Source organism: Elephas maximus, chromosome 6 (assembly GCF_024166365.1).
Source record: "Elephas maximus indicus isolate mEleMax1 chromosome 6, mEleMax1 primary haplotype, whole genome shotgun sequence".
NCBI lineage: Eukaryota > Metazoa > Chordata > Mammalia > Proboscidea > Elephantidae > Elephas > Elephas maximus.
In genome coordinates, this window is record NC_064824.1 from 24185080 (window position 1) to 25338512 (window position 1153433).

Sequence of the window (1153433 nt, forward strand, 5' to 3'; positions counted from 1 at the left end):
CAAACAAGGCAATCATAAAGCTTTTAAACAGCCCTTTCAAATTTCCTGAAGCTGTTGCTTTGAATCATTATGACCATGTGGAGTTAGATTCGAGGAAATCAATGGGAACTGTAATGAACAACCCTATGAATGAAACTTTTCTGCATTTCTCTCCACCTCCGTATTATAATGCACTCTTGGTGAATCCCAAAGTATTATGTCTCCTATATCCGTGTGAAACACTGTTCCTGAAGGTTCACAAGTCTGTGGAGGGTGAGTACAGAAACTAAAAGTTGAATACAAAGGCGTCTGAGCTCCTAACAGTGTGTGCGTGGTGGGGGGTAGGGGGATTGGAGTGAAGAAACAGAGCCTAAGGAATCACGGCTATGGCCAACGTGCAATAAAATGAATAAGATGCCCATTAATCTCACAAACATGAGGCGTCTTTATAGTCATGATGTCCTGAAGCATATTCTCAAATTTAAAATGCACCAGATCTCATTAGATGAGTAACATTTTCTAAACTTCCAGGAACCCTTCATTAATACAACATTGAGAGGAACAATGAAAAGCCCTAGGCATGCACCCATACTCTTTTATCTCTTTTTCAAATAACAAACCAACAAAAAACTCAAAATGAAGGATTTTATCTTCTGAGGTATGAATTTAAAAAATACATGAAAGAGGTCTTTAGATCAACTTCTGTGGGAAGTTTGTGCCTATAATTAACATATCTATCTTTATGCATATATGGATGTGTCTGTATAAATAATGGTCAGAGAATCTGTGAAGAAGTTGCTGATATACTTAGGTTCAAATTTTACTTTCATATGAGAATAAGAAAGATAAGCTTTCTCTACTGAATGACATTTGGCAGGGCATTGCAAAGTGACCAAAACAAACAGTGAGTAGAAAAGCAAAGCGTAGCTTGGCATCTGATTAAGCATTTACTTCAAAAAACTAGAAAAAGGCAATGGGGAACAAGGGATTGCGAAGGCTGTATGAATTTGAATTGTATTTAGCCTGTCAGGGTTTGGTATTAAGTGACAGGAACCAGAATCATGCATAGTTAACATATATTAAAAAAAATGATTATTTTTCCAAATTAATATTAGGATTAGAGGTGAGGAGGGCTTTCACACAGTGATTTTTATGAGAAAATGTATCCAGTCAACTAGAAAGCACGAGCTCAATATTCAGGGAGGAAAGCTTTCATTGAAGGTAGTCAGTCAGCCAAATTCTTATTCTTCTACAGATCTATAGAAGCAGAGTATTTATGTGCTTTGATTGAATTTCCATTAGAAAAACAGGAAAAAAGTTTGACATGTCAGCCAAAGGTGATTCAGTTTCAATTTTCTTGATATTCAAAATAGAAACATCTTTTTTAAAGGAAAGGGCTGCAAATGAGTGTCCTAAAACACTATCAAAAGGCAGTGAGGTTCTACTGAGCTTTGGTCAATCACCCTATCATGTGACCAGCATTTTTAAAAAGACAACCTGATGTGCCACAATTAACTTCGTTAAGTCTTACAAATTACAAGAATAAGAGTTAAATTTGTGTATGGCTTCCTATTTGCCAGGCACTGTTCTAAAAACTTTTAAAGTGCTATTTCATTTAATTCTCAGAACCCCTCTATGATGTAGGTACTATCATCATCAACAATATATTACTGACAAAGAGATTGAAACACAGACACAATAAAAACCACGCCCAAGGTCACGCATTGAAAAAAGGTAGAGCTGAGAATAGAGCTTAGACTGACTAAATTCAGAAATATTCCACCAAAACTGCTTAGTTTATGGACATCCCTTGAATAGAATGGTCACCACCATCTTTTTACTCGATTCATCATTCTCCTCAAAGCACAGCATCCAGTCCAAAGTCAGCTTTCTCCATGACATCCTGTCTCAACTCGTTACTCTATCCTAGGAAGACTTTAGGGTCTGTATACTCATTTGCCACATATCACGTATTTTCCTAATCATATAGGGGTTGTTGTTAGATGCTCTGGAGTTAGCTCTGCCTCATGACGACCCCATGTATAACATAAAGGAAAGTTGCCTGATCCTGTACCATCCCTGTGATTGTTGGTATGCTCCAGTCCTTTGTGGTGACTACTGTGTGTTGAGTGCCTTCCAACCTATAGGGCTTATCTTCCAGCACTGTAGAGGACAATATTCTGTTGTGATCCATAGGGTTTTCATTGGCTGTTTTTTAGAAGTGGATCATCAGGACTATCTTTCTAGCCTGTCTTAGTCTGGAAGCTTTGCTGTAACTAGTCCACCATGAGTGACTCTGCTGGTATTTTAAATACAGGTTGCATTGCTTCTAGCTTCAAAACAACATACAAGCCACCACAGTGTGACACACTGACAAACAAATGGTAGTTCATAGGTATAGTAACTTTCTTTTCATTTTTTAAATAATATTTGCTTATTATTAAAAAAAATTCAAAGAATTCTAAAAGCTATGAAATAAAGGACATTAGTCACTCACCCTTAACTTTTTCCTCTGTATCTTCCTAGTGGAAAGAAAGCATGTGTGCATGTGTGTGTGTATGTGTGTGTGAGTATGTGTGTGTATATGTCAGCAAATCACTGCTTGAATATGTTTTTAATACACAAAAAGAATTACCCATTTTACATTTGTCTTAGCTATCTAGTACTGCTATACAAGAAATACCACAAGTGGGTATTCTCTCACAGTTTAGGAGGCTAAAAGTTTGAATTCAAAGTGCCGGCTCTATGGGAAGGCTTCCTCTATTGGCTCTGGAGAAAGATCCTTGTCTCCTTTCAATATCGGTGGGCCCAATGTTCCTTAGAGATATACAGGTGTCTTGGCATCAGTCTTCCCCTGAGTCTAGGAGTTTCTCAGCTCAGGGACCCCTGGTCCAAAGGACATACTCTCCTCCCTGCTCCTCTTTCTTGGTGATAGTCAGGCCTTCTCCCTCTGCTCCCTTCTCTCACCTTACTCTTGTAAGATAAAAGTTGATGCATCCCACACCTCAGGGAAACACCTCTTACCTTGGATCAGGGCTGTGGCCTGAGTAAGGGTAATGACTTAAGTAAGGCTGTGGCATTCCATCATACTTCTGCCTCATTAACATAACAAACACAATTCTCTTTAACATAAACTAATCATGCCTAATTAGCCACAGAGTTAGGATTTACAACACATCACAAAATGGAGGTTAACCACACAATCCTGGGAATTGTGGCCTAGCCAAGTTGACATATATTTTGGGGGGACACAATTCAATCCATGACAACTTTGTTCTGCACTTTGTTTTTCTATTCCTCTTAAGAATGTATCTCAGAAATATTCCCATGCCTGCAGATACTTATCTTCTTCATGCCTTTCACTATTTGCAGAAGCTTTTGTTGTATGGAGGTAACATACGTATTTTAAACAGTGACATACTAATGGAAATTTAGATTATTTAAAGATTTTTGCAATTGGAAAAATGCTACAATAAACTCTTCACATAAATAACTTGACATTCTTACACAGTATATCCAGTGAATAAATTCCCAACAAATAAGCAAAGAATGCATACTTTTTACAGTAGATACTGACAAATTTTTCTCTAAGAAGTCCAAGCAATTTATACTTCCATCACCTGGGTAAGTGAGTGACAGTTACCCTGCAAACATTGCAACACCAGATATTAGCTATTTTTGACAAATGTGTAGGTGAGGAGTGTTATCATATCCCTTACTTATTTATTTAGTTTTTGTTAACTTGCATTTTCCTAATGCCTAATGAGGAAGTATTGCATAGGCTTATTGCAATGTATGTGTTTTTTCTCTCTCTCTTTTGGAACTAGGGTTCTACAGGTAAACTAGCTGATACCAAGCAAAGCTCTTCTGCAAGATTGGTGGTGGAAATGACAAACACGAGAAATATGACCATGTGCAATAGGAGGACCAAAAAAAAAAAAAAACCAAACCCATAGAAGGACAGAGCTTATAGCAATCCAAGCATAAAACCAAACCCATAGAAGGACAGAGCTTATAGCAATCCAAGCATGACCTCAAAGGGCAGAGCCAAGAAGCACGGAGAACAAGAGATTGGGGCCTATTTACAAAATGTAAAATGAAAGGCTAATCAAGAAACATTCTCAATCCTCTGGATAGGAGAAGCTTGCAACGTTTGCCCAGGAAGATTTCAGAATTGTTTGAACCAGTCTTCTATATACACTTTGTTCTGTTTCCTAGCAGGACTGTTATAGGGGTTAGCCTGTTCCTGTTGTACTTGGAGGCAGAGCAACTTGTCTTTTTACCATAGATTTCCAAAACAAGAGGAGCTGCATATAGACACAATGTGGAGCAAAAGATTCTGAGTCTTAAACCTGATATAGTTATTGGGTGACATTTTTGAGGTATCTGGTCTGGGGTGAGAAGTTTGCATAAGGAAGGGAAGTAAATACTTGTGAACAAAAGGAAAGACTGGTAGCTAGGATTATTGTTTCCTAATTCTTCACTCTCCCCCTGTAATACATCTACAATCTTTACTGTGTGCCTTTGCAGTGCTTCCTTGAAGAGTATGCAGAGTGGACACCCCTGTTCATGGACTTTGAGAATGGCTATATGATTCGTTTTGGTCAATTAAATATTAGTGCAGGTGATATAAACAAAAGCTTTAAATATATTACACATCTTGGTTTGGCCTCTTGAGCTTCAGCCACGTACCTTAAGAAAATCATGCATGGGCAGCTATAGGTCCAGAGTGAAATATATGAGGCCAACTTGAACCTAACTTATATTCTAAACAGAACTGTCCCAGACAGCCTTTGGAACTTTGACCAATAAATTAAAGCTTGTTGAAATTCTGAGATTGTTACATAGAATTATCTCAGCAGGACTCTAACTATTATATACTTTAAATATTTCATGGATCATATTATTATCATTATTTAAAGAAAGGCTGAGAACACTTATGTAACCTGATCAAGATGATATGTCAATAAAGAGGCAGTCAAGATATAAACCCATATTAGAACACGAAGATGGGAAATTGCTTTTTTCACTATACATGATGTTTTCCTACAATTTTTAAAGTCATTGAACACAGTGGCATAAGAGCAGTAATGAGAATATTAACTCAGGAGGTAGCTAATGACTTATTTAAATTAGAGTAAAATAAGAAAGTAAGGTTAGAATTAAAGGAGGCCAAAATAATGGAATAACCTATAACAAATATTAAAGTGAGATTTGGATATTTGAATTTTGAAGTACAACCAAGATGCTCGTTTTATAGTGCTAAGTCAAGTGAGAGAAACCATTTAGTAAAAAAGTATTAGGTACTTGCTCTTTACTGCACTAAATAAAACAGAAATTATGGTAAAAATTACCTTCCCTGAACAACTTATACCCATACACTAAACCCCTTTTAACAAGCATTCAGTGAGTGGTTTTACTGTGGGAAAATATGTGCCCTCAGCCCCCCGAAGACAAGCTCTTCTTGGCCCTGTCGGGACAGGCTCCTCTTGACCCCCTCAGGGGCCTTGAGGGTTTCTCTTGGCCCTGCTGTCTGTCACTGCTGGCTCTACTGCTGGCACCCTCCTGGGCCTCTTGCTGTCCTCAGTGTTACAGCGCTTGACCCATGTTACAGATTTTTTAGGAGGTTCCTTGACTTCTTTCTCTGTTTCTTCTCTCTTTTCTCTTCCTTCTGCTTCTTCCTGCTGCTTCTCTTTCTGTCTCAAAATCCTCTGTGGGATTGGCTGCTTATATATACAACTCCTTGTCAATTTCGAGGCATGGCAAATCTTAACAGGGGCCACAAATAGACCAATTCCCTGTCAGTAGACTATGGACATTTCATTCGCAGAGTAGGCTACAGTCACCTCATTTACATAGCCTGTTGACCAATCTCCTAAAGGTGCATACCAATCAGAGGGCAGGCTGTAACCCAGGAGCAGATAAAAAGTATCAAAACCAAATTGCTTACAATTTGCCCAGGAAATGTCAATCAGCCTGGACAAAAATAACAAATTCTCTGGAGCAGAAAACTAGGGTAAATGTAACTCCTCAGCATTGGGGAAAAATTTCTTAAGCTGTTTTTCCAAGGAACCAAGGCAAATGGCCACATAAAGAAACTCATTTCTTCACAGTAGTAGTAGCTAGAATAATTCAACATAATCTCTTTTTCCACATTTTAGTGATAAAAGAGATGGAATTATGCAAGAAATTAAAAAGCTAGTGGCCTTGTCTTCAGAGATCTTATACTACAAATGCTTTCAGACACACATGCTTCTTCAGGTGGACTAAATCTCTTTGGATGTACTGAAGTTTTTATTAGTCTTTTCTGGTGGCAAATAGTTCAATTAAAATAGCTACATGAAGGTAATAAGCAACATTATGGAAGAATAAGCTTTTACCCTAGCCTCCACTAATAAGAGCAATTGGCTTCTTACCACCACGTTTTGATTTTCTATTGCTAAGCATTTAGGTAGTTGTATTATATAATAGATGTGTATTAGTCAGAGTTGAGGCAGGAGATAAAACCTATACCAGGAATTCGAAGAATGAAGATTTTATGTACATAGTTGTTAACCAGATAGTTGAAGGCTGAAAGCAAACTACAAGGAGTGCTGAAGTAGAAAATGCAGAAATCAGCTACTCTCTCTAGGGCTGAAGGAAGGTGTACCAGGAAGGAAGGAAGATCTCCCCACCTTTTCCTGACATTCAAACCTTTACGGAGAGGATGTGGGTGCTATAAGAACACCATCACCTCAGTAGTGAAGAAATTTGCTAGAGAATGACCAGAGCTTATATGAAGGAATGCTCTGCCAGGTGGCAAGAATGGTCTGCCAAGAATCATAAACTTGCTGGAGGGTGAGGACCATAAAACTATTCTTCCTGAATACAACCTACTAGACCTCCTATAGGCTGATGTTCTGGCTTTCCTGCCCTCAAAAACTGCACCCTAGAAGCAGGAAGCCCTTTCCTCCTGCAATTTCCTCCTTTGTTGCTGTGTGCTATCCAGTCAGTTCCAACTCATAGTGACACTCTGTGACAGAGTAGAATGGCCCCATAAGGTTTCCTAGGCTGTAATCTTTACTGGAGCAGATCACTGGGTCTTTCCTCCCACGGAGCCGCTGGTGAATTTGAACCACCGACCTTTTAATCAGCAGCCAGTCAGTTAACCATTGTGCCACCAGGACACTTGCAAATATCTCTTTAGCTCCTCCTATTGACTAGGGTCTCACACTGACACAGCAGCACAGGAGAAAAGTCTACAGGATCCAGCTCTAGTATCACAAAGCAGGATGAAAGGGAGTTGGAAGGTTGGAGCTCAGAGACAATAAACTGATAACTAGTACATGTATCAGGTAGACCAGGCCCACTCAATGTTACATTTCTCACTTCCAGATTCTTTTTTTTTTTTTTGAGAATATTCTCTGCTCCTTTTCATGTCACATTTTGAACAGTAGAAAATAAGTGAAAGGGGATAGGTGTTAAAAAGTCCTGTCAAAACTTGGCTGAGAGGCAACCAATACAGCCTGCTATAGCAACTTATATATAAATGTATCCCATTGTACCAGGGTGTTGGTTTAAATAATTCAATTGCTTTTCCTGAAGTTATCAGAAAGACAAGGTGACATAAATGCTTATTTAGCCACATGTTTCTGGTAATACTGCTTGCTACGTGGATTTAATAATTCACATCCCTATGTAAAGAAGCAAGATGAATGAAGTGAGGTGGGTTATGTGTCAGCACTCTTCGCCTGCTTTTATGGAATAAGGAGCATTTCAAATAACTTAGTGTTAGATTAACCTTATTTCTTCATGATTAATTATACGACTCCACCAGAACTGTTTATTTTATATATCATGCCACAAAAATTAATAAAGATATCCAACTACTCAAGGTAGCACACTACTTCATAATTTGTTTTTTTAGTCAAATCAGCTCAACTAAGCTTCTTTTGTGTAATTAAATGTCTCTGATATGTTCTACAAAAGTACAATTTCCTCCTTATTTCCCCAGCTTTAACTACCCTATTGAATATGCTAAAGTATTTAGCTCAGGCCTTGGGTGTGATGCATAAATTCATATTTCCTTCAGCATTTGTAACAGCAATATTCAGTAACAGAATTCAGCTAAACATCTCGCCAGGTCAGGTGAGAAAACACATCAGAAATGTGTATGTCTTCAGGCCTGGGGTGCCATTCTGACAGGGGATTAGTTCACTGGTCTTAAGTAATTTTACCCTCTCTGATCTCCTCCTTTATTATAAAGCTAATACCATGTAAACCCTTGGCAGATGAAGACTCCGAACCTGCTAGAACTTCAGAAGCTTCCTCTAGTATACACTCCACCTAGATCATGTTTCTCTCCTTTCCCAGCCAGAGGCAACAGTTATCTCGACTTGTAGGATAATCATTTTCTATCTTTCCTTTCTAGTTTTACCCACCCATAAATTAATCCCTAAAATTGTTTTACTTGCTTTTGAACTATGTAAACAGAACATACCACATGTTCATTTTTGTACCTTGGTTCTTTTGCTTAATATTTTGTTTTTGATTTTCATTCATGTTACTCAACATGCCCTTAATTTATTTTTATAGATGTATTTGCATTTTTTTCCATTCTGCTATTTAATATTTAAGTTGTATTCCTTCTTTTACCATGTTAATAATCAAGTTATTATCTTTCTTGAACTTATATTCAAATGCAAATGACTAAGTGTTTCTTTAGGGAAGGGTTTCTAAACTTTAGCACATTTTGAGTTGGGTAATTCTCTTTGTGGGGGGGCTGTTTCCTGTGTGTGGTATGATGTTGAGCTGCATTCCTGGCTTCTACTCATTGAATAACAGTAGCACCACTTCCCAGTTGTGATAACCAAAAGTGTCTCCAGATATTGTCAAACGTCCCCTGAGGAACAAAATTGTCGCCAGTTGAGAACCAGTCCTGAAACAAGTATCATTAATTTTGCTGGAAAGATATTTCAGAAGCCCCACCTTCTAAATATGTGGGACAATTTTACCTGCTGACCTCATATAAGCGAGTGAGGTGTGTCCCTAGTTATGGCCATGAGTTGTAAGAAAAACCCGTGTCTGAACTGAATTGCTGGTACAAGAAGTCTCAGATATTGTTTCTTTGTTATCTCAGTGTTCGCAACATTCGAAATGGTGGCTGCTCTGTGTGCTTAGGTTTCTGAGAGAACACTGTGAGTACAGTGCCCCTACCAGCACTCGCTAGACACATGTGATGTGTGAGAAAGAAACACTGGATTCAAACAACTGAGATTTTGAGGATGGCTTGTTATAAAAACTGTTACAGAACCTGTTATAGAAACTGGTACCTAAACTTAGGATACAGTCATAAAAAAAAAAAAAGCCTAAAATGGATGACTGGCTACAGACAGAAAACTATTATTGGAAGCTGAAAACATTGTAGTCCATGTAACAGGAAGGCAAAGTATTTGGTAATATTTTCCCCATGACAATTTGAAAAGCAGATAGTATGCCTAATAAATATCATAATTTTAGGGAGAAATGTTGGAAAACGGAATACTAATAGTGCCTATTGGTTTCTGTTTCATTACATTTAATATAGTTATTCTAAGCAAGAACAGATCTCCCATTTACATGCAGGAATGAAAAGGAATAGAAAGACTTTAGAACTGTCGGGACTGGAGTGTTGGCTATGATAACTTCTCAACACCAAAGAGCAAAAGATAAAATTGAGAAATACTGTGAGCAGCAGATGGTAATTAAGGCCCAACCTATTGACAGATATAAATTTAGGGTATATCCAGACACCCATGGTGTAAAACCTCTGCGTGGGTTAAGATTACCAGGAATGTTAACAGTGGAACAAAATTTTTAGGATAAGAATATTGCTCTCCTTCCAAAGCAATAGGCTCAGAAAACCCAAAGAGAATAAGGCAGGCCTGGAAAAGAACTGTGGGTATGACTAATGACACATGGAACTACATAGACTAAATAGGTAAGAAGCTAAAATTTTGAAGAGTTTGTCTGCAAAGACAGAATAAGCACTGACCGACTACATGAGATGTGCAAAAATCCTTAGTACAGAAACTTTTTACAAATGGAAAATAAGCTAAAAAAAAATCGCCTAAATTCCCCTAACCGCTTCTATGGACATCTTATTCTCCAGTGCCTACTTCAGGGGCAGCCAAGGCAGAAGATGAAAATGAAGTGTTGGGAGACAATTCTTCATGGTTTTCTCATGTTTCTCCTGGTCTTGCTAGCAGTGTCACTGCCTGGTTTTGTTCTGGATTATCTTTTCAAAGATTATTGAGTGGACAACTTTGTAAGATAGAAATGAAGTCTCTCCAGGCAATCAGAAAGAATGCTTAACTACACAGCATAATAAAGGCAATGTCTTCCTCTAGGTCAGGCATGCTTACAGCCCATTTTAAAAGATTTTAATTTGTTAATCTTAGGGTTCTTCTTCGCTGTGTGTGCTGTGCAGGGATCACCTGGCTCTCTTTGCATCACTCTTTGAGAATTGGGGCTCTTGAAACAGGCATAAGAAAGGCTGTTATCCTGGCTAGTGATATTGCTGTAAATAATAAGGGTCATTGTCTCTGTCCAGGAATCTTGTGTTTTCTGCCAGCATGCACGAAACTGGCAGGCTAACTTGTTTACAAGTACGGCAAAATCTCAGATCCTTTGCAGTCTTTGCCAGCCAGGACCACAGAGAAAGTGAACTCAAGAACAGCACGAGCACACTTGAGTGTGCATATACACACACACACACAGTGGTGTCATCAAGGGGGTGCAGCGGTGTGAGCTTCATCTGGTGACACTGTCAGATGGGGTGACACCAAAATGACTGCTTATAAAATTTTTGTGCAGTGTTTCAGCAGAAAATTATTATTTTTTATAAAAATATTCCTGCGGTTAACTATATCAATAAAAACAATTTTTGTAAGCCCAGCTTACAAGTACCAATACAATTACAAGGCTAAAACTGCATGCTAATTTACTTTTTGAACCTTCTGATGCACTCTGGTCAGAGCTGTCAATATTTCCCAATTACAATGACACTTCAAATCACGTGGTTTTATCTGCACGTGTTATTAGAACACGCTGTTGTTTTCTTGCTGTCAGTATTTTTTTGTGTGTCAAGAACAAGCTCTTGTTTTCTTGCTGCCAGTATTTTTTTTAATTGTACTTTATATGAAGGCTTACAGAACAAACTAGTTTCTCATTAAACAGTACGCATGTTGTTTTACGCCTTTAGTTAACAACCCCACAACATGTCAACAATCTCCCTTCTCGAACTTGGGTTCCCTATTACCAGTTTTCCTGTCCCCCACTGCCTTCTAGTCCTTGCCCCTGGACTGGTGTGCCCCTTTAGTCTCATTTTGTTTTATGGGCCTGTCTAATCTTTGGATGAAGGGTGAACCTTGGGAGTGACTTCATTACCGAGCGAAAAGGGTATTCGGGGGCCATACTCTCAGGGTTTCTCCAGTCTCTGTAAGGCCAGTAAGTCTGGTCCTTTTTTGTGAGTCAGAATTTTGTTCTACATTTTTGTCTAGCTCTGTCTGGGATCTTCTATTGTGATCCCTGCCAGAGCAGTCAGTGATGTTAGCCGGGCACCATCTAATTGTACTGGACTCAGTCTAGTGGAGGCACTGGCAGATGTGATCCATTAGTTCTTTGAACTAATCTTTCCCTTTTATCTTTAGTTTTCGTCATTATTCCTTGATCTCGAAGAGGTGAGACCAGTGGAGTATCTTAGATGGCTGCTCACAGGCTTTTAAGACCCCAGACACTACTCACCAAAGTAGAATGGAGAACATTTTCATTATAAACTATGTTATGCCAATTGAGCTAGATATTCCCCAAGACCATGGTCCTCACAGCCCTCAGCCCAGCAATTTGCCAGTATTTTTATAGTCCTGATTTTGTCAAATGTTCTGGTGTTTTAGCTACAGTCTTGTGGTAATTAGTATTTGTGAACTTATGCCAATAACTTTTTTAAGAATGAAGCAATAATTAAAGGAAAAGAAGGACAAGACTAAAAACAGGCTTAGTTACTTTGCTCAGTTACTAATGTTAGAACTAATAATGTTATAATACAGTGTAGAAAGATTTTACAAAACAATTTTGTTGTTAGTATTCATACAATCTAAGAAATACTACATTTAAGCAATTTACAACTATATTTATCACTATCATTCTATGATTAAAATTGATAATAAACGTTACTGAGGATTGTGTACTATCTGCTACCGGAGGAGGTCTATGGCGGGGGTGGGGGTTGATACCATGAGTTACCTACTGGATAGCACCAGCCCTAGTGACATCACTGCGCACATACGCAAATTGTTCGGGATTTCCTTGAATAGAGTGGCTTCAGAGCCTAAAACGGATATTTCTCACCTCAGAGCAGGGATCCCTTGGAATGTCTGTTCAACACAATTTTACACTTGCTGCAGGCTTTTTTTTTTTTTTAATGACTATTGTATGTTTCCCATTTTAAGTAGCAATGTTTATCGCCGTTATCCTGTCCTTGAACCACAATTATATATTTGGTGTGTGGAGAGTGGACAACTTGCATTTTTAGCTCAATAGAATCCATATCTGCAACTGAAGTTGCAGTCTACCATACCTCCCCAAAAGATAGCAGTGCTTGAGTTTGCTGCTATAGCTGGATAGGACAATTGGGGTGAGAACATACTGTTAGTGGGAGATAGAATAGGTCAAATACTTGGTGACCAGAAAGGAGACTATGATACACTTATCAAGTGTTCATATTTATGTCAGTTAACTTCTAGGACCAGGTTTGTTCCATTGTTCTGTTTTTAGTCCTTCATAATTCCATATTAATTGCTATAGTTTGATAAGTTTTGAAATCTAGTAGTAAATCTGCCCTCTTCTTCAAATATGCCTGAACTTAGTGGTTATTTCAAAGTCTATATGAATGTTGAAACTTGCATATTAATCTAAATAGACACATCTAGATATACCCACATGTACACGAACAAAACCATCAAGATTTTTGGAGGGGATTACATTGAATCTAGAAGTCAATTTAAGGATAACTACCATCTTTACACACTCAATCTTCCAGTCCAGAAACACTGTATATTCCTCCATTTATTTAGGTCTTCTTTAATGGTCCTTAATAAAGTTTGACAGCTTTTTTTTTTTTTTTTTCAATTTTTAGGGCATATCGTTGTTTAGATTTATTCCTAAGTATGTTTTTTTTTTTACGTTATAGTTTGATGTTATTGGAAATCAGATCTTTTTATTTTTCTGTTTATCCCTTTTAACAGAAATGTTTTTTTGTTTTTATTTTAATATACTGATTTTATATTCTGGTCAAACTTTCTTATTGAGAATAGTATTTAACTATGGGATCCTTTAGATATTCTCCACACATATCATGGTATATGTAAATAACTTTATTTTTTCTTTCTATTTTACATTTATTTATTTTTCTTGCCTTAGTCTACAAATTAGTGAAATTAAAAATGGTAATTAGAAAATATTAACTATATTTATAATTGTAGGCCACCTTATATTGTTCCTAATCTGAAAGAGAATACTTTTAACATTTCACCATTAAGTAAGATAGTTGTTGTAAATGTTCACATCACAATCACAGAAGGAGTAGATGTCTTGAACCTTGTGTGTATGGAGTAAAAAAAAAAAAAGTATGCAGTATAATTAATTAATTAATTTTTAATTAATTAAAAAAATCTAACAATATTTCTGGACATAGCCATATCTTGTAAGCCTCTAACACTGCTCTCCAATTTAATTTTTTGAGATGGTAAAAATATGATGAAAGAAATGGAAATGCTGTCTATGCTGTGGTTATTGAGCCCTTGAAATGTTGCTAGTACAATTGAGGAACTCAATTTCTAATTTTACTGAAATGTATTTAAATGTTAATAACCACATGTGGCTGTTTGTTTTTGTGTATTTGATAGCAGAACTTTAGAGAAATTATTACAGCCTGCAAGTGGCTTAATATCCAGCACAAAATTATAGCTGGTGCCAATATTTAAGACAACAAAGAGTAAACATAAATAAATAGGGGCACTTTTAAAATTTTTTTGCACTCTTCTCATGCAAATCCCAAAATTTATGACCGTTGGAAAAGGAGAAGAGAGAAGCCTATTATTATCCTCAACAGAATGAAACATTACTCACCTCCATAGTGTCCCAATTACCCCAAATTCTCTTCTTGTTGAGTGACATTTTCGTATCTATGCCTCCACCCAACATAAAATATTTCTTCCCTCTCACATATACCATAACTAAAAACCTTCAATTTTTCAGGTGACAAGTAAGGAATCTGATAAAGTAATCTGTGAACAAGTATTAATAGTTACCATGGTTTAAGAGGATACCTAGCAAAATTTATTTACATTGCTTGGAATACTATGAAATTATCTTTTAACCAAAAAGAATGGATTTCAAATGGTCTTTAACTGAAGAAAATTTCTTTATTCAAGGCCAATCATTTAGATGCTATAAGTCCCAACAAGAACATTTGACAACCCTGACCTTTAGGATTAGATTATGCATAAGCCATATGCTAAGAAAAGCTTTGAGATGTGGAAGAAAACAAAACAAAAAACAACAACAACAAGAAAAGGGGCAAAACCATATGTACTCGCCAATATCCAAAATTCAGTGTATTCCATATAGTAATTCTGTTTGAAAAGGGGAATATGGTTCAATAACAATAAGATTAAGTCTAGTGTGGTATTAGTGACTAAACATTCATTTGCCTCTGATTCTCAAGTATAGTTTCTAGTGTGTGTTTTGATTGTCCATGATGATTGCACCCCATTAATTTCTCATTTTGGTCTTCTATTTAATAGTTAAAGACTCATATTATATTCTTGTTATAATCATTTTGTTTTGAAAATCTGATTTACCATTTTGATTTTTCCTCCCACTTGCTAGGATAGAAAGGAGGATTTAAACTGTCCATCAAACAAAGCGTGAGAATAATGATATAAAGAGATTTAGGGTTCCTGGCATTCTGTATTTTGTATAGGAAAGTATACAAGCCACAATCCAATCAAGCTTTCTTTGAAAAGCTGTGCATTCATTTATGTTTGGCCTATCTCAGAGCTGATGTACGGCAGAAAACTGACAGGCACTCCCCCAAAACTGCTTATATCTACTTGGTGCTAAAGTGTGTGATTTCAAAAAAAAAAAAAAAAAAAGTGAGTGTGATACTATAGATGCACAAGGACTAGCAGGAAAATAGTGTTGATGAAGAGTATTGAATATATTGTGGACTTTCAGAAGAACAAACAAACCAGTCACAGAAGAAATACAACCAGAATGCTCTTTTACAAGCAAGACTGGCAAGATTTTGACTGGCTTACTTTGGACACTTCATTAGGAAAGACCAATTGCTAGGAAAGGACATCATTTTTGGTAAAGTGGATAGTCAGCCAAAAAAAAAAAGAGGGAAACCTTCAATGAGATGGATTGGCACAACAGCCACACAGACATAATAGTGATCTCAAACATCACGATAATCTTGGGACATGGCACAGGACCAGGTAATGATTTGTGGTGTAGTACATAAGGTTGCTCTGAGTCACGGCTGACTAGATGACAAGTAACCCCAACAAGGTAAATGCATAAGAAATGGAAGGACAAATCAAGAAGAAAGTTTCTTTGGGTCATTAGAGTATTCAAAAACATCCACATATACAGGGAAATTTAGAAAATAACATGCCTGTACAGGGTGTTGGGTACAGGGTGTCATGGATTGAATTGTGTTCCCCCAAAATATGTGCTGTAATTCCTAACCTCCATGCCTGTGGTTATGATCCCATTTGGGAATAGGTTGCCTTTGTTATATTAATGAGGAGGGATTAGTGTGGGTGCATCTTGAGCCAATCTCTTTTGAGATATAAAAGAAATTAAACAAACAAGTAAGGAAAGCAGGGATGGAGTAAGAGAGTTGCCAAGACACATGGAGATCTCCAAGGAACCAGGAAGTAGAAGCTGAAGAGACAAGGATCTATCTCCTGTGCCAACAGAGAGAGAAAGCCTTCCCCCAGAGCTGTGTCATGGATTGAATTGCGCGTCCCCACAAAATATCTGTCAACTTGGTTAAGTCATGATTCCCAGTATTGTATGATTGTCTACCATTTTGTCATCTGATGTGATTTTCGTATGTGGTGTAAATCCTGTTACTATGATGTAATGAGATGGATTAGTGACAGTTGTATTGATGAGATCTACAAGATTAGATAGTTCTTAAGCCAATCTCTTTTGAGACATGAAAAAGAGAAGCAAGCAGAGAGACATGGGAACCTCCTACTACCAAGAAAGCAGGGGCAGCAGCAGAGAGTTTCCTTTAGACCTGAGGTTTCTGCACAGAGAAGTTCCTCAGTCAGGGGGAACATTGATGACAAGCACCCTCCTCCAGAGCCAACAGAGAGAGAAAGCTTTTTCATGGAGCTGATGCCCTGAATTTGGACTTGTAGCCTACTAGACTGTGAGAGAATAACTTTCTCTTTGTTAAAGCCATCCACATGTGGTATTTCTGTTATAGCAGCAGTAGTTGACTAAGACAAGCTGGCTCCCTGAATTTGGCTTTAACCTCCTAAACTGAGAGAAAATAAATTTATTTGTTCAAGCCACCCACTTGTGATATTTCTGTTATAACAGCACTACATAACCGTGATGGTTAAGATGTGTCTCCTTGGCTGGGCCATGATCCTCAGTGTTTATATGTGATCACCCCCATGATGGAATCTGCTGTGAGTAGGCAAACAGTTGAAAGGAGTTTCCTTGGGCGTGTACCCTGCATCCAAATATAAAACCCATCACTGCCATCAAGTGGATTCTGACTCATAGCAACCCAATAAGACAGGGCAGAGCTGCCCCATAGAGTTTCCAAGGAGCACCTGGTGGATTCAAAATGCTGACCTGTTGGTTAGCAGCCTTAGTACTTAACTACTATGCTACCAGGGGAGTACCTACGTGGTGCAAATAGTTAACACACTTGGCTGCTATCCAAAAGGTAGGAGGTTCGAGTCCACTCAGAGGAGCCTTGGAAGAAAGGCCTGGCCATCTACTTCCAAAAATTCAGCCATCGAAAGCCCTGTGGAACAGTTTTCTCTGACTCATATGGGGTCACCATGAGTCCTAATCAACACAAAGGCAACTGGCTTATTGTCTATGGAGAATATAAGAAGAATGATGAAACTATAAGTAAGTTTTATTATCACTCTTAACATCAGAGTTTCCACATCTAAATAAAAATATAAGTGGGCATTATTTATTTGTCTGCTCTGGATCCTGCAGCTTGCTCCTGTTCTTTTGACCTCTGGTTCTTGGGACTTGAGCTAGAAACTTACCTGCCAATCTTGGGATTCATTGATCTTCACAGCCTGTAAGTAAGAGCCCTGCTGTCCAACCTGCTGATCTTGGGTTCACCAGCTCCTGCAGCTACATGAATGAAGAGAAGCCTCTATCTTGATCTGTGGACTTGGGACATCCCAGCCTCTGCACTTGTGTGAGCCAGTTCCTTGATATTAATCTCTCTATATATATATTTATATACTTTATTCAGTTTTGCTTCTCTAAAGAACCCAGCCTTAGACATTTGGTACTGAAAGTGGGGTCTAGAGAAACAAAATTTTAAAGATGAGTTTTCTAAATTTGTTCTCAAGCCTGATTAGTCTTAAAGACTCTAGTTCTAGCAGTAAAGAGGGCACTACTAATCCATGGCATGAGGTGGCAATACAAATTTCAAAATATCATGAACAATAAATCAGGTATAGGCGAAAAGAGAGGCTCTGGGTGAACATATATGTGATATCTTTCCACCGTTTTGTCATATTGAGAAGTATAAGGAAGCTGGTTGATTGGTTCTACTTTTCCTAGACAAACTGGCGGAAGAAAGAGATGCACTCAGGGGTTCATTCATAAAAATCCTCAAAGTTTCCACTTATGCTTTGAAAGAAAGCTTTCTTTCTTGTAGTAACCGAGCTGATATTGCCAAAAACCAAACCCACAGTCTTATTGTAAGAGTGGCTAAATTACAATTCCAGCTAAATTGCCAACCTTGAGAGATGTCTGAAGTTAAAGTAAGGGCATTGATTGGGAAGACATGGGATTCTGAAACTTGGGGTGAGGACATATGGGCAGATAATCATGAAGCTGGAGACAGGGGCCCCCTAAATTCCACTGAATCATCCAGCCAACAGAACCATTCCCAACTGAAGAGATTACTTCAAGTTTGCCTGCTATACCATCCTACCAAGAAAAACCATTAGCCTCCCCCCAACTCCCATCTAATGAGATTAGTCCTAGCCTCACTGCCTCTAAAGAGCTCTTGCCTGAATCATTACCTGGGGCACCACTGGAGGCAGATGTTTTACAAGACGATGCTGAATGTCCTCAAAACAATTCCACACTACCAATTCTGGCTTCTAGACCTATAACTAGACTTAAGTCCCAGCCACCACCCAAAGGTGAAGTACGAAGTGTGACCCAGGAGGAGGTATACTACACTCTGAAAGAACTGTTTGACTTTTCTAATATGTACAAACAGAACCTGGGGAATATGTCTGGGGATGGCTCTTAAGGGTGTGGAATAATGGTGCAAGGAACATAAAGATGGATCAGTCTGAGTTTATTGGTATGGCTCCACTAAATACAGATTCTTCATTCAATGTTTCAGAGTGAGAAGTTAAGAAAGGATCTAATAGTTTATTTGTTTGGGTTGCTGAAGCATGGATTACTTAGTGGCCTACACTAAATCAAGTTAAAGCACCAGACTTGCCTTGGTATACTGTCATAGAAGGTATCCAAAGACATAGGGAAATTGGCATGCTAGATTGGATTTATCAGTTTGGACCCACAGACCCACACAGGAATGCCCACAGAACACACATTTTACCACAACTGTGAGGAACAAATTTGTGATGGGAGCTCCAGCATCCTTGAAGACTGCTGTGATTGCTATTTTATGTAAATCAGATTTTAACAGTGGGAATTGCCCTAACTGAATTAAGACACCTAAATACCATGGGGCTGATTAGACCTTGTGGTAGCAGCGGCCAAGTGGCGGCACTCAATCAACAAAGACAAGGAGGGTGTGGTTACAGTAATGGACAGTGGAGTCAAAGCAGTAATCAGAAGAGTCTGACTTATATGGACTTATGGCATTGGCTACTTAGTCATGGTGTCCCTAGGAGTGAAATAGACAGGAAATCTACTAAATATTTACTTGATCTGTACAAATGGATGAATTCTAGGTCAGGTGAACAGCAGTCTAACTCAAATTGCCAGAATAGAGTCTCAGTCGCTCAATCAATTTCCAGATCTGAGCTAGTTTAAAGACCCACAACCCCTTGAATGGAAAGGAGGCCGGGTCCCCTTGAGGAAGGGCTGCAATACACTGCCAAAAATTTATACTGTTAATCTCTCTCCCAGCCTCCCCCAAAGGGATCCTTTTGCCTTTTATGAAAGTGACTACTCATTGGGGAAAAGGAAATAATCAGACTTTTCAGGGATTCCTAGGTACTTGCTCTGAACTGACACTAATCCCAGGAGACACAAAACATTACTGTGGCCAAACAGTCGGAGTGGGGGCATATGGAGGTTAGGTTATTAATGGAGTCTTGGCTCATGTCCCTCTCATAGTAGGTCCAGTGGGTCTGTGAACCCATTCTGTAGTGATTTTCCCAGTTCCAGAATGTATAATTGGAATAGATATACTCAGCAACTGGAAGAACTCCCACATTGGATCCCTGACAAATGGAGTGTCTTGATTATGTAGTGCTGATATAACAGAAATACCAGAAGTGGATGTTTAAAAAATAAAAAGAGAGAGAAATTTATTCTCTCACAAGTCCACATTCAGAGTGTCAGCTCCAGCGGAAGGCATTCTCTCTCTGTCGGCTCTTGGAAGGTCCTTTTGGTCAACCTTCCCCTGGACTAGGAGCTTCTCTGTCCAGGAACCCCAGGTGAAAAGAACACACGCTGCTCCCGGTGCTTCTTTCTTGGTGGTATGAGGTCCTCACTGTCTGCTTGCTTCCCTTTCCTTTTATCTCTTGTAAGACAAAAGGTGGTGCAGGCCAAACTCCAGGGAAACTCCTTTTATATTGGATCAGGATGACCTAATTAAGGGTGTTACAATCCCACCCTAATCCTCTTTAACATAAAATTACAATCACAAAGTGGAGGACTACCACACAATACTGGGAATCATGTTTGCACTTATTTTGGAGGACACAACTGAATTCATGACATAGAGTAAGGGCTGTTATAGTAGGAACCACCAGGTGGAAGCCTTTAGAACAGGCTCTACTTAGCAAAACAGAAAACCGAAAGCAATGCCGAATTCCTAGAGGGATTGCAGAGATTACTGCCACCATCAAAGACTTGAAGGATGCAGGGGTGGTGATTCTCACCACATCCTCATTCAACTCACCTGTTGGGCCTGTGCAAAAAACATATGGATCTTGGAGAATGATGGTATATTATTGAAAATTTAACCAGGTTGTGACTTCAATTGCAGCTGATGTTCCAGATGTAATTTCATTGCTTGAGCAAATTAATACATCTGCTGGTACCTGGTGTGCAGCTACTGATCTGGCTAATGTCTTTTTCTCCACACTTGATTTGAAGGACCATCAGCAGCAGTTTGCATTCAGCTGGCAAGGCCAGCAATACACTGTCAGTTGCCTATCTCAGGGCTACTTCAACTCTCCAGCTTTATGTCATAATTTAGTCTATAGGGACCTTGATCACCTTTCCTTTCTACAAGACAGCACAGTGGTCCCTCACATTGATGACATGATACTGATTGGACCTAGTAAGGAAGAAATGTCAGTGACTCTGGACTTATCGGTAAATCATTTGTGTGCTAGAGGGTGGCATAAAAAATTGACCCCATAAAATTTCAGCATCTTACACCTCAGTGAAATTTCTAGGGGTCCAGTGGCGGGAGGCGGGGGAGGGCATGCAGAGGTGTTGCTTCTAAAGTGAAGGGTAAGTTTTTGAATCTGGTCTCTCCCACAACTAAAAAGGAAGCATAAAGCCTAGTGGGCCTCTTTGGATTTTTTTTTTTTAATTAATTTTTATTAAGCTTCAAGTGAACATTTACCATTCCAATCAGTCTGTCACATGTAAGTTTACATACCTCTTACTCCCTTCTCCCACTTGCTCTCCCCCTATTGAGTCAGCCATTTCAGTCTCTTGTTTCGTGCCAATTTTGCCGTCTTCCCTCTCTCTCCATCTTCCCATCCCTCCTCCAGTCAAGAGTTGCCAACACACTCTCCCGTGTCCACCTGATTTAATTAGCTCACTCTTCCTCAGCATCTCTCTCCCCCCCACTGACCAGTCCTTTTCATGCCTGATGAGTTGTCTTCGGGGATGGTTCCTGTCCTGTGCCATCAGAAGGTCTGGGGAGCATTGCCTCCAGGATTCCTCTAGTCGTAGTCATACCATTAAGTATGGTCTTTTTATGAAAATTTGGGGTCTGTATCCCATTGGTCTCCTGCTCCCTCAGGAGTTGTCTGTTGTACTCCCTGACAGGGCAGACATCGATTGTGGCCGGGCACCAACTAGTTCTTCTGGTCTCAGGATAATGTAGGTCTCTGGTTCATGTGGCCCTTTCTGTCTCTTGGGTTCTTAATTGTCGTGTGACCTTGGTGTTCTTCCTTTGCCTTTGCTCCAGGTGGGTTGAGACCAATTGATGTATCTTAGATGGCCGCTTGTTGGCATTTAGGACCCCAGACGCCACATTTCAAACTGGGATGCAGAATGTTTTCATAATAGAATTATTTTGCCCATTGACTTAGAAGTCCTCTCAAACCATGTTCCCCAGACCCCAGCACCTGCTCCGCTGACCTTTGAAGCTTTCATTTTATCCTGGAAACCTCTTTGCTTTTAGTCCAGTCCAATTAGGCTGACCTTCCTTGTATTGAGTGTTGTCTTTCCCTTCACCCAAAGCAGTCCTCTTTGGATTTTGAAGGCAACATAATCCTCATTTGTGTGCGCTACTCCAGCCTATTTATCATGTGACTTGAAAAGCTGCTAGTTTTGAGTGGGGCCCAGAACAAGAGAAGGCTCTGCAGCAGGTTCAGGTTGCCAAGTAAGCCACTTTGCCACTTGGACCATGTGACCTGGCTGGCCCAGTAATGCCTGAAGGGCCCATGGCAGATAGAGATACGGTTTGGGGGCTTTGGCAAGCCTCTATTTGTGAATCACAGTGCAAACCCTTAGGATTTTGGAGCAAAGCCCTGCCATCCTCTGCAGATAACTACTCTCCTTTTGAGAAACAGCTTTTGGCTTGTTACTGGGCCTTAGTAGAGACTGAATGCTTAACCATGGGACACCATGTCACCATGCGGCCTGAGCTGCCCATCATAAACTGCATATTATCTGACCAAGAGAGCCATAAAGTTGGATGTGTGCAGCAGCACTCTATCATTAAATGGAAGTGGTACATATAAGATCAGGCCCAAGCAAGACCTGAAGGCACAAATAAGTTGTATGAGGAAGTGGCCCAAATGCCCATGGTCTCCACTCTTGTCACATTACCTTCATCTTCCAGCCTGCACCTATGGCCTCATGGGGAGTTCCTTATGATTAGTTGACTGAAGAAGAGAAAACTTGTGCCTGGTTTACAGATGGTTCTGCATGATATGCAGACACCACTCAAAAGTGGACAGTGGCAGCACTACAGCCACTTTCTGGGACCTCCTGAAGGACAGTGGGGAAGGGAAATCCTCCCAATGGGCAGAACTTGGAGCAGGGCATCTGGTTGTTCAATATGCTTGGAAGTAGAAATGGCCAGATGTGTGATTGTATACTGATTCATGGGTTGTGGTCAATGATTTGGCTGGATGGTCAGGGACTTGGAAAAAACATGATTGGAAAATTGGAGACAAGGATTTATGGGGAAGAGGTATGTAAATAGACCTCTATGAACGAGCCAAAGAAGTGAAGATAATTGTGTCTCATGTGAATGCTCACCAAAGGATGATTAAAACAATCAAGTGAATAGGATGGTGCATTCTGTGGAAACCAGTCACTCTCTTTCTCCAGCTACTCCTGTCATTGCTCAATGGCTTCATGAACAAAGTTGCAGATGATAGAGGTTGTGCTTGGGCCCAGCAACATGGACTTCCACTCACCAAGGCTGACTTGGCTACAGCCACTGCTAAGTGCTCCATCTACCAGCAGCAGAGACCAACACTGAGTCCCCAGTATGGCACCATCCCTTGACGTGATCAACCAGAAACCTGGTGGCAAGTTGATTTCATTGGACCACTTCCATCATGGAAAGGGCAGCGTTTTGTCCTTACTGGAATAGATACTTACTCTGGATACTGATATTCCTCCCCTGCATGCCATGCTTCTGCCAAAACTACCATCTCTGGACTTACAGAATGCCTTATCCACCATCATTGTTCCCACACAGCATTGCCTCGGATCAAGGGACTCACTTCACAGCAAATGAAGTGCAGCAATAAGCTTATGCTCATGGAATTCACTGGTCTTACCATGTTTCCCATTATCCTGAAGAAGCTGGCTTGATAGAACAATGGAATTGCCTCCTAAATATACAATTATAGTGCCAACTAGGTGTCAATACCTTGCAGGGTTGAGGCAATGTTCTTCAGGAGGCTGTATATGCTCTAAACCAGCGTCCAATATATGGTGCTCTTTCTCCATAGCCAGGATTCATGGGTCCAGGAATCAAGGGGTGGAAATGGTAGTGGCACCACTCACTATTACCCCTAGTGACCCACTCACAAGATTTTTGCTCCATCTCCCTGTGACCTTATTCTCTGCAGATCTAGAGGTCTTAGTTCCAAAGGGAGGAATGCTCCCACCTGGGGACACATCACTGATTTCACTGCACTGGAAGCTAAGAATGCCACCTGGCCACTTTGGGCTCCTTATGCCTCTGGATCAACCAAGAAGGGAGCTATCATACTGACTGGAAATCAGATTTCTATTACATAATGGAGGTAAAGAAGAATATGCCTGGAATACAGGAGACCCCTTAGGACATCTCTTAGTACTACCATACCCTGTGATTAAAGTCAATGGAAAATTACAGCAACCCAATTCTGACTTGGTTACTCATGGTTCAGATCCTTCAGGAACAAATTTTTGGGTCACTCTACCAGGCAAAGAACCACAACCAGCTGACTTAGGACTTTCCAGCCTCTACAGCTGTGTAAGCCATTTCTTTGATATAAATCTCTCTGGATAAATAGGCGGACAGATAGATAGATACATAGAAATGCTTCGTTGGTTTTGCTTCTCTAGAGGACCCAGCCTAAGACAATATGTTAATCTGTTGTTCCAGGCATCTGGATGGTCTCGTTCTGACTATCTTCAATGAAAACTTTATGGTGTTGTCTACTAGGTAAGAAGCAAAACCATCTAGAAGTTTTCATGTTAACAGGCAGATTTAAGAAAATTCTGTGGTCCGAGGATGATTTGTGTCTGTTTAATAGGGAGACATAAATTCAAGGATTAATTCTTCGGACTTTTAGTGCTCTGTCAATTGTTAAAAATCACTTATAAGGTCCTTCCTAACGGGGCTCAAAGGCTGTATTTCTCTGATGCCTTTTTCAGGGAAGCAAGTCTCCAGATTTTTGGTCTTGAAAATTTTGTTTGGGAAGATGTTGAGGAAAAGATTTCCATACCTGTTTATGATAAGCCTGATAATATTGGATCAGTATTTGAACATGCTTGCAATACAACAGTGTGGGAATAAGAAATGATATTCCCAATTACATGAGGATGGGGCTTCTTATGAACTCACAAGAAGAGAATCAATGAACTCTCAAAGAAATTTATATCACAGTCCTTTAAGCCAAGGAGAGAGACTTGAGTCAGAGAACTTCAAGTGTCCTTGAAGGTTTGGTTAACTTTGAGAATTTTATTTGTCCTTTCTACTTCAACTGAATATTGGTGATGTTATTGAAGAATGGAGTTTCTGAGTAAGCAGCAATGCCTTGCAGAAATATTTAATGTCAGTCTGAGTAAAAGGAATATCCTTGTCACTAGTTAGATTGGAATTGCCAAGTAGGAAACACAAAATTAAATGGCTATTTTGATTCTGTATGAGTCTTAGTTTTTGACAGAGAAAGGCTTTGATTTATCTTTAAAGACATTCAAAAAGAAAAACATAAGAATATCCTATAGCAATGTTGATTTTATAAAACCTTTTTGATGTGTTCGAGTTCACCTTGAGGTTTTGGCTCTCTCTGCTTTAAAGTTTTACCAGGATTAATTAACTATTGTCAGGTGAGGCATGCCCTGGAGACTTATTAGTGATTTTTCCAAAATGACTCGGTAGTGTACGTTTAGAAAGGTGATCAATTTGCCCATGTTGATGTTAGGTGGGCAAATTCATGAAGAAACTTAACAAAGTTCCACATGAGATCCTTTAGCACTACCAGGTGGCCATCCTAGGAATGCCAGAGATTGACTTCTTGTAAATGACAGCCAGATTTTTCTGTTAATTTTCTTTGATTTCAGGGATAATTTTGGATTCTGTAAAGGAATTTTTGAACTACTGTTATGTCTTGTATTTTCGAGGCATTATGGTACACATTATAAACGCAACCTGCTGGGCACGATGATTGGATAGGGAGATTCCCTGAGTCTCTTTGTCACTCCTTTTTTGAATCAGCATCAGTATTTGACCTAGGTGCTTCCTTCAGCAGCATTAGGGCATCTAAAGTTCTATAGACAGGTGTCCCTATTGAATATTATCTTTTATTAAATACCCTATATTTCATACAATACTGATATGACTACACATGTTTTCTTCCTCACCATAGCCTAGTGTGTTGGTTATCCTTTCTCTTTATTTTCAACCTTTATTATTACTTAGTTTGGTGTGCCTGTTAAAATGTTCTTTAGCTATTTTTTTTTAATGCAATCTGTGTCTCATCTTTTCAATATTTTGGTTACTGAGAGATTTAAACTTTTTTCCACTTTAATTTTCCCCTATGGCTTCTTATTGCCTGCTTTTCCACCTCCCTAACCTGTCTATAGGTATTGACAGATTTTTTTTTTCCTTTTGGTATGGAAATTTTACTCCTATATAATTTTTTTATAATTACCATTAAATTATGAATATATCCATTACAATTATTTTCCCCCTTCAAAATCCCACTGAAATAGTAGGGGTATGGCAATGAAAGTAAATCCATGACATTATTAGAATAGCAAGAGAAAGAAATAAAAGAAAATCCTAGATGTTCAGAAACACGGAAGAATTGAATATAGAAAGCAACAGAGAATTCCAACAGGTACATTACTAACTTCTAAATATATATTCTTCTCCCAACCTTCATTGCTTTGAAATTACCACTGACTTTTTTTTTTTTTTTCCTTTAACTGACCGATTGTGAATGGAAAAGATAACTGGAAGAGGGAGGAAAGGAAATGGGGGGCTAGAGTGTTTCTTGTAAGGATAGGGTAGATTGGTGGATGGCAATGGAATTCAGTTTATGTTTTACTTCTTTATAATTACATATATTATCTCTTTTTTTCCCTAATATTAGTTTGAATTACTTTATGATCAGTTATTTTGAAATTAAAAGTGAGGAAATTTGAAAACTTTGCTTCTGCTAGACTAGGAGGAGAAAGGATAATAGGACCTAGGAAATAACATTTGATACGATTGTATGTACCATGGAAACCCTGGTGGCATAGTGGTTAAGTGCTACAGCTGCTAACCAAAAGGATGGCCTTTCAAATCCACCAGGCGCTCTTTGGAAACTCTATGGGGCAGTTCTGCTCTAATCTATAGGGTCGCTATGAATCAAAATCGACTTGATGGCAATGGATTTGGGTTTTTTAATATGTACCATGTTCTTTGCTTGACACTTTATATACATACATTGCTTGGTTTTGACAAGTGCTTTACTATATAAATTTTTATTGAAGTATGACATACATGCAGAAAAGTCCACAAATCATAAGTGCACACTATGTGAACACACTCATAAGACCATCACCCAGATCATGCAACAGAATATAGACAGTATCCCAGATCCCACTTCTTATCCCTTTTCTTTTACTATGATTCCAACGGGATACTATTTTTGACCTCTAACAATAGGATATAATTATAATAGATTTTATAGATTAGGAATTTCAGGATAAATGATATAATCCAAAATCACATAATTATTGAGTAAATTATGCAAATAATGGGGAGTCATGTTTCATTAACTTCTATGATCTAGCCAATGGCTATCTCCTCTCTCTTATTTGTGCAAAAGACTTTCTTTTCTTAAAATAGGTGACAATTTCCTGCCTAGAGCCTTTGTAATTGAGTTTCTTTCTGCCTGGAACTTTTTGAGGTATTTGTGTGGCTCACTCCATCTTCTCATGCAGGCCTTTGATCAATTATTCTCTCCTTAGAGACTACCATATATAAAATATCATAACCTGTTGTTCTCAGTCTATCCTATAAATCTGCTTTCACTTTCTGAGTACTACTTATCAATTCCTGGAATTCTATTATATATTTACACACTCATTTGTTTACTGTTTGCTACTTCACTAAAATCCAAAGTACCTTGTTGTTAATTGCTGTCATGTCGACTCTGACTCAGGGTGGCCCCATGTATAACAGAAAGAAACTTTGCCCTATCTTGCACCTTCATTATAATTATTGGTACATTTGAGTCTATTCCTCCAGCTATTATGCCAATCTATCACATGGAAGGTTTCTCTCAATTTCTGAAATCCTCTACTTTATCAAACATAATGTTCCTTTCTAGCAATTCCCCTTTCCTGATGATGTGTCCAAAGTAAGCAAGACAAACTCTTGCCAGCATCATTTTCAAAGAAGTATGCTGGAAGTACTTTCTCCAAGACTGATTTTTTTCATTCAAGAAAATCCATGGTATATTTAATATAATTCATCAACACCACAATTCAACAATTCTTCCTAGGCCTTCCTTTTTCATTATCCAGCTTTCAAAGTCATAAGAGGCAACTGAAAAGACCATGGCTTGGGTCAGGCGTGCTTTAGTGACATCTTTGCTTTTGAACACATGCAGCAGATATGCCCAATGCAATATGGCATTTCATTGCTTGATTTCTGCTTCCATGGGCATTAATTGTTGATCCAAGTAGAATAAAATCCTTTGCAACTTCAATTTCTTCTTCATTTGTCATGATGTTGTTTATCAGATCAGTTTTGAGAATTTTCTTTTTCTTTATGTTCAGATGTGATCTGTACTGGAGGCTGTAGTTTTTGATCTTCATCAGTTAGTACTTTAAGTCATCTTCATTTTCAGCAAGTAAGGCTCTGGCATCTGAATATTGCAGGTTGTTAATGAGTCATCTCCTAACCTAATAGCACATTCTTCTTCTTATAGTCCAACTTCTCAGATTATTTGTTCAGCATACAGATTGAATAAGTGAGATCAAAAGACACACTCCTTTTCCAGTTTAAAACCACGCAGTATCCCTTGTTCTGCTCAAAAGACTGCCTCTTGATCCCAGTACAGGTTCCACATGACATAAATATTGTTTAGTAGAATTTCTTATGGAAGAAAATTGGCAGCCTCAGCTCAAATCAAAATCAATGCAAATGAGAAGAAATCATGGAAATCTGCTTATAAAATATTTGGCTCTAAGCAATGAACTAAATTAAAAAATGCAACCTGAGAATCACCCTGAAAGTCTCAACCTGATATGGTAGCAATGTTAAAATGACAAAATTCTATGCTTAACCTTCATATAGAAAGCAAATATAATAGCATTATTTCCCTATAAAATATGCTGTTTTGTTTTTGTTTACTGTACATGAATATAAAAGTGGAGAAAGTCCAGAGAAGAGTAAATGTAGCCTTTGAAGAATAACGAAGAAGAACAAACTCTCACCTAAGCCTGGAGAGACGTCATTTTAGGTTAATGCTTCAAAGTGTGAGTCTACCTGTAGGTATAATGTGGCAGTGGTAGTGTCAGACCTCCTGTAACTTCAGGGAGAATGAAAATCAGCATCAGCACAAAGCCGATTCCTATGAAGTGGAGGTCAGACATACCTCCACTCTCCAAACTTGTCACCAATTCTGGCACCAGCCGTCCTCCCCACGTCACTCTCTCTACTTCTCTGCTGGCTTTCATAATTCATAGCAATGTCCACACAGAACTCACAGACCCTACAGATAGTTGTGTGGTTTATTAGAGAAGTAACATGGGATCAGGATTAACTTGGAAGTAACAAGAACAGGATCAATGTCAGGAAGCATACAGGCAAGGTCTGGGTGGCTCCCTCACAGTAAAGAGTGCATCCCTCTCTTTAGCGTAGGAGAACTCTCTCTCTCATGCTCTCTCTCTCAGCAGTGCAAGCCCCCTCAAGACAGCCCTCCTCTCGGCCCCTGCCATGTTCCGAAAAATGTTGCAGCTCTTTTAGGTTTGCCAGTAAGTGCCTGGAAGCATTCCACTCCACCAGCAGACCTCTTGCCCAAAGGCCATCAACTCTCTCGCTCTGTGGGTCTGCAAGCCTCTTTAGCTCCGCTAGCAAGATCTGAGGTGCCCCACTCCATCAGTGAGCCTCCTGCCCCAAAACTCTCTTTCTCTTGGGTCTAGGAGATTCTCAGTACAGGGACCCCAGGTCCAAAGGACATGCTCCACTCCAGGCTTTTCTTCTTGAAGGTAATGAGGTCCCCTCTCAACCATTGTGAGATGGCTGCTTATATAGCCAAGTGGCTCAGTCCTATTGGGTGGATTTTACACACCATATTTGCATAATAACTGACCAATGCCCTCACTAGACTAAACTGACCAATCCCTCTCAAGTGATTCTATTTGTGTAATAACTGACACTTTCTGCCTGCAGGGACTAGCTTCTTCCCTGGGCAAAAGTAACAAGGGAAACTGTAATAACTCCTCAGGCTTAGGGGAAAAAAATCTCCCAAGCTATTTTCTTTTTCTCTCTTTTTTGTAGAACCCAAGCAAAAGGCTAAATAAAGAAATTCATTTCACCATTGTAGGAAACACAAACATCACCTTAAAGGAAAATTGCAGGGAGACACACAGTTCCAGAGACCTAATTGCAAGACTTAATTCTACAAATGTTTGCTCTAGTGTAATTTAGTTTGAGTTCAGGACCAGCAAAAGCCTCTGTCTTCGCTGGCCTCTTGAGACACTGGACTCTCTCAAATATATGGCCCAAATGTCCCCATTGTGGAAGGGTATTACAAACAGTGGGAATATCACACAAAGGTGGGGATGGTGAAGAAACACGGCACCATACGAAAATCAATGTCTCGATAACAGAGACGGAAAGGTGGAAATAGAAGAAAATGGGTTGACTTTAAATCTCATATTTCGTTCATCTTTTGGCTCTTTTTTTAATTTTTGTTCTTAGGGTATGTTTAACTCTCTTTTAAGAAGGGCCATCTTAAGGGGTATCACTGTACTGTCCATGAATGACCAATGACCAGGGAGAAGAGATACGACTCCTCTAGTAGTGACAGGGATCTCTGGTGGTACAGTGGTTAAGTGCTAGTGCTGCTAACCAAAGTGTCAGCAGTTCAAATCCACCAGATGCTCCTTGGAAACCCTAGGGGCCAGTTCTACTTTGTCCTATAGGGTGACTATAAATAGAAATTGACTTGATGGCAAAGGGTTTATTTTTTGTTTTTGTTTTTATTTAGTAGTGACAAATCCTAACTCTCACCTTTTCCTAAAGTAACTGCCCTATAACCCGGACTCCAGAAAAGGGTGACACAATTATTGTGTGTGTGTGTGTGTGTGTGTGGTTATTAACTGTTGCTGTTGTTAGGTGCCGTCAAGTCAGTTCTGGCTCATAGTGACCCTATGTACAACAGAATGAAAGACTGCCTGGTCCTGTGCCATCCTCACAGTCATTGTTATGCTTGAGCCCATTGTTGCAGCCACTGTGTCAGTCCATCTCCTTGAGGGGCTTCCTCTTTCTCACCGACCCTCTGTTTTACCAATCGTGACATCCTCCTCCAGGGACTGATCCTTCCTGATAATATGTCCAAAGTACGTGAGACAAAGTCTCGCCATCCTTGCTTCTAAGGAGCTTTCTGGTTGTACGTCTTCCAAGAGAGGTTTTATTAATATATTACATAATTTAAAGCAGTTTTAGATTTGTGGAAACATTGAGAGGATACAGTCCTTATATACCACTCACTCATGTATAGATTCCCCTTATAACATCTTATACTTGTTGTTATTAATGAACAAATATTAATGCATTGTAATAAACTAAACTCTATAATGTATTCAAATTTCCTTAGCTTTAACCCAATGTCCTTTTTATGTTCCAGGATCCCACCTAGATTATATTACATTTAGTCATTATGGCTTTTTAGGCTCTTCTTAACTTTGAGTCCTGGTGGTACAGTGGTTAAGAGCTTGACTGCTTAACCAAAAGACTGGCAGTTCAAATACACCAGCTGCTCCTTGGAAACGCTATGGGGCAGTTCTACTCTGTCCTATAGGGTCACTATGAGCAGAATCAACTCGATGGCAACATATTTGGTTTGGTTCTGGTTTTTCTTGAATGTGACCATTTCTCAGATTTTTCTTTTCTTTTTTTTAATGATCTTGACAGTTTGAGTAGTATAGCTAGGTATATTGTAGAATGATTGTCTATTGAAATTTGTCTGGTATTTTTCTCATGATTACACTAGGGTTATGAGTTTATAGTCAAAAGATCAGAGAGGTAAAGTGGCATTTTCATCACATCATATCAAAGGACACGTACTATCAACGTAATTTATGAGTGTTGATGCACAAACTCTTGATCACCTGGCTGAAGTAGCGTTTGCCAGGTTTCTCCACTGTGAAGTTACTCTTTCCATACTCTACACTTCGGAAGGAGGTCAGAATGTGCAGATCACACTTTAGGAGTGGGGAATTATGCTACTCTCCCTTTAGGCAGAATACGTACCTAACTAATTTGAGATACACCTGCAAGGGAGATGAATCCTTTCTTCTCCCATTTATTTATGTTTAGTCTTTTATATCGATATGAACTCATGGATATTTATTTTATGCTTTTATGATCCAATACTACTTTATTCATTTTGTTGCCTAAATATCCAACAACTTGGACAAAAGGAATTGTTTCAGATGATTGGAATCTGTTTCAATTGTTTTTCGTGACCCTTTAACATGCCACCATGAATATCTGTGTGTAGGGATCTAGGGGTAAGCGTCTCCTTACTTTATGATACTATAGGATGCTCCAGATATATTTTGTATGTTTCCCCTACCCCCCAGGCCCCAGGCATATAATCAGTAATTTTTCTAAGGAACATCAATTCCCGGTATTGGAAAATAGCATTTGGTGCTAGGTGTGCTATTCATCTCACCCTCCTCTCTGAACCCCTTTTTACTGTCTCTATACTTTCTGGACTCTCATTTAATAAGAATCATGTACTTTGTAGTGTTTCCAGGTGGCTTCTTTCACTTAGCAATATGAATTTAAGATCTCCCATGTCTTTTCAGAGCTTGAAATTTATTTTCATCTTCTTGATGAATAACACTCCATTTTATGGATGGACCAGTCTGTTTATCCATTCACCTATTGAAGGGTATCTTGGTTGTTACCGGGTTTTGATGACTATGAATAAAGCTACTATAAACATCTGCATGAATTTTTGTTTTGGTTTGATTTTCTGTGGACATAGTTGCCAAATAAATTGCTGGTTGTATAGTAAGGCTATTTTTGGCTTTGCAAGGAACTGCCAAACTGTCTTCCAAACTAGCTGTGCCATTTTGCATTCTCACCTGAAATGAATGACAGTTCCTGTTGCTCTTCATTCTTACCAGCATAAGTTTTTGAGGGTTTTAGTCATTCTAATAGACGTGTACTGGTATCTCATTTCTTTTTCGATTTGCAATCCCTTAGTGACATATGATGTTTTTGTTTGTTTTATATATATATATGCTCATTTGGCATCTGTATATCTATCTTCTTTGGTGAGGTGTCTGTTTATATGTTTTTCATGTTTTTAAATTGTGTTGCTTGTTTTCTTATTGTAGAGTTTTAACAGTTCCTTGTATATTTTGTATACAAACCCTTTAGCAGGTATGTTTGTTTTTTTGGTATCAAAACACGACCTATGAAAAAAATTGTTAAGTAGGACTTTATTTAAATTAAAAATTTCTGCACTGCAAAAGACAGTGAAAAGAGAAGTCACAGACTGGGAGAAAATATTTTCAAAACACATATCTGCTACTTATTTCAGTGTTTTCCCTAGAGTTTGAAATATATATTTAAAATTAATCCAAGTCTATTTTCAAATAAATTATACCACTTCAGGGGTTGGTCAGTACTATGTAACAGTGTACTTCCAATTATTCATCCTGTTGTTTATCAAACTGCTGTCTTTTATTTTGCTCAGCTGTATGTGATAATCACTAATATATTTTTATGATTATTACTTTGAACCATCAGATTTTTGTTTTGTTTGTTTCTTGTTTATATATATGTTTATATAAACTGCATATGTATTATTATTTTTAAATAGACAGGCACCCAAATACCAACAACAGACAAAGATATTACAGGAAAAGAAAACTGCATATTAATATCTCTCATAAAAATAGTCACAAAAATCCTCAACAAAGTACTAGCAAAACAAATCCAACAATGTTTAAAAACAGTTATGCTCCATAACCAATTGGAATTATTCCCAGCTTGGGTCAGTATTTGAAAAGCATTAGTGTAATTTACCATATCAATAGACTAAAGAAGGAAAATCATATGATATTATCAACTGACATCAGAAAAGTATTTGACAAAACCCAACACCCATTCACATTAAAGATTATATGAAAAGTAAGGACAGAGGGAACATTTTTTAACTTTGTAAAAAATATGTACAAAAAACCTCAAAAAACATAATACTTAATGATGACATACTGGATGTTCTCCCCCAAAGACTGGAATAACTGTAGCATGTCCTTTCTCACAACTCCTATTCAGCATTGTCCTGGACATCTCAACCAGTGCAGTAAGACAAAAAAAAAAAAAAGATTTCAAATAAACAAATAAAATGATCTTTATTCACAGATGACTTTTTTTTAAATGTGGAAAATTATAAAGAGTCAACAAAGTTACTCTGGAACTAATATAAATGTATGCTGAAGTTCCATAATGCATGTTCGATATACACAAGTTAGTTGTTTTCCTATATACTGGCAATGAGCAGTTCCATTCTGAAATTAAAAAAACACACACACACACACACAATACCATTTACAATTGCACTGAAAAATTAAATAGGTATAAATATAACCAAATATGTACAGGATTTGTATGCAGAAAACTATAAAACATTGATGAAATGAATAGAAGTTTAATGTTCTTAAGAGGTCAATTCACATAATTTATCTCTAGATCAACTGTAATCCCAATCAAAATCCAGGAAGCTATTTTATAGATCTCAGCAGAAAGATTTTCAAGTTTATAGGAAAAGGCAGAATACCTGGAATAACCAACTGTCTTAGCCTGGGTTCTCTAGAGAAGCAAAACCAGTTAAGCATCTCTCTCTTTTTATTTATATATATGTATGTAGTTGTTAAGAGTTCGGCTGCTTACAAAAAGGCTGGCAGTTTGAATACATGAAGTGCTCCTTAGAAACTCTATGGGGCAGTTCTACTCTGTCCTATAGTGTTACTATGAGTTGGAATCAACTTGATGGCAATGATATATATATACATACACACACAAATATATGCATATGGAAACCTGGTGGCACAGTGGTTAAGAGCTTGGCTGCTAACCAAGATGTCAACAGTTCAAATCCACTAGCTGCTCTTTGGAAACCCTATGGGACAGCTCTACTAGGTTCTATAGAGTCGCTATGAGTCAGAATCAACTTGACAGCAATGGATATCTTTGGTTTTTAATGCACACACACATATAGAGAAAAGGAAAGATTTATATCAATGAAATGGCTCATGTAGTTGTAGAGGGTGGAAAGTCCCAAGTCCATGGGTGAGTCTGGAGGCTTCTCCCAACTTATGTAGATGCAGAGGCTGGCAAATCCAAGATCGACAGGTGAAATGCTAACTCAAGTCCCAAGAACCAGAGATCCTATGAACAGGACCCAGCTACAGGATCTATGAGCCTTTTCAGAAAGTCCACCTACATTGGATGTAGTTCACACCCCCAAGGAAACTCCTTTTCAACTGATTTCTACTCACAGCAGATCCCATCATGGAGGTGATCACATTATATCAGATCTCATCATGTAATGATTACATCATTATATGACTGCCAAACTACATCATAACTGCCAAACCAATGAGAATCATGGGTCAGTCAAGTTGACATGCAACCTTAACAATCACACCACATACCACTAAAAAATAACAAAACGGCTAGAGGACTCAGCTATCAATTTAAAGACTATTTTAAAGCTACAATAATTAAGAGAATATGATATTGTTGAAAGAATATACACACAAACCAATGGAACAAAATAGATATCTCAGAAATAAACCCACATAATATAGTCAACTTTTACTTGATGAAGTTAGAAAGACAATTAAACGCAGGAAGAATAGACTTTTCAACAATTGGTGTCGGAACAATTGGACAGACATACGTAAAAAAAATAAATATAGACAAAGATCTTATACTGTCACAAAAATTAACTCAAAGTGGATCATAAACCTACAAGTAAAATGCAAAACTATAGGACTTCTAGAGGAAAAAAAAAAAGAAGAAAATCTCTGTGACCTTGGATTTGGTGATGAGTTTTTGGATATAACATCAAAAGCAATATCTATGTAAGAAAATTAATAAGTTGAGTTTTATTAAAATGAAAATATTTTGTTCTGCAAAAGAATGACAAGACAATCCACAGACGGGGAGAAAACATTTGCAGAATACATATACTCAGGCGTGGATCAGTAACTTGAAATTTGCCTCCAAAAATAGAGCTGAGAGACTGAACAAAGAGGCAGGCAACTCTAGTGTCGTGGCAAAAGAGTTTTATTAGGGAAACATATGTACTACAAAATGGTATCTGGCAACTGCAGGACCAAAGATTTCCATACCCTGCAGTAGGAGGGCAGAGAGTTGATGGTGGTGGACAATAGTGGCTCCATGCCAGGGGCTTACATAAGAATGCAAACTGTAGTGAACTGGCTGACCACACAAGGGTGCTCATGTTCAGCCCTGCAAAGCTTGTTTCCCTTTCAGTCTACCCCCCCACCCCACCCCCACCCAAGGCCGGCTCTTACAATCTGGCACATTTTCTGTCTTGTACCCTGATACAAAAGACCCTGTTCCCTTCTTGCTGAGAACAGATATAGAAGTGGAGTTGGCCAGTGTCTTATAAATGGGTCAGCTTTTTTACACTGCTCAGCATTTTCTGATAACTGTGGCAGTCCATATGTGTAGGCCTAGTCTAGGGTGGTGTGTGACTCTTCATGGGCCATTCTCTCTTAAATCCAGGAAGTGTTGGTTGCACTTCTCTTTGCTCTGGAGAAGAAGGTGCTTCAATCTCTGCAGTCAGTTGGCCAGAATGGTCTGTTCATTGGTTGTTTTCTCCTCTCAGCATAAGAATTCTTTCTTGTGACCATCCATACAAGTAACAAAAGCGTATTAGGAGCAGAGTTGATTTTTTTTTTTTTTTTGGCCCAGATGTCTCATCCCCATAGGGGCTTGCTGTATATATCAGTCTGAGGGTTGTCAGTCCCCAGAGTGAATGGCCAGGATATTAGCTATAGTCCATGTCACAGGTTCCATGTGCCAAAAATGACCCTAACTGCAGCAATTTCCATCAAGGCTTGGATGCAAAAGTTTACAAATGTGCACATTAGTACATCAACATCATCAATACACATAATAGGGGTTTGTAGGGGCTCCAAAGGGGCTTATTCACAGGCTTGGGGAGGAATCTCAATGATGGTGACCTCAGATCCAAAAGTTTTCCTTATTTTGGTGCCAGGTGTTATAGAGATCACAGTAACTTGTGCAATCGTATCTAAAAACCCAAGAAGTGCAGTTCTTCTCATTTCCTCATAAGGCGTTTGGCCCTCCCTGGTGACAGAGGCGCCTAGTCTTAATCCTCATTCTTAATTATTTCTGAAAGTCAGAAGAGCTGGGCAGAGTTGGCAGAGCCCTTAGTCATTTGTGGAGCCATGCCTCCACCATATCAAGTGCTAACATGGGTTCAGACCAGTAACCTTGTAACATGGAGGTAGGCCCTTCTCTTTTACTTTCCCCTTACTATTGCAGTTGTGACTATGTTGCTGTTTGGCTATCTTGGCAGGGGCAATTATCAGAGAATTCCAGAGAGAGCCTCTAAGGTCTCTTCAAGTCCACTCAACAGGAGCTATCTTTTTACTCCTTTTTTTTCCTGCTGTTTTAACTATTGCTTTGCTCTAGGTATTACAGGACATTCTCAGCATCAGGGACCTGCTTAGCCCTTCTAACTATCTCCAAACCCATTGTTGGAGGACTTTGAGCAATAGCTAGGGGATTATTCCTCTAGCCCTTGAATCCCCCATCTTTATAAACCTGCAGATGAGCATTTCTAATTTCTGACTGACACATATGTCTTTCTAACTGTAACTCTTTCTGCACAGTTCTTGTACACGCTTCAGCAGCTATCTGGACTTCAGTGGGCAGCCAAACAGCTCAGGGCAGTGCTCATTCCACGGCTGCTACTGCTATCCTAGCTTCTTTCCCACACTTAAGAAAGCACACGTCTGCCCACAACTGAGCTATGCCGCTTGACACTTTCGAGGCATCCCCATACTCTGGCCAACCAGGGATTTCCCTCTCAGAAAAGCATATGGGCCAGACCTCCCAACATAGGGGTCACTGGCCAACCCAGGATTTCCCTCACAGAGGCCTTACTCTCACTTACAATTTCTTTGGTCTCCTGGCTGGCTCACTAGTTGTCCTGGCATGGGCCAGGAGCTTGAAATTTGCCTCCAAAAATGGAGAGAGCTGAGAGATCCAAGAAAAAGTCGGACCACTCCAGTGACAGCAAAGGAGTTTTATTAGGGAGAATTACATACAAAACATTCCCTGGAGGCCACTGGACCAAAGCAGATCTCCATGCCCTGCAGAGGGAGGGCAGAGGTTTTTAGTGGTGGTGGGACAATAGTGGCTCCATGCCAAGGGGTTACATAAGAATGCAGACTGTAGTGAACTGGCTGACTGCACAAAGGCACTCATGTTCAGCTTTGCAAAGCTTGTTTACATTTCAACATATGTGATAAAGAACTTGATGCCCTGAGATGGTACAATGTTTAATGTCCTTAGCTGCTAACCAAAAGGTGAGAGGTTCAGGTCCACTCAAAAACACCTCAGAAGAAAGGAATGGTGTTCTCCTTCTAAAAAGTCAGCCATTGAAAAAACCCTATGGAGCACAGTTCTACTCTGCCACATGTGGGTTCCCTATGAGTCAGAATTGACTTGATGCTAACTGGACTGGAAAGGACTTGTATTCAAAACATACAAAACCTCTTAAAACTCAACAATAAGAAAACAACCCAATTAGAAATGGGCAAAATACCTGAACAGATACCTCTCTAAAGAAAACACAGAGATGGCAAATAAGCACAAAATACTATGCTCAATATCAGTCACAAATTAAAACAACAATGTGATACCACATCACAAACATTAGAATGGCTAAAATCTGAAAAAAATTTACTATACCAATTGCTGATGAGCAACAGGGACTTTCATTCATTGATGGTAGGAATGCAAAATGTCACAGTCACTTTATAAGTCAGCTTGGTAGTTACACACAAAACTGAATACCCTGACCATATGACTTAGCAATCACACTCCTAGGAAGTTATCCAACTGATCCAAAACCTTATTTCCATGTAAAAACAAGCATTTGGACTTTAATAGCATTTTTTTCCATAATCACCAAAAGTGGAAGCAACCAAAATGTCCTTTAGTAGGGAAATGGATAAACAAACTCTAATCTATCCACAAAAATGAAATACTATTCAAATGTTCAGCAATAAAAAGGAATAAGCTACCATAAAAAAGATGGATGAAACTTAGATGCTCATCTCTGAGTAAAAGAAGCCAGTATAAGAAGGCTACTTGATCTGTGATTCCATTTATCGACAAACTGGAAAAAGCATAACTATAGCGGTGGTAAGCATAGCAGTGATTACCAGGGGTCCTTGTAGGGAGAGAGTTGAAAGGGTGACGCACAGCTTTTTTTTTTTTTAGAGGGGTGAAACTGTTCGGTATAATACTGTAATGGTGAATATATGACACTATTCATGTCTCAAAGCCCGTAGAATTTTAAGGCAAAAATGAGTGAACTTTAGTCTGTTCAAATTAAGACAAAATTATCTTAGGTAAAGGGAAGGACAAAACATAATACAGGGGAAGTCAGAATAACCAGACTAAACCAAAAGCTAAGAAGTTTCCTGAACACAACCAAACATTTACAGGGACAGAGTAGCAGGGGTGGGGATCTGGGGATCATGGTTTGGGAGGACATTTCAGTCAATCGGCATAACAGAGTTTATTAAGAAAATGTTCTGTACCCTACTTTGGAGAGTGATGTCTGGGGTCTTAAAAGCTAGCAAGCAGCCATCTAAGATGCATCAGTTGGTCTCAACCCACCAGGAGCAAAGGAGAATGAAAACCATCAAATACACAAGGAAAATATGAGCCCAAGAGACAAAAGGCCACATAAACCGGAGGCTCTATCAGCCTAAGACCAGAAAAACTAGATGACCACCCTGACAGGGGACACAAGAGAAAGTCTCTGATGCAGCAGGAAAAAAGTGAGGAACAGAACCCAAATTCACATAAAAAGGCCAGACTTAGTGGTCTGAGACTAGACGAACCCTCGAAGACATGTTAACCCAGAACTAAAACCATTCCCAAAGCCAACTCTTTAGACAAAGATTAGACTGGACTATAAGACATGAAGTGTGCGCCTTATTTAAGCAGATACACGAGACTAAATGGGCAGCTCCTGTCCGGAGGCAGGATGAGAAGGCAGTAAGGGACAGGAGCTGGTTGGATGGACACGGGAAGCCCAGGGTGGAAAGGGGGAGTGTGCTGTCACATTACTGGGATTGCAACTAGTGTCACATAACAATATGTGTCTAAATTTTTGCATGAGAAACTAACTTAAGCTGTAAACTTTCACCTAAAACACAGTGAAAAAAGAAAAGGAGACATGATTTCAATCATGTTGAGACCAGCCAATAGTTACCTTTAACTTTATTTCCCCTCTTCTTCTTAAAAGCTTCATTGTCACTAGCCTGCCTTGAGCCATTTGTTTTTTGGAAAACAAAATGTTCCCCCTGCCTTCGTACAGAATAACTGCTTGAATAAACCTTATGTACTTAAAATAGAATCTTTTAGGGTATAGGAGGATGCCAGGATGAAATGAAGAACGTTCCAAAGAATCTAACTCTAACACAAAATGGAACAACCTCACTAAAAAAAAAAAAAAAAAAATTTTTTTTTTTTTTTTAAGGAGGTGGGAAAACAAAGATACTGACTTAAGTAACTTTAGAAATGAAAGTCTGTCAGACTAAACGGAAAAGAAACTGTACATAAGCACTTTAGTTGATAAAGTCGTTACTTTTGGGAATATGGATTAACAAGTCTAAAGCCGTGATAGATGAATGATGGAATTGAATAATCAAGTAAATGGATGGTGGATGGTGGGGGCTAGGTTTCTCTTTGTTGGAGTGGAAGGTAACTGACAAACAAAAGGAGAAGGCTAGAATGATCCATTTAGTAATAGATTAGAGTTGGGGACATCAGTATAAACTCAAGTTTAGCTTAAAATACATATGGTTGCAGATAGGCATATTTAAATATATGCATATATATGTTAATATAAATACATATATTTTCTTACTCTACCAGCCGAAAGAGTTCCGTAAGTGATGATACTCCAATGGCAATGAGCACAGTTAATGCCTAGAACTTGGTTTCTAAGACGATTTTGTAATAAAAGTATCCGGCCTCCTTCGAGAATTGGCTTTTTCTAGGAAAAAGACAGCAGATATCCAAGATGACCCTAGAGTATTTTGTGGTGCCTGAAAATAAGGAAGTGTTAAAAAAAAACACACACACACACAATTCACAGCAATGAACGTGTTTCAAAGGCACACAGGAGCCAACTAATAGAGTTATTGAAAACCAAAGCTGGAACTGTTTGGAACACAAAATAAATAAAATAGTATTGCATTATAACATAAAATATAAAGTAAATATCCATTCATTAATACTGGCATAAATAAAGAGAGAGATCACTGTACAGAAATTCTAAATAATTCATGTAGATACTTTGCCCTCAAGGAAGTGGAGCTTAACCCCCCTCCTTAAGTGTGACCTACATACAGTCACTTCCTTACAAAGAGCACATTACATAAAGGGGGAAAAAAGAAGAAATTTACAGAGCAGAAACCTGACAAATACTCCCTCAACCAGGTGACCAAGGTGAGCATCAACAGTGACAAGTAACAGTCACAGCATGTACCGTTGATGTCATGTGATGAGAATGGCTCTTTACCTCTGTGCTCCTCTTGCCACAAACCCACATTCCCAGTCTGATCATAAGAAAAGTATCATACTCTGAAATTGAGAGTCTACAAATAGCTGACTGATACTCCTCAAAAATGTCAAGATCATCAAAAACAAGGAAAGCCTGAGAAACTGTCACAACCAAGAGGAGCCTAAGGAAACATGACAAACAAATGTAATGTGGTAGTCGGGATAGAATCCTGGAACTGAAAAAAAAAATATATATATATATATGTGTATAAAAAAAAGTGCCATTCATTAAAATTAAAATAAAAAATTAAGAGACTCTAAGTAAACTGTGGGCATTACTTAATAATAATGTATCAATATTGATTCATTAGTTGTGACAAATATAGCATACTGGCATAAGATGTTAATAAAGGAAACTGAGTGTGGGGTACATGGAAGCATCCTGTATTATCTTCACAACTTTTCCATAAATCTAAAACTATCGTAAAAGAAAAAGTTTATTTTAAAAATGTAGGCGAGGAAGAAGGAATAGCTGATGACATGGAAGAAAAGACAATTTAGTGAATTATGTTTTGCAGGAATCTGAGTTTCAAAATGCAGACACTGCATGAGGCTCAGAGTACAGGAGATGGAAGGCCGATAAACGAATGGCAAATGCAGTCAATGGCCACTGAATACACGGTACAACCCGTTGCCATCCAGTCTATTTCGACCCATAGCAACCCTATAGGACAGATTAGAACTGCCCCATAGAGTTTCCAAGGAGTACCTGGTGGATTTGAACTGTTGACCTTTTGGTTAGTAGCTGTAGCACTTAACCACTATGCCACCAGGACTTCCACATACATGTAAATAATAAAAAGTAGCAAAAAGTCTCAAAGAAAAAAAGTAGAATTTGGACAATAATATAATCATTTTTAATGAGCATAGGGTCACTAGGAGTTGGAATGGACTTGACAGCAACAGTTTGGTTTGGCTTTTGGCTTAATGAGCAGAAGACCTATTGTTCTTCATTGAGGAGGCCCTGCTTTTCAAACCTTAACCCAGGCCTCCTTCTAGGTCTGATAATTAGTTGTTGATACTGAATTTTAAAGTTTGATAAGAGTGTTTATTAGGCCAGTAGACTATATGCTCTTCAAGAATTGGGACTACATTACTTAATTGTAGCAGCCAGTGGTTATTGTTATATAAATGTTTACTAAAAACAATGAATTAACACTTCTATATGTACTGTACCTGCTGTTCTCTCTCTCCTAACAATCATTCCCCAGTGTGTGTGTGTGTGTGTGTGTGTGTGTTTGAGCTTTTTCATAGTCAGCTCTTTGTTCAAATATCTTCTTTTTGGAGAAGTCTTTCCTGATCTCTTCATATCTTCATGATACAGATTATCTGTTATCTACTGCTGTCATTCACTCCTTCTAACCATCTGTATTTTCTTTTTAACACCTGTTGTGATCTAAAACTTATAATCTGTTTCTTTGTTTATTGCCAACTAAAATATATACTTCTTGAGGATGAGGACTCTTACCTGTCTTGTTTACTGTTCAATTCTTAGTGTCTAGAAAACTGTTGAGCACTCAGTAAGAGTTTGATGAGCAAATTAATGGATGAGTCCATGACATTTTAGTAACATATCCAATCACTCATCATGCATTAAATTTTATTCTGCTGACTCTATTAACAAACAAGCATTGGACCAAAGCTTGGTGGAAGGCAGGTTGCCCCAGATTTTTTTTTACCTTCACCTCTACATACATCAGTGAGAATGTGTAAAAAAAGTAGGGCTATATAATTATTTTCCAAAATAGAAGCAGTTGTAATGTTACCATTATTACAAATTATGTTGTATATTTTTGATAATAAAAAAGACTTTTTCTTTAAACAGCTACTAGATTTAGGTCTTTATTAATTCAAGCTCTTCTCTCCCAATTAATTTTGATTACATAAAAGTAACCTATCAGCTCTGTCAATTCCTTTATCCACTGAGCCTCTCTTTCTCTTTGTCTCATTCCATTCATTTAACAATGATATTTATGTGCCTATTATGATCAAGCACTATTCTTGTTGCCAGTTTTATAAAGATGTAAACGAAGAATCTCTAGCTTCAAAGAATTAGAAGAGAGACCGTCTTCAATCTTTTTTTGTTCTGGAAGTGATATTCAGAAATATCAACAAAATAGACTTGATAATCTAGAATGATAAAGGCCGAGAAAGTACAAAACAAATATATTTTAGAAAGTTCACAAAATCAATTATATTGAGGATATAAAAATTCACCAGATCCTAAAAGGGAGACATATTGTACTCAACCTAAACCTTAACATAATTTTTGATGCAATCAATAAAGACTTATTTTATCTATTGCCTTGAGTCAATTCTATAGGACAGAGTAGAACTGCCCCATAGAGTTTCCAAGGAGCGACTGGTGAATTCAAACTGCCGACCTTTTTGGTTAGCAGCCAGAGCAGTCAAGCACTACGCATTTTAAAAGTTAGTTTGGACAGAATATATGAATAGAATCAAGAAATATTGAAATTAAAGAATTAGCAATAGCTTCATAAAAATTTTCTGCATATAATCAAACTCTCCAGTTTTGCCACAAAGCTCATACCTTAGAATTTTTCTTTCTTATCTACACTCCCTTCTTTCATGGTATCATCTTGTATCATGATCATATCATCTATTAACAACAACAACAACAACAAAGCCCAAACCCATTGCTGTCAAGTCAATTCCAACTCACAGCAACCCTAAAGGACAGAGTAGAACTGCCCCACAGGATTTCTAAGGAGCAACTGGTGGATTTGAACTACCAACCTTTTGATTAGCAGCTGAGCTCTTAGCCACTTCTCCACCAGAACTCTGTTATCTGAGTTGCAAGCACAAATATTGAACTACCTACTTGATATCTCCCTATAGATGTACACTAAAATATTTGAAACTTTACATTGCCTACACTGCCTCCAAAATATGTGTAGCCTCCCACCCAGCCCATTTCAGCCAATGAAAACTCCTCCTTACATCTGATCAGACCAAAAATCTAGGAGTCACCTTTAGCTTTTCTTTTTCTATCACGCTCTATATCTAATATGTCAGCAAATCCTAATGCCTCTATCTTCAAAAGACCTCCAGAATTAGACAAGTTTTTGGTATCTCCATCATGATGATGCTGAATCGAGTGACCATCATCCCTCTACTTGGTGACTGCAGCGTTGTCTTAACTGGTCTCCCAGTTATTCCTTTGCCTTCCTTCAGACTGTTCTTACTTCACAAACAGAGTGAGCTTGTTGAAATATAAATCAGCCCCTGTCACTCCTTTGCTCAACACACTTCCGTGACTTCCAGCTAACCCAGGGCAAAAGCCAGAGTCCTTCAACAGAAAAGGAGCCAGGTGACCTGGCTGCCCATTACATTTCTATCTCCTACAGCTTTCTCCCTCACTCACATTCCTGGCTATGCTGGCCTACTTGTTACTTCTTAAATGCATTAAACAGGTTATCATTTCACATCTTTGCATTTGCTCTTCCCTCTGCCTGGAATGATCTTTACCGCAGATGTGTGCATGGCTGTGTCATACCTCCTTTCATTTTTCTACTCAAATATCATATTCGGTTAAAGTGAAATTCCCCTATTCCTGAGCAATAGCACATATTACCATATAGCATATTAGATATATAACTTATTTATTGTATCTATTGCCTACTTTCTCTTACCAAACTCTAACAGGGCAAGGATTTTTGTCCATTTTGTTGACTGATGACTCCTCAGCACCTAGAGCTGTGTTTAATATATGGTAAACCAAAAACTAAGCCAGTTGCTGTTGAACTGCCTCTGACTTATGGTGACACCCTTCTGTCAGATTATAACTGTACTCCATAGCGTTTGTAATGGCTGATCTTTCAGAAGGAGATTACCAGGCATTTTTTCCAAGGTGCTCCTGGGTGGACTCACACCTCCAACCATTTTTTAACAACTGAGCATGTTAACGATTTGTACCTCCTGGGGACTCCTAACGTGTGGTAAGTGCTCAAGATTTGGGGAATAAGTTTTATAATTATTACAAAAGTAGGAAAATATTACTTTAAAACTCTTATTGACAAAAGCTTTCCAATATGAAAATAATAAGAGACAAATTATTAAATGCATTTTAAGCATCTGGGCCATTGGTCCATGAAATTACCTTAATTTTCTCCACTAGCATCATTGAGGATTATTAAAATACTAATAATATTCACATTTGCTTAGTGACATTAATTTGTAAAGTCTGTGTATTGCCTTTGTTGATCTTCGATACGTGGCAGTAAGGTGTCAAGCCGAAACAAAAAGGAAATAGAACACTAATTCTTTTGTGAAACACAAAAGCTTGGGAAAGAGGATCTTAAGACAAAAGAAACAGACATAGTATGCTTATGCCAACACACATTAATTATTATAAACATGCACACTCTTACGTACTCTGTATGAATTGGGATCTTTCAAATTGCAAGGAATACAGAGGCACTTACGGTACCTTAGTAAATGGAGATTTGTTAAAAGATACATCTCAGAGCACAACAGGGTGGCCTTGCTGTCTTTTAATGTACTGAACATGAAAATATGCTCATTTGCTTAACCTCTTTGTTTTCTTCCTCTATCTCCTGATGATGGGCTTTCTCTCTGTCTCCTACTCAAATGTCCTGAAAGGAACTACGATTGGCTTGACTAATCACAATGGAGTCCTGAGTCCTGTTTTCCAAGGCCATCTTTCAAATGAGTGGTCCTCCAATAATGGCTGCTTTCAACCTTGGGCTGTTCTCTGGCTAAAGAGCTGTGATAACTATATTGGGTCATGTACTGTAACACTAGGCCAAATGGGCAGATTTTTCTTTTTTTTCTTTTACCTTTCAAAGCCTTTCTCATAATAGGCTAATTCCATCTGATACCTGCCTTCCAGAATGAGCTATGTGTGAACAAAGCAGGATACAGTTTATCTACTAAGTCTTGTCTAGTTACTAAGAGGTATTCAGAGCTCCTAGACATACAACAATGACCTGGTGCCTTCTGTCACTTCACAGGCTACCTAGGGTCTTGTGTGGGAGAGATCAAAATGTTTCCAAATCTTCTATTTGCTTCTGAAATTTTCAAACCCCCTAGAGAGCAGTGAGACTTGGCCATTGGGCTGTGGAGTAATATAAAATGTGAGACTGAGGCAGTAAATACAGGCAAATGGGCATGCATGATTCTCTATTCTCTCTTTACATTTTATGGCAAACAAGGAGGGGAAAATGGTGTGTGTGTGTGTGTGTGTGTGTGTGTGTGGTGAGTTACAAGATAATGGATCCTAGCATAAGCAAAAAAGAAAGAATACCGTTTGCCAACCATAAATGTCATGTACCTGTTTGTTGGTAAAGCCCCTGATATTTTGGGGTATTTGTTATTATAGCATAGCCTTTCCTATTCTGATTAATTAAAGCAATTTTCAGTAATAAAACACCTGAAATACGTAGCTTTAGTTTTAAGTCAAGCTTAGCAATTGGGAATAGTGGTAAGAGAGTTAAGAGCTGAAAAGGTGGTGATCCAGGTAATGAAGTGGCAAAATGTTAGGCAATACTGTCACCTGTGCACACTTAGAAGGCAAGTCATATATTAATGAACTTTTATCTGTGGGCAGGGAGCTTGGCAAAGAACAATAGTGGTGAATTTTGCTTGCTTTTGATTACATCAAGAAAGCCCTAAAGAAAAGAATTGAGTTCAGAAAAAAAAAAAAAGAAAAAAAAAACCTGGTGTTCTAATGAGCAGAAAATAAAGGGACTAGAGAAATCTCAGGAATTTTGGAACTTACAATGTTAGAAAAGCCAACCTTTCCACTTCAAACAGTCAAATATTAGAGTGAAAAAGACTTTAAGGAACAAATATGTACCAAAAGTTTTCAAATTAGCAAATTGCCTCATGCACAGATCAGACTGAGATGGGTCACCCAGTGAATTCTGTTTATAAAATAATTAGGCGAACGTTTATCATAATGATGTGGCTCTTTCAATTAGTCATATAAACTCAAGGCACTCACCACTACATCCATTAAATAAGTGAAAATGGTGGAGGATGGAGGAAGAGGTAGGATAATAATAAAGAGTAAGCAATTATATTAAACATGAGAAATATGTTTAGAATAGAGCTGTGGGTCTGGTTAGTGGCACACAATGCTGATGAAATAAAACTAATAAGAAGCACATTAAAGTTTTCCAGTCTGAACTAAAAGAGACTGTGAATTAATGAGTCTTGGGATCACATTATTTTATGAGAAAAACTAGGCTGAGAAATCTGCACAGTATCCCAGGATAACTTATTCTCAAAAACCCATGTTAGTTAATAGAGAAGGAAGATAGATAGAGAATGAAAAATATCAGGTATATTGGTCAGTGCAACAAATTTCAGGATGAAAAATCCAGGCTTAGTCAACACTCTCTGTTCTTGGGATGGTGACTTGCACAATACATACCCAGTAGGATTTCTGAATATTTATATACTTTTTTTCTTCTGCTTTGTGGGTAGAAAAATTAATTGTAGTTACCTAAGTTTTATTTACCATTGCACATTGATTACCGGAATATAACTTATCTTTTCAGGTTAGTTAGTTAAGACCAAGAGAAAACAGCTGTAGGGTCAATGTAGAAACCACCAGACATCACCTAGGTATCCTAAACTTTGAGCTAGATACTCAGAATATATATGGATTGTCTTCCTTGGGGAAAGGTCAAATGCATTCTATAAAAAAGGAATAATTGACAGCCAGAATGGCTGTCTATGGAATAAACAATAATGTTCACCATGGTATTTTTTTCACCCAACATTGTCCAGCTATTTTTGCAGTTTAACAGAGCCGTGCAATGGCTCTAACCAACAAATTGCAACCAAGAGTGACCTAGGCCACGTTGAGTTAGTAAAAGTCCGTGTATGCTTTTCATCCTGTCTTTCCCACCATAGCCTGAGTGAGAAATAAACCTGTGCTGTGTTAATCCATTGATATTTCATGATTAATTTGTTATAGCTACATGAAATAGTCAATACTGACTAAAGACATACCATTTAGGTTCCCATTCCTGATATAGTCAGCAGAACCACTTCAGTTTTTCCTTCTCATTAGCATTTTTTACTCAGATGGAAATATCAGAAAAGGGCTACTTTTAACCTTAAGGTCTTCTCTTAAATGACTGGCAGGGTGGAAAATTCCTGTGGATCCTAGTTGGGACTTTAAAACAGAGCTACGTCAGCAAGATACACATGATAGATGCATCCAACTTTCTTTCCTCCCGTAACTGGTGATCTTCTATTTCTTCGTTAATGAGCAACATGGGGCACAACTGTCTTCCAAGTTTATATCATTTCACATAAGAATATATTAAATTTGTAGACCATTGCTCACATTAACACATTGAACAGTGTTATTTCCCCATGCACACTCACCAGCAAGTGATTGATGAACTCATTGTAATATTTACCAATTCGTTGAGCTTTTTGACCAGGAGCAATTAAAATTCTCATTTCCTTAATTTTTTTCCTGTCTTCTGTTGGAAAATTCTGCAAAATCTTGCTAACCCATTTCTGTCTTTGTTAAACTGTTTTTTTTTTTTTTTTTTTTGCATTGATTTCAGACCCCTTTGCACTACTTAGCATTAAAAGCTGATTTCTATGGTGTTGGAGCTGGGATTCTCCAGCTTTTCAGGTACTTTCAATTACTACTAAATCATCCCATTCAAGTCACTTGGTGCCTGACCTTTGACTATCAGGGTCCTGATCTTGACCATGAAATTCCCATCCCTTGAGAGTTCAGTTTATCTTTAAATTGTGCTGTACCTATCTCAAGGAAACCCTGGTGGTGTAGTGGTTAAGTGCTACGGCTGCTAACCAAAGGGTCAGCAGTTCAGATCCGCCAGGTGCTCCTTGGAAACTCTATGGGGCAGTCCTACTCTGTCCTATAGGGTCGCTATGAGTTGGAGTAAACTCAACGGCACTGGGTTTGGTTTTTGGTTTTCCCATCTAAAGAGCCAGTTTGCAGATATCTCAGAGGATAAGTTACAAGGAGGGCAACATAACTTAAAATAACTTTATATTATATCACTAGTCTTTTTTTCCCTTATTGTCTTTTTTTTTTTTTACTGTAGTTATTTGGAGGTGTCAGAAGCAAACCTCTAATTCTACTGAACCTATACTACTTAACAAAATGAAAGTACTCTAAAGTGACAACCAAAGTTCTGCTTTCAGTGTAGACATCTTTTGTGCAAGGAAATACAGGTGACAGCTTAAACATTAGCTTCACCAAGACAAACCATGGGCTACTACCTGCCACAACATCCATGTCTGTGCCATTGCCCATTACTTGAAAATCAACTCCAAAATTATTTTAGATATTATTTTTAAAATGTTAATGGGGAGTTTATTTTAAGAAACAGAGAATAGAAATAGCAAACAGTTTCAATAGTTGTATAGCCAAGACTATGAAACAGGAACCTCACTCAGCTTGCAACACTATTCTTTGCAGTCCTGCATACCAGGGATGTAATGTCAAAATTTCTCTCTCTCTCTCTCTCTCCATATATATTTATATATAAAGGTAGATAGATAGACACCTGTCTATCTATGTATATATACATATGTACATACACATATATACACATAGATACATAGACATATCTATGGGTATCTATCTATCCATCTATCTATATATACAAATTTGTATATGTACACACACATATATACACATAGTGTATACATAGGTATATATAGATGTACACAAATGTGTATATATACACAAATGTGTGTATGTACCCACACATATACACACATGTGTGTACATATATATAGATAGATATGAATATATGTGTCTGTCATCTATCTATCTATCTATCTTTATGCTTCTCCTTCTCCATAGCATCTTCTTATTTCATATTTTTCCCTATGGAGTTTTTTTTTTTTTTTTTTTGCCACAGTTTCTAGCTCTCTAGCAATTGCTTTCACGGTAAAACTCAAACAGCAAGTCTCTGATTGTGTTAGTATACTTTGTCATGATCAAATATAGCTTAAATTTGTTGAGAAAAACTTTGTTCTAGATGCCTCTAAATCCCTGACCCAAGTATCAAAATTGCTGATTTGAGGTGGTATCACATGATGCAAATATGGTGACCACAATAAAATGAACCATCTGAGCCCATATTCCTTAGAAGTGGCCTGTTAAGAGGGAGAAAATGAAAGGAGGGACTCCTTAAAGTAATTTAAAATGAAGGTGGTGAAAAGTTAAAATGTTTTGATGTATTTTTGGATATTGCAGATGAATTGAATGAGAGATGTAAAATAAAGAGAAAAATAAAGAATAACTGATACATTTTTGACCAGAACAACTAGTAATTTGAATTACAATTTACCACAAAGGAGAAGAGTGGAATAGAAAAAAATTAGAAGGACAGTGTCTTAGGCTGGGTTCTCAAGAGAAACAAGACCAGTGAAGCTTATAAATACATAGAGAGAGATATTTATATCAAGGAAATGGTTCGGACTGTGGTAAAAGCTGGAAAGTCCCCAGTTTGTGGGTTAGGCTGGAGGCTTCTCCTGACTCATGTAGCTGCAGGGGCTGGTGAACCCAAGATCAGCAGTTCAGACAGCAGGCCTCTGGGGGCTGACAAATCCCAAGACCAGCAGGTAAGCTGCTAGCTCAAGTCCCAAGAAATGGAGATCAGATGAACAGGAGCCAGTTGTAGGATTCAAAGTAAGCAAAAGCCAACGAGCTTTGCCAGAAAGTCTACCTACATTGGATGCAGGCCACATCCCCAAGGAAACTCCTTTTCAACTGATTGGCTGCTCATAACAGATCTCATCATGGAGGTAATTACATTATATCAGATTTCATTATGGATGTCATCGCATCATTACATAGCTAGTAAACTACATTATAACTGTTGAGCCACTGAGAATCATGACCCGGGCAAGTTGACACACAAACTTAATCATCAGCATCAAATTTTGCTTTGCACATATTAAATTTGAGAAGCCCATCAGATTTCTTAGTAGATCTGATAAACCAGCGGTTGACTGTATGCATCAGGAGATCAGGAGAGAGTTTTTGGGCTGAAGATGTAAATTTAGGATTGATCAGCATTCATGTAGAATCAGTAGCATACAATTTATGACAGTTAAGGCTGTAGGAAAGAGGCATGCATGTGTTAGCACATACAGAGGTAAGTGAATATTGACAATGATGGAATAATAGAAATAGTAATAAAATGCTACTTCGTATTTTGTAGCAGTTCATAATTTTTCAGTGAGTAGTCACAATAATATTTCTTCCTTATAAGAATCATGCCATAGAGATAGGAGACTTATTATCATCTTTTAAATATGTAGAGACTGAAATATCAACTATCAAAGTATCCTGCATACAGATACATGAGGAGACTATAGCATATTTGGGACTAAAAAAACAAAACATAACCTGTTGCCATTGAGTTGATTCCAGACTAAAAAAAAAAAGCCTGTTGCTGTTGAGTAGATTCCGATTTATAGGGACCATACAGGACAAAATAGAACTGCCCCCATAGGGTTTCCAAGGAGTAGCTGGTGGATTCGAACTGCCGACATTTTGGTTAGCAGCCAAGTTCTTAACCACTGTACCACAGGGCTCCATTCTGGGGCTAGTGACTGAATTATACTAAGAAGTTTATAATTCCTTCCTCTACATCTTATATATATAGAAAAATTGACATCAAGTACACACATACATCTCTAAAACTTACCAAGGCTTCATATTGTAGAAATTGGAAAGAATTAATTTCCTGATTTTTTTTTTTTTTTATAAGAATAATGAAACTAATGTGGGAAAATCTCTCAAAGCCTTTAATATGGGATAGGGTTTCTGTGGGGAAGAGATGTCAGTTTGTGATACACCTTCATAAGCAGTGTTACATTTGTGGAGGTATTAAGGTAACATGGTGAGGTTACTTTCTGTTCATTTCTAGAATTGACCTTCCGCTAGCACACTCTACCAGGTTTTCTTCACTTTGCAAATGGCCAGTCCAATCCTCATAAAATTTACACTGATGATATTAAGTCACAAGGCCAAATGCTGGGAAAGGAGAAAATATGTTTATTGAAATTATGAATGTGCCTGCTCAAAGGCAATACAAAGGACAAGTTAAGATCCAGATCATAGAGATATAAATTGAGCTAAAATTCTAAAGTAGAAGTTTGAAGTTTCTTCTTTCTTTTCTTTATCTCCATCTATTAATAAGACAATTCCTTGATAAGAAAGGTAAAAGTGAAAACATTCCATGAAGATTTTTAATTAACACTATTGAGTATACCTGTCTACCATCCCTTATCACTTCTGGTATGTTCTCCTTGATTTTCCATTAAGGAACACTCCCTTCCTTTTATTTCTTGTGGTTTAATGTATGGCTGATCTCAGGTTGATTTAAGGAGAGCAAGACCAACTCATTCAGGGCATAGCATTCAGCTGGGTACAACAGCTGACCTACAGACAGAAATGTAACCCAAACAGGCCAATGGTACTCATTCACAGGCCTTTGCTGGATCTACTAAAAAATAATTCTCTTGGCACTAGGGATTCTAAACTGATAAGATAGAAGCCTTGGGCTAGGGCCCAACATGTTGAGAGAGGCTGCCAGAGAACAAAGTCACGAGAAAAAATAGAAAGTTCAAAGCATGGAAAAAGGGACTTATTTTGCTGACTTTGTTTGATTTTCTACACATTGAGATTGTTGTTGTGCGGCATCAAGTTGATTCTGACTCATAGCAACCCTATAGGATAGAGTGAAACAGCCCTATAGGGTTTTGTAGTCCGTAATCATTTCAGGAGGAAATTTCCAGATCTTTTCTCCTACAAAACAGCTGCTGGATTCAAATCCCTGACCTATCCTTTAACAGCCAAGCACTTAACCAAGTGCCACCGAGGCTCCTAACATTGTGATTATACAGTTTTTATTTCCCACTTAAGCTTGGTTAAGTTGTTTTCATTTATTTGAAACTAAAATACTCTTGTCTAATCAATAAATAATCAACTGTAGTTAATTATTTTTGTAGTATGGTGTCCTAGCTGTGTGAAGCTTTCCCTGAAAAACTGAGACTCAATTTTTTCCTACTTATAAAATAGTGGGAATTTTTGAAAGACATTGTCGTGAAATCTTTCATCTTGGAGGAAATAAGAATTAAAAAGTTGGATAGGGATTTGGTTTGGGGGAAGTACAGTCAGTAGAATAGCCTTTTATAATTTCAGGTGTTAGAATTATAAGATAAAGAAACCGTTTCCATTGGTAGAGCCACAGTTACATAAAAAGAAAAATTACTAATAAAGGGAATTGCATGGACATGTATAAGAGCTAGTAATAAGGTATTCATGCTTGGTAATTGTAATTGTTTTGTCCTTCATGTTTTTTAACAACAAATATATAAAAATCAAGGATAAAATTAGTTTACAGGGCATATGAAATATAAAGACATAATTAGATATAAGAACAACAAAAAGGGGGAGAGGAATGGTATAGATCTATAGAATTTCTTGTATCTTACTGAAGTTAAGGGAAACCCTGGTGGTGTAGTAGTTAAGTGCTACAGCTGCTAACCAAAAGGTCGGAAGTTCAAGTCCACCAGGCACTCCTTGGAAACTCTATAGGGCAGTTCTACTCTGTTCTATATGGTCGCTATGAGTCGGAATCAACTCGACAGCAACAGGTTTGGTTTTTTTGGTTTTACTGAAGTTAACTTGGTACCAATTTACCTTTTTTTTTTTTTAAACCAATTTACCCTAGGATGTTATAAATACAGGCTATTAAATGTAACAGGAAAAATTGCTTTGTTTAAGGGTAGAATTGTACAGCTGATTACTACAATTGCTGTTAACAAGTTGTATACCTGTAAAAAGTTGAATTGTCAAAAATCATGTGATAGATATACTTACAACAATGACAACAACAAAAAAGAGTAGCTGCTGAGGCTGTTTTTGTACAACTAAAAACCTCATGGGATTTGTTTCTTTGATTTGGAGATTTAGTGTCATGGTTTTATGGGACATACCAGTTAATTGGCTGGACAACACGTTTAGTGCTTCTGTTCTGCCTCCTGTTATTTCTGTAGTGCCTGGTGTCTTAAAAGTTTGTAAGTGGCCATCCGAGGCACAACAATTGGTCTCTATTCACCTGGAGCAACAGAAGAAGAAGGACAGACAAGAATAGTGTGGCTAATTACCTCCATGAACAACTGCCTCCTTTGCCATGAGACAAGAACTGGTTGGTGCCTAGCTACCATTACTGAACTTTTTTTTCTTTATTGTGCTTTAGTTGAAGGTTTACAGAGCAAATTAGTTTCTCATTAAATGAATAATACACATAGTATTTTGTGACTTTGGTTGCCAACACTATGATAGGTCAGTACTCGCACCTTCTCTACCTTGGGTTCCCCGTTATCAGTCTTCCTTTCCCCTCCTGCCTTCTCATCCTTGCCACTGGGTTGGTGTGCCAATTTAGTGTCATTTTGTTTTATGATCCTGTCTAATATTTGGCTGAATGATGAACTTCAAGAGTGACTTCAGTACTGAGTTAAAAGGGTGTCTGGGTGCCATACTCTCAGGGTTTCTCCAGTCTCTGTCAGGTCGGTAAGTCTAGTCTTTTTTTCTGAGTTAGAATTTTGTTCTACATTTATCTCCAGCTCTGCCTGGGACCCTCTATTGTGATCTTTGTCACAGCAGTCGGTGGTGGTAGCCAGGCACCATGCAGTTGTGCTAGACTCAGTCTGGTGGAGGCTGTGGTAGTTGTGGTCCATGAGCCCTTTGGACTAATCTTTCCCTTGTGTCTTTTGTTTTCTTCATTCTCCCTTGCTCCCGATGGGGAGAGACCTGTGGAGTATCTGTTTTAGTTATCCAGTGCTACTATAACAGATGGCACTGGGTTTGGGTTTACTATAACTGAAATACTACAAGTGGATGATTTTAACAAAAAGAAATTTATTCTTTCACAGTCTACTAGGCCAGTCATTGTTAGGTGCTGTCGAGTCACTTCTGACTCATTGGACACTATGTACAACAAAACAAACCACTGTCCTGTCCTGTGCCATCCTCAGGATTGTTGCTATGGGCTTACCAAGCATGATGTCCTTCTCCAGAGACTGACCCCTCCTGGTAACATGTCCAAAGTATTTGAGATGTAGTTTCTTCATCCTTGCTTCTAAGGGGCATTCTGGTTGCACTTCCTCCAAGATGATTTGTTCTTTCTTTTCGCAGTCCATGGTATATTCACTATTGTTCACCAGCACCACAATTCAAAGGCATCAATTCTTCTTCAGCCTTCCTTATTCATTGTCCAGCTTTCACATGAATGAGGCAATCGAAAACGCCATGGCATGGGTCAAGGTGACGTCTTTGCTTTTCAACACATTTGATTGGATTGCCTTTCTCAGGAATAGGCATAAATAGGGATCTCTTTCAGTTGGTTAGCCAGGTAGCTATCTTCCAAATTTCTTAACATAGATGAGTGAGGGCTTCCAGCACTGCATTCATTTATTGAAACATCTCAATTGATATTCTGTCAATTCCTGGAGCCTTGTTTTCACCAATGCCTTCAGTGCAGCATGGACTTCTTCCCTCAGTATCATAGGTTCCTCATTATGCTGCCTACTGAAATGGTTGAACATGGACCAATTATCTTTGGTATAGTGACTCTGTGTATTGCTTCCATCTTCTTTTGATGTTTCCTGCATTGTTTAATGTTTTTCCCTGTAGAATCCTTCACTATTACAACTCGAGACTTGAATTTTTTCTTCAATTCTTTCAGTTTAAGAAATCTTCCCTTTTGGTTTTCTATCTCCAGCTCTTTGCACATGTCATTATTCTAGTAGACTAGAAGTCCAAATTCAGGCTTTCAACTCCAGGGGAAGGCTTTCTCTCTATGTCAGTTCTGGAGGAAGGTCCTCATCTTCAATTTTTCCCAGGACTAGGACCTTCTCAGTGAAGGTATCCCGGGTCCAAAGGATGCTCTCTTCTCCTGGCACTACTTTCTTGCTTTCTTTCTCTGTCAGCTGTGGAAAAAGGCCTTTGCCATCGATCTTCCCATGGACTAGGACCTTCTCAGCAAAGGGATCCTAGGTCCAAAGGATGCACTCTTCTCCTGGCAGTACTTTCTTGGTGGTATGTGGTCCCCCGTCTCTCTGCTGGCTTCTTTCTTTCATATCTCAGAGGAGACCAACTTAAGACACAACCTAATCTTTTAGGTTGAGTGTTGCCTTATTAACATAACTGCCTCTAATCCTGCTTCATTAACATCATAGAGGTAGGATTTACAACACATAGGAAAATCACATCTGATGACAAAATGGTGGATAAGCACAAAATACTGGGAATCATGGCCTAGCCACACTGACACATATTTTTGGGGGGCACAATTCAATACATGACAGTATCTTAGATGGCCACTCACAAGCTTTTAAGGCCCCAGGCACTAATCACCAAAGCAGGATGTAGAACATTTTCTTTATAAACAGTGTTATGCCATTTGAGCTAGATGTCCCCTGAGACCGTGGTCCCCAGCCCTAAACCCTCCCCAGGGACGTTGGATGTGTCTATGAAACTTTCATGACCTTGCCATGGTCAAATTGTGCTAGCTTCCCCTGATCACTGAACATTTTGATCAAAGATTTCATAGAAGAATCCTGATCAAAAGTGGGGAATGCAGAGTAGTATTTTAAATTCTCATGGACTGTAGACTTTCTGGAGCCATGGAGGGTAGATGAACTCCTGTAACTATTGCCTGTAGATAAACTTTAAACCATAAATATTTCCTGAAGTCTTCTCAAAACCAAACAGTAGTTTAGCTTATCTAGTAAAGAATGGCTGCCTTAACCATTGTGCTCTTTCAAGATTTATCTATATGGGATCAAACTGACAAAAGCAACTCAAAAAATTAGATTAGATAGGACAAAAGCAACTCAAAAGATTAGGAGGCAGTAAGTTTAAGTTAATGAGGGAGGAACAATTCAGAAAAGGAGAATGAGAATTGTTACTCAACTCAGAGAATGTAATCAATGTCACTGAATTATAGATGTAGAAACTGTTGAATTGATGTATGTTTTGCTGTGTATATTCTCAACAACAACAGCAACAACAAAAAAGAGTCACTATTAAATTAACCATGCCTGTAGGAGCTCCCAGAACCTATAAGTGTGAATGGCTCTCCTTCTTGGATTTCCATATTGGTGACTTCCTTTCCTTTCATTTTGAGCTTCTGACACACTGGGCCCATTTATGAAGTTAGTTCTTTGCCTTATTCATCTCAAATTTGATCTCTTCCACAGCCAACAAAATCTTTGCTACCAAACCTAAAGAATCAGTTTCATAAATTTAACTTAATAAAACTCCCATTAACACTGAAGCTGTTAAAAAATAGATTTCAAAATACTGTAGAAATAATTTTAGCCATTATTTTCTTTTATTCTCTTTAAATTTCTTTTTTCTCTTTATCTCCTTTTTTACAACCTAAATCTTACTGGTATTTACTAATTTCAGATTTTTACTTTTTTTTTTTTCCCCCTGGGATTCAGGGCACATAATATGAGGAATACTCTGTATATGATTTTCATAGGAGACATGAACAATTAAAATGTGTTAATATCATACATAAATTGATATCTTCGTTAGGAAACAACCACAAAAATCCTATCATCATTATGAATATGCTTCATTCAATATATAACTATTAAACTTTTATAATTACCAGATACTAGAGATATTCAAGATATGAATGTAAGATCTACGATAATCCCAAATTCAAAATAGAGGTCTTTTGATTGAAGAGATTAAAATACTTTTAAAAATATTACTTATTCCACCATTTCATGATAAATGACTTCTAGGATCACTGATGTAAACGTAAAGAACTATGTTCCAGGCACTGCGTTAAGTCCTTTTCATGTAATAGGAAATCTTTTAGCATACTGAACTTTGTATATCAGATATCTGAAATGTTATTCTGGACCATCCATTACTGAACATTATTGCTTCAGTTCATTTATTCAACAAATAAATTGAGTGTCAAAATATATAAGATCAATCGTTCAACACCAAAAGCCCATTAACAAGATAATGGATAGAAAGGAGTGATTGAAAGACCTAGGAGAGTTGTTATGACAAAGGAGTGGGTAATATATTTACAAGGTGGCTTGGAGCCTTAAAAACGGAGTAGAAGGGAATAGAAAAGTTAGCTGATGTTCTATACTGATCAGAGAGGAATCATCAAGGTTGAAATGAAGGGCTTTGAAAGAGAGGTAAGAAGAGAAAAATAGAAAAGGAAGCTAATGCAATGGGTAGCATGATGGCATTCCTTGTTTGCCAGAGCAACTAGACATTAATAATCTCAATCTTCTAGTAATTGGATCCTAGACAATATCACATTTTTCTATTCCTCTGCTTCCATCTTGCTTTCATGAAGTTTACTGCTCTATACAGTCCGGGCCTTTCCTCCTCAATCAGACCAGTAGTATTGCAATTTTCTGACAGTCTGATAGTATTTGCCCAATATTTCTTCTCATTTTCTATTTACATCAATGCTTTTATGTCTATATAAATATGTCATCTTTTTTAAAGGATTTCAATAGAGACCTTCTAGGTACAATGACTTGATCTGAATGAACAACTTCAATGGGTGGAATTTAGAATATACATCCAGAGAGGCAGAAGAGATATTTTGAACAGGAAGGCCTTACAACACTCCAAACCACACTAAACAACCATGTGTCTACTCTCTCAATTCAACATTGACCTTCTTTCTCCACTATAAGACAGCACCTATAGTACACATGTGGACATTCTAAGAGTTTTAACCCTTAATATAATCAAAATCATTATCCACCACACATTCACGGATAATAAGAAAACATGTTAAAATCAGTTGACATAGCTTCATAGGATCACAGAGTTTGTTGGGAAAGAAGTCTGGTTTTTTGACACAAAATGCTTCCCGATGTAACCCAAAAGTTTTCCACAAATGTGTAATTTTTCTTTGTAATCCTAAACCATAAAGTTACATTTATCTGTGGAAATAATTTGTCTTCATATTGTTCTGGTAAGGAAAGAGGTAATTTTGACCTTAATTTATCTTTCCAAAAGCACCACACAAAATACAGAGTTTAAATAAGATCACAGTGGAAATTTTAACCTCATTAAGAGAACAAACTCATCAGGATATCAGAAACACTCATTTGCTTAAAGTAACATATATGCAAATTATCACTCATTTTAATATATTCCTTAAAGTTGGTCTACTAAGGATATCTATTTGGAAGTATTTTGCAAATATAGGTAAACTTACTATTTTTACTTGAAAGTAACACATTTTAATTGGTTTAAAAAAATCTGTAGAGTTTGAAATGGTGGCTGTGTTAACTTAGTAAAAGTAAAAAGGCATTGTTTCCAGGTGACCCTTTGTGCAGACATGATAAGAAGCCATTAAGTTATAGAATCAGCTGTAGAACCTAGGAGCTTCCTCCCATAGAAAAACTTTTCATTTGATTTTGCTGAATCTGACTAAAATATTTTTTTTCACAGGTATCCTGTTATTTAGGGTTCTTTCTTACTTTATTTTTCACATGCTTAAAAATTTAGAAATATGGGTATGCATATAAAACATAAATAAGATATAGACTCAGATAGAAGTTAATAGTGATACTCACTATTTTTCCTTTGACATTTTAGATTCATAATAATCATTTGTAAAACCTTGAACTTATTTATTTATTTATTTTTTTGACACTGTGTTGGTTAAGCTTATGTGTCACCTTGTCTCGGCCGTGATTCTCAGTGGTTTGGTAGTTGTGTAATTATGTAGTCATCCTCCATTTTGTGATCTGATATAATCATACTCCATTTTGTGATCTGGTGTGAGTAGTCTCTCTGTTGAAATGAGTGTTTCCTTGGGAGTGTAGCCTGCCTCCAATGCATGCAAACTTTTTTGCTCTCTGTCTGAATCCTGCATGTCACTAGTCACCTCTGACCTCTGGATCTTGGAACATGAGCCAACAGCCTGCAACCTGACCTGCCAATTTTCATCAAGCTCTGCAACCACATGAGTCAGGAGAAGCCACCAGCCTGACACCTGGCCCAGGGATTTGGGACTTGCCAGCCTCCACAACTTTCCTTGAATTAAATCACTCTCTATATATATTTATATATATGCACTTCACTGGTTTTCCTCATCTAGAGACCCCAGCTAAGGACATTTGGTACTGAGAATGGTTCTATAGCAAAAAAATTGTAAGGATGAGTTTTAGGAACTGGTTCTCAAGTCTGACTAGTCTTAAAGGTGCTGATGAATCTGCCTCCAGTAGTAAAGAGGGCATTGTTAATCCATGGCATGAGATGGCAATAGAAATATGCATAATATCACCACCATTGGCTCAAACATTTGTGAGAGGCAAGGCTTGGGTGATTGCATATTTGATGCTTATCTATAATTTTTTCAGGATGAAAAGCATAAAGCAACTGAATAGCTGGTCCAACTTTCACTGGACAAAGTGGTGGAAAAAGGGGATGAACTCAAGGCTTCACTGTCGCAGCTCAAGCACTGCATAAAAGACCTGAATGTTAATACTTGTGCCCTGAATGAAAGCTTTATTTCTTGTAATAACAGAGCTGATATTGCTGAAAACTAAACTCAGAGTCTTATTGTAAGAGCAGCTGAATGACAAAGCCAAGTGAATTCCCAACGTTGAATGGTATCTGAAGTTAAAGTGAGGGCATTGATTGGGAAGAAATGGAATCATGAAAGTTGGGATGGAACATATGAGCAGATAAGCAGGAAGTTGGAGACACTGGGCCTCTAAATTCCATTGAATCACTGCTGCCCACAGATCCAGCCTTCTTACTCCCATCTGAAGAGGTTGCTCCATCTTTGTCTGTCAAGCCGCCCTTGCTAGTAAAACTTTTATGCCTTTGACCATCATCTGATGAGGTTAACCCATGTGCCTGAAAAGCTTTTGTCTGAGATATCACATGACATGGCACCTGGGGCATACCCTGGGGCATCACGTGAGGCAGATGCGCCGCAAGACATTGATGAATCTCTCCATCACCCACTCACACCACCCATTTTTGCTTCTAGACCTATAATAAGATATGTCCCAGCAAGCTCCAAGAGGAGAAGTAGAGAGTGTAACTCATGAGGAGGTGTGCTACATTTCAAACAAACTGTTTGATTTTTTGAATACGTACAAACAGAAACCTGGGGAATATGTGTGAGAATGGCTATTGAGAGTTAGGGGTAATGGTACAAGGAACATAAAGTAGGATCAGTCTGAGTTTATTGATATGGGTCCACTAAGCACAGATTCTTTATTCAATGTTTCAGCTCCAGAGGTTAGAAAATGATCTAATAGTACATTTAATTGGTTCACTGAAGCTTGGGTTACACAGTGAGCTACATTAAATCAAGTTGAAATGCCAGAACTGCCTTGGTATAAAGTAGAAAAAGGTACCCAAAGGCTTAGGGCAATTAGTATGTTAAAGTAGATTTATTGGGTTGTACCCACAGATCTACCAATGGAGTGGCAGAGGACACACCTTTCACCACAATGGTGAGGAACAAATTTGTGAAGGGAGCCAAACCATCCTTGAAAACTGCTGTGATTGCTATTTTACATAAGTCAGATTTGACAGTGGAACGGCCATAGCTGAATTAAGACACCTAACTACAATGGGGCTGATTGGACCCCAAGGTGATAGGAGACAAGTAGCAGAGCTTCATGGACGAAGACAAAGTAGATGTGGTTACTTTAATGGACAGCAGAGACAAAACAGTAATCCGAATGGTCTGTCTCGTATGGACTTAAGGCATTGATTGCTTAGTCTGGTGTCTCTAGGAATGAAATTGATGGGGTAAATAGATAATAAGTATAGTAAATAGGGCTACTAAATATTCATTTGGTCTGTACAAGCAGAAAAACTCTAGGTCAAGAGAATAGCAGTCTAACTCAAATAATTAGAATAGGAAGTCACAGCCCCTCAATCAATTCCCAGACTTAAGCCAGTTTACAGACCCACACCCCATGAATGAAGGACAAGCAGGGTGCCCTTGAAGGACACCATGACCCAGTTAAAATTTTATACTGTTAATCTTCCTCCTAGCCTTCCACAAAGGGCTCTATGGCCTTTTATTAAAGTGAATGTTCAACGGAGAAAAGGAAATAAACTTTTCAGGAATTACTGGACACTGGCTCTGAACTGACAATAATTCCATGAGACCCAAAATGTCACTGTGGCCCACCAGTCAGAGGGAGTGAATGGGGTTCAAGTTATTAATGGACTCTTAGTTCATATTCATCTCACAGTGGGTCCTCAAACCCATCCTGTAGTGATTTCCCCAGTTCAAGAGTGCATACTTGGAATAGACTTACTCAGAAAATGGCAGAACCCCAACACTGAATCCCTGATATGTAAAAGACATTATGGTGGGAAAGACCAAGTGCAAGCCATTAGAATGGTCCCTGCATAGGAAAATAATAAACCAAATGAAACACCACATTCCTGGAGGGATTTCTGAGATTACTACCACCATCAAGAACTTGAAGGATGCAGGGGTGGTGATTTTCACCACATCCCCATTTAACTCTCCTATTTGGTCTGTGAAAAAAAAAAAGATGGGTCATGGAGAATGACAGCGGATCATCGTATACTTAACAAATTGCAGCTGCTGTTACAGATGTGGTTTGATTACTTGAGCAAATTAATACAACTCCAGATATCTGGTATGCAGCTACTGATCCGGCCAATGTGTTTTTCATGATTCCGGTATCAAAGGATCTCCTGTAGCAATTTTCCTTCAGCTGCCAAGGCCAGAAATATACTTTCACTGTCCCACCTCAAGTATATATCAACACTCCAGTCTTATGTCATAATTTAGTCTGCAAGAAACCTGAATGACTTTCCCCGCCACAATACATCACACTGGTCTATTATGTTGATCACATTATGAAGATTAGACATAGTAAGGAAGAAGTAGCAGTGGTATACTTATTGGTAAGACATTTTCTTGGTAGAGGTTAGGAAATTACCTCGCAAAAATTCAGGTGCCTTCTACCTCGGTGAAATTTCTAAGAGTCAGTGGTGTGGGACATGTAGAAATATTCCTTCCAAGGTGAAGAATGAGTTGTTGTATCTGGCCCCTCCTACAACTAAAAAGGAGGCACAAAGCCTAGTGGGCATCTTTGGATTTTGCAAACAACTTACACCTCATTTTTGTGTGCTACTATGGCCTGTTTATCAAGTGACTTGAAAACTTGCTAGTTTTGAGTGGGCCCAGTACAAGAGAAGGCTCTGCAACAGGCTCAGGCAGCCATGCGTGCTGCTCTGCCACTTCAGACTTATGACCCAGCTGATCCAATGGTGCTTGAAGTGTCAGTCGCAGATAGAGATGCTGTTTGGAGCCTTTGGAAGGCTCCTATTGGTGAATCACAGCACACACTCTTAGGATGTTGGAACAAAGCCCTGCCATCCTCTGTAGATAACTAGTCTCCTTTTTGAGAAACAGTTTTTGGCTTGTTGTTGGGACTTGGTAGAGAACGATCCCTTAACCATAGGCCTCCAAGTCACTATGCAGCCTGAGCTGCCCATCATGAACTGGGTGTTGTCTGCCCCACAAAGCCATAAATTCAGACGTGTACAGCAGCATTCCTTCATTAAATGGAAGTGGTTTACACAAAATTAAGCTAAAGCAGGACCTGAAGGCATAGGTAAGTTGCATGAGGAAGTGGCTCAAATGTCCATGGTCTCCACTCCTGTCACTTTGCCTTCCGTTTCCGAGTCTGCACCTATGGCCTCATGGGGAGTTCCTTAAGATCAGTTGACTAGGGAAGAGAAAACTCGTGCCTGGTTTACAGATGGTTCTGCATGGTATGCAGGCACCACTTGAAAGTAGACAGCAACAGCACTGAAGCCCCCTTCCGGGACTTCCCTAAAGGACAGTGTTTAAGGTAAATTCTCACAATGAGCAGAACTTTGAGCAGTGTACTGGTCAGTCAGTATGTTTGGAAGGAGAAATGGCTAGATGTGCAATTGTATACTGATTCGTGGGCTGTGGCCAATGGTTTGCCTGGATGGTCAGGGACATGGAAGGAGCATGACTGGAAAATTGGTGACAAGGAGATATGGGGAAACATATGTGGCTAGACCTCTCTGAATGGGTCAAAGAAATGAATATATTTGCATCTCATGTGATTGCTCACCAAAGGGTGACCTCCGCAGAGGAGGGTTTTAACAATCAAGCAGATAGGAGGACGAGTTCTGTGTAAACCAGCCATCATCTTTCTCCAGCCATTTTCATCATTGCCCAATGGGTTCATGAACAAAGTGGCCATGATGGCAGGGACGGAGGTTACGCATGGGTTCAGCAACATGGACTTCCACTCACCAAGGCTGACTTGGCTACAGTCACTATTGAGTCCCCAGTCTGCCAGCAGTGAGACCAACACTGAATCCCTCATATGGCACCATTCCTTAAGATGTTCAGTCAGCAACCTTGTGGCTGGTTGATTACATTTGACCATTTCCATCATAGAAAGTGCAGCATTTGTTCTTTCTGGGATAGACTCTTACTCTGAAGACAGATTTGCCTTCCCTGCACACAATCCTTCTGACAAAACTACCATCTACAGGCTTACAGAATGCCTTATATACCATCACGGTACCCTTGGTGGCGTAGTGGTTAAGTGCTACGGCTCCTAACCAGAGGGTCGGCAGTTCCAATCCACCAGGTGCTCCTCGGAAACTCTATGGGGCAGTTCTACTCTGTCCTATAGGGTTGCTATTAGTCAGAATCAACTCAAAGGCACTGGGTTTGGTTTTTGTTTTTTTTTTGTTATCCCACACAGCATTGTCTCTAATCATGGGACTCACTTCACAGTGAATGAAATGTGTCAATGGGCCCATGCTCATGGAATTCACTGGTCTTACCATATTTCCCATCATCCTGAGGAAGTTGGCTTGATAGGATAATGAAATGGAGTTCTAAGGACACAATTACAGCACCAGCTGGGTAGCAACACTTTGTAAGTTTGGGGTAAAGTTTTCCAGGAGACTGTATATGCTCTAAACCAGTATCCAATATATGGTGCTGTGTCTCCCATAGCCAGGTTCAAGGATCCAGGAATAAAGGGGTAAAAATTAGAGTGGCACCACTCACTGTTACCCCTAGTGATGTGACCCACTCACAAAATTTTTACTTCTTGTCCTTCTCATCCTGTGTCCTGCAGGTCTGCAAGTCTGATTTCCAAAAGGTTGTATGCTCCCACTTGGAGACACAACACTGATTCTATTGAACTAGAATTTAAGAGTGCCACCTGGCCACTTTAGGCTCCTCATGCCTCTGGATCACCAGAGGAGTTACCACATTGGCTGATGTGATTAATTTTGATTAAAAAAAAATCTTGATTACCAAGGGAAAATCAGATTGATAGTACATAATGGGAGTTTTTCTGGAATACATGAAATCCCTGAGGTCATCACTTAGTACTACCATGTCCTGTGATTAAAGTCCACAGAAAACTACAACAATCCAATTCAAACATGACTACGAATGGCCCAGAATATTCGGAAATGAAGGTTTGGGTCACCCCACCAGGCAAAGAACCATGACCAGCTGAGGTGCTTGCTGAGAGAAAAGGGAATACCAAATGGTGGTGGAAGAAGGTAATTCTAAATACCAGCTATAACCATGCAATCATTTGCAGAAATGAGGACTGTAATTATTTTTAGTATTTCTCCCTTGTTTTGTTATACATATATATGTGTATATATACACATGCCCCGGTGGCAGAGCTCAGTTGTTAACCAAAAGGCCGGCAGTTTGAATCCACCAGCCACTCCTTGGAAGCCCTATGGGCCAGTTTTTACTCTGTCTTATAGGGTCACTATGAGTCAGAATCAACTCGACAGCAGCAAGTTGGGTTGTGATATATATATGTGTGCATCTATATCCTTGTTTTCCTCCTTCCCTTTTTCCATTACTTATTATAAATTATAAGATGTAAACGGGGCTAGTGTGTTTTCAGTTGTATGCGTGTCATGTTAGGTGAAAGTATGACTTTATAATTGTCTTTATTTAGAGATTCTATACGGTGTAAGGAAAAGTGTACAAATTCCAAGTTGACAAAGGGTAGACTGTGATGGATAAGGTTATGTGTCAATTCGGTTAGGCCATGATTTTCAGTGGTTTGACAATTACGTAATTATGTAATCACCCTCCATTTTGTGATTTGATATAAGTAGCCAAGGAGTTGAAAAAGAAGTTTCCTTGGAAGTGTGGCTCGCATCCAATATACTTGGATGTTCTCACAAAATTTGCTCTCCTGCATTCAATCTGTCTTCCTCTGATCTCCAGTTGTTGGGATATAAGCCAGTAGCCTGCCATCTGAGCCACAGATTTTGAGATTTGTCAGCTCCCACAGTCCCATGAGCCAGTGTCTTGCCATCTGACTTGGAGATTTTGGGATTCACCAGCTCCTGCAGCCTGTGAGCCAGGAGCCTGCCTCCTGACCAGCCTAATTTGGGTTGGTCAGCCCCTGCAACCACATGAGTCAGGAGAAGCCACCAGCCTGCCTCCTGACCTGCCTATTTTGGGTTGGTCAGCCCCTGCAACCACATGAGTCAGGAGGAGCCACCAGCCTGATGCCTGACCCATGAATCTGGGACTTGCAAGCCTCCACAACTTTGTGAGCCATTTCCTTGATTTAAATCTCTCTTTTTATGCATATTTTTATGTATAGGCTTCACTCGTTTTACTTCTCTAGAGAACCCAGCCAAAGACATCTCATCTGTTGATGTAAATTCTATGTTTTTACTGGTCTATTTTTCAAAAGAAAGATTGCTCACATAATGAATCATTTTTCTCAGGTTAAATAATTTCATCTGGATACCAAAAAAATGGGGAGTCGGCTCTTTACACATACAATCAGTGAATTAAACTGAACTTCCAATGACATTTTTAAGATTTAGAATAATGCTACTCTGTTGCAAATCACAATATTTTACCCCATTTCTTAATGTTCAAGTGTACACAAAATTATAAATCATATTTTCAGTATATGTGTTTGAATGTGGTTTCACTAATTCAAGTAGATCTCTCATTTCAGTACATCAAAACACCTTTATGAAGTACCTTCTGAATGTTAGTCACTTTACTAAATCTCAGAGGTGCAAAGGCTTATAAGGACAATGTCTTCACTCAAGAATTTCACAGATACTGTTTACATATTTAAGTTTTGTTTTTAGCTTTGGGGAAAACGTGTTTTCACAACATAAGATTTATATTGCAAATTGAGTAGTTCTTTCATCATGTCCAGTTGGATGTTATTTTTTTAAAGACATGACTTCTATTTATATATAAAATCTGTTGAAGAGACAAAGTTCTGATAATAATTTAATCTCATTAACAATGGAAAAAAATTCATATGTAGAAAGCAATAAATAAAACCACTTCCAATTCTTTTGTTCTGTCTTTTCAAGCCTCCCTCTGGGTGTTAAACTTATTTAAATTTCAAAAAGATAGTACTTCAGTTTTTTTACAGGAATAATTTCAAAACACTTAATCATAAGTAAGGAATGGCTACCAACTAGTCAAATCTTATGGCCAAAAGAACAGTTACCGTCATTTATAATTAGCAGTAATTACCAACTGAATATGAGCTCCAGCTTCAGTGAAATGATGTCTGATTATGAAGCAATAGGGTCCAATACAAGGCCTATTTTCTCTAACACTCATTATTTTGGGAAGTGGAATTTTGGTAAAATAGCAGTAGCATAGTTTTAGAATGGCTCTGAACATTCACATACGATAATTAAAAAAAAATCAGTCAAGATTGCAAAACAGTAAACTCATGGATAATATTTAGGACAAAATTAGGTGACAAGATATGTCCCACAGTTCCCAAAATACAGGCTAGTGGAACAAATAACAACAGACCTTCACGGGTGGAATTAGCAGCAGGGAAGAATGAAGTAGAGGAAGGCATAGGGCATTTTAAAGTCCCTGAGTGTTGGAATGCCTCAAATTACCAACTAGAACTCACTGTACAGCTCAGTGGAGTAATGTGAGAAAGCCCACTGAAAATGGGAAGAGCCTTCAAGGCTCCAAGGAATTGGTGAACCAAGGGTTCTGAGGAAAAGTCAAATGTGCTGGGTAGTTTTGCGATCCCTGAACTCTTGAAATGAACCAAATCAAAGTTTCCTTCCAGGTAAGTCTCCAAATTAGGAGAAACTGCTGGGAGTAAAATTCAAATTAGGAAGGAAGCTCATCAGCATCAAAGCAAAAAAAAAAAAATTTTTTTTTTTTTCAAAGCAAAGGAAGTTTAAATCTGTGATTTTCAAACATTTTATTTCAGAACATTTTTATATTATTAAAAATTATCAAGAGACAAAGATTAGAAAAGCCCATAAAACTAATAATAATACACTAACTTAACCATGTATATGAGACTAAATGGGCACAACAGCCCAGGGGCAAGGACAAGAAGGCAGCAGAGGACAGGAAAGCTGGAAAAACGGAAATGGGTAACCCAAGGTAGAGACAGGGAAAGTGTTGACACATCACAGTGTTGACAACCAATGTCACAAAACAATATATGTATTAATTGTCTAATGAGAGACAAATTTGCTCTGTCAACCTTCATCTAAAGCACAACAACAACAACAACAAAATATTGAGAGACCAAAAGGGCTTTTGTTTTTCTGGGTCATATCTACTGATATTTATTGTAATAGAATTTAAAATTGAGAATTAAAAAAAAATATATATTTACTAATTCACTTAAGGAAACCTTGGTGGCGTAGAGGTTAAGAGCTACAGCTGCTAAACAAAATGTCGGCTGTGCAAATCCACCAGGCGCTCCTTGGAAACACTATGGGGCAGTTCTACCCTGTCTTATAGGGTGGCTATGAGTTGGAATCAACTCAACGGCAGCAGGTTTGGTTTGGTTTTTTAAAATTCACTTAAAAACAATAATAAACCTATCACATAATAAAATAAATAACATTTTATGAAAAAAATTATATTTTCCCAAACTGAAAATATAGTGAGTTTCACATTTCTGCAAATCTCCTTACTACTTGACTTAATGGAGGATAGCTGGGATTTTGACTGAAGCTTATGAAAAAAATCCAATATCACATAGATATGTAGTTGGAAAACAGAAGAGTATTTTATATCCTTGTCAGAAAACTTTTAATATTCTTCTTTGATACTACAAAAAAATTCAAGAAAGGATATTATTGCTTAAGGTTAGTATTAATGTAAAATATTATATCATACTAATGTAAATTACTCTTTTACATTAAAATCCATTTGTCCTTTTTCCATTTATGATTGATCTTTTACCCATGTATGATTTTGTAACATCATGCACTGGTCATTTTGAAAATATGGGTTTCTTGTGTTATGTAAAACTTCCAGATACGGATGTGTTTCATCATGTGGTATTAAAAAATTACGTTCCTTAATATACCATTAATCTCATCTAAAAATTCTATAATGTGAGGAAGCTGACAAGATCATGGTGGCAGATATCAAGTTTTCCTAAATTATAATGTTCACTTGAAAGTGCAAAATTTTTATAGGAAACAAAAATAATTCATTTCTTATCTTGAAATGACAGACTGACTTTACTAATTTTCAAAAATATTTCTGTTAAATACTGCAATGTGGTGATTTACTATTATGTGACCCTTCTAGCCATGGTCTGATAACTCTCACAAAATGATTGGATGGGACTATGCAACCAAAGTGCTTATGGCCCACCAACAGGATTGAATAGCACACTAATGATGTAAATAATGTGAATGGAACTCTTGTAGGTGTGGGGTTATGCAAATAAGGTGCTTGTGGAACACTTGTAGGGGATTGGTCAGTTTTGCCGTTCCCTTAGACTTTTTTTTTTTTTTTTTAGACTTAAAGGAAGCCAATCCAAAAGGCAGAGGGTTACCTCACTACCAGCAAGAAGAAGAGCCAGGAGTGGAGCTTGTCCTTTGGACCCAGGGCCCCTGTACTAAGAACCTCCTAGACTCAGGAGACAGAGACAGCAGTAACGCCAGAGATGGCGTGAGATAACGAGAAGCAGTGACAGGAAAAAGCAGCAGCAGAACCAAGAGACCAGTGCAAGACAGCACTGTAGACTTCCTGGCCCATGGAGCAAGGTGGCTACAGTGGGCATGCCAACCCACAGAGCAAGAGATCTGAGCACCTTCAGACAGGTTTCCTGGGGGAGTGGGGTGCCTCTGAGCAATTTTCAGTGGAGCTAAAGAGCTGTAACATGAGCCTGAGCAGAGGAGAGGCCAAAGGCTGAGGGCCAAGAGCTGAGGGCCCAGTGGCAGAAGTTAGGCCCAGGCAGGGCCTGGCAGCAGAGGCCTACCTAAAGGCACAACCAGCAAGAAGCTGTCCTGACCAAAGAATTATTTTCTGAGTTGTTTCTGTTACTTCCAAGTTTATCCTGATCTTGATTGTAACCTAGTACTTCCCTAATAAACCCTATAATTGTGAATATGGTCTGTGAGTTATGTGTGGCCATTGCAACAAATTATCAAACCCAGAAGAGAAGTAGAGAGTGCTGTGGAGTGGATGGCTGGTGTCAGAATTGGTAAAAAGTTTGGAGAGTGGAGTTATGTCTGATCTCCACCAATGGGAACCAGCTTTGTGCTGATGTTGATGGTGATTATTTTCCCCACACCTAAAGTTAGAGATATGATTTTTACAAATACCAAATTATGAATAAACATAATTTGTCATTTTTTTTCCAAGTAAATATGGTGTTCAATGAATAGAGGAACTAGTTCAGCTTCCAAGTAAAACAATAGCACAAGACACATGCTTTTCCTCTAGACAACCATTGTACTTCAGCAGGCAGAAGTGCTTTATGTACATCATTCATTTTGTCATATAGACAATTTAAAAGATGTATAATAATGGGCTGACTTTTAGTAAAATTATATTTTATTTTGCTTCACCAAGACATTCTTAAGAAAAAAGTATACTGCAGAAAAGAATAAAATGACTGCTAGTTGTTTCCTCCACTGCCTTGATCCTTACTAAGATTCCAGCAATTTTCCCCACATTGGTTTTGCATTCTCCATGAAAATGTAATATTATTATCCTGAGATAAATTATGAGAAAAAAAAATATGTATATGTATATATTCAACAGGAAATATTTCAGCACCAGTTGTGTTTGTTGTCAGTCAGTCACATAAAGGAAATCTTCTTTAATATCTATTTAATGCTAATACTAGATGAGTATAAGCAGAACAGCAACAAAGCACTTTAAAGCTGCAACCTATTGTTCAAAATTTTTTAAATGATTAAAAAATTGAAATAATAGCATAAATTAGAATTATATAAACTCATAGTGAAGTGACTGGAGAAAATTTATTTGGAAGAATGTGGAATTTAGGAAAGACTTTAAAAATTAAAAAAAAAAGTTAAAATGAAGACTGAAGTAGATAAAACACAAGAGTGACTAAACAATATAAATAATTCCTTAAGATAAACAGATAATGTAAGAGTGAACTTTTCTTTTTATTAACTTCTATTAAGCTTCAAACGAACGTTTACAAATCCAATCAGTCTGTCACATACATGTTTACATACATCTTACTCCGTACTCCCACTTGCTCTCCCCCTATTGAGTCAGCCCTTTCAGTCTCTCCTTTCTTGACAATTTTGCCAGCTTCCCTCTCTCTCTATCCTCCCATCCCCCCTCCAGACAAGAGTTGCCAACACACTCTCAAGTGTCCACCTGATATAATTAGCTCACTCTTCATCAGCATCTCTCTCCCACCCACTGACCAGTCCCTTTCATGTCTAATGAGTTGTCTTCGGGGATGGTTCCTGTCCTGTGTCAACAGAAGGTCTGGGGAGCATGGCTGCCAGGATTCCTCTAGTCTCAGTCAGACCATTAAGTATGGTCTTTTTATGAGAATTTGGGGTCTGCATCCCACTGATCTCCTGTTCACTCAGGAGTTCTCTGTTGTGCTCCCTGTCAGGGCAGTCATCGATTGTGGCCGGGCACCAACTAGTTCTTCTGGTCTCAGGATGATGTAGGTCTCTGGTTCATGTGGCCCTTTCTGTCTCTTGGGCTCTTAGTTGTCGTGTGACCTTGGTGTTCTTCATTTTCCTTTGCTCCAGGTGGGTTGCGACCAATTGATGCATCTTAGATGGCCGCTTGTTAGCATTTAAGACCCCAGATGCCACATTTCAAAGTGGGATGCAGAATATTTTCATAATAGAATGATTTTGCCCGTTGGCTTAGAAGTCCCCTCAAACCATGTTCCCCAGACCCCCGCCCCTGCTCTGCTGACCTTTGAAGCATTCATTTTATCCCGGGAACTTCTTTGCTTTTGGTCCAGTCCAATTGAGCTGACCTTCCATGTATTGAGTGTTGTCTTTCCCTTCACCCAAAGCAGTTCTTATCTACTGATTAATCAATAAAAAACCCTCTCCCTCCCTCTCTCCCTCCCTCCCCCCTTCGTAACCACAAAAGTATGTGTTCTTCTCAGTTTTTACTATTTCTCAAGATCTTATAATAGTGGTTTTATACAATATTTGTCCTTTTGCCTCTGACTCATTTCGCTCAGCATAATGCCTTCCAGGTTCCTCCATGTTATGAAATGTTTCAGAGATTCGTCACTGTTCTTTATCGATGCGTAGTATTCCATTGTGTGAATATACCACAATTTATTTACCCATTCGTCCGTTGATGGACATCTTGGTTGCTTCCAGCTTTTTGCTATTGTAAACAGAGCTGCAATAAACATGGGTGTGCATATATCTGTTTGTGTGAAGGCTCTTGTATCTATAGGGTATATTCCGAGGAATGGGATTTCTGGGTTGTATGGTAGTTCTATTTCTAACTGTTTAAGATAACACCAGACAGATTTCCAAAGTGGTTGTACCATTTTACATTCCCACCAGCAGTGTATAAGAGTTCCAATCTCTCCGCAGCCTCTCCAACATTTATTATTTTGTGTTTTTTGGATTAATGCCAGCCTTGTTGGTGTGAGATGGAATCTCATCGTGGTTTTAATTTGCATTTCTCTAATGGCTAATGATCGAGAGCATTTTCTCATGTATCTGTTGGCTGCCTGAATATCTCCTTTAGTGAAATGTGTGTTCATAACCTTTGCCCACTTCTTGATTGGGTTGTTTGTGTTTTTGTGGTTGAGTTTTGACAGAATCATGTAGATTTTAGAGATCAGGCGCTGGTCGGAGATGTCATAGCTGAAAATTCTTTCCCAGTCTGTAGGTGGTCTTTTTACTCTTTTGGTGAAGTCTTTAGATGAGCGAGCATAGGTGTTTGATTTTTAGGAGCTCCCAGTTATCGGGTTTCTCTTCATCATTTTTGGTAATGTTTTGTATTCTGTTTATGCCTTGTATTAGGGCTCCTAGGGTTGTCCCTATTTTTTCTTCCATGATCTTTATCGTTTTAGTCTCTATCTTTAGGTCTTTGATCCACTTGGAGTTAGTTTTTGTGCATGGTGTGAGGTATGGGTCCTGTTTCATTCTTTTGCAAATGTACATCCAGTTATGCCAGCACCATTTGTTAAAAAGACTATCTTTTCCCCAATGAACTGACGCTGGTCCTTTGTCAAATATCAGCTGCTCATACGTGGAAGGATTTATATCTGGGTTCTCAATTCTGTTCCATTGGTCTATGTGCCTGTTGTTGTACCAGTACCAGGCTGTTTTGACTACTGTGGCTGTATAATAGGTTCTGAAATCAGGTAGAGTGAGGCCTCCCACTTTCTTCTTCTTTTTCAGTAATGCTTTGCTCATCCGGGGCTTCTTTCCCTTCCGTATGAAATTGGTGATTTGTTTCTCTATTCCCTTAAAATATGACATTGGAATTTGGATTGGAAGTGCGTTATATGTATAGATGGCTTTTGGTAGAATAGACATTTTTACTATGTTAAGTCTTCCTATCCATGAGCAAGGTATGTTTTTCCACTTAAGTATGTCCTTTTAAATTTCTTGTAGTAGAGCTTTGTAGTTTTCTTTGTATAGGTCTTTTATATGCTTGGTAAGATTTATTCCTAAGTATTTTATCTTCTTGGGACCTACTGTGAATGGTATTGATTTGGTTATTTCCTCTTCGGTGTTCTTTTTGTTGGTGTAGAGGAATCCAAGTGATTTTTGTATGTTTATTTTATAACCTGAGACTCTTCCAAACTCTTCTATTAGTTTCAGTAGTTTTCTGGAGGATTCCTTAGGGTTTTCTGTGTATAAGATCATGTCATCTGCAAATAGTGATAACTTTACTCCCTCCTTGCCAATCCGGATACGCTTTATTTCTTTGTCTAGCCTAATTGCCCTGGCTAGGACTTCAAGTACGATGTTGAATAAGACCGGTGATAAAGGGCATCCTTGTCTGGTTCCCGTTCTCAAGGGAAATGCTTTCAGGCTCTCTCCATTTAGAGTGATATTGGCTGTTGGCTTTGTATAAAAAAAAAAAAAAATGCCCTTTATTATGTTGAGGAATTTTCCTTCAATTCCTATTTTGGTAAGAGTTTTTATCATAAATGGGTGTTGGACTTTGTCAAATGCCTTTTCTGCATCAATTGATAAGATCATGTGGTTTTTATCTTTTGTTTTATCTATGTAATGGATTACATTAATGGTTTTTCTGATATTAAACTAGCCTTGCATACCTGGTATAAATCCCACTTGATCAGGGTGAATTATTTTTTTGATGTGTTGTTGGATTCTATTGGCTAGAATTTTGTTGAGGATTTTTGCATTTATGTTCATGAGGGATATAGGTCTATAATTTTCTTTTTTTGTAATGTCTTCACCTGGTTTTGGTTTCAGGGAGATGGTGGCTTCATAGAATGAGTTGGGTAGTATTCCGTCATTTTCTATGCTTTGAAATACCTTCAGTAGTAGTGGTGTTAACTCTTCTCTGAAAGTTTGATAGAACTCTGCAGTGAAGCCATCCAGGCCAGGGCTTTTTTTTGTTGGAAGTTTTTTGATTACCTTTTCAATCTCTTTTTTTGTTATGGGTCTACTTAGTTGTTCTACTTCTGAATGTGTTAGTTTAGGTAGGTAGTGTTTTTCCAGGAATTCATCCATTTCTTCTAGGTTTTCAAATTTGTTAGAGTACAATTTTTCATAATAATCTGAAATGATTCTTTTAATTTCATTTGGCTCTGTTGTGATGTGGTCCTTCTCGTTACTTATTCGGGTTATTTGTTTCCTTTCCTGTATTTCTTAAGTCAGTCTAGCCAATGGTTTATCAATTTTGTTAATTTTTTCAAAGAACCAGCTTTTGGCTTTGTTAATTCTTTCAATTGTTTTTCTCTTCTCTAATTCATTTAGTTCAGCTCTAATTTTTATTATTTGTTTTCTTCTGGTGCCTCATGGGTTCTTTTGTTGCTCACTTTCTATTTGTTCAAGTTGTAGGGACAGTTCTCTGATTTTGGCTCTTTCTTCTTTTTGTATGTGTGCATTTATTGATATAAATTGACCTCTGAGCCCTGCTTTTGCTGTGTCCCAGAGGTTTTGATAGGAAGTATTTTCATTCTCATTGCATTCTATGAATTTCCTTATTCCCTCCTTTATGTCTTCTATAACCCAGTCTTTTTTCAGGAGGGTATTGTTCATTTTCCAAGTATTTGATTTCTTTTCCCTAGTTTTTCTGTTATTGATTTCTAGTTTTATTGCCTTGTGGTCTGAGAAGATGCTTTGTAATATTTCGATGTTTTGGATTCTGCAAAGGTTTGTTTTATGACCTAATATGTGGTCTATTCTAGAGAATGTTCCATGTGCGCTAGAAAAAAAAGTATATTTTGCAGCAGTTGGGTGGAGAGTTCTGTATAAGTCAATGAGGTCAAGTTGGTTGATTGTTGTAAGTAGGTCTTCCGTGTCTCTATTGAGCTTCTTACTGGATGTCCTGTCCTTCTCCAAAAGTGGTGTGTTGAAGTCTCTTACTATAATTGTGGAGGTATCTATCTCACTTTTCAATTCTGTTAAAATTGGATTTATGTATCTTGAAGCCCTGTCATTGGGTGTATAAATATTTAATATGGTTATGTCTTCCTGATCAATTGTCCCTTTTATCATTATATAGTGTCCTTCTTTATCCTTTGTGGTGGATTTAAGTCTAAAGTCTATTTTGTCAGAAATTAATATTGCTACTCCTCTTCTTTTTTGCTTATTGTTTGCTTGATATATTTTTTTCCATCCTTTGAGTTTTAGTTTGTTTGTGTCTCTAAGTCTAAGGTGTGTCTCTTATAGGCAGCATATAGATGGATCGTGTTTCTTTATCCAGTCTGTGACTCGCTGTCTCTTTATTGGTGCATTCAATCCATTTACATTCAGCATAATTATAGATAAATAAGTTTTTAGTGCTGTCATTTTGATGCCTTTTCATGTGTGTTGTTGGCCGTTTCATTTTTCCACATACTTTTTTGTGCTGAGACCTTTTTCTTAGTAAATTGTGAGATCCTAGTTTTCATAGTGTTTGACTTTATGTTAGTTGAGTCTTTACATTTTTCTTGGCTTTTATCTTGAGTTATGGAGTTGTAATCCCTTTTTGTGGTTACCTTATTATTTACCCCTATTTTTCTAAGTAAAAACTTAACTTGTATCATTCTATATCGCCTTGTATCACTCTCCATCTGGCAGTTCAATGCCTCCTGTATTTAGTCCCTCTTTTTGATTTTTGTGATCTTTTACCTATTGACTTCCATGATTTCCTGTTATGTGTATTATTATTTTTTTTTAATTAATCTTAATTTGTTTTTGTGATTTCCCTATTTGAGTTGATATCAGGACGTTCTGTTTTGTGACCTTGTATTGTGCTGGTGTCTGATATTATTGGTTTTCTGACCAAACAATATCCTTTAGTATTTCTTGTAGCTTTGGTTTGGTTTTTGCAAATTCTCTAAACTTGTGTTTATCTGTAAATATCTTAATTTCGCCTTCATATTTCAGAGAGAGTTTTGCTGGATATATGATCCTTGGCTGGCAGTTTTTCTCCTTCAGTGCTCTGTATATGTCGTCCCATTCCCTTCTTGCCTGCATGGTTTCTGCTGAGTAATCTGAACTTATTCTTATTGATTCTCCCTTGAAGGAAACCTTTCTTTTCTCCCTGGCTGCTTTTAAAATTTTCTGTTTATCTCTGGTTTTGGCAAGTTTGATGATAATATGTCTTGGTGTTTTTCTTTTTGGATCAATCTTAAATGGGGTTCGATGAGCATCTTGGATAGATATCCTTTCGTCTTTCATGATGTCAGGGAAGTTTTCTGTCAGGATTTCTTCAACTATTTTCTCTGTGTTTTCTGTCCCTCCTCCCTGTTCTGGGACTTCAATCACACGCAAGTTATCCTTCTTGATAGAGTCCCACATGATTCTTAGGGTTTCTTCATTTTTTTTAATTCTTTTATCTGATTTTTTTCAGCTATGTTGGTGTTGATTCCCTGGTCCTGCAGCTGTCCCAGTCTGCATTCTAATTGCTCGAGTCTGCTCCTCTGACTTCCTATTGCGTTGTCTAATTCTGTAATTTTATTGTTAATCTTTTGGATTTCTACATGCTGTCTCTCTATGGATTCTTGAAACTTAATAATTTTTCCACTATGTTCTTGAATAATCTTTTTGAGTTCTTCAACAGTTTTATTGGTGTGTTCCTTGGCTTTTTCTGCAGTTTGCCTTATTTCGTTTGTGCTGTCTTGTAGCATTCTGTAAATTAGTTTTTTATATTCTGTATCTGATAATTCCAGGATTGTATCTTCATTTGGAAAAGATTTTGATTGTTTTGTTTGGGGGGTTGGAGAAGCTGTCATGGTCTGCTTCTTTATGTGGTTTGCTATGGACTGCTGTCTCCGAGCCATCACTGGGAAACTAGTTTTTCCAGAAAATCCGCTTAAAAAAAAATGCAGTCAGATCCCTATCAGAGTTCTCCCTCTGGCTCAGGCTATTCGGATGTTAATGAAGCCGCCTGACTGGTCCGCTGGCTCCAGGCTCTGAAAACAATCACTGCCTCCCTGTATTTGTTCGTTCTCAGTCTCTAAATCTGTGTTTTTTGTTCAGGGTTCGTAGATTGTTATGTATGTGATCGATTCACTTGTTTTTCCAAGTCTTTGTTGCAAGAGGGATCCACGGTAGCGTCCACCTAGTCCGCCATCTTGGCCCCGCCTCCCAAGAGTGAACTTTTTAAAAATTAAATTTAAGAAATGAGAAAAATTATTTGAGTAATTTAAACAAAGAAGGTCCAGTTTATATATAATAATAATTCAGATAGAGGAAAGCTAAAGTAATGGGAATTTACAAAACTTACAGTTTGAAAAAAAAATTCTACTGAAATGAAAGAAGACTTTTAAACTGTTAACTGAACTGACACTGTGTATCTGTGAAAATCAACCCCAAAATGGTCTACAGAGACACAAATTCTAACAACATTGTAGAATTTAAAAAACATATAAATGTATATGGGCATCCTAGTCACAACTTTTATAAAGTGAAAATTACTGAAATGCAAGAGAAAATAGACACATAAAAATAATTCAAACCAAAAAAACCAATGCCGTGGATTCCAACTCATAGCGACCCTATAGGAGACTTTAATATATCCCTCTCAATTCAAGAAAAGGTGGACAAGATGTTAGTAAGAATATAATCAATAAAATAGCGCTTAAAACCAAAAAAAAAAAAAAAAAGCCATTGCCGTCGTGTTGATTCCAACTCATAGTGATCTATAGGACAGAGTAGAACTGTGCCATAAGGTTTCCAAGAAGCAGCTAGTGGATTTGAACTGCTTACATTTTGGTTAGCAGCCAAGCTCTTAACTACCCTGCAACCAGGGATCCAAAGTAGTGCCTACATATATATGTACTGAACACTGAACTCCAGATCTAGAAAGCAAAACTTTTCTAAATGAATATGAAAATTCATAAAAAATTACCATATCATAGGCCACAAAGAATGCCTCAAATCCCAAAGAAATGAAATAGTAGAAATAGCATTTTATCACTGAAGTGTAGGACTGTCAGAAATTATTTTAAAACAGGTTCTTTCCACTCATAAGTTTTTTAAAAATGTGATAAAACAATTCATTAAAGAAGAAATTACGATAAAAATTTGAATTTTCTTGACAATAATAATAATTTAAAGATAAAATAGAGGTGATCGAATAGAGCAAGTGCTTGCAGAGGAAACTTCTCAGCATTAAAACAAAACAAAACAAAAATGAATGAGTGAAACAATTAAGAAGCCAAAAAAGAATAATAAATACAGAAAAATAAAGTACAAGAAATAATTTGATAAAAATAAAGGGATAAATTATTGAGTGGGAAACAGAAAAAGAGTAGAAGAAATTAAAGAAGCCAAATGCTGCTACTTTCAGGGGAAAAAAAAGCTAACTAGAAAACTCATAGTTAATTTTTTTTAAAAAAGAAAAATGGCAAATAAACAAAACAGAAGTAATAAAATTAATTTTAAAAACAATAGAAAGTAGAAACGAAACAACAACAAAAATATAAAAGGATACTATGGAGCCCTGGTGGTACAGTGGTTAAGAGCTTGACTGCTACCAAAAGGTCAGCAATCCAAATCTGCTAGGTGTTCCTTGGAAACCCTATGGAGCAGTTCTACTCTGTCCTGTGGGGTCGCTATGAGCTGGAATCAACTTGATGGCAATGGGTTTGCTTTTTTTCCTGGGGGAGGGTACTTTGGATAAATCTATCCAACGAATATTTAATCATAGATAAAATAGATAATTAAAAAAATACATTTAAAAAATGACTTCACTTAGAGACAGAAAGTCTATAAATTAGTGAACATAAATGAAATAAAGTGCCTTTCCCAAAACAAACACACAGAATAAGTCCCAAGTGATTTCATAAGGGACTTCTAACATGCTTTTTAAGTCAACCTTTACAGTCATACTTAAATTAACCCAGAACGTGGAAACAGAAAGGGAAACATCTACACTTCATGAAGCAATTTGTTTAGGATTCAAAAACCAGAAAAAAAAATCACACCCAAGAAATGACATTGTATACCAATTGCACTTTGACTATCAACACGGAAAATTTAAATATAACGTTAGAAAAAGTGTTTGATATTGTTACCAGAAGCAGGCTCTGCCTGGTGCAGCTTCTGGTCAATAAAGACACTGAAGTGAGGAGGCAAGAAGAGCATTTACTGCAAACATGTGGGCAAGGAACGAGGAAGTGTACACCTCAAATCAATCTCCCCAAACAAAGGGAGGCAGAACCTTTTATACTGTCCCTCACAAGGAAGCACATACAAACATCACTGACTCCATATGTTATCATGGCACACAGTTGCAGTAAGACCAATTGAATTTTTTCTTTTAGTATGTAAAGAAAATGGCAGATAAGTCCTGCCCTGAGCAGAGTTCTTAATGAGTCTAGGTTATTTTAGGACACTTTTGAGGCTAATAAACTGGTTTTATCTGGATCTTGTTTTTCTCTAGCTGCTTCTTCCCTCTGTTGCAGGTGGGAAAGTGTTGGGAGGGGTTTTAGCTGAGGAACTAACTCAAGGCTCCTATATCAATATTACATTAAAAATTACATATCATTATTGAGTAGGATTTATTTCAGTATTGCAAGGGTATTCAATATCAGAAAATCCATTCATACAATTCATCATATTAAAAGATTTAAGAAGAAAAATAAATATGATCTCCATAGATGCCATAAAGAGATATGAAAAAATTCAATATCCATTCATGAGGATAGCACTCAACAAAATATCTCAACGCAAAAGTTGTCTTCTTACTCAACAAGGAGACAACAGATTTTTTTTCCTACTGAAATTAAAAACAAGGCAATCTCCTCTATCTTTAGCCAAATAAAATAGTCTCGAGAAAATTAGAAGTATAAGAATTAGAGTGAAAGAGGTAAAAGTACCTCTGTTTATATGATATGTCTGAAAACTCTGCAAAGAAATCAAGAAAAACTACTACAAAAATTAAGTGAATTCAGTAAAGTAGCTGGTTGAGAAAACAATGTACAAAAAATCAATAGCCTTCTGTGAAGGGAGCCAAGATGGCGACTTAGATGCAGTGTAATGTCCCTCTACAACGTCTTGTGTAAACAAGAAAGAACAGACACAAATAGAGACCTTAGACCTCTGAACATCTGATGAAGTGTTGAAGAAACAGACTGAACACCGACTAGAAGGAGAGGTAGAACAACAACAGCAAGAAAGCAGAGATTCGCAGATCTTCCACACCCAATCTCCTAGCCTGGCACAATGTGGCTCTCTTGATTATCTAATGATGCTATAACAGAAATACCACAAGTGGGTAGCTTTAACAAACAGAAATTTATTCTCTTGCAATCTATGAAGCTAGAAGTCTGAATTCAGGGTGTCAGCTCCAGGGGAAGGCTTTCTTTCTCTGTTGGCTCTGGGGGAAGGTCCTCCTCATCATCAATCTTCCCCTGTCAAGGAGCTTCTCAGCACAGGGACCCCAGGTCCAAATGACACGCTGTTCTCTTGGCTCTTATTTCTTGGTGGTATGAGGTCCCCTGTCCCTTTGCTCACTTCTCTCTTTTATATCTCAAAAGAGATTGATTTAAAACACAAACTAATCTTGTAGATTGAGTCCTGCTTCATTAACATAACTGCCTCTAATCCTGCCTCATTAACATTGTAGAGGTAGGATTTATAACACACAGGAAAATCACATCAGATGACACAATGGTGGCCAGTCACACAATACTGGAAACCATGGCCTAGGCAAGTTGACACACATTTTGGGGGACTCAATTCAATCCATAACAGTGGGCATTTTGGGGTGGCTACAGCCAACATCCCTACAGTGTGTAAATAGCTATGGAAAGGCACAAAGAGGTGAGCAATCCACATGCCCAGATGAGGAATGCCTGAGAGTGACACGTGTAAGCAATATAGCAGGAAACCAGGGAAACACAGGAACTTCTGCTGGAGCAGAGTAACTCCTGGATTGTAGGGACCTTAAGGCAGAAGACAGAAAAGACAGGAAGTACACATTTGCAGGGGGGCAAAGAGAAGGTACAGGAAGATGGGTGTGAGCACCAGTGTTCCCGGTGAGTGTAGGGAAGGGAGAGAACTAGGTTTCACATGCCTATTTGCTTGGCTGGCTCCCTTCCTTTACTGAAATCAGGCCTTTAGCTCGGAGGTCCCAGAGGCCCTCCCGCCTGTGAGGAGGGTTCCCTCCCCACTTCAATGAAGCTATCTTTGTAAGTGCAGAGACCCTGTGCCACTACCATACCAGGACCACTCCGCCTATCTATGCCAGCGCAGAAGGCCCAAGGGCCATGCGTACACATGCAGTGACCTTGCACCACACTCTTGGGAACTCCGTGCCTCCAAAGAGGACTCTCGGGCTGCCTACACTAGCGCTTAGGCCCCACGCTCGGACCCCCACGCCCATCTGCCCCTGCATGGAGGCCACCTATGCAGGCACAGAGGCCCTCCACACCCTCCAAAGAGACTGTCCCATCCATCTGTGCCCGCGTGGAGGGCTCCCTTCTCCCACTGCCACCACTCCAACTATGCACAGGGAGGCGCTCAGGCCCATCCCCACCATGCCACCCATCCATGCCTGTGTGGAGTGGGGACCCTGCCTACCAGGGCTGAGCCACTCTACTGTTCATGTGTGGACAACCCATTTCATAGTCCAGAGGCCAGGTCACCTATTTGTGCCAATGCAAATTCATTATTTTTGAAAATTTGTAAATAAAGGGAAAGTCTCAGGCATTGATCCTTCCTTTCCTACCTGTCCTGTAGGAAAATGTTCCATTACAACTTTTCTTTATAAGCTGTTTTCAGTTTATTAATGGAGAAGGAAAAATTGATAGAATGCTACAGCTTTGGAACACCTAATGAAAATGGATCTAGAAAAGTGACACAAAAACCCCATAAGAGCACAAAGAGACCGTATTTTTTTTTTTTTTAAATAATACTTAATTGTGTTTTTGGTGAAAGTTTACACAGCAAATTAGGTTCCCATTTGACAGTGGCATTGGTTACATTTTTACAATGAAAAAAAATTCTGTTTTTCCATTCTGATTGTTACTTTTCCATTAATCTAACTTCACCTCACTCACCTTCTCATCTTTGCTTTAGGGTCAATGTTGACTGTTTTCATAGAGATGATTTTTTAAAAGAACACACTACTCATGCATGCAAATACTCACATATATGGCTCCCTACATACATACATGCATACCTGTCTGCCCATGTAACCACACTTGTATTTTTTGGTTGTTATTGCTTTTGTTGCGAAATTGTATGTATTATAACTTAAAAAAAAAAATGTCCCAGGTGATATTGTTTATGAGTCAATCTGGTATTTAACTGAAAGGTGACTTTCGGAAGTGGTTTTTGTTCCAAGTTTAAAGGGTATCTCAGGATAAGAGTCTCGAGGGTTCCTCTAGTCTCTGCTCATCCAGTAAGTCCAGCCTTTTTAAGAATTTAGTTTTATTCTTCATTTTTCTCCCATTCTACCCAGGAGAATCTATTATGTTCCTGGCCAGAACAGTCAATAGTGGTAGCTAGGTACCATCTAGTTCTTCTGTTCTCAGGATAGCTGAGGCCATGTATGGTTTGTGTGAGCTATTAGTCCTATAGAGTAATGTTTTCTTTGAGTCTTTGGTTTCCTTCTTTCTCTTTTTCTCCAGACAAGTAGAGACCAATAGTTGTATTTTAGATGGCCACTCGCAAGTGTTTAAGACCCCAGACTCTACTCACCAAACTAACATGTAAAACATAAACTTTATGAACTATGTCATGCCAATTTACTGAGTTGTCCCACAGGACAATGTTCCTACACCTTCAAACCCAGTAAAACAATCCTGTGAGGTGTTTGCTTATGTCTAGGAAGCATCTGTAACTGTGGCCTCTATGTGCTTTATTATATATATGAATATATATGTAGCACACGCATTCATGTATATTTGTATGCCTACAGGTACACCTATACATGCTCCTACATGTACTTACATATGCCTTCCTATACATATATATGCATACATATCTTCCTATGTAACAACACAGGTATTTTTTGATTGTTACTGCTGTTGTTTGCAAAATTGTATACATTATTGCATTTACCAAAAATGTCCCTTATTTTTGTGGACTGCTTAGATACATCATTTACCTTGGTTGAGTTGTACAGACTTCACCTGCATTTGATATTGCCATTCCCATTACCAAAAATGACAAGTGTCTACAATCTAGAAAGTGATTCCTTTTCCATTCCTCTCCCATCCCTGGTGACCACCAAAGGTTGCTGTTTGCTGTATGTATACCTATTCTTATCTTTTTTATAAAAGTGAGATCATACAATATTTGTCCTTTTGTGATTGCCTTATTTCAGTCAGTGTAATGTCCTTCAGATTCTTCCATGTTATAGCATGTTTTGAGAACTCACCGTTATCCTTTACAGCTACGTAGTCTTTCATTGTAGGTATGTACCACGATTTGTTTATCCATTCATCTGTTGATGGACACTTAGGTTGTTTCCATCTTTTTGCTGTTGTGAATAATGCTGCAGTGAGCATAGGTGTCCATATGTCTATTACTGTCACTGCTGGTAGATCCCTGGGGAATGTACCTAGGAGTGGGATTGCTGGATCGTAAGATATTTCTATTTCTAGCTTTTTGAGGAAGTGCCATACTGTTTTCCACAGTGATTGTATCATTTTACAATCCCACTAACTTTGGACCAGGGTTCCAATATCCCCACAACTTTGCTAGCAATTGTTGTTTTCTGGTCTTTGTATCACTGTCATTTTTGCAGGAGTGAGGTGGTATCTTATTATAGTTTTGATTTGCATTTCTCTGACTAGGGATTGTGAACATCTTTTCATGTGCTTTTTGGTCACTCAAATGTCCTCTTTGGTGAAGTGCCTGTTCATGTTCTTTGGCCATTTTTTAATTGGATTGTTTGTCTTTTTGCTGTTGAGATGTAAGAGACCATATCTTACGTGTCTTCTGATGGTAGTACACTAAAAACACTCATAAGGTATTCTTATCCAATATCACATCTGTCTGTGGGATGATCTATAAGACTAATGAATAGTTTGTTAGTCATATAGCCCCAATGTGAGTAAAATGAATTGAGAAATTATAAATTAAAAGTGATTTAGGGACATCTCAACTGAGCACAATGTATGGTACTTATTTGAATCTTATTTAAACAAATAATATATTAAAATGTACCAGAAAACAAGGGAAATGTAAATATTCACTAAATATTTTATAAAAAATAACTATTGTTAATATGTTTAGGTGTGATGATGTCATTATGGTTATGAATAAAAAATCCTTATCTTGTATGAATAAAATAATATGAAAGGGTAGTGGCTATATGGGTAGAGACAAAACAAGATTGGCGATGAGTTGCTAAGTGTTGAAGTTGGATTATAGGGTTTGATTTACTATGCTCTCCATGTTTGTATAAGTTTGAAGTAAAAAGTTAAAAAAAAATTTCATGCAATAACATTACAGTGTAAGGGCCATCTAAATACATAGGTATTTCCTGAAAATATTAAAAATCTCCTTTTAATATATCAACCAATCCTTTAAAAATAACATTCCCATACGTACTTGATACCGTACTTGATGAATCACCCATAAATTTTTATTTTCTAAATGAACAATTTCAGTTACCAATTGCTAGTTCTTTGCTAATTAAACAGAAAAGCCAAAGATGTGATTAAAATATCTAGTTCTCAGGGAAATTATGTAATCCTTTATTTCTACCTCTGCTCTTCCCAGAGAAATTAGTAATCAGTGAAACAGTTTTAGGCAAACCCAATAGACACAACAAAATGTACAATAAAAGCATTGGACTTCTAGGAGCTCATAATGTATGAAAATGTTTACAGGTTGAAAGAGATGACTTCAGCATCCATAAAGATTGAATGTTTCTTAGAACTGAAATTTGCGGGTGGGAGGTATGTCAAGACAGGTAGAAAAGACTGTTCCACATCCAACTGTCTAGGCTGGAGAAAGAACTGATCCACAGGACCATGAGGAAGGACAGTACTTTTTAGCATATGTCCCCTGACCTCTCAGCCACTTTTAAAACAGCTGACTGCTTCTTCCTTTTGAAAACACTTCTTTTCTTGGCTTAAGTGCCACATGTTCCTTGTCTTCTGTCTAATATTTTGACCTCAGTTTCGTTCTCCTTTACTGCCTCCTCAATGCCTGTGGAAGCAGCAGTCAAGAAATCAAAGGACACATTGCATGGGGCAAATCTGCTGCAAAAGATCTCTTTAAAGTGTTAAAAAGCAAAGATGTCACTTTAAAGATTAAGGTGTGCCTGATCCAAGCCATGGTGTTTTTAATGACCTCACATGTTTGTGAAAGCTAGACAATGAATAAGGAAAACCAAGGAATAATTAATGCCTTTGAATTATGGTGTTGGTGAAGAATACTGAATATACCATGGACTTTCAGAAGGACAAACAGATCTGTCTTGGAAGAAGTACAGACAGAATTCTCATTAGAAGCAAGGATGGTGAGACTTCCTCTCACATATGTTGGACGTGTTATCAGGAGGAACCAGTCCATGGAGAAGGACATCATGCTTGGTAGAGTAGAGGGTCAGTGAAAAAGAGAAAGCCCCTCAACTAGATGGATTGACACAGTGGCTGCAACAATGGGCTCAACTATAACAACGATTGTGAGGACTGAGCAGTATTTCATCGTGTTGTAAATTGGGTTGCTGTGAGTAGGAACCTACTTGACAGCACCTAACAATAACAGCAACAACATTTCTCTGTGTGTCTTCTGAAGACTGAACACACTTGGGGCTTGATCACTAGCACTACTCTTTTCTCTGTTATCCTAGAAAATACCATGTAGTCTCGAGGCTTAAAACCACCTAAATGTTGATAATTACCAAACAGAAAGATTTAGCCCAAATCTCTAGAGGATACTAGGGCACTATGTCTCTAATTTAGAAGTAATAAGTCATTTCAAACTTTATATGACCAAAACACAATTTTTGCTATCTCCATCTGCCCTTCCTCAATCTGCTTTTCTCCTTTTTTTTTTCTTCTCCCCATTCCAATACGTGGCATTTTCATTCACCCAATTACTCAAACCAAAATTGTAGGCAACATCCTCAGGCACAATTTTTTTCTTACCATGAGTATTCATCATGTCAGCTAGTGTGATTGGTAATATATTCAAAATAAATACCAAACCTGTCTATTTTCCCCATGTCTACTTCCAGCATTTTACTTCAAGTCACTATAAGCTCATCTCTGGATAATTACATAGCTTTCTAATTGTCTTTCTCCTTCCATTCTTTCACCCTTTCAATTTATTCTCCAGGAAACACTGAAATAATATTATTTAAACCCAAGTCAGATCGTATCACAGCCTTGCTTACTAACTTTCAATGGCTTCCTACTGCACTTGAATAAGAGTCAAATTCCCTCTCTGGCTGATGAAGACCTGCATGATCTGCCTCCTGCCTACCTTGCTAACTCCATTTCGTAACACCTTCCTCTCATTCATAGGGCCCAGCTACTCAACCCTGTTCACTGAAAATTTTAAATGAGGTCTTGTCTTGGGACCTTTTAACTAGTGCTTCAAGTGTACATGGAACATTATCTGGTATAGACTGTTAGACCATAAAAAAAGTCTTGATAAATTTAAAAGGATTAAAATTATACAAATACGGTCTCTGAAAAAATAGAATTAAATTAGAAAGCAGTAACAGAAGAAAATTTGGAATAATTTGCATATATTTGAAAATCGGACACCATACCCATATTGTAAAGGAATCAGTGGGTCAAAGAAGAAAACACAATGAAGGTTAGAGAACACTTTTACATGAATGAAAATAAAAGTGCAGCATATCAAAATGTGTGTGATACATCTATCAGTAGTCATCAGAGAGAAATTTATAGCTGTAAATAACTGCATTAAAAATCTAAAATTAATAACCAAAACTTTTACCTTAAAAACTAGAAAAATAAGAACAAAATAAACACAAACCATACAGAAGGAATAGAATAATAAATATTGGTGTGGAATTAATTAAAATATAATATAGATAAGCAATAGAAAAATTAACAAAATCAGAAGTTGATTCTTTGAGAAGATTAACAAAATTGATGAGCCTTTAGCCAGACTGACCAAGAACAAAAGATAAAGGCTGTAATTAATAAAGTCAGGAATAAAGAAGGGGGCCATTACTACTGATTGTACACAAATAAAAAGATTATAACAGAATACTAGGAATAAATATATGTGGACAAATTAGATAACCTGCATAAAACTGGCCTGATTCATAAAAAGACACAAACTACTGAAACTGACAAACTCACCCAAGAGGAAATAAAAAATCCCAATAGACTTTTGACAAGTAAATAGACTAAATTAGTTTTTTTTTAAAAAAAATAGCTTCCGTGAAGAGAAGTCCAGGTCCATTGGTTTCACTGGTAAACTGTCATATGATGGACTCTGCCAGGGACAGCTGTGGTTGTTGTTAGCTGCCTTAGAGCTGTGCTCACTAAAATTATCCACTCATTTCCCTGCCTTTTCCAAACCTTTGCACTTAGATTAGGATCCTCAGAACTGTCCTAAATGTGGACTAGAAGCAGATGTGATAGGTGTTGCTTCAGAGCCATGGTGACTGAGAGCTTGTATGGTGTATCCCCTTCAACCTTCTCTTCCCTCAAGGTTACAGCATAGAGGCCGTGTGCTCCAGATGGCATAGCTAAGAGAGCTCCCACTTGCCCATGTATGACTCCATTTTAGTGGGCAAAGGCTGTATTTTCTCAGCATACTAAAATTTTTTATTTTGGCTCTTGCACTAATTAGTAATTCGGTCACCTTCAGTAATTACTTAACTTTGCTAAGCTTCAGCTTCCTTATGTAAAAATTGACATGGCGATTTTACGTAACATAGGTAGTTGTTTTAAAGGTTAAATAAGTCTATTAATGCACTTAGCCTAAGGCCTGGCACAAAGGAAGCAATTAGTTAATGTTACTTATTACTATTATTATTATATTTTTATTTACCTAGTGAATTACAAATAAGACTATAATAGAAATTACATACATAAGAGGTGAGCATGAATGAGGAGTTATACCCAATGTGATAGAATAATGAGGGAGGTTTGGGACTTGTGGAGAATTGAAAATAATTCAGAGAGATGCTTTGGAATCAACAGCAAAGTGAAAAGAATAAATTAAAGAATATTTTCACATGTTTATAGGATCCAGGTTAAATTAAAAAAAAAAAAGCAGCATAAATTCACACACCAAACATTTTAATTACATTCACTAACACTTTTTAACCTGCAAACAAAAGAGGAGCAAGGAAATTATATCATTTCCTAGATTTCAGAGAATGAAGAAAAAATTCTGGGAAAAAAATTAATAAAAGCACAATGAAAATGGCTGGGTCTGGTTTCAAGCTCAGTAGAGACACAACTGAGTTCCAAAGCCAAGTGGTGAGCTAAGGGCAAAGGGCCATTCATTATATTATCAATTAAATTTTTTTCTTTACTTTCTGGAAATATTTATCTTTCCACAGGATGTGAATTCTTGGCTCCATCCTTGAAAAGCTCAATTAAAATAAACTCAGCACACCACAAAACCAAACAAAATAAAACTTGTTAAAAAAAAACTTGTTAGGTGTCATTAAATCGGTTCCAACTCATATCGACCCTATGCACAACAGAACGCTGCCCATTCCTGTGCCATCCTCACAATCGTTGCTATGTTTGAGCCCATTACTGCAGCCTCTGTGTCAATTCATATCCTTGAGGGTCTTCCTCTTTTTCCCTGACCCTCTACTGTCTCAAGCATAATGCCCTTCTCCGGGGACTGACTGGTGCCTCCTGGTAACATGTCCAAGTTCAACATACATGAGATGAAGTCACACCATGCTCGCTTCTAAGGAGCATTCTGGCTGTACGTCTTCCAAAACCTTTGTTCTTTCTTCTGGCAGTCCATGGTATATTCAATATTCTTCACCAACACCATAATAAAACTAAACTGAATGAAAATATTATTATCAATGCACCTCTGACATAGAAGTTTGGACTGGGAAATAATTGTCAGAAAATGACAGTGCTTTCCAACAAATTTCCCTAAGGCTCAGAGTAGAATAGGCGCCTACATATAGACCAACTGCTGTTAAGTATGAAAGTGAGCAATGGAGACCCATTGACTTGGAAACAATGAGTTTCATGATGAAATAGTTATTCAGAAGGGGAAGGCTGCCCAAGGGAATGGAATATGCAGTAAGAAGAGCATTACAAAGGACTAATTCAAAACAAAAGCAGTGCTAATACATTGATACTTTATAGTAGATGACGACTTATTTAGCTACACCATTTGATCTAAAATATCCATTTTTATATTGGATATATTAATTGGATTAAGTGTTAAAAAAAAGTCTTAATAGTCTATTGTACAACACCATACCTGACACATAAAAACCAAACCAAACCAAACCCAGCGCCATCGAGTCGATTCCAACTCATAGCGATCCTATAGGACAGAGTAGAACTGCACCACAAAGATTCCAAGGAGCGCTTGGCGGATTCGAAGTGCTGGCCCTTTGGTTAGCAGCCATAGCACTTAACTGCTACGCCACCAGGGTTTCCACCTGACACATACACAGTAGGCACAAAATACACTTGAGTTACTGCATGATTTGAAGCCAACCTTGAAGTTGAAATTTGCCACTTATATGTGCAAGGAAATTTACAATTGGTTCTCTCCAAGGGCTCAAAATCAAATTGTATCATTAAGATCATTAAAAATCACACATGGTGTCCTAAAGGGATGAAGGTGGAGTGTAATAAGGAAAATACTCATTAAAAGTGCTTATGAATGAGGAGGCTGTGTTACCCGTGTTTCCTTGTCAGGCCTTTTCTTTTCCCATCAGTAGATGTCTTACACAATCCATCAATCAGGAGAATTAATGGTGTAACTAGGATTTCAGGCCATACAGAGATAATTAAGGCATCATAAATCATGGTGGAGCAAATAAAGCCTGCAAAAGAGGGCTGCTAGTACAGCCATCAAATTCCAAAACTGCCTGCCTGCAGTGGAAAGTGTGTCAACTATGAAGAGCAGAGGTGAACATAGCAAATGTGTACTAGGGAAGAATTTACTAGCATTTAGGAGCACAGGGTAAGGCAGGTGTTTGGAGTTTTCCGGAAGAAAAAGTGAGACATCATCAAATACAGTGTTTGTATAAAACACTGAGCCCCCAGTGTCCAATACCTTGAGGTAGGCCTGTAGCTAGAACGGCAGCAGGAGGGATCCTGTCACCAGGGTTGAAAACAAAACAGTTGCTGTAGGGTCGACACAGTCAACTATGCTCCATGGACGTTTCAATGGCTGATTATTTGGAAATAGATCTCCAGGACTTTCTTTTGAGGCACCTCTGCTTGAATTTGAACTTCCAACCTTTCAGTTAATAGCTGAGCGCTTTAACTGTTTACACTACCCAGGGACTCCTTCCCCATGATTAGCGTTTATCTCTCTCTTCTGTACCATACACTTGGCACCTATCTTACACCCAATTTTCTATTCTTATTTGTTGTAGTCTCACTATCCAAATCCCCCAAAACCAAACCCATTGCCATTGAGTCAATTCAGACTCATAGTGACATTTTAGGACAAAGTAGTACTGCCTCATTAGGTTTTCAAGGCTCTAAATCTTTACAGGAACATATTGCCACATCTTTCTCCCCCGGAGCAGCTGGTGGGTTCAAACCAAGAACTTTATGTGTAACAGACAAACACTTAACCATTGTGCCACTAGGGCACCTTTGCACTTTTGCTAGATTTTACAAATATAAAAGATCCTGGAAACTTATAATTTTGAAATCTATAACCTCTAGAAAGAGAGCTAAAAAAACCAAAACCCATTGCTGTCAAGTTGATTCCAACTCATAGCAACCCTATAGGACAGGGTAGAACTGTCCCACAGAGTTTCCAAGGAGTGCCTGGTGGATTTGAACACCAACTTTTTTGTTAGCAGCCTAGCTCTTAACCATGACACCACCAGGGTGAGCTAGAGGTTACAAATTTCAAAAAAAAATAAGTTCCCAGGCTTTAGGATAGAGGACTGTGACCTAAACCAGGGCAATGAAAGTTGAGGAGAATTCTACTTAGTATTTCCAGAGAAAATCATTTTTCTGATAAAAGGATACACAAGAAGAGAGTCACTATTTTCCCATCTATCTTTGAACATTGCTGTGAAAAAACTTCATATCTGAGATAGCTGCGGTTATCTTGAAGTCATTGCAGGAACAACTAATAGATTGAGACCAGAAGAGTGAAAATATGAGAGGAGGCTGGGATTTGACTCTACCATAAATCTGTTAAACCAACTCTGTTCTTGTTTTTAGGTACTGTCAAGACAGCTCTGATTCATAGTGACCCAAAGTATAACAGAAGGAAACATTGCCTGGTCTGGTGCCATCTTCACAAAAGTATGTTTGAATTCATTGTTACACCCACTGGATCAATCCATCTTCTGGAGGGTCTTTCTCTTTTTCACTGAACCTCTACTTTACCAAGCATGATGACCTTCTCCAGGAATTGGCCCCTCCTGATAACATGTCCAAAGTAAGTGAGACAAAGTCTTGCCACCCTCTCTTCTAAGGAGCATCCTGGCTGTACTTCCTCCAAGACAGATTTGTTTTCCTTTTGGTCCATGGTATGTTCGGTATTCTTCGCTAGAACCATAATTCAAATTGATCAATTCTTATTCAGTCATCCTTTTTCGTTTTCCAGGTTTCAAATGCATATGAGGCAATTGAAAATACCATGGCTTTGGTCAGATGCACCTTAGGCATCAAGATGACACCTTTGCTTTTTAAGATTTTGAAGAGGTCTTTTGCGGCAGAGTTGCCCAGTGCAATACTGTTTGATTTCTTGGCTGCTTCTTTCATGGTCATTAATCATTGATCCAAGTAAAATGAAATATTTGACAGCTTCAATATTTTCCCCATTTATCATGATGCTGCTTATTGGTCCAATTGTGAGGATTTTTGTTTATTTTGAGGTATAATCCATACTGAAGGCTGTAGTGCTTCATCTTCATCAGTAAGTGCTTCAAGTCATCTTCACTTTTGGTAAGCAAGGTTGTGTCCTCTGCATATTGTTAATGAGTTTTCCCCCAATCCTGATGCTGCACTCTTCTTCATATAGTCCATCTTCTTGGATCATTTGCTCAGCATTCAGATTGAATACATCTGATGAAAAATTACAACCTTCATACACATTTTTTTCAATTTTAAAACACAGTGCTCTGGAATTCCCATATTTTATAATGTTATCTGTAGTTTGTTTTGATCCACAAAATCAAATGCCTTTGCATAGTCTATAAAACACAAGTAACATCTTTCTGGTATTCTTTGTATTTGGGCAAGATCCATCTGACATCAACAATGGTATCTCTCATTCCACGTCCTTTTCTGAACCCAGCTTGAATTTTCGAATTACCTTTGTCTTAGTTATGTAGCATTCTTGTAACAGAAATACCACAATGGAAATACCACAAGTGGATGGTTTATTCTCTCACAGTCTAGTAGGCTAGAAGTCTGAATTCAGGGTGTCAGCTCCAGAGAAAGGCTTTCTCTCTGTCAGCTCTGGAGGAAGGTCCTTGTCATCAACTTCCCCTGGTTTAGGAGCTTCTCTGCACAGGAACCCTGGTCCAAAACATGCGCTCTGCTCCTGGTGCTGCTTTCTTGGTGGTATGAAGTCCCCTGTCTCTCTGCTAACTTCTCTTTTATATCTCGAAAAAGATTGACTTAAAACTCAACCTAATCTTATAGATTGGGTCCTGCATCATTAATATAACTGCCTTTAATCCTGCCTCATTAACATCATAAAGGTAGGATTTACAACACATAGGAAAGTCACATCAGATGACAAAATCGTGGACAACCACCCAATACTGAGAATTTGATACATATTTTGGGGGGACTCAATTTAATCCATGACAATCTTCAACAAAAATTTGCTTTCATGTGATATTATTGATGTCGTTTGATAACTTTTGTGTTCTGTTAGATCACCTTTCTTTCAAATGAGCACAAATATGAATTTCTTCCAGTCAGTTGGCAGATAGGTGTCTTCTTAATTTCTTGTCATTTATGAGTGAGTGTCTCCAGTGTTGCATCTGTTTGTTAATGCATCTTGACTGGTGTTCCGTCAATTCCTGGAGTCTTGTTTTTTTCCAATAATTTCAAGATTTCTTCTTTCATTACAAACCAACCCTAGAATCTTCCGACTTTAATTCTCCTGTGATATGAGTGGTTAAATGTTCTCATCATTTATTCTTAAACTTAAATGTGCATACAAATCACTTGGGGGTCATGTTAAAATTTAAACTCTGATTGAGGAGGGCCAGGATGGTACTTGAGAGCCTGTGTTTCTAACAAATCTCCAGGTAATGTTTAATTTGCCCATATATTGAGTCACAATTATGTAAGGTACTTTTAATTTTAGATTCAGTTACTTGCACCCAGAAGCATCTTAAATGACAACACTAAATCGAAGGAGACATGTAAGTTGCCTTAGGGCTTGTAACCTAAATGCCTGCAAGTTGAACCTTAGGACTCACCAGCTAAAACTGCTTGGTTATGATTATCACACGTGAAGGCTTTGAGGTCATCAAAGTCTGAGTTTGAATTCTCATTCTATTATTTACTTACCGTTAGACACGAGGAAAATTCTTTAACCTCTCTGAATCTTTACGTCTTCATCAAAGAGCAATGCCATCTATCTTGCATGGTTGGTTTGAGGATTACTTGAGAAAATGTAGGTAATATGCCTAGCACAGGCTGGGATATGCAGAAAGTGCTGAACAAATGTGAGTTCTTTTCTATGATACGGTTGGCTGTATGAAAACTTTTATTCTCAGCCCTCACTCCCACTAAGGATAATTTAGTTAAGAGGATGTGAGGCTTGATAGAAGAGGGTAAGTTCCTGTTATCAGCAGAGCAACTTCCCTGGTAACTGAGCTGCACTATCGAAAGCCTGTGATGCTTGTATCAGACAATCTGAAACTTAATTTTAAGTCTGAAACAAAAATAATCAAGTGTGCTTTGATGTGACTTGTTTTACTTTTTAAACTTATTTGCCTTTGTTTCTGGTGGGAGAAGGCATTTCTGAATTCACAGATTCTTTCTCCACCTCTTGATGGAACATATGAAATAAAAGTGTTGTGAGCAGACCTGATCAGCGATCACGCAAATATACTTCTGTGGCTGTAGAAAAGTGGGAGGTAGTGTGATTTTCCCGTCAGATTGTGCTGCCTGCTGTGACTAAACGTTGCAAAGTGCTTTCTGGATTACTGACTGTGTATTTGAGTCTTTGTGCCAAAACATCCAACAGGCAAATTATTGTAGTGTTTGACGATTGATGAGGTTCTAACGTTTACAAGCCTGGGTGCTTTGGTCAACACAATGCTCCAAAGCAAATGTATGCCTCTTGGAATGAGTTTGGAATGTCTTGGCATAATGCTAGAGAAAGGGAATTTACCAGTGACATCTCAGGAATATAGTCATGGTCATTTGGACAAGGGTTTTCATGGACAGAAAGAACTTTCACATTACCTCCAAGAGAAAAAAAAAAAAAAACACAAACAAATAAAAAACAACAAAAAACAAACAAAAAACTCATTTTTTAAAATTACACTTGTCCTCCTGACCTTAGTGAATTCATGTAAGTTCAAGTATGGTTCATGTAACTGTGGTACGTTTGGGTTTCATCTACCTTTTAGCATTATTCCAGTCAAATCATTCTTCATCTGGAACTATGTGTTATATTCAGAATATTTTCTCTGATGGAGTGAACATGGCTCAAATGTACCTCCTGGTTTCAGGGTATTGTAGAGCAGAGTAGCTGCGAACGTGAGCTTCTATGTTGGATGGAACTTGGTTTCCGTATATTGACCTATTAGTTATGTAACTTTGGGCAAGTTACTTCTGTGAGACTCAATATCCTTATCTGTAAAATGGGAATAATAATATCTTTTTCAGGGCGAGAGTGAAGATCCAATTTGATAATGCACTTAACACATGCTCCACCATAAATTTTAAGTAGAAACACATTATTCAAACCCGAATATGAACAGTTTCCTTATTCTCAGTTTATTTCTTCTTCTGATAATATCCATATTGGTAAACCTCATGGAAAAGAAGTGTTTCACCTGAAGGCAGAGCCTGAGTCAACAGCTGGTACATATGGAGTTTATTTTGAGAAGTTATCCTAGAGAGGAGGAATAGAGGCTAAGAAGAATAAAATAGGGAAGAGCAAAACATAGGGTAAGCAGCTATGGACAACTGGGGCCCACTGAGCCCTCAAAGGTAGGTGTAGAATGTCTGGGAGAAGGAAAAGGGGAGCATATAGCACCTGCTACTGCTTTTCATTAATTGGGTTTCAACGGGATGTTAACATCCTTATACAGGTTTGTAGGGTTCTAACAGGTGATTGACTTAAGTATCATTGTAATTCCCAGAGCAGAAAGCGAAAGACAGGCAGTGCACCTGAGGTGTCAGGTTATGTCTATATTATATCTACTTTGCAAGGCTGGTTACAGGATGTGAATGTGGTCTGAGGATGTGCAGAAAAACAAAGAGGTGCGTTATACACTATTCTTTACAGACACTATATGCCTTCAGTGAACCTAGAGACTTGAGAGAAATTGGTTCCCAGGCACCTTTTTTTCAAAGCCCACCATCTGAAGTACAATGGCTTAAATATGGTAAAGACCAATTGTATGTGTGAGGCCTCAATGGTGATTTCTATTCTAAACATCCAAGCCAAACACACACATTCTTGCATTTGAAGAAGTCCTATTCCCTTTATTCTGACAGGAAACTCAAACATAGGAACATAGTTCCTCAGCCTCTGAGGATTATGTTTGAAAACTTCTTAATGGAAACATTTAAAGTGAAAAAAAGAAAGAAAAAAAAACACTTTCCCTTTAAAGAATAGTTTTAAAATATTATGTGTTCATCTCTGTAGATCATTTAACGTTGATTACCTGTTTTATTGGAAAATTTTTGGTTTATCTCGATTTTTCAACTTTAAGGAAACAAGGTAAACACTTGTCAAACGTGCTACTGGCTTCCTAGGGGACTCTGACATTGTCATTCTGAGCTGCCCTTGAGTGAGCCCTGATGACAACTACCTCATGTATAACAAAGGCTACCCAGTCCTAAACAATCTTCATGATCCCTTGCTGATGAGACCCTTGTGATTCATAGGGGTTTTTTTTGGCTGATGTTTGAGGGACATCACCAGGCTTTTCTTCCTCTTCCATCTTAGTTTGGGAGCTGGACTGAAAACTTGTTCAGCATCATAGCAACACGCAAGCCTCCACTGACAGACGGGTGGTGCCTAAGTGTGAGGTGCGTTGGCTGGGAATCGAGCCTGGTCTTCTTCATGAAATCCTATCACCAAACCCTAGGGAACTCTAGGAATGCCTAACTACATATGAAGGAGTGGAGTTATGATCAGGGTAAACGGATAAAGGGAAAAATTCAGTTTCCTGATTCCTTTAATACTTGGTGACTATGTGTTGGTGAACATTACCTTTAACTAAAATGGCCCAATTATTAAAACTCATCATGGGGATTGAAATTCGTCTTCTTCCTACTAAACAATATGTCTTCATCTGAGCTATTTTTAGTCTTTAAGGTCAAAGTGGGTTCCAGGCAAATGTCAGTCATGTTAGAAACTGTATTAACTGAAAAATAGATAAACATTGATGATAATAATAAAACAAGAGAAATAATGAACAGTAAAAGGTAAATACTTTTTAAAATGTTACTCAAATAGACATCCAATAAAACCACATCTTTCAGACAACATAATTATTTGCATCATAAAAAACTCTAGTGCTTGAAGTTTAAAATACTGATTAAAAAGCTTCAGTTGGACATCAAATCAGCCTAAAAAGAAATTTCCATCTTAATAAAATAGGCAAAACTTTCCTTTTAAACATCACAACATATTTTGTTCATTAAAAAAAAAAAATTGTATATCGTTTGTGAAAAATATCTGACATGGGTCTTTCAAAAGAGAGAATCTTTCCCATTTTAAATGGAATTCAGAAGGGCAGTGAAGATACAATTCCAAAGCATCTGGAAGAAAAGTGGACTACCCAATCAATAATTCACACATTTTTAAATATTCAGGGGTTTTTTGGTTGATCCTTCCATAAAACAGGTGAGTGACTGAAGGAATTCTTAACGTTTTCGTGGTTCCTTTTATTGTTCTGGTATCATGGTAATCTAGCCTGCCCTAAAGACTGTCTTAAACCACAAAAACATGGTATAGTGCTTAGGTTTATGTGAACTTTGAAGGCTGGCTAGAGACTTTTAGACATCGTCTGGATGATTCCTAAAGTGAAGGGAGAAGATATTCTTGGGCTTAAGTCACCAAAGTTAATATTCTCATGATTTAAATTGACTTCAGGCAGTCAAGTTTCTTTTTCACTCTCAGTTACTTACTGCTGTAAGCCAACATAGCACGGGAATTGATGCATTTTTTGCCTTCAATTCAAAATAAATAGCAGACACTGCTATTGAGAACTTTTTGGGCGATGAATAAAAAATATTTCATTACTTATTCTCACCAGAAGGATTTCAATTAAATAGTAACAGATGTACTGGGCAGGCACGGAATACTAAATAGTAACTGGTAAATGAAATAATCAAGTTCCTTGCTTTTACAATGACAATGAGAATGGATTCTGCATCAAGAGATAGAAGTTAAAAGGACCAAGTATTTAAAAAAAGTCTTTTCCACCAAAAGAGCAAAATAGCACTCAGTGGCATTGCATTAACAAAATTCCTTTATCAGAAACTATAATTTAATATTTAAGTATCTAATTTACATGTGACAAGGTATCATATCCAAAAAAATTAAATTGCAACTAGAAAACTATTAACCACTAAAAACAATACCAAACACAACCCAAACATTTATAGGAAAGCAATAGCTAGAATTTGAATTGGAAAAAAATGTCTCATTATATTTGGCTCATTAAACAAAGTATCCATTATAGTCTGTATAAGAGCATCTCTTCTAATTCATCAACATTTTCTGCTTTTCGCGTGAATAACATGTAAGGAGAGTTCTATAGACTGCGTATGCACACGTGTGTGTAGATATAGTGTGCGGCATACATCTGTGTGCCGATTTAAAGATATTGTATCTACTGATAAATGGCTGAACTTTGGAAGGTGCTGAAATCCATATTTCTACATGTCCTCTGAATCATTTAATAATGCCTTTTTAAAAACAGAAGTTACATAAAATACTCTGTATTTTTATTAACTGAACATTTTCTTAAGCATAATAATAGACAATGAAAGAATTGCACTTATTGTAAAGGGTACAGTAAAGTGTTAGACTGCAGCTCAGCCATCAGAGATCAGGGACCATTGTACTGATAAGTTGTGCATTATATGCAAAGAGAAGGGTGGCCATGGAAAATAAAATGAGAGCAACTAGTTACAGAACAAACAGGGGGGAACAGAAGAAAACATGCACTGCTCCTACTTTAATGCAAAACTAACTTCTCCCAGGAAACCAACCCTTTGACCTTCTTTCTACAAAGGAACAGCTTCTGCACCCTTGGCAACACAGTAGACTTGGACTTTTGTATTCAAATTCTAGGTCATTGTCTCTGACTGTGCTGTTCCAGCGTCATCTCCTTAAGCTGCCCTCAAAATCCTGAAGCATCTGCGATATGACAGTCAGTCTCTCAGTTAGGTTTCATTGAGCCTCAATATCCCCTTCGGTCCGATACAAATAGGGTCCATTATTCATCTTCTTCTGGTTCTTGTGGTAACTCAGCTATTTCTTCCTTTAAACAATCACTGAAGAATCTGAGGATTGTGCTGTAGAGGTGATACTTGCTCTTCTCAGATATGTGATGACCTTCATCTGGGTAGACCTAAGATGTGGACGGGAAAAGAGACTTAAGTTACCAAAGCAGCTCTTCTCCTTTCCATCAGCATTCATTCCTTTAGTCCCGGTGGCATGGAACCTAGGAGAAATGCTAACTAACAAAAATTTCACCTAATTCAACTTCAAGTTCTTTATGCTAGGCATTTTTTAGTTATAAGCATAACATAATTGCTATGAGATGAAACAGTTTTGTTTTTTTTTAATTTAAGCTGGGACTTCGTTGGCAAAAAAATAAATAAGTAAAGGTAGACTTCCTTGTTCATGCCCTTTCCAATATAAATGGCACAAGTGATTTCTTTTTAAAGTACAAATATGACCAAGTAAATTCTGAGTGAATTTTTTTTTAAATGGCCCTTTAGGTGACCTGTGAATAAAACCCCATACTTGTGAACATAGCTTCCGGCATGGCCCATCACATATTAACCTCTACATTTTCATCTTTCATTGCCTAACCCTGGTATTCTGTGCGTTAGATATGTTGAAGCACTTTCAGTTCTAGCTGCTGAGGAATTCTTTTCAATGCTTTTCACTTCTATGGCTCCTCCACCAGACTGAAAGTTCCTTGCTGGTATCAAGTATGTCTTATCAACCATCTTAGCCTAGTGGTCACTCACTGTGAGCAAATAAGTCTTTGACAATTAGGTCTCAAATGGGGTCGAATGTATGAATACAAATGATGTTTTATCCTTTCTTCCTCTCTTGTAATATTTCCTCAAAACATGTTTTGATAAGTCTGATGAAAAGAGAGGGAAGGCAAGAAAGGGGACAAGATAATAAATAGAAAGCTATTTATTATCAGTGATATGAGCAAATTTTGAGGAGAAAAAGCTATTTTTGAAGGAGCTCATGCAACCCAGTTGTAATGCACGAACTGATCCCTATTCTCGATGTAATTAGGAGTCAAGGACACAATCTCTGGTACCTAAACGCACATAGTTAAAAGTAATGGCAGGGATGGGGGCGGTTGGAGTAGTGCAGAGGGTAAGAGCGTGATGACTACGTAAGGGACAATGGAAGAGGCAGCCCTAACCCATAGAAGACCAAGTGTGGTGTTCTGCCAAAGCAATCCTCTTAATCATCTGAGGGAACCAGATTTTAAATACATATTATAAGAACTCACTAAAGTTGAAGCCCTGACTGAAAGTTCAAAGAAAGACTCTTACAGATGAAGATGGAAGTCCCCACAGAGCTAGTAGTCCCTTCCCTGAGAACTAGGGGCAATCAATCACAGGCATAAGCCTGCAGAAGGTGGATTCTGTACCTTGCAACCCAAAGACCGAGGTAGGAAAGCACAGTCTTCTGAAAAAGTCCTTACCTGCATAGTATAATTCACTCCGGCTTTTATTAGGTGTTTGATTAATTCTGCTGAATGCTGGAAATGAACTTTCGCTGCAAGACATTAAATAATGATATTTGAAGGAAGGAAGTTTATTAAGACCCATATTTTTTCATATCATTGTTTCCAAAGAGATTAACTCTTTTATTTTACATATGTTACACATTTAAAAGAGTGATATCTAGGTTTAACTAGAAAGCCAGTGGACATGATGGTGATTAAAATATTGAGCTTCACATTATAAAAAAATAAACAAAAAACAGGTGCTGTCACTAAGCCTGTACTTACTCCATGGGATGGTATTTAGGTTTACTTCATTGGTTGTCACTTATTATTTCTAATTGTTCACATCCTTTATACCATTATACAAATTTTAACATAGCAAATGTTGATCTGGATGTTCATACAGCAAGCCAACTTTCTCTTCCTTCCTGAAGATTCCTAGTGCCCACTTTCAGTTAGGTAATGACCTTCTGCCTTATTATTTTAAATTAGAATAGAATACCCAATGTTACAAAATAACATGTATATCTCACTATGACAAAAAAAAGGCATCGACATTGAGTTGATTCTGGCTCATAATGACCCTCTTAATATGGACCAATCTGGTTACTTCTGTATCTTTCTTTATTCCTCTTCCTGAACTTGATATCCAAAACTCTGACATCAGGGGCAAAGTATTCTAGGGATTTGGTAATACAGATTGTCACTAAGTAGCTATGAAGACTGGGGCCAGTCTCCAAAATCTCTCTATGTATCAGTTTGCTCATATGCTACCTGGGGGTATTCATTCCTGTCCTCTGTATCTCTCCAAATTTTTGTAAATAACTTTTAAGCTAATATTTTTAAACTGTCCTTGCAAAACCAGGGCAGTTTTATCCATAGTTTCAGCTTCTTTATTACTGTAATTAACTACTACTGATTAATCGTACTACCTAGCAATCCTTTCAATCTTTTTTTAAATATGCCCAGGATCTTTTTAAACATCTTCTTATTGTACTTAATGGGAAAATTACCACCAAATCTTTAAATAAGTATAAATTGTTCTATAAATGTAAGCTGGTAGAGATGCTAATTACTAGCATCAATGACTAAGGGAAGATGGTCCCCATATAATTTGTTCACTATTTCAGAAAAATACAAAAAAGACCCCATTCTTATTCTATATGGATACAGCTGAAAAACATAAAAATCCAAAGGGATTTTTCAATAGGAATTTTTTCTTTTTAATTTCTAGTACAAAGCATATTCCTACTTGTGATGTGCTCCTTTCTAAACAGGGGTATTAGAAGTCTAATTGGTCAAGTTAACTGATTTGCTGGCAATTTTTGAAGGTAATATTAATCATAGTAGCATTACAGTTCATTGACTGAACACCTGTTATCCAACAGGTCCATAATATGTACGTGTGCATGTGTGTGTATGTGTGTACATGTGTCTGCCTCTGCGCACACACAAGTGTTTCCTCTGAAAGGAGCAGTCTGAATCTCTGCATTTTATCAGTTGTGGAAGCACCAAGTCCTTGATTGGTCAAGTCAGACAGGAATAACATGGTTCACCTTAATAGCTACAACATATTGACAGAGAAATTTGAAATATCCCTAATATCTTCCAGGATGATGGCTAAATTTAAAGTAATTTATATTTGAATATAACTTGTTTATTCAGAGCACAGTGAATAAGAGCCTCCGTATCTGGATTCAAATCCCCCATTCAATAATGGTATGATTTTTGGCAAGCATAAACTCCTTAAGGTTTATTTTCCCAATCTGTTACATAAGAAAATTAATAATATCTACCATACAATCTTTTCCTGAATAACAAATAAGATACTCTTAAAAGCTTTTAACACATTTTCTGACATATGTTGTTGCTGTTGTTATTGTTAGGTGACTTCGGGTCCATTCCGACTCATAGCAACACTATGCACAACAGAAGGAAACACTGCCCGGTCCTGCGCCATCCTCACAATCGTTGCTATGCTTGAGCCCACTGTTGTAGCCACTGGGTCAATCCATCTTGTTGAGGATCTTCCTCTTTTTTGCTGACCCTCCACTTTACCAAGTATGATGTCCTTCTCCAGGGACTGATCTCTCCTGACAACATGCCCTAAGTATGTGAGACATAGGCCCGCCATCCTTGCTTCTAAGGAGCATTCTCCTTGCACTTCTTCCAAGATAGACTTGTTCATTCTTTTGGCAGTCCATGGTATATTCAATATGCTTTGCCCACACCACAAATCAAAGGCATCAACTCTTCTTCTGTCTTCTTTATTCACTGTCCAGCTTTCACACGCATATGAGGTGAATGAAAACACCAATCTTTGCTTTTCAACACTTTAGAGAGCTCTTTTGCAGCCAATTTGCCCAATGCAATGCATCTTTTGATTTCTTGATTGCTGCTTCCATGGGTGTTGATTGTGGATCCAAGTAAAATGAAATCCTTGACAACCTCAAACTTTTCTCCATTTATCATTATGTTGCTTATTGGTCCAGTTGTGAGGATTTTTGTTTTCTTTATGTTGATGTGTAATCCATCTTGAAGGCTGTAGTCTTTGATCTTCATCAGTAAGTGCTTCAAATCCTCCTCACTTTAAGCAAGCAAGGTTGTGTCATCTGCACAACGCAGGTTATTAATGAGTCTTCCTCCAATCCTGATGCCCCGTTCTTCAAATAGTCCAGCTTCTTGGATTATTTGCTCAAAGTACAGGTTGAATAGGTATGGTGAAAGGATATGTCTTAGTCGTCTAGTGCTGCTATAACAGAAATACCACAAGTGGATAGCTTTGACAAAGAGAAATTTATTCTCTCATAGTCTGCTCCTGGCACTGCTTTCTTGGTGATATGAGGTCCCCATGTCTCTCTGCTCTCTTCTCTCTTTAACCTCTCAAATGAGATTGGCTTAAAACACTACCTAATCTTGTAGACTTCATCAATATAATTGCCACTAATCCATCTTGTTACATCATAGTGATAGGATTTACAACATACAGGCAAATCACATCAGAAGATAAAATGGGAAACAACCACACAAGAAATCATGACCTAGCCAAGTTGACAGATATTTTGGGGGGGCACAATTCAATCCATGACAGGATACAACCCTGATGCACACCTTTCCTGACTTTTAACCATGCAGTTATCTCCTTGTTCTGTTTGAACAAGGGCTTCTTGATCCATGTACAGATTCCTTATGAGCACAATTAAGTGTTCTGGAATTCCCATCCTTCACATTCTTATCCATAATTTATTATGATCCACACAGTCAGAATGCCTGAGCATAGTCAATGAAACACAGGTAAACATTTTTCTGGTATTCTCTGTCTTCAGCCAGGATCCATCTGACATCAGCAATGATATCACTGGTTCCACGTCCTCTTCTAAATTTGCCCTGATTTCTGGCAGTTCCCTGTCAATATACTGCTGCAGCCACTTTTGAATGATCTTCAGCAAAATTTTGCTTGCGTGTGATATTAATGATATTGTTTGATAATTTCCTCATTCAGTTGGATAACCTTTCTTAGGAATAGGCATAAATATGGATCTCTCCCAGTCTGTTGGCCAGATAGCTGTCTTTCAAATTTCTTGGCATAGGAGAGTGAGCACTTCCAGGCTGCATCCATTTGTTGAAACATCTCAGTTGATATTCCGTCAATTCCCGGAGCCTTGTTTTTCACCAATGCCTTCAGTTCCATTTGGAACTCTTCCTTCAGTATGGTTCCTGATCATATGTTACCTCCTAAAATGGTTGAATGTTGACCAATTCTTTTTGGTAGAGTGACTCTGTATTCCTTCCATCTTCTTTTGATGCTTCCTGTGTCATTTAATATTTTTCCCATAAAGTCCTTCAATATTGCAACTTAAGGCTTGAATTTTTTCTCCAGTTTTTTCAGCTTGAGAAATGCTGAGCTTATTCTTCCCTTTTGGTATTCTATCTCCAGGTCTTTGCACATGCCATCATATAATACTTTGTCTTCTGGAGCTGCCCTTTGAAATTTTCTGTTCAACTCTTTGGCTACATCATATTTCCTTTTCCTTTAGCTACTCGAGGTTCAAGAGCAAGTTTCAGAGTCTCCTCTGACATCCATTTCGGTCTTTCCTTTCTCTTCTGTCTTTTTAATGTATGATGTGCTTGACGTCATTTCACAATTGGTCTGGTCTTCAGTCACTGGTGTTAAATGCATCAAATCTATTCTTGAGATGGTCTATAAATTCAGGTGGGATATACTCAAGGTCATACTTTGGCTCTTGTGGACTTGTTCTAATTTTCTTCAGTTTCAACTTGAACTTGTATATGAGTAATTTATGGTCTGATCTGCAGCTGGCCCCTGGCCTTCTTCTGACTGATGGTACTGATTGTCTTTTTCCACAGATGTAGTCGATTTGATTCCTGTTTATTTCACCTGGTGAGGTCCACGTGTATAGTCGCTGTTTATGTTTATTGCTGAAAAAAGGTATTTGCAATGAAGAAGTCGTTAGTCTTGCAAGATTCTATCATGGGACCTCCGGCATCGTTTCTATCACCAAGGCCATATTTTCCAACTACCAGTCCTTCTTCTTTGTTTCCAACTTTCGCATTCCAATCACCAGTAATTTTCAGTGCATCCGCATTGCATGTTGTATCAATTTCAGGCTGCAGAAGTTGATAACAATCTTCGATTTCTTCATCTTCTTGGCCTTAGTGGTTGGTGCATACATTTGAATAATAATCATATTAACTGATCTTCCTTGCAGGCATATGGATATTATCCTATCACTGACAGTGTTGTCTTTTGGGATAGATCTTGAAATGTTCTTTGCGAAGATGTATGCAACATCATCCCTCTTCAAGCTGTCATTCCGGCATAGTAGACCATATGATTGTCCAATTCAAAATGACCAGTACCAGTCCATTTCAGCTCACTGATGCCTAGGATATTGATCTTTATGCGTTCCATTTCATTTTTGACAATTTCCAATTTTCCTAGATTCTTACATTGTACACTCCAGGCTCTGATTATTAATGGATGTTTGCAGCTGTTTCTTCTCATTTTGAGTCATGCCACATTAGCAAATGAAGGGCCTGAAAGCATGACTCCATCCATGTCATTAAGGTCGACTCTAATTTGAGAAGGCAGCTCTTCCGGAACCAGTCATATTTTGAGTGCCTTTCAACCTGAGGGGCTCATCTTCTGGCACTATATCAGAAAATATTCCACTGCATAATGTTTTCACTGGCTGATTCTTCTCAGGAGTAGATGGCCAGGTCCTTCTTCCTAGTCTGTCTTAGTCTGGAAGCTCAGCTGAAAACTGTGCACTAAGGGTGTCTCTGCTGGTATGTGAATACTGGTGGCATAGCTTCCAGCAACAGAGCAACACACAAGCCCCCACAGTAAGACAAACTGACAGATGCATGGGGGTCTGACATATAAAAAAAATTTTTTTTTTTTTTTTTATGTCGGGGTTTAATAATTGCTACTTATTACTATTAGGGGTCCCTAGATGGAACAAATCGTTAATCACTGAACTATTAACCAAAATGTTGGCAGTTTAAACCCACCCAGAGGCACCTTGAAAGAAAGAGCTGGCAATTTGCTCCCCAAAAGTCATAGCCCTGAAAACCCTATGGAGTGCAGTTCTCCTCTGCAACATATGGGGTCACCATGAGTCAGAATTGACTTGATGGTATCTGGTTTGCTTTTTTAATGCTATTACTATTCAAATGGATGCAAGGTCTTAATACCTTAGAACAAAATTCTAACCTCCTTCAAAATTTTCTGCTCTCTCATTATTTTTTCACCAAATAAATAATTGCTAGGCTATCATTTTTTTTTTTTAGGCTATCATCTAAGTTCTAATTTTTTTTAGATTTTCAGAAATTTAGCAAAGATAGTACAGAGAGTTCCTTTATACCCCTCACCCAATTTCCACTATTCTTACTATATTATTATGGCACTTTAAGGAGCCCTGGTGGTACACTGGAGCCCTGGTGGCACACTAGTTAAGTGCCTGGTTGCTAACCAAAAGTCCGCAGTTTGAATCCACCAGCTGCTCCTTAGAAACCTTAGAGGGAAGTTCTACTCTGTCCTATAGGGTCACTATGAGTCAGAACTGACTTGATGGAAATGGATTTCATTTTGTTTTTGTTGTGCAGTGGTTACAGTTTGAACCCACCAGCTGCTCTACAGGAGAAAGACATGGCAGTCAGCTTCAGTAAAGATTGTTGTTGTTAGGTGCCATCGAGTCCGTGTCAACTTTTAGCAACCCTATGTACCACAGAATGAAACACTGCCTGGCCCTGCACCATTCTCACAATCGTTGTTATGCTTGAGCCCATCGTTGTAGCCACTGCATCAATCCGTCTTGTTGAGGGTCTTCCTTTTTTCTGCTGACCCTGTACTTTACCAAGCATAATGTCCTTCTCCAGGGACTGATTCCTCCTGACAACATGTCCAAAGTATATAAGACGTAGTCTCATCATCCTTGCTTCTAAGGAGCATTCTGGCTGTACAGGAAAAATTACAGCCTTGGAAACCTTATAGGGCAGTTCTACTCTGTCCTGAAGAGTTGCTGAGGGTTGGACGTCTCAGCAATGTGTTCGCTTTTTTTTTTTTTGGTTAGTCATAACTAAGAAACACTGGTACATTACCTTTAAGTAAATTCTACACTTCATTTAGATTTCACTAATTTTTTTCCTTGTATCCTTGTCTGTCCCAGGTTCCCATCCAGGTTACCACAGAGCGTTTAGTTGCCAGGTGTCTTTTTTCTCTAGTCTATGAGATTTTCTCAGATTTTCCTCATTTTTGGTGACCTGGACTCTTTTAAGGAGTACTGGTCAGATATGTTGTAGAATGTTCCTCAGCTTGGGTTTGTCTGAGTGTTTCTCATGGTTAGACTGTGGTATGGACTTCTGGGAGGAAAACCATAAAGTGCCATTTTCATCATGTCAAAGGGCACAAAGAAAAACATAACTTATCACTGTTAACCTTGCTCACCTGGCTGAAACAGTGTTTATCAGCTTTCTTCGATGTAAAATTTCTGTTTTCTTCCCTTTCCACACAGTATTCTTAAGGAGCGATTCACTAACTGCAGCCTAAACTCAAAGATAGGGAGGAGAGATAAGCTCCACCTCCCTGGAGGGAAACGTCCACATAAAACTTTGAAATTCTTCAGTAAGGGAGATTTGCCTTTTATTCCCCATTTATTTACTTATTCAATTATTTGTTTATAACAATATGGATCTAGGGTGTAATTTAGTAACTACTACATGACATGCTTGAGAATTAAGGTCTGGAACTGGCTATATAATTATTTTGATATGGGAACTTCATAGTGATTTTTGGCTGTAAAATAGGTTGAAAATACTGAGGCTGGGCAGCGTGGTTCAATGAAAACAAGTTCAATGTTTAGGAAAGAGTGATTCAAGACTTTGGCTCCCTTGCTCACTTGCCAGGTAGCCTTGGGTAAATCAGTTTTTCTTTTCTCCTTGAAATTTATTTTTCTTATCTGTGAATGGGGCTGTAAATACTTGGTCTCCTATTGTAAGGTATCACATAGGATAATAAAAATATAATTTCTTTGAGTCCTAAAAGCTTCAGGTGGATATAAAATATTATTTATTAGTAGTAGTGTCTATCACATGCATCTCCAGTGTATAAAGTAATGGATACAATGAGAAGTGATATAAAAATGGCTTAAAAAAAAAGAAGAAAACTTATTTCAGCTTCATTGTAGTAAGTAACCCGTTGCCACTGAGTCAGTTTCAACTCATAGTGACCCTATAGGACAGAGTAGAACTGCCCCATAGGGTTTCCAAGGAGGGCCTGGTGGATTCAAAATGCTGACCTTTTGGTTAGCAACTGAACTCTTAAGAACTACAGCACCAGGGTTTCCATTCAAGTGAGTAGGCTCAACAAAATTTCACTTCAGTGCTGACATCTTCTTGTGCTCCTGTAATCTTCCAGGCTAGTGTCCCTTTGAGCTGTGCTGAAAAATACAATAGCCACTGGTCACATGTGGCTATTCAAATTTGAATTAATTAAAACTAAATACAATTCAAAACTCAGTTCCTTAATTACGCCAATCAGTTTTCAAATGTCTTGAGTCACACGTGTCCAGTGGCTACTGTATGGAACAACATAGATGTAGAACGGACAGGTTTTTGAGGTTTATTGCCTCTTCTCAGTATTGGGATTCCCTCCTTGTACTCACTCCCTGAGGTCTGCTATGGTGTCCTTTTGTGTTTCCTAGGCAAGGTCAAGCATCTGTTTCTTTGTGCCACTCTACTCTACTTACAAACTCAGAAGGTTTACAAGACCTCATTTTTTAGATGTACCCCATTGTACGAGGTCAGGCTCTGTCAAAGACTAGCACGAAATATAGTACTTACTGTCGGCGGTCCCATGAATTATCAATATATTTTCTTCTCTTAAGCCATGAATGTTGTGTAGCACACTGGATGCCTAGAAAGGAAAGCACATATGTCTATAAACATATATATCTAACCATGCAATTTGACTGGGTTTTTAGGAAAAAAAAAAAAAAAACTCTTCTTTTTTCATTATTTAAAAATTATGTACCTGGTAAGTGCTTTCTTCCTTAGATGGCATACCAAGGTATCTTTCAGAGAAAGCTGATGCTGTGACCCAAGAAAACAGAAACTTAAGAATAAACTAAAAATCATCTCACTAGTATATTTCATTATTTAATTCCCACATTTCACATTAGTTCTCATGCCCCAGTAAAATCAGTTGAATAAGGGAGGTGATAAGCTGCTGAAGATATGGTTTAATAAAAAAAAAAAAAAAATAACCCTTGATAAATGAGCTCAGTTGTGTGCCTCTGAATTGGGGTTTTCTTTTGTACAAATTAAGCCATTAAATTAGGTCGTTCTGTAGGAAATACTCACCATACAACTTCATGTCTGTGATGGGTGCCACCACTGAGCCACATTTAAAAAGCTTTTCATCCGATTTTAAGATCATTGATGCAATATAGCCACCATACCCCTGGCAAAATAAAAAGTCATAACAATGACTCAATATCACTGCTTGGTAATCTACATACAGGAATATACAAATAATGCCAGACTTGAGAAATAATACACCAACATCATTTTGTGCAAATGATCATTTTGAAAAGATTTCTTTAGTTTTTTATATAAGTCTGATTTTAACAGCTTGAAATCAAATATAAAATTAATTATGTAACACCAAATGTCAAATATTTGTTTTTTAATTTCATATTATACATCTGGTAACAACCCCAAATAATTTGAAGCTAGGAAAATAAAGCATTCATTGAATTGGATATCATTTAATTCAGATTACATGCACACACACAGAGACATTAAAATAAAACATTAAAAATGAATGTGGTTATGTAGAATCAGAAAAATAAAGTAAAAGGTATAAAATATTTCATTATGCTTTCAATTTCACACAACTAAATATTGAAGAAAATGGGATGGGCTGAATAAAGTTGCTAGTTAGGTGAATTGGACTACTGATTGCTTAGGGTTAATTTTTAAATATCCTCTTACAATGTTTTTGAGCAAATTTAATAAAAAATTTTTCAAATTAAATCCATCAGTCCAGTTATCATTTATATCCCATGATCTGACTGGAAAAGTTCTAGGGGAAATTTTAGCAATTACAGGAATGCTAGGCTAAAATGATCTATTTTGGTATGCTAATTTTTTTTTTAGAAATTAATTTTCAGCAATACTATGGGGAATACTCTTTATCCTGCTGTATATAAGAATTCCCTGGGGGAGGGATTAAAAACTATTAACACCCAGCACTTAGTCCCAGAAGTTCTGCTACAACTGGTTCATAATGAAGTCTATCTTTTAAAGATTTTCAGATGATTGTAAAGTGATCTTGGGCTAAAGGCGTCTGTCATTGGCACTAAAGTCTTGCGATGAAAAATACAGAATTTCATCTGTGCTTATTTGGAACAACATTTAAAAATTGTACATGAAAATTCATATTACAGTCATATATTACTGAAGTGGCTGAGTGAACTGTGGCATTTTAGAACTGGAATATTTAGGTAGTACTTATAAGCTGAGGAGTCCTGGTGGTATAAATGGTTAAGCACTTGGATACTAACCAAAAGTTTGTTGGTTTGAACCCACACAGCTGTTCTGCAGGACAAAGACCTGGCGATCTGCTTCCCTGAAGATGACGGCCAAGAAAACCCTATATTTCTAGTCTGTCACGTGGGGTCATCATGAGTCAGAATCAACTCCATGGCACCCAACAACTGAAGCTCAAACAAAACTTCTCTCACAATTAGAAACTAACAGAAAGAAAATTGTCCTTTATAGAGTTCAGCCACATCAAAGTGCTTTTGCCCAGTCACACTGCGACAGATAGAGCATTACCCCATTAAAAAACCCATTGCCGTCAAGTCCCTTCCAACTCATAGTGACCCTATAGGACAGACTAGAACTGCCCTGTAGGGTTTCCAAGGAGCTCCTGTTGGATTTGAACTGCCGACCTCTTGGTTAGCAGCCGTAGTGCTTAATCACTAAGTCACCAGGGTTTCCGTAGGAGCATTAGGTCAGCAAAATTTGAAAGTAGTAGTCTCAAATGTCTTAACATACCTAGGGTATGGAAGAGGTGGGGTGAGACATGCAAAGCAAGCAAATAAATAGTGCTTACAAAGCAAAAGTAGTGATAGCCCTTGAAAGTCCTGTCCCTAGAGGGAGCTTTTCTAGTACAGTGGGTTCAGTTCCCTGAGGTGGCAATGGAAGCTGAGTGTTGCAGCCAAGAGGCTTCAAAGGGGTTCCACAGCATCATGCATCTTGGTTGATTTACATAATTTCTCTGGTTCTAATTTCACAATGGCCAAGAACACTTTCAACCGAGTGTGATCTGGCTTTTTATGTATCCTGACTACATTGAAAGAATAGCTGAATATTCCAATCAAACAAGACAACTTTATACATGTAATATAAATCAATAAATTGACTTTATATATATATATATAATTTTAATCTCAGTTTCACTTGTCTCTCAGAGTCTGATTATCTCCAGGAAGAAAATGCCTTTAATAGGAGGGGTATCTCCTAGAACAATGCTTTTCAACTCAAAAGTGCATTCAAGTCACTTGGGAATCTTGTTAAAATGCAGATTCAGATTCAGTAGATCTGGGGTGGGGCCTAAGATTCTGCATTTTTTAACTAGCTCCCAGGGAATGCTTATGCTACTGGTCCATATTTTAAAATAGCAGTTTCTTATGGCATAATAACATAATACAGCTGTCTATCAGAAGAGTCTTCCTAGATCCAGCCAATCTTCTCTAAACCAATGAAATGTGGTACAAACATACAATGGAAAATTACTCTGCCATAAAGAGAAATGAAGTCTTGATACATGCCACAACATGGAAGAACTTGGAAAACATTATGCCGAGTGTAATAAGTCAGACACAAAAGGACAAAAACTGTATGATATCACTTATATAAGATACCTACAGTAGGCAAATGTATAAAGATTAGAGTTCAATATTGGTTAACAGGGGGAGTAGTGAAAGGAAAGGGGGGAAGCATTATTTAGGTGGCATTGAGTTTTTGTTTATGGGGATGGGATATTTGGTAACAGATATCCGTGATGATTGCACAAAATGATTGACGTAATTTGTTTTATTGAATTGTACACGTGAAAAGTGTAGAAGTGGCAAATGTTGGTATAGGTTGAATTGTGTCCCCCCCCCGCAAAATGCGTATCAACTAGGCTAGGTCATAATTCCCAGTATTGTGTGGTCTGTCCACCATTTTGTGACCTCATGTGATTTTCCTATGTGTTGTACATCCTAACCTCTATGATGTTAAAGAGGCAGGATTAGAGGCAGTTATACTAATGAGGTAGGGCTGAATCTACAGAATTAGGATGTATCTTGAGTCAACCTCTTTTGAGATATAAAAGAGAGAATCAAGCAGAGAGGAGGGGGACATCCTACCACCAAGAAAGATGAGCCGGGAGCCTAGCACACTCTTTGGACTCGAGGTTCCAGCACTGGGAAGGTGCTAGACCAGGGGAAGATTGATGACAAGGACCTTACCCCAGTGACAACAGAGAGTTAAAGCCTTCCCCTGGAGGTGACACCCTGAATTCATACTTCTAGCTTTCTAGACTGTGAGAGAATAAATTTCTGTTTGTGAAAATCATCCACTTGTGCTATTTCTGTTATAGCAGCACTAGATAACTAAGACACTTGTCTTCTCTACATTTTTACAACAGTTAAAAATACCTGAATACCCACTAAGACAATTAAACCAGAATCCATGGAGACTGGGCATCGGATGGAGTTTATCATGTGATTCTAAAGTGAAGTCAGAGAGTTGTAAACACTGCTTCAGCACAAGGAGTTATATTTTATATTTACTTTTTTTAATATGAAAATTTGGGATTTAATGAAGCTAAGTACTCTGTAAGACTTAATGATAGTGAAAGCTTTTAGATAAAATTCTGTCTGTAGCATTTAAAAATCAAATCCAAATGCTGCTTTAATTTGATTTATTTCATAGAAATAACTTCTATTTTTAAAAGAAAATCAGCACGGGTAGGAATTAGAATAAATTAAATTTTACTTTCTCACTTTCACTTCTACCATTTTATATTTATTCGCTTGAAGGCAGGAATAACTCAGGAAAGAGTTCTTGGAAAATATATTCCAGAAGACAGCTAGAATCAAAGTGCAAGCCCTAGCTCAATGTAAAGATGGCAATTAATTTTTTTTTTTTAAACCAGCTCATATCTATCAGGTTGGTTAAAAAAAAACTGAGTATCATCATACTGATTTTGAAGTCAATTAGAGAATGTTCCTTATTTGATTTAGATTAAAAACAGTCAGAATATTGGGTTTAAGCTCCTCTGTTTCAATTGTGCTGTCATTTTATTGGTTTCCCACTTATTAGATTTTCCCATTAATTATGAATGTTTTATCACCTCTATTTGCAATGTTTTTTAGCATTACTCATGTATCTGATCATTTTTAATTTTATTTAGTGGACCTAAAGGTTAAGAATGTTTCTTGGAATTCTTTTCTTAGAGAAAAAAAAAAAAATTACCGAAGTGTAAGAGACTGAATTCAATAGATAGAAGAACTTATGAGAGTAGGGAATGGGTGCTGCATTGCCATTTTACTGAAAACTTACATTTTTCATAGGTATCATATTTTGAAGTAATCTTCAAATTTTTTTTTTTTGAGATAACCTTCAAATGAGTTCATAAGTATAGTCAAAAGTATATGCTAACAAAATTGATAAAAGAGGTACTTCTTAACAACCTTAGACTTGTATGATTATTGCTGGACCCCATCACGTTTAGTACCCAAAACATTAATATACTATGAATAACACAATCTGTTACATTTCATTGTTTGATATTAAAACTGTTAAGTTGTTTAAAATAAACATTCAAAATGTATCATAATTCTTTTAAACCTGTCCTGATTTTTTTTTCTTCAGCTTATATGTATACTAGCATCTTCAAACCCCAGAAGTGGCTCAGGCTTGTCTCAAACTCTGAGAGTCTCTAACTCAATTGAGAATACACAAAAGTATACCTCTTCACTTACTGACTATCTCATTATCTGACGTTGTTCATTTATGACACTACTAAAAAATCTACTATCTATTTTGCATATTAACGATGTATGTCTGACAGTAATGAATGCTGAAGTGCAAGGCAAGAGCAACGCTGGCCTTGATGGTTAAGATTATGTGTACACTTGGCTGGGCCATGATTCTCAGTGTTTTGCCAGTTACGTAATGTTGTAATTTTGGCAGATGTGTAGTGACGTAATTTGGCAGTATTGTAATGATATAGTCATCCTCCATTTTCATGTAATGTCATTTTCGCATAACTACCTGGTCTCTGGAAGCTAACTGCGCTGATAAGGTCGATGAGTGAGGAATATGTGGGTAAATAATACATGAGGCAGACACAACCTGAAGACATATGGAAAAAATATATATACTCCCACTCTTAGATCATACACAAAAATTAAATCAAAACTGATTCTAGAACTAAATTTAAAGCTAAAACTATAAAACTCCTAGAAGAAAATACAGGAGAAATTTATGTGACATTGAACTAAGAAATACAAAAACGCAGATGATTTCCTCAAAAAAGATGAATTTGATTTAGATAAAAATTGGATATATCTAAATAATAACTTCTTTTCTTCAAAGGTGCTATTAAGACTATGAATAGATAAGACATAGACTATAAAATACACATTGGGAAAAAATATTTGTAAAACACATATCTAACTTAGGGCCCCTATCCAGAATATATGAAAACTTTACAACTCAATAATAGGATGACTTGCAACACAATACTAATTAGATAAAAGATCTGAACAGGCATTTCACAAAAGAAGATATATGAATGAAAATAAGCACATGAAGGGGAAAATAAGAGATAGTAAGCATATATAATAATACCAATAATATTTATATCTATCAGTAATCATAATATAAATGGACAAATTATTCTACAAAAATTGGCGGATGTATTAAAAATATGTATCTCTCTCCTTTACAAAGGAGCACACCAAACCATGCAGACAAGGTTTTAAAATAACCACATGAAAAAGCTTATAACAGGCATGTACTAACCAATTGCAATTTTCACATTAAAAATCATCTTTCATGCTTTTTTAAAAAAAAAATTAATAAAGTGGGTCAGTACAAAACAATAAAGGATTCAGTTCAACAAAAAGATTTAATAATTCTTAACTTGTGAAAACTAAATAATATAGCCTAAAAATATACAAAGCAAAAATTAACCTAACAAGATGAAATTGAATAATTTTACTGAGATATTTTAACACATTTGTCTCATAATCAGAAACCCTGGTGGCAGAGTGGTTAAGAGCTATGGCTGCTAACCAAAGGGTCGGCAGTTCAAATCCACCAGGTGCTCCTTGAAAACTCTATGGGGCAGTTCTGCTCTGTCCTATAGGGTCACTATGAGTCAAAATCGACTCGATGGCAACAGGTTTGTTTTTTTGTTTTTGTCTCATAAATTAGACAGGAAATACATCATCCAATATGTTTATGATTTGAACATCATGATGGACAAGTTTGATTAAATAGTATATTTCTAATTAATAATGGATTGATAAATATGGATATTTGATTAACTGGAATGAAATATTCCTCCTATTTAAAATATGTTTTGTGTTTTGCATTTGTTGCTATCTTAAATCAGTTTGTTGTATGTTTAGTTTGTCCTAGTCAAGCCCAAGACTCATCAATTTTCATACAGTGATCAAGGCATGTTTTTGGACTTATAAAGCAGGGGCTTAGAGTTTTATTCTTTCATGTTTATAGACTCAAATCCAAATGTCTTATCTGGGTATGCAGTACCCATTGTCTGTGCTCAGTCCTCCTCTCAGCCTTATCTCCCATCATTCCCCTCCTTGAGCCTGAGTTATAGTCAATTATGTCATTTCATGTTTTCCAAACACACTCTGCTTACTACTGACACTAGGCATGACCCTCTTCTCCTTACCCTCCACCTACTGAATGGTTTTCATCATCCACTTCATGTCCCACTTTCTCCCTGAAGCATTTACAACTTTCCGAATCGTCTCTAAATCTCCACAGTAATAAATGCATAGCTCACTTTTAGTCTTATTTATGTGTACAGTAAATAGAGCCCTGAAATGCATGGGCCCTGAGTGCTTCCAAAATATTATATATATTTGCACCAGTAAGGAGTAAAATGTTTTCCATTACATGTACTTTTTAATGTATCTATAAAAAAAAAAATAGTTTCCATTTTTTAAGAATCATCACTTTCTAGGCATTTTCATTAATATCTTTACTACTAGTGTTGGACTTTCCTTTATTTCCTTGTTTGCATTTATGCTAGGAGAGTGTTTTTTACCAAAAGTGTTTTTATTGATGACTTGAAAATTGTTGGCAACAAGAACCAAGTGCAGCAAAGGCATGGGGACTGCAAATGTTTAGAGAAAGGAAGAAAACAGCAGTGATTTGTGCTGATTTACATTTTATTCATTTGTTAAGTGCCTTTTCATGAACCTACTTGTCAGTGTGTGCTACTAAGATTAATTGCCCCAATAAAATAACTGGTTATTACATGTCATGGATCTCTGGTTCACTTATGAATAGCAGAATATATTATGTTAAAATCCATGAAAACAAAGAATTTGCTTTGTTTATAAACTAGAATTAAGCAGGGTCGTCTTCTTCCCTTCATCTTAGTATCCTTAGAATGTCTAGCTCAGGGATGTGTACTAACTAGGTTTTCAATAATTATCTATATGAGTTCTATTTTCATATTGTGACAAGGATACAGCAAGGGTACAGTTACTGCAATGAGAAGTATATATCTTATGGACAGCAAATAACATACAATAATGCATATTAGCATCTTTTTTTTTTTTTTTTTCCAAACCAATGTTAGTCTTCTTTAAAACTGTGGTACTTGCTTTTCCTTCTGTGGAGAGCACTCAGTTTCAAGAATGGTCTCCTTTTGTTATTTGGGTATAAGCTTAAATGGCACCTCTTCAGAGAGGCCTCACTTCACCACTCAATCTAATAACGTTGGGCCCCCATCATTTATCTCACATCCATCAAAAATTTTTGTTTTGTTTGTTTTCCTATAGGACTTATATGTGAAAGCATCTGTCTCATTTACTTGCTTACTATTTGTCTCTTCTCTCTGGAAGGTAAGTTTCATGAATGCAAGATCCTTTTCTGTCTTGTTTTTTTTGCTCTATTTCTAATACCTGGCACCAGCTAGATGTTCCATAAATGGTTGCTGAATTAATTAATGACTGAATTATTCAATATTAATCAAAAATTACATATTAAAGGATAATACAAAGAAAGCTGTAATAAAATTAAGAAAATAATTAACTGCATATACACATACATGTATATACACATTTTTTTTAAAGTTTTTTGAACATTTCTACTATTTACCTTTCCGAAAATGCTTAATCTTTTGGAGTCAATGTATGTCTGTTTCAGTAAAAATCTGCAATAAAAAAAAAATATATATATATATATAAGTTAGATCTTCTTGAGTCAAATGCACATCGAACTTCATTCTTGGCTTAAAAAATGGAAGAAAATGACAAAATATATTTTCCTAATTGCATCTCTATTCAAGTGGAAGGGCCATATAGTCCAAAATATTGCTATTCAAAGTGGTGGTCCAGTAGCTTCAATACCACCTGGGAACTTGTTATAGATAGAGACTCTTGGGCCCATTCCAGGTCTACAGAATCAGTATTTACATTTCAACAAGATGCTAGCTGATTCCTACGCACTGTTTTAAATAGCCAGCTAGCTTTCTCAGATCACTCTTTCATGCCAGAGTGCTAATGGTACCTGTGCTGAAGAATTGTAATTAACTGAGGAAATTTAGGTTGTATAAATACAAATCGTAGATTATCGTAAACAAATAATATAGCGGTCTACTTAAGGCCTCTCTTATTTTCATAAATCCAACCTTAATTCTTCTTCCAGAAATAAGATAATTATTTCATTATAGTACAAGGATGACAGGTACTTGAAAAAGATGCAACAGAGTACATGATTAGCTTGGAAAATTTTCCAGTGACTAGTCATTTTATATATTGTGTACCTAGATTCTTCACTGTAAGAAGAGCAACAGGAAAATGTGCACCCACTTACTTCACAGCTGTTATTTGATCCTTTACTCCCACTGAACCTATCCTTCGATGAATCTCCTGCATAATTTTTAGACCCTGGAATCCACTTCCTCGGCCATCAAATCTTGCTACAATAACATTATCAGAGTCAAGAAGTACCGAATCCCAGTCAATGTGGAATTTATCTGTAACCAGCTGGCCTCCTGGTTCTTCATCCCTGAAAATTACAACATATTGGACCAAAGGAAAACCAATCGATAATCTAGTAGATATTTTACCTTTTACACTGATTAGTTAGCAAAAACAACTCAGTCAAATCTAGGCTGGCTATTAAAATTTCTGTCAATTTTTGATAATAAGCCTGAAAGGTAAATGTAATTTTCTTTTGTCGGATTTAAATAAAAAGTTCCATGAATGAAATAAAAATTTAAAACATAATTTAAACCAGCACTGAAAGGATGCATTTAACTCATTTTTGCAAAGGAGAAAAATGAAAGAAAATATGTGCACTTTCCACAGACATTTCTAAAGGATAATTTTCAAATTGACAGGCAGATCTATGTTTATTGGATTTCTTCCAGACAGTGTGATTTAGAAATATCTTGCAGGTGGTATACAGAGGCCAGTGGGTATGATAGAGACCAGAAGCAATTCTGGAGACTTAATAATTATTTAACACAAAATGTACAATCTTAAAGGATACTGGCCTCAAAAAGAAATTCTGCATTAATATTTACTAAATTGTTTCTATGGAAGAATTCTCACTGAGGAGAATTTAAGCAAGCAGTGAAAAAAAATGTTTTCATCACCAAAGTTGACAGCAAGGAAAGGAGGCAGAAACATATATGTTTGAAAAATTTAAAGCTAGAAGTACCAAAAAAAAAAAAAAACCTGTTGCCATCGAGTAGAGTTCCGACTCATAGCAACCCTATAGGACAGAGTAGGACGCTCCCATAGAGTTTCCAAGGAATGCCTGGCAGATCTGAACTGCCGACCTTTAGGTTAGCAGCTGTAGCACTTAACCACTATGCCACCAGGGTTTCCAGCTAGAAGTACAGGACATACAAATTATAAAGCAGTACAACCACTATGAAAAAATGTATGGTGCGTCTTCAAACAGCTAAAATTGTGATCCAAAAATCCCACTCCTAGGGATATAACCTAGAGATCTGATAACAGCAACACAGATAAACATCTGCACATCTATGTTCATTGCAGCATTATTCGCAATAGCAAAAAGATGGAAACAAGTGCCCATCAATGGATGAATGGATAAACAAAATGTGGTACATACAGTGGTATACTACACAGCAATAAAGAATAATGATGAATTCTCAAAATATAATGCGAACGAATCTGGAGGCCATTTTGCAAAGTGAAATACAGCAATCATAAAATGACAACTACTGTATGATCTCACTTTTATGAAAACACAAGAATAGGTATATATCAGAAAAAAACATTCATTGGCAGTTGCCAGAAATGGGGGAAAAGGAAGGAATTACTCTCTAGATAGTAGGCACTTGTTATTTTTGGTGATAGGAAAGTAATACCAAATGTAGGTGAAGTGTGCACAACTTGGCCGAGGTAAATGATGACACCAAGAAGTACACAAGAATAAGGGACATTTTTGGTAAATGCTGTAGCATACACAATTTTGCAACAACAGCAATAACAGCCAAAAAATATGGGTGTGGTTACATGGGTAGATACGTATGCATATATGTGTATCGGAAGGTGTAAGTGTGTATATATGGGTGCACGCATAGGTGTATCTGTAGGCTTATGAATACACATGTATGTGTGTGCTGTCTACATATTCATATATATAGTAAAGCACAAAGCAGGCACGGTTACTGATACTTCCTAGACATAACCAAGCATCTCATGGGTTTGGTTTACTGGATTTGAAGTCTTAGGACTGTAATTTTGTGGGACATCTTGGTAAAATGGCATAACATAGTTCATAAACTTTATGTTCTACATCCTAGTTTGGTGATTAGTGTCTGAGATCTTAAAGCTTGCAAGTGGCCATACAACAATTTGTCTCTGCTCTTTTGGAGCAAAAGAGAAAGAAGGAAACTAAAGACTTAAGAAGAAACTAGTCCACGTGAATTATGGCCTCATCGATCCTGAGACCAGAAGAACTAGATGGTGCCAGGCTATCACTACCAACCATTCTGACCAGGCACACAAGAGATGGTCCTGGATACAATGGGAAAAAAAATGTAAAACAAAACTCAAATTCATAAAAAAGTCCAGACTTACTGGACCAGTAGAGACTAGAGGAAACCCAGAGACTATTACCCTGAGATATCCTTTAAATCTGTACTGAAGCCACACCTTTCAGTTAAACAACAGATTGGCTGCGAAAATAAACAATATCTTCCATGAGTATGCTTTTTAAAAAAACATCTATATGAGACCAAACTGTCAACATTTACCCTAAAGCAGAGATAAGAAGGTATAGTGGTGATGGGAATAGGGAATCTAGATTAATGGAAAGGGAATAACCAGAACAGAAATAATGAGAATGTTGACATATTGTGAAAAATGTAACCAATATTACTGAATGATATATATAGACATTTTTAAATGGGAACCTAATTTGCTGTGTAAACTTTCACCAAAAACACAGTAAAATATTGTAATAAACAAATTAAAAAAAAAAAAAAAACAAGACCAATAATTTCTCTAATATGATGACAAGATATTTTTGTTTTATATATACATGTTTTCCCAGGTGGATAGGAGAATCAGTATAGCAGGGAGTAAAAAGCATAGGCTCTGGAACTGCAGTACACAGATTAGACTTCTGTCTTTGCCACCTACAAGCTGGGTGAACTTGGGCAAGGTAATCTCTTTTTGCCTTACTTTCCTGACCTATAAAATGGGGATAAAAGAGTTGTAAGAACATAGTTAACACAATTAATGTCACTGAATTATACTTACAAAAATGTTTAAATGGCAAATACTTTGTGTTATATATATTTTACCAAAATAAAAAAAGAGTTGTGAGAATTAAAAAGTAATACATATAAAGTGCTTAAAAATCGATGAGTAGGAATCAACTCAACAGGAACAGGTTTGGTTTGGTTTGGTTTATGCAGGCCATTATTAAATTATAAAACAATAAAAATTGTTCTTAACTATTTTGTTTAGGCCAATTTTGCTTATATTGAATGTACATCCTTAAAGCTCAAAATAGAGAACTGCATGAAGGTTTTAGCTAGTTGTACAGAAATTAGAATGAACAATGTCTATGAATAAAGATAGTGTGCAATGCTGCATGAACTATATGTCAGAGGGACTGTCATTTTCTAGATGGGCCAACTATATCTGAGGACATATATGAACGTAAAAAATACAATCAACAGCCACTTGGGGTAATTAGCTGAGTGTTATTAATTTTTATGCATGGTTTTCCAACTTGAAGCACTGGTAACAGCTGTAAGGTAAAGTTCTAAAATGCTTTGTTAATATGGAGGATGTAATTTTCCAGTTTACATATAACCCACTGAATTGTTCACATATATTTCAGGAGTTCACAGCTAACTTTATTTTAGAAAAAAAAAAAAAAGGTAAATAAGTCACAGACATTTTATGATGGACAAATTATTTTAGAATATAGTTTAAATTAAGGCACACATTTTCAAATTTGTGATTAGTAAACAGTTGCCCATTTTTTAAAACAATAAACTTCAATTCCTTCCTCATGCTGACAACACCCAGGGGAAAAATAAAATTTGACTACTTTGCTCTTTTCCTAAGTTGACATTTTTAACTTTAGCCTTATCTTTGCAAGGTTTTAATGTTGGAGCACAAAATAATATCAATACATTCTCAGCCAATTCTTTTGAACAAATTTCTCTTCCTAATTGGGAATGCCCCCACATGCCTGTCAGTTTGTCATACTGTGGGAGCTTGTATGTTGCTGTGATGTTGGAAGCTATGCCACCGGTATTCCGATACTAGCAGAGTCACCCATGGAGGACAGGTTTCAGCTGAGCTTCCAGACTAAGACAGACTAGGAAGAAGGACTCAGCAGTCTACTTCTGAAAAGCATTAGCCAGTGAAAACCTTATGAATAGCAGGGGAACATTGTGTGATATACTGCTGCAAGGCACTCAAAAGATGACTGGGGAAGAGCTGCCTCCTCAAAGTAGAGTCGACCTTAAACATGGATGGAGTAAAGCTTTCAAGACCCTCATTTCCTGATGTGGCATAACTCAAAATGAGAAGAAACAGCTGCAAACATCCATTAATAATTGGAACCTGGAATGTATGAAGTATAAATCTAGGAAAACTGGAAATCATCAAAAATGAAATGGAGCTCATAAACATCAATATCCCAGGCATTAGTGAGCTGAAATGGACTGGTATTGGCCATTTCAAATTGGACAGTCATATAGTCTACTATGCTGGGAATGACAACTTGAAGAGGAACAGTGTTGCATTCATCATTAAAAGAACGTTTCAAGATCTATCCCGAAGAACAACACTGTCAGTGATAGGATAATATCCATACGCCTACAAGGAAGACCAGTTAATACGACTATTATTCAAACTTATGCACCAACCACTATGGACAAAGATGAAGAAATAGAAAATTTTTATCAGCTGCTGCAGTCTGAAATTGATCAAACATGCAATCAAGATGCACTGATAATTACTGGCAATTGGAATGCGAAAGTTGGAAACAAAGAAGAAGGATCAGTAGTTGGAAAATATGGCCTTGGTGATAGAAACAAAGCCGGAGATCGAGTGACAGAGCTTTGCAAGACCAATGACTTCTTCATTGCAAATACCTTCTTTCACCAACATAAACGGCAACTATACACATGGACCTTGCCAGATGGAACACACAGAAATCAAATGGACTACATCTGTGGAAGGAGACGATGGAAAACTCAATATCATCAGTCAGAACAAGGCCAGGGGCCGACTGTGGAACAGAACATCAATTGCTCATATGCAAGTGCAAGCTGAAACTGAAGAAAACCAGAGCAGGTCCACGAGAGCCAAAATATGAACCTGAGTACATCCCACCTGAATTTAGAGACTATCTGAAGAATAGATTTGACACACTGAACACCAGTGACCAAAGACCAGACAAGTTGTGGAATCACATCAAGGACATCATACATGCAGAAAGCAAGAGATCATTGAAAAGAGAGCAAAGAAAAGACCAAGATGGGTGTCAGAGGAGACTGAAGTAAAAAAAAACTGAACAGAAGATTTCAAAGGGCGTCTCCAGAAGACAAAGTAAAGTATTATAATGACGTGTGCGAAGAGCTGGAGATGGGAAACCAAAAGGGAAGAATACGCTCGGCATTTCTGCAGCCAGAAGAACTGAAGAAAAAATTCCAGCCTTGAGTTGCAATAGTGAAGGGTTCTATGGGGAAAATATTAAACGGTGCAGGAAGTATCAAAAGAAGATGGAAGGAATACACAGAGTCATTATACCAAAAAGAATTAGTCGATGTTCAACCATTTCAAGAGTTAGCATATGATCAGGAACCGATGGAAGAAGTCCAAGCTGCTCTGAAGGCACTGGCGAAAAACAAAGCTCCAGGAATTGATGGAATATCAATTGAGATGTTTCAACAAACAGATGCAGCACTGGAGGTGCTCACTCGTCTATGCCAAGGAATATGGAAGACAGCTTCCTGGCCAACTGACTGGAAGAGATCTATATTTATGCCTTTTCCCAAGAAAGGTGATCCAACCGAATGTGGAAATTATAGAACAATATCATTAATATCAAACGCAAGCAAAATTTTGCTGAAGATCATTCAAAAACGATTGCAGCAATATATTGACAGGGAACAGCCAGAAATTCAGGCCGGTTTCAGAAGAGGATGTGGAACCAGGGATATCATTGCTGATGTCAGATGGATCCTGGCTGAAAGCAGGGAATACCAGAAGGATGTTTACCTGTGTTTTATTGACTATGCAAAGGCATTCGACTGTGTGGTTCATAACAAATTATGAATAACATTGCGAAGAATGGGAATTCTGAAACATTTAATTGTGCTCATGAGGAGCCTTTACATAGATCAAGAGGCAGTTGTTCAGGAAGAACAAGGGGATACTGATTGGTTTAAAGTCAGGAAAGGTGTGCGTCAGGATTGTATTCTCTCACCATACCGATTCAATCTGTATGCTGAGCAAATAATCCAAGAAGCTGGGCTACATGAAGAAGAACAGGGCATCAGGATTGGAGGAAGACTCATTAACGACCTATGTTATGCAGATGACACAACCTTGCTTGCTGAAAGTGAAGAGAACTTGAAGCACTTACTAATGAAGATCAAAGACTACAGCTTTCAGTATGGATTGCACCTCAACAAAAAGAAAACAAAAATCCTCACAGTTGGGCCAGTGAGCAACAACACGATAAAAGGAGAAATTATTGAAATTGTCAAGGATTTCATTTTACTTGGATTCACAATCAACAGCCATGGAAGTAGCAGTCAAGAATTCAAAAGATGCATTGCATTGGGTAAATCTGCTGCAAAGGACCTCTTTAAAGTGTCGAAGAGCAAAGATGTCACCTTGAAGACTAAGGTGCGCCTGACCCAAGTCATGGTATTTTCAATCGCATCATATGCATGTGAAAGCTGGACAATGAATAAGGAAGACTGAAGAGGAATTGATGCCTTTGAACTGTGGTGTTGGTGAAGAATATCGAATATACCATGGACTGCCAAAAGAACGAGCAAATCTATCTTGGAAGAAATACAACCAGTGTGCTTCTTAGAGGCACGGATGGCGAGACTGTGTCTTACATACTTTGGACATGTTGTCAGGAGGGATCAGTCCCTGGAGAAGGCCATCACGCTTGGCAGAGTACAGGGCAGCGGAAAAGAGAAAGACTCTCAACAAGGTGGATTGGCACAGTGGCTGCAACAATGAGCTCAAACATAACAACGATTGTAAGGATGGCTCAGGACGGGGCAGTGTTTTTTTCTGTTGAGCATAGGGTCACTATGGGTCAGAACTGACTCGACGGCACCTAAGAACAACAACAACAGTTGGGTATGGTATTCTTTCTTTTCTGTAGCATGGTTTCAAGATGAATTATAAAGCTCATTGCGATTTCAAAGAATTAGCCAGACATTTGGAGGAGTATGGTTGAGATTTATTGTTCATACCTTGTTGAGTAAGAAATACTAGAGTTGTTTTGCAAATAAAGCCAAACAAATGCTACTTATATCAGGAGATAGAACTAGCAAGACATTCAGTGATAGGGATCATCACAGGGGATGGACTACAGACCAAATCATAGGCTGTACGATAAATGAGTACCGCTACCTGTGTGCATATTGGCCGCGCAGAATGGGGAGCTGCAACTGATTTTATTTCATTTTGTTTTTCTCTAGCGTCCTTCTCATCTTTCCCTTTGCACTGTTTTTTTTTTCCCCCCATCTCAGAATTCTCTGGGGACCCATACTAAGGCGGGTATTCCAAGACTGACAGGGGGACAGAGAATTTTGTTGAAAGTTGTGGTGAAAAGAACAATTTCACCTGCTCTAAAGAGTGGAAAGGTCACAGCAATATGAAGCTTCACTGTTTTCTACCACAGGCAGCAGAATCAAATTAAGACTGTAAACGTAAGGTCTTAGAGGGCAGAATCCTCGTCTATTCCAATACCTTCAACACTGACTGTGTCTGTACGGATGATGAGTTCAGGATTGTGCATAGAATAAAACACAAAAAGCAAGACGAATAAAACAAACAATATCCAACAGATTTTCAAAATGACAGGACAAGCTGCTTCCTGGTGATAACAAAATATCATCTACTGCAAGAGTGAATTAGAGTGAAGAGGTTGGTTCTGATTACATGTTTGGTCAGATTCACCGAGAGCCATTGAACTTAATGAAAAGAGGATTGAATTTATAGTCCAAAGATGCAAGTTTTGGACCTGGCTTTGTTATTGACCTTCTAACTTGAATGATTACAGGATTTTTAATTTTACTTATTTTTGCAACATTAAACTATGTTTAGTAAACATAGTAGGCTATGTTTACTAAACTATGTTTAGTAAAAAACTTCATACAAGTTTTTAATGCACTTTTCTTTGCCCGCAAAATTTTAGTTGAAATAAATTGAAGGAGGGTTATTTTCGAATGAGAGTACTTTCCATGCTGGTCTATAGCATAGCTGTGTTCACTGGGGAAGTGGGAAGAGACTGTGTAAAGAGATACTAATGGTTATCTGTGTTCTATGCTCTTGCTAGGCCTGTATAGGAAGACTTTAGTCACATGAGTGCCTAGTTGAGAGCAAGAATTATTAAGAACCAGGTTTCAGAATTTTATTTTAGGCAGCATAAACTAAAAACAAGTGTGAAAGTAATGGCAAGGAATAGAATGGAAGAGAAGGTAAGGGAATGGAAAATAATTGTATTTCTTCTCAGGGAACAGTTGTCCTATATGCAAAATTGCAGGATGAATTTTCTCATAAATCTATCCCATCATATCAGGAATAACATTATTTCATATTGGGGAACTATATCTTGTATGCAACTCTATTTTCCTCCTTTAGGAAGATGACAAATATAATCTGCCAAATTCTGACCCCTGGTTTGTTTACCATGTAATTTTTGGTTGAATTTCCTTTTTTATTTGTTTTTTGAATCATAAGCAGGGAAGTGTTTGATATGATCACAGTTGTTCATATCTTTTATTCAGAACCTATCCTTCAGTTCCTAAGACTTTATTCTGATAGTTATTATGATGAAACTTACTTGATAATACATAGAAAATTAAACCTATCAATTAAGCTCTCAAACTGCATTAATCTCCAACCATTTGTTTTCATATACTGGTATTCATAGATCTGCACAGTTCAAACCTTTTAGAAATAGAGCCTTCAGTAATAACCTGGTTCTTACAGAGAAGTCATGTGCCACCATGAACAAGAAATAAGTGATATGGTGGTCAGACCAAACTGAGTTGAACCCACCCACCTCAGTGCCTGTAGAGAAGTGGCTTCCTTTCCTAAGTGTCAGTTTACATTTCTTAGCAATGATCATTGTCACGCTTAAGCCCATTGCTGTGGCCTCTTTGTTAATCCAGCTCACTGAGGGTCTTCCTCTTTTTGTTCACTGTCTACTTTCCCAAGCCTGATGTCCTTCTCCAGGGACTGACCCCTCCTGATAACATGTCCAAAGTATGTAAGAAATCTCACCATCCTTGTTTCTAAGGAGGACTCTGGCTGTGCTTCTTCCAGGACAGATTTGTTCATTCTTCTGGTAGTCCATGGTATATTCAATATTCTTCACCAGCACAATAATTCAAAGGCGTCAATTCTTCTTTAATCTTCCTTGTTCACTGCCCAGCTTTCACATACATAGTATGGAATTGAAAATACCATGGCTTGGGTCAGACACACCTAGTACTCAAAGTGACATCTTTACTTTTGAACACTTTAAAGAGGTCTTTTACAGCAGATTTTCCCAATACAATATGTCATTTGATTTCCTGACTGCTGCTTCCATGAGTGTTGATTGTAGATCCAGGTAAAGCGAAATTCTTGACAACTCGAATCTTTTCTCTGTTTATCATGATGTTGCTCATTGGTCCAGTTGTGAGGATTTTTGTTTTCTTTATGTTGAGGTGCAATCCATACCAAAGACTGTAGTCTTTGATCTTCATTAGTAAGTGTTTCAAGTCCTCTTCACTTTCAGGAAGCAAGGTTGTGTCATCTGCATATCACAGGTTGTTGATCAGTCTTCCTGCAATCCTGATGCTGTGTTCTTCTGCATATAATCTAGCTTCTCTGATTATTTCCTCAGCATACAGGTTGAATAAGTATGGTGAAAGGATACAACCCTGATGCACACCTTTCCTGACTTTAAGCCATGCATTACCCCCTTCTTTTGTTTGAATGACTGCCTTTTAGTCTATGTACAGTTTCCACATGAGCACTATTAATGTTCTGGAATTTCCATTCTTTGCAATGTTGCCCATAACTTGTTATGATAGAGACACAGTTGAATGCCTTTGCATAGTCAGTAAAACTCAGGTAGACATCTTTCTGGTATTATCTGCTTTCAACCAAAATCCATCCCAAGTCCACCAGAGCTAAAATATGACCTGGAGTGTACCCCACCTGAATTCAGAAACCATCTCAAGAATAGATTTGACACACTGAATACTAATGACTGAAGATCAGACGAGTTGTGGAATGACTTCAGGACATCATACATGAAAAAAAGCAGAAGGTCATTAAAAAGACCGGACAGACAGCAAAGACCAAAATGGATGCCAGGAGAGACTCTCAAAGTTGTTCATGAACATAGAATAGCTAGAGCAAAAAGAATAAATTATGACATGAAAGAGCTGAACTGAAGATCTCAAAGGGTGGCTTGAGAAGATAAAATAAAATTTTACAATGGCATGCGCAAAGACCTGGAGTTAGAAAACCAAAAGGAAAGAACAAGCTTGACATTTTTCAAGCTGAAAGAACTGAAGAAAAAATTCAAGCCTCAAGTTGCAATATCAAATTTCTGAAAATTAAACAATAAAAACCTTATAGATCGCAACTGAACACTGACTGGTTCACTCTTCACTTTCTTTGGGCACACCATTGGCAGGGATCAATCACTGGAGGACATCATCTTTGGTAAAAGACTTGAAAGTGCCAGCAATTATTAGGATGATGCAGGACTGGGCAATGTTTTGTTCTGTTGTACATAAGGTCACAATGAGTTGGAATTGACTCAATGGCATTCATCCACCTACCTACTTACCTACCTATCTATCATCTATGTATCTACCTATCTACCTATCTACCTACCTACCTACCTATCATCTATCTATCATCTATCTATCTGTGTAGTAGAGTTATGGCAAGGATTAAATGAGGGAATACAGGTACCTTGCTCAGTCAAGTATCTGGTTCATGGTTCATGGTAGATATTTAATATTATTAATTCAGCTGTAGCTAATGTTTGGGGGCTTCCCCTTTCACCTTCCAATCCTTTCATATAAGCTGAGCTCCCACATCTGGCCATTCCCAGGCAACTCTGCATTGATAATTCTAGTGCCCTTGTACAACAACTGGGTTCTCTGTAGAAGGGAGATTTTATACTCTATGTATTTACACAAATACACATAATTGTTATTTTTTTCATGTATGAACATTTACAGATAGATTATATATCATGTATCCATTAAAGTTGGATTAATTTTTAATGGATTCATTATCCATTAAAGTTACCTAGCAATAGCTTTATTTCTATATTAACTAAAAAGACATTTTTAATTTGTTTTTTGCACATGCACATGGTGCTCAACAGGTATCTAGTGAATGAAGCCCATCAGCTTTTCTGGTCAATTAATAATGTGCTCAGGGTATCTTACAAGCTCTTTGTGAATAGGGTTGGTACCTTCCATTTCTTCGAAACTGCTAAAATCCAGAGTGCTTGCAAACTCAGTTATAGCTTTGTTTTAAAGGTAAAATCATTTAGCATTTCCACTTATCATTTTTATGTAAGTAAGTTCAGTAAATTTCAGGGCCATTCATGTTTTTGGCTTTGACTTCTGTAGAGCCCAAAAAATGCATGTTGTAAATAGGGGCAGCTTTTGACTCATCAAAGCCAATTTTTGAAAACTCAAGTTTATCGTGTTTTTATTTATTTATTTTTTTGGGGGGGGCACTCAAGTTTTTCTTATTTGTGATAGTGTAAATGAAGGTAAATTTAGCTGCATACAAATTTCTACTTTTCACATTGCATTGGTCTTTCAGTCAATTTGGATTGAAAATATGTGTGTTTTGCTTTTGTGTGGGAATGTATTCAAATATTTTCTACACATTGTTACATGTGTTTGTGCATATGAGTGTAATTTTGTGTGTGTATGTATGTCTGAGGATCCTGGTGGTGCAGTAGTTAAGGGCTTGGCTGATAACCAAAAGTTCAGGGGTTCAAACCCACCATCAACTAAATGGGAGAAAGATGTGGCAGTCTGCTTCTGTAAAGATTTACAGCCTTGGAAACCCTATGGGGGAGTTCTGCTCTGTTCTATAGGGTCATTATAAGTTGGAATCAAGTACATGGCAGCAAGTTTTGGGTTTTTTGGGGTTTTTTTTTTTGATGCACATCTGAGCTCCTTCTTCTCTTTCTTCCACAGTTGTATATTTCTTTGGCAACATGAAAAGAAGAAAGTCATACCCTGATATGGTTTTCTATAGTTCTGTAGTTACAGAGTTTCTATATAACTTATGGCATAGAAACTAGGTCATTGTTTTTTTTTTAGGTATTATTTTTAAAATAATTTTTCTTTACATTCAAAGCACTGCTCAGACAATAAATTTATTGTCTTTTCTAGATCAGACATTTGGACCTATGAGGTTGAGAGGGCATTTTGCATTAGTAAATCCGATGTTCTTCCCCTACTTCTCTTCCTCTTCTTTCTTAAATCTTCAGTAAAATAGCTTTTCTCGTGCCGTGGCCAATACCTCTCCACTAAAGGCACTCTTCCTGGCCTTGAAGGGAGCTTGATGCCATTTTCCTCTTCGGTTTCCATTGAATAAGCCAGAGATTGTCTCCTTAGCTTGATGAAAAGACTGTATCATGACTATCAGTAGACCAGTGAAAAAAAATAAAATCCAGTTATTGAAATCATGTTACTTATATTTTAGTAGGAAGCCAAAAACTGAAAAGTTTATCAGTATACGGGTTAAACAATGAACAGCATGGATACTAACGAGCCAGCTATAAAACTCAAAAATGGATTGTTAGTATTAGCTACACAAAATTAACCTTAGGATAAACATCTCAGAGAGAAGATGAAAGTATCAGAACAGAACCAATAGAAAAGGGCCTCAGGGATATATGCCAGACAGAAATTGTGCAATAAAATGGGAGAAAGTGCCAATCTCCTGATCATCTCTGCTGTCAAAGTCTTAGTACATTAATTCTCACCCTCTGGCAAATTTCCACTTGGGATAATTTCTAACAAAATGGGTCAGGAAGTAGAAAGAGAAGAGGTTGGTGATCTTTACTTTCAGTTGTGGAGAATAACTATATCATGATAGAACTAGAATTGCATCAGATCCATTTCCTTGCCTTTAGAGAGGGTCACGCTTAAATCACTCAGAGTTTAAAAAAAAAAAAAAGTATATTTTGTCAATAGACCAAGAAGAAGAGAATATACCCCTATTGTTTATGTGACTATAACTGTTATGAAATCTCTCATGCAGAGTTCCTGGGTGATGCAAAGTGTTAATGTGCTCAACTGGTAACTGAAATGTTAGAGATGTGAATCCACCCAGAAGTACCATGGAAGAAAGATGATCTATGTTAGGTTCTTCGAGGACAACTGCGTGTTTTGATTATAGAGGCTGCAGAAGCCTGGGCTAAAAAAACAGTGGTTTAATGGAGAAGGTTACACAGATCAGGTTTATAATTTTGATAAAAATGGTTCCTACTGGAAGAGGATGCCCTCAAGAAGGAGCACAAATGCCCAATTTGAAGGCTGAGAAGGACTGACTGATTCTAGATATAAATGCCATTTTCGACTTAAATCTACTACCATTGGAAACCCTGGTGACATAGTGGTTAAGAGCTACGGCTGCTAACCAAAAGGTCAGCAGTTTGAGTCCACCAGCGCCCCTTGGAAACTCTATGGGGCAGTTCTACTCTGTTCCGGGGTCACTTTGAGTCAGAATTCATTCAAGAGCAACAAGTTTGGTTTTTGGTTTTTCTACTAGCATTGTTATTATGGACTTTTGTTTCTGTTGTGATCCAGTTTAAAAATCCAATAGTTCTAAATGTTCTTCCCTAGTCTCATTTCTTCCAGAGACTGTTAATTTTTAGCATGTGATTTTGCATAATGCCTGTCTTTCAGTAATATATGTATGGTATTGTAGCAGAAACTCTTGTTTTTCTGGTGTAGTGTCTCATTATTACTGATATCTCTCAACCTTCTTGATCTTACCAACTGGTCCTATAGCCTTATATGATATAATGTTTTCTGTGTATAAGGCATCAAGGGAAGAGGATACAAGTAGTGAGATAAAAGAATATAATTGATGTAATGTTCAAACTTGGGCCTGCGTGTAATTCCCAAGGAAGAAAATACCATACATTATTATCTTTAGTTTAAACTTAAACTTTGAAAGTTATGTTAGTCTAATAATATAATTAATATTCTTTCCTATCATGGTTTTTAGAAACAGATTAATAGATATAGCCTTACATATGACCTAAAGACCAGGTAAATTAGGGAGTGTTTCTTTTGAAAATTATTCAGACAATATCTTTAACTATAGAGCATACTTGTGTGTTTTAAATAGAATTTAATATGTAAAATTAAATTAAAAAACATCAGTAAAAAAACATGAATAATATAGCTATACACACATATTTGTATTTATACGAGTTAGATTATATATATTTTTTTTTTAGTAATAAATCTATACAATGCATATGGAACCATGCATATCTGAGAGCTGTATAATGGAGGGGAAAAGCTAGTGTAAATATGTAAATAGTGTAAATATGGAAGCCATAGAAGCAGTTATATACTTTTTTTTTTATCACTTAATGTCCACGGTACCTTCTGTGAAATAGGATGTTAAGTGATTTGGAGGTTGTGCAAACACCATATTACATACAGGCAGTCCCAGATTATGAAAGAGTTCTGTTCTTAAGTCTCTGCTTAAGTCAAATTTCTATGTAAGTCGGAACAGTTAAGTATGTGGTTTTTATCTAATGTTAGTTAGTCAAATGTTTATCTTAGTATATAATGTGCAATATACATTTCTATGCATAAAAAAAATTAAAGAAACACTTCCAGATACACTAAAATATCTTTAACGTAATAACAGTCATAGTAATAATGGTTTTATATGCATTGTGTTTGTCATTATGAACCATTGCATGTACCTCATATTTTTAATATAATAGTCTTTTATGGGGGTCGTGACCACAGATGAATATGCAGTCAGACTATGCCTAAAGAGACGCTATGTGGCACATGACTGTGCATGAAAACATCCTCACAAAAATTAGGGTAAAGTGGAAAAGTAATAATATCAAAAATTAGGTTCAAGACATATAGAAAGTCCTTGGATAGAAGGTTGTACAAGGAGGCATGGATTTCGGATTGTTATAGACACACTGATGAGAAGGGGCAAAGAAAGCTTTAGGGAAAGAAGTCTTGGTGGATGACCAGGAAATCACTAGGGTTACAAAACAGATGAATTCAGGGTGAGGAAACAGAGGCACAGAGGAATTATAGAATATGTTGCATCCTGGAAATTAATATAACTCTCTTCTTTGCTGGGTAGATCTCTATCAGGTGTGACATGGATAAGTTGAATATGAAAGAATAGAAAATGGGAAGAGATAAACTACATCTTTCTGGACTGATTCCTACCAGGGTCTAGACATATTAAGTTGGCATTCATTTATTTATCAAATAAATGTCTACATCCGTAGGCTATTGCTCACAGAATCTGCAATATTACAGAACCACAGGTTAGTCAGTTTTTGTAAGGTTTCTGTATGTGCGGTGAGCGTTATGCAGGTATACTTAACACATCTAACAAATTATTACAGACTTCAGGATGCTTGTCGCCTTTTCATCCCCTGCAGCCATCAGCCCAGCACCTTGCATGTACAAGTGGCATGGTAAATGTTATTGTACCAAATTACATACACAGGAGTGAAAAATAAGAATAACATAAAGTATAACAATTTTAGGTTATGAATGCTGAAATGGATATAAATGGTATAGACAAGATATAAAGATGCATATACATAACTGAAGTTTTAAGGACTCCCTCTCATGTTAAGCAGAACAACTGGGGAAACAGAATCAGGCAGCTAAGATGACCTAGTTAGATTCTTTGGATCAAGGCTGCAGATGAAATTCATAACTCTTGTCTGCCGTATGCCCAATGTGTGACATTACTCTGAAGCCAGTGGAGACCCAAGTGTGACTAATTATTTACACATCCACCTGTATAAGTGTGTCATGCTTCAAGGCCAGTCATTTGCATTATCCTCCATTCTGAAGGTCAGCACATTCTGAAAGGTACCGAGCACAGTTCCTTTCCTTGAGGATTTTTTTCAGTGAATAAAGAGAAAAATCTCTTTCCTCAAAGGGAAACATGATTGAGACAGAAGATGTGGTTGAGATTTTTTTTTCCATTCTCTTCTCTTTTTAGTTCCTCAGTAAATCACAAGTATAGTTCAAATAGATATTGAAGAAAACTAGATGAAAGAGAAGAGACAAAGAAGGAGACAAGAAAGAGCAAATAAAAACTTCCTCAAGAAGACACCAAGAGCTTTCAGAGCCAAATGGCAATAAGGAACAATGGAGAAAGGTCTGGGCATGAGAAACTAAGTGAGGCCAAGGCATTAGAGTAAAGAATGAACACGGGAGTTGGGGAAAATATTATTATATTATTATTGTATTATTTAGCTTGTAATGTATGAAGCTAAAATTGCTTGTATACATTAAAATATACGATAAAATTAATGCAGTCTACACAAAAAAGACTGAACTATACTCACAATAAACCAATCATATGTGCTAGGCACTGTACAAAGCACTTTATATGTTGCATTTCATTTAAGTCATAAAAAAAAGTCATAAGACAGTTCTAAAACACATTGTGTTGCAGTACACGGAGAAACTAAGCCTCTCAAGAGGTTAAGTAGCTTGCTCAAGGATACAGAGCTAATAAATGGCAAAGTCAGAACAAATCCAGACAGTCTGATTCCACAGACTGAACGCTTAACCACTATACTCAATAATCATAATAAACCAAAAACAATTCATTGCCATCAATTGGATTCCAACCCATAGTGGCCCTGGAGGACATAGTAGAACTGCCCCATAGGGTTTCCAAGGATTTGAACTGCCCACCTTTTGGTTAGCAGCCAAGCTCTTACCCGCTGCACCACCAGGGCTCCAATAATCATAAATATTTTCATTTTTACTAACCCTACTGAGGCTATGCATACACTTCCACACAGTTTTAAGCACTGTCATAGTCATAAGCCGGATAAGTTCTTAGTAAGGAAAGTAACTCTAGGGAATGCAATGCTAATTCTATAGCTAGTTAGTAAACCACAAGATGTTGGGGGCTTCTGAGTCCGATGCTACACCGCCACAATAGTATTTTACAGAAAGTATGAATGATTTAAATTCCAAAGTCAATTTCAAGTCAGCTTTTCTCTGTGTGAATCCAGGAAGAAAAACAGATAGGAGTAGCATAAATATCACCAAATGTTTCAATACGGCTATAACTGTTTCCTCAATGCTGCATAAACACTCATAAAGATCATAGGGATTGACTAATTGCCAAGCAGATATTCACAAACCTAATTATCTGGTGTCACTATTCTCAGTGATAAAGCATCAAACTCCGCTTGGGATGCAAAAAGTACAAAATTATACAGCCCTCCATATAACTTAGTGATGATGTCCTTGAGGAATACACACAGTGGCAGCTACTCCAGTTAACTTCACAAATAGGACTTCAGTAGGTTTTTTTTTATTATTATTACTCAAAATGCTGTCATATTAAGAAAGAAGTACAGAATCTTTAGATTTCTTTACTGCAAAAATAAATAAAATACTTACATTATTAACAGAAGAGCATACTGGTTTCGATCCGTAAAATCTTTGGGAAAGGACAACTGTAAAGGAAGTTCTTTTAAAGAAAGAGCAAAATATTAAAGATGGAGAATCATTTAGATTTAAAACTATAAGATGCATAGAAAGCTGGTCTTGAATAACATAGCATGCACAAAACTTTACCATAGTCATCAATATGAAGCATTTTAATTTCTGACTTTACTGTCTTCTTCTTCAGGATAGCTTCCCTCAGCATAAAATTGCTTTCCAACATAAAATATTCTGTAAACCAAAAAAAAAGGAAATGTAAATAACTAACTGGTATGAGTTGATAAAAATCAGTGCAATACAAGACATCATTATCCACCTGTTACCATTTGGCAGGCACTGTGCTAGGCTAGTTAAAGTTTCATAATTTCCCCCCTGGGTTACTACAACAGTTTTCTAACTGAACTTCTAAAGTCAACCAAATTTTCTCTATTGCCTTTTGTATGTTGGAATTCACATTTACATCTCTGAAATGCAAATCTGGTTGTGTCATTACTCTGACTAAAAATATTTAAAGGGATACGGATTTATCTAACCCACAATATAATGAAATTAACATTGTCTGGCATCCAATACAAAACTACCAGGAATGAAAACAAAACAAACAACCAAAGAACCAAACAAACAAAAACAGGAAAATACCACTCATGTTGAGGACAAATGTAATCAATGGAAACAGACTAAGAAATTACACAGATGGTATAACTGATAAACAAAGACATTAACAGAGAGATTGCAACTATAGTCCATATGTTCAACAATGTAGAAAAAGCATAAGCATGTTAAGTAAAAAACAATGAAGGAATAAAAAAGACTCAAATTTAATTTCTAGAAATAACAACTGCAAAACTCAAGGTGAAGAATACCTGAAAACTACAACATCTGAGATGAAAAATACACTGGATGTGATTAACAGCAGATTAGATATTGCAGAACAAAGAGGTTAATGAATTTGACAATATAGCAATAAAAAATATTTAAAATGAAACACCAAAAACATAGATTTTTAAAAAATGCAGACAGCACCAGTAACTTGTCAGTGTAAGGTGGCAAAAGTAACATGGTGAATTACATTGATTGAGTGTTGAATGTTATAGCATCCTTGGATTCCTGGTATAAATCCTACATGGTCATAATATACTATCCTTTTTATTAATTGTTAGGTTTGTCTTGTTAGTATTTCCTTAAGAACTTTTGCATCTATATTCATGAGAATATTTGATCTTTATTGGAGGGTACAGGGATCCAGGTAATGTTTATGTTTGGTTCTCTCATTACAAAATAAGATTGCAAGTGCTCTAGTTTTTTCTTTTTTAAAGAATTGACTGAGTTTGTTATTAATTTAATAAATATGGGATAGCATTCATCAGTAAATCCAACTGGGACTGGAGTTTATTTTGTGGGAATAATGTTAGTTGTGAATTAAAAATTCTGGCAGATAATGATCTATTTAAATCCTTTGCTGTAGAGTCAATTCCAACTCATAGTGACCCTATAGGATAGAGTAGGACTGCCGCATAGGATTTCCAAGTAGCACCTGGTGGATCCGAACGGCCAACCTTTTGGTTAGCAGCTGTAGTTCTTAACCACTATGCTGCCAGGGTTTGTATTACTTATTATGTGAATGTTTATCAATTTGTATTTTGGAGGTATTTGTCCAAGTCATCAAATATATCAAATTTACTGACATAAAATTATTATCTTTTTAACGGCTGCATATGTGTATTAACATCATCTTTATTAAAGAAAGTGCTAATTATACTGTTTTCATTTTTTTCTTTATGAATATGTCTGTAATTTTATCAATTTCATTCATTCCTTTGAAGAAGCATCTTTAGGTTTTATATATTTCCTCTGCTATATCACTGCTATCTCACTCATCTCTTCCTTCAAGTTGTTTTTTATTTACTCTTCTTTTTCTAGTTTCTTCAGGCAGAAGCTCAGATCATTGATTTAAAATTTAGATATGCTGTATTTCATTTTTATTCAGTTCAAAATATTTTCTAATTCTTTAAATTTCTTCTTTTATCTATGTGTTATTGTTATTCTTCAGTGCTGTGGGTTTTGACTCATAATCGACCCTATGTACAACAGAACAAATGAAACACTGACCTGTTCTGCACCATCTCACAATCGTTGCTATGTTTGAGCCCATTGTTGCAGCCACTGTGTCAACCCATCTCGTTGAGGGTCTTCTTCTTTTTTGCTGACTCTCTACTTTACCAAGCATGATGTCCTTCTCCAGGGACTGATCCCTCCTGATAACATGTCCAAAGTACTTGAAACGAAGTCTTGCCATCCTCACTTCCAAGGAGCAATCTGGCTGTACTTCTTCCAAAATAGACTTGTTTCGTTCTTCTGGGAGCATATAACATATTCAATGTTCTTCCCCAACACTATAATTTAAAGGCATCAATTCTTCTTTGGTCTTCCCTATTCATTGTCCAGCCTTCACATACATATGAGGTGATTGAAAATATCATGGCTTGGGTCAGGCACATCTTGGTACTCAAAGTGACATCTTTGCTTTCAACACTTTAAAGAGGTCTTTTACAGCAGATTTGACCAATGCAATACGTCCTTTGAATTCTTGACTGCTGTTTCCAAATAAAAGGAAATTCTTGACAACTTCAATACTTTCTCCGTTTATCCTGATGGTCCTTATTGGTCCATTTGTGAGGATTTTTGTTTTCTATACATTGAGGTGTAATCCATAATGAAGGCTGTAGGCTTTGATGTTCATCCGTCCTCTTTGCTTTCAGCAAGTAAGGCTGTGTCATCTGCATATCACAGGCTATTAATGAGTCTTCTTCCAAACCTGTTGCCACTTTCTTCTTCATATGGTCCAGCTTCTTGGATTACTTGCTCAGCATGCAGATTGGATAAGTATGGTGAAAGGATACAACCTTAACACAAACCTTTTCTGACTTTAAACCACATGGTATCCCCTTGTTCTATTCAAACGACCACTACCTCTACCTGTGGTCTATGCTATGTACAGATTGAGCATGAGCACAATCAAATGTTCTGGAATTCTCATTCTTCAAAATGTTACCTATAATTTGTTGTGATCCACACAGCTGAATGCCTTTGCAAAGTTACTAAAGCGCAGCTAAACAATTTTCTGGTATTGAATATTTTTCAGATGTCTTTCTGTCGTTTATTTCTAGTTTAATTACATTTTATTTAGATAAGGTGCTGTGCATGATTCTAATTCTTTTGACTCTTAAATATATAGAGACTTTTTTATGGTCCAGGATTTGGACTAACTTGGCAAAAGTTCTGAATGTACTTGAGAAAAACAAAATGAAACAAACTCAAAATCTGCTTTTAGTGTTCTATAAAGGTAAATAACATCAAATTGGTTGATAGTGTTTTTCAAATCCTCCCGAGAGAGGAGTGATTCCTTTTGTGGGCCTATTTCTTCTTTAATGAGTCTAGTTGCACAGTGGTTATGCACTCAGCTGATAACTGAAAGGTCCGTGGTTTGAACCCACTCGCTGCTTCATGGGAGAAAGATGTGGTAGTCTGCTTCCATAAAGATTACTGCTTTGGAAACCCTATGGAGCAGTTCTGCTCTGTCCTGTAGGGCCACTATGACTCAGAATCCACTAGATGGCAATGGGTTTTGTTTTGTTTTGGTTTGGTTTGGCTTATTTCTTCCTTTAGTTCTGTTAGTTTGGGCTCCATATGTTTTGAAAGTGCATGCTTAGGATTGTTGTGTCTTCCTAATGTATAGATACATTTACTATTATGAGATTTTATTAAAGGGTTAATTACAAATATATGGACATTGGGTAAAGGAATTTTAAGGGGTAATAAAGTAACTTAGGATTTATGACAGAGTCTAGGCCTGAATGCCAAAGGCATAGAGCAGTTACTATAACCCTCCATGGAAATGTCCAGTAAAAGATCTACATTGAGAGGAACAGTGACCTTTAGTCAAGGATCAAAGTCAACCTGTGGGAACGCCACAGGGTCAAACCTGGAGAAATAGATATCCCCAAATCACTTTTCTCCCTCTCTCTGTTTGCCTATGGGATTCCCATTAGGTGACTCTAAGCAGCCACAGAGCGAGGGAATCTGTTAAGTTTTCTATACAAACTACTTCCGGGGCACAGAACACAGCAGAGAAGAACTGAGAGTTAAGAGTGGTTCTAATGGAGTAAATGGAAGATATCCAGGTTACTGGGTATTATTCTATTAATATTTACTTCTAAATTACCCTCTTCTGTTACTTATAACCCATTGCCATTGAGTCGATTCTGACTCATAGTGACCCTATAGGACAGAGTAGAACTGCCCCATAGAGTTTCCAAGGAGCACCTGGTGGATTTGAACTGCTGACCTTTTGGTTATTACTTGTAGTTTCTCACTAATATAGATAAAATAGCCATGTTATAATATTCTCTACTTAGAATTATTTCATTAGTATAAACTCTCAGATTCCTGGTGGTGCAAAAAAAAGAAAAATGATGGTAAGAGGATATATAAAATTTAAGGCTTCTGGCTGAGTTATTTATTTGTTGTTTTTTTTTTACAAAAGATCTGTTGCAACTTATATTTCTACCAGCAAATTACAGGAGCCTTATTATATCTTAATTAACAATGTAAATTTTTTGATACTATTAATTTGTTAGGATAAATTACATTGCAGTGTTTTACTCTGTATTTTTTGACAACTACTGGGTGTAAAGGCTTTCCATGTCTGTTAATTATTTCATTTATTTCTCTCTTCTCAATTTTTTCTTCATGCTCTATTCTACTTCATGTGGCACAAAAACGAGTTATGACTGATTCACTATTGTGCTTATTTTCATCAATCCAAAGATTGGCTTGCCATTGAATGTTTTACCTCCATGAGTAATTGTCCCTTGAAAAGAAAATTAAGCACCTGACCCTCTTCACAGCCCTTTTTTTACTTTCTCTTTTCCCTAAGACAGTCAGAGTTGTCTTCTAAATGGAAAAATCACAAAGATTTCCTATAGGCAAAAATGTTTAGTGATTTGCAGCAGAATTTATTAGAAAAATGCTGTCTTATAACTGTCAGATACAATTAAAGTAGATTGAGACTGGTTTTTTATCACCCTTTGTTAAAGGCAATATTCTCAATGGGTCTCAAATATGTGCCATTTATTCAGTGCATTCTACATGCCATGGGTGTATCTCACCTTACAGCAAACTCTTTTGTTCATTTGCCTAGGAGGAATTTCATCTTGTAGATATTTATTAACTTTTCTCAGATTTCACAAAACAAAATGTGGTAAATGAATTTTATACCCTGATTTGTATATACTATAATAATCTTCTATCCATTTTATCAACCACAATATCTTTATTAACATTATTGTTCCTGTTAGTATCAATACTGGACAAACTGAATTTGCTTACAATAAGGCTTTATACTAAAGACTGGGATATAGAAATAAACAGACACTAAAAGAAGTACCAAGCTATTCTCCAACTATACAAGAACCAATGCACATTTAGAAATTTTGTTCTCATCTACGACAATCATAAAGTCTCCATGTGGTATCTGAAGAGTATAAAACAGTCTTTCTCTCGAAATGACATTTGTCCTTGACCCTTACACTGTTATATCTTCTTTAAGTCAAATCACCTAGCTCAGACTCCTAGTTAATCGTAAGCATCTGATGCAAGAGACAAAGACACAATAGGATGAAGCGGTATCACATTATACTGATTACACCCTGGAGTCAGAACGCCTCCGTTGATTCTTGGATCTACCGCTTGTTAGTGTGACATTGGCCAAACTACTTAACCTTTCTATGACTCAGTTTCCTTATCCATAAAATGGGATAATACAATTAACTATCTCGGATGGTTGTTCTGAGAATTAAATAAATTCATAAATATAAAGCCTCACAATTAGATTGTAATAGTCTATGCTAACTCATTAGAACATGGGATAATTATTTGAATAAATAAGTAATGAAATAAGAGGGAAATTATGGAAGAAAGTGTGGAGAAAGGCAGGAAACAGGCTAGCTATTCATTTTTTAAAGTTAGCTCAACTAAATATTTACTTATGTGCTCTACCATGACTTTTTAAACACACTGGCCATGTCTTAAATGTCTGTGTAGTCCCAACCTCTGTCACATTGTTTGAAAGTGCTTACTCAAGAAATAGTGGATATTGAATCAATAAATTAATAAATGAGTGAATATACAAAATTAGAAGGCCCTGCATATCTGGAACAAAGAGACAGAAAATATAGAAAAAAATGTATTTTTCATAAATTTCCTAAAAGTCCACAAGAGGCATCGCTCCGTAGGAATGATCCATATAAATCACAGGAAAGACAAAACCAGAAGCTTCAACACCCCCCCTCACAAAAAAAAAAAAAAAACCAGTGCCATCGAGAAGCTTCAAGGGCCAGTAAACTGACATATATCTGAAACTGCCTCATCAATCATTCGTCATTCATTTCAGGCATATAAGATGTCATCTGATAGGTGAAACCATGCAAGAGAAACTTGCTTTATGGTTTCTCTTACATACACAAGGCCAAGTTGATGGTGCCTACCCAACTTTGCCCATGCTCCTTTGAAGAAGGTTCTGTAGAACACGACATTCAGTATAAATAATATGCCTTAGACCAATGGCAACCATAACTACTCTGAGTTGCCTTGCTTATGTACTCACTTTCTGGGTTGTCCGTGTTATGTAGGCTGACCACTGGGACCCCTGGACCTAGATTTTAAAAATAAATGAATAAACATCTTAAAGACAGCTGTGTGATAATTACTGGGAGGCTACATAGCAGAGTTCTTTTTGTAAACAGAGTTCTTTCTGTAAATAGTTAAAGATAATGAAACACAAAACCAGGTAATTGGTTCAATCCTTTCTATGAATATTTTATCCGTAAAAAAAGAACTTATGAAAAAAAAGCTATTTGCAGAGATTATTGCTAAAACTTCTTTTCCCCCAGAGTGTCCTTTACATCTACATATCTGTGGCTTTAGCCATCTTATATATCTTACTCTATCTCTACTCCTTTATTGAATAATTGCTGATGTCCAAAAAACTCACGGCCCTGTGACACACTCAATCATTGACTAAGATCAAATTCTGTTTAACTGTCAGCAAAGAAAGAAAGAATGCCTATACATTAAAAATGTTTTATCCAAAATATAAGTAAAACATTTTGGTCTAATTATACTGTTAATTAAAAAAATAAATTAACCAGAATTTCTAGGTATTTCAAATTTACCAGTTAATTAAGATGTTACCATGTTACCTTGAATCTTCAAATACACCAGGTAATTAAGATGATATCATGTTACCTTGAATCTTCACTTCTTTAAGAAACCCAAACTAAAAGTCTAATGGTTTTTCCTCAGTGCAATCATATAAGAAATTCTCTTTTTGATTACCTCATTTCAGGTATCAAGAGAAAAAAAAAAGTAAGAAGAGCAAGTGCTAGTCAATTCCTCATGGTGTCTTAGAACAGCTTTAGGCACCAACTACAGAAGTAGCACTCGGTTCATCACATTATAAGAGGTCACGTGAATTCCATTTCATCTCTGAGAAACTATTGCTATAAATATGCCTTAAAGATACCATACAAACATGTAAGACTATAGCGTATTGTTGTCAAATAAAATAATCATTTGGAGTCAACATAATTGCTTAGAATTGAAGGGGGCTGGAGCAAGAAAATTCAAATTCTTGTAGATTCTGAATATCTTCAAACTAAGCCAATGTGTTACCAACTGTTTTCTTTTCCTAAAGACTAGTTTATGACTAGAAACCCTGGTGGTGTAGTGCATAAGAGCTACAGCTGCTAACCAAGAGATCAGCAGTTCAAATCCACCAGGTGCTCCTTGGAAGCTCTATGGGGCAGTTCTACCCTGTCCTATGGAGTTGCTATGAGTTGGAATTGACCCGACTGCAACGGGTTTGGTTTTTGGTTTAGTTTATGACCTTGGCATGGTTTTAGCCACTTTTCTCTGTCATTGTCATTTTTAAAATGTCCATGTTCAAACAGCCCTACTTGATTGTGTGTTCATGTTGACTTACTCCCAGTTTCCATTTCTAATTTGAATATCTGAATAAAATTTGTTTCTCTTCAGGTTCATAATTTATACTCTTTTAGCAAAAACTGTTATGAATTAAGAATCTGAAATTATCTTGCTAGCCAGTATAGTTACTAATGATAGTAATAGCTGCTGGTCAAATAAAATGAGTAAAATACATTTTTTCCGAAATTATTTATTATCTTACCTTCACAGAGTAATAAGAAATGTTGATTCATGGGACTAAAACTGGCACTGAAATATGTACATTGTTCTTTCATAAAATCACATGAAATGCATTGACGGTTCAATAATCCTTCAGTAGAAGCACTGGGGAAAGAAAAACAAATTTAGAAGTGCTACCGTTCTAGGCACTTGAATGTGTGCATACATATTTAAATATTGATGCAAACTGAGAAGCTACAACAGTGCTTGCATAGAAGTTGCTTGTAAATTTGCACCAAACAAATGCAAAGTAAATTTCCATTGTGAATGTTAAGACATATAATTTTTTCTTCTATGTTATAAAATTAAAATTATGTATATCTGTATAAAAAAAAACCTGTATATATACATAAAATTAAATTTAGAATTATAAAATTAAAATTAAATATATATATGGATCCCTGGTGGTGCAAAAGGAGCCCTGGTGTGGTACAGTGGTTAAAGGGCTTGGCTGCTAACCTAAAACGTTGGTGGTTTGGACCCATCAGTTGCTCTACTGGAGAAGAGTGTGGCATACTGCTTCTGTAAAGATTTACAGCCGGGGAAACTCTATAGGGTAGTTATACTCTCTTTTGAAGGGTTTTTGGAGCCCTGTTGGTGCAGTTGTTAAGAGCTACAGCTGCTAACTCAAAGGTTGGCAGTTCGAATCCATCAACTACTCCTTTGAAACCCTATGGGGCAGTTCTACTCTGTCCTACAGGGTCCGACTATGAGTCAGAATAGGCTGGATGGCAATGGGTTTCGTTTTTGTTTTTTTAGGGTCATTATGAGTTGAAATCGACTGGATGCCAACAGGCTCAGTGTTGTAAATGGTCAAGCTCCCTCACCTTAACCAAAAGTTTGGTGGTTTGAACCTACCAAGAACTGGCAGTCTTCTTCCATGAAGATTACAGCCAAGAAAACCCTATGGAGAAGTTCAACTCTGTCATACGGGGTTGCTTTGAGTTGGAAATAACTTGATGCCTTCTAACAACGACTATATATATATATATATATATATATATATATATATATATATATATATATGTATGAAGGAGCCCTGGTGGCACAGTGGTTAAAGCAATTGACTGCTAACCAAAAAGTTGCCACCAGCAGCTCCACAGAAGAAAGAAGTGGCAGTCTGCTTTCATAGAGATTTACAGCCTTGGAAAGCCTTTGGGGTCACTAGGAGTCAAGATCAACTTGACAACAGTAAGTATGTGTGTGTGTGTGTGTGTGTGTGTGTGCGTATATATATATCAACTTGACAACAGTAAGTATGTGTGTATATATATACGTGTGTGTGTATATATATACATATATACAATTTCCACATGAAACCGTATAACTTATTGCTATTTGCCTTTTCTTGATAGGTATTTCTTTGTAAAGTCTTACAAGGAATTGCCCACAGAGACTAGCATCTAGTCACTGTTGTTAGCTGTTGAGTCAATTCCGACTCCTGGTGATCCCATGTGTGCAGAGTGGAACTGTTTCATAGGGTTTTCAAGGCTGTGCCCTTTTGTAAGGAGATTTCCAGACCTGTCATCTGAGGTGCCTCTGGGTGAGTTCAAAGTATATTAATAGAGTGCTTAATCTTTTGAGCCATCCAGGGATTCTTAGTTAAAGTAACCACCAAAAATAAATATGTTGGAAGAACAATCTCATCAAAAATCAAGCTCATCATTTTCTAAATCCAACACTCTAAACATTAGAATTTGGCATCAGTGCCAAAGTTTCCCCACTAACTACTTTCATTGTAATTTTTGGTAAAGTTATTTTTGTATGATAGTAAATATGATGCTAATGATAATGTATAATTTGAGATACTGGTTAGGAAAAAAGAAAAGTAATCATCATCTTTATTTTTAAAATAACAGTGTTTAAGGTCAAGAGATCTTGAGATATTTATCCAAGGTTAAATTTTATACATAGAATCTTTATTTTATAAATGTAGTTGAATTCTAAATTATCTAGACCAATGAATGAACGCCCTGGTGAAGACATATATCCCTCCCCCAACATTTTTCTTTGACTGGACGAAAGTTGTTTTTTTTTTTTTAATTTTTATTGTGCTTTAAGTGAAAGTTTACAAATGAAGTCAGTCTCTCATACAAAAATTTATATACACCTTGCTATATACTCCTAATTGCTCTCCCCCTAATGAGACAGCATACTCCTTCCCTCCACTCTCTGTTTCATATCCATTTGGCTAGCTTCTGACCCCCTCTGCTCTCTCATCTCCCCTCCAGACAGGAGATGCCAACATATCTCATATGTCTACTTGATCCAAGAAGCTCATTCTTCACCAGTATCATTTTCTATCTCATAGTCCAGTCCAATCCCTGTCTGAAGAAGAGTTGGCTTTGGAAACGGTACTTGTCTTGGGCTAACAGATGGCCTGGAGACCATGACCTCTGGGGTCCTTCTAGTCTCAGGCAGACCATTAAGTCTGGTCTCTTTACAAGAATTTGAGGTCTGCATCCCACTGCTGTCCTGCTCCCTCATGGGCTTTCTGTTTCACTCCCTGTCAGGGCAGTCATCGGTTGTAGCTGGGCACCATCTAGCTCTTCTGGTCTCAGGCCGATGCAGTCTCTGGTTATGTGTCTCTTGGGCTCATAATTACCTTGTGTCTTTGGTGTTCTTCATTCTCCTTTGCTCCAGGTGGGTTAAGACCCATTGATGCTAGCGTTTAAGGCCCCAGAAGCCACTCTCCAAAGTGGGATGCAGAATGTTTTCTTAATAGATTTTATTATGCCAATTAACTTAGATGTCACCTGAAACCATGGTCTCCAGACCCTCACCCCTGCTATGCTGGCCTTTGAAGAGTTCAGTTTATTCAGGAAACTGCTTTTAGTTTAGTTCAGTTGTGCTGGCCTTGCCTGTATTGTGTGTTGTCTTTTCCTTCACCTAAAATAATTCTCATCTACTATCTAATTTTTTTTTTGCACTATCTAATTAGTGAAAACCCCTCTCCCTTCCTCCCTCCCTCCCCTTTCTCAACCATCAAAGAACATTTTCTTCTCAGTTTAAACTGTTTCTCCAGTTATTATAATAGTGGCCTCATACAATATTTTGGACAAAAGATTTTTAATTTAATTTTGGAATGAAATGTGATTTTGGTTGTATATTATAAAGAAACCATTCGAAACCAAACCACCTGTCATCAAGACAATTCCAACTCATGGCAACCGCATGTGTTGCTGAGTAGAACTGTGCTTCATAGAGTTTTCAATAACTGTGATCTTTTGGAAGTAGATTGCCAGGTCTTTCTTTCAAGGCACCTCTGGATGCATTCAAACCTTAACCCTTTTGGCTAATAGCTGAGCACTTAACTCAGGGACTCCTAAATGAATCATACCCAGATAAATAAATAAAGCCAAACCCATTGATGTTGAGCCAATTCAAACTCGTAGTGACCCTATAGGACAGAGTAGAACTGCCCCATAGGCTTTCCAAGGAGCAGGTGGTGGATTTGAACTGCCAGCCTTTTGGTTAGCAACCATAACTCCTAACCGCAGTGCCACCAGTGCTCTACAGTCAGGCTAATTTTGATGTGCAGTATGCTGCTGGCATGGAGATAGGAATAGCAGTGTTGAAGGGGTCACCAGAAGCACCAGAAGGAACTGATGTTCAATGTCAAGTATAGGTCAGTTGCAAAGTCTCAATTTCATATTTGAAGCATTGGAAGCTGATGAAAATACATTTTTTTTTACCAGCCAGTCGAAGCTATTAATATACACTGGACACTTAAACACATTAGCCATTTGTATCATTATGATAACCTACAAGGTAATCATACCCATTTTTAGATACGCAGGATAAGGCTAGAGAGGTTAAGAATATTTCACAATAACACAGAGCTATTCAGTGACAGGACCAGAAATTCAAAGATTTTCTTTTTCTGCATCTTCACATGACTTTTCAAATCCAAGTTCCCTAGAGACTTATGTTGATATTTTCTCATAATTTAGATTATTGAATTTGATGACGTAAGGAAACAGAAATTTTGAGACCAAAAAACAACAAAAAAAGTAACACTGAGTATAGTCACAGTTCTAATTCTGCAGGGGGTTCTCATGCCATACATTAAGTCAGCCCATGATAATTTTTATGGCCCGGCCAACACATTAATTGAGTTTTCTGGGTCAAACACTAACATTATCTTACAGTCAAGCCAACTGGCATTTGATGAGCTATTAAGGGGAGATTTATTGGTACTAGATTTTCTTTATAACACAGCCTGCTACACTAGTTCAGGTCATAGATAGCTTGACTGTTCTGCCTCAATCACTATGGCGATAAGACAAGCACACAAATCTCAGAAGTCATGTTGATTCAAATCACATCTTAGGCTAATAAGAAAAGACATTGAGGCAGTTCCATTGGCTGACCTTCACCAAGACTAATCTTCTCACACCATCATTTTTCTTTAAGAGTTTTCTAAAAATGGGAGGAATAGGACATTGATCAAGTATTTCCATGTCTCCAAGGTGTTGTCCATGGTCACCAATATCAATCATATCATAAAATATATTTTTCAAGAAAGATAAGCCTCAAGTTACTACAAAGAAAAAATGGGCTATACTTTAATCAGGATCTCATCATCAAAATTAGGTTACTCTCTGAAATTAATAGCTCTTCTTCCAATAGAAGTCATTAGAATTGGGAAAATGGATTCCAGAAAATCCAAAGAAAAAAATATGAAAATGACATGGTGGTAAAAAACAAAACAAAATAAAAACCTGTTGCTGTGGACTCAATTCTGACTCATAACAACCCTACAGGACAGAGTAGAGCTGTCCCGTAGTGTTTCCAAGGAGTGGGTGGTGGACTCGAACTGCCGACCTTTTGGTTAGCAGCTGTAGCTCTTAACCACCACAAATGGTGGTAAAAAAAAGAGGTGGTAGAGGTGATAAAAAGATAAAAGCTAATTATGCATAAATAACAGCATGTAAGAGAATTAGGGGGGATGAGCAGACTTCAAACATGCATTTTTACGCTCAAAGGAAAGCTTAGGCTACTTGTTAAGAATCAATGGTGACTGACACTTCCTCAGACATGAATTTCCACTGAGAGTATGCCATGGCAGTTTGGACACTTTAAAAACAGACCTGTAAAGTGGAAATTAGAAAGTGTATATAAAGTCTAGAATTAATAAGTTGTTTTCCAGACATAAAAAAAAAAATCTTTCTTACGAGGTTCTGGTGAAAGCTTTCTGAGTGAGGATTCATTTTAACACTAAATGGATGTGATCGTCTGCTCCAATTATGAATATAGCTTTGCATTTAGAAACATCAGGCAGATGTAAATATTCCCCAAGCACTGCTTTATTTTAGTAAGCACCAAGCATTCCTGGCTTAAATAGGGATGACTCCACCCACAACCATTTCAATGGATTTGATGAAATATGGAAAAAGGGAAGGCTTCCACTTCATACACTCTGCTAAGTGTTCACAATGGTTTTATGACGTTCAGGAATAAATTACATGGGTGCCACATTAATGCACTGAAAATTCAAAAGGTGGCTTAGCAAAAGAGGAAGGGCTTGGGGAAAATGCATATCTGCTGTGACTGGGAAGCTGGGAGATGCAAGTCACACCCACATGAAGAAGACACTTTGAGACTGTAATAGAGGATCAATGAGAAAATGGAGCCGCAGGGGAGAAAGTTGCCTCCCTTCAAGCTGCAACCCTTTAGGTTTCCAAAGGTATGGAGCCAGAGGACTGAACCAAGACTATGTGGTGTTGCCATACAGCATTGGCTTTCCTTTAACCATGTTGAAAATACAACTTCAGATGTTCCTCCCTTCATTTGGCCGAGTGGATGGACTTCGAGAAGCTGACCTGTGGAGAAGGAGCCTTGCACACCGCTTACCTGTACAGCTGCCTCCCTCTGGGAGAAGACTCCGTGCTCAGAAAGTAACTGCCCGAAAGAAAAAAGCACACACGTATCAGGCACACATCTAGTTTTGCCAAGCTGAGTTTTTAATTGAATTCTCAAAACCATCAAGAACCAGGCAAGGGCTCTTCTGTTGTTCAACAACAAGGCTTTGATCCATTTGGAAACCTTTTTTTTTTCTGTATTATAAGATCATCCCACTTTTTCCTATCTCTCTCAATCTCTCCCTATCCCTTATGTTAAGGAAAAGATTGTCCTTTACATGCTACATTCTTTTGACTAGGACCATGGTAAGCAAAACATAATTTTGGTAGAAAAGATGTCATTTTGACTTCCAGGGCCTGACTAGACAACCAAATAGTCGCTCACATTTTTTGAGTGTTTTCATCGTATGCCAAGATCTTTATCACTTCCCAGTTTCCTGATGTCAGATGCCGCACGGTAATTTGATCACTTTTACTCTGCAAAGAGATAGAAAGTATTGATTTTGTTTTTATTTAACCAGCTCTACCAAACTCGAAAGCACGGACTGCCTGTGTCACTTTTATTTCTTTAACTCTTGGCTAGCGTTCAGTTTATCATTTTAAATCTCAAGACCGGGTGCACATCTATATAAACAAAGACTTAGGCAATGTTGGTGCATCTATTCCTGTGCTGCCACGAAACCTGTCAGAAAAGGGCCCTCTGTGAGCATCACCTGTACATCTTCTCGACATCGGCATTTGGTACCAACATGGAACGTTAATCACTCTTGTCTAAAACATCATCAATGGTGTAGTTTGAACAGCTTTAAATAAAAAACTCAGGAACGACCAAAAAAAAAAAAACTTTATTCTGAATAAAATACTCATAGTTACATGCTTTTTAACTTTACATTATGTGCGTTACTATCAGATTTGCTATCTTCACTCAGTAATTAGTTCTGAGATTAATCTACTTTGAGGTCTATAGTGATAGCTCATTTTCACTGCAGTATGGCATTTTACTGAATAAAATATAATTTATTTGTTCTTCTGACACTTGTTTCCAAATTTTTGCTCTTAAAAAGAAGTTGCCTATGAATATTCCAATTAATGTCTCCTCAAGCATATGGCAAGGCTTTTTTTGAGGCAAAAACCTAGGAGGGGGCTTGCTTAGTCGTAGAATATACATGTCTTGTACTTAACTAGACAGCGACAAAGTAATTTCCAAAGTTGTCTCAATTTATATTCTAATAACACTATGAATTTCCATCATTCTACATTTTCACTACTTCCTCACCAACAGTGATTATCATCAAAATATTTAATTTTTGTCGATTGAATGAGTTTGAAAATTTACCTCATATATTTTGTTTTTATTTAGAAAATGCTCAAATCTGCAGAAAGGTTGAAAAAATAATACAATGAATACTCAGAGGATTTTTACCTTGATTCACCAAGGCTCTACATTTTAAGTATCTGCCTTCTCTCTATTTTGTTTGCTGAATCATTTAAAGGTAAATTACAAACAGAATAGTCCAGCCTTAATTCCTTCAGCACACATCTCTCAAGATGAAAATTTTTTTACTATATAAGCATATCTTACATTACATCCATGAAAATTAACATTAATTCAATATCCTCTAATACAGTCAATATTAAAATGTCCTCCACTGCCCCAAGTAATTACCTATAGCTCTATATCTTGACCACACAATCAAGGTTACCAACACTTCAGTCTTTTAAAGTAAAACAATCATTTCGTGTTTTCCGTTTTTCACAACATTCATTGGCTATGTTTTAAAGGCTCTTGGCCAAATTGTCTTATAGAGCTTCGGACATGTTGGGTGTATCTGGTTTTCTCATGATTTAATTTAGACGAAACATTTTTGGCAAGAATACTCTGTAGGTGATGTTGTTACCTCTCCCACTTCATAGTGGAGGCACCTCATTACAGGTTTCCCACACATAAGAATATGCTGTTTGAGTGGAAACTGTCAGATCTATTCACTGTAAAAGTACATTTTGCCTTGTACTTAAAAAGAAGGTAGTACTTGCACATTATGTGAATACCCTTTTCCCAATCACCTTTTCATTCAGTAATTCTGAACACCCATTGATGACCTTTCCCTGAATAAATTATGATTTCACAGTGATTTCCTTATTGGAATATCCCTTCTGTATTTATTAAATAGTATTCTTCTGTAAAGAAGAGCTTTCTCTACTTTTTCCTCTTGTACGTGCTCACTCTCTATCTCCCTCTTCTCCTCATATTACTAAAAACTCAAGCTTTTTTTTTTTTTACTGGAATATGTGAATATTCCATTACTGTTGATACCCTTGGCAGTGCTGAAATTCTCAGAATGTAACTAGTGGGAATCCCTTCATGACAACCACTCTATTCTTTGAACATAATTACATTAGCCTTTAAGTACTTCCTTGTTATCTGCACAGTGAAATGTTCCAAGATCATTTTACTTTCTCTGTCCCATATCTGCAACCAATCATTTCTCCAGGAAGACCCAGTTCCTTCCAGTGGATTGTGGTATTTAGATACCAAGATTTGAGTTTAGGTGTTCTCATTGCTACTGGGATGCTAGGCCCTTTAACTTCCAGGCCCTTTAAGATGACATACATACATACGTCAATTTGTTAGATGGATAGAGATATTTCCTTATGTTCTCTTTTTGTGTATGTGTATACATATACATATATATATGTATGCATAGTGATAGTCTAATTAAAATTCCTACCAGTTTGATTTATTTATTTGTTTCTGTTAGGACTTAAATTTAGGGTTTGATTTTTATTCTTTTTATCTAGTTTTCATTTTAAAATATACTCATGATTCTAATATATACATTACATAAAGTATTTTACTGAGAAAAATCTTATTTTCATCTCACTAATCACATGTGGAATTTTCTTCATTAGCTTCTTATTTATCTTTATTTGTTTAGAAAAAACACACAAAACAAATGAATAACTGTGATTATAAGTGTAACCTCAAATTCACATAAACATATAAATTAGAGAAAGTATGGGACTTATTCCATATCAATTTTCGGAGCTCTTTCATCCATTTTATTCCTAATAGTTCTCCATAGTCTGGAAGTACCACAATTCATTCAATTAACTTTCAATGATGCATATCTCAAATAATGCTTCAATGATTAACTCTCTGTGTATGTATGTGTATGTTGTTGTTAATTTGTTAGGTGCCATGGAATTTGTTCCAACTCATAGTGACCCTATACACAACAGAATGAAACACTGCCTGGTCTTGCTCCATCCTCATCATTGTTATGCTTGAGCCCATTGTTGCAGCCATTGTATCAATCCATCTTGTTGAGGGTCTTTCTCTTTTTCACTGGCCTTCTACTTTACCAAGCATGATGTGTCTCTCCAGGGACTGACCTCTCCCGATAACATGTTCAAAGTAAGTGAGACGTAGTCTAGCCATCCTTGCTTCTAAGGAACATTCTCGTTAGTTCTTTAGGCAGTCCATGGTATATTCAATATTCTTCACCAACACAATTCAAAGGTATCAATTCTTCTTCGGTCTTCCTTATTCATTGTCCAGCTTTCGCATGCATATGAGGCTATTACAAACATCATGTTTTGGGTCAGATGCACTTTAGTCTTCAAGGTGACATCTTTGCTTTTTAACACTTCAAAGAGGTCTTTTGCTGCAGATTTGCCCAATGCAATGTGCAATGCGTCTTTTGATTTCCTGACTGCTGCTTCTATGGGTTTTAATTATGTGCGTGTGTATATATATATATATGTCGGAATCAACTCGATGACACTGGGTTTATATATATACATATGTATGTGTAAAATATGTTATTATATAGATATAACTAAAATATGTTAGTATTATATAGATATTACTGTCCAGCTTTCACATGCATGTGAAGCAATTAAAAACACCAGGGCTTGGGTCAGGGTAACCTCAGTCCTTAATACTTTAGCGAGATCTATTGTAGCAGATTTGCCTAATGCAATGTATCAATGAATAAGGAACACCAAAGAAGAACTGATGCCTTTGAATTATGGCGCTGGCAAAGAATATTGAACATATCATGGACTGCCAGAAGATTGAACAAATTTGTCTTGGAAGAAGTACAACCAGAATGTTCCTTAGAAGCAAGAATGGCAAGACTATGTCTCATATACTTTAGACATGTTGTCAGGGGGGATCAGTCCCTGGAGAAGGACATCATGCTTGGCAGAGGGTCAGCGAAAAAGAGGAACACACTCAACAAGATGGATTGACCCAGTGGCTGGATCAATGGGCTCAAGTATAACAACTGTAAGTATGGCACAGGACTGAGCAGTGTTTCGTTCTGTTGTACATAGAGTCACTATAAGTCAGAACTGACTCGAGGCCACCTAACAACAACAACATTTACATATGATATATAACATGTAGGAGTATATCTTCAGGATAGTTTCCACAGTTAGAGTAGTATCTTTCTGCACACCCACCAGCAATGCAGAATGTCTATATTCCCATGAATTTGTTAAAGGGGCCATTGTTCTATCGTTCAGTGTCTGAATGTTTGCCAATCTGAAAGGTAGGAATGGTGGTGGGCTGGAAACTGTGATGTGCCTACAAGAACCTCATTCTGGAATGAAGGACCGACTGCCCCAGCTGCTATAAGTCCTGCTGGAGACCCCAGGTTGGAAGGCACTCAAAAGATGACTGGGGAAGAGCTGCCTCTTCAAAGGAAAGTCGACCCTAATGACATGGATGAAGTAAAGCTTTTGGGGCCTTCATTTCCTGATGTGGCATATCTCAAAATGAGAAGAAACAACTGCAAACATCCATTAATAATCAGAACCTTGAATGTATGAAGTATGAATCTAGGAAAATTGGAAATCATCAAAAATGAAATGGAATGCATAAAGAACAATATCCTAGGCATTAGTGAACTAAAATGGACCAGTATTGGCCATTTTGAATCAGACAATCATACAGTTTACTATGCTGGGGATGACAACTTGAAGAGGAAGGGTGTTACATTCATCGTCAAAAAGAACATTTCAAGATCTACCCTGAAGTACAATGCTGTCAGTGAAAGGATAACATCCATACGGCTACAAGGAAGACCAGTTAATACGACTATTATTCATATATATGCACCAACCACTAAGGCCAAAGATTAAGAAATAGAAGACTTTTATCAGTTGCTGCAGTCTGAAATTGATCGAACATGCAATCAAGATGCATTGATAATTACTGGTGATTGGAATATGAAAGTTGGAAACAAAGAAGAAAGATCAGTAGCTGGAAAATATGGCCTTGGTGATAGAAACAATGCCAGAGATCAAATGATAGAATTTTGCAAGACCAATGACTTCTTCACTGCAAATACCTTCTTCCACCAGCATAAACAGTGACTATACAAATGGACCTCACCAGATGGAACACACAGAAATCAAAATGACTACATCTGTGGAAAAAGACAATGGAAAAGCTCAACGTCATCAGTCAGAACAAGGCCAGGGGCCGACTGCGGAACAGACCATCAGTTGCTCATATGCAAGCTCAAGCTAAAACTGAAGAAAATCAGAGCAAGTTCACTAGAGCTGAAATATGAGCTTAAGTATATCCAACCTGAATTTAGAGACCATCTGAAGAATAGATTTGACACACTGAACACTAGCGACCAAAGAGCAGACGAGTTGTGGAATTACATCAAGGACATCATCCGTGAAGAAAGCAAGAGGTCACTGAAAAGATAGAAAAGAAAGAAAAGTCCAAGAAGGATGTCAGAGGAGATTCTGAAACTTGTTCTTGAAAGTCAAGCAGCTAAAGCAAAAGGAAGGATTGATGAAGTTAAAGAACTGAACAGAGGATTTCAAAGGGCAGCTGGAGAAGACAAAGTACTATAAAGTCATGAGCAAAGAGCTAGAGATGAAAAACCAAAAGGGAAGAACACACTCGGCGTTTCTCAAACTGAAAGAACTGAAGAAAAAAATTCAAGCCTTGAGTTGCAATAGTGAAGGATTCTATGAGGAAAATATTAAATGACGCAGGAAGCATCAAAAGAAGATGGAAGGAATACACAGAGTCATTATACCAAAAAGAATGAGTCAATGTTCAACCATTTCAAGAGGTGGCATATGATCAGGAACCAATGGTACTGAAGGAAGAAGTCCAAGCTGCTCTGAAGGCATTGGCGAAAAACAAGGCTCCATGAACTGATGGATTATCAATTGAGATGTTTCAACAAACACATGCAGTGCTGGAGGTGCTCACTCATCTGTGCCAAGAAATATGGAAGACAGCTTCCTGGCCAACTGACTGGAAGAGATTCATATTTATGCCTATTCCCAAGAAAGGTGATCCAACCAAATGTGGAAGTTATAGAACAACATCAGCAAAATTTTGCTGAAGATCATTCAAAAATGGCTGCAGCAGTATATTGACAGGGAACTGCCAGAAATTCAGGGCGGTTTCAGAAGAGGAACAAGAGATATTGCTGATGTCTTATGGACACTGGTTGAAAGCAGAGAATACCAGAAGGCTGTTTACCTGTGTTTTATTGACTATGCAAAGGCATTTGACTGTGTGGATCATAACAAATTATAGATAACATTGCAAAGAATGGGAATTCCAGAATACTTAATTGTGCTCATGAGGAACCTTTACATAGATCAAGAGGCAGTTGTTCAGAAAGAACAAGGGGATACTGGTTGGTTTAAAGTCAGGAATGGTGTGCATCAGGGTTGTATCCTTTCACCATACCTATTCAATCTGTATGCTGAGCAAATAATCCGAGAAGCTGGACTATATGAAGAAGAATGGGGCATCAGCATTGGAGGAAGACTCATTAACAACCTGCGTTAGGCAGATGACACAACCTTGCTTGCTGAAAGTGAAGAGGACTTGAAGCACTTACTAGTGAAGATCAAAGACCACAGCCTTCAGTATGGATTGCACCTCAACACAAAGAAAACAAAAATCCTCACAACTGGACCAATGAGCAACATTATGATACATGGAGAAAGATTGAAGTTGTCAAGGATTTCATTTTACTTGGATCCACAATCAACAGCCATGGAAGCAGCAGTCAAGAAATCAAAAGACGCATTACATTGGGTAAATCTGCTGCAAAGGACTTCTTTAAAGTGTGGAAGAGCAAAGACGTCACCTTGAAGACTAAGGTGCGCCTGACCCAAGCCATGGTATTTTCAATCACGTCATATGCATGTGAAAGCTGGACAATGAATAAGGAAGACCAAAGAAGAATTGATGCCTTTGAATTGTGGTGTTGGTGAAAAATAGTGAATATACCATGGACTGCCAAAAGAACAAACAAATCTGTCTTGCAAGAAGTACAACCAGGGTGCTCCTTCGAAGCAAGGATGGTGAGACTGGGTCTTACATACTTTGGACATGTTGTCAGGAGGGATTAGTCTCTGGAGAAGGACATCATGCTTGGCAAAGTACAGGGTTAGCAGAAAAGAGGAAGCCCCTCGATGAGGTTGATTGATGCAGTGGCTGCAACAATGAGCTCAAGCATAACAATGATTGTGAGGATGGCACAGGACCGGGCAGTGTTTCATTCTGTTGTACATAGGGTCGCTATGAGCTGGAGCTGACTTGATGGCACCTAAGAACAACAACAATCACGTTACTGCTTCCTAATATTTTTTAAACTTAGTTTTTTTTTAAGATCATTTGTTTTGTCGGTCTTAAATAATATTCTTGGACCGTCATCTATGCAATAATACACGTGCACATTTTACCTTTTCCTTTCTCTTCTACTCTCATGAAGATTCCTGTCCATTGTCACAACCTGCACATTTATACAGTGCTATTCTACACTGGAAACCCTGGCTGCATAGTGGTTAAGAGCTACAGCCGCTAACCAAAATGTTGGCAATTTGAATCCACGAGGTGCTCCTTGGAAACTCTGGGGTGCAATTCTACTCTGTCCTATAGGGTTGCTATGAGCTGGAATCCACTCAATGTTTTTTATTCTGCACTTATTTTCACATTTGTTTTAGTTTTCAGATTCAGATTTTTGGAAGTATCGTCTCCTCTCGTAGTTTTACCAGGGAGGGATCATGAATAGAGTATTTCCTGAGTTGACTATCTACAATCACTTTTTTAGTAATTTGATTTTCAAAGGGTGGCTTGTATGGATAGAACATATTTGGCTCACACTTTATTATCTTGAAAATGCTGCTCGTGTACTTTCTTGATCTGCACGTCGCTATCAGGATGACAGGTGACAACCTGATTTTCTTTCCACTGTAAGAGAGTTAGTCTTTTTACCAGGAAGATAAATAGTTTATGTTTTGTTTTGTTTTTCTCTGAAGTCTAATAGTTTTACAAGGATACATAATGAAATTGGCAGCCAATTTTCCTAGATGTACAATAGGAATAAAAAAAAAAATTTTTTTTTTTTTTAGGAATATGTATTCCTTATTTTATAGACAGAGTGCTTTGGTTTGCAGAACGTTTTTCCCTTGCTTGTTGGATTATGGTTTTAAATGTTGCCTCTCTACCACTGTTTCATCTTCCTCTTTTAAGAACTCCAACTAAGTATCAGTTGGATTTTATTTTCCTGTCTTACATACTTATATATCTCTGATATATATATCTCTGATACTTTTTACTTCTTTTTTTCTTTTACATTTTATTGTCTGGTTTTTATTTCTCTCCTTAATACTCTTACCATGTTTTCAAGAATATCTATTTACCCTTGGTCATCTTTTAATTAGCTCTGTTATTACTTTGTGTTGTTTTTCAGTTTCTCCCACTAATGTCACTCTAAGTTTTTAAATTTCTCAGTTGACCCATCATTTCTTATTTGAAAATATTTATCATATTCAATTCATGTTGGAGTGTTTTTTTTTAATAACTTTTATTAAGCTTCAAGTGAATGTTTACAAATCCAATCAGTCTGTCACATATAAGTTTACATACATCTCACTCCCTACTCCCACTTGCTCTCCCCCTCTTGAGTCAGCCCTTTCAGTCTCTCCTTTCTTGACAATTTTGCCGGCTTCCCTCTCTCTCTATCCTCCCATCCCCCCTCCAGACAAGAGTTGCCAACACAATCTCAAGTGTCCACCTGATATAATTAGCTCGCTCTTCATCAGCGTCTCTCTCCCACCCGCTGACCAGTCCCTTTCATTTCTGATGAGTTGTCTTCGGGGATGGTTCCTGTCCTGTGTCAACTGAAGGTCTGGGGAGCATGGCCGCCGGGATTCCTCCAGTCTCAGTCAGACCATTAAGTTTGGTCTTTTTATGAGAATTTGGGGTCTGTATCCCACTGATCTCCTGCTCCCTCAGGGGTCCTCTGCTGTGCTCCCTGTCAGGGCAGTCATCGATTGTGGCCGGGCACCAACTAGTTCTTCTGGTCTCAGGATGATGTAGGTCTCTGGTTCATGTGGCCCTTTCTGTCTCTTGGGCTCTTAGTTGTCGTGTGGCCTTGCTGTTCTTCATTTTCCTTTGCTCCAGGTGGGTTGAGACCAATTGATGCATCTTAGATGGCCGCTTGTTAGCATTTAAGACCCCAGACGCCACATTTCAAAGTGGGATGCAGAATGATTTCATAATAGAATTATTTTGCCAATTGACTTAGAAGTCCCCTCAAACCATGTTCCCCAGACCCCCGCACTTGCTCCGCTGACCTTTGAAGCATTCATTTTATCCCGGAAACTTCTTTGCTTTTGGTCCAGTCCAATTGAGCTGACCTTCCATGTATTGAGTGTTGTCTTTCCCTTCACCTAAAGCAGTTCTTATCTACTGATTAATCAATAAAAAACCCTCTCTCACCCTCCCTCCCTCCCCCCCTCGTAACCACAAAAGTATGTGTTCTTCTCAGGTTTACTATTTCTCAAGATCTTATAATAGTGGTCTTATACAATATTTGTCCTTTTGCCTCTGACTCATTTCGCTCAGCATAATGCCTTCCAGGTTCCTCCATGTTATGAAATGTTTCAGAGATTCGTCACTGTTCTTTATCGATGCGTAGTATTCCATTGTGTGAATATACCACAATTTATTTACCCATTCCTCCGTTGATGGACACCTTGGTTGCTTCCAACTTTTTGCTATTGTAAACAGAGCTGCAATAAACATGGGTGTGCATATATCTGTTTGTATGAAGGCTCGTGTATCTCTAGGGTATACTCCTAGGAGTGGGATTTCTGGGTTGTATGGTAGTTCTATTTCTAACTGTTTAAGATAACGCCAGATAGATTTCCAAAGTGGTTGTACCATTTTACATTCCCACCAGCAGTGTATGAGAGTTCCAATCTCTCTGCAGCCTCTCCAACATTTATTATTTTGTGTTTTTTGGATTAATGCCAGCCTTGCTGGTGTGAGATGGAATCTCATCGTAGTTTTAATTTGCATTTCTCTAATGGCTAATGATCAAGAGCATTTTCTCATGTATCTGTTGGCTGCCTGAATATCTTCTTTAGTGAAATGTGTGTTCATATCCTTTGCCCATTTCTTGATTGGGTTGTTTGTCTTTTTGTGGTTGAGTTTTGACAGAATCATGTAGATTTTAGAGATCAGGCGCTGGTCGGAGATGTCATAGCTGAAAATTCTTTCCCAGTCTGTAGGTGGTCTTTTTACTGTTTTGGTGAAGTCTTTAGATGAGCATAGGTGTTTGATTTTTAGGAGCTCCCAGTTATCGGGTTTCTCTTCATCATTTTTGGTAATGTTTTGTATTCTGTTTATACCTTGTATTAGGGCTCCTAGGGTTGTCCCAATTTTTTCTTCCATGATCTTTATCGTTTTAGTCTTTATGTTTAGGTCTTTGATCCACTTGGAGTTAGTTTTTGTGCATGGTGTGAGGTATGGGTCCTGTTTCATTTTTTTGCAAAGGGATATCCAGTTATGCCAGCACCATTTGTTAAAAAGGCTATCTTTTCCCCAGTTAATTGACACTGGTCCTTTGTCAAATATCAGCTGCTCATACGTGGATGGATCTATGTCTGGGTTCTCAATTCTGTTCCATTGGTCTATGTGTCTGTTGTTGTACCAATACCAGGCTGTTTTGACTACTGTGGCTGTATAATAGGTTCTGAAGTCAGGTAAGGTGAGGCCTCCTACTTTCTTCTTCTTTTTCAGTAGTGCTTTGCTTATTGGAGTGGTTTTTTACAGTGTTGTTCTGCTTCATAGTTATTTTGTTTGTTTGTTTGTTTTGTTTTGTTTTACTCTTATTTTCTGTTTTCTTTGCGTAGTAACTTTGTATGGCTATTGGCAGCCATACTTTGTTCTTTTTAAATATCTTGGATTTTCTAGGACCTCTATCCATAAGGCTGGTGAAGGGTTATGTGACTTACTAGGTTTCTATCTATTACTAGTTCATAAAGGAGGGCTTCCTTTATTAGGCAGTAACATTAGAAATGGATAGGGATAGTCTGATTTCTTATAAACTTTTTTTTCCCCTGTAGAAAGGATCCTTAATTTCTATCGTTTGATTTCATCCTTTCCTTCACCACTAACATTACAAGAGAAAATACCTCTCCCTATTGAGTTCCTTCCTGCTCCTTCAGAAGTCGTCATTCTTCAAAACTACCATCTCTAGTTTTGTGCATATTCTAGCTACTGCCTTTTGATTTCCCATCATTTCCTCACTGATCTGTACTCTGAACTCCATCATAAGTTCAGTTTCCATTTGAGCATAGATCTGTAGCTAGATGTTCTGCCCCCATCTATTGATCTTTTTGCTCTTTGCTCTTTCACATGACTTTGAGAATTAGCTTGTCAAATTAGAAACACACACACACACACATACACACACACATATCAGTATTTTGGAAGGAATTACATTTGGAGCTGATATCTCTAATATATTGAGTTTTTCTATCCATAACCATGGTATTTTGTCTCCATTGTAAAATCTACTTGAGTATATTTAGTTATAAATTTATGTTTTTTACTAGAAAGATGCCATATTTCTCACATACATATTCTTAGGCACTTATATGTTTGTTGTCGTTGCATACTGTTGGAGCAGAAACTAAAAGGGTGTTTTATAGTCCACGATTTGTATGTGGAAACCCTGATGGTGTAGTGGTTAAGAGCTATGGGTGCTAACTAAAAGATCAGCTGTTCAAATCCACCAGGTGCTCCTTGGAAACCCTAGGGGGCATTTCTACCCTGTCCTATACGGTCGCTATGAGTCAGAATTGACTCAATAGCAACAGTTTTTTTTTTTTTTTTTTTATAATATATGGTAATCGAATCTTCCTTTGAACAATTTTCAGTGTCTTATTGGTACACATCTCTATCTCAACGTCTCTCTAAATAGTCTATTCCATGTTCTTAATGGGAACTCCATAGCCTATAAACTGATTAAAATCCACAACAAGCATGCGATTTCTGTATTTCAAGTGCTTTGCCCAGTGTCTTATCCATCACAGTGCTTTTTAAGTACCTGATGAATTAGAGTATAAATGCAAAGATGAAATGAAATTTCTGGGATTTGACACAGGCACAAACCAAATGAAGGTGGACATGGAGCTCTGAAGTCAGATATTTTATTGTTAAATTTCCACAGGACAATATCTTAGTGGATGGGTTCCTTAATCATTTCCAGGCCCTGATTTTTTTTCTAAATTTTATTCATTTTGTTGTTGTTGTTGAGAATATACACAACAAAGCACATACCAATTCAACAGTTTCTCCATGTAAAATTTACTGACATTAATTACATTCTTCAAGTTGTACAATGATTCTCACTCTCCTTTTCTGCTTTGTTTCACCCTCATTAACATAAAAACAGTGCCCCTAAGGTTTTTTTTCTAATCTTTTGAATTGTTGTCACTTTCATCCCATATAAATAGTTCTTCATAGAGTATAATGTTCAAGACAGATCTTTTTAATAGTTAAGCTAAATTATTATTTGGTTTTAAGAAGGCTTCAGGGGATAGTTTAGGTTTAATGTTTAAAGATTACCCTAGGGCAATAGTTTCAAGGGTTCATCCACCCTCCATGGCTCCAGAAAGTCTGGAGACTATGATAATTTGAAATTCTGTGCTGCATTTTCCCCCTTTTAATCAGGATTCTTCTATGGAATCTTTGATCAAAATACTCAGTAACGGTAGCTGGACACCATCCAGTTCTTCTAGTCTCATGGCAAAGAAGGCAACTGTTCATAGAGGCAATTAGACACATTCCATTTCCTCCTCCTGTTCCTGAATTGCCTTCTGCCTTTGTTGGTCCAAGTGAGTAAAGACCAATTATTGTGCCTTGGATGGCCACTTGCAAGCTTTTAAGACCCTAGGTACTACACAATGAACTAGGAAATAGAAGTATTAAACACTTTATTAGGCCAGTTACCTGGGAAGTTCCATGAAACTATAACCCTAAACGTCCAAATCAAGGAACCAAACCCCATGAGTGTTTGGTTGTACATAAACAACCTTGGCAGCTATTCTTTTTTTAATTGTTGTTGTAAATATATCTATCACACATATTTTGCCAATTAGACTTTTTACAGGTGCACAACTTATTAACAGCAATTACCAATAATTGGCTGTGTAACCCTACCCTTAATCAGTGCGATTTTTCCTTCACTGCAGGCCCCGATTTTAAGGAAACAAGGGGCCAAATTTCAACGTATATTTGATGACTCATTTCAGAAAGAAAAAAACTAAAAAATTCGGGAAATTTTGCTCAATATCTGTAAATATCTGCAGATGCATTTGGTTCACAGACTTCTTGATTGATTATTTCCTGTTTTTCAGGGAATTTTGGGGGGGTGCATGTGTGTGTGTGTTTTAAGGGCAGAAGTGTGGCCACCTTAAATGTGGTCAGGTGCAAAAAGCCAATGCTTTGAATATTGCTTGAAAACACCGTACACAAGAATAAAAATTATATACTATTCACCACAATGATCTCTCTAGGATCAAAGTCTGATTCTTTTAAACTTTGGATCAAAAGATGTCTGGTTCAAAGTCATAATAGCAACCACACAATGTTTTGGTTTCACTTTAAACGTCTGTAATTTATACCTACATGGGCAAATTTGACCTGGGGATAAGCCAAAGTTTCGTTTCAAGTAGAATAGCATTTATACTTATAAGACTCTTAGTATACTTCCCAATAACACATACCTGATTATGGGATAGCAGCAAGCATATTAAATTTGAATTGAATTCTAGGTAAATAAAGCCAATACCAAACATAGAACATTGCAGCCAAGAAGACACTATGTTAATAATAAACATCAGACTTCATTTGTCTTCACAGAGGAGTGGTTACACTTAAGATAATTTTCCATTCACCTTCAGCAGGTATATAATCTCAGGATAGACAATGTAACAAAGTAGGAAAGAATAACCATTTTTACTCCAGAGTCAGAATTCCTTTCTTCCACGCATCTGTTCTCGCTACTACATGAACTTGGTAGAATAGAAACACTAATTACTGATATGAAACCATAGTGGCTTTCGACATGACCAATATGGTACACAAAACCCAGTGCCGTGGAGTCGATTCCAACTCATAGCGACCCTATAGGACAGAGTAGAACTGCCCCATACTATAAATCGAACTTATATTTCAATTTCATTTTTAGAATAGAAAACAAACTAGTAATTTAATTCGTTATCAAAAGAGGACTGAAAATCTGGGATGCAAATAAAGTGTTTCTATTTGGGACATTAGTCATCAGACACCTTTCCTTGAATTGATGGGGTTAAATTTTATTCAATGAGGTTAAATCTTAACTTTATATTTCTAAGTTGAAAATATATTGGTATCAGTAAAAGTTTAGTGACACATGTGCTTTTTAATGAGTGTTCATTCAAATTTCTTACATTAAATTCTGTTTAACTTTTACACCTTCTAAATAAGGAAAATGCTGTAGCACTTAAAAAATTATTTTAATTTACAGTTGATTCATCACATGAGGTGAGCTAAATTGTTTTCAGACAATGACCTAATCAGATATAGCAGTGAAATTTAATGAAATATTTTATTGGGTTGATTAGTTGGATAGAATTGTGGATGAGGGCATGCTATTTTACACAGTATTTATAATGAATAATGGAATTTAAAATTGTTCCAAGTGAAATCATCAGCTCTCAAGAGCAAAACTTGTTGGTGAATAGAGAAGGTAAATGGATTCACCAACATATAATTTTTCATTTAACACAATTTTGAAAGATGCCAGGGCAATTGCTTGTGCTCATGAATCCGAACCACTTAACATGATTGAAACTCTGCTATTCCATATTTAAAAGAGAAAGGTGGCCATGCTTTAGACAAAAAAAAAAAAAAAAAAAAACTTCTCTTAACTGTAGTCTGAATTAGCAGAATGTTACATTTCCAGAAATGTGGATTTAAACATTTAGAATTCTAAATAAGAAGGCTTGAATGCTATTTTTGAGGGAGATATGGGATGTGATCAAAGTTTAATGGTTTGAGATAAAATAAGTTTTACATCAATGTTTGGTTCAGGAAGTACATAAACTGAAATTAATATTGCATACTGCACACTCCTTTCAGAAAAATTGTCTTGAATATACAGATTTATCCTGAATGGGATAAAGTAAAAGTACAGAAATACTCATGAATTCTGCTTCCACATATTTGTAATGAAAGTAAACTAGCAACATGTATATAAGCCTTAGAAATATTTTAGTTTTGATTCACGAACTCCAGTACTATCAATGAATAGTACTAAAGAACTAATCTATGATATAAATTTTATGCACAGTGCCATCTATAATTACAACATATTACCACTGAAGTAATATTGAACCATAATAGGTAACTATGTACATCCAGTCAACCGAATATGAATCTTCTAAGGAACTGTTTCACAAAATGATTTAGCAGGATGGAAAAGGTATGCATTTTAAAATTAAAAAACCAGTAGGCAATACTGCAATTTTCATATAATTATAGCCATGTTTAAAAGGAGGAAACTGGAGGAAACACATGTAGTTTCTACTTTGGGGAATTGGTTTAACAGCATCATATTGTAAATGAGAGGCGGGAAAAAAAAAAAAAAAAAACCTAAAATATTTGTAATGACAATCTTCACTCTCCGTAATGAAAATAGCCTTTAAGCGTTGAATTTGTAGCTTGGTCTCTAATTAATGGTTTTTATCTGCCTACGGATTGTGTGAGAGAGAAAAATACTTGCAAAAATTTATTAATTTCAGGTAGTAAGACTACTACAAACAAATAAATATTTTCAGTAAATTGCAAAGCTTTCAGGTATAGCTAAGTGTCAAGTATTAAAAAGGTGGTTTTCCTAACTGTGGGCTGCTGAACCCCCAGTTCTCGTCATTTCTCACTCTCTGGGCATGTAAGTTTTAAGTGGAATACTGTCGCATAACAAAAGAAGGAAGAAAGGGTTAAATCATCCTCATGGTCGTCCTGCTGGCATTGTTGCTTAGATTATAAATTAATATAGTATTTTTGGAGAGCCAATTTGGTACTATTGGCTAAAAACTAAACACATATATACATAAAATCCACCCTGGTATGCTTTGATATCTAGAAATTTATTTTTAAGGAAATGATCCTAAATAACAAAAAAAATTTTAATTATAAGAATATTTATTTCAAAGTCATTTATAATATTGAAAAGTAGAAATAACTGCAATGATGAATAAAACTGGATCATTTAAATACATTTTAGTGTGTCTACTTGATGGAATGTTAAATAGTTATTAAGATCACATATAAGAACATATTAAATATTAAGACTACTAATAAATGATGTGAGAAAATTCTAAGTTAGTCCTTAAATATTACATATATATGTGTGTGTGTGTGTGTGTGAAATATATATTTTTACAGTTTGATTGCAATCTGTAGGAGAAAATTTTATGTTTTTAATGTAAAACAGAATTAGAACTATATATGCCAATTGATTAACAGTGCAAGAATGTGGGATGATGAGATTATGAGTGGGTTTTTATATACCATTATTCAGTTTCGATTTTCCTCCATTTTCTAGACTGTACATATAAACCAAGAAAACAAAAAACAAAACTGTCTCTATCAGATCAATTCTGACCCATAGTGATCATGTAAGGACAGAGTAGAACGGCCCTATAGGCTTTCCAAGGAGCAGCCGGTGGATTCAAACTGCTGACCTTTTGGTTAGAAGCTGTATCACTTAACCACTGCTCCACTAGGGCTCCACTGTATATATAGCAATCATAAAAGATTAATAAAAGAATGAGTTTTTATGTTAGATATTATATTGAGATAAAGGGACCCAAACTACTTACTCATATTGTGTGTCTACATGTATGTGGGAGTATGTGTGTGTGTTCATTACATTGAATTGCATTTACCTAAGCACTGACCTCTGACTTACTAACAAAGCAGATTTCATTTTAGCTACATTGCCAAATGGGCATAAATAACCATGTAGTCCTATTCACTGAGAGGCAAACCACAACCCCCCTGAACTGCAACCACAAAAGATACAAATGTTTTCTACTTCAATGAAAGCTTTAATTTCCATATAGAGGAGGAATAAAGTAGATATATCTGCTCTATCAAATTGGTCTTGTGAACATTTCAGAAATAATGGATTAGACTGCACATCAGGCTGGTTTGACTGGAGGACAGAGGATAAACCAAAACAAACAAACAAAAAAACCAAACCTGTTGCCATTGAGTTGATTCTGACACATAGCGACCCTGCAGGGCAGAGAAGAACTGCCCCGTAGGGTTTCCAAGGAGCGGCTGGTGGATTTGAACTGCCAACCTTTTGGTTAGGAGCCAAGTTCTTAACCACAGAGCCAGCAGAGCTCCAAATCTTATAAAGAAACTTCGTTACTTACATAAATATCTCAATTCACACATGCCAGCATCTCCCATACCACACTTTTTAAAATATATAATTTTCCTTCCTAATTTTTGAATAATTTTCTTCTTAAATAGGTATTATACACCTTCTCCTTCCCTTCACTGTACCTTATAAATAGGTATATAATCTTGACCACCTGAGTTTACATACAGCTTTGTGGATATAAAATACTGGGATCTAAAAAGTCAACAAAACACAGTTATCACGTTTGGACTGTGTGCTTTATATTTTGGGCCAGAGCACTGCCTTCATATTTATGATAACAAATCTTACTCTTAGCTAGCAAATTTAATCCAATAAATCAGATAAAGCAATTCACTAGTGAAGTTCCTTCAGTTCTCCTAAAAAATGAAAATCTTTCCTTAATCTCAACCTCTTGATATAATCCTTAATAGCTGGATATCAAATTATAAACAATTCTATTTATATACAAATAGATGCATTTATTTCAAACACAGTGTGATAACAATTATACATTTGTCTATAACCCTTTTTTCTACCTTAATAATATGTTATAAAAATCAGTCTACATTTATACTATGGAAGTTACATATGTCCCAAATTATTTACATCAGGCTTGATTAAAATTAAAGTTAAAATCATGACCAATTATTTTAATAGCACAGACCTTGGATAAGTGTTAAATGTTAAGTTATTGAAACATGATTTTGAGAATTCAAAGCACGGAGTTATCCAAAACATATATATATATAGGATGGTAAAGTCTTGAGAATATGCAGAAATGAGAAGGTTCTAAGGACATAAAATCAGATGGTTTGGAATAGGGATCTTTAGCCAGATTTATATTTATCTTTATCTCGTGTTTGAAATTGAGTCTCGAATAGTCTGCTTGAAAGATTCTCCTATGAGATTCCAGTTTAGCCACGATGGTTTATTTTCTCATGAATGTTTGTCACTAGATATGAAGTTCAAATTGACTCATCAAACTTGTCACATTTAAACTACTCATTATGAACTCACTGATTTTTTACAGTTAAATAAACCTGTGTAAATTGTTAAGCTCCTCTTGAATTTGGAGGAAAATATAAACTTTCCCCCTCCTTTTTTTTTTGGAGAGTCCAAAAAGAAAAAAAAAAAAAATTGTAGCACAGACTCCAATGTCTATTTGAGAACACATCAAAGAAAAGAAAAAAAACTATTTTAGCCTGTTTTTTAACTCTACATTGTATCTCCTTGTGGGAGTGTGCCATAATTTATTCAACTATCCAATTTTTGATGGACATTTAAGTTGCTTTGAGTACTGGAAACTTTTATACCACTGTAAAAATATTACTTGTACAAAATAAACTGTATGCATTTATTGAAGGAACAAATCTTCTCTAGCTTGTTCTTAGGTCCTTGACAGTAGGGGTTGGATGTTTTTCGTCTATTAAATTCTATATCCCATGGACATGAATTCATTGCCTACATGTGGGGCTCATTAAATTTTGTCCAGTATTGAGACTGTTTTGTGGGAAGGTACACTTTGAATCCACAGCGGTGGATGACCACGTTCATCCTAGAACATCTTTCTCTGGGTCCAGTGAGCAATGCTGACTGAGCTGGATTATGACTTGGCTTTACATGTATGGAGTGTACGTTCAGATGCCACCGAAATCGGACCTTCAGGAACGTGATGGCAACATGACCAAACCATGGGAAGAAGCAGATACTTACCTGAACTAGGAACATAGCTATGTGGTGAAATTCTCCACGACCCCCTTGCTTGACAGGAACTGTCATAAAGAATTTGCTGCCATCTCTAGAAAACACAGGCTCTTCATTCTAAAATACAGAAGAGCATATAATGATCGCAAAATGGCATTTGAAATGTGTGTTGCCAGCTATTGGTGTTCATAGGTAAAGAAGAGGTGAATGTTCGTCTGTTCTGGTGTAGCAAGTACAATTTTTAATAAAATTTCTAAAATTCTATAACATTCAATATTTAATATATTGTCTGAAAACCTTTCACTCTGCAGCTGTAATTGCTTGAATGTATATTTCTGATGGTGTATCCACATATGTACTAGAAATATAAAAACCAAAATGTCCCAAAATTGGAGGAATCAATGGAGATCATTTAATTCCAATTTCCCATCCTCAGTGCCCACCTTACACACACACACAAACAGAAATGCCCACCACAACTGTGAATCCTAATTCAGTGTTTCTTTAATTCAATTCTAGTGGCACATTAAATCCATACTATTATTTTTGAAAATTAAATGATGGAAGCTCTGCATATAGATTGCTTTTACTTGCTTCAGGGAAGACATAAAGAAAATGAATTTAGCTGACTAGACGTTGAATCCTTTCCTGCTGGACTGGTGAGAATGACAATAAAGATCGTATGAAAGTAGGCTTGTATATGATTTTCTCTTTGGTCTTTAAGTACCTTACAAGGCCTATTTAGATGAACCAGCCCTTCACTAAGCTTTCTGATGCCATTTCTTTCCATTGTTTTTCTTTGTCACTGTGCTCCTACATGCCCCAGGACTTTTGCACTTTCATTCCTACTGTCTGGCTCTTTCTTTTATCTCCTTTATGTCTGTGATCTAATCAATGTCAGTGAGGTATTCCCTGATCACTCTATGCAAAGGGCGATCAGAGAAACAAGATCACTCCAACCCACCCAACATTCCTTATCCCCCTTTGCCTTTTATTTTCCATTGCTTCTGACTCATAGAGACCTTATAGGACACAGTAGAACTCCCTCATAGGGTATCCAAGGCTATAAATCTTTATAGAAGGAGGTTGCCACATCATTCTCCCACAGAGGGGCTGGTGGGTTCAAATCTCCAACCTTTTTGGTTAGCAGTCAAGAGCTTACCTACTGTGCCACCAGGGCTCCTCCCCTTCTGCCTACTTTCCTTTTTGCTTCCCACATCACCTAACAGCATCTGATCTATTACATTTTATGCATGTTTGTATGCATGTATATAGGCATGCATGCAGTCTTCCTCTAGAATGTAAGTCCCATAAAGTAAGAACCTTATCTATTTCATTGCTGTCTTTCTGGGACCTGGTACAGTGACTGTCACATAGCTTGTGCTCAATAATTATTTAGTGAATAGATAACTATTTTAATACTCTGAGGAGTCTAATTCTAATTTCATGAGTACGAACAGTTCTTGATACTAATATAAGAGTAATATCATCCTTTCTATCTCACTGACCCGTATGAAAGTATTAGTTAATGCAGGTAATCAATCTAAGACTTTAAAGTAATATTCAACTCAGGGACTGGAAAATTGTATTACTGAGCATATAATCAATACTGATCAGATATTTGAATAATTGGGCAAATCATGTCTGTCAACTATAGTAGAGTTATTAATTCTATTTGTCTCTTATCCTTATGAAATATCACTCTTTTTTCCTCTGAACATGGTGTTTCTCCTGCTTAGAACAACCTTTCTGTCTCCCTTTCTGTTCTAAATTCTACTCATATTTTATTTCAACTCACAGGACAGAGATCCTTTCCAAATTTCTCTTGTTAGGGGTCTTACCTCGTAGATTCTAAAAGTACCCTGTATTCACCTCTATCATTGCTTTCCTTATACTCTACTATATTCATCTAAGCATGCTGATCTCATTCACTAGGTGATTAGTAATTAAGTTTTAAATTTCCCTTTTGGGCTACATTGCATAGGATATAGTAGGTGTTTACCATTTTCTTGCTGAATGAATGAATGCATGCAAGAAATGGGCAAAGATATTTATGATATCAGCCTATCCGTCATCTTTATTTCCAACTATTGCCTCCTCCCTTGCCATTCTGTCCTCATGCTTCATTGAAAAACAAAGTGCTTTTTTATGGAATGGGGGTATCTGAGCATTTTCCCTTTCACATCTCTCCTCCCCCAATTTTGGGGTTTTAGAAGTGATTCAGAAAAGGAAGAGATGAACGTTGCAATGTGAAATGCAAAGCTGGACTTATGACTCCTCCAGCTAGATGATCTCTTGCCACAAACACACAGATCCATGCAGAGCCTCCCCTGCAATCAAATGAAGGAAGTAGAGATGATCCACTATCCACTTCTATGACCGTAACCAAGTCAGTGCTTGTGACACATAGGGTGATGAAGTGGGCATATAAAAACTCTATCTTTAATGCAAAATATTATTTACTGGTGACCTCAGCTATAAATCCCTTGAAAGCAAGGCCAAAGATTTCCACTTCTTTCTGTTCTTCCTACTACCCAGGAGTGATTTCGTGATAATTGCTATCTCAGAAATCTGCTTCATCTAATTACTACTACCATGGCCATCCTTTAAATTTCATCTAATTCTAAGTGTTTCATACAAACTCCCCCAGAGCTTCTGAGAAAAAGTCAACTGTGAAAAACCACCAACTGAATTTTCTTACTGAATAATTGAGAACTTGTTGCTTTGCTTTAAAAAAAGTATCTATTAACCATTCACAGATTGGGATTCAAACTTAGGTAGCATAATCATAGAAGAGCCTGCATTATGTAGATATGTGTTAGACAATTATGAATGCCACTAGGAATAAAAACAGGTTTAATAATGCAAGACTATTCAGAATATATCCATACCCATTCTATTTTTCAGTGTGTTTATTTTCAGTAACTTAATTTGGTGGAAGTCAATTATTGACTGTAAAAATCTAGCTTTTTTCCAATTTCATCTACCTAAGATTAAATTGTTCATATTAATAGATATCCATGTTTGTAGACAGAAACATAAACAAAATATATAAAGACATTTGTACATAAAAAAGTTGACGTCAATTCCAACTCAGAGTGACCCTATACGACATAGTAGAACTGCCTCATAGAGTTTACAAGGAGCACCTGGTGGATTTGAACTGCTGACCTTTTGGTTAGGAGCCATAGCTCTTAACCATTAGACCACCAGGGTTTCCATGTGTCTATATAAGCAGGTATATAGATAAGTGCAGAGCCTTGGTGACGCAGTGGTTAAGAGCTATGGCTGCTAACCAAAAAGGTCAGAAGTTTGAATCCACCAGCCGCTCCCTGGAAACTCTATGGGGCAGTTCTACTCTGTCCTATAAGGTTGCCATGAGTCGGAATCAACTCGATCTCAATAGGTTTGGTTTTGGGTTATATAGTTAAGGATATTTATACTTCAAACAAATAAGAGGTTAGCCTATTTATAATCTTTTTTGCTTTAAAAAAATATTCATTCAATAAACGTTTCTGGGGCTCTTCTGATATAGCAGGGTCTATATTAGGCATTTGGATTACAATGGGGAGCAAAAATGGTCCATCTTCCCACCCTCATGGTGCTTAGTAAAATAATGACAGAAATAATTACATAAGGGTTACAAAAAAATTATATTTGACTTTAAGGCAACTTTTATTAGGGTATATAATTTTGTTAGGGTGGTTTGGGGACTCTTAAGTGGGTGACTTTAGGTGAGATCTGAAAATCGAATAGTCTTCAAATAAGACAATAGTTTATAGAATTCAATTTAGAAGGAAGAGCACATGCAAAGGCCTGGTGCATTAGAGGGCTAATGTGGCTGGAATGGAGGAAATGGATGGAAGGATGATACGACACAGAGCTGGAAAAGCTTTCAATTTAATCTCTGTAGACTACTTTCACAGTGTTGGTCTTCATCTGAAGAACATAAGGAAAAGACAAAAATATTTTGAGTTGGGGGTGGGAGGATGGCGGTGATGTCGGTAATTAGAATCAGATATATATTTAAAAAGGCCCCTCAGTTTGCAGTGTGGAGGACACCTTGGCAGGTGCCTCAGAGGTTGAGAGTTCACCAGTTAAGAAAAAACTTCAGTACCTGTAGTTTGAACCTTAATGGTGTTTGTGAAATGGGAGAAAAGTAAATTGACTTGAGAGATCTTTGGAAGTGAAATGAAAGAACTTGTTGATGCATTATAATTGTAGATAAGGATGATGAAAGTTTCAAGAATGACTACTAGGTTTCTGGTTTCAGTAGATGGACAGATATCATTTACTTCTGTGACTAGACAAAATAAGACTGGAAGAGAAATGTGTTCAGTTTGAACCTTTGGAGTTTGCAGTTACTTTGATAAATATAGGAGGAGATGCCAGCGTGAATTCGAATGTTTCAGAACTCAGAATAGTGGCTGGGGCTGTATGTTTGGAGGCATCAATATATGGGTGATAACTGAAACCATAGATGTCTATAATAGTTAGAGAAAGACTATAAAATAAAAGAGGTCTGTAAAAAACAAAACAAATCAAAACCAAACAAAACACTACCCTTTGCAAAAACTACAGATGGGGCTAATATTAAAATGGACTCAGCCATATTTGGGTAATCTACTTATATTTCCTTCTGAAATGTCCAGAATAAGCTCATGTTGTATATTTCGGTATTGTCATTCTATCACGTTCATCTATGTTTCAACCTCATTTTGGCACAAACTAGCTTTATGGACTAGAATATATCTTCTAATTAAAGGAGTATTCATCTCAAAGATCTCCTCATGAATGATCTCCACATGACCAGTTTATGTAGAGGTTTATCAGTTTTCTGGATAATTTGAGTAAGGTTGATGGTTCCTAGTTTTGATGGTTCACAATGCTTTGTCCTTCATTCTTACAAAGTTTACTTATTTGAATGATCCTGAAAATGGACTCTGGTAGTTATTCTACAAGTTAAGTCCCATAAAAACCAGTGCAACCTTTCACAGATGACATCACAAACAGCTAAAATTATAAGTAATATTTTAAGAGAAAAGACTCACTTGGAAAAATATACCAAAACTTTAAAGGCACATTATTGAGACAAATTTTAGAGAAAGTTATCACACAACAAATGGGTGAATGGGATGGCCACCATGGCCAAACGTGACATAAAGATACTACATATACTATACCTGTTTAGAGAGCCATGTATCTGACGTCATCTCATATTTCTGAAACAAACAAACGAAAGAATTAACCCCGTGAAGCATCTAAAGACCAAAATGAGCATAGATTAAGTTTTTTCACACTGTTATCTTTCAGGCGCATTTTTTTTTCTCTTCAGTTGGTGAAATACCATGAGAGATACCATTGTTATTATTGATTTAAACTAAATGAATAAGTAGAGAATTAGGATTAAATGATAGTTTAATTATAAAGTTTGTTCTTTGGTGAATTCTTTCAGAATTCCCAGAAGTATGTCTGCAGGGATAGAAGATCATTTTCCAGCTCTGATTGATTACCTCACTTAAACTGTTTTGAAACACCAGTGTCTCTTTTCACCTCCAGGCATCATCAGGACACGATTTGTAAATTCTTCAAACGAACTGGGCAAACAGCCAGGAATAAAATTAAAAGGTAGACATTCGTTCAATATTCAATATGCCCTTCAGCGTAGGTTGTTTTTTTCTGTTGTTGTCTTTTATTTATTTTTTTAATCAGTACTATTTCAGTTTTAGGGAAAAAACAATTAGACATTTGAAATGCCAAAATTATATATTCATTTCAAATGGCCTTTCAAAGGACCAGAACCAAAATCACACTGCTTAAAAAAATAGGCTAATCTAATGTTAAATATGTATAATATGTATAGGCAGATAAAATAAAATTTTAGTAATACCATTCACATGTAATGAATTATGAACTATCCTGTAGTTTTCTGAGAAAACAAACGCATAAAAAAGTACACAATTTAAGAAAAGTACATCAGAATATATTACATAGGTACTCACTTCAAAGTGTTAATAATAGTAATACCTTTACAAATTTCTTTCTTTTTATTAGTTTCTCTTACTGAAGTTATATTATTATTACATTATAATTGACCACTTTCTCTTTTTAGAGTTTTCTTATCAATAGATTTGGGCTGCATGCAGACATTAGCTAAATCAGTTCCTTGATTCTCTGTACCTCAGCAATAAAACAGAGACTTAAAATGCGTACCAGTGACTCTGCTTGTTTGTATCACCAATATTTTCAGAATTCATGAGAGTATAAAACTTCACATGCTATTATTTGCCTCATGATTTCAATTATGGCAGAAAGTAAACTGCCTTTTTACCTCCAGAAATTGAATAGAAATATAATAGCATGTCAATAAGTTTTCAAATCAATAATACAATAGGGTTTTTTATCACTATGTTCTATTGAACCCTTTTAATATAATCTTGCAGTTACTAGTATATAACAAAAACCATTTCAATTATTCTATATAGAGAAGGTGATGGACTTTCTTTGATTAACTAGAATATGTTTTGTACTTCAATTTTTAAGTGACTCAGTGACCGGTTGTACCAGAAACCATGCAGAATGCTTTAACAAATAACTAGGGAAAGCTTGTAAGCTAGCTAGATGGAGAGGATGAACCTGGGAACTCAATAGCACAAGCTAAATGTAAAGAGGATCAGTCAGTCTAATAAATAAATGCTCCATTCAACTACCTCTTGTTTCCACATCTTCGTCAATCATTCCCATCAAAGAGAAACTTCTGCTTTTTTACTTCTCATTTCAGACCATTTAAAATTAGGTTTTAAAAATATATTGAAGTATAATTTACAAGCAGTGAAACGTTCAGATCTTAAGGGTACAATCTGATGAGTTTTGACAAATCCATTCGCATCCCATCGAGATATAGGACACTTACATCTCCCCATAGGATCTTTCATGCCCCCTTCCTCATGGTACCCAAAAGACAACCACTGTTCTGGTTTCTTTCCCCATAGATTAATTTTGGTTATTTTAGAAATTCAGATAATTTAAGTCATGCATTATATACTGTTTTTGTATAAGGCTTCTTTCATACCATATGTTTTTCAGATTCATTCGTTTTATTGAATGGATCCATAATCTGTTGCTTTTCCATTGCTGAGTAGACTAACATAGTATATATAATAAGACCTCATTATTTTTTATCCATTCTGTACTAATGGGTAATTAGGTTGTCTCCAGTTTTTAGCTGTCGTGAATAAAGCTACTATAAAGATTGTGGATACATGTTTTTATTTCTTGTGCAAATACCCGGGAATGGAATTAATGGGTCTTAGAAGACGGAATCAACTCAATGGCAGTGGGTTTGGTTTTGGTTTTTGGTTTAGGGTATATATGTTTAACTTTATTAGAAACTATGAAATCATTTTCTAAAGCAATTCTGCCATTTTATACTCCCAGAACAAAGAATAATTCCAGTTCTTCAGATCCTTATCAAAAGATGATGTTGTCACCTTTTTTATTGTTTTTCTTTTTAATTTTAGTCCTTCTAATGGGTATGTGGAGCCCTGGTGGCATAGTGGTTAAGAGCTCGGCTGCTAACCAAAAGGTTGCCAGTTCAAAATCCACGTACTCCTGGGAAACCCTATAGGGCAGTTCTACTCTGTCCTATAGGGTTGCTATGAGTTGGAACCAACTCAATGGCACCTAACAACAACAAGAACAAGGGGATATGTGGAGTACCTGGATGGCACAGATGGTTAAGAGCTTGACTACTAACTGAAAGGTTGGCAGTTCAAAACCACCTAGAGGCACCTAGAAAAAAAGGCCTGGTGATTACCTTCTGAAAGGCTACCGCCTTGAAAACCCTATGCTGTCCAGTTCTAGTCTATACACATGTGGTTGCCATGAGTTGCAACGGACTAGAAGGCAATGGGTTTGGTATTTTAGTGGATATCTAGTGTTATTGTGATTTTAATCTACATTTTCCTGATGTCTAATAATGTTGAACATTTTTCATATGTTTATTGGCCATAACTATATCTTCCTTTAAAAGTGTGTTTACATCTTTTGACTTTTTTTAAAATGAGATGTGAAAATTCTTTATTTATTCCTTTATCAGATACACATTTTGCAAAACATTTTCTCCCAGTGTATGGCTTGCCTATTCATTTCCTTGACAGAGTCTTTGATGACCCAACACCCAGTGCTGTCTAGTTGATTCCAACTCATAGCGAGAGAAGTTTCTAATTTTGGTGATGCCCAATATTTCGTTTTTTATGGTTATTGCTTCCTCTGTTCTAAGAAGTTGTTGCCTGTTCAAGACACTGAAGTTATAATCCCATATATTCCTTTAGGGATTTCCAGTATTAGCTCTCAGATTTAAGACTGATTTATGTCCAATTAATTTTAGAATATGGTCTGAGGGTCTGAGATAGCAGTCAGACTTTTTTTTTTTCTTCTTTTCTCCTTATGGATACTAGTTGTTCTAGCACCACTTTCCTTCATGGAATTGCTTTGAAGTCTATGTTGAAAATCAACTGATGATATAAATGTGTATCTATTTTTGCAATCTCTATTCAGTTCAATTGATCTATTGAGTGTCCATATGCCTGCCTACACCAGAATCTCTTGATTACTGTGGCCTTCTAGTTACACTTGAATTTGGGTAGTGACTCTTCCAACTTTGTTCTTTTCACATGATTGTTTTGGCTCTTTCAGGTCCTTTGAATTTCCATATAAATCTTACAATCACTTTGTTTCTACAAAAAGAGCCTACTGATATTTTAATTGAGATTATACTGAAAGGGCAGTTCAATTTGAGTAGAACTGATGCTTAAAAATACAAGACTTTCAATTAAAAACATGCCAAAGCTTCCATTTATTTAGGACTTTTTAAAATTCCTCTCAATGATGCAGTTTTCAATATTGAAATTTTACAAAATAACTGTTAAACTTATTCCAAAGTATTTAATGTACTAAAGACTTTTAATGGTATTTTAATTTACTTTCTATTGAATTATAGAAATAGATTTGTTCTTTTAAAATTATTTATTCCAAAATAAGTGCAAATGTACAGAGAAGTTACAAAACCAAGAAAAAAACAAACCCACTGCCATTGAGTCGATTCCAACTCATAGTGACCCTATAGGACAGAGTAGAACTGTACCACAGAGTTTCCAAGGAGCACATAGTGGATTTGAACTTCTGATCTTTTGGTTAGCAGCCATACAAAAAAATTCTCCATACCGCATACACATGTTTACCATTGTTTGTATCTTGCCCCATTTATTTTATCATTCTATTTCTCTCTCTACTTTTTCTAAGCCAATTGAGAGAAAGGTGGAGGTATACTTTTTCAAAACCAAATGAAGAAGTGCTAGAAGTGTATTTATTTTCCAATCCACTTAATAGCAAGTTGGAGGTATTGTTCTCATGTATCCCTAATATATGACTGACTAGTTCATGAGAAAATTACACTCTCTTATATAAAAAAAATTATCAAAGAGTAGGAAATATAATACACAGTTGATGGTAATATATTAAACTGTTGTCTTGCATTCTTTTAATGCAAGAAATGTTAACATTTCTTACTTTTTACGTACACAATCATGTCACCCACAAATACAATTTTACTTCTTCCTTACCAATGATTCTCATATTTATTCCTTGCCAAGTTGCTCTGGTTAGGACCTCCAGTGAAAGGGTACATAAGAGTCAGGGTACATGCTCTTGCCTTACTCCTGATCTTAAAGTGACTGAGATCACTAGTTCACCATTAGCTATGATATTTCTTGAGGGTATTCATGGATATCTTTTTCTAAGACTGGTAATGTTTCCTTCTATTCTTTTATTTGAAGTTTATTATCATGATTGAGTGTTGAATTTTGTCCTCTGCTTTTTCTGTATCTACTAATTATTTTTCATTGTTCTTTTAATATGATGAATCATATCGATTAATTTTCAATATTAAGCCCACCTTGAGTTCCTGGGACAAATATATTTGGCCAGGATGAACTACTATTCTGTATTGATAGTGCTGGATCCGATGCAGTGATGTGTTCAAGGAATTGTTGTATGTGTGTTCATGAGAAATATCAGCCTAAAGTGTTGTTTGCAAGAGGCAGATTGAGTGAAAGCTTGAAAATGTTAGTTGTTAGATAATCTTGGGATCCTTTCCTCAAGTACCAGGTATATAATATAAGATAGCAATTCAAACTGATTGCACCATTACCTCTGCAAGCACCTTAAAAAATGACACATATAGAATTTATTGCAGAGTTTTAAAAATTAGAAATTGAAATAAAACCTGCTTTCAAAACACAATGGTTTGATATCATTTTTTTTCCTTTCAACTATTCTTTATTCATTTAAGGATAGAGGCATCTCTGTGATTTTGATAAAACTAATCTGAACTACAGGAAAAAATAAATTTTGGAATGTGTTTTAAAAAGACAAGAAAGAAATAGCCCGTTTTCTAAAGTTAATTAAAGCCAAAATATGAAAAGATGTCCCAGATTTGAGAATGAATCTAACGTGACTTGGATTACTCTTTATGCTCTATAGCTATTCATTTATTTATTTTTTAAGCTCAGTTTATATTTTCTGCTTATATGGGAGCTTTATCGGTTAAAGAATACACTCTCAATAGAACTTTCTTTTTTCCCTACTAAATTGGAAAGTTAAATATTGAAGACTTTGTACAAACAATTTCCAGATTTCCTTTTGGAGGGTAACATAAACTACTTCATTTTCAACACAAAATAAAAATATAGTGTACTCACTCTGCTACAAGCCCCAGTGGTGGTCTCACAGATTGTGAGGACGGAGATGTTCTGAGGTCGGTTTAACCATCTTACCACTGTCTTGGTATTGCTTACCCATTTAACCAGAGTGATATAATATTCTCTAGATTGGAAACAAAATGAAAATTTATGTTTAGAGCCAGAGATTCTGTACAGCACCAATGACATACACTTGTTATTTTATAAGCAAGGATAACTGGAACTCTATAAGAAAGCCAAAACATATTAACTTCTATTTATGCATCTATACGTACATCTGATCTTTTAAATAGGCACATATATTAATATAAATATATGTGTACGTTTATGTACACATGCTCTGTTACATACATATACACATATACAGAAAATTTAGGAATACATTTGAGTGAATTATTTCCAAGAAAATAAATCCATGGAAAAATTAAAAACAAAAACAAATCAGGATGATAGAGATTTGTTAAGAAACCCTACTGGTGCAACAGTTAAGCACTTGGTTGCTCACCCGGTGGCTCTATGGTAGAAAAGATCTAGCAATCTACTCCCTTAAAGGTTGCGACCTTAGAAAACCCTGTGGAGCAGTTCTACTCTGTCACTTTGGGTCACTATGAGTCAAAAATTGACTTGAGAACACCTAACAACAAAAGATTGGTCAAAAATTTGTGATTGTCTCTTAATTACATATTTGTAAAACAACCATACATCATCTAAGCTTCATTTTATTTCTTTAAAAAAAACCCAATAATCAGTTAGGCAATAACCACTTATAATTAATAACCAATTAAAAGGCAATAATCAATTAAATAACCAATCAAATTCCTTCTCATCTTCATAATTATTTCTTCTGCATTAGCTCTATGCCATAAATGTTATTTTTTGATCTTTGTCAGTTCTGGACCAAGTGTTCTGGCCAATCTTTTATTCATGACATTTTCCCTGCAGTTGTAGATACCTTCTTTCTTTGAAACAGTTTAAAATAAAGAAGGAATCAAACTGAAGAGGATGAGATGCTATCGTATTGTTGGTAGAGTGAGGATGCTCAGGAATGGGGTTTACGATATACTCAGGGTGGTTATAGATTGGGAAAACTTTATGTATTTTTCTCTTTGATACGCTGTAGATTATACATTTAGAGATTTGCATAACGTGTCACAAAATCCCCATCCACACCCAGTAAAATGCAATCATTAATAATGATTCAGCTTTTGCTAAAAAGAACAAAACACAACTTTCCTGCAAACTTGCCCCAGTTTCAGAAAAGATGAGAAGCCTTAGAAATGGCTTGTAAGGTGATGTCCGTGAGTATGGTTTTAAAACTAGTCAGCCTAGTTTTTCATTTTTTTTGTGTGCTTTAAGTGAAAGTTTACAAATAAAGTCAGTCTCTCATACAAAAACTTTTCACACCTTGCTATGTAACCCTAGCTGCTCTTTCCCAATTGTCACAGCATACTCCTCCTCTCCACCCTGTATTCCCTTGTCCATTTGGCCAGCTCCTGTCCTCCTCTGGCTTCTCATCTCCCCTCCAGACAGGAGCTGCCCACATAGTCTCATGTGTCTACTTGAGCCAAGAAGTTCACTCCTCACCAGTACCATTTTCTATATTATAGTCCAGTCCAATCCCTGTCTGAAGAGTTGGTTTCATGAATGGTTCCAGTCTTGGGCTAACAGAGGGTCTGGGGAACATGACCTCTGGGGTCCCTCCAGTCTCAGTCAGATCATTAAGTCTGGTCTTTTTATGAGAGTTTGAGGTCTGCGTTCCACTGCTCCCCTGCTCCATCCACGGTTCTCTGTAATCAACTTAGTTTTTATGTGACGTAGAAAAAGTAACCTACAACAGAAAAAGCTTGTAATACAAATCACCTGCCCTTAGACACATCTGGGTTAGACTTCCAGCTACATGCACCTTACATTGCTAACTTTACTGAGCAGTAACGACTTCCTTCAGTAAACCTGTTAGCCTGTCAAACTGAAGATGTCAGTAGAAGGGCAAGTGTAACTTGTCATCCCGCAAAGCCTGCCATATTTTCTTCAACAATCTCTTCAAGACATCTGGCAGCTTTCACAACCAGCTGAGCTCAAATTGCCTAGAAGCTCAGTGGTATCATAACATGAAGTGTCCTAAATAGAGTTAGCAAGACAACCTAGCAAGCAGCTGCTGGAGGCATAGTCTGGGCCCAAATCAATGTGCCTTGTATCACGAAAAGAACAACGTCTTGTTCACTTGTACTGTGTTTTGTTTAAGCTGATTTATTGTACAATCATTATCATGTTTGGCAGTGTGAATATTAAAAAGCACAAATGTAAGTTTTAACCTTTAATGGATTTATCAAGAGAAATTAGTATGGAAAAAATGATGGTGGGTAGTATAATCACTCAGGAAAATAAGAGCTAAATGGAGTACTTTATTCTGAAAATACATATTTTTGATTAATTGGTAAACATGCTGTCTGAACGTAAAGTAAAACTTAGTCTGGTTACTGTAAACAGCTAACCAAAGAATGCAAAATCAAGGAGAATTTATGGAAAATTCAGACAGGGCAGATATATAGAAGATTCTCAACCCCAGTCATAAATGTGTTCTAATTAGTTAAGTTGAATAATATTATATTTTGTGCCAAGCATGATGACAAGTTAACATGAATGATTTTAAAAATAAATAACACTACCAACAAAAAGCAGAATTTAAATAGTCATCCGAGTTTTGTGGCTCTTAACATAGCCCTCACGTGAAATGTAGCCAGAACACCTCCTTTGTAACTGCCTTTGCAGAATTTGACAGGTTATATTTATTACTCATGACAGAAAATCTTGACTTTTAAAAGGATTTGATATTTGGAAAACAATTACAAGCCAGCCAGTGCAAAACTGGTGAATAAACTATTTTAAAGGAAACACTAACTTAGATGTAAAATTGAAAGTTAAAATTCATTAATTTATAGTCATACTTCTACTTGACTAAATAATCTGATCATTCCCTTATGCTTCTCCATGATTAAATAATCGTCTTCTTGCAGGTTAGTACATAGTGCTTTTTATGTTCATAAGCTAAACTTAGTTTTACGTGAGATAACACAGAACTCACCTTTCTACACTGAGGATAAGCCTGCTCAGATAAGAGCAATTTGAAAAGAGTGAGAATTCTCTCAAAAACTGAATCTGCAGAGCCATACTAGGGCAATTTAAAACCATTGAAATTTCCATAGTAGATTGTTCGAAATGCCTCAGATGGAAGCTAAAGTAGAGCTTGACACACAGAGATATCAACTAACTTAATCACATCCTGTATTCTTTCATTTCTTGCCCCAGCATCCTAGGATACCCTTATGATTCATACCTACTTATTCTAACTTGCTTATAAATGCTAAGGCTTCCCCTGAACTGAGGGGCGGCATAGGGAAGTGCCCTTACCTGGAAATGTCCCCTTCCTTGACCTGCCTGCTGCAGATGTGGTTGTCCTCCAGATATTCCATCTCATGAACACATTAAATCTGGTGTCTCACAACCAGGGGCCAGTGAAAGTGTCCCTTCATTATAACTGGCTTTCCTGCTTGTTCCTAGTCTCCATGGCTCTGGATTTCCCAGGAAGTCATCGAGGATCTCTTGAGCCACAGAGGCAGAAACAAGTGGGTTAGATGGATTGCACTCAAGTCAACAGAGACTTTCTATCAGCTGGGTGGTCTGAAACAGGAGATCTAAGTGCCCACATGGGTATGCTGAAATGGAGGCCCCACCATCATCAGCAGACGGGTACGTTAGCTACCAACCTGTGTTTTAACTGGCTCCCTGTCTAATCCCTACTCTGTGTTCACAGAAAAATGCTTGGATAAATTAGTTACTTTGCGTTTTTTTTTTTTTTTTTTAGATAACCCAGGATTTCTACTCAGAAGTATAATGTGACGGCACTCGTGGCAAACTCATAGCTAGTGCCTGCAAATACACAAAAAAAATAGTGGCTGTCAAGCTGATTTTGGCTCGTGGTGACCTCATGTGTGTTTGTGTGCTCCACAGGGTTTTCAATGGCTGATTTTTCAAAAGTAAATTGTCAGACCTTTATTCTATTATGCCTCTGGGTGGATTCAAACCACCAACCTTTCAGTTAGCAGCTCAGCACGTTAAATGCTTGCACCACTCAGGGACTCTGTTGTTGTTTGGTGCCATCGGGTCAGTTCTGACTCATAGTGACCCTGTGTACCACAGAATGAAACACTGCCTGGTCCTGTGCCATGCTTACAATCATTGTTACGCTTGAGCCCATTGTTGCAGCCACTGTGTCAATCCATCTTTTTGAGGTTCTTCCTCTTTTCCGATGACCCTCTACTTTACCAAGCATGATGTCCTTCTCCAGGGACTGATTCCTCCTGACAACATGTACAAAGTATATAAGATGCAGTCTTGTCATCCTTGCTTCTAAGGAGCATTCTGGTTGTACTTCTTCTAAGACAGAATTGTTCTTTCTTTTGGCAGTCTTTGGTATATTGAATATTCTTTGCCAACACCACAATTCAAAAGCGTCAATTCTTCTTTGGTTTTCCTTATTCATAGTCCAGCTTTCACGTGCTTATGATGCAATTGAAAATACCGTGGCTTGAGTCAGGCGCACCTTAATCTTCAATTTGACATCTTTGCTTTCCAACACTGTAAAGAGGTTCTTTGTAGCAGATTTGCCCAATGCAATGCATCTTTTGATTTCTTGACTGCTGCTTCCATGGCTGATGATTGTGGATCCAAGTAAAATGAAATCTTTGACAACCTCAAACTTTTCTCCGTTTATCATGATGTTGCTTTTTGGTCCAGCTGTGACGATTTTTGTTTTATGTTGAGGTGCAATCCATACTGAAGGCTGTGGTCTTTCATCTTCGTTAGTAAGTGCTTCAAGTCCTCTTCACTTTCAGCAAGCAAGGTTGTGTCATCTGCATAACACAGATTGCTAATGAGTCTTCCTCCCATCCTGATGCCCCTTCTTTTTCATATAGTCCAGCTTCTCATATTATTTGCTCAGCATACAGATTGAATAGGTATGGTGAAAGAATACACCCCTGACGCATACCTTTCCTGACTTTAAACCACACAGTATCCCCTCTTTCTGTCTGAATGCTTCTTGATCTGTGTACAGGTTCCTCATGAGCACAATTAAGTGTTCTGGAATTCCCATTCTAGGCAATATTATCTGTAATTTGTTACGATAGACAGTGGAGTGCCTTTGCATAGTCATTAAAACACAGGTAAACATCCTTCTGGTAATTTCTACTTTCAGCCAGGGTCCATATGACATCAGCAATGATATCCCTTGTTCCACGTCCTCTTCTGAATCTGGCCTGAATTTCTGGCAGTTCCCTGTCAATGTACTGCTGCAGCCACTTTTGAATGATCTTCAGCAAAATTTTGTTTGCATGTGATATAAATGATATTGTTCAATAATTTCTGCATTCAGCGGGATCACCTTTATGGTTTTTGGTTTTTGTCCAGGAACTCTAGTACCCTAACAAAACTTCTCCTAACAAGTATGCATTATTGAAAGAGGGTAATTTAGGACACTTCGAGGAACACAGATAAAGGTGTGAATTATATTTTCTTGGAAGGTTCAGAGATTCATTCAAAGAATATGAGATGTAGGCCAGTCATACTTTCGTGAGATGGAAAGGGAAAGCATGGCAATGATGCAGGGCAAGAATAAGGCCCAGAGTGAGTGCCATGCCAGCGATGCAGACCAAGAACAATTGACTACAGAGGGCCAGTGACCACAGAAAGATTTCAATTGAGCAAAATAATACAAAATAATGAGAAACTGAATCTACAAAATAATAAGAAACAAAGCACTGCCTTCATTCTGCAGTCAAGAGATAGCTGAACACAAAAGATAGTGCATCGCTCCCAAGAAATAGTGTGACACCTACCTGATTCGTGGAGAAATCTACAGGAGTCATTATCACAAAAAAATAATTAAATGTTTTCCATTAAAACTAAATTGTATGTCTTCAAATCCATTCCTAAAATTTCCAATAAAAGCATGAATTCTCATAATACCTTGAACTCTTAGTTTAACAATTTGCAAGATATTTCTTTCCCTTCAGATGAGATGATGTACCTAACCCCCACTGGGCATGGAATACTCAACAAGGAGCATTATGTCAGTTCGTACTGTGCTCCATTCAGAATCAATACAGACCAGGATTCAAACAAAGGCAAGAGAATGAACTGAACTATAACTGAAGAAAAGTTTTACTTGTTTGCTGAATGGTCCTTTACCTGAATCAAGAATAAATAAAAAAGGCAAGTGAATGGAGAAGGAATGGTGAAAATAATTTAAAAAATAAATAAATTGCGTCTTTCACCAGGTTATTTTTACCCTTATGATTTCTTTTTAAAACCATAAAAAGTTAAAATTTATATTCTTTGACTAGAGTATGAATGTTTGATTGAAAGGGAAGTTCTACTGAATGTTGATACTAGCTTGGGAGCCTTTTTCTAATATAGTTATAAACACTGGTTACTCTCAATGAATCAACTAACTCAATCAAATTAAAATCAAGGGACCAAAACAAACGACCAAAGACTTTCAACTTTAAAACACACCTTGTTCTCTGGAGTGAGGATCAGGGAATATAGTTTATAAATTAACTTGTCAGAAAAAAAAAAAAGTTTATTTATCTTAATGCACATATAAATATATCTGAATGTTATTTTTATCATTGTTGTTGTTAGCTGTCATGGAGTCAATTCTGACTCCTGGAGACCCCATGTGTGCCGAGTACAACTGGGCTTTATAGGATTTTCACGGCTGTGAGCTTTCAGAAGCAGATTGCCAGGTCTGTCTTCTGAGTGCCTCTGGGTGGGTTCAAACTGCCAACCTCTCGGCTAGTAGTTAAGTGATTAGCCATTTGAGCCACCCAGGTACTCCTATTGGGTAGTTTTATTAGAAAGAAGAAAGCTAAGGGATTGTCGTATATAAAGTTCAGGAAAGTAGGCAGTACTAAAAAGGAGAAAAAGACTTTTTGTACCTGCACTGAGGAATAGAACATGGTTTACTTACTGAATGCCATTATACATATAATCTGAAGGAATATAAAGCTATAGAGCAGATATTTTCTAGGATACCAAAAAAGAGTAAAATTGTAAACTATTATAGAGTAAATTAATTTGGGGGGTATTCTATTATTGAGCTTCTAGAAAGTATCTCAAATGATATAGATAATGTCAAGAAAACGCAAACTCCAAAAAGAATGAAGAGAAGGCATTTGGTGGCCTTAACAGGCATAAGTAAAGTATGTTAGTAATGACTCAATTTACATATTTTTACATTTTAGAAAATAAAAATAATTTGATATGGCTTGGAGATCATGGGGTACTAATACTACTGAAGTATTCAGCTGCTACTCCTCCTTCCTGCTCTACAAATACAGGCCTCAGCAGGTTTCCTAAGTGTGACCGCCAGTTTGTCCCTTCAGTCCTGGGCAGTATTAGCTTTCTGCGTTGCAGACTCTATGTTGTTTCCCAATTCCTTGTCAGTTTCTCCTTAGTTAGTATTGCACACACTTTTGTTAATAGTCCTTAGCTACATTTCCATTACTCCTTTTTACTGTGTCATGTTTTTATTTCTAGTACTCTGATGGATAGATTTTGAAAAATCATATGCCCTTATAGGTCGCAAGCATGTATCTAACTAGGAGGGCATGAAAGCTTCCTAGCAAATTTCCATGTCTCAAGAATTAATATCAAATATTATATTGCTAATCTTAAAATCAAAGAAAAAGAATAGTTTTTTTTTTCTCTATCTTCTATGCAGGTAGGTGAATGCAGCTTCCCCCTCTTCCCCACACCATGGATTGTATCTATTTTGTTCATGTTTTTAAGAGCCTCTGGGCCCATTCATGTAATACCTGTGCTCAGAGTGGCTAGATGCAGTTGTTATAAAATCCATTGATTACCCTTCTTTTCTATGAGCTTTCAGTAGGAATGAATGAAGAAGGACATGAAGTTTTCTAACACTGAAGCATGGGAAATACGTGAACAGACCAGGTTTTAAGTAAATTTTGATTTTTAGTTTATACTTTGATACGTTTCACATGACTCAATTGGTACTTACATAACGCCATAGGGCAGAAGGAGAAAAATTGCTATACATATTATATCCCAAACCCACTGCTATTGAGTCAATTCCCACTCATAGTGACCCTATAGGGCAGAGTAGAACTGCCCCATAGAGTTTCCAAGGAGTGCCTGGCGGATTCGAACTGCCGACCTTTTGGTTAGCAGCCATAGCACTTAACTGCTACGTCACATATTATTTAGATAAGATATTACATGACTTTCTACAAATTGAAGATCAAATTCACTGCTAAACCAATATGCCTGCACTACATCTAAGGGTTTTTTCTTCCCAGTTTTTTTCCGTGCTCTTAGTGGACACAGTATATTAGCCTGTTTACTAGACTTTGCAATGGGTGACTAATTCGGTCATATTTTACTTCAAAGAATAAAGAGGTATACAGATAATTGATACTGAATAGATGGCAACGGATTCTGCCTTTAGATATTTTTGTATTTAACGACACTCTGCAATATCCCATCTTGTGAATTCATTGGAAACCTTCTTGTGTAACAAATTCAACATCTGGAATCACTACCTTGTGTTAGAAAGAAAACTGAATGTGGTAAATTGTTCCTACTTTAAAGATTATTTTTTAAAAATTGATGAAAATTAGAAATGATGTGTCTGATTCCTTTAAAGGTTAGCAGATTGAGGCACAAAGGCGTGAAGTGCCTTGCCCAAGGTCGCACAATAAGATAGTGGTGGAGATACAGCTAACACTGCTAGGCTAGTTCTCTATCCTGTTAATTCAGAACATTAAACAAATCAGAGGAAAACAAGAATCAGAATTAAGAATCACATAAAATGTCAGTTTCCATAATTGTTTCATTTGTTACTAAATCCTTCAAGGCTGGAAGACCGAGCTCAGAAACAGAAATTTGTATTCCATTTGACCAGTCCTACTACAAAAGACCTGAATACAGTGTTAAAAAGCAAAGATGTCACTTTGAGGACTAAAGTGCACCTGACCCAAGCCCTGGTATTTTCAGTTGTCTCCTATACCTGTGAAAGCTGGACAATAAATAAGGAAGATCAAAGAAGAATTGATGTATTTGAACTATGACGCTGACAAAGAATATTGAATACACCATGGACTGCCAGAAGAATGAACAAATCTGTCTTGGAAAAAAGCACAGCCAGAATGCTCCTTAGAAGCAAGGATGGTAAAACTTCATCTCATGTACTTTGGACATATTATCAGGAGCGACCAGTCCCTAAAGAAGGATATCAGGCTTGGTAAAGTATAGTAAAGTACAGAGTCAGTGAAAAAGAGGAAGACCCTCCATGAGAAGGATTGACACAGCAGCCGCAATGATGTGCTCAAGCATAGCAATGACTGTGAGGATGGCACAGGCAATGTCGCGTTCTGTCTTACATAAGGTCACTATGAGTCAGAACCGACTCGATGGCACCGAACAACAGCGAACTGTATTACATATGTCAATTCAGGTGGACCTTTAAGGTCTTCCAACACAACAAAGATGAAATGCTGTGTAACTCAATCAAAGAGGCCTTCCCTTATTTTCTACCTATGCTACCAAATAGTCTTAATCTTCTACACCAATCGTTTTAAACACACTACTGATCCCCATTACTCCCATCAGTAAAAAAGAACAGTTAATGAAGGTTCTTTCAGTGTAATCTTTCCACTTCTTTTTTTTTTTTTACCTTTTCATTTAGAGAATATTTCTATATACTATAGGTTGCACTATTTGTGAAAATTCCCAAGCTTGGTGAAATTTTCCTAAATATGTCAATGACTCAGCATTTGAGTGGACTTTCTATTTGAACCAGTCATCTCACCATTATCGCAAGATGTCACCCCTAATCAAATTTCTTAAATAACAAGACTTCTTATGTCTGATTTTTTTTAAACAAAGTTTTTTCTGCATGGAGAAGAATGCTAAGAAGTCACTGGCTAGCTGTGGGGAGAAAATTGGAAAAAATCCATGAATCTTTGAGAAACTATTTTAAAGAGCACTGTGTAAAAAATGGAGAAACTATTTTCGGGAGGAAAATTCAATGGAAAATTATCCTTTGTCCCCATTGCTCTGTCACTTATTCTGCAAAAGGCCTGGTTCTCAGTATGTTGAGTCATTTTGTAGTGCTGCTAATCACTTTGAAATTGTAAATGGTTCCTGGCAACAGCCAAAGAACTGGAATTACTTCATTTCTGAACTAATAGAGGCAACCTCAGTTCTATTTTCAAGTGGATTCATTGAGCTGATCGCATCTCTCTCTAAATTGCAACGAAGTGATAATTGGAGTGAAAACATCTACTTCTCTGTAAAAGTGAAATTGAAATTGCCTACCTTGATTTAAAGCTGTCGGGTGGCATCAGTTCCAAAGTATGAGTTGGTCCATATAGGTTTACAACATATAATTTTATTGTTGGATTCACTTGACCTGCCTTTGAGAAAACGAAAATTGTAAGGAAAATACATAAAGCAGTAGAATATATTGAGAAACAAAGTGATTGCGTTTTGATTCCTTTACTTTTTTGTGTTAGAGGGGAAAAGAAAGCTTAATTTCTCTAAAGTAGAAATGATTTTTAAATTCAACTACTCGATTGCTTTGCATTGTTTTTGCAAATTGCTGCTTCTCAGGCATTTTAGTCAAAGACAATTAAAAGTGATAGAAAATCATGATGACTTTATTCATTAGAAAGTGCTACTGGGTTCTTTTCCTAGAATGGCACCAGAAAAGCTGGCTTTACGAAGCAACTAGATCAAACAGCTACCCACATTACAGGATATAAAGTGAAGTGGAAAGGCAACTTGGCTAATTAAAAAAAGAAAGAAAAAGAAAACCTTGTCAATCCAGGTGTTACCTTCTTAAAATTTCACAATACTTAATTTATTCCATTGCATTTAACTTCTAGAGTTATTTTTAACTTTAATAATTACTAGGTGGGGTGACATAATTATATAGGTGACCCTTGGGTCATGGGGAGATGGGGCATGGGTAGACTGCCCTCACTAAGCACTTGGAGGGAAGAGAAGGAAGGCAGTGTTAAATTTGAGTGCAGTGAATCAACATTTCATTAAATAATAACTAGCACACATAGTAGGTACTATGCACCAGGCACATGCCTTTGCTGTTGGCGTTAGGTGGTGTTAACCACCTAACACATAGTATGAGTTGAAGGCGTTACATGAATTATCTCATTAAATGTCTCTACTACAGTCCTAAGATACTTATGGTCATTTTCTAGGTGAAAATGGAGATGCTACACAAATCATGCAATGTGAAATATTCAAGTATCTAGTAACTGAGGGAGCCAGTATTTAAACCCAGACCATGTTTCACTGAAATGCCATAGTTTTACTTCAGTTCATTCCCAGACATTCCCCTAAAGTTTTTCTAAATATACTATGAGGTCTTAAGGGCAGGTATTGGAAATTTCACCAACATATCGCAAGCATTTCCAAACACTTAGTAGCCATTTGTTGAATGAATGTGCAAATGAATAAGTGATTTACTGAATCACTTATTCTTGTGTGTCAGTGTGCTCCTAAACAGTTCTCCATTGTCACTGTGATATGACTGATGCTTTAAGAGACGACTATATGACATATGCAGAGAAGAAGAGGAAATTAAAAGTGAGTCGAGTAAAAAGACCTTGCGAAAATCTACAGAGAATGATAAAACTGATTCCATGCTCAAGGATTTGTTGTTGGCAAAATCCAGAGCCAAATGAGAAGCAGAAACAACATCATATGTTCGACCAATTATCAGTGATATCTCCTCAAGGACTGTTTTCTTCGGGTATCAAAAGATGCTAGTTTCATTGCTCGGGAACCTCTAGTTTCTGTGCACATTTGTCTTGAATAATTGAGCCTTCTACCACACTTAGAGAGCTGGTGGCACAGTGGTTAGTAGTTCAGCTGCTAACCAAAAGGTTGGCAGTTCAAATCCACCAGGCATTCCTTGGAAACGCTTTGGGGCAGTTCTACTCTGTCCTATAGGGTTGCTATGAGTCAGAATTGACTTGACGATGATGGATTTGGGTTTTTTTGGGTTTTTTTTTTTTTTTTTGGATCACATTTAGAAAGTCCCCTTCTTTTTTTAATAATTTATTTTATTTTATTTTATTGTTGAGAATAAACACCAATTCAATTCAACAATTTCTCCATGTAAAATTCAGTGACATTGATTATATTCTTCAAGTTGTGCAACCATTCTCACTCTCCTTTTTCAGGTTGCTGCTCCCTGATTAACATAAATTCACTGCTCCCTAAGTTTCCCATCTAATCTCTCCAGTTGCTATTGTCAGTTTGATCCTATACAGGTAGATCTTAAGAAAATATGATTCTCAAGGTGGTCACTCTTTGCTAGTTAATTAGTCTGGTTTTAAGAAGATTTCAGAGGATGTTTTTGGTTTAATTTAAGTTTAAAGCTTAAAGATTATCTCAGGGCAACAGTTTCAGAGGTTTATCCAACCTCCATGGCTCCAGAAAATCTGGAGCCCATGAGAATTTGAAATTCTTCATTTCTCCCCTTTTGATCAGGATTCTTCTATAGAATCTTTAACCAAAGTGTTTAATAATGGTAGCCAGATACCATCCAGTTTTTCTGGTCTCATGGCAAAGGAGGCAGTTGTTCATGGAGGCAATTAGCCACACATTCCAATTCCTTCTCCTATTCCTGACTCTCCTTCTTCTTCTGTTACTCCAGGTGAATAGAAAGAAGTTGTTGTACCTTGAATGGCCATTGCAAGTTTTTTTTTTTTTTTTGGAGGAAATAATTCATATTTTAGTTTTACAGGATGGCTTATTACAGTTTCCTTAGAGACATATAAGAAATTCACAGATGCAAATTTTGTTCCCTTCCAGATTATACTGACCAATATAAATGGAGTTGCAGTAATTTCTTTCAAAGAGGCTTGCAAGTTTTTAATACCCCAGGCATTATGCAACAAACTAGGAGGTAAAACACAAGTACTAAACACATTATTAGGCCAATTAACTGGGATTTCCCATGAAACCATGACCCTAAACCTCCAAACCAGGGACCCAAATGCCATAAGCAACTTCAGCAACTACTCCAAAAGGTGAAAACAACCTACATGCCCTTCGAAGGATGAATGGATAAACAAAATGTGGTACATATGTGCAATGGAATACTACTCAGCCAGTAAGAGAAATGAAGTCTTGATACATGCTACAATATGGATGGAGTTTGAAGACATTATGCCGAGGGAAATAAACCAATCATGAAAGGACAAATATTGTATGACCTCACTTATATAAAAAGATGAAAACAGGCAAAGTTTCTCAGTTTTTACCAAAGGCAAGAGGGAGGGGGAAAGGAGGGTTGCTGCTTATGGAGTACTAAATTTCAGTTTACATTGATGGTAAAAATTGCATTGGTTCAGGGTAGCGTTGCTCAGTTGTTTAATGGAATTGCTGTCAATAAGTCATATAACTGTAAAAAGTTGAATTGACCAAAGTTGTGTGATAGATATATTTACAACAACACACACAAAAAGAAAAGCCCTTTCTTATCACTATTGTTTTTCAGCTGTCATTTTTCCTCCCTGAAAATGTTGACTTTCTTCATTTCTTTTTAGTATATTCATTTTTCTTGATTTATCATGTATGTTCAGATTTAGAGCTGGGTCCTAATATCTATCATTGCCACTCAGAATGGGGTTCCTGGACCAGCAGTGGCAGTATCACATGGAATCTTAGAAACGCAAATACATGAGCTTCACCTCAGACATACTGGATCAGGATCTCTGGGCATGGGCTCCAAAATCTGTGCCTTAACAAGATTCCCAGGTAATTAGTAGGCAAAATGTTACAAAACACTGGCACACACACACACACAGTAACACACACACACATATATATTTGCCTTTGTAGCAAGTTGAGTTCCCCCGTGATATTGCTGGTACGGGGACCACATTTTTAGAACTAGTTTGGCTTAAATTATGAGTCAGAGATATCCATGTTCAAATTTTGACAGTTACTTACTTAATATGTGACTATGGGCAGGCTAGTAAAGATCCTCAAGTATTATTTAATTGTCAAAGATAAAACCAACACCTCTCTAGGAATGGATCATAGGTCAGAAGTGTTGCGCCAAAGACAATTTCCTTTCTGTAGGTAAAGATATCTGGTAGGTTTGTTACATGGACTAACACAGATGATTTATATAGAGTGCCTAGAATTGTGCACATTTGTGAATTGATACTCAAAAATGATGGGAAATTTGGAAATGAATAGTGGTCATGGTTGAACATTATGATGAACAGCAAAAACTGATAGTTATTAAAATACAAAATCTTATTTTTTAATTAGTGATAAGCCGTGTTTCTATCTTTATGATCCAATACACTGGTTAATGAAACAAAGAAATTAAGTTCAATTTGATCTTTCTGTGAAATTTCAACAATGATGCATAATTTTATGACATACTTTGACAGATACATACATAGTTATTAGCATGTTTTTAAGGCAGTCTTTTTTTTTTTTTTTTCAGGTCAGTAGCATTATAAGCTTATACCTATAAAGGATTGCTTACATCCGAATTATCTTCTACTTGAACACAAATTAAAAATTGTATACCTGTGTACAAATGGGGACAGTTTTTAGGCATAAAGCGAACAGCTCGACAAAATATCAGGCTGCCTCCAAAATTCAGCTGTGAGGCATTCCATGAGTTCATTATCTTAATAGACAACTAGGTTTTTATATTTGCACGGAGTTTTGATGTTAAGTGCACAATGCAAGTTCATTTGTACCTTTTAATATTTGAAATTGTTTCAATACTTTGCAAATTAGCAGAGTTCATTATTTGCTTTTTACAGTCGCATTTGCCACAAAGACTGCAAATGCACAGAACTCTCTCCTCTGTGATTCTGAAACCCAAGCCTCGATAATAATTAACCTTATTTTACTGGCAAGTAAATTGTCATTAAACAAGATAATGTTTTAATTAAGAAGATCAACCTGAGGTTACTGAGATAGAACTGTGCATCTCTACTGTGCTGAGTTGCTAATGACAGGCTATTTTATGAGTCCTGAATCGGGCGGAATTAAGTAAAATACAAATACATTTGTGGAGTGTAAGTATTTCATTAGTGTATCTAACCACATCAGGTATTTGCGGCACTCATTTTAATCTAGTTTAATTGGAAGCACAATTTAGTATGAACTCTGAGTTACTTCAATTTCTAAAGCACTGCTTTTGAAAGTTTATGGCTTAAGTAAGAACGTGTCAAAACAATCCATTCGTTACAAGAAAAGCACATTTTTTTAACCAGAGTAGAGAATAATGAGGCTTTGAAAATTCAAGTAACATACCCAAAATGACACTGAAATTTATTCTGAGAACCAGAACCATAACACAAACTTACTTTCTTTTGAGTCCTGTTGTCTTAATTACTACATAACATTTAAGGCAGTTTTTTTTTTTCATGTCAGTAGCACTATAAGCTTATACCTGTAAAGGACTGCTTACATCCTAATTATCTTCTACTTGAACACAAATTAAAAATTGTATACCTGTGTACCAATGGGGACAGTTTTTAGGCATAAAGTGAACAGCTCAATAAAATATCAGGCTGCCTCCAAAATTCAGCTGTGAGGCATTCCATGAGTTCATTATCTTAATAGACAATTAGATTTTTATATTTGCACAGAGTTTTGAAATTAAGTGCACAATGAAAGTTCCTTTGTACCTTTTAATATTTGAAATTGTTTCAATACTTTGCAAATTAGCAGAGTTCATTATCTGCTTTTTACAGTCACATTTGCCTCAAAGACTGCAAAAGCACAGAACTCTACATAAAACAACCTGAGGACTTAGAATTCTTTCTCTTGATTTTGGCCTCTGAGAATGTATTTTTATATATTTATCTTCATTATTTCCTTTACTTTTTAATGGTAGCCATTAACACTCAGGACCTTCATCATCATATATGCCCATGTCTAGCAGGTGTGAGCCTAAGCGTCTAAGTCTCTCATATACCCACATAGAGCTAAGTAATGAGCAGTAAATGGAGAAAACAGCTCCATAAGGATTTATTGACTTGGCAAGGACATGTTTTGATTCCAGCTAGTCCTTTTGAGTCACATTTGGCCATTGGCACTTGTATAAAGGGGGATGGAATCAATAAATTTATTTTCCTGATTAAGGCAACTTCTGTAACTTTGATAAAAAACGAATAGACATCTAGAATCTCTGTTTGCCTATTTGTATAACAGAGACAATTTTGATGAGGACTCAATGAAGAAAAAAAAAAAGACAAGGAAAAAAATCACTCTGAAAACAGAGAGCATATTATGACCACATGTGATTTAGAAAATTGATAAACATTATTATTGGTATTACTATTTCTATGACTACCTTAACCATTAATCACACCAAATAATTATTGAAATTGTAAATTATTTAATAATTAAATAATAATAACAAAATATCTTTGATTAGCAACCTAGCACCTGCTGAATTACTGCTGACAAATTTCAATTTTCTCAGATGTTTATATTTGTTCTTTTTGTGTGTGTCATACCAAGAAAACCAAACCCATTGCTGTCGAGTCAATTCCAACTCACAGGGACCCTATAGGACATGGTAGAACTGCCCCATAGAGTTTCCAAGGAGTGCCTGGTGGATTCAAACTGCCACCCTTCTGGTTAGCAGCCATAGCACTTAACCACTATGCCACCAGGGTTAGTCTTGCTAAAATTATGAGGCCTAGGAATGTCCAAGTTCAAACACTACTAGGGCATAACTGAGACGGCAACTTGAAGTTGAGCAAACACACAGCTTTTTAGTGTAAATCACAATATCCTGACTCCTCTTGGGAAATTAATTACAAAAAGTTGCCCCTTCCTTAGGGCTTATTTTAGCTTCCTTTTGTGCTGAGCAGCTGTATGTGAATACCTAGCCTATTGACATACCTTGATAAACTGTAAATTGCCTTTCACAATAAGCTACTTGCTCTCCATTTTTTATTTAAATTGTCAATTAAACTGTCATTATCATAAATAATTCAAATGTTGTGAGAATTAATACCTTTCAGTTTTATCTTCAGTCATTGTTCAGTCTTTTAAATGATTCTCTAGAAAAAAATAACGTACAGGTACACTATGCAAGCACAGACTGTCACACACCAAAAAAGAAAAGAAAGGGCTAAGTCTTAAGTCTTCAGTTCTTTCTGAGAGTTAAGGAAAAAAAAAAAAAAAACACTTGCCAAACGTTTATTTTGATGTTATGTCAAATTGACATTTCCTTCTGAAGAGCACTGAGGATATGTGCCTTCTAAATTATGTCCAGAACAGACCCTAAATGCAATATTTTGAAATCAAGGACTCAGATTCCTCTCAATCCTGCTGTCCTCTTTAGGTGTAAGCCCCATACTACAATTCAATACTTCAAGTGTGTTGGTTACCATAGCAGGATCTTAGAGGATTTGAAGAAGTCTCCTCAACTAGTCAAAAACCCTCAGAAACATAAGCACAGGGAGCATACAAAAGGATGAGAATTAAGGTAGAAAGTGGCAATCGATTATGAATGGTCAAGAAAATACAAACTGTGAAGATGTGCATATAAACCTATGGAAGGAAGACAGATGAGGGTGGCAAAGAAAGAAAAAAACTTATTTCAGAACATGTCAGTGAAGAAAACACTCATCTTGTTTCTCTCTATGTTCAAGCCTTTATTTTTGTTCCTGGGGTAACTTAAGTCCTGTAGATGATAGTAAAATACGGGAAGTATGAATGATTCGCCCACCCATTTATTGCAGACTTGGAGTAACAACTTTGATGGGTAATTTGTTAGGTACTTTGCCCAGCTAATGAAATCCATAAATTGAAAGGTATAAAGCCCATCATGCTTGGGAAACACCAAGTACAGCTCACTGAAGAAACGGCTTTCAGGTGGCTTCTAAACAAAATCAGCAGCTATCTCTCATCTAATTAAGAGCTAAACTGTGTAATGTGGAATTTAAAATGTTTTCTATAAGATCTTTATATGATTAATGCCTTGGAGGCCTCACTCAGGAGATTTTTCCTTTCTATATGGGTATAAACATGGGAAAAGCAAAGGGAAAAAAATTTACCTTGAGTAGTTAAAGATGACATACAATTGAAAAACCAGTACAGTACATATTTTTGCAACCTCCTCTTAGAAGGCCACATACAACACTTGAAAATATTTTCCTGTCTGGTCCACGTTCTCCTCACTCAATAAAATAATTCCATTTAGCCTAGCTACTCCTGGCTATGAGTCTACGCTAGCATTTTATAAAGTATATCCCCGAGAGTGCTCTGCCAAAATAATGCTAATACTAATATATTCTTTACACTCACTCTCTTCTTTATTAAAATTCTTTATGCTTAGGGTATTCTTTATTGGAAATTCTTTATGCTCAGCTTATTCTTTATTGGAGATTTATAATACACATTAACATATAGTATATTAAGTCTGCTAAGAAATCAACTGGAAACCCTGGTGGTGTAGTGGTTAAGTGCTACGGCTGCTAATCAAAGGGTCGGCAGTTCAAATCCACCAGGCGCTCCTTGGAAACTCTATGGGGCAGTTCTACTCTTCCCTACAGGGTCACTATGAATATAGGTAGATTTTATTTTTTCATGTAGAACTTACAGCTTATTGGACCATGGCACTTCTTCCTCCCTTATAACATCTATGAAAAACTCACTGGTAAACATTGGGAAAAAAAAAATCTGCTGCCGCTTATCTCTTTTTAACTGGAAGAGTTGTGGAAGACAAGGATGAGAGCATTCAAGGAAAAGCAATGCTGCAGAAATGAAAATTTCCTCACTTCAAAGCATCTTTACTTGCTCATACCCAAGCACCCCATACAGACATCTGCAAGCTATAAAATGATGAGTAGGCTGCCAAGTGAAATACCTTTTTTTTTTTTCCTCCAAAAACAACTTGTTTATGGACCAACAATACCATCAATCAACTGACTGTTGCAGAGACAGGGAACAAACTAGCACTTAACACGTTACTTACCTTAGGATATGGATACTGCTTTGCTTTGGGATACAACGCTCCAGTAAACTGAGGGATAACCATGTTAGGCACCAAGGAGTCATTGATCATCAGGAAGGCAAGCCTTTCTCCATCTGGTGACCACCAGTGGGCGATGTGAGAATGCAGAAGTTCCTCTAGAACAAATGAGCATTATTTGAAACGAACTCTAGTGATGGCTCAGTTACCCACAAACATCTGCCCTTCAAATTGCCATTGTACGTATATGTTTTCCAGCTAGTTCTCTTCATTGAGAATTTTCTATTTGTGAATTACCCTTTTATAATCTCAAGAAAAGCAGATGCAGAGAGAGGAAAGAATGAAGCAATAAAGTCAGGGTTTCATGGATTGTCAGCAATGTGAATAGAGCAGATGAACACACTATTGGAGTAAAAAAGAATGAGGAGACTTGAAGAGTCAGATATGACATAAAGCTATATTCATGTCACCACTCAATAAAATTTCTATCCTTTCATCATCAAACAAGTTGAGGACCCACTGGATTCATTAAACTATATTGGGCTCTTAAGAAATTGAATAAAAAATATACTGGATATCTTCCATGTGACCCCAGGTCCACTACCCAGTTTTCTACACCTGCATTCTGGCTCATGAAGTTAACTTGTGTGAACTACAGCAACAGAGCCCCCATGCCCTCTGGCTTCCAGTTGTATTTGACAATTATGGTGTTTTGGCAAGAGATTAGAGGGAGGAGAGTAAGGTCAGGCATTTTATTCTCTTGGCTCCCTCCTTCAAAGTCAACTCAGGCTGTGTGATTTGAATGATGTCACCCTCCTGCCAGTGCAGCCTGCTGTACACAATTTTCTCCTACTGTGTCTGGTAATGGCTCATCTCGACAGGTGAATGGGTGATAACAGTTTGCCTGCTACTAGTCTAGATTACAGCACTTTCCTTTGTGGTTTCCCTACACTTTCACCTTTATAAATGGTCTCTGCAAATACGTCTTCCTTAAATTATTCTACACTAATGATGTCAAGTTTTTCCTTTTGGGACACTGACTGATATAGTAATTAATACCAGCAATAGAATCAGAATAGATGCGCTCAACATTAGATTCTGGGATTAGGTTGGACATACATATAAGGGATTTAATAATAATCACCTTTCCCTGGGAGAATTGGGACCTAGGAAAACCACAGCAAGGGGTGTGATCATGATTCGTCAGTTTTCATTGGTGTAACATGGAATGAAAGGCAGGTCGTAAGGAAAGGCATTGGTAATACAAGTGGATGTGGCTCTACCTGCTATATATAAAAAACAATGGTGATTAAAAAGATTATTCACTCCACATAGTTCTTCTGACACTCCAGAGAATTACATAGGCCAAAAAAAGGAGACAGAGAGAGAAATTGAAATTATGATCATGAAATTAATCATACACAGTCCACATAAGATGTCACCATGGTATATTTGTAGATATCTCTCTTCTGTAGTTTCTCTTCAGGACAGATCTAGCTGAGGAACAAGCACATCAACCAGTACGAAAGGTTGCAGAGCTGCAACACAAATTAGAGACTCAACTCCGCTTGGTTTTCTAAGCTAAGATAAAGATGTTGATGGAGAAGAACTGAGACCCAGGCACATAGGATAGGGATATTTGGGTAAACGTGTGCAGTATACTCATAATTTCTGGACTAGTCTCATAAATAACACTTCTGTTTTATGGTGGAATGCTGCTATACATGTCTAATTTTATGACTAAAGATTTTGGACCTCAAAACTCCCACAAGCCTTCTTGTTGGCAAAGGCAACTTCTATTCAAGAGAACTAGGCCTCCTCTGCATAAAGACAGAGGCAGGTAGACAAATTCCTTTAAAAATGTAAGAGTTTGCAACATCGGTGAAGTTTTCAGTGCTCTAGAAGCCAGGGGCACACCGGGGTATCTCTTCTAAAGTAAGTCAAAAGTTGTTAGGTCTGTATTTATGAGAAAGTAAAGAAGAAATGGACTCTTTGGATCATGGAGACAAAATAAATCACATTTACATTTATTATATTTCACAGGTAACCCTTAAAACTGTCAATTTTGAGCAGTGCCTGAACAAGAGAGGGTTTGTAGAAGATTCAGGCCATGGTGCAACCCTCCCTACCTCATATTCCTCATGACTCAGCAGACGCAAACAGATCTACGGCAAACAAAGACTCTATGTGGTGCCTCTGGCACTCCTAACATAATCATTGCAAAGACATTAAGAGTTTTAGGAAAAAGTCATTCCCTATTTATGCTGATAAATAGTTTCCACTTCAAAAGCAGCTCTTTCTATTTGTAGAATCAACTAACCTGACCATGGGACTCAAAGTTACTATGCAATCCAAACTGTCCATTATGAACTGGTTGTTAACTGATCCATTGGTCATAAAGCTGAAACACAATAACACCATTCATTACAAAAGGGACACAGTATATATGTGAGTGGACCAGAAAGCTTAAGGGAACTGTCTGTGGTTTTGCATTCTCTGCTTCATCCCCTCTCCTTTATCTCATGCAAAGGCTCAAGGTGTATTTTTTAACAAAAGTTGGTAGAGGAGAAATGAAGTTAGGCCTAGTTCATGGACATACCTGCATGGTTTACTTGAACAAACTGGAATTGGATAGGCTCTATACTGAAGTCTAACTCAGAAAGCATGTTAGAAAACAGTAATAAAGCTAGGTCCTCCCAGTTGGTGGTATTTTGTTAAAATATTTACTTGTTCACTTCTCTGTGGAAGGAGGTTTGGCCTGAGTAACTAATAGATGGGCAGCTGATTAGGCATAAGTGAAGAGTAAAATCATAATATTAGTGACAAGGAGTTTTAGGGAAAGAGAAAGTTTTGTCTGAAGGCATAAAAATTTTAAAATGTAAAGATAATGGTGCCTCAATGCCCACTGGAGCACATCCATGGTACAGGAAGTTCTCAGTAACCGGATGGACAAGATGGCTGTCCTTGGCATGTCAGTCAGTCTCTTTCCAGCCATGCCTGTGCTTCATTTATGGATCCCTGAACAAAGCGGCCATGGTAGAAGGCATGGAGGCTATGCAAAATCTCAGCAATGTGAACTTTCTGACATCAAGACTGATCTGGGTCCTACCTTTAATGAAGGCCCAATCTGCCAAGAGTAGTGGCCATCACTGACCACTAAGTATGACACACTTTCCTAGCAGGACCAGATGGCTATCTTGTGGCAAGTAGATAACATGGGAACTCTTTCACCAAGGTAAGTAGCATTTTGTCCTCACATAGATACTTATTCTGGTTATGGATTTGTCTTTGCTGCCTGTAATCCTTCTGTCAGTACTGCTATTCATGGATGTACAGAATAATTTACCTATTGCCATGATAATCCACACTATATCACCTCCAAATAGGAAATATTTTACTGCAAAAAAGGGCAATGGTCTCAGGCTCATGGAATTCACAGATCTCATCATGCTCATCATCAAAAGCCTGCCTTGGCAGAAGAGTGAAATGTCCTGCCCTACCTCAGCTTCACAATATTTGGTGGACAACAACCCTGAAGTTGGAATGTATCCCGCAGAATGTAGTGTGTCCCTCCTCTATAGCCAGAGGGTACAGATCTAGGGGTCAAGGTGTAGAAGAGGCAGTGGCCTCTCTCACCATCACATCCATAACTCATTGGATAATTTTTTTTTTCCTTGTCCTGTGATTTTGAGCTTCTTGGTTTAGAAGATATACTGCCTAAGAGAGAAAAGCATCCAACGGGGAATATAGTTTCTTAGAAATGGAAGCTGAAACTTCCTCCTGGTCATTGTGGGCTCGTTACATTGCTGGGGGGTGGGGTGGAACTGCCAGAAAATTTAGACACTGTCCTGGATCTGATGACTGATTTCATCTGCCTGGAAAGAAAAAAAAAAAAAAAATGTGTCTTGGTTCTACAAAGGAGGATCAAAGAGGAATACATTTGGAAATCAGAAGATTCATTAGTACTCATTTGCGCAACAGTACTGGCCAATGGAAAGCTGAATGTGTAGCGGCCTGATAAAACAAGCATTCAAAGGAATAAGCTTTGGCAGGAATAAAGTTCTGACTTGACCAACCAAGTAAATAACCTATTTAGTCAACATGCTGGCAGAAAGTAAGAGATAAAATAACTAGATAGTTGAAGAAGGTAGCTAAGATTATCAGTGCAGGTTACATGATCAGCCTATTTATTTTCTTATATTTTTCCCACAATCTTATATGAAAAAACACAAAGGGTAGCTAACGTTTTAACATTTAGGAGGTGTATAAATAGATTGACACGATCATGCAGTGAAACGGTGCAGATGGGACTTTGAGTGCTCTTCTTTGGGGACACAAGCTTCGTATTTGGACAAATAATAAGAGCAGCTGTTGAGGAACAAAAGGGGTTTTCTCTACTCATTATCTTCCATTTTCTCTTCTGAATCTTTTCTCTACACTTCTCCCAGTAAGCTGTCTTATATATATCACATCAACAACACCCCCATGCTCTCTGACTTGTAGTTGGGTATGGCCAACATGATGCCCAGGCAAATCAGATAGAGAGAAGAATGTGAGTGCATGGAATTTATTTTCTTGGCCCCCACCTTGGCTCGCATCACATGGGTTTCACTGTGTCCCTCCATCAAAAACTCACTGCTTCTTTTTATCTGAAAACTCTAAAGAAGTTCTCTCCTTTTACCTTCTAGTATCTGCATGTGGTAAAGACTTGACTCCACTAGTGACAAGTTACTGCATAATTCCTTGTAATTCCATATTGTATATAGCTCCTTCATAAAGAAAACCTTAAGTTGTTGTATTTTGAATGCACTGTTCTTACCAGTTGAAACCCTGGACCTGATTTATACACGGAATTATGATTTAGTTGAGGAGACATGCATTATACACAAGACACATTGAGGGGGAAAATACATAATAAGTGCCAAATGAGTGTAAACTCTTAGGGCTATGAGATTTCAAGGTATAAAGAGATTGTGTTGACTGGTGTAATTACTCTGGGTTTCTAAGAAGTGAGATCTATCATAGGTGCTGAAGCATGTGAGCACGAGTATTTCCCAGGGGTTAAATCCTAAGAGGCAGCTCTACTCTGTCCTATACAGTTGCTCTGAGTAGGAATCAACTTGATGGTAATAGGTTGTTTTTTTGTAAGCATGGACCAGATGTCAGGGTACTTGTTCAAGGGAAACTAGACATCACTTACTCTCAAAATAATATATGCAAAAAGTTATACATCATTCATATGGGAAAATAAACCTATCTGGAATGGGAAGGAAACAAAAATAAAAGAATTTTTAATAGGCACTTGCTTAAGAACCATCGTGGATAAGGCATAGCCTCTTTGATCACAACAAATAGGGCCTTCATCTCCTGCATTGGAACTTCTTGTGTTAATTATATTATTCACAAATAATTTATTTATACAAATTGCATTCCATTACATTTTAGTGCAGTTTTGTGCTTTTTACTACACTGATTAAGAAAATCTCACTGCAGGACAGACGGAGTTTTCAACACATGTAGTTTTATATCATAGACACTTAAAACCATAGTCTCTACACAAAACACTTAACTACAAAAAACTTACTAATATACAATCTTTGTGTTCAGATTAAAAGGCCATTTTAAAAAGCAAGCCAATTTTATCCATCTATAGTTTTTTGTTTTTTTTTTACTTAGACCAGATTTCCTCAGAATGTTACAGCCAACTCTGTGGGCCTATGGTTGATTTTTCTCTCTTCTTCACTTTTCTCATCCTCAGAGAGCAACGTAAGGATCACTTCTTTCTTGAAGCCAACTCAGATTTCTTTATCTTACCAGAATTAGTTCTATTTATACTTTCATTTACCATACTCCTAATTGTTCCTTGTGGGACAGCTGTTTACATGTTTATCACTCCACTAAGTTGGAAATACCCAAAACATAAAAATCCTTATTCCTCATTGTATTGCTCTCAGACAATGCTTGACAAATGAATGAATGTGTTTAATAATTGATACATTGAATATTAAGAGTACTCTAAAAAATCAGATTTTAAAAATCTTTCTAAATCATTTAGGCATATTAGTTGAATCCTTCCATTTGAATAATTGAAAGTGACAGTCTTTTTTTCTTTCTATTTAGCATATTAAAGGCTTTATGGAAAAAAACTTGGATATTGTAAACTTTATTTTTACTTTTTTCAATCCTTGATCTGATATTTAATTAAGTGACCATATTAAATACCCCAATTTATATGAAATAACATTAAATGTGCTTTGTGAATGTTGTACTCAAAATTATTTTGAACATTTTATTTCTCTTCTAAACTTCATCCACTCTTTAATGTGCATTACATTTCATTTGCTTCTACTTTACTTAGGAGCAGGATAATATTATAATATTATGACAGTTTCAAAGACTTGCTTTCGTGACTGTGTTTGGGAGCAACAGCCACACAGGCAGATTGGCCTGGTTCTAGAATAATTGATCACTTCCCTTAAAATATGCCATAAAAACCTTCCATAGTCTTTAATATGACTCCTTCTCTCTCTCTCTTTTTTTTGCAACGGTGCCATTTCAGAAGTAAATAAAATTGAGAAATGGAAACGCTACAGGTTATTTCTTGAGTCTCTCACATATGCTAATTTAGATTATATTTGATATCTGTAAAGCAACTAAAAGGAAATCTCCACACCAGAGTATTATACACAGTATTGAAGATCATTTGAGCTCCCTAGGAGGTATCACTGTGTTTTGGCAAGGGCTTTGAAGGAAGAAGGTAACTTCTGGAGCCTGCGAGCTGTTGGCATATAGGACAAGTGAAGTGGTAGTGGGAGATTAAAGGGCATAAACCCTGGAGGCGTAGTGGTTAAGTGCTATGGCTGCTAATCAAAGGGTTGGCAGTTTGAATCTTCCAGGTGCTCCTTGGAAACTCTATGGGGCAGTTCTACTCTGTCCTATAGGGTTGCTAAGAGTCGGAATCGACTCGAAGGCACTGGGTTTGGTTTTTTTTGGTTAGGACTCTTGAATCACCGTTTAAAATGGTTGGCAAAGCGTCAAAGGAAAAACAATAAGACATCTGAATTTCCTAAACCCCTCTGCCATACCTTAACTTGATTGCCTTGGTAGAACCTCTTCTTCTAAAAATGTAGTGAGAATCAGAGTAAGTTTGTGGACAATAGAGTTCAGAGCCACTGGCTGAGGAAATACATCAGTGAAATGTGATGGTTCAGGTCCAATAATACCTGGTATCTCCCCAGAAACAATAAAAGGCATTCCACTATAACAGGTAGAGTAGACTGGTGACTAAACACTGCCTTTGGAGTCAGAAGACACTCATCTACATACTGGCATTGCCACTACTAGCTCTGAGTTCATGTCCAAGTCCCTTATCCTCTCTCAGTCTTAGTTTCTTCCCTGAGTGATTAGATACACTAGCATTTTGAGGATTAAATGACATAGCGCATGTGAAATGTCCTAGTATACCTAAAATGACACAGTCCATTTTAAAATTTAAAATTTTAAAATAGTATACCTAAAAAAAAAATTACCTAGTATGCCTAAAAATGTCCTAGTATACCTAAAATGACATAGTGCATGTGAAATGTCCTAGTATACCTAAAATAAGATCCCAAAGAATTGAGTTTAATATGGATGGCAACAGCTCTCTCTCTCTCCCTCTCTCTCTCTCTATATACATACTTAAAATCTTTCATTTCTAACTCAATAACTGCTTTGTCACCTTTGAAATGTGTCAAACCCATATTGTCATCAAAAAAATTTTTGAAACCTGGCCAACACATTGTTCACTTTCAACCTCAATATATTGATTTTTACTCTCTAAAAATACCTCATCAGATAATGGTCTCTAATTTCTCTCCTTAAAATTTCCTTACCAATAAAATGCTCATAACCTCTATGAAGTCCTCCCAGTGGGATAGAGGCTCAAGTCATCTTGATCAATGGTCAAATCAACAAAATAGGCACAGTTTACATTGATTATATGCCCTGCTGATTTAAAAGCGTATCGATGTTAAGAACTACATTCCGCCTGCCAGTGTTGTATACTAGCATGCTGTGAAATGGCTATGTTGCCACTAAATTTTTTTTCTCCTTGAAATCTACTGTTCCTTGTGAATGCCTGCCCCCTCTGCCTGCCACCAGTATTTACAAGTGACCCAAACCAGAAAACACACAGTCATTCTTGACTTTTTCTTGCCAACCTCATCCATTTAGTCACTACGATGTATTTATTGCCTCATCAATTTTAGAATTCTTCCTCCTTCTGAGTGCTTTAAGCCCAGTTCCATTGCTCATTACATCTTGATAGAACAGAGAAAAAGTCTTACAGCTGCTCACCGGGTCTTTCTTCTACTAGATCCCAGCTTCACACTGCAGAAGCAATTATCTATGTATATGGAAGAAGATCTAATTTCGCCACTGCCTTACTTGAAAAACTGTACTAGCTTTCCCATTCACTAGTGGAAATGTAATTGAAATGTAGTATCACTTTTAGGGTCACCATTACTGGGTTCTTGCTGCCTCCCTTTGTCTCAAATTTTATGCTTCAATATTATCCAAACAGATAGCAGTTCCCTAGGCACAACAGTGCTGCTACTTTTGCTAACCATAATCTCTGCCTGGATTGTCCTCTCAATTTCTTCTCATGTGTAACATGTCTTAATTTTTCTGGTTCAACTTAGATAATTCGCCTTTAGGAAACATATGCAAATCCCTAAAATGTGCTAAGTGTCACCCCTCTGTCCTTTCACAGGACTCTGTGTTTCCTATAATCTGTAATGGCAAACTAACACATGATAGGTGATAGGGTTTCTTCATCTGGGTGGGTCTCACAGTAACAGCAACAATTTGAAGAAAAAGGGCACATCTTAGTCTATGTGCTCCTCTAGGTAAGGCCATCAGTTAGCTCTGCTACTTGTATTCCCAGAACTACCCTGGTTTCAAAGAATATTGAATATACCATGGACTGCCTGAAGAACTAACAAATTTGTCTTGGAAGAAGTACAGCCAGAATGCTCCTTAGAAGAAAGGAAGGCAAGACTTTGTCTCACATACTTTGAAGTGTTATCAGGAGGGACCAGTCCCTAGAGAAGGATATCATGCTTGGTAAAGTAGAGGGTCAGCGAAAAAAAGGAAGATGCTCAACTGGATGGACTGACACAGTGGCTGTGACAATTTGCTCAAGAACAGCAATGATTGTGAGGATGGAACAGGGCCTGTTTCATTCTGTTGTACGTGGAGTTGCTATGAGTCGGAACTGACTCAACAGCACCTAACAACAACAACAACCATGGTTTCAGATTTGTTCTCCAACTATTTCTTCATTCAAAGAGTCATCTCATGACCCTCCAATAATTTAGGTTTTGAGATAGGAAAGTCTAAGTCAGTTTCTGGCCAAAGAACCTTACTTGTATATTTGTGGATTTCTCTTTCACACTTTCTTAGTGTACTTACTACTGATATTTTCACAGTAGCTCAGAAAAACTCTGGCCTCCAAAATACTTTACTATTGATTTGATAGCCCCTCCCAGCAAAATCTTGCACTTGGATGACCTTGAATGTGACTAATACTTGGTTTTGCTCTCTGTTGTATCTCAGATCCTAGATGCCTTCAATAATATCTACTGAGTAAAATAATGAATGATCTCAATGATTTATTTTTCTTATGAACATTCAAACTGTCACTGTGAGGTAGAGACATTGCATTTGCAAATAATAGTTCTTGAATTGAAACTGATGTTTCTGGGTGATTCTTAGCTTTGTAATTGGTAATTATGTAGACTAACTTAGTCTAAATCTTGACATACTTGCCAAGGTATTTTGTACAGCCTGAAACAGGAAAATGGTTTTCATCACCTGATTCATTTTAGGGTCTCATCTGTTACTAAAACTTGATTCAAGCATTACCGCAAATAACTCTTTAAGTACATTTCATGTATTTTTCCCCTATGCATTGGTTTTTAAAATATGACAGAATGTTCCTAAAGGAATAGATTAAATCAAGTGGCTTTTATGCATTTTTTGAACAACGTAGGTTATTTGTTTCATTTTTTCCAAAGAATCAGAAAAAATTAGCGTCTAGTTCCAGAGTGATTTAAGGCCACCCGTCACTTTCATTACTTAAGTGTCATGTAAAATAAAATCTATCTGGGCGACATAGTACACACGCACCCACACACACACAGCAAATGTAGAATCATTTAAGTAGCTGTCATTCACAACCAGTGAAAATATGATCACATGCAAAGGTATGAAAGCATGAAGGTAATTTGGAGAGGAAATGAGGAAAAAAGAAAAAGGGCTTTAAGTATTGTTCCAGAATAAACAGGTTTTTCTTGTAGGTTTTGTAAAAAATATGTCGTTTGTATTCTTTTGAAACTAAATTTGTTCAACTCACCTTCATATAACCAGTCAGCAATTCCATTAAAAACAATTCCTTCTTTTCCAGAAGATGTCAGTCGCAATGAACTGCTCTTTATGTCAGGTTGATAGTAGATATTATTTTCAAAAATATAAATCTAGATTAGGAAACGTGAAACAAACAAAAAATCCAACTTATTAGGATGCCTTTTTTTTAATATCCATATTAATAGAATGATAGCTGAATAGCTAAGCCTTTTATTATTTGCATGCTTTCCATGTGTTTTATTTAATGCATGGATTTGTACTGCTTTCAATTATTAATAATTATTTCAATTATTATAAATATCAAGCTGTCATTTGGAAATTGCATGGCACTCAGTATTTATGCTTTTAAGTCCATATTTTCAACAATAGCATTTTACCCAGTTAATCATCTCTTCACCACACCACAAAATTGGTTTGGGTTAGAGGTAACGTTTTGATACTCAAGAGACTGAAAACTGACACCAGGTGCTATTTTAGTAACAACCAACTATCTTTTTGTAAAGATTCAATTTTGTGTCTATACTTTTATAAAAATGCATTTCATGATCAATAAAATAATTTTTTAGAGAATTTCTGATTCTATCAAGCTTGACTCACAGATCTACCAGTGAAAGGAGGGGCCAGCAAAAATTCCCTTGAATTGATAAGTGGAACACATTTCCCTCTGCCCCCATTGTCTCTGGTAATTCGTGCCTAAATAGCAGAGCAGTAATAGGAACTTGCCGTCTGAAACTTGAAGCAAGAGTTTTAATTTGAACAAGTCAACACTCAACAGCAATGTCAGCAGCAACGAGAGCCACAACAACAGGAACAAGACTGGAAACTAAAACAATGTCCACCCAAAATGATGCATCATAAAAAAGATGTAGATAATTCAGGATGAAATTATTTGTAATTCACTTCACAATATATCTAACATCAAACATTTCACACTTCTTGTCGATGTGATATTAGAACCTTCCACAGAACCAGACTTCTTGCATGTGTGTGGGGAAGCAGAATATTGAAGTAGAACTGCCCTATAGGGTTTCCAAAGAGCCGCTGGTGGATTCAAACTGCTGACCTTTTGGTTAGCAGCTAAGCTCTTAACCACTGTGCCACCAGGGCTCCATTATACAATAGCAAATGTAATAAACATAAGTTCTGAAACAAATATTTGAATAAGAATGGGGTCCCGGATTTTAAATTCTGCGGTGCACAGTGGCAAAAGTAATTTGAATATGTAGATAATTTCACTAATACTGTATTTTGATTCTAAGGATTTAGCAAGTATTTAGCTGTTTGGGGGTGTATCTAATTAATGGCTCCGCCACTCCCTGTGCTTTATGCTTCGGGAAATAACGCCAATATACAAATAAGCATTTTGTGGGAAAAGAAAATGTAGGGTAGAGCAGACAACCTAAATTTAAAATCTGATTGACCTTGACAATTTTCTTAACCTTTCTAAATCTCAGTATTCTCCTTTACACACTATGGACAATACTCACACCTGCCTTACAAATTTGTTGTGAAAAAGTGAAAAGATGAATATAGAACATGTGACACAGAAAATAACAAGGTTAGAAGTACTAAACTTTCGTTTGTTTTAGAAATACAAGTAATCCCTGACTTACAATGTACTTGAGACACCAGGAACCGCACTTATGACTGTCTTTTTTTTTTTTGGTACATCTTATCCTTAGTAATATGTACTGCCTGCAATGTTCCAGCTTGTAATTTGCTGAGGTTATTATTTTCAGATGTTCACTCACAGATATTCAGTCTTATGATTTACTGTTCAAAACACTGCCCTAGAGCAGTCTAAAATGAAGTCGGTGTCGGCGTCAGTGTCGGGAGTCATAACAGATAGAAAGTTGGACAACGTTCAACTCTAACAATGTAGGACAACTGAACCGAGTGCATGCCCGGTAGCCATTACGGCTCTGACTTCATTGTTATGACACTGAGGTAGACTTCATTGTAGGCCAGGCTATAGCGTGATGTTATTGAGTGTTGCCTGCCATAAGAAGCATCAGTTGTTAATGTGAAATGAGTTATTTGACTTAGAACTGACTTACGTCAGATTCTTCAGAATTGAGCTAATGTAAGCAAAGTAGTCAAAACAAAACTTCTATTGTTTAGGTAAATTATCCCAAACTACCAACCAATCTACATATTAGATTGGTTAAATACATACTAACTAAAGTAGTAGAGAAAGACTAGTAGTAATGAGCAAATGAAGGTAGGGAAGTGTTAACAGATTATATTTTCTGAGTTCACTTTAGTTAGAAAGTTTTCAAGTAATGATATGAAACATAAAATAAGCTGATCACTGAGAACATATTGATCACACTAGGTAAAGGTTTGAGGAATATTGCTCTGGTGTCCTGCTACTGAGTGGATTTAATGACTCACAAACCATGGCAACTAATAAAAAAAAAAAAAAAGAAATATTATTTATTCTGACATCTAGAATAATCTTTTCCAGCCATCTAAAGCCTTAGGGTTTATACCTTTTATATACTATCTTATCTTACGTTTCACAAATGGTATGTGAAATAGGCAAAGCCTTACTGGAGGGAATTCTTTTATCTGTGCCTTATCTTTCATTAGGAATTGTGAATAACGACACCCTAACATCATCCACACCCAGGCTACTCAAGCACGGATAGCTATTATTAGGAGTAGGAGTTACTTTACCCAAATAACTTGGTTCCAAATCCTCAGCTTTACGAATGCTACAGAATCTGAGACAAAATAATTAATAAAACTTCTACAACCTCAGCAGATGTACAAATCATCTAAAACTATTGACCAGCAATTACATTTATATTTGAAGAGCAGATTGAACGATATTCAGAATCCATATAAAACTGACATCTGCTTCAATGTAAAAGAACAAGGAATAGGAAATCAGAATTTTAATGCCGTTCTACCGAAAGCTGAAATTGCAGGAAAATTCCTGCGCATAATCAGTGGTGGTGCCTTCATAAAAATGTACATTTATAATTTCCGAACCACATTTCAATTATCAAAGTGTTGCAAATAATAATCGGGGACTGTAATTTTTTTAGTAACCACTGCATAGACAATGTGAGGGCTGCAAGGATTCCCAGGTACTATCTGGGCACTCCCACACAAATAAACTGGGTCCTAAAGGTAATCATCAAGGGCTGTGACCAGATTTAAATCACACTGAAAATAATGTCAAACACTAATGCCATTTACCCTAATGTTACTGATTAACCTGTCATAATATTTTGATAACATTAGTCAGTTCCTTCAGTGAGTCCCCTAAACAATGTAACAAGTCAGAATGGATAACTATTTGACCATTCAGCTCTTCCATTTACAGAGCAAGCCAGCAGCCCAGTTGTTCAAAATCAACGGCTTAACATCCCACAAAATAATTCAAAATTGGTAAAGTCACTGCAAAGGGAACAGGAAGAACATTAAAATACTATGTGCTGAATTATGTCACTTTAAAAAAAAATAGGAAATACATATTCCCAGAAATTATACTAATCTATATGTTCGCCAATAGTACTCATTACCATGTTACTCGCCATGCTGTTTGTCTCTGCTGACCGGAGCCTTGAAGAACCAATTTGAAATTTGTCCCCTCCCTCCCCCAGACACAGTCATTAGCAATGCCCCAGAGGTGGAGACTACAGGAGCCTGGAATGCTGAGTGAGGAGATACAGACCAGAATCCCCCCAGGAAACTTGTGATGGACACGCAGCAAGAAATTAACATCTGACATCTGATGTTAAAATCATTACAGTTTTGGGTCTGAGAGTAGTCACAATGTAAATTAGTCTAATGTGACTGATTCGACCAGATTTAATGGCTGACTCAAGCTTATATTAGCAGACTCACAAACTTTTAACCATATTAAAAAAAAAAAAAAAAGAAGAGCAAAATAAAACAGGAATATATAATTGAGCGTTAGACCTGCTTTAGCGAAATGTTACTGAAAAGTCATTCCACCTCCACTGATTTGAGTCATTTCCATGAAAATTGCAAATTAGGAGACTCTGGAACATCCCTAAATCACCACACATTGTAGTGGTATCGGGGAATCTATGAAGTTACAGTGGTGTTGGGAGAGTATCTGGGTTGCCTTCTACTATGGCTTGCTTTCTTGAAAACACAAATGTATTCTAGAAACTATCACAGATAATAATCGCTGCTGGCAGGGATGTGTTGAAAGTGGTCTTCTCCTATATTAATTGTGAAAATATAGAGCCTTATGGCCATTTGGGAAGGCAACATGGCAATTGAAAACAAAACATAACAGTCTCATCCGCCATCACAAACCGGCGACCTCGTCCTGTAGAAACAAAAGCACTAACATGCACAGAATGATCAAGAGTGATGTTATTTCAGTATCATTTATAAGGACCAAAAAATAAAGGCAAAGTGCAAACCCATCGAAGATGAGTGTCTAAATGGACTATGATTTAGTCACACCATGTAACAAAAGTCAGGTTTTGAAGAAAATAACTTAATGCTATACAAGTTGACTTGGAGGAGTTTCATTGAGATATTGTTGAGTGACAAAAGCAAGGTACATACATACACACAAAAATTAATTTCATGTGAACTAATATTTGTGCAACAGATGATGACAATACTCATACAAACTAATACAGGAATCTCACCAATGTATATACATTAATATTAGTTGTTGTTAGTCTCACACTTGCCCCTCTATAGTCTTTTATTACCGGGATCATTAGAATCCTGAAATTTCTATTTCCAAGACCCCCTTGCAAACTACATCTTCTGGCTTCTTTGCTAGATAGTTACTTCCTGCCAAAGGAAGACAGTTGCTAGTAGAAGGCAGGAATTGGAAGCCAGTTACATCTTGCAGTGGCTCTAGCAGCATTAGCAATGGTGGTTCGGTGGCCGTGATGATGACTCTAGCAATGGTGATGGGAGTGTGTACTCCCTGGGTCCTGCCTTGTTAGTGAAAGTATGGGGTCATAAGTTCTGGAAGTCACGACTTTTGCTTCTCCAACCATTCCAGCATCGTTTGTAACAATTACCTACATTACATCACTGCTATTTGAAATACTTAGAGTGATTTCCTGATTGAAAACTCTTACTAAAATAGTATAAATATATATGTATGTACAGTATATGTAAACATAGGGAGGCTATGGAAGGGTATGTGCTTGCCACTGAACATAGGTTTATGGGTGGAGGGTTACTGTGGAGTGGGGGAGAGGAGTGGATAATAGATTGTCAAGAAGAAAAGACTGGAAAAAGGCACTCTAAAAAGACTTGATTGCATTTATGCTTGTATGTAGATTAGTATGTGTATAAATAAAGTATAAACATTAATTTGTGGTAACAAAACATGATGATGCTGATAGAGAAGTTAGTCTGTCATGTGACAACATAAAAAGTAAGTGCTTAATTAAAAAAAAATTTTAAACTGATGATAATGAGGGTGTTTACTTAATTTAGAGCAGGATTTTTTCTACCACAGCACTACTGACATTTTAGAATGGATAATTCTTTACGAGAACTGTCTTGTGCAATGTAGGATGGTGAACAACTCCAGCCTCTGTTTCACAAAATGTCAGTAGCAATCCCCCCAGTTTTGATACCCAATTGTTCTCAGACATTCCCCTGGAAGCAAAATTGTCCCCCACCCCACTCCAGCTGAGAACTACTTATTTAGAGGGAAATCAGTTCTTTGTGTAAAAGCATGCTCAGTAAATGAAATGATTTAGTTTTTAATTTCCTAAGCCTTTAAGAGCCAATTTTGAATTTGTTGTTCAGATGTATTCTGCTTAGTGTCTTGGGGTTATAAAGATTTCTAAGGTATAGTCCCTAGCTTCAAGAAGATCCAAAATTTATTTGAGAGACGAGTATGTAAACCTCTAAAACTTGGAGAAGAAAAAGCACGTATTATAAGACTTAGCCATGAGTGGCAGGGCTGGAGTGGGGGATTTGGTTCATGAAGCCTTCTAAAAGGTACCAATTTTTAAATTGTGTCAGAAAGGACATGGAATGATTCCATGGGATTAGAAATGCAGCAGAAGAAACTCTGGCCTGAGAGACAGACCGAGCTAATGCAAAAGCTGAAGAGCTATAGAAATACTTGGAAAAATTTGTCTAAGATATCAGGCTACCTCTACATGCAGCTATGGTTGCTCTACAGGTTAAGACGGTGCCAAATCATAGAGTTAGACCAAATAGTTTGAACTTAATTTTTGCAGTTATCAAGACTGCTAAATAGTTTGAGAGCTGAGTTACTTGATTTGCTTTAGGAAAATGTTTTGGATAGTAATTGGTGGCAAATAAAGAATGGATCAGAAAGGGATTGGAGGGGACCAAGATGGCTGACTAGGTGGAAGCTACCTCGTATCCCTCTTGCAACAAAGACTTGGACAAACAAGTGAATCGATCACATACATGACAATCTATGAACCCTGACCATCAAACACAGATCTGGAGAGTTGACCTGAGTGACAGAGACTGAGGGCGAGCAACCACGGGGAAGCAGGAACTGTTTTCGGAGCCTGGAGCCAGAGTCCCAGTCAGGATACCTTGGTGCCGGGCTTTGGACTGTGAGCAGGGGAGCTGAGCACAAACCCTGAGATGGCCCAAGCACGGGGCACAGCCCTAGCCACCTAAACTGACCTCGGGGGAAGCCCAGCCAGTGCATGCAGGCAGCGCAGTGACGCGACTGACAGGACGAAAAGTCACTGGAGACAGCAACTGGTTTTGGAGCCAGGAGTGCAGCGTCCCAGCCGGGGAACCTTGGCGCTGGGCTTTGGACTGGCAGCAGAGGAACTAATCGCAGCTTCTGAGACACCGCAAGCACGGGACCCCAGCCTGACCCTTGGTGGCAATCTCTACCCAGCCAGCGCACACCGTCGACGCGCCCCTCAGGAATCTCAGATAAAACAGTCATCCTAAGCAAGATAAGTAACTTTGTCTATATTCCGGGGTGCTACTCTCTCCTATTTATCTGAACCCTCCCCTCCCCTTCCCAGGCGACTTCATTAACATTGGAATTTCCTGAGCCAGAGAGTAATCTGCTCTTCGGTTTTTGTTTCTTTTTTTTGGTCTTTTCCTAACCCATTCTCCTGGCCTGAGAGAAGCAGCTACAAAAAACCCAGGGACCAAAAATCCTTCCCTAATTGGACTAAAAACACAGAACCAGCTCCAGCCAAACATATGTGATCCACAGTCTTGGGCTTTCATCCTTACAGGGAACAAGGTGGCTATTACAATGCAAAGGCAGTTCTGATAGGGATCTGACTGTAATTGTTTTAGCGGATTACTGGGAAGACAAGTTTCCCAGGTCTGATACCTCTGCGTATTCAAAAGAGCCCTCACTGACCCAAAACAGGGAACTGAGGGCTGAAGCTCCCCCCAGACCACCTAGCCTCCTGCCTTAGGGGGTCTAAGGAGGGTGACACCTACCAATCTATAGAGGTACTTGCATTGGGGGCCTAAGGTACAGCTGCAGAGCCCACCCACCAAAGTGCTTTAGGAATAGAGACACACCTACCTCACTGGCACTTGGGGGAAGCCTGTCAGCATCCTGCCCCCCCCCAGAGTGTGAACCCCTGCTGCCACTAGAATCTGGTGCACACAACTATCACCACTACTTCTCTAGGTGGATAGGTGACAGTCTGCACCACACACTTGGTGACCCAAAATCAGATTCTACTCAAGAATAGTGAATGGATTCTTAGGCTTATAAATCTGGTAACAGCCCAAACCAGCTGGTAATAGGACATAAGTGATTCAAGAGCTACAACAATCAAGACAGAGCAATCTAGTAGCCCATCTACGTATATTGAAAGAAAACAAAAGAAGACTCAGTGAGCCAATATAGAATAAATCAATACAATGTCTTAGTGATGGCTCCGAGACAAGAGTCGATATCAAACCACATAAAAAAGCAGACCATGATTGCTTCCACAACTCCCCAAACTAAAGAATCAAAATCTTTCCCAAATGAGGATACAATCCTAGAATTGCCAGATGCAGAATATAAAAAACTAATTTACAGAATGCTTCAAGACATTAGGGATGACCTCAGAAATGAAATAAGGCAATCTACAGAAAAAGCCAAGGAACACACTGATAAAGCAGTTGAAGAACTCAAAAAGATTATTCAAGAACATAGTGGAAAAATTATTTAATAAGTTGAGAGAATCCATAAAGAGACAGCATTCAGAAATCCAAAAGATTAACAATAAAATTACAGAATTAGACAACGCAATAGGAAGTCAGAGGAGCAGACTCAAGCAATTGGAATGCAGAGTGGGAAATCTGGAGGACCAGGGAATTGACACCAATATAGCTGAAAAAAAATCAGATAAAAGAATTAAAAAAAAATGAAGAAACCCTAAGAATCATGTGGGACTCTATCAAGAATAACTTGCGTGTGATTGGAGTCCCAGAACACAGAGGGATAACAGAAAACACAGAGAGAATAGTTGAAGATCTGTTGGCAGAAAACTCCCCTGACATCATGAAAGATGAAAGGACATCTATCCAAGATGCTCATCGAACCCCATTTAAGATTGATCCAAAAAGAAAATCACCAAGACATATTATCATCAAACTTGCCAAAACCAAAGATAAAGAGAAAATTTTAAAAGCAGCCAGGGATAAACGAAAGGTCTCCTACAAAGGAGAATCAATAAGAATAAGTTCAGACTACTCAGCAGAAACCATGCAGTCAAGAAGGCAATGGGATGACATATATAGAGCACTGAAGGAGAAAAACTGCCAGCCAAGGATCATATATCCAGCAAAACTCTCTCTCAAGTATGAAGACGAAATTAAAACATTTACAGATAAACACAAGCTTAGAGAATTTGAAAAAACCAAACCAAAGCTACAAGAAATACTAAAGGAAATTGTTTGGTCAGAAAACAAAAAATATCAGATACCAGCACAACACAAGGTCACAGAACAGAACATCCTGATATCAACTCAAATAGGGAAATCACAAAAAAAAAATTAAGATTAATTTTAAAAAGAAAAAAAACGCTCAAAAGAGGGAATCATTGAAGTCAATATGTAAAAGATCACAATAATCAAAAAGAGGAACTAAATACAGGTAGCATAGAACTGCCATATGGAGAGATATACAAGGCGATATACAACAATACAAGTTAGGTTTTTACTTAGAAAAATAGGGGTAAATATTAAGGTAACCACAAAGAGGTATAACAACTCCATAACTCAAAATAAAAACCAAGAAAAACATAACGACTCAGCAAACATAAAGTCAAATACTATGAAAATGAGGAACACACAATTTACAAAGAAAAAATGTCTCAACACAAAAAAGTAAGTGGAAAAATGAAATTGTCAACAACACACATAAAAAGGCATCAAAATGACAGCAATAAACACATACTTATCTATAATTACACTGAATGTAAATGGACTAAACGCACCAATAAAGAGACAGAGAGTCTCAGACTGGATAAAGAAACACGATCCATCTATATGCAGTCTACAAGAGACACACCTTAGACTTAGAGACACAAACTAAAACTCAAAGGATGGAAAAAAAATATATCAAGCAAACATAAGCAAAAAAGAGCAGGAATAGCAATATTAATTTCTGACAAAATAGACTTTAAAGTTAAATCCACCACAAAGGATAAAGAAGGACACTACATAATGATAAAAGGGACAATTGACCAGGAAGATATAACCATATTAAATATTTATGCACCCAATGATAGGGCTGCAAGATACATAAAACAAACTTTAACAGAACTGAAAAGTGAGATAGACACCTCCACAATTATAGTAGGAGACTTCAACACACCACTTCACGAGAAGGACAGGACATCCACTAAGAAGCTCAATAGAGACACGAAAGACCTAATTGCTACAATCAACCAACTTGACCTCATTGACTTATACAGAACACTCCACCCAACTGCTGCAAAGTATACTTTTTTTTCTAGCTCACATGGAACATTCTCGAGAATAGACCACATATTAGGTCATAAAACAAACCTTTGTAGAATCCAGAACATCGAAATATTACAAAGCATATTCTCAGACCATAAGGCCATAAAAGGGGAAATCAATAACAGAAAAATTAGGGAAAAAAATCAAATACTTGGAAACTGAACAATACCCTCCTGAAAAAAGACTGGGTTATAGAAGACATTAAGGAGGGAATAAAGAAATTCATAGAATGCAACGAGAATGAAAACACTTCCTATCAAAACCTCTGGGACACAGCAAAAGCAGTGCTCAGAGGTCAATTTATATCAATAAATGCACACATACAAAAAGAAGAAAGAGCCAAAAGCAGAGAACTGTCCCTACAACTTGAACAAATAGAAAGTGAGCAACAAAAGAATCCATCAGGCACCAGAAGAAAACAAATAATAAAAATTAGAGCTGAACTAAGTGAATTAAAAAAAAAAAAAAGAGAACAGGAAAACAATTAAAAGAATTAACAAAGCCAAAATCTGGTTCTTTGAAAAAATTAAAAAAATTGATAAACCATTGGCCAGACTGACTAAAGAAATACAGGAAAGGAAACAAATAACCTGAATAAGAAACGAGATGGGCCACATCACAACAGACCCAACTGAAATTAAAAGAATCATATCAGATTATTATGAAAAATTGTACTCTAACAAATTTGAAAACCTAGAAGAAATGGATGAATTCCTAGAAAAACACTACCTACCTAAACTAACACAATCAGAAGTAGAACAACTAAATAGACCCATAACAAAAAAGGAGATGGAAAAGGTAATCAAAAAACTCCCAACAAGAAAAAGCCCTGGCCCGGACGGCTTTACTGCAGAGTTCTACCAAACTTTCAGAGAAGAGTTAACACCACTACTACTAAAGGTATTTCAAAGCATAGAAAATGACGTAATACTACCTAACTCATTGTATGAAGCCACCATATCCCTGATACCAAAACCAGGTAAAGACATCACAAAAAAAGAAAATTACAAACCTATATCCCTCATGAACATAGATGCAAAAATCCTCAACAAAATTCTAGCCAATAGAATTCAACCACATATCAAAAAAATAATCCACCACGACCAAGTGGGAGTTATACCAGGTATGCAAGGCTGGTTTAATATTAGGAAAACCATTAATGTAATCCACCATATAAATAAAACAAAAGACAAAATCCACATGATCTTATCAATTGATTCAGAAAAGGCATTTGACAAAGTCCAACACCCACTCATGATAAAAACTCTCAGCAAAATAGGAATTGAAGGAAAATTCCTCAACATAATAAAGGGCATCTATACAAAGCCAACAGCCAACATCACTCTAAATGGAGAAAGCGTAAAAGCATTTCCCTTGAGAACAGGAACCAGACAAGAATGCCCTTTATCACCGCTCTTATTCAACATTGTGCTAGAAGTCCTAGCCAGAGCAATTAGGCTAGACAAAGAAATAAAGGGCATCCGGATTGGCAAGGAGGAAGAAAAACTATCTCTATTTGCAGAGGACATGATCTTATACACAGAAAACCCTAAGGAATCCTCCAGAAAACTACTAAAACTAATAGAAGAGTTTGGCAGAGTCTCAGGTTATAAGATAAACATACAAAAATCACTTGGATTCCTCTACATCAACAAAAAGAACACCGAAGAGGAAATCACCAAATCAATACCATTCACTGTAGCCCCCAAGAAGATAAAATACTTAGGAATAAATCTTACCAAAGATATAAAAGACCTATACAATGAAAAGTACAAAGTACTACTACAAGAAACTAAAAAGGACCTACTTAAGTGGAAAAACATACCTTACTCATGGATAGGAAGACTTAACATAGTAAAAATGTCTATTCTACCAAAAGCCATCTATACATACAATGCACTTCCGATCCAAATTCCAATGTCATTTTTTAATGTGATGGAGAAACAAATCACCAACTTCATATGGAAGGGAAAGAAGCCTCGGATAAGTAAAGCATTCCTGAAAAAGAAGAAGAAAGTGGGAGGCCTCACTCTACCTGATTTTAGAACCTATTACACAGCCACAGTAGTCAAAACAGCCTGGTACTGGTACAACAACAGGCACATAGACCAATGGAACAGAATTGAGAACCCAGATATAAATCCACCCACATATGAGCAGCTAATATTTGACAAAGGCCTAGTGTCAGTTAATTGGGGAAAAGATAGTCTTTTTAACAAATGGTGCTGGCATAACTGGATATCCATTTGCAAAAAAATGAAACAGGACCCATACCTCACACCATGCACAAAAACTAACTCCAAGTGGATCAAAGACCTAAACATAAAGACTAAAACGATAAAGATCATGGAAGAAAAAATAGGGACAACCTTAGGAGCCCTAACACAAGGCATAAACAGAATACAAAACATTACCAAAAATGATGAAGAGAAACCAGATAACTGGGAGCTCCTAAAAATCAAACACCTATGCTTATCTAAAGACTTCACCAAAAGAGTAAAAAGACCACCCACAGATTGGGAAAGAATTTTCAGTTATGACATCTCCGACCAGCGCCTGATCTCTAAAATCTATATGATTCTGTTAAAACTCAACCACAAAAAGACAAACAACCCAATCAAGAAGTGGGCAAAGGATATGAACACGCACTTCACTAAAGAAGATATTCAGGCAGCCAACAGATACATGAGAAAATGCTCTCGATCATTAGCCATTAGAGAAATGCAAATTAAAACTACGATGAGATTCCATCTCACTCCAACGAGGCTGGCATTAATCCAAAAAACACAAAATAATAAATGTTGGAGAGGCTGTGGAGAGATTGGAACTCTTATACACTGCTGGTGGGAATGTAAAATGGTACAACCACTTTGGAAATCTATCTGGCATTTTCTTATAAAGTTAGAAATAGAACTACCATACAACCCAGAAATCCCACTCCTCGGAATATACCCTAGAGAAATAAGAGCCTTCGCACAAACAGAAATATGCACACCCGTGTTTATTGCAGCTCTGTTTACAATAGCAAAAAGCTGGAAGCAACCAAGGTGTCCATCTACAGACGAATGGTTAGATAAATTGTGGTATATTCACACAATGGAATACTATGCATCGATAAAGAACAGTGACGAACCTATGAAACATTTCATAACATGGAGGAACCTGGAAGGCATTATGCTGAGTGAAATTAGTCAGAGGGAAAAGGACAAATATTGTATAAGACCACTATTATAAGATCTTGAGAAATAGTATAAACTGAGAAGAACACATACTTTTGTGGTTACGAGGGGGGGACAGAGGGAGGGTGGGAGAGGGTTATTTACTGATTAGTTGATAGATCAAAACTACTTTAGGTGAAGGGAAGGACAATGCTCAATACATGGAAGGTCAGCTCAACTGGACTGGACCAAAAGCAAAGTTTCTGGGATAAACTGAATGCTTCAAAGGTCAGCAGAGGAAGGGCGGGGGTTTGGGGACTATGGCTTAAGGGGACTTCTAAGTCAATTGGCAAAATAATAGTATTATGAAAACATTCTGCATCCCACTTTGAAATGTGGCGTCTGGCGTCTTAAATGCTAACAAGCAGCCATCTAAGATGCATCAATGGGTCTCAACCCACCTGGATCAAAGGAGAATGAAGAACACCAAGGTCACACGACAACTATGAGCCCAAGAGACAGAAAGGATCACGTGAACCAGAGACTTACATCATCCTGAGACCAGAAGAACTAGGTGGTGCCCGGCTACAACCAATGACTGCCCTGACAGGGAGCACAACAGACAGCCCCTGAGGGAGCAGGAGATCAGTGGGATGCAGACCCCAAATTGTCATAAAAAGACCAGACTTAATGGTCTGACTGAGACTAGAGGAATCCTGGCAGTCATGGTCCCCAAACCTTCTGTTGGCCCAGGACAGGAACCATTCCTGAAGACAACTCATCAGACATGGAAGGGACTGGACAATGGGTTGGAGAGAGATGGTGGTGAAGAGTGAGCTACTTGTATCAGGTGGACACTTGAGACTGTGTTGGCATCTCCTGTTTGGAGGGGAGATGGGAGAGTAGAGAGAGTTAGAAACTGGCAAAATTGTCATGAAAGTAGAGACTGGAAGGGCTGACTCATTAGGGGGAGAGTAAGTGGGAGTATGGAGTAAGGTGTATATAAGCTTATACGTGACAGACTGACTTGATTTGTAAACGTTCACTTAAAGCTCAATAAAAATTATTTAAAAAAAAAAGAATGGATCATATAAATGGGAGATAGCTGGCAGCAGGAGATAATTAAAATATTCTGCTTAACAGGAGTGATACTTGTCAAAATGAAGTAAGTGCTTCATACTAACATATGACTTCCTACTTATGTCTAAGAAGTTTGTAATTTCTAATGACAATGTCTCAGTATCTCTCTCCTGGATCCTTTTCAGCTTCACCATCCAGAGTCAATCATTCCGCCTTTTCTTACCCTGGTTGCATATTCTTTAAACCAGACATAGTTCTTACCTTTTGCCATCCTCTAATACAACTTGCTGATGTCAGATGGATCTCAGCTAAAAGCAGAGTACACCAGAAAGATGTTCACCTCTGTTTTATTGACTATGCAAAGGCATTTGACTCTGTGGATCACAACAAATTATGGATAAAATTGTGAAGAATGGGAATTCCAGAACACTTAATTGTGCTCATGAGGAACCTGTACATAGACCAAGAGATAGTCATTCAAACAGAATAAGGAGGCACTGTGTGGTTTAAAGTCAAGAAAGGTATGTGTCAGGTTTTAAACTTTCACCATACTTATTCAGTCTATATGCTGAGCAAATTAATCCAAGAAGCTGGGGTATATGAGGAAGAACAGGGCATCAGGAAGGGAGGAAGGCTAATTAACAACCTGCATTATGCAGATGATACAACCTTGCTTACTGAAAGTGAAGAGAACTTGAAGCACTTACTGATGAAGATCAACGACTACAGCCTTCACGCATAGATTACACATCAACATAAAGAAAACAAAAATCCTCACAACTGGGCCAATAAGCGACATCATGACAAACAGAGAAAAGATTGAAAGTGTCAGGGATTTCATTTGTTTGGATCTATAATTAATGCCCATGAAAGCAGCAGTCAAGAAACCAAACGATGCATTGCATTGAGCAAATCTGCTGCAAAAGACCTCATTAAAGCGTTAAGAAGCAAAGATGTCGCTATAAGGACTAAGGTGCGCCTGACCCAAACCAAGTCATTTTCTATCACCTCATATGCATGTGAAAGCTGGAAAATGAATAAAGAAGATTTAAAAAGAATCAATATCTTCAAATTATAGTTTTGTCCAAGAATATTGAATAAACCATTGACTGCCAGGGCAATGAACAAATCTGTCTTTGAAGAAGTACAGACAGAATGAATGCTCCTTAGAAGCAAGGATGATGAGACTTCATCGTGCATACTTTGGATATCTTATCAGGATGGATCAGTCCCTGGAGAATGACATCATGCCTAGTAAAGTAGAAGGTGAGTGAAAAATAGGAAGACCCTAAATGATATGTCTTGACACGGTGGCTACAACAATGCGCTCAAGCATAACAATTGTGTGGACGGCGCAGGAGCAGGCAGTGTTTAGTTCTGTTGTGCACAGTGTTGCTATGAATTGGAACTGACTCAATGGCACCTCAGAACAATGGACTTGAGTCCTTTGCCGGAGATCAGCTGTCGATACCAAACCTGTTGCTGTCTACTTGATTCTGATTCATAGCAACCGTATAGGACAGAGTAGAATTGCCCCATGTAGTTTCCAAGGAGCAGGCGGTGGATTCGAACTGCTGACCTTGTGGTTAGCAGCCAAGCTCTTAACAGCTGCATGACCAGGGCTCCTTAGACCATAGGTGGATGAATTTACATCTGGAATTTCAGTTCTTTTCCACTGGTCTAAGTGTCTGCATTGTACCAGTACTAGGCTGTTTTGACTACTGTAGCTGTATAGTAGGTTCTGAGATGAGGTAGTGTGAGGCCTCTTTGTTTTTTTTCTTCAATAATGCTTTGCTTATCCAGGGCTGTTTTCCTTTCCATATAATGTTGGTGATTAGTTTTTCCATCTCATTGAAGAATGCTGTCGGTATTTGGATCAGCATTGCATTATAGCCGTAGATTGCTTTGGAAAGGATTGACATTTTCAGAATGTTGAATCTTCCCAACCATGAACATGGTATGTTTTCCCATTTCTGTAGGTCTCTTTTGATTTCTTGCAATAGTGTTTTGTAATTTTCTTTGTATAGGTATTTTAAGGCCCTGGTTACATTTATTTCCAAATATTTTATCTTTTTAGGAGCTATTACAAATGGTATTGTTTTCATTTCCTTTTCAAAATTCTCTTTGTTGGTTTATAGAAATCCAAACAATTTTTGTGTGTTGATCTTGTATCCTGCAACTCTGCAGAATCATTCTATTAGTTCCAGTAGTTTTCTTGTGGAATCTTTTGAATTCTCTATGTATAGGATGGAAACCTTGGTGGCGTAGTTGTTAAGTGCTAGGGCTGCTAACCAAGAGGTCGACAGTTTGAATCTGCCAGGCGCTCCTTGGAAACTCTATGGGGCAGTTCTACTCTGTCCTATAGTGTCGCTATGAGTCGGAATTGACTCGATGGCAGTAGCTTATGTATAGGATCATATTATCTGCAAACAGGAATACTTTTAATTCTTCCTTTCAAATTCAGATGCTCTTTATTACTTTTTCTTGCCTTATTGCTTTAGCGAGGACTTCCAGCACGATGTTAAATAGGAGTGGTAATAGAGGAGTGGCATCCTTATCTAGTTCCCGTTCTCAGGGAGAATGCTTTCAGCCTCTCACCATGCAGAATGATGTTGGCTGTTGGTTTTAGATGCCCTTTATTATGCTGAGGAGTTTACATTCTATTTCTATTTTATTGAGGGTTTTTATCAGGAATGGGTGTTAGACTTTATCAAATGCCTTTTCTGTGTCTATTGAGATGATCATGTGATTCTTTTCTTTTGTTCTACTTATGTGGTGAATTATGCTGATTGATTTTTCTAATGTTGAATCCTACTTGCATCCTGGTATGAATCCCACTTGGTTGTGGTGTACTGTTTTTTTTATACGATGTCAAATTCTACCAGCTAGACTACTGTTGAGAATTTTTGCAGCTATATTCATGAGCAATATTGGTCTGCAATTTTCTTTTTTTATGGTGTCTTTGCTTGACTTTGGAATCAGGGTTATGCTGGCTTCGTAGAATGAAGTGGAGAGTATTCCTTCCTTTTCAATGCTCTGAAATAATTTGAGTAGTACTGGTGTGAGCTATTCTCTGAATGTTTGGCAGAATTCTCCAGTGAAGTCAGTCAGGCCAGAGGGTTTTTTTGTTTGTTTGTTTTGGAGTTTTTTTTTTTATCACCTCTTCAGTCTCATCTATTGTTATGGGCCTGTTCAGGATTTCTACCTCAATTTTGTTAATTTAAGTAGGTAGCGTGTTTCTAGAAATTTGTCCATTGCTTCTAGGTTCTCAAAATGTTGGAGCACAGTTTTACATAGTATTCTGTTATGATTCTTTTTATTTTGGTTGGGTCTGTCCCCCATCTCATTTCTTATGTGTGTTATTTGCTTCCTCTCCTGTTTTTCTTTTGTCAGTTTGGCCAGTGGTTTGTCAATTTTGCTGATCTTTTCAAAGAACAAGCTTTTGGTCATGTTAATTCTTTCTGGTTTTTATTGTTGCTGTTGTTCTCTATTTGATTTATTTCTGCTCTAATCTTTATTATTTCCTTTCCTCTATTTGTTGTGGGCTTCCTTTGCTGTTCTCCTTCTGTTTGAGTTGTAGGCCTAACGTTTTGATTTGGGCCTGTTCTTCTTTTTTCGATGTGTCCATTTATTGCTATATATTGGCTTCTGAGCACTGCCTTTGTTGTGTCTCAAAGGTTTTGGTATAATGTGTTTTCATTCTCATTTAATTCTGGGAATTTTTTAAATTTCCTTTTTACTTTCTTCTATAATCCAGTTGTTTTTCAACAAGGTGTTATTCGGTTTCCACTTTTTTTTTTCTCTCTTTCCTTGTTCTTCTTATTGATTTCTACTTTTATGACATTGTGGTGAGAATTCTTTGTATTATTTTGAAGTTTTGGATTTTATGGAGGGTTACTTTTTGGTCTAAACTGTGGCCCATTTTGGAGAATGTTCCATGTGCATTGGAAAAGAATGTACACTTTGCCACTATTGGGTAATATTTTCTATAGGCTTATGAGGTCCAGTTGCTTGATTGTGGCCTTTAGATCTTATGTATCTTTGCTGAGTTTCTTTCTCCACATTCTATCCTTTACTGAGAGTGGTGTGTTGAAGTCTCCTACTATTATTGTGGAAGTATTTCTCTTTTCAGTGCTTTTAGAGCTTGTTTTATGTATTTTGGAGCCCTTTCATCAGGCACGTAGATATTTATTAGCATTATGTCTTCTTGGTGGGTTGGCCCTTTAATCATTATATAATGCCATTCCTTGTCTTTTATGGTTGATTTTGCTTTAAAGTCTGTTGTATCTGAGATTAGTTGCCATTCTTGCCATTTTTTTTTTTTTTTTGGTTACTGTCTGCTTGATATATTTTTGCATCCTTTAATTTTTAATGTATTTATGTCTTTGTGTCTAAAGTGTGTCTCTTGTAGCAGCATATTGATGGGCTGCATTTTTTATCCATGGTGCTACTCTCTGTTTCTTCACAGGTGCATTTAAGCCATTTAAGTTCAGTGTGATTATGGAGAGGTATGAGTTTATCGCTGTCATATCACCATCCCTTTTTCTGTGGTGCTAATATTTTCTTTGTTACTCTGACTTTCCTGTGCTGATTTCTTTTGTTTGTGGATTTTCTTTTCTTTTATTTCATTATTATAGATTTTGCATTTACTGAGACCTTATGTTTTCCTCCCTTTTTATTCTGATGAGTAGGTTTGTTTACTTTCTTTGCGGTTACCTTGAAATTTACCCATATCTTCCTAAGTTTGAACCAGTCTGTTATAACTTGATAGTATTTTGACTTTCTTCTTCATTTGAAAGTTCTATATCTACTCTGTTTATTCCTCCTTTTATTGCTTTGACATTGTCATCATTTACAGATTGATATCTCTGTTTCCCTGTTTTAAATATTTTAGCTTTGTTTTATAATTGAGAGCTCTTTACCTAGGTTGGTATCTGGCTGATGATGTCCTGTTTCCTGGACTCTGGTTGTTGTCTGATTTTGTTGGTTCTCTAAATAAAGGACTCCCTTTAAAATTTCTTGTAAGTTTGGTTTGGTTTTTGAGAGTTCCCTTAATTTCTCTTTATCTGGAAATGTCCTAATTTTGCCATCACGTTTGCGAGAGTGTTTTGCAGATATATTATTCTTGGTGGTAGTTTTTATTTTTTTATTTTGAGGTTTTATATATATGTCATCCCACTGCCTTCTTGCCTTCATAGTCTCTGCAGAGCAATCAAAGTTTAGTCTTATTGTTTTCCCTTTTTAAGTAACTTTTCATTTTTCTTGAGGTGATCTCAGGATTCTTTCTCTGTCTGGTTTTGTCAAGTGTCATTATGATATGTCTTGGTGACTTTATTTCGGGGTCTTTTTTTTTCTTTTATGGGGTTCACTGAGATTCTTGGATGGTCAGCTATTCATCTTTCATGATATTTGGGAAGTTTTCTCCCAGCAGACTTTTGACAATCCTCTCTGTGCATTCCAGTTTCTTCCACTGTTTTGGAACTCCAATCACTCGCAAATTTTTGCTCTTGATTGTGTTCCACATAATTCTTAGGTTTTCTTCTTTCTTGTCTGATATTTCCTCAAACAACGTGACGTCCACGAAAGTTTCTTCAACTCGCTGATTCCATCTTCCATTGTTTCAAATTTGTTCCTAAAACCTTCTATTCAGTTCTCCATTTATGAATTTTTTTTTTTGTTTCTCTTTTAGATTTCTGGTTGTTCTTTTTATATTATTTCTATTTCTTTTTAATGATTTGTTCTTGTATTATTTTCCTGAATTCTTCTATTGCTTTGTCTTTGGTTTCCTTGATTTTGGCTATATTTTCCTTGTTTATGTTTTCTTTGATCTCTTTCCTAATCTCTTAGAGATCCCTAAGTATTAGTCTTTTGAATTACATATCAGGTAGTTCCACTGCCTTTCCTTCTACCAGAAGGTCATCTGATTCTTTATTTTGATCACTTGCTAGAGCCATCTAGTCTTGCATTCTTATATGTTTTGATATCATCTGCTGTCTCAGAGGCATTCAGGTATTATTTTTGTTATTTATTGATTGTATGCTTGTTTGTTTTCTCTTGCTTTTTTGTTTTGTTTTGATGTGTCAGTGTTGGTGGGCCAGGCATGCTTTACTGTTCTTGTGTCTGTGAGCACAATAGCTCTCATCACCTTGTTCAGGTGGACAGATCAACAGTAGGCGTGGCAAGCCCACTTCACCGTACACTGGCTTATCAAGGTGGCTGAGGGTGGACTGGGCAGACACCATCTGCCTCCTGATGTTGGTCCAATGGTGTGGGAGTATTCACAGCCCTTCACCAGATAGCAGGGGTGTAGGACAGGGAGTGGTATGGGCTTAGTTCCCACTGTGCAGTAGCTGATCAAGTGGCAGGAGGGGAGGGGCAGTGCAGGCCTGGCACTGGAGCAGGCCTAAGCCAGAAATGTTCTAACCACGGCAATACAGCGAGGGTCAGTAGGAAGGGGTAGTGGCCTACAAGGCTAAGTGGGGGGAAGAAAGACAAGAAAAAAGAGAGAAAGGGGAAAAAATAGGGTAGCTGGTGGGTGGGGGTGGGGCAGACCTAGTGGTTGATGATAAAGGGGGGGAGGGTGGTGTACAGGGCTAGGTAGGAGGAATAAAGAAAAATAATAAAGGAAAAATAGAGAAAAAAAATGCTGCAGAAGCCAGTGGGTAGGGGTGGTACAGACCTGGGGTGGTTGTGCACCGGTGACTATCCAGCAACAGTGGTAGAGCATGGCTCATTGGGAAGGGGTAGAAGTGGCATACCAGGCTAAGTGGGAGGGAGAAAAAATAGGAAGAGAGGGAAAAGAAACAAGAATGCCACGGCAGGAGCCAGCAGGTGTGAGTGTGGGAGACCCAGGATGACAGTGAGTCAGTAGCTCTCTAGTTGAGTAGTGCAGCATGGCCCATGGGGAAGTGGCGAGGGTGGAGAATGGGACTATGTGGGAGGGAGAAATACAAGAAAGAAATGGAAAAGAAAAAGAGCCAGTGTGTGGGGGCGGGGTTGACCTGGGGTGATGGTGGGCTGGTAGCTCTCTAGCTGAGTGGCGTGACATGGCCCATCAGGAAGGGGTGGGGCTGGGGTGGAATATGAGGAAGAAGGGTGAAAGGCAGGACAGCATGTTTCTCTGGTTACTGGGTGTTCTCTCTCCTGTTGGGAGCTCCATGGAGGTGCCTCCCCATACTCTCTGCCTGGGGTTGTTGCTGGCTGTCCTCCAAGATGGTGATGCTGTATTGTGTTAGTTGGCAGGGGACCTCCACTCTGCATCTCTCTTTATTCTCTGTTTTCCTTCAGTTTCTTCTTCCATTCGGTGTTTGATCTAGTTCTTTATCCTTCATTTGATGCTTAGGGTTTCAGGATTGACATTTGTATCTGTTTTACTTAGTTTTTGGAGTCTTTGCTGCAGAGGGATGGCATGATGCATCTGTCTAGGGTGCCATGTTGGCTCCTCCTCAGAAATATTATTTATGATAGTCAATAATTTTGTTAGAAGTCAGAATAATAATTACACTTAGAAGTGTATTGTGAGGTAAAGGGTCTAGTTTTACCTTAAGTAAGGTGGCTTTGTCCTTGGTTCTGTGGAACTGGCTCTCGTGGTAATTGTGGTACCTTAATCTGTGACATCTAGGACACATCTGAGGATTTGTGCTGGCCAGTGGAGGCTAGCCAGACCAAAAATGACTCACCTTGTAGGGATGATTTAGCCTATCATGAAAGACTTTCCAATAAAATCCAGAACACTAAGGCTCAGAGAGCCTTCTGGTTAGTGAAGGAAAGGTGGCATGTCTTCTCTGAGACACAGCAGGTCTGCTTTGGGAGCCTTCCCAGACTTCACCAGTGAATCTCTTCCTTATGATGATCCTGATTTTTATCCTTTTACTATAATAAAACTGGTTGTCATAGTTTAATATCTTCTGTGAGTTCTGTGAGTCATATTAGCAAATTAACGACCGGATGATGGTGTCCTCTTAACTTGGAAGGGCTGAACTAGCTCCACATGTTTACAAATACAGAGAGAGAGAAAGCTGTGAGGGGTACTTGTGTCAGAAATGATGGAAAAGTGGGAAAAGTGCCTTCTAGGGATCAGCTTTATGCCGATTCTCATCTGCAAAGCTATCGTTGTAGGTTGAAAGACTGGAAGAGAGAAGACTGGCAGGCTTCTGAGATGTGAGCAATATATTTCTGCTCTGGGCACTGTGTACATGGGAATGTTCACAGGTATCATTCAGCCGTATGTATGGTTTTCATACTTTGCTGCAGGTATGCACAATACAATATAAATGTATAAAAACATTATACAGAATTTACATTAGTAATTAGAATGCATTTGAAATAAAATATTGCGATAAAGATTTTTATAAACATTCTATTGAAAGCCACAGTGCAGCACTCAACTTTATTCTTTATAAAAAATTTATTTTCTTAATTTGCCAGTAAGTAATAAATTTGGCGGTTTCATTTATATAATGCAAAGTAAAGCTATGAGCACAAGTTAAATACTTTGATTACCTCTGACATTTTGGCCTTGAATAAATCTCTCCATTGGTTATACAGTACTGCTTCCATTTCTGTGCAGGATTATGTCCAGGATATAGAACAACTCATTCAAATCACTCATGTCACCTTTGCACTAATATCTGACATTCTAGAAGTAGAATCACTATTGGAGAACTCTTATCCCTTGACATTTGCAATTATTCATATCTGGGAGCCTTTGCAAAGAGTTCTTATTTCTTAAAACCTTTACATTATGCATTTTCAAAGAGATGAAATATAACCTTTTGTCTTAAATTCATACTTATGTCACTTTGCACTCCCAAAGTTCTATCTTTTATCCGTGACTGAGGAGATAAATAGATACCACATAAGAGAAAGCAAACAGATAACTAAAGTACAACTCCAATCAAAGAAATGCAACAACTGAGTGTTTCTTGGCTAAGTCAGCCCATAAGACTTTTAGCAGAAAAGAAGCCCTTGTGATAAATAGATCACTTTGATAATTCAAAGTATTAACAAATAATATTTACAGGCACCAAGAAATAAAATGGAGCCCATAGAATACAGCCATCAACATTATTATTATGCAAGACATGCCCTGTGTACTGATATAAATGCTAAAGAGCGCTAGGAGGATGGTGTCATTTAGTCAATGTGTATACATTTTCTCTTCTGCCCAGTCTCCAAAGAGTTTCAAAGTGTTTCACTGTTCTTCATCATTCAACCTTCTTTTCTTCTGTCCCTTCTTCTAGCTTTCCATCTTAAAATAAATATATATCAGTCACCTTCTACATGCTATCACTGTGGTAATCCTTGTACATAAAAGAAAAAAAAGGACAAGATCGCATAGTCGAACTGGATTTCTATCATAAGAATCACACACATATTAATGTAGATATGATGTATAATGAAAAATAAGACCAGTGGACCAAGGCATGAATTTATGGCAAACTGTTACTGTCTACTATGAGTCATGGGAGAAAACGTGAAATGGAACATCAGAATGAAAGCAAACTTTTTTAGTATTGGGAGTAAAAAAAACAGAAAAAAGGTAGATCAAAGACAGCAGAGAAATTCCACAGTGAACTACATGAAAACACCATTATGTGGAATAAAACTTTTTTTTTTCATGGCTCTATAGAAAAATGAATTTTTTATCAAAGAAATATGGGATCTAATCTTGATAATGCCAATTGTTCTTAGAAAGATTTTGGCCAATTAAGTTGCTTCACCTCTCTGAGCCTCAGCTTCCTCATCTGTAAAGGGGCATTATTAATACTTCTGGTAGCCTATAGGATTAAAGAAAGTGAAATCAGGTAATGGATATCAGCCTATGCATGGAAACCCTAGTGATGTAGTGGTTAAGTGCTACAACTGCTAACCAAAGGGTCGGCAGTTCAAATCCACCAGGCACTCCTTGGAAACTCTATGGGGCAGTTCTACTCTGTCCTATAGGGTGGTTATGAGACGGAATCAACTTGACGGCATTGGGTTTGATTTTTTTTGGATACACAGATGTATGAGTTTTTTTTTTTTTTTTTTAATTAATTGAAGCTGGCAATGAGCAATTGACTGACCACAAAAGACATTATTATAATTTTGGGAGAAGCAAATATCTTTACCCAGTTACCCTGAAATGAAGCTTAAGCATTTGAAGATAGTAAGTCAACACATCTCCCTTGCTCTCATTTTCCTAAATCAGCTACATGTAAATGTTAAAGCAGATTATTTTAATATCAGAGAGTAAAGTGCTTATACAAAGTGCTTTTTCCTGATCTTTGAATGAATGAAATGGAGAACAACGAGCTGGAAATAAGAACGAAGGGATAATTCAGCTTGCCCGCAACAGGAGTGACGCTGTGATATTTTCTTATTTGACCACTCAGCATCTGACTTCCCTTCCTATTTTGGAGGATGACAATATTGTATAAGTATTGGGAAGTAGAGCCCAGTTTGCAATCATAGTGACAAAGAGTCAAATAAAACCCCCCTAGGTTAGGCCCTCACCTTTAATTCTGAATCCAGATGGGATAATATAAAAGCTGCAGGTGAGAATTATTCACTGGAGCAGTAGCAGACCCTCAAGTGTTCAGCAGAGGAAGAGGTAAGTGCCCACTGGTGGAGCTGCCAACCTGATCAGATGTCTCTGTACACACACAGTCTTATCTATGTTCAAAAATGTCTGACCCTTCATGGTTCCCATTCATTTTCCAGTCCTGGACTCCCAACTTTGTCATTCATCCTGATAGCTCCCATATATATTTTAAATAAATTCATTTGCTGTTGAAGTTAGCCAAAATCCACTTTTGGTACTTACTCCTAGGAATCCTAATTGGCATGTGGAATGCAACAGTTGAACCTTCAAACCTCCCTGGGTAAGAAAATCTTTCATTGTCACTTCTGTTGTGGGTGAACTGAATTATCCCTTTCTTTCTTGTTTCTAGCTAGTTGTTTTCCCTTTCGTTCAACCAAAGATCAGCAAAAAGCATGTTGTATATGTACTTTATCCTCTGATGTTAAAATAAGTTTCTCTTACATTTGTATTTTAACTCCTTTTATTTCAAATGAGGACTCCATACTTCAAAGAGATTCCACGAAGGAGGGTTGAGGGGAACTGGGAGAAATTTTCATATGCTTACCATTGGGCTTGCACATAATGCTTTCCAGTTTATGGCCCTGCTGATAAGAAAACAAATTGAAAAATGCAGAAGGTGGAACCAGCCTTGGCTATCTCCCCAGCACATTTCCCCACAACTCTAGAGCCTTTATTTCACTTCATGCAATTTCAAGGCATCCTTGGCCACAAATGAAGAAACATAGTTTGTTTAAAATATAGAAACATTCAAACTTTTTTTTTTAATTAAATCTTTAAAAATGTTGGATCCCAAGGAAATAACATATAAAGAGGACACGGTAGTGAAATACCTATGTCCATAATTAATTTTTATTTCTAGTTAATATCCTTGTGAACTTAAATTTAATTGAACTAAATGATAAACTGAAGATGGGAGTCATTTAAATTCAAGCAAATGACTTAGAATCCAGGGGGAAAAATTGAAATATTTCTCTGAGATTTTTTTCCTTGTGGGATTCTATAGAAATGCTTATCTCTTGTGTCTGTTTCTCTGCCTGATACAACATGTTTTAGATGTATCCTACCTCTGATGTATGTGAAACTTCAACACATCAGAGGTTAATAACCTATTATTTTGTAGGTGAAAGCAGAGAAATGTGTGTTAGAGAGTGAGTGTGACAAGACTATAGATATAAAAGAATGATTGCAGAACTGGAGGGAAGTGGGGAAACACAGAGATAGGAGAGAGACATGCCCTTAATGAATGTTCCTTTAGTGCTTGGATGATCATTTTAAAAATCAGTTCCATCAAAAAACTGACTGGAGTAATATTAGTTCATTTCAGGAAATACAAAGATGGATTAAGAGTCTTGAGAAATTTCTTAATCATGATCTTAGAATCTCTCACTTCGTTTTGAATTTATATGAAAAATGTTTCCCGCACACTCTAGCACAGAAACAGGAAGTGAAACATAGTATCAAGGATCTCAGTGATCCTGTAATATTAATAACTAAGGCAAAGGGATCTCTCAAACTGAAATTCCAAATGCCTTTACCACACAGGCATATGCCATATGTTAGACATGACTATTTTCCTATTAGTCTTTGGTGGAGGGTAGGTGTGTTTCCTAAATTTGATGCATATACCTCTTTAATGTTACAACAGATAAAAAGAAATAAACAGATGGCAAAATGAGTTAATAGGAAAGTCTAAATTCAGCCTCCACTAAAGATTTGATCCAACAACTCTTGAACATCTAAACACAATATGATCAAGGAGCGATGAACAGTAGGATTCTGGGATGGATTTCACCAGTGCATATACATCTCTGGGCTCATAAATGGAGGATGGATTTTAAAAAAAAAGGATGGAAAGAGATGACAGCTTGTCTTGAACTAACTTCCAGAGCAGTTCCCCAAAAAATACTTTTCTGGGAATTTAAATGTAAGAAAGAGGCAAAAAAAAAAAAAAAAAAGGAAAATAACAAAAAGGAGGGGGAGACCAAAAGTTGAGGGAATACAGATTTTAAGTTATTTGCTCAAAGTCACTTAAGCTTCATACAGGGCAAATCACCTTCCTGGAATCCTTCATCATACTGTTCAAGGACTATAAAGTCTCATAATACCATTTATCCTACTTTAGAAAATCATGGAGCCTCTTCTTTTGGGTCTCATCATCTCAGGAGTTGTACTAAGTTCCCTTGCCACTAGACCTAGTTACTCCCACCTCACACAGACTATATAAACTAAATTTCTCATCCCATTTATTCCTGTTTGCATTTCAGTTTGCATCAGTCATTCCCAGATTGTAAGCCCTGTACCAGTTTTCCAGGGCCATCAAATTGATTTCTGACTTACGGAGTTCTTGTGTGTGTCAGACTGTAACTGCGCCATCGGGTTTTTTTGTCTGTAATCTTTCGAAAGCAGATCACCAGGGTTTTCTTTGAGGCACCTCTGGGTAAGTTGGAAACACTAACCTTTCAAGCACTGCACTGTTTGTGCCACCCAGGTACTTCATGAGCCCTATATAGCCACTAAAAATTCATCCTTCACTTTGCTATCCTCCTTTACCAACTCAATCCTCCAAATCCTTTCACTCTACGTTCTAAATCTGGCAGCCCATTACCAATTTCTCTAGAGTGTTCCTTCTCCTTCATGCCATAACTGACCCCTTGCCAACACCATAACTCAGCAGCCCTTGCTTACCTCAAGATGCTCATTGCTTCAGATTACCTCTTTGGACCATAAATTTTCCACCCCAATAAAAAAAAAAAAAATCCTTCTCATGAGGTTCATGCCAATCAGCTCCATGATTATCTCCTTTATTGTAGAAGAGTGGTTTTCTAAAACACAGTTCTAGTAAGTATTATATGGAAAGCGCTTCATGGTCTAGGGCAGGGCTCTGCAAACTATAGCCCATAGGCTAAATCTAGCCTGCTGCCTGTTTTTGCATGGCTCTAGAGCTTTTAGAGCTTTAGAGCTTAGAATGGTTTTTCTAGACCATCACGTGCAATTGAGTTCATGACAGGGAACACTGACTTGGAATCCCAATTAAGTGAAATATTAAAAATCCTTTAAAAAGAATTTCATTATTCTCATTAGAAAAAAAAGAAAAGTTGCCCTCAAGTTGATTCGAACTCATAGTGACTCTATCTCACAGCAACCCTGGAGGACAGAGTAGAACTGCCCCATAGAGTTTCCAAGGAGTGCTTGGTGAATCTGAACTGCCGATCTTTTGGTTTGCAGCCATAGCTCGCCATAGTTCTTAGCCACTGCGCCACCAGGGCTCCTTGTGCTCATTAGCAGATGTGTACTACATTTATTTATTTATTATTATTACATTTTGCATTACTTCAATTAAATTTTGTGGATTTTTTTTAGTCTTGTTATATAAGTACCTACATGACATCTTCAGTTTTGCTTTTTCTCCTGCAAAACCTTAAACATTTATCATCGGGTCCTTCACACACACGAAAAAGAAAAGTTTGCTAACTTCTGGTTTAGGATAAAAATAAACTGGGTGATACTGAGGTAATCAGAATTAAATATTTCTTTTTATTTTATCATTTTAATTCAGAATTCATCAAAGTGTCTACTAATTTCATTGTAAACATTTTAGCCCCAAGGTATCATATTGTACTTCCTGAATTCATTTAATGACTTTTCTTTATTCTTTTTTTAATCATATCATTTTGCAGGCCAAGTATTTTAGGGAAACATCTTTTATAAATGTATTTTTCAAATGCATCCACTTTCTTAAATGCAAATGAACTGGCATATGGATCATTATTCATGTCCTTAAGGACCAATTATTTTCAATTTTCAAACTTCTAAGCACTTCTCTAAAATGTGGGTCAACTCTATGAGAACAATGTCCAGTAGCAATAACAAAAACTCATCAAGAAGAAATTAAACAGTGAGGACTGACTAAAATTAATGTGATTGATTTAGAGCAATATTTTCATATTTTCCTTAAAAATAAGAGTGAGAGTCTCTCAAACCAACAGATTCGTATTTATATATTATCTTCTCATGAAATATTTGTCTAATTCAAGCACATGATGCTTAGCAGGAAAACCTCATTCCTAGACAAAACTCCCTTGTCAGCTTTTATTTTTTATTTTTGAACTCATTCTTTTCTTCCTTCTTTAGAGTCATTTATGAGGAATTACTTCTGATCCCTGTATCCTCTGGGTCTCCTTACATGGTATTTTTTAATTAAAATCCACAGAAATAGTTTTTAATCCATATTATTAACAACTTTGGAGTTTTTTCATTCCCATAAGTATAATGGCTTAGTACTTCATATCTGCATATCTGCACTAGAGGGACAATCGCTTTAGTGGACTCCATACCACAAAGGGTCCCTCCACTCTAATAAATCCATCTTGCACACATCTACCAGAGCAATCCTAATCATAAACTCTACTTCGAAGGCATAAGAATTCAGAGTGACTCTCATTTATAAATCCTTCAAATATTTAGTTACAATAGCATCCCAAGCCAATCGCATTATATCCAAGCAAATCCATGATTTTTTAACCTTAAGGATTTTCTACATAACAAGCCATCCATCCACAGAAAATATGCCAAATATTTCTGAAAAGCTTTTATAAAAAAAAAAAATTATTGTGTGTGTGTGCATGTGAGATGTGGTGTTGTATGAAATATCTCTTTTTTTCTGCAAAAAGATGCATATCAGTATGAAATGCCAAGTTGATACACCTTGATTCCAAAAGAACAAACCCACCATATTCCCCTTAAAAAAATAATTCAACCACCCTTATGTGTATGTGTTGCTGTATTCATTGTCATTCTGCCCAAAGTATCTTCTAACTTACGACATTTTGATTCTAGGGTTGAAATGCCTCAGCAGTCCTTTAATATCATTCAAAATGAAATTTTTATAGTGACTATCACATACCAGATACAGTACTAAAAAAAAAAAATTCTTAAAAAAAAATTTATGGGGCAGGGCCAAGACAGCAGAATAGTTAGACACTTCCTGTGGTCCCTTTTACAACACAGACCCCAAAAAACAAGTGAATTGATTATATATGACAATCTAGGAGCCCTGAACATCAAAGACAAAGTTGAGTCAGAGCAAGCAGCAAGGGGAAGGAGAAAAAGTTCAGAAGCAAGTATGCATTTGCCAGACCTGAACTGGCTGTGACCCTGCAGGCTGGATTGGCTGGTGTACATGGGCTGATGCAAGCAGTAGCACTCGGGATGCATTTTCCACATCAGGAGAAACCGAGCAGTGGAGAGTCTGCACAAGCCAACAGAGCCAGGGAGAAGCAACGCTGGATGTGTGAAAGTTAAGTGCAAGCATCTAACCTTACAGGAGGGATCAAAATAAGCCTTACACCTCTGGGAAGTGCTTCAGTCCTCTTTACCCATGCTCTTCCCACTCTGCTTTGGTCCCCATCCAGCTTCAGCAATTGCCACGCCCCCTAGGCTGAAAGTGGGGCCTGTCACATGCACCTGAGCCAGTCTCTCAGCTTTGGAGATGGAACAAATAAACAAATGACAAACAGGAAAAATAATCTGCCAGCTCTCCTAAGCCAGAACCTCAGGACAGGCACTGCCCCATTGCTTAGGCACAAGCCTAAAGGGTCCACAGACTTTAAATGCCTTTCACCCCATCCTAGACCTGTGTGGGTCCATTTCAATAGCATAGGCCCTAATTAGCATAGTACAACAGGGTATATACCTAAAGCCTATTTTCAACTGCAGCAGCTAAGGAAGAGTGGTATATTAGTGACATTTGATAATGCTCTGCCCACTAAGCAGGATCTTCACCTATCCACATCACGAGGACGGATGCTTCCACCCACTCCACCTAGCCACCCATGACAGGTGTCCAAGAATAAGTGGTGCTTCCCAGTCTTATAGCCAAAAGCATTGGATGCCCAAAGTCTGGCTGTGAAACCCACCCACATACATAATGTAGGGAACAGGGACATGCCTTCCACCCAGGCACTCAGGAGCAGCTGAGTTACATACCTTGCTCAGTACATAACCCCTTACTGCAGCCAGGTACTCCAGTTTGCTCCAATCACTCCTACATAGCCCTACCCTTCTAGGACTGTAGGTGAGAGCCTGCACCACACACTTGGTGACCAAAGACTGAACACTTGAGCTGAACCCACACAAGAAAAGTTAACAAATCCCTGGGCTTACATACCTATTAGCAGCCCTAATCACCTGCTGACAGAATGTGAGCAGTTCAAATACGCCAATAATCAAAGTACCTCCCATGACCAGCCTATTTGGGCATATCAAAACAAAACAAGACAAGAAGCTAGGACACAGTAAGCAAGCATAAAATAAATAAATATAATAACTTATTCATAGCTTGGAGACAGCAGTCAATATCGAACCACATAAAGAAGCAGACCATGATGGCTTCAGCAAGCAACCAAAACAAAGGACTAAAAAACCTCCCGGAGGAAGAAAAGGTCTTGGAATTACAAGAGGTTGAATTCAAAAGATTAATATACAGAGCTCTTCAAGAGATCAGGAAGGAGATCAGGCTAAATGAAGACCGAACCAAGGAACACACAGACAAAGCAGTAGAGGAACTTAGGAAGGACATATAAAAGCAAAGCAACAAATATAACAGGCTGTAAGAATCCGTAGAGAGACAGCAAAAAGAAATTCAAAAGATTAACAATAAAATTTTGGAATTAGACAATTCAATAGAAAACCATAGGAGCAGAAATGAGGCATGGAAGTCACAGTTAGTGACACTGAAGATAAAGCTTGACACCAACAGGTTTGAGGAAAAATCAAATAAAACAATTTTTAAAAATGCAGAAATCCTAAGAAATATGTGAGACTCTATCCTAACCAAAAGGTCAGCAGTTCAAATACACCAGGTGCTCCTTGGAAACCTTATGGGGCAGTTCTACTCTGTCCTACAGGGTCACTATGAGTTGGAATTGGCTCAGTGGTAACGGGTTTGGTTTTTTGCTTTTACGATCAAGAGGAAGAATCTACAAGTGACTGGAGCACCAGAACAAGAGGGGATAAAAGAAAATACAGAAAATTGTTGAATATTTGTTGGTAGAAAAATTCCTGATATTGGGAAAGATGAAAAGATATCTATCCAAGAAGCTCATTGAACCCCACACAGGGTAGATCCCAAAAGAAAGTCACTGTCATGGATTGAATTGTGTCACAAAAAAAATATGTATCAACTTGGTTAGGCCATGATTCCCAGTATACTGCCATTGTCCTCCATTTTGTGATTGTAGTTTTATGTTAAGAGGATTAGGGTGGGATTGTAACACCATTCTTACTCAGGTCATCTCCTTGATCCAAGGGAAGGGGAGTTTCCCTGAGGTGTGGGCTGCACCACCTTTTATCTTTTAAGAGATAAAAGGAGAGAAGCAAGCAGAGAGTTGGGGACCTCAAACCACCAAGAAAGCAGCACTGGGAGCAGAGCATGTCCTTTAGACCTGGGGTTCCTGTGCCTGAGAAGCTCCTCCACCATGGGAAGATCGAGGACAAGGACTTTCCTCCAGAGCCGACAAAGAGGGAAAGCCTTCCTCTGGAGCTGATGCCTTGAATTTAGACTTTTAGTCTACTTTACTCTGAGGAAATAAATTTCTCTTTGTTAAAGCCATCCACTTGTAGTATTTCCGTTATGGTACCGCTAGATAACTAAGACAGTCACTGAGACATATTATAATGAAACATGCCAAAACCAAAGATAAAGAGAGAATTTTAAGAGTGACTAGGGATAAATGAAAAGTCTACAAAGGAGAGTCTGTAAGACTAAGTTCTGACTTCTCAGTAGAAACCATGCAGGCAAGATGACAATGGAATGACATATATAAAGCCTTGAAGTAAAAAAAAAAAAAAGCCAGCCAAGAACAATATATCCAGCAAAACTGTCTCTCAAGTATGATGGTGAAATCAGGGCATTTCCAGATAAACAGAAGTTTAGGTAATTTGCAAAAACCAAGCCAAAACTACAAGAAATACTAAAGGGAGCCCTCTGATTAGAGAATCAGTAATATCAGATAACAACCCAAGACTAGAACACTGGACAGAACAAAGAGATATGAACTCAGAAAGCAAAGCCACAAAAATAAGTCAAAGATAAAACACTGAAAATAGGGAAACAGAGATGCCAATATATGAAAGATGACAGCCTTACAATAAAGAAGGGCCTAGATAGTGTAGTCATAGAACTTTCACATGGAGAGGAAGTTAAAGTGATATCATGAAATAAAAGATTTGTTTAAAGTTAGAAAAATAGAGGTAAATTTTAAGGTAAACACAAAGGAAACTAACAATCCTACTCATCAAAATACAAAAGAAGAAAAACAAAGACTAAGCAAACACAAAATCAACAATGAAGAAGATGAAAAGAAAATATACAAAGAAAAAGAACTCAGCACAGAAAATTAGGTGGAACAAAGAAACTGTCAACAACACCAAAAAAATAGTCTCCAAGGAGCACCCGGTGGATTCAAACTGCTGACCTTTTGGTTAGTGGCTATAGCACTTAGTCACTACACCACCAGGGTATCCAAATAAAAATGTTGAATCAATTCCAACTCATGGCAGCCGTAGAAAAACAGAGGTGAATATTAGGGTAACCACAAAGGAAAATAACAATCATACACAGCAAAATAAAAAACAAACAAAAAAAAGCATAAAGACTAAGCAAATACAAAATCAACAACAATGAAAAAGATGGAAAGAAAATACATAAAGAAAAAGACCCAGCACAGAAAATTAACTGGAACAAAGAAATGTCAACAAACAAAAAAATTCACCAAAACGACAGCACTAAACTCATATCTATCAATAATTATGCTGAATGTAAATGGATAAAATGTACTAACAAAGAGATAGAGAGGGGCAGAACGGATTAAAAAAACATGATCCATATACCTCCTGCCTACAAGAGACACACCTTAGACTCAAAAACACAAACTAAAACTCAAAGGATGGAAAAAAAAGATATCAAGCAAACAAAACAATCAAAAAAGAGCAGGAGTGGCAATATTAATTTCTGATGAAAAGACTTTAAAGCAAAGTCCACTACAAAGGATAAAGAAAGACATTATACAATGATTAAAGGGTCAATACATCAGGAGGACATAACCATAATAAATATTTACCCGCCCAACAACAGGGTTCCAAAATACATAAAACAAACTCTAACATCATTGAAAAGAGAAATAGGTGACTGTACAATAATAGTAGGAGACGTCAACACGCAACTTTGGGTGAAGGACAGAACTTCCAGAAAGAAGCTCAATAAAGACACAGAAGATCTAAATGCCACAATCAAACAATTTGACCTCACAGACATATACGGAACACTCCACCCAACAGCAGCCAAGTGTACTTCCTTTTCCAATGCACATGGAACATTCTTCAGAAGAGACCATACATTAGGCCACAAAGCAAATCTGAAAAGAATACAAAACATCTAAATATTGCCAAGCACTTTTTCTGACCATAAAGCCATAAAAGTAGAAATCATTAAACAGAAAAAGCAAGGAAAAAAAAAAAAAAAATCAAACACATGAAAACTGAACAACACCTTGCTCAAAAATTATTGTGTTATAGAAGAAATTAAGGACGGAATAAAGAAATCCACCAAATTAAATGAGAATGAAAACACATCCTACCAGAACCTTTGGAACACAGCAAAAGCAGTTCTAAGAGGTCAATTTACAGCAATAAATGCACACATCCAAAAATAAGAAACAGCCAAAATCAAAACATTAACCCTACAACTCGAACAAATAGAAAGAGAGCAGCAAAAGAAGCCCCCAGGCAACAGAATTAAGGAAATAATAAAAAATTAGAGCAGAAATAAATGAAATAGAGAATAGAAAAACAATTGAAAGAGCTAATAAAATCAAAAGCTGATTTTTTGAAAAGGTTAACAAAATCAATAAATCATTGACCAGACTGACAAAAGAAAAACAGGAGAGGAAGCAAATAACCCAAACAAGAAATGATATGGGCAGTATCACAACAGACCCAACTGAAATTAAAAGAATCATAACAGAATACTGTACTCTAACAAATTTGAAAACCTAGAGGAAATGGACAAGTTTCTAGAAACACACTACCCATATAAACTAACACAAACAAAGGTAGAAAACTAAATAAACCTATAACAAACGAAGAGACTGAAGAGGTAATTTAAAAAACTCCCAATAAAAAAGAAGCCCTGGCCCTGATGGCTTCACTGGAGAATTCTACCAAACTTTCAGAGAAGATTTAACACCAGTACTATTAAGGTATTTCAGAGCATAGATAACGATGGAATATTCCCAAACTCATGCTATGAAGCCGGCATAACCTTGATACCAAAACCAGGAAAAGACAACACAAAACAAGAAATTTGCAGACCAATATCCCTCATAAACAAAGATGCAAAAATCCTTGACAAAATTCTAGCCAATAGAATTCAACAACATATCAAAAAAATAATTCACCATGACCAAGTGGGATTCATACCAGGTATGCAGGGATGAGTCAACATTAGAAAAACAATCAATGTAATCCATCACATGAACAAAAGATAAGAATCACATGATCTTATCAATTGATGCAGAAAAGGCATTTGACAATGTCCAACACCCATTCGTGATAAAAACTCTCAAAAAAATAGGAATAGAAGGGAAATCCCTCAACATAATAAAGGACATTAATATAAAGCCAACACCCAACATCACCCTCAATGGAAAGAGTCTGAAAGCATTTCCTTTGAGAATGGGAACCGGACACGTATACCCTTTGTCACCACTCTTATTTAACATTGTGCTGGAGGTCTTAGCCAGAGCAATAATATAAGAAAAAGAAATTAAAGGGCATCAAAATTGCTAAGGAAGAAGTAAAGGTATCCCTATTTGCAAATGATATAATTTTATACACAGAAAGCCCCAAAGAATCCACAAAAAAAAAATTACTGGAACTAATAGAAGAGTTCATCAGAGTATCAGGAGACAAGGTAAACATACAAAAATCAGTTGGATTCCTCTACACCAACAAAGAGAATGTCGAAGAGGAAATCACTGAATCATCTACAGTAGCCCCCAAGAAGATAAAATACTTAGGAATAAATCTAACCAAAGACAAAAAAGGCTTATACAAGCAAAACTACAAGACACCACTGCAAGAAACCAAAAGAGATCCAACTAAGTGGAAAAACATACCTTACTCATAGATAGGAAGACTCAACCTTGTGTAAATGTCTATTCTACCCAAAGCAATCTTCAGATACAATGCAATCCCAATCCAAATTCCAATGACATTTTTTAACGAGTTGGAGAAAAAAATCACTAACTTCATATGGAAAGGGAAGAGGCCCTGGATAATTAAAGCATCACTGAAGAAGAAGAACAAAGTGGGAATCCTTACTCTACCTGATTTTGGAATCCATTATAATGCTACAGTAGTCAAAACTGCCTGATACTGCTACAACAACAGAAATGGAGTCCGAGGAAACAAACATGGGAATCCAGGCTTAAATTTATCCACTTATGAGCACCTGAGGAAAAGAAAGTCTCTTTAACAAATGGTGCTGGTATAACTGGATATCTATCTGCAAAGAAAAGAAACAAGATTGATGCTTCACACCATGCACAAAAACTAACTCAAAGACCTAAATATAAAATCTAAAATGATAAAAATCATGGGAGAAAAAATAGGGACAATGGTGGCATCTCTAATACATGGCATAAACAGAATACAAAACATTACTAACAATGTACCAACACCAGAAGAGAAACTAGATAATTGGGAGCTCCTAAAAATCAAACACGTTCATCCAAAAACTTCACCAAACGAATAAAAAGACAATGTACAGACTAGGAAAAAAATTTTGGCTACCACATATTTGATAAGGACCTAAACCTACAGACAAGGAAAAATATTTTGGCTACCACATATTTCCCCCACATGTCTGTCAGTTTGTTGTACTGTAGGGGCTTGTGTGTTGCTGTGATGCTGGAAGCTATGCCACCACTATTCAGATACCAGCAGGGTCGCCCATGGAGGACAGGTTTCAGCTGAGCTTCCAGACTAAGACAGACTAGGAAGAAGTACCCAGCAGTCTACTTCTGAAAAGTATTAGCCAGTGAAAACCTTATGAATAGCAGCGGAACATTGATATAGTGCTGGAAGATGAGCCCCCCAGATTGGAAGGCACTCAAAAGATGACTGGGAAAGAGCTGCCTCCTCAAAGTAGAGTCGACCTTAATGGCCTACAGAGAAACCTTTCAGGACCTTCATTTGCTGATGTGGCACGACTCAAAATGAGAAGAAACAGGTGCAAACATCCATTAATAATCAGGACCTGGAATGTACGAAGTATGAATCTAGGAAAATCGGAAATCATCAAAAATGCAATGGAACGCATAAACATCGATATCCTAGGCATTAGTGAGTTGAAATGGACTGGTATTGGCCATTTTGAATTGCATAATCATATAGTCTACTATGATGGCGATGACAACTCAAAGGGGAATGGTGTTGCATTCATTGTCAAAAAGAACATTTCAAGATCCATCCTGAAGTATAACACTGTCAGTGATAGGATAACATCCATACACCTACAAGGAAGACCAGTTAATACGACTATTATTCAAATTTAGGCACCAACCACTAAGGCCAAAGATGAAGAAACAGAAGATTTTTATCAGCTGCTGCAGTCTGAAATTGATCAAACATGCAATCAAGATGCATTGATAATTACTGGCAATTGGAATGCGAAAGTTGGAAACAAAGAAGAAGGATCAGTAGTTGGAAAATACGACCTTGGTGATAGAAACAATGCCGGAGATCGAATGATAGAATTTTGCAAGACCAACAACTTCTTCATTGCAAATACCGTCTTTCACCAACATAAACGGCGATGATACACGTGGACCTAGCCAGATGGAACACACAGAAATCAAATTGACGACATCTGTGGAAAGAGATGATGGAAAAGCTCAATATCATCAGTCAGAGCAAGGCCAGGGGCTGACTGTGGAACAGACCACCAATCGCTCATATGCACGTTCAAGCTGAAACTGAAGAAAATCAGAGCAAGTACGCGAGAGACAAAATATGACCTTGAGTATATCCCACCTGAATTTAGAGACCATCTGAAGAATAGATTTGACACACTGAACACCAGTGACCAAAGACCAGACGAGTTGTGGAATGACATCAAGTACATCATACATGAAGAAAGCAAGAGGTCACTGAAAAGACAGAAACGAAACAAAAGACCAAGATGGATGTCAGAGGAGGCTCTGAAACTTGCTCTTGAGCATCGAGCAGCTAAAGCAAAAGGAAGAATTGATGAAGTAAAAGAACTGAACAGATTTCAAAGGGCCTCTCGAGAAGACAAAGTATTATAATGACATGTGCAAAGAGCTGGAGATGGAAAATCAAAAGGAAAGAACATGCTTGGCATTTCTCAAGCTGAAAGAACTGAAGCAAAAATTCAAGCCTCGAGTTGCAATACTGAAGGATTCCATGGATAAACACAGAGAAAATATTAAATGATGCATGAAGCATCAAAAGAAGATGGAAGGAATACACAGAGGCATTATACCAAAAAGAATTAGTTGATATTCAATCATTTCAAGAGGTGGCATATGATCAGGAGCCAATGGTACTGAAGGAAGAATTCCAAGCTGCTTTGAAGGCATTGGCGAAAAAAAGGCTCCAGGAATTGATGGAATATCAATTGAGATGTTTCAAAAAACAGATGCAGCGCTGGAGGTGCTCACTTGCCTATGCCAAGAAATATGGAAGACAGCTTCCTGGCCAACTGATTGGAAGAGATCCATATTTATGCCTATTCCCAAGAAAGGTGATTCAACCGAATGTGGAAATTATAGAACAATATCATTAATATCACACGCAAGCAAAATTCTGCTGAAGATCATTCAAAAACGATTGCAGCAGTATATTGACAGGGAACTGCCAGAAATTCAGGCCGGTTTCAGAAGAGGACGTGGAAACAGGGATATCATTGCTGATGTCAGATGGATCCTGGCTGAAAGCAGAGAATACCAGGAGGATGTTTACCTGTGTTTTATTGACTATGCAAAGGCATTCGACTGTGTGGATCATAACAAACTATGGATAACACTGTGAAGAATTAAAATTCCAGAACATTTAATTGTGCTCTTGAGGAACCTTTACATAGATCAAGAGGCAGTTGTTCGGACAGAACAAGGGGATACTGATTGGTTTAAAGTCAGGAAAGGTGTGCGTCAGGGTTGTATTCTTTCACTATACCTATGTAATCTGTATGCTGAACAAATAATCCGAGAAGCTGGACTATATGAAGAAGAAGGGGCATCAGGATTGGAGGAAGACTCATTAACAACCTGCGTTATGCAGATAACACAACCTTGCTTGCTGAAAGTGAAGAGGACTTGAAGCACTTACTAATGAAGATCAAAGACCACAGCCTTCAGTATGGATTACACCTCAACATAAAGAAAACAAAAATCCTCACAACTGGACCAATGAGCAACATTATGATAAAAGGAGAAAAGATTGAAGTTGTCAAGGATTTCATTTTACTTGGATCCTCAATCAACAGCCATGCAAGCAGCAGTCAAGAAATCAAAAGACACATTGCATTGGGCAAATCTGCTGCAAAAGAGCTCCTCAAAGTGTTGAAGAGCAAAGACGTCACCCTGAAGACTAAGGTGTGCCTGACCCAAGCCATGGTATTTTCAATCCCATCAGATGCGTGTGAAAGCTGGACAATGAATAAGGAAGACCAAAGAAGAGTTGATGCCTTTGAATTGTGGTGTTGGCGAAGAATATTGAATATACCATGGACTGCCAAAAGAACAAACAAATCTGTCTTAAAAGAAATACAACCAGAATGCTCCTTAGAGGTGAGGATGGCGAGACTGCGTCTTACATGTTTTGGACATGTTGTCAGGAGGGATGAATCCCTGGAGAAGGACATCATGCTTGGCAGAGTACAGGGTCAGTGGAAAAGAGGAAGACCCTCAACAAGGTGGATTGACACAGTGGCTGCAACAACGAGCTCAAGCATAACAATGATTGTAAGGATGGCGCAGGACTGGGCAGTGTTTCGTTCTGTTGTGCATAGGATTGCTATGAGTTGGAATCGACTCGACGGCACCTAACAACAACAACAACCACGTATTTGATGAGGGTCTAATCTCTAAAATCTACAAGATACCGCAAAACTTCAGCAACAAAAAGACAAACAACCCAATTAAAAAATGCACAAAAGATATGAACTAAAGAAGACATTCAGGTGGCTAACAGATACATGAGGAAATGCTCATGATCATTATCCATTAAAGAAATGCAAATCAAAACTACAATGAGATACCATCTCACCCCAAGAAGGCTAGCATTAATCCAAAAAACACAAAATAATAAATGTTGGAGAGGTTGTGGAGAGACTGGAACACTTATACACTGCTGGTGGGAATGCAAAATGGTAGAACTACTTTGGAAATTGATTTGGCGCTTTCTTAAAAAGCTACAAATAGAAGTACAATAGAATTCAGCAATTCTGAGCCTTGGAATATATCCTAGAGAAATAAGAGCTATCACATGAATAGATACATGCACACCTATGTTCATTGCAACACTGTTCACGATAGCAAAAAGATGGAAACAACCTAGGAGCTAACCAACAGATGAATCGATAAACAAATTATGGTATATAAACACAATGGAATATTACACACAAATAAAGAACAATGATGAATCTGCAAAACATCTCACAACGTGGATGAATCTGGAAGGCATTATGCTGAGGGAAATTAGTGAGTTGCAAAACGACAAATATTGTATGAGACCAGCATTATAAAAACTCAAGAAAAGGTTTAAACACTGAAGAAAACATTCTTTGATGGTTACGAGGATGGGCAGGGAGGGAGAAGAGAATTCACTAACTAGATAGTAGACAAGAGTCATCTTAGGTGAAGGAAGAGCAACACATGATACAGGGGAAGTCAGCACAAGTGGACTAAACCAAAAGCTAAGAAGTTTCCTGAATATAACCATACACTTCAAGGGACAAAGTAGCAGAGGCTGGAGTTTGGGGACCATGCTTTCAGGGGATGTCTAGGTCAACTGGCATAACAAAGTTTATTAAGAAAATGTTCTGCATCCCACTTTGGTGAGTGACGTCTGGGACTTAAAAGTTTGTGATCGGCCATCTGAAATGCATGAATTGGTCCCAACCCACTTGGAGTAAAAGAGAATGAAGAACACCCAAGACACAAGGAAAATATTAGCCCAAGAGATAAAGATGGTGCCCAGCTGCCACTAATAACCTCCCTCAAAGGGAACACAGCAGAGATTTCCCTGACAGAGCAGGAGAAAAGTGTGGTTCAGAACTCAAATTCACATCAAAAGACCAGACTTAAAAGTCTGACTGAGACTGGAGGAACCCTGGAAGACATGGCTCCCAGAACTAAACCCAAAACTAAAACCATTCCTGAAGCTCCCTCTTCAAAGATTAGACTGAACTATGAAACATAAAATAATAGTCGTGAGTAATGTGCTTCTTAGTTCAAGCAGATACACGAGACCATATGGGCAGCTACTGTTCAAAGGCAAGATGAGAAAGCAAAAAGTGACAGGGACTGGTTGGATGGAGTTGTGAAACCTGGTGTGGAAAGGGGGAGTATACTGTCACATTATGGGGTCAACTAGTGTCATGTAACAATATGTGTACACATTTTTTCATGAGAAATTAACTTGAGCTGTGAACTTTCACCTACAACAAAGTTGGAAAAAAAAGTTGCTATTTTTTTACAGCAAATATTTTCCACATTGAACCAACTACATTCTTAAAATTCATGACCTTTGGGAGTAAAACAAGTTACCAGTAAATGTGAATTACTTAATACATGTTTTATTACCCACATGATTAAAATAGAATTAGCTATTAAGAGATACATCTTGCCTTAGGAAGAAGAACCAAAACTTTAAAAATTTACAATGCTCTAGAAAAAAGTTGAAAACAATATATGTTGTTAATCATTAGTGGGCACTTCTAGAATGACTTCTTTAAACTTTTCAAATGTATAGTGAAGAAAAGAAACACCTTAACAAAAAAAAAACTGAACATTGTTTAAGAATGCATCGTTGAAATTCTGTATTTCCCTCCTTTTGGTCAGGATTCTTCTATGGAATCTTTGATCAAAATGTACAGTAATGGTAGCTGGGCACCATCCACTCCTCCTGGTATCATGGCAAAGGAGGCAGTTACTCAGGAAGGCAATTTGCCACACATTCCATGTTCTCCTCCTATTCTTGACTCTCCTTTTTCTTCCATTGATCCAGGTGATTAGACACCAATTGTTGTGTCATGGATGGCCCCTTATAAGATTTTAAGACCCCAGTCACTACACATGGAACTAGGAGGTAGGACACAGGAACTAAACATAATATTAGGCCAATTAAATGGAATGTCCCATGAAAACATAATTCTAAACCTCCGAACTAAGAAATCAAATCTCATGAGGTTTTTGGTTGTACACAATCAGCCTCAGCAGCTATTCTTTCTGTTTTTTATCATTGTTGTAAATATCTATCACACAACTTTTGCCAATTCAACTTTTTAGACATGTACAACTTATTGACAATTACAATAATCAGATGTGCAATGCTGCCCTTAATCAATGCAATATTTTCATCACTGTTAAACTCCCTTCCCAGTACCAATGGTAACTTTATTCTCTATATGTTTGTCTTTTCTTGTCTTTTTATACAAGTGAAATCATACAATATTTGCCCTTTGTGATTATCTTATTTCTTTCAACATAATGTCTTCCAACTCCATCCATATCGTAGCATGTATCAAGATTTCATTTCTACCACAGGCATGAGTCAAAATGAGAAGGGTCATTTGCAAACATTCATTAATAATCAGAACATGGAATATATGAAGTATGAATCTAGGAAAATTGGAAGTTGTCAAAACGATATGGATTTCTTGAAGATAGGTATCCTAGGCATTAGTGAGCTGAAATGAACTGGTATTGGCCATTTTGAATTGGACGATCATATGGTCTTCTATGCCAAGAATGACAAATTGAAGAGCAATGTTGTCACATACATTGTCAAAAAGAACATTTCAAGATCTATTCTGAAGTACAACACTGTCAGTGATAAGATAATATCCATATGCCTACAAGGAAAACCAGTTAATATAACTATCACTGAAATTCACCCACCAACTGATAATGGTTGAAATTGAAGATTTTTACCAATTTCTGCAGTCTGAAATAAATCAACATGCAATCAAGATGCATTGATAATTACTGGTGATTGTAATGTGAAAGTTAGAAACGAAGATGGATTAGTAGTTGGAAAATATGGCCTTGGTGATAGAAAGGATGCTGGAGATCACATTATAGAATTTTGCAAGATTAGTGACCAATTCATTGGAAATACTTTTTTTCGACAACATAAACAACTGGGGAAAGAGACCATGGAGAGGCTCAATATCATTAGGCAGAACAAGGCCAAGGATCAACTGCAGAACAGACTACCAATTGCTCCTATGTAAGTTCAAATTGAAGCTGTAGAAAATTAAAACTAATTCATGAGAGCCAAAGTACAACCTTGAATGTATCCCACCTGAAGTAAGAGATCACTCAAAAACAGAGCTGATGCACTGAACACTAATGACCGAACACCAGACGAGTTGTGAAGGGCATCAGACATGAAGAAAGTGAAAGATCATTTAAAAGACAAGAAAGGAAAAGAAGACCAAAATGGATGTCAAAGGAGATCCTGAAACTTGCTCTTGAGCGCAGAGTAACTATAGTCAACAGAAGACATGATGAAGTAAAAGAGCTAAACAGAAGATTTCAAAGAGCAGCTCAAGAAAAGTATTATAATAAAATGTGCAAAGGCCTGGAGTTATAAAAGCAAAGGGGAAGAACACCCGAGCATTTCTAAAGATGAAAGAGCTGAAGAAAAAGTTAAGCCTTGAGTTGCAATACTGAGGGATTCTATAAGAAAAATATTGAACAACACAGGAAGCATCAAAAGAAGATGGAAAGAATACGTGGAGTTACTGTACAAAAAAAAAAAAAAAATTCTCAACATTCAAACATTTTAGGTGGTAGAATGTGATCAAGAACTGATTGTATTGAAGGAAGAAGCCAAACCTGCACTGAAGGCATTGGGGTAAAACAAGGCTTCAGGATAGACAGAAGAGAAATAGAGGAAGACCCTCAACAAGATGAATTGACACAGTGGCTGCAACAATATGCTCAAAGTTAGCAATGGTTATGAGTATGGCACAGTTATTGTTGTTAGGTGCCCTCGAGTTGGTTCTGACTCAGAGCAACCCTATCCACAACAGCACAAAACACTGCCCAGTCCTGCGCCATCCTTACAATCGTTGTTATGCTTGAGCTCATTATTGCAGCCACTGTGTCAATCCACCGCATTGAGGGTTTTCCTCTTTTCCACTGACCTTGTACTTTGCCAAGCATGATGTCCTTCTCCAGGGATTCATCCCTCCTGACAACATATCCAAAATATGTAAGACGTGGTCTCGCCATCCTTGCTTCTAAGGAGCAGTCTGGTTGTATTTCTTCTAAGACAGATTTGTTTGTTCTTTTGGCAGTCCATGGTATAGTCAATATTCTTCGCCAACACCACAATTCAAAGGCATCAACTCTTCTTCGGTCTTCCTTATTCATTGTCCAGCTTTCACATGCATATGTTGCAATTGAAAATACCATGGTTTGGGTCAGGCTCACCTTAGTCTTCAAGGTGACATCTTTGCTCTTCAACACTTTGAAAAGCTCCTTTGCAGCAGATTTGCCCAATGCAATGCATCTTTTGATTTCTTGACTGCTGCTTGCATGGCTGTTGATTGTGGATCCAAGTAAAATGAAATCCTTGACAACTTCAATCTTTTCTCCATTTACCATGATGTTGCTCATTGGTCCAGTTGTGAGGATTTTTGTTTTCTTTAGTTTTTTTTTTTTTTTTTTTTAGGTTGAGGTGTAATCCATACTGTAGGGTGTGGTCTTTGATCTTCATTAGTAAGTGCTTCAAGTCCTCTTCACTTTCAGCAAGCAAGGTTGTGTTATCTGCATAACGCAGGTTGTTAATGAGTCTTCCTCCAATCCTGATGCCCCTTCTTCTTCATATAGTCCAGCTTCCCGGATTATTTGTTCAGCATACAGATTAAATAGGTATGGTGAAAGCATACAACCTTGACGCACACCTTTCCTGACTAAACCAATCAGTATCCCCTTTTTCTGTCCGAACAACTGCCTCTTGATCTATGTAAAGGTTCCTCATGAGCACAATTAAATGTTCTGGAATTCTCATTCTTCGCAGTGTTATCCACAGTTTGTTATGATCCACACAGTCGAATGCCTTTGCATAGTCAATAAAACGCAGGTAAACATCCTCCTGGTATTCTCTGCTTTCAGCCAGGATCCATCTGACATCAGCAATGATATCCCTGGTTCCACGTCCTCTTCTGAAACCGGCCTGAATTTCTGGCAGTTCCCTGTCAATATACTGCTGCAATCGTTTTTGAATGATCTTCAGCAGAATTTTGCTTGCGTGTGATATTAATGATATTGTTCTATAATTTCCACATTCGGTTGAATCACCTTTCTTGGGAATAGGCATAAATATGGATCTCTTCCAATCAGTTGGCCAGGAAGCTGTCTTCCATATTTCTTGGCATAGGCAAGTGAGCACCTCCAGCGCTGCATCTGTTTTTTGAAACATCTCAATTGATATTCCATCAATTCCTGGAGCCTTTTTTTCGCCAATGCCTTCAAAGCAGCTTGGAATTCTTCCTTCAGTACCATTGGCTCCTGATCATATGCCACCTCTTGAAATGATTGAATATCAACTAATTCTTTTTGGTATAATGCCTCTGTGTATTCCTTCCATCTTCTTTTGATGCTTCATGCATCATTTAATATTTTCTCTGTGTTTATCCATGGAATCCTTCAGTATTGCAACTCGAGGCTTGAATTTTTGCTTCAGTTCTTTCAGCTTGAGAAATGCCAAGCATGTTCTTTCCTTTTGATTTTCCATCTCCAGCTCTTTGCACATGTCATTATAATACTTTGTCTTCTCGAGAGGCCCTTTGAAATCTGTTCAGTTCTTTTACTTCATCAATTCTTCCTTTTGCTTTAGCTGCTCGATGCTCAAGAGCAAGTTTCAGAGCCTCCTCTGACATCCATCTTGGTCTTTTGTTTCGTTTCTGTCTTTTCAGTGACCTCTTGCTTTCTTCATGTATGATGTACTTGATGTCATTCCACAACTCGTCTGGTCTTTGGTCACTGGTGTTCAGTGTGTCAAATCTATTCTTCAGATGGTCTCTAAATTCAGGTGGGATATACTCAAGGTCATATTTTGTCTCTCGCGTACTTGCTCTGATTTTCTTCAGTTTCAGCTTGAACGTGCATATGAGCGATTGGTGGTCTGTTCCACAGTCAGCCCCTGGCCTTGCTCTGACTGGTGATATTGAGCTTTTCCATCATCTCTTTCCACAGATGTCGTCAATTTGATTTCTGTGTGTTCCATCTGGCTAGGTCCACGTGTATCATCGCCGTTTATGTTGGTGAAAGACGGTATTTGCAATGAAGAAGTTGTTGGTCTTGCAAAATTCTATCATTCGATCTCCGGCATTGTTTCTATCACCAAGGTCGTATTTTCCAACTACTGATCCTTCTTCTTTGTTTCCAACTTTCGCATTCCAATTGCCAGTAATTATCAATGCATCTTGATTGCATGTTTGATCAATTTCAGACTGCAGCAGCTGATAAAAATCTTCTGTTTCTTCATCTTTGGCCTTAGTGGTTGGTGCCTAAATTTGAATAATAGTCGTATTAACTGGTCTTCCTTGTAGGTGTATGGATGTTATCCTATCACTGACAGTGTTATACTTCAGGATGGATCTTGAAATGTTCTTTTTGACAATGAATGCAACACCATTCCCCTTTGAGTTGTCATCGCCATCATAGTAGACTATATGATTATGCAATTCAAAATGGCCAATACCAGTCCATTTCAACTCACTAATGCCTAGGATATCGATGTTTATGCGTTCCATTGCATTTTTGATGATTTCCGATTTTCCTAGATTCATACTTCGTACATTCCAGGTCCTGATTATTAATGGATGTTTGCACCTGTTTCTTCTCATTTTGAGTCGTGCCACATCAGCAAATGAAGGTCCTGAAAGGTTTCTCTGTAGGCCATTAAGGTCGACTCTACTTTGAGGAGGCAGCTCTTTCCCAGTCATCTTTTGAGTGCCTTCCAATCTGGGGGGCTCATCTTCCAGCACTATATCAATGTTCCGCTGCTATTCATAAGGTTTTCACTGGCTAATACTTTTCAGAAGTAGACTGCTGGGTACTTCTTCCTAGTCTGTCTTAGTCTGGAAGCTCAGCTGAAACCTGTCCTCCATGGGCGACCCTGCTGGTATCTGAATAGTGGTGGCATAGCTTCCAGCATCACAGCAACACACAAGCCCCCACAGTAGGATAAACTGACAGACAAGTGGCACAGTACAGAGCAGTATTTCCTTCTCTTGTACGTAGGGTAGCTATGAGTAGGAACTGATTCGATGGCACTTAACAACAACATCAACTGGCTGAGTAATATTCCACTGTATGTCTATACCACATTTTGTTCATCCATTCATTTGTTGATGGGCATTTAGGAGCCATGAAGTTTGGTTGAACCCCTGAAACTTTTGTCCAGAGACAATCTTTAAACCTTAAACCAAAAATATCCCCTGAAGTCTTCTTAAAACCAAACAATACTTTGGCTTAACCAGTAAAAATTGTCTGCATCGAACATTAATTATGCTCTCTTAAGAACTATCTGTATGGGATCAAATTGAAAACAGCAACTCAGAAGATTAGGTAGAAACCTTAGGGGGCAGTTTGTTATGTTAAGAGGGGAGAAAGAACTCTGAAAAAGAGGATGTATAGGTTTCTTTCTCCCCACTATTTTTATGCTACAGTTGTCATCTATATCACATAACATATACCTTATAAACTCAAAAGTATATTATAATTTTTGTTTTAAACAGAAATATTTTTATACAAAAACTAAGATGACATTTTATTTTTATATATTCACTCAGATATCTAACATTCCTGTATTCTCCATCCATTCCTGAAGATCTAAGTTTCTCTCTAGTATTGTTTTCCTCCAGACTGAAGAGCATTTCCTGTAGTGTTGGTCTGCCATCAACAAATTCTTTCACTGTTCTTTTACCTGAAACTGTCCGTATTTCATTTTCACTTCCTGTGGTGTCTGAGAAGTCTGTAGATCTTCTTTTTGTTGCTCCCTGTATTTATGTGTTGGTCTTCTCTGACCACTTTATGATTTTCTCTTTAACTTTAGTTTACAAAAGTTTGGCAAATACGTGTCTGGGTTTGGTTATCCTTGAATTTATTTTGCTTGGGACCTCCTGATACACTTAAATATGTTAATTTGTTTTTATTACATTTTGGAATTTTGGGCTGTCATTTCTTCAAATATTCATCCTGCTCCATTAGCTCTTCCTTCTCTGTCTAAGATTTCAGTTACTATACCCTAGAACTTTTGCAATTTCCACACAAATCCCTGGGCTCTGCATTTATTTGTTTATTTATTATTTATTTATATATAATTTATTTTTAAAATTAACCCTGTCTTTCTTTTTTCTCTGATGTGCATTGATCTTAAAAAATGGGGGGCGGGGGGATAGTAGTTATTTATTTATTTTTGTTGTGTTAAATATACAAGTAATAAAACCCTGGCCATTTAAACATTCTTCACATTTACAATTCACAACAGAAACATGTTTATCCTGTTGTTCAGTTATCACCATTATCCATTTTTAAATTTTTCCATCACCCATAACAGAAGCACAATTAGACAATGTAATTATTAGCTTTTGGTTTGAGTATTATATGGGCTTTGCAGGAAAAAAAAAAAAATGAGAATCATCATTTTAATTTTCTCAGTTGTGGAATGATATCAGTAACATAAACATTAGCTACGGTCTTTGAACTACTTCCCCATGAAGGCATACGGGCCTGACAAGTTTTCAGGATTGTTTGTTTGTTTTCTTCCTATTTTGGGGCATATTTTTGACAGGTGTCTTAATTTAATTTATGGTAAATGGCTTTCCAAATTTTCTATTTCTTATGGAATTAGTCGTGCTTATTTTTGTTTTCCTAGAAATATTCCTATGATCTGTTTGTGCATTCATGTCTTTACGTTTGAACAAGGAACTATAAAATTGTTACTATTTCTTCCATTGCCATCTATACAAATAGCAGTGTTTAACAATTTTTTATTTTAATTACAGATTTTGTTTTTCGTTTTGATCAGAAACATATTTGGTGTTTTTTCCATTACAGTAAATTATCCAAGTTTTCTTTGTGATCCCATGTTTGGCAAAATTTTTAAATATCCCATGGGCACTTGGAAACCTGTTTTCTTCTCTGTTTATAGAATTTAGAGTCTGGTGTGCATGTATTTAAATGGTCATATTAATTATGTTATTGTGATCCTCTGTTATTAATTTTCTCTTATCTAGAATGATGGTCTGTAATGAATTGAAAGTTATATTAAAGCTTCTAACAAATTTAGTTTGTGTCTATTTTCTTAGATACATCATTTTATGCATTTTCTTGTTCTTTTAATTGGTACATATAGGCTAATAAGTTTGTTGGCCATCGTGAACTACACACTGTAAATACTTATTATAAAATGCCCTCCCCTCATTTGGGGTCCCTGGGTGTTGAAAAGGTTAACATGTTCAGCTCATAACAAAAAGGTTGGAAGTTTGAGTCCACTCAGAGGCATCTTGGAAAAAAGGCCTAGGAATCTATTTCAGAAAATCAGCCATTGAAAACCCCATGGAGTACAGTTAGTTCTACTCTAACACTCATGGGTTCAACATGAGTTGGAATCAATTCTATGGTAACTGGTTTGGTTCTCTCAGTTACTGCATTTTTCTTGAGTATACTTTGACAATTAACTGACTTTGTTTCTGTACTTTCAGTTGCTTGGTACCTCGTAATCCATCCTTTTATTTTCATCCTTACTTGATTTTAGTCATTCAATATGAAAGTCTTGTAAATATCCCGTTTATATGTGTACATACGCGTTGTCTTTTTCTGCCATCTTATTTTATGCTGTTCTTTTTCTTTTAATGACTATGTTTTTCATCCTCCACTATACAGTCTGGTTTCCTTTGTTTTATGTTACTTGTTTACTTTTGAATGGTTAGAAACATTTTAGTATACTTCTTATTGTTCTGTTCAGAAGTGCTTTCCAAATTTTTCTATGTCAGGACATGTAAAGGTATTGATAACACAGTTATGGGCTTTAATGACTATGGGCTCCCAAAAGCTATTCCATAATATGCAGGGACACATAACATGTCTGAGCAAGAAGTAGCAGCTGAATGATGGGAATCTCTAGACCCTTACTGCTCCTCTCAAATCCTCCTTAATCCTGGCTACCCTTTGCCACTGCCTAACAACTAATTTCCTCTCCAATTTATATATGGACGTGGTGCTGCGGTTAGTGATTAAGAGTTCGGCTACTCACCAAAAAGTTAGCAGTTTGAATCCACCAGGTGCTCCTCAGAAACCCTATGGGACAGTTCTCCTCTGTCCCATAGGGTCAGATGAGTTGAAATCTACTTGACGGCAACAGGCTTGGTTTGGTCTTGGTGCAGCATTTGATTTCATTCCTTTCCTTACTATGAACAATGAAGGTTGTGTAAGGACCCTTATTCCTATTTTTTCTTCCTCGTCCAACTCTGAATTTTTTAAAAATTATATTTCCATATAATCACAATTAATAACTTCTAAAACTTTCCAAAATTGTTTAATCTTCATTCTATATTCAAGCACATACTTAATTGTTTGTTATTCTGATAATGGGATGAATTACGCTGTTTGATTTTCAAATGTTAAAGTAATCTTGTATTCCTGAAATAAACCTAACTTGGTTGTGAAGTATTATACATTTTATATATTGCATGATTGCTACTTTTGTTATATATTCATAAGAGAAACTGTTATGAAGCATTATTTTATCTTGGTTTTATCTTTTGGTAATGTGTTTTAGTATCGTGGTTATGCTTGACTCATAAAATAATTTGAAAATGTTTCCACCTCTTATTTTTTGAAATAAATTATGTAAGATGGGCATTATTTCTATCATAGATATTATGAATTTATAAGTGAAGCAATCTCGGCCTGAAGTATTATATATACTGTATACATATATACAGTTATATATGAAGTATAAGAAAGATGAACTGTAATATATAGACAGTATGTAGGTAGGTATGAAGTATAATATACACATATGAAGTATAATATGTAATATGTAGAGAGAATCCTGGTGGCGCAATGGTTAAGCACTCAGCTACTAACCCAAAGGTCAACTGTTCAAACTCACTAGCCACTTCTTAGGAGAAAAGACCTGAAGATCTGCTCCTATAAAGATTACAGCCTGAGAAACTCTGTGGGGGCAGTTCTGCTGTGTCACATGGGGTTAATATGCATCAGAATCTAATAGACAGAACACAACAGCAAATACATCTTTATATAAAATGGGAAGGGATTTAATTATGAGTTCAACATATTTTTAGTATTTATCCAATTCAGTTGTCATTGAGTTGGCTCTGATTCTTGGCATCCTCATGTGTGTCAGAACAGACCTGTGCTCCATAGATTTTCAATGGTTAATTTTTTTTGAATATACACTAGGCCTCTCTTCTGAGGCACTTCTGGGTGGACTCGAACCTCTAACCTTTCTGTTAGCAGTGGAGTACTTTAACCTTTTGAATGACCCAGGGACTCCTATTTAAATTTTCTATTGTTTCCTGTCTTGATTTCACACTCTGTTACTTTCACGTAAATTGCCCATTTTATTATAATTGTCAAATGTTGGCATAAACTTCTGAAGAAACCAAACCAAACTTGTTGCCACTGAGTCGATTCCCACTCATAGTGATCCTGTAGGAGCGAGTAGAACTGCCCCATAGGGTTGGTTTTCAAGAAGCAGCTGGTGGATTCAAACTGTCAAACTTTTAGCCAGCAGCTAAGCTCTTAACCACTGCGCCACCAGGGCTCCAAACTTGCTAAGAAAAAAAAAAAAACTTTTTTTTTTTTTTGCTAAGAGTATAGTTTTATTATATTTTTAATATCCAGAAGATGTCTAGTAATGCTTACTTTTTAATTTATGATTTAATGCTTTTTGTCTTTTTTCTTATTTTTTTAATCAGTCAAGAGAGATGTTTATCAGCTTTTGATCTTTCCTAAGAATAAACTTCAATTACACTGATTCTATTTTTTATCTGTTCTCCATTTCATTAATGTCTGCTTATATCTTTATCATTTCCTTCCTTCTACTTACTTTAGTTAAAAAAACTCTTCTTTTTTCAAGCTCCTCAAAGGAGAAGCTTAGATTGTTAATTTTAAAGTGTTCTTCTTACCTAACATAGACATTTAAAGTTATAAAGTTCTTTGTAAGTACTGCTTTTGCTGCATCTTAATGTGTCGAGTTCTCATTATCATTTAATTCAAAACATTTTCTAATTTTCCTAGTGATTCTATCATTGATCCACAGGCTAGTTAAAATTGTGACATAATTTTCAACATGGACTGGTTTTAGGTACATTATTGTTACTGATTTTTAATTTAATTCCATTGTGATCAGAGAACCTACTATGTATTATTTAAATCCAGTTACATTTATTGAGACTTGTTTCATGGCCAAACATGTGCATGTGAAAATACCATGTGTTCTGTAATTGTTGGGGATAGATAGGTAGGTAGGTAGGTAGGTAGGTAGACAGATGCCGTTCAGTCTATTCCAACTAATGCTGACCCTACGTACAGCAGAGTGGAATGGTACTCAGTCCAAATGTTGCATATAAAAAACAAAAAAAGACCAGTTATTGCCTTCGAGTTGATTCCAACTCATAGCAACCCCATAGGACAGGGTAGAATTGTTCAATAGGGTTTCTTCCGAGGCTGTAATCTTTAAGGAAGCAGACTGCCACACTTTCTTCAACCGAGCAGCTGGTGAATTTGAACCACTGACCTTTTGATTAGCAACTGAGCACTTAACGACTGTGCCACCAGGGCTCCTTCCAATGTTGGATATACTCACCCCAGTATCCAGTGCTGTTGAAGAGTTCTGTAAAATTTTCTATACCCAGACTTACTTTCAGTCTATTCATTCTATCTTTTACTGCAAGAGAAGTGTTGGATTTATCAGCTACACTTGTGGATGTGTCTATTCCTCTGCTCTTCAAAATCTGCTAAGGTGGATATTTGCTTTCAATCCCTTCCTCACTCTGGGGAATTTTTGCTTCATATTCCTTAGAGATTACAGTTTAGGCAAGGCTATGGATAGTTTCATAAAAGATGGCATAATCTTTTTAAATTGTCACTTTCCTTGTTGTTCTTAAGAAGGGAGCAAGGGGAGGGCCCCTGTACTGCACCTTCTCTAATGGGTATCTGGAATTATTTCCAATATAAAGAATCTTGACATTAACACAGGCCACAGTTCCCCTCAGGCAGTTCTCTGCATGTCATTTAATAAAACACAGTAAATCACTAAAATACCGGACCCTTCCTAACTGGGATCTTTTTACCTCAGGGGTTGTGTGAAATGCTTCACATCTTACAATAGACACTGCAATAATCTTATTTTTCTTAAGTTTTGATTGAGACTGCTGATCAGATATGACTTGGCATCACTGTAGGATAAATCTGTAGGGTCAAAGGGAAGAATAATAGGTATGCACAGCCATAGTTGCAATGAAAAAAAAAATCTGCCTAATATTTAGGAACTCTGATTACCATCTACATTGATATTCTACTCAAATGGTTTGCTTAGCAGAACTGTGTAAACTATCCGGCAGCGGATTATACACAAACTAGATGTACGGTTAGAAAACCCACAATCCTGAAACCTCTATGCCTCCCACTTCACAATTTACTATTTAATTTCATGTTAGGAGCAGCATGAGACAAGAAGTGGCACAGAAATTGCTTTTTATGCTGTAAAACAAACAGAGGAAAGAAAGAAACAGCTGTTGTATTTACCTCATAATTTCTGAATAACTCAACAACTGCTTAAAATTCCATTTAGAGAAGTATGGTGGGCTTTTAGTAGAACCCAGAAACAATTTTTCTTTCTAATACAAATCTGCTGACATGTTTTATATGTCTGGTTTACTTGATTGCCCCCCCCCCTTATATCTGGGACTGACATTTAAGTTTTAATATTCTGTTATTAAAAATATAAATTAAAGAATTAAAGTAGGTGAATCTGTATGTCTATCCCACTTATTTCCATATTTTATAATCTCATGTTAGCCCAGAGCTCTATCTTTATATAAATGTCCAAATTTCACCCTGCATCTTAACTCAAAACTCAGTTTGTATATCACTTCCTCCAGGAAATTGCCCTATCACCTTGGAGTGGGCACCTCCCTAGAGGAGAGGTGTAGGTTAGGATGTTCCTGTTCTAGATATTTCTAGAGCTGGGAACTTTTACCTCTAGACACTATTGGGTGAGGCCCCCTGGAATGTAGGGTTTGTATCTTTTATACCCCTAATGCATAACATGTTCTTAACACATAGTAGGGTTGCTAGGAGTCAGAGCTGACTCAATGGCAATGCGTTTGGGTTTTTTTTGTTAAAAAAACACATAGTTATAACCTCTATGAAATATTAAAACACATGTCAGATAAACCAATGGAAACACATTAGGTAGGAATAAAACCAACTCTACTCCCTCCAAAACGAAAAGGTATTGGTAAAGTACAGAAGTTCTATCACTAATATTGGTACTTTTTATTATAAAGTTCTGATTTCAGTTTGAATCTTCTAAAATTAAAAATAAAATACTACAAACAGTGTAGTTAAAAGGTGTCCTCAAATAGCATACAGTGGATTGATTGTTCTCTGTTTTTTCCCTGGAGATAAGCTTGGCAATATTTCTACTCACTCTTCACAGGTGGCCTGACCTAGAAGCTGTCAGCATCTAAATATCTTCCATGTTCTATGCTGGCACAAGTTACACCATTCTTTCCTGAGCCTCTTCTTTTTTATTATCATCAGTAAAAACCACATGCCTGCTACCTCCATGGTTTGTTACCGAGTTATACATGCTATGAGGATGACAGGATTTGAGCTCCTGCCTTCAGAAAGTTTACAGTACAGGGAAGTCAGCAAAGTCAACACATATTTATCAAATGACTTACAATAAGTCCACTGTGGACAGCTAAAAGCAATAGAAGTATTAAAAAAAAAAAAACAAAACCCATTGCCCATGAGTCAATTCCGACTCATAGTGACCCAGTAGAACAGCCCCATAGAGTTTCCAAGGAGTGGCTGGCAGATGAACTGCTGACCTTTTGGTTAGCAGCCTGAGCTCTTAACCACTGCACCACCAGGGCTCCAGCCAATAGGAGTATAGCTAAAATTATTCACTTTGCTCGGTTTTCTGGTTACAATGATACAGGCAACACAGCTGGAAGAAAGCAGTATGAATTGTGTGAGTATTAAGGAAGATCAAGTCATTTTTTAAATTTTATATCTTTTGAGGGCCTCCAAATTTAGGTGAAACAGTTATGAAAGTTACATTTAACTAATCCTAAAAAAATAAGCAACTGAGAGGTTTATGGGAGTGCTTCCCTGGTGTGTGTGTGTGTGTGTGTGTGATTTTTGTGCAATAATGCAAATTAATTTTCCTTTAAATTGTACATTTTCATTGCATTTGCTTTTTTCTTTGTTGTTTTCTATACACACACGTACCCTCTCACGGCATTTTTTTACCTATTTTTAGGAAAATATATTTCCTGTCACATTACATACATTATGCACACACACATACATACATATATATACATACATATGAACATATGTAATATAAATGTATCGGAATACCTTGCAAATTTGTCATACAAGATGTTAGAGATATTTTAATTTTTTTTCTTTTTTTCTTACACAAAAACACAGTGATTCTGTTATGAGTTATCAGGTATTTCTGGCCCAAATATTGAGTAAAGAAATTAGATGAGCTTCTTGATATTGGTCTTTCTGATCTCAAATCGGAAGTGAGCCCCACTAGGCCTTAATTGTGGCTAGCACTAGAGTGTGGCAAAGGAGACTGTTTTTATTTCCTGGAACTAAAAAAAAAAAGAGTTTGTTCAAGATAAAATGGAAAGTTAGCTTGTTTTCAATTATTCCCATTAATAAAGATGAATGAGGTCATAAGTGGTCCAAAATTCACTTATATTGGAAATGAATCCTTATAACAAACACTAGAGGATGTTTAAAAAAAGTCGATGGCAAGTCGATTCCGACTCATAGCGACCGCATAGGACAGAGTAGAACTCCCCCATGGGGTTTCCAAGGAGTTGCTGGTGATTTGAATTGCCAGATTTTTGGTTAGCAGCTGTGCTCTTAACCACTGTGTCATCAAGGCTCCTAAGGGATGAATGCTGTAAAATTTCTGGCTTTACAACCAGCTGTCTTCCTGCACCAATGTGCTAAGTTAAGAATAAACTTCACACTCACTACAGTAAAGCACTGATCTGAAAGTTTACACTTCAGGTTAGTTGCTCATATAAAAATTTGTACATGCATTGTTATGTGACCCTAGTTGCTCTCCCTATAATGTGACAGCACACTCTTCTTCTTTACCTTGTATCTCCCATGTCCAGTCAACCAGCTCCTTTCCCCCTCTGCCTTCTCCACTTGCCTCCAAACAGGAGCTGCCCATTTAGTCTTATGTGTCTACTTCAGCTAAGAAGCTAAGAAGCACTCTCTTCACGAGTATCATTTTATGTCTTAGAGTCCAGTCTAATCTTTGAAGAGTTCCCTTCAGGAATGGTTTCATTTCTGGGCTAACAGGGAGTGTGGGGGCCATGTCTTCCAGGGTCCCCTCAGTCTCAATCAGACCATTAAGTCTGATCTTTTCACTAGAATTTGAGTTCTGCACCCTGCTTTTCTCCTGCTCGGTCAGGGAATGCCTGCTGTGTTCCCTGTCAGGGCAGTCATTGTGCTAGCCAGGCACCATCTAGTTCTTCTGGTCTCGGGCTGATGGAGACTCTGGTTTATGTGGCCCTTTCTGTCTCCTGAGCTAATATTTTCCTTGTGTCTTCGGTGTTTTTCATTGTCTTTTGCTCCAGGTGGGTTGGGGCCAATTCATGCACCTTAGGTGGCTGCTCGCTAACTTTTAAGACCCCAGACTCCACTCACCAAGGTGGAATGCAGAACATTTTCTTAATAAACTTTGTTATGCCATCTGACCTAGAAGTCCTCTGAAACCATAGTCCCCAGAAACCTGCCCCTGCTACTCTGTCTTGTGAAGTGTTTGGTTGTATTCAGGAAACTTCTTAGCTTTTGATTTAGTCCAGTTGTGCTGACTTCCCCTGTATTGTGTGTTGTTCTTCCCTTCAACTAAAATAATTCTTGTCTACTGTTTAGTTAGTGAATACCCTCTCCCTCCCTTCCCATCCTTGTAACCATCAGAGAATGTTTTCTTCTCTGTTTAAACCTTTTCTTGAGTTCTTTTAATAGTGGTCTCATACAATATTTCAAATTTTGTGACTGATTCATTTCCCTCAGCATAATGCCTTCCAGGTTCATCCATGTTTTGAGATGTTTCATGGATTCAGTGTTATTCTTTATCATTGCTTAGTATTCCATTGTGTGAATATGTCATATTTTGATTATCCATTCGTCCATTGATGGGCACCTAGGTTGTTTTCAACTTTTTGCTATTGTGAACAGTACTGCTATGAACATGGGTGTGCACATATCTATTCATGTGACTGCTCTTATTTCTCTGGGATACGTTTCAAGGAATGGGATTGCTGGATCATATGGTACTTTTATTTCTGGCTTTTTAAGGAAATGCCACATCAATTTCCAAAGTGGTTGTACCACTTTATATTCTCACCAGCAATGTATAAGTTTTCCAGTCTCTCTGCAACCCCTCCAACATTATTTTGTGTGTATTTTTTGGATTAATGCTAGCCTTGTTGGGGTGAGATGGCATCTCATTGTAATTTAGATTTGCATTTCTCTAATGGCTAACGATCCTGAGCATTTCTTCATGTATCTGCTAGCCACCTGAATGTCTTCTTTGGTGAAGTACCTGTTCATATCCTTTGCCCATTTTTTAATTGGGTTATTTGTCTTTTCATTGTTGAGGTTTTGCAGTTATCTTATAGATTTTAGAGATTAGATGCTGATTGGATTTGTTGTAGCCAAAAAATTTTTCCCAGTCTGTAGATGTCTTTTTACTGTTTCAATGAAGTCTTTTGATGAATGTGTTTGATTTTTAGGAGCTCCCAGTTGTCTAGTTTCTCTTCTGGTTTTGTGCATTGTTAGTAATGTTTTGTATTCTGTATATGCCATGAATTAAGACTCCTAGAGTTGTCCCTATTTTTTCCTCCATGATCATTATTGTTTTAGATTTTATGTTTAGGCCTTTGATCCATTTTGAGTTAGTTTTTGTACACGGTGTGAGGTATGGGTTTTGTCTCATTTTTTGCAGATGGATATCCAATTATGCCAGCACCATGTGTTAAAGAGACTGTGTTTTCCCCAATTAACAGACTTTGGACCTTTGTCGAACATCAACTGCCCATATAGGTGGATGAAGTTATGTCTGGATTCCCAGTTCTGTTCCATTGGTCTATGTATCTGTTGTATCAGTATCAGGCTATTTTGACAACTAAAATCAGACAGTGCAAGGCTTCCCACTTTGTTCTTCTTCTTCAGTAATGCTTTACTTATCCGGGGCCTCTTCCTTTTCCATATGAAGTTGGTGATTTTTTTCTCCATCTCATTAAAAAATGCCACTGGAATTTGGTTTGGGATTGCATTGTACCTGTAGATCACTTTGGATAGAATAGACATGTTCACAATGTTGAGTCTTCCTATCCATGGGCAAGGTATATTTTTCCACTTATGTAGGCCTCTTTGGGTTTCTTGCAGTACTGTCTTGTAGTTTTCTTTGTACAGGTCTTTTATGTCTCTGGTTAGATTTATTCCTATCTGTTTTCTCTTCTTGGAGGCTATTGCAAATAGTATTGATTTGGTGATTTCCTCTTCGAAGTTCTCTTTGTTGATGTAGAGGAATTCAACTGATGTGTGTATGTTTATCTTGTTTCCTAATACTTTGATGAATGCTTTTATTAGTTCCGACAGTTTTCTTGTACATTCCTTAGGGTTTTCTGTGTATAAGATCATATAGTCTGCAAATAGAGATACTTTTACTTTTTCCTTACCAATTTGGATGCCCTTTATTTCTTTTTCTAGCCTAATTGCTCTGGCTAGGACCTCCAACACAATGCTGAATAAGAGTAGTGAGAAAGGGCATCCTTGTCTGGCTACAGTTCTCAAGGCGAATGCTTTCAGACTCTCTCCATTTAGGATGATGTTGGCTGTTGGCTTTGTATAAATGACCTTTATTATGTTGAGGAATTTTCCTTCAGTTCCTATTTTGCTGAGAGTTTTTATCATGAATGGGTGTTGGACTTTGTCAAATGCCTTTTCTGCATCAATTGATAAGACCATGTGGCTCTTGTCTTTTGTTTTATTTATGCGATGTATTACAATGATTGTTTTTCTAACATTAAACCATCCCTGCATACCTGATATGAATCCCACTTGGTCACGGTGATTTTTTTTTTCTTTTGATATATTGTCGAATTCTATTGGCTAGAATTTTGTTGTGGATTTCTGCTTCTATGTTCATGAGGGATATTGGTGTAAAATTTTCTTTTTTTAATTTTTTTTTTCCTGTCTTTTCCTGGTTTTGGTATCAGGGTTATGCTGGCATCATCTAATGAGTTTGGAAGTATTCCATTCTTTCCTATGCTGTGAAACACCTTTAGTAGTAGTGGTGTTAACTCTTCTCTGAAGGTTTGGGAGAATTCTCCAGTGAATCTGTCAGGGCCAGGAGTTTTTTTTAATTACGTTTTCAATCTCTTCTTTTGTTTTAGGTTTATTTATTTATTCTACTTCTGTTTTTATTAGTTTAAGTAGGTAGTGTGTTTCTAGAAATCTGTCCATTTACTCTAGGTTTTCAAACTTGTTATAGTATAATTTTTCATAGTAATCTGATATGATTCTGTTAATTTCAGTTGGGTCTGTTGTGATATTGCTGGTCTCATTTCTTTTTGGGGTTATTTGCTTCCTTTCCTGTTTTTCTTTTGTCAGTTTGGCCAATGGTTTATTGATTTTTTATCTTTTCAAAGAACCAGCTTTTTGTCTTGTTAACTCATCCAATTGTTTTTCTGTCCTCTATTTCATTTAATTCTGGTCTAATTTTTATTATTTGCTTTCTTCTGGTGCCCGAGGGCTTCTTTTGCTGCTCTCTATTTGTTCAAGTTGTAAGGATAATTCTTTGATTTGGGCCTCTTCTTTTTGGATGTGTGCATTTATTGCTATAAATTGACCTCTGAGCACTGCTTTTGCTGTGTTCCAAAGATTCTAGTAGGTAGTGTTTTCATTCTCATTTGAATCTATGAACTTTTTTATTTGATCCTTAATTTCTTCTATAACCCAGTAGTTTTTGAGGAAGGTATTTTTCAGTTTCCATGTGCTTGATTTTTTTTTTCTTTCTTTCTTTTCTGTTATTGATTTCTACTTTTATGGCTTTATGGTCAGAAAAAGATGCTTTGTAATATTTTGATGTTTTGGATTCTGTTATGACCTAATATGTGACCTGTTTTGGAGAATGATCCATGTGCATTGGAAAAGAAAGTATACTTGACTGCCATTGGGTGGAATGTTCTGTGTATGTTGGTGAGGTCAAGTTTGTTGATTTTGGCATTTAGATCTTCCTTGTCTTTACTGAGTTTCTTTCTGAACGTTCTACCCTTCACCTCAGGTGGTATGTTGAAGCCTCCTACTATTATTGTGGAGCTGTCTATCTCTCTTTTCAATGTTGTTAGAGTTTGTTTTATGTATTTTGGAGCCCTGTAGTTTGCTGTGTAAATATTTATTATGGTTATATCCTACTGTTATATTGACCCTTTAGTCATTATATAGTGTCCTTCCTTATCCTTTGTGGTGGATTTTGCTTTAAATTCTATTTTGTCAGAAATTAATATTGCCACTCCTGCGCTTTTTTGATTGTTGTTTCCTTGACTTTTTTTTTTTTCATCCTTTGAGTTTTAGTTTATTTCTGTCTTTAAGTCTAAGGTGTGTCTCTTGTACGTAGCATATACAAGGATCATGTCTTTTTTTAATCCATTCTGCCACTCTCTGTCTCTTTATTGGTGCATTTAGTCCATTTACATTTATCAGTATCTTTTTTTAAAAATTGTGCTTTAAGTGAAAGTTTGCAAATCAAGTCAGTCTCTCACACACACACACACAAAAAAACTTATATACACCTTGCTATATACTCCTAGCTGCTCTTACCCTAATGAGATAGCATACTCCTCCTCTCTACCCTGTATTCCCCATGTCCGTTCAGCCAGCTCCTGTCCCCCTCTGCCTTCTCCTATGCCCTCTAGACAGGAGTTGCCCACAGAGTCTCATGTGTCTACTAGAGCCAAGAAGCTCACTCCTCACCAGTATCATTTTCTTTCTTATATTCCTGTCCAATCTCTGTCTGAAGTGTTGGCTTTGGGGATGGTTCCAGTCTTGGGCTAACAGAAGGTCTGGAGACCATGACTCCGGGTCCTTCTAGTCTCAGTCAGACCATTAAGCCTGGTCTTTTCATGAGAATTTGAGGTCCGCATCCCACTGTTCTCCTGCTCTGTCAGGGATTCTCTGTTGCGTTCGCTGTCAGGGCAGTCATTGATTGTAGCTGGGGACCATCTAGTTTATCATTATCTTTATAACCCGATCTTTATTTGTTTCTGAGGGTTGGCGTGAAAATGAGAAAATCAGCAAATTATGTTTTGCTACATTGTATGTAGTACATATTACTAATTATAAAATGTAAGAAAAAAAATGTGGTTTGCCTAGCTCAAATAGGTTATAAGTCAGGGACTACCTACACATAAATAGCCTTTAAACCTAGACTCCTTCTTCTAGACTTGATTACTACAGCCTCTCTAAAACTCTTCCACCAGCCTTGTCTTTTTATACATGACTTTTTCACATTGTGTCGTCTCAGAACTTTCTATGGAAAAGAGGGAGAAGAGAATGGAGAGGGAGTGGGAGGAAATTGAGAAGAGGAAACAGGAAATGAAAGAGATGTTTAGCATATTCTGTATTCTACCTGCTCTGTAAATGATCGTAGGCCAGTGGTGGAGAATACCAAAGTAAATAATACAAAAATTTTAAATAATTTGAGTGAAAAATAGACAGATGTTAGAATCCTGAGAAGCAAGTGCTTCACTTACAACGGAGTAAGGGTCAGAAAAGTGTTATCAGAGAAGAGCAATGAAAGTTTTTGACAAAGAGTTCAGCACAAAAAAATACAATTGACAAGGTATGCAAAGGAGAATGACTTGGAGACATCAAGGAGCAGTGTGGCATCATCTAGAAAATAGGAAGAGTTTGGTTCAGGTAGAGACACTCTGTGCTTCTGCAACAGTGTGGCAGGAGCCAGACGATGTGTCACATTCCTCACACCTCATGTGTCATTTCAATGACATTGTGTGTCACTTCAGTGATGTTTTGTAACCTCCTGGGAGCCTGGTATGGATACGAATTTTTTTTAACACATATCTCTGCAGCTGTTAGCTGGCTTCGAGTCGCTAGTTTTGGAGAAAGGATATTAGAAATTCAGCTACTAAAATATTTACATAAAAGTTGTTGATGCTCTGAATTAAGCCAGCTGTTAGAGGGAAGGACAGATGGGGTTCAAAATAAGAGCTTTTTTTTTTTTTTATCGAGTGCTTACTATGTCATTTAACCTCCAACCTGAAACAAAACTGAGAAGTCATTATGATTATCTTCTATTTAAATATGAGTAAGCTAAGCTTGAGCTATCAACTTCTACTTAGTTACAAAGCAAAAAAAAAGCTGGGCTTGAGCTGAAGTTTTTCTGAGTCCAGATACCATGTTCTATTCAGTAGAATGTTTTTCTTTTCAAACTCAAAGTCTTGATTTTCAAAATCCTTCAAATCCTGGATATGGAAGTACTGATGACTTTATTTTTTTGATAATTATGAATTTTCAAAATGTTCCACAATCAGTTATTTTAACTTTTACAAGACAAAGTATTCTTAAAAAAGAAAAGAAGATACCCTCTTAAACCAGAAGCCTGTTCAATTGAACATATTTTTCCTGTTTTAGGACCCACTTAAATATTTCTTTTTGTGAAACATACACTAAGCTAAAGTGGTCTACTCTCCACCTTCTCTGAATAGTGCATGCATTATTACTTCAGGGCCTTTTTTACACAAAGTTTGCCACATCCAGAATCCCTTAACCCAAACATAGAGCAACTGAAAATTTTCCTTCCATCCTTTGAGTTCTAACTCAGGTCCTCTGCATCTCTAAATTATATGAATCTCTTACCTCTCTTCTCCACAGCCAGGGAATTCTTTTACAGCAAATAAAATTAGAAACTGAAAATTAAGGTTGAAAATTTAATAGTCCTTAGTTTATAAACACTGCAGGACTCCTTAATTCACTTTATGGAAAACTAAAGTATTATAATGACTCATCTCTAATAAAATCACATTGCTGAGTTTGCTGATAGCTTCAAATATTGACAAAGCCTGTTATACTCACATGAAATGGGCCATTAGACATTTGTAGAGCTATGTCCTCTACTTTATATTTACACACACACAAAAGATAACCTTGAAAAACATTTACTCTTCCCAAAACTTTCCCAAAGGACATCGAAAATGCCATTACAAATAAGTTAGGCTTAAAATCCATTGCCTTTGAGTTGATTCTGACTCATAGTGACCCGATAGAGCAGAGTAGAACTGCCCCATAGGGTTTCCAAAGAGCAGCACATGGAGTCAAACTGCTGACCTTTTGGTTAGCAGCCCTACCTTTTAACCACTTCGCTACCAAGTTTAATTCTTCATAAAAGGAGTAAAACTAAAGTTACCAAAAAAGGTACAGTTCAAGTAACAAAGGGATATTTTAATCTTTTTTTTTGAATAATTATAAAAATTAACATCTACAAAATACTTATATGCCAGGCACTATTCAAAGTGCTTTATATCTATATTAATACTTTAAACAATAGAAAACCCCTATTAGTAAAGTACTGTTTTTATCCCATTTTACAGATGAGGAAACTAAGACACCCACATAGGTATTAAGTAATGTTGTCAATGTTAATGGCTAGTAAGTAGTGGACCCAAGATTCAAATACCTGCAATTTGGCTCCTATGAGAGGATCTCTGATCTTTATAATATTTTTCTTAAATCTATTAAAGAATAATGAATCACTAACAACTAGAAATCATTACAGAAAATGCATACAATTAATACTACACTTCCTTGAGTGAAATCAAACTGTTACCATTTTGGCCTGAGTGTGGGCTCCTCTCGGGCTTAGAGGATAAGAGTGTCATTAAAAATCAATCAAAATTTAAAATCAATCAAATTTTAAAGATTTTTCAAAGACTGTCCAGTAACACGCCTGTGAAATTACCTGGGGTTTCTGCGTTTGGGGATTTTGTTTGTTCTGAATTTGTGTCTGGCCCAGTGGTAGTGGACTGGCTCTACTGTTCACAGCATCAGAGTGAAGCAGGTAGGACTATAGCAACTGCCTGCTTTTTGGTGCTCACTCATCACCTGTCTATGAATACATGGATCACGTACCCTTCTCCACGTCAAATCCAACCTGGCATTTTTACATCTAATACACCCCATGCAGCTTAGCTGCCACTCTACAAGAACATCATAAGACCTAGAGCCAGTTCTATAAAAAAAAAAAAAAGGAAGATTAAATGCCTTGTTTTGAAATTTCTCTCAACATCCAGTTGATAAAGACAAACATACTGTCTACAGTACCTGGACAATTACATTAATTTATCATTTTAAATCATTGGTTTATTTTTCTCATAGCTATTCATTCAACTTCTCAACCATTTAGCATGAACACGACAGTGGACACAGAGAACAATGTGGGACTTCTTTTTGTAAAACAAACTATAAAGATCCTTAAGCAGGGTCAAGTCTAATGTCTGGCAACTCTGTGTGCTTTGCTCTCGATATTTTAGAGTGAAGCTTAGTTTTTTTGATGTTCTTTTTGACTGAGTCCATAAAACAATATTAGGTATGTTGGAAAATTAAAGAGCAGGAATGACATAATTTATTTTATTGTTGCTTATTTTCTATATTATAAGTAGCTGTTCTTTTAATATTACATTTACCACTTAGTTTGCATGTTTAAGAACATGTCTACCAAGACAAAATGACATTGTTTTTGAATGGAAAAAATGTTTTTTATACCCCAAAACACTAATCTATTGCACTGTTTGGGTGAAAAACTATAAATAAAATAAAGAAAATCTATCATGCCTAATACTCCTTAATTCTTTTTCAACCTTCCATGTATTTCCTCTTCCTTGTTCCCAATCATTTTGAAAATAGAAATTTTTAAATAATCTCAGTTTTTAAAAATTAGAACAATATTTGATATAAATAAGTCCCAAAAAGAGTCAAATGTTTATATTTTACTGGTGATGAGTATGAGGTGAGATGCCAAGTGAAATGATTTGTCCAAGGTCACATGACCAATGACTGTTAGAGACCGTATTTCAGTTCTATTTACTCCTAAAACATTCCCTGGTCTCAAACTTTTTCCACTGACAAGAAGTATCATTTATTATCAGTATGTTATTCTACATCCTTCTTGAATTGTGGAATATCTAGTATTATTTCTCCACAAACCAATTTGCTTTTGAAAACTTTTCTTTGATTAAAAAACAAAACAACTAAACCAAAATATTAATTTCAGCAATAGTAATTACAGAACTATATCTAGCTTATGCCAGACAACTTATTAGGAAATACATTTATATTATTCCAAAGAATTATTAAAATGATATGATGGTATAGATATTTCTACTTCATAGATGAGGAATGGAGGTTCATTGGAAATAATCATCTCAACCCACTCAGCTGTTGTTGAAGCAGCAATTCTAATTAAAAAAAAAAAAACTACAGGATTTTATCCTTTGTTAAAGATTAGACATAATAAGGTTGGCCAATCAAGGTTATTAATGGAAAATAAGATAGATATTCACAAAATTGTCAAGAGTTTCATTTCACTGAGATTCACCATCAGAAGCAATTTCAAACTATATAATGTAAAATTGACAGAATTCTAAATGAAAAAAAAATTATATAACCATCATCCTTAAATTTAAGTCTAAAGTAACATAATTATTAAGATTGATCTGATAGGAATATATCAAAACTGTACCTATTGCATGGAGAATGCATAACATTTTCCAATAATGGAAACATTTATAAAAACTAATACTAAGCCATAAAGCAAATCTCATCAATATCAAAACATCACTATTACAAAGACCCATTGCTGATAGCTAATTAGTTTCAAATCAGTTCCACATTTTTGTAAATTTAAAAAACAAACTCCAAAATAACCCGCCTGAAATAAGATATCACAATAGAAACTGGAAAACAATCAAATTAAATAGTAATAAATGCAATACTAAAAAACCACATAGAGAAAAAAAAAAAATTAAGCCAATTTAGAGAGTCTCCAGTGCTTACATTAGAGAAGAAAAAAAGACACACTGAAAGTTAACGAGGCATTCCTTTTAAGAAGTTAGAATAAGCCACATCAGAACAAATCCATACAAAGTAGAAGAAAGAAATTAAGAAACTTAAGAGAAAATTTTAAAACAAGAAACAATGAAATAAAAAAACAGCGTTATAATAAAAAAAAATTTTTTTTTTTTTTCAGAGAGGGTCAAATAAATTTAACATTTGACTCTTGACAAGACAAATATAACATTTATGAATCCCAACCAAGTTTGATCAGGAAAAAAGAATGTACTTATAATTTATGCTAGGAAAGAAGATATATAACAATAAATGTAGATATTAATATGATAAGAGAATATTATAAAAGTATGATACTAAAAATTAGAAACCTAGGTGAGATAGATTTCTAGAAATGTATAAATTAGCAAAACAAATTCAAAAGTAAATGTAACACATAATAATCCTATATCAATATTAGAATCAATTTTTTAAAGATATTCCCATAAACAAACAGCATACCTACACATGCTAGATGATAGGTACTTCAGTAAAACTTAAAAAAAGAAATAAAAATTCAAATGGAAAAGGTAACCATTAGTTACAATTAGTCTATGTAAAAATGATTAGGAATTGATAAGTGAGCTTAAAAAAGTTGATGTACACAAAGTCAGTAACATATCTTAATTATATCATTTCTATGCACCAGTAACGGAGAAAAAGAAAAAAAAAAAAAAAAAAACAAAGACAAAAACTGACAGCATTTAAAATAACATCCAAAATTATGAAATGCAAGATCTTTAGGTATAAAATTATGAGATTTCATGGAAAGATATTAAAGAAGTCCCAAATAACTGAAGATACATAAAATGTTTTGGATATGAAGATTTAATATCACTAAAATGTTAATATCCCAAAATTGACCTACAGATTCAGAGTAATAACAGTCCAAATACCAACTCTGACTATGTAACATAAAAGTCAATTCTGAAATTTGTTATATCTGTCTTCCTGATTGCATGAAACAGAAATAAAACAACAGCAAAAAGTCAAGCCAAAAGCTGGGCAACGATAGACTTGACAAAGTATCATCATCGGAAATATGCGAAGAATTCTTTTTTAATTAAAAAAAGGATAAAACATGAAGAAAAATGGGCAAAAATACCAATATGTATTTCATATAGGAGAGAATATAAATATCCAGTAAATATATGAAAGCTGCTTAAATTCATTAGAAATCAAGGCAGTAGGAAATGTTAATAAGTTGCCATGAACTACCTTTTTATACCCATAAGGTGAGGAACAATTTCAGTCTGGAAACCTAGGTATTGGTGAGAACATGGAACAAAAGGAACTATCACATAGTTGCTGGTAAAAGTTTAAACATAACAAACACTCTAGTAATCAATTTAGCAGTGCCAAGGTGGCACAGTGGTTAAGAACTCCGCTGCTACCTAAAAGGTCGGCAGTTCAATCCACCAGCCACTCCTTGGAAATCCTATGTGGCAGTTGTACTCTGCCCTATAGGGTCGCTATGAGTCAGAACTGACTTGATGGCAATGAGTTTTAGTACATTTGAGCATACACATTCCATATAGCCAGGTAACACCATTTTCCGGGCATTATTCTCTTTAGAAAGTCCTTTACATGAATACCATGAGACGTGGACAGGAATATTTATAGTATTCCTTAAACTGCTAAATTATCTTTTTGATATAATTTCAACACAATACAAATCCTCTTTGAATGAATATTGCAGGTGTGGACTTCTGTGTTAAATGTTTGACTTAAAAACAGGTTTAAGAATAAATAACTTTTTTTTTTTAGTTTTGCAGGAAAATTGACAATATTGTATAATAAAAATTTTACGAGGCCCTAGTATTATTGAGTTCTATTGTAGGTTTCATTATTAACTAGCAGTTTTACCATATATTACTCTATAAACTCTCTAAGTAAATTATAAAATAATACTAGTATCATTTGATATAGTCTTAAATGAGAAAACTAAATATAAGATACAAAAGGTGCTTTGAAAAACATCAAGTATGACACAGCATTTTTACAAGGACAATATTTTTCATAGGGCCATGGCTCCCATTACTTGGTGTATGGTAAGTCCTGTGCTTACCAGCTGCTGCCCTTGGACACCCCAGGCTGCATACTGCAAGACAGAGTCCTCTACTTCTGGTGGATTTAACTCCCAAACTTCCCTTAAAAAAAAATGTAAATATTTTACATGAATGAATTGACATCTACACCATTAAGTTGGAGAATCGTTCATGAAACCCAGAAAGTCAAAGAACTTACCTAGTGTGTATGTTGTAAATCACATATGAAGCAGTATACGAATAATGAAAAATCTGAAAAAAAGAAAAAAAAAGTTATTCTTCTTAGTTTAAAATAAAGGTCCCATGTTAATGTGTGTATATGTTCTTGCTAAAATCCAATAATTGATGTTAGGGAGGAATCAAAATATGTAAATATCCCAGTTCAGGAGTTTCTCACTTCCTCTATGCCTTACTACATACTTCTAATTCTTCTCTCTACCATCAATCTCATCCCTTATTCAATCCACTCCATACTTAGTATAACTGTGATTATATCATTTGCTTGTTCAATATTTTTAGTGGCTCCCCATTGTCTATAAAGTTTAAATTGATATTCTGATATTAAAGGATTTTGATGTTTGTCTTCTACAAGCTTTGCCACACTTATCTACCACGACTTCCCTGTATCCAGTCTCCACTTCAATCAAATTAGATGAATTCCTCTTGTATACCATGAACCTTTTCTGCTTTTTTTTCTTGGATATCCTACCCTAAGTCAAGTAATTGCACACTGATTCCCCCAGTTAAAAGTCATCTCTTTGACACTTTATTGTATGACATTTAATACATGACTCACTCAGGTGACCTATATAAGCATTTTAAGTCTTTTTTCCCATTGGAACCTATATAAGCATTTTAAGTCTTCTTTTCCCATTGGAATACTGTCAGGTCCAGGTGTGCATTACCTTTGCATCTACCACTTTATCTAATACAGTATAGTGTTTACAGAAAATAATCAATATCCACAGAGTAATAATTCCATACTCATAAAGTCACATTTTTTTTGGTGGAGACCAGAGGTCAACATCCTACAAGTCATCATAATGGAAATGTACGCGATCTTTAACAGATTTTAGTGCCATCTTACAAAGAACTCTGCTTCTTTGTAAAGCCAAATTTTCTGAGAGGTTGTAGCACTCACCCCCGGGTGGTTCAAACAGTTAAATGCTCAGCTGCCTACCAAGGGGTTGGTGTTTTGAATCCCCCCAGAGGAGCCTTGGAAGAAAGACCTAGCAATCTACTTTTGAAAGATTAAACAAACGTTGTTGATTCAATTCCAGTGCTTGGCTACGCCATGTTTGACAGAGTAGACTGTTCCATTGGGTTATCTTGACTGTCATATTTACAGAAGCAGATCAGTAGGACTTCTTTTCCATGGGGCTGCTGCGCGGGCTTGAACCACCAACCTTTAGATTCGCAGGCTAGCGCAAACTGCACCACCCAGAAACTTTTCAAAAGATTAACCCATTGCCTTCCAGTTGATTCTGACTCATAACAACCCTGTAGGAAACAGTAGAACTTCCCCCTAGGGTTTCCAAGGCTGTAGCCTTTTCTGTTGTACATAGGGTTGCTATGAGTCGGAACTGACGAGATGGCACCTAACAACAACAATCTTTACAGAAGCAGACTGCCAGATCTTTCCCCCTCTGAGCGGCTAGTGGGTTTGAACCACTGACCTTACAGTTAGCAGCTGAGCACTGAATCAAGTGCCACCAGGGCTCCCTTCAAAAGATTATAGCTGTTGAAAACCCTATGGAGCACAATTCTACACTGAAACACAGGGGATTGCCATGCGTTGAAATGGACTCAGTGGCAAATGTTTTTTTCCCAGCATCCATCTCACAGGGACCGTAAGGGATAATACAAAGATATCTCTGTAGTTCTGTCCTTACTAACTAGAGATGATGAAACAGTGGAATAGACAGGAAATGAGGAAAATTGCAAAACATGGGTTAGGGAAAGAGATTCAGTGAAAATTATTTTTCTCTAAGCTGTGTGAAGCTAGTGAGGCAAATTTTTCTCTACCTAGCTATATTGTTATCTTATTAGTTCTAAGATTTATGGAACTTATATTGATACTTTCATTTTTTCAATTTCAATGACTTTAAAAGTTTTTTTTTTCTGTAATGGATTCACGTCAAATAAACATTATTAACACCGTTAATTAAAACTCCCTAGAAGTCAAATTGATATTTATCAAAGCTACGATAATAGCTTCAATTAAACAGGACTGGACACATATTTGATAAAACAACGTTAGTGTTCTCTCTTTGCATTGCATTTGCAATTGCTCCCCCATTTGTTACAATATTGTATTTTACAATGAAACGTCAATCTCTCATTCCTTTGGAATAACTATTAAAGCTGAGATTGCCTTTAGTATAGAGTCGTGAAAGCAAAAATAATGTTTTCCTGGTGTCTGTTTTGGCACCCACGTGTATACTTAAATTCCATATTTGACTTCAAACAAATTTTGCATCTTGAACCTATTACTTGTAGCTGACAATGGGACAAGAAATGTGACCACCTCTGAAAACATACTTTCTGTCTCAGAAAGTTGTCACCAAAGCAAACATCCAGGTGAAACCTTGAAACTCAAAACAGATATGTCAGTGATTTTATGGGTAAAAGGAGACTATCCATTCCGTTTATTAATCACCTCACACACTGTACTTGAATTCTAGGCTCACATCCATCTTGAAAGAAAGAGTTACCATGCATTAGTGTTTTGGGCAAGGTGGGCCACCAAAACAACCACTGAGACAGAGCCAGATAGAGCTGGTGTCTTTCTACTCTATATTTGTGATAGAGGTTGCATCCTCTTCTCAAAACATGAACCGAAAGAACTTAGATGTCCACCAGGTGGTTGCATTGGAGAGGAGGGTATACAGTCAACTCTCAGCTTTATGAGTTTTTAGCCTGATACAGTATTTGTTTCTCTCTGCTGGTGTGCCAAGGTGGAAGACCGCAATAAAGAAGTTAATAGTGACTTGTCTGCAAACTCATAACAGGTTAAAGTAACAAGTTACAGGGCTTTCGGCTTCATCTATTGACAGCTATGTAACTACAAAGCCAGTAGTTGCCTTCTACAGATAATTAGAACCTAGCCTGAGGATAAAATGCTTTCCTCTAAAATCCTTGTCTTTTGATGCGTGTGTGTGGATGTGTGTGTACTATGAGCGGATCCCAGATATTTCATGTTTTGTAACATCTCATAATTGAAATAATATTCTTGTCTACAACCTAATAGAAAGAGTATAGAGGGGGCTGAAACAGATCTTGAATCGTGTATAGTGTTGGAGAGATTTTAAAAAGAGGATCCTCAATAAGAATTAGGTTTACCTTTCCTGGACATCTATATTAACGCACACTGATCTAAATTCAGTCTGCATTATTCTGCATCGCAGTCTCTCTCCCCACCCCACATGGATTCCATTTGTATTTTTTCTTAACACTTCTCATTTTCTTCTATCTTAATCTCCTTGTCTATCTGGGCTAGGTAAGTCTAGTTTTAAGATGAGGCAGTCAGAGTGGAGTCACTTAAGGTTAGGAAGGGTATTCCTTTTTCTTACGATATTTGGCTAGTGCATATTGAAAGCTAAAGTGGGCGTATGTTGAGATCCTTGAGTACAAACACATTTCAAGCCAGAGCTGCATTTGAGACTATATTCTTTCTACCTCTGCAAATAATGTGCCATGCTTGTTACGGATTATGAATAAGTATGGCAATGGAAGTAGAGGTGGAACTGAATTAAGGTATAATGTGCAAAAACTTTGACCAAAGCTTACTCCTGGAAGCATGTCTTGAGATGTCCAACCATGAACCCCATGATGCTAAAGGCGTAGGGATATCCAAACAGCATCTTAAAATCCTGCCACCCAGTCTGGACCCCATTATCTCTACATTACCTGGGAAACCCAAGAAGAAGTTGATTCTGAGAATTGTATCCTAATACCAGTAACGTTAGACATAGCATGAGATATCATTTGGGGGAGGGAGGACAGCAGGCATATTTAAGTCCTGCCAGGACCTGAACACAAGAAAATTATAAAAGTATGCAGAAGGGTGGCATTCATGCTCTTTGAACAATTGTCTGTTAAACTGATAATATTTCTTTATTCCCACATGTTTTCAGTCAGTTTATATGCATTTATTGCACATTAATCATATGCCAGCTAATAAGTTAGGTATTTTGCCAAATAAAAGACCATGAAATACATGATCCCTGCCCTCGAAAAGTCTATAATCCAGCCGAGGTTACAAGGTTAAGAAAAATTACATTAGTACAGAGCATTCTGTTACAACTCATGCATAAATTAAATCTTGCCAATTATAAGCCCACAGGCTTTCCAAGAAGTGATTCATCTTTTTGGTTTCAAGAACACAACATAGAGAAGATCATAGCTGACTCTGGCAGTGAAGGGATCGATGTAAATTGAGAACAAGGCAGCTAGTGTACAAAACTTAAACAGTCCTACGTAGAAAAATAACTCTTGAATTGAAAATTTGCTACATACCAGACTCTGCTGAGTGCTTTACATATATTCCATCATTTAATCTTTAAATCAACTTTAAGAGGTACTAGAATTTGTAATTTACCGGACAATTTTTGAAAGCATGGAAAGTTTAAGAAACCAAGCCACCAGGTGAGCACAGACCTCTCTAATGGTACCCACTTTATGACTTAATCTCGCTGCACACTCTCTTTCAGGGAACCGTACGTGAAGTGCAACTCCAGCTTCGTGAAAGATTCATTTCTGAAAGATCTATTAAGCTACCTTTCAAAGATTTATTAACAGTGGTAGGCCGAAATTAATTATGATTACCATAGCTAAGAGAGATTTCATTTTGGAAAAATGATCTAATATATCAGATTAAAAATGTAAATCCCTTTCTCTTCAGCTGATTTTCACACACATTTTTTTTTCTTGTAATATCTGTTATTAACTAAGACATCTATGGAGATTCATGTCCAGAAGAGTTACACTTACAAGGAAAAAGAACAAGATACTCCAGTAATTTATGCTTGAACCAGAGGTTTATGTCTCTGGGTGACAAAGCTTTCTCTGCACTGTAGTTAAATTGCTGAACTGGTATAAATAGCATTCATTTTCATGGCCTGGGGAATATTTAAAATAGGACTACGGATTTGCCAATGAATCAAACAGTTACAAAAACTGAACTGTGGGGAAGCAATTCTCTGAGTAAGTAGCATTTATGAAAGAATGCCAGTGATGGAAATAACAATATAGGCAAAAGGAGATCTGCTTCTCCTGGAAGTAAATGGTACAATGATGTCAATTTTGCTCTACCTCTTAAGATGATTAAGTGAGGCTTTGGTTTGGAAGATTCCTACCTTTACTATGCAGTTTAGAACTGTGACAATCAGGTAGGAAAACTCAAGTGTAGTAAATACAATTCACAAAATGACAAGCTGAAGTGCTACAAAATCTTTTTCAACACTGCAAAAACAAGCAAAAAAAAAAGGCTTGTGAACATTGTGAAGAATAAAAATTGAGTGAAAGGGAAAATAATTAGTCAGGGAATGAAAGACATAATAAATATTTATCAGTACTTTAATCTACTTTCATGTGTTTAACATAATGCTCACTGTAGGCTTGTAACATATTATTATCCATCAAGGACACTCTACTAATACATCCAGCATTGGAACCAAGGTGTTTTGCTGCCAAAATCCATGTCCTTTCTACTACAATAAAGGAGGAAAAAATGCAAGCATTGTTTTAATATAACACAATGTAGTGAAGGAGTCTTCGATTATATTACCATTATGGTAAGTGGCAGACTTGGAAACATACTCAAGGGAGTCCAACTCAAAAACTACATACAAAAATCTCATAAAGCTGATAAAGTTTAGGTGTTGCTTTGTTAAGCTGTATTTACGCCAAAATTATAAGAACATTTAAAAATAAACTTGCTAATTAAAAAAAGACCTATCAACCCCATGGTGCAAACAGTTCAGCATTCGACTACTAGCAGAAGGGTTGGTGGTTTGAGCCCAACTAGAGGCACTTCTTAGCAAAGGCGTGGTGATAAACTTCTGAAAGGTTACAGCCTTGAAAATCTACGGGGCAGTTCTACTCTGCACACATGGGGTCGCCGTGAGTCAGGATCGACTTGATGGCTACGAACAACAACAACAATCAAGGGGGAGAAAAATAACACAAAATGACTGATACAGGTTTTGTATTAATGACTTTCACAACACTATAACCACATGAGTAATTAAGACTCATCTGTGTCGTGTAATTTTTTGTTTATTCCTCAAAAAATCATAATGAATATCATTTCCAAAAATGTATAATAATTTGTTTAAGTGTTTACCTAATAATAGGTATTTAGATTGTTCATATTTTTCACATATAAAATGCTGTGATTATTTTCATTGCATATTTGGGCATATTCTTAGGTTATTTTCTTAGAAGTAAAATGTATGGATTAAAGGAAGTACACATTTTATATTTTGATTCACATTACCATTTCCCAGAGAGGTTGAAAAAACCTGCACTCGTGTTACACACGTATCTTTCTTTTTTTTTATTCCCATGTTACCCATTGTATTGATTTGGATTATTGAAAGGCAGAAAAAAAAATTGTTTATATTTGCAGTTTGATTATTCTTAAGCTTGAATACCTTGTCATAATTTTTAATCTCTTTGTACTTCTTCATTTGTGGTTTATCTATCCATGTCTTCTCTTTATTTGATGGGGTTATTCCTCATTTTCTTGTTGATCTCTGAAAGCTCTTTTAATATATTGTACAAGTTTTTTTTTTTTTTTTTTTCATGAGTGGAACATTTTACCCAATTTAATGTTTGACTTTTTATTTTGTGTGTGTTTTCTATAGATAAATTTCAAATCTTTACATGGTTATTTCTAATAGTTACTTCCTTTTTGGTTTCACACCTTAATAGCATACTGAGAGAGGCTTCTTTAAATCAACATTATCAACTTTCAAACAATATTTTCTTCTAGTATTTCAAAATCCTTAAATCTCTTCAATCCACCTTTAACTGTTTTTGTTTAAGGTGTAAAGTATAAATCCAGTATTATTTTTTATTTCCCGAATTGCCAGGCAGTAGCCCAATACCATTTGTTCAATTATTATTATTTTTTTCTTTGTTCAAATATTACTCTCGTTATATACTAAACCCCTTACAGAAATTTAGACTATTTCTTGGTTATTTTTGTTCTTTCTATTTATGCAAAGGTGCCCTGGTTAAGCGCTTGGCTGCTAACTGAAAAGTAAGCAGCTCAAATCCACCAAGCACCTTTGTGGGAGATAAGACCTGGTGATCTCCTTCTGTAAAAATTACAGTCTAGGAAATGCTTCTCTGTCCTACAGGGTTGCTATGAGTTAGAATCTATTCGATGGCACACAACAGCTACTTATGCATTCCCTTATTCATTTTTTTATTCATTTGCCTTTCCTGACTAAAACCACACTGAAACATTAAAATGTATTTAAATGTTTGAGAAGACGAGTACATTTTCATCTTTTTTGTGATATACAAACACTCTCGAATTTTGACTACTAAAATACATGTCAACTTCTTTATTTAGTTCTAGTCAAGCTGAACAAAGGATTAAATATTATTGAAGAAAACATTTACTGTCTATTTTCTTTAAAAAATATTTAGTCATTTGTTAAAACACATTTTTATTGATAATTAACAGAATTTATATTGTTCGTATTTTCAATTAGTATAGTCCATCGTCATATTAGTCAAAGTTTGCAGGGTGGTGTGAGAGTGGAGATAACGGGTTAAGTGTTAATGAGCCAATGTAGATTGTGTGTATGACTCACCATTCGCTGTGTAACTCTGGGTAAGTGACATAACTTATTTTGCCTCAGTTTCTTGGTGATGACTTGTTCAAGTAAAATCCCAGCCTCTCTTTTAGAGAATGGGAGGTGACTGGAGGGGTTGAAGTAACTCTGGCAAGGAGAGGGGCCTGAGCAAAAATCTTTGAGAATAATGAATCTTGAATGAAAATGCAAGTAAACATCAATAAAGATCAATGTGCTCTTTTTCAGTTTCTTATGAAAAAGTATCTGAATACCAAGCTAATGAAAAAGATTTTTCAAAAGGGAACCCGACTCTAGAAACAACTTTACAGCGCAATGGCGCAACGGTAACATTGGAAAGTTGTTTTCTGCCGTAGTACACTTATGCCTTACTGATTTTCACCATAAAATGCCCTGTGACCTCTATTTGTAAGGTCTTGATGGCAAGAAACTCTACCTAATGATTGCCTTTCAACTGTTCTATGTATATTCAGTTGGGCAAGCATGTGGCCTGAACTAACATGACTATTACTAAAAGCATAACTTTCCCCCTGAAGGGGCCAAATCTTCAGCCCTAAAGCTCAACCAATCTACATCTGTGAACTGAACCTTGAAAATGTCAGACACATTATCCAGAAACCAGCATGTAGAGGAGGCGCCGGAGCCTGAGGGTAGAGAACACACCTCTTCTCTCTCTTGGGAAGGCTACATGCTAGGAACACATAGTTATTTGCAAAAACCTAAAAATCCATTCCGTTGAGTCGAATTCTGACCTACAGCGACCCTAAAGGACAGAGCAGAACTATCCCATAGGGTTTCCAAGGTGGTAAATCTTTACTGAAGCAGGTTGTCACATTTTTCTCCCGCAGCCAAGTGCTTTAACCACTGAACCACCAAGGGAGGGAGCTAATGCAGATTGTTGAGACTAGAAATCTGAAGATTAAGGGAAAGCAAGTATGTGGGATCGTTTCCTTCACTTCTGTGCTCTACCTCCCCTTGATTTCAGAAGCCTAGCGCTACACTCTGACCAGTTAGTGTCTTATAACTCCAGTTTTCCTTAAAAAAAAAAATGTACTCTGATGTTCTTCATAGAAATCATTTGAGGAACTTTATAAAAATATAAATTCCTGGAGATTGCCTGAGGTGGAACTTTGGAATCTGCATTTTAAGGTGCCTCTGGTCTTCCTTAGGTTCACGCAGGTTTGGGGAATTCTTCAGCTCTTTCATAATTCCCGTTTGTTTAGAGCTAATGTGATTAAGCGCAGTTCCTGGGTGGTACAAAAGGTTATGGCTCCAGGCTGCTAACCAAAAGGTCAGTAGCTTGAGTCTACCCAGAGACACCTCAGAAGGAATGTCTGGAAATATACTTCCAAAAATCAGACACTAAAAACCCCATGGGACACAGCTCTACTCTGACACACATGCAGTCACCATGAATCTGAGTCAACACAACAACTACTTAATGTAACTGAATAGGAAAATCTGGGGCTGCAGAAGTTTCATTATAGCACATCAGAAAGGGGCTTCAGTGATATCATGTTTACCCAGTGTGAAATTAATCATCCCTTTTTGGTTTGGACTACAATAAGGAAGTTATTTCTAGTAAATGTAGAAGGTTTAAAAAACTTGTCATACTGCTGCATCAGGCTCAGAGGTCAGAAGTTGCCATGTAAAATACACAGGAGTCAAATATTATTCCCACGCTATGCAAAGAGGGAGAGAAGATTTCAGGACCTTCATTTGCTGATGTAGCATGACTCAAAATGAGAAGAAACAGCTGCAAACATCCAATAATAATCAAAACCAGGAATGTATGAAGTATGAATTTAGGAAAATTGGAAATCATCAAAAATGAAATGGAATGCATAAAGAGTATATCCTAGGCAGTAGTGAGCTGAAATGGACTGATATTGGTCATTTTGAATCAGACAATTATATGGTTACTATGCCGGGAATGACAACTTGAAGAGGAATGGCGTTGCATTCATCGTCAAAACAAACAATTCAAGATCTATCCTGAAGTATGACGCTGTCAGCGATAGGATAACATCCATACGCCTACAAAGAAGACCAGTTAATATGACTACTTAATAAATACCTGGTAGTGGGCATTACACAAGGAGATGTGTAGGAAAGCCACCTTTTTTAAAGTATCAAAAGATGGTAGACCTTCTTTAAATCAAGAGTTATTGAAATTGAGGCTCTGAGCTTCCTGAAATAGAAGCAAGGACTGATATACACGAAAGCAACACTACAGTTCTGCCTGGGATTAGAAGAAAACAGCATAGGGAATTCACGAAAGTCTTTGCAGATATTTAACAATGAATAGTAGATACAAGGAAGCCCTCGTGGTATAGTGGTTAAGAATTTGGCTTCTGTACAAAAGGTTGGCAGTTCAAATCCACCAGGTGTTCTTTGGAAACCCTATGGGGCAGTTCCACTCTGTCCTATAGGGTCACCATGATTTGAAACTTATTTGATGGCAAGGGGTTTGATACAAGATGGGACAGAAAAAACATGATTTTCTCAATGACTTGGTTAAGGAATTTAATCTTGGAAGCTTACTACATTGAATTCAAATTAACTATATTCTAAATAGGGGAAGATCTATTTTCCATATTCCAGAAATAAGAACGATAATGGAAGCTACCTCATAGGCTTAAATAGAATTAAAATATGGATTAAATGAGACAATGCTAGCAACGTCCTTAGCATATCTTAAATGTGCAATATACATTAGTTGTTATATTATTTTTATTATTTATTAGATGTATCTTGCTAGAGTTAATTATATGATTAATTTTCTACAGCTTTTATTATACACTGTCAATCAATTTAGTCATTCTAAACTGCATTGGTTTTTAAATAAACAACCTGAGTTAAATCAACTCTCCAGGTATTCTTAGAGGTGTCTTGACTTTCTAAACCCCTAATTTACTACTGCATACAAGATTATAGTGCTTGGAATGCAGTCAACAGATAAGGAAGAGTCCTTAGAGAATTCTTCCTTAGCCTGTCTTACTCCTCTCTGGGCATGCTTTCCTTTACATTAACTCACTGTTAGAAAGAAAGCGATTATACTGACTCATCCTGATGGTTGGAGGAAAGATAGCTAGTTGAATAATGAAATTCGTTTTGGTCACATTGCCAATTTAGTGGAGCTTATTATTATTTTATTTATTTATTTATTAAACATCCGACTTAGCCATTAATGATTCCCCTATTTTGGTGTGAGAGTGTGAGAAAAAACTTTCCAGATTTTGCATTGTGAGATAGGTAAGCAAATGCTAGCTCCACTCTTAAATAAGGTTGACTTGGGAAAGGCTTATAATTTTGTCATAGACCAAGGCAAACCCATTGCCATGGAGTTCATTCTGAGTCACGGCAACCCTATAAAACCAAAAAACCAAACCCACTAACGTCAAGTTGATTCGGACTCATAGCAATCCTATGGGACAGAGTAGAACTGACCCATATAGGGTTTCCAAGGAGCACCTGGTGAATTCCAACTGCTGACCTTTTGGTTAGCAGTCATAGCTCTTCACCGCTATGCCACCAGGGTTTCTGCAAAGTCACTTCTTTTTAACATAAACCATGCATGCAATCAACTAGGAAAGGAAATGAAAGCACTAGGGTCAAGCAAGCTACAGTGGAAAATAATTATACTTGATCTATTTTTACCACACATCATTTTAATAAGTTATATATGGGAATAGATTGTCTTAATTCCTAATGTGCTATTTTTTCCTTTGTTTGTCCCTCCATTTTCAGTATTTACAATTAAAAAAAATTACTGCTGAGTAGATTGACTCATAGCGACCCTATAGGACAGAGTGGAATTGCCCCATAGAGTTTCCAAGAAGTGCCTGGTGGATTCCAACTGCCAACTTTTGGTTAGCAGCCAAGTTCTTAACCATTGCACCACCAGGGTTCCAAATTTGCAATCACATCATATTTATTTATATAGAAATTCACCAAAGGGATATTACAACTCTTGATGTATAAACAATAGTACCTGGTGAGGACATAAGAGAAAACAGCAACAAATAAGTACTTTGTACAACTGTGGCTACTAATAAAATAGAATAATAAAAATAACAAACCAAACACCCATTCAACCAACCAAGAAAACAATTTATTCATTGATTCATTCATTCATTTATTTCTGGCACCGCAAGGCTTATTAAGGAATAACTAAAATCTTCTCAAATGCAATGCATTACTTCTTAATCTGTAGTATTTTTATTGGACTTTTCATTAAAGTTATTCTCAGGAACATGCACAAATTCCTAGTACTTAAGCTCTAGTGAGCTTTCCAATATTGAATATACGAAGGTGGGCAGTCTCAGCTACTAGTCCTTGTGCCCTATGGGTTGTCTTGAGCGCATCGTGAATATCCAGAACATAACCAAAAACCAAACCCATTGCCATTAGTCGACTCCGAATCATAGTGACCCTATAGGACACAGTAGACATGCCCCATACGGTTTCCAAGGAACACCTGGTTGATTCGAACTGCTGACCTTTTGGTTAGCAGCCGTCGCTTTTAGCCACTAGGCCACTAGGGTTTCCATCCAGAATATACACATAATGAAATGCTTTCTTTAACAATCGGTTGCCACAATGTACCGTTTGCATAACTGATGCTGAAGGGACACAAGGGGAGAGTCTCAATGACATGAACATTCTTTAGAAATGCTGAAGAAAATTTCTCAAAAAGCTGCTGCCTAGGTAAAAAGAGCAAAAAAATAAATAAATAAAAAATAATTCAATTATTGGTGTTTTGCAGGTATCTGTGAAGAAGATTTTGTTTCCAAAGGGTTTTCTAAATCTAGGGGTATGAGACTCGATGTAGACCAGTGTTGTCAAACAGAATAAAACGAAAGCCACTTGCGCAGTTTTAAATATTTTAGTAGCCACATTAAAAAAAGAAAGAAAGAAAGAAATAGGTGTAATGTATTTTAAGAACATAACGCTATTTATCTTAATATATTGGAGACGCTGGTGGCATAGTGGTTAAGTGCTACGGCTGCTGACCAAAAGGGTCGGCAGTTCGAATCCGCCGAGCACTACTTGGAAACTTTACGGGGCAGTTCTACCCTGTCCCATAGGGTCGCTATGAGTCGGAATTGACTTGACGGCACTGGGTTTGGTTGTTTTTAGTATCCAAAAATATATTATTTTAGAATGTGGCCTTAATCACACTTCAAGTGCTCAATAACTACTGGTGGATAGTAGCTACAGAACTGGATAGCGTAGATCTAGACCATGAATGAATAATATGGAAAAATTTAATTTTTATTTAAGCCATAGTACAAACTACGATATTTCGTTTTTAAAGTAGACTGACCATCAGATTGGAAGGTCAATACAAACTAGCATTTAGACACATGTATCCTGGTGGTGTAGTGGTTAAGTGACCAAAGGGTCAGCAGTTCAAATCCACCAGGCGCTCCTTGGAAACTCTTTGGGGCAGTTCTACTCTGTCCTATAGGGTCGCCGAGTCGGAATCGACTCGACGGCACTGGGTTTATCCTTCTCAAATAATGAAACTTAAAACTACATTGGCTTTTAAAACTGTTACATTTATTTCAAGACCAAAATTCAAATATTAAATGTATGTTGTCCTTACATACGCATTAAGGACCTACATGGAATTAAAAGAAAAAAAAAAAAAAAGCAATGAAGATAATATTTAAAAATAAAATATTTTGACAATTGTATCTCACAAACAATGAAAACTAGAACCAAGGATAATTTTATCAATCATGGAAAATGTTTGGATCCAGTGTTCTTTGGACATGTTCTGAGTATCACCTGTTTAAAATAATCAGTTTAGGTTTATGTAGCATTAGAAGCCAGGAATGGCCTTTATTTCTTAGTTATGGCTTATACAAAGATGATAAAATTTTACAGTGCAATTAATTGAGCCAATATTTTTTTTTTCCTGATAGTTTCTCTAAAATATATGGGAACTCATGTGAAGCTGTGCTCATCTCTTCACCTGCATATCATATTAGAAGTAGCAAGAACTTTGAAGTCAGGGACAGAGGAGTTAAAATCTAAGTTTTATTTGGCCCTACTGGTGTGATTAGAGGCAATGTTGGCATAATGTGGGCAATATCACCTCCCCCGTGAATTGATCAAAAAGATACATGATGCTCTCTCTCTCTATATATATAAATATAAAATGATGAACAAATAAGTGGCAGGTCCTTATGATGAGTGTCACCTTTTACACAACATTTGGTTGAGTATAGGTAAAAATCTTAGTGTGAAAGCAAAGTTAATTGCAAGAGAAATGGGATTCTAGATATATCGCATCCTGCCCTTCAACAATTGAGCCTTTCACATTGCAACTTAGAACAAAGGATGGTGTTTTTTATTCTTTACCTGAACATAAGATAGAAAACTAGCATGAGTTAAGGCAGCTTGGCACAGTGAAGACAGGTATCAGGCAAACATGTCTGAATTCTTGAGAAAGATGATCACCAAAAATGATGAGTTTCGGAAAGATCAAATAACTGACTTTTAACAGAAAGAAAAAGTACCAGCAATATTAGGAATTCCTGGGTGGTGAAAATAGTTAATGTTCTCAGCTGCTAATGGGAATGTTAGAGGTTTGAGTCTACCTACAGACACCTCAAAAAAAAGGAAAAAAAAAAAAATGCCTGGCAATCTACTCCTGAAAAATAAACCTTTGAAAACATTATGGACCATAGTTCTACTCTGATACACATGGGTTTGCCATGAATTGGAATCTATTCAATAATAGTATTTTTTTTCTTTTTCTTTTTGCCACCTAAACCCAAAAACCAAACCCACTGCCATCGAGTCGATTCCAACTCATAGCGACCTTATAGAACAGAGTAGAACTGCCGCATAGAGTTTCCAAGGAGTGCCTGGTGGATTCAAACTGCTGACCTCTTGGTTAGCAGCCGTAGCACTTAACCACTACTCCACCAGGGTTTCCTTTTGCCACCTCTAGCACCAGTTAATTCTATTTTTTCTAACAACTTCTCATTTTTCTTGGAATATAGCCTTCTTTGGCATTTCTGGAGTCCTGGTGGTACAGTGGTTACAAGCTTGGCTACTAACCAAGAGGTAAACAGTTTGAATCCACCAGCTGCTCTGTGTGTGTCAGGAAAAGACAACTTTCAGTGCAATCAGTGAGACAGGCATAATATGCTGACCATGCTGTCTAATATTTTAATCTAGATTTTAGACTAACACCTATGTTTTTTTGAGAAAAACGTGTTTTTCCTTGGTTATCAAAACCAGGATGTGAAACCATATGCCCTGAAAGGTCTTAAACAAGTGACCACCTGTTGTCTGGATGCTGTTGCCAACAAGATATTTTTGCAAGATAGACAAAGAAAATACATACAGGCATCTCATAACCGTGATGTAAGCATCCTGTAAAGCTATCTATAATCACTAACTGTATTACTAATAATCAGTAACCAATCAGAGTGTGATTGTTACAGTATTCATTGATTTTCTTGTAGTTGCCTTCTGTATGGTTTGTTTCCTCTTTTTACTCTATAAGAGTAATTGTATAATAAAACTGCCCCAGGACCACCTGGTTCCATTTCCAATGAACTATGTAGTTTTCCAGTTGTAACTGTTTTAAACCCTTAATAAACCTCTCTGTTTTAACTTGAAATAGCATTCATGTTTTTCTCTAAAACATTTTGGTGCCAGAAGTGCGATTCAAAGGCAATTTGCCTGCTAAATAACCCCAGGATGGGATTGTGGAATTTTGGCACCCGTATGAGCCCTTTGCATGCTTAATCCACTTCCCCAGCTTTTGAGAGTCATCTCCAGGTTAAACCTCTTGGGCCAAGGACTTCTGCCCTCTTTGTGTTTGAAGTCCTCTGAGGTTTGTTGATGATCTTTTATTTCTTTACTTTCAGCTGACTAAAGTTTTGCTATCTGGCTAATTGCAGCTTGATGCAGGCATTTTGAACTCACTGTGTTTTTCTCTAAAAGCTCACTAAGGTTTCTTCAGGTGCGTTTTTTTTTTTTTTTTTTTTTTTTGGTGAAAGGCTCCAGAGTGGTTTTCACATGTGTGGATGTAGTCTTAGTGAGGATAGAGAGTACCATTAGCCATGGTATGTACTCATGAAGGGGCTGTTTCATTTCATGTCTAAGTTTTTGTGTGTCTCCAAAGCTGTGACTAGCAGTTGTTAGCTTTTTTCTTATAAAGAAGTTTTTTAAGTCTTAAAGAAACTGTTTAGTGTGCCTAGGTTTTAATAGCTAGTTTGAAGACCAGTATACATTTATTCTGGTAAAGTCCTTATTGTTTTATAATATGTCAACTTAAATTAGGCCCCAGAATCCTTTTAAGTAACAAGCTGAATTGGATATATAGGAAAATGTTAAAATCTAAAGTCAGTTTTCAGAGCTAATGCTTGAATTTTTCAGAGTTGAAGCCAGAAACTCCACTTAACTTCTGCTTTTTAAAGTGAACACAATTTTTATTTTCTGGCCAGAAGGCACCAGAGACCTTAACTTCTGCTTTTCTAGCAAGAGAAACTGGGAAAATTCCTGGGAGCTATTCTATCTGCTGGAGTACATTCCCTAAGGCTATTAAAAAGTTTTTTTTTTTTTTTTTTTTAATGTGCCTTTTCAGTCTCTATGAGACTGAAAAATCTTTGTGTACTTACGGAAATGAAAGTGACTTTTTAGCAAGTGACATTAAGAAAAATTCAGTGTTACAGAGTTTGGATAGAAGAGATTAGTTAGGACTTGGATTGACTCAAAGGCAACAGGTTTGGCTTTGGGTTTTTCAGTCTAAGAGCAAGTTTTAACACCCTCAAGAATCTTCAAGAATTCATCCACAAAAATGGCAAACAAGTGAGCATCCTTCTCAGATTAAATTTCACATTTTTGCATTTGAATTCTCCAAGAATTTGTGTTTGTTCTATTTTGTTTTGTCCAGGAGAAATGTCCCCAAGTACTACTTGTATAAATCTTACCTTCATTAGTAACAACAATCATTTATCCTGAGAATATTTGAGTTTGTGGAATCTCAGGGCCCATAAACCATTAAGGCTGTTAATTATTAATTAATTGATTAATGTAATAAGATGTTAATTAGTTGGTTGGTTTGGTTGATTAAATAATGGTTGATTTTTGATAGTCCCTGCTAGGATTGTTGAGTCTGAAAGTCTCAGACTTTAAACAAGCTTGAGTCTTTAATAGTTTTAATTGGTATTTTTAAATTTATTTTAATTTTCAGATATTTGTTTAAACTTTATAGAACTCTGCAACTGCTCCTTCTACCTTCCCAAGTATACTTCCTCTTTTTAATCCTCAAACGTAGTTCTTCTTCTGCTCTTACTGAATGAAATCACTCTTTCTATCCTTTCTGAAATAGATCCTCTTTCTGTGAATTGATTCTGAACTACTAAGCCTTCAAAACTGAATTACTAAAGACTAAGCCTTCAAAACTAAAGTTTTCAAGGCTAAGGGTTTTAGGGTTGTTGTTCTGGATTGTTTTTTAGTACGCTTAGTTAGTAACTATTCTAAACACTGTCAACTGAGGGGTTTGAAAATAATGTAAAACTTTAGTAATCACTTTGATAAAATGAGTTTCTACCTAATCTGTTCTTTCCCAGTGCTTACAACTATTACAAGGAACCTGGGTATTAGAAAAAAGATTGTTATAAATTAAGAAAGAAACAAAAGGAACAATTTAAACAAAAAGTCTCACAAATACAGTCAAATAAGCTTATGGCTTTAAAACTCCAACAACTTCAAATACAACCCAGCAATCTATTAGACTACAAATCTACTGTTTGTCTTTACTGTAAAAACCAGGTCATCTTAGAAAAAATGTTTTGACCTAAAAAAAGAGAGAGCAGGAACAAATTCAACTGTCTACTATCCACAGAAGGCCAGCAACCACCAGCATAGCCAGCCTCCAGGAAAATAACAGAGATCTTTCCTTTAATAACATTAAACTACAAAAAAGGATAGCCATTAATCAGAAACAACTCCTTCTACCCTCCAAATACTCATGATCTCTCAAAATAGTTTCATAGGTGGTCCAATTTCTTTAACCTACCTTAAAAAGAAGGGAATAAATGATCTAAATTAAATTGCCATCCACGGTTTGAGGAAAAATGTGTAACATTTAAGAACAGGAAGGTGTTTTCTGTATGCAGACCTTTGTTCTCCTTTTTTTGTTTTCCCAAAACTCAGCTCACCTAGTTGCTTATTGGTAAATATCTATTTATCAATAAATGTCTATAGTTTTTTGTTGTTTTCTAGATTTGCCTTGATTAATTTCATGAAATTTATAATGTAATTCCTGGTTCTCAATAAATAATAATATTAATTTATATAACCCTTTTCTTATGTCTACTTTTTATCTTCTTTCAAAAGCCATTAGTTGGGCTTATGAGAATAGTCTATTTAAAAGTACATGGAAGACGATAAATTGCTTGGTTGTTGCAACCAGGCCTTTAAAGTTATTCCAAAACTATCTCTACACAAAACCTCTCTTTGCCAGATTCTATAAAACATGAAAAAGAGAAGGTAATAGTTTTCCATCTCTACATAGTATTGTTGAATTTAAGTTGTGATGTTTCTAGTTCGTTTGATGATAGATAAGCACTTGCAAAATTAAAAGTTCTCAGTGTTCTCAGAAAATGATAAAAATAAATTCATTTGCTAATTTTTTTTTTTAAAAAAGGCTTACTTTTACTTTTCTAACAACAAACAGCTAGAGGAGATTTTTTTTTTTTTATTTAAAATAGTTAATGTTCTTTTTTATTATAACTAAAAGTTTAGTAGGTTAATTCAAAAAAATTTTTTAAGAGCCGTCAACGTCAAATAGCATATAAAACCAGGAGTTGAATTTCTCACAATTAAAATAACAAAATTTTCTTTTGTTACTAAGAGTTTAATTTTATTCCTTATAAATCTGCCTCAAAGACAAGAGTTCAATCTCATTAAATTAAAGTTCCTAGGTCAAAATAAAGTCTCACAGTTTTGACAGAACTAAGGTTTTTGCCTTTAAAATCTTTGCTTTAAATAACTCAAGTATTGTTTCTCAATAATATGTGATAAACTTCTGACAACTTTAAAGCTTCACAAAAAGCCCAAAAGATTAATTCAAAATGTTATGAATTATATGAAGCATGTTGTCAAATCAAGGAAAATGCCAAATTTTCTTTAAGTTAGAATATACACATTAGCAATATATGCCTGATACTTCCTGGTGGCGTAGTGGTTAAGTGCTACGGCTGCTAACCAAAGGGTCGGCAGTTCGAATCCACCAGGCGCTCCTTGGAAACTCTATGGGGGAGTTCTACTCTGTCCTATAGGGTCGCTATGAGTCTTAATCAACTCAAGGGCACTGGGTTTTTCTGGGCCTGATACTAGATTGCAAACATATAATATCATGTCATAATTTTATTATTTTAACTACTTAGTTACAACTTTATTTGTTTTGAATCTAGCATCATCAAAGCCAATGGTTTTACTGGGGAATTCACATCCTTTATCCATGAAACATTTTACAACTATTCAGATATTTAGAGACTTGATAATCTTGGTTTGTTCTTGGTATATCCTGATTATATGGTATTATGTCTCAAGATTATTCTGTGTTATATCTGAAGCTCTTTTGAAAATAAGGCTAATTGTTATGCTTAGAGATATTTTTAAACTGACTTTATTTGGCTTTACATAACCTTTTCAGTTAATCTCTATCAGGTCTTTCATTTTTAAGAACTATTATTATTATAAATTATTTATGGCCATATTAATTTTTGTCATCAACAACCACATTTTTACTTTGCTGGCTTGCTGAAGCCATTTGACCAAAATATCTCAACAAAAAGATGGACTATGTTAGACTTGTGAAAAGGAGCTGTGACTAGATTAAATCACAATTTCCAGAACTCTTATGTAGAAGCTGAGGGGTTCACAGACTGTGGCTGATCCAGAATAACATGGAAACAAAATCAGCTACATGGGACTGAGTAAACTAAAAAAAAAAAAATTAAATTGAACTCATAGATGAAGTTTACTTATATCAATTTCTTTCCTCTTCTATTTGTTTTATTCACTATATTGTTTTTAATTGCTTTACTCTACAAACTTGAAGCTATTCCATTTTTTGATGTGTTTTCCCCCATGTAAATAATAGAAATTAATGTTGCCTAGTATTTTTTTTTTTAGTGCATTTGCTTATTGTTAACTGAACAGATCAAGTACATTATTTGTCTTATGTTCCATGATGACAGTTATACTTTCTAGACAAATTAGATGTTTCAGATATGAGCTGTTAAAATACTTAAGGTTTCCTTTTTGTTGTCAAACCTTCCTTTTCACTATTATCAAATTGCAATTTTAGCTTAAATCCCCTGTTTTGACATTTTAGTCTTTCCCTTGTGAACTCAGACCTCTTTTTATGAACACTACTTTTAGGAAAATTTTGTTTGCTAGAATTATAATTTTAAACGTTACATAAAATTAATTACCTGTGTTTCAACCTCAAGAACTAATATGATGCCCTTTAGAAAGATAATATATATAGAAACTATTCAGGTTAGCAATAATCTTGATAAAGCCCCACTTCAGGGACTGAAAGAATAAGTCAGCTCTTTGTGCCTCTGATCCATTGTACCTGAAACTGTAGCCTCTTTCCCTCCTCCTTTTGAAGCTCATCAGAGTGTTTCCCTCTAAAGCATGGCAAAGCTAGGGAAACCTTGCAGAAGATGAGTTGCTCCTTCATAAGCAACTTGAGGTCAGCCCGGCCCAAGGCGAAGAACTCCACTATGTCAAGGTAAAAGGAAAACACTCAGTGGTGCTTGGTCACAACTACGGTGTGGTGTCTGAGGTCTTAAATGCTTAGTTATTCTAAGCAATCATCGGAGTAAACAATAGTAGCAAGCATGCCCATGGGAGAGACTACTCAATTCATCAGTGATCAATAGATGCTGTATAAGGTCTTTGATCAAAAGGAGGGAAATGTCTCAGGAAAAGATAAGTTTCAGGTGTAGTCAGTGAGTCAGGGGTATAATATGCTGATCATTCTAATTTTAATCTGGATTCTAGACTAACAGCTATGGTTTTTGAGAAAGACTGTGTCTTTCTCAACCACACAATACTGGGAATCATGGCCTAACCAAGTTGATACACACATTTTTGGGGGGAACATAATTCAATTCATGACAACATGTTTTTCCTCAGTGGTCAAAACTGGGACGTGAAACCATATGCTTTGAGGTCTTAACCAAGTGACCATCTGTACCCCTCAAAATACCTGTACTCAGGAAGAATGCTGTATTTGGTGCTATGGTCAGTAAGATACTTTTGCAAAACAGACCAAGAAAATACAGGTAAGCATCTCTTTAACAAAGAGAAATTTATTTTCTCACAGTCTAGTAGGTTACAGGTCCAAATTCAGGGCTTCAGCTCCAGGGGAAGGCTTTCTCTGTCTGTCAGCTCTGGAGGAAGGTCCTTGTCCTAAATCTTCTCCTGGTCGAGGAGCTTCTCAGGTGCAGGGACTCCCATGTCCAAAAGATGCGCTTTGCTCCCAGTGCTGCTTTCTTGGTGGTATGAGGCCCCCAACTCTCTGCTTGCGTCCCTTTCCTTTTATCTTTTGAGAGATAAAAGGTAGTACAGGCCACACCCTAGGGAAACTCCCTTTACATTGGATCAGGGAGGTGACCTGAGTAAGGGTGGTGTTACAATCCCACCCTAATCCTCTCAACATAAAATTACAATCACATAGTGGAGGACAGCCAAACAATACTGGGAATCATGGTGTAACCAAGCTGATGTACACATTTTTGGGGGGACATAATTCAATCCATGACTTTCCACCCTTTGGCACCTCAAAAATCACAACATTGCAAAATGCAAAACATATTTATCCAATCATATCATAGCAAAAGTCTTAACTCCAAGTACAAAATCCAAAAATTCCCCTTCATCTGTGAAATCTAGAATACAAACTATCTGCTTTCAAAGGTACAATGGCAGAACAGGCACAAGCCAGACATTTCCATTACACATGGGAGAAACTGGTTGGAAAGAAGGCATAACAGGCACCAAGCAAATCAGCAGAACACATTACATTAGCCCTCAAAGCTTTGAAAACAATCCTCTGTTCTCTGAGACAATTTACACAATAACCCTGCCCTCCAGCCTCTAGGTATTGGCCACACTCTCCGGATTCTGAGTGGAAGCCCCTCAGCCCTGGGCTTCGGCTCTGCCTTCCAGGCCCACTGGGATGGCAACTCTGCTCCCTTGGCTTTAGGTGCACCATTCTTCTAGTCCATCTGAGTGGCAACTCCACTCTTAGAAATGCCAGAGGCCATAGCTCCAATCTTTGAGACCCCTGAGGTCATGGCCATACCTTTTGAGGCTGAGGCAGCTCAGCTTCTTGTGTTCCTTGTCTTTTCAGCTTCTGTTTCCTGGTTTCTTGGCCTCATGGCTCCTTGGGCCTCACACCCGCATCTGCCCTGCTGGGGCAAGTGTTCCAAAGGCTCGTAGCTCCACTGATAAGTGCCCAGAGGCACCCCACTCTGCCAGGAAACCTCCTGCACATGGGCACTCAAGTCTCTCACTCTGTGGGTTGGCTGCAGTGCCGTTCTGCACCAGTCTCCTGGTTCTGCTGCTGCTGGTCCTCTGCTGTTGCCATTTCTCTGCTGCTGCAGGTTCTCTGCTGTGCTGACCCTCTGCCACTGTTGCACCCTATCCATTCAGTTTCAAAACCACTTCCACATTTTAGGTATCTGTTAGAGCAGTACCCCACTCCTGGTACCAAATTCTGTTTTAATCATCTAGTGCTGCCATAACAGAAATACCACAAGTGGAAGGCTTTAACAAAGAGAAATTTATTTTCTCACAGTGGTTAGTAGGTTATAAGTCCAGATTCAGGGCATCCAGGGGGAGGCTTTCTCTCTCTGTTGGCTCTGGAGGAAGGTCTTTGTCTTCAGTCTTCCCCTGATTGAGGAGTTCCTCAGGCACAGGGACCCCATGTCCAAAGGACATGCTCTGCTCCTGATGCTGCTTTCTTGGTAGTATGAGGTCTCCAACTCTCTGCTTGTTTCCCTTTCCTTTTATCTCTTGAGAGATGAAAGGTAGTACAGGCCACTTCCTAGGGAAACCCCCTTTACTTTGGATCAGGAAGGTGGCCTGAGTAAGAGTCATGTTACAATCCCATCCTAATCTTCTCAACATAAAATTACAATCACAAAATGGAGGACAACCACACAATACTGGGAATCATGGCCTAACCAAGTTGATACACACATTTTTGGGGGGGACATAATTCAATCCATGACAACATGTTTTTCCTCATTGGTCAAAACTGGGACATGAAACCATATGCTTTGAGGGGTCTTAACCAAGTGACCATCTGTACCCCTCTGGATACCTATACTCAGGAAGAATGCTGTATTTGGTGCTATGGCCAGTAAGATACTTTTGCAAGGCAGACAAAGAAAATACAGGTAAGCATCTTGTGCCCATGATCTAAGCATCTGGTAAAACTATCTGTAATCACTAACTATACTATTCATAATCAGTAACCAATCAGACTGTGATTATTACAATATTCATTGATTTTTCTGTAATTGTCCTCTATATGATCTGGTTCCTCTTTTTACCCCTTAAGAATACTTGTATAACTAAACTGCTCCCTGATCACCTGGTTCTATTTTCAATGGACTATAAAACACTCATTGCCACAGAGTCAGTTCCAACTCATAGCGACCCTACAGGACACAGTAAAACTGCCCCATAAAGTTTCCAAGGAGCAGCTGGTGGATCTGAATTGCCAACCTTTTGATTTTGTAGTCATAGCTCTTAATCACTGTGCCACCAGGGCTCCAACGGACTGTGTAGTTTCCCAACTGCAATTGTTTTAAATCCTTAATAAACCTCTCTGTTTTGACTTGAAACAATGTTCAAGTTTTTCTCTGGAACACATGGAAACTCTATGGGGCAGTTCTACTCTGTCCTGTAAGGTCACTATGAGTCAGAATGGACCTGAAGACAACGGATTTAGTTTAGTTTTTTTTTTTTTTTTAACACTTGATCAACATGTTTAGAAGGGATCTGACTCCTCCCCTGATATTATGTGACTAGACTGATCAATCATACCTGAAGTGCTAAGGTAACAATGACTGCTCTAATGGCTATGTAATCATTCTGAACAAATGAATGTCATACCATGTTCAATGAGACATCTGGAATAGAAGAAAACATTTTTTAGGGCTACAGTCAAGTCTGGGGAGAAGTGAGATGCTATTGGAGTAATCTTACCATATCTGTGCAACACTTGTCTTAGAATGAAATTACCACAGTAAAATCAAAAAACCAAACCCAGTGCCATCGAGTCGACTCCGACTCATAGCAACCCTACAGGACAGAGTAGAACTGTCCCATAGAGTTTCCAAGGAGTGCCTGGCGGATTCGAACTGCCGACCCTTTGGTTAGCAGCCGTAGCATTTAACCACTACGCCATCAAGGTTTCCATTAACATAGTAGTGAAAAAAAAAAAAAGAATTAGGGAAAGTTACTGATTCCAGATAACAATGCTGCAGTACTTAGTCAAGCAAAACTTGAAGTTAGAACTACATGGGGACTTTTCAATTACATTAGCCATTGAATTTCATTTTTCCCAAAGTCATTTGGAAGAGGATTTTAGTTGCTTGCAAACAAAAGAGTTCTAATTGACACAGAGGGACACCCACAAGAACTAAGAATTGACTTTAATTTTTCCTATTTAGATTTGTGTCCTTTCTATCAACAACATATAAAACCAATCTGATTTGTTCCATGTGCCCCAGCCAGATTTACATGGCATTGAGAATAACATACACTCTAATAGACTAAACACAGCTATTATTTACTTACAGTCATATGCTTTTGTGTTTTCTTGGTAGACTCTACATTTTCTTTAAACAGGAGAATTGGTATTTAAAGACCAACTTATTCTATCTAGCATTTTGACTATAGTTTTTTCTACCAGATACATAGAATGCTCAAATTCTCTCAAGCATGTTCCTTCATTGGTATATATTTTGGTTCTTGTGAAGTATTTCTGTCATACAGTTATTATTTTACAGGTATGAAAATTAAGAGAACTATTAAATGAAATAAATGCCTCGTTTTGCAAATTATTTTCCTGAAGAACAGAAGTATTTTTTCAGCCAGGAGTTGAATGGGTTTAAGTCAGCTTGCATAAACTGTGCTTTCATTGCTATGTTATACAAATTCAGCGACTTACACTAAAAGAGAAAATTCATTATTACAGTTTCTTTAAACTTGGTGAGACAAGCATATGGTTAAGAATTTCCAGTAAGACTGCTGTGATAACTATCAGATTGTTGATGGATTTTTGCATTTTAAGTGATATAACCAAACCAAACCAAACTTATTGCCATCAAGTCGATTCTGACTCATAGTGACCTTATAGGACAGAGTAGAACTTCCCCATAGGGTTTCCAAGGCAGTATATCTTTAGAGAAGCAGATTGCCACATCTTTCTCCCACAGAGATGCTGGTGGGTTTGAGCCACTGACCTTTCACTTAGCAGCTGAGCCCTTTGACCACTGCATCACCAGGGCTCCCTGTTCAGGCGACATATGAAAAACAAACAAACCCACTGCCGTCAAGTTGATTCTGACTCATAGCGACCCTACAGGACAGAGTAGAACAGCCCCGTAGGGTTTCCAAAGAGCAGCTGGTGGATTCAAACTGCTGACCTTTGGGTTAGCAGCAGAGCTCTTAACCACTGTGACATGAGGGCTCCTTAGGTGATACAGTTAACTGTAGAACAACCTAACTCATATTATGATTATTTGTTACCACCAGAAATGAATAAAGCCTAGTGTTTTCGGAAGGTAGCCTCATACTATTTAATTGTACTTTTAAATTAACCTCCATTAAGTATCTTTTCTTTGTGGTAGGGTCTACCTTTTTCTTTCCTGGACAGGATGAGTTTACATCATTGACAAGCCTATTTTGTTTTTTGTTGTTTGCTTTTTTTAGCTCAAAATAAAAGTATCAAATAAATTTTAGTTCTTACAAGATAATGTCTTAATTTTGTGTTAATTCAGGTAGAGACAGAGGTCAGGCTTGAAGGTCGTGCCAACTTTGGAAGACGGAATTACATTTACTAATAAGCAGCTGTCAAAAAAAACAAAGCCTTAAATGATGTAACACTTTTTAAAAGAAGGGTTAAAAAGTTAAATTTCACTCCTGTGGGTTTGAATTAGAGAGAAGGTCCCAAGTCTCTATGTCATATTTTAGTTGATATTGCTTAAGTATGTCATTTTCCCATGCTTCTGTTTACTGTGTATTAACATGAATAGCACTGTTTACCTAACTACCTGAGAAACTTGTTGAGGCATATTATGTTCAATTTCATGAAATGTTTGCCCAGTCTCATTAAAAGCTCAAGAATTTGGACCTATTTAGTGCAGCATAAGTATGATAAACCAAGAATACCAAACCCACTGCCATCGCATAGATTCCTACTCATAGTGATCCCATAGGACACAGTAGAACTACACCATGGGGGGGAAGCTGGTGAATTTGAACTGCAGACCTTGGTTAGCAGCTGAGCAATAAATCACTGAGGCACCAGGGATCTTACTATTTACATCTGTACAAACAAACCTGTTGCCATTGAGTTGATTCTACCTCATAGACACCCTGTAAGACAGACTAGAAATGCCATACAGGGTTTCCAAGGAGTGGATGGTTGATCCGAACTGCTGATATTTTGGTTAGCAGCCAACCTCTTAACCGTTGTGCCAGAGGTTTGATAATTCTTAAACTCAAAAACAAAAGTTAAGTTACCTTTATTTTGGATCTGGGAAGGCAACACTCTGGCTGCCTTTTGTGTGGCCCCTATTTTAATAGAAGTGGATGGATAAGCAACTATTTCAAATGGTCCATTTTTTTTTTTTTAGGTATCTTAGATGACCATATTTTAATAAATACTATAAAAATTATGGACCAAAGTGGAATATAACCATTTAAAAAAAATTCCCATGAAATATGAGAGCAGAGCCACACTTAAAATATCTCAGGCTAATTACTATTAATTATTTGTGGTGAATTTAAAACTTTGACTATGAGGGTGGACTAAACAGATGGTAACATACAACATAAAATTACACAGACAGTCCCTGACTTATAACAGGGTTTTGTTCTGAAGACGCTGTCATAAAGAGGTTCTGACTTAAGTCAAATACCTCTTTTTTTTTTTTTTAGTTTTCATTATTATTGACTTTCAGCACCAGTATCTTCATAAATCCAAACTTTATTTGTCTTTGTGGGTTGGAAACATTACATATAAACTTACAAATATATTTTAATACCTACTGTAATTGTTAAGGTTGTTTGTCAACTTGATTGGGCCATGATTCTCAGTGGTTTGGCAGTTAGGATATAGTTTTGTAGTCCTGTAATGATGTGATCATTTCCATGATGAGATTTGATATAATGTGATCTCCTCCATGATGGGATCTGCTGTAAGGAGCCAATCAGTAAAAAGGGAGTTTCCTTGGGGGTGTGGCCTGCATCCAATATTGGTGGACTTTCTAGCAATGCTCATGGGCTTTTGCTTACACTGGATCCTGCAGCTGAATCCTATTCATCTTAACTCCAGTTCTTGGGACTTGACCTAGCAGCCCGCCTCCCACCTTGCTTGCTTATCTTGGGATTCATCAGTCTTCCGAGCCTGTGAGCCAGGACCCTGCTGTCTGACTTACTGATCTTGAGTTCAGTAGCCCCTGTGGCTACGTGAATCAGGAGAAACCTCCAGCCTGACTCATGGACATGGGATGTTCCAGCCTCTACAATCGCGTGAGCCATTTCCTTAATAAAAACTTCTCTCTATATATATTTATATGTTTTACTGGTTTTGGTTCTCTAGAGAATCCAGCCTAAGATGCACACACACACACAAAATACACAAATCATAAACATTTACTCTGAGGATGAAGAGTTGGGTAATGTTGGCATTTTGTCAGTTTCAATAATAACTCCACTTTTGGAAGGTTCTGGATCATCTGGATTATGGCTGGAAATGGGGATGGTGTTTCTAGTCAAAAAATTAGTGAGAGTTGTCTGTATGGTGCCTTTCTTTGTTTTTTCTTTATGTATTTTGTGGTAACATCTCACTGCTTCCTGAATCTGCCTATCGCCTTTAGCGAAGTGATAAGCATTTGAGTCCATGTTTCCAAGCAACTAAAACCCTTGAATTAGTTTAGAAAAACTTCAGCATATTTTTCACTATAAAAACTTTAACAACTTCTCTCCTTCCTCTTCCCATTATTTCTTTCTTCGTCAGCATTTCTTTCCTCTTAAAAATCCATTAAGTCTCAGTCTGTCAATTCCCCTTCTTTGTGATCTATGAGCTGTTCCATATTGGCAATAACAAATTCTCAATTCAGTGTTCTTGACATATAGACAGTTTTTCCACTGGTCTCTTTCATCATGTTATCCTGATTGAGTGCTTGGATCATGTTCACATAACTCAGCGTTTTTTTTCCAAATCTCCTGCACACATTTTCCCATAACTTCCTCCCAGGAAGATGCAATGTTTTGGATACACTGAAGAATATTATAATTCTTCCAGAAGTCCTGTAATGTTTCTGAACCACCATCTGTTGCAGCAATTTTCTGAGCAAATTTAGTCTGTGTGTATTGTGTCTTCAAAGTGGTGATTGCACCATGATCCATAGGCTGAATCACAGTTGTACTGAAAGGTAGATGTACAAAAAATTTGAAAATTAAAAAAAAAAATAAACTTCATAAATGTGGTTCATGGTAACTCGAATACATCACATTGGGTTAATAATTCTTAGATGTGACAGTTTCCTCTCAGAAAATTTAGAATTAACGACTTGGGATGTGAAAACATTCTCTTATTTGTACAGTTTTATTCATTTCTTTCATGAAATTTTAATTAACTACCAGAAATCTTTGGACAAATACATTAGATTGTAGGGAAAAAATGCTATAAAAACATTTTTTTCCTCCTTATTTTCAAAATGATTTTGATTGCTTAGGCATTTTACGCTTTTATTATTTATTTTTGTCACCATGACTTATCATCCTCACAGCATTTTCTGAACTTTTAAAAAAAATTTTATCTAAAGATAGAGTCTCATTAGTGAAACCAATATATATATATATATATATATATATATATATGTATTTCTCTTCTTTTTCCTTTAGGAAGTAGCTGTTGAGGTGAAGAGGTCTTCTTGTATAAGAAGAAGGTAGTTTTCAGCAGGTTTTTTTTTCTTATTAAAGTTGGAATTTTAAGAGATTTCAATGTTCATCTATGCCATTTCTCCAGTTCAAAAATGGTTCAATTCTAGAGATTTCAAATATAATGTCATTGGATATCCTTAACAAAATTTGGATTTTATTTTATATATGAAAGGCTAATAACAGCATGCTATGAACAACTCCTCTATAGCAAAGAAAGATAAATGAAATGGACAATTCCTTAAAAGACAAAAACAGAAAAATCTCACTCAGTATAAAATAGATTACCTGAATAGTCTTCTATGTATTAAATAAATTGAATCTATAGCTCATGAAAATTCGTCACTGAGAGAACTGCAGGTCCAGATGGCTTCATTGGTAAACTTTACTAATAATTTAGGAGCTGGTGACACAATGGCTAAGTACTTGGGTGCTAACTGAAAGACTAGCAGTTCAAAACCACCCAGAGGCTCTGCTGACAATCTGCTCCTGTAAAGATCCCAGCCTAGGAAACCCTACTGGGCAGATCTACTCTGTCACATGGGGTCACTATGAGTCGAAATCAACTCGACCACACTCAACACCACCACCACCAACAATAATTTAAGGAAGAAATAATATTCACCTGGAATACATTATTCCAAAATTTAGAAAAACAGAGGATACTTCTCAACCTCTTTTATGAGACCAGCATTATCCTAATACCAACACCATGTGAAGGCATTAAAATAATTAAAACTGACGAATATTCCTCATAAACTTAGATAGAAAATGCTCAACAAAATTCTAGCAAATCAAATACTAATGAAAGGAGAATGTCTTATGACCAAGTACGGTTTATCTTAGGACTGAAAGACTAGTTCACCATTGGAAACTCAAATAATGTAATTCACATTATCAACAGTCAAAAAAAGAAAAGGAAGAGAAATAAAAATCATACAACGATCTCAATAAATGCAGAATAAAATATATGACAACATTTAACATTCATTCATGAAAAAAACTCTGAGTAGGATTAGAAGTGAACATTCACAACTTAATAAATTACATCTTCCAAAAAATATACAGCTATCATCATACTTCATCATTATTTGAAAGACTAAACGCTTATCCCATTGGTAATATGGCAAAGATATCCACTCTTATGATTCTTATTAGAATATCATACTGAAATTTCTATCCAGTGCAATAAGGCAAGAAAATTAAATGCAATGCACATCAATTGGAAAGGAAAAAAATAAAATTGTGCCTATTTTCAATCAACATAATCTTCTATGTAGAAAATTAAAAAATTGTATATCTTTTACTACTGAAAAATGAGTTTAGCAATGTCAAAGGGTACAATGTCAGTATGGAAAAATGAATCAAAAAGTTATATACAAGCAATTAAATATTTGGAATCAAAATGTAAAATACACTACTATCTACAATGGTACCAAAAATTATAAAATAATTAAAAATAAACCTAAAACATGTGTGCAGGATCTATATGCTGAAAACTACTAAGAGCTGATGAGAGAAGTCAATGTATAATTTATAATGTATTTATAAGTTGGAAAATGCAATATGCTTAAGATGTCAATACAATTACAATAAAAATCCCAGCCAGAATATTTGTAGATATTGACAAGCTAATTCTAAAATGTATATTGAAAAAACATAGGGTGGGAAAACTATAATGGCAAAAAAAATTTTTAGCAAGAATAAATTCGGAGGACTCATGAAATAACTTTTCAAGATTTCCTATAAAGATATAGTAATCAAACAAGTTTGCATTGGAGAAAAGATAGACATATAAATCATGGAACAAGACAGAGAGCCCAGGAACAGAACCACATATATATGATCAATTGGTTTTTAACAAAGGTTTTATGGTAATTCAGTGGAGAAAGGATTTTATTTTCAACAAATTGAGACAGAACAGTTGAATATGCAAATGCAAAACAATAAACCTTGATTTATACTTTGCACCACATGAAAAAATTAATTCAATATGTGTCATGGATTGAATTATGTTCCCCCCAAAATGTGTGTATCTACTTATTTAGGCCATGATTCCCAGTATTGTGTGGTTGTCCTCCATTTTGTGATTGTAATTTTATGTTAGGGTGGGGCTGTAACACCACCTTTACTCAGGTCACCTCCTTGATCCAAGGTAAAGGGAGTTTCCCTAGTGTGTGGCCTGTACCACATTTATCTCTCAGGAAAGAGAAGTACGCAGAGAGTTGGGGACCTCATACCACCAAGAAAGCAGCACCAGGAGCAGAGCAAGTCCTTTGGACATGGGGTCCCTCTGGTTGAGAAGCTCCTTGACCAGGGGAAGATTGAGGAGAAGGACCTTCCTCCAGAGCCGACAGAGAGAGAAAGCCTTCCCCTGGAGCTGATGCCCTGAATTTGGACTTTTAGCCTACTTTACTGTGAGGAAATAAATTTCTCTTTGTTAAAGCCATCCATTTGTGGTATTTCTGTTATATCAGCACTAGATAAGACAATGTGGATCCCAGATCTCAATGTAGAACTTAAAACTTATAGAAGACAACAACATTAAATACAATCCTTGTGAACCTGGGTTAGGCAAAATTGGTTAGAAAAGCAAAAGTACCACACACATATACACACACGCACACACTCAAAGGAATTTATCCTATAATAACAAAACTAACAACTGCTCCTCCCCCAAAAATGGGCAAACATCTGAAGAATCATTTCACAAAAGAAGATATGCATATAGCTATTAAGCACATTAAAAAAATTTAAGTTTATTAATCATTAGGGAAATTCAAATATCACTATACATTTATTAGAATGACAAAATAGCAACAATGATAATGACAATAATAATACTGAGGATACCAAATGTGCTATATAAAGCAATTTGAATTCTCAAATATTTCTGGTGGAAATGTCAAATATTACTTTGAAAAACAGTTATAATATGATCCAGCAATCCCACTCCTAAATATTTATAAAGCAAAATGTATATCCCTGTTTATATAAAAATCTGTGTGTGAATGTTTGTACCAGTTCTTTACAAATTCACCAACAACTTGAAACTACTCAAATGTTCCTCCAATAACGAATGGATAAACTAGTATGTTGATACAATGGATTTCTACTCAAAAATAAAAAGTAAATGTATGTATGTAAATATATATCTATACACACATACACAATGTGAATAAATCTCAAATGTATTATTCTAAGTAAAAAAATATTCAAAAGGCTACATACTTTATGATTCCATTTATATAACTATATGCAGTTGTGAATACTTGCAGACCTGTACAAGATGAATTTCCTTGTATTTAAATTATATCTTGAACAAACATACAGATGGGCTATTTATTATCCAATAAAAGCTAGGTACATAAGATGCATAAAAGACTAGAGAGATGTTTTAAGAAATATCTCAATCTATTAAGAAATTTGTTGTTGTTGGTTGTCGTCAAGTCAATTCTAACTCATGCCAACCTCATGTATCCAGAGTAGAATTGCTCCTTAGATTTTCCAAAGCTGTGATTTTTGGAAGTGGGTTGCCAGGCTCGTCTTTCTGGGAGCTTCTGGGTGGGTTTGAACCACCAAAACTTTTGCCTCATAGTTGGGTGGTTATCCATTTGCACCCCCTAGGGACTCCATTAAGATATTATCAAGTATTATTTCTGTATTTAATAAGCTGTCTTATTCCCTTTGTGTTGCAAGGTTTGACTATTTTACCTTCTTTCAATAAATATAAGATTTGTATTTTTCATATTTTAGCAATGTTGGAATTTGGAAGAGTTTAAAAGCAATATTTTTTTTTATTTTAAAAGCAATGGAATATTATAATTTAATTACCTACCCAAACATGAAATATCAGTGTACCTTTCAACTGAGGGTGTCTTAGATTAGAGGTCAAACAATAATTATTCTACTTCCTCAAACAAGTTGTGACAAAAGGAGGTATATCTTTGTCAAAAAGGTTAAAGCTGACACTGACTGCTGTGCTCTGCTGCCCTTCGTCCCAGACGACACTACTAATTACCTAGTGTCAGCTATTAGATGGAAACAACACAATCAATACGGGAATGAGGCTTTTACTATGCCACCAAAGTATTTAAAGCAAATTTCCAGGGAGTCGTAAGTTAAAAATGCAAATTAATGTCTAGGTAAATGCTTAGGCCAGCACTGTCTAATGGACCTTTCTACAATGGAAGCATTCAATCATCTTTGTTGTCCAATATAGTAGCCACAAGCCGCATCTGACTTTAGAGTACTTGAAATGTGGCTTGTGCAACTGAGGAACTGAAGATTTAATATTACTTAATGTGAATTTAAATTTAAATTGCCACATGTGGTGACTGACCACCTATTAGACAGTCCAACCTGAGACATTTGGACTTGAGAACTTGTAGAATGAGGATAGAAGGACCAGGCAGTGGCCCTACGGTGCTACTTGGAAACCATCAGTGCTACTTTAGCATCTGTACTACTGTACCATCATTGCAGTTGGAATAAAAGAGAAACAGTTAAAAAGATGATAAATGCAGGCATAGTTATGCCATTAGCAAGAATAAGAACTGTTTCTCCTTTTTCACATCCTACCTACAGACTTCCAAGTTTTCCTTGAAAACAAGCATTTCCATGTTTCCCAGAGAAATACCTACAAGCCCCCATTTTTTTCTCAGTGTGGTAGTAGGAAGAATAACAAAGTTGGGCGGTACAGACAAATCATTGCCATTATTTATACTTCCTAAATATACACAAGCTGGTAGTGACAATAATAAGGTTCAGGATTTAAGCCCAGAACTGTACTGAGATTATCCAGAGGTCAAAAACTTCCCTGCTGAAGTTAGCACAACTGGACTAACCCCAAAGCTAAGAAGTTTCCTGAATACTTCAAGGGGCAGAGTAGTAGGGTCGGGGGTCTGGGGACCATGGTTTTAGGGGACATTTAGGTCAATTGGCATAACAAAGTGTATTAAGAAAATGTTCTGCTTCCCACTTTGGTGAGTGGCATCTGGGGTCTTAAAAGCTAACAAGCAGCCATTTAAGATGCATCAATCAGTCTCAACCCACCTGAAGCAAAGGAGAATGAAGAACACCAAAGACACAAGGAAAATACGAGCCAAATAAAGGGCAACATAAAACACAGACTCCATCAGCCTGAGACCAGAAGAAATAGATGGTGCCCAGCTACCACCAATGACTGCCCTGACAGGGAACATAACAGAGAATCCCTGATGGAGCAGGATGAAAACAGGATGCACACCTCAAATTCTAGTAAAAAGAATGGTCTGACTGAGACTGGAGGGACCCTAGAGGTCATGGCTCCCAGACAACAAAAGAGTTGGAAGCCAACTCTTCAGACAAAGATTAGATTGGACTATAAGACATAAAATGATACCAGTGAGGAGTATGCTTCTTAGCTCAAGTAGATACATGAGACTATGTGGGCAACTCCTGTCTGGAGATGAGATGAGAAGGCAGTGGAGGACGGGAACTGGTTGAATGGACACAGGAAATACAGGGTGGAGAGAAGGAGCGTGCTGTCACATTGTAGAGGAAAGCAACTAGGGTCACATAACAATGCGTGTATAAGTTTTTGTATAAGAAACTGACTCGAATAGTAAACTTTCAGTTAAAGCACAATTAAAAAAAAAAAAAGCTCCTCTGCTGATGAACCAGAAATTTGTAATCACGAATTGAAAATATTTTACACAGTTTGTCATTATTCTACTTATTTTATGTTGTGATCTCTCGTGTACTTTTATACTCATATATACAAAGCTTTTCAGTGTAAAATAATTAGTGAATTCAGATTATTTTCAAAGTATTTTCACATGTTTAAACTATAAGAAGTACATAGTAATTTAAAACCTTGTGAAACTTTATGAGTTATCATAGTCAATGTAAATGCCTTATGTTAATATCGTCACTACCGTAACGTGTGAGAGTATATAAATACACCTATTTGTTATATGTAGAGAGATTGGGGATATTTGATACGGTTGTGCAGCTTGTTCTCTATACGAAAGAACCCAGCTGAGAGGAGGCAGGATGCTGATATAACGTCTTTATTCTGTCTGAACTCTGGCACAGGGCCGTGTCCTCCCAGATGAGAAAGAACTTTTTAAATCACAGGGCCCAGCTGAGCCCTTGCCATGCATAACCCTGTGGATGCAAGCACCCAGAAAGGATAGATCTTCATAATTTGTCTATCTGGAGAGAGGGTACTATTTTTTTTTTTTAACATACAGCCGTATACTAAAAACCAAACCAGCTCCTGTTGAGTCGATTCCAACTCATAGTGACCCTATGGGACAGCATTGAACTGCCCCACAGGATTTCCAGGGAAGGCCTGGTGAATTCAAACTGCCAGCCTTTTAGTTAGGAGCCAAGCTCTTAACCACTGCACCATCAGGGCTCCACATAAAAAAAACACATAGTGGCCCTAAAATATGTTATATCTTTCCTCCTATATGCAGGTAGTAAACACATACACACCCTCACACTGATACACACCGACTTGGCAAAATTAACACATACTTTAACCTAAAAGATCCAGAGGAATTAAGGGATAAATTCAAACAAAGAAAAATAAACTAGAGGTGTATATGTGAATAAGGGGTATGAAGGTGGAAGACTGAAATAGGAAAAAAAGAGAGATAAAAGACAGTATTATGAATTGAGTGGGTGGCTGATCTTAAACACTAGCAAGAATTGCTTCTAGACTTTGAATTACATACATCATTGAGCATGCAAATGGTAAATGCTAAGAATAAGTGATGAGTGCATTGAAGAGTGTGGACTTGGGAAAGGAAAGTAGAGGTTCAGGACAATCTTGGTTGGCATCCAAATGTCTTATTTTTTCCCTCTAAAAAAAACAACAATCTTTCTTATAGTGATAATTTGCTTAATTTCTCTTGACCAATAGCACCATTGTAAGCCAACTATTTAGATTCAGGAGAGAAGCCAATGGAGAAACACAAATCCTGCAGTCACTGTACAGTATGTACCCTTCTCATTCATATGCACATTTATCGTTCATCATTTTTATTATTTTACTGCATCTTATCAAATTGCTGCTTCAGCTTGACACATTCAAATTCCCTGAGGGACCGAACTGCTGGGCTGAGGGCTTGGGGACCATGATTTCAGGGAACATCTACCTCAACTGGCGTAACATTGTTTATAAAGAACATATTCTACATTCAACTTTGGTGAGTAGTATCTGGGCTCTTCAAAACTTGTGAATGGCCATCTAAGATACTCCACTTGTCTCACCCCTTCAGGAGCAAGGAATAATGAAGAAAACTAAAGAAACAAGGGAAAGATTAGTCCAAAGGACTAATGGACCACAACTACCACAGCCTCCACCAGACTAAGTCCAGCACAGCTAGATGGTGCCCAGCTACCACCACTGACAGCACTGACAGGGATCATGACAGAGGGTTCCAGACAGAGGTGGAGAAAAATGAAGAACAAAATTCTAAGCCACAGAAAAAGACCTACTGGTCTGACAGAGACTGGAGAAATCCCAAGAGTATGGCCCTTGGACACCGTTTTAGCTCCATAATGAAGTCACTCCTGAGCTTTACCTTCAGCTAAAGATTTAGAGAGGCCCATAAAACAAAACAAGACTAAATGGGCACGCCAGCCCAGGAGCAAGGACTAGAAGGCGGGAGGGGACAGGAAAGCTGGTAATGGGGATCCCAAGGTCAAGAAGGGGAGAGTGTTGACATGCTGTGGGATTGGTAACTAATGCTACAAAACAATATGTATATTAATTGTTTAATGAGAAATTAGTTTGTTCTGTAAACCGTTGCCAAAAGGACAATAAAAAAAAAACAATTACTGCTTCAGGACATATTTACAAAGTTATAAACTTCCCAATAAGTTAGGTAAAACTATGAAATACATACAGACTGTCAGAAAAATATTTTAAACTGAACACATTTTTAAAAACACTTTATGATGATTTATGAGACAAATGTTAGTTTTAAATCTATGATTACTTTTTGATTGCATGACATCTTAGCTTAGAAAATAATATATATTTCTCACCAGAAAATGTTATTCCTTTTTACAAACACAAAATACATACACCTGCCCCTATTTAAAAAAAAAAAAAAATTCTCTGCATATTGAAAAAATTACATGCCAGTGCAAATATAAGTTTTAAGGTATAGAATAAAACTAAATTTTTCTTCAGAACAACTTTACAAGTTGAAGTTATAGTATCTCTCTTGAAATAGAGTGAGGTCAAGTACAATGGCAATGGCAAATCATGCTAAGAGAATAGACTTGAATGCCATGAAACAGTGGGATGCATGTGTGCATAAGGAAATAACAAGGACTTTATTATTCTTTCTCATTTGATCCAATTTATAAAAAGAACCCTTAAAACTCAAGAAAAAGAAAACAACCTAATTACAAAATGGGCAAAATCTGAACAAATACCTCACCAAAGAAGATAAACAGATGGCAAATAAGCCTATAAAAATATATTCAATATCCTGTGTCATTAGGGAATTTCAAAGTAAACAACATTGAAATACCACTATACACCTATTATAATGGCTAAAATCCCAAATACTGATTAATGCCAAATGCTGGCAAGCATGTGGAGTAAAAGGAGCTCTTGTTCATGGCTGGTGGGAATACAAAATGGTACAGTTATTTTGGAAGGCAGTTTGGCAGTTTCTTACAAACTAAATATAGGCTTATTGTAAGATCAAGCAATCATGGTCCTAGATATTTATCCAAAAGAATTGAAAATTGATGTCCACACAAACATTTATAGTAGTTTTATTCATGATTGCCAAAAAATGGAAACAACAAAGATGTCCTTCAATAGGTGAATGTATAAACATACTGTGGTACGTCCATAGAATGAAGTATTATAAAGCGATAAACAGAATTGAAGAGAGGTAAAAAGAAATGAGCTATAAAACTATGAAAAGAAGTAGAGAAACCTCAAATGCATATCGCTAAGTGTGGTGGTTAAGATTGTGTGTCACCTCAGCTGGGTCACGAGTCTCAGTCGTTTGGCAGTTATGTAATGATGTAGTAACCCTGGTGACACAGTGGTTAAGAGCTTGGCTGCTAATCAAATTTTTGGCAGTTTGAATCTACCAGCTGCTCGCTGGAAACCCTCTGATAGTTCTACTCTGTCTAATAGGGTCACTATGAGTCAGAAACAACTTGATGGCAATGGGTTTGGTTTGGGTCAGCAGGTAATGATGTAGTCATCCTCCATGATGTGATCAGCCAGTCAGTTGTTAGAGAAGCTTCCTCAAGGGTATGGCCTACATCCTATCTATCTGTCATCTATCTATCTATCTATCTATCTATCTATCTATCTATCTATCTATCTATCTATCTATCTATCTATCTATCTATCTATCTATCTATCTATCTATCTATCATCTATCTATCTATCTATCTATCTATCTACCTATCTATCTATCTGTCTATCATCTATCTAATCTATCTATCTATCATCTATCTATCTAGATATATATGGATGTTCTGGCAAAGCTCACTCACTTGCTCTGGATCCTGCATTCAGCTTATCATCGTCTGACTTCTGCATCTTGAGACTTGAGCCAGCAGCCTGCTGTATTGCCTGCCAACCTTGGGATTCATCAGCCTCCACAGCCTGTGAGCCAGCAGCCTGCTGTCTCACCTGCTGAGCTTGGACTTGTCAGCTTCCGCAGCCCATAAGCCTACCGTCTGACCTGCTGAACTTAGGTTTGTCAGCCCCTGCAGCTATGTGAGTCAGGAGATGCCTCCAACCTGAAGCCTGACCCATGGACTTGGGACTTGCCATCCTCTACAACTGCATGAGCCATTTCCCTGAGATAAATCTCTCTCTCTAAAAAAAAAAAAACAACATTTTTTTTCTCTCTTTACATATATATATATATATATATATGTTTCACTGGTTTTGCTTCTCTGGAGAACCCAGCATAACTAATTTAATAAATCCAGTCTGAAAAAAGTGACATACTTTATGTTTTGAACTATATTACATTTTGGAAAAGGAAAAACTATAGAGATAGTAGAAAGATTAGTGGCTGCCAGGGGTTGGGAGAGAGAGTAGGAGGAAAGATGAAAAGGTGAAACACAAGGCATTATAAGGGCAGTGACACTGTTCTGTGAGAGTGTAATAGTGCATAGAAGACATTATACATTTGTCTACACTCGTAAGGCTGTACAACAAAGAGTGCAACCTAATGTAAACTATGGACTTTAGTTAAAAACAATGTATCAGTATCAGTTCATCAATTGGAACAAATGTGCTACAGGAACGTAGGATGTTAGTGGGAGACACAAAGTGCATGGGGCAAGGGGTAGGTTGCAATTCTCTGTAATTTCTGCATAATTTTTCTGTGAATTTAAAATTCCTCTAAAAAACAAAATGTATTTAAAAAATAAAAATAAGACGGCACTGGGTTTGGTCTTTTTTTTTAATATGACAATAAAACAGGCAAACAAAAAATGGAAAAATTGAATGTCATCAACATTAAAAACTTTTGTGCATCAAAACACATTATCAAGAGAGTAAAAAGACAACCCACAGAATGGGAGAAAATATTCACAAATAAAGTATCTGGTAAGGAATTAATATCCAGAATATATAAAGAACTCCTAAAATGCAACAAAATAACTACAGCAATGAACAATGAATAGACATTTCTTCAAAGAAGATATACAAATGGCCAACAAGCACATGAAAAATATGCCCAACACACTCAGGCACTAGTGAAATGCAAATCAAAATCACATTGAGATGCCACTTCACAGGCATTAGGAATAACTTTTGTCAAAAATAAAAATAATAAGTGTTGGTAAGGATGTGGAAAAATTGGAACCTCCGTGCATTGCTGGTGGGAATGTAAACTGTTGCATCTGGGGTGGATAATAGTTTGGCAGTACCCAAAATGTTAAACAGAACTTCCATATTACTGAGCAAATTTACTCTTAGGTATACATCCAAAATAATTGAAAACAGGCACTCAAACAGATACTTGTATGCCGATAGACACATTACTCACGATTGTTAAAACATGGAAACAACTCAAGAGTCTATCAATGAATGAATGGATAAAAGAAACAAGATATATACATACACACACACATATGTACATGCAATGGAATATTATTCAGCTATAAAAAGGAATGAAGGGGGGGCCAAGATGGCGGACTAGGTGGACGCTACCGCGGATCCCTCTTGCAACAAAGACTCGGAAAAACAAGGGAATCGATCACATACATAACAATCTACGAACTCTGAACAACAAGCACAGACTTAGAGACGGAAAACAAACAAATACGGGCAGACAGCGACTGTTTTCAGAACTAGGAGCCAGCGCACCAGGCAGGTGACCTTCGGAGCTCGATCTGGGGCAGAGCCCAGGGGGGCAGACGGCACAGAAAGGGGGCCCACCCCTTCCCCCCCGAACCCATCCCGGGAGGAAGCCTAGCAGGTTGGCGCGGGCGGCGTAGGGGCGCAGCCGGAGGGAGAAGCACGCGGGAGGCAGTGACTGATCTGGGAGGGGGGAGAACAGCGTCCCAGCTGGGGTGCCGTCCCGCCGGGAGTCAGGCGAGAAGCCGACGGGGCGCGAGCGGGGGGGGGTCAACTATATTTCCCTAAAGTGACCCCAGGGCGGGGCCCACACGTTCGTGCGGGAGGACGCACACCCGGTCCGCGCGTGTGGCACGGCACACCAGAGGGAGAAATCCCCGGAAGTGTCTGGTCTCAAAACAGGGAAAGCAGCATCCCAGACGGGGAGCCATTCCGCTGGGATCTGGGCATGCGCGCGCGCGGGCAGGGCATGAGCGCGGGGTCCATTTTTATTACCCTGAATTGACCCAGGGGGCGGGACCACCTGGTCGTGCGAGTGACGCCCTCCCAGTTTGCGCGAGAGGTGTGGCACACCGGAAGGAGAAGTCCCCGGGAGGAACTGATTGGTCCCGAAGTGCAGAAAGTAGCGTCCCAGACAGGGTGCCGTCTTGCCGGGGCTTGGGCACGCGCACGAGCGGGGCATGAGCGCGGGGTCCATTTTTATTACCCTGAATTGACCCAGGGGGCGGGCCCACCTGGCCGTGCGGAGGAACTGATTGGTCCCGAAGCGCAGAAAGTAGCGTCCCAGACGGGGTGCCGTCCTGCCGGGGCTTGGGCGCGCGCACGAGCGGGGCGTGAGCACGGAGTCCATTTTTATTGCCCTGAATTGGCCCAGGGGGCGGGCCCACCTGGCCGTGCAGGTGACGCCAACCCAGTTCGCGCGAGAGGTGTGGCGCTCCGGAAGGAGAAGTCCCAGGGAGAAAGTGACTGGTTCCCGAACAGGGAAAGCAGCGTCTTAACCCGGAAGTCATCCCGCTGGGATTTGGGCGTGCGCACAGGTGGGGCGTGACCGCGGGACCTAATTATAATTGCCTGAATAGACCCTGGGGGCGGGCCCACCCGTTCGTGCGGGGAACGCCCACCCAGTGCCCACGAGCGGTGCCGCGCACCGGAGGAAGTCCCCAGGAGGAAGTGACTGGTTTCTGAGCAAGGAAAGCAGTGTCCTAGCCAGGGACCCGTCCAGCCCGGATTTTGGCGAACGGGGGCGGAGCGTGAACGTGGTGTTCAGCTCTATATTCTGTGGTGCTACACTCCTAGCTCTCAGATCCCTCCCCCACCCTCCCCAGGCGACCCCATTAACATCCGAATACCCGGAGCCAGAGAGAGAATTCAGATAGGGATCTGACTGCATTTTTTTTTAGCTGACTACTTGGAAAATCTAGTTTCCCAGTGATGGCTCGGAGACAGCAGTCCATATCAAACCACATAAAGAAACAGACCATGACAGCTTCTCCAACCCCCCAAACAAAAGAATCAAAATCTTTCCCAAATGAAGATACAATCCTGGAATTATCAGATACAGAATATAAAAAACTAATTTACAGAATGCTTAAAGATATCACAAATGAAATTCGGATAAATGCAGAAAAAGCCAAGGAACACACTGATAAAACTGTTGAAGAACTAAAAAAGATTATTCAAGAACATAGTGGAAAAATTAACAAGTTGCAAGAATCCATAGAGAGACAGCATGTAGAAATCCAAAAGATTAACAATAAAATTACAGAATTTGACAACGCAATAGAAAGTCAGAGCAGCAGACTCGAGCAATTAGAATGTAGACTGGGACTTCTGGAGGACCAGGGAAACAACACCAACATAGCTGAAAAAAAATCAGATAAAAGAATTAAAAAAAATGAAGAAACCCTAAGAATCATGTGGGACTCTATCAAGAAGGATAACTTGCGAGTAATTGGAGTCCCAGAACAGGGAGGGGGGACAGAAAACACAGAGAAAATAGTTGAAGAACTCCTGACACAAAACTTCCCTGACATCATGAAAGAAGAAAGGATATCTATCCAAGATGCTCATCGAACCCCATTTAAGATTGATCCAAAAAGAAAAACACCAAGACATATCATCATCAAACTTGCCAAAACCAAAGACAAACAGAAAATTTTAAAAGCAGCCAGGGAGAAAAGAAAGGTTTCCTTCAAGGGAGAATCAATAAGAATAAGTTCAGACTACTCAGCAGAAACCATGCAGGCAAGAAGGGAATGGGACGACATATACAGAGCACTAAACGAGAAAAACTGCCAACCAAGGATCATATATCCAGCAAAACTCTCTCTGAAATATGAAGGAGAAATTAAGATATTTACAGATAAACACAAGTTTAGAGAATTTGCAAAAACTAAACCAAGACTGCAAGAAATGCTAAAGGAGATTGTTTGGCCGGATGACCAATAATATCAGGTACCAGCACAATACAAGGTCACAAAACAGAACGTCCTGATATCAACGCAACTCAAACAGGGAAAGCACAAAAACAAACAAATTAAGACTAATTCTAAAAAATAAATAAATAAACAAAATAATACATACAACAGGAAATCATGGAAATCAATAGATAAACGATCAAAATAATCAAAAAGAGGGACTAAATATAGGAGGCATTGAACTGCCAGATGGAGAGTGATACAAGGCGAAATAGAAGGATACAAGTTAGGTTTTTACTTAGAAAAATAGGGGTAAATAAAAAGGTAACCACAAAAAGGAATATCAATTCCATAACTCAAGAAAAAAGCCAAGAAAAACGTAACGACTCAATAAACACAAAGTTAAACATTATGAAAATGAGGATCTCACAAGCTACTAAGAAAAACGTCTCAGCACAAAAAAGCATGTGGAAAAATGAAATGGCCAACAACACACATGAAAAGGCATCAAAATGACAGCACTAAAAACTTACTTATCTATAATTACGCTGAATGTAAATGGACTAAATGCACCAATAAAGAGACAGAGAGTAACGGACTGGATAAAAAAACACGATCCATCTATATGCTGCCTACAAGAGACACACCTTAGACTTAGAGACACAAACAAACTAAAACTCAAAGGATGGAAAAAAATATATCAAGCAAACAATAAGCAAAAAAGAAGAGGAGTAGCAATATTAATTTCTGACAAAATAGACTTTAGACTTAAATCCGCCACAAAAGATAAAGAAGGACACTATATAATGATAAAAGGGACAATTGATCAGGAAGACATAACCATATTAAATATTTACGCACCTAATGACAGGGCTGCAAGATACATAGATCAAATTTTAACAGAATTGAAAAGTGAGATAGACACCTCCACATATATAGTAGGAGACTTCAACACACCACTTTCGGAGAAGGACAGGACATCCAGTAAGAAGCTCAATAGAGACACGGAAGACCTACTTACAACAATCAACCAACTTGACCTCATTGACTTATACAGAACTCTCCACCCAACTGCTACAAAATATACTTTTTTTTCTAGCGCACATGGAACATTCTCTAGAATAGACCACATATTAGGGCATAAAACAAATCTTTGCAGAATCCAAAACATTGAAATATTACAAAGCATCTTCTCAGACCACAAGGCAATGAAGCTAGAAATCAATAACAGAAAAACTAGGGAAAAGAAATCAAATACTTGGAAAATGAACAATACCCTCCTGAAAAAAGACTGGGTTATAGAAGACATCAAGGAGGGAATAAGGAAATTCTTAGAAAGCAACGAGAATGAAAATACTTCCTATCAAAACCTCTGGGACACAGCAAAAGCAGTGCTCAGAGGCCAATTTATATCGATAAATGCACACATACAAAAAGAAGAAAGAGCCAAAATCAGAGAACTGTCCCGACAACTTGAGCAAATAGAAAGTGAGCAACAAAAGAATCTATCAGGCACCTGAAGAAAACAAATAATAAAAATTAGAGCTGAACTAAATGAATTAGAGAACAGAAAAACAATTGAAAGAATTAACAAAGCCAAAAGCTGGTTCTTTGAAAAAATTAACAAAATTGATAAACCATTGGCTAGACTGACTAAAGAAAAACAGGAAAGGAAACAAATAACCCGAATAAGAAACGAGAAGGACCACATCACAACAGAACCAAATGAAATCAAAAGAATCATATCAGATTACTACATAAAATTGTACTCTAACAAATTTGAAAACCTAGAAGAAATGGATAAATTCTTGGAACAATACTACTTACCTAAACTAACACATTCAGAAGTAGAACAACTAAATAGACCCATAACAAAAAAAAGAGATTGAAACGGTAATCAAAAAACTCCCAACAAAAAAAAGTCCTGGCCCAGATGGCTTCACTGCAGAGTTCTACCAAACCTTCAGAGAAGACTTAACACCATTACTATTGAAGGTATTTCAAAGTATAGAAAAAGACGGAATACTACCCAACTCATTCTATGAAGCTACCATCTCCCTGATACCAAAACCAGGTAAAGACATTACAAAAAAAGAAAATTTTAGACCTATATCCCTCATGAACATAGATGCAAAAATCCTTAATAAAATTCTAGCCAATAGAATCCAACAACACATCAAAAAAATAATTCACCCTGATCAAGTGGGATTTATACCAGGTATGCAAGGCTGGTTTAATATCAGAAAAACCATTAATGTAATCCATCACATAAATAAAACAAAAGACAAAAACCACATGATCTTATCAATTGATGCAGAAAAGGCATTTGACAAAGTCCAACACCCATTTATGATAAAAACTCTCACCAAAATAGGAATTGAAGGAAAATTCCTCAGCATAATAAAGGGCATATATGCAAAGCCAACGGCCAATATCACTCTAAATGGAGAGAACCTGAAAGCATTTCCCTTGAGAACGGGAACCAGACAAGGATGCCCTTTATCACCGCTCTTATTCAACATCGTACTTGAAGTCCTAGCCAGGGCAATTAGGCTAGACAAAGAAATAAAGGGTATCCAGATTGGTAAGGAGGAAGTAAAGCTATCACTATTTGCAGATGACATGATCGTATACATGGAAAACCCTAAGAAATCCTCCAGAAAACTACTGAAACTAATAGAAGAGTTTGGAAGAGTCTCAGGATATAAAATAAACATACAAAAATCACTTGGATTCCTCTACATCAACAAAAAGAACACCGAAGAGGAAATAACCAAATCAATACCATTCACAGTAGCCCCCAAGAAGATAAAATACTTAGGAATAAATCTTACCAAGGATGTAAAAGACCTATACAAAGAAAACTATAAAACTCTGCTACAAGAAATTCAAAAGGACACACTTAAATGGAAAAACATACCCTGCTCATGGATAGGAAGACTTAACATAGTAAAAATGTCTATTCTACCAAAAGCCATTTATACATACAACGCACTTCCAATCCAAATACCAATGTCATACTTTAAGGGAATAGAGAAACAAATCACTAATTTCATATGGAAAGGAAAGAACCCCTGGATAAGCAAAACATTACTGAAAAAGAAGAAGAAAGTGGGAGGACTCACCCTACCTGATTTCAGAACCTATTATATAGCTACAGTAGTCAAAACAGCCTGGTACTGGTACAACAACAGGCACATAGACCAATGGAACAGAATTGAGAATCCAGATATAAATCCATCCATTTATGAGCAGCTGATATTTGACAAAGGACCAGTGTCAGTCAATTGGGGAAATAATAGTCTTTTTAACAAATGGTGCTGGCATACCTGGATATCCATTTGCAAAAGAATGAAACAGGACCCATACCTCACACCATGCACAAAAACTAACTCCAAGTGGATCAAAGACTTAAACATAAAGACTAAAACGATAAAAATCATGGAAGAAAAAATAGGATCTACCCTAGGAGCCCTAATACAGGGCATAAACAGAATACAAAACATTACCAAAAATGATGAAGAGAAACCAGATAACTGGGAGCTCCTAAAAATCAAACACCTATGCTCATCTAAGGACTTCACCAAAAGAGTAAAAAGACCACCTACAGACTGGGAAAGAATATTCAGCTATGACATCTCCGACCAGCGCCTGATCTCTAAAATCTACATGATTCTGTCAAAACTCAACCACAAAAAGACAAACAACCCAATCAAGAAGTGGGCAAAGGATATGAACACACATTTCACTAAGGAAGATATTCAGGCAGCCAACAGATACATGAGAAAATGCTCTCGATCATTAGTCATTAGAGAAATGCAAATTAAAACTACGATGAGATTCCATCTGACACCAACTAGACTGGCATTAATTCAAAAAACACAAAATAATAAATGTTGGAGAGGCTGTGGAGAGACTGGAACTCTCATACACTGCTGGTGGGATTGTAAAATGGTACAACCACTTTGGAAATCCATCTGGCGTTATCTTAAACAGTTAGAAATAGAACTACCGTACAACCCAGAAATCCCACTCCTCGGAATATACCCTAAAGATACAAGAGCCTTCACACAAACAGATATATGCACACCCATGTTTATTGCAGCTCTGTTTACAATAGCAAAAAGCTGGAAGCAACCAAGATGTCCATCAATGGACGAATGGGTAAATAAATTGTGGTATATTCACACAATGGAATACTACGCATCGATAAAGAACAGTGACGAATCTCTGAAACATTTCATAACATGGAGGAATCTGGAAGGCATTATGCTGAGCGAAATGAGTCAGTTGCAAAAGGACAAATATTGTATAAGACCACTATTATAAGATCTTGAGAAATAGAAAAAACGGAAAAGAACACATACTTTTGTGGTTACAAAGGGGGGAGGGAGGGAGGGAGGGAGGGAGAGGGCTTTTTATTGATCAATCTGTAGATGGGAACTGCTTTGGGTGAAGGGAAAGACAACACTCAAAACAAGGAAGGTCAGCCTAATTGGACAGGATTAAAAGTAAAGAGGTTTCCGAGATAAAATGAAAGCTTCAAAGGATAGCGAAGCAGGGGCTGGGGTCTGGGGAACTTGGTTTGAGAGGACTTCTAAATCAATGGGCAAAACAATTCTATTATGAAAACACTCTGCATCCCACTTTGAATTGTGGCACCTGGGGTCCTAAATGCCAACAAGCAGCCATCTAAAATACATTAATTGGTCTCAACCCACCGGGAGCAAAGGCAAAGGAAGAACACCAAGGTCACACGACAACTAAGAACCCAAGAGACAGAAAGGGCCACTTGAACTAGAGACCTACAATATCCTGAGACCAGAAGAACTAGTTGGTGCCTGGCCACAATCGATGTCTGCCCTGTCAGGGAACACAACAGACAACTCCTGAGGGAGCAGGAGACCAATGGGATGCAGACCCCAAAGTCTCATTAAAAGACCACACCTAATGGTATGATTGCGACTAGAGGAATCCCAGAGACAATGCTCCCCAGAACTCTGATGGCACAGGACAGGAACCATCCCCGAAGACAAATCATCAGGCATGAAAAGGACTGGTCAGTGGGGGGGAGAGAGATACTGATGAAGAGTGAGCTAATTAAATCAGGTGGACACGGGAGAGTGTGTTGGCAACTCTTGACTGGAGGGGGGATGGGAAGATAGAGAGAGAGGGAAGAAGGTAAAATTGGCACGAAACGAGAGACTGTAAGGGCTGACTCAATAGGGAGAGAGCAAGTGGGAGAAGGGAGTAAGATGTATGTAAACCTACATGTGACAGACTGATTGGAATGGTAAATGTTCACTTGAAGCTTAATAAAAATTTAAAAAAAAAAAAAAAAGGAATGAAGTTCTAACACATGCTGCAACATGGATGAACCCTGAAAATTTTAAGTGAAATAAACTAGATACCAACAGGCAAATATTATATGATTCCACTTATGTGAGGTATCAAGAATTGGAAAATTCATGGAGACAGAAAGTACATTAGAGCCTTCCAGGATCTCGGAGGCAAGGGGATAGGGAGCTATTGTTTAATAGTTTCAGATTTTCTTTTTCCTTTAAGATAATAAAAAATTCTGGAAATAGTGGTGATGATTACACAACTTTGTTAATGTACTTCAAAAGCGAAGCCACTGAATTCCGCACTTAAAAATAGTTAAAGTGGTCAATTCTATTCTATGTGTATTTTACCACAATAAAGACAAGTTCATTTAAAAATGCTGTGATTAAATGGTGAGCTGAAAGGTTCTGATTCAGAAAACAAGACTAATACAGGCAACAAAAATGAGAGACCTTCCTGAGACTCGCTTCTGCACTCCTGGCCCTGATTTCACCCTGAACAATTTAATCTCTCTGGGATTGTTTGCTCTGCAGTCTGATTCTTGCCTTCCTGTTTTGAACTGAAATCATGAAATCTCAGGATTATCTTCCCCTCTGCTCTGTTTTTATCTTTGGTGGCACTTTCAAAAGTCCCAATGTATATTACCCTCACTTGGATTTATCTTCCAAAATTATTTTTATGAGATTAAGAACATATTAATAAGGAGATGTTTTTCTTCAAGTGTTACAGGCTATCTCTAAAACACACTCACTCTCTCCATATGTGTATATACATATATGCCATATTTTAATGCAAATAGTCCATGCTTTCTGTGTGTGTTTGCTGGCCAAACCTTCCCCCATCAAGGCAGCCTCACAAACGTCAACATGGCAATCCTCTTCCACTCGTTGATGTGAAAAAAACAAAAAAAAAAACCTAGCGTGCTTAGAAAAATACCTCATGGGAGGTGGGCGTGACTGGAAAATGAACATGGAAGATTCATGTTATTTGAGTAAAAATACGGTATATATATATATATATAATATTTGATATATATATATATTTTCCCCTTGAGTAAGGCAAATGGTTAAGTGCTCAAGTATTCACTGAAATGTTGGCAGTTTAAACCTATCCAGACATGCCTTTTCCTTTTAAGTCTTATCTTACTCATTGTTAAGCCAAAGGTAAAGAGTATTGGTAAAATATGCACATATCGAGAGTGCAATAAAAACAGCCGAGTTAATCTGGCACCAAATTTCCACTGCTCAGGTAAGAACAAAAATACACAGGTATACATGAGCTATAGAATACAAATTATATAATTTTAGTAGTTCTACATATAAGATAAATGTTCTTATATTTTCATTTTATATTGGCATTGCATTATAAGTATGAATGGTATTATATTCTTGCCTATAATTAAAAATTTTAATTTTTCTTTATTTTTTTAAAAAAACAGTGCTATCGAGTCGTTTCCGACTCATAACGACCCTATGCAATGCCCCATAGGGTTTCCGAGGAGCGCCTGGAGGACTTGAACTGCCAACCATTTGGTTAGCAGCCATAGCACTTAGCCACTAGGCCACCAGGGTTTCCATTCTTTATTTAGAATGACATTAAATAAAAAATTAAGAAAAGAAAAAACAACACAATGGTAAGTTGAGGGAGAGTCCACAAATTAGAGAACAACAGTTTTTATATCTTTACACCTTTAACTGCACTTTCATTCTTCTTTTGGGCTAAAGCCAAAACCAAAAGTCCATTGCCATTGAGTTGATTCCAACTCCCAGCAACTCTATAGGACAGAATCCATAGGCTTTCCAAGGCTTAAATCTTTACAGAAGCAAACTGCCACCTCTTTCTCCTGCAGAGGGGCTGATAGGTCAGACTCATCAGCCTTTCAGTCAGCAGCCAAGAACTTGAACCACTTTGCCACCAGGGCTCCTCTTTGTATTAAGGGGTTATATATTTTTATTTTGTACTGTGATCCACAATTAATGCAGCTGGCTGGACTACCACCCTGAAAGTTAGATTTTGTTGGCGTTATTTACTCTGGAGCATATCCTCCACTCTGTTTTCTTCAGGCATTTATTTAATTAAGTTCCATTTCAAACCTATATGAAGAGAAGATCAGGTTTGTTGTCAAAATCCTTGCAATAGTAAGGAAATGTGACATTTAGGAATGACCACTCCATCAAATGAAATCAGTCCATCCAATTTTTCCTGTCGTGGAGGGTAACTTGAACGGACAAAGCCACTGGCTCTAAATTCTCTGACCTACAAAATCAGGTATGTGAAGAGGTAGAAATACAGGATTTGGTACCCAGAGGCCAAAAGGTAACATTGGTTTTTCCACTCACCAGCTATTTGACCTTTGGAATATGATCGTATTTGTGGAGTCTCAGTTTCCCATTCTGTAAAGGGGGAGTTTTCAACTAAATAATACTTAAGTAGTTGCCAGATACAAATTGGAAATAGTCTACGGGAAATGCCAAGTACATTGACTGTTGCAAGGCAGGGCATCAGTAAATTAAAGCCGTTATAAAAATTCTCGGACATCTTATTTCTTAAATTAATTCCATGCCATGGATTTATGTTCTTAAATTACACAACAATTAAAACATTTCCGGCTTATTTGTGAGTACAGGGTGGTTAAACAAAAATGATGGCGTATGGGAAAAAAAAAAAGATAAAATTATAAATGAATTTACTGCTTTTGGCACTTTAAGATACGCTTAATTAAGTAAAAAAGTCATACAGAAAGGAATTTGCCTGAGCCTGGTAAAACTGACGAATAAATGAAAACAGATAAAAATCTTCCTTGCAACCATTAGGGGCTGAATTCCTTATGTGAAATAGACAAAGACTCAATGTCTTTAAAAATATCACAGTATATTAAACCAAACGCCAAAGCCATTGCCATTGAGTCAATTCTGACTCGCAGCAACCCTATATATTAGACATACTAAAAAAAAAAAAAAAACAAAACTTTTTTTATTACTGCTAGCATTAAATCCATCATCTTATACCTACATGCATCCTACAAAAGTGCTATTTCAACATCAAGTTCACAGTCATATTGGGGGGAAAAAAGCAGCTAGATCAAACCACTAACTTGTGGCTAAGTCAAATCAATGATATAATTTGGTTTCCTCTCATATTTGATTGGACCCTTAGGACCTTGACGGAACCACAGTTTTTTTCCAGTTATATATTAAAGCAGACACCTATTTGCATTTTGAAGCTAATTGGAAAAAGATTTAATCCTAAACTACAGTTTTATTTCTCTCGACGTAGAAAAATCTCTTCATGGGAGCTGGGAATGGAGAGTTGCCCAGAAAAGGAGGGTTCTGATCCCACGTCTGCTAAAAGCTCTGTATGACTTGGATCACTCCACCATGAAAAAAACCCAAACCCATTGCTGGTAAGTCGATTCTAACTCACAGAGACCCTTTAGGACAGAGTAGAACTGTCCCATAGGGTTTCCAAGGCTGGGATCTTTTCAGAAGCAGATTGCCACATCTTTCTCCTGCATTTTCATGGAAATCTTCCTTCTTCAGTCATCTTTAAGACTCAGTTCCAACCTACTTAATAGATTTGTTGCATTAAAGTTGACTGACAAGGTCATAGCTTTGCAAACATCGTATTTATGTGATTCCGTCAGCATCAATTACTCCCTGGTGACTGATAACCAGTGCCTACCATTTGGCATAATTTATAGATAATATTAACATTTTGGGGAGTGAAGTATAGCAAGTCATAACTAATGTTTGCTACCAAGCTAAAATAAATATCAAAGAGAGACGAATTCTTAAACATATAATTCATTAGTAAGTGAAAAGGTTGTCATGGAGACCAAAACAAGTTAGGGAAAGGGACTGATGCAGAGAAAGGGCAAGTTAATAAGTCAAACCTGAGCGCATTAAACAATATTAATAGATTAAAACACACACACACACAAACATACACACTGATGGGATGATATAAAGATATGTCTATAGAATACATATAGGTTAGTAATTCATTATGTTTCACTTTAAGCAGCTAAAGTTGCCTTTTTCAGGTCCCTGCTGCACTTGCTAAACTTTAGGTACAGAGATATATTGCTAGTGTTTGAAGATGTACTTCCAACACGACACGGCAATCCAGGATAGCTGAGTTCTTTCCAAAAAAGGACAGTATGTACCATTTATCTTGAAAGGCTAATGCATCATGGTCACATAAAACATCATTAGTTTTACTATCTAGAATTAATACAATAATTTATATATCACGTGTGAAGCCTTACGTATTGAAAGTGAAAAAGAAAAACATGCAAATATGCTCCTCAGACAGATGCGAAGGGGGTTCTCCAAGTGTATTTGAAAAGGTGTTTCCTAGGTTTAAAATCTTCAAGAAAATATTGTGACTATTTATTTCTAGTAGACATTAACATAGGGAGGTAATTACAGAAAGATACCTAATGCAATTAAAATACATCTATCATTTTTGTTTTTTTAAATTGTGTGATAATATATCTTTCATGTATCTAGATTGTTCAATAATGTTAAAAAAGGAGAGACTGTAAAAGTAATGCTTGATGGGATAAACATGATGCAAATAAATAGAATCCATGTAAATCAGAGCAGTTGGTGACTGTATTCTTTGATGCAAAGGGTTTTCTAAAGGACTTAACCAGTTGCCAAGGAGGTCGCTCTGTGTGTGTCAGAGTAGAACTGTGCTCCACAGGGTTTTCAAAGGCTGATTTTTCAGGAGTAGTTTCCCAGGCCTTTATTCTGAGGGGCCTTTGGATGGACTCAAACCTCCAGCCTTTCCTTTAGCAGTCAGACACGTTAACCATTTGCACACCCAGGTTGAATTCTGGTAGATGTTTATTATTCAGAAGAGTGTGTTTCATAGATAGCAAGCACTTCCAAAATATATATTGTAGGGGTACTAATTATCGAGTTTTTATTTTTAATCTAAGCACCAGAATCTAAAGTATAATTGTCAACTGTGTTAATTTGACAAAGCATCTATAATTAAAGATACCTTTTTTTTAAAGGAGTTATCTGGTGACATGGTAGCACAGTAGTTAAGACCTCAGCTGCTAACCAAAAGGTGGGCAGTTTGAATCCACCACCTGCTCCTTGGAAACCCTGTGGGCCAGCTCTATTGTGTCCTATAGTCGTTATGAGTTGGAATCAACTCACCAGCAATAGGTTATTTGTTTGTTTGTTTGTTTTTTAAAGAAGTTATTCAATGAGCCCTGGTGGCATAACAGTTATGGCTCAGCTGCTAACCAAAAGGTTGCTGTTCATACCCACCCAGCAGTTCCACAGGAGAAAGACTTGGCTTTCAGCTTCCATAAAGATTATGGCCAAGAAAACCCTATGGGGAAGTTCTACCCTGTCACATGGTGTCTCTAAGAGCTGAAATTGACTTGAAGGCATCTAACAACAGCAGCAACATAGGAGTTATTTATTTGTGATACTAAAAATTACAAAAAACAAAATATACTTTAGTATAAAGTAATACTGAAGTCTAATTTTTAATCCATCTCTATCTCCAGTTGAATACATTTACATAGCAACCAAATGGTGAAATTATATAAAAAAAAAAAAATGGGGGGCGGGGGAGGAGATTTAATTGCTCTCCAAGTATCCACTTGAAGGGATAAAACAAGAGAAAATAGAGAATAAATGTAGACTATATTGCAATGAGAAAAGTTAGGCTGAATTCCATGAAGAAATCCAATCTAAAGGTCAAAGCTGTGAAATTGATGCAGGAAGACAGCTCTCTCTGTCCCTGGTAATTACTCTAAAGAGTCAATTGGCTACTTCATCTTGTGCATGCTAACATTTATTGCACTTCTTTGCCATTTGCTGTCTTAATGGTGATGACAAGGTTGGAACGACACGTTGGGATTTAAAGGTATTGATTGGTCTATAAGCAATAAAGACCACTATCTGCCTTTCAATGGGCATCAATCAAGAGATTAATTAAAAAAAATATACGAAGAAGTATGCTATGCTTCCTTATTACAAAATTATTTAAAGCATAATTTAATTTTTATGCCTTTTTTGACTCTTGGAAGATAACCTCCACCCCAAAATAATGATGTACAGACCCTTCTGCTTACTTAGTCAATCATACTGACAATTTGGTATATTTATTTTCTAGCCTTTTCTGTTTTTATGTTCCTTAGCATTTATCTTTTCAAAGTGTTTCCCCAAATAATAATTTAGAAAAATAATTAAATCGTGTATTTTCATTTAATAAACATAGCAACTGACATTCCAGCAGAAAGGAATTTTAATGTTTTTATTCCTTCTACTTTTTAAAAAAAATTTATATCATACTTTAAGTGAAAGTTTACAAATCAAGTCAGTCTCTCACACAAAAATTTATATACACCTTGCTATATACTCCTAATTGCTCTCCCCCTAATTAGACACCCTGCTCCTTCCCTCCACTCTCTCTTTTTGCGTCCATTCCGCCAGCTTCTGACCCGCTTTGTTCTCTCATCTCCCCTCCAGATAGGAGATGCCAACATAGTCTCAAGTGTCCACCTGATCCAGGAAGCTCATTCTTCACCACCATCTTTTTCTATCCCATTGTCCAGTCCAGTCCCTGTCTGAACAGTTGGCTTTGGGAATGGTTCCTATCTTAGGCTAACAGAAGGTCTGGGGGCCATGACCACTGGGGTCCTTCTAGTCTCAGAAAGACCATTAAGTCTGGTCTTTTTATGACAATTTGGGGTCTGCATCCCACTGCTCTCCTTCTCCCTCAGGGGTTCTCTGTTGTGTTCCTTGTCAGGGCAGTCATTGGTTGTAGCCAGGCACCATCTAGTTCTTCTGGTCTCAGGCTGATGTAGTCTCTGGTTCGTGTGGCCCTTTCTGTCTCTTGGGCTCGTAATCACCTGTGTCCTTGGTGTTCTTCATTCTCCTTTGATGCAGGTGGGTTGAGATTTTTTTTTTTAGGTGGCCGCTTGCCAGCATTTAAGACCCCAGACACCACTCTCCAAAGTGGGATGCAGAATGTTTTCTTAATAGATTTTATAATCTCAATTGACTTAGATGTCCCCTGAAACCATGGTCCCAAACCCCCAACCATGCTATGCTGCCCTTTGAAGCATTCAGTTTACTCAGGAAATTGCTTTGCTTTTGGTTTAGTCCACTTGTGCTGACCTCTTCTGTATTGTGTGTTGTCTTTCCCTTCACCTAAAGTAGTTCTTATCTACTATCTAATTAGTGAAAACCTCTCTCCCACACTCCCTCCCTCCCCTTTCTCATAACCATCAAAGGATATTTTTTCCTCTGTTTAAACTATTTCTCGAGTGCTTATAACAACGATCTTATATAATATTTATCCTTTTGTAACTGACCAATTTCACTCAGCATAACGCCTTCCAGATTCCTCCATGTTATGAAATGTTTCACAGATTCATCGTTGTTCTTTTTTGATGAGTGGTATTCCATTGTGTGAATATACCATAATTTATTTATCCATTCATCTGTTGATGGGCAACTTGGTGGCTTCCATCTTTTTGCTGTTGTAAACAATGCTGCAGTGAACATGGGTGTGAATATACCTGTTTGTGTAAAGGCTCTTATTTCTCTAGGACATATTCCGAGGAGTAGGATTGCTGGCTCTTATGGTAGTTCTATTTCTAGCTTTTTAAGGAAGTGCCAAATTGATTTCCAAAGTGGTTGTGCCATTTGACATTCCCACCAGTAGTGTATAAGTGTTCCAGTCTCTCCAAAACCTCTCCAACATTTATTATTTTTTGTTTTTTGGATTAACGCCAGCCTTGTTGGAGTGATATGGAAGCTCATTGTAGTTTTGATTTGCATTTCTCTAATGGCTAATTATCATAAGCATTTCCTCATGTATCTGTTAGCTACCTGAATGTCTTCTTTAATGAAGTGTCTTCATATCTTTTGCCCATTTTTTAATTGGGTTATTTGTCTTTTTGAGTTGAGTTTTTACAGTATCAAGTAAATTTTATAGATCAGGTACTGATCAGAAATGTCATAGCTAAAAACTTTTACCCAGTCTATAGGTAGTCTTTTTACTCATTTGGTGAAGTTGTTAGATGAGCATAGGTGTTTGATTTTTAGGAGCTCCCAGTTTGCTGATTTTTCTTCTGCATTGTTAGTAATGTTTTGTGTACTGTTTATGCCACGTATTATGGCTACTAGCATTTTCCCTATTTTTTCTTCATGATCTTTATAGTTTTAGATTTATATTTAGGTCTTTGATCCATTTTGAGTTTGTTTTTGTGCATGGTGTGAAGAATTGGTCTTGTTTAATTTTTTTTACAGATGGATATCCAGTTATGCCAGCATCATTTGATAAAAAGACTGCCTTTACCCCATTTAACTGACTTTGGGGCCTTTGTCAAATATCAGCTACTCATATGTGGATGGATTTATGTCTGGATTCTCAATTTGGTCTGTTGGTCTATGTATCTGTTGTTGTACCAGTACCAGGCTGTTTTGACTACTGTAGTGGTAAAATAGGTTCTCAAATCAGGTAGACTGAGGCCTCCCAATTTGCTCTTCTTTTTCAGTAATGCTTCACTGATCCAGAGCCTCTTTCCCTTCCATATGAAGTTGGTGATTTGTTTCTTCATCTCATTAAAGAATGTCATTGGAATTTGGATTGGAATTACATTAAGTCTATAGATCACTTTTGGTAGAATAGACATTTTTATAATGTGAAGTCTTCCTATCCATGAGCAAGGTATGTTTTTCCATTTATGAACATCTCTTTTGGTTTCTTGCAGAAGTGTTTTGTAGCTTTCTTTGTATAAGTCTTTTACATCTCTGGTAAGATTTATTCTTAAGTATTTTTATCTTCTTGAGGGCTATTGTAAATGGTATTGATTTGATGATTTCCTCTTTGATGTTCTTTTTGTTGGTGTAGAGGAATTCAACTGATTTTTGTACATTTATCTTGTATCTTGATACTCTGCTGAACTCTTCTATTGGTTTCAGTAGTTTTCTGGAGGATTCCTTAGGGTTTTCTGTTCATAAGATCATGTCATCTGCAAATAGAAATACTTTTGCTTCTTTCTTGCCAATCTTGATGCCCTTTATTTCCTTATCTAGCTTAATTGCTCTGGCTAGAACCTCCAGCACAATGTTGAATAAGAGTGATGACAAAGAGCATCCTTGTCTGGTTCTCGATCTCGAGGAGAATGCTTTCAGGCTCTCTCCATTTAGGATGATGTTGGCTTTGTAAATGCCCTTTATTATGTTGAGGGATTTTCCTTCTATTCCTATATTGCTGAGAGTTTTTATCATGAATCGGTGTCTCTGAGGAAAGCGTATCCCTCTTCCCGAGAGTGTAAGGTGGGTGGTTTCTGTAGACGGACCTTGGGCACCCAGTGCTTTTGGTTGTAAGGACTGGGTTTTACCAGTTATCCATAGACCCCACTTGCAGGCGGCTTGGTGACCTGCGTGGAACCACCAGTCCTCGGACCCCTGATGTGGGTAGGTGAGGACCCTGTTTAATAGGCAAAGCAGTGTCAAACATCAAACACCCACCTCTCCACTGCACAGCTGAAACAGCTCCAGTCTGCCAAAAAGGGCCTATTCTCCTAAAATAGGCTCACACAGGTCCATGCAGGGGAGAAAGGTATTCAAAGTACACAGACCCTTTATGCCTGGATAGGAGCCACTTCTTCCTAGAGCTCCCCAGGTTAGCAGAGCTTGAAATTTTTCTTTCCCCCAATTGCAAATTTATTCCTTCTGCAAGTCCGGGATAAGGCTCCTGGCACTCAACAGTGCCTATCTCAGGCCCAGGGAAAACAATAGCCTCTGAAGCCAGCTTCGGGGAGGATGCGGTCAAATACATGCAAGTACTTAGTTTCTGCCAAGATCGCCATTCTTCTTTGGTTCCAGACGTGTGAGTAGGCTGTATGTCTGGCTGCTTCTCCCTGAGGAAACTGCGGCCAAATGCTACTACCAGCCCATTACCGCCAATCCCAGGAATGGTGCCTGAGGGATCCCAGAGATTCAGGTCCAGCAACTTTTCTCCTCTACTGAGCTGTCTCTCCCTCCACCTGCCACTCAGTCCATTTTCTAACTTTGCCTTTGATGTTTGGGGCTCCTAGCTTGTAATAAGTATACTCATTTCACTTGTTATTTTGGGTCTTTGTTGTAAGAGTGATCTCCAGAAGTGTCTGGCTATTCTGCCATCTTGGCCCTGTCTCTCCCTCCTACTTTTTAAAATGGCAAATGAAATTTATTTTGTACTTTTATTGTTGGCTTTCATGTCTGCATTAGGAAATGTTTAGAATTTCTTTTTGAGATTTGTTTATGATTTTTAAAAGATTATATAGTACTTATAAGGAGCCTAACACCATGCAGGGCATGGGAGAAAAAGAGTGGATGGAACTCATTCCTCTATTCAAGGAAATCAAAATGAAATTGAGTAAACTGATGTATAAATAAGTCTGATATAATTAGATGGAATATATTGAGCACTTACTAGAAGGCTTTACAAGTTTTTTTTTTTTTTATATTAATAAAAGGGTCCTTAGAAAAAGCCATTTTGATAGTTCAAAGAGTGGGTTTGGTATTCAAACAGACTGAATTAAAATTATTTTTATTAACTGGCTGACCTTGGACAAGTTTTCCAATATCTCTAAGCTATGATTTCCTTACCAGCAAAATGTGGATAATGGAATCCAACGCATAGGGTTGTTAAGAAAATTAAATGGAATAATGCTGTTAAGACATACTCTATAGGACCCAGCCAACAAAAGAAAATCAATAAGTCAAAACTCATTTCCTTCTAGTCTATGCTGACTCATAGCAACCTATGGGACAGACAGAATTGCCCCATATGGTTTCCAAGGATCAGCTGGTGGATTTAAACTCCATCCTTTTGGTTAGAAGCTGATCTCCTCACCACTGCACCACCAGCTTCAGTTTTCTCATCTGTGAAATGAGTGTAATAATATAGACAACTCAGTTTTAATATGAGAATTAAATATATTAATTTATATAATGTACTTGGAAGAATGCCTGGTGCATAATATTTACTAAATAAATATTAGGTATTACTTTTATTTGGTTTAAAATCAGGAAAGGTGTGTGTCAGGGCTGTAAGCTTTCACCATACTTATTCAATCTGTATTCTGAGCACATAATCTAAGAAGCTGGACTACATGAAGAACAAGGCATCAGGATTGGAGGCAGACTAATCAACAACCTGCAATAAACAGATGACACAATCTTCCTTGCTGAAAGTAAAGAGGACTTGAAGCACTAACTGATGAAGATCAAAGTCTACAGTCTTCAGTATGGATCACACCTCAACATAAAGAAAACAAAAATCCTCACAACTGGACCAATAAGCAACATCATGATAAATGGAGAAAGACTGAAGTTGTCAAGGATCTCATTTTACTTGGATCGACAGTCAAAGCCCATGGAAGCAGCAGTAGAAAAGTTGAACAATGTATTGCATTGGGAAAATTTGCTGCAAATGACCTCTTTAAAGTGTTAAAAAGCATAGATGTCACCTTAAAGACTAAAGTGCACCTGACACAAGCCATGCTGTTTTCAGTCACCTCATATGTAGGCAAAAGCTGGATGATGAATAAGGAAGCCCACAGAAGAACTGACACCTTCAAATTATGGTGTTGGTGATGAACACTGACTATAGCGTAGACTGCCAGAAGAACGAACAAATCTGTCTTGGAAGAAGTACAGCCAGAGTGTTCCTTAGAAGTAGAGATGGAGACTTCATCTTATGTACTTTGGGCATGTTATCAGGAGGCACCAGTCCTTGGAGAAGGATATCATGCTTGGTATAGAGTGTCAGCAAAAAAGAGGCAGATCCTTAGCTAAATGGATCGACACAGTGGCTGCAACAATGGGATCAAACAGGTAATGATTGTGAGATGGCACAGGAGTGGGCAATGTTTCCTTTTATTGTACAGAGGGTAACTATGAGTTGGAACTGATTCAATTGCACCTAACAACAACAACATTATTATTATTACCTTTGTTCTCAAAAAACTCTGTCTATGATACCTGAGAAATCCAGGTCTTAAAGATGAAAATTACCTTGTCCAAAATCACAGATAATGTCAGTTTTGGGTTATGGATTTGAATGCATGTGTGTTTGAGTTGTGATGTATCTTCTTCACCTACACAGGTCCTCAGACTGGTGCACTTCAGAGAGGCTGTAAAAATATCATTACTTTTTATAGCTAGAAGAACACTAAAATTCAACTCAGTTTGCCTCTGATTGCTCTAACGGTTGGGTATGCCACTACTTGTAGAGAGAATGAAAATGTGCAAAACTTAAAAAGTTGGTCAACCATGGAAACTATCTGTTCATTCTCTTTAGTGTAAAATTTTCACTGTAAATAGAAGCTAGAGAATTTGTGTAGAATGCACCATCTCTCTTTTTCTAATATGGCGGTATAACGAACCTTGACAGATCATACATGTTTTCACTGTTACTGCCTCATAAATCATCCTGGTCATATGCATCCTTTAATCTCAGTGTATGTGGGAAACAATTTGGCCTCTAAGATAACCATTCCAAACAACGATTTCCTCTCTCTCTCTCTCCAATTCTTTGTCTTCAAAATGAAAATAACTTATCTTCTCTAAATGTTCAATAAAAATTAATTAACTTTCAGCTTGGGTGAACCATTTTGTAAGAGAATTACGGGCAAAAATGGAAAGGAGGAAAACACAAAGAATAAAAGATCACAGTTATGTCCTTAGAAAACTTTAAATGTGACACCTTACTTTTCATTTTGGGGATCATTCATTTTCTCCCAATTTACAAACTAGAAAGACTAATTTAGCTGTCTACTTCTATTACACAAACAGGGTTGGCTGAATCAATTCTGATTAGTTTGTTTTTGTTTCGTTCTGTATTTTTTAAACAAATAATTTTGTAGTTTCCATTTATTCCTTTGTACTACTAGGTGCCAGGCAACACAGAGACAATAAGACTCTAAGCCTTTGCCCTCAAGTTTCTAATCATCTGGCAAGTAGGAAACAAGCTAACCAACAAATAAGAAAACACTCCCCAATACTATATGAATTTGCTAGGTGGTGACAGAGTAGAAGTTATGGTGGAATGGAGCTATCTCTCATGGGAGTTTGGGAAGGCTTAAGGATGAGGGAACGGGACAATGGAGGTTCAGTGGCAGAATTCTTGCCTTCTATGTGGGGGACCCAGGTTTGATTCCCAGCCAAAGTACTTCATGCACGGTCATCTGTCAGTAGAGACTTACATGTTGCTGTGATACCAAGGAGGTTTCAGGAGAGCATCTAGACTAAGACAGATTAGAAAGAAAGTGTTGATGTTCTACTTCTACTTCTGAAAATCAGCCAATAAAAAAACTATGGCTCTCAGCAACCAATCATGGGCATGGCCCAGGACTGGGCAACATTTTGTTCCCTTGCGCATAAGGTCACCATAAGTGTGTGGCTGACTTGATGGCAGCAACAATAACAAGGATGAAGGAACACTTGAGGTGAATATTGAGGAATGAGTTAGAGATTTTTTTTTTTTTTTTTAATACTGCTTAGAAAAGAAAGATCATTGGCAAAAGCATGGACACCTAGGGTATGTAGAGCACACGAGGACCGCACTAGTTCAACATTGCTAAAGCAGAAAATACCACAAAGAGAGGATAGTAGATGAGGCCACACTTGGAAAGATCTGTGTGACATTCTAAGAATCGAAATGATCCTGTAAACCACAGAAAACCATTATTTTTTTTTCAAGCAGGTGGATTATACAACAAAATACATGAGAGAGAACAATCACTTAGCAGCAATGTGTAGAATGGGTTAGAAGAAAAACTGTAGTCATGATCAGCCTTATAAAATAACAATTCATTTATCAAACAAAGGTAGAAATACAATTATCCTTATTAGACGCCAAATGTATGACTCTCACACCTACCCCTATGCCAACATGCACCTTTATCTTGATTCCAATTTTTCAAGGTCAAGGAGATAAGAAGCTGTCACATCAGAAAAGTTACTTTATGAAAACTTTAAGATGTTTCTGGAATGATCACATTAGCTGGGAATTGTTCTTTTAGCTTCACATGAATTCAAACTGAAGTGACCGACAAGCACTTTTGAATACCCAATAACTTCTGAAAAAAACACCTTAATAACTGCAACTGTGTGTAGATAAGACCTGTTAATTCAAGATCTATTCTTAAAGTGAGACCATCAAAGAAGGAATTGAGTATCACTTATAAAAACTCTTTGTGTCAACATATTATCACTGGCCACATGGAGAATATCATACAGTGTTTTAGCCTCTGTTTTTTGCCAACGAAGCCTGAAGTTCATCAAATTGACAAAAATTTGTCTTAGTCAATAGACAAATGGTAACTTTGGTGAAGGATAAGACAGTACGCAATACTTGGGAAGCCAGCACAACTTGTATAATGCAAGGTCATGGAAGCTCCATAGACACACCCAAACTCCCTGAGGGACCAAATTGCTGGGCTAAAGGCTATAGGGACCATGGTCTGAGGAAATATCTAGCTCAATTGGTATAACATAGTTTATAAATAAAATGTTCTACATTCTACCTTGGTGAATAGCATCTGAGGTCTTAAAAGCCTGTGAGCGGCCATCTAAGATAATCCACTGGTCTCCACACTGTGGGAACAAGGGAGAAAGAAGAAAACTAAAGATACAAGGGATAGATTAGTCCAAAGGACTAATGGACCACAACTACCACAGCCTCCACTGTCTGAGTCCAGCACAACCAGATGGTGCCCAGCTACCACCACTGACTGCTCTGACAGGGATCACAATAAAGAGTCCTGGACAAAGCTGGAGAAAAATGTAGAAAAAAATCCTAACTCACAGAAAAGACCAGACTTATTGGCCTGACAGAGACTGGAGAAAACCCAAGAGTATGGCCCATGGACACCCTTTTAGCTCAGTAATGAATTCACTCCTGAGGTTCACCCTTCATCCAAAGATTAGACAGGCCCATAAAACAAAACGAGACTAAAGGGGCACACTAGCCCAGGGCAAGGACGAGAAGGCAGGAGGGGACAGGACAGTTGTTAATAGGGAACCCAAGGTCAAGAGGGAGAGTGGTGACATGTGCGGTTGTTAACCAATGTCACAAAACAATATGTATACTAACCGTTCAATGAGAAGCTAGTTTATTCTGTAAACCTTCATCTAAAGTACAATGAAAAAAATTTATAAAACAAGTAAAATTAAAAAGTTAATTCATCTTAGTTTTTGTATACCAAAGGAAATATGATATTTTCCAGATAACCTTAATAGCAGCCAGTCTCCACTGTAAGAATTAAAGGTAGAAAGAAATTCTGGTTTTTGGATGGAGGTCAAATATAAGGAGGGGACATAGAAAGAAGAATGGAGATATAGTCTCATCATTGGAATTAATATGGGACAAGTTTCCATTCTACTTATATAGTATATGCCATAAAATATAGCACATGGTACTTATAAATCCACATGGCAAGAGAATAAAATATTTAATTGAATTCTCTCCTTTCTGCCAGTTAAAAGTGGAACACCTTTAACCCCAAAGATTATTTTAAATTAGTCTAAAAGCAACTTAATCATATTCTAAAAAGTAATAATAAAAGAAAGAAATATTAATATGACATTGATCAAAGGCTTCCTAAAAATTTGTGCTCCTACATAAACAGCATTTTGAATAAGGACTAAAGATCAAAAGGCAAAAATATCCATATAGCAAAATTTAATCTGTAGCTCCTAAAACATATTTTGTGAATTTAATATTAACTATTAAAAACACTATTCTCCGTAATAAACTCTGATCTTACTTTGATTGTTGATCATCACTTAATTCTGTCAAAGTCCATTATAATCCCTTTGATTATTAATGAACTCGTTAAAAGTAACGTTAAGAGTAGCTCTTTTCACTTACACTGGACTTTTGACCCACACACTTGGGCCATTTATAAGCATTAATTTGCTAATTTTTTTTTCCAGGAAAGATACATTGTTTCCTGTCATTAATACTCCCATTCTTGCTGTTGTACTCTACTTTCTCTCTTCTTCCTCCATGTCACTAAAGTCTCTCTAGGTTTTACTCTTTTCTTCCCACCTAAGCTGGGAAGATATATTGTGAGAAGGATAGTCATGATAGCATGGACTCACTTTGTTCATTCCCAGGAACCACCTGTGCCAGGACCTGCATCCAGCCTCAATAACTGCTTTGCTTTTCAACTGGTTTGGTGTCTCTACTCCATTAATCTATTAAGTCTTGGCCCATTCTACCACTGCTAGGTGCTAAGGGAACGAAGATTAATGATGAGGGTCTGCCATATGATTTCAATTACTGCCTTGCCTTCCAACTGGGTTGAAGTCTGTCCTCCATTAATCTGTGTACTTCACTCTACCTTTATTTCCATAGGTTCTCATCACTCATCCACCCTCCTTTAGGACAATTAACGTAAATTAGTTAGAACACCCTAGGCTACGTAAAGTTCCTATAGGTTACTTTTAAACAAAGGAATCTTAAAGGCACAACGTTCTTCTTCCTGTGGTTGAGTGTTCTCTTGGCCCCTTGAGTGATAGAATTGCATGTCTCCCCAGGTAAGCAAGACAGGGGCATTTGTTATACCTCTGCACATACAGACTAAAGTAACAGCATAAAAAAAAAAAAAACAGACTTCTTCCTTCTTACTACAGAATAAAAGTGATGACAGTCTCCCCTGGGTGGATTTAGTCACATCCTCACCCAAGTTATCATAGTCCTTTATTCATTAATTATTTTTTATCATGTACTCTTTCTAATACAGCTTTTATCCTATTATCTTTTAATTATTTGTAGCCTCTAAAGCAAAGATCTCGCCTCGTGTACCGAGGTCCCTAGCATAGTGCCTGACGTGTACTAGACAGGAAATCATTGTTTGAAAAACTAACGAATGAGTAAAATCATTGTGTAATTGCCAGGAAAGGTTTAGGAAGATTTCTATATGCCATTGTCTCATTCTCAACTGCCTCTCCCAATGCCTGCAATTCTAACACCAGCAGTACACTTTTCTGGGTTAATGTCCATGGGAATCAAAGAAAAACTCACTGTCCTTGAGTCGATTCTGACTCACAACAACCGCAGCTGTTAGAGAATAGAGCTTTCTGGCTGAAATCTTTATGGATGAAGATCACCAGTCCTTTCTACCGTGATCCACCTGGTGGATTCAAACCACCAACCTTTTGGTTAGTACCCAAAGCTGTTTGTGCCACCCAATATCTATGACGACACCTGTTAAATCTGTTATACCCATAAGAAAGCACTATTGCGTTTACTGTTCCACACTAAGGAAAGGAGATACCCTGATATGCCTTCCAAACCTTCATGTCTTCCTCTTTCTTCTTTCTGCCCATGCATGCATCAACAGCCCATAGGGATTACCGATATATAGATAAATATCTAGTCTCCAGAATAAGTCATCATGACTTTAATCTCAATTTCATAGGAATAATTTTTACAGTTACTGTAAAAGGAATATATCTTACTTTCTACTCATGAGCTACCAGTTCCAATTAATTTATATACAATGATCTTCCTCATCATATGAGATTGATCCAGGGATAAGCAGTGTGCACACAGTGGCAGAAAAAAAAAAAAAAAAAAAGACTGCATTAGCAAGTGACTTTATAGAATTTGAAAAGTGCTCAGTCTGGAAGGAACTAAGTAATAGTATAATTCAACATCTCCAATTTCGAGAGAAAGAAACGGGAGCTCAGAAAGCCAGCTTTCTCACAAGTTGTGTGAAAAATGATGGTTTAACCTGATAAAACAAAATACTTTGAAACAAGATCCATTTGGAAGACCTGTGAATATTTTAAACTGGTGTCAACCAAATAGCAACCCACCTACCATTACTCTGACACTAGTGGAGGTGGGCAAAGGAGATATTTACATATATACTACACACACACTCTACAAACACACATACAACACACATTCATGCTTATGTCTTAATGGTACTGTATCTCATTTCCAAAGTACAGGACACTGACATTTTGGCACAACTAATAGTGCAGATGGGACAGCTTATGTTACCACAGGCTCCTAAGACTCAATTGTATTTTTACTTACAGATCTTTGTTCCCTTATCCCTCAATTTTGTTGCTGTAGTTATAGAGTTCTCCAAATATTAAGTCCTTAATCCTTTCTTACTCTGTTTCCATTCACAAAGATCTAAGCAGGATGTGTTATTTTGTCTGAGTTTCTTAGTCTTCATGTGCCTACTGGACCTGAAGCACTACGTCATCATCTGATCTGAATTATTTCCACAGAGAAGCATGACCCAGTGTGTGTGTGTGTGTGTGTGTGAAAGTATGGGAAACATATATGCTTCTCAATTATGAATATATTTGGTCCATTAAAAAAGAAAACCCAACCATAGTGGCTTAACAAATTCAGGCTCTCCATCTCTTTCCTTTATGATATTTAGATCGTGTTTTTTGTTGTAATAATATTGTTGCCTTGTGATCATGAAATGGCTGCTCCATTTTCACTTTAATGTTTTATGTAGGAAGAGGAGGAGGAGGTAGCAAAGAAGTGGCAAAACTTTCCCAGAAATCCCTAATAGACTTCTGAGTGCATAATATTAGACCCTACTATGCCACATGGCCAACAATTTCTGCAAGGGAGTCTGGGAACTTAAGAGTTTTGTTTACATTTTGTTTTTTTTTAAACTGGACACATTGCCACTCTGGACAATATAAGGTTATTCTTATTTATTTATTTATTTTTTACATACGTAGGAAGAAGGGAAAATGACATGATGACTTAGTATGGGTGAGTTTCAGATTTTCCATAGCTTTAGAAAAATAATTTCTTCTTCATGATCCTAAATTTTACACAGGTAAAATAGAGGATTTGGGCTATATCAGGGATTGCAAACCCATATGCTTACAGGGTCCAGGCAGGTGACATAAAAAGTGAAGTGGCTGGTGGGGATTGTGAAGCCCTGGGGATCCCAGGACTCATCTGAGAGAGGACACAGCTTCTCAGCTCCAGCTGATCATGGCCATGCAGGAATGTGCACAAGGCCCTCTCATTTTTCCAAATACATTGAACGTTGCCATCTTTGTGTCAAAATTCTCCATTTTTATTGTTGGTAAGTATTATCAAATTTTTAAAACAGTGCAACAAAGCAAAACACATCTGGAGTTGGACTTGGCCTGTCAGGTAAGAACTTAGGAATTCAAGATAATATCAGTTTTAAGGTCCTTTCCACTAAACCAAGCTGTGTTTTGTCTTCCTATCTGACGCCATCACAGGATACTTCTCCTGACAATAACAAGCGAACCCTTAAAATATCAAGAGGCGACGCATAAGCCCAAAAGACAAGTGCCTCTAAAAATTGCCTTTGAAATTGGATTTTGCAACTCTACCAGTTTTCCTCTGTCTTATTCACTGTTGAAAAGAAGTGAAGAATCTAATTAAGTTGTTGGACATGTTTATGTTTCAACATAAATAATTACTTCTTTGGTGGGTATAATTTATACAAACTGAATTAATTTATAAGGACTATTTGGCCACTAAACTCCACCTCCAGCCAACACTCCTATTCAAAGAATGGCTATTGTTGTTAGGTTCTGTTGAGTCAATTCCAATTCATAGGGACCCTATATGAAGGAGTAGAACAGCCCCATAGGGTTATCTAGGCTGTAATTTTTACGGAAACAGACTGCCACATCTTTCTTTCACAGAGTGGCTGGTGGGTTCAAACCACTGACCTTTCAATTAGCTGCCTACTACGTAATGATTGAGCAACCAGAGTTCCCATGCAAAGAATAACTAAACTAAACTAAAATGTTTCTTTTCTGTGAGTTAGCCACAGTTGGTGTTCATTATGCGACTGAATTTAGAAATGCTTACAGACACACAAAAGAATTAAATTTAACTGACCTGGCCAGGTGCTAATGGTTCCAATAATTTTGACAATGACAGGAGAACGTCAACAATGATGAGTGCAGGAACCACATAAAGTATCTCTAAGTTGAACTCTCAAAATTGTTTCTCCCAAATGTTCCAAAGTTGAGTGTTTAGAAAATGGCTTAACTTGTCCTGCACTAACTGTGGGCTGCATACAAAGTGACTAAACCAATCAGTGCTTCACACATAGTGGGAGCTCATATGTGTTAAATTAAGGGGTGTCATAACAAAATCAAAAATCTAGAAACAGGAATAATGACATACCACGGGGGCAAAAAACCCCAGAAAAACCCAAATAACAAATTTTGATCAGCTTCTAAAAATATGCTGAATATAATTATATTCCCAAGCAAAATTGTACTAAGAACATAAGTAATTCTGGTAACTTTTGGAAAATAATTCTGTTGAAATAACTTCATACATGATCCCTCAACATCAGCTAGAATTCTGAATTGGACACCTTGACTTTTGTATTAATCTACCATGTCATGGATTCATTTTTATTGACCTTTTCTAATCTTTGTGCTGATGTGTATTTTGCAATCTGCACAGATATACCCCTTGAAGCCTTTAGCTTTACTTACTGTTTCACTACAATTTTTTATCCTATTATTGTTCTCTATTAGCAATCATGTTAACTATAAAATAAAATGACTTGTTTCTTTAATCTCTCTATTGCAGCCAAAGTAGCCAATGTCACAGTGGAATGTCTTGAGAAATTAAGAAGTGAAATGTGCTCAGTATAACTTTGAACTATAATGATGAGTTGTACATATTGTAATAGCGTATATCTTAACACTAGCCCACTAAGGCCATTCGATTTACTGAATACTATTGCTATCACACTTACTACTCCTACTTTTTTTCCCAAATAATTTTATTGCCAGGGCCAAGGCTAACTTTAGTTGGTACAATGAAGTAAATTAAACACTTTCAGTGAATTTCTTCATTTTTTTTAATAAATGTCACATAATTTAATGATTTCATATTTCATGGGCTATTACTTGTCATCTTCTAGTTTTTATTAGTTATCTACTGATAGTCTTTCAAAAGATGGATTCAATCTATTTAATTGTGAGTATTAGGACAAGTAAACATTAGAACGTGAGAGCCAAAGTATGACCTTGAGTATATTCCATTTAAATTTAAAGACCATCTCAAGAATAGATTTGATGCATTGAGCACTAATGACTGAACACCAGATGAATTTTGAGATGACATCAAAGACATCATACATGAAGAAAGCAAAAGATCATTAAAAAGACAAGAAAGAAAGAAAGAAAAAGAAAGAGAGAAAGAGAGAGAGAAAGAGAGGAAGGAAGGAAGGAAGGAAGGAAGGAAGGAAGGAAGGAAGGAAGGAAGGAAGGAAGGAAGGAAGGAAGGAAGGAAGGAAGGAAGGAAGGAAGGAAGGAAGGAAGGAAGGAAGGAAGGAAGGAAGGAAGGAAGGAAGGAAGGAAGGAAGGAAGGAAGGAAGGAAGGAAGGAAGGAAGGAAGGAAGGAAGGAAGGAAGGAAGGAAGGAAGGAAGGAAGGAAGGAAGAAAGAAAGAAAGAAAGAAAGAAAGAAAGAAAGAAAGAAAGAAAGAAAGAAAGAAAGAAAGAAAGAAAGAAAGAAAGAAAGAAAGAAAGAAAGAAAGAAAGAAAGAAAGAAAGAAAGAAAGAAAAAGAACGAACGAACGAACCAAAATGGATAACAGAAGAGACTCTGAAACTTTCTCTTGGACACAGGGTAGCTCAAGTGAACAGAAGAAATGATCACATAAAAGAGCTGAACAAAAGATTTCAAGGGGCAGCTGGAAAAGACAAAGTAAATATTATAATGGAACATGCAAAGACCTGGAGTTAGAAAACCAAAACAGAAGAACATCCTCAGTATTTCTCAAGCTGAAAGAACTGAAGAAAAAATTCGAGCCTCGAGTTGCAATATTGAAGGATTCTATGGGCAAAATATTGAACGACACAGGAAGCATCAAAAGAAAATGGAAGGAATACACAGAGTCACTGTACCAAAAAGAATTGGCTGACAATCAACAATTTCAGGAGGTAGCACGTGACCAAGAACCAATGGAACTGAAGGAAGAAGTCCAAACTGCATTGAAGGCACTGGCAAAAAACAAGCCTCCAAGAATTGACAGAATACCAATTGAGATGTTTCAACAAATGGATGCAGCATTGGAGGGGCTCACTTGTCTGTGCCAAGATATTTGGAAGACAGCTACCTTGCCAACCAACTGGAAGAGATCCATATTTATGCCCATTCCAAATAAAGCTAATCCGATAGAATGTGGAAATTATCAATGGCATTAATATCATATGCAAGTAAAATTTTGCTGAAGATCATTCAAAAATGGTTGCAGCAGTACATCAACAGGGAACTTCCAGAAATTGAAACCGAGTTCAAAAGAGGATGTGGAATGAGGGATATCATTGCTCATGTCCAGATGGATCTTGGCTGAAAGCAGAGAATACCAGAAAGATATTTACCTATGTTTTATTGACTATGCAAAGCATTTGACTGTATAGATCATAACAAATTATGGATAACATTTGGGAGAATGGGAATTCCAGAACAATTAATTGTGCTCATGTGGAATCTGTACATAGATCAAGAGGCAGTAGGGAAATACTGAGTGGTTTAAAAATCAGGAAAGGTGTGAGTCAGGGTTGTGTCGTTTCACCATACTTATTCAATCTGTATGCTGAGCAAATACTCCAAGAAACTGGACTATATGAAGAACTCTGCATCATTAACAACCTGTGATACGCAGAGGACACAGCTTTGCTTGTGGAAAGTGAAGACGACTTGAGGCACTTATTGATGAAGATCAGAGACCTTCTGATGAAGTGTATGGACTACACTTCAACTTGAAGAAGACAAAAATCCTCACAACTGGACCAGTAAGCAATGTCACGATAAACAGAGAGAGATTAAGAATTTAATTTTACTTGGGTCCACAATCAATGCCCATGGAAGCAGCAGTCAAGAAATCAAATGATGTATTGCATTGGGCATATCTGCTGCAAAAAATCTCTTTCAAGTGTTAAAAAAACATAGACTTCACTGTGAGGACCAGGTGCACCTGACCCAAGCCATGGTATTTCTAATCACTTAATATGCATATGAAAGCTGGACAATGAATAAAGAAGACTGAAGAAGAATTAACACCTTTGAGCTATGCTGTTGACAGAGAATATCGGATGTACCACGGACTGACAGAAGAAGGAACAAATCTGTTTTGGAAGAAGTACAGTTAGAATGCTCCTTAGAAGCAAAGCTTGTGAGACTTTGTCTCATGTTCTTTGGACATGTTGTGAGGAGGGACCAGTCCCTGGAGAAGAGCATCATGCTTGATAAAGTAGAGGGTCAATGAAAAAAAGGGAGACTCTCAACAAGATGGATTGACACAGTGGCTGCAACACTGGGTTCAAACGTAGCAACAATTATGAGGATGGTACACGTTTGACCAATGTTTTGTTCTGTTGCTATGATTGGGAACTGACACAAGCACTTAACAACAACAAATATTAGGACAAGTTGTATAAACTTTTCTCGATATGTATATGTTAAATTCCTAATCAGAAACAGGAAACCCTGATGACATATTGGTTAAGAGCTGTGGTTACTAACCAAAAGGACAGCAGTTCAAATCTGGCAGGCACTCCTTGGAAACCCTATGGGGCAGTTCTACTCTGTCCTATAGGGTTGCTATAAGTCAGAATGGACTTGATGGCAATGGGTTTGGTTTCTTCTTTGGTAATCGGAAATATGCTTTCATCTTTCAAATGTTATTAAATTGTATTTTGAAATTTTGCCTTTTTTATATTCACTTTGAAAATAGAAACAATATTTTGTGACTTGAGTTACAATAATGTGTAACATGGAACTAACATACCTAAAATTATTTTATCTAACCAGCATAGATCAAATGATTTGGAAGTCAATGTCCTATCCATCCTTTCTGCATACACTAATGAAGATTTTTCAGAAAGTGATTGACTTAAATTCTGAAAGAACTTTCTGTTTATTTCCCAAGCTGCCTAAGGGGCAAGCCGGTTCCAAATCCAGCTCGAATACTCTGCTTCATTATTTCAGACCCTGTGGCTGAAAAGCATGTAATAGTATTCACCAGTATCCCATAATTTCCCTAAATCTGTCCAGCTACTGACCAATAACATATAGGTGAATCCTTCTGGTCACTCCCATTTATTCATTCATTTATTCAACACGTGTACCAAAAGTCATATATGACAGGCGCTGTTCTAGGTACTGGAGGTGAAAGACAAAGGCATTGCCCTTATTGAGCTCCTGCTTTAGCAGCAGGTAACTAATAAGTAAATAAATTCAGATAGTGATAAGTGATATGAAGAAACAATAATGGGATCAAGGCAGGGAGGCTGGGTAATTGACTTAGGCTGATTTAAGAAGCTCTCTCTGAGGAAGTAATATATGAACAGAAGGAGGAGCAGCGTAAAGGGGGAAATGAGAGAAGCATGTTTGAAGATTAGAAAGAAAGCCTGTGAGGCTGGAGGGTAGAGAACTAAAGGAAGATTGATAGGAGGTATGGATGGATCAACAGGTGAGGACAAATCATGTAGGGCTTTGCAGTCATGGTGAAACATCGATTCTACTCTTCAAGAGAATGACAGGATCTAAATTACTCTGAGTAGATAACAGATTCTTGGGAAGTAGATTGGACATAGGAAGATCATTTGGGAGATTGCTATAGCAGTCAGTGAGGAATAATGGCACTTGGGCTAGGAGAGATAGTAAAAAGTGGTTGTATTTTGGAATACTGGAGTTATATGGTCTCTATGAGGCAATGCTATAGGGTTGACTCGACGGCAAAGGGTTTGTTTTTTTGGTTAGGGTGCTGATAGAATTGTGAGTGATGTAGGGGGGCTTCCTTACATTCTGTACTTCACATAGTACACATTATTTTACATCTTTTCTAATTCCACAGCTTTCTTACTCAAATATTTCTTCAAAAACAATTAAATAAGTTGACAAAAGGAAGTTTACAGCATTACTCTCAAATACATATATATATATATACCAAAAAACCCAGTGCCATTGAGTCAATTCCGACTCATAGTGACCCTAAAGGACGGAGTAGAACTGCCCCACAAAGTTTCCAAGGAGCTCCTGGGAGATTCGAACTGCCAACCCCTTGGTTAGCAGCCGTAACACTTAACCACTACGCCACCAGGGTTTCCATATATATATATATATGTATATATATATTTTTTTTTTGAAAGAAAGTGAATATTAAGCACTCTAAGGGCACACAAAGATGGGAGAGATCTTAGGAGTTTGTTGTACATGCTGGGTCCAGAGGGAGGGAGGAGAATGCGGAGGAAACAGGCAATTTGATATTCTTACTCTCTCCTTAGTGGTGATTCTCCCAGACCTTTTCTTCTTCCACTGCTAGTGCTCTTATTTCGGGGGGGTCTTAGTCTCCAGGACTTTTCTTAGAAATCCACACAAATTTAGCTTAAAAGGAGGTTAATATTACTCTTCCCTCCCCGAGAAATTCTCATTGATGTATGCTTAGCAATTATGTCAGTAATTAGGCAATCCTGTCGTTTTATACCATTCAATAGTCAAAGGGTATCCTTTGGAGTTAAACAGATCCAAATTAGAATATCAGCCCTGTCACTTACTAGGGATGTGACTTGAATCATTTATCATCTCTAGCCTTGGTTTGCTCTTCTCTGAAAAACAGAAAGGTCTACTCTAGTAGTTAGTTTTTAAATTTTTCATTTTTGTATCTATTACTGTAATGTAACCTCTGGTCTCAACGGTGAAAAAGACTAGTACCTCTAAATAAAGGATTTGACAAGAATTAGTTGTTCAGCAAATCAGTAGCTTACAATCCATACTGCACAGAATTGTCAGATATCCTCGTCAAAATGTAGATTCCTAGATCCAAAACTCAGAGATACTGATTGCTAAGTCTGCCAAGGGTTTTCAGAAAACTACATTTTTAATAAACAACTTGGGATTTGCTGACATAGACTTTCTGTAATTATATTTGGAGGAAAAAAAAAAAAACTGAACAAGTTTGATCTGTGACTTCTTGTCATCTCAGAGGTAAACTTTACTTCACTTTGGCTCCTAGCATGAATGTCCTGACGCTTCACCTCCTACGTGTCTGGTATGACCTATAATGCAAGGACAGAAGTCATCTATCTGTACTCCTCCTGATTTTTCCTGAGTCATAGATTCTTTGTAGACTGCACTTGACTTATTTATGAAGTATTGCTATTTGTCTCTTTCTTCTTAGCTTGCCTTGTGCTTTAGATTCTTATCTTGACTTCCTAAAAGTACTAAGTTACATAGGAATCGGAGCCCTAGTGATGCAGTGGTTAAGAGCTCAGCTGCTAGCCAAAAGATTGGCAGTTCAAATCCACCAGCTGCTCCTTGGAAATCTTATGGGGCAGTTCTACCGTCTCCTATTGGGTCGCTATGAGTTGGAACCAACGCAGTGGCAATGTAGGGATCATAAGCTTCTTATCAGAGTAGTGGGGTTGTCTTACATTAGCCTGGCTAATGCTATTACATTTCCAAATGCTCTTTCCTGATATTTCCAGGTTACAGTTGTCCATAAGACTTATTTGTGCTATATATAGACCATAAACATGAAATAGAGACACTACTCTGAGAAGGTTTTGTGAACAAGACATTGAGGAGCAGGCATAGAGGTACCCGACAAGTCCCTGCTTATCTTCACTCTCCTGTTCTCTGAATCCATCTCATATTTCAGGTTCTACCTCTGCTGGTCAATGGTGATGCCAGACCTTCCACAGGGCACTTGGCTGTTGGCCCGCTGAGGTGGGAGCTCCTGGAGGCAACATTTTCTTACAGAACTTGCCTCAAGTCCCCCTTCCCAATTCCACTTTGGCAACAGGATGTGCTTGGTTTCTCAGATTTCCCTTCAAGCTCTGACAGGTCTACCTGGACCAGTGTTTCAGGTAAGCTAGGTAGTCAGTCATTCCCCGTTCTTCCTTAATCTTCACTTCACCTGCCGCTTCCACATTTGTGTAAGGTCTAGTTATTACAATAAATCCCTTAGTCTCACAATGCTTTTAGTAGCTCTGTCTTTCTGACTGAAGTCAGACAGATACACACACTAAGCAATGCAACTCTCAGTCTAGACCCTTCACATTTTACAGTCCAGAGGATTGTAGATTTAAAAAGAAAACTCAGCAGGGCACTTGTGACCTAACCTTTTCTGTTGTTATTGTTTTTAACAGTCTACCGGATTATTTTCAGTGTCCTATGGGGAAAATACACAGAACCCTTCAGGCATTTCTAGTTTATTCACAGAAATCAATATTGATATTTTAGTTACAAAATTTTACCTCATATTTTTATCTAGACCCTAAGATGTGAGAGAGAAAAGCCAGCTTTTCTCTCCTGAAGCTTCTGGTTGTAGGCAATGGGATTCAGCCACAGAGATAAATACCAAGGTTGATTGAAATGTGTGGGTGAAGGAGATTACCACTGCAAATTCGGTTAACCTTCTTCCTGCATGGTTGGTCATCACTAAGAGTTCAGCCTTGCAGCTTGCAATCACATACAATATCTGAGAATTAAGTCACCCATTACCAACCCTTCAAGTACAGTTTTAGCAAATGTACACTTAGAATTCTTAGTAAGTTTTGACTGAACAGGAAATGTGCAATCAACTGATAGATTTCAAAGTCCCATGACACTTTTCTTTGAAAAGAATCACAAAGCAGTACCCATTAAAATTAGGCAGACCTACAGATACATATGAAATTGGATACATCTAGAGATTCTCCCAAGTCCCACTCAGAGGATGATTGACTCCAAAGATTTTATTAACCCACATATTCTCATCAATGTCATACAGTTAAACCTAACATGGAATCAGATCTCTGGCTATTATTCTACACATTACCCTCTTATTTTACATGATTCAATGCTTTCACTCATAACTTACATTTGGTTTATTTCAACTGAATGTGATATATGCAGCCATCATAAGTGTCATATTAGAGGTCACACTGGTAATGTCCAGGCCTTAATTGGCTTTCACATAAGTGTGGTTTGGCTCGCTTCCTCACCATTTGTGTCCATCAGTGAAGCTCTGTAGACTGCCGTAGGCCCCTTGGTCCCCTCCTCCCAGAAAAAGGCAACTTAGTTAAAGTTTTATGCCTAAGAAACATGTTCTGTTTCTGGGCTCACTAGAAAAGTTAAGGACATTTGGAGCTGCTCAATTCCTTCTGCTCTTAGAAATGCTCTCCTAATAAAATGCTATACTGGTTCTTCTGTAGTCCTCAAGGTTTTTTTCTATCACAGTTGCCAAACTTCTACACATTTCTTGAGGTTCAACTCTCTGCCTCTTTTCTTATTCTATATTGTCCTTCTAATTTTGGATGTTATGTGTGTGATGTCTATTCTTTTACTGACTATCCTAATTTAACTTGACAAATTTAATTAATTTACTTATCCATATTCCAAATCTTACAAAGACCGTACATGGTATGTTATCACTTCACTCACTTTCCTGCTTATGCATATGATTTTTTTTTTTAATTCTAAGAGAAATTGTCCCTCTTTGAAAATTTCAATTCATTATTGTTTCATGCAGTCGTCATTTGTTTATATTTAACAGCATAGTTGCCAATATAATGGCTCATACATCTTCTTGAATCTCTGTCTTTCCATATGGGAACATTCTCCTTCTCTCTAAAGTATACCTTTATAATTCCTTTTATTGGGTGTTTTCTATAGGTTTCTCTCAGTTTGTACGTTTAAAAATATCTGTATTTCACTCTTTCAAGAGCAATGGTATTCTCTGGTGTAACTGCAGTGTCATTACCACATCTGAGAAAAATCAACCCTAATTTAGTAATATGCTACCTATATTCAATTTCCCCACTTGTCATAAAATTGTCTTTAGGTGTATTTTTTATCCAAAATATAATCAAAGTTCATATATTGCATCTGCCTGTTATGTCACTGAATCTTTCCCTAATTTAGAAGAGTTTATCTGTCTCCCATATTCTTCATATATGGAATCCTTTGAAGTCCAGGCCACCTTTCCTGCAGAATATTCCATTGTGGATTGGTCTGTTTCTTTGTGACTAGATTCAGGCCAACATTTCTGGTAAGACCACTACTTTGTTTCATCAGAAGACGCATAAGGTTAGGCTTTAGACAACTGGCAATGCCTACATTGACTACACAAGCTCTCCATTGAAAAGGCACTTTTTTTTTTTTAGTATTAAATGAATAATATGTTTGATGATGCATTGAAACATACAAATATCCTCTTTCCTAAACAATATTTTTACCTAATGGTTTTAGTATGTATTGATAATCCTTTTCTTAGCAAATTACTATGCTAAGAGATAAAAATGAAGACTTTTTTTGTACTATCATCCTCAACACCACATTTTTTAGCTGACATTCTTGTATGAAACAGGCTTCATCCCCATTTTTTTTTTCTTCTTCTCTTTTGTCACTATGGAATATACATATTTTTAAATTACTATGTTATTCTCTAATTTTACTAATGAAGCATACTCCAAATATAGTCAATAAAGCAAACACACATTACCTGTATCTTTTCTACTTTATTAATGTTTGAGCACTCCCTTGCTTTCTGGCACAAAAAGATGTTCCAGTCTCACTTTGATCTTCCCTGTCACTGACATGAAATCAGCCATTTCAAATCTTTAAGTGTTCCATTTGTTGTCGTTATTGCTTCGTGCTGAATGATCTTTGGAAATCAAGAAAGATCTGGGCATTAGATGCACAAATGGGCAACATGGTATCCTTTGGAACATAGAACATCTAGATTGATTCAAGATGGATCAATAGATGCTTGAAGGATACATATTAAGTAAATGTGGTACATATATGCATGTAAAGCAGGTTTATACTGATACTTCAAATTATACCCTAATATTAGAGCATTCTTCCTAACTGTCCTGTGCTGTATCTGTATCTCCTTTCTCTCAGCAATATCAATGCATCTACTCCTATGATAATGATAACACCAATAACAAGACCAGCAACAAACCAAGATAAATTCAGAACATTTTTACAGTTGATTTGAAGTTCAGACTACATCTTTTTACGCATTTACATCATGAATAATATGTTTAAAAGTTACTTGAATTAATTATTTTATCAAGGTGGTAGTTATTCATTTGATATTCAGCTGGAATCATTTATTTCTGTTTCATTCATTTTTATTTAATTTTATTTTTGAATATAAAAAATAGCTCCATAATTCAAAAGTAAAACTATATAAACAGGTATTCTCAGAGAAGTCACACTTCTGATTACCTCATTTCATCTACTACACACAGATAATTACTTTCAGTAGTTTCAGTTTTTTCTTCCTCTGATTCTCTTTGCCAATGGATAGATAGATAGATCTCCAGAGATGTATCATATATTTTTATTTCCTCTTATGTTTCACCAAAAGTTAGCCTACTATAATCATTCTTTTACAGTTTATATCCTTGAAATCACTTCATATCATTTCAGAGAAAATGTCCTGATTCTTTTTTTTGCATGGCCAAATAGTACTCCATTGAGTGGGGTACCATAAATTACAGCAGAACCTTGGGTTTTTTTCCAGTATTTTACAATTACAAATATTACTACAATTAAAAACCTTGGGTATATATTGCTTTTAGATGTGGAGGAACATCTCCAGGGTAAATTCCTAGACATGAGATTATTGTACTCAAAGATAAATTCAAAGGTAGTTTTGTTAGATATTTCCAGCCACATATTTGTCATTGATTTTCAAATCTATATGACTAACTTCAATGTCTTAATCCTTTTCTCAGCATCTGCTACCAACAAGCTATTTAACTTTCCTTGAATACATTAACATTTACCTGTGTCTCTCAGGGTGGAATGACTGCAACTGAATCTAACACCCTAATAATCAAGCCCAAATTGGGCTGAGCAATAATCTCCATTGTTGTATCTGTATCTGGTTAGGCTAGCTATGGTAACGTTGGTCTGTTCTTGGCAGACACAACTCCTTGTCGCACCAATAACTCTTACTCTGTTCTTATGGTCAATTTAAATGCATAAGTCTTTTCAAACTTACATCTTCCTTTCCATAGACTTGTGAGGGTGGCATTTTAGCTCCAAGCAAGGCTCTCTCTCACATTTCTTTATTTAAATGCCATCTCATTAATTAGATGCATTGTACCTTCTGTCAGTATAGTGTGGCCATCATTCTGCCAGTCAGCATAATTGCAATCTGTTCCAGCTTCTGGTCAGTCACACATTTGATTCAATTGCCTTCATATCTTCATCTAAAACCTTAATGAAAGTGTTTAATGGACAGAATTGAGAACACTAACCCCCCAAAGGCCCAGAGGAACTGACTTTTAAATATTAGAAATCTCCTTCAAGTGTAGATTTATCCAGTTATGCATTTATGTAGCCCTTCTATGCTCCAATCCATTTTCCTTTTGACCATAGTGATAGCATGCATGATGCCTGTATTAATTGTCTTTTGTATTTCACTGATCTGTCCAGCTGATAACTCTGGAGCAACAAGGCAGAGAAACTTTGCTCCCAGGCACTATTAGTGTTTTCACCAAGAAAAGAAGGAAAACAACAAAACTGCTGTCTTTCTAACAGATGTTTCTCCATTAGTTAGACAGATGTTATGGATCAGTGATAGTATTTACTACATGCCAACTATCTCCTTGGTATCTCTCACAATGGCTGAGATAGTGTTGTTAACTATATTGATCATACAACTGAGGAAACTAAATTTCTGAGGAAGGCAATTATTCATGTAAAGTACCCAGGTAATAAATGGCAATGCGGGGAATTGAGGTTCGTTCTCACACAGCTCAGAATTTTGATCAGTTGTACATGTAGCAGTATGTTTCTGTTAAGCTGCTGTTGAGTCAGCCACTGACTCGAGGGGATCCCATGCAGAACTCATTGAAACACTACTGTTGTAATCCACAGTGCTTTCAACTGCTGGTATTTGGAAGTAGATCTTCAGGCCTTTCTTCTTAGGCCGTCTGAGTCTGGGAGCTCTGCTAAAGCCTGTTCAGCATCATAGCAACATACAAGTACCCACTGACAGGCAGGTGGTGGCTGCATATAACGGACACTGGCTGGGAATCAAACCCGAGTCTCCCCCATGGAAGGTGAGAAGTCGACCACTGAACCACCACTGCCCCCTGGTAGGGGTATAGGTGCTTGCCATCCATCTGTTGCTGCTAAACTTAATCTCATTAACAGGTCTTGTTTTTCCTTTTCAGGGGTTGATTTTGAGGGGGGCAAAAGAAATTCATGAGTATTTTTGGGACTACTACCCAGTCCATATTTGGTTAAGAAAGGAAAATATTAGAAGGGGGAGGAGATAAAACGGTACTTCTAGCCTTTGAAAACCAACACACTTTGCTTTGAAAATTTTATTTAAATCAACTTAAGAAAAAAGTAAGGAATAATTCTTTTAAATGTTTTAGAGCCCAAGAAAGATAATCCATTATATTCTCTGTCCTTGAACTTCCTTCTCCATGATCTTAAAGTATTTCAGAAAGTCTCATATGAAAAGCAGGTATTTAATAAAAGAAACCTAAACTTCAAAGAACCTTCAAAGGAGGCATTACCCTAACTAATATATAGGACTAACTTCTACGTGAAGCATTGCTTAAAGATCTAAATGGTCAGTTGTACTAGGAAGCCAAAGGTGTTGAGTATGTGGTCTCATTTTGCTTCCAGTAGCTTTAATAAAACTTTTCTATCTTTAACTCAATTTTTGACCAGCAAAGGCCTAACTCATGTTTCATAGAACCATAAACATGTAAAATGCTCTGTCAGATTAAAAGGTGGAAACATGGTGGCACAGTAGCTAAAAGCTTGGCTGATAACCAAAAGGTCGGCAGTTCAAATCTACTAGCCCTTCCTCAGAAACCCTACGGGGCAGTTCTACTATGTCCTATGGGGTTGCTATGAGTCAGAATCGACTTGATGGCACCTAACAATGACAACAAATGATGGGCAGGTAGGAGTTCTGGCGGTACAGTGGCTAAGAGCTATGGCTGCTTGTCAAAAGATCAGCAGTTCAGATCCATCAGCTATTCTTTGGAAACTCTATGGGGCAGTCCTGTAGGGTCGCTATAATTTGGAATTGACTTGACAGCAATGGGTTTTATGGTCAGGTAACTTTGGCAAACCGTGCCAGAGATTTGTGAGACACATTTCACATATTAAATGCTCTGAGAAATAATGTAGAAAAAACTTACTCCTTACATCCAAGGATATTAGACCAGAGAGTCCCCCCTCCCCACCAAAAACACCAAGAGATATATTCACATTTCAGGAAGTACTTTTCTAACAATTCCTTTGAATAGACATTACCCACTCTCATTTGCTAGCTTCCCTCAGGTGCCATCTCTTCTATGTGGTCTCCCCCCTCACCTCACCACTTCCACCGTGTAAGGGACAGTCTTTACATAAATGGTATACTCTCTAAGGGCAAGGACATTTTCTGTCCTCATTGAAATATTCCTAGAGTCTAACACAGTTCCTGGATCATAGTAAGACTTCAAAAATATGTGGAATAAATGAATATTTAATAAATATGTTGAAGAAGTATGAGTTCATGAATAAATAGAAACTTAATACCAATAATATATTCAGAAGTGGATCCAAGCAAAATAATTTCCATCTTTCCCTCCATATATAATTGGATGCAATTTATTTCACATTACGTACCCTAATATGTGCAAATGCACTTGTGAACAAAACATAAATGAGGATGTCAATTTTTGATTTGTTAAAGAAGAGCTTGGCAAACTGTTTTCTATTAAGGTTCAGGTTGTAAACATTTTAGGCTTTGTAGACCATATGATCTCAGTTGCAACCACTGAGCTCTGCTATTGTACTTGCAAAAGCAGCCATAGATGATATAAATAAATAACTGGGTGTGGTTGTGTTCCAAAAAAACTTTATTGAAAAAAAAAAGAAAACAATCATTGGTGCTCAACACCAGTAGTTACCCACTGGAATGACTACAATAAAAGGATGGACAATAACAAGTATTGTCAGGATGTAGACAAATCAGAACCCTCACAGATTGGTGGTGGGAATGTCAAATGGTGCAACCACTTTGGAAAATAGTTTGGCAGTTTCTCAAAATGTTAAATATCGACCCAGCAGTTCTGCTCTTAAGTATATACCCAAGATAAATGAAAACATTAAACATTAAAAAAGTGTATATGAATGTTAATAGCAGTCAAAAAGTGGAAACAACCCAAATGTCCTGAGGCATTCATCCTACTAAAGAATGGATAAACAAAATGTGGTATATCCATACAATGGAGTATATTTAGACAATTAAAAGGGGTGAACTATAGGTATTTGCTACAGCATGGATGAACCTCGAAAACTTTATGCTGAGTAAAAGCAACCAGACACAAAAGCCCACATACTGTATAATACCATTTACATGAAATGTCCAGCATAGGAAAAGCTATAGAGACAGAAAGTAGATGAGTGGTTGCCTAGTGCTGGCGGTGTGGTAGGGGCCAAGTGGAGGGAATGGTAGTGACTGCTAATGCATTCAATGTTCCTTTTTAGGGATGCTGAAAATGTTCTAAATATAGATTATGGTGATGGCTGCACACCTGTAAACATACTAAAAACCACTCAAGTGTACACTTTAAATGGATAAACTATAGTATGCAAATTATATCTCAATAAAGCTTTTAAAAGACAAAGAATTAAGAAAAAATGGCAGTGATTCCGACCTCTGTGCTAAAGAACTAAAAACACTTTTTTTTTTAACTAAAGAAATAATTCATTTGCCCAAATACATTTTACATGTAATCTTTCACAACCCACATTTATAACAGTGCATACCTTCATGGTCACAGAGTTAAATGAGATGCTTTCATTACAAATTTCAGGCAAAGCACAGGAATGAATTGAGGAAAATATCTGGATTCAAAGAAATACATCCCGCTGCCCCCAAGGCAATGTGGAAATATGTGTAGCTCTGTTAGCTTATAATTAATTAGCCAAAGTCTCTGATACTTATATTCAGCATTCATATTCATTCATATATATATGAATGTTTGCTGAAGTCCTTCCTGTGTTTTTCTGGATGAGTCCCTAGATGCTAAACACCATGAACAACTCTGAGTGATTGTTTCACTGATGAAGTCTCTAGAACTTGGCCCAGTATCTCTCAAAAATTCTGTGCTTAATTAACGTATATTGAAATCGCAGAGGTAAAAAGAGCATAGGGTTTAGAAACACCAGTTTTAAATCCTAGGCTCCTGACTTTTGGCATGCAGCTGACCTTGTCTGAGCTCCCGAGAAAATGGAATGGAATGGTAATACCTTTCTCCCCAATTCACATCATACATGTGAAAGAGCTGTGTAAACCATAAAGTTCTTTATAAATATCTAATGTGATTATTAGGATTATTTTACACAGATGTGCCTTGGTTGATCTGTCCTTTACATCTGTTAGGTTTATTCTTCTTGGAAGTTAGGAAGGAGGTGTGTAAGTATATATACATACACATAAAATGAATATATTCATGTGCATTTATAGACCTGCCTAAATGTGTCTAGAAAATCCAATTGTATGGAAAATCCAGTTATGTAGGAGATTATAAGCTTCTAAAGAACTGTGTACTACCATTGAAATCTTCTATACCACATTGTTAGGACAATGCTTGACACATGGTTGATGCTCAATAAACATCTCCAGGATTGAACAGTTTATTCTCTTATAGCTTTCAAATAAGGCTACTTTTTACAAACCAAGACAAGAACTCTTTGGATATCAATCAAAAACATAAAAAACATGTCACTAGACCATAAGGGTCTATTGAACTACAAGTTACAAACTTGACAATATCAGATCTGAGCAAATAAATGAAAATTATTTTTATGAACTTCCATGATGATGTAATGATTTATTACCTTATGATAGTAAGAATTCTCCAAATAAGTGACGCAAACCTCATAGTGGTAGGGCCTTAACTTCAAGTTCATGAACCGAAAGACAGGCTACAGGGTTGCGAGCCCCTGAAATTATATGCAGAAGATCTGTATTTGTGTACTTACGTGCGTTTTTCTGAGTGTATCGTTTGATCAGATTCTAAAAAGGGCCTACAGCTCCTTACAAGATTAGGAATCATTTTTCCAATCTGTTATTATCTCATCAACATCAAGAACAAAAGTAACAACATGCTTGGAGTTTAGCGGACTTATCCAGCCTTCTCAGGTACCAATTACAACATATAGGCTAAACCCAGAGAGGGCAATCACTGCACGCTGAGCGATCATAGATCATGCTGCACTCAACATGTAAAGAGCACGCTCCTATACTCACCACCTCTAGGACAGTTTCTTTTTTTTTTCCTATAGTGGAACCAGATTTTCCTTCAGTTAACTTAATGATCAGTAGAACTTATTTGCTAGCAACTGCAGTAATTCCTGCAATCTGGAATGACTTAGATGAAAGTGTCAGGAGAAGACTGAATCCGTTTCTGAAACCCAACGGCATGCTGCTATGATGAGCTTTATTAAGGCATCACACTCTCATTTAACAACAGGAGTTAGGAATTAGTGCTGATTCAATCATTGCAGTTTTTTTTTTCTTTTTTTTCTTTTTTTGTGAGATATTTCTTGAAAATTCTCCCAGCCTCATTAAATCAAAATTCCCAACTTGAGTCCTATTTTATGCTAGTTCCAGGCAATGCTAAGAGATATTATTAAAAACATATTTAACATTTTTTAAATGTGTTTGTCTTTGCAATCCTTGATGCCCAGTTATTTCTGTATCACATTTGGAAGAGTGTTGCTTTACTTCAAAAATGAGGAATAAAATATAATTCATAGTCCATCCAAGAAACTTGAAATTAATGTAACCTTAAAAGAGAAAAGAAAGTAATGCAATATCTTCTAAATAGAAAAAAAAAAAAAAATGACAACAAAAATATCTCTAACATTTAAAGAAAAAAAACTCTTTCTTAGGGAAATAAATTATCTTTTGGCAATGATCTCTCTCTCGCTCTCTCTCTTTTTTTTCTTTTTCCCTACAATTAAGCTCACAGAGCATAAGGGAAAATGTTCCAAAATGATTAAGACATATTTTGCTTTTTTCCATAGAGAAACATGGCCATGCACATTAAAGCTGAACCCATTGCCCTCGAGTCAATTCCAACTCATGGCAACCCTATAAGACACAGGGTTTCCAAGGCTGTAAATTTTTATGAAAGCAGACTGCCACATCTTTCTCTTGAGGAGCTGCTAGCAGGTTTGAACCGCCAACCTTCCAGTTAGCAGCTGAGGGCTTAAACACAACAGAGGTTTATCTAAAGTATGGAAGGTATGGCATTTGCCCTGGGCGCAACTTGAAGGGGGCACCACTGAGCAGTTTCTATTAACCATTGAAGTTTCCATCATCAGCTATGAGAGATCATTCAGCAAGTTAAAATTAATCCTTTTGTATCTGAGAGCCTCCATGGGTCAAGGCAGACGGTGTGATCTGGCTGTGCTGAGTGCAGAAAGAGAAGAAACTGAACAACAACAAAAAAAAATGAGCACATCATAGACCAATTTTCATCAGTGAAAGCAAGGAAGATGTAGTTGTAATTTTCATGTAGTGTCATAATGTCTTAAGTAAAAGATTAACAAGCTTGACTTGTATTTTTTAGCCAATGTTATGGTAAAGTTATCTAAAAGACAGGTGTTGGATGTTTGGACAGGAACGCAATTTCAGTGTTTCCCATAGGTGCTATTTTCTGTAGATATGCCTCTGGCCACCAGGTCTCCTTAAGCACATAAGGGATGTAAAGAATATCAGGAAAACATTTATGCATGCTCAAGAGCAAATTCAGGGACAAAAATATAAGGCAATCCATTCCTAGTGTTTACAGAGTGACTATAAACAGATGGCACTCCATGTGGTGCTTGTCCACTTAAAAGACTATCCTGGAATTAGGTATACACCCTCAGAATTATTTTTTTCCATTACGAAATTTCCATTATATAAATATACCCTCCATGGAGATTTCAACTTAGAGAAATCTGAAGGATTGTATGGAACTGAAGGTCCCTGGTTGGCACAAATTGTTCATATACTTACCTAAAGGTTGGCAGTCCAAACCTACCTAGTGGCACCTAGCTGGCAATCTAGGTCTATAAAGATTAAAAAAAAAATTACAGCCAAGAAAACCCAATGGAGCAGTTCTATTCTGAAACACATGGGGTCACCATGAGCCTAAATCAGCTAGACTGCAATTTTTTTTTTTTTTTTAGCATAGGATTTAAGTCAATAAACAATAACAGCAACAACAGTCTATAATTAATGAGGTTCACCTCCCCATTTTTCCTATTTAGGTATGTTCAGTGCTTCATGTGAAATTTGTATCACACAGTATTGCCTATTTGTTATCAAAGACAAGTAGAACAACATGTTTTTGAAGATCTGTAGCTAAAATAATTACTATAATTAAATATATTTGTAATAGGAGGATAATTACAGTATTTATGCTTATTTTCACTTCTTCTGAACACTAGCATTTATGTTTAAAAAAGATGCAAAAAAGTACAAGAAATGATATCTAAAATAGATTAAATTTTAATGGTGACTCTGTGACTCAAAAAGAGATGCTCGAACACCCTCTGCATCTTGTCCTGCATTTAGCATTTAGGCCTAATAACCAGAAGTAAGACAGAAAGGATTTCATGTTACATATCTGTGTTGTTGCCATCATCCTACCCCCAGATAGTAACTGTGTCATTTGGAAATATGAAGGTTGGATTGTGTATTCACAAAGGTGTTTAATTTTCGGGGGATGTTTCAGATCTAACATTTGTATTATTCAGAAAGGAAATATTTTCTCCTATAAAAAAATGGTTCCCCTAGAATATGTTGACCATTCATTCTAATTTATGCCCGATTTCCTGATGTACTTACGGCTAGAGCTTTCTTTACACTCAGAAAGTAACCTGGTCTTCACACTCAATAAGTTGGTGAGAAACAATCAGATCTTTACAAGTACTGGTGAGGATGCGGAAAAACTGGAACCTTCTTACACTGCTGGTGGGAATGTAAAATGGTTCCAGCCACTTTGAAAAACATTTTCACGGTTCCTTAAATGAGTAAACATAGAGTTATTTATGATTCAACAATTCCGCTTCTAGCCATATGCCCAAGATAATTGAAAACATATGTACACAACTTTTTATAAGAGCAACATTTCATAATAGCCAAACTTGTACACAACTTTTTATAGGAGCAACATTTCATAATAGCCAAAAAGTAGAAAATAAGCCAAATTTCCATCAACTAAGGGATATAGAAACAATTATATGGTACAATCATACAATTAAATATTATGCAACCGTAAAAAACAATGAAGTACTTGTTACGTGCTACAACTTGGATGACCTTGAAAAATTGTGCTAAGTGAAGTTATTTACAAAAAAAACAGGTTACATGTTTTGATGCATTCTGAAATGTCCAGAAATGGCAAACCCATAGAGACAGAAAGTAGATTAGTGGTTGCTTAGGAAGGGAGTTTGTGGGATTGGAGATACGGGGTAATATCAAAGGATGTGAGATTTCTTATTGAGGTGATAAAAATGCTGTAAAACTGACTGCGGTGATGGCTCCACACATGTGTGAATATACTATAAACCATTGAATTGAATACTTTAAATGGGTGAACTGTATTGTATGTGAATTATACCTTAACAAAGCTATAAATAAAAGTGATCTGGTTTGGACCCTAAATTATATGGAAACTCCACCCTAGCATCATATTTCCTCTGGAAGTTACCTAAAAAATTTCGATAGAAATTGATTAGAATAGTCAAAGTTGCATGACCAAATGCCATTTGGAAATTTCTAAGAAAAGAAGACATTATCGATTTGTACCCTTGTATGGAGAAATGCAAAAAAAAAAAAAAAAGTATAATGGATCATGACTTCCTAGGCAGTCCAAAATCATCAACTCAAATATCGTTATTAGTACAGACAGGTGAAAGAATTATATTTCCTTATAAAATAGTTGATGGTGCCTTGCAGGCTTGATTTCGAACCGTAATATTTGGCTTTTGTTTTGCTTTTCTAATCTGAATAGACTGACAAACTGATGCTTTACAAATCTTACTCCACACTCACATCAGGGACACTAAAAGTTGGAAGCCACAAGCTTCCGAATCTGGACAATTTTATGTCTTTAAACTAAAGCATAGCTTTGTACGCTAAAGGTTAAATGTAACATGCCAATGTTTTGAGCATCAGTGATGTGTGGGTGTGTTTGAGGAAAGGGCAGAGAGAAAAGGTAGAGAGGCGGGCAAGTGTTTAGCACGCATGGGTGGCTGGATTCCCAGCTTGACCCTAGCCCAGTGTTCTACGTGGGAAGCAGGGCTTGGTTTGCAGCGTGTGCTATCCATTCTCCTGAAGGAGAGCTTGTGTAGATGAATAGCCATAAACATGGCATTCAGGGGTAGAGAATATCCATCACCAAAGCAGCAGTGACAGAACATTCCAACATGCTATATAACACAATATGAAGTTACTTCACTTTGAGGACAAAACTAAACTCCCAGAATAAATCTTCTTTCTCAATTTGTGTTTAGTAAGAATATGGTTATAATAATGGTTCCTCTTTCAAGATCATATCCAAATTTTTCAAACCGCTTATTCATCTATTCAGTCAAATAGTAAGTAACTCTCAGGTGCCAACTGTATTCGTTGAGGGAAAATAAAGATAGAACAAAGTTCCAACCTCAGTGAGTTCGTACCAAAGAAAACAGTAGTAATTTACTAAAGTCAGTAATCAATAACAGGCACTGTAATAGAAGTCCACACAGAATATAGCAGGACCACTGAGGAAAGTCAATTCTATGCCTGGATCATGAAAAAAAAAAAAAAAAAACACAGTGTAAGTGACGCTTGAGTTGAACCTTAGAGAAGAGTGGGTGACTAGAGAATAACAGCTAATTGTACAGAGGATTCAGCATGAGTAAAAGCAGGAGTGTTGGAAACAGCTTGGCCTCTTCAGAAATTATGAGTCTGAACTGAATACGAGTCTTTTATGAAAAAGAAGAGAGAGTTGTAAGAAGATATGAAGCACGGAAAGGCCATGCTAAGGAATTTAAACACTTTTATTGTTGATAATGGGAATGTATGAATTATTTTAAGAAGGAAGCTATTATGTCCAGGATTGAATTTTAGAACCATAAATAGTATGAAAAAATGAAAGACAAAGGGGCAGGGTTGCACTACAGATATTTAATCCAGATTTGGGAAGGCTACTTCACGTAGGTGATATTTGAGGTAAAGTTCAACAAATGAGCAAGTTCTAACCAAAGAAGTCATTCCAGAGAGGGAAGGATATCAGAGACACAGAAATATGGGGAGAAGGAAATTGTGAGAAATAGGGCTGCGGCAAAAGGTACACAGATCAGAAAGAAAATTGTATGTCCTAAAGGATTTGTACCTTTTCCCATTATTGACGGCATGTAATTCAGGACCACTGTGCCACACAGCTCTGAGACGTACTGTTCATAGCATAGTCTAAATGAATGATGTCCTCTGGTGTTTTGTAGTGAAGAGTTGGACGTGAGAATCCTAGAAATGCTTAAGCACTGAAGTCACAAAATCCGATCTACATGTCAGATAAATCAGGAACTCTGGCTGCAAAGCAGGGTTTGGGTTTGGAGCCTAGAGTTCCTGGTAAGACATATGATAGCAGAGAGGGAAATATTTCAGGGAGTAAATTTCATAGTAAGTGAAACCAGCAGAAGTGGTAATTTGTTCCTTCCTCGGGGTCTTTGAATTTGCTCTTCCCTCTCTCTATTATTATGTTCTTTCTTCAGTTCTTCTCATTAATTTCCCCTTTCATCGTTCATAATTCTGACCAAATACCACCTCTTCAAAGAAGGCTTTCATGTCTGCTGAGAGACACGAGGAAACTTTGCAACAAAGATAGTTCGCTCAAATGACACATTTCACTTATTGTACATTTTAGATAAAATGCTAGGCTCCATCATTCTTTATCCCATTTTCTGTTTTATGTTTCTTCAAAACACTCATTCCTAGCAGAAAACATATTTTCTATCTCTTTAAAAATTTATCATTTCCCAAACCCAACCATTCAACAAGAAGATCAGCCTCATAAAGGGAGCACTTGGTCATTGTCTATCATTGTCCTGGAAGACAGGGAAATAGTGGTCTTCTAGAGAGAGGTGGTGGCTAACTTCATCAAATGTTACCAGAGAATCAATAAGAAAAGGCTTGAAAACTAATCGGCACCAAGACTGAATGTTATGACTAATATTCTTTTATAAAAGAATGATTGTGATGACCCAACACCAAGAATGCGCTTAGTTGTTTTTTTTTTTTTTTTTATATTGAAGTATATTTGTGCTGATCTGAATGAATGTCTATATTCTGATTTAGGTAAAAGCATGGGCACCAAATGGTAAAAGCAGGTCCCTCACATACTACATGTGTACTGATGATCATGGTACTTTATTTGCTGTGACTCAGTTAACAAATATGAAAAATGGGAAAATAACCATCTGGTGCAAATGGTTAAACTATTGGTTATTAAGTGAAAGGCTGGAAGTTCGTATCCACCCAGAGGAGCATCAGAAAAAAGGCCTAGCTGTCTACTTCCAAAAAGTCACAGATGTTGAAAACCCTGCAGAACATGGTTCTACTCTGAAACAGATGGGGTTGCCGTGAGTTGGAATAGACCAATGGGAAACTGGTTTGGTTTGGTTTTATCACATCGATTTGTATGAGATACTATACATACAAAGTACTTAGCCCACAATTATACTCTCAATAAATATCTGCTTTATTTATAAAATAGTATTTTTTTAAATTTTTTATTGTCATCATTGTCCCATTTCTACTCCCTAGAATAATACACCCTGTGGTGCAATATAAGTACTTCAGAGATATCCTGGTGGACCTGAGATAAGATGAAGTTGGATGCCCTAAGTACACGTCTCAAAGTTAATTCATACAGTTTTAACAAACTGAGTTACTTTACTAATTAATCTAGACCATAGCTCATTATATTTAAGCAGGTCTGAATAATTCAGATTTACAAAAGTCCTTTATAGTAAGAGACCTCTAATTTTGAAATGGTCAGTTTAATAACTCAGACTAATTCCATATATTCCTTGCCTCTATTTAATTAATACTTATAATATTAATACTGCTCCTTTCTAAATGAACCATCAAACGCAATTCTCTAATGTAATCTCCATTCCAATTTCTTCCAGAAAGAGAAAGAAGTGAGATTCCAGGATAAAATTTCTAATTCCATGGTAATTAATTGAGTTTTCTATTTTTCCAAAATGTTATACTTAGCATTAACTTCCTGAATGTCCATTAATAACTGGAACAATCTTAAATTGATATAACTTCCCACTGAAGCAGTGATTTTCTAACTTTTTTATATTTAATTTTAAATATAAAATTTTAGGGTGGAGTCAACATGGCACTTAGAGATAGAAGCACCATGATGTCCCTCCACAGCAAAGACTCAAAAACTAAGTGAATCAGAGACAAACGTAAATCCTGGAACCCTAAGCATTAAATGAAGAGATAAAGAACTCAGCCAAACACCAAATGGAATAAGAAACTGACAGAGAACAGAGAGCAAGAAGAGATACCAGCAGAGGTCTCCTTTCAGCTAACCACCATGGATTCGCCATCTTGGACTCCTGTTGGAGATTGGCAGGCCAAGTAGTATGGGAAAGCAGCTTCACAGAGCTCCCAGCAGGAGACAGAGTACACAGAAACCAGTGATATACACTTTCTTCTTACCCTTTCTTCCCCCAGCTCAGCCTCTGCTGTGTCTCAGTGGGCTGAATGACCGCAGCCCAGGAGGAGCCGGCTCCATGTCATTTGGATTCACCCCTCCCACACCAGCCAACTCTTTCAGTGCCATTTCGTTATTGCTGATGTTGCTTTTTTTGTCTTCTTTTGGTTTCTTCCTTGCCTTTCACCTCCTCCCCCTCCTTTCTCTCGAACACCTGGCTCTGTGTGCCATTTTTGCTTCTTCTTGACAGGCGTTGAAGCACCACTCGGCTGGGGAAATGCTTCCCCAGTCCACACCACCATGCTGGTGAGATCCCGGAGGACTTTTTTGTTGCTGCTTTGTCTGTTTTTTGTTTTCTTTATCTTTTCATGGCTTGGGAGACCCTTCTAGCCAGGCTGTATTGTGCAGCTCCAGAGCTACTTTCCCGGTCTACGCAGCTGCAGTGGAGGTCATCCCTGGAGGCTTTTTTTGTGTGTGTCTTTCACCATTTCTCAGTGTATTATCTCTCTCTACTTATTTTCTTTACCTGTTTCCTGAATACCTGGTGCTATGTGCCATCTCTGCCCCTTCTAGCCAGGCTGTATTCCTTGGTCTGCACAGCTGCACCAGTGGGATCCCTTGGGGGGTGGGAGGGTGCTTTCTTTTTTTCTTCTCTACTTATTTATTGTTTCCTTTCATTTTTCCTTTCTGCATTTCTCAGTTTCTCATCTATCTCTGCTACCCTTCTTTTTCTGTTTCCTGAACACCTGGTACTGTGTGCCATCTCCACCCCTTCTAGATGGGCTGTGCCCTGAGATCTGGGAGACACTTCCTTGGTGGCCAGATGGAATCCCTGGGGACTTTTCTTTTTTCTTAATTTTTATTTACTTTTTCTCCCTTTTTTCCTTCATTTCTCTGTTTCTCTTCTCTCTACTCCAACGGCAATCTCCCTTAGTACTTTTATTTTTCTGTTTTTTTTGTTTTTGGGGCTACTGTTTCATTCTCCTTTCTCTCATCTTTCCCATACACATCTTAGCTCCACATTTCACAACCTCCTCCCTCCCTCCTGCCTACCTATGCTGTGTGCTGAACATCACACTCCTAAGCAGCACAGGCACAGCTTACAAGAAGCTGCCCTGCACTGACCCCCGGCCCACCCTCTTGGCACCAGTATGTACCGCAAACAACCCATCCCAACCCCTCTCCTTCAGTTGGACCTGTCCTGCTGACCATAGCTAAGCAACTAGGCCTACCCATTGGAAAAGGAGGTAAAAAGTATCATGCCCACAGATGGGCAAACAACAAAGAACATTCAGACCACCTGCTCAGACATAACAAAATGAAACAAAAAAGCAGGATCAAACAAACAACTCTACAACCAAGAAATGAAGAAAATAACTACTGAAGGTCCCCAAAACAGAGGACGATATCAAAACATAAAAAAAAAAGAAAGAGCAGGATGGCACCAGTAGATGTCTAAAATAAAACACCAGATGACTTTACAGTAGGAAAAAAGGCCCTAGAACTACCTGATAGGGAATTCAAATCTCTAATATTCTGAGCTGTACAAGAACTGAAGCAAAAAGCAGAAAAAAATGAGGAAAATAGAGAAAAATTCATGTAAAAGCAGACAAATTCATGGAAAATACAGACAAAAAAATGGAAGAATTCAGAAAAATAATACAGGAACAAAATGGCAAAATAAATTCAAAACTAGAAATCATATAAAAACAATTAGAAACACAAAAGATAATCAACAAGATTTCAGAAATAGGCAGTGTCATAGAAGGTTTGAGGACTAGGTTTGAAACAATGGAACACAGTATCAGTGAAATTGAATACAAGTACTTGGATATAACTTTGTTTGGGGAAAAATCAGAAAAAAGAACAGAGAAAAATGAAGAAACCCTGAGAATTATGTGGCATACAATCTAAAGCAAAAATTTGCCAGTGATCGGAGTTCCAGAACAGGGAGAGAAAACAGAAAACACGGAAAGGATCATTGAAAGACTGCTGACAGAAAACTTCCCTAATATCATGAAAGATGAAAAGCTGCCCATCTGAGAAGCTCATTGAACTCCACATAGGATAGACCTCAAAAGAAAATCATGAAGGCATATCATAATCACACTCACTCAGACCAAAGACAAAGAAAGAATCCTGAGAGCATCTCAAGAAAAAACAAAAAGTCACATACAGAGGGGAAACAGTAAGACTAAGCTGTAATAAATGGTAGAAACCACACAGGCAAGAAGGCAATGGGATGATGTATACAAAACCTTGAAAGAAAAAAATTGCCAACCAAGAAAAATATATCCTGCAAAACTCTCGTTCAAATATGATGGTTAAATTAGGACATTTTCAGATAAACAAATTAAGGGAATATGTAAAAACCAAACCAATCTTATAAAAGTTATTAAAGGGAGTCCTTCGGCTGGAGAACAAACAACATCAGACCACAGCCGGAGTCTAGGACTCGAGATTGCACCAGCCAGATACCAACCTAGGAAATGAACTCTCAAGGACTATTCAAAACCCAAAGATTTACAACAGAGAACCAGAGAGGTTAATCTGTAAATTACAACAACATCAGAAAAATAAGAGGGAATAAATGGTGTAGGTATAGGACATTCTAAGGAAGAGAAAGGCAAGGTGATACCAAGTAATAATAGACTGGTTCAAACCTAGGAAGATAAGGGTAAATTTTAAGGTAACCACAAAGAAAGCTAACCAACCTACTCATCAAGATAAAGAACAACATAAAGTCTCAGTAAAAACAAAATCTACAAAACAAAAGAAATGGAAAAAAATCCACAAACAAAACAAATTCAGCACAGGAGAGTAACGGGAAGAAAGAAAACATAAGCAATACAAAAAAAAAAAAAAAACACTACAAAATGACAGCAATTAACTCACACCTATCAATAATAACGCTGAATGTAAATGGTTAAATGCACCCATAAACAGACAGGGAGTGACAGAATGGATTAAAAAACAAAATCCATCAATATGCTGTCTACAAGAGATACACCTTAGAAACAAAGATGTAAATTTACTAAAAATCAAAGGATGGAAAAAAATATGTTAACCAAACTGCTACCAAAAAAGAGCAGGAGAGGCAAGACTAATCTCAGACAAAACAGACTGAAACAAAATCCACCACAAAAGACCAAGAAGGGCACTATATAACAATTAAAGGGACAGTCCATCATGAAGACATAACCATAAGAAATATCTACTCACCCAATGACAGGGCCCTAAAATACATAAAACAAACTTTAACAGCACCGAAAAGGGAAACTGACAGTTCCACGATAATAGGAGAAGACATCAGCATGCCACTCTTGGTAAAGGACAGAACATCTGGAAAGAAACTCAAAAAAGATATAGACGATCTAAGGGGCACAATCAGCCAACTTGACATCATAGACACATATGGAACACTCCACCCAACAGCTGCAAAATACACATTCTTTTCAAACGTACATGGAATGTTCTTCAGAATAGACCGTATCTTAAGCCACAGAGCAACCCTCAACACAACACTGAGATAATACAAAGTATCTTCTCTGACCACAGTGCCATCAAAGTAGAAGTTCATAATGGGAAAAAATAATCAATTACATGGAAACTAAATAACACCCTGCTTAAAAGCCACTGGGTAATAGAATAAAACAGAGATGGAATTAAAAAATTCCTACAATCAAACGAGAATGAAAACGCATCATACCAAAACCTTTGGGACACAGCACAGGCAAAGCAAAGGCAGCGCTCAGACCAGATGTGAATTTATAGCAATAGATGCACACACTTCACCAAAGAAGACATTCAAGCAGCTAACAGACACATGAGGAAATGCTCCTGATCACTAGCCATTAAAAAAAAAAAGAGAGAGAAATGCAAATCAAAACCACAGTCAGATACCATTTCACCCTGGCATTACTGGCATGGATCAAAAAACCCCAAAAATAACAAATGTTGGAGAGGCCGTGGGGAGATGGGAGCTCTTATCCACTGCCGGTGGGAATGCAAAATGATACAACCATTTTGGAAAACGATAAGGCGCTTCCTTAGAAAGCTAGAAATAGAAATACCATATGATCCAGCAATCACACTCCAAGGAATATATCCTAGAGAAACACGAGTCATCACACGAATAGACATATGCATACCGATGTTCATTGCAGCATTGTTCACAATAGCAAAATGATGGAAACAACCTAGATGCCCATCAAGAGATGAATGGATAAACCTACTATGGTTCATACACACAATGGAGTATAAAGAACAAGGATGAATCTGTGAAGCCTCTCGCAATATGGATGAATCTGCAGGGCATCATGCTGAATGAAATGTCAATCACAAAAGGACAAATATTGTATAATACCATTACTATAAAAATTCACGAAAACCTTTACACACAAAAAGAAACAATCTTTCATGGTTATGAGGGAGGGAAGAGGTGGGGATGGAAAAACACTAAAAGGACAAGAGTTAAGTGGGTAACGTTAGTGAAAGGTAAGAGTACACAGTACTGGGGAAGGCAGCACAACTTGTACAAGACAAGGTCATGGAAGGTCCATAGACACATCCTAACCCCCTGAGGAATCAAATTGCTGGGCTGAGGGCTGTGGGGACCATGGTGTCAGGGAACATCTAGCTCAACTGACAGAACATAGTTTATAAAGAAAATGTTCTACATTCTACTTTGGTGCATAGCGTCTGGGGTCTTAAAAGCCTGTGAGTGACCATCTAAGATACTCCACTGGTCTCACTCCTTCCGGAGCAAGGGAGAAAGAAGAAAAGTAAAGATACAAGGAAAAGATTAGTCCAAAGGACTAATGGACCTCAACTACCATGGCCTCTACCAGACTGAGTCCAGTACAACAAGATGGTGCCTGGCTATCACCACTGATTGCTCTGACAGGGATCACAATAGAAGGTCCCATACTGAGCTGGAAAAAAATGAAGAACGGAATTCTAAATCACAAAAATGAATGAATGAATGAATGAATGAATACTTACTGATCTGACAGAGACTGGAGAAACCCTGAGAGTATGGCCCCTGGTCACCCTTTTAGCTCAGTAATGAAGCAACTCCTGAGGTTCACCCTTTAACCAAAGGTTGGACAGAACCACAAAACAAAACAAGACTAAAGGGGCACACCAGGCCAGGGGCAAGGACTAGAAGTCAGGAAAAAAAACAGGAAAGCTAGTAGTAAGGAACCCAATGTCGAGAATGGAGAGTGTTGACCTATTGTGGGATTAGTAACCAATGTCATAAAAAAAAAGTGTACTAACTATTTAATGAGAAGCTAGTTCTGTAAATCTTCATCTAAATTACAATAAAAATAAACAATTTAAAAAATTGTATATTTAATATAAAACAGAATTTGTAGGTATATAGTCTGTGGAGTCATGTATTATGTAGCTTATAACCCCTACCATTCTAAAATATACTCAGTTAATCAAGTGAAATAAATATATCTGTCTTTATATCCATCCATCTCTCTCTCTATCATCTATCTATCTATCTATCTATCTATCTATCTATCTATCTATCTATCTATCTATCTATCTATCTATCTATCTATCTATCTATCTATCATCTATCTATCTCTCTCTCTCTCTCTCTCTCTCTCTCTCTCTCTCTCTCTCTATCATCTATCTATCTACCTACCTACGTACCTACCATCTATCTACTTACCTACCTGCCTATTTGGTATCCAAAACATATGCTTCCAATTGGAGACAAACACAAAAACACACAAAAAGTCTAGGATTAAATGTGTGTTAAATAGACTGAATAATAAATTTATTTACCAGCAAGTTCTCAGGTATAAACAGAAATAAAAAGTTTTATATCCATAATCCTGCTATTAAATATTTATTCATTTTACATTGCTTCCTTGGTATTTGTTATAAATTTCTGTAGATGCTAAAATTATGTAGATAGGTTTATTTTTTACAGTAAATACAAACTGTTCAAATTTTTATTCTTTTTTCCTCATCATTTTAAACATAAGCTCCATTTAGCTTCACTTTTATTTTATTTCACATTTTCTGAGCCTGACATGTTCTCAATATTTCCTCCAAAATTTTACTTACTCTTCATCTTCCCCAGACATTTTTGGGGGTGCATTCTCTATTCTGATGGTTCTTGGTCATTTTTTGAGCTCTCACAGATCCCATAGATTATACCTTTTCTTACAATCAGTGATGATTCTGAAAGAATTTGGGTCTATAGGAAAGACAACGAGCTACCAGTAAGGAGAAATAAAATCTACAAAAAGAGGGGAGGGGTCTGTAGTTTGAAAATATCGTCAACTTTAGTGCCTCACTTTCTTTCACAACTAGGTTCCATCTACTTAATAATCCGTGAACACAAAGGTTCCCCTGCTCATTCTTGCTTAGCAGTTCAACAGTACTAAGCACTTGAAGAGTGTCAAAATAATTCTATTATGAAAACATTCTGCATCCCACTTTGAAATGTGGCATCTGGGGTCTTAAATGCTAACAAGCGGCCATCTAAGATGCATCAATTGGTCTCAACCCACCTGGAGCAAAGGAAAATGAAGAACACCAAGGTCACAGGACAACTAAGAACCCATGAGACAGAAAGGGCCACATGAACCAGAGACCTACATCATCCTGAGACCAGAAGAACTAGTTGGTGCCCAGCCACAATCGATGACTGCCCTGACAGGGAGCACAACAGAGAACCCCTGAGGGAGCAGGAGATCAGTGGGATACAGACCCCAAATTCTCATAAAAAGACCGTACTTAATGGTCTGACCGAGACTAGAGGAATCCCAGCGGTCATGGTCCCCAAACCTTCTGGTGGCCCAGGACAGGAACCATTCCCGAAGACAACTCATCAGACATGAAAGGGACTGGACAGTGGGTAGGTGAGAGATGCTGATGAACAGTGAGCTATTTGTATCAGGTGGACACTTGAGACTGTGTTGGCATCTCCTGTCTGGAGGGGGGATGGGAGGATAGAGAGAGTTGGAAGCTGGCAAAATTGTCACAAAAGGAGAGACTGGAAGGGCTGACTCATTAGGGGGAGAGCAAGTGGGAGTACGGAGTAAGGTGTATATAAACTTATATGTGACAGACTGACTTGATTTGTAAACGTTCACTTGAAGCTCAATAAAATTTAATTAAAAAAAGATAAATCTACTGAAGTTAGCAATAATGTTGTCTGTGATGACTTTCTGGAATTACTGCAGGTAACACGTAAACTTCACTTGTCAAAATACCAAGGTAGTTCCAAAATATATGCCTTTTTACGTGCAAATATTTTTGCCAACTTAAGATAATTTGAAATGGATTCTTTCTCTGACTTGGCTTCTGTGCATACATAATACTTATTTATATTTACAAAACTGTTGCTTTTGAGTCGATTCTGACGAGTTGTGACCGCATGTGTGTCAGAGTAGAAATGTGCTCCACAGGGTTTTCAATGACTGATTTTTCAGAAGTAGGTGGACAGATTTTTCTTCCAAGGTGCTTCTGGGTGGATTAGAACCTCCATTCTTTCAGTTAGTAGCCAAGCATATTAACCACTTGCACCACCCAAAAAAACAAACCAAACCCATTGCTGTTGAGTCAATTGTGACTCATAGCAGCTGCATAGGACAGAGTAGAAACTGCCCCATAGGGTTTCCAAGGAGCAGCTGATGGATTCAAACTGCTGACCTTAGCTGCCAGATTCAAACTGCTGACCTTTTGGTTAGCAACCAAGCTCTTAACCACTCACTGCACCACCAGAGGTCCACTTATTTATTATACCTAAACCAAAACCAAACCCATTGTCATGGGGTCAATTCCAACTCATAGGGACCCTATGGAACAGAGTAGAACTGCTCCATAGGGTTTCCAAAACTGTAATCTTTATGGGAGCAGACTGCCACATCTTTCTCTTGTGGAGTGGCTGGTAAGTTCGAACGGCCAACCTTTTGGTTAGCACCCGAGTGCTTAACCACTGAGTCACCAGGGCTCATTATTTATACTTAAGGAGGTGAAAAATAGCACACTGTAGGCCTCTTTATCTAGTCCACCTAATACTTTAATGTTCTTTCTTACTCAAGCATTATTTTATATTTATATCGACTCAACGGCACTGGGTATGTATCCAAAATTCATTGCTACACAGGTACAAGAAGTACCATACATGGTCTCCCTCAAATTGATGATCTCTGCCCTCATGCATGGAAAATCAGGAGACCCAGGCTCCAGGTTCCATGTGCTGTTAGGCAAGCCATTTAACCTCACCAAGCTAGAGTACTTCCCCTATATACTTATGGAGATCAGAGAAACTTCTAATCAACAATTATGCCACTGCTAGGAAGTACTTGAAAATATGTGGGGGTGGCGGATGGAGTCAGAGTAACTGGGCACCTAATTGACACTTACTGGGTAGGACCCAGGGAAGCTAAACATTCTGCAAAGTTCATATGCAGTCCCATCCCATGAAGAATTGTGCCACCTAAAATGCTACCAACATCATTGATGTTGGGATCTTTAGAGATTAGTGGGGAAGTTATCCCTAAAATTATTAAAAAAAATAAAATTACACACAAGGTTCATTTTCAAAGTGATTATAGTAGACACTTAGGTGCTCTGCCTACAGCCTCTTGCCCTTACCATTTTAGTTCATGCCTTCAGTTCTGACTGATAACATCTGAGTTGCTCTGTCTCAAACACTTCTTCTGACCTCCCCTTACCGGTCCGTAGACTTGCTTGGTATATAAATGCTCCTGGGATCAGTTTTCAACCAAGGAGTAAGTCCACACCCTCCCTCCTGAGACAGGTGTGGGAGTAAATCTGAAGCATGGTATGTGTTCTATATCATTTCCAGAGCTCCGCAATGGGATTAAGCTCCAGATGCTCACAGTGGTAACTGCTTGATAATGCACTTTTTCTTTCCTGTTCCACTTTCTCAATGACGTTTCTATCTTTTTAATATTTTAATGTGATTTTGGAGAAAATTTATCTAGGAAATTAGGTTCTCTTTTATCAATTTCTATATATGTATTATTCAGTGACGTTGGTTACACTTTTCACAGTGCGTCAGCATTCTCATTGTTTACATACCGGTGGTTCTGTTTCCATTAATTTCTCTTCCTTGCCCCCTCTCCACCCCTGTTACTTTCTCATTTTTGGTCTGGGATAAATATTGACCACTAGGTTTCATTTAGATGATTGTTTAGGGGAGCACAGTACTCATGGGTGATGTTATTTATTTTATAAGACACTCTGTCTATTGGCTGATAGGACACCTCAGGGAGTGGTTTGAATACCAAGTTTATAGGGTATCCCAGGGTAACAGTCTCCAGGGTTCCTCTAGTCTCTACCGGTCCAGTAACTCTGATCTTTTTTTAGAAATTTGAGTTTTGTTCTACATTTTTTCCCATTCTATCTGGGACCATCTATTATGTCCCTGGACCGAATGGTCAATAGTGGTAGCTGAGAGCCATCTAGTTCTGGTCTCAAGGTAGATGAGATTGTGGTTCGGGTAGACTGTTAGTCCTGTAGACTAGTTTCTTCTTTGAGTCTTTGGTTTTTGTCTTTCTTTTCCACCAGACATGTAGAGGCCAAAAGTTGTATCATAGATGGCAGCTCACAAACTTTTAAGACCCTGATTACTAGTCACAAAGTTAGGATGTAGAATATTATCTTTATGAGCTATGTTAGGCCAATTGATTGAGTTTCCCCCAGAGACTATGGACCTAAGCCCTTAAGCCCAGTAACCCAATCCAGCAAGGTATATGGTCATATCTAGGAAGTATCCATAAATGTGCCCACTATGTGCTTTATTTTATATATGAATATATATGCTGCACACACAATCATATATACACACTTGCCTACAGAAACACGTATACATTTGCAGCTCTACAGTCATATGTGCTTAATTATGTACCTACCCTTCATTTATCAGCCTGGTTAGGGTCCAAAGACCAGGTCTTTATGTGAAAATTGGCATCATGGGAAAATGGAAGACAATCACATCAGATCACCAAAGGGAGGATGACTGCATCGTTACATAACTGCCAAACCACTGAGAATCATGGCACAGCCAAGTTGACACATAACCTTAACCACCACAGATAGCGTTACCCTTGACTCATACCTTGGCATTCGTTACTACCAGAAAAGTATGTCTTTAAAGTGTAAAATAGTCAGATAGTAGATTTTTTTTTTTAACTATTGTAATAAATGTGAAATGTTTGATAAGGCAATAGACAATAAGTGAGAAGTAGGTGTATAGGCATACATATCAACCTATGTAACCACACACATATTTTTTGTTTGTTATAAGTGTTGTTATATGTTGCATATGTTGTGGCTTTTACCTTTTGGTCAGCAGCTATAGCTCTTAACCACTATGCTACCAGGGTTTTCAACATCATGATAAACGGAGAAAAGATTGAAGTTGTTAAGGACTTCATTTTACTTGGATCCACAATCAATACCCATGAAAGCAGCAGTCAAGAAATCAAATGAAGTGTTTCATTGGGTAAATCTGCTGCAAAAGACCTCTTTAAAGTGTTAAAAAGCAAAGATATCACCTTGAAGACTCTCTTAGTTATTAAGTACCGCTCTAACAGAAATACCAGAAGTGGATGGTTTTAACAAAGAGAAATTTATTCTCTCATAATCTAGTAGGCTAGAAGTCTGAATTCAGGGCACCAACTCTAGGGGAAAGCTTTCTCTCCCTGTTGGCTCTGGAGGAAGGTCCTTGTCATCAATCTTCCCTTGGTCAAGGAGCTGCTCAGGTGCCGGGAACCAAGGTCCAAGGGACACACTTTGCTCTTGGTATTATTTTCTTGGTGGTACGAGATCCCCCATGTCTCTCTGCTGGCATCTCTCCTTTATATGTCAAAACAGATTGGCTTAAGACACAATCTATCTTGTAGATCTCATTAATATAACTGCTGCTAATCTACCCCATTAATATCATAGTTGATAGGATTTACAACACACAGGAAAATCACATCAGATGACACAATGGTGGACAATCACACAAGATTGGGAATCATGGCCCAGCCAAACTGATACATATATTTTTGGGGGACACAATTTATTCCATGACAAGGACTAAGGTGTGCCTGACCCAAACCATGGTATTGTCAATCACCTCAGGTGCATATGAAAGTTGGATGATGAATAAGGAAGACCAAAGAAACAATGGTGCATTTGAATTCTGGCATTGTCAAAGAACATTGAATATACCATGGACTGCCAGAAGAATGAACAAATCTGTGTTGGAAGAAGTACAGCCAGAATTTTTCTTAGAAGTGAGGATGGAGAGACTTTGTCTCACATACTTTGGACATGTTATCAGGAGGGACCAGTCCTTGGAGAAGGACGTCATGTTTGGCAAAGGAGAGAGAGGATGATCCTTAATAAGATGGATTGACACAGTGGCTGCAACAATGGGCTCAAACAGCAATGACTGTAAGGATGGCGCAGGACTGGACAGTGTTTTGTTCTGTTGTACACAAAGTCTCTATGAACTGGAACTGTCTCGATGGCACCTAACAGCAACAAAGACAACATTTGGTAGGAACTAGAAATAAACTGACAGACCTGGAGATCTGCTTCTGCAAAGATTACAGCCTAGGAAACTTTATGTGGCATTTTTGCTCTGTCACACGGGGGGATCAAGTCGAAATAGATTTTATGGCAATACGTTTTTGGCATCATTATAATCATCATTTTATTTACATGTCTTCCACTTGTATAGTGAAGTTTAACTTGTTGTTGGGTGCTGTCGAATTGATTTTGACTCATAGAGACCCCACAGGACAGAGTAGAACTGCCCCATAGAGTTTCTGAGGAGCAGCTGGTGGATTTGAACTGCCGACATTTTGGTTAACAGTTGAGCTCTTAACCATTGGACCACTAGGGCTTCTATAATGATGCATTCTCTGGTAAACAAAATAAAACTTTAGGCTTGAGGTCACATAGGCAAATCATATTTATAAATCCACCCTGAAAATAATTAACTAGAAGTTCACAAGAGTAATTATCATAATAAACTAAAGCGGTGCTATCTTCTAATCAAGAAACTCTGTTGAAACAATGGTTAAAATGCTTGGCTGCTAACCAAAGCTCAGCAGTTCTAGTCCACCATCCACTTTATGGGAGAAAATACCTGGAAACCTACTCTCTTTAATACTACAGCCTAGATTACCCTATGGGGCAGTTCTACTCTGTCCTATAGGGTTGCTATCAGTCGGAATCAACCCAAAGGCACACAATGACACCATATTCTGATCAAATACTCGTGATTTCCAGAATGGCCTTCCATCTTTGGTCCAGGGGGAAAAGTACTGGTAAAAAGCCACTGAATGCTTATAACATTGGGTAGTATTTTCCTAAGTGAGATTCTGTTTGAAATATGTCATATGTCAGCAAGACTGATCATATTAAGGAAAAGCACATAGCCAGAAGCTGATGAGGATATAAAAATACAGATTTTGGTTACACATATGTCTGACTATCTCAGAACAGTTCCTTGATGATGGTGATGTCACAGTGGGCATCACGTTCTTTCTGTATTGTAATGTATCTGGTAAGTCTAGAAATCTATCCTGAATACATTTTCTCCTTAATCGCCGTAAGTCTACCATCTGTGAAGATACCAAACTGAGAATACTGAGATATGCATTCTAGATTTGGTTTTTACCTTAACTCCCCATTCAACATTGAGGAACCTTAAAGCTTAGAAAGATGTGAAAAACCAAGTTCAGGGCTCTTACTTTTAAGATATACATTAAAAAATAAAAGGAGACCCCTGAAAGTTAAATGTCTTACTCAAGGCAACCCAAATAGTAAGCAGTTTTTGTTAGTTGCCCTTGAGTTGGCAACAGCATGATTCCGACTGGCAGCCCTGTCTTACATCATCTTCATGATCGTTGGTATGTTCGAGTCCATGGTCGTGACTATGGTGTATTCTGAGTATCTTCCAACCCAAAGGCTCATCTTCCAGCACTATATCAGACAACGTTCTCTTGTGATCTATAGGATTTTCATTGGCTGATTTTCAGAAGTAGATCTGTAGGCCTTTTTCCCTGGTCAGTCTTAGTCTGAAAGCTTTGCTGAAAACTGTCCACCCTGGGTGACCCTGCTGGTATTTCTAGCATCATAGCAAAACCCAAGCCATCAAAGTATGACAAAGTGACAGATGAGTGGCTAGGCTAAATTATAAATTCTGTCTCCAAGACAAGAGCTTTCAATGGGCTGCTTCCCACTTCATGATATGACATCAGTAACATGATTGCAAAGATTAATTACAAAATTCTGTGATAGTCTCGTATCTTAAAGCTACAGTGGATGAAGCCTGAGAGAAATCTAGCATCATACTTTTTTTTTAAGAACTTAGAAATACATAATGTTATAAAGCTGTTTCACTTGAAGAAGGAAAAAAAAAAAAAAAGGTCAACTTTGTATTCAAAGCCTGGGATAGACAGTAAATTCTGTCATCAACAAGTCTATGCAGGTAGGAAAAAAAAGCTTCAGAATTAGGCTTTGCGCAGAAATGTTGGCAACGGCATAATTCCTGTGCACCGCAATCTGCTTCTCTAACACACTATATTTCACTCCCTTGAAGATATTAATTTACATTTTGAAATGTTCATTGCTTAGATTAAGATTGGGTTTTTGAAATGTGTTCCCAAATAATTTATGCAGGAGAAAAATATACTCTTCTACCAAAGTGCAGAATACTAATTTGAAAGTGATCTATTTTCTATAGTCATTTTACATTCCCTTCCCCTACTGAAAAGTTAGGATCCTTGTTACTTTTTTCTCTTTCTTTCATTTCCTGCATGAGGGGTTTTTTTTTTTTATGCACTACAAGAATATTAGCCACACAATTCAGCTTTTATTAAAATTCTATTTCCTTTTCACTGTGAGAATGCAAGCTGCATTGATCTGATATAATATAGATATGTAGGGAAGAAAACCTATGTCTTAAGATACTAATTTTCAACCATTATCAGGAGACTCAATTAATTTCCTGACATGCCTAAGAATGTCAATATTCTACTAAGGGTTCTTTCTAAAGGTACTCATTTGGGCCACTATTTTTCCTTTTTTCTTCTTTGCTAGTAGCTTTCCATTACCATCCTACTTGCAGTTTCTTAAAGAAATCAACAAAAAAGATAATTCTCTTACCTTGACTGTACCATGGTAGTCGTGCTGAGGAGCAGATATACAGAATTTGAAGGAGGCACATAGCTTATCTCTATGTGCCTTAAGGAGCTCAAGAGCTCCTTCAATAATAAAACAAACGAACAAATTAAGCTGCTAAATATTTACAAGTGTTTAAGGAAGAGAACCAAAAGGTTGGAAGTTCAAATCCACCAGCCGCTCCTTGGAAACCTTATGGGGCAGTTTTACCCTGTTCTATAGGGTCACTATGAGTTGGAATTGACTCGAAGGCACACAACAACAGCAATAAGAAAGAGAAACTTCCAGATATGTAGTTTCATTTGCACGGATAATTATAAAACGTGTTCTTTTTAAACAGTGCCGTCTCTGCCAGTGTAGCTCTTGTTACTGTGCTGGGATTGGTTCTAGCATTTATTGCATACTGAACACACACACACACACACACACACACACACTTACACTGCTTGTGGTAACTAGCCTCAAAGATGACCTCCATAATCATCACCTGCTGGTATTCTTACTTCTGTCAAGTTTCTTCCAGAAATGAATAGGGCCAATATTAGTAATTAATAGGCTATTGGAGAAATAACAGTGCTTGACTTCTAAGACTAATCATAAAAGATATTTCCACCATTGCAGGCTGTCTGTTCAATCAGGCACTTTGGGGAAAAGCAAGCTATTATGTCAGAGGGGCTCAAATAGCTCTATTAAAAAAACAAACAAACAAAAAAAACCCTTGTCTTTGAGCTGACTCGGACTCATAGCAAGCCTGTAGGACCGAGTAGAACTGCCCGACAGGGTTTCTGAGGAGTGGCTCATAGGTTCGAACTGCGGACATTTTGGTTGGCAGCAGAGCTCTTAAACACTGTGCCACCAGGGCTCCAAAGTAGCTTTATGGACAGGTCCAACTGGGGGGAAACTGAGGCTTCCTCTCAATAGCCATCCATGTGAGTGATACATTTCGAAAGCAGATCCTCCAGGATCTTCTAAAGGTATTCATAACAGACAAAACTAATACGTTTAGAAAGAAAGACCAGTCAAGCCTTAATGACTATGGTTCTGGCTGCCATCCTAATTCTAACCTCATGAAAGACCCAATACTAAAAGCACAGAGTTAAGTCAATCCCATATTCCTGACCAACAAAACTACGTGTGGTAACAAATCTTCATTGTTTTAAATTACTAAATTTTTGGTTTACACAGCAATTGACAACCATTACACAGCATTTTCTTTTTTTTTAATCGTGCTTTAAATGAAAGTTTATAGCTCAAGTTAGTTTCTCATACAAAAACTTATACACACATTGTTATGCGACCCTAGTTGCTATCCCTGTACTGTGACAGCATACTCCTCCTTTCCACCCAAGATTTCCAGTGTCTATTCAACCAACTTCTATCCCCTTCTGCCGTCTCGTCTTGCCTCCAGACAGGAGCTGCCCATTAAGTCCCTGTATCTACCTGAACTAAGAAGTACACTCTTCATGAGTATCTTTTTATGTCTTATATTTCAGTCTAATGTTTGTCTGAAGAGTTGGCTTCAGGGATGGTTTTTGTTCTGGGTTAACAGAGAGTCCAGGGGCCATGTCTTCTGGGGTTCCTCTAGCATCAGTCAGACCATTACGTCTTTCAGTATAATTTGATTTCTTCACCCCACTTTTCTCCTGCTTCATCAGGGACTCTCTGTTGCGTTCCCTGTCAGGGTGGTCATTGGTGGTAGTTGGGCACCATCTAGTTCTGGTCTCAGGCTGATGGAGTTTCGGTTTATGTAGCCCTTTTTGTCTCTTGGGCTCATATTTTCCTGTCTTTGATGTTTTTCATTCTCCTTTGCTCCAGGTAGGTTGGGGCCAATTGATGCATCCTAGATGGCCACTCACTAACTTTTAAGACCCCAGATGCCATTCACCAAAGTGGGATGGTAAATATTTTCTTAATAAACTTTGTTACGCCGATTGACCTAGATGTCACCTGAAAACATGTCTTTTGAAGTGTTTGGTTACGTTCAGGAAACCTCTTAGCTTTTGGTTTAATCCAATTGTATACAGCATTTTCTTAATTTTTTGCATTTTAAATATTTTCTATTGGCTTTCCACTAAAGAAGATTGGGGATTCAGCTCTCATATATTCATTCTCACCCCCACCAAACAACCACTTATTAATCCTCATCCATCTAATAGAAGTATATTATAATACTTTTATAATCAATGTTCAGTAGTTTTACAATTAATGACTATATAAATAATATCCAGAGCTGAACTACCAATTACATTTCTTTTAATTGATGCCATTTTGGTCTTACTAAATTGATAATTCACTCTATAAAAATATGTAATTCTTCTATGTGATGATAACTAACTTGTCCCCAAATTCTCCAAATGAATTATAAATGTCAAAATAGGCTCTGATATTTTATCAGTTTGGTTAGTTATTTTTATTTATTTATTTTGAACTTTAATACATACCTGTGAAAGCTTACCTTTCTTCTTATTTTATCTGGATATGTTGCTCTCTGAACCTACTAATAAATGGCATCTCCTTTCTCTATTATCCTGATAATTCCCTTTTCATCTCTCTTGTGCTTCTTTGGATTTTCTCTTTCCTGGACACCAATCTCATGTCTTCTTTCTTGTGATTTTAATATTCCCCCCCCCCTTTTTTTTTACTGTAACATATTTTCAAGTAGCTTCTTGAGAAAGTCATTATTTTGAGACCTTGTATATTTGAAAATATCTTCATTCTAACGTCATTCTCACTTGGTTAGCTTTAGATCTCTAGCTTAGAAATAAATTTCCCTCAGTACTTTAATGGCATTTCGTCACGTCTTCTAGCATCTCATATTGCCATTGAGAAGATTCATTCTGATAATCTATCCATTGTATTGTCTTATCTGCTGTTTCTTGTCTGGAAAATTTTAGGATCTTCTCTTTGTCTTCTACATTCTGGTATGTTAATGATGTGCCCTACAGTGATTTTTTTTTTTCCATTCATTTTTGATTTTGAAACTCATATCCTTAAAATCTGGAAAGTATTTTGAATGATTTTGATAATGGTTTACATTTCATTGTCTCTGTTCTCTTTCTGGAATTCCTGTTGCCACTTGTTAGGGATTGAAGCATGTCCCCAAAAAATATGTGTTGTAAAACCTACTATACCTTTGGGTATAATCCCATTTGGTAAAAGGGTTTTCTTTCTCATATTAATGAGGTAGTACATAGGGTGTCTTAAATCAATTTCTTTTGAGAGTTAAAAGAGCAGATTAAGGAAGCAACAAGCAAGCAGAGATGGGGGAAGATAGGTACCACATCCCATGAGATCTCCAAGCAATCAAGAAACAGAAGCTGTAAAGAGACAAGGACCTTCCAGAGAGAGAAAAACCCTTCCTCTGGAACCAGTACCCTGAATTCAGACTTTTAGCCTCCTAAAAACTGTGGGAAAATAACTTTCTGTTTGTTAAAACCAGCCACTGGTGTTGTTTCTGTTACAGCAGCACTAGATAACTAAGACAGAATATAGTACCGGAGAGTGGGGTGCTGCTCTAATAGATGCCTAAAATATAGAAATGGTTTTGCAATTGAGTTGTGGGAGGAATCTGTAGGAAATTTGATGTGCTTCATGGTATGGCCCTAGGTTGCCTTGAAGAGACCATTGGTAGAACTGTGGATGTCCAAGGCAATTCTGGTGAGGGTTCAGAAAGAAGTGGAGAGAGCTACAGAGAAAGTCTCTATCACCTTGGAGAATACATATAGCACCATCCACAGAATGTTGCTAGAAATGTCGAAGTTAAATGTGTCTCTGGTGAGGCTTTAAAAGAAAATGATGATCATGTGATTGGACGATGAAGGAAGGGCAATACTTTTTACGACAAAGAACATGACTAAATTATGTTCAAATATTTGGTGAAAGGTAGACCTTGTGATTGATGAACTTGGGTATTTGACCGAGAAGATTTCTAAGCAATATCTTAAAGGGGCAAGGTGGCTTTTCCTTGACGCTTACAGTAGAATTCAGGAGGAAAGAGATGGGCTTAAAAATGAACTGTGCGAAATGAAACCAGAACTTACAGGCTGATTTGTTTTATATGTTTTATGTTTTCCTTTTTATACTATATACCTAAATCTTTTTGTTCTTAATGTCTTCAACTTTATCTCATAAAATTTACGTTGTTTTTTAAAAACATGGATCTGTTGAATTTTCTTTTTTATTTTCCAAATATTTATTTTCACAGTGTCTTTTCATTAACAAAGTTTAAGTTTCCCTGTGGATATTAGTTATATTCTTCGTCTTATGACCTTCACAGTGTTTCTGTTATTTTATGTTTCTTTTCTCCAGCTTGCTTGTTATCGACTCTCATGTTAGATGCTTCACTCACATTCCTGTTTGTCACTGAATATCATTCATATTTAAGACAGAGACACTAAAGGCTGATTGGAACTTCTCAAACTTGGTTTGAGGAATGATGATCCTCGATGTAGAATGACCAGATAGGCTCATTACATTTAGCATAACTATGTGGTGATATCTATGCATCTTTTCTCTTGGATTACCCCGGTTTCAGATAAGAGTTTTCTAATTTCCTGTATGGGACAATACAGTTAGCAGACAGAGTTTCTGGCTCTCACGTGGGGAAAGGAATCGGGGATAACTCCTCATTTAGGACAGATCTTAACCGTGACTCTCTCCCTGTTTAGTAAGCACTTGTACCCTCAGCTGACTTGGTGTCCCAAGGTCAGAGACAGGAATGTGTTTTTATTCTACACATTTAGTCAGAATTCTTGGATACTCCATTTTGGAATATTTCTAAGCTTTAGAATAGTTAGAATATGTTGAATTTAAATAAATGTCTCCATAATTTCTACTTAGGAATTCTGAGTTGCCCTGGGATACAACATATGATATGTTCATCCAGGCCCCAACTTTCCATATTATAGCCGAGTCGATTCTGATTCATAGAGACCCTATAGGACAGAGTACAACTGCCCCACAGGGTTTCCAAGGAACACCTGGTAGATTTGACCTGCTGACCTTTGGTTAGCAGCTGTAGCTCTTAACCACTACGCCACCAGGGTTTCCATTCCCATTATATTTCCCTCATATACCATGTATCAGACACTACGAATATATACCTTGGGCCATGCAGTTTACTATGCATAGGATGAATATGCATTATGAATAAAACAGGTGTGACATGGAGCTTTCAATTTAGTGCAAATATGATAAATATTAAAAAAGCAAAGAAATGAATTGATAATATTAAATAGTAACAAATGTTAAAGGACATAAGAAGGGCAGAATGTAATGGAACCATTTTCAGCCTTTGTTTTAACATATTACTTCTAGGAATGCTACCTAAAACAGTATGAGAATGTTTTCATCAGCTATATGATGCTATTGGTTCGTTTTGTGTTAAAGGTAATCAACTCAAACTCTCATGCATTTTTCACATAAATGTTGTTAAATAGCATATCCCTCTAGCTATTTGTTTAATCACATGTGTTTGGAGGGGCTTTTAAATTTATCTCCATTACACTTCCTATATAAAAAAATGTCCAATTTCTTACACTTTTGAGATATATTTGAATTAAATTTATATGATTTTTCGAACATGCTAACAGAGTCTCCCATTGTTATGTCATCTCCAAATGTGATAAGCAAAGCTTTGACATCAGTATTCAACAATCGAGAAGATTGTCCAAGAGACTATCTAGGCTGCTATCATTTCATTAATCAACTCTTAGACTTTAGTTTTTAATTGTCTGAGATTTTGGGGTTCTTGAAATTCTTCTTCCCTTTACCTCCAGACATGTTTGGATCAGCATACTACTTAAGAGATAGCCCAACTTGAGCCAGCCAAGAGGCACTTGGGTACATTTGACCAGATTTAATCTAGACCAGGAAACACTGGTGGTGTAGTGGTTAAGTGCTACATCTACTAACCAAAAGGTGACAGTTCAAATCTACCAGGCGCCCCTTGGAAACCCCATGGGGCAGTTCTACTCTGTTCTATAGGGTTGCTATGAGTCAGTCAACTCAATGGCAACAGGTTTGGTTTGCTTTTTGGAATCTAGACCAAAGAGGAAAAATGAAAGCTTTCATTCTTTCCCTTACTTTTGCTGATATACTTCTCACTACTTCTTACCTCCCAAGTTGTAAAGGACAAAAAAAAAAAAAAAGGGGGGGGCGGGAGGGCACAGGAAAACAGAAACACAGCTTCCTGTATGTGTTGTAGTAAAAAAAAAAAGTGTTGTAGGGACACTTATGTCAGCCTCTAGTCAGATAAGAGGAAACCTACTTGAGAGCCAGCCCAGGAAATGAGGGGTATATAAGCACTGGCATTCATATTCTGTGTTCTTCCCTTTGTCTTTTAAGGTATCTTTATAGCTAGAACCAGTCTACAAAGCAGATGAACTCTTCTTTTCACACTACTCAAAGGGTTCCCCTTCAGAATTCCTAGGTATATTTGAACTCAAAGTCCTCCTCTGTTAGAGAGGTTGAGAGTCCTTCAGTCAAGTGTTTATGAGTAGCTATGAACTGCTGCCAGATCCAACAATCCAGCCCTCAAGAGAAAAATGAGAGAAACAATTCAAAGGAAATTAATCAGTACTCAGTGACAAGTTACACAAGGATGAAGTAGCTAAGAAACGACAAGGACACATTTTGGTTTACTTATGTTTTTAAGTAGTGCTATTTGGTTTAGCTTGACTTTGTCTCCTATACTTCCAGTTTCAAAGTGAACCTGTACTTTTAAATAAAATAATGTGTGAGACATTAATGAAAACTTCTTTTAATTATATTCCTTTCTTTGGAGTTATCCAAAATAAGAAGTCTTTGAGTACACATACTGAGAAATAAAGGTCTAATTCTTGAGTTTCACCTGTAGTAATATGTTTTCTTTCGAATTAAGATTGTTTATTCATATCCATTATTACCACTACCTAAAAATGCTGTGCAAATTTATAGAAAAAGTATTATTTCTCAAAAAATAAAACTTCAATTCTGTTGTTGTTAGGTGCTGTTCAGTCAGTTCTGATTCATTGTGACCCTATGTACAACAGATGGAAACACTACCCGGTCCTACTCCATCCTCAGAATTATTGCTATTCTGTTAGCCATATAAATAGGAATATTTTAATCACCAAAAATGCTTAATACAATTTTGCATTAGGTAGCAGTACATTTTTATTAACTTTTAAGACAACTGAATTTTTGGCTACATATCTCATTTTTTCCAACAACTCTACACTATGAATTTGAGATCTAATGTCATCTAAAGATATATCCATTCCACTGCCATCGAGTCAATTCCGACTCATAGCAACCCTACAGGACAGAGTAGAACTGCCCCACAGAGTTTCCAAGAAGCACCTGACAGATTTGAACTGCCGACCTCTTGGTTAGCAGCCATAGCACTTAACCACTACGCCACCAGGGTTTCAAAGATATATATATATATATATACACATATATATACAACCTGAGTTTGAGTTTTGTGTGAGTTTAAATCAGATATTTAACCTTTCAGAATTTAGTTGCCTTGTCTGCATAATACACATTATAACTCCATTCATAGTGTTGTCAGAAAAATGAAAGAGAAGATGATCCTGTTATATAGTATGCACTCCGTAAATGTTGACTAAATTTGATTTTAAATAATTTTCTTGAGCAAATTTTACTTCCGTTGATCATGTGATGGGGATATTCTTGGCTGAAATATATCATAATTTGACAATAGGTAGAAACTTTATTCATCTGCTGATGTTTTCCCCCATTGCTTTTCTTCCATTCCTCCCATCCACACTTTATTCTACATTGAAGAAAAAAAATGAAAGGTAAAATGCTAAGTCTTTCACTTAGACTTAAGAAAAAATTATACTTTTGCTCAGCATGGACAGAATTAGAAAATGCAAAAAGCTGTAAATCATGCAGAAATGGGACAATGTTTACCAAAAGGAAAAAAAAAATCAAAAGAAAGTAAGAAAACTAAAGTTGGAAGCTCTTGGTTAAAACAAAAGGCTTAAATGACAATTTGGAAGGTTATTCAATTACTACTTGGTAGCCTAGCCATTGAGTCATTGGATTTTGTAGGACGTCAGTCATAGTTAAGCTTAATCACCAAGATGGGTGAAATAGGGCCTTCTAGAAACCATATGGTAAATATTTATTACACTCTCTTGAGACATATAAATGGCAAATTAAATAATATATAATCCATTTTCTAGAAGCAAAAAAATAACTAAAAGAAAAAAAGGTGAAAGTCACACATCTATTACAAATTCATGAAGATTCTTGACAAGAGAAATTGATTTAGAAAATGATAAATCCCAAATTAGGTATTCTTGAATAATTTTCAATTATATATGTGCCAGCTTCACCTTCTATGCAGAGAATTAGAAAAGAAAAGAAAAAAAATGGAGCTTTATTCTGGGAAAATAGGACGTGTGTGAAAGGGGGCCACATGCATTTTGTGGTGGCTGTTGTTTACTGGTTTGTTTATTTACTTTCATATGTATTTAGAACCAGTTAGTTTGGAGTCAGCCTGCTTTCCTCTACATATTTGTGAGAACAGTAATTTTAATATAGAAAGGAAAAAAAAAAGTTACCGTCACGTTGATTCTGACTCATGGCAACCCCATATATTACAGCGTAGAATTGTGCTCCATAGGTTTTTCTTGCCTGTGACGCTTTTTTTTTTTTTTTTTTAATAACGCTTATGGAACCAGATCACCAGGGCTTTCTCCTGCAGTGCCCCTGGGTGAGTTCTTACTGCCAACCTTTAGGTTAGTAGTTCAGTGAAACCATCTGAGCCACAAAGGAACCGTACTTTTAATATTAGAGTGCCCAGAGTTTTGCTTATGTTCTGTGACACCGAAACAGGTTCTTTCCTCTATTCTTCCTTCATTTAGCCCTTCTTTCTTCCTTCCTTTCCTTTCCTTCTCCTGTTTTTGCCCTTTCTTTCCTCCTCCTGTTTTTTTCCTTCCTTTCCCCCTCCATCTCCTCTTCCTTTAAGAAAAAACTTGCCCTTTCTATTTTGGACATATCATAGGAACAATTCAATAGAAAACAATCCAGGTGCTAATAGAGCCTATTTCCCATGCCTTAAGAAGTTTGTAAATATTGAAATATATATTGTCCAGTTACATGTTATATAAAGACATAAAAAAAGAAGTGTTTGAGGATTCAAGGAATGGGTAATTATTGATGACTTGAGTAGTTATGAAATAGAAATTAAACTTATAGAAGCACTAACTTTTTTAAATTAACTCATCTTCAACATTCAGAGAGATAGCATGGTGTGAAACAAGGGTTTAAAATTTTGATCGTACCACTTAGAAATTGCTTTTTCTCTCTAATTTACAGCCTTGTCATCTTCTAAATGGGGGAAACAATGCAACTAGTGTGTTTCTTATGCAGCACAGTGGTTAAAGATCTCAGCTGCTAACCAAAAGGTCAGAAGTTAGAATCCACCAGACACTCCTTGGAAACCCTATGGGGCAGTTCTACTCTGTCCTATAGAGTCACTGTGAGTTGGAACCGAATCGACGGCAATGGGTTTGGTTGTTTTAAGAATGATTAGACCCAATGAATGCATGTTAATAATCATCAGCCAAAAAAGATGAAAGTATAGCCATGAATTAGACCTGCAGGGATGGTGAATATTGGTGATTCTTTTCTCTGTAACTATATTATATTATCTATCCAACCTCATTCTCTTGTAAGATCACAGAATTCTCTAGAGAACGCTTCTTTAGGCTGTGGGTTATAAAATATTAGTAGTGGGTCATGAATTCAGTTTAATTAATTACAAGTATTTTAAAAATTAAATAAAATTGAACAGAAAATATCATAATTCATTGGGTAATTAACATTTGCTGAATATTTTATAGGAAGAATGAGAGATAAAATTGGTGACTTTTAGATTATAAATGGCTTTGACCTTATCATAGAGAAGTGTTGACAATTTGACAGGAAACAGGTGGTTACTGAATCTTTTTAATTAATAAATAATCTGATGAAAAGTATAACAAGCAATAAGATTGATATTGGCAGATTGGAAAAGAGTGAGAACATAATTGAGAGGTTCTTGCAGATGTGGGGCTGTGAAATGAAAAAGGCTGGAATTTAGGTGAAGGTATTCAAGGTGAACAAGGTAGGATAAATCTGGGTGACATTTACTTAAGGGAAAGAGACAACGGTTGTGAATTTTGATAGCAATTACCTAAAAAGAACAGAACTACAGTGGCTGACCAGTTCAGGCTTAGAGAGTACTGTTACGCTGCATTGAAAAGGCAAGTGGTGTAGGTTGAAAGAGTTCCTCTAAGGTCACAGAATAAATGACATGGAAGACAACTGAAGTTAGGGAGCTCAGTTTTAAATCAGATGGTGGCTAGTTCCTTAAATAACAAAATCTAAGATATATTGTTTTAAGACTGATGCTTGGACACTAAGTTCTCTGAGGGATGTATGAGGAAGGCTAGAGAGCATACAAACTAAAAGTGGAGTCTGAGGGTCCCTCTCAGGGTGACAACCCTGAGAATTAGCTGTCATCAACTCACTTTAAAAAAAAGGCCGTCAGGTCTCAGAATATCTGTTTGTTTGAAATTGAGTCTGTATATCTTGAAAGATTGCGCTGTCTCAAAAACTACTGACTTCAAATAAAACAGCTTCAAGGGAGCTTCGTTTAGACTGCAGTTTGTCCCTATCTTGGCGTTTTCTCCATCAACTGAAGGTACATTTATCTCTCTACTTTTACCAACCAAGTCTAAAAATTTTGGTTTTTATTCACCCTTCAGTTGCCAGTGTAATTTTTGTCTTTCTCAAGAAGTAAGTTCCTAAGGGTTTGCTTAGTCTAAATTTTGCATAGATAGATCTGCACCAACCAAGGAATTGGCAAATATTGCTGCCTAACAAATGCTTCCTTGAAAATGCATACATTTCTGTACCTTTCTTTTTTTTTAATGTAATTCATTACCTTTCAAAAACATTTACCTTACAAAATAAATGAACCCTGTGTTTATCTGGCATCTTGGACAGCGGACCAAATTTGTCCACAAATCCCAATGTCGATGAAGAAATATCACTGTTCTGAAAGGGTTAAGATTTATTTTGCACAAAGCGCAGGTTTAAAATAAACCAGCATTACACACAGCAGGACTAACAGCTTATCTCCCTTCCTCTGCTCTTAGGCTTATGTGGAAAGAGCTGCCAAGAAAGCCAAAGAAAAACATTGCTAGAGGGAGGCCAAGCTCTTCCAGTCAAGCTTTTATGCCCAGATGTTACACAGGAGAAGGAGCCAACACCCTATTTTACCTGTCACTCTAAAAAAAAATTTTTTTTTTTTTAGATACTGGGAAGAGCAGAAAAAGTGGAGAAAACAGATCTGTTCTATTTTTGTGGTCGCTGCTGCTGTCAGAGTCAAGGCTGAACTCTTTTTGTGCCTTTTCCAAGACACAGTTTACAGATGATATGATACTGCTGTCCTTGGAAACTCTATGGGGCAGTTCTACTCTGTCCTATAGAGTCGCTATGAGTAGGAATCGACTCGATGGCACTGGGTTCTGGGGTCACCAACTGAAGGAGGAATAAGACAATGACAGCCATGTTTCTTGACCAATGAATTCTGACACAACCCTAAATTTTTTTTTCCTAGTAGAATACATTAAACAACTAAAAGGAAAAATTATTTATGAATTTTTATTATTTACCTTTAAGTGATGAAAATCCAGAATGTTGACAAAGATGAAGGAAAATATGACTCTTAAACAGTTCAGATAGAGTGGCAAACATACCTACTTTCTGGATGAAAATTTCTCAATGTGTACCAAGAAAATATTGAAGTTGTCAAGAATTTCATTTTGCTTGGATCCACAATCAATGACCATGTAAGCAGAGGTCAGAAAATCAAATAATGTACTGCACTGGGCAAATCTGCTGCAAGAAAACCTCTTTAGAGTGTTAAGAAACAAAGATGTTACTTTGAGGACTAAGGTGCACCTGACCCAAGATGTGGTCTTTTCAGTCTTCGCATATGCATGCTATGGCTGGACAATGCATTAGGAAGACTGAAAAACTGATGCCTATGAATTACAGTGTTGTTGAAGAATATTGAATGTAACATGGATGGCCAAAAAATAAGCAAACCTGTCTTGGAAGAAGTATAGCCAGAATGCTCCTTAGAAATGAGAATAGCAAGACTTTACCTACATACTTTGAGCATGTTATCAGGAGGGACCGGTCCCTGGAGAAGGACATCACAGTTGGTGAAGCAGAGGATCAGTGAAAGAGAGGAAGACCTTCAATGAGATGGATTGACACAGCAGCTTCAACAATGGGCTCAAGCATAGCAACAATTGTGATCATGGCACAGGACCGGACGGTGTTTTGTTCTGTTGTGCACAGGGTCGCTATGAGTCAGAACTGACCCTACGTTATCTGTCAATAAAAACTCATCTCAAATTATTACTTTTACATTATTTAAATTATAGTTATACTTCTTGGAAATCATTTCAAGGAAATTAGAAGAGAAACACCTGCCAATTTACAACACCCACAACATAAATGCATTTGTTGCAATATTCTTTAAAAGAGCCAGTAACAGACTGGATTTCTCAGGGTACTAAGAGAATTCCTAGCAGATATGATTAAAGCAATTTGCAAGGCCCTGACTTGCCAGTAGCAATTTTTCTGTGATCTGTGTGTACCCGAGTCACACCATCAGCGAGCCCCTGGAAGAACTGTCACCTTGCAAACAGATGCATTTTCTTTCTCACACAGAGTATTTGCCTGGGAGGAAGAATATCTTCTCCTTTCATAAATACCAAGTATCATAAGATTAGCCACTTTACATGAAGGAGAAGAAAGAAAAAAAAGCAAAATTATACGGCTCAAAGAAGCCAATAGAGATACTAAAGAAATATTTTTTAAAAGATGTTTTTGGATATTAAATGAAATAGTCTCTTTTTCTGGACACAGAAGTAAAGATAAATAGAAAAATATGAGGTTGAAAGGGACTATTTAGTGTAATATAAATTTTATTATAACATATTTGCAAGATTCTATTCTAGGAATGTATAACTGACTTTTGAAAATGTGTGCATTCCTGTAGCACTTTTTTTATACCATTCATTACCTTTTCATATGTACAACCTTGTCATCCTGTGGTGAAATGAGTTCCTTTATGTGGCCTTCGGCTTTGGTTCTTTGGATAAACAGCTTGACAGATTTTTCCCTTAAACCCTGAGGAGTTACCTTTGCCCTAGTTTTCTACCACAGGGATTGCTATTTTTGTCCATGTTGATTGACATTTTCTGGGTAAGCTGTAAACAACTTGTTTTGATACTTTTTGTCTGGTCCTGGGCTGCAACCTGACCTGTGGTTGTTATGCACTTTGCAGGGAAAGGTCAACAGACTATACAAATGAGGTGAGTTGTAGCCCAACTAAGACTACTATGCAAATGAAGTGTTTGTGGCTTACTGAGAGGGGATTGGTCAGTTTGTGGCCCCTCACTGGGAGGGGCCATGCCTTGATACTGACAAGGAGTTACGTACATCTATGCAGCTAGCTCCACAGAGGTTAGGCAGGCAGAAAGAAGCAAGAAGAGAGGCAACAGGAAGAAGCAGAAAGAAAAAGCAGAGAGAGGGAGGAGGCAAGCAACCTCCCAAAACAGCTGTAACAGAGTCAAAGGCTGTAACGCTGAAGACAGCAAGAGCCCCAGAAGGGCCCAGCGGCAGAGTGGGTGATGACAGACAGTAGGGCCAAGAGGAGCCTGTCCTTAGGAGACTGAAAGGAACTGAGAGAGCTGTCCTGCAATGAAGAAAAGATGTTTACATGCTTCCTGATTCTGATTCCTGAGTTGTAGCCTGTTGATTCTGATCTGGAGTTGTACCCTGTTCCTTAATAAACCACTTCACAGTAAATATGGTCTATGAGTTCTGTGTGGCCATTGCAATGGATTATCAGCACCAGCAGAGTGGTGTCAGAATTGGTAAAAAGGTTGCAAAGCAGAGGTATATTTGGCCTCCACCTCATAGGAATCAGCCTTGGGCTGATCTTGATTTGCATTATCTCCCCTGAAGTAAGACAGGTTCTGACCCTATTATTATTATCATCACCCTTTTACACCTCCCCTAAAAACCGTCAGCTCCTTCAAGACAGAGACGATGTCTAATAGTTCTTTGGGATATATATAAATCATCATTGCTTAGAGCTCTCTAACCCATTGATAAACAGACTTTTGTCTGGGCAGTGTTAAATTCCTGCTTCAATTCAGAGATATTATTCATGGAATTATTTTTTAGAGATAAAAAGGGAACTGGGAGGTGATTTAATACAAAATAAAACTAATTTCAGAGTTGAAGAAAGATAGACCTTGAGTGGTCAAATAATTTGTCTACAGTTATATAATCAATTAGTGTTATTCAACTAGATAGGACTTAGTCTTCTAACTCCCTGTTCAATGCTCATTAACTCAAGTAAAAATCCCTTCTTTTCCCTCTATACATTAGTATTTAATGGGCTGGAACTTCTGCCAAAATGGTCAAACATTACAAATATGGTCATCTTTGGTAGGAATGCATTTAATGTATGTATCTGTATTATCAATTGTACCAAGTAGCTCCCAGACTTAATGTGAAAAAGACAGAGCTTTTAATCATCAATTTATATTTGGGCAATTGGTATTTGTGTGGCTAATTTTACAACAGTGATAACAACCAGAACCAAACCAGTTGCCAACGGAGTTGATTTTGAGTCATGACGACCCATTTAGAGCTGCTAAAAATAAAGTAATTCAAATTTAAGTTAATAAAAGTTTAAAATCCAGGTAATATGAAAAGAGAGATTCCTCACATTTAACTTGGAATCCTTTTACTTGAATAATCTCTGTGTTAAAATCTAGCAACCACTTTAAGATGGTTTTGGCCAACTAGAACACTTCTAATGAAAATCAGCCATAGTTCAAAGAGTTTGAATGAATGAATGAAGTTTCTCTCTTAAGTAGTAACTGTGCCAAAATTAAAAAGCAATTGAGCTTCATAAGGACCTAAAAGTGAGTTGGAAAAGATAAATAAATGAATGGGCATGAAATAGATTAACTAAAATGAAGCTTTCATTGTTTTCTACTTGCTAAACATTGATTCTAAAAAAGGCCAGTTCATACACAAAACACCATAAGCTTTGGCTACACACAGGCTGTGAAGGGAACAAGACTTAACTGGTATCACTGTTACATGGATAACAGTTTTTAAGTAGCAGCTATGCTTTTGTATAAATTTAAATTAGATGGTATCTGCTTATAGATTATTAATCAAACGGAAATATTCAACTGAAGGTTTCCCTTCTAATTAAACTTATTTTGCATAATATGCCATTTGTACTTCATCTGGAGCGGCAATCTCATTGATATAAAAGAAATGTCAACTTCAAAGTTGACATCTCTTACAAATTATAAATTCAGCTTCATGGATTAAGGTTATAAGTGGCCTACTTTTGAGATAATTAAATGTAAATAAACCATGTTTTAGAGGTAATCAAGCAGGAAAGTTTTCCCCAATGATGCACAAGGATAGCTTTCTGGGGCAATTTAGTCCTGGGCTTTTTGAAATCAAATAACACATTTGATAGAATTGATGTGTAAATAAAAATTTTTAGAAAAGCTTTGTATATTATTGTTCTTTTCAAAATATATGTCAGCGAATTTGACAAAAGTTTTGGGGTGGCACGAACAGTTAAATACTACACTACTAGCCAAAAGGTTGGCAGTCTGAACCCACCCAATGTCTCTTTGGATGACAGGCCTGGCAATCTATTTCTGAAAGTTCAGAGTCTTGAAAACCCTACGGAGCAGTTCTACTCCACACACATGGGTTCACCAAGACATGGAATTGACAAATAACAACAATGATAATTAAAATCTTTACCATTCATTTGAGGGACAGTTTATTTCATTATTCTTTTAGTTACTCAAAAATTACTGAATGAGAGTTTTACATTTTTGAGAGAGAAAAGTGTGCTAATCTTCACACAAATAACAACCTAAATGCTGGACAAAATACAGAAAAAATCATGAGTAAATGGAAATACACTCATTTTCAGATAAAGAAAAAGAAAAAAAAAAAACTTAGAGAATTTATTTCTATCAGACTTATATACATAAAATTGCCAAGAAAAAAGGATTCTTCAAACTAAAGGTGAGTTGTACCAGGTGAAAACTCAGATCATTAAGGATAAATAATCACCAGAAATGTTTAAATGATGCATAGGTATAAAAGACTACTTTTTCTTAATTTATTTAAACTATATTTGACTGTTTAAAGCAAATAGTATAGCATTATTTTGTGAGTTTTTATATGTGTATTTAAATGTGTGCTTGTAAATGAATTAATATGTATACACATACTAATTCATACATAGCTACATTACAAATGAAGGGGAAAATGAACGTAAATCTATTACATGGTTGCAAAGTTTCTATATTATGCACAAAATGGAATAAAGGAATTCTAAGTATACTTTTCAATTTTAAGAATGCATACTGTAATCCATAAGAAGCGCTGGTGGCACAGTGGTTAATGTGATCAACGGCTAACCAAAAGGTTGGCGGTTTGAAACCACCAGCAGCTTCACAGGAGGAAAATGTGGCCGTCTGCTTCCATAAAGATTTTACAGCCTTGGAAACCCTGGGGGTTGCTAAGGGTCAGAATCGAATAAAGGGCAGTGGGTTTGGTTTGGTTTTTGTACTGTGATCCATAGAGCTGCTACTTCTAAATGACACAAAGAGTTACAGCAAAAAAGCCAATAAATAAAAGACAGAAATCTAAAATATATATTTAAAAAAGTTGAAAGGACTGCAGAGAAGTAAGAGCAGAGAACCAAAATAACCGAAGCAGGCTATCATTAACCAATAACAAAAAGTAGAACTCAATCCAAACAACAATTATTACAGTAAATGTTAATGGATGAAACACTATAATTAAAAGACATGTGTGTTGATAGAGTATAAAAATAAATAAATAAATAAAACAAGACCCCATTATATATAGTCAAAAGGGATAGATTTTAACTGTAAAGACATAGGTTGAAAATAACAGAATAGAAAAAGTTATGCTATATAGACAGCAAGCATAGGGGTAAAATAGCCATATTAAGATCAGATAAAATAGACTTCAAAACAAAAAGTATAATCAAAGTAAAAGAAGGATTTTTCATGATAAAGGGGATAATTCATCACAACATCATACATGTTTGTATACCTAATAACCAAAACCCATTGCCATCGAGTGGGACCCTATAGGACAGATTAGAACTGCCCCACAGGGTTTCCAAGGAGCGCCTGGTGGATTCAAACTGCTCACCTTCTGGATAGCTCTCAACAACTACACCACCGGGGTTTCTTAATAACAGAGGCTCAGAATACATGAAGAGAAACTAAGGGCTTTGTAGGGAGAAATAAACAACTTTACAATCACAGTTGGAGGTTAACCCTCTCTTAGCACTTGATAGAAGACTTAGTCAGAGATATCAGTAAAAACTTAGAGAATCTTAAAACCACCATCAATCACACTGACCTAATGGAGAGTGACAGAAAATTATACCCAGCAACAGCAAAAGTCACACTCCTCAAACACACGTGATAAGTTCCCCAAGAGACAGCCTAGACCAAGCCATGAAACAAGTCTCAAGGAATTTAAAACTATTAAAATCATATAGAGGATGTTCTTTGAACGAAATGAAATTAAATTATGAACCTATAATAATAGGGAAAAAAATTCAAATATTTGTAATTTGAACAACACAATTCTAAATAATGTTTAAAAATCGTTTAGATAAAAGAAACCACAAATAAAATCTGAAAATAGTATGAACTAAATGAAAAGAATAATACAACATAAGGAAATTTGTACGATGCATAGCCAAACTAGTTCTCAACCAAACCAAACCAAACCAAATCCATTACTGTCAAGTCAATTCTGACTCGTAGCGATCCTGTAGGACAGAGTAGAACTGCCCCATGGAGTTTCCAAGAAGCGCCTGGTGGATTCGAACTGCTGACCTTTTGGTTAGCAACTGTAGCACTTAATCACTACACCATCAGGGTTTCCTAAACTAGTTCTTAGAGAAATGTAAAAAAAAAAAAATGTGTAGCTTTAAATACTATCAAAAGGATATATAAAAAAAGGAGAGCAATGTAAACTCAAAGTATAAGAGAGAATATTAAAGATAAGAGCAGACGTTTACAAAATAGAAAAGAGATCCAAGACATACCTTCAATTTTGGTAAAAGTCTGTACACAGTTTTAGCTGGGCTGAAGGAAAACTACTTACCTCTGTGATGTCCCCCAGAGCCCTGACAGAATTTCTTACACAAGATATAGCCTCCATTTTAAATCTATCGTATCAGCCTAAAATTGGTAGATATTCAGCTCACTGATTTTATGTAACGTGAGAACATGGGGACATAGAAATGGAGATTTTATTTTAGGCAACAGCTAGATAGCAACCAGCCATATGTGTGTGGTGTGTGTGTGTATACATAAATGCAATTAATCAGGCTAAATAAATACTCTCCCAACAACCCTATCTAACGTACATCATTTTCTCTATTCTAAAGGTGAAAAAAAAAAATTAAAGGCTCAGATAGTTGAAGTGATACATGCAAAGTCACTCATCTAGAAAAACTTGTCTGGTTGAGTATGGGATGGGAATTATATAAATTTTAAAGTGGTCTCAACATTTGTTTAGACAAATATACAATCTCTTCAGTGAAGAGGACCATCATTGGTAAATTCCATCAGACAATACTTATCATACTCCTCCTTGAAAGTAGTCTCCAGTACTGCCTACATTGCTATCCTCCAGGAACATTTTCCGTGCCAAACATTACAATAACACTGACTGGTCATGGTTTCATGTAATATTTTGGTGATCAGGAGTCACTGATGAGTAAAATATGCTCATAAATCTCTAGAAAATGTTTCTTTTAAAATGTCAAAAACAAACACTATGATAGAACACCAGTTTTATAAACTACTCATTTTATAGGACATTTTTAATGAGGAAAATAAAAATTTTAATCATTCCTGTGATATTAAATAGCATTTTTAATGATATAGTTTTAAGTTTTGAAATTAATACATTGAAAAGTAGTAAAGACAGTGATTTCTGCAAATAGTTTAAAATTCATATTCATGTATGGTTATTATTAGTAAGTATTTGAAAACCTTAAAGAACCCTGGTGGCACAGTGGTTAAAGTGATCCACTGCTAACCCAAAGGTCGGGGGTTTGAAAGCAGCAGAGGCTCTGAGGGAAAACGGTGTGGCAGTCTGCATCCACAGAGATTTACAGCCTTGGCTACCCTATGGGGTCTCTATGACTCGGAATTCGACTTGACGCCAATGGTTTAGAGGTTTTTTGAAAAGTTTAGCTATAATAATTACTCATTGTGGTTCCATTCTTGATTTATCACACATGTAATGAAACCAAGGAGCCCTGCTGGTACAACACTGAAGCACTCAGCTGCTAACTAAAGGGCTGGGGCTTCAAATCCAACCAGTGGCTTCATAGGAGAAAGACCTGACAATCTGCTTCCATAAAGATTACAGCCAAGAAAACCCTATGGGACAGTTCTACTCTGTCACATGGGGTTGTTAGGAATGGGAATCAACTCCCCAGTACCCACCAACAACAACAAAACAGGTTTTCAGATGGAAAGAGTTAGTAGCAGGTATAACCTCAATCTGTTTTCTCCCTACATTGAGGTATGGTTTGGAAAGAAAGAAGATCAGTCAATTCTCTTGTAAATATAATGATATAACTGTGGGCAAACAAATTAATTTTTACTAACAGGAGACCCTTCTCTATGGAATGCTTTTATCAGCAGGGACCTTGTCTGGCTAGGACTGTCTATAGTAAACAAACCTGGAGTGCAAGGCAAATGTCAGGCACTCCGTATATATTTGTTGAATAAATGAATGAAGAAATAAATAAATAAATACTGAAAGCTTCTTTAAGATATGTATTTATTATATACATCTGTGTGTGTCTGTCTGTCTGTCTGTGTGTGTGTGTACACAGATATTAAACAAAAAGGCAGCCTCTGACTTAATGGAGAAATGCTTGAGGCATGGATGTATGACCAATAATACCCCTACAACTACATAATCTTCCAGTGCCAGAATCAGGCAAAATCAGATTTAGTCAAAGCAGTTGGAAGCATGAAGTTTTGGGGAAAAGTAAAACTATATTTGCAAATCATACGCTAGAAAGAATCAATGGAGAAAAGGCCACAACAAACAGTAACCAAACCGAAAACTAAACCCACTGCCATCAAGTCAATTCCAACTCATAGCGACCCTATAGGACAGAGTAGAACTTCTGCATAGAGTTTCCAAGGAGTGCCTGGTGGATTCGAACTGCTGACCCTTTGGTTAGCAGCTGTAGCACTTAACCACTACACCACCAGGGTTTCCAACAAACAGTAAAAGAAATAATAAATGAAAAATGAGGAGAGAGATATAAAAATAACAGACAGAATTCAATAACCTTTAAAAATTGATAATAAAGTTTGAAACCATAATAACATTTATAACAACATAATATAATTACAATAAAATAAAGCTAGCCATAGGGTCGCTATGAGTCAGAATCAGGTGGAGCCATAAATTTAATAAGAAATATACAAAACCTATGTGAGGAAAACAACAAAATAATCCTGAAAGACATGAAGTAATATAAAGGTATACCATGTTCTTAAACACGGAGATGCAACATGACAGATATATGAATTCTTGGTAAATAAATTTACATATTTCATGTGAACCAAAAATGTTCATCGTGTTTCCCCAGTCCCAAGTTAGACAAGTTAATTGTAGTTTACTCTGATTACCAGAATAATCTAGACAAGGCAGAAAAGTCTTGAACACGAAGAACAATGGTGGGATAGGCAACAACCACATATTAAAACATCTTACAAAGCCGCTATTTAAAAAAAAAAAAAAAAGTATCGGTGCATGAATAGACACAGGACTTTCGAAACTGAAAAAAAAAAAAAATCTAGAAGAAAAGATAGAGTATTACATGAGCACTAACTAGCGTTGGTAAATGCCAAACATGGCATTTCAAATTAGTAAAGATAAACTTTTAAATACAATCTGTAGGAATAACTGGAGAGCTAGCTATATTTTAAAATTTTTTAAAAAGAAACTATTCCTCACCTTGTACACCAAAATAAATTCCAATTAAGTCAGAGATCTTAAAAAATGTTGAAATTATTCAAATAAAAAATGTTTTATTTTGTTTTTAATATCCCTGGAGATGTGAAAATGTCCTTAATTATGTGTAAAAATCCATATGCATTAATGGAAAATATCAGTAAATTTTATGGCATAATCTTTTTAAAAAAGTCTTTACATGCATAAAATTATCTAATTAAAATATGACAAACTAGACAAATATTTGTATTTTATATCATAAAGTAATAACTGAAACATATCTCAGAAAACGTTTAGAAATTATGTCAGACAAAAGTTTAATATAGTTAATATATGAAGATCTTCAAAGAATTGAGAAGAATGAAATCAGCAAACTGAAGGAAATATGGGCAAAAGATATGAGCAGAGCAGACAGTATATAGAAAAATAAATAGCGACGTCCTTTAAACATGTGGAAAGATATTCAAGATCCTTGTAATAAGTGGAAATTAAAACTTACACTGATGAACATTTTCTGCCCTAAAAGAATAACCAGACTCCTATGTTGGGCGACATATGTTGATGAGTCTGTGGGAAGACAGGACTTTCAACTAGTACTGTTGGGAATGCAAAAGGGAACCACCCCCAGGGAGTGGAATTAGGCAATTATTAATCAAAATTGTATATGCATTTATGCTTTGACCCAGAAATCCAATGTCTCAGAATCTTTTTTTAAAATAAGCAATAAAAATATAAAATCTATGGCAATCACTGGAGCCCTGGTGGTGCAGTGGTTAAGAGCTACATACAGCTGCTAACCAAAATGTCGGCAGTTCAAATCCACCAGCCACTCCTTGGAAACTCTATGGGGCAGTTCTACTCTGTCCTGTAGGGTAGCTATGAGTTGGAATTAACTCAAAGGCAATGGGTTATTTTTTTTTTTTTTTCAGTTATGGCAATCACTACTAATTTTTAAATGTGGACATTATTTTTAAGATCAAATAGTGGAAACAACCCAAATGCCCATCAAGAGGGGTCTGGTTATATAAACTATATTATAACTTCACAATGGATTACTAAGTGATTGTGGAAAAGAATGAAGATACCTATCTTTACACATTGCTAAGCAGTGATTGCTGGGATATATGGTTAGGTTAACCAAAACAAAATAAAAACAAGCAAAAGCAAGGTGCTGAACAGTGTTTAGAGTGATATTTTTTGTGGAAAGAAGGATTCAAACTGCCAACCTTTTTGGTTAGCAGACATAGCTCTTAACCACCGCTCTACCAGGTCTCTGTTACCATGTAATAAATAGTTACTTTTTAATACAGCTATTGCTATTATATCTTTGGCTGTGTTTCTTATAATTATGGCCAATAGGACACAATAAAAGTTAATGGATGTTTACAAAACTGACTACTATTGATCAGGTGCCATACTGTAGGCTAAAAGTTCTTTTATTTCTTTAAATATAGTTTCATAGAAAAAATGGCATAAAGCTTTTCCTCCTGCATGAGATTTTTTCTTACCCTAGTCCATTTGGGACTCTTATTAAGAACTCTTCCTGATTCTCAGTGGGTCTTTTTATTATAAATAAATAATAGTGAATATTTTATTTATCCATTTCTCAATGACTTATCTCACACACACACACACACACACACACACACACACACACACACAAAGTATCCTTGCAAAATCTGATGTGAATGTATTTGACTGGACAGTTCTCCAATCAAATCAAAGAACCCCAAGAGGTAACTCAAGGTAGGACAAAAGCTGCTGCCCTCTTTGGCTCTGCCATCTTGTGACTTCAAGGCTATTCCAGCACCATCCAGCTGGCAGACAAAGGCAAGAGAGGAAAAAGAGATAGTGGAGGATGGTGCACCCATTATTTAAGCACTTTACCACGTAACCCATTGCTTTTCCTCATCTTCCATTGGTAAGAACTATTCTCACAGCCCTGCTAGATGCCAGAGGAGGAGGCAAGGTTCACAGCTGTGAGCCTAGCCTAGACAGCAGCTGAGAAGCTACAACTCTATACCCTGGAATGGGAGGGATATAAAGAAATCCCTTTATATGTACATACATACACACATATACACCACTACCACCATCCAGTGCTGTCGAGTCGATTCCAACTCATAGCGACCCTATAGGACAGAGTAGAACTGCCCCACAGAGTTTCCAAGGAGAGCCTGGTGGATTAGAACTGCCGACCCTTTGGTTAGCAGCTATAGCACTTAACCACGCCACCAGGGTTTCCATACATACACACACACACATATATATGAGCAAGCCGTAACCACAAGCCCATAATATTGTTTTGGAAGGACAAACAGGAAGACAGACATGGGCTTTAGAGTAGGGGTCAGAAAACTTTCTACATAATGAGCTAAACAACAAATATTACATGTTTCCGAGGCCACATTCGGTCTCTGTTACACATTCTTCTGTCTCTACATTTCCTCTTCCCTTTCCCTCCTTTCTTCCCTTTAACAATGTTAAAAACATCCTTAGCTTGCAGGTCCTGCAAACACAGGCCATAGAAAAAGATTTGGCCCATAGGCCATAGTTCCATTTTTAAAAATATTTTATTGTGATTTTGGAGAAAATTTACATAGCTAGGTTCTTTCTCATTTATCAATTTCTATACATGCTATTCAGTGACATTAGTTATACTTTTCACAATGTGTCAGCATTCTCGTTATTTACATAATGGGTGTTCTGTTTCCATTCATCTAGCATCCCTGTCCCCCCTTACCTTTTCATCTTTGGTCTGGGGTAAATGCTCTCCCTTAGGTCTCACTTAGATGATTGTTTAGAGGCACACATTATTCATGGGTGATATTACTTATAAGCCACTCTGTCTTTCAGCTGATAAGAGACCTCAGGAAGTGGTTTGAGTTCCAAGTTTAAAGGGTATCCCAGAAAGGTAATCTTGGGGGTTTCTCCAGTCTCTACCAGTACAGTAAGTCTGGCCTTTTTTAGGAATTTACTTTTGTTCTACATTTTTCACCCCCATTTTATTTGGGACCATCAATTGTGTCTCTGGACAGAATGGTCGGTAGTGGTAGACAGGCACCAACTAGTTCTGGTCTCAAGGTAGGTGAGGCTGTGGTTCACGTAGACTGTTAGTCCTGTAGACTAGTTTCCCCTTTGAGTCTTTGGTTTCTTTCTTTCTCTTTTGGTGCAGAAGCACAGAGACCAATAGTTGTATCTTGGATGGCCACTTGCCAGCTTTTAAGACCTCAGATGCTAGTCACTAAACTAGGACGTAGAACATTGTTTTCATGAGCTGTGTTATGCCAATTGACCAAGTTTGCCACCAAGACTACAATCCTAAACCCTAAACCAAGTAACCCAATCCTGCGAGGTGTTTAATTATGTCTAAGAAGTATCTGTAAGTGTGTCCCCAAGTGCTTTATTTTATATGTAAATGTGTATGCAGCACACCCAAACATGTATATACATTTGCCTACAGAAACACCTATATACGCACACCTGTATATTTATATATGCTTACCTACACACCCACTCCTCACTTATCGACATGGTAAGGTTCCAAAGACCAGGTCATTATGTGAAAACCTGTGTTATGCAAAAGTGGAGGATTTTTTTTTTTCTGTTTTCAGACCATCCATTTGTCTGATTTTTTAAAATTATTTAGAAAATACAATCCCAGAAATAACAAGAGCCAAGATTTACCTCTTGGTTAGCAGCCGTAGCACTTAACCACTACACCACCAGGGTTTCCATGATGGATTAGTGGCAGTTATACTGATGAGAGCTACAAGATTAGATTATGTCTTAAGCCAATCTCTTTTGAGTTATAAAAGAGAGAAGCGAGCAGAGAGACAGGGGGACCTCATACCCCCAAGAAAGCAGTATGGGGAGCAGACCTGAGGTTCCTGCACTGAGATACTCCTAGATCAAGAGAAGACTAATGCTTCACAAGGACCTTCCTCCAAAGCCAACAGAGACAGAATGCCTTCCCCTGGAGCTGGTGCCCTGAATTAGGACTTCCAGCCTACTGGACTATGAGAGAATAAACTTCTGTTTGTTAAAGCCATCTACTTGTGGTATTTCTGTTATAGCAACACTAGATGACAAGACAGCTTCTAAGAAATTTTTTTTTTTTTAATTTCATGTTTCATTTCCTGTATCGCCCAAGAGTTTGTTGTTATCGTTGTTGTTGTTAGGTGCCATTGAGTTGGTTCCGACTCATACCAACCCTATGAACAACAAAGTGAAACACTACCCGGTCCTGCACCATCCTCAGAATTCTTATGTTTAAGCCCATTGTTGCAGCCACTGTGTCAATCCATCTCATTGAGGGTCTTTCTCTTTTTCGCTGACTGTCTACTTAGCATGATGTCCTTCTCCAGAGACCGATCCCTCCTGAAATGTCCAAAGTACGTGAGATGTAGTTTTGCTATCATTGCTTCTAAGGAGCATTCTGGTTATATTTCTTTCAAGACAGATTTGTTCGTTCTTTTGGCAGTCCATGGTATAGCCAATATTCTTCTCCAACACCACAATTCAAAGGCATCAATTCTTCTATGGTGTTTGCTATTTGTCATCCAGCTTTCGAATAAACAGGAGAACATTGAAAACACCATGGTAGAGGTCAGGTGCACCCTAGTCTTCCAGGTGACATCTTTGCTTCTCAACACTTTAAAGAGGTCTTTTGCAGCACATTTGTCCAATTCAATGCGTCTTTTGATTTCTTGACCGCTGCTTCCATGGCTGTTGATTGTGGATCCGTAAAATGAAATCCTTCACAACTTCAATCTTTTCCCCTTTTATCATGATGTTGCTTACTGATCTGTTGTGAGGATTTTTGTTTTCTTTATGTTGAGGTGTAATCCATACTGGAGGCTGTGGTCTTTGATTTTCATCAGTAAGTGCTTCAAGTCCTTCCCACTTTCAGCAAGCAAGGTTGTGTCATCTGCATAATGCTGGTTGTTCATGAGTCTTCCTCCAATCCTGATGCCACATCCTTCTTCATACGATCCAGCTTCTCAGATTGTTTGTTCAGCTTACAGATTGAATAGGTATGGTGAAAAGATACAGCCCTGACACAACTTTCCTGACTTTAACTCACACAGTATCCCCTTGTTATGTTCGAATGACTGCCTCTTGATCTACGTACAGGTTCCTCATGAGCACGATTAAGTGTTCTGGAATTCCCATTCTAATAGTTTTTTAGTAATGTGCTATTTAGTGTACATGTATTTAATTTATTTTCCTTGTTCTTCGTGTTATTGATTTTTAGTTTCATACTGTTATGGTCAAAGGAGATGCTCTGTATAATTTCAATCTTTTTAGATTTATTAAGGCTTACTTTAGGGCCTAAAATATGATGTATTCTGGAGAATGTTCCAAGTGTGTTGGAGAAGAATGTATTTTTTCTGCTGTCTGGTGGTATGTTCTATATGTGTCTGTGTGGCCCACTTTGTTATTAGTGTTGTTTAGATCTTTTGTATCTTTGCTGATTTTTTTTTCTAGCCATTCTGTCCATTGTCGGAAGTGGTGTGTTAAAATCTCCTACTATTATTGTAGATGTATTTCTCTGTTCAATTCTGTTAGCGTTTTATAAGTTTTGGAGCTCTGTCATTAGGTGTGTAAATATTTACAATTGTTATTTCTTCTTGGTGAATTGACCCTTTAGTCTTTACATAGTGCCCTCCTTTGTCTTTTATAATGGATTTCAACTTCGAGTCTACTTTATCAGAGTTTAATATTTCCACTTCTGCTCTCTAGTGGTTACTATTTTCTTGTTATATATTTTTTTCCATTCTTTGATTTTTGACGTGTTTATGTCTTGGTGTCTAAGGTGTGTATCTTATAGAAAACATATCTTTTTTTATCTATTCTGCCACTCTTGTTTCTTGACTGGTGCATTTAATGCATTTACATTCAGTGTGATCATTGATAGGCATGGGTTTACTGTTGCCATTTTGTTATTTATTTATTTTTGGTGTCATTACAGTTTTTTTGTTCTTCTTTACTTTCTGTTATGAGTTCTTTTTGTATGTACATTTTCTTTTCCTTTCATTTGTTATTGCCGTTTTTGTGTTTGCTGAGGTTTTTTTTATTATTATTTTATTTTTCTTTGGTGTGTAGATTTACTACTTTTCATTGTGGTTACCCTGAAATGTATACTTACTATCCTAAATTTAAAACAGTTTGTTATATCTTGAGATCTCCTTGACTTCCCTCCGTATGGAAGTTCTATATCTATACCATTCATTTCCCCTTTTGTTTGGAAGTTGTCGTCATTTACTTCTTTATATCTCTGATTCCCTTTAATCAGTTTTGAAGTTTTCTTTTACTTTTTTGAAGCCTTTGCTTGGCTTGGTATCTGGGTGATGCTGTTGTGTGTCTTTATCTTAGGTTGTAGTCTGATGTTGTTGGCTTTCTATCCAAAGGGCTCCCTTTAATATTTGTTGTAGGGCTGTTCTGGTGGTTACAAATTCTTTTAATTTCTTCTTATCTGGGAATGTCCTAATTTCACTCCCATTTTTGAAAGACAATTTTGCTGGATATATATGATTCTTGGTTGGAAGTTCTTTTCTTTCAGGGCTTTGTATATGTCATTCCATTTCCTTCTTGCTTGCATGTGTTTCTGATGAGAAACCAGCACTTAGTCTTATTGAGACCTCTTTTGTAGGTGATATTTCACTTTTCTCATGCTGCTCTTAAAATCCTTTCTTTGTCCTTAGTCCTAGGAATTTCATTATGATATATCTTGGTGAATTTCTTTTGGGGCTTATCCTGTGTAGAGTTTGTTGAGCTTCTTGGATAGAAATCCTCTCATGTTTCATGTTATTTGGGACTTTTTCTGCCATTCTGTCTTCAAAAACTCTCTGTACTCTTTTGTCCTTCCCTTCTGGAATTCCTAATATGCGTACATTGTTCTTCTTAATTGTATTCCATATAACCTTCAAGGTTTCTTCATTTTTCTTCAGCCTTTTTTTTTACTGTTCCTCGAACAAGTTAGTATCAAGGAATTTGCCCTCTGTTTCAGTGATTCTTTCTTCCATTGATTCAAGTCTACTTATATGTCCTTCCACTGATTTATTTCTGATATTTCATCATTAATCTTCTGAATTTCTAGTTGTTGTCTTTGTATAGAGTTTCTATTTCTCTATTGAATTTGTCATTTTGTTCTCATATTATTTTCCTGGATTCTTCTAGAGTTTTTTCTGCATTTTCCTTGATTTCTTTGAGGAACCTAAATATTAATCTATTGAATTCCTTGTCAAGTAGATCTATTTTCAGCTTTCCCTTTATTTCTATCCCTTATTTTGCTCATCCCTTTATTTCGCTCATTTGCCTGTGCCATTTTATCTTGTTTCTTCATATAATTTGTATTTGAGTGCTGTCATCAAGGCATTAAGGCTCTATATAAAAATACTTCTGTTTATATACTTCTTTATTGATTTTATGTTTATTTGCCTTTTTTGTGTTGTTTTGCTCTTGTTTTGATGTATCTGAAGCTTAGCTTCTTTTCATTTTATATGGTTTACCTTAATTTGTACTATTTGAATCAGTGTTCTTTTGTACTATTGGGCTGTGCATGATTATGAAGCTGCTGGCTATCTGGTCTATGTGTGGGTTTGGGGCTGTTAGTTGGCTAGGTATGCTTTCTTCTCACTGTCTCACTGGTGAGTATGGTGAGTCACACACACACTGTGCTCCTAAGTCATTAAAAAAAAAAAGTCATTAGGTGAGTACAATTTCTCCTAAAAGATTGCTTGGTGGTGCGCAAACAAGTACTTTCCGCAGTGTGAGTTATCAAGTGTAAGGTGGTCAAGATTCTTTCATGGCATTGAGGAATAATGTACAGGATGGGGTGCAGGGTGGGGTGGGCAGGATAGGGTGCGGAGGCCCACAAAGCCAGGGAGGGGCACTGGGTAGGGCAAGGAGTCCCACTCAGCTGGGAGGGGCTGCTGAGAAGGGCGTGGAATCTTGCTCAGCTGGAGGGGTGGGGTCAGCAAAGCAGGGTTCAGAGTCTCACTCAGCTTGTGGGTGGGGGTGGGCTGGACAGGGCTCAGAGTTCCACTTGACTGAGGGGGCAAGTTGGTTGGATAGGGCATGGAGTCCTGCTCAGCTAGGAGGGATCTTTTGGTAGGAAGGGAGAGGGGCAGAGGCCTGCACGTCTGGGATGTGATGAGGGGAGATGTGGATTCTGCATGGTTTTGCACAGATGGTCTTCTCCTCAGGGAAGGGTAATGGGCTTGACCAGGCTTGGGTGCACAAGCATGAGCTGCCTATGCCTCAAGGTGGGGTGGTGGGCGTGGCCAGGGTTGCTTGTAACAGCATGGGCCTTCTGCATCTCAAGGACAAGGTAGTGGGCATGTCTGGGCTTGTGCCCTCCAGTGTGAGGCTCCTTCACCTCAGGATGGTTAGTGGTTGTGGCTGGGCTAGGGTGCCTCAGCTAGGGCCTCCTGTGTCTCAGGAGTGGTAGGTGTGGCAGTGCTTGCAACCCTTGGCTTGGTTCACCTGTGCCTCAGGCCACACACTAATGTAGATGGCAGGTACATCTGGGAAGGGAAGGGAAGGGAATGAAGGAGAGTCTGCAGGGACAGGAGGGGATGACTGCCTGCACAGGGTCAGTTCTGGGGAATGCTCTAGTTGTCAGTCTGTGGGTTGACTCCTTTCTGGGTTTCTCCTATATAAATGGCTGGTGCCTCCACCAAAAAGCAGTCCTTGCACTAATCCCTAGCTTCCTCCCTTCTTGCACTCACCCACCCCTCTGTTCCTCCTCTTTACTCCCCCACAAATGTGCACTCCCTGTCTACACTTTATCTTTCTCTAAGTTTCCAATGATTCAGTCTGTCTCACTTTGCTCCAGAGGCACTTCCCTGTGGTTCCCTAGTTTCAATGCTATACCACTCCTGCACTTCTCCTACTGTCCCTGGCCACATCCCACCCACCTTGTTGTTTCTTTCTGGGATTATTTGCACAGAATCTCTGCAACCAACTGTGCTCTCTCTTCTCTCGCTTTCCTGGGTTTCCCACTCTGGGTTGCTGTTCGATGCCATCCCAAAATGGCCATGATGCTCTGTGCTGGCAGCAGGGTACAGTCGATCTATGGATCCTGTTCTGCCTCTTCTTCTAATTGATGCTTGTTTGTTTCTTCAACTCTCCTTTTGATGTTCCTGGATTTGAGGTTATTTTTTGAGTCTGTTTGACTTAGTTCCTTGAGTCTTTATTGTCAGAGAGTCATTACAGTGCATGTATCTAATGCGCCATGTTGGCTGAAACACAGGCCAGTTTCTTAACTCTTGCTCTAGAATAAACTTGTCCAAAAGAACTTTCTGTAAAAAGGGAAGGATTTTATTCCACCCCATATGTTAGAGTAGTCCCAGTGCAAAGGAGGCACTGAATTTTTACATTTATGTAATTTTAATTAACTTAAATTTAAATAACCAAATATGGCTAATGCTGCCCATATTGAACAGAGCAGGTAGTCCAGTCCAACATTTTCCAAAACAATGGCCCCATCATGTTTTCTGACATTACAAGTAGGCTGGGGCTTAGACCAAGGTAAGTCATTTCTCATTTAGCTGACTCAATTAGATCCTCAAATTTTACGTGTTTGTGTAAGAGTATGGGACACTGGTGGTACAGTGGTTAAGAGCTCAGGCTGCCAACCAAAAGGTCAGCAGTTTGAATCCACCAGCTACTCCTTGTTACCCCTGTGGGGCAGTTCTACCCTATCCTATAGATTTGCTTTTTTCTTAGCATTTTCATTCTTAGTATATTATTGTGGTATACAGTCATCAGGGTAATATCTGGCTATCCCAGTAGAGTGTAAGATCTTCCAGGGAAAGGCTTGTATCTACTTCGTTCATTGTTCTAGTCCCAAGGTCTAGCACAGGACTTGGCACAAAATAGACATGTAATAAATATCTCTTTATCTAGGAGGTCCATGATAAAAGGGTTCTGTGGTCCAACAGTCTGGGAAACACTCAGTAAAACTGGTTTTCATAGTGACTTTAACATATTAACCTGAGCATTGTGAATTTTCAAAATTGGCTGTAGATTACAGCATTTTTCCAAAAATATTGGCAGCCTTTTTATTTTATCTATCCATTCCTGGAATGCTTATTAATGTCTAGCTGAATACTAATTCTTCATAAAATATAACTTGAGAAATGTTCTAGATATTATGCTGGAGGAACAAAAGAAATTCTTGCAGCTCATATGTGTTCTAGCCCAGTTAATTTGGTTTGAAGCCAAAGCTTCATAATGGCAAACTGTGAGTGTTCTAAAAGATCTTTTGTGCTATGTAATTTCTAAGAGAAGTCTCTCACCTTGGGAGATTAAAAATGCTTATAATTCTTTTTACTTACTTCCATCAAGAGGTTGAATCTATTTCTCCACTCCCTGAATCTGCAGTGGTGTTATGGCTTGCTTTGCCCAATAGAATGTGGTGAGAGAAACGCTGTAAGTTCTGGGCCCAGGCTCTTGCCCTCTCTCATTTTTGCCACCATGTGAACAAACCTGAGCGAGATCCCTTTAGAATGATGGGTCATGTGGTGAGAGGCCAAATCATATCAAGAGGTCAGCTCCTCCAGCCATGCTATCTGAAATATCTTTATATCATAAGCTCAGATGATACAACATGGAACACAATTGAGCCACCCCAGCTGAGCCTAGCCCAAATAACTGACCCATATATTGGTTAACAACTGAATAATTGCTGCTTTTGCCATTAAATTATGAGGCAGACTTTATGTAGCAAACCCTAACTGATAATTTCTAAAATATGGCATAGTATTACTGGCATATGAGATGATGCTATGGCATCTTCAGGCACAGCATTACATCACCTTGATTTGCATACTGAGTAAGTTACTTCTTTTCCAATTTTCTTTCAACTCTTCTAGAAGTCCAAAAGAAAAATCCAGGTTTGGTGACAGGATGTCTGTAATGCATAACTCTTACCGTTCCCATTATTAACAAAGAGATTGTAGGTCTCATACTGTAATTTAATAAAATTTTAGTTTTCATTTCATTCTCTACTCATGACAAGTGAGAGTGGCTTTCCACTTATACCAATGATAAAGTTTTATTTTAAATAATTAAATAAAATAGAGTCAATTCAAATTAAAAATAGGTAGAAAATACTACAAGAAGGATTCCGATATGGTCAGGACAGTAAATGAACTACAGGTATTTGGAAGCACTGACTTAGGAAACTGTCTTAGAAATCTCTAGAGAAACACAAAGCTAGCTAGCTAGATAGATGGTACAGAGATATGGATATAGATAAAGAAAATGAGATAGAGATATAGACAGAGATAGAGTTAATTTATTTTAAGGAATTGGTTAATGTGATTGTTCAGGCTGAAAAGTCCAAAATCATTTGGTCAGATGCCATGCTGGAAATTCCATTAGTCTTGTGTCTCCATATTTGTAATCCAGGCAATGGGGAAGAGATTCCTGCAGTCTTGTGACCCAACACCCATAGGTCAGGTGGTGGGAGATTGAAGGTGTTCTGACAAGATGTCTTCTTATTGTCTGGAGGTAGAATACTCCCTAAGGAAAACTTTTTTGTTCTTACGCCCTTCAAATGATTGGCTAAGGTCCACTCTCGTGGAGGGTAATCTGCTTCACTTAAGGCCAACTGATTTAATCTCATGTAAATACTTCATTTAAGCATCTACACTAGTGTTTGACCAAACAACTGGGCACCACAGCCTCAGCAAGTTAATACATACAATTTAACCATCACAGAAACTTCACGTGCATACGGTAGGGATTGGTGGGTAGAACAGAATTCAGTTATTCAATATATTTTCCAAATTCTCTCCTCACAGACAAGATTAATAGCAAAAATGTTAAAAGAATGTCAATACATACTTTAACTACTTTCTACTTTTTTTGAAGGAAATTCTACTCAGAGGCAGAAAGCAAGCATGCAAGAAGCATCTTCTAATGTTCATTGCTCTTCACATTTCACCCACACCCATGCCCGTGCTGCAGAGCCTGCACTGAAACTAGGCCAGATGTCATCATGCTAATCATTACAGAGTAGAAATACACAAAATGTGACAATTAAAGATAGTCGCCAAATCTGTTACTTTTTTTTTTCCATCAAGAAGTGGTGTCTACACTCCTTCCCCTTAAATCTGAGTAGATTCTGTGACTGCTCTGACCAAGAGAAGATAATTGAAGTGATACTGTACTAGGTTCTGTACTCAGACCCTAAGGCATTGCAGCTTCATGTCTCTGAGAATACTCTCTGGGAGCTCTGAACTACCATGTAAGAAAGCCAACTACCCAGAGATGACCATGTTATAGAGAACCTGGGTAGTGTTTGTTCCATATTGCCAGCCAAACCCAGCCTTCTAGCCATCTACTCCAAGGTTGTGCAGACATATAAGGGATTTAATTTATGAATATCTGGATTAAGAACATTTCAGGGAAATGGAACAGCAGGTGCAAAGGCCTTGAGATAGAATGTGCCGGAGTACCTGGAGGGGCATAAGTAAGGAAAAGAATAGGAAGAGTTGACATCAGAGAGATAAAGAATACAATTATAACATTACTATGTCTTTGAGTGGATAAATCAAATAATGTAGGAAGGAGCTTCTCTACAGCAAGTGCTCCATGAAAATAATTATGATAATGATGCTAATTATTATAGTCAGTTATTTACTTTGAAAATTAAGTGATTCATTCTAAAACAAAACCACTGGGTTCAGGTGAGCAAAAGTTCCGTATATGGCAATGATTAGTGGACATATGTTGCGCCTCCATCTCCATCAGCCAATTTGTTATTAATTTATTGGTTTATTTTTGACAAAATACCAATACCTCCTATAAAGGATGATGCTCGCTGCTCCATGAAATAAGGGCAAGGATATATAAAATAAATATTGTATGTAGGTGGAGATTGTCATGGATTGAATGGTGTTCCCCAAAAATGTGTGTCAACTTGGCTAGGCCATGAATCCCAGTATTGTGTGGCTGTACACCAATTTGTAATCTTATGTGATTATCCTATGTGTTGTAAATCCTAACTTCTATAATGTTAATGAGGTGGGATCAGAAACAGTTATGTTAATGAGGCAGGACTCAATCTACAGGATTAGGTTGTATTTTCAGTCAATCTCTTTTGAGATATAAAAGAGAGAATCCAGCAGAGAGGAGAGGAACCTCATTACCACCAAGCAAGAAAAGCTATGAGTGGAGCAAGTTCTTTGGACCTGAGGTCCCTGTCCTGATAAGCTACTAGACTAGGGGAAGATGTATGACAAAGGTCTTCCCCAGAGCCAACAGAGAGAGAAAGTCTTCCCCTGAAACCGGCGCCCTGAAGTCAGACTTCCAGCCAGCTAAACAGTGAGAGAATAAATTTCTGTTGTTAAAGCCATCCATTTGTGTTATTTCTGTTATAGCATCACTGGATAACTAAGACAGAGACAGAGAGAACACAAACGGTGTAAAAGCTTAACAGTGAGTGATACTAAGTGAATGCAGATGAGTGTCCATAGTACCATTCTTTTCTTGCAACATCTCTGTAAATTCAAAATTGTTTCTAAATAAAAATTTTTTAAAAGAAATAGAGACAAATTCTTTAAGTTGGCGTTGGATGCAACCTTGGTTACATCCAGCAGGAATCTGAGCATCTGGAGACAGAAACTTTGGCTTCCACTACTACAGGACTGGAGTCATTCATTAGGACTACAGAGGGACTCAATAGGGTTGGATGATGTTAAAAGAAAATCGTGTTAGGATTTTTCTTTTTTTTAGAATTTCATTATAATGTATGATGTTTTAGAAAACTGTCTGGCTAGCAGAGCTATGACACAAAGTAGGTATTAATAAATGCTATTTTTCTTTTTCCCTAACTGAAATGCATGATGAATAGCTTTATGGAACATTTGCTTTATGGAGTCAGTTGCCGTATCTGTTGGGATATTCTCAATGTGTGATTGGTAAAAAAAAATTCACATCAAAATGAGAAAATGAGGCAGGAGCATAATATAGTGGCCAAGTGCCTGGACTCTGGAACAAAACTGCCTGGGCTCAAATCCCAGCCCTGCCACTTTCCAGTGTTATGATGTTGCGTACCCTGTTCTATTTCTCTCCAATAAAAATAAGGAAAACAAAAATGAAGTGCTTTGTGACATTAAAAAGGTAACATTTATAAAATGTTTAGAACTGTGGTATGAAATAAACACTATATGAGTGTTGGTTAGGTTATAGAACATCGTGTAGAGGGAGAGCAAACGGGTCTTGACTCAGTGTAGATTTCTGGGTTCCATTTAAGACCTAATGAATTAGAATCTCTTGGGTCTGTAGCAGGTTAACAACTCTCCACGTAATTCTTAAAGATATTAAAGTTTGAAAGCCACTCCTTTAGTTATTAGGAGCTGTGATGAACTTATTCCTCAGAGGCAGCTAATGGAGTAAAGCCCAACTATACTTTGTAGGTTACTGGTTTAGACCTGCAAAATCCCCAAATCCTCGTGGGGAATTTCTCCCCCAAATCAAGTTAAATGAACCAATAGAACATGCTTCTGGAATGATCAGCATCCCAAGTCATGATTCAGAGTATGCAGCCTTCCTTGACTTGTTTTATCTAGGTGGCTTTTCTCCCTGGATCAGTTTCTCCAAGATAAATGTGGTTCACTATCCATAGCTTTGCTTGTCTGAGGACCGGATATAAATAGTGCTATGGGGAGTTTGTGATGAAGCCCTTCTCCCTAAATTACTCTGCTGCATACTCGGTGCCTCATAAGAAGAAACTATAATGAGGAAATACAGCTTAAAGGTGTAGGGGGGAAATGCCAATTTTGCAATGCAATTTTAGCAAGGATTTTTTTTTTTTTTCCCCAGAAACAAATTAAGAGTTGCTGCAGAAAAGTTGCTATTGTTCACGTTTATTTTGTCACTGGAGGTAACTTCTACTGTGACTCTGAGGTGCCCTCACGAAGCACATAAACAATGGGACCATAATTAGGGGGCACTTTTTCATGTTAAAGGTGACAAAGCACTCCTCAGAGGCCAAGGAACCTGCTTCAGTGGCTGTTCAACATAAAGGGAGGCACTGCAAAGTCTGTCTCTGAGGAGCAGTGACTCTGTGACCCTGAGACTTCAAAGGAACTTACAAGGGGCATTCACTTTTTCTTAAAGATGAAGTTCATAACTGTCATAATATGAAAAGTATTCTTTTAACTACTGAACTGGCATTAATAATAATTGTTACAATAGCACTAACATTTTTATTTTGAATTTTACTTTAAATGTTGCTGAAGGTTTACGTTATCTCATTGAAATTCACAAAAAACACGTAAATGCTCACTATGAAACAAACAGGCAAAGAAACAAAAAACCAGTTGCTGTCATTTCCAACTCATGGCAACCCCATGTGTTTCAGAGTAGGACTGTGCTTCACAGGGTTCTCAATGGCTATGATGTTTTGGGAGTAGATCACCAAGCTTTCTTCCGAGGGGTCTCTGGGTGGATTCCAACCACCAACCTTTGGGTTATTAGCCTAGCACCGAATTGTTTGCAGTACCCAGGGGCTCCACTATGATGTTGTTGTTGGGTGCCATCAAGTCAGTTCCAATGCATAGTGACCCTACGTACAACAGAACGAAACTCTGCCCAGTCCTGAACCATTCTCATAATCGTTGTCACACTTGAGCCCACTGTTACAGCCACTGTGTCAATCCATCTCATCTTACTATAAGCCAAAAAACCAAACAAAGAGGTGTGTTAATACCATCAGTCCCATTTTGAAAATGAAAAAGCTAAGGCCCAGAGAAGCTGGATGACTGGCACTGTTAATAAGTGCTGAAGACAGAAATTCATGTCTTCTTATTAAAAGGATAACATGTTTTCACTTTGCTACATGGATTTCTTGGGCCACCTGCTTCACAGACTCTTGGTTCTACAGAAGCCTGTGCAGGGAGAGGCACTGGATGCCAGGTCTTCCCCTAGACTGACTGGGGGTCAGTAAGCAGCTAGGGCATCTTCAGGTGCAATGTCTGATAGGTGGGGCCGTCTGTCTGCTTGGTCATCATCAATGTTGGGGCAGAGGTAACACTAGGAGAAACTAAAGACCTGTCTTTGCTCCTGGTTATTTTTTGCCCATCATAAAACCTCCCAGTCTCTTCAATACTCCCACATTTGCCTGGAAGTGTGGCATCTAAGGATTTTTCCTGACTTGCAATGGCTGGTCTTTTGATCTCAAGTTGAGAGGGATTAGAAACTGAAATGTTATGTTTCCTTTACCTAAATATCTTAACAACTCAGGCTATTGCTCTGTTGGGTTAAAGGAAGATGTTGAGAGACTTTTCTGTAGGCTTTCTCTTTATTTTCAGGAACTGTTTATTGCCAATGTCACTGCTGAGGTGAGACAGAAAGGTGTGTGAATATGTGTGTGGCTGGGTTGGGGGGATTCATTCATATTCTGAGGGTGTTTTTTTTTAGCATATGTACTGCCCTTAATGTCTCCCAAGCTCATGCAGACACTGTCACTTCTGAAAAACGCTGATTTATTTTGTGTCCTTCTTCTGGAAAGCCTCTCCCTTTCTTTCCTTTCCAAATCAATCCTACCTACACATTAATACTTATTCCTGTCCAGCTTCTTAATGTTTTCCTGAAAACTTCAACTGGATATTCTAATACCTACATTCAGTATCATAAAAATGGTCAACTTCATGCTGTGATGTCAGTTTCCATTAAATAAAGCATGTTTGTGAAGCTAGCCATCAACTCTGTGTTCACCCTCTATTACACGCTTGAGACCAGGGGCCGTAAACTCACTTTTTCTTTATCTCTTCCTTAAGACTCTGTTCAAAACTTAGCAGGATTCATTTGGTAATTTAGTATGTACTGCTGTATGCCACTAAATCAACTACTGGCCCAGAAAACATTGTCTGATTCTTGCATCATTGTTAAAATGTCCAGGCATTTTTAGTTTTCCTCTTCAATTAGATTGCAGTCTTCTCGAGGGCAAGAAAAAGGTAATTAATGTTTTTGATGGATCATTGTTTATTATTTTTCTATTACAATAACCAATAGCCACAAAATTAAGACAACGCAATTCAAATATCTTACTGTTCTGTAGGTCAGAAGTCTGACAAAGTTTTCGCCATGCTAAAATCAACGTGTCAGCAGGGCTTAGTTCTTTTCTGGAGTCTCTTTGGAAGAATTTTTCCTTGTTTATTCAGGCTTATTCAGGCAACTGGAGAATTCAGGTCCTTGCTGTGTTAGGAATGGAGTCCCCATTACCTTGCTGGCTATTAGCTGAGGACATTTCCTACTTTCCAAAGGCCACCTGCATTCTCTGGCTGAAAGTCTCCTTCTCCCATCTTCACTGCATTTCTCTTACTAACATTTCTGCCTTCTGCTTCTATTTTTAAGGACCCAGGTGATTACTTTAGGTGTGCCTAGATGATCAGGATGGTCTTCCTACACTCAGATAAACTTATCAGCAGCCTTAATTCCAGGTGAAACTTGAATCCCTTTTGTCATGTAATGGAACACGTTCACAGGTTCCAGGGAGTAGGTCCATCTTTGTTGGTCCATTATTCTTATCACCACAATCAACGGCCATGGGAGTAGATAAGGATGAGATCTAGAGTTGCTGAGGCCTGCCATTTTGCTTTAGGCTGTTGTGAACACAAGTTGAATCCAGTCGTAGAACAAATATATTCTGAAGAAATGGCACATCCTAACTACTGCATGCACGAGTAAAAATTGTTTTTGATGCTGAGTGAAATTAGTCAGTTGCAAAAGGACAAATGTTGTATAAGACCACTATAATAAGAACTCGAGAAATAGTTTTAACAGAGAAGAAAATATTCTTTGATGGTTACAAGAGGGGAGAGGGAGAGAGGGGTAGGCACTAATTAGTAAATAAGAACTACTTTAGGCAAAGGGAAAGACAACACACAACACAGGAGAGGTCAGTACAACTGGATTAAACCAAAAGCAAAGAAGTTTCCTGAGTAAACGGAATGCTTTGAAGGCCAGAATTGCAGGGGTGGGGGTTTGGGGGCCATGGTTTCAAGGGACATCTAAGTCAATTGGCATAATAAAATCTATTAAGAAAACATTTGGCATCCCACTTTGGAGAGTGGAGTCTGGGGTCTTAAACAATAGCAAGCAGCCATCTAAGATGCATCAATTTGTCTCAACCCACCTGGAGCAAAGGAGAATGAAGAACACCAAGGACACAAGGTGATTATAAGCCCAAGAGACAGAAAGGGCCACATAAACCAGAGACTACATCATCCTGAGACCAGAAGAACTAGATGGTGCCCGGCTACAACGGATGATTTCCCTGATAGGGAACACAACAGAGCACCCCTGAGGGAGCAGGAGAGCAGTGGGATGCAGACCCCAAATTCTCATAAAAAGACCAGACTTAATGGTCTTTCTGAGACTAGAAGGACCCCGGTGGTCATGGACCCCAGATCTTCTCTTAGGCCAAGACAGGAACCACTCCCCAAGCCAACTTTTCACACAGGGATTGGACTGCCCAATGGGATAGAAAAAGATGCTGGTGAAGAATGAGCTTTTTGGATCAAATAGACACTTGAGACTATGTTGGCATCTCCTCTCTGGAGGGGAGATGAGAATGCAGAGGGGGTCAGAAGCTGGCAGAATGGACATGAAAAGAGAGACTGGACGGAAGGAGTGTGCTGTCTCATTAGGGGGAGAGCAATTAGGAGTATATAGCAAGGTGTATGTAAGTTTTTGTACGAGAAACTGATTTAATTTGCAAACTTTCACTTAAAGCACAATAGAAATTGAAAAAAAAAAACTGTTTTTGATCCTTTAGACACACGGAACATAAATGTAAAGCAACCCTCTCCCTCTCCCTGGGGGCTGGTGAAGAGGAGGAAACAGTGACATATGACTTCCAGGTTCCCAGATCATGTGAATAAATGGATGGCTGGTGACTGTATTAATACATCATAACTCAAGAAACTAATGGTGCTTGACTTGGATTGTGGTCAGAAAGGAAATTGTTTTAGTTCAGCTTCATTAGTTCAAGGGGTAGCTACTCAGACTAGCACAAGTACAATGAGGGGTCACTCTAAGCACGGATCCAGAGCAATAACAAGATGAAAATCTCACTGGAAATCTAGGAGTAAAAATCCCAGGAGGCCTGGGGCTCACAAAATATTTAATAGGCTGTCCTTCTGTATGTCAGACAGGGCTGGCCCCAGCAGTAGAAGAGTATTTATTCTACAGCTCTGCTCATTAACATGACTCTTACCTATCTGGTTGCTCCCTTTCCTATCGCTACCAATAGGTTTTCTCATCCTCTACCCGGCATATCATGTCAGCATTCTAACACCTCCACTTTTGTATGAATCTGGTTAACAAATCCTGCTTAAAGTACCTCCAAAGGACCATAAACACAGTGCAGTTTTTTTTTTTCAGTACATTAACGCAACATTTAAAGGCAGCTAAGACAATGAACAGTATTACCTTCCAAACACAGTAAGCCCTTGGTTGGTAACTGAAAGTTTGGCAGTTTGAACCCACCCAGCGGCTCCGTGGAAGAAAGACCTTGCTATCTGCTTTTGTAAAGGTTACAACCAAGAAAACCTATTGTGGTAGTTCTACTCTGTGACATGGGGTCGCTATGAGTCAAAATCGACTTGATGGCGCCCAACAATTGTTCCTACGAATGCAACTTTAAATCCTCCTTCTTCTTTACTCTCTTTCCTGTCAATAATGGCATGAAAGTCATGGCTAACACAAGCCAATTATTTCTCATAAGACCCAAAGTTATCCCCAAGGCTTTATAAATCTTGTTAAAAAAAATAGCAAGTCCCCTTGGTAAGCGTAGAACTCCTTAATAGTTGATCCATTCCTTAGAGAATCAATAACCCAGGTGCTATGGTTCTACGTCCCTAGGAAAAAAGGTTGTTCCCTAAACTCTCAGGTAATTTCAAAATCATGAATCTGTAGTTTAGCTCTCACAGGGAGCAGATAAACTTGAATTTGTGCCATGTATACTACATAAGAATCTTCACATTAGTGCTATGATACACAGAGAAGGAAGATACATGCTTACACAAATACATATATATATGCACACACTACATGTTTATATGTGTTTATGTATGTATATATGTATGTGTGTGTATTTATACATATGCATGTGTATACATATAAGCCAAAGTGCGCTCGACAGCAGTGGGTGGGTGTGTATATAGGAATTCCTGGGTGGTGCAAATAGTTAAGTGCTCAATGACTAACTAAAAGGTTGGCAGTCCAAACCCACCGAGAGGCATCTCAGAAGAAAGACCTGGCAATCCACTTCTGAAAGATCCCAGCCTTGAAAACCCTATGGAACACGGTTCTACTCTGAACGCATACGGTCACCATAAGTCAGAATCCACTAATATCTAACAATAGCATATGTGTGTGTATATATACGTTGTTAGGTTTCCTTGAGTTGATTCCAAGTCATAGCGACACCATGCGACAGAGTAGATCTGCCCCATAGGATTTTCTAGGCTGTAATCTTTATGAGAGCAGATTGCCAGGTCTTTCTCCTGTGGAGTCGTTGGGTTGGTTAGAACTGCCAACCTCTCAGTTAGGAGCCGAGCACTTAATGTTGTGCTACCAGGGCTTCTTATGTATATAAGAATCCACATATTAAAAAAAAAAAAAAAATCGCTGTGGCGTCGATTCTGGCTCCCAGTGATCCCATGTGTTTCAGAGTGCAACTGCTCTCCGCAGGGCTCTCCATGGCAGTGATCCTTGGGGAGCAGATCACCAGGCCTGTCTTCTGAGGCAACTCTGGGTAGGTTTGAACCTCCAACCCATCAGCCAGCAGTCAAGCACTCAACCATTTGTGCCACCCAGGGACCTACCCACACAATCAGTTTGGTAGGCCAACTTTAAAAAACAGAAGTAACTCGATTTCACTGTTCCTTCTAAACTTAGGAAAGATATCAGTGGCCAGGATGCAGCAGAGCAAAAAAAGACAAGCAATTAGAAAGTGTAACTATTTAAAGGCAACAGAATATCATGCACCTGTATTTTTCTCCAAAATGACGTAGGAAATATTTTCAGTATTTATGTTATGGTAAGTCCTTAGCATACTTTAAAAAAAAAAAAAATTGTTAAAATTTTTTTTTTTTTTCAATCTTGATAAAATTTAGACATCTCTATAGCAATCCAGGTGTTATGTTACATGCTTTGATCTGTGAATGTATCAAGCTTTTTAAAGAGAACACTATACAGGACTGCGATTAGACCTCTTTAGTTTGTTCTGACAATAGCTGGATAAACTGCCTTCTATGTAAATTGAGTGATTGTCCAATAGAAGAATGACCCTTAAAATTTAGTTTGAAAAGGCGGAATGATTAACTTTCTTTCCCTTCAAGGAGTTCAGATTTTACTTTATAAAACACACCTGTACACCCACAATTAACTGGAGGAAAACAAATATGCTAAAAATGTTTCCAGGGCTTCTCTTTGGGTTTTGAGATTATGGATGATCATGTTTTTTTAATTTAAAATTTTCTCCATTTTTCATGTTTTCCATATTGAGTACCTATTTCTTTTAAATCCACAAACAAACAACAATTAGACAAGCAGTTTTAAAATAAGAGAAGCCTAAGCCCTCCTGGGTAGGGCCTTGTGATGAACAGGAGAGCAGTTATACAAGAGCAGTGTCCATTTTCAGTAAACTGCTATTCCTAGCATATTTCTGGTTGCTTGCATGTTTGGTTAAAGATGTTGGCAACAATGAAGCAGTTAAAGTGACAAAATGATCGTTTTTGAATTTCACTGATTCCAACTTAATATCTCTGTGGATCTAATTATTTTGCTTCCTTAGTGAGTCTAGTAAAAGGAGAATTAAACTGAGAGTGGGAAAATACAGGAACCAGTCCTAGATTTTTCAAACAGTAACTTGGTGTGTGGGTGCCTAGAGCAAGTGACCAGCTCCGAATCTCCTTATCCTGAATTTTTACACTCGAATAATACATCCCTTTAGTCCCTGGTGGTACAATGGTTAACTTGCTCAGCAGCTAACAGAAAGAGTGCAAGTTCCAACCACCCAGAGGCATCTGGGAAGAAAGGCCTGGCAATCTACTTTCAAAACATTAGCCACTATAAACTCTGTGGAGCACAGTTCTACTCTGACACACAAGGAATAGCCATGAGTTGGAGTCTATTCCACGGCAATTGCTAATAGCCTCCAACCCCCTCTACGACAAGCATTGTAAGGTGGATCTGTGAGTCAGCACATGCCATATGAAGTGATTGAATTACTGCAAAGAGCTATACCAGCCAATGTGTGATATACAAATATTCTAGGGACAATTTGCTCTCATTTGCACACTTTTATATTTATAAATATATTTTATAAATACATTAAATATACATTTACATTTTATGTTTATTCAAATTACTTAAAGTATCATTGGGCAAGCAGAATTACTGTATCCATTTGAGTCGTTTGGTCAATAAACAGTAAAAAGAGAAACATTTCTGTTTTGTATTTTTAGCAAAGCAACTTCATACTCAGGCCTTTTCTTCCATTAACTGATGTTCTCCTATTGTGAGCTTAGAACTACTATACCATACTCAGAACCAGTATTTGGCTTGAATTCAAAGATGACAAAGCAAGATGGCAGATAGCGAATGAATGATTTCTTGCAAGGAATGTTCTACAGGAAGTTCTGAAGTTCTCATGGAATATGTGGGCATAAAAGGAGATGGGGGGAGGGGGCCACAGATCCCACCTGTGATCTGAAGTATAGACTCTATTTGAAATGCCAAAATACATACCAGAAGTTTACATTAAAAAATTTTTCCCTTCAGAAGGCAGGCCTGGCAATCTGCTTCCAAAAGTTCACAGCCTTGAAAACCCTATGGACCAGTTCTACTCTGCACATAAGAGGTCGCCATGAGTCAAAATTGACTCAACACCAGCTAAAAATAGCAACCTGCTTTCAATATTTTTAATAACATTGAGAGCGTACTGAACTTAGTTCTGTGTCCTGCTGTATTTAGCATTATATCATAAACACTTTGTCATGTTATGAAAATTCTAAATAAGTTTTTTTGATGGCTTCAAAAAATTTTTTTTTATTCCTTGACGAAATGCATAGAAAACATCAGGCAAAGGTGTCCATAACAACTTTTTACAAGTGCACCATTGAAACTGTTGAGCCAATTTAACTAAATGTGGATTTGGGGTTTCCTCCCTTTTTCGGTATACTAAGTTCATGTGATTATTTTAAGGCTTTCTGCTTTTATTTTGGTTCTGTAGATGTAGTCTCATAACCTCATTTATTGTTCATTTTCCATCAATTAATCCATGTACAGTGTCACTTGCATTTAAAAACAAACAAACAAACAAAAACCCAGCAGGTATAAAAGAGAGTTTTCACGAGTTGTTTAGAGTTCTCTGCAGAAATAAAGACTCCTCAGAAAGCAAAACTTTAATGCTAGGAGGAATATATTACTTGCAATTCTCTCCTCAGATAATAGACCGAGTCCTCATTTCACACAGACCATGATAAGGTAATTTCAATTTCAATGAGCTGGATATAAACGAGATTTGATGACATGAAAACAGGTTTTCTGTTTCTCTTATTTTAAATTATTTATTTTTGAATAATTAGTACTTGTACATGGTATAAAAAAACAGTTGCTGTCGAGTTAATTCCAAGTATGTATGTGGCTTTTTTTTTTTTTTTTTTTTTTTTATGTGGCAGAGTAGAACTGTTTTTCAATGGCTGATTTTTTAGAAGTAGATCACCAGGCTCTTCTTCTGAGGCACTGCTGGGTGGATTCCAACAGCCAACCTTTCGGTTAACAGGTGAGCGCATAAACCATTTATACCACCCGGGGACGTATATATTGATATTTTACTTCAAATTGGTGTTCGTTCACATCTGTGATTAAATTAACACATAATAATAATAAGCAGCATGGTGATCATGAGCCAGTATCAATTGAGCGTCTCAGGTTCTCCCTGATTTCTGGCTCAGGCTAGGCAGTCTGCAAGGCCTGTGTGCCCGTATATAACACACAAGGGGCTGTGAAGGAATCCTTATACCGGGCCATGCTGCTAAATATGTAAAATTCATCAACCGAAAGTGTACTTCCTCATTGATCATTTTTGGTTGGATCATATAACTCCTGGGCCCAATAGATCAAAAAATGTCTCCCAATTGTGGGGATATGACCTAAGTATATTTTAAAATAAATTAGTACAATCTTTTATTAACGAGTTCTGAATTAATCCCTATCCTTCTACCAAGTATAATTAATATTTGGCTATATCTCATTAAGTCTAAGTTAATTTTCAGAACCACTGACACTACAGAATTACAATTATTTTATATTTGAACTAGAGCATACTACTGCTCAATTAATTAAAATCAGATACCTTATTTACCTGCTGTAGGAGCTGGCCAACTTTTATCTTTTTAAAGTTTAGGATATAGTATTATATTTGTTCAAATTTTCAAAATCGATCAAATACAATTATTTCGTGCAGCATATAGAAGACTGGTTTTGAGTTCAGCCTTGAAGGCAGGCTGCCTGGGTCCAGAACCTGGTTGTATCAGTTATTAGCTCTATGATCTTGGTTAATTCCTTTCTCTTTGACTTAGCTTTTCTTCTTTATCTATACCAGTTGCCTTCTAGTTGACTCTGACTTATGGTGACTAAGGGTTATTGAAAGTACATGCCTCACACAGTTTTTGGGGGGAATAAGTGATACACAACAAAAAAAAGGGCTTAGGATATTACTTGAGCACATTTACCAAGGGAACAAACTTCTTTATGGCCATGTATAGTACAAAAAAAAATAAGAAAAAAAAAAAACCAAGTATCTGTATAAATATATAGATGCCAAGGAAAGAGAAACACAGAGAAACAAAGGATTAAATACCACAAAAGGATCGAGGGGATACTCATTAGACCAATGTGGTCAGGGCAGGGTCAGTTTATTTGGGTAATGCTTAGTCTAGGTCATTCTTGGAAGCTGTTTTCTCAGAAACAAGAAAATAGCAGAATGAAATAGACTGACAGGCAGTTTAAAGGTAATCTCAAGGTGGAGAATGCACCCAGCTTACCTTCCTGGGAATAAGCAGAGACAGAGAAAAAAAGTAGGCAACCTGAGATCCCATGAAACTGAGGTGTAGGATTTTAAGTTTACTTAAAGCCATTAATGTCTTCTGAGTGGAGAAGTGATATGACTAAAATGTGGTTTGTGAAGCTTTCTCTGGTAGGACTAAATGGGGAGGAGGAATATCAGTTATAAGCACTATCGTAAGCAGTTTTAGAAGTTCATGGTTTTATGAGTTACAGGACAAATACATTAAATGACAGCCAAATATATGTATGTTTTCTTTTAAAAAGACTTTCAAGTAGCTAAGGATAATGACAATACATGGCAGCAAGAACAACCAAAGCTACACAAAAACTGCAATTTCAGCATGATTAAAAGCCAGAGAGAACACAAACTTCAAATCATCTGTATATTAACCAAAGGTAAGAAAGGAAAAGAAAAAGGAGGAAAAAAGAAAAACACCCATCTCAGTGAGCTACCTCTTCTGCTCTTACAGCAAATGTTTCTCAGGAGCAAAGAGAACAGGAAGGACAGAAGGGGGAGTTGATGGAGGCATAAGATTGAGCAAAAATCACTGCCAAAAAAAAAAAATTTGCCCGAAGTGTAGAAAGGTCAAGAAAGAGATCCAGTAGTTGAGAGTACTTATTGCAGGGGAAACCAAGCCAAACCTGTTGCTATAGAATCAATTCCAACTCATAGCAATCCTTTAGGACACAGCAGAGCTGCCCCACAGGATTTTCAAGGAGCAGCTGGTGGATTCGAACTGCCAACTTTTTGGTTAGCTGCCGAGCTCTTAACCACTGTGCCACCAGGGCTCCAGGGAAGCACATATAGTTCAAGATTGCAATCTGAAAGCATCACCTCTAGGAGAAGAAGAGATAAAGCAGGAGGAAAAACTGTCTTAGAGATCATTGATGAAGGAGAAAATGAGCAAAAAGGGGAAATTTAGGGTTCTACAATACAAAACTCATCTATGCCAAGAAATTTGGAAGACGGCTACCTGGCCAACTGACTGGACGAAATCCATATTTGTGCCCATTTCAAAGAAAGGTGATCCAACAGAATGTGGAAATTATTGATTATATTATTAATACCATGTACAAGTAAAATTTTGCTGAAATAATTAAAAATGTTCACAGCAGTACATCAAAAGGGAACCGCCGGAAATTCAAGCTGGATTCAGAAGAGGACTTGGAATAAGGGATATTATGGCTGACGTCAGATGGATATCAGCTAAAAGCAGAAAATACCAGAAAGGTGCTTACCAAAACCAAACCCACTGCTGTCAAGTTGATGCCGACTCATAGCGACCCTAAAGGACAGAGTAGAACTGCCCCATAGGGTTTCTAAGGACTGCCTGGTGGATTCAAACTGTTGACCTTTTGGTTAGCAGTCGTAGCTCTTAACCACAACACCACCAGAAAGGTGTTTACCTGTGTTTTATTGACTATGCAAGGCATTCAGCTGTGTGGATCATAACAAATCACGGGTAACATTACGAAGAATGGGAATTCCATAACACTTAACTGTGCTCACGTGGAAACCGAACATAGACCAAGAGGCAGTCATTTGAAAAGAACGAGGGGGTATTTATGGTTTAAAATCAGGAGAGGTACGCATCAGGGTTGTATCCTTTCACCATACCTATTCAATCTGTATGCTGAGCAAATAATCCAAGAAGCTAGACTATTTGAAGAACACGGAATCAGGACTGGAAGAAACTCACTGTAAAAATGGTATAAGGGTGATGTCTGGCCTGCTCTAGCTACCCAACGAGGAAGGAGAATCAAGATCAACAGGTCAAGGCTGATTCCTGTGAGGCAGACGTCAGACACACCTCCTGTCTCTGCCATATTTACCGATTTTTGACACCAACTGTCCCTCCCACAGCACTCTCTACTTCTCTGTTGGGTTCAATAATTCATTGCAATGACCATACAGAAATCACAGACAATACTCATGATTATGGGGTTTATTAGGGAAGTAAAAGTTAAAAAATAAATAAAATAATAATTTTTTAAAAGTTACAATTCAGGCTCAGGGACACTCAGGATACAGTTCTTCCATCCGGACAGCCTCTTCCCAGCTGTGCTCACAGGCACGCCTCTCCCTGGCCCTCAGCCTCTGCCCTATGGCACTCAACTTTCTTTCTCCCTAGGCCAGAAAGCCCACCCCACCATCTACTGCTGCTAGGTCTCTGCTGCCAGGTCACTACCATCACTTCTCGCTGCCCTCAGTGTTACAGCTCTCTCCCCCTGTATCCTGTTTCCAGGAACTTCTCAGTGCAGGGATCCCAGGTCCAAAGAACATGCTGCTGGCTCCTGGCTGCTCTTCCTTGGTATTGGTAGGATCTCTTCTTTCCTGCCTCTGGGATGGCTCATCTTAAGCCCAGTGGATGGCAAAACTGACCAGTCCTCTTGGTGGGCCACAATTACCCTATTTGCACAGTCTCACCCAATCACTTAGGTAGGAGTTAAAAGACCATGGTGAGAAAGGCCACACAAAAGCTATCCATTGTACCACAGGCCACCCCCTGGATGTTCTAGCCATGGTTCTTTCATACTTTGAGGATAAATTCCCCCTCCCAAACATTTTACCAGTCCAAAACAGGCCTTAACAGTTAGCCCTGTGGTAGGGCAAAGAGTCTGAAGGATAAAGTTACTCAGGTACCAGCCATTCAGGTCTGCGGCAGGTACCCATCTGATTTGATTAGGTTCTCCAATAGCTCACCAGGGATTCACCCTTCTTAGTGTCTGATAAAATTTAATGAGAGGAGATTATTCCCTTGCTCAGTGCCTCATGGGATATCAGCACAGAAAAGTCTTTAAGGGATTTTAGGTTCTGCCACTTTACTCCAGTCCAACAGTGCCTCCCCCTTAGTACACTCTTTCGTAGTTACTGCTTCTACAATTACAGTTTTTGCAATCATAATTAACCCTGTTAACAATCAACACTCACAAATGAATCAAATAATCCTATCAGCATCTTCCCCCACCCTCTCCTTCCCAGATGCATCAGGAAAAGACAGAACTATTTCAGTGGGATCCTCCCTGCTGCCCCACATTTTGAGTGTAAACACACCCACAAAAACATGTAAGTCAGCCAATTCATGCCTTTATCTCCCCCCTTTTTAGATAGCCAATGTTTAAATTGCCTGTCCCTATCAAACTAGTACTCTGAGAAGACAAGCATGTTCCTTAGACTTGAAGAATCTGTTCTGGTTGGAACATTAGGCATCTGCATCCATAAGCAAAGTCCAGTCCAGAGCAGGCCATCAAATTGCTGCAATCTACACCAACTCACAGTGTGAAACATCTTTCTCTTCATTAGGTCAGGTTCTGGTCAGTTCATCCCTAGCCATCCAACTAGATCACAGTGGTAGTAGCCTTAGGCTCGAGAGTTCACACACACCTCCTAGCACTTCAAACAGGCCCTTCATACTCTCTCACCCTAGCCCTCTTGAGCTAGGTCAGGGGGTTCCACCCATAAATTTAGGAGTCCACACAACTCCTTTTACTGCTGACCAGCCAGCCTTTCCTCTCTCTCTCATCCCTAGTCCCTGTGGGCTAGGTCAACAGGTGTCAATGCAACATGTCCAAACTCAGCCCATCTCTGCATTGCAGCACTTTCCCCACTTCCAATCATGCGTGAACCCAGGTAGTCACCACAAGAGAGCAGACTAAGCTGTCTACTAGCCAGCTCCCTTTAATTTCCAGCTCTGGAAGGCGGTTCCTTCTGAGGGACATTGACTTTTTCTGCCGCAATGCATCTAACAGCAAACCACTTGGTTAAAATTCAAAATGGAAGAGTCACTTTTTTTTTTTCCTGCAGGTTCTTCCTTCAAATGCAAATGCAGTTCTAGGTGGTTCTGTATGTCTTTCCAAATACAAAATCTTGCTGTGGTTCAGGTTTTTCACCTAAGCCCCCACTCTACACAGGGCTACTGCATCCAAACAGCCCTCAGGCAAACCCTAGTTACCCTTTTAGGGTATCTAATCAAGTATCGCCTGAAGGCAGAGTTACACACTTCCAGTAATCTATAACCCAAAACCAGTTGCTGTGGAGTCCAGTCTGGCTCATAGCAACCGTACAGACAGAGTGGAACTACCTCATAGGGTTCTGAGGAGCACCTGGTGGATTCGAACTGCCAACCTTTTGGTTAGCAGCCATAGTTCTTAACCACTACACCATCAGGGTTTCCATAATACCAAATATTCATTTCTAACATGTATTTAGGTCTGTTTTACCACACAGGTAGGAGAAACATTCAATATCCATGGTACATTCAAACAAACACATAATCCTAAACACATAACACTTCTTAAAACATTCTAGTTTCATCTTCTTCACCACTTGACTATCTTCCCATTCATATGCATATGGCCTTGGGCCTCTGGTTGGGTGCAACCAATAGACCCTGGCCCCCTCTCAATCATTCTGTTTATCTGGCCTGGCTTTTGCCCCAGGCCACTTCAGCTGCAGCTTTTCAGTCATTATAGGTAATGATAACCAAAGTAACCATCTAAGAAAAAAAAAAAATTCACTTCTCAAACTCCTTCATTCTATCTCTTACAAATTTCCATGCATTCATGAGTCTGGAGCCATTGCAAAGAATCCCACTTCTGACACCAACTGTAAAAACAGTGTGGGGATAATGTCTGGCCTCCTGTAACTTCACAAAGAGGGAGGAGAATCAAGATCAACAGCCCAAAGCTGATTCCTATGAGGCACAGGTCAGACATGCCTCCCTTCTCTGCTATCCTTACTAATTCTGACACCATCTGTCCCTCCCCAGCACTCTGTACTTCCTGCTGGGTTTGATAATTCATTGCAATGGGCACACAAAACTCACAGACAATATTCACAATTATGGGATTTATCAGATAAATAGGGGCTACAATTCAGGATCAGGAACACTCAGGATACAGTTCTTCCATCAGAACAGCCTTTTCCCAGGTGTGCTCACTGGCACAACTCTCCCTGGCCTTTGGCCTCTGCCCAAAGGCACTCAGCTTTCTCCCTCTGGGGGCCAGGAAGCCCACCACTCCATCTCCTGCTGCCAAGTCTCTGCCATCAGGTTTCTGCCACCTCTTCTTGTGGTCTTCAGTGTTACAATGCTTTCTGTTTCTTTCTTTCTTGGTTCCAGGAGCTTCTCAGCATAGGGATTCCAGGTCCAAAGAATTTGTTAGCTCCTGGCCGCTCTTCCTTGGTGGCAGTGGGATCTTCTCTTTCCCACCTCTACGGTGGCTCATTTCAAGCCCAGCAGGGTGGCAAAACTGACTAATCCCCTTGGTGGGCCATAATTATCCTATTTACATAGTCCCACCCAATCACTTGGGTGGGAGTTACAAGACCATGGCAAGAAAGACCACACAAAAGTGATCCATCACATCACACTCATTAACAACCTACAATATGGAGATGAAACAATATTTCTTGGTGCAAGTGAAGAAGACTTGAAGCACTTACTGATGAAGATCAAAGACTACCACCTTCAGTATGGATTACACCTCAACATAAAGAAAACAAAAATCCTCACAACTGGACCAGTAAGCAACATCGTGATAAACTAAGAAAAAATCTAGGTGGGGTTCAGGTTTTTTACCTAAGCCCCCACTCTACACAGGGCTACTGCATCCAAACAGCCCTCAGGCAAATCCTAGTTACCTTTTAGCATAACCAATCAAGTATTGCCTGAAGGCAGAGTTACACACTCTCAGTAATCTATAACCCCAAACCTGTTGCTGTGGAGTCCACTCTGACTCATAGATTGTTAAGGATTCCATTTTAATTAGATCCACAATCAACACCCATGGAAGCAGCAGTCAAGGAACCAAAGGGTATATTGCCCTGGGAATATCTGTTGCAAAAGACCTCTTGAAAGTGTTAAAAAGCAAAGGTGTCACTTTGAGGACAAAGGTGCATCTGACTCAAGTCATGGTATTTTCAATCACCTCATATGAATGTGAAAGCTAAACAGTGAATAAGGGAGACTGAAGAAGAATTGATGCCTTTGAATTATGGTGTTGGTGAAGAATCCTGAATATACCATAGAATGCCAGAAGAATGAACATACTTGTCTTGAAAGAAGCACAGCCCTAAGCTAGGATGGCAAGACTGTCTCACATACTTTGGACATTTTTTCAGGAAGGACCAGTCCCTGTAGTAGTACATCATGTTTGGTAAAGTAGATGATCATTAAAAAAGAGGAAGACTCTCAAGGAGATGGATTGACACAGTGACTGCAACAATAGGCTCAAATACAGAAGTGATTGTGAGGATGGTGCAGGACCAGGCAGTATTTTGTTCTGTTGTACATAGGGTCACATTTGTCAGAAGCAAATTGCTGGCACCTAACATCATCAACAACAACAATGCAAAACATCGGAATTAAGGTTATTTGGTATCAAGGTGCAGAAATTCAGGTTATCACTCACCCTCTTCCAAAGAAGACAGGGAAACAAACTTAATTCCTGAAAATCAAACATTTAAGATAAAGCCTTAGATCAAAACCTGCCTTCAGGCACCCAACTTTTCCCACTTTAATATAACTAACTAGGACTTTTGATTACCCTAAAAGAGAAAAAACACAATTTTTTTTTTAAGTTTTGAATTGGGGGTTAAATTTGGAAGATAGAAAAAATTCAACATTTTTAGTGTGGGAAAGCTGCTTGAAAATTTATATTTTGCCATATGAATAACTTTTCAAATTTTCCTCTTTTGAACAAAACAACTGAAAACATTAGGCTGCATGTGATATTCAGAGCTGTGAAAAAATTCATTTGATTTTGAATGATTTTATCTCAAAAATGTTCCAAAAATATTAGTTAAATGAATTATGGTACATTTATATCCTGTAATACTACAAGGTCACTAACACAGAATTGCACAATGATATATGTGTGTGTGCGTGTGTGTGTGTGTTGAATTGGCAAGAGTTGTGTGAGATATATATTTATCTATGTTATTTATCTTTACATTTTTCTATACCTATATATTTATCTATATGAGATTTTGAAAATCTGTCCTGCATTTCCCCCACTTTTAATCAGAATTCTTCTATGAAATCTTTGATCAAAATGTTCAGTAATGGTAGCCAGTTACCATCCAGCTTCTCTGGTCTCACAGCAAAAGAGTAAGTTGTTCATGGAGGCAATTAGTCCACACATTCCATTTTTTCTTCCTATTCCTAACTCTCCTTCTTCCTCTGTTGTTCCAGGTTAATAGAGGCCAGTTGCTGTGCCCTGGATGGCCTCTAGCAAGCTTTTGATATCCCAGGCACCATACATCAAACTAGGAGGTAGAACAGAGGCACTAAACATATTATTAGGCCAGTTAACTAGGGTGTTCCATGAAACCATAACCTTAAATCTCCAAACCAAGAAAACAAATATCACAAGGGTTTTGGTAGTACATAAGCAGCCTCAGCAACTACTCTTCTTTCTTCTTTTTCTTTTTTGTCATTGTTGTAAATATATCTATCATACAACTCTTGTACAAAGTATTGACAGCAGTTAACATTAACTGGCTGTGCAACCTACTCTTAATCAACTTGATATTTCCATCACCATTAACCTCCCTTTCCCCTTCCCTGCCACTCCTAGTAACCACTAATAAACTTTGTTCTTTACACATTTGCTTTTTCTTGTCTTTTTATATAAGTGAGGTCATATAGTATTTGTTCTTTTGTGATTGGCTATTTCAGGGTTTCTTGATTGGACCACTTGGTTTTAGAGAAAATCTGTCTTCTTGCTCCAGTTCTGCCATTGATAAGGTAGAGTCTTAGCCACATTCCCTGCTACCCCTACAATTGTCAGATATTTCGCTACATCTTCCAAACACTTGCCATTTTCTGCCAAAATTTTCTCAGACATTTTGTTCCTTGGATTCTGAACTTTATCTCAGGAATATTTCTTTACAAAGGGATAAAAACAGGTAGAGGTAGGAAAATCAACTTTTATTAAGTGCCTACTGTGTTTCAGATTTTGTATCATTAGAATCCTCTTAGAGAGGTTTGATGTTTTTTTACAGTGATATGCAAGCATTAAGTGGTGGGGATAGGTTGTGAAGCTTTGATTGGCTAAAAAGCCAAAGTATTTTCCACAGCAGTGTATAATTGTAACTGAATCACATTCCGTCTTTGCATTTTCTCATTAGATTGTAACTGCTACCTTGGGTCTGAAACCTTATAGGGGCTTTTGCTTTTTTCTCTCAGAAGACACATACCCATTGATGTCAAGTTGATTCTGACACGTAGTGACCCTACGGGATGGAGTAGAACTGCAGAATAGGGTTTCGAAGGAGTGGCTGATGGATTCAAACTGCCAAACTGCTGACCTTTTGATTATTAGCCATAGCTCTTAACCACTGTGCCACCACTGGGTATTCATTTTAGAGCTATACCAACAAACTTAATAAATATGAGACAAGACTTCTACAGACTTACTCTGTAATAAGTTTGATACAGGCCAACATTTATATGGTGGCTCAGTGGTGAAGAGCTCAGATGCTAACCAGTTCAAATCCACCAGCTGCTCCTTGGAAATCCTATGTGGCAGTTCTACTCTGTCCTATAGGGTCGCCGTGAGTTGGAATTGACTCAGTGGCAATGGGTTCGGTTTATTTTTTGTTTTTTGAAAACAAAATAAAGCACAGATTTCATTTCAAATAAATACATAATAAAGATATCTACCAGGAGTCAAAAATGGGGAAAACTGTTGAGGGTATAATGATGAAGAACAACAACTACCTGCTCCAAACACGGTCATAATGGCATAGTACAGTTGAGTATGGGAATCGATTGATGTGTTCAAGAGATATCTGTTCAATGTTTTCACGTTCTGATACAATGTTCCAGAGTGATAGCCATTTCCTTGCCAGCGATCTCAGCTATTTTGCCTCTCTATTGTTGAATTATACTCATCTGTCAGATCTGGGGTTTACTCAATCATTTGCTTAGTGGCTACATCTGAAAAACAAGACCATACTCTCAAAATATGCACTCATATTACTGAACAGTCATAATTCATTCTTTCATTGTCTATGTAGCTTAAAGTTGGTTTTCTCAAAAGTTCTTCTTATCTGAATAGCTAAATAAGTTCCATAGCTGCTGATTGCTACTTGGTGGTAATGGACAAAACTAGAAAGCGTCAATGTTCATAGATAAGCTAATAAAATCTTCCAAGTCATGCCTCTGTTAGAACCTTTGAGGCCAGCTGTCTACCCCTCTTTCTATATGACATATCCATCTACCTTTCCTGGAATATAATGTTTGGGTATCTATCAGGACCGACTAATTTATTCTCCTTTTATGAAAACAAAACAAAACAAAACAGGGGTAATGGAGAATGAAATGGATCGGAGAAATTGATAGGAATGGATTATTTTAACAAGAGATTTAGAAGTGCAAAAATAAAATATTGTAGAGCTTGGACCTTTTGGAATCATGATCTGTCTTAAAGGGGTGCTATTAATGGTGATGAAAAAGTATGGGGTTTGAGACTCAGGATGAAAAAAACTGAATGAAGGTGAGAAGGGAGGTAAGTAACTCAAGAGATTGTAAGCCTAAGGTTTTTGAACCATGTTGATTTGAAGTCATCGAAAATAGAGGTGATGAGATAGAGTGAGCCAGAATCTAAAACCATAAATACATGGCAGATAATGACAAGTAGGTTCATAGATGATGATTATGAGGAATGGGGGAGATTGTACAGCCGTGTGGCATGAGCTTTGAAGAATCTCGGTTTCGGAAGGATGAAAGTTGAGATACGGTTTTGAAGCAGCAATGAGGTACAAGAAAAGACCTCTACTACATCCTGGCTCTACAACACATGGAAAATGGAAGAAAAAGAAAAAAATACCCTTCTCTAGAGAAGGCTTTAAGGATAGTGTTTTCAACAAAGAACTGACAGCTTTCTCAGAAGCTTTCTCTTAAGAAGAGCTAAAAGACACTGGGCAGCTTTAGGTATCAAGAAAGAAGATTTCTAAAGGGAATCATGGAAGTGTTTCTTTGTTTTGCTTGGGACATTGAGAAGTAGCAAACTGATTCAGAACATATATTTAAGTCCCCAAATGTAAGTAAAATTACATAGCACCATGTATCATTCCAATGATTTCAAACAATGCAAAAGATTGAGAAAGAGATCAATAATATTTATTTATATATTCTCCCTTTCATAAGGAAAATTAATATCCACTTTGAAAATGAATTTAGAAAATCTGTCAATATTATCTAAAATAGTTTAATGAGTTTATAAAGATAATCCTCTATTTTCTCAAGAAACAAAATTTCTATAATGTATTGTTTCATTTAAATATTTAATTTTTATAGATACGTCAGGCACTGTGTTGTAAATTGCAGCATTCAGGAAATGAGAATAAATATTTCAATTTGACAATTTTTAAAATAATTTTCTAATACAATTATCTTAATTGCTCGGAAGCAATGGATGAACAGGCCCACTGTTTTTGGACAGGATACCTTGGTGCTGAATCCATCCTTCAATCTGCTATATTTCAATAGGCAAATTCTATCAGTTCAGCTTAGATAAGGGGTTGGTTTCTGCAGAGCTCTTATCAGTAACAGTATAACAGAATACTGAAACTTCCAAACCATTTGTTGTAGAAATAGCTGCCTCCATGGATGGCCTGCTCTTTCTTTTATTCAATTCCACTGGGGGCTTTGTGTGTGTGTGTGTGGGCGGGGGGTGGTAATCTAAATGAACAAAGGTGTCCATATCATGAGACAAGAAGGTCTGTGACTGAAAGTGGACCTGGTGATTCATTTTAAAACCTTCCAGCCATTTTGGAATGGAAGAATAAATGGTCCTAATGACCACATATTTAATAATGAACATTAAAACCTTCATTTCTGATTTGCTCTTTCTTTTAAATCCTCACAGTATCACTTTGCTTGGATTTCCTCTGTACAGTCCTGGGTCTTAGCAGGTCACTACCATTGGCAAAGACAGGGTAAGTTTAGGTAACATTCTACACAGAACTACTTGAGATCCCTGTGAGCCCTTCTTTTTAGGTACTCGGCAACAAGACAGTCTTTGAAGACTATAAAAACATTTCTGAAAACAAAATTGGTAGCTTGTCTCATGGTCTTAAAAGCAGTAAATGCACTGTGTGCTTTTTTCAGCAATGGGTTCATTGAACAGAGACCTCAAGCCTAAGTGGGGGAGTTTGAAATAGGCAGACCTTATCAGTTCACACAGAAGAAAGGACTGTTCTCTTTAGATTCAGGTATATGTGCCCATAGATATATCAAAATTAGGAGTCTAAAACCATGAAACAATGCACCCTCTATAAACACTGTGTCTAAGAAGGAAGTTGCACAAACTTAGAACAGAGCAGAAATGACGAGATATAAGGTTTTTCACAAGAAAATTAAGATGTGTGGGCAAACTGTAGTATCTCTGAAATGGTTTGTCCACCCTCCTCATTTGACCGCATTACATGTAAAACGAATTTCAGGGTGTTGCCTGGGCACTGCCATTGGAAATTTCACAGTTTCTTGGCCCGGGTTCACATCATCTGCAACCTAAATGCACCATTCTTTTAGAGCAGTTATAAAAAATGCAAATCACATATAAACAATTTTGATTATTAATGGAACCTGAGATGAAGCCTGAGGTATCACTGTGTCATTTTAGCATGATTGCTATCACCCTGGATTGACATAGCACCAAGAAAGGAAGTCTCGACTACATTCAAGTCTGTAAAATAGAAATAAAATTGCAAAACAAGTGAGAACAACCTCTATTTGGTTATTCAGTAATCTCAAACTAGAAAGGCCATTGTTATAAGTTGTAATTCTGTCACTAATTACTATTTTCAGAATACTGGAAAGTTATAGAGACATTAACATTGAAAGTCGTTTTTCAAAATGTTTGGATCACAAGAAACCAGTCCCTGCTGGAGTCACTCACAGCAGTTTTTATAAAGCTATTTGCATTTACACTCAGCTTGCCTCCTACAGCTTTCAGATTTTTATTGAAACATTTGAATACATTTTTGCGAAGTTGAACAAGAACGGGAACGAGTTCGAGGAGATAGTGAACATTTCAAAAAATAACATCTGAGCCAATCTAGCCAATATTTGGGGAACACATGAAGGATAAGAAAGTAACTTGAAATTTCAGATAGAATGGTACGCTGTAATGATTTTCTACTTTATCTCCCAAAAGATGTATCTTGCTTCTTACTCCCATCTGGGAAAATGCCCTCTTTGACCTGGAAATCTTGATCAACTCAACGAGCTTGGTATAGGCAATCATTTGCATAAGTAAGTACCTGTCATTCACAAATACAGCTCCCCCAGTGATTCATGATTACAGTAGATAAGGGCACTTAGTGCAGCAGAGAGATACAGATGAGAAAGGAAGATGAAGTCCCCCACAGTCACTACCGACTGTGAACTTCCATAAAAAATTGCTGATCTACTGATGCCTCGATTACATGATATCATACACCATATACAATTTTCTCAAATAATGAAAATAACTCTTGATTCCTCAGAGTATATTTCTTTTTAAGGTGAAAGCTTTACACATCTAATCTTCTTAAATAGATTATACTACAGTGAACACAGCTTTATATTTTCTATATGACTGGAGTAGGCCAGTGTTTTTCAGACTGTGGTGCACCGATAACCCACAGGGTCACCTTAGCTGCTGGTTAAAAATACACACTGCTCATCCTTATTACTCATTCGCTGAATAATAATGTCTGTGACTGGGATCAACATTTTAAACAACACTTAAGGTGAATCTTAGGAGACTTTGGGTAGTGTAAACACTTTATGGGCTTGGCTGCTAACTGAAAGGTTGGGAGGTTGAGTCCATTGACAGGCATGTAGGTGATCCACTTCCAAAAAGTCAGCCATTGAAAACCCTATGGAGCACAGCTCTGACATGCATAGTGTCACCATGAGTTGGAGTAGACTTGATGGCAACTGATTAAGGTGACTCTAATGTACCCTAAACTTCAAAGGCTCTGACTGATGGTTGTCATCAATATTTGCCCCTATCATTGTTCAATGATGGCATTTAAAGAAAGACCCAACTACTTTCTCTAGCAGCAGTCAAGAAATCAAACAAAGCATTGCACTGGGCAAATCTGCTGCAGAAGGCTATTTTAAAGTGTTATAAAGCAAAGATGTCTCCTTGAAGACTAAGGTGTGCCTGACCCAAGCCATGGTGTTTTCAATCAGCTCATATGCATGTGAAAGCTGAACAATAAATGAGGAAGACCAAAGAAGAATTGACACCTTTGAATTATGGTGTTGGTGAAAAATATTGAACATATCATGGACTGCCAAAAGATGGAGCAAATCTGTTTTAGAAGAAGTAAAGCCAGAATCCTCCTTAGAAGCAAGGATGGCGAGACTTAGTCTCAAGTACTTCGGACATGTTATCAGGAGGGATGAGTCCCTCAAGAAGGACATCATACTTGGTAAAGCAGAGGGTCACTGAAGAAGAAGAAGTCCCTCAACGAGATGGATTGACACAGTGGCTGCAACAATGGGCTCAAATGTAACAATGATTGCGAGGATGGTGCAGGACGGGGCAGTGTTTTGTTCTGGTGTACATAGGGTTGCTATGAGTTGGAACTGACTCGATGGCACCTAACAACAACCACCTTCTCTAATAGACATAAATTATTTGTTGAACTTCTAGGTCATGCAAAATGGTAGCATAGAAACGCATCACTTGAATTTCCTTCAAAAGAATCTGCAGCCCAGATGCTCTGTTAACCCAGAATTAAAACCATTCCCAGAGCCCACTCTTCAGACAAAGATTAGACTGGACTATCAAACATAAAATAATACTCCTGAAGAGTATGCTTCAATCATATACATGAGACTAAATGGGTGGCTCCTGCCCGGATGCAAGACGAGAAGACAGGAAGTGACAGGAGCTGGTTGGAGGGACACAGAAACCCCAGGGTGAAAAGGTAGCGTATACTGTCACATTATAGGGATTGCAACTAGTATCACATGACAATATATGTACAAATTTTATAAATATTTGTATGGGAAATTAACTTGAGCTGTAAAATTTCACCTAAAGCACAAAGAAAAAAAAAAAGAGAGAGAGAGAAAGAATGCACAGTGGGCAGTGGAGTTGGCTGATAGTCCCATCTGCTGACCCCCTGAATCCGCTAGAAGGTTCATGCTGGGGCCATGGTCCCCCAGCGGCTGCCCTAGGTGCTGTACTGCAGGATGGGCAACTCTTCTAAGGGCAACTTTCGCCCAGGAACTCCCCATCAGCCTGTCTGAAAATTTCTCAGATCTGTATTACAGTCTGCGGCACTTTCTACCCAGCCTCCCTTCATTATCTCTCTCATTTCACCAGCACCAGGGCTTGTACTGAGGCCTCAGGGTCCCCTGCTTACGTTTCTTCTCCCTCTTCATTCTTTTTCGGCTTTTCCCCTAATAAACCACTGGCACATCTAATCCTATCTTGGGGCTGCTTCTTGATAGATAGAACACACACACAAATGTATATGTAATGTATACAATATCATGTCTCATAAAATGTGTATATAAAAAACCTCTGAGAGCTGGAACTTGACAGGACTGCCTTGCTTTTCTGGGTCTCACAAATTTTTCACCTTTGACAGGGTGCAATCTTACCACTTTTCTATCGCTCGTTTTAGTGGAAAATATTTTTCTTCTCTGACAGGTTTCTGCTTTGCAAAGATTCTGGCTTTTGCAGGTTTTACTGTATAATCATCATTTAAGCAACTTGCCCAAGTTCCCAGAGCTGGTAAGTGATGAAGATGAGAAACAAAACCATGGCGACCCCTTGTGTGTCAGAACAGAACTGTGCTCCATGGGGTTTTTAATGGCTGCTTTTTCAGAAGTAGATCACCAGGCCTTTCTTTCAAGGCATCTCTGGGTGAACTCGAACCTCCTACCTTTGGGTTAGCAGCTGAGTGCATTAACCATGTACTCCACCCAGGGGCTTATAAGTCCATACTTTTTTCACCAGACAATGATCCCTCCCCTTTTTGAGCATTCATCTTGCAATTATGGTGGTACTTGAAAAGTCTTCACAACAAGTAAAATCCCGAGTCCTTGCACCACATGAAAATGCCTTTCTAAGAATGAGCCTCTGCATTTCACATGAAATGACAAAGGAGAGGCAACCATTTTTCGTTTCCTCTCTGATTTTGAGCCATCTTTCTCTGCTAAAGCCCCCACAATCCACGACAGATCTGTGACTTCTGGAGCATCTAGCTAAATGTTCTGGATGTCTCTGAGTATTTCTACCATACTCTCGTAAATCCCAAAGCAAGCTCAATAGATTACACAAATTTAAACCCTGAGGAAGGGAAATTCCTATGGAATGTAATAAATAGACGGGCCATCGCAAGAAGTCAGCGTTAAGCCAGTAGAGTAGTTTCTGAGTGAGTCTGGGCTTTAATTTGCAATCTCTGCGGGGGTGGAGGGCAGGATTCTTGATGAAGAAACCCTCAATGGTGGATAATCTATGCTTGTCCCATACAGAGTCAAAGTATTCGCTGGCTCCGTAATCTGTTTTGTAAGGTGTTTCAACCTCCCTCCTGCTGCCCCTCTTATCAATTTACTCATCATGTTTTCTGGAAGCTTCATAACGTGTCAGACCTTAGGTCCCAGAAACAGCATGATGCGTGTCATGTTTCCCAATTTTTTGGGGGTGCCACTGGAACTCATTTGGACAACACGCATTACACCAAGCACTAGTATATAAACCCGTGGACATGCTACTCATGTGGTCAAATTTAAACATTTAGTGGAATGTATTTATTGTCTGTGGAATTCCTGAAGTATCTCTAAGTTGCCCTTTACAAAATACTAAGTTTCCACTGGCTACTTACTAAAGTGGGAAGACTCTGGTCATTATAGTTAGAAAAGATATTTTGTTTGACTCTTGAGGTGAGCACTGCTCTGTGACCTTGGACAGGTAACCAAAGCTCTCATTATCCTCACCTGAAAAGGGCATAAAAATGCTTAGGTTACAGGGCTATGCAAGCTTTACATTTTATAACTTCATAACAGTTTGTAAAGTATTGAATGGAACACTCTTCTAGCAGTTTTGGGGCCATTTCAGACTGAGAAAGTAGGTCTACAATGCAGATGTCACCTTGAAGGAGAAAATATTAGATATGACTGCATTGGCTTAAATTATTTATTAGGTAAACTAATTTAACTAGAATGTCCTTGTGAGAATAGATACGAGGTAGTTTACATTTTTTATGGGTTAAAACAATATGAGAATATGTAGTACTCAGAAAGTCTTCTTGCAAATGAGGGCTCTAAGGTAATTCTTTTTTTAAGGGCAGAAAGGTTGGGTACTTTTGTTTTTTTGGCACACAATGAGGAGTCTGATACTGGCACCACTCTTGAGCAATGTACATTCATATCTATGACAGCACTTCTTTTCTCATATTCTAGCTAATTTTCTTTTCTTTCTTTTTTTTTTTTAACTTATTTAACTTAATAGTATAAGGAGTATCTGTTTCATCTTTCACACAACTCAGTTCAAGGTACGCTGAAGAAACAAACTCAGGCTGATCCTGTTGATTTTGTTTTCGCTTGCCACGGAGTCAATTCCGACTCGTAGAAACACTATAGCACAGAATAGAATTGCCCCACAGGGTTTCCTAGGCTGTAATCTTTACGAGAGCAAATAGCCAGGTCTTTTCTCCCTCAGAGCTACTGGTGCACCACCAGGGCTCCTTAAAGTTGATCTTAGGTTATGGTTTAAGTAACCAGAAAAATATATCATGCTTCAAAGATGTGAATGATTCTTTGAAGGTTTCCGAATGGTTGTTTAAGAGTTAGTACACGCTTCTGACAGTGACTTGGAGCTACATAGATTAAGGTAAATATACATTGACAATAGATTTGAAAAAGCGAGAAGTTACAGAGAAATCTCCACTAGGTACCTCCACCTACACGTACATAAGTGTCAAAGCTTCAGCAGTTTTGCTGTTTTTTCCAAGTGCTAATGTGTAAGAATGCAGGAAAGGTCAAGCATGTATTTTGGGGACATAGTTTTTTGTATAAGAAAAAGGAACATAATCCGTGTTTCAAGCTACTAGGGAACAGTACATGAAAAAAAGAAGCAACGCCCTTTGTACTCTTTTAAAGAATTATCCATATGAGATCAAATTGACAGCCCAAAACAAAGCCTGTTTCTATCGAGTCTATTCCGATTCCTAGTGACCCTAGAGGATACAGCAGAACCGCCCCTTAAGGTTTCCAAGGATTGGCTGGTGGAAGTGAACTGCTGACCTTTTGGTTAGCAGCTGTATTAACCGCTGTGCAACAATGGCTCCCTACTGACAACAGTAACCCTAAAGCACAGATGAGAAGATAAAGGGGCAGGGTGTCTAAGTTAATGGTGGTGAAACAATTTGGGTAGAGTTAGTGAAAATGGTGGCACAATGTGAAGTATGTAACCTTTGTCATTGAATTGCACATTTAAAAGCTGTTCAATGTGTGTGTTTTGTTGTATATATTTTCATAAAAAAAAATGTACTGCCTTTCAGAAGACCAATTTTTGCTCTAATTTTCACATTGGAAATAAATTCCCACATCAATATCAACTGGGAACATCAGGTATCAAAGTAAGAGAAGCAGGCATGGGATCTGGAGGGTAAGCCAAAGTCACCTTCTCCTCTCTGCTTCAGACTGTGAAAGCCTGGGTATTAGTGCAGCAGTTAGACATTTTCTCCACCTACCCAGAAGAAGCTGAAGAGTTAGAGTTGCTCTGTATCAGATGCAAAAGTTTCTGGGAAGACTATTAGCCCAGAGCTCCATGCAATATATAGTAAGTGAACTGTAGAGTCAAATTGGCAGAGATTTCAATGGGGCAGAGACGATACTACAAACCAAGGGAATAACTAAAAAGCAAAACTAAACAGTGATTTGATGCAAAAGAAGAATAGTGATCTTTCACAGAAGATTATTATATGAAATTAAATAAATAAAAATAAAGCTCCCTGTAGAACAACACAGAGAATACTAGTCTCTTCCTTAGAAGGCTACGTGTGTGAGTCTATGTGTTTATGAAGAGAGACGCTTCTGCAAGGATGCATGGGGAGACATTAACAACAGTTACTTCTGGGGGATGAGATTATGTTAAACCCCTGGGATATTAGAATGTATTTGTAAACATAGCACAGGCTAGGGTTACTCTGATCAAGACATGTAATAATTGATCCAAGTGCAAATGTGTTTGATTTCTTTGTTCCATTTCCTCATGGTGCTCAAATTGCTGCTGTCCAAGAACACATATTAGTTTCAGCTGTACTTGGAAACCCAGGGAATGAAATATCTGGTGGCGCCCTTCTCAAAAATGATAAATAGTCATCTTAACAGGGTGAGGATGATAAGGTAACTAAAAACAGAAACTTGATCTTATTGTGACCATTTATCTGCTTTTCTTAAACATGGGTGAGGGCACCTCCATGATTGAGGTGAGAAAACTTTAGCCATTTTGACTCATTTTTGTTTTGTCAAACGTACTGACAAAATTCTAGTAGAAAACAAAGTAGGTTTGGGAGAAGGACACTTGAGTAATCATGAGCATTAAACCAAAGTAGGGTTTTTCAGTGGCTATTTTTTAATTTTATGAGCCTTGAAAAAGCTGCTCATTTGTCCTGTGCACACACGTGTGTGCCTGTGTCTATGTGTGTAAAGAGACACAGAAGGAGTCTCAGAGTTCACAAACTAGTCTCGGCCTGGTGTTCTCCTCCACTCACTTTACCTGGAGCACTCAGTAATTTAACTTGAAGCGGCATAGTCAGGATGTTGTTTGAATAGTACAATAAAAATTCTCAAGGCAAAGTACACCTCAACATAAAGTTAGGGTGTCCAAAGAATATCTGTATGAGTATGTTCCTGGCACAGCCATGAATCCTAATCATACCCCATGTGGTAGTCTATATATGAGAATCAGAATAGATTATTTTGCTATGAAGGTTATAGCACAGATAAAGGGAGATATACCATTTGCTCAGTAAATACTAGTTTCCATTTAGTCAATACTGCATTTAATCAATGTCCTAATCCAATTAGTATCCTTTATTCTTCCAGTGGGAAATCATGAAAATGCATTGTACTCAATAACCATAATGTTTTATGCTAATTCAATATACCATTATACTTACCCATTCAAGATTAAAATGAACAAATGTTATGTGATTTCTTGAGGAAAAACCACTAAATGTGTGAAATGACAAATTTGAAAATAGTTTATTAATATACTTATTAATCCTGAAAATGGTGATAAATCCCATTTGTAAATGCAATTTACATTGGTTTTATATTATTTAGAAGAGCAAGAATAGCTATGAGGAAGACACGATTTGCATTTGAATACAAAGATCCATGACAATGTTATGGTGTAATTTCATAATTTAAACCAAGTATATCAGGTTTAAGATATCTACAGGATATGCTTTGAAAGTCAAATGACTACAGACTTGCATATAAAATGATAATATCTGGATAGGACATGAATAATGTAAGAATGTACACTGAAATGTTCACATTAAATTTATCTGAAATGCTTCTGGCATAGTAAGTTGCCTTTAAATCCACTCATTTCTTAGGCCAGGCAATGACAACGACATGAAGAATTTGGCCTGAGGCCTCTACTCTCTATCTTCTTTTGACTTATCATAGCTGGTTCAACATTGTTTCATACTTGAAGCATCTAAATCTAGGAACAAAATTATAAAGGATTTTTTTTTTCTTTTCCTATCATATGATCTCTTCTGTGGTCCTAAAGTAGGAAGACTGGTTTAAAGAGATAAAAGAAGTCATAGAGAAATTTTCATCTTCCCAACCTTGTCTCTCTGGTAAATCCATTCTTTAACACCAAAAACCATTGCCGTAGAGTCAATACTGACTCATATCGACTCAATATGTGCAGAGAAGTATTGCAATCCCATAGGGTTTTTGAGGATGTGACCTTTTGGAAGCAGGTGTCCAGGCCTTTCTTCCCAGAAGCTCTGGGTGGATTCCAACTGACAACTTTTTGATTAAGCATTTAACTGATTGCACTACTCAGGAAACACTTCTTTAACACCATCCCTGCCTAAATCATGATCTTCCATTTTCTGAACTAGTGAATTTTTTTTTATCAATTATTGCTCAATATACACACTGCATTGTGCTCTGCCAATCAAAATAGATACTTATTTTTTTTAATTACTTTTTCTCCCCTTGAACTTATCACATTCTAAAATAATCCTGCTTGAGAAATAATTTCCACCTTCTTCGGCGCACTTATCACTTCTAAGACAAGCAATGTAGGATAAAAGGTGAAAAATATAAACTGAATTCCGACTCTTAGACAGCCTATAAACTGAAAAAGACAAAAACAAAAAAAGTGTTGACGTTGAGTTGATTCTGACTCCTAGAGACCTGACAGGACACAGTAGAACTCCCCCACAGGGTTTCCAAGGCTGTAATGTTTATGGAAGCAAACTGCCACATTTTTCTCCTGTGAGCAGCTGGTGGGTTCAAAATGCCTACTTTTTGAGTAGCAGTCTAGTGCTTAACCACTGCACCACAAGGGCACCTTGAGGACATCCAAAATCAACATCTCACTGCTCTCATCTATCAGAAAATATTTAGTGGTTTGATAATAATTTGAAAAGTATGGGGCAATAGTTACCCCTGAAGAAGACTTCCTGAAGCCTGAAATAAAGTTTTTAATGAATTTCTCTGTAATTAAGTGGGAGCAAAGAAGTCTTGTGTGACAGAATTTGTCCTTCATGGAAACATTTGGCTTCATTCATAAAAAGGTATACCCATAACCGTTATAGCCTTCACCGTTAATTTTCTTCCCCTCTATGCCTTGTACAGATATGGGGCACGTGGATCTAGGGAAGCCATCTCATAACACCATAGCCACAAGCATCTAGAGATGCCAGCCCTAATACAGTAAAACCACTGAAGAAACAACATTAGCTGCCTGCTCTGGACCTCTTAATGTGAAACCCGAAACGAGGTGGATTGATACAATAGCCGTAACAACGGACTCAAACATACAAAAGATCATGAAGATGGTGCAAGATTGGGCAACATTTTGTTCTGTTAAAACATAAGGTCACCATGAGTCAGAGTCAACTTAACAGTAACTAACAGCAATAAATCACTACTTTTTAAAAAATCGATTAGATTGGAGTTTTCTTTTGCTTACAGCTGAAAGTTTTTCTGATTGATATAGTTTGAATCTTGAGAGATTTGCTCTTAAAATTGAAACTGACATTGCACATTGAGCTGTTAATACTTCATTTTGGTCAGATCTTTTGTTTTAGGAGTTTGCATTGTGATAAGTAATCGTTACTATCTGAAATGTCTACAAAAGTTTGGCAGGTGATATAAATAAGAGAAGAGTGTAAGAATAAGAAAATATTAACAATGATGAGCACCATGGTTAACTGAAGGAAAAATGCCCTTTCTATGAGGGTTAGTCAATGGCCGCCATGAGGAAATGGCATCCTGATTTTCCCAGTTTTTCAAGAGAAAAACAGAAAAATTTGTTTGTATTTATAATCACCCATTTATTAAAATGTTGGCAACTAATTCTTTTTTGAATTTATTAAGGACAATATTTGAACCAACACTATGAAGGGTCAAACTAAACACATCTGTGGGCCAGATTAGTACTTCTGTGTTAAAATCCTTAAACAAGAAGGTCAAGACAACATCTTTTTTGACATATTTTGCTGCGGTAAAGTGATGTGACACACAGGTTTCTTTGATTGTTTTTCCTATTTCACGATAATCACAGAAATAGATCTTAAATTATACCAGGCCAGGAGAATTTCATTGGTGAGCCTGAACCAGCTTCGCCTCATATTTAGCTTTTGCACATTCCTTTAAACATGCTTTAAAGTTGATTCTCATTTCAACTGAAAAGTTGAGGAAGAAAATAGGTCACAGCCTAAGCAGATGGCTACCGAGAATTTCATGCAAAAACTAAAAATGGGTGTCAGTTTCTGCATGAAAAACCAAGCAAAAATGTCTGTGTTGGGAAGTGTACTCGAGACTCCCTTCATCCGTTTCAATAACGTGCTATCCATATTCCTGTGAGCGTGAGTGTGGAGCATATTTGAAATTATCATGCATTTAATTATAGCTGTCAGGTCTGAAAAATGTTTTAGCTCTGCAATGACAATTACGATGTAGGGATTCGTGTTACGAGAAATGAAAACTTCTAACTAGACTGAGAAGCAAGTCAGCTACATTAGCCATTGGACCAGCAGACATGCAATGCATAATGATGGATTTTCTTCACTTTTCACTCACATCTCAGTATATAATTCAATATAGTTTACAATCATGTAAAGAGCCTCTGCAATTATGTCTTTTTATAGAAACCATTCCTGACTGTAGTGGAGTTTCATTGTTGCCTAACTAGCATTTATTTTCTTTCATTTTCTTAACAGTATTTGGGCTTCTCTTTAAGAAATTGCCTCTCCCCTCTTTTGCACGACTCAAATGATTTGGGCAGGATCCAGCCCACCCCAAGTTGCAGAGGTGCACTGGGTTTGCGTATACTGAGCAGTGGAATCACCTTCACGGTGACTGGCTCAGGAATTAGGATTAGTGTAGGAAGGAGCAGTGCATTACAGTTAGGAGAATGGTATATGTGAATATGGGGAGAGAAGAAGTATGACAGACGTCACATCTAATTTTTCTAAAGCACAGACAGTAAAGAAAGACAAAGCCAGAGAGGTACACATAGGCCAGAGCTTGCAAATCATTGTAGACTTGGAAAAGGATTTAGAACTTTATCCTAATGGGGTGTCACTGACTGACTTTAAGTAGATGACTGGCATGGTCATGTCTGTGCTCTTAAACAAACAAACAAATCATTCTGGTTGCTGTGTGAAGAACAACGCACTAGAGAGAAGGGAAGATGCTGTGGCTTATAGAGAGGCCAGTTAGGAGGCTATTGTGGCAACCCAGGTAAGGATGACAGAGATTGTGACTTAGTGTGGTGGTATAGAGACGGAATTAATAGTCATGGCCAAGTGGCATATAGATGCTTTGACTCCCCCCACAGGTGAATATTTATAAAGTATCATCTGAGTGGTAAATAAGCTCATAAGATCACAATTGCCAAAAGGGTCATTTTGAAGTGAGGGGATAAGGAGACAATGCATGGAAGATATGTTCTTTGGACTAAACACTGAAGGATAGAAAACGTTTGATAGAAGGAGAAGGAGATCAGTGAAGCAACATCTATGAGCACAGTTAATGAGACAGGAAAGGGCAAAGAGTGTTGGGCGAAGAGAAATACACACATTTGGATAGCACGGAGGGAATGCTTAATGCAGACATGCAAAACACTGCCAGAAAGGCAACTTGGGATTGTGTTGACCTTGATACCAGCTTGTGTAGTTTGTACGTTATTCAACAGAAGGCACTGGACCATTTACCATTTTTAGGAAGCCTATTTATCTAACCAAAGCTATGTTTTAATGGTATGAATCTGGTAGAAGTAGCGACAAGACTTCTAGGCCACAGTTAAGAAGCAGACTAAAAGGGCCTGGAGCAAGTCATTGCAATGGAAATGCAAAGGGAATATTATTTGGGTTTGTTTACATAAAAACACAAGTGGATAGGTGATCACGATGGTGGTACAAACATAGTTGAGTTTTCAAGCTTTATAGGTGGGTAATAATGTCATTAACAAGGGCCCTGGTGGTACAGTGGTTAAGTGCTTGATGCTAACCAAAAGGTTGGTGGTTTGCTCTGTGGAAGAAAGATGCTGCAGTCTGCTTCTGTAAAGAATTTCAGCCTTGGAAGCCTTATTGGGCAGTTCCACTCCATTCTATATCATATTTCTAAGCAAGTGATGCGCGCCCTCTGCGTTCGTTTGCTGGTGGCACCCTCCCCATGCGAGGTGCTCTCACAAGGGCTGCCATGCCAATCCTCTTCCATATAGTGCTGTAAAAGAAATTAGCACAACAAGTTTATGAAAATACCTTGAGGCTGGAGGGCCAGACCGGTAAACAAACACAGACAGCCAGAGTTTTTTGTGTAAAAATATGGTAGGATTCCTTTGAGTCAGGATTCAATTTGACAGCAACGGCTTTGGTTTTTGTTTAATGCCATTAACAGAAAGAGAAAAGTCAGAACATTCTGTTTTAGTGAAAGAAGATGATAATTATAAAAATACTCAAAATGTGTGACATGATGTTGGTGTCATATTTCCACAGAATTAAGAAACACCAACGTCTTAGTGTAGAAGGTCAGCGAAAAAGAGGAAGACACTCAACGAGATGGATTGACACAGTGGCTGCAACAATGGGCTCAAGCATAACAACAATTGTGAGCATGGTACAGGACCAGGCAGTGTTTCATTCTGTATACACAGGGCCGCTATGAGTCGGAACCAACTCGGTGGCACCTAACAACAACAATTTGGACTGGTGGGGCCATGATGGTTCAATGGTGGAGTTCTCGCCTTCCATGCTGGAGACCCAGGTTTGATTCCCAGCCACTCTACCTCGTGAATAGTCAAGACTTGTTAGTCAGTGGAGGCTTGCATGTTACTATGATGCTGAACAAGTTTCAGTGGAGCTTCCAGACTAAGATGGACTAGAAAGAAGGCCCTGGTGATCTATTTCCAAATATCAGCCAATGAAAACCCAATGGATCACAACAGTCCTATTCACAACTGATCATGGGGATGGCACAATACTGGGCAGCGTCTCCTTCTGTTGTGCATAGGGATGTCATGAGTGGAGGACTGGCTCCAGGGCAGCTAACAAGAACAGCTGTAACTGGGATAAAATCAAATGCTATTTTCAAGTGAATATATAGCTGCTTCAAAGTGCATGTTTATATTGTAGACACATTAAACATCTTCATGACTTTTATTGTTGGCTGTTTTTATGTGTCTGATTACTGACCTCCCTCCTCATGGAGGCAACGAACTGTCTTCTTCAGAGTCATATGCCTCGAATAATAAAGGACCTTGAAATCTGTTGATAATGTAGCTTAAGCCTCTTACACAGGTCGCTGATTGCATCAGTGACTTATTTATAAAGAAGTTTGAAGAACCCCCTTATGAATGTTGGGTCTTTCTTGGTGTACTTTTGTTTCTTGACTGAATGATTCCCTTGAGGCTATCAGCTCCTCAAAAGATGTATGTTTATTACAATGCTAGGAAAAGCAGAATTCTGCTGGACCCCAGGTAACTAAAGGAATATCAGAAACTTTTCTTTCAGTCTTTGTTGACGATATGCTCGTAACTCTACGCCTCTTTCCTGCTTTGTAACATGAATCTAACGCAGAGAAGGAAACTTGCCTTACAAATCCCTGAAGACTTAAATATAAAAATTGTAATGATAAAAGCTTAAAAGAAACAAAGCAATTAGGTTAAACACTAATAGCCTTCAGTGCATTTTCCCACAGTTTTCTACTAGAGCTTTCTAAATTTCAAATTCTTTTGTATTGTCTTATATTTGTTCCTTCTGATTAAATGATATTTCTTGCTAGTTTTGTTCTACCTAATCAAAGTTTTATTGTGCAAAATTTAAAACAACATATTTACTCTTGTGCTTCTTCAATTCTAATTGGGTTATTAAGTAAAATATCTTTGAACACTGAAAAATAAAAATCAGTTTTATTCTAACTTAAGATGGCAATTCTACTCAAAACAATTGGCTGAGTGCTCTTCTTACATGTAAAGAAATATGAAGCATGTCTGATTCCCTAATATTCCAGCCTAATGAAATAATCCATATGTCTTTCAGGAAATTTATATCTGATATAGACTTATGAAATGAATTTAGAAGTGGCAAAATGAGCTAAATCCTTGTGTTTACTTTTCAATATAACCTACTGCTATATTATGGAAGGCTTAAATATTCTCACGTACAAAGAGACTTTTTCAAAGATCTTGAAGTTCTAATGGAAAAAGATTTCAGTGTTAGCACTTTGCAAAAGCAGCCTTCCAGAACAATTTTTTATACTACCACCAGACAGCTATTAAAATACTGTTCACCAAATATTTCACAAAATGAAAGTTGAAAGATGACCTCACTAAGAATTTTATAGTGAGTTATCATTCATGTCTAGCTTAGAGTTTTTCTGTAGGGCAACAGTGGGATGGAAACAGATACAGGGTGACATCTGGTGTCAGGAATAAGGGGAATGTTCAGGACTAAAGGTGAGTCAAGGAAATAATATCAAAGTATAAGCTTCTCAAAGGCTGGGGTCATAGCTTCTAGAGCTTTTCTATTCATTTTTCATAGGGTTCAGCAGATGTTCTGTTAGTGAAAAAAAAAAATTTTTTTTTTTTTTTTTAGTAAGTACCCAATAATTAATGTTGGAATTAAATTGCATTTGTATATGTGATGCAGCTGAAATGTTGCAAACAGAACAGAAGGAGCTAGAAAGATATGTACTCACACAATAATGAAATAGGTAAAATGTTTGACTTCCCATGGAACCTGATATTTCCATACTCTTCACTATCCCAGCCAATCTGACAGATCTTTCTAAGGATTTGGAACTTTATTTCCTTAAACAACATTTTCTGAGCTGTTCACTCTCTGCAAAGGAAGATGCTGGATACTTGTGACATTGCTGATCTTTGAGGTGGTGAAACTATCGTTCTTCTCCTTTTGATCCTACCCTGCATGTTGTCAGGACCTTAATTACCTAATGAGAGCAGGTAATCTTTCTTAGTTACTATTGCCAGGTTGCAGAATAAATGAAGAGCAGGAATGTTGAAGAAAAAAAAAATATGGTAGTGGAAGCCAAAATGAATTGGAAGGCAGGAAAATACATCTCTTATCCCTTCAGAAGTGAGCTCATGCATTCATTATGAGGTTGCTTTACTCAGAATGAAGGCATGTGGTAAATACAAATGCAAGGTGTTCTGCCTACTTGGGGCAACTCTACTCTGTCCTACAGAGTTGATATGAGTTTGAACTGACTCAACAACAATGGGTTTGGTTTGGTTTTTATACATATTTAATATTGGGTTATTACAGAGTTTTATAACCTTCATTTATTTCACTTTTTATCTAAGGAATGTTTATCTGATAAGAAACAGCCAGCCATGTCCTGGCTATTCTACCTTTTACAGAAATTTTAGTGACCAATTCCACCCAGAAGTAGAGAACCAAATAAGGCGGTTCCCAAAGCACAATGCAGACAACATTGGCTCTAACAGGATCATTCCCGAATCTAGAGGTTGCTCAGAGCTTCCTCTTAGCCCTTTCCTCCATTCCCAAATACAAGAAATAAGTAAGATTAAGGATGAATTGAAAATGTCCTGAGTGCCCCATACAGGAACATGGAGTAAAAGGGACCAAGACACTGACTTTTACTGTTGACCCACAGCCAGAGGGTTGAAAAGAGGCCCTGTGCCTCCAAATGATCTTGCCCAGCTATGAGGGCTATAAGTGCCAAACAGAAGCAGTCTCAAAAATAAGGTGGCTTTGCTTTAAGTGCAAAACTCATATACACTTTTTGAGCCTGTAAATAGTTGAAGATCTGGGGATTAATGATTTTATTTCATTACAACTAATGTCAGAGATCGAAAACAATTAGAAGATGGAAAAATGAATCTTCTCTTGATTCACTTCCACACTTCACCTCCTAATATTCCCGCACACTGCGTATCTCATGGTTCTGCACACGTGCTAGGACCTTCTAGGATTCTGTGATCCTGTACGTGTTTTTCCAAGCATCTTCCTACCTTAAAAAACAAAACAAAAATCAGATACAGTTCTGATGTCTTCTTCTTGGAATTTTTGAGCCTTCCCTGGCTCTCTATGGCTAGTCTTTGCTCTAATATTATAATTCTTCTATTTATACAATTTTTCCCCACTGGACTGTGAACTCTTCAAATGTAAGGCAGGAAGTATACATGGCTACCTTTTTATCCCTAGAACCAGCATATATCCTGACATTTAATTGTTTCAACATGAATGAATAGAGATGTTAAAAAAAAAATGTAATTCGTATTAGAAAAGGATGAAGATATATACCTCTGTTTCTAACTTTTTTAACTTTTGGAGTGAATAAGATTTTGCCCTCTGCTACTGATTGGGATTTTTTTTTTTTTTTTGTGCTTTAAGTGAAAGTTTACAATTCAAGTCAGTTTTTCATACAAAACTTATACACACATTGTTACGTGACCCTAGTTGCTCTCCCTATAATGTGACAGCACATTCCTTCTCTCCGCCCTGTGTTTCCCGTGCCCTGTCAACTGGCTCCTGTTCCCCTCTGCCTTCTCATCTCGCCTCTAGATGGTAGATGACCACATAGTCTCATGTCTACTTGAGCTAAGAAGCACACTTCTTACCAGTGTCACTTTATCCTTTTATAGTCCAGTCTAATCTTTGTCTGAAGAGTTGGCTTTGGGAATGGTTTTAGTTTTGTGCTAAGAGAAAGTCTGGGAACCATGACCTCGGGGGTCCCTCCAGTCTCAGTCAGACCATTAAGTCTGGTCTTTCTACTAGAATTTGAGGTCTGCATCCCATTTTTCTCCTGCTCCATCAGCAGTTCTCTGTTGTGCTCCTGATTGGAAATATTTTAAAGAATATACAAAAACACAAACCAAACCCATTGCCATTGAGTCAATTCAGACTCAAAGTGGCCCTGTAGGACAGGGTAGAACTGCCCCATACAGTTTCCAAGGAGCATCTGGTGGATTTGAACTGCCAATCTTTAGGTTAGTAGCCATAGCTCTTAACCACTATGCCACAAGGGTTTTCATTTTAAAGAATAATGTGGTTTAAAAGCCCTTTGCTTCAGAATTAGGAGGTCTAATAAATAGGTCAAACCCTGCCACTACCCAGCTTTGACCCTTCTGGGCCTCAGTTTCCTCAGTAATAAATCAGGGTGTTCTAAAGTCTCTTCCAACATAAAAATGCTGTTGATTCTTGGTAACATTCCCAGAGCACCTTCCTTCACCCAGAAGAAAGGAAACATCCAAGACAAACTTTCAGTGGAGAAACAGTCTCCTGTATTTACCAAGCAGAAAATTCAAGACAAGAAAAAGCAAAAAGAAACATTCCCAGACTAAAACCAATAATTCTCCCACCACTCCACCTACTTTTATGATGGCATATGCTAAAATGTCAGGTGTTATCTTGCCCTAAAACCAAAAAATGAAACCTGTTGCCATTGAATCCATTCTGATTCATAGTGACCCTAGGAGACAAAGTAGAACTGCCTCATAGGGTTTCCAAGGAGCGGTTTGAGGATTCGAACTGCCACCCTTTTGGTTAGCAGCCAAATGTTTAACCAGTATGCAACCAGGGGCCCTATCTGGGTGCCAGTAAAAGTGAGCGAAAATGGGTCTAAATAAGATTGGTTTAATTTGCCTTTGACACATAAACTGAGCCAGACTTAAACTCTCAAACCCAAGTTCCACTTTTAATGGTAGAAAAGGGCTGAATAAGTAGCTTCAGGATTGCAGTTCGATTTTATGCTTGATTGGACTCCATAGAACTACAAAATAATGCCATATGTGGGGTTTACTAAACTGACCAGGTTGTTTGTATTTCCTATGCCACCTATGGAGATTACACTCTCACACTTAATTTTTTAAGACAGGTATGCTTAAGAATTAATACCAAGTAAATGGGAAACTTGAGCTGAGCATGAGAGGATTTGAAGATGGCAGCTGTGTTTCTCTTCCAGCTTATTGTTCACAGACTCCCATGCAGCAGGTAGCCCAGGAGACTGAACTACAGAAACAAAAAATTAAAACACCACCGCTGCAAACCTCTTAACTCCAGAACTACGGATTGTTTAATACCCTAAAAAAAACACCATCAAGGATATTTTATTTTTATTATTGCTTTTGTGACACAATTTTATAAATAGAGTTCAAAGCACATTTTAATTTATTTCTCAGTTTTCATTATCTTGCACCTTTCAGGAAGAAAACAAGTATGAGAGAGGTGGTGTTGCTTCAATTTTTTTGTCGGTTTGTTTGTTTTCCTTAAATCGACAGTGGAGAGAAAAAGGTTTGGAGTTTGTCAGATTGTTAATTTTTCCCCTTTGAAGATCCCAAAACAACCCACTGCCGTCGAGTTGATTCCGGCTTATAGCGACCCTATAGGACAGAGTAGAAATGCCCCATAGAGTTTCCAAGGAGCGCCTGGCGGATTTGAACTGCCAACCTCTTCGTTAGCACTTAACCACTATGCCACCAGGGTTTCCCTTTGAAGATACAATTGTTAAATAAAAACCCATTTTATATCAAAGTGACATCCATAGCAGGCATGTACTTCAACACAATTACTCCTTCCTCATATTGATTCTTGGCAGTTAGGTTCCATCTTCTAATTCTTTGTTATAAGTAGGAGGAATAATAGGCAAATATTGATGCTCATTGAAGGTATTGTCTAGATTTATTTACAGCAGGAGTCACATCCCATATGAACCTGAAAGTGAGGACTTTTGTTCTTTGAGGTAAAAGACATGAATCCACTTCACAAATACAGACTTCTGTGTCTCCTGTTTTCTGCTACATTCCAGGTACCGTGGGAAGGATAAATGAAAAAAACAAACAAACAGGAAACCATAGTATCTGCCCTCAGGGAACTGATATTTGATGGTTGCAATACAACTTGTAATGCAGCAAGGGTAAATTTACAATTTCATGGTACAGAATAAAAGAGATCAGGTGCGCATGGCGAAGCCAGTATTTAGCCAGAATGCATGAATTTCTACGTATGTGGTTGTGTGCTTACCTGAGAGTTTACTATTATTCGCATGTTTGTGGATATAATTAGGATTGCCATCCCTCCCAGTTCAATCCAATCTTTGCATTAACATCTGTGACTCTGATTGCTTGAGCTTTGTCCATTTACAGAGCTGCTTTTGAGATCTGTCAAAGGGACTTAAACCATTATTCTTTGACATGATGAAAGACTGAGACTTGGCCCAAATCATAAATTTTCCAAAAGGACTGGAATTCTCTGACAGGCCCACTTAGTACTTGCCATCTGACATGACCTCAGAGAACCACAGATATTGCCTGGTAAAACTTCATTGCCATTTTCCCGTCTCCATGACATTGTATGATCTACTGAGATTCTTCACCTGTTGCAATGTCCTCCGAGACACAGGAGGTGCTATCTCTGTTCTTTCAGAAAATACTTCAGCCTTTGGTCCCCAGACTAAGGGGTGCACACAGTAGTGGTTTATTGGAGGGAAAGGAATACGAGTGCTTCCTACCTCATGCCAAAGTTAAAGGTTTGATAAAATTAAGATAGGCATTTCATAAAAGGAATATAAAGATTATATAATCTTTTTTTAAAAAAATGAAATGCCAATCAAGATATTAATATAAACTAATTTTTGTTACATGTTAGAGAAAATCCTTTCAATCTTCCCAGCTGTTGGAAGTGACTTGGTGGGAAAATGTTGAGTCACCACAGTAACTTCAATGGTAGAATTTTCACCTGTCATGCAAGAGACCCAGGTTCAATTCCTGGCCAATGCACCTCAAGTGCACCCACCACCCACCTGTCAGTGGAGGCTTATATGTTGTTATGGTGTTGAACAGGCTTCAGAGGAGCTTCCAGACTAAGATAGACTAGCAAGAAAGATCTGGCAATCTACTTCCTAAAAAAATAAAAAAAAATCAGCCAATGAAAACCCTGTGGATCACAATGGTCCAATACCTTTGTGCATGGAGTAGCCATGAGTAGGAGGCCAATTTGATGGCAGCTAACAACAGCAACAGCAATGGAAACACAGTTGTACAGAGTCTTCCAACGTCTGGCCCCCTGTTAATTCTGATGTCATCCTTTACTTTTCTCTGTCTCTCACCTCTCTCCCACTGCTCAATCCACACTGAGCCTCCTTGCTGCTCCAATCTTTTCCTCAGGGAAAATGCCTTGACATTCCCCCGACCTGGGAAACTCCCTAGATATCTGCATGGGCCTTTTCTCACATACTTAGGTCTATGTGTACACTTTGATAGGTGGCAGTCCTTCAGATGGGCCAAACTGCTATAATTACTCCCTGTTCCTTCTCCCCACTAGCAACTCTGGGTGTCAGAACAACCCATTGCACCTGCCTGCCTTGAGCCTAATAATTTGTCTAAATAAGCAGCAGGGCTAAAAAGATACAATTCCAGGCTAACAATTCCATGCTGGTTCCTCCATGTCTGAGTACCCCCCTCCTTCATGCCATCCGGAGGGAAAACTTGCATTGCATTCTGTGCAGTGAAATATACAAACCCTGGAATATAAAACCAGGGCCCTTCATCCCCATGGCAAAGAGAGGGAGCACCCATGGAAGTTCTCACTCACACAGCTTTTGAGCCAGGGAGGACCTCTCGTGATGGAACTTTTCCTGTTGTACACTGTCTATTGTCCATGAGCAACTAAAACAAACAGCTTTCATTATTGCCAATGCCATCTATGTGTCTCATGTGTATGACTTGAATGGGATAAATGGACATAACACCCTTGGAGTGGTTGGTACCACTGGGTGGAATTCTCAGTGCAGTGCTCTGGTGGGTACTTGGAATCTGGAGATAGCCTTTAAGGAAAACTACGTGGACAACACACGTGCCATTTCCTTGTGAATGCCTTCCCTACCTACGCCCTCGAAACTGCACCCTTCTTAACGGTGTTTCCTTTTCTCCTTTCAATTTCTCAGTAAATACTCAGCAATGAAGAGGAAGAAACTGCAGGTCACACAACAGCTTAGGTGGATCTCATGCCATTACACAGAATAAAGACAGAAGTCAATTTCAATAAGTTTATATATTATATGATCCCATTAATACATCATTCTCAGAATGACAAAATTAAAAAGATGGAGAACAAAACAGTTCAGAGATTAGAGATGGGGAAGGAGAGTCTGACTCTAAAGGGCCAACATGGGGAAATTTATTTGTGGTGATGGAACAACTTAGTATCTTGATTGTGGCTGTGGTAGCAGATAAAAATGAGTGCACATAAAAGCTGGTAAAATCTGGGTAAGATCTGTAGTCAGCTTAATTTATCGTGGCAATCAACCTCCTGGTGTTGATAATGCACTACCATGCCAGATGCCACCTTTAGGAGAAGCTAAGTGATAAGGACATGTCATGGATTGAATTATGTCCCCACAAAAAATGTGTGTATCAACTTGGTTAGACCATAATTCAAGTATTATATGGTTGTCCTCCATTTTGTGATTGTAAGTTTATGTTGAGAAGATTAGGGAGGGATTGTGACACCGCTCTCACTCAGGTCACCCCCCCGATCCAAGGTAAAGGGAGTTTCCCTGGGGTGTGGCCTGTACCACCTTTTATCTCTCAAGAGATAAAAGGAAAGGGGAGCAAGCAGAGAGTTGGGGACCTCATGCCACCGACAAAGCACCACCAGGAGCAGAGCGCATCCTTTGGATATGAGGTCCCTGTGCCTGAGAAGCTCCTCGACCAGGGGATTGAGGACAGTGGCTTCCACATGGACCTTCTGCCAGAGCCCACAGAGAGAGAAAGCCTTCCCCTGGAGCTGACGTCCGAAATTTGAACTTGTAAACTACTAGGCTGTGAGAAAACAAATTTCTCGTTAAAGCCATCCACTCGTGGTATTTCTGTTATAGCAGCTCTAGATGACTAAGACAGGAAAAGAGATTTCTCTGGACTATTTTGCAACTCCTTGTGGGTCAAAGTATAATTCAAAGTAAAAGTAAATAAAAATAAAATAGCTAAAAAAATTATCTCCCACATTTATTACCACCTAAAATGCTGCATACTTATTTACTTTGTTTTCTACCTCTTCTTACTAGGACGCAAGTTCCATATGAACTGGGGATTCTCATTCGTGTTGTTCATTGCTGAAACCACAGCACATAAACAATTCCAGGAGCACAGTAAGGTCTCTATAAATAGTTATTGAATGACTTTATGATTAATGAATATAATATTTTACATTTAAAAAATCATCATACCATTGTGGTTAATATCTCGTCCTTTGGTTTTGACCCCATATCTGCTATTAGATATATAGCAGATCTTCATCAAATTGTTTGAAATTTTACTTTTAGTTTTCTCATCCAAAAAATTAACAAAGCTCTAAAGGTTAAATTAAGGAAAAAAGAACAACAATATAGACTTGGTAGAAATGATATTTTAGAAAAACTTCCTGGAAAGAAATACAGCAAAGTGCTTCAATAACCTTTACAAAATTAATACCATTTGACATAGTGATCTATTAGAAATGAAGACAGAGTTTTAATTACAAAGACGATTATCACAGCATTATTTATAACAATGGAAAAATTCAAAATAACCTAAATAATCATAACAGGAAAATGATTTTATGTTTTTGTTGCATTATACAGTCATTTGGAGCATTTTTCTGAAAACAACACCCTTCATTTTATGAATGAATAACTATTAAGTACACCTCTTGTGGTAAAGGGTTTAGCTTTACCCACTACAAGGTGGCCTTTGTCCTTATTTGTTTGGAACAATTAGGATGCCTTGGTCTGGGGCTACCAGGCCACATCTAAGGATTTATGTTGTGAAGTGGGGCCTGGCCAGATGAGATAAGACTCACCTGGGAGGCTGACATCAACTAGCATTAGGAGCCGTGATTTAGCCTAGCAGGCAGGACAAATCAATAAAAGTCCAAAACCCTAAGGCTCAAAGAGCTTCCTAGTAGGTGAAGAGAGGATGATATGACCTCTCTAAGACATGGCAGCTCCAAGTTGAGAATCTCCCCAGGCCTGGCCCATGCATCTATTCCTTATGATAAAACTGATTTATATCCTTTTCCTATAATAAGACCGAACCAAACCCATTGCCACTGAGTCAATTCCAACTCATGGAGACCATACAGGACAGAGTAGAACTTCCCCATGCGGTTTCCGAGAAGTGCCTAGTTGATTCGAACTGATGACTTTTTGGGTAGCAGCCATATCACTTAACCACTGCACCCCAGGGATAAACCTATAATATTAAATATAGTACTTTCTGTGAAGTTATGTGAGTTACCCCAGCAAATTACCAAACCAAAAGGAGAAGGGGTAGCCAACAGGTGAAAATGAGGGTGCTGTGTGGACTCCCAAACTTGAAGCTTGTGTCCAAAGGACAGTGTCCTCTTAACTTCTAAGGGCTGACTTAGCCCAGGGTGGCTAGGGTAAGAAAGAGTGTGCCATGTTGGAGGCTGGTGTCAGAAATAATGGAGCAGTAGGAAAGCAGTTGTTATGGATTGAACTGTGTCCCCCAAAATGTGTATCAAGTTGGTTAGGCCATGATTCACAGTATCATGTGGTTGGCCACTATTTGTGATCTGATGTGACTATCCTGTGTAGTAAATCCTAATCTCTATGATGTTAATGGGAAGCTCTGGTGGCGTATTAGTTAAGAGCTATGGCTATTAACCAAAAGGTCGGTGGTTTGAATCCACCAGGTGCTCCTTGGAAACCCTATGGTGCAGTTCTACTCTGTCCTATAGGGTCACTATGAGTCCAAATCGACTCAACAGCAATGGGTTAAGATGTTAATGAGGTAGGATTAGAGGCAGATATGTTAATACGGCAGGACTCAATCCACAGGATTTGGTTGTATCTTGAATCAATCTTTTTTGAGATGTAAAAGAGAGAATCAAACAGAGAGGAGAGGGACCCCATACCACCGAGAAAGAAGCACCAGAGACAAAGCCCATCCTTTGGACCTGGGGTCCCTGCACTGAGAAGATCTTTAGCTGGGGAAGGTTGATGACAAAGACCTTCCCTCAGGGCCAACAGAGAGAAAAAGCCTTCCCCTAGAGCTGGCACCCTGAATTTGGACTTCTAGCCTCCTAAACTGTGAGGGACTAAGTATCAGTTTGTTAAAGCCATCCACTTGTGGGATTTCTGTTATAGCAGCACTAGATAACGAAGACAGTGGGGATATGATTAATCTCTGCCTCCTAGAACTCAGCTTTATGCCAATGCTTACCCACAACACTGTCCATCTTAAGACCTAATCACCAGTAACTTAAAGATTTTAAATTTCTGCTCTTTATTAACATCATGACCATCAACATCATTCTTTATTTAGAAAAAAAAAATCCCTTTCACATTATGTTTTGTAAATGGCTATATTTTGCATTATATCAGTTAATGCAAAAATAATTTGATTTATCAATTATGAGGGGGAGTAAACGAGCATGCGTCCCACTGTTTTGGTTTCACAAGATTATTGAATCTGCAAACAAAGGAATGGTAGATTAACAACAAAATTCACTCCCCCTGGGATGCAGAATTTCCTATGATAAATGACAGGCATAGATGTTAAGTGAAATGTAATTTCCAACAAGAAATCTAGAGCATATTAAAATCTCATGAATTTCATACATGGGGAAAAGTAATTCATAAAAAAGCAAAACTCCTAAATCGAAAATTTCCAATGTTTTTGTCTTTGAGATATTATGGTAGAATATTTTTTAATGCAGAAAAAATGATGAAAATCATTGTCAGTAAGTTATTATTCATGCTTTAAAAAACAATTATTGTGGTAAAATGCATACAACATAAAATTTGCCATTTTTAACTAGGTTAGTATACACTTCGGAGGCACTAAGTACATTCGCAATGTTGTACAACCATCACCAATTTTATTTGCAAAACATTTTCATCACCAAACAGAAATTCTGTGCCTAGTTAGCCATAACTCCTCATTCTTACCTCTCCCCAGGCTGTTGTTGTTGTCGTTAGGTATCATCAAGTCAGTTTTAATCATAGCGACCCTATGTACAACAGAATAAAACGCTGCCCGGTTGTCGTGAGCCATCCTCACAATGGCTGTTATGCTTAAACCCATTGTTGCAGCCACTGTGTCAATCCATCTCATTGAGGGTCTTCCTCTTTTTCACTGACCCTCTACTTCACCAAGCATGATGTCCTTCTTCAAGGACTGATCCCTCCTGACAACATGTCCAAAGTATGGAAGATGCAGTCTCGCCATCCGCATTTCTGAGGAGCATGCTGGTTGTACTTCATCCAAGACAGATTTGTTCGTTCTATTTGCAATCCACAGTATATTCAATATTCTTCTCCAGCACCACAATTCAAAGGCATCAATTCTTCTTTGGTCTTCTTTATTCATCATCCAGCTTTCATATGTATAGGACATGTGACACCATGACACCATGGCTTGCTTGGGTCAGGTGCACCTTAGTCTTCAGATGACATCTTTGCTTTTCAACACTTTAAAGAGGACTTTTGCAGCAGATTTGTCCAGTGCAATGTTTCTTTTGATTTCTTGACTGCTGCTTCCATGGCTGTTGATTATGGATCCAGGTAAAATGAAATCCTTGACAACTTCAATCTTTTCTCCATTTATCATGATGTTGCTTATTGGTCCAGTTGTGAGGATTTTTGTTTTCCTTATGCTGAGGTGTAATCCGTACTGAAAGCTGTGGTCCTTGATCTTTATCAGTAAATGCATCAAGTCCTCTTCACTTTCAACAAGCAAGGTTGTGTCATCTGCATAACATAGGTCTTCCTCCAATCCTGAAACCCCTTTCTTCTTCGTATAGTCCAGCTTCTCAGATTATTGGCTCAGCATACAAACTGAGTAAGTATGGTGAAATGATACAACCCTGATGCACATATTTCTTGACTTTAAACCACGCAGTAACCCCTTGTTCTGTCCAAACAACTACCTCTTGATCTGTGTACAGGTTCCTCATGAGCACAATTAAGTGTTCTGGAATTCCCATTCTTCACAATGTTATCCATAATTTATTATGACCCACACAGCTGAATGCCTTTGCATAGTTAATAAAACACAGGTAAACATCTTTCTGGTATTCTCTACTTTCAGCCAGGATTCACTTGACATCAGCAGTGATATACCTGGCTCTGTGTCCTCTTCTGAAAAAAAAAAATGTCCTCTTCTGAATGTGGCTTAAATTTCTGGCAATTACCTGTTGATATACTGTTGTAGCTGCTTTTGAATGATCTTCAGCAAAATTTTACTTGCATGTGATATTAATGATATCGTTGGATAATTTCCACATTCGGTGGGATCACCTTTCTTGGGAATAGGCATAAATATGGAGCTCTTCCAGTGGGTTGGCCAGGTAGCTGTCTTCCAGATTTCATGGCATAAATGAGTACTTCCAGCACTGCATCAGCTTGTTGAAACATCTCAGCTGGTATTCCTTCAATTCCTGGAGGCTTGTTTTTCGCGAATGCCTTCAGTGAAGCTTAGATTTCTTCCTTCAGTACCATTGGTTCTTGGTCATATGTTACCTCCTGAAATTGGTTGAACGTCGACCAGTTCTTTTTGGTATAGCGACTCTGTATATTCCTTCTGTCCTTTTTTGATGCTTTCTGAGTCGTTTAATATTTTCCCCATAGAATCCTTCAACATCACAGCTGAAGGCTTGGATTTTTTCTTTGGTTCTTTCACCTTGAGAAATGTCAAACGTGTTCTTCCCTTTTGGCTTTCCAACTCTAGGTCTTTGGACATGTCATTATAATACTTTGTCTTCTCAAGCCACCCTTTGAGATCTTCTGTTCAACTCTTTTACTTTGTCATTTCTTCCTTTTGCTTTACCTATTTGACATTCAAAAGCAAGTTTCAGAGTCTCTTCTGACACCCAATTTGGTCTTTTCTTTCTTTCCTGTCTTTTTAATGACCTCTTGTTTTCTTCGTTTATGATGTCCTTCCACAAATCCTCCGGTCTTGGTCATTAGCATTCAACGCGTCAAATCTGTTCTTGAGATGGTCTGTAAATTCAGAAGGGATATACTCAAGGTAGTAGTTTGGTTCTCATCAACTTGTTCTAATTTTCTGCAGTTTCAACTTGAACTTGCATATGAGCAATTGATAGTCTGATCTGCAGTTGGACCCTGGCCTTGTTCTGACTGATGATATTGAGCTTTTCTATCATCTCTTCCCACAGATTTAGTTTTTTGATTCCTGTGTATTCCACCTAGTGAGGTCCATGTGTATAGTCGCCATTTGTGTTGGTGAAAAAAGGTAGCTGCAATGAAGAAGTAGTTGGTCTTGCAAAATTCTATCATGCAATCTCTGGCATCATTTCTATCACCAAGATGGTAATTTCCTCCATATGGTAGCGTGCATCGGAGCTTCATTCATTTTTATGATGAATACTATTCCATTATATGTATATGGCACATTTTGTTCAACTCTCCATCTATTGATGAACATGGGTTAATTCTACCTTTTGCTTATTGTGACTAATGCTGCTATGAACACTGGTGTACAAGCACATGTTTGAGTCCCTGCTTTCAATTCTTTTGGGTAAATACCTGAGAGTGAAATTAAGGAGATGTATTGTAATTCTTAAGGGACCTGGGTAGCACAAGTGGTTTGCACTTAGCTGCTAACCCAAAGATTGGAGGTTCAAACCTACCTAATGGCACCACAGAAGAAAGGGACTGGTGATCAGCTTCTGTTAGGATTATATCCAAGAAAACTCTATGCAGCAGTTCTACTCTGTAACACATGGGATCATCATGAGATGGGGTCTGGCTTGACTGCAGCTAACAATAACAAAAACAATATGGTAATTTAACTTTTTGAGGAACCGCTATAATGTTTTCTACTTTGGCTACGCCATTTTACATTCACACCAGCAATGGATGAGGGTTCCAATTTCTCCACATTCTCACTGACACAATATGTCAATTATCTTTTCCTTCTTTCTTTTTTTATAATAATTACCTTGGTAACTGTGAGGTGGTATCTCATTGTGGCTTTGCACAGTGGTTAAGAGCTCAGCTGCTAACTAAAAGGTAGGCATTTTGAATCCACCAATCACTCCTTGGAAACCCTATGGGGCAGTTCTACTCTGTCTTACAGGGTCGCTATGAGTCAGAATCGACTTGATGGCAAGGGTTTGGTTCGGTTTTGGAATGACTAATGATGCTGAGCAAATTTTCGTGTTACTGTTGGCCATTTATATATCTTCTTGGGAGAAATGTCTACTGAAGTCCGTTGCCTGTTTTTTAATTGCACCTTTTTCTTTTTGTTGTTTTTTTGTTGGAGTTCTTTTCATATCATAAAAAAAAAAAAACAAAAAACCCTGTTGCTGTCAAATTGATTCTGACTCATAGCGACCCTACAGGATAGGGTAGAACAGTCCCATAGGGCTTCCAAGGAGCAAGTGATAGATTCAAACTGACTTTTTGGGTAGCAGCCAAGCTTTTGACCACTGCACCACCAGGGTTCCTCTTTTTATATATTGGATATTAATTCCTTATAATTTGCTAATATTTTCTCCCATTCCGTAAAAATGTCTTTTCACTGTTATATGCAAATATCTTCAATATTTATGAGCTTCAATTTATCTATTTTTCTTTTGTTGTTCATGCTTTTGGTGTTGAATTCAAGAGTCTACTGCCAAATCCAAGATGATGAAAATTTACCTCTATTTTCCTCTAAGACTTTTATAGTTTTAGCTCTTATATTTAGGTTGTTGAGAGATAAAGACTTGTCAATTTTAATTTTTTTCAAAGAGCCAACTTTTGATTTCATCGATTCATTCTTGTTTTTCCATTCTCTGTTTAACTTATCTCTACTCTAATCTATACCATTTCTTCTCTGGTAGTTGCTTTGGGTTTCGCTTGCTCTTCCTTTCCTAGTTCCTCAAGGTGTAAAGTAAGATTGTGGATTTGGGGTCTTTTTTCTTCTTTTTAAATGTAGGCATTTACCGTTATAATTTCCTTCTGAACAGTGACTGCAGGCATCCCTTAAATTCTATGTTGTGGTTTCATTTTCAATGGCCTCTCAGGGTTTTCTAATTTACATTGTAATTTCTTCTTTGATCCATTGATTATTTGTGTTTAATTTTCACACATTTTTGAAATTCCCCGTTTTCATTCCGTACTGAGTTCTACTTTCAGTCCACTGTGTTCAGAAACCATGCTTTGTATGATTTCAGTCTTTTTAAATTTATTTAGGCTTGTTTTGTAGCATAATATGTGATCTATCCTGGAGAATGTCCCATGTGCATTGCAGAAGAATGTGTATTGGGCTGTTTTGGGTGGAATGTCTTATCAATGCCTGTCAGGTTGCAATATAGTATTTTTAAAATGCTGTCTTGACACAGTATGAGGCCATGGTAGGAAGCTGGTCTGTTCTTGAGCAGCTGATTAATTCCACTCTTTCTTTATCAGGTTTTCACATTCCTAATTCACTATGTACCTGTACTAATTGTCCAGAGTTCAGGTACCCAACGACTAGGGACAGTCCCTATCTGTTATATGCAAACAGCAGATAACAGAGGCTGAGTCTGCAGAATTACTTAAAATGCCCAATCCTCATGAAGACTGCAAAACCTGGCTAACCTTGCTGTACTTACCATAATAAACTCTCTTCCAAGATTTCAATTTGCTGTTAGCTTGTTCCCAGGTACCCCCTGTGTAAACCTGTTCTTTGGCATTGTGTGCCTCCCAGTCTCTAGGAAATGTGATTATAATAAACTTAATTACTTTTCAAGGCATCCCTGGCTCCTCTTTCCCATGTCATATCTGAGTTCCCAACCCATGAATCACTTAGTGCATAGGTCTGGTTGGTTTATAGTGTTATTCAAGTTATCTATTTCCTTACTGATTGCTTGCCTAGATGTTCTATCCATTGACAGTGGTATTGAAGTCTCTATTATTGTAGAATTGTCTATTTCTCCCTTCAGTTCTGGAGATGTTTGCATAACCTATTTGAAGCTGTGTTGTAATATGTTTATAATTGTTATATGTTCTTATATATTCTTGATGAACTAACACTTTTATCAATACAAAATTTCCTTCTTTGTCTCTTGGAGCAGTTTTTATTTCTTAAATTCTATTTTGTCTGATATTAATATAGCCATTCTGCTCTCTTTTGGTTACTATTTGCATGAAATATCTATATATACATATGTGTGTGTGTATATTTTTTCAATCCATCACTTTCAGCCTTTTTTTGCTTTTGAATCTGAAGTCTCTTGTGGACAGTATATAGTGGATCATTTTTAAAAACTCCATTCAATGTGTCATTTTATTGAAGAGTTTATTCCATTTATAAAGTTTTGCTCGTAAAGAGGCACTTATGACTCATTTTTCTACTTGTTTTCTTTGTCCTTTTATACCTTTTTTGTTCCTCATTTCCATTATTTCTGCCTTCTATTGTGATTAGTTTATTTATTTATTGTTTTTGACAATAAGCCATTGATAGCCTCATATTCTTTTGTGTATTTTTAAATATTTTCTTTGTGGTACCATAGGGATTTCATTTAACATCCTAAATATGAAACAATCTTGTTAGAATGGATACTCACTTAAATTCAATAATATACAAAAATTCTGTCACAAATTACATCTTTATAAACTGTGTACCCAATAATGAGTTTTTAATTATCTTTTTTACATTTGTCTTTAAAAGGTATAGGACCTAAAAAGTGGACTTATAAACAAAAATACAACTAGAGTTTATATTTCACCAAGTGATTACTATTACCAAGATCATTATTTCTTTATACTGCTTCAAGTTACTGTCTGGTCCTTTCACTTCAACCTGAAGTACTCCCTTCAATATTTCTTGTAGGGTAGGTCTCGTGGTAAAGAACTTCCTCAGCTTTTGTTTATTTGAAAATGTTTTGATTTCTCGCTCTTTTTGAGGGAAAGTTTTTTTTTGATATAACCATTCTTGGTTGATGGTTTTTTGTCTGTCTGTTTTTTTTGTTCCATTGTGTGTTTGTTTTTTTTTAATTTCATCACTTTAAATATTTCATCCCACTGCCTTCTGGCCTCAAAGGTTTCTGATGAGAAATTGACTGTTAATCTTACTAATAATCCCTTGTAGTTGACAAACCACTTCTCTCTTACTGCTTGCAAGATTTTTACTTTGTCTTTGGTTCTTAACAGTTAGATTATAATACCTCGATGTGGATGTTTTTCAGTATATTCAACTTCGAGTTTGTTGGCTTTTTTGGATGGGCAGAGTCATGTCTTTCTTCAAATTCAGGAAGTTTTCAGTCATTATTTCTCCAAATATTCATTCTGACTCAATCTCTCTTTCCTCTCTGGGACTCTTATAATGTGAGTGTTGATCTGCTTGATGGAGCCCCAGAAGTCCTATAGGCTCTCTTAATTTTTCTCTATTTTTTTTTTTCTTTCTGCTATTCACACTTGATAATATCAATTGTCTTATCTTCAATTTTAAAAACCCTGGTTGCACAATGTTTAAGCACTTGGATACTAACTGAAAGTTTGGGAGTTCGAATTCACCCAGCAGCTCCATGGGAGGAAGACATGGTGATTTCCTTCCGTAAAGATTACAGCCGAGAAAACCTTATGGGGGCAGTTCTACTCTGTCACGTGAGGTTGCTATGAATCATTACTGACTTGACTGTACCCAACAACAACATCTTTAAGATTGCTGATTCTTTATTCTACTTGTGCATATCTGCTGTTGAACTCCTCTAGTAAATTTTTTTATATCAGGAATTGTACTATTGTCCTTTTCAGCTCCAGAATTTCTGTTTCTTTATTGATATTTCATTTTGTTCATATGTCATTTTCCATATTTCTTTTAGTTATTTATCTATTTTTTCCTTTATTTCTTTGATCATATTTAAGATAGTTGTTTCAGTCTTTGTCCAATAGGTCAATGTCTTGGCCTTGTCAGGGATGGATTCTGTTGCTTTATTTTGTTTGTCTTAATGGATCATTCTTTCCTATTTCTTTGTATTCCCTGTGATTCTTTGATGAAAATGTTAACATTTGAATATTATAATTTGGTGTCTGTCATAATCAGATTTTCTCCTCATAAAGTTTGCTGTTTTGTTTTGTTTTGGATTTTTGAAGGCTATAGTAGTCATCTGGTTTAGTGGCTTTTTCCCAACAATATTCAATTTTTTTTTTTTTTTTGCAAAGACGGTATCTTTCATTGTATATGGCCACTGAAGTAAGTTTCTTTAGCATACATTCAGCTAGAATTTTGACAAACACTTGATTAAACTTCAGTAGCTAAAGGAAGACAAAACAAAACAAACAAGCAAAAGAGAAACCAAAATAACAAAATGAAAAAAGATAGAGTTTTTCAGATTGTCTCTGTGCTGCAGAACTTCTTTAACACTTAGCTGTGCTTACACTGAGCTTAGAGATCAGCCTGGTCCAAAAGCTTAAGGTTTTCTCAGTTCCTTTCTTATCATACTGGTTGCCCTGGGTAAGACATCAGTTGCTAAATACCCCAGCATATATGGGAGACCTGGTGGCTTAGTGGTTAAGCACTAAGCTACTATGTGAAAGGTCAGCAGTTCAAACTCACAAGCAAGCTACTCTGTGGGAGAAAGATGTGGCAGTCTACTTCCATAAAGATTACAGCCTTGGAAACCCTGTGGGGCAATTATACTCTGACCTATAGGTCGCTATGAGTCAGAATCAACTCAACAGCAATGGGTTTGGGATTTTGGGGGGTTAATTTCCAAAGAAGGTGCCTGGGTGGTGTAAATGGTTTATGCTTTACTACTAACCTAAAGTTTGGTGGTAGTAGAACCCAGCAGCACTACAGGAGAGCTTCCATAAAGACTACAGCCAAGAAAACTCTACGAAGCAGTTCTATTCTGTAAGTAGCACTGTGAGTTGGAATCAACTCCATGGCAAGAGGTTTGGTTCTTTGTTTTGTTTTGTTTTAATTTTCCTAAGGATCTCTCTCCCCAACTTTTATGCTCTATGCAGTCCATTAATGTCTTAATGACACTCTTTTGCAACATGCAGTCATGATTGATTGTTTATCTTACAGTGTTTTTAAGTAATGTCTTCCACTTTTTGGTTCTGAGTGAGTTCCGAGACAGGTAAAACAAATACAAGCACCTTGTGTCTGTCCTTCAGGTAGCCTCCAGACAGGTGGCAACAGACAAACACAGCAATTTGAAGACAAAGTTTGTTCCATTCCCTCCAGAACCAAGGGCCAAGTGTCCATGGTGGGGTCATGAGTTATTGTCTTCAACATTGCCACCAATTTGGGAAGACAGTGGTACACAGACAAGTATAATGCCCACAAAGCTTTTCTACTGTTTTTAAGTGGCCCTTTTCTTGACTCAACATTTCTTTGGTTTCTGTAAACCACTGACTGCTTTCTAGATTTCTGACAAAGTTGGTTCTGACAGTGTCTGCATCTTTTTTGGTGTTTCTGTTGTGTAATGGCAGGTTGCAGCTGCCTACTCTGCCATATCGCTGACATCGCTTTCTACTATTCATAATTCTAAGTGTAAAATTATAGGTGAAAAATCTATTTTGAGGTGGAACATTATATGTGAAAACCTTAAATAGTTAATGTCTTTCCATGAAGATCAAAGTTCACACAAACACGTTTTATTTTGCAACAAGGTCCTTGAAAGGGAATTAAGAAAAAGGAGGAAATGTATCCCCTCTACCCAAGTAGTGGAGATTTGTTTTGTCCCCCATTCTTCGTGTATTCTAGGAACAGTCAAATGTCAACATTATGCACCCACATTTTTTATTGTTCCAGACACCATACTTGGTGTGGAGGATAACACATAGACTAAAGTCCCATTACAGCCTTAAGGGTCACAAGGAAACAGAATAGAAAAACATGTAACAATATAAATTAAATATAATCAAGTATAAATAAGTAAAATCAAACATAAATAATGCAATATATTTCAGTTGAGAGTGGGTTAAATCTCATATCTACAGAAAAATTTGCTCTTGCAAAGTTCAAATTTTATGACACTAAAGGTTGATCATTTTCTTGCTGAGATCTTTTAAAAATATATTGGCCTCACAAATCTAATTATATTCTCTTCTCCCTTCTTCCTCAGAAACACTGAAGTCCTTTCCACTTGGCTAATTAAGAGGCCCACCACACTACACTCTGTCTTTGAACAGGTAAATTTACTAACACACAAGATTTCATTGTTTTTTCTTGTTTAAATAGGCAACAAAAGCAATTCAAAGTTAATAAGGGTAAACTCCAATTAGGAATCATAACACTGCTATCTCTTGGAATAATCAGAAAACCTTGCTTCCTGATTTCACACTTTCTGGGCATATTCTGGCTTTTTTACCTGGAGTTTTCTATTTCTCGTAAAAATTATTTGTACTGTTTTTTGAAAACTTACACTGTATTTAATCCTTTAAAAAAAGACTAACTAGAGCAAAATCTACTGCTTTGAAATCTGTGGCAAGGGAAAACAAACAAACAGACAAAAAACCCCAAAACGAAACAGGAAATCCAAACCCATTGCTGTCAAGTCGATTCTAGCCCATAGCAACCCCAAGTGTTACAGAGTAGAACTGAGCTCCATAGGTTCTTCTTGGCTGTATTCTCTATGAAAGCAGATCTCCAGACCTTTCTTCTACTGGGTGGGTTAGAACCACCAACTTTTCAGCTAGTAGCTGAGTGCAAACTATTTGTGCCATACAGGGATCTTCAAGAGAAAGCAGGGGCTATAAATTGGCAAAATTTCAAACATGGCATAGTTAGAGAGTGACACATTTCTTTCTTCCTCTGTTATGATGTATTTCATAGGGAAAACAATTACGCTGCTTAGATTTATAGAAGACATTGAAATTTAACTATCCTAATGGTTCATCTGTGCAAGATTTCCTTGACAGCACGTATTATGGACAGATATCGAGCCACTCTCTGAAAATTCTTAAAGAAAATATGCTCTTTACCTCCTACCCTGGTCCCTGTATTATTGAAAACACACAACTGTTAGAGAGGCCTTCATTATGCTGAGTCCAATTCTGATTTCTTGACATCATTTTAGATCATTTCCCTGAGTTTTACCCTAAGAAATGCATCTAGTTTCTATTCTCTATGAGAGTCCTTCAATACTGAAAATACCTATTATTAGCCTCATATTTTGCAAAGTTTTTATCTCTACAACAGAATATCTAATTTCTTCATCAACATTTCTAAATCTTTGAGAATTCTCCTTGTCTCCTTCTACACATATATACAACCCTAATCGAGTACAATATCCCAGAGCCAACTGGCTTTATGTAATTATAAACGTAAGTACCTAATCTAAGAATGTCTGTCCAAAATATACCTGAATGTTCTAAATGTATACAGAGCTCAACTAGTTATTTATTTTCATAAAAAGTTGCCTAATTTAAATGAATCAAGTACATTAACTCTTTATATCACCCAGGGGCTCCTACTCTATTTGTAGAAGTGTACTATTTGTAAATAAATACAAATGATGACTCCATTAATTTTTACTATTAAAAAAAGCCTACCATACCATAGGTGGGGAAAATGCTCAGGTACATCTAGCTAAGTCACTTTGATGCCCAGAAACTCCCTTATACCTGTAACTTGCTAAAGCTCTACTTGGTGTTTGTTATATCTAGTGTAATTTCACCAGGATGACTAAATCAATCTTTTGCTGGTGAAATTGTTTATTTTAAACATGAAAGCTTGCTTCCTCAATGACCCGAGGTTACATACTTGTACTTAAAGTAAAGAGTGAATTTGAATCAGAGAGCTTTCAGTGGTAGGAAGAGAAGGCAGGGATTGAAATTTGCTAACATATGCGGATTCTTATACCGATAAACTCTTTTGTTACTTTATGTGTATTCCTTTAGCTTAGAATAACCATTAATATCCTGTAGAATGGCATTATGAACTGAAAATAATATTAAAATCTTTGTATTTGTTTGGAAAGAATATGTTTACGTTTCTTTGTAGTTAGCATTTTAGCAATATGTATCAAGAATCTAAATGGTGAAGAAATATTCAATTTAATAATTCCAGTTCTATTAATTTACTAGGAAAAAAAAAAACAAAGACAGGTATTTATTATATACAAGAATGTGCACTGCAGCCTTTGTTTTGTAAAACTGACAGATTAGATGTGCCCTAAGAATCAAAAGGAAACCCTGGTGGAGTAGTGGCTAACCAAAGGGTCATCAGTTCAAATCCGCCAGGTGCTCCTTGAAAACCCTATGTGGCAGTTCTACTCTGTCCTATAGGGTCGCTATGAGTCAGAATCGACTCAACGGCACTGGGGTTGGTTTAAGAATCAAAAAAATGGCAATAAAAAAATTAATTTTATAGTATAACCATGTTAAATTATTATGGATGAATCAAGAATGTGTTTTGAAAAATATTCAAGATATATACAATGTTCATGATGTAATGTGGAAGATAACACACTCTATTTTAGTATTCTTAATGTGCTGTCTACAAGTGGAAAAACTGTACATATGTCAAAAATAAGTCTTGGATGAGATAACCAAAAACCAAAACCCACTGCCGTCAAGTCAATTCTGACTCATAGCGACCCTACAGAACAGAGTAGAATTGCCCCATAGAGTTTCCAGAGAGTGCCTGGCGGATTTGAACAGCTGACCTCTTGGTTAGCAGCCATAGCACTTAACCACGCCACCAGGATTTCCGGATGAGATAAAGCCATATATTAATAGTAGTTCTCTCTAAAAGTGACTATGGGCATTGTGATTATCTTTACATTGCTTGTTATCATCGAGTTGATGCCAACTCATGGTTACCTCACGTATTGCAGAGTAGAACTGCTCCATAGTGTATTCTTGGTTGTAATTTTAACAGAAGCAGATTGCCCAGTCTTTTCTTATGTGGTACCACTGGGTTGGTTCACATGTCAACCTTCAGGTTAGCAGTCGAGTGGGAACTGTTAGCATCACCTAGGGACTTTATTACCTTTATGCTGTTCAGCATTTTCACATTCTCTGTAATAAATACAGATTAAAAGTTAAAAGTGCCATATCCAAAGATGTGGGTGAATTAGTGATAAATTGATAGATACACGAATAAATTATCACAAAAAGGAAAAGTTGTAAATACCAAAAAAAAAAAAAAACCACTGCTGTCAAGTCGATTCCGACTCATAGCAACCTTATAGGACAGAGTGGAACTAACTGCCCCATAGAGTTTTCAAGGAGTGGCTGGTGGATTCAAACTGCCGACCTTTCGGTTAGCAGATGTAGCTCTTAACCACTATGCCACTAGAGTTTCCATAAATTGTAAATACCAGCTTCAAAAGCTCTTTCTTGGGTTTCCTTATTTTTCCCATTCAGGAGCTTTTTAGGCTTCTGCTAAACCAAAAACGACACAAAAAAAAGTCTCCATTTTTTCCATTTCTCTTTAGTAAGAAGGAGATTAAGTAGGAGGCAGTTTCAGCAGCAACAGCTACGAACAGGCAAAGGTGCGCATTCCGTGGGCCCCGGGAAGCACTGACGGTGTAGTCTCAGTTCCCTAGACTGGAAGGCAGTCACTTTTCCAGGCTGCGCTTTCTCTGAGTTGATCATTAATAGGATTATTTGGAATGTGAGTGCAACCCAAGTGTATGAAGCTTAACAGCCTACACAGTCCCATGACCAGCTCAGGCACTCCCACAGGCTTCAGTAGGTGTCTGTAATTGTAAAGCTCTGAAGTATTAAGGCCCAGAATTTAATTACGTAATTTACTAGAGAGGAGTTACTTTTTCAGGCAGCAGTGCATGCGGGATTCATTTTTCAGCGATTACTTCTCAGTTAAAATAGATACTTATCATAAACGGGCCTTGTCTACAGAGCTACAGACTAGTAAAGACATGAACTGCAATAAATGCATCTAACTCTAGGCAATAAATTGTAAATACCAGCTTCAAAAGCAATGGTCTTTTTTGCAGAGCATCAGTTTCGGAGGACAGACAGCAACCCAGCAGATGGAGCAAATGTGTAATTGATTTGTTCCTTCTTTTAGATACAATTTAAACCATTCATTCAATTACTCCTTTTGTATTCAAAAAGAGTTTATTTTCATGCAGATTTGTGTCTCATTATGCATAAAGACACTTCTAAGTATGCTGAAACAACAATAAATTTAATGAAAGTTTATGACCGAAAATATACTTAATAACGAAGAAATTGACGACGTAAAATAAAAAGCTAGTCCATTTACCAAGTATTTTAAATCCAAACACAGAGAAAATTGTAAATGGGAATTAGTTTAAAATGACTCTTTAAATACTTGATTCTACTTAATGTTTGTCTTAAAAAAAATTTTATATATAAATGTTGACTTTTTAAAGATAGTTAAATCATTCAGTGGACACATAACTTCAAGTATATTGGGATAATATGTACAATAAAGTTGGTGTTAATGACTAAATTCAATCTTTTATATGCATGATTCAGAATTATAAGAAAAAACTATTTAGATATGAGAAATGTTAAAATACTAGATGAAAATTCTTAACCACAAATATTTGACCATCAATACTTTGGAATATATTTTTTCTTCTTTTTAAATATTTTCAATTGTTTGGCATTGGAATGCATCTCACAATGATACATATGGGTATTTTTGAGACCCAATTTCAAAGAAGCAAATACAGAAATAAGCTGTATAACCACTAAGCCTGGAAAAGTATAATAAATGCTATCCAAGAATTTCAAATTATTATACATGTTCCATTTGTCTTCCAATTACTTAATTACAACCCAGTTGATATGGTTTCAAAGCAACAGGAAAATAATTATGCCATACCAGAAGAGAAAAAAAAGTCAATTCCGACTCATGGTGACCATATAGGTAGGACAGAGTAGAACTGCCTAGTAGGGTTTCCAAGGATCGCCTGGTGGATTTGAACTGCTGACCTTTTAGTTAGTAGCTGAACTATTAACCACTATGCCATCACTGTAGTACAGAATAAATCTCTGAAGAGAAGATATATAAGAACTTTCTCAAAATGACAGTAACCAAAAGACCAGGAGCTTTGGAGCTAGAAAAATGGGATTGAATCTCAGTTCCACCACTGCAAAGTGGAGCCCTTGAGTAAAATTAGTTATCATCCCTAATTCTGCAGGCCCTGTAAAATAAGATGCCAATGGCTAAAGGACAAGGTCTTCGGGAGATGTAAATTGACAAGCATATGCAAAGTACTATTTAGATACTCAACAAATATTTGTTCCTTCTTTTATAATCTCTTTTTTTAAATTGATGGCAAAGGACAAGTAGGGTTATAGAGCGGATGGAGTGATCAGAGAAAGAATCTAACACAAAAATATTATTCAGACATCTACGTTGTACAGTTCAATCAACAGTAGAATGTATAAATCTTGATATAGGCAATGGAATACTGTATCAAAATGAGAATGAACAGTCTGTTATACTACTATGTGACAACAATATGGATAAATTTCATAAACATATTGTCGAGTATAAGAAGATATACATGAAGGAATACACATGCTATGATTCTATTCACATAAAGTACAAAGACAAGGAAAACAAATCTGAAGTGTTAGAAGTTTAGACAGTGGTTTTCTTTGTGGCAGATAGTGACCAGACAGGAGAAGAATGTTTTGTTTCTTGATTCAATGAGGGTTACATGAATGTATTCAGTTTGTAAAAATTCATCAGCTTATACTCGTAACGTGCACTTTCCTGCAGTTACATTGCAGTATCAAATTTAAATAATTAACTTGAAATTAAACTCACATATTTTGTTCCAAATCCCATGCTCTATAATTGAAATAAAACAAGCATCAAATTTGAAGAGTAAATGAGGACAGACAGGTGTCCAAGGTCAGAATGGAACAGTTGACGTTAAATCCAAGATCAAAACATCGTGAAATACTACTAAAAAAAAAAAGAGGGAAGACCATCGTCCTTAAGTGATATTTTCCCTATATTTGTGTCCTGTACACAGTAAGGCTCTGGCTGCTTAGCCTTTTCCCAGGTAGAGGTGGAGGTTCAGGAATCACTTCCTCTAGAACAGTGGTTCTTAATCTTCACCCCGCATCAGAACCACCTGGAGGGCTCCTTCCTCAGAGCTCCTCTTTCTGGGGGTCTTGGCTGGGGCCATAGAATTTGCATTTCCAACAGATTCACAAATGCTGCTTCTGCCATGCTGAGGCTCAACTTGGAGAAACAATGCTTCAGAGAGAAAGTTTTTAATCTCCAGTCGTATTAAGCAAGTTTGAGAATCCCCTTAGTCTCTATATTGTCCCCAATAAAGTAGGACTAAAACAAACTAAGGATTAAGGGTATACAAGAAAAGACTTTGACACCAAGTAGGGGCAGTGTTAAAAAAGCAGTTAATCTCTTTTTTTTTCTAATTTTTATTTCTAATTTTTCCTTTGTCTGAAGTTTGGGAAGTCTTTCATATGTGGAACAAACCAGCTCACTTAAATGTAGTGGTCTTCAACCCTGGCTGGACATTAGGGTCTCCTGGGAAGTTCTTAAGCTCTAAAGTCTGAACCATCCCCCAGATCAATTACATGAGAATTTCTGCAGGGTGCGACCTGAGCCTTCAATATTTTTAAAACTCTCCAGGTGACTCTAATGTGCAGCCAAGTTTGAGAATTCCGGCTCTATTTTCACAAACATTGACTAGCGCCACTCCCTGTGGGAAACCCTATGGGCATAAAATGAATGAAGAATAAGGTTTTTAACTTTAAGGGACTTATAATTTAATTGAGGAGGTGTATTCATAATGAATAAGCTCAATATAATAACAAAATATTATGAAAAAAAAATGTGGGAAACCCTATGGGCATAAAATGAATGAAGATAAGGTTCTTAACTTTAAGGGACTTATAATTTAATTGAGGAGGTGTATTCATAATGAATAAGCTCAATATAATAACAAAATATTATGACATAGGTATAAATCAGATGTCACGAAAGCATAGTGAAGGGTTACTCATTTTGACCTGGTACTTGAGGAAAAGTTTGCTTGAGGTTCAGGTTTGCACTGTGTTAGACAAAATTACATTTGTAATAAATACTAAAACTTACGGTAGGGGAATTCGATCAAGTCAAGGAAGTATGGGACACCTATGATTGGCAAATGATGGCCGAGTGGACATGTGAAGGAGAAAGCATGGGGAAGGACTCTCGCCTTAGCCAGAGGAGCAGAGAAAGCCCCATTATGGGAGAAAGCTTGGTATTTTGAGGTACTTTAGGAAACCCAATGCGCCCGGAGCAAGGTGGATAGAGTCTTGAGAGATGAAGCTGGAGAGGCAGACAGGGCCTTGTATTTTGGGCTATGATTTTTTTTTTTTTTTTTAATTAACTTTTATTAAGCTTCAAGTGAACATTTACAATTCCAATCAGTCTGTCACATGTAAGTTTACGTGTATCTTACTCCCTTCTCCCACTTGCTCTCCCCCTATTGAGTCAGCCCTTTCAGTCTCTCATTTCGTGCCAATTTTGCCGTCTTCCCTCTCTCTCTATCTTCCCATCCCCCCTCCAGTCAAGAGTTGCCAACACACTCTCCCGTGTCCACCTGATTTAATTAGCTCTCTCTTCATCAGCATCTCTCTCCCCTCCGCTGACCAGTCCCTTTCATGTCTGATGAGTTGTCTTCGGTGATGGATTCTGTCCTGTGCCAACAGAAGGTCTGGAGAGCATTGCCACCGGGATTCCTCTAGTCGCAGTCAGACCATTAGGTATGGTCTTTTTATAAGAATTTGGGGTCTATATCCCACTGATCTCCTACTCCCTCAGGAGTTCTCTGTTGTGCTCCCTGACAGGGCAGTCATTGATTGCGGCCAGGCACCAACTAGTTCTTCTGGTCTCAGGATGATGGAGGTCTCTGGTTCATGTGGCCCTTTCTGTCTCTTGGGTTCTTAGTTGTTGTGTGACCTTGGTGTTCTTCATTTTCCTTTGCTCCAGGTGGGTTGAGACCAATTGAAGTATCTTAGATGGCCGCTTGTTAGCATTTAGGACCCCAGACGCCACATTTCAAAGTGGGATGCAGAATGTTTTCATAATAGAATTATTTTGCCCATTGACTTAGAAGTCCCCTCAAACCATGTTCCCCAGACCCCAACCCCTGGTCCGCTGACCTTTGAAGCATTCATTTTATCCCAGAAACCTCTTTGCTTTTAGTCCAGTCCAATTGGGCTGACCTTCCTTGAATTGAGTGTTGTCTTTCCCCTCACCCAAAGCAGTTCTTATCTACTGATTGATCAATAAAAAACCCTCTCCCTCCTTCCCTCCCTCCCCCTTTCGTAACCACAAAAGTATGTGTTCTTCTCAGTTTTTTCTATTTCTCAAAATCTTATAATAGTGGTCTTATACAATATTTGTCCTTTTGCCTCTGACTCATTTCACTCAGCATAATGCCTTCCAGGTTCCTCCATGTTATGAAATGTTTCAGAGATTCGTCACTGTTCTTTATCGATGCGTAGTATTCCATTGTGTGAATATACCACAATTTATTTACCCATTCATCCGTTGACGGACACCTTGGTTGCTTCCAACTTTTTGCTATTGTAAACAGAGCTGCAATAAACATGGGTGTGCATATATCTGTTTGTATGAAGGCTCTTGTATCTCTAGGGTATATTCCCAGGAGTGGGATTTCTGGGTTGTATGGTAGTTCTATTTCTAACTGTTTAAGATAATGCCAGATAGATTTCCAAAGTGGTTGCACCATTTTACATTCCCACCAGCAGTGTATGAGTGTTCCAATCTCTCTGCAGCCTCTCCAACATTTATTATTTTGTGTTTTTCGGATTAATGCCAGCCTTGCTGGTGTGAGATGGAATCTCATCGTAGTTTTAATTTGCATTTCTGTTTGTATGAAGGCTCTTGTATCTCTAGGGTATATTCCCAGGAGTGGGATTTCTGGGTTGTATGGTAGTTCTATTTCTAACTGTTTAAGATAATGCCAGATAGATTTCCAAAGTGGTTGTACCATTTTACATTCCCACCAGCAGTGTATGAGTGTTCCAATCTCTCTGCAGCCTCTCCAACATTTATTATTTTGTGTTTTTCGGATTAATGCCAGCCTTGCTGGTGTGAGATGGAATCTCATCGTAGTTTTAATTTGCATTTCTCTAATGGCTAATGATCGGGAGCATTTTCTCATGTATATGTTGGCTGCCTGAATATCTTCTTTAGTGAAATGTGTGTTCATATCCTTTGCCCACTTCTTGATTGGGTTGTTTGTCTTTTTGTGGTTGAGTTTTGACAGAATCATGTAGATTTTAGAGATCAGGCGCTGGTCTGAGATGTCATAGCTGAATATTCTTTCCCAGTCTGTAGGCGGTCTTTTTACTCTTTTGGTGAAGTCTTTAGATGAGCATAGGTGTTTGATTTTTAGGAGCTCCCAGTTATCTGGTTTCTCTTTATCATTTTTGGTAATGTTTTGTATTCTGTTTATGCCCTGAATTAGGGCTCCTAGGGTTGTCCCTATATTTTCTTCCATGATCTTTATCGTTTTAGTCTTTATGTTTAGGTCTTTGATCCACTTGGAGTTAGTTTTTGTGCATGGTGTGAGGTATGGGTCCTGTTTCATTTTTTTGCAAATGGATATCCAGTTATGCCAGCACCATTTGTTAAAAAGACTATCTTTCCCCAATTAACTGACACTGGTCCTTTGTCAAATATCAGCTGCTCATACATGGATGGATTTATATCTGGGTTCTCAATTCTGTTCCATTGGTCTATGTGCCTGTTGTTGTACCAGTACCAGGCTGTTTTGACTACTGTAGCTGTATAATAGGTTCTGAAATCAGGTAGAGTGAGGCCTCCCACTTTCTTCTTCTTTTTCAGTAATGCTTTGCTTATCCGGGGGTTCTTTCCCTTCCATATGAAATTGGTGATTTGTTTCTCTATCCCCTTAAAATATGACATTGGAATTTGGATAGGGAGTGCGTTATATGTATAGATGGCTTTTCGTAGAATAGACATTTTTACTATGTTAAGTCTTCCTATCCATGAGCAAGGTATGTTTTTCCACTTAAGTATGTCCTTTTGAGTTTCTTGTAGTAGAGCTTTGTAGTTTTCTTTGTATAGGTCTTTTACATCCTTGGTAAGATTTATTCCTAGGTATTTTATCTTCTTGGGGGCTACTGTGAATGGTATTGATTTGGTAATTTCCTCTTCGGTGTTCTTTTTGTTGATGTAGAGGAATCCAAGTGATTTTTGTATGTTTATTTTATAACCTGAGACTCTGCCAAACTCTTACATTAGTTTCAGTAGTTTTCTGGAGGATTCCTTAGGGTTTTCCGTGTATACGATCATGTCATCTGCAAATAGTGATAGCTTTACTTCTTCCTTGGCAATCCGGATACGCTTTATTTCTTTGTCTAGCCTAATTGCCCTGGCTAGGACTTCCAACACGATGTTGAATAAGAGCGGTGATAAAGGGCATCCTTGTCTGGTTCCCGTTCTCAAGGGAAATGCTTTCAGGTTCTCTCCATTTAGAGTGATATTGGCTGTTGGCTTTGCATAGATGCCCTTTATTATGTTGAGGAATTTTCCTTCAATTCCTATTTTGGTAAGAGTTTTTATCATAAATGGGTGTTGAACTTTGTCAAATGCCTTTTCTGCATCTATTGATAAGATCATGTGGTTTTTATCTTTTGTTTTATTTATGTGATGGATTACATTAATAGTTTTTCTGATATTAAACCAGCCTTGCGTACCTGGTATAAATCCCACTTGATCAGGGTGAATTATTTTTTTGATGTGTTGTTGGATTCTATTGGCTAGAATTTTGTTGAGGATTTTTGCATCTATGTTCATGAGGGATATAGGTCTATAATTTTCTTGTTTTGTAATGTCTTTACCTGGTTTTGGTATCAGGGAGATGGTAGCTTCATAGAATGAGTTGGGTAGTATTCCGTCTTTTTCTATGCTTTGAAATACCTTCAGTAGAAGTGGTGTTAAGTCTTCTCTGAAGGTTTGGTAGAACTCTGCAGTGAAGCCGTCCGGGCCAGGGCTTTTTTTTTGTTGGAAGTTTTTTGATTACCGTTTCAATCTCTTTTTTTGTTATGGGTCTATTTAGTTGTTCTACTTCTGAATGTGTTAGTTTAGGTAGGTAGTGTTTTTCCAAGAATTTATCCATTTCTTCTAGGTTTTCAAATTTGTTAGAGTACAATTTTACGTAGTAATCTGAAATGATTCTTTCAATTTCATTTGGTTCTGTTGTGATGTGGTCCTTCTCGTTTCTTATTTGGGTTATTTGTTTCCTTTCCTGTTTTTCTTTAGTCAGTCTAGCTAATGGTTCATCAATTTTGTTAATTTTTTCAAAGAACCAGCTTTTGGCTTTGTTAATTCTTTCAATTGTTTTTCTGTTCTCTAATTCATTTAGTTCAGCTCTCATTTTTATTATTTGTTTTCTTCTGGTGCCTGATGGGTTCTTTTGTTGCTCACTTTGTATTTGTTCAAGTTGTAGGGACAGTTCTCTGATTTTGGCTCTTTCTTCTTTTTGTATGTGTGCATTTATCGATATAAATTGGCCTCTGAGCACTGCTTTTGCTGTGTCCCAGAGGTTTTGATAGGAAGTATTTTCATTCTCGTTGCTTTCTAAGAATTTCCTTATTCCCTCCTTGATGCCTTCTATAACCCAGTCTTTTTTCAGGAGGGTATTGTTCAGTTTCCAAGTATTCGATTTCTTTTCCCTAGTTTTTCTGTTATTGATTTCTAGTTTCATTGCCTTGTGGTCTGAGAAGATGCTTTGTAATATTTCGATGTTTTGGACTCTGCAAATATTTGTTTTATCACCTAATATGTGGTCTATTCTAGAGAATGTTCCATGTGCACTAGAAAAAAAAGTATATTTTGCAGCAGTTGGGTGGAGAGTTCTGTAGAAGTCAATGAGGTCAAGTTGGTTGATTGTTGTAATTAGGTCTTCCGTGTCTCTATTGAGCTTCTTACTGGATGTCCTGTCCTTCTCCGAAAGTGGTGTGTTAAAGTCTCCTACTATAAATGTGGAGGTATCTATCTCACTTTTCAATTCTGTTAAAATTTGATTTATGTATCTTGCAGCCCTGTCATTGGGTGCATAAATATTTAATATGGTTATGTCTTCCTGATCAATTGTCCCTTTTATCATTATATAGTGTCCTTCTTTATCCTTTGTGGTGGATTTAAGCCTAAAGTCTATTTTGTCAGAAATTAATATTGCTACTCCTCTTCTTTTTTGCTTATTGTTTGCTTGATATATTTTTTTCCATCCTTTGAGTTTTAGTTTGTTTGTGTCTCTAAGTCTAAGGTGTGTCTCTTGTAGGCAGCATATAGATGGATCGTGTTCCTTTTCCAGTCCGTGACTCTCTGTCTCTTTATCAGTGCATTTAGTCCATTTACATTCAGCGGTTTTTTTTTTTGTAATCATAGATAAATAAGTTTTTAGTTCTGTCATTTTGATGCCTTTTCATGAGTATTGTTGGCCATTTCATTTTTCCACATACTTTTTTGTGCTGAGACGTTTTTCTTAGTAGATTGTGAGATCCTCATTTTCATACTGTTTAACTTTATGTTAGTTGAGTCGTTACGTTTTTCTTGGCTTTTTTCTTGATTTATGGAGTTGATATTCCTTTTTGTGGTTACCTTATTATTTACCCCTATTTTTCTAAGTAAAAACCTAACTTGTGTCGTTGTATATCGCCTTGTATCACTCTCCATCTGGCAGTTCAATGCCTCTTATATTTATTCCCTCTTTTTGATTATTGTGATCTTTTATCTATTGATTTCCATGATTCCCTGTTATGTGTATTATTTTGTTTATTTATTTATTTTTTAGAATTAATCTTAGTTTGTTTGTTTTTGTGCTTTCCCTATTTGAGTTGATATCAGGACGTTCTGTTTTGTGACCTTGTATTGTGCTGGTACCTGATATTATTGGTCATCTGACCAAACAATCTCCTTTAGCATTTCTTGTAGCCTTGGTTTGGTTTTTGCAAATTCTCTAAACTTGTGTTTATCTGTAAATATCTTGATTTCGCTTTCATATTTCAGAGAGAGTTTTGCTGGATATATGATCCTTGGCTGGCAGTTTTTCTCCTTCAGTGCTCTGTATACGTCGTCCCATTCCCTTCTTGCCTGCATGGTTTCTGCTGAGTAGTCTGAACTTATTCTTATTGATTCTCCCTTGAAGGAAACCTTTCTTTTCTCCCTGGCTGCTTTTAAAATTTTCTGTTTATCTTTGGTCTTGGTGAGTTTGATGATAATATGTCTTGGTGTTTTTCTTTTTGGATTCATCTTAAATGGGGTTCGATGAGCATCTTGGATAGATATCCTTTTGTCTTTCATGATGTCAGGGAAGTTTTGTGCCAGGAGTTCTTCAACTATTTTCTCTGTGTTTTCTGTCCCCCCTCCCTGTTCTGGGACTCCAATCACTCGCAAGTTATCCTTCTTGATAGAGTCCCACATGATTCTTAGGGTTTCTTCATCTTTTTTAATTCTTTTATCTGATTTTTTTTCAGCTATGTTGGTGTTGATTCCCTGGTCCTCCAGATGTCCCAGTCTACATTCTAATTGCTCGAGTCTGCTTCTCTGACTTCCTATTGCGTTGTCTAATTCTGTAATTTTATTGTTAATCTTTTGGATTTCTACATGCTGTCTCTCTATGGATTCTTGCAACTTATTAATTTTTCCACTATGTTCTTGAATAATCTTTTTGAGTTCTTCAACAGTTTTATCAGTGTATTCCTTGGCTTTTTCTGCAGTTTGCCTTATTTCATTTGTGATATCTTATGCATTCTGTAAATTAGTTTTTTATATTCTGTATCTGATAATTCCAGGATTGTATCTTCATTTGGGAAAGATTTTGATTCTTTTGTTTGGGGGGTTGGACAAGCTGTCATTGTCTGCTTCTTTATGTGGTTTGATATGGACTGCTGTCTCTGAGCCATCACTGGGAAACTAGTTTTTCCAGAAAATCCGCTAAAAAAAAAATGCAGTCAGATCCCTATCAGAGTTCTCCCTCTGGCTCAGGCTTTTCGGATGTTAATGTAGCCGCCTGGGGAGGGTGGGGGAGGGATCAGAGAGCTAGGAGTGTAGCACCTCAGAATATAGCCAGAGTTGTTTGTCTTACTTGGAATGACTCTTATATCTGAGATTTCCGCGGGGCATGTCACCTATTTGTACTGGGTGTGTGGAGATTGCCCCCTGGGGGGTCTGGCCCGCTGGCGTCACGGTCAGATCCTCCGCTGTCAGCCCCACCCCCAAGGTTAAGGCTCCCCTACTGGGACTGTGCACTCCCGTCTCCAAAATCCATCGCTGCCTCCAGGGGGCTCCCCGTCCCTCCAGCCGCGTCGCGCACGGCTCTCGCAAACCAGGTGCGACTGCGTATCCCAGCTCGGATGCCGCTCTCCCCGCTCCAAGACCAGCCACTGCCTCCCGGGGACTTCTCCCTCTGGCGTGCCACGCTGCACGTACGAACTGGGTGGGCGTCCCCTGCACAAACGTGTGGGCCCCGCCTGGGAGTCACTTTAGGGAAATATATCTGATCGCCACGCTCGCGCCACGCCCGCGCCACGCCCGCTTCCTGCCAAACTCCCGGCGGGACGGCTCCCTGGCTGGGACGCTGCTCTCCCCACTCCAAGATCAGTCGCTGCCTCCTGGGTGCTTCTCCCACCGGCTGCGCCTCTATGCCGTTGGCGCCAACTGGCTAGGCTCTCTCCCGGGATGAGTTTGGGGGGTAGGGCTGGGCCCCTTGTCTGTGCCGTCTGCCCCCCTGGGCTCTGCCCCAAATCGGGCTCCGCAGTTCACCTGCCTGGTGCGCTGGCTCCTGGCTCTGAAAACAATCGCTGTCTCCCCGTATTTGTTTGTTCTCCGTCTCTAAATCTGTGTTTGTTGTTCAGAGTTCGTAGATTGTTATGTATGTGCTCGATTCACTTGTTTTTCTGAGTCTTTGTTGCAATAGGGATCCGCGGTAGCGTCCACCTAGTCCACCATCTTGGCCCCGCCCCTGTGCTATGAATTTTGGTCTCGGTCCTGAGGTGCCTTGGGAAAGTTGAGAATCAGCTTTTCTTCTGAAAGAAGATCAGTTTAGCTTAAGTGTGGAAAACAGATTAAAAGAAACAAGAGTGACTGCAGGATGACTTGCTCGGGGCTACTACATTATTCCAAAACAGAGATGACGGTAGCATATCACCCCTCCATTTGCAAGGACTCTTCATTCATCCTGAGCTGTAGTCACTTCAAGACACAGGATGTAGATGCAAGAACACAGGCAGGCGAAAGACACCTTACGGAAAGCTGAATCATGGGAGACTCTTTAAAATAAGCTGAGAGGAGCCCCTGGTTTTCTCTTTTCTCTTTCTTCAGATTTGTAACTAAATCAAAGTGGCTGGAGCACTGGCAGCCACCATATTCATGGGGTAACCTAAAAGATGAAAGCCATGCACTCTAATGGTGGAGTAGAAAGGTAGAAGAAGCCTAAGACTCTGAAGTCTGAAAATTCACCATACCAGCCCTAGAATGCTGTCTTAGGTATCTAGTGCTGCTATAACAGAACTACCAGAAGTGGATGGCCTTAACAAACAGAAACTTACTTTCACAACTTAGGAGGGTAGAAGTCTGAATTCAGGGTGCCAGCTCTAGGGCTTTTTCTCTCTGTTGGCTCTGGGGGAAGGTTCTTGTCTCAGCATCAGTGGGCTGAGCAGTCCTTAGAGATCTCCCTGTATCTTGGCATCAGTCTTCCCCTAGGTCTAGTTGCTTCTCAGCACAGGGACCCCAGGTCCAAAGGACTCATACCCCTCCTGTTTCTTCCTTCTTGGTGGTAATGAAGTCCCTCTCTTCTCTACTCCCTTCCCTCTTTTATATCTCAAAGGAGATTGACTCAGTATACAGCCTAATGCTGTAGATTGTGTCCTGCCTCATTAACATAACTGCCTCTCATCCTGCCTCATTAACCTCATGGAGGTCAGGATTTACAACACATAGGATAATTACATCAGATCACAAAATGGAGGATGACCACACAATACTGAGAATCATGGCCTAGCCAAGTTGACCCACATTTTGGGGAGACACAATTCAATCCATAAAAAATGTCTAAAAGCCTTCTTTTATATCAGAGAAGAATAAACTTGTATGTCATTGAAAAAAAAGAACACAGGCAGGAGAACTCTCACTGTATTTTTGGCATAGTAATCAGTGCTCATAATGATGATTTTGAGCCAGAAGGGAAAACATTTATTGGTTTCTCTTTCCTTGGTCTAAGATGGGATTTCCTTCTGTGGTGATTAAAATATTTTGGATCTAGATAGAAGCAGCAGTTGTACAACATTATCAATACAATTAATGCCACTCTAAAAGGGTTAATTTTATGTTATGATAATTCCACCTCAAATTAAAAAAAAAAAAGTTTGACCTTTTCACTAGGAAATTCCATTTCTGGAAATATATCCATGGAAATATTAAATTCAGAAATTTGCACCTTTCTGAAGTTAGGATAATACAGTCTGCCTGATAACTAAAAGGCAATGGGTTATTTTTCAGACTAAAAAAAAAAAAAAAAATTTTTTTTTTTTTTTTTTAATTCCTGTTTTCCTAATTTTAAGCATAAAGGGAAAGAACAGGAATGAAACACAAAATAATTCTAGGGCATAAGTTTGAGTGGACTTTGTATGATTATTTTTTCCCATCTTTGTTAATGGGAGTTTTACACACACACACACACACACACACACACACACCAGTATTCATTGCCTATACTTACTCTGAAAAAAAATCAATACTCCAAATTGCCATCTTAGTATAACCTGTATAGAATAGAATGGTATTCAAGTTATTCTATAATTTGTGTTCGACCCAAATTTACAGGTTTATTTTTTCTTTCCAGATTGTCAAGCTGTGGGCTGGTTAGTCCGAATTGATTGCTATTCCTCAAAGACTTCATGCTGCTTGCGTGAAGTTCCTTTTATGTTGTCTACCCACCAGGAATTTTTTGTTTATTTGTTTTCTATTCATCTTTACCCATCTGCCCTTCAAAACCCAGCATACGCTTCCCCCTTCAATGCCTCACATTTACCTTGAGTGGAAATGGTCTCTAATATTACCACTCTTACATCATTCAACTCTCTATGTGGTGGCTCTTAGTGTTGGTGTCATAGTACCTCTACTTGACTTTGTTTCTTGAAGCAGATGACTCATTCTTGTTACACATACACACACACATACACAACCTGCAAAATACCTAGCTCAGTAGTCTCTACCTGGTAGATGATAAATAAAATGAATGGATGAAGTGGTATAACATTGTGAATTTCAGTTTGATCATTTTAATTTATCAATAATTATAGCTTTTCCTCACTTTTAGAAATTGATTTGTGATAAAGTATTTTTCCTTAAAGTAAATAAATGATATGAGCATATTAAGATTGGTCAAATAAATGTATTTGTTGTTATTCGCATAGCATCTTGACATATTGTACCCAAGTATCTAAAGGAAACCTAGTTTTATACTTTATATTCTACACCATTCCATTAAAGATAAATCCAAATTATATATATAAAAAAGTTAGCATTTAAAAATAAGATGAAAAAGCAACTTCAGTTTTGGTGGTTGGAAGATGGTCATTAATGATGCAATCTGTGATGTGCTGGGATATCACAATATAGTTTTATTTCTCATACAGGGTTAACCAGCTATCTTAAAAAGCAACTACTAAATACTCTTTTTCTAGAGAGATGTTGAATGACATGGCCAAGGATGCAAGAGTCTCAAACTAATAACAAAAGTTTGCTTAATAATTGATCATCTTTTACTATTTTTTAAACATTTTTATCCACAAATCTTTGAAAATCATATCAAATCTGCACAAAACCCTATGAATATGAAAATGGGTAGCAAACTATTTCTCACCTATCTATCTAGAAACATATTTTGAGGCAGATGATCTCAGAGATTTAATATAATTCATACAGTTGATGAATTTTATGTGCATAAAGAGGAATAAATTGAATTTTTTTCAGTCTTACTTTGGGAAATGTCCTTCAATTACATGTTTTTTAAATTGAATCTTTTCTTTTAGGTAATTGTCAGTTTGCATGCAGTTGTAAGAAACAATACCAGTAGGTCCCATGTACCCTTCACCCAGTTTCTTTTCTTGGTAACAAACTGCAAAACTACAGTACAATGTAACAACCACGATATTAACATTTATACAGTCAAGATACAGAACATTTCTGTCACCATAAGGGCACCTCATGCTCTCTCATAAAATTAAATGGGCACATTCACTTCCCTCTCAAACCCCTACCAACCACTAATCTGTTCCTATTTCTATAATTTTGTCATTTCAACAATGTTATATAAGTCATTCCATCTGGCACAGTGGTTAAAAGCTTGGCTACTAACAAAAAGGTCAGCAGTTCAAATCAGCTAGCCTTTCCTTGGAAACCATATGGGGCAGTTCTATTCTGTCCTATAGGGTTTCCATGAGTCAGAATCAGTTAGACAGCACAACAGGATATAAGTCGGATCATAGGAAGTAACCCTTTAGAATTGCTTTGTTCATTCAGCATAATTCTCTGGAGATACTTCCAGATTGTTGCATGTGTCAATAGCTTGTTCCTTTTTATTTTTGAGTAGTATTTCAGTGGTATGTATGCACTACAATTTGTTTATAACCATGCATCCATTGAAGGGCATCTGGGTTGTTCCCAGTGTCTGGTTATTACAAATAAAGCTGCTATAAATATTTGTGCACAGCTTTTTGTATAAACAAAAGTTTTCATTTCTCTGGGATAAATGCCCAGGATTGCAATTGCTGGCTCAGATGGTAGTTGCATGTTTAGTTTTTAAAGAAACTATCAAAATATTTTCCAGAGTGGCTGTATCATTTCACATTCCCACTAGCAATGTATTAGTGCTTGAGTTTCTCAGCATACTTCCCACCTTTTGGTGTTGTCACTACTTTTTATTTTAGCCATTCTGATATGTATGTAATGATATTTCATTGCTGTTTCAGTTCACATTTTCCTAAAAGACTAATTATGTTGAACATATTTTCATGTGCTCATTTGCCATTTTTACATTGTCTTCAAGAAAGTATATCTCCATGTCCTTTGCCCATTTTCTAATTGGACTGTTTTTCCTTTTTTTTTTTTTAATAACTTTTATTAAGCTTCAAGTGAACGTTTACAAATCCAATCAGTCTGTCACATATAAGTTTACATACATCTTACTCCCTACTCCCACTTGCTCTCCCCCTAATGAGTCAGCCCTTTCAGTCTCTCCTTTCGTGACAATTTTGCCAGCTTCCCTCTCTCTCTATCCTCCCATCCCCCCTCCAGACAGGAGTTGCCAACACAGTCTCAAGTGTCCACCTGATATAATTAGCTCACTCTTCATCAGCGTCTCTCTCCCACCCGCTGACCAGTGCCATTCATGTCTGATGAGTTGTCTTCAGGGATGGTTCCTGTCCTGTGCCAACAGAAGGTCTGGGGAGCATGGCCGCCGGGATTCCTCTAGTCTCAGTCAGACCATTAAGTTTGGTCTTTTTATGAGAATTTGGGGTCTGTATCCCACTGATCTCCTGCTCCCTCAGGGGTCCTCTGCTGTGCTCCCTGTCAGGGCAGTCATCGATTGTGGCCGGGCACCAACTAGTTCTTCTGGTCTCAGGATGATGTAGGTCTCTGGTTCATGTGGCCCTTTCTGTCTCTTGGGCTCTTAGTTGTCGTGTGGCCTTGGTGTTCTTCATTTTCCTTTGCTCCAGGTGGGTTGAGACCAATTGCTGCATCTTAGATGGCCGCTCGTTAGCATTTAAGACCCCAGACGCCACATTTCAAACTGGGATGCAGAATGATTTCATAATAGAATTATTTTGCCAATTGACTTAGAAGTCCCCTCAAACCATGTTCCCCAGACCCCCGCGCTTGCTCCGCTGACCTTTGAAGCATTCATTTTATCCTGGAAACTTCTTTGCTTTTGGTCCAGTCCAATTGAGCTGACCTTCCATGTATTGACTGTTGTCTTTCCCTTCACCTAAAGCAGTTCTTATCTACTGATTAATCAATAAAAAACCCTCTCCCAACCTCCCTCCATCCCCCTCCTCGTAACCACAAAAGTATGTGTTCTTCTCAGGTTTACTATTTCTCAAGATCTTGTAATAGTGGTCTTATACAATATTTGTCCTTTTCCCTCTGACTCATTTCGCTCAGCATAATGCCTTCCAGGTTCCTCCATGTTATGAAATGTTTCAGAGATTCGTCACTGTTCTTTTTCGATGCGTAGTATTCCATTGTGTGAATATACCACAATTTATTTACCCATTCCTCCGTTGATGGACACCTTGGTTGCTTCCAACTTTTTGCTATTGTAAACAGAGCTGCAATAAACATGGGTGTGCATATATCTGTTTGTATGAAGGCTCTTGTATCTCTAGGGTATATTCCTAGGAGTGGGATTTCTGGGTTGTATGGTAGTTCTATTTCTAACTGTTTAAGATAACGCCAGATAGATTTCCAAAGTGGTTGTACCATTTTACATTCCCACCAGCAGTGTGTGAGAGTTCCAATCTCTCCACAGCCTCTCCAACATTTATTATTTTGTGTTTTTTGGATTAATGCCAGCCTTGCTGGTGTGAGATGGAATCTCATCGTAGTTTTAATTTGCATTTCTCTAATGGCTAATGATCAGGAGCATTTTCTCATGTATCTGTTGGCTGCCTGAATATCTTCTTTAGTGAAATGTGTGTTCATATCCTTTGCCCACTTCTTGATTGGGTTGTTTGTCTTTTTGTGGTTGAGTTTTGGCAGAATCATACAGATTTCAGAGATCAGGCGCTGGTCGGAGATGTCATAGCTGAAAATTCTTTCCCAGTCTGTAGGTGGTCTTTTTACTCTTTTGGAGAAGTCTTTAGATGAGCATAGGTGTTTGATTTTTAGGAGCTCCCAGTTATCGGGTTTCTCTTCATCATTTTTGGTAATGTTTTGTATTCTGTTTATACCTTGTATTAGGGCTCCTAAGGTTGTCCCAATTTTTTCTTCCATGATCTTTATCGTTATAGTCTTTATGTTTAGGTCTTTGATCCACTTGGAGTTAGTTTTTGTGCATGGTGTAAGGTATGGGTCCTGTTTCATTTTTTTTGCAAATGGATATCCAGTTATGCCAGCACCATTTGTTAAAAAGACTATCTTTTCCCCAATTAATTGACACTGGTCCTTTGTCAAATATCAGCTGCTCATACGTGGATGGATCTATGTCTGGGTTCTGAATTCTGTTCCATTGGTCTATGTGCCTGTTGTTGTACCAGTACCAGGCTGTTTTGACTACTGTGGCTGTATAATAGGTTCTGAAGTCAGGTAAAGTGAGGCCTCCCACTTTCTTCTTCTTTTTCAGTAGTGCTTTGCTTATCCAGGGGTTCTTTCCCTTCCATACGAAATTGGTGATTTGTTTCTCTATCCCCTTAAAATATGACATTGGAATTTGGATCGAAAGTGCGTTAAATGTATAGATGGCTTTTGGTAGAATAGACATTTTTACTATGTTAAGTCTTCCTATCCATGAGCAAGGTATGTTTTTCCACTTAAGTAGGTCCTTTTGAATTTCTTGTAGTAGAGCTTTGTAGTTTTCTTTGTATAGGTCTTTTACATCCTTGGTAAGATTTATTCCTAAGTATCTTATCTTCTTGGGGGCTACTGTGAATGGTATTGATTTGGTTATTTCCTCTTCGGTGTTCTTTTTGTTGAAGTAGAGGAATCCAAGTGATTTTTGTATGTTTATTTTATAACCTGAGACTCTGCCAAACTCTTCTATTAGTTTCAGTAGTTTTCTGGAGGATTCCTTAGGGTTTTCTGTGTATATAATCATGTCATCTGCAAATAGTGATAACTTTACTTCTTCCTTGCCAATCCGGATACCTTTTATTTCTTTGTCTAGCCTAATTGCCCTGGCTAGGACTTCCAGCACGATGTTGAATAAGAGCGGTGATAAAGACCATCCTTGTCTGGTTCCCGTTCTCAAGGGAAATGCTTTCAGGTTCTCTCCATTTAGAGTGATATTGGCCGTTGGCTTTGCATAGATGCCCTTTATTATGTTGAGGAATTTTCCTTCAATTCCTATTTTGGTAAGAGTTTTTATCATAAATGGGTGTTGGACTTTGTCAAATGCCTTTTCTGCATCAATTGATAAGATCATGTGGTTTTTGTCTTTTGTTTTATTTATGTGCTGGATTACATTACTGGTTTTTCTGATATTAAACCAGCCTTGCGTACCTGGTATAAATCCCACTTGATCAGGGTGAATTATTTTTTTGATGTGTTGTTGGATTCTATTGGCTAGAATTTTGTTGAGGATTTTTGCATCAATGTTCATGAGGGATATAGGTCTATAATTTTCTTTTTTTGTAATGTCTTTACCTGGTTTTGGTATCAGGGAGATGGTGGCTTCATAGAATGAGTTGGGTAGTATTCCGTCATTTTCTATGCTTTGGAATACCTTCAGAAGTAGTGGTGTTTACTCTTCTCTGAAAGTTTGGTAGAACTCTGCAGTGAAGCCATCCGGGCCAGGGCTTTTTTTTGTTGGGAGTTTGTTGATTACCGTTTCAATCTCTTTTTTTGTTATGGGTCTATTTAGTTGTTCTACTTCTGAATGTGTTAGTTTAGGTAGGTAGTGTTTTTCCAGGAATTCATCCATTTCTTCTAGGTTTGCAAATTTGTTAGAGTACAATTTTTCATAATAATCTGAAATGATTCTTTTAATTTCATTTGGTTCTCTTGTGATGTGGTCCTTCTCGTTTCTTATTTGGGTTATTTGTTTCCTTTCCTGTTTTTCTTTAGTCAGTATAGCTAATGGTTTATCAATTTTGTTAATTTTTTCAAAGAACCAGCTTTTGGCTTTGTTAATTCTTTCAATTGTTTTTCTGTTCTCTAATTCATTTAGTTCAGCTCTAATTTTTAGTATTTGTTTTCTTCTGGTGCCTGATGGATTCTTTTGTTGCTCACTTTCTATTTGTTCAAGTTGTCGGGACAGTTCTCTGATTTTGGCTCTTTCTTCTTTTTGTATGTGTGCATTTATGGATATAAATTGGCCTCTGAGCACTGCTTTTGCTGTGTCCCAGAGGTTTTGATGGGAAGTATTTTCATTCTCGTTGCTTTCTATGAATTTCCTTATTCCCTCCTTGATGTCTTCTATAACCCAGTCTTTTTTCAGGAGGGTATTGTTCAGTTTCCAAGTATTTGATTTCTTTTCCCTAGTTTTTCTGTTATTGATCTCTAGTTTTATCGCCTCGTGGTCTGAGAAGATGCTTTGTAATATTTCGATGTTTTCGACTCTGCAAAGGTTTGTTTTATGACCTAATATGTGGTCTATTCTAGAGAATGTTCCATGTGCGCTAGAAAAAAAAGTATATTTTGCAGCAGTTGGGTGGAGAGTTCTGTAGAAGTCAATGAGGTCAAGGTGGTTGATTGTTGTAATTAGATCTTCCATGTCTCTATTGAGCTTCTTACTGGATGCCCTGTCCTTCTCTGAAAGTGGTGTGTTGAAGTCTCCTACTATAATTGTGGAGGTATCTATCTCACTTTTCAATTCTGTTAAAATTTGATTTATGTATCTTGCAGCCCTGTCATTGGGTGCATAAATATTTAATATGGTTATGTCTTCCTGATCAATTGTCCCTTTTATCATTATATAGTGTCCTTCTTTATCCTTTGTGGTGGATTTAAGTCTAAAGTCTATTTTGTCAGAAATTAATATTGCTACTCCTCTTCTTTTTTGCTTATTGTTTGCTTGATATATTTTTTTCCATCCTTTGAGTTTTAGTTTGTTTGTGTCTCTAAGTCTAAGGTGTGTCTCTTGTAGGCAGCATATAGATGGATCGTGTTTCTTTATCCAGTCTGTGACTCTCTGTCTCTTTATTGGTGCATTTAGTCCATTTACATTCAGGGTAATTATAGATAAATAAGTTTTTAGTGCTGTCATTTTGATGCCTTTTTATGTGTGTTGTTGACAATTTCATTTTTCCACATACTTTTTTGTGCTGAGGCGTTTTTCTTAGTAAATTGTGAGATCCTCATTTTCATAGTGTTTGACTTTATGTTAGTTGAGTCATTACGTTTTTCTTGGCTTTTATCTTGAGTTATAGAGTTGTTATACCTTTTTGTGGTTACCTTATTATTTACCCCTATTTTTCTAAGTAAAAACCTAACTTGTATTGTTCTATATCGCCTTGTATCACTCTCCATATGGTAGTTCAATGCCTCCTGTATTTAGTCCCTCTTTTTGATTATTGTGATCTTTTACCTATTGACTTCCATGATTCCCTGTTATGTGTATTTTTTTTTTTAATTAATCTTAAGTTGTTTGTTTTTGTGATTTCCCTATTTGAGTTGATATCAGGACGTTCTGTTTTGTGACCTTGTGTTGTGCTGATATCTGATATTATTGGTTCTCTGACCAAACAATATCCTTTAGTATTTCTTGTAGCTTTGGTTTGGTTTTTGTAAATTCTCTAAACTTGTGTTTGTCTGTAAATATCTTGATTTCGCCTTCATATTTCAGAGAGAGTTTTGCTGGATATATGATCCTTGGTGGCAGTTTTTCTCCTTCAGTGTTCTGTATATGTCGTCCCATTCCCTTCTTGCCTGCATGGTTTCTGTTGAGTAGTCTGAACTCATTCTTATTGATTCTCCCTTGAAGGAAACCTTTCTTTTCTCCCTGGCTGCTTTTAAAATTTTCTGTTTATCTTTGGTTTTGGTGAGTTTGATGACAATATGTCTTGGTGTTTTTCTTTTTGGATCAATCTTAAATGGGGTTCGATGAGCATCTTGGATAGATATCCTTTCGTCTTTCATGATGTCAGGGAAGTTTTGAGTCAGGAGTTCTTCAACTATTTTCTCTGTGTTTTCTGTCTCCCCTCCCTGTTCTGGGACTCCAATCGACCGCAGGTTATCCTTCTTGATAGAGTCCCACATGATTCTTAGGGTTTCTTCATTTTTTTTAATTCTTTTATCTGATTTTTTTTCAGCTATGTTGGTGTTGATTCCCTGGTCCTTCAGATGTCCCAGTCTGCATTCTAATTGCTCGAGTCTGCCCCTCTGACTTCCTATTGCGTTGTCTAATTCTGTAATTTTATTGTTAATCTTTTGGATTTCTACATGTTGTCTCTCTATGGATTCTTGCAACTTATTAATTTTTCCACTATGTTCTTGAATAATCTTTTTGAGTTCTTCAACAGTTTTATCAGTGTGTTCCTTGGCTTTTTCTGCAGTTATCCTAATTTCATTTGTGATATCTTTAAGCATTCTGTAAATTAGTTTTTTATATTCTGTATCTGATAATTCCAGGATTGTATCTTCATTTGGGAAAGATTTTGATTCTTTTGTTTGGGGGGTTGGAGAAGCTGTCATGGTCTGCTTTTTTAAGTGGTTTGATATGGATTGTTGTCTCTGAGCCATCACTGGGAAACTAGTTTTTCCAGAAAATCCGCTAAAAAAAAAATGCAGTCAGATCCCTATCAGAGTTCTCCCTCTGGCTCAGGCTATTCAGATGTTAATGAAGCACCTGGGCAGAGTGGGGGAGGGAACAGAGAGATAGGAGAGTAGCACCTCAGAATATAGCCAGAGTTGCTTGTCTTGCTTGGAATGACTATTATATCTGAGATTCCCACGGGGCGCGTCGCCTATGTGTGCTGGCTGTGTGGAGATTGCCCCCAGGGGGTCTGGCCCACTGGAGTCACGGTCAGATCCTCTGCTTCCAGCCCCACGCCCAGCGTCAAGGCTCCCCTACTGGGATGGTGCACTCTGGACTCCAAAATCAGTCGCTGCCTCCCTGGGACTTCTCGTCCCTCCAGCCACGTGGCCGTGCCGCCGCCGCGAACCAGTTGGGCCCCCTCCCGGGGTTAGTTCAGATGGGTGGAGCAGCTCCCCGTGCTTGTGCCCTGACCGAGTGTCCCGGCTGGGACGCTGTTCTCCCCGCTCCAATACCAGTCGCTGCCTCCCAGGGACTTCTCCTATCGGCTTCGTCCCACGCCGCCCGAGCGACCCGGCTGGGCCCCTTCCCGGGGTTAGTTCAGGGGGGTGGAGCAGCTCTCCGTGTTTATGCCGTACCTGCGTCCAGTCCAAATCCCCGCAGGACGGTTCCCCGGCTGAGATGCTGCTCTTCCTGCTCCAAGACCAGTCACTGCCTCCCGGGGACTTCTCCCACCAGCTGTGTCCCACGCCGCCCACGGAACCAGCTGGTCCCCCTCCCCGGGTTAGTTCAGGGGGGTGGAGCAGCTCTCTGTGCTTGTGCCGTACCTGACTGGTACGCTGGCTCCAGGCTTTGGAAACAATCGCTGCTTCCCCGTATTAGTTCGTTCTCTGTCTCTAAATCTGTGTTTGTTGTTCAGGGTTCGTAGATTGCTATGTATGTGATCGATTCACTTGTTTTTCCGTGTCTTTGTTGTAAGAGGGATCCGAGGTAGCGTCTGCCTAGTCCACCATCTTGGCTCGGCCCCCCCCCTTATTTTTTTATTAACTTTTATTGAGCTTCAAGTGAACATTTACAAATCAAGTCAGACTGTCACATATAAGTTTATATACACCTTACTCCATACTCCCACTTGCTCTCCCCCAATGAGTCAGCCCTTCCAGTCTCTCCTTTCGTGACAATTTTGCAAGCTTCCAACTCTCTCTATCCTCCCATCCCCCCTCCAGACAGGAGATGCCAACACAGTCTCAAGTGTCCACCTGATATAAATAGCTCACTCTTCATCAGCATCTCTCTCCTACCCACTGTCCAGTCCCTTCCATGTCTGATGAGTTGTCTTTGGGAATGGTTCCTGTCCTGGGCCAACAGAAGGTTTGGGGACCATGACCGCTGGGATTCCTCTAGTCTCAGTCAGACCATTAAGTTTGGTCTTATGAGAATTTGGCGTCTGCATCCCACTGATCTGCTCCCTCAGGGGTTCTCTGTTGTGCTCCCTGTCAGGGCAGTCATCGGTTGTGGCCAGGCACCATCTAGTTCTTCTGGTCTCAGGATGACGTAGGTCTCTGGTTCATGTGGCCCTTTCTGTCTCTTGGGCTCTTAGTTGTCATGTGACCTTGGTGTTCTTCATTCTCCTTTGATCCAGGTGGGTTGAGACCAATTGATGCCCTTGTTAGCATTTAAGACCCCAGATGCCACATTTCCAAGTGGGATGCAGAATGTTTTCATAATAGATTTCCTTTTTTTTAAAATTGTGTTTACAGAGTTGTTTATATATTCTAGATACTAGTCCTTTGTCAGCTCTGTGATTTGCTTTAGATATAAAAGATTTCCTACTTTTTTTTCCCAGAGTTTTATAGTTTTATCTTTTACATTTAAGTCCATGATGCATTTTGAATTCTCATAAGGTGTTACATCAAGGTTCTTTTTTTTTTTTTTTAACTTCAATTGTCCAATTGCTCCAGCACCATTTGTTGAATAGGCTCACTTTCCTCCATTCACTTTTGCACTTTTCTCAAATATTAGAATATCAGTTGGGCACAATCATGTGGGTCTATCTCTGGGCTCTCTGTTCTGTTCCATCAACCTATGTGTCTATCCCTCTGCCAGTGTCACACAGTCTTAATTGCCTTAGTTACTGAAACCTGCTTTTTTTTCTAAGTTCATCATCAGATTAATATAGCAGTTATTTTAACTTAAAATTCATTAGATACAAAATATTATTTAAAAATCTTTTAGGATATTGTAATATTTTTATTTACAAAAGTCGAGTATTTTATCCTTACAATTATATGTGACATTCCAAATCTCAATGAATAGCAATAACACAGAGCCAAAGTTTAATAATAATAAAGAAAAATGGCCGTTCTTTACAATAGGAAATGTCTTTCATCGCAATTCCCGTCTTTTTACAGTAAAAATTAATTATTTTAAATCATCAAAATAGGAACTCTTCCAAAAACACAGCACATGTATGTCCCAGAAGACACTAAAACCATCAAATAGCAGGTCTTTTGAACTGTGAAATTCCATGTGTTCAAAGGCTTTCAATGCATTATATGAGGTTTCCTGCCTTAAGTCCATAAATTTTTATTGTCAGCCTTAAAGCTCATAAAACTTTCTTGAATGATTTCCAAACACTTATTCTCTACAAAAACTAAACTGCTGAATTGCCTTTCCAATATTTACTTTTTAACAGTACAAATTACATGTAAGTGCAAAATACTCAACAACCATACATATTGCTCTAATTGTGCTTTAGCACTGACATGGAATAATAAAACACTAAGTGCAGTTAGAACATGTTATTTGTTCCAAACCACTTACAGGTTTTTTTTTTTTTTACAATCACAAAGCTTATACTCAAATACCACTAAATAATCCAATGACTACAATCTGAATCAATGTTTTTCTCTGTCTCTCACCACAGTATACACTGTAGCTCTCGGCACAGCTAGAGGGAAAATCCCTAATACACGCACAAGAAAAACTCAAGTACAAAGTAAGACATCCTGAGAATTTCAACAGCCCCTATCTGTTGAGTTTGCTAAATCCTGCCACGCTCTGAAAAGAGATAGATAGACTTGGGTCAGCACAAACACATGCAGATTGTCCAAGTTATTAGCTAGCCAAAGACATTATCTCCAAAACCTCTCTTGTGCAATACCAGCCATCGATGTCATTCTGCAACTACTGGATATGCCAAAATTTCCCTAGACAAGGGGATGTTCCAGGAAAAATAGGAACTGCCACCTGACTGCATCATAAAGGAATGATTTCTCGAAGATCACTCCCTTACCTGTTTGACATCATACGCCAGAAGAACATATTTTAAGTCTGGTGACACTGAATGTCTTGATGCTTTGAAGGTTACCTTGAAAAAAATAGAGACAACTATCTTAAAAAGCTTAATAACACAGGGATAAACATCCATGCGGCTATATATATTAAAAAAAAAAAAATTCTATTCTTATCACAGCATTCTGATATGGGCATTTTCCTTCCTATCATACATATGCAAGTATATATAATTCTACAGATGGCTATAAAAGCTTGGAGAGGTCTTATTAGACATTCCAGCAAGGGAAAAAAAAATTGCTAATATATCTTTCTACACATCATTATCCCGTGAAGTCTGTGTTGATATTTTTATTATAAAAAAAAAAAGACAGAGCCTCATTGTCTTTCTTAAGTAACCAAAATGCTTTTATATTTTCATGTTGGATTAATCAAGAGGAAAAGTCATACTGACATTTCATGGCATCATAATTTTGTGTCTGTGCTTTGTGTTCTTATTGGTCGAGTACTCATAATTAAAGAAGACTTTTAGATTAAAGGCAGACTCTCTTTTAAGGAAACTCTCAAGGTGAAACAGATTGAAACACAGCCACATAACTGATTACAACACAACTACGTAACTGATTATAATACAGCTATGGAAACCCTGGTGTCGTAGTGGTTAAGTGCTACGGCTGCTAACCGAAGGGTTGACAGTTCGAATCCGTCAGGCGCTCCTTGGAAACTCTGTGGGGCAGTTCTACTCTGTTCTATATGGTTGCTATGAGTTGGCATCGACTCGACGGCACTGGGTTTGGTTTGGTTTTTGGTATGTAACTGATTACGTTTGATGTTAAAACAAAAAAAAAAACTACACTGCACCTCACTGAGTTTTTTGCCTGCAGTTTAATTATTGAATAAATTGTGGTCAGAAGAAAGGAAGGAGAAATACATTGAGGGTGGGGAAAAATTTTTATTTGAAATAGAGATATTTATCTGATTCATATCTAAGGAGTAAAGTAAGCAAACAGGTGATGCCTCAAAAGTCTGCAAAATTTAAACTAAAGAAAGAAAACAAATTTACATGAATGTTAAACTAGATAGTCTGCATGGTATTTTCAGAAAAAACACATATATAAATAACTTTGTGCAACTTAGGTCAGTTTCCACAAGGCTTTTCTCTATGTAAAAAGGAAAAGAGCAGAGTTAGGTTTTCTTTGCTTAGAAACTACAGAAACACCATGGATAGGATAAGAAACCGAGACCAATCGATATTTGGTAAAATTTGTGAATTTCTCAACAAGGTAGTCCAGAGAACGAAGAGACCGGAGAGAAAATCCCAATGACTGGTAATGTTAATATTTAGGGGGGTTTGCCTGCATACATTCATCTTGTACTGTCCACGGATAAGACACTTTAGAAGAAGATCAGAGTGATCACTGGCAATTCTTCATCTCAAGCATTGTTGGAAGGGTCATTTCCAAAATGATGAAAATAATTACAACAATAAAGCAAAAACAATAATAAAGGCAGTAGCAGCAACTATTGATTCATCATCTACTTATGTTCTACAAGTTACTAACTACTTTGTATAAGTTATAGCTCAATAATCCTCCTGATAACACATGAGATAGTTATCCTCCTCTTTCTACCCCCCACCCCCGGCTGCATTAATTTATTATGTATAATAACTTGACAGAAATTGGCCTTGGGGAAATTTACAGTGACATTGAGGACACAAGGTCTTGTCTTCTTTGGTCCACAGGAGAATCATGTCTCCCAAACTCATCAGGAGGTCTATTGTTATTTGAAAAACATTTCAGGGGCAACGTCATCACTCCTGTCCTACAAGGATTAGAAAACAAATAGCACGGTTCTTAAAATTTGCTCAAGGTCACAGGGAAGCATATAGAGCAAGAGAACCCAAGAGACATTTCTTTCATAAGCCCTACATTATCTCACCAGCAGGAATTCTTTTTTTCAAGCACTTCGCTGTCTGAAGTCTGAAGTATTTAAAAAGATCCTCACCTCCCTTGTCCCCATCGCCTTCATGTGACATTCCTCACACAAATTAACTTCACACATTCACAGGTGCGTCTGTGCCTCTGGTAACAAGGTTTGAGTATCTTTTACAGTTCCGGCAATTATCCAGTCTGGCGCTTTATTAATTATCACTATACTGCCTCCAGCTTATGCAGTACACAAACTGGGAAACTTTCCAAATACCTTTTTAGGGACCTGAGCCGCTCAACCTTTTCTTCATTTAGAAAGTTCTATGCAGGTAACTGGTGCAGTAAAGAGACTCACTGATGGTGTGTGTGTAAGAAGCACAGCCTCGCAGCTTAGGCAAAGGGTATTACAAGCCCCAGGAAAACCCTCTTAGTATAAACCATTAATGCTGTCATCTGTCGAATCTAGGGGATTAATTCTTCCTAGCAGACGCAGGAGACCTCTTGGTCTACCTTGAACCTAACTACAGGCATTAATAGAGTTCTGGTTGTGTGCCAACATAATAGGGCTTCGAATGAGTGCTCCAGGAAGTTTATTATTGCCAATATGCTATAATGTTACCTACATATTTAATCACTTAATTATTATTGATGTAAAAGGATGCAGAAACGTGTTCTACATGTTTATTGCCGTTATTCAGCACTGGTACTTACCACTGCATTCTTTGATACTCAACATGGTACAAAGGGCATTAAAATGCATGAACCCTGCCACCTTGGCACATTCTATTAAAGTCAGGTATGGTAGGATAAAAGAGGAAAATAAATATACAGGAGGTTAACTAGAGTAAAAATGAAAGAGGAGGCATTTGCTCAAGTTGAGTAGTAACAGCAGGTTTTCAGGCAGCTTGGGAAGATATTATGGTATGCCACTTGTATGTATTTTTCAACTCTACCAAACATCATTTTTGAGCTTTTGCTGTATGACAAGGACTCCCTGGGTGGTGCAAACCATTAAGTGCTTGAGTAGTAACTGAAAGATAGGCAGTTTGAACCCACACAGAGGTACCTGGAAAGAAAGCCCTGGTGATCTCCTTCCAAAAGGTCATGGCCTTGAAAACCCTATGGAGTAGTTCTGTTCTGCACATACGTGGTCACCATGGGTCAGAGAAGACTTGACAGCAACTAACGACAACAGAGGTAGGCCATGAGTGGTAATCGAGTCTGTGACAACTGGGTTGGCTCTTGGATTCATGGTAGACACCGAAAGTGCTAAGAAGTTGAGAAACCAAGGCCACTAGGACATTTTCTAACCCATACTGGGAAAGGAAAGACAAGCACCATGGATCTCTGTTGTCCATGGCAGAACAGGGATCCAAAACACAAATACGTTAACGGACTGGTTAGGTACTACAAGAATGTAGGGCAAAGGCCAAATGGACCAGTCTTGCTGTCTAAAATGGGCAATGGCACTTCAGTTTCTGACACTCAAAAGCAGGACAATATTGCTGTTTGTCAAATTTTTTTCAAGAAAAGCTAGAAATCAGCATTTAACTTACAATTTTTTTTTTTTTAATTATAGACCAATTTAAAAAAAAAAAATCTGAGTGTCTGATTCTGCCTGGGGGAAGCCAGTTTCCCAATTTTAAAGGAAAGAAAATTTTCACAGGTTTAAAGAAGAGCAGAATTATATCTTTTTCATTAACCCACTTGGCTGTTAACTGAAAGGTTGGTAGTTCAAGTCCACCCAGGGGCACCTCAGAAGAAAGGCCTAGTAATCTACTCCTGAAAAACCAGCCACTGAAAACCCTACAGAGAACAGTTTCATGCTTACACCCAAGAGTTGGAATCAACTCCACAACAACCGGAATGTAAAGGAAAACAGTGTTTTCCAGTAGAATGAAAATTTTAGACTACATTGTGAGTATAGTCCTCGCAAAATGGGTAAGTACCTTAAAAGATTCCTGGGGGAGGAGTATGCATGAATGCTAATATTAATACTACAAGCATCATTACCAACATGAACATGGCAGAGCCGATCACTGTTTTCATTATTAGTGAAATTCAAAGCCAAGGAAGCCACACAATCAGACTTGAATTTGGAATGGTTATTCTGCTAGGTGGGTGAGAATCAAGTTGGGTCTGATGATGTCTTGAGATCATGAGATCTGGTAAGAGACTGGCAGGACAATCCAGGGGAGCAAGTACAAGAACCTTAGTTAAGGCAGAGTCAGGCACCTAGAAAGGACGGGACATGTTCAAGGGAGGCTGCGGATAAAAACAGAAGAAGTCAGTGGTTAGATGTGAAGACAGAGAAGCAAGGAAAGGTGAACAATGACTCCAGGTTTTCAACTCTGCGTCACTGGCTGAATGTTGCCATCACTATCTAAATTGGGAAAAAGAGAAAAACGAGTACATTTTGAGGATAATTTTGAACATGTCAATGTAAGACATGATATGGTTGTAGTCCCAGCAGGACAGCAAATAGGAGATGTTCAGGATTTGTGCATAAATGTCCGGAGTTTAAGAGAGATATCTGGGAGTCTCACCTTTAATCAGTTACATGGATTAATAGATGAAGGTGTATGGTTTGTTCCATGCAAATCCCTCTCCATTAACAAACAAACAAAAAAAGAGAGTGGGAATCCCTCAAACAACATACTCTCATGAGGTGGTGGATCAAAGACACTGCAGTTGTTATCAGTGTTGTTTACTATTATGTCTATTCTTTAAATACGCAAGCTTTCTTCTGTATTTTTGCTTCTGCTCTTCTTGTCAGTAATGCCTTGAACTCTTGCTTATTCAAATTTTCTTTCTCTAAAATATCTGATTCACCCCTTTAAGCCTTCCTTCCCTGTCCTCCTCAGCTCAAGTGATTCATCTGACCACATATAATATTGTATCAAATCATATCATCATAATATAACAGAATATGTGCAGTTCATCTAACAATTAATCACTGCTTCAGGAGTGCTCGTCTGGGTTGTTCAGAACTGCAATTTACATATTTTATTGCTACAGTAATGCCCCTATTAAGAGGCTCCATTGCAGTGATTCACTTTTGTCAGACATATTGTAACTAGAGGTAGGAGTAAGATAATAACGGTGTTCCAATATGTCCAATTTTGAAGAACCTGGCAAGAAAAATCATTAAACACATACTTAAATGTCAGAAGAGTCAGAGTATATAAAATATGTATTTATATGACTTGAGAGTGAGAAAGGATTGATCAAGAGGATAAGAATAAGAGGAAGGGTTAAAATTAACAGAAATAGGTGAGAAGGACTTGTTTGCCCTTAGGCTGAGTCACAACAATGAGAATAGGCACTGTACAGTCAGGACTAGTATTGTTCTAGATCTCAAAACAATCTGGTGATAAACATACGTACAGGCATCTCTGATTACAAAAAATCCTGATCAAGGAGCCTCAGCTAGATAAACCCCTTAGACTTAAAGTGTCAATGGTGAATTTTTAACAGAGAATGATGAAAACAAGAATATTAGTCTTCATGGACTGTTTCTTCCTTCTCCCTCCAGCCCAATGTCACCAAGCACCCTTAACACACACACACACATACACCCCTTAGGTTTAGTTTCTTATGGAATATAACTTTTATCATTGCAATCTTATTTTTAGGTTATTAACGTAGAAAATAAATGTTTAGAAAAGTCATCTCTCATCATAGAAAAATCAAATATATTTTAAAAATTGTGTGATTAACTACATATCATGAATAAGTTTCTTTCACAATGTATAATCCAATCAGATCAAAACAGTCTTTGGCTTGAACAAGAGGAAGGGTTTTAGAAAGCCAGTTGGCCATAAATGGGTGGAGGAAAGAGATGGGTCACCATCCTTGAAGAAAATGAAGATCAAGAGGAACTGCAAAACGAGTCAGCCAAATTGCAGTCTGTAGTATGATGCTGGGTTTTTTAGTATGGTGCCAGTGATGGGCTCTTGTTCCCTGGCTGGCTCCAAACAAGAGGAAGAAGGCGGAGGCAAAGAGAAAGCATGAAACAAGGTCATGATTTGTTTTCTATAGCCACAACTATGTGTGTATGCAGAGAATTTAAATATAAAATTCTAATTAGGTTACTTTTTCATGCTCTCTTTTCTTAGCTCCCCAACTACTTCATATAGAGGACTGAGTTATATTTCCTTGTGAAACCCATATTAACCATGTTGTTTGTGTAAACAATAGATATTGTCTCTCTTTTTCTCTGAACATCATGCATTTTATTAATACTGGAATACTTTATAATAGAACACAATACAGAAAATACCACAGCACCACTATGCAGTGTTTAAGACCATTAAATCGGTACCTACTAACCCACACATATATTTTCACTGGTCAATAAACACGAACAGCCAAAATAATATTCTATTGATTTGAATCATACACCGTACTCTAAAGCATTTAAAAAACAATTTTTATTTTAATAGAAGGTGAAAACTAATGGTCACTGAATTCTACTCAAAAATTTTTTAAAAAGTCATAAAAGGTGACTTTGTGGAAAAAATTGTCATTTTCCTTTACTCCATCCATAAATTAGAAAAGCTTTGGTTGGAAATGGAAGAAAATGGCCACTGTAACCTGTATATTTATGCAAATTATTTCTTTGAAGTTCAGTTTATTCTGGTCCACTAACTATTCAAATTATCTTAACACTTTCTTATTGTTATATTCCAGCTATATTTTTCTCTTAAGTGATACTTATACATTTAGGATGAGCTGCATTAAGGAATATAGCATGCAGAAAGGAACTAAAAGGTGTGGAAGACCTAAAAATATCATATTAAAATTTCTGGACCTGTTTTCCTAATCATGGCCTTATCCTCTTACTATGTGTCCAATACCCTTGTACTGTGTTCAGTGTAAGACTGCTTATGCTTGAGACAATAAACAAAGGCCCACACCAAAATTCTCAGCACAGTGTATAGTTTCTTATTTTCTAACTTGGAAGTACCAATGTTCTCTAAAAACATATCTGCTACTTCATCCTATTCCCCTATAAAATAAGACAGACTAGAGTGGGTCAGTAACAAATTGTTTAAGTTCATTCTTGCTATATTTCATCAGGCAAATTTTAGAAAACATGACTTCATAATCCTAAATAATATAGATATATTTGTAAAATGATATTATATTTTATTGTAGCATGATATTATATTTTAAAATATAAAATCAGGAACATGATTTTATTTCTGGCATAGGCAAGAAAATGGCTACCAAGATCCCACAATTCTCATGTTTTTAAAAAGAAGGGAAATACAATAGCAAATATTACTTGATAGAAAAACTACATTTTTTTTTTAACCTGGCTGAGTCTTTCTTAAGAATGAATTTAAAACAGGGAAATAACAGTGCTTTAAAAAGGAAATCTTGAGACATGATCAATTTTTATTATGGTGTCAACACCCGTTTAAAGCTGATGGTAGTGGTGGTTGTCATTGAGTCGGCTCTGACTCATGGGGACCTTACTTATAACAGAATGAAACATTGCCTGGTCCTGTGCCATCCTGTATATTGGTGGTATATTTGAGCTCATTTTGCAGCCAGCAGGTCAACACATGTCATGGGGGATTTCCTTTTTCTTAACTGACCCTCTACTTTTCCAAATATGATGTCCTTTTCTAGAGATTGGTCTTTCCTGATGAGATGTTCAAAGTAAGCAAGAAAAAGGCTTGCCATCTTCAATTCCAAGGAGTATTCTGGCTGTACTTCCTCAGATATTGGTTTGTTTGTTTTTCTGGCAGTCCATGGTATAATGCATATTCTTTACCAACACAATTCAAAGGTGTCAATTCTTTTTCAATCTTAATTTTTCATTGTCCAGCTTTCACATGCATAACAGGCAACTGATAAGACCATGGCTTGGGTCAGGTGCACCTTAGTCATCAAAATGACACCTTTGCTTTTTAAAACTTTTAAGAGGTTTTTTGCAGCAGATTTTCCCAATGCAATGTGTTCCTTGATTTCTTGACTGGTGCTTCCATGGTCACTCACTATTGATCCAAGTAGAATAAAATCCTTGACAACTTCAATTTCTTCCCCATTTATCAGAATATTCTTAATGGTCCAGTGGTGAGGAACTTTGTTTTATGTTTAGTTTTAACGCACACTAAAGACTGTAGTCTTTTGCCTTCATCAGTAAGTGCTTCAGATTGTTTCCAATTTTGGCAAGCAAGGTTGTGTCATTTCCATATCACAGGTTGATTTTCGTTTTTTTTCTTTTTAACATTTTATTGTATTTTTTGTGAAAGTTTACACAACAAATTAGGTTCCCATTTAACTATTTCTACACATATTACTCAGTGACATTGGTTAAATTTTTTACAACATGTCACCATTCTCATTATTTCCACTGTTTGTTCTGTTTCCATTAATCTAGCTCCCTGCCCCTTCCCCCTCCCCACCCCCCCTCCCCACCCCACCAACACACAGACCTGCTCATCTTTGCTTAATGGTGAATGTTGGCTGCTTGGTCTCATACAGAGATTATTTAAAGGAGCACAGTATTCACAGGCAATATTGTTTATTTTTATGAGCCAATCTAATTTGGCTGAAAGGTGACCTCCAATAGTAGTCTTAGCTCCAAGTTTAAAGGGTATCTCAGGGTGATAGTCTCAGGGCTTCCTCTAGTGTCTATTGGTCCAGTAAGTCTGAACATTTTTAGGAATTTGAGTTTTCTTCTACATTTTTATTCCATTCTATCTGGGACCACCTATTGTGTTCCTGGTCAGAATGGTCAGTAGTGGTAGCCAGGCACCATCTAGTTCTTCTGGTCTCAGGATAGATGAGGCCATTGTTCATATGGGCTATTAGTCCCATAGACTAGTTTCTTCTTTGAGTCTTTGGTTTCCTTCTTTCCCTTTTGCTTCAGATGAATAGAGACCAATAGCTGTATCTCAGATGGCCACTCATAAGCTTTTAAGACCCCAGACACTACTCATCAAACTAGGATATAGAACATTATCTTTATGAACTATGTTATGCCAATTGACCCAGTTGTCTCATGAGACTATGGAACTAAACCTTCAAACCCAGTAAACCAATCCCACAAGGTGTTTGGTTATGTTTAGAAAGGTTTCTGGGTTTTTATATATATGAATATACATGCAATGCACACAAACATGTATATACATATGTCTACAGATGCACCTATACATGTATACCCATATACTGACATATGCCTTCCTGTACACATATATGCATACATATCTCCCTATGTAAACCATACACATATTCCTGTTGTTTCAAAATTGTGTATGTTATAGCACTTATCAAAATTGTCCCTATTTCTTGTGTACTCCTTGGTGTCATCATTCACCTTGGTCCAACTGTACAGACTTCACCCATATCTGGTATTGTCTTTCCCATCATGAAAAATAATGAGAGCCTACTATGTAGAAAGTGATTCCCCTTCCATCCCTGGTAACCACCAAGGAACAATGATTTCTGTACGTATACCTATTCTTTTCTTTTTTATAAAAGTGAGACCATACAATATTTGTCCTTTTGTGTTTGATTTATTTCACTCAATATAATGTTCTCCAGATTCATCCATGTTAAAGTTTTTAGAATTCATCATAATTCTTTATAGCTGCGTAGTACACAGGTTGTTAATCAGTCTTTCATCCTGATGCCGCATTCTTCTTCTTCATACAGTCCAGCTTCTCAAATTATTGTTCATCGTACAGACTGAATAAGAAAGGTGAAAACCTACAACACTTTTGCACACTTTTTCCAATTTTGAACAATGGAGTTTAAAGCCTCTTGACATGTGCACACATTCCACATGAACACAATTAAGTGTTTCAGAATTCCCATTCTTTGTAATGTTATCCATAATTTGTTATGGAAGAAGCTACTGTTGGTACAATATCATTAATTTAGCATTACCATTGACAATATTAAGGAGCAAGAGAAAACATTAGGTTAGTAAATAAGAAGGAGATGTGTTTGTTCCAGATTTGAATATTCTTTGAATATTTGATATTTACTTTCTCCTCTCCATTTTCTATCTTCAACAAAATTATTGCATTAGGTAGCATAATAATTATTACAGTGTTTCCTCTTAACGGTCTTCAGGTGTGTAGGACTGGACTAACTGTAACTTTTATGTCCTGACATAATATTATTCATACTGTTGTTGTTAGGTGCTGTTGAGTCAGCCACTCGCTCATGGTGACTACGTGCGTAATGGAACCAAGCACTTCCTGGTCCTGCACCCTCCCCAAATATGGTTTTGAATTAGACCTTTGTCAGAGTCTGCACTGGCTGATTTTCGAAAGTAAATCACCAGGTCTTTCTTAATCTGTCTTATTCTTGAGGCTCCACTGAAACCTGTTCAGCATCTGTAGTGGTTAAGATCGTGTGTCATATTTGCTGGGCCTTGAGTCTCAGTGGTTTGGCAGTTATGTAATGAGGTGAAATCTGCTATGAGCAGTCAATCAGTTGAAAGGGAGTTTCCTTGGGGGTATAAGGCCTCCATTATATATACATATAATATACACTTTCTGACAAAGCTTGCTGGGTTTTGCTCTGCTCTGGATCCTGCGTTTGGCTCATAATCATCTGAACTTCAGATCTTGGGACTTGAGCCAGCAGCCTGCCACCTTACCTGCTGATCTTGGATTCATCTGCCTCAACAGTCATCAGCCTCAACAGCCTGTGAGCCAGCAGCCTGCTGTCTGACCTGCCAATCTTGGGCTCATCAGCAGAACCCTCCAGCCTGACGCCTCATCTACAGAATTGGGATGTTCCAGCCTCTACAACTGCATGAGCCATTTCTATGATAAAATCTCTCTCTCTCTATGTATACATGTATAAGCATTTTCCTAATTATAAATATGAAGAACATCTTTTTTTAAAATTTGTTGATTGAAACATTTTTTTGTGTGTGTGTGAAAATTCTGTTCATATCTTTTGTTCATTTTCTAATTGATTTGGAAGAGTTACAGTAATTATATTAATATAGTCTTGGTTAACTAGTGCTTTCCACCATGACTTTATCACTCACTTTTGAGCAGCATTCTCTAGTATGTTAAAATATCTGTGCACTCTAATCCTAAAATGAGATTTAAATAAACCAAATACAAGATTATAATAGAATATAAGAGACAGAATGAAAAAAAAAAATTGTAAAGATATAACAATTATGACTGAATACACAATTCATTTGAAAAGCAAAGGAACAACAATGCTCAGATTTTCAGCTCCAAGCAGCAATATTTCTTGAATATGGAAGCAGGTGGAATATTACTGCTCATGCCAGACTCATAATAATATATTGATTCTCCATTCTTGCTCATTTGTCAATATCCACTTAACAAGCAGAGATGTCACAAATGACATTTCTCTGCCAAAGTCAAGGGCAATAGTAAGTGAAAAGAATAATTTCAGATTTACTTTCCTGGTGGTACAACACTTACTGCCTAGTTGGGAAAGAAAAACAAAACAAAAAAAAAAAACAGTTGACATGGAGTCCATTCTAACTCAAGGAGAACCCATGTGAGTCAGAGTAGAACTGTACTCCACGGGGTTTTAATGGCTGTGATCTTTCAAAAGGAGATTTCCAGGTATTTCTTCTGAGGTACCTCTGAGTGAGTTTGAACTACCAATCTTTTAGTTAGAAAGAGTGTCTATAAAATCAAGTCAAATCCAATAGAATAGCAAGAAGGAATACTCAGAGGCTGCCTCCAGATTCAATATCCTTGAGCCCAAATTTCCAGCGCTGAAGTTAGAACAGGGTTTTTTTCTCTCATCTCGCAGACTTAATTGCAAAGATCTGCTAGTCTCCTCAATTCTATTTTTAGAAGTTGAGTTACACATTCATCAGAAACCCAAGAATGAATATAAAAATAATTTCTAAGTGTTAAGAAGTCATACTCTAAACTTACATTGCCATGGCTCAAAGATATAAGCCATTTATTGTATTGTCCACTTTCTCGGAAATGTTTAATGATAGCTCCAATCTCTTTATGAAAGATATACAATGCTAAGATCAATATCTTTTATGCACATTTTAAAAATGTCCAGATGGTGTCTGGATTAAGTATAAGACCTGAAGAAGGTATTCAGTTTGCAAAAAAAATTAATAATGTTATTTCATTTGGAAAACTGAGGGGACATAACATTTAAAGGGTATATTTCCAACATCTCATGGAGAAGAAATTCCACTAACTTTTATTACACAGGTATTAATAGGTGAATTAGATCATTTAGACATTTATTCACAACTCCTTCCAGTGTTTCACTTTCCCTTTCTAACATCCATTCATTCATTCCTCTTTCATGTCACTTAATAACAGATACACACTACTAACTGATTGGAAATGAATGCAGAATGTTCTTTCGCTGGAGTGCTCAAGTAGTGGTGAATGAATAATTTCAGTGAGAAGTAGACTATGAAGAAAATCTAAACAAACAAATTGTTTTAGTTACCTAGCACTGCTAAAACAGAAACACCACAAGTGGATGACTTCAGCAAACAGAAGCCTATTCTCTCATAGCCTAGGAGGCTAGAAGTCCAAACTCAGGATGTCAGCTCTAGAGGAAGGCTTTCTGTCAACTCCAAAGGAAGGTTCTTCTCATCAGTCTTCCCTAGTCCAGGAGCTTCTCAGAGCAGGGATTGAAGGTCCAAAGGCTGTGCTATTCAGGCTCTTGTTTCTTGGTGGTATGAGGTCCCTGTCCTGAGAATCTCAACTGGGGAAGGTTGATGACAAAGGCCTTCCCACAGAGCCAACAGAAAGAGAAAACCTTTCCCTGGACCTGGCACCCTGAATTTGGACTTCTAGTCTCCTAGACTCTGAGAGAATAAACTTATGTTTGTTGAAGCCATCTGCTTGTGATATTTCTGTTATAGCAGCACTAGGAAACTAAGGCAGAATTTGGTACCAGAAGTGGGGTGATGCTCTAACAAATACCTGAAATGTGTAAGCAGTTTTGAAACTGAATGGTTAGAGGTTGGAAGTGTTTTAAGGTGCCTGATATTAAAAGTCTGGACTGCCTTGAAGAGATTGTTGGTGGAATTACTGACATCAAAGAAAATTCCAGCATTAGTATTAGAGAAGCACTAGATAACTAAGACACAAACATTTCTGCATATGAGTATCACTTGCAAAGTCCCAATTTCAAAAGCTTATTAATAGACTTTCTGGAGCCAGGGAGGATGGATGAACCTCTAAAACTATTGCTCTGAGATAATCTTTAAACCTTAATCCAAAAATATCCCCTTAAGTCATCTTAAAACCAAACAATAGGTTAGCTTAACTAGTAAAAAAAAGTATGCCTTGAGCATTATGCTTTTTTAAGGACTATCTACATGGCATCAAATTGACAACAGTGACTCAAAAGATTAGATAGGAACCTTAGGGGGGCAGTGAGTATACGTTGAGGGAGGAACAACTGAGAAAAGGCAGGTGAACATGGTTGCACAACTGAAAGAATGTAATCAATGTCACTGAATTGTATGTGTAGAAACTGCTGAAGTCATGTATGTTTTGCTGTGTATGTTCTCAACAATGACAACAAAATAAATAAGATTTAGAAAAAAAAAAAAAGCTTATTTAAAAATGCCCACAGGTGGAAAAAAAAACACCAGTCCTCATATGAAAAGATGATGTTCAACTTCACACACACTTAATGTCATTTTTCATCAGGCCAACTGGTAATAATTAAAGTGTTTGACAATGCTCAGTGCCAGCAAGAGTAGGCTAACAGGCAATATCATTTAATATCAATGATGTGAGTAATGCAATTTGACACTGTCTATTAAATTTCAAGTTGACCTTTCTTTGACCCAGCAATACTACTGCTATGAATTTAGCTTACAAATATATCTCAAAAATATTTGCCAAGTGTATTTTCAACCTGTGTGTAATGGAAAATAATTAAACAAACAATAGTACATTGTACAACAAAAATCTATGTAACCAATAAATGAAATAGGGGAAAAAAAGCAAAAGGGCTCATATAAAAAGGTCTTTAAGTTACATTAAGTGAATAAAAAAATATAGACCATCTGTCTCTATGAATTAAACGCACACACACACAAACTCACAAACACACATACACATAACATTGCATATATTTTAAATATTACATTATTTAGGTATAGACCTATAAAGACATATATAGACATATTTCTAGGGAATTTTAGTGGGACAGGTAAGCAAATGTTCACAAAGCTATCTTCAAAGAGGGTTATGGGGAACAATGTGGAGGGAAATTTTTATTTTCTTTATATATATGTCTGCATCACCTCCGTCAAATAAAAGTTGCTGTGAGAATGTTCAATGTCTACGTTGTGACTGAAGGACGGAATTTCTAATTTTATGTGATTTTAATTAATTTAGTAGTAAATAGCTGCCTCTGGCTAATGGCTCTCCTATTGGATAATACAACGTGCTATTTAAATTTTCTAACAATATGTTTTTGTTACCTTGTTTACAAAACTGTCAGTGGGGGAGACTGTAAATAATATTTAATTAATAATTATGTTATATTTCATTAGACATCAATTTTATGTTAATATTCATAAAGAGAAGTCTACAAAAACGATGGGTAGAGTGATACATAACCAAGGAGAAAAAAGAAGGGATGCCAAGCTACGTATCAGTAAAAACTGTTACACAAAAAGCTTCAGTTTATTCAGAAGTTATAAAAATAAACGCTTTGTTCTCTAACAAGGAGACGTTACAGTGGAGATTTGTTTTTCTGCTTTATTTTTTAAAATAAGAAATCAGTAAAAGGATATAATCAATCTGTGTATCTATATGCATTAATTCTTTTTTTTCTTTTATATTGTGCTTTAGATGAAAGTTTTCAGCTCAAGTTAGTTTCTCATACAAACATTTATACACATATTGTTATGTGACCCTAGTTGTAATCCCTATAAAGTGACAGCACACTTCCCCTATCCACCCCGGATTTCCATTCAACCAGCTCCCATCCCTTTCTGTCCTTTCATCCCGCCTCCGGACAGGAGCTTCCAATTTAGTCTCGTGTATCTTCGTTTTTTTAATCTAGTTGAACTAAGAAGCACACTCTTCACGAGTATTACTTTATGTTTTATAGTCCAGTCGAATCTTTGTCTGAAGAGTTGGCTTTGGGAATGGCTTTAGTACTGTGTTAACAGAGAGTCTGGGGGCCATGTCTTCTGGGGTTCCTCTAGTCTCAGTCAGACCATTAAGTCTGGTCCCTTTACTGGAATTTGAGTTCTGCACCACACGTTTCTCCTGTTCGGTGAGGGACTCTGTGTTGTGTTGCCTGTCTGGGCAATCATTGGTGGTAGCCAGGGACCATCTAGTTCTTCTGGTCTAGGAGCAGAATACGATTCTGTTCCTTATAAAATACCGTTCCTTTAAATCAGTATCACCATAGTAGTGCCCAGATATAATTATTTAAATAAGTTTTCTCATTCTGCACCAGTATGATTATACCTCATGATGGTTAATTTTATATGTTAACATGGCTAGGCTATGGTATCCAGTTTGGTAAAACACTAGTCTAATTGCTGTGGTTACATGAGATTAAAGCTGTTGGCCTTAAGCAAAGCACCTTCCATAATGTGGGTAGGCCTCAAATAATCAGTGAAAGGTCTTAAGAGCAAAAAGGGTGTTTCGCTAGGGTGTATTCTGCTATCAGCACAAAAATAAACACTGCCAGAACTCCCTCCTACTTCACCTGACTTAAGAATTATGGGATGCAAGCCTACAGGAATCTCCAGCCTGCTTGTGCACATATGAATTTTGGACTTGCCAGCCCCCCAAAACCATGTGACTCAATTCCTTGACGTAAACCTTTCAGTATAGCTATTGAGGTATAGATAAAAACCAAGATAGAGATATCACTAATTCTGTTTCTCTAAAGAGCTCTAAGACATACTTCTTTAGGTAAGTATGCTTACACTATCATAAAAAACTTTTTAAAATTATAATACTGTTATTCATTTATATTAGGTTTTATTTTTTTTCTTCCCTAATGTTTTGTTGGTGCCCTGGTGGCACAGTGGTTAAGTATTTAGCTGCCAACCAAAAGGTTGGCAGTTCAAATCCACTAGCCGCTCCTTAGAAACCCTATGGGGCAGTTCTACTCTGTCTAATAGGTTCGTTATGAGTTGGAATTGATTCAACGGCAATTGGTTTGGTTTTGCTTTTCAGGTTTTTTTTAAATGTTTTGTTAAACACAATGGTATAGAAAATAAGCACATTTTTTAGTTTTGTTTTTTTTTTTTTGGTTTTTATAATTTATCAAATAAACTCATTATTCACAACAATGATCATCAGCACCCTAACAAAAATGAAATTTGAACAACAATGTTCTGAAAGACATTTTTGAAAATATTATAATTGAAAGGACATATCTGATGATCATCCAGGAGTTTAAAGATGACTGGAAAAGGCTCACATTGTCATACAGTAGAGCTGTTAGAGAGTAGGATTTTCATTGTGTTGTTTTTTTTAGGTGTCCCCGAGTCAGCTCTAACTCATAGCGACCCCATGTACAACAAAATGAAACACTGCTCGGTCCTGTGCCATCTTCAAAATCATTGCCACATTTCAGCCCATTGTTGCAGCCACTGTGAAAATCCATTTCAATCAAGGGTCTTCCTCTCTTTCCCTGACCCTCTGCCTTGCCAAGAATAATGTTCTTCTCCAGGGACTGGTCCCTCATGATAACATGTCCAAAGTACATGATATGGAGTCTCACCATCCTCACTTCCAAAGAGTATTCTGGGTGTATCTCTTCCTCACCACAATTCAAAGGCATTAATTCTTCCTTGGGCTTCCTCATTCATCGTCCAGCTTTCATATGCACATGTGGCAATTGAAAATATCATGGTGTGGGTCAGGAGCATCTTAGTCCTCAAAGTTACATCTTTGTTTTTCAACACTTTAAAGAGGTCTTTTGCAGCAGATTTGCCAATGCAATGAATCATTTGATTTCTTGACTGCTGCTTCCATGGGTGTTGATTGTGGATCCAAGTAAAACGAAATCCTTGACAGAGTCAATCTTTTCTCCATTTATCATGATGTTCTTTTTTTGTCCAGTTGTGAGGATTTTGTTTTCTTTATGTTGAGGCATAATCTATACTGAAGGCTGTGGTCTTTGATCTTCACCAGTACGTGAAGGCAGGGTCCTCTGTGCTTTTCAGCCAGCAAGGTTGTGTCATCTGCATATCATAGGCTGTTAATAAATCTTCCACCAATCCTGAAGCCACAGTCTTCATATAGTCTAGTTTTTCTGATTACTGGCTCAGCACACAGTTTGACTAACTATAGTGAAAAAGAACAACACTGACACACAACTTTCCTGATTTTAAACCACGCAGTTTCCCCTTGTTCTATTCAAATGACTCTCTCTTGTTCTATGTACAGGTTTTGCATGAGCAAAACTAAGTGTTCTGGAATTCTAGTTCTTTGCAATGCCATCCATAATTTGTTATGATCCACACAATCACATAATTTTGCACTGTGAAAAAAACACAGGTAAACATCCTTCTGGTATTCTCTGCTTTTAGCAGTGCTCCATCTGACATCAGCAATGATATCTTTCACTCCACATCCTCTTCTGAATGTGGCAGTTTCCTGTCAATGTACTGCTGCAAACATTTTTTAATTATCTTCAGCAAAATTTTACTTATGTGTGACATTAATAGTATGGCTCGATAATTTTCACGCTGTTTGATCTTGTCTTTGGAATGGGCACAAACATGGATCTATTTCAGTCAGTTGGCCAGATAGCTGCCTTCCAAATTTCTTTGCACACACAAGTGAAATCTTCCAGTGCCACATCCGTTTGTTGCAACATCTCAATTGCCATTCTGTCAATTCCTGGATTTTCATTATTTTGTCTTCTAATTCATGTAGTTACCCTTCAACTACTGATTATCTGCATTTATTGTCAGGGGGTTGCAACGATTCAGTTAATATGAGGGAAGCTATTAATTAAAAAAAAGAATATATGAAGTATTCAACATAAAGTCATCGAAGTCAATTTTTTTTCCAAATGAAAATGAGATTGTAATTACTATACAGAGAAAATCGATAAAGTGAGACTAGAATGTTACACCCTGTTATATTGGGAAATTCCTTATACTCCATCCTACTTTTATTAAAACCAAATGTAGCATATAAAAGTAATGAAAATTTAAAGACAGAGAAGATAGAAAGAAGCAGAAAAAAATAATTAGTGACAAAAAAATTCTAAATTTGATGAAAAATATCAAACACTCAACAAGCTGAAATAAACTTCAAGTAGAATAAACTTAAAAAGATCCACACACAGAGATATCACAATCAAACTGAAAAAAGACAAAGAGAAAATAATGAAAATAAGGAAGAAAAAAATGACTTCTCTTGCACAAATAACCAAACCAAACCAAACCAGCTGTGTTGGCGACTCAATATAAAGGGTAACTTCAACAGAATTAATAGCTGACTTCTTATGAGAAATAACGAAGGCCAGAAGAGAGTGGCAGGACATCTTCAAAGTATTAAAAAGAAAAATATCAGCAACAAAGAATTCTGTATTAAAGTAAACTGTCTTTTAAAAATGAAGATGAAATTAAGAATTTTACAAATAAACAAAAAAAAGAAAGGGATTGTTATTGGAACTTCTCTACAAGAAATACTAAAGAGATTCCTTCAGGCTGAAGTGAAGAGGCACTAGAAATAACTTCGATCCACATAAATAAATAAAATGAATCACAAAAGGTAACTCCATAGGTCATATATGAGATAGCATAAATGTATTTTTGTGTGTAACTCTCTCCTTTTCTTAACTGTTTTAGAAAACAGCTGTGCAACACAATAATTATAAAACTGTGTTAAGAGGGTTCTAATGCGGAGAGATGTAGTTCGTAGGACAATAGTAGTACAAGGAAGGGGGAAGAAATGGACGTATGTTGGAGCAGTTTTTGTGTATGATTAAAATTTAGTAATAATCTGAAGTAGGCTGTTTTAAAGTAAAATGTTAATTGTAAGCCCCAGGGTAATTGCTAAGCAAATAACTAAAATAAATGAATAAATAAATAAGTAAATAAATAAAATAGTAAAAGAAACAATGCAATAATTTAAAAGGTATGCTAGAAAATATCTACTTAACACAAAATAAATCAGAAATTGAGGAATGGAAGAATAACAACAGAAACAACAACAAAAAGATATATAGAAAACAAATTTAAAGTGGCAAACATAAATCTTACCTTATCAATAAGTACATTAAATGTGAATAGATTAAACAAACATTCCAATCAAAAGGCAGAGATTGTCAAAATGGAGAAAAACACAGGACCCAATTATATACTGTCTACAAAAGACACACTAGATTCAAATAGGTTGGAAATAAAAGGGTGGAAAGGATATACCATGTAAATGGTAAACAAAACTGAGAGGGAACAACTTTACTAACACCAGTGAAAACAGAATCTAAGGCAAACATCATTACTGGAGAAAAATAAGAAGATTCTGGAGTCATTCCACCAGAAAAGTATAACAATTATAAACATGTACACACCTAATAACAAATCCCAAAAATATATGAAGCAAAAAACTGACAGAACTGAAGTAGGAAAAGGACAATTTAACAATAGTACTTGGAAACTTCAATACCTCAGTTTCAGTAATGGATAGAACAACTAGGCAGAAGACGAACAAGAAAAGAGAAGACTTCAAGGACATTATAAAGCAAGAAAATGTAACAGATGTAAAGAGAACAGTATCAAAATACACATTACTATCAGATAAGGAAAACTTGGTGGCATAATGTTTAAAGTGCTCAGCTGCTAACTGAAAGGTCAGCAGTTCTAACCCACCAGACCTGGTGATCTGCTCTTGTAAAGATTACAGTCTAGAAAATCCTATGGGCTAGTTCCACTCTATCCCATAGTGTCACTATGAGTCACAGTTTACTCGCTGGCACACAACAACAACATCAGATACACACAGGACATTCTCTAGGATTCACCATATGTTAGGCCATAAAGCAAGTCTAGATAAATTTACAATGATTGAAATTATACAAAGTATGTACTGTGATGACATGGAATTAAATTAGAAATCAATGCCATAAGAATATTTTGGAAATTCACAAATATGTGGAATTTAAAAATACTCACCTTAATAACCAAAAAGCCAAAGAAGAAACAGCAAGAGAATTAGAAAATCTTTGAAAAGAATGAAAATGAAAACACACAGTAATAAAATTTATGGGATGTAGCTAAAACAGGGGTTAGAGAGGAAGTTCTAGCTATAAATGCTATTACAAAAAAGAATATCACAAATCAATATTTTAACTTCGATCTAAAGAAACTAGAAAAATAACAGAGAGAAAATAAACACAAAACAAAAAAAGTAAGGCAATAATAAAGATTAAAGTGGAAAAAAATGAAATGGAGAATAGAAAAACAATAGACAAAATCCACAAAACCAAGGGTTGATTCATAGAAAAGATAAACAAAATTGACAAATCTTTAGCTGAGCAAAGAGAGAAACAGAGACAGAGAAAAGATTCAAATGAATAAAACAGAATACAAGAGTACATCACTATGAACATTACAGAAATAAAAAAAAAAATGATAATAAAGAAAAGCTACAAGCAATAGTATGTTAACAAATTAGATAATTTAGATGGAAACAACAAATTTCTAGAAAGACTCATTCAAGAGGGAATGAATACTTAGAATTGAGTTATAACAAGTAAAGAGATTGAATCAGTCATCAAAAACCTCCCCCCAAAAGAAAAATCCTAGACCAGATGGTTTTGCTTTTGATTTCTACCAAACATTTTAAGATGAATTAACATTAATCTTTCTCAAATTCTTTCCCCAAAATAGAAGAGAACACTTCCCTATTCATTCTGAGGCCACTATTATCTTGACAAAGAAATCACCAGAAAAGAAAACTACAAGCCTTATGAATATAGATACACCACTCCCGTCATAAATACTAACAAACAGAATTCATCAACGTGTAAAAAAGGACTATACATCATGACCAAGTGGGAATTATCCCAGGAATGCAAGTATGATGCAGCGTCTGAAAATCAGTCAATGTTATATGTCATATTAACAAAATAAATGATAAAAAAAGACAAGATCATCTCAATAGATGCATAAAAGCACTTGGAAAAAATCCAATGCCATTTCCTGATAAAAAAATATTCATGTAACTAGGTATTGAAGGACACATTCTCAACCTGATAAAGAGTATTAAAAGAAACAAACGAGAAGAAGAACAAGAACAGCTAACATCATACCTAGAAAAAAGAATGAATGTTTTCTAAGTTTAGGAACAAGACAAGATGTATACTTTCATCATTTCTTTTTAAAATTGTACTGGAGGTTCTAGCCAGAGCAATTGGGAAAGAAAAATAAATAACATGCATACAGAGAAGGAAGGGAGAAGTAAAACCTCTACTTACATACGAGATAATCTTGTATGTAGAAATCCTATGGAATCTACTGAAACACAATCTGAACCAATAAACTACCATGACTTGGGTCCAGTGTACCTTTGTCATCAAAGGAATAAAAAAGCTTTGCTTTTTAACACTTTAAAGAGGTCTCTTGCAGCAAATTTGCCCAATGCAATACAACATTTGATTCCTTAACTGCTGCTTCCATGACTGTTGATTATTGATCCAAGAAGAATGAAATCTTGGACAACTTCAATTTATTTGCCATTTATCATGATGTTGTTTACCATATTTTGTGCAAAATAATGCGAGCCTTCTACATTTGTTTGCCAATCGCTCCCTCCTCCCTTGAGGTATTTTCATGAGCTTGCTATGCTAATTTTTTAAAGCAACACATAAAAAAAAAAGTTGTCATAGTGGCGCATAAGAAAATACCTCACGGCAGGGATGGAACAGTTGGCAAACAAACGTAAAGGCAAGCATTATTTGTGTAAAAATACGGTACTGGTCCAGTTATAAGTATTTTCATTTTATTTATGTTCATGTATAATCCATAATGAAGGCTGTAGTCTTTAACTTTCATCAGTCTTCACTTTTAGCAAGCAAGGTTGTGTCATTTGCAAATCACAGGCTGTTAATGAGTCTTCCTCCAATACTGATGCCACATTCTTCTTTATATAGTTGAGCTTCTCAGATTATTCGTTTAGCATATAAATGGAATAAGTAAAGAGAAAGAATACAACCCTGCCACACACATTTTCCAATTTAAAACCACATATTATCCTCTTGTTCTGTTTAAAGGACTGCTTCTGGGAAGTCCTGGTGGTGTAGTGATTAAGAGCTACGGCTGCTAACCAAAGGGTCAGCAGTTCAAATCCACTAGGCGCTCCTTGGAAACCTGATTGGTGCAGATCTATTCTGTCCTAAAGGGTCGCTATGAGTTGGAATCGCCTCAACAACAACGGGTTTGTTTTTTGCTTTTTTTTTCAGTGATCCATGCACAGGTTCCCCATGAGCGCAATTAAGTGCTCTGGAATTTCCATTCTTAGCAATGTTGTCCATCATTTGTTAAGCTCCACACAGCTGAATGTCTACACGTAGTTGATAAAACACAGATAAACATCTTTCTATTATTCTCTGCTTTTGGCCAAGATCCATCTGGCACCAGCAATGACATCCCTCATTCTGTACTCACTTCTGAATCCAGCACTCAAAAGCAAGTTTCAGAATCTCTTCTAACATCCATTCAAAATGAATAGTGTAGACTATAAAACAGTATCTAAATACTATCAAGGGCTAAGTGGTATTAAAAATGAAAGAAATATGAAAGCATTCAATAATAGGAAGTGATGATTGCTATGTTGACAGAGCTATGCCCCCATCGAAAGAAAATTCAATTCAATTCTTTTTTGTTTGTTTGTTTTAAAGGAACAAGTGTCAAAGGCTTTATTTAACTCATAATTAATGAGGGAATTAGCAAGATGGTACAATAGTTAAAAAGAGAACCCAAAGTATCACACACTTATAGTCAGATGAAAAACTCCTGAAATGAACTTATAAAGGGATGGAAAACTGGTCAATAGCCACAAGGCAATGATCAACTGCATCCTATAAGACACAACATGCTTTTCTGTTTTTCTAAATTTTATTTAGTTTGTTTTTGTTGTTGAGAATATACACAGCAAAGCGTATACCAATTCAACAGTTTCTTCATGTACAATTTAGTGATATAACATTCTTCAAACTGTGCAACCATTCTCACTCTCCTTTTATGAGTTGTTTCTTCCTCATTAACTTAAAATCACTGCCCCCCTAAGGTTTGTATCTAATCTTTCAAACTGTAGTTGTCAATTTGATCCCATATAGATCTTAAAAGGGCGTGATGCTCAAGGCATACTTTTTTTTAACAGTTAAGCAAAACTATTGTCTGGTTTTAAGACAGGAAATATTTTTGGTTTCAGGTTTAATGATTGTCTCAGGGCAATAGCTTCAGGGGTTCATCCAACCTCCTGGATCCAAAAGTCCAGAGTCCATGAGAATTTGAAATTCTGTTCTGCATTTTCCCCCTTTTCATCAGTATTCTACGGAATCTTTGATGAAAACTTTTCTGTAATGGTAGCTGGGCACCATCCATTTCTTCTGGTCTCAGGACAAAGGAAGCAGTTGTTCATGGAGCCAAGTAGCCACATATTCCATATCTTCCTCCTATTCCTGACTCTTCCTTCTTCCTCTGTTGCTCTGGGTAAATAGAGACCAGTTGCTGATCTTTGGATGGCCACTTTCAAGCTTTTAAGACCCCAGGCACTACGCAATGAGCTGGGAAGTAGAACAGAGGCACTAAACATGTTATTAGGTCATTTAACAGGGATGTCTCATGAAACTATGATCCCAAACCTCCAAATCAATGAATCAAATCCCATGAGGTGTTTTGGTTGTACATAAGCAGCTTTAGCAGCTACTCTTTTTTTTCTTTTTTTTTTTTGTCATTGTTGTAAATAAACTATAACACAACTTTTGCCAATTCAAATTTTTATAAGTGTACAACTTACTGACAACAATTACAATAATTGGCTGTGCAACCCTACGCTTAATCAATGTGATTTTTCCGTCACCATTAGTCCTCCCTCCTACTTTTGGTAACCCCTAATAAACCTTGATCTCTATACATTTGCCTTTTCTTATCTTGTTATATAAGTGAGGTCATACAGTATTTGTCCTTTTGTGATTGATTTATTTAGCTCAACATAATCATAACGTCTCCAAGCTCCATCCATGTTGTAGCATGTATCAAGACTTCATTTCACCTGCTGGCTGAGTAGTATCCCATTCTATGTATATACCACATTGTGTTTATCCATTAATCTGTTGATGACCATTTAGGCTTTTTGCACATTTTGGCTATTGTAAATAGTGCTCCAATGTACATTGGTGTACAAGTCCCGTTCTGAGTCTCTACTTTCAAGTCTTTTGCATACATACATAGGAGTGGAACTGCTGGGTCATATGGTACCTCTGTTTTTAGTTTTTTGAGGAACCACTACACTCTTTTCCTCAAAGGCTGTACCATTTTGCCTTACCACCAGCAATGGGTAAGGGTTCCAATTTCCCCACATCCTTGCCAACATTTCTTATTTTCTGCTTTTTTTTTTTTTTTCTTTTTATCTTAGCCATCCTAGTGGGAATGAAATGGAATCTCACTGTGATTTTGATTTGCGTCTCTCTGATGGCTAATGATGCTGAACACATTTTCATGTGTTTGGTGCTCATTTGAATGTCCTATTTAGTGAAATGTCTATCCAAATCCTTTGCCCATTTTATGATTGGGTTATTTGTCTTTTTGTTGTTAAGTTGCCAAAGTTTTAGATATATTTTGGTTATTAGATTCTTGTTGGATATATGGTTTCTGAAGATATTCTCTCCCAGTCAGTAGCTTGTCTTTTCATATTTTTGGTGAAGTCTTTTGATAAACAAATGTTTTTAATTTTTATGAGGTTTCATTTATTTATTTTGTGTTTTGCTGTTTGTGATTTTGCTATCATATTACATAATCCATTGTTAAAAACTGGGCCTGACAGCATTGACCCTGCATGTTCTTCTAAGAATTTTATGGTTTTAGTTTGCACATTTAGGCCCTTAATTCATTTTGAAATTTTTTTTGTGTGTATGGTGTGATGCAAGGATCCTGTTTCCTTTTTCTGCATGTGGAAATCCTATTTTCCCAGCACCATTTATTGAAGGGACCCTTTTTTACCTTTTGAATGGACTTAGCACCCTTGTCAAAAATCAGTTGACTATAGATGTGTGGGTTTATTTCTGGACTCTCAATTCCGTTGCAACAGTCTATGTGTCTATTGCTATACCAGTACCAGACTGTTTTGATAAACTATATAGTATGTTTTAAAATCAGGAAGTGAGTCCTCCTACTTTGTTCTTCTTTTTCAACATTGACCTAGCTATTCGGGGCCTTTTGTCATTCCATATGAGGATCGGTTTTTCTATTTCTGTAAAGAAGGCTCCTGGAATTTTGATCAGGATTACATTGAATATATAGATTACTTTGGGTAGTACTGGCATCTTAACAATATTAAATCTTCTAATCCATGAACATGGAACATCTTTCCATTTATTTAAGTATTCTTTAATCTCTTTCAGCATTTTTTGGGGGGGGCATTTTATTGTCATTTAGGTGAAAGTTTACAGAGCAAATTATCTTCCACTCAACAATTTATACACAGCTTGTTTCACGACATTGGTTGCAAACCCCCGTGTGTGTCAATATTCTCCCTTTTTCTTCCCTGGGTTCTCCATGTCCATTTGCCCAATTTTCCTGCCCCTACCATTCTTCTTAATTTTGCATATAGTTTATTGTTCTGAGGTATACATTCCTAGTTGGTGTTATTGTTCATTTTACAGACCTGTCTTTTGTATGGCTACAATGTGATTTCCAGGAGTGATTCCAGTAAACATCATACAATGCACAGGACAGCTCTCACAACAAGGCCAAAAATGTCAACAGTGCCCAGGTTGAGAAACCCTCTTCTACACAGTGACACAAAAGGAACAGCAAACAAAGGAAACCAAATTTGCTGGGTGTCTAAGGGCCATAGTCTCAAGAGTTCCACCAGTCTCTATAAGTCTAGTAATTCTGGTCTTATTCATGAGTTTGAAATTAAATTATTCTTAATTTTCAACGGACACAATTATTTTGGCTGCATTCCCCAATGGCCAGCAGTTTTTATTATCTAACTTAAAGGGAAACAATTGCTTCTTGATCAGAAGATTGAGGACAGCCAAATGAGTGATAAAAGCCTATCTGAATCAAGACCATCCAATTATAAGTATCACCAGGAGATATAAGAAAACTAGGGTCATGCTTTTAACCTGTATACTGCAATATCAAAACAAAAGAAAATCAAGACCAGATGATTGTACTCATGCACGGTGATTTTTTTTGCAGTACTTTCCTTAAAAGGAAGAAGAGTGTCTCAAGACAATGAACTTGAAAGCCACAATTTAAGATCTCCCTTAAAATCAGCCATGTAAGAACTACTGCCTTGAAACTCTTCCCACCCCCACCAAAAAAAAAAAAAAAAACTGCCTCCTGATCAGGATATGGTTTCCTTTGTATCACTGTGTGGAAAACTGTTTCTCAGCCTGGGCACTGTTGACATTTTTGGCCCAATAGTTGTTGTGGGAGCTGTTCTGTGCATTGGAGAATGTTTAACAGCATTTCTGATCTCTTCCTGCTGTATGCCAGTAACATTCCCACCACAGGCAGCTTCCAGCAATGACGAACAAAAATGTCTCCAGACATTGCCCAGTATTCCCAGGGAAGCAAAGTCACCCTGCTTGAGAAAGACTAGTGTAGAGAAAGAAAGAAAAAAAATGTACTATCATGTACACAAGCAACATTTCTAAGTGTGACTTCACTGGTTAGCCAATATTAGTTACATTGCTGATGATAACCAACACAGCTAAGGTCAGATCTGAAACAACGACAAACTCTCGAAGGTTAAAATCAGCATGAAAGGTCACATGGCCAATCCGAATTTTCTCGTAACCGTTCTCCACCTCAAATTTCAAAACGGAAAAATTTGGGTGCCTTTTCCAGTAATTCTTTACTTATACTGCTGTGATTATTTGTCTATTTTTTTTTTTTTTTTGAAAGGATACCTATTTCCTCAAGCAGGAACCAGAAAATATGTTCCTTGATTTCATGGTGGTACAGGAAATTGGATATATCCCCAACACACACATCCATTGGCAAAATAATTTAAAAAATAAACACAAACAAAAAATACTAGACTGACATGCAGGTCAACTGGTGCTATTTCTATACATGATAGGCTCCAGACAAACCTATTTTGTAATAGGCTACATATTGAACAAAAGATGTATAGCTAACATATTCTTTCTAATCATTCTGCTACCATATATGAATTGTATCCCTCAGTTTTAGGCTGTTTTTTTTTTTTTTTTTTTTTTAGCAAGCATTGAAAAGCTTACAGATTTTCAGAAACAAAGGGACTCAAGTTCTCATCTGTCAGTTATCCCCTTCCAGGTGAGTGCACGAGCTCTTTTTTCCCTTAACCTTAAAATCATTGAGCACATGGCTAGGTCCACGTTTCCAACCCTTTCTAACTTCAAAGAGCAATCTGATGGAACCATCTATTGCTGCTGGTCTTTTCTACCAACACCGCTAGCGATACTCAAATGACTGAAAGCAGAAAGAGCACAGCGAACACTTAGGAAGCGTTTTCCTCAGTATGTTGCTGTGAATGGGCTTCTGTTTGACACAGTTCTGGCTTTAAGAGACAACATTTCCATACACTCAGAAATGGGGCCTAAATCACTTCTTTTTTGCATAACTCCTCTTCAAAAAGTTATACGTCCTTTAATTTTCTCCTTCATTAGAAATCCGTCTATTTTCAGTCCAACAGAATGCCTTAAGGTAATTATTTTAGACAAATGATTTAATTTTCTTTTATTTTTGACAGCCATGTCCAATATTATTGTTACTCATAGAGTTTGGGAGTCAAGATTGCATACCTAAAAGTACCCCGTGCTCGTATTTTAAGTGTGCTTAAGCAGGAAAAACAACATGATGTTAAACTACCTATATTGTTAAGATAAACTGACAGTCACATTTTAACATATTTTGTTCAGCAGGTTATTCTGCTATCATAATTTTATCAAAAAAAGTTAGTCTTCTCAATTAGTTTGGCACAGTTTTATTACAAAACTTTTTCTAGTGACCTGTTCTAATTAATTATAGTTACAATTAAAATTTTGATAACTGCTCAATGAAAACACTACAGTGTGAATATAATTTTTACACTCTGATAAGAAATTTTTAACCAGAAAAACTTGGGAGAGAGTCATGGATTGAATTGTGTCCCCCCAAAACTTCTGTCAACTTGGTTAGGCCATGGTTCCCAGTATTGTGTGGTTGTCATCGGTTTTGTGATTTTCCTATATGTCAAAAATCATAATCTCTGCTTGTGGTTAAAGAGGATTAGGGTGGGATGTAACACCCTTGTTCAGGTCACATCCTTGAACCAAGGTAAAGGGAGTTTCCCTGGGGTGTGGCCTATACCACTTTTTATCTTACAAGTGATAAAAGGAAAGGGAAGAAAGCAGAGAGTTGGGAACCTCATACCACCAAGGAAGAAGCACCGAGAACAGAGCGTGTCCTTTGGACCTGTGGTCCCTCTGACTGAGAAGTAGGGACCAGAGGAAGGTTGATGACAAGAACCTTCTTTTAGAGCCAATAGAGAAAGTCTTCCCCTGAATTTGGACTTCTAGCCTACTAGACTGTGAGAAAATAAATTTCTCTTTGTTAAAGCCATCCACTTGTGGTATTTCTGTTATAGCAGCACTAGATGACTAAGACAGGCAGTAAATTCAGACTTTAGCCAAACATAACTTTTAAAATCACAACTGTAGGTGGGGCCAAGACAGTGGAATAGTCAGATGCTTTGTGTCATCCTTCTTACAACACACATCTGAAAAATCAAGTGAATCAGATATATATGATAATCTAGGAACCCAAACAAATCTGAAGAATTGAACTGAATGACAGACGAAAGGAGAGACAATTCAAAAACAACAAAAATGAAAAATTACAGGTGGCTAGATCATCGTCATCCTACTAACTGAACCTGCACAGTGTGGACATACTGAGGCAAGCAGCTGCATCCTAAGCCAAAACCCACCCCATCTAGTGCAACGAGGCAGGAATGACTCTGCACCCACCTCCAGAATCAGACAGGAGTGACACCAAACCTGCAAAAGAACACATTCCTAAGCCACCACATGTACCACAACCCAGGAACGAGGAATACTTCCTCCCCCTCATCCATACTACTTCCCACTCTGACATGAGTCTGGAGACATTCAACACTGCCACGTCTGCTAAGCCAGGAACTCACTGCCTGTGGAGGTGCCTGCCCCTTCACCCAGTCACTAGCTCAGGGGGTTCATGGGCTCCCAGCACCCTTCACCCTCTCCAATCACTTGCACCAGTGCCTTGCTGGCTGAGTCAGCATAGCATGTACACATTGACATAAGTTGGCCATAGTTCCCAGATGAAGATCATTTTCACCAGCAGCAGCCAATTGGGAGCTGCATATCTGTGACTTTGACTCTGCCCTGAACCCTAAGCCTGTAGCTCTTGGCCTAGTCTGAGGTATCTGCCCCTTACTCCAGCCTCTGGTACAGAGGGTTCATGGACTTGCAACATCGTTTACCTTTGATGATCACCTATACCAGTGTCTTGCTGGTCAGTCCAGCACAGCATGTCCCATTAGGTCAAAAAGGGCAGGGCTACCAGCTGAAGCCCATTTTCAACTGCAGCTGCCATGTGGGAACTTCCTATCTGTGGCATTCACCACTGCCCTGCCCCCTGAGAAGGGACCTCAACCACCAACACTGGGGGCCTGAGGGCCAGCGGTACTACCTGCTCCTTCCAGCAGCCCACGATGGGGGCCTGAGAGCCAGGGGTGCAAACCAATCACTCTAGCCAACAGAACCAGTAACACAAGGACCAGTTGCACTACCCCACTGACTATATGTTATAGCAGACAGGTGCATGCTCTCCATCTAGACACCCAGGGACAGCCAACAGTCCCTTGCCTTGCCACTTGCATTGCCCCCCCACTGCAACTAGAGACATACACATGCTCCAAACACACCTACACAGCCCTGCCTGCCCAAGACTACAGATGAGTTGCTATACCACACACCTGATAACCGACAACCTGTACACCTTTGCCCCGACCATCCAGCAAACAGCAGAGCATACATACATCACAAAACCCAACAACCAAAGAGAACATGCCCTGAGAACATACCCAACAGACAGGTGACCACCAGGACAGACACATCACCTAGCCAAAAACACTACCTACATCCCCAGTAGACCCACAAGGACAGTGAACAGTCCCAGGCTCACCCACCTAGTAGCTGCTCTGCTCATCTGGAGACAGGAATGAGAGCTTCACCAAGCCAGATTAAGGACCAGAGTAGCACACATACCCAGCCTACTTGGATATATGAAAAAAAATTCAGGAGGCAGTAAACAAACATAGAATAAATAAATAAAGATAATAACTTCTTGATGCTTCAGAGACAACAGTCAAAGTCAAATCACATAAAGAAGCAGGACAAGATGGCTCCAGCAAACAACCAAAATAAAGAACCAGAAAAACCTTCTGGAGGAAGATAAGGCAATGAAACTACCCAATAAATAACGCAAAAGACTAATATATAGAGCACTCCAAGAGATCAAGAAGGAGATCAGCCGAAACACAGACTAAACCAAGAAACACACAGATAAAGCAAGAGAAGAATTCAGGAAAACAATACAAGAACAAAATGACAGGTTAAATAGGCTACTGGAAGCCATACAAAAACAGCAACTAGAAATCCAAAAGATTAACAATAAGATTTCAGAATTAGACCGCTCAATAGAAGCTCATAGGAGCAGGATTGAGACAATGGAAGTAATAATTAGTGAGATTGAAGATAAACCCCTTGACAACAATTAGTTAGAGGAAAAATAAGAAAAAAGAGTGAGGAATAATGAAGAAAGCCTAAGAATTATGTGGAATACTATCAAGAGGGAAAACCTACAACTGGTCAGAGTTCCAGAAGAGTGGGAGATAATGGAAAACACAGAGAATTGTTGAAGATTTGCTGGCAGAAATCTTCCCTGATATTGTGAAAGACAAGTAGATCTTTATCCATGAAGCTCAGTGAACCCCATAAAGGATAGACCCTAAAAGAGTCAGCAAAGCATAACATAATCAAACTTGACAAAACTCAAGATAAAGATACAATCTTGAGAGCAGCTAGGGATAAATGAAAAGTCATCTACAAAGGAGAACCAATAAGCCTAAGCTCTGACTACTTAGCAGAAACTACACAGGCAAGAAGCCAATGGGATGACACATATAAAGCCTTGAAGAAAAAAAAAAAAATGCCAGCCAAGAATTATACATCCAGCAAAATTATTTTTCAAATATAATGGTGAAATTAGACCACTTTCAGATAAACGAATTAAGGGACTATGTAAAAAACAGACTGAAATTACAAAAAATATTAAAGACAGTCCTTTGGTTAGTGAACTAACAATATCAGAGAACAATCCAAGACTAGGACGTGGAAAGATCAACCAGATACCAACTCAGAGAAGGAATTCTCAAAAATAAAACAAAGCTAAAAGACTGAAAATAGGGAAGCAGAAATGTCAATATGTAAATGATGACAAAGTCAGAACAAAATAGAGGGAATAAAGGGTATGGTAGGAGAGAAATCAAGATGATATCAAGAAATAAAAGACTCCTTTAAATTTTAAAAATAAATTTAAAGGTAACCACAAAGAAAGATAATAAACCTAGCCATTAAAATAAAAAAGAAGAAAAATACAAAGACTCAGCAAATATGAAATCAACAATAATAAAGGAAATGAAAAAGAAAATCCATAAACAAAAAGAACTCAGTACAGAAAATTAAGCAGAACAAGAAAACTGTCAACACCACACATACACACACAAAAAATTATAGCAGTAAAATCATACCTAACCAATAATTACACTGAATGTAAATAGTCTAAATGCACCAGTAAAGATACAGAGAGTGGGAGAATGGATTAAAAACTCAATCCATCTATATGCTGTCTACAAGAGACACACCTTAGGCACAAAGACATAACAAACTAAAACTCAAAGGATGGAAAAATATATATCAAGCAAACAATAATCAAAAATGAGTAAGAGTGGCAATATTAATCTCCAAAAAAAAAAAAAAAGTAAAATCCACCATAGAGGATAAGAAAGGACATTATGATTAAAGGGCCAATACACTAGAAGGACATAACCATAATAAATACACACAAACTCAATGCCTAATGACAGGGATATATTAAAAAAAAAAAAAAACTGTAACAGCACTGAAAAGAGAAATAGAAAGTTCCACAGTAATGGTAGGAGACTTCAGCATACTTCAGTAAAGAACAGAACATCTAAAAAGAAACTCAATAAAGAAAAAGAAGATCTAAATGCCACAATCAACTAACTTGATCTCATAGACATATACAAAGAAAACCATCAAACAAAAGCAAATTATAAATTCTTTTCCAATGCACATGGCACATTCTCTAAAATAGACCACATTTCAGTACACGAAGCAAGCCTCAACAAAATCTGAAATACTGAAATAATACAAAGCATCTTCTCTGCTCATCCCCCCTTAATGCCATAAAAATCAATAACAAAAACAGCAAGGACAAAAAAGCAAATATATGGAAACCGAACAACACCCTGTTTAAATACTACTGAGTAATGGAAGAAATCAAGAACAATGTAAAAGAAAATTCAGAGAACAAATGAGAACGATACAACATCTCACAAAAATCTTCTGAACACAGCAAACAGTGTTTAGAGGTCAATTTACAGCAATAAACACACACATCAAAAAGCAGAAAGGGCCAAAGAGGCAGGGCCAAGATGGCAGAGTAGTCTTACAACAAAGACCTGAAAAAACAAGTGAATAGATTATATACATACATATATATATGTATATATATATGGAGAGAGAGAGAGAGAGAGAGGAGACAATCTAGGAGCCCTAAACATCAAAGACAAAATTGAGGAGTCGGACTGAGCAGCAGGGGAAGGGAGAGACAGTTCGGAAGCAGTGAGGATTTGCCAAAGTTGACCTAGCTGGAACCCAGCAGTCTGGTTTGGTGGGCATGTGAAGACTGAGGCAATCAGTAGTGCTCGGGACACATTTTCCACAGTGGGAGAAACTGAGTGATGGAGAGTCTGTACAAGCCTCCAGAGCCAGGGAGAAGTGGCACCGAATCTATGAAAGTTAAGTGCAAGCATCTAACCTACTGTGCAGGATTAAAAAACACTTCCCCTCTGGAAAGCACCTCTCTCCCATTCACCCATCCCCTCCCCACTCTGCTACTGTCTCAGGCTGGCATCAGTGATTGAGCACCTCCTGGGCTGAAAATAGGAACTGTTGCATGCTCTGAGGCATTCTCCCAGTTTTGGAAAGGTAACAACAAACAGGAAAAAATAATCTGACAGCAACCCTAAGTACTGAACTTAGGGCATGCACAGTCCTTTGCCTAGGCACAGGCATAAGGAGTCTACAGACACTGAATGCCTCTCACCTCTGCCTAAACCTGTGGGGGTTCATTTCAAAAGCATAGGCCCTCATTAACATAGTAAAACAAGGTATATACCTGAAGCCTATTTTCAACTACAACACCTAAGGGGAAGCGGGAGATTCATGACATTTTATACTACACTGCCCATTAAGCAGGGCCAGGGAACTGAGGACTTGTGGCTCCACCCCCTCCATCGAGCCACCCATGACAGGAGTTCGAGAATAAGTGTAGCCTCTCAGTCTTTGTAGATAACAGCACTGGTGCACAATGTCTGGCTGCAAAACCCACCTACCTATACACCCTAGGGAACAGGGACATGCTGTCCACCCAGGCATGTCAGGGGCAGCCATCAGCCCCCTACCTTGCTCAGCACATAACCCCAGACTGGAGACTGCAGCCAGACAGTGTGCCTACTCCAATCACCCCTAGATAGCCCTGCCTATCTAGGACTGTACGTGTCAGGCTGCACCATATGCTTTGTGACCAATGACCTGGATACCTGAGCTGAATCCACACAAGAAAAATAAATGGACTCCTGGGCTCGCATACCAAGGAACAGCCCTAATGACCTGGTGAAAGGACGTGAGAGCTCCAAATATGCCGTTAATCAAAGTAGCATATCAAATCAAAACAAGAAGTGAGGACATAGTAAGCAAACATAAAATAAATAAATATAATAACTTATTGATGGCTCAGAGATAACAGTTAATATCAAATCACATAAAGAGGCAGACCACGACAGCTTCAGCAAGTGACCAAAACAAAGACACAAAAAATGTCCCAGAGGAAGAGAAACTCTTGGAAATACCAGAGGTAGAATTCAAAAGATTAATATACAGAACTCTTCAAGAGATCAGGAAGGAGATAAGGCAAAACACAGACCAAGCCAAGGAACACACAGACAAGGCAACAGAGGAGCTTAAGACAGTTATACAAGAGCATAATGATGAATTTAAAAGGCTGCAATAATCTGTAGAGAGATAGCAGATAGAAATCCAAAAGATTAACAACAAAATTTCTGAATTAGACAATTCAGTAGAAAGACACAGGAGCAGGACTGAGGCAGGGGAAGTCAGAATCACCGAGACTGAAGACAAAGCAACTGACGCCAATTTATTGGAAGAAAAATCAGATAAAAGAGTTTTTTAAAAAATGAAAAAACCCTAAGGATTATGTGGAACTCTATCAAAAGGAATAACCTACGAGTCATGGGAGTACCAGAACAACAGGGGATAACAGAAAATACAGAGATAATTGTTGAATATTTGTTGGCAGAAAATTTCCTTGATACCATGAAAGACAAGTAGGTATCTACCCAAGAAGCTCATCAAACCCCACACAGTGTAGATCCCAAAAGAAATTCACCAAGACATATTATAATCAAACGTGTCAAAACCAAAGATAAAGAGAGAATTTTAAGAGTGGCTAGGAATAAACAAAAAATCGCCTACAAAGGAGAGTCGATAAGACTAAACTCTGACTACTCAGCAGAAATAATGCAGGCTAGAAGGCAATGGGGTGCCATACATAAAGCCTTGAAAGAAAAAAAAAATTACCACCCAAGAATAATATAACCAGCAATGCTGTCTCTCTAATATGATGGTGAAATTAGGATACTTCCAGATAAACAGAACTTAAGGAAATTTGTAAAAACCAAACCAAAATTGCAAGAAATAGTAAAGAGAGTCCTCTGGTTAGAAAATCACTAAAATAAGATAACATCCCAAGAGTAGAACACAGGACAGAACAACCAGATGTCAACCCAGATAGAGAAGTCACAAAAATAAATTGAAGCTTAAACACTGAAAATAGGGAAACAGAGACATCGATATGTAAAAGATAAGAACATTAAAACAAAAAAGAGGGACTAAATAATGTAGTCATAGAACTTACATATGGAAAGGAAGTCAAGGTGATATAAACAAGCAAAAGACTGGTTTAAACTTAGAAAAATAGAGGTAAATATTAAGGTAACCACAAAGAAAACTAACAATCCTACACATTAGCATAAAAAAACAAGAAAAATACACATGCTTAGCAAATACAAAATCAACAATGAAAAAGATGAAAAGATACATTAAAAAATGACAGCAAAGAAAAATTAAATGGAACAAAGAAACTTTCAACAACACACAAAAAAATACATCAAACTGGCAGCACTAAACTCATAAAAAAATTTTTTTTAAACTCATACCTATCAATAATTACACTGAATATAAATTGACTAGATGCACCAATAGACGGAAAGTGGCAGAACGGATAAAAAAAAATGATCTGTCTATATGCTGCCTACAAAAGACACACCTTAGCCTCAAAGACATAAAAAACTAAAACTCAAAGAATGGAAAAAATGTATCAAGCAAACAACAATCAAAAAAGAGTAGGAGTGGCAATATTAATCTCTGACAAAATATCCACAAAGGATAAGGAAGGACACTATAAAATGACTAAAGAGTCAATAAACCAGCAGGAAATAACCATAATAAATATTTACACACCCAACAACAGGGCTCCAAAATACATAAAACAAACACTAATAGCATTGAAAAGAAAAACACACAGCTCCACAGTAATAGTTAGGAAACTTCAACACACCACTTTTGGTGAAGGACGGAACATCCAGAAAGAAACTCAGTAAAGATAAATAAGATCTAAATGCCACAATCAGTCACCTTGATCTCATAGACACATACAGAACACCCAACAGCAACCAAGTAAACTGTCTTTTCCAATGCACATGGAGCATCCTCCAGAATAGACTACATATTATACCACAAAACAAGCCTTTACAGAATGCAAAACACTGAAATACTACAAAGCATCTTTTCTGAACATAAAGCCATAAAAATAGAAATTAACACAGAAAAAGCAAGGGAAAAATATCAAATAAATGAAAGCTGAATAACACCTAGCTCAGAAACTACAGGGCTATAGAAGAAATCGAGGACAAAATAAAGAAATTCACAAAATTCAATGAAAATGAAAACACATCCTACCAGAACTTCCAAGTCACAGGAAAAGCAGTGCTCAGAGGTCAATTTATACCAATAAATGCACTCATCCAAAAAGAAGAAAAGGCAAAAATCAAAACATTAACCCTACTACTTGACAAATATAAAGAGAGCAGCAAAAGAAGCCCAGAGGCACAAGAAAAAAAGGAAATAATAAAAATTGGAGTGAAAATAAATGAAACAGAGAATAGAAAAACAATTGAAAGAGTTAACAAGACCAAAAGCTGGTTCTTTGAAAAGATCAACAAAATTGATATATATACCACTTACCAATCTGACAAAAGAAAAACAGGAGAGGAACCAAATAACTGGAATAAAAAATGAGATGGGCAATATCACGACAGAACCCACTGAAATTAAAAGAATTGTAACAGAATACTATGAAAAATTATACTCTAAAAATTTGAAAACCTAGAGGAAATGGACAAATTTCTAGGAACACACTACCTACCTAAACTAACACAAACCGAAGTAGAAAAACTAAATAAACCTATATCAAAGGAATAGATAGAAGAGGGAATTTAAAAAATACCAACAAAAGAAAGTTCTGGTCTGACCGCTTCACTGGAGAATTCTGCCAAACTTTCAGCAAAGAGTTAACACTACTACTACTAAAGGTATTTCAGAGCATAGAAAAGGGTGGGATACCCCCAAACCCATTCTATGAAGCCAGCACAATGCTCATACCAAAACCAGATAGACATCATAGGAAATGAAAATTACAGAACAATATCCCTAACGAATGCAGATGCAAAAATCCTCAACAAAATTCTAGCCAATAGAATTCATCAACATCCAAAAAAAAAAAAAAAACACCATGAACAAGTGAGATTCATACTACGTCTGCAAGAATGGTTCAACATCAGAAAAACAATCAATGTAATCCATCACATAAATAAAAGATAAGAACCACATGATCTCATCAATTGATGCAGAAAAGGCATTTGAGGAAGCCCAACACACATTTATGATAAAAACTCTCAGAAAAATAGAAGGGAAATTCCTCATCATAATGAAAGGCATATATACAAAGCCAACAGCCAACACCACCCTAAATGGAGAGAGTCTATAAGCATTCCCCTTGAGAATGGGAACTAGACAAGGATGTCCTTTATCACCACTCTTATTCAACATTGTGCTGGAGGTACTAGCCAGAGCAGTTAGGCTAGAAAAAGAAATCAGGGTCATCCAAATTAGGAAGGAAGAAGTAAAAGTATCCTTATTTGCAGATGATATGATCTCACATATAGAAAACACCAAAGAATTGACAAGAAAATTACTGGAGCTAATAGAAGTTTTCAGCAAAGTATCAGGATACAAGATAAACATACAAAAATCAGTTGGATTCCTCTACACCAACAAACAGAACTTTGAAAAGGAAAGCATCAAATGAATACCATTTACAATAACCCACAAGAAGATAAGATACTTACGAATAAATCTAACCAGAGATATAAAAAACCTATACAAAGAAAACTACAAGACACTACTTCAAGAAGCCAAAAGAGACCTACATACGTGGAAAAGCACACCACGCTCATGGATAGGAAAACTTAACTTTGTGAAAATGTCAATTCCGCCCAAAGTGAATTACAGATAAAATGCCATCCAGATCCAAAATCCGATGACATTTTTTAATGAGATGGAGAAATAAATCACCAACTTCATATGGAAATGGAAGCGGCCCCAAATAAGTAAAGCATTACTGAAGGAGAAGAACAAAGTGGGAGACCGCACGCTACCCGATTTTAGAACCTATTATACTGCCATGGTAGTCAAAACAGTCTGGTACTGGTACAACAACAGATACACACACCAGTGGCACAGAATTGAGAATCCAGATGTAAATTCATCCACCTATGAGCAGCTGATATTCGACAAAGGGCCAAAGTTAGTTAAATGGGGAAAAGACAGTCTCTTTAACAAACGGTGCTGGTATAGCTGGATTTCCATCTGCAAAAAGATGAATCAAGATCCATACCTCGCACTAGACACAAAAACTAACTCAAAATGGATCAAAGTCCTAAACATAAAATCTAAAATTATAAAGATCATGGAAGAAACAATAGGGACAACACTAGGGGCCCTAATATATGGCATAAAACTGAATACAAACCGTAACTAACAACGCACAAATACCAGAAGAGAAACTAGATAACTGGGAGCTCCTAAAAATCAAACACTTACGCTCATCAAAAGAATTCACCAAAAGAGTAAAATGACAACCTACAGACTGGGAAAAAATTTTTGGCTATGACATATCCAATCAGGGTCTAATCCCTAAAATCTGCAAGATAGTGTAAAATCTCAACAATTAAAAGACAAATAATTAAAAAATGGGCAAAGAATATGAACAGGCACTTCACCAAAGAAGACATTCAGGCAGCTAACAGATACAGGAGGAAATGCTCACGATCATTAACCATTATAGAAAAGCAAATTGAAACTATAATGAGGTACCATCTCCCCCCAATAAGGCTAGCATTAATACAAAAAACACAAAATAATAAATATTGGAGAGGTTGTGTAGAGGCTGGAAAACTTATACACTGCTGGTAAGAATGTAAAATGGTACAACCACTTTAGAAATAGATTTGGGGCTTCCTTAAAAAGGTAGAAATAGAAGTACCATACCAAAAAAAAAAAAAAACCCACTGCCGTCGAGTCGATTCCGACTCATAGCAACCCTATAGGACAGAGTACAACTGCCCCGTAGAGTTTCCAAGGAGCATCTGGCGGATTCGAACTGCTGATCTCTTGGTTAACAGCCGTAGCACTTAACCACTACACCACCAGTGTTTCCAGAAGTACCATAGAAGCCAGCAATTCCACTCCTTGGAATATATCCTAGAGAAATAAGAGCCCTCATATGGATAGATATATGCATACCCATGTTCATTGCAGCACTGTTCACGATAGCAAAAAGATGGAAACAAGCTAAATACCCATCAATGGACAAATGAATAAACAAATTATGATATATTCACACAGTGGGATACTACACAATGATACAGAACAATGATGAATCTGTGAAACATCTCATAAAATGGAAGAATCTGGAAGGCATTATGCTGAGTGAAATTAATCAGTTGCAAAAGGACAAATATTGTATGAGACCACTATTACAAAGATTCAAGAAAAGGTTTAAATACAGAAGAAAACATTCCTTGATGGTTATGAGGGTGAGAGGGGGTATATTCGCTATGTAGACAGTTGACACAAATTATTTTAGATGAAGGGAAGGACAACTCACAATGCAGGGGAAGTCAACACAAATGGGCTAAACCAACTCCTAAGAAGTTTCCTGAATACAACCAAACACTTCGAGGGACAGAGCGTCAGGGGCAGAGGTCTGGAGACCACGGTTTCAGGGGACATCTAGGTTAATTGGCATAACAAAGTTTCCTAAGGAAATGTTCTGCTTCCCATTTTCGTGAGTGGTGTCTGGGGTCTTAAAAGCTTGCAAGCGGCCGTCTAAGATGCATCATTTGGTCCCTGGAGCAAAGAAGAACGAAGAATACCAAAGACACAAGGAAAATATTAACCCAAGAGACACAAGGGCCACATAAACCAGAGATTCCATCAGCCTGGAAGCAGAAGAATTAGATGCTGCCCAGCTACCACCAACAACCCCCTGACAGGGAACACAAACGAGAGGCCCTGATAGAGCAGGAGAAAAGTGTGGTGCAGAACTCAAACTTCACATAAAAAGACCTGACTTAATGGTCCGACTGAGACTAGAGGGACCCAGAAGACATGGCACCCGGACTCTCTGTTAATCTAGAACTAAAACCATTCCCGAAGCCAGCTTTTCAGGCAAAGATTAGACTGGACTATATAAAACATAAAATAACACTCGTAAAGAGTGTTCTTCTTGGTTCCAGTAGATACATGAGACTAAATGGGCAGCTCCTGTCTGGAGGTTAGATGAGGAGGCAGAAAGGGATAGGAGCTGGTTGAATGGACACAGGAAATGCGGGGTGGAAAGGGAGAATGTGCTGTCACACTATAGGAATTGCAACCAGGGTCACATAACAACGTGTGTATAAATGTACGAGAAAACTAGCTTGAGCTGTAAACTTTCACTTACAGCACAGTAAATAAATTTAAAAGAAAATAATAAAGACAGGGCCAAAATCAATACACTGACACTACAACTCAAACAAATAGAAAGATAGCAGCAAAAGAAGCAACAGGCACCAGAAGAAAGGAAATGATAAAGATTAGGGCAAAAAATAAATGAAATAGAGAACTGAATAACAATAGAAAGAACCAGGAAGTCCAAAAGTTGGTTCTTCGAAACAATCAACAAAATTGCAAAACCACTGGCCAAACTAACAAACGAAAAAACCAGAGAGGAAGCAAATAACCTGAATAAGAAATGAAACAGATGATATCGCAATAGACTCAGTTGAAATAAAAAGGATCATAACAGAATACTATGAAAAAATGTACTCCAACAAATTTAAAAAACTAGAGGAAATGTACTAAAAAAAAAAATGTACTACTTTCTAGAAATACACTATCTGCCTAAACTAACACAAACTGCGGTAGAAAAACGAAACAGACCTATAACAAGTGATTGAAGAGGTAATAAACAAACAAACAAACTCCTAACAAACAAAAGCCCTGGCCTGGATGGCTTCACTGAAGAATTCTACCAAACTTTCAGAGAAGAGCTCACACCAATACTACTCAAATTATTTCAGAGCACAGAAAAGGAAGGTATACTCCTGAATACATTCTATGAAGCCAGCATAAGCCTGATGCCAAGCTGAGCAAAGACACCACAAAAAAGGACCACATGGGATTCATATCAGGTATGCAGGGAAGGTTCAACATTAGAAAATCAATCAATGTAATCCATCACATAAATAAAACAACAGAACCACATGAAAATATCAATCAATGCAGAAAAGGGATTTGACAAAGTCCAACACCCTTTCCTGATAAAGAACTCTCTGGAAAACAGGAATAGAAGGCAAATTCCTTGACATAATGAAAGATACTTATACAAACCCAAAGGCCACCATCATTCTAAACAGAGACTGAAAGCATTGCCCTTGAGAACAAGAACCAGACAAGGACACCCCCTATCACCACTGTTATTCAACATTGTGCTGGAAGTACTAGCTAAAAAAATTTTTTTTTTTTAGAGCAATAAGAAAAATAAACAAAGGGCATCCAAATTGGTAAGGAAGATGTCAAACTATCCGTATTTGCAGATGATATGATCTTATACAGAGAAAACCCCAAAAGAATATACAAGAAAGCTATTGGAGCTAATAGCAGATTTCAACAAAGTAATAGGATATAAGATTAGCATATGAAAATCAGTTGAATTCCTCTATACCGACAAAAAAAAACTTCAAACAGGAAATCACCAAGTCAATACCATTTAAAACAGTCCCCAAGAAGATAAAGTACTTAGGAATAAATCTAACCAGAGATGTAAAAGGTCTACACAAAGAAAATTAAAAACCACTACTGCAAGCAACCAAAACAGTGGAAAAACACACCACACTCATGGATAGGAAGACTCAGCATTGTGAAAATGTCAATACTGCCCAAAGTACTGGGTATACAGATATAATGCAATCTCAGTCCAAAGTCCAACAACATTCTTTAATGAGATGGAGAAACAAATCACCAGCTTTATGTGAGAAGAGAAAAGCCTCCAGATAAACAAAGCTCTATTGAAGAAGATGACAAAGCGGGAAGCCTCACGCTACCTGGTTTTAGAAATTGTTATACAGCCAGGGTAGTGAAAACAGCCTGGTACTGTACAACAACAGGCACATAGACCAATGGAACTGAATTGCAAACCCAGATGTAAATCCATTCATCTATGAGCAGTTGACATTTGACAAAGGGTCAAAGTCCAATAAATGGGGAGCAGTGTCTTTAACAAATGGCGCTGGCAAAACCAGACGTCCATCTGTAAAATGGTTAAACAAGATCCATACCTCACACCATATACAAAAGTAACTCAAAATGGATTAAAGACCTAAACATAAAATCTAAAACAATAAAGATCATGGAAGAAAAAAGTTGGGACAAAGCTGGGGGCCCTAATACATAGCATAAATATTATGCAAACCATAACTAACAATGCAGAAACATCAGAAGAAAAACTAGGTAGCTAGCAGCTCCTAAAAATTAAATATTTATGCTCATCGAAAGACTACCAAAAGAGTAAAAAGAGAGCACACAGACTGGGAAAATTTTTCGGCTACAACGTATCCAACAAGGCTCTGATTTCTAAAGTCTACAAAATAGTTCAACACCTCAATAACAAAAAGACAAATATTCCAATTAGAAAATGGGCAAAGGATATGAATAGACATTTCACCAAAGAAGACATTCAACATTCAGGTGACTAACAGACACATAAGGAAATGGACTCGATCATTAGCCATTAGAGAAATGCAAAACAAAACTGCAGTGAGGTTTCATCTCACCCTGACAATACGGGCACTAATCCCCAAAACACAAAATAACCAACGTTAACGAGATTTTGGAGAGACTGGAACTCCTATGCACTGCTGGGGGGCTTGTGAAATGGTAAAACCACTTTTGAAAACTGTATGGCACTTTCTTAAAAAGCTAGAAATAGAAATACCATATGATCCAGCAATCCCATTGCTAGGAATGTACCCTAGAGAAATAAGAGCTGTCACATTAATAGACACATGCACACCTATGTTCACTGTAGCACTATTCACAATAACGAAAAGGTGAAAACAACCTAAGTACCCATCGATAGATGAATGGATAAACAAATTATGGTATATACATACAATAGAATACTATGCAACAATAAAGAACAATGATGAATCCATGAAACATCTCACAGCATGGATGAATGCGAAGGGCATTATGCTTAGTGGAATAAGTCACTCACAAAAGGGCAAATATTATATGGGTCCACTATTATAGGAACTCAAGAAAAGGTTTACACACAGAAAAAAAAAATTTTTTTTGATGGTTACGAGGGGGGACGGGGAGGAAATCACTAACTAGATAGTAGACAAGTGTCAACTTTGGTGAAGGGAAAGACAACACACAATATAGGGGAAGTTAGCACTGCCCGACCAATGCAAATGCATACTACTTTTCTAGATACATCCACACACCTTGAGGGACAGAGTTGCTGGCCCTGGAGACTGGGGGCCGTAGTCTGGGGAGACGTCTAGGTAAACTGGCATAACAGTTCAAAAAGAAATTTTTCTACATCACACTTTGGCGAGTAGCATCTGGGGTCTTAAAAGCTTGAAAGTAGCCATCTAAGAAGCAACTATTTGTCCCATCCTGTCCAGAGCAAAGGAAAATGATGAAAACAAAAGATACAAGGAAAATATTAGCTCAAAGGGCTAAAGGACCACACAAACCAGAGTCTCCACCAAGCTGAGCCCAGAAGAACTAGACAGTGGCCGGCTACCACCACCAACCTCTCTGACAGGTATCACAACAGAGACGTCCCAGACAGAACAGAAGAAAAATGTAGAAAAGAATTGTAATTCACAAATTTGATTCTAACTCAAAGCAACCCTATATACAACATAACAAAACTCTGCCTGGTCCTGCTCCATCCTCACAATTGTTGCTGTATTTGAGCCCATTGTTGCAGTCACTATGTCAATCCATCTTATCCAGGGTCTTCCTCTTTTTCGCTGGCCCTCTATCACACATGATGCCCCTTCTCCAGGGATTGGTCCCTCTTGATAATATGTCCAAAGCATGTGAAACGAGGAATACTCGGGCTGCATTACTTCCAAGACAGACTTGTTCGTTCTTCTGGCAGTCCATGGTATATTCAATATTTTTCACCATAAAACCATAATATAAAGGCGTCAGTTCTCCTTTGGTCTTCCTTATTCATTGTCTAGCACATATGAGGTGATTGAAAATATTATGGCTTGGGTCAGATGCACCTTAGTCCTCAAAGTAACATCTTTACTTTTCAACACTTTTAGAGGGTTTTTTTTTTGGGGGGGGGGAGGGCAGCAGATTGCCCCAATGCAATACGTCCTTTGATTTCTTGACTGTTGCTTCCACAGGTGTTATTGTGGATCCAAGTAAAATGAAATCCTTGGCAACTTCAATCTTTTTTTTGTTGATTCATTATGTTGCTTATTGGTCCCATTGTGAGGAGTTTTATTTTCTTTATGCTGAGGTGTAATCCATACTGAAGGCTGCAGTCTTTGGCCTTCATCAGTAAGTGCTTCAAGTCCTTTTCACTTGCAGCAAGCAAGGTTGTGTCATCTGCATAATGCAGGTTGTTAATAAGTTTTCTGCCAATCTTGATGTCATGTTCTTCTTCATATAGTCCAGCTTCTGGGTTTATCGGCTCAGCATACAGAATGAATAAGTATGGTGAAAGGATATAATGCTAAGGCACACTTCCTAATTTTAAACCTTGCAGCATCCCCTTTATTCTGTTTGAAAGAACTGTCTCTTTGTTTACTTGCAGGTTCCTAATGAGCACAATTAAATGTTCTGTAATTCCTATTCTTCTCAATGTTATCCATAATTTGTTATGATCCACACAGTCTAATGCCTTTAAAAAAAAAAAAAAAATAGTCCATAAAACACAGGTAACCATCTTTCTGGTACTCTCTGCTTTCAGCCAGGACTTATCTGACATCAGCAATGATACGTTTCATTCCATGTCCTCTTCTGAATCCTGCTTGAATTTCAGGGAGTTCCCTACCGATGTACTGTTGCAAATGTTTTTGAGTGATCTTCAGCAAAATTTTACTTGCGTGTGATATTAGTGATTTTTTTTCACAATTTCTTCATTCTGTTAGATCACTTTTCTCTGGAGTGGGCATAAATATGAATCTCTTCCAGTCAGTTGGCCAGGTAGCCATCTTCCAAATTTCTTGGCATGGATGAGCGAGCACCTTCAGTGCTGCATCCATTTGTTGAAACATCTCAGTTGGTATTCCATCAATTCTTGGAGCTTTGTTTTTCTCCAATGCCTTCAGTGCAGCTTCGACTTTTTCCTTCAATACCATCAGCTCTTGATCATATGCTACCTCCAAAAATGATTGAAAGTCAACGAATTCTTTTTGGTACAACAGCTGAGTATTGCTTCCATCTTTTTTTGATGATTCTCTCAGTCAACATTTTGTCCACAGAATCCTTCAATATTGCAACTGGAGGGTTCGATGCTTTTTTCAGTTCTTTCAGGTTGAGAAGTACCGAGCTTGTTCTTCCCTTTTGGTTTTCCAACTCCAGGTGTTTGCACATTTCATTAAAATACTTTGCCTTCTTGAGCTACTTTTTGAAACCTTCTCTTCAGTTCTTTTACTTTATCATTTCTTCCATTCACTTTAGCTACTCTACATTCAATAGCAGCTTCAGAGTCTCTTCTGACATCCATTTTGGTCTTTTCTTTCTTTCCTCTTTTTTTTTTTTAATGACCCTTTTCTTTCTTCATGTATGATGTCCTTGATATCATCCCACAACTCATCTGGTCTTCTTTCACTAATGTTCAATGTGTCAAATCAATTCTTGAGATGGTCTGAAAATTAAGGTGGGATATATTCAAGGTTTTTTTTTTTGAGTGTATCCCACTCAAGGTCTTATTTTGGTTCTAGTGGACTTTTTTGAATTTTCTTCAGCTTCAACTTGAACTTGCATAAGAGCAATTGACAGTCTGTTCCACAGTTGGCCCATGGCCTTGTTCTAACCGATGACATCAAGCTTTCCATCGTCTCCTCGCATAGATGTAGTCAGTTTGATTCCTGTGTTTTCCATCCTGTGAGGCCCATGTGTATACTTACCATATATATTGTTGAAAAAAAGTTATCTGCAATGAATAAATCGCTGGTCTTGCAAAATACTGTCATGTGATCTCCAGGTTGGTTTCTATTGCCAAGGCCACATTTTCCAGCTACCAATCCTTCTTTGTTTCCAACTTTCACATTTCAATCACCAGCAATTATCAACTTATCTTGATCGTATGTTTGATCAATTTCAGACTACAGAGTTGGTAAAAATCTTCAATTCCTTCATCTTTGCATTAGTGGTTGATTTGTAAATTTGAATAATAGTGGTATTAACTGGTCTTGTATGGGTATGGATATTATCCTATCACTGGCAGCATTGCACTTCAGGACAGATCTTGAACTGTTCTTTTTGACAATGAATGCAACGCCATTCCTCTTCAGTTTGTCATTGCTAGCACAGTGGACCATATGATTGTCTGATTCAAAATGGCCAATTAATGGATGTTTGCAACTGTTTCTTCTCATTTTGAATCATGCCACATCAGCAAATAAAGGTCCTAAAAGCTTGACTTCATCCAAATCATTAAGGTTGACTCTACTTTGAGGAGGCGGCTCTTTTCCAGCCGAATTTTGAATGCCTTCCAACCTGAGGGGCTCATCTTCTGGTACTATTTCAGGCAATGTTCCACTGCTATCCATGAGGTTTTCACTCGCTAATTTTTTTCAGAAGTAGACCACTAGGTCCTTCTTCCTAGTCTGTTTTAGCCTGGAAGCTGCACTGAAACCTGTCTCCCATGGGTGACCCTGCTGGCATATGAAATACTGATGGCATAGTTTCCAGCATCACAGCAACCCGCAAGACACCAAAGTACAAGAATCTGGCCTATGCATGGTACCATAGGGCTTAAAAAGCACTAAACAGACACTGAAAAAAAATAACATAATTAAGAGCCAGAGAGAAGACCTCTTTAACCTGTATGAGGGAGTAAGTAATAAGGAACAGTCACAGAACAGAATGTGTACTGAGTGTCTATAAATCTAAATGCTGGGCTATCTGAAGCCCATAGTCCTCATGGAAACATTTCACTTTATGATTATAAATAAATGTATTTTTTGTTCCCCAAACTTATTTTATGTAATATCAATTCACTTTGACTAATTAGCAAACCTCTAGCATAGCCTCTCATCGCTACCACTTCTCTTGCTTAATGCCTGCTATCTTTTTGTCAAGAGTTTCTTTTCCATCGATTTCTGCATCTCTCAGTGATTCCACAGCCCCTTCTTTAGTATCCCAGTGGACCACCTGATTAATAAATAACAGTTACAGCAGTCCTAGTCCAGCTTTTCAACCTTGCCAACCTATAATAAACATGAAGATTAAATATCTATTCCAAATTTATAAGCAGGAGTATGTAGTTACTCATTTTGCTCATTGTTTCAATTTGTATAGAACATCTTCTGAACTCACCTAATAAGCAATATATTGGGCCTTTGTTTACAAAAGTAACTTCACTATAAAATATTGAATATATACACTACATTTATCAGTGTTTAATAGCTAGATTCTGAACAATTTTAATATTTAATTCACTATGACTTATTCATTATGACTTATGACTCATTTAAGTAATCATAGATAAATCTCCAGCCCTTAAGAGGACTGGATATCAAATGTGATTACCAAGAAAGACAATTTTTACATTTTTTATAACAGCACTATAAATAAATTCAGACATTAAAACATCCCTAGTCTATGTAATGATTCTGGAAAAGGAAAACACTGGTGCAGCATTTTAAAATCTAAAAGTAAATCCCATCAACCCCAACAGTGGGCCAGGTTTAAACATCTGCCTTCTGTTTGATCCAGAAAACAACAGAATTAGAAAGCAGTCAGGAGGAATGAAAAGTTAAGGGGAAAACACAATCAAATATTAAAAAAAAAAAAAGTTAAAGGAACGGGGAAGTTAATGATAACTTGGGCCAGGCTAAATAAAAAAAAAAAAAAAAAAACTTGGCATTTGTATTAATCTTACATAGAAGATAGTGGAAGACGCATGCATTGTAAGAGATTATTATTTCTGGAAACATCTATTTACTCTAAAGGGTGAACGCAGCTCACAGACAGCAAATGGCTCAGGTAGGTATTTTCTATCGATAGATCTACTGATTCTAACGGTATTCGAGCCCTAACTTTTTACCTGAAATGCTCTGCTACAGCTGAAGAATTGAAAGCTATGGGCACCTAGAGTGCTTTCCAAACAATACGGAAATGCAGAAAGTAATTAATTCTTCATTACTTACAAAAGTTGTGTTTTCCAATAATAATGTGGTAGCGTTTGTTTCTATATTCAGTTTAATGACATGTCCATTCTCGCTTTTATACACCACATCTGTATCTGCAACAACAAAGACATTAACATTTGACAAATAACATTGACTAGTTAATATAATAACCGTAGAGGAGAAAATACGCATAATAAACAGACATGTTAGAACAATCATTGTTAGCCTCTAATAACCTAAGCAGGTTTCTGTGCTTGGCTCACATTATTCCTCTTGAATGATCAGGAAACCAGGCTCACACATGGTCTATTGTGCAATAAAAACAGGGTTAGTGAAAGGGTCATTCGAATTCCTGGTGTAACAAATGAAAATTAATTAAAATATGAGCAGTCTGCTGCCCATTCAGGGTTGAGAAAGAAGGGACAATGAAAAGTGCCTCCAGGTTCCAAAGTAAGCTGTTACTCATGAATGATCTAATGTTTTTTAATTTTTAACAAAGGCTGCCAGTTGGCCATAATTCCTCACAATTCTAAGGTTACTAAAATTGAACCTTGCTCCCACAGACCTACCCATTTTTCTAGTCCTTTCACTACAGCTCAACCCCTGCTCAACCTCTTTCTCCTTGGAAATGAGAGTTTTATCTCTGGTATTTTATCTGGCTTGTGTGAGCACACAAGGAAATCTCTGAGGCTCTTAGCATAGACTGTATCTACTTTGTCAATTTTAAGAGAATGGTGTCCTCATTTATAAATAATTGCAAAGCCTCTGGACAACTGTTGATTTACATATTTTTGAGTTAAATTCAGCCATATTTGTCAGGAAATTAAATCATCTTAAGAATACCTGAGATGGAAAATATCACCTGGGAGGAAAATTGTCAAAAAGGACACTCAAAAGCTAAAAAGTCACCTAAAATTAGGTAAAGGAAAAATAGCCAAATAAAACCATTTATGAAGGTCTTGAGCGTTTTCCTTTTCTAATGATGATAATCTTTCCAGTTTTACTCAATTCTAATCATTTTCATGGTATTATACCTCCCTAACCCCTTCCCTGGCGTTGCAGTGGTTAAGAGCTCAGCTGCTAACCAAAACATTAAGAGTTCAAATCCACCAGCCACTCCTTTGAAACTTCATGAGGCAATTCTACTCTGTTCTATAGGATCTCCATGAATTGGAATATAATGCATGGCAACATGTTTGGTTTGGTTTTAGAACCCCTCGCCCAATAAGCCCTGGTGGTGCGGTGGTTAAAGCATTAGGCTGCTAACTGAACACTTGGGGGTTCAAATCCACCAGTCATTCCACGAAGAAAGACGTAGCAGTCTGCTTCCATAAAGATTACAGCCTTGTAAACCCTATGGAGTAGTTCCTCTCTGTCCTATAGGGTCGCTATCCATCAGAATCAACTCAATGACAATGGGTTAATCCCTGCCCATGCTTGGAAGAAAGACAATATTGAAGGGAATTGGGTCCACCATTTACAGTGAATGAGTTTATATAAATTACAGTCTCTCAGAGCCTGAATGATTTCACCTGTATAATAGGAAAGCAAGTACTATATGGTGGGTTATGAAAATTAACTTCAATAACATGTGGAAATGTCTGACACTTTTGATGGAGCAAGATTTTCTGACCCTTTCTCTAAGTATACCAATATTATAATCAGTAATATCTAGAAGCTATATAATGAGAAGCAATCAACATGAGCAAAACTGCCATAATTTTTTTTTTTTTTCCCACCCCATTACAACTTCTATTAGAGTCAAAAATAGCCTCTGAGCTGGACACAGGGAGCAATCGTTCTCCTTGACCCTATTCTTTGGGGCAGTGACATGCTAGAACTGTGACTGGCGGACAAGGAAAGACAGTGTTTTAAGAAAGGAAGAAAAGACACACGGGATTTTGAAGTTACTATCTGATGTGGACTATATGAACTGAAAGGCTTATGTGATCAGTAAAATAAGGCCTTCTATAGGGTCGCTATGAGTCAGAATCGACTCGACGGCACTATCATGTGAAGTAGTGCTCAAGAGCTATGGCTGCCGACCAAAAGGTCAGCAGTTCAAATCGACCAGGTGCTCCTTGGAAATCCTATGAGGCCAGTTCTACTCTGTCCTATAGGGTTACTACAAGTCAGAATTAACTCAGTGGCAACAGGTTTGGTTTTGGTTTTTATCACCTTCTGAACTTTTGTCATTAGCTATATATAAGTAAGTTAGGTTCTCGTACTTGCCTATTGTCCTTCCTGATGGTACAAATAATAAATATTTATTTTGAAGTGTATTCCTTTCCTTTCCTCTCTTCCCCTTCCCTCTATCACACCTTTATGATCACAGCTCAACAGTAACATTGCTCGCCTGTGTTCCTCGTTTGGTCTTGTCAGCTGATTCTGGTCTCCTGCCTTTGTGCTCTCAATCCATGCCTTCTGTGTCCAATACTCCAACTCCTCCCTTGCGTTCTAACCTCCATTTCCTCTCTGCTGCTTTTCTTGATATTCTCAACTCTGGACTACTACGTGACTATTACCATCACAGGTTAGCAAGAAGAGCTAAAGCACATGCTAACAAATGACTCTTAATGCTATTTTCTCAATAAATTAAGAGAAAGTGGATTTTCCCTCTTCCACTGCACTTTGTGGATAAATAGAGGAAAAAGCTACTCAATGAGTGGTTCCTCCCCCAGGAGACAAGCACACTGCCGAATCCTAACTAGAGATGAGGCCTGAGGTCTTAAGGAGAAAGCTGAGCTGAGAGCAGCTTTAGCATGGATGGCGGTTCCTCTTCAGTGGAAGAGATGAAATAGCTCGTGGCCCCATAGTCTCCACTTTTGGGAAAAGAAAACCCTAAGAGGGTAGTGGATTGGGATAGGGGCAGAAGAAGCAAAGTTAACCCTTATTTCCCTTAGAACCAAAGTAGGAGGAAATGAAGTTTTCTAAGAAGACAAGTCTACACATGGTATTGGTTTTTTTTTTTTTAAGACAATTTTGCTGGATAATTTTTTGAATTTGAGAAAAATCTACAGAGATTTGAAATCTATAAATACCTTTAGATCTGTACTACTGCAAATTTTACCGTTACACTCTCCACACTGCATACTTTTTTAAGTTCAAGTGTAATTCTCTAGCTTAACATTTTGTAAAGATTTTTTTTCATGAATCGATTATTTTAAAAGCAGCTAAGCACTGAGTAGTATCTGTGTAACTTTTTTGCCTTTACCAAGCCCTTTAAAGTCTGTTCTTTAAAATCTGGTCTCTGGGTCTCCTATTTAGCCTCCTTCACTGTTTGATTTATATCACTAGTGGAATCTCAGGGTTGTGAAACTTGTCTTACCAGGTTAATAAATTATTCTCTGGTGCTATATTTCAAACCCACCTACCTTGTATTTTATTTAATATTAGGTAATGAAATATGAGTGAATCAGATCAATGAGCAGAGTGCATTAGCACAGGAAGATTAAGATAGGTGTGCTTGAGACAGTCTCAAAATGCAACATTATGCATGTCTCTACAGGACTTTCACTCAATAATCTTTCCTCCTTTTCACCTCATTGAAAGTTAAGAGTCAATTTTCCTGAACACATATTTAGTTTGGTCATTTTATTTTTTAAATGAAAAGGTGTTAGAGGATAGTCATGTCCTAGTCTATTTATCCTGAGCTCGAAGCATGCATTTTCTGTCAGCTGTTCCCCTAAATGATTACTGCTGTCATTTCTGTTCAATCTTTTTTTTTTTTTCCTTCCATTTTATAGCTTTGTTTAGATCTTTCAGGTAAATATAACCTCATATCTTCTACCTTTTCCACAAAAAGCAGACAGTAAAGCATTCACAGTACAGTTCAGTTCTCAGTGTACTAGGGAAACTGAGAACAGAGATATCTGCAGTCACCTGAACTATCAGGTCCAAGAACTAAGGCAGCCTACATCAAAGTGATTTTACGATTTGTTCTAGGAAGTTCCTGCCCATGAAGATAAGGCTGTAAATTAGTACAGAATATTCATTTCTCTCTTTTTTTTCTTTCCAGAAACTCACTGAAAATTAATTTATCTAAAACATAAATTCCTAAAACAAAGAAAATTGCTCAATTATCAAGTAGTTATTTATTAACAAGACTCGCTTTCAGATGCTTGCCTCTCTGTATCCACTCATCCAAAAATAATTTTATCAAAAAACACCCAAACCCAGGGGTGGATTATCCAACAGGCAAGGCAAGCCCAGTGAAACCTATGGGATATTGTCGTTACAGATTACTGAGTAAGCACAAGTAAGCCTGTGCTTACCTTTTTTATTGAGTAATCAGTCCCTGCACAGATTCAACAAGATCCAAACATTGAAAGATCTGTCTTAACCACTCAATTCTAGATCCCCAAACAGTGTACATATGCCATTTCTCCATCCTACCTTCTGGGCACTCTGAGACCCTGTCAAAATGTTGTTCTCCCTAAATACAATAGGTAATAAGTTCATCTTTGCTAACTAGTTTCTTTTGGGGGTTTTCTAGGAAGTTGACATTTGACATAACCTCTTTCCAGAATTGTCCATAGAAGCGAGGATGGTGAGACTTTGTCTTTTGCACTTTGGTCATGTTATCAGGAGGGACCAGTCCCTAGAGAAGGACATTGGTAAAGTAGAGGGTTAACGAAAGAGAGAAACCCTCAGCAAGATGGACTGACATAGTGGTGGCAACAGTGGGCTCAAGCACAGCAACAATTGTAAGGATGGCACAGGACCAGGCAGGCAGTTGTTGGTTCTGTTGTACACAGGGCCTCTATGAGTCAGAATGGACTTGATGGCACCTAGAAACAAAAACAACCTGTATATATACATTACCTATACACACACACACACACACACATACATATGACATATGTATATGTAATTGGGTGTTGTTGGTCTTAGTATTGATAGTAAGTATGCATTTAATAATGACATAATAATTTACCTTTTCAGTATTTCAAAATTATCTACCTATTTGGAACTGACTCATAAATCCTTTAAAATGATGTCCTAGAATTTTCAAAAAATTGAAAACAAATCTTGGTAAGTCATCTTTTTGAGACTTTTTTCTTTTAATTTTGTTGAAAACACACACACCTAAACACCTGCCAACACCACAATTCCACATTTACAAGACAATGACACTGGTTACATTTTTCATGTTGTGCCGCCATTGTCACCATCCTCTTCCACAGCGTTCCACCATGAGCACAACTTCCACGCCCACAAATAAACACTTCCCCTTGCCTCCTATTGCCCGCTCCTGGTAACCATTAATAATCTTTGGTTTCTATATATTTGCTTATTTCCTGTAAGTGAGATCATACAGTGCTTATCCTTTGGTCCCTGACACACTTTAACCCAGGCATTATTTCCATTTTTTACATGTAAAATTAAATTTCTATAGCATCCCATGTTTTAAAAAATTATGCACTCACACAATAAAATTGTTTAAAAATGTTTAATTAAAAGCAAACAGTATGTTGATTATCACAGAAAATGCTCAAATAAATTTAAGAATTTGTTAAATAACAGAGTTAAGATTTTATTCATTAATTAAACATATGGTCAGTCTAGAGTCTTGAACTAATTGAAATGCAAAGGTCCCTTCATAAATCTGTTTTAAAACACTGTTCACAACTATACACAACTTTCCTCACTTTTTATAGTACCAGCCTCCATATATTGGCTTGAGAAAATTGAGGCCATTAGATATGGTTTCATTGTTCTTTTTCTCTACCTCAAACTCTCTTTCCAGACACACTCTTCTTTTTCCCCAGATTTCTTAGAAGAGGTAACCTTTCTCCTTTGCAAAACAGGGCTCTATTTTGTAACTAACTTAGTATCTTCCAAACTCTTAAATATCTTTCATTTCTGCTTCCTCTATGCCAGCTACATATACTTTTCATGGTGTATATAGTTCTTTATATGAAAAAAATAATAATATTTTTTTCATTCATTCAACTCTTCTGCTCTGTCCCTGGCTCCTTTCCTTTCCCAATCATTCTCAACAAACCTTTGGAATAAAGGGTCTCTGCCTTATTCTGTGTGCTGTTCTCCATCCCTCCCCCTGCAATGCAGCCGAGGGCCTCACTCTCCTGAAATTGCAACCTTCCAACATCACTGCTGACCTGCAATAACCAGATTCAGTGTGGCCATCTCCCTCGCTTAATCTCCACCTCCCTCAGCTCTGCAGTATATGACAATGACGAGGAACAGAAGGGTTCTGAAACCCTCTTTCCTCAACTTGAAACAAAGGTATTCTTCAAAGCTCAGCTTTGGGTTTTAATTTTTCCCAATAGTTTCTCTCTGAGCAATATTGATTCTTAACCTTTCCACTCAAGTACTGACCTCTCTCAAATGCCAGTGTCACATTTCCTGTTCTATGTTATACCGCAAAAATGTCTTGCAGATACAGACAATTCTGTAGACTAAAGTTTTAAGCTGCTATCTTTTTGGCTCCACCCTCCCTCCAGCTTCCATTTATACACACATCCTCACGCTCTTCCGTCTCAATCTCTTCAGCTCCTGTATTAATCATGTTCTTTATAAACTTTCACCTCGACAACTGTATTAATTTGTAAATGTTCTCTATACTTCTAGTTTCTTTCATCACACAGAACAAACTATTTTACACGAAATTTCATATTCTCTAATTTTCTCCAAAAACACCCATTGCTCCTTAATAATAAAGCATAAAAATTGAAGACTGACATGGAGGTTCTTCACTACTTGGCTTTAACATATTATTTCCCTATGTATTTATCTACTGCTGCCCTTTAAATTGTGATTTTGGCGAAGAATATTGAATACTCCATGGACTGCCAAAAGAATGAACAAATCTGTCTTGGAAGAAGTACAGCCAGAATGCTCCTTAGAAGCCAGGGTGGCAAGACTTCGTCTCACATACTTTGGACATGTTATCAGGAGGGATCAGGCTCTGGAGAAGGACATCATGCTTCGTAAAGTAGAGGGTCAGCGAAAAAGAGGAATATCCTCAATGAGACAGACTGACACCATGGCTGCAACAGTGGGCTCAAGCATAATAACAATCAAGAGGATGACACAGGACAGGGCAATGTTTTGTTCTGTTGTACATAGGAATGACAACTGACTCAACGGGAGCGAACAACAACAGCCCTATAAAAAAGGAGTCCTTGAGTGGCTCAAATGGTTAACACACTTAGCCACTAACAGAAAGGTCAGAGGTTCAAGTCCACCAAAAGCACCTAGGAAGAAAGGCCTGGCAATCTACTGAAAATCAGCCATTGAAAATCCTATGGAGCACAGCTATACTCTGACACACGTGGCATCACCATGAATACGAGTCAACTCCACAGCAAAAACTTTTTATAATAAAATAGTCCAGATCATTTTTTTTTTTTTTTTTGCTGTTGTCCAAACATATTATACTTAACTCCAAACACAGATTTGTTTATGATATCCGCTACCGACAAATGCCTCAGGTCCTGTCGAGATTTTTTGTTTTTCAAAGCACTGTGAATTCCTAAGTCTTTTATAGTCTTCACTCCATATCTCCTTCTTCTGAACTCTTAGCATTGGTTGTCTGTTAGTTAATTAATAGTTAATCATAAAATTCTTTTCATCATCTTTTTCATTGTCTTTTTTATTTACTTTTGATGTGTTTGTTTAGGGTGTTCAATTATTTATCAACTCAAGAGATTATTTCTTGTTCCTTTGAGAACTGAAAACATGTGTACCCATACACTTTACTGTATACATTAACACGAGTTTACTATTCAACTGTCTGCTTTAATATGACTTTAATATTTCAGGAAATTCTTGCCAGGAAGATGAGGTTGCAAATAACATTTTTTTTTTTCTTCCCAGAAACTTCCTGAAAATCCATTTCTTGGGAAAATAGATTACTCAAGTAATGGTCACTAGGGTAAATATCTTTCTCAGAACAATATTTATAGCTCAACTAAATCACGTTTACTATTCAATTCAAAAACAACCCAGTTGCCATCTAGTTAATTCCAAATCGTGACAACCCTGTGTGCGTCAGAGTAGAACTGTGCTCCAGGGGTTTTTAAGTGGCTGCTTTTTCAGAAGTAGATTGCCAGGCCTTTTTTCTGAGGCACCACTGGGTAGACTTCAACCACCAATGTTATGGTTTGCATCCAAGCTCCTAACCATTTGTGCCACCCAGGGACTCCTACCATTCAACAGCCTCTCCAAAACCCTCACCCTCCTGAGTTTACCAATTCTAATCTCTAATGTCACAGGTTTTGCCCAGTTCTAATCAATTTTGCTCCTTGAAGCACCTGCCTTAAACCAGATCCCCCAAAACCTCATAAAGATCTGTTCTTTGCCCTTCTCTTTCCACGGGTGGCTCAGTCTGTCAAGACAGTGATCTCTTTTACAAAAGTAAGCAATCAGCTCACCTGTGCTTTATCTTGTTCAAGAGATTATTTTGTCGGTATTTTAGGTACAGCCAGCTTTCAACACTTTGTAACTTCTATTGTATACAATATGGCACCTAACCCATAGAAAGATCTCAACAAATATTTTCTGTCTGCTGCAAGATCAATTCTTTTGACCACATTTTTATTTAAGCATTTCATTGTTATAACATTATTTAGAAATACATTTATCATTACCCTTGCTTGTGTGTATATATGTGTGTGAGTGTATATATATATATATATATATATATATATATATATATATATATATATATATGTAAAAATCCACTGCAGTTGAGTTGATTCTAACTCATAGCAACCTTATGGGACAGAGTAGAACTGCCCCATATGATTTCCAAGACTGCCACATTGTTCTCCCATGGAGCAGCTGGTGGGGAAGCTCATGGAGTGCCACCAGGGGTCCTCCCCCCCCGCCCCCCACACACACACGTTGAACTTAGTATGCTAGATTAGAGATTTGCAAACTATAGCCCATGGGCCAAATCTGCCCAGCCAATGCCTCTTTTTGTAAATACAGAACATAGCCACAATTACTTATTTACATATCTTCTACGATTGCCTTTGTACTGTAACACAAGACAGAGACCATATGGCTCACAAAGCCTAAAATATTTACTCTCTGGCCCTTTAAAGAAAAAGTTTGACCATCCCTGTGTTAGACTCTAAATTGCTGGCCTCATTCAAAGAACATGTTTTTACTTACTATATTTATACTTGTTAATTCAGTCACTGATCACTGCAATGTCACTAGACAACAGTTCTTTTGGATTTCCAAAATATCTATACATTCTAAGTACCCACCACCTAACGTGGCCTCAAAAATATAGTTGCCTCAAAATGATTAGAATTCATAGTAAATAGGATGAAGTTTGTTGTACAAAATAAATATGTTTTCCTAAAAAGTAACTGGGAAAAAAGGTCATCTTTATTTAAAAACCCTTGTAATTGTAAGTAATCATCATTAATTCATATGAAATTGTCAATCTTGTGAATGGCAGTTGGCACTCTGTGTGATAAAAAGCCCTTTCAAGCCTAGATAATTGAGCAGTTGACGGCCACTCAACTAAATGATGGTTTTTTGATTTGTAGCTAAAATGTGAATAGTAGCAATTTTCACATGATCATTTAATTCTTTAGATTATTTGCAAAAAAGGTCATATAAGAAGAAAACAAAACCCCTCTCTAGAATTTCAAATATTTCTTACCACCAGAAGGTCTGTTTGCATAATAGTAGCTTAAGTACCAGTCTCCACTGATTCTTAACTTTCTCCAGTTGAAACCTACAGATGTCACTAGGGCTTTACCAAAAGCTTTCCTAACTTCAGACTCATCTACTCAGCTATCTTTGCTGGAGTGCTTCGGTCTACTGAAGTAGTCAGCAGGCAAAGGGAAGAGGTAAGCAGATTCACACTCACCCTGAGCATCTTATATAAAGTGAACATAAAGGGTGGGTCCCAAAGGTCTGCAAGTCAACACTGCAGTAACACATGCAGAGAACAGAGCCTATTTTGAAATAATACATAAATTGCAAAATACAGAGAAAAAAATAAGTTAGGTAAATTTCAAATCACTCCTCCAGTTTAGTTTTGTCTATTATCTAGACACTAAATTCTCACTCTGAAAAGATGAGATTGGGCTGGTCTCACTCTCCAAACGTCCTTTTGGAGAATGAGCAGGTCACCAACTGTCCTGTTCAAGATAAAGGTTTCCTAATTTGGGGGTTCTGCTCCTGTAATGCACCTCCAGTGCAGGTGAAGGTACCATCCACTGCTCTCACTACATTGCCCTGCAGGGATTGTCTGTTGCTATGAGTATTAACAGGTCTTTGCTTTCACCAAGGCTCTCCTGTTTTCGGTCAACACACTTAAACATACACTTGCAATGTAGCAGGCAAATTTGCTAATTTGCAAGTAGTGTGGAGTCACAGCCCTTTCGCAGTTATTCACTTAAAAGACATCCTCCCTCAGTTTCAAACATCTCACCCCTTTCTTCCACTCCTAAATTTTAATTTTAATTTCCACACCACTAATAAAATTGCCTAATATTGCCCAGTGATATTTCATTAACTCAGTCATAAATCAAATAATCTTTCATCCAACTTGTAAATCAGAAACTCAAAATGAAGTCTACATATCCAATTTGTGATTTGATCCTGCAAGGCTGACTATAATTTAAAGCTCTAAGTCCCAATATTTGAATATCTATTGGCATTTTTTTTTTTTTATTGGCATAGTGTTAACCATGCATCGTTTAGCTATTTTGAGTCACTCCCTGTATTCTTTATGGCCAGCCAATGCATTATGGTCAATTTCCAATTCCACTGACAAACATGTTTCCTCTTCTGTCTCTTTGACAAGGGTATGTCCTTCTTATCATGATGCAATGTCTTCCCATTGGTCTTTCAGTCGAATGGACAGGTGAATCCATTCCTTTGCCTCTCTACTTTCAGCTGTTTTTCATAGGCAGGTTTTCTTACACTATGCAAATGCTTTTCTAGCCACGGTTAATATCAGCACAGCCAACATGACAAAAGAAAAAGACACCAGGTGGGATTAAAGACAATAACTTTTTTTACTTCTTTTCTGATTTTAAAGTAACGTATATTCACTGTAGAAAATTTGGATAATGCAAACACATAAAGGAAATATAAATGTAAAAATTTTAACATGTTTCCTTATGAAGCACTCAGCTGAGATCATGATGCATATCGAGATTTAGGTCCATTTTTATTCTCTTCAAATTTTAGAATAGGTACTATACTTTCTCATTGATAATTCTCCAAAACTCCTAGTGTGTGTGTATGTCTGTGTGCCCAAATGCACGGGCATGTGTGTATTTTTTATTCCATAGTATAAACATAAAAATGGGATTTTTGGTTATTTTAAGTGCCTGGCACTCTTACCCCAAGCGGTCACTGAAAAAGGAAAAAATAAATTGAAACAAGGTTATTAGAGATACGGGGGGCAGGGGGAGGAAGGTAGCAATATCTGAAATATGGTATAGAAAACAGGAAATGTAGATGTTGAAACCCTGAACACAGTTTTACAAAGTGGCACTGATGAATCTTGTTGTCTGACAAACTGAATTCACACATTTAAACAACAGATGCTGTGACTCTTTGACTGCATAGTAGCACACTTTTATCGACTGCTGCATATTCCGGTTATATCTCTAGAGACTAAAAATTGATCGTTGCACTCTAGTAAGTATACAGTTGAACCGTAAGGTAATAACTGAATGGAAAATTGACTTAGTTGGCTACATTGGGAGTATTACGTGGATTTAAAGTGAAAAGGTATTGAAAGATGTGACAAAAGGAATGAATAATAATTCACATACTCAAAGATAATCAGAACCCCAGATGAATAACTGAAAATATAAAACACATTAAAATGCTTATAGAATAATAGTTATGGGAAATTACCAATATTGGAAAAGTACAGTTATTTCTAAGTCTAGTGGAAATGGTGCAATACCCATAGGCAATAGATTTTTGTTTTGGGGCTTGGATGAAATCACTTCTCAAGCATATTTAGTCTTTTTTATAGTCCTAAAGACTGTGAGATAAACTCAGTTAATTAAAGGAAAATGCTGATGAGCCTCAAGTCATATAGTGGGTTTAATCATATTCTGCCATATGCCTGTAGAATGAAACATACAATGTTACCATTTTATACTTCAAGGTAAGTTCTCCTACTGAGAACAGTAAAGGACTATTTCAATTTCAAGTATCAGAAGTGCCAACCCAAAAAGGCTTCAACCAAAAAGTGATTTATTGTGTTTCTGGCTTCATCTACAACATGATGCAGGGGCTCAAAAGATGTCATCAGCGGTGCAAGTTCTAGTTCTCCACCAGTTTCTATAGTTATCGTTCAGATGAATCCATTAAGACAGGCTTTCTCTTCATGATCAAAAGATGGTTACAGCACCTCCAGGCCCTACAGACTTTCAGATTCAGGCCCAACAAGAAAAATAAAGAATCCCTTTACCTGGACTCTTGCTGTTCCCATTGGCCCCCAGTATTCATTCTTGCATCAGGTATTGCATTAGAGGTATGCAATGCTCTAACAGGCATAAGCCTAAGTCTCATGAAAATTCTTGCAGTTAAGAGTAGGGTCAATGGTTCCCAAAACATAGTAACTAATGGTTGGGGATGAATTTATTTTTAAGAGAAAAATAGTTCCTGGATGCCTGAAGAAGGATTAAGGTTGAAAAAATGACACAAATGATAGATGTCTGTTATACAATGTATGCGCATTAATGGTGATGGCTTTTATTTATGAAGAGTGTAATTTATAACAAAAACAATGTTTCTCCAACCTAACCATAAACTGGCATTTCTACATGCAGAAAAGTGCAACACAAATAAATGTGTGTGTGTTTGTGTATGTGGTAGGTATTTGATGGTAGAAGAATGGATCCATAATAAGAAACATATCCTAGTAATTATTAAAATTCTGAGCAGGTTTTGCTGTTTGTCTGGGGTCCTGCCATCTATTTAGGTCATGTTTCCCATGAAGAAAAATAATTTTGCCTGAAATCTCAAGACTTTTGCGGCCCATTAGGGAAGCTTGCCAGAAGATATGTGTGTTTTTTCCAGGATGTATACTCAGAGGTTTAATCTACTGAGAGGGGAAAAAAACATGCTGGCAACAGAGCAGTCTGAGACTGCTGAGGAGATACAGACGTGTTCCCTGAAAGAATCACAAATCTCCACCAAAAGTGTGAGTTTCCTGTTGAGCTGTTAAGAGTCATCAGATTTGCCAAGGAATAGACCAAATTCAAAAGTAAGTCCTGCCAATAAAGATAAACGTTAAACATACTATTTAAAATCAATCACTTAGTATTATACCACCAACTAAGTAGGCTTTTTATTACTGTAATTGTTTTTCTCAATCCACTGATCCGACCCCACTTCTGAAAATGATTAACCAAGTCCTCCTAACTAAACATTGTAGGCAAGGTCATGTCCTCTCCCTCCATGAATTCTCTTGAAAGAAATTTAGTCATCTGTATATACATACATAAAATATGTGTATGTATATTTAGTGCAACCCAAAAAATAAGCATGTGTTTTAGAGACTTGAGATGAAATCACAAAATTGGACACTTCCATTTCCTAAGTATTTAATTTTGGAGCTGATTACCTGTGATTCACTTTTCCTACCTGCAAAATGAAATAGCACATATCCCATATAGGGTGTTTGAGCATTAAATACTATAATGCATAGAAAATGCAGTATCTAGCACAGAATTTGTGCCCAGTAAGTGATCCTGGGTATGATGATTATGGAGGTAATGCTGTTTACGATAATGATTTAATTAGGATTTTCTTCATTCTCCATATCACCTATATTCCATCCTTACAGTTATCACATTGGCATTAACCATCAAGAGGAAGTGTACTCTTCTATCAGATAAGCAAAATTCATATTTTTAATCTTATTTACCACACTATCTAGAATAGAACTAACTATATAGTTGACATTTATGTGCCTCGTTGAATTAAGGTCAAAATATTCCCATTTTTAGCATGTGCAATTACTACACGTGTTTGATGATAACCAGGCAAGAAGAACACAATGAGCTCCCAAAGGATAATTGTTGTTGTTAGGTACAGTCAAGTCAATTTTCAACTCAGAGCAACCCCATGTGACACAGTAAAACAGCCCCTTAGAGTTTTCTAAGCTGTAATCTTTACAGGGGCAGACCACCATGTCTTCCACCTGCAGAGCAGTTGGGTGGGTTAGAACTCCTAACCTTTTGCTTAGCAGCCGAGCATTTAACCACTGCGTAAACAGGGCTTCTTAAAGGATAATTACCACCGCTCCCTAATAATAAGGAGGAGAAAAAATAGGAGATTAAGGTCAAAAGGCAATGATGGCTTTTGCTTCAACCATCAAATATAATTTAGACAACTCAAGAGGAGAAGAAAAGTCTATTTATTTAAGCAACAATATAACATTGACTAAAGTGTACACTCGGTTGTAATATGTTCATTTTATCTCAACAAAGCCTCTGATTTGATTTTGTTTTGTTTTGTTTTAAAAAAAGTAGATCAGAAAAAAGGGAATGATGATCAAAAAGGGAAATACATTCCTTAGATATAAAACCAAAACTATCAGTGAAACAGAAGATGAAACATATGACCTATTTACCTATTTATTCCAAACACTCAAAATAAAGCTAAAATCTTCACCAGCTTTGAAACAAAAATAATTTGTTCTCCTATTATGGTTGTTGTCTGTAATTCATGTACTTTGCTTTGAATCTTCTCATCCTTACTTTCATTACCGAGGGCTCTACACATAGCAGATCCTGAGTAAGCTATTAATATTTAATATAAAATAGTCATATATATGTATTAGATTATTATTAGTGATTGAATCGTGTCCCCCGTAATAAGATATGTTGAAGTTCTAACCCTTGGTACCTGTGAACGTGAACTTTGAAGACATTATCCGTATATGCTACAGTATACTATGGCAAACCAAGCAAAAAAAAACCAAACCCATTGCCATCAAGTCGATTCTTACTCATAGTGACTCTATAGGACAGAGTAGAACTGCCCCATAGGGCTTCCAAGGAGGACCTGGTAGATTTGAACTGCCAGCATTTTGGTTAGCAGCCTTAGCACTTAACCACTACGCCACCAGTGTTTCCATACTATAGTAGGGTGGGTCCTAACCCCATCCTAATGGAGACATGGAGAGTTAGACAGAAGGACAGCCATGTGACTGTGGAGGCAGATGCAAGTCAAGGAACACAGACGATTGCCAACAGCCAAGAAAAGCTAGGAGGGAGGCATGGGACATTTTCCTTTCAGAGCCTCAGAAGAAACCGATACCCTGATTCAGACTTCTAGCCTCCAGAACTGTGGGACAATAAATTTCTGTTCTTTAAAGACACCAACTTCGTGGTATTTTGTTGTGGTAGCTCTAGGAAACTAAGACAGTTATTTAATTGCTTTATCAGTAATTTCCACCCATTGTTTCAATAAAAGAGCTCTGACAATAAAGTGGATGCATAATCAGCTCCCAAATACTTTGAAGAGCTGGGAGGAACCGAGGAGGTCATCTTGCCCAGTTCCTTCATTTTGTCAATGGGAAGACAAAGCCACAGAAAAGTAAGGTGAACACAGTGCTGTATCAGGATTAGCATTCCAAGTTCAGTCCAGTATTTCCATACTTGCTACCTCTTTTTTTTTTTTTTCCTTAATTGCTGTAAATACACATATAACTAACCATTTCCCATTTCAACCTTCTTTATATGTACAATTCGGTGGCATTTATCATGTTCATCATGTTGTTAAACCATCACCATTATCTGTTTTCCAAACTTTTCTATTACACGTAACAGAAGATCGGGGTCCTCTAAGCAAAGGTGCGCTCTTTCCCCCTCTTTCCTGCCCGTCCCCACTAACTATTAATGAACTTTGGTCTCTATATACTCGCCCATTTTAAATATTTCACTTAAGTGGCATCGTACAATATTTGTTCTTTTGTTACTGGCTTACTTCACTCAGCATAATGTCTTCAAGCTTCATCTATGTTATGCTGTAGCATCTATGTTGTAAAACTGAATCAGGACCTCATTTCTCTTTACGGATGAGTAATATTTCATTATGTGTGTATATAGCACATTTTGTTTATCCCTTACCTGTTGATGGGCATTTATTTAGGTTGTTTCCACCTTTCGGCTATTATGGATAGTGCCTCAGTGAACATTGGTGGACAAGTCTCTGTTTCCTGCTTTCAATTCCTTTGAGTATATACCTAATCCACTGCTGTGGAGTCGATTCCCACTCATATAACCCTGTAGGGCAGAGTAGAACTGCCCGGTAGGGTTTACAAGGCTATACCCTTTATGGAAGCAGAGTGCCACATCTTTCTCCTACGGAGTGGCTGCTGAGTTCAAATCACCGACCTTTTTAGTTAGCAGCTGAGTGCTTAACCACTGTGCCACCAGGACTCCTGAGTATATACCTAAAAGTAGAATTATTGGATTACAGGGTAATTCTGTGTTTAACTTTTTGAGGAACTGCCAACCTGTTTTCCACAGTGGCTATACCATTTCATAATCCTACCAGCAACTGATGAGAATTTCAATTTCTCCACAAGCTCACCAACACCTGCTATTTTCTGTTTTTGTTTTGCTTTTAATCACGGCCTCTTAGTGGGTGCGTAGTGGCTATCTCTTAACTATTGATTGATGCTTCTGCTATTTCCTCAGGCTGACCTTCCAACCTGTACATTCTCTTCCCTTTCCACTGAGCTTCAAGCTTTCATTAATGTGGTTTATAAAGCTAAAGAGTCACTAGTAAGTCAAAACTCTCTGGTGAGCTGTGCCTTAGATATGTTATGACATAAGGCATCTTCCCTACTACTGCCCCCAAGGTGGCCTCCGTTGACCCACAGTGGTCTGTTGAAAGAGGGGCACAGCAGCGGTCCACCTGTATTTTTCGGATGAGTACACCAATGAAAAAATTACAGGGGGCAAACATGAAGCAAGCAGGCGCTGAGAGCGTTCTCTACAAACATATCCACGCTTTGCTTTCTAACTTAGACACGGTCCACCGTTTACATTATTTATCTTACTAAAAACATTGTAGGTTTTCTTGAATCCTCCATTGCTTGCCATCCCTCTAAACATGAGGTTCCCCCCTCATGCTCAGCATCATATCTAATTCAAGCCACCTGTTTGCACAGACGGCAGCTTGCTCACTTTCACGCGAGAGCTAAAGATCCAGCCTGACAAAGCACAAGAGTTAAACTGTCACTTTGCTTTGCTTTTCAGGTTTTAAAGTGAGTTAAGAATCACGGAGAACAGATGTCTCTCCTTGAGCATTTCATTTCACTGTTTTTTTCCTCCTATGATCATGTTTTAGAAAACAGGATATGCAATTCTTTGCACATTATGTTTCTGTTTCAGAAAAAAATGAACCTTCCTCATCCTCTTTGTAATATGACACTTGCTGTACACACCATTAGGCAGATAGCAGCACAAACTGCAGACCCTGCCTGGCTCCCCTTGCATTTTACTTTCGTAACATCCGCTTTGAGGAATGGTTGGAAGCACAGATACGATAAAATAGTAGATAAACGACCCTCACAGATACAGATAAGATGTAAAAAATAAACACAATATATTGTCCTTATCAAAGCAGTCTGAGACAGCAAACAAGTAACAAGATAATACATACAATGTTTAGAGTTGTCAATCAGCTATGTGTTTAATGTTTACCATGTTTCCCAGAAATGTGAAGGGGAGAGAAAGGGGGAGAAAAGCCTAGTCAGAAAGACAAAACAAAGTTATATGGTACAATAAAAAAGCAAACAAACTGTTTTTTAACATCTACAATGTGAAAGGTGTTTTGTGAGACATTTATGCTCACCTCGTTTAATTCTCACAATGGCCTTGTTTGTTGGTGGATTATCCCCTTTTTAGATAAGAGAAATTGGAGTCTCAGCGAACTCAATTAACTCGACTAAGATCATACAATTAAGAGAGTGGTAGAGCCAGAATGCTGAGGGGAGACAGGATTTAATAACTATTTGATAATGTGAGCTGTAATAGCTATGGCCTGTCTCTGCCCCCTTCTAGCACACAGCCCGCAGATGCTGGCTGTATCCTGACCTGCAGCACGCGGTGGCAGAAGCTGAAGGGGAAGCTTCTGTCCTCCGAGTATCAACATTTGTTCTATGAAGGGAAATAAATGAGGTCTGAACATGTCAAACTCAGGTGCCATGTTATATTTATTAAATATTATTTTATTTGTAATGGCTGCAAAATATTTCATTGTGCCACACATACGTAGCTGTTGTAGTCTTTGAATCCATTGCAATTCATGTTGACTCCATTTGTTTTCAAGGCTGTGACTTCTCAGAAGCAGATCACCAGGCTGGTCTTCCAAGGTGCCTCTGAGTGGGTTTCGAACCACCAACTTTTTAGCTAAAGTCAAGCACTTAACTGTTGGCACGAACCAGGGACTCCGTGCCACCACATCCAAACTAAAACCAAACCCGCTGCGGGAGAGTCGTTTCCAACTCAAGAACAGAGTAGAACTGCCCAGTAGGGTTTCTAAGGCTGTGCTCTTTACAGAAGCAGGCTGCCACATCTTTCTCCTACAGAACAGCGGGTGGGTTCAAATCGCCAATGCTTTTGCTAGCAGATGAGCCCTTAACCACTGTGCCTCCAGGGATCCTTGTGCCACCACATAGTAATTACTAATTGTTTAATGGTTTACTGTTGATTACACTCCTTTGTAGCAACAGAAATAGGTCCTAACACTTCATTACCAAAACCAAAACAAACCCACTGCCATCGAGTCAATTTCAACTCATAGCAACCCTACAGCACAGAGTAAAACTGCCCTGTAGAGTTTCCAAGGAGCCCCTGGTGGATTCGAACCTCTGACTTTTGGTTAGCAGCCATACACTGAACCACTACGCCACCAGGGTTTCTGACACCTCATTAAATGCTGCAAATAATAAAAACTGTACCTTCAGATGGTTATCTACATATTTATAGAAGTACAAGTTCATGAAACTGTATTTCTTTCATATAATTTTTTCATTGCTTATGTTTATTTTATGTGTTTTCATGATCAGGTTTAATATTTCCTAAAAGAGATAAACCTATTTTAATGCACTATTACTAAAGTGGGGCAGGAAGTGTTTGGGGGCCATTTTCCACGGAAACTGTGGCGTTTTTAGAAGTGTATATCACCAAACCAAACCTATTGCTGTCAAGTCGATTCTAACTCACAACGACCCTATTTGTGTGGAGTAAAAGTTCACTCCACAGTGCTTTCAAGACTGTTACCTTTCAGAAGCAGAGAGTGAGGACTTTCTTCTGAGGCACCTCTGGGAGAATTCAAACCACGACCTTTTCGGTCAGTAGTTGAGTACCATTTATACCACCCAGGGACCCTTGTGTATATCACAGTGAAGCCTAAATATAAAAGAAAAACAAAACTCCATAGATAGATAGATAGTCCCCCAGTCCCTCTCATCAAGGGCCAAGCTCCTCTCTTGCCCAGGTGCTGGAAAGCCTCATTGGTATCCTTTCTTGCTGGCTGGGGAAAGTGCTAATGGCCCTCAGATTGGCCAGTCTTACCCAGCATTGCCCCAATTGCCAAACACTCATGGAATTCCTATTCCTTCAGGGAAAGGGATCTCCTCCTATTGTTATAAATAAAACCAAGTCAAAGAAAAGTAAGAAGATATAATGTATTCCAAAATGTGCTCCAAGGGTGCTAACATGAATTTCACTAAAAAAAGGGTTTCCAGGTAAAAAGTTTGCTAATTTTTAAACAAAGCAAACCATGGTTGTTCCTTTATATTTACTGCAGTGTTCTTCATGGTCTTTACTATGATGGAATATTTCAGATAAACACAATTGTAATTCCCCCCACCCTGTTATTTGTGTGTGTGTGTGTGTGTGTGTCTTTTGTTGTTGTTGCTGTTGTTTTGTTTTGTTTTTAGTGATGGCTACATTTGTTAACATTTCATAGAAATCACTGCACACCATTCTTGGGGCATATTGCCAAGTATAATTTGCATTTATGGGAAAAGATATTTTTAACTCCTTGAAGACAATCTTTATCTAATAACCATTTTGCATAATCTAAATTAATCAATTACCAATGGGAGATACGATTGTGTTCAAAGGTCATGACCAAGATATGGCTGGTTCTTATGCTTCCAGAATCTCTGCGGCTGAATAGCTAAAAAGCCCAGGTCCATGTAGTTCTCTGGAGTCTCTTCTAAGTCATGCCTCTGTGGGATGAACTCACCCTTCTCTTTTTATATGTCATCCTTGCTTCAGTTTTAACAGCAGTCTGGTGATAAGATTTTGACTTCTGAGAGAAGAAAAAGCTTCACTTAAGTCTTGAGAAGAAACCTAGGTGGTCTATTGCAACTTAAGAAAGAGTTCCACTTTTGTAGTTATGGACATTCAGTGAATAATATAGCAGTGTCTTAGTCTTGGTTCTCTAGAGGAGCAAAATCAGTGAAGCATATATATATATATAAATATACAAAGAGAGAAATTTACTTCAAGGAAATTGTTCATGCAGTTGTGAGGAAATGGCTCATACGATTGTGGAGGCTGGCAAGTCCCAAATCCGTGGGTCAGGCAGCAGGCTGAAGACCTCTGCTGGCTCCTATTGCTGCAGGGGTTGAAGAACCCAAAATCTGCAGGTCAGGGGGCAGGCTGGAGGCCTCTGCTGGCTCACAGGGTTGCAGGGGATGCAACATCCAAAATCTGTAGGCCAGGCAGCAGTCTGAAGATTTCTGCGTCCCAAGGATTTGGAGATCAGGTGATGAGAAGAGTGTAGGGTCGAGAAAGAGAGCGAGTTTTGCCAGAGCATCCATTTATACACTGCAGCAGGTCATATCCCAAAGGGAACTCCCCTTTCAACTGATTGGCTGCTCATATTAGATCACAAAATGGAGGTTGATTACATAAAACCAAAAAACGAAACCCGCTGATGTCAATGTCAGGTTGATTCCGACTCATACAGCCTAGTATACACATAACATTAACCATCACAAGCAGTAAAGCAGCTGGTTTTTCTTGGTTTTTAACTCTTTACAATTGCTATTTCTTTTGTATGATGACCTATTTAAGGAACCTCAAAAGGTATAGTGATCACTAAATAATGACATGATTTAACCAGTCCCGAGTTCAAGGCCATAATATTATCTAACAGCACCCTGAAATCCAACTGTACTTCCAACAGAACTTTCCACCCCAGTACTCACATACCAACCCCTTAGGAATCCAAAAGCCCCAGGTTCTCATTGAGCCTCCAGCTCTTCAGCAAGATATTTTCTCTCTTTCTTCCACCGGAAGGGAATCAGTGATAGGCCTGCCTCCAAACTTGGCTAGCTGATCCCCATCCTTGTTTTCTATTTTTTTTTTTTTCCAATTAAAATTTCTATCTGGAGAAGATCAGATTATTTTACTAACTTTATTATCACTATCATCCAGTTATTACTTTTTTCCCCCATATTCTTTTAATAAAACAGAAGGCACAGAAAAAATAAATAAAGACTATGTGAATTTGTTCTAGACTTACATGAAGCCTCCATGAATTATTTTTTATTTCATTTTAAATGAAATTCATTTGGCAACTGGATGATTCAAGTTATTCTTCCTCCCAGAGTAGGACTTTCTAAGTTTAGCAAGAAAGGAACATGCTTCAGGCATATAGTGTCTTCTTTTTTTTTTTTTTTTTAATTGTACTTTAGTTGATGGTTTGCAGAGAAAATTAGTTTCTCATTAAACAATACACATATTGTTCTGTGACATTGCTTGCCAACCCCCCGACGTGTCAACACTCTCCACTTCTTGTCCCTGGGTTCTGCATTTCCATTTGTCCAGCTTTCCTGTCCCCTTCTGCCTTCTTGTCCTTGCCCCTTGGCTGGTGTGCCCATTTGGTCCCCTGTAAAAGGTTGAAATACCTGTATTACTGTTTATTTTATAGGCCTGTCTAATCTTTGGCTGACAGATGAACCTCAGGAGTGACTTCAATACTGAGTCAAAAGGGTGTCTGACAGAGACTCTCGGGGTAGCTCCAGTCTCTGTCAGACCAGTAAGCCTTGTCTTTTTTTTGTGTGAGTTTGAATTCTGTTCTTTTCTCCAGCTCTGTCCAGGGCCCTTTACTGTGATCCCTGTCAGGACAGTCAGTGGTGGTAGCTGGGCACCATCCAATTGTGCTGGACTCAGTCTGGTGCAGGCTGTGGTAGTTGAGGTTTAATCTTTCCCTTTGTGTCTTTGGACTAATCTTCCCTTGTGTCTTTGGTTTTCTTCATTCTCCCTTGCTCCAGATGGGGTAGGACCGGTAGATGTATCATATATGGTCGCTCACAAGCTTTTAAGATCCCAGACACTACTCAACAAAGTAGGATGTAGAACATTTTCTTTATAAGCTATGTTATGCCAATTGAGCTAGATGTCATAGAAGCTTTATAGACACATTCAAACTCTCTGAGGGACTGAGTTACTGGGATGAGGGTTGGAGACCACGGTCTGGGGGGACAACTAGCTCAATTGGCTTAACATACAGCTTCTTAATATGATCAAAAATGAACTTCTTATATGCAGCAAATTGAATTATTTTTTGAGTATTTTTGTTAAGTTTTCATAAACTACTCATTACAGTTCAATTAGTTGTCTTGGTTTGATCAAGTTTTCTCCTCTGTACATCGCTCTCCCCTCTCAATACTTGGTTATTTATTTCTCTGATTTTTTTTTTTTTCTCTGCCCAACATCAAACACTGGTAATCACTCCTTTTCTAAGAAGGAGGAAGATATGCTTCCAAGGGTGCTAATTTGAATTCCATTAAATATGCTCAAGTCTTCCATTGATCAAGAGTTTGGAGGCTAGAGTTAGACAGATCTTGAATTCCCATTTAGTAACACCATTCTAAAACTGAGAAGTCACACTCAGTTTTCAGCACTTCTGTTCCAGTGCCCCAGAGCTCCTGTGAGTCCTCCAATTATGTTATATAGTTATAATATATGCCTTCATTACACATACACACAGAGCTATTACTCCATACACAAAATATCACAGGAAAAAATAGTTTTTCATATCTCACAAAACAGTACCCTAAAACAACATTAAATAATTAATTTAGATCAATCAAATCTTAATCTAAATAGACATAAAGTTAGCTGGTTTCTGGAGTCCTGTATAAAACTATAGACTTTATGCTCCTACACATTCCACATGGCAGTCAGCCAGACTGAGCCTTTGGAAGACAGAAAACTCATCCTGGAGCCATTGAAGTTTATTCTTGCCCATTCTGGAAAATTGGCTGATATTGATAATTGTTATAAAAAGCTCATCCCGTGAGCCCCACAGGCTGCCAAGAATGTAACTGGAATGAAATGGAAGGTTGATATTAAGCTTACATCTGGTTCTGAGTCAAGGAGCCCTCACTCTTTTACTAGCACCAAGGGAAGCTTCTTTCATTTAGGGAAAACAGATGGAACAATTTGACTAAAATAGAGTTCATTTTGAGGAACTGTCCCAGCTTGTCCCAACTGATTGCAAGTTGGACAGAATTTCATATAAACAACTAACACCTGTAGGAGTTGAGCTAACTATCCCTGGCTCAAATCAATCAAATGAGAAAATATTAAGCATCTGCTAGGTATAAGGAAACCCTGGGGGTGCAGTGGTTAAGAGCTACAGCTGCTAACCAAAAGGTCGGCAGTTCAAATCCCCCAGGCACTCCTCGGAAACCCTATGGGGCAGTTCTATTCTGTCCTATAGGGTCGTTATGAATTGGAATTGACTCAGTGGCAACTGGTATTAGCCACATGTGCTGAGGTATCCTATGAGTGTAAAATACACACCGGATATGGAATATATATATCTCATTTTTTAATATTAGTTGAATGCTGAAATAATTTATGTGGGATAATTTTTTTTTATATATTATATGCTCCATAAAATAAATTAGTACAATTAATTTCACGTTTCCTTTTGCTTTTTTAATATGGCTATTAAAAAAAAAAAAGAAAACTTAAAATTGCATTGCGTTTGTAGCTCACATTAGATATCTATTGACAACACTGGTACAGGCTCTGATGAAACACCTCTTGTCTTTAAAACTCTTCTTATCACCTACTATCTGTGAGACCTTAGGCAAATTACTTAATATTCTTTTGCCTTAGTTTCCTCATGTGTAAAATGGAGCTGATGATAATTATAGTTCTTTACTGAATAGAGCTGTTAGGGATGAACAAATGAATCAAATCATGTGAAGGGCTATCATTATTAAAGAAGCAAGCAGAGAGCACAAAGTAGACACATGGGAAGGGAACTCAACTCAGGCCAGGAGATGTAAACTCCTGCAAAAACTCCAAAAAAAAAAAAATCATTGTCTAAGTTTCCTAGACAGCTGTCACAAAATACCACAAAGTGGGTGGTTTTAAAGAATGAAAATGTATTTTCTCACAATGTTTTAGTCATCTAACGCTGCTATAACAGAAATACCACAAGTGGATGGCTTTAACAAAGAGAAATTTATTTTCTCACAGTCTAGTAGGCTTGAAGTCCAAATTTAGGGCATCAGCTCCAGGGGAAGGCTTTCTCTCTATGTTGGCTCTGGAGGAAGGTCCTTCTCATCAACCTTCCCCTGGACTAGAAGCTTCTCTGTGCAGGAACCCTAGATCCAAGCGATGAGCTCTGCTCCCAGTGCTACTTTCGTGGTGCTAGGAGGCCCCCAACTCTCTGCTTGCTTTCCTTTACTTTTTATATCTCAAGAGATTGCCTCAAGACACAATACAATCTTGTAGATTGAGATCTACCTCACTAACACAACTGCTGCCCATCCTCCCTCATTAACATCATAGAGGCAGGATTTATAACATATAGGAAAATCACACAATACCAGGAATCACAGCCCAGTCAAACTGATACACACATTTTTGGGGGGACATAATTCAATCCATGACACAGTTATATAGGCTAAAAGTCCACATCAGGGTCTCGGCACTGTTGACTCCTTCTGTGTACCTGTCTCCTAGTTTCCTGTAGCTGTCTGTCATCCCTGGCATTTCTTTGGTGTCTATGCATGCATCTGCCTCCATTGTCACGTGCTATCTCCTGTATGTCTGTCTCTCTGCGTATGCATTCCCTTTTATAAAATGCCATTTAGACGCGATCAGGTTTTGCACCCACCCTACTCAGGAATGACTTCATTACTTAACTAAAGAAAAAAACTATCTCCAAACAGCGTCTCATTCAGCTACAGGGATTAGACCTTCAACATAGAATTTTGGGAGACATAATCCATAAAAATTGTTATGGTTTAACTAAATCTTAAAGAATGTGAAGAAGCAGTCCATGTGTAATAGGAAGGGAAGAGTGTTCCAAGAATAGAGGATAATGTGAATAAAGTCATCAAAATTGAAAGTACCTTGGCTCATTCTAGGAACTGCAAGGGGTTTCTGAGGCATAAGGTTGCAAGCTGCTCAGAAGTGCTGGTGGAGAGAGAGACTGGACAGGGAAGCAGGAACCAGGTCCCTGAGCTATTCTATATTACTCTAAGGAATTTGTGAAATTATGTATTCCTGCTGTAAAATAAACCACACTGGCCTAAGAAAGTCAAAGGTAATATACAAATGAAAGAAGTGAAACGGGAATGAAGTGTTATCGTGTAGGAGATTACTAAATACTAATATAAGCAATTTTTGAGGAGTAAGACATATTTTCTCCCTCCCCATTTTCCTGACTCTCAAGGCAGGATGGTTTTGAATAACTAACCAGTTATCCTTTTTTGCTAATTAAGCTTATTCAACTAAGAAGCCTCCAAACCTTCTATTCGTGTAAATACATCTACCGTAAGCAAGATCATAAAAATAAATTTTGCATTTTGGAAATCAGAAATTGTGCATTGGTCACCAAAGTATGTATTAAAGCTCAGATTCTACTACGATTACAAATAAACACCAATGCTCATGGGATGTTTATAATGCGCAAAGATCAAATTGAATTAGAGAGACCTACCTCCCAGGGTAAGGGAAAGGTTACAAGCCCCCTTGAAAAGGTGCCCTCCATCCTTTGTCTTAGGGATTGTTATGGATTGAGTTGTATCCCCTAAAAGTGTGTGTCAACTTGGCTAGGCCATGATTCCCACTATTGTGTGACTGTCCACCATTTTGTGATCTGATGTGATTTTCCTATGTGTTGTAAATCCTACCTCTATGATGTTAATAAGGCAGGATTACAGAAAGTTGTGTTAATGAGGCAGGACTCAATCTACAGAGTTTGGTTGTATCTGGAGTCAATCTTTTTTGTGATGTAAAGGAGAGAATCAAGCAGAGAGACAGAGAGCTTCATGCCACCAAGAATGAAGACTCAGGAGGCGAACGTGTCCTCTGAACTCAGGGTCCCTGTGCTGAGAGGCTCCTAGATGAGGGGAAGACTGGAAACAAGGACCTTTCCCCAGAACTGACAAAGAGAAAGCCTTCCTCTAGAGCCGGCACCCTGAATTCAGACTTCTAGCCTCCTAAACTATGAAAGAATAAACTTCTGTTTGTTAAAGGCTTCCACTTATGGTATTCTGTTATAGCAGCAATAGGTGACTAAGACAGGGATATTATGCCATGAGAGCAATAAAATGATAAGAAAAGGGAACTGTTCTGGAAAAAAAATAAATATGGTGGGTTAAGTTTCAAATATGCTAAATACAACATAATGTTTAAAATAGACAAATATATGTAGGTATATGGATGTATAATACACAGTAAATTAATGCTTAGGAAAACCTACAACAAGCAACAACAACATCTGAAATAGCTGTTACCTTTCATTAGAGTCTTCTCCTTGTCTTCTCTCCTAGCAGGTTGCAGAGCCTTGTCTTCAATGTTTTAAACAGCTTGTTAAGATAGGAAGACCCATAACATACACAACACCCCCTGACAGAATCGAAGTGTGCATTCGTAGTTGATGAGATCCCAACAACCCACTGACCCACTGCCATCCAACAGGTTCCAACTTATGGCGACCCCATGCGTTACAGAGCAGAATTGCTCCTTAGGATTTTCTTGGCTGCAATGTGTATAGGAGCAGATAATCAGGCCCTTCTTCCACAGCACCGCTGGGCAGATTTGAACTGCCAACTTTTAAGTTAGTAGCCTAGAGCAAACTGTTTACACTGGATAAATCTGAGTTTATCTACTAACCCCTCCCTCCCCATTTTGTCACGCTCCATCTCAGTGTTGAATATGCCACAGAAGGAGAGTAGCTTTGCCCTTGTGTAAATCATGCTTGTTTTCTCATAGTTGTCCATAAGGTATAATTAACAGCCCCTATTTTTATTTTTCACACAGCCATGGCCCAAGATCACAATCTTCCATCTGGTTCTGTCTTTCCTTTGTTTTAGATTCTTGTGTTGATTGTCCTTAAAAATTAATGGCATGATAAATTTTAATCTTGAAAGGAGTGTAACTCACGTTAAGATTGAGATGTGTTTGCATGTGGGAGAGAAATAAATTGGAGAGAAAATATGAAAGGAAGTAAATATTACACTAAATCATCTCTAATGTTATCTTAGGGTCTAACATCCTGGGAGTCTGTATTTCTATTTATCAAATATTAAATTGCAAATCTAACTGAGGCTGGGAGGAAGGAGAGCAAACAAAATTTGGAAAAAGAACGAGCAATGGAAAAGAATAATGCAGGAACGGTCTCTGTGCTGGGAGAGCAGATTGGGACATGCTCAAGCAAACAGTGATGGAATGTGGCAGAAGCTATCAGAACCAAAAATCCACATAACATTTAAATGGAAACAGTTTCTTCTTGTCTGAACTGCAATTACAAAAAAATAGGCCTCACACCCTTCCAGCCAGTGCCGAGTGAGAGAGACACGTTTATGCTTTCAAACATTTGGGCCATCTACCTGTTCATATGTTCAGTTTCCATGCCCAGGTTCCTTTCTGTGCCATTAAACCCTGGCCCAGGATGAGACTGGAAAAAGATGGTGTAGTGACAGGATGATAAATGAGGTTCACCACATTAGAAGGCTGGGTTCTCCTTTTATGTTTTTGGCAATAGAAATAGATTTACCAACACGTCTGCCCTGAAACACTTTCTTTTATAAAGTTTCAAAGTCAAACAGTGAATAACCACAATATATAACAGGGTACACAAGCAGATCTCCCCCTTTCATTTTTACATATAAACCCAAACTCAAAATTCTTATGTTAGAACAGAGGACCTTTTCATTTTCACTCTAAACAAAGTCACATTTTGAAGATTCCTAATTTACAGGCTGTATTTTTTTTTATTGCCATTGCCCTTGAGTCGATTCGGACTCATAGCGATGCTATAGGACAGTGTGGAACTGGTGGAGTGGCTGGTGGACTTGAACTGCCCATCTTTTGGTTAGCTGCTGAGTTCTTAACCACTATGCCACCCAAACCAAAAACCAAACCAAACCCACTGCCATCGATTCGATTCCAACAAATAGTGACCCTATAGGACTGAGTATAACTGCCCCGTAGAGTTTCCAGGGAGTGCCTGGCAGATTCGAACTGCCAACCTTTTGGTTAGCAGCCATAGCACTTAACCACTAAGCCACCAGGGTTTCCACTATGCCACCAGGGCTGCACATATTCTATACTAAGAGGTTTCTTTGCCTTAAAACAAGAATTGGCACGTGATTCTCTTAAAAAAAATGAAACTCATTTAATGCATTTAAGATGCAATAAAATACACAGTTTTTTAACTGATAAGCAGAATATTAAGAAGCAATTTTTTTTTTTTAAGTAAAATGTGGGTAAGCTAATTTGTTTTCAATATGTGCGTATTTCAATCTCCAGTTGCAGAACTTTTGAAATGATGTTAATTCTTTGAACTGAGATAAAATTAAGGTCAAAAAGGATTTAGTCTCAACAATCGAGAGGCAACACCTTCTAAACATCAGACCTTTCACACTGACTAAAGGCTAAAATCACAAAGTACAAAATGACAACCAGTAAATTTGTCACGTGGCTTCCCTATTTCAGACAGATAGCTTTATCATTGTCAGCTACAATTCAGCCAACAGTGTGTCCTGTCATTAGGTTAAGTTTGAGTACTTTAGATGTTCACTCAAGGAACATTTCTTTGGTCTTTCCTCTCTCCCTTCTAAATAGGTGTAAAAACCATAACTTCACATTTCATTTTTCTTTTATACTATTTACTTGAGTTTCCTTATTTCTTCCAATCATTTTAATATATATTTAGTAACACCGGAACACTATACGGTCCCGATCCCGTTACTTCTGTGTATATGTTTGTAATCTTTTCTGACACCTAAGAGTTCCAAGTTGTATTTCACAAGCCTCTGCCTAAGTAGAGAATGTTTTACATAATACTTGCTACAAAAGTCAAAATGTAACATTTCAAGTATCATTATTCTAATATTTAAAAAAAAAATCAAAATGTCTTGTGCACTTAAATTTACCATATGAAACTGCGGCCCAGATAGCAGTTAAGTCAACTGCACAAAAATAAAGAGCCTCTCAGCCCATTCTCTCCGTTTGTTAGAGAATTCTCATTTCATCAGTGAATGTGTTTGTGGTGTGTGTTAGTGTGCACGTGTGCATGTGTTTGTGTGTCCATGCATGCATGTGCGTGTGTGTGTGTGTGTATACTTTCTCTTTCCTACCACCAATGCTATCTGTATTTCTGCTTTCCTTCTTTGTAACTCTCTAAAGTTTCCCTAGGCCTTCCAAATTTCTGGTGAAATTTTAACCTTTTCATAACAAAGTTAAACTCAGATTCCTTCAAGACTCTGAGTTTTGTCTCACTGTTAGGGGTTAAGGACCTTCGTTGTCAGAAAGAAGTACTTCTTCAGAATAATATTTGAAATCTAAGAAAATGGGTGGAGAAGAAAGAACCAGACTGTAACCAATGCCCCTACCCTGTGCCAGGTCATCTCATTAGTCTCACAACTCTTTTAGGAAAATAATACAACCACTATTTAATTTATAAGTCAACAAACCAAGAGAGATCCAGTACCTTGCCCTGAATCATACTTAAGTAGACTCCTGAAAACAAAGTCCGTACTTCTGTGCAATAGCATAGAGCTCTGAGCTTCTAGAAAGCCAAACTCTAGATCACTAAGGTTTTGTTCTGTAGCCTTTCCAAGTTTTCACAAACGTATTGTGATTTATAATTTTATATCATCTCAGATATTGATTTCATGCTATAAAGAAGTAGCACTACAGAAGGATTACATTAAGTTTTATTGTAGGCTACTTTATGGAAAGGGGACTTTGGAAATAATCTTCAAAAAATGAAATAATGACCTTAAATTATTTTTGATAAGTCAAAAGAGATGGGGTTTTCAGTATAATTTGGCAAATATTAATTTACCTAGTAATTTTCTCTTTATAGAAAATGTTTCAATGAAGTATTTCTCAAATTCTATTCTATAGAATGCTACCTTTGCAAAATACTAATTGGTGGGTTCCCTCATTTTAATATCTGCATTTTATGATTTAAAAATCTCAGGAACACTGTGTTATGGATTCCATTGTGTTCCCCGAAAATAAGTGCTGGAATCCTAACCTCTAGACATTGGAACCAGGGTTTTCTTTGTTATGTCAATAAGGACCTATCAGTGTAGGCTGTGTCTGCAACCTCATCACTGCGGGGCGATATAAGCATCTACACAGACAAGAGGCATGCAAGCACAAGTGCTGAAAAGGTAGATGCCATGTGGAGATTCCCAAGGAATCAAGGAACATCAGGGCTAGAGAAGCTGAGACAAGGATTTTCCTCTAGAGCAGACAAAGACAGTCCGCCCCTGGAGCCACTGTGCTGAATTTGGATTTTGAACCACAAAAAATAAATATATATATATTTTTTAAAATTTTTTTTTGGTAATCTGTGATAAAATAAATGTCTGTTCATTAAAGCCACCCACTTGTGGTGTTTCTGTTGTAGCAGCACTGGGAAACTAAGACACACTGCATTATAACTTTCCATCTCTGACGTAGCAGAATATACACTGAAGGCTCTGAAAGATCCCTGGTGGGAGTCAGGAACTCATATTTACACAGCATGAGTATTTCTCTGGATTGATAATCTCAAATTATTTTGTAAAACATATGCCTATCACTTTATAGAGTCAGAAAATAATTCAATCAGAAATTTTATAAACAAACATCTTAGTGATACTGATCCAAAACAATGTTTTTCACAACTTCAAATTGGTAATTAGATAAATAGTGAAAGAGAATTCTTTCAATGTACAGTTAACCATACTTACTTATAATGCAATTTTCTGTCAGATGCTTAGCAAGGCAAATTATTATGAATGCAAACCCATTTGCGGGACCATTGTGAGACTCGCGGCAAACTCAAAATCTATGGACATATCGACTAAATGACAAAAATGTTCTCATAATTTTACTTTCCACTTCAAAGCATTTAGCATTTCCTCAAATCTTAAACCATAATTTCCTATAAATTGGGAAAGGATATTTGATTATCACCATTAACCTTTACATCCTGTGCTAAGTATTTTGACATAGTACAATTTAGTTCAATAGCTCTGTGGAAAATATACTATATTATTTAAAATATAGCACTTGCACAGGCTTTCAGATCTTGTTTAATTTTTAGTCATATTTTAATATATATTTTCATTACAAAGTTCACACTGCACAATAGGGTAACCGTATGCTTTCTAAAGAAGTAACCAGCAGCATAATTTGCACAGCCTGAGGAGTTAACTTCTGGATTTGTAAGTACATGTTACTGCAACCTAACAAAAGTCAAGGGCAGTATTTACAAAGAATATCTGTTGTAAATATTACACAGTTAGTATTAACTTTATCTTTGTATTGGTCTTTGAATCTTTTTCTCTCTCAAGGTGGGGTCAAAAGCTTTATTGCCCCCAGCTGGATTGCGTAGGTGACTGAACCTTTTCAGAAATATAACAAGAGGACAACATCACGGAGTGGTTAGAGAGAAACAGACCACAGAGTGTTAAATAAGTACAAGGGTAGGTAGGAGCACATATCTTTTACACTTGAAATTGTGAACAAACACCTGTAGACTAATCAGGTGTTTTTGTTGTTAGGTGCCGTCAAGTCGGTACCGACTCATAGCAACCCTACGCACAACAGAAAGAAACACTGCCCAGTCCTACGCCATCCTTACAATCATTGTTATGGTTGAGCCCATTGTTGCAGCCACTGTGTCAGTCCACCTCATTGAGGGTCTTCCTCTTTTCTACTGACCCTGTACCTTGCCAAGCATGATGTCCTTCTCCAGGGACTGATCCCTCCTGACAACATGTCCAAAGTATGTAAGATGCAGTCTCACCATCCTTACTTCTAAGCAGCATTCTGGTTGTACTTCTTCCAAGATGGATTTATTTGTTCTACTAGGAGTCCATGGTATACTCAATATTCTTCTCCAACACCACAATTAAAAGGCATCAATTCTTCTTCAGTCTTCCTTATTCATTGTCCAGCTTTCAAATGCATACTATGCGATTGAAAATACCATGGCTTGGGTCTGGCACACCTTAGTCTTCAAGGTGACATCTTCGAACTTTGACACTTTAAAGAGGTCTTTTGCAGCAGATTTACCCAGTAAGATGCGTCTTTTGATTTCTTGACTGCTCCTTCCATGGCTGTTGATTGTGGATCCAAGTAAAATGAAATCCTTGATGATTTCAATCTTTTCTCCATTTATCATGATATTGCTTATTGGTCCAGTTGTGAGGATTATTGTTTTCTTTATGTAGAGGTGCAATCCATACTGAAGGCTGTGGTCTTTGATCTTCATTAGTAAGTGCTTCAGGTCCTCTTCACTTTCAGCAAGCAAGGTTGTGTCATCTGCATAACACAGGTTGTTAGAGTCTTCCTCCAATCCCGATGCCCCGTTCTTCTTCATACAGTCCAGCTTCTCATATTATTTGCTCAGCATACAGATTAAGTAGGTATGGTGAAAGAATACAACCCTGACGCACACCTTTCCTGACTTTAAACTAATAAGTATCCCCTTGTTCTGTCCGAACAGCTGCTTCTTTTTTTTTTTTTTGAATTGTGATATGATGGATTGCTTTTTTTTTTATATAACTTTTATTAAGCTTCAAGTGAACGTTTACAAATCCAGTCTGTCACATATAAGTTTACATACATCCAACTCCCTACTCCCACTTACTCTCCCCCTCTTGAGTCAGCCCTTTCAGTCTCTCTTTTCTTGACAATTTTGCTGGCTTCCCTCTCTCTCTATCCTCCCATCCCCCCTCCAGACAAGAGTTGCCAACACAATCTCAAGTGTCCACCTGATATAATTAGCTCACTCTTCATCAGCGTCTCTCTCCCACCTGCTGACCAGTCCTTTCATGTCTGATGAGTTGTCTTCGGGCATGGTTCCTGTCCTGTGTCAACAGAAGGTCTGGGGAGCATGGCCGCCGGGATTCCTCTAGTCTCAGTCAGACCATTAAGTTTGGTCTTTTTATGCGAATTTGGGGTCTGCATCCCACTAATCTCCTGCTCCCTCAGGGGTCCTCTGCTGTGCTCCCTGTCAGGGCAGTCATCAATTGTGGCCGGGCACCAACTAGTTCTTCTGGTCTCAGGATGATGTAGGTCTCTGGTTCATGTGGCCCTTTCTGTCTCTTGGGCTCTTAGTTGTCATGTGGCCTTGGTGTTCTTCATTTTCCTTTGCTCCAGGTGGGTTGAGACCAATTGATGCATCTTAGATGGCCGCTTGTTAGCATTTAAGACCCCAGACGCCACATTTCAAAGTGGGATGCAGAATGATTTCATAAAAGAATTATTTTGCCAATTGACTTAGAAGTCCCCGCAAACCATGTTCCCCAGACCCCCGCGCTTGCTCCGCTGACCTTTGAAGCATTCATTTTATCCCAGAAACTTCTTTGCTTTTGGTCCAGTCCAATTGAGCTGACCTTCCATGTATTGAGTGTTGTCTTTCCCTTCACCTAAAGCAGTTCTTATCTACTGATTAATCAATAAAAAACCCTCTCCCACCCTCCCTCCCTCCCCCCCTCCTAACCACAAAAGTATGTGTTCTTCTCAGGTTTACTATTTCTCAAGACTTTATAATAGTGGTCTTATACAATATTTGTCCTTTTGCCTCTGACTAATTTCGCTCAGCATAATGCCTTCCAGGTTCCTCCATGTTATGAAATGTTTCAGAGATTCGTCACTGTTCTTTATCGATGCGTAGTATTCCATTGTGTGAATATACCACAATTTATTTACCCATTCATCCGTTGATGGACACCTTGGTTGCTTCCAACTTTTTGCTATTGTAAACAGAGCTGCAATAAACATGGGTGTGCATATATCTGTTTGTATGAAGGCTCTTGTATCTCTAGGGTATATTCCCAGGAGTGGGATTTCTGGGTTGTATGGTAGTTCTATTTTTAACTGTTTAAGATAATGCCAGATAGATTTCCAAAGTGGTTGTACCATTTTACATTCCCACCAGCAGTGTATGAGAGTTCCAATCTCTCCGCAGCCTCTCCAACATTTATTATTTTGTGTTTTTTGGATTAATGCCAGCCTTGCTGGTGTGAGATGAAATCTCATCGTAGTTTTAATTTGCATTTCTCTAATGGCTAATGATCGAGAGCATTTTCTCATGTATCTGTTGGCTGCCTGAATATCTTCTTTAGTGAAATGTGTGTTCATCTCCTTTGCCCACTTCTTGATTGGGTTGTTTGTCTTTTTGTGGTTGAGTTTTGACAGAATCATGTAGATTTTAGAGATCAGGCGCTGGTCGGAGATGTCATAGCTGAAAATTCTTTCCCAGTCTGTAGGTGGTCTTTTTACTCTTTTGGTGAAGTCTTTAGATGAGCATAGGTGTTTGATTTTTAGGAGCTCCCAGTTATCGGGTTTCTCTTCATCATTTTTGGTAATGTTTTGTATTCTGTTTATACCTTGTATTAGGGCTCCTAGGGTTGTCCCTATTTTTTCTTCCATGATCTTTATCGTTTTAGTCTTTATGTTTAGGTCTTTGATCCACTTGGAGTTAGTTTTTGTGCATGGTGTAAGGTATGGGTCCTGTTTCATTTTTTTGCAAATGGATATCCAGTTATGCCAGCTCCATTTGTTAAAAAGGCTATCTTTTCCCCAATTGACTGACACTGGTCCTTTGTCAAATATCAGCTGCTCATACGTGGATGGATCTATGTCTGGGTTCTCAATTCTGTTCCATTGGTCTATGTGCCTGTTGTTGTACCAGTACCAGGCTGTTTTGACTACTGTGGCTGTATAATAGGTTCTGAAGTCAGGTAAGGTGAGGCCTCCCACTTTCTTCTTCTTTTTCAGTAGTGCTTTGCTTATCCGGGGCTTCTTTCCCTTCCATATGAAATTGGTGATTTGTTTCTCTATCCCCTTAAAATATGACATTGGAATTTGGATCGGAAGTGCGTTAAATGTATAGATAGCTTTTGGTAGAATAGACATTTTTACTATGTTAAGTCTTCCTATCCATGAGCAGGGTATGTTTTTCCACTTAAGTATGTCCTTTTGAATTTCTTGTAGTAGAGCTTTGTAGTTTTCTTTGTATAGGTCTTTTAAAACCTTGGTAAGATTTATTCCTAAGTATCTTATGTTCTTGGGGGCTACTGTGAATGGTATTGATTTGGTTATTTCCTCTTCGGTGTTCTTTTTGTTGATGTAGAGGAATCCAAGTGATTTTTGTATGTTTATTTTATAACCTGAGACTCTTCCAAACTCTTCTATTAGTTTCAGTAGTTTTCTGGAGGATTCCTTAGGGTTTTCTGTGTATATAATCATGTCATCTGCAAATAGTGATAACTTTACTTCTTCCTTGCCAATCCGGATACCTTTTATTTCTTTGTCTAGCCTAATTGCCCTGGCTAAGACTTCCAACACGATGTTGAATAAGAGCGGTGATAAAGGGCATCCTTGTCTGGTTCCCGTTCTCAAGGGGAATGCTTTCAGGTTCTCTCCATTTAGAGTGATATTGGCTGTTGGCTTTGCATAGATGCCCTTTATTATGTTGAGGAATTTTCCTTCAATTCCTATTTTGGTAAGAGTTTTCATCATGAATGGGTGTTGGACTTTGTCAAATGCCTTTTCTGCATCAATTGATAAGATCATGTGGTTTTTGTCTTTTGTTTTATTTATGTGATGGATTACATTAATAGTTTTTCTGATATTAAACCAGCCTTGCATACCTGGTATAAATCCCACTTGATCAGGTTGAATTACTTTTTTGATGTGTTGTTGGATTCTATTGGCTAGAATTTTGTTGAGGATTTTTGCATCAACGTTCATGAGGGATATAGGTCTATAATTTTCTTTTTTTGTAATGTCTTTACCTGGTTTTGGTATCAGGGAGATGGTGTCTTCATAGAATGAGTTGGGTAGTATTCCGTCATTTTCTATGCTTTGGAATACCTTCAGAAGTAGTGGTGTTAACTCTTTTCTGAAAGTTTGGTAGAACTCTGCAGTGAAGCCATCCGGGCCAGGGCTTTTTTTGGTTGGGAGTTTTTTGATTACCGTTTCAATCTCTTTTTTTGTTATGGGTCTATTTAGTTGTTCTACTTCTGAATGTGTTAGTTTAGGTAGGTAGTGTTTTTCCAGGAATTCATCCATTTCTTCTAGGTTTGCAAATTTGTTAGAGTACAATTTTTCATAATAATCTGAAATGATTCTTTTAATTTCATTTGCTTCTGTTGTGATGTGGTCCTTCTCATTTCTTATTCGGGTTATTTGTTTCCTTTCCTGTATTTCTTTAGTCAGTCTAGCCAATGGTTTAACAATTTTGTTAATTTTTTCAAAGAACCAGCTTTTGGCTTTGTTAATTCTTTCAATTGTTTTTCTGTTCTCTAATTCATTTAGTTCAGCTTTCATTTTTATTCTTTGTTTTCTTCTGGAGCCTGATGGATTCTTTTGTTGCTCACTTTCTATTTGTTCAAGTTGTAGGGACAGTTCTCTGCTTTTGGCTCTTTCTTCTTTTTGTATGTGTGCATTTATCGATATAAATTGGCCTCTGAGCACTGCTTTTGCTGTGTCCCAGAAGTTTTGATAGGAAGTATTTTCATTCTCGTTGCTTTCTAAGAATTTCCTTATTCCCTCCTTGGTGTCTTCTATAACCCAGTCTTTTTTCAAGAGGGTATTGTTCATTTTCCAAGTATTTGATTTCTTTTCCCTAGTTTTTCTGTTATTGATTTCTAGTTTCATTGCCTTGTGGTCTGAGAAGATGCTTTGTAATATTTCGATGTTTTGGACTCTGCAAAGGTTTGTTTTATGTGGTCTATTCTAGAGAATGTTCCATGTGCACTAGAAAAAAAAGTATATTTTGCAGCAGTTGGGTGGAGAGTTCTGTATAAGTCAGTGAGGTCAAGTTGGTTGATTGTTGTTAATTAGATCTTCCGTGTCTCTATTCAGCTTCTTACTGGATGTCCTGTCCTTCTCCGAAAGTCGTGTGTTGAAGTCTCCTACTATAATTGTGGAGGTATCTATCTTGCTTTTCAATTCTGTTAAAATTTGATTTATGTGTCTTGGAGCCCTGTCATTGGGCGCATATATATTTAATATGGTTATGTCTTCCTGATCAATTGTCCCTTTTATCATTATATAGTGTCCTTCTTTATCCTTTGTGATGGATTTAAGTCTAAAGTCTATTTTGTCAGAAATTAATATTGCTACTCCTCTTCTTTTTTGCTTATTGTTTGCTTGATATACTTTTTTCCATCCTTTGAGTTTTAGTTTGTTTGTGTCTCTAAGTCTAAGGTGTGTCTCTTGTAGGCAGCATATAGATGGATCGTGTTTCTTTCTCCAGTCTGTGACTCTCTGTCTCTTTATTGGTGCATTTAGTCCATTTACATTCAGGGTAATTATAGATAAATAAGTTTTTAGTGCTGTCATTTTGATGCCTTTTTATGTGTGTTGTTGACAATTTCATTTTTCCACATACTTTTTTGTGCTGAGGCGTTTTTCTTAGTAAATTGTGAGATCCTCATTTTCATAGTGGTTGACTTTATGTTAGTTGAGTCGTTAACGTTTTTCTTGGCTTTTATCTTGAGTTATAGAGTTGTTATACCTTTTTGTGGTTACCTTATTATTTACCCCTATTTTTCTAAGTAAAAACCTAACTTGTATTGTTCTATATCGCCTTGTATCACTCTCCATATGGCAGTTCAATGCCTCCTGTATTTAGTCCCTCTTTTTGATTATTGTGATCTTTTACATATTGACTTCCATGATTCCCTGTTATGTGTATTTTTTTTTAATTAATCTTAATTTGTTTGTTTTTGTGATTTCCCTATTTGAGTTGATATCAGGTCGTTCTGTTTTGTGACCTTGTGTTGTGCTGATATCTGATATTATTGGTTCTCTGACCAAACAATATCCTTTAGTATTTCTTGTAGCTTTGGTTTGGTTTTTGTAAATTCTCTAAACTTGTGTTTGTCTGTAAATATCTTAATTTTGCCTTCATATTTCAGAGAGAGTTTTGCTGGATATATGATCCTTGGCTGGCAGTTTTTCTCCTTCAGTGTTCTGTATATGTCGTCCCATTCCCTTCTTGCCTGCATGGTTTCTGTTGAGTAGTCTGAACTTATTCTTATTGATTCTCCCTTGAAGGAGACCTTTCTTTTCTCCCTGGCTGCTTTTAAAATTTTCTGTTTATCTTTGGTTTTGGTGAGTTTGATGACAATATGTCTTGGTGTTTTTCTTTTTGGATCAATCTTAAATGGGGTTCGATGAGCATCTTGGATAGATATCCTTTCGTCTTTCATGATGTCAGGGAAGTTTTCTGTCAGGAGTTCTTCAACTATTTTCTCTGTGTTTTCTGTCTCCCCTCCCTGTTCTGGGACTCCAATCACCCGCAGGTTATCCTTCTTGATAGAGTCCCACATAATTCTTAGGGTTTCTTCATTTTTTTTTAATTCTTTTATCTGATTTTTTTTCAGCTATGTTGGTGTTAATTCCCTGGTCCTCCAGATGTCCCAGTCTGCATTCTAATTGCTCGAGTCTGCTCCTCTGACTTCCTATTGCGTTGTCTAATTCTGTAATTTTATTGTTAATCTTTTGGATTTCTACATGCTGTCTCTCTATGGATTCTTGCAATTTATTAATTTTTCCACTATTTTCTTGAATAATCTTTTTGAGTTCTTCAACAGTTTTATTGGTGTGTTCCTTGGCTTTTTCTGCAGTTATCCTAATTTCATTTGTGATATCTTTAAGCTTTCTGTAAATTAGTTTTTTATATTCTGTACCTGATAATTCCCGGATTGTATCTTCATTTGGGAAAGATTTTGATTCTTTTGTTTGGGGGGTTGGAGAAGCTGTCATGGTCTGCTTCTTTAAGTGGTTTGATATGGATTGTTGTCTCCGAGCCATCACTGGGAAACTAGTTTTTCCAGAAAATCCGCTAAAAAAAAAATGCAGTCAGATCCCTATCAGAGTTCTCCCTCTGGCTCAGGCTATTCGGATGTTAATGAAGCGGCCTGGGGAGAGTGGGGGAGGGAACAGAGAGATAGGAGAGTAGCACCTCAGAATATAGCCAGAGTTGCTTGTCTTGCTTGGAATGACTATTATATCTGAGATTCCCGCGGGTGCGTCGCCTATGTGTGCTCGCTGTGTGGAGATTGCCCCCGGGGGGTCTGGCCCACTGGAGTCATGGTCAGATCCTCTGCTTCCAGCCCCACGCCCAGCGTCAAGGCTCCCCTACTGGGACGGTGCACTCTTGACTCCAAAATCAGTCGCTGCCTCCTAAGTATCTTCTCGTCCCTCCAGCTGCGTGGCCGTGCCGCTCCCGCGAACCAGTTGGGCCGCCTCCGGGGGTTAGTTCAGGTGGGTGGAGCAGGTCCCCGTGCTTGTGCCGTGACTGAGTGTCCCAGCTGGGACGCTGTTCTCCCCGCTCCAATACCAGTCGCTGCCTCCCTGGGACTTCTCCTATCGGCTGCGTCCCACGCCGCCCGCGCGACCCGGCTGGGCCCCTTCCCGCGGTTAGTTTAGGGGGGTGGAGCAGCTCTCTGTGTTTATGCCGTACCTGCGTCCAGTCCAAATCCCGGCGGGACGGTTCCCCGGCTGAGACGCTGCTCTTCCTGCTCCAAGACCAGTCACTGTCTCCTGGGGACTTCTCCTACCGGCTGCATCCCACGCTGCCCGCGGAACCAGCTGGTCCCCCTCCCGGGGTTAGTTTAGGGGGGTGGAGCAGTTCTCTGTGCTTGTGCCGTACCTGACTGGTACGCTGGCTCCAGGCTCTGAAAACAATCGCTGCTTCCCTGTATTAGTTTTCTCTCCATCTCCAAATCTGTGTTTGTTGTTCAGGGTTCGTAGATTCTTGTGTATGTAATCGATTCACTTGTTTTTCCGTGTCTTTGTTGTAAGAGGGATCTGAGGTAGCGTCTGCCTAGTCCGCCATCTTGGCTCCGCCCCGAACAGCTGCTTCTTGATCTATGTAAAGTTCCTCATGAGCACAATTAAGTGTTCTGGAAATCCCATTATTCGTAGTGTTATCCATAGTTTGTTACGATCTACGCGGTCGAATGTCTTTGCAGTTAACCATAGTTACTTATAGTGCAATTTTGTGTCAAATGCTTAACAAGCAAATTATTATGTATGCAAATCCATTTGGGGGACCGTTGTGAGACTCATGGCAAACTCAGATACTGCCCTAGAGCAAGGACACCCTAGGTCCTCACACACTGGAGGGCTCTCCTCTATTCCATACCTAGCTGCGCTCCTACTCATGGGGCAATGTTTCCATGAGATGAGGGGGCACCATGGTTATCTATAGGTAATTTGCTCAACCTGAGTCCATACCTGCCCCCTGTAACCCACTAAGAACCCAGATTCAATCCCGTTAATTCTGACTCAGCAACTCCATGTGTGTCAGAGTACAACAGCACTCCACAGGGTTTTCAGTGGCTGGTTTTTCAGAAATAAATCATCAGGCTTTTTTTCTGAGGCACCTCTAGGTGAACTTGAACTTCCTATCTTTTGGTTAGCAGCTAAGCACATTAACCATGCATGCCAACCAGAAACTCCATCGCATGTAACCAGGACTCTAGAAATTCCTGTCTGAATCCTCTTCCAAAGCCTGTAAGAGTTAATTACCATGGCCTTTCCTCGTTAGGATGGATAGAGCCACCTATGTGGACATCTCCGGGTCTGAGGAATAGAATGAGATAGCTGTTTGTAGGAGGGTGTAAACAGAGCTTCAGCTTGTGCAATGGGGTATCCACATGTGTTAGTTTGAGGTTTTTCAAGATGCTAAATGGAGCAGGATTGGGAAGTAAATGGGGTTGAACACCCAAGACCAGGTGATTGTTCTCTGGTGCCATTGAATTTTGCTATAGAACCTCAAGCAGTCAGATAGTTCCCAATTCAAACCTGGCTTTCCAGATCATTAGGAAGACATCTTTGTAAAGGTAGAAGGATAGAATATATTTTATTTAACATTCTTTTTTTTTAAGCTGATTTATGAATAAAATATTTAGAGATTTGGTAAAAGGGTCTCCATTTATATTCTTGATCTGGCTTCAAAGGTGTTATGACTGAGACTGTTGTGATCACATTACTTCACAGCTCCTGAGACTCTGAATTGGAAGAGGCACATTGTAGGCAAAGTAGCCATGAGGTTGATGGCTGGGGACCTGAAGGAAGCTGAAGTCAGGCTTCAGGGTGTCTACAACAACATCAAGAACCAAGACAAGGCTGCATAGGCAAGAGGGCACCACTTGTTAGTATTCAAAGCAAAGGAGAAATGCCACTCTGGGCTCCAGAAGTTTCGGGACTCAGCCTTAAAATTAATAGAGAGAATAGCAATCACAAGGGTAAGAGACAAAACTAAACCCAGTTGAGTACAGGGATGCCAGACAGCATTACAATGAGTACCATGAGGACAGGGAAGTGACACTTTGCCCAGATTCCATGGTAAGGAAACAGGAAGATGAACTGAGAGCCTAGGCATTTTTAACCAAGAACGTCTGAGCACCGGCAAAAGGGGCTGTTGAGTCTATTGTATTACAGCTTAAGGCAAAAGATAAAACTTAAATAGACTAAAATAACCTACACTTTCCTATGACTTAGCAGGTGGTGGTTCACAAGAAAGAAGAGATCAGTAAATGAAAAATAAAATGACATTTTTCTGTATATTCGAGGTGAAGTATAAGCAATTTTGTAACACTGCTATTCTTGGACAAATATTTCCTCATATACCACTCATATATTTAAAGAGATGGCTGTTGACTGTTTTATGATCCCTTACTCATAGTTCCTTCCATTTAAAAACCTCAGAAACCAGTTCTTCAGCTATCACTTTTGGGTTTCATTGATCTTAAATGCCTGGCATTCAAATTCGAAGCTTCATAATTCTTTCAGTTTAAGTGAATCACATAAAATATGAATAGCTATCAGTAGTTGGCCAAGGTGTGGTATCTACCACATGTCAGATGCCAAGCTAGGTGTAGAAATTGCAGAGAGGAATGAGTGATGGATGTTGACCTGGAAAAACACAGAAGGGAACAGAGACTCAGAAGTTGATTTCTGCAGTGCCATAAGAAAGGGGTGGTTGATTCTCCCTCAGAGAAATATGAATAATTCACAATTGTGGTTAATGCTGGAGCTGAGTAGCTATTCTTCAAGGTGATCCTGCTTGGGGAAGGCCATTCCAGGTAGAGGAAACAGCTTGTACAAAAATGCAAGGAACTGAGATAACCTATCATGGTTTAGGAGCCAAACTTTAATAAATATGGTCAGGTTTTACAGTTGTTGAAGAGGCGGGCAGCTCCATATCATGGAGGACTTCCTGGGTCATATCAAGGAGCTTGGATTCTAGCCTGTTGGCAACAGGAATTCAGTAAAGATGTTTAAACCAGGAACTGCTATGAAGGATTCGAGGTTATGATCAGTCTTACTGCTGCAGGGTATATGGATTGTAAGGTGGTAAGACTCTAAGGAAATATTTAGAAGAGCAGTAGGCTAGGTGAAGATGAATGGGGTCTGAATTAAAATGGCTGCAAAAAGAATACAAGAGAACTGGTCCAAGAAGTTATGAGGAGGTAGAATTAATTGAACTTGGATGTTATGTGGATGTAGGGTATCAGGAAAAGAGAGTCATAGAAGAATTCTGTCTTGTGTGGTTGGCAGGTGATGGTATCACCCATCATTCTGTAGAAATAGAAGATATGAGTAAGTAAGGATCAATAACAAGACTAACATTGATCATGTTGAGTTTGAGATGCCTGTGAATAATTAAAATCCCAATTCTATAGTGCAAAAAAAAATTAAGTAAGGCCAAGCATTAAATTCTCAAAATATTATTCAATTTCAGAAACTGCTAATGCAATAAGAAAAATTTTCAAAGCACCATGGGATCACAGAGGTCTATGGAAAAGGGTATTTCTTAGTTAAAGAATGCCTATAGTTGATGAAGTTAAAAGGGAGGGGTTAAAATTTATTCTACAATCACCAATTATTCTCTAATCAGCACATCAGAGCAAAGGGGAAATAATCTTAGTGCATAAGTAAATACTAAAAGATTGGTAAAATATTCTTTATAGTAATATTTTTACCTAAACTAATGAAAGCTCTTAACCACTATGCCACCAGGGTTTCCATGAAACAAATTACTGTGTATCATATCAATGAAAAAGAGAAAGATAAGCTACTATTGTTAACATTGGCTTTATTTAGGTATAGTTTACATATTATAAAATTCACCCATTGTAAGAGTACAGTCAATTAGTTTTGACAAATATATGCAGGCATGCAACCATGATCACAATAAAATCTAGGACCTTTCTACTACCCACATAACATGCCTTTAGTCACTAGATTTTGAGTTTTACTACAAAATAAAATAAAATACTATTGAGTTCAAAAGTATTTTTGACATCTGGAATGCCAAAATATGAGGACATATTGTATTTTTTCATATTTTTCACCTTAATAAAGAAGTTAAAAAAGATACAGAGGCGCTAATCAATACAAAATGGTTAATTAACACATTTTGTATTCATAAATACATCTCTAAAAAATACATCTCTACTGCATTTAATTTCACCTCCCCCTGAGAACATGTTATCAGAATGCACTTTATAGCCAATCCCCCTTAACTCTGAAAGGTCACTTGCCCATCTCATTATGGGGAATAATCCCAGTCTTTGGCTAGGTCGCTTATACCCCCTGATCAGATTCACCTCACATTACTCCAATTATTCACCATGTATATCAACTCTTCTACCTTTCTGTTCATTGAGAACTAGCAGTAGGCAAGTCTAACTTATTTTAACTTCAGTCCTCTGGTGACCTTCCTCTGCCATTCCCTAGGATTCTAATGGGATGGTTTAACAGTGACCCAGATTCAAACAGGAGGGAAGCAGTTATATAGCTACCTTCTTATCACAATATAAATTCCCTAGAAAAATGTACAGGCAACTGGCCAAGAAGAATAACCAATTAGAGAACTTCAGAAGCCTGAGTATATTTGTAAAGACAAAGATTAACTTAATGTTTGTTAAGCATTTTCAAATTTCTCAAAGAAAACACCATCTAAATCTAGATCTACATAAGTGTGTTTTAAAACACGATAGCAAGAAGACTGCTTTCTTAGCCAGGGGAATGTCACCTTGGGAGATATAACTTGAGCTCAAATAGATAAAACTCCTGGAGCTTCATTACATCTCTTCTGCTTATGTGCCAAAAGAGAATAACTAATAGGGAAAGAAAGAAAGGATTTATATTTGTAGGTCATTATGAAAAGTGGAATCCATTCATACAACAGTATGTGATTACTTATGTGGACATCAGGTAGAGTTAATGGACCTCTGAAAGCTATTATATCAGTCACTAGAAAGCACCTATAAAGCTAAAATTTAAAACTCCCATCACCAATAAATATTCATATGAATACTATGGCCACTAATTCTAAAATGGAAAATTACTACGTTTATTACGATGTGCTGAGAAGAAAAAAAAAATTAAATGAAGTTTTCCATCCTTGAGGACAGATTCCAAAGTCTACACTGCTTTCTAGCCACAGCATGTAGCATAATGATGTGAACAAAGCAACTCAGTGTATGTGTTTTCTATGCGAGCCTTGCAAGCAATACTGCCTGAAGGTGGCCTGATGACATGGTATTCCTTCCCAGTATTTTTTCCACTAGTCACAGGACAAAAATTAAGTCTTAGAAATTAAAAATTATCTCAATCGTTTAATTGTTATAAGTTGAACAAATCTCATTTGGAAATTCGCACACTAATTTGGATTTATATTATATCCAGGTTTTGTGCCTCAAAATTGATATTTTTCTTGATCTCTTTACAGGGGACTTTCCAGCCCAGTTTTCCTCAAATAGTCCTTTGCGTCCCTACCGAAAAAAAAAAAAAAAAAAACGTTGCCATTGAGTGGGTTCCGACTCACAGGGACTGTACAGGACAGAGTAGAACTGCCCCGTAGAGTTTCCAAGGAGCACCTGGTGGATTCAAACTGCTGACCTTTTGGTTAACAGTCATAGCACTTAACCACTACACCACCAGGATTTCCTGTGCATCCCTAGACAGCAGTTAGTTAAGGGAAGAGCTGGTGGGCACTCTGAGAGGATTAAGTTTAGTCCATATTTGATGTTGTATAATTCTAAGACTCCCTGCCTGAAAAACTAAAAAGATATCAATAACAGCTATGATAATGCAGCTGTGGAAATAGTCTCCTTTTTTTTTTTTAGTTAGTAGTTCAGAAAACTTTTTATTAAATCATACTGGAAAACTTACTCCAAGTTCTGGCAACTGACTGCCTTATGTCCACAGTCACCAATGGGGTTGCCAAGCAGTTTAACGGTAGGTGTGAATCAATGTGAACTACAGTAACTATTTGCAGCGGCAGCTGTCAATTGCAAGCATCTATTATTTTTAATCAGAGTACAGTCAGTCACTAAATCAGCCACTAAAAACCCTATGGAGCAAAATTCTACTCTGACACACGTGAGGTCATTATGAGCTTGAATCAACCTCAAGACAACTGCTTTTCATTTTTTTAAGTCATAGCATACACCATGACATTCAGCTCATTCTTTACCTATCTCTGCTGTTAGAATATAGGCAAAAAGGAATATTAGGCTAATATTCCTTGTTATTAGAAAAGAACCCAGCAAAATAGAAAGCAAGTATGTATTTCATGTTTAACGTTATTGGTATGTTCATGCTATATATACTCAAATATAGACAACAAATTGTACATGTAAAAATGATACATACATACAGGACTTGCATAGTACAAATACATTTTATTTTATACCCTTTCACTTTAAAAAGTTATTTTTTTCTTTTTCTTGGTCTTCTATATCATCATTTATTTTTCTATATTTGGTCATTCTAAAAATCCCTCAACATTCTTCTTGTTGTTTGCTGCCATCAAGTCAGACCCCGACTTATCGCGACCCATGTATTACAAAGTAGAATGGCTTCATAGGGTTTTCCTGGCTGTAGATGCAGCTTGCCAGATCTTTTTTCCGAAGAGTAGACGGGTAGATTTGAACTGTCAACATATAGTAGCCAATCACAAACTATTTGTACTATCCAGGCTCCTCTCAATATTCTATTCATGCTCAAAACTGGTATATAAGTTAATCACTAGTGAGCTGAAACATAGAATATACTTACATTTTTAATATATATATATTTACATGTATACAAAATGGGGGAAAAATGTAATTTCCATCCTGGAGGCTTAATCAATACAGCTCTATCATAGTTTGTCTCATAGAGGATATCCTAGTTTCCATTCTCCATTACAGAAGAAAATGAGCCTAAATATAAGATAGGGTAGAGACTTTAAAATGACATTTACATGTATTGATATAAAATGTAAACATTGAAATCAATAGGAGAGAAGTAAAATCCTCAGCAGCACTGCCAAGACAGGAATGTAGGCTTAGTGCTGAGGTGACAACAATGGCTTTGAGGAAACCCATGTAGAGTCTAGAATGCAGAGAAGTGAACTGCTTAATGAGTCAGCAGGTCTCAGCTGATCAGTAATTTGAAATTAATTATTTTGCCCTTATAAAAACCAAATTAACCAAAATTTCTCATTTAATTGGGGGGTGGGAAACTATTAGGAAATAGTAGGTCCTAGGAGAAAAAAAAAAAAAGCACAGTACAAACTAGAAGAAAAAAAGATCACTGGAGATCTTGGTATTAAACAAATGAAAAATAAGTTTAGGTCGTGTTTTGGCAACTATAGGAGTAAATTAAATTGTACTTGGCACGATTAATTTATAAGGTTCCATCTGGCCTCTAGGCTGGTGTTTCAACCCAAATGAGTGGAAACAAAACAGAAAATACAATTATTTGAAAGCTTTGCATGCAGCTATAAAAATTTAAAAAAGTGCGTAGAAAGCTATAATGCAGAAACTGACACAGTTTGTGATAGGATGGTGGGATTAAAAAATAATAATAATTTAAAATACGAGTTGAAAAGGCTCCCTCTTCCTCTGTTTGCTGAAAGATTGGTACTATTTCTTCTTGAAATATTGACACAATTAAAGAGTCAAACCATCTGATCCAGGGCTTTTTTTTTTTTGGAGAGATTTTAAATTGCTGATTCAATTCCTTTACTTGTTTTAAGGATTCATATTTTCAACTCTTCTTGACCCCATTTTGATAAATTGAATCTTTTAGGAATTTCTCCATTTTATCTAAGTTATCTTAAGTGTTCTCATAAAGTTGTTTAGAATATTTTCTTTATATATTTTTTTCTAATTTCCACCTTTTCTTCCACAAAGGTTATCCCATTACCTTATGTACCAGACTCAATAGATCAATAAGAAGAAATTTCCTTCACTTTTATCTCAGTGACATGGATGCTACAAAATCTCAGAACACTATGATTTTCTTCATGCTTCCTCTAACAAAAATTTTATTATAGGTTATGGAAAAATTGAATATAAGGCAAAAAAGAAAAAGGGGAAAAGTAAGAATGTACTGATTTAGAGTATGCATCCCTTCTAGCAATAATTTGCCCTAAAAATTCTAAATGCTCAAGTATTTGGATTAAAATGCAAATATCTCAAGGTTTTATAAGTAACTACTCAACAATATCTTGCCCCGAGAAAGAAGAAGTAACTTAAACTTATTGTTACGAAAGAGCAATTTGCCTTGAACATAAAATGCACAGTCCTTGTTTTAAGAATTAAGGTACATATGTTTGAAGTCATATAAAAGGTAAGATTTTATTTCAGCAAATATCCCTAATAAATCCTACATAAAATATACCGAGTAGTTGGAAATACTGAATTATGGACTTAGCAATAAATCACTTGAGATCATAGTGATACAGTGAAAAGTTAAAAAAAGCAAGAATTCTTTGTATTTTCCTGTTTACAAAGGGAAGGTATGTCAAGTATTTATTAGCACCTTTTACTATATTCTCATCACTATAATAATACTGAGAATCTAATCTACTAAATGAGTATGTTTATTTCAATTGAAACATAATCCTTATCTTTTATATTATTGGATAACTTTACCAGACTTATTCTGATAACTGTTTTTAAGGTTTTTCTAGTCACAAAAGAAGATGGGCATGAAGAAATGACAGTTACATGAGCAGCTCTGGAATGATGTGCCAAAGAAGGGGCAATCATTTAGAAATGATAAAGAAGGAAGGAAAGTCTTCCGGAAACAAGGAAAATTTACAGGAAAGTAAAAATTATGAAGAAATACTAAAGATGAATAGAGGCAGGCACAGAAACCTCACAGATAAACCACATTACCCATTACCAAGTTTGGGAATACGGAAGAGTCCAGTCACCTTGTGTGCCATTGAGTACTTACATCCAGGAGGCAGCAACAGGGAGACTCCTACTCATAGGGAAGCAAGTTCAGTCAGCCTTAACTTAAACAGAACGAAAGGAAAAAAACTTGCAGATTGAAGAATGTGGGGGCCAAAGGCCATATTCAGCCAACTTATTTAAACAAAAGGCCCCATTTTTTGAGCATGCTACATCATTTTCAGGTGGCCATTGAGAGGCATCATAAATAGATGTCACACCTAACATGAAAGTTCCTGCCTTAGCCGAATCAGGCGTGCCTATATCAGAACCCCTTTAGGATGAAGCCTAGCAGGCCAGCAGAAGTCTGAAGGCATGTCACTTCGCAAATAGGCTATAAAGTCATACAAAAACCGAAAACCAAACCCAGTGCCATCGAGGCGATTCAGACTCATAGTGACCCTATAAGACAGAGTAGAACTGCCCCATAGATTTTCCAAGGAGCACCTGGCAGATTTGAACTGCCAATCCTTTGGTTAGCAGCCGTAGCACTTATTCACTACGCCACCAGGGTTTCCCAACAAAGTCATACAGGTGAAACAAAAGGGAAAGCAGAGTAACGAGAAAGAGAACAACACTGAGAATGAGAAGATCCGCGCTCTAGTCTTGATTCTGTTACCAACAAACTATGTGATCTTAAGACATTGATATGAACTCCCTAATTCCTGTTTAGGAGTCCTGGTGGTGCAGTGGCTAAACAGCTCAGCTGCTATCCAAAAGGTTGGCAGTTCATATGCACCAGGGGCTCCCTGGAAACCCTGTGGGGCAGTTCTACTCTGTCCTATAGGGTTGCTATGAGTCGGAATTGACTCAATGGCAAGGGGCTTGGGTTATTTTGTAGTTGTTGTTGGTTCCTGTTTGGGAGCCCTGTTGGAGCAGTGGTTAAATGCTCAGCTGCCAACCAAAAAGCCGGTAGTCCAAAGCCACCCGCTACTCCGCAGGAGAAAGATATGGCAGTCTGCTTCCGTAAAGGTTACAGCCTTGGAAACCTTATGGGGCAGTTCTACTCGGTCCTACAGAGTCGGAAACAACTCGATAGCAACAGGTTTGGTTTGTTTTTTTGATTGGTTCCTGTTTGTTGACCAGTAAATGGCCTGGGGGAAACCCTGGTGGTGTAGTGGTTAAGTGTTACGTCTGCTAACCAAAGGGTCGGCAGTTCAAATCTGCCAGGCGCTCTTTGTAAACTCTATGGGGGAGTTCTACTCTGTTCTACAGGGTCCCCATGAGTCAGAATCGACTCGAGGGCACTAGGTTTGGTTGGTTTTGGAAATGGCCTGGGTAGACTAGATAAATGGAAACGTCACATCCAGTATAAACTTTCTGGGACTTAATGAACTTCCCGCTTCCCACCTCTGTAAACATACACACAAACACAAACACACACACATACTCTAATCTACCTACCTATGCAATTGATATTTCATCCTTCTAACAATTTCTACATTATTCTAGAATTATCTGTACAGGAAATATGAGTATTAGCATTTTATTATACATAAGTTTTTACCATTATTTTATATTCAATGCAAATTGCTCCTTCTTAAACAAAAAATAAAATATTTGAAAATTAACAGATACATAAAACAAATATTTAATGAACACCAATGGAACACTTCTCCTTAAAAAGTACAATCGTCACAGTAACTGAATCTAGCAGACTAACTCTGGGTTCTTAATTTTCAGTTGCCTTACTTTGAAAAAAATTTTAATTAAGCAAATTCTCTCAACTATAATATAAAAAGAGTCAAATGGTAATTACAACTTTGCCAATACACCTCAAAACATTTCTCTACATGTAGGAGAAATGACAAGATGCTTTAAAAAGAGTTATATTTTTATATGAAAAACTTGGCAGATGGATGAAATCATTGGGAATGCTGATTTTAATGATATTCACTGAAATTTTGGAAGTTTTAGTCATATTGCAACCAAATCTTCTTTTCTAGATATTTCTTAAGGAGTAAAATATTTCAAACCTGTATCTTTTTAATCTTTCACTCATAGTTCTGCTGATCCATCCTCTAGGATGAAACCTTTTACATGTTATATAGCCACCTTTTTAACAAACTTTTTTTTAAAGTGATGATTCAATTTAAACAGATCACTGGGTTTTAGAAATGAGCAAAAACAATGCCCATGAATAGATGCTGCAAGAAATACAGTAGGAAACTATTGAGCTTTGCGATCAGAAATCCCTGTCCCATGCCTTGTCGTATTTAGTAGGTTTCTAATTTGGTTCAAGTCACAATCTCTACGAGCCTCAGATTCTTTACAAGGAAGATGAGCATAAGAACACGGATCCTACTGCACAGGATTTTATACTAAATGAAAAATAAAGTTTTATAAATGAAAAAGTTCTATGCTAATATTTTTTATTATCTCTCATTTTAAGAATTATAACAAATAAAATCTAAAAATGCAGAAATGTGTAGCTGAGTTAAGAAGGAGAGATACAGGTAGAGGGCTTAGAAATGATTGTCCTCAGGAGTTAGCACTGTTCCTAGAATGTGCAGAGTCGATAAAACTTTTAGTAGCCTCTCCCAGCTAAAATATGCACTTCTCAGAGAAAGCAAATATCCAAGGCCTATGATGAAGAACAAAGCTATGTCCTATTTTCTATCTTTTATGTTCATTTGGCCATCCCAACAACATGGCAGTAGAGACGACGAAGGTGGAATGTTGACTATATATCCTTAAAGTTTGCCTTATTACATTTGAAGCGCTTGCTTATTTTTTAACGTTTCTGTTGTTTTGTAAGTCAGAGTTTTATATTAAAAAAAAAAATTGATTGAGGGCTTTAGGGAAATTCCAGATGATTCTCCACAGTATGTATAATCTAGTAGAAAGCACTAAAGAATCGAGAGTAAGGAGGCCCCTACGTAAGCTTTTGTTCTCCAATAAATGACCTCCAGGTTTCAGAAGGAGCCCTGGTGGTGCAATGGTTAAAAGCCCGGCTGCTAGCCAAAAGGTTGGCAGTTCAAATTCATCAGCCACTCCTTGGAAACTCTACAGGGCAGTTCTACTCTGTCCTATAGGGTCACTGTGAGTTGGGATTGACAGCAATGGGTTTTTTTGGTCGGGGCTTCAGAAAAATAAATTCACTACTCTAGGTTTTGTTTTATTTGTTTCATTATCTGAATAATGAAAGGGCAAATTTAGTTTTAACACGCCCCAAATTAAGAATATTTTTTACCATACATACTTCTTCAGTATAACCTAGAATATATTTCAAGTAACATCTGTCACTGTCTCGCTAGTTATAGTCACAGTGATTCCTATTACATATGTGCTGAGTGGCTAATAGAGGGTCTAAAACTTAGACCTTTCCAGCAGTGTGCCAACAATCCTGCAATCCGTATTAGCTTGGTAGGGATGGCAATACACAATTCTGCCAACCCTCCAAGGCTGCAATCCCTCCATTCCAGTTTCAACATTTAGTTTGGGCAGAAGCTGTGATGGGTTCACTTAGGACCCTAAGCTTGAAACCCAATGCAATAAAGCCACTACCACTTTATCTGTCACATAGCCACTTGTCAAACATATCTAGTAATAACGTAAACTTGGCCCCCTAACCAAGGGGGAACATGAAGTGAAACCCTTCTCACTTCATAAAAATGAAGTCGCGCTCTATGAAATGTCGGATCAGCATCAATAGCAAGCGTGCCGTGAAAAAAAGTAACAACGGCCAGAGTGTTATTGTTTATCCCAGCATTAATAGAATTATCTCAACCACTACAGTCAACCGGATTCTATGGTCCTCATTCTTGTTTATCATCTTAGCATATGTTGCTCTAATAATTCTTCCTAATTGAAAGCAACATCAACAATCTCACTGTTTTATTAAAATTACCAACAGTAAAGTGATCTGTTGGCCAGATCTCATGGCTCTCCCCCAGCGCAGACTGCACCAAATGTTCTTCTGAAACACACTAGCTGACTCATCTAGAAAATAATATTTTTTCTCAAGTTACAATTATAAATGAAAAAAATTCATGGTATTTTTATATGTCAAATTTAACAAAGCAGAAAGGTAGCCCCAACTCAAGTACGTGGATTCTTTTGCTGAAAAGCCCATTTCATTATATTGTATATATTCATTCTTTCAAAATATTTCATTCATTCAACAATTTTTTTTTTTAATGCTTTCTCTTTGGCCAGCACTATTCTAGATATGGAAACCATGGTCGCTTAGTGGTTAAGAGCTACGGCTGCTAACCAAAGGGTTGGCTGTTCGTATCCGCCAGGCACTCTTGGAAACTCTATGGGACAGTTCTACTCTGTCCTATAGGGTTGCTATGAGTTGGAATCGACTCAACGGCACTGGATTTCATTTCTTTCTTTTTTTTTTTTGGATATAAAGGAGCCATACCAAACCAAAAACCAAACCCCGTTGCCACCCAGTCAATTCCGACTCATAGCGATCCTATAGGACAGAGTAGAACTGCCCCCATAGAGTTTCCAAGGAGCACCTGGTGAATTCGAACTGCTGACCTTTTGGTTAGCAGCTGTAGCACTTAACCATTATCCCACCAGGGTTTCCTAAGGAGCCCCAGTGGCACAGTAAAAGGAGCCCTGATGGCCTGGCTAAGCACTAGGCTGCTAACCGAAGTGTCAATGGCTCTAAACTACCAGCCGCTCCATGGGAGAAAGACCTGATGAGGCAGTTTGCTTCTGTAATGATTACAGCCTTGGAAACCATATGGGACAGTTCTACTCTGTTATACAGAGTCACTATGAGTGAGAATCTGCTCCATGGCAATGTGTTTGGGGGTGGCATAATGGTTAAGCTCTTGGCCGCCAAATGAAAGGTCGGTGGCTCCAACCCACCAGCCACTCTGTGGAATAAAAGACTTGGTGATCTGCCCTCTAAAGATTACAGCCTGGGAAACCCTATGAGGTAGTCCTACTCTGTCAAATACGGTCACTAAGAGTCAGGACTAACTTGCCGACACATAACAACTAAAACGTTCTAGGTATAAGTGATCAAGCACTAAACAAACAAACTCCCTGATTACATGGTGCTCATATTCTAGTGGAAGAAAGAAAATAAACTACTTAAAGTATAATAGTTTATATACAATGTCAGGAAGTGGTATTTCCTATGAAGAGGCTTAGGAGGAGGACTGTGTCAGAAAAGGTAGCCTAAGAAGGCATCTCTGTGGAGGTTTCAGTTAAGCAGAACCCTAAATAAAATGAAAGGGTTGGAAGTTTTTATCAATGAATCTTTAATAAACACTTCTAACTTAATATGAAAATTGAGGAATTCATTCAACAATATTTATTGAGTAGATTTTCTTCAAACAGAGTTTTTTGAATATTGGGGTCCTATTTTTTATTTAAATGACCAGGATTTCACGTCCTCAATTTTTCTTCTATACCAACAGCGGGTGATGCTTTTCTTTACATGAAGATTTATGATTTTTTTTTTTTTAATTTATGATCAGAATTGGATGCTCTGTTGACCCAGAACTAAATCCACTCACAAAGCCCATTCTTCAGACAAAGATTAGACGGGACTATAAAATATAAAATAATACCCATCAAGAGTCTTCTTAGTTCAAGCAGATACATGAGACCAAATGGGCAGCTCCTGTTCAGAGGCAAGATGAGGAGGCAGGAAGAGACAGGAACTGGTTGAATGGATACCAGAAACTCAGGGTGGAAAGGGGGAGTGTGCTGTCACATTATAACGTCTAATTATACTAATATAACTAATGTCACATACCAATATGTGTATAAATTTTTGTACGAGAATTTAACTTGAGCTATACACTTTCACCCAAAGCGCAATTAAAAAAAAAAGAATTATGGGTGCTGAGTTACTTTTCTCCAGCAAGAGCAGGTGGCACTTGGGGGGTAGGGGTTTCTCACTTGGCTTAGTTCCAAAGTGCATGCTGCTGTTGCCATAAAACCCACCCACTGCCTATTGTGCACTTTCTTTTACTCAAAGCCATTGGCTTCCAGATTGACTTCTGTGGTTGTTATTGTTTTGTTTTTGCTCTTGTCTTTGGTCTGTTTTTATATATAACATTTTTTATTCTTTGATAATATCTTGAGAAAAAAAATAGCTAAAGAATATGGCCGCATTTCAATATCATTAAAAAATAAGATGTCAGATAAAAACAGACCAAGGACAACAACAAAATAACAAAAACCATAGAAGTTAATGTTATCTCTATTTCAATGACCATCCAGACCCTACAATCTTCTTCTCTTTTCAAAGCACTATCCACCTGAACTTGCGATGATATGATGTGCTCTTCATCATATCATCATCATTATAGCCACATCTTTCAGTATAAAGTTGTACTACTGCCATCTTGCTCAAAAAAGTTAATTGTTGGAGATACAATATCCTTGACCCTCACGAACCCTTATCAGTTAGTATCAATGAAATAGCAATGGGGATTGAATCTTGTTATGGGCCTACTAGCATAACTAACCTATTGAACTATGCCATAAATTAAGGTCTGTCTAGCCATTTTAGAAAGTGTATATATATTTACAAACCCTTCAAAATGCATTATTGCAGCACTTGCAGTAAGCAATTTTTTAATTGCAACTTTTTTTTAAATATATTGTGCTTCTAGCAATCTATCCTCAAATGGGACCTCCTGTGGTGTAAAAAGGGAGCCCTGGTGGCACAATGGTTACACACTCGCCTGCTAACTGAAGGGTTGGTGGTTCATATCCACCAGCTGCTCTATGGGAGAAAAGACCTAGTGATCTGCTTCCATAAAGATTACAGCCTCTGAAACCCTATGGGGCAGTTCTACTGTTATATAGGATTGCTATAAGTCAGAATCAACTCTATGACATACAACAACAATGGTGTATAAAGATCCCTACATTGCGTAAATGGTTTGTATTTCACTTGTCGTTGCTGTTAATTGCCATGGAGTCAGTTCTGACTCATAGCAACCCTACGTACAACAGAACAAAATATTGCCTGGTCCTGTGCCATCCTCACAATCCCAGTTACGCTTGAGCCCATTGTTGCAGCTGCTGTGTCAATGCATCTCATTGAAGGTCTTCCTCTTGACAACTGACTTAAAAGGTTGGCAGTTTGAACCTACTCAGGGGTGCTGTGGAAGAAATGCCTTGGGATCTGCTTCCTTAAAGAAAACCTATGAAGCACAGTTCTACACCTGGAGTCTAAATTTATACTAACCATGTGATTTGGGAAAGGCAAAGCCAAGAAATAAACATTAAATAGACAATAAGGCAATGATACCCTTGGGGTTTCTGGCAGAAGGAAGTACAAGCTACTCGAAAGAACACTTCAATTGTCCTGACCTCCAAACATTCTGGAATAAAATTAAGATAAACTCAAAAAAGAAAGAAATTCAAAGTTCATGAGACAATGACAAGCAGCTACAAGAGTAAAGAGAAAAAAAAAGCAGAAAGATTACAACTCTTCTAAACTTGAAAAAAGAGAACAGCAATATAGAAACAATAATATAATGAATGTATTTAAAATGATTACAGAAATTAAAGAAAGTATATAGAAAACAGGGAAAGAAAAATGAAAACAGGCAAATTTGATAAAAGCATTATGGAAATTATATATATAAATACATAATATCAAGATTAAAAACTCAGTGGATGGTTTCAATAGCAGGTTATTAGGAGCAGAAAATACACTAGAATAGCAGAAAATAGAAAGAGGGAGCTACTGAAATTATAAGGAATGGAAAATAAGAGATAAATTTAAAGGAAATATGAATAACAAATTAAGAGACACAGAGGACAATATGAATTTAGACCTGTATCTAATAGGAGTCGCACAGAGATTAACTAGGTAAAATGCAGAAGGCACCATACAAGAAAATAATTAGAATTTTCCAGAATTGATGAAATGCAATGCAGATTGAATGAGCACAGAAATCTCTGCAAAAGATAGATAATATAAATCTACGATTACTTCAAATCACCCTGTAACTGCAGAACATCCAGAATAATGACAAGACCTTAAAAGAAAAGAAAAGGAAAAAAAAGGCAATTTGCCTAAAAACATAACAGCTATCAGAGGGGGGAGGCCCTTTTTCAACAACCCGTTGAAAACCCACTGCCATTGAGTCAATTCCAACTCATAGCAACCCTATAGGACTGACTAGGACTGCCCCATAGGGTTTCCAAGGAGTGGCTATTGGATTCAAACTGCCAACCTTTTAGTCAGCAGCCGAGCTCTTAACCACTGCACCACCAGGGCTCCAACAACAACTATAGAGATAAAAAGTTTACAAAGTATGAAAGGAAAATAACTGTCAACCTAGAAAAGTACCCCAGCAAAAAGCGTCATTAACACTGGTGATTAAATAAAGATATTTGTCTATTCAGATAAACACATACTAAGAAAAGTTTATTTCTCCAGAGCTTTCATAGATATATTTAATAACGGACATATTGTAGCAATAAAAAACCAACTGTCATCAACACAATTCCAGCTCATGGAGATACCATGTGTGTCAGAGTTGAACTGTGCTCCACTGAGTTTTCAATGGCTGATTTTCCAAAAATGAGCACCAGCCCTTTCTTCTGAGATATCTCTGAGTGGATGGGAACCACCAACTTTTCAGTTAGCAGCCGAGTGCATTAATTGCTTACATCACCCAGGGACTCCCAAGAAAACAGAAACCTGAAGGAATGGTACAACACAAGAAACAATGACGTGCACAGAAACAGGCAGAACTATAGATAAGTTATGTAAACATTGATCATAAGAATCAAAAATAATATCTAATGACAATTAAAAGCAAGTAGAAAGTAAAATACTGAAGAATGGTACTAAGTTAGATGAAACCATATCAAGAGCTGTTAAAGATACGAGATTTCATGAATTCAGGTATAAGATGTAAGACTTGGGAATCAGAGGCAAAGGACAGTTTATTTCTCACAATTGGAGTAGAATATATAAGTTCCAAACAATTAAAAGTAAAGAGAAAAAAAGAAAGAAAACTCAGTTTGGACCAGTTTTCAGGTGATCAAAAGACACATTGGCTCATGGCTGTCCCATTGAGCAGCGCAGATGGAGAGGATGAGACAGGTAAGTAATATTGCAAACATAACCACAGGGCATCCTGGAAAAACAAAGAAACCATTTATCTTGGACTTGAAGGGGTAGAAGTAGGAAAGCTTCCCAGAAGAGAGAATAGGTAATCTGACTTCAAATGGTAAAGAGACTTTGGTCACATACAAATGCCCTCCCCAGCTTCATCCCCCACAACTTCAAGTAGCAATATCTTCACCTACCATCAAATTTCACATCAAACAGCCATAGCTAAGTCACATAAACCACAGCTTGCTAAAGCACTCCCGCTGGAAGCTTGTGCTTCTGCCTCTGGGTTCATATAAAGCCAAAAAACCCAAACCCTCTGCCTTGGAGTCAATTCCAACTCAAAGAGACCCTATATGACAGAGTACAACTGCCCCATACAATTTCCAAGGCTGTAATCTTTACCTTGAAGACTAAGGTGTGCCTGACCCAAGCCATAGTATTTTCAATCGCATCATATGCACATGAAAGCTGGACAATAAATAAGGAAGACCAAAGAAGAGTTGACGCCTTTGAATTGTGATGTTGGCGAAGAATATTGAATATACCATGGACTGACAAAAGAACAAACATATCTGTCTTGGAAGAAGCGCAGCCAGAATGCTCCTTGGAAGCAAGGATGGCAAGACTGCGTCTTACATACTTTGGACATGTTGTCAGGAGGGATCAGTCCCTGGAGAAGGAAATCATGCTTGGCAGAGTACAGGGTCAGCGGAAAAGAGGAAGATCCTCAACGAGGTGGACTGACACAGTGGCTGCAACAATGAGCTCAAGCATAACAACAATTGTAAGGATGGCTCAGGACCGGCAGTGTTTCGTTCTGTTGTGCATAGGGTTGTTATGAGTCGGAACCGACTCGACAGCACCTAACAACAACAACAAATCTTTACCGAGGCAAATTGCCACATCTTTCTCCTACAGAGCAGCTGGTGCCTTCGAACGGCTGACATCTGGTTAGCAGCTGAACGCTTAACCACTGTGCCACCAGGGATCCTCTGGATTCCTATAGCACTATTATTCGACCACACATCTTTGGCACTTAATATTACTGTTTATTTATTTGCCCCCCCTTTTCTCCCCGCTTCTGATTAGCTCTAACATTTTATATTATTGGATGTGGTTTTATTAGTTACTTCAAAATTTTTTGTGGAGTTAATCACGAACCTGTACTGTAAAAGAATAAAATATACATAACACTAAATCAGGAGAAAGAAAAATGCATATAAAAGGGAATAGCTAAAGAAAGTGAGGAGGGAAATAAAATAGAACAATGTTCATATGGCTCATAGAATTGAATTTGCCATTGAAATTTCTAAAAGTCAATGAAAGAAAAAAACAATGTCAGTAAAATAGCCCTCATTATCTTAAAGAAATAAACATTTGGTATTTATAAACACACACACCTTTCTAAGTAACGAGTTCCTCTAGGACAAGTATTTTATGTGCAGGTATAGTACTAAAAAAAAAAAAGATGACACTCAGAAAAACTAGTTCATCCACAAAACGAGGTTAAGGAAAAAAAAAATGGCACCTTAAGTATTTCTTTGCAAAAGTGTGCAATTACCACTGAAATCAAAATCAAAACCAGCAACTCTACAATTGCATAGTGGTACTTCAGTGTATGGTAGAATTCTGAGGAACAGAATAAAATTTCTAATATGGTCTAAAATGTTTATCGGGTTTTATATAATTTCCTGTTTTAAACTTTTGGTCTATAGATTTTATGGTGTTTAGATTTAACCTACCCCAGATCTTTAGAGCGCGCCATGTGCACTCTGACTCAAAACAGCTAATGGGATAAATATATACATTGTAGTTTGTATTTTCTTTAAGGTTAAGAAATAAAACCATTTTGCTCAACTGTAATGATAACCAGGTAATATTTTGATATCATTTGTTTCTAACATCTGCCACCTAGGAGAAAGCTAAATGGAACTCGATTCAGAGAAATTGAATCACATTTTTTAAACCTCAAAGCACTTACTCTGTCTTTTTAGTGGAAATACAACTGAATGTACTCAAATGCAGTAAATGTTTCTGAAATTATGTTTTGTTAGTTGTGTTGTGCACTATCTTTTTTCCAAGGTAAAAAATATATTTTTTTAATCCTAATTCTCGATTAATTTGAAATTCCATTCACATTGACAGGTCTTTCCCTCCTCTGCTTCTCAGCTTGAACTTCTAGACACATAAAGACACTCATTAGTTTTAACACAGTGTTAAAAAAAATACCATTGTTAGTATTAAATTGCTTGACTATCAGCTGTTTGGCACTAGGAGGTGCATAAAAAGTATTTAAGAAATTAAAATGTGTTTTATAAAATAAATTGTCTTTGAAAATTTAGACATAGAAAAAAAATTTTTTTTTTTTGCTCATTATTTTGATGATAGCTCTTGCAATATCGTCAAGAAAGTCATTTAATACCTTAAAAATTCACACCTGTTTCCTACCGAGCAACTATAAATGCTTTAGTCATATTGTTAATAGAATTCCACACACTGTTAGCGCAAGCTGTTGTTCACTATAACCTTAAGGTAAAGGGACGCTGGATTAGGAATATTTAAGTTGCCATCTGCTTTGCTACCTAGCATCATTTTCCAATTTTAAAACATTCTGTAGACATTTATCTGTGAGCTTTCTGTAGTCATAGATAACTTAGCCATCACTAAAGCTGATCAACCTGAACACTTGGGGAAATAAAACTCAGCTCTGCCCTCAGACTCCACCCAGATCACCGATTAACGCATTTCACTAATATAATTTTGTGACCCAGAAGTTCCTCTTTTAATCACTTTCACTTCTGTATCAATCCGGATACTCCCTTTTCTGAGTTTATGTCATGATTTGAAATCTCTAAGGAAGAGCTGAAATGGGATTTCAGCTACTCAGGGCAAAAAAAAAAAAAAAAACGATGTTTTATTCCAAATAAGTAGTAGATTGAAAAGAAAGTAGCTATGGGCACGAGATAAGAGTGAGTAGAGCACCTGGTCACAGCTTCAACTCACCTAGTAAAAAAAAAATATATGTTTACTTTTGAAAGCTGGAAACTTACCTAAGTTGTTACAGTCAGGGGGTAGTTTGCATGTATAAAGGAGCCCACACAGCAGAAGCAGAAAGTTGGGTTTGCTGCTTGATCTATGCACTAGAAGAATAATTAACAAAGAATCTCCCTGGCAATATTACAGGATGTTTTTACCATATTAACCTATTATGTTGGATGAGTTTGAAGATCATCTCTCCCATGAAGATTGTGCATCAGAAAAAATCATGGAGGATGCTGGATTAGATGACATTCAAAGTATCTTGTGATTTAAAGGAGTCTGCAAATGGTTAACACGCTTGGTTGCTAACCAAAAGATTGAAGGTTTCAGTCCACCAAAGGCACCTTGGAAGGAAGACCTGGCAATCTACTTCAAAAATATCAGCCACCGAAAATCCTATGGAGCACAGTTATATTCTGACACACACAGGGCCGCTATAAGTTGACAACAACTGGAAATGATCCTAAAATTCTGCATTCCTTTGATATGTAATCATCAATAGGACAGATTCTGATTTAAATTCACGCAGTCATGCATTTTACCACCAATAAGACTATGAGTTCCTTCCGGAGAAATACTCTATGACATACTTTGTGAAAGTGTCATATTTCACAGGTTATTGAACTCAAGTTTTGATTTGACTGTTGGAAGAACAAATCATTAATTATCAATTGAGTAGAATAAATGAATTGACCTGAATACAGTTCAGCCTGAAAATGCTTCATAGGAATCACAATTCCTACCTCAAAACATAGTTGTGCACACAGACCAAATGAAGGTTTCAGAATTGGAACAACAAAATGCCAAATCAGACCAATGGCTTCCAATGCTTTCAGAGCCTTCCAAGTCTTTGCACTGGACTTTTTCATTTTTATTACTGTCATTTTTTAGTACCACACTGTTGCATCCAAATACCAGTACCATGCCAAGCCCCTAAATGGGCCTCAACAAATGGTGTCAAAAACTGGTTGATGGACGGTATCTCACATTTGCGCCCTGTTGAGTTTGTCCAAGAGCAAATCAGTTAGCCGAAACCAGCTCTTTTCTTATTTAGACCTACAATCTAACACTTAATGTTTTAATCTTTAAATAAGATAACACAGCATATTGATGTAAGTTATATAATACCTGAGAATTTTTGAAAAAATAAAATATCTATTTACAACTTACTTGTTTCAAGAGAAAAAGTCAATATCATCCAAATCCCTAAACTCTACAGCTCAATTTGTGTAAGAAAATTCAAACCATATACAGACCATTTTATCCATTCTACTTAGTTTATATATGATGCTGAATACAGAGCTACTAACTACCTAGTATATGTTCAGCATGGCACTATTTGCAGAGTGATCACTTCTTAACTGAGATAACAAATTTTTATCACCATTCCACTCCTATTATATTAACTTTTTTATGGGGGGGGGGCATTTCAATAGTTTTTTTTTAAAGATAATTCTGAATTTTTTCTCCTTTCATCCTAACCTTTCCACTATTAGCTGAGTTATGTTTTTTTTAATCTTTTAAATTATATTATCATCCCCAATACCTGTCCAAAGGCTTTTGCTAAAAGAAAGATTAAAATTAATCTGCTAATTAAAGGAGCCACAGATTCTCATCCCTTCTCCTATTTAACCTTTTTATTTCCTGTGACCCATCCCACCAAAAATCTCTTTGCTTAAGCCACATTGATAGAACACCTTTCTCGTGTTTTTCCACCTGTCTAGCCCTGGTGGTACAGTGGTTAAGAGCTCAGCTGCTAACCAAAAGTTTGGCTGTTTGAATCCACCAGCCACTCCTCGGAAACCCTGTGAGGTGGTTCTACTCTGTCCTGCAGGGTCACTATGAGTCAGAAGCGACTCGACGGCAACAGGTTTTTATAATGTCTTTGTTCTATAATAACGCACAGGATGGGGATCACTGAGGGTCAGCAGATTCCCCTTATGTTAACACACATAGTCCAGTGTTTGTGTTTGGTTCTGGTCCAGAGGATTGTCTTTACTTCTTAAATGCTCAGGCATGTAACAGAACAAACATACAGGCAGTCCTTGCTTTGCACAACATGTTGGTCCATAGAAATGACCGCATGGGCTAAAACTGTGCACAGTGATTTTAATAATCCAGGGGAAAAGTTCTGATGATTCTGTGGTCTTTAAAAATATTTTTCAAAACATTAAAAATTTTCAATGTCAGTATATACTAGGTATGGAAAAATAAAAAAGTAGTAAAATTAATATTTATTTAGTATTCCAATTTAAAATATTAGAAATATTAAGATTTAAAGTGTTTAGTAGTTTTTGTAAGAAACTTATCAAGAATATTTTGAATAATGCTTGTCATTTTTCCTCATTGTATAACTTTTTTTGTTTCAAAATGAGCATCTTTTCAGACCTTTATGAATCACCACACTCCTTTCTGAGTTTGGATCTGTTTCTAACATTTTATTCTTTGTACCTCCTCTGGATCTCTTCAGCCTTTTGTCAGAATCATTTCTCTCATTCACATCGATAAATTCACTAAGTTCCTTTCGCTGCATATCTAGAAACTCTTGAATGAGCAGCAACGTCAACATTCCCACGTCAGCTATCTCTCCCATAACCCCATTTACAACGTGTTCAAATTTCACTTCCAGCGTTATCGTTTTTCATTTCTTTGCTGAGCTTTATCTTTGTTGGCCTAGTCCCTCTTTTAATCACCGATTTTTGAAAAGGTCACATGGGTTCATCACGGGGAGGAAGGAGGAGGATGCAGTGACAATGTGTTCCACGTTGAGATATATATATATATATTCACCCCTCATCTTCAAACTAGCTGGCCATCAAAACTACTTTGGATGCTCTATAAAGCTAGTCATTCTGGAAAAGAACCTTAGACCTATAAAAATGTGATCTCCATGAAAGCAGTCTAAGGAACTATATGTTTAAATGATCTTGATGCTTAGTTCGATTTGGAAACCACTGGACTAGACTCTACATGTGCTTGACAATGAGAATTGCAGTGGTAAGTCAGCTCCTGAACTACTGCTTTAGGAATAAAATAGAATATTATTCCACAATTGAGGGAAGGGTCAAAGAATAACATTGTATTCCAGGCATGTAGAAAGAATGGGAATGAAGATTAAGTAAAAGCATATTAATGACATTGGGAATGAGACATTTTTGAAGAATTAAAGAATAGTGGAGGAGATGTGCAAGCTTTAGAAAGACAGAAGAAATACTTCTACAAAGACGAAAGTGGTGTGAGAAGATTGGCTCCAACAGAAGATAATACTGAGAAAAAAATGCAAACAAAGACTGAGCCAAACACATTTTATCTTCTTATCATTCCTGGAGCCCTGGTGGCACAGTCAGTGGTTAAGAGCTTGGCTGCCAACCAAAAGATTAGCAGTTCAAATCCACCAACTGCTCCTTGGAAACTCTATGGGGTAGTTCTACAGGGTTGCTATGAGTGGGAAACAACTTGATGGCAAATGGTTTCAAGTAAATGCTGCAGTGACAATGTGCTCCAGGTCAGTGTAGCTCAGAAAGTCCCTTCCTTCAGGCCTGTGATCCTGGACTCTGTCTACGGGGTTAAAATTACAGTCATAAAGTCATCTTCAAATAAGTGAATTTATATCCTTCAGAAGAGAGTTTCATTCCAGTTTACTATCAAGAATGCATGCCATTCATTTCCTCAGACCACAGAACAGAGTGTTGGGCTCATAGCAGTTGATAAAGACACACTTTCTGATAGTTAGTTCATTCTAATTGCGGAAATAACACTGTGGTATCACAGAAAGAGGCCGACATCCTACCCTAGGGAAACCTGGGTATGCTGCAGAAATCAGACAGTTTCTGCCTATTTTTCATGATATAGGAAGTCTCCATATTCATCCATGCATCAAAATTATATTACATACGAGGTTCTGAAGATATAGAAATAAAACCTGAAGAAGTTACAGTCTATTAAAGGAATATAAAGTATATAATTAAACCTCCACTTTATTATATTCTGTCACAGCCAGGCAGCAGAGATAGCAGAGTGTGGGTCCAGGGGAGAAGTCGTCAGCTCTACACAGCTAGGAACAGAGGAAACGTGCAGGAGGATTAGAGTGTAGATAAGGCCTTACCAAGAAAATGATCCTGCTGAGAGCCATGGAGACTCAGTCAGTGTCTATCAAGTAGATAAAGAGTAGCAGATCGTTACTGAGAGAGAAAGCCATGTGAGCACTGTTCTGGCCCCTATTTCTTCAAACAGAAGCAACTAACCTTCCTCCCTGAACACCGGTTGAAAATGAGTTCATTTTTATTTTGACATCCCTTCAAGGATATTCACAACATTCTCTTCAAAGAAGTGGCATTTTGCACTTCTGGAGAAGCAAAATGAGAAACCTTCACAATGGGTTCCTTCTGCCCAAACCCATAATGATAACAATGAAACAATAATAAGGTAATGACAGTTAACACTAATTGAGTGCTTGTTATTTGTTAGCCAACTGCTAAACACTATACATGCTCTGGTTGGATTTTCTCAACTCCCCTTTTAGAAGGTATTACTTTTAGTCCCACAGTATAGATGAGCATAGTCAGGTATCATGACTCCCATGCTTAGATCCAAATTCAAATACCTGTTTTATTGGATTTTCCAAGTTATTAGACACATGAATTCAGTGCTGGAAGGCTCAAAATAGTCATTACCTATATGTTTATAGACAAATAACTTCTACATACTGTGGTTTACTTTCTTTTTCAACAATCTGATCATAGTTTTCTCTTTAATTTGCCTCAGAAAGAGGGTGAAGTGCGAAATATTAAAGGACTGGGAAAGTATTAATGGTTATATAAATGCGAGATGGTGGTAGTATAATTTATTGATTAAGATTACAAAAGCAAGAGCAACAATAAATAAATGATACAAATAAATAAATCAAATTTTGACCAAGGCAAATAAAAGGCTATGGTTTGAATTTAAACTCCTGGGTAATTTCAGTTTTAATTCATGTTATTTTTTGTAGTTAAAAACCTGTAATTGGAGATTTGAAAAATTATTTCAGTCTTTTTCACAAAAGCTTCCAAAATCCTGGCTCATTTCAGGGCCAAGTAAATTATGACCTTTTTCATTAATCACAATTTATTGAAAACTTACCATTTACCACCCATTGAATTAAATGCTTAGAATACCAAAAACTCAAAAACTGGCTGTAACTGAGTTGATTCTGACTCATGGAAACCCTACGTGTTACAGAGTAGAACTGCTCAATTGAATTTTCTTGGCTGACTTTTTGGAAGTAGTTTGCCAGGCCTTCCTTCCAAGGTACATCTGAGTGGAATCGAAGTGCCAACCTTTTGGCTTGTAGTCAAGCAATTAACCAATTTTGCCTCCCACGCTCTCAGAAATAATTTTACTAAATATTCTTAGGCCACAAAGTAAAATCTTAATAATAAACATAATAATAATAAAATAATAAAAAGTATCGCAGAGATTGAATTCTCTATTTGACTGTTAATCTCATGAGTTGGGCTATCTGTCACCCAGAAGAACAAAGATGCCCTCCACTTCTTAGTGCCTGGGACAAAAAATAATGGCCCTTTCTTCCCGGATAGAATGGTTCTAATGTGTCTGCTTTAGATGACAAAACACCTCTGGGCCAATCAATATATCCAGAAAGAAAAGGTATGCTGTCAATATGGATCATAAATCTGACCAACTGGTGGGGTCACAGGGCAATAGGACCACAGCACACGTAGTGGAGGATAGACAAGAATGGAAAATATGTTGTTAGGTGCTGTCAAGTCATTTCTAACTCATAGAAACCCTATGTACAACAGAACAAAACACTGCCCAGTCCTGTGCCATCTTCACAATCATTGTTATGCTTGTGCTTACCGTTGCAGCCACTCTGTCAATCCACCTCCTTGAGAGTCTTCCTCTTTTTCACTGACCTTCCACTTTACCAAGCATGACGTTCTTCTCCAGGGACTGGTCCCTCCTGAAAATATGTGCAAAGTACAAAAAACGAAGTTTCCCCATTCTTGCTTCCACGAAGTATTCTGTCTGTACTTCTTCCAAGACAGATTTGTTTGTTCTTCTGGCAGTCCATGTTATATTCAATATTCTTCACCAACACCATAATTCAAGGGTGTCAATTTTTCTTTGGTCTTCCTTATTCATCGTCCAGCTTTCACGTGCATATGAGATGATTGAAAATACCATGACTTGGGGCAGGAACACCTTAGTACTCAAAGTGACATCTTTGCTTTTTAACACTTTAAAGAGATTTTTTGCAGTAGATTGGCCCAATGCAATACGTCCTTCGATTTCTTGACTGCTATTTCCATGAGTTTTGATTATGGATCCAAATAAAATGAAGTCCTTGCCAACTTCAGTATTTTCTCTGTTTATCATGATGTTGTTTATAGGTTCGTCCGTGACTATGAATGTAGTATGACATTTTACTATACTGTGGTGGCTGGCATGTTGCTGTGATACTGGAAGCTATGCCACCGGTATTGCACATACTAGCAGGGTTATTCATGGTGAACAGATTTCAGCGGAGCTTCCAGACTAAGACAGACTGGGAAGATGGAACTGGGAATTTACTTCTGAACGAAGTGTAAACCTTATAGATAGCAGCAGAACACTGCCTGATATAGTGCTAGAAGACAAGTCCCTTAGGCTGAAAGGACTCAATGTACAACTGGGGAAGAACTGTCTCCTCAAGGTAGAGTTGACCTTAATGACGGGGAGAGAGGAAAGTTTTCAGGACCTTTATTTGCTGATGTGGCACAACTTAAAATGAGAAGAAATAACTGAAAACATCCTTTAGTAACTGGAATGCAAAATTTAGGGCATAAGAATCAAGGAACACTGGAAATCATCAAAAATGAAATGGAATGCATAAAGATCAATATCCTAGGCATTAGGAAGCTGAAATGGAATGGTATTGGGCATTTTGAATAGGTTAGTCATAAACGTTTTACTATGCAAGGAATAACAAATTGAAGAGGAATAGTCATCATCAAAAACAACATTTCAAGATCTATCCTGAAGTACAACTCTGTCAGGCCAACAAGGAAGACCAGTTAATACAACTATTATTCAAATTGACACACCAATCACTACTGACAAAGATTAAGAAATTGAAGCTTTTTACTAACTTCTGCAGTCTGAAATTGATCAAACATGCAATCAAGGATGCATTGGTAATTACTGGTAATTTGAATGTTAAAGCTGGAAACAAAGAAGACAGATCAAGTAGTTGGAAACTATGGCCTTGGTGAACGAAATGACACAGGAGATCTGAAGACAGAATTTTGTAAGACCAATGACTTATTCACCACAAATACCTTTTTTTTCAACAATGTAAACAGCAAATACGCATGTGGACCTCGCTGGATAGAATACACAGGAGCAAAATTTTTACTATATCTGTGGTAAGAGATAATGGAGAAGGTCAATATCATCAGCCAGAACAAGGCCAGGGGCCAATAGTAGAACACAGAATTGCTCATATTCAAGTTCAAGCTGAACCTACAGAAAGTTAAAACAAATCAACAAGAGCCAAAGTACAACCTTGAGTATATCCCACCTGAATTTAGAAACCATCTCAAGAATATATTTGACACATTGAATACTTATGAATGAAGACCAGATGAGTTGTGGGATGATACAAAGATATCACATGAAGAAAGCAAAACATCATTAAAAAGACAAAAAAAAAAAAAACCAAAATGGATGTCAGAAAAGACTCTGAAACTTGCTCTTGAACACAGTGTAGTGAATGGAAGAAATGATGGAGTAAAAGAGCTGAAGAGAAGATTTCAAGGAGCAGCTCCAGAAGACAACGTAAAGTATTATAATGTAATGTGCAAAGACCTGGAGTTAGAAAGCCAAAGGGGAGAACATGCTCAGCACTTCTCAAGCTGAAAGAGCTGGAAAAAAACAAAACAAACAAAAAAACTCAAGCCTCCAATTGCAATATTGAAAGATTCAAAAAATTGAATGAAGCAGAAATCATAAAAGAAGATGGAAGGTTGTGATACCACAGCCTCCACCAGTCTGTGTCCAGCACAACTAGATGGTGCCTGGTTATCGCCACCGACTTCTGTGACAGGGATCACAATAGACAGCCCCAGAAAGAGCTGGAGAAAAAGGTAGAACAAAATTCTAACTCACAAAAAAAGACCAGACTTAGTGATCTGACAGACTGGAGAAATGCCGAGAGTATGTCCCCCAGACACTCTTTTAGCTCAGTAATGAAGTCACTCCTGAGGGTCACCCTTTGGCCAAAGTTCAGACTCATAAAACAAAAAAAGACTAAATTGGCATACCAGTGCAGGGGCAAGAATGAGAAGACAGGAGGGGACAGGAAAGCTGGTAATGGGGAACCCAAGGTAAAGAAGGAGAGAGTGTTGGCATGTCGTGGGATTGGCAACCAATGTCACAAAACAATATGTGTATTAATTGTCTAATGAGAAATTAATTTGCTCTGTAAACCTTCATCTAAAGTACAATTAAAAAAACAAAAAAGAAGACGATGGAAGGAATACATAAGTCACTGTATCAAAAAGAATCGGTCAGCATTCAACCATTTCAGGTAGCATATGATCAAGAGTCAATGGTACTGAAGGAAGAAGTCCAAGCTGCGTTGAAAACACTGAGGAATAACAAGTCTTCAGGAACAGACGGAATGCCAATTGAAATGGTTCAACAAATACATACATTGCTGGAAGCCCTCACTCATCTATACCAAGAAATTTGGAAAATAGCTATCTGGCCAACCGACTGGTAGAGATTCATTTTCTTGCCCATTCCAAAGAAAGCTGATATAACAGAATGTGGAAATTATTGAATAATACAATTCATATCACACACAAGTAAAATTATGCTGAAGATAATTCAAAAATGGCTGCAGCAGTACGTCAATACAGAATTGTTGGAAATTTTTGCCAGATACAGAAGAGGACGTAGAACAAGGGATATCACTGCAGATGTCTCATGGATCTTGGCTGAAAGCAAAGACTACCAGAAAGATTTTTACCTACGTTTTATTGAGTATGCAGCCCTGGTGGCCCACTGGTTAAGAGCTACAGCTGCTAACCAAAAGTCTGGCACTTCATATCCACCACCTTCTCCTTGGAAATCCTATGAGGCAGATCTAGTCTGTCCTGTAATGAGTTTCACTATGAATCGGAATTGAATCCAGGGCACCGTTTTTTTTTTTTTTTATACTGACTATGCAAAGGCATTTGACTATATGGATCATAACATATTATAGACATTGCAAAGAATGGTAATTCCACAACACATAATTGTGTTCACGCGGAATCTGCACATAGATCAAGAGGCAGTCATTCAGACAGAATAAGAGGATACTGCATGGTTTAATATCAAGAAAGGTGTGCAACATGGTCGTATGCTTTCACCATACTTATTCAATCTATATGCTGAGCAAATAATCTGAGAAACTAGACTGTATGTAAAAAAAAAAAAGAAGGCATCAGGATAGGAGGAAGACTCATTAACGACCTGTGACAGGTAGATGACACAACTTTGCTTGCTGAAATCGAAGCGAACTTGAAACATTTACTAATGAAGATCAAAGACTACAATCTTCAGTACGGATAGCACCTCAACATAAAGAAAACAAAAATGTTAACAACTGGACCGATAAGTAACATCATGATAAACGGAGGAAAGATTGAAATTGTCAAGGATTTCATTTTACCTGGATCCACAATCAATGCCCATGGAAGCTGCAATCAAGAAATCAAAGGATGCATTGCATTGGGCAAATCTGCTGCAAAAGATCTCTTTAAAATGTTGAAAAGCAAAGATGTCACCTTGAGGACTAAGGTAGGACTGACCCAAGCCATGGTGTTTTCAATCACCTCATATGCATGTGAAAGCTGGACATTGAATAAGGAACACCTAAGAACTGACACCTTTGAATTATGGTGTTGGAGAAGAATACTGAATATACCATGCACTGCCAGAAGAACGAACAAATCTGTCTTGGAAGAACAGAATGCTACTTTGAACCAAGGATAGCGAGACTTCATCTCACGCACTTTGGACATGTTATCAGGAGGGACCAGACCCTGGAGAAGAATATCTTGCTTGGTAATGTGGAGGGTCTGCAAAAAAGAGGAAGACCCTCAATGAGCTGAACTGACACAGTGGCTGCAACAATGGGCTGAAACTTAGCAATGATTGTAAAGATGATGCAGGACCGAGCAGTGTTTTATTCTGTTTTGCATGGGGTTGCTATGATTTGAAACCGACGCAATGGTGCCTAACAATAATAATAAGAAATATATGTAGTTGAAGGAATTCTCAACCTTGGCACTATTGACATTTTGAACCAAATAATTATCTGGTGTGGGAAAAATTTCTTGTGCATTTTGCCATGTTTAGAAGCATTCCTGGCCTCAGTCCATAGAAGCCTGCAGCACTCCCATCCCCCAGTTGAGACAATCAAAAATGTCTCTAGACACTGTGTAATATATTCTGGGGTTGTCGGGGGGTCAAAATTGCCCTGGGTTGAGAATCACTGGGTTATACATTACACACATGCATACTCACTTGTACATGCCTTTTAAACAAGGGCCTATCAAAGGTACTTCATAACTTAAATTGTAATCTGCAGTCTTGTTCATCAATAATAATCTATACAGTAACAGAAGGAAATGGCCCCTCTAACTTATTAGATCCAACCTCCTAATGTCACAGATAAAGAAGTTAAGACCCATCATATTTGAGTCACTTGCCTGAAGTCCTTCACTTTGCTAGATAGTAGCAAAACCAGCTGACTGACTCTCTTATCTTTCTCATTTGAAATCTTTAATTTCAAGCATTATTTCCTAGTAGAAATTGCCTTTGCTTTCATTCAGATTTTCGCTTAAATAAAACAGCAGTCAACTGATGAGGCCTGTCGTGAAGTTGGGCATTCTAGCTAACATAATTAAGTATATTTGTCCACAGACTTTGGCGTTTTCTGAGGAAAGGCAACTGATTTATAACAATGAGTAACAGGGTAGAAAAATTGAGTACTCAGGTTGACGATATCATCTGAAATTCTTTTGTTTTGTTGTTGTCATTGGCTAATGGTGTTTCATCTGCCTTTCTCTTTGGAGTATGGCTCATTTACATAGCTTGATTGTTATGCTTACTAGCATAATTTTTCTCAGAATAAAGTATATGGGATTCCTGCTCAGCTTTGAAAGCAGCTTATTTGCCTTAGTAATGATTTTGACATTATTCTAATCAGGTTCCAGATTTATAGACATCCTACAGTAATGATGATTCTGAAGACTAGTGTTCAAAAACATGAATATTTAGGCAAATGCAATTGCCTGGTTCTCCTATTTTTCTATTCAGACCCTGAATAAGTGAAAAGATAGTGCTGGTCCTAGGATACCAAAAAACCCATTGCTGTGAGTTGACTGACTCAGGGTCAGAGTCAGAGGACAGAGTAGGACATATAGGACAGAGTAGAACTGCCTCATAGGGTTTCCAAAGAGCAGCTGGTGAATTTGAACTACTGACCTTTTAGTTAGCAACCCAGGTCCTAGAATGGAGGGTCAATATCCAACGCATCTGCATTTGCGAGAAGGTAGGTCACAAATACAGGGAAAATAGTCTGGTTAGACCAACAAAATGTTAGAGACCAGCCAGGGATGTGATTAGCAAGATGAAAAGGCCAACGCTTGTGGAGAAAGTAGGCATTTGTGGTCATTTTCTACTAATTGTTCTTAGATTCCCAGCCCTAAAGTTACGAAGAGTAACTTTCTTTTTCACATTCAGAGACAACTGGTCTTGTGCAGGATGGTTTTAGGCAGCACCATCCCTACAGGCTTCACTATCAAGCTTTATTCTTTCGGTCCACATACATTTTGTGCCTTATCTAGATCCTGACTTAACAAATACACAAAAGTTTCGGGTTGGGACTCCTGATTCCATGATGCTGTGATCATCAGCTACAGGCAATGACCCCATTGTGTTAAAATTACCTTTTATCCCTGAATCCCTTTGCCTTGGTCATATTCTCCTTGTTGCCTGAACTTTGACACCCAGTTGCTAATATTTGCATATTTCTCCATGACCCAATGGACTTGTCATAGGCTTGACCGCAAGCCTCCTGAAAGCTTCTCACCCCTTGATCCTTAAATCGGTGGTGGTCAGGCTGGCTAATATTTATCATGGCATCTCTGGACTCCATTTCTTGTGTAAGATGTTAGATCAGGAAGAATCACACACATTGGCATGAATATTAGCCCATTTTAATAAGCCTCTACTTCGATGTCCTTTGGTTTTCATTCTTTAAAAAGGTAGTGTCCTTATCTGTTTAATCAATCTAATATAATGTGCCTGGCTGAGATTGGTTCTTAATAAATCGGGAGGGAAATTTGTGCCACCAGACTCCAATATGTTTCATTTAAGTTTTTAGTGTACTTGCTCTCTCTCTTAAAAAAAAAAAAAAAAAAAGAAGAAGAAGAAGAAAGAAAAGAAAAAACAAAGAAAAAGCATTCCCATATAAGTCCTACTTGTTGAGTACCATGATGCAGGAGTTGAGCAAGCAGTAAAACATAGAGCAATTTGCTCATCTACCATTTCATAGATCTTGGAGGCACGCTGTCTTTATTAAAGTCATATATGAAGCAAATACTATTCTTGAAAAAGTACAGCCTGAGGCTTAGGCTTTTCAGTGAGAGAATCCAATACAAAGCAAAAAACTGGGCTTATCAATGTAGCTGTTTCTTTTACAGGTTGTAAAACGCGTCCTAGTTTCTAATTTGTTTCTTCTAGAGTATATTAAATGGTTGTTTATACTACTTGGTCTACCTTATTTCTGGTGAAGAGCTGAATTCCACAAACACGTAAAAGCTTTGATTGACAAAGACTTTTAAAATCAACCCAGATGAGGAGAATCAGGGGGTATTGCTATCTACTTTTTCAACGTTAAATAATCTAATTTTTCCCTATGCCATAAACTAAGAATATTATGCTTCTATTGTGTGTGTGTGTCTCCTAATGTTTCACATTCATTTCATAAGATTACTCAATTACTAGGTGAGGGATAAGGAAAGTCCGACAGTAGATCCAATAACCCATTTGGGATCTTGGAGTTGTTTAATTCAGGAACCCTTCTGATATTTGAGCCCTACCCAATCATTCAGTTAAAGTTATATAGAAAATTCATCACTTTGTAAACAAATTAATTTCATTAATGAGTCGATCTGCACCCTAGAAAATATTTTCTTAGATGGAACCTAAATCCACATCCCTCCAATCTAGGTTATGCATGCATTTAATTCTTTGTCCATATGATAATTTCTTGTCAAGTATTTGAAAATAGATATTTTATGATCCTTGCGCCCCTGCCTCTTTTTTGAAAGCCTGCAAGACAAAATGTTTTCTTCAACTCTTTTGTCACATACCATGCCTTCACCCTTCGGTTACATGCCTGGGAACAGGCTCCAGGTGTGTCTGTATGTTTATAACTCTTTCCAACAGAGTAGAATACAATAAGCGTACTTGTTACTCAAGATTCAATATGACTTAATAAACACGTGTCTACCTTACAAGGTTAATGCTCTCGATCTAATTGTTTTTCTGGGGGCAAGGCTATATCTCCACATGCTATTACTGACAAAACAGACAACGTGAAGGTCCCGGACAAGATCCTGGTGCTGGGGACATGGGTACATAAGCCAATCTCCAGTAAATGTTTATTCTAATTGTAAAATATGCATGAGTTCTTTAATGTCCTGGAGATGCTATAGATATTCTCTCTAGGAACTGTCATTTGGTTTTTATTAATATGTACATAAAATAAAACCCTCTTCTTTTCAAATGTCAGATGGCATGGAACCACATTTTTGGACATTGTTATGTCATACATTATGTTACGCATCTTTTAGCCTCATTACTTCTCTGTTTGATGCTCACCTCCTGCCTTGTCATTTTCTTGTCATATTATTACTAACTTGACGCATGTTATGTACTCTCATAAATCTTGATTCATATTTTCAAACAAGATGAGGGGTATAATACTAAATACAATGCAGTTTAAATCTTGCAGTAGCCCCTGAATAAGAAAGAATACAAAAGACAACAATAATAAACAGCTGTTGTCTAACCGATTCCGACTTACGGTGACCCATGTGTTGCAGAGTAGAACTGCACACCACAGAATTTTCAAGGCTTTCACCACTCAGAAGCAGATTGCAGGCCTTACTTTCCAGGCACCTCTGCATATAATTCCTAAATTTTTCTTTCATTTAACATATATCAAAAGTAATGCAAGCAGTTGGGAAAATATAACGTCTTAAATATATAAAGCAAAAAATGAAGCTCCCACCTTTATGACTACAATTTATTTACCCAGAGTAACCACAGTTAAAGTTTAGCATGTAGTATTTCAATTTCTTTTTTAATACTTTCCTTTCTTTTTTCCTTCTATACGTTTATCAATCTTTCCTATGTTTTCCTTTATTTCTCCAACCTACCTGTCATTTTAAAACAAAAATAAATGATTGATTGACTTTGCAACTCGTTATATAGATGCACGCCATTTTTTCTTAAATGGAATAATACTCTGTTAGAATGAAGTACCTAATTTTTTTAGCTACTTCCTTATTTGTCAACCTTTGGTTTGTTTCAATTTATCTTTGTTATAAATAGTATTTTGAGAAATAACATTATAAATATACTTTTAAGTATCAGTAATATCGAAAGCTAGGTTCGTAGAAGTGGTATCACTGGTTAAAAACTATATATACATTAAAATTCAGTTAGAAACTGCAATATAAGATCTTCCCCCACCAAAAATGAGAAAAAGAAAACAAAAAACTTATACTTTCACAAAGACCACATAGTAGTGTCTTTATGCATATACATCTCACAACTATGGGTATTCTTATTCTCCCCATATATTCTAAATCAGTCTCAAGCTGCTTCCCTTTTTGTTAATTTGATCACCTTCTCAACTTTTCCCACAGCTCACAATGTGGAAAAGAAGATTCACGTCCCATCCATGCTTATTGCTCAGGCTGGTCAAAGTCTCACCAAGAAAGATGTGGCCTGCAGTAAGCCATGGGCAAAAAATTTCCCCTTTCCTTCCTTGTCACTCCTCTCTTTCTGGCACCTTAAGAAGAACAAAACTAGCTCAGATGAAAGAATAAGAATGTTTAATTTAGTTTAGTTTTTGGTAACAACATTTCAGATAACTTTGAAAGAACTATACCTTTGCCACAGAGGTTTTAGCAGGGAAATAGAGATATTCTTTAATGATAGACACTGTGTTATTTAAGCATTCAAATTCAAGCTCAAAATCTGTTTTAATACTTACAGCAGTTTCTGTAATTGTCCAACAGGTACCCACCCAACTTCCCTTTCCAGATGCCACTTATCCTCTCATTCAATTTGGTAAACCTTAAAACAGCCAATTAGATAATGGCGTAAACCTCCTGGGGTACCCACGTCCTAGGGGGTTGCACCTCCTGCGCAACTTCACTTTCTCCCAAAACCCTGTTTCCATCTGTGCCATTTGCTGTCCTCAGACTGCAGTCATGGGATCGGTGGTACTCACTGAATTCTAAGGGGGACCATCTTCATCGTCCAGTGGCATCACTTCTCCACAAAGGAACTCTGTGCATTACAAAGGGCACTGTCTTCACCCTCATCCACATCCCACTTATCCCATCTCTCTTTCCCAGTCAGCCGAACATTTTTCTTTCAGGGCACGTTAGGCAGGGTAGAGTGTCCCTTACAAATAGCTCATTAGTGCAGAACCAACATTATTATTTCCTACAGACAATTGGTTATAACATATTAGGCACGCCCTCAAATTACTTAAGTTGACCTTAGCAGTAAATAATATGGTTTTCGTTTTCATGCTTCATGCCAATGAGCCAAGAATCAGCCTAGGTTTTAATTACTCTATGGATCTGTTAGCCGTGTCATTAAAATACAATCTCTTTTAAATCATATACATTTAAGTGCATATATATGTATATATGACTTATATACTAGACCTAACATATATACTACATTTAAAAGTTTGTGTTTTAATATTATGTATTAACTAATATAAATAAATAAATAAATAAATAAATAAATTGAGTTCTCTTTGTACATGTTCAAAGAATACATCCTGCTGGACGTAACAAGACAAGGTTAAACACAAATGAGAAGTAACAAAGGGACTAGAGAGCAATAATTCAATGAAACAGATTTCTAAGAGCCATGTCAGTAGTTTCTCTTTCATGTCATTCCTATCTGCTAAGAAATTAAATTGGCTTTACCCCAAAGGCAAAGTCTATGGTACAAATAATATGATTTTAGAACCCAATAACTATGAGTCGGAATCGACTCGACAGCACTGGGTTAACACTACATGGTTGAAACTCATTAGGTTATATATTTGCACACTCTAATCCAATTTAGTATTTCATAATAGAAAAAGTCCTGTATATTAACAAGTATTTTCAGAAAAAAAAATGAATTCTAGTTGAATGTAAAATCTACTGCCATTTAAGACTTAAATCTTAAATATAGTAATATACACTACTGTCTTCATAATATTAAGAAGTCAAAAAACTGGATTACATTCAGAATAGTTTTTAACCATACTGGTGGCAGGGTTTTTTTTTTTTTTTTTGCTGTCTTTGTAAGGGATAATCCCACTGGTAATCATGTAAATGATAACAAATGTTTTAAACATTTGATTCACTACGGCGCTGGCCAGGATGGAGGCAGGTTGTATATACAGATTCCAACAAAGACTCTGGTTACATTCCGAAGCATCAGGTCCTGAAGGCACTTGGTGCCAGAAGGCGCAGGGATTTGAAAGCTGTGCCTGCGGAGTGCGGCATCCTCAGGAGTGCAAATTATTGATTAAAAATAACAACTAAGTATTCCTTTTGCTAAAGATAAATTAATACAAATTAAGTATAAAGCAAGGCTAAGGAAATATAGTAGGCACTATATAGGGTCTCTGTATTGCAGATTAAACACACACACACACACACACACAGAGCTGCTGTCAAGTCAGCGCTGACTCACAGCAACCCTGTGTGTGTCAGTGTAGACTGTGCTTCATAGGGTTTCAAAGGCTGATTTTGAAGAACACCAGGTCTTTCTTCCAAGGTGCCTGCGGGTGGACTAGGGAGGGCCTTTAACCTTTCAGTTAGTAGCCAAGGGTGTTAACCATTTGAGGGAAAAAACAAAACACTTAGACTTCTCAAATAGTATCTTTCAATTAGCATCAGAGAGCAACTTCCCAAGGCACTGCTGCTTCCTTATACATTGTAACATTATAATACTTCTCTCACTAAATGCTCCTTATGTAACTTCTGATGCCCTATGTGTAAATTACAATGTGCATGACAAGCTTTGGGATACGCCTTTCTTCGCACTCAGTTTTCTCTGCCACAATTCCAGGCAAAGCCGTTCTTTTCCTCTCCTCTCGGTACGCTCCTCTTCAGAGACTACACAGATAAGGAGAGCCATCTATATCAATAAAACATCCACTTCAAGACATGATTACTTTTTTTACATGTTTACGCAAAACATGGCATCTTTCCTTAGTATTTTAATTGACATATAAAAAATCAGATTTTTATGATGTTTCCTCAAAATAATAATTTCCCATGAACTATGAGAAAACTTGCCTGAGAACTTTTCAGTCCAGTACAGTAGTCACTAGCCACTCGTGGCTCTTCAGCCTTTAAAATGTGGCTATTCTGAGTTAAAATGTTTTGTTAGCATAAAATACAACCCATACTTCAAAGACTTAGTATGAAAATAAGATGTTAAATATCTCATTGATAAATTTTATATTAATTTCATGTTGAAACAGTAATAGATTATGTGAATTATTTTATTAAAAATAATTTACCTGTTTTTTTTTTAATTTATTTAGGTACAAGACAATTTAAATTTTGTATGTTTGCATTTGTGGCTGGCAGTATATTTCAACTGGACAAAGCTGCTGTAGAGAGAACTCAGGTAGAATATTTTCAGGACGGAGGCTATACATTCTAAATCAGTAGCATTTGAAGCCAGTACCTATTTACAAGTTTGTTGTACTGTGGAGGCTCAAGTGTTGTCATGACCCTGGAAGCTATGTCCTCGATATTTCAAATATACCAGGTTCACCCATGATTGGCCCTGTTAAAGCGGAACTTTCAGACTCTGACAGACCAGGAAGAAAGGCCTGGTGATACACTTCTCAAAATTAACCAATAAAAACTTTATGGATCACAACAGAATAATGGCCAATATGGTGCTGGAAGATGAGCCCCCTAGGTTGGAAGGCACTATACCATAGCGTAACAATGGACTCAGGCATGCCAACAATCATGAAGATGGCCCAAGACCAGGGAAGGTTTCATTCTGTTACATATGCTGTCGCCATGAACCAGAGCCAACTCAACGGCAAACAACAATAACTGCAAGAACCATATGAAGGAATTTCATTCTCTTTCAACAAAAAATGATTAAAAGTTTTCCATACAGGTAAATGAATCTGAGCATAGCTCCAATGCTGAGAAACTTGAATAGACAATTCTATACAGTTTTAATTCATTCTCCTTAATCAAACTAACCCACAATGTCTGAATTGAGATTCTTGGAAACAATTTTCACTCCTTTTTATCAATATAAGTTTATTTGATATTTAAAATTATAAAAAATACAGGTAAAGAATACAAAGGGTTATTGTTTAATAAAAATATATCAAGTAAATCCCTAATTCACAACAAAAGATTGAAAGTCATGGAAAATAAAGCTCTATGGGTAGAATTTCCACTGTTTACAATTTCAGTCTTCTAGCAATTTTTGCTTGCCTGGAGTAAATAATTTTGTTATTTGCTTAGCAGAGCGATGCACACTCTTGTCACAAAAAAATATGCCATGGGCACAGTCACACAGACTTCCTACCTAAATTCTCATGCTAAGATAACCCCCAAATGGAATTGCTATTTCAAACATTCCTGGTTGAAATAAATAACCAATACAAAAATGTGTTCATTGGGAAGAAAAAATAACTCAAACTCCAGCTGCACACTGCCTGGGCTATAAATATCAATATAACATTTGACATTAAGGAAGTCTCAATTCAGTCTCTCCCAGTGAGCAATCCTTGGGATGGCTGATTTCACCTCAATCCACACAAAGTAACAGAACTCATTAAACAGTTTTGCATCAACAATTTTCTTCCTTGGGTCTATTTGAGTTTGTAAGGAATCCCCCATAGAAGCTTGCCACAGAGCAATTACTTCTCATCTGCTGCAAGTATGAAATCCTGTGAGTTAAAGGTCCTATTTATACCATCTAATCTATAGATGTTCTTTGGGTGGTGGGGAGGCTTTTAAATTTGGTTAGAGATAGAAGAAATTTTTCAAACGAAGTGCAGTCCTGAATTTGACATTTTACATTTTAATAGGAGTGAAAAAATTATGCACGCATATTTGATTTAGTCGCTCATGGGATTCCCTCCTATAATTTTCACTATTTGCCTAAGTCTAATTGACTCAAATTAATATAAAAAAAATTCATGTTGTTGAAGATCAGTTTCAGGTCTGACATTTGTCTTAGGCTAGGTTCTCTGGGAAAGTAAAACCAGTGAAGCTAACTTGAGTAAGGCTGTGACTTGAGTCATGCCCTTTAGTAAGGGCACGATTGAAGATACAACACACACTAATCCTCCCTCATTAATATTTAGAGGTTTAGGATTTACAACATAAAAAATGGTGTACAGTTACAGAATACCACAAAATGGAGGATGATTACACAGTACTGGTATGGAGAAAAAGGCATTAGCCAGATCAATAGTTGCATACCAGGTACCAGGAGATGTATTAATTTACTCAAGCAATAAAACCACATCTAGAAGAGCAGCTGCAATTGTAGTTACCACCTAGCTAAGCTTACAATAATTCACTGTCGTTCTCCAAAGTCTATTTGCTTTTTGCACAGGCCAAATAGGTGAGTTGAATCAGGATGTGGTTGGAATCACCACCATACATCCTTCAAGTCCTTGATGGTAGAAGTGATCTGTGCAATCCCTCTAGGAAAATAGTATTGCTTTTGGTTTACTATCTTCCTAGGTAGAGGCAGCTCTAATGGTTTCCACTTGGCTTTTCCTACCATAATAGCCCTAGCTCCACATGTCAGGGATCCAATGTGGTGGTTAAGCCAGTTGCTGAGTATGCCTATTCCAATCATACATTCTGCAGGATGGACTCAGGGAACCTACTGGACACACTGTGAAATGAACCTGAGTCAAGACTCCTCCTATCTTAGGCTGGGTTCTCTAGAGAAGCAAAACCAGTGAAGCATATACATATAGAGAGAGAGAGAGAGAGAGATTTATCTCAAGGAAATGGTTAACACGGTTATGGAGGCTGGCAAGTCCTAAATCCATGGGTCAGGCATCGTCTGGAGGCGTCTTATGACTCACGTGGTTGCAGGGGCTGATGAACCCACAATCAGCAGGTCAGATGACAGGCTGTTGGCTCATGGGGCTGCAGAAGCCAGTGAATCTCACAATTGGCAGGTCAGATGACAGGCTGCTAGCTCAAGTCCCAAAAACCAGAGGTCAGATGATGAAGAGTCAGATGCAGGATCCACAGTGAGAGAGAACTTTGCCAGCACATTCATACATATACTGGTTGCAGGTCATACCGTCAAGGAAAAGCCTGTTACATCAGATACTTGAAGGCAGTGGCTTGAGTAAGGACTTGAATTGAGTAAGGATGTGACTTGAGATAGGCTCTGACTTGAGTCATGCTCTTTGGTAAGGGTGTGACTCAAAATACATCCCACTCTAACCCTGCTTGATTAACATAGAGATGTTTAGGATTTACAACACATAAAATGGAGGATAATTACACAAAAGAAGAAAATAGAGGACAATTACATCAGATCACAAAATGGAGGACAATCACAGAATACTGGGAATCATGGCCTAGCCAAGTTGACACATAACATTAACCATCACAACATTCTGTAGAAAGCTCTTAATGGCAAGAACATAGTCAGTATTTAATAAGTAATTTGTGAATTCAATGCAACTAAAAAAAAAAAGGAAATAACAAATATAAGGATAAATAGGGCCACTACACTACAGGCTTAAAATGTGATTGGTGCCCCCTGGAGTTGGGGTAGCAGCAGCCCTGTGTGTCTGCTACAGTTTCCTACCCCAGATGAGCCCAGGGAGAAAGTTTACAATCTGGGACACACTAACAGTAACTATTTATTTCCAGGTTCCTCTTCCGCCTACTATCGTGATATCCCAGTATCCTCTGGGCCATTTCTTAGTTCTTAAGAGGAATCTCATTGTCTTTACATGAGGCTCCTACTGCCACAGAATTGCTGGCTGATGACTCTAGGTAACCCCTGCTGCTACCAATTCCCCAAAGGAGCTAGTACCACCCCTCTTTTGAATCACTGATGTGAGTTTTACCTCCGGAGAGGTCTCTACCACCACCGGTCATCATTTTCAGGAGTTACTGAATCCCTCATCTTTGATAAACTAAAGCTATAATTGTATTCTACCACCTATCTGTCAATTTGTTGTGCTCTGGTGGATTGCATGTTGCTATGATGCTGGAAGGTGTGCCAACCCACCAGTATTTCAAATACCAGCAGGGTCACCTGCAGTGGACAGGTTTTGGCAAAGCTTTCAGACTCAGACCAATTGGAAAGAAAGGCCTGGTGGTCTAAACTTCTGAAAATTAGCCAGTGAAAACCCTATAGTGCTGGAAGATTAGCCCTTTAGGTTGGAAGGTACTCAAAACACACAGGGGCTGCACCAGTGATCATGAAGATGCTACAGGACTGAACAATATTTCATTCTGTTGTACACGGGATCACCAGGAGTTGATGTTAATTCAATGGCAACTAACAACATAACTTTTGGGAGTCCTGAATGTGTCTGAGGAACGTGATGTCTTGTACCAAAGAAGAGAATCCTTGTCTGCTTTTACGTTAAATTGTTTGACAGAGACCCAACAGTATAGCTCCATTGAGCCCCACGTTTTTTTTTTTTTTTTAGTGACAAGAGCTGTTTCACATTGTTACACCTACCCTCTAATACCTTGTTCTCTAATACACAAGGGGTGTTTCAGAGCAATAAATAAGAATCATTGATACTCAGATGTATGGACAGTCAGCATCCCCATCCCACTCCATCTCCTTATATGTTAGGCTACACCAAGCTCAGATCTATGTAAATGGATTATTTTTGGCTCATTCATCTCCCCTTCCTGGAAGCATGTTTGTGTGTACCAGGAACAAGACCTATATCGTGGAGAAATAGCAAGTTCTCGTCAAGCCTTGAGTCTAGGTTAGTTGACCCAACTCATCCTTTGTCCAGAGCTTTGCATTGCAACATAAGATATTTACATGGATATCTTTAAAGCGATATGTTGAAACCCAAATGTATAGCCTCTCAAGAATTCCACAGGGAGAAGTAATGATCAGCAGGACAAGATTTGGGCTTACTATGTACTTTGTAAAAACACCAAGGTGTCACCTTGGCTTCTAACAGTTTGCATTTGGCATTTTCTACAAAGCATGTCAAGCTGAGTCAAAAATACTTACTTTCATGAAACATTCTTTATCACTCAGCATCAATATACATAATCTAAAGATATAGATAATTTCAGAAAGAAAGCTCTAGAGCTCAAAGAAGAAAAGATTCAACTCATTTCCACATTATTAATACATTACTTAAGGAGTGTCCTATTTTTCATTTGAAATATCACCAGGGAATATTTTTAACGGTTTTAGATACTTTTAAAATCCGTTTTAGTTCTTTCCTTTCTATAGAATTCAGGCAGCAAATGCACTTTTGGGGGAGGCTTGGAAATTTTTTTAAGTCATAAAGAACAAAAAGCAAAGGTCTACTTTTAAGTAGATGTTTGAAAGCTCACTTGAATAATCTGGACACTGTGCTAGCTTTGGCAAAGCATTAAACCGTGAAGTTAGTGGTGTGTTTTATTTCTGAAGATGGTAGTTAATTTTGGTATGTCTCAAGGACCAAACTGTATGCATAACCTTTGCCATCCATCTTAAATTAAATAGGTCTTGTTAGTTACTTTTAGTAGAATTGTTTTGTATGCATTCATTCCACAAATGAATCCTAGGCACTTTTCCTAGCATCATCTAGTGTTTGCTAGGTGCTACTCAACTATAGGGGTCACCGTTTACATCCATACCAAAACCAAACCCATTGCTGTTGAGCTGATTTTGGCTCATAGAGACCCTATAGGAACAGTTGCGCTGCCCCATAGGGTTTCCAAGGCTGTAATCTTTATGACCCCCACGTGTCTGCCAGTTTGTCATTCTGTCGGGGCTGAGTGTTGCTATGATGCTGGAAGCTATACCACTGGTATTCAGATACCAGCAGGGTCACCCAAGGAGGACAGGTTTCAGTTGAGCTTCCAGACTAAAACAGACGAGGAAGAAGGACCCAGCAGTCTACTTCTGAAAAGCATTAGCCAGTGGAAACCTTATGAATAGCAGTGGAACATTGTGTGATATAGTGCTGGAAGATGAGTCCCCCAGGTTGGAAGGCACTCAAAAGATGACTGCGGAAGAGTTGCTTTCTCAAAGTGGAGTCGACCTTAATGACGTGGATGGAGTAAAGCTTTCCGGACCTTCATTTGCTGATGTGGCAAAACTCAAAATGAGAAGAAACAGCTGCAGACATTCATTAATAATCAGAACCCGGAATGTACGAAGATGAAGTATGAATCTAGGAAAATTGGAAATCGTCAAAAATGAAATGGAATACATAAACTTCAATATCTGAGGCATTAGTGAGCTGAAATGGACTGGTATTGGCCATGTTGAATCAGACAATCATATAGTCTACTATACTTGGAATGACAACTTGAAGATCAATGGTGCTGCATTCATCATCAAAAAGAATATTTCAAGATCTATCTTGAAGTACAATGCTGTCAGTATCCATACAACTACAAGGAAGATAAGTTAATATGACTATTATTCAAATTACACACCAACCACTAGGGCCAGAGATGAAGAAATAGAACATTTTTATTAGCTGCTGCAGTCTGAAATTGATCGAACATGCAATTAAGATGCATTGATAATTACTGACGATTGGAATGCAAAAGTTGGAAACAAAGAAGAAGGATCAGTATTTGGAAAATATGGTCTTGGTGATAGAAACAATGCTGGAGATTGACTGATAGAATTTTGCAAAACCAACGACTTCTTCACTGCAAATAACTTCTTTCACCAACATAACTGGTGACTATACACATGGACCTCACCAGATGGAACACACAGGAATCAAATTGACGACATCTGTGGAAACAGACAATGGAAAACTCAATCATCAGTCAGAACGAGGCCAGGGGCCGACTGTGGAACAGAACATCAATTGCTCATATGCAAGTTCAAGCTGAAAATGAAGAAAATCAGAGCAAGTCCACGAGAGCTGAAATATGATCTTGAGTACATCCCACCTGAATTTAGAGACCATCTGAAGAATAGATTTGACACACTGAACGCTAGCAACCGAAGAACAGAAGAGTTGTGGAATGACATCAAGGACATCATACATGAAGAAAGCAAGAGGTCATTGAAAAGACAGGAAGAAAAGACAAGACCGAGATGGAATCAGAGGAGACTCTGAAACTTGCTCTCGAACATCGAGCAGCTAAAGCAAAAGGAAGAATTGATGAAGTAAAAGAGCTGAACAGAAGATTTCAAAAGGCTCCTCGAGAAGATAAAGTATTATAATGACATGCACAAAGAGCTGGAGATAGTAAACCAAAAGGGAAGAACATGCTCAGCATTTCTCAAGCTGAAAGAACTGAAGAAAAAATTCAAGCCTCGAGATGCAATAGTGAAGGATTCTATGGGGAAAATATTAAATGACACAGGAAACATCAAAAGAAGATGGAAGGAATACACACAGTCATTACACTAAAAGGAATTAGTCAATGTTCAACCATTTCAAAAGGTAGCATATGATCAGGAACCGCGATGGTACTAAAGGAAGAAGTCCAAGCTGCTCTGAAGGTACTGGCGAAAAACAAGGCACCAGGAATTGATGGAATATCAATTGAGATGTTTCAACAAACAGATGCAGCACTGGAGATGCTCACTCGTCTATGCCAAGAAATATGGAAGACAGTTTCCTGGCCAGCTGATTGAAAGAGATCCATATTTATGCCTATTCCCAGGAAAGGTGACCAACCGAATGTGGAAATTATAGAACAATATCATTAATGTCACACACAAGGAAAATTTTGCTGAAGATCTTTCAAAAACGGCTGCAGCAGTATATCAACATGGAACTGCCAGAAATTCAGGCTGGTTTCAGAAGAGGACGTGGAACCAGGGATATCATTGCTGATGTCAAATGGATCCTGGCTGAAAGCAGAGAATACCAGAAGGGTGTTTACCTGTGTTTTACTGACTATGCAAAGGCATTTGACTGTGTGGATCATAACAAATTATGGATAACACTGCGAAGAATGGGAATTCCAGAACACTTAATTGTGCTCATGAGGAACTTGTACATAGATCAAGAGGCAGTTGTTCAGACAGAAAAAGGGGAAACTGATTGGTTTAAAGTCAGGAAACGTGTAGGCAGTTGTTCAGACAGAACAAGGGGATACTGATTGGTTTAAAGTCAGGAAACGTGTCTATCAGGATTGTATTCTTTCACCATACCTATTCAATCTGTGTGTTGAGCAAATAATAGAAGAAGCTGGACTATATGAAGACGAATGGGGCATCAGGATTGGAGGAAGACTCATTAACAACCTGCATTATGCAGATGACACAACCTTGCTTGCTGAAAGTGGAAAGGACTTGAAGAACTTACTAATGCAGATCAGAGACCACAGCCTTCAGTATGGATTGCACCTCAACATAAAGAAAACAAAAATCCTCACAATTGGACCAATGAGCAACATCATGATAAATGGAGAAAAGAGTGAAATTGTCAAGGATTTCACTTTACTTGGATCGGCAATCAACAGCCATGGAAGCAGCAGTCAAGAAATCAAAAAAGCATTGCACTAGGTAAATCTGCTGCAAAGGACCACTTTAAAGTGTTGAAGAGCAAAGATGTCACCTTGAAGACTAAGGTGTGCCTGACCCAAGCCATGGTATTTTCAATTGCATCATATGCATGTGAAGGCTGGACAATGAATAAGGAAGACCGAAGAAGAATTGATGCCTTTGAATTTTGGTGTTGGCGAAGAATATTGAATACACCAGGGACTGCCAGAAGAAAGAACGAATCTGTCATAGAGGAAGTACAACCAGAATGCTCCTTAGAAGTAAGGATGGTGAGACCGTGTCTTACATACTTTGGACATGTTCTCAGGAGGGATCAGTCCCTGCAGATGGACATCATGCTTCGCAAAGTACAGGGTCAGTGGAAAAGAGGAAGACCCTCAATGAGTTGGATGGACATAGTGGCTGCAGCAATGAGCTTAAGCATAACAACAATTGTGGGGATGGCGCAGTACCAGGCAGTGTTTCGTTTTGTTGTGCATAGGGTCGCTATGAGTCGGAGCTGACTCGAAGGTACCTAACAACAATCTTTATGCAAGCAGACTGCCACATCCTCTCCGGTGGAGTGGCTGGTGGCTTTGAACCACTGACTTTTTGTTAGCAGTGGAACTCCTAACCATTTGCGCCACCAGTATTCCTAATCTACGTGCATAAGCATTGTAAAATTGTGTATTTATTATAACAATTGCCTCGAAGATGACAGAAAAGTATCTTTTAGAAGAGTAGCCCTTTCCAAATTCTACAAATGTGCTACTCTCTTAGAAAATTAATTAATTTTCCTTTTTCCTCAAATATCCAATACCTACATCCTCTCCTGCATTTTCAACTGACGGCATTGCTTCACAGTGAAAACAGAAGCAATTGGAATAGTGCTATTATCTCCTTCTCTCAGAACCCTGTGTATGTACGTAACGGTGTCTATTTTAATCTGCCCTGCATTCTGTGTTACTATGGATGAAATATCATGCTCTAGTCTATGGCCAATACCTCCTTTTCTGATCTGAATCTCATCCATTTCACCTCTTCAAGGACAAACTTCCAGCAATTGCAATATCTCTTTCTTGCACCAGTCTTTCACTCTTTACTATATCAACTCATCAAAATGTAATACGCTAAAACATATTCTATTTAAAAAGAAAGAAAAAGAAAAACTTCCAATGGTCCCACATCTCTCTTCAGCCTAAACTCTTCCTTCTTCCTTTTCCCCTTTTACTAAAATCCCTTGAAAGAGCTGTTTCTAATTCCTCTCCTTCCATTCTTTCTTGGTCACAAGCCAGTCAAGTTTATACCTCTACTACTCCATAGAGATTGCTCTTATCAATGACAACACTGACCTCCACGTTACTGAAACCAATAGTTTATTCTTCAAACTCTTCCTATCACAGTAGAATTAATTCAAGTAATCAGGCTCTTCTTGAACCACTTTCTTTGCTTGGATTCTGGGACACAACTCTCTTATCCAGTGGCAAGACTTTTAGTGACACCTGTGTGCTGATGAATCAGGAACTTATGTCTCCTGCCTAGATTTCTCTCTTGATATTTAGATATGTATATTTAACAGGCTATTTGATTTTTGCACCTGGATGTCTAATTGGCATCTAAAACTGAATTTGTCAAAGAACAAGTTCCTAACCTTCCCTCAAAGCCTGCTTCTCCCACACCTTCCAAATCTTGGTAGATGATATGTTCTTTTCAGTTGGCCAAAAAACCTGGAGTCATCTTTGAATCCTGTATTTCTTTTGCACGCCATATCCAACCATCAGCAAATCCTATCAATTCACACTCCAACTACTTCTCTCCACACTACACTTTCACTGAGATTACTGAAGTTGTTTTCTTACATGAACCTGAACTTTATAAAATATACGTAGTTTAACGTTAAAGCCAATATCACACACACTTGGAGAAACAATTGAAGCAGGAATGCCCACTATCTCAATGCTTATTGTGGAGTTACTGGCCAACACAAAGAGGCAAGAGAAAGAAGTTAGAGACAGGAGAGTTCAAAATAGTGGTATAAAAACACTCCTGGCAAGATTGCACCCCTGAAAAACACAGATAATTTAACTGAAAAATTAACTCCAACAACAAACACAAGGCACAGCATGGGAGGAGAGGGAAATCCTAAAGTCACAAGCAATATAATGTCAAAGAGATTAAGACTAAGGCCGCTGGAAACAGGCTGTGTAGGTGTGATCTAGACTCTGACACTTATTAGCTGTGATTCTGGACAATGGTAACCTTCTCTTGCTTCTGCTTTCTTGTCAGTAAAATGGGGCTATATAGAAAACTGCATTATAGGGTTGTTATAAGAATCAAGAGTTAATATATGTTGAGCACTAGGAACATATCCAGGGAATAAAAGCGTTTTCTACAAGAAACATATTACTGTTAACATGATGTTTACTATTAAAATCAGAGTAAGCTATTATCAAAACTTATATCAGATAATTTGTTCCCGAACTGCAAACCCTTTCCCAATCCCCTTCAGATGTGGCTCCTGTCCAGTCACCAATGCAACAATGTGCCTTAGAAAAAGTTACACCATTACCAAGAAGACAGAAGAGGCAATCTTTTTTCCTCCTTTGGGGCAGCAAGCACCACTGATCCTGTGTTTTTTCTAGTGGGCCCTTGGCAACTTATAATCCATGGCACCAAGATATTAATATTGAAGGACTCATATCTATATTGGGAAACGCTGACAAATTTGTACCAGGAACCACTTAAAACACACGCCTCTGTGTACAACACCCATCTTTGGTAGAAAAAGCTAACAATAAGATTAGATCAATCTTACATTGCAAACATAGGTGAAAATGACAGAATTTGGCTCTCTAAATCTGTTACAGAACAATTCTCTGAAATCTCGTAAAATAAAAAGACCTGTAGGGTGTCACCAGGCTCCATGAGGACAGCAAGCAGTGTGCCCTCCTCTAGAATAGTCACTCGATTTGAACAGCCCTTTTCCCACATTTAAATTCTATGGATGTCCTCAGAGTTTTCACATCTCTGTGTAAATTACTATTCCTGAAACTGGAATGCAGCCTTATAAGTGCCTGTTTATTAGTGTGACCCCCACAAAAGCCTTTGAACTCTCAGTGGGCATAAATGGTCTCTTACTTTATCTCTTATAAGACCAGAATCAGTAAAATGCTTGCCACATGGAAACCACACAAGTATTCTGTGATTTAATTAATTGATTAACAGATTAATGGAATGTGGAGTATCTGAATGCCCAGGGAAGATGCTGATTGGGTCTGTTCTTCAATTATAAGCTTAAATTCCTAGTCAAGTATTTGATACAAGGAAGAGCAAGGACAGAGAACTGTCACAGAGTATTGCGGACCAGAATCTTCCAGGATGTGTTATCAACTATTCATGCACCTGCTTTGGCTGGGATCAGCCATGGATTCAATGTTGCTTATCCAGCTCCATTAGCCATGCACTGAGAAGACTACCAGTATACAGCTGAACCATTTTCTACCTAAAATGGGCATGAGGTCAGAATTAGCAAATTATCAGGATCTAGGAAGGAAAATCCTGATTGTTAATCCTCCTGTGAAACTCCAAAGGGCACATCAGGGAATCAGGAAGGATAGGTTGGCTTTTATATTCTATCACCTTTGAACCCACTAGAAACCTCTTTGACTTGGCTCTAAAAAATATCTTCTCTACAGCCATTGGGGTGCTCATTACATTGCAACATAGTCTGTAATGCAATCCAGTTGCTGCAGAAAAATGTAATTTCAGTTTGGAAGGACACCTTGCAGTCTAGTTAGCTTGATATTTTCAGAAGGTATGATCAACTCAAATGACTTCAAACATATTCTTTTGTTTTCTGATTTTTGCAATAAATATTTTTAAGCTGCACAAAGAAATAGTAACAACTCTAGAATCAGACTACTACTATATTAAAAACTCATTGTAAATATTCTCAAATATTTTGGTCATTAAAATAAATATGAATGCATATATATTTATACAGGCATATCAAACAGATAGACAGGTCCACCTATCACAACTTGATTTCTTTTCCCACTGACATCAGATCAGGAACCCCACTTTCACATACACACAGGCAAACTCCACTTAGGCCAGGAAGGCATATATGTCATGCAAATGGCAAGAGCAAAGACAAGCAAGACCCTAACTTTATGCATTAGCAGAAAATTAAGCAGAGGTCATATATTTGAGAACCACAGTTGATAGAACTCTTATTAAAGAAAGGTACAATTAAGTTTCTGGCCCTATGCACTTGGCACGCTTTAATCTATCCAGCTTTTGGCATGGAGCCTTTAATGGACCTTTTAATTAATACAGACCTTGTTATTTCCCATTTTCATTTTCACCAGAGGTCATATGCACGAGGATGGATTTTAGATAGTAACCCTTTAAAAACAGCTGCTGATAGAGTACTAATGTGCATGGGCACAGATACCAAAGATAGATATAGAAACAGCTGTTAGTGTAAATGCTTGATCTGTGGTGGGGCCAAGGAAGTTTCCAGATGAGTTAGGATTTGACTTGATCAAATAGGCAGCTATCAAACCAAAAATCATAACTAATTAAGTTGGTCAAAACACAGCCAGATGAACAGGTGTTGAGACAAAATACGAATAAACAGAAAGGTTAGGGCCAGTTAGAAAGGCAAGAGCAGAAATGCAGACAGAGTGAATAACCTCCTACCAGGCAAACAGGATAGTAAGAACAGACAAATGAAAGGAACACAGAACATAGGCACAAGTCAGAACTAAAGAATACAGAAGGGTCTCGGGGGTCCTAAGATCTGAGATAATGATGGAGCCTTCCAATGCTACGGGAAGACACAAAGGTGATCTTGACACTTCAGAGAAATCTGTCCCCATCTTAATGAAATGATTTTTCAGTGGGAATCTAAATATTATATGTCAATAGCTGTGTTTTCTTTCCGAGCTTTTCTTGAAGACAGTGTTTCATCTTGCAAGCTGATTTGAGAAATTGTTGCTCTGCCATTTGCCCTCTCACACATGCCTTGCCAAAGTGTTCAGGAACTTAGCACTTCCTCTTGAGATTTTGTTTTTTTCTTCTTCTTCTTGGTCTTTGTATTAAATATTAAACATTTGGAAAGGAAAGGCAAATTTTATATTTTCTTTGGGCAGATCCAGGTGCAACTTGGTATATATTAGAGAATTCTATTTGATGTTAAATATATATTTGTCTCAAGAATTACCACCCAATGTATACTGTGAAAATAAATGCCACCATGAAGACCAACTGTATACTTCTTTGGTATATCTTTTACCATGTATTCGGTATTCTCTTAAATCACATTAATTGGTCTCCTACTGTGTGTCAGGAAGTATACCAGGTGTTGGGATATAAGAGAGATGTGAATGTATCTGTCCTAGGCCATGCTTAAGTAGCACCTGGTTAAATAAAAGCAGATCAACATCTAGACCCCAATTGGTCATGTACTTTTTTGTGTAATCTTGGCAAGTCACCTACCTTGTCTTGGACTATGTGTCTTCATTTATACAATGATAGACAGAGAGATAGAGATAGATATAGATGTAGGTGTAGGTACAAACACAGACATAGATATATAGATACAGATATATGCTGTCAAGTTGACTCCAACTCATGGCGACCTTACATACAACAGAACAAAACATTGCCTAGTGCTGTGTCATCCTCGTGAACACCTGCACGTTGGAGTCCATCGATGTGGCTATTGTGCCAGCCCATCTTGCTGAGGGTCTCCCTTGCCCTTGCTGTCCCTCTGCTTCACCAAACAGGATGTGCTTCTCCAGGAACTGATCTTTCCTGATTACATGTCTAAAACAAGTGAGTCAGACTATATCCTGTTGTGATCCATAAGGTTTTCACTGACTAATTTTCAAAGTAGACTGTCAGGTTTTTTTTTTTTTTTCTTTGTCTTAGTCTGAAAGTTCCACAGAAACCTATCCACCGTGGGTGAACCCTGCTGTTATTTGAAATATCGGTGGGATAGCTTTCAGTATCAAAGCAACAGACAAGCTACTAGGGGACAAAAAAACTGACAGATGGGCAGTGGATATGATAATAGGGTTATATTCATTTATTTCTAAAGTCTGTTTTGGCTCGAAATAAAATTCTGAAATCTTATCCTATATAGGTGCAATTTTTGATGTTGTAATTATAGGTTTAAGGTTGCCATGAGTCAGAGCTGACTCACGGCAGCTAACAACAACAATTAGATGTTTTCAGTAATCATCCAGGTAGCATTTGGGTAAACCTGGCATATACCAGGGTTATACTAGTAGAAGAAGGAAGCTCAAGGCTCTTTTACAGAGTAAAAATGAATCATTGACATCTTGGATCACTGAGTCAGAAGCATGTATCAAGTCCTTTAGATTCTAGTCAGAACATCAAAGACATCAGTTATGACACAGTATTGAGAAACGGAAGTGGAAAAAAATCACTAAGCAGGTAGAGTTATCTTCCTTAGACAACGCAAAATGACTGAAACGTAGGTGGCTAGAGACTTAAACTTGGCGACTGATATGGTGAATCTCCCCACCATCCACAACTGCCCCTGAGCTGAAGCACAGGGTAGAAAGCTGTCTGGCTTTTACACAGAAACTAGACTTTTTACAGTTACAAACATGTGAGATCTGGAAAACTATGCTGACACTTGTCCAATCAGCACTTCATTCATAAAGCAACAGATGTGGTGGCTTTTGCTGAGTCATGATGATAAGCAGAGAAAAATGTAGTTAAATCAAGCTAGGTTTTTTTTTTTTTTAATCTCAACTACATTTATGTTATTTAAACGTACTTTTTCTACCACGAAAGCAATATTTCTTACGGAGACAATTTGAAAAATACAGAAAATGTAAAGAAGGAATCAAATATACACAAACCTCACTACCTGGAGATTACCTACTCTAGTGTTTCGCCTTTATAGAGGCTCTGCCGCTCTTCTGCTCTTTGACACTTCACTTCATTCTCTTTCATGGGTGTGTCTGTTTCCCTTTGCTTCTGTTTTCTACAGGCTTTACATGCAGACACCATAGAGAGAGTAGCTGAATGGCTGGCCACTCACCATTCACTAAACAGTAGCCTTGTGAGGCAGAGCTTTTGTACCAGGGCACTCTGTAGTCTCCTGGCCAGCCGATAGATGCCCTTCTCTGCTCTAGTTAGCTGTGTTCAGGATGGCCAGGATCTAAGGCACAACACTGGGGGGCCCGGGTGTTAGGAACCCCTCAGAAAATGGGGTGTGGTTCAGCACTCACCATAAAACATTTCAGAGAAGGGAAATTATATGTAGCAAAACACTTAATGGCATTAGTATTTTAAGAGGGACTATTTATGGTATTGGAATTCATGAGTGGCAAAGACAGTTAAGCGTTTGGCAACTAACTGGAGGTTGGCGGTTTGAATCCACCCAGTGGTGCCTCAGGAGAAAGGTTATCTACTTTTGAAAGATGACAGCCACTGAAAACCCTATGGAGTGCATTTCCATCCTGAAACACAAGGGGCTGACATGAGTAGAAATCAACTTGACAGCAACTGGTTTGGTCTTTATACTTAAGGTATTAATTTAAGGAAATAAACCAATCATGAATACTCCATTATGTTCTGGTAGAGCAGAAACTTCTGAATTGTTCTACTAATACAATAAACCCACTGCCATAAAGTTGATTCCCACTTATAGTGACCCTGTAGGACAGAGTAGAACTGTACCATAGGATTTGCAAGGAGCACCTGGTGGATTTCAACTACCGACCTTTTGGTTAGCAGCCTAGCTCTTAACCACTAGGCCACCAGGGTTTCCACTAATACAATAGAGGCACCCATATATTTTATTTACATGGATTGAGAGGCCATCTCCTAGGGTTAGAAAAGTCATGCCTCCCCATATTAAATGGTTTTTCTCAAATAACACAAAAAAGTACAACGTGAAAAATTCTTTCAATATATTAAGCAGAAAAGAGTGAATAATCCCAGGTACTTATACTCCATTTAGATCTGTGCTAAGGAAAACCCCTAATATAATCATTCAGAGTCTCTATAAAGGAAATAAAGATCATCATAGGCAACCGTATTCCAACAGTGGAACAATAATGTTGCAAGTAATTCAGATGAAGATGCTATTCAAAGCTCATTAGGAAAAATTCAGAGCAAATTTAAATTTCAATGAACCTCCAAAGTGCACACCTGTCTTTACAAAGGAATTTTTTTTTTTTTGGTCCTCAAAATCTGTGTGTTTTAGTCAAATTGGCTAAAGATGATCTAGTCTCCATGAATCTAGAGTATATATTTTAATTACTGGGTGGTTAAAAGTTATATAAATATTATATCATGACACATTCTAGTTTCTTCCTGAGTAATGACAAAATCTTCACAGGTAGTCATTTGATCAATACAGGCTCCATCTGCCTAGAAAATAGCCTCTTAAATGTGAACAGAAATCCCAGTGAGGAGATTACTCTCTTCTCCACCCTTCACCAGCCTGTGGCAGTCTCTTTTAGTAGGAATTAAGCGCATTTAACAATCAAATTTGGGACTTGCGATGAGTTTTTATTTGAAGCACAAAAGTACTTTTTAAAAATCATTTCTCATCTCTAAAGCCCAGCACCATGTAAGGTTCATAGCAGGTTCTCAGGTCAACCCATGGTGAGTTCTAATGAATGTTTAAAAAATAATGCTGTATCTGCAACTTGATCCCCTCCCCCCTCGGGGGAAAAAAAAAAACAACACAGGAAGGATAATGCAGAAACTAGTAAAAAGTGCTTACCTACCGGGAGCAGGGAAAATCCAGACAGAAGGTGGAAACCCAAACCATTCACCCCCATACAACTTATTGGCTACACTTTCATAACCTGACTTTTCCACAGTGCTATTTTTTTTTTTTTTATGGTTTAAATTGTATCCCCCCAAAATATGGGTTAAAATCTTAACCCTTTATACCTGTAAATTTGCCCCTGCTTTTTTTGGGGGGGAGGGGGGGAATAGAGGTTTTCTTTTGTTATGTTAATGAGGTCACAAAAATAGGGTGAACCCTAAACCACTTCTGAGTTATAAGAAGACCAGGTTAGACACAGAGACAGCACAGCGAGAAGACACAATGTGAAGACCGACACGTGGCAGATGCATTATAAACCCAAGAAAGCCAAGGACTGCTGGCAACTATTATTGTTGTTTGTTGCCATCAAGGGGATTCCGACTCATGGTGAGCCCACACGCAGAGTAGCACTGCTCCACAGGATTTTCAAGACTGTGGCCTTTCAGAAGAAGATCAACAAGCTTGTCTCTCAAGGTGCCTCTTTTTTTTTTTTTTTTTTAGGTGGGTTCAAATCGCCAACTTTTGGGGCTAGTATTTGAAAACATAACCATTTGCGCCACCCAGAGATTCAAAGCTGAAACAAAGAAGGACCTTTCACTAGAGCCACACCCTGAATTGTAACTTCTAGCCTCCTGAACTGGGAGAAAATATATTTCTGTTCTTTACAGCCACCCACTTGTGGTATTTTTGTTGTCGTTGTTGTTACAGCAGTTCTAGCCAAGACCTGTGGCTCTACTTTTCCAGGAAACATGACCAAGAAAATAAAGTTGCAAATAACTTAATTTCTCATTCCAGGAATTTCCTGAAAATCCTGTTTAAATGAACACCGAGTTGTTCAGCTCTTTAATGGATAGCCTCAAACAACGCTTTACTACCAAGACTCTTCTAAGCCCTCTCCTCATAATACTCACCTTGCTGTAGCTACCAGATTTAAACTCCTGTTTTATCATGGTCCTTGCTCATTCCTAATCAAACACCCTCATGAAGACTCTTTAAACCACATTCTAAAACCTCGTCAATATTCCAGTTTTGCCTTGCCCCTTCCGAGATTCTGCTAAGACTCTACCATAGTAATGAGCTCCTTTACCACAGTGACAATACATCCAATTTTTTCTCTTCACCTGCTTCTTCTGTGATAATTTTGAGGAGACATCATTCAACAAAGGGATAAAATGAGGTGAGTATTTTCTGAGTATACATTCTTCTTTAATATAGCCTTTAAAATGGGATAAATGTGGAAAATTGAGAAGAGGAAAAAAATCACAAAATGAAAAACAATCAAATTAGCTTAATTTTAATATCAAAGTATTAAACATAGTCACTGGTAGAAAATAATTATCTTATTCTAAGTGATTTTTTACCAAGTTCTTTCATTGGACATAAAGTTATGTATTCCAAGACCACAAAACAAAAAACTACAAACAACTCTTGTACTTCCCTTATAGATTTATTGTTATTAATAATACTGTATTATAATTTTGAAGCTAGAATAAATATTATAGGATTAAAGAAATGAGTAAACATGTTAATGATTTTTAGGAACCAAGATTGTCAATGTAAGAGAAATGAGATACAAATATAAAATAAATGCAGTTAAGAAAAGATCTTATTAACTTTATTAAAATTAGCTTATGAAATGTGTGTGCAGGGAGGAGTCCTGGTGTCCTGGTGGTACAGTGGTTAAATGCTCAGCTGCTAACTGAAAGGTTGGCAGTTCGAATTCACCAGCCGCTCTGCCAGAGAGATGTGGCAGTCTGCTTCCTTAAAGATTACAGCTTTGGAAACTGGAATCGACTTGACAGCAGTGGGTTTGGTCTTGGTGTGTGTGTACTTCACTAAAAGGATTGAGAGGTCATGACATCCCTAACCTAGTTCTCATATTTTGAGTTTAAACACCATCCCATACTAAAAGGAGCCAGGGCTGGCTTCTTGGAGAAAGGGCTGATTCCTTATAAGACTGAAACTGTGACTGATATTAAAAAAAAAAAAGAACATTAAAATTCCAGAGAACAGGAGAGAAGAACAGAGAGAGAGGAAGAGAAGGGAAAATACCCAACTGCCATCACTCTAACCTCTTAATAAACAAAATAAAACCAAACCCGTTGCCATCGAGTAAATTCTGACTCCTAGTGATCCTATAGGACATAGTAGAACTATCCCATAGGTTTCCAAGGAACAGCTGGTGAACTTGAACTGCTGACCTTTTGGTTAGCAGCCAAGCTCTTAACCACTGTACCTCCAGGGCTTCAATCTCTTTAATAGAATATCAATTAAAGGGAGAGGGAAATGATACACAGGATCTACCTGGCTTTTTTAAGGAGGTAATTGCAATCTGATAAGGAAGAGCTCTCATTTATAAAACGCTAGGTGATAAATATAAAGTGAATGATAGAATTATGAAAATAATCACCATTTTGTAACATGCAATTTAAAAAATCAACTCTGGTACATGTTGCAAATACATGCTAAAACTATGAGGGGAAGGATATTGGCGAACATCATTGTGCTGAAGTAAATTAGCAACTGAGATCACTTTCTAGGTCTAAAAGAAGAACATGCTTTGCGGTGGAAAGATTTGGTAGTCACTGCCTTTACCACCACCTGTCAGTGTGCCATACTGTGATGGCTCGTGTGTTACTATGACGCTGGAAGCTATGCCACCAACTAGCACAGCTTCAACTTCCTTCAAAAGCCAGTATGGTCAACCATGGTATAAAGGCTTCAGTGGAGCTTCTAGACTAAGACGAACTAGGAAGAAAGGCCTGGTGATACATATCCAAAAATTAGCCAATAAAAATACTACGGATCACCACAGAACATTGAACATTGACCAATACAGTGCTGAAAGATGAACCTCCACCCAAACATACCAAGGTCGTGAAGATGGCACCAGACTGGGCAAAGTTGTTTTTTTGTTTTTTTTTGTTATGAACAAGGTCACCACAAGTCAGATAACGACAATAACAACAACAGAAACAACCTTAACCAAATCGCCAAACTTAGAATCAGTTATAAATGAGCCACCTGAGAAAAATGTGCTTGTCAATGGGATGCAATACAAAGTATACAAAAGAACCTCTGAATTATTCTTGTCAAAAGCATGGACAATTCAAAGCCTAATCAAGTCCTAAACCAAACTTCCAGCATATATATATATATATATATATATATATATATATATATATATATATATATATATAAAATCTATAAATTTATATATCTATAAACACATATATTTTATAAATTAATAAAAAAAAATCAATTGCCGTTGAGTAGATTCTGACTCATAGTGACCCTATAGGACAGAGTAGAACTGGCCCATAGAGTTTCCAAGGAGCGCCTGATAGATTCAAACTGCCGACCTTTTGGTTAGCAACTGTATGTCTTAACCACTACTCCAACAGGGTTTCCTATATATTGTGTTTGTGTGTGTATGTGTGTGTGTGTGTGGATATAGGAACACAGCAAATGATACAAGTGAGAAAAGTCAAATCCAAAATATGGGGCACTCTCCAGGAAAATTATTCTGGTTATGACTATATTTATACACATACATACAATAAACAAACAGGTGGAAAGGGAAGACTGTTCTTGACTAAAAGTGAATAGCAAGAAATAACCAAATGTAAGGTGTGAACTTTGAGTACAGATGCATGCATGCTGAAGGGTTTCAAAATGATATGCCATCATGTCGCCAACTTAATTCCCAATGGTACAGAAAAATATTGAATATATATATATATACATATAACAAAAAACCTGTTACTGTCCAGTCGATTCCAATTCGTAACGACCCTACAGGGTCTGCCCTATAAGGGTTTCCATGGAGTGGCTGGTGGATTTGAACTGCCAACTTTTTGTTTAGCAGCTGATCTCTTAACCAATGCACCACCAAAGCACCACTTAATATATAGAAAGAGCAAATATGAAAAATATTATCAACACGTAGTTGAAAGTAGGTATGGTGCTCTTTGTACTTTTCTTCCAACTTTCAGTTTGTTTGAAATTTTCATAATACAATGTTGATAAAAACAACTCTTACATGTGAAGTTACCATAAATATTGTTTTTTTTCAGCTGTAATCATGACACAAAATAAATCCTTTGGGCTATTCAAGAATGTAGCCGCTACTGATACTGTTCTCATGGAAAAATGACACCTAATTATAACAAATTAATAACATATGAAAACTTGCTTGATTTTAAGTAAGTCACTTGCTACGCTTTTTTTTTTAACTAAAAATGTAAAGTGGTAGCAAACATGTGATATACAAATTTCAAGATAATGTGTTGATAAATTCTTAACAACTTTCCTGAGGTAAAACTGACCAGTTGAAATTGTACCATTTGTAGAATTTTAGTAAATTTGTACTGTTAGACACCCACCAGCATGATTCAGTTTTAAAGCATTTTCATTACTACAAACCTTCCCTCACAATGCAGGGCTGGATTAACCAGTAAGCATGGTATATTATAGTTTACATTAAGCAGGGTACCCACAGGCTTACTTGTGTTTACTTACTAATCTGTAGTGAATAATTTCACCAAAGATGTGGTGAAAAACAGGTGAAATTGTTCACTATGGATTAGTAAATATGCACAACTAAGCCCGTGCATACCTTGCTTTTTGGGTAATCCAGCCCGGCCTCGCATCAATTTACAGTAAACCCCATACACAGCTCTAGCAGACACTGTTTTTTGCCTCTATATTTTTCCTTTATCTAGAAATTTAGTATAAATGCAATCATACACTATATAGCCTTTTGTGTCTGGATTCTTCCACTTCACATACTGTTTTTGAGCCCAACTACAGTGGTACACATGTCAATAATCAATTTCCTTTCATTAATGACTACTATTCCCTCTTTTGATGTATCAGTTTGTTTAGCAAATTATCAGTTGATAGACATTTGGCTTCCAGTTTCTGGTTATTATGAAGAACACTGTATGAACATTCACGTACAAATCTCTGCATGGACATTTGTTCATATTTTCCTAGGTAGATGCTTAGAAGTGAAATTGCTGAGTTACATGGTAAGAGAATGTTTAACCTTTTAAGGAACTGTCACACTATTTTCCTAAGTGGCTATAATTTTTCCATTTCCACCAACAATGTATGAGTGTTCCAGTCTCTCTGTACTCTTGCCAACACTTTGTATTGTCAGTCTTGTTGATTAAAACTCTTCCATAAGGTGGTTAGTTGAATATAACATGGTGATAGTCCACCAAATGTCTAATGAAGTTAAACATTTTTTCATGTGCTTCTTTGCTTTTCACATGTCATCTTTAATGAAAGGTCTATTTGAATATTTTGTTCATTATTAATGTTTTGTCTTCTTATTAAACCAAATCCAACTGCTGTCAAGTCAATCCTAACTCACAGTAACCCTATAGGACTGAGTAGAACGGCCCCATAGGGTTTCCAGGGCTGTAAATCTTTACAGAAGCAGACAGTCATATCTTTCTTGCATGGAGTAACCGGTGGGTCAAACTGCTGACTTTTGGATTAGGAGCCAAACACTTAACCACTGCATCACCAGAGTTCCTCATCTTCTCATTATTAAGTTATAAAATTTCTTTATGTATTAAACAAAAATCATTTATTGGACACGTAATTTGCAAATATATTTCCCAGTATGTAATTTGTCTTTTCATATTCTTAATGCTGTATTCTGAAACACAAACTTTTTTAATTTTTATGGAGTCCAATTTATCATTTTTATTAGTTCTTACTTTGCTTTTGGTATTAGCCCCCCCGCCCCCAAAGATTACATTAAGCAAACTGATCGCAATCTACTTCATGTTAATATGGACTTAACTTGCCCCTGATATAGTGACTCTATCTGTATCTGTACCTGTATCTACATCTGAGGGCACTGGTGGTTCAGTGGTAGAATTCTAGCCTTCCACGTGGGAGACCCAGCTCTAATTCCCAGCCATTGCACCTCATGAACAGCCCTCAATCACCTGTCAGTGGAGGCTTGTGTGTTGCTACAGTGCTGAACAGGTTTCAGTAAAGTGTCTAAATTAAGATGGACTAAGAAGAAAGGACTGGCAATCTATTTCCAAAATTCAAACAACAAAAATCTCACAGATCACAAAGGTCTGATAGACAACCGATCACGGGGATGGTGCAGGACCAGGCAGCATTTTTTTTCCATTGTGCGTGGGGTCATCATGAGTTGGAGGTCCACTCATTGTAAGCCAACAGCAGCAACATATTTATAATCTAAATCTATCTGTCTAGTATATATGTATATCTTACATATATAGGTATATTGATCTTATGATGGCAACCAATAACAACATACTTTTAGTCTAAATTTATCCATCTATTCTTTCTCTCTCTCTCTATATGTATATATATCTTATGGAGAAGCCCTGGTGGTGCCGTAGTTAAGAAGATCAACTGCTAACCTAAAGGTTGGTGGCTCGAGACCACCAGCACTCCACAGGAGAAAGATATGGCAGTCGGCTTCCACACAGTTACAGCCCTGGAAACCCTATTTGTAGTTATGAGTTGGAATCAACTTGACAGCAGTGGGTTTGCTTTGGTATATCTTATGAAGCAATATATGTTACAACTCTAACAACACAATGTTATAATCCTTGCTTTAAACTATTTTGTTTTTAGAAATTAAGAGAATAATTTTACATATACACATTCTGAGTCTTAGATGCTCACCTACGTATTTATCTTTTACAATCCTTTTCATTACTTTCTAAGGAACTGACTTACTATTGAATGTGATGAGCCAGTTTTTTTTTCTTGCTGCTTTCAACATTTTTCTTTCATCAGTTCGATTATGACGTGTCTAGGCAGGGAACTCTGTAAGTTTGTAAGAGTTGGGGTTTGTTAAGTTTTGTGTAGCTAAGGATTACTGTTTTTATCCAAAGTGGAAAAAAATTTTTTTTTCAAATATTTCTTTTCTCTCCTACTGGACTCCCAAAAGATTGGTGGTAAGAATCCATCCAGAGGCTCCTAAAAAGGAAGGCCTGGTGATCTACTTCCAAAAGACACAGCCATTGAAAATCCTACGGAACACAGTTCTCTGAAACACATGGGATTTCCATGAGTCGGAATCTACTCCACCACCACCTGATAACTGCCATTGGGATTTTAGGTTTCTTGATTCATTGCCACTAGATTTACTTTTTTTAATAATTTATTTTAATCTTTGAAAATATTTATAACAGCTGTCTTGAATTTTTTTTCCTGCTAAATCAAACATCTGCACTTATTGACGCAATACAGAGTATTGTCACACTTTTTTTTTCTTCGTGTCTCATATTCTTGGTTGAAAATTGAACATTTCTGAAAAGATATAATACCAACTCTGGAATTTGTTTTATATTTCTGTGGGTGGTTTTGTTTTTTATTAATTTTCTTGGATTTACTGCAGAATCTGTCTCCCCCATGGTGTGCAGCTGCTGATTCTCGACACAGATTTTTCTTCTCTTTTTTTGAATTCTTCTCATTGGTTTTCTAGGGATCTTCACATCACAGATCCAGGTATTTTAAATAAAAAGAACAAAAACACAAAGAAAATATATTAGGGGAATGTTTTCCCCCCACAATCCATATACCAATTGACTCAATCTTTTGAATAAGTTTGTGCTCAAAGACTTTGTTCCCATAAGGTGTCTACCCTCTTCCAATCACTTTTTGAGTGGTTTGGGAAACACCTTAAATTGAGAGCTAGTTCTCAAGTCTTCCTCAGAATTTACATTTCTCAAAACTCTTTGAGGTCTCCCTGGCAGATGTATATAGTTTCCCTGTCAGAAAGTGATATGCGGGGAGTTCATACCAGGCCTCCCATGGTGCTCTCATTTGGGAATCGCTCAGTTAAATTTCTGGCCGGTGCGCTGCTCACCCTAACTAGGATCACAGCATCGAGCTAAGAAAGGTATGAGTTTTCTCCATTGGTTCCCAGGTAAATTCTCCCTCTGAACTGAAAAAGTCATAGGTTTTCACTCCTACTCCAAAGTCAGTCCGTGTTGGGGGAATGCTTTGCCTCTACGCCTCCCATCCAGGCTGCCTAAGTATAGGCCCTGGGCCCAGAATATTCTCTGACAAGGAGACTGGGAATTGGGTTGCCTCCTCTCTCCCAGTTCCTTCTCCTTATTGGAGAAGCTTTCCCCTGTTCTGGGCACACGGGAACGTTCTCTGTCTCTTGCACATGTGTATGTACCACACGGCATCTGGCCAACCTCACTTCTATTTCTGCTCCCGGAGAGGAGAGAATGAGGTCTCCTGTACTATGACAGAAGCCTGGGAGCATGCCAGATTATAAAAGCCGTCTTCTAGGAGTGGAATGAAATGAAAATAGGCTTTGAGAGTCCAAACATGAGTGCCCTCATGCGTTCCACTAGTTCACTACAAGTTCCTGAGTCACTCTTACGTAAGCCCCTGGCTGGTAGCCAATATTGTCCACCACCCCTATAAAAGTGCTGCCTTCACGCTGTAGGGTGTGGAGATCTGCTTTGATCCTGTGGCTGCTGAAGACTTGGCCTTGTGCTTAAATTTCCCTCATAAACTCCTTCGCCAGGACACGAGTTGCCTGCCTCTTTCTTCAGTCTCCATTTTTGGAGGCAAGTTTCACATTACTGATCTATACCTGGAGATTCAGTTCCCTTTAGCCTGAAAGCTGTTGGTTTTCAATGCCAACTGTTACAACTCCTTGCTGACCATGCTGGGTCTAGGGAGTGAAGATGGGAGACACCCAGGCAAGAAGACCACAGATACCCACTCTTTTAACCTTCATCTCTTGCATTTATTTTAAGAGCAAATTCTTATCAACTTGTCCGCTTTGGTTGATATGCAATGCCCTGAAATATTGTTTTCGACAAACTTTTTCCAGTATTAAACTGTTTTTTTTTAAGATAATTTGCTAACATATTAATGCTAACATAACTGGAAGTCCACTATAAATGAAGTTTAAATAAGTGAACTGACTTTTATTCCTTAAAAAAAAAATGTGAAATCCATTCACTCGCTGATGTCTGTTCTTTCTATTCACAGTTGATCTCGTAAATTCATTGCGTCAAGAGAATCCTCTGAGCATTTTCTATAGAGAATTTAGAGTTGTCATAAATAACAACAACAAAAAATACTGCCTGTCCTCGTCACATTTTTACTCAAAAATGAAATGATATCTAAGCAGTCCTTTGGAAACCCTGGCGGCCGTAGTGGTTAAGTGTTACAGCTGCTAACCAAAGTGTCGGCAGCTTGAATCCCCAGGCACTCCTTGGAAACTCAATGGGGCAGTTCTACTCTATCCTATAAGGTCGCTATGAGTAGGAATGGACTTGATGGCACTTTGTTTTTTTTTTTTTTAAGCAGTCCTTTAAACTTATAAATTAATATATTACAAACTCCAGAACTAAAAGAAAGAAATTCATAAAACTATAGGAAATAATGTGCAGTTTGTTTTAAGGTAAAATTAAAGCAATTCTTAAATAACTGGGGCTAAAAATATTCCTTGCCCTATGAAAATTTCAAGATTCTTTGGGACACAAATAACATAGCTGGAAAAAACAGAATGTTTTTAAGATGACACAAATATATTCAGTAAATCATAAATGATAAAAAAAAATTAAATGTGTTCTTACCATATTACAAGTATTCAGCTAATAAGAGCTTGTATAGTAGTTTATAATATTATCATTGTTCCTGGCCATATTACCACTTGTATTACCAAAAGGGAAAAAAAAAAAAGATTTATCTTTAATACATTTTCTTTGTGTTTTGTGCATAGTATTTAAAATCACTGGATCTGTTTCTTCATCTGCCACGCGGTGAAAACAAATTTAAAAATATGCTTTTCTTGGTGTTAGTCACAGTGTGAGCACTCAATAAATTACAGTTGTCATTACAGCCGATGGTTCTAGTAGTACAAGAAGTAGTTATGAGTCAAATGCTGGTAGTGGCAACAACAAAAGAGGCCATGAATTGTGCCTCAGAATATTCAGTCACAGCAGGCAATGCTTAGGCAACAGCACAAAGCTCTGTATGAGTAAGTGCTCAAGGAATGGAAAACTGCAACTCTTCAAGAGTTGTGCTCTCTACGCGACAACATCCATAGGGAAATTACAGTGGGTTATTGAAGCAGGCTTGCCATTTTGATTTGGAATATCTTAAAGCATGACTTAGTAGTAAAGCTTTCCCATTTCTGGCGACACAGGAAACAACTCTTCTGAATAGCCCTTTTTTCCTGAAAATGTCTGCCTGAAAACCCAGGAAAGTTGGGATTTAAGATCTTCATTCTGCAAAGCAAATGCTTAAGCTGGGAGTCTGATATGCACAACAAGAACTCATAGAAGATTTCCATTGCTTCTGCTCCTTTAACTCTCAAAATAGAAATGCAGCTATGTACAATGTAGATAATATGTCCTAGGACTCCACAGTCTAGCGAGCAGTTTTAATGAAGCAACAAAGCATTTTATTACATAGCCACAAAGAAAAGGCTGTGACTATTTGCATTAAAAAACAAACCACAACCCTATGTAAAAAACACATTCTGTTATTTATGCTATATATATCTAAGTGTTAAATAAAAACAATAATTATAAGAACCATAAAAGAGAGTCATTTCAAGCAATTTTGTTAAACACATATTTATCAGCTAAATGAGCTTCTTGAAGGCACTTGCACTGTGTTAAAAACATGTCATGAATTTTTTAACTACTTAATGCATTTGCTTCAGGGGTGATTCGGTTTAATAAATCATATAGGTTGCAATAAATTTTACCACGTATGTATTTGGACAGAGATATTCCAATTTCTTAAATACTGCTTTCTAAGGATTAATAAGCAGCTTAACATAACCAATACATTAAAAAACTAATATATTTGCTTCTCTTAACCAGGAGTTTTTAAGGTCAAGTGCATGAATGGGTCTTGAAATTACACACAAAAGTTTGTGTGATGAGCATCTTTATAAAGAAAGTACCCATAGATTTCATCGTAGTCCAAAATTAGAAAATGCTTGTGAACATTTGCTCTATCTGCTGTCGTCAGATCAACACTAACACTAGTAACCCAACAAGTTGCCGAGAGGGGGAATCTGGGATCAGTCACAGGTATGTGGATAAAATCAAAGAATTTATTAAGAATACAAATAAACATGTGGGGCATATTTATGGCAGTAATCTTCCCAATCCTATGGACACAAAGTCAAAACAATCCAAACACTAACCGTGAAGATCCTATCTTAAAGGAGGGTGATCAGAAATTTAAATATTCTGGCCCAGAGCTGGTTAGAAACTAAACAAGAAGCTGAACATGAGCAACAAGTAACATATCATCTACTTTTCTGACCAATGGAGGACGCAGTGCTACAACTTGTACACGGTGAGTGTTACTGGTATAAGGTCTTCATAAGCATGCTTGGATGCATGTTTTGTAATCTATAAATGTTTAACCCAATCATAAACTTTTGATTGGACAACAAAGACTTGTAATGAGACTCTGTTGTTGTTAGGCGCCATCGAATTGGTTTCAACTCATAGCAACCCTATGTACAACAGAAGAAAACACTGTCAGGTCCTGTGCCATCCTCACAATTGTCACTATGCTTGAGCTCATTGTTGAAGTCACTGTGTCATTCCATCTGGTTTTGGGACTTCCTCTTTTTGCTGATGCTCTACTTTACCAAGCATGGTGTCCTTCTTCAGTGACTGTTCCCTTCTGATAACATATCTAAAGTATGTGAGAAGTCTTGCCATCCTTACTTCAAATGAACACCTGGCTATACTTCTTCCAAAACAGATTTGTTCATTCCATAGTATATTCAATATTCTTTGCCAACACCATAATTCAAAGGCGTCAGTTCTTCTTATGTCTTCTTTATTCGGCCTCCAGCTTTCACATGCATATAAGGCACTTGAAAACACCATGGCTTGGGTCAGGTGCACCTTAGTCTGCAAGGTGACATCTTTGCTTTTTAATACTTTAAAGAGGTCTTTTGCAGCTGATTTGCCCAGTGTAATGCATTGTTTGATTTCTTGACTGCTGCTTTCATGGGAGTTGATTGTGGAACAAGTAAAATGAAATCCTTGACAATGCCAATCTTTTCTCCGTTTATCTTGATGTTGCTAATTGGTTCAGTTGTGATGATTTTTGTTTTCTTTATGTTGAAGTATAATCCATACTGAAGGCTGTAGTCTTTGACCTTCATTAGTAAGTGCTTCAAGTCCTCTTCACTTTCAGTGAACAGTGTTGTGCCATCTGCATATTGCAGGTTGTTAATGAGTCTTCCTCCAATCCTACAACTCTAGTTACTTATATGACTGCGGTACACTACCCCTTTTTGGAATGATGTAAAATATGCAAATTATATTATCAATGATTGCACTTCAGTTGAAATAAATTATGGACATTAAGAGGCTGAAATAAAAAGATCAAATTGTCTATGCTTCTAATGCATTAGTTGAAAATGGACTTATTAAAAAATTAACTTAAAATCATTAGTCCAGTCAAAATTGTTTCAAGGTTATATAACCCAGCAGGAAGACTAAAACATGACCAACTTATTGTATTTTTCTTTTATTTCTTTACTGTAGATGGGTCAGATAATGTTCTGTTGAAATAATCTGCTATTGGTTTTCTACCTATGGATTAAGTAGAAGTGATCAAGTCACTTGAGACAAGAGTAAATTTCATCTTAAATTATCTAAGTATTTCTGTTCAATGATCCGTACCATTTTTTTCCTGAATAAATTAATCCATTTTAACATAGGTGGGACAATACTTCCATTTATTGTGTCAATCTCATGTATTTCTATTGTTTATTCCACATGACTTGGGTATCTTTTCTCAAGTAAAGTGATGACAGCTTCCTGACCTCGTGAATTCACTTTGGAGTCTTGGCAGTTTCCTAGTTCATTTTTCCTTTAATGTTAAATGAACACCATGCTGATCGTGCAATAAGGAAGGAAAAAGACTGATACAGCTCTGACCTCTGTGGATGACTGACTGCAACGACCTAAGCTAATGACTATGGAAATAGCCATCTTTTACGGTTTTGAAATGGGGGACATATGTTTGGACAGTAAAAAGCTAACACAGGAAAAGCTAGTGACATTGTATGTTATTTTTCTCTCCTTAAGTGACTGTGCACCAATAAAGAACAAACCATAAAAAAAAAAAACATAGAAACAGTGACGATCAAGTATCCTTTCCCCATTTTGACATGTTGTGTATTATTCCAAGGTGAAGGCGCAAGATTACAGTGTTTCAGTTTTAAGAAACCACATGGGGGAAATGGTTTGAGCTATTTTATACTTAGTTCATGTAGCAATCTATTCCCAAACATTATTTTACAAGTACTCTAAAGGCAAGCATGGATGATTCACGGAGGTCAACATAAATTTTTCACCTAATACAGTGATCTAGTGCAACCGTGTCTATTATTTAACAGGCACAGAAGAGCATGTGTGTTCCTATATCCTTGATTAAAAAGAAGAAAAAAATTAGCTCTCTATTAAATAAGGTCATGTTTCTGAAGGAACACACAAAGAGAACTAAAGGGTAGAACTAAATAACCACCCAGGTAGGAAGACAACAAAAATATATGGAACGATTAGAATACAATGTAAAAGAACAGAAAATTAAGTGGAAATTTGGTATTGGTAAGCTTTGAGTTTTATCTACAGCAAACAGCTGAATCTACAAGATAATTTAGAACTGATTTTTAAAGCCACTGCGAGCTGGGATTTAGAGAAACAGAAAGGGTGCAGTAATTTATTGGAAAAAAAATAATTCCAATTGCAAGAATGTGAATATATTTAGTGGTGGTGTTACGTAAATAGAAGACCTAGAAAGAAAGTCACAGATATTTTTGAGTTAGTATTACGGTGTCATTGAAGACTTTGGAGCCTAAGAATGCATTATGTGAAAAGCAGTTTTGAGAATATACGTATTATTTTTTCTACAAAAGTAGAAAGCAAGCATCAGGAAACCAGGATGAAGTCTTTTTTTTTTTTTTTTTTATGGTCAAGGTTATCATTTTTGATGAAAGTGGGAGTCATTGCTTAGGGGACACTGAACTTCTGTTAAGGGTGATGGAAAACTCTAGAAGTGGACAGTGGTGATGGTAGCACAACATGAAGAATATAATTAATAATTTTTAAAAAGATTATCATTATCTTTACCTGTCATATGCCACCCTCACAACTTGGTAACATTGATAACATTACTCTTAAGAAGGAATTCTAATATTATTATTTATGCCCCTCCATATTCAGGAAAGATATATATATATAAAGTCAGTCTGTATACAGAGAAGAAATAAATGGTTGTTTGACACGCAAAATAATAAAATCTGTGCCACCATGAGCAAGTGATAGTGGGGTTTCACTTCAAAAAGATGATTATCCCCTCTCCTATAATAGTCTTGTTATTTAGGCAAATGATTACACCTAATAGGAACTATTTTGATAACTGCTTTACTTCTCCGTTTTGCTCTCATAGTAGAAAACTGTATCATACTAAGATAAATGCCTTTTTAAAAATCGTACTCATTCATTTCATTAGTGTTCTGAAAAGGTGACATTCAGTAGGGATTTTTTTTTTTTTTGCTGAGATTTAATTACTCAGAGCAGCCTGAAATAGAGTGTTTTATTTTTTCATTTAAAAATGCTTTTAACATTTCCTGCATTCCCTAAAGAGTACCCTCAGGAGCAGTGGTCTGGGTTTCAGCAGTGCTTCCACTTAGGTTCAAGAGCAATGTGACGCTGAGACCATCATTTGACTTCTTTGGGGATCTGTACTCTCATTTAAAATGACTGAGCCAGCTGTTGTCCTCTAGCTCTAAGACATTCTAAGACACTAAGGCTCTAATAGTTTCAAAGTCCAGTTTTTAAAAAGAAAATCCCACTGTCACTTTCTACTTAAAACACTTTGTTGTTTCCTCAACTTTTAGAATTGATTTCAAATTTTCTGTGTTTAATGGGACCCTGCATAATTCATCTTCAAAATTTTCCTAAGTCATTCTACTTCACCCCACCATCCCATCCCCCCACATATAACAAACTCCATGTCTATATTCCATTAACTATAAACTTCTTGCAGGTCCTTGAATAAACCATATTGTCTCATCTATGGAACTTCCCACATGCTAGTTCATCGGCCTGAGTCCTCTCATACAACAGCCTCACTAGCCAGCTTCAATTCACATTCTGCTTAGGTTTTTCTTCCTTTAGAAACTGCCCCAGACAGGAAGGTCTAGGTGACTGATCTGCCTCTATATCAGGTCCTTTAACCAAGCCAGGCCAAAGAAGAACCTGTCTCCCATGAACTGTACAGTGGAGAAAGCATCAAGTTCCCAATTTCTCTCTTTTTCCTTGAGGATACACAAAGGTCTAGAAAGCCAGAAAACTGGACTGACTCTTAATGGACTCAATATTATCCTTTTTCCACATGTTCCAACTTACCCTTACATGAGACTTCAGCAACTGGGTTTCAAGGACTTAAAGACCCTGGGTAAAGTTCTATCCATTTGTCATGGTACAGTGGAAGCGGGAGATAGCTTCAATTTCTAGCTACAATCAGAACAGTGTACATCCATTCAGACTTTGTTAAGTTGTTCCAGCTATTAATAGTTCCGTGTAAGAACACTGTATATCCTTTGTTTTAGTCTCATTTATTCATTTACAACTTTGAAATAAATAGAAAGGATATTACTAAAGGGAAATTAAATATAAACGCTGAATGCATGCTTATAATTGCCCTCTCACCGTCTCCCTACCTGCTAATGGGCATAATAACTACTGATGGACATAAAGCCAAGTATGTACATCAGGAAAAGATGATTGCCCTATGAAGAAACTCAGAATTCTCTTAAGCTAACTTGGTGGGGTAAACGAGGAAGGGCTGTTCTCCGGTGCCAGTAAATCCAGCCTACTCTGAACAAGGGCAATAAATAATGTCCATTGCCTGCAGGAGGCTTTCCACTTTTATTACCAACCTTTTACCTTTTATTACCCCCTTTTATTGCCCCTTCCCCGACCTATTCTCTGTACATGCTATTTGGTACCTAGACAGGGGTGTCCAATTAGTATTTAATTCCCACATGCTAGTTCATCGGCCTGAGTCCTCTCATACAACAGCCTCACTAGCCAGCTTCAATTCACATTCCGCTTAGGTTTTTCTTCCTTTAGAAACTGCCCCAGACAGGAAGGTCTAGGTGACTGATCTGCCCCTATATCAGGTCCTTTAACCAAGCCAGGCCAAAGAAGAACCTGTCTCTTTGGCCTGGCTTGGTTAAAGGACCTGATATAGAGAGGATCCTTTTGTTGAGGTGTGCTTGAATGCAATTTATCTAACCCTGCAGAAGGAAGACTAACGTCAAAGAACCTAGACTGATGATAACATGTGTGGTTCTACTCATTCCTGACCTGTTTATTCTGGAAGGAATGAACGCCTGTTGATCACACTATTAGAAGTGTCTGGTGTGTGCTCTGCTCCAAAGGGTCTTTCACTAAGAACTTGTGAATACAGTGACATTGCAATGCGTGTATAAAATTGCAATAACAAGTTGAGTTTCTCATAATGGAAAAGAAGAAAACTAAGACTACAATGAAGGCACTAGGCTTTAAAAATAAAGTCAATGAAGGTCTTTATAAATATTGTTTTCATTATTCTGAAAAACTCATTTAATGATGCTTACAAACATAAAGAGTTAACCACTATAAAATTCTGTATTCATATATAAAATTTAGATTTACATATTTTAAATCATGGCCTCTAAAATTAAAGACATATGTACATATATATTAATAAAAAAAAAAATAGTCATGTATAAAGTAGTTTATGTATTTAAAAGACTGCCGTGAATCCAAAACCATCCTGAAAATATCTCATAGGACTAAATTCACAGGGTTTTGCATTTTTTCACCCATATCTTGAAAAAAATATTACATCCATATATGACATTTTTGGAAACCCTGGTGGCGTAGTGGTTAAGTGCTACGGCTGCTAACCAAATGGTCGGCAGTTCAAATCCACCAGGTGCTCCTTGGAAACTCTATGATATTTTTACAGTATGGGTAGAATTATGCAGATTTTTTTCAGTGAAAGCACATAGCTTTCTTTGTGATGTATAAAAACTGAATATGGAAAACTAAAAACGCTAACACACAGCTGAACAATTTCTCTCCTTAAGGCCGACACTTTTTGACCTTTCTATTAACATGAAACCAAAGTCACCACCTCTCCTTAAAAGATACTAGTTATCGATAAAACCCAGCACAGCTTATAAAACAAAAGGTCACCAAAGACTAGAGCATAAGTATGTTTTACTGGCTCTACAGCTTTCTGTAATTCCAGGCTTGAGGGAAAAGAAAACAAAATAATTCAAAACACCATTAGAATGTGAGACCTAGAGTTATTTCCCATTTGATGACATACGAATAAATAATTTACAAGAGGAATTGTCACATTAGCAAGCGAAGAACGTGAATTATCACAGAGCCATTTAAAGCTATGTCCAGAAGAGACCTTACAGCCCATCAGGTTCCACTTTCTATTATACAGGTGAGAAACCAGACAAGTAGCTCGCTGGCCTTGGGTCATACAAGCGGCTAGAGGTAGAGCTCACGTCCCCAGTCTCCTAGGCCTATATCATTTCCATTTATGACCCTGAGGATAAGCTAGTTAACACATCATCCTATTAGCTGGCTTTTTAATTCACTGAGATCTACTTACATTAAGAAGAGAACTGGTATAACTGTGAAGACTGTGGTTTTCTCATATAGCACCTCCACAGCTTACCTTGACTTTTCTCCCATCCGTGCAGAGAAGGAGGATTTTTAACATGTTCATGATGGTCTCAGTTTAATAAAAAATACTGAACCAATTATTTACAGTATACTTCGTGCTAAAGTCAGTATTAAGTGTTTTGCATATATTATTTTACTTAATCTTCACAATTTAGATATTGGTATTCCTGATGTATTGATTTGGAAACTGTTATCTTAGAGATTATTCAGTTACCAAGGTGAGGCTCCAAGTCTCAACCCTAGATTCACCTGAAATGGAAACTCATGCTGTTAGTCATTTCATGCGCCCCTTCAAAATCCTTTCCTTCAAGATGCCAGCATTTACCCCAGGTGTTCTCATAACATCTAAGTTTACTCTATCTTAACTGTCACGAGACAGAATAATCTCAGAACCCGATCACTCTCCGTGGGTGTTTTACTGCTTACACAATCTGTGTCTGATAGTCAGGCCTCCATATTGATTGCAAAAGTAGCAAAGCAGTGGGGCCCTAGTGGCCCAGTGGTTGAGTTCAGCTGCTAACCAAAAGGTTAGAAATTCGAATCCACCAGGTGCTACTTGGAAACCCTATGGGGCAGTTCTACTCTGTCCTATACGGCCACTATGAGTCGGAATCGACTCGGCAGCAACAGGGTTAGCAAAGGTGCAACCAGGGGAATCGCTTGAGTTTGCCCCCCCCGAACCCCCTGCCAGCCTCCTCGACAGGTTGGGAGGGGTCGTCACTGGCCTAATCTGCCACCCTCCTGGACTTGAGCCTGGCGGCAACTGCCCATCTCTAGCCCCCTCCCCCATGCCTCTGATAAATTAGAGTCATCAGAAAACTTGGATAAAATCATGGAGAAGCTCCTGTTGTTATTCACTATTCCACCATTTTATATTCATGGCTCCAGATATCCCACGGTACCCTATAATGACAGCATTGATAAGTCATGTGTTAGGTAAGTGTTGATTTCCACTCAACCACACTGACACCCACAAGTACCTAATGGTCCCATGTGGGTCCTGAAACCTACATGCCTTAGCCCTCCTTAGCAGCTGGATATTTTTCGTCTTCTCTTCTTTTTATCTAATGGTCCCAATGACACCAACAGCAGGGTCTCAAGCAATGATGGTCAGAAAGACAATGTAATTCTTTTCATGTCAGTTATCTGCAAGGGAAACAATAATGAGCATAAGACTGTGAAGAAAAGAGAAAAACTTTAGGAGAGAGTCAAGAATCCTTGGACTTTGCTCCAGATCTCAAAAAATGATTTAATCTCTCCCAATTTAAATTCCTTTACTAAAATGAGGCACTTAGATTTCAATTTTTTCCTGTAGCCTAGATAATCCTGACATGCAATTTAATATGATTCTATACATCTTGTATATAGTGTGAAACTTCAGGGTGTTAATTCTACTTAGTCTTAAGGTGAAAAAAAATATTCTCATTAGTGAAATATAACCATGAAAAGACATTTTTTTTTTTTGGACACACTTAATTTTTTCCCTCAGCATCAAATGTGAGTGTTGAAGGGAACAATTGATGTGCTAATGGAAAGACAGGAAAGGTCAGTTAAGAGATGGGCAGTATCCTTATTTACACCAAGCAAAGCATAAAGATTGAACAAAGATAAAAATAGCAAGATCATCTGCTAGTTAATTCCTATTGCTTAGAGACGTAGGCAGCCCGTTGTACCATGAAGACGCAGCTGCAGGAGGAGCAAAACACATGCAACTTATCATCAACAGAAGTGTCATGTCCTCTTTGGCAGGAAATACCAGTTGGCTAACACATAATTATTACCGACTAAAAATAGCCTTTGTGGTGATTGTGCCAGCTTAGTTTTATTTTCTTGGATGAGTATACTTCAGCGCGGTGTTTGTGTGCAGTCAACAAGCATCTTTGGGCACGTAAACACAAACCTGTAAGGCTTGCCTTTCTCAGTTTTAACACAAGTCATACTTTGCATTCAGCTTATAAAAAAATACTATTTGAATGTCTACAACCTGTTGGGCACCGTAATAAGAGCTAGAGAGTTTGCAAAAACAATATAATAAATGAAGTACCCGGTTAAGATGAGGATTTTGCTAGGCACAGAGAATTTTACCTAACACTAAGATAAACCCAACCACCACTAAGAAATACTCAAATTCTTCCTATGGTCCTCAAGATCTGGCCTAGGAGAATACGGTATCAATTAACTCAGATGTGATGATAACTTAGTTTCTGGAAAGATTAGAGGAGTTATTACAACAAATGAAGGTTAAGATAAAATAATGAAAGGCTGATGAATTACACAGATGCCCTATGGGGCAATTTACAAATTTTGATATGAGTTTACCAAATAAGAATTTATTATACAGGCTCTAAAATAAATGATCATGTATTCAATACTATTATTTTCTGAAGAATATTCCCAAGAGTTTCCCAAAGTATTCATGTATTCTGTTGGGTTATCCTAGAGTCTGAATGGTCAAGTATTGGCCCTACTGAGTATTAAAATTTATGGTTACTGTTCTAACTAGGAACCTTGGCACCCTCCTAACCCCTCAAAACTCTTGGCGTGACAACCACCCTTGGCTTCATAATGACAGGCTCAAGTAGGTTATTATTTGGTTCATTATCAGTTGCTTATTGATAAAAAAATATTTATTGAATGTCAAGTGTCAAGCATATGGGGAGAAATAATTACTCCCCCATGCAATTTATAGTCTAAAGGGGCAAACAAAAATTTAACAAGTTATTACAGAAATAATCAGTCATAATTTTTAAAAGAGCCCAGAAAGTATATTATGCTTGCCATAAATTGATAAAAGGCTAATGGAGTTGACATGCAGTAGAATAAGTGTGTGCATGTTTGTGAGTGTGTGCGTGTGTGAATCTGTGTGTCTGCATCTGATTATTTTAAGAGCACTTAACTGCAGGAAGGCCGAATGTTGTAGCTGCATAGGTTCCATTCTGTTGGTTCTGACCACATTTGTAGAACTGAATTCATTAAGTTAAAAGAGTCAAATTATCACAGAATATATTCTCCACAAAGAGAAACAGTGGTGGCTTCGAGTGCAAAAGCAGCAAAGGAGAAGAGATGAATTTAGATAACACTCACATGATTTGATAAGGAAAAACTGAGAAAGTTACATCTGGTTTCTCTCTAGTGGCTGAAAATTTACGTGTTTAATTCTTTTCGCTGTGACCCCAGACAGTTCAGGAAGATATTTCCCAAGTGTAGCCTTCAAAGGTTAAAAAAAGAAGTAGGCTTTAAAGCTTTCATAATTGCCATAATTATATATCATATAGTTCAGTTTTTTGCCTAATGCTTCTATGATTTTAATTAACAGAATTGTAGGCACACAGATTCACTGAACAGCGTCCGTGGAATGTAAAGCAAATGCCCTTGAAACTAATTCAGCTCCAGAGCACACACTGAGCGCTAAATATAGGCAAGATGCTGTGAGAGGCACATGACACATATCTGGATGAGACTTTCCTTCTGTCCTCAAGGAGCTTACAGTCCTGTAGAGTAGAAAACACAACCAGGAAATTTTGGTACAGAATTGCACATGCTGGGATGGAAGTTTCCTCTGATGCCATTAGGAACATAAACAAAGAAGGAAGCAGAGCTAAAGGAATTGTTCTGAAGGGCTATAAAGTATTTGTCCAAGCAAATCTTGGACAAATATTGAATCCATCCATTTCTCCACTGCTACAACCTGGTAGGGACCACCTCCATCTATTACTTATGTACCACGATCACCCCCCATCTGCCCACCCCTCTCCCCACACTCCTCTACACCCCACTCGCACCTGACCAGCCCAAACCTTGCCCTCTAATAACCTTCTGCAGTTAGGCTGATAGACTTAAACCAATTCCTTCTTCTAAAAACAATTTTTTTCTTAAGATATGCAACTGTATGGATACTTTCCATTATTTCAACACCAAGCAAATGTCACTTCTTCTGAGAGGCCTTTCCTGACTACCGTATTTTTAGACAAATATCACTTGCCTTCTATGTTTGTTTGCCAACTGTCCCCACCCCTCTCAAGGTATTTTTGTAAATGCTCTATGCTAATTTTTTTACAGCAACGTGTAAAAAAAAAAATGGCATAGTAGTGCTTACGGAAATACCTTGTAGGGGGAGGGAGTGGTTGGCCAACAAATGTAGAAGGCACTCATTATTTGCATAAAAAGAAGGTTCTCAGTGTGCATCGGATTCCATCTCCTAGCCAAATTCTACCATTTTTATTTTATTTTTCTTTCTTCATGGCACTTTTCACCATCTTGCTCGTTTTATTGTTTATTGCCTATTTACCACCCTTCATTATAAGGCAATCTTCAAAAGATCTTGCCTGTGTAATACATTTTCTTGCTATTAGCAGCTAGGAAACCCTGCTGGCTTAGTGATTAAGTGTTACGGCTGCTAACCAAAAGGTCAGCAGTTTGAATCCACTAGAGACACCTTGGAAACTCCATGGGGCGGTTCTACTCTGTCCTATAGGGTCGCTATGAGCTGGAATCGACACGATGGCAAGGGGTCTGGTTTGGTTTTGGTTTTATTAGGAACTAAACTAGGGCTTGTCAAAATTTTTGACTGAAAAAACAACCACCAAGTGAAATGGGGGTATGGTTGCAGATTTAGCAAATAAAAATACAGAACTCCCAGTTAATTTTTTTTCCTTTCTATTTTTTTTTATTGTGCTTTAAGTGAAAGTTTACAAGTCAAGTCAGTCTCTCACACAAAAATTTATATACACCTTCCTATATACTCCTAATTGCTCTCCCCCTAATGAGACAGCCCACTCCTTCCCTCTACTCTTTCCCTCCATGTCCATTTCACCAGCTTCTAACCCCCTCTGCCCTCTTATCTCCCCTCCAGTTATGAGATGCCAACATAGTCTCAAGTGTCTGCTTGATCCAAGAAGCTTAATCTTCACCAGCATCTTTTTCTACCCCATTGTCCAGTCCAATTCCTGTCTGAAGAGTTGGCTTTGGGATTTGTTCCTGTCCTGGGCTAACAGAAGGTCTGGGGGCCATGACCACTGGGGTCCTTCTAGTCTCAGTCAGACCGTTAAATCTGGTCTTATGAGAATTTGTGGTGCGCACCCCACTGCTCTCCTGCTCCCTCAGGGTTTTTTTGTTGTATTCCCTGTCAGGGCAGTCATCGGTTGTAGCCAGGCACCATCTAGTTCTTCTGGTCTCAGGATGATGTAGTCTCTGGTTTATGTGGCCCTTTCTGTCTCTTTGGATCGTAATTACCTTGAGTCCTTAGTGTTCTTCATTCTCCTTTGGTCCAGGTAGGTTGAGACCAATTAATGCATCTTAGATGGCCACTTGCTAGCATTTAAGACCCCAGATGCCTCTCTCCAAAGTGGGATGCAGAATGTTTTCTTAATAGATTTTATTATGCTAATTGACGTAGATGTCCCCTGAAACCATGGTCCCCAAACCCCTGCCCCTGCTAGGCTGGCTTTCAAAGCATTCAGTTTATTTAGGAAACTTCTTTGCTTTTGGTTTAGTCCAGTTGTGCTGACCTCGCCTGTATTGTGTGTTGTCTTTCCCGTCACTCAAAGTAGTTCTTATCTACTATCTAATTATTATGAATACCTCTCTCCCTCTCTCCCTCCCCCCCATAACCATCAATGAATATTTTCTTCTCTGTCTAAACTATTTCTCGAGTTCTTATTATACTGGTCTTATACAATATTCGTCCTTTTGCAACTGACTAATTTCACTCAGCATAATGCCTTCCAGGTTCCTCCATGTTACAAAATATTTCACAGATTCCTCACTGTTCTTTATCAATGCATAGTATTCCATTGTGTGAATATACCATAATTTATTCATTCATGCATTGGTGGGCACTTCTCCTAGTTAAATTTTAATTGCAGATAAACAACAAATAATATTTCTATATAAATATATCTAAAGTACTGCATAAGCCATAGTTACACAAAAAGTGGAGCTTTTCATTGGATCCTGGTTTGAACAAATCAATTATAAGAACACTTTTAGGACATTAGGAATAACGGAATACGATATTAAGGAATTCTTGCTAATTTGGTTAGATGTGATAATGATGATTTAGTTATTATAAAAATGTCCTTGGAACAGGCTGCTCTGCCATATCTTGAACAGAAGCTGCTCCATTTTCCTTTCCCTAGCCTGTCTGTCCCCAGGTATGATTTTGCCCTTAGCTCCTCTAAAAGTTAAAAGTTAACCAACGGTTCCCCTAGGACCACGGAAAAACAAGTGACATCTATCTAAGCCTGTCAAATAGGATGATGCTCACCAGGATGGCACCAGTCACCCCCTGGGCTGATGAGATAATGGCAGGAAAAGATCAACATGTTCGAGACATGATCACCTAAGCCACACAGAAAGAGAATGGACATTTCACAAGTTCCTAAAACTCACGTCCCCTTTTCCCTATAAAACCCCAGCTGGACTGCAGTTTCTCGAGATAGACAGCTTTAGGGGGAGATCATTACCCTGTGTCTCCATATACCCGTATATATAATAAAGCTCTTGCTACCAACCTCACCCCTGTCTCAAGAATTGGCTATTTATAGCAGGCAGCTCTAACTCAAGAAAATTTCAGAAACATCATTATTTTTTCCACTTGCTTTCTGATGGATTTATGGATAAAATATCAGATGTCTAATAATTTTTTTAAGCAAAGAAAAAAATGATGAATCAAATACTGCAACATGGTAACATGTTTATTTGAAGTCTGAAAGACTGATAAGAGAGGGAGAAGCCCCCTGGAGAAGCCCACCTTCAAGTCTTCCATGAGTGTCCTCCACTGCCTGAGTCAACCTGAAATCAGCTGATACTGATGGTGGAGATGGGATGGCTGCGGTGAAAATCAGTCTGAAGGTATTTGGCCCTTTTAACCTAGAGGAGAGCAGGTGGAGGTGTGGAATGGATATGAGTTCAAATAGACCCTGGGGCTGCAGAGAGTGCATTATCCATGTACATTGGAAATGTTTTATAATAAAAGAAAATAAAGGTATGGATTTGCATATATATAGGCTCTAAAGCTGATTGAAAACACTATAAGGGCAGGCACTGTGCCCTTCACCTCTCAGTATTCTTGCACAGCTTTTTTTGAGAACTTAATAGGTAATCAATAAATATTCCGTGATTGGTGAAACCATATTGAAAAATGAAACTATCCTGTGACAGAATTTTGTACGTTTACTTGTGGCAGAGGAAACAAAGAAGGCTGCTTATCTTGTTCACTCGATCCTTTTAATTAACAGTATTTCAATTAATCTTGCCTCCTTTATAAAGTTTGTCTAATACAGTTAATTTTTTAGGGGAATTCGTGTAATGAATGTAAGGTACATAAATTGTCTAACTGCTAGTTATTCCACAGAATGACAACAATTAAAAAATAAATTTAATAAATCCTAATATTCAGCCCTATCTGTAGGTCAACCTTAATAGTTCCCAAGTGGTAAATTAGCCTCAGAATATTCTTTCAGTTCATCTATTTGTCTTAGCAATTTTTTTTTCTTTTACAAAAGAGGAAAATGAGCATCATACCCTACATAACACAATTTAAGTTTGTTAGGCATAAAGATGCAGAATTTTCAGTATATTTGCCTAATGCTTAGACAAATAATCCATTTTTGGGGCATGCTTCCTCTGCTATATTTGCTGTTTTGAGTTAAGGTAAGCCAGATATTCAGCAAGGCAGCCCTACATTGCCAGGAAATCACTCCAGCTAAGCGTGTTCTAGTTAATATAATATGCAAATGCAGGAACAAAAGGAACAAACTAATGTAGTATGGAAACCTGTTGGTGTAGTTGTTAAGTGCTACGTCTGCTAACCAAAAAGTCAGCAGTTTGAATCCACCAGGCACTCCTTGGAAACTCTAGGGGGAAGTTCTACTCTGTTCTATAGGGTCGCTAGGAGTCGGAATCAACTTGATGCCAATGGGTTTGGTTTTTGGTACTGTAGTATATTCAATATAATTATTATATAAGAAATGAAAACTATAATTCAAATTACTAAATAAGCTCTCTAATATAAATGAATTGACAATGCTGTGGCAACACAGGCATGCTCACATAAAACTGGTGGAGTAACAGTGAGGACAATTCCTAGGAAGACTAACTTAGCAAAGTTACAAATGGCAGAAACCCAGCTCGAAGTAGTGTAAGCAAAACAGGATTTCCAGGTTCAAGTAACTGGATTAGTATTTATCTTTCTCAATAATTTAGTGTGTTTCCATAATCCAAGGGCTCAGATCATTTGTCTCTTCTGGAAAATCATCAGATTATCCTTGGATAATACCTTACTCACCCTTTGGCTCTAATCTCTTCTCTGGAACGTTTCTCAAACATGGTGATAAACTTAAAAGCAGAATGGAGTTGCCTAAACCCGGCACATCCAATGCAGTGATTACTGAAAGCAGGGCTCCTGGAGTGCTGGGGAAGAAGGGCTGGGACAGAACTCCAGAGCTGCAGGACTTCCATTCCTCTTTCACAACTGGGAGCTGTTCCATATTGTTCCAAACTACCTTCCCCAGCTTCTTTTGTCTTCCTTCAGTCTTTCCACTTCTCCCACCACTTCAGCCTCTTTTAAAATTACAGTCGAATGGGTGGGAACAGATGTTGACAAATGTTGGCAGTGAGGCAAATCTATCCCAGCTCATGCTTTTTGTTTTTTCTAAAACCAGCTGAAACTCTGATTGACAGAGAAATACTCAAACTTTTACCTCATACCACTGCTCCATTAATGGCAATTTAGCCCAGAAAAGAGATAGAATATTATGAGCTAAACAAAGACAACACATTGGAAAAGAGCCATTAGAACCATCGAGAGCCCATAGATGAAATTCAGGGCAAAAAAAAAAAAAAGTGAATGGCTATCTCCTTGGTAATGCTCTCAATGACAGTCTTTTTTAATTCTTGAAGGGCGAACAGTAATATAACATCTTTTTTCCCCACCTGAGGTCAAAAAAAACTCACAATAATTCTAGATGTTCATACATAAAATTCATACTTTATACTTACAATCTGGAAACTCATTTTCTAGGCTATATGTTTCCATTCCTGTCAGATCTCACAAAATTTAGAAGAACAAAATAATTGGTCTAACAGTAGCAGGAGAAACAATTTCCTTAAAAAAATCTCTAGTCTGCACAAAAATGGCAGATAAAGACAAACATGTTTTACATGATTCTTCTTATATATAGCATCCACACTCTTTCAACATTTACCACTGTGTGCCATTTACCCATTAATGCCTTGTTTTCAGGCTTCCGCCCTCAACAGTTTAGTGAAGTTCTTATATCAAACGCTATTAGTAAACTGTAAGGTGTTAAATCCATACGAATTTTATCAATAATCATCGTGGTTTAATTCTTGGATTATTTTTTTATCGACTATACCCTCTTGGAAACATTCTGCCAATTTTTAGTTTCTCCGCTTCCCCCGCTCCACACCCTGGCTTCCTTTTTCTATTCTTAATTCCTATGGGAGGTGGATTCCCTGATATAATAGGCAGGTCTCTTTTCCCTTCTTTCTACAGTCAATTAGCAATCTAATTCATTTCCAAAGCTTCATTATGGACTCTATAGAAAAGACAAACCCATTTGTCTGACTCTCCTGACAGTATGGCACAACAGTTGAGAGTCTACCTTCATTTTGACTCCCAGCTCAGCTGCAACTTGCTGTAAGAAAGCAATGATATTATATAATACAACCTCCCCTAAACATCTACAGGAGCCCTGGTGCACAATGATTAAGAGCTATGGCTGCTAACCAAAAGATCAGCAGTTCAAATCTACCAGCCACTGCTTGGAAACCCTATGGGGTAGTTCTACTCTGCCCTATAAGGTCCCTATGAGTCGGAATCCACTTGATGGCAACGGGTTAACATCTACATTGTCATCTAAAAGATTTGGAATGATAAGAATTTTGATTTATTGGATTGTCGTTTAAACTGGTTAGTCCTAGTCACCTAGTCCTGTTGCCGTCAAATAGCGACGCTCTAGGACAGAGTAGAACTGTGGCTAATGGATTCGAACTGCTGACCATTTGGTTAGCACCCTGAATTCTTAGCCACTGTGCCACCAGAAACCCAAAACTGGTTAATTGTATAGATATTATCTGAGCATCTGACACACCAGAAATATACACTCAACAAACATTTATTAAAAATGTCTTATTTCTACTTTCCTTGCTGGTTTCACCCAAGATGTGCCTTTTGCAAGGAAACTTCACCTGATCTCAGTCAGGCAACCCTTCTGTGAGCTCCATGTATATGCCCCTAACATAGCAGTAACCTCCTCTATGATAACTGTCCATAATCAATCAGCTGCTATCAAATCAATTCTGACTCCTGGTGACCCCATGTGTGTCAGAGTAGAACTTTGTTCCACAGGGTTTTCAATGGCTGATATTTCAGAAGTAGATATCCAGCCCTTTCTTCTGAGGTACATGTGGGTGGACTAGAACCACCAACCTTTCAGTTAGCAGTAAGCTTATTAACCTTTTGACCCATTAGCCATAGTATATTGAATATTGTAATACCAACAACTTGATGGCATCAAAAACTGACTCTGTTATACCATAAATTCCTCCAGGGGCAGGAAGGTACTATATCTAGATTGTGTTTCTATTCCCAGTGCCTAGCACAAGTTAAATAATTGGCATAAGACCAAAGTGAAAGTCAAGGCCTGGATTCCAACACAAGCCTGATGCCAATGACTACACTCACTCTTCATAAACTTTACTGCCCTCAAGTACGGTGTTTAAATTACTTTGACTTCAAAGATGGTTTTAAATTTACTCCAGTTGCTGGATTATAAACTCCAAGGGCTGGTCTCTGACAAAGGTTCATTAACAACCGTTTCCTCTGGACCAGTTGCTGAGTCAATAGCCGGTTACCACCAGCAATGGCTTCTGCCTATGTGATTGTCCCACTGATAGGTTGTGGGCCATTTAAGAGTGTTTGCTGGGCACTAAGAGTTTCATCCTGCTGAGCACAGCAGAATCAGTCTTGGTCTACACAGAGTTTGGGACCTTGCAAAATCACAAATAACTTTTAATACTTATGAAATTAAGTTGTTTCTAGAGAACTTGCAGAGATGTTCTTATTTCTGAAGGGTAATGATTATCTTTTCATTCACTGTCTGCAGTGACATCCAGAAGCTAAAGAAATGGCCAGACTAGAATTGCAATTCTTGAAAACCAAGACTAGAAATCAGTTGTTCATATTTTCAAACCCAAAAGATGTTTCATGTACTCTTTCTCTTTCTTCATTTTAAGGTCTTTCATTCTTTATTTCTTTCCATTGTTTCCTGCCAAAATTCATGCTGAGAATCTAATTTCTTCTACTTACAGCCCCATGAGTACAGTTTACAAAATTATCTCCATTAATTAAAAAAAAAAAAACTCTAGAATGCAAGATCCCTTGGTATTTTATACTTTAAATATATCAATACTTAAAAGACTTAAAAACTAGTTAGATTACAAAGAAAAAAACCATTAGGAATATGCATTAGCTCAATGTGTGCCAAGATTTGTATTAGCACTGTAAGCGAATCAGGACACCATTCAAACTAACTGCCACCTCTTTCAGGAACCTATCATAAAATATTTTTTATAAGCCTTGACACCAGGATAATTAGAAAACATTTATGGAAAGTGTCAGCACATTGTTGAATTGCTCTACCAACTATTTGTATGGATGGTCTTCTTATGTTAAGATGAAATATGCTTCCCTATAACTTCCCTCCACTGACACTAAATGTAAACCATAAGATACACTGTCCTATACACATTTTTTTCTTAAAACATTTGAACATCAGGATTATTCTCCGTTAACTTATTTTCCCTTCACAGAATTCTCAGTAACTTTGGGTCTGTGCTGTGGGAAAAATCATAGCCAGAAAGATAAACATTAATTAAAAGCTCTGCATACAATTTTATAGCAAGAAAAACAAAATGGTACTGAAAAGAGTAAAAGAACCCATAATCCTTTGCCATCCAGTCAATTCTGACTCATAATGACCCCTTAGGACATAGTAGAACTGCCCCATAGGGTTTCCAAGGAGCACCTGGTGGATTCAAACTGCTGACTTTTTGGTTAGCAGCCATAGCCGTTAACCAATACTGGCATCGGGGCCCCAAAAGAACCTATCTATACTGGTTGTCATGGAGTCAGTTCCAACTCATAGCATTGGAAATCTTTAAAGAAAGGGATAAATGGAAATTAATTCCTTTGGAAATTAATCATCTTTGAATGGCATTTCATAAAGCATCTAAATTAACATATTCTAATGGTAAGTCTTGGTTTGTTTGTTTTTTAAAGGTAAGTTTGCCAATATTTTAATGCCCAGCCCATTCCCCTCAGGTAGATGCTGACTCAGTGACTCTGCAGGACAGAGTGGAACTGCCCCATAGGCTTTGCAAGGCTGTAGTCTTTATGGAAGCAGACTGCCACATCTTTCTCCTGTGGGGTGGCTAGTGGGTTTGAACCACCAAACTTTTAGTTAGCAGTCAAACGTTTAACCACTGCACTACCAGGTATGTTTATTTAAGAGATTACCTCTACCATCTGGTGGCACAGTCCTCTAATTACCAGAAAAGAATTTGAGGGACTCAAAGAGCTCAGCTTGAGAGTTCATCCTGAAAACCTAAATGCACAATTTAAAATGCACATCTGCCTACTCTACGAGATGTTTATGCATCATCATTGCAGGAGCCACATTTTCTTCTATAACTCTTCATGGGAATGACTGGTCTACTATGAAAAGAAAAGGTACAGAATAAGTTAAATTTAGGAATTCACTAAACACAGCTCAAAGGTTGTGGTAAATACTCATAGGACGATTCTCCATAAACCTAAAAATTGCATTAAAATAGAAGTAGTTACTGAATATTGTTTTAATACTTATTTTGTGCAAACTTCTTTAACTTTTAATTTCCAAACAAAATTATCTTAGTTCATTCTATGGAAAAGGTCTCCTCAAATCTTCAGACAAAAGGATGGATATTATTTTGTTTTCTTATTTGAAGAAGATATAGAACTGTTTTCTTATTTGAAGAAGATATAGAACTGAAACTCTTTAGGTTTGTTTATTCCAGTGTTTCTCTAAGTGAAGTCCTGGGACCAGAGAGAGAACCTGGAACTTGTGAGAAATGCAAATTCTCGGGCCCACAACTTACTAAACCAGAAACTCCAGATATAAGGCCCAACAACTCCTGTTTTGACAAGCCCTCGAGGTAATTCCGATTGATGCTAACGTTTGGTTTATCTTACATTTTCTGGGAATATGTGTACTGACAGTAAGTGATATAGATGGATGAAGGGCCCCAGAACACACATTGCTCATTTAAATTTAAACTTTGTTTAAATCTGTTTTCTCATTTTACAAATCATGCAATGCAGGAATTAAAGCTTAACTTTCTATTAGTCATTTTGTTTACAAGTGATAGGATTAGAATAAGCGTAACAGTCCTTGACACTTTACTCAGCTTTTGCTCCATGTTTATTCTTCTTTCTCCAGGCCTTTAATTATTCCTTCTCTGCTAATCCATATATACTATGAGGTATCAAGAGAATCAAACTTTTGATTCTTCATGGACTAATTCCATCCTAATGTGATCAATTACCGGGTCTTTTTAACCCTGACATTTTCTAAAATAACTGACCTTCAAGTAAGTAGATACAGATTTCAAGGAATGTGTGTTCCAAGTCTATAAACAAGCTCTCAATAATCTTGTCATATAGAATGGATTTAAAAACCGTAAATTAAATCTTCAATAAAAACCAGTTGCCGGTGAGTTAATTCTGACTCATGGCAACCCCATGTGTGTTAGAGTAGAACTGTGTTCTGCAGGGTTTTCAATGGCTGATTTTTCTAAAATAAATAGCCAGGACTTTCCTTGAGGTACCTCTGGGTAGACTTGAACCTACAAACTTACCACCCAGGACTTCTAAGTCTTCAATGGGGGATTTCAATTAAATGTATTTTATGTGTATATTTACTTATTGCAATGAAATCTGCCCCCTCCTTTTTTTTTCCCCCACATGAGAAACTTCAATATTAAGAACAAATTAAAGTGACAACTGCTCTGGTTCAAGGTGTGGATCAGGAAAGCTTTCCTTCCACAGTCCTAGAGATGCATCTTTGGAACGCAAGTTTTTTTACAGTCAAGTCTGAACATCTTGAGTTAAAGCAATTTTTTCTGCTGGTACCTGTATATGTATTACAGATAAATTCACAAGAATCACCATGAACAAAAAGTATTATTGACAGTGTACAATAATCGGGCAATACATTGACTAACAGAAGAGAGAAAGAGGAAAGATCTCAGAGATTGGGTAGAAACACATTCTGGCTACATTTCAACATGTAAAGATGCTATCGTTCCCTGAGCGTGGAACGCTTTCCAACCCAACCTTTGTTCATTCACCAACTTATATTGATTCCTGGAAATCCTACCACGGCTGCACTTCCTTTACACAGAAAGCCAATCTTTCTGCCAATTTTTATCTCGAATAAATTTCTAGTATTACATGACACTGAAATATTTCATAGGAATTATTTGTTTACACTTCTAGCTCAATTTTTTCCCCTTGAGATAAAGTATGTGATTTATCTTTGTATTTCTATCACCGAGTATACATGCAACATATGATAAAACCCAAAACCCAAACCCACTTCCATGGAGTTGATTCTGACTCATAGCAACCCTATAGGACAGAATAGAACTGCCCCATAGGGTTTCCAGGGAGGGCCTGGTGGATTTGAACTGCTGACCTTTTGGTTAGTATGCGAGCTCTTAACCACTGTGCCACCAGGGTTCCATTAAAAAAAAAAGAAATAGGTACTGTATAATTGTATGCTTAACAAAATAAAACTATAGAGGAAAAATAAAGCAATTATTCATGTAAATTTTTAAAGACTCAATGAAAAAACATTTGAATACATTTAAAGAAAAAGCTTTTTTTTCATAATAATTTAAGCTTCGACTTTCTACTTTTACTCTGAACAAGTAGAATATGTTAATAAAATCTTAATTTTCAAAATGCTGCTGAGAAAATTTCATTTTCACCAATGTCTATTACTGATTAATTTGATTATACTTTTAGTCTAACAAGGCTGTATATAAATCCCGACTGGGTGGCAGTCTGATCATGTGCTATTAGATATACTGAAATGTGAATTCCCAGCTATCGTAGGAAAGATTACTGTGAGATGTGCAGGCAGCTCTAGGAAACCATTTCAAAGAAATTTGGAATTCAAAAAACTCTTAACATATGCAGACCTTATGTTTTATTCAAAGTAATAGATATGATAAGTGCAAACCAATGATTTTCATCAGCAAATAAAATGCATAAAAGCATATATCTGACTAGATACCTATGATAAAATAACTAGCTATAACCTTACCTCACAGTAATATTACCACATAAAAGTAGTTTATCAATATCATGTTGGTGTCAAATTATATTCAAAGCAAATACTATAAAGTACCTCAAATTAAAAAGGGAAACGGACATGGAACCATCACACACCTGTACAAATTCTTTTAGTGACAACATCATATTGCATTGAGACATACCCGTGTCCATTTGACCATGAAAATGACTGGAATTGTCACACTTTAATCCAATAACAACTGCATTGCTACAAATTAATATTTCTTCTCTTTCTTTCTGGAAAAATTCAATTCAAATTAGTGATTTAGTTTTAATACTGCCAAAAAGAGACAATCAGGAATTAGTTTAGTAAGATATGGTGTTTCAAACAATTCAAAGAAATAATGAAGTGGAAAAAAGATGATAGCTGGTCTTTTATAATAAAGCAATCATAGACAAATAAAATAATACCAAACCTTATATTTGTAGGCTCTGTGAATCACTAGAAGTGTTCAAATTTACTGTATCCTTTGATCTCACAAAAACCCTGCCTGTCATGGTTTTCATTCTGTGCTCTTTGAAGCTCTGGGGATTTCACAAAGGCCACAGAGAATGCCAGGAAGGAAGGAGAGATTTCTCTCTGGCAAACTTCCGACCTCCAGTTGCTGATTTAGGCTTTATTCAGAGGGGCTATTCTCTCTTCCTCTCTCCCTTCTTCCATGCAAGATTTTGCTAGAACAAAGTGTCATGACTAAAAGAGACAGTAGACCAATACTCTAAGGGGTTCAGAGAAACCTTCAATTATTATCACAGACCATAGTTTATTGTAAGAGCTGGAAGGGGTATGCTGAATTCATAAGTGATATCCGACTTCATGATGCCCCTGAGATAAGTGTTGTTGTTGTTAGGTGTCGTCAAGTCGGTTCTGACTCATAGAGACCCTATGCACAACAGAATGAAACATTGCCTGGTCCTGTGCCATCCTTTCAATCATTGTTATGCTTGAGCTCATTATTGCAGCCACAAGTTATTGAGATAAGTAACTTTCCCAAATTTACACACCAGAGAGAGGAATAGGTAGGACAAAACCAAAACCAAGTGCATAAGTTTTCTTTAATTCCTAGGTTGTTTTCATTTAGAAATCTAAACATCCCAACCCCAAACCTAGAAGAATGACTTCTTTTTTTTTTTTTTTTTATGTGACCTCTATCAAATATCCCCCACTTGTCTGTCAGTTTGTTGTACTCGGGGGGCTTGCGTGTTGCTGTGATGCTGGAAGCTATGCCACTGGTATTCAGACACCAGCAAGATCACCCATGGAGGACAGGTTTCAGCTGAGCTTCCAGACTAAGACAGACTAGGAGCAAGGACCTGGCAGTCTACTTCTGAAAAGTATTAGCCAGTGAAAACCTTATGAATAGCAGTGGGAAATTGCCTGATATAGTGCTGGAAGATGAGCCCCCAGGTTCGAGGGCACTCAAAAGATGACCGGGGAAGAGCTGCCTCCTCAAAGTAGACTTGACCTTAATGACATGAATGGGGTAAAGCTTTCGGGACTTTCATTTGCTTGTGTGGAATGACTCAAAATGAGAAGAAACAGCTGCCAACATCCATTAATAATCAGAACCTGGAATGTACGAAGTATGAATCTAGGAAAATTAGAAATCATCAAAAATGAAATGGAACACATAAACATCCATATCTTAGGCATTAGGGAACTGAAATGGATTGGACTGGCCACTTTGAATCAGACAATCATATAGTCTACTATGCTCGGAATGACAACTTGAAGAGGAATGGTGTTGCATTCATCGTCAAAAAGAACATTTCAAGATCTATCCTGAAGTACAATGCTGTCAGTGATAGGATAATACCCATATGCCTACAAGGAAGACCAATTAATATGAATATTATTCAAATATACCCACCTACCACTGGGACCAAAGATGAAGAAACAGAAGATTTTTATCAGCTGCTGCAGTCTGAAATTGATCAAACATGCAATCAAGATGCATTGATAATTACTGGTAATTTTAATGTGAAAGTTGGAAACAAAGGAGAAGGATCAGTAGTTGGAAAATATGGCCTTGGTGAGAGAAACAATGCCGGAGGTCAAACGACAGAATTTTGCAAGACCAACGACTTCTTCATTGCAAATACCTTGTTTCACCAACATAAACGGCGACTATACACATGGACCTCTCCAGATGGAACACACAGAAATCAAATTGTCTACATCTGTGGAAAAAGACAATGAAAAACCTCAATATTATCAGTCAGAACAAGGCCAGGGGCCAAAGGTGGAACTGACCATCAATTTCTCATATGCAAATTCAAGCTGGAACTAAAGAAAATCAGAGAAAGTCCACGAGAGCCAAAATATGACCTTCAGTATATCCCACCTGAATTTAGAGACCATCTGAAGAATAGATTTGACGAATTGAACACCGGTGACCGAAGACCAGATGAGTTGTGGAATGACATCAAGGACATCATCTATGAAGAAAGCAAGAGGTCATTGAAAAGACAGGAAAGAAGAAAAGACCAAGATGGATGTCGGAGGAGACTCTGAAACTTGCTCTCGAACATCGAGCAGCTAAAGCAAAAGGAAGAATTGATGAAGTAAAAGAACTGAAGATTTCAAAGGGCTGCTCGAGAAGATAAGGTATTATAATGACATGCACAAAGAGCTGGCGATAGTAAATCAAAAGGGAAGAACACGCTCAGCATTTCTCAAGCTGAAAGAACTGAAGAAAAAATTCAAGCCTCGAGATGCAATAGTGAAGGATTCCATGGGGAAAATATTAAACGACGCAGGAAGCATCAAAAGAAGATGGAAGGAATACACACAGTCATTATACTAAAAAGAATTAGTCAATGTTCAACCATTTCAAAAGGTAGCATATGATCAGGAACCGTGATGGTACTGAAGGAAGAAGTCCAAACTGCTCTGAAGGTACTGGCGAAAAACAAGACTCCAGGAATTGATGGAGTATCAATTAAGATGTTTCAACAAACAGATGCAGCACTGGAGGTGCTCACTCGTCCATGCCAAGATAACACTGCAAATTGGGAATTCCAGAACACTTAATTGTGCTCCTGAGGAACTTGTACATAGATCAAGAGGCAGTTGTTCAGACAGAACAAGGGGATACTGATTAGTTTAAAGTCAGGAAAGATGTGTGCCAGGGTTGTATTCTTTCACCATATCTATTCAATCTGTATGCTGAGCAAATAATTCAAGAAGCTGCACTATATGAAGAAGAAGAGGGCATCAGGATTGGAGGAAGACTCGTTAACAACCTGCATTATGCAGATGACACAACCTTGCTTGCTGAAAGTGGAAAGGACTTGAAGCACTTACTAATGAAAATCAAAGACCACAGCCTTCAGTATGGATTGCACCTCAACATAAAGAAAACAAAAATCCTCACAACTGGACCAATAAGCAACATCATGAAAAATGGAGAAAAGAGTGAAATTGTCAAGGATTTCATTTTACTTGGATCCACAATCAACAGCCATGGAAGTAGCAGTCAAGAAACCAAAAGACGCGTTGCACTGGGTAAATCTGCTGCAAAGAACCTCCTTAAAGTGTTGAAGAGTAAAGATGTCACCTTGAAGACTAAGGAGCACTTGACCCAAGCCATGGTATTTTCAATCAGATCATATGCATGTGAAAGCTGGACAATGAACGAGGAAGACCAAAGAAGAATTGATGTCTTTGAATTGTGGTGTTGGCAAAGAATATTGAATATACCATGGCCTGACAGAAGAACAAACAAATCTGTCTTAGAAGAAGTACAACTGGAATGCTCCTTAGAAACAAGGATGGCGAGACTGTATCTTACATACTTTGGACATGTTGTCAGGAGGGATCAGTCTCTGGAGAAGGACATCATGCTTGGCAAAGTACAGGGTCAGCGGCAAAGAGGAAGGCCCTCAGTGAGGTGGATTGACACAGTGGCTGTAACAATGGGTTCAAGCATAACAATGATTGTAAGGATGGCGCAGGACCAGGCAGTGTTTCGTTCTATTGTGTATAGGGTTGCTATGAGTCAGAACTGACTCGAGGCACCTAACAACAACTATCAAATATCAGCTTCTACCGTCATCATAGTAAAGCTAACTTTATTAGCTTTTAATTTTACCATTGCTTTAAAACAAAATAAAAATTAAAAAAAAGTAAAAACACAGAACAAATACCAACCATGTATCTCTCAGGAAGGCAGAGAAACTCATTAGTGCTTGTTATTAATTGATCATTTTATCCCTTTCTGGTGAGAAGAGTAAATTGGATCTTGTACCTCATTGAAGTTTCAGCAGTTTATTGATCCTAGGGCCCCATCAAAAAAAAAAAAAAAAACCCATTGTCGTCGAGTCAATTCTGACTCATAGCTACCCTATAGGACAGAGTAGAATTGCCCCCATAGGGTTTCCAAGAAGTGGCTGGTGGATTCAAACTGCCAACCATTTGGTTAGAAGCCAAACTGTTAATCATTGTACCACCAGGGCTATGAGTCAGAATCAGCTTCACAGTAACAGGTTTGGTTTTTCACAGGTAGGGCCCCATCAATATCTTAGTTATTTGAAATGTCTAAGTGGCAAATTGCACCAATGCTTTAGTCAGTGAGTGAAAAACTCTGAAACTGGTTAAAACAAAACAAAAGGATTTTGAGAAGTTAATAAGTTAAAAAAAAAAAAAAGCATGTTTGTTAACATTAAATGCCATATGGATGCCACACACTCTCCCAAATTTCCTTTAAATTATAAATGAAGACACATATAGTTAGTTGTTTTTAATAGCTGTCATACTATACTGAAAACTAGAACTGTCAACCTCAAAGAAATTAGGAAGAATTTCCATCATCTATAAGACTCTTCGAAGTAGACTAAATACCACGATATTTGAATCACCAGATTATATTAGCAAAATAGTTGAGAAAAAAATAGACTCTACATCCTGCCGTCATTATGTGTCCCTTGGATCTAAAATTCAAGGTGATTGTATCAAGCCAGACACCTGTCTGCTGCTGAGGTAAATCCTTAAAGTGCACATATGCTGTGCTTTACTGTGCAACTCTCTCCGCCCCACTGTATCACTATTACAGCATCCATTACAGATTTCATTTCCAGAAACCACCTCAAGATAGGTGATGGGTTGGCAAGACAGTTGGAGGACTCACCCTCATATGTGTAGTCCCTTCAAGTATAGAGTTAGAGGCCTGAGCAGAAGCAAGAAGAACCTTCTTAGCTGGGTGTTGCTGAGAATGCAATGTGATTTTTCACGCACCCCATCTGTTTAGAATGCCAGAGAGGTAAGTGATAAAGAGACGGGAAAAGACAAAATTTTATGTCTCATAGAATTTCACTACCTGTTTTTTTAATCTTATTAGACACTGAACAGTGGTCTGGGAATTAGGACACTCCACCTCTTAAATGCCTGTGGATCTTGGAAGACACGGTTAAGGTCAAGAAGAGCAAACCCTGAGTCTGGAGAGTCAGTACTTCCTCCAAACACAAAGAGGAAAAGCATTTTGATATTTATAAAGAAAAAATACAGAACATTATCCTGCAGGCTCAGAGAAAGAGACAATCACTAATAATGATGTATTTGTAGGAGCCTAGATAATTTTCTTAAAAAGATAAAAATAATTTAAAAATATTTTTAGTTCTTTAAAAGGATGTATGACAATGTGTCCTGTATTCAATCACAGCAAAAAAAAACTTTAAGGAATGAAGCAGGGATATAAAGAGGCTATAATATGACATAAATAAGAAGGAATATAACTATGGTCTTCAAGGAACTAAAATTCCAACAGCAACTTTAGAAGTATTAACGAATGGAAATGATGGTGTAAAGAAAAATGAAATACGTAACGTGGAAGGCTTTTTTACTTGAGAAGCTTTCATAATATGGAGAAAAATTAAAGTAATAAGGGACAAGATGACAGCAAAATCCCAGGCACTGATTACCAATCATTGTCAGTAACCTCTTCCTTTAAAATTGACCTTTTAGAATTTCATAAAATAAATAAATCTATAATCAGAAAATGTCATTACAGAAGGTCAGAAAGTCCAGCTATATATATTAATACAATTTATAACGAAAATAAGAAGTGATCCATTGATTTTAAATCTAGTTCTGCCTCTACCCTTGTGACCTTGAGAAAAATCACAGTCAACCTATGATTCAATTTAACTTCAAAACAGGCGTTCAATACAGTTGGAGAGATACGGATCCCTTCTAGCTCAAACAAAATATACTGAACACCTAAACTAAATCACACACTCGGTTGGGCATTATAGCATCAAAGACAAACTAGACCTGGTTCCCACTTTCAAATACTTCATGGTAAATTGAGGAAGACTCTAAAATCTCTTCCCGTTTTGACCTTCTAGGGTTAACTGCCGTTGCATTGAGAGATTTAAAGAATCAAGGAGAAAAAAATGGCTTAATATAAAGAAACTCAGTTGTGGAAAAAAATGAAGAAAAGGAAGTTCTGAATGTGCGAACTCTCCTGGTGTTCATGAAGAGAATGTTCTGAGCGTCCCCATATTTTCTGCATGATGACTTGGGCCATCCTGAGCTGATACATGCAGTTCCTTCCAGGTCCTGGCATCTAGGATGGCTCTACGAAGACAAACTGCCCCATAACTTGAAAATGTCCTTCTTTAAGTGTCCACATTACTCCCATTTAAAACGTTTCCGTGTTTCAATTTTTCTCTGTTATGGCAGATCTGGATCTACCCAGTAAAGCTGGGCCTCAACAGAAGCCAAATGCCCTACTGTCATGGGATACCTACAACTGCTTCTTGGATTCCTGGAACAGTTTGTCTAGTTCCAGAGATTAGGTTTGCTCAGAGAGTTCCAAGACATAAGTAAATATTTCAGGGCTCAGAGCAGAGACAAATGTTTCTACTCCTCAGAACTTGCCTCAGCAACTGTGGAATAACAATGTTAGTCTTTTTTATAAATTTCTAGAATATATACATGTAACTTGATACAGGATTTACCCATCAGTAATCACTCCACATTCTTGTGATAGTGCCAATCCTAATAACTTAGTTCTTTTGTTAAGCTAAGCCAACTGAAAGATTTCATTCTTTTTATCTTTTGAAGAAATAATGTCCTTAACCATTTATATTTCATCCAAAGCTATAAGCAGCCATTTTAGAATTCACATACAAAATCATGTCTACTTTCAAATTAAAGTGAAGGTCTGTTGTACTAAAGTAACTATACATGCTAGATACCGTTTTATGCTAGAAATATACAGACAAAAGGTAATATCTCTACTCTGAAGAAACAATTTTGGAGAGTGGTTCTAAAGAGTTCTAAAGATGAAAGTGGGCATAAAAATCATGCGGAGAGCTTTAAAAAAAAAATAGAGATTTCTAAGGAAGGAATGGTTGGCTTTAGAGCAGCACTGATGTTACATGAGAAGAAAAATGCATTTTCTTTTAGTGTGGAAAGAAAAGGATATTCCAGGAAAAATTGACGTCATGAAGAAAGACAATGCCTGAGCCATGCCTCTTCCTAGAGCAAGTACTGGGGAGCACAATGTGGGAAAACATGCTGGCATAGGAACAAAATGTCAGACCTGTGTAACCAGGGCATTTAAGCTTGTTCAATGAATTACAGGACCTTTAAACAACAGGACCTTCGGAATAGCAGGAAGGATAGCTCTAGCTTCCAAAGGTGACAGCAGCAGTTGGAATGGCAACGCAGGTAAGAAGTAAGGGAAGTACACAGAGGCTGTTGATCAAAGCCAGCCATGAGAAAAAGGGAAAAATTACAGTTGAAATAGCAATTGTTTTTTCTTTCTTTATCTTTAGTCTCCTATGCCCCATGCCCAATCTAGGCAAACTTTTTTGGACTATTTTAATCCCCGCCCCCCCCCGCCCTGTTTTAATGACCTAAAGCATCTGCCTCTAGCTCTGCTGTGTGAGCTTGGGAAAATTACTAAACTCTTATGAGCACAGTTTCCTCAACTGTTAAGTGGAGATAATAAAAGTAATTCACAGGGTTGTTAGGAGGATTAACAAACATACATTAAAAGAGTTAGCCCAATGCCTGGCACGTACTCAATGCTCAATAAGTGTTAGTTCTTACTGCTGCTGTGTGGCCTTGACAAAAGTGATATCAGAATTATTGTGTGACTTGCCCAAGGTCATACGGTCTACTGAAATGAAAATCAATTCTCATTCAAAAAATGCTAAGTGGTTTCAAATTTTAGAAAAATTGTATCCCCTGTGACACTCACATTGACTGCAGAAGGAAGGCATAAGAAGAATTACCCTCTTTGTTTTATGGGCAAAGACATGGTCAGCTAGAGAAGTCAAGTGACTTGCCCACTATGTCCACTGCAGAATAAATTAGAGCTCTGCTTTCTGGAACCCTAAGCCTTCTGCTGTCAGATCTTACCTTCTACATGCAGACAGGCTCTTCTCTGCTTCGGGGGTTGGATGGGCCCGAGAAGGCTACATAGCTGCGTGGTTCAGAGCTGCAATGCCACAGGATCACAGATCTGCCAGGACTGTGCAATACTTATGCTCCACGAAGTCTGAATCACTTTTCTAAGTCAGAGACTATCTGTTTTAATCTTTTGCATATAAAATTATCTCAGGGGAATTAAGAGCTAAGGAACATCCAACTCTACCACCTAATAGCCATGTTACCTAAATTAGTCTTAATTTATTCATCTGCAAAATACAAATAATGAAGATAATTATATATTTTTAAAAAAAGGCTAAAAATGTTACAGTTACCAAGGACTGATAGTGGCAGAAAACCAGGTGAACATTCCCAGGAAAGAAGAGAAAACATAAACACATATAAGTAATCAACATGTGTGTTGTTTTTCCACTTACAAATTGAATGTCATCAGAGACCAGGTAGGTGCAAGCTACTTGCTTACAAATGCTGTTTGCAAGTACATGGCAGTGACAAGTTAATGGCTTGGGTACACAGCTCCAGTAATGAATGTTCGAGTTCATTAAAACTGTCATCGGTAGAGACAGCACAATGGAGTACACCAAGGTGTTACCAACCGAAAGCACAGAATAGGATCAGCTTCTAAATTATTTTTCAGCAACAACATATGGACAGACAAACCATGGGGAAAAGAGCTTTATGTCACATAAGGAGACTTTCTGGGTGGAAATGAGTAACAGATAAATTTCTGTTAAAGCTGACCCCACTCCCTAGAAACTGCCTCACACAAATGTACCATCTGGTTTCCTACACCAAGAAACTATTAAAACAGTAGTTTAAGCCATACCTGTATGTTGACTCAGACATAAACTTATAAGACCTTAGAATTAAAGTAGAACTGAGTAGTCTTCTTTTGCAATCTAGTATCAATTACGTGAAGCCCATTAAGGTATCCTAATCAGGTGATCATCCGACTTCTCTGTAACTAGCAAGGTAACCCGTTATTTTCTAACTCAGCATAACCAAATGTTAACAAATTGCACGTGTCAGAGACTTCTAATTCAGTTGAGCAGATATCTAATCCTGCTGACTTCCATTTTAATTCACTCTAAAATCTACCTGACCAATCTATGCGCTTATTCACAGGATGGCCCTTCAGTAACTGATGTTGCTTGTTGCTTCTCTATATCTCACTTCCTTCAATCGTATTTCATGGATTTCAGTCCATCATTCTGGTTCAGGTCCTTGTCTGCACTCTTAATGATAAACCACGCCATTCAGAAACAGCGCAATTGTAGAAATTAGCTATAGTTAGCATCGAATCTCCCTCTTGACCACATTTCCTATACCTTCTCTATTTCTTCTCTCTGCTCCAGTTAGATTTATTTCTTTGTCCTTTTCAATCCTAGCTTTCAAGACTTACATTGATGTCTTTTTTTTTAATGCCATACTATTCGTTTTAATAACCTCTGTTCCTCCCCTCATTCAGGATAAATTTCTGGCACAGCTCATGTATTATTTAGTATTTGCTTTGCCTGAAGCTCGGTTTTTAACAAAAACAAAACAGAGAGTAGCATTTTGTTATCCAAGACCTTAAAAGAGTTGGAGGTGCAAATACGCTGCAGATGATTTATAGAGGTCTGTTCCTCATCATTAGTCTTAGAATCATCTTGGGAGTTCTCGAAATGCCTAATGGCGGAGTGTTAGATTTAATTAAGAAATTCTTTTTAATTCTGTTAGGTATAATAATATAATTACCCACACATCTTTATTAGAAACATTCCGAAGTAATTCAAGGAAAAATGGACATGTCTGGATTTACTTCGTAAAGTCTAGAAAAAAACAGAGTGCCCATGGATGAAACAAGATTCATAAAATACTGGTAACCATTTATAAATAAGTGAGGAATACATGGGTGTTCATTATATTATTCTTTCCAAGTTTATGTATAATGGGAAAAAAAAATCCCTAACAAAAAAAGTTTTATAAAGAGGTGTCATGCCCAAAATATCTCCTTCCAGACTTGCCACAGTATCTAAAACTCTCAATTCTTATTTGAAACAAAGCTTAACTCATACTTTAAGTGCTAAATCTATGCATAGAGTTTAATGCATTAAGCCATTTCCAATGATAAAAATATATAAATTTATTTTAAATAAAACGTAAGTTAGATTATCATCTTAGATTATGCCATTTAGCAAATTCCTTAGAAATTATGAAAGAGGGGAATCAAGTTTTGAAAGTGATGGGGAGAAATACAAAATGCTATTACAACAACAACTACCACTACTACTGTGACTACTACCACTACAACTATTACTAGTACCAATGAAAGTTCCATCTGAACCAGATGACATGAAATCTGATCAGGAAATTTGGAAGTATGAAAACCACAGCTGCACTGTAGTTTCCTTGAGGACCTACTGTGCTACAAAATCTAGATATGAGTAATTCCCAAATAACAAAACTGGAAGGACCTCTTGTGTCAGTCAAATCTTCTAATAACGCAGATGAAGGAAATGAGGTTGTTATGGATGGAATTGTGTCCCCCCAAAATGTGTATCGACTTGGCTAGGCCATGATTCTCAGTATTGTGTAATTATCCATCATTGTGTCATATGATGTGATTTTCCTATGTGTTGTAAATCCTACCTCTATGATGTTAATGAGGTGAGATTAGCAGCAGTCATGTTAATGAGGCAGGACTCAATCTAAGAGATTAGGTTGTGTTTTAAATCAATCTCTTTTGAGATAGAAAAGAAAGAAGCAAGCAAAGCAACATGGAAACCTCATACCACCAAGAAAGCAGAGCTGGGAGCAGAGCATGTCCTTTGGACCTGGAGTCCCCGCTCTGAGAAGCTCCTAGAACAGGGGAAGATTGATGACAAGGACCTTCCCCCAGAGCCAACACAGAGAAAGCCTTCCACTGGAGCTGGCGCCCTGAATTTGAACTTCTAGCCTACTAGACTGTGAAAGAATAAATTTCTCTTTGTTAAAGCCACCCACTTGTGGTATTTCTGTTATAGTAGCAATAGGTAACTACAACAGACGTCTAGCAAGGTGATGTGGTTTTCCCAAAGTAATCATTCAACTACTGACGCAGACCTCTTGAATCCCAGTGTATCCATCTATTTTCTACTGCACACTAAGTTTTATATTTCAGTTCTGTGTGCATCTTATGTAATAATTCTTATGTAAATTGATTACAGAAGTTTTACTTTTTCCTATATTCATTATAAAGTATGCTCAATTCTGCAAATTAGTTATTTTCTTTTAGTGTCATTTGTCCTTTGCCTTAATATTCCTTTCATTAAATCTGTATTTGTTCACATAGTAACAAGTTATTATGCTTATTGTTACCTGAAGCTAACAGTGGAGTACATGTACTGTACTTCAATTCTGATTTTGCTATTTTCTAGCTGTGTCGCATGGAATAAGTTGCATGCAACAAGATTCCAACTCATAGGTTTGCTTAAAACTCCAGTTTATTCATTTATAAAATGGGCATAGACCTACTTCTATCATCCATCTGTCAGTTTGTGATACTCTGATGGTTTGCATGTTGTTATAATGCTGGAGATATGCCACCAGTATTTCAGATACCAGCAGGTCACCCATGGTAGACAGGCTTCAGTGAAGCTTCTAGAATAAGGCAATCTACTTCCAAAAATCAGTCAATACAAACCCTACGGATCACAACAGAACACTGTCTGATGTAATGCTGGAAGATAAGTCTCCTACGTTAGAAAGCACTCAAAATACACAGTGGCAACAATGGGCTCAAGCATACCAATAATCATGAAGATGGCAAAGGACTGGGCAATGTCTCATTCTTTTGTACATGGGGTTACTACAAGTCAGAGTTAACTCAATAGCAAGTAACAAAAGCAACAACAACCTCTACTTAACAAACAATAAACATTAGATAAAATAAGTTAAAAGATGGATAGCATAATGTCTGGCTATTAGTAGATGCCCAACAAAGCATAAGTCTTTATTATTAGCATTTATAATAAGATTGATGAAGGCAGATGATACAATTTCTTTCTTTTTGTTAATTTTTTTTTTTTTTTTTTTTTGCATTCCTATAGTACCACATAAAGAGCACTGGTGGTATATTGGTTAAGTGCTCGGCTACTAACCAAAAGCCAGTAGTTCACACCCACCAGTTGCTCCACAGAAGAAAGACATGGCAGTCTGCTTCTGTAAAAAATTACAGCCTCGGAAACTCTATGGGGGCAGTCTACTCTGTCCCATAGGTCACCAAAGGGTCGCTAGGGGTCAGAATTAACTGCAGGGCAATTTTTTTTTTTTAATAGCGCCATAAACATAACAATGTTTAATCTTCAGTAAGAACAAAAATAAAAGGTAAATTGTACAGAAAGGAAATAGAATTAGATCTCATACAACCTCTCTGGACACACATGAAACCAAACACACTCTGAATAAGATGGAACATTTCAGGTGAGTAAATGCCTGCACTCGAAATGCTTTACCTCAGAGAATCTCAGCCATTTAACGAGAAACAATGTTATCTCTAGCAATGCTTCTGGCTAAAGTCTTTCTGGAATGTACCTACAGGTTTAATACTTGTTTATTCAACTAAAAAAAATGAATAAATAATAGGCTGAAGTAATTGTGCTTTATCCAAAGGTCCCAATGGCCCATTCAAACTGACTATACAAGCAACCTGATTAAGATTAGCCCGTCAGAAAGAAATGCACACAAACACATCGTACACAGGCAGAAAACATGACTGTCTCAGTGACCTAGCACTGCTGTAACAAAAACCACACATGAGTGGCTTTAACAGACCGAAATTTATTTTCTCACAGTTTAGGCGGCTGGAAGTACAAACTGAGGGCACGGGCTCTAGGCAAAGGCTTTCTGTTTTCAGTCTCTGTTTTCCGTTTCTGTTCCCCAGTTCTTAACAATCTTCATGTGGAGTGGCCTCTATGTCTCCCTGTCTGTGCCTAATCTGCTCTTTTATGCCTCAGAAGTGATAGGTTTAGGACACATCCTACATTGGTATGGCCTCATTAACATAACAAAGAAAACCCTATTCTGAAGTGGGTTACGTACACAGGTATAAAACCCATTGCCTTCCAGTTGATTTTGACTCACATAGGGGCTAGGATTCACAACACATATTTTTGGGGGATACAATTCAATCCATAACAATAACTCAAGCATACCAAGTTGAATTAAAAGCTTCCGATAAAAATCTGTCCTAAATGTGAGTTTATTATTATGGCCAGCTGCAAAGACTTCTGTTTATCCCGTTACAATGAATGACATAAAAATTATAACATTTTCTCAAATTCATCTAAAAAATTCTAGTAAAAATATTCCAATATGATTACAAAGGAATTTTTCTCTTAATAGTAATTTCCTTAAATCTACAGTTGTTTATTCTTAATAAACATTGTTAAATGTTAGTTTAATAACATCAAACAATTCACTTTTGACCTTTCCCCTATTCCAGTGTATTTACCACCACTGAACATGGAACACCTGAATTCTAGCCAAAGCTCATTACCAACTTTGAATCTGGGAGAAGCAAGGAAATTCTCTCTGTGATTCAACTGCCTCGTCTAAAACACAAAGATAACGCTCTCCCTGCCTTGTAAGCAAGGTTTTTCCAAGAAATAACAAATAAATGATATGTGTAGAAATGTCCTATAAATTCTGAAATAGTATAAACATATTGAGTTCTTGGGTGGTGCAAACAGTTAATGGATGAAGGATAGCTGCCAGCGCCAAGTTGTCTATTCATTTGTATTTGTGCTGATAGACCCAGTGTCTAGGCCAACAAAGCTAAGGACCAAACGCACTTGTATAGAATGCACTAGGACTATGCTTAGCATTTAGGCTTTCTGCCGGAAACTTCATTATTTTTATTATTTTTTAACCACAATTCTTGCAAAGATCAACAGATGACACCCACAATATGCAAAACTCTGTTCAGGGTACACATGGGAATTCAGCCCTTGAGGTACCTAAATTATTTCATCCTGTTCATCCAGTCTGGGTTTTTCTTCTATTAAAAGTCAAAATATAGTTTATTTCAAGAAGTAGCTTGTAACACAGAAGTTTAGCTCTCTTAGCCTAAATTTTGGTTTATTTTTCAAATTCCTTTTACATAATCTCATCATTGCATTTTCATTTCTAATACATTCATTTTCTTTTTCCTGAAAATATTTTTTCCCCTGAAATGTTAACACTGCATTTTATGGGTAGATCAATTTTCCTACTGTCCCATGATTTTTACTATAGATTTGTCATTTTAGGACAAGCTGGAATCTTCAAAATTTCTTCTGAAAGAGAAATGTTCAGATTTGAATTTCAAACAAAAGTTTGAATATTTGCATTTAGAATATCAAGTTAACACAGTAAATGTTTGAGAGTAAATATTTCAGTTTTATTTGTGATGTCAAGTAGGTTTAATTGCCCATTGCTGTCAGTCGATTCTGACTCATAGCAACCTTATAGTTTATAAGACAGAGAAGAACTGCCCCATAGGGTTCCAAGGAGCAGCTGGTGGATTTGAACTCCTGACCTTTTGGTTAGCGGCTGAGCTCTTAACCACTGTGCCACCAGGGCTCCAGTTTTAATATAGATTAAACTTAATTTAAACTTTGGTAACAGCACCATGTACTAATGATATAGCAGTAAAGTGATTTAAAGAAAATTAAATGTGCTTAACAGTATATTTTTGTAAGCACTTCTTTAATTTTGGCAGGAAATTATCTATATTTGATGGTAAGATCCTTTGACACACATTACTCCAAAGCGATAAGGTCAGCTATGATAACAACTAATTATATGCTTAACCTAATTTTCGAATCTCTGAGATATAAATCAGGAACTAGGCTGGGATGTCATAACTTCAGCAGGCATCTATGGGTTTATATTACTGGAAGCAAAAAAGAACAGTGTAAACTACAGGGAACAATCTGCCTCAACCTCCTAGGAAAGAAGGGAGTGAAGCTGCTCCTTAGAAGCATCCATAACCCCCTGCCCTGAGGACATGTGCATTTTCCTAGAGTCAGGAATAACCCTCAAGCTCCCCCTGTGACTGCCTCTCTTTTGAGTCTTTTGAAGGAAAGCAGCGTAGTCTTTATTTCATCCCAGCCTTTGGGGGAGGATATTCTTTCTAGGCCTACTGTAGAGAAGTCTGGAAATCCTGGTGGTGCAGTGGTTAAGAGCTCAGCTGCTAACCAAACAGTTCTCAGTTCGAATCCAGCAGGCACTTCTTGGAAACCCTATGGGGCAGTTCTACTCTGCCCTATAGGGTCGCTGTGAGTCAAAATTGACTTGAAGGCGATGGGTTTGGTTTTTTTTTTTTTTTTTTTGGTAGATACGGCTGTGTTGCTATTTTCCTCTTTTATTTTCAGTTCCACTCCCCACCACCACCACAATGCTGGGACTGTACATTCGAACCCTCATCCCTAAATTGTCTTCAAATAATAAATAAATCAAAGTCAAACAAGCTGCTGTTGAGTAAATTCTGACTCATGACCCTATATGTGTTGGGGTACAATTGTGCTCCATAGGGTTTTCAATGGCTGATTTTTTGGAAGTAGATTGCCAGGCCTTTCTTCTCAGGTACCTCTGGGTGGACTTGAACTGCCAACTTTTTGGTTAGCAGCTGAGCACATTAACCATTTGCACCATTAAGGGACTCTAAAATAATATTAAGTCTCCTAATATATAATAACAAAATAAAGATTTAACAGCTGAAAGTTACTTTTTAATGGGAATTTTAGCGAAGTCTTCTGAAAGTAACAACATACTCGTGGCAATTTGGAAAATTTAGACAAAAGAAGAAGAAAATAAAAACAGCCACACATGATCACGCTATTAGAAAATTATTCAATATTTTGGCATAATGAATTCTAACATATTCTTCATAGGTACAAGTGTACATGATACATGTATGTGATAAAACTATGAATATACTATGCATATAAGTCTATATTCTACTATTTTCACTTAACATTTTATTCTGGACATGGTCCAATGTCACTAATCTTTTTCAAATGGTCAATTTTAAAGGCTGCATAGCACTTCATTAAATGGATGTAAAATAATTTATTTTTTATCTAACCATACATCTATTTTTGTACATTTGCTATAACTACCCAACATTTTGCTCTTATAAATTATGTTGCAATAAAAAAATAAATAACCTTCAAGAAATTCATAGGTGTGAATTCAACTCTACATCAATTGAATATCAGTTTGATGATTATAAAAAATTAAAATTCTAACCAAGAAGATAAAAAAAAAAAAAAAAGGAGACAGGAGTTAAAATTCTAATTCAGAGTTGAATACAGGCCGAAAAAAAAAAAACAAGCTCGAGTCGACTTTGACTCCTAACAATCCTATCAGACAGAGCAGAACTGCCCCACAGGGTTTCCAAGGAACGCCTGGTGGATTCAAACTGCCGACCTTTTGGTTAACAGGTGTAGCTCTTAACCACTACACACCAGGGTTGTGCTGTAGGAATTGTAACCAGCTCCCTGCGTGTGAAGAATCCAACAGCTGCTGCAACTCAACCAAATTGGGTATATGGACAAAAATCAAATAACGATAAAATAGTGTCAAACAAACAAAAAGAATAAATAGAAACAATAAAAATAGATTGAGTCGCTTGATCCCCAATTATGAGTCTAACCCCCTTAATTATTAGTTTCACTAATTACTGTAAATATTATTGCTATTTACAATAATATGTTTTATTTTCACAAAGGCGTTCACAGTGGCTATTCACTGCGTATTCAATATCTCAGATATACTTCATGAGGACAAAATTGCCAGGGGCATTTATAAATAAGTGTCCAGAGAATCTATAAAAGCAGCTCTCAGAAACTCTATCATTTGAAAATTGGCAAGGCTTCAGACATTTTGCTTTTTATTTATTGTAGCTTGTTTATTTTTCACAGTCCCAAGTTTAGAAACCAAGACTCAGAAGGTTTATCTAACTCATTGAAAGGCCCTGACTGGTCTAGTTTCAATGACTTTCTTATTTCAATATATCACACTGTCACATGTCATTTAAAATATTTAATATTTGTGTTGGAATATCATGTGGCACATGAATTCCTCTGGCTCTAGCACAAGTCTAATAAAATCAAGATGAAACCCAGAGCTTCACCCAGTATCATTCATCCCTGCCAGCCATTTTGCAAGAATTTTCACATGTTGGTATTGGGGAGGACAGGTTTGAGTAGATCATTGAAAAATATCTTTGTCTCCTATGAAAAAAAAAACTGAAATTTAGCCCTCTACTGGCTGTGGAATCAATGGGCCCACCTTTATATATCAAGGAAAATATCATAGTTTATTACATTATACTATGTATTGAGCACTAGTCCCTGAATGGCATAAACTGTTAAGTGCTCAGCTGTTAACCAAAATGTTGGCAGTTCCAGCCCACCTAATGCCTTGGAAGAAAGACCTGTCAATCTACTTCTGAAAAATCAGTCATTGAAAACCCTACAGAGCACAGCTCTACTCTGACACACGTGGAATCATATCCAACTGCATGATTAGCGGATTAATCTCACTGCACAAGTGTTGCCAAACTACTGGGGTGTGCAAATCACAAACTAACTGTACGAAGTAGAATCTCATTAAAAGGTGTGAATATTTAAGGTCACATCTGCAACAAGAAGTGTTTAAAAATCCAAAAATCCAGTTTTTGATCAAAAGATAATTTATCTATACTCAGGATAAATTTTGAAACTGGTTACTGATAAAGAGTTGAAGAGAAATTTCAAAAACATAGCACCACTTGATTCATTTTGTAGAAAAGCTTAAAATGATTATGCCAAGATTGCTAAAACTGCTTTAAAATCTTTTCTTTCATGGCCATCATCCTGACCTTGGAGACTTATCTCCTCTCTCCTATGAGTATTACTAAAACAAAAAATAGAAACAAGTCTTGATATACACTATGCCCTGTATTACTGCCATCAACCCAAACTAGAGGGGCTAATAAAAAGGAAGCAAGCTCACTTACGATGCTAAAAACTTTAAATATTGATATGCCGGTTTCTGTTTGAGATACAAGAATAGGCATTTAATTTGGATACCCACTATTCCATTCAAACTTTTTTTTAATCCAATTTTAGAAAGACAAAATCTATGAGTATAATAGCAATTCTATTAACTGCCTATACATACACTTGCAGTTTGAAATTACACTTCGAAATTCCTGTAATTTCAGGTCTGTTAAATATAAGAAAAAAAAATTGAGAATCTCTATCATTCCATTTTTCTAGCAAATTACTTGTACTGTATTTTTTTAAACAACTTTTATTAAGCTTCAAGTGAACGTTTACAAATCCAATCAGTCTGTCACATATAAGTTTGCATACATCTCACTCCCTACTCCCACTTGCTCTCCCCCTCTTGAGTCAGCCCTTTCAGTCTCTCCTTTCTTGACAATTTTGCGGGCTTCCCTCTCTCTCTATCCTCCCGTCCCCCCTCCAGACAAGAGTTGCCAACACAATCTCAAGTGTCCACCTGATATAATTAGCTCACTCTTCATCAGCGTCTCTCTCCCACCCGCTGACCAGTCCCTTTCATGTCTGATGAGTTGTCTTCGGGGATGGTTCCTGTCCTGTGCCAACAGAAGGTCTGGGGAGCATGGCCGCCGGGATTCCTCTAGTCTCAGTCAGACCATTAAGTTTGGTCTTTTTATGAGAATTTGGGGTCTGTATCCCACTGATCTCCTGCTCCCTCAGGGGTCCTCTGCTGTGCTCCCTGTCAGGGCAGTCATCGATTGTGGCCGGGCACCAACTAGTTCTTCTGGTCTCAGGATGATGTAGGTCTCTGGTTCATGTGGCCCTTTCTGTCTCTTGGGCTCTTAGTTGTCATGTGGCCTTGGTGTTCTTCATCTTCCTTTGCTCCAGGTGGGTTGAGACCAATTGATGCATCTTAGATGGCCGCTTGTTAGCATATAAGACCCCAGACGCCACATTTCAAAGTGGGATGCAGAATGATTTCATAATAGAATTATTTTGCCAATTGACTTAGAAGTCCCCGCAAACCATGTTCCCCAGACCCCCGCGCTTGCTCCACTGACCTTTGAAGTATTCATTTTATCCCGGAAACTTCTCTGCTTTTGGTCCAGTCCAATTGAGCTGACCTTCCATGTATTGAGTGTTGTCTTTCCCTTCACCTAAAGCAGTTCTTATCTACCAATTAATCAGTAAAAAACCCTCTCCCACCCTCCCTCCCTCCCCTCCTCGTAACCACAAAAGTATGTGTTCTTCTCAGGTTTACTATTTCTCAAGATCTTATAATAGTGGTCTTATACAATATTTGTCCTTTTGCCTCTGACTAATTTCGCTCAGCATAATGCCTTCCAGGTTCCTCCATGTTATGAAATGTTTCAGAGATTTGTCACTGTTCTTTATCGATGCGTAGTATTCCATTGTGTGAATATACCACAATTTATTTACCCATTCATCCGTTGATGGACACCTTGGTTGCTTCCAACTTTTTGCTATTGTAAACAGAGCTGCAATAAACATGGGTGTGCATATATCTGTTTGTATGAAGGCTCTTGTATCTCTAGGGTATATTCCCAGGAGTGGGATTTCTGGGTTGTATGGTAGTTCTATTTCTAACTGTTTAAGATAACGCCAGATAGATTTCCAAAGTGGTTGTACCATTTTACATTCCCACCAGCAGTGTATGAGAGTTCCAATCTCTCCGCAGCCTCTCCAACATTTATTATTTCGTGTTTTTTGGATTAATGCCAGCCTTGCTGGTGTGAGATGGAATCTCATCCTAGTTTTAATTTGCATTTCTCTAATGGCTAATGATCGGGAGCATTTTCTCATGTATCTGTTGGCTGCCTGAATATCTTCTTTAGTAAAATGTGTGTTCATATCCTTTGCCCACTTCTTGATTGGGTTGTTTGTCTTTTTGTGGTTGAGTTTTGACAGAATCATGTAGATTTTAGAGATCAGGCGCTGGTCGGAGATGTCATAGCTGAAAATTCTTTCCCAATCTGTAGGTGGTCTTTTTACGCTTTTGGAGAAGTCTTTAGATGAGCATAGGTGTTTGATTTTTAGGAGCTCCCAGTTATCGGGTTTCTCTTCATCATTTTTGGTAATATTTTGTATTCTGTTTATACCTTGTATTAGGGCTCCTAGGGTTGTCCCAATTTTTTCTTCCATGATCTTTATCGTTTTAGTCTTTATGTTTAGGTCTTTGATCCACTTGGAGTTAGTTTTTGTGCATGGTGTGAGGTATGGGTCCTGTTTCATTTTTTTGCAAATGGATATCCAGTTATGCCAGCTCCATTTGTTAAAAAGGCTATCTTTTCCCCAATTAACTGATACTAGTCCTTTGTCAAATATCAGCTACTCATACGTGCATGGATCTATGTCTGGGTTCTCAATTCTGTTCCATTGGTCTATGTGCCTGTTGTTGTACCAGTACCAGGCTGTTTTGACTACTGTGGCTATGTAATAAGTTCTGAAGTCAGGTAAAGTGAGGCCTCCCACTTTCTTCTTCTTTTTCAGTAGTGCTTTGCTTATCCGGGGCTTCTTTCCCTTCCATATGAAATTGGTGATTTGTTTCTCTATCCCCTTAAAATATGACATTGGAATTTGGATCGGAAGTGCGTTAAATGTATAGATGGCTTTTGGTAGAATAGACATTTTTACTATGTTAAGTCTTCCTATCCATGAGCAAGGTATGTTTTTCCACTTAAGTATGTCCTTGTTAATTTCTTGTAGTAGAGCTTTGTAGTTTTCTTTGTATAGGTCTTTTACATCCTTGGTAAGATTTATTCCTAAGTATCTTATCTTCTTGGGGGCTACTGTGAATGGTATTGATTTGGTTATTTCCTCTTCGGTGTTCTTTTTGTTGATGTAGAGGAATCCAAGTGATTTTTGTATGTTTATTTTATAACCTGAGACTCTTCCAAACTCTTCTATTAGTTTCAGTAGTTTTCTGGAGGATTCCTTAGGGTTTTCTGTGTATATAATCATGTCATCTGCAAATAGTAATAACTTTACTTCTTCCTTGCCAATCCGGATACCCTTTATTTCTTTGTCTAGCCTAATTGCCCTGGCTAGGACTTCTAGCACGATGTTGAATAAGAGCGGTGATAAAGGGCATCCTTGTCTGGTTCCCGTTCTCAAGGGAAATGCTTTCAGGTTCTCTCCATTTAGAGTGATATTGGCTGTTGGCTTTGCATAGATGCCCTTTATTATGTTGAGGAATTTTCCTTCAATTCCTATTTTGGTAAGAGTTTTTATCATAAATGGGTGTTGAACTTTGTCAAATGCCTTTTCTGCATCAATTGATAAGATCATGTGGTTTTTGTCTTTTGTTTTATTTATGTGGTAGATTACATTAATGGTTTTTCTGATATTAAACTAGCCTTGCATGGTATAAATCCCACTTGATCAGGGTGAATTATTTTTTTGATGTGTTGTTGGATTCTATTGGCTAGCATTTTGTTGAGGATTTTTGCATCAATGTTCATGAGGGATATAGGTCTATAATTTTCTTTTTTTGTAATGTCTTTACCCGGTTTTGGTATCAGGGAGATGGTGGCTTCATAGAATGAGTTGGGTAGTATTCCGTCATTTTCTATGCTTTGAAATACCTTCAGTAGTAGTGGTGTTAACTCTTTTCTGAAAGTTTGGTAGAACTCTGCAGTGAAGCCGTCCGGGCCAGGGCTTTTTTTTGTTGGAAGTTTGTTGATTACCGTTTCAATCTCTTTTTTTGTTATGGGTCTATTTAGTTGTTCTACTTCTGAATGTGTTGGTTTAGGTAGGTAGTGTTTTTCCAGGAATTCATCCATTTCTTCTAGGTTTGCAAATTTGTTAGAGCACAATTTTTCATAATAATTTGAAATGATTCTTTTAATTTCATTTGGTTCTGCTGTGATGTGGTCCTTCTCGTTTCTTATTTGGGTTATTTGTTTCCTTTCCTGTATTTCTTTAGTCAGTCTAGCCAATGGTTTATCAATTTTGTTAATTTTTTCAAAGAACCAGCTTTTGGCTTTGTTAATTCTTTCAATTGTTTTTCTGTTCTCTAATTCATTTAGTTCAGCTCTAATTTTTATTATTTGTTTTCTTCTGGTGCCTGATGGATTCTTTTGTTGCTCACTTTCTATTTGCTCAAGTTGTAGGGACAGTTCTCTGATTTTGGCTCTTTCTTCTTTTTGTATGTGTGCATTTATCGATATAAATTGTCCTCTGAGCACTGCTTTTGCTGTGTCCCAGAGGTTTTGATAGGAAGTATTTTCACTCTCGTTGCTTTCTATGAATTTCCTTATTCCCTCCTTGATGTCTTCTATAACCCAGTCTTTTTTCAGGAGGGTATCGTTCATTTTCCAAGTATTTGATTTCTTTTCCCTAGTTTTTCAGTCATTGATCTCTACTTTTATTGCCTTGTGGTCTGAGAAGATGCTTTGTAATATTTCAATGTTTTGGACTCTGCAAAGGTTTGTTTTATGACCTAATATGTGGTCTATTCTAGAGAATGTTCCATGTGCACTAGAAAAAAAAGTATACTTTGAAGCAGTTGGGTGGAGAGTTCTGTATAAGTCAATGAGGTCAAGTTGGTTGATTGTTGTAATTAGATCTTCCGTGTCTCTATTGAGCTTCTTACTAGATGTCCTGTCCTTCTCCGAAAGTGGTGTGTTGAAGTCCCCTACTATAATTGTGGAGGTATCTATCTCACTTTTCAATTCTGTTAAAATTTGATTTATGTATCTTGCAGCCCTGTCACTGGGTGCATAAATATTTAATATGGTTATGTCTTCCTGATCAATTGTCCCTTTTATCATTATATAGTGTCCTTCTTTATCCTTTGTGGTGGATTTAAGTCTAAAGTCTATTTTGTCAGAAATTAATATTGCTACTCCTCTTCTTTTTTGCTTATTGTTTGCTTGATATATTTTTTTCCATCCTTTGAGTTTTAGTTTGTTTGTGTCTCTAAGTCTAAGGTGTGTCTCTTGTAGGCAGCATATAGATGGATCGTGTTTCTTTATCCAGTTTGTGACTCTCTGTCTCTTTATTGGTGCATTTAGTCCATTTACATTCAGGGTAATTATAGATAAATAAGTTTTTAGTGCTGTCATTTTGATGCCTTTTTATGTGTATTGTTGACAATTTCATTTTTCCACATACTTTTTTGTGCTGAAACGTTTTTCTTAGTAAATTGTGAGATCCTCATTTTCATAGTGTTTGACTTTATGTTAGTTGAGTCGTTAACGTTTTTCTTGGCTTTTATCTTGAGTTATAGAGTTGTTATACCTTTTTGTGGTTACCTTATTATTTACCCCTATTTTTCTAAGTAAAAACCTAACTTGTATTGTTCTATATCGCCTTGTATCACTCTCCATATGGCAGTTCAATGCCTCCTGTATTTAGTCCCTCTTTTTGATTATTGTGATCTTTTACCTGTCGACTTCCATGATTCCCTGTTATGTGTATTTTTTTTTTAATTAATCTTAATTTGTTTTTGTGATTTCCCTATTTGAGTTGATATCAGGATGTTCTGTTTTGTGACCTTGTGTTGTGCTGATGTCTGATATTATTGGTTCTCTGACCAAACAATATCCTTTAGTATTTCTTGTAGCTTTGGTTTGGTTTTTGCAAATTCTCTAAACTTGTGTTTGTCTGTAAATATCTTAATTTTGCCTTCATATTTCAGAGAAAGTTTTGCTGGATATATGATCCTTGGCTGGCAGTTTTTCTCCTTCAGTGTTCTGTATATGTCGTCCCATTCCCTTCTTGCCTGCATGGTTTCTGCTGAGTAGTCTGAACTTATTCTTATTGATTCTCCCTTGAAGGAAACCTTTCTTTTCTCCCTGGCTGCTTTTAAAATTTTCTCTTTATCTTTGGTTTTGGCAAGTTTGATGATAATATGTCTTGGTGTTTTTCTTTTTGGATCAATCTTAAATGGGGTTCGATGAGCATCTTGGATAGATATCCTTTTGTCTTTCATGATGTCAGGGAAGTTTTCTGTCAGGAGTTCTTCAACTATTTTCTCTGTGTTTTCTGTCTCCCCTCCCTGTTCTGGGACTCCAATCACCCGCAGGTTATCCTTCTTGATAGAGTCCCACATAATTCTTAGGTTTTCTTCATTTTTTTTAATTCTTTTATCTGATTTTTTTCCAGCTATGTTGGTGTTGATTCCCTGGTCCTCCAGATGTCCCAGTCTGCATTCTAATTGCTCGAGTCTGCTCCTCTGACTTCCTATTGCGTTGTCTAATTCTGTAATTTTATTGTTAATGTTTTGGATTTCTACATGTTGTCTCTCTATGGATTCTTGCAACTTATTAATTTTTCCACTATGTTCTTGAATAATCTTTTTGAGTTCTTCAACAGTTTTATCGGTGTGTTCCTTGGCTTTTTCTGCAGTTATCCTAATTTCATTTGTGATATCTTTAAGCATTCTGTAAATTAGTTTTTTATATTCTGTATCTGATAATTCCAGGATTGTATCTTCATTTGGGAAAGATTTTGATTCTTTTGTTTGGGGGGTTGGAGAAGCTGTCATGGTCTGCTTCTTTAAGTGGTTTGATATGGATTGTTGTCTCCGAGCCATCACTGGGAAACTAGTTTTTCCAGAAAATCCGCTAAAAAAAAAATGCAGTCAGATCCCTATCAGAGTTCTCCCTCTGGCTCAGGCTATTCGGATGTTAATGAAGCTGCCTGGGGAGGGTGGGGGAGGGAACAGAGAGATAGGAGAGTAGCACCTCAGAATGTAGCCAGAGTTGCTTGTCTTGCTTGGAATGACTATTATATCTGAGATTCCCGCAGGCGCGTCGCCTATGTGTGCTGGGTGTGTGGAGATTGCCCGGGGGGTGTGGCCCGCTGGAGTCACGGTCAGATTCTCCGCTTCCAGCCCCACGCCCAGCGTCAAGGCTCCCCTACTGGGACGGTGCACTCTCGACTCCAAAATCAGTCGCTGCCTCCCGGGGACTTCTCGTCCCTCTAGCCGCGTTGCCGTGCCGCCCCCGCAAACTATGTGGGCCCCCTCCCGGGGTTAGTTCAGATGGGTGGAGCAGCTCCCCGTGCTTGTGCCGTGACCGAATGTCCCGGCTGGGACGCTGTTCTCCCTGCTCCAATACCAGTCGCTGCCTCCCGGGGACTTCTCCTATCGGCTGCGTCCCACGCCGCCTGCACAACCCGGCTGGGCCCCTTCCCGTGGTTAGTTCAGGGGGGTGGAGCAGCTCTCCGTGTTTATGCCGTATCTGCGTCCAGTCCAAATCCCGGCAAGACCATTCCCGGGGTGGGACGCTGCTCTTCCTGCTCCAAGACCAGTCACTGCCTCCCGGGGACTTCTCCTACTGGCTGCATCCCACGCTGCCCACGGAACCGGCTGGTCCCCCTCCCGGGGTTAGTTCAGGGGGGTGGAGCAGCTCTCTGTGTTTGTGCCGTACCTGACTGGTACGCTGGCTCCAGGCTCTGGAAACAATCGCTGCTTCCCCGTATTAGTTCGTTCTCTGTCTCTAAATCTGTGTTTGTTGTTCAGGGTTCGTAGATTGTTATGTATGTGATTGATTCACTTGTTTTTCCGTGTCTTTGTTGTAAGAGGGATCCGAGGTAGCGTCTGCCTAGTCCGCCATCTTGGCTCTGCCCCCTACTTGTACTGTATTTTACAAAAGTATTGGTTCATGCCAAACTGAAAATAAAAACAAATGAATTAAATCTTTAAAACAGTGGCCTTTCACAATAGTTTAAGAAGCACTGTCTTAGAGGAAATTGAGCGTGTTATAGTCATAGAGAAGGTCAAAATTTCTATATTAGACAATAAAAAAGAGACTCCAAGAGTTTAAAGGAAGGTGATGTTACTTGCAACTGGCAGAAAAAAAATGGTTATTGGCATTGCACCTGGCATCGAAGAGGGATAGAATCTGGACTTCCAGACTGGTGAAGACAGTCTAGGTAGAGAAAATCACATAGGCAAAGCCACCAAGCTTTGAGATTTGTGAAGAATATCAAGTAGTTCCGTTTGTCTGAAAACATACTGTGAAGTGGAAACATTGGGAAGAGCGTTAAGGCTAGCTTATGAGAGGCCTGGAATCCAAAGGGAGGAGTCTGGAATTTATTCCAGTAGCAAAAGAGTGTCCCTGATGGTTCTTGAGAGTCACATTAGCAGTTTTTAGCCAGGCTTGAGAATGCTTTATGTGACAGGAGACTGCTAGAGGACCTGGTAGACCGACGAGACCAAAAAAGGGAGAACAATGTTTCTTCTTTATTACAATAAAAACCACATAATCATATATATTAATTGAGGAAATTTTAGGAAAAAAAAGAAATAGACAAAAAGAAGAAAAAGAAGCAGGTTAAGATCCAGCCATCTGGAAATACTTTCTCTTACACAACACAGCCAATGTGAAATCATGTACTAAAGACACTGTTGGGAAGCCATCTTTGTTTCACTTACTATATCATGACCATGCCAATAAATATTCGTGCATATCTTTCCATTAGCAATTGCATGCATAACAGTTATACGGACATATCTGGTGAGATAAAAATATTATTGTAATGTTCAAGACAAGGGAATTAGTAACAACGAGATTGTAAAAGAGGTGGCTGGTATATGTATTAGATGTTGAAAAAGGCATGTCAGAGTGAAACAATGAAGAGGAAGAGGGTAAACTTTACACTTAAACATATGCTTAAAACAGACCTCACCTCTTGTCAGTTGTGTCTTTGAGTATGTTTCTTGGTAAGCCTCTGTTTTTTCTGGAGTTAATGATTTTAACCTCATATGCTACTATTTGCTATCCTATAAAATATGTATGTCAAGCATCTAACGCAGAATTTAGTGTAGAAAGCACTCAATTAATGTTAGCTCTTGGTTTGATGATCAATTGATCATCCAATGTATGTGGGGAAATGAATAATATTAAAGAAAATGGACTTCTACGTGTTAAATCAAATTTGTTGCCGTCGAGTTAATTCTGACTCATAGCTACCCTATAGGGCAGAGTAGAAATTGCTCCACAGGGTTTCCAAGGAGCAGCTGGTGGATTCCAACTGCTGACCTTTTGGTTAGCAGCTGTAGCTCTTAACCACTGCACCACCGGGGCGCCTCCATATGTCAAGGTGACATAAAAATGGAGATTTCAAGGATAAGGGCAGGTTTGTGGTAAAGTCCTTGTTAAGCTAACCATGATCACGAGCACACGTCCAATGCTGCAATGACATTCTCAGGTATGTTGTTTGAGAATCAGGATAATAAATGACATTACGTCACTGACAACTGGCACATGTCTGAACTGTCTCGACGCCCTCCTTTCCTGGACCAGCAATCCAGGAAGTGTTTCCCTGGTGACCTCCAAGAATTAAATGAAGCTTCCAAATGAGCTCAGTTTAGACTTCGTCAAGTCACTAAGTTACTAAGAAAACCAGGTGAGACATCTCTCGAGAATAAAGAAAAAAACTCACATTTTACATTCAGATGTGATTTGTAATAATGAGGCCAAGTTTACATATTCTATTCATATAGTTTTCACTGTATTTCCTGGCTATCTGAGGAATATGCAAATAGGACAAATAGTGATTGTCAGGCAATCTGGGCTGGATGATAGGAAAGAATGAGCAGAAATCCATTCCTCTTCTTGAAAACCAGCCCAATGTACTCAGTACAATGACACTGGGACCATTGTCTTCAATAGTGTTGAACCCTGGTGGCATAGTGGTTAAGTGCTTTGGCTGCTAACCAAAGGGTTGGCAGTTTGAATCCACCAGGTGCTCCTTGGAAACTCTATGGAGCAGTTCTACTCTGTCCTACAGGGTCGCTATGAGGCAGAATTGACTCGACGGCACTGGGTTTGGTTTTTTGGTTTTTTTATATTATATAAACTTTGTTGTTAGGTACCGTCAAGTTGGTTCCAACTCATAGCGACACTATGTACAACAGAATGAAACACTGCCCAGTCCTGTGCCATCCTTACAATAACTGTTATGTTTGAACTCATTTTTGCAGCCACTGTAACAATCCATCTCCTCCAGGGTCTTCCTCTTCTTCACTGACCCTGTACTTTACCAAGCATGATATCCTTCTCCAGGGACTGATCCTTCCCGATAACAATGTCCAAAGTATAAAAGACAAGGTTTCACCACCCTTGCTTCTAAGGAGCACTCTGGTTGTACTTCTTCCAAGACAGATTTGTTTGTTCTTTTGTCAGTCCACGGTATATTCAATATTCTTTGCCAATACCACAATTCAAAGGTGTCAATTCCTCTTTGATCTTCCTTATTCATTGTCCAGCTTTTGCATGCATATGAGGTGACTAAAAACACCATGGCTTGGGTCAGGTGCACCTTAGTCCTTAGAGTGACACCTTTGCTTTTCAACAGTTTATAAAGAGGTCTTTCACAGCAGGTTTACCCAATGCAATGTGTTGTTTGATTCCTTGATTGCTGCTTCCATGGGTGTTCATTGTGGATCCAAGTAAATTGAAACCCTTGACAACTTCAATGTTTTCTCCATTTATCATGATGTAGCTTATTGGTCCAGTTGTGGGGATTTTTGTTTTCTTTATGCTGAGGTGCAATCCATACTGAAGGCTGTAGTCCATGATCTTCATCAATAAGTGCTTCAAGCTCTCTTCACTTTCAGCAAGAAAGGTTGTGTCATCTGCATAAAGCAGGTTGTTAATGAGTCTTCCTCCAATCCTGATGCCCTATTTTTCGTCATATAATCCAGTTTCTTAGATTATTTGTTCAGCATACAAACTGAATAAGAATGGTGAAAGGATACAACCTTGACGCACACCTTTCCTGACTTCCATGTGGTATCCCCGTGTTCTGTTCAATATCTGTTAGATATTACTTGGGATATAATATAAACATTGCAACTTTGTTCTAGTATGTATTCTCAAGGTCAAGTTTACCAATGATTGGTAAAGAAATTGCTAAGAAAATGATTGAGCTGATTAACTCCAAATACATCATTTGGTATCCTGTGAAGTGTAAAAGTAGAGCTGTGTCCTAGATTTGAAAAGTGGCTTAATTTAGCCTGTAGTTCACTACTTAAATATCGGTCCAGTCCTTTGGAACTTCAATATCAAAGGGTCAGTTATACACAGGAGTACACGGCTCTTTAAATAGTCCAAGCTAACCTGAGAAAGGAGATGTGGATCACGACTTTTTCTTGGTTTTCAAAGTCAAAGACTATACAAATTTCTACAACTGAGCAAAATTCATGGCAAATAAATCCGAAGATTATTTAACATTTCAAATCTACTGACTCACAATGCTACCTATTAATACAAAATCCTGGTAACTTCGCTTTTTTGTCACCTCCCTCAATAGAAAATACTTGCTACTAAGTAACAACATGGGGCCCTAGTGGCACAGTGGTTAAGAGCTCAGCTGCTAACCAAAAGGTCGGCAGTTTGAATCCACCAGCTGCTCCTTGGTAATCCTATGGGGCAGTTCTACTCTGTCCTATAGGTTCACTATGAGTCGGGATCAACTTGACAGCAACGAATTTGTTTTTTTAAGTAATAACAAGAGTTTTAATATAGCATGTTAGGAAATAGATTTGTGAGAGAGCTAGGTATAGGAGAGCATTTGTAAAGATACACCTCTTTTATTAGCCTTTAATAGTCATAATACTCATTTGAAATAATCATAGTGAAAAGGCAAAATTCCGACAAGTCCCAAATTTATGAATATTTTAAAGCAAAAATATACAAGTTAATACAATTGTGATGTTGTTTACTATGTGTAATACTATCACTACAAAAAACATTCATCTTCTGACCAATTTCAACTAGAGTCTATGAAATAGTGACACTGGACTTCAACTGAATACATCCATGTGTTTATTCAAAAATTGTCTTGAGTGCCTGCTGAGGCAACTGTAACACCGCTAGGTGAAGAAGAATGATTTGGCCCCTGCCCTCATGAGTTACATTACTTAAATTATTCTTTTTATGCCTTCCATAAATTAAGTTTAATTTGCAGGCATAAGCACACTTAATTAAAATATTAGAAAAGAATGGACTGTGAATGAGATGATCTTTATTCGGTAAAAAGGCAAAGCTCCTTTTATCTATCATAGAAATAATCTACTCTATGCTTTAAAAATAGGCAAAAATACTACATCAGAATGAAGTGAAGGGCAAAGACTCACAACTGCCCAAACATGATGGTCAGGCAAAATTGGGATGTTTAAGGAATGAAAAGCTGACTTCCTTTCTTATCGGGACATTCCTTAGGACTACATCATTCAATAACACCCCCAACTACCTGCCATAAAGGCCAATCAAAGTCTATGGAGTCACTTGTTGATTTGTTTATTTGTTTTGGTTGTTTCCCATTCTAATGTAAATGCCATCTTAAACTTTTTGAAAATAATAAAATCAGAAGTTGACTTAAGGGAATCTCTGAGGTGGTTTCTTTGTGAGGCCAGGAATAGGCTATATGCAATATATTTCCATGTGATTTTAACTTTGCAAAAAGTCTTTCTTGTTTGTAGGACTTAAGCTGAAAAAGAAGCCACAAATCAAGAAAAGAAAGCTAAGCAGATTGCCAAAGTTGAAGCACCTACAAATATTGACAGACAGATAGACAGATTTCTAACATACATATACTACACCAAGAATTATCAATTATTCAAGCAAATGCTAGAAATTTAACACATATAAATTTTTTTTTTATTTTTTATTCTTAGTTTCACAGAACTAATGATCAGGAGGAAACAGCATAGGGAGAGCAGCTAGTTTAACATTTGCATGATAAACATTATTGATAAACTACCTTAGGAATTGGTTTTCTCTCAGGTGAGCCATGGTATTTATTTAGGATTAAATAATATGTTCTCTTTGGAGCATAACCCCAATTAAAATATTAACTACAAACACCATTATTTATTTTAATTTGAATTATGCATATCTCAAAATAAATATTAAAAAGTCATGCACATACCATTGATCCACCGAGCTTCTGGATCATGAAGCACAAAGTCTTTCTTGAAGAGGTCTTCTAAAGACAGTCTAGTTTCAGATGAATTTGTGAGTTCATCTACAATTAAAAAAAAAATCCCTAGATTAGACAGATGAAGAAAAATCTTGCCCTAGGATAAAATTTAGACTTGCAGTTGATTAAGACATTTGAGATGATATGATGGGATCAAAGTGTTTTACACGTGGCAAGGACATGAATTTTGGGGGACCAAGAGTAATGGATTGAATTGTATCCCCCCAAAATATGTGTCAACTTGCTCAGGCAATGATTCCCAGTTGTGTGTGGCTGTCCTCCATTTTGTGATCTGATATAATTGTCCTATGTGTTATAAATCCTAATTTCTGCCATTGGCTAATGAGGTAAGATTAGGTTATGTTAAAGAGGTAGAATACAACAACCTTACTCAGGTCACAGCCCTAACCCAACATAAGGGGGGCTTCCCTGGGGTGTAGGCTGTATCACCTTTCATCATACAAGAGATAAAAGGAGAGAGAAGTGAGCAGAGAGGAGGGACCTCACTCCTATCAGGAAAGAAGAGCCAGGAGTGGAGTGCATCCTTAGTATCCAGGGTCCCTGAGCTGAGAACCTACGAGAACCGGGAAACCAAAAGAGAAATCCTTCCCCTGGAGCTGGTGCCCTCAATTTGGACTTCGAGGCTCCTAAACTGTGAGAGAATACACTTCTGTTTGTTGAAACCATCTACGTGTCGTATATCTGTTATAGCAACACTGAATAACTAAGACAGAATTGTAAATTTTAAAATTTGGAATATGTCTCTTTAAGGAAATACGTTAACTAGATGACAACATGAAGTGACTATTTTAAAATGGCTTTTGATATTTGAGGTTTGCCTGTTTCTGGTCTTCTTCAGTGACCTCAATTATTTTAATATTAAAATTGTCTTGATCTAGCATGAATCCATCCAATGGTTTAATCTCGTTCTTGTAGTGATACATAATACGAAAGCAGTTAAGAATTCCTCTTGTACACTGTGCCCATGGGGCACACGTGTCACAACTTAAACATAACCTAGCCCCTTCTTTCCAAAACCACTTTGACATTTTCTCTTTAATGAGATTTTGCAGTTTCATTCTAAAAACCAACTGTGGGAGAGTTGGGGGACTTGAATGTATATGATAAAGAAGCCTTCTGGAATCGGAAGGAAGTTACCAAATAAAGAAAACTGAATAAATACCAAATTTCACCAAACCATTACCACCCAACAAGTACTAAGTGGATTTAAGAGTCAAATGTAAAAATTCAAATGATAATATCTTAGATTAATGAAAAGCACACATTTCATATTAGTCCCTGGCAGACAGATAACCTGTCTGTACACCCTATATACATTCTTCTTTTTAGGTTCTGAAATCTAAGAAACAGAAGGACAACATGATTCGAGTACCGAAAGTAAGCATAATAGCAAACACCCTTTTACATTTGAGGCTACAGACAGCAATATTTCATTTTATTTGCAAAATAATGGCATTGTTTATTTGCTATGCAAAGTCATCTTTGTGAACTTTCAGTTGTGACCTTCACTTGGTTGAAAACAAAATGTCAAGGATGTATCCTAACCTCATTAGATTTTGTTTTTACAAATTTCAGTACTTACTGTGGCAAGTGCTTTACTTTTTCCAGCTGAAAAGCAGGGGCAAAGAACCAGTATAACTTCAAATGCAATTCCATCTCACATGAATCAACCATATATTTAAAACTTAAAAGAACTGCGAAGAAACAGTAAAAAAAAAAAAACAAAAACTGGTGGAATTCGTGAGACCGATTTGATCCCAGTCTTAGCATAAGACAAAGTGATTATATATAAATTTGAAAAACAAAATGCTAAAATAGGCAGTGATATATATTTGATCATCTGCCCAACATGCAACCTGACACACCAAAATTTGAACCTAGTTAATCCATTCAACAATAGTGAGCCTCTCAATTTTCAAGGTTTTAAGTATTGCAAGGTGCAGGAGACATATCTCCACCCCCTAGGGGATTACACTCTAAAACAAGAAAAAATATGACAGGTGTCAGAATAAGGATGCAGTGTGCACACAAATTCAGAGAATGGGGAGAAAATGTCTTGTGGAAAGAATCTGAGAAAGCTTTTCTTAAAAATAGAGCAAGGACCTTACAGATTTCAACGTTTCAAAAGGCAGAGAGAGGGTAATGAGAGAGGCAAGAGAAGGAGTGGGAGCAGGTTAGATATAAGGATGAGCGCTCGTTGTTTGACAAAACAAAACAGTCCTTTCCTCTGACTCTAAAATTCATTTTCCTTCATTGAAAGTTTGGGATTTTAATCAGATGAGCTAAATACAATTAGGGTTTTAGAAATTGATTTATCCCTTGAGATATCTCAATAAGAACAGATTTTGGTTTCAAAGTTCCCAAATTTTTAATTTTCTGAGATTATGTCAATGCATCTAATACAACCCCTTGGGTTCCTGAAGAATTATACTTCACCATCTCTACTTGATACGCTACCCATCTGTTAGTTTGCTATACTGTGGTGGTTCGCATGTTGCTATGATGCTAGAAGCTACGCCACTGGTATTTCAAATACCAGAGGAGTGACCCATGTTAGGTTTCTAAGGAGCTTCCAGACTACAAAAGATTAGGAAGAAAAGCCTAGTGATCTACTTCCAGAAATTAGCCAATGGAAACCTGAGGGGTCACAAAAGAACATTGTCTGACATGATGTTGGAGGATGAGCCTCTTAGGTTTGAAGACAAACAGTGGCCACAACAATGGACTCAAGCATATTGTGGATTGTGATGCAGGAGCAGACAAAGTTGTTCTGTTGTACATGGAGTTACCATGAATTGAAGCAAACTTGATGGCAACTAACAACAATGATATCTGATACACATTTATTTCTTTGATCCAAAGAAATTTATATTGGTAACTGTGAGATATAGGGTCTAAATTTATTTCCTTTCAGTGGGAGAGCATATTATGCTAACATAATCTATTAAATAATTCTTATCTACTGAATTGAAACAGTTAACTATATTATATATGTTCTTGATAGTTGCCGTTGAGTCTATTCCAACTCACGGTGACCCTACACGTTCAGAGTAGAACTACCCCATAGGGTTGGTTTTCAAGGCTGTGACCCTTCAGAAGATCACCAGGCCTGTCTTCCAAGGCGTCTCAGGGTAGTTTCAAATCACCAACCCGCCGGTTAGTAGTGGAGCACTTAATTATTTGTGCCCTCCAGGGACTCTTGTATTATATATGGATGGTCCTCATATACACACATCTGTTTCTCTTCCACAAATATTTTGTCTGTTCTTATGTGAACTACACATATTTTGTTTACTATAGCTTTCAGGAAGGTATTAATATCCAAAAATGACCTTGTTAGGTAAAGTGTACTACATCAATCAATCTTATTTTCAAACTATTTTATAAATCATTATTTTGGTAATTCCCAAACATATCTTCTTTCATATGAGCTTTAAAACTATATTTCAACCTATCAAATTGGGATTCTTACTAAAATAGTATTATATGTACACAATTGGAAAAATATATACTTTTTCTAATATTAAGACTTTTCATTCAGAATTAGTTATTCCACTTACTTTTTATCTACACGATATCTCATCTCCTATTTATCATACAGAGCCTATAACTCTCATAATAGACCTAAGGTATTTATTTTACACCATAGGTCATTGTTGCTGTTAGTTGCTGTCAAGTTGATCGAGACACACGATGACCCCACTGGCAGCTGAGCAGGACTGCTCCACAGAGTTTTGAAAGTTGTGGCCTTTCAAAAGCAGATCACCAGGGCTGTTTTCCAAGGCTTCTCTGGGTGGGTTTGAATCGCCAGCCTTCTGGCCAGTAGTATAGCATTTAGCCATTTGCGCCAGCCACCCAGGGACCTATACTATAGGCTGTAAATACTTGTAATTTGTTATTACTGTGAACAGAATAGTTCCTGTTCTCATTCTAAATGATTATTATAACTATTAGAATAATGATCATATCAAATTTTCTTAAAAATTCCAATTCCAATTGATTCTCTTATTTTCCTATATATTCAAGTGTATCATGCCCAAAAAAAGATTCTTCTTCCCCCAAATTTAACATTTATTACACTACATTTTTTGAGATAATTGTAAATTCACATGCAGTTGTAAGAAATAATAGAGAAACCCCATATACCCTTCATCCAGTTTTCCCCAATGTAATACACTGCACAACTATAATAAAATATCACAACACAAAATTGACATTGATATACTCAGTTGGGAGGCCTGATGGTGCAGTGTTTAAAAGCTCAGCTTCTAACCAAAAAGTCAGCAGTTCAAATCTACCAGCCACTCATTGGAAACCCTATGAGTCAGTTCTGCTCTGTCCTGTAGGGTCACTATGAGTCAGAATTGACTCTATGGCATTGGGTTTATACTTCATTGACGTTATTCAGATTTTTCCAATCTTACATGTATTAATTTGTGTAGGTGTGTTTATTTAGTTCCAAGCCATTTTATCATATGTGACCACTACCACAGTCAAGATACAGAAGTTCCATTACAAGTTATGTAGTTCCATTACAAGAATCCCTTATGCTACCCATTTATTGCCATAGCCCCCTTTCCCATCCTATTTCCATAACCATCAGCAACCACTAATATGCTCTACATGTCTATAATTTTCACTATTTAAGTGGAACCATTCACTTTTTCCACACAGATAATTTCCTTGAGATCCATCCAAGTTGCTGCATCATTAACAGTCTGTTGCTTTTTATTGCTCATTAGTATTCCAGGTATGAGTGCACTACAGCTTGTTTAACCATCCACCCATTGAAGGACACCTGGGATGTTTCTAGTTTTTGGCTATTACAGATATGCTACTATGGACATTTACTTACAGGTTTTTGGGTGGACATACGTTTTCCTTTATCCAGGATAAATACCCAAATGTGCAACTGTTGGGCTGTGCCCTGGTGGCACAGCGGTTAAGAGATGGCTGCTAGTCAAAAATGTTGGCAGTTCAAATCCACTAGCTGCTTCTTGGAAACTCTATGGGGGAAGTTCTACACTGTCTTATAGGGTCACTATGCATAGGAATCCACTTGACAGCAATGATGTTTTTTTTGCTTTTGTTTTTTTAATGAGTAATAAGTACGTTTAATTTTGTAAGAAAATGCCATATTTTTTCCATTCCATTCCAACCAGCAATGTATAAGTGATTCAGTTTATTTGGATCCTTGCAAGCATTTGGTGTTTTTTTCTTTTTTTCATTTTAACTATTCTGATCTATGGGCAATGATATCTGATGTGATTTTAACTTTTATTTCCCTGATGGATAATGCCACCACCCATCTGTCAGTTTGTCACACTGTGGTGGCTTGTGCATTGCTGTGATGATGGAAGCTATGCCACCAGTACTTCAAATACCAGCAGGGTCACCCACGGTGGACAGGTTTCATTGGAGCTTTCAACTAAGACAAAATAGGTAGAAAGGCCTGATGATATACCTTGGAAAATTAACGAATGGAAACCTTATGGTTTACAACAGAACAAGTCTGGCTCACTTCTTTGGACATAGGATCACTTGCTGCATGAGACATCATGTTCAGTGAGATGGGAGGCCAGTGAGGGTGAGGGAGACCCTTGGAGAAACAGATTGGTGCAGTAGCCACAAGGATGGCCTTGAACATGCCAATGATTGTGAGGATAGTACAAGACAAGGCAACGTTTCTTTCTGTTGTACCTAAGCTCACCATGAGTCAGAGTTGACACAATGGCTGCTGACTATCCATCTGTCTGTCTGTCTGCCTGCCTACCTGTCTGTCTGTCTAACAGCTAATGATATTGAACACCTTTTCATGTGCTTATTTGGCATCTGTATATCCTTTTCAGAAACCCTTGTGGCATAGTGGTTAAGTGCTACGGCTGCTAACCAAGAGGTCAGCAGTTCGAATCTGCCAGGCACTCCCTGGAAATTCTTTGGGGCAGTTCTACTCTATCCTATAGGGTCCTTATGAGTCGGAATTGACTCGACGGCAGTGGGTTTGGTTTTTTGGTTTTATATCCTTTTCAGTTAAATGTATATTTATATATATATTCAGTTAAATGTCTGCTCATTTCTAATCGGACTGTTTTTTAATTTTTGTTTATTGATGTTATTACTGAGTTTTGAGAGTTCTTTATATACTCTAGATACAAGTTGTTTGACAGATATGAGAATTGCAATTTTTTTTTTCCCCATCCTCTTAACAGGGTCTTTTGCAGAGCAAAAGTTTGGCATTGATGAGATCCAGTTTTTCAATTTTTTTCTTTTTATGAATTGAGTTTTTTTTTTTTTTTTCCCAAGTCTAATGATGCTTCACCTAGTCCTAGGTCCCAGAAATTTTCTCCTTTTTTATTTTTCCTCAAAATGGTTACAGTTTTACATTTTACACTTAAATCTGTGATCCTTTTTGAATTTCTTTTTTATATACTCTGTGACATTTAGTACGAAGTTCAATTTTTTTTTGCCCATGGATGCTGAATTGCTATAGCACCATTTTTGTATAGGAATTTATTTCATTTTGGTGAATTATTTCATTAGATTGAACTTTAAAAACAAGGTTGAACTTCAAAAACAAGTGATGATGGTGTTACTCTTGTCTTTTTTTGTATTACGTTACCATTTTTTATATCTCATTGTTTAATAGGATATTTACTCTTCACTTTTGAGAAGGAATCTTTATCGTGCTTAGTTTGTATTCCTGTCACTTAATTTTTTTATGAGAAATTCTTAGTATGTCATCAAATGTATTTTCTGCTTCTTTTTACATAAATATATTGTTTCTCATTTAATGTGTTGATATAAAAATCGTATAAATTCAATTTGCTATTTTTAACTACCTTTATACTTTACCATGTCACGGTGATTTATTATTGTTTTTTCCATGTTGTGTTATATTGATAAGTTAAAATTGTAATATTTTTATTAAATATGTTCAGCTTTCATTTTATTTTCTATGATCTGAACTGGTTTAATAATTTCAATAATAAGAATTTTTCTTTTAACAACTCCAATTGCCTCTGGAACTTATTTTAAAATCAAAACACCAAAATAAGTCAAATTATTGTAATTTAATCTTCCCCTTAAACAGTAATTAGAGAGAAAGATGCAATTTTTACATGGATTCCTTTAGTTTCCTATATTACTAAGAAAGTGAACTACAACCTTCCTTCATTCCTTTGCTTTTTCTTTCTTTTTGTATTGATTTCTTTCTTTGATTTTCCTTAGCTGGTAGGGACAATCCCTGAGGCCTCTTGAATTTTTCAGTCCTAGAATAAAGACTTCTCCCTTCTACATATAATGAATAATTAAGTTTCTCCTTAAATAGCTGGCTTCTACCCCCTTTCTCCTTTTATGAACAAGCTTCATCCAAGATTTGTCACAGACTTTTGCAGTGTTCACCCTTTGTAATCTTTCCTTTTTCTCCCCAAGTTCCCAACAGCCCTACTGTGTAGTAATAACCTCATTTTGTAGATGAAGAAACAGGCTCCACAAGGTTAAAGAGCTTGACAAAGGTCACAAGCTAAGCAAGTAACAGCTGAAATTTGAACCTACATCCCCCTGATGTCATTTTCTGGGTTAAGATTTACTGCCATCGCCAGTTGCCAATGAGTCAACTCTGACTCTTGGGGAGCCCATGTGTGTCAGGGTTTTTAATGGTTGATTTATCAAAAGTAGATCACTAGGCTTTTCTTCTTAGGTACATCTGAGTGACTCAAATCTCCAAACTTTTGGTTAGCAGACAAGAGCATTAACTATTTGTACTATCCAGGGACTACTTTAAGCCATCCTGTTCCCCAAAATAAGCTTTCTTTCCTCACTCTCTTTACTACTGTATTAAGTAGATCTTTAAAAAAAATTTTTTAAAGATAATACACAATTTTATAAGCTGCATGTTAAATATTTCTCATTGTCTTTTAGCCGTAAGACCCCCCTCTTAATTTAAGTTCAACCCCTCAGTTTATGTTCCTCTGTACTTATGAGCATCCCATTCAGTTTGCCCATGAGTACATTGCCATAGTCCTTCCCTTTTCTTTAATGTAGCAGTGTCGTAGCATTCGCTAAAGGATAGGTATTTTTGTTAGCTTTCTTCCAGAAAATTGTCTTTAATATGCCAGCCCAAGATTTCAGATTTACCCTCTAGAGGATCACAACAGATGGACCCTGATAGAATGGGAGAAAAATGTGAAACAGAACCTCAAACTTCTTAAAAAAAAAAAAAAAAGACCTACTGGACTGGTTGAGACTGGGGGACCCCTGAAACCACTGCCTTGAGATACTCTTCAAACTCTGAATGGAAACTAACACCTGAGTTCACTTTGTAGCTAAATAACAAATTGGCTAAAAAAAAAATAATGATTATCACCCGTAAGCACTGCACTCTTTTAATAAATCATTTGTATGATACCATTCAACAATTACTTTAAAACAAAGATGAGGATGTAAGGGGACAGGGAAGCTAGATTAACAGAAACAGAGCAACCAGAATGGAAACAAGGAGAAGATTCATGCCTTGTGAAGAATGAACCAATGTCACTGACCAACCTGTGTAGAAATTTTTGAATGAGAATCTGAATTGCTGTGTAAACCTTCACCAAAAACACAATAAAATATCATTTAAAAAGAACATAAAATTTACCTTCTGCTCATTGGTTCATGCTATTTAGTGTTACAACTTCAGCAGCAACCCTCATCACATCTCATCAGCAAACATTCATAACCAACCCATATTGCAACCTGGGAAAACCTGGTGGCGTAGTGGTTAAGTGCTACTGCTGCTAACCAAAGGGGCAGCAGTTCGAATCCTCCAGGTGCTCCTTGGAAAGTCTATGGGGCAGTTCTACTCTGTTCTATAGGGTCGCTATGAGTTGGAATCGACTCAATGGCGCTGGGAGAAGAGAAAAGATTGCAACCTGATGTCTCAGAATCTGATTATGTTAGAAGCAGACACAGGGAAAGAAGCCACCTACAGAAATCTTATTATTTGGTACATTTTACTAATGTTCTCTGTATTTTAACTTGAGGACCACTCTTCGAAGAGATGACTGAATACTACTCATTCATACTCATCACTCACATCCACCCTGAAAAGATAGCTCAGAAGGGAACTGGGATTAAACTGCAAACGATTTTCTGTAAAGCTCTTTTCTTAATAATCATCTAAATAGTAAATTTTTAATTTAATACCTATTACAATATATTAGGAAAATATTGCTAACATTTAATATCTACCTCTTTTTTTTCTCATAGACCAAACTCTCATCTCCAATTATTTTTTAACTAAATATGAAACATCTCTCTGATATATGTGCATATGTGTAAGAAGGTATACATGTACGAAAGCCTGAAAACCTCACATAAAAGTTAATATTTGCTATTAAATGAAACCCACGCCATGACTATAAGTAACAACAACAACAAAAAACAAATCCAGTGACTTAAGTTATAACAATACTCCCAGAAATGGAAATTAATGCAAAGAGTGGCATACATAGGACATTAAGAGTCATTATTTGTTAAGTAGTTACAAGGCATAAAACTTAGCTAAAGATTTACGCCTTGTAAAACTTCAGCTAAAGCTTTTCCTTTCCTTTGGCGGAATGAATGTAGTAACACAACTGAAATTAAATAATTCACTCTACATTTTTTTCCCTCCTCCAGTCTATGTCATTTAAAATCATAGACTGCTGTTGGTATTTCTGTGCTTTCTTCCCCAAATCCAATCTTCCTTTTTTAAATGGCCTTTTGAAATAAGTTGGGTGTATAATCTTAGAAGGAAAAAAATTCAGTACTGAATTGAAAAAAAACTAATTTATAACTCTCAGTTCTTGGTTTATCATTACTGAAATTGTGTTACTTTCTTATCTAGTTGATTCTTGACATCAAATGTTCAGAAATATTTCTTCACATTTAAATCTTATTTGAAGCAATTTTTTTGTGACAATAGTAATAAAAAGAAAAATCTAATCAGGTAGTTATTTAGAATTTCCCACTAGAAAACCAGAGCCTTTTCCCCCTTCCTGTCCCAGTGATCCCCCTTCTCTCTGGGTCTCCAGTGGTACCATCATCCCCACTTCCACTGTTATAGTTTAAATCTCAATTTCTGCTTAGTGGCTATATTCATTTCCTGTGTGCATTACCAGCACAGATTAGTCTTCTAGGGCATTTCCATTTTAAACATTATTGAATAATTCATTGACAGGGTAACACTTTATACCTCAGCTTTTTGATGGGGTTCCACCCCTCCTTATGTAACTCACTGTAAATACAAAGTGGAAATTCCAGCAGTCATTGTTGAATTCCAGGTTTTTCAAGTCCTTTGTTGGTTGTACGTTCCTTAACCACTTAATAGACTTTAAAGCTTTGTGTTTCTACTTAACACCGGAAGTATTTATTCTCTTCTTATTTTCCATCTTTATTTATTTCCAGTCTTTTTTTTTACTTTGATGCTGAAACACTACACAGCAGATTAAATATTGCCAAGATTTACGTCATTCGAGATCAGATTTAAGATCACAAGTTCCTCATGAAATATGTCTTAATTTCTCACCAAGCAATGAAATGTTTGCTCTCCCCCACTTAAGAAATTATATAATTTTATGCAGTTTAAGAACTAAAAGTATGTATTATTTGAATGGAAAAAAAAAATCACAAGACATGTCAAGATACAAGCTGCATAGTATTTTTGTTTGTTTTATTAATGAAGAAATATAGGTAAACCACTAGGAAAGCACTCAGCTTATTTAATATCAGGCATTGTTATGATTATTGTTAAAGAGTGCAACTGAGCGTAATTAATTGAATGTAATTGAGTGTAATTGATTGAATTGTGTTACCCAACTCAGTATGCTGAAGTCCTAACCCCTGTACCTGTGAACATGACCTTGTTGGAGAAAGAGAGTCTTTCTTCAAAGATGTTACCAGTGAAGTTAATGAGGTCACAGGGAAGTGCGGTGGGCACTAATCCTATATGACTAATGTTTTATAGCAGAGAAAGAAGGACAGACATACAGACAGACTCACACTCAAGGGGAAGGCACCATGCAAAGACGCATCTACAAGCAGCAAAGAACACCAAAGATACCAGCAGACACTGGCAGACAGGACAGAGACATGGAGCAGTTCCGCTCGGAGAACTCTGAGAAGGAACTCACACGCCATTACCCTGATTTGTGATTTTAGCATCCAGAACCAGGAGACAGTAAAGAAATTTTTGTTCTTTAAAGCCACTAATTTTGTAGCATTTTGTTAATGCAGTCCTAGGAGATTAGGACAAAGTAAAACGTACAGGGCAATATACCAAAAACCAAATCAAACCCATGGCAGTTAAGTCAAGCCCAACTCATAGTGACCCTATAGGACAGAGTAGAACTGCCCCATGGGGTTTCCAAGAAGCCATTGGTGGATTCAAACTGCCAACTTTTTTGGTTAGCAGCCAAACTATGAGGCAAAAAATGAATTTTGCAGATTTTGCAATTTCATACACATAAACGTTTTCATTCCTTTGGAATAGTCCCCTCCTTCAGAATTCCTCTATTCAAAACACATCCATGCATGTTCTCAGAGTAGCCCTACTATCAGTCAAGTTTTGAGATGCTCCTTAGAGTTAATAGATAAATTTAATAAAATGTGTAAAGCACCCAGAAGTCTCTTTTTGGAGGAAGAGTATTCAAATATGTTGAATTTGTAAGATCAAAAAGATAAATCATATAAATAATAGAACATAAATCAGTCTTGTCAATGAAGGGAACTTCAAGTAATCTGTCACTTAGCAAGGTTGTGAACTATAATTTATTCATTCAAGCAAAAGAAAAAATGCAAAAAAGTGGATCAAGGACATCAGTTTTACATTCCCAGAAAATGTCCTTTTTTCCTCTGAGTATGCCAGGGGTTTCCTTTAACATCTCTTCTGCCTCTCCTTATTCCTTCTAAACTCTTGTTGTGGCAAAAGCTGTCTTAAACAGAGAGGGCAGTCAATTCCTCATAAATTCTAGCACCTAGAACTACTTGTGAATCAGGTCAACCTTATATCTGATAAAGTCTAAAATGACAGTGGTCAGAGCTAAGAGATCAGGCTCTAGTAATGGTTCAAACCTTAACTAGCATGTATGCCCGTGGCTAAGTCACTACTGAGGCATCAGTTTCCACATTTGTAAAGTCCAGGAATGGACTAAATCACACCATGGTCATTTGTGCTCTAGGGCTTCTATGGAGACCTCTCAGGACAGAGAAAATAGAAGAAACAGGGCGTGCGTTTTGAGCTCTTTAATCACAAAACTCTGCTTTTGGGTGTCTGATGTGTTCGTATGGGGTTTTATTGGAAGCACTACACGCACGCACACACGCACACTTGATAGACCACACAATAGCTTGCAGCCCTGGCTTCTTTAATTTCCTTTATATTTTGGACCTGATTCCGTCCTTGTTTTCAGCAGATTCCAGAGTGCTAATCAACTAAGCAATATACTTTCAGTTCTGAAGGATTGTTATTAAATTCTACCACAAATTTATCATTCCTTGAAAAAAATAAGAGGCTTAGGATTTACTCAAAAGTCTACAAAAGTCTAATTACTCAAATTAGAAATTATTCAAAATGCAAATCATTCACAAACCTCTTTCTTAGACCTTTTACAAATTAACATCAGAATTTGGGTAGAGAATTTAAATAATGAGAAATGTACTTACACAAAGTCCTTTTAAATTCTGAGAAGAAAAAGAAAATTGCATACTGTGTATTAGAGAAAGATACACACACCTTGAAATCTCTACTTTGAGCTCTCACCTGAAGCAAAAACACCACTGCCATCCGACCCATAGCTACCCTATAGATAAGAGTAGATCTTTATTTAGGATCCAAAAGAGGTTTTGTGTGTTTGGATTATTAATAGTTTTTGTACTTGAAATCAAAATTAATTTCTGAGACTTTTTATAAAATATTATTAATTCATTTAAGAAAATTATAAAACTATCATAAGTAAAAATAGCATATAATGAAAACAGAAAATATTTTCCATACACACACACAAAAATACATTAGTGAGGATAGTGGACCACTGGGGTTTCAATAATAAGGTATGGAAAATTCGTTGACATGGTTTTAGATGTCACATTGCAACTAGCCTTTGAAAAATGACAATTTGGCAATTTTTCAAGAAATACCAAGGAAGAACATCTACAGTTATCTGAAAAAGCTATTAAAATACTTCTTCCACTTCTAACTACGTATCTCCATAAGACCATACTAACCTCATATATTTCAACCAAAACAATCTATTGCAAGGGAACTAATACAGAAGCAGACATGAAAATCCAGTCACCTACTAAATCAGACATTAAACAGATTTGTGCAAATGAAAAACAATGCCACTCACCCACTATTTTTCTTATATTTGCTAGTTTTCATTACATGCTATTTATATTCACAGGTGATCATGTTACTATTATTTTAATTATGTTAATCATTTTATAAAAAGCCTTAGAAATTAATTTTCATTTCTAATATAGTAAATATTGATAGATATAACCCAAAAGTCCAAAAGCCCTTTTGGGTCCTCAATAATTTTTTAGAGTGTCCTACACTAACATTGGAGCCCTGGTGGTGCAGTGGTTAAGAGCTACAACTACTAACCAAAAGGTCAGCAGTTCAAATTCATCAGCAGCTCCTTGGAGACTTTATGGGGCAGTTCTATCCCGTCCTGTAGGTCCACTATGAGTTGGAATCGACTCAATGGCAATGAGTATTTTGGTTTACTTTAACCTCTACTGTGTGCACATTTTAAAAATTTATTTTCACTCACCATTCTAAATTGGCAAGGTTATAGTAAATCTTAATCTTGTTGTTCGGTGCTGTCTTAGTTATCTAGTACTGCTGTAACAGAAATACCACAAGTGGATAGCTTTAACAAAGAGAAACTTATTCTCTCAGCACAGTTCCAGGGGAAGGCCTTTTCTCTTTGAAGCCTCTGGAGGAGGGCTCTTGTCATCAATCTTTCCTGGTCGAGGAGCATCTCAGCGCAGGGACCCCAGGTCCAAAGGATGCACTATACTTGCAGTGCTTCTTTCTTGGTAATACGAGGTTCCCCATCTCTCTGATCACTTCTCTCTCTTATAACTCAAAAGAGATTGACTCAAAACACAATTCAATCTTGTAAATTGAGTCTTGCCTCTTTAACATAACTGCAACTAATCCCGTCTCATTAACATCACAGAGACAGGATTTATGACACACAGGACAATCACATTAAATGAAAAAACGTGGACAATTACACAATAATGGGGATCATTGCCTAGCCAAATTGATACACATATTTTTGGGGGACACAATTCAATCCATAACAGGTGCCACTGAGTTGGTTCCAGCTGATAGCAACCCTACGTGTGTCTTTTGATTTCTTGACTGCTGGTCAAGGGTGTTGATTGTGGATCCAAGTAAAATGAAATCCTTGACAACTTCAATCTTTTCTCCATTTATCATGATGTCCCTTATTGATCCAGTTGTGAGGATTTTTGTTTTCTTTATGTAGAAGTGTAATCCACACTAAAAGCTGTAGTCTTTGATCTTCATCAGTAAGTGCTTCAACTCCCCTTCACTTTCAGCAAGCAAGGTGTGTCATCTGCATATCACAGGTTATTAATGAGTCTTCCTCTAATCCTGATGCCACATTCTTCATTTACTCCAGCTTCTCAGATCATTTCCTCAGCATACAGAATGAATAACTATGGCTAAAGGATACAACCCTGATGCATAACTTTCCTGACTTTAAAACATGCAGTATCCCCTTGTTCTGTTTGAAAGGCTATTTGTTGGTTTACGTACAGGTTCCTCATGAGCACAATTAAGTGTTCTAGAATTACCATTCTTGGGAGGGGGCCAAGATGGCTGACTAGGCAGACGTCACCTCGGATCCCTCTTGCAACAAAGACTCAGAAAAACAAGTGAATCAATCACATACATGACAATCTACAAACCCTGACCAACAAACACAAATCTAAAGAGTTGCCCTGAGTGACAGGTGAGCGAAAAGTGGCACCCTGAACCAGAGACCGCTTCTGGAACCCGCGACCCACCCCACAGCCTTGAACCCCCACAGTTCCCTGGTGCCGAATAGCGGGGCTGATTGCGGCTTGCTGAGGTGCGGCAGGCACGGGACACAGCCCTAACCTCTAGCCCCCTGGGAGGGGGGTAACCTCTGTAGAGACTCAGCCAGCGCAAGCAGGCTGCACACTAACGAAGCTAACGAGAGAATGAACAACCACGGGGAAGCAGCGACTGCTTTCGGAGCCCGGAGCCAGCGTCCCAGTCAGAAAACCTTGGCACCAGGTTTTGGACTGGGCGCAGGGGAGCTGAGCATGGCATCCTGAGACGGCGCAAACATGGGGCGCAGCTCTAGCCCCCTGAAGTGACCCCGGGGGAAGCCCAGCCAGTGCAAGCAGGAGGTAGCAACTGGTTTTGGAGCCCGGAGTGCAGCATCCCAGTCGGGGAACCTTGGTGCTGGGCTTTGGACTGGGAGCAGAGGAACTGACCACGGCTTCTGAGACAGCACAGGCATGGGACGTGGGCCTGACCCTCGGGGGCAATCTTGACCCAGCCAGCGCACACAGCGCACACAGTCGACAGGCCCCTCGGGAATCTCAGATAAAACAGTCATCCCAAGCAAGATAAATAACTTCGTCTATGTTCCAGGGTGCTACTCTCTCCTATCTATCTGATCCCTCCACTCCCCTTCCCAGATGGCTTCATTAACATTGGAATTTCCTGGACCAGAGAGTGAAGTGTGCTGTGGTTTTTTTTTTTTTTTTTTTGTCTTTTCCTAATCCATTCTCCTGGCTGGAGAGAAGCAGCTACAAAAAACCCAGGGACCAAGAATCCTTCCCTGACTCCCCCAAATTGGACTAAAAATACAGAACCAGCTCCAGCCAAACATTTGAGACCCACAGTCTTGGGCTTTCATCCCTACAGGGAACAAGGTGGCTATTATAATGCAAAGGCAAATCCAATAGGGATCTGACTGTAATTGTTTTAGCAGATTACTGGAAAGACAAGTTTCCCAGGTCTGTTATCTCTACCTATTAAACAGAGCCCTCACTGACCCACAACAGGGAACTGAGGGCTGAAGCTCCCCCCCAGACCACCTAGCCTCCTGCCATAGGTTTCTGAGGACGGTGACATCTACCAATCTGTAGAGGTAAATGCATTGGGTGCTTAAGGTACAGCTGCAGAGCCCACCCACCAAAGTGCTTTAGGAATAGAGACACACCTACCTCACTGGCACTTGAGGAAAGCCTGTCAGCATTCTGCCCCCCTCCCCCGGAATGTGACCCCCTGCTGCTACTAGAATCTGGTGCACACAACTATCACTACTACTCCTCTAAGTGAACAGGTGACAGTCTACCCCACACACTTGGTGACCCAAAATCAGATTCTACTCAAGAACAGTGAAAGGACTCTTAGGCTTATATTTATGGTAATGGCCCAAACCAGCTGGTAAGAGGACATAAGTGATTCAAAGCCTACAACAATCAAGACAGTGCAATCTAGTAGCCCAACTACGTACATTGAAAAAAAACAAAACAAGATAAGTCTCAGTGAGCAAATATAAAATAAACCATTACAACATCTTATAGATGGCTTGGAGACAACAGTCAATATCAAACCACATAAAGAAGCAGACCATGATTCCTTCTACAATTCCCCAAATTAAAGAATCAAAATCTTTCCCAAATGAAGATACAATCCTGGAATTGCCAGATGCAGAATATAAAAAACTAATTTGCAGAATGCTTCAAGACATCAGGGATGACCTCAGAAAGGAAATAAGGCAATCTACAGGAAAAGCCAAGGAACACACTGATAAAGCCGTGGAAGAAATCAAAAAGATTATTCAAGAACATAGTGGAAAAATTAATAAGCTATAAGAATTCATAGAGAGACAGCATTCAGAAATCCAAAAGATTAACAGTAAAATTACAGAATTAGACGACTCAACAGGAAGTCAGAGGAGCAGAATCGAGGAATTGGAATGCAGAGTGGGGGAGGTGGAGGATAAGGCAATTGACACCAATATATTTGAAGAAAAATCAGATAAAAGAATTAAAAAAAATGAAGAAACCCTAAGAATCATGTGGGACTCTATCAAGAAGAATAACTTGTGTGACTGGTGTTCCAGTACAAGGAGGGATAACAGAAAATACAGAGAGAATAGTAGAATTACCATCCTTCATAAAGTTATCCATAATTTTTTATGATCCACACAGTCGAATGCCTTTGCAGGTAAACATCTTTCTGGTATTCTCTGCCTTCAGCCAGGATCCATCTGACATCAGCAATGATAACCCTCATTCCACATCCTCTTCTGAATCCAGCTTGAGTTTCTGGCAGTTTCCTGTCTGTGTACTGCTGTATCTGTTTTTGAATGGTCTTTAGCAAAATTTTATTTGTGTGTGACAGTAATGATATTGTTCAATAATTTCCGCATTGGTTGAATCACCTTTCTTTGGAATGGGCACAAACATGGATCTCTTCCAGTCCGTTGGCCAGGTAACTGTCTTCCAAGTTTCTTGGCATAGACAAGTGAGCACTTCCAGCATTGCATCCATTGATTTGTTGAAACATCTCAATTTGTATTCTGTCAATTCCTGAAGCCTTGTTTTTCAGCAATGCCTTCAGCGTATCTTGGATTTCTTCCTTCAGTACCATCAGTTCTTGATCATATGCTACCTCCTGAAATGACTGAAGGTTGACCAATTTTTTTGGTACAGTGATGCTGTATATTCCTTCCATCTTCTTTTGATGTTTCCTTCATTGTTTAATATTTTCCCCACAGAATCCTTCGATATTGCAACTCGAGGCTTGAATTTTTCTTCAGTTCTTTCACCTTGAGAAATGCTGAGTGTTCTTCCCTTTCGGTTTTCTAACTCCAAGTTTTTGCACATTTCATCATAACACTTCACTTTGTCTTTTTGAGCAGCCCTTTGAAATCTTCTGTTCAGTTCTTTTACTTTATCATTTCTTCCTTTCCCTTTAGCTACTCTATGTTCAAGTGCAAATTTCAGCATCTCTTCTGACACTCATTTTAGCCTTTTCTTGCTTTCCTGTCTTTTTAAAGGACTTCTTGTTTTCTTCATGTATGATGACCTTGATTTCATTCTACAACTTCTCTGGTCTTGGGCTATGTGTTCAACGCATAAAATCTATTCTTGAGATGGTCTTTAAATTCAGGTAGGATATACTTAAGGTTGTACTTTGGCTCTCATTGACTTTTTCTAATTTTCTTCAGCTTCAACTTGAACTTGTATTCAACCAATTGATTGTTTGTTCTACAGTTGGCCCCTGACCTTGTTCTAACCAATGATATTGAACTTTTCCATCATCTCTTTCCACAGATGTAGACAATTTGATTCCTGTGTATTCCATCTAGCAAGATCCACACGTGTAGTTGCCATTTATGTTGTTGAAAAAAGGTATTTGCAATAAAGAAGTCATTGGTCTTGCAAAATTCTAGCATGTGATCCCCGGCATCATTTCTATCACCAGTGCCCTATTTTCCAACTACCAATCCTCCTTCTTTGTTTCCAGCTTTTGCATTCTAATCACCAGTAATTATCAATACATCTTGATTGCATGTCTGATCAATTTCAAACTTCAGGAGTTGGTAAAAATATTCGATTTCCTCATTTACAGCTTTAGCTGTTTTGTGCCCTCAAGTGGATTCCAATTCATAGGATCCTATAGGACTGAGTAGAACCGACCCGTAGGGTTTCCAAGGAGCAGCTGATGGATTCCAACTGCTGTCTTTTTGGTTAGCAGCCTGAGCTCTTAACCACTATGCCACCAGGGCTCCTTGGCCTTTGTGGTTGGGCATAAATTTGAATAACAGTTGTATTAACCTATCTTCTTGTGGCCGTATTGCTATTATCCTATTACTGACCACATTGTACTTCAGGATAGATTCTGAAATGTTCTTTTCAACAATGAATGCAACGCCATTCCTCTTCAAGTTGTCATTCTCAGCGTAGTAGACAATATGACTTCAAAAAGGTCAGTACCAATCCATTTCAGCTCACTAAAGCCTAAGATATTGATGTTTATGCATTCTATTTCATTTTTGACAAATTCTAATTTTCTGAGATTCATACTTCCTACAGTCTACATTTAGATTATTAATGGATGTTTGCAACCATTCCTTCTCATTTTGAGTCATTCCACATCAGCAAATGAAGGTCCCAAAAGTTTGATTCCAGCCACATCAGTAAGGTAGACTCTACTTTGAGAAGGCAGCTCTTCCCAGTTGTATTTTAAGTGCCTTCCAACCTTAGGGGCTTGTCTTCTAGCACTATATCAGACAATGTTCTACTGCTATTCATAAGGTTTTCACTGGTTAAGTTTTTTTTTTTTCAGAAAAATTAGCCAGGTCTTTCTTCCTAGTCTGTCTTAGTCTGGAAGCTCAGCTGAAACCTGTCCACCATGAGTGACCCTTCTGGTATCTGAATTATCAGCGGCTTCCAGCATCACATCAATATGCAAGTCACACAGTAGGACAAACTGAGTGACACTTGAATTTTTATTTAGTTCTTTAAAGATTACAACCTTAGAAACCCTATGGGGCAGTTCTACTCTGTCCTATAGAGTCGCTATGAGTTAGAATTGACTCGACAGTTATGTTGTTGTTGTTTAATTTCATAGTAATGGTGTTCAGGGTGGATTATCCATTAGGCAAGGTAAGCATAGTGTCTAGCTTGCTTACCAGATCACTTATAATGAACAGTTTCTCACATTTTTCCACCACATCAAATATCTTGCTTCTAGGTATGGCTGGCATCTGTCTTTCTGCCAACACCAAAGCCCCTTCCTAGAGAATCAAAACCTCTTTTCAAATTTACACTCCCTGGCAGGGGTGGTCGGTCCAGTAAGCAAGGTAAGCATGGGATTATTTGTGCTTACTTATTTATTAATTTGTAGTGAACAATTTCACATGGGTTTCATCACATCATGAGAAATTGTTCACTACAGATGATCTTATAAGCAAGGTAAGCAATGTGCTCACCTTGCTTAATGGATAATTGGCCCCATGTGAGTATTATATAAATTAGCACACTTAACACAGTATCTGGCATGTGACAAACTGCTAATAAGTAAAATTTACCGACTAAAACAGATTCTCTTCTGACTCTTCTAAAACTAAACGCATTATAATGAAGCTAAATCCATAATTAATCTGATTGGACAACATAAGAAGAAAGTGAGTAAGGAAATCCAATATGACTTTAAAAAAAGAAATACAGAGGCAGGGCCAAGATGGCGGACTAGGTAGACGCAACCTCGGATCCCTCTTACAACAAAGACTCGGAAAAACAAGTGAATCGATCACATACATAACAATCTACGAACCCTGAACAACAAACACAGATTTAGAGACGGAGAACGAACAAATACGGGGAAGCAGCGACTGTTTTCGGAGTCTGGAGCCAGCATCCCAGTCAGGTAACCTTGGCGCCGGGCTTAGGTCTGGGCCTAGGGGAGCTGAACTCAAAATCTTGTGATGGCGCAAACAAGGGGCGCAGCCCTACCCCCCTGAACTGATACCGGGAGGGGGCCCAGCCGGTCCTCGCAGGTGGCGTGGTGACGCGGCTGGTGGGAGAAGTCCCTGGGAGGCAGTGACTGGTTTTGGAGCTGGGAGTGCAGCATCCCAGCCAGGGAACCTTGGGTCCAGGCTTTTGACTGGGCGCTGTCACGGTGCAAGCAAGGGGTGTAGGCCTACTCCCCTGAACTAACCCCGGGAAAGGGCCCAGCCGGTCTGCAGGGGCAGCGCGGTGACGCGGCTGGCAGGATGAGAAGTCCCCGGGAGGCAGCGACTGATTTTGGAGCCGGGAGTACAGCGTCCCAGCAGGGGAACCTTGACGCTGGGCTTTGGACTGGCAGCAGAGGATCTGACTGCGGCTTCAGCGGGCCAGACCCTCGGGGGCAATCTCCACACAGCCAGAACACATAGGCATCACGCCCCTCGGGAATCTCAGATAAAATAGTCATTCCAAGCAAGATAAGCAACTTTAGCTATATTCTGGAGTGCTAATCTCCTGTTTCTCTGAACCATCCCCCACCCTTCCCAGGCGGCTTCATTAACATTGGAATTTCCCGAGCCAGAGGGAGAACGGCTCTGGCTCTGTGGCTGTGCTTTTCCCTTTTTTTTTTTTTTTTTTTGGTCTTTTCCTAACCCATTCTTCCAGCCTGAGAGAAGGAACCACAAAAAACCCAGGGACCAAAAATCCATCCTTAATTGGACTAAAAACACAGAACCAGCTACAGCCAAGCATATATGATCCAAATCTAGGACTTTCATCCTTACAGGCAATAAGGTGGCGGTTATAATCCAAAGGCAGTTCTGACAGGGATCTGACTGCATTTTTTTTTAGCGGATTTTCTGGAAAAACAAGTTTCCCAGGTCTGATATCTCTGCTTACTCAACAGAGCCCTAACTGACCCACAACAGGGAACTGAGGGCTGAAGCTCCCCCCAGACCACCTAGCCTCTTGCCTTAGGGGTCTAAGGAGGGTGACACCTACCAATCAGTAGAGGTACTTGCACTGGGGGCCTAAGGTACAGCTGCACTGCCCTCCCACCAAGGTGCTATAGGAACAGAGACACACCTACCTCACTGACACTTGGGGGAAGCATGTCAGCATCCTGCCCCCCCTGGAGGGTGAACCCCAGCTGCTAATAAAATCTGGTGCACACAACTATCACCACTACTTCTCAAGGTGGATAGGTGTTAGGGTGCAGCACACACTTGACGACCCAAAATCAGATTCTACTCAAGAATAGTGAATAGACTCAGGCATATATATCTGGCAACAGCCCAAACCAGCTGGTAATAGATCATAAGTAAGTCAAGGGCTACAACAAACAAGACAGCACAATCTAGTAGCCCATCCACATATATTGAAAAAAAACAAAACAAGATAAGACTCAGTGAGCAATTACAGAATAAACCACTACTATATCTTAGTGACGGCTTGGAAACAGCAGTCGATATCAAACCACATAAAGAAGCAGACCATGACAGCTTCTCCAACCCCCCAAACAAAAGAATCAAAATCTTTCCCAAATGAAGATACAATCCTGGAATTATCAGATACAGAATATAAAAAACTAATTTACAGAATGCTTAAAGACATCAGGGATGACCTCAGAAATGAAATAAGGCAAACTGCAGAAAAAGCCAAGGAACACACTGATAAAACAGTTGAAGAACTCAAAAAGATTATTCAAGAACATAGTGGAAAAATTAATAAGTTGCAAGAATCCATAGAGAGACAGCATGTAGAAATCCAAAAGATTGACAATAAAATTACAGAATTAGGCAACGCAATAGGAAGTCAGAGGAGCAGACTCGAGCAATTAGAATGCAGACTGGGACATCTGGAGGACCAGGGAATTAACACCAACATAGCTGAAAAAAAATCAGATAAAAGAATTTAAAAAAATGAAGAAACCCTAAGAATCATGTGGGACTCTATCAAGAAGGATAACTTGCGTGTGATTGGAGTCCCAGAACAGGGAGGGAGGACAGAAAACACACAGAAAATAGTTGAAGATCTCCTGACAGAAAACTTCCCTGACATCATGAAAGACGAAAGGCTATCTATCCAAGATGCTCATCGAACCCCATTTAAGATTGATCCAAAAAGAAAAACACCAAGACATATTATCATCAAACTTGCCCAAACCAAAGATAAACAGAAAATTTTAAAAGCAGCCAGGGAGAAAAGAAAGGTCTCCTTCAAGCAAGAATCAATAAGTTCAGACTACTCAGCAGAAACCATGCAGGCAAGAAGGCAATGGGACGACATATACAGAGCACTGAAGGAGAAAAACTGCCAGCCAAGGATCATATATCCAGCAAAACTCTCTCTGAAATATGAAGGCGAAATTAAGATATTTACAGATAAACACAAGCTTAGAGAATTTGCAAAAACCAAACCAAAGCTACAAGAAATACTAAAGGAAATTGGTCAGAAAACCAATAATATCAGATACCAGCACAACACAAGGTCACAAAACAGAACATCCTGATATCAACTCAAATAGGGAAATCACAAAAACAAATTAAGATTAATTAAAAAAAAAATACACATAACAGGGAATCATTGAAGTCAATATGTAAAAGATCACAATAATCAAAAAAGGGACTAAATACAGGTGGCATAGAACTACCATATGGAGAGTGATACAAGGCGATATAGAACAATACAAGTTAGGTTTTTACTTAGAAAAATAGGGGTAAATAATAAGGTAACCACAAAGAGGTATAACAACTCCATAACTCAAGATAAAAGCCAAGAAAAACGTAATGACTCAACAAACATAAAGTCAAACACTACGAGCACGAGGATCTCACAATTTACAAAGAAAAACGTCTCAGCACAAAAAAGTAAGTGGAAAAATGAAATTGTCAACAACACACATAAAAAGGCATCAAAATGACAACACTAAACACTTATTTATCTATAATTACGCTGAATGTAAATGGACTAAATGCACCAATAAAGAGACAGAGAGTCTTGGACTGGATAAAGAAACACAATCCGTCTATAAGCTGCCTACAAGAGACACACCTTAGACTTAGAGACACAAACAAACTGAAACTCAAAGGATGGAAAAAAATACATCAAGCAAACAATAAGCAAAAAAGAAGAGGAGTAGCAATATTAATTTCTGACAAAATAGACTTTAGACTTAAATCCACCACAAAGGATAAAGAAGGACACTATATAATGATAAAAGGGACAATTGATCAGGAAGACATAACCATATTAAATATTTATGCACCCAGTGACAGGGCTGCAAGATACATAAATCAAATTTTAACAGAATTGAAAAGTGAGATAGACACCTCCACAATTATAGTAGGAGACTTCAACACACCACTTTCGGAGAAGGGCAGGACATCCAATAAGAATCTCAATAGAGACACGGAAGACCTAATTACAACAATCAACCAACTTGACCTCATTGACTTATACAGAACTCTCCACCCAACTGCTGCAAAGTATACTTTTTTTCCTAGCGCACATGGAACATCCTCTAGAATAGACCACATATTAGGTCATAAAACAAACCTTTGCAGAATCCAAAACATCAAAATATTACAAAGCATCTTCTCAGACCACAAGGCAATAAAACAGAAAAAGTAGGGAAAAGAAATCAAATACTTGGAAACTGAACAATACCCTCCTGAAAAAAGACTGGGTTATAGAAGACATCAAGGAGGGAATAAGGAAATTCATAGAATGCAACGAGAATGAAAATACTTCCCGTGAAAACCTCTGGGACACAGCAAAAGCAGTGCTCAGAGGCCAATTTATATCGAGAAATGCACACATACAAAAAGAAGAAAGAGCCAAAATCAGAGAACTGTCCCTACAACTTGAACAAATAGAAAGTGAGCAACAAAAGAATCCATCAGGCACCAGAAGAAAACAAATACTAAAAATTAGAGCTGAACTAAATGAATTAGAGAACAGAAACACAATTGAAAGAATTAACAAAGCCAAAAGCGGTTCTTTGAAAAAATTAACAAAACTGATAAACCATTGGCCAGACTGACTAAAGAAATACAGGAAAGGAAACAAATAACCCGAATAAGAAACGAGATGGACCACATCACAACAGACCCAACTGAAATTAAAAGAATCATATCAGATTACTACGAAAAATTGCAAAACAAATTTGCAAACCTAGAAGAAATGGATGAATTCCTGGAAAAACACTACCTACCTAAACTAACACATTCAGAAGTAGAACAACTAAATAGACCCATAACAAAAAAAGAGATTGAAACGGTAATCAAAAAACTCCCAACAAAAAAAAGCCCTGGCCCGGACGACTTCACTGCAGAGTTCTACCAAACTTTCAGAGAAGAGTTAACACCACTACTACTAAAGGTACTTCAAAGCATAGAAAATGATGGAATACTACCCAACTCATTCTATGAAGCCACCATCTCCCTGATACCAAAACCAGGTAAAGACATTACAGAAAAAGAAAACTACAGACCTATATCCCTCATGAACATAGATGCAAAAATCCTCAACAAAATTCTAGCCAATAGAATTCAACAACATATCAAAAAAATAATTCACCACGACCAAGTGGGATTTATACCAGGTAGCCAATTTTTTTTTATGCAAGGCTGGTTTAATATTAGAAAAACCATTAATGTAATCCACCACATAAATAAAACAAAAGACGAAAACCACATGATCTTATCAATTGATGCAGAAAAGGCATTTGACAAAGTCCAACACCCATTTATGATAAAAACTCTCACCAAAATAGGAATTGAAGGAAAATTCCTCAACATAATAAAGGGCATTTTTTTTTTTTTTTTTATGCAAAGCCAACAGCCAACATCACTCTAAATGGAGAGAACCTGAAAGCATTTCCCTTGAGAACTGGAACCAGACAAGGATGCCCTTTATCACCGCTCTTATTCAACATTGTGCTAGAAGTCCTAGCCAGAGCAATTAGGCTAGACAAAGAAATAAAGGGTATCCGGATTGGCAAAGAGGAAGCAAAATTATCTCTATTTGCAGGTGACATGATCTTATACACAGAAAACCCGAACAAATCCACCAGAAAACTACTGAAACTAATAGAAGAGTTTGGCAGAGTCTCAGGTTATAAGATAAACATACAGAAATCACTTGGATTCCTCTACATCAACAAAAAGAACATCGAAGAGGAAATAACCAAATCAATACCATTCACAGTAGCCCCCAAGAAGATAAAATACTTAGGAATAAATCTTAGTCAGAGGCAAAAGAACAAATATTGTATAAGACCGCTATTGCAAGATCTTGAGAAATAGTATAAACTGAGTAGAACACATACTTTTGTGGTTACGAGGAGGGGAGGGAGGGAGGGTGGGAGAGGGTTTTTTACTGATTAATTGGTAGATAAGAACTGCTTTAGGTGAAGGGAAGGACAATACTCAATACATGGAAGGTCAGCTCAACTGGACTGGACCAAAAGCAAAGAAGTTTCCGGGATAAACTGAATACTTCAAAGGTCAGTGGAGCAAGGGCGGGGGTTTGGGGACCATGGTTTAAGGGGACTTCTAAGTCAATTGGCAAAATAATTCTATTATGAAAACATACTGCATCCCACTTTGAAATGTGGCATCTGGGGTCTTAAATGCCAACAAGCAGCCATCTAAGATGCATCAATTGGTCTCAACCCACCTGGAGCAAAGGAGAATGAAGAACACCAATGTCACAGGACAACTAAGAGCCCAAGAGACAGAAAGGGCCACACGAACCAGAGACCTACATCATCCTGAGACCAGAAGAACTAGTTGGTGCCCGGCCACAATCGATGACTGCCCTCACAGGGAGCACAACAGAGGACCCCTGAGGGAGCAGGAGATCAGTGGGATGCAGACCCCAAATTCACATAAAAAGACCAAACTTAATGGTCTGACTGAGACTAGAGGAATCCCGGCGGTCACGGTCCCCAAACCTTCTGTTGGCACAGGACAGGAACCATCCCCGAAGACAACTCATCAGACATGAAAGGGACTGGACAGTGGGTAGGTGAGAGATGCTGATGAAGAGGGAGCTAACTATATCAAGTGGTCACTTGAGACTGTGTTGGCATCTCCTGTCTGGAGGGGGGATGGGAGGATAGAGAGAGTTGGAAGCTGGCAAAATAGTTACGAAAGGAGAGACTGGAAGGGCTGACTCATTAGGGGGAGAACAAGTGGGAGTACGGAGTAAGGGGTATATAAACTTATATGTGACAGTCTGACTTGATTTGTAAACGTTCACTTGAAGCTCAATAAAAGTTAAAAAAAAAAAAAAAGAAAGAAATACAACTAAAAAGCAAAGATAAAAATGGTAACCACTACTCTGTTAATACCAGAGGAAATTATTATTATTATTATTTTTAATTCAGCATCAGAAATAACTCTATCGGAAAGGGAACAACAACCTATATCATTAACCAGGGAAGGCTGTTAGGGTCCGACACTGTTTTCTTTTTGGCAGCCAGTTTATGCCTGGGTAATGCCACATTCAAATATGCTCATCTGTGCTGATCTTGGAAAAACAAGCAGAGACAGATTATGCGTAGTAGTGCAACATATCTCCTCTTTTAATTCAACAAAATAAAACAACTTGAATCTTGGTGGAGCTTAATGTTTACAAGTAAGTGATGCAAATCTCAAAATCTGTAAAACGTTATCCCCTCCTCATAAAAGCATGATAGGATAGTTTAATTGTTGCTTTGACATTTCAAAATAGGTCAGATGCTTAAATGACACCTTTTAAATTAGAGATGCCATAAAATTGCTTGCAACATAATGTAATGTGACATTTTAACTAACTACTGTATAAGCAGGAGCTATTATTTTGTTTGAACATAATAGTAACTAGAAAAAATTCACTTTATGTTTTTTGCATAACAATAACAAATCAACTGTCACCAATCCAATAAAGTCTTTAAATTTAGCAAATACTTTCGGGAAAATAATCTCTTTTTATAAGGGAAAGTGAATCTTTTTTTTTTTTTGAACTTGGTGTCTTAGAAGTGATTTAATATACTCACATATTATTGGAGTTGCTTTAAACCAAGATAAAATACTACCAGCTACTGTAGGACACAGGTTGGAACATTATCCAGAAAAACAACTAGTCATTAAAATGTAACAGATTGCAAACAGCGATCCATTGTAAATGAATTTAAGCTTAAATAATAGAATACAATAACTTAAAAACTAATGTTACTTTGATTTTTTTTTTAACTGAAGTACAACATTTGTACTGTAGAGTGCACACATTATAAATCTACCTGGATTAGTTTCAATAAAGTAAAACAGTAATGAAGACCAAGACATGAAACGACACCGGAAACCTAGAAGCTCCCTTCATCTGCCCTCCCAATCATTACCCTTATTTTCCTCCCCAAATGGAACCTCTACACTGACTTCCATCCGGACATATTAATTTTGTCTACTTTTGAACCTAATATAAATTGAATTATAAAGTATGTATTTTGATGTGTTCTGTTTTTTAATATTATGTTTGATATTCATTCATGACACTGTTGGAAGCAATTTTTTTTTCTTTCTCAATTGCTGTGCAGTAACCAATTGTATGGTTATACAAAAATTGATGTATCTGTTCTATTATTGAGCCTGGTGGCAAAGTGATTAAAAGCTCTTGATTGCTAGCCAAAAGGTCAGCAGTTCGAATCCATCAGCTGCCCTGTGGGAGAAAGATACTGTTGTCTGCTCCCCTAAAGATTTACAGCCTTGGAAATGCTATGGGACAATTCCACTCTGTCCTGTAGGGTCGCTATGCATCAGAATTGACTCAATGGCACTCAGATTTTGGTTTGTTCTATTATTAACACTTAGACTATTTCCAAATCCAAAAAAACCAACCCACAGACCATTTCCAGGTGTTGCTATATACGAATATTCTCAAAAAAAATTATATTCTCAAGGTCTTTCTAATTACTTCATGTGGTCACCTTATTTGTCATATTCTTTAATTTTATCCCTCTGGTGGGGATGTTTTGATTTTAAAATGTATTTTCTTAATGATAAATGATACTAATCAATTTTTTTATTTGCTTGTCTTCCATGTGGATATCTTAAAGTGAACTGCCTATTCCAAGAATGATTTGGCTATTTTTTATTGACTTACCTGTTTTTCTGATTTGTGGGTTTCTTTTTTACATTTTGAATAAGCCCTTTGGAAATATATGTGTTACAAATATCTTTTCTATACTGTGACTTCTTTAGCCAATCTCTTTTTGATGTCTTTGGATGAACAGAAATTCTAAAATTTAATCAAGTAAAATACCTTTTTTTTTTTTTGTTCCTCTTTGTTAGGTGTATTTGTATGTGTCTTGTTTAAAAAAAAAAAGGCCTACCAAAAGGTCATAAGAATATGCTCCTATATTTTCTAGAAGAGTTATTATTTTACCTTTCAATTTAGGTCAATAATCTATTTGAAATTGATTCTCCTGTATGATATCAGATAAAAGGTTTTTTGGTTTGTTTGTTAACTCATTCTTTTCCTACTGTATTATAGCCCAATGCTGTTGAGTCGATTCCGGCTCATAGCGACCCTATAGAGCGGAGTAGAACTGCCCCCCATAGGGTTTCCAAGGAGCAGCTGGTGGAGTTGAACTGCTGACCTTTGGTTAGCAGTCATAACGCCTAACCACTGTGCTCCACTGTATTATAGTGGAATCTTTATAGTAAGTTAGGTGACTGCATGTGTGTAGTTCTCTTTTCAGATTCTCTGTTCTCCTCTAATAGTCTATTTGTCTATTTGCCAACACTAAAAAAAAAAAAAAACCTTGTTGCCCTCCAGTCAATTCCAATCCATAACAACCCTATAGCACAGAGTAGAACTGCCCATTATGGTTTCCAAGGCTATAAATCTTTACGGAAGCAGACTGCCACATCTTTCTCCTGTGTAGCAGCTGGTGGGTTCCAACTACCCCACCTTCCAGTAGCAGCCAAGCACTTTAAGAATTCCACCACCAGGACGCCTTTGCCAGCACTGCACTACTTTATTTAATTAATTTTATATTAAGTTTTGAAATCTGGTAATGTAAGTCCTCCAATTTTGTTCTTCTTCAAGATCATCTTCATTATCCTTGGTCTGTTTTATTCCACACAGATTTTAGTATCATATTTTCAACCTTCTCCTACAAATAGTTAGTTGGGAGTCCTTTGAAACTATGTAACATTTTGGGAGGCTGGACACCTGTTCTATTTAAATTTTCCAGTCCATAAATACTGTCTACCCTTCTATTTATCTGGATCATCTTTAATTTACTAAGCTATATTTTGAAGAAGGAGCCCTGGTGGTACAATGGTTAAGCACTCAGCTACTTCTTGGGAGAAAGATGTAACAGTCTCCTTTCAGAAAGATTTACAGCCTTGAAAACTCTATTTGGCAGTTCTAATCTACCCTATAGGGTCACTATGAGTTGGAATTGACTCAAAAGCAATGTGTTTTATATCTTGGAGATTTATGTATAGAGGATTTATACATCTTCAGGTTTATTTATCCTTAAACCAAAACCCATTGCCATCAAGTCATTTCTGACTCATAGCAACCTTAAGGACAGAGTAGAACTGCCCCATAGAGTTTCCAAGGAGCACTTGGAGGATTTCAACTGCCGACCCTTTGGTTAGCAGCTGTAGCACTTAGCCACTTCGCCACATTTATTCTTAGGTATTTGAAAAACGGTGAAATTGTAAATGCTACCATTCAAAATATAATTTCCTAGTTGTTTTTTCCTGGCATAACTATATCAACTTAATTTTATATATTGATTTTAAATCTAGGTAAATAGCTAAATCATATATTGACCCCAATAGCAGATCTTTAAAATTTTTGATTCTGTATATACACAATCTGTTACCTGAAAAAAAAAATTTTTTAATCCTATGATTTTTATTTATTTTTCTTGCCTTATTCAATATGTAAAAAAAAAATCTTCATTGCATTGTTGAATAGAAGTAGTGATAACAGGCAGCCTTGTCCTTTTCAAAATATTAAGGGGAAAGTTCAATATTTCACCATTAAATATCATATCTGCTATAAGATTTTGCAGATCCACTTTATTGCATAAGGAAGGCTATACTATTCATCTTTGATAAGAACTTTGTCATGAATGAATATTTAATTTTTATCAACTGATTTTGCTGCATCTGAGAAGAAAATTACGACTCACCACCTTTCAGCTGGCAACTTAGTGAATATTGACTGCTTTTCAAATGTTAAACCACCTTTCATTACTGGTATTAATCAAATTTGTCCTGCTACGTAATCATGTCACTACTCATGGACTCAATCCGCTCGTATTTTGTTTAAAATTTTGCATGTAACTTAATGGGAGAGAGTTCTATTGCATTCTCATCAGGTTTTGATAGCATAGTTATGTTGACCTAATAAAATTAGTTTGAAAATATTTTCTTTGTTTTTCTACTTTATGGTTTTGTATAGGATTTCTGATAATTTTTTTTTTAATTGCTTGAAAGAATTCACCAGTGAAGCCATTTGTGGTGAGGCTTTAATTTTAGAATCAATTCACTTAGTAGATAAAGGACTACTCAAATCTTCTCTTTCCTTTTTTGTCAGCTTTAGAAAACAATTTTAAAGGTATTTTTCTTATCTAATTTTTAAAAATTATTGGAATAAAGTTAAATATAATTCTGTGTTTTTAAGTCTGAGGTGATATCTCACATACATGATGTTATTAATTTGTGTCTCATTTTACCGCCTTGGTTAGCCTTACTATGTGATTATTGCATTTATTATAATTTCTAAGAACAAATTTAGGCCTTTTTTTGATATTTTTCATTGTACATGTGTTTTCTATTTAATAATTTCTGCTTTATTTTCATCTTCCTGCTTTCTTTGGACTTAATTTGCTATTCTATTATAGCTTCTATGTTTTAGACTTTTTCTTTTCTACTATACAAATAGTCTTTTAGGCTAAATTTTTCCCTGTGAGTTTTTCTTTTTTTTTTAATATCCAGTGCACAGGTCTTGATACGTTGAATTTTATTATTTACTAATTCCTTTTTTATTTTTCTTATGACTCATGTATGTATGTGTGTGTGTGTATATATATATATATGTTTATCTTGGAAACCCTGGTGGCATAGTGGTTAAGTGCTACCACTGCTAACCTAAAGGTTGGCAGTTCAAATCCGCCAGGCGCTCCTTGGAAACTCTATGGGGCAGTTCTACTCTGTCCTATAGGGTCGCTATGAGTCGGAATTGACTCGACGGCACTGGGTTTGGTTTGGTACACATATTTATCTTAGAAGTATGTTACTTAAATTCCAAACATTTGAGAATATTTTGATTACTTTTCTAGAGAGCATATCCTATATAATTTCAATTTATTTAAATTTGTTGAGGCTTGTATTTATGACCTACCATCAAATTTGGTAAATGTTTCCCTCTCCCATGCACTTGATAATATATATATTCTGCAGTAGTTGCCATCGGTGACAATTAGTTCAAACTTATTTACCATGTTTTCACTCTTTCAAACAATTGCTTCTGTCTCCTTGTACTGAGAGACATTAGGTAAAATTTCTATACTTTACTGTGGATTTGTGTATTTCTTCTTTTATTTCTATGAGTTTCTTTTTTAAAATGAATATTTAGGCTATGGTATTAAATACATACAACTTAGGGATTATTTTATGTTCTTCTTGAATCAGCCCTTTTGTCCCTATAAAATGTTATTCTATATCTTCTGACAATTCTTTCTTTAGTTTATATTAGCTCTGATATTAATATAGTCATAAATCATTTCTACTGCTTGGCTTTCATACAGTCTATATTTTGCTATCAAACATTTGGTGTCCTCATGGTTTAAGGCGTGACTTTTATACAGTTTAACTTTATTTTTCATGCAATGTGACTTTTTTAATTGGAGTATTTAGTCCATTTTCATTTATGATAATAACTCCATTTGGGTTTCAACCTACCATTTTTTTCATCTGTTTTTCCTACTTTCCTGCTTTCTTTCCAATTAATTGAACTTTTTTTCCTTACCATCTGCTTGTTAGTAGTGTATCCCTTTTTGCATTATTATGTTATTTTCTCTAGACATTATAACTTTCTCTGTGACTTATTAGTTTCCCTTTAATTAGAACTACTGCCACTTCCCAGACAATTCAAGAATCTTTTAACATTTGAAATTTATTATCCTTCCCACTACTTGTATTATTTATGTCATGAATTTAATTCTACATATATTTTTAATTTCCACCACATTTTCTTTGCCTATGATATGTCTAGGTTTGATTTTCACTGTATTTATCTTGTTTGGATCTGTAGAACTGCTCAATTTGGTTTGAAGTCTTAATCCACTTTGGAAAATTCTCAGTCATTATATCTTTGATTCTTTTGTCTAACCCACTTTCTCCCTCTGTTCTCAATAAATTCAATTACCCATATATGTCAGAACTTTCATCATATAAGTCCCCTATGATCTTTTGTCTGTATTTTCCATTCCTTTTTTAATCTCTTGTTATTGTTGGAAGAGCCCTGGTGGCACTGTGGTTAAGAGCTCAGGCTGCTAACCAAAAGGCTGGCAGTTCAAATTCACCAACCACTCCTTGGAAACCTATGGGACAGTTCTACTCTGTCCTATAGGGTCACTATGAGTCAGAACCCACTCAACAGCAATGGATTTTTTGGCGAGAGCCCTGGTGACACAGCGGTTAAGTGTCTGGCTGCTAAGTGAAAGGTCGGCAGTTCAAACCCACCAGCTGCTCCGTGGGAGAAAGATGTGGCAGCCTGCTTCCATAAAGACTTATAATCTTAGAAACCCTTTGGGGGCAGTTCTAGTCTGTCCTACAGGGTCACTATGAGTCAGAATCAATTCAACGGCAACAGGTTTGGTTTTGATTTTAATTGTTTTAGGTGTTGTTGAGTCGACTCCAACTCATAGTGACCTTAAACAACAGAACAAAACCTTGCCCGGTCCTGTGCCATCCTCACGATCATTGCTATGCTTGAGTCCATTGTTGCAGTCCCTTGTCAATCAATCTCATGATGTCTTTCTTTAACAACTGGTTCCTCCTGATGACATGTCCAAAGTAAGTCAGACAAAGTCTCACCATCCTCACTCATACGAAGCATCCTCACTATATTTTCTCCAAGATAGATTTGTTCGTCCTTCTGGAAGTCCATGGTACTTTCAATATTGTTTGCCAACATCACAATTAGAATGTGTTACTTCTTCTCTGGTCTTCCTTTTTCATTGTCCAGCTTTTGCATGCGAGGCAACTGAAAATAACATGGCTTGGGTCAGGCACACCTTAGTCCTCAGAGTGACATCTTTGCTTTTTAACACTTTAAAGAGGTCTTTTGGAGCAGTGTTGCCCAATGCAATATTTCATTTGATTTCTTGACTGCTGCTTCAATGGGCATTGATTGTTGATCTAAGAAAAATGAAATCCTTGAAAAATTCAGTTTCTTCATCATTTATCATGATGTTGTTTCTTGGTCCAGTTACAAGAATTTTTGTTTTCTTTATATTAAGGTGTAATCCATACTGAAAGCTGTAGTCTTTTGCTTTTATCAGTAAGTGCTTCATGTCATCTTCACTTTTGTCAAGCAAAGTTGTGTCATCTGCATATATCAGTTGTTAATGAGTCTTTCTCAATCCTGATGCTGCGTTCTTTTTCATATAACATAGTTTCTAGGACTATTTGCTCAGCATATAGATTGAATAAGGTGAAAGAATACAGCCCTACTGCACACCTTTTCCAATTTTAAACCACACACTATCCCCTTGTTCTGTTCAAACAACTGCCTCTTGATCCATGTACAATTTCTGCAGGGGCACTGTTAAGTGTTCTGGAATTCCCATTCTTTTCTATGTTACCCATAATTTGTTAATCTATGCAGTAATAAATAAAACACAGGTAAACATCTTTCTGGTGTTCTCTGCTTTTGGCCAAGATCCATCTGACATCAGCAATGATATCCCTCATCCCACATCCTCTTTTAATTCAGCTTGAACTATTGGCAACGGGGTTTTTTCAGGGTTGAACTATTGGCAGGTCCCTGTTGATACATAGCTGCAATTTTTTTTTTTAATTATCCTTAGCGAAAATTTGCTATCATGTGATATTAATGATACAATGTAATAAGTTCTGCATTCTGTCTGATTGTCTTTTATCAGAATGGTCACACTCTATGCTTTAATATATCTATCTTCTAGTACACTAATCCTTTCTTTTGTTGATCTAATCTGTTATTACACTCATCTGCTAAATTCCTCATTTTATTTACTGCGTTTGTAATTTCTAGGCTATACTTTTAATTCCTTATATTATAGTTTAAAGTTCTATGATAAAATTACCTATAGTTTTAATTATAGTTATTTTAAAGTCCAGACCTATTAACTTCCATATCTGCATCACTTATGGGTCTGTTTCTGTTGTCTATTGTTTTTTTTCTTTCTTTCTCTTGGTCCTGCTTCTTATATTCCAGCTAATTTTTAATCAAATGCCAGATATCATACGGGAAAAATAATAGTGACTCTTGAAAATGCTTCTTTCTCAAGAAAGGATTCACTTTTCTTGTGATAGACAGTATAATCAGATCATATTGATATACTTGAGTTTAGTCTTATTTGAAGTTTATCCTTATTTCTTTTCGGAGTCTCAACTGGGATATTTACTAAATGTCTCTCTTTATTGATGGAACAAAACTCCAATTTTTTACCAAAACAACTGTTCAGTTTTTAGCTCCTAAGCAAGTGGTTTTTCATAGTGTATCTCATGCATACAATTTAAAAATTGATAAATGCCTCAAGAATAAATTCCTTGACAGTATGTGGCTCACTTTTCTGATGTGTTCTTTCCTCCAGGGCCTTGGCCCAATAAGTCATACTGTATTGGTAACCTTAAATATCAATATTTTTGTCTCTCTGGTCTAGGTAGCAAAATAAGCTCTAACTACAGGTCACCGTTTTCTGTGCAGCCTATATGGCACACTTTGAAAATCAGCAAATGTGAAAAACTGACTGCGAATATAGGGTTCATCAAAGTGCTTCTATTATCTGAGACCTTCACCTTTCAAGTCCTGGCTACTTTGGTTGCTCTCCTATGCTTTAAATGGTATGCCTTTGATTCAGTTTTCATAATTGTTTTTAGCCAGAAAGGTTAATCTGCTATTAGTCTACTCTATCATAGCTAGAAGTGAAACTCGTCATATACATGACAACTACGGATAGGATACTTTGTATCTAAAAAAAGATCTAATCTTTTTTCATCTTCTCGCATTAATACTAAGCAAAAGACATTTCTTTATGATTTGTATGAGTATGTTCTGACTCATAGTGACCCTATATGACAGAGAAGAACTTCTGATTAGGTTTTGAAGGCTGTAATCTTTATAGAAGCAGCTGCTACATCTTTCTCCTGCACAGCAGCTGATGGGCTCAAACTGCTGGCCTTTTGGTTATCAGTCAAGCTCTTAACCACTGTGCCACCAGGACTCCTCTTTATATATTTACCTCATAAGAATTTGTTCAATGATTGAAGTTCACACTACTTCACAGGTTCTTGCCACAAATCACACCCTTTTATTTTCTTTATAGCATATCCAGATAAATGGTTAATATTAGAATTGTGCGTGGGATAATCCTGCCCAAGGATTTTCAATGGTTTCTCCCCACATGTACAGTAAACCCCAAAACCTACACTTTCAAGGGTCCTATCATCAAATCTTTACTCAAACATTTACACTTACTCAAAATACTTACTCCCAAGTGACCCATTTCCTTTCTTTCCAACTAAAATGCTGTAATCATATATTAGTCATCTATTTTACTCAGCGAAGAATCAGGACACAGCACATTGTAACTATTACTCCACACAGGGAAGATATACGTGATTCTGTGAGGTAAAATGATTGCCAAGGTTATGCTATCAACAGAATGGAGCTTGTGCCCTTGTGACTAATCCCCTCTGGTGCCTTCTCTTGACCTTCAGACACTAGAAGCACTTTTCACCACTTTACCTCCACATCCCCGAATGTCTCTACTATATTCTTGTTTACAAACCAAACGTGATGGTCATAATAAGAGAAAAAGTGGTAGATGAGAAGAATGGGTAAAAAAAGAAAAGTTAGAGACGTGCTTAAATCCATTATTCACTCATCAATCTCTTCTATATTATAACATTTCAAAGAAGACTTAGAGAGCTACTAAAAATATTTATAGTTCGGAGCTTTGTAAATGCACAATTCTGTCTGAGTACATCTAAGGTTTCTCCTCACCTATAAATATATAGAAAAGATAAAAATGGTAGTAAAGCTCAGTCAGATATGATGAGCTGAAAAGACAACACAGTGGCTGTGTTGACTAAAAAGCAAGCTCCTTTTCTGTCTTGATCGTGTCTTCTACATGAGCACAAAAGACACTGGAATTTTAAATGCTAACATGTTTTTCACTTCCTAACTATTAATAAATCACTCAGTTTGTACAATATCCAATCTACCTCATTTTCAGTAGCCTTCCCAAATCTAATTTGCCATTTCTCCAGAATTTTATAAAAATATTACCATTACTAATAAATTGTTGATGCATATGGAAAAGTGGGAATTTCCCCCAACCTAATGAACATTCCTATCTCCTCTGCTCTTTTTGTAGCTCTAATCGCTTTTCATTTTTAAAAATTATACACTCTCTTTACTTAACATATAAGCATCTTTGCTTACTGCTACAGGGTATTCACATTAAAAGATAAAATATACCTAATATTGTAAAGTGTATATACCAGTGTTTATTTAGCCATTAGCAACTTGTCAGGCAATTGGATTTTTTCTAATATTTTCATTATTTTAATAACACTTCACTGAATGTGGTCATTCATATTATTGTAACCCTATTTGCATTATTAATTTAGGAAAAAGCATCAAAAATAATTACAGAACAATAGCAACAATAAAAAATGACATTTTTTGGTATGATGTACCCAGTGGAAAGCATTTTCTCTTAATTGATCCTTTTCATAACCCTTTGTGTTTTTACAGACGTGAAAGTACAGGCTTACAGAGAATATTTCACCTCAGAGTCATATTTGCAGGCACAAATGAAGGCTAGGGCACGAACCCAAGTCAGTCTGCTAACAAGGTGAAATTAATCACTTTATCTACCAGACGTTTTCCTACAAACTAGCTGCCTAAGTTATTAAAATCCTGCTGGCCTTAGCTGTCTCATCCAGGAAACTGCATCCAAGAAACTACTTTCTCTAAACTGGTATGTTACGAGAATTGAATGAGGTACTGATCATGCACATTCTTTGAAATTCCATTTCTTCAAAGAAAGGCATAATTCCTAAAATATTAATTTTTATTTGTCTGTTTTTTTCTTTTTTGAATTTTTCTGGATAGGGCTGCCTAAATTTTTTTTAAATTTTTAATTCTATGTCTTGGCTCAAATGAACTACTTGAGCATAACTTGATGGATCAAATCATTACCTGACCTTAAAGACTTACCTAACCATCAACATCCCTGTGGAAGTCTTAACCTGCCTCAAATATTTCCCAAAATGGCATGTGAACCAAATGTAAAATTCTTATTATTAGACATACTTCACCAAGTACCTAGTAAAGGCATCTATATAGTAGGACTTGGTGATGTCCAATGGCTCATTCATGAATGCTTGGCTTCTTTTATTCCCCAAAGGTCTCTATAGACCAACCCAGGCTGCTTACCTAGAGAAGATAGTAAAGGCATTGGAAAGTTGTGAAAAGAACCAAGCGCTAATGATGAAGATAAAATATCAGTGCTTTACAACGTTGATTTTAGTCAGCACTGACAGTAAATCAACACAATGACACTGTCTTGGCACTGACTGATTACAGACATAGTCAAAGGGCACCAGCCCACTGTGACAGATGATCCGGTGGAGTACACACAGGCCACTAGTAGCAATTTCAATATGGCAAATGGATTGAAGAGCCAAAGGAATAGTCTCTACCAAATACATTCCAACTTACAAAATAGGCACCTCTGGTTTTCAACACAGGTCAAAACGGGCAAGCGCATCTTGTACGAAATGTTTCTTGAGTATGGTCATTCTCATTTTACACATTAAATGTAAAAATGAGGCTGTAAGTATACAGTTACATTAGCTTGTTTTCCAGAACTTCAAGCATGAAGGCACATTCACACATTTCTAGAATGTAATTATTGATCGTATGCTACATATTCTGAAAATAAATGTGGATACATTTTTTCCTTAAACAAATTCAATAAAAACAAGAAAAATATGTAGGATTGATCAATGGTGTCTAAATAAGTCTGTCTTTTTAATCGGCAAAATTTTTTTTTTAAATGGAATGAATAATTTGTTTTTTTTTCAGAAATAGTTACCTATTAAAGAAATACTTGAATGATTAACTCCACTCTTCGAAAATAATTAAGACTTCTCCTCCCAAGACAGGGAAGTTGCTGATAACCTTGGAAGACACCTGTGTCAAATTACTTCTGTAATAAAATTTGCAATCAAACCAAAATTACAATGAACAAGTGTTTTCTCTCATTATAGCCTTGCATGCTTAGAGATTACTAGAAAAATGTGATGTTATTTTTAGCAAAACAGCTTCTAAATCATTTCTTAGACTGGATAACTTTGTGTATGCTTTCTTCTTTCTCAAAAAATAAAAAAATAAAGTGTATCATCAATTTCTATCGTAGCTGCTTAGGGAAAAACTTACCAGATGTAATCTGTTGCTGTACGTGCTACTAAAACAAGCTGTTATTGCTATTATATTGGATCATAAATATTAAAAAAAATATTAGAGCCTACAAAATCTCAAAAGATCATTCTAGATTCTGGCAAAACAAATGTGCCCATTTCTTCAGTGAAACTCTTGATGTCAAAGGTGTTAAGTGATTGATTTTCCAAGGTTACACAGTATTGAAAATTTCTACCTGCCTGGGTGGTTTAACCTACAAAACTGGACTCTGGGGACACATTGGTGGTCAAAGGAAGGATTGTAAAGGAAACTTTTCTCCAACTGGAGGTTTTGACATGTGCATCTATTCTTGCACAACTGAGGGACCTCAGGTCTAAGGGTGAGAAGATGGAGGCTCCGTGCAATTAGAGCACTAGGGTGCGACCCTAAATACGAGCAGTCACACACATGTGCTGAACCAAAAGTCTCCACAGACTACCTTGACACACATTCCAGTTCTTAAAACCAGAGGTTATACAAACTCTGGCTCATTTTGTCTAACAAAGGGACAAGACATTTAAAAGTTCTTCCAGGCTTATGATTCAAATCTTGGGCTGCAAACTCTTAGTCTTCTGGCCTTATACGTCACTTAGCTAGGTTTGTTTGAGCTAACTGTGTTTTAAAGACCATGTAACTAGGCTACTATTATGCTTAATCACAATTCAAGCAAATTCATAACAACTCTCATTATACCTACCCACTTTATCAATTTCTATTATCTTCCAGGTCCCTGGTGGCATTGAGTTTGCAAACACAAGACCTAGAACACAGGTTTTCTGCTTCCTAAAGCAACACCTATTCTACGCCAGCATACTGACTTGTATTTTTTATCTCATAACATCTCTACCAAAAATAAGAATGAAACCCAAAGACTCAAAATTATGACGTTGTGGTATGTGAGAAGCACTTTGTAAACTGTACCTCTCAAAAATAATTGCCCTTTCCATTTGTATTAGTCTCATATCAAATGAAGCCTTTGGATTGGAGATTGTGTGGCTTCTCAGATATAAGTATTTGTGTAGCTGGGGATGGATGGGGATTGGAGATGATAGACTGAAGCAGGGGAAGGGCACGGCCAACTCCCACAGCACCTGGAACCTGGTTAGAACTCCATAATCCCTACTGAGTGAGTGAATGAATAAATGTACTGTCAGACCTCTGAAAAATCTAACTCAGGGTTTAATCATTAGTCCTTCTCCACTTGTCCTAAATTCAAAGTGAAGCCACAGACGATCTATATTCCTGAAAGACAATACACTTTTTCTCAGAAATCTTCCTCATTATTTGAAACAGTGTCTATTGCTCAATAAGTACTGAATAATAGAGATAGTAAGACGAATTGCAGCAGCAGTGACAGGCACTATACAAAACACTGGCCTCCATTAGCTCATTTAATCCCCATAATAACCCTGTGAATTTGGCTATATTTATTGTACAATTATATAGATGAGTATAGTCAGGGATAAGTTTTAAAAACTTGCCAAATGCACAAAACTAGTAAATTACAGAGCAAGAACTCAAACCAAGGGCCTGTCTTACCCAAAGCCCATGCCTGAATAAATGAGTAAGTGCCTGAAAAAATGAATGAAACTATGAAGTGTTTTTATACTGGAGAAAAGAGGAATGAATGTAATTTAGTAAGTGGTCAACTCTTTGGTCTTTGATATACCAAACTCTCAAGCACCCCAAAGTATCACTCTGTCTTCAGTGAATAACAAGCAATTGTGAGAGAGTGACTCACAGCCATATGGACAGTAGAACTGGGATGGAGAAAGGCATTCCAGAGAGACACACAGGCATTATGGCACCAATTGCCTCCATCTGGTTAATAGTCACCAATAGAAGGCAGTAAAACTGAGTCCTTCATTTTTTAATAATTATGCTAAAATTCCTATGTTTAAGTGAAACACCATGCTGAACATAAGCTCAGCTTCCTTTAACAAAGATTCTTGGCATTTTGTGGCAACTTGGAGCCATCAATTTGCTCAATTACATTGTACTGCAGATGGACAAATGAGGGCTCCTGAGGAGAATGCTGGGTAAGCCAACTCTTACCAGGAAGTGTTTTTTGTTTTTAATTCTCATTTAATTTCTTCTTTCTTTTCCCTTTATTTTTTTTTCTTTTCTCCCTTCCTGCCTTCTGACTCCCTCAATTTCTTTTGCAATCACTCCACATAAATAACAATTACAAATATATTTTTTGACTGTCTCTACTTTGCAAAGCAAATACTTTCACAGTGGTGGTATTTTTTCATAAAGTACCACATTCGAAGAATTGATACTGTCATTTGTATAATTACTCATCATAACTAGTTGACTAAATGACTCTGAAAGTGAGATATTTTAATCACAGCTTGTACATGAGGAAATAATTTCCGTGTGTTTACCGGGCTCATAAAATAACAAAGCTGGTACAGGAACTAAACTGTAAATACATCACACTGAGCAACAGGCTGTAAGCTGATAACACCACCTGATACCATTATCAAGTGGACTAGCTCAATATTATGCAAGAAATGACTGTCTTCAATAATACTGAGCTCTATGGGGGTGCCCAGTCCTTGAAAAGCTAGCAAGGTGGGTTGTAGCAGCGTGGCCAATTATTTGTTCCCGGAAGACAGTTTGCAGTGTCTAGAAAGTGAGCCACATGGCTATCTCTACTTCCTTATTACCAGCCACTGAAAACTAATCAGACACTTCTGGGTATTTAAATAATCCCCAAAGAAGAATTAAGCCTACTGAGGATTCATATGTGAGGCTAAACTCTTTAATATGAAGAACAGAGTTCAAAGATCATTGCAAAGGCAATTTGGGGAGGCTTAAATGAGGAATACAAAAACTGCAGGGAAAGAAAGGCAAAGGAGAAAAAAGAAAGAGGCGTCCCCATTTAGAGGCTAAGGTCACTCTCTTTAGGTCTGATTCTCTTCTTCCCTCAAATACGCCCTTTCCATTGATGTTACAATGTTAAAACAAAATAATATTAAAGCAATAACAGAAATTGATTGAAATATGTTTAATATATGATTTGCCAACCTGGATAACATTTTGACTAGGGAGTCAAAAATGTTTCAGAGAGGAAAGAACTTCTTACTATTATTGCCATGGAAAAACAGCCCGAACAGGACTGTTAATAAAAACAAAACAATTTATGGTCAGGAAGGATTTCAATCACCTTGTCTTGAAGAAAATTAAAATAATTACTGATTTACCTAAAACACAGTCTGAACTTGGAGTTTTTGTTTCTCAAAACTGACTGTATTTAGATAATTCTTCAAAAGAGCCCAATGTTGGTCTTAAAAGCTAGCAAGTGGCCATCTAAGATGCATCAATTGGTCTCAACCCACCTGGAGCAAAGGAAGATGAAGAACACCAAAGACACAAGGAAAATATGCGCCCAAGAGACAGAAAGTGCCACATAATCCAGAGACTCCATCAGCCTGAGACTGGAAGAACTAGATGGTGCCCAGCTATCACCAATGACTGCCCTAACAGGGAACAAGATACAGAATCTCTGATGGAACAGGAAAAAAGTGGGATGCAGAACTCAAATTCTAGTCAAAAGACCAGACTTAATGGTCTGACTGAGGCTAGAGGGGCCCCAGAGGACATGGACCCCAGACTCTCTGTTAGCCCAAAACTAAAACCATTCCCAAAGCCAACTCTTCAGACAAAGATTGGACTGAACTATAAGATGTAAAATGATACTAGTGAGGAGTGTGCTTCTTAGCTCAAGTAGACTATGTTGGCAGCTCCTGTGCGGAGGTGAGATGAGAAGGCAGAGGGGGACAGGAGCTGGTTGAATGGACATGGGAAATACAGGGTAGAGAGGAGGAGTGTGATGTCCCATTGCAGCTAGGGTCACATAACAACGTGTGTATAAGTTTTTGTATGAGAAACTGACTTCAATTGTTAACTTTCACTTAAAGCACAATTAAAAAAAAGAAAAAAAGAGCCCAATGTCCAAGGCAACATGGTCTTTACTAAGCTATTTACTAGGCTTCTATTTGACATACAGGTGACTTGAGCAAAGCAGTTTTTTCAAGGCTCAATGTTCAAAAGAACATCTCAGGGCAATGGCCTGGATGGTTCACCTCTACTGCAGGGACCCCAGATATCTGGATTCCAGGAGAATTAAAACTCTGTTTCTCAACAGCTGCATTATAATCTACATATGGCAACTTCCATACTCCGCTCCCTCGTCTTCATCCCACAATAAAAGTCAAATGTCTCCTGCATTTACCCAATTGTCAAACATAATAAGAAGTCTCTGTGTAGCAATGGAGTCCAAAGATCTCTTTGGGAATCTCAATTCATAGATTTTACGTTTTTAACATCCTAAGGTCTGGGTGAATAACATCCTGCATGATACTGGAACAATGAAATTACTATGCCATTTGCAAAATGTCTGCTAATGCATTTTTTTTATCCCAACCAATGCTAATGTGCCCTAAGACACCACACACTGCTACGCTCTTAAGGCATTTGAATGTGAAATGATCATCCACAATACCGTCATAAGAGAGGAATAAAGACAGATTACCTGGGGTTAAGAGGATGACTGACATAGTGATGAGTGAGCACACAACTAAAATCACCAGCAGGGCAATAGCAATCCCCTTCCAGTTTCTCTGTGGTGGGCTGTTACTTCCCAGTTCCTACCGAGATAGAAAAAAAAAAAAAAAAAGATTCATAATTACACAAACTCCAAGAGAAATGTATTCATATAGGAATAAATCAGTGCGTGGCGCAATCACAGTAGGAAAGCTGATTAGAATCCTTTTCCTCTTTGGTAGCTCATTTAATTATTCAAAGGTGCATGTATTTATAAATGGCTATCTTTTGGGGAGCAATTTGACTTCTCAAAGAGACAGACCAGCAGAGCTTTATGCCTCCTTCCCAAATGTAGCGAGTTTTAATATGCATTGACTATAAACTCTAGGCAACAGCCAAAACACTCTGCAAAATAAGTATGGAAATAAAGTGTGCCATTTACATTTATTCTTTCTACAACACAACCCATAATAAAGATTTAAATACAAATGTTCCTAAAACACTATAGACTATGTTTCTAACTAGAAAAGGGTGGAAAAGAAAAAAGATTAGAGATGGCAAAATAATTCAAAATGTCCCTCACTGCATAGCACTCAACATTTTTCAACACAACAGGTCCTTTTTAAATGGTTCCCCCACCACTCATAAAAATTAGCGGGATGTAGTAACCAAATTAAATGAGTCCTTCTATAACAGTGGTTAACGGCATTCATCCCTAGGCAGCGAACATGGTATTGGCAAGAAGGTAAGATTGATGCAGAAGGATAAACTTCAGTGTCTCTCACAGGCGTGTAGTAAAGCTTTTCATTTTTTAAATGATCTGTGTTCTACTCTGTTGAAATGTGTGGGCATAATTCATGGAACAGACCACACTGGTTTGAAATGAATGCCAGGTTTTCCTTGCAATAATATTGATAAATGCTGAGCCTCTGGTTGCTTCCTTCCTTCCAGCCCTACTCCCCAGCTCCCTTCATCCTTTCCCAATACAGCCTTATTTATTGAGAAATAGCTAACTGATTTGGGGACAAATGAAACAAAACGTAAATATACCCAGTTTACATGGGGTGTGTAAATCACGAAGGAAGCCATAGATCAGCCTTGCTTTAGGCAAAAAAAAAAAAAAAAAAAGAGAACAGTAATCATTTAATAACTTATAAGTGGGTTCCATGACTGACAGATTGAAACTTTAAAACCAGTTTTCACCTGGTGACTTTGGCATTCAACTTCGCTATGAACACATCAGCCTTAAGGAACTACCAGTAACCAGTTGCCATTGAGTTGATTCCTACCCCACGTGTTTCAGAGCAGAACTGTGTTCCATAGGGTTTTCAGTGGCTGATTTTTCAAGAAGTAGATCACCAGGCCTTTTCTCTGAGGCACCTTTGGGTGGATACCAACCTTTTAATAGTAGCCAAGTACTTTATTGCACCATTGAGGGACTCCTTAAAGAATGAGGCCCAAGTTAAGTACAAGAATAAATCATGCCATATCCTTGCCTTCGACCCTATGGGACAGAGCAGAACTGCCCCATAGAGTTTTCAAGGAGTGCCTGGTAGGTTTGAACTGCCAACCTTTTGGTTAGCAGCCATAGCACTTAACCACTACGCCACCAGGGTTTTCAAAGAAATGGGATCCAGGAAACAGGATTCAATTCACGGAAGTCCTAGGATGGGTTAGAGTAAGCCTCCAAACACCAACCAAATGTGTTGCCATCCAGTCGATTCTGATTTATAGCAACCCTATAGGACAAGGTAGTACTGCCCACATAGGGTTTCCAAGGAAAAGCTAGTGGATTCAAACTGCCAACCTTTCAGTTAGCAGCTGAGCTTTTAACTACTGTACCACCAGGGCTCCTGCCTAGAAGGGTTTTTTTTTTTTTTTTTGCTGTTTTTTGTTTTTCTCTTTCGCAGATCAATTGTTTGTCCTTCACAGTGGTGTCCGAAATCCAGCAGAGAACAACCCACTCCCTTTTAATGACTTTCTCCAGAGCTCTTTCCAAAATAATGCTTATTACCCTACATGAGAACACAATTAGAATTCACATTTATATTTTCCACATAAATCAAGACGCTAAATTCCAGAATCAGCCACTTTAAAGCAACAAACACCAAAACAAGCAATAGGCTTAAGACCATAAACCCTTTCTGGAAACTAATGTTACTGCAGGTTTCTGAAGCGTGTGCTGTGATTACATACGATTCTCTAAGGTCATACCATACTTCACAACTACTCAGTTGCCAGAGTGACCAAACTGGAGAGCTCACTGCTATAAATCAAAGTCTACGATGGTCAGAAAATGGTGGAATACCCATCTCAAGAACTAAGAGAATGAAGAAGGGGGCAGTAACCAAATAGAAAATGGGTGTCTGGGCCAATAGTTATAATTGGAGCATATTTATTAACTCTAAGAGAGGTGAGCCAGGTACTACAGCTTTAATTTAGAGAAAAAATAAAAGAACAGAAACTTATCAATTATAACTATTTTTCAGTCAATTATAAGAGTGGAGAATAAATTATGAATTAACATCTACTGATTCTGACCTTGCTGCTTGGTCACACTAACTTCAAGGCAAACTAATAGTGAAATTACTTCAGATGGTGCTTTTCAATTTTTCAGTATCATATAAGCATGTCTACTAAAAAGACCCTGTCTAACAGTAATAATAGCTTTCACATCTTTCTATGTGCCTGGCACTATATTGAGTCCTTTAGAGTCATAATCTTCACTGAGTCCTCAAAATAGTCATGTGAGGTTACTATTTTTCGACAAATTTGCAGATGAGGAAAATGGGATTTAAAGGACTAATAACAAAACTACTTACTGTTAATAAGTGGAAAAGCTGGGGGCTCAGTTCCTAAAGTCTGGCTATAGAGACCACACTCTGGTTAAGCTGATTAATCTGATTATAACAGAATGCTTCTAAAAATAAATATTTCTAGAATAAATGAATGAGTCAATCAAAGAATGATTTCGACCCCTACATGATAATAATAAAAAAAAAAATAGTTGTACTTAAATACTTTGAAATGCTTTGAAATAAATGTATAATTTCCCAGTTACAGCAGACTGGAAAAATATTCCATTTAGAAAATGGTAAAGCCCATTGCTGCAGCCACTGTGTCAATCCATCTTGTGGAGGGTCTTCTTCTTTTTTGCTGACCCTCTACTTTACCAAGCATGATGTCCTTCTTCAGAGACTGGTCTCTCCTGATAACATGTCCAAAGTACATGAGACAAAGTCCTGCCATCCTCACCTCTACAGAGCATTCTGGCTGTATTTCTTCCAAGACAGATTTGTTAGTTCTTCTGGCAGTCCATGGTATATTCAATATTCTTTGCCAACACCACTATTCAAAGGCATCAGTTCTCCTTCAGTCTTCCTCATTCATTGTCCAGCTTTTGTATGCATATGAGGAGGCTGAAAATACTATGGCTTGGGTCAGATGCACCTTACTCCTTAAAGTGACATCTTATTAACACTTTAAAGAGGTCTTTTGCAGCATATTTTCCCAATGCGGTATACCATTTGATTTCTTGATTGTTGTTTCCATGGGCGTTGACTTTGATCCAAGCAAAATGAAATCCTTGACAACTTCAACTTTTTCTACATTTATCATGATGTTGCTTACTGGTCTTACTTATGTCACTTTATTGTACAAAGTCTTTTAATGTCCTTACACTAGTTTAAAAAAGGACAGCCCGAATGCTCTTTAGAAGCAAGGACAGCGAGACTACTTCTCACACACTTTGGACATGTTTTCAGGTGGGATTGGTCCTTGGAGAAAAATATCATGCTTGGTAAAGTAGAGCATTGGCGAAAAACAGGAAGACCCTCAAGGAGATGGACTGACATAGTGGCTGCAACAATGGGCTCAAACATAACAAGGACTGTGAGAATGGTGCAGGATCAGGCAGTGTTTAGTTCCGTTGTACGTAGGGTCGCTATGAGTTGGAACTGACTGGATGGCACCTAACAACAACAAAACACTAGTGAACAATCCAGTTCAAATGTGAGTCTAGGAAACCAGTTTCCTCAACCAGCATGATCCACTTTAGAAAAGAGACCCTGTACCCTGACTGGTCTGATTACCATTTTCAATATATGCCTCATGTAAGTCAACATTCCCATCACCATTCCATTGCTAATTCTGCCCTATCCAATCCCTTTCATATGCACTGAATTATGGACACTGTCAATCATTCAACATACCCTGTAAAAATGCCTCTTCTCTAGGGAGCTTTCCCTAATTATGCAAGCCAGATGCAAGTTTCCTTTGTCTGGGGAAAGAAAAATGACAAAAATAAACTGTAATGTGTTTAAATACAACTCTGCTAGTCATTGAGCTTTGAGATTGCAAACACATTTCTAAATTTTTCTCAGTCTCAGTTTTCTTATGTAAAGAACTGGTAAAATATAGACAACAATTTTTGAGTTGTGCAGAGATTAAATCTGATAATCAGTACAAAACTCTTACCCAACTGTACAATAAGAAAGGTCACCGCAAGTGAACCACCTGGAATGTTCTTCTTCAATACACCTGTCCAGGTCACTCTTTCTCATTAGTCAAGTCTCACCTCAAATGCGTCTCCTTCGGAGAAGCCTCTCCTGATGACCTTTTCTAAAAGATATTCTGTGTCCCTTACTAAGCTTTAGTCTTCTTCATGCTGTTATCACTTTTGGGTACTTTGTGATATTATCTTATGCCGTATACTACAGTGATTCTTCTATTAGAATATATACTAATCTGCTTAAGTGTTTATTTTATTTGTCTTGACTCTCCAGAATATAAGCTCCACGATGAAGATAAACTAGTTTATCTTGTTCGCTGCTAAATTCCTAGCAATTCAAAGTGTTTGGCACATATTAGGTGCACCATACCAAAAAAACAAACCAAACTTGTTGCTGTCAAGCCAATTCCAACTCATTGTGACCCTATAGAGATAATGCAAAATGAGTAAAAGAATGACAGCAGCTATGATGATTATGATGGCGGCGGTGGTGGGGGTGGTAGTGGTGGGATGCTTAAAAACATGTATAAACATCTATCATATCCCTGTCCAGGTTATTAACTCCTTAAAAGCAAAAAACACATCTTAGACAACTTTAGGTTCCTTAGACTGTTTAGTATTTTCTGTTTCCCTTAACAGGTCCCTAGAAAATCATTATGCCATCAGTCAAGTGGCATAAACAGTGACCCGAAAGATTATAGGAATAGAATGCCATTAGCTAAATGCACATTGACAGCAAACTTTTGAAATCTGGCTACTTGCTGAAGAACAACTTGACTGCAATTATTTTTAGCCTCATTCACCAAATGCTTGCATTCCAAATTACAGTTGTCAATTTTCAAGTTGCCTTCTTCAACTGTACCATCATCTCTATTGCGGGGGGTGGGGGAGTGGTCCTAATTAACATTTCCTTTCAATGACTTCCTACCAACCCAACACCTGGATACAATCAGCTGCACATGCCTGGCCTACAGAACAGGTATGATGCTGTGGGGCCATCTGAGAAAGAGTCACATAGTGAGCTTGCAATTGTGGCCATCTGATGCTCCAGAGGCAAAAACCAGAAGAAACGTTGGGATGTGACTCCCCAACAGACAGTTGGAGTTCAAGGACAAATATTTAATAATCCACATATTGTACAACCTTTTTCAATCATCCCTTCAGTATATATGGAAGCATCGGTTGAAATGCAGGTATCCAATGCCAGATGATATTTAGCACTGCAATCGTCTAGGGAGATGTTGGTGCTACAGACTAAACTACGCTGAATCTATGACCTAACTACTAGTGTTGTATCTGCTGCCAATCAAACAAACAAATCTCCCTTCAGAGAACAGTTTATTTCAAAAGATAAGACTGCCCACCACACAGAGGGTTTACCTAAATCCAAATGCATTTTTTAACGTGTTCAGGGACAAAGAGGAAAAATGCTGAAAATCATAATCACAAAAAAATGTCATTTCTCATTTCACTAGGTGAAATAAGGAAAAATGTGTAACCATCAGATGCAGTTTTCTTAAAAAGGAGGTAAAGTGAAGGATGTCAAACTACCTAGGGTGTACATAAACAGTAATCCACACGTAAGGGGCCCTGGTGGCTCAGTGGTTAAAAGCACTCAGCTGCTAACTGAAAGATCCCCTGCCCAAACCACCAGCTGCTCCCTGGGAGAAAGATGTAGCAGTCTGCCTCCATAAAGATGTACAGCCTTGAAAACCCTACTGCGCAGTTCTACTCTGTTCTATAGGGTTGCTATGGGTTGGAATAGACTTAACGGCAGTGGGTTTGGTTTGGGAATCCATATGTACTCTCCTTCAGAAAACTCCAACGCATTCATTTGTTATATATACTGTGAGGAGAAATATGATAACTTTATATTAAAATAGTCTCAAGAAGTTGCAACATCTGCAGAAAGATACAAGGAAAAATTTATCCGAGATGTTGAAACTATGCCTGTATTTGGAGTTCCCACAAACCCAAACCCACTGCCATGAACTGGATTCAGACTACTAGAGACCCTATAGGGCAGAATAGAACTGCCCCATAGGGTTTCCAAGGCTACAAATCTTTACAGAAGCAGACTGGCACATCTTCCTCCCTCGGAGCGGCTAGTGAATTCGAACTGCCGACCTTTTGGTTAGCAACACAGCACTTGAACCACTGCATCACCAGGGTTCTTTGATTTGGAGTTAGGTGTGCTTTAATAAAAACAGATATTTCTACCTTCTGAGAAACATAGGAAATGTTCTTTAAAATATCTTTATTCTGGCTTGAAAAGGCAAAGTTATACTTTTAGGCCTAGAATATTAGCATTTATGACATTAATTCTCAAAACGATCATACCAATAACTTAAAAACTAGATTTTTTTTAAATCCTCTCCCTACACTTATTTGCATGCTTCAAAAAACCTTTCTGACATGCTTAAATGCTCACATACACAAACTCTTAATGTCTTCTCAAATAAATTTGATAAAGTTCCTCTGAGTAAAAAAAAATGGGGAAACACATTCTGTCAGTCCATTTTCTGTTAAAGAGTTCAAAAGACTGAATTTTTTTTATTTAAATTATTTTATTTTACTCATGGTGCTCACATTCTCAACTGCATATAAACTGCAGAGCTCAGAAACAGTCCAAAGACATTTATAATGAATAACATAAAAATACCTTAAAAGAATTTTTTTTTTTTTTCCCTCACCAATTGAGCTAGATTTCCCCCGAGACCATGGTCTCCAACCCTCCGCCCAGTAGCTTGGTCTCTCAGGGAATCTGCATGTGTCTATGAAGCTTCTGTGACTTTGCCCTGGTCAAGCTGTGCTGACTTCCCCAGTGCAGTGTACTCCCTTACCCTTCACCAAAGTTACCACTTATCTACTTATTGCCTAAAAAAAAAAAAAATCCATTACCTTCAAGTAGATCTACTATCTAGTTAGTGTTTTTCCTTCCCTACATCTCCCCTCCCTCGTAACCATCAAACATTTGTTTCTTTCTGTGTGGAAACATTTTCATGAGTTTTTATAATAATGGTTTCATATAGTATTTGTCCTTTTGTGACTGACATTTCACTCAACATAATGCCCTCCAGATTCATCCATGTTTTGAGATGTTTTGAAGATTCATCATTGTTCTTTATCATGTGGCAGTATTCCATTGTGTGTATATGTACCATAGTTTGTTTATTCATTCTTCTGCTGATGGACATTACCTAGGCTGTTTCCACCTTTTTTGCTATTGTGAGTAGTGCTGCAATGAACATGGGTGTGCATATGTCTATTTGTGTGAGAGCTCTTATTTCTCCAGGATATATTCCTAGGAGTGGGATTGCTGGATCATATGGTATTTCTATTTCTGGTTTTTTAGGGAAGTATCATATTGTTTTTGAGAAGTTAAGTATTTTTAAATGTTCTGTTATTATTTCGAGATATTAGAGAAACGTACCATTTTCAAGCTGACTTTAAAAGACATATGGAAAAACCTCCAACTTGATGCGAAATTATTTTACAGCAAACGTAAGAAATGTTTAACTAGTTCTGCCCTGAAAAACCCTGAGATAAGGATTTAACAGCCGGCCAGTTCCCTTTAAACAATCCCACTTAACAAAACGTAGTGAAGTACACTGCGAGGTGTAGGTTAGTACACTGGGTACAGCTGAGAACACAAAGAAGAATAAGGCCTGCCCCCAAGGAGCACAAATTTTAATGGAGAATTTGATAAACACCAATATAATACAAGATTAAATAATGGTGGGAAAGTAAATCACAATATTTTGCTATGGGAAATGATGGAATTTATTAATTACCTTATGCTGATATTTTAAAAATTTCCTTTGCACATTCAATTAGCTTTTCCTAAAATAGGTGTGTTGGATGTGGTGAGAATACACAGCTGTGTCAAACCTGGAATGACGAAAGGAATCAGAAGAGGATTTTTTTTTTTTTTTTTTTGGTTTGGTTTTGCTTTTAAAGTAAGTGGCTAAACGGTTAAGTGGACTTTTTTTCCTTCTAGTAAAAATAATAACTGACAAAATTTACAAACTGGCATAGACCAATAACCATAAAATAAATTAAGACAATTTTCAAAGAGCTCCCGAAGTTGCAGGGTCACAGATTTTGCCTCCAATGAACAAACAATTCCTGCACCGTTTAAAACATTTTTGAGCTTACTGAAAAAAGGAAAGCAGTCCCACATTTTGTTAACTTCACATTTTCTCGACAGTATATCTGATAAAGATAGCACAAAAACAAAATTTTAAGCTCAGTTTAAATGAAAATATACTAAATAAAATTTTAGCAAATTCAATGCAGGAGTTTATTATAAAAATAATTCCCCATTATCAAAAACTGTCCACTTTTAGGAGGTGCAGTCATTAACTCTCTACAACTTATCAATAAATACTATCAATAAAGAAACACAATCATAGAGACCATTCCTCAATGCAGTTAATACATATAGCACCAATGGCTTCTTTAAATTGCCCATGAGATTCATGGCCCTTCACAGGTCCTTCATTTATCCTGCTTAACTAAGTACACAGTTTTTTGCAGATGATCACAAGTTATACATTTTTCAAAAGTATGTTTGTTAATTGGTTTCTTCTGTTTACCTCTTTGGGCAGTACATAAATCACAGCTCCTTGAAGTGTGGGCCGTGGATTAGCAGCGTCTACATCACCTGGGAGCTTGTGAGAAATGCAGAGTGAGCATCTTCTGTTGCTGTTTGCTTTATTTACTGATTTATTCTCTTATTTGGATTTGGTTTCTTTTGTCCACCATTGTTTATCAAAAGACAACCAATTATGTAAATATAATTTGGCATTTAACACCTCTCAGTGATTATAACTGATGGTGAGGCACTCCTAGGTGCATTACCATTAAATGAGAACTAAACTCACAACTGGACCAACGAGCAACATCATGATAAACTGAGAAAAGATTGAAGTTGTCAAGGATTTCATTTTACTTGGATCCACAATCAACAGCCATGGAAGCAGCAGTCAAGAAATCCAAAGACGCACTGCACTGGGTAAACCTGCTGCAACGGACCTCTTCAAAGTGTTGAAGAGCAAAGATGTCACCCTGAAGACTAAGGTGCGCCTGACCCAAGCCATGGTATTTCCAATCACATCATATGCATGTCAAAGCTGGGCAATGAATAAGGAAGACCAAAGAAGAGTCGATGCCTTTGAATTGTGGTGTTGGCGAAGAGTATTGAATATACCATGGACTGCCAAACGAACGAACAAATCTGTCTTGGAAGAAGTGCGGCCAGAATGCTCCTTAGAGGCAAGGATGGCGAGACTGCGTCTTACATACTTTGGACATGTTGTCAGGAGGGATCAGTCCCTGGAGAAGGACATCATGCTTGGCAGAGTACAGGGTCAGCGGAAAAGAGGAAGACCCTCAACGAGGTGGATTGACACAGTGGCTGCAACCATGAGCTCAAGCATAACGATTGTAAGGATGGCGCAGGACAGGGCAGCGCTTCGTTCTGTCGTGCATAGGGTCGCGATGAGTCAGAACCGACTCGACGGCACCTAACAACAACAACAACAAACCACAGATGGCTGCTGTCATCAATATACTGTGAATTAGGAGTTCCCTATTTCTAGCATCGGGATTTAAAGGCCTGGGGTGGGGTTGAGCATCTGGGATTCTAAACATGTTTAAGGCCAGAATCACAGCAAAAACCTTTTAAAAAGCAATGAAACAGGCATTTACGTTAGCAACAGATACATTAAATGACTTTAGAGAATTTGAATGTCCACAAGAAAGGAAACCACAAAACTTTAACAGAGGACTTACAAGACCCCTTGAAGGATGTAGAGGGTCACGCAATCCCTATTCAGGAAAAATCAATATGGGAAAGATGTCCATTCTCCAAGATGAATCTAACAATTTAAAGCAATTTCAAAAAAAAAAAAAAAATCCTAACAGAACAGTTTTTTTCCTAAAGCTGAAAAAATTATCTTGAAGTTCTTATGGAAAAAAAAAAGCCTTTGAAAATAGAATAATTTTGCCAGATATTGAAAAATAACATACATCTGTGATAATGCAAAGTATGGTATTAATAGGAAAATATTAGAAATAAGCTATATTCAAAAGAAAAAATTACATGTACACAACCATATAAACAGAATTGTTTATATTTTGATCTCCACTTTCTTACCCCACCTTCTTTCTACAAAGAAGAACAATTGAGGTTTCCCACAACAGTCCAATGAGCTATATATTCATGATTTCTTTCCATGGTGCCAAATCAGACTCAATTTTTCCATTATCTTACAGAACTTCCTAGCAGCATTCTACACTATTAACCATGCAATTCTTCCAGGAAAGCTTTTTCTTGACTCCTTAAATATCCATTCCCCTGGGTTTTCTCCTCCATTGCTAGTCTCTTCTCCATACTCTTTACTGGTTTCTTCCAAAACCTGTTGCCATCGAGTTGCTTCTTACTCATAGCGACCCTATAGGACAGAGTAGAGCTGCCTGCCCCACAGGGTTTGCAAAGAGCAGCTGGTGGATTCAAACCACTGACCTTTTGGTTAGCAGCAGCAGCCCTTAACAATGGCACCACCAGGGCTCTGGCTTCTCTCAGGCTCGCCTCTTAACAGTGCAGTTGCCCAGGTCTTGATCTTGGACTACCCCTTTTCTCTATCAAAATGCTATTCCTAGTGACCCCATTTTATGCTATCTACGTATGATTCAATTTTTCTATCAAATATATATGTCGGTGTTAAAAAGAGAATGCACCAAGCTATTTTTAAATGAAAAATGAAGTGTGATCTCTATGTGTACAGATTGCTAATGGCATCCACTATATCCTTCAGATAGCCTATCTTTTTCCTTCATATGCATAACACCCTCCTTATACATCAGCAGCGGCTATCGCTTATAATGCCTACTACTTCTTAAATTTGCACATTAGATTCCCAGTCATGCATAGTTTCCCACTTTTCTCTCTGCATCTCCAAAGAGAGACTCCACGCTAATTAGAGTGCACATTTTTATCAAAGACCTTGCGTTTTTCAAAGACAGATTTCTTCAAAGATTGCTTCGGTTGACCTATTTAGATAGTTCCTTAAGTCAGTGCCATCCGTGTACCAACTGCACCGGCATCATCATTAGAAATACAATTGCTGAACCCCACCCCAAACCTTGTGAATCTCCAGGGTGGGCCCAACAACTCCTTTTAACAAGTGCTCCAGGTGATTCCGCAGCTGACTCAAGTTTGAGAAACGTTCCATTAGCTTATGGCTACACAAAGTATGATCAGTGTTGCCTCTGGCTTTATTAAAAATGTAAATTACCAGGCCCCACACAGACCACCTGAGTTTCAGGTGGAGTGCTAAGCAAAGACGTTTTAATGATGATTCCTGTGTACACTAATATTTGAGAATCTCTGCCCTAGAGATTTAGGTCCTGGAGTGATACAGTTCTGGAACTGTTAAGTTCTAAAATAATCCATCTCAGTCACAGAGGAATTTGGGGGAGGCACCAGCCACTCCACAGGAGAAAGATGTGCCAGTCTGCTTCTGTAAAGATTTACAGCCTTCAAAACCCTATGGGGCAACTCTTCTCTGTCCTGCAGAGTCAATGCAGGACAGTTAATGAGTTGGAATTAACCTGACAGCAGAGGGTTTGGTTTTGTTTTTGGTTTATTATGGCTTAGTGGAATCAGTACATTTGGGTTTTAGTCTCCAGTCATTTACTTATTAGCTTTGTGACATACACAATTGACCTAATCTATCTAAGCATAATTATAAACCTAACTAGCAGTGCCTGAAACATAATGGTTAGATAATTACCTTTCTTTGTACTTAATTGTTACTTTCCAAGTCAAGTTTAAGACTGAAGTGAGTTCCATCTGGTCAAAGACGATTTCACCCTCATTTTTGTATCCCCAACACCTAGTACCAAACCAAAAAAACTCGGCACATTGAGTTGGTTCCAACTCATAGCAACTCTATAGGACAGAGCAGAACTGCCCCATAGCATTTCCAAGGCTATAAATCTTTATGGAAGCTGACTACCCATCTTTCTCCCCAGGAACACCTGGTGGCCCAGGACTCCCTAACACCTAGTACAGTGCATAGTATTATAAAATATTTGAACTCTAGCACTATGCTCAGCCCTTAAGGGTCATTAATAGGGTGGGGTACATGTCATTAATGTGTGGCCTTTGAGATGAACTACCTATCTGCGTCTGAAATCTAAAGAGGGGTACAGTTGTTGACTTGTATGTATGCGGCTTGAAGAGCGCTAAAAGAACCTGACTGGGTTACACATGGGATAAGCGATCCTTACATTTCTGGCATTAGTTAACCAGCATACCTTGTTAAGCATGAATTGCTAACAAGCAAGACAATCCTCTTCAAGCTCGATTTCAGGAGATGAGGTGGCTGCAAACCTAATCTTCTGTTACGTCTCCCCAGTGTCGTAGTATTTTAACAAGCTGAACTCTTGCCCATTCGGAGGATAGGGAGTCTGGTCATTTCTCATTGTTTCCTGAATATCCGGCACAGTTTTTGAAACAGGGTGCACCCACTCATATTTATTAAATATATGAACGTAACAAACCAAGAAATTATTATTTTGGCTTTGTGTAATATTTAATCTTTAACTTTGCCTGGAACTTACTTTCAGAATGTCAATTTCAAGCTTTCAGTGTTCTTTTAGAGTTAATTTTATACCTAGATGTGATATAAACTAACAACAGATTATTTATGTCTAATGGGAAATATTCATTGTAGTGAGATAGAAAATATTAAACCTATAAGCCTACTCTGCCCCCATTAATTATTATTTGTGTGATTTAAGATGACGTTTTCATCTTCTTAGGCATCAAAAAAGCGTAGGGATATATGCCCAGATTACGCCATTGGTATTGTCTGTTGCAGCAAGCATATCACAAAATCCATCTCAGCTTTTCTGTTTCCTACATATACACAACTTGTCTTTGCTCACATATAAAATAGAGGCAATATCACCTACTCACATACAATTTTTTAAATTTTATTTTGTTGTAGTTGTTGAGAATATATACAACAGAGCACACATCAATTTCTACATGTACAATTCAGTGACATTGGTTAAACTCTTCAAGTTGTACCACAACCGTTCTCACCCTCCTTTTCTGAATTGTTCCTCCCATATTAACATAAACTGCCCCTTATGATTTTTGAGCTTTACAAGAAACAATGCAAAGTGAAAGCTGCTCACAAAATGTTTCATCTGTATAAATTAGGTTTTGTAACCTGTTTCAGAAATTTGAGTAATAATAAAAAACTACAGTTATGCATTGCTTAATGTCTACGATATCTTCCATGAAACAGGATGTTATGTGGTTTGGACACTGTGAGAACACCATATTATATACTTAGCAAAGCTATATGGGATACTTTTTTTTTCACTTCCAAATTGATATCCTCCTTTGCCTCTTGCTGCTGCTATCACTAGGACTAGTTTTACTGTATTTGGGAGCCATGATGTGCTTCATGGTAATATTTTTAAAAGAAAATTAAACAGAAAGATAACAATAAAGTACTCAAGAGACATGCAATACAGGAGATCGGATGCTGTTGCCTATAAGTCAATCCATATACTGTTACATGGTGAGCTTTTTATTTGTAAGTAAAGAAAGCTCACATTAAAATAACAATAGGAAGTACAGTACAGGACATACATAAGCCGATAACACAGGTGTTCATTATCACTATGAAGTTGTTGTTGTTAGGTGCCATCGAGACAGTTCTGACTCATAGTGACCCTATGCACAACAGAACGAAACACTGCCCTGTCCTGCACCATCCTTACAATCGTTATGCTTGACCTCATTGTTGCAACCACTGCCAATCCACCTCGTTGAGGGTCTTCCTTTTCTGCTGACCCTGTACTCTGCCAAGCATGATGTTCTTCTCCAGGGACTGATCCATCCTGACAACATGTCCAAAGTATGTAAGATGCAGTCTTGCCATCTTTGCTTCTAAGGAGCATGCTGGTTGCACAGCTTCCAGGATAGATTTGTTCATTGTTTTGGCAGTCCGCGGTATATTCAATATTCTTTACCAGCACATTTCAGAGGTGTCAATTCTTCTTTGGTCTTCCTTATTCATTGTCCAGCTTTCACATGCATATGATGCAACTGAAAATGCCATGGCTTGGGTCAGATGCACCTTAGTCTTCAAGGTGACATCTTTGCTCTTCAACACTTTGAAGAGGTCCTTTGCAGCAGATTTACCCAATGCAATACATCTCTTGATTTCTTAACTGCTGCTTCCATGGCTGTTGATTGTGGATCCAAGTAAAATGAAATCCTTGACAACTTCAATCTTTTCTCCTTTTATCATGATGTTGCTCATTGGTCCAGTTGTGAGGATTTTTGTTTTCTTTATGTTGAGGTGTAATCCATACTGAAGGGTGTGGTCTTCGATCTTCATTAGTAAGTGCTTGAAGTCCTCTTCACTTTCAGCAAGCAAGGTTGTGTCATCTGCATAAAGCAGGTTGTTAATGAGTGTTCCTCCAATCCTGATGCCCCATTCTTCTTCATATAGTCCAGCTTCTTGGATTATTTGCTCAACATACAGGTTGAATAGGTACATCAGGGTTGTATCCTTTCACCATACCTATTCACTATCAAGACATACATGCTGTAGGTTATATATGTACTCTAGCATTATACACCTGGCAGTGCGATTACTTTGTATGCAAGAGGCACAAGATACACATGTTGTCTGCTGGAAGCTGTTGCATTCATTACTTCCTGTTATGTTCACTACCTACAGTTCTCCAATCGGGGTTTCTGAACTCTATTACAACCTTATGGGACCATGGACGTAGAAGCAGTCGGAAGTTGCCTGACAGGACATTGTTCGGCTCAAGACTATATACATAATTTTTAATGAGGATTAACTGCCTTTGGGCGAGATAATATTTTCTTTGAAATAGTTTTAACAAACATACGTATCATTGAGACTTAAGTATAACCTCAGCCTGCTGCTAAGGTAGATGCCAGTACACTGCATTGGATAGACGGATGGACGGATGGACGGATGGACGGACGGATGGATGGAAAAAAAGAAGAAAGGAATGAGGCCTTCAGGTAAACTCAGTGCCTTCAAGTAAATGACAACCTAGTGAGGAGGACGGATGGTTCACTAAACATTAGTAAATATACATACATATATATATATTTGAAATATCCAAAGTTGCAAGATACTAAACATTATAGAAATCCAGAGAATTGAGAAATCCAGGGTGGTGTTACATGCAAGGTATGCTAAAGCCGAAATCTATTCTGACTCTTAGCTAGTTAAAGAAGACTCCAATGAGGAAGATCTTAAATGTGAAAGAAAGAAGAAGGTCACCCTGGGCTGAGGGATGCCTCATTCGCTGTTATTTCTTTAAGTTGAACAAGATGCGTTTAGAATCTCCCTTTACTAGCTGTTTGTTGAAGGTTGTAATTGCCCAAGATTCAAATAAGACTCCAAAGAAAGGTTAAGACAACAGCAAAGCCGTTGGCAAAACACGACAGCTTGAAAAGAACAAGCGGTGCTGCAGCTTCAAGTGAAGTTCAAAACCAGCATTTTAAACTTGCTCTTCATAACACAGCTGACCTTTAGATGCTGCTCAGTGTCTGGGGAGGAATTTGGCAATTCACCCAATCTCCCTATTTTAACTAACAGCAGGTCTCCACCACTACTACCTCCCAGGTCAAAAATCTTCCTGGTAGCATTGTACTGAGTCTATTTGAAATTCTCTCTCTTTCCTCCAGAGCAAGTGCCATTTTTCAGTAAGGCTAGGCAGAGGCAAAGCTGGTGATTGAAAATAATTCACCTTTTTCAATGGAAAAACCTTCAGGATTTCCAAGAGCTGAAGCAACATGGCAATAGAAACAGAAATACATGGTATGGTTCAAAACTTAATTTTTCTGCACATTTATTGTGCATCTAGTATTTATTAACGCTGAAAAAATTTTATATAATAAACTTGCAGAATTAAGCATTCACTCCATTATAAAAAATGTTAACTCTACCTTTTAAATAGCAGTAATGGAAGTATAATCAAATTTAAGTTTAAAGACACCCTGTGTGTAGGAGAAAATCTTCCCAATTCCTCTTTGCATATAGAAATTTAATATTATAACCTTAAAGAGGCAGCTAGAGCTAAGGCATCAATTATACAATGTTTTTCCACAAAAGAAGAAAAAATAAGCAGTAATTTAAAAATTGAGTAGAACAGGAATTAAATGTGCTTTTAATTATTTTTATTGCTTTTGCCATTACAAATTGTCATACGTGCCACATAGCAATTCTAAAAGGAAAGAAATAAAGAATTCTGTTATTGTATTTCAGCTGTGGTAATCTATATCCCTTTGCACCTTTACATCACAGATGACATTCAGAACGTGCCTGGGTTTTAACTTCTCCACTACCCTGTGATCATTGTTAATAGCCAACTCTAACACTAATATAATATTTTAGATACACGCTATACTAGAAAAGGAAAAAAAAAAAAAGAAGAGGAAATTAGCAGAGATTTCAACCTTTTATTTAAATCTGCTGTAAGGTTTCCGCTATTTTTCAGAAACTCCATGGACCAGGAATAAGTAAATGAACCCAAGGTAAGTTAGACTTTCTCTGCATAAGTATGCATCGCACATCACTTACACCGAGTTTAAAGGAGGACTTCTCTGGCTGCAATTTCTGTATAGATGAGTGAGGCAATTACTCGCCTCAGATCCAGTCAATGTTCCTATTCATCTGCTGAAGAGAGCCTCCTTTTTCCCCAGGCTTTGTGAACAGAGTCCCAGGAATCTGCAGTGGTCCCCAGAATGCCCACTCAGTACAGGCTTTTAAAAATATACTGTCTCCCATACCCGTTCAAAAGAAGTTTGCTATAAAAAAAAAAAAAAGTTTATTTTTGCCTGAAATATTAGATTATGGGTAGTTTGAATCTAAATTAGAGTTTGATTTTGTTTTGCAGTCTCTACGTGTTCATTCTCCAAGAGAAGGGAGCATAATTCTATCAACTTCTTGTCTGCCTGGGGGGGTATAGGTTGGGGGGAGGGGAGGGACCTGCCAGGAAGAAATAACCAACTTCATGCCTCCCCTTCCTGTAAAATCGTCACTATTTTGGCCACCTGATAAACATGGAGTCATCTGGGGTGATACATACCAGAATAATAAAAGCATTCTGAGAATTTGGATGCTTAATAGTTGTCTCAAACCAAAGGTGGGCTTCCCCGGTCATAAAATCCACTGGGGGCCCAATTCCATATTAACAGGAAGTCACAAGAGATAAGCTTACCAATATGAATCAAGTTATTTTTCATTGAATATGCCTTCCAAAAAGGAGCCCTGGTGATGCAGAGGTTAAAGCACTCAGCTGCTAACGGAAAAACATGTGGCAGTTTTCTTCCATAAAGATCACAACATTGGAAACTCTAGGGGGCATTTCTACTCAGTCCTATAGGGTCACAATAAGTCACAACAGACACAAGAGCAAGGAGTTATGCCTCTCAGAATGAATCATTGGAAATGAAATTAAGAACAGTTCTTCAAAGAAGTAGAGCAGTCAGCAGCCCTCTCTCCCCTCAAAAAACAAAGACAAAAAGGAAGGAGAATAAAGAAAACAGTAACAATAAAAGGGTTATATATTTAAGTCCCTCGTTTGCTGAAAGTGAAAAGCACTTGAAGCACTTACTGAAAATTAAAGACCACAGTCTTCAGTATGGATTACACTTCTACACAAAGAAAACAAAAATCCTCACAACCTGACCAATAAGCAGCATCCTGATAAATGGAGAAAAGATTGAAGTCGTCAAGGATTTCGTTTTACTTGGATACACAATCGACACCCGTGGAAGCAGAAGTCAAGAAATCAAAAGACGTATTGCATTGGGCAAATCAGCTGCAAGAGATCTCTTCCCTGACCCAAGCCATGGTGTTTTCAATTACCTGATATGCATGCGAAAGCTAGACAATGAATAAGGAAGACAGAAAAAGAATTGACCTCTTTTGAATTGCGGTCCTGGTGAAGAATATATTCCATGGACTATATACCATGGACTACCAAAGGAAAGCCTGGTGGCATAGTACTTAAGAGCTACGGCTGCTAACCAAAAGGTTGGCAGTTGGAATCCACCAGGCGCTCCTTGGAAACTCTATGGGGCAGTTCTACTCTGTTCTAAAGGGTCGTATGGTCGGAATCGACTTGACGGCAATGGGATTTTTTTTCCCCTCATCGGGACTACCAAAAGAACGAACAAATCTATGTTGGAAGAAGGACAACCAGAATGCTCCTTAGAAGCAAGAATGGTGAAATTACATCTCACATACTTGGGACATGTTGTCAGAAGGGATCAGTCCCTGGAGAAGGATATCATACTTGGTAAAATAGAGGGTCAGCGGAAAAGAGGAAGACCCTCAACAAGATGGACTGATACAGTGGCTGCAACAATGGGCTCAAGGGTAGCAACAGTTGTGGGGATGGTGCAGGACTGGTAAATGTTTCCTTCCGTTGTACATAGAGTCGCTATGAGTCAGAACTGACCGGATGACACCTAACAACAACAACATATTTATAAGGATTATGTTATATATATATATATATATATATATATACCCAAAACCCAGTGCAAAAGCTATTCTAAAAATAAACAATATCTACCTACTGAAATATGAACTCCCTGCAGGTTGGATCTTGTCTGTTTCGCTCACTCTATCCACAGTGCTAATATAACCTGGTACATAAAAAATAGCACAGTCTTAATGTATATTTGGTAAATAAATTAATGAATTGCTAATACCAGAAGAGTATTTCTTTTTTTAGGTCAACCTACTAGTCTTTGACTGCATACTAAATTCGTTGCCGTCGACTCCAACTCATGGTGACCTTATAGGACAGAGTAGAACTGCCCCATAGGGTTTCCAAGGAGTGGCTGGTAGATTCGAACTGCAGACTTTTGGTTAGCAGCCAAGCTATTAACCACTGAGCCACAAGGGCCCCTGGCTGCATACTGAAAAAAAAAAAAAAAAGTGGCTGTCAAGTCGATTCTAACTCATAGCGACCCTATAGGACAGAGTAGAACTGCCCCATAGAGTTTCCAAGGAGCACCTGGTGGATTCGAAATGCCAGCCTTTTGGTTATCAACCACAGCTACCAGGGTTTCAGAAAGCTAATTGTCTCCCTCAGTGTATGCCTACTCAAATCTTGATAATCTTTTGGATCTCTGATTAGAAGCCACCTATCCAGAATGATTCATTCATGCCCTCAAGGCTTTGGCAGGCCCCCTGCTGAGTTACATCACGGTTTACCCTGATGATACCCAAAACCCAGTGCCATCGAGTAGATGATAGCACTTACCAAACTGCATCTGATCATCCAGGTTCATGTGTCTCTGCCACTAGACACTAGCAAACTTTGGGGACTGATAGAGAGAAGGGACAAACCTTTAAACAGTAAATATATATTGAACGAGGTGGGGATAGCTGGTGTAGAATACACACTCATAGTGAGATTACGTGCCTTCCTTTTCAAGGAAGATCTAGCTCTTTTGTTGCTGTTTTTCACATGAGAAAATTACTATTGCTTATTGGTCATCTTTATTTTGGCTGTCCGGGAAGATACTAGATATCCAAAACAAACAAGCAAACAAACGAAAACCTACTTATCTATGGCTTTAGTCGACTGCTGCAGCAGGGACAGAGATTTACAAAGGTCCCTGTTGCTCTTCCCCCACATGTCTGTCAGTTTGTCGTACTGTGGGGGCTTGCGTGTTGCTAAGATGCTGGAAGCTATGCCACCAGTATTCAGGTACCAGCAGGGTCACCCACAGAGGACAGGTTTCAGCTGAGCTTCCAGACTAAGATAGACTAGGAAGAAGGGCCCGGCAGTCTACTTCTGAAAAGCAATAGCCAGTGAAAACTTTATGAATAGCAGTGGAACATTGTCTGATATAGTGCTGGAAGATGAGCCCCCCAGGTTGGAAGGCACTCGAAAGATGACTGGGGAAGAGCTGCCTCCTCAAAGTAGAGATGACCTTAATGACGTGGATGGAGTAAAGCTTCCAGGACCTTCATTTGCCGATGTGGCATGACTCAAAATGAGAAGAAACAGCTGCAAACATCCATTAATAATCGGAACCTGGAATGTACGAAGTATGAATCTAGGAAAATTGGAAATCATCAAAAATGAAATGGAACACATAAACATCGATATCCTAGGCATTAGTGAGCTGAAATGGACTGGTATGGGACATTTTGAATCAGACAATCATATAGTCTACCATGCTGGGAATGACAACTTGAAGAGGAATGGTGTTGCATTCATCGTCAAAAAGAACGTTTCAAAATCTATCCTGAAGTACAACGCTGTCAGTGATAGGATAATATCCATACACCTACAAGGAAGACCAGTTAATACGACTATTATTCAAATTTATGCACCAATCCTAGGACCAAAGATGAAGAAATAGAAGATTTTTATCAGCTGCTACAGTCTGAAATTGATCGAACATGTACTCAAGATGCATTGATAATTACTGGTGATTGGAATGCGAAAGTTGGAAACAAAGAAGAAGAATCAGTAGTTGGAAAATATGGCCTTGGTGATAGAAACAATGCCAGAGATCGAATGATAGAATTTTGTAAGAACGACTTCTTCATTGCAAATACCTTCTTTCCCCAACATAAACGGCGACTATATTTTTATACACATGGACCTCGCCAGATAGAACACACAGAAATCAAATGTACTACATCTATGGAAAGAGATGATGAAAAAGCTCAATATCATCAGTCAGAACAAGCCCAGGGGTTGACTGTGGAATAGACCATCAATTGTTCATACGCAAGTTCAAGCTGAAACTAAAGAAAATCAGAGCAAGTCCACAAGAGCCAAAATATGACCTTGAGTATATCCCACCTGAATTTAGAGACCATCTCAGGAATAAATTTAGACACATTGAACACTAGTGACCGAAGACCAGATGAGTTGTGGAGTGACATCAAGGACATCATCCATGAAGAAAGCAAGAGGTCACTGAAAAGATAGGAAAGAAAGAAAAGACCAAGATGGATGTCAGAGGAGACTCTGAAACTTGCTCTTGAGAGTCGAGCAGCTAAAGCAAAAGGAAGAATTGATAAAGTAAAAGAACTGAACAGAAGATTTCAAAGGGCCTCTCGAGAAGACAAAGTAAAGTATTATAATGACATGTGCAAAGAGCTGGAGATGGAAAACCAGAAGGGAAGAACACGTTCGGCATTTCTCAAGCTGAAAGAACTGAAGAAAAAATTCAAGCCTCGAGTTGCAATACTGAAGGATTCCATGGGGAAAATATTAAATGACACAGGACGTATCAAAAGAAGATGGAAGGGATACACAGAGTTATTATACCAAAAAGAATTAGTCACTATTGAACCATTTCAAAAGGTAGCTTATGATCAGGAACCGATGGTACTGAAGGAAGAAGTCCAAGCTGCTCTGAAGGCATTGGCAAAAAACAAGGCTCCAGGAATTGATGGAATTATCAGTTGAGATGTTTCAACAAACAGATGCTGCACTGGAGGTGTTCAATCGTCTATGCAAAGAAATTTGGAAGGCAGCTTCCTGGCCAACTGACTGGAAGAGATGCATATTTATGCCTATTCCCAAGAAAGGTGATCCAACCAAATGTGGAAATCATAGAACAATATGGTTAATATCACACACAAGCAAAGTTTTGCTGAAGATCATTCAAAAATGGCTGCAGCAGTATATCGACAGGGAACTGCCAGAAATTCAGGCTGGTTTCAGAAGAGGATGTGGAACCAGGGATACCATTGCTGATGTCAGATGGACCCTGGCTGAAAGCAGAGAATACCAGAAGGATGTTTACCTGTGTTTTATTGGCTACGCAAAGGCATTCGACTGTGTGGATCATAACAAATTATGGATAACACTGCAAAGAATCGAAATTCCAGAACACTTAATTGTGCTCATGAGGAACCTTTACATGGATCAAGAGGCAGTTGTTTGGACAGAACAAGGGGATACTCACTGGTTTGAAGTCAGGAAAGGTGTGTGTCAGGGTTGTATTCTTTCACCATACCTATTTAATTTGTATGCTGAACAAATAATATGAGAAGCTGGACTATATGAAGAAGAATGGGGCATCAGGATTGGAGGAAGACTCATTAACAACCTGCTTTATGCAGATGACACAACCTTGCTTGCTGAAAGTGAAGAGGACTTCAAGCACTTACTAATGAAGATCAAAGACCACACCCTTCAGTAGGGATTACTCCTCAACATAAAGAAAACAAAAATCCTCACAACTGGACCAGTGAGCAACATCATGATAAACGGAGAAAAGATTGAAGTTGTCAAGGATTTCATTTTACTTGGATCCATAATCAACAGCCATGGAAGAAGCAGTCAAGAAATCCAAAGACGTATTGCATTGGGTAAATCTGCTGTAAAGGACCTCTTCAAAGTGTTGAAGAGCAAAGATGTCACCCTGAAGACTAAGGTGTGTCTGACCCAAGCCGTGGTATTTCCAATCGCATCATATGCATGGGAAAGTTGGACAAAGAATAAGGAAGACGGAAGAATAGTTGATGCCTTTGAATTGTGGTGTTGGCGAAGAATATTGAATAGACCATGGACTGCCAAAAAAACGAACAAACCTGTCTTGGAAGAAGCGCTGCCAGAATGCTCCTTAGAGACAAGGATGGCAAGACTGCATCTTACATACTTTGGACATGTTGTCAGGAGGGATCAGTCCCCTGAGAAGGACATCATGCTTGGCAGAGTACAGGGTCAGTGGAAAAGAGGAAGACCCTCAACAAGGTGGATTGACACGGTGGCTGCAACAATGAGCTCAAGCATAACAACGATTGTAAGGGTGGCGCAGGACCGGGTGGTGTTTCGTTCTGTTGTGCATAGGGCCACTATGAGTCAGAACTGACTCCACTGCACCTAACAACAATGACATGTTGCTCTTGATTTCAGTGATTGAGGACAAACTTCCATACGATCATTTAGGGTATGTGAGTCTCACTTAACCATCCTTCTCTCTCTCTCTCTGTCTTTTTAAATATTTCTGAATCCCCATTCTATGCTGTCTTTCCACTTATTGGGCACGTGACTTTAATATTGCACTATATGAAGGAGCTGCATAATTCCTGAACAGCTGAACAGAATTCCTTTTACTCTTTCCTACCAGAAGCTCTTCTGAACTACATGGTGGTGTGACATTGAAGTAAGAATTTGGGATTAAAAAAAAAAAGAAAAAGAAAGCACTGCCTGTTCAGAATTGAATCATAAGACCAAAACAGATTCCTGTCTTTTGACAAAAAATAAACAAACATAACAAACCCATTGCCATAGAGTTGATTTTGACCCATAGAGACCCTATACCACCTATATCCTGGTTACATTGTTACATTAAGGTGTCTAGAGTAGCTGTGTAGAAATGACAGGAAAGTGAACATTAGGACTACTGTTATGTATTGAGTTACCTATAGGTCTCCCCAAAAGATACGTTGAAGTCTTTACCCCTTGCCTGTGAATGTAACCTTGTTTGGAAACAGGGTTTTGAAGATGTTATCCATTAACATGAGGTCGTACCAGAGCAGGGTAAGTCTAATCCAACCTGAGTGCTGTCATAATAGGAGAGCAGACAGAAAGAAACACACAGGGGGAAGACAGCCATGTGAAGACTCTACAAGCTGAGGCACACCTGGGTCTACCCGAACAAAGAGGAGACAAGGGAAGATTTTTCCCTAGAGCAAACAGAGAAAGCATGGCCCGGCTAGTACAATGAATTCAGGCTCCTAGCCTCCTTCCAGAATGTGAGATCAAATGTTTCTGTTCTTTAAAGCCACCAAGATCATCATATATTGCTATGGTAGCCCTTGGGAACCAATACAAGAGCCCTCCCAGCCCTAGGCACTGATTCCCATGGCACATAAGTCCCTTTGACAAAGCTAATGTATAAGGAAATACTAGGCTCATACTATTAAACATCTGTATCATAAAACTGATTTTCCTTACTCCTGCTTCATGCTCACCAAGCAACTTCTAGATGTTAATTTAGGTTCCCCAAAATATCTGCCAGTAGGGACAGAAAAGCCCAAGTCCTGCAGGCTGCAGGGCCATTTTTCATTTCTTTATACATTTTTATCTTGTCTTGTGGTTAATTTGTCACTCTATGTGCCCTTGGTTAATGTGAATCTGAACCCAAGAGACAGAGCCATTTAATATGCTTATAAATGTCAAAGTGCCGGTACCCCAAACCTGAGTGCCAGACCTTGTACCTAGATGAATTCATCAAAGTAAATGGGATGCTGTGAGAAATGAGGGCAGCCAGCCAGTTGACTTCACTGACTGATGGCTTGTCCTTGGAATACACCTGTCTTTCAAACTTGCACAATAGATATATTTCAAGGATCTAGACACCTTCCTCAGTAGAATCTTTAGCAGCAGCACATTCTTCTACACCATTTGACAAAGCTCAGGCCCTCAGTAAAAGAAAGTGTTTCAATTAGATACCCACATGTTTAAGAGTTGCAGGAAGCTATTACGGATTTAAAAAAAAAAAAAAAGGTAAAGAACAATAAATAAATTAGAGTTGTGCCTCACTCAGGGTATGTTCCTCAAATTTGAGCACATCACTATGGAGGATTTAGTGGCATGCCAAAGATATGTTAAGCCACAGAATAAATTCAAAGAACCTTCACAGAGAATCCATTTTACCTGAACATGTAATGTGTGAAAATGTTCTATCTCATGGGTAAGTGAAAATATTATATTTTAATACAAGCATAGATTCAGTATGATGCAAATAATAGTGACATGATATGTTTTAATGATAATCAATAAGATTCCAAATATATTTTAAGAAGTACAGTTTCTGTTGAGTTTCTAGGCCTATCTGTCACTATTTAGTGACAAAGTTTAAAGAATGGTGATCTAAAATAAGATCAAAAGAGTTCAGACTGCACATTAGGGGTAATGACAGGCAGAAAATTCAATTGGTCTCATCTGAAAATATTTAGCTGTATACATACATGAAGTCTACTGTGGTAAGGGTATTAAAAAGAGGGATTCATTTCTATGGAGTCGAAGTTTAGATGAATAAATGCTTAAACTACTCTGGAAAAATTTAGACTAGTCACTAGACATAAGGAAGGACTGGATACATATATGGCATTATTTAAATGGAATAAAGATTTTCTCCAGGAATCTTTTAGAACAGGACCTTCTGCTGCCTGTCTTGACTAGCTGAAGAAGAGTTCTATAAGGAAACAAATATTTGACCTGGATGACCACTTAAAACACTTTCCAGTTAGAGGTTTTTCTGATTACGTAAACTTACAGGAAAGGCCATCAATTCCCCTAGTGTTAGGCTTGGGAAAACATAGGCTACACTGTGTAATGGATTTCTAGGAAGCGGACAATGGCACAGTGCTACAGATCCATAAAGTCCAGTCACCATCAAGGTCTTGGTCTTGATGAACGTGTTGAAAAGTAAAGAATCTACAATGAAGATCTGGTCAGTGACCATTTCATTGCCATAAAAGATCAGTTCTGAATTTCTCACAGCCATATAACTCCCAAAAGTGTCCAAGGAGTAGTTATTTCATTCTTACTGAAGAATGGGCTTAAAGTCAACACAACCATCTTTCAAGTAAAGTCGAGGGTGGAAAAAAATATGATTAAATGAAATATTGATACACTGACTTTATAAATTGTTCCTGAAGGTAAGTATTGTGATATCAGTGTACAGCAGGGCTGTACCTCAATCAATATTTAAAGAGGGAAAACAAAACACACCATTAAGTTACCTGGTATTGGAAATTTGTGGTGAGTAAAATGCAATACGTTATGTTGGTTAGTAAAGCTTAAAGTTAGAATTTTTATGAGTCCACATTAAATAAGGTTTTAGTAACGACCTTGAGCACTGTGTCTGGGGAAGATGGGATAGGTGGTACGTTGGAAAGGGGAAGAGACTGCTGACTTGTGGTCACCAGACAAACCCCAGCCTCTCCCTTGTGGGTTATGGGTGGAGAGAGAGTTCAACAGTGATTACTTTGTGTCAGACTGTAACATCGGTTTGTCTTATCTCCCTCTCTTTAAGGGGAGATAGGAATCCTTTCTGCTAGTCAGAAAGAATCATCTCTCCCATGTGTAATGGGGACGTGTTAGAGAAATCAGAGACAATCTCACAGCAAGTGCCTGATTACCGATGAGGCATAACTTAGGGAAAAAAAGGAAGGGCATTTCCCCAAAATTTATACCATATTATCTTAGAGAGATGTTGTCTATTCCAGTGTCAGTGATAGCCTTTGGGTTAAGACAATAATCTCCACTTCAGGGCAACTGTCAACTGTGTTCTCATGTCTGCTTTAGTTTAGGACCCCAAAGCATACTTCTATCTGTGTTCTCAAATTACTTAGCAAGATTTTAGCCAATTCTCAAGTCCAGTTAAACCAGTTGCTGTGAAGTTGACTCTGATTCATGGTGATCCCATGTGTGAGAGCAGAGCTGTACTCCATAGGGATTTCAATGGCTGATTTTTTGGAAGTAGAAAACCAGGCTTTTCTTCTGAGGCACGTCTGGGTAGATGAGAACCTCCAATCTTTCATTTGGCCATCGAGCACGTTAACCATTTGTACCACCCAGAGACTTCCAATCCTCACAAAAAGGCCCTTTATGCCCAGATGTAGGAGTCTTAAGTATTAAATATTGCTAGTACACATGTTTTACAATATATCAGTGTCATGTGACTTAAGGAAGCTTTCTGCCAAGGATGTGTGCACTACAGTTCCTTTTCTATTAAAAGCATGGCGAAACTGAATACGGTTTTGATCAGGCACATAGTTTATCATGCCAGGATTTCAATAGGGTCAGAAGGGCATTTGGGACTTTATGGAGGTGCATATTGCATTAAAACGCATGACTTTATCAAAAAATGTTTTTTGAATACTTTTGTTTTCAGCTTTCATTACCTGACTAGGCGTTATGGATTTGATCACTATTATCTCTGGTAGTATTACTTCCCCCCAATATTTTATTATAAAATGTTTCCAACATACAGAAAAAATTAAGAAAATGCACCATGAATACCCATATACTATAATTAACATTTTTCTGTATTTGCTTTATCATTTATTTTACTATCCATCTATACATCCCTCTGTCCAAGGTAAATTGCAGATATGTTTGCCTCACTCCTAAGTACTTCAACACACATAGCATTAAAAAAAAAAAAACTAGAGTTAATTATTTGCTTGTAGTCTTTTTTTAGATAAAACTTACATAGAGTAAAATGCACAAATCTTAAATGAACCAGGTATCATTATTTTTCATTTGCCCGAATATTTGCTTCTTTTAAGTTTCAGGAGAAGCCTCCACTGGCTCCCACTTCTACTCCTTCATCTGACATCCTACAGTCCTTCATTCTCAACCTTTCCAGAATGAAGAGATCTAACTTTTAATCTCTCAACAATTGCTCTAGATCTCAAATATATACTTCAGCTCATCATCTTGAAGGATTCAGCAAAATTTTAGCCACCTCCCACATAGAGGGAAACCGTGGTGGCATAGTGATTAAGACCTATGGCTGTGAACCAAAAGGTCAGCAGTTCAAATCCACCAAACGCCCCTTTGAAACCCTATGGGGCAGTTCTACTCTGCCCTATAGGGTCACTATGAGTTGGAATCAACTCAACGGCAACAAGTTTTGGTTTTGGTTCTCACATAGAGATCTCATATGCCCCAAAGCAGGAAACTTAAATACAATAAATGCTACTGCTCATTTGCTTTGTAGTATATCAGTGACATGTGACTTAAGGAAATTCCGTACCATGGATTTCAGCACTATAATTCCTTTTCTGTCAAAATCACAACAAAACTGGTGACTTTTTCAGTTATCTTACTCCGCGACCCATTGTCATCCAGGCGATTCTCATAGCAGCCCTACAGGAGAGAGTAGAACTGGCCCATAGGGTTTCCAAGGAGTGGCTGGTAGCTTAGAACTGCCGACATTTGGGTTAGCAACTGAGCTCTTAACCACTGGGCCACCAAAAAAAAAAAACCACCAGGGCTTATAAAAGAGCACATGCTAATCCTATTCTTTAAGAATGACTTCATGGGTAGTATATGAAAGAAGAGTGATTAAAGAAGGTAGGGGTGTCACGATGGACAGATTTGGGCCCTGCACCTGCTCTGCCATTTACCTAAACAATTTATAAATTAGTTCCTGAATAAGAACTGAAAACAACAGCAGGATGCCCATTCAAAATAATGAGCACTTCTTATAAGACAGAATATAACAACCTTGGATTCCTCCTTCTTTATCATCTAGCTCCCATCACTTCTAATCCACAACCTCACCTCTCTCCTTCACACACAGCCTTCTTCCAAACCCTATTCCAATTGTCATCATCAAAAATGAGTCAATACTGGTTCAAATCTCAGTCCTCTGCTTATATACACACATATGTATATATATTTTTACTTTGAACTCTTCAGGCTATCTGACACAGGAAGGTAAACCATATTTATAAAATCCAAAGGGAAAAAAGAAGTGACCCTACATTTGTACCTTTGAAAGTTTAGTTAAATATTTTTAAATCTTTATTTACAAATAACACCACCATTTCTCAGGATACTGGGGAGAACTAAATCCATTCTCTCTTATCTTGAAGCAGAAACATTAGTACAAAAATTGCATCAGCCAGAATCACCCCAAATGTTATTAAAAGTCGTTGTGTAAACTTTTAATGATGTTTGCATACTAGTATTGGAACCCATAATAACTCTTTCTAAGAGTATTTTTTATAAAAAAATAAAACACTGGGGCTGTTTCCTCTTGCAGTAATGAAAAAGAGTAAATACGAATAAAGTGGTGCAAAAAACATAATTTAAAAACTAACAGTTTATTTATAAGAGCTAATGCAAAAGTTTCCCTAAATAATATACAGAAACATAGCTACGGAATGCATAAAAATTAGCATAAATATGTTATCCTGTTAAAAAAAAAAAGCAATGAAGAAACAACAGATAGAGAAAATGCTTCATTAGCTACAATATATCATTACTTTATTTCCACCAATACTTTAATCACAAATTGCAAAATGACTCTAGGGTAAAGAGAAACAGATAAAATGTAATCACACATGGAAACCACAAAGCAAATTGCTCTTTGGTTTTATCTGCTGCAATGGTAGCCTTAGGTATAAGAGTCTGAGACAACAGAAAGTAAGGCAAAAAGAGAAAGCCAGAAAGGAGGACTGGCCAATTTTAACAATGCCCTTTGCTTGCTGAGATCAACTGATCTTTAATCCACCAGGTATGGTGCTACCAGGGCTTTGAACCAATTTGTTCTGGTTCCAAACCCTGCTGAGAACTTGGATTTCTAACCAGTTCCCTGCTCAGAATTTGCATTTCCACTCCAGATATACTGAATCAGAAACTACAGCTTAACAAGATCCCCAGGCGATTCTTACGTATAACTTCCCAGGAAATTGTTAGAAATGCAAATTCTCATGGAGGGGGTTGAACCTGAGTGAACCAGTTCAAAGCCCGGGGGGGGGGAGGGGGTGGGGGTGGGGGCTGCCTCCATGGTTGAAATGGAAAGCATTTCATCTCATAATGGGATGCCTTCTCTCGTTGGAGCTCTGAGTAGAAAGGCCACTAGTGCAACTAACTGGCACACATGCCAAAATGTTAACATATGTTGAAAAGAATTCTAAGATAACTCAACGTAACAAAATAAATCACCAGTAAATCAAAATGTAATAGACAATGAGCTCTCCTACTATGCCCGCCCTTTTACTCCCTATTTCAGTATTATCCACATCTGGATAGAATTCTAATTTCATAGGCAACTTATTTCAAGCTTATGAAATTAAAAAAAAAAAAATCCAAACCCATTGTCATCGGGGGAATTCCGACTCATAGCAACCCTATAGGAAAGAGTAGAACTGTTCCATAGGGTTTCCAAGGAGTGCCTGGTAGCTTAGAACTGCCAACCTTTTGGTTAGCAGCTGAGCTCTTAACCACTGGGCCACCAGGACTTATAAAATAGCATGTGCTAATTCTATTCTTTAAGAATGACTTCATGGGTAGTATATGAAAAAACAGTCATTAAAGTTAGGGGTGTCAAAACGGACAGATCTGGGCCCTGCACCTTCTCTGCCACTTACCTAAATAATTTATAGTTCCCGAAGCTTCACTTTCCTCATTCACAAAACAGAGTTCGTAATAGCACCAACTTCATAGTACTGTGAGTTTTAAATGAGATAATGAGTTCTAAGGCCTTAACATAAAGCCAGGCATACAATGGACATACAACAAACGTTAGTTAGCTATGATAATACTTGGTTAGAAACCCACATGTCAGACGTGCAAGCACAATGGAACACCAAGCACAAGAAATACCACTAAGAAGCTGAAAATTTGATATAATTATGAGAAAAGGTTGTAGTTTTGGAGAATAAGGCCTAAGGGAAAGAAGAATAAAGGGAAAAGACCTAGAGGATTAACTGGAAATTAACCTGACAATGACTTTCAACAAATCTCTTGACTCCCCTGGTCCTGTTCTAGAATTCCTTTTTCTGCCTGCTTCCTCACATGCACAGATTTATAAACTGCAATTTCCACTATAAGTTTCCTCCTTCCTGCATCTATTTAAAAAAGATGTCATTCTTGGAAAGCAACATTCTAACCAAATTCATCTTCTGACAGAGAACTGCATTGACTTCTCTTCCCCACTGAGCCAAAGCTACTTTTCTTCTGTTTTCTCATAACCGATTACCATATCTGCTTCATCATAGATGACATTCTGTGCTGTTAATTAAGAATGCAGGAAGAATTACTTGATGCCTAAAGGTCTGACAGGTTAGAATATGAAGGCATACTTTGACTTCCTGAGGCCAATGAGGGATTATAAATAAAAAAATTAACATGGCTTTTGAAAGATAATGCATTATTTATAAGCTGGAGGATCCAGTCTGTTGAATTAACAGCAATATGACCAAGTTAAGCAAATCAGAGTGTTTTAGAGTAAGAGTCATATTTTGAAAGTCATTTGCATTTTGTTACCAAAAATTAATAGGGTATATCGCAAACAGCCAAGATGGTGTAGAATCATCACACAGTGTTTTGCAGTGTATCAATGCAGTATATTAACGTAGATTATCCTTTCTGCAAGTTCTTTACTTAGATGCTGTGGAGGAAACTAATAGTTACTTTGCTTGAAATTGAGAGGTGATTACAACCCAGTATCTGATACTTACACACACTTAGCAAAAGACATTGTTAGTGACGGTCAGTTTGATTAGCAATCAATGCTAGTTATTTGGTCCCTCCCCTACCTGGTAAGAGCAACCTTCAGAAAGAATTTAAACACTTTAGAGTAAAAACTAAGTTAAATATAACCTATGATCATCGAAACCTCAATAGAATTGTATTACATACATCACGTTTAAGTAAACGAGTTATCCAGAATGACTACTAATTAGCTGAACTTAAAAAAAAACCTTGATAAATATAAATTAATAAACAATAAACACAGTTAAAATAACTAGCATGCAGAGGATCAGCTAATGCCCACCTTTGTCAGATATCACTCCCTGCCAATAACTTTAAACAAATCCCTTTTAATATTTTTGGAATTTAATTTCTACATAAGTGAAGTTTATAATTAATTGAACCTTACGATTTTTTTATTGTACTTTAGAAGGTTTAGAGAACAAAGTAGTTTCTCATTAAACAATTCATACGCATTATTTTGTGACATTGATTGCCAACCCCACAACATGTCAACACTCTCCCCTTCTTGACTTTCGGTTCCCCATTACCAGCTTTCCTCTCCCCTCCTCCGTCTCATCCTTTCCCCTGGACTGGTGTGCCTGGTTAGTCTCATTTTGTTTTGTGGGCCTGTCTTATCTTTGGCTGAAGGCTGAACCCCAGGAGTGACTTCATTACTGAGCTATAAAGGTATCTGGGGGCCATACTCTTGGGGTTTCGTCAATCTCTGTCAGACAAGTAAGTTTATTTTTATTTGTTTGTTTTGTGAATTAGAATTTTGCTCTACATTTTGATCCCTGTCAGAGCAGTCAGTGGTAGCCAGTCACCATCTAGTTATGCTGGACTCAGTCTGGTAGAGGCTGTGGTATTTGTGGTCCATTAGTCCTTTGGACTAATCTTTCCCTTGTGTCTTTGGTTTTCTTCTTTCTGCCTTGCTTTAGACAGGGTGAGACCAGTGGAGAATCTCAGATGGCTGCTCACAAGTTTTTAAGATCCTAGACACTACTCATCAAAGCAGAATATAGAACATTTTCTTTATAAACTATGTTACGTCAGTTGAGCTAGATGTATGTTCCCTGAGACCCTGGTCCCCAGCCCTCAGCCCAGTAATTTGGTCCCTCAGGGAATATGAATGTGTCTTTGGAATGAAGCTTAACAATTTTTAAGGAATTTCCTAACTGACAGGATTTCAACAGAATTGCCCATACAAAAATGTAATACTCTATACCACAAAGTTCACTGCTAATTCCAATCTGATTATGAATTGAAGTTTATTATTAAAGCTATCATATCATTATTTTGGAATTAAAAATTATTTATAACACTGTAAGTTGATGGATCTCAGTAAGGTAGGAAAGATGAGCTAGTAACCATGGCCAGATTATAAAATCCAATACACGAAAGGCACATGAATAAGGTCCACTGCAAACTGAGAAATATCCAAAGGCCAAAGTTAGATCATGAATACACAGAGGTGTTATCTTTATACCAATTAGGATTCATTTTCTTAAAACCAAAACATGGCAAGGTAGTGGGAAAGGGGAGTCCCTAGGTGGTGCAAATGGTTAAACCATCCACTGCTAATCAAAAGACTGGCAGATTGAATCCATCTAGAAGTGCCTCAGAAGAAAGGCCTGGCACTCTACCTCCAAATGATCATACCCACTGAAAACCCTATGGAGCACAGTTGTACTCCAAAAACACATGGTGTTGTCATAAGTAGAAATGGATTCAACAGCAGCTGGTTTTTTTCTTTTTGTTGTTTGTTTTTATAAAGATTGAGTCAGGGATCTACTGTCCAAACAAGATAAAAGGGAACAAGAATGGTATTTTGCCAATAAGACTAAAACAAACAAAGAAAAATTCAAAATCTGAAAATAATGTTGGCTAAAAACTGTAGCTTAAGCTGGTTATTAATTTCTAGCCCCATACAAAGACCATCCTTGATATTTAACTAGGCTCTGGCGTATTGTAATGAAGCAAACTGGTATGAGATTCTAGAGTTAGAGAAGAGAGTTAACTTCCCTAGATAAGGTGCTCTAAGAAGTAAGCCCTCTTGGCTCTAAACGCCAAACGAATTAGTCTTTTGAAAGGCCCTAAGCTACATATAGAAGCCCTGGTGGTGCAGTGGTTCAGAACTCAGCTGCTAACCAAAAGGTCTGTCATTCAAACCCACCAACGGCAACTTGGGAGAAAGATGCGGCAGTCAGCTCCCATAAAGATGACAGGTTTAGAAACCCTATGGAGCAGTTCTACTTTGTCCTATAAGGTTGCTAAGAGTTGGAATCAACTCGACAGCCACGGGTTTGATTTTTGGTCGTATTCTATGCATACATATCAGTGAGACACTTTAAGTATAACATGCAATAAATACCAGTTGCAACGGAGTCAAATCCAACTCATGGGGACCCCGTGTGTGCCAGCGTAGAAGTGTGCTCCATAGGGTTTTCAATGGCTGATTTTCTGGAAGTAAGCCAATCCTTTCTTCCAAGGAGCCTCTGGGTAGACTTGAATCTCCAACCTTTCAGTTAGCAGCTGAGTGTGTTAACCATTTGCATCATAATATTAGTTGAAAGTAGGATTCAAGGGAGAAAAAAAGATAATTCATACATTTTTAATTCTACTTACAGAAAACCAATGGCAGATATCGGTTCCGGCTCATAGCGACCCTGTGTACAACAAAATTAAACACTGCCCATTCCTGTGCCATCCTCACAATTGTTTGCTTGAGAACACTGTTGTAGCCACTGTGTCAATCCATCTCATAGAGAATGTCTCTCTTTTTTGCTGACCTTGTACTTTACCAAGCATCCTTCTCCAGGGACCGGTCCCTCCTGATAACATGTCCTAAATACACGAGATGAAGTCTCACTATCCTCACTTCTAATGAGTATTCTGGCTATACTTCTTCCAAAACAGATTTGTTTGATTTTCTGGAGGTCCATGGTATATTCAGTATTCTTTGCCAACACCATAAGGCAGATATCATACACAAGCAGAAAAAAAAAAAAAAGAAAACCCTGAATATATCCTAGTCATTCAGATATTAGAAATGAAAACATTAAATTGCTTCTATTTGCAGATGTTATGATTTTCTACAGAGAAAACACCAATGAATTGGGTGGGGGGAGCTCTTAGAACTAATAAGAGAGTTTAGTAATGTTACAGGATATTTGTTTAATACATAACAATGAATTGTATTTATGTATTCCAGGAAGAAGAATCTTTTTTTTCCTCCTGCAAGTGCAGACTGTGGTAAAATAAAACTATTGTTGCACTTGCAGGTTTAAACAAAAATTAAACCTTAGTGAGGCAGTGCTAATGCTGTGAGACAACGAAGTTCTGGCCATTAAACAAAACAAAATGAAAATATATATGCCAGCAATGAAGAACAGGAAATTGAAAAATACTACCATTTAAAATAGCATGCACATGTGAGGTACATAAGGACATATTTGTGTAAGATCTGGTCAATGAAAACCAGCAGTCACTGCAAGAAATTTATGGAGGCTTAAATAAATGGAGGGATATGCTATGTTAATTAACTGGAAGACTCAATACTATTAAGATATTATTTCTCCCCATATTGATTTATTGGTTCAATGTAATCTCAGTCAAAATCTAAGCAGGTTTTAAATTTTTTTTTTTTTTTTTTTAGAAACTAATAAGCTGGTCTAATATTTATATGTAAATACAAAGGACCTAGGTAACCAAGTCAGTTTTTAAACAGAAGAACAAAGTTGGAGGACTTGCACTACCTGATTTTAATAACCAAAACTGTTGCCATCCAATCAATTCTGACTCATAGTGACCATAAAGGACAGAGTGGAACTGCCTCATAGGCAGGGGTGGATTATTCCACAGGAAAGGTGAGCATGGTGCTTAGCTTGCTTACCAGATAATCTGCAGTGAACATTTCCACATTTTTTCACATCAAAGATTCTGCTTCTAGGTATGACTGGTAACTGTCCCTCTCAATCCCACAGCACGTTCCTACAGAATCTAAACCTTTTTTCAGTTTGCAATCCCTGACAGGTGCGGGTGACCCAGTTAGCGAGGTAAATCTGGGCTTACTTGTGCTTACTTACTATCTGTAGTGAACAATTTCACTACAGATTAGGAAATAAGCACGGGTAAGCCTGTGTGCTTACCTTCCTCATTGGATAATCTGCCCCTGCATACAGGGCTTCCAAGGCTTTACATAGGCAGACTGCCACATCTTTCTTCAACAGGAAAGCTGGTGGGTTTGATCACTGACCTTTCAGTTAGCAGCTGAAGACCTAATCATTGCTCTATATCAAAAGTTTTACACTACAAAGGTGAGGCCAAGATGATGGGATAGCCAGACACTTCCTGCGATTCCCTCTTACAACAAACACCCGAAAAAACAAGTGAAATGATTATACTTATGACAACCTAGGAGCACTGAACAACAAAAGCAAAGTTAAAAAATGGACTGAGCTGCAGGGGGAAGGAGAGACAGTTCAGAAGCGGAGATGAGTTGCTGGGCCTGAATCACTGAGATCCCTCAGGTGCCATTCCTGGGAGCAAATGTGGCAGGCTGGAGTAGTGTTTGGCCACAGTTTCCTAGGGAGAAGCAGCCAGTTGCACAGCCTACTCAAAACTCCAGAGAACGGCACTCTCAGCAAAAAGCTAAGTACTTGCATATATAATAATGTGCCCCCCCCCACCCCCAAGACAGCTTCAATGGCTGTTGATTTCTCTGGGCCTGAGATAGGTTCTGTTGAGTGCCTGGAGCCATTCTCCCGGCCTTAGAGAAGTAATAAATTTGCAACTGGGGGAAAAGATAATTTGCCAGCTCACCCGGGGAGCTCAGGACAGAAGCAACTCCAGTACAGGCATAAATAGTCCATGGACTTTGAATACCTTTCCCTGCTGCATGGACCCATGTGAGCCTATTTCAGAAGAATAGGCCCTTGTTGTCAGACTAAAACTGTTTCAGCTGTGCAGTGGAGCGATGGGTGTTTAATGCTTGACACCACTTTGCCTATTAAACAGGGTCCTCACCTATCCACATCAGGGGCCTAAGGACTGGTGGCTCCACTCAGGTAACCCAGCCACCCACAACAAGGGTCCAAGAGTAACTGGTACCTCCCAGTCCTTACAACCCAAAACATTGGGTGCCCATGGTCCCTCTGCAGAACCTGCCCACCTGTACACTCTAGGGAAGAGGGACACTAGGGGGATGATTCTCAGCCCCCTACCTTGTTCAGGGCATAACCCCCTGATGCAACCAGATACTGGTACCTACACCAATCACCCCTGCCCCTCTAAGAGTGTAGGACAGAGCCTGTGCCACACACTTGATGAGCAGCTTCCTAGACACCTGAGCTGAATCCATACAAGAAAAGTGAATAGACTCTTAGGCTATATACCTGATAACAGCTCTTGCCATTTGGTGACAGGGCACCGGAACTCCAAAGGCAAAAATAATCAAGCTAGCTAACTCAAGCAACCCATTTCAGCATATCAAAACAAAAAAAGCAAGAGCCTAGGATACAGTAAGCAAACATAAAATAAACTAATACAATAACTTATAGATGGCTCGGAGATAACAGTCAATACCAAGTCACATAAAGAAAAAGACCATGATCATCTCAAAAAACTCTCAAAGAATCAACAAATCTTCTGGATGAAGGTGCCTTCCTGGAATTAAAAGATGCAGAATTCAAAAGATTAATATATGGAACTCTTCAGTACATCATGAACAAAATCAAGAAGGAGATCAGGGAATTCACAGGACAAGCCAAGGAACACATGGATAAAGTAGTTGAAGAAATTAAAAAGTTTATTCAAGAACATAATGAAAAATTTAATAAGCTGAAAGAATATATAGACAGACAACAATCAGAAATTCAGGAGATTAACAATAAAATTACAGAATTAGACAACTCGATAGAAAGTCAGAGGAGCAGAACTGAGCAAGTGGAAGGCAGAATTGGTGAACTTGAAGATAAAGCACTTGGCACCAATATATTTGAAGAAAAATCACATGAAAGAAAATTTAAAAACAAAGAAACCTTAAGAATCATGTGGGAATCTATCAAGAGAAATAACCTACGAGTGATTCGAGTACCAGAACAGGGAGGAATAACAGAAAATACAGAGAGAATTGTTGGAGATTTCTTGGCAGAAAACTTCCCTGATATCATGAAAGATGAGAACATATCTATCCAAGTTGCTCATTGAACTCCACATAAGGCAGATATTAAAAGAAAGTCACAAAGACATATTAAAATCAAACTTGCCAAAACCAAACATAGAGACTATTAACAGCAGCAAGGGATAAACAAAAAGTCACCTACAAAGGAGAGTCAATAAGAATAAGCTCGGACTACTCAGCAGAAACCATGCAGGCAAGAAGGCAATAGGATGACTTATATAAAAAACTGAAGGAAAAAAATTGCCAGCCAAGAGTCATATATCCACGAGAACTGTCTCTCAAATATGACGGCAAAATTAGGACATTTTGAAATAAACAGAAGTTTAGGGAATTCGTAAAAACCAAACCAAAACTACAAGAAATACTAAAGGGAGTTCTTTGGTTAGAAAATCAATAATATCAGGTATCAACCCAAGGCTAGAACACTGGACAGAGCAATCAGATGTCAACCCAGACAGGGAAATCACAAAAATAAATCAAGATAAAAAAAGCTCAGGACAACAGCAATGTTATTACATAAAAGAAGACAACATTAAAACAATAAAGAGGGACTAAGAAATGTAGTCATGGATCTTCCATACGGAGAGGAAGACAGGGCGAGACAAAGAAATAAAAGTTAGGTTTCAATTTCAAAAAATAGGGGTAAATATTAAGGTAACCACAGAGGAGAAAAACTATCCTACTCATCAAAATAAAATACAAGAAAAAAATAGAGACTCAGCACAAACAAAATCAACAACAAATACGAGGAAAAGACAATATATAAAGATAAACTACTCAGCACAAAAAATTAAGAGGAAAAAAGAAACTGTCAATAACACACAGAAAAAGACATCAAAATGACAGCATTAAATTCGTACCTATCCATAGTTATACTGAATGTAAGTGGACGTAATGCACCAATAAAGAGACAGAGTGTGGCAGAGTGGATTAAAACACACGATCCGTCCATATGCTGCCTACAAGAGACACACCTTAGACTTAGAGACACAAACAAACTAAAACTCAAAGAATGGAAAAAAAATATATCAAGCAAACAACAATCAAAAAAGAGCAGGACTGGCAATATTAATTTCTGACAAAATAGAACTTAAAGTTAAATCTACTACAAAGGATAAGAAAGCACACTATATAATGATTAAAGATGCAATATACCAGAAGGATATAACCATATTAAAAATGTATGCACCCAATGACAGGGCTACAAAATACATAAAACAAACTCTAACGGCATTGAAAAGTGAGACAGAAAGCTCCACAATAATAGTAGAAAACTTCAACACACCACTTTCGGTGAAGGAGAGGACATCCAGAAAGAAGCTCAATAAAGACACGAAAGACCTAAATGCCACAATCAACCAACTTAACCTCATAGACATATGCAGAACATTCCAGCCAACATCAGTCAAGTATACTTTCTTTTCTAGTACACATGCAACATTCTCTAGAATAGACCACATATTAGGTCATAAAGCAAGCCTTAGCAGAATCCAAAACAATGAAATATTACAAAGCATCTTCTCTGACCAGCAGGCCATAAAAGTAAAATCAACAACAGAAAAAGCAAAGAAGAGAAATTAAACACTTGGAAATTGAACAATACCCTGCTCAAAAAAGACTGGGCTTTATAAGACATTAAGGATGGAATAAAGAAATTCACAGAATCCAGAGAGACTGAAAACACTTTCTATCAGAACCTTTGAGACACAAGGAAAGCAGTGCTCAGAGGTGAATTTATATCAATAAATGCACACATACAAAAAGCAGAAAGGGTCAAAATCAAAGAATTATCCCTACAACTTGAGCAGAGAGAAAGAGAGCAAAAAGAGAAACCCTCAGGCAACAGAAGAAAACAAATAATAAAAATTAGGGCAGAATTAAATGAAAAAGAAAACAGAAAAACAACTGAGGGTATTAACAAGACCAAAAGCTGGTTCTCTGAAAAAATTAACAAAATTGAAAAACCATCGGCCAAACTGACAAAAGAAAAACAGGAGAGGAAACAAATAACCTGAATAAGAAATGATATGGGCAATATTACAACAGGCCCAACTGAAATTAAAAGAATCATATCCAATTACTATGAAAAATTGTACTCTAACAAATTTGAAAACATAGAAGAAATGGATGAATTCCTGGAACACACTACCTACTACCTACCTAAACTAACACAAAGGGAGGTAGGATGATTGAGTAGACCCATAACAAAAGAAGAGATTGAAAAGGTAATCAAAAAACTCCCAACAAAAAAAAGCCCTGGCCCCAATGGCTTCACTGCAGAGTTCTACTAAACTTTCAGAGAAGTAACACCACTACTACTAAAGGTATTTCAGAACATAAAAAAGGACAGAGTATCCCCAAACTCGTTCTATGAAGCCAGCATCTCCCTGATACCAAAAACAGGTAAAGACACCACAAAAAAAGAAAATTACAGACTTACATCCCTCATGAAGTTAGATGCAAAAATCCTCAACAAAATTCTAGCCAATAGAATTCAACAACATATCAAAAAAAAATATTCACCTTGACCAAGTGGGATTCATATCAGGTATGCAGGGACAGTTCAACACTAGAAGAAAAATTATTGTAATTGCTCATATAAATAAAAGACAAAAATCACATAATTTTATCAACTGATGTAGAAAAGGCATTTGACAAAGTTCAACACTCATTCATGATAAAAACTTTCAGCAAAATAGGAATAGAAGGAAAATTTCTCAACATAATGAAGGGCATTTATACAAACCCAATAGCCAACATCAACCTAAATGGAGAGAGCCTGAAGGCATTCCCATTGAGATCGGGAACCAGACAAAGATGCCCTTTATCACCACTCATATTCGACATTGTGCTGGAAGTCCTACCCAGAGCAATTAGTCTAGATAAAGAAATAAAAGGCATCCAGATTGGCAAGGAAGAAGTAAAAGTATCTCTATTTGCAGATGACATGATCTTATACACAGAAAGCCCTAAGGAATCCTAAAGAAAACTACCGAAACTAATAGAAGAGTTCAGCAGTGTATTAAGACACAAGGTAAACATACAAAAATCTGTTGGATTCCTCTACAACAACAAAAGGAACTTTGAAGAGGAAATCACCAAATCAATACCATTTATAGTAGCCCCCAAGGAGATAAAACACTTATTAATAAATCTTACAAAAGTCGTAAAAGACTCATACAAAGAAAACTACAAAACACTACTGCAAGAAACCAAAAGAGACCTCACCTTTCTCATGGATAAGAAGACTTAATATTGTAAAAATGTCTATTCTACGAAAAGTGATCTATAAATACAATGCAATTCCGATCCAAATTCCAACAAGATTTTTTAATGAGATGGAGAAACAAATCACCAACTTCATATGGAAGGGAAAGAGGTCCCAGATAAGTAAAGTATTACTGAAGAAGAAGTACAAAGTGGGAGGCGTCACTCTTCCTGATTTTAGAAACTATCATACCGCTACAGTAGTCAAAACAGCCTAGTACTGATACAACAACAGATACGTAGATCAGTGGAACAGAATTGAGAATCCAGACATAAATCCATCCACATATAAGCAGTTGATATTTGACAAAGGCCCAAAGTCAGTTAAATGCGGAAAAGACAGTCTTTTTAACAAATGGTGCTGGCATAACTGGATATCCATCTGCAAAAAAAATGAAACAAGACCCATACCTCACACCATGCACAAAAAGTAACTCAAAATGGATCAAAGACCTAAATATAAAACCTAAAATGATAAAGATCAAGGAAGAAAAACTAGGGACAACATTGGGAGCCCTAATACATGGCATAAACAGTACACGAAACATTACTAACAAAGCAGAAGAAAAACTAGATAACTGGAAGCTCCTAAAAATCAAACACTTACGCTCATCCAAAGACTTCACCAAAAGAGTAAAAGATTACCTACAGACTGAGAAAACGTTTTTAGCTATGACATTTCTGATCAGCGCCTGATCTTTAAATTCTACGTGATACTTCAAAAACTCAACTACAAAAAGACAAATAACCCAATTAAAAAATGGGCAAAAGATATGATCAGGCACTCCACTAAAGAAGACATTCAGGTGGCTAACAGATACATGAGGAAATGCTTAAGATCATTAGCCATTAGATAAATGCAAATCAAAACTACAATGTGATTCCATCTCAGTCCAACAAAGTTGGCATTAATCCAAGACACACAAAAGAATAAATGTTGGAGAGGTTGTGGAGAGACTGGAACGCTTACACACTGGTGGTACGAACGTAAAATTGTACAAACACTTTGGAAATCGATTTGGCACTCCCTTACAAAGCTAGAAATAGAACTACCATAAAAAAATAAAAAAAGAAGGCGGGGCCAAGATGGCGGACTAGGTAGACGCTACCTCAGATCCCTCTTGCAACAAAGATTCAGAAAAACAAGTGAATCGATCACATACATAACAATCTACGAACCCTGAACAACAAACACAGATTTAGAAATGGAAAACGAACAAATACAGGGAAGCAGCGACTGATTTCAGAGCCTGGAGCCAGCGTCCCAGTCAGGTAACCTTGTCGCCCAGTTTAGGTCAGGGCCCAGGGGAGCTGATGGCGCAAACAAGGGGCGCAGCTCTACCCCCCTGAACTCACCCCGGGAGGGGGCCCAGCCGGTCCGCGCCGGCAGCGTGGCGACGCAGCCAGTGGGAGAAGTCCCCGAGAGGCAGTGACTGGTCTTGGAGCTGGGAGTGCAACGTCCCAGCCGGGGAATCTTGCCGCCGAGCTTTTGACTGGGCGCTGTCACGGCATAAGCATGGGGAGCAGCTCCACTCCCCTGAACTAACTCCAGGAGGGGGCCCAGCCAGTCTGTGGGGGTGGTGCGGCGACGGGCTGGTGGGACGAGAAGTCCCCGGGATGCAGCGACTGATTTTGGAGTTGGGAGTGCACCGTCCCAGCAGGGGAACCTTGACGCTGGGCGTTGGATTGGCAGCGGAGGATCTGACCGCGGCTTCAGCGGGCCAGATCCCCTGGGGCAATCTCCACACAGCCAGCACACATAGGCGACACACCCCTAGGGAATCTCAGATAAAATAGTCATTCCAAGCAAGACAAGCAACTCTGGCTATATTGCGAGGTGCTACTCTCCTATCTCTCTGATCCCTCCCCCACCCTCTCCAGGCGGCTTCATTAACATTGGAATTTCCTGAGCCAGAGGGAGAACGGCTCCGGCTCCGCGGCGGCCTTGCTTTCCTCCCCTTTGTATTCTTTTTTTTTCTTTTGGTCTTTTCCTAACCCACTCTTCCGGACTGAGACAAGGAACCACAAAAAACCCAGGGACCAAAAATCCATCCCTAATTGGACTAAAAACACAGAACCAGCTACAGCCAAGCATATACGATCCAAATCTCAGACTTTCATCCTTACAGGGAACAAGGTGGCAGTTATAATCCAAAGGCAGTTCTGATAGGGATTTGACTGCATTTTTTTTTTAGCGGATTTTCCAGAAAAACTAGTTTCTCAGTGATGGCTCGGAGACAGCAGTCCATATCAAACCACATAAAGAAGCAGACCAAGACAGCTTCTACAATCCCCCAAACAAAAGAATCAAAATCTTTCCCAAATGAAGATACAATCCTGGAATTATCAGATACAGAATATAAAAAACTAATTTACAGAATGCTTCAAGACATCGCAAACGAAATAAGGCAAACTGCAGCAAAAGCCAAGGAACACACTGATAAAACAGCTGAAGAACTCAAAAAGATTATTCAAGAACATAGTGGAAAAATTAATAAGTTGCAAGAATCCATAGAGAGACAGCATGTAGAAATCCAAAAGATTAACAATAAAATTACAGAATTTGACAACGCAATAGGAAGTCAGAGGAGCAGACTTGAGCAATTAGAATGCAGACTGGGACATCTGGAGGACCAGGGAATTAACACCAACATAGCTGAAAAAAATCAGATAAAAGAATTTAAAAAAATGAAGAAACCCTAAGAATCATGTGGGACTCTATCAAGAAGAATAACTTGCGTGTGATTGGAGTCCCAGAACAGGGAGGGAGGACAGAAAACACACAGAAAATAGTTGAAGATCTCCTGACACAAAACTTCCCTGATATCATGAAAGACAAAAGGATATCTATCCAAGATGCTCATCGAACCCCATTTAAGATTGATCCAAAAAGAAAAACACCAAGACATATTATCATCAAACTCACCAAAACCAAAGATAAAGAGAAAATTTTAAAAGCAGCCAGGGAGAAAAGAAAGGTCTCCTTCAAGGGAGAATCAATAAGAATAAGTTAAGACTACTCAGCAGAAACCATGCAGGCAAGAAGGGAATGGGACGACATATACAGAGCACTGAAGGAGAAAAACTGCCAGCCAAGAATCATATATCCAGCAAAACTCTCTCTCAAATATGAAGGTGAAATTAAGACATTTACAGATAAACACAAGCTTAGAGAATTTGCAAAAACCAAACCAAAGCTACAAGAAATACTAAAGGATATTGTTTGGTCAGAAAACCAATAATATCAGATACCAGCACAACACAAGGTCACAAAACAGAACATCCTGATATCAACTCAAATAGGGAAATCACAAAAACAAATTAAGATTAATTAAAAAAAATGCTCATAACAGGGAATCACTGAAGTCAATATGTAAAAGATCACAATAATCAAAAAGAGGGACTAAATACAGGTGGCATAGAACTGCCATATGGAGAGTGATACAAGGCTATATAGAACAATACAAGTTAGGTTTTTACTTAGAAAAATAGGGGTAAATAATAAGGTAACCACAAAAAGGTATAACAACTCCATAACTCAAGATAAAAGCCAAGAAAAATGTAACGACTCAACAAACGTAAAGTCAAACAATACGAAAATGAGGATCTCACAATTTACTAAGAAAAACGTCTCAGAACAAAAAAGTATGTGGAAAAATGAAACTGTCAACAACACACATAAAAAGGCATCAAAATGACAACACTAAACACTTATTTATCTATAATTACCCTGAATGTAAATGGACTAGATGCACCAATAAAGAGACAGAGAGTCTCGGACTGGATAAAGAAACAGGATCCGTCTATATGTTGCCTACAAGAGACACACCTTAGACTTAGAGACACAAACAAACTAAAACTCAAAGGATGGAAAAAAATATATCAAGCAAACAATAAGCAAAAAAGAGCAGGAGTAGCAATATTAATTTCTGACAAAATACACTTTAGACTTAAATCCACCACAAAGGATAAAGAAGGACACTACATAATGATAAAAGGGACAATTGATCAGGAAGACATAACCATATTAAATATTTATGCACCCAATGACAGGGCTGCAAGATACATAAATCAAATTTTAACAGAACTGAAAAGCGAGATAGACACCTCCACATTTATAGTAGGAGACTTCAACACACCACTTTCGGAGAAGGACAGGACATCCAGTAAGAAGCTCAATAGAGACACGGAAGACCTACTTACAACAATCAACCAACTTGACCTCATTGACTTATACAGAACTCTCCACCCAACTGCTGCAAAGTATACTTTTTTTTCTAGCGCACATGGAACATGCTCTAGAATAGACCACATATTAGGTCATAAAACAAACCTTTGCAGAATCCAAAACATCGAAATATTACAAAGCATCTTCTCAGACCACAAGGCAAGAAAACTAGAAATCAATAACAGAAAAACTAGGGAAAAGAAATCAAATACTTGGAAACTGAACAATACCCTCCTGAAAAAAGACTGGGTTATAGAAGACATCAAGGAGGGAATAAGGAAATTCATAGAATGCAACGAGAATGAAAATACTTCCTATCAAAACCTCTGGGACACAGCAAAAGCAGTGCTCAGAGGCCAATTTATATCGAGAAATGCACACATACAAAAAGAAGAAAGAGCCAAAATCAGAGAACTGTCCCTACAACTTGAACAAATAGAAAGTGAGAAACAGAAGAATCCATCAGGCACCAGAAGAAAACAAATACTAAAAATTAGAGCTGAACTAAATGAATTAGAGAACAGAAAAACAATTGAAAGAATTAACAAAGCCAAAAGCTGGTTCTTTGAAAAAATTAACAAAATGGATAAACCATTGGCCAGACTGACTAAAGAAATACAGGAAAGGAAACAAATAACCCGAATAAGAAACGAGAAGGGCCACATCGCAACAGACCCAACTGAAATTAAAAGAATCATATCAGATTACTACGAAAAATTGTACTCTAACAAATTTGAAAACCGAGAAGAAATGGATGAATTCTTGGAAAAACACTACCTACCTAAACTAACACATTCAGAAGTAGAACAACTAAATAGACCCATAACAAAAAAAGAGATTGAAAGGGTAATCAAAAAACTCCCTACAAAAAAAAGCCCTGGCCCGGACGGCTTCACTGCAGAGTTCTACCAAACTTTCAGAGAAGAGTTAACACCACTACTACTAAAGGTATTTCAAAGCACAGAAAATGATGGAATACTACCCAACTCATTCTATGAAGCCACCATCTCCCTGATACCAAAACCAGGTAAAGACATTACAAAAAAAGAAAATTATAGACCTATATCCCTCATGAACATTGATGCAAAAATCCTCAACAAAATTCTAGCCAATAGAATTCAACAACATATCAAAAAAATAATTCACCCTGATCAAGTGGGACTTATACCAGGTATGCAAGGCTGGTTTAATATGAGAAAAACCATTAATGTAATCCACCATATAAATAAAACAAAAGACAAAAACCACATAATCTTATCAATTGATGCAGAAAAGGCATTTGACAAAGTCCAACACCCATTTATGATAAAAACTCTCACCAAAATAGGAATTGAAGGAAAATTCCTCAACATAATAAAGGGCATCTATGCAAAGCCAACAGCCAACATCACTCTAAATGGAGATAGCCTGAAAGCATTTCCCTTGAGAATGGGAACCAGACAAGGATGCCCTTTATCACCGCTCTTATTCAACATCGTGCTAGAAGTCCTAGCCAGGGCAATTAGGCTAGACAAAGAAATAAAGGGCATCCGGATTGGCAAGGAGGAAGTAAAATTATCTCTATTTGCAGATGACATGATCTTATGCACAGAAAACCCTAAGGAATCCTCCAGAAAACTACTGAAACTAATAGAAAAGTTTGGCAGAGTCTCAGGTTATAAGATAAACATACAAAAATCACTTGGATTCCTCTACATCAACAAAAAGAACATCGAAGAGGAAATCACCAAATCAATACCATTCACAGTAGCCCCCAAGAAGATAAAATACTTAGGAATAAATCTTACCAAGGATGTAAAAGACCTATACAAAGAAAACTACAAAGCTCTACTACAAGAAATTAACAAGGACATACTTAAGTGGAAAAACATACCTTGCTCATGGATAGGAAGACTTAACATAGTAAAAATGTCTATTCTACCAAAAGCCATCTATACATACTATGCACTTCCGATCCGAATTCCAATGTCATTTTTTAAGGTGATAGAGAAATCACCAATTTCATATGGAAGGGAAAGAAGCCTCGGATAAGCAAAGCATTACTGAAAAAGAAGAAGAAAGTGGGAGGCCTCACTCTACCTGATTTCAGAACCTATTATACAGCCACAGTAGTCAAAACAGCCTGGTACTGGTACGACAACAGGCACATAGACCAGTGGAACAGAATTGAGAACCCAGATATAAATCCATCCACATATGAGCAGCTGATATATGACAAAGGCCCAGTGTCAGTCAATTGGGGAAAAGATAGTCTTTTTAACAAATGGTGCTGGCATAACTGGATATCCATTTGCAAAAAAATGAAACAGGACCCATATCTCACACCATGCACAAAAACTAACTCCAAGTGGATCAAAGACCTAAACATAAAGACTAAAATGATAAAGATCATGGAAGAAAAAATAGGGACAACTCTAGGAGCCCTAATACAAGGCATAAACAGAATACAAAACATTACCAAAAATGATGAAGAGAAACCAGGTAACTGGGAGCTCCTAAAAATCAAACACCTATGCTCATCTAAAGACTTCACCAAAAGAGTAAAAAGACCACCTACAGACTGGGAAAGAATTTTCAGCTATGACATCTCTGACCAGCGCCTGATCTCTAAAATCTACATGATTCTGTCAAAACTCAACCACAAAAAGACAAACAACCCTATCAAGAAGTGGGCAAAGGATATGAACACACACTTCACTAAAGAAGATATTCAGGCAGCTAACAGATACATGAGAAAATGCTCTCGATCATTAGCCATTAGAGAAATGCAAATTAAAACTACGATGAGATTCCATCTCACCCCAACAAGGCTGGCATTAATCCAAAAAACACAAAATAATAAATGTTGGAGAGGCTGCGGAGAGATTGGAACTCTTATACACTGCTGGTGGGAATGTCAAATGGTACAACCACTTTGGAAATCTATCTGGCGTTATCTTAAACAGTTAGAAATAGAACTACCATACAACCCAGAAATCCCACTCCTCGCAATATACCCTAGAGAAATAAGAGCCTTCACACAAACAGATATATGCACACCCACGTTTATTGCAGCTCTGTTTACAATAGCAAAAAGCTGGAAGCAACCAAGGTGTCCGTCAACGGATGAATGGGTAAATAAATTGTGGTATATTCACACAATGGAATACTATGCATCGATAAAGAACAGTGACGAATCTGTGAAACATTTCATAACATGGAGGAACCTGGAAGGCATTATGCTGAGTGAAATGAGTCAGAGGCAAAAGGACAAATACTGTATAAGACCACTATTACAAGATCTTGAGAAACAGTATAAACTGAGAAGAACACATACTTTTGTGGTTACGGGGGGGGGGGGGGAGGAGGGAGGGAGGGTGGGAGAGGGTTTTTTTCTGATTAATTAGTAGATAAGAACTGCTTTAGGTGAAGGGAAGGACAACACTCAATACATGGAAGGTCAGCTCAACTGGACTGGACTGGACCAAAAGCAAAGAAGTTTCCGGGATAAACTGAATACTTCAAAGTTCAGCGGAGCAAGGGCGGGGGTTTGGGAACCATGGTTTAAGGGGACTTCTAAGTCAATTGGCAAAATAATTCTATTATGAAAACATTCTGCATCCCAATTTGAAATGTGGCGTCTGGGGTCTTAAATGCTAACAAGTGGCCATCTAAGATGCATCAATGGGTCTCAACCCACCGGGAGCAAAGGAGAATGAAGAACACCAAGGTCACACGACAACTAAGAGCCCAAGAGACAGAAAGGGCCACATGAACCAGAGACCTACATCATCCTGAGACCAGAAGAACTAGTTGGTGCCCGGCCACAATCGATGACTGCCCTGACAGGGAGCACAGCAGAGGACCCCTGAGGGAGCAGGAGATCAGTGGGATACAGACCCCAAATTCTCATAAAAAGACCATACTTAATGGTCTGGATGTGACTAGAGGAATCCCAGCGGTCATGGTCCCCAAACCTTCTGTTGGCACAGGACGGGAACCATCCCCAAAGACAATTCATCAGACATGAAAGGGACTGGACAGTGGGCGGGAGAGAGATGCTGATGAAGAGTGAGCTAATTATATCAGGTGGACACTTGAGACTGTGTTGGCATCTCCTGTCTGGAGGGGGCATGGGAGGATAGAGAGAGTTGGAGGCTGGCAAAGGCTTCACGAAAGGAGAGACTGGAAGGGCTGACTCATTAGGGGGAGAGCAAGTGGGAGTAAGGAGTAAGATGTATATTAACTTATATGTGACAGACTGACTTGATTTGTAAACGTTCACTTGAAGCTCAATAAAAGTTAATAATAAAAGAAAAAGAAAATTTTATACCATACAATCCAACAATTCCTCTCATTGGGATATATCCTACAGAAATAAGAGCCTTTACACAAAAAGGTATATGCACACCCATGTTCTTTGCAGCACTGTTTACGATAGCAAAAAGATGGAAGCAACCAAGGTGCCCATCAACAGATGAATGGATAAATAAATTATGGTGTATTCACACAATGGAATACTATGCATCAATAAAGAAAATTAATGAATCTGTGAAACATTTCATAACATGGAGGAATCTGGAAGGCATTATGCTGAGTGAAATTAGTTGCAGAAGGACAAATATTGTATAAGACCACTATTATAAGAACTCGAGAAATAGTTTAAACAGAGAAGAAAATAGTCTTTGATGGCTACGAGAGCGGGGAGGGAGGGAGAGAGGGAAAGCGGTGTTCATAATTAGCAGATAAGAACTATTTTAGGTGAAGGGAATGACAACACACAATACAGGAGTGGTCAGCACAACTGGACTAAACCAGAAGCAAAGAAGTTTCCTGAATAAACTGAATGTTTTGAAGGCCAGTGTAGCAGGAGAGGAGGTTTGGGGACCATGGTTTCAGGGGGCATCTAAGTCAATTGGCATAATAAAATCTATTAAGAAAACATTCTGCATCCCACTTTGGAGAGTGGCGTCTGGGGTCTTAAACACTAGCAAGTGGCCTTCTAAGATGCATCAGTTCATCTCAACCCACCTGGAGCAAAGGAGAATGAAGAATACCAAAGACACAAGGTAATTATGAGCCCAGGAGACAGAAAGGGCCCCATAAACCAGAGACTACATCAGCCTGACCTGAGACCAGAAGAACTAGATGGTACATGGCTAAAACCAATGACTGCCCTGGCAGAGAACACAACAGAGAACGCCTGAGGGAGCAGGAAAGCAGTGGGATGCAGACCCCAAATTCTCATAAAAAGGCCAGACTTAATGGTATGACTGAGACTAGAAGGACCCTAGTGGTCAGGGTCCCCAGACCTTCCATTAGCCCGAGAAAGGAACCACTCCCGAAGCCAACTCTTCATACAGGGATTGGACTGGGCAATGGGATAGAAAATGATACTGGTGAAGAATGAGCTTCTTGGATCAAGTAGACACATGAGACTATGTTGGCATTTTCTATCTGGAGGGGAGATGAGATGGCATAGGGGGTCAGAACCTGGCAGAATGGCCATGAAAAGAGAAAGTGGAGGGAAGGAGTGTGCTGTCTCATTAGGGGGCGAGCAATTGGGAGGATGTAAAATATATATATATATAAGTTTTTGTGTGAGAGACTGACTTGATTTGTAAACTTTCACTTAAAGCACAATAAAAAATAAAAAGTTTTATACTACAATAATTAGGCAGTATGGACTGGCATCAAGATGTAAATGAATGAAATGGAATATAGTACAATAAATATATCCCAGCATAAAAGGCCAGTTGGTTTCCCACAGAGGCGCCAAGACAATCAAAAGATGGTGTTGGAACAATTGTATATTCATACGCAACATAATGACCTTCTATCTTAACATTATTGTATATGAAAATATTAACTTGTAATGGTTAATAGTTTTAAATGAGTTAAAAAATAAAACTTTTGGAAGAAAACATGAGGAAAAATCCTAATCACCTGACAAGATGAAAATGTTCTCTACATAACTTAATCGTGGTTATATGACTACACACGTTTGTCAAAACTGATCAAATTGAAAACAGGTGAATATTATTGTATGTAAATTATGTCTCAATAAAACTGACCCAAAATAATAAAATTTAGTTTGGATGTTTAAAATTTATAACTTTCATTTAATTATAAAATTCACTGATACAGAAATTCCAAAAGTATTTAAAAAAATAATAAAGTAAGCCACAAATGTATCATACAGTTCTTTTTGCTGAGTGTTTACCATCTCAGATTCTCTTACTAGAGTGACACATTACATGAATGCGGAGCTTGTATCTCTACTTTAATAAAATAAGTACAAAGGTTATTCAGATTATTGCTTTCTAATAAAATCTCCTTAGCGTGAAGAAAATACAAAAATGGACTCTCATTCCTTCCTTTGAACAGATCCCCTCCATCTGCATCTCAAGGCAAAGAATATACTGGCAATAATTTTATTTTGTAAGTTTAATAATAATAGTAACAAGAATAGCATTCATTTAAAAGTAGGTACCATTGAAAAATCAATTATATTCCTGGGTAGGACTTTAGAATTCCTAAGACTTTACCTTACCCTATAAGCATCTTGTTATTTTTCAAATAATGGAACTCAAAGCACAGCAACTGTTTTCCACATTTGACCTTAAGATGTTTAAAGAGATGCAGTGGTTTTGGCCGTTGAATATTGATCGTGTATATTTATATCCTATGGCTTATTCTCTGCGGACTAAAATATTCACTCATTCAACCACTATTTAGTGAGGATCTTCTCTTGCCAGGCACTATTAGGGACATCTCATTAACAACATCAGTAACAATAATAACCACAAAACTTGTAAGATGATAGACATTTAAAAAACAAAAAAAGTTATGTTTACTTCCACAGTCCCATCCCATTTCTGGTGGGCTCGTGTGATGTTACCAAGAAGCATGGCCATACTGGGTATTCCATTTCAGACCAGTATCGATCATGCAGCTATGTAGCCATCAGCAAATGAACTCCACTGAGGAAGGAGCAGCCTTTTCTGTAAAGTTTTCAGGTCTGTAGTGTCTCAAACACAATTACTCCATGGGAATTCTGCCTCATTTCTAACTAGTAGAAAAAAAAAAAAAAAAGTCTCTGGAACACATGGGACCACACACAGAGGCTTATCTTAACTTCTGAAATGAAAAACCAAAGTCTTACCCTATTCTGAAATGGAATCAAGAGTTGCCTCATTAGTTGCACCTATTTCCAGTTTCTACTGAAATAAAGCAAGAGCTCCACTTTTTTCTAAGAGTGGTCAGTGGGAGGGAAACTAAAGTTTGGGGAATATAATGGAATTTATTTTTAGAAGCAACTAGATTTAAAAGAAGAAAAATTAAACCTTTTATTCATGGTGTAAAAAAAAAAGAAACCAAATCCATCGCTGTTCAGCCGATTCTGACTCATGGCGACTCTATAGGACAGAATAGAACTGCCCCATACGGTTTCCAAAGAGCAGCTGGTGGATTCGTAGTTCTTAACAACTGTACCACTAGGGTTCTATTCATGGTGTAGTTGGTAAAAAAATCAAATGCGAAAAAGCATAATATTGTTTATGAGCCTCAAATTCCAATTTCATCTCCATATAATTAACCTTTTAACTTTTTAATGGGCAAAGCCATTTCAATTATAGTTTTTGTGGGAGATAGGATAAGCTTCCCACTTTTAAAGAGTATGAAAGAAATTGCATGATAACAGATACAAAGTTAGCCATAGCTATGGGTTTGGGTTTATCAGTGCATTCCTTCATATGGCCTCTCCTAGATAACCAAGAGTAACACAACTAACATTTTCTCTCAACCATCCTGGAAAGAGAACATGTGTAATAGATTATATGAAGTAGAAAAAAAAATTTTTTTCCTCAAAGCTTTCAACAAAGGTTAATTGGCCAAGGTGAACTAAAAAAAATCTTTGAGGAATACAGTTTCTCAACTCATGTGGAATATATAACAATAAATGCTGCCCCTCTCTTTTTACAGGATTATTTTCCTAAGGTAAACTATTTATTGAGTGTCTATATGATTAGCGTGGTGTTGGTCATGTGTGAGAAATCATAAAAAGTGACCACTGAATCTTAAGACTGTTACTTCTTCATAATCTATTGACTATGTCTCAGGACTGTATAACTACAGGGTGCAGTTGCAGGCCTCAAGGAGTCACAGTTCTCCACTGTGGACATGAGAGAAGCCAGAATTCCTCAGCCTTAGACTCAAGGTCTTCAGAGAATTAAATTTTTTTAAAGATAAATTATATTTGCATAGTGTTACCAATATTGTCAGGGTCCCTGGGTAGTGGGAACGGTTAATGCACTCAATTGCTAACCAAAAGGTTTCAGAGGTGCATCTGAAAAAAAGCCTCTCAATCTAAGTTCAAAAAACTAGACACTGAAAACACTACGGAGCACAGTTCTACTCTGACAAACATGGGGTCACCAAGGGTCAACTCAACAGCTACTGGCGGTACCAGTATTGTCATCTACATGCCAGAAAGGAGAACTCATAGATCTTCAGTTTTTGTCCCTCTTTTAGTATAAAAGTAATAACATTTTGATCAGGAGTTAATATTCTTATGATTATAAATACCAGCTTCTACACAGGTCAGGTGAATGAAAAGTCACATTTTTCATTGTGGCAATTTTTTTTTTTTTTTTTGCCTCTAAAGCCATAATAAGTCTAAATACAAGATCTTGTACACTATTCATCCATTTACAATTTCTTCATCCAATACTCATTAAGCACTATTAGGTCAAGGAACCTGCTGTGCAGTAGGCATCAAAGTTAAGAAAGACACAGTGAGTAACCTTAACAAACTTAATGTTCCAATATTCTAGAAGAGTGCTACCCTAAATGCTGGTCCCTGACAATAAGATTGCATCAGAATGTAAATCAACACAATACTTTTTTTTATTCAGCAAATCTTGCTACTAAAAGAAAATGTCAGCTGAACTATTGTATTCTGGCATGATCTTCTTTTCGTGTAGTGACTAGTAACAAGCAGTTCATGAACCAGACCCAATTCACACTCCACATTGGAATTGACTGGATGGCAACGAGTTTGGGTTTTTGGAGGGTTCTAAAGCAAACTTTTCTCCTTCTCCTCCTACACTCCACTTTCGCTGCTATTTTTGTTGTCTATTCTTCCTCTTCTGACTGACTTCCTTTAGATAATGGATTATAGTAAATGCAGTTGTCTAGAGTTTCATGTTATAGGTCCACAGAGTTACTCTTCATTCTATTTTGTTGTGCCTCTTGCAAATTTCCACATGAGAAATTCTGTGCCGGTCTACCATGAGTTAAATAAATGATCATCCCTGGCCTAATTAATTATGTCCAGATCAGTTGCATAGTATAAAAATGGCTTCTTATGGTAACCTTTGAAGCACAGAAGTTTTTAATTTCAATGAATCCCAACTTACCTATCTTCTTTTTTATTGCTTGTGGCTTTTGGTGTCAAATCTAAGAAATCATTGTTTAACCCAAGATCACAATGATTCACTTCCGTGTTTTCTCCTAAGAGTGTTATAGATTCATTATGGCGATGTTTGCATGACTGTAAATATACTAAAAGCCAATGAATTACACACTTTAAACTGGTGAATTATACCAAAACCAAACCCATTGCCAGAGAGTCAATTCTGACTCATAGCGACCCTATATGACAGAGTAGAACTGCTCCATAGGATTTCCAAGGAGCGGCTGGTGGATTTGAATTGCCGACTTTTTGGTTAGTAGTCTGAGCTCTTAGCCACTGTGCTATCAGGACTCCGGTGAACTATAAAAAAAAAAAAATACAGGATGTAAATTATAACTTAATAAAGCTCTTAAAAAAACGGCTTCTAAGCAGTCAAGAGTCCAAAAGGTGCATATAACAACACACTTAATAGGCAACTGAGTGACGCAATCAGTAACCGTTTCAGAAATGAAGGAGAAACACATCCTCTAAACACAGCACACAGGGAGAGCTTCACATCAAAGGTAGTGAGTAGCTGGCTGTGGTTTGAGTGACAGATTATCACAAGGAAGCAATCCCAATACTGAAATATCATGATATTTAAATATATAAGCACTTTACTATGAAAATGTATGACTACATTTTATCCTCCACGACCATAATATATGGGGGAAAGAATTATTTCCACAACGACCAGGGAGAAAACTGAACCTTAGAAACAATAAATGTCCTGCCAAAAGCGATACCTAACTAGAAATAGCTGAGCCAAAACTGAAATCCATGCCTACCTGTCTCCCTATGGTCCTGACCTTACATCTCATCAAGCTGTATATCGACAGAACATCCATTTGGAGGTATGGATCTGGGAGACTAATGGAGACCTTTAGGATAATCACTTTCTGACTACAAAGTTAACATGGTCCTGCACCCTGCCAACCCTGATTTCTCTGGATATTGCTGACCGGAAGTTATATAAAAACCTACAATATCAATTACATATACTTTACGAAAGTTTAAAGTTCTGTGCTTTCAAATGGTCACAAATATCACATATTCTGTATATGTGACATATTTCATAGTAAAATTTAAAAAGTATTTACAAAGACAAATTGTCTCAAGTTACACTATATTTTCATTGTTTCAACCTGTAGAGGTGAAAAACGTGAGGACTCCAATAAACTATACACATACTACTAGAATGGCCTTTGTTAAAGAAACAAGTTATTCTTTTTAAGTTCCCAAGGGGACATAGTGACTGAAGTGCCCAAATGACTGTTATAAAGCATTTCTCCTAGAGCAGAATGTCATGTATGGAGTCCAAAGAAAATCCTTAGTATAGAATGTCATGTATGGAGTCCAAAGAAAATCCTTAGTATACGGGGTAAAAAATCTTGGCAGGCCTTAAGCATCATTATCATTTTCTAAGATTCCTAAAGTAATCTCAACAAGCACATTGTGCTAAAAGATAATGCAGTCTTCCAAACTAACAGCCCTTTAAGGCAAGAAGACTTACAAGGATCATTCACCGCCATTGCATTTGCCTGCCTGCTTTGTTCATAAGTTTCACTGACCTCTAAGAGATGAGAGGTCAGACACATCAGGATTTTCTACTGGTAGAAAATTAAGAATGTGACCTTCATTAGATACTTTATGTTGTTGTGGTTGTACGCCATCCAGTTGATTCCAGCTCATGGTGACCCTATATGACAGAGTAGCACTGGGTTTCATAGGCTATAATCTTTATGGGAACAGATCATCCAGGCTTTTCCACCATGAAACAGTTGGTGAGTTCCGACCACCAAACTTGTGGTGAGTGACAGAGCAGTTAACCACTGCACCACCAGGGCTCTCTACTTTAAAGTGACCCTTTATCCCAATACAGGTATGCATTGCTTAACGACCACGATACCTTCTGTGAAACAGGACGTTACGTGATTTGGACTTTGTGCAAACACCATATTTTGTAATGGAAAGAGGTGAACAGGATGGTCCTTGGTCAAGCCCAGGACCTGAGCCGCCTCCATCACCACTGATTCTGCACAGTCACCTAGCCAGCCCAGTCACCGGCTCCCTACTCTTCCCTCCTCCTTGCCATCCCTGTCCCTCCTTGCCATCCCTGTCCCTCCTAATGGGCTTTAACTCTTCCACTCCAGTCTGCCCTTTTTCCTTCTCCTACCCTGCCCACCTTTCCTGCTCCTCCTGCACTGCCACAGCCCAGATCATTAGGTAGTCACCACCATAGGAGGAGCCAAGGCCTCAGGCCCAGGCATCAAGGGGAGCAGCGGCCTCAGTGGGGCATCCCTGTCAGCAACTCCAGCGGAGTCTGTGCAGTCCTTGCACAGAGGGCCAGGCAGCCTTGGATGGTTGCAGAGACCCCCTCCCCCAGCCCTGCCACCCTAGGGCCAGGCTGGAGGTGGAACAGCAAGAGCTAGCAAGAAACTGATCAGATCTCTAGCAGAGTACATCCGTATAACTCATTCTCCAATCAAGATTTCTGAATTTGGCTGCTAACCAAGCAGTTGGTAGTCAAATCCACCAGCCACTCTTTGGAGACCCTATGGGGCAGTTCTACTCTATCCAATACGGCCACTATGAGTTGGAATTCACTCGATGGCAACCGGTTTTTTTTTTTCTTTTTTTTTGGGGAGGGGGTGGTATATTATAACCTCATGGTACCTAGGAAGTATATGTGGTGGGACATTGTCCAAATGGATGTTAAGCAATGCACACCTGTACTGAGATAGAAGACAAACAAAAGTGCATTTTTTTTTTCAGGAATTTGTTTCTTGATTTTTCTTAATACCTGTCATAAGTATTATGAGAATTATGCCATTTCAAGGTTTGTAAATCTTCAATCTTTTTAATCCTACTGAAAGTGTTCTAGAAATTCACTTTAAAATCTCTTTTAAAACATTTTCAAATTATTCTAGATACAAGAAAGAAAGATGGACTTTTTTTTTTTTTAATTTAAACTTTAAACTCTTTTTGGCATATACACCTGTGCTAAGATACCTTCTGGATCAACCTAGATGAGGACATAGATCAACAGCAGGATTTCTTAACAAGAGCTTTATGAAAGTTATCATCCTATTTGTGCAATCCTGGGAGCTGAGCACTGGCGAATCAGAAGCATTAGTAGCACCTACTTAACAAAGAGAGGGAAAAAAAGAAAAATGATAAATGTGTCTCTAAAAAACGAAGATCTTGCTAAAATCTCTCATGCTTGCCTTTATAAACCCATTGCTGTCGAGTCGATTCCGACTCATAGCGACCCTATAGGACAGAGTAGAGCTGCCCCATAGAGTTTTGAAGGAGCGCCTGGTGGATTCAAACTGCTGACCTTTTGGTTAGCAGCCGTAGCACTTAACCACTACGCCACCAGGGTTTCCGCTTGCCTTTATAGTGACAACAATAAAGGTGACTTCATCTCACCGAATATCTCACAGAAGTCTCATTACAATCCATCTCCATGTGGGCTGTGCCTCAGAGCACTAGGAAATAAATGGCGTCGTTAAGTTCCCCTGAAGTAATGTCTCCTTTCTCAGTAATGTACCAACTCCTATGACACTCATCCCTAGGACGCTCAACTTAGCTTTTGTGCTTTCCTTAGTATGAGTGGAAACCCTGGTGGCATAGTGGTTAAGAGCTACGGCTGCTAACCAAACAGTCGGCAGTTTGAATCCGCCAGACTCTCCTTAGAAGCTCTGGGGTAGTTCTACTCTGTCCTATGGGGTCACTATGAGTTGGAATCGACTCAATGGCCCTGGGTTTGGTTTGGTTTTTGGTTGGTATGAGTGGCTTTAGAGTCTTGGATGTAGCAATATTGAGGGGGAAAAAGAAAAGAGCATTTGCCTGTGGAATTATAAAAACATCTTTTTTTTTAAGATAAAAATGAAGGGAAAATTAGCTCAATATAATGTGTTTTCTATATTTCATAGAAGTATATTCTGGCCTGTGATTCTCTACAGGCCATTTGTAAGCTATCCTCTTGAGTGACAGGAATGATAGGGTTCATTAGCAACCTCAGTGAACTCTCCATTTCTTAAGAGGTGATTGTCCCAAGTTTGGGTTGCCCAGGTTCTCTGTGCTTTATTTCCTCCACTCTAATGGATAACCTGCCATTAGAGCATTTTTTTAATTATCAATAATTATTGGGTCACTATGAGTCAGAATCGACTTGACAGCAATGGGTTTGTGGTATGCTAAGAGTCAAGAAAAAAGCAGAATTCTGACTGGTCTCTCTACATACTTATTAAGAGAAAGAGGTGGGCATAAAACTCTCATCAAGGTTAGATTTGTGAAAGAACTGTCTGCCCTCAAGAAATGAAACATTCCAGAATAGGATGGGAATTGAAGAATTGTCCTTAGGGCACGGATTAAAAATAACTGGTCTACATACTTTTTATATAATATTCATAAAAAAAGGAAAGGCTGGCTTTTGTCTCTTAGTCTGTATATTTTGGAAAACCTTTTAAATTCTTTGAATCTCAGTTTTATCATATATAAAATATTAATACCACTATCTTCCTCATAGATCTTTGTGAAGTATATATGAAATCGCATACCCTAGAAAGTACTAGGCACATGGTAATAACTTATTAATAGACATAAATAGTCAATGACATAAGCATATATTTGATTGCATTATATATTTATACACACATATAGATGGATGAAAACTAGGGAGAGATAATGAGATATAGAGAGGTTATTATTTAATCAGGAAACTCAATATGGACAGTGTATGATTTACCCAGATTACACGTCAAAGGCACAAAGCACTTCTACTTCTTTAGTACAGGTCAACCTGCAGTTTTTGAAAGTCCATTTTGTGAAGGGCCCTGCATGAAATGCCTGCATGAAGTGCTTTCAATTATAGGCGGCTGTTAAGACTCATTTCAGAAACCCAAGCAACAACTCCTATATATGCTTTTACTAAAAAAAAAAAAGCTTGTTTAAATCATTGACCTGCCCTCCTTGGTTCATAACACCTTGTCAAGATGCAGTGGACTGTTTCTAATATAAAAGAAAACAAAATGGGATTCTACTCTGAGAAAAGAGCCCTGACTGAGTTGCTGAGGACAAAATTCTTACAGAATAATGTTAAAGTTAGAAACCAGCCTATACTTGTTCCCCACGTGTTTCTTTTCTTCTTTTTTTAATTGTCACACTTGATGATGGTGGAGAAAGACCAAAAAGAAAGGTGCTACATCTGTTAATTGGCAGCCAATGGTGTACTTACTAAACAACACGATGCATAATGAGTTTGCCATCTCATTATTTGGCATAATGTCTTTCTATGTGCATGCCCTAAAATTCAGATTCCATCTGAGTTCCTGACTTTGTTTTAAAAAGTTGACGACTGGTAATTTTTCCATCCATTTTCTACAGTTCATGTTGCCATAAACTTTCTAATCCCCCGATGGATATTTGTCAATGAATAATTCATTTAACCAAGGCCTATACTGTGCAAATTTTTTATTAGGTCTTTGGGCAGTGGATACACTCCAGAATTCTTCCCAGGAGAACTCAAGAGAGTCTCAGAAATTCTCTATAAGTTAAAGAAAAACAGAAAGATGAAAAAGAAGAAACAACAACAACCCACACAGTCTGATCATACCACCACAATACCAAACCAGATCACAAATTCCACCTCAGAAGAGAGAGGAAATGGCAACGTGACAGTTTTAGTATCAGTGTTGGGTTAACATGGCAGATCCTAATGTTACAGAATTTCGACATGAAGTGCTAAGTTCATAATGGCTACATGTTAAAATCACCTTTAAAATGAAACTGAATGGCTAAAACAATCAGGTTGCATTTTGAAGTCTAGTTATACAATTCTGTATAATAGGAATATCTTTCAAATATAAGCACGATTTAGACAAAAGCTATGAACTGGAGATTTTACAAAACGTGTGCGTAAGAACATGGGTTCCTCAGGATGCTCTGTGGCTGGGGCAAGGGAGGATGAAGTTCTGACTTCAATCCTATCAATCAACACAACATATTACACCCTCCCTCTGGGAGGCTGGTGTGTGATGCACCTTAAAAACCCATTGTCATCAAGTCATTCTCAACTCATAGCGACCCTATAGGACAGAGGAGAACTGCCTTATAGCGCTTCCATGGAGTGGCTAGTAGATTCCAGTTGCTGACCTTTTGGTTAGCAGAATCCACCTCCCCAACCCCCACCCAGAGGACAGCTGTAAGTAGTTCAACTCCATAATTCCTAAATGGATTTGGCCATGGAACCCTGTTACATGACCTGGCACTAATGTTATCTTCAAAACAGATTAGGGAAACACTAAATTGACCTCATGTTCCAAATCCAATCTTTAGAATGAATGCTTGCTATGGAGCTTGAGAAGAACATCAATAAGTTTAATAATATTTAAGAACATGATTGCAAATCTCTAGTAACATGGTCTGAAATATCATTTTTGAGATCAGAAAGCAATCATAAATGTCGGAGAGAATCCCTGATGGAGCAGAACAGAGGGATGCAGACCTCAAAGTCTCGTAAAAAGACGAGACTTAATGGTCTGACTGAGACTAGAGGAGCCCCGGAGGTCATGGTCCCCAGACTCTCTGTTAGCCCAAGACAGGAATCATTCCCGAAGCCAACTCTTCAGACAGAGATTGGACTGGACTATGGGATAGAAAATGATACTGGTAAGGACTGAGCTTCTTGGCTCAAGTAGACACATGAGGCTATGTGGGCAGCTCCTGTCTGGAGGGGAGATGAGAAGGCAGAGGGGGACAGAAGCTGGCTGAATGGACACGGGGAACACAGGGTGGAGAGAAGGAGTGTGCTGTCTCATCACGGGGAGAACAACTAGGAGTATATAGCAATGTGTATATAAGGTTTTGTATGACAGTCTGATTTGATTTGTAAACTTTCACTAAAAGCACAATAAATAAATAAATATATAAACGTTAGCTGTTGGAGAAAGCTGTTTAAAAGCAAATAGTCCAAAATAAATGAAAAACAGTATAGATAATCTTGGTCATATGGAAGAATACTAGGAGGAAAGCCAAGTGGAAATTTACAGTAAATAAATCAAGAAATAAAATTAGATAATTGAGATGTCTTTTAGAAAACAAATGTACTTCACTTTGGAACGTCCAAGTAACTTCCATTTAAGGGGGAGAGGAATTATTTCTAAAGACCCAGGGAAGAACCAAAATTGATACAGATGTCATATAAGAAACAAAAATAAAACAAAGCTGCCATCGAGTAGATTGCAACTCATGTGCTCTGTAAGATTTTCAAGGCTGTGACTTTTTTTTTTTTTTTAAGGCTGTGATTTTTCGGAAGCAGATCTCCAGGCCTTTTTTTCTGAGGCATCTCAGGGTGGGTTTGAACCACCAACCTGTTGCTTAGCAGTTGAGTGCTCCACCAGTTGTGCCATTTAGGGACTCCACCAAATATATACATATTGATTTATTTATTTATATTTTTTGTTGTTAGGTGCTGCTGAATTGGTTCGGACTCATAGCAACCTCAAGCACAACAGAAAGAAACACTGCCCGGTCTTGCGTCATCCTCATAGTTGTTACGCTTGAGCCACTGTTGCAGAGGGGCTCGTCTTCAGGCACTAGATCAGACAGTGTTCTGCTGCTATTCACAATGTTTTCACTGGCTAATTTTCAAAAGGAGACTGCCAGGTCCTTCTTCCTAGTCTGTCTTAGTCTGGAAGCTCCGCTGAAACCTGTCCCCCGTGGGTTACCCTGCTGGTATTTGAAATACAGGTGGCATAGCTTTCAGCATCACAGCAACACCAAGCCACTGCAGTACAACAAACTGATAGAAGTGTGGGTATATTCATATTTATTCTTATGCAAACACAAAAAGATATTTTATTTTTAACAAAGTTTTTTTTGTTGCACATTTTTACAAAATAAACCTAAGCAATAACAGTAAGCTGGAGTGAGCTCACCCTTTTCAGACATCTCAATGTCACAGGAAAAATCTGACAATTATTTCTGTTTCTTAACACCACTGGGGCACATATCTGATTTAAGGAACATTTGTATCATGAAGCATTTCATGTCTATAAATGACTCTCAACATTCCATTCTCAGTAAGATAAACAAAATGAGCAATCAAACATTACAGACTCCCACTGAGTATGCTGCCTTTTTAATTCCCATAGCTTGCAGAGATAGAACATAGCAATGTGAGCCCACCAAACACATGAAGAAGGCTGGGTAGAGGAGGAGCAGAGACAGTCAGCATTCATATTAACAACTAAATGGCTATTTAAAATGCTGATGTTTTCTGTGGGCAGTTGACTTAAAAAAATTAGCTTCCACAAATTCACTTCCATGGAAAATGAACCATACTTGTGTGAATCAGTCACTGGGGATGTCAAAAAAACGTTTTTCTCAAAAAAAAAAAAAAAAATACTGAAAATTAAAGACTAACCTAGATTTTTTTTTTTCTTTCTCAGTGGATCAAGGTAAAGTTCATACATTCTAAGTCAGAATGTGGACATGTTGTCAGGAGGGATAAGTCCCCTGTTTGGTAAAAGAGGGTCAGCAGAAAAGAGGAAGACCGTCGACAAGATGGATTGACAATGGACTCAAGCATAACAATGATTGTGAGGATGGCGCAGGACTGGGCAGTGTTTCGTTCTGTGGTACACAGGGTCCCTATGAGTTGGAACCGATTGGACAACACCTAACAACAAACGACAAGCCAGAAGAAGAGATGCTTTTTCTGTTCATTTGTAGTATCTGTATAAGCTATACATATAAGCACGTCCCATCTTAGGCACTAAGCGCACAGGTCAATACTTCTGTCCATCTAGCAAGATCAACGACTGTGCCAGTCCTGATGCTCCCTCCTTCACCTAACAGCCCTTTATCAAGCTCCTGCTTTATGCTCTGGAGTCCCTGGGTGGTAAAAACAGTGAACAGACTTGACAGCTAACTGAAAGGTTGCAGTTCCAGTCTATCCAGATGCACAACAGAAGAAAGGCCTGGCAATCTGCTTCTGAAAGAAATCAGCCATTGAGAGCCCCACTGAGCACAGTTCTACGTCAACATAACTGGTTTATTATACGTCCTAGGTGCTGAAGTTCATTAGATTCACAGATGATATATCTTACAATGATATTATATAAAACAATAATTTATTATTATCTGAATCATACAACAGTAACATTTTAGTCATCAATTTATTTGAGAAGCATTTTTGTTCAGGTTTATTACGCAACTATTTATAAAACACATTTCATCTCAGATTATTTTCAGAATAGCATGTATATATAATATAGGTAGTAGGTTCCATATGTGGTCTCACATTGTTTTAGCTCTTATTAAAATTCTAAAAAGGTGATTCAGATAACATTTCGCACATATGCTCAATTAAAGAAAAAAATTTCCCCAACACAAATGGAGCTCATGGAAATTTTCTTTAAAAACCACCAACTTTATTTACTACAATTACAATACCTATGCCTAATATGTTCACTTTCACATTTTTGTTAATATTTACCAAATTTTAATAAAAACATCTACACTGTAAATCATTGTACTGGAGCCATCAAATTATCACTCAACTTTTCCATTGTTTTTTATATTTTCCTACTCAAATGTTTTTCACGTATGGTTTATTTAAAACCTGGTTTTGTTTTCTAACTTATATTTTATCTTTCACGTAGATTTTGAAGTTTCTGGCTCAGCTGAATAAATATTTTCAAAAGACGTCACAGCTGTTTAAAGGTACCTAGCGTTTCTCCTGCTTTTTCTTTCTGTGTGAGTTTAGAGCTTGTCACCACATTTCTGAAAGCACTAAGAAAAAAAAATGGCATGAGAAAGACAGTGTTCAATAGTGAAGAAAAAAAAAGAAAAAATACACAACCTGCAGAGCAAAGACTCTAGAAGTCAATTTTCAGCCTGATCCCTCGTGAGACTTTTAAAATCTACTCTCAGGGAAGTACCCAGTTTTCACAGTTTGAAAGTATAAAGAATACGCTATTCAAAACTCCTGTCAAGATTTTCTTATTCCAAAAACTTATCAGTTAATAAAACACTAGCTGTCTTAAAACTGTCAGCAAAACCAAAAAAAAAAAACCAAACCCAGTGCCATCGAGCCGATTCCAACTCATAGCGACCCTATAGGACAGAGTAGAACTGCCCCATAGAGTTTCCCAGGAGCGCCTGGTGGATTCGAACTGCCGACCCTTTGGTTAGCAGCTGTAGCACTTAACCACTACGCCACCAAAACTGTCAGCAACAATTCATAAATACAAAATATGGATAATGTTTCTTTTAACATTATTCAAATCGGCTTAATCAAATTGAATCTTCTATTGAATTTAATTTGATTAGTCCGATTTGAACAACCTTAAAAAAAATTCTGTACCTATGGCACCAATTTGTTGATATTTTACACAGACAAAAATGAAAATTCTCTTTAAGCTGCAATGAAGTAATATCGAAAGTGCTGTAATGTGGTGAAAAGCTGGAGCATTTTCCTAGGCTGAATTGGGTTGATCGTCATTGGTTATAAATACATCCCTGATTAGTTCTGACATTTCTTAGTCTTGGATTATTTTGTTTGTTGTTTGTTTGTTTTCCAACTAAATTAAAATAACTAATTGCAGAGTTTTGATGTGCATACATTTGTTTTTTTCTTTCTTTTAACAAGAAAAAGAGAAGACAGATTTCAGATCTGGTTGCAATACTAAATGATTGTCAATCAGTGGCTGCCTTGGCTGACTTGTTGGGAAATAAAGCTATGATCAATTACTTATTTCTGCAATGAGCACAAGAAGAGAGAACGGCAGCAGAAATACTATAGTAGGTAACCTCTGAGATGGCCCAGGAGCATCTCCGTCTTGGTATTAAGACCTCTGAAAAAAGAAATTGGCCTTAGCCCAAAGAGAGGTATGGCCTTTGTCCCCAGTTCTAGGAGGTGACCTTTAAGGCTTGGAATTTCCAGAGTGATAAAGAAGTGTCTTTGTTATTCATGGTGAGCCCCTCAGACCACATTGGATAGTTCATGCTTGGTGGGCATCTGATAGTTTATGTTAATGAGATGACTCAGGATGGGGCCAGGCACACCAATAGTGGGGAGGGAGTTGGACATGCCAGAAAAATCAACCATGTGTTTAAAGAGTTGGAATTTTGAGCCACATGATCAGTTCTACTTGGGGGAGGGGAGTGGACTTGAGACTGAGTTCAGTCATGGGGGCCATGATTCAATCAATCATGCCTATGAAATAAAACTCCCGTAGAATCACTGGGCACCTGCGTTCACTGAGGTTCCTGTATTGGCAATACTCTACACATGGATAATGAGAGGGTAATATCCCTAAAGAATATGAAAGCTTTATATGTTTTGAATCCTTCCAGATTTAATCCTATATATCTCTACCTTTGGCCAGTGCTAATTTGTAACTTTTCCCTATAAGAAAACTGTCATTGTAAGTATAGTGCTTTCCTGAGTTTTTTTTTTTTTTTTTTTAAGTTTTTCTAGCAAATTTTGGAACCTGAGGTGGTTTAGGGTAATGCTCAAACTTGCAGTAGTTGGTTGAAGGGAGTACAATCTCCCAGGGACTGTTCCTTTTGACTTTGGAGTTTGGCAAACTCATTATAGGTCATGTCAATGTCTTGGGCAGATTCAGCAGTCTGGGGCACCATGCCCTTAACCCCAAGTTTGGCTAACTCCGGGCAACATCCTTCTATAATCCTCTTCCCTTGAATGTGCTGGACTTTGTGACTCACCTCAAACCAATAAAATGTGGCAGAAGTGAAGTGGTGTCACTTCCAATTTCGATAATAAAAAGACTGTGGCTTCTACCTTAGAAGCTCTCTCTCTCGGACCATTTGCCCTGGGGAAGCCAGATGCCAAGTCATGAGAAAATCTTGCGGTACAGTTTGCATTGAAAGCAATTGAGAGAGTGTGTTGGACTTCACCTAGCAAGGAACTGAGACCCACATGAGTGAACCTGTAAGCAGATCCTCCCCTAGTCAAGTCTTCATATGAGACTGCAGCCCCTGCCAGTAGCTTGACTGCAATCTCATTAAAGACCTTGAGCCAGAGGCACCCAGCTAAATTGTACCAGATTTCTAAACAAAATAAACTGTGAAATAATAAGGGTTAGTTATTTTAAGCTACAAATTTTGGGCTAATTTGTTATGCAACAATAGATAACTATTACAGGTCCCCTGCTTTCTTATTTCCAGTGTCCTAAAATGCCTGAATAGCAACTCAAAAAAATGATAGCTTGTATTATTACTAAAACCACCATCACGAGTTGTTCAGTGTCCTGAGATTTAAACCAATGAATCCTTCCTTCCAAATTACATATATGGAACATCTCTTTCATATAAGACACTGTGTAAAAAGCCAAGTAGGTGTAAAGATGAATAAATAGGGAAGTGTCTTACCATTGCAGTAACAGGGAAATTAAAAGTTAAATTAGAAGAAAAATAAAATTTTAAGTATCCAAGCATAGATATAATGATAAATCACCTAAATATATAATAAAGAGGCCCCCTCCTTCATACTGCATTTTTCTGCTAATATATTTGTCCCACTGACTTCAGAACACAGTACTAGCAACTTTCTTGTCTGTAGTCACAGCTATAATTCACATACCCCAAGATTACCCTTCAAAGAACTGCTCAGGAAAGTGTGCTTACCCAAATACTTGCTAAATAAAATTAGCATATCATATTTTAGGATGTTGCATGTTGGTTGTTTTTTTGTTTTTCTTTCACTCTCTCCTCTTGGGCATATAGGGTAAGGGTGAAGTCATGTTTGTTCATTCATCAAATAGTTTAGATTTTGCAGAAAGTGATGAATCTTTTGAAACAGACACTTCCTGGATTATAAAACCTTAGAAAGTTAAGTAGCCTCACATGCATAATTTGTTTCCAGTATCATACGGAGATACTAGAGCTCTCCTACTTCAGAGAGTTATTCTGAGGATGAAATGAGATGAATTCTATAAAGTGTAAAGCACTTAGTAATGATTCTGGCACATGACTATATTGCTAGCTAGACACATGGGCATTCAAAGAGAAGCAAGGCTATGGATCACAAATTGGTGAAAAGCACTGTTGAAATGCAGTTATATGACAATGAAGGTACCCTCTTTTTCAAGAATTTGATCCTTTACATCCCTGAGGAAACTGTTCCAAATATAATGGTGCTTGCAAATATGTAGCAGATTTTCTTTTTAAAGACAATTCTCTGCTACTCCAAAGGTTTCCTGATTGGGAAATGACAAGGTTCTTCAGTAATTATCTCTCAAAGCACAGAGACATACACTTCTCTGGTTATTATTTGATATCTATTGCACATATTTTTTATATTTTAGAAATGAGTTGAGCTGAATTCCCCCACAGATTCAGACTCATGAGAGCACAGCTTTATAATCTGTCTCTGATAGGCTCCGAGGGATAGTTCACAAAAAACATGATTTTCTTCCAAGGTAATAATCTAAAAAATAAAGGAATAGTCTCTCCAAATGTTTCTTGTTTTCCTGCAGTGTATAAATATCAGAGAGTCTATGGCACTCATGGTGTTTTTAGCTGGTAAAGCCCTATGGGGACGGAGAGGAAAACAAGTCAATGAAGGGCCCTCTAGATTTGGCAATGACCAGCCCTCTGAAGCGCAAATTTGTTTTTGTCTAAAACGCCAGTACCTTCACACAAATAACTCGTCTAAGTTTCCTACAAGAAAGAATTGAAAACACAAGGGCTTTTGATATACCTTTGCACAGTACTTATGCAGAGAGAAAAATCTATCTCAACTTGGCTAGGAGGTCACTATGAATACTTCTTGTCATTTTGACTATCAGAATATAGATGCTTATACAATTAATTTCTTAACACACAAGGGTTGATCAAAAATATTGTCATACTCCAATCCAAAGCTCATCTGCACAGGCCTCAAAAAGACTGAGACCATTGGAAAAGATAAAATGATTTCTGGGCGGTAACGAGCAGGTTCAATACACATTGGAATAATGCTTTTATGAACACTTATGATAGAACCTATGAAGATGAATGCATCATATCCCTATGGATACCTGTCTCAAAATTATGCCCAGTTACTCCTCACCTGAATTAAAATGCTATTCAATTTAACTCCTGTAAAATGCAAATAAACCCCAGGGAAGGAGTGACAGATTAAACCCTGTATAACAGCTAACAACCTCAGCACCGAAGCATTTATTGGAAAATCTAAGAAAAGCATAAAAAATATACAATAGCAAGTAAGTGAACACACTACATGTCACAAGCCAAATTCATATTTTTAAGAACATTTCTCACATTATTCCAGACTCAAATCAGAAACCCATAGAAAGTCTCCATTACCCAAAGGATGATTGGTATGTCCTCTGGAATTCCTGGTCAGACATAATCTGGCTTCAGTCCTTCACTTCAAGTTTATCTCACATGAATTCTCAAAATAAGCCCCTTGATCTAGTTCGTCTTGTCCAATTCATTGCCTCTAAAATATATCTTACTGATGGCAGTGCCAATCTAACGAAATGGCTTCCCATTTGAATCCTCTTGAAACATCAATATGAAATCTAAGTCTCACTTTTTCAGTCTTAATGAAGTCAGGTATCACTGTTTTAGACAAAACTAGCTTCTTCCTCTAAACTCTAAACTCTTTCAATGCTATGATATGCACCGTTTATTTTGTACTTTATGATAACAGAGGGTATATGAGATCTGTGAATGTCTCTTTCTCTCTCATTTAACCCTACCCACCAGTTGATCCTAAAAATCTTAGAAAAGTATTTTACAAAGAGTAAATTGAAACATTAGGGGAACTGGCATTGATGTAGTGTGTTGCAAACAGCCCTTATCCCCAGTAAAATAGATCAGGTGGTACGGTTAACTAATGATTTTTAAAACTTTTGCTTTACGCACATGTATGTATTTTTTGTCTAGTAGGTTGCAATGAAAAGCTATTTCTTATAATAGGTCAACATTTTTTTTTTTTTTAATGAAAAACACCATCCTAGAGGAACATGTCTTCTACTTATTTAAATACACGGTGTCTAATAAAGAATGTTGTATTAAATGGATATTCAATTTGGGCAGAACACAGACTGAATGAATTTTAAAAAGAATCGCATAGACCTAAGGAGACACCAAAACCAAAAGACAGAATGAAGACATTAGGAGGATCCAATGAATCGGTCCTTAAAGGGGGAAAAGAGGAATGTGAAATTGGGAAGGTCAATTTTTTTTTTTTTTTTTAAGAAACTGATGTTTATTTTCCATCAACCTTATTTCTGTTTTCTAAGAGGTTGTGGAAGAACAGCTTAAGACCCACTCTGTGGTTGTCCCTCCCCACTCGGTGGCCTGGGCAGTGGGGGCTGCAGCCCAGTTGCAGTGCAGGCTGAGCACTGCAGCCTTCAGTAGGGAACTGCTGTGTGGGCACAGAGGGAACCCGCAGGCCTTCAGACCAGTCTGCAGCCTCAGGCTGAGCGGCAGTAAACTCAGGAGTGGGAACTTTTTCAGCGGCCGCCTGTTCTTCCTTTTCAATCTCTTCTAGATCTCTGTAGATCTGTAGAAGTAGAGGTCAGGCATGACCCTCCCATGGCTGCTCCCAGGAGATGGTACCACACATGCGCAGAACTTCCCGGGCTAGCGTTCACCACATCAGACCAGCGAGTGAGCTCCCTTGTTGCATAAGATGGCAACGTCCACGTAGCAGAGGAGAATCTGTGTTACACAGAGCAATGGTGGGCAGGTTCACATAAGACGTCTCTGTGAAAGGCTGGTGGTCAGCCCTGGGATCGGTAAACACCAGAAGATGCAGGTCCTGGAAGGCTGCCTGGATCTGGTTAGTGATGCAGATCCCAGAAGGCTGCCTGGACCTGGTTAAAAAAGGTTCCAGGAGTAAAGCGCCTAGCAGTAGGAGTGACTCCAGTGGCAGCAGCCCTCTGGCCATTATTACTGGAGGAGATGATACGGACATCAGCAGGGTTTCCAATGGCAACAAAGGCCTGAGCCCCCAGGTTCCCTTCAGGTTTATGAGGTGGATGCCATCACTTTTCCTCTTGTAGATGAACTGTTCCGTTTGTAGTCAAGGCTGGTGCCAACTAAGCAGGTTCCTGCTATAAGGAATTTGAGGACATCCTCCTCCTGCATCTGTACAACATCGAGGGCTTCAGACATTGTGACAGTTTCCCTGTTAAGTTACACTGGGAACCCAGGACAATGCAGTATGGGCCCTTCTCTGGGTAGCTCAGAAAGCTCAAATTTCATTTTCAGTGCTACCTGGAGCTGAATCTGAGTTGAGAACTCACAACAAGACCATGTGGCACATTGACGAATGAGGCCATCCAATGAGGCCATATTTGTGGAATAGCATCAAACTCAAATGTAATGTACTGCAGCTTATAATACCAGTAATGTGCATCATATAGTAATATAAAAGGCTCTTCAGTGTGTAAATTGAAACATTTGGCACCCTTAATAAAATCCAGAAACAATGTTTTCCTAAATTCATGATTCTTTTATGACCATTCCCTTCCATGTTCTATCTTACAGCTCAGAATTCGGTAGCCACTTTTCACATTCACTATGTAAATAGAGCTTTATATTTTAAAACAAAGATGACATAGGAATAAACATTAAGTAGCTTACAGAACTGAATTAGCGCCATCTATCTACGCAAAGCCTTTCCAAAGTACTTGAGGTCTTTTTGTCCACTGTTTTTCTCAAAGTCTTTTTTGAATTTGTTACATGAAGTACTCAAAATGATACAAAATATTGCCAAGCATATTTCACGTAGCAGATATTGTTATTTGTTCACCATTCTTTCTTCCCTTCCTCTTCTTAATATGCCTTTCTTGCGGGTGAGAAGTAACTTCTCTTCATTGCCTTTGGACTTGACCTTGCGACATGCCTTGGCCACTGGAATGTGAATTGACACAATCAACCATATCAGAGCTGAGTATTTACATGTGTGCAGTGTGATGGATGGCTTCTGTGTGGCCTTTCTCACCATGGTCTTGTAACTCCCACCCAAGTGATTGGGTGGGATTGTGCAAATAAGGTAATTGTAGCCCACCAAGGGGTTTGGTCATTTTTGCCATCCTGCTAAGCTTAAAATAGAGCCAATTCCAGTGGAAAGGAAGGATCCCACCACCACCAAGGAAGGAGAACCAAGAGCAGAGCAGGTCCTTTGGACCTGGGATTCCTGCACCAAGAAGCTCCTGAAATCAGGAGACCAAGAGAGGAGCAAGAAACTGTAGCATAGAAATGGCAACAGGAGAGACTGACAGGAAAGACCGGCAAGAGACAGTGCAGTGGGCTTCACGGCCAACAGAGGAAGAAAGCTGAGTGCCTTTGGGCTGAGGCTTACTGGCGAAGTGGGGTGCCTCTGGGCACTTATCCACAGAGCTAAAAGAGCTTTGTAACACTTGCCCCTGACCAGGGCAGAAGCTGAGGGACCAGAGAGAGGCGTGCCTGCAGCATGTCTGGAAAGAGGTTGTCCTGATGGAAGAACTGTACTCTGAGTGTTCCTGAGCCTGAATAGTAACCTGTTATTTCCCTAATAAACTCCATAATTGAGAGTGTTGTCTGTGAGTTCTGTGTGGCCACTGCAATGAATTACTGAACACAGCAGAGAAGTAGAGAGTGCCGTGGAAGGGACAGTTGGTATCAGAATTGGTAAAGATGGCGGAGAGAGGAGGCATCTCTGACCTCCGCCTCACAGGAATCAGCCTTGGGCTGTTGATCTTGATTCTCCTTCCCCCTTGTGAAGTTAGAGGAGGTCTTATGCTGCCCCCATGCCGGTTTTACAAGGCATATGTGTAGTTTAGCTTGTATATATCAGTAAGCTTACTCTAAACCATGCAAATCACTTCCCAAGGAAATCCAGGGACCAGAATGAGAGACACATGGAGTAGACCTGAACCCAAACTATAGCCTGAAGCAGAGTCACCTCAACCGAACTGCAGACTTTTCAATAAGGAATAAATTGTGTTGTTACTCACTGAGATGTTGAATAGTTTGTTACGCACCATTATTATAGCAAAATCTGACTGACAGATTTCATACCTGAGAATATTAAATATGACCAACCAATTAAAGTACTGAAAGTATATTTAAAAAACCCGTTAACAATAAAAAACGTTAATGGGTTGTTTTTAAAGAAAAGCCTCAGTAGTTCTAGATCGTCAGCAGAATTTCCTCGGTATGTATACTCTCTTTAGTGTATAATCGTGTTAAATATTTAATTATGGGAATCACTTTTTACAAGCTTTCATTATCTCTTTATGAATTTGGACCTATTCTCCTGGTCATTTCAGATGCAACTTGATGCAACTCATAATGACTTGGTTTCAGACATACAGCAATCAGGAACACAAGTAGATGGACATAATCTAATTAGTTCCTATCTCATATATTTAATAATAGGTTCATGTGTAAATGTTTGCACTACCATTTTGCAGGGTAGAAAAGGAGTTTTGAATCCAGTTTCAGAGAACAAAGCTGTCTACTATGTACACATATATGGCTTCTCAAAGAGTAAGCCTACTAAAAAGGAATACTTAAAAATCTCTTTTTATACAATACTAAGGTATTTATAGATTTGTAGTTGTCAAGAGGATAGAGCCTCTGAAGCAACTCGCCCAGCTACCATTTTTAAAGATGCCAAAATCTGTCCTTGGGAAGATCTTCAAAAGAGAACACCACATATTCTGACTGAGACTGTGAGGTAATTAACTAAAGGATGACACTTAACCAGGCAAGCTCTAGGGGAAGTGTTACAAAAAGCCAGCCTTAAGAATTGTTTCAGATAAAGAAGCATAGATATCATGGCTGTTTAATGCTTGAACAGCATACTTAAAGAGCTCAATGTGTTGTATAGCACTCTTCAGCAAATAATTAAAGTAGCCACATTATATTCAAGTAAACACAGGCATTTATAAAAATTAACTTCATAGCCAGTCTAATCAGATATCTAATAATTAATATTATACAAAAAATTTCTGCCCATGATGCTACAAAACGAGTAATCAGTAAAGCACTAAGAGTAAAAATCTTTTGTCTGAAAATTTAAAGTACCGTTATAAATATTATACAAGGTAAGGAAGATAAAAGTAATTTAAAAATATCTAGGATTGGGTAAGAATAAAATGGTCAAAAATTTGAAGTACAGCTGAAGAGAAACGTAGGTGTCAATTTAGTATCTTAAACACATATTTTAGAAATTGTGAAAATAAACAATAATAAGTTACGCATTTATTTTAAAAGTCAGGTTAAAAATGAAACGAAAAAATAAAATGAAAGGCAAGGAATATATTTCCTTGTATCCCAGTACCAGTAAAATAAAATCTTGTCTCTTCACAGATATTCTGCTATACATATGTGAAAAGTCCATTAAATATCAAAAACCAATTAGGCACAGTGCTAAATAAAATGTAGGAACTGAATAATAAACTTGGAGACCATCGCCTTCAATCTGCTCTAAGACTAAGGTAAAGGCCCCTAACTTTGCTCCCTCTCTTGTCAAAAGTCTTATTCCCAGATGTCTTTTTTATCATAAAGAAAATTGATTAAGTACAATTTAATTAAGTAGAACTGAGAGAATGCATAGTACGATTCTACTGTGTATCATTTGGCTTCTTTCATCATTTCAGTGTTTCCCAGTGTGGGGACTGAAGGGACAGGGAGAGTTGTGAAAGGGAATCATAGCTGAATTTCATTTCAAATACAGTAAGGATCACTGATTTACCACACTGCTCTGAAACTCTTTCACCAAATAGCTCATCATTCTGCCCAATACAAAAGAGATGACAGTCAGCTCTTTGTGTCTTGATGACTTTGAACACTCCTTTCTAAATTCAGTGGGGTTCTGTGTGTTCTCTCTGTCGAGCTTCAATAGGATCTACTTCTTCACTACAGTGGTGCCACACCACATATGAATTTGTCCTGAGCATTTATTTTCCAACCATGGACAATGGGAGAATTGTTATACCCCTGTGGTTAAAATCTGCCACCTCCCCAAAAAAGACTTAACTCAGTGACCCTAAGATCTTTCTCTCAACCAAAAGGGGCTAGAGGTGCCCCATATAAAACATAAACATGTTATTTAAGGATCAAAAGAAAGACAGCCTGGCTCTAGCCTTGTAATTTATATTTCAAACCCACTTGTTCTGTCTTGGGTCTATGGTTCCTGTACTGTTGTCTCACACCTGGTTTCTGCTTTACTTCTCAGCATTTTCAGATCAGTGTTTCAATAACAAACCAAAACCAAACCCACTGCTGTCAAGTTAATTCCAACTCATAGCAATCCTATAGGACAGAGTAGAACTGCCCCACAGAGTTTTCAAGGAGTGCCTGGTGGACTTGAACTGCCGACCTTTGGTTAGTAGCCATAGCATTTAACCACTACACGACCAGGGTTTCAGTGTTTCAATAAGACAGGTTCATTTCAGCTTTGGCACCCAGACTTCTTCAGATTTTCTCAGCATTTGTTCCTCAGGTGGCTGGATGAGGACTCTCTAATCCCTTGTCAAATGCCTAGAGCTGAAATACCAAGCTGACAAAATACCCAAAGACCCTATTTTATCTGGGTGGGAGAGGAATTTAAAAAGCCACTACCTAACTAGTATAACTAGATTAGGGCATGTTTTAGCAAGAAGCCTATGCTTTTTGAGAAGAGTTATAAAAATATAATTAAATGTTGTAAAAGACATGACAATATGAGATAAATAAAATACTCTGCCATTTAGTCAGTAGAGTTTTGGAAAGGTTAAAAAGAGAGATGGGAAAGACTTTATTACAACCACTGGATGTACTACAAAGAAATCACACACTTTTCAAATTACTCATCACCTTTAAACATTTGGCAAGTATCTCGTTTCTGATTTTACAACAGACACAAAAGATTGGCGTCTATACAAATAAACTCTTTCACCTTGTTCTCTCTAACACATACACTCAAAAAATAGATGGCAATTTATTTCTCTTTAACAAAAAAGCCAGGGATAAAACTGTATTGTAGAAAGAACTATATTGGTACAGAAAAGTCAATACAGTTAAAAAATACTCAAAGCAGAAAGAGAATTCCCCACGATACTAAGACAAATTTCTAAATTTCAGGTCCACTTACTAACTCCCCCTTTTCACCATTGGTTCCCTATAACATTCACAGAACAAACACTAGAAATACCCAAACTAAAAATGACCCATCAAAGTAACAGTATGGCCCACTGCCTTTCAGGTTCACCCAAACTGGGTCATCTGGAAGACTTTTTTTTCTTAATTTCGATACAGTTTTTGAGTCCCTGGGGGGTACAAATTGTTAAGCACTGGACTATTAACCAAAAGGTTAGTAGTTCAAACCCCTGCAGAGGTATCACTGAAGCAAGGCCTTGCAATCTTATAACTGCCTTGAAAACCCTAGAAGTGCACTTCTTACTCTGCACAGTTGGGGTTGCCATGAGTGGTATCACCTCGATGGCAACTAAGAACAACAACATTCAGCATTTTAACCGGTGGTAATGAAATCCAGAGTGGCATAGATTCAACAAATCCTTGACACAAGTTAGAAATGTAGAACAAGATTGCTCCGGTTTTTTTCAAACCAAGGGAGATGATAGGCCCTCCCCTTCATTATATTCACTAAAGTGGCTGGAATTTACTGGCTTTGAAATGCTCTGCTTCCAGCCAATGCCTGCATGCAGTATTTTCCATTGTTCCACTTCTGCTAACAAGGACAATTTAAGGGCAAATACTAATTATGATTTTGACACAGTTTTGCTTTCATGTTTAGCTTTGAAAGTAATTCTATAGTATTTCCCAATTCCCTTGTCAGCTCCCACTACTTTTAATTTCCTAATTTAACGAACTAATGAACTCAAAGAGACAACATGACTTCAAAAGTATTTTCCACTCCCAAGTTTTAGTTTCACTTTTCAAAAGCACACTTCCAATTAAGATACATTTATGAAGAACAAAGTAAGAAAATATAAAACTCTACAGAGCAGCACTACAAAAGGGCTTTCAGAAATCATACATTCATCAGTTCTGCCTCAGTAATTACAGTAGAACCCAGATAGGATAGAGTACTAAATAGGATACACATAGGAGGTCCATGTCTATCAAATGTAAACCATATTCATGAACAAGAGTTCTGTACACTTAAGGAATCAAGACTGAGATTTTGAGAAATTTGTAAATCTACTTTTCTATACAGCTGGCTGATGTCTTTGGTTTATGGGGACATTTCACAGCACAGTAATTTATCTCATGCCTACCCTCTGTCGAGTTGGACATTAAACCCTCAACTGGCAAGCAAGCACACTCATGAGATCTTCGTATTTCTCAATTCAGGAGTGGTAAAAAGAAAACAAAATAATAAATAAAACTATCAAACCATAAAAGAGAAGCAAATCTAAACTACCACCAGCACAATGATTTGAACCCATTTCCAACTTTCTAACTTCCATATTCGGCATTCTGATACTCACCAAATTTATCAAAGATTTGGTAAATACAGCTGATATATGTGTGCATATATACTTATGCTGTTGTTGCCTTTTGGCATTGAATCAATTCCAACTCACGAAGACCCCGGGTGTTACAGAGTAGAACTACTCTATAGGGTTATCTTGGCAGTAATCTTTACAGAAGCAGATTGTCAGGTCCTTTCTTCCATGGTGCCACTAGGTGGATTCAAACTATTAAGCTTTCATTACTAGCCGAGCACAAACTGTTTGCACCACCCAGGAACCTTCAGTGAATGAATGATATTTTCAAAATTGTTAGCGTGTTTTTTGTATCTTATTTGCCATTTTTAAAAGTGTACGTATGCAAGGTAAAATATTTTACAATTATAAAAGAAAACATGTATGTCTCAGATAAAAATTATTGAATGCACTAAAGCAAGTATGGCTAAATTAAATATTTCTATACACAGAATACATAGAAATGTGCACATGGATAATGTATTTATAATATATATCCTATATGATGGATACATGCATTTTTAAAATCATTGTACATTTAATGCAAATATACTATGACAGAGACTGCTAGTGGCTACCTAAGAATTATGCTCAGGGCAGCAATATGTCCAGGTTTAGACTATATATTTCCTAGAGTCTCTTGCAATTAAGCATGACCATGTGATGAAGCTCTCACAAATCAACAGTAAGCAAAAGTTTGTTTTTTTAACAAACTCTCAGTAGGCTCCCTAAAAAGAGGAACAGATAGCTGAAGCATACTCCTTTTGCTTCTCTTTCCTTCCTCTTGCTACTTGGAATGTACCCACGATGACTGGAACTCCAGCAGCCATTCTGGACCATGAGATAACCTTGATGTTGGAAGACAAGTGCCTGCAGGTTTGCAGGAAACAGACAACCACTTGTCATCTGCCCTGGAATGCCTACTTAGGGATTGCTTTTACATGAGGGAGATATAAGGCTCTACTTTGCTTAAGTCACTGTTCTTTGCGGTGTTTGGTTACATGCACCTGAACTTAGTCTTCAGTAATGTATATACATGAGCATATTTTAAAAAATACAATGATTCTGACTACAGTTTGGAATCTGCTTTTTCTCTCCAAATATTGTATGTATGTTCATTTGTTATTAAATATTATTCTATATACAATTTAATTTCATTTTAAATTATTTATTTACTTAAAAGTTTAAATTTAAGGGCACTTAATATACCAATTCTTTTTGGTATAATGACTTGATGTATTCCTTCCATCTTCTTTTGACACTTCCTGCATCATTTAATATTTTCCCCATGGAATCCTTCACTATTGCAACTCGAGGCTTGAATTTTTTCTTCAGTTCTTTCAGCTTGAGAAATGCCGAGCGTGTTCTTCCCTTTTGGTTTTCTATCTCCAGCTCTTTGCACGTGTCATTATAATACTTGATTTTGTCTTCTCGAGAGGCCCTTTGAAATCTTCTATTCAGTTCTTTTATTTCATGAATTCTTCCTTTTGGTTTAGCTGCTCAGTGCTCAACAGCAAGTTTCGGAGTCTCCTCTGACATCCACCTTGGTCTTTTCTTTCTTTCCTGTCTTTTCAGTGACCTCTTGCTTTCTTCATGGATGATGTCCTTGATGTCATTCCACAACTCGTCTGGTCTTCGGTCACTAGTGTTCAATGCATCAAATCTATTCTTGAGATTGTCTCTAAATTCAGGTGGGACATACTCAAGGTCATATTTTGGCTCTCGGGGACTTGCTCTGATGTTCTTCAGTTTCAGCTTGAACTTGCATATGAGCAATTGATGGTCTGTTCCACAGTCAGCCCCTGGGCCTGTTCTGACTGATGATATTGAGCTTTTCCTTGTCTCTTTCCACAGATGTAGTCAATTTGATTTCTGTGTGTTCCACCTGGCGAGGTCCATGTGTATAGTCACCGTTTATGGTGGTGAAAGAAGATGGAAGGAACACACAGAGTTATTATACCAAAAAGAATTAGTCAATATTCAACCATTTCAAGAGGTGGCATATGATCAGGAACCAATGGTACTGAAGGAAGAAGTCCAAGCTGCTCTGAAGGCACTGGCAAAAAACAAGGCTTCAGGAATTGGTGGAATATTAATTGAGATGTTTCAACAAACAGATGCAGCACTGGAGGTGTTCAATCATCTATGCCAAGAAATATGGAAGACAGCTTCCTGGCCAACTGATTGGAAGAGATCCATATTTATGCCTATTCCCAAGAAAGGTGATCCAACCGAATGTGGAAATTATAGAACAATATCATTAATATCACACTCAAGCAAAATTCTGCTGAAGATCATTCAAAAACGGCTGCAGCAGTATATGGACAGGGAACTGCCAGAAATTCAGGCTGGTTTCAGAAGAGGTCGTGGAACCAGGGATATCATTGCTGATGTCAGATGGATCCTGGCTGAAGGCAGAGAATACCAGAAGGATGTTTACCTGTGTTTTATTGATTATGCAAAGGCATTTCACTGTGTGGATCATAACAAACTATGGATAACACTGTGAAGAATGGGAATTCCAGAACACTTAATTGTGCTCATGAGGAACCGTTACATGGATCAAGAGGCAGTTGTTCGGAAAGAACAAGGGGATACTGATTGGTTTAAAGTCAGGAAAGGTATGCGGCAGGATTGTATTCTTTCACCATAATTATTTAATCTGTATGCTGAACAAATAATCCGAGAAGCTGGACTGAAGAACGGGGCATCAGGATTAGAGGAAGATGCATTAACAACCTGCTTTATGCAGATGACACAAGCTTGCTTGCTGAAAGTGAAGAGGTCTTGAAGCACTTACTAATGAAGATCAAAGACCACAGCCTTCAGTATGGATTACACCTCAACATAAAGAAAACAAAAATCCTCACAACTGGACCAGTGAGCAACATCATGATAAACGGAGAAAAGATTGAAGTTGTCAAGGATTTCATTTTACTTGGATCCACAATCAACAGCCATGCAAGCAGCAGTCAAGAAATCAAAAGACACATTGCATTGGGTAAATCTGCTGTAAAGGACCTCTTCAAAGTGTTGAAGAGCAAAGATGTCACCCTGAAGACTAAAGTGTGCCTGACCCAAGGCATGGTATTTTCAATCACATCATATGCATGTGAAAGCTGGACAGTGAATAAGGAAGACCAAAGAAGAGTCGATGCCTTTGAATTGTGGTGTTGGCGAAGAATATTGAATATACCATGGGCTGCCAAAAGAACGGACAAATCTGTCTTAGAAGTACCAACCAGAATGCTCCTTAGAAGCAAGGATGGTGAGACTGCGTCTTACATACTTTGGACATGTTGTCAGGAGGGATCAGTCCCTGGAGAAGGACATCATGCTTGGCAGAGTACAGGGTCAGTGGAAAAGAGGAAGACCCTCAATGAGGTGGATTGACACAGTGGCTGCAACAATTAGCTCATGCATAACAATGATTGTAAGGATGGTGCAGTACTGGGCAGTGTTTCGTTCTGTTGTGCATAGGGTCATTATGAGTCAGAACTGACTCAACAGCACCTAACAACAAACAACAACAAATATACCAAATTGAATTCAGGAGCTTTCAATCTAGAACATTTTTCAAATTTGATTTCTTCCTGGATTCTTGCCCTTATTCTATTACTTTCTAACCAGTTATTTAAAGTCTTTGAGTAGGTTCCTCATCTATAAAATTGGGATGGTACCTATTTCAGTGAGTTGCCATGAAAATTAAGAGGCAGAAATTCATGTACTGGCACACAGTAAATGTTCAACTAACATCAGCAACCATTGCCATCTTCACTGTTGACGTTCTTAGGTTTTTCATTCTTTTGCAAAATATTCTAATTTCAGACCAACAAAATAAAGCAAACTCTACTTCAGGGTATCACTACAAAAGCAAAATTACCTTGACAGTGTTTTCTATTTAATTGATGCTTCTTATATCAATAAATCATATTTGCTTTTGAAACAAAAATATTTTCAAGTTGTAAATGATAGCTCTTTCTGTTTAAGTATTAGGAGTAATAACTGGAGTAGAGGGAAAGAAAAAAAAAACAGGCAATATGTTTTTGAACTTCAACTGAAATTCCATGTGCGTCCTCTTTCTTTTCACATTTTGATTTCTTCCCTTAACAGAAAATTCTTCCAGAATTCTTTAAAATTTTAGATTCAATTCCACTGACATTGTTATCTTGAACAATTTCTATTAAATAGTTATAAATCTGGATACAAGACAGGTTATGTCATCAAGGCAAATACACATCTTAGATGAATGAATTAACATAGACCACAATTTTAGGTAACTTAGAAAATTGCTAAACACCTGTTTGAAAATGATGGAGCTTCTACTTTAGTTTTTTACCTTTTCCAGGTAAAATGTCATAGTAAGACATACTGCATTCATGTTAACTATTAATACAAAAAGGAAGTTGGAACCACGGGTCAGAAATAAAAATCTTTGTTTGACTATCTTGCCTTTGGCAAACTCCTTATAGCTAGTAGGTTAGAACATACTTTTTTATTTTAAGAAATGCAATAGGGAAAAATAAAAATTACATCAAAGAAACCAACTAATTTGAGACTTTGGAGATTTGAAGAATTTAGGCAAATGTCATTCAAATACATAAAAAAAAAATCTGACAACTCTTTATCCATATAACTAAATTTAAAATAAAATCCAGGATTCATTACTTAAGACCAACAACTATAGTCAATATCAAATACACCATGTTTCTCCTTTTATTGGATCTGTGGACTAAAGTAAACACAGAGAGGTAAAGGCTGTTCTCAATAACTCATGATTAATCAGATCTGAAGGATCAGAATACGGTTAACACACATGACGCATCCACATCTTGGTTTTAAACTAGGGTTACACCAAGCAATAATCTAGGCAATTAGGTCAGATACAATCCTTGAAATCCTTAACACCTCATGGGAGCCAGGTTGGAACAGGTGCAATCATCCAAATAATTTAAATAAAATCACTGAATGGAATTAGATAATTAACAGAAGCAACTTTTGTTGGGAAAGAATGAGTTTTCTACCTACTCTACCCAAGTGTTGCAAATTTAAGTCAACCATTTTTCCCCCAAAATGGTTAACAGATTGTCCCTTACATAATTCCTTATATATCTTCTCTTTTTTTGTCTTTCTTTTTTTTTTTTAATTGGAAAAACACTAAATAGACAAAAGGTAAGTGATAACTTTGGCAAAGGGTAAGAGTACCCAATACTGGGGAAGCCAGCATAACTTGTACAAGGCAAGGTCATGGAAGCTCCATAGACAAGCCCAAATTCCCTGAGGGACTGAATTTCTAGGCTGAGGGCTATGGGGACCACAGTCTCAGGGAACATCTAGCTCAATTGGTATAACATAGTTTATAAAGAAAATGTTCTGCATTCTATTTTGGTGAGTAGTGTCTGGGGTCTTAAAAGCCTGTGAGCAGTCACCTAAGATACTCCACTGGTCTCACACTCTCTGGAGCAGGGGAGAAAGAACGAAACTAAAGACACAAGGGAAAGATTAGTCCAAAGGACTAATGGACCACAAGCACTACAGCCTCCACCTTAGACTGAGTCCAGCACAGCTAGATGGTCCCTGGCTACCATGACCGACTGCTCTGACAGAGATTACAATATAAGGTCCTGGACAGAGCTGGAAAAAAACACAGGATAAAAGTCTAACTCATGGAAAAAGACCAGACTTACTGGTCTGACAGAAACTGGAGAAACCCCAAGAGTATGGATCCTGAACACCCTTTTAGCTCAGTAATGAAGGCACCCCCAAGGCTCACCCTTCAGCCAAAGATTAGACAGGCCCATAAAAAAAAAAAAAAAAAAAGGAGACTAAAGGGGCACAACAGCCCAGGAGCAAGGACTAGAAGGCAGGGGGGAAGCAGAAAGCTGCTAATAGGGAACCCAAGGTTGAGAAGGGAGAGTGCTGACATGCTGTGGGGCTGTTAACCAATGTCATAAACAATATGTGTACTGTTTGCTGAGAACTAGTTTGTTCTGTAAACCTTCATGTAAAGTACAATAAAAAAAATTAAATTAAAAAAGTCAACCTCTAATGAGCAAATTAGTATTACAGGCAAAGTTCAGATCACATGATATACTAAATAATGGTCTAAATATATTTTTAAAAAAGAAAACACTCCTGCATCAAATAGAAAATTGACTTTCTTAGACCATATTAATCTTATAATCTGTTGGGTAGAATGGTCTATTTTGGAGTCCTTGGGTGGTGCAACTGTTTAATCGCTTGGCTACTGACATAAAGGTTGGCAGTTTGAATCCACCCAGAAGCACCTCGGAAGAAAGGCCTGGAGATCTACTTCCAAAAGGTCACAATCCTTGAAAACCCTTGTGGAGCGCAGCTCTATTCTGACACATGGATTTGCCGTGAGTCAGGATCGACCAGATGCCAACTGGTTTGGCTATGCATGTTTGCATGTGTGCGTGCGTGTGAGTGTAGTCTGTTTCACAAGCTCTTACCAGAGTCAGATTGAGGGTCTTATACTGATCTGTGATACAATGCAAAGTTCATGGGCATAGGATTTTTTTTAAACATGATCAACAAAGAATTTCATCTTATAGTAATTTTCCATGCCAAGGAAAAACTACCCCAAATTTTTTTCAAAGACTGCTCCTTTTGCCAAATTTCAATTCTAACTATTTAGAAGTACCTTAGAACATTCTATAAATATATAGCCTATCACTCTGTAACCTCCTCGAGGGTATGAACCATTCCTATCACATGTATGACCGTCCACGACTTAGAACAGGGATCTGAAAGTGGTCCATACTCAACAACTAATAAATTACATTGAAAATCAATGATGTAGAAAAGCAAACACATTCTGACACGGTAAATAATTATCTTTCCTACTCTATTGCTTTTCCTAATAAATATTCCTTCTCATTTTTGTGTCTTTTTTGTTTCTTTTACACTTTCGCACTTCAATTAGCCCCCACGTACACTGGCGTTGTGGTTAAGTGCTACAGCTGCTAATCAAAGTGTCAGCAGTTTGAATCCACCAGGCACTCCCTGGAAACTCTGTGGGGCAGTTCTACTCTGTCCTATAGGGTCGCTATGAATCGGAATCGACTCGACTGCACTGGGTTTGGTTTTTTTTTTTTTTTTTTTATACTAGTTAAAGAGATCTACAGGTGAGATTTAGGGAATTTGGGGTTTCTGTAAAACCTCTGTTATAACAGGATTACACTCAGCCCACTCTTCCCAAGTGGCTGAATTTACAGAAGGTACAGAGGAATTGAAAACAAAAAAAAGAGAGCTAAAAAGGTGGCAGGAGAGCGAGACGTGTGTGTGTGGGTGTGCGTGTGTGTGAGAGACAAATGGTGTTTGGGGAAGTGAGGTGTCCTGTTTAGCAGTGACAGCCTCCATCTCAATATGCCTTAAAACCCTCATTAATAAAATTAGGCCAATCACACCAGCTTCTCACAGCTTTTCTTAGAGAAAGCTGTGGAGCTTTTCTTAGTGAAGCTGTTAGAAACAGAGGGAGTGGCGATTTTCACATCGTCATCGATTCCAGTCAAGATAAAAGAGCAGATACAAGTAGTTCCATTCCCAAAGTGCACAGACCTGTTCCCGGCAGCTTCTGCGGCTGCTGCGATTGCTAACTGTATTTCCCACAAGAACTCCAGCGGAAAGATTTTTTCAAGGTCACTGGGGAAGAAAGCCCTGAAACCCTTGTCCCAGACCAAATCTCTGAATCTCTCCCTTGGTTTCATTCTCCAGTCTGATGCTGCTAGAGTGAGGCCCCAGCTTCTGGAACCTCCCCAGCAGTGCACAAAACTGTCACCAGTTTGGACTTACATGAAGTAGGCACTTCTTCTGGAATTCAGTAGGTTTCTCCATAGAAAGCGTGTTTGAAGTAACAAGTTTCTGCCGTTCGTTAGTATTCAAGAAGTTAGAATAATTTGCTATGTCAACATGGGAACCTCAACACCACGTAATACTTTCTCTGAAGTGAAGTTTTTCTAAGTTGCCAATAACCACCTAACAAATACAATTTTGGAATATAAACTGTTATTATATTCGCATTCTTGGCAAAGTTATTTTTTTCCAGACAACTGCTCCATGATGCTCAGGAGAGCTTACTGTGAACACTGCTGAGAGCCATGGCCATTGCTCCATTGTTTTCCCATTGCCCACATTCTTGGCTTCACTGCTCCCTCACCCCACCTCCACATCTCAGCTCCTTCCTTCTTCCTTTCCTTTACACCCTCCTGCTCACACATCTTGTTTATGACCCAGTGTGTCCTCCAAGGACTTCCTCTCTTTGACACGCTTTTAATTTTAAACCCCGCCACAAAAGGCAGGCTCTATGTCTTGGTTTAGATTTACGGTAGAAAAGCTAACTCATCATTTGCCACGCAGTAAATCATCTGATATGGGCTAAGGGGTCTGGCCCACAGCAGACTCTCAGTGAATACCTGTTTTACAAAATAATTAAATATTGGACATCTCCTGTAGGCTCAGACCAGGCCAGGAAGGTGTATAAGAGAAAGACCTGAGTAATGTGAAACACCCTAACATATAAAACTGCCCTATCTAAGGGCAATGGACAGAACAGTGAATAGGAAGAAAATAAAACCCATCCGGTGCCTTTGGAGGCTGCTTAAAAAAAAAAAAAAGATGACTTCAAAAGCCAGAAGCAATACATTCTTTCAGTGTTTGCCCAACTGACTGGACAGATTTCTGTACTGTCTGGTAACTCAACCGTTCCTGAAATTCAATAAATAGAATGTAATTACAGTAATACACAATAGCCATAACCACCATCATTCAAGTTTGTTTGATCATTTTATCGAGCTATTCATTCCACCACGGCAGCCTTACTGACCCCAGAGAGTTTCTGTCCCTTCCCTGGACCTGGCTGACCTTTTTCAGTTCTACCAGGTAACATTTTAAGGAAGAAAATCAAAGGTCCTTTTTTGATGGCTGGCCTTTCAATCTGACTTCTCTAAAAGTCATTAAAAAAAAAAAATTATAAATCATAAGTCTTGATATCTGTAGTGACTTCTTTCTAAAGTACTGGATCAGATCTTGTAACAATGTGGCTTTAGAAACACCTAATGAAATTCTTTAAAATAAAACCCAAAGTCATTTGCATGGTACACAAGGACTTGGCCTAAAACTATATTTTCAACCTCATTTCTCTAAAATTCTCTCAGACCCCCCCCGTGACCCACTAATAATAAGCTACTTGTCCTACACTCAATGCCACTGACCTCTGTCATTTTGCTCATGCAGTTTCCTCTACTTGAAAGACACAAACATTTTCCTTGCATTCTAAACACTACCGACTATTAAGGCTCAGCTAAAATGCTCCGTCTTTTACAAGGCTTTTTCTGAATACTTCATGTGGAAATAATTTGTCTGAACCACCACCCCCAATAATTTTTACTTCTTATAATACTCAATATTTCTTAGTGTATTTTATAGCACAACATTAGTCATTTAAAGACAGACCCTTTGTCAGATTCATCTTTGTATCACTACAGTACCTTTGCTTTTTAGCACATTAAATGTTTATACCTATCTATTGCCAGAAAAAGGAGCTTATGGACAGTAAAAAGTTTTCGTCCTCAGCACAATGAAAAAAAAAGAAAGTTTTTTTTTTTCTATGAAGGTACCAAAAATTATTGCTCAATGCTCAAAAAGTATCATCGCCAAAACGTCAATACGATTTGGAAGTTTCCACTTTCAAATTATGTCTTTTTTGTGATGTCAGTGAGAGATGTTGCCAATTTTTTTTTATTATGCCCTATCTTAAAAGATAGCCCAACCCTAAAATGTCACCCAAACTACCACTGTGATAGTCTCCTGGCCTTTGAACTGATTTAATCATATTCTATTCTACTATTTTTTTCATCTTCTCAAATCATGGTGCAGGAACAGAAATATTATTTGTATAATTGCGTCTTGCAGTATTAATATTCTTCCTATCATCTACACATTTGTTTCTGGCATGAAGAAAAGTATGTATGCTCTTCTTTACATATTCATGAAAGCAGTGCCATGCTTCCCTTCTGTTATCACTAGGAATCTTGCCCTCCCTTTACTCTGCCTCCCATCTTCACTCAGCATTAAGCAAAAGTAACAGCAACTTGCACTTCTCCACCTTCACCACTCACTCTGAGATACCTAATGCAGCCGTTTACCACAGTCAGCAGTCTAATACGCATACACTGGTTCATTCAATCTAGGTATGTGTGAAGGGCAAGTAGGGTTGGCCCACAACAGAGTGGTCTGCAAGTGAAGTCAGAGAAGCCCCTTATGAAAAATATCATCCAAAGGAAATAAAGGATAAAAGCATACAAAACAAAAAAACAAAAAGGCACAAACTTGTTGCCATCAATTCAATTCCAACTCATAGCAATGCTATAGGACAGAGTAGATCTGCCCTCCAGGGTTTCCAAGGAGCAGCTGGTGGATTTGAAGTGCCAACCTTTTGGTTAGCAGCCGTGCTCCTAACCACTACACCACCAGGGCTCCAAAAACATACAAGTGTAGTTCAAAGACTGTGAGTCAGGTCTGAACAGAAAGATGAATTACTCAAGCTCATGGTCTTTTCATGGTCTAGCACTTACTACATCTGGTAGCTTTTTTCCTGTGGGACTAATACCTGAGTCCTAGCAAGAAGGACATTAAAGCGTAAAAGAGCAAATAAAAACTAAGACCTGCGTTACTGAGATATCTATCAGATACTGAAAGCACACAGCAAATACACACAGTGACAGAAGTGCGATTATACAGAAGTGCCTCCTAATGGATATGACGTCACCCATTTAGCAGGCATTGATAACTTTAGGGGAGGCACAAGTCCATTTCCGGTACCTTTGTTGCAGGCGGTGACATTAAACATCATTGCAACCCCTGAACTGGGGGGGAAAAAAAAACTGGGAAAGGATACATAGATTCCAAAATGATTTTCTATGTGATCCTCTGCTTGGGGAGAACCTGAATATTATTTTTAAAAAAGAGTCCACCATTAGTTAGTAGTGGAGAAAACAAAACAGTATATCAGTTTTTTGTCATGTAATTGTATGGAAACCTTACATGGAGTCAGTTTTCTCCTCAAATACTTAGGATCTCCCTCCTTTCCTTTACCACTGACCGTCTATTTCTTTAGTCTTCCCTCCGTAACACTCTGTAACCCTTTGCAATATGATTTCATCCCCTACCATTTTGAGTACCACTTTGAAAGTACTCAAAACAGGGCATCATTGGCTCTTATGGGGAAAGATCAATGACCTCTTGTCAGCTCTTGTCCTGTTCATCTTCCATACAGTGTTCCACACTGTTCACACCATGGCATCTACTTGAGTCTCTTCCTACCTTTCCTTCTATGGCTCCCTTCCTTTGCTCATCAGCCTCATTCTGCCCATTTTAAAGTCTTCTGGTTCCTTTAGATAGGATTTACATAACATCCTCATTCTGTTTCCTAAATTCAATATTCAAGGTTCTAACACATGGCATATCAGCACAACTTCCTGGGCCACGCACCCACTGCCACTTTGCATTGATGACTTTCAAAATTATATCCCTAATTTATAGATCTCGGTTGACTTAGAAACAATGTCTTAGCAGTATGGTGAGAACCTGAAGACACTTCAAACTCTGCCTGTCAAAAACAAAATGAGTACTTCCTCCTTGAAATCTCTCCTCTTCCTCCTTCTTCTCTTCCTTTTCCTCTTCTGTTCTTCACATTTCTCATTACATTACCATCCACACACAATTTAAACAAAAAACTGGGTCAATTCTCAAATTCTCACTCTCCTCACTCCACTTCTAGTCACTCATTCATGATAGTAATGGCAAATTTATGCATGTCCCTCATTTTATCATTTTTGAGTTCCAATATTAGCCTTATTACTAATAAAGCTGTTTGGTCAAAGTGACCTAGATCTTTGACAACAGTGAGATTTCTGATGCTCTTATTCACTTGCACAGCCGGGTGAAGGCAGCATTCCTCAATGAGCAGTGCCTGCTCTGCTTAGTTTATTTCATGGCTCCATAGAAGCTCTGACAAAGCAGGCTTTTTGATCGTTTCAACACTCTTCATGATGTAAGTGTGATATATAGGTTATATTCATTTTCCTTTGAGGTTACATGGTATTTAAGCATTGAAATTAGAGTTCAATCAAGGTCCAAAGTTTCATCCACCAACCCAACCACATCTGTGTGTGTTTCATGCATCAAAACCACTCTATTCCAGGTCTGAAGTCTCTTATTCTATCACCTCTTCTCCCCCTTACTCCTTGCCACTTCTCTAGCTCTGTTCACCCAAGCTACTGCAATAGGCTCCTAACTGGTATCCAATTCTCCTGCTTCTGCCAGGCCACTTGTGTTCCATGAATTTGCTCAGACTTATCCCTCGGTTTAGAATGCTCTCAGCAAGGTTTCTGCTTGCAAAGATTCACTAACTCCTTCAATGCCCGCACCAAAGGCTTTCTCTTCTGGAAAACACTACTGGACTTCTCACATATAACAAATGCTGTCTTCCTCTGTGCTAACCCAGCACCTTGGTAATTCCAGTGGCAGATTGCTCACCTATCTATCTGTGTTCACAATTATATTTTGAATGAGTTTCATTATCTTGCTATAGCTACTATGTAGCACACCAAAGGGGGGGGAACCCTGTTGCTGTCAAGTCGATTCCAATTCATAGCGACCTTATAGGATAGAGTAGAATTGCCCCATAGAGCTTCCAAGGACCACCTGGTGGATTTAAACCACCAACCTTTTGGTTAGCAGCCATAGCACTTAACCACTACACCACCAGGGTTTCCACTAGATAGTACACTGTGTGTCATATGGCCAAGGCTTTACAATTCCGCAATGAATTGACATAAAACTTGCCAGTTCTGTGGATAACTGGGAATAGTGGCCCACGCAACCTTTCATCCCAACAAAATATACAATGAAGTGTGGTGTTTGATGTAAACACTGGATAACTGTATTACAAAAGTATTTTTTTTTTTTTAGGTCTACATCATTCATTTTGATTTTCTGTTCAGTATCAAGCTATTTCTCACATGACATACAAGTCTCGTTTTACCATTCAATTTATCTTATTGAAAATGTTTTCCTAATACAAACTTACATTGGTACAAAACCCAATTAAAAAAAAAAGTTATAAACTATACATAAAATATTTCATGTATTTTTAAACTTAGAATTCTGTTCATTAATACTGTCACTTTATTCTTGGCCTTGTTAAGGCATTTATAAGGAAGTCATAAGAGTCATTATGGTGTGTCTGGCCTTTTTAAAATTATTCCTATTATACACTAGAACTTTTATAAGCCAGGCAGATAAAATATAAAAGTGATGGTAAAAACAGCAGTAGGCTTGATGTAGATAGTGGGAAATAGTATATATATAATCTATTTTATATACAGTCTATTTTTATTTTATTGTATTGTGTTAAAATGTATCCAGAATTTTCAGACTAAAAATTTAAGGTAAACCACGGGCACTAATTTCTGTTTATATCTTCAGCTTTAAAATACAACGGTTTCTCTCTCACGCTATAATTTTGTGAAGTGTTCATAACTATTACTTTCAAGAATTAAGAACTATTTTACATTACCAGGCTAAAAAAACTTATCACAATTCCATATTAATTATATAAGCTATATATATATATATATATTAGTTGGAAATTCTAAATTCTGTTATAATTTCTATAATGCCAAAAACGTTTTATATTCCCTTCATCTTGGTGAATTATTTTGCTAGGATTATGGCATAACTACAGTAATTGTGGAAGTAATTCAAAAAGACCAATGTATCATAGCACACATTCATATGTATGATACACCCATGTGCTATTTATCAATAGACTGAAAGAGCTTTATTATCAGTGTTTCCTTTTAATGTTAAGTGGGCTTAAGATCTACTTACTGTGATGGCCATTTATATTCTTATTGTAAAGTGTCACCTTTCCTAGATAAGTAAATATTCAACATGTGAAAAAGTTTGTTTTAAAAAAAACGGCAGCCTACACACGTAAACTCTTTTAGATTTCAAAATAACGATGACAGATCCTATAATATTGCTTTGAGTTATAGAATATCCATTTATCGAGTATGTTTAGCTACTTTTTGCATAAGCCCTTTTTCAAATGTGTCAGATCTCACGTGCCTGCAAGCATTCTCTGGTGGCTGTAACACATCAAATAATTATAAGAAAAAAAGAAAAAAAACAAGAAGGAGAAAAAATAAAGAAATCAATATTTTGACGTAATGGACATCACGACACAGATTTGGATAGATCAAGTACTTAGCGGTTGCCTGGGCCATGATTTTTCAATTTATATAAATGGCTTCCATACCTACCATTGACTAAGTCTAAGTACATAGATTGTCTACTGTCACTTTGTTATTAAGATATAAGTATTTAGCAACTCATTGGTTTTTCAATTTTTATAATTATAATCCTTAAAAATAATAATTAGATGAAAATATGAGAAAATGAAAATGCAGAAAAATAATTAGATATTTTGCTAACCTTTTAAACTTAGTTTCACTTTCAGACTTCATGAGATCTTCCAGCTGCCGCCTCACCCTTTCTTAGAATCCAAATCCCAGATGGAATAAATACAAGTCTTTGTTTTGGATTTAAATTCCCTTTCAATATGTCAAATTAGTATTCTGATTGACCTGAATGCCCAAGGAGGTAGCAGAATGTAATGGTTAAGAGAGTAAGCTCTGTGGCTGCATTGTCCTAACCTATTCCAACGCCAGCATTTACTGCCTATGCAAACTAATATACATGGTACAGAATTCTGGTGCTCTCTCCTAGTGGCTCTCTCCTTGAACAGAATGAATATATATCACAGTCCCTTCATGTCACATCCTGGCTGAGGCAATAGAAACCCTTGTGGTCCCTACCTTGTTCTCTTTCTTTTCTGCAGCGATCATGATGCCATGTGTTGACACGACTGAGCCAAAAGATAGAAAGGGCCTGGGTCTTGAGTCACAATATGAAGAAATGTTGCCTTGGAGGATCACCCAATCTTCATTCAGACATGTAGCTTGAGCAGGAAAGAAGCCTTTATTGTATTCAAGCACTAAGACTTTTTTCAGCGAGAGTTAATGTGTGTACCGTAATCAACCTTCTACAATAATTAGCACCAGAAGTGGGATCCTACCACAGTTAAAAGAAATAATAGCTGATGTTGCCTTTGCAGTGCCAAGAAAACTAACACTGGAGGCTGGCAAGATCGTTTTCCATGTTTTGCAGTGACAAAACACTCGGTAAAACTCTTATATGTGGTGACCTGGAAGGTACAATATATGCCTAGTATTTTATTTGGTAAGAACACAACAAAAATTATACACATACACACACACACACGCCATTTGTATACATATATACACACACACATACACACTTACATACATACTTATACATGTACATATATATATTGTTTTATATACATAATCATATTTTGCACACACATACATGTTATAAAGACATTATTACATCTAATATTATAATTTTCATGAAAAGGAAAATAAATCCCCAGGAAGTGATAGAAACATAACCAAATACCCTTAATGGTATACATTAAAATACTAATATTCATATTTTTCTACTAAATATTTTTACTTCAAGCTAGTTTTTAAAATATAAGACTACAGCATAGCTTATTTTTAACAACTATTTTGAAATTAGCCATGTAAGTGTTGTCTTTTTCAAAGTAGACATTTTTTTAAGAATCTTAATAGTCATCAAAGCACTCAAAATATCAAAGAAATTCCTCATGGGTGGATTAAAATTTTTATGAGAGTCCTATGACCGCATTTTGCAGATAAAATTCTGAGGCATAAAAGGCTTGGCTGATTTCACACACAGTGAAATAATTAACAGAGATGAAGACTAAACTCAAGTCAGAGTCAGTAGAGTTAACTCCCAAGTATGAAGTGTTTGTTTCTGCTTTATACTAGATCCAACTTATCTAATGTAAAGACAAGGAGAACTGGAAGGGCCTGGATTGAGAGCAGAAGGCCTCCTTGTCTCCAAGCATCCCTCTCATTTTCCTGCCCTGGCTTATAAAATTCCCAGCACAAACATCACCAAGGCCAGTAGAAAGGGGAGGAAATCAACGTGCTATTATTGATCTATTGTAAACCACTATCTAAGGCTATATTTTATTCTGTGAATAAGTTGACTACTGGTTTATATCAGAAATTTGTACAAAGCGAGATGCTGAAGGTATCAGAAATAAGATGGATTGTGTTCTTTTGGAAGAAGGGTAAAGAAAGAAGATAAATGAAACTTGTGGCTACCAAGGGCAATCAAACTATTAGAGTTGGGTCTAGCAAAATGTCTAAAGGAGCTGTGTCTAAGTCAGCCTTAGAGATACCAGAAACACTGTCTGTTTTTATAAGTTTGGCATGAAAAGTCACTGCTATGATTAGGTTCATGACAGGTTTTAGAGGGAAAGGCTGACCTGGGACTGAGTCCCAAGTCTGCCAGTCATAAGCTGTGTTTTAGGTGAGCAAGTTACTGAAGGCCGAGTTATAGTTATTTTGCTCCAGTTTAAAGAGAAAGAAACTATCTTACAAGATTGTTGTGAAAATTGCATGTGAATATATAGTACCTAGTACGCACAGAGTTTAGCTATATAGTAGGAATCCAGTAAAGTTTTACTGTTGTTTTTGTTACTGCTGCAGCTGTTAAACATTAAGAGACCGCAAGGGAAACAATGATAACGGCACAGTGGAAACCCTGGTAGCATAGTTGTTAAGAGCTACGGCTGCTAACCAAAAGGTTGCCAGTTCAAATCCACCAAACACTCCTTGGAAAGCCTATTGGGCAGTTCTACTATGTCCTATAGGGTCATTACAAGTCAGAATCAACTCAACGGCAATGGGTTTTTTTTTTCTAATGGCGCAGTGGTTAAGCGTTTGGCTGCCAACCAAAAGGTCAACAGTTCGAATCCCTGGAAATCCTATAGGGCAGGTCTACTCTGTCCTGTAGGGTTGCTATGAGTCAGAACCGACTAGGTGGCAATGTGTTTGGTTTCTTTTTTTTTTTTTTTTGATTTTTTAATACTTCCACTCAAGTTGTTCATGTTCAAATCCAGAGCCTAGGGTATAAATGTAACTACTCTTCCCTAAAATATTTAACTCACTGAGCTAAACATTAACTTCAATATTCAGTTTAAATAATTCAATAATTAATATTATTTAAATAATTGTCTTAATCATTTAACTTAAATAATTAACATTAAATATTAAATATACCCAAAGCTGCTAAAGTAGTTTTCATTAATAGACAGAGACAACTTAGTTAAGCCCCAGGAGAGAGGGTATCCTATGAATTAACCAACTTATTCTGTATAGCGCCCAATACGGTGCCACTTGCAAAACAACATTTCTCTGAAGGATTTGAGTGTTAAGTGCTAACTGTGAGATTAGAGGTTTGAGTCCACCCAGAGGCACCTTGGAAGAAAGGCCTGGCAGTCTACTTCATAAGTCAGCCATAGAAAACCCTATGGAGCACAGTTCTACTTTGACACACGTGGAGTCTTAACAAGTCAGAACTGACTCAACAGCAAGCAGGTTTGCATGTACCACAAATAGCCCCCTTCTTTTTTTTGTTCGTTATTTTTTTTAATAAAGTAAATTGGAAAACAGAGACCTACACACAAATAACTCAGATTGCAAATTTTTTTAAAAAAAAACAAATAATCAAACAAGGTCTTTATAATTGTTTTAATTACCCAGATCGACACTTCTATTCTCCTACCCTCTTGGAGTGTACAGCTTTTTTTTTGTGCCCCAGTAAACCATTTCCAGCCCATATTATTCTTCCAAAGAGAAGTCTATTACTCTGAAGTTCCACACACAGAGGTTTTCTAGAGCAATTTGCCTTTCCCTGTGGATATCTGAGTGGTCACACTGAGAATAAAATTAGTAAGTGTACAATAAAGCTTAAAAAAATAAAAAACCTAAGCATTTTTATGCTAAATGAGAAAGAAGCTGGAGAAAAGATAATGGAGTTTAAAGATCGTGTTCTCATCCCAGAGAGCTCCTAAATTTACCCTTCAAGGCAATAGGGAGGGGCCGGTGTCAACTTTACAGAAAGGGCTGACTTGGATGCCAAGGTCACACTGTCTATGATGCTCAACTTCTGGGATAAATGAAGCCCTGGCAGAAACGAAAAGAGCCACTAAAAAGTAAGTATGCGTGAGTGTGTAGGTGTATTGTGTAGGGCCTGCAAACAATCTGAAAGAGTGGCTATACTGCAAGATGGAGAAATCGTGGGTAAATTGTCTTTATAGATTTCAGATTATTTTTACAAGAAGCATGCGTTGCTCTCATATTGTCAGAAAACATTAATGTTGGGATAATAGCCATAAGTAGGCATGTGAGTGTGTGCACACACGTGCATGCACACACATGCATGTAGGCACGCGCACTTACACTCAGAGACACCGACACACAGAGCTAGCTCTACTGAAAGGACACACAGCGAGACGGTGGCATGATACTCTGCTATTTTTCTTGCCTCCAAATGTTCCCCAGCAGTGCAGGGATGTCAGGAGAGGAAATTCCTGCTGAGAATTAAGATTATAAATTTTTCAGGGCCAATTTTACAAAGGTCATTTTTGGACTGAAAATCTTTTGGACCAGGGGCGAGAAAGGCCAACATGTTTATCAGTGTTTACCCTCCACAGCAGTGTTTAATAAACTGTGAGAACCAACCCATCAAAAGGTCATCTAATCAGTTCAGTGGGTCATGGAAAAAAAAAAAAAAACTTAAAATATTGATAAGAATAAAGAAGAACAGAAACTATAGTGAAAGGCACGTAGTATAGAAAAATTTTTTTTTTTTATTTCAAGGGTGTGTTTGTGCATATGTGTGCATGAACAAACAATCAAATTTTGTTGCTGTGGGCTGCAGGGAAAAAACTGATAAATACTCATCTGGATAATAAAACTGGGAGACAACTGAATTTTATAGAGAGCAGCCATTCCCTCCTCTATCACTTATTAGAATCGTCCCCTTTGTTTAAGACTGAGGTGACCTGAGAAACATTTCCCCCGCTCCCTGCATCGAACTCCCTACGAATTTTAGAGCTGGTTTAAAACTCTAGTCTGGAATTTTCAAAGTGTTAAAACCACCTGATACTGCTGGGGCAAGACAAGGGACGACACAGACAGGTAAGCACGCATAAGTGGGTTTCCACAAGTAAGAAGCATGCTGTAGAAGTCATGGCATGAGCCTCCTGCAGGCACCCAAGAGAGGGCCACAAACTGGTGGAAGGGTTCCCATCTGTGACAGACTAGACAGTGAACTGCTCCTGGAACAGTAGAGGGGGAACTCCAACAGGTTCCTAAGAAGAACTATCAAGTGTACCCCTAGAGGAAATTCATATTTGAATACCTTCTACAAAATGGACCACAGGGGCAGAGAAGCAAGGCAAAGAAGAAGGGATGGGGAAAGGACAACCTTCTCCAACCTTCAGCTGATGCTTATGGAGCCTAGAATGGCCTGTACTGGGGGGCTGGAAGAGGGCCAGAGTTTATAAGCCCAGATAAAATTTTTAAAAGTACATTTTAAAACTGATCTTAAAAAAAAAAAAAACTAGGCGAAACTCTTTCAGTAACTAAAAGTACCCGAAATATATGGAATCAGACTGTTTTCGTTCAGGAATAATAGTGGTAGCAATTATTGGAGAAGATAATACCACAGATCTAGCCACCATTAAATTGCGTATAAACAAACATCACTCCCCATACACACACACACAAACAAGTACAACTACAATTACAAACATAAGTTGTGAGGAAGGTCACCTTCATTTTTGTGTAACAGAGTAAATTCTGCCATTGTAAGGCTTTTAAATATGACATGGTAATCACTGCTTTGCTTTGCCACTTAAAGTCCTTTAAAAAAATGTTCAATAAAGATTAAGATGATTACAGGACTATCAATAAAGTTGCTAAGATTTTATGCTTGTGATTTAGCTTCTGGTCCTTGCCAGTGGCAACTTATTAAGTTTTTTACCTTACCTGAGCCTCAAATTGCCCCATGTATGAAATGGAGTGAACAATCCCTATCTCAGGGTGGTTGTTCTAAGGAGATCTAATGATGATAATAACACGCATAAAACACTTAGTAGCAGCGCTGGAACATATTAACTACTGAATCAACAGCAGCTGTTGTTATGATTTCTAGGAAATATTAATGCTTATACAGATTAAAAGCTCAGAATGAGTGTATCCACTTCACTCAATATGCATTTTAGGGAGCTTGTATGTGTAGTGATTACAAAGCAGAATAAAATTAGCCTTCTGGTCTTGTGTGGAAACCCTTGCGGTGTAGTGGTTAAGTGCTACGGCTGCTAACCAAAAGGTCAGCAGTTCGAATCCACCAGGCACTCCTTGGAAACTCTATGGGGCAGTTCTACTCTGCCCTATAGGGTTGCTATGAGCCGGAATTGACTCTATGGCAGCAAGTTTGGTTTTTTTTTGTTTCTGGTCTTGTGCGCAGATAATGTGAAATGTACATTAGCACTTACATACGACAGGATGTCTTTCACAAAAGAGGTTTACGTGATAATTCTACACACGTTCAGAGGAGAGAACAACACATAGCACAGGAGCAATCACAGGGGACTTCAGGGAGGAGTTTGAAGGATGTGTACTTTCGAAATAGAAAGTCAGGTGAAACACTGTGAACAAAAGAACTGAATGAGAAAGGGGATATTGTGGCATGTTTGGGGCTAGCCTGTCCCATTAGCATTCCCAGGTTTATTGAGTGTCTTAGCATTTTGTGTGTATTCTATTTAAAGCTTATAAAAATTTCTGCATTTTTCCCTCAGATGAAAAAAGACCAGGTCCAGAGAAGTTCTATTAGGAGTAACTATGAGTTTTTTATGAGTTGAATCAAGATCTCCAGCAACAAAACCCACATTTTTTCCACTTCACTACTATGCCTCCACTTCAAAAGGAGTTCAGTCTCACTGGGGTAAAGGAACACAGGCTAGAAAGTTAGGTCAAAGTCCTTAGATGCTAAGGCAGAAAATATGACTCAGTTCAGTGGATGACAATGACACAGGTTCAGAGAAGAAAATGGACTAGGCATTCAGAAGACTTGTGTCACCCAAAGTATGTCCTCCCGATTAGAGGGGTATGAGAACGCCTGGAAAAGGGAGAGGCCATGGGGACACATATCTAAGAGTCTTGACCAGAGATTCTAAACTTTCATGGGTATCAAAATTACCTGGAGAATTTGGTAAAAGTCCAAAGGCTCATACTCTATTCTACTTTGAAGAATCTGTGCCTCTGTGTTCATTAACTCTAGTGGTTATTCTCAGACCTCTACCAAAGTTTGAGAACCACTGATCTGGCAAGAGGTTATGTGGGTTGATCTAGAGTAATGGCCACAGGCTTATGGAGCAGGGGGCTTGGTTAGAGGCACAGAGAGCATGAACTATGAGACTGGACTTCGTTCATACAGCTGTACTTCTGAAATGGGGACAGCGGTGGTTCAGTGACAGAATTCTCACCTTCCATGTAAGAGAGCTGTTTTCAATTCCCAGTTCAGGTGCAGCCACCACCCATCTGTCAGTGGAGGCTTGCATGTTGCTATGATGTTGAACAGGTTTCAGCAGAGCTTCCAGACTAAGACAGACTAGGAGGAAAGGACAGTGATCTACTTTGGAAAATTCAGCCAATGGAAATCCTATGGATCACAAAGACTTTGAAGCTACAGATTGTTATAAACAGAAGTATAGATAGATTATTCCTGGTGGAAATCTTATACACAAGTGATGCAATGAAGAGTAGGGGAAATTCTTTTGAATCGACAATTGAGACCCTAGTATCTATTCACCAATTCAAGAAGTGGGTTTCTCCTCTAGAAAATGAGTTGTTTGACTGCAATGATTTCTAAGGTCACATCCAAATCTGGATGTAGATACGATTTGTATGAACAACATAAATATGAAAATTAATCACAGTGTAAAATACCTGTTTTAAGTTCTTCATAAGTTTACACATATATGTACTATGACATAAGTATACACATTTATCAGCAAAATACACATTACTATATTTCCATATGAATTGGGATAAAGGTAAAAGAATATGCATATTCTTGTTTTATGCTATTAAATTTAGAATTCCATAATTCATAACCTTAGAGAGGTATTTACATAATAAAAAATTACTTTTTGGTCTATAATTCCATAATACTTTTTTCTTCTAGAGGATTTAAAATCTCAATTTTAACTCTATTTCAAACAAAATAGTAAAGGGTAATTAAAGAACTGTGTTGAAAGGCATAAAAACCAAACAAAAACCAAACCCGCTGCCGTTGTGTCGATTCTGACTCATAGCAACCCTACAGGGCAGGGTAGAACTGCCCCATAGAGTTTCCAAAGAGCGCCTGGCGGATTCGAACTGCTGACCTTTTGGTTAGCAGCTGTAGCACTTAACCGCTACCCCACCATAAGTTAGATCAAGTAATAAATTGTAAATTCTTCTCCTTCTCTCTCTCATTTGTATTTTTCCCCCTTGTGCTAGAAACAATGGAAGCTTTTTTTCTCGTCCACTCTACATACCCTCAGCTTGCTTCTCCTAACTCAATTATTAACTAAATTAGCTAATCTTGGCTTCGCTTTTAAAGCTTCCAAGTGTAGTATAAGCTAGCATTCTCAAGCATTAATAAGTACTGAAATCACCTAGGGAGCTTTGAAAGCTCCCGATGCCCAGGTCATACCAGATGACTTACATCAAGATCTCCAGGATAGCGTGCAGAATTTGACAAAATACCGATTCATTTATTTTCCAGAAAACCATAGATTTTCCTTCCTTATATTTGTCCACAATTTCAACCTCTTCACAACTATGTTATATTGCATTTGTAATTATAAAAATCATGAAATCCAAGTGCAACATGGTACCCTGAAATGTATTCTGGAACAGAAAAAGGACATTAGTGGAAACCTGGTGACATGTGAATAAAGTCTTTGGTTTAGTTAGTAGCACTGTTCCAATGCTGATTTCTCAGCTTTGATAACTGCAGCATGGCGTGTGAAGTGTTAACATTAGAGGAAGTAAGGTGATGGGTACCTGGGAACCCTCACTACTGCTCTCTTTGCCAAGTCTTCTGTAAACCTAAAATTGCTTGAAAATAAAAAGTCTTTAGAAGTTAGGAACTTAATATTTGATAAAAAATAAAATTAGTAAAATAATTGTATTTTTAGTCTATATATAATCTTTTATGCAAAACTGATTACTATTTTTGTTAATCGGGAAGATAAAAAAAAGATCTGACTTTGGTTTTCACAATTATCTATTCAATTCTATTTCCTTCCAGTAATTGGTTGGTATGATGGTTAATTTTATGTTTCAACTTGGCTAGGCTATGGTGCCCAGTTGTTTCCTCAATCACTAATCTAGATGATGCTACCGACTAGTTATTTACATGTGAGTAAATCAGTTGGCCTTAAGTAAAGCAGATGACACTCCATAACCTGGGCAGGGATCAGTCAATTAGCTGAAGGCTGTAAAGCAAAAAGGGAGCTTTTCCTTAGGGATCTTCTGTCTCCACACTGTAAGCAGACATTTTGCCAGAACTCCGCCACTGTTCCCTGATTTATGGATTTTGGAACACAAGGCTGATGGCATCTCTAACCTGTTGCCTGATCTACAGATTTGGGCTTTCCAGTACCCCACAATTGTGTGAGCCAATTCCTTAAGTCAATCAATCTCTCTGTATACACACACACACACACACACACACACACACACACACACACGTATGCTTCTGTTTCTCGACTAAGATAACAGGTCTAACAGAAATATAAAGCTTTGTCTGCTCAGTATCCCGAACTTCTTGAGGAACAATACTCCACACTCTTTTCCAAATATGCGATTCTGCCAGTCATGGCGGCACCAAACCCCCGGATGAAATTATTGTTCTAAGTACGGGCAACCTAACTTCAGTGGAGCCAATCAGAGAATCTGCCTGGAATTTTGCAAACTGGAGCTGAGGGTGACTTAACTAAACAGCAAACGGTGCCTGGCATCACAATAATAATTATGCAATGTGAAGTTAAGTAAAAGGTTGAAATATGCACTTTATTTTGTTAAAACACGTGGCCAAAATTAATTTTTTTGTTGTTGTTTCAAAACTCATTTGAGAGCCTTGATGCTAACAAACCACAAAAAAATACGTTTAAATTCGAAGTATCTAGGATTTCCAACCTTTACATTGGTCAAGCCTTTACAAAATGGTCTGAAAAAAAAGTTAACTAACAACATTTTTAAATTAAATACTAAATATTAAACATACCCACCCACCTAAGACTATATAAAAACTAAATTTATTATTTTGGTAACAAAAAAATTAAGTATTCCAAAAAAGGACAACAAACAAATTATTATCAGATCTTGGGGGTTTTGGTACAATCTTTCCTAGTAGAATTCAATTTTATAATGCAATACTAATTAAGATATTTGTAAATGTTTATAAATAACATAATAAGTGAAAAAAAAAAAAACTTCCCTCTTGCCAAATATTAAAATTGTGAGAGCCTATTGGAAAAATTCTATAAGTAGACAAAACAGTCAAAATGCTAAGGCAACGCTAGTGTTCACAGCAAGAACACTACGTACGGAACAAAAACAAAGTATAAAATTCCTGAACAAACTGCTACGACCATGCGATAGAATGCCACTCAGCAGTTAAAGGAAATGGATTTCTGATTCACTTACATAAAGCGTGTGGGAATCTCAAATGCATTATGTTAAGTAAAAGAAGTCAGTCTCAAAAGACTACACATAGTATGGTTTTACTTATATGACAACCTGAGAAGGCAAAACCACAGGGACAGAAAATGGGTTAGTGATTACCAAGGACTGGGAGTAGGGGAGGCGTGACTAAGGGGGGCAGGAGGGAGTTTTCTGGGAATGGTTTCTAATTTAATAGGGATGGTAGTTATAAAGCTGCATGCATTGGCTAAAATTTATAGAACTAGTCACTAGAAAAAGAAGAATTGTGTTGTATGTAAACTACATTTCAATAAACTGGACAAGAAACAAAAGGAGGGGGAAGGCAGAAACGGAGGAAGGAAGGAAAGAAAGTTGGAAAGAAAGAGGAAAAGGAAAGGGAGAAAGAAAAGAGCTTGAACTCCAACTGGAAGAGTCATCATTTTCTTGTACTGGAAGAAAACTGCTTCTAAATGATTTCATGCACCCTATAAACTGACCTAACTCTTAACAAATAATTTATTGCTAAAAATTGTATAGTCCGTCCGTCTGAAATGGAAAATGTATTTCTTTATTTCATTAAGACCCTAGTATCACGTGTTCCCGTAATTCAGAGTATTCAGAAGACTTTATTTTACGTTAACCAAGGAGGATGCATCTGTGTATTTCAGATATAAGTCCAAGCAAAGACCTAAAATTAAATCTTGAGAAGATGAGTCCCGTCTAAATGTCTTATGTCACAGTGATGAGAGTTGTGTCTGTCTGCATTCATAGCCTATAAGAACATCAAAGGAACATGGTCATTTATCTGGGATTTCTGTTTTTGAAAATAAACATGGAATGTGTCGCAATGCCCACAGTTAATGATAAGAATGTGTCACAACGCCCACAGTTAATGATAATGTGCCTTGGCTTACCTGATCTCTCATTTTTTTTTGGTTTTGTTTTGTGTGTGTATGTGTGTGTGTGTGCGTTTTACTTGAAACGTATTGTCTCAGATGTGAACACAGGCATTATGGCACATGGAAAGCTTAACCTATTACAATCAGTTATACAAAGATATTTTATGAACAACAGGCGAAACCTGAGATCCAAATAATTTCAAATAAGCTACTTTTGATCTGAAATGCATTTTCTCCTTCCAGGCATTCAATTGAATTCTGTTTCCCCTAAATATTATTGGGATTACTGGATTAATATAGCAGCCCTGGTTGCTCAGTGGTTAAAGCAATTGACTGCTAATCAAAAGGTTGGCAGCTTAAAACAACCAGTAGCTCCACGGGAGAAAGATGTTGCAGTCCGCTTCCATAGAGATTTACAGCCTTGGAAATCCTATGGGGTCGCTATGAGCTGGAATCAACTCTACGGCAGTGAGTTTGTGTTGGGATTAATATAACTATTAGAAGTAGTGGAAATAGGCATTTTAATAAACTCCTATAAATAGAAGTGTTCAGTAAAGTGTTGTTTTTAAAAGTATTAATTATTTGATAGCTGAATAAGCTACCTGACACAATAATACCTGACAGTTCAAACATTTTCTTCATTGCTGCTAAGCTCTATTTGCTTACATGAAGAGCTGCAAGTACACTTAAAGTATTAAATGAAAAAACATGTGTTTACTTTTTCTCAAATGTATTGCATGGAGATATAGTAGAGGACCATATAATGAATAAGGAGCAACTTTGCAGACTGAAAATGGAAATAGAAAATCTTTTTTATATCTCTTTTCTCATAGCATCTTTGTAGAAATGTATTAGATACAAGTAAATTTGCTGTACGTTTACCCATCTGCGCAACTCAAAAAAAGTATATATTCAGTTCCACAAATAATTAAATTTCCTAATAAAGAATCCACCAAACAGTGCGTGATAAACATTACTGTGATAGAGGATAATGCTGGTCTAGCTGGCTCAGTACCAGAATGTTGCTAGACTTAATATGACAACGAAATCTGCAATCAAGACAAATAAGAACAACATTCTCAACGACAAGATGCTTAGCATATCAGCTCTGGTTGTTGAAGAGGAAGTAAAATTGCATTTAAGCTTTGTTGACAGCTTATGACAACAGCTACCATCCCTGTCTGATGAAATGTTTGACAACTAGAGTTTTGATGGAGATGATTTAATTAGAAAGTAAAAGCAAGGGGCGATAAGCGGAGAGAAGAAAATAGTACAGAAGAAGAAGACCAGAGAGGCCTCATTATCCAGACAGGAAGTCCTGGGTCCATCTTTGTTCTCCTTCTTTCCTGCCCTTTGCACCATATACAATGAAGTCTCTTCTACCACAGCAACTTTTTTTTTTTTTGCATTTTTAAAAGTTAGGTTTATTGAGGTATAATTTATACACAGTAAAATACACCCTTTTTAGCATATAGATCTATGAGTTTCAACAAACACATACAGTCTTCTAACCACCACCATGATCAAGATATAGGACAGTTCCATCAGTACAAAGAGTTCTCTCACATACCTTTATAGTCAACCACTCCCTTCACCCCCAGCCTCTGGCAACCACCAATCTGGGTTTTGTTTTATTTTATTTTATTTTCTCTCCCTATAGTTTTCCCTTTTCCAGAATGTCATAAAACTGGAATCTGGAGTCAGTTGTGTATGTATCAGGGGTCCATCTCTGGAGAAGGACATCATGCTTGGTAAAGTAAGAGCATGAGCAAAAAAGAGGAAGTCCCAAAACAAGATGGATTGACACAGTGGCTGTAACAATGGGCTGCAACATAACTACTATTGTAAGAATGGCACAGGACAGGGCAACGCCCTGCTTCGCTACACATATGTTCGCCATGAGCTAGAGCTGACTCAACAGAACCCAACAACAACAACAACAGTATTCCAAAGTATGGATTTACAATAGCTTGTTCATCCATTTTCCAGTTGAAGGACTTTTGGATTGTTTCCAGTTTGGCACAATTATGACTAAAACTGTTAAAAACATTCACATAGAGGTTTTCGCATAGACGTACTTTTTCATTTCTCTTGGGTGAATACCTACCTAGGAATGAGATTTCTGAGCTGTATGGTAAGCATATATTTAACTTTCAAGAAACTGTCAAAGTATTTTCCAAAATGGCTGCATGGTTTATTTTGCATCCCTACCAGCAATGTATGAGATCCAGTTACCCCACGTCCTTACCAGGACCCTGTATTACCAGTTGTTTTTCTCCACTCTTAAGACGTGCTACATGGTATTGTCATTACCTGTTTCTCTTTCTATTTTCCTCAAGTGGAAATCTTGAAGACAAGAAATGGGATTTGTTTATTTCTATATTGCCTGCACAGAGTAAACTTTTTCGTACACGGGTTTCCTCTGCTATTCGAAAGTAGAGCGTACCTCTGAAACATTTGGTAAGCTGAAATGGCACAAAGCAAAGAAAAAATTACCATTAATTTATATGGGAAAAAATTTTGAGCGTTCCCAGACCCAAAAAATAACCTACCAAATCATACCAAACAGCACACACAACCCTTAATGAGCCCTTTTAGGCTGAGGACACATCTTGCTAACAGATGCACAAAATAAATCGACAGATGCTCACAGACATAGTTCAAAGCTGTGGTGGCTTGATGCTGAGATGTTGAATGTAATTCTTGGGGAAGGAGCTTGGTGAAGCCACTCTTGCTGCTTAGGTGTGTGCTGTCTCTTTAAGGGTTTACAACAGAACAAAGGCTGAATACAACTTCATGAAGAGAAAATCCCCTTTGGATTTCTTTTGGTTAGCCAAAACAGGTACTACTGTAGATCTTTCATAAAAATGAAGTGGCATAAAGTGAACTTTTATAAAGTGGGGGGATACCTCGATATGAATGAAAGAATGAATGCATTCCAGGCTGTTTGGCAGTTTCTCAGGGACAGAGCTATTGCTAATCTTTCTCACTGGGAAAAGCACTGTGGTCCAATCAACCCCCTCAAGGCAGGGGGCATTACCTAGCCTACTTCTGTCCTCACCCCTTCTTGAAGTCATGCTGCCCCAAGACTCCTCCATGGCCCCTTTCTCTTAGGCTGCAGCCTGCTGTGTTGGCTCCATTCCTTTGGGAATAAAGCGGAGAGGGCCTTCCCTCCAGTGCTACAATTCACCATTTTTTCCCCCATGGAGCAAGCAACTGGGGAGCTGTAAGGACTGTGGGATTAAGAGGGGGAACGCCTATCAAGAGCAGTTGCCTCTGCCTGCAAGGCTCAAAACAAGTTAACCACAGGATGCCAGGTTGATGAATGAGGACACATTCATGACCTCAGGGGAACTGAGAGAGCAGTCCAACAGCCTGTGGGCCCTGTGTCCACACATTCACTGCAAGGCTCATGAGTCATCCCCACAGTGGTGCTGCCAGGCTTCTTTAGGGGAGATTAGCTGCTTATTGGAGAGTGTGAGCACAAACCAGGAGGATGAACAAATGGACCCCAAGAGAGCAAGAGCTGCAAGAGAGCTCAGGGTGAGGAAGACAAGCAGAAGCACCTAAATGATGGGGAAACGAGGCTGGAAGGGATTGACTGCCAGTCAGTCAGTGGTCAGTGGCCAGCCTGAGCCCCGAAGGCCCAACCACAGGATCCCTGGGCCCGGCCCTGCAACCACAATGCATTTTCATCCTCTGCAGACTGGCTCTGCGGTGGCCGCAATTCAGAGTTACACATTCTGGGGACGATGGCTACCACTGCAACTATGAACCTTACGTTCTTCCCAAAATTTTTTTTTTAATTTTGTTTTCAGTTTGTTCTCACAAAAAGCAATATGTCTTGATTAAAGTAAAAAAAAAAAAAATTACAAAGTTAAAAAAGGCAATAGATTAGCCATAATTATAACAAAAGAGAAATAATCGTTTAATAATTGATTTACACTCGACAGCAGTGGGTTTTTTTTTTTTTTTTTGGTTTTTGGGTATATTCATTAATGGAAACCCTGGTGGTGTAGTGGTCAAGAGGTTGGCAGTTCGAATCTGCCAGGCCCTCCTTGGAAACTCTATGGGGCAGTTCTACTCTGTCCTGTAGTGTCGCTATGAATCGGAATCACCTCGATAGCAGTGGGTATTTTTATATTCATTAATGTATCTCCATAGGCGATTTCATTCACGCCCATATTTGTAATTGCTAACCCTTTCCAGATGACTCACAAATATATACCTCCAGCTCAGTGCTCTCCTCTGAGCCCTTATCTACATGATCGTCTGCTTTGGTTTTAGCATTACATGTTTCCCTAGTACTTAAGCCAAAAACCCAAGTTGTGGTCACTGCCCCCACTTGGTCCTTCTTCAGCGCCGCTCATCTCAGACAAGAGCTTCACCCTCCATCTAGTTGATCAACTGGAAACCTAAGACTACTTTCACATCTTCCTCTCTTTCACCTTTCCCTCCCTCCTCACATCTAATCTATCACCAAGGACCATTTAATTTTACCTGCAAAACATCTCTGAAATCTGAAATCTGTTCCCTTTTCTCCACCTCTGCTGTCCCTTCCCTAGTTCAAGCAATCATGATATTTTCTGCATAATTTAATAGCCTTCTAACTGGCCTCCTTCCTTGGCCTCTTGCTCCTCTTGAACACTCCTCCCCAAAAAGGTCAAAGGAATTTAGTTGCTTTATCTGCTTTTATAAGTAAATAAAATACTGCATGTTATCACTAAACAAAGAGCCTGGTATATAGGCAGCATTCAATGTATACAGCAGTGTTCCTAGTATTTATGATGATGAGAAAACATAATGTATATTAGAATATGTAGTATTTATTCTTCTAACATTAGTAGGATAGTCAATTCTGATTTGAACATACAATATTAGCCCCCTCTTATTAAAAACTCTATTATAAAAAATGAACTATCTCTGACTTGAAACACAATTTAATTCAGCAGCATTATTTCTTCAAGTTATAGTCAGAAAAACAATCATCACAAAACTGATTTGTAGTCCACAAACATTAGAGAGTCAAATGTTAGACATGGGAAATCAGCAGCATATTTTATGACAATTATTGCCAGTATACACTACTCTACAGAGGCTCTTCATGGCCTAGGAAGAGAGCCAAATATTTTACTCACAGACTTCTCAAAGAAAAATTTAAATGGAAGATATAGCCTGGCGCAATGGACTGAACGGGAATAAGATCTCTCTGTCTTTAATTACTATATTAAAAAGAAGACTGAAATTTCATAGTTTCAGAACTATTTAGATTATTCTGGTGTGATTCTTTGTCTGTCTGTTTGTTTTGTGCTGAAGAAAACCTAAGAAATCAATACATTTCTCGGTTTATTAAACATTTTCTTTCTTCAAAAAATTTGATTTGAGGCCTCTGCTTTGAATCTTATGCCAGTACAAAACTAGAAACCAGCTTCAAAGAAATACATTTTTTGCTAGGGTATGCATTTCATTCAAATGTCATGCTCTAAGGATGTCCGGAATAAGCAGAAGAGAATAAAAATTTCTCTAGAAAATCTAAGGATCTAGCGGAACTTTCTTGCCCCACACTGATTAAAATCACAGGAAAGATGTGCAAGGCTAGAGATCATGCTTCAAGAGGAACCAAATTCTTTTTTTCTTTCCTTTCCTAAAACCTCAAAGTTCTTTATCTCTTCAGTTCAATTTTCTCCTTAAATTTGACAGCTAAGATACAAGGACCTCCAAGTAACATTTTACAGAGGCAAATGCAAAACCAGGAAGAACTTCCTTCAGAATGCAAGTCAAAAAGCTGTACGTAGAAAGTAAAACCCAGTATAAAATATTCAGTTCAGCTCAACACATGTTTACTGACTCCTATTAAGGAACTGAGAACTGACTCTATGACAAGACATTCATAATTAATTAAAACACTGGAACTGTGCCTGCCCTTGAAAAGAATACAATCTCATGGGTGACAGACAAAAACAATAAGACTACAGTTTAAATGACACACGGCAAGGAAGCAAAGCAGACCAAAGACAAGGAATACCTAAACCTAGATGGGGATGAGAGAAGGTCATACTTTAGGTGGGTCTTGAAGGTATAAGTAGGTTAGTCATGTCAAGAAAACAAGGACAATTCTAGACAGAAGAAACCAATGCTTATATGAGTAAAGGAAAAAGACATGTGAATCAGCAACGTGTTTTGGGGGACCAAATAGTTCAGTATAGTGTTGGGCAAAATGAGTAGAACCAACACCAGTGAGGCAGTAGTGTTCAGAAGCATTTGATTTTTATGTGCAGGAGATCAGATGCTTTATAAGGTGCCATGGGTAGCACTGAAGGATTTAAACAAGATCAGATGTTTGTGTCCTAAGTCCCATTGTAAGCATTTTGATGATGGAAGGACATTCTTCATTTATTCTTCTTACATTAACTACATACCTACTATGTTTCTGACTGTGGTATTGCAGAAGAATGTTGAATATACTGTGGGCTACCAGAAGAACCAACAAATAAGTCTTAGAAGAAATACAACCAGAATGTTCCTTATAAGTGGGGATGGAAAGGCGTTGTTTTTCTTCCTCTGGACACATGATCAGGAAAGACTCATCACCATAAAAGGACGTCACGGTTGGTAAAGTATCCCCCACCACTAGTTGCCGTTCAGTTGATTCTGGCTCATGGTGACCCCATGTGTTGCGGAATAGAACTGTGCCACACAGGGTTTTCGTGTCTGTGATATTTCTGGAAGTATCACGGCACCTTTCTTCCAAGGTATGTCTGGGTGGGTTCGAACCACCAAACTTTCCCTTAGTAGCTACACATTTAACAGCACCACCCAGGGACTTTTGGTAAAGTAGAGGGTCAGCAAAATTGAGGAAATCCGCAGTGAAACGGATTGACATAATAGCCAAAACAATGGACACAAGCATATCAACGATCATGAAGTTGACATAGGATCAGGCAATATTCCATTCTGTAGTACACAGGATTGCCGTGAGTCAGAGCCGACTCGGCAGCACTTAACAACATATGTGTCAGCTTCTGAGAAAACATCAATCAGTGAGTAACAAATAGTAGCTGTAAGGAAAGAGTTACGGCGGCAATAAGGGAAAGTAGTCATACAAGTAAATAATTAAAACAAAACATAACAAAAAGCCAAAGTCCTAACTAAATAATTATGACAACCACCATTCACAAAAACATAATTGATATTCAATGTATTGAATGAACCTTATGTGACAAGCACTCTATATGTGTTTACCATGCATTATCTCATTAGCATTCACAAAAATGGGCCAGTTACTTTTATGGAGCAGGTTGCTATGAATCAGAATTGATTTGATGGCAGTGGGTTTATTATTATATCATTTTACAGATAGAGAAATTAAGGTTCAAAGCAGTTAGATGATTAGCCCAAGGTCACACAGCTAGTGATTAGCAGGCCTAGGATTCAAAACCAGCTTGTCTGATTCTTATTCATAGTACCTAATTATGAAGACTCTTGGTAAAACCCTGTAATAAAATCAATTCACCTGTGAGATGAGAAATTAATATGTAAATGAGGTCTTGGGATAAATAGGCGCTTACAGGGCAGATAAAGTAGAAGTCCAAACACATGGCACATTATATCGATGTTAAAATGTCCTGAAATTCAAATCCGAAATATTTCAATGTATGATTTTGATTATGCTAAGTCAGGTACACATATATTTATAAAACCCTTCACTTATTTTTTTTTTTAATGTTCAATAGTCTCTCAACAGACCATGGAGGATTTAAAATTTTCATGCATACATCAGCTAGAACAACATCTATCCTATTTTAAAATTTTAATGTTCAAAGTTTTTCCATAAACTTCAGAGAGGTCTAAAATCATACGGCATATTTTATAAAGCATGTAGGCCCAGAGTGGCACAAATGGCTAAGGCATTTAGCTGATAACAGAAAGGCTGGACGTTTGAATCTGCCCAGAGGCACCTCAGAAGAAAAGCCTGGTGATCTACTTCCAAAAAATCAGACATTGAGAACTCTAAGGAGCACAGTTCCACTCTGACAACGTGGAGTTGCCATGAGTCAGAATCTACTTGGCAGCAACTGGATGGTTCTTCTTTTAAAGGCCAATATCACAACTTAACATGTCAATCACATTGGTCAAATGACTCGAATATTTCATTATTGAATAAATTCCTACTTGAATAGGAATGTGAATTCCTACTCAAAAGAATTCTGGATTAGAACAAAGGAACACCTTTATTCCTACTAGACTGGAATAAATGTATTCCTTTGTTCGGTCCAATTATAGTTAGGTACTGTTTGGCAAACATAAATAGAAGCTCAGTATATTAACCAGCCTGGAAAATGACACCAACATTTGTTATGAGTCAATTTTTAGGTAACTGACATTGAAAACATCCACAAACAGTTACCATATAGTTAGATCATGACAGAAATTGTACCATATGGAATAAAAACACAGATTTTAAAAACCAAACCTACTGGGTAAAAGAGCAAGTTAAAATGTTTGCCTCAGTGTTTCCCAATTTTATGTTGTCTGTGCCACAGATACCAGTCCAGCTACAAAAGGGCAGTGAGCTCAGGAAAGGTAAGAGGAGCAAGGCAATTACGGATGAGGTTCAGGTACAGACTGAGTTGATTAGGAGACCTGAGGTCAAAAGGAAGGAGGGAGGGGGGCATGGTCTGTCAGAGAAGCAAAGTACAGTCAGAAGAGAAGTATGGGAATGGCAGAACCTGTGATGAGTTGATACAGAAAATCAGGCAAATCTCTCACATTTCTACAAAGACACACAACAACTTCACGTTAAGGCCAAAGCAGGCCCAATAAGTGCTACTGAAAAAAGAAGAAAGAAGGAGTCAGAAATAAGGGCAGATTCAGGCACTCTCCTATGACTTCTAGACAAGGACATGTAAAGTGAGATGACAATGCTGAACAATATTTCCCTATCTGCTCCCCTCTCAAAGCAGGCTGAAGTGGAATTAATTTAAAAAAATGAACTCAGGGTAACTTCACTTCACTTCTGTTGAAACAGATGATTTTTAAAAGGCCATTCTAAATTCGCAGGGTTTAACAATTTCGTACCTTCTATTTGGATCTGATGCTTAGACTTGGAAATCAGCAAAATTCTTGGGTAAGCTTAACCCCTGAAAGGGGTCCTGCAACTGCAGCAGAATTAGAATAATAAAGCTTTTCATCAACTTGCTGAAAGCCAGGGTTGTCACTAAACCATCTTCAGGGGATGTAGCTTTCATTCCTTACATTGACTTGGCACCCAGACCAAACCCCCATTCATTTCACATCCACAACACTCCTCAATTTGCATGGCTCGCTCCTGCCTAATGGTCACATTTGCCAAGATATGATGCTACTTTCCCAAGTCGGCCTCCCAACTCTGGCCCTTGGAAGGCTTGCTTCTCAAACACAGAGAATGTCTGCAAAAGCAAATTCAAATGTTAATGCTATTTAAAAAGTTATTTCATCCTACGGTTCTCTATTTTATAAACAACTTCTACATATATATAAAGTGTTTTTATATTTGTATTTTATATACTACATAGTATATAAAATATAAATACAATTTGCCTTTACTTCATGTAACAAACAGTACCTGAGGAACCTGATTCGATTTGTTAAGTTCTAAAATATGCCTTAGATGATATTTATTGCAGTGAGTACGGAAATAACAGTAGTCTAAGTCTATAGCCCTAAATTTATCCTTACAGCACTTAGAGCTCAGGCATCTGTCCATCATGTTGGCATAGTGTATTCTGTGAGGCATCACATTAGTATTTGCTTAGGATTACATAAACTGATGTTAGCAAACGTAAATATTAACTGGGGGATTACAATTAAAAACAAATCAAGGAGTAATGAAGAAGAGGATCCAAAAAAAGAAAAAAGGTAGACCTTATTCTCCCTAGCAAAAAACCATGGTGGGCTCACATCTGTCCAATTTGGTCACACACACACACACACACACACACACACACAAGTGTTTATCCATTAAACAACAGCATCACAAAACTGCATGGAACAAGAATGTCCAAAGGGTTACTTGTGAGCAATAAATTAAAACAGAGAAAAAAAAATTTCAATCTGAAAAGATGAAAGTGAATAGGTATATGATTAGTCAAGACTGGGGTGAACAGAGTAAACACATATGGATCTGTGAAGACCAGACAGAAAGCCAACCCTGAAGCCTTAGGGTGAGCACTGATTACTCTTGTTCCTCCTCTCCTGTGAGCAGATGACATGGAGTACGAATACAGAGTTTCTATGAGAAAGAGATTTGCAAAAAGGACCTCTAGTATGTTTGAGTTTACAATCTCAGTTTTTTTAACCTGGTGCTAGTCAAAACCATTACTTCCTCCTCTAAGGGATCTCTTACTGACTCTGAAACAAAATATGTCAAGTGAAAACGCCTAGCAATTTGATAGGGCCAGGGATGGATATACACTCTAGCGATCTAAAATGAGCTCTTGGAGAAGACTTCCCTATCATCCTCTTAGAAATTGTACTCTACTATAACTGCTTATAATCCTCTCAGCAGTATTCTACAGGGCTTATAGGGTTTATGTTTGAAAGCTCATTTAAAGGATAATAGAGTGATGATATTAATGGGCATGGGTAGTCATGGACTGGGTTTCTATTTCGTATTTATATAAATAACTGTTTGTACGGCCCTGAAAGAGAAGTAAAAGAGAATTTTCCAACTCCATAAGCAATAAGCACAATGTGAAGACCTAATGGCTATCTAATAATGAAATAATGGCATACTAAACTAATCATTTTAGAAATTGCACGTACAATTTAAAAATTCATGGAAAAAATATATCCAAATATGTGTAAACACACTGATAGGGGTTATAGTTTAATAAAAATAAATCAAGGTGAAAGGCACTTTACCATACTTGTCTGCTTCAGAAAGATGATAATTTAAGAAAATTGTTTTTGTACTTGCTATTACTTAAATAACCATCTATTAAACACAAAAATATGATGCAACTTACATCATTTTGTCTCTTATGTTCAGAGAGCATGTAATTATGTACAGAGCCTTTGTGTATGCCTACAAGGACTTTTCAAAGTTCCACAAAAGCTCCCCAAAAGCTTATGTGGCATCTAAGAAGAAGATACAGATCAAAACGGAGTATGTCAGCCACAGTAACCAAAAGCAGTCTCTGATCAGAATGACTAGTGTGTGCGTTTTGGCAAAGGGGAACATCCGTTCATGTATGTAATGTATATTGGGATAATCTTCCATAAATCAGGCTGCTCTGACGTCGCTGCTTAAAAAAAAAAAAAATACCTCACATCTTCAAAAGAGTCTGTAATGAAGGGTCATGACATAACATATTCAGGCAAGGCAGTTCACTTGAAAGTGTTTTCTAAAGCAGGAAACTGCTTAAGGGGACAATAAGTATTTAGTTTAAAGGTAACAGAGATACAGATTAACCTCACGACTTGAAAACTAGCTGATTCATGGATACAGTACAAGCACTTCACAAAGGCATCAGCAGAGCTACATTGAGAAGTAATTACAGGGTAAGGTCACAGCTAAACTCTGCATCCCGGGTTATTGCTTTTGCATAATGCTGAATGCACAGTTAACTCAACAAATCAAATGGTCTTGACCTACCTTTTGCATAAAGAGTATAAAGAGCTAAATAGCCACAGCATCAAATAACTTTAACTAGCACGTCCTTATTAATCAAGAAAAGAATAATAAATTCAATAGGAAAATATTTCAACTACTTAAATCAATTATTTGTGAGGCGGCGTCAACATGGTGCTATAGACAGAAACACTATGTCGTCCCTCCACAGCAATGATCCAAAAAACTAAGTAAACGGAAACAAACATCAATCCTGGAACACTAAGTGTCAAATGAAGAGATAAAGAATTTAACCAACCACCGAATGGATTAAGAAACTGACAGAACAGATAGTGAGGAGAGACACGAGCGGAGGTCCCCCAGCAGCTAATGTAGCACAGATTTGCCATCTTGGACTCCTGTTGGAGATCAGCAGGCACGGAGTATGGGAAAGCAGCTTCACGGAGCTTCTAGCAAGAGACAGAACACTCGGTAACCAGTTATATAGACTTTCCCATCCCCCACCCTTCTTCTCCCTGTTTGGCCTCCACTGCTTCTCAGTGGACCAAGTGACCACAGCCTGGGAAGCGCTGGCTCCATGCCACTTGGATTCGCCCAACCCACACCAGCCGGCTCCTTCAGTGCCATTTCGTTGCTGCTGGTTTTCCTTTTTTCAGCTTCTTCTGGTTTCTTCCCTGCCTCTCACCTCCTTCCCATCCTTTCTCTCAAACACCTGGCTCCGTGTGCCATCTTTGCTTCTTCCTGACAGGCTGTGAAGCGCTGCTCCACTGGGTAACTGTTTCCCTGGTCCATGTCACCGCACTGGTGGGATCCCCAGGACCTTTATTGTTTTTTGATTTTGTTTTGTTTGTTTTTTTCTTTTCACAGCTCACAAGCCCCTTCTAGCTGGGCTGTACTGCACGGCTTGGGAGACTTCCTCGGTCTGCATAGCCGCACTGATGGAATACCTGGGGCATTTCCTTTTTTCTTCTCTTTTTCCTTTTCTCAATTTCTCATCTCTCTCTACTTACCTTCTTTTCCTATCTCCTGAATACCTGGGACTGTGAGGCATCTCTGCCCCTTCTAGCCAGGCTGTACTATGAGTCTTTGTTGTCACTTCCATGGTCTACACAGCAGCACCAGTGGGATCCCTAGGGGGCTTTCTTTTTATTTTTTCTTCTCTTTTCTTTTCTGTCTTCCTTCATTTCTCAGTTTCTCATCTCTCTCTGCTTTCCTTCTTTTCCTGTCTCCTGAATACCTGGTGCTGTGTGCCATCTCCGCCCCTTTTAGACAAGTTGTGCCCCAAGGTCTGGGAGCCACTTCCCTGGTCAACAGTGAGATCCCTGGGAGCATTTCTTTTTCTTTTCATTCTTATTTATTTATTTATTTTCCTCTTTTTGTTTTTCTTCATTTCTCATTTTCTTGTCTCTCCAATTCAAAGGTAAACTCCCTGAGCATTTCTGTTTGTTTGTTTTGATGACTTCTGTTTCTCTCTCCCCCTCTCTTCTTTCCCATACACATCTTAGCCACACACATCACAACCTCCCCTCTCCCTCCTGCCTCCCTGTACCGTGCACTGAACATCACATGCCCAAGCAACACAGGCACAGCCTGCTGAAACCTGCCCTGCTCTAACTTCTGGCCTGACCTGTCAGCCCCAGTTCATGACACAAAAAACCCATCCCAGCCCTTCCCCTTCAGCTCGACCTGACCTGTCCATTGGACAAGGAGATGAAAAGTGTCATGCCCACAGATGAGCAAACAATAAAGAATGCACAGCTCATCTGCTCAGACATAACCAAATAAAACAAAAAAGCAGGAAGAAACAAACAAACCTACAATTGATAAACCAAGAAAATAACTACTGAATGCCCTGAAGGCAACAGACAATATCAGAACGTATTAAAAAAAACAGGACAGGATGGTTCCATAAGGTCTCCAAAATAAAACACCAGTTGACTTTCCAGTAGAAGGCGCTAGAACTACCTGATAGGGAATTCAAATCTCTAATATTCCAGGCTATCTAAGAGTTGATGCAAAAAGCAGACAAAAATGAGGAAAAAATAGACAAATTCATGGAAAACACAGACAGAAATATGGAATAATTCAGGTAAATAATACAGGAAACAAATGTCAAAATAAATTCACAACTAGAAATCATATAAAAGCAACAATTAGAAATCCAAAACAGACAGCAAGATTTCAGAAATGGACAGTGTCTTAGAAGGTCTGAGGAGCAGGTTTAAAACAACAGAAAACGAGATAAGGAAAACTGAAGATAAACATTTGGATACAACTTTCTTTTAGGAAAAATCATAAAAAAATAATGAAGAAAAAGGAAGAAACCCTGAGAATTATGTGGGATATAATCAAGGGCAAAAATTTCCAAGTGAATGCAGTTCCAGAACAGGGGGAGAAGACAGAAAACACAGAGAGAATCATTGAAGAATTACTCACAGAAAACTTCCCTAATATTATGAAAGATGAAAAGCTGACCACCCAACAAGCTCAGTGAACGCTATATAGGATAGACCTCAAAAGAAAATCATCAAGGCATATAATAATCACATTTGCTAAAACCAAAGACAAGGAAAGAGAATCCTGGCAACAGCTTGAGAAAAATGCAAAGTCACATACAGAGGGGAGACAATAAGGCTAAGCTCTGATTACTTGGCAGAAATCATTCAGGCAAGAGGGCAATGGGATGACATATATGAAACCTTGAAAGAAAAAAAAAAAAAAAACTGCAAACCAAGAATAATATATCCTGCAAAACTCTCATTCAAATGTGATGGTGAAATTAGGACATTTCCAGATAAACAGAAATTAAGGGAATATGTAAAAACCAAACCAAACTTACAAGAATTATTAAAGTGAGTTCTTTGGTTTGAAAACAAACAACATGAGACCACAATCAGAATCTAGGGCACAAGATCGCACCAGCCAGATACCAATGACAGGGCTCCAAAGCACATAAAACAAACTCTAACAGCACTGAAAAGAGAAATTGATAGTTGCACAGTAATAATAGAAGACTTCAACACACCACTCTTGATAAAGGAGAGAACATATAGAAAGAAACTCAACAAAGATACAGAAGATCTAAAGGCCACAATCAGCCAACTTGACCTCAAAGACATACAGAGAAAACTCCACCCAAAAACTGCAAAGTACACATTTTCTTTTCCAACACACATGGAATGTTCTCCAGAAGAGACCACATCTTAAGCCACAGAACAACTCTCCACAAAATCCAAAACACTGAGATAATACAAAGTATCTTCTCTGATCACAATGCCATCAAAGTAGAAATTAATAACAGGAAGACAAAAGAAAAAATCAATTACATGGAACTGAATAACACCCTGCTTAAAAACCACTGGGTAACAGAAGAAATCAAAGATGGAATAAAAAATTTCTAGAATCAAATGAGAATGAAAACACATCATACCAAACCTTTGGGACACAGCAAAGGCAGTGCTCAGCGGTCAATTTATAGCAATATATGAACACATCAAAAAAGAAGGGACAAAATCAAAGCATTAACTACACAACTCGAACAAATAGAGAACAGCCACCAGAAGAAAGGAAATAATAAAGATAAGAGCAGAAATAAATGAAATAAAGAATAGAAAAACAACAGACTCACAAAACCAAAAGTTGGTTCTTTGAAAGGATCAACAAAGTTGACAAATCACTGGCCAAATTAACAAAAAAAAAAAAAAAAAGAGAAAACACAAATAATCCAAATAAGAAATGAAATGGGGGACATTATAACAGACCTAAGTAAAACAAAAAGGATCATAAAAGGGTATTATGAAAAACTATACTCCAACAAATTTGAAAATCTAGAAGAAATGGACAAATTTCTAGAAATATTTTACCTACCAAAACTAACACAAAATGATGTTGAAAATCCAAACACACCCATAATAAGAGAAGTGACTGAAAAGGTAATTTAAAAAAAAAACCAATAACAAAAAGAAGTCCTGGCCCAGATGGCTTGAGAATTCTATCAAACATTCAGAGACTAGCTTACAACAGTACTACTGAAACTATTTCAGAACACAGAAAAGGAAGCGATGCTTCTGAATTCGTTCTATGAAGTCAACATAATCCTGATACCAACACCAGGCAAAGACACCACAAAAAAAGAAAATTACAGACCAATATCTCTCATGAATATAGATGCAAAAATTCTCAACAAAATTCTAGCCAATAAAATTCAGCATCATATCAAAAAAATAATACACCACAACCAAGTAAGATTCATACCAGGTATGCAAGGATGGTTTAACATTAGAAAATCCATCCATGCAATCTACAATATAAACCAAAGAAAAGAATCACATTATCATCTCAATTGATGCAGAAGAGGCATTTGAAAAAGGCCAACTCCCATTCCTGATAAAAACTCTCAAAAAAATAGGTATAGGAGGGAAATTCCTCAGCATAATAAAACGCATCTACACAAAACCAACAGCCAGCATCATTCTTAATGGGGAGAGGCTGAAAACATTCCCCCTGAGAAGAGGAACAAAGCAAGGATGCCCTTTATCACCACTCCTATTTAGCATTATCTGGGAGTCCTGGCTAGAGCAATAAGTCAAGAAAAAGAAATAAAAGGCATTCAAGTCGTTAATGAAGAAGTAAAACTGTCGCTATTTGTGGATGATATGATACCATACATAAAAAATCCAAAAGACTCCACGAGAAAACTACTGGAACTAATAGAAAGATTCAACAGGATACAAGATAAACATACAAAAATCAGCTGGATTCCTATACACCAATAAAGAGATCAATGAAAAGGAAATCAGGAAAACAATATCATTTATCATAGCACCTAAAAATTAAAATACTTAGAATAAATCTAACCAGGGATGTAAAAGACCTATACAAAGAAAACTACAAAACACTACTGCAAGAAACCAAAAGAGATATACATGAATGGAAAAACATACCATGCTCATGAATAGGTAGACTCAACATTGTGAAAAATGACAATTCCACCCAAAGCAATTTACAAATACAATGCAATCCCAACCCAAATACCAACAACATTCTTTAAAGAGATGGAAAAAGTAATCATTAACTTTATATGGAAAGGTAAGAAGCCCTGGATAAGTAAAGTACTATTGAAGAAGAATAAAGTAGGAGGACTCATACTACCTGACCTCAGAACCTACTATACAGTGACAGTAGTCAAAACAGCCTGGTACTGGTACAAGGACAGATACATTGACTAATGGAACAGAATTGAGAATCCAGATGTAAATCCATCCACCTACAGTGACCTGATCTTGGACAAGGGCTCAAAGTCCATCAAATGGGGAAAAGACAGTCTTTTTAACAAACAGTGCTAGCAAAACTGGATGTCCATCTGCAAAAGAATTAAACAGGACCCATACCTCGTATCATACACAAAAACTAATTTGAAATGGATCATAGACCTAAATATAAAGCCAAAAACTATAAGGTTCATAGAAGAAAAAATAGGGTCAATTACAGAGGCCCTAATACACAGCATTAACATGATACAAACCATAACTAACAATACACAAAGTACAAAAGATAAACCAGATAAATGACATCTTCTAAAAATTAAACACTTATGCTCCTAAAAAGACTCCAGCAAAAGAGTAAAAAGAGAACCTACAGACTGGGAAAAAAAATTTGGCTATTACAAATCTGACAAAGCCCTAATCTCTAAAATCTACAGGAAAATCCAACACCTCTACAACAAAAAGATAAAAATGCAATTAAAAAATTGGCAAAGGAAATGAACAGACACTTCACCAAAGAAGACATTCAATTGGCCAACAGACACATGAGGAAATGCTTGCGATCACCAGCCATTAGAGAAACATAAATCAAAACTACAGTGAGACACCACCTCACCCCAGCATTACTGGTACAAATCAAAAAAACGGGAAATAACAAATGTTGGAGAGGCTGTGGAGAGATTGCTGGTGGGAATGCAAAATGATACAACCATCTCGGAAAATGATATGGCACTTCCTTAGAAAGCTGGAAATAGAAACATCATAAGATCCAGCAATCTCACTCCCAGGAATATATCCTAGAGAAATAAGACCCATCACACAAATAGTCACATACACACCCATGTTCATTGCAGCACTGTTCATAATAGTAGAAAGATGGAAACAACCTAGATGCCCATCAACAAATGAATGGATAAACAAAGTATGGTACATACACACAACGGAGTACCACACAATGATAAACAACAATGACGGATCTGTGAAGTATCTCACACCATGGCTGAATCTGGAGGGCATCATGCTGAGTGAAATAAGTCAATCACAAAAGAACAAATATTGTATGAGACCACTACTATAAAAATTAATGAAAAGATTTACACACAAGAAGAAATAATCTTTTATGGTTACAAGGGAAGAGTGGGATGGGGATGGCAAAACACTAAATAGACAATAGATAAGTGGTAACTTTGGTAAAGGGTAAGACAGTACGCCAAAGATTGGACACGCCCATAAAACAAAATGAGCCTAAAGGGGCACACCAGCCCAGGGGCAAGGACTAGAAGGCAGGAGGGGACTGGAAAGCTGGTAGGGAACACAAGGTCAAGAAGGGAGAGTGCTGATATGTCAGGAGCTGTTAACCAATGTCATAAAACAATATGTGTACTAACTGTTTAATGAGAAGCTACTTTGTTCTGTAAACCTTCACCTAAAGTGCAATAAAAAAAAAAAATCAAGTATTTGCTGACACTCCCACATGCTCTATTTAACTCAAATATCAGCATTACTTTGTTTCTTACAGATATTTCAAATACATATATGGACAAAATATTTCCAAATATGAATGCATGGAAGTGGCACTAGTTTTATTGCTCCTGATGATAAAAATGGCTGTCATTTTATTACCACTGTACTAAATGAAAGACAACAGGGTGAGTGTCCCCTATGTGCCAATATTCTAGACAGAAGAGAAAAAAAAAAATCATAAGGAGGAATTTTAATGACATAGAGAATATAATTCATTAGGCAAAAAAGAAGCCTAAATTGTTAAATTTATAATTTTCCTTCAATTATTATAGATGATATATGACCAATCTCATAAACAGGAAAGACACTACTCACTTATCAACATGGTTAGGTTCCAAAGACCAGGTTGTTATGTGAAAATCAGCATTATGTGAAAATGGAGGATTACTACACGGGATTACAAAATGGAGGATAATTACATCATTACATGACTGCCAAATTACATCATTACATAACTGCCAAATTACATTATTACATAACTATAAAAAACTAATCAGAATCACTGCCCAGACATATTGACACATAACCTTAACCGTCACAGCCAGCATTACTCTTGTCTCGCGCCTCACTGTTCGTTACTACCAGATGGACATCCTTAATGCACAAAACAGTCAGCGTATTTCTCACTATTGTCGTAAATGTGAAATGCCAGATAAGACAGTTGGTTAAGTGAGGAGTAGGCAGAGTTCTACTTGTAGAAATGGTAATAATAATATTAACAACTGGCAATTTATTCAGTACTTCCTAGGGCTTGGCTATGCTAAATGCTTTCCAAGTGTAGGCTGGTCTTTATCCTCACAATTTTCTTCTTTGGTGTGAACTGGTATTTGGGTCATTTTACAAACAAAGATTCTGAGACCTAGGGAGAATCACTACATATCTGATGTCACAGAGCTCAGAAGTGGCAGAATCGATTGATTCTTGTCTGTTAAGTTTCAAAGCCCATCATTTTCGTCACCACACCAGGCTATATTCCGTTCTAGCAAACCTACTGGCTTTATCAGCAACTTGTTCAAACTGGATTTTTCTGGTTGATATATTTACAGATGTCCAAAATTAAAAAATAAACTTGAGGATTTAAAAAAGAAAAACAATTTATTGGCTAACTATCTTATCGTGATTTTGGTTAGGTTGTTAAAGAGCAGATATGTTACTCAAATGTAAAGGACAATAATGACTTAGAAAAAAAGAGAGAGGTAGCAAAAATAACTTTTTAAGAAAAATCAAATAAAATGTCATTTTCCCATCAAACAAATAAGAGAGTTGAGCACTGATTTTTTTTTTGTATTAAGCATTTTAAAATATGTTGGGAAATTTAGTTTTTATGGTCTATAGATAAATTATAATTTCAAAAATGCTTTCCTATAGGAAATATCATGACCTAAAACAAAAGAGGAGCAAGATGTCAACAAGATCAAGCAAAACATCTCTCTGAAAAGCAAAATGAAAATTTAACAAATGGCGCCAAAGTTAATAACACTATTCAAGTTATATGTTAATTCTTAAAGTATAGCACAAAAATAGTATCAGATTTTTATCACTGCTCAAGCAGTTGGGGATTATTTTTTTGCAAAATAAATCGCATTAAAACTTACATGCCTTGAATATTTCTTATTTTTATTGCTTTGTCTTATTCAGTCTTCCTCTCTATACCCTTAGTATCTATGATGAAGAAATTACAAAATTTAGTGCTTTTAGTCTGTGTTACTCCTAAAGGTAAACAATGTTAGTAAAACCTGAGAAGTATAATTTTGGGAGATGTATGTAGTTCTTCCCCGTCCGTGCCAGACTCACAGGAGCAGTTTCTTCCTGCACCTGCTTTGGTAGGAGTTCATCTCCAGGAAATACAGTTTCTTCCTTACAATTACTGGGTTATTTATTTTTTCTATCCTACTCTGAGCCGCGAGACCATACTGCCCTGAGGTTTGTCTGTCTGCTCAGGATAGAAACAAGAGCAAAAGCCAAGAGAATTAAAGCAAAGAACAGAATAAGAAAGTTAGACTGGATGAAGAAAAATAATGAGAAAGCAATACTAGAGAAGCCAATCCCACAAAATAAAGTGTACTTTAGCAAGAAGGCAACTGAATGAGATCACTACATGTCCACATGTCAAGACTTCTCATGTTTAAATCTAGCTATGTTGTTGTAGTTCTTCTTAGCTGCCATGGAATTTGCCCCAAATTCATGGTGATCCCAGACACAGTGGGATTGACCATTGTGATCCATAGGGTTTTCACTGGCTGATTTTTCAAAAGTAGGTAGTCAGGCCTTTCTTCTTAGTTTCTCTTAGTCTGGAAGTGCCACTGAAACCTGCTCAGCATTACAGCAACACAAAAATCTCTGCTGACAGATGGGTGATGGGTGCACTTAAGGTGCGCTGACCGGGAATCAAACCCAGGTCTCTTGCACGGCAGGTGAGTTCTACCACTGAATCACCACTGCCATAAAACGTCGCAGAATATTTCATATGTGTATGTATAACCAAAAGCCAGTTGCCATCAAGTTGATTCCAACTCATGGTGATTCTACAGGACAGAGTAGAACTGCCCCATAAGGTTTCCACGGAGTGAACGGTGGATTCAAAGGGCCGACTTTTGGTTAGCAGCCAAGCTCTTAAAAAAAAAAAAATATATATATATATATATATACACACACACACACACACACACGACAACAAATATGCATACCTTAAATTCTGCTAAGTAAATTTCCCCCAAAAAAGTAATTCATGAATGAGTGAATAAAAAATATAAGATTTGAAAACAGCTTCTTCAATTTCTGCCAAGGTATTCATGCTCCCTACAGAGTCATATTTGGCCCCTTGGAGACGGCACGGGTTGTCTGAGGCAGAAACGATTTCCTTAAGATGAGAATGCTTGACCTTTATAATCCAATTGGAGCTTAAAGTTGGGGAAAGAAAGGTGTTTATAACAAAGGAGATCTCCTCGGGAGCAAGTTGGCATAATCTAGGATAAGAAGGGGATGCCTCAGAGTTGAGTACACTTGTCATCACAAGGGAAGCATGAGAGCTGACTCAGGTAACCCAACATGGTACCAGTTTCTAGGGCCTCAACTCCCCATTCTGAAAACAGATTTGATGCTGGGGCCAATCCCAGAAAAGCTTTCAGATTAAACATACAGGAGCCTATCACAGGGGCCAGGTATTATGCCCCAAAATGAAATATGAATATTTTTATAGCTTTGTCAATTTTCTCTTAAACTTACAACCCTAAACAACCTGAAATATAATGTTGATATTGCTTTTAATCATGTTTCATGCCCAGGAAGCAGTTCTTAACTCCCCGGAAAGTGCTGAATGTCCTGCCATTGCAGCTGTAGAGAAGTCCGTGCTTCGTATTACCTGCTGCCCTGTCTGGTTCCCCCACTCTGAGAACCTCAAGAGCACAGCCGACACCTGTGATGGTCCCTGGAACATAGGTGGCGATCAACACATGCTTCCTGAGTAATGGAGTCAAGTGAAGTTGGTAGAGTAAAGAATGTAAAGCAGATTTGGAGTTAAATAAACGCATTGCTCAAAGTTAAGTAATAGAGGTAGAGGCAGCTGTCCCTCTGACACAGGACTCCTTTTAATAATGTATCATTACATGAAAAGAAATTACTGTTTTACTCAATACTATGCACTTAAGTTTAAATGATGAAGGTAATACAGTAAAAATAAAGAAATAAATGAATAAAAATGGACAGATGATATAAAGAAAACACTTCCTAGAGAAATGAATTCTGGTCCTTACTTTGCCCTAACTAGCTTTAAAATATTTGGTAGCCTTAATTCCCTTAAGCCTTAGATTCCATATCTCAAAGCCAAGGGCTTTAGATCAGTGGGTCTTCCAGCTCTAAAGCTCTATCATCTTCTCGCAAACAACTGTATGTAGGAAAACTAGCTAGGACTTGCCATCTCGACTGGCCTCTTCTTACCCAGCCACCGATATCCAACTGTGGCAACTGCATCTTGATTGCTTTCCCTGCATCCACTCTTATTGTTGGGTGCCATTGAGTTGATGCCGACTCATAGCGACCCCATGTGAGAGTAGAACCACCCCATACGGTTTTCTAGGCTATAATCTTTACATGAACGGGTTGTCAGACCTTTCTCTGGGCTGAACCACCAACCTTTTGGATAGCAACTGAGAGCTTAAGCATTTTGCCAACAAGATTCTTATTCTCCATATTATACTAAGTGATCTTTTCTTAGAAACACCAAATCTGACCGTGGCATCTTCCTGGTAAAAAAAAAATCTCCAGTGGTTTTCCATTGCCTTAGGCTCAATTCCAAGAGTACTCGACTAGTAGCTGAAAGCTTGGTGGTTAGAACCCAACCAGAGGTGCCTTGGAAGACAGGCCTAGTGATCTGCTTCCAAGAGGTCAGAGCCTTGAAAGCCCTTTGGAGCAATTCTATGCTGCACATTTGGGGTCGCCATGAGCAGGAATCGACTCGGCAGCAACTAACAACAACAGGTTTTGACAATCTAGCCTCTGTACTCCTTGTATTACCTTAAGATATTTTTTATTTTGGACTCTAAGCTCACAGGACTTCCTTCAGTTTTATCACAGCAACATGCTCTCTTTCACCTCTGGAATTCTGGTATTCCCTAGAACAACCTTTTCATCCACTTTTTATCCACCTAAAGTCTACTATTTATTGTTCAATGGCTGTAAAGCACCTACCAGTATGCTTTAAACGCAATAGACTCTCAAACATTTGCTGAGTAAATAATTGTAAAATGATTTTAACTAGTACAAAGCATTTTTATTTGTTGTACAGTAATTGCTCTTTAAAAACTCACAAACCATTACCTTGGTTTGTAAATGGCCCACAACAACACTGAGTACCTATTTCCCTGAAGAAAATTCGAGCCAGGAAAGCACTAATTGCCAGGACTGTTGGAGGAAAACAAATACTCTTCTGTAACTGTATACAAGTTACCCCTGCAAAAAGCAAAGCAAGGCTAACTGAAGAGACAGCTGCAAAACACACAGTGATATAATGTGTTTGCCAATCTGCAAAATCATTTGAAAGTCATTGCCTCAACAGCTGGTAGCTGGTAAGTGTAAGCATCACTCAATCTAGTTAAAATTACACAGAGCAGGGATGTTTATTATGGACACAAAAAGGAGGTTCGGATGTTGAAGTTACAGCACTTTTAAAAGTCTGCAACAGTCAACAAAACACTTGGTGGCAGCTGGAAAAATCTCCAGTAGTCGTATTTTTTGGTCATGTTCTGTTTCTAGTTGTACAAATCTTACAAGCACATCTTTGTAGGCTGTTAAAGAGACAGCATCCCAAAATTGGTTCCTGTCATGTAATTCTTTGCATGAGCCTTGCCTATATCGATGTTCAGCAAGGAACACTCACCTGCTTGCCCTTATCCTCACTTGACATGGTTTGGCACTAATAAAAAATCAATTGGTCCTATTACCTCCAGAGACTAGATAATTACACCATCATGGCCTCAGACACCACTAAACAGAGTTGTGAAAACTACTTAAATAGTTAATAAAAGGGCTGTCCTCACCCATTCCCTGCCAAAATGTGTTTCCTGATCACACCGCATTACCTGAATTTTCCACATCATTCAATCCTTTGCTTTAACGAACCATTTCTCAAATGTGTTCCACAGAACAAGCATGTTAATAGGTTGATTTGGAAGAAACAACAAAACTACAACAACAAAAGCACGGTTCCATTGACAAGTGTGGGAAGCACTGTTTGAAACCAGATGAAACATTTTCTCTACCGCAGTACTTCTCAGAGCCTTTGTGGGAGGATTTAGTATGCAGTTTCCCCTGCATGTATTTATAAATATGATGCTTTGTTCATGGAAGGTTTTTAGAAAATACTTATTTACAATATGTGGAGGACAGATTAGGAAATGGCAACTTAAGGTGTCACAGATTCTTAAAAAAAAAGTTATGACATCTACCACATTATCACACACTACATACTTACCTAATTAATGCACCCGGTTAACAGCCCAGTCACCTGTTAGGGGGAACACCTTCTTTTCCTTGTCCTAACATTTCCATAAGGAAACAGGTACCCTGCTTTCCTGCTGGATTGGGAAGCTACCCCCCTCCCCTTTTCTGGATTCGTCTCAGTCATTCACTGACCCCCAGAGAAGAAGTTCTTAATATCTGATAGGTGAGGGAGAAGACACAGAATAGCTTTTCCACTTCCCCTTTCTTTTGTGGCCTCTTTGCCCTAAGAGTATGGATATTTTATTCTCTGTCCCTACAACCAGGGCTAGGGCCCAGGATTTTCATCCAGAGGGGCAACTTTCTGAGCCTTAATATCCTGATTTGTAAAACTAATAACCAGTTGCTATCCAGTTGATTCCAACTCATGGCAACCCCAAGTATCCAGAATACAGCTGTGCTCCATAGGGTTTTCAAGGCTGTGACCTTTGAAAGCAAATTGCCAGGCTTTTCTTCTAATGCACCAATCTTCCAATGAGTAGTCAAATAGCCATTGCACCACCGAGGGACTCCTTCCATTTGTAAAACAGGGTGATAAAGCCTGCTTTTGGGGATCCTTTTTGAGATGAAAGCTTATCTGTGTGAAATGACTCAAAAGGGGCATTTTTGTAAGGGCTCAGTAGATGATTTTTTTTCTCTACCACTTTAAGACCTAAACTGCATGCTAGGTCTACAGAGCGCCTATTGTTCCTGTCAGCTGCGAAGGGCTAGGGGCTTTGTCTTTTTCATCCTGTGAATGTTGAGCACAATGCCTGGCATGCAGGCAGGTTTTGGTGCATATTTAAAAAATGACCTCCTTGAAGTGAATTAAATTATCTCCTTTGCTACTTTTGTTTTGACACGTTGTCTACATTAGAAGTCATCACATAGTGCTTCAAGAGGCCAGCAGCTCATGACTAGCTTTATAGCAGAGTCAAGTCAACAGGACATAATGGAATTTTAGCTTTTCACCAAACTAGCTTTGTTTCTACACACACAAAAAAAAAAACACAAGTAACCTGAAATCAGGTTAAATCAGTATAATTAAGGAAAATTCATAGTAAGCCAAAATCAAGGGGGAACCTCTAAGTTACATCTTTCTAACCTTGCTTTCACACATCCTGTTACCACCTTCCTTGATCAATGACCTCATATGGCTGACTATTTGCTAAACTTGAATTGACCATACATTGAAAGTTTCCTCATGCCTTTATCTCTGTGTAGAAAGAAGGATTAGCACCAAATGCTCTCTTTCTATAAATTTGTGAAGGGAAATTGTGTGAGTGTTATACTTCCTATGACACAGTAACATAAAACCCGTTGCCATAGACTCAATTCTGAATCATAGTGACCCTACAGGACAGAGTACAACTGCCCCATAGGGCTTCCAAGGAGAGCCTGTTGTTGTTAGGTGCCATCGAGTCGGTTCCAACTCATAGCGGCCCTATACACAACAGAAAGAAACACTGCCCGGTCCTGCGCCATCCTTACAATCATTGTTATGCTTGAGCTCATTGTTGCAGCCACTGTGTCAATCCACCTGGTTCAGGGTCTTCCTGTTTTCCGCTGACCCTGTACTCTGCCAAGAATGATGTCCTTCTCCAGGGACTCATCCCTCCTGACAACATGTCCAAAGTATGTAAGACGCAGTCTCGCCATCATTGCCTCTACGGAGCATTCTGGCCGCACTTCTTCTAAGACAGATTTGTTTGTTCTTTTGGCAGTCCATGGTATATTCAATATTCTTCACCAACACCACAATTCAAAGGCACTGACTCTTTGGTCTTCCTTATTCACTGTCCAGTTTTCACATGCATATGATGTGATTGAAAATACCATAGCTTGGGTCAGGTGCACCTTAGTCTTCAGGGTGACATCTTTGCTCTTCAACACTCTGAAGAGGTCCTTTGCAGCAGATTTGCCCAATGCAGTGCGTCTTTGGATTTCTTGACACCTGCTTCCATGGGTGTTGATTGTGGATCCAAGTAAAACGAAATCCTTGACAACTTCAATCTTTTCTCCATTTATCATGATGTTGCTTATTGGACCAGTTGTGAGGATTTTTGTTTTGTTTATGTTGAGGTATAATCCATACTGAAGGCTGTGGTCTTTGATCTTCATTAGTAAGTGGTTCAAGTCCTCTTCACCTTTAGCTAGCAAGGTTGTGTCATCTGCATAAAGCAGGCTGTTAAAGAGTCTTCCTCCAATCCTGATGCCCCATTCTTCTTCATATAGTCCAGCTTCTCGTATTATCTGTTCAGCATACAGATTAAATAGGTATGGTGAAAGAATACAACCCTGACGCACACCTTTCCTGACTTTAAATCGATCAGTATCTGTCCGAACAACTGCTTCATGATCTATGTAAAGGTTCCTCATGAGCACAATTAAGTGTTCTGGAATTCCCATTCTTCGCAGTGTTATCCATAGTTTGTTATGATCCACAAAGTCGAACGCCTTTGCATAGTCAATAAAACACAGGTAAACATCCTTCTGGTATTCTCTGCCTTCAGCCAGAATCCATCTGACATCAGCAATGATATCCCTGGTTCCATGTCCTCTTCTGAAACCGGCCTGAATTTCTGGCAGTTCCCTGTCGATATACTGCTGCAGCTGTTTTTGAATGATCTTCAGCAAAATTTTGCTTGTGTGTGATATTAATGATATTGTTCTATAATTTCCACATTTGGTTGGATCACCTTTCTTGGGAATAGGCATAAACATGGATCTCTTCCAATCAGTTGGCCAGGAAGCTGTCTTCCATATTTCTTGGCATAGACAAGTGAGCACCTCCAGCACTGCATGTGTTTGCTGAAACATCTCAATCGATACTCCATCAATTCCTGGAGTCTTGCTTTTCGCCAATGCCTTCAGAATAGCCTGGACTTCTTCCTTCAGTACCATTGGTTCCTGATCATATGCCATCTTTTGAAATGGTTGAATATTGACCAATTCTTTTTGGTATAATAACTGTGTATTCCTTCCATCTTCTTTTGATGCTTCCTGTGTCATTTAATATTTTCCCCATAGAATCTTTCACTACTGCAACTCTAGACCTGAATTTTTTCTTCAGTTCTTTCAGCTTGAGAAACTGAGCATGTTCTTCCCTTCGGTTTTCCATCTCCAGTTCTTTGCACATGTCATTATAATACCTTACTTTGTCTTCTCGAGAGGCCCTTCGAAATCTTCTGTTCAGTTCTTTTACTTCATCAATTCTTCCTTTTGCTTTAGCTGCTCGATGCTCAAGAGCAAGTTTCAGAGTCTCCTCTGACACCCATCTTGGTCTTTTCTTTCTTTCCTGTCTTTTCAATAACCTCTTGCTTTCTTCATGGATGATGTCCTTGATGTGATTCCACAACTTGTCTGGTCTTTGGTCACTAGTGTTCAATGCATCAAATCTATTCTTGAGATGGTCTCTAAATTCAGGTGGGATATACTCAAGGTCATATTTTGGCTCTCGTGGACTTGCTCTGATTTTCTTCAGTTTCAGCTTGAACTTGCATATAAGCAATTGATGATCTGTTCCACAGTCGGCCCCTGGCCTTGTTCTGACTGATGATATTGAGCTTTTCCATTGTCTCTTTCCACGGATGTAGTCAATTTGATTTCTGTGTGTTCCATCTGGCGAAATCCATGTGTATAGTCGCCTTTTATGTTGGTGAAAGAAGGTATTTGCAATGAAGAAGTCGTTGATCTTGCAAAATTCTATTATTCGATCTCCGGAATTTTTTCTATCACCAAGGCCATATTTTCCAACTACTGATCCTTCTTCTTTGTTCCCAACTTTCGCATTCCAATCACCAGTAATTATCAATGTATCTTGATTGCGTGTTCGAACAATTTCAGACTGCAGCAGCTGATAAAAATCTTCTACTTCTTCATCTTTGGCCTTAGTGGGGGGTGCGTAAATTTGAATAATAGTCGTAATAACTGGTCTTCCTTGTAGGCGTATGGAGATTATTCTATCACTGACAGTGTTGTACTTCAGGATAGATCTTGAAACTTTCTTTTTGACGATGAATGCAACACCATTCCCCTTCGAGCTGTCATTCCCAGCGTGGTAGACTCTATATGATTGTCTGATTCAAAATGGCCAATACCAGTCCATTTCAGCTCTCTAATGCCTAGGATATTGATGTTTATGCATTCCATTTCATTTTTGATGATTTCCAATTTTCCTAGAGTCATACTTCGTACATTCCAGGTTCCGATTATTAATGGATGTTTGCAGCTGTTTCTTCTCATTTTGAGTTGTGCCACATCAGCAAATGAAGGTCCCGAAAACTTTACTCCATCCATGTCATTAAGGTCAACTTTACTTTGAGGAGGCAGCTCTTCCCCAGTCATCTTTTGAGTGCCTTCCAAACTGGAGGGCTCATCTATATCAGACAATGTTCTGCTGCTATTCATGAGGTTTTCACTGGCTAATGCTTTTCAGAAGTAGACTGCCAGGTCCTTCTTCCTGGTCTGTCTTAGTCTGGAAGCTCAGCTGAAACCTGTCCTCCATGGGTGACCCTGCTGGTATCTGAATACCGGTGGTATAGCTTCCAGCATCACAGCAACATGCAACTCCCCACAGTACGACAAACTGACAGACACGTGGGGGAAGGAGCGCCTAGTGAATTCAAACTGCCAGTTTTCTGGTTAGCAACTGAACCCAACACACCACCACTACATCACTAGGGTTTCCACAGTAACAGAAGAGGATGGTATTTTCCTCTCTGTGTGTCCTTGATTAAAGCAGTATTCCTAAAGTCAATGTGGTAGCCACTACCCACATGTGGCTATTTTAATAACATTCAAAATTCAGCTCCTCAATCACATTAGCCACATTTCAAGTGTTTGAATACCACATATCCATACTGGACAGCACAGATATAGGACATTTCCCTCACTGCAGATAGTACTACTGCAAAGTGCTGTTTCAGACTTCAAAAAAGTCTTGGTCTGATTAGAGGAAGAAGAAAAGTATGGAAAAATTATAAAATATCCAATTTCAGCTCAAATATGGAAACAGTTGGAAACAAACACAACTCTCAGCCCAGGATGAAATGAAAACAAATAGACCACTGGAAGTATTTAAACCAAAACATGTAATTTAAAAAAAACCTCAAGAAGAAGCTGAAACAGGTAAGTTTAAAATTCCAATGGAATTTACTCAGAAAACTGAGATCAGTTAATTCCACAAAGCCATGATTTTACCATTCTTAATTACCAGATAGGTTCCCTTTAATGACAAACCAAAGAAGGTTGGACTTTAAGTTGGTAGGTCACAGAAAAACCTCTCGATTTTAAAATCAGCACCCTTTGTTACCTGTATTTTTAATTAGTTAGACAATGGAAATGAAGTATGAATCTACGGTTGAGTTTTTGTTGAAATGTAAAATAATCTTGGTAATCAGCATTTCAAGAATGCACAGATACTAATTTAACATTTACTGACAGTCTTTCGTAACACGGGAGCTGTCTCCTGAGGTGTAAGAGTACCACATGCTAAAGAGAGACACTAATAAATGGGAAGCAATAAGACAAGGATGGCCACTTTCACTGCTACTATTCAAGGTAAAACTCAGGGTCCTGGATCATGTAACGATGAAAGCATAAGAAATGCTGTGCTAATATTTGGAAACCCTGGTGGCATAATTGTTAAGTGCTACAGCTGCTAACCAAAAGGTCAGCAGTTCAAATCCACCAGATGCTCCTTGGAAACTTTATAGGGCCATTCTACTCTGTCCTATAGGGTCACTGTATGTCGGAATCAACTCGATGGCAATGGGTTTGGTTTGGTTTTGGTTATGTTAATACTTTTTTTTTTTTTTTAATAGGCATTCTTATCCTATGATTTCCTGATTCTTATCTTCTTCAAATCAGGAGTTTTATCCCTAAGATTTCCTGACAGGGTTGCAATTCTGCATGTGCAAGAATATTGCTCCTGAAGAAGCATCAAGCCTTCACTCGCCTCTCCCTGCTGCACTGTGGCTGAGGCGGTTGGACTAAGTGCAAAGCAGAAGGTGGAGCAATGTTTTTTTTTTTAAAGAATTCTGGTACACTTTGGGGATAAGATAGGTTCTTCCAAAAAGAACAGTCTATTTGTTAAGGAATCATTTTTTTTGTTTCCTTTTCTTGGACTTATCTCCTCTGCTCTTTATGTACAGACAGAATTAGTAATGCCAGTTCAAGCCTGGAGCCCTGGTGGTGCAGTAGCTAAGCACTCAGCTACTAACTGAAAGGTTGGTGGTTCGAACCCATCAGCCAGTCCACGGGAGAAAGATGTGAAGTTCGCTTTCATGATGATTACAGCCTTGGAAACACTATGGGGTCGATCTATTCTAGGTCACCATAAATCAGAATCGAACTGACGGCAATGGGTTTGTTTTTTTATTTGTTTTAGTTCCAGCTTATGGAGCCCTGGTGGGTGAATTAACAGTTAAGTGCTCAGCTACTAACGGAAAGGTCATTGGTTTGAATCCACCAGCTGCTCAGCGGGAGAAAAGACCTGGCAATCTGCTCCCATAAAGACTACAGCCTAGGAAACACAAGGGGGAAGTTCTTCCCTGTCCTAAAGGGTTGGTATAAGTCAGAATCGACTCAACAGCACACAAAAACAACAGTTCAAACTTCTTCAACTCAGAAGTGATGTGAAAAATTTGAACCATCTCTAAGGAGGTCACCAAAATGGCTCTGTGTTTTGAAAACTGTGAGCTCTTTTCAGATAAAGATTAACAAGATATTGTTTTGAAGACTTTAAAAACATTTTTGTTTTGTTTTGTTTTTTTTTAGATTTTATAATTCCTGGGTTTGCATTTATTTTCTTAAGCTGTTCTAAAAGGAGTACCATGAGTGCTATGGGTTAGGGAATAAAATCAAAACCAAACTCGTTGCTGTTGAGTCGATTCCAACTCATATCGACCCTATAGGACAGAGTAGAGCTGCCCCATAGGGTTTCCAGTAAGCACCTGGTGGATTCGAACTGCCGACCTTTTGGTTAGCAGCCATAGCTCTTAACTGCTAAGCCACCAGGAATCAGGATATTGAATTAGTTCCCGAATATTAACTTCTTGCCTGCTCCTCTTCTAATGAATAACTATCACACCTGCTGCACCTTTATTAAGATTATTTCTTTGGGATGAAACTCTGAAGTCCTAGGAAGATGCAAATATAACATATTAAGCAATTTAGTTAACACCTTAGTTTAAATCAGTGTAACAAATTAAAAAAAAAAAAAAGTAAGCTTCCATTATCTTGAGTGGAACCCCTGGTGATGCAGTGGTTAAGTGCTACGGCTGCTAACCAAAAGGTAGACATTCGAATCCACCAGGGGCTCCTTGGAAACTCTATGGGGCAGTTGTACTCTGTCCTAAAGGGTCACTATGAGTCGGAATCAATTTGACTGCAGTGGGTTTGGTTTTGGTTTTTATCTTGAATGGCTCAAGTAGACAAGTGTAAAGAATAATATCACGATATATGGCAAAGGGGATCAGGAAGGGTTAAAGCCTGAGCTGTATTCAGCAACGGATCTTAGTGTCCTGAGTCAGAATGAAGGCCATTGACAAGAATAATGGGCAGAGAACTGGGGGAGCAGAGTAAATAGATACTCCACAACCTTCGCAAGTACTATTCCTGCTTAGGAAAAAAATATCCTCATAAAGACTTACTCTTTTGCATAATAAATTAGGCATTTGCACCAAAGACATCCAAGAGTATGCCGCAGTTTTTCTGAATGAGCCTTCCTTTGTTGTTATTTAATCAACCTTCATTTTTTAATCTGCATATATAAAAGATTAAATGCTAGGTGCTTAATGAGTTTGGAGGGAACCTTAGCTGAATGTTTAATCTCACCTCCGGGTTCTGTACACCTATGTGAAAAGCCAAGCACTACAGCAGAGACTGGCAGTAGTCATGGTTATTTGAAACTCTGCTTCTGTACGACAAATGACCTCTCTCAATCCTTTCTTTCTTCACATACAGCACCGCTCTGGATGAAAAAGATGCCCAACCAAACCATCTGTCAAAGAAGATAGAGTTCAGCTGAAAAAGGCAGTTTGTTTTGCTGCCCTCTTAAATTTTCTTGCTTCAAACTAGATGAACTGTGGGGGAACAAAAAGTATTCTGCTTCCCAGATGCAACAACTGATGCACAGAAATAGTGATGAAGCGCACAGTTGGCATCACTTCGGAGTAGATAGGTTTGGAGTCCAATCATTCCACTCTCGAGACATTTTACATATTTCCTATCAAGATCTGCAACCAATCACGGGGATGTCACAGGAGCCGGCAGCATTTCCTTCTGTTGTATATACGTGCAAATAAATAGATAAGAATAAGTAAATAAAATAGAAAGAGAGAGAAATAAGATAGAAAGGGGAAAGGAGTACTGTTAATTCCCATAGCCAGGTTCCATTAAACTCAGTAGTGACTAATAGTGGTCTAAGAGAGCTTGGAGTCTGGGAAAGACTTTGCTTAATATCTGCCATTTACTATTTACCATCAGTCTGACCTTGGTCAAGTTACTCCTACTACCTGCGGCTGATCTTCATCATGGAAAATGGACAAAATAAGATTATCATTTCAATTGACTATCAAGAGGTTTACATTTGTTAAATACTTAATAAAATGTATTTAATACACAATTTAATAAATTGCACTTTAGTATATAATTTAATAAAATTTGTTAATGATTAAATAAAAATGTGCCCGACCTTTAGTAAGTAACAAATCTTAGGTGTTATTACTAGTACTATTATTCTTACTATTACTATTATTGTCTACATCAACATAATTAGTCACTGGCGAGGTTTCTTAGGCAGTTTGAGGATGTTGTTTGGAGATATAAATAGAAAGTGATTTAGAAATTTGGTTCCACTTCCTTTTTCAAGTATATCAAAAGCTGCTGATTAGAAGAAAAAGTATGGGAAGTTTTTCCATCTGTTTTTATCTTCATAGCTGCTTCTTCAGAAACCAGTATACTCATTGCCATCAAGTTGGTTCAAACTCATAGCAACCCTATAGGACACAGTAGAGCTGCTGCATAGGATTTCCAAGGAACTGCTGGTGAATTTGAACTGCCGACCTTTTGGTTAGCAGTCTGAGCTCTTAACCACTATGCCACCAGGGCTCCTTCTTCAGAATATAATGATGATGTAAGATCATCATTTATAATGAGGCTTTCAATCACTCATCTAACATACATTTATTAAATGTGTAATATGTGTCAGTCCCCATGCATCTGTCAGTTTGCCGTACTGTGGGGGCTTGCATTTTGCTGTGATGCTGGAAGCTATGCCAGTTATGCCACCAGTATTCAAGTACCAGTAGGGTCACCCATGGAGGACAGGTTTCAGTTGAGCTACCAGACTAAGATAGACTAGGAAGAAGGACCCACAGGTCTACTTCTGAGACAAATTGGCCAGTTAAAACCTTATGAATAGCAGAGAAACATTGTCTGATATAGTGCCAGAAGATGAGACCTTCAAGTTGGAAGGCACACAAATGACGACTGGGGAAGAGCTGCCTCCTCAAAGTAGAGTTGGCCCTAATGATGTGGATGGAGCCAAGCCTTCAGGACCTTCATTTGCTGATGTAGTATTGCTCAAAATGAGAAGAAATAGCTGCACACATCCACTAATAATTGTAATGTGGAATGTATGAACTCTGAATCTAGGAAAATTGAAAATTACCGAAAATGAAATGGAACACATAAATATCGATATCCTAGATATTAGTGAACTAAAATGGACTAGTATTGGCCATTTTGAATTGGACAATCACATGAGCTACTACGCCAGGAATGACAACTTGAATAGGAATGGCATTGCACTCTTCGTCAAAAAGAACATTTCAAGATCCATCCTGAAGTACAACGCTGTCAGTGATAGGATAATAATACCCACATGCCAACAAGAAAGGACAGTTAATATCATTATTATTCAAATTTACACACCAACCGCTAAGGCCAAAGATGAAGAAATTGAAGATTTTTACCAACTTGATCAAACATGCAATCAGGATGCACTGATAATTACTGGTGATGGGGATGAGAAAGCTGGAAACAAAGAAAAAGTATTGGTAGTTGGAAAATATGGCCTTGGTGATAGAATTTTGCAAGACCAATGACTTCCTCATTGAAAATACCTTTTTTTACCAACATAAATGGTAACTATACACGTGGACCTCACCTGATGAAATACTCATGAATCAAATCGGCTACATCTACAGAAAGAGAAAATGGAAAAGCTCAATATCATCAGTCAGAACAATGCCAGGGGCAGACTGCAGAACAGACCATCAATTGCTCATGTGCAAGTTCAAGTTGAAACTGAAGAAAATTAGAGCAAGTCTACAAGAGCCAAAGTGTGACCTTGAGGATATCCCACCTGAATTTAGAGACCATCTCAAGAATAGATTTGATGCACTGAACACTGATCAAAGACCAGAAAAGTTGTGGAATGACATCAAGGACATCGTACATGAAGAAAGCAAGAAGTCATTAAATAGACACAAAAGAAAGAAAAGACCAAAATGGGTATCAGAAGAGACTCTGAAACTTGCTCTTGAACGTCGAGTAGCTAAAGGAAAAGGAAGAAATAATGAAGTAAAAGAGCTGAACAGATGATTTCAAAGAACAGCTTGAGAAGATGAAGTATTATAATGACTTGTGCAAAGACCTGGGGATAGAAAACCAAAAGTGAAGAAATGCTCAGCATTTCTCAAGCTGAAAGAATGGAAGAAAAATTTCAAGCCCTGAGTTTGAATATTGAAGAATTCAATGAGGAAAATATTAAATGAGGCAGAAGCATCAGAAGAAGATGGAAGGAATACACAGTCACTATACCAAAAAAAATCAGTCGATACTCAATCATTTCAAGAAGTAGCATATGATCAGGAACCCATGGTACTGAAGGAAGAAGTCCAAGCTACACTGAAGGTACTGTCAAAAAAACAAGGCTCCACGAATTGGTAGAATACCAACTGAGATCTTTCAACAAATGAGTGCAGCATTGGAACGGCTCACTCATCTATGGCAAGAAATTTGGGAGATAGCTACCTGGCCAACCAGCTGGAAGAGGTCCATATTTATGCCTATTCCAAAGAAAGGTGATCCCACTGAATGTGGAAATTATTAAACAATATCATTAATACCACACGTAAGTACAATTTTGTTGAAGATCATTCAAAAGCGACTGAAGCAGTGTATCAGCAGGGGACTGCCAGAAATTTAAGCTGGATTCAGAGGAGGATTTGGAACCAGGGATATCATCGCTGATGTCAGATGGATCTTGGCTGAAAGCTGAGAATACCAGAAAGATGTTTACCTGTGTTTTATTGACTATGCAAAGGAATTTGAGTATGTACATCGTAACAAATTATGCATAACATTACGAAGAATGGGAATTCCAGAACACTTAATTGTGCTCCTGAGGAACCTGTACATAGATCAAGAGGCAGTCATTCGAACAGAACAAGGGGATACTGCAAGGTTTAACATCAAGAAGGTGTGTGTCACGGTCGTATCCTTTCACCAGAAGTGTTAAAAAGCAAAGATGTTACCTTGAAGACTACGGCTCGCCTGACCCAAGCCATGATGTTTTCAATCACCTCATATGCATTCAAAAGCTGGATGATGAAGAAGGGAGATGAAAGAAGAATTAATGCCTTTGAATTGTGGTGTTGGTAAAGAATACTGAATATACCATGGACTGTCAAAAGAACAAGCAAATCTGTCTTGGAAGAAGCATAACCAGAATGCTCCTTAGAAACAAGGATGGAGAGACTAGGTCTCACATATTTTGGACATGTGATCAAGAGGGATCAGTCTCTGGGGAAGGACACCATGCTTGGTAAAGTAGAGGGTGAGAGAAAAAGAGGAAGACCTTCAATGAGATGTGTTGACACACTGGCTGCAACAATGGGCTCAAGTGTAACAACAATTGTGAGGATGGTGCAGGACCGGGCAGTGTTTCGTTCTGTTGTACATCGGGTTGCTATGAGTTGGAATCAACTGGATGGCACCTAACAACAACGGTGTGTCTGACATTGACTGAGGCCCTAAAGATTTAGTACTGAACATATAACAAGGAAGAATCTCTGCCCTCCTGAGTGGGGAGAGGACACAAACAACAAAAGAATAAATAAGTAAAAAAAATATAATATATTCCAACTGTATGGATTTCTGGAAAAGACAAAACCATCGAGACAGTAAAAGGATCAGCGTTTGCCAGGGCTGCAGAGCAGGCACAGAATGAAGAGGTGGGGCATAGGGCATTTCTATGGTAGTGAAACTGTTCTGTCTGATAGTACAATGGTGGCTACATGACATTATGCATTTGTTAAACCCACTGATAGTGAACTCTAATATGAACTATGGAGTTTGAATCTGTTGCCATCGAGTCAATTCCGACTCAGAGCAACTCTACAGGACAGAGTAGACTGCCCCATAGGGTTTCCAAGGAGCGGCTGGTGGATTCGAACCTCCGATCTTTTAGCTAGCAGCCTGAGCTTTTAACCACTATGTCACCAGGGCTCCAAACTATGGACTTTAGTTAGTAATAATGCATCAATACTGATTAATTGATTGTAACAAAATCATAACAATTATACCACCCTAATTCAAGAACTTAATAATAGAGGAAACTGTAGAGGGTGGGAAAGCAGGGAGATATGTGGGAACTTTGTATTTTTTCATCATTTTTTTCAGTTAACCTAAAATTGCTTTTAAAAATAAGGCTCAAGCATAACAACAATTGTGAGGATGGCGCAGGACCGGGCAGTGTCTCATTCTGTTGGGCATAGGGTCACTATGAGTCAGAACAGACTTGATGGCACCTAACAACAACAGCAACAGGTAACTTAAAAAAAATATGTATACTATATCTATGTATAGATACAGGTATAAATGTAGACAGATGTAGATACAGATGCAGACATAGAGGTGATAACTGCTATGCTGAAAATAAAGTGGGGAAGAGAGAGAGTACTTGGAAGAAGGGTTGGTGTGATATTAAGTAAACTATTCAGGGAAGGAATCACTGAAAAGTAATTTGATCAAAGACTTTATGAAGCTAAGGGAATAGTCATGAATATATATATTTATATATGAGAGCAGATAATTCCAGGCCAAGGGAACAAGGACAAAGGTATATCTGAGGAACAGCAGGAAGCCCAGGAAAGCTAAAGCTGCAACATGTGAGTGAGAGAGAGTGAGCTCTAAGAGATGAATTCGCAGAAGTATCAGGGGGTTAGGTCACACAGGACCTTATAAGCCATTAACAGAAATTTGGCTTTTACAATGAGTGTGATAAGAAACCATTGAAGGATTTTAATTACAGGGCTGCTCACTTAATTCTTAGCCTAATCATTTAGGACCAACATATCTATTTTAATTAGCCTTGATACAGTATTTGAATTATTTAAAAAAAAAACAAGGTTTGCTAAGTTGTAGTAAGAAATGAGGAACCCAATTAGAAAAAAACTTTGAGAGGCAATGTACTAAATCAATAGTAAACCTCAAAAAATCTTTCAAAATCAAAAGGACTCCACAGATGAGCTATTACAGAGTACAAAGAATTAAGAGCATTTATCATGACCAATGGTACACCACAAATTACTGAAAGTACTCTCTGGGGAGTGCTATAAAATTTGGGAAGAAGATCCTCAACAATGCAAACTCATGCTACACAGTTTACCCAGTTGAATTCTGAATCGCATCAACTACAAATGCCATAGTATCTGTATTTGTCGTTGTTGTTGTTTCTACTACGGCAATATACATGTAACAAAGTATTTGGCATCTCAACCATCTTCATATGTACAGTTCAGAGGCATTATTGCGTTCATCAGGTTGTTCAACCATCCACCTTATCCCTTTCCAAATTATACCATCACCCTTAACAGAAGCTCACCCCTCCCTTCCATGCACCCCTGTAACCACGAATAAACTCTGGTCCTTATTTTTGTTGCTGTTAGGTGACCGTCATCGAGTCAATTTCCATTCATAGTGACCACACGTGACAGAGTAGAACTGACCCATGTAATCTTTACAGGAGCAGATCGCCAGGTCCTTCTCCTGCAGAGCCACTTAGTGGGTTCAAACCATCAACTCTTCAGTTAGCAACCAAGCACTTAATCATTTGTGCCATCAAGCCTCCTTACACTTGCCTATTTTAGATATTTCATGTAAGTGGGATCATAACATATTTGTCTTTTGGGACTGATTTATTTCATTCAGCATAATGTTTTCAAGGTTCATCCATGTTGTACATGTATTAGGATTTCACTTCTCTTCGTGGCTAATATTCCATGTGTGTGTACATACATTTTGTTTATCCTTTTATCTGTTGATAGACATTTAGCTATTTCCAGCTTTTCCCTATTGCAAATAGTGCTGCAATGAACACCTATGTGTAAGTATCTGTTTGCCTTCTTGCTTTCAGTTCTTTTGACTATATACCTAAGAGCAGAATTACTGGATTTTATGGTAATTCTATGTTTAATATTTTGAGGGGCCACTGGACTCTCTTCTACTGCATTGTACCATTTTACATTCCCACAAGCAATGGATAAGGATTCCAATTTCTCCACAGCCTCGCCAACACCTTGTGTTTTCCATTGTTTTTAATCATAACCATCTTAGTGGGTGTGAAGTGATAGCTCATTATGGTTTTAACTGGCATTTTCTTAATGACTAGTGAAGTTGAGCATCTTTCATGTGCCTGTTAGCCGTTTGTATATCTTCTTTGGTGAAATGTCTATTCAAGTCATTTGCCCATTTTTGATTTAATTATTTGTCTTTCTATTGTTAAGTTGTGGTCTCCAAAAATTTTCTCTCATGATAAACAAACCTCATCAAAATTAAAAAAAAAAAAACTTTTATCAAAGGACTTTATCAAGAAAATAAAGGGTATGTTCATTTTCTTAAGCAGATTTTAAGACCTCAGCATCCGGCCCCTCCATCCCAATGGGATGTACATTGAGCCATCTCTCAAACTCTGTGATTAAAATTCACCACCATCCCAAATTTTGGCTACCCAGATCAATCAGTCATCTGTTTGGGCTTATGGCAGGCTTTAAAGGCAGTATATAGAGAATAAAATATCCACCCTCCCCCCATCAGCCCAGGAATTTAAAAATAGAGCCTGTAAGATATCCTACCCTAAAAGTTGAATACTGAGTCAAGTTACCGTGACTAAAGATTGTTGGAGTTGACTGACTTCCAGGGGTGGTATCTTGGCTAGACCACTTCTGATGTAAAACTCTTCCAGTGACTCCAGAAGGTAAGTTTATGAGTACATATTTCCTACTTCACTTACTCCAGTTTCCTTCATTCCCCAACACTCCATGATTAAACCTTTCCTCACACCATGGTCACCTACGAGTAGTGTCCACCACCTCCTCTCTACCCGTATGAACTAAGTCTTCTTCACCCATGTTCAAGATGTGACTTAAGTTCCACTGTTGCAATAAATCAACCCCGATTCTCTTTTTTGCTCCACATATCTCATCGTAGTATGTGCTTATATTCAATCTTGCACTTCAATTTTATTTTTGTTCTGTCCCCCGAATAGTCTCTGACAAGTTCTTTGAAGAAAGTTACTCTGCACACATGCCCACACCCCTATATGTTTTAGCACTATGAGAGCTTTAAGCAGAGTGTTCCATAAAAACCCATAAATGCCTTAACAATCTCTAAGAGGACATGTTCAGAAGCTTTGCTTAATATTATTTATAACAACACCACCAACAAAAAAACCAGTTGTCATTGAGTCAATTCTGACTCATGGCGACCCCATGTGTGTCAGAATAGAACTGTGCTCCATAGGGCTCTAGGCCTTTCTTTCAAGATAGCTCAGTGTGGACTCAAACCTCCAAACTTTTGGATAACAGATAAGAAAGTTAACCATTATTTGCACAACCCAGGAATTTTACTTATAGTGATAATAAATTCAAAAGTCAATCTTTAAAAAAATTTCTCTTTAATGAGGATAGCTACCCACTAAAAAGAAGAGAAATGTAATTTTTTTTAATGTAGCTGCAGTCTTACTATTATGAATCAATGCAATTATAAATATTTTTTAAATATGAAACTTTGAAAACCCAATTATTTGAAGAGTTTAAAATACATATCTTACTTTCATAATAATTTAAAAATATACTTTAGAGGAGAAGAACTACCGTCTGGTATGTGACTCGTTGAGTCAACATGCCCAGCTCAGTTAGGAGAATCAGGTATAACCCAGGCAGGCATTAATACTTTCCTGTTAAGCAGCTGACATCTGAGTCAAGAACATGTTCCAATAATCAAACATATGTACTGTGAACTCTAATTCTTCTGTCCTAGCTGAAATATTTCATTTTCTACACTTCGAATGAGCCAGGAAAACATAAAGGAAAAATTTCTGGGAAATATTGCTCTGCTTTAAGGGTTGTCCACAATTAATAAACACCATGTACATCTGACCCCTGAGAAAACGTCTCCTCAATGATAGGTATTTTTTTTTCCTCAATTCTGAAAACACCTCTGAGTCACATGATGTATTTCTCCTGTGTATGCCTTCCAAGATGTGTTCTGTATTTGCACTTCTCTTCCATTAAACACTTCGTTGTCATGGCAAATCCAATTTTTCACCAAACTGGAAGTCATAAAGTAAAAGATGTACTGCGTGTTGGTTCACAAGTAAATGAGGAAGAGAAGTGAGAGTGAATTATCGCGATGCTGAAAAGATGCCCTGTTGCTTTGTTTAGACTGGAGTGCCACAAAATACACTGCCACGGCTATTACAGGAAGGAATACTATGCAGCAAAACCAAAGCGGAAGCAGCTGTCAAAAATTCTGGCAAGGCATTCAAAAGCATTAACCACATCTAAATGGACAATAAGGACCAACGAGTTTGGATCATTATCTAGCACACGGTACAGAAACAAATGTAATAATAATTTATGGGTGTACATAGCCAAAAGCAGTAATTATCACGATAGAAAAATCACATCACCGCATTAACACGAGTAGATGTGAAAGTGTGAACACACACATACTCCGTATATGCGTAAGTAAATCACTGAGTAGATTTTAAAGTACAAGGTGAAAGTAATAATGAGAAATAATATTCACACTTTTAGAAAGAATAGCTGCTGAGGCTGGTTATGAACAACCAAAATCCTCATGGAATTCGGTTCCTTGGTTTGGAATTTAGAGTCATGGTTTCATGGAACACCTCAGTTAATTGGCCTAATAACATGTTTACTGCTTCTGTTCTACCTCCTAGTTCCCACGTGTAGTGACTGGAGTCTTAAAAGCTTGCAAGCGGTCATCCAAGGCACAACAATTGGTTTGTATTTGCCTGCAGCAACAGAAGAAGAAGCGACAGGAATAGCAGGATAGGGAATGTGCGGTTAATTGCCTCCATGAACAACTGTCTCCTTCACCAGGAGACTAGAAAAACTGGATGGTATCCGGCTACCATGACTGAACATTTTGATCAAAGATTCCATAGAAGAATCCTGATCAAAAGGGGGAAAATGCAGAACATAATGTCAAATTCGAATGGACTCCAGACTTCCTGGAGTCATGAAGCTTAGATGAACCCCTAAAACTATTGCCTGAGATAATCTTTCAACCAAAAATATCCCCTGAGCTCTTCTTAAAACCAAATAATAGTTCAGCTTAACTAGTAAAAAAAAAATCTCTTTTTGATCATTATGCTCTTTAAGAAGTATCTAAAAAAAAAAAAAAAAAAAAACGGGATCAAATTGACAACAGCAACTTGAAAGATTAAATAGGAACCTTAGGGACCAGAGAAAACCCTGGTGGCATAATCGTTAAGTGCTACGACTGCTAACCAAAGGGTCAGCAGTTCGAATCTGCCAGGCGCTCCTTGGAAACTCTACGGGGCAGTTCTACTCTGTCCTATAGGGTCGCTATCAGTTGCAATCAACTCGACAGCACTGGGTTTGGTTTTTGGCGGTTTTAGGGAGCAGTAAAGTTACATTAATGGGGGAGGAATAACTCAGAAAAGGAGGGTGAGAATGGTTACACAATTCAAAGAATGTAGTCACTGTCACTATATGCAGAAACTACTGATTTGGTGTACATTTTGCTGTGCATATTTTCAACAACAACAACTAAATAAGTAAAATTATATAACCAAAGGAGAGTTGTACCTCAATATTGTTAACGTGTTAATTCTCCCCACATGGAATTATAGATTACATACAATTTAAATTAAAATCCAAAAAATAAAATATTACCAATGATTAAAATATTACCAGTGAATATATATATATATTCACGCTTTTAAAATACAGTTGTGCATATAAGCCTCTACATTTCACAGTTGCAAGCCCAATACTTATCTCTTATGCGAGGGGGTGGTTATGACCTTTTTCTTTATGCCAGAACACAAACAACGTTCACTTCTAATGCCTTTAAGAGTAGGCAACAATGATAAATTGGAATGGACAAAGGTCACATGATCTTAAAGAAATGTGTTTCTTGAAAGCCATGTTGAGTCAGAATTAGAGGATTACAGTGTTTCATGGAGCCCTAGCAGCGCAGCGGTTAAGAGCTCGCCTGCTAACCAAAAGGCCCGCAGTTCGAATCGGCCAGCCACTCCTCGGAAACCTTATGCGGCGGTTCTACTCTGTCCTTCAGGGCCACTATGAGTCACAGAATGGATGACAAGGGGTTTGTTTGTTTAGTTTGTTCTTTTTCTTTTTTTTTTTTTTTTTGGTTTTTACAATGTTTCATAGCAAGTCCCTGGGTACGCGAAAAGCTTGCACTCAAATAACTTAAAGGTTCGCGGTTCTAACCCACCATGCAACACCACGGGAGAAAAGCTGGTTGTCTGTTTCCATAAAGATTACAGTCAAGAAAATCCTATGAAGGAGTTCTACTCTATAACACATGCGACGGCCATGTGCTGGAGGTGACTCGATGGCAACGGATTTGTTTGTTGTTTTGCTTGGTTTTACAATGTTTCGTGAATATGATGCAGTTTTTTTGAATTACAGGGCATAGCTCATCTTCTAATTACGATGCTGCTTCTCCAACATAACTTTTCCCAATTAATAATGATGATTAACGTACATGGAATCCCCAAAAATGCTCCAAAATCTGCATCAGGCAGTACCCGATTCAATTTTATCAAACAGGAAAAACTCAACAGTAGGTAGTTGACCAACACAATTCTTCTCATGTAGGTAATTCAGCAAAGGGTCTTCACAAAGCGCTCTCCCTCAGGGAACCTCTGATGCTGTGTCTGCCAAAGCTAGTCTACAAGAACGTGAAACACTGATAAATGTCTCCTTGGTATTAAACTTCACACATTAATGCCCATCTAGTCCCCTGTCATCTAGATTAAAACAAGTGTTCACAGTATGCTACATGGCAGCACAAAACAGTGGCTTGAAAATATCTGAATCTCTTACAAGGGCAGAATGGAACAGCAGAGACGGTCCTGGTCCAAAGGTCATATTCCTTCTGAAGCCCAGCTCTGCCAATGTCTTACCCTTAACAAGTTGCCAAACTTCTCTAAAACTCAGTTTTCTCACCCAAATGTCAGTGATAATAGCATCTTGCTCACATTATACACATAAGAATCCCACAATAACAGCAGCAACAATTCAAAAACATGATTTTAAAAAGTCACATTTGGGGGCAGGTTTGTTTTGGGTTTTGTTTGTTTTTGTCTTAGTGATATTCCAGGAGACATATAACCTTCAAATTACTGTGTATTAACATCAAAGAGAAAATCACCAAATCAATGCCATTTACAGTAGCTCCCAAGAAGATAAAATACTTATGAATAAATCTTACTAGAGATGTAAAAGACTTATACAAAGAAAACTACAAAATACTTCTGCAAGAAACCAAAAGAGACTTACATAAGCGGAAGAACATACCTTGCTCGTAGATAGGAAGACTTAACATTATAAAAATGTCTATTCTACCAAAAGTGATCTATACATTTAATGCAATTCCGATCCAAATCCCAACAACATTCTTTCATGAGATGGAGAAACAAATCACCAACTTCATATGGAAGAGAAAGAGGCCCCGGAAAAATAAGGCATTACTGAAAAAGAAGAACAAAGTGGGAGGCCTCACTCTACCTGATTTTAGAACCTATTTCAACTCGATGGCAAAGGTTTTTACATATATATATATATTGCCACAGTAGTCAGAACAGCCTGGTACTGGTACAACAACAGATACATAGACCAATGGAAGAGAATTGAGAATCCAGACATAAAGCCATCCACATATGAGTAGTTGATATTTGACAAAGGCCTCAAAACAGTTAAATGGGGGAAAAGATAGTCTTTTTAACAACCGGTGCTGGCATAACTGGATATCTATCTGCAAAAAAATTAAACAAGACCCATACTTCACTCCATGCACAAAAACTAACTCAAAATGGATCAAAGACTATATATAAAATCTAAAACGATAAAGATCATGGAACAAAAAATAAGGACAATGTTTGAAGCCCTCAGACATGGCATAAACAGTATACAAAACATTTTTAAGAATGCAGAAGAAAAACTAGATACCTGGGAGCTCCTAAAAATCAAACTCCTATGCTCATCCAAAGACCACCAAAAGAGTAAAAAGACCACCTACAGACTGGGAAAAAGTTCTTAGCTATGACATTTCCGATCTAATATTTACATGATACTGCAAAAACTCAACTACAAAAAGACAAATAACCCAATTAAAAAAATGGGCAAAAGATAGGAATAGACACTTCACTAAAGAAGACATTCAGGTAGCTAACAGATCTATGAGGAAATGTTCACAATCATTAGCCATCAGAGCAATGCGGATCAAAACTACACTGAGATTTCATCTCACTCCAACAAGGCTGGCATTAATCCAAAAAACACAAAATAATAAATGTTGGAGAGGCTGTGGAGAGATTGGAACACTTACACACTGCTGGTGGGAATGTCAAATGGTACAACCACTTTGGAAATCGATTTGGCACTTCCTTAAAAAGCTAGAAATAGAACTACCATAAACAACCCAGCAATCCCACTCCTCGGAATATATCCTAGAGAAATAAGAGCCTTTACACGAACAGATATATGCACTCCCATGTTTATTGCAGCACTGTTTATAATAATAAAAAGACAGAAGCAGCCAAGATGCCCATCAACGGGTGAATGGATAAATAAATTATGGTATATTCACACAATGGAATACTATGCATCGATAAAGAACAATGAGGAATCTGTGAAACATGTCATAACATGGAGGAACCTGGAAGGCATTTTATGCTGAGTGAAATTAGTCAGTTGCAAAAGGACAAATATTGTATAAGACCACTATTATAAGAACTTGAGAAATAGTTTAAACTGAGAAGAAAACATTCTTTTGTGGTTCAGAGAGGGGGAGGGAGGGAGGGTGAGAGAGGGGCATTCACTAATTAGATAGTAGATAAGAACTACTTTAGGTGACGGTAAAGACAACACACAATACAAGGGAGGTCAGCACAACTGGACTCAACCAAAAGCAGTTTCCTGAATAAACTGACTGCGTAGCAGGGGCTGAGGTTTGAGGACCATGATTTCAGGGAACATCTAAGTCAATTGGCATAATAAAATCTATTAAGAAAACATTCTGCATCCCACTTTGAAGAGTGGCATCTGGGGTCTTAAACGCTAGCAAGAAGCCATCTAAGATGCATCAATTGGTCTCAACCCACCGGGATCAAAGGAGAATGAAGAACACCAAGGACACAACGTAATTATGAGCCCAAGAGACAGAAAGGGCCACATGAACCAGAGACTACATCATCCTGAGACCAGAGGAACTAGATGGTGCCTGGCTACAACCAACAACTGCCCTGACAGGGAACACAGGAGAACCCCTGAGGGAGCAGGACAGCAGTGGGATGCAGACCCCAAATTCTCACAAAAAAAAACAGACGTAATGGTCTGACTGAGACTAGAAGTACCCCGGTGGACATGGCCCCCGGACCTTCTGTTGAGCCAGGAGAGGAACCATTCCCAAAGCCAACTCTTCAGACATGGATTGGACTGGACAACGTGTTGGAGAGGGATGCTGGTGAGGAGTGAGCTTCTTGGATCAGGTGGACACTTGAGACTATGTTGGCATCTCCTGCCTGGAGGGGAGATGACAGGGTGGAGGGGGTTAGAAGCTGGCGAAATGTACATGAAAAGAGAGAGTGGACGGAGAGAGCGGGTTGTCTCATTGGGGGACAGTAATTAGGGGTATATAAAAAAAATTTTTTTCTTTTACCAAGGTGTATATACTTTTTTGTGTGAGAGACTGACTTGATTTGTAAACTTTCACTTAAAGCACAATAAAAATTATTAAAAAATTACTGTGTATTAAAGTCACTTAACATAGTTCTTCTCTGTGTGACTGTATCACCAAGTAGGTAAAATCTTAGGTCTATTAGGGTCTTTTTAATTTTCAGAACTCCTTTCTTCTTCTTTAATGCAGGCACTTATAGCTATAAATCTCCTCTGGGCACTACCTTTGCTGCACCTCATCAGTTTTGGTATATTGTGCTTTCGTTTTCATCTATCTGTGAATATTTTCTAATTTCCTTCGCAGTTTCTTTATTTGATCCCTTGGTTGTTTAATACTGTGTTAATTTCCACATATCTGTGAATTTCCCGTTTTTCCTTCTATTATTGACTTCTAATTTCATTACATTGTGGTTGGAGAAGATACTTTGCATGGTTTCAATCTTTTTGAGATGTGTTTAATGACCTAACATGTCGTCTATCCTGGAGAATGGTTCATGTGCACTAGAAAAAGAATGTGTATTCTGCTGCTGTTGGGTACAGTCTTCTAAAAATGTCTGTTAGGTCTAGTTGGTTTACAGTGTTGCTCAAGTCCTCTATCACCTTACTGATCTGCCTAGATGTTATTATTGAAAGTGATGCCCTGAAGTCTCCAACTATTATTGTACAACTGTCTACTTCTTCCTTCAATTCTGTCAGTGTTTGCTTCATATATTTTGGGGCTGTGTTGTCAGGTGCATATATATTTATAATTATTATCTCTTCTTGATGAATTGAACCTTTTATCATTATGTAATATCCTTCTTTGTCTCTTGAAACAGTTTTTGGCTTAAAACCTATTTTTCCTGATATTAAAATAGCTATCTCTGCTCTCTTTTGGTTGCTATTTGCATGGAATAGCGCTGTGCTAGGGCTTTCCTTTGGAAATCCTGGTGGCGTGGTGTGTAAGTCCTATGGCTGCTAACCAAAAGGTTGGCAGTTCGAATCTGCCAGGCACTCCTTGGAAACTCTACAGGGCAGTTCTACTCTGTCCAATAGGGTCACTATGAGTCAGAAACGACTCGATGGCAGTGGGTTTTTAGGGCATTCCTTCATACTTAGCCAGGTTTACACTGAGTCTAGAGGTCAGACTGAACTGAAAGCTTAGGACGGCCTCAGGTCTTTTCTCAGTATGCATCTTGCCCTAGGTGTGCATGTAAGCTCTCCAAACTATACAGAGACACCTTTGAATGCCCAATTTCCCAAAGAAACTGTCTCTCTATAGCCTTTTGACTTTGTCCTTAAGCTTTCCACTGCACGTCTTCATTGCCCTCTTTAGCCCCGGTTGGTCACAGCCTCCTCAGTTTGCCTTACAGTAACTTTGGGCTATGTCTACCACTCCTGTACCCCAGGCAACTTCTTAGATGGAAAAAAACAGAGGCGAGTGCTGTGCTTCTATCCTTTAGGCAGTCATCTGACAGGTGTGAACAGACAAACACAATAAACAATAATATGCGAATAATGTGTGCTCTGATCACTCTAGAACCAGGGACCAGGTTCCCAGGCTGGAAAGGCAGGCTACCTCTTCAAGTCAGCTGCCAAGCTGGGGTGGAAGTGGGCCATGAGCAAGTATCAAGAAGCCATAAAGCTTTCCTACCATTTTGACTAGTTTCCAATTACTTGGTCACTGTGAAATGCTGTTCACCAGAGTTCTGACAGTTTCTCCATCCATCCGTCCGTACATCCGTCCGTCCGTCCATCATCTATCCATCATCTATATCTCTCTATCTCTCTATCTCTCTCTCTCTCTATCTATCTCTCTATCTATCTCTCTATCTATCTATCTATCTATCTATCTATCTATCTATCTATCTATCTATCTATCTATCTATCTATCTATCTATCTATCTATCTATTTGTTTAATGTTTCCCTGGAAGGACAAGAGTGTGGAGCTTCTTACTTAAGCATCTTGTCTTTTCAAAAAATATATAGAAGCACATATGGGTGTATGTGTGTGTGTCTACGTCTATTTACAGTATGTACCATTCATCTAAGAAAATACGTATCACCCATTTTAGAAAAAGGGTAGCATACATCTCTACTTTGTGTGTTCTCCCTAAATGTATACACATCATGAAGACTACAATATAGTATCAAATAAGTATTATTTCTTAATCATTTTTATAGGCACAAAGTAGATGTACTACCAAAGAAAATTCTGGTATTACAAATAATCTTACAGAGAATAGCCTTAAAAAAAAAGCCTTTTTAGGCAGACTGTTTTTTTCTTTTTCATATTTTTCCTAATGTATCTGTGAAACAGGTTTCTAAAAGTATGAGTGGAGTGCTAGTTTAAAGTATAAAAACATATATCGTTTTACTAAATATAGTGAAATTCCTCTGGAATTCCATCATTTTGCATTTCCATCAGCAATTTTCACGGCCTCCCCAAAACCTTGTTTTACACAACTTGGGGATTTTCACCAACCCAAGGTGAGAAATGGAACCACAATGTAGGTTAAATTTCTGTTTCTCTTTCTATGAGAAAATATAAGCACTTTTAACATATGGTTAGTAAGCATTCACATTTCTATTTTTCTATCCTATTTTCTATCATTGACTTTTCTTGAGTTTCCTGCTTTTTTATGGCCTGGTCCATGAATTTTCTGATGAGACTCTAAAGTGTTGCTTTTCTTTTTTACCACATCCCTTTATGTTTAAAATAACCTGAGTAATAGTGCTTTTTTATTAAATCCAGTGAAAATTTAACAGCCATAACATAGTATCTAGATATAAAACCAAATAAATCCAGATACCTGACGTTCCCCCAATGCCTCGCTTCCTTAATTACTTCCTTTCTCCCATATCTCTTATCTTACTCTCTACTGATTTTTTTTTGTCTGCACCTACAAACATCCTTCAATTCTCTTTATCCTAAAAAACAAGAAGGAAAAACACATGTATAATATAAAACAAAATTTAAAAGACAACAAAATCTGCTGAATTGCATGTCTCCTCTTCTCTTGATGCTGTTGTTAAGAGCTTGGCTGTTAACCAAAAGTTCGGCAGTTCAAATCTATCAGCCGTGTCTTGGAAACCCTATGGGACAGTTCTACTCCGTCCTATAGGGTTGCTATGAGTCGGAATCGACTCGTTGGCAACAGGTTTGGTTTGGTTTTGGTCCACTATTGCTAGTTTTCCTCTTTCTTTGCTCAGCAGAGCTCTTTCTAAATTTTACTTTCCATCTCCTCTTTCTCATGCTTTAACCCATAGTTTCTCACCCCTATGTCTCAAATGCCACAAAAATTTATTGATTGCATTTCCAGATCTCTCTGCTGCCTTTAACATTGAAATCCCTCTCTTTTTACTGAAATTGCATACTTCCTTGGGTTCCATGACGCCTTACTGATTTGCCTCCAACTGCTCTACCCATTTGACAGTGGTGGTCCTCATGGACTTTTCTTCTCCTGTTTGCCCCTTAGATTTTTTTATACTGTAATATCTATCCTTGACCTATCATTTTCCAACTATATACATTAAGTGTAAAAAATTCCATCCACTTTCACAGTTTTCACAACCATGTATATGCTTGTAGCTCTCAGATTTTTATCTTCTTCCCTCTCTCCTTCAAGATTAGTCTCATATCAAAAATGTCCATAAGTTTCCCAAAATTTATATATCAAAATTAAGTTCTTCTCCCCAGCCAGATTTATTTCCCCTTATATATTCTGAGTCTTAGTATCATCTCCCTAAGTCAAAAGACCTGGGAGCCATTCTAGACTCCTTCAACTCCCTTGAAGTAGTTCCATACTCAATTATCCAAATTGATTATATATCCTCATTCTTGATTACCAAATCCTAATGAATTGAGACTGTATTTTCAAACCATGTACTTCTCTTTCCTTAAAACCACTACTTTAACCACAACGCCACCAGGGTTTCCACTTTAGCCCAGATCCTTCATTGTTTTATCTGAACTATGCTGACAGCCTCTGGTTAGACTCTCTACTTAACATATTACTACCCTTTAAGTCCATCCTACCTACTGCTGCCAAAATAAAACATCTAAACACTAAATAGTCACCTGCTTAAAGCCCTCTAACTTACTCCCCATCCCGTAAAGTTCAAACTCCTATGAATATCATTCAAGAATAAAGATCTCCATTGGCATGGCTCCTACAACCTCCACATGTACCACTTTCTTGGAGTTTGCAGGAGTCATATAAAATCCTTTGAAATTCCTCCACAAGCATCATCAGGTTGAAATCACTACAATTTCTGCATGTTGCTGCCTACTTCCTCAAAAGACCACCCTACTTCTCTACACCCCCCACACACCTTTTTCATCCCATCTCTTGTTCGTGTCTCAAGTCAACAGTCACCTCCTCCCAGGAGTCTTCCTTGACTTCCCTCTAGTACTCCCACCAGAAGTGTGTAAAGCAAAATTCTTTTAACATAGCCACAGCATTAAAACAAACCCATCAACGTGGAGTGGATTCCCATTCATAGTGACTCTAAAGAATTTACTCTATTACACTCAACAACCATTGTTCTGATCTGTTTCTGCCTGCATCCCGCCGCAAACTCTGAGAGCAGCATCAGTGTTCTTTAGCAATGTAAATTTAGCAATAAACACAGTTCCTGGCGCATAATGTTCACTCAGTAAATGTTTGTTGCCTCAAGCATGCAAAATATACTATGATTCTCCATTCACAGAGAAACTTCCAAGTAAAAATTGGTGTACACATAAAATAGAACCAAGCAAAGAGAACTAAGTCCAGGAATGAAAAAGATAATAAAAACAATGGGGTTACTGAGTGGTGAGAGTGAAACAGTAGAGAAAGAAACAAAAGAAATGTTTTATTCAGCTGAGAAAGAACTAAAAATAATTAAGTTAATATAATAGACTTGCTTCTTAAATTCAGCTCATCACTAAACTCTGTGAAATTCTTAGCTAACATAATAATGTGGGGTGCATTTATTGCGGGCTAGATGTGATAGAAAGTTACTCTGTTATATTGTAATCGGCTTTACTTTTCAAAGTTATATTTTTCACCTAAGTACCCTAGTGGTGTAGTGGTTAAGTGCTACGGCTGCTAACCAAGAGGTCGGCAGTTCGAATCCACCAGGCGCTCCTTGGAAACTCTATGGGCCATTTCTACTTTGTCCTATAGGGTCGCTATGAGTCGGAATCGAATCGACGGCAGTGGGTTTGGTTTTGGTTTTGGGTGGGTAATCCCTGGAGAATTTCAGTGAAATGTATTTGCATTATGAGTTTATAATTATAGTAATTAATCCTAAATATAGTGACCTGCATGAGCAATATTTTCCAGATCATATGGATTATATCCTTTTGTGAAAATTAGCTTCTTGGATTTCCTGGTACACTGAAGAAAGCCACATCTATCTCTGCCTGATTAAAAAAAGGTTAAACGTCTACATTCATATTATTCTCCTCTTGGTTTGTTAACCATAGCTCTAAAATAATCATGTATTCTTAAACCAGTTATCTTCCGAAACTAACGAATTTACATTTGTAACAGAAATTGATGAAAAGTTAAAATATATCTCAACAATAATATAATTCATATGTACTTTTAAATTTTCAAAGCATCCCTATGCTTGATTTTCAAACCCTGGTGGATTGATGAAATATCTAGTGAGAATTCTTCAACATAATAAATTTGCTAAAATGGTTAATTAACACTCCCTGAGTTTCTTTCTTCTGTGCTGACTCTTCCACAATACCTTAAGACCTTTCTCACTAAATTTCTACATTGAAATGCTTTAAATATATGTGAACTGACTTAGAAAATTTAAATTCTTGAAATTTACTTCTCTTTTATTAATACAATGAAGTTCAGCCTCAAAAAATTTAAAAGCCGGTCACAAGCTCCTGTAATTCATTGCATGCATTCAGCCCAAAAGTAACAAAAAAAAAAAACCTCTCAATCTATAAAATGAAACCCTTAGAATAACTGAGTTAACCTATTGTAAATTCTAAGCATGGTATACTTTTAAGACAATATTATTTTAACATTCATAAGTGTTGAGCACTAAAGAATTAGAAATCTGTGATCTGACCATTTTATAGTCCTGATCTAATTATAAAAATAAAAATATCAAACAATGTTATTTTCCCATTATAATTTATTTCATAATTTGACATAAGAAAAAAACACTGCTATCTAAAGATTATTTTTTCTCAAGCAATATGATACTTGGTAATAAAGTATCCTTTAAGGTTCTCAATATTCACTTTGACTTTTATATTATGCATTACTAAAACCCTTTAGTCATTTTTCTTAACTATGTTTAGCAGAAGAACAATAGTTGGGGTAACAATAGCTCCTGCTAGATTATTCTCATTGCAATTACTTAAGGCAACCTGCTGTCACCAGTCACAGTTCAGAGTTCCCAGCAATATGGGAGGCTGCAAATGTTTACATTAGAATATCTATCTCCTGTATAAATATTTGAAGGTGTGCTGGGTGAAGAGATAAATAGCTGCCTTTCTTATCTAACATTTATTAATATTCAAATACTTCAGCCTGGGTCATTAATTACAGCTGATTTAGCTTTGCCTGTTACAGCTGCCCACATATGACCTCTGTACTGTTGTGATAAGAACATACCTCAAGGGCAGCCTCCAAAGAGAAGGTTATCTTTGTCAAATTCCTGGTTGCCGCTGCCATCTCTTAGAAAAGTTCAAGAAATGGAAGTATTCTGATTTCAGACATGTCATCTACAGATGTTCACATGTCTTTCCTCTACTTTCTCCTTCTTTTTGAAATTACTGTTTCTTATACCCTATCCAGGAAACCCTGGTGGCCTAGTGGTTAAGTGCTACGGCTGCCAACCAAAGGGTCAGCAGTTCAAATCCACCAGGCACTCCTTGGAAACTCTAGGGGACAGTTTCACTCTGTCCTGTAGGGTCGCTATGAGTCAGAATCGACTCAGCGGCACTGGTTTGTTTTTTTTATACCCTATCCACTGCAGCCCAGCATAGTCAGCTCAAGTATACAACGAATCTTCATCACAAAGCGAAAGAATTTTTCCTGACAGACTATACTATGGTGAGAAAAAAATAACAGCGAAATGTGACATCATTCAGCTGATTGGACACAAGTTTTAAGTATGAAACCTGTGAGAGCCAGAACTTGACGACACTGTCTTGTTTTTCTGGGTCTTGCAATTTTCCTCTCTCTATGAAGAATCCTACCTCATTTTAATTTTCAGTTTTCCATCTCTGACAGCTTTCTACCTTACACAGGTTCCAGCTTTCACAGGTTTTACAGTCATAATTATCTCCATTTTGATCTATGATGTCCCCCAGGATGAGGCCCTACATTTGGGGCTGTTATCCTTTTTATTAGCTTTTCAGACTTTCTTGCACCCGCTTCTTCAGGAAAGTCACTGAGCTCTCTATTTGCTCTCTCTGTTGGGCCTCAAGTCGAAAGGCACTGATTGCATTTAAAGTGGAAATTAATGGTGGGACACAGTCCCACAGGTAAGTTTAGCTCTTGTTCCTCCTTACCACGGGATGTCTCCAACTGCGGTTATTTTCATGGGGACTTTTAGAGACTCACAGAAAACAGCTCCCTGCCAGCCTAGTAACTCCTGGGTTCAGATTCTTCCCTGGTTGTTTCTCCTAGTTTCTTTGAAACTCTTTTGGTTTAGCTTTTGGAGCTCTTGTCCTTCTCCTGTGCGTAAACTCACTCTAGATTTTCTCTGGGAGAGTTATGTACCTAAAACTAAGTATTCCTCCCATTTGTCAAACTGAAATCAACCAGGCCTCATCACTCCATCTCACCTAGTACCTTTACAGTGACCTTCCCCTTACAGTAACCCTTCCCCTTACAGTGACCCTTCTTCCTCTTAAGGTGACCCTTTCCCTTACAGTGGCCCTTCTCTAACAGTGACCTTTCCCCTTACAGAGACCCTTTCCCTTACACTGACCTTTCCCCTTACAATGAACTTTTCCCTTACAGTGACCCTTACTCACTTACCTGTACAACGACCTTACCTGTACAGTGATCCTTATCAGTACAGTGATACACAGACTGGGAGGTATTATAAATACTAACCAGCTTAATAAAAACATTGCCATGGGCACCTCCCCTGAAGGCCAAACTCCTTTTTCTTTAATTCATTTGTTCTACAAACACAAATACATGCATATATTTTGAAACTTCCTCATTGATTATTCAAAAATTTAAAAGACCAGTCCCTGCCATCGAGAAATGTATAGCTATTTGGAGAGAGACCAGTAAACAGGTGATTTCAAAGTATGACGGAGGAAAGAAAAGAGTTTATGGGAGAACAGCTGGAAGGTACTTAGCCCAAATCACCATGATAGGAATTCTTACAATGCCATATGTAGTTTCATCCCTAAGTGCTGCAAGTCAGAATCCATTTGGAAGGATGAGATTTTTTGTCACAAAGTTTGGAGTTTTAATGGAAAAACCCATCTGAAAGAAACAAAAAACCCACTCTCATATGGCATTTTGGAGTAAAATAACATCACCTCTTAGCAATGGATATTTTCCTTCTACATTCTTTTCTGCTTTGATTAAGAGAGAATGGATTAAAATGCACTAGCTCTGTAGGACTAATGTCACTATGGGAGCCAATAGGGGAAGTCATCAAGAATTTTTTTTTTCCTCAATTGGGGTGTGTGGGGGGGGGGTGGGTGGGTATATATTGTCTTGGTCCACAGAAGACTAGAGACAGCCTGTTGTCCATGTCACACAGCTCTTCCCAGGTAGTAGAATAAGATTTGTTCCCTGGGACTTCTTGGTTTCTATATACCATCTTCATGAAGATGAAAGAAGATGGAGGGCTGAAGCAGAGCAGTATTTTATGCAGAACCGGCAGCATGGAGGAGTGGGAAATCAAGAAAGATCTCCTCATCACTCAGGTTATGTAGGGGTCTTCCTTCTGGGATAATTCTACCTCCTCCCATTCTTTGTTAAATCACCTTCAACTGATCCAAGGGGTAAATAATGGAGACATCTGTCATAAATAAGGATGTACTCCATGGACAGGGGTATTTGCACTTTGCACTGGAGTCCATTTTCTGAAGTTACACCATTGATAACAGTGTACTTTGCGTGCATTGTTAACGTCTAAGGAGGGATAGGAGCGATTTAAGAAGATATTCCATAGAGAATTATATTTCTGGTTTTTCCCAGATAATTTTCTCCCCATCTGAAAAGCTGATTTTATATGGAATCTTTTGAACCTCACCAACCCCAGCCTAGCTGCTTCTTCCAGTATGAACTGTGACAATATGAAATATTTCACAGTGGTAGAAATTCAACACAGTGATTATATCTCAGGATTAAAGCATCTTTTCAGCCTTAATAATCAACTTCTATGTATAATGGTGTCCCTTCCTTTATAATGTACACCTTCTCAGAAGTCTAGATAGATGCTTTGCTTTATGGCACCAAACTATTTTAGATGCTCATAATTCTCTGAAGTCACAAGTTTATTTAGAACCCACCATTTTTTTTAACAAAGTAGAACACTGAATTTATTCCCAAATAAATAAATTTCATCATTGTATTTAATTAAGGTGATTATTTTTATCTATTTCTATTTTACCATGAAAATATAAACTCTTATTCTTTTAAGCATCATTCCATTTGTTTTCTATCAATTACAACTTTCCCTCATATTGTGTCCCAAGAGAAAAACATTGATGAATTATGGCCAAACACAGCACTGACACCATGGTTCCACTTTTATCTTTATAATATTTTCATAATCTAAATGCTCCCAAGTTTTCCCCACACTCATATAAAAAATAAAAAAGTTGCTGCTAAATTGATTCTGACTCATAGCAATCCCATGTATTTCAGAGTAGAACTGTGCTCCAGAGGGTTTCCAACAGCTGTGATCTTTCAGAAGTAGACTGCCAGGACTTTCTTCTGAGGCACAGCTGGGCAGCCCTGAACCACCAACCTTTCAAGTAGTAACCAAGCACTTAACCATTTGCACCACCCAGGGGTGTCTTACATTCATACAGTGCATGTATATTACCAGATACAGACACCTTTTTTGGCTAATTACATTAGAGTCTGTGGTGAATACGAAAAGACAGCAAATTCTCTACCTTTGTTGAAAGGAGTCTATTTCCTCTTCCCTTGAATTTGGGTGGACCCTGTGACCTGCTTTAAGCAATGGAACATGGCATAAGTGACACTCATTAATTCCTAAGGTTGGAGTTTATGAGATCTGTAGTTTCTGCCTTCACTGCTCAGGATGTTCCATTTTGAAAGATAATTGCCTTGTAAGAATTCCAGAGAGCCAGGAAGTGAGGAAGCCAAAGCTATCCATGCGGCAAGCAAGAAAGGCCACGTAAAGGAGTCCTGAGATATCAGACACACAAATGAAGCATTCTTGAGCTTCCAGTCTAGTCCAGCTACCAGCTGAATGCAGCTGAGTTAATGCCCCCAGCCAGCCCCACATGGAGTAAAAGATCTGCCCACCAAGCCCTGCTTGAATTCCTGAACAACAGAATTACGAGCAAATAAAATGGTAGTTGTTTTAAGTCACCAAGTGATGGACTAATGGATTATAAAGTAAGAGATGAACAAGACAGAATCTTCCTAATATACTTTCTGAATACCTCTAGGTTAGCACAATAGCTCACCAGACTTGACTTTGAAATTTGCTGGAAGCAATCAAAGTTGCTTATTTTAAATATTCTCATACAAAATAGTCACCTAAAAATTATTGTTCAAGGTTCAGGATGGAAGGAACTCATACATACATCTTGCAAGATCTTAGTTTAAAGGAGTTTCTTATGCCAGGAAAAGTCTTTTAAAGTATCCTTACTCTCAAATTGAAATGGGGTGATATTTTTTCTTTGTTAAGTGTTATACATTTTCAGGAAGAACAGAAGGATTTTTATTCACTTATTTCCTCTTGCTTCATAACTTTAAACCAAAAAAAAAAAAGAAAGAATGATTATTACACTCCAGAGTGCCTGGGTTAGCACCAGCCCTTCCAAAGTAAACCTTTATCTCCATAGAGACGGAGATGAAGAGCCAGGTTTTCTTATCTTCTTTCCTCATTTAGAAGAGCTTTCTTGAAGCAACAGCCTGTGTATCTGTGTATATCTAAACACTTCCAGGGGAAAGATGCTGAAGTCAGATTTTGCCAGGGGCACAACTTATTACCCATTTATTGGATATGTCATGAGAATCTGACAATAGCTGGGGAAACAGACTTTGGGTGTGCCACTGAACAGGCTAACACTCCAGGGGAAATCTGACTTCCTGATAAACTGCCCTGTCTCACTGGAACTAGATTATCTGACCTCAAATTTCGAGGTTAATTTGGAAAATTAATTGGTCTAACCCAAGAGACTTTGAATTACAATACAGGAAAGTTGACTCCTAATGATAAAATAAAGTGGCCTCATTACTTAACCTTAATGTATGAATATGTAATTAGTAAGTTAAGTCATACTCATTCAATTTTTAAAGTATAAAATCTGGATTCATCCTGGCACTGTTTTAGTATACATGTTCTCTCTGAGTCACTTAAAGAGATCAAGCGAGAGAAATGATCAATGCCCTACTTGATTTCCATCAATGTGTCCTCACCACACTTCTAATATCTTGACCTGGACATCAGGGATTAAAGCCTAAATTCTAAGAACTGCCTCTCATTCAGCAGAATGACTTTCCAGAAGCATTACAAACTCTTTTCTCACAGTGTTAAAGCTTCCACAGCTACCGAGTATACACTATTATAATTCAGGAGGCATGTTGCAAAAATGGGACTTTTCTTTAAAAAATTTCAAAGAAAATAAGTAATTTGATTTTAAATAATCCTCTAATCTCCACAGAATTTTAAGCAAAATAGGAAAACTTTCACCACCAGGGTTTCCTTATTAAGAATAGTTGAACTAACAATTCCTCCTGTGAAAGTATTTGGAATTTTGGTAGAACTGGTCCACCTTAATGGATCAACAGAACGTTTCGCTGCCGCAATTTTTCTTCCTAGAGCAGATATATTTGCTGAGTTTGAAATAATCCTCAGCTTTCACAGCACATGAAGGTGGTCCCAAGAAATCCATGGACTTAAAATTTGTTGAAATGATTTTTCTTTGAAAATAAAAAAGGATTCTGCAAAGGCTAAAGTCTCCCACTGCCCCTCAACTATTATTATACTCTTTCCTCTTCACTACGAAGGTGATTAGCTGTGACTGACAGCAACAGACATTCTTTTCAGGGTAAATAAAAGATGTGAATGGTGGCACCTTAAAGAGATGCCTCCAAATTTTATTAAACCCCAAAGGATATCAGAAAACATAGCATGTATTCATCACCATTCATTGAAAGTTTCTATATTCCTTAAGAAAATGATAAGACACAAAATATCCACAACGTTTGATCCTGTCTATTAGCATATTTAAGGCTTCATAGAGCAAGTCCCTGGGTGGAGCAAACAGATAAACCTACAGACTGGTGGTCTGAACTCTCCCAGAAGCACCTAAGAAAACAGGCCTGATGATCTGCATCTGAAAAGCCACAGCCTTGAAAACACTATGGAGCAGCTCTACTCTGCACACATGTGGTCGCCTAGACTTGGAATCGACTAGATGGCAAGTAACAGCAACTACAGGCTTCAACGCACCATTCATACACTCAGATAGGAGTAACCCTATAGCTTCCTTCTTTTTAAAGAAAATACGGGGTACTTGTCAAATTCTATCAAAATTTTCAAATGCTGTCTCATTGTTTCCTTAACATAAATCTCTCATAGGATATAGAATGTTCTTTCATAATTTGACAATAACAGCCTCTTTCCTTTTACCTACGAACTGGTAAGAATCTTATCAATTATCTATAAATTATGAGAATGTGCACATGTTGGCAGTTATTTTCAAGGCTAATACTCGAGGTAGAAATGAGGGTGGATAAAGCTATCCTTTCAGTCTGTTAAAAGACTCTAATTAATATGTATAGACCAACATACATGTATACAAAGAGATGAATATTTTATATATATACATACATAAATATTGAGTCAAAGAGATCTAATTCATTATGAATGAAGGATTCATCACAAATAAAAGAGGAAAATTTGTTAAAGAAGCCAACTGTTAGAGGATGTAAACCCGGATTTTCACATTATCCATATTTTTATCAGTGAAACAATATAAAGACTATTCACTAAAAAAAAAAAAGATGCAATTTAAAATAAACGTATATGCTATCATTCAGATTTATATCGGACCCCTGCTGGAGCAGTGGTTAAGAACTTGCTTGCTAACCAAAAGGTTAGCAGTTTGAATCCATCAGACACTCCTTGGAAAGCCCATGGGGCAGTTCTACTCTGTTCTATCGGGTCACTGTGAGTTGGAATCAACTCGATGGCAATTTTTTTTTTAATGATTTGTATTAAAAGGAAGTGGAGAAAGAGTTGGTATTAGCTATATAGCAAAAATTTATCTTGAACTACAAAAAAGGAAAGAATCCCAAGAGTTACTACCAATTAAGAGAATGAGAGGAGAGGCGAGACCAAGATGGCTGACTAGGTAGAGGCTTCCACTTATCCCTCTGGCAACAAAGACTCAAAAAAACAAGTGAATAAATTACATACATGACAATCTACGAATCCTGACCATCAGACACAGAGCTAAGGAGTTGATTTGAGTGACAGAGGAGCGAAAAGCCACGTGCTGAAGCAGTGACCACTTCCGGAGCCAGAATGCCGCACCACAGCCTTGAGTCCTTGTGGTTCCCTGGTGCCAGAGTGGTGGGGCTCATCATGGCTTACTGAGACAGGGCAAGCATGGGACACAGCCCTAACCCCCTGGAGCAACCTTGGGGGGGACCCAGCCAACACACACAGGATGCACACCAACGCAGCTGACAGTAGAATGAGAAACCAAGGGGAAGCAGTGACTGGTTTTGGAGCCTGGAGCACAGCCAGGAGACCTTGGCACTAAGCTTTGGACTAAGCGCAGAGGGGCTGATCGCAGCTCTCTGAGACAGCACAAGCACGGTACACCCTAACCCTCTGGGACAATCTCGGCAGAGACCCACCCAGAGCACACAGGCTACACACCCCTCTGGAACCTCAGATGAAACAGTCCTCACCAAACAAGATAAGTAACTTTGTCTATCTTGCGATGTTACTCTCTCCTATCTATCTGATCCCTCCCCTCCCTGCCCCAGCCGGCTTCATTAACATTGGAATTCCCTGGGCCAGAGGGTGAAGTCCTCTGCAGGTTTTTTTTTTTTTTTCCCTAACCCATTCTCCTGGCCTGAAAAAATTAACAGTCGGGAAAAAATTAACAATCAGGGGAAAAATCCTTCCCTGACTTCCCTAAACTGCAATAACAATACAGAACCAGCTCCATCCAGGCATAAGAGATCCACAGTCTTTTGCTTTCACCCCTACAGGGAACCAGGTGGCTATTACAATGCAAAGGCAATTCTGATAGACTGTAATTGTTTTAGCTGAGCAGTGGAAAGGCAAGTTTTGTAGGTCAGATACTTCTTTACCTATTAAACAGAGCCCTCACTGATACACACCAGTGAACTGAGGGCTGAGGCTCCACCCACATCACCTAGCTACCTGCTAAAGGGGTCTGAGGATAGTGACTACCAATCTTTAGAGGTACAAGCATGGGGTGACTAAGGCACAGCTGCAGAGCGCACCCACCTGAGTGCTCTAGAGAATAGACACTCCTACCTCACTGGCACCTGGGGGAAGGCTGTCAGGCTACCCTTTTTGGAGTGTGACACCCTGCCACTACTAGAAACTGGCACATAGAACCATCACCACTACTCCTCTAAGTTAATAGGTGAGCGCTTACACCACACACTAGGTGACCTACTATCAGGACACCTGAGCTTATTCGATTCAAGAATAGTGAACAGACTCATAGGCTCCTATACCTGGTAAAAGCTCAAACCAGCTAGTAACAAGATATAAGAGATTCAAAGACTACAACAATCAAGATAACACAATCTAGTAGCCCATCTGGATGTACTGAATCAAAACAAAACAAAAAGATAAGACTCACTGAACAAATTTCTACAAACCCCCAAATCAAAGAATCAAAATCTTTCCCAGATGAAGATACCTTCCTGGAATTGCCAGCTGTAGAATATAGAAAACTAATATACACAATGCTTTAAGACATCAGGGATGACCTCAGAAATGAAATAAGGCAATCTACAGAAAAAGTGAAGGAACACACTGATAAAGCAGTTGAAGAAATCAAAAAGATTATTCAAGAACATAGTGAAAATTTAAAAAGCTACAAGAATCCATAGAGAGACAGCATTCAGAAATTCAAAAGATTAACAATAAAATTACAGAGTTAGACAACTCAGAAGGAAGTCAGAGGAGCAGAATCAAGGAATTGGAATGCAGAGTGGGGGAGATGGAGGATAAGGCAATTGACACCAATATATTTGAAGAAAAATCAGATAAAAGAATTTTAAAAAAAATGAAGAAACCCTAAGAATCATTGGGACTTTATCGAGAAGAATAACTTGTGTGTGATTGGAGTTCCAGAACAGGGAGGGATAACAGAAAATACAGAGAGAATAGTTGAAAATCTTTTGTCAGCAAATTTCCCTGGCATCACGAAAGATGAAAGGATATCCCTCCAAGACGCTCATCAAATCCCATATAAGATAGATCCCAAAAGAAAATCACCAAGATGTATGATCATCAAACTTGCCAAAACCAAAGATAAAGAGACAATTTTAAAAGCAGCCAGGGATAAAAGAAAAGTCACCTACAAAGGAGAATCAATAAGAATATGGTTGTACTACTCAGCAGAAACCATGCAGTCAAGAAGGCAATGGGATGACATATACAGAGCACTGAAGGAGAAAAACTGCCAGCCAAGAATCATATATCCAGCAAAACTCTCTCTCAAATATGAAGGTGAAATTAAGACATTTACAGATAAGCACAAGCTTAGAGAATCTCCAAAAACCAAACCAAAGCTACAAGAATTACTGAAAGAAATTCTTTAGTCAGAAAATCAATAATATCAGATACCAACACAACACAAGGTCACAGAACAGAATATCCTGATATAAACTCAGATAGTGAAATCACACACAAAAAAAATAAGATTAATTTAAAAAAAAAATGTTCCAGACAGGGAATCATTGAAGTCATTATGTAAAAGATTACAATAATCAAAAAAAAAGAGATTAAATACAGGAGGCATAGATCTTCCATATGAAGGGGAAAACAAGGCGATACACGGCGATACAAGTTAGGTTTTTACTTGAAAAAATACAGGTAAATGTTAAGGTAACCACGAGGATGTGTAATAATTTCATACTTCAAAATTAAAACCAAGATAAACATAACAACTCAGCAAAAATAAATTTACCTACTATGAAAATGAGGAACACACAATTTACAAAGAAAAATGTCTCAGCACAAAAAAGATAAGTGGAAAAATGAAATTGTCAACAACACGCATAAAAAGGCATCAAAATAACAGCACTAAACACATACTTAGCTATAATTACACTGTATGTACATGGACTAAATGCACCAATAAGGAAACAGAGAGTTGCAGACTGCATTAAAAAACAGGATCTGTCTATATACTGCCTATAAGATACACATCTTAGACTTAAAAACACAAATAAACTAAAACTGAAAGGATGGAAAAAATATATCAAGCAAACAACAATCAAAACAGAGCAGGAGTGGCAAAATTAATTTCTGAAAAAATAGATTTTAAAGTTAAATCCACCACAAAGGATAAAGAAGGATGCTACATAATGATTAAAGGGACAATTTACCAGGAACATATAACCATATTAAATATTTATGCAACCAATGACAAGGCTGCAACATACATAAAGCAAACTTTACAGAATTGAAAAGTGAGATAGGCACCTCCACAATTATAGTAGGAGACTTCAACACACCACTTTCAGCGAAGGACAGGACATCCAGTAAGAAGTTCAATAGAGACATGGAAGTTCTAATTGCTACGATCAACCAACTAGACCTCATAGACTTATAAAGAACACTCCACCCAACAGCTGCAAAGTATACTTTCTTCTGTAGTGCACATGGAACATTCTCTAGAATAGATCACATATTAGGTCATAAAACAAGCCTTTGCAGAATCCAAAACATTGAAATATTACAAAGCATTTTCTCAGACCATAAGGCCATAAAAGTAGAAATCAATAACAGACAAACCAGAGAAAAGAAATCAAATACATGGAAAATGAACAACGCCCTGGTCAAAAAAAGACTGGGTTATAGAAGACATTAAGGAGGGAATGAAGAAATTCATAGAATGCAACAAGACTGAAAAGACTTCCTATCAAAACCTTTGGGACACAGCAAAAGCAGTGTTCAGAGGTCAATTTATATCAATAAATGCACACATACATAAAGAAGAAAGGGCCAAAATCAAAGAACAGTCCCTACAACTTGAACAAATACAAAGAGAACAACAAAAGAAACCCTCAGGCACCAGAAGAAAACAAATAATAAAAATTAGAGCAGAATTAAATGAATTAGAGAACAGAAAAAAAAAATTGAAAGAGTTAACAAGGCCAAAAGCTGGTTCTTTGAAAAAATTAACAGAATTCATAAACCATTGGCCAGACTAACTAAAGAAACACAGGAAAGGAAGCAAATAACCCGAATAAGAAATGAGATCAGCCATATAACAACAGACTCAAATGAAATTAAAAGAATCGTATCAGATTACTATGAAAAATTGTATTCTAACAAATTTGCAAACCTAGAAGAAATGGATGAATTCCTAGAAATACACTACCTACCTAAACTAACGCAATCAGAAGTAGAACAAATAAATAGACCCATAACAAAAAAAGAGATTGAAAAGGTAATCAAAAAACTCCCAAAAAAAAACAAAAAGTCCTGGCCCAGACGGCTTCACTGAAGAGTTCTACCAAACTTCCAGAGAAGAGTTAACACCACTACTACTAAAGGTATTTCAAAGCATAGAAAAGGATGAAATGCTTTCTAACTCATTCTATGAAGTCAGCATATCCCTGATACCAAAACCAGCTAAGGACAGCACAAAAAAAGAAAATTACAGACTTATATCCCTCATGAACATAGAAGCAAAAATCCTCAACAAAATTCTAGCCAATAGAATTCAAAAAAGTTTTTTTTATGCAAGGATGGTTCAATATAAATAAAATATAAAACAAAAGACGAGCCACATGATTTTATCAATTGATGCAGAAAAGGCATTTCACAAAGTCCAACACCCATTCATGATAAAAACTCTCAGCAAAATAGGAATAGAAGGAAAATTCCTCAACATAATAAAGGGCATTTATACAAAGCCAACAGCCAACATCATCCTAAATGGAGGGAGCCTGAAAGCATTTCCCCTGAGAATGGGAACCAAACAAGGATGCCCTTTATCACCACTCTTATTCAACATTGTGCTGGAGGTCCTAGCCAGAGCAATTAGGCTAGACAAAGAAATAAAAGGCATCCGGATTGGCAAGGAAGAAGTAAAATTATCTCTATTTGCAGATGACATGATCTTATGCACAGAAGACCATAAGGAATCCTCAAGAAAACTACTGAAACTAATAGAAGAGTTCAGCAGAGTATCACTTTACAAGATAAACATACAAAAATCACTTGGATTCCTCTACATCAACAAAAAGAACATCGAAGAGGAAATCACCAAATCAATACCATTCACAGGAGCCCCCAAGAAGAGAAAATACTTAGGAATAAATCTAACCAGAGATGTAAAAGACCTATACAAAAAAACTACAAGGTACTATGGCAAGAAACCAAAAGGGACCTACATAAGTGGAAAAACTTACCTTGCTCATGGATAGGAAGAGTTAACATTGTAAAAACGGCAATTCTACTAAAAGCCATCTATATATAAAATGCGCTTCCAATCCAAATTCCAAGGACATTTTTTAATAAGATGGAGAAAGAAATCACCGACTTCATATGAAAGGGGAAGAAACCCCGGATAAGTAAAGCATTACTGAAAAAGAAGAAGAAAGTGGGAGGGCTCACTCTACCTGATTTTAGAACCTATAATACAGCCACAGTAGTCAAAACAGCCTGGTACTGGTACAACAAGAGACACATAGACCAATGGGACAGAATTGTGACTCCAGACATAAATCCATCCACATATGAGCAGCTGATATTTGACAAAGGCCCAGTGGCAGTTAATTGGGGAAAAGATAGTCTTTTTAACAAATGGTGCTGGCATAACTGGATATCCATCTAAAAAAAATGAAACAGGACCCATACCTCACACCATGCACAAAAACTAACTCCAAATGGATCAAAGACCTAAACATTAAGTCTAAAATGATAAAGATCATGGAAGAAAAAAATAGGGACAATGTTAGGAGCCCTAATACATGGCATAAACAGAATACAAAACATTACTAAAAATGCCAAAGAGAAACCAGATAACTGGGAGCTCCTAAAAATCAAACACCTATGCTCATCTAAAGACTTCACCAAAAGAGTAAAAAGACCACCTACAGACTGGGAAAAAAATTTCACCTACGACATCTCTGACCAGTGCCTGATCTCTAAAATCTACATGATTCTGTTAAAACTCAACCACAAAAAGACAAACAACCCAATTAAAAAATGGGCAAAGGATATGAATAGGCACTTCACTAAAGAAGACATCCAGACAGCTAACAGATACATGAGGAAATGCTCTCGATCATTAGCCATTAGAGAAACGCAGATCAAAACTAAAATGAGATTCCATCTCACTCCAATAACACTGGCATTAATCCAAAAAACACAAAATAATAAATGTTGGAGAAGCTGTGGAGAGATTGGAATACTTATACACTGCTGGTGGGAATGTAAAATGGTACAACCACTTTGGAAATCGATTTGGTACTTCCTTAAGCAGCTAGAAATAGAACTACCATACGACCCAGCAATCCCACTCCTCAGAATATATCCTAGAGAAATAAGAGCCTTTGCACGAACAGATATATGCACACCCATGTTTATTGCAGCACTGTTTACAATAGCAAAAAGATGGAAGCAACCAAGGTGCCCATCAATGGATGAATATGGATAAATAAATTATGGTATATTCACATAATGGAATACTATGCATCAATAAAGAACAGTGATGAATTGGTGAAACATTTCATAACATGGAGGAACCTGGAAGGCATTATGCTGAGTGAAATTAGTCAGTTGCAAAAGGACAAACATTGTATAAGACCACTATTATAAGATCTTGAGAAATAGTTTAAACTGAGAAGAACACATTCTTTTGTGGTTATGGGAAGGAGGAAGGAGGGAGGGTGGGAGAGGGGTATTTGTTAATTAGACAGTAGATAAGAACTAGTTTAGGTGAAGGGGAGGACAACAGTCAATACAGGCGAGGTCAGCACAACTGGACTCAACCAAAAGCAAAGAAGTTTCCTGAATAAACTGAAGGCTTCAAAGCTCATCAAAGCAGGGGCAGGGGTTTGGGGACCATGGTTTCAGGGGAGATCTCCGTCGATTGGCATAATAAAATCTATTAAGAAAATATTCTGCATCCCACTTTGAAGACAGGCATGTGGGGTCTTAAACGCTAGCAAGCGGCCATCTAAGATGCATCAATTGTTCTCAACCCACCTGGATCAAAGGAGAATGAAGAACACCAAGGACACAAGGTAATAATGAGCCCAAGAGACAGAAAGGGCTACATGAACCAGAGACTATATCATCCTGAGACCAGAAGAACTAGTTGGTGCCCGGCCACAATCAATGACTGCCCTGACAGGGAACACAACAGAGAACCCCTGAGGGAGCAGGAGAGCAGTGGGAGGCACACCACAAATTCTGAAAAAAAGACCAGACTTAATGGTCTGAGTGAGGCTAGAAGACCCCAGTGGTCATGGCCCCCAGGCCTTCTGTTGGCCCAGGACAGGAACCATTCCTGAAGCCAATTCGTCATACATGGATTGGACTGGACAATGGATTGGAGAGGGATGCTGGTGAGGAGTGAGCTTCTTGGATCAGGTGGACACTTGAGACTATGTTGGCATCTCCTGCCTGGAGGGGATATCGGAGGGTAGAGGGGCTTAGAAGCTGGCAAAATGGACATGAAGAGAGTGGAGGGAGGGAGCAGATTGTCTCATTAGGGGGAGAGCAATTGGGAGTATGTAGCAAGGTGTACATAAATTTTTTTGTGAGAGACTGACTTGATTTGTAAACTTTCACTTAAAGCACAATAAAAATTATTTAAAAAAGAAAAGAAAGAGAGAATGAGGCACTGAGTAGATAGCGAACAACTCTAGGAGGCATATGCTCCACTAGGTACATCTGTGTGATATTCAAGATCTTAAGTATGTGAATATATTTTCAGATATTAAAGAAAAAGACCATGTGCTTTGTTTAAAATAATAAAATTGAAAAATAGGCTCAGATAACAGCAGTTGCTAAACTAAACCAAATAACGGAGATCTCTGATAAATAAGACTTATATCTAACTTAGGTTACTGAATTGCCAGGTTCAAAGCATTCACCTGTTTATTCATTAAAATGATAAAGCCAATCTGTTGTTCAAGGTTATTGAGAGAGGCAAGGAAGACAATGTGAAGCTTTGTAAAGTTTACACACACACACACACACACACACGGTGACATACATCGTACAGTTCTCATCACAACTACTAAAAAATAGGTTGACATAAGATCCTTCAAATTTAAAACACACTAACATGATACAGACATAATTAAAAAGTTGGCATCACAGATCCCACAAAGTAAACTATACATTTTGGACAATTAAGATTTTTTTTTTCCTGTTTTAAAATACTCTGGATAAACATGTAACTATGCATACTTAAAGTTTTTAAAGTGGGCTGAACAAAGAGAAGATAGGAACCATGCCCCTAGTACACTGTCTGACAAAAAGTCAAAAATCAATAAACACCTGACACGTTGCCTAGTGCTTTAGAGGAGGGCATGGACTCTAGAAGCAGACAACCGAAGTTCAAACCTGGCTCTGCTACTGGGAAATCATGTGACCCTCATCAAACTGCCTTACCTCTCTTCACCTCAGTTTTTCATCTTTAAAATGATGATGATAATACTAATTGCCCCAAAATTATAATAAGGATTATTATTGTAACTACTACTAGGACTACTACTATTACTATTAGCTGTAGGAGATAATAACATATGATTTATTCATCAATCACACAGCAAATCATTGCCCTCAATTTTATAGAGGAATGTTACTGAGGGTTATTATGATTTGCATGATTGTACGTGATCAAGTACTAGCTTTTCCATTTACTGGCTGTGTTAGCTTGGGAATGAAAACCCTAACCCTTCTGAATCTTAGCGTCACATTTGTAAAACTGGAATAAAAGTAGTATCTATTTCACAGGGTTATGGTGGTGACTAAATGAAATATAAACAGTTGGCAACTGCATGGCATATTTTAATAGTACATACCCAAGGAAACTCTGGTGGCATAGTGGTTAAGTGCTACGGCTGCTAACCAAAGGGTTGGCAGTCTGAATCCGCCAGGCACTCCTTGGAAACTCTATGGGGCGGTTCTACTCTGTCCTATAGGGTCGCTATGAGTCGGAATAGACTCGACGGCACTGGGTTTTTTTTGGTTTATACCCAAAATGTTAGCTAATAACTGTCAGTGATAATAAAAATAAGTCATTATAATTTATTATATTATTATTTTTAATAAAATGATTTCATCACTATAATATTTTCCTTTTATAATTCTAAGTTAAACTTTGCAATTTTGCCATGGGCCCATTAAACTCACCATCTATGAGAAGTGTCATTCTGAACAAAGCCATAAATTAGAATTAGGAATTCTTGCTGCTGAGAAATAACACCTTATTTTATCTTACCTTAGGGTCCACAGACTTGGCATCATCTGGGCATGTTATGAATAGAGAATCTTGGACACCCCCATCCCCCCAGATTTACTGGGTTTGAATCTGTTTTTAACAAAATCCCCAAATAATTCATATGCACATTAAAGATTGAAAAGCAATGGTCCAGAGCTGACTGTCCAATACAGCAGCCACTAGCCACCAATGATTAATCAAAAAACCAAACTCAGTGCCATCAAGTCGATTCCGACTCATAGCGACCCTATAGGACAGAGCAGAACTGCCCCATAGAGTTTCCAAGAAGCACCTAGTGGATTCGAACTGTCAACCCTTTAGTTAGCAGCCGTAGGATTTAACCACTACACCGCGAGGGTTTCCCACCAATGATTATTTAAGCTTAAATTAATTAAACAAATAAAATTAATAATTCAGTTCCTCAGTGGCACTAGCCACATTTTCAGTGTCCAACAGCTGAAAGAGGCAGCCACAAAAGGGTTATTAGGGGTTATTAATCATCCCATAATTGTTGTTTTTCAGAAAAGTCTACTCTTGCTACATTTTTGTTACAACTTTTATAGCATTTCACCATGATTGGTCGAATCCCCAGGTTTCTTCTCTTCCCCCAGCAGGAGGCCAAGGCAGGCACACTGATTTGGAATCTTCTTGCTATATAACCTTTTTTGTAGCCATCGCCATTTTTTTAGGGCTGTGCACAATATTTTTAGAGCTGTGTACAAAAATTCATTCACTAAAATTATATAGACTGCACAGGCATCACAAGACTGAAGATCTTCCCTCCTCCCCTTGGTGCCCATGCATATGTATGCCACATCCTATAAAAGGAGCAAATCTGCCCTGGTTCAGGGAGCTGGAAGCCTTAGGTCACGAGACCCCACTTGCCTCCCAGTTTGCAAATTGTGAATAAACCTTTCTCTTCTTCCAACCCTGTGTCTGGCTGACTCCAATTCACTAGTCCGCTTGACAAGAACCTATTAGTTGACAGCTTCATAGCCACATGGGCCATGTTGGAAAGTGCAGATATAGAACATTTCCATTATTCCAGAATGAACTACTGGACAGTGCTAGTCTATACCATCATTTCTTAATATTTGGTAGGATAGTTTTCTGTGAGAGAGTAAAAGATTGTTCAGGAAAATAAGATTCAAGACTCCAATAGGATTTAAAAAAAAAAAAATTTATTCATGGAACCCTTCTGTACGCAGAACAACAATACTCAAAGTTACCTCTTTCTTTTTAATCCTGATGAGAAAACAGAGGACCAGGGAAGGGAAGTGGATTGCCTCATACATAGGTCATGATTCTCTCCTAAGAATCCCATTTCTATGTTTATGTCCTCCATCTCCCATCACCTCATATTCCTAAGGCCTTCATTTCCTTTGCCCACAAGACATCAGTTTTCAAGACAGAGTAAACCATGGAATTACAAAGACAATAAAAACAAGTTAGTCTTCAATTGTTAACACTTCTTGTTCAGCTTTAAGATAAAGGAACAAAAGAAGTCATAGTGGAATTCCAGACACCTGCAGATGGATCAGGAGAGCTATTTTTCAGGGAATAAGCAGTTAAGAAACTGAGGCAGGAGAGCAGGAAAACTTACAACAATGTCGTAAAGCAGACTGCATGCGTGGCCGTGCCGTCTCCCTTGAAGTAGTGGAAATGCATTTTCTTCAGTGTTTTAGGGAGAATATATTTCCTCATTTGTTTTAATACAGCTGTATAAGCTGTGATTAATTTCTAGTCCTTGGAAAATGGTGCGGGCTCTGTTCAAAATATAGCTGAGCAGCCTGTTCCACTCTTAAACATAACAAACACCCTAATACCTTACAACATATTTTCCCTTATTCGAAATAGGTGATTGAGAGCTTGACATGACTAACGCCATAATGATGCTCTAAGTAATCTCTAAACGTTTTTTAATCGCACCAGTTGCATGGGTTTCTTCCAAAGGGGTGAGGAGCTCTCTCAGTTCCTGAGGCCTTGGTCTCTCTTTTCCTTTCTTTGTTCTCTTGAGAAATGGCCTTCAGCCTGCAAATCGACAAGAAGGCTTTCTTGCTTCCTGTCTCAGCCACAGTAGACTTGGCAAAACAGCCCCACTAGCCGAGAGATTCTTATGAGAGTTTTTCAGCCTGTTATAAATATACTGATTAGAGGTCAAGGTGCCTGACATGTTTATCTTTAGTTTAATAAAGAGTTTTTGTAGTTGTTTTGTGATGTATAAGACAATCTGTGGACTACGTGCTCAAAATATTAGGTAATCTCGATCTTTCCCATATAAAACCCTCCCATCAACCCTTTAGGGCAGACAGAATTTGGGAGAAATTTAACCCCCTCTGTCTCTTGAATACCAGTATTCAATAAAGCCTTCTTACTACTTACCTGCTCCTATCTCAGTATTGGCTTTGCGGCAGGTGGCTTGAACCCGCGATTTGCGGTAACACTCTCCTCCTAACAGCAGCTCTGGAAGCAGCCATCTCAGGGATAACTACCACCAAGCAACTTGATCTGAACCGTATTTTGCTAGATCCTCAAAGAATGGCTTTTCGCCTCCCTATGTGCAATTATCCTACTTCATCTTCTCCACACAAGAGCTATTTGAGATCACCAAATAGTTCTCCTCCATCCTCCAAAAACACCTGGGCCAATTTGTTAGGGTGAACCCAACAAGCAGTGCTGGCCGACTGGCTGCATTCCAGGACCTCACTGCTGGTGAATCTGAGCTGACACTTGAAGCTCCACAGGGCTTACAGAAAGCTTAAGAAGTTGGCCATAACATCAAGTACGAGTCCATATCACACCGTTTTTGTGAGGTCAAGGATGTTAAAAAAAATTTTGAGGCCTTGGGAATAAAACTGATATGTGACTGCATGTCCATCTTTTCAATGTCAGGCCAGGCACTGTTTAATCAGTCCACCCAAGGATTGTATACTTTTAGAAAAATGAACCTTTCTTTGACTTACTATTTGCTATTGACATAGGCCCAGAGTCTGTAAAGTTAGCTGTCAACTTGAAGAAGAGAGAACGTGTTGCAAAAAAATTCTGTCTGTTTCAAAAGGTAATTCCAAAGGTTATCGCTTAAATGACCTGTTGGATATTAGCCGGTTTTGTATCTAATTTTGCGAACTTTGTAAACTGTTTCTTGTTCTTGTCCAGACTGACTATATACATTTCTCTTCATCAAATGTTTCTTGAACGAGCTTCACCATCTTGATCTTTCTCTTATTAACGAGTTATATCCTTGGCATGTGTTCACTATATATTTATATGAGAACCATGTTGGGTTTTTTTTTTTTTTTTTTTTTTCCCGGTAGGCTCATACTTTAACAGAGACCAGTGAGTCTTATAGACCTTTATATCTGATCTGGAGGAGGTCTTCCTATTATCTTTCCATTTATCTGAGAAATAAGAAATTGCAGAAAATCTAGGCCTCACCAGAATCTTTGTACGAGTAACCATCTGCTCCTTTCTGCCTCCAGTTAGCATCTACATAATACATCTGGTTTCATTAAACATTACCAGGAAAAAATAACAACAACAAAAAAAAAGCCTTTTTTAAACTAACTGAAACCTTCCCACTTTAATTCTCATTCGCCTTTCTGTATCTGACCTCACTACAAACAAGCAAAACAGAATGTCCACGATTCTGATAACTCAGGCTTCTTCTACCAACTCCCACCAAAGAGGGAGGAGTCCTAGTTTCTAATCTACCAAATTCATCAGTGGTATAATCTTGAAGCAGAAGCCTGGGTGGTGAAAGCAGTTTGCGAATGGCTGCTGACAGAGAGGTTGGTGGTTCCAACCCGCTCAATGTCACTGTAAAAGAAAGGCCTGGCAATCTGCTCCTGTAAACATTACCACCTGGAAACCTTTTGGAGCAGTTCTACTTTCTAACACATGGGGTTGCCATGAGTCAGGGAATGACTGGACAGTTGCTAACAACAACATGATCTTGAGCTAGTCATCATTTATCCTTCCCAGCTGTCTTATCAGTAAACTAGGTGACTTAGTCACCATGGCTGGTTCTAAGGTTCCTTTAATAAGAATTATATCTCTTAAAGGGGAGATAGGGCAAAATTAGATTATATTTTTTTAAATTCTCAAAGTCAGAAATAGGAACCCAGAGCACATGTTACTAATAAACACTATCTGCAGAGTTTATGCTGGCAATTTGACTCTTACTTCTCATAAAGCGGGTCATTTAATATGTGCCTATACTCATAAGAATGGATATCCCCTCTCCCCTTTAAAAGCTGGCTTTATATGGAAGTCAGCAGAATGGTACTGTACAGCAGTGCCCTGTTATGATATCAGCTTAATTTTTATTCCATGGAAAACCTCTTGGTGCTTTGTGACCACTCTGAAACACCTATTCCTTGTTACAGAATGACTCATTTTGGGTTTATATAACAATTATGGGCTTGTTACGTTGCACAGCTCCAAACCAGCCATTTTATGTTATGATGCCTTTGTCCTGGATTTTCCCTTAACAAAAATCGCCTTGTGTGACCAATAAGCAATGTGGAGCTGACATTTCTGAGCCCAAGCAGCTAATCCTACATTATATTTACCTATTTTCAAATATTTGCACCATCTGTGATTCCATATTAGTTTCTCTGGATTTGCTGTTACAGTGCCAGGACAGTAGCTCGGGAAGGAATGAAGCAGTACGTTGAGTGTATTATAAAGCATGAGATGGAATTTAACCAAGAGATGTGGGAAAAAAGACAAATTCAGGAGAAGTAAATGTACGTTCAACTCTCCACCTTCAAAATCAAAACTTTGCTGACTTTCCTGTAGCTATAAACAAAAAAATGGAGGCCGTTTAACTTCCTGACCATCCCCTAAAATCCATGTTTACTTTGGAGCCAGGATGACTCCATATAATCTACACAGCAACAAAAATAGGAGCTCAGTATTAAAGGTACCTTTAAGTTTCTGGTTTGATCAGAGTAACGAAGAAAGTTGCTTTAAAGCTGAAATTCCCAGCTCTGCGGAGGGGAGCATCTAGACTAGTTTCTATCCAACACTGTGACATGAGACAAATCAATCACCCTTCCGCTCTCCATTTCCTGATTTGAAAACTGAGGAGTTAGATTCCATAATCAATTTTTGTATTTGTTGTTGGCAATTGCTGTCAAGTCCCCAGACTCGTGGCAACTCCATACACAATTGGATTGGACCATTGTGATTTTTCGGTAGTAGATACAGTCTCTCAAATGCTATCATCATTTATGATTTTTATGGCTTTTTGAGGGAAGACTTTGAAAAAGCAAGGCCACGTATTGATATCACAGTAGATGCCAGGGCACAAATTCTTGGACCAAGAATGGCTGTCAGAAATGTAGAAAGGTAGAAGGAACAGAGTTTGGATTTGGAGATGGCACAGATAGAACGGAAGACCAATGAATCCAAACCACGACCCTGTAAAAGAAAGGTCATGTCTCTGAGCATACAGACCTTTGTAAGGAGTGGTAGATGCAGAAGAAGTTACCATGACATGTCATGTCACCACGACATTAATGTTGGGTAAGCCCCATTTAGAGCAATTTAAACAACCTCTATGGATGCAAAGGAAAGTGGGTCTGTTCCATTTTAACTCCAGGTTTAACTCACACATGCCTATCACTGCCAATACGGCAGAATGCACATAATTCCTTGGATCAGATCAAGATGCTAGAAATAGCTTCAAAATACACCCATTTTATACTTCACACTCACTAGGGTGCCTATTACCAAAAAACCCAGAAAATAACATGTTTTGGCATGGCTGGTGAAAATATGAAATGGTGTAGCCGCTGTGGAATATAATTTGGCAGTTTCCCTAAAAGTTAAACAAAGAATTACCATTTAACACAGCACTTTCACTCCTCGGTTTATTTCCAAGAGAACTAAAGACAGGGACTCAAACAGATATTTATATACCAATGTTCTTTGCAGTATTATTCAAAGCCAAAGTGACCATCAACAGACGAATGGAGAAACAAAGTATGATATATGCACACAATGGAATGTTATCCAGCCACAAAAAAGGAATGAGATTCTAATGCATGTTACAGCATGGATGAATGAACCTTGAAAATATTATGCCAAGGAAATAAGCCAGACACAAAATACCATATCATCCCATTTATATGAACTAACGGAGGAGCCCTGGTGGCCCAGTAGTTAACAGCTCAGCCTGCAAACCAAAAAAAAGGTCACAGCAGTTTGAATCCACCAGCCCCTCCTTGGAAGCCCTGTGGGGCACTTCTATTCTGTCCTATAGAGTCTCTAGGAGTCAGAACTGACTCCATGGCAACGGGTTTCATTTTGGTTTATCTAGAATAGACAGATGTATAGAAACAAAGTAAATTAGTGTTACCACGGGGCTAAGGAGTAGGGGGAAAGGGGAGCTCTTGTTTAATGGGTACAGGGTTTCTGTTTGGAATGATGAAAAATTTTGGAAACCAACAGTGGTGACAACTGCACAAGGTTGTGAGTGCAACTGATGCCACTGGATTGTACACTCAAAAATGCCTAAGTGTAAAATTTTATGGTGTGTATATTTTGCCACAATAAAAAAAAAAAATCTATTTTGTTTCTTGGAACACTTGTGCTTTACAACACTCTAAAGAAACAAAGGAAGTGAACTGTGTCCCCCACCACTTTAAAGTCCCTAAAAGCTAGTAGAATGATTAGAAAGAAAATCTATTCCAACATACAAATTACCGATTTCTAAATTCAAGAAATTCTTTATGAATGTCAGATTTTCCTCTCAAAAAGATGTATTTTTGACCTGTGTTCAAACCGTGTCTCAGTGTCTAAACTCTGAATCTGTGTCTAAGTGAGAAGAATTATTATTCAAGTTTGTGAAACGTGTATTTAAAAGGTTGCTTTATGAACGACATTTGCTAGGTCTTGTTTCAAAGTATGAAATGAAGGCACAGCGACGTCTGGCAGGCATTAAGTTCTATGATTAACACAGCCATGAGTATCTGAGTTTTCACTTACATGATTCCTCTTGCTAAAAGTAAACCCATGTACCAATAGCAAGGAAGGCCCACTTCTACCCTTGTAAGAACATTATTAATGCAACTTCAAGTGGTCTCTGTGGTCCACTACCGGAAAATGAATCGCAGGAGTGCCTGCCATTCAAGTTCTCAACTGTGTAATTCAGATTTGTCGTATTTCTGTTTCCCGAGCAGGGACTCTTAGCCGGTATAAGAAATTGGTTCTCCATTTAGAGCTCAAAAGGGGGAAGGGTGTGGGGATAGAGGTAATAAAATTGGCTTTTTTTCCCTCACTTTTCTTCATTTGTTATCTAGAACTGAATACATAGGTTTTTGTATCGACCTGAGAAAATCGATCAGTAGGATAAATTACAATAGTATTCAAGTCAGATAATATACAGCTTGGCTGGAGAACATTCCCAAAAGTAAAGTCAGTTTCAATTATGTACTCAGCTAACTTTTCCTAAATTTCAACTAAAAATAGCATCAGTTCCCGTATGCAAAGAATTTCTAAGTCAATGATTTCTAGGAACCAAACTTCTGGAAAGAGATTATTAAACCATGAACACTTCCAAAGAAGATGCTAAGTCTTTTGGGAAACAGATAGCTTATCATCTAAAGAATGTTAGAAATCAGCTGGATTGTACTAAATTGATTTTCATCGAGTGTGTTTTATAATAATCTAAATGAACATGTCCGGTATATTTAGATCGTAAGTATTTACGCATGTGTGGTGGTGTATGTTTGAGCATGACATATTTATGTGTGCATATACATGTGTGTTTTGGATACATATGTGTGTGTTAACGACTGTATACACACATGTATTTTAGCATTCCATTAGCATAAATGCCAAATTACCCTTGCAAAAAGAAGAGGAAAAAAAAAAAGAATCTGCTCAGATGATTCAGAACCACGGTAGCAATAAGAATAAAAATACTAAGTTTCTGCCTTGGTCTAAATGGTATAAAAGCCCATTCACACAGACCATCTCTAACCCTTCCAACAGTCTCACCATCTTCTCCCTTGCAAAGTTGAAGGAATGGTTTGAGAGCTAAGTCATTTGCCCTAGGTTGCACAGTCAGTAAATACAGAGGAACTGAGGAAGAAATGAAGTCAATTCCATCATGCACAGACTCTGCTCTCAAACCCACTAGAACAGTTGTCTCCCCGCAAGAACAGCTCAATATAAAAACCACTGGGTAATCCCAAAAAGACTGCTGAATATACTGTTCTGGTTAATGGAATAAACACTTTATCTCTGAAAGTTTGTTTGTTTTTAAAAAACTATTAAAATTTTGACAATTTTCAAATAAACTATGGCATGATTTTTACTGGGTATGGCATGATAAGCTTGAAAAGACAATATATATATACATATAGTTTTTTTTTTTTTAGAAGGCATTACAAAGAACACTCAACATCAATTACTGAACCAAACAATTCGAAATAGAGCACCAATTTCATGGGTTTTGAATAAAAGTACGTATTCTGTACTTAGCCTTGCAGTGGGTGGTATATTTACCATGTCATATGGGTATGTGTGAAATTCCAGGAATTCAGGACAGCTTAATAAACATAAGCCTACAATACAAAGAGCTTTCTCTCTTAAGTGTGCCCCATTTTCTCCCGCCAAACCTACTTCCCTGCTTTCTCTACCATCCTGGAAATGACAGATGTTTCTTAAGTTCATACATGGTAGGTGACAAGAATGTCTACCAGGTAGGGGAGAGGTGGGTGCTCAGTTTAAAAGCCCTGGTGCTGTCTAGATTGGAAGAAGTAAACTGAGTTTGGTTATTGCCTAAAAGTTGTGGAGCTAGGAATAATTAATGCTAAGCAGTGTGGCTTCTCAAGGTGAGGACAGCATGCACTTAGGCAGAAACCAGGGCATCTCTAACTTCACAGGAGAAAAGGCATTCAGGAAGAAATCTGCTTTCTCTCCATCACGCATTTACCCTTTTTTGAAACTTTTGCAGGTCTTGACATGGAAAAAGCTCCAAACTTTCCTAAGAGGTATGTCTTAGTGTGTATGTCCCCATTATAGCGTTTCAGTAATACATGAACTTGGTTGGAAAACACATAAGGTCACTCAGCAAGGATGAAAATATATGGAGATAATTTTAATAACTGGAACATAAAGAACTGATTTCTGAATTTAAATGTTGCATAGAATTAGCTGTAGAAAAAAAATCTCTGTGGAAAATGCCTTTTGAATTATGTCTTGCCTGACCTTGGCTCACTCCTTCCACCCCTTCAATGCCAGTAGGCACACCAGCTTTGCATCTTGGGGATTCTATTACCATGCCTACCCTTCTGCCAAGCTAATTGAAATCCTCCCACCCCCAGATAATTCTATAAAATGTTTCTCTTTTCTCTACTCATCCTCTTTCTTATGCTAATTATGTTATGAAGTGCATGACACTGCAAACAACATTCAACATACCCAGCACCTCATTCACCTGTTAGTGAGAATTAGCCAATGTCTAACCCCTGACACAGTACAGCAGGAAAGGAAGTGCGTTTTGACTCAAAGGAAGCTGAAATGTAACAGAATTCTGAAGTAAGGTTGTCTGTCAAAATAGTACCAAAGTCCCAAATTCATGAAATGTAATATTTGTATGTACGCACAAACTCATATATAAATATCATAGAAATACGAACAATGAAAAATGAGATATTCTATAAAATGAAATAGCAGCTATAAGTGGCTTAGTAATGATTAAGCTATCTCCCTCCCCAGGCTTCTATTTTCAGACGACCCGTTTATTAGAAACTTGGAATAAGACAGGCATTAGCCAAAGCTTTTACTTATTATCCCACTTAATCCTGACAATTAGCCAGTAAAGGACCTGTGGTCACCTCCATCCACAGATATAATGGAGAAATTGAGTTATCCTGCCCAAAGTTACTGGTGAAGCTGGGATATGAATCTTTGTCAATGACTCCCAGTGCGTAACTCACAGATTATTCTAAGTAAATATTTGTGTTGATCGGAAAAATGTTCACAGTCTTAGCCACAATATTCTAGCATTATATACGGTACATGGTTTACTGTAAATAAATGACAAATATGCCTGTAAGCACAAATGAGTATAACATTTTGTAATCATAAATAATTCAAGAAACCAATTTTTTTGAAAGCACTTTATTTTTCACTGGGAGAAGTTTAGTTTGTGTTTTGTTTTCAATGTAACGTTCTTCATAACACAATGCAACATCAATATTTAATGCTACAATTTTCTTTAACGTGCTTTAATGTAATTTAATCTTTAATATACGTTAATATTTTTAAATGTGTAATATGCTGAATCCCTGAAAGAAACTGACAGATAATAGATATTTAGATAGATATTTTAGAAAAACAGATAAAAAGCTTATGAAAAAGAGCAGGAGGATATTTTGAGATATGTTCTAGATGGTACATTCTAAATTCAGTAGATAAAATTCCTCATATATTTATACATATATATAAAGAAATTAAGGGAGACTATTTTTAGAAATGGCTATTCTGTCAAACCACAGAGACGTCTCTGCATAACACTTTAACTTATCTTTTATAACTAAACCATATAGAGGTTTCCCCCAATTAGGTACTGTGTTTTATATAATGAATGGTGAGAAAAAATAATAAATCTTCTGTTAAGTAAGTTTTTTTTTAACATGATTTCTAAAAACTATTTTATTAAAAGCCTGCAGAAGAAAGATGTGGAAGTCAGTTTCCCTAAAGATTGACAGCCTTGGAAGCCCTATGGGGCAGTTCTACTCTGTCCTACAGGGTGGCTATGGGTTGGAATCAACTCTACAGCAGTGAATTTAGTTTGGTGTTGGGTACTGAAAACAATACTTATAGATACATTTTGAAATTTTATATATTAGTCAGAGAAGCATGAGGGATTAACTTTTTTTTACAAGTTTTCATTAAGCATACATCTGAAAATTTTAATCAGGTTTGCCAGAGCTGAATCCCAATGTCTGTATTGAAACATCTTATGTTAATATTACCTAAAAGCCAAAAGTATAGTAGATATTTTCAGAAGGCATTTTACGTGTTACATCCTTGATCACAAAAAATGACCATGAATTAGTTCATCAAGAGGATGTTACAAATTGAGATGCGAGAGACTGGCTGTCTTAGCAGCCAAACACTTGCTTATGAAAATACACTTTTCAGTCATACTCCAGAAAGTGGAGTTAGTTTTTTTGTTTTTGTTTTGGGAGTTTTTTTGTTTCGTTTTGGTTTTTGCATTTAGGAAATATTTTTTTTATTGCAGTCAGCAGAAGGGTGCCACCTGGTGGAAATGTGGGCAAATTTTAAACTTCCCCTATAAAAGTGCACTCATTTAAACAAATCTTGAGAGCCTGATGGCTATCTGGGACAAGTGATATAAAGATTAGATAATAACAATGATAATAAAAATCTTATGTGCTCGTAAGGACCTAGCTGGTTCTTTTTAAATTATTTAGAGAATCAGTAGAAATAAGTTAACGTTAAAATCTCAGATACTATTATTTATATTTTAATCTGAACCTTTAAACAAATTCTTCACCCATTTTTCTGTTCTCGGTAAACTGGCACACACATGCACACACACACACAATTTGAAATGATTTTATATTCTGCTAACAGGAATGTGTCATGTTGTGATTGTGTAGCAGTTAAGAGGTGTCACTTTGGACTTCCTCTAAATGTCATAGATGAGAGCTGCGTCTCAGTTCCACCGCTTTTGAAGCCAAACTTGCCCAAGTTCCTTAACTTCTTTAATTCTCTGTAGTCTCATCTCTAACATGGGAATAACAACAGGACCTATCTACCTCAAAAAGTTGCTTTAAGAATCAAATAGGAAAACGCACTCAATCAGCGCTGCCTTATCAGCCCGGAGAACAGTAATCTGCACATAGCAGGTAATCAGGAATAGATTTGGGGGGAGGGGGGGAACAGAATAAGTTAAAATTAGTCGCTCAAGTTTTTGGATTTCTCAATGTAAAAATGGGATAATGATCATGTTAAGTGGGAATGGCTGCATTCACCCACAGCAAAGCATTTATATTTAGCCATTCTGTAAGGGTGGCGTGTTACGAAAACAAAATAACTTGTAAACATTTACTTACTCAATGAAGCTTTAAAGGAACGATTACTAAAATGAATAAAAAAAATTTTCCATGATTCAGAACGTTAATAAAAGCAGACGATGCCTGCTCTTTGATTTGCTATTGCCCTCTGCAGAGAGACCTCTGGTCATGGTACTCCTGCCGGTGGTGGACAGCGATGGAGAATCTGGCCCAGGGAGGTCAAGTTCTCAGGAGGACTGCAACAGCAACCAAACCATATGGCTCATTACCTTTTTCACTTGGACCAAAGACAACGGGTCTTCCTTGGTGCTGTGAGTGGAAACAGGTGTTTGATGGCCTCAGGACAAGGCATCTTTGAAGTTTCATTAAAAAAAAAAAAAAAAAAAACTCTACCATGGAAAGTAAAAGACCATTTTTGGCAACATTCAAAATCTTAAATCATTCAAAATCAATACACCGTGAGTGATGAGATGGAACATGCTTTCTATTTAACTATTAGGTAGGATTTTATAACGCTACATTTTATTTAAATGTGTGAATATATATATATATATTTTTTTTTTCTGAAACACAACAGGAACCAGAACAATCAATAATGTCTATGTGAAGGTATTACCTCCAGGATCACATGGGAGTTTCAAAACAATTGCAGAATCAGACCATAATGACTAATACTATGAATAAAAACATAGTAGTCTTACAGCAAGTAGTCCAAGCAGTCACTGCCATTACCCACACTATTTGGCCATCATTTCTTACATCAGCCTTTGAACAAAGAATATACTCGACATAGATGTTTTCTGGGAGTGCCTGGAAACCCCTCAACGGGGTGCTGCCATATATATTTCAGTCTGACTTGCCTACCCTTTGCAAAAATCAATCTCTTTCATTTTAACACATGCATAATATGCATACCACTGACATTTTAAAATCATGTAAATCCTCAGAAAGACACTTTAAAATACTCAATTAAAACAAGAGTTCTGGAAATGGCCACTCCCTGAATATTCCAAGTGGTCATAAAAAAAAAAAATGCACGCTAAGAAAAATGGATTGAAGCTCGACTCTAATCTCTTCCTATGAATTTTAACTACCAGATTAGCCCTGACAAAAGGATTGGATGTGACCACTATTTACATAGACATTTTCGCTTCTGTGCACTCAGCTCACTCGGCTTCTGCCTTCCCACCTCCACCAGCACTGAACTGTTTGCAGCACCTCAAGTAACCAGCTGGTGTCACAGGTTAGTGGCTAAAGATTTCATGTGAGGACTCTCACCTGACTAATCAGTCTTATTGGTAGCAGCATTCCAAAAGCTGTAGAGAGCCTCGGCAGCTTGTTAATGAAATTGAAGGGCTGTCAGCCTGAGAGAGGGTGTTAAATCCATGCTCCTCTCCTGAAATGACTTCTATACACCTGCTAACTGGTTGCTACACTGTGGCATCTGTGTGTATGTGTGTGTGGGGGGTATAAGAGGAGGGTGTAATTAATGTTTTAATATTTTTATATTATCTCAGGGTTGGGAGCAAAAAGCATGGTTTAAGAAAAGGACTGCTTTGTAAAAAACTGCAACATCCACCCCAGTAAAAGAAGGGAGAGCTTGAAGGCATTGAGTAATTCCCACCACCTGTGTGAAACATATGTGAGGGAAATGAGAAGCGGAGGGGAGGGAAGAAGAGACCGTCCACAGGCCAGCAGAAATGACCAGGACTGGAGTATTAATAACGGCATCCCTGGCATCGCCTCCCCTTTGCTCGCCGCCACTCCTGGGAGATTTGGACAGCTCCCCTTAAATACTCCTCAGTGCTGAGAATACGCGAAGAGCAGAGCCGCTGCGGGAGCCTAGCTGCTTTCACCCCCTTCGCCCCGCTTCTAGCAATGTGTCGGGAGTATCTCCGCCAGGGACGCGTCGGGGAGGCCTTCCACATTGCACTCGGGGTAAAAAGCCCCCTCTCCGGTACCCCTGGAGCCTCGGTCCTCCTGCTCCTAGTTACCCGTTGACCTAAGAGCAGCCCTCTCTGCCCAGTGTCTCTAATTGATGTAAACGTGACAACACCTCCAGCCAGCTCATCACAGCCTCCCTCCTCCTCGCCAGGTCACCTCAGCGCTCCCGACCCTCCAACTTTGGGAAAAAGAGATACCGAACTCCCGAGTCCCCCCAGTCCAGGGACAGAGATGACATAGGGATCCACCCCGGTAGGAGTATGCTACAATCCCTAAAGACCTACAAAAAGGGGGTGACGGGTGCAGGACGGGAGAGAGACGGGAATAACCCCCAACCAACACAAGACATCCCCATCTCTGCAGACACACATTTTTGGATCCTTCAAATCGCTAAAGCCAGTACCTTTCCAAGTCGCCTTAATAATGAATACCTTTCTGCTTCCCAAGCTTCTTTCCACTCAGCGGACTACAGATGCCTAGGGTCCCCCTCCCCTTACTCCTGCCTCCTTACAGAAAAAATCAAGGAAAGGAGCAACTCTGCCAGCCTAAAGGTCATTTGACTACTCGGTCACTTGGGCCAGCACACGTTCCAGCTCTGGGAGCACCGGGTTCGAACCTAGCAAGTGGACGCCTCCAGGCGCGCGACTAATCCCTCCAACATGCGTGAATGGGGACCCAGACGCCCCTTTCCCTGGCCCGGGCCACCCCTCCCTCCCTCGGCGGCCGGCCCGCCGGGGCTCCCCGCGGCACCCCCAGCCTTTACCTCTCTCCCCCCTTCCCCGCGGCTCTCCACCTTGCGCATCCTCTCGCCCGGCCCCGGAGCGCACTCAGATGCTCCAACTTCCTGCGGAGTCCATGGGTGAGCTGAAGAGAGCCTGGAACTGGGGCGGAGATGGGGGGAGGGAGGCGTGGGGGCCGAGCCGGGGAGGAGAGGCGGGGGGAGCGCGGGCCGGAGCCTCCCCTCCCGGGAGGGCCTGGCCGAAGCTGCCAACTCTCACCTGGTCCACCGGCTGCGCCTGGCTCGCCCTGGCCCCCGGGGTGGGCTGCTGCTCCTGCTTCATGGCTGTCATCACCGGCGGCCGCTTTGGCGCTCACTTCCTCACGGGCACTTCAGACTCGGGGACCGTCACTTGGCAGGGATTGCATGTCACAGGCGCCCGTCGCTCTCCGAATTGGCGGAAGGGAAAGCGGCGGCGACAGGGTGGGGGGAGGGGAGCAGCAGGGAGGGGAAAGAGGAGAGAGACACCAGGCAGACTCCCCTTGGCAGGACCCCTCCTTCGGCTCCGCAGACCCTCCAACTCTCCACTCCCCCGCCCCCACCGCTCCAGCGCGTAAAGAGCCTCCGAGACCAGACCTGACCAAGAGGCAACTTAGTGGAGCGGCGAGCGGCGGGCACCCAGCACCTGACCGCGCTGGGGCGACGTCTCGCAGCGCCGGCGGAGCCCGGCTCGCATTCTACTGCAGTCCGCGCCCCCCGCCCGCCCCTGGGGGCGCCCCGCGCAGCGCTCAGCGCGCCAGGTGGAGCAGCCCGGCGCGGCGCTCCAGCATCTCCGAGCAACCGCAGCGCGGGAGAGAGCCCGGCGCGGCGCGCGAGCTCCTCACTCGCTCGGCCAAGGCTGCGGGGCTCCGCGGGCTCCCCCACCCCCCCGCCCCCCGCGGGCTCCTGCTAAAACCCGGAGATTCGGAGTGCGCCCGAGCGAAGCCCTCGGTGTCTCCGGCGCGGCCACTGGGCATGCTCCAGAACTCCAAGAACGCAGTAGGCGGCTGGGGGCTGGGAGCCCCCGGCCCCTTGGGGCAGGTAGCGCCCGGCGGGACCCCAGGGGTTGTCGCATATCTGCCTGAGGCTCTGCGCCTCCCAATTGGGGGCAATTATTTTATATCCCTTAGGCTCCAGCCCGGATGCCCCCACCCCCTCGCTGCCTGCTTAATGCCGGTGGAATTCCTAAAGGTTAGTTAAAGACACTGTAAGGGTGATAATCTCTCTCTCTCTATCTGTCTCTTTCACTCTCTCTCTCTCAGTCTCTTTGCCACCCCCCCCTTCCTCCAGTCTTCAAATTTTAAGTCTCCAGTATGTTTATTGAGCACCTGCTATGTGGCAGACACATTGTAAGTCACATCAGAATGGGCGGTAGAGCCAACACAGTGAGCCCAATCTGCCAAATCCCTCCCTGCAGGGAGCTTACATTTTAGCGCGGAAGCTGGGAGAGTCTGAATGGGGATACAAATCAGTGAGTCAGTGCAGCCCTTTGAAAGTTGAATTCGTGTGTGTGCAACAGACAAAACACTACCAGCTTTCTCAAGATATACTAGCTTGTGGCCTACGGAGAGTGGGAGTGGGGAGTGGTAAGAAGGACTTGTCCAAAGCAGATGGGTCATAAGCGGTCCCCAGGACCTAGGCACAGGCTGTTAGGGACAGCTCAGCAGAGAAAAGGCCTGAGGGAGTTAACTATCCAGATGTTGATTAAAGGATTCAGCATGCCGGTTGTGAGGAAGTTCCAGTAGAGAAGAGAATTTGGGGGAGGCAGAAAGAGGGGTAAACTTGAGTTGGTTTTATTGACTAAGAAAGGGCTGTCTTCTTTGTCTGCGTCGTCTGGTAGTCCATGCACTAGGCACTTCCCAGCCCAGGGGTTGTTGTAGGATCCTAGAAGTTGTGCTCCTGCCTTGTTAACTCCTAAAACATGAATTGTCACAGTTGTTCTAAATACGAACTGTAACAACAATCCCTTTAAAATAAGTTGTTTTGTTTTGTTTTGTTTTTTTTAAGGAAATAAATGAGTGATCACCAGTGGCTTTAATTAGATTGGAAAATCAAATGTAAGATTTCTCTTTGGAAAGGTAGAATTTGGGTGAAGGAGAACTTGCTTTTTAAAAAAAAAAAAATGCATTTAACTGTTTAGTGTGAGGGGCCCAAAATAGTGTTGTTCAATTGCTATTGAGGAACTTGGCTAGTTGTAAAGGCATAAAACAATTTTTTGCTTTAAAAATGAAATATTGATAAAATAGCCTTTGGGCAGTTGATCCAATAAATCTCACCAATCTGGATATGTATATTCAGAAAATGTTTCCTTCTTTATATTTTTCTCTTCTCTTCATTATTTGAATGTATTCATCCTTTTCATGAGTTTTCATTTTGGACCATTCTATGAATGAATTTAAGGAATTTATGTGAAGAGATTTCTGTTGACTCAGGGCAAGTAGATACCTTCATCCTGCTTAAGATTAGTTATCTGATTGACTTCAACTGTTGGACTTGCATCCAGTTTCAGTATCCAGTATGCAATCTGCTTTGGCTACAAATCAAGACGTAAATTGGTAGTATATGTTTCGTGTATTTGCGTATGCGTGCACGTGTCTGTACCTGCACTCACACACACGCATGCGTGGATCATCTTTTTTTAAAGAAAACCTTCTTTGTTTTAACCTGAGTTTTTTTGTCTTTAGGGTGGATTGTTATTTTTTCAAGCTGGGAATTTTCCTTTATAACTATTGGATTCTAGGTTAACAGTACTAATTAAAATTTTCACATGCAAACAAATTTTCCCAATTTAAATACTCTGTTTTTTTGAAGTGTGATGCACTTAAATTACAATGTAAGTTGTTCTACTTCATTTCCAGTTCTTATTGAAGAAAAAGAGTCTAATGATGCAAGAAAAAAAATATGTAAATGATTAACTTACACCCTAAAACGGTATGCCCTGCAGCTCTGGTTTCTGATTCTAGGTTATCATTCAGAAAACTGGTTTACAATCCAATGTTCACAAGTTTTTAAAACTACTAAAAAGATGTAACCTAAGTGCAGTGTAGACAAGAGGGATTTGCACCCGACTAGGGAACTGGTATTCTTCACCTGACTCAATTAGGGCAGGAGGCAGGGGCCAAAGTGAAGTTACTTTTCTCCTGCCTTCACTTTCTTACCTGGTACAATTAAAGTTTGGACTCTGTGACCTTTAGGATCCCTTCTTTCTCTAAATTTCTAGGATTCCATGTGGATTTTATGAATCAAAATCTGTCCTCTGAGTAATAAATTATTTCTGTGTCTAAATTTTAGCTCTAGGGTTAAGGGATAAGAAAGTAATGCAAAAATCAATAGATGAGTTAATTACCTCACAAAGGATCCTAACGTCCACCTTACTTTCCAGAGGAAACCCTCGTGGCGTAGTGGTTAAGTGCTAGGGCTGCTAACCAAGAGGTTGGCAGTTTGAATCTACCAGGCACTCCTTGGAAGCTCTAACGGGCAGTTCTACTCTGTCCTGTAGGGTCACTATGATGAGTCGGAATCGACTGGATGGCTGGGAACTTTCCAGATGCACCCTTATATACACAGAAGTGTCTAATAACTATCTTTGGCTTCTTTTTTTTTTAGAATTCAGAAATTAATATTAAAAATGTCTTATAGAATAACTATCTTTGGCTTCTTTTTTTAGAATTCAGAAATTAATATTAAAAGTGTCTTACGGAGTATCATTTCTACAAGTTAAAGAGATACTTAAAGAATTTTTGTAGAGATTTATAGAATATTTTTGGGTACTCTTCTCATATACTATCTTTGACAAGCTCAAATTAGCTCAAGCTTTACTCATTGACAACCATAAATTTTTAATACTCTAATTCTCATATCACCATAAAGAAACCTTTCCTACAGGTTTTATGTGACAGAATCAGAACTTTACAACTGAAAGAAACCTGGAGAAATGGTCTAGCAAAATACCCTCTATCTTGGGTTATAAATGTCTGAACTTTATAACATTTGGCTATTTTATTCAGAAAGATTTTTCCTAGAGTTCAGACTTTACTACTTCCTTTATATAATTTCCATTGCCTCAAATCCTAGTTTCACATTCCCACGTAAACATAACCCACCATGCTGCAGCCTTAATATATTTATCTGTGTTTCTAAAGTCACTCAGAAATTTTCTCACATACACATTGTGAATGCCTACTGTTTTTTTCCTCTCGATATTTGACTCTTTTAAAGTGAGACACAAATGCAGGGTATTTCATTTTACCTGGAAATATTAATGTGAATAATTGAGGATAGGCCATAAGATTTAGATAACAATTGAACTAATTATAGATTATCATTAAGATGTTTAAGCATTAGGGGCATAAATAGGTTGTGCCAGAAATGTGTAAGATGCGTGTGCTGTACTCAGTCTCCCGTATCAAATTATCAAACTCAGGACCAAAGAATTCTGTGAGAAGATGGAAAAAACTTGGGGTTCAGTAATAGAATTCTCACCTTCCATGTGGGAGACCTGGGTTTGAGTCCTACCCAGTGCACAATGCACCTCACCTGCCACCTCCACCCATCTGTCAGTAGAGGCTTGCAGGTTGCTAAGATGCCAAAGAGGTTTCAGTGGAGCTTCCATACTAAGTCAGACTAGAAAGAGGGTTCTGGTGATCTGCTTCCTAAAATCGGCCGGTGAAAACCCTAAAGGTCAGGATGATTCTCCCCGTTGTGCCTGGCGTCACCATGAGCCTGGGGCTAACAACCACCACCACCTCCCACAGATTTATGATAACAACAGCCAAACAACACATAAGAACTGGCTAACCTCTGATATGTCAGAGAAAGACAAAAATCCTTCGAGATTTTATGAAGCAGGGTAGGCTTTAGTGACAAACGCTTCAGTTTCAGATAAATAAAATAAGGCAAACAGGAATCTGTAAGCAGCTAGTTGTCTGGAATCTCTCGCTAATTTTCGCTCTCCATCCTTCCTGAGGTAAACCTGCAGCGTCATGGAAAGGCCGCCCTGAGAGGAAATTCCCTAGCTTTAGCCAGCACTCGATTGAGTGTCCACAAGGAGCACAGCATCAGGAAGTCAGAGTTCAGGCGCTGTGCCTTCAGAGACCGGGCCTGAATTATGCCCAATTAGCTCTTAGCCGATCAAGAAATAGATTTAGTTCACATCTTCTCCTATCATTTGGTTTCGATTTATAAATCACCTCTACTCACCTCCGCTGGCTTCTTGAATTCCCCAAAGTGCATATCATGTCACTGGGCAGAAAACCAGTATGCTGAGCAATCCTCAGAAACAAGCTATGTTTCAGAATCCCTAGCCAGTGAAACAAAACAGAAATCTATTAAAAAAAAAAAAAATGAAGTAAAGGCAGTACATATTGAAGTGCTATTAGTAATCATAGTCTTCTGAGGTTCTTTGGCATTAACTAGACTTTTTGTCTGTCTCAGTCTATGATAAGAAAGCTTTCCTGTTGCAAAAATCCGTAGCCCAATTATGATCTCTGGTGGAAGCAGACAGAGTTGCACTATGCTGAGAGTCATTCTTGTGGCTCACTGGATGCTTGAAGATGTTGACAAACTGCTCACATTCCTACTGAGGTCAAGTTCTGTAGAGCCTCATTGGTTGTTGTATTTACACACCTCATTTCTTCTTTTCAACTCACAGCCTTTCTATGAGAGCATATATATGAGAATATTAAAGAAGTAAAACAATGCACATTTTTTCCCATATATGATTTTCTCTCAGTATGTATAGCTAGCTCTAACACCAAAACGATGTGAGACAGTGGGAAATTTATCTGAGTTATTATTATTATTTTTTACTCACTAGATGCTCGACAAGTGACTGATGTCTATTTATTTGTTTGCTTTTCTTAAAAGTAATCATTGAGTTAATTAGTTATGTTGGTAGAGCTAAAAAAAAAAAAAAGAACTTCTATTTCTTTTGGCTGATATTAGTGGTTCTTTTATTCCAATTTTCATACATCTTTAGAAAGTACAGTTCTCTGAACCAAATTCAGTCTACAAATGTCACAGAGGTTGTAAGAGATGGAAGAGTATTCAGAAACATCGACACAATATTTGTCCTTTTTCAGATAATGAGTTTGCCTTTGATGTATAAATTTCTCTGTACCTGGTATTTCTCGTTTCCGTAACCAAAACTAGATTTTCTAATGATTCTAAATAATCACCTTCTCTTTGTCCTTGGAAAGGACATTATTACAGCCATTTCTTTACTCAGAATTTTTAATGGTTACCTGCCTTTCTTCCTGATATAATTCCCAGGACAGCACAAAGCATATTTCTTCTTCAGGAAAATATTTTATGAATTGATAGAGGAAACTCCAGTCTGAGATCTTGACTAATTTTTTGGAAGGAAGAGGGGATTTCCACCTTTTGTAATACTTTTCACCAGCCTTGATTTATTCTTATTCATCAGTTTCAGGCTACTCCATGAATTTTCCTCTTGAAAACAAGAGATAAGTCTAAGATTTAAGTGAAATGGCCCCAGAGCAGCCACTGACATAAAAGACCCCAACATTTGGCTATCCAGCTCTAGAAATTATGCTTCTCCTGTCTGAAAAGGAAACTGAAGCCAAGTCCTTAAGTTCAGAGGAGCTCTGGTGGTACAGCCATTAAAGCACTCAGCCAACAGTTCCAACCCACTAGCCCCTCCATGGGAGAAAGATGTGGCAGTCTGCTTCCATAAAGATCTGCAGCCTTGGAAACCCTGTGGGACAGTTCTACTCTGTCCTATAGGGTCACTTTGAGTTGTAATCGACTCAACGGGAGTGGGTTTAGTTTTGGTTTCCTTGAGTTCCTAGCCTTACCCTTTTACCACAGTGTCATCTGTTTCTATTTTACAAATAGAGTTTTGGGACATCTTGGGATGCAACCTATATCATACAGAGGCAAATCAGAATACATCCCTCATTATTGAACAGGGTTTAACTCTGTTTAACCTTTTGACTTAGGTGAGTTTCAAGCTATTGATACAGATTTCTTCTTATCTATATGTCTATCTAGCTGTCTATTTGAGAGAGCAAGAAAATGTTTTAAACTATTCAATTTCTACCTATAATTATAATTTACCAATTATGTTTATACCATACATCACATAATTATAATTACAAAGCTATTTGGATAGCCTCATCCAAACTGAAGAAGCAGAAGAAAGAGAAGCAGATGAGGAGGTGGAGAAAAATTGGGGAACAAGCCAAGAGAATGCATCATATAGACGTTAGGGTACATTAAGTCTTTTATATTTATTAATGCATTCATAAGGATCATTATTACTTTAGTTCCTACTGGTCAGGTCCCAGCTATTGCTCCTGCTATTGCTTATGTTCTACATATTTATATAATTTTAATTTCCTTATTCCTCTGTAGGAAATTTACATTTGATATTTTCAATCAATTTCAAGTTTACCTTTCTGCCAATATTTCATCATTTGCTGCACTTAACAATTAGACAATAAGAATCAGCAGAGGCAGAAAGAATTGATAATAAACATCACAGTTTATACAAGTGCATGACTAGAAAAATACCTTTAACATGCAATTTTATTGACTCAGAGAGATTTGTGTGAGTGCTTCGTTTTAGTTGATAGGATATTGAAAGAGCCTCACAGAATGGCTGGCAGTGCTCTTTAGTGGTCTCCCCACCCCTCACTAGAGCAACTACCCACACACGTCCATCTTCCCAAATGTACTTGATACACGAGGACTCAGCTTATCTGACATTCTGCCCTAACTCATGTTCACAGGGACTTCCTTTTCTAACTCTTCTCGTAGGGCACACACCTCACTGCACAGTTTATGCCTGCGTTCTTTATCAGCTTGTTCAGCATTCTAATTGTCGCAAGTGATTTCTAACTTTTTCTGCTAAATTATAAATTCTTGTGGTACAGGAAACTTGTTGGGAACTGGGTTTAAGTTTTGTGTTTGTAGGACTTGGTGGGAGACATCTATATCAATCTCCCTGCTTAAGTAGGGGAGGTCTTAGAGGAAATATGCTTTGAAAAAAAAGTTTTCTTCAAGAATCCTATGATTTTTTTGTGTATTTATTGTATTTTAACTTACGTAATGTGGCCATGCAGGGAAAATATCTTCTCCCTGGTCTCTGTTGTCTTAGAATATATCACTTGCTTCTATCTGACATTTAGGAAGTGTATACTCTTGGTGTTCCTCCGCTCTACTGATGCTGCATATGGGTACGGGCTCACCAGATATTGCTTGGCACCAGAACATTAAGTAAAAGTCAAATAAGCTTGGAATTTTTCAAGGCTTATGAACAGGTACTGTATGTTGAAAACAAAGAAACTTCAATGTTGAGAGCTCACAGAGAAGAATGAATTGGAGATTAAGGTTATATTGGCAAGATCACACCTATTTTATTCTATTGTCCCCCTACTATCTAAATCCTGTATTGAATTTGATTAGTGGTATACTGGGTAAAATTACTAGCAAGTGTTAAAATTGAATGAGATATTTCATTATCTTAAGTACAACCTAAGGAACTCCTATACCCTGCCCATATAATTCTAAAAAAGAATCATAAAGTCAATAAAATCTTCTAGCATTATGCTCTACCTCAGAGTCTAGTTATTTTTCCTTTATATCATCTGTATATAGCTCAGTAAACATGATTATCTGATTTACTGGTCTTTGGGCCACATGTTTCAAAAGAGAATAAGAAGTAGTTGTTGCTGGATAGGGTACACAAATAAGAGTGAGAAGGGAGCATATACAATCTTACAGAAATAAAAGAAAGAAAAATAATTGAACCCTCCACTTAAAGCAGCAGAACAGCTTAGCACCATTTAGTTGGAGGGAAGATGTAAAAAAGAGTCAAACATTCCCACACAATTCAGTAGGATTTTATTGTGCAATTATATTATGGCATAGTAAAATTGATGTTAGAAATTGAAGGAAAACAGTAACATCAGGCTTAGCAAACTTTCATTAAAGGACAGGGTTTATCTGGGAAGATGCATTACAGTGGTGTTAGCAGGGGTTTGGGCTAGGTAGAGAACTAGATATCGAAATCAAAAGGCCAAAATTTACAACAAAACTAGATAGTAAGATAGTACAAAAAATTTATAAATGTAAACAAGACAAACCACCGACAACCATATAACCTGAGTATCTTTGGTATATATCTGGGAGAAAGCAGAGGGAAGCAGTAAAGCAAATGGCAGACCTGGCAATCCCAAGGCATTCAAGGTGAGAACCCAAAATAGTCCATGGGTGTTAACCAGGAAGCACAGTGGACCAATTTAAGAACAACCAATGAAACTAGAAGTTTTCTGCTTTCCAATAATGAGTGTGTAAGGGGCCCTGTTAGGAGTCAATTTCCCATGGCTCTTTCACATTTGTGTATGTCTTTAGCAAGACTGATAGTCCTTTTTTTCCAGATTATTTTTTTGAAGTATGTTTCTATAGTGATCAACCTGGGAAGAGGGAATAATATCTCTCTCTAGCGAAAAGCAGGTTTGTTTACAGCCTTGGAAGATAGAGACTATACCTCCATCCAGATCTAAGGGCAGGCCTGCTTACTATCCAGTATAAAAAAAGATGTCTCCCTCTGGAACAAAGGCAAGCATGCTTACTTTCCATTATGAAAGATTCAGGTTCATTATGCTCAGGATTCCTCTTGTATAATACAACCAACTATGTGTACAGGCATCCATCCGGGACCATCCCTTTTGTCCCTGTGGGACTCAGGACAAGAGAAGCTAACCATGCCAATGCTTATGCTATTTGCTGTACCATAGAAATAAAGTTCTGTCACTAACCCAGGAGTCATTTCTTCTGCCATCATCCATGAAATTGAGGCAAGTTAACTTACTAGCTTGCAAGCAGTGTAAAATCTGAGATACTTCACAGATCTTAACAGGCTCATGGCAAGCTTTAAGGTGACTGGAGAACTCTAACCCCAGTGAACTTTTGAAACTGATCTTCCAGGGCTTTGTTCCAATGCAGAACCCCATACTGAGGAAAAGCTACTTGAAGTGGAATCAAATTTGAGTGGGATAGAGGTAATAAAGATGAAGGAAAGAGAAAGTCCAGAGAAAAGTGAATGTATATAGGAAATCTGAGAAAGCAAGTCACAATATTTTTTAATACTACATGAAAACAAGAGAATAAGGAGTTTTTTGAAGTTGGAAGTTCTATCTGAACTCTTAACTATCTAAAATTTCAAGAAACCTAAATTCACATAAAAATGAACTATAGAAAACTAAACTTTCAGAGTCAAATCCCATGTAATGTTTAGCCTCCAAAACAAAGTTCCTGTAAGAGAAAATTAAAAAAATATATATATCCTTAAATACAAAGGTTTTGACAAACTATGGTCTGCAGACCAAATCCAGCCCACCAGTTGTTTTGATAAATAAAATTTTATTAGAACATAGTCATGCTTGTTCATGTACAGATCGCCTATGACTGCTTTCACACTATGTTGGCAGCATTGAATATTTCTGACAGACTTTATGGCTTAGTAAGACTACAATATTTTCTACCTGGAACTTTAAAGAAAAGAGCGTCAATTTCTTCTATTAACAAATAAAATGTCAAAAAGCCATGCTAAAGTAAATTATCAAAATTGTAACATACGATTTCAAAATAAGTTAAAGGATATTAAGAAAAGTATACAATTAATAAAAGACCAATATTAGAATTAGAAAAACTCAGAAATGAGGTGACAGAATTCAAGAAAAAATTGTAAGTGAAAGAAAAGTCACATTAGAAATAAATAATAAACTAAAAGAAACATAACAGCAAAGAAACACAGAAAATAATACTCTAGAAAACATCAACACAAGGAGGAGAAAAATGTCAAACATCAAGAGAAAATGAAGAAAGAAAGAGATTTTAACAGAAAGTAACAAATACTGTAGATGGCAAAGAAGATCCAACATATAGGAAATGGAAATTCCTGAGGCAAGAAACAAAGCAAGGTGACAGAACAAATACTAAAAACTGCAATTCAAGAATGCTTTCCTGAAATTGGAAAAAAAAAAAGATTTTAAACTATATACTTAAAAAGTACCTCATGTACCTGGTAATAGTAACCTAGCACAATCAACACTAAGATATATTCTAGGAAAATTAAAGGATTGTAAAGAGAAAGAAAATATTTTCACATCTAGGTAAAAAGAGTTTGACTTAAATAGGAAATAATATTATATTATTATCAGCAAAATTGTCTACAGCAGCACTTTATTCTAGAAAAAAATGAAATAACATATGTAATGTGCTCAAGAAAATGCACGTGGGCCAGCAATTTTATATCCAGCAAAATTGACCTTGGAGTATAAAAGCCACAACAATATGTAATAACCTAATAAATATTGTCCTCATCTAACAAATCTACTAGAAATGAGCTTCAAAAAATGACCAGACCATCATTAAAAAAAAAAAAAAATTGCTACTGAGTCTATTCTGACTCATAACGCAAGGCATGTAATTCTGAATTTTCTAGTAGCTACATCAAAAAAGTAAAAAGTAACAGATGAATTTAAATATGTAATTTCTTTAATTCAACAGAGTTAAATATTATTTCGACCTATAATCAATATAAAATGAGACATTTTACATTTACTAAAGCTTACAAATTCCAGCATACATTTTATGACATGTCCCAATTTAGACAAGCCACATTTTAATTGTTTAATAGCCATTACTGTCTTGGACGGAACAGGACTAGAGAAACATGAGCATAAGAATTATGGCAAGCATTAAACATACAGTTACTCTAGAATTAAGACTAATTGTGAGTTAACTGTGGGAAATAGTACATAATGGCTATGTGATCCAACAATGTTGATTGAATATAACCAAAAAATAAAAATTGGAGGAGTATGAGGATGGCTAGTATATGCAAAAATATTTTCAGTATTTATAATGGGTGGTAGTAATACTGCTATTATTAGATTGGATCTGTTGTCTGTGTGATGTTGGAAAAAGTGAAAGAGTAATTATGGGATATTCTAATTCCCTTATTTCCAAGGTTGAGTCTCAATATAGAAAAACAAAGATAAAAATAGAAGAGATTAAAACAAACAAACAAAAAACATATCTTTTAATTTGAATTGGAAATTTTTATTTGGAAATATAATTATAAACCCATTCTGAATCTACATCAGTATTAAACCCAAGGCTGTAGAGTCAATTCTGACTCATAGTGGGCCTTTAGGACAGAGTAGAGTTGCCCCACACGGTTTCCAAAGCTGTAAACCCTCACGGAAGCAGAACGCCACATTTTTCTCCTGGGGAGCAGCTGGCGGGTTTGTATTGCCTTACCTTTAGGTTAGCAGCTGAGCACTTAACCACTGCACCAGCAGGGCTTCTTGCAACAGCATTAGCAGTTATGATATGCCTCCCTCAGGCTGCTCTCAGTGGTGCAGCAGGAATACTAAAGTAGGCCCGTCATCTGAGATAAAGGACTTTGTTACCGCAAATTGCGGATTCATGCCGCCTGCCCCAAAGCCAATCCTGAGACGGGGAGGTAAGCAGTAAGAGGGCTTTATTGAATACCGCTATTCAAGAGACAGAGAGGGTGAAATCGCTCTCAAATTCTGTCTAAACCTAGAGGACTAATTGGAGAGTTTTTATAGGGAGAAGGTCAGGGTTTAAAGGTTTTCAGGAATGTTGGTTTTTCTTTGAGGTAGACACGATGATAAAGGGATCTATTATTGAAATCCTGCAAGTCTCTTCATGCCATCCTGGAGTCCTGCAAGTCTCTTCATGCCATCCTGGTTTCTGTCACAAGATGGATCTAAGCTTTGTTCAGCCACCTCGGTTTTGTGTATTTTTTTCCTTGGGAGAGGAACATAGTTTAATCAAACCAAAAAAAAAAAAAAAAACAGTGTTTTCGAGTCAATTCTGACTCATAGCAACCCTAATCAGCACCTAACAATTGATTACGTTATTTTTCTTTAAAGGAACAATCGTGGGACAGATTCCAGAGTAGGTTATTACATTTCAAAGACTAGCTTATACAGTCGTACTAAAACATCAGAAAATATATTCTCTCTACTTCAATACTAAGACACTAAAGAAATTATGTTTTCTCTACTTCAACTTCTTTATTGGGTGACTTTGGCTTGAGAATTTCCCACTTATTCCTTAAAACTGAACTACAGTTTGAGGTACTTCTTTCTTCACGCTGCTCTGCACAGGGGTCAATTCTGCATCATGGCCTCCCTGCTTCTTCCATTTTCTCTCTTTTTTACCTCACAAATATTTCCTCTGGTGCATTTCTTGCACATCCAATTCCACCTATGCATCTGCTCCTCAGAAGACCTGGACTAATGCAGCCTGTAAATAATGACCAATCTAGTACCAATTGATTTCCAGATAAAATGCAGGAAACCCAGTTTATCGAATTTCAGATAAAAAGTAACTTTTTACTATAATATTGTCCCACTAAATTATTCATTGCTTATCTAAAATTCAAATTAGATTCCTTATACTTAATTTCCTAAATCTAGTAACCATAGCTGCAATGACTATCATTTGCACCCAGATTGTAGTCTTAAAAGAAACTTGGGCTTCTTAGAGAAATGGCTGAGTCCAGGTCTGGAATAGGAAATGTACTAGGTAAACCTGGAACATTTTTGTTGTTGTCGTTGATGTTGAAAATAAACACACACCAGTTGAACAATTTCTACATGTTCAAGTCAGTGACATTGACTACATTCTTCAGGTTGTGCAACCTTTCTCACTTGGGTGGCTTTAACAAACAGAAATTTATTTTCTCACAGTTTAGGAGTCTAGAAGTCCAAATTCAGGGTGCTGGCTCTAGGACAAAGCTTTCTCTCAGTGTCAGTGTGAATGAAGGTCCTTGTCTCTTCTGGGCTTCTGCTTCTGGGCGATCTTCATGTGGCTTGGCATCTCTCTTCCCCCATGTCTGCTTGCTAGCTTGCTTTTAATCTCTTTTATATCTCAAAGACTAAAGATACATTCTACACTAATCCTGTCTCATTAACATAACAAAGACGACCCATAACCAAATGGGATTAGAACCACAGACATGAAGATTAGGATTTACAGCACATTTTTGGGAGATAAAATTCAACCTGTAACACCTTTTTCCAAATTGTTCCTCCCCCATTAACATAAACTCACTGCCACCTAAGCTTCCTGTCTGACTTTTCCAGTTGTTGTTATCAATTTGATCCCATTAAAAAAAAAAAAAAAAGAAACCAAACCTGTTGCCATCGAGTCAATTCCGACTCATAGCAAACCTATAGGACAGAGTAGAACTGCCCCATAGGGTTTCCAAGGAGCAGATAGTGGATTCAAACTGCCAACGCTGTGGTTAGCAACTGAGCTCTTAGCCAGTGCACCACCAGGGCTCCTTGATCCCATAAAATATACAGATAGTTATTTAAAAGAGCTCTATGCAATGCAGATATTTTTTACTAATTGAGCTCATCCACTAAAAAAAAAAAAAAAAAAAGATTTTTTTCTTTTACTGTTTGGTTTAAAGAAGACTTCAGGGAATATTTTTGGTTTAAGGTTTCAAGATTATCTCAGAGCAATAGTGTTGGGAATTCATCCAGCCTCCATGGCTTCAGAAAATCTGCATTCTGTGAAAATTTTAAATTCTGCACCTCAGCTTTCCTCCTTTTGATCAGGATCCTTCTATAGAATCTTGGTTCACAAAGTTCAATAATGGTAGCCAGACACCATCAGGTTCTTCTGGTCTCATGACAAAGGAGGAATTTGTTCATGGAGGCAATTAGGCACTCAGTCCATTTCCTAAACCTGGAACATTTTGACATATTGCAATATTAGGGAAGCTACTAAATACTGCTACAGTGATGTTGAGAGGAATCAAAAGCTAACCTTGAAAAGTCTCCACCTGGCCAAAGAAAGCAAAATTTGAGCTTCAATAAATAAAAATTACAGCGGATTGGGATCCATCAGATATATTTAAAACCTAATCCTTCATATTCTAGTGATGACCAGACCAATGTATTATCTTGAAAACTGGGTAAAAGGAGAGTCAAACATTGGGTTTGCCTATTTTGGAACTGTACCAGTGGATAATCAAAAAGTAGATGAGAGAAAGCATCTCTTTATAAAACTATTCAAGTGAAAGTATAAAAACAATGGATAAGATTAGATTATTACCATTTTGGAATTCCCATTAAAATAATGGCCTCCCGATGAAAGAACACAGCGCCACTTATAGACTTACAAAAGATATCAGGCCTGAGCCTGATCAAGGGCCCTACTGCCTCCTGGTAGGAAATATAGAGAGGAACATGTAAAGCTGCACCAGGAGGACACAATCAGCAAACTCTACTCTGGGGCCACAAACCAAGACAAATGACTCAAGATCTTCAACTGATAAATTTTAAGGGGGAAGAAAGGGGGGGGGGTGATGAGTCATGAGGGAGGAGAAACATGTTGATTAAAATGGACCTAAAAAGCTTACCAGTTTGAAAAGCTATACATGACTAAGCTACAGTGCCTTGGGATGTACATGTAAGAAATAAACCACAAAGAAATGCAAGGAAATGATTACCATAAAAGTGGCCACTTTTGGAGGGCAGGAGGGAGATGTGAGGGACAGGGCATATGGAGGGGCTTCTGAATAGCTAACGGAGTTTCATTCTTTGACATGGGTGGTGTTTAAAATGGTATTTAACCTCATAATAATTTTGTGTGGTTTTCTGTAAAAGTTTTAAAAAATGCCTAATAGAGTTCTGGGCTCTTAGTAAATGCTCGAGATGAAACCTAGCTATTAAATAAAATAAAGTAAAAGACAAGAGCAAGTTTTCTACATTTAGAACAATTACTTTCAAATTGTTATTTTTTTAAAGTGATGGTAAACCTCCTGCTTTCTAGGGTCATGCTCTCTCTCCAATGCATGCACAGTTATAAAATTGCTCCTGTCCTTCCAAAATGCATTCATGGCATTGAAAACAGAATGTGAACCATGTTTATATCTTTGTAACTCCTCGGAGTTAGCAAACAGTAAGACTAAAAAGGTTGTAAGGGGAATGGTGCTTTATGCCACACGGTATCTTCATTGCGGGGCCATTAACTCATTTGCATACTGTTAAATACTGGATCAACTTAGCCTGCGTTCCACGTAATGGGGAAAATTGTAGATTGTGGTCTATTTATTCAATTCCAAATTTACCTGGAAAAAGCACTGAGTCCCGGTCCAGAGCCACACTTTCTTATTGATTGCAGAAATACACAGGCTGTGATGTTGAGAACAATTGCTGCCTGTCTTGGTCATCTAGTGCTGCCATAACAGAAATACCACAAGTGGATGGCTTTAACAAAGAGAAATTCATTTTCTCTCAGTCTAGTAAGTTACAAGTCCAAATTCAGAGTGTCAGCTCCAGGGGAAGACTTTCTCTCTCTGTCGGCTCTGGAGGAAGGTCCTTGTCTTCAATCTTCTCCTAGTTGAGAAACTTCTCAGGCACAGAGACCCTGTGTCCAAAGGATGTGCTCTGCTCCTGGTGCTACTGACTTTGTGGTATGAGGTCCCTAACTCTCTGCTTGTTTCCCTTCCCTTCTATCTCTTGAGAGACAAAAGGTGGTGCAGGCCACACCCCAGGAAAACTCCCTTTACACTAGATCAGGGAGGTGACCTGAGTAAGGGTGGTATCACAATCCCACCCTAATCCTCTCAACGTAAAATTACAATCACAGAATGGAGGATAACCACACAATACTGGGAATCATGGCCTAACCAAGTTGACACATATTTTGGGGGGGGATACAATTCAATCCATGACACTGCCCTTAGCAGGAATTGCAGCTTTGGGTGACTATGCCTCTTGTTTTCTTGAACATGACATGCTTGTTTAAAGCACTACAGTCCTCGGTCTGCAACTGTCCAGCTACAAATGGGTGTGCAACTTGTTACTCAACCTGACCTTCCATTAGTGCTTGAAATAGATTTTCTCCTCCCTTGTCTCTAAGCTTTTTTCCTATATCGTACCTGTTCTGGCATATCTGGTCATTACCACACTTTGGCACAGTGGGCTGTGTCTGAGAGTCCAAATGAGTTTTTCAGTCTGTCTGAATTTGTATATTCCTGAAAAGACAACCACTCCAAATGCAGATTCTCTCCACCTAAAAACTTGCAAATTCTTATAGGCCCCTCAAAGAAGCCATTCCTATCTACTCCAGTGAAAAGTGATTTCTTCTTTTTTTGTACATTTCTTAGAGTACTTAATTCTACACCATGCCTTGGTCGCATACCATTTATTTCCTTATACCATTAGCTAGCATGCAATCATTTTAGCACTCTTTCCACTCTACCACTCCGTTGTATCTATTCCCATTTTTTAATTTTTTTCTGCAAATAATAATAGTAGCTCACACTTATTGAGTGCTTAATGTGAATTAGGCATTGCCTAATGCTGTTAACGCATCAACTCTACAGGGTAAGTGTTATACCTTCCTCCCCTTAGAATTGTGTGAACCGAGGCTTAAAAAATGATACAGAAGGTTTTGCAGCTATTTAGAGTCATAACATTTGAACATAGGTCGCAAAAGACCTCTTTAAAGTGTTAAAAAGCAAAGATGTCACTTTGATGACTAAGGTGCACATGACTCAAACCACGGTCTTTTCAATCACCTCATATGCATGTTGAAGCTGGACAGTGATAAAGAAAGATTGAAGGAGAATTAATGCATTTGAATTTTGGAGAAGAATATTGAATATACCATGGATGCCAGGAGAATTAACAAGTCAGTCTGGCTGGAGAAAGTACAGCCAGAATGCGCCCTAGAATCAAAAATGGTGAGATTTTATATTGCTTACTTTGGATCATTTATCAGGAAAGACCAATCACTAGAGAAGGGCATCATGTTCGGTAAAGTGGAGGGTCAGAAAAAATGAGGGAAACCCTCCATGAGATAGATTGACATGGTGGCTGCAGCAATGTGCTCAAACATACAAGGATTGTGAGAATGGTACAGGACTAGCAATGGTTCCTTCTGTTATGCTTTGAGTGGGAGCTAAATCAGCAGCAACTAACAACAACAACAACAAATCCTATTGCTTGTTGTTATTACTGTTGAGTGCTGTGAAATCAATTCCCACTCGTACCAACCCCATGTGACATAGCAGAACTGCCCCATAGTGTTTTCTTGGCTGTAATCTTTATGGAAGCAAATGGCCAAGTCTTTCTCCTGAGGAGCCTCTGGGTGAGTTGAAGCTGCCAGCATTTCAGTTAGCAGGCAAGCACTAACAGTAATAATGTTCTGTCTTGCAGTATTTTCAAATCAAGGGATACAGGGAACTACCTATTTACCTACATTTAAGAAATACTCTGTTTCCTGAATATTTTTGTACGAATAAATATGTTTTCTGTAAATATATTTCAAAGAGAAATATATGAAAAAATATAACAAATAAAATACCAAAACTTCTATTTGATCAACAACAAAAAGACAAACAACCCAATTAAAAAATGGCAAAGGACTTGAGTAGATATTTCTCCAAGAAGATGTGCAAATGGCCAAGAAACGCGCGAAAGGCTTTCAACATCATTAATCATTAAGGAAATGCAAACCAAAACCACAATGAGATACCACTTCACATCCACTAGGATGGCTATAATCTATAAGACAGATAACAATAAGAATCAGCTAGGATGTGGAGAATTTGGAACCCTCATGCACAATAGTGGTTTTGATAAACAGCTTATAGAGGAGTGTTGCCCTGGGTGAATATTAAAGTTTGAAAAACAAATCAGGGTCACAATTCTCTGAATAATTGTGGACTCTTAACCATTGTACACAATAAGGGCTAAGTGACTCCTTGTTCTGAATCGTATCCTGTATATGGGGGCAGGATCTAACCACATGAGAATGGCCAAGGGGTAAGATATAATTTCAAGTAAAAAGAAATCAAAGAGAGGAAAGGTATTCACACCAACACTAGAAGCATGGATCAGAGTGAGATATACTGTTCCCAAGTAATAAATAACATTTATTTTAGCCCTCACCTTGCCTTTGCATTGGTATTTCTAAGAAAATATTTCAGTTCCAAGTTCCTAGAATTTGAGGGCTAGGGCATGGAGAGTGCAATAATTCTGGGTCTTTTCACCTTCCTGCAATTATCTGAGTGGGCCAATCGAAAAGTTTATATTCAAATAAATGTTGAAAAATAAACCAAACGGATTCTACCCTATGCTGTACAAGCCCTTATGATTCTCTGACACAGTGCAACATGAAGAAGTCTTAGCCCAAAGAATATCTGCCTTTTCTTCCACCACTTCGCCTGGGCCTTTTTCTTTGATGCAGTGCTAAGTGGATCCAGACCTAGGTTATGGAGAAACAAAGACCTGAGACTACATAAAGATCTGGCTGAAGGAATGTACCAATCAGCAGAAACAGCATCTGAGAAATTCTCTGCCCTTTATTAGTGCTGGGATCAGAGACCAGAATAAAATGTGCAAGGGAATGCTTCAGCATCTGGGGAGATTCCTCTAATGTGTTACCCAGCTCATTCCATGATGTCACACTCTGCTATGGATTGAATTTTGTCTCCAAAAAAATATATGTTGAATTCTTAACTCACAGAACGTGTGAACATGACTGTGATGGTTAAAATATCACTGTGGCCCACCAGTCAGAGTAGGGACATATGGAGGTCAGGTTATTAATGGAGTCTTAGCTCATGTGAATCTCAGAGTGGGTTCAGAGGATCATGAATCCATCCTGTAGTGATTCCCGCCCCCCCTCCACATTGGATCCCTGACAAGTGGAGTAAAGGCTATTACGGTACAGAAAAGCCAAGTGGAAGCCATTAGAACAGCCCTTACCTAGGAAAGTAGTAAACCAAAAGTAATACACCATTCCTGGAGGAACTGCAGAGATTACAGCAACCATCGATGACATGAGCATGCAGGGGTGGTAATTCCCATTGCATCCTCATTCAACTCACCTATTTAGCCTGTGCAATAAACAGATGGATCTTGGAGAATGACAGTAGATTATCGGAACCTTAACTAGATGGTGACTCCAATTCCAGCTGTTACCAGGTGTGGTTTCATTGTTTGAGCAAATTAATACATTTCTTGGTACATACTTTGCAGCTACTGATCTGCCACATGCCTTTTTTTCGATTCCGGCTTGAAAGGAACACCAGAAGCAGTTTGCCTTCAGCTGGCAAGCCCAGTAATACACCTTTGCTGTCCTACCTCAGGGCTATATCACCTCTCCAGCCCTTTGTCATAATTTAGTCCACAGGGATTTTGATTGCTTTTTCCTTCTAAAAAATGTCACGCTAGTCCATTACATTGACAACATTATGGTGATTGGACCTAAAAAGGAAGAAGTGTCAATTTTCTAGATTACTGGTAAAACATTTGTGTACTAAAAACTAGAGGCTGGGAAATTAACCACACAAAAATTCAGATGCTTTCCACCTCAGTGAAATTTCTATTAGTCCAGTGGTGTGGGTCTTGAAGAGATATTCCTTCTAAAGAGAAGTATAAGTCGATACATCTAGCCCTCCTTCTGCAACTAAAAAGGAGGCACAGAGCCTGGTGGGCTGCTTTGGATTTCGGAGGCAACATATCACTCATTTGGATGTGCTACTCCAGCCTGCTTACCAAGTGACTTAAAAAGCTGCTAGTTTTGCAGGGGACCCAGAACAATAAAAGGTTCTGCAATAGGTTCAGGCTGACATGCAAGCCCCTCTGCCACTCGGACCATATGATCCAGCTGATCTAATGGGGCGTGAAGTGTCAATGGCAGATAGAGATGGTGTTTGGAGCCTTTGGCAGGCCCCTATCGGTGAACTACAGCACAAACCCTTAGGATTTTGAAGCAATGCCCCACCATACTCTGCAGATAACTACTGTCCTTTTGAGAAACAGCTTTAGTTTGTTACTGGACCTTAGTACAGACTGTATACTTAACCATTGACCACCAAGTCAACATGTGACCTGAGCTGCCTGTCATGAACTGGGTATTGTCTGACCCACAGAGTCCTGAAGTTAGATGTGCACTGCAGCACACCATCATAAAATGGAAGTGGTATATACAAAATCAGGCCCGAGCAGGACCTAAAGGCACAAGCAAGTTTGCATGAGTAAATGGTCCAAATGCCCATGGTCTCCACTTCCTGTTACATTACCTTCCATCTCCCAGTCTGTACCTGTGGCTCATGGGGAGCTCCTTATGAGCAGTTGGCTGAGGAAGAGAAAGCTCATGCCTGGTTTACAAATGGTTCTGTGAGATATATAGGCACCACTCAAGAGTAGACCGTGGCAGCACTACAGCCTCTTTCTGGGATGTCCCTGAAGGACAGTGGTGAAAGGAAATCCTCACAATGGGCAGAACTTCAAGCAGTGCACCTGTTTGTTCACTCTGCTTGGCAGGAGAAATGGCCAGATGTATGATAGTACACTGATTCATGGGCTGTGGCTATTGATTTGGCTGGATGGTCAGGGACTTGGAAAGAATATGATTGGATAATTGGAGACAAGGAGACATGGGAAAGAGGTATGTGAACAGAGCTCTGAATAGGACAAAGAAGTGAAGATATTTGTGTCTCATGTGAATGCTCACCAAATGGTGACCTCAGCAGAGGAGGATTTTAACAACCCAATGGATAAGAGGACATGTTCTGTAGAAACCAGTCACAGTCTTTTTCAGCCACTCCCGTCATTGCTCAATGGTCTCATGAACAAAGTGGCCATGGTGGCAAGGATGGAGTTTATGCGTGGGCTCAGCAACATGGACTTCCACTCACCAAGGCCAACTTGGCTATAGTTGCTGATGAGTGCCCAGGCTGCCAGCAGCAGAGACCAACACTGAGTTCCTGACATGGCGCTATTCCTTGAGGTGATCAGCTAGCAACCTTGTGCCAGGTTGATTACAATGGACTTCTTCTATCACATAAAGGGCAGCGTTTTGTTCTTCCTGGAATAGATAATTACCCTGACACTTACAGATTTGCCTTCCATGAATGCACTACTCCTGCCAAAACTACCGTCCTTTGACTTACAGAACACCTTATCCACCATCATGGTATCTCATACAGCATCATCTCGGATCAAGGGACTAAGCTCACAGCAAATAAGTGTGGCAATGGGCCCATGCTTATGGAATTCACTGGTCTTACTATGTTCCCCATCAACTGGAAGTAGCTAGCTTGATACAATGATGGAAAGGCCTCCTAAAGACTAGGTGGCAGCCAGATGGCAATACCTTCCAGGGTGGTGCAGTGGTCTCCAGGAGGCTACATATGCTCTAAACCAATGTCCAGTATATGGTGCCAGCTAGGTGGCAATACGTTGCAGGGTTGACACAATGTTCTCCAGGAGGCTGTATGTGCTCTAAACCAACATCCAATATATGGTGCTGTTTCTTCCATAGTCAGGATTCACAGGTCCAGGTATCAAAGGGTGAAAATGGGAGTGGCATAAGTCATTATTACCCCTAGTGACTAACTTGCAAAATTTTTGCTTCCTGTCCCTGAGACCCTATGCTCTGCGGATCTAAAGGTCTTAGTTCCAAAGGGAGGAATGCTCCTACCTGGAGACACATCGCTGATTTCATTGAACTGAAAGTTAAGAATGCCACCTGGTCCCTTTGGGTTTCTCATGCCTCTGGATAAACAGGCAAAGAAGGGAGTTACCATTTTGGTTGGTGTAATTGACCTTGACTACCAAAGGGAAATTGGATTGATGTTACATAATGGAAGTAAAGAAAAGTATGTCTGTAATACAGGAGACCCGTTAGGGTGTCTTTTAGTACTACCATGCCCTGTGATTAAAGTCAACCGAAAACTCAGCAACCCAATTCCAGTATGACTACTAATGGTCCAGATCATTCAGGAATCAACGTTTGGGTCACCCCACCAGGCAAAGAACCACAACTAGCTGAGGTGCCTGCTGAGGGTAAAGGGAATACGGAATGGGTGGTAGAAGAAGGTCGTTCTAAATACCAGTTATGACCATGTGACCAGTTGTGGATGTGAAGACTACAATTGTTATGAGTACTTCTTCCTTCTTTGTGTGCATTACTATAAAATATATGATGAAAATGGGGCTAGTTCGTTTTCGGTTGTACACATGTTAGTTGCATCATGTTAGGTGAAAATGTAACTTTATGATTTTTTTATTGAGACATTGTTTATGGTTTGAGGAGATGTGTACAGGTGCCAGGCTGACAAGGGGAGGACTGTGATGGTTGTTTGTCAACTTGGTTAAGCCATGGTTCTCAATGGTTTGACATTTATGTAATGATGTAGTTTGGCATTGATATTATGATGTAATTTGGCAGTTATGTAATGATGTATTTAGCCTCCATTTTGAGTTATAATGTAATTACCTCTTAGTTGGGCTTTGATATGATCAGCCAATCAGTTGTAAGGGAGTTTCTTTAGGTGTGTGCACTGTATCTAACATATATGGACATTCTGGCAAAACCTGTGGGCTTTTGCTTACTCTGGATTATGCATCCAGTTCATCGTCATCTAACCTCTGGTTCTTGGAATTTGAGCCAGCAGCCTGCCATATTTCCTGCTGATTGAATTCATCAGCCTCTGCAGCCTGTGAGCCAGTGACCTGTTTTCTGACCTGTCAATCTTGGGTTCATCAGCTCTTGTAACTACATGAGTCAGAAAGACACCTGACACCTGACCCACAGACATGGATCTCTCCAGCCTCTACAACGGCTTAAGCCATTTCCTTTAAATAAGTCTCTCTCTGCCTCTTTCTCTCTCTCTCTCTATACATATATATGTTATATATATATATATATATATATATATATATATATATATGTATACATAAAACCAAAATCAAATCCATTACTGTCTAGTTGATTCCAACTTATAGTGATCCTATAGGTCAGAGTAGAGCTGCCCCATAGGGTTTCCAAGGACCGTGGCTGGTGGATTTGAACTGCTGACCTTTTGCTTAGCAGCCAAGCTCTTAACCACTATACCACCAGGGCTCTATATATATATGTAGTGGATATTATGTATCCACTTCACTGGTTTTGCTTCTAGAGAACCTGTCCTAAGACAATGACCTTGTTTGGAAATAAAGTCTTTGAAAATATTACTAGTTAGGTTAACATGAGGTCATACTGGAGTAGGCTGGATTCTAATCCAATATGAGTGAAATCCTTATAAAAAAGGAGAAGAGACAAGTACATAGAGAGATGATGGCAATGTGACGACAGAGCTATGCTGTGGCTACAAGGCAAGGACAACCTGGGAGAGATAAGGAAGAATCCCTAGGCCTTTGGAGAGACCATGGTCCTGATAACACTTTGATTTCAGACTTGCAGTCTCCATAACTATAAGACAATACCTTTCTTTGTTTTTAAGCCACCCAGTTTATGATACTTTGTTACAGCAGCCCTAGGAAACTAATGCATACTTCTATGCCATCAGATAGAATGCATCTGGCATACTCAGGATCCCAAGGTGTTTTGAACCTAAGGAACTCATACATAGCCTTGTGAAAACCATTCTACATCTGGAACACAGGTCCATTAGCTGATCAGATCAATTCAGTTTCTGACATTTATTTCATTTTGTTAATCTTTCAGGTCTGTTGATTAGGCAACCTATCCAAGCCACCTACAGTACCTCGAAGATATCCTCACAAGTGTCATTGTTGTTGCAATTATTATTTTAATAACCAGAATGAACCATCACTTCTTGCTGTGTCTAAAGGTTTTCTTCAGTTCCGTACCTAAGGCTTCAACCTCCAGCCTCTGAAAGAGGCTATAGTTGATCTGCTCAGACATGGGCTAGCAACAGCCACAAGGTATAAGTGATGCACACCTTGATTGTTTATCCAGGGCAATTCTAGCCAGTGTCATATCACCACCCTCACCCATGGCTGGTGTGTGTGGCCTACTGTTCCTCACTAGGCCCGGGACCTCCAGAAATCTCAAGAACAACTATATAGGGTGCAACAACTGGATTTTTGCCAGGGGCAATAGAGCACCAAAGAAAACTGGTTCAAGACACCTGCTCCTTTCAACTTGGTTGACCCAAAACCAAGGCAATTAGTCAGACCTAGGGCCCCTTTCGTCTGCCCAGCAAGGGTGCCATGACCCCTATAGAAGGAGAAAACACTATTCAGAGTGAAATGTTTTTAGAAGAGGAAGTTGATCAGGGACTCTAAAGGAACTCTGGAGCTGGGGATTTGGAGGACTGGAGCTTTGTCCGTCTTCTTGATGCATCCATAACTACCACCAGACCTCAGCCCTCTTTCCCTGAGCCCTGAGAGTGAAAGTTGTAGATCCTGCTCAGAAATATCTGAGCTTAACCTAAGGGAGCATACACGGGGTTACTCCAGGTAGCCCTCTCCCTCCCAGAGCTTCTGCACCCTGCCACATCCATTCCTACTTATTTTATTATTATTTTAAATTTTATCGTGGTAAAATACATATAAGATTTGCCATTTTAACTATGTTTAAATGACTAAATCAGTGACATTACATTTACCATGTCGTGCTGCCATCACCACTATCTATTTCCAAAACTTCTTCATCACCCCAAATGGAGACATTAAGCAATAATTCCCACTTCCCCACTCCCCCACCCTCAGCCCCTGGTAACCACTAGTCTACTTTGGTTTGTATGCATTTGCCTATTCTATACATTTTCTATAAGTGGGATCATACAGTATTTGTCTTTTTGTGTCTGGTTTATTTCACTCAGCATAATATTTTCAAGGTTCATCCACGCTGTAGTATTTATCAGAACTTCATTTCTTTTTATAGCTGAATAATATCCTATTGCATATATATGTCACATTTGGTTAATATAGTATCCATTCATCTATAATGGCCACTTGTGTTGTTTCCACCCACTGGCCATTGTGAATAATGTTGCAATGAACATTAGTGTACAAGTGTCTGTTTGAGTCCTTGAACAATTCTTTTGGCTACACATCTAGGAGTGGAATCAATGGGACATATGGTAATTCTATGTTTAAGTTTTTGATGAATCACCAAACTGTTTTCCACAGTAGCTGCACCATTTTATATTCCCACCAGCAATGAGCAAGAGGTCAAATTTCTCTACTTCCGCACCAACATTTTTTTTGTTTTTTTGATAATAGACAACTTAGTGGGTGTAAAGTGGCATCTCATTTTGGTTCCACCATGCTTTTGTGTTCAGGTGTTTCAAATTAGCAGCAACTCCTCTTTGAAGCAGCTGAACCTCTGTGTTTGAGTTTCTAAGTGTGGCCTGCCACTATTTTGACGAGAGGTGTTGGCTTTACCTCCATGCCTGGGCTGGTGTCCCAGGTCAGGCTACTTATGGGCACACATTGCTTTTTTCCCAGCCTCTGTCTTTGTCTGAATTTAGAACGTCAGTCTCTGGCTAGCAGGGCCTTTACCTGAATTCCAGGACCCAGCTTTCTACCCCCCTGCTTGAGCCCTTTTGTGGCCTTGCTTGATTAACTGATCACTGCAGAAAGCAGTGAATGATTTCTGCAAAGCCCCAGATTATAGGCAGCGATGAATATTAAAGAGGCAAAAGTAGTACAGCCTTTAAAGCAGAAACAGTGTGCTATTATCTGACTCTTCCGATAGAATAGCAAACCCTTGAGAACAAGAACTCTGTCTTATTTAGCGATGAGTATATAGACCGTTGCCTATTATAAGCACTGAGACTCTTATATACCAAGGAGTCCCTGGGTGGTACAAAGAGTTAACACACTTGGTTGCTAACTGAAATGTTGATGGTTCATATCCAACCAGAGCTGCCTTGAAAGAAAGGCGTGGTAATCTACTTATGAAAAATTAGCCACTGAAAACCCTATGGAACAGAGCTCTACTCTGATACGCATGGGGTTGCCATGAATTAGAATCTACACCAAGGCAACTATTAACTGGCATCTTATGTAAAAATATTTAGAGACATCTTTTCAATATTTTCAGATAAAAAAGACTGCAGGTAAGTCAAAACCCTAGCTCTGTCCCAGACTAGCTATGTTAAAACAAACAAAAAAATCCACTGCAGTTGAGTCAATTCCGATTCATGGCGACCCTATAGGACAGAGTAGAATTTACCCACAGGGTTTCGAAGGCCGTAATCTTTACGGAAGCCGACTGCCACATCTTTCTCCCATGGAGCAGCTGATGGGTTTAAGCCTCTGACTATTCGGTTAGCAGTTAAGCACTTAACCACTGCACCGCCAGGGCTCCTTCACTAGCTGTAGATCTAATTACTTTCTCTTACTTTTCTCACCCCTAAAATGGAGTTAATAGTCTCCATGTCAAAAGCTTGTTGGGGAGGATTAATTAAGATAATTTTTGCAAAGCAGCCAGACGATGTCTGGGACACAACAGACAGTGAGTGAGTATTTCTTTCCTCCCTTCATAGATGGTCAATTTGTGGATGTTTGAGGATTCATTTTGGTTGTGATTTCCATATTGGGAAGGACTAAGGGACATTTCCCAAGTCACCCAGTGTGCCACCCTCCCCTCAATACCACTGCTATGGCGTGTAGATTACAAAATATTCCACAGTGATTTTCATAGCCTCAACCACTTCACTGAGCTGCTCTACCTTCTTGCCCTACCTCAGCTGTTCCCATTCCTGGCTGAACATTCAAATCCCTGGGGGAAACTTACACACCCTGGTGGATTTTTAGGGTTATCTGATAATCTTACTATTTATTCCTCTAGTCCATTCATTTTCCTCCTTTTCCAGATAAACGCTTTACATCTTTTCCTACGTCTTTGAATGTCCAGTAGGCATCTTAAAATCATTATGCCCAAAAAATGAACTCCTAATTTACCGCTCACTCATAATCTTCCGTATCTCAGTAGTTGGGCAACCCCATCCTTCTAATTCCTCAGGCGGGAAAACTCCGAGTCATCGATTGCTCCTCTCTTCCCTTTTCTCTGCTTGCACATACCACATCCAATCCATCAGCAAATCCTTTTAGCTCATATTTCAAAATATATCCTGGATTCATCCGTTTCTCTCTACTCCCACGTCTAGAAACCTGGTCCAAGCTTTTAGCATCTTTCGTCTGATTGTTGCAAAAGCTTGCTCTTATCCCTCCCCATGCCCTTGTCTCCCTTCAGATTTCTCACAGCAGCGAAAGTAAGCGAGCCATTTCTAAGGAAAACAAGATCCCATCCTTCTTCTACTCAAAATTCTCCAGTGGCTTCGAGTCTAAGTGAAAGGAAAATCCCAATTCCTTACAGCAGCCTCGGAGGCTGTCACTAACCTGGCCCCTTCCCCGTCACTCCCTCTGAGCCATCATTTTCCATCATTCTCCCCTTGCTTGCACTCCCCCAGCCTCACAGGCCACCTTGCTGGTCCTTAATCAGAAATCCTCTCTGCTGCCTTCACTATTGCTTCTGCTGGGAGTACACTGCCTCTGAAGTCCACATGGTACATTTCCTCCAAATCTCGTTCAAATGTCGCTGAGCCAGAAAGACTTGCCTGATCACTTTGTCTAAAATGGAGTCACTGTGTAGTCAAATGCTTAATGCATTCAGCTGCTATCCTAAAGGCTGGAGGTTCGAGTCCAACCAGAAACACCCCAGAAGGAAGGCCTGAGGTTCCCATTCCAAAAAAATCAGCCACTGAAAGCCCTGTGGAGCACAGCTCTACTCTGACACACATGGGGTTACCATAAGTTGGAATCAACTCCATGGCAACTTGTTTGACCTCTCTAAAATAGCATCCGTGTTATCTCCTTACCCTAGTTCATTACAACACTCGTCTCCACCTGGAACATAGTTATATATTCTGTTTATGTACTTATTGTCCACCTTTTCCTGGTGTAACATAAACTCCACAACCTCAAAACCTTTGTGTATTTTGTTTACTTCTATGCCTTGAACACCCAGAACAGTGTCTGCCATTTGGGAGACATTTAATAGACAAGTGTGTGTTATGATGCAAGAATATCGTGCCCTCTCGGACAGAGTCTAGAGCTCCAGAGCTTAGACTTTCTGGCTTAGAACCCGTTTGTCCAGGCCAAAGAGATACCATTAAAAACAGTTCACTGGCCAAGTTCACTTTATTGATGGTAGAACAGTCATTCACTTATAATCAACACAGAATCAACAAATTATTTTATAACAAAATAGTCTCAAGATCTTTTTTTATTATTTTAACTTCTCAAATCTACCTTCACGTTATGGGCTATACAGTTACATCCCTAGGTGTGCCATGGAAGCTCCTTCCCGTATTTGCTTTTCACTTCTGAGCTGCTTTCAAACTTAATTCCCTCTCCCGCCCAACAGAGCCTTAATTTATTAACCTTTGATACTTAGCCCAAAATGACTGTTTTATAACCAATCTTTATAGATGATTATGGTTGGATTTACAACCAGATGCATCTATGTATTTCCCTGTGCCTTCATAGCATTTCTTGGCTTTTTAAAATGTGACACTTTTAAGGTGTGTTTTTCTGGGTTACATGTGGGTACGCACTTGCTTGCATGGGCACATGTGTTTGTATGTGTGAAAGAGTCAGTGAAAGAAATGCATAGAATGTCTTTCTAGAATCCGTTGATAATTTACACAAAATAACTTAAAAATTTAAAACAAAATCTATGCAGTTCCCTATTATTTTTGTCTCTGACACCATCTTATAACACCAATTCTATAACAGTACCTCATAGAGTTTCCTATGTTCCACAAGGGCTCCATAACAGCAATGTACTTTTCACTTGATGAAAATTTCTGGACGTCAAGTTCCTTTTTAAATATAATGCAATGTGCCATAAATTGAAATATCTGTTCCGCTCCTCTTGCACGTGTTTTCCTGTCCCCTACTGGTATAATTGTCATTTTAATTGCAATACTATACTACATTTGCAAACATACTCTAGGAAAATGGAATTTTATTTTTTAAAAAAACCTCTCAATCATATGTGCAGGAGGAAATAAGACTGATTTAGACAATAAATCTGCATGCATGACATATTCAAGTTTGTTTTCCTTCCTCATCAGTATGGAATTCATTTTCTACTGCTTAGAAGTTACCGATAATTTTAAAGACACTTGGCCCAGGTCTAAGCATAGATTGTGAATAAAGAACTGCATGTAAGACATAATACAACAAAGTCATAGAGCTTCAACCCTAATAAACAGATGTAGATCAAGGATTCTGATATCATCTACAAATACAACTCTAGATGTACAAGGTAATGATATATAATGCTTTAAAATACTTTTTAAACTGTCAATTGAAAAAAGCAAATCACCTTGATATAGTTACTGAGCAATTGGGTGTGCTCTAATTAATAATAATAAATTCTGTTTTATTCTTTCAAATGCAATATGTAACAACCATTGTCAATCATGAAATTTATTTGCCTTGTGAGTAATTACATCCATGTTTGTCTTGTTTTTTGAAACAATGCTGAAGGAAAACATGGAGTTATAGAAATTGATGCAAACGGTAATTGTGTTCCAAAAAAAAAAAAAGACTTATTATGAAATGCATGTGCAACACTATCAACACAAATGCCAATCAGCACGATTTTATTTTCAAAATGTCACTCTTTAACCAATAAAATACAATCAATTTTAAGCACCAGGAAGGATGCCTTATAATGCTAGTCTAGGGAAGACATACAACTTCACATTTCATCCTCAATACAGTTAAGTTTGTTGTATCAACAAATGATCTATGAACCTCTGTTTAACCAGATGCCATTTTTCCACTCTCTGTCCCCAATTAGAATGTAGTGATGCCTTCAATAGGGTATTGAATAAAATAGTTTGTAAGCTTTTTCCTTTCGCCTCCAGACAGCCAACTCCAGCTTCCCACCCCCACATAGAGGGAAGATGAAACAATGCATGTATTTACGTATGTAAGTTTTGGAAGAGCAAGTCAGAATAAAAAACATATTTGTTCCAGTTCTGTGGGGTTCATCTTAAGCAGTGTAATGCAGACCAATGTCCCTGTCTGCTTTTTCTTCTTAAGCTCTGAACACCTGTATCTCTGTACTATGGACCGTCATCCCACTGTGTAAGGCTGGCCCAGCCAATGTGACATGGTGGAAAGTATTGGATGTCTGAGTTTCATAGTCAGAGCTTTCAATTAGGTCTTGCTCTAATAGTCTAATTGCTCAGGTATGCCAAGAATGTGGTTGACTCTATAACCTGTAAATCACAATATTCCCTTTGTCTGCCATATTTTCCTGTCTCGTTCTCCTGTCTCTTGATAGGCCTTCTAGTGGAAGCCCACTTAACCTCTTAACTGTTGCTCCCATTGAGGGATACTTTCTGCCTCCTATTCCTCGGATTGTTAATGAATGGCTCTGGCCAAACCACCAAGCCTGCCAGTGTCTTCTCAACTAGGGTCTTATCTCCCTTCTTGTTGTTAGGTATTTCTTGGTATTGAACTTGGACATCTTCCACAACCAGACTGGCCAAACATCTGCCACAACTGGACTGGACAAAGTGATGCTGGTCACTCAGTTTTCTACCTGTGCTGACAGCCCTGCAGTCTGGGAAGTTGTTCATCCATGACAGACTCCTCAGAGATATGACATCTCTTTTTTTCTTCCTGGTTCCTTCAACTCCTTAAAAGTGAATAATTAAAACAATCTCCTCTCCTAAATACTCTGCCACTTCTTAGAAAACTCTCCTGGTGGAAGAATCTGAATGACGGTAGGAGGCCAAATTATCAGGCCTGACGGGTCAAGTTAAAGATGGGTGAGAGAGTAGCTTTACTGTTGCTTGCAACCTTCCCAGACATTCACTTAGGGCACAAGAATCACCAGCCATGAGAAACCTCGCCTTTTTTCCTGCATATGGAAGCCAACAAACCTTTTTGCAGAATGGTCTGGAATTATATGTAAAGCCCCTAAGATTGACTACCCAGCCTCAAGGACCCACAGGAAAATATCTCCTGGGCGAGGCTGATAGTTTGACATCAGCACTCATCACTACAAGAGCCAAAATGCCCGATTTTAGCCTGTTGAAATCAACATCTCCAGAAGTTGAGAAACAAAATTTTATTGCACTGGAGACCAGAAAAAAATTTCATAGTGTTTTTAAAGGTTCCATTTTAAATCATGAATAGTGTTTTAAGGGATGGGTCATTCTAGCATTTTATGCAGCAGTACTCACACAATATGGGGCCTACCCTTCTTGTTGGGTAGTTAAAAGTAGAACATAAAACCTGGGTTTTGTGAATAATATAGATGGCCTGGATGCTGTTGATTTGGAAAACCATAATCAATATATCCTCCAAACCTGTTCAATATAAAAGAGAGGAATTCATGTAGGATTTAAATACTTGGAAAGAAGGAAGAAAGGAAGGAGGAAAAGGTATGCGGGAGGAAGACTAACAAATCAACTATGTTTTATATCCGGTCCCTAGGTGCCACAAATAGTTTGTGCTTGACCACTAACGTAAAGGTTGGCGGTTAGAACCCATCCAGCTGTGCTGCAAAAGAAAGGCCTGTTGCCCTGCTTCCATAAAAATAAGGTTGCAACCCATAAAACTCTGCGGAGAAGTTCTACTCTGCAACACATCGGGTCACCATGAGTTGGAATTGACTTGCCAGCAACAGGTTTGTTTATTGTTTGTTCATGTTTTATTTACGTTCATGACTATTCAGAATTCCTTTCACAATCCCTGGATGGTGCTTTGTCATGAGAAATTTTTGGAAGAAGACACATGAGTATGCTCAGATGTTCCAGTCCAAGCACCCCTCTTTGGAGGAGCCTTTTCTGACCCTAAAGGAGCTGGACTACCTGCTTCTACAGCCTGTCTCCATTACTGTGTCCAACATCAAGCCTGTCTGATCAGTGGTTCCTGCCTGCCTGTTCCAGGTAATAGGTGGAGGGCATCACCTGCACCCTCTTTAATATTCTCACCCAGCCATTGGAAGTACATGATTCCTGCATCTAACCTGGGTTTAAAATCAGTGTGTAATTCCACAAATGAGTGCTATATGCCATAGTTTGCATTCAGCCAGAGAAGCAATATGGAACGAATCTTCCCGCTGGCCAGGCTGAACAATGGGGTCTCACTGTACTTCTCCCAGAATTTTTCTTTAATTTGATGTAAAGCCTTGTCCTAAAATGCACTTGTTCTGCTTTATTATGAGTTTAAAATTTTCCATTACTAAGGTAACAAAATGTAATGTAATACAGTGTAACCACTGTTTGCGTTGCAGTGTGTTTCCTTCCAGTCATTTTTTTTCCAAAAATGCACTTATCCTTGACCCTGTAGATATTTTTAATATTTTATTATCCATTATTCTATTACTCTGATCTTTTTGGGTGAAAGCCCTACTTGCATCAGTATGTCTCCTTATATTCTGAGCTGTTGGAGATAGCATGGCATTAGTAGAAGAGACAGATTTTGGAGTCATACCAAAAAAAAAAAAACCCATCGCCATCAAGTTGGTACCAACTCATAGCGACCCTAAAGGACAGAGTAGAACTGCCCCATAAGGTTTCCAAGGAGTGCCTGGTGGATTCAAACTGCTGATCTTTTGCTTAGCAGCCATTGCTCTTAACCACTGTGCCACCAGGGCTCCTTGAAGTCATACAGCTGGGTTTAAATTCTGGCCTTATGTTCAAGGTGTGTTAGTCGGGCATCTTGCCTAACCTTTCCCCAACTCAGTTTCCCCAACCGTATGTGATTGTGGTAACACCTATCCCATATGACTGCTTTGAGTGTCAACATGAGACCATCTGTGGGCACCACCTAGCCACCTGGCTATGCAGAGCAGGCACATGGGAAGCTTTGTCTCTTTTCTCCATCTCTAGAAGATAGGGCCCAGATTGTTATGATTATTTGGGGCACAGTGACAAATAGCTTATATGTAAAATTATCAATTAAGAGATATTTTTATTGGATACTCAAGCACAGGATAGTAAGTCTTCTGTTTACATGGCTTTCTGTGAATTTTTGCTTAAATCTGCATATCTAATACTATTCTTTCTCACGTCTCATAAAGGAATTTTTTTTCTAGTCCTATTCCCATTATTCTAGCTATTTAATCATATTTAAGGATCAATACCCTCAAAAACAAACCAAACAAAAATAAAATTCTCATTTTTATTAGATCGGTTTTCAGAGGAGAATAATTTTATTTTCTTTAAAAAGTTCATCATGGCAAGTTGTTTATTAACATGAAAACACAACGGCATTTCTTGGAGTCTGATGCATGTTCTTTAATCACACACTAAAGCCCATCCATCAATTCAGCAAGCATTTATTGATCTTCCAGTATGGCAGAACACTGTGCTAGGCATTGCGGGGTGAATACCAAGTAGCTGAAAGACACTTTGACATATCTGATTTAAAAACAAATGGATAAGCGGCTTAGTTCGCTTGCTGCTGGTCTTTAACTATCTCAAAGGCTGTAGGTGATTATACTGAAAACAGCTTGGGCCTTGAATTCAAGCAGACAAAGCTTCACATCCCACCTTTCCCACTTAAGAGTTGTGTTTTTTACCAGCATATCAGGGATGTCTTAGGGCAGCACCCCTAATCTGTAAAATGAATATTATATAAGAGATTCCCCAGAACACCTGATAAAGGACCTGGCAGTTAGTAAGTGCTCAGTCAGGGTTATTTTCACTCATTTTCTTCTACTGATACCATCTACTTACAAAGTTTTTATAAAGATTAAATGTGAAAACATATCCAAATGCCCATGAACAATGGGTCTTGGAATCTGGTACACTCAATGCTAGTTCAATTCCTTGATATTTAAGTTCCTAAACAGAAACTTACCTGGTCAGTCTGTGTTTATAATGAGGATTATTCATTACCATCATTTTGAATTTATGAACTTCTGTTTACATGTTGGCATTGAGGATCACAAAATAAAGCCTTAATGGATTGTATGTTAGTTTCTGAATTTGAATACGAAAAGACAATGCACCATGCATTTTCTGTTGTGGAACTCGTACTGGGATTTTCTAATATGGCTTCTAGCTCTCCTGCCTCTGACTCCATTTTTTTTAATATATCCTGAAACCTGTCCACATGGAAGGGATTAATGAGGGTATATAAACATCTCAGAGTGTCAACGGTTTTGATTAGATGGAACGTTTCTAGCAGTTCAAATAGTCAGATAATGACATTACAAGTTTGCATACTAATTCTTCTACTGATCATGTAATACACAGTTATTTGAAATTTTTTCCTGTTTACCAAATGGCATCCAGTGAAGAAGTATCTTTGATCCCAGGAAGACTTGCTAACCAGGTGACCATCAGAATAAATAGTGAGCCGTAAATAAGTCTGCCTGAGCGCCGTCCTTGTTCTGTATGTTTCAACTGCGTGGTTATCCAGGTTTGATTTCAGCATTTATTTCACCTTTGTTTTTTGCCAGTTACAGACACAGAGAACTAGTCGTTACATATTAATACATTTGGAGGCTCTGCTGTATGACAGGCCCTGGGGTCACAGATTTGAATAAAATAGCTCCTTACCTCAGGGAGCTGCTTGGCCCTCTGGTCCCTATACATTTCTGTTTAGGCTGGACTTCCTTATATAATTACACATTTCTAAAGTGCAAGAAAGCATACAACGAAAATAAAAGGTATTTGCTTCACACAGGGAATTTTCACCTTCCATGTAGGAGGTGCAAGTTCCATTCCTGGCCAACGCTCCTCAGGTGCAACCATCACCTGTCTGTCAGTGGACGCTTGTGTGTTGCTATGATGCTGAACAGGTTTCAGTGGAGCTTCCAGAAGAAGATGACCAGGAAAAAAGTCCTGGCCATCTACTTCCAAAAATTAGTTAGTGAAAACCCTATAGGTCACAATGGTATAACTGGCAACTAGTCATGGGAATGGTGTAGGAGTGGGCACTGTTTTGTCTGGTTCTGCATGGGATCTTGTAAACCAGGTTCTGTAAACATAGTAGGCTGACCCTATACCTCCCAAGTGCCTGAACAAGAATCCCAGTCCAAGGAAGCAACCTCCATTCTAGACAATGTCCCACAGTAATTGTAAGCAATTGCCAAAGACTTGTCTTTCTGAGCATACCCTTACTGCCAGGATCTTAGATTCCTGGTTTCACAGGGTTTAGCTTTGGTAGTGAGCCTTTTGAAAGGCCTTTCAGTAATTCTGATCCTCATCTTTGGCTTACAAAATGGTGATTTTTGAGGTTTCTCTCTGTTCAGATTTTGAAATCTCTCATAATCTCCTGAAATAATTGCCTTTTTCCTAATCCTAGCCCATGAGTCCAAAGTATAAGATATTTTTTTTTTTAAGAAAACCTTCAGAAAAAGTAGGATTGGGAAAAGGAACTTTCTAACTGGGCTTAACCAACCAGCTGGTATCAAGTCAACACTGACTCATGGTGATCCCATGTTTATTAGGGTAGAACTCTGATCTGTAGGGTTTTCAATGGCTGATTTTTCAGAAGTAGATTTCCAGACTTTTCTTCTGAGGTGCCTCTGGGTAGACTCGAACCTCCAACTATATGGTTAGCACCTAAGCACATTAACTCTTTGCACCACCAGGGACTTGGCTTAAAAAACAAAAAAAAATGGCTTAGGCTTGGAGAATTCAGGAAAGAAGAAAGATCATCCTTGAGCAGGGTTTGTTGATATAAATCAAAGAGGTAAAGGATGAGGAAGTTTCACATACATCAATGAACCCCATACCTTAGTTGAATAGGGTAGCAGTGAGGTTTATTTTAAGAATATGTAGCTAAAGGTAAAGATATGAGGTCTTAAGTATCATTTGTAAACATGTAGTTTTTGACAGAGAATCAGTGTGATTTTTTTCCCCATTTATACATAGTTAGAAGGGAGTGCTGCCTGAGAAAACACCTCTCATTTAGATTATTTGCCTTCCTGTCCTTTTCTTACTGTTGCCACCTTTGGGAGACTTCCCTTACCTTTGGTGGACCTGCACAGAGAAACTCATTGAGGTAACCGTAGTATGAGGAGGGAGAGTTTTTTTTTTTTTTTTTTTTTTTACTCTGTAGGGAGGGAGGATTGATTAGAAAGAGCCCTGCAGGTGAGGAGCAAGAAAGTGGAGGAAGAGACAATTATTACCATGCAGGTAAGAAATAAGGAAGAAATACTGAACTAAGTAGAAATATGATAAGAGAGATAAGCTAGATTTGAGGGTTGTTAAGAGAGTAGAATTGGTAGAACTCAGTAGACATTTGGATGTGAAGGGTTAAGGGAAGGAGGAGTTGAGAAAGACTCTTCAGTCTGGGAATGGCTAACAAAGTGAATTATAATTCTACAAGCCCAGCCAAGGGATGGAGAATGGAAGAGTGGAGGAGAAAATAAGTTTTGTTGGAAGCATACTGTCATCGGGAGAGATGACTAACAGGCAGAAGGAAGCATGACCCTGTAGCTCAGGAGAAAGGTCATGGCCAGGCATAACGGGAGCCATTGGCACACAATTTGGTGGTTGAAACTTGGAGAGTAGGTGATCTCATATATAGAAAATGTGTGTAGAGATAGAAGAAGAAAGCTGAGGATGGGTGGCTGGAGACCACAATGTTGACTGTGTGGAAGGCTAATTGTGAAGATGGTTTACAGAGTCTTAAATAAGTTGAGTTGCTAAACGGAAAGGTAAAGAGAAAGGAGTTGAAGAAATCTCCCCGGAACAGCTGGAGGGATAGAAGACCATGAAACCTATGCCTAAACTCACAGTAAAAATCCAGGAGGGACTTAGACCCAGGGTCTCAAACTTCAGTGTGCACAATAGTTGCTGAGGGATAGTGTTTAAATGTATGTTCTGATCCACCAAGATGTGGGACATAAGATTCTGCATTTCTAGTTTTTTTTTTTTTTTTTAACAAGCTCCCAGGTGATGCCCACACTGCTGGTTTCCTAACCACACTTTGAGAGGAAAGGACACCAAGGCAGGTAGGTGACTGAAGTAAAATGAGTTATCAGGTGTAATCAGCGGAAATGTAAAATAAGAATATAGTTTGACAAAAGGCAGAAAAGGTGATTGTTAGACATGGCAAGGAAGAACCGCGGGAGGGCATTCTACAAATGATTCATGTATTCATTAGGCACGAACTTAATGCTTACTTAACCTGCATATATCTCTTCTTTGCTGAGCATAGAACAAGGCATGTTAAGTCCTGTTTTCAGGCACTGAGCGTGAACATGAAAAAATAAAAGAAAATTCTGTTAATGAACACATAGATACAGAAGTACTTCATAAATAAAGGCCAAAGAACGTTAGAGATGGTTGGTAGACAGGCCGAATATTTCCTTAGATCGATTTTTTTTAGATCACGACTTGATGAAGGATTTTCACCTTGCCATTTATTTTTGAAATTGAATAAATATTGAAGTGCGTTATCATTCACCTTTCTTCCATACATTTTTAAAAGAAGACATGACAGATGTAAGGTTCCTATCAATTTGTGAATAGTAAGCGGAAAAATAAGGCTGCATCTTGAATTGAAGTGATTCTCTTTAAGCCTTGTTCACAGCGGGGAGCAATAGAGCATGACGTTGAAATCATTTGCTCCTGACAGAAGAGGAGAAGCCAGGAGCAAGTGTGGAGAGAAGAGAAACATTATTACATGTCTAGAGATTACTTAGCATCCTTTTAGGCATTTCTCCTGTGTACCTGAATCTGGGACTCAGCCCTCTATGTCACTGCTATGATTTCTTAGCCAATGCATAATTCTTGATTAGGGCCATTTTTGCCTCTAGGTTGTTCTGCATATACTATGTGTTCATAACTGTTCAAAGAATTCAAAGCACTACATTTGTAAGATCATGTCCAGTGTGTTTAGCAAATGGCTAGCTAGTTTGGAAGAGTAGGGTAAACAGAAAAATTGTGTTATGAACTAGCGTCTTAAGTGTCTAGTGCTGCTATAACAGAAATACCACAAGTGGAAGGCTTTAACAAAGACAAATCTGTTCTCTTACTGTCTAGCAGGCTACAAGACCAAATTCAGGGTGTCAGCTCCAGGAGAACGCTTTCTTTCTCCGTCTAGTCTGGAGGAACGTCCCTGTCATCAGTCTTCCCTTGGTCTGGGAGCATCTCAGCGCAGGGACCTCAGGGTCCAAAGGACATGCTCTACAGCCGGCTCTGCTTTCTTGGTGGTGTGAGGTCCCCAACTCTCTGCTAGCTTCCCCTTCATCTCTTGAGAGATAAAAGGTGGTGCAGGCCACACCCCAGGGAAATTCCCTTTATGTTGGATCAAGAATGTGACCTGGTAAGGGTGTTACAATCCCACCCTAAACCTCGTTAACATAAAATTACAAACACAAAATGGAGGAAAACCACAGAATACTGGGAAACATGGCCTAACCAAGTTGATACACACATTTCTGGGGGGACACAATTCAATCCATGACAATTGCCCAAATAGTAACCTCCAGGATAATATTCTGTGCAAATCTGCTAGAAAATATGGACAAAAAAGGAGTTTGACGCTGACAAGTTTGAGACACTGTATATAAGTCTTCTTCGATATTAACAGGAGAGGCTGATTGTTTTAATGGTTCTGAAAAGTATGTACTGCAACAAATAAATCTGGCTAACTTTGTTTAAACTACATTTCTAGGATTCTGTTTTATTTTTAAAGCACAGAACTTTTTATATCATAAAAACTATTAATATCTCAGGGACTTAGCATTCCTCGAAGCACAGATAAGGAAACACTGTAAAGATTAAACTGTTAGAGCCGGTGCAATTGCAATTAGGAAGGACAGTGATTATTTCAGGAATCCAGGGAGGGTGTTAATGAGGAGTTTGAGCTGGCCTTGAATCATCTGAATAGTCTGATGCTTTGACAAAATGAGATAGATATTCTGGATTGGGATGGAAGACCAGAGGGTTAACAGAACAAATAAAAATGAGGAGGAAGAAATGGTTCAGGCGTTTTTAAGAGACGACGAGAAAATCAATACGCCTGGAGAGGAGGGTTTGAAGTGAGTGAAAATCAGTCTGTGAAGGCTGGTTATAAAGACCCTTGCATTTTGGGTTAGCTTCTATGAAGATTCAGGAATGCATTAATTGTAGGGAGATTGAGGAATGCATTAAATGGATCCAGAAGGAAACAAACAGGGAATATGCCTTTAACATTCTGACCAAATCATTTCTTTTCTCTTTTTTTAATATCATTGTTGCTTCTGTTTTTAAAAATAACACTAGTACAGTGAAAAATTCATAACATAAAAATAAACAGAAGCAAGTTAAAATCAAACCAATAACCCCAATGACTAGATATAAGGCAGTTGACATTTTAGTACTTCCTTTCTCACTTTTTCTAAAGGATTCACATGTTTACACACCCATTTTACAGAAGTTACTCACATTATGTCACAGTGACTATAAATTCTGAAGAGACCAAATAAGTTTACATAAATGAGTGTAGCAGGGTAGAGTGGGGTGTCTGAAATGTATGTAGCAGGTGGGTGGGGTGTCTGAAGATGTGGTCTTTCGCACAGATGCCATTACAAGATAAATATGTGGAATATTCTTTGCTTCTACAAATTAATATGCTTTCTCCATTGCACTCCTTCTATTTGAAACATATGCCAATCAAGGTTCATTTTTAATTTTCCCACTCTTCATGAAAACACAGGTATAAGGACATTTTTATTTCTTCATCTTTGCCATTAGAAAAACAGTAGATACGTGGCACCTAACTTTGGGTATCCATTCCAGGGGTCTTGCTGAACTGAGGGGCCCACCTTCCCCTAAAGGTGCAGCTACTACTCAACAGCAGATACTGCTTCCAAGCACAAAAGCGACCCAGAGTCAAAGGTTCATCACCTTTTCAAGAGAAGGCAGAAATCCAAATCTTATGAGATATTTTCTGATTGCTTAAAAACAGGAATCGAATAATCATTTTAACACCAAGGCAATCAGAATTCTACAGGTGAAATAAAACACACTTATGACTCTCTAGCTTTTGTGTTTGGCTTACACATACCCACAAAACAAAGCAAACCAAAACCACAGCAACAAAGCTTCCTTGTTCTTTCCAGTTAGAGACTATTACCCTGCGTCCTCTCTGGCAGAAAATATTGAAGCTCAAAGGTAATGAGCCTTTTTGCTTCCTGGACGTTTCCTTCCTTAGATCTGATCTGGTACAATATCTACACTTGTATTAGCGTATTATGAATCATTGTAAAAAGACTCATTTGGAAAGTTTGTAGCATTTAAAAAATATGCTTACTGAATGTATACTTTGTTGATTTGAACGGGCATTTACCCACTGGTGGAAGATATGTTCCTAAATGCTACTTAGGTTATTTTCAAGAACTACCTACTGAATATCGATGCAGCTGTGTGCTTTTGCGAAGGCGGGAACAAAGCCAGCTGTTGGAACCTTAGAATCACAGGGAGTAATTAGCACAATGTCTGTAATCAGAGAAAGGTTAGGCTTTGGAAAAGAGAAATATAAATGTCTGTGATACACAAAAAGGAACAAGAGAGATCTTCTGAGCAAGAACAACAAAAAGAACAGTTGAACCGTAAAATATAACAAACTACTTTAAAAATATATATATTTACCATATCTTCTCCACGTCAAATGTAAGTTTTTCTCTTACCTGAAAATTTCTATCTGAGTGATACTATATTTCACCCATTTGTATCATTAGTATTGCTTTTATATAAATGTGCCTAAGCACAGAATATTTTTAAGCACAGAATATACAAAGATAGCTTGAAATGTATGAAATGCTATGCAATTTTCTGTGTAGTAATGACAGTGTGGAATAGAGCAAAATAGAAATATTCAACAAATGGACCTCATTCAACAAAACTTTCTATTTGGTCATTGAGAAAATATAGACATAATCCCAATCACAAAACAGGTAACTTGCACTTAGGCTAGTATATGGCTTTTTAAAGATCTAAGTGAATTATGATTTTTTTTTTTTAATCCAACTATAGGTCTATTGCACTTATGTGGTGTTATGGGTTAAATTTTGTCCCCCTAAAATATGTGTTGAAATCCTAACCACTGTATCTATGGGTGTAATCCTGTTTGGAAATAGGGCTTTCTTGTCATGTTAATTAGATAATACTTAGGTAGGGTGGATTCTAAATCCAATCACCACTGAGTTATGGAAATAGCACATTAGATACAGACACACACACACATATACACATACACGGGGGAAGACAGACGCCACGTGAGGTTCTTTACAAGCCAAGGAACCAAGGAACTCCTGAGACAATCTACAAGGAAGCAATCGACTGGTTGAGCCCCCGATTTGGACTGTTAACCTCCAGAATTGTGGGAATATAAGCATCTGTTCTTTAAAGCTACCCACTTGTGGTATTTCTGTTACAGCAGTATTAAGTAATTAAGACAGGTGGCTTACTACTTGACAAAACAAAGAGAAGTATTTTTAAAATTCTGATAATTGGCTTCCCATTTTTCTATTTTCAACGTTTGAAATATATATATATGTGTATATATATATATATACATTTCATATTGCCAAGGACGAGAACCAGTAAGATTTTAAGGTACTTGCCAGAAGCCATGTTTCTCTCCCTTACCTTGCCTTCTCCTGTTTAGAATTAGTTTGAGAAATCTCTGACAATATCTATTACAATTTATATCTCATGTCAAGGGATGATCTTAATCAAGAGAGATAAGAGGAATACTGTGGTTTTTTTTTGTTTATGGTCCCAAGACGGTTTCTCTCCTGGTATTTCACTGGTGTACTTATTGCTACTATATGAATTTTGGACCTTTGGATTAACACCCTTATCAACGCACAATTTTACGATGTACTCAACGAATCACCATTAGTGCCTGGGTTTATGTGTGGAATCCCTTCCACAGTGACAGTATGTAGGCGAAACCATTGAACTTCTGGCAGGAAGAAACTGGGAAGAACCTCTTGATATTGCTGAGTGAACTGCCTGGCCTTATCTTTAGAATGGGTATTAGGATGGATTATCTCTAAGGTGTCCCTGGCTCTTCTCATAAATATGTCCAGGATGAAGCCTTTAGAAAATCAAAGAACAGAATTAGGATAATCCATTTATTGATTGATTTGTTGAATAACTATTTATTAAACACTAATTATATGCCAGATGGAAACCCTGGTGGCTTAGTGTAAGTGCTATGGCTGCTAACCAAAAGGTCGGCAGTTTGAAGCCACCAGAAGCTTCTTGGAAACTCTAGGGGGCCGTTCTACCCTGTCCTTTAGGGTCACTGAGTCAGAGTTGATTCCACGGCGATGGGTTTAATGGGTTATATTCCAGATACTGTTCTAGAAACTAACGATATTGTCGCTGCTCACTTCATTACAAATTTAAATAATGTAATAAAATCTACACGAAAGAAAGGAACAAAGACATGTAATTACACAAGTAATTAACTAACTACACAAGTAATTAATTGGCTATGATTCTAATCCTATTGTAATCGGCTATGATTTATGGAAGTGTATAAAAAAGAGGCCTTGATCCAACCTGGAGTAGTTACGTAATACTTCCTGAGGCAGTGCTCTTTTAGATGTTTTCTGAAAGAACAAGAATGAAGGAAAAATGAGAGGGACACTAGTCCAAGAGATCTCCAACTTTGAAGGCTTAGGCCAAAATGAGTCCTATGCATCTAAGAAATTTAAAGTAAGCCAATGACCTTGGAAAGAAGATAATGAGGGAGTGAATAACACAGAAGTGGCCAGAGCGGCGTGGATGAGGGGGCGAATTCAGCAAGCTCATTTGCAACTATGTTAAAAATTTTGGGATTTATTCCAAAAATAATGGAAAGTCTCCAAATGGTTTTAAGTTAGAAAGGGGCATGATTAGATATGCATTTTATGTATCACTGGGCCTGGGGGCTGCAATAATAATAAAAACCCAGTGCCATCGAGTCGATTCTGACTCATAGCGACCCTATAGCAGCTAATATTTACTGAGCCCCTTCTGTGTACAGTTTTCTTTAGGGTCGTTACATAACAATTCACTGAGGTCCATATCATTATTGTTCCATTTACAAAAATAATTAAATAATATGCCCAACATTATGTAGCTAATCAGTGGGTAGACTGACCTGAAACCTGACCATCTTAACCACTATACACACTTACTTGATGGTAGAGCACAAAAAGTAGCGAGGGATGAAAATTCGTCTGAAGGACTGGACGGCCGAGGTAAGAGAGGATGTTGTTTCACACTATGGTGAAAGTAGTAGAGAGTAGAGAAGTGGAAAGACTCAAGAGAAATTTAGGTTATAGAATCATCAGAAATTGGTGATTGATTGGATATTGTAGGTGAAAGAGAGAAAGGTATCAGAGTGAAACCCAGGACTGAGGACCGAGAAACAGAGTGGATGGGGGTGCCAGTTATCAAGGTTGTGAGCCTATTTCAGAGAAGGGGTAGGTTTGGGAGAGGAAGGCTTTTGTAAAAATAAAAGCCATTTTCATGCAAATAACATTCCAGAAAAACCCTCCCAAGTGGATGCTTGCATTTAGAAACCTAGTTTTTGACTTAATATTCCACTGTTTCCTCTCTCCTAGATGATCCCCTCCCCAAACATAGCAATTCTAAGGGTGCGTGAGACAATCAGTACATGTAGGGGAGCTTCACCGAAGTCTCTTTTTCCTTGCCTGAACACTCTGTCTAGTTGTACCTTTTTATTTTTGTACCTCTGTGAATAATGTTATGAATAATGCTTTCAGCAAGATCAGGCCAGCTCTCGTCATCTTCCTTTTCATCATTTGTTGAGCTTGCAAAGCCTTTTCAGGAATCCATGTAGAAGTCAGAGCTCCAAAGGTGTGAAGAAATACGTGACGTATAGGTACATTTTGAAATAAAAACACTAGCGGTTATTTTCAGGCAATTCATGTTAAAATACTGAGCTCACCGGCTGAGAAACACATCACAGGAAAAAGCTGGCTGGTAAAACTGCTGTTTTGGCTTCTATCTCCCCGGTAGCAGGCAGAACACTGCAGTAAATTTCCAAACCCCGTAATTCTCTTTTCCCTTTTCAATGGTGAAAGCTCATATTATTGGACTTGCTGCATCTGGTAAAACGTCATGGACAAAACATCAATCAAGGAATCACCAAATACTGGTTCAGCACCTACCTTGGCAAAGTTAATACAGTTGGCAGTGTGAGGAGCTATAAGGAAGTAAGGGGATGTGTTTTTCTCATGGAACTTTCCATCAAGCTGGTGGGACAATATAGGAACATGTTTAAGAGAAGATGAGTAATTACAAGGAAAGATAAATGAAAAGATACAGCAAAGAGGAAAAGATTAATGATGCCGTGGGTGGTGTATGTTCCATTGGTTCCAAGAAAAGATAAATTATTGTGCATGAGAAATTCGGTAAGAATTTATGGAGAATGAGAGTTTTGAGCTCAATCGTATAGTATGTGTAGATTTCAGCTAGAAGGAGAGGAAAGAGAAGCCCAACAGGAAAGCATGGATTGTAGGAAACACACCAATAAGAATAAAAGCTAAATCTGTGTTTTAACTCAGCTTTAACAATTATGTATATGCAATGGAGTAACCTTCACTGGACCTCGGTTCTCTTACCTTTAAATGAGGGAGTTGAACTTGGTACCCTTTATGGAATCTTTGAACGTCAACATTAGTTTTTATTTAAAGACAGAGTTCCTCTTGCTTATCCAGCATGATGTAAAACTAACAAAGGGAAACTGTTTTAGAAATGTGCACATTACAGCTGAAGTTGTCAGGCCAGGATTCAAATCTTGGCTGACCCGTTTGTTACCAAGTACGGTACGATTGATTACTTTTGTGTGGCCTTTCTAGCCATGGTCTTGTAACTCCCACCCAGGTGACTGAGTGGGACTGTGTGATAGGGTAATTGTGGCCCAACAAGTGGTTTGGTCAGTTTTGCCTTAGAAGAAAGCCAATTCCAGAGCAGAGAGGAGGAGGCTACCACCACCAAGAAAGAACAGCCAAGAACACAGAGAGTGTCGGGATCCCTGTGCTTAGAAGCTCCTGGAAGCAGGAGACAGAAAGCGAGGTGTAACCCTGAAGACACAGAGACGCGGTGGCAGGAGAGACCCAGCAGCAGAAGACAGTGCAGTGGGCTTCCTAGCCTACAGAGAGAAAAAGCCCAGGGCCTTTGAGCAGGCCTGGGACCAGGGAGAGGTGTGCCTGCAAGCACGGTTGGCAAGAGGCTGTCCTGGTGGAAGGACTGCATCCTGAGTATTCCTGAGACTGAATTGTAACCTGTCACTTTCCTATTAAACCCCATAATCATGTGTATGGTCTGTGAGCTCTGTGTGTCCATTGCAATGAATTATCAAACTCAGCAAAAAAGTAGACAGTGCCGTGGGAGGGCCAGTTCGCATCGGAGTTGGTAAAGATGGCAGAGAGAGGAGGCATAGCTGACATCCTCCTCATAGGAATCAGCCTTGGGCTATTGATCTTGATTCCCCTTCCCTCTTGTGAAGTTAGAGGAAGTCAGACACCACCCCCATGCTGTTTTACACCAAGTAAGCTTGAGCAAGATACTTGGCCCAGATGAAGCTCAATTTCCTCATCAATAAATATAGCTATAGGTATGTAGATATGTTCTAGATGTAGATATAGATAGAAATACAGATAATTAACCTTTTCTATAGACTTGGTGTGAAAGTGGCATGCAATGGCCGTATGTGCAGTAGCTGGTCACGTAGGAGGCGCTGAATGAATTTTGGTTCCATTCCTTGCTATCCCGAGTTTGGAGTCATGAGATCTGACTTCAAATATCTCCTATACCATAAGTAACTAACAAACTACCCCGTTGCTCTTGAGTCGACTCTACAGGACATAGTAGAACTTCCGCATAGGGTTTCCAAGGAGGGGCTGGTGGATTCGAACTGCTGATCTTTTGGTTAGTAGCCAAATGCTTAGACACTGTGCCAATAGGGCTCCAACTCTCTAAATGTCTTTGGAAAAATATGAGTGTTGAAGCTGATCAACATTTACATGTATCTCAATACCACTCAAACATTTTAGAGGAAAACAAAAGATCAAAATAAGTATGAGGCAAAATGAACTGTGTAGAATGGAGTTGAGGATGCTAGATGTCTAGAAAATTCTATAATTGCCACCAGTCTCACATTATTTTATCTTTTAACTAGGAGAATATTCCTTCACATCCTTTTCTCCCTGTTGCCTTTGATAATTTACGATTTCTTTTCAAAGTGCTCTGAGATCCTCAGATACTGTTTAGGTCGTGCACCATTATCACTCCACTGTACTAATTAACATTATAATGGATAATTAGCACAGGCTTCATAATTGTCTCTACCATACTGTTTTTATTTTATTATTATTTATAGATTCTGAGAAGAGCGACATGAAACACACCACCAGTTTTCATGCCAAGAATATTTCATCTAACTTAGAAATGCCATGCAGTACATTTCAGGGCTAAGTGCCACTTATAAACGTGGTGTCCTAATTTGTATTGAAGGTTCATGTTCTAAAGATTGGGGCAGCTATTGGTAGTCAATGAATAATGGATAGGAATGATTAATGACTTTGTGAGATAAGGGGTAATTAGATTTGGCAGGTGCATCCACCATTTAAGCAAATTGGTTTGTGGAATGCGGGGCTGAAAGAGGTACAGGCAAATGACATGAAGCTTCGATGATTCAAATGGCTCTCCTGAGAATGGATGATCCAAAATCTTTTCCTAATTTTTCCCCAACAATTCAACACAACCATAAAGGTAACCATGGGTGTATGTTTATGCTGGCAAAGGTTGCTTCAGCAACAGAATGAAGCCCAGGCACGCCTCTTCACACTTTTCTGCCTTTCGGTCATTTACACTTTTCCCAGTCTAGCCACTTACTGAAGGAATACTCTACAGCTGCACTGCCTGTGTACACAGTGACGCTGGTGGGCAGCAAGAGTGCTTGGCAGAATTGTGAAGAGGGAGCCGATTTCTATAACATCTCCTGCAAAATCCACACCCTCACCTGCGGTGCGTACACACAACCACACACATAGAGAAACATACCAATATCCTGTCCTGTGACTGCATACCTCTCCACAAAATGGCACAGTAATAAGGCCAACCCTTCCCAGGTAATAGGATGTTTTGAATCCAATTTATTATTTAAGTCCCACTTCCCTCATTTACAGTTTCCTAGTTAAGTCAAAGAATTAATCTGTGCCTGTTTTGTGTCTGAATGGGTGCCCTAGTGGCACAGTGTCTAGGCTTTTGGCTGCTAACCAAAAGGTCAGCAGTTCAAATAGACCAGCCACTCCTTGGAAACCCTAGGGGGCAGTTATACTCTGTCCTATAGGGTTGCTATGAATCAGAATGGACTCAACAGCAACGGTTTTTTGTTTTTGTTTTTTATGTGTAAATGCTATACTTTTAAATTTCAGTGTAGACGTAAGCTGGTATGTATGTAACAATCATGTGAGATTCATGTCAAAAGTAATTTAATACTAATTCTAGTACTGTTGATGTTAATTTTCATAAAGTAGTTAGGCTATGACTCTGAAACCCTGGTGCTTGTAGTGGATAAGAGCTATGGCTGCTAACCAAAGTGTCGGCAGTTCAAATCCACCAGGAGCTCCTTGGAAACACTATGGGGCAGTTCTACTCTGTCCTATAGAGTTGCTAGGCTTAGCCTATGACTCATAGAGATCTCAGGTACAACAGAACAAAAATATTGCCCAGTACCATACCATCTTCACAATTATTGGTATAATTGTAGTATTAGTTACTAGTATTAGATAAAATGCAAAATTATGTGAAGGAAATTTTATTATTTAAATTAGACTTTAAGGTCCTTAGGTGGTGCAAAAGTTTTGTATTTGACTGCTAGTCCTAAGGTTGGCAGTTTGCATTCGCTCAGGTGTACTGTGAAGAAAAGGGCTGGCAATCTGCTTCTGTTAAGATTACAGCCAAGAAAACCTGATGGAGCAGCTCTAGTGTGTAACACTTGGAGGTGCCATGAGTCAGAATCAACTGATGGCAACTAGCAACAACAATAACTGCCCAGGTCATCTTTATGAGCAGCGAAAACAAATACAAAACTGTTATGGATTGAATTGTGTTCCCCCCAAATGTGTGTCAACTTGGCTAGGCTATGATATCCAGTATTGTTTGATTGTCTGCCATTTTGACATCTGATTTGATTATCCTATGTGCTGTAAATCTTGCAGCGGGCGGGTTATGATGTTAATGAGGTACAATTAGAGGCAGTTATGTTGATGAGGCAGGACTCAACCTATAAGATTAGGTTGTGTCTTGAGGCAACCTCTTCTGAGATATAAAAGAGAGAAGTGAACAGAGAGGAAGGGGACCTCCTACCACCAAGAAAGCAGCAACAGGAGAGGAGCACATCCTATGGACCCAGGGTCCATGCTCTGAGACTAGGGGAAGATTGATGACAAGGACCTTCCCCTAGAGCTGACAGAGAGATAAAGCCTTCCCCTGGAACTGGCACCCTGAATTTGGACTTCTAGCCTACTAGATAGTGAGAGAATAAATTTCTGTTTGTTAAGGACTTTCACGTGTGGTATTTCTGTCATAGGAGCACTAGATAACTAAGACAAAAACTTTAAATTAGACTGTATTCAACGTATGAGCATAGAAACAATGCTCGCTTGCTTTGAAATGTACTTTTATCTTCTCCTAGTGAAAGTGAAATAAGTGAAGTAATAATTAAAATATATTATCCTATTTGGGCTGGGGGTGAAGGAGATATTCTGGTGGCACAAGGAGAGAGACTAGATTATGAATATAATCCTTTGAGATTAAACATTGGTGGGAGCTCATTGATAAACGAGTTATATTCTTTATAAATTTTTATCATTTTAAATGGGTTTGTGTAGACACAACAGAACATGTAGATGGGAATTATTAAGAATTAAAATGAAGGTTTTCTTAAAACGAATGCCTATCCATCATGTTTTCATTCTTCTGGGTTTTCAATAGGCAATGCACAAAAGGAGTAATATCTAAATAAGAATCAAAACACAAAATTAAGTCCTGTGCAAATGTCTGATACCTTAATGTATGGCTCTGGTAAAGTCTGGTTTCGAGCAGCCTATGTGGTACCTTATGTGTTGCCCCAAAATCTTCATCTCAAGAGCTTCTCATCCTCTGACTTTAAACATTGTTGAAGGAAGTAGAGACAAGAGGAGGCATGAGATAGCCAATTCTGGAAACCTAGCCCTTGGTTAGCTTTAGATATGAGCACCAAGAAGGTAGAAGAGATGAAAATCCGTGTACGGTTTAATGCACACTCATCCTACACATTAATGAGCATGACTTAACTATTGCATGACTGCTGACTTACCAGGTTAGAAGCACCTTCCTGGGGCCAGAAGTGGGATTGAAGGAGGAGAGTAGAAGCCAGGAGGTTATAGGAAGAAACGAGCAGAATATCTTCCACTATAGGTATGGCCACGGAGTCCTGGTGGCGCAGTGGTTAAGAGCTCAGGCTGCTAACCAGAAGGTCGGCAGTTTGAATCCACAAACCGCTCCTTGGAAACCCTATGGGGCAGTTCTACTCTGTCCTGTAGGGTAGCTATGAGCCCCAATCAACTCGATAGCAACGGGTTTGGGTTTTTTTGTTTTTTTTTTTTAGATATGGCCACAGGTTTACTCATGAAAATATTGAAAATAATGGGAATTTGAAGTTGGCTTGGGGATCTGCTTCCGAAAGGTCACAGGCTTGAAAATCTTATGGAACACAGTTCTATTCTGACGTATCTGCGGTCACCATGAGCCGAGGCCAACTCGATGGCAACTGATTTTGACTGGAAGATAAAGGAAAAGTCACCGGACATGAATGCTTGTCTCCTTTGAGCATTAGAATTTCTGTATCATAGGATTGCATTTCCTTCACTACAGTTTTAACTTTAGTATTTGAGTTATGTGTTTACACAATTTTAAATATTTAAATAATTTTAAAACAGTAAATGTTATTTTTGTTGTGTATACATTTTTGGAATCAACCCATAGTAAAATTGGAAGACACAGTTTTAGTTACATGATGAATGTAAATTTGTAAACTCTAGCAATTTTAAAATAATAATATATACATAATAAACTTTGGGAGGGAAAGAATGCAAAATGTATGGTTGGGCAAGTCACTATATGTTTGTTTTTTCCAAGAATGGAGTCAAATGATGCTGTCTAAATTTAAGAAATCAAGAAAAAAATCAAAATACTTATTTTAAACCTATCAAGGAAACTACTAGAAGAAGTAAAACTCAGAAATTGTGAAAAGATTAACTATCCAGAGTAGAAATGAGTATTTGAGAAATTTTGGACTCTTTTTTGGGACTCATTTTCAAAAAGTTGTAGACAGTTTTTTTTAAAAAAATAACTTTAACATACCTATTCACAACAGCAAAAAAAAAAAAAAAAAGGAAAAATCTAAGTGCCTATCAATGGATGAACGGATAAGCAAAATGTGCTATATACGTACAACGGAATACTACGCAAACATAAAGAACAATGATGAGTCTGAGAAACATGTTACAGTATGGATGGACGTGGAGAGCATAATGCTAAGTGAAATAAGTCAATCACATAGGGACAAATATTGTATGATCCCAGTTTTATAAAAGGGCAAGAACAGATATATATAAAGAGACCAGTGTTTATTGGTGGTTACCAGAAAGGACAGGGATGGGGGAATCACACTCTAGATGGGAGATAATGGTTATTTTTTGTGATTGAAGAGCTGCGCTCTTACCCATTGCACTGCAAGGGCTCCATAGTGAGCACAGGTTGACCAAAATAAACGAAGTCACTAAGAAGCACTCAAGAGAAAAGGATGTTTGTACTAAAGAATTTGAAAAACATAATTTGGCAACAATGACCATAAAAATGAGTGTATTGTCACTTATTTACGTGTATAGGCATACAAGTGTATGAGTAGGTATAGGTGTATATATGTATGTGCAGAGATAGAAGTAACAATATATACATGTAAGTAAAGACACGTGTGTGCAGGCATATATATTTATAGAGGACACAAGTACAGATGCTTCTCAGACATAATCAAAAACCTTGCAAGATTGGTTTTCTGGACATGAAGACTTACGACCTTAGTCTCAAGGGACAACTCAATTCACACAATATAATTCACAAAGTTTATATTCTACATCCGAGTGAAGTAAGTAGCATCTGGGGTCTTAAAAGCTTTCGAGCAGCTATCTAAGATACAGCTATTGGTCTGTACTCATCAGGAGCAAAAGACTAAGAAGGAAACCAAAGTCCCAGAAAAGAAACCAGTCTACACAAGGCACGACCTCATCTGCCCTGAGACCAAAAGAACTAGATGGTGCCCAGCTACCACTACCAACTCTTCTGATCAGGACCACTATAGATGGACCCTGATAGAAGGGGAGAAAAACACAGAACAAAACTCAAATTTTTTCAAAGTCCAGACTTACTGGACCACTTGAGACTGGAGAACTCCCTGAGATACTTTTTAAACTTTGAACTGAAACTATCCTCTGAGGTCACCCTTTAGCAAAATAACACACAAAATAAAAAATATTACCTATGAATATGGGCTCCATTAAAAAACCATCTATATGAGACCAAAAGGTCAACAATTTCTCCAAAGCAAAGATGAGACAATAAGGGGGCAGGTAAATGAGAGTACTGGAAACTGAACAACCAGAATGCAATTAAAGAGAAAGTTGATCCCTTGTAAAAAATGTAACTAATGCAACTGAACAATTTTTTGGAAATTGTCATATGTGAAACTAATTTACTGTGTAAGCTTTTACCAAAAAAATAAAATAAAATATTATTAAAAAATAATAATAACTTAAAAAAATTAAAGACCACCCTTATCAATAAAGGAAACCCTGGTGGCATAGTGATTAAGAGCTACAGCTGCTAACCAAAAGGTCAGCAGTTTGAATCCACCAGGCACTCCTTGGAAACTCTATGGGGCAGTTCTACTCTGCCCTATAGGGTCTCTATGAGTCAGAATTGAGTTGACGGCAATGGATTTTCTAATCAATAAAAGACTGGGTAAATAAATTATAGTGAAATAATCTTAACAGCCACTTAAGTCTCTCAATTTAGACAATACTCATAAATTCTGAAAGTACTCGCACATGTTGTTGAAATAAAAATCATTTTTTGATCACCTATTCTGGGCAACTCATTTATTTTAATCTCTGAGACAGGTAAGAGAAAATGTCTTTATGTCCTTTTGACAGTTAAGAAAACTGAAACACACAAAGAGTAGGTTAGTTGCTTTACCTAAGATCATAAAGCCAATCTCGGAGGCACTAAAGCTCTGTTCTTCTTCCCAACCCTAGATTCTTTTGGCTAGTCCTTCTTCGCAAAGGCTGGAAAATAGGTAATAACCAAAAAAAAAGTTAGTCCAGGGTAGTCAAGGAGAGAAATGAGTAGAAGTAGATGGAAAGGGGATTGGGAAATGGATAGGTAATTAGTGTTTTCTACCTAGCTTTTGTTTGCCAGACACTAGAACAGTTAATTCTCTCAGCTGCTAATTTTAAGGCCACCCAGAGGCCCCTCAGAAGAAAGACCTGGAAATCTACTTCTGAAAAATCAGCCATTGAAAGTCCTATGGCACACAGGTCTACTCTAATACAAATAGGGCCTTCGTGCATCAGAGTGCACTCGATGGCAACTGGGTCACCTACATTTGCAGCAGGGGACTTACCCAGATTTTGGCTCATTGATCCTCATGACAATTTCTATGAAATAAATATGGCTATTTCCAGTTACTTTAAGGAAACAAAGGCATAAACGGAGTAAGTTACTTATACAAATCCACACAGTTAGAAAATAGCAGAGAATTATCCAATTCTCAAATTTGTGTTTTTCCCTCTACAGCAGGGTTTCCTGACAATTTGACAATATTGACAATTTGGAACGTGGGGCTGTCCTGTGCATTGTAGGATGTTTAGCAGCATGCCTGGCTTCTACCCACTAGATGCCAGTAGCACCCTTCCAGTTGTGACAATAAATAATGTTTTCAGATGTTCCCAGGGAGTGAGGGGAATCACCCCAGTTCAGAACCACTGACCTACAGGTATGCACTATCTTCTTTACCTGCATGAGCTAACACCTGCTCAATGAGACTATTTTTCCTTGAGCTTGGATACTTTTTGTACCTTATTGTCAAATTCTTAAGAAAATATAAACAAACAAAAAATGAATGTCAGTTTTTTGATGTCTCTGCCATTTAGGATAAAAATCAAAAGTCTCCATATAACCTGAAACAGAAAATTCTAATAAACATGTTTAAAAAAAAAAGAAACCACTCAAAATTCTTTTCCGAAGTATGTGAAATGTACACTGCAGATATATAGCTGAGTGAAAACTGAAGGCACTGTGTTCAATGACTTCAAAAGGTGCTAAGTGGGTTTGCTTGGATCCTTCAGGCCAGATGCAGGAGAAAATAGCTGTCCGTGAACTAACATTTACACATTTGTCAGCATGGGACTCAATTGACACATCAGTTCAGTATTAAAATGGCCAAGGCATTGCTGGCTGTAGTAAATGACTCTAAATGAGAAACCAGTATGATGAGATTTATTGCCTGAGGCAAAGAACCTTTGTTAAAACTGCCTCCCAAATGTTTGAATTTATGAGAGGCCAAGCTGTCTCCTGGAACAGCCTCAGTGACTGAGAAGTGGCTCATCATGGGCAAGGTTAGTTTAAGGGAGCAGAGGTGGAACAATTGCAATGGAGAGGTCATTTTTTGTAGCTTGTCAAGATTATTCCCTGGGTGTGTTTCTCCCATCCTGAAACCATTTAAAAATATTCCACCATTTTTTGGGGAACAGAACCTGTATGCATGGCAATAGGTGTAGGGCAGTAAGATCAGTATTTGCGTTTTAGCCATTTCTTATTTGTCTGCTCTGCTAATTATTGTCTTCAAAATTTTTGGTTTCTCAAGCTCAATTATGGACTTGGCTCCACCTCTTTTTCTACTTCCTAGGACTGATATTCCAGGTAAGAATTTTGTATTACTGTTTTAACATTATGGGGCAGTGGTGGTTCAGTGGTGGAATTCTAATCTTCCATGCAGGAGGCTCAGGGTCAACTCTAGGTCAACATACCTCAGGCACAGCTACCACCTGTCTGTCAGTGGAAGCTTCCATGTTGTTATGATGCTGAACAGATTTCAGTGGAGTTTCCAGAGTAAGATGGACTAACTAGGAACACAACGCTGGTAATCTACTTTTAAAAATCAGCCATTGAAAACCCAATGGATCTCAATGGTCAGATCCATAACCCAGCATGGGGATGGCGCAGGACTGAGCAGCATTTCATTGTCTTGTGCATGGGGTACCTATAAGCTGGGGGTCAGCTATGAGCAGCTGATAGCATAAGAACATTTTAACATCAAACCCTCATAATGACACAATTTTTTTTTTCTACATAGCTATAGGTATCCAACTGGATGAAGTGCCATGTCTGAAAGACTTGGAGGATTACTGAAGTAAGTTCTTTGATACATCTTGCCAACTGATCTCCTCGATTTCTCCTATCCCATTCTTAACCATCCACCCTCTCTTCTACTGGTGAGTGGTCGCAATTACATTGCTGGTGAGATTTTTGGACCAACATTGGTTATGACTTCAAGGGCATTCAGAGGTCATGCAAGCAGGTAAATGACTAAAACTGACAGGTAGAGGACAATAGGAAATGGTGGGACCCAGGACTGAACTAAGTAGTGCTAAAAGACATTAAAATTCAATTTAAAAAATTGCAGATTTCTCTTATATAACAGAAGTCTTGCACTAGAGCTATACATAGGCATAAAACCAGCTGTTTGTTGCGCCAAATCTCTCCCAGAAATGGATTTTGTTTGGTCTTTATGTTGGTCAGTAATTTGAATTAGCTACGTACATTTAAGTGGGCGTTGACATTAAAAAATGGATTTCTGACTCCTCTTCCCATGCTGGCACAGTGGTTTAGCACTCACCTGCTAACCGAAAGGTCAGGGGTTCAAACCCATCAGCTGTTCCAGGGGAGAAGAATGAGACAATCTGCTTCTGTAAAGATCACAGTGTTGGAAATCCTATGGAACACTTCTGCTCTGCCCTGTAGGGTGGCTATGAGTTGAAATTGACTGGACAGCAATGGGTTTTTTAGTGTTTCTTCCCATGTTGGTAAGATCTATCTAGATTTCATCAAGAAAACAATTGGCTGAACCTTTGCAGATGCTCTCCCCTTTTGAGAGGGCATTGACTTTCAAGTCCGCCACAGTCTACTGGATTATACCTGACTTTTCAATGCATTTATATTATCTACCAAGCTCCCCTTGGCATCTGAGTTTACAAACTTTGATCTATAAATGCTATGATTATTTGATCCCACTCCAGGTTCACAAATCCACTATCTCCTTCCCTTGCACATTTCATCTACATCAGTTAACATATTGAGAATGGATATTCCCCCCCCCCCGACCCAGGGATAAATATCCAAAGGGGATTTCTGTTTCACCCTGGAAATAGCCTGGTGAATGAGAAAACCAGGACCATAAAAAATGATGGGTGAAACAACAGCATCTTGCTTGTTCAGATTAACAATAATAATTACCAAAAGATTAATCTTATAGAAGTAATTGCAAAATGTATGCTGATCAAGATATGTGTATGCAGTATTTTGGAATAAAATAAATGTTCTTTGATTTCTTTTCCTCTCCAAAGAAGAGACTATATTAACAAATTCTTTATAAAATGAGAGTATTTTATTTTAAATCTTGCATGCTCAGGTTTTCTTAAAAATACTGACTAAATGCAAAAGGACAAATATTGTATGAAACCATTATTATAAGAACTCAAGAAAAGGTTTAAACACAGAAGAGAACATTCTTTGATGGTGGGTGGGGAGGAACGGAGAGGGGAATTCACTAACTAGACAGTAGACAGGACTCATCTTAGGTCAAGGGAAGGACAACACACAATACAGGGGAAGTCAGCACAACTGAACTATACCAAAAGCTAAGAAGTTTCCTGAACACAACCAAAGACTTTGAGCGACAGAGTAGCAGGGGCAGGGGTCTGGGGGCTACGGTTTCAGAGGACATGTAGGTCAACTGGCATAACAAAGTTTATTAAGAAAATGTTTTGCATCCCACTTTGGTGACTGGCATCTGGGGTCTTAAAAGCTAGCGAGTGGCCATCTAAGATGCATCAATTGGTCCCAACCCACGTGGATCAAAGAATGAAGAACACCAGAGACACAGGAAAATATTAGCCCAAGAGGCAAACAGGGCCACATAAACCAAACTCCATCAGCCTGAGACCAGAAGAACTAGTTGGTGTCCAGCTACCATCAAAGACTGGCCTGACAGGGAACACAACAGCGAGTCCCTGATGAGGAAGGAGAAAAGTGAAGTGTAGAACTCAAATTTACATAAAAAGACCAGGCTTAATGTTCTGTCTGAGACTAGAGGAACCCCAGAAGACATAGCCCCTGCACGATCTGTTAACGTGGAACTAAAACCATTCCCTAAACCAACTCTTCAGACAAAGATTAGACTTGAGTGTAAGACATAAAATGATACTTTCGAAGGTTGTGCTTCTTAGTTCAAGTAGATACACAAGACTAAATGGGCAGCTCCTGTCCAGAGGCAGGTTGAGAAGGCAGAAAGGGATAGGACCTAGTTGAATGGACATGGGAAATGTGGGGTGGAAAGGGGGAGTGTGCTGTCACAATATAGGAATTGCAACTAGGGTCCCATATCAGTGTGTGTATAAATTTTTGTATGAGAAACTAACTTGAGCTGTAAACTTTTACCTACAGCACACACACACACAAACTCACTTGGTTAAAAAGAAATACTGACTAGAAATATGTTATAAATCTTTTGAAATTATAATGAGACAGTAATGGCACAAATCACAAGTACTATAAAATTGCCTGAAGCATTGTATTTTCTAGAAATTAGCATTTTAGAGTACATTTTGAGTTTATGATCAAATGGTAATGCATAGGCATCTTTAGTTAAACTTAAAACGATGTTGCTTTGTGTATATATCTGTGTGTGTACATCTGTATATCTGCCCCATCTATCTGTCTGTCTGTCTACCTGTCTGTGTATCATCTATCTATCTATCTATCTATCTATCTATCTATCTATCTATCTATCTATCTATCTATCTATCTATCTATCTATCATCTATCTATCTATCTATCTATCTATCTATCTATCTATCTATCTATCTATCTATCTATCTATCATCTATCTATCTATCTATCATCTATCTATCAATCATCTATCTATCTATCATCTATCTATCTATCATTTGTTAAAATAGTATCCAAATTTTAAGAGGTCTGGGTTTTAAAATACAGCCTTTAAGTTTCTAATTATCTGACATATGGGCTATGACTAGCCCTTAAAAAATAAAATATAATGAAAATAGTGCTGTAACCAATTCAAAAATCTTTTTCTTACTCCTTCTTTATTGTAGTTCCAAGCAGACCCTTTGTTTTCCCTTTCTCTTATTAAATAATTTATGTTTAACTCCTGAGTTTTAACCTTCTACAGAAATTCAGCTTTGTAAATGCGGAATTATACCAAGTAAGAGACTAATAGGTGGTCTCTAATCTGTTCCAGTTGTAAGGCACAAATAAAGTAATGTAAACATTTTCAAGACAAAGACTTTTAAATGCTTGTGACTTCAAAAATACTGTACTTGGGATTATGATAATAACTGTTAATTAGAGATTATAGGATATCCTTAGTTTAGGAATTTGTCAAGAGAAAACGCATCTTCTAATGTGGTTCTATTTTGACAATTTCTTAATCCATTTCTAATCTGTACATTCAGTTTTTTGGGGGGACTAGAGCCCTTGCATTTGATGCCAAGAAAGCCATCTTGTGGGAAACCAGTCATTGTAAGATACTTGCACAGAATGGAAAAATATTCCCTTACTCCTCCACTAGAAGATGCTGTCTGTTGAAATTATTAGTAATTCTAAGCATTCATGCAATCACTGTTCAAAGTGACATTATCAGAGACATGGCATTGACAAGAAGAATCACCAAGCAGCGAGGAAAATAAAGTAATTTGCAAAAGTACAGTAGGCCGTCACAATGATGCCAACTTAGCTTTAGGTGATGGAAATTATATGTATGCTCATGTCTTTAGCAGTAGGGAACAGGTTTAAGTACCTGGGTTATGTTAGGAGTTAATCTGGCCTGTACTTTAAAGCATCTAAATTACACTGAACAATAAAAATAAAAGTTCTTTGTTGCCATCAGGATGCAATATTTCTTCCAAAGTCTTGCACTTGTTTATTTGGAGTCTTTTGCATATATTTTAATATTATGATTGAAAATATGTGTAACTAAAAAGAAACAAGCATAAGAGTGAATGATTCTTCTTTGTTTCAGTACATATTTTGTTAGAATATATAAATAATTTATTTGCCTATGTTTGATATGAACTTAATAGACTTTGAAGCATTGTCAGTGATCTCTAACTGTGCTAACCCATTCTGACATGTAGAATCATAAAATTTTTAGAATCACAACATAGCCATCTAAGACACAAAATTTTAAGGAATCACAATCAATAGGGAGATAGATCTAGACCTGAGCAGGTGCTAAAGACCAATCATAAAATATAATATCAGTTCTAAGTCATCTTTGGCAAGCTGGGGTTTTTCTTTGTAAGCGTAGGGAAGTTCAATCAATTTAGTCAAACACTCATTTTATAAAGTGAATTTTAAAAATAGATATAACATTAAAGAGAAGATTGGGTAATGATATCTCACTGAGTATTAAAAAAACAAAAGATTAAGAAAAAAACAAAAGATTAAGTCTACATCAAACACTGAAGAGACCTCATAAAGTATAAAGAACCAAGGAGATCATGTTTATCGTCACTAAAGAGACTAGCACAAAGATTGCTACTGTCAGTGATGACAGATGATGGATGGATAGATAGATAGATAGATAGATAGATAGATAGATAGATAGATAGATAGATAGATAGATAGATAGATAGATAGATAGATAGATAGATGATAGATAGATAGATAGATAGATAGATAGATAGATAGATAGATAGATAGATAGATAGATAGATAGACAGACAGACAGATTAGATAGACAGATAGATTAGATAGACAGACAGATTAGATAGACAGACAGACAATGATAGGTGGATAGGTGGATAGGTGGATGGATGGGTGGATGGGTGGATGGGTGGGTGGATGCATGGATGCGTGGAATGCGTGGATGGACGGACAGACGGACGGATGGATGGATGGTTGAAATTGTGCATCTCTCAGTAACAGACACCACCACCATCTGAGTTGCTTCTGTAGGATTCAGAATGTATATAACCAAGGTCTCATACTATTTAGGTCTAGAAATGCAATCTTGGCTGCGAAATACAGCAAAGGAAACCATTTATATATTCAATTAAATAGTTATGTAGTGAGTGTGTGCTATGAGTCAAGCACTGTTCTAGATACTGGAAATAAAGTAGTGAAAGATAAATGTCTTTATTCTCATAAAAGTTAAGTATTTTCAGGAAAGGACAAGTAATAAACAAGCAAAATCAAGAAATAAACATGATAATTTCTGCTCGTACTAAGTAGTATGAAGGAAATAAAATAGGATACTGGGAAAGAATGACTTGGGGAGGGCCAGGCTTCTCTCCATGGGTTTATCAGATCAGAAAAGCCAGTGAATACTAGTTGGTCTCCTAATTCATTGCCTCTTCTTTCTCCTTTCTCTGGGCACACAGCTAGACTGAGTCCCAGCCAATAAATGTGAACAGAAATAAAGTTACCAATTCTAGGCCTTACCTATAAAAACCTCTCACATACAAGACTCCGTATTCTACAACGGCGTATTAGAATGAAATGACACTCCCTTCTCTCTTCTCAGCAACCTTGTAATTATCTATTGAGTCACAGAAAGCATTTGGTGTCTGAATTATCCTGTGGTGTAAAGATACAGTATCCAGAACACTGACACATGGACACGAAATCCATGTGTGTGGTGTGCACCTGAGCATGTTTGTGTAAAGTCATTGAGATTTTGGTACTTTTATAGACGTTATTGTTAGATTGCAAGAAATGGTGTGCAATCACAATAAATATCTAAAATATGTGGGAGTGGCTTAGGTGTTGGGTAGCAAACACCAAGGGAACTGATAATGGAGTTTTCCAAACAGTTCGGTAAAACCGTTGTCTGCTGGGCCTTGGGAAGCTGACTAGATGTCTACCAAGTCTATACCTCTAGGGGACATGTTTACAAAGGGTGAGATTAACTGGTTGTGTTGAGCTGGTAATATAGGAAAATGTTTACTCAGGAAAGAATTGGTTGAATTGCCAACAGAAATGAAAAGGAATAGGAAGAATTCAGATTTGAGAGTCTCAAATGGTTGGAAAAGCTACTTCTTAAACCATGCACACTTAGTAACAGACAAGACCAAAAAGAGGCTTTAAGCAATAGAACGCTATTTATATTTAGCCCTGAAGTAGAGATGGGATTAAGGCTGTGGCCATCTCACCTAAAACTATCAATGCTAGGCAACCCCTACATTGCTATTATTACCAGGGTCTAAAGCATGAAGGTAAGCAAGTAAAGAAATCAATCAGACTTGGGAAATATGTCTTGCAAAAATTTGGAATATAACTACAGGTACATGGAATAGGCTCGAATAAAATAAATTGTATGCTTACTAAGTTCTTGAAAAGTACAAAAAAAAAGTCTTTGAAGAACCTTTTATCATTTGGAGCCTGTAAAACAACACTTGGGTTTGCAATGCTATACAAGCAGGAAGCATGCCATGAGAGGTGTTCTTTGCCCACGTGTTTTTCCAGCATCCACGTCAAGTGTGGCTATGGGGACTGGGGTCAGAAGCCACCTAGGACAGTGGACATGATGAATTTTTGACAGACAGCAGAATCTGGATCTCATCAAGAACTTTCTCCACACCCAATTTAGAAAACCTTCATGATGCCTTCCCAGCAAGATTTCATAAATGTTATGGACCAAGGTTTGCTGTGCCTTCCATTCTTCCTTTCCCTAATAAGAATTTTCACTTGGAATCTTATATTCTGGATCCATCATTGTATATTAAGTGAGCATACAGATACATTTTACTTTTGTTTGAGAAGTTGCTACATCATAAAGAGGCCACATCTAGATCTAAAATTATCTCTATCTCTATACCTATATCTATTAGTGCCTCATTGAAAGTATTGAACTTTAAGCTGAAGACAGTGGTGGATGGGTCTTCAGGTTGCATCTCTTTAGAAGGAATGAGTGTGCTTAATATGTGGAAGAAGGGAGCAAAGGGATATTTGAAGAACATGGGAAAGGGCTGTAACACTGTCAGTTAATCATAAACCCCATTTCTGTTTCTTAAACAATTTCAAATTCTTTTTGCAGTTAAACTAATACTCAGTTGCCGTCACATCAATTCTGCGTCATGGTGACCCCATGTGTGTCAGAGTAGAACTGTGCTCTATAGGGTTTTCAATGGCTGATTTTTCAGAATTAGATTGCCAGGCCTTTCTTCCAAGGCACCTCTGGGTAGACTCAAACCTCCAGTTCTGCAGTTAAGAAGTAACCAAATGGCCTAGATAATGTAGGCAAAGTTAAGTTCACTGATTCCAGGCCTAATCCATTAAACACCTCCCATGCTGGACCTTCCATATTCTTTTCTCTTCCTTAAGGCTGGAAAGAAGGTTTTCCTCAGGGTAAATTTGGGAGCCAAGTGTTGAAGATGGTGGAGCCAAAATTTGAAAGAAGCGTGGGTTCCAGAATCATTGTTCACAGGAGAGTCATCCAACTAAAGAACATCCTGTCTTAACTGTTACATGTTTTTTGGCATTAAGCTCCTGATGTTTTGGAGATTATGTTTTATAGCTGCTATTGTTACCTTAGGAAACCCTGGTGGTGTAGTGGTTAAGCCCTATGGCTCCTAACCAAAAGGTCGGCAGTTCAAATCCACCAGACGCTCCTTGGGAACCTTATGGGACAGTTCTGCTCTGCCCCATAGGGTCTCTGTGAGCTGGAATCAACTCAACAGCAATAGGTTTGTTTTTTTGCTTGTTTGTTTGTTTTATTGTTACCTTAAGGAGCTCTGGTGTTGCAATGGTTAAGTGCTCAGCTGCTAACCGAAAGTTGTTGGTACAAACCCACCCAGCTGTTCCATGAGAGAAAAGCCTGGCAATCTGCTCCCATAAAGATTACAGCCAAGAAAACCCTAATGGAGGTTCTATTCTGTCACATGGGGTTGCGATGACTCAAAATAGAGTGGATGGCACACAACAACAAAAACAACATTGTTACCTTTGCTAACCCAATTGCTTTCAGCTTCCAGTAAGGAAGATAAGAGCTCTGGGTTGGTATAGCAGTTCAAGGGTATCAAAATACTGAGAGGTTATCTTCTTCCACCGTCCTCAGTTGGCCCTTTTAGTTCTTGTGTTTGTTGCTATGTGGCCACATAGTGGTTGCATGGCTTCAAACACTATGATTATATACAAAGGCAGACTGTGGGAGGGGAGGGTTATAGAGGAATTGTGTGTGGGCTGCAAAAGTGCCTTTTCTTTGACAACTCTTTTAATCAATGGAAGGAACCTTTATCAGAATTCCTCCATCATACATTTGCTGCCTTGACCCAGGGCTATGCTAACTCTTCTGTTCTTCCATTTCATAATTAGTCGGAAGAGATGTGTACCTTCTAGATATTCCTCAGAATTCATTCAGGTACCCAGACATTTTGCATATTGCCCCACCATATTAATGACATCATGTTACCAGACAAGCAAGGACTTGCAAATCCACTGGAAGACTTGGTAAGACACGTGCACCCCAGAGAGTAGGATACAAACCCTATGAAGATTTAGGGGCCAGCCACATCAGTGACATTTTTAGGAATCCAGTTATCTGGGGCATGTTGGGGCAATCCATGCAAAGTAAAAGATAAAGTACTGTACCTCTTTGTCTAGAGACAGTATATTTCACACTTGAAGATACCGCTTTGACCCATTAACTGGGTGATAGGAAAGGCTGCCAGGTTTCAGTGAGGACTAGAGCGTAAAAGAGTTATATAGCAGGTCTGGGATGCAAGTGGTCCTATTCCTTGGCCCTATGACCTGATAGATTCTATATTATTACATGTATCAGTGGTGGAAAAAGATGCCATGTGGACTTATGGCAAGCCTTAATAGGAGAATCATAACATAGACCCCTAGAGTTCTGGTATAACATCATCTACCTGCAGTTGAAACTATACTTGCTAGGAGATATGGGGCAGCTCACCATGGAATATCAAGGGACCATGAAGCCAGAACTGTCCATCCTGAGCTGATTTCTGAGACCCATAAGGTCATAAGAAGGAGTAACCCCCAGAACTTAATATATGAAGCATTAGGATGCAAGTAATACAAGAAGTGGAATGTAGTGGGTGCTGTTGTACATCACCTGTGTCTCCCCTTCAGGACTGAGGTTCTTATTCCTCCAGTTTCTGGGAATATTTTTGGCAGACAGCTTTCAGTCAAGGCTTCCTCTGGGAATTACCCCAGCCAAAGACAGCCTATGGTTGTATCCTCTCCCCTCAACTAATGACTAATTGAGGAGTGCGTATAAATGCTTACCACTTTGCTTCAGGTTGGAATAATTCTATAGACATATCCCAGCACCAGAGCTCCTGTTGAGATACAGGGATCTGCTGAGGCCTTTAATTTGACTGCATCCCTCTACCCAATCCTGTTTCCTTCACGTCCCCTGCAGATACTGATTCCAAGGTCATTCACCAGTAAACATCCTACATGTATATCTCTGCCCCAAAGACTATTTTGTGGAGAGGTCATCCTAAAACAATGATCAAAAATGGTCACACTATAAAGACGATTTTTTAATTGAGTGAGATATAGCCATAAGAATCATTTTAAAAACTGTTCCATGTAGCAGAATAAGTTTTATTTTCTATTTACAATCTCTCTCACTCAGGGTAAACAAATCGTACTTCTATTTCCTGTACTAGGAAACTCAAATAAGGTTTCTAAGAAGTTTTAGAGCCTTATCTGGATTTAAAAATTATGCTCACATGAACTTTAAGCTGGATTGTATTAATGCCACACTTGAGTCAATTACAGACAGAAAGTAAAAAAGATAATTTTATCATTTAGAGATTTCAGGTCATTGTGTACTGAGGGATTAATGTATTACAAATTCACAATATATTTTGTTAACTAGCCAATAGGAGTCATTACCTAAAGAAATTCTTCATTAGTGAGATTTTGGTGATCTTAGAGTACTTAAATGAGAATCAATGTTTCTAATCTCTTTCAAAGCTTTCTAGCAAAGATCTTCCCATTAGAATTCAATAAAGATCTGAAGTATCCATTTTTTTTAATTTGATCTTTAAGTGGGATTAGAGACACAATCTGTAACGTGATATTAGAAGAACATTTATTGAGTAGAAAATATTTTGGAGGGGATTCTGCTAGCCAGATTGCAACAGCCTTGTTATTATCACCTCTTATTATATAAAGAAATTGTTAAAAACATCTTGGGTCTTGATAATGTGATCAGCTGAATGTCAGATATACAGGCACAAGGCTGTCTTGGTTTAATCTCTATCAGACTGGCTATCTCCTTATTATCAAAGCGGGTATTTTCATAAAAGCTTAATATCTAGGTTAGGTAGGCATTCTGCTTGAGTAAAACCTATTATTACTATTTTTAAGAGATAGCACCAAGGGGATGAGTTTTAATTTGTGAAATATCAGGTTAAAATGTATGGTTATTGATTTATTTGTCTTTAAACATTTTTACAATTTTCAGAGTAATATAAACTGGGTATCTATCACATTGGAAATCAGCTGTTGCCACAAGAAAAGCATAAACTTGCTAGCAAAGTATTTGCTTTTTCATGCTAACTTATTCATCAATTATGAAACTCTTCAAGTGTTTTCAGATTTTTTGAGAGCATATACAAACACATATTCAATGTGACCCATTACCGGTTGCCGTCAAGGTGATTCCGACTCATAGCAACCCTATAGGACAGAGTAGAACTGCCCCATAGAATTTCCAAGAAGCACCTGGGGGATTTGAAGAGCCGACCTTTAGGTTAGCAGCTGTAGAACTTAACCACTAAGCCACCAGGGTTACCTATTCAATGTGTGCATAAAAACATATATGTATATATACCAAAGTTTGGTAAACTACAGCTTCTGTACTGGCTGTTTGTCTTTGTAAATAAAGATTTATTAGAACACAGTCAAGATCATCTGTTTACATATCTTGCATGGCTGCTTTTGTGTTACAACAACAGAGTTGGGGCATTAGGACAGACCATATGGCATGGCTCACAAGCCTAAAATATTTACTCTCTGACTGTTTAATAAAAAGCTTTTTGATCCCGATAATATACATATTGCATCAGTTATCTTTGGCTATATAACTCCTCAACATGAAACTTCAGGGATTAAAGCAATAATTATTTATTAGCACCCAATCCTAAGGTTTGGGCAATTTGAGCTGAGTCCAACTGGACAGTTCTTTTGCTGGTCTCTCCTGGGCTCACTCACTTGGTGGCAGTCAGCTGGTGGCCCAGCAAGACGTGCATGGTCCATGATAGCTTCATTCCTGTGCCTGGTGGTTGGTGCTGTCAGCTGGTACCTCTCTCCCACTTGGTCTTTTATCCTTAAGAAGGTTAGCATTGATTTCTTCACATGGCGTGATAAGGGCAACATTGCATGAAAGCAGGAATAGAAGCTGCAAGAGAGCTTGAGCCCTAGACTTGATATGTCACATCCATCACAAAGACAGTCATGTGGTCAAACAAGTTTCAAGTTGTAGAAACTGATTCCACTTCTTTACGGCAGGAGTGGAAACCTACTGTTTAAAAGAGCATCTTACAGATCACTGAAGGAATTTATGACCATTTTTTGCAACGTACGACACTTACATGCATGTGGGATTACACTAAAGCCATGTTATCTGGCAATTTCAGAACGTGTTAATATAGAAATGCATTCCAGGACTTCAAATATAAACCATTCTAAAACTTGGGAATATTCATAGTAGAAAATTTTCAGTTCTATCTGGCACTTTATCCTGCCTTCCTATGTAGAATACACTCTGTATAACTTAAACTATATTGATGAATAGGTCTATCATTCTTTAGTGTTATTTATTTAAAAAGAAAACAAGAAACAGTTGCCATCAAGTCAATTCTGACTCATGGCAATCCCATCGGATTTTCAATGGCTGTGATTTTCAGAAGCAAATCACCAGGCCTTTCTTCAAAGGCACTCTGGGTGAATTCAAATCTAAACCTTTCGGTTAGTGGCTGAGCGCTTAACCATTTGTGTTACCCGGCGACACCAAACTAAAACCAAACCCAGTGACGTCGAGTCGATTCCGACTCATAGCGACCCTAGAGACAAGTACTGCTATTTATGCAGGTCTTTAATTCAGTCATGTCCTTAGGGAATATTGAGGTGTGTAGTTGTCTGGAACCAATCCAATCCAATTCCATTGCCATCGAGTCAATTCCGACTTATAGTGATCCTACAGGACAGAGTAGAACTGCCCTTATGGGGTTTCCAAGGAGTGGCTGGTAGATTTGAACTCCTGACCTTTTGATTAGCAGCCAAACCGTTAACCACTGCAACACCAGCTCACTTAACCACTGTGACACCAGGGCTCAGTTGTCCCTAAACTAAGTGGTCAAATACTTTTTTATTTTTAAATTTTATGCTGTTTTTTATTTTAAAATAACACAGTACCATCCAACAATTCTTGCTCTATGATCCCTCTTCTGGCAATGGTCTCAGACTTCATTTGCTCGTCCTAATTTTCTGCTTCCAGCTACTGGTTGGAAAATGACATTTAAAGTAATGTTAGGATTGTGTCTAAAGTAAAAGCATGTAGTTTCTGTCTCTGAAAGCCTTCCTCAAACAACCTTCGGTTTTAATGCGACTGAATTTAGTTAAGTCACCAAGATATCTCAGAAGAGCTGGTGTAGGTTCAGAGGCCAGCTAGCTGTTAAACTAGTGTCTCTAGCAAGTAGCGTGGACGTGTCAGCCTCTGAGGAGAGTTATGTGATCTGGGTGTCATGGAATCCGTGTTTCTAATTGAAAAGCACCTGAATAAAACTCTCTATTTAATTAAAAAAAATTAAACACGTTTGGAAAAAAACATTTTATAAGTATTAGCAATAAAATGATTGTTTTGCACGCTCTGTCTCTCTTTCCATGCATGCGTGCATGAGCACACATATATACACACACACACACACACACACTATATTTTACATAATAAAAACCTGTTTCTCAAGTAACCTCTAATCTTTACATTTTAGAATTGGCAAAAAAAAAAAAAAAGGCAAAGTCTTTTAGAAATAGGTATACAAAAACAAATTTACGTGTTGGTCTTAGGTGTTTGATCTCTACAGTATTCAAACATTCATTTTTAATTAGTTATCGACATATCAAGAATTGTGGATTTCACGTAAAAATTCATCGTTTTAGTTTATGTAAAATGTTAGAAGATCGGACAGCACCAGTGCCACCTTCCCACCTGGCAATCACCCAGAAAGCTGGAGACTTGGTGACACGTTGAAATCAGCAGTGTTCCCTGGTTCACAGGTCTTTCACCAACTCCAGGCTCTCATTCCTGTTGCCCCTGCTGTCCATATGGCATCTAAATTCGGGATCCTGGTTTTATATCAATTTTTCCTTGAATCTGAACTTGCCCTTACTGGACTGAATGTATTTGCTCACATTCACACCCTAGGAAGTCCTGTGCAGATTTCTCTGACTCTTTCTGCAAGAAGTTAAGATCAGTTCTTAAAACACCAGCCTTTTTTTCTTAACTGTTCCTGCTGATTTTCCGTTTCTGGGGGCTTGTAGGGACTAACGGCTGTTTCTTAGCATCTGCATTTGCATAGCATCATGTTGATGAAAAAGAGATACCTTTCCCTGTCTACGCAGAAAAGCAGAGATTCTTCCTTTCATTTTTTGCATTTGTTACTTTGGCCTTTTGAGTGTGTGTGTATGTGTGCATGCGTGCTGAGTTCCTTTTCCTCACGTATACAAGCTAAAATTACTTCTGATGATATATATATATTTGTGTGCGTGTGTGTGTGGCAAGCTTTTTGTCTTTGACAACTGGTAAATAAGGATAAGTCTGAAGGTTTTCTTCCCTTTAAAGATCATCCATACCTTCATGGTCAAGGTTAATTTACTCTCAGATCACATCTGTTTTCTAGTCTTAATGACCATCCGACCATGAATCGAACTCAATAATGATGAAGGACAAAGATTACAACCTTCAGTGGGGCTTATGCTCAAACATGAAGAAAATAAAAATTCTCACAACCAGATCAATAAACAACATAACAATAAATGGTGAATAAATTGAAGTTTTCATTCTACTTGGATCAAAAATCATTGTCCATGAAAGCAGTGGTCAAGAAATCAAATGATATACTACTGCATTGGGCCAATCTGCTGCAAAAGGCCACTTTTAAGTTTCAAAAAGCAAAGATGTCACTTTGAGGACCAAGGAGTACCTGACCCAAGGCATGGTATTTGCAATTGCCTCATATGCAGTCGAAATCTGGACAATAATAAAGGAAGACAAAAGAAGAATGATGCATTCGAATTGTGGTGTTGGCAAAGAACATTGAATATACCATGGACTGCCAAGAGAATAAACAAATCAGTCTTAGAAGAAATACAATCAGAATGCTTCTTAGAAGCGAAGATGGCAACACTATGTCTTGTTTACTTTAGACACATTATTAGGAAAAAGCATTCTCTAGAAAACTACATCATGTTTGGTAAAATTGAGGGTCAGTTAAAACGAGGGTGGCTCTTAATCAGTTGGATTGACACAATAACCACAGCAATGGACTCAAACATACCAACGATCATGAGGGTAGTACAGGACTGGACAGTCTTTTGTTCTGCTGTACATAAGGTCTCATGGTCGGAGCCAACTAAGGGCAACAATAATACGACCTCACATTGTTTTATCCAAATGATTTATTCAGATGTTTAATCTTTACTGATCCTCCCTTGCTCACTCTCTTTTTCTACCCACCACACATTCCACATTTTTAAATTCTTGCTGTGTATATAGGAATACAATGAGATGCCTCTTGTTGTTGTTAGGTGCTGCTCAGTCAGTTCTGACTCATAACGACCCTATGTACAACAGAACAAAACAGTGCCTGGTCCTGCACCATCCTCATGATCGTTGTTACGCTTAAGCGCATTTTTGCAGCCACTGTGTCAGTTCAACTCATTGAGGGTCTTCTGTTTCTCTGACCCTCGACTTTACCAAGCATGATGTCCTTTTCCAGGGAATGATCCCTCCTAATAACATGTCCAAAGAATGTGATATTAAGTCTTGCCATACCCTCTTCTAAGAAGCATTCTGGCTGTACTTCCACCAAGACAGATTTGTTTGTTCTTTTGGCAATCCATGGTATAATCAATATTCTTTGCTAACACCATAATTCAAAGATATCAATACTTCTTCTTCAGTCTTCCTTATTCATTGCCCAGCTTTCGCATGCATATGAGACAATTGAAAACACCATGGCTTGGGTCAGGTGAACTTTAATCCTTAAAGTGATATCTTTGCTTTTTAACACTTTAAAGAAATCTTTTGCAGCAGATTTGCCCAGTGCAATGTGTGGTTTGATTTCTTGACTGCTGTTTCCATAGTTGTTGATTATGAATCCAAGCAAAATGAAATCCTTGACAACTTCAATTTTTTCTCCATTTATCGTGATGTTGCTTATTGGTCCAGTTGGGAGGATTTTTGTTTTCTTTATGTTTGGGTTGGAATGTCTCTTGAGTATGACTAAAATTCATTCCCTCCCCTCTCTGCCCCACTATTAACACATATTTATGGGAAAGTTGCACACGGGTCTTTAAAAAACCTTTCCCTTTCATAGGTCAAGGGCTGCATTGTATGTCTACACGGGCTTCTGGTGACATGTACCATAGAGTGAAAGTAGACGTGACTGAGTTTTTTTGAACCACAAATTCTATGAAAGATATGCTTAATATTTGAGAAATCAAATGCAATAGAAAGATGTGATCCAGAAATGATTTACAGACAACTCCAGAGTTTCCCAAATTTTCATGGTTTACAATGTAATATTTTCTTACTAATATTTTATAGATATTGACTCTACTTCTTGATGGGGGGAGTTTTAATAATATTTTAATAGTGTCTTAATATTTTCAAGGTCCTACTGGGACAAATGAAATATCTAACATTCTTTTATTAAGTAGTTTAGTCCAAAGCCATAGTGTTTATGTCCTAACAACCCGGTGTCCATTGTGCAACTTCTCAAACCTTGGAATCAGACTGGATGTTTCCACTCTCATTTCTTGTCCCACATTGATTTTCTCACAATGCTTGCTTTTTGTCAAAATTGCCAAAAACCCAGCTTCAAAAATACATGACATGGTTGAAAGCAATGTAGCCATCTAATATTGAAACTGAACTTCTTCACACTAGCAGTTTCCAGTGTCTGGCAATTGTAATGTGAGTTTATGGTTGTGCCCGGGACAGTTTGATACACAGTTTGGGAAGTACAAGTCTAGGTGTTGATTGAACACGTAAGCATACATCTCTGTACTTTAGTTCAGTGAGTAATTTCACGTTTTAGATACTTACAAAAAGTTTGTGGCTTCCTGACATTTTAAAGATAGACAGGTCATTAGTAATCCTTATGTAAAAACTGTTCACCTGAACTGGGAGGAAACTAGAGAAGTTAAGGGCCTTGCCCGTTGTCATATCATTTTTCACTTTTTCTTTAAAATTTTATTATTATGTCACTCGGTGCTATTGCATATAAAATAGTTTGGAAAACGGTATACAGTTTCTTTGATAATGCAACACTAATATACCGAGTCTAAGCTCAAGTATAATACAAAACTGAATGCATTAATGTCAAATGATTTTCACTGCACGCAGGTATTTCATTGCATATCTTGTTCAGCGTCAAGTACAGGATTTGTTCTGGCAATGAGTAGAACAATTTCCTGAACACTAGATCTTACTTGTGTCTGACGTTTCCCATTGTAGATTGATTCACATCAGACCTCAAGGACAAGAACGGCTTGGTATGCCACTGGACTGAACCACCTCTCCTGCACTAAGTCTCTCACCCCGCACTCTTCCCAAAGCCCATTTGCTTATGACCTTCTTCCTACTGCCGAGAATGATATTTTCCCTTTGTCTGAATCTGTCCTTTTTCTGACGTGCACTTTAAATTCCATTGATTTTTTTCTCTTGATGACATCCTTATCACTAGGGTCTCCAGCCTTATTTAACCCCTATTTTCACACACAAAATTTTTTTATCCATGTCACCCACTTGTCTCTCAGAATTTACAATATTATATGGTGAAATAAAGGCATACTCAAACAATTCAGTCCAATTGTTTATTCTAAATTCGCAAGGAATTTATCTTAATCCATCACCTGGCTACTATTTTGTCGATGTAAATTTGCCTCGTGCAGAACCAAATGTACAGAAATATTTAGGTCAACTGTGTGAACAAAATCTTCAAATTTATTGCACAAAGGTAAAATACAGCCTGTGGATTGTTCACGTGCTTCCTGTGAACTAAGACTGGTTTTATAATTTTAAATGGTTGCATTTGAAAGTTATATAAACACCTACATAATAGCCTCAATTTTGCTTTTTGGCACTCTAAAAGCAAATGGTTAAGCACTCAGTTGCTACCTGAAAGGTAGGTGGTTCAAACCCACCAACTGCTGCAAGGGAGAAAGAGATGGTAGTAAGCTTCCCTGAAGATTACAGCCTAAGACACCCTACAGAGCATGTCTATTCTATCGAATAAGGTTACTATGGGTTGGAATTGACACAATGGCACACAACAAACATAAAATATTCTACTATCTGGCCCTTTCCAGAAAAAGTTGGCAAATCATTGGTACGCTTACTTCTTTGCGCATGTCAATGCTGTGCTTATCATTGTAAGCTAAGTAAAACCACTTACGCTAAATTAATTTTTTGGGTGATTCGACTACATCTAAATTTCAATAATCAAATTCTTTTGACTTTGGTAAACATCTATGGAGGTTCTATTTCCAAACAGGTATTATGCTGGGTCCTGGGGATGTAAAAATTAATAATACAAGAAGCTCCAAATTCAACTGAATCTCTTGGTTTTACTTGTAGAATATCACCTTAACATTTCATTTCATTTATTACAATTGAAGTAGTTTATCATCTTTTATAAGTTAGGATTGAGAATTGCCCTTTAAGTCTTGTGATCAATGAGAACGTTAGCTGAAGGTAAGAAAGTGACTTTCCTGTCTCCTAAATATCTATCCCAGTTCAGATATTTGACTTGTTTTATTGCCTGCTCAATCAATTCACAGTAGAAATTGAAAAATGCCCACAGAGCTTTTGTTGTACTGAGGCAAAATGACAAAGGCCGGTTTCAGGCCTATTTCTTCCTCTGAATAGACTAGGCCTATTTAAATGACATGCTCCCAATTTTTATTTGAGCATCACAGTATAAAGTAACAGTCATTGAACATAAAATATGAGTGCTTTTCTCTTTACATTTAATGGAAACTTGAACTTCGTTATTTACCATTTACCACTTAATACCTCAAGTTATTTGATGCCCTTGGAAAACAGTAGGCACGCCTGAATGTCTTCCATTCAGTTTTAAAAGAAATCACATTGTGACATATATGGCATTTTTTCCTCTCCAAAGTCTCATTCAATTCCATAAAATAATTTCAAAAACATGTATTTCATGGACAAGATGAAGAGTTTTGTGGCTGTTAGAAAGTTAAAAAGGAAAAGATTATTTTTTTTAAGGGCTTCCCAGATGTGTCTACTGAATGAGACAAGATACAATTACACTCGTATACGACAGAAAGCTCATTCAGTAGAATAATGAAAATATTAGGTGACATTTTATTCATTTCCCTAACATTTAATATTTTAAGTTCCTCTTCCTTTTTTTTATAATTAAGGATCCAGCACTTACATGCCAAGAGAATCATTGTTTCAGCCTTGTCTTTTACTCACAGAGGCTTTTCAGCTTATGCCAGTGGCTGCCATTCATTTATTCACTCGACTACTATTTACTAAGCACTTAGTATTTCCTGGAGTCATTGAATGGTGCAAATGGTTAACACCCTGGGCTGTTAACCCAAAGGTTGGGGATTCTTATCTACCGAGAGGTGCCTCAGAAAAAAGCCCTGGGGATCTACTTCTGAAAAGTCATCTATTGAAAACCCTATGAAGCACAGTTCTACTCTGACACACATAGGGTCACCAAAAGCCAGAATCTACTTGAAGGCAACAGGTACTATACACTGGGCGATCTATGATACCAAATTTTTGTCATTTATTCAGATTTGGTTTCCCTCCAAAGCAAAATAAATATTTCTTAAATGTCATTCATTTTAAAACCTACAATGAAAATAGGGAATTTCTTTTCAAAATCTAACTCTTTTATAAAGGACAAATAATATAAAGTAATAACATAATGTATTCCTCCACAATGGTATATTCTTGATATTAGTCAATTCAGTTTGTAACTCATTGTTGATATTTACAATGAGTTAGCTGTTTTATGAGGAAGACGCATATTACATATCTTTTAAGCAACTTTACTACCAGAGTAAGGTGCATAGTTAATCACTTTAACAGTTTTCCCAAGTCGTCTATCTCATGTCCAAGGTGGGTCTTCACTTATCATAGTTCCTTTGAATTCTAGCTAGATTTTCACCTTACCTCTACAATTTTTCCCAGTTTTTATCTTTTTTTTAAAAAAAAAAAAAAGCCTTTGATCTAATGCGTGGTGAAAAGCCCCAAGGCAATGCAGAGCCAGGTAACTTGAGCTAAAGAAAGAGTATCATAATTTCAACAACTGTATTTAGGTTCACAATCTAAGCTCTGAATTTCTTTTATGGCTCACTGTTTTTACTACGCCTGCCTGAGGGTCAATTAAATAAGTCAATCATCTATTGTTTATCAGCAAAGATCAAATTCAGGTTAAAAACCCAATGGCGCTATATAAATTATAAAGCACTCCCCTATCTATTGTTGCATTTGATTCACTCTTAAAAGTCCAGTGAAGAGGTAACACAGCTAGTTTTATTATTATCATTACCATTTTTACTGATGACAGTACTGAGGCCCGGTAGTCCATGTAGCAGTTTCTAATATTACACATGCAAAGCTTTCCAGGATGGTGTAAATGCTAAGAGCTCCTGGGCTGGAGGTTCAAGTCCACCCAGAAGTGGCTGGGAAGACAGGTGTGATCTACTTCTGAAAAATCAGCCATTGAAAGCCCCATGGAGCACAGGTCTACTCTGACAAATGCGGGGTCATCATGACTCCATATTAACTGGTTTTTAGTAAATTTCAAATTGGAACTTAGGTTTAAGTTTTCTTATTTCAAGCATTACATTTTCTTGTTCCATTTTATCATGTCTCCTCTTTTCACACTATTCATCGAAATCAAGTACTGAAAAACAAAACAAAAAGAGGTACTGTACAAAACTTATAAGAGATGTGAAGTAGTACAACTCTGAGACATAAATGTGATAAATATATATTAACATGAACCTGAACCATAACCCATTGTCATGCAGGTGATTCCAACTAATAGCAACAGAATAGAACTGTTAGTATAGGACAGAATGGAACTGACCCATAGGGTTTCCCAGGAGCAGTGGATTCAAACTGTTGACCTTTTTGTTAGCAGCCAAACTATTAACCGCTACGCCACCAGGGCTCTTCAACATGAACAGGCACATTAAAAATAAGTGTTAAAAACAGAAATACATTAGGATTTTAGAGGAAGAAATATTATTTCATTTTAGGATAATCAGAGAAAGGACAAGATGGGATATAATCTTCCTTTTCAAGAATGAATGGAATGTTTTATATTAAGAAGAGTGGCAAGACTATTCAGGAAATGAGCAATAAAAAGAAAAAAAAATTGAGATGATAGTGTGTGAACCCCATGATAATGGACATGAAATGTTTGGAAAGCAAGTTATTTGGTAATTAGTTTGGATAATGTTCAAGAATATAGACTTTGGAGTCAAACAGAGTCCTCCTCTTATTAGCTTGATGAACTATCACAAATTATTTAAGCTTTTTGAGATTCAGTTCCTTTGTTTTAAAATTATGGGCATAACAGACAAATCACAGGTTGCTGAAATGAATAAATGTGTCCTGTATAAATCCACGTAGTCCTGTGCCTGGTCCAATGTAGACACTCAACTGGCAGCAGCCTTGAGTAACAGTAGTGGTATGCCTAGGTTCCTGGAGTCAGGATGACTACTTCCTGTCAGTGTCTAGGAAGTAACATAGCATCCTTGTGACAATTCTCAGCTTGCACTTCCAGCAGGATGCTACTATCAATATTAATGGAGAAACAAAATATGACACCAGTCAGCACAATGCAGAGGCAGGTGGGCAGAACATGTAGTAATATTCAGAGAGGATAAAAAAGGAATGGAGCTGCAGGTCAAACAAAAACAAAATGGAGAGGCAGGGCAAAGATGGCAGATTAGTCAGATGTTTCCAGTGAACCCTCTTGCATCAAAGACCCGAAAAAACAAGTGAAACAATTATATTTATGGCAAGCTAGGAGACCTGAAAATCAAAGGCAAAGTTAGAAAAGGGACTGAGTGGCAGGTGGAGGGAGAGATAGTCCAGAAGTGGAGAGGAGTTGCCAGACCTAAATCGCCGGGAAGCCTCAAGCTACGGTGGGCTGGTAGTAGTGTGCGGCTGGAGTTTCCTCAGGGAGAAGTAGCCAGCCACACAGCCTACTCACACCTCTGGAACCAGAGAAGAATAGAGCTCATGGCAAAAGCTAAGTTCTTTGGTATATTTTACCATGTCCCCAACCCCCAAGCCAGTTTCAGTTTCTGTTGATTCTCCTGGGCCTGGGATAGGTCCTGATGAGTGTTCTGAGCCATTCTCCCAGCCTTAGAAAAGGAAAAAATTCACAACTGGGGAAAAGATAATGTGCCAGCTCCACTAACCTGGGGCGCTCAGGACAGAAGCGGCTCCTGTCCAGGCATAAACAGTCTGTGGGCTTTGCATACCTTTCTCCCCTGCATGAACCTGTGTGGGCCTATTTCAGGAGAATAGGCCCTTGTTGGCAGACTGCAACTATTTCAGCTGTGAGGTGGAGAGGTGGGTGTTTGATGTTCAACACCTCTTTGCCTATGAAACAGGGTCCTCACCTACCCACATCAGGGGCCTAAGAACAGGTGGCTCCATTCAGATCACCCAGCCACGTGCAACAGGGGTCCAAGGATAACTGGTACCTCCCAGTCCTTACAACCAAAAGCAGTGGGTGCCCAAGCTCCGTCTGCAGAACCCACCCACCTGTGTGCTCCAGGGAACAGAGATGTGCTTTCCTCACAGACACTCAGGGGATGGTTGTCAGCCCCTGCCTTGTTCAGAGTTTGACACTGTGCTGTAACCAGACCGGTACCAACACCAATCACCCCTGCTTCTCTAAGACTGTAGGACAGAGCCTGTACCACACGCTTGATGACCAGGTACCTGGATATCTGAGCCGAAACCATACAAGAAAAGTTAATGGAAGCCTAGGCTCATATACATGATTACAGCTCTAGACATCTGGTGACAGGACATCAGAGCTAGCTCACTCAAGCAATCTGTTTAGACATATCAACACAAAACAGTGCAAGAAGCTAGGATACAGTAAGCAAACATAAAGTAAACTAAAACAATAACTTAATAGATGGCTTGGAGACTACAGTCAATGTCAAATAACATAAAGAAGCAGACCATGATCACTTCAACAAGCTCTTGAAAGAAAGAATCAAGAGATCTTCTGGATGAATGTGCATTCCAGGAAATACTGGATGCAGAATGCAAAATATTAACATACAGCACTCTTCAAGACATCAGGAAGGAGGTCAGGAAGGAGATCGGCAATATGCAGAATAAGCTAAGGAACACACAGATAAAGTAGTTGAAGAAATTAAAAAGGCTATTCAAGAACATAATGAAAAATTTAATAAGCTGCAAGAATCCATAAAGAGACAGCAATCAGAAATTAAGAAGATTAACAATAAAATTACAGATTAGACAACTCAATAAGAAAGTCAGAGGAGCAGAATGGAGCAAGTGAAGGCAGAACTTGTGAGATTGAAGATAAAGCACTTGGCACCAATATATTTGAAGAAAAATCAGATAAAAGAATTTAGAAAAATGAACAAACTCTGAGAATCATGTGGGACTCTATAAAGAGAAATAACCTACGAGTGATTGGAGTACCAGAACAGGGAGGGATAACAGAAAACACAGACAGAATTGTTGAAGATTTGTGGCAGCAAACTTTCCTCATGTTGTGACAAATGAGAAGATATCTACCGAAGATGCTGATCGAACTCCACATAAGGTAGATCTCAAAAGAAAGTCACCAAGACATATTCTAATCAAACTTGCCAAAACCAAAGATAAAAAGAGAATTTGAAGAGCAGCTAGGGATAAATGAAAAGTCACTTACAAAGGAAAGTCAATAAGTATAAGCTCAGACTACTTGGCAGAAACCATGCAGCAAGAAGGCAATTGGATGACATATAAAGCATTGGAGGAAAAAAAATTGCCAGCCAAAAATCGCATATCCAGCAAAACTGTCTCAAATATGAAGGCAAAATTAGGACATTTCCAGACAAATAGAAGTTTAGGGAATTTGTAAAAACCAAACCAAAACTATAAGAAATACTAAAGGGAGTTCTTTGGTTAGAAAATCAATAATATCAGATATGAACCCAAGACTAGAACACTGGACAGAGCAATCAGATGTCATCCCAGATAGGGAAAATCACAAAAATAAATCAAGATGAAAAAAACTCTCAAAACAGGGAAACAGCGATGTCGTTATGTAAAAGAAGACAACATTAAAACAATAAAGAGGGACTACTAAGAAATGTAGTCATAGATTGTCTGTATGGAGAGGAAGACAAGACAATATAAAGAAATAAAAGATAGGTTTAAACACAGAAAAACAGGGGTAAATATTAAGGTAACCACAAAGGAGACTAACAAGCCTGCTCATCAAAATAAAATACAAGAAAAGAAATAGACACTCAGCAGAAACAAAATTAACAACAACAAATAAGAGGAAAAGGCAATATATAAAGATAAGCTACTCAGGATAAAAACTTAAGTGGGAAAAAGAAACTGTCAACAACACACAAAAAAGACATAAAAATGACAGCACTAAACTTATAAAAAAAAAAAAAAAACTTATACCTATCCATAATTATGCCAAAAGCAAATGAACTAAATGCACCAATTAAGACAGACAGTGACAGAATGGATTACAAAAACATGATCCATCTATACGCTGCCTCTAAGAGACACACCTTAGACTTAGAGACACAAAAGAACTAAAACTCTAAGAATAGAAAAAATATATATGAAGCAAACAACAATCTTAAAAGAGCAGGAGTGGCAATATTAATTTCTGACAAAATAGACTTTAAAGTTAAACCGACCACAAAGGATAAGGAAGGACAGTATATAATGATTAAAGGGACAATACACCAGGAGGATATAACCATATTTAATATTTGTGCTCCCAATAACAGAGCTGCAAGATAAATAAAATAAACTCTTAACAGCATTGAAAAGTGAGATAGCACCACAGTTATAGTAGGAGACTTCAAAACACCGCTTTTGGTGAAGGACAGGACATCCAGAAAGAAGCTCAATAAAGACACGGAAGATCTAAATGCCACAATCAACCAACTTGACCTCATAGACATATACAGAACACTCCACCCAACAGCAGCTAAGTATACTTTCTTTTCTGGAACATTCTCTAGAATAGATGACATATTGGGTCATGAAGCAAACCTAAGCAGAATCCAAAACATTGAAATATTACAAAGCATCTTCTCTGACTATAAAGCCATAAATGTAGAAATCAATAACAAAGAAAGCAGGGAAAAGAAATCAAACACTTGGAAACTGAATAATATACCCTGCTCAAAGACAACTGGGTTATAGATGACATCAAGGATGGAATAAAGAAATTCATAGAATCCAGTGAGAATGAAAACACTTCCTATCAGAACCTTTGGGACACAGCAAAAGCAGTGTTCAGAGGTCAGTTTATATCAATAAATCGCACACGTACAAAAAGAAAAAAGGGCCAAAATCAAAGAATTATTCCTACAACTTGAAGCGAGCAACAAAAGAAACCCTCAGGCACCAGAAGAAAGCAAATGATAAAAATTAGAGCAGAATTAAATGAAATAGAAAACAGAAAAACAATTTGAAAGAATTAACAAGACCAAAAGCTGATTCTTTGAAAAAATTAACAAAATTCATAAACCAGTCTCCAAATTGACAAAAGAAAAACAGGAGAGGAAGCAATTAACCTAAATAAGAAATGAGATGGGCAATATAACAACAGACCCCACTGAAATTAAAAGAATCATATCAGATTATTGTGAAAAATTGTACTCTAAGAAATTTGAAAACCTAGAAATGGATGAATTCCTAGAAACACACTACCTATCTAAACTAACACAAACAGAGGTAGAACAACTAAATAAACACATAACAAAAGAAGAGATTGAAAAGTTAATTTAAAAAATCCCAATGAAAAAAAGTCCTGGCCCAGACAGCTTCAACGCAGAGTTCTACCAAGCTTTCAGAGAAAAGTTAGCACCACTACTACTAAAGGTATTTCAGAGCATAGAAAGGGATGGAATTCTCCCAAACTCATTCTATGAAGCCACCATATCCCTGATACCAAAACCAGGTAAAGACACCACAAAAAAAGAAAATTACAGACCTATAGCCCTCATGAATTTAGAAGCAAAAATCTTCAACAAAATTCTAGCCAATAGAATCAAAAAACATATCAAAAATATAATTCACCATGACGAAATGAGACTCATATCAGGTATGCAGGGATGGTTCAAAATTAGGAAAACAATTAATGTAATCCATCAAATAAAAAAAAATGATAAGAACCACATGACCTTATCAATTGATGCAGAAAAGGCATTTGAGGAAGTTCAACACCCATTCATGATAAAAACTCTCATTAAAATAGGAATAGAAGGAAAATTCCTCAAGATAACAAAGGGCATTTATACAAAGCCAACAGCCAACATCGTCCTAAATGGAGAGCCTCTGTAAGCATTCCTCTTGAGATCAAGAACCAGACAAGTGTGCCCTTTATCACCACTCTTATTTAACATTGTGCCGGAGGTCCTAGCCAGAGTAATCAGGCTAGATAAAGAAATAAAGGGGGTCCAGATTTGTAAGGAAGAAGTAAAAGTATCTCTATTTGCAGATGACATGATCTTATGCACAGAGAACACTAAAGAATCCTCAACAAAACTACTGAAACTAATAGAAGAGTTCAGCAGTTTATCAGGACACAAGATAAACATACAAAAATCAGTTGGATTCCTCTATACCGTCAAAAAGAACATCAAAGAGGAAATCACCAAATCAATACCATTCACAGTAGCCCCCAAGAAGATAAAATACTTAGGAATAAATCTTACCAGAAACATAAAAGACATATACAAAGAAAACTACAAGACACTACTGAGAGAAACCAAAAGAGACCTACTTAAGTGGAAAAACATACCTTGCTCACGGATATGAAAACTTAACATTGTAAAAATGTCTATTCTACCAAAAGCCATCAATTGATACAATGTAATTCTGATTCAAATTCCAATAACATTTTTTAATGAGATGGAGAAACAAATCACCAACTTCATATGGAAGGGAAAGAGGCTCTGGATAAGTAAAGCATTACTGAAAAAGAAGAAGAAAGTAGGAGGCCTCACTTTCCCTGGTTTTAGAACCTATTACACCGCCACAGTAGTCGAAACAGCCTGGTACAACAACAGATACATAGACCAATGGGACAGAATTGAGAATCCAGACATAAATCCATCCACATATAAGCAGCTGATATTTGAAAAAGGCCCAAAGTCAGTTAAACGGGGAAAAGATAGTCTGTTAACAAATGGTGCTGGGATAACTGGATATCCATCTGCAAAAATAAAACAAGACCCATACCTCACACTGTGCACAAAAACCAAATCAAAATGGATCAAAGACCTAAATATAAAATTTAAAACAATAAATATTATGGAAGAAAAAATTCGGAGAATGCTAGAAGCCCTAATACATGGCATAAACAGTATACAAAACATTACTAACAATGAAGAAGAGAACCTGGGAGCTCCTAAATATCAAACATCTATGCTCATTCAAAGACTTCACCAAAAGAGTGAAAAGGTTACCTACAGACTGGGAAAAAGTTTTTAGCTATGACATTTCCAATCAATGCCTGATCTCTAAAATCTACGTGATACTACAAAAACTCTACAAAAAGGAAATAACCCAGTTAAAAAGTGGGCAAAGGATATGAACAGACACTCCACTAAAGAAGGCATTCAGGCAGATAACAGGTACATGAGGGAATGCTCACGATCTTTAGTCATTAGAAAAATGCAAATTAAAACTACAATGAGATTCCATTTCACTCCAATAAGGCTGGCATTAATTCAAAAAATACAAAATAATAAATGTTAGAGAGGGTGTGAAGAGACTGAAACACTTATACACTGCTGGTGGGAATGTAAAATGGTATGACCACTTTGGAAATTGATCTGGCACTTCCTTAAAAAACTAGCAGAGCGTGGCCAAGATGGCAGACTAGGTGGACGCTACCGCGGATCCCTCTTGCAACAAAGACTCGGAAAAACAAGTGAATCGATCACATACATAACAATCAACGAACCCTGAACAACAAACACAGATTTAGAGACGGAGAACGAACAAATACAGGGAGGCAGCGATTGTTTTCAGAGCCTGGAGCCAGTGTACCAGTCAGGTGACCTTCGGCGCCCAATTTGGGGCAGAGCCGAGGGGGGCAGATGGCAAAAACAAGGGGCCCAGCCCTAGCCCCCAAACTCATTCCGGGAGGGGGCCCAGCCAGTTTGCACGGGCGGCGTGGCAGCGCAGGCGGTGGGAAAAGTCCCCGGGAGGCAGTGACTGGTCTTGGAGGGGGGAGAGCAGCGTCCCAGCCGGGGAGCCGTCCCGCCGGGATTTTGGCGGGCTGCAGGCGCCACATAAGCGCGGGGAGCAGCTCCATCCCCCTGAACTGACCCGGGGGGGCCCAGCTGGTTCGGTTTGTGCGGGCAGTGTGGCGGCGCAGCCGGTGGGAGAAGTCCCCGGGAGGCAGTGACTGGTCTTGGAGTGGGGAGAGCATCGTCCCAGCCGGGGAGCCGTCCCGCTGGGATTTTGGCGGGGCCTGGGCACAAGCGCAGGGAGCAGCTCCATCTCCCTGAACTGACCCCGGGGGGGGGCCCAGCTGGTTCGCACAGGCGGCGTGCCGGCGCAGCTGGTGGGAGAAGTCCCTGGGAGACAGTGACTGGTCTTGGAGCAGGGGAGCGGCGTCCCAGCCAGTACGCACTGTTGCGGCGCAGGTGTGGGGAGCTGCTTCGCTCTCCTGAGCTGACCCCGGGGGGGGAGCCCAGCCGGTTCGCTGGGGCAGCGCGGTGACGTGGCTGGCAGGACAGGGAGTCCCCGGGAGGCAGCGACTGATTTTGGAGTCGGGAGTGCACCGTCCCAGTAGGAGAACTTTAACCTTGGGTGTGGGGCTGATAGCGGAGGATCTGACCGTGACTCTAGCGGGCCACACCCCCTGGGGGCAATTTCCACACAGCCAGCACACATAGGCTACAGGCCCGCGGAAATCTCAGATATAATAGTCATTCCAAGCAAGACAAGCAACTCTGGCTATATTCTGAGGTGCTACTCTCCTATCCCTCTGTTCCCTCCCCCACCCTCCCCTGGCGGCTTTATTAACATCTGAATAGCCTGAGCCAGAGGGAGAACTCTGATAGGGATCTGACTGCATTTTTTTTTAGCAGATTTTCTGGAAAAACTAGTTTCCCAGTGATGGCTCGGAGACAGCAGTCCATATCAAACCACATAAAGAAGCAGACCATGACAGCTTCTCCAACCCCCCAAACAAAAGAATCAAAATCTTTCCCAAATGAACATACAACCCTGGAATTATCAGATAGAGAATATAAAAAACTAATTTACAGAATGCTTCAAGACATCTCAAATGAAATAAGGCAAACTGCAGAAAAAGCCAAGGAACACACCAATAAAACTGTTGAAGAACTCAAAAAGATTATTCAAGAACATAGTGGAAAAATTAATAAGTTGCAAGAATCCATAGAGAGACAGCATGTAGAAATCCAAAAGATTAACAATAAAATTACAGAATTAGACAACGCACTAGGAAGTCAGAGGAGCAGACTCGAGCAATTAGAATGCAGACTGGGACATCTGCAGGACCAGGGAATCAACACCAACATAGCTGAAAAAAAAGCAGATAAAAGAAATAAAAAAAATGAAGAAACCCTAAGAATCATGTGGGACTCTATCAAGAAGGATAACTTGCGAGTGATTGGAGTCCCAGAACAGGGAGGGGGACAGAAAACACAGAGAAAATAGTTGAAGAACTCCTGACACAAAACTTCCCTGACATCATGAAAGACGAAAGGATATCTATCCAAGATCCCCATTTAAGATTGATCCAAAAAGAAAAACACCAAGACATATTATCATCAAACTTGCCAAAACCAAAGATAAAGAGAAAATTTTAAAAGCAGCCAGGGAGAAAAGAAAGGTTTCCTTCAAGGGAGAATCAATAAGAATAAGTTCAGACTACTCAGCAGAAACCATGCAGGCAAGAAGGGAATGGGATGACATATACAGAGCACTGAAGGAGAAAAACTGCCAGCCAAGGATAATATATCCAGCAAAACTCTCTCTGAAATATGAAGGCAAAATTAAGATATTTACAGATAAACACAAGTTTAGAGAATTTGCAAAAACCAAACCAAAGCTACAAGAAATACTAAAGGATATTGTTTGGTCAGAAAACCAATAATATCAGGTACCAGCACAATACAAGGTCACAAAACGGAACGTCCTGATATCAACTCAGATCGGGAAATCACAAAAACAAACAAATTAAGATTAATTAAAAATAAATAAATAAATAAAATAATACACAGAACAGGGAATCATGGAAGTCAATATGTAAAAGATCACAATAATCAAAAAGAGGGACTAAATACAGGAGGCATTGAACTGTCAGATGGAGAGTGATACAAGGCGATATAGAACGATACAAGTTAGGTTTTTACTTAGAAAAATAGGGGTAAATAATAAGGTAACCACAAAGAGGTATAACAACTCCATAACTCAAGATAAAAGCCAAGAAAAACGTAACGACTCAACTAACATAAAGTCAAACACTATGAAAATGAGGATCTCACAATTTACTAAGAAAAACGTCTCAGCACAAAAAAATATGTGGAAAAATGAAATGGCCAACAACACACATGAAAAGGCATCAAAATGACAGCACTAAAAACTTATTTATCTATAATTATGCTGAATGTAAATGGACTAAATGCACCAATAAAGAGACAGAGAGTCACAGACTGGATAAAGAAACACGATCCATCTATATGCTGCCTACAAGAGACACACCTTAGACTTAGAGACACAAACAAACTAAAACTCAAAGGATGGAAAAAAATATATCAAGCAAACAATAAGTAAAAAAGAAGAGGAGTAGCAATATTAATTTCTGACAAAATAGACTTTAGACTTAAATCCACCACAAAGGATAAAGAAGGGCACTACATAATGATAAAAGGGACAATTGATCAGGAAGACATAACCATATTAAATATTTATGCACCCAATGACAGGGCTGCAAGATACATAAATCAAATTTTAACAGAATTGAAAAGTGAGATAGATACCTCCACAATTATAGTAGGAGACTTCAACACACCACTTTCGGAAAAGGACAGGACATCCAGTAAGAAGCTCAATAGAGACACGGAAGACCTACTTACAACAATCAACCAACTTGACCTCATTGACGTATACAGAACTCTCCACCCAACTGCTTCAAAGTATACTTTTTTTTCTAGTGCACATGGAACATTCTCTAGAATAGACCATATATTAGGTCATAAAACAAACCTTTGCAGAATCCAAAACATCGAAATATTACAAAGCATCTTCTCAGACCACAAGGCAATAAAACTAGAAATCAATAACAGAAAAACTAGGGAAAAGAAATCAAATACTTGGAAAATGAACAATACCCTCCTGAAAAAAGACTGGGTTATAGAAGACATCAAGGAGGGAATAAGGAAATTCTTAGAAAGCAACGAGAATGAAAATACTTCCTATCAAAACCTCTGGAACACAGCAAAAGCAGTGCTCAGAGGCCAATTTAGATCGATAAATGCACACATACAAAAAGAAGAAAGAGCCAAAAGCAGAGAACTGTACCGACAACTCTAACAAATAGAAAGTGAGCAACAAAAGAACCCATCAGGCACCAGAAGAAAACAAATAATAAAAATTAGAGCTGAACTAAATGAATTAGAGAACAGGAAAACAATCGAAAGAATTAACAAAGCCAAAAGCTGGATCTTTGAAAAAATTAACAAAATGGATAAACCATTGGCTAGACTGACTAAAGAAATACAGGAAAGGAAACAAATAACCCAAATAAGAAACGAGAAGGACCACATCACAAGAGAACCAAATGAAATTAAAAGAATCATTTCAGATTACTACGAAAAATTGTACTCTAACAAATTTGCAAACCTAGAAGAAATGGATGAATTCCTGGAAAAACACTACCTACCTAAACTAACACATTCAGAAGTAGAAAAACTAAATAGACCCATAACAAAAAAAGAGATTGAAACGGTAATCAAAAAACTTCCAACAAAAAAAAGCCCTGGCCCGGACGGCTTCATGCAGAGTTCTACCAAACTTTCAGAGAAGAGTTAACACCACTACTACTGAAGGTATTTCAAAGCATAGAAACTGACGGAATACTACCCAACTCATTCTATGAAGCCACCATCTCCCTGATACCAAAACCAAGTAAAGACATTACAAAAAAAGAAAATTATAGACCTATATCCCTCATGAACATAGATGCAAAAATCCTCAACAAAATTCCAGCCAATAGAATCCAACAACACATCAAAAAAATAATTCACCGTGATTGAGTGGGATTTATACCAGGTATGCAAGGCTGGTTTAATATCAGAAAATCCATTTATGTAATCCATCACATAAATAAAACAAAAGACAAAAACAACATGAGCTTATCAATTGATGCAGAAAAGGCATTTGACAAAGTCCAACACCCATTTATGATAAAAACTCTTACCAAAATAGGAATTGAAGGAAAATTCCTCAACATAATAAAGGGCATCTATGCAAAGCCAACAGCCAATATCACTCTAAATGGAGAGAACCTGAAAGCATTTCCCTTGAGAACGGGAACCAGACAAGGATGCCCTTTATCACACCTCTTATTCAACATCGTACTTGAAGTCCTAGCCAGGGCAATTAGGCTAGACAAAGAAATAAAGGGTATCCGGATTGGCAAGGAGGAAGTAAAGTTATCACTATTTGCAGATGACATGATCTTATACACAGAAAACCCTAAGGAATCCTCCAGAAAACTACTGAAACTAATAGAAGAGTTTGGCAGAGTCTCAGGTTATATGATAAACATACAAAAATCACTTGGATTCCCTCTACATCGACAAAAAGAACACCGAAGAGGAAATAACCAAATCAATACCATTCACAGGAGCCCCCAAGAAGATAAAATACTTAGGAATAAATCTTACCAAGGTTGTAAAAGACCTATACAAAGAAAACTACAAAGCACTACTACAAGAAATTCAAAAGGACATACTTAAGTGGAAAAACATACCCTGCTCATGGATAGGAAGACTTAACATAGTAAAAATGTCTATTCTACCAAAAGCCATCCATACATATAACGCACTTCTGATCCAATTCCAATGTCATATTTTAAGGGGATAGAGAAACAAATCACCAATTTCATATGGAAGGGAAAGAAGCCCCGGATAAGCAAAGCATTACTGAAAAAGAAGAAGAAAGTGGGAGGCCTCACTTTACCTGACTTCAGAACCTATTATACAGCCACAGTAGTCAAAACAGCCTGGTACTGGTACAACAACAGGCACATAGACCAATGGATCAGAATTGAGAACCCAGATATAAATCCATCCACGTATGAGCAGCTGATATTTGACAAAGGACCAGTGTCAGTTAATTGGGGAAAAGATAGTCTTTTTAACAAATGGTGCTGGCATAACTGGATATCCATTTGCAAAAGAATGAAACAGGACCCATACCTCACACCATGCACAAAAACTAACTCCAAGTGGATCAAAGACCTAAACATAAAGACTAAAACGATAAAGATCATGGAAGAAAAAATTGGGACAACCCTAGGAGCCCTAATACAAGGCATAAACAGAATACAAAACATTACCAAAAATGATGAAGAGAAACCAGATAACTGGGAGCTCCTAAAAATCAAACACCTATGCTCATCTAAAGACTTCACCAAAAGAGTAAAAAGACCACCTACAGACTGGGAAAGAATTTTCAGCTACGACATCTCCGACCAGCACCTGATCTCTAAAATCTACATGATTCTGTCAAAACTCAACCACAAAAAGACAAACAACCCAATCAAGAAGTGGGCAAAGGATATGAACACACATTTCACTAAAGAAGATATTCAGGCAGCTAACAGATACATGAGAAAATGCTCTCGATCATTAGCCATTAGAGAAATGCAAATTAAAACTACGATGAGATTCCATCTCACACCAACTAGGCTGGCATTAATCCAAAAAACACAAAATAATAAATGTTGGAGAGGCTGTGGAGAGATTGGAACTCTCACACACTGCTGGTGGGAATGTAAAATGGTACAACCACTTTGGAAATCTATCTGGCGTTATCTTAAACAGTTAGAAATAGAACTACCATATAACCCAGAAATCCCACTCCTCGGAATATACCCTAGCGATACAAGAGCGTTCACACAAACAGATATATGCACACCCATGTTTATTGCAGCTCTGTTTACAATAACAAAAAGCTGGAAGCAACCAAGGTGTCCGTCAACGGATGAATAGGTAAATAAATTGTGGTATATTCACACAATGGAATACTACGCATCGATAAAGAACAGTGATGAATCTGTGAAACATTTCATACCATGGAGGAACCTGGAAGACATTATGCTGAGCGAAATTAGTCAGAGGCAAAAGGACAAATATTGTATGAGACCACTATTATAAGATCTTGAGAAATAGTAAAAACTGAGAAGAACACATACTTTTGTGGTTATGAAGGGGGGAGGGAGGGAGGGAGGGGAGGGTTTTTTATTGATTAATCAGTAGATAAGAACTGCTTTGGGTGAAGGGAAAGACAACACTCATTACATGGAAGGTCAGCTCAATTGGACTGGACCAAAAGCAAAGAAGTTTCCAGGATAAAATGAATGCTTCAAAGGTCAGCGGAGCAGGGGTGGGGGTCTGGGGAACATGGTTTGAGGGGACTTCTAAGTCAATTGGCAAAATAATTCTATTATGAAAACATTCTGCATCCCACTTTGAAATGTGGCATCTGGGGTCTTAAATGCCAACAAGCGGCCATCTAAGATGCATCAATTGGTCTCAGCCCACCTGGATCAAAGGAAAATGAAGAACACCAAGGTCACACGACAACTAAGAGCCCAAGAGACAGAAAGGGCCACATGAACCAGAAACCTACATCATCCTGAGACCAGAAGAACTAGTTGGTGCCCGGCCACAATCGATGACTGCCCTGACAGGGAGCACAACAGAGAACTCCTGAGGGAGCAGGAGATCAGTGGGATGCAGACCCCAAATTCTCGTAAAAAGACCATACTCGATGGTCTGACTGAGACTAGAGGAATCCCGGCGGCCATGCTCCCCAGACCTTCTGTTGGCACAGGACAGGAACCATCCCTGAAGACGACTCATCAGACATGAAAGGGACTGGTCAGCGGGTGGGAGAGTGATGCTGATGAAGAGTGAGCTAATTAAATCAGGTGGACACTTGAGAGTGTGTTGGCAACTCTTGTCTGGAGGGGGGATGGGAGGATAGAGAGAGAGGGAAGCTGGCAAAATTGTCACGAAAGGAGAGACTGAAAGGGCTGACTCAAGAGGGGGAGAGCAAGTGGGAGTAGGGAGTAAGATGTATGTAAACTTATATGTGACAGACTGATTGGATTTGTAAACGTTCACTTGAAGCTTAATAAATTTAATTAAAAAAAAAAAAAAAACTAGCAATAGAACTAGCGTAGGATCCAGCAATCTCACTCCTTGGAATATATCCTCAAGAAATAACAGCCTTTACACGAATGAACATATGCACAAGCATTTTCATTGCAGCATTGTTTACAATAGGAAAAAGTTGGAAGCAACCAAGATGCCCATTGATGAATGAATGGGTAAATACATTATGGTATATTCACACAGTGGAATACTACGCATTGAAAAAGAATAATGAAGAATCCATGAAACATTTCATAATATGGAGGTATCTGGAAAGCATTATGCTGAGTGACATTAGTCAGTTGCAAAAGGACAAATATTGTATGAGACCACTAGTATAAGAATTCAAAAAATAGTCTAAACAGAGAAGAAAATATTCTTTGACAGTTACAAGAGGGGTGAGGGAGGAAGGGTGGGAGAGGGGTATTCACTAACTAGATAGTAGATAAGAACCAGTTTAGGTGACGGGAAAGACAACACACAATACAGGTGAGGTCAGCACAACTGGGCTCAACCAAAAGCAAAGAAGTTTCCTGAATAAACTGAACGCTTCGAAGGCCAGTGTAGGAGAGGTGAAGGTTTTGGGACCATGGTTTCAGGGGACATCTAAGTCAAATTGCATAGTAAAATCTATTAAGGAAAATTTTGCATCTCACTTTGGAGGGTGGCATCTGAGGTCTTAAATGCTAGCAAGTGGCCATCTAAGATGCATCAATTGGCCTCAACCCACCTGGAGCAAAGGAGAATGAAGAACACCAAAGTCTCAAGGAAATTATGATCCCAAGAGACAGAAAGGGCCACGTAAACCAGAAACTACATCAGCCTGAGACCAGAAGAACTAGGTGGTGCCCGGCTACAACCGATAACAGCCCTGACAGGGAGCACAACAGAGTTACCCCTGAGAGAGAAGGAGAGCAGTGGGATTCAGACCTCAAATTCTCATAAAAAGACCAGACTTAATGGTCTGACTGAGACTAGAAGGACCTCAGAGGTTATGGTCCCCAGACCTTCTGTTGCCCAAGACAGGAACCATTCCCAAAGCCAACTCTTTATTCAGGGATTGGACTAGACTATGGGATAGAAAATGATACTGGTGAAGAGTTAACTTCTTGAATCAAGTAGACGCAGCTCCTGTCTGGAGAGGAGATGAGAGGGCAGAGGGGGTCAGAAGCTGGCCGAATGGACATGAAAATAGAGATTGGAGGGAAGGAGTGTGCTGTCTCACTAAAGGGAGAGCAACTAGGAGTGTATAGCAAGGTGTATGTAAGTTTTTGTATGAGAGACTGACTTGGTTTGTAAACTTTCACTTAAAGGACAATAAAATTTAAAAAAAAAAAAAAGAAACCTTTTCCAGAACAAAAAATAACTAGCAGCAGTTTCTTTTCTTTTTTTTGGTTTTGTTATTGTTAATTTTGCTTCTTTACTGTACTGTCTACAAAGACTAAATTTTCAAATAAATTCGCAGGACTCCAATGAAAAATGGCAGAGTTAATCCATTTTCATTCTGTCCCCTTCCCTTAAAACACACTGAACACATACACTCACACAAAGAAGTAAAAAAAAAAAAAAGTGCCAATATGGCAAGAAAAAAAAAAAGGACACTAACTTCAAACCTAAAACTATAAAAACCCCTGTCAAACACAAAAAATTGGATCTAAGCAGAGGAAGATGCTTAAAGATGACATTTATTCCTTAGACCTTGGGCCACTAGACATAAAAACCACTTGTCATGAAGTCATCTCTGATTTATGGTGACCACATGTGTGTCAGAATAGAATCGTGCTCCATGGAATTTTCAGTGGCTGGTTTTTCAGAAGTAGATAGCCAGATCCTTCTTACAAGGCACCTCTGGGTGGACTAGAACCACCAACATTTTGGTTGCAGCCAAGCATGTTAACTGGATCGTCCCAAATCCCCTGGACAACTATATATAAAAAAAAAAAAATTTTTTTTTTTTTTTTTTTTTTTATAGACTTCTCTAAAAGAGAGTGCCGTGGTTCTGAAAAGGCAATTCAATAATCCTTGGAGGACACTGTTGACAAGTGTGAATGGCTGAGGTTGGAAAGGACAGTAACCCTATAGAGACCCAAATCTAAAAGGCAAAACAGGAGAGGTCATCCTAAAGTGGATCGCTGTTGGCATGCCCTTTTATTGTCTTTAATCCTGATTTTAGTACTCAGAGATAGTTGAAAATAAGAGAAGAAGAAAGAAGGGAAAGCAGCTAATATCTGAGTATATCCTAGGAAGATTTCACTGTAATTCAGAGTTTCATCCTGAAAACCAAGCTTTGAACAGACATGTTCATAAATCAAAGGACTTAACAGATGTTGGGACACAACATGTGTTAGTGATTAACTGTGCCCCCCAAATATGTGTTGGAATCCTAACTCCTCTATTTATGGAAATAAGCTTCTTTGTAAGTAGAGTTTTCTTTGTTGTGTTAATTAGGTCATGCGAAAGTAAAGTGGATTCTAAATCTAATCACTTCTTAATTATAAAAACAACAGATTAAACAGAGACATGCACACACGGAGGAAGATAGTCTCCATGTGAAGGTGATCTAAAATCCAAGGGACCAAAGAATGTCTGGGACCACTTACAAGGAAAGAATTGACATGGCCAAGACCCCAACTTGGACTTTTAGCCTTCAGAACTGTGGGAAAATAAATTTCTCTTCTTTAAAGCCGCCCATTTATGGTATTTCTGTTATAGCAGCACTAGGAAAGTAAGTATGTGAGACAACAAACCCAAAGCAAAGTTTCAGGTTATCCTAAGGCTAGTGCCTCATTCTCTTCCCGTCTACTTAATCCCTATTCTGTTCATCTTCAAGCAGCTACCCAGCGTTATGGATTGAACTGTTTCCCCAAAAAATACGTGTTGTAAATCCTAACCCCTATACTTGTGTTTGAATTCCATTTGGGAATGGGTTTTATTTGATATGTGAACGAGGCTGTATCTGTGTAGGGTGTGTCTTAAGCCAATCACCTCTGAGATATAAAAGGAGCAGATAGGCACAGATAAGCGGGTAGAGTTGGGGTAAGATAGATGCCAAGCCACAAAAAGATCACTGAGAAAAAGAAGCTAAAAAGAGAAGAAGACCCTCCTCCAGAGCCAACAGAGGAGAGAAAGTCTTCCCCTACAGCCGGTACCCTGGATTCAGACTTCTAACCTCCTCAGCTGTGAGAAAATAAATTAACGTCTATTAAAGCCACTCACTTGTGGTATTTCTGTTATAACTGCACTAGAAAGCTAAGATACCCAGATAGAATCTCCTCCACTGAATTAAAGTAATAACAAAAAGAAACCAACATAAATCCCAGGGACTACAACTTTTTCTTTTCTTCCTTAAACTTGGTATACAGTTAAAAAAAAAAAAAAAAAAAAACCCATTGCCATTGAGTCGATTCTGACTCATAGTGACCCTATAGGACAGATAATAACTGTCCCATAGGGTTTCCAAGGAGCGCCTGGTGAATTCAATCTGTCAACCTTCTGGTTAGCAACTGTAGCTCTTAACTGCTACGCTACCAGGGTTTCTGAAACATAGTATATATCTCCATTTATTTAAATCTTCTTTGATTTCTTTAACTGGCGTGTTGTAGTTTTCAGAATACAGATCCTGCACTTACATTGTTAGATTTTTCTTTTTCATTGTGCATTAGATGAAGGTTTACAAAACAAACTGGCTTCTCATTAAAGAGTTAGTACACATATTGTTTTATGACATTGGTTAACTACCCCAAGACATGTCAACACTCTTCCTTCTCGACCTTGAGTTCCCTGTTACCAGCTTTCCTGTTCCCTCCTGCCTGCTAGTCCTTGCCCCTGGGCTGGTGTGCCCCTTTAGTCTCATTTTGTTTTATGGGCCTGTCTAGTCTTTGGCTGAAGGGTAAACCTCGGGAGTGACTTCATTATTGAGCTAAAAGAGGCTGTGGAGGCCATAGTCTCGGGGTTTCTCCAGTCTCTGTCATGCCAGTAACTCTGGTCTTTTTGGGGGAGTTAGGATTTTGTTCTACACTTTTCTCCAGCTCTGTCCAGGACTCTCTATTGTGATCCCTGTCAGAGTAGTCAGTGTGGGTAGCTGTACTGGATTCAGTCTGATGGAGGCCATGGTAGTTGTGGTCCATTAGGGACTGGAACATTTAACTTTGCATAGAGTGGTGTCCAGAATGCCATTTAACAAATGCTACCAATGGTTACTTCGGGGTGAGCACTCCTTTTTGCGCTTTTATGTCTTACTTATATTTTCTTAAAAATTAAAAGCAGCTTTTGAAAATAATTTTAAAGTGAACATTTGACAATTGGATAAGCAAATAAAACATAATACAAGAAAACAATAGCCAAGAAAAAAAAACTAAGGGGAAATAACTATGGAACACAAAGAAGGTCGGCAGAAATTAGACAATGAACAACAAGAAATGATCTATCAATCAATTTACTCGGCAGCACCTGTGATGTACCAGATACAAGCCAGTTGTTGGAGAGACAGATGAAAGGCAAGATTCACAGTGAACAAAGAACTCATAGTCTAGTCGAGGAAGACAAATAAGTAAAGAATTTTAATAGGGTACTTCTTATGGCAAAGTGCAGACTGCTATGGGTCAGCCTTGTTTCTGAACATTTTAAATGTTGCCAACTTTCCAGGTAGTAGAGAAAATGATTAAGCATGAGGCGACTAACCGAAGGTTGGCAGATTGAATCCACTCAGAGGCACCTTGGACAAAAAGGCTAGCAATCTACTTCTGGAACATCACAGCCATTGAGAGCCCTATGGGGTACACTTCTACTCTGAAACACATGGGATTGTCATGAGTTGAAATCAGCTCCACAATAAGGTATAGATTGGTAAAGACTAAAGTATTAGTTTATGGAAGTGTAATGAGTTGAATGATAGCCCCCCAAAAAGCTTTGTCCATTTCCTAATCAACAAAACGTGTGAATGTGACCATATTTGGAAAAAGGATCTTTAAAGATTCAATTAGCTTAAGGATCTTGAGCTGAGGAAATCATTCTGGCTTATCTGATTTTCTTCAAGTATATTGGTGGCAAGTGCTTCATCTTCAGACTCACAAATTCTGCCTTCCAGTTCCTCAGTTCTGTTCCTCTAACTTTCTATTTAGTTTTCCGATTCTATAATTTTATTGTTAATCTTTTGAATTTCTGATTGGTGCCTCTCTATGCATTGTTGCAGCTTATTAAATTTTTCATTATGTTCTTGAATAACCTTTTTAATTTCTTCAGCTGCTTTATCTGTGTGTTTCTTGGCTTGTTCTGCGTATTGCCTGATCTCCTTCCTGATGTCTTGAAGAGTTCTGTATATTAATCTTTTGTATTCTGTATCCAGGAATTCCAGGAAGCCACCTTCATCCAGAAGATCCCTCTAGTCCCTTGTTTGAGAGCTTGTTGAAGCAATCATGGTCTGCTCCTTTATGTGATTTGATATCGACTGTTGTTACCGAGCCATCTATAAGTTATTGTATTAGTTTATGTTTACTTACTGTAGCTTCTAGCTTCTAGCTTTGTTTCATTTTGATATGCCCAAATAGGTAGCTTGAGTGAGCTAGCTTATTTTTGCCTTTGATGCTCCAACATCCTGTCACCAGTTGGCTAGAGCTGTTACCAGGTATATGACCCCAGGAGTCCATTCACTTTTCTTGTATGGATTCAGCTCACATGTCCAGGTAGTTGGTCATCAAGTGTGTGGCACAGGCTCTGTCCTACAGTCTTAGGGGTGCAGGGGTGATTGGTGTTGGTACCAGTACCTGGTTACAGCAGGGGGTCACACTCTGAACAAGGCAGGGGGCTGACAACTGTCCCCTGAGTGTCAGTGAGGAAAGTGCATCCCTGTTCCTTAGAGCACACAGGTGGTGGTTTCTGCAGATGGACCTTGGGCACCCAAAGCTTTTGGTTGTAAGGGCTGGGAGGTACCAGTTATCCTTGGACCCCAGTCACGGGTGGTTGGGTGACCTGAGTGCAGCCACCAGTCCTTAGGCCCCAGATGTTGGTAGGTGAGAACACTATTTAATAGGCAAAGTGGTGTCAAACATCAAACACCCTCCTCTCTACTGCACAGTTGAAACACTTGCAGTCTGCCAACAAGGGCCTATTCTCCTGAAATAGGCCCACACAGGTCCATGCAGGGGGGAAAGGTATTCAAAGTCCATGGATCATTTATGCCTGGACAGGAGCTGCTTCTGTCCTAAGCTCCCCAGGTTAGTGGAGCTGGCAGATTATCTTTTCCCCAATTGTGAATGTATTCCTTCTCCAAGTTGAGGAGATTGGCTCAGGTCGCACAACAGGACTTGTCTCAGGCCCAGGGTAATTGACAGCCTCTGAAGACAGGTTCAGGGTGGGGGACATGGTAAAACCTACACAAGTACTTAGCTTTTACCAAGAGCACTGTTCTTCTCTGGTTCCTGAGATATGAGTAGGCTGTGCGGCTGGATGTTTCTCCCTGAGGAAACTGCAGCTGAACACTCACCAGCCCACTGCAGACGCTTCTGGGAGTGGTGCCTGAAGGTTCCCGGCAATTCGGGTCTGGCGACTCCTCTCTGCTTCTGAACCGTCTCTCCCTCCCCCTGCTGCTCAGTCCATTTTCTAACTTTATCTTTGATGTTCAGGGCTTCTAGCTTGTCATAAATGTAATCTTTTCACTTGTTTGGGGGATATTTGTTGTAAGAGGGTTCACTGGAAGCTTCTGACTACTCTGCCATCTTGGCCCTGCCCCCTCTGGCTTATCTGGATGGTCCCTAAATCCAGTGACAAGTGTTCTCATTAAAAAAAGGCAGAGAGATTTGAGACAAACAGAAGAGGAGGCAGGGTAAAAACAGAAGGCGAATGGAATGATGTGGTTACAAGCAAAGGAATGCCAAGGATTGTTGGCAGCCACCAGAAGTAGGAGAGAGGCATGAAATGGATCATTCCCAAGACACTATGGAGGAAGTGTGACCCTGCTGACACCTTAATTTCTGTTGTTTTAAGTCACCAAGTTTATGGTAATTTGTTAAAGCAGCCACAGTAAACTAATGTAAGAAAAGTGAAGGTAGTTGAAGAAGAAAACTGACTAGTGGTCTTTATTATCATTATTACTGCTATTATTATTATTTTTTTATGTAGTGCCAGGAGCCCTGGTGATACAATGGTTGAGCAGTTTGGCTGCTAACTGAAAGGTCGACTGTTCAAACCCACCAGCTCTTCCATGGGAGAAAGATGTGTTAGTCTGCTTTGGTAGTCTGCTTCCAAAGATTTTACAACCTTGGAAACCTCAGGGGGAAGTTCTACTCTGTTCTAAATGGTTGCTATGAGTTGGGCTTGACTTGATGGCAATTTTTTTTTTTTTTATGTGTAGTCTGGGAAGAAAGGAAATCCTGGTGACATAGTGGTTAACTGCTATTGCTACTAACCAAAATGTTGGGAACTTGAATCCACCAGGTGCCCCTTGGAAACTCTATGGGGCAATTCTACTTTGTTCTATAGGGTTCCTATGAGTAGGAATCGACTCAATGGCAACAGGTTTTTTTTGTTTGTTTCTTCTTTTTATAGGAGGAAAGATCTTTTTTGTAAATGGTGATAGAGACAGTGTTGAGAAAGAGGCTTCAATGGAAAGAGTCTGAAACCAAGACTGGAAAATGGAAAAATATTAATTAAGGACATGTAAAACTACTGCCCAGCTAACACTGGAGATTCCACATTTTCAGTTGCAAATCCTCATGGTGGTCTTACTATGAATTTTTCTATTGGTGATCAGTAATGTGGACATCAAAGAGAAAAAGATGATTAGATTAGATTATTTTGTCCACATGGAAGAAGAATGACAAGAAAACCGGGAAGTTATTAACATTAGAAAGAAATGGTCACTGTGATGATTGCCTGTGAAGTCTTAGTTGTGTTCAGAAAAAGAATGAGGCCAGTAGAGAACTAATTGGCAAACCGTGAAATGAGAAAAAGAAAGGAAAGAAGGAAGTAAAAAGGGGAAATCAGGTGCTAGAAGCTTCAAGGAGTTTGTGGTCAGAGAGTGACACACCAGAATTTAAGACAAAACAGGTGAAACAGGTTTGGATGACATTAGATTTCCAGGATATTAGTTTTGGGATGATTGGCCAAAGTACAAGGGCAGTAAAGGGTGTGGAATCCAGGGATGACCAGTCAAGTGTATCCAGATATCCAGATCATTCCAGAATTGAGAGATTCTTTTTTAAAAAAAGTTTCACTAAATACTCACTAAATGCTCACTAAATATTTCATCATTGTCCAGTGGGATAGGAATAAGAAATTAATATAAAAGTCCACTATATAATATTTTTTAATTAAAAAATGTTTATTACTTGTATGGAAATTAACTAATTTTTGTTAGCACCCATTTTTGTTATTCTCAATTGTCAAATAATATTTTAATAATCATTATAAAATCCAGGTTGAAAAGCCCTCTAGGCATTGCTCTGGAAGAGTGATTCTCAAAGTGCGATCTCCAACTAGCATCACCATTATCAGTAAGGAATTTGGCAGAAATGCAAATTCTCAGGCCACATGCCAGACTTACAGAACAAAAACTCTGTGAGTGGGACCCAGTCATCTGTGGTTTATCTATCTTGTCATGGATCATGACACATGCTTCAGTTTGAAGACCATTTCTGATATGCACAAAGAAAAGAAAAGATCAGAGACTAAATAAATGAAATAGAAAAACGATAGAAAGAGTCAAGAAGGCAGGAAGTTGGTTCTTTGAGAGGATCAATAAAATTGACAAATAACTGGCCAAACTGACAAAGGAAAAAAAAAAAGATGCAAATAACCAAAATAAGAAATGAGATCAGTGACATTACATCAGACTCAACTGAAATAAAAAGGATTTTAACAGAATACTATGAAAAATTGTATTCTAACAAATTTGAGGAGCCCTGGTAGTACAGTGGTTAAGCAATCAAAAAATGGACAAATTTCTAGAAACACACTACCTACCTAAACTAAGACAAACAGAGGTAGAAAATATAAATAGGCCCATAACAAAAGAAGAAAATGAAGATGTCACTAAAAAAAAAAAAAAAAAAACTCCCAACAGCAACAGTAAAAAAGCTCTGGCCAAGATGCCTTCACTGGAGTTCCACCAAATGTTCAGAGAAGAGTTGACACCAATTCTACTCAAACTATTCCAGAACATAGAAAAGAAAGGAATAGTCCCTGATTCATTTTTACAAAGCCAGCATAACCCTGACACCAAAGCCAGGAAAAGGTACCACAAAAAAAGAAAATTATAGGCCAATATCCCTCATGAATATAGACACAAAAATTCTGAACAAAATTCTAGCCAACAGAATACAACACTATATCAAAAAAATAATACATCACAATTCAGTGGGATTCATACCAGGGATACAAAGGTAGTTCAACACCAGAAAATCAAACAATGTAATTCATCACAAAAATTAAACAAAGGAAAATAATTGCAATACCATCTCAGTCAATGCAGAAAAAAAGCATTTGGTAAAATCCAACACCCTTTCCTGATAAAAACTATCACCAAAATAGGAATAAAAGTGAAATTCCTCAACATAATTAAGGGCATATATACAAAACCAAGAGTCAACATTATTCTCAACAGAGAGAGATTGGAAGCATCCCCCCTTGAGAACTGGAAAGATACAAGGATGCCAATTATCACCACTCTTATTCAGTACTGCAATAAGCCAAGAAACGGGAAATAAAGGTCATCCAGGTTGGGAAGGTAGAAGTAAAACTATCCCTATTAGCAGATGACATGATTCTATGCATAGAAAATCCTAGAGATGCCACAAGAAAGTTACTGGAACTAATAGAAGGGTTCAGCTAAGTGGCAGGGTACAAGATCAGCTTACAAAAATCAGTTGGAATCCTCTACCCTAACAAACAGAACTCCAAAAGGAAATGAAAAAAACAATACCATTTACGATAACCCCCAAAGGATAAGATAACCAAAAAAACCAAACCCAGTGCCGTTGAGTCGATTCCGACTCATAGCGACCCTATGGGACAGAGTAGAACTGCCCCATAGAGTTTCCAAGGAGCACCTGGCAGATTTGAACTGCTGACCCTTTGGTTAGCAGCCATAGCACTTAACCACTATACCACCAGGGTTTCCAAAGGATAAAATATCTAGGAAAAAAATCTAACCAAGGAGTAAAAGACTTATACACGGAAAACTACAAAACACTACCTCAAGAAATCAAAAGAGACCTCCATAAATGGAAAAACATATCATATTCGTGGACTGGAAGACAACATTGTGAACACGTCAGTACTTCCGAAAGTGATCTATAGATATAATCCAATCCCAATTCAAATCCCAACAACATTCTTTAATGAAATGGAAAAACTAATCTCCAGCTTTATATGGAAAGGAAAGTGGCCCTCAATAGTTAATGCATTATTGAAGAAGAAAAAGTAGGAAGCCTCACACTTCCTGATCTCAGAACTCATGGTAGTCAGAACAGCCTGGTGCTGGTGCAATGATAGACACATAGACCAATGGAACAGAGCTGAGAACCCAGAAGTAAACCCATCCAGCTATGGACAGCTGATCTTCAACAAAGGGTCAAATTCCATTCAATGGGGAAGAGATAGACTCTTTTACAAACGGCGATGGCAAAGCTGGATATCTTCACACCATACACAAAAACTAACTCAAAATTCATCAAAGACCTAAACATTAAACATAAAACTATAAAGTTCCTGGAAAATAACATAGGGACAAACCTAAGGGTCTTAATCCATGGCATAAATACACTAGCAAACATAACTAAAAATGCACAAACAACAGAAGATAAACTTGATAAATGGGATTTTCTAAGTATTAAGTACTTATACTCATCAAAAAACTTTACCAAAAGATGTGTACATTTATTGCTACAAATACTCCTCTGAGCACTGCTTTTACTGTGTCCCAAAAGTTTTGGTATGTTATGTTTTCATTCTCCCTGGGTTCTAAGAATTTTTTAATTTCATTTATTACCCGATAGTTTTTAAATAAAGTGTTATTCAGTTTCCATGTATTGTTTCCTTGTTCTTTCTGTTATTGATTCCTAGCTTTATATGATTATGATCCGAGAAGATGCTTTGTATTATTTTGATGTTTTTGAATCTATTTTGGCTTGCTTTGTGGCCAAAGGTTTGATCTATTCTGGGGAATGATTCAGGTGCATTGGAGAAGAATATGTGCTATGCTGCTAATGGGTAATACAATGCTTAAAGGTTGTGTATCAACATAGCTGGGCCATGATTCTCAGTGGGTTGGCAGTTATGTTGTAGTTTGGCAGCTGTGTAATGATGTAATCATCTCCATAATGAGATCTGATATAATGTAATCACCTTCATGATGAAATCTACTATGAGCAGCTAATCAGTTGAAACGGATTTTCCTCAGGTGTTGCCTGCATCCAATATATGTGGATTTTCTGGCAACACTAGCTGACTTTTGCTTGCTCTGGATCCTGTACCTGACCTCCATTTCTTGGGACTTGAGCTGGCAGCTTACTTGATGTTGTGATTAGCCAGCCTTTGCAGCCTGTGAGCCAGTAGCCTGCTGTCTTACCTGCTGATCTTGGGATTTGTCAGCTTCTGCAGCCTATGTGCCAGGGACCTGCCATCTGACCTACCAATCTTGGGTTCATCAGCCCTTGCAGCTATGTGAGTCAGGAGAAGCTTGCAGCCTGACTCATGGTCTTGGGACTTTTCCAGCCTCTACAACCACGTGAGCCATTTTTTTGACATAAATCTCTCTCTCCATGTGTGTGTATATATATATATATATATATATATATACTTACACATGTACATATATACACATATATGTGTGTGTGTATATATATATACACACACACATACACTTCACTGATTTTATTTCTCTAGAGAACCCAGCCTAAGACCCTCAGTACCAAGAGTGGTTTTAGAGAAACAAAATTGTAAGGGTGAGTTTTCTGAATTCTTTCTCAATTCTGGTTAATCTTAAAGATCTTAATTACCCCGCTTCCAGTAGTAGAGAGGATACCTGAGGTGGCAATACAAATATGCAAAACATCACCATCAACAGATCAGTTATTGGTGAGAGTCAAGGCTCAGCATGATCATATGTTTGATATGTTTCTACAATTTTGTCGTAATGAGAAGTGTAAGAAAACTGGTTGGTTGCTCCTGTTTTAGCTAGACAAACTGGTGAAAGAAAAGAGATGAGCTCAGGGCTTCAGAGTCACAGTTCAAGCACCACATAAACAACCTCAAAGTTTCCAATTGTGCCTTGGCGGGAAGTTTATTTCTGGAAGAAACAGAACTGATATTGCCGAAAAACCAAACCCAGAGTCTTATCATAAGAGTGGATGAATTGAAGCACCAACTGAATTCCCAAACTTTGATGGTGTCCGAATTAAAGTGAGGGCATTCACTGAGAAGAAATCGGATCCTGAAGCTTGGAATGGGGGCATATAGGTAGATAATAGGCAGATAGTCACATAATCAGAAAGACAATCAGAAAGCTGGGGACATTGAGTCCCTAAATTCTGTTGAATCACTCCTGCCAACTGAACCAGCCCCCTCACTCACATCTGAAGAGATTGCTCCATCTTTGTCTGCTAAGCCACTATCCCCAGTAAAACTGTTAGCCAATCCACCCCCATCTGATTAGATTAACCCAGCTGTATCTGAAAAGCCTTTGTCTGAGTCATTGCCTGGGGCATTGCCTGAGGCAGATGCCTTACAATGCAATGCTGAATGTTCTCAAAACACATCCCCTCCACCCATATTGGCTTCTAGACCTATCACTAGACTTCAGTCCCAGCAAGCCCCAAAAGTTGAAGTACAAAGTGTAACCGAGGAGGAGGCACAATACACTCCAAAAGAACTGCTTGACTTTTCTAATATGTACAAACAGAACCCTGGGGAATATGTGTGGGAATGGCTATTAAGGGTGTGGGATGATGGTGTAAGAAACATAAAGATGGATCAGTTTGAGTTTATTGATATGGATCCACTAAGCATAGATTCCTTATTCAATGTTTCGGCTCTAGAGGTTAGGAAAGGGCCTAATAGTTTATTTGGTTGGGTCACTGAAACATGGATTACACAGTGGCCTTCACTAAATCAAACTGAAGTATCAGACCTGCCTTGGTATACTGTAAAAGAAGAAACCCAAAGGCTAAGGGAAATTGGATGTTAGAGCGGATGTATCAGGTCACACTCACAGACACACACATGGAGTGCCCAGAGGCCATACCTTTTACCACAACAGTGAGGAATAAATTTGAGAATGGAGCCCCAGCATCATTGAAGAATGCTGTGATTGCTATTTTATGTAAGTCAGCTTTGACAGTGTGATCTGCCCTAACTGAATTAAGACACTTAAATACAATGGGGCTGACTGAAACCCTTGGTAGTAGGGGCCAAGTGGTTGCACTCAATCAACAAAGACAAGGTAGGCATGGTTACTGTAACAGCAGAGTCACAGCAGTAGCCAGAATAGTCTGACTACTTCTGTGGACTTATGGTATTGGCTACTTAGTCACGATATCCTTAGGAGTGAAATAGATAGGAAATCTACTAAATATTTACTTGAACTGCACAAGCGGAAGAATTCTAGGTCAAGTAAACAGCAGTATTGTGGACGGAATTGTGTACCCCAAAATATGTGTCAACTTGGCTAGGCCATGGTTCCCAGTATTGTGTCCACCATTTTGTCATCTGATGTGATTTTCCTATATATTGTAAATTCTACCTCTGTAATGTTAATGTGGCAGGATTAGAAACAGTTATGTTAATGAGGCAGGACTCAATCTACAGGATTAGGTTGTGTCTTTTTAGATATAAAAGAGAGAAGCAAGCCAACAGACATGGGGACCTTGTACCACCAAGAAAATAGTGCCAGGAGAAGACCACATCCTTTGGATCCAGGGTACTTGGGCTGAGAAGCTCTTAGTCCGGAGAAAGATTGATAACAAGGAACTTCTTCCAGAGCTGACACAGAGAGAAAGAATTCCCCTTGAGCTGGTGCCCTGAATTTAGACTTCTAGCCTTCTAGACTGTGAGAGAATAAGTTTCTGTTTGTTGAAGCCATCCTCTTGTGTTTTGTCTGTTATAGAAGCCCTAGATAACTAAGACAGCAGTCTAACTTGAATTGCCAGAATAGAGAGTCATGGCCCCTCAACAAATTCCCAGATTTGAGTGAGTTTATAGACCCACAACCACTTGAATGAAGGAGAGGCTGGTTCTCCTTAAGGAAGGACTCCAATACACTGCCAAAAATTTATACTGTTAGTCTTTCTCTCAGCCTCCCCCAAAGGGACCTATGGCTTTTTACAAGAGTGACTATTCATTGGGAAAAAGGAAATACACAGACTTTTCAGGAATTACTGGACGCTGGCTCTGAACTGACACTAATTCCAGGATACCCAAAACATCACTGTGGCCCACCAGTCAAAGTGGAGGCAGATGGAGGTCAGGTTATTAATGGAGTCTTAGTTCATGTCCATCTCACAGTAGATCCAGTGGGTCCCAGAACCCATCCTGTAGTGATTTCCCCAGTTCCAGAATGTGTAATTGGGATAGATATACTCAGCAACTGGAGGAAGCCCCACACTGGATCTCTGACAAGTGGAGTAAGGGCTATTATGGTGGGAAAAGCCAAGTGGAAGCTGTTAGAATAGCCCCTACCTAGGAAAATAGTAAACAAAAAGCAATACAGCATTCTTGGAGGGATTGTAGAGATTACTGCATTCATCAAAGACTCGAAGGATGCAGGCGTGGTGATTCCCACCACATCCCCATTCAACTTGCCTATTAGGCCTGTGCAAAACACAGATGGAACTTGGAGAATGAGAGTGGAGTATCAAAAAATTAACTAGGTGGTGACTCCAATTGCAGCTGCTGTTCCAGATGTGGTTTCATTGCTTGAACAGCTTAATACATCAGCTCCTGCTGAGTGCCCGAGCCGCCAGCAGTAGAAACCAACACTGAGTTCCTGATACGGCACCATCCCTCCATGTGATCAACCTGCAACCTGGTGGGGACTCATTTCGTAACAAATGATGTATGGAAGTAGATCCATGCTCATGGATTCACTGGTTTTACCATGTTCCCTCTCATCCACTCACTATTACTCCTAGTGACTGACTTGCTTCCTATCCCCATGACCCTATGCTGTGTAGGTCTAGAGGTCATAGTTCTAAAGGGAGGAATGCTTCCACTTGGAGAGAGGACATGGATTCCATTGAACTGGAAATTAAGAGTGCCATCTGGTCTCTTTGGGTTCCCCATTCCTCTGATCAACAACAAAGAAGGGAGTTACTTTATTGAGTGGTATGATTGGGTGGATGGTGATGGCTAAGGTTGTGTGTCAACTTGGCTGGGTCCTGACTCTCAGTGGTTTGGCAGTTATGATGTGGTTTGGCAACTAAGTAATGATGTAATCACCTCCATAATGAGCTCTGATATAATGCAATCACCTCAATAATGAAATCTGCTATGAGCATGCGAAAGCTGGGCAATGAATAAGGAAGACCGAAGAAGAATTGATGCCTTTGAATTGTGGTGTTGGCAAAGAATATTGAATATACCATGGACTGCCAAAAGAACAAACACATCTGTCTTGAAGAAGTACAACCAGAACACTCCTTAGAAGCAAGGACGGCAAGACTGCATCTTACATACTTTGGACATGTTGTCAGGAGGGATCAGTCCCTGGAGAAGAACATCACGCTTGGCAGAGTACAGGGTCAACGGAAAAGAGGAAGACCCTCAACGAAGTGGATTAGCATAGCGGCTGCAACAATGAGCTCAAGCATAACAATGATTGTAAGGATGGTTCAGGACTGGGCAGTGCTTCGTTATGTTGTGCACAGGGTCGCTATGAGTCGGAACTGACTCGATGGCACCTAACAACAACAACATGAGCAGCCGATCAGTTGAAAGGAAATTTCCTCAGGGGTGTTGCCTGCATCCAATAAATGTGGACTTTCTGGGAAAGCTTGCTGGCTTTTGCTTGTTCTGGATTCCGCATCTGACCTCTGGTCTTTCGGACTTGAGCTAGCAGCTTACCTGCAGATTTTGTGATGTATAGGCCTCCACAGCCTGTGTGGTAGAGGTCTGCTTAGGTTCATCAGCCCCTGCACCTATGTGAGTCAGGAGAAGCCTCCAGCCTGACACAAAGACTTGGAACTTTCCAGCCTCTACAAATACATGAGCCAGTTCCTTGATGTAAATTTCTCTCTGTCTCTCTCTCTCTATATACATACATACACATTCATTTCACTGGCTTTACCTCTCTAGATAACCCAGCCTAAGACGGGTGGTGTGTTCTGTGTATGCCTATGAGGTCAAGTTGACTGATTGTGTTATTTGGATCTTCTGTATTTTGATTGAGTTTCTTTCTTGTTGTTCTGTCCATCATTGAAAGTGGTGTTGTTAAGTCTCCTTGTGTTATTGCAGAACTGTCTATTTCTCTTTTCAATTCTGTTAGAGTTTGTTTAATTTATTTTGGAGCTCTGTCATTGGGTGCATAAATATTTATTATGGTTATGTCCTCTTGGTTGCCCTTTAATCATTATATAATGCCCTTCTTTGTCTCTTATAATGGATTTTGACTTAAAGTCTATTTTATCAGAGATCATTATTCCTACCAGCCCCTGATATATATATTTCTCTCTTCAACCATTTCCTTGAAGGAAACTGCTGCCATCACAATCCATAATATATTTCAATATCCAGTGTATCCAGCTATGTGTTTCAGTTTGGAAAATTCAGTTTCTCTTAACCATTATGAATCAAACTCTTCATCATGTAAAACAGATGGCAGCAAGAGAGAGTGCAGCAGAATTAGAGAAAAAAAAATTGTGGAATGTCTTCAGTTTGAACACCCAAAGTGCTCATTGTCTGAGAACATGTGCACTCAAGGGATTAGAACATGCCACACAGGCTGCAGTGTTCACTTTCATGGGTTGAGGGCACATGTTGGAACATAGAAATAGACATGAGTTTGATGTATGCACAATATATTTATATATGTATCGTAACATATTTTACCATTTGTAGTACTGGGGTGGCTTGTGTGTTGCTGTGATGCTGGAAGCTATGCAACCAGTATTTCAGATACCAGAAGAATCTCCCATGGTGGACAGGCTTCATCCGAGCTTCCACACTAAGGCAGGAAGAAAGGCCTGGTGATCTACCATTTTAAACTAGCCAACGAAAACCTTAATGGATCGCACAGAATGCTGTCTGATATACTGCTGGAAGGTGAAACCCCCTAGATTGGAAGGCACTACACAGTAGCTGCAACAATGGACTCATAAACATATTTTAAAAAGATATTTGGATACAAACAGCATTACAATGAGCGAGGGCTAGGAAGACTGAGATATGTGTACAGTCTGCCCTTTGTATTATAGGTACCTTATTTGCAGATTCAATCAATTATGGATCAAAAGTATTCAAAAACAACAAAAAAGAAAGTTCCAAAAGGCGAAACTTGAATTTACTGCGCGCTGAGAACTATGCTGAATCCTCGCGAATGAAATAACGTGTAGGCATACCCTGCTGTATCCTCCCACCAAACCCACTGCCTTCGTCCCACCATTTCACAGATCCTCAGTTTCTCTCCGGCATTGATTTGAGCTTTCGAAGACTGAGGAAGCATTTAGTGTAAGCATTAACAACTGTTTACGTAACATTTACATGGCAGTAGGTATTATAAGTAATCTAGAGGTGATTTAAAGTATAAGGGAGGATGTGTGTAGGTTATATACAAATACTACACAATTTTATACAGGGACTTGAACATCCTTGGCTTTTGGTATCCATGGGGGTCATGGAAACAATCCTCCATGGATACCAAGAGATGACTGTATATTTTTTGAAGAAGCATTTATTTTTTGGTGGGGGGAAAAAAAAGTTTGAGACTCCCTGTGCTATATCTCAATGGCAACGGCCAAATATTCAGGTTATATCTGCTTCTGAAATTTGAGGGGAAATTTGGACTTTTGAGTAATGGTAGTATTTTAGTAAAATATTTCTTTTAAAGTATGTATTTTCTAAATCTAGTACTGCAAACTCATTGATTCAGATCAAAGTAATTTGTTATACTTTGGAAAAGACTGAGTTAAAAGGATGACTTTCATTCTTTATGAAAAAGTTTTTCTGAATATACTAATATTTAAGGGGAAACATTTAATCTACTTGAGCAAAGGCTGTGTTTTCAGTTATTATAATATAGAACGTGTGAGTATGAGCATACACACACACACACCCACCCACCCAAACTATATTACATATGGAGGAAAACAGGATACGTAGCCTTCTATCTATGTCCTTAATGTGCTGATTAGAGTTCATATTACAAATGTATTAAATCTAGTCTTTACTCTTTCAGCCTCTTTTAAAAGTATGATCTTTCTAGATTAGAGCAAAACTACATTAAAATTATTAAATATTTAATCAGAATATTTTCTTATTCCCACTAGTCACCCTCAGCCATGTTATTATAACTAAAGAAGCAATATTCATATTACACGAATCCTTCTAGTGGAAACTAGCAAAAAATAATTTTTTTTTTAATTTGTTTTTTTTTAGGGCCTAAGAGTATAAAATGCAAGTCATAGGACTATTGTATTCACTCAACCAGACAGTCTGATTTATACTGAATACATTTTTAATATGCATATTGCAAATGGTATATATATATATATGCATATAAATCATGGTGGTGTAGTGGCTAAAAGCTACAGCTGCTAACCAAAAGGTTGGCAGCTTGAATCCACCAGGTGCTCCTTGAAAACCCTATGGGGCAGTTCTACCCTGTCCTGTAGGATCACTATGAGTCAGAATTGACTCAGTGGCAATGGGTTTGGTTTTGTTTATATATATATATGTATATGCATACATGGGAAGAGAACATGTATGTGGGGGTTAGGGAAGGGAAAGAAAGATAAGAGAAGGAAAGAAAAGAGAAGAGAGGTGAAGGAGAGAGAAAAGGGAAGGGAAGAGACCTAGTGTTTATAGTTTCTGGGATTGATGAAGCAAATGAAGTAAATATTTCAAAAGAGTTTTTTTTTTTTTTTTTTTAATTTCCTGGGCAAACTATTTGTTGGCTCAAACTCAGTCTATTATTATGAAATAATAAATCACAGAGCAAACTACAGAATGAACCTTGAGGCTATTATTCATTTCTTTTGGGTCTTAGCCCCATTGTAAACTCTTCTACACTAGATAAGCCAGGAGTCACTTTGTATCTTCTTTTTTGTCCCATTCAGGGCTGTGTGCTCTCCCCAGCATAAATGTTGCACCCAACTGAGCATTAGTATGGTGCAAAAACAATTTTTTCCTGAGCAAGCCATCTTGCAACTCTGTAACTAGGAAGAATAAAAATAAACCTTGTTCTCAAATGTGCTAATCTATTTTTCTGAGGGCTGTGTTTTCTAAAAGGGTGCATTTAGGTATGCTTGATACTGTGAGCCCTCTGGGGGAATATCAGTCCTATGCAACTTGAAGCAATCGTGAGAACTGAAGCGCCTTTCTGGATTCAGTATGTAGACCACAAACTGGCAGAAAGCCTGAGAGCTCAGAGGAAAGACACCAGCGTCCCTCCATCGTTTCTTTAAACTGCTGGGAGTGATTTCAGCTCTTCAGCGGTTTCTCTTCCTGATCAGCTTTCCCCAGGATAAATCTGAGGAGGTACCATATGTTTCAAGAACACACACACACACAAAACAGCTTCTGAATTATTGCAGCATAGTGTACTCTTGCCCAGGAAATTCAAGCCACTTAGACACTGTAATCACAGAACCAGGCAGAATTTGAGAGAGCAGAACTTGATTTCCCAACCTTCTGTCAGACAACTCAGGTCCACTCAGAGAAGGACTCCTTGGGAATTTCCCTGTGCCTACAGCCCTCAGTTATTTTGGAATCAGAATCCTGGTGGAATGACCAGTTCTCTGACGATGTTGAGTCCGTAAGCGTTGTTGGGGTATGAGGAGGTCAGAATTTTCCTCCCAATGCTTTTAAATCTGAAACCAATGAGTGGCTATAACTCTCAGGTACTGTGCTAAATGCTGGGGACATAAAGATGTTTAAGATACAGTACTTGACTTCAGAGAATCCTAAAGGCATAAATAGACATAGTATAAAAAGAAAAAAAGCTGCAAAATTGTGCGCAGGTGTAGGCATAGGGAGGGATTCAGGGTACAGGGTTTGACAAGGTCACAGAGGAGGAACACTTAACCCATTACTCGATATTTCATAAATGGATACCTGAAGGAAAACTGAGTCGGATCTTAAAAATGGTATAGAGGTAACTAGGGTAAAGAGTAGAGGAATGGATGGACATTCTTGGAAGAACGGCTGCAGATCGTAAACAGAGACACTGAGCCAAAATAAAACATGATATATGAGGAGGACAAGTCCTCTCATGGAGTTTTGCCTGTTTATTTTTTGCAAAATATGTTCAGAAAGGAATGGAAAAATAATTTGGAAGATATGGATGGGGACAACTAATGGGAAAACCTTTCATTTACTTGTGACTCCGTTCATTCACACGCTCAATGTGGTAAACTAAAAATGCCAACATATTCTTTGACACTTCTCTTGTCAAGTGGTAGAACCTCTTCCCTTTGAATCTGGGATAGTGTTAACACTTGTTCCATCAATAAAATGTGGTGTAGGTGACCTCCTGGGACTTCCCTGCCTAGGTCTTAAGAGTTCTTACAGACTGGACCTCTCAGAATTCTTGCTCTTTGAATCTGGCCACCATGTTGTGGGAAAGCCCAGGTACTGCTATCGAGAGACTCACATAAAGATAAGTGAGGATTCCTGCCAACTTTGCCAATGAGCTCTCAGTCTATACAGCCACCACCAACTGGCCATCTGTGTGAACGATCCATCCTGGAAGTAAGTCCTCCAGCCTCAGTTGAGCTACTCCAGCTAATACAGCATGAAAACAGAGATGAGCCTTTCCCTCGAGCTCTGCCCAAATTATAATTTGTGAATGAAGGTAAGTTATTATGTCATAAGTCACTCAGCTTCTGGATTATTTGCTATGCAACAGTGTAATTAACTGAACGAACAACCAGTATTTATTGAGTGTTTACCGTATGTCTACAATCTTATATGATGGAGTTTAGACTTTAATAGGAATCCCAAGAAAACAAATAGCTTTTAGCTTTAGAGCTATCTCCTGTCCAATAGTATGTCTGTCTGTGTTGAGTTGAATCCTAAGCTGAACATAAAAACAATGCAGAGATCAATTAGTGACGATGGTCAGAAGCAGGGGAAATAATCACGGTAGCGTATGTGCTTACTAGTTGCTAAAGCTGCTGCAGTAATTGCTAAGCCTCTGAATTTTCTTTTGTTTGTTTATGTTCTTTTTAAATAACCTATTTTGCCAACTAAATTTAGGATGGATGTGTGAGATGGAAGCAAAATGAGAGTTAGGGAGGCCAGTTAAGAAGCACTGTGGTACGAGAGCGAGAGAGAGGCGACAAATCCAATGAAAAGGATGGAGTCAACTGTCAGGCCTAGGTTTCTCCAGCAGGTTTCTGGATGGCTAGTTGTGACACTATGTGAAGGAGAGGAGCAGCTAGCCAGCCAGCAGATGGCAGAGGAGAACATAATTATAAGGTCTGAGATACCCTGAATCTGAAAACCTGAGGACATACATCTGTCATGTCACTGTTGGCTTATATATTCAAGTCTGCAGTGTATAAAGCGATCAACTGCTAACTGAAAGGTTGGCAGTTCAAAAACACCAGGGGCTCCTCTGGAGAAAGATGCAGCAGTTTGCTTCCTTAAAGATTTATAGCCTTGGAAACCCTATGTGGTTGCTGAGAGTTGGAATTGACTAGAAGGCAGTGAGTTTGGTTTTGGTTTGGTAGTGCTAACTAAGAGTTTCCGTTCAAAGATATAGATTAGGTTTTCATAACCATACAAATGATGGTTGAGTAGTTGAGGGAAACAAACAAACACAATGGAGGAGATCCATCAGGGAGAGTTTGTGGATGCAGAAGAAGTAGAAAGAAGATTGAGACCTGATAAATACTAACACTTACAGGAAAAATCAGAAGAAAGAAAATCCACAAGGGAAATGGGGGGAAAAAAAATTTACAGAATTTTTAGGAGAAGCTGGAAGGTAGGGTGTCATAGAAATCAAGAAGATTTGTAAAGAGCAGGCAATCAACATTGACAGATGCTGCAAAATGGTCTCCTGTGATAAGGACTGAAGAAATGCTTATCAATTTGACAATTATGAGGTCATTAATGACTTTAAGAAGAATAATTTTAGAAAAGTAACATATCTATATGAGCTAGCTTTTTCTGTAAACAAAACCTCTTCTAAATGTGGTAACTTAAAACAACAACCAGATATTTATTTCCACAAGTTGGTACCCTGGGCTGGGCTCGGATGAGTGGTTCTCATCTGGGCTAGACTTGGCTGATCTCAGTTGAACTCAGGTGAGCTACCCAAAGATCTGTGGTCAGCTGGATCTGGCTAGTTTAGGATGATCTTGGCTGGACTGACTAGGACATCTAAACACGTAGTGTCAACTCCTCCAGGAGTCTTTTACTGGCTTTTTCACAGGGTTCCCAAAGTAAGAGTGGACATAACCAAAGACTCTTGAGAGACTGGCTCAGGACATATACAATCTTTTTTACAGTATTGTATCAACCGGAGTATGATACAAGGCAGCCCAGAATAAAAGGAAGAGAAATCAGCCCTGTCTTTTGATGGGAGGAGCTGCAATGAATTTTAGCATGTTTGTCATCTACCACAGTGAGGCAGGCAGCCTCAGAGCAGAATCCTTCTACGAGACACCTGCTCTGGCTTATCCTACACCAAGCAGAATAAGCTGCACATTCTTTTGATAGTGTCCTTGACAAGATAACCACTGAACAAGTCATAGGTGGCCTCAACCCACCACTAGGTGGAGACTTAACATGCTAATGAAGAAAAATCCACCTCTGCGTCCATCCTGGAGAATAGGACCCTTGTCTAGAGAAAATGCATAGTCACCCCCAAGTCCTCAGTGCCTACATGAAGGTCAGTCCTGAATATTCATGACACATTTGCATTTCCTTGTCTGCTGTCTATAAAAGTCCACCTCCCCAAGCTGCCTGCAAGCAGTCTTGGAGGCAGCAGTCTCTATTAATCCTCTCCTTGCTCAATGAAATAAAGGCATCTTCCTGATCTCCCACCTTGGCCTCTTGTTTATTGGCTGTAACAAGTCACGCCAAGCAGAACCTGGGGTTTCTACCTGGCAACAACAGTGCCAGCCAAGAGTTACTGAAATCATGATTATCTGCCATAGCCACAGCACTTCTGGACAAAAAAAAAAGAAAAAGGTCTCAAGTAGTGGTCCATATTGAAACAAAAAGAGCACAAAAGCTGATTACTGCCCTTTAAGTCCATAAAGTGTTAAAGAAATCTCTCTTCAAAAAGAAAGGTCCCTGGTTAGCACAGTTTGCAACCTATGAGACAGATAGGGTTAACTCTGCTAGTGGAACAAAAGAGCTGTCAAAAGATTACCGTCAAGAACTTGGGTAAACAGGAACCACACTCTGTCAACATGAAACGAGGTTAAAACAACCCATGAATTACTATCTCCTTCTTAGTGTTTTTCTAGTCCTTCCCCCCTTTACAGGCTCCACATGCGCAGAAGAACAAAGTGTGACTGCTGTTTGACCTTCCTTAGCCCGCTGAAGAGGGCAATGTAGTGCTTCAGATCAGTGTACTTATGCTACAGCCCATAATAAGTAATGCCGAAGGCTGCTGAGAGGATTCCATCTTGAATATCAGCTGGTTCCATCTTAGATTCCAGATGTGTTTGCAACCTAATTAGTATGCACCACCATTCTGAGAAGCACCCACCCCTTGAAAGAACCCCACTAAATATTCATTACTCTATTGTCCCACTGAACTCATATATGCCCTAGCCTTGCTTCCCTTTTGAGTCGGTGTTTTGAGGTTTCAGCCCCCATTGACTTTTCTTATATGTCACAAGCGAAATAAACCTGTTAGGGCTGAACCCAAAATTGTCTCCTCTGTGTATTCTTACGAGAGAAAGACAAGGACCCATTGAGTCTGGAGGCCCAGTGCTCCCTTGGGAGTAATACCTAGAGGTTGGTAGTTCAAACCCATCCAGTGGCTCCATGGAAGAGTCGGCTTGGTGATCTGCTTCTATAAAGGTTACAGCTAAGAAACCCTGTGGAGCAGTTCTACTCTGTAACACTTGGGATCGCCATGAGTTGGAATTGATTCGAAAGCAATGGGCTTGTTCATTCATTTGGTTTACAATCCCGGAAAGTCTCATTAAAAAGAAATCCACAACTAAATGTATGATATTGACATTGCAGAGAAACTATGAGAAAATCTTAAAAGGGGGAGAAGGAAGTGGAGGGATAGCAGAAGGGGAGTGTGGAAGAAAGATTACTTTTAAAGGAATAACAGTTAGACCAACAGTTAAACTCTTTGCAGCAACAAAGTAAGACAGGTGAGAGGGGAACAATCTCTTTAATGTGCTAAAAGAGAATGATTACAACCTAGAGAACATTTCAGGAAGGTAGGTGAAAAAGGGACATTTTCAGACAAACAAATGTTGAGAGTGGTTACCACAGCAGACAATCATTAAAGACATTCTAAAGGACATACTTCAACCTGAAGGAAAAGGATTCCAGGTTAAGTCTAAGGTGTAGAAGGAATAAAGAGCAGAGAAAGTGGAAATTTGTGGAAAAAATGTTCATGCTCTAGACTGAGTGATCTCTTAGGTCAGACTGACAAAATTTTTTGTGTGAGGCCAGAAAGTAGGTCTTACACTCTCTTCTGAGAGAACTCTGCCCCTGTATTTCAAAACCATCATAGGCAATGTGTGAAAGAGTAACAGTGTGGCTGTGTTCCTGGAAAACTCTATGTACAGAAACAGGAGGTAGGCTGGGTTTGGCCTGGGGGCCATAGTTTGCAGATCCCCTATCAGTGAGATCTTCTGGTTCACTTCCATGCTTATAAGAAACTAAACAAGCTCACAGCAGTTCCTTTATTGTTAGAGTTTAGCATATGTTGGGCCAGTACCCCTAGATTTAGCTCAAGATTGGACTCCTTCTTCTACAGACTCAGGTAAAGTCCTGGGAGGTCTTCAGTCATCAAGAATCACTGCTTTGTGAGCACTCAACTCTTCTACTTACAGGAAATATTCAGTGACAACCTTGTAATGCTATCTCCCTCTTTACATTTTTTAGAGGTTCTTTGTGTGGCCATCAAGCCCAGATTGCTCACAGTGACTTGTGAGAACCCTTAGAATCTGGCCCCTGCCTTCCTCTCTACCACTTCTCTCCCTTCCACCCCATAGAGAGCCTCCCACAATTTCAATTTAGCAGGGTGGTCTCCAGAGGGCACTAGACTGGCTGCTAAGCTGTATGGTTAAAAAAAAAAAAAAAAAATTCTGCTCCTCCCTCTGTCTAGTTGGAAATTACTAGTCTTTCAATATTCAGCCCAGGCAACACTTCCTCTAGAAAGTGATGAGGCCCTGTATTCAGCATGCACAGCTCCTCTGGCCTCCCTTAGGACTCCTCTAAGGCCCACAATGCAGCAGGCCACATGGTATGTCCTTGTTTGTCTTTCTTGCATATTAAGTGGTGACTTCATTCATGACCTCTCATTTCTGTGTGTGTGTGTGTGTGTGAATTACTGGTTGAAGCAAAAACAAAAACAAAAAACTAGGTAACTTTAAGTTTATCATAGAATCAATCTAAATCAAAATCACACATTAATCAAGTAATCTATAAATATCCATTGAGAATGATTATAAAGAGGTCAAATTAATCAAAATATTATTGTATAGTAATTATGGCGTTACATTTTCAGCAATTCAAATAATCACTTTAGTAATTTAAATTACCTCTAAAATTTCAATATGTCTTTAATTTGAATGTACGTGTGGAAATAATGGCAATGGGAAAAAAGGAAAAAACAAAAATAAAACCCTTTTATAAAAAATCAAGCCCCTAATTTGAAACAGATGACCAACAACATGTACATATTGCAAATTCAGGATTGCTTAGGTTATGAATTTGAAACAATTTTTTAATTGTGTTTTAGGTAAAGGTTTACACAGCAAATTAGGTTCCCATTTAACAACATTTACACAAACTGTTCCAGGACATTGATTACATTTTCACAATGTGGCAACATTCTCATTATTCCCACTCTGTTTATTCTGTTTCCATCAATTTAGCTTCCCTGCCCCTCCTTACCTTCTCATTGTTGTTTTAGGGTAAATATTGACCATCTGGTCTCATATAGTTTATTACTTAAGGTAGCACAGTACTCAAGTGCCATATTGTTTATATTATAAGCCCATCTATTATTTGGATGAAAGGTGACCACTGGGAGTGGCTTCGTACCAAGTTCAAAGGGTATCTGAGGGCGAAAGTCTTGGAGGTTCCTCTAGTCTTTATCGATCTACTACGTCTGGCGTTTTTTAGGAATTTGAGTTTTGTACCATATTTTTCTTCCTTTCTGTCTAGGGCTCTCTATCGTGTACCTGGTCAGAATGGCCAGCGCTGGTAGCCAGGCACCATCTAGTTATTCTGGTCTCAGACTAAATGAGGCCATGAGTCATGTGGGCTGTGAGTCCTCTGGGCTAGTTTCTTCTTTGAGTCTTTGGTTTCTTTTATGATCTTATGTTCCAGAGGAATGGAGATAATACACCTACTCCTCACTTATCAACTGTCTCGTTATCTGACAGTAGTAAAAAATCTACTATCCAGTTATTTTGTACATTAATGAGGCAGCAGGCACGGCGGCAACACATGTGAAACATCTCCTCCCTTGAGGAGGGTCTCCAGCAGTCTCCTGGAAGCTGGGCTGCACTGCCCGCACCCTCCACTCCCTCCTGCTGGTAGTGGCGCTGCTTCCAGCTGCTGCACTGGGCCAACCTCCTCTGTGGTCACAGCCTCTGGGCCAAGGTGCAGGCAGCACTGAGCCAGCAGGTGTCTGTTCTGGGTTCCCTGATCCTATTTGGCCTGAGGCCCTGCAGCTCAAAATTGTTGTGGAGTGGGAAGGAAGGAAAGCAAGATGTGTTTAAGAAGGTGTTAGGAAGAAATAGCGTGGGAGTTTGATGACAACCCAAAATGAGCCAAGCTGGTCCTGAAGCCTCTGCCTTGTTTAGGCCAGGTGCACAGCCAGGCTCCCAGTGCCCTCGCAGGAATCCCTGAGCCTTAGTGACTCGCCAGGCCCAGAGCGCAGAGCAGGCTCCGGGATCGTGAACACAGGGCTTGCAAGGGTGGGAGTGGAGCCCTGGAAGCAGCTTTGCTAGGGAAGCTCTGACCCAGCAAGGGAGGAAGGTGAAGTGATTAAGCCCTCTAGTCACACAGCCCAGCTTTATCCAGCTTTGTCTTCTCCAAGCCTCCTTCTCCACAGAGGAATGATCCATAACTGGACTCGTCACAGCAATGAGCACATCTAAATCTTAGCTGTTATTATTTCTATAATCATATTTTCTAAATAAACAACAACAACAAAAAATTGTAGGAATCGATGGCCTGAAAGCAAAAAAAAAAAAAAAAAAAAAAAACCTCCATTTTCACATATCACACCAATTTTCACATATTGGCCTGGTCTTCGGCATCTAACCATGTTGATAAGCAAGGAGTGAGTGTAGTTGTATCTTAGATAGCCACTCACAAGCTTTTAAGAACCCAGACGCTGCTCACCAAAGTAGGATGTAGAATATTTATGAACTACATTATGCCAATTGACCAAGTTGTTCCAGGAGACTAAGGTCCCAAGCCTTCAAACCCAGTAAACTAAGCTCTCGAGGTGTTTAGCCATGTCTTGGAATTATCTATAACTGCGCACCCTATGTGCTTTATTACGTACATCCACTCCTCACTTACGAACCATCTCATTACTCAACATTTTCCATTTACGACAACAGTAAAAAATCTACCATCTATTTTGGACATAAACGACATATATCCGGCAGTAATGATCTCCGAGGTGCTCTCTTGTGTCCATGCATGTCCTGTTGTGGACCCCTCTGGTAACTATGGGCATAATAAACTCATTAGTCATGGTCTTCCTGACTCATCTTTCCCTGAGCACCCCTAATTTGCCATCGTACTCTCACATTTCCCATTGGCCAAGGCACCTCCCCTGGCGGACACAGTCATTGGCCAAAATTGCTATCTGTCTCTGACACCTCAAGTTTGCCCATTCCCCACCTCTGAGGGGCTGGGAAACAGAATTTTGCCCAGCGACGGATGGTTTTCACTTGCCATTGGCTGCCCTGCCTGGAACCTCCTCCCGAGGGTTAGTACAGGAGATTTGAGCTCTGTCTCTACAGATGGCCGTCTTGGCTGTTCCTGTGGTAGTTGTTTTGGCCTGAGTCCTGGTCAGGGGTCTGCAGGAGTGGGGGGTTGGGGTGGAGGGCATCCCGTGGAATTGGCTGGGCACTGCCCAATGTCAACAGGTTCTGTAGAGCTGAGGGAAGAATACTTCTTTGGAGGGAACTTTGCAAAAGTGAGTGCCCAAGGCGAGGCCCCCTGTCAGGTAGAGACCCTCAGAAATGTAGTTGGGGAAGGGTGGCAGTGGTGACGGGTTAGGGCTGGGGCTTGAGCCCGCATTTTAAACCTCAGCGTAGCGTCTGGGGCTATGCAGCTGGGAGTCTCTATGGTTTTCTAATGTCCTCCTTGGCTCAGGGTATTAATGAGAGTGTTTACAGCCCCAGTCCAGTACAAACCTCTGAAATTGGTGAGGAGGAGGTGGTTAGGGAAGGAGGCAGTGGACAAAGGAATAAAAGGAAGGTGGGGTCCTTGAGAATATGCCAGTGGAGGGGTCAGGGGCTCCAGACAACTTTTCAAAATTGCATTTTTGCTTAACACAGATTTTTCATAAGGACCTGGTCTTTGGAACCTAGCCATGTCCATAAGTGAGGAGTAGGTATATATGAATATATACACCATGCAGAAACATGTATACATGTGTGCCTACAAATACATCTATACACGCACGCGCATATACTCACATGTGACTTCTTATACACATATATGCATACCTACCTACCTATGAAACCAGACACATATTTTTCATTGTTATTACTCTTGTTGCAAAATTGTATGTTACAGCCTTAACCAGAATAGTCCCTTATTCTTGTTTCTTTCTTAGAGTCTTCATCTACCTTGGACAAGTTGTACAGACTTCACCCATATAGGGTATTGCCTTTCTCATCTTCAAAAATAGCAATTGTCTACTTACTATCTAGAATTTGATACCTCCTCCTTCCGTCTCCCGTCCTTGGTAACCATCAAAGAATGTTCTTTCCTGTGTATATACCTGTTCTTGATTTATTATAAAAGTGAGACGACACACTATTTGTCCCTTTGTGACTGACTTATTTCACTCAGCATGATGTCCGCCAGATTCATCCAGGTTATAAGATGTTTTACGAGCTCATCATTATTCTTTATAGTTGTGTAGTATTCCACTGTGTGTATGTACGACAATTTGTTTATCCATTCATCTCTTGATGGGTACGTAGGCTGTTTCCATCTTTTTGCTATTGTGAATAACGCTGCAATGAACATAGATGTGCATATGTCTATCTGTGTCACTGCCCTTACATCTCTAGGATATATACCTAGGAGTGACATTCCCGAATCATAAGATACTTCTATTTCAAGCTTTTTGAGGAAGCACGATAGCGTTTTCTGTAGTGGTTTTACCATTTTACAATCCCACCAGCAGTGTATAAGAGGTCCAATCTCCCCAAATCTTTGCCAGCATTTGTTGTTTTCTGGTTTTTTGATCAGTGACATTTTTGTAGGTGAGAGATGGTGTCTTATTGTAGTTGTGATTTGTACCTCTCTGATGGCTAATGATGGCAAGCATCTTTTCATGTGTTTGTTAGCTGTCTGAATGTCCTCTTTGGTGAAACAACTGTTCATGTCCTTTGCTTTTTTAAAATTGGATTTTTTTGTCTTTTTGTTGTTCAGTTGTTGAAATTTTCTATATATTTTAGAGATTAGACCCTTATCAGATATGTTGTTGCCAAAGATTTTTTCCCAAGCTGTAGGTTCTCTTTTACTCTTTTGGAAAATTCTCTCGATGATCATAAGTCTTTAATTTTTAGGAGGTCCCACTTACCTAATTTGTCTTCTGCTGTTCATGCATTTGTAGTTGTGTTTGATAGACTATTTATGCCAAAAATTAGGTCCCCTAGTTTTATCCCTATGTAATTTTTTTTAATCTTCTAGGAGATTTATAGTTTTAGCTTTAACATTTAAATGTTTGATCAATTTTGAGTTAGTTTTTATGTATGGTGTGAAGTATAGATTCTATTTCATTTTTCTACAAATGGATATCCAGTTTTTTTTTTAAATAATTTTTATTGTGCTTTAAGTGAAAGTTCACAAATCAAATCAGTCTCTCACACAAAAACCCGTATACACTTTGCTGCGCACTCCCAATTACTCTCCCCCTAATGAGGCATCCCGCTCTCTCCCTACACTCTCTCTTTTTGTGTCCATTTCACCAGCTTCTAACCCCCTCCACCTTCTCATCTCCCCTCCAGGCAGGAGATGCCAACATAGTCTCAAGTGTCCACCTGATCCAAGAAGCTCACTCCTCACCAGCATCCCTCTCCAACCCATTGTCCAGTCCGATCCATGTCTGAAGAGTTGGCTTTGGGAATGGTTCCTGTCCTGGGCCAACAGAAGGTCTGGGGGCCATGACCACCGGAGTCCTTCTAGTCTCAGTCAGACCATTAAGCCTGGTCTTATGAGAATTTGGGGTCTGCATTCCACTGCTCTCCTGCTCCCTCAGGGGTACTCTGTTGTGTTCCTTGTCAGGGCAGTCGTTGGTTGTAGCCAGGCACCATCTAGTTCTTCTGGTCTCAGGATGATGGTCTCTGGTTCATGTGGCCCTTTCTGTTTCTTGGGCTCATAATCGTCTTGTATCCTTGGTGTTCTTCATTCTCCTTTGATCCAGGTGGGTTGAGACCAATTGATGCATCTTAGATGGCTGCTTGCTAGCGTTTAAGACCCCAGATGCCACTCTTCAAAGTGGGATGCAGAATGTTTTCTTAATACATTTCATTATGCCAATTGACTTAGATGTCCCCTGAAACCATGGTCCCCAGACCCCTGCCCCTGCTATGCTGGCCTTCGAAGCATTCAGTTTATTCAGGGAACTTCTTTGCTTTTGGTTTAGCCCAATTGTGCTGACCTCCCCTGTATTGTGTGCTGTCTTTCCCTTCACCTAAAGTAGTTCTTATCTACTACGTAATTAGTGAGTACCCCTCTCCCACCCACCCTCCCTCCCCCCTCTCGTAAACACAAAAGAGTGTTTTCTTTTCAGTTTAAACTGTTTCTCAAGTTTTTATAATAGTGGTCTTATACAATATTTGTCCTTTTGCAACTGACTAATTTCACTCAGCATAATGCCTTCCAGGCTCCTCCATGTTTTGAAATGTTTCATAGATTCATCACTGTTTTTTATTCATGTGTAGTATTCCATATGTGAATATACCATAATTAATTTATCCATTCATCCGTTGATGGGCACCTTGATGCTTGCATGTTTTTGCTATTGTAAACAGAGCTTCAATAAACATGGGTGTGCATATATCTATTCGTGTAAAGGCTCTTGTTTCTCTAGGATATATTCCAACGAGTGGGATTGCTGGATGGTATGTTTTTTTATGGTAGTTCTATTCCTAGGTTTTTAAAGCTTTTTAAGGAAGTGCCAAATTGATTTCCAAAGTGGTTGTACCATTTGACATTCCCACCAGCAGTGTAGAAGTGTTCCAATCTCTCCACAGCCTCTCCAACATTTATTCTTTTGTGTTTTTTGGATTATTGCCAGCCTTGTTGGAGTGAGATGGAATCTCATTGTAGTTTTCATCTGCATTTCTCAAATGGCTAATGATCGTGAACATTTCCTCATGTATCTGTTAGCTACCTGAATGTCTTCTTTAGTGAAGTGTCTATTCATATCTTTTGCCCATTTTTTAACTGGGTTATTTGTCTTTTTGCAGTTGAGTTTTTGCAGTATCATGTAGATTTTAGAGATCAGGTGCTGATCAGAAATGTCATAGCTAAAAACTTTTTCCCAGTCTGTAGGTAGTCTTTTTACTCTTTTGGTGAAGTCTTTGGATGAGCATAAGTGTTTGATTTTTCAGAGCTCCCAGTTATCTAGTTTTTCTTCGTCATTCTTTATAATGTTTTGTATACTGTTTATGCCATGTATTAGGGCTCCTAACGTTGTCCCTATTTTTTCTTCCATGATCTTTATCATTTTAGATTTTATATTTAAGTCTTTGATCCATTTTGAGTTAGTTTTTGTGCATGGAGTGAGGTATGGGTCTTGTTTCATTTTTTTGCAGATGGATATCCAGTTATGCCCGCACCATTTGTTCAAAAGACTGTCTTTTCACCATTTAACTGTTTTGGGGCCTTTGTCAAATATCAACTGCTCATATGTGGATGGCTTTGTCTGGATTCTCTGTTGCATTGGTCCATGTATCTGTTGTCATACCAGGGATATCCAGCACCTTTTGATAAAGAGATTGTTTCTTTCCCATTGAATGCACTTTGACCCTTTATTGAAGCTCACCTGCCCATAGATGGATGGATTTACTTCTGGGTTCGCAATTCTGTTCCATTGGTTTATGTGTCTGTCATTGAACCTGTGCCAGGCTTTTTTTTTTGCTTTCTTTCTTCCTTTTTTTAATAACACTTTATTATGTTTTTGGTGCAAGTTTACACAGCAAATTAGGTTCCCATCTGACAATTTCTACAGAAATTGATCAATGACAATAGTTATATTTTTTACCTTCTATCAATATTGTCAGTAATTGTGTTCTGATTGTTCTATTTCCAGTACTCTAGTTTCCCTGCCCCCTTATCTTCTCCTCTTTTCTGTGAATTAAATGTTTACCTTTTGGACTCATTCAAGTGTTTTTTTAGTAGAGCACTGATCTAATGGGTAATAGCCTTCATTTTGTGTGTCACTCTGCTTTTCTGTTAGAAAGTGATCTCAGGGGATAGTTATAGTTCAGGGTTTAAAGAGCATCTCAGGATGGCAGTTCTCTGGTCTCAGGTGGTTCAGTTAGTCTGGCCATGTTTAAGAATTTGAGTTTTGTTCTGCATTTTTCTCCCATTCTAACCACGATCATCTATTGTGGCCCTGGTTCTACCAGAGTCATCTATTGTGCCCTGGTCAGGTTGTTCATTGGTGGTAGCCAGGCACCACCTAGTTCTTTGAGCCCCAGGGTAGTTGAGGTCATGGCTTGTAGAGGCTATCAGCTTTGTATACATGCCATCTTCTCTGTGATTTTGGTTACCTTCTTACGCTTTTGCTCCTGTTGAGTAGAGACCAATAGTTGTAAGTACCAGGCTATTTAGTAAATTTTAAGATCGGGAAGTATGAGGCCTCTTACTTTGTTATTCTTCTTCAGTATTACTTTGGCTCTTCGAGGTCTCTTTCCTTTCCATATATAGTTGGTGATTAGTTTTTCCATTTCATTAAAGAATGTTGTTGAGATTTGGATTGAGATTGCATTATATCCATAGATCACTTTGGGTAGTATTGACATTTTCACAATGTTGAGTCTTCCAATCCATGTGCATGGAATGTTTTTTTGTTATGTAGCTCTCTTTTAGTTTCATACAGTAGTGATTTATAATTTTCCTTCAGTTAAATATTTCAATTTTAATGTTGAAACATAATTCTAAAAATCAATATTATAGATCCTATATGTTGATTAGATTTTCAGTATACTTACTTAAAAAATATTTGATAAGAATTGTACAAATAGCAATTTGCTTTTGCCTTTTTTTTTTGCTAACATTTTTAGTGTGATTCACTTGTTCATTGATCTAAAACATATAATGAAACTACTGGTGTGATAGTATTTTCCCTTAATTCTTTTAACAATAATTGACTTTAAAACACTTTTACAATATTTGTCCTAATCTTTTTTTTAAGAACAAATTTCAATTGTGATGTGTTTGTGAGATTAAAGCCTAATTTTCTTTTATTGCTTGTTTCAGTAATGTTTAACATTTTCATGTAATATGGAGTTAATTTAATATTGACTAGAGTGAAATGGAATCACTTGGTGTGCATATGAATGTCACATATATTTTCTGAAATATTTCATTAAAATTTAACAATGTTTAATAGGCATTAAAAGCAAGCTAATACCTTCATATCTGCATTAGTTCCATTTGCATGCCGTGTTTATGTCTATGAATTTAGGTGAGTCTGACTATATTAGGTCTTTATGGGGTAGAAGAAGGTGGAGAAGCTTTCTTAAGGGCAGATTAAAATAAAACTACTCTAAAACTGTTTCTTTTTCCCCTAACATTTACGAGAATGAGGTTGATGCTTATATAGTCATATTTTGAGAGATTTCAAGAAATTGCTGAAAAAATTCGTCCTTGAATTTGTTCAAGAAAGGTTAACATTAAGCCACTGTCAGTACTTACCTTTATTAGCTTACTAGATCTGATAGCAAGGATGAATGTCCTGAAGTAATTGTGGGGTGAGGTGTTGTTTGTTTTGTAAATGGTGCAGAGAAATCTTGATTGTAAGAGGCTTAGTGTGTTTTGGTGAGACATCACACTAAATGACTGTGTTGGCCAAAAAGTCAAACAAAAGAGATTAATAGTTATTTTAATAAATTGCTAGGTAATTTTATCAAGACACTTAACCTCTCTGTGCTTCAACATTTTTAAAAAAAATCATTTACAAAGTTTAAATAAGGAACTTGGGCAATATTGTTAGTAAGTTATTTTTAATTCCAAAATAAAATAAAATTAAGGCAAAGACATGGTAGAGGGGGCTAAAGACGAGTTTCATAATTTGACTAATTTTCTAGCTTGTCATTGTGGACTAGATACCACATATCTGACCCAAACAAGGCCTGGATTTTGTGTATCCCACCATTGACCACCAAGTTCATGATGAATCTGGCTTATTCTTATCAATAATTACGTGGTTATTTTATATCAGAATTATAATGTTCATTCTCATCATTTAGCTAACATACAATGAATGAATTAGATTAAAGATTTTGCCCGTCTTATTTTGATTATGCACACTTACATATTAGATTATTTTGTTAGAGTTAACTAGGAAGCTGCCATTACTTTTCATGGTGTTTGTACATTTCAGGGCTTGTAACTGCATACATGGAAGGATGCAGGGAGCTGGTGTTGTTTATGACAATGATGACAGTGACATTAGTGGTGATACTAAAGGCTTAACAACGGAAATATATGATGAAATTGAGCAAACACAAAAAATAAAATACTAAGTGTTGGCAAACGAAGACTACCAAAAGATGGAGACTCTTATACGTTGTTATTGGGAGTGTAATCTTCAGAGGGCAATGTGACAGTGGATTTTAACACCATCACCATCTATATCTAGAAATAAATATCCTATGTTTAAAACTCTTACCTATGTGGACAAGAAAGCAGGTACAAGAACAGTAATGTTCATTGCTTCAGTATAACCCACCCACCCAGTGCCGTCGAGTCGATTCCGACTCATAAAGACCCTACAGGACAGAGTAGAACTGCCTCATAGAGTTTCCAAGGAGCGCCTGGTGGATTCGAACTGCCAACCCCTTGGTTAGCAGCTGTAGCGCTTAACCATTATACCACCAGGGCTTCCGGCTTCAGTATACCCAATAACAAAAATATGAATAATCTAAAGTTCTTTCGTGGGAACATGGAGGAAAGTATCGTGGAGTATTATAAATGGAATGCTATGTGGCAGAATGAATTAGAGTTACCTGTACCCACACGGATAAATCGGAAAAACACAATATTGAGCATAAGCAAGCTGTCCAACATTAGATGTAGTATAATACTATTTAAATAAAGGTTAAAACACCTGCAAATAATACGACATATTCTTATGTAACAAAAGTTTAGATTACGTATATAGAAATTGTTATGGTTTAATATATGCAGGGCCAGCGCCTATAGAAGTAACACACTCTCAGACGCCTCCCTTCACAGTCAGAGGAAAAGTTTGTGAGATGTTCAGTCATTAGAAAAAGCATCCCTTTATATTTAATAAATTCCCAATAGTGATTACATCAGAGGAGGAAGAGGCAGGAACGGCATCGGGAAAAGAGAGAAAAGAGACTTCAACTGTATCTGCAATATTTAATTTCTTTAAAAAATCTGAAATAATTATTTCCTGATGTTAAGACTTGATGAAATTAGATGTTTATATAATACTTTGCTCATTATAATTCTGTATTCTTGCCTGTATGCAGGATAAATGGTGAAGAAATTGAAGTCATAAAGGTTTGCATCCATAATCGATACACATAGAAGCAGCAGTCAAGAAATCAAACAATGCACTGCATTGGGAAAATGTGCTGCAAAAGACTTCTTTAAAGTGTTAAAAAGCGAAGATGTCCCTTTGATTACTAAGATTCATGTGGCCCAAGTCACGGTATTTTCAATTACCTCATATTCACGTGAAAGCTGGACAATGAGAAAGGAAGAATGAGGAATGGACACATTTGAATTGTGGTGTTGGCAAAGAATGCTGAACACACCATGAGCTGCCAGAAGAATGAATGGCTCTGCCTTGGAAGAAGTACAGCCAGAATGCTACTTAGAAGTAAGGATGGTGAGACTTTGTCTTGCTTACTTTGCGAAAGTCATCAGGAATGACCAATCTCTAGAAAAAGACATCATGCTTGGTAAAGCAAAGAGTCAGTGAAAACAAGGGAAACCCTCCATTAGATGGATTGACACAGTGGTTGCAACAATGGCCTCAAACATTCCAGAAATTGTGAGGATAGTGCATGACTGGGCGACATTTCCTTCTGGTATACATAAGGTCACAATGAGTCAGAACCTACTAGATGGTAGTTAATGACAACAATGCCTGAAGTACTCCATAATAAACTTCAAAGCCTCAACAAAGACCAAATCTTTATAGAGAAGACATGGAGTTAGAAGTTAAGGGATTCCTCCATTGCCACAGAGTTCAGCTCAGAAATAGGTACTATGGGGCTGGGTGAGGTCAATGAAAAGCTAAGGTGCAGGATTCACAACAGCACCCTCCCTTAATTGCTTCCTGCACTCTCTTTGGAACCAAAATTATCAGAATCAAAACAAACAAAGAAAAAACCTAAACCCATCGCCTTTGATTTGACTTCAACTCAAAGCGTCCTATAGGACAGAGTAGAACTGCCTCACAGGGCTTCCCAGCCTGTAATCTTTATAAATTCCTTGCTAAAAGTGAAGAGGACTTGAAGCACTTATGGATGAAGATTAAAAGCTACAGCCTTCAGTATGGATTACACCCCAACATAAAGAAAACAAAAATGCTCATAAATGAACCAATAAGCAACATCATGATAAATGGAGAAAAGATAGAAGTTGTCCAGTATTTCATTTTACTTGGATCTACAATCAGTGCACATGGAAACAGCAGTCAGGAAATCAAGTAATGTATTCCATCGGGCAAATCTGCTGCAAAAGGCCTCTTTAAAGCTTTAAAAGCAAATGTGTCATTTGAGAACTAAGGTGAGCCTGACCCAAGCTATGGCATTTTCGATTGCCTCATATGCATGTGAAAGCTGAACAATGAATAAAGAAGACCGAAGAAGAATTGACATCTTTGAATTATGGCATTGGCAAAGAATATTAAATATACCATGGACTGCCAGAAAAATGAACAAATTTGTCTTGGAAGAAGTACAACCAGAATGCTCCTTAGAGGTGAGGATGGAGAGATTTTGTCTCACGTACTTTGGACATGTTATCATGAGGGACTCTGGAGAAGGACATCATGCTTGGTAAAGTTGAAGGTCAGTGAAAAAGAAAAAAACTCTTAATGAGGTGGATTGACATAGTGGCTGCAATAGTGGGCCCAAACATAGCAATGGTTGTGAGGATGGCACATGACCATCAGTGTTTTGTTCTGTTGTAGATAGTGCTTCTATGAGTTGGAACCGACTCGGTGGCACCTAACAACAACAAATCTTTACCCAAGTGGACTGCAACGTCTTTCTACTGTGGAGTGGTTAGTGGGTTTGAACTGCCAACCTTTTGGTTAGCAACTGAGTGCTTAACCACTATGCCACCCCCCAAAAATGCCACCCCAGCTCCCTAAAATTATTAACCCAAACCAAAACCCATTGCTGTCAAGTTGATTTCGACTCATAGCAACCCTATAGGACAGAGTAGAACTGCCCACAGGGTTTCCAAGGAGCGCCTGGTAGATTCGAACTGCCAACCTTTTGGTTAGCAGCCGTAGCTGTTAACTAGTACATCACCAGTGTTTCCTAAAAGTATTAAAGCAATGTTAAATTTAAGAAATAGTGGACTAAATTTTACTTGTTAGAGTTTTAAATTAACTCATCGTCTCTGAATTTTAAGAATTCAACTACTCTGTGGATAGCAGGATTTTTACAAAAGTGCAGGTATTTTCTGCACTGCAGAATAGAGGACACTGACTATATATAAAATACTCCTTCTTCATGGCTGTATCAGTCTTTTCTCTGTGGACAGATGGACAGAGCTAGTAAGTCTCAAGTGTCTTTAAAACCACTAGGATTATTAGAGATTTCAAGAGAGATTTAGAATCCCCAGTTAAATTTCAGGTTATAGACTGTAGCTGACAAACATGAAAAAATATTTTTAAAGAGACTTTTTTAGCCATATTTCAATGTGAAATTATTTCTTTAGGGAACAATTAAAACAAAACAAAACAATTTTTGACTGGGTGCCAAACTGAAATGGCAAATAGTCTTCAGAATTTCCAGTCTGGGACTCCCACTCAATCATTCTGCACACTGACAGTATCTTCAGTAAAGGGCCATGTGGAAATTTTGGCTTCTTTTGCTAAGGCTGCCAAGAACACACAAGAGACATTTCCTGAAGAGCAGCTTTGCTTTCACTTCTATACGCTTTCTAAGAAAGAGGCCCTGTGGGTTAGAGAATGTAGAGAATGCCCTTTTATGAAATCACCAGCGTCACTGGCAGATATTGGTATCATGTTGTTGTTAGCTGCCACGGAGTCGGTTTCAACTCATGGTGACTCCATGACTAGGGGATTGGGCCCTTGTGCTCGATCCATAGGCTTTTTCTTGGCTGATCTCTGGAAGCAGACCACCAGGTCTTCTTCCTAGTCTGTCTTAGTCTGGGAGCTCTGCTGAAACCTGTTCAGCATAACAACATGCAACCCTCCATTGACAGGTGGGTGATGGCCATGCATGGGATGCTTTGGGCAGGGATTGAACCCCAACCTCCCACACGGAAAGTGAGATTTTTACCTTGGAACCACCACTGCCCTTACCGCTATCATAGGAAGCCCTTGGTAGGAGCTTGTATAAAGGCAGTCTTCTCACTATGTGATTTCTCCCAACATGATCTCCCACACTCATGGCTTCATTTACCACCTTACCATCTAGTCCATTTCTCCTTTGTCTGTCAGCTTCCCACATCTTTCCCCGGGGGACTAAGACATCTCTCCATCTGATTACCTGGCATCTCATCATGAAATGTTCAAAGGCATCTCAAATTAAACTTGTTCAAAATGTGATTTTCCTCCCAAAGTAAGAGACTTAGTAGCCACAATTCATTAATTAGTAGCATTGTTCATCTAGTTACTGAAGTCAGATATATAGATATCACACACAAGTTTCTCTTTCAAATCCTGTGGATTTCACCTCTTAATTAGTGACTACATAAATCTCCCTTACATTCAAATCTTGTTGGCGCTCCCTCCTCAACAGTTCATATAAATGTACTGTTCTCCATCTCCAGCACCACCCTAGTCTAAAGTACCATCATCTCTTTCAGCTGGTCAATTTCAGTTACGTTGTGTGAGGTCCACCTGTATTCACATTGGCTTCCCTCCTATTTGGAGCCATTTTATATGGTCCAGTTATCTGGTGGATTACTTGATCAAGATCGGTCTTCTTCTAGGAGCTAAGCTTTATAGAGTTAGGGCCCTTGTTGTTTTTACTCAAGTTTGTATCCTTAGTACCTTGCACTTGCATTATATTGCCATCCTGTCTCACATATCCTAAATCCTGGAAAACAATTTCTCATATACAGCTATGCAAATTTTCCAACAGCAGCAGTATATATGGAATACCCTCATAACTGTCAAAGGTTACTATTTTAAGTCAGACAGCACTTATGGCAAAAACATTCTGCTAGTATGTTCTCAAAAATCATTTCCCCTCTTAATATTTCCAAGTGTTCACCTTCTTCCCAGTCTTTACAGAGATATTGCCAAAGTAGCAAATGGCTGACTTAATTTTAATCACTTTCCCTTGACTTTGGGGTCCCTGATGGTGCAAACTGTTAATGAGCACAGCTGTTAACCAAAGTGTTGGAGGTGTAAGTCCACCCAAATGTGTCTTGGAAGAAAAGCCTGGAGACCTTCTGAAAAATCAGCCATTGGAAGTCTTACGGAGCTTAATTCTACCCTGACATATATGAGGTCACGAAGAGTCGGAGTTGACTTGACTCAACAGCATCTTGTTTTTCCCTTGACTTTGCCCATTTTATAGTGAACTGTCACCCAGGAGTATGAAAAGGCTATAATTCAGCAGTAAAGGAGAAAAAAATTACCACATACTAAGCACTTTCTGAGTGCTAACTCCTACCCATATTACTTTTTTATTTAATTTAACAGCATTAATGGGCTGTTGAATATCTATTTTTAATCACCTTTTTTTTTTACTTTATAGATGAAGACACTGATGTTACAAGCGATTCAATAATTTTCCAAAGTATCACAGCAGGTAAACAACGGAGCCAAGACTCCAGGTGAAGTATCTGGTTCCCAATGCCTGTTGCTCCTGGTAGGCTTAATCATTACCAAGATTACTCCACGCAGGATTGTAAAGGGAATGAGTCTGACTTCATCCTCCAACATTCCCTTTTATTGTTCAGTAGGTTTGCAGAAGAGGTTTTATTCAGTCACAGTCAGGCTCTAATACTGTGATTCTCTACCTTGGATATAGTAGTCCCCGGGCGGCACCACCTGTTAAGCCTATGGCTACTAACTGAAGGGTTGATGGTTCGAACCCACCCAGAGGCACCTCAGAAGACAGGCGTGGTGATCTGCTTCCGACCGGTCACAGCCACAAAAACCCTATGGAGCACAATTCTACTCTGCAACACATGGGGTAGCCATGACTCAGAAACAACTCCACAGGAACTGGCTCTGGTTTAGCTTGGATACACGTGAGGATGATCAGGGGAACGTTCAAGTCCCAATTTCTCAGAGCAGAGCTCAGGTTTCAGTGTTTTTAAAGCTCTCCAGGGAATTCCAATGTGCTGCGAAGGTGGGGAAGCACAGCTCAGATCCGTCTTGGGAATCACGATCCCTTTAAATTTAGTGTATAAGTGAACATTCAACTTTGGACAGACAATAATTACTCTTTAGCGTGGGAGGCAGATTCAGGTAGATTGCGCTTACTATTTCCGTCTGAAAGAAAATATATCATTTTCCTTTCTATTTAGTATGCATCACCTCCATGCATTATAATAAATCCCTGTACCTCCACCACCAGGGTAAATAGGAAATTTTATACCCTTTAAATGCTCTTCAGAAGAGATTATGCCTTCTTCTGATCTTGAGTTATCCACTCTTCCCTCTGGGATGTGTGTGTGTGTATACCTTTAAGCCAAGTGTTAATTAAGTAATAGCGCCAGAACATTCTTTTCTGAAAAGAGGAGATTCATAAAAAGCTGCAAAAGCTGGCAGAAAAAGCAGCACTCAGTGTAACAATGTTGAATGTACTACGGGCTGCTGTTTCAAGGGCACAGGTGAATTTAAAGCTGCTATGCTCACATCTACACACATAGCCAAAATCACTCAAGGCACCAGAGTAAAGAATGGCTTCTATGAATAAAATATAAGCCAAGATTGTTTCTTTTAAGAAAAAAGATATATCTACGCTAAATCGTAAAGCCTGTTTCTAGGACCATTCCCTGCAGCAATGTTGCTTGTCTGCTTGGCTTAGTCTGATTGTCACCCTCTTCAGTGGGGCTCTCGTTCAGATAACCATTCTCTGATACATGTGCTTTAAAAAAAAATGAGGAAGAAGGCATAAATATGCATTTATTCCATTTCCAATCTGCGACTCAGTTCTGTTCTTTCTTCAACCTATTGCTAAATTCTAAAAGTTCTCTCTTCTTAGTATTCCCTCTATTTTCCCTGTCTTTTTCAGATCCACCACAATTATCCCAGCTTTCGGCTGATCTTCTGTCGTGTGTACACTGAACAATCCTTCCTTTCCGTTTTTGTCCATTCTAGTACTTCACTCACTGGTCCTGCCTCAGTGTCACTGTCAATGACATTGAGCAATGTGATTAAGTCATTCTTTGTCCATTTGAGAAAAGTTAATGGAAGCTTTTTTTGGCTTGCTAGACTCTTTTTTTTAGACTCTAGCCCTGGTGGCACAGTGTTTAAGTGTTTGGCTGCTAACCAAAATATCAGCAGTTCGAATCCACCACCCTTTCCTTGGAAACCCTATGTGGCAGTTTTACTCTGTCCCCTAGGGTTGCTATGAGTCAGAATCGACTTTACGGCAATGAGTTCGGAGATTTTTTTTGTAGACTTTGGCCCAGGAGTTTCTGGGTGGTGCAAATGGTCAATGTGCTGAGCTGCTAACTGAAATGTTGAAGGTTCGAGTCCACGCAGAGGCATCTCAGAAAAAAGGCCTAGAAGTCTACTTCGGAAAAGTCACCCATCGAAAACTCTATGGAGTGCAGTCTATGCTGACATACATGGAGTCACCAGGAGTTGGAGTCAACTCCAAGGCAACGGTTTTTTTTTTTTTTTTAGGTTGTGAGTCAGGAAACTTCATCCCTCTCAGCTTCTACGTGTTTGACCTAAGTTGATCAGGCCTAATGGACATTGCTTCCCCTCATATGCCTCAGCCAACCCCTCACCTGCCCCTTCCCATATTGCTTTATTAGTACACAATTAAGCTCTCACTCCATGGGAAGTTAGAAGAGTTAAGAAGGAAGGAACGAGGAATATATACCAAGGAGAATGAGAAAAATAGTTAAGAATGAAGACTAAGGAAACAGTAGGTGGAGAAAGAAAGGTTAAAAAAAGGAAAAAGACTTCTCTGTTGCTGACAGAGAGCAAGGGCATTTACAAACTTCTAAAGTAAGTGTCTAATTGGCAAGCAGACAATTGCATAAACATTGATTCATTAATTTCTATTTATGAGGAGAAAATAGACATTTAATTGCAAAGTCAGGAAAGTAACCTTTCATCCTTTATAAATATTAATTTTCAAAATACTTAGGAAATTATTGACATTGATTCAGTAGATTTGTTTTTGACTATCTGGGAGATTTCATGCATGACACCAAATAAACATTTTTATTAGGTGAAGGCTAAGTGTACCAGTAAATGAATGTGATAACATTCTAAATTATTCAATATGCTTTTTATTTAAAAATAAGGGATGCAAAAGAGAAGCCAACAGTAAGTATCAACAGTTATGAACTGAAAAAAGTCTAACAAATGACCATTTTCAAATCTATCTTTATACCTCTTTTTTCTAGAGTAAATGAACCCATATGTTGTTGTAAATAATGTCTATGTCTTTTTTATAATTGTAAAATATTACCTGTTTGATAACCAGTAAAATGGTAATTGGTGGGTTAGCATGATAGTATATGTGTCCAATCGGTGATAGTTAACACTATCTTACATGTATTATTAGAATTCAGGGACAAAACATCAGCATGCTTTTTAACTGTAATTTATTATATCCGAATTAGCTTATGTGGTTTGACACGGGGTAAATAGTGTATCGCCTCTGGAACGTACTGATCCTTTAGTTAATCTTTGCAATGTTACTGAGGGTGTTGAGGGTAAAACTGTGACTTCTATAAGAAAATTATTGAACAGTCTGGAAGATATACATTACTATCTTTGCAGAGCCCCAAGATTAGCAGGCCTGATTGGAATCCCATTTTAGACATAAATTAATACTTAGATAGTTGCATATTTCCTTTGGATTTCAATATCCAATGTTTAACAAGAAAATAAGAATACTGCTACTATTGTTCCTTATCTAGCTAGGTTTTTGAGAGATGTAACAATAGTAATCATTCAGGCTTGTAATATTCCTTTATTCATCTTCGTATTCACAGTGACTAACGCAGGTACCCAATAATTATCTGCTCAGGAAATCATGGATATTAGGAACAGGTGGCCATTTAGCGTCAATTCAGTAATGCCATGTGTTACCCAGTTCAAGTCCACTAACATTTTAGCGTGACCATTTGCTTTAAGTTGAAGATAATTCTTAATTTTCAAAACTTGAGAGACATCCCAGTTTTAAACAATTGTGCCATCTAATGGACCCCAAGACTGTATTAGTTTCCTGAGGCAGGCTTCTAATTCTGTGTTCAAGTTGTTGAAATAACTCCATTTGCCTTTTCATATTTTTATTTGTATTTTCTCATATTTTGCATATCCTTGAGTGTAATCTCTAGTAATGAAACTAAATGTATGGCAATATAAATGTGTGAATTGGCATATATATAAAATATGCAAACATACAGGCACGTGTTTGGCCAAAACATTGCAACTGATATATATTTTGAACTTTTGTTTCATCCTAATATGTATGTAATTTGTAACATGATTGGCAAAGAATGAAACATTTGTGTATAAAAGTTAAACAATCCCTCTCTGTGATGTCTTTAATAATGTGAACAGTTTTGCCTTAAAATTTTTCATGTTTTGTGTTTGTCTTAGGCAATAACATTCAACTTGTCAAGTCACACCATTTAGAATGATGGCAGATCTAAACACTTCTTTCTTTATTAATATATCATTTTAATTAGGAATCGCTCTAAATGAGAAGCTGCAGCCACTGCACGTTGGCAGCTAATACATGTGTATATGCTGACGTTAATACAGTTTAGGATTAAAAAGATTATCTACTGGAAAAACTCAAATATCCTAATTCAACTAATGTGGGGTTTTGTTTTTTTCTTTTGGTAAATATGATTTAAAGAAAACTAAGTGTGACAAAAATGCATCATTAATTGGAATGTGTCCTGGAGATTAAATTAAAAGGGTAAACTCAGGGTACAGTTCTACTCTGCCACTTTAAAAATCCCGTAAAATGAGAGAAAGAATGGTTACATTTCAGAGTAAAGTTTTAAAAAGGGGTAGACAAGGAATAGCCAAGAGAAAGAACAACTATTTTTCTGCTTGGAAATATTGATAATATATTTATAAATAATTCTGGCACTAAAAAGGAAATCAACATCTGCAAAAAAATGAAACAAGACCCATACCTCATTCCATGCACAAAAACGAGCTCAAAATGGATCAAAGATGTAAATATAAAATCTAAAACGATAAAGATCATGGAAGAAAACATAGGGACAATGTTAGCAGCCCTAATACATGGCATAAACAGTATAAAAACATTGCTAACAATGCAGAAGAGAAACGAGATAACTGGGAGCTCCTAAAAATAAAACACCTATGCTCATCCAAAGACTTCACCAAAAGAGTAAGAAGATTACCTATAGACTGGGAAATAGTTTTTAGCTATGACTTTTCCAGTCAGTGCCTGATCTCTAAAATCTACATGATACTGCAAAAACTCAACTACAAAAAGACAAATAACCCAATTAAAAAATGGGCAAAAGATATGAACAGACACTTCATTAAAAAAGACATTCAAGTAGCTAACAGACACATAAGGAAAGCTCAAGATCATTAACCATGAGAGAAATGCAAATCAAAACTACAATGAGATTTCAGCTCACTCCAACAAGGCTGGCATTAATCCAAAAAACAAAATAATGAATGTTGGAGTGGCTGTGGAGAGATTGGAACACTTATACACTGTGGGTGGGAATGTAAAATGGTACAACCACCTTGGAAATCGATTTGGCACTTCCTTAAAAAGCTAGAAATAGAACTAGTGTACAGTCCAGCAATCGCACTCCTTGGAATATATCCTAGAGAAATAAGAGCCTTTACATGAACAGATATATGCAAGCCCATGTTCATTACAGCACTGTTTACAATAGCAAAAAGATGGAAGCAACCAAGGTGCCCATCAACATCAATGGATGAATGGATAAATAAATTATGGTATAATCACACAATCGAATATTACACATTGATAAAAAACAGTGATGAATCGTGAAACATTTCACAGCATGGAGGAATCTGGAAGGCATTATGCTGAGTGAAATTAGTCAGTTGCAGAAGGACGGATATTGTATAAGACCGCTATTATAAGAACTCAAGAAATAGTTTAAACAGAGAAGAAACTACTCTTTGATGATTACGAGAGGGGGGGAGGGAGGGAGGGAGGGTGGGAGAGGGGTATTCACTAATTAGATAGTAGATAAGAACTACTTTAGGTGACAGGAAAGACAACACACAATACAGGCGAGGTCAGCACAACGGTACTCAACCAAAAGCAAAGAAGTTTCCTGAATAAACTGAATGCTTTAAAGGCCAGCGTAGCAGGGGCAAGGGTTTGGTTTCAGGGGACATCTAAGTCAATTGGCATAATAAAATCTATTAAGAAAACATTCTTTATCCCACTTTGGAAAGTGGCTTCTGGGGTCTTAAACATTAGCAAGTGGCCATCTAAGATGCATCCATGAGTCTCGGCCCAGCTGGATCAAAGGAGAATGAAGAACACCAAGGACGCAAGGTAATTACAAGCCCAAGAGACAGAAAGGGCCACATAAACCAGATACTACATCAGCCTGAGACCAGAAGATCTAGATGGTGCCTGGCTACAACTGATGACCGCCCTGACAGGGAACTCAACAGAGAACCCCTGAGGGAGCAGGAGAGCAGTAGGATGCAGACCCCAAATTGTCATCAAAAGACCAGATTTAATGGTCTGACTGAGACTAGAAGGACCCTGGTGGTCATGGCCCCCAGACCTTCTGTTGGCCCAGGACAGAAACCATTCCCAAAGCCAACTCTTCAGACAGGGACTGGACTGGACAGTGGGTTGGAGAGGGATGCTGGTGAGGAGTGAGCTTCTCGGATCAGGTGGACACTTGAGACTATGTTGGCATCTCCTCCCTGGAGGGGAGATGAGAGGGTAGAGGGGGTTAGAAGGTGGCAAAATGGACAAAATAAGAGAGAGTGTAGGGAGAGAGTGGGCTGTCTCATTAGGGGGAGAACAATTGGGAGTATGTAGCAAAGTGTATATAAGTTTTTGTGTGAGAGACTGACTTGATTTGTAAACTTTCACTTAAAGCACAATAAAAAAAAGGAAATGACAGAAATTATAAATCTTATTATGTGAAATACATAATTGTCAAAATGTGGCATCCTCTTAGTTTCTCAACATGCCGTTTCTATTCTCACTTCAGGTCCTTGGCACTTGCTGTGTTTACTACCTAATCTGTATTAATATTTTCCCCAGTTTTCAACTGGGAAAATCATAGTACCTACCTAGTCGTAGGGAGGAGCCAATGAATTTATGTATATAAAATGCTTGTTGGATCCCTGGGTGGCACAAAAAGTTAAGCGCTTGACTACTTGCTGAAACGTTCCTGGTTCAAACCCACCAAGAAGTGCCTTGGAAGAAAGGGCTGGCAATCTGCTGCCAAAAGGTCACAGTCTTGAAAACCCTGTGGAGCAGTTCTAGTCTGCACACATGGGTCACTATGAGTTAGAATCTGCTCCATGGCAACTAACAACAACAACCAAAAAGGGCTTATAAGGGCAACTGGCACGCTTTTAGAAATGTGTAAGTGCTATCTGACTAGTCCCACTGCTATTCATAAGGTTTTCACTGGCTAATGCTTTTCAGAAGCAGACTGCAGGGTCCTTCTTCCTAGAATTCTTAGTCTGGAAGCTCAGTTGAAATCTGTTCTCCATGGGTGACCCTGCTGATATCTGAATACTGGTGGCATAGCTTCCAGCATCACAGCAACACACAAGCCCCCACAGTAAGACAAACTGACAAACACGTAGGGACCCTTTTTAAAGTGTTGAAGAGCAAAGGTGTCACCTTGAAGACTAAGGTGCACCTGACGCAAACCAAGGTATTTTCAATCGCATCATATGCATGTGAAAGCTGGACAATGAATAAGGAAGACCGAAAAAGAATTGACGCCTTGGAATTGTGGTGTTGGCCAAGAATATTGAGTATACCATATACCATAGACTGCCAGAAGAATGAACAAATCTGTCTTAGGAGAAGTACAACCAGAATGCTCCTTAGAAGCAAGGATGGCGAGACTGCTTCTTACATACTTTGGACACATTGTCAGGAGGGATCAGTCCCTGGAGAAGGACTTCATGCTTGGCAAAGTACAGGGTCAGTGGAAAAGAGGAAGACCCTTGATGAGTTGGACTGACACAGTGGCTGCAACAATGGGCTCAAGCATAACAACGATTGTAAGGATGGCTCAGGACCGGGCAGCGTTTCATTCTGTTGTGCATAGGGTCGCTGTGAGTCGGAACTGACTCGATGGCTCCTAACAACATCTGACTAGTGGAAACCCTGGTGGCTAAGTGCTGTGGCAGCTAACCAAAGGGTTGGCAGTTTGAATCCACCAGGTGCCCCTTGGAAATTCTATAGGGCAATTCTACTCTATCCTATAGGGTTGCTGTGAGTCAGAATTGACTCCACGCAGTGGTTTTTTTTTTTTTTTTTTTTTTTTTTAGTGGTGCAGCAGTTAAGAGCTACAGCAAGCTACAGCTGCTAGCCAAAAGGTCGACAGTTTCAATCTACCAGCTGCTCCTTGGAAACCATCTGGGGCAGTTCTACTCTGTCTTTTAGGGTTGCTATGAGTCAGAATTGACAGCAGTGGGATTTTTTCGGGGTTTATTGGGAAGCTGTTATACCAATAACAGTACCTACTGCCATCAGGCAAGGACCTGTATAACTGTTTGAAATGGAAGAAATGGGCCTGTACCATGAATTAGTGTTTTTACACGGTTTTTATTGTATGAGGTGATGCATCCTGGAGGTGTGATTGCAAAAAACTTTTGTCCAGAAGGTGATGGAAAGTCCAGAGGGACATATGTGTCCCATATAATCCTACCCCCAGAGTCCGGAGGGATACATATGTTCCACATAATATAAAAATCTACATTACCTACCAAAATCTCAGACACACTCAATGATTTGGCATGACCTCCATTACTGATAATGCGTAGTTTTAACAAAAAATTCAAAGCAGAAAATAATTGGGTCATGATTATAGACGCTGTGTATTTTATTTTAATTTCTTAGTTTTTAGTTCAATGCAAGCGTATACTTACAAATTGCAAGTGGCTTGGCTTTTGCATGGGAGAGAATAAATATTATCCGTGTGTAAAATATTACTTTAATTACATTATTTGATACCATAAATTTGGAAGCAGTTTGCCTTTGCAAGGGACAACTGGCTAATTTTGGCATGATTGAAAAAAAGTGAGTCATTTCTATCTGCAATTATCTATGAATTCTTAATTACAAATAGACAAAACATAGCAGTTTTCCCGGAAGTTCTTTCAAAGGTCATATGCTGCTTAACAAGTACTTAAATCGGTGAAAAAAGGGGGAAACTTTTATGTTGGCATGTCTATCATTTTCCTCCGAAGTTGAATGATGATTTCCGACATTTACCAATATTGTTAATTGTGATAATTCATAACCTTGTAGCTGCAATGATTAGGGAGAAGCCAAGTAGAATTTTAAGATTCTTAAAAGAGTCTCCAGTGTAACCCAAAAGCCCCCAGTTTATTAATTGTTTAAAGAGGAGCAAGGAGTCACAAGGAATTTTTCTTTCACCTTGAGATGCAGCCGGAGGTATGAACCCTAAAAGAGAATTATATCTATGGCTGTGGATGTACCATGTCTGTTTTTCCCAGGGAGGTGAGCACCAACTCTGTTCCCAATTGAGGTAAACATCAACTCCATACATTACTAAGGAAAATTTCTAAAGTTAAAGACTTTGAGAACCAACCCTCTGTGCTCAATTTATTATTAGCAGAAGATGAATACTGCCTAGATAGGACAGTTAATAATCTGGGATTAAGTCAGAAGGCAGGAAAAAGATTCCAGGAGGGCATGAGAGCAGAAGATGAAATCTGTTATAATAATACATGAAGTTATGAATGAGTTCCCACAGCAGATGCTATTAAACTCTGAGGAATAGTAGGGAATGGGAGAGTTGCCAGAAAGTTCATTTAATTATATCTATCTATCTACTCTCCCTGCCTATATATCATCTACCTATACAAATATTTATGGTGTATTAACTAAGTACCTAAGGAGCCCTACTGTACAATGGTTAAGTGCTCAGCTACTAACCAAAAGATTGATGGTTCCAACCCACCCATTGGCTCTGTGAGAGAAAGACATGGCGATCTGCTTCCTTAAAGAGTACTGCCAAGGAAACCCTATGGGGCAGTTCTACTGTGTCACATGGGGTCGCTATGAGTTGAAATCAACTTGATGGCATGCAACAAAACTAAGGACCTGGCACTGTGCTAAGCATAAACATGAATAAGCAAAGAAACAAACAAAAAGCAAATCAGTTGCAGTTGAACCAATTCCAGCTCATGGTGACCCCATGTGTGTCAGAGTAGAGCTGTGCTCCATAGGGTTTTCAAGGCCATGACCTTTCAGAAGTAGATCGCCAGGTCTTTCTTCCAAGGTACCTCTGAATAAATATGAGCCACCAACCTTTGGGTTCATTAGTTAGTGCGTTAACCTTTTGCACCATCCAGGGACTTCTCAAAAAACCAAACCTGTTGCTGTAGAGTTGATTCCAACTCATAGTGACCGTATAGGACAGAGTAGAACCGCCCCATAGGGTTAAGGAGTGGCTGGTGGATTCGAAATGCTGACCTTTTGTTAGCAGCCTGAGCTCTTAACCACTTCACCACCAGGGCTCCCCAGGGACTCCTAGCAAATATTAAAAATTCAGAAAATGTTAGCCAGTTCAAACAAAACACCATATGGAAGAAAAAAGATAGTGAGGGAGAATTTGGTTACCAAACGAATGGAAAGATACTGGAAAAATAACATCTGAATATTGAAGCAGAAGGTGAAAAGCAGCCCCTTCCACTGGCCTAAAACTGCAGCTGCAGCTAGGGCCGTTTGCAGGATTTTCATGGTTCCTAGGACACACCTGTGGAGCCATGCCTTGAGGCTTAAAGTGGCAATTTGTTTTGGTGTGGATATTGTGCCTACTTACTCATTCAGAAAATATTTATTGAGCACCTTTATGGTAACAAGTGCTGAGTATAAGGAACGAACAAGAAAGGTGAAATTGCTGCTCTCAAAACAAAGGCATACAGCAAAACTCAAAATACCATCTTGAACAAAAGTGACAAATGTGAAATATGGATTGGGTGATAATACCATTAAGGAGATTTATTTATATTTTATAAAATATGAGTTTATACTGAAAAAATATTTGAAAAAAATAGACATAGAATAAGGGGAGACCTTGCTAACCACAATTTTAGGTGATTATAAGTTCAACATGAACCAACAATGTGGCCTGGCTACTAAATAAGCTGGTTAAGTATTTAGAGGAATTCACAGATATGTAGTATCCAGCAGGAGAAAGGCTGTCCCACCATACTCTGCATCAAGAGGGCTGAAGTCAGCTTGGAAACCTGCATTTTACAACTGGCAGTGACACATCAGAGAACGTTCTGGTGTTGGCACAAAATAGCAAAGGAATTTGTGTTTTGGGGGGAAAGCATCAGAATTTGGGTGTGTTTAAACAAGAAAAGCAAGATAAAGACCATGGCTAGGAGTGTTTATAGGGGGAAGGTAATTCATTCAAATATTTGAAGGGTTGCCTTGTAAAGACATAAGGAGGGACGAGTCCCTGGTGAAGGACATCATGCTTGGTAAAGTAGAGGGTCAGTGAAAAAGAGGAAGACTCTAGATGAGATAGATGGACACAGTGGCTGCAACAATGGGCTCAAACACAGCAACGATGGTGAACATGGTGCAGAACCGGGCAGGGTTTCATTCTGTTGCACATAGTGTCACTATGAGTCAGAACCGACTCAACAGCACCTATCAACAACAAACCAAAAACCAAACCCAGTGAAGTCAAGTCAATTCTGACTCATAGCAACCCCATAGCGATCCCATAACAACTTGTAAAAAAAAAATCGACTCTTTTCTGTGCTGCTCCAGACTGCAGAAATAAAGCATAGAGTTGGGAACTTAAGAAGTAACTTTTTTTTTCTCTTCCATAAAGGAAGGAGCTGCTAACAGAACAGGGGAAGCTGGGGCTTTTGAAGTAGTTTGTTTCTGGCCAATATAAAATTGAAACCTAGGCTCTATTTCAACATGAAAACTGTAGAAAGAAGGCTGACAATTTGTGTTTTCTTAATTGGAAGAGAGATCTCTGTGATATTGTCAACTGTCATTTGCTGGGGAATGTTCTTCCTGAGGATGATTTATTTCCTGGGGCAGGTCAAGGACAGGTCTGCCCACAGAAGACCCTGATTGGACAAAATGGGAAATCTCCTAAACCCTCCAGGGCAGACACAGATTAGAGATGTTCCCGGTGAGAACACAGCAAGATTTTCAAGACTTTCTTAGATTTTGCATTGCTCATTTGTTTCTTTGCAAATAAATCAATGAGAAAGCAAACTTAGACCAAGTTCAAGTCATAATTCTCACCCAAACTCAAACACAGACTGGACTGAGGGGTCTGGCCTAGTCCGCCTTTTCTCAGAGATGTTGGGACAAGATTCCCGCTTAGTAGAGGTTGTTCTAAATGACCTCAAAATCCCTGTTCAACTCCCCAGTTCTACGACAGTATTTAAGCCCATCGTTTATTGATCTAAGTGGTTACTATCCATAAAGTCTATGACTTTGAAGTCATAAAGTGACTAATCTACCACATCCTTACTGCTGTGTTCTTTGCCATGATAGGCACATTTGCTAAAAAACAAAACAAACAAGCAAAAAAATTCTGTTCCTTCCATAGAAGATAATTTCACTTTGCAAAAAGAGCAACCCCATACCTTCTTAGCAAGTCACTAAGCCCTTGTTGCCTTATCTCCGTAAATGGGTCTAGCACAATCTGCCTTAACTATTTTTGTAGCTTTAGTCAAATTGTCCATTGAAATATTGAATGTGAAAAAGCAACAAAAATATCAATCCTTATTCAAATGTAAGGCTTTATTTTGTAATCCCTCCACGGCATTTAGTTAACTCTAAAATAACCTTTTTCTCACATATAATAAATGCACGAAAAAGAAAGCATTTTTGCAGCCCAAATTCTATTCCTATCTCAGGCAGCTGAATAAGTAGATTGGTACATGGTGTGGGTAAGGAGTGGATTTCGGGATGTACCACTTGGTACATTTTCTTTCAGCAATTCATGTCTAAGGGAGTCAAGAAAAGAGTGAGCAGGAAACAGCAGCTTCAGTTGTAAATCTCTTTCCAGGTATCAGCTTTGGTAGAAGTTCAAAGAAGAAACAGTTTTGTTTTGTTTCGTTTTCCCTTGGTGGAGGGAAGGAAGAGTCTCCTCTTTTAGATTTAATTTCGGAAAATTAAACTTGTGAGTGAAGTGATTTCTATTTCCAGTCTGCTTTCATTTGTGGAAACAGACTATTCGATGCAGCAGTGGTTTAAAAAGAAATAAAACAGCTCCCGTGTTCTTGGTTGCAAGTTGCTTTAGGCAATTTGGTTGCAAAGGGGACTAAGGTCATCTCAGTGATGATCAGGGTTGTTGTTAAATTGAGCATGGCTGTGAGTTGATGTCTGCTTTAGCTACTTCTGTTCCTCCTCTTCCTCCTCCTACTCACCTTCCCCTTTTATTTAAATCTCCCCTTCCTTCAACTCCACTTGGGGCATTTGGAGAGAGAGAGTGTGATGCATTGAACTTACATTGCCATTGTTCTTGGAAGCCAAGAACGTGGTGATCACGGTACTCCCTCAGTGATCCATGTTTGTCAGACCCTGGGTATAACACTATCTCAGTGACACTCTGGGTCTATTTTGCTCGTGCTGGTTCCCCACACAGCAGCATCCTTGACTCATATATCCATTCTGTAATTGTAGCCTAGGTGTCCTGTGTATGGCCTCTTTCTTTCTGAAGTCTTGACATTTTCTCATTCTGATAGCTGTCAAGGTCTTTCTCGTCATATTTCAGTTCAGAATCCCGGGAGATTCTTAGAGAAAAGCATATGAGCTTTTCATTTACTTAGTCATCTTTTTAAAATAAATTATTTGGGGGATATTACTTTCATCACAAAATAATCATAGACACTATGGAGTTATAAAAGGATCAAATAGCCTAAAAATCATTGTAAAGAGTTAGTCAGGTTGAGCAATAGAACGTTGCAGAAAAATACATGCAGTATAAAACTAACTATATTTTATTTATTAAGCTGAAGAGCAGGATTCTTTATAATTTCTATATGTCTTACTTGCTGCATGATGAATTAATTTTTGTAAGAATGAATGTAATATAACATATTTTAATAGTATTGGAAGAAAACACTACATTTTTGTATAACAGGAAAGGTCAAATGCCTTAGTTAGCTGTGCTGCCATAACAAAAGAAACCACAAGTAGGTGGCTTTAAAGGACAGAAACTGCTTGTTTCACAGTTTTGGAGGCTGGAATTCCAAATTAGGGCATCCTCTTTAAGGGAGGGCTCGTCCTTATCCGTAGCCCTGAGAGTTCCTTGGCATTCCTTGGAGTTCCTCGGTGTTCCTGGGCTTGTAGATACATCTAGCTCTGTATGTCTTCTTGTTCTCCCTGTGTGTGTCTCTGTGTCTATTCTGCTCCTTTTATAACACAGAAGTGATTAGGTTTAGGACCCACACTAATCTGGTATGGCCTCAGTAACATAACGAACATTTTCAAACACAATCACATTCACAGATACGGGAGCCAGGACTTCGACTTCAGTATATATGTTTTGGGGATATAATTCACTTTATTACATCAAACCATAGCAAATATTTATGAAAGTAGAAATTATAAAATATGAAATAATGAGTATATTCTTTCTCATGGCAGCTTGGGTACAACAAAATGCAGCCAGCCCTTCATTCTGCAAGTGATGACAGACAAATCATGGCAATTCTATAAACAATTACAAAGAGGCGCCTTCAAATCACTCTTGGAAAACTGGCTAAAATAACCATTTTCAGATAGTTTCTTTATCCAATACCCATTTTATCTCTGAGATTTACTATCAGATTTTTGAACTTGAGGGAATAAGAGAATTTCAAGTTTGAAAATCAACTTAAAAGTTACCTGTTCGAATGGTTCTTAGCCTGTTGTTTATCTTCTACCAACTGCTTTGTCAAAGAAATTGAGTTCTTCTATTACTGAAAAAGGAAGCCACTTTTTCCAAGAATGACATTGATAGGTTATTTGGAGTCCTGTCACATTTATCACTTACAGTAAGTTTCAAAACAAAAAAGTCTCCTTTGGTAGTACTTGGAGTAAGTTTTATTTGTATTACTTCCTGTCTTGAGTTGCATAGCTCTACAACATAGGAAAAATAGATTAAAACTAGGAAAAGCTGCATGGAAACTCAAAAAAATAATGGAAAACACAGTGTTCGGGGTCTAGAAGTAGTGAAGACATTAGTAAGTTGTGTCATCTTTTTGTTCTCTAATAAAAGCTAGACTTACTGAAAGGAAACTCCTGGATGAGAAACAGCAGACAAAGCAGACCAATAGCATAGCATAGTTTTACTGTACGCATTACTGAAATAACTAGCAATGTTATTTTTAAATGAGAGTGGACAATTCAGAAGGAATGAAGAAATAAAATAGCAATACGTGAGCAAAGACACAGTAAATAATTAAATAATTAAAGGCCACCACATTGGACTGAAAATTAAATTCAAGGAAGTGAAATTTAAATTTATTTATTTAGTTTAATCTTTATTTTTAACTTAGGTTGCTACAAGACACTGTAATAATGAACTCAATAGTGCCTTTTTTCAAGAATATTGTTAAAGAGAAGATGGCGGACTAGGTGGACGCTACCGCGGATCCCTCTTGCAACAAAGACTCGGAAAAACAAGGGAATCGATCACATACATAACAATCTACGAACTCTGAACAACAAGCACAGACTTAGAGACGGAAAACGAACAAATACGGGCAGACAGCGACTGTTTTCAGAACTAGGAGCCAGCGCACCAGCTGACTACTTGGAAAATCTAGTTTCCCAGTGATGGCTCGGAGACAGCAGTCCATATCAAACCACATAAAGAAACAGACCATGACAGCTTCTCCAACCCCCCAAACAAAAGAATCAAAATCTTTCCCAAATGAAGATACAATCCTGGAATTATCAGATACAGAATATAAAAAACTAATTTACAGAATGCTTAAAGATATCACAAATGAAATTCGGATAAATGCAGAAAAAGCCAAGGAACACACTGATAAAACTGTTGAAGAACTCAAAAAGATTATTCAAGAACATAGTGGAAAAATTAACAAGTTGCAAGAATCCATAGAGAGACAGCATGTAGAAATCCAAAAGATTAACAATAAAATTACAGAATTTGACAACGCAATAGAAAGTCAGAGGAGCAGACTCGAGCAATTAGAATGTAGACTGGGACTTCTGGAGGACCAGGGAAACAACACCAACATAGCTGAAAAAAAATCAGATAAAAGAATTTAAAAAAATGAAGAAATCCTAAGAATCATGTGGGACTCTATCAAGAAGGATAACTTGCGAGTAATTGGAGTCCCAGAACAGGGAGGCGGGACAGAAAACACAGAGAAAATAGTTGAAGAACTCCTGACACAAAACTTCCCTGACATCACGAAAGAAGAAAGGATATCTATCCAAGATGCTCATCGAACCCCATTTAAGATTGATCCAAAAAGAAAAACACCAAGACATATCATCATCAAACTTGCCAAAACCAAAGACAAATAGAAAATTTTAAAAGCAGCCAGGGAGAAAAGAAAGGTTTCCTTCAAGGGAGAATCAATAAGAATAAGTTCAGACTACTCAGCAGAAACCATGCAGGCAAGAAGGCAATGGGACGACATATACAGAGCACTAAACGAGAAAAACTGCCAACCAAGGATCATATATCCAGCAAACCTCTCTCTGAAATATGAAGGAGAAATTAAGATATTTACAGATAAACACAAGTTTAGAGAATTTGCAAAAACTAAACCAAGACTGCAAGAAATGCTAAAGGAGATTGTTTGGCCGGATGACCAATAATATCAGGTACCAGCACAGTACAAGGTCACAAAACAGAACGTCCTGATATCAACGCAACTCAAACAGGGAAAGCACAAAAACAAACAAATTAAGACTAATTCTAATAAATAAATAAATAAACAAAATAATACACACAACAGGAAATCATGGAAATCAATAGATAAACGATCAAAATAATCAAAAAGAGGGACTAAATATAGGAGACATTGAACTGCCAGATGGAGAGTGATACAAGGCGAAATAGAAGGATACAAGTTAGGTTTTTACTTAGAAAAATAGGGGTAAATAAAAAGGTAACCACAAAAAGGAATATCAATTCCATAACTCAAGAAAAAAGCCAAGAAAAACGTAACGACTCAATAAACACAAAGTTAAACATTATGAAAATGAGGATCTCACAAGCTACTAAGAAAAACGTCTCAGCACAAAAAAGCATGTGGAAAAATGAAATGGCCAACAACACACATGAAAAGGCATCAAAATGACAGCACTAAAAACTTACTTATCTATAATTACGCTGAATGTAAATGGACTAAATGCACCAATAAAGAGACAGAGAGTCACAGACTGGATAAAAAAACACGATCCATCTATATGCTGCCTACAAGAGACACACCTTAGACTTAGAGACACAAACAAACTAAAACTCAAAGGATGGAAAAAAATATATCAAGCAAACAATAAGCAAAAAAGAAGAGGAGTAGCAATATTAATTTCTGACAAAATAGACTTTAGACTTAAATCCGCCACAGAAGATAAAGAAGGACACTATATAATGATAAAAGGGACAATTGATCAGGAAGACATAACCATATTAAATATTTACGCACCTAATGACAGGGCTGCAAGATACATAAATCAAATTTTAACAGAATTGAAAAGTGAGATAGACACCTCCACATATATAGTAGGAGACTTCAACACACCACTTTCGGAGAAGGACAGGACATCCAGTAAGAAGCTCAATAGAGACACGGAAGACCTACTTACAACAATCAACCAACTTGACCTCATTGACTTATACAGAACTCTCCACCCAACTGCTACAAAATATACTTTTTTTTCTAGCGCACATGGAACATTCTCTAGAATAGACCACATATTAGGGCATAAAACAAATCTTTGCAGAATCCAAAACATCGAAATATTACAAAGCATCTTCTCAGACCACAAGGCAATGAAGCTAGAAATCAATAACAGAAAAACTAGGGAAAAGAAATCAAATACTTGGAAAATGAACAATACCCTCCTGAAAAAAGACTGGGTTATAGAAGACATCAAGGAGGGAATAAGGAAATTCTTAGAAAGCAACGAGAATGAAAATACTTCCTATCAAAACCTCTGGGACACAGCAAAAGCAGTGCTCAGAGGCCAATTTATATCGATAAATGCACACATACAAAAAGAAGAAAGAGCCAAAATCAGAGAACTGTCCCGACAACTTGAGCAAATAGAAAGTGAGCAACAAAAGAATCCATCAGGCACCCGAAGAAAACAAATAATAAAAATTAGAGCTGAACTAAATGAATTAGAGAACAGAAAAACAATTGAAAGAATTAACAAAGCCAAAAGCTGGTTCTTTGAAAATATTAACAAAATTGATAAACCATTGGCTAGACTGACTAAAGAAAAACAGGAAAGGAAACAAATAACCCGAATAAGAAACGAGAAGGACCACATCACAACAGAACCAAATGAAATCAAAAGAATCATATCAGATTACTACATAAAATTGTACTCTAACAAATTTGAAAACCTAGAAGAAATGGATAAATTCTTGGAACAATACTACTTACCTAAACTAACACATTCAGAAGTAGAACAACTAAATAGACCCATAACAAAAAAAGAGATTGAAACGGTAATCAAAAAACTCCCAACAAAAAAAAGTCCTGGCCCAGATGGCTTCACTGCAGAGTTCTACCAAACCTTTAGAGAAGACTTAACACCATTACTATTGAAGGTATTTCAAAGTATAGAAAAAGACGGAATACTAACTACCCAACTCATTCTATGAAGCTACCATCTCCCTGATACCAAAACCAGGTAAAGACATTACAAAAAAAGAAAATTTTAGAGCTATATCCCTCATGAACATAGATGCAAAAATCCTTAATAAAATTCTAGCCAATAGAATCCAACAACACATCAAAAAAATAATTCACCCTGATCAAGTGGGATTTATACCAGGTATGCAAGGCTGGTTTAATATCAGAAAAACCATTAATGTAATCCATCACATAAATAAAACAAAAGACAAAAACCACATGATCTTATCAATTGATGCAGAAAAGGCATTTGACAAAGTCCAACACCCATTTATGATAAAAACTCTTACCAAAATAGGAATTGAAGGAAAATTCCTCAACATAATAAAGGGCATATATGCAAAGCCGACGGCCAATATCACTCTAAATGGAGAGAACCTGAAAGCATTTCCCTTGAGAACGGGAACCAGACAAGGATGCCCTTTATCACCGCTCTTATTCAACATCGTACTTGAAGTCCTAGCCAGGGCAATTAGGCTAGACAAAGAAATAAAGGGTATCCAGATTGGTAAGGAGGAAGTAAAGCTATCACTATTTGCAGATGACATGATCGTATACATGGAAAACCCGAAGAAATCCTCCAGAAAACTACTGAAACTAATAGAAGAGTTTGGAAGAGTCTCAGGATATAAAATAAACATACAAAAATCACTTGGATTCCTCTACATCAACAAAAAGAACACCGAAGAGGAAATAACCAAATCAATACCATTCACAGTAGCCCCCAAGAAGATAAAATACTTAGGAATAAATCTTACCAAGGATGTAAAAGACCTATACAAAGAAAACTATAAAACTCTGCTACAAGAAATTCAAAAGGACACACTTAAATGGAAAAACATACCTTGCTCATGGATAGGAAGACTTAACATAGTAAAAATGTCTATTCTACCAAAAGCCATTTATACATACAACGCACTTCCAATCCAAATACCAATGTCATACTTTAAGGGAATAGAGAAACAAATCACTAATTTCATATGGAAAGGAAAGAACCCCCGGATAAGCAAAACATTACTGAAAAAGAAGAAGAAAGTGGGAGGCCTCACCCTACCTGATTTCAGAACCTATTATATAGCTACAGTAGTCAAAACAGCCTGGTACTGGTACAACAACAGGCACATAGACCAATGGAACAGAATTGAGAATCCAGATATAAATCCATCCATTTATGAGCAGCTGATATTTGACAAAGGACCAGTGTCAGTCAACTGGGGAAATAATAGTCTTTTTAACAAATGGTGCTGGCATACCTGGATATCCATTTGCAAAAGAATGAAACAGGACCCATACCTCACACCATGCACAAAAACTAACTCCAAGTGGATCAAAGACCTAAACATAAAGACTAAAACGATAAAAATCATGGAAGAAAAAATAGGATCTACCCTAGGAGCCCTAATACAGGGCATAAACAGAATACAAAACATTACCAAAAATGATGAAGAGAAACCAGATAACTGGGAGCTCCTAAAAATCAAACACCTATGCTCATCTAAAGACTTCACCAAAAGAGTAAAAAGACCACCTACAGACTGGGAAAGAATATTCAGCTATGACATCTCAGACCAGCGCCTGATCTCTAAAATCTACATGATTCTGTCAAAACTCAACCACAAAAAGACAAACAACCCAATCAAGAAGTGGGCAAAGGATATGAACACACATTTCACTAAGGAAGATATTCAGGCAGCCAACAGATACATGAGAAAATGCTCTCGATCATTAGTCATTAGACAAATGCAAATTGAAACTACGATGAGATTCCATCTGACACCAACTAGACTGGCATTAATTCAAAAAACACAAAATAATAAATGTTGGAGAGGCTGTGGAGAGACTGGAACTCTCATACACTGCTGGTGGGATTGTAAAATGGTACAACCACTTTGGAAATCCATCTGGCGTTATCTTAAACAGTTAGAAATAGAACTACCATACAACCCAGAAATCCCACTCCTCGGAATATACCCTAAAGATACAAGACCCTTCACACAAACAGATATATGCACACCCATGTTTATTGCAGCTCTGTTTACAATAGCAAAAAGCTGGAAGCAACCAAGATGTCCATCAACGGAGGAATGGGTAAATAAATTGTGGTATATTCACACAATGGAATACTACGCATCGATAAAGAACAGTGACGAATCTCTGAAACATTTCATAACATGGAGGAATCTGGAAGGCATTATGCTGAGTGAAATGAGTCAGTTGCAAAAGGACAAATATTGTATAAGACCACTATTATAAGATCTTGAGAAATAGAAAAAACGGAAAAGAACACATACTTTTGTGGTTACAAAGGGGGGAGGGAGGGAGGGAGGGAGGGAGGGAGAGGGCTTTTTATTGATCAATCTGTAGATGGGAACTGCTTTGGGTGAAGGGAAAGACAACACTCAAAACAAGGAAGGTCAGCCTAATTGGACAGGATTAAAAGTAAAGAGTTTTCCGAGATAAAATGAAAGCTTCAAAGGATAGATGGCTGGGGTCTGGGGAACTTGGTTTGAGAGGACTTCTAAATCAATGGGCAAAACAATTCTATTATGAAAACACTCTGCATCCCACTTTGAATTGTGGCACCTGGGGTCCTAAATGCCAACAAGCAGCCATCTAAAATACATTAATTGGTCTCAACCCACCGGGAGCAAAGGCAAAGGAAGAACACCAAGGTCACACGACAACTAAGAACCCAAAAGACAGAAAGGGCCACTTGAACTAGAGACCTACAATATCCTGAGACCAGAAGAACTAGTTGGTGCCCGGCCACAATCGATGTCTGCCCTGTCAGGGAACACAACAGACAACTCCTGAGGGAGCAGGAGACCAATGGGATGCAGACCCCAAATTCTCATTAAAAGACCACACCTAATGGTATGATTGCGACTAGAGGAATCCCAGAGACAATGCTCCCCAGAACTTCTGATGGCATAGGACAGGAACCATCCCCGAAGACAAATCATCAGGCATGAAAAGGACTGGTCAGTGGGGGGGAGAGAGATACTGATGAAGAGTGAGCTAATTAAATCAGGTGGACACGGGAGAGTGTGTTGGCAACTCTTGACTGGAGGGGGGATGGGAAGATAGAGAGAGAGGGAAGAAGGTAAAATTGGCACGAAACGAGAGACTGTAAGGGCTGACTCAATAGGGGGAGAGCAAGTGGGAGAAGGGAGTAAGATGTATGTAAACCTACATGTGACAGACTGATTGGAATGGTAAATGTTCACTTGAAGCTTAATAAAAATTTAAAAAAAAAAAAGAATATTGTTAAAGAGACAGTGCCTTTGCAATGAAGAGATGTGTGCTTAAAGGAATTTCGCTGTTAGGAAGCAAGACCCAAGTGTGAAGTCCATCAGTGTCAACTATAAGTAAGGGCTTGAAATTCTCATTTACTAAAAAGCAAACCTATTCTTTGTCTTTCTTTACATTTCCTAGGACCCTAAGGAACCACAAAGAAGTCCCCGGGTGGCAGAAAATGTTAATCGGTCAACTACTAGCTGAAAGGTTGACAGTTTGAACCCACCCAGAGGTGCCTCAGCACACAGGCACGGTGATCTGCTTCCTAAAGGTCACGGCCTTGAAAAGTCTATGGAGCAGTTCTACTCTGATATACATGGGTGGCCACGAAATGAAATCGACTCAATGGCAGCTAACAATAACAACAACAAGGTAACACAAAGCATTTATTACTGAAATCCAAGGTGATGACAACCGATCCAACTAAAAAAAAAAAAAAAAAAAATTCTTTTTTTTATACAAGGGAAAATTTTCGTGTGTTCTAGAATCAAATTTTAACACCACGTTTACCAGTTGAGCACTCTATAAATATAACATATGTTAGCTGTTCCATCACGCTTGTGAGTATGAAAAGAAACTGTTTTGTATTTGAATTGAAAGCAAGAGTTGGGAAAGGCACTGCCAATGATACTAGCTTCCCATCCCTAAGTTAGAATATGAAATTAATTAAATAAGTAAGTAATTTAACAACGATTTATTGATATGCCTATCATTTGTAAGCTGCCAATGCTAGTTACAAACAGTAAATTAAAAATGGTGAAAAAATGATTGCTACCCACTAGGTGCTTATAGTCAAGTGGGAATGATATTTTGCTCAAGCATCTTCTACAAACCATATTCTACAAATTTGGAAATAACAGCATGCTCAAGTGTAAGAGGAAAATCTAAGACAATGAGGTTTTCATTCAGCCAAACCTCACAGGGAATGCACAACAGCCCATGAGGTGTATCCATACTAAACCTAGTACCCAATTCCGACTCGGTGTCAGTATTTGGATCTTTTGAAATTATCTGATTTAAAAATTAAAAAAGAAAATTTAAAAATTGAGATAACAAATAACATAAAATTCAACATTTTCACCATCTTAAAGTATGTAATTTGTTAGTATGGTATATTCTGTATGTCATACAGTCATCACTACTATATAATTTCAGAATATTTCATCAACCCCCAAAATCTCCTTACCCATTAAACAGTCATTCCCCATCACCCACTCCAGCCCCTGCCAATCACTAATCTATTTCTGTCTCTATGAATTTGCCTATTCTGGACATTTTTCATAAGCAGAATCATATGTAGATTTTTTTTTTTTTCACTAGCTTCTTTGATTTAGTATAATACTTTCCAGGTTTGTCCCTTATGTAGCATGTGTCAGTACTTCATTCCTTTTTATGGCTGGATAATATCCCATTCCATGGATAGACCACATTTGTTCATCCATTTATAGGTTGATGGATATTTGGATATTTTTACTAACTTACAAAGCTTCTATGAATATTCATGTAGAAGTTTTTTTGTGTGTGAATGTATGTTTTCAATTCTCCTAAGCATACACCTAGCAGTAGAGGTGCTGGATCACATGGTAATTCTGTTTCATTTTTGAAGAGCTGCCACACTCTTTTCCAAAGTGCCTGCACCATTTTACATTTTCATTAGCATTGTATGAGCGTTCCAATTTCTCCACCTCATCTTCAACACTTATTTTCCATTTTTGTTTTGTTTTATTATATCCATGGTAGAGGGTGGGCAGTGGTATTGATCATGGTTTTGGTATGCATTCTCCAAGTGACAAATGATGCTGAGGATTTTTTTAAAGGGCTTATGGGCTTATTGGTCATGTGTGTATCTTCTTTGAAGAAATGTCTTTTTATGCTCTTTGCCCACTTTAAAACTGAATTCTGTGTGGTTTTGTTGCTGAGTTCTGAGAGTTCTCCCACTCTGTGGGTGGTTTCTAAACAGTATTCTTTGATGTAAAAAAGTGTTTAATTTTGATGAAGTCCCATATATCTGTATTTTGTTGCTTCTGCTTTTGGTGTCTTATCTAAAAAAAAATGTTGACTAATCTGAGTTCATGATGATTTATATCTATACTTTGGGTATGTTGCTATCTTAATAATGGTAAGTCTTCTGATCAATGACCATGGGATTTCTTTTCCTTTATTAGGTCTCCTTGAACATCTTTCAGCAGTTTTGTATTTTAAACCTACAAGTCTTACACTTATTTCATTAAATTTATTCCTAAGCATTTTATTCTTTTGATGTGTTTAGATGCACAACTGATTTTTATATATTGATCTCATATCCTGCAACTTTTCTGAATTTGTTTATTAGTTTGAATAGTGTCCTTGTGCATGTGTTAAGGTTTCTGTATATATGTCATCTGTGTGTATGGATAATTCTACTTTTTTATTAAAATCTGATTAGAAAGAAATTCTCAGTATTGAACTAAGACTAGAGACAAATAGTATTTGAAGTTGAGAAAACATTAAGATTAGATCGAATATAGCGATTTTTTTCAATCTCAATGTAATAATGTATCATCAAAGTTTAATTAACATTTAGTATTGCTCACGAAGAGCAATGACATTATGAATAGACTTAAAAGGGTAAAGTGCAAATACATTGTAACAACCAGATAACTGGTTAGAAGAATCAATGTGACGATAAATCATTTCTGCAATTTGTTTCACATTCACAGGAGAGTCACATGTCTATTCAGTATATTTTAATTTATAAAGTTTATACCTTATCTTAATTGTTTAGTGAAACTCTACAGACATATGTTAATCAAGCAATGATTCCTGTAGAGGCGATTCTGACTCATGGTGCCCCCATGTGTGAGGAGTAGAACTGTGACCATTCGGAAGCAGATTGCAAGGCGTTTCTTCTGAGGTGCCTCTGGGTGGTTTTGAACTGCCAAACTTTTGGCTAGTAGTCTAGCACTTAACTGTTTGTGCCTCCCAGGGACTCCTACACATATGTTAGTATTGTTAAAATTGTTAATTCTCAATCACTTAAGGAAAAAACAATGTGGGAGAGACACCTTCCGTTTTCATGTGTGAACATGAACCGGATTGAATAAGGGTATGATCTGTGTTTAATATGCGCTAGATGGTTTCTGCCAGTGAAACTCATTGAACAAAAACAAACTTAAGATATGACAAATATAATCATATATATTAATCTGCAATAATATTAAGGAAATGGCAATTCTGATTAAAAAATCTCAGGAGACAAGAACAGAAAGTATAAACAAAAAATTTTAAATTCATATAGAATAAAGTTATGAAAAGAATGAGAAGAATTGTGACAAGTAATAACAATGATAAAGCCTCCAACCACTATAGTTTCATCCGTATATTTATGTTAACTATATCTGGATATGCCTTTGCCCATAATATTTTTGGATAATTGAACAATGTTTTGGTCTTCAGCCTTTACACGATTTTTTCCGAATGTATCCTATATTAGAAGCCCTGGTGGTACAGTGGTTAAGTATCTGGCTGCTAACCAAAAGGTCAGCAGTTCGAGCCCACCAGCTGCTCCTTGGAAACTCTATGGGGCAGCTCTGTTGCTATGAGTTGGAATTGACTTGCCAACAATTTCTTTTTTTTTTTTTTTTTTGGTTCTATATTAAAATAAGTTGCTACTGACAAAAATTGACTTTTCAAGTTACAAACTAAGGTGAGTTCTCTGGTTGGAAATTACAAACTGTTACTTCCCACTCTGATTTAGGACAACTTCACAGAGCCAGCACAGGTCTAATTGGATGTAATATACATAAGGGTTCTCTAGAGAGAAATTCATATTTTATTTCCTCACCCAAGCTGAGAATCATACTATGTGGCTTATTAAAAATACCCAAGGGGTATGAAGGGAAAGAATCTCTGTAAGTTTTAAAGCTTCCAGGAATTCAAATTGTATGGTTTTAGGAGTTATCTTTATTTCATCAAATAAGAATTTATATCTTTTGTAGCCAGAGCTGGATTCTGTCATTAATTTAAAACATTAGTTGTGAACATAATGGTTTTCCAAATGGAAACAATTTTAAGTTGCTTACACAATGATTAAAGGAACCCTGGTGGTACAGTGGTTAAATGCTCCCCTGCTAACTGAAAGTTCAGGGTTGGAACCCACCAGCTGCTCTGCAGGAGAAAGATGTGGCAGTCTGCTTCCATAAAGATTTACAGCTTTGGAAACCCTATGGGGCCGTTCTACTCTGTCCTATTGGGTTGCTGTGAGTTGGAATTGACTTCATGACACACAACAACAACATAACAATTAATTGCTAGTGCCGTAAGTTGTCTTTTTATCTCATCTCAATAGCTTTTACATGAAAACAGCTGGTCAATTCAAAACTACCAATGATTTGAATTTATTCAAAAATAAGTAACAACACACACACAGTCTCCCAACACAGACCAACTGGCTACCCTATGCAAACATGAATGGAGGAAAATTACTCATAAAATAGTAAAAAAAAACAAGTCAAACAAAATAAAAAAACCGTGAACTAAGGGAAATGATAAATGAAAATGATCATTTGTGCCCTTCTTTATCTGCCCAAATTACCTTTTTTATAGTTTATTTTATTCTTCTTGTTGAGAATATACAAAGCAGAGCCTACCAATTCAACAATTTCTATGTATACATTTCAATGGTATTGATTACATTCTTTGAGTTGTGCAACCATTCTCATCCTCCTTTTCGGAGTTGTGCTTCCCCATTAACATAAACTCACTGTTCCCTAAGTTTCCTATCTAATCTTTTGAGTTGCTGTTATCAATTTGATCCCATATAAATAGATCTTAAAAGAGCACAAAGCAAAATTATTCTGCAGTTTTAAGAATGAGGGAATATTTTTGATTTAAAGTTTAAAGATTTTCTCAGGGCAGTAGTCTCAGAGGTTCATTGAACCCTCATGGTTCCAGAAAACCTGGATTCCATGATAATTTTAAATTCTGTTCTGCATTTCCCCCCCTTTTGATCAGGATCCTTCCATAAACTTCTATAGACATCAAAATGTTTAGTAATGGTAGCGGGGCACCATGCAGTTATTCTGGTCTCATGGCAAAGGGGGCAGTTGTTCGTGGAAGCTATTAGCTACACATTCAATTTCCTCCTTCTATTCCTGTCTCCCCTTCTTCTTCTGTTGCTCCAGGTGAGTAGAGACCAACTATTGTAACTTGGATGGCCGCTTGCAAGATTTTAAGACTCCAGGCACTATGCAATAAAGTACGAGGTAACACAGAAGCACTGAACGCATTATTAGGCTGATTAGCTGGGATGTCCCATGTAACCATGACCCAAAACCTCTAATCCAAGGAACCAAAGCCCATGAGATGTTTGGTTCTACATAAGCAGACTTTTTTGTTTTTTGTCATTGTCGTAAATGTATCTGTCATACAACTTTTGCCAGTTCAGCTGTTTACAAGTGTATAACTTGTTGACAGCAGTTACGTTAATCGGCTGGGCTACCCTACCCTTAATCAATGTGATTTTCTTCATTCTATTTAAGTTGCTGATCCTCCGCATTCTGATGTGATCAGAAGGCATGTAACAAGGAAAGAGAAAGAAAAATCAAGAACCTAGTTTACATACCAACTGACTGGTTAATCTGTAAGATACAGTGAATTCAAAGTTCACTATATTTCCTTTTGACTGTCACATATATTATAGGTGCTGGTCACGAAAAGTTATGACGCTTGGTGCACATTCTATTGCAGATGACTTTTAAAATGAATGCTGCTGTTGTTAGCTGCTGTCAAAGCAGCCCCAGACTTGTGGTGAATCCATGCATTACAGAGTAGAACTGCTCCATGGAGTTTTCTTGGCTGTAATCTTTACAGAAGCAGATGGCCAGGCCTTTCTTCCATAGAGCTGCTGGGTGGGTTCGAACTGCCAATTTTTAGGCTAACAGCTGATTGCAAACTGCTTGTGCCACCCAGGTTTCTTTTAAAAGCATAGAGTTACCCAAATTGCTAATATTTGAATATCTACATATTATGACAAGGGTGGTTACAAATAAAACTTAGCAGAACCATGATACCACTCTCAAATTTTGCAGTCTATGAAAGGGAGTTCCTTTAGAGCCAATCAACTGATTTTTCAGAGAAACCTGGCCTTTTCGAGAGCCATGTAATTATGTGTCATTTTTAATACCCGAGAATTGGCTAAATCAGTCATGTCACATCACGTTATATTTTAAAGTTAAAAAAAAATCACAACAAAATTTTCTCTATCAGCATACGAAGTGCAGAGAGCCTGAAATAATAGTTTGACCCTAAGGACTTCTTAAATGCAACATTTTAATTAGTTTGACTAATACAGTTTTAATATATTCCAGCGTAGTTAAGCCAGGGAAACCTACTCTATCTCTGTGCTGTAGAGTATGGTTTTAGTCAAACCACCACTCCTCATGAAGCAATTTTGCATATGCTATTACTTTTTTTATTACTTAAATGAACAACATTGTGAAATTATTTAACCTGCTGTTATGGATTCAATTGTGTCTCCCCAAAATATATGCCAACTTGGCTAGGTCATGATTTCCAGTATTGCATGGTTGTGGTCTGATGTAATTATCCTCCATTTTGTGATATGTTGTTAATCCTAACCTCTATATGTTAATGAGGCAGAAGTATCTTGAGTCACACTGCCTTACAAGACAGTGTGACTCAAGTCATGCCTTTATTGAAGTCACACCCTTACCCTTACTTAGGGCACACCTTTATTTGAGTCACACCTTTTATCTTACAACAGAGATAAAAGCAGAGACAAGGGGACCTCACCACCACCATGAAAGAAGAGCCAGGAACAGAGCACATCCTTTGGACCTGGGGTTCCTGTGCTGAGAAACTCCTAGATCCAGGAGACAGAGAGCTGTAACACCAGAAACCGTGTAAGACTGTGAGAAGTGGTGGCAGAGAACCAGCAGCAGCAGAACCAGGACACTGGTAGGAGATTGTTCAATGGGTGTGCCAATCCATGCAGAGAGAGAGTTAAGTATCTTCCGGAAGGAGGATTGCTGGTGGAGTGGGGTGCCTCTGGGCATTTTATGATGGTGCTAGGTTTGCCAACCCATGGAGCTAAAGAGCTGAACACCTCTGGGCTGAGGCTTACTGGCCAAGTGGGGTGCCTACAGGTACTTTTTGGTGGAGCTGAGGAGCTTTCCAACACTTGCCTGGGTGTTAGAGGTGCCGATGTGCCAAGGGCTGAGAGAGAAGGACGGAGAGAGAAAGAAAGAGAGAGAGAAAGGCCTGCCTGTGGGCATGGCTGAGAAGCTGTCTTGACCAAAGAACTGTACCCTGAGTTGTTTCTGATACGGAATTGTAACCTCTATGTCAAGACACATGGAAATCTCCAAGGAATGCCAGCCCACAAATCATGAAAGGAGACAAAGATCTTCCCCTAGAGCCAACAGAGAGAAAATGCCTTCCCCAAGAGGTGGCGTCCTGAATTCAGACTTCTAGCTGCCTAATCTGTGAGAGAAGAAATTCCTGTTTGTTAAAGCCATCCACTGGCAGTATTTTTGTTACAGCAGCACTAGATAACTAATACACCTGCAAAAATAATTAATAAAGTCCAGAAGTTTCACACGAAACAATAGACCTAGTCTAATGAATTAGACCTACCACTTGCCTGACAGTTTATCATACTGTAGTGGCTTGCATGTTGCCATGATGGTGGAAGCTATGCCACTGGTATTTCAAATACCAGCAGGGTCACTTAGGTTGGATACGTTTCAAAGGAACCTTTAGACTAACACAGACTAGGAAGAAAGACTTGGCAATCTACTTCTGACAAGTAGCCTGGAAACCCTATAGATCGCAAGAGAATATTTTCTAATATAGTGCTAGAAGATGACACCTCTAGGTTGGAAATACACAGTGGCCACAACGATGGACTCAAGTGTACCAATGATCATGAAGATTCTGCGGGACAGGGCAACGCTTTATTCTGTTGTACATGAGGTCATCATGAATTGGCAAGTAATGACAGCTAACAAAAATGATGAATTAGAGTCACTGATTGTTGTTGTTGTTGTTAGGTGCCGTCGAGTCAGTTCCAACTCATAGCTGCCCTGTGCACAACAGAATGAAACACTGCCTGGTCCTGAGCCATCCTTACAATCGTTGTCATGCTTGAGCTCATTGTTGCAGCCACTGTGTCAATCCACCTCATTGAGGCTCTTCTTCTTTTCCGCTGTCCTTGTGCTCTGCCAAGCACGATGTCCTTCTCCAGGGACTGATCCCTCCTGATAACATGTCCAAAGTATGTAAGCCGCAGTCTCGCCATTCTTGCTTCTAAGGAGCATTCTGGTTGTACTTCTTCCAAGACAGATTTGTTCGTTCTTTTGGCAGTCCATGGTATATTCAATATTCTTCGCCAACCCCACAATTCGAAGGCGTCAATTCTTCTTCGGTCTTCCTTATTCATTGTCCAGCTTTCACATGCATATGATGCAATTGAAAATACCATGGCTTGGGTCAGGCACACCTTAGTCTTCAAAGTGACATCTTTGCTCTTGAACACTTAAAGAAGTCCTTTGCAACAGATTTACCCAATGCGATATATCTTTTTGTTTCTTGACTGCTGCTTATTATTAGGTTGAAATTCAAAATAGTACAAAGCCACACTATGAAGGGAGAAGAGGGATACCGATATCAGTAGAGAAATACCAATGTGGAGCACAGGTTGTAAAACAGATTATAGCCTGATTGAAATTGAGTAATCAAGATGGCTTGAGGAGAACTAGTACTATTCATGCTTCCTGTTCTTTTTATCTTCTGTATGCCTTTTTTTCCTAATCTACAGCACAAGGGCCCCAAATTTAACTACATGAGTAAAACATGTTCAAAATATTAAAATTGCAATGACAGTAGGTGTTTATGAGAATTTACTCTATTGGGTTACTATGAGTCAGAATCGACTTGATAGCAATGTGTTTTGGGGGGGAGTTACTGTATGTTAAATACAAGGTTAGCTTTATTACATGCATTATATACTTTAAAATTTGTAACAATCCTGTGAGATTGGTTTCATTGTATCCATTTTACAGGTCACCTACACAGAGGAGGTAGGTGACCAATCCTGAATTTAAGCCTGCACCTTCTTTATTTCAAATGCTCTTTCCGCTAACACAGGTTCTTGACTGAGAGTAAAAAAATAAGATCAAGAAAACACCACTTTATTTGAAAAAAGAGGTAGTGGATGATTCACAACGACATCTCTACCAACATCTCCCAGCAGAAGGACCCAATGACGGAGGGCCAGTAGGATCATGACATCCTCCTGATATAATGAAGGGTACCACATATTTCCATAATATATTTTCCTAAAACACACAGTTACTCAAAGTTATACCAAATTCTCATGCCAAAGTGATGAAGAATAAGGTCGAGAAGAGATTTCCAGGTATCTGGATGCTGTAGATTTATAGCTCTACTTAAAATTCTTGAGGCTGCAAAAGGTGTGACCTAGAAAGATACAATGTGTAGGAGAAAAAGAGTGAAGGAGCTCCACTGTGAGACAAGATAGGGAAAATGTAAAGAAACACCCAAATAACAGAGTTGTTACTAAGAAAAATGTATAAAGAACCTGCCTGTCAATACACAAGGTCGAGGATGCCTAAGTTCATATCCTCACTTAGGTCATAAAAAGATCACTAAGCTAGAGATCTTCTCTGTTTTAGCCTATCTAGTAAGTGACATCTCGTGGTTAAGAAGAATGATGAACAACCCTTATCTCCTGGGCTAATGTTAACCCAAGCCCAAGGTAAGAAACCAGTGGTTATTTGCCTCATGTAATATAGGAGACAGATTCTGCAAATCATTTCACTTGGGGTAGAGCTAGTATTCCTTGAAATTTCGATACCGAAAAAAAAGCATCAACAATTAATTTTATTCCATTGACCAGGTAATCACATTATACCATCAAAAATATGAGGTACCCGCTACAGACAAGACCATCTGTTGGTGAAGTCTTTCTCTTTCTTCCTCTTAAACTTGTTGGTACCCATTAACCAAACCTGTTGTTGTTAAGTCGATTCTGACTCATAGGGACCTTATGGGACAGAGTAACAAACCATTTGGAGACATTATTACCTAGACATTATTATCTAAGAGTTCACACTATTACTTTCCAGCTTTTAAAGAATACTTCTTCTAAAGTGAAATCTAATGAGTTAAAAAAAAAAGAATACCTCTTCAAAATTTTTCAGTAGATTTGCCTCATCTATGGGATAAATCTAAGACTCTTGGCACAGCATAGAATACTCTTCAAGATTTGACCTCTTACTTCCAGTCCCTCATCTTCCGCTTCTCCTCCATCTCAAAATTTACACTCCTGCAAAACCAGTAATATCCACTTCTTCAGACATGGCAGGCTACCTTGTGTTCTTTACTGTCACGCATGGTGTTCCATCCGCCTTTTCTATACAAGCACCAGGGCAACAGCTTCCGTCCTTCTCTGCCTCCTCAGCGTGGATTCACGAATTCCTGCTTCCGCCTGTGCTTTCACCGAACCTCCGGGGTCCCACAAATGTAACACTTTCGTCACATTTTTTCAACCTTGGGTCTAATGAAGAACTTTGATGATACCATTCCCCGGACTTTGTGCAGTGGTCTTATTACCGTGGGCTAATTGCTGTCGAGTCATCTCTGACTAGTGGTGGCCTTATGCACAACAGAAGGAAACATTGCCTTGTCCTGTGCCTATCATCATGAGTCAGTTGTTCTGTCCTTCTAACCTGAGGGTTCATCTTCCAGCACTATGTTGGGCAACATTCTGTTTTTATACATAGGGTTTTCATTTGCTCCTTTTTGGAAGTAGATCACCAGGTTTTTCTTTCTTAGTTTGTCTGGAAGTGCCCCTGAAACCTATCCACCATGAATACTCCTGCTGGGATTTGAAATACTGGTGACACAGCTTCCAACATCATAGCAAAACACAAGCCACCACAATATGACAAATTGACAGACGGGTAGTAGGGAGTGGTATTGCATACAGGTTAAAAGGGAAGAATGTGGGTTCAAATTCTAAATAGGATTCATTGTAGCTGGATGCCTTTTGGTAGGCTGTGCTACCTCTCTGGGTCTCTGCTTCCTCACTTGTGAGACAGGAGTAATAACAGCCCTTCTAGATAGGGTTGAAATGATTAAATGACTAAGACACGTGAAAATTAGGCGAGGCACCATTTTACATAGTAAAAATGGTCAATAATCATTTGCTTTCATTAATATTTTAAAATATTAAATCCTTGGCTCATAAAAGAAGCTTAATAAATATTTGCTGAATAAAATGAATAAATGGATGAATGAAGGCAGTTTGAGCTAACTGTTCCTCTCTTTTTTTTGTAATACGGACTTCTGTCTGTAGCCATTTGTCCGAATGCCCCTGCACCAGGCTTAGTACAGGTATCCAGACAGTAACTGAACCAGCCCAAGTGGAGCATCGGTTCTCTTAAAATTTTCAGCACCCAAAAGAAGTTGAATGAATAAACAGAAAGCCTAAGTAAATTATAGCAGTTTAAAAAGTTCACTTAAGACATGTTAAACCCAAGCTCTGCAGAACATTTTCAAGCTGCTGTCTCCCAATCACTCCTCAAATCGTACCACATGGCTTTATCATATGGTTGGCTGTAGAAACTGTACACACTAGACGGTGGCTCTCGGTCCGTAAAGTGCACGCGAACCACCTGAGGGACAAGCCGAAATGCAGACGCTAATTCAGAAGTTACCGGGATGGCAAATGCTGCCACTTTGGTTCCTCAGGCCCCAGTTTGTACAGCAAAGCAGTAGATCAGTGTGAGAATTTTAGGGATCCAAAGAACCAACTGGGGTGCTCGTTTAAAACACAAATTTTAGGACCCCGTTCATGGAAATTCTAATTTGGAGTGGTGCCAGGCATCTTCATTTTTAGCAAATACCCCAGGTGCTTCTGGTGTAGGCTGTCTAGGAGCTGTGCTTTGAAAATCACTGTACAAGTACCACAGACTTATTTGTGGTTGCTTTCCCCTGCTCCTGTAACTTAGAAACTGCTCTATAAGTATTTGTTTAAAGAATGAAAGGAAATAATAAATAAATGACTCAGGCTGAATCTCACTGAAAGTTTGGAGTAAATATGCACAGAAAGCAAAAAAAGCATTTCTGTCATGTGCACATGTGTGTAACATATACACAATCTCTGTAAGCCTGCAAAGATTTTCCATAACCACTGTGTGGTATTCATTATCTCCTTTCTTTTATAAGACTCTAGTTCTTCACTGTGAATAAATTATAATATTCAGGAAGTACAAACTAAATGGTACAGCATGACTATTAGACAAATTTGTAATCAAACAAGACTGCTTTTGTGTTTATCAACCTACTCCTCCATATGCTGCCCCAGGCTTTTCCATGACCTGTGTTTAGCTAATGAGTTCTGGCCTGTGCTTGGTAGACAAATGACTCTCCTGGCTGTTTAATCCACTTAGGAAATGTGAAGAATGACAATGCACCCTATTGTTTCTCTCCTCAGAAAGGATTGCATTGTCTTCTTTCAAATCCTTGTTGGATCCCAAGACCAGAAAAGTGAACGATGAGAGTGATTTATACCTTTCAGATTTTATGCAGCTCATAGAAATATATTTTTTCTCAATTTTAATGTGTTTCTATTGTAGAAGGATTGGAAGTTTCTTTAATTCTTCCAAAAGAAGCTTACCACAAAAAACCACTGTTCAGATTTTAATTGTAGTATACATATAGATGATAGATTAATGAGAATAAAGCACTTTGGGGGGGGGAAGTGGTATAAAACAAGTAACAATTTTGGTCACATTTAGCATTAACTGAGGAGAACCTGAAAAGATTTAACCATTTAGGTGCTAAGGTGGAAAATAAAAGTGAGCATCTCAATGTCTCAACCTCATGTTTCCCTTGTTATTCCTTCACAGTTCCTTGGTAATTAAAATATACCTTTTTAAAAAAAAAATGTTTTTAAATTAACATAAGACTTTAATGATTTGGCTACAATTTCCCTGTACTTACAATAACAATAATAATAACAAAAAAAAGACAATTTTAATTCTTACTATGATAGCTATGACTTTCATTATTTTTTCACCAAAGAACATTTTAGGACTTACTTGCATTTATCTCTACTATTTTAAATGGAATAATTGCTGTCTCCCTGTTCGGTGAGAAAAACTAAAACAACATAATGTCCACATATAGGAAGTGTGCACCAAGGTGGCAGAGGGAGAAAGAAGATAGTAATAAATGAGTCATAAGAGTAATAGCTAGTTTTAATAGGTGCTAACTAGGCACAGGTTAATATTCTAAACATTTTATGTGTATTGTTGTCGTCAGTTGCTGTCAATTCCTACTTTTGGTGACCCCACGTGTACTGAGTAGAACTACTTCATAGGGTGTTCAGAGCAGATCTACTTCCTGGGATGTTCAGAGTTGTGACCTTTTGGAAGCACATTGCCAGACCTGTCTCCCGAGGTGCCAACATTTCAGCTAGTAGTGGAGTGCTTAACTGTGTGCCAGCAAGGTTATAAACTTATTTAAATCCCTTGGCAACCTTGTGAACTGGTTTTACCATCGTAGCCTTGAGGAAAATGACACAGAGAATGGTTCAGGGACTTCATACCAATTCATGTACCATGCAATTGAATTTTAAAAGATGTGAGGAAGAAAATAGGTTATAAAGACAGTATATGTTATAACTACAGTCCCTCATGTGGTTGACCAAAGAGTTGAAATCTATGAGTTATTTAATTTCTTTCATTCAATAAGCCTTTTTTTTTTTTTTGAGAAGCTGTTGTATGTTAAATATATGAATGGTTCTGGAAATATAAAAATAAATAAGACTGGATTTTCTCCTTCAAGATTTATTGCAATTATGGTTAATTATTACACAGTTAAAGACTTCTGGTGGTAGAGTGGTTAAGTGCTTGGCTGCTAACTGAGAGGTTGAAGATTTGAACCCACCATCTGTTCTATGGGAGAAAGATGTGGCCGTCTGCTTCCGTAAAGAATTATAGCCTTGGAAACCCTATGGGACAGTTCTACTCTGTCCTATAGTGTTGCTATGAGTTGGAATCAACTTGACTGCAGTGGGTTTGGGTTTTATTATACAATTAGTACATAATATAAAATAACAGTGTAAAATATAATAATATAGACATAATTACAGGGAAGTTCAGGTGTTATAAAATTGTTTCTAAAAATGGCTATAGAAACCTTAAGAAGATAGTACTCCATTTTGGCTGATGGTGGTAGAGATGGATATGGATAGGGAGACAGGTATGAAAGAACTGATTTTTAAACTTAAGATTCAAGGTTAATTAGGAGTTTTCTGGGCAGAAAGAGAAAACAAGAAATAAAGATATTTATAAAAGCAGGATAGGTTAGAGAATGAAGAGGTTAGTCTCAAGGCTAACAATCAGTTCTGGCTCGAGCACCGCATGCAACGTGTTAAGGGACAAATGGCGACTGGTGTGATTGGCCCAGTAGCTTGTGTTTAGATTGATAAAGGCCTTATGTTGCTCGATTACACGAACTTATCACATACAGTGCCTGGTCCCACTTATGTTTTAGGAAGATAACTCTCTAGGCAGTGGGAAAATGTAATGGGCTAGGTCAGGGAGACCAGTTCAGAAGTTTTAACATAGGCAGCATGAGAGAACTAAAGCAGTGACAGTGATAAAGGAAGATGAAGAAGAAATTCCAAGGATGCAGCACATTTGGGGCCCTGGTAGTGCAGTGCTTAAGCATTTGGCTGCTAACCAAAAGGTCCACAGTTCGAACCCACCAGCTGCTCCTTGGAAACCCTTTGGGGCAGCTCTACAATGTCCTAAAGGGTTGCTATGAGTTGGAATCGACTCGATGGCAATAGGTTAATAGAGATAGAATTGTCATGCTTAGCGATCAGCTGGATATGGGAAGTAAGCAAGAGTGAGTTTAAAGTAATATTGCTATTAACTAATACTTATTGGGATCTGCTATGTACTGGGGCTCTTTTAAACATTTTGAATATTTTAACTCACTTAAGAGAGTTCTAAAGCTTGGATAACAGAGTGAACATACCTATTTCAAATATAGATAATAAAGGAAAGAAGGGGCAAGTTTTGAGGGCAGTGAGGGGAATGTTTGAGCAGACCATACAGTGTTCAGGTGGTGATGTCTACCATGCTGTTGGAAACATGTAGAGAGATCACTGGTGGAGCAAAGTCCTAAGGGAGGTCAAAAAGTGAGAGGATGGATTTATTTAGCAAATGGAATACCTCAGAGTGTTTATAATCACAAGATTTGGAGCGAAACAGTCCACTTTTAGACTTGGCACACTCATTTACCAATTGTCTTTAGTCATCTAGTGCTAGGAACTTCTCTGAGAAGGGAACCTGGGTCCAAAGGATCCGCTCTGCTCCTGGCGCTGCTTTCTTGGAGGTATGAGGTCCAAAACTCTCTGCTTGCTTCTCTTTTCCTTTTATCTCTTGTAAGATAAAAGGTGGTGCAGGCCACACCCCAGGGAAACTCCCTTTACAAGTTAGATCAGGGATGTTACCTCAGTAAGGGTGTTATATCCCACCCTAATCCTCTTTAACATAAAATTACAATCACAAAATGGAGGACAACTACACAATACTGGAAATCATGGCCCAGCCAAATTGGTACACACATTTTTGGGGGGACATAATTCAATCCAGGAAACCCTGGCAGTGTAGTGCTTAAGTGCTATAGCTGCTAACCAAGATGTCATCAGTTCAAATCAGCCAGGCGCTCCTTGGAAACTCTATGGGGCAGTTCTACTTTGTCCTATAGGGTAGCTATGAGTTGGAATCAATTCAACGGCAGTGGGTTTTAGTTTTTGGAATTCAGTCCATGACACCAACTGTGTGACTCTAAGCAGTTACTTAACCTCTATGTACCTCAGTTTTCATAGCTGTTAAGTGTGAGAATAATAGTGCCTTCCCTTATTGTTACTGGGAGGATCAAATGAGACAAGGAGTGGGACAGATAGAACACGCTACTTTTGGGTAAAAGCGCTCCAAGAATTAGCTGTTTTGTTCAGAGAGTAGTGTAAGGGGTTGTTGTGGACAGGAGTGGGATCCCTAATCTTTGTGTTATAGCAAGAAAAGTGATAAAAAACCTTCATATAGCCTATGTAACTGTGAACCTATATAAGAAATATATATGGACTTGTTCTTATTATTTTTATATTTTTATTTAAATATTAATTTTTATATAAATCAACTCATAAATCTTCTGCCTCTCTAAGGAGCAGTAATGCTCTTAGATATTTGTTGTTAAGGGAAATAAAGCTTTCTTTCTATTCTGAATTACACTGTTAGCAAATACTTAATATCAAAGTTTTCTCGGTTTCCCTACGCCATGGCTAAAGGTACAGACTTAGAGAATCATGATCAGTTCTTTCTAATAACTACATAGAATTGTATAATATTAAAATATCAGGTTTTCACTTCTTCAGCTGTCTCTGCAAAATGCCAGCAGTAGCATCTTACTCTGGGAATGGTTTCTCTGCTCTGCATGTCTCTGCTCTGTTACCTGGAGACTCCTGATCTTTTAATAGGAAGAAAAGTGACTTCTAGAGCAAATCTGACTTGAAAAAACCTCCCTCCATTGCTAAAAAAAAAAAAAAAAAAAAAAATTGATTCTTGGCTATTTCCTTCTATTGTTAGCAAATCTATTTGCTTAATTTTTGGAGCCGTGGTGGCTCAGTGGAGTGTTTGGCTGCTAACCAAAAGGTCGGCAGTTTGAATCCACCAGCTGCTCCTTGAAAAACCCTATGAGTTAGTTCAACTCTGTCCTATGGGGTTGTTACGAGTTGGAATCAACTTGACAACAGTGGGTTTGTTTTTTTATTTGGGGAGAGGATTTAATTTTTGAGTCACTATTCTCACTCTCAAGTAGACTACATTGAAATCAAAGGATAATTTGTTCTTTTGTTTTGACTCCTCTTTTAGGGGATCTTATAGGAAAATTATACATGATAGACAGAAATTTTGCTTTTCACCATCATAGCAAGCATTTACAATGGACAATTCATCTACAACATGTATTACTGAGGTGGTATATTATGTGTATATAATGATAGTAGGTTCCCTGGGAGGAGTCCTGTTGGTGCAATGGTTAAGTGCTTAACCGCTAACTAAAAGTTGAAACTTCCAACCCACCCAGTGACTCTGCAAGAGAAAGACCTGGTGATCTGCTCTTGTAAAGATTACAGCTTAGGAAACCCTATGGGGCAGTTGTACTCTGTCACATGTGATCATTATGTGTCCAAAATACACTTGATGGCACCTAACACCAATAAGAGCAACTGTGTGGCACAAATGGTTCAATGCTCAGCTACTAACCAAAAGGTTGGCATTCAAACTCACCCAGAATTTCTTGGAAGAAAGACCTGGCAATCTGTTTACGAAAGGTCACGGCCATGAACACCCTATGAAGTGCAGTTCTACTCTGCACATATGATGTTGTCGTGAGATGGAATAGACTCAATGGCAATGAATAATATCATGTGGGTAATGATGGGAATGAGAGTTCTGTGTTTCAAAGTGTTTTTTACAACTGTTACCATATGTAGTTTATACAAGATAAAAAGAAAAACAAAATAAACAAACAAAAAAATTAACCTTATGGCTATTTTTTAGGCGAGAACCTGCGATGAAGAAAGCAAAGTGATTTCCCCCCCGAGTCAGATAGCAAAGTTAGATGTGATAAAGTACTAAAAGCCACATTGTTCACATTATAACAAACCAAGTTTGAAGTATTTTTGTGGGCTTTCATAGATATTGACTCTTTCATGACATCCCTGGAGAAATAGAATATACGGAACAAATCCTCACCTTTTTTTTTTTTTCTTTCATCAGGGCCTTAAATAAAAACCTACAAAACTGTTGATATTTAATACGTATTTTTGCATGCAGAAGAATGATTTCAACTTAGGGAAAACAATGATTCAATGATCTAGGAAGTTTCCTATGTTCATTTCCTTGAAGGTCAACAGAGATGAGGAAAATATTAGATAAGAAATGTATCCTGATTGGATACAATTAAATCAAGTAAACTTTAGTCATCTTCTCTGATAAGCCAGTTTGACACCCTTTACGACTAACTAGCTGTCAACAAAGGCAAATCAATCAGTTCATTAGTTCCATGATGCTACATAGACTGTGCCCATAATGTGTACCAAATTAAGACATTTCAGGCCATTTTCCTTATCTTTAAATGTACGTTGAATTAACGAGAGAAGTCATTCTTCTTCCTAACTGATTCTTCTAAGTATAGGAATGTGGGAAATATCCTTCATGAGAAAGAGAAATTAGGAGACATCTTGCTACATTTGAGTATAAAATAAGCCTATCTCATGGTGATTTCAAGTAGAAACTGTCTATCATTTGCAAGTTCTTTATGTTATGAGAGCCTCCAGCCCAGGAATTACAAGTCAAAAAATTTTCCATGGCAATAGAACCATCAGAATTGTGAGGCTATGTTCTGAAATGATAATCCAAGTTAAATGTTGGGGGAAAAATTCCTTATGTATTGAATTTCACTGTTGGTCAATGATATTCTTTAACTCTGCTTTAGGGGGTAAATTGTAGTCTATGGTTAACATGTTATTTTAATGAATTCAAACATCTTCTTCAGGACAAAACTGAGTAACAGTGATAAGATTTACCCTCATGCCTAAAACAACCTTAAAAAAAAACTAAATTATCCAAAATGAAACACAGATAGGAAAGGACTAGAACAAATCAACAATGCATCACTGAGCTGTGGGAAAACTTCAAGTAGCCAAATGTACATACTATTTGGGTCCCTGAAGGAGAAGAGGATTACTACAAAAAGATTTGTACTAATTGTTTAATGGCCAATCAGAGAAGTTCAAAGTATTTCAATTACAAGAAGCATGAAGAAAACTAAAGAAAGGTATACTATAATCAAATAGTTTAAAACTATTGATAAATGTAAAATCTTAAAATGTGTCATAGAAAAATGATATAATACATAGAAAGGAGCAAGGATCAAAATAACAACCAACCTCTTGGTAGAAACAAGGTAAGTCAGAAGGCAGTAGAATAATATCTAATATCATGAAAGGACTGAAAAAAAAAAAAAACTATCAACCTAGATTTCTAGATCTGGTGAAAATAATTTTTAAAAATTAAGATGACATAAAGACTTTTTAAGACTTATAAAAGCTAAGTTTTGTAAACAGGAGACTTACACTGTAGAAATATTAAAATCTTTCTGGCAGACTGACGATGTTGCCCGATGAAAATCTGGATGTGCACAAAAGAATAAAGTACACCAGAAATGGTAACTTTGTGGGCAAAATAAAGGCTTTTTCTTATTATTTAAATCTATGTAAAAGACAATCTTTTAAAGAAAAGTAGCAACAATATTTTGTAGACTTTACAATATACGTAGAACTAAAATGTGTGACTAAAACAGCACAAAGACTATTGGTGGTAGCAGTGGTGTTGTGTGCCAAAGAGTCAATTCCAATTCATAGTGACACTATAGGACAGAGTAGAACTGCTCCATAGGATTTCCAAGGCTGTAATCTTTGTTGGGAATCCCTGGTGGCATAGCGGTTAAGTGCTATGGCTGCTAACCAAAAGGTCAGTAGTTTGAATTCACCAGGCGCTCCTTGGAAACTCTATGCGGCAGTTCTACTCTGTCCTATAGGTGCTGCTTGGAAACTCTATGGGGCAGTTTTACTCCATCCTGTAGGGTCGCTATGAGTTGAAATTGACTCAACGGCAGTGAGTTTGTTTCCTGGTTTTTTAATCTTTACAGAAGCAGACTACCACATATTTCTCCCACAGAGCAGCTGGTGGATTTGAACTGCCAACCTTTTGGTTAGCAGCTTAGTGCTTTAACCACTAAAAAAAAAAAAAAATGGAAGTATATGTTTGGAAAATGATTTTACCACATGTGAGAGGTGTGATACCACTTGAGTTAAATTAAAGCTGTGTACATACCATGAACGCTAAAATACACTAAAAAACAAACAATAAAAAGTGTTTTAGCTTGTACTAAAAAAAAAAAGAAGAAGAACATGAACAGGAATTGTTAAAAAAAAAAAAAAAAAACTCAATCCTAAAGAAGACACAGAGAGCAAACAGGAGCAAAGAAAAAAATGGGACAAATAGAAAACAAATAACAATCATGTCAATATTTGCATTACATGAAAATGGCCTAGAAACCCTGACTAAAGAGAAGATATTGTCAGATTGGATAAAAAGCCATGACCAAACTATGCACTGTTTGCACGAAATTCACTTGAAATATAAATCTGCAAATAGATTGAAATCAGAGAAATGGAAAAAGACATACCATGCTAACACTAAACCAAAGAAAGTTCAAAGGGCTATATTACTATCAGACAAAGTAGATTTAAGAGCAAAGAATATTACCAAGTGTCTTAGTCATCTAATGCTGCTATAACAGAAATACCACAAGTGGATGGCTTTAACAAAGAGAAATTTATTCTCTCACAGTCTTGGAGGCTAGAAGTCTGAATTCAGGATACCAGTTCCAGGGAAAGGCTTTCTCTCTCTGTTGGCTTTGGGGAAAGGTCCTTGTTATCACTTCCCCAGTAGAGGAGGTTCTCAGCACAGGGAGCCCAGGCTGTGTCAAAGGAAGTGCTATTATCCTGGTTTTTGAGGTGGTATGACATTCCCATGTGTCATGGAATGAATTGTGTCCCCCCAAAATATCTGTCCACTTGGTTAGGTCATGATTCCCCATATTGTATGATTGTCTACTATTTTGTCATCTGGTGTGATTTTGCTATGTGTTGTAAATCCTGTTATTATGATGTAATAAGATGGATAGTGGCAGTTATATTGATAAGATCTACAAGAGCACATAGTGTATTAAGCCAATCTGTTTTGATATATAAAAGAGAAAAGTGAGCAGAGAGACATGGGGACCACATACCACCAAGAAAGCAGTGCTGGGGGCAGAGCTCATCCTTTGGACCTGAGGTCCCTGTCCTGAGATGTTCCCAGACCAAAGGGAAGACAAGGACCTTCTTCCAGAGCCGACAGAGAGGAAGCCTTCCCATGGAGCTGGTGCCCTGAATTTGTACTTATAGCTGACTAAACTGTAAGAGAATAAATTTCTCTCTGTTAAAGCCATCCACTTGTGGTATTTCTGTTATAGCAGCACTAGATGACTAAGATACCATGTCTCTCTGCTTGCTCTTCTCTTTTATATCTCAAAAGAGATTGGCTTAAAACACAACCTAATCTTGTAGATTGATTCCTGCCTCATTTACATAACCGCCTCTAATCCTGCCTCGTTAACATCACAGAGGTAGGATTTACAACACATAGGAAAATCACATCAGATGACAAAATGGTGGGCAATCACACAATCCTGGGACTCATGGCAAAGCCAAGCTGACACATATTTTGGGGGGACAGAATTCAATCTGTGACACCAAGGATACCAAAAAGAAGGCAAACCCGTTGCCATCGAGTCAATTCCAAGGCAAAATCGAGTCATAAGAGGGTCAATTCACCGGGAGGATATAACAATCCTGTATGTTTATACATCTAAAAACAGAACTTGAAAATACGTGAAGCAAAATATAATAGAATTGTGAATGAGAAATAGACAAAGTTGGAGATTTTGACTCTTCTCTTGATAACTGATAGCAAAAGTAGATGAAAATCAGTAAGGATATAAAAGATGTGAACAACACTACCAATCAACTGGACCTAACTGACTTTATAGAACACTTCACTGTATGACGGTAGAAAGCACATTTTCTTCAAGTACACACAAGACATTTACTCATAGAGACCATAAAACAAGTCTCAATTAATCTAAAATTATTGAAAATATGCAAAGCATGTTCCCTGACAATAGAATTAAGTTAGAAACCGGTAACAGAAAGGTATCTGGAAAATCTCTAAATAATTGAAACAAAATCAGATATATCTAGATAACCCATGGATCAAACACAAAATCAAAAAGGAAATTTGAAGGAACTTTGAATTCAATGAAAATGAAATGTAACACATCGATGAATTTGGGCCCGTTTACCCCTAGAGAAGAGAAACTACCTTAATTATGCACCTTGTAATGACTATCTCTCCATCTTCCTCTCTACTCTTTCTGTTCTCCATTCCACTCTGCCAGTTTTCAGGTGTTGCCTCTTCCATCTGGCCACTAACTGCTTGTAATAGTAGAAAGCAGGTGGCACTTTGAAGGGCTGGGTAAAACAAAAGGATTCAGCCAAGCCAAGTGCCAAATGTATTGCTCATGAACTGTCTAAACTTGTATAAATGAATTTTTCATTGAGTAAATGATGAAAGTTTGGAGCTTCTTTTGCAAACTTCTCTCAGTGTAATTTACAGAAATGATATGCATCTCATTTTCAATTCTTATCACTGCATTTGAGCCCTTTAGACTTACTTTAATTATGCAAAAAATTTGTATTGATGATCATGTTCTCCATAGCAGTATATATCAATTTGACTTTTTAATTTTCTGTTCATTCACATTAGATACTAAAGAATGAGAATGTTTTGTGACTGACACCTAGGCATCATCACATCTGTTTTTATTCTCAGCAATGAAAAATGCATCTTTTGTGTTTAAACTATCCCCGTATTTTCTAAAAAAAAAATGCCCACTGATTTACATGATTAACTTAAGTAATGAGGCAGAAAGAAGGTCTCACGCATTGTGCTTAGTCACAAATGATGTGTGGCTGGATAAATAGCATCTGCACGTCAGTCTCCCTGACTTACTGCTATTGTCTACCAGCAGGAATAAATTAAAACTCCATTCCATTGTCATAGTCGTGTGTACACATTTTCACAGTGCACCAACATCTATTACAAGCTTGGCGTTTAAGTTTCTGGATTACCCTTATTTGATCGGCTATACAAGCTTTAAAGTACATTTTATCAAAATCATAAAGTTGAATACTTGCAGAAATCAATCATGAATGGAAAATCATCAAGAAAAATGCAAAGACATTCAACTACATTATATTTTAACAAAATGAAGAAGTAGATGACAAACTGAAGATAAATTGAAAGATTTTATATTCCATCCACTGTCAGAATACATATCACATTTTAAATATCTATTTTATTTTCTCTAGAATAAAATATACAGAGGGCAAAAACTGGTCCTGTTAAGTTTTATGCCTTCAGCACACAGCACACTTCCAGACATATATTAAGGGTAAACAAATATATGATGAATTGGTGAATAATTTAGATCAAGTCTATAGACTTGGGAAGGTCTATAGATTGCTAGTCCCTGGGTAGTGCGAGCAGTTAATTTTCTGGGCTACTAATTGAAAGGTTAGAGGTTCGAGTCTACCCAGAGGTATTTTGAAAGAAAGGTTTGGCAATCTACTTTCAAAAAAATCAACCCTTGAAAACCCCGTGGAGCACAGCCTACTTTGACACACATGAGATCACTGTAAGTCAGAACCGATGTGAGATTGCTATTAATGTTTAAGATTATCCATTAATCTCTACTTATTTATATGAAAAAATATTGGTGAATGTTTACAGGAATGTATTTTTTTTTTTTTCAATAGTTTCTGGCTGTCCTGAGAATTATATGTACCTTTAAATTTTTTTTTTTAATTTATATGTAGGTAGTCAAATTTATTGTGTTACATAAATGCTATAATTGTTCTAAAACCCTCTATTTCCTTATGTATTTTAATATATTTAATGTACAAATTAAAGATCTCACAAAATTCACTTAATAATAGTTTTTTTTTTAATCTTGGAAATAAGTCAAAATGTCAAAAACTAACATTAGTTACTTAGTTATTAATGGTTAGCATTGAGAATGAGGAAAAGCAGACCTTGAATATAAAACAGGTAGCATTTTTATTGAAACAATACAAAGAATGTTAATTTAGAGCTATAGACCCTATTAGATGTGGAATAGGGCAATTAATGGTTCTCAGAAATTACTTGCTGGATTGTAATTATTTTCTTGCATTCAAAAAGTCATAAAAATATTGTTGGATGTCACAAACACCACGATTTGGAATATGTATTGATTTTCTCAACTCTGAAATAATGGAGAGTAGAGAAAAAGCTACCATTCATCAGTTATTTTCATTTTTACCATGGCAATAATATGTTTGGTTTTGGAATTTCTCACAAGCCTGAACTAAGATTAGAAGAGACTTGGGTGTTTTCAGATGTGACACTTTTTTGTTAGTTTTTAATGCAGTTATGAAGGGTGAACGTATAATAATGTACAATTTAATTATTTTGTACCAATGCTAAAATTGTTTGAATATCCACCAAAGATATTGTTTTATAGTGCTATTGTGATTTTAGGAACTGCTGTAATAGAACATTTTATAGCCATGGTAGCAAGAAACCGAAATGAAGAGCTACTTACAGAGCGAGTGATAAACACAGATCAAGCAGGTTTTATGAGCAATAGAGTGGGTTATTACCATCCAAGGCTATTTACTGTAATGACAAAGGAACCAATAGTAAGGATACAAATTTATTCTTAAGTACAGGCATTGAAAAAAAAATCTGAAAGAATAATGTAGTCCCCCACCACCACAACCTCTCCCCCCGCCCCCCCCGCCACTACATACTTCTTCTGGAGGGACTTATTATCTGGTACTGTTGATCCAAAATAATGGAAAAATGTTGATGGTAAAAATTCTTAACTCTAGGATCTGTGTCTCCTAATTTTTCTGTTAGTTTCTTTTCTTTGTATGTCCCACCCCAGGCAGTATTAGATGTACAGAAAGCGTTAACTTAAAACTGGATTAATTTCATTTTTAAATTGTGTGCCCGTATTTTTCTACAAATTATTTTAAGCAATTTCCAAAAAAAAAAAAAAAAGGCACATAAGTATAATAAAATTGTGAAATCAAGATAAAAACTAATTAAAATGGGGAGTCAAAGCTAGTTTTTTTGTGTAGAGGAAATAGAAAAGTTAAAGAGAAAAGAAAAATGTAAAGGACATAAAATATACTAGATTAAATATAATTGAGCTAGAAATTTAACTCTAGATTTAGTGACTAAGGATAACCAAAGGGGAAAAGGAGACAGATAGATTACAGAAGAAAAATCTCATTGCTCAAAATGACAAAAACAACAAATACACACACACACACATTTATATATATAATTTCCTCAGGGAAAATTACACTAAATTAGTAGGAAGAGTAATACATTGTAATATTGCTCCTGTTTTCACTCTTTTGCAGTCACTGAAGCAGCTGAAAGCCACAAGAACAACACTTTCAATGGCTCTTAGAACATGTGTAAGTGTAGGGGTGAGGAATAAAAATAACAAAAAATACTAAAGAATATTTTTCCTTCTTTTGTAACCACCTCCCATTTTATTTTTAAAACTACTGAGCTACGATATACATATGATAAATATGCACCTATTTTAAAGATACAATTTAATAACTTTTGCCAAATATGTAAACCCATGCAATTGCTGTCATAATCAAGATATAAGACATTTCTTCAGCCCCAAGATTTCTCTCATGCCTCTTTGTAACGAATACCCCCACCTCTAGGAATTCTCATAATTTTAAACTTTATTATATTTTTGAAATTGCAATGTAATATATGCTTTTGGAATTGGAAAACAAAATACAATTGAATTTTTCAAAAGTCTGCTTCTTCCAACATGTTACTCTTATGCTCACCCACTGAGGCAAAACAAATTAGACGTTTGATATATGTTTGCCATACCTATCTCTGTATTTATTCAAACCCTTACAGCGTGTGGAGTTCATAATTCTTTAAATATGATTTTACTATTTCCAACACTCTACAACTTGCTTTTTTCTTTTACTTTTCTTTTTTACTCAGTAACATATGATGAACATCTCTCCAGATTAATACTTCTGCATCCTTATTCTTTTGAGCAGATGAATCTTAATTTATTCAACTGTTATTTATTGATGAAATACTTTTAATTTCAGATTTTTGAATTCGAACAATATTGGAGCAAATATCTTTTTATCAGAAATTATTTATTTTTGCTCACATTTCCATAATGTATATTTCCTTAATTGGGATTGCTGAGTAAAAGACTCCATCCATTTTTAATTACTACTGATATTGCCATGGAGCCCTGGTAGGGCAGTGGTTAAGAGCTTGGCTGCTAACCAAAAGGTTGGCAGTTCGAATCCACCAGCTGCTTCTTGAAAACACTATGGGGGCAGTTCTACTCTGTTCTATAGGTTTACTATGAGTCAAAATTTACTTAACAGCAATGGGTTTGGTTTTGGTTTTGGTATTGATATTGCCAGATAATAGCAATTAATATTTCGACCCAAAGCTGAAATAAGACTTTAAGGCCATAGGCACTAATTGGCTTATAGTATCCATTTACCTCCATGTAGATAATTTAAATGGAAACAAATCTAACAATAAAATAAATGTAAGAAAAACCAACACAACCGACTTTTCCCATGATGACCAATTTGCGCATATTTTAAAACATTAAGTAACATAATTTTTAAATAGAATTTTTTTGCCATTTGATGTTGTAACCCTGTTCCCACCAGGACTATATACCTCTTGTTTTGTAAAATTTTCTCACTTGCTCCAGGTGATATTAATCTTCAAAAGAAATTGACAATCTGAAGGACAAAAAAATGTATCTCATTTGTTTTCATTTTCTTTCTTTTTTTTTTTCTTCTGAACCACTAGGTAAGTTCGAGAATCATTTCATTGATATGTGCAAGGGTTCCAAAATTGAGGTGCCTGGCATGCCTACAGTGGCAGGTTCAGATGTAGGCCCAACTCCATTTTTGTGACTTTTGCTTCTGAATTCCTGAGACTGTAACTCTGAATTCTTCCCATTCGTAGGCATATGGCCTCTGGCCTCTGTCAGGGGGAACCAGCAGACTTACTTCTTCCCATTCATATGCATATGGCCTTGGGCCTCTGTCTGGGTGGAAGCAGAACACTCTGGTCCCCTATCAATCATCTTGTGACCACCTTGTGACCCTCTTGTGAGCAGTACTTCTGCAATTATGTGAGGATACTCACTCTCCTTAACCCACATGAACTCTGTTAACCAATCCCAACCAAAGCCCTCTTTGACATATCCACCTTCCACTTCACAGATTGCTTGCCTATGAATCAAAATATTATAAGCTAAGCTCCTGATTCAACTCCATAACTATGCCTGTGTACCTGTAACTTTGTGGAGTGCTGATTTTTACTTTGTGACATCCAACCTGTCCCTGGCTCAAGCTGCTTTGCTCTCAGTAAATCCCTTTACTTTTATTTTAAACAGAGTATGCATTGTCATCACTCAGTGAGAAATGTATTCGTCACTTTCATTTAATCATTTTGAATTTGCTGTTTAAAAAATAAATTTCAGGAGCTATTTTTATATTATAACAAACAAAAAAACCAAACCCAGTGTCGCTGAGTCAATTCCGACTCATAGCGACCCTGTAGGACAGAATAGAACTGCCCCATAGAGTTTCTAAGGAGCACCTGGCGGATTCGAACTGCCGACCCTTTGGTTAGCAGCCGTAGCACTTAACCACTATGCCACCAGGGTTTCCATTTTTATATTATATGAAACTAATATTTGAATAAGAGTTCTTAACTTTTTAAAGTATAACTCTTGTCTCATATAACCCTATCATAATTCCTGTGCAGTTATATTTTATTATTGTTATTTGGAAAATAAGAACACCAAAGCACAGAAAACTAACCAAATTTTCCCAAGCTTACACTGTTACTTAAGGATCAATCTGTGCCTAGAGTTCATTCTCCATGAATTTCAGAAGGCTAACACAAAAAGTAGGAAACCCTGGTGGCATAGTGGTTAAGTGCTATGGCTGCTAACCAAAAGGTTGGCAGTTTGAATTCACCAGACGTTCCTTGGAAACTCTATGGCACAGTTCTTCTCTGTCCTATAGGGTCACTATGAGTCGGAATTGACTCGATGGTAATGGGCTTTTTGGTTTTAACACAAAAAGTAACAGGAAAATAAGAATAGAAAGACAAAGAAGATATACTCAAAGAACAAATAGCAAAATGAATAAAGTAGATACTTCGTTTTCAGTAATAACCTTAAATGTAAATGGTCTAAACATGATCCATCATTTTGCTACAAGAAACACACCTTAGACATAAAGATATAAACAGACTGAAAATAAAAGGATAGAAAAAAGTACTCTGTGCAACTAGTAACCAAAAAAAGAGCAGGGGTGGCCATACTGATATCAGATAACATAGGTTTAAAATCAAAATCTATTACAAGATGTAAAGGAAGGCATTACATTAAGTAAAGGGACAATTCATCAAGGGGACATAAAAGTATTAATACATATGCCCCTAATATCAGTGCTCCAAAATACGTGAAACAAATATTGACTAATATGACATGAGAAGCAGACAACTCCACAGTAATGGTTGTGGACTTCAACACACAACTCTCAATTCTAGAACATCTAAAAAAAAAATCAGTAAGGACATTGAGAACTTTAAAAAAAACTACGATAATTTGACATAATGAACTTATATAGAACACCTTACCAACTGGAGTTTTAGAATAATACACATCTTTCTCCAGTGTACATGGATCATTTTCCAGAAGGGACCGTATGCTAAGTCCCTAAACAAGTCTCAAAAATTTAAAGAAATTGAAATGATACAAAGCGTCTTCTCTGACCATAATGGTAGAAAGCTAGAAACAAAAAAAACAGGAAGAATACAGAAATAATAATAATAACAACTACATGAAAATTAAATAACATAATACTGAAAAACTATTGGGTCATAGAAGAAATCAAAAGTGAAATTAAAAAAAAACTTAGAGTCAAATGAAAATGAAAACACAACATATCAAAACCTTTGGGACATAGCAAAAGCAGTGCTCAAGAGGGAAATTCATAGCAATAAATGCCTACATTAAAAAAGAGAAAAGATCCAAAATCAATAATGTAAATCAACAACCTGAACAGATAAAAAAGCAAGAGCAAAAGAAGACCAAAGCTACCAGAAGAAAAGAAATAATAAAGATCAGAAATAAATGAAATGGAAAATAGAAAAATAATAGAATCAACAAAACCAGAAGTTGGTTCTTTGATCACTGGCTAGATTGACAAACGAAAAAAAACGAGAAGAGGCAATTAACCAAAATATGAAATGAAATAGGAGACATTACAACAGAATCAACTGAGATAAAGAAGATCATAATGGAATACTATGAAAAATAGTACTCCAACGAATCTCAAAATCTAGACAAAATGGACAAATTTTTAGAAACACACTACCTATATAAACTAACACAAAAAGAGATGGAAAATCTAAACAGACCTATAACAAAAGAACAGATTGAAGACGTCATTAAAAAAAAAAAAAAAGAACTACCAACGACAACAAAAAGCCCAGGACTAGATTGCTTCACTGGGAAATGTTACCAAACATTCAGAGGAGAGTTGACACCAATTCTACTCGAACTCTTAAAAAACAGCCAGCATCACCCTGATACCAAAACCAAGCAAAGACATCACAAAAAAAGAAAATTACAGACTAATATCCCTCATGGATTTTGATGCCAAAATTTTCAACAAAATTCAAGCGAACAGAACCCAACAGCATATCAAAAAAAAAAAAAAAAAAAGTACTCCACAATCAAGTGGGATTCGTACCGGGATTACAAAGGTGGCTCAACATCAGAAAAATCTATCAATGTAATATACCACATAAATAAAACAAAAAGAAAAAACCATATGATCCTGTCGATAGATGCATAAAAGACATTTGATAAAATCCAACACCGTTTCCTGATAAAAACCCTTAGCAAAATAGGAATAGAAAGGAAATTTCTCAACATAATTAAGGCTGTATTTGTAAAACCAACAGTCAACATTATTCTCAATGGAGAAAGACTAAAAGCCTTCCCAGTAAGAACAGGAATGAGACAAGTCCTAGTCAGAGCAATAAAGCAAGAAAGAGAAATAAAATATCTAAGTTGAAAAAGAAGAAATAAAACTATCTCTATTTGCAGCAGATGACATGATCCTATACATAAAAACCATAAAGATTCCACAAGAAAACTGCTGAAGCAAAGAGAAGAATTCAGCAATGTTGCAGGGTACAGATCAAAACACAAAAATCAGTTGAGATTGTTTACACTAGCAAGGAGTACTCTGAAGAGGAAATCAGGCAAACAATATCATTTACAATAGCCCCCAAACGATAAAATACCTAGGAATTAACCTAACCAGGGGCATAAAAGGCTTATATGATGAAAATTATAAAACGCTACTACAAGGGACCAAAAGAAACCTATATAAATGGAAGGATATCCAGTGCTCATGGTTTAGAAGACTTAATACAGTGAAAATGTCAATTCTACCTAAAGCCATCTACAGATACAATGCAATCTCAATACAAACGCCAAGAACATTCTCTACTGAAATGGAAAAAACTAATGACCAACTTTATATGGAAAGCAAAGAGACTCCAAATAGCCAAAGAATATTGAATAAGAAGAAGAAGAATGTAGGTGGCCTCAAGCTCACCGATATCAAAATATACTGTACAGCCATTGTAATCAAAACAGCCTACTATTGGTTAGACAATAGACACATAGACCAATGGAATAGAATTGAGAACCCAGAAATAAATCCACCCATTTACGGGCAACTGAGTTTCTACATGGAGTCAAAGCCCGTTCAATGGGGAAGAAACGTCTGTTTAAAAATGGTGCTAGCAAAACTGGATATCCACTTGCAGAAAAATGAAACAGCATCCATACCTCACACCATACACAAAACTAACTCAAAGTGGGTCAAAAACTTAAATGTTAAACCTAAAACTTTAATGTTCCTGGAAGAAAACATGGGGAGAAACCTATGAGACCTAATCTGTAAAAGTAGGCTAACAAACATAAGTACAAATGCATAACAGCAGAAGAGAAAATCTATAATTTGGAACTCATAAAAATTAAAAACTATTCTCATCAGAAAACTTTATCCAAAGAGTGAAAAGACAGTCTACATAGTGGGAAAATATCTTTGGAAATGACATGTCCTGTAGTGGCCTAATCTCTAAAATTTTTAGAAAACTTCAAGAACTCAACAACAAAAAGGCCAATAGCCCAATTATAAAATGGGCAAAGGACATGAACAAACACTTCACCAAAGAGGATATTCAAACAGCCAACACACAAAAAGATGCTCACATCATTAGCCATTAGAGAGATGCAAATCAAACTACAATGAAATACCATCTCACCCTGGCTAAAGTAACACTGATTAAAAAAAAAAATGACAAATGTTGGCAAGGAACACTTATCCGTTGCTGGTGGGACAAGAAAATGATATAAGCACTATGGAAAATGGTATGATACTTCTTTGAAAAACTTATGATCTCACTCCTAAGTATATATCCTGGAGATCTAATAAAGAAGACATGGACAGATATTTGCACACCCATGTTCATTGAAGCACTATTTGAAATAGCAAAAAAAAAAAAAAAAAATAGAAACAACATAAAAAATGCCTATTAGCAGGTGAATGGGAAAGCAAAATGTGATCATACAAATAACGGAATACTATGTAACCATAAAGAACAGTGAGTCCATGAAATATGTTTTAACATGGATGGACCTAGAGGACACCAGACTGAGTGAAATAAGTCAATCACATAAGGACAAATATTGTATGATTCTACTTTTATAAGAAGACAAGAGACTAATACAGAGACCAATGTTCATTGGTGGTTAACAGGGAGTGGGGGAGGGGGATCACGCCTTAGATTGTAGATACTTGCTATTTTTAGAGATGGGAAAAGTAGCACTGAATGTGGGTATAGTGAGCAGAGCTTGACCAAAGTAAAGGATGTCACTAAGAAGCACTCATGAGAAAAGGATGTTTGTACTAAAGAATTTGACATAAGTGATTGGTAACAACACCAATAATGAATATAAAAATGTGTGTATGGTCACATATGCGTGTGTATCAGCATACAGGTGTATGAGTAGGTACAATGTATCTGACCGTTGACCATTGTTGCCATCGAGTCGATTCTGACTTATAGCGACCCTATAGGACAGAGTAGAACTGCCCCATAGAGTTTTCAGGGAGTGCCTGGTGGTTTCCAACTGCTGACGTTTTCATTAACAGCCGTAGCTCTTAACCACTACGCCACCAGGGTTTCCAGAAATAACTATATATACATGTATGTAAAGATACGTGTGTGCAGCATGTGTAGTCACAAAGGACACTATTACATGTACCTCTGAGACAAAATCAAACACATTAAGAGATTGGTTTTTTGGGTTTGAAGGCTTAGGACCTTAGTCTCATAGGACTCAGTCAATTGAAATAATATAGTTCACAAAGTTCATGTTCTGCATCCTAGTGAGGTGCATAGCATCTGGGGTCTTAAAAGCTTGTAAGCAGCTATCTAAGATACAACTATTGGTCTCTACTCATCAGGAGCAAAAGAGAAAGAAGCCAAAGTCTCATAGAAGAAACTAGTCTACAGGGCTAATAGCCTACATGTGCCATGGCCTCATCTACCCTCAGACCGAAGAACTAGGTGGTGCCTGGCTACCACTACCAACCATTCTGATCAGGGCCACAATAGATGAACTCTGACAGAATGGAAGAAAAATGCAGACTAGAACTAAGATTCTTAAAGTCCAGACTTGTTGAACGCATTGAGATCAGAGGACTCCATTAGACTATTGCACTGAGATACTCTTCAAACCTTGAACCGAAACTATCCCCTGAGACCACCTTTTAGTAAAATAGCAGATTGGCGCATGATATAAAGGATATTACCTGTGAGTATGGTGTTCTGTTAAAAATAAAACAAAACTATGATACCAAGAGGTCAACAATTACTCTAAAACAAAAATGAGAAGATAAGGGGTAAGAGAAACTAAAGTACCAGAAAGGGAACAAACAACAAACGCAGTGAAAGAGAATGTTGAATCATTTTGAAAAATGTAATTAACATCATTGAAAAAATTATATAGACATTGTCAAACTGAAACATGATTTACTGGGTAGATGTTCACTGAAAACACAAATGCTTTATTATTAAAAAAAAAAAAAGAAAAGAATCTCACATCAGACCATAGCATGCTTTCTAGATCATTCTTCCTTCCCTAGCTTTGGCTGCCAAAATCTCTGATTTTACAGTATTTCTTTACTATTTTTCCCTCCAAAAGAAATGATACTGAATACTGGGAGAGAAGAAAGAAGAAATATTTTTTTGCTAGAGTCTTTTTTTTTTTTTTCTTGGGAGCATATTACATGCATCAAAGAAGAGAAAGGAGCTGGGGGTTAAGTATAGCTCGTGGGTGTCTCACAAAATTGCAAAGAAATGAGGATAAACTTATCTTTGTCACTCTTCTTTTGCACTTCTCTATCCTGGGGGAACTGGTGTGCCACCTCAGAGTGGAATTATGCCCCTCGAGCTTTTGCTTTTTATGCCTGGCTTTTTTAACATCTGATTATGCAAAGTGAGATATCTGTTGTGTGTAGTTTTTAGCTCATTTATTGTTTAGACTCTTGTTATGTGTTGAGCACTGTATCAGGAAAAGGGAATACAGAAAAACACAATAACGTTTTTGTTGTTGTTGCTGTTTTTTCACAAGTAGTTGTGAAAATGCAGCCTCCTCCGGGGTGGGAGAAAGCTGTACAGAAGGTGGTATAGGAGCAACCTTGGAGTTGGGGTGTTGGAGGAAGCTTCTTGGAGGTCATGGTACCTGTGTTGAGTATTAAAACCCAAATAAGATGCCAGAAAGGGGGAGTCTTAAGATGGAGGAGCATATGAAATACAAGGATTAGCATAGGCAAAGGTAAGTAGACACAATAAATGAGCAAGGAAATACAAACTTTTCAGGTAGTTGCAGACAAAGAGTGAAGAAAATGGTGGCCAAGGACTCATCTTCAAGGGCCTTCCAGGAATTTGGTTTTATTCCACAGGCAAAAGAAAATTGCAGTTGGAATTTAACCATGGGAGTGAGGGATGATATTTGGCTCATTCTAGTTGTAAAATGAGGAATGAGCTTGAGTGGAGAGCAACTCAGAGAGACTCTTGGAAGTAATTTGGGAGAGATAATGGAGGCTGCTGCAAAAGACCTCTTCAAAGTGTTGAAAAGCAAAGATGTCACCTTGAAGACTAAAGTGCACTTGACCCAAGCCATGGTGTTTTCAATCGCCTCCTATGCATGTGAAAGCTGGACGATGAATAAAGAAGACCGAAGAAGAATTGATGCCTTTGAATTGTGGTGTTGGAGAAGAATATCGAATATGCCATGGACTGACAAAAGAATGAACAAATCTGTCTTGGAAGAAGTACAAAACTAGAATGCTTCTTAGAAGCAAGGATGGCGAGACTTCACCTCACATACTTTGGACATGTCATCAGGAGGGACCGAGAGTCCCTGGAGAAGGATATCATGCTTCGTAAATTTGAGGATCAGTGAAAGGGAGGAAGACCCTCAACCAGATAGATTGAGACGGTAGCTGCAACAATGGGCTTAAGCATAACAACGATTGTGAGAATGGCACAGGACTGGGCAATGTTTCGTTCTGTGTGCATAGAGTTGCTATGAGTCAAAACAGACTCGATGGCACCTAACAACAACAACAAGGAGAACTTCAAGCAGGGGCGTAGCTATATTGTTTAAGCTTGCCTCTCTTTTTGTCTATGCATTACTCCCCAACACTAGACCTCTGCTTTCTCAGAGTTCCTCTCCCCATTAGTCCATTCATTTAATCATTCATTCATTCACTCACTCATTCATTTAATATTCACTTTGCTCCTTTTATGTGTCAAATATTATTCTAAAAACCAAAGATACAGCAGTAAGCTACTTTCATGGTGCTTACATCCTACAGCACACCTTCTCCATGCTTTATAAAAGCGTCTGCTTCAACTGTTAACCATTGCAGGACTATTTGCATAATTTAGCCCTACCCCTATAGGAAAACATGATTTATGTTAACATTTCAAGCCCTAAGGTAAAGGGGTGAGGTAAAGGTAAAGGGGTGGATCAAAAAAGCATCTCACTTTCTTGAAATCATATTGCACAGGTAGCTAATTGTTTTCCAACTCATAACACAACTTGTGCTGTCACAGTGTCAACGCTTATTCACATTTTATTTTCTGCAAGGCTGTATCCTGAATATTTTATATGCAGTATCTCATTCAACCCTAATTGAAACACAATAATTTCAGGATTGTTGCAGGCAGAATAATGACCCCTCAAGATGCCCATGCCCTACTCTTCAGCACCTGTGAATATGTTACCTGACATGGCAAAAGGGACTTTGCAGATATGATTTGGGAGTACAGTCCTTAAGTGGGGAACATAGTCCCAGATTATCCAGTTGGTCTCAAACTGAACACATGAGTTCTTAAAAGTGGAAAATCTTTACTGGCTATGGCCAGAGAGAGTGAGATGTCACAATGGAAGAAGGTCTGAGAGACGGCAGCTTGAGAAGGATTCCTGTTGATGGTTCTGAGATGTAGGGGGTGTGTGCGGTGACTAGAAAGTGGCCTCTAGGAGCTGAGGGTGGCCCTAGGCTGACAGCAAGTAAGGAGATGGAGATCTCAGTCCTCCAAACACATGAGGCTGAATTCTGACAACAGCATGAGTGAGCAGGAAACAGGTTCTCTCCTAAAGCCTCTGGGAAGGAAAGCAGCCCTACTGACATTTTGATTTTTTACTGATGAGATCTGTGCTGGACTTCTGACATGCAAAACTGTAAAACAACAAATTTGTTTAAGTCACTAAACATGTGGTAATTTTTATAGTAGCAATAGAAAACTAATATGAGGATTACGATGGCATTTTTTATAGATGAGAAAACTGAGGCTCAGTGATTTTAGTTATTGTATCCATCTGAGGGAGCAGAATGCCTGGGCTAGCATTTGAACCCCATGTGTCTGATTTTAGAGCCAGTCATAAGTTCCAGCAACCTACTTCCAAAAGTCACAGCCTTAAAAGCACTATGGAGGAGCTCTACTCAGCACACTTGGGGTTGTTATGAGTCAGAATTGACTCAATGGCAACTAACAACAACAGCAAATATTTCCTCTATCATAGATTTTACTTGAGTTAGGGCATTAAATTACTTGAATTAATTCAATAGATGACATAGTAGAAAATGTGTTTTATTTGAGAAGTTAATTCATAGACACCACATCCTGGGAAACAATTAGACTGGTGTGCTTCGTGGAGACAGAATAATTCTGAAACCAAAGATAATTTCAAAAGTCCTAGATGCAAGGAACTAAAAAAGGGAACTTGGTGCCTGAATAAAGTTAGAAGGATGTTGGTTCCTTAAAATTTTACTGAACGATTTCTCTTTGATGAAAAAAATTGGAGCTTAAGAGTTTGAGAGCCTTGTTCAGGGTCACTAAATAATCTGGCCGAGCTGGAACTAGAACTCATGTCTACTGTAAAGCAGAGAAGTTCTCCCAAAAGAAGACATGAGAAGAGGAGGGAGGTGTGGGTGTAAGGAATGGGCAGGAGAGCTGGTGAGCTCTGGGGAATGTGAACATTCTGGAGGTCTGTGTGCGTACAGGAGCCCTAGTGGCACAGTGGTTAGGAGCTTGGCCATTAACCAAAAGGCCAGCAGTTCGAATCCACCAGCTGCTCCTTGGGAACCCTATGGAGAAGTTCTATTCTGTCCTCTAAGGTTGCTATGAGTCAGAATTGACTCGATGGCAACTGGTTTGTTTGTTTGTTTTTTTGGTATGTATACATGCACAGGTTTATTCTCAAACTGCACCTAGGTTCATTGAAAAAATGCTTTTTGCTGGTTATACAATGAATGCCTATTTAATGTAGAATTTCTGGAAAATAAAATTAATATAAAGTATAAAAAGAATGAACATAAAAGTGGCTTGAGGGTGGAGTCTGACCTCCTCTGACTTCACAAGGGGGAAGGAGAATCAAGATCAATGGCCCAAGGCTGATTGCTATAAGGCAGAGTTCAGACATGTCTCCTGTCTCAGCTATTTTTACTAATTTCTGACATTAACCGTCCCTCCTAGGGCACTCTCTATTTCTTTCCTAGGTTCAATTATTCATTGCAATGGCCACACAGAACTCACAGACCATACTAACAATTATAGGGTTTATTAGGGAAGTAACGGGTATCTTAGTTATCTAGTGCTGCTGTAACAGAAATACCACAAGTGGATGGCTTTGACAAGCAGAAATTTATTTTCTCTAAGTCTAGTAGGCTAGAAGTCCAAATTCAGGGGCTCAGCTCCAGGGGAAGCCTTTCTCTCTCTGTCGGCTCTGGAGGAAGGCCCTTCTCATCAATCTCCCCCTGGATTAGGAGCTTCTCAGTGCAGGCACCCTGGGTCCAGTTCAAGGATGCTATTTGTTTCCAAACAAGACCCTGACTGATAAAATTAATTCAGATGAGACGCAAAGACAGAGAGAAGACTTCTTGGGTTCTTCATATAGAGCCCTCTCCTGTCCCAGATTATTCCAAAGGCCTGAGTGCATTGCTGCCCAGCATGTCTGTATCCCTATAATAAATTCTCCCTTTGATCAAATTAGCTAATTTGTTTATTTTACTTGCAACTAAAATCAAGTTGCCTAATATAGCAAGAGATTCCATTAAACCCAGGAATTACTATGTTCTTGATGTAACAGCTTGAAGCAGTGTGTCAGAAAGTCCTGTGACGAATCAGGAAATGGAGTCAGTAGAATTTAGAGAAATAAACCCTCAAAGCTACGAAAAGAATTCTTCTAAAAGTCCTCTGTCCTTTCACATAATTATTCACTTTTTGATCTACACAACATAAATATTAGGATGGAATTTAGATGAAAGAGAAGTATTTATTTGAAAATAACCTGAAAATAAAAAACTCTCCAATGAAGGCATAATAAAGTATTTATTATATTCTAGTATATGTCCTGAAACTTTAGTATATGTCCTGAAACTTTAGTATATGTCCTGAAACTAGTCCATTGCATAAAATGCTGTAAAGTTTGCAAGAAAACTGGAAGCTAGGTATCTTACTGACCATTAGTTTAGGAATAGTTTTGCAATCCTCCACTGCAGATATCTGCAAGCAATGCTTTTAGTACTCTATCCAATTAGATGTTGACAGCAGAGGGAAAAGGAGATGATACAGTAGAGTGTTGACAATAGATTGGAGAACAACTTCCTAGCTTGGGAAAGGTAATACTCAGCCTCAGTTTTTTTCATCTGTAAAACAGATCTAATTTTATGTGCCCTACCTGCTATGTAAGAAGCCCTGGTGGCTCCTGGTTAAGTGTTTGGCTGCTAACCGAAAGGTTGGCAGTTTGAATCCACAAGCCACTGCACAGGAGAAAGATACGGCAGTCTGCTCCTGTAAAGACTACAACCTTGGAAATCCTATGGGGAAGTTCTACTCTGTCCTATAGGGTCAGGTTGCTATGAGTCAGAATCTTCCCGATGGCAACGGGTTTACCTACTATGTTGGAGACATCGGTGGTTCGGTGGTAGAGTTCTCACCTTCTGGCAGAAGACTGGGGTTTGATTCCCGGCAAACGCACCCGATGCACAGCCACAATTCATCTGTCAGTAGTGATTTGTGTGCCTTTATGACGCTGGACAAATTTCAACAGAGCTTCCAGACTAAGACAGGCTTGGGAAGGTCTGGTAATCTACTCTCAAAAATCAGCCGGTGAAACCCTATGGATCACAATAGTCTGATCTGCAACCTCTGATGGGAATGGCACAGGACACAGTGCTATTCCATTCCATCATGCGTGGGGTCACAGTGAGTTGGGTCAACTTGATGGCAGCTAACAACAACAACGTACTAGTTCTCGTAAAATTCAAAAGAAAAAAAAACATCGTATATGAGGAGGCTTCATGATACTACCTCAATGTTGGGCATCCTTAAGATAAGACACCTCTGGAAGAAAAATATTTTGGTTTGGATTGTGAATGTACCCACTGCCTTATATATAAGCACCATAAAGATGTATTTCTAAAACTTCAGAGTCCCAGATTTGAAATTAAAAGTTGCTTTCACATTATGAATCTGTAAACAATTTCGGTACATTGTTTTTGGTTTTTTTCACATTATGAGTCTGTAAACAATTCTTGTACATTGTTTTTGGTTTTTTTCACCTTACGAGTCTGTAAACAATTTCTGTACAGGTGTGGCAGTCTTTGGCGATCAGGCTCTCAAGTACATTCCATGGAAACACATGAGACAGAAATCTCAGACCAAAATGTATTTCTAATTGTCAAGGTAGGTACTGTCAGTCTGTGTAAGGACTAAATGGAAATCCTCAAGGCAAGGACTTGAGAGACACATGCATGTGGTTTGCTTGAGCAAATCAGCCAGTTCAGTAGTCTATTATAAATATTGACACAACTTCAGCCTGATTGTGCCCAATATTCACAACTAATAACGTTGCTTCATGTGGCCCTCCTTATGTAGCTTTTTTAATTTGGGTTAGAATTATATAGTTCTTCTCTGTAAACGTACATGAATTAGTCTTTCAGAACCTATTTAAAACTTAGTATTTTCTGTGTCCACGACTATTGGACCTAATAGGGAGAAGAGAGCCCTGGTGGCACAGTGGTTAAGAGCTGGCTATTAACTGAAAGGTTGGCAGTTTGAACTCACCAGCTGCTCTGGGAGAAAGATGTGGTAGTCTGCTTCCATAAAGATTACAGCCTTGGAAACCCTGTGGGGAAGTTCTACTCTGTCTTATAGGGTCAGTACGAGTCAGAATCGACTTAGCGGCAATGAGTTTAAGGGGAAAAACAAGACTTCATTTGACAAGGAATTCCATCATTTAAAGTTTATTCATAACAGTGATACCAAAGTCAAGATTCTTTGCCCTAGTGATTATATACGCAGACAAAGATTACATATCACTTTCCTTTTCTGTCCAAATGCCATCCCTCATGTAAATAGAAACCCTTCCTTCCGTACTGCCCATTTCCACTTCCAGATTTTAGGATTTATACAGCCAAGGTCATTTACACTCTGACTCCTTCAGTTTGCCATTTCGTCAGACCTTGGGTCTTTGGAAACTATATATAAATTGGAGTATTGTTATAATTGTACTATTTTTCAAAGGTAAAGTTTCTCCTCACATGAGATAATGAACATGCCTCATCTATGCCATTCATTCAAGAGAGTTGATATCTTATCATAATATTTAAATTTCTCATAAACTATTTAATTATTAGCTTGACAGGGAGAAGCAAAGATACCCTTTTATACTGGAGTAACCAAAACTGTTGCTCTATCGTTTTCCTTAGCATAAACTAGCAATGTATACTACATCCAGTGACCACTTAGCAAATTTGTTGTGAACTAAGACATGTTCCTACAAATCAAAATGTTATTAACATAATATATAGCTGGCAAATTTCAATTTAGACTATGAATCTTTCCAATGGATAATATGAACCATTCAACCTATATATTCAAAACCACAGAGTTACACATTTAAGGTGCCAATACTGCCTAAAATATAAAGCCAGTAAAAAAGAAAGAAAAAGAAGAAAGCAAATGACCAGTGAGTTTTAAATTACAGAGATTAAAAACCATTATTAACCTCCATTTCATATAACTTCTATTTTCTGGGCACTTATGTCAGAAAAGAATAAAAAACATAAAAAAGGGTTAGTGTGAGCATGTATTTTGTCTCTCGACCACCTTTTAAATGGATGTATTTCCCACCCTCTTGGCAATTTGAATGTCATTATTATATCTATACACTATAGTCTATGACAAAAAAAAAGGAATGTGATTTACAGGTAGGGAGATCAAAGAATATTTCAGAATTGAGGGGACATGATTCAACTGAAGAGTGACAGATGATTATACCTCACCACAAGCCACCTGTGATATTAAAAATAAATTAAACCCCTCAGAAGAAAAGCAAAGCCACTCAGTTTCCATACCCGTCCGTAAGCTTGATGTTTATTACTTTTGGACTAGCAGCTTAGAGAAATATCCTTACATAAATTGATTCTTTCAATACTCGAAAGAAAAGTCCTTTGTGAGCTGGCTCAGAGCAATCTTTCCAAATATGCTGAACCCTAGAATTCCTAATCTTTCCAAATCCATCTTGTGCATATGATTTTCATTATTTGTGCATGTGTGAGAGCTTTCTGTATTTGGTTATACCTGTCAGCCTTGCAAATTTCCAGGTAATTTTTATTCTAAAAATGTACATGAAAACTAATGCCTTATCAAGTACGAGAAACAGGCAAGGTTAATTAATTTATTTGTGTAGTTGACATTGGAAGTGGACAGAGTTAAAATATGTCCACTTAAGCAAGGATGTTTCTGGTGAAAAAAAACACTGATGATGTTTTTGAAATCTTACCCACCCCCACCCTGGGCACAATTTTCAAAATCAGCTTTAGAGAAATGCAGAGCATTATACGAAAAGATTGCAGAGGGGAGATATGTAATGCAGGCTCTTTGAGATGCTTGAGAACAGCTATAGAGGTGGATGAATTAGTCATCTACATGTGTTGATTACTTTACAGTGATTATATAATTCTCTTCTCAATATCTTTACTTTTGTTTAGAATTCCTTTAAGCAGGAGACCAATTTTTTTCATTTACCAATTAGATATAAGCTATGGAATGCAACTTTCTTTGGAGAAGGGAAAATACTGGGATTCGACAAGCTCAAGTCAACCAAAACACTTGAGGTCAATTACTGTTCTTTTACTGGTTGCTGTTGAGTTGGTTCCGACTCATGGTGACCACATGTGTTTCAGAGTAGAGCTCTTTTCCATAAAGTTTTCAGAGACTGTGTTCTTTTGGAGGTAAATCACCAGGCATTTCTTCCTAGGCATCTTTGGGTAGACTTGAACCTCCAAACTTTTGTTTAGCAGTGGAGTGTGTTAACTGCATCAACCAGTGACTCTGTTACTGTTCTAAATATGTGGAAACAATTAACCAAGGCATAGAGTCTTTGCTCCAGAGTTCACAGAGTAGCGGCAAAACAAAAACATTAGTAATCTATTGTCATAATAATGTTGCGTGACAAACATATCTGCCTGATTGTCAATTGATCCAGAAAGACCATGGCTGAGGGGACTGGGCCACTTGCCTTGCTCCGTGTGTCTTTTCACCATCTGCAAGCTAGTCTGGGCAGGTTCTCATAGCAGTGGCAAAGGGCAAGAGCAAACAAGCCTCAGTATGCAAGCACGTATCAAGCCTCTTGTGCCATGTTTGCTAATATCCTTTCTGCCAAAGCGGCTACATGGTCAAGCTTAGAGTCTAAGCGGGCAGATACTATGAAGTAAAGCTGCAGAATGGTACTGGGAGGGATAACGAATTAAGGTCATTTTTTCCCCCCAATCTAACACAGCAGAAATGAATTCAGGGTGGAATATATGATATCAGAAATGAAAAGGTAGATAATGGCAATAATTCTATTTATAGAAGAGATATGCTATTAGAAAGTTCTTCTGAAGCAGGTGATCTTAGAAGAGATTTAAAGATAAATGCACATCTGCCAGGCCCTGGGGGAAGAGAAGGACATTTCAGATATTACGAATATGTGGAAAGTGTATAATGTGTAAGTGGAACCAAAGTGACATTGTTGATGGTATGCCATGTGTAAGAGAGGGAAGACAAGGGTGGGGTGGATACTGAAGAGTAGCCACTGAGGCTCTGAGAAGCCAGGGTTAGAACTCACACCTTGGACAGCCTTCATTCCATATTGGATAATTTCCGTTAGAGTAGGTTTCAATATGGTGGAAAATGTGGGAGAGTGAGAGGCCCAGAAGGCACTGGCTGCATGACAGGGGGCAGGAAATGGATGGAAAAGACAACTCTGTATGTGCGAAATAGATATAACACTGCTTCTGCGTTGCAGTGTTTTTGAGGCTTAGTCTTCATCCTGGTTATTTTATATAGGATTTACCCTTAGGCAATTTTCTTATCCACCACCAGTCTGTCAGTTTGTCATACCATAATGGGTTGCATGTTGCTATGATGTTGAAAGCTATGCCATTGGTATTTCAAAAACCAGCAGGGTTACCTACAGTGGACAGGTTTCAGTGGCGCTTCTAGACTAAGATAGGCTAGGAAGAAATGCCTGGTGATTTACTTCAGAAAATTAGCCAATGGAAACTGTATGGATTACAATAAAATATTGTCTTACATAATGCTGAAAGATGAGCCTCCTAGGTTGGAAGGTGCTCAAAATACACAGTGAATGTGCAACGGACTCAAGCATGCCCATGGTGGTGGAGATGGAGCAGGACGGGGCAATGTTTTGTTCTGTTATATATGGGGTCATCATGAATTGAGACAGACACGATGACAACTGACAGCAACCGTTTTCTCATGTGATTTGAGATTTATCATGCTGGTCTTCATAGTAATTACATATATACCACATCTTCTACTCAGAGTTTTAATGCATTTTTTCAAGTGTATTGACAAAGGCTTTTTATATTTCATACATACAATTCATAACCATTCGATTACGTAGAGTCAAAATAAAAAGATAAAACTTTGGGTTAACCACAACAACAGATTGTTTAGAGAACTAAGTTTTCTAACCTTTTTCAGTGAAATCACTGTCCTTAAATAAATTCTAATTCAGTTCCATGGTGAGTAAATTTGAATGGAGAGAAAGAGGTGAGGGAATAAAGGAGACGCTTGGGAACACGAAACAATACTTGAGAAGGTAGAAAGCAGGGATAAAGCTAATCAAGGAGGCAATGGTGAGATTGGCGGCTCAGCTGTCATTGAAACATTTGCACTGTTCAAATTAGACTTCATTATGCTTTGCAATTGCTTCCCAAAATAGACTCGCCTGTGTAGATTCATGCACACACATGCCTGTGGACGTACACACACATAGGCACACAAGGATTTAGCCTTGCATAACCAGTCTTTCTCAGTTCAGATTTTCAAGCAAAGTGTTTGTGGACTAAAGGACAGAAAACAAATTATTTGCAAGCATAAACAAGGTACCCAAATTGTATACATACTGTACAATTTGACTATGTAAAAAAGAATAGATACGTACGTTAAAGTATTGTTTGCGTGGTTTATACACACAATAAAAGCCTATTCACTATCTACATTGAATTTATACCGCAAAAAAAAAACCAAACCCAGTGCCGTCGAGTAGATTCCGACTGATAGCGACCCTATAGGACAGAGTAGAACTGCCCCATAGAGTTTCCAAAAAGCACCTGGCGGATTCGAACTGCCAACCCTTTGGTTAGCAGCCGTAGCACTTAAGCACTACGCCACCAGGGCTACATAAAACAAGACAAGCAGGGTTTTCTGGTTTTGCTTGTTTGTTTGAGTAAACTTGATTCTTCAAAGTTTGAAATATCTGTGTGTACATCCTTCAGATTTTGACAAGGGAAGATCTTGAGAAAGGATCACTTATTCATTCATCCATCTAGCCCTCCAAATTAAAACAAAACAAAAAAAAACACGGAGTGTTACTCTGAGTGTACTGAGTACCAGACATACAAAGACGAATAAGTCACAGTCCCACTTCAAGTAGAAGGCAATTGGACAAGTGGAATGTTAGCAGTAGGTTCCGGGAGCTGTATGAAGAGGATACCAAAAAACCAAACAAAACCCAGGGCCATCCAGTCGATTCCGACTCATAGCGACCCTATAGGATAGAGTAGAACTGCCCCATAGAGTTTCCAAGGAGCACCTGGAGGATTCGAACTGCTGACCCTTTGGTTAGCAGCTGTAGCACTTAACCACTACGCCACTGGGGTTTCCATGAAGAGGATAGTGAGTGACTATTGCTGCAGTTCTTGTTGATTCTGAGTAAGGTTCCAGCTTCAAAGAATGACAACTGATCTCAGAAGTTAAGGACAAACAAGTGGGAAAAATCACATGGATGAAGGAGAAATAGCTTGGGCACAAACACAGACATGGCAAAGGGCATGGCGTATTCAGAGAGCTGCAAATAACCACCAGGGTTTGGAGTTGAGAACATGAGGAAAAGCAACATAGGGGGAAAGGAGCCCATGGCAGCTTCTTCCTCACGGGGTGGTTGACACAGTAGCACACAAGTTTGCAGAACAAAGTATGTATATGTGCACGTCACTGGTTACCCGTAAATAGATCCCAGGCTAACTCCCAGCAATGACTGATGGTGTCACAACCTCCTGACACCGTCAATTTTAAAACTCTTTAGTTACTTTTGCTTTCTCTCTCTCTTTCCGAAATAATTCAGTGATGAAACCCTGCTCATTTCTTCTTTAAAAGTCTCTTGGATTTGCTGTCTACAGCAGGACATTAAAACTGCTATTTATTACCTGAAGCTTCTCAGTTATTCTGGGTGCAGGAATCTTAGCTGGTTGGGGTGGCAGTATTCATCACAGTTCTTTGGTTGTAAGCCACAGAAAGTGATGCTGGCTAACATAACGCAGAAAAGATTGTTTGAAAAAAAGAAATGAAAGTAAGAGTTAAACAGCAAGTTGGTGAAAGGCAGGACCTAAGGAGGACCCAGAAGCCGCTGCAGAAGGAGCTCGTGAACGTTCTCTGTTAGAGGATGACACTAGCGTATCTCAGGCTCAACAACTTCCCATTGGGTAGTTCTGAACAGGAAGTGGAGATAAGGGCTATCTTGTGAACCAGGCAGATGCCTATTTTTTTTTTTCTTCCTCCCCCCCCGCCCCCCCCCCGCTATAAACAACAATAAAGCCAACTGAAATTGTAAGCAGATATGCAGAGGAATGTTTTTACCCTAGGCATTCCCAGTGCTCCTGTTAGGACCTCAGATTTTCCTTTCTCTTAGCACTTCTTCAGGCCCATGGGTGGTGAAAATGCTTTGTGCTTGACCTGAGGTTGTGGGTTTGAACTCACCCAGCAGCACCAAGAAAAAAGGCCTGTCAATCTGCTTCCCTGAAGATTACAGCCAAGAAAACCCTATGGAGCAGTTCTACTCCGTAACACATGGGGTTACCAGGAGCTGGAACTGGCTAGACAGCAACAGCTTTTTTTTTGTTGGTTTGTTTTTTTGGTTAACACTTCCTTATTTCCTCAGCCACGATCCTTACCAATCCTATGATTTCTAATAAAAATATGCAAGAAATTTCTAAAAGGTTTTGAAAAATCTCAGTTTGGATAATTATGGTTGAGTCTTACTATCTGTTATTCACTTACAGAGACATCAGACAAGCTTATCCATTAACAACTGTGTTCTTCAATGTACAGAAAGTTTATTCATTTTGTAGTACATGCAATGGAAGAGCTATTAGCTTACTATTTGTAACTGTTAATTATGATAAAAGCCCACTAAAATGTTTTGAGACTAACAGAGAGCTAGAGTCCCCGTACAATAAGAGAAAGAGTAATGGAAAAATCATCTGAAACACTACTAGAGAGAAAAATTTCAACGCATCATTGAAGGCTGGTCTCAAGTTACAAATAAGGGAAGAGTAAAAGCTATCTTCAGAGAAAGCAAATGTTAACTTCAAAAGGATTTCTGTGCTATGACCAGAAAGATTCCCAGATCGATACAGCCACGGCCCTTTCATAGAGAAATGCTAGAAGTAAAAAGAAAAAAAAAAAGCTACTCCTTTAAAGACTTGAATGGGGAAAGGATAGTAATAGAATGAAATTGTTGGGTTAACTGTTGGGCATAAAAATAATCATACGTGGAAAATAATAAAGAAAACATAGAAAATGCCAGGCCCAAATCTGAGATATTGTTAAATACAACACATGGGCAAGATAGAATGGGAAAACAATAACATGATAGATAGATTGATAGATGATAGAAAGATGATAGATGATAGATAGATAGATAGATAGACAGACAGACAGACAGACAGACAGTCATGCATGCACATATATTCAAGTATTTTCTTCACAAATTTCAATTTGGAGCTTAATAGAATGCCATCATAGATGATTAAGAATTTCCCTATTTCCAGTTTCTCTATGTAATTGAGTTGAAAATTACATTGTAATATATTCAAATAATGACTATTTATTTATATATGTGATAGTTTTGCAAAAAAGAAGTTGTTTCTTTGTTTAGTAACATATATAACAAAATATTTCCATTTTAACCATTTTAAGGGTACAATTCAGTGACATTAATTACATTCTGCATATTCTGCTACTATCATCGCTATGTATTTCCAGTTTATTTTCAGCATTCCAAACAGAAACGTGGCACCTCTTGAACAACAACCCCCCATGTCCCTCCTCCCAGCCCCAGTAACCATTAATAAACTTTTTTCTCTATGTATTCACCTAGTCTAGATACTTCATATAAATGGGGTCATGCAATATTAGTCCTTTTTTGTCTGAATTATTTGACTTTGCATAATGTTTTCAAGGTTCATTCCTGTGGTAGCATGTATCAGAGCTTTGATTCTCTTTATGGCTGAATATTGTTCCATTGTATATCTGTGCCACATTTTGTCTATCCATTTATTTGTTGATGGACACTTGGGTTGTTTCTACCTTTTGGCTGTTGTGAACAATGCTACAGTGAACACTGGTGTACAAGTATCTGCTTGAGCTCCTACTTTCAAGCCTTCTGGATGAAGTTGTTTCTTTTATAAGACTTCAGTTGATTTAAACTGCACAAAAAGACTGATTGGCTTTAGCACGAGTACTAATAATTAATCCAGTTTTGTTCATGTATTTACCCTGACAGGAACTAATTTAGAGAAAGGAAGTAAAAGTACAGTTTACAAGAAAATAAGTAGCAGGTAAACACATCACTAGTGATGATGAGAGGGATTTTGGTGAGATGAGAGAAGAGGAGAAGGAAGAGGAGGGGAAGGGGAAAGAAGAAGGAGGATGGGAAATGAGTCAGAGAAAATAGGTGATGGTTAAGTAAGTTGAATTTTCCACCCTACAATTTGAGCCATTATGGTTTAGTACTAAGAGTGAATAGACTGATAAACTCTGCTCTAATATTTATGAAGGCAAACATACACCAGTGGTGGTAAATATTTACAGGAAAAACACAAGAATTCAACAACAACAACAACAAAAGCAAAACTTTAGCACAATGGCTAGAAGATCAGTACATGGGAAAAGATGAACTGTCAGAAGACTCCTGTTTTAAAAAACTCTACCAATAGGACATACTGCCTTAAATTTTAATTGTGACTCTGATTTAAATAATGAACAGCATCCAAATTAATCCAACTCCAGTTTTTTTTTTTTTTTTTCTTTCAGTTTCTCAAATAGATTCTCTGTGGCGGCATTAGAATGATGTTGCAAGAATCTGACCTGGTAACTGATTTGCTCAAAAATTCTTTGATGGAGCTCTTGGTTGTATTGACACAATATAGCAAGCCCTTTTTTTAGTTTCCAGACACTTATTTTGTCACTGATCCCAAACTTAAACAATAATCAATTCTTCATTCTTACATTCACCATTTGCCTTCCTTCTGAGCGTCCTTCACTTTCTCTAACTAAAAAAAACTAACTGGAGGCATCAAATTCATCCATCCAGGTCCAATTTACATGTGAATTTATGAAAAATTTTCCTGTGATGGAGTAAGATTAAGAGTGAGATTACAGGGAATAAATAAATACACGAAATATGAGAGGCTGGCATAGACTCATGATGAAAATGTTCTATCAACTGAGAAGTGTGATTAACTCAAACCTTAATAGCCCCAAGGAAGAAGAAAAAGAAAGGAGGGAAAAGAGAAAATATAGCTCCTGTCTTAGTTATCTAGTGCTGCTATAACAGAAATACCACACATGGGTGGCTTTAACAAACAGAAATTTGTTCTGAGGCTAGAAGTCTGAATTTAGGGTGCCAGCTCTGGGGGAAGGCTTCCTCTCTCTGTCAGCTCTGAGGGAATTAAACTTCCCCTGGGTGTAGTAGTATCTCAACTCGGGTCCAAAGATGGACTTTACAGTAGGAAGCCCCTCTCATCTCTGCTCACTTGTCTCTTTTACATCTCAAAAGAGATTGATTCAAGATATAAACTAATCCTGTAGATTGTGTCCTGCCTCATTAACATAACTACCTCTAATCCTGTCTCATTAACATAATGGACAGCTCACTTCCAAATAGATCATAACCACAGGCATAGGAAAAACCAAACCCTATGTTGCTGAGTTGACTCATAGGCATGGAAGCTAGGATTTACAACACAGAGGATAATTGTAGTAGCAGATCACAAAATGGAGAACAACCATACCATACTGGGAATCATGGCCTATGCAAGTTCACATGTATATGGGGTGGGGGCAAAATTCAATCCATGATAGCTCCTCTCCTAAAACTCCCAGTCAAAATAACCTTCTCTCTGATACATGCCTCTTAAAGGTCTTCCCTCATTACAGCCTAATTGGTAATGCAATTTAGTTTGTGTTTGTTTTTACCATTATATAGTAATCATCTTAGGAAAAAAAATACTGCTTGGTTTGTTTTATTGTTGTATTCCCCCTATACCTTTTTGTTAAAAAAAAAAAAAAAAATTACTGTGGTAAAATATATGTGACAAAAAGTTTGCCATTTCAACCCTTTTTAATTGTACAGCTCGATGACATTAATTACATTCACTATGTTGTGCTACCATCATGACTATCCTTTTCAAAAAGTTTTTTGTCACTCCAAATAGAAACTCAGTGCCCCTTCAGCAATAACTCTCATTTCCTTCTTCACTCAGCCCCTGCTAACCACGAATCAACTTTGGTCACTATGCATTTGCCTTTTCTAAATATTTAAGTGGGATCATAGGTAAGTGAGATCATACAATATTTGTCCTTTCATGTCCTGTGTTTCACTCAGGGTAGTGTTTTCAGAGTTAATCCATGCTGTAGATGTATTATAATTTCATTCCTTTTTTATAGCAGAAAAATACTGTATTATATGTACATACCACATTTTGTTTATTCATCTGTTGATGGACAAATGGGTTGTTTCCACATTTTGCCTATTATGAATAAGGCTGCAGTAAACATTGGTGTACAAGTATTTGAGTGCAGTTTTCAAGTATCTTGGATAAATACCTGGAAGTGGAATTGATGGGTCATATGGTAGTTCTATGTTTAACTTTTTGAGGGACCACCACACTCTTTTCCACAGTGACTGCACCATTTTGCATTCCCACCAACAATGTACAAAAGTTCCAATTTTTCCGTATCCTTGTCAACACTAGTTAGTTTCCATTTTTCTGAAAATAACCATCCAACTGATTGTGAGGTGGTATCTCATTGTGGTTTTGATTTGCATTTCACTAATGGTTAATGATGTTGAGTAACTTTTCATGTTATTGGCATTTGTGTATCTTCTTTGGACACATGTCTATGTCAGGTTGTACAATGTGGAATCACCTTACAAAAGTGATTTGGTCCTGGTTTCTGATCCCTGCCTGGGATAACTTTTACCTGGATTGGCTAGGTATCCCACTCAGTAACCCGGTAACCAAACTTTACCTGAATTGGCTGAGGAGCCCTGCCTAGTCTGACCTTTAGCTACATTGGCTGGGAAGTCCCACCCAGGAACTGACTTTTACATGGATTAGCTGGAAGTTCACCTGATGACTGATAAAAACCCTAGAACATGGAGGCTCAGATGATGCCTCCTGATTGGAGAAAACCATGAGAGGAGCGAGTCCTTTGGACATGGGGTCCTATACTGTGAACCTTCCAGACAAATAAGCCTGCAACAGCAATGGAGGCAGTGGGTGCAACAGTACGAGAAGGTGCAGAGACAATGAGCAGATCCAGACAGTGGCAGCAGAATGTAAGGGCTAAACTCTCAGCTAAGAGCTGAGAGAAGCAACCAATGACTTAGCCTGCCAAGTGACGTCATTGAGTTTCCTGTTTGAAAGCTTCCTGATGGGTGAGAATGAGCATTGGTTTTGGGGAAGGGTAAATGCATCCCCTTTAACACACAAACGGGTCTGCTTTTAGACATTGAGGCCCCATGCTGGGACCCCTCCTGTTATGGATTGAATTGTGTCCCCCCACAATACGTATCAAATTGGTTAGTTCATGATTCCCGGTATAGTGTGATTGTCCACCATTTTCTCATCTGATATGATTTGCCAATGTGTTGTAAATCCTACTTCTATGATGTTAACGAGGCAGGACTCAATATACAAGATTAGGTTGTGTCTTAAGTCAATCTCTTTTGAGATGTAAAAGAAGTGAGCAGAGAGACAGGGGAACCCATACCAAGAAAGTAGACCCAGGAGCAGAGCATGTCTTTTGGACTCTACGCTGAGAAGCTCCTTGACCAGGGATGACTGAAGACAAGGACCTTCCCCCAGAGCCAACAGAGAGAGAAAGACTTCCGCTAGAGCTGCACCCTGGATTGGAACTTCCAGCCTCCTGAACTGTGAGAGAATGAATTTCTCTTTGTTGAAGCCATCCACTTGTGGTATTTCCGTTACAACAGCACAAGATAACTAAGATATCTCCCAAACCTGGACCTTTGGATATCTTCATTTCTGTTTCTATCTTTTGTTTACATTCTTCTTTGTTTTTAAAGTCATTATTATACTTAGGTTGCTTCCTTGAGTTTTTGTGACCCTTCCAATGAATTATCAAACCCAATACAGAAAGGGTACCATGGGGTGAACGGCTGGTGTCAGAGATGGTGGAGAAGTTGTAGAACAGGGGTATATTGACCTTCATTTCATAGGAACCAGCTTTGTGCTGATTATTATGGTGAGGGTTATCATTTCAGTTGGTTTTGAAGAAATTTCTCCTGTTACACAAGCCTTTGCCTGTTTTTTAATTGCATTATTTGTCTTCTTGTTGTTTAGTTGTAGGAGGCCTTTATATATTCTGGATATCAAACCCTTACCACATATGTAGTTCCCAAGTATTTTCTACCATTCTTTGGGCTGTCTCTTCACTTTCTTGATAAAGTACTTTGAAGAACCAAAAATTTTTGTTTGGATAAAACCTAACTTACCTATTTTTTTCTTTTGTTGCTTGTGCTTTTAGTGTCATATCTTAGAACTTATTGTCAAAAGTGAAGTCTTGAAGTTTCACTCCTATTTTCTGAAGAGTTATAGATTTTGTTCTTACATTTAGGTCCCTGCACCATTTATTGAAAAGACTATTTTTTCCCTGATTGAATGAACTTAGCACCTTTGTAAAAAATCATTTGGCCATAGATGTATGGATTTATTTCGTGACTCTCAAATCTATTCCATTGATCTATATGTCTATCTTTACACCAGTACCACACTGCTTTGATTACTGTAGAACTATAGTACGATTGAAATTAGGAAGTATGAGTCTTCTTACTCTGTTATTCTTTTCTCAAGATATTTTTGGCTATTTGGGGTCCCTTGCATTTCCATATGAATTAGAGGATTGGCTTTTTCATTTTTATAAAAAGGGCTTTTAGAATTGTGATGGGGATTGCATTGAATTTGTAAATAAGCCAAAAACAAAAACCCAAACCCAATGCAGTCGAGTCGATTCTGACTCATAGCCACCCTATAAGACAGAGTAGAACAGCCCCATAGGGTTTGCAAAGAGCAGCTGGTGGATTCAAACTGCCGACCTTTTGGTTAGCAGCCATAGCTCTTAGCCATTGTGCTACCAGGGCTCTGAATCTGTAGATAGCTTTGAGGAATACTGGCATCTTAACAATACTAAATCTTGCAATGCATGAACACAGGATGTCTCTCCATTTATTTAGGTCTTCTTTAATTTCTTTCAGCAATGTTTTTATAATTTTCAGTGTATAAGTCTTTCACCTCCCTGGTTAAATATATTCCTAGGAAGTTTATTCTTTTAGATGGAATTGAAAATAGGATTGATTCTCACTTACCTGTTCAGATTGTTCATTGCTGGTGTATAGAAACACAACTGATATCTGTACAGCTTTACTCTGCCAATTTGCTGAACTCATTTATCTGTTCTAGGAGTTTTCTTGCATATTATTTGGGATTTCCTATACATGGGATTATGGCATCTGCAAATAAAGATAGTTTTACTTCTTTTTTTCAATTTGGATGCTTTTTATTTCTATTTTCTTTCCTAATTGCTCTGGCTAGAACTTCCAGTACAATGTTGAATAGCAGTGATGACATCCTTGTTTTATTCTAGATTTTAGGGGGACTCTTTCTATCTTTCACCGTTGACTCTGATGTTAACTATGGGTTTTTCATAAAAGCCCTTTATCATTTGAGAAATTTCCCTTCTAACCCTAGTTTGCTGAGTGTTTTTTATCATTAACACGTGTTAGATTTTGTCAAATGCCTTTTCTGCTTCAGTTGGGATTATCATGTGTTTCTTTTCCTTTGTTCTGTTAATGTGGTGTATTATACCCCCTACACATTTTCTTATAAAAAAAGAAGTTGCCATCAAGTTGATTATGACACATGGCAGCCCTATTGTATAAACTCATTGCCAAGAAGTCAATTTCAACTCATAGTGACCCCTAGCAGGTGGTTAATAAATGTCTTTTGATTTGAATTGACTAATTCACTATCAGCTGAGGCTGAAGTTTGTCTTCCATCAAAAATAAGAAAGTCTGAAAATGCTGCAGTGATTTTAGCTCCATTGCAATTATTGCAAATTCTATGTATTTATTTGGCTCAAACAAAATGTGAGAAGTCATGCATTTTAATAGAAGGAAGGGCTGATTATACGCCATATAATTTGATGGCTAAGAGGTCTTGTGACCTTTTCGGAAGAACTTTTATAAGAGCAGAGTAGAAAAAAAATTCAGATTGAATCTGATGGATTAGAAGGTGTAGACATTATTGGTGAAGAAAAGAAAAGAGGCTGTGTTATGGGAAAAGAGGTCAAGGGATGATCTTCTATTAAGAAAAAGGGTTTATGATTGTATATTTAGAAGAGGCAACAAATAGGCATGTATGATGTGAAAAAAGATAATTTATGATCCTCAAGAACCTGAGACTAAGGCACTAGCAGAGAGGACAGTCTTGGCATTTTGCCATCTCTCTTTTTTTTTGTTTTTTCATCAGCTTATTTACTTCCCTCTTACATTTTTTACATAGTTTCCCGAAATGTAACTACTGATTTGAGCTTCCACAATCCAAACCTGGGATGAGGTAGGGATGGGAGTGATAATATTATTTACAGAATGGCCATCTGGTACCACACAAGTGTATTCCTCCTTAGTCACAGAACTGAGTAAGAGGTAGTGCTACACGCCAGCATCAGAAATCATTGTTTCAATAAAGAACCACAACAATAGGACAACAAATTTCACTGGAACTATTCAGCTCATAAAATTTGTTGGTGTTAACAATTTTCTGTGTATCATGCCAGACATTCAATTGTGGAATATGGATGTGAGGATAAATAATACCCAGCCTTTTCCTTCAGGTAGTTTAGACTTGCTCTGGTAGTGAGAGGTAACGCCCCAATAAAACCTGAGGTGTATCTCGTCCCTTATACATAAGCAAGATTAACGGTGAACCCTATTAGCTCCAGCTTTAAGAAGGGTTTAATAAACCCAATTCCCATTCAAGAGAGAGTTACCTCAGAAGTCGGT

At 37.9% G+C, this 1153433-nt stretch overlaps 1 protein-coding gene and 1 pseudogene across 1 annotated transcript; both read right to left on the reverse strand.

Moving 5' to 3' along the window:
* Positions 1-100155: 100155 nt before the first annotated feature.
* On the reverse strand, positions 100156-946675 carry DPP10 (dipeptidyl peptidase like 10). Its single transcript, XM_049889192.1, has 26 exons — positions 946526-946675; positions 758964-759078; positions 715049-715144; positions 554849-554943; positions 506267-506341; positions 279683-279735; positions 279504-279585; positions 210907-211027; positions 200514-200668; positions 191834-191931; positions 181433-181556; positions 175856-175894; positions 170682-170789; positions 151589-151680; positions 151196-151243; positions 145323-145444; positions 143742-143789; positions 137210-137308; positions 137033-137102; positions 119446-119640; positions 118729-118783; positions 110668-110767; positions 110339-110397; positions 110149-110221; positions 101761-101834; positions 100156-100431 (listed from the first exon to the last, which is right to left on the reverse strand). Exons 1-26 carry the CDS (start codon positions 946595-946597, stop codon positions 100297-100299), a joined length of 2403 nt encoding a protein of 800 aa, XP_049745149.1. The 5' UTR covers positions 946598-946675; the 3' UTR covers positions 100156-100296.
* Positions 829170-830051, reverse strand: LOC126077877 (40S ribosomal protein SA-like; annotated as a pseudogene).
* Positions 946676-1153433: the final 206758 nt, after the last annotated feature.

What these genes read in the sequence shown, in the direction of transcription:
- DPP10 (XM_049889192.1), bottom strand. Translation starts at nt 946,597, where the DNA reads ATGACAGCCATGAAGCAGGAGCAGCAGCCCACCCCGGGGGCCAGGGCG. An exon ending in TGGCGTATGATGTCAAACAG is followed by an intron (nt 279,736 to 506,266) that starts GTAAGGGAGTGA and finishes TCTTTTTTTCAG; the next exon opens with ATTTTTCATTATTCGTATAC. An exon ending in AGAGGGAGGCAGCTGTACAG is followed by an intron (nt 145,445 to 151,195) that starts GTAAGCGGTGTG and finishes TTCTTTCCCCAG; the next exon opens with TGCTTCTACTGAAGGATTAT.